General features: G+C 38.4%; 3 protein-coding genes and 1 long non-coding RNA gene across 24 annotated transcripts; 2 read left to right on the plus strand and 2 right to left on the minus strand.

The window, feature by feature from the left end:
* Positions 1 to 2,580: 2,580 nt before the first annotated feature.
* Positions 2,581 to 284,204, minus strand: tec (tec protein tyrosine kinase). 2 transcript variants are annotated; one of them, XM_039751403.1, is made up of 18 exons: positions 283,660 to 284,204; positions 240,159 to 240,348; positions 208,465 to 208,569; positions 128,366 to 128,447; positions 78,563 to 78,691; positions 61,821 to 61,870; positions 54,545 to 54,729; positions 53,073 to 53,138; positions 51,380 to 51,434; positions 49,894 to 49,973; positions 40,437 to 40,570; positions 39,604 to 39,678; positions 30,084 to 30,255; positions 24,913 to 25,129; positions 23,731 to 23,795; positions 11,200 to 11,318; positions 9,145 to 9,302; positions 2,581 to 7,076 (listed from the first exon to the last, which is right to left on the minus strand). In XM_039751403.1, the coding sequence occupies exons 2-18, from the start codon at positions 240,294 to 240,296 to the stop codon at positions 7,005 to 7,007; spliced, it is 1,902 nt and encodes a 633-aa protein (XP_039607337.1). In that variant the 5' UTR covers positions 240,297 to 240,348; positions 283,660 to 284,204; the 3' UTR covers positions 2,581 to 7,004. The 2 variants fall into 2 exon arrangements, with proteins under 2 accessions (XP_039607337.1, XP_039607338.1); XM_039751404.1 differs by lacking the exons at positions 240,159 to 240,348; positions 283,660 to 284,204 and adding an exon at positions 225,023 to 225,038.
* A 59,071-nt stretch (positions 284,205 to 343,275) lies between these two features.
* ablim2 (actin binding LIM protein family, member 2) lies at positions 343,276 to 659,179 on the plus strand. Of its 16 annotated transcripts, none has more exons than XM_039751406.1 (24): positions 343,276 to 343,561; positions 465,757 to 465,900; positions 491,898 to 492,081; positions 512,999 to 513,111; positions 527,527 to 527,653; positions 535,399 to 535,492; positions 549,448 to 549,535; positions 560,005 to 560,063; positions 560,828 to 560,866; positions 567,902 to 567,979; positions 569,952 to 570,098; positions 572,923 to 572,955; positions 578,413 to 578,530; positions 579,235 to 579,345; positions 580,403 to 580,459; positions 590,780 to 590,887; positions 596,322 to 596,375; positions 604,478 to 604,530; positions 606,080 to 606,185; positions 609,011 to 609,069; positions 618,385 to 618,439; positions 619,865 to 619,872; positions 620,037 to 620,117; positions 655,421 to 659,179. In XM_039751406.1, exons 1-24 carry the CDS (start codon positions 343,552 to 343,554, stop codon positions 655,532 to 655,534), a joined length of 2,040 nt encoding a protein of 679 aa, XP_039607340.1. In that variant the 5' UTR covers positions 343,276 to 343,551; the 3' UTR covers positions 655,535 to 659,179. The 16 variants fall into 16 exon arrangements, with proteins under 16 accessions (XP_039607340.1, XP_039607353.1, XP_039607355.1 ...); XM_039751411.1 differs by lacking the exons at positions 343,276 to 343,561; positions 655,421 to 659,179 and adding exons at positions 450,541 to 450,753; positions 629,514 to 629,602; XM_039751405.1 differs by lacking the exon at positions 343,276 to 343,561 and adding an exon at positions 450,542 to 450,753.
* A 14,394-nt stretch (positions 659,180 to 673,573) lies between these two features.
* LOC120528614 lies at positions 673,574 to 676,871 on the minus strand. The gene is made up of 3 exons (XR_005633565.1): positions 676,817 to 676,871; positions 674,871 to 675,138; positions 673,574 to 674,721 (listed from the first exon to the last, which is right to left on the minus strand). It is a non-coding gene; the product is annotated as an uncharacterized LOC120528614 (long non-coding RNA).
* Positions 676,872 to 677,161: 290 nt separating this feature from the next.
* Positions 677,162 to 923,804, plus strand: afap1 (actin filament associated protein 1). Of its 5 annotated transcripts, none has more exons than XM_039751423.1 (18): positions 677,162 to 677,334; positions 801,512 to 801,640; positions 802,278 to 802,360; positions 845,405 to 845,513; positions 855,322 to 855,533; positions 856,457 to 856,636; positions 865,465 to 865,557; positions 865,758 to 865,833; positions 866,643 to 866,792; positions 870,526 to 870,737; positions 874,548 to 874,693; positions 883,864 to 883,981; positions 889,853 to 890,110; positions 891,600 to 891,711; positions 892,629 to 892,793; positions 915,384 to 915,574; positions 918,807 to 918,971; positions 921,283 to 923,804. In XM_039751423.1, exons 1-18 carry the CDS (start codon positions 677,316 to 677,318, stop codon positions 921,307 to 921,309), a joined length of 2,445 nt encoding a protein of 814 aa, XP_039607357.1. In that variant the 5' UTR covers positions 677,162 to 677,315; the 3' UTR covers positions 921,310 to 923,804. The 5 variants fall into 5 exon arrangements, with proteins under 5 accessions (XP_039607357.1, XP_039607358.1, XP_039607356.1 ...); XM_039751424.1 differs by lacking the exon at positions 677,162 to 677,334 and adding an exon at positions 769,988 to 770,495 and having other exon boundaries at positions 845,405 to 845,486; XM_039751422.1 differs by lacking the exon at positions 677,162 to 677,334 and adding an exon at positions 769,990 to 770,495.
* The last annotated feature ends 10,084 nt before the right edge of the window (positions 923,805 to 933,888 follow it).

The following is a 933,888-nucleotide window of genomic DNA, read 5'->3' on the forward strand; positions in this document are numbered from 1 at the left end:
ATAGACACATAGAAAAAGTTAACAAGTAGATGGATAGACAGTAGGACTTTAGGGACTTTCAAAACTAGACTTGATGTTCTTTCGGAAGAATAAAATTAATAGGACTGGCAAGATTTGTCAGCCTGTTCACGTCGAGACTGTTCAAATGTTATAATATCTGTGGAGAAAACTTTTTTATTGGAATGTAGCAAGCATGTATGTATGTATGTTACATGGAAATAATTGAATGTTTTGCTAAAATCTTCACTTTTATGGTTTTACATATCATTATGATTTTTATCTCACTTTCCCATGTGCTCTTGCTATTTAACCCATTGTTAATGAACACGCATCACTGGGGTGCAGCGACAAAAGCACACAGGACTAAGGAATGTGCTTGGAATTATTATAATTTTAAAATACAACTTTACTGTGCTGTGGTCTTTGTTTTTGTCCCCAGCCATTTTGTGGATGCCAACCTGAAAAAGCGATGCTGTAGGAGAACTTGTGGACTCATTTTGGAAGATAGGGACACAGATAAGTGAACACATATAATAATCTGCTCAGCGATAGAGAAACAGAATATTAAAAGTTACATTTATTTGACCATGCACTTTATTTTTAGAAGAAATGGAAAGAAAAAGCTATTTGCATGGTAATTTTGACTTTGAATATTCTTATTTACATTTATCGAGTGGCTTGTGTACATATCTATCTATCCATTATCCAACCTACTATATCCTAACTACAGAGTCACGGGGGTCTGCTGGAGCCAATCCCAGCCAACACAGGGCGCAAGGCAGGAAACAAACCCCGGACAGGGCGCCAGCCCACCACAGGGCAACTTGTGTAAATATTTGCTGGTTAATAATTGTACTTTTGCTTCTAAGGTTGATTCAATTAGGTTAGGTCATTTAAGGTTTTTGATCTAGAAATAAAACTATGTATCTGGTTTTATTTGTTTATTAATCACAAGCCTGTTTTTAATTACATTAAAACTAACTTTTATATTACTGATGCCCTCCGAGACAATTTTAAATCAGCAGTGCTGATAGAAGAAGGCATAACGCTAAGTGAGTGACCATCTAATGATGGAAAAGAAAACTCAGGAATAGTGAAAAGGTCTAAGAATCTTAAGAGGCTGGTAGGTAAAACTAGTTCAAGCAATGAGGGAAGGTTATCTGGGGAGCTAACCATTACAAGTTAGCAACAAAATGTTGAAGATAATACAAGATTGTACAGTACATTACATTTTTGACAAGTAAAACACAACCAAAGTCTCAGGATACCTATGGCAAAAAGATGGGGATGGAGAGGATTGACTGGCCAAAGAAAACTGATTAGCTGATTGCGGACAACTTCTCAAAACATAAAGAGGAGGCAGAATTTAGGTCCACATTGACTGATTTTACAATACAAGTGATCAAAGAAGCATTTGCCCAAAATGAGACTCCAGAGACTGTAGTCACAAACAATGGACCACAGTTCTCATCAGAAGCATTCAAAATATTGGCAAATAAGAGTAGGCTCACGCACATCACATGCATCCCTCATTAACTTCAAGCAAAAGGGGAAGCTGGACATTTTTGCTGGACTTTTTTTGCAGACATTTAAAAACCTTCGAAAAAGAGACAAGGATCAAAGCAGAGCACTACTTGTATACCAAACTACTCCACTAGAACCTCCACTGGCTTCTCTCCAGCTCAGTTATTAATGGGGAAATATCTGCGCACTTCAGTACCCCATTTAATGGCAAGTTGTAACCTAAATAGCTGGATCTTTAGTTTTTTGAAGGAGAAATGAGGTGGTGAGGAGTAAGCAGGCAGCTCACTGTAATCAGAGACATCACTCTACACCACTCCCAGACTTCAAATTTGGGCAGAAAGCATCGATCGCCACAGAGGAAGCTCCATTTGTAGTCTTGAGATCAGCAACCACACCAACATCATATTAGGAGTCTTCTCACCTTTGGACTACTGGGACAGTTACTGTTTTCAGGAAGGATTTCAAATACAGCAGAAGGACTGGAGTTACAATCAAAATGAATAATAAGCTTTGGTTATTAAGTTAAAGTATTAATATAGCTCATAAGCACTGAGACTTGTATTAAAAGAATTATTTTGAAAAGAGGATGACTGAGCTAAAAGGGAAAGGTGTAGCAGTACGGTCTATAGTTACCACGATGCTGTGGGCTTAACAACGGGTTGGTGGAATAAAGAGTTGTTGTCTTCTTTTTGTTTTTTTTAGTGGGCTGACAGTGCCCTATTTCCTTTATTATAAATAATTCACCACTAAACAGAAGAGACTGTATTAGAATCAGTCGGAAAAGCAACATATTCCAGTAAGCATTTCTTTTTTAAGTTTTCAGGTGGTTGCTGTGGTTCACTGAAAGGCAGTGACGACACGAACACTGGGAGATCCTGCATCAGTAATGAAGAGAACAAGATCATTTACAATGTGAACATGTGTTGTCTCAGTGCTTTAGTATGGTGACAATCCAGAGTGGAAAAGTCAGACAGATACATGTAATTTCTGAGCCTTAGTGATCAGACGACAAACAACATATTCTAAAGATTAAAACAGGACAGGAAGATGTGAAACTGGATGAAAGTATAGAAGAGTCAAGGATTTGCTTCTTTATTAAAAAAATAAATCATGCTGCAATACAATGAGCAAAAAGGATGTACTTTAAAGGACAGCAAAATTGTAATGGCATACTTTTTAATATATTGTATTTTGTATTTTGCTGCAACATTCACCAAACCTTTTGATCGTACCACATATGCAGTAAATGCTACAGTATTATGTGCAAATGCCTAGTGTTTAAATAAGTAGTTTTACTAATGTTAAAATACAATGTGACACAGTGAATAGGTTGACATAGATATATGTTTAAGGTTCAATGAACCATTTAAATAAATATTTAAAAATCTACTTAATTAACATAACACAATTTGAAACATGATGAAAATATGATACAGCTGATAATAACAACAGTACTTCTTACTTAGTAGAATGTAGGAATTGTTCACAAGATGCCTGTTTAGTGGTCACTTCCTGCCTTTATCTGAACTTTTTGCTGAGTCATAAGGGTTTGTTTCTGCTCAAAGATCAGATCATGTTAGGCTCATGGGACATTTTACTATCATACTGTATACACCTTACTGGTGTCCCAGCATTACACCGTGGAAATAATCCTGAGTTAACTGCGTTCCCTGAATGGAGAAAAATGTATAAAAGAAAAACTCACACTTTTTCACAATTATGATACATAAAAACACAACAGCATTTTTGAAACTGATGGCCATAGGACAGAAATGGCAATTTATTTTGGTGCTTACGATTTACTTTGACAGCCTGCTTAGCTGGTGTGGTAAAACCTACATTATTATAAACAGGCAGCCCTCAGCTTGCTTTCAGTTGTCCGCATTACTATTTTTTACATACAGCAAAACTACTGTTTGTACAGAATCATAGCTTGCACAATAAAATGTATGGAGATGTAGGTCTCTGTTTATGATGGGATTGCCATGACATTGTAACTTATTTTCCTTGGCTTTAAAGGTTTAGAGTGGCATTTTTGAGGTTGAAGTTATTTGCAACAATCATGGTGGCTTGTATTGTTAAATGAAGTATTATTCATGAAATAAAAAACAATACAGTTCTTCTTGTGAGGCTTAAAAGGTCAATCTAAGGGGGGCTCATCAGGAAAAAAGCATTAAAACTTTCTGAATTCATCCAGTTTGAAAAGGAGAAGTTTGTGACCTCAGAAAAAATGTTTCTTGTGTTTATGAGGTGAATTTAGGACAACAAAAAGAAGCTGTAATTAGTACATTTTTATCACAGATTCTTGACAGCATTCTGCACAAATGCAGTCAAAATAAAGAGCCAAAGGTCTTAACTAGAAAATCGAAATAATGTAGGAAAAACACTAAACCAGAATCCAAGCTGGGAAAATGAAGCAAAAGAGTCTTTACCCAGGAATTTGAGTAGAAACAAAAGTGCAAAATCTATGAATTAATCATAATCTTGGATGACCAGGACTTTCGTGGTGTCGACCATCATACGGCTGTGACATTGACGTCACATACCACACACTTCTACCCATAGTTCCATGGCAATATTGTGTCAACCACATCACAAAATTGCAGCACCTATAGAAAACACAATAGTATCGGAGAAAGACACAAAATATTTTTACAAAACTAAAAACTGAAATTCAAAATTGTCAGATATGAATTCAGGTCCCCAAAAACCTTTCTTAACATGAAAACCTTATGAAAGCAAGTCACACAAAGTAAGAAGAGAGTTTAAAATGCTTTCCATTGATAGCAGATAGTATGTTTCCTGAGGACAGGACAATGTCAGCCTCTGACGTGGATGGTGTTTTTCGTATAAACAGCAGAGCAATAGAGCGAAGAAGAGGTGCTTCTGTAACATATCACAAAGTACAGCATTGCTTAGCATGCTGACATTGTGTTCAGCTACAATGTTTAACAAATGTGCATTATTTGAGAACTGAAATTCAAACAAAAAAATGGAGAAGCCACATTGCAAAATGCATGTCTTTGGGGCATTAGAGGCACACTGGACAAACCAGGGAAAACACCCAAACTGGAGAACAACCAAAATCCACTCAGTAACAAAAAATCCAATTTCTTACTGCTCCAAATCCAGTCACTATGGTCTGCAGTCATATATCAAATACCAAACCAAAAAAAACTTAAAGTAGAAACTTAAAGCAGCCAGAAAAGTACAGGCAGTTGCACTTCTGCCCATAGAAAAACACTACTTGAACTGTTTTCATTAAGGAACAAATGACATTGTTTGTAAATACTGTGGTTGTTAATCTGTTTATTTGTGATGTATTTAACAATATCCTAAATAAAAACACTTAATATTATCTACAGTGTAAAGTAAACTTAAGTAGGTGTTATTTCAAGATAACTGTAAATTATACACATTTTGAAAACTCAGCAGGAACTGTTCTTCCAGTTTTACTATTTTATGAAAGTACACTTGCTGTACCCTCTAACTAGGGAGCTGAGACTGTCTCATGTTTAGATGGGAGACCACAATGCAGTGGGTGAGTCAGTGGAGAGCACACCATTTCCTGTCCCTGAAGTTGCTGTTAGTGCAGTGAAATGAATGCTTGACTTCAGGAGAATTGATCTTTAAGACAAGTTGCTTCTGTCCCTTTAAACAGTAGTGCACTAAATATTTCTCCAGTGATCCGACTAAATTAATAGTCTGGTTATCGAAAAAAGTGTCTTAGTAGCTGCTATCTGCAGCCTACTGTAAATAATAGTCCAGACTATTGCTCCATTTACTTAAATCAGTGATCATTTCCAGTTAAGAGCTGGGAAAGCTGACCTAGAGTAAAATTGTAACATGAACATGTTCCCCAAGTCATTTAAAATATACAGAATGCTGTTTAGATGCAAAAATCAAGAAATCAATTATATAATTATACCTTTCAATTAGAAGGAAGGGATAAATGCATACACTCTCTTGGTCAAAAATGTGCTCATTAGGTGGTGAACGTCATGTTTATTTCTTTGCACATGTCCTTCATATTATTCTAATATCTAGTTATTAACTTTGGGTTGAGAAGACACTGATTTTTTTAATATGCACTGTTATTCAGCTTTCAAATGTATTGGTAAGTATTTTACTTTTCATTTTCCAACTGTCTCTGTTTTCTTGAAGGTTGTCAAAAATTGTTGGCCGTTTATTCATTTTCAATACATAGGTCAGAAAATGACTGTATAACAGGTTTAAACATATTTACTGTAATAGAGGAATACTCCTAGTTTTAAGTTTGTACATTTTGAAGAATGAGAATGTGCTTTGGAAATGTCAGGGTAGGCTTTTCAGCTGCACACCAACTGAACTACAACTGTGTCTGTCAGATGGGTACTCATTTAAGTTACTGCCTTTCTAATCAATTTTCCCTGTACGTCTTAATGGATTTTTGAAAAGAGAAACAGATTAATGTGGTGAGTCAAACAAGCACAAAATGCTCATTATTGTTAAAATGAAACTGTATTAGAGTCACTTTTTAAAAAGGTTCTGTTATTAAGAAAAATAGTTTGTTGGGTATTTTGCCTTAAGATTTCTCTGAATTTTCAACATCCTCTACTTTAACTACCTAGACAACTTGTCATTTTACACCAGAATTCTTCATAATTCTTCTTGCTGTTTATAATTTAGAGTGTATGGAGATATAATATAAACTCAGTACCTATTGGTTTGCCAAGTTATAAAATTCTTTCATATTGTTTTACAGATTCACTGATTCCGCTCAAATGTTTCTCTTTTCACATTCAATGACAAGTTAAGCATCTGGCATATAACTTGACTTCTAGGCAGGTGGGATGTTAAACTTAAAGAATGCAGTCGCTGATCACAACAGCTGAGGATGTCAGATTACACAACCAGGATTTGCAGGGCATGACAAATTACACTACTGAAAGATGACTTTCCAACACAGTTTCATTTTTCCAAAGTATTGCATCCCTGACCCTTTTTTTCTGTCAATTAAGGATATGCTGCCTGACAGCGCTGGTGCTCTACGAATGTTTTGCAGGTATAGAGAATTCAACAACGTTGGAGTTTTTTTCTTTTTTTCCTGTTATGTTGTGGTAAATAATACATGTGACAGAAAAATTTGTCTCTCTTCTGTTTGAGAAGCCCAAAATACTTGCATTCCATATTCCTCACAGATGCATTATATGCACTGTACCTTCTGCTGCGCGCACATTGGTTGTTAACTCTCGCATATATAAAGTGCATTGCTATGACTTAAAACAAAACCAAACCAGTTTGATTTTATCTGGGTGAATCGCTGAGGTGCTGGGTATGTCAAACTACACAGCTGGAGTCTTGGGCGGTCACAGACATGCACTGCGACTGCCTCAGACTATATAAGATTATGTAAATGAAGTCTGTGGCTGAAAATCTCTAGAAATGTTGTGTAATGTGACATAGCCTTTAGTCTTAGGCATGTATTGATCATCTTCTCATTAGGAATCGCCTTCAGCAACTTCACTTATCATATGGCATATCTCAGAAAATGCTGGCCGTTCTTCAGGTTTCTGCAAAAGAAGTAAAAAATTTAATTGATATAAATGACACTTTAATATGTCTGCCTGTGACTCTAAATATGTGATTTTGGACTATTTATGCAATACTAAAAAGCATTTGATCAGCATTTTGGTTTGCAAAAGCCAGGTTTAATTCAGCAGCTTTAGAAGCATTTGGTATTTCTGTGCTTAGGGTATTAAAACACATTTGCTTTGTTTTCCGTAATGTGACACCAATCATTCAGTCTGCCAAATTCTTTCTGTTGAGTGGAGCAAAATTTTCCCTGCCATTTCTTTCATTTTCTTGATTGATATCTCTTAAATGTTTTACTTATTAGCCAGAAGTTCTAAATGAATTGAATCTGATGAATTGTGCATCATATCAAAATCTTAGAATGCATGTCTACTGTTGCTTTTATCACATGAAAATCAGAAAAAAATGGCAAAACAACCAAAAACAATATCTGAAAAGTTCCTAAATTGTATTAGATAGATAGATAGATAGATAGATACTTTATTAATCCCAAGGGGAAATTCACATAATCCAGCAGCAGTATACTGATACAAAGAAACAATATTAAATTAAATAGTAATAAAAATGAAAAGAATTAAAATAAAATTAATGTTCGCATTTACTCCCCCGGGTGGAATTGAAGAGTCGCATAGTGTGGGGGAGGAACGATCTCCTCAGTCTGTCAGTGGAACAGGACAGTGACAAAAGTCTGTCACTGAAGCTACTCCTCTGCCTGGAGATGATCCTGTTAAGTGGATGCAATGGATTCTTCATGATTGAATTCCACATAAAAGAAAGTGGTAGAAGTGATCAATGAAATAGAGAAAAATACAGATAAAAAGGTAAAAAGATAAAGTCATATACGGAGCTGCTGGAAAGGCTGCCACTCGGATGCGGCGCCGGAAATAGATTATGATTGTTATGTTAGTCCCAAGGTTAACCTCATAGTGCAAAAGAGCTATGGAGCAGCTTGCATCTAAATATACAAAGATGATCATTTCTAATTTGTCTTTTCTGGCCTCTAGCCTGATGTGGATTCTTCTTTTGTTTTTAAACAAATTCCTCGTAGATCATTCTCTGAAGCTAGCATTAGCTCTGAAGAGTGATTCCTTCTCCTCTGCCAGTGTACAACACAGTAGCACCTGCTACTGAAGGTGGTAGCTTTTCTCAGTTTTAACTGAATGACTGCAAGATTATTGGTGTCATATACACTTAAAACAAACAATCCAGGGTTCCCTGAATTTTTGAGCTTGACAAGGCAAGGGAATGAAGTACATCCAAGTCTGTGCATGTGGAGCTCTATATTATTGCATGCTTTATGGTGTAAACAAACATGAAGAAAATGTTAAAAGTATTAATGACTGACTTTTAATGACTACAGCAAAGTCACCATTCAAAGGGTCACAAGAGAAAATTGACTATTAAGCACTAGTTCCTTCATACAGTGTCTCAAAAACCACACAATTTCATAATATCAAGCACATTCTTTTAGTACCATTTGTATGGCAAGTCACAATAGCTGCTCTCTTTTAAAGCATAGCCATGATTATTACAAAAATATTCTGCACTGCAGTAGCCAGCTCCTCCAATATTTTGCTATGTTTAAAGTCAAAGGTAACTTTGGCACTTTTTCTGTTCAGTTTAAATACAAAATCAATGTCATAAGTATTAACTGAATTAATATGAAACAGTTGTTATTAACTTGTAATACGTGTACAGCACCAGCATGTGTAAAGATATGATAACAATTTGACAAATAGTTTACTTCCCATCATTTTCTTGTATATAAATAAATACACTATCTTAACATGCTTAATCATTGTAAGTTTATGTTTTCTGAAAGAGACAAACATTAGAAACCAGTAAAATTACAAATATAAGAAATATTTGGGTCAGATCTCACTTTATTGTTTCAAGAGGTTAAAGCAATTACAGCATATAGCTGTATACAACACATAATAATATTGACTTTGTCAGGAAAAACATCATGACTATACATAGTGCAGCATCTAATAAAATAACCTTTTCTAAGGAATTCAACTTTTTCATTTCAACTAAAATACTCACTTCCTGCCAGCACTTCATCATAATCTCATATATATTTGCAGGGGCTTGTTTCGGTCGATATAATCGATGACCTTGACTTATAAGCTGTACTACTTCATGATTTGGGTTGCTTTCAAATGGCATTTTCCCTTCAGTAAACACTTCCCACATTAAAACACCTGAAAATGATAAAACAAAACTGAATTAAAGTCAAGATCCAATTGAGGTGCATACATTACTATTTCATTTTAATAACAACAAATACAACAACTAGACACAACACATCTTATACTGTAAGTGATTTGTGTAGGAATAATCTAGGAATGCTCAGTATCAAGTTACCTTAAAGAATTTTATTTAAAGGATTGTATTTTTTTACATTCTTGTATTAAAATTAAGTTTTAGTCATTCTTCTTCGTTGATCTGATTAGAAGTAAATCCTAAGTTAAATGTACAAGCTTTATAAAAATACTGAACTTTGTACTTTCAAGTTAAGCTCTTTTCTAAGAACTTGCTATTTTGTTATCTTAAAGCTGAGCTTTCTTTAAACTTCATATTATTGCCATTTTTTTTTAATCTCAGTTTTTGAAAAAATCAAGCTGAGTTGAAGGAAAAACATTTTGTACAGCTACTCCACAGTTCACAATTAAGTTTAATATCTTTCAGCTCAATGTTGTAATTTTTTTGTACAGAATATTTAGAATTTCATTTTAGAAAACTAAAATATATTTAAATATCACATTTTTAATGATTTGTACAGTTTTAAAATAGAATGTTGATTTTAATTACTCATCTTTGCTAAAGGTAGACCAGCTGGAAGTATAATGTCTGCTTAATGTCCTGCGTCTCTCCCAATGGGCCATGCCAAGTATTTCTCCAGCAAGCTACAATACAGTATTCCAGACATATGTCTAAGCCTGCTATAAATAATGTACAGTGGTACCTCGGTACACGTCCTTAATCTGTTCCAGGTCCTTGGACTTATACCAAACGAATTTTTCCCATAAGAAATAAAGGGAAAATGATTAATCCGTTCCCATGAAAAAAAAATCCTATTGTTATTCGCATATTATACAATGATGGGGTTGTATAAAATAATTTAAACACTGCTTAATACTAAAATACATAAATACAAAATCAATTAGATGAAATAAATGAAAATTTAACCACACTTTACCTTTTAATAACGTCTTTGTTTTTCACAATTGTAGATACTGTCATTCTCGGCATAAGGTATGCAGCAGCCAAGTCCCGGATACGCATGCCACCTTTATACTTTTCAACAATCAATTCAAATTTACGTGAAAAAACACGAAATCAAGTGAAAATTTACAGAGAGTTATAGCGCGGATTGTTCACTGAATGCTAGCAACTGGCATACTGACTCTCGTGGGCAGTCGTGGCTTTGTCTCAAGAGAAGTAAACAAGGGTAGCGCGCGGTGTTCTAGCACGTGAGTCGTATTCCAAACAAAGGTTGTATACCAAGCAAAGTTTTTCGTGTCCAAACAGGACGTATACCAAGTTGGACTTATTCCGAAGTGGACATATACCGAGGTACCATGTACTTAAAAACTACAAAATTTCTCATAGATTGCCATTTGTGGCGGCAATGATGCACAGTATGATAGTGGCTGAGTTGGAGAAAAAGCTCAGCTGATGACATCATTGCTCACAGCCTGTTTCTGTTTCAACAGTTCTCCTTTATCTTACACTGATAAAGGAGGACACTTCTGAGGGCACTCAGATGTTGTGGGTTAGCGGCTGAGCAATGGCAGTCACCACAGTGCAAATCTGTGAACTTAGAAGGCTTATCTTTAGAGTCTATGGTAATACACCAATCTCTGATATAAACAGCAAGGAAAAAATGCCTTTCAAACAAGATGCATTTCTGCTGCTTATACCTACAACAATCATCTCCTTTACGTTAATAAATCATAATTCTGTTTGTGATTTGCGACATATTGATGAACAATTTCTACTTAAGAATTTCACCCTCCTCTGAACTTTAGCACTTTAGACGCTGCTAAAACAAACAGGGATTGAAATTGCAAATAAAAAGAGACAGGAAACACTGACCAAAGGCCCAAACATCTGATTTGCTACTGTATTTGCAAAAGTTAAAAACCTCTGGAGGAGACCACTTCACAGGAAACTTGGCACCAGAAGAGCTAGTGTATTGATCATCAAGAACATATCTAAAAGAAAAAAAAAAAACCAAAGAAAATATTTGGGTTCATTTTCTTATAAATAATATAAAACTGTACATGGACATGTTTCATATATATATAAAAATATATGTAAAAATACATACAGTACATATACCATATATTTAATACATATATTTAAAGCAAAATTCATTTTTTTAAATTCTTAATTTATTTGGATACGAAACATTATAACAGAACACAAGCCGATGAAACAAATGTGAATAACATAGCAGTTACAATAATATGTTTGAAAAATAAAAATATTGAGTATCTTCAGTCAATTAATTATTCAACAGAAGTGTGTCAAGAAAGGCTACCTTTATACTAATGGGAATATGCCTTTATAGTGCCTCATTGTGACTGTGACTGCTCTTTACAGATACAGATACTGAAACAAAGAAGACAATATAATCACTAACCAAAAATTTTTAACTGAAGTTGAACTTCCTTAAACCATTGCCCCACCTCCAAGTCAATCAAAAAGAGTCTGTCTATTAGCATGCATATATCTGGCCACTGGATTTAAACTTAAGTAAGGGTATCTATATGTGTGGGTGTGCAAAAATCTGTACAGGATAGAAATGGCTTAAACATACAAAGACTGCCTGTAGGTAATCAATACACTGTAAATTAAATACTCAACTGATTAAACCATTATTATTAACAGGGAGACACGTGTGAACAATGGAAAGCGCTGCCCTTTTTGTTTAATCAGAAGCTATTCAGTTAACAACCCCAACTGTAAGGAGCTGAGAGGCCCTTAGAGTAACATTGTGTGTACCGTTAGTTTCTGTGAAAAAATGGCTCCTAAAAAAGCAAATACATGGTCAAGCAACTCCTCAAAGGCTAAGAGGGAATGTAAAATGCTACCTCTCAAGGAGAAAATGAAAATCTTGGATCTTTTGAAAAGTGGCATGTTGCTTGCCAAAGTCATTATTCACTAAATCATACCATAAAAGTACATCATCATCACATTTGTTCTAATTCCATATGTACTGTTTCCATTCACTATCCGTACTACTGTAGCCATCTGCTTTAAAATCATGTATACATTTGTCTTTTGTACTTCATTCTGTGGCTTGGATGAAAACCCTTTCCTCTTGCATTTTTACAAAATCTATTACACCACTTAGATTTGCTTTCTTGTATATTTCTTTGTTGTCATCTGACTTTTCTGCCAGATTGGTTTCTTTGCCTCATCCTCAATTACTCATGCGTATTCAATGCACATTGATTTTTTAAAGTTGATTTGGATAATGGCATTTGCCAACATTAATTTTGCCCAACCATAAACCTTTTCAACATTTTTCAGCCAGTCAATCAGTCATTTTCCAACCCGTTATATCCTAACACTGGGTCACAATGATCTGCAGGAGCCAATCCCAGCCAACACAGGGCACAAGGCAGGAACAAATCCTGAGCAAGCCGCCAGCTCACCGCAGAACAGACACACACACATACCAAGCACAATTTAGGATTGCCAATGCGCCAAACCTGCATGTATTTGGACTGTAGGAGGAAACCGGAGCACCCGAAATAAACCCATGCAGACACAGGGAGAACATGCAAACTCCATGTAGGGAGGACCTAGGAAACGAACCCAGGCCTACTTACTACGTGGCAGCTATGCTACCACTGTGCCACTGACCCGCCAAACATTTTTCATTATTTCACAATTATCATTCACACCAAATATTTCTAAAATATAAGTTGTTAAATTTTAAATTCAAAATTTTCTTTTCTTCACCTTCAGGAAATATGTTCTGTTACTCTTTTTATCATGCTTTAAACCAAAAAATGTCCTAATACCATCCAACCAACCACTACTCTCATCCAGGAACACATGTCCATTCAGATTTCTTCTCAGAACAAGTGTCTCCCCTAAGACCCTAGTCATCACCCAAAATAACCTCTGGTGAATGTTAATCTTTCCAGTGATGGTCATACAAGCCTACCAAGAGCTTTGCAATAGGAAGCTACACTACTGACACACGGAGAATTGTAGTATCAGTCTGTCAGTCAGTCAGTCATTATCCAACCTGTTATATCCTAGCAAGTTATATTTGAAAACAAATATTCTATGGATATCATGTACTTTGTGACTCAGAAGCACCAGTGCTAGTGCAAATGAATACAGAACCAACACAGGAGAGACAAACAAGGAGGTGTAATGAATAAATTCTGTTGTGCAATAATCTTTCATGCTAGCATTTTCTTGCAAATTTTCATCTGCTTCCAACAGAGACATACCATATAAACAATGCAGAAGTGCTTAGTCTGAATTGTGGGCTGTTTCAAAAAAACAGATTGTGCGGAGACTTAGAATTCCTATTCCTTACTTGTCCCAGTGTTTAATGAGGAATGCACATCACATAACCACCTTGAAAATGAATCACTGGGGAAATCACTTTGTGACATTAGAGGGCGATGTCGCTCCACTAACCTGGCAGACAGATAACCATGACACCAGGTAAAATTAATAAAAAGGTATTTTAATTCCTTTTCTTTCTTATCAATAGTGCCTTTAAGCACCCCAACCCCTATACACAAGCAAGCAATAATAGTAAATACAATAATTATACACAATTCTCTCCTCCACACCTCCCAGCAAGCTCTGTCATCTACCTCCTAACTCTGGCTCACTTGCTGGGTTCTCAAGTTTCCTTTATATAGTCCTTGACCTGGAAATGCTTCCGTTCTTCCTCCCACGTGACTTGCCAGCACTTCTGGGTCAGATGGAGGACTTCAGTTTTCTTTAGCCCAGAGGTACTTTGGGGCTTCCATCCCCATGACTTGGGAGTACTTCTGGGCTATACGGAAAGTAAAAATCCCCAGGGCTTCCGGCAGTGTCTCCTGGTGGCACCCACGGTACCTAGAAGGGTTGTAAAGCCAAACTCCAGACCCCATGGTGCCCTGCGAGAATCCAGGGCACCGCAATGCTGCAGGGAAATCGCCATCTAGCATCCAGGGAGAGGCAGTGTCTTACAGTAGCTGCCTTCCCCAGTTCTTCCACTCTTTGGGCGTCCCGGACGTCCATCACAACCTCTATTGGATGTCAATATCTCATCCTGTGGACTGTAGTTCTTCTCCTCAATAGGAGGAAGTATAACAAGGCAAATAATTATCGACCTGCCATTTATTTTCGGTCTACAATAGCTGCCAATTGTATACTGATAATCCCCCTATACTTCATAGATTATTAATAAACCAAGGGAGGTTGAAGAACCATTGCATAACCAGTGACTTTGCAAAACACACCTCTAAAGATTCAACATAGGTGGAAGCTTCTGTGGGGACAAGAGCATGACCTTCAATTATATGCAATAAAAACAAATAAGATGCTCATTGACTTTAGATGGAATCCCTAACAACCATGTAACAACCATGTGTTCATAATAATATTGAAGTGTCATAAAGCTAAGTAGTTGTAGCAATCTTAGATTTTTTTATACCATAAGTGTTACAGATAGCATAAATAGGAGTTAGAGCTGGCTATGTTTTCTTTTCTGAATCTGGGTGTATGTACAGTATGTTAGAGCTGTATGTTTTTTAATCCCGTTCATCTGACAGGTACCCTCCACTACATTATTTTAGGAACTTAGCCCAATCCCCTAAAAATAAACAAATAATAAAGCATTAAAAATGTATTTACTGAGGATTTTAAATGTCCATGAAGGAGTATCTGCCCTAAGTTGCTTGGAAAAAAAAGACGGTACAGCGCATCTTCAACCTGAGTCTGGAACAGGGGAGAGTCCCGAGAATTGAAAAACATCTTGTATCACCCCAGTCCCAAAGGTATCACGTCCTAGTGAGCTGTATGACTTCCGGCCTGTTGTTCTGACGTCATACCTGATGAAGACCATGGAGAGGCTTGACCCTCTGCAGTTCACATACCAGGAGAAGGTGGGAGTGGAGGATGCCATCATCTATATGCTACACCGATCCCTCTCCCACCTGGACAGAGGCAGTGGTGCTGTAAGAATTATGCTTTTGGACTTCTCTAGGGCCTTCAACACCATCCAACCTCTGCTTCTTAGGGACAAGCTGACTGAGATGGGAGTAGACTCACACCTGATGGCATGGATCGTGGACTATTTTACAGACAGACCTTAGTATGTGTGTCTTGGGAACTGCAGGTCTGACATTGTGGTCAGCAACACAGGCGCGCCACAGGGGACTGTACTTTCTCCGGTTCTGTTCAGCCTATATACATCAGACTTCCAATACGATTCAGAGTCCTGCCACGTGCAAAAGTTCACTGATGACACTGCTATTTTGGGCTGCATCAGGAGTGGGCAGGAGGAGGAGTACAGGAAGCTAATCAAAGACTTTGTTAAATTACACCTGAACACCAGCAAGACCAAGGAACTGGTGGTGGATTTTAGGAGGCCCAGGCCCCTCAAGGACCCCGTGATCATCAGAGGAGACTGTGTGCAGAGGGTACAGACCTATAAATACCTGGGGGTGCAGCTGGATGACAAATTGGACTGGACTGCCAATACTGATGCTTTGTGTAAGAAAGGTCATAGCCGACTATACGTTCTTAGAAGGTTTGCGTCCTTCAACATCTGCAAATAGGATACTTCAGATTTTCTACAAGACGGTTGTGGCGAGTGCCCTTTTCTATGCGGTGGTGTGCTGGGGAGGCAGCATAAAGAAGAAGGATGTGTCACACCTGGACAAACTTGTTAAGGCTCTATTGTAGGAATAAAGCTGGACAGTTTAACATCTGTATTACAGCGACGGGCACTAAGCAAACTCCTGTCAATCATGAAGAATCCACTGCATCCACTTAACAGTGTCATCTCCAGGCAGAGGTGTAGCTTCAGTGACAGACTTTTGTCACTGTTTTGCTCCACTGACAGACTGAGGAGATCGTTCTTCCCAGACACTATGCGACTCTTCAATTCCACCCGGGGGAGTAAATGCTAACATTATTCAAAATTATTGTCTGTTTTTACATGCATTTTTATTCCTCTTTAATTTAATGTTGTTTTTTGTATCAGTATACTGCTGCTGGATTATGTGAATTTCCCCTTGGGATTAATAAAGTATCTATCTATCTATCACAGCTTTAGACTGCTTATTTGAAATATGGCAAGGAATGTGGCTTTTTGATACATGGGCACACCCTGTCTATTTACACTTTACATGGGAAAAACTACTGCAAAATTAAGTTTTACAAATTAATCATGTGCTTTTGACATGAACACACATTTTCATTTACTGAAAGTGTTTGTTTCACTTGAGAGGGTACATTTCACTTTTGTTTGACTTAGGGTTTATAAGAAAGATGCATCTAATACCGAAAGAGAGGTTCATGATGAGATCACATGTATCAACAATGTATCACAATATCTCATATATGGTAATATCTACATTTCAGAATTGCTTGGAGTTAAATGGAATGAATAAATCCACCTGTTTTACTTTGGTGTGCATAACATTTTGATATATTTTCCATATGTGAACATCAAATTTACCATATTTCACAGCCTTGTCAATGTTGGATTGATCAAGCTGCACAGACCATTTACCAGCTACCACACCACATGGATGAATGATTTTGCACACAATGTGAACAAAATTCACTATTTTGTTCTTGCTACATGCTAGAATGGATTACATCTTGTTTCTGACTAATGCACAATTTGGTTGATCTGGAGAGTATTAGACATAGCTCAGGCATTTCAGCTCCTTTCCATCTAAATCTAAAACCAGAGAGAGCCTGCTCCAAATGTCTCATCTTTTTGTCTAGTTTATTGTATTGTAAAGGCCAGCTTTGATTGCCTGTATCCTGTTCCATTTTCTCAATATTTGTTGCTTAGAAATAACAGCATTATGACTGGATTTTTAACATGTAAACAAGATTTTTTATAATTTGACGTTTTTTATTCATATTCAAAGTATCAGCATTTTTACTGGAGCTTTATTGCACATTATAGGGAATTTGTCAATCTGCTGTACTGAAGGCTGACCACTGATTTCTACCCACACAAGAGTAAAAAAAGACATATGCCCACAAGTTATATGTTGAGTCTTGAAGGATCTTAATCCCAATCACACCTCTAATGTATTTATTATAGTCACTGGCATACTTATTCAACTTATACTATGAGAAGAAGATCAGTGTCATAATTGCCAATACTATAAGTTAAGAAATACCAATTAAGAATACCAATCAAAATAGTAATGTATCCTATAAAGAATATAGTTAGAAGCTTGGCAAATACTGATGCTGGAGTCAACAACATAGATCCTTCTTACTCCAACTGAAAATCACAGGAATAGACAAATTTTCATGGCTATGTTAAGCACATAGCAGGAACCAACTCTGGATTAACCCCCAGGATTATAAAGGGGCCACACATGCATACAAAGACTAGCAGGTTAATTTAGATTTAATTTAATATTCTCTCTTTTGGGGTATTAAAGGAAAACCAGAATGCCCAAAAAGTATTCCACACAGATACTAGAAAAAATGCAAATTTCACACTGATAATGACTCGGTTGTGATTCTAATCTACTTTTCAGGTGCTGCGATGCAGCAGTGTTAACTATTTCAAAGATGTAACTCTAAAGTGACTACATAGTTACAGAACACTTCACACAGTGAAAAAACTTACATTCACGTTTCTCATTTTCTGAAAACCAAAAAAAACTGAAGAAAATAATGTATCTGGTGTTTACAGTCACTGGACAGCACTGCACAAGCAAAGGAGAAAAAGCAGCCAAGACTGGAGAGGACCACATACATAAAATAAGAAGCTGCTTTCCGATCATACTTTGGGAAGAAATGTAGTCACCTGAGGCCTCATGTATAAACGGTGCGTATGCACAAAAATCTTGCATACTCCCTTTTCCACTCTCAAATTGTGATGTATAAAACCTAAACTTGGCGTAAAGCTACACACATTTTCACGCTAGCTAGCTAGCTTGTATATGCAAATTCTCCGCTCGGTTTTGCAAACTGGCAGCACCCAACATCAAAGCAGTGCTTTTGTTCCAGTGTGTTTTTTTAGATCCACATCCCTGACGCGGCTTTATCATATACACTGAAATTAACTGCATATTGTTTATTAGTTTAAGGCATCTGATTGTAATTAACCTGTAACAATATAATGGTTCATGGAATGGCCAAACTGTTCCAAATACCATACCTGCTTTAGCATTGCTACTCTCACTGCACCTCCTTCTTCTTTCAGCTGCTCCCATTAGGGGTTGCCAAAGCAGATCATCTCTTTCCATATTACTCTCACTGCACCACTTGGAGTATTTATATCATTGTATTTGAGTGTGGAATCACAGCTGTACAGCAGCTGATCAGAAAGAGAATTATCAGTATAGAGCATCTAGCACACGCTGCCTCAGCCATGCTGCCTATTTGAACTGCTCACATACGGCAAACGCTTCAGAGCCTTTCCTGTACTGACCTTGCGGTTCAGAAAAGTTTCATCCCAAGAACTATTAACGCAATCAATCAGTCCATCAAGTGCTCTTGGTAGAACTGTTTGTACTTATAAGTAAAATTACCTCACTGTTAGTGCTGGGTAGTATGACCAAAATTCTGTATCACAGTATTTTTCTAAATTATCCCAGTTTCACGGTATTCAATGATATTTTTTTCCCATATATGAGTGGATGTTAACTACAATTTCCACTGCAATTACTGCAGAAGACTGGCTAAGAATAACCTATTACATTGTCATGAGAATTGTACACTGCATAAAAAACATTTTAATATGCACACAAGTATTAATACAGGTTTGCATGGCCACATAAAGTGATAGTTTTCAAGGGGGTGGCATTAATGAACAGAAGGAATCACATTGCATGACAGTTGCAGTCAAAATATAGTACCTTTTAGTTGAACAAATTTTGCAAACAAAAGATAAAATTTTGACAACATATTTTCAACCATCCAAAGAGGCATTTAGACTTAGTAAAATATTCAGAGGTGCTTGTCAAAAGTTGTATTGCACTGAACATGTCTTAGAAAAGGAATAAATAATGAATATTTTTAAAAAACCAACTACACTTTCTGTTAATGTTAACAATCTCTGTCCACTAACACGTTTAAGTGACTTTTTAAACAACTTTACCTTCATTAAACTGCATAATATTTAAACTAATAAATAATAAGAATCAAATAAATAATAGTGCAACTTCCGGTAATAATACTATTACTTCAAAACTTCAAGCCCAGGTGCATTATACAGTATTCACAAAATAAAAATAAAATAAAACAAGTGCAACTTAGTGAGCTATCTTTACCAATTGAATCATCATTAAGGCAAACTGCATTAATATGGACCTTGCTTCAAGCTAAGCTATATACATAAATATTAAAACTGCAACTTCCATTTATAATGCTATTTGTGGTATAGCTCTACAGAAGCATACTAGGGCCACAATGAAGAAAAAAAAAAACTATATGTCGAGAATAAAGTCGACATGTTGACTTTATTCTCGACATTTCCACTTTAATCTTGAAGCATATGTCAAGATTAAAGTTGACATTTCCATTTTATTCTCGCCGTTTATGTTCAGACTAGCAAAATACCCGCGCTTCGCAGCGGCGAAGTACTGCATTAAAATTTTTATTAAGAAGAAAATTTAACCTTTTTAAACTGAGGGAAAATATGCCAATAATTATTTTTTAAGGATCTCTTTGTATACCATGTTGTCAGTTCGGCCCTCCGGTTGTAACATGACCAAGCTGTGCGCTGAGCTTACTCTTGAGCATTCAACGTACAGTTGGCCATGTGAACAGTAATCTTGTCTTAAATCTCACAGCTTGGATTGCTGCTGTCATAATCGGTTTGAGTTTCATGGTTTGTTTCAATTACGACAGTATTTGCAGGATTTGTTGTGTTGAAGTGACATTCAACATCTGTCAAGCGTTGTAAGCACAGAACTGGTTTCATCGATAAAATCACATTCAGCTTTTGAGAGTTTAAACATTCATAAACATCAAAGTGTCCACTACTGAAATCGTCACCTGTGAATCTAAGATGTTTAAGAGGCATTGGCGGTTGTCGAAAGGTGTAAAATATTTGGCCATTTCGGTACACTTGAAAGCGACAACCGAACAATTCAGCGGCAGCCATCAACTCACATGCAGATGCATAGGTGAAGGGCTTAAGCATTTCACTCTTATAGTGCTCCTGTGTAGTAAATTATCTCCTGTACCGTCATCAGTCCACACCTTGAACCTGTCCCAGTCATTCAATACATAAGACACAATGTTCCTCCGGATATCAAGAGTGAGCCTGATATGGCCGTGCAATATGTAACAAAGAGAATGCAAAAGGTAGGTGCCATCTCCGGGCATGGAAACCTCTCAGTAAGTGACAGTTCTTTGATTGATAGTGATCACCTCGATAGACATGGTAATGGGGGTTGGAATGATAAAGGAAATGGGTACCTGAGCAATGTAAAGTAAGTCTAAAATACCTATACAATAACTATAATTGTAATAAACAAACAATAAAACAGCGGAGAAGCCGTGGATTAAACAAAAAGGCTGTAGTTATCAGTAGGGAGACGTGAATCCCGTGGCGAAGCAAGGAAGGGAATGTAGAGACCGGAGCGACGGACGGTCTTATATAGGCAGGCAGCCAACAATGTGGAAGGCGTTGGGATGGGGACCCAACGCCACCTCACACGGTGACCGAGCTGCAGGCTATGGACGTATATATGTACGTAAGTAGGATTCAGTTAGCATTGGGAAACCCGTGTACCAAATTTCTTGAAGATGGGCCCATAAGTAACAAAGACTGTTGAAAAGTTCAATATGGCGGCCGACAGTGGCATCATACCACCGAAATAAGTACGTACATTGGTTTTGGTTAGCTCAGGGAAGCCGCCTACCAAATTTCGTGAAGATGGGGCCATAAATAAGAAAGTTCAACATGGCGGACGTTGTCGACTGTTATGACCGTTACGTGTAGAATTTTGAAATGAAACCTGCTTAACTTTTGTAAGTAAGCTGTAAGGAATGAGCCTGCCAAATTTCAGCCTTCTACCTACACGGGAAGTTGGAGAATTAGTGATGAGTCAGTGAGTGAGTGAGTGAGTCAGTCAGTCAGTGAGGGCTTTGCCTTTTATTAGTATAGATTAAAGTCGACATTTCCACTTTATTCTCATAGTTTATTTTCTCATTAAAGTAGAATGTCTTAAACTAAACTTCACCCTAAAGTCAATGTTTAATATACTAGATTTTCTCAAACCCCATCATAAGTTAATGTAGCACATTAAATGCTTTTTGTTGTGATCCCCAACCCAGTTGTCAATCGCTGCACATTTCTTAAACTGACTTCCTCCGCAGGCAGGGATCGCCACACAGAATCCATTCACTTCTTGATATTCCTGCTCTCTGAAAATTTAGAATGCTAAGGTAAATACTTAATATAATTTTCATGATGAAATGCATTAAAGCAGGCATTAAACATGCATGGTAGTGAGGCCGTAGTGCTGCTTCCTCGCAGTAAGGGGTCCCCAGGTGTATGTTCAGTATAGAGAACTTTATGGCAGGTGTGACGAGGCTTCAAAAAACTGGATGTATGAATGGGTATCACACAGGTTTAACTTAAATATTGTGTAAATGTTGGGTTTGTGATCTGGTGGTTGGAGACAGGAACACGAAAATCAATGGATGTTCTTCTCAGCTGGCTTTCTTTATTGCATGCATGCTGTCTCTATATGACGCACCAAACCCCCTGTTCCTATCCTTTTTCTTTCTCCACATAACCAATCACCACACGATAAATGTCTTTGTGAAATTAAAACTAGTTATAAACTTAAGACGGCTTTCAGAACTTTAAAAAAATCTTTGTTATACATGTTTAAATAAGTCATCCATTCAGGAGTGTGCGCATCCCACCAAGCATTGTGTGCGAGGCAGGAGCAAATCCTGAAGGAGGCGCCAGCACATTGCAGGGTGAATACGAGCAACACATACACACTAGCAGGGTCAATATACTGTAGCATAACAAAACCCTACATTCTTCATGACTTTGAAAGGAAACTAAAGCACGCAGAGTAAAACCACCAGAACAACATGCAAATTCAAGGCAGGGAATACCCGGGACCCTCTTGCTGCGAGTCCCAGGCTTAGCAACAATAAAGTGTATGTATTCATTAATAAACTGAATTATAGAATACACAGCAATCAAGGAGGTAAAGAACAAAATTCCTCCTTTACAGCTTTACCCTTTTGTGTTTAAGTAAGCTAGGATCTATTAGCTCGGTCAAGATAACTTTTAAGTAAATTTAATGCATTGTGATGGCAAATGTAATATAATGGTATATCACTGTAATTTATGTTTCAATTGGTTATGCAAATATATTTAACACATTTTTGCCATATTTCTCTATTGTATAAAAATAAGCTTACATTTACACACATATATAAAGTATTTAAATTTTTACTGAGAGCAAGACACTATATGAGCTACAAAATAAGGCCTTTTTTGAAATTTAATCACCCAGGGGGAGAAAACAAAACTACAGCCTCAGGCCCAGAAATTGGCAAAATATTTTGAGCATTGCGAAAAAGACTTAAGAGAGAATTATATATTGAAGTTGTATTAGTTATTGGGCAGATATTGTAAATAATTCTTTGATGAAGATGATGAAATGGGGGGCAGCTAGAATACAATACATTGCTGCTCTCTGTTGTATCTTAATGAGTTAACTTCTGAGTACTGTCTTGTTTCAAGCGATCAAGACTTTGGACATTTTCTCTGAAGCAGGCCACATGGACACAGCTGGAGAGACAACAGTGCCTCAAACAAGTCCTTGTTCCTGTTATAACAAAGACTACTTTTTTGTTGGTATTGATGTAGTGTCTTCACACTGTTGTTCTTAGGAATATTTTTCAGCGTTACAAGTTAAGTGGTTTTCTCTTTAAATTCCATGTGATTCTTGCTTCATTACTTGTTTTGATATGTGGTGTGCTTTGGGTTATTTTTGGATTAGCACTATGCTGAAGTAAAAGAACCTAGTTTTCGGAAAGCATGCATCCCCTGCAAAATACAGTACAGTTACCTCTTTTCATGTTGTTGAAGTTGTCTGGCAAAGTGTTATGTTCATTAATCATGGGGTATAATTTTATAAAGACTTTATCCTTGAGCATCGTGTGCAGTAGCAAATGTAGAAATTTGACTGTCATGATACTAAACGTCTATGTAAATTCTACAGTATGTGAATTTGCAAGTAACAATGTTTCAATGTTATGGTGAAACTTTTAGAAAACAAAATATGCCTCATTCATACCAAGCATTATAAGCACCCTATCTCACTGGATCCCTTCAGGATTAAACCATTAAGACATGGCAAATATTTGCAATAAAATCAAAATTATTTTAGGGTAATACAGTATTCAGCTGTGCCTTACCTTGTCATTCCAAAATCAGATACTTTGACAACAAGTGACTCATTTACTAAGCAGTTCCTGGCAGCCTGTGAAAAAAATGACACAAAAATGATCAAAAACTTTTAAATGATGGGTATAAATCAGGCTATGCTACATTCATGCCCTGTACAACTTGTTCTAGGAGTAGAATGTTTAAGGACTGATGCCCTTTTTTTGATGCTAACCAGCTCCAGTAACCATTTCTAATAGCACAAAAACAGTGATACATTTAAACACTATTTAATTTAAGATTTCATAGTTTTATTTTTGTAAAACTGTATAGTTTTTTTCACTCGTTACAGCTATTTTAAAAAGCAATGCATTAACAAATTAGCTAAAAATCATTTTCCCTTAAAGGCATATTAAGTTTGTATTATAGACAGGGGTTTCACTGTTCAGAAATAAAACATCTAACTGAAATAAGCGCTCCATCAGAGAAAACTCTTCCGAACAGAGAGAAAACAAAAGCATTTGGTTTGTTTGCTGTATATTCTCTTAGAACTCATGGACCTACTACTGCATATCCCCAGCATGTACGCAGACTTTAGGATGGCTAATGAGTGATTTACTCCTTGTTGAGAATTTTTGTTTCCCCACTACCTTGCAGCATGCACCCTCTCCCAGCAACCTGAGAATTTCTTACAGTGTGCCAAATTATATGTATAACAGATAATGAACACTAACCTGTGATTTGTACTAACAAAAACTGCAGTCTTTCCTGGTAAGTGTTACTCATCCCCATTTAAACAAAAATGTCTGGATAATCATCAACCCAATCTATCTACCTTTTAAGTCTCAGACTTTAACAGGCTGGACTGTTTAGTATTCCAGAACCTTACAATTCTAAATCAGGCAATTATTGAACAGTTAACAAAAAACATCAAAGAATAAACCACTGGTATTTGGGGTTATTTTGATAACAACAGACATTCCTGTTGAGATGTTCCCATAGGTTGGTATTTAATATCATGTCTCATGAAAAGTAACCTGATTATTAGAATCATAGTAAACAGTAATAACACTCTAAATGTTATATACAAGAGTAGGATTGATGCACAAATCTAAATCATTTTAACACTGAAAAAATACTCACTTAATAAATGAGTAAAAAAGAACTTTATGAATCACTTTCATCGACTAGAAAAAATAAAATCATATAGTTACCAAGTCTCTGTGAATAAATCCATTCCTTTCCAGATACTCCATTCCTTCACTAATATCTTGACACATACTGATTAACATCCCTAAGGTGAAATGCCCCCGTCTTTGTCTGATGTAGTTCAAAAGACAGCCATGTTCCATGAATTCTGTCACAATGTATATAGGTTTCTGTTGTGTGCACACACCATAGAGCTGAACTAATTTAGGATGAGATAACTGCCTACAAAAACGAAATAAAACAAGAAAATTAGATGAAACAGTTACACAGTATATACAAAATAATACAGTAGTTCAAGTTAATTAGAAATGGTTTCTCCTATACAAAACAAATTCATCTGGCATGATTGGAATCTAGCGTAAACACAATATAAAATGATCACGATTATGCCAGAAACAATTGGTGACGGCCTCTTTTACTATTCCTTTAAAAATGAAGAGTATTTTTTTCTTGAGATTTCTCCAGGAAGTTTTTAGGAGGATTATTAAAACCTCAAGGTGGTTTTAGTCAGTCAGGCACTTTCCAACCCGCTATATCCTAACACAGGGTCATGGGGGTCTGCTGGAGCCAATCCCAGCCAGCAGAGGGCACAAGGCAGGAACAAATCCCGGGCAGGGTGCCAACCCACCGCAGGACACACACACACACACACACATACACACACCGACACACCAAGTACACACTAGGGACAATTTAGGATCACCAATACACCTAACCTGCATGTCTTTGGACTGTGGGAGGAAACCAGAGCACCAGGAGGAAATTGGCATATGTATTCAAATATAACTATATGCATAGTATCCTTTTTATCATCATTCTTGGCGCACTGTGTAGATTTTCTTTTTTTTGTGAATTATTTTATTATTTTGTTTCATTATTACTGTTGCTCGCATGGGTTCCAAACCTTTAATAGCTTCATGAATCCTTTTTTTGTCTTGTGTTATGTTACATCATCAGTGTGAGGGTCTCTCAGTGTTCACTGTGTTACCGTGTTTTCCCGAAAATAAGCCCTAGCATGACTTTCAGCCTGCTCTGTAATATAAGCCCTACCCCAAAAATAAGCCCTAGTCAAGATTGTCAACTGAAAAGTAAGGCACCTAAGGCCAGGATTATACTTCACGGAACATGACGCATGTGCCCTTAAACATCCATTTAATTCCGAGAACACCTTGCCACAATATCTCTGAAAAGGATGTGTAATGATTAGATCCATCAATTTGTGGATGCGCCCATTCCAGCAGCATTGGCGCAAGACAAAAACAAAATCCCTGGACGAGGCATCAGCTCATCACAAGGTAAACACAAGCACACACATACACAAGCGTCTTTGTAGCTTTGCCAAATCCCCAAACCTTCTTGTCTTTGGATGGAAAACTCTGGAAACCCACCAGGAAAACATGCAAACTCCAGGCAGGGATCACAAGGGATGTGACTCCCTGTGAGACAGCAGCGCTACCACTCTGCCACCGTGCCACTCCATATGTGTAACTATTAACAGTATTCATTATTTAAACAAAGTTAACAATTTATCTGTAAAATGTAACATACACTTTAATGCATTTCATCATGAAAGTGGTATGAAGTATAACTCTAAAAATTCTAAATGTGCAGAGAGCTAGAATATCATAAATTTTATGTGTTCTGTGTGGCGATCTATTGCTGCTTGCTGCTGCTGTCAGGTCAGGAGGAAACCCCAGAAGCGCGTAGCAATGGTGTGCTTTACTGATAAACTACGGGATTAAAGAGGGTATTTCGAGTTTAAAGTCGAAATTTCCACTTTAATCACAAAATAGACTTTTTCATTATGTCCTTATTTTTTCTCTGTGGCTCAAATACACCGCCGTACATTCTGATGGTATTGTGAAAGTGCAAAAAAAAAAAAAAAGGCACAGAAGATGGTTTGTGAGACTTTTAAAATGTCATTACTTTGGGGAATATGCGATGCTTAAATATAAAAGCACCACAAATGTATTTGTATGTTGTCACTTTGCTTCACCATATCGAACCATTCATCAAACACCGAAGTACGCACATCGATCCTGGAGGATCCTAAAAGAGGCTAGAGTAGCAAGAAATTCAGACTGGAATTCAGGGTTTGAATGTGGAGAGTTATGACGATATTCCAGAAGAAGATGACATGACTCCATTTGGATAAATGTATATTGTTGTAAATGAATAACTATAAGATACCCCCTTTATATAAGCCCTAGTGTATCTTTTGGAGCAAAAATTAATATAAGACCCAGTCTTATTTTTGGGGAAACACGATATCTTTCAGAGGAGAAATTGCAACAACACTGTGCACTCATATGTTTTCTGTTTTAACATTTAATCCTGTTAATAATAAACATTAACAGATAAAGGAGTTTACCCCTTTGTGGCAGTTTGCACAAAGCGGTACATCATGAGTCACAATACAGATGCTTCATAGATTAACCGGATTCAAAGCCAAAGCACAGCAGTATAGAGAATGTAGTGAACAGCAGTTACAATGGGATTATGTAAAGTCACATGCAATCACATTAACTTTCTTTCCTTTCTCATACTGCTTGATCGCCTTCATTTTTGTGTCGAGATCAATTGCCTCTTTTCCTAACTGAACGTAGTCAAAACAGCTACAGTTAATAAACAGAGATCGAGATGAATGAGTTTTGGCATAAGGAGCTGGCGTGGTGAAAACTGTTGTTTGCCCGTGAGATGGTAAGGGCCATAAATCAAATGGTCTTAAGATGCATAGGTCATAAGTCGACAACTACCTGTACTTTATGTGCTGCTCTGTGCATATTTACTGTAGTTTGAAAGAAGTTCAGCAAAGATTATTCAAATTTCTGTATATTTTGAAAGAAATAATTTACTTGTATTTTTCAAATGTGTCCAGAAAAATAACAATAGAAGTGATTAGTGAGTGAAATAAAGTAATACATAAATCTGTCTGGTATTACTTCTTTATTCACTTTAAATTGCTCTCTTTTTTCAACTGACATATTTTTAAAAACTGAAAATGATGGATGAAGTAAAACTAACAATTAAAGCTCAACCCATATTGACTAAGCCTTCACACCACTGGTTCTCATCCTTTGTTGTGTCACAACCCAGTTTTTCAAATGCCAGTATGTTCGCCACCCACCAGGAGGGTGGGGGCTCCCTCCAAGAATGTAGTGCTATCGTAGGGGTTAGTGTGGTGGTCCCCCTTGGTTAATCAAGCAAGATCATCGAAGTGGCAGGAGGAGGGTCGGTCCTGCACGATCACCAGAGCATTAGATGAATCAAGCACAATCTTCAATGTCTTTCCTACTTTGTGAATTGAGCTCAATTGTCAGAGCGGGGGTGAGGGTTGTCATCCAGGACTGGCAGTGATCAACCTTTGATGATACCACTGTGAATTGAGCATGTTCCTTGGAATATTGGATGGAGTTTTGTCCGTGGTTGGCTGCGATCCACCTATGATGGTGGCACTGTGAATCAAGCTGTATTGTTGCAGCGTTTGAGGTGGGGGTTGGGGGGGGATTGGTGATATGGTTCATTTGGGGTCAGCCGTGGCACATCTGCAATGCTGCCACGGCCCACAGGTTTGGAACAGCTGCTTTACACCATATCTAACAAAAATATGTATTAACCAAAACTTTCTAGCAAATTTTTCGAAATTATTCCTCAGTCCTAATTTATTGTGGTAATGCGATATTCCAAGGCACCTTAGAAATTAAACTGCTATAACACCATGATCTTATTTTTTATTTATTTAAGATGGATCCCTTGCATTACTCAAGCAATTTGCATTCAGTTCTTTTCACGTTTTGTAATCTGATTGGAGAAAATTACTTTTATATGGATATAAATAACTATGCATAATAAAATCATAGGAGATATTTAGCTGCTTACTTGTGAAACTAAAATGATGAAAGATAAATGTAATCAAAGCACATAATGTAAATATCAAATTGCTAGTAATGCTTTAATATCAGATTAAAAAAAGTAAGAAAATGTCCACATGGTGTAAGTCATGTGACTTCAGAGACTTAATTAACTGATTTAAGTTAGTTGCTTCATCACATTTTCTTTATTAAATATTTATGTAACATATTCAAAATAATGGTGATAAAAGGAGGCAACAATACTATAGGATCACATAAAAATATATATTTTTGCATTTTATAATATCATGTACTGTAGGTAAAAACAGAGACCAAATAGACTAGTTGCATCTAAACTAGCTTTAATACACACTTGCAAAAATGTAATCAGTTAATGCACTATTATAAATTGCTGGGTTTTTTTTCATTATGGAGGGTCTATGGCTGAGTGTAATTCTTATTTCTTAAACACAACATTTTTGAGAGAAATACAGTACATGCTGGAGAGTTAAAATCCAAGTTTCAATCGAAAATTACTGGTTGCAAGTATCGTTGATGGATAGCAGACCATTGAGGGACTTTGCCAATAAATACAGTATCATTGAAATGTTGACACTACAGATAATGCAGCTGTGTGGTTGTTTTTAGTATATGAAATACTGAGTATATGTTTGTTCAGTGTATGCATAGTAAGTCACAAAGCTATGTATAGGGAGCTTGATTCCTCTTTATTTATAATTAATGCAAAGTTGCTTGCATTTCTTACTTTTACCATCATGAATATCATGTACCTTACCTGGCACTGTTTTGTTAAGCTTTTACTGTGCATGCATTTCTCCTGGTGTTTTATTATCTGTACTGGGATTTGTCTTACTGTCAATAGCAGATATCAGATGAGTAAAAAATATAAATAGCCAAAATGCACAAGTTAAAGTAACATCTCTAAAGGTAAATTTGAAACTGAAAACCAATCCATAATTGAGGTTGCACAGAATGCTTCTGTTTTAAGATAGGCGAGTTTAAAAATTCACTAATGGTTTTCAATGTGCGTTTCATACATTTCAAAAATGTGTACAGCATGCTACATTTGAGATATCTCAAGCTTTCCTTACAGATTTCCTTGAAGAGTAAGTGTGCCAAAATGAACAAAATCTATCCACTGGGAGTCAAATTGATTAATGTGGACAGAAAGACAGGCAGGACAGAAGCAGCTGGTGCTTTCACATTACTGTATATGGGAGCACACACCTAAGAAGTGATGTAATGTAAAATTTTTGAGCAACTGTATTTGTAGGGAACACCAGCAAAACAATGTATCTACTCACTTCATAACTTTTGCTTCTTCAATAAAGTCCTCTTCATACATTGCCCCTTCACGGATTGCTTTTATTGCCACTTTATGCTGTGCTCTCCATTTTCCTAAACGCACAACACCATATTGTCCACTTCCCAGCTCCTTCATAAATGTCAGCTCTGAGGGATTTATCTCCCATTTGTCTGGAACAGATTAAATAACATACAAAGTACATACTATGAACAAACCAAACAGAATAAAATGTATAAACATTACATCATCAAATTCAATCCCATTACAACTGACATGGCTTCCTGTTCTACAATATATCTGTGTAAGAAAACATTTTATTTCCTTTACATAAATTAACTCCATGCACATAGTCATTTTAATTCCCATTACAAGATAACTGAAAGACAACATATCTCAGCTGAATGGAATATTAGGACAGATCTTGGACAGAACTCCAGGTCACAGTACAACTTGCTCAAGCTCACACTTACTCACTGGTTAAATTTCAAACACTAAGTAACATAATCTATACTAATAAAAGGCAAAGCCCTCACTGACTGACTGACTCACTGACTGACAGACTGACTCACTCACTCATCACTAATTCTCCAAATTCCCATGTAGGTAGAAGGTTGAAATTTGGCAGGCTCATTCCTTACAGCTTACTTACAAAAGTTGGGCAGATTTCATTTCGTAATTCTACGTGTAATGGTCATAAATGGAAGCTATTTTTCTCCATATAATGTAATGGAGTTGAGCTCGATGGCCGTGGGGGGCTGAGTTTCGTGTGACATCATCACGCCTCCCACATAATCACGTGAACTGACTGTCAACGCATTATGTAGAAAACCAGGAAGACCTCCAAAAAGCGCTGAAGAAAACATGCATTATACAATTGAGAAGGCAGCGAAACAATAAGAAGCGAGCGAGTGACACATACTGTACAAGCATATTCATGCCTGCAGCTACTTCAGAAACAAAGCACGGTGTAAAACTAAAGTTTAAATTAAGTTCATAGACAGGCTGCCGCTGGCGTTTGTCATGCCTACGGCTAATGCAGGATACAAATTTAATGAGAGGACGCAGGGTATAAACGACAGTTTTGATCACTTTCTAACTAAGTTCAAATTGCTGGTCAAAGGCTGTGCTTATGCAAATTCCGAGAGACTGTGTTTGTGGGGGGATTGACAGTTAAGGCGGGTGGAAGAGTGACATCATCCTCTCCCCTCCCATTCACCTCATTTCGCTCTGAGCTGAGCTCCGCGGCTAACGCCGTCTTCCGAAGCAACTTCGTCACACTGCCACCAAATACTCACAGAAAAATCCACAAGTTAATGCACACGCTGTCTCTAGAGTTTCTCCACACTGAATCCTCCAGGCACTACTTACAAAAGGTTACATTGACAATCGTGTTACATTATTTTTAAAATCTTTCCTTTTCTTCTTGATTCATTTTACCCTCGCACCCCCTTGGTTTGAGAAGAAGTATGAAAAAATATGAGGTTAACACAGAAAAACAGATCACCAATTCAAGCTTTATGAATAATCGATTCGCCATCAATAATTGTTTTGGTAAAGCCATACTCAGTGTAATCCTCCTTCCATTTTATAATTTTTCCGCCACTAGCCATGATTAAATGAACGTAAAAAAAGTAAGAGCGAAGCAAGGGTGACTTATTCAGGCAGGCATATATATGACAGCAACACTCATGACAATGTATCATGTTATGTTATTATTAAAATGTTTCCTTTTCTTTTTCATTACTTCTTTAACACACTACTTCTCCGCTATTATACTTATATACTTATATTTTGCTATATATATATATATATATATATATATATATATATATATATATATATATATATATATATATATATATATGAATGACCTCCAAAGAGCGCTGAGACTTTTGATCACGTGAACGAGTCTGCAAAAAATGGGGTCTCCTGCCCAGCAAAAGTCGAGCAGCCGGCGCGCATGCATAGCTGTGCCGGCCTTTGATATGCTGACTGCGCTTCTGCCTTAAGTCAAAGTGAGCACTTTTAATTTTTTCATCCTCCCCCTGAGCTATAGCCCAGACAAGTGCAAACACAAGTGCGATTCGCACTTTCTTTTGCACATATACGATCATGAGGTCGTCAGCTCGGATTATGAAGACACGCAGAGGAGTGGAGGATTGACAGTGCCATCACAGCCGATTAATGGCAGGGGCGTCTCACCAGTCTACACAAGACCCACCGCGACTGTCCCCAAAAGGCGCTCATATCGTCAGCGAAGACATCTCTCTATACTATATAAAAGAAAAAAGCAAGTTTCCTTTCTTTACACCTTTTTTCCTTTTATCCCAAACCAAAGCCTTTCTCTCTTAACACTGCAGAGGACACAAAACTAATTTTCTTTAAATGCCGGTAAGGCACATTACCAGAGGCAGAAATTTGGATGTTCACATAGAAAATGTAATTTCTATACCACAGCCGTCGTGTAGCGCCTTTCAAAAGGCATCAACTACCGAGAGATGATCCATATACATTTTAGCTGCTGTTAGTACTACTTACCTGTTCTGTTACACAGTCTTTAAAATGTAGTTTACCTGCAACCACTCCAGTAGTGCTTAATGTACCTGTACTTCTTAAAACGTTAATGTTTTACTTTTTAATAACTTATAGACTACATTTTACTATTTTTCCCTTGCACTCAGTGAAGAATTAAAGGAACACTTTTTAATCAGAGTATAGCATAAAGTCAATGAAACTTATGGGATATTAATCTGGTCAGTTAAGTAGCAGAGGGGGTTGTTAATCAGTTTCAGCTGCTGTGGTGTTAATGAAATTAACAACAGATGCACTAGAGGGGCAACAATGAGATGACCCCCAAAACAGGAATGGTTTAACAGGTGGAGGCCACTGACATTTTTCCCTCCTCATCTTTTCTGACTGTTTCTTTACTAGTTTTGCATTTGGCTACAGTCAGTGTCACTACTGGTAGCACGAGGTGATACCTGGACCCTACAGAGGTTGCACAGGTAGTCCAACTTCTCCAGGATGGCACATCAATACGTGTCATTGCCAGAAGGTTTGCTGTGTCTCCCTGCACAGTCTCAAGGGTATGGAGGAGATTCTAGGAGACAAGCAGTTACTCTAGGAGCTGGAGAGGGCCATAGAAGGTCCATAACCCATCAGCAGGACCAGTATCTGCTCCTTTGGGCAAGGAGGTACAGAATGAGCACTGCCAGAGCCCTACAAAATGACCTCCAGCAGGCCACTGGTGTGAATGTCTCTGACCAAACAATCAGAAACAGACTTCATGAGGGTTGCCTGAGGGCCCAAATGTCTACTGCGCCCTGTGCTTACTGCACAGCACAGGGGAGCTCAATTGGCATTTGCCATAGAATACCAGAATTGGCAGGTCCACCACTGGCGTCCTGTGCTTTTCACAGATGAGAGCAGGTTCACCCTGAGTATATGTGAAAGATGTGAAAGTTTCAGGAGAAGCCGTGGAGAATATTATGCTGCCTGTAACATCGTTTAGCATGACTGGTTTGGTGGTTGGTCAGTGATGATCTTGGAGGCATATCCATGGAGCGACTCACAGACCTCTACAGGCTAGACAACGGCATCTTGACTGCCATTAGGTATCAGGATGAAATCCTTGGACCCATTGTCAGACCCTACGCTGGTGCAGTAGGTCCTGGTTTCCTCTAATGCACGACAATGCCCGGCCTCATGTGGCAAGAGTATGTAGGCAGTACCTGGAGGATGAAGGAATTGAAACAATTGAATGGCCTTCACGATCCCCTGACTTAAACCCAATAGAACATCTGTGGGACATTATGTTTCGGTCCATTAGGCGCCGCCAGGTTGCTCCTCAGACTGTACAACAGCTCAGGGATGCCCTCATACAGATCTGGGAGGAAATGCCACAAGACACCATCCGTCGTCTCATTAGGAGCATGTCCCAACGTTGTCAAGCATGCATACAAGCACGTGGGGGCCACACAAGATACTGAAAAGCATTTTGAGTAGCAGAAATTAAGTTTTTGAAAAATGGACTAGCCTGCCACATCTTCATTTCACTCTGATTTTAGGGTGTCTACACAATTGAGCCCTCTGTAGGCAGAAAACTTTTATTTCCATTAAAAGACTTGGCATCCTTTTGTTCCTAAGACATTGCCCTGTCGTTATTTGTATAGATATCCAACTTCATATTGAGATCTGATGTATCTAATGTGTTTCTTTAAAGTGTTCCTTTAATTTTTGTGAGCAGTGTATATATATATATATATATATATATATATATATATATATATACACACACACACACATATATATAATTTGTGTGTGTGTGTATATATGATGTAGATAGGTATGTATATATATATATGTGTATATGTAGATATGTATATAAATATGAAGATATGTATGTGTATATACAGTGGTGTGAAAAACTATTTGCCCCCTTCCTGATTTCTTATTCTTTTGTGCATGTTTGTCACACAAAATGTTTCTGATCATCAAACACATTTAACCATTAGTCAAATATAACACACATAAACACAAAATGCAGTTTTTTAAATGATGGTTTTTATTATTTAGGGAGAAAAAAAATCAAACCTACATGGCCCTGTGTGAAAAAGTAATTGACCCCTTGTTAAAAAATAACCTAACTGTGGTGTATCATACCTGAGTTCAATTTCCGTAGCCACCCCCAGGCCTGATTACTGCCACACCTGTTTCAATCAAGAAATCACTTAAATAGGAGCTGCCTGACACAGAGAAGTAGACCAAAAGCACCTCAAAAGCTAGACATCATGCAAAGATCCAAAGAAATTCAGGAACAAATGAGAACAGAAGTAATTGAGATCTATCAGTCTGGTAAAGGTTATAAAGCCATTTCTAAATATTTGGGACTCCAGCGAACCACAGTGAGAGCCATTATCCACAAATAGCAAAAACATGGAACAGTGGTGAACCTATCCCAGGAGTGGCCGGCCGACCAAAATTACCCCAAGAGCACAGAGACGACTCACCCGAGAGGTCACAAAAGACCCCAGGACAACGTCTAAAGAACTGCAGGCCTCACTTGCCTCAATTAAGGTCAATGTCCACGACTCCACCATAAGAAAGAGACTGGGCAAAAACGGCCTGCATGGCAGATTTCCAAGACGCAAACCACTGTTAAGCAAAAAGAACATTAGGGCTCGTCTCAATTTTGCTAAGAAACATCTCAATGATTGCCAAGACTTTTGGTAAAATACCTTGTTGACTGATGAGACAAAAGTTGAACTTTTTGGAAGGCAAATGTCCCGTTACATCTGGTGTAAAAGGAACACAGCATTTCAGAAAAAGAACATCATACCAACAGTAAAATATGGTGGTGGTAGTGTGATGGTCTGGGGTTGTTTTGCTGCTTCAGGACCTGGAAGGCTTGCTGTGATAGATGGAACCATGAATTCTACTGTCTACCAAAAATCCTGAAGGAGAATGTCCGGCCATCTGTTCGTCAACTCAAGCTGAAGCGATCTTGGATGCTGCAACAGGACAATGACCCCAAAACACACCAGCAAATCCACCTCTGAATGGCTGAAGAAAAACAAAATGAAGACTTTGGAGTGGCCTAGTCAAAGTCCTGACCTGAATCCAATTGAGATGCTATGGCATGACCTTAAAAAGGCGGCTCATGCTAGAAAACCCTCAAATAAAGCTGAATTACAACAATTCTGCAAAGATGAGTGGGCCAAAATTCCTCCGGAGCGCTGTAAAAGACTCATTGCAAGTTATCGCAAACGCTTGATTGCAGTTTTGCTGCAAAGGGTGGCCCAACCAGTTATTAGGTTCACGGGGCAATTACTTTTTCACACAGGGCCAAGTAGGTTTGGATTTTTTTTTCTCCCTAAATAATAAAAACCATCATTTAAAAACTGTATTTTGTGTTTACTTGTGTTATATTTGACTAATGGTTAAATGTGTTTGATGATCAGAAACATTTTGTGTGACAAACATGCAAAAGAATAAGAAATCAGGAAGGGAGCAAATAGTTTTTCACACCACTGTATATGTATGTATATATATATATATATATATATATATGCAGACTCAAACCCATTATGACAGCAGCAATCCAAGCTGTGAGAAAACAGTAAAAAGGAGGCGTGTCAGACGTTGTGGTACATTTTCTGATGCAGCTAGGCGAAAACAACTTCGTGACGCTGCCGCCAAATACACAAAACAATTACTTTGACAATCATGTTATGTTATTTTTAAAATGTTTCCTTTTCTTTTTCATAACCTCTTTTTTTATTTTATTAATTTTATTACAATCCATACATAGAAATGAAGTTTTTACAAAAAAAAGAATTATGTTAAGAACAGATCGATCCCCACCCCTGAGAGAGAGAGCAAGCCAAACGGTGTAAGATTTAAGGCTTGTAAACATACCTAAGTTAATAAATTATCTGTGCTTTATAAACTTATTTTAAAATATTACTGATTAGATTCTGCCATGTTTTGAAAAAAGTCTGTACAGATCCTCTAACTGAGTATTTGATTTTTTCCAATTTCAAATAATATAACACATCGGTTTCCCACTGACTTAAAGAGGAGAGTTTGGGTTCTTCCAGTTTATCAGAATAAGTCTGCGTGCCAAGAGTGTAGTAAATGCAATCACAATTTGTTTGTCCTTCTCCACTTTAAGCCCCTCTGGAAGAACCCCAAACACAGCTGTTAATGGGTTAGGAGGGATTGTGAGTCCAAGGCTGTCTGAGAGGTAATTAAAATTTTGGTCCAGAATAATGTTAATTTGGTGCAGGCCCAGAACATGTGACCCAGTGAGGCTGGGGTTTGGTTGCAACGTTCGCAGGTTGGATCATGCCCTGGAAACATTTTGGAGAGTTTTAGTCGAGACAGATGTGCTCAATATATAATTTTGAGTTGTATAATTGTATGCTTTGCGCATATGGAGCTCGAGTGAATTCTCTGCATTGCTACTTTCCACTCCTTTTCTGATATATTAATTGAGAGATCTTTTTCCCATAACCTCTTTAACACATGACATCGCTGCAAAGCGCAGGTATTTTGCTATATATATATATATATATATATATGACAGCAACACTCATAACAGTGACAAAACACTCAATCATGTTACGTTTTTTTTTTTAAATGTTTCCTTTTCTTTTTCATAACTTCTTTAACACACTACTTCTCCGCTGCGAAGCGCGGGTATTTTGCTAGTATCCATGTATGCGGGATGAAAGTGGAAAGCAAACTACATGAAGAAAACCCATACATCTACATATAAAACTTGTGACTGGACCAGAAATGAAATGCAGGTTTCTGAGTCAAATAAGCGGCAGCATTATGCAATAATTAAACTACTATATATAATGTATACACTATCATTCAGTTTATTTTTTTAATGAACATGCAATTCTTTTGTTCCTTGTCTCTTCCAAAGCAATGCAAAATTAATTTGTTCACATTTTTCATTTTAATATTACAATTCACAAAACAAAAAGAAACCATTTTAATTTTTTTGCCCTTTAGAAGTTTTCCCAATCTTTTTTTTCCAACAGCTTCCAGGTTAAATTAAATAATGACAGAGTAGATTTACTATAGCACCAAGGCAGTACAATGGTACAGTGTTTAGCCCTACTCCCTCCAAGAATTTACCTTCAAATATAGCCCTTGTGTGTTTATATGTAAAAGACTGCATCTGGTGTACTGTGTGCAGTTGTGGTCACAGCACTACAAAAAAAAACATTTGATGCTATACAGAGGACAGCAAGAAGGTGCATCCTTGGGCTAAATGGCCACATCCTAGTAAAAACGGCTCACGGAGTTAAAGCTCATTAATTTTGAGCAGTGGAGACTATGTGGGGACTTAAACCAGGTTTTCAAAATTCTCAAAGGCATTGAAAAGGATCCAGCAGAAATCTTTCATCTAAACAGAGAATCAAGTACTCAAGGACACTAGTGGAAATTAAGGGAAATTTTAAGACTAAAGGCAACAAGCCTTTAAATAGTAAAATGTCTAAATAGTACCGGTATCTGAATGAGATATTGGGACAACTTAGCTATTTGCTAAGCACAAGAATTTGATAGACTGAATGGCCACCTCTTGGTTTGTCAAACGTATGTTAAAATAATACAAATCCATACAACAGAAGAAACAATGAGGCACATGCTTAGCACTTATCATGGATGACTATGTCTTCATCTTCTATTTGTGTCATGCAGCTCGCTGGTAGGCTCAAAACACTGAACTTTTATCCATTCATCCATCTCATCCAGAAACAGGGTGTAAGCATTTGAATACTATTATTTTTTAACTTAAAACTGATTAATGAAACTGTTAGCCAAATATTAAGCATCCTCTTTAATAAAACCCCTGTGTGCGTCCAGGTGTCCGTGTGTGTGTCTTCTGGTGAAGTGTGTAAAGTCATATTACGGACAACAAAGCCAGTATTACTGTCAGAGAAAATTACAGGCATTTTACGGAAATACAAACCAGTATTACTGCGAGAGAAAATTAATGACACACAATACAGTGATGCATATTACAGCCACATACAAGCCAGTATTACTGTAGGAGAAAATATTACGGACGTATCTACTAACACCACCCAAAAAAAAAAGGACACGTCAAGTAGGACAAAAGACACAGACAATCAAATCCCATATAAGCAACATCTCCTGGAAGAACGGTCAGCTCAACAAGTAAACATCAACAAAAGAAAGGTTAAAAGACAAAGAAAAATGTGAGCAAATAGATCCGATTGAAGAAAAAGAAAATGACCGTCAGAAAGACTCAGAAGAGCAAACCTTAGAAAAAGTTGGCATTTACTAGCCAGAACCAGTATTCCGCCACAGTCAGTTATATATTGCATTATCAAGAGTAAGAAGTTTTCCAGATGTTGTTGTCAAGGTTGTGGAGATTCCTGCACAAGGCAAACTGTTGCCAAACTCAGACAGAATATTTAAAAGAAATGTTGTCTATAATGAAATTGTTTAGAAACATTTCATGAGGTAAAAAAATAGAAAATTTTACCAAAATATCTACTTCAGATATTGTAACTTACAGATTGTTACAAAGTATTACACTAAGGCAATATTAACTATACTTACTGTACCGTTATATATGTTTCTATTTTATTTTTATTATTATTTTACTTTAGGCTTCTTGCAAAAATATTTTTGACAAAAAAAAAAAAAAATTAAGACAAGAAACAGAATGAGGTCAAGGTCCCTTGCCATTTAATATAGACTGTTCCTACTAATGTATATGCACTACTGTTCTAGCACCCGTTATTGTAAGGGGCTTAACGTCTAGTTTAATATAATATTCTTAAAACCTGCTTAATCCAATTCAGGGCTAATCACTGGTGCCACCACAATGCTCTAGTAGCTTTTGCTGTTTTTAAAAAAATCCTATTCCTCAGAAAGGTAACTACTAAAGTATCATCTAATCTATTGTAATATATATCAAGTTAATTCAAAATTATTTTCAGAAAAATAAACAGAAAATATTTGATTCCTACCATAGCTAAAACCAGCAGTTGTCGGTGCAGATGTTCCTTTTTTACCAACAGGATATCTTAATCTTGCCACAAGACCTATTAACAGAATAACAGTTTTAATCAAACCTTTCACATAATTTTGATGTGTGAAACACTAATTGGTTTCACAATCATTTTTAAAAGTTATAGTAAATGATTACCAACATTTACACAATGATCATAAAAATCTTAGATAACTGGAGTTGCTTCTTTGTATAAACCTTTAATAGCTCATTTAATGAATTCTCAGTACTATTTTATCAATTTCTTTTCTGTTTAGCTTTCTCACTTAACTGTTCCGAAAGTTGACAAGAATGAACATTAAACAGAAGCAATTACTTCAGTGCTATATTCACTCATCTGCTTATGTGTCTTACAAATAAGCATACAATTGAATATAACACTTACATAATTGCTGATCTTTTGCATACAGTATTTGTATCTATGTCTCCACTTCCTGTTGCTTATTGTCATCATTTGGATAACATTAAAGAAGCACAAAATACAGAAAAAGAGGAACTTAAGAAAACAATAAAAGAATGTTAAGAATTTAAAGACAAAAATACAAATATTTCTGAACAAAGGCCAGATAAATAAACAGTGAAATGAATTAGAAACAAAAATGACTTAATGATTGTGAAACTGGTTGCAATAAATTTAAGAAAAACATGTGAGTAAAGTTTGTGAAATTTCAAAACAGTATGATATTTCCAAGCATGTTCCATGCTTTTTTTTCTTTTTTTTTTTGCTTACATAGGCTAAAAAATATTGAAAAAAAATTTTATAACTCCTCTTAGAACAAATAAATTCCATACCTGCTGCATTATGTTTATGATATTCAATGAGTGTAGGAATATCAGAGAAAAGATGTCTTTCAGCCAAGTAGAACTGTGTAGGTGAGGTTTGTGATTCTTTTATATGGTAATGTCTTACTTGAGAAGCGCCTTCCCTGGAAATAAAGATAAGTAACACTGTTAGTTAAGAATTAGCCATTGCATACATTTTCTATTTGGCATACTGTACAAATAAAGAAATACAGAAACATTTATCACAAACAAATTTAAAATTAAGAGATTTGCTTATATGTATTTTATTTGTTCTATGCCAAATCTGATCCAATTTATTCTTCTTATACAGCCAATGATGTAAAATATTCTTTTCAGTTGCAGAGGTTGAAATAATAAACTACTTTCAGAAATCATTACTTCATTAAATCAAACAGTCTTACATATGGTACATGTTCACTTCATAGTGCAACTTAGATTAACCAAATCAGTATTTCTTGAAAGAAGCAGTTTAATTGTTAGGGTCAGCATTACCTGTTAAAACCAACCCCACTCCCAAAAAAGCTTCCAAATTAAATACCTTTAGCTATTTAGCATTGTTGTTGATTTATTTTTTATCTATTAACTCTACTGTTTGTCCAACATATTAAAAGTAATTTTACATTTTTTTGGTCACTGATTATAATTTATTTTGATGGCCAAAGGAAAGGCTGCATATTTTCATACACAGTGATACAAATGTACAATTACTAATCAAACAATTCAGAAAAACTATTTCAGTGTTTTTATTTTTTTTTATTAATCTGTTAAAGAATAAATTGGAACATCCCATTTCAATAACTGTCTGGAATTTTATGAGGGTGGAGCATAAATATGTGGTTACAGAAGTGCATACTATTTTCATTAACTATGAAAATGTCTGTGATCTAATTTAGGATTGGAAGGACCTGGAGCCACTTTTGGCAGCACTGGGCCAAAAGCAGTTCACATCCAGCTAGGGATGCTCTACCAGATCTTTTTAAGGGCCAACAGCAGTCACCGCTTTCATGGCACTACAAATTGACTGTCACCAATTTCATGATCACTTATATTTAAACTGTGCACCGTAAGTTTTATTGTACGTGTTCATTGTTATTTAAGGAAATTAAGTTCTGTAGGCCAATTGTTCAGTGACCAAAAAAAAAAAGAATATAAAATCCTCTTAAAACATATCCCTTTTTTAAATTAACAAAACATGTACAAAAAACATTTGCATATTGCATATTGGAAACAAGATAATATAATGCTTGTCATAATTATCAACCACAATTAAATAAAATATATGTTCATAAAATGTTACAAGGCTAGGATGCTTAAGATGTTCACAAATAAAATCTGTTAGTTAAAGTGGAGAGATCTCTGAAATCTTCAATGGGGCCTCCACACTAGCTGTGGAGTAAGCCGGAATCCACACCAGTGCACAACAGCAGATGCACAGTTGAGTTGGCCAGTTCCCATCAGAGACCTGCTGACTTCAGGGGTAGCAGGCCCTCTAAATGGGAAACTGGCCATAAAACTAATTGGTCCAAATAACATTAACAAATGCCCTTACAGGAAGTGGGTCACTGGAAACCTCTGGCTGCATAAATATGGGCAGAGAAAGAATCTTTGCAAAAATAAAATGTTTAATTTTCAAAAAGGTTCAGAAAATCCAAAATGCTCAAAGAGTGAAAAAAAGTTAAAATAGATATATTCAAAGGCAATCATATAGCAACCAAAGTCTGAATACACAATCCAAAAAGACTAATCATAAAAAAAGAGGTCAGAAATCCAGTGAAAAACAAATCATAAAACCAACACCAAGTAAAATTCACTGCTTTTGGCTAACTGCTCTACCCAGCCTTTATACGGCTGGGGTGGTTCAAAAATGACACATACAGGTGGTCCTGCTTCTTGGGGAACCACACACAATAAACATGGGAAACATGAATACATAAATAGAAATGTAATTATGCGATAATGAAAAATTATACACAAATAAATATAATGATTTTTAAAATTCTTTTAAGTTGCCGTACTAAACGCAAGCTTGCTCATTGCCCACACCCAAACAATAAGTGTCAGCTTTAATTAAAAGACAAGTGAAAAGTTCTGAACTCATTAGGGAACTCTTTTAGCTTAATTTGTATTTTAATTTTTGTCAAAGAACAGCAATATTGTTTCATTACCATTTTATTTAGAAGGGCGGTATACCAGCTCATACCGAAAACCGTTTTCTATTTTTGTTATGATATGGATTTTTCTTATAACGCAACACCGGTTTAAATTGCCTAAATGACGTTTGGAACGTGGTGCAGTGGGAAACTGTGCAAGGGGGGACCTATTTCACTGCTACATTGCTAAATAGGCATGGAACTGAGTACATGCGGTAGTGTAGGTATTGCGCGGTGAAAATGGACAGAGAAAATTTCGAAACTGAAGATGTAGCTGATGATAAAGTTCACCATGATGACACAGAAGAACTTTTGCAGAAAAAAAGGAGTCGGAGCTCCGGAGTTGCCCGGAGATACTTTGGTTTTAAAAGGTCATATGTGGACCATTATGTTCAAATGTGTGAATACTGTTTCTATACTACTGGATAATACTGCAAGCCAAGTTGTACTTGTTTAATTTTTTTCCAATACAGTGTAATGTACCTGGGTACTGTGTAATAGTGTGATGACATGTTGACTTTACTCTCGACATTTCCACTTTAATCTCGATGCTTAAACTCGGATTGGCTTCTTTCACCATCCCAAATCGCGGTGGTAAACCCACTCACCTGGAGACGTGTCACAAAGCAGAAGTCAATCATCAGCAATGAGAAATGAATAACGCTCTTGGAATGGTTACTTTCAACATCCCAAACCGTGGTGGTAAACCCACTCACCTAGAGATGCCTCACAAAGCAGCAGTCAATCATCAGCAAGGAGAAATGAATAACGCTCTCGGATTGGCTACTTTCACCATCTGAAATCGCGTTTCCTGCAGCGGTTGCTTCCTGTCCTCTCTACAGCACAGTATTGCCACGAAAAAAGCCATAAAAAATTGCGGAGGATATTTAAACTTTCCGCTAACAATTAATAGTTAGGTTCTAAGAAAAAATCTGCAAACGACTGAGTCCACAAACCCTGAACCGCGACTTCATGGGGGGTCTACTGTATTCCTGCTCTCTGAACATTTAGAATGCTAAGATAAATACTTGATATATTTTTCATGATGAAATGCATTAAAGCATGTATTAATCATGTGGGGGCACCGTGGCATGGAGGTTGCACTGCTGCCTCGCAGCAAGGGGGTCTCGGGTGTACCCTGCCTTGAATTTGCATGTTTTTCTGGTGTGTTTACTCGGTGTGTTTCAGTTTCCTTTCAAAGTCATGTAGGATATGGGGTTTTATTATGCTATATTGACCCTACTAGTGTATGTGTTGCTCATATTCACCCTGCGATGTGTTGGTGTTCAGGATTTGCTCCTGCCTTGCACACAATGCTTGCTGGGATGGGCGCAACCCTGAATAGATGGCATAATTAAACATGTATAATGAAGATTTTTTTAAAGTTCTGAACATTCAGTGGGCTAAGTTTATAACTAAATTTAATTTCACGAAGATGTTTATCGTGTGGTGATTGGCTAGATGGAAAAAGAAAAAGGAAGGATAGGAGCTGAGGGTTTGGTACGTCAGACAGACAGCACGCATGCAATAAAGAAAACTTGCTCAGAAAAACATCCATTGAATTTTGTGTTTGTGTCTCCGACCAGCAGATCACAACCCAACATTTACACAATATTTAAGTTAAGCCTGTGTGTTACCCATTCATACATCCAGTTTTTTGGAGCCTCGTCACACCTGCCATAAAGTTCTCTACACTGAACGTACACCTGGGGTACCACTTACTGCGAGGGAGCAGCACTACCACCACACTAGTGTGCAGCTTTAATACATACTTTAATGCATTTCATCATGAAAATGATATCAAGTATATATCTTAGCATTCTAAATTTTCAGAGAGCAGGAATATCATGATGTGAATGGATTCTGTGCGGTGATCGCTGGAGGCACCTCCTTTTAGTGTGGAGGAGGTCAGTTTAAGAAGCGTATTGATTAACAACTGGGTTGGGGAACACAAAATAAAGCATTTAATATGCTACATTAACTTATGACGGGGTTTGAGAAAATCTAGTAAATTAAACATTGATTTTAGGATGAAGTTTAGTTTATGACATTCTACTTTTATTATAAAATAAACTACGAGAATAAAGTGGAAATGTCGACTTCATTCTCGACATATAGTTTGTTTTTTTCTTCCCTGTGTCCGTAATTTTTTTTTCTTCACCGTGGCACTAATACGATTCCGTAGGGCTATACTGCAAATAGCATTATAAATGCAAGTTGCAGTTTTATTGTTTATGTATATAGCTTGGCTTGAAGCAAGGTCCATATTAATGCAATTTGCCTTATGCAGTTTAATGATGGTAAAGTTGTTTAAAAAGTCACTTTAATGTGTCAGTGGACAGAGATTGTTAACATTAACAGAAAGTGTAGTTGGTTTACAAAAAATATTTACTATTTATTCCTTTTTTTAAGACATGTTCAGAGCAATACAACTTTTGACAAGCACCTCTGGATATTTTACTAAGTCTAAATGCCTCTTTGGATGGGTGTAAATACGGTGCATTCGGAAAATATTCACAGCGCATCACTTTTTGCACATTTTGTTATGTTACAGCCTTATTCCAAAATGGATAAATTCATTTTTTTCCTCAGAATTCTACACACAACACCCCATAATGACAACATGAAAAAAGTTTACTTGAGATTTTTGCAAATTTATTAAAAATAAAAAAAAAGAGAAATCACATGTACATAAGTATTCACAGCCTTTGCTCAGTACTTTGTCAATGCACCTTTGGCAGCAATTACAGCCTCAAGTCTTTTTGAATATGATGCCACAAGCTTGGCACACCTATCCTTGGCCAGTTTCGCCCATTCCTCTTTGCAGCACCTCTCAAGCTCCATCAGGTTGGATGGGAAGCGTTGGTGCACAGCCATTTTAAGATCTCTCCAGAGATGTTCAATCGGATTCAAGTCTGGGCTCTGGCTGGGCCACTCAAGGACATTCACAGAGTTGTCCTGAAGTCACTCCTTTGATATCTTGGCTGTGTGCTTAGGGTCATTGTCCTGCTGAAAGATGAACCGTCACCCCAGTCTGAGATCGAGTGCTCTGGAGCAGGTTTTCATCCAGGATGTCTCTGTACATTGCTGCAGTCATCTTTCCCTTTATCCTGACTAGTCTCCCCATCCCCACAGCATGATGCTGCCACCACCATGCTTCACTGTAGCGATGATATTGGCCTGGTGATGAGCGGTGCCTGGTTTCCTCCAAACGTGACGCCTGGCATTCACACGAAAGATTTCAATCTTTGTCTCATCAGACCAGAGAATTTTGTTTCTCATGGTCTGAGTGTCCTTCAGGTGCCTTTTGGCAAACTCCAGACAGGCTGCCATGTGCCTTTTGCTAAGGAGTGGCTTCCATCTGGCCACTCTACCATACAGGCCTGATTGGTGGATTGCTGCAGAGATAGTTGTCCTTCTGGAAGGTTGTCCTCTCTCCACAGAGGACCTCTGGAGCTCTGACAGTGACTATTGGCTTCTTGGTCACCTCCCTGACTAAGGCCCTTCTCACCCGATCTCTCAATTTACATGGCCGGCCAGCTCTAGGAAGAGTCCTGGTGGTTTCAAACTTCTTCCACTTACGGATGATGGAGGCCACTGTGCTCATTGGGACCTTCAAAGCAGCAAAAATTTTTCTGTAACCTTCCCCAGATTTGTGCCTTGAGACAATCCTGTCTCGGAGGTCTACAGACAATTCCTTTCCTTTCCTTTGGTTTGTGCTCTGACATGAACTGTCAACTGTGGGACCTTATATAGACAGGTGTGTACCTTTCCAAATCATGTCCAATCAACTAAATTTACCACAGGTGGACACCAATTAAGCTGCAGAAACATCTCAGGGATGATCAGGGGAAACAGGATTCACCTGAGCTCAATTTTGAGCTTCATGGCAAAGGCTGTGAATACTTATGTACTGTACATGTGCTTTCTCAATTGTTTTATTTTTAATAAATTTGCAAAAATCTCAAGTAAACTTTTTTCACGTTGTCATTATGGGGTGTTGTGTGTAGAATTCTGAGGAAAAAAATGAATTTATCCATTTTGGAATAAGGCTGTAACATAACAAAATGTGGAAAAAGTGATGCGCTATGAATACTTTCCCGATGCACTGTACTGTATGTTGTCAAAATTATAGTTTAAGTTGTTTGCAAAATTTATTAAATGAAAAGGTTCTATATTTTGACTACATCTGTCATGCAATGTGATTCCTTCTCTTCATTAGTGCCAACCTCTTGAAAGCTATCACTTTATGGGGCCATGCAAACCTGTATTAATACTTGTGTGCACATTAAAATGTTTTTTTTGTACAATGTACAATGCTCATGACAATGGAATAGGCTATTCTTAGCCAGTCTACTGCAGTAATTGCAGTGGAAAATGTGGTTAACATTCACTCATGCAATGGGAAGAAAATAGCGTTGAATACCGTGGAACCAGGATAATTTTGAAAAATACTGTGATATAGAAAATTGGTCATACCGCCCAGCACTAGTCTGAAACATTTTTGTGTAAAGTACATAACAAAGCATTAAGGATTTTTTCAGATTTTTCCAACAACAGACAGTTTCAGTGAAAGTGTCCACTTACATATATACTGTACAATACATAGTTCATTATGCAAGCTGTCATTGCAGCAATACTGCTGTTTGCCAGTAATGCCAGAGTAACAAGACATAACCAGTTTAATAAATATCTATTCTTGTGTCACTTGTCCTAAAAATCTCCATAACCTGATCACACATAAGATTCAATATAATTATTTCTCTAATAATCGCCAAGGAGTGATAAAGTCACTTGATTTACATATTAACTGTAATACAGTACTATAAGCATAACCTTTAACATCTCATATACTTCATTTCAGTACTCTCAAGTTTAAAATCTATTATTAGTTTCTTTTTCTGTTTTAAAGACAGCTTTAAAAAAAACAGTATATGAAAAAACATGTGTTCATAAAATTAAAGACAGTAGATAGCTTACTAAATAAAACAGGAAGCTACTCTGTTCTTGAAAATACTTACCTTCAGATCTAAATATATAAAGCTTGATTAAAACTTAAAATATATTCTGGTATATTGTAAAACTACTGCTTTAGTTTACATTAACAACTTGAAATAAAATACAAAGACAGATGATAGAACAATTTAGGCTGAATATAAGCTTTTATTAAAAAAATGTACGAACCTGGGGCAAATTGAAGTAGCATATTTATATTTTCTGCTGTGCCCTAAGCATTTCTGCTTGCAACAACAGTTTTTAAAAGAGATATGATACTGTCAGCGATGTGGTAAACCATCTACTTAAGGAAATTATTGGAAATGAAATGGAAGAATTTAAACACGTTTCCTCAACAACTTTATGCATTTGAGTCTTTCTGGATATGGAATAGAATAGAATAAATCAGAATCAATAAACACTGATGAAGAGTACATAATAGAATAAAACAGAATAGAATAGAACAATAAATAGAATAAAATAAGCACTGCGGTGGGCTGGCGCCCTGCCTGGGGTTTATTTCCTGCCTTGCGCCCTGTGTTGGCTGGGATTGGCACCAGCAGACCCTATAGTTAGGATATAACGGGTTGGATAATGGATGGATGGATAAAATAAGCAGTGATGAAGAATTACTAGTTAGACGGTTGTTTAAATTAATACAGTTTAGGGTGAAGTAATAGCCAGAACAAGCTTGAAAGAGTATCACACTGAAACACTCAAACTTCAGATAAAAGCCAAGCAGTTTCTTTACATTTGTTTCCTACTTTGGTGGCCATAACCTAGTACTTTCGACTTAAGAATAATGGGGTGAGCAAAAAAAAAATTGTTAGAGAATAACTACAATGTTTGAACAGATTGCTTTGTGTGTTTTTAATACTCCAATTACTAGTCAGCCATTGTACACAATAAAAAAAAGAATAATTGGAATTGTGTACATTAGACGTCTTTTTGATCTCATTCCATTATGTGTGTACATATTGTATATACTGTATGTACCAAAGGAAGAAAGCTCTGTTTACTGTACAAGGTGAGTATTTCACTGTATTTTCCCTATGCCTACTACTTAAACATTAAAAAGAGCAATGTACTGACTGGAGATGCCGAATGCCAACTGAGCAAAAGGAAAGCAATAATTTGATCCATTAGCAGCCTAAATGAAAATGCCTATTTCTGGATTTGACCTTAAATTCAAGGGGATTCTATTTCAGGCAAAAATTCTAATTTTTGTATATGAACTTTAGAAAAATATTAGTTTAGGGTTACGTCCAACTGGGAGGAGGCCCCGGGGAAGACCCAGGACACGCTGGAGGGACTATGTCTCCTGGCTGGCCTGGGAATGCCTCGGGATTCTCCCGGAAGAGCTAGAAGAAGTGGCCGGGGAGAGGGAAGTCTGGGCTTCTCTGTTTAAGCTGCTGCCCCCGCGACCCGACCTCGGATAAGCGGAAGAGGATGGATGGATAAACTGTTTTAATAGTAATGTTACTGAATATAATCCAGTAAGGTGCATGGTTTTGATTACTCGAAATTAACATTCACTATTAATTTTGATAGACTTAAATTATTATGGGCAGCAAGCTGGTGCAGTGGTATGGCTATTGCCTTGCTTTACAGAGAATGGGTTCACATCCCAGATACTTCCTGTGTGGAGTTTACATGTTCTCCATGTGCTAGTGTGGATATCTTCCAGGTGCTCGGTTTTCCTCACACTGTCCAAAGATATGCAGGTTAGGTGGACTGACACTGCTAACTTGACTGTAGTGTGTGTGGGTGTGTATGTGTGTGGGTGTCATCTTTGACTTTTGTTCACTTATTTATTTTGTAAACAACTTAAACCAGGCTGATTTAGAATTGGCCGTTTAATTTAACGTTTAAAACATTGTAGGAAAACTTGAGTACCCAAAGACAAAACATGCAGACATGGAGAGAATGTGCAAATTTAGCATTTGAAGCAAAGCTAAGCACTCTGCCACTTTGTGTAATTCTGTCTAACAAAATATTACTATTCATTCAAATTTAATTTTGAAGGTGTGGCTAAATGTATTACATTATCATTTGTGGTGCAGTTATAGAAGAAGCCAACAAAAGAATATCTGCAAATTAGAGTAAAATTGTGCCAATTTTGGCTGTTACTGAGTTTGGCTAGGGGCTTGAAAAGTCAGGTAATAGATAATCATTAGGAATATAAATCGTAGAACCTAAAAAAAAAATGCTGTTTAATTGCGGAGTCCTTTTTACATCAGATAGTAAAAATATAACAACTATGTTTATATAAATGACGATAAAAAAGAGTTATAACTCACCCGGATGATTTAGTAAAAAGAGATACAGTGTATGTGCCTGGCTGGCTTGATTCTCTCACCATAAATCCACCTTCCTTGTCCTGTAAAGCATTTAAAATATAATACAATAGGACGGTACTTTTTATTCTCAAGGCATGTCAAAAAATCTAAATTATGCATTGTATATTTGTAAAATATTAACTAAAATTATCTGCAATTATTTTTCAATAATTTTGGTCAGTTTAACAGATTTATTTCAGCTGGGGTTGTACTAAAATGTTCAACATTTAATTTATACTGCATCAGAATGGTGAATCATTATTTTAGAACATTCATGGTAAAACAGTGGAAAAAGAACTCAAAGGCTCCCCAGCAGTATTACTATATTCATGAACTTGGAGAGGTGTCAGTTAACTCTTAAGAATTACTCAGTGCAGAGGACATGGACGCACCTGTGCCTGCTGCCCCACTGGCTTTTGTAAGAAGACACTGACGATACCATATCTTAGCTATATCACTGACATATGAGTTCTATTAACCTTTGTCTTAAGAAAACACCTCCAGATAGACAATGTTTATCGTGAAAACGTCAAACTTTTCCATCCAATGCTGAGGTGTTTCACTTGCCCGTTATTGAGACACAGTATTTGCTTAATTTTACATTGTGTCTCTTCATCTTTGTCATTAGTACAACGTTATTATTGCGTGGTGGCGTTTGCTGCATACAAGTCTTTTGTAGTGAGAAGTGAGGTGCATGCAAGTGCTAAAAAAATTTAAAAGTACTGTACATGCATATGCCATCTACTGGCTGTGGTTGAGCATGAGCAGAGTGGACAGCTCCATACACATACAGGTCTTTAATTTACAATATATACTGTATGTCTAATATGTATAACTTAAGAACTTCTCAGTTACAAATATCTTCCTTCTCATCAGTAGTTACACTAGCTTGGTAAGGTGCCTTGAGTTGTGAAAGTGGTTGACACAAGTTTGAATGTTAAAACCCATTTGTTAAATAAAATAAAATTGACATTCTTAATCCTGTTTATTCTCTCTCTAACTGTTCAAAAACAGAAAGCTATACAAAGTACAGAATATTAACCACATTCCAATCAAAAGAATGTGTACCTATATAACACAAAAAGTGTATTATTTGAGAATTTCTGCATTGAAGGATAGCAGTCAGATAATCAGGGATCAATATTTATTGCTTCGGAATAAAACTGTTTTTAAATCTACTGGTCTGTTCATGGTGTTGTGGTACTATCCTCCCAATCAGATAGCACAACCTCCATTACCCTGATGTTACAACAAAGATGGATGTAAGGGGAGCAGAGAAGCTAACACCCAATCAGGGAAAACACAGGGCTAGCAGTGTTTAGCAAAACCATCTTGCAGTGGCCAGGTTCTTCCCACAACTAGTTTTAAATGAGCTGAATATAAGCCAGTCTTGAAAAATCTGTAAAATGAAAAACAATGCTAATAGTATGACAAGAAACAGGCTTACCTCATTTTTGAGTTGCTGTTCTGCTTTATTTCTGTTTACATTCTTACAAAACCAGCTATAAAAAAAGAACACATACATTTTTAATACTGTGAACTTTTTAATAGTTTAAAGTATTTATGATAAAGATAAGTCTAGTCGTCAGTAATCTAGGTAAGGTTTTGAGATGCTGTAAAATTACATACTAAAAATAAGAAATTCTGTAAAATAACAAAGCCACAAGCAGGGATATGTATTTTGAGTATGCTATACTATCAATGATAAAAGAGGCTTTGATAATTACAAGGTTGTATCCAGATTAAAATACATATTTATTAATTTATTCTTCTTGAAACTCCTCATTGCATTACATACCCTGTATTACATAGCCCATTCCAAGGCAGAAGCAAATCATGTACAGTCCATTGCAAGCTCACAAACTCACAGTGGGCCGGTTTAGATTCAGTGATCAACTTTTGAAAAGTGGAATCAGACACTGGAAGAACAAGCAAATTTATCACTGACAGATTCCCCATCTTGCGATCTGAACCCACCACTAGCCGCTTCACCACTGTGCTTCCAATAAATGTACACTATTAAATATATCTTCCAATAAACACAACCACAGCATGGCCATGTGCCTTGTTTGGTACCCTGAAGGCTTCCACTGGACAGTTACTCTGCACAATGGATGAACTGGAAAGCTATATGTAATTTTTTTTAATTAAATTGTAGTCCCATTTTACATTAGCATGTGTGACTCAGTTGTAATCCATCTATTTGAAATCAACCAAGTTCTCTATGTGGCTCAGACAGATGATCTTAGAAAATGCTAAGTCCACATAGAGGAGGCCAAGTGATACACGAAACTTCACAATACAAATAATTAACTACCATATACAATCAAATTTTTGTTTACAGTTTACCAAGCTTTTTTTTCCAAAAATCAAAGATAATATAAAAATCAATACATGGAGTTAAATAATCTCTGAGTACTGGGTAACAATTAATGAGAGACCATTGTTAAAATCAGAAGGATTTCTGCTTACATTTATTTTTAAATATCATGTTAGGGTGGCACGGTGGCGCAGTGGTAGCGCTGCTGCTTTGAAGTTAGGAGACCCAGGTTCGCTTCCCTCCCGGGTCCTCCCTGCGTGGAGTTTGCATGTTATCCCTGTGTCTGCGTGGGTTTCCTCCGGGTACTCCGGTTTCCTCCCACAGTCCAAAGACATGCAGGTTAGGTGCACTGGTGATTCTAAATTGTCCTTAGTGTGCGCTTGGTGTGTGGTTGTGTGTGTGCCCTGCCTGGGGTTTGTTTCCTGTGTTGGCTGGGATTGGCTCCAGGAGACCCCCATGACCCTGTAGTTAGGATATAGCAGGCTGGATAATGGATGGACATAATGTTAGTGGTGAACATCTTAGTGAAACATTTACAAGGAGAAAACTTTCAAAAACAGTTTCATACATTTGTACTGCAGTAAAAAGTAAGGACTTGTCAGACTGAAACTGCAGGTTTTACTTAAGACTGAATTTTCCACTTTCAAACTACCCATATCCTTAACATCTCAGCTAAAATGTCTATAGTGAAAATTGAACTATGTATACAATATAATCTATTTATTCAAGTTTATCTGTGGTTACTAACATTTAATAATAAAGGCTGCCAATACCATTAAATACCTTTAAGTTTTAAATTTTGACAACTTTCCTTACTTACGGATATTGATCAAGATTATTTGACTTCTTTTCAGTGACGTAATTACTTGGAATATATCCTTCATTTCTAAACATAAAAATAACAAATCAGTGAATACATATTAATATGTAATTTACTTTTTCTCTATTAAGACTTAAGACTCTATTAATACTTTATTTGCAAATGTACAATGTATACTTTATTATACCTGAAAAGTATAATTGCAAGTATTTATGTATAAATAACATGCACTCATGATAACTAAAGGCAAGATTTTTTTTATTAATTAAGCTTTATTTGTTCCAGATAAATAAATTATAGAAGTTAAATAATGACATTAAAACATTACCTTCAGTAAAACAAAATTAACAATATTTAAAATGTCTGTTCAATCAGAACTACAAACATTCCCGTAACACTAAATAAACAATTAATTTTAATTCTGACATCATAAACCGCACTAATTCACCCACCCTCAGAACAAATTACCAATAAATGCATGTAAATGGAATTTTTTTTCAAGATTTTATTTCCAGATTCATCTAGGCAGGTGTGTATTCAACACTATCTTCCTCTTTCCATTGCCTCAAATTATGAATATTCACAACCCAGTAGTATAGCTGAAAGTCAGCCAATGCAATACTCCCTGATATCTTTGTAATGCTGAATTTTTAACAAGTGGTCTTTTATCCTTTCATATAAACAAGCAGATAATAAGAATAATAAGAAGCTGCTGAATAAGAAGAAAGGAATGGGATAATGATGTTTTTTATACAACAATAGAAGGACCCAGCACTACGTTTTTGAAAAAGGATGTTGCAAAACTGCTGAAAATGATTAAGACAAGTAAAGCAGTAGGCCCAACTGCAAAGTACATTCATTTTTTGCTAAAACAGTACCGATTCTCAATATTCGTGATTTCTGAGAACAAGACAGAAACCTAACAGATGTAATGAATGTGAAAATCCTGTTTACTTTGGATTGACAGGGTTTTAGCTGTTGGAGAGTACCTTCTCTACAAACAATTTTGAACATTCTGTCATAAGTGATCTGTTTATTTGCATAATGCAGAACTGCAGAAATATCATTCAAGAATTTCTTGGTGTATAGTAAGTGTGTGACTTAATTGCTTTGCTCTTTGAGTAGTTCCAAATGTAAAAATCGTGCAATGGCTGGCACACTGGCAGCATAAACAGCATGTAAAATTTTAATCTCACCTATCCCTATGTTTTAGATTGACTGTCTGCATTTTGGTTTACTGTCCTGTCTGTCTAAGCAGTTTTACTTTTGCCATTAACATTTTTTCAATCCCAGTTAAATAAACTTATTCATTTGTGCAAGGTGAGCAAAACAAGTACATTATATAAAGAAAAATACAATTTTGGTTATTTTCAAAACTGGAAGTGAAAAGAAGTACACAGCACTTAATACAGGTCAAAAACTATCAAACTGATAGCAAAATTAGTAAAATAAACAAATAAATAATATCATACCCATCTTTGTCTTGTGCTCTATACCAATTTATGTCACATTTTTCAATAATAATATACTCTTCCCCTTGGATAAGAGTTAAGTCATGGCTTTCCACACCAGTAAAGTCATACATGGCTATTACAATCTCTTCCTTTCCTTTTTCATCATGTTTCTCTGGAGAAGGAGGAGGTGGCAGCATGCGACACTAAAAAGTAAATAAATAAATAAACTAATTATTTCAAAAGGATTAACCGTTAAAATTCACATGTATTATTTTTAAATAGATGAATTAATACTAGAATGACCAACATTTTTTATGTACTTTAACTATGAAGGCTGCACCAAATGGCATCTGAATCTTTTTGTTCTCACTAATGAACTATCAATTTGGCATACTGAATGTGCATTCCTATTGCATTTCCCTAAAAACTATAGACAGACTAAAACATCTTAAATGAATGTAAAAACATTTTTTCTCTTGGTGAACATCTTCTTGTTTTTACTCAAAATTTTAGTTTAAATTTTCAATTAAAAAAAGGTTCCAAAATCGAGTTGATGCTTGGAGAAAAACCACTTCAGCTTTAGTAACAACAAAACAACACTTTGTAATCAGCTAATGAACAAGCAAGCAACTATGCAAGATACTAATGTTTTTCTGTATAGTTTTAAAAACCATAATTACATATTGTATAGAATATTTACAGTATGTACAGAGCAAACAGCAGATGGACCGATTATAAAACAGTTTACATCAGCAGTCCTTGCGCATTTTGGTGTCTACTCTTAGCAGCAGTACTGCCTCTGTCATTGACAGTCTTGTGTTGCCTTTCACAGGGTTGTGGTAGCTCCCATCTCATTTTGTACACAGTACAGTGCAGAGAAGGTTTATTACTTTGTTATTTACCATAGATAGTGATGTAAAAATATTATCAACAGTGACATTGCTGCTGCTGCTTGTGAAAGGCTCAGCAAATTGCATCACCACAGTCGCAGACTGTCATTCTCTGGTAATTAAGTGTGATCTTTCTCCAAGTTGAAAATAGTGTTTATTATGTATTTTTATTGATGACAGCAGGTATACAAAATTTGATTCCAGACTTGTTTCCAACTCTGTTTCATGAGTTTGGAAGTCAGGCTAAACTTTTTGTTTTTGGGGACTTTCTTTATGTTTCTAGGCCTCAGTGAAATTTTGAATCCAAAGTTTTGGGGTGACGCTACCAACTCGTTACAGAATTGAAAACAGGGAGGCTATTGATATTTTAGCAGCTAATAGTAAGTATTCGATAGTGTACAAGATAACACCATAGTGTTAACAAAGACAGGGACTTTCTAATTAAAAACAGAATTTTAATAAACAGTACTTCAGCAAGAACAAAATCAAGAACACATATTCAGGAAGTGAGAATGATCTAGCTGCCTACTCATAGCTAACAGGCCAAAATGAGTAGTAAAGAAATGTTAGCAAGGGTATCATAGATATATAGATAGATAAATTCTTTATTCAATCACTCAGGAAATCCATGTGCTATTTCCTAAAATGTATCTGCAGTCAACTACTACTTAATTTTCCAAAACAGGCCCTGTGCATATATATGGCCATGCCTAGAACAATAACGATGAGGTCAATGATGACAGTGTGAATCCAAAGTTTATATTATTATACCATACATAAATAATACATTCACATAGCTTGTGAATGAAATAGGCTGCTCAGCCGGTTGGAACAGCATAGGAATAATACAGGTATATGACAAATAATAGACTAAGCATTAAAGATACCCCTGTGAGCACTATGACATGAAAAGGTCAAGGGGATATTGTAGAAGCCCAGTAGAACTACCCCAGACCAATCCAGAATAAACTAGCTCATTGTTTCATATTACGGTAGATGGGCAGGAAGCATGAAAGCTACCAGGGAAGTTATACGGGAGATTAAACTTTCAGCTGATAGATCTCAGATAATAAGTCTTAGGCCTGAACGTTTTGTCAAGCAGAACAGCAGTGTAATGTATTCTTGGAAAACTGAAAGGCAAAGCAGTACTCAAAGTATTTTGCTTAATTAGAAAGAGCAGCATTTGATTCCAATAAGAACATAACCTTGACATGCCAATAATGATTCAATAACATATTCTATGTGTTTTGAAAAACTGAAAAATATGTCATGCTTTAATAAACATGAAAAAAGTAAGCAATGTGTTCATGTGTGCAAGAAGGAAGAAGTTCAACAGCAGTTGTTTTGTTAGAACTTTTTCAAAAAGAGGTCTCTCTCTTAACTGCGGTTTGAAAATGGACACTATTAGTTCACTTGTTGCTTTTCAAAAAGTGACAATTATTAAGGAACTTGCCACCTGGGAATGTGTCATCTACCTTCTTGATGTTGCTAATTGGGCTAAAGGAAGATTGGAAGAAGTCACTCAGGCTGTATGATTTATTTGTATTGCTTAAATCAGTACTTGTCTTATTGTTAGTAGCCAGCCAAGAATCTGGATTGTAAATTTTTGCCAAACTGCAGCCCGTTAAGGTCACAATGACAATGCTTTTGTGAAGTTATCTATTGGAAATGAACTGGGTTGAAGTAAAGGACTGAAAGCAAATGATAGCCCCAGTGGGCACGTATTTAGCCAAAGAGGTCCATTGGGTTGAATATGCTGGGTACAATTTTGGTCACAGGTAACAGTTTTATATCTTGTTTAATATTTCTTCCTATTCTCCATTAAGAAAATAACCAAAGATGTTAGCTGGCACCTTTTGTGTTAAGTGCATATCACAGGCGATATGATGATATAAAAAACAGATGTCTAGCCCTTTAATTAGGAATTGATGCATGAAAACTTAAAACCACAAGACGTAAGCCTCATGACTTTTAGGGTTTTTTACTGATCCAGACAATCCATGGAATAATTTCAGAAAGTGACTTATAGGGTGGTAAATAAAAACTGCTATCTGCCTGTAGCCCATTTACTTTTTACACTTTATGTTTTCCCATTGTTTAAGTCATGCAATTTATTTCCAAGGTAATATCTAACCAAACCTCAAAAGATTTTGTTCTTCAGTTTAGCAAAACTAACAGGTAATATATTATATTGTAAATATATGTAAAATATATGTGTTACTGTATAAAATATATGAAATGTGCTTTAAAATATCAATTTTAATAAACAGTACAAAAAGAATGGTTATGTGTAATGTACCTGTAAATGCAAACCAAATTGTAAAACTTCAATACATATTTCAGGATATGCAACAAAACTTTGAAGCATAAAGTCAGACATTTATTACCCATACAAGGTCCTCTTGTAAATAACCAGATCTGATTTGTGTCCTCGGGGCCAGTCGCTCAAGTTATTAAGATACTGTTTACTTTAATCCAAAGAATTTAACAAATAATTTAAAATAATTGGGATATATATATAATGGGAAGAGAAAGAAGCCCAGCTATGACCTGAGATACCCTGCAGAGAAACAGATAACACACATAAAGTAGGAAGGGAAACAACAAGATAAATAGAGGACATAAAAGGTAATGCAGAATCCGATGCAAATCCACCCTTTCATGGAACTGAAAAATAGTACAGGACTTGAACAGATCTATGGTGAGTTGCTTGATTTACAACGAAGATGCTAACAAATGAGCCTCATTTTAAATATCAAATTGTTGAGTTATTTTGATTTTCAAATCACTTAAGGGGAGATAAAACAGGCATAATTCTTAGTTAAGACAGAAGATTATCTTATTAAAACATATAACACCAAATCTTGGTCACTTAATACTGTACATTTCTCCTTTTTTTAATTTTATTTTATTGATTTTAGTGTAATCATTCCAAACAAATAAGTCAATTTTTACAAAAAATAGGATTGAAAACAAATCAACCCCCACACCTGAGAAAGAGAGCATGGCCAACGGAGTAAAACTTAAAGCAAATAAAAATAAATAAATTGATGAGTTTAATAAGCGGATAACGATAAATGGAGAAGAAAAAAAAATGTGCTTAAAGAGCTTATTCTAAAAATATTATTGATTAGATCCTGCCAGGTTTTAAAAAGTTCTGCACAGACCCTCTAAGTGAGAATTAGATTTTTTCCAATTTCAAATAATATAAAACATCAGATACCCACTGACTTAAAAGAAGAGAGTTAGGATTCTTCCAGTTTAGCAAGATACGTCTGGTGCCAATTGTGTAGTAAAGGCAATCACAGTTTGTTTGTTCTTCTCCACTTTAAGCCCATCTGGAAGAACCCCAAACACAGCTGTTAATGGGTTAGGAGGGATTGTGACACCAAGCCTGTCTGAAAGGCACTTAAAAATTTTTGTCCAGAATGATGTTAATTTGGTACAGGCCCAAAACATGTGACCCAGTGAGGCTGGGACTTGATTGCAGCATTCACAGGTTGAATCTTGCCCTGGAGACATTTTGGACAGTGAGACAGATGTGCTCGATATATAAGTATGAGTTGAATAATTATATGCTTTGTGCATATGGAGCTCGACTGAATTGTATGCATTGCTACCTTCCACTCCTTTTCTGATATGTTGAGTGAGAGATCCTTTTGTCCTCTTGGATCTTTGAAAGAGAGGGACTGTAAAATAATTTTATATATTGCAGAAATGCTGTCTCAGTCCTCGAAACTGAGCAATATTTTTTCCAGCATTGAGGAAGGTGGGAGATGAGGAAAATCGGGCAGGTTCTGTTTAAAAAGTTTCTAATTTGAAGATAGTGAAAGAAATGTGCTGCTGGAAAGTTCAATTTGGAATGTAATTGTTCATAGGATGCAAAGATGTTGCCTATATAAAGATCTCTAAGTAATTTAATCCTAAATGTTTTCCAGATATTAAAAACTGCATATGTTTGCGAGGGTTGAAAAGGTGGTTTTCATGTTGAGGTGCCACAGATAAAAGATTCTCCATCTTAAAAAGCTTCCAACATTCGTTCCATATTCTGAATCAGTGAAGCTCAATTGTGTTATTAGTATATTGGCAATAACTTGCATTTATAGGAGCACAAAGCAGGAAATAGAAAGAAGTACTGCAGGATTCTATTTCTATTGATCTGACTCTAAGCAACAGCGCCAGCATAAATTCACACCCGATCCAACGCTGTTCATTTTCAAATAATATTGCATTAGTGCGATGATGTTTTCTGATTGGTACTATTCAGGTCATAAAATGATTTCTTCAAAATGTCACATATATTGTCCCTTTCTTTTAGGTGTGTAATAGAAACCACAGCACAGAGAGAATTGTGTGCATTGCAACAGGTATACAAATCGTAAAAGTAGGAAGGACGGTTCTTGCGTGTGTGTAAACTGTTAACATTTGAATCTGATGATTGCATACAGCGCTGAACTGACCTCTCTGTACTATTCTTTCCTCTGCATGTCCTGGAGTACAAAAAAAACATCACCATACAGCAACATGTGGGGACTGGCAAGATCGGGGGGGAAAAAACACATGCAACTGCAAGATGTTATACGAATGAAAATGAATAATATGAACAATGCTGCATCTGTGCCACAATGTTTTCCGTAATGTACTATACAGGTCATAAAATGAGTTATTCCAAATGTCACATATACCTATGTCTATTATCCATCCAGATCAGAGACTGTCCTGTTCCATTGCCTCAAAATACCACTCATATCTACAGTTATTCCCAGTTTCAGATAAAAAGTAACACCGTCAGATCCCTGAGTGTTGGGGTATTAGTATGCATCGTGATCGTGACTGAGAGTAATAAAACTGAAAAAAAAAATGGTAACTTTTACAAGTCCGATAAATGTACAGCGGCTGTTACAAATACAAACCAAATGTACTGTATGTGTGTTCTGTATAATATTAACAATAACAGCTGCTCACTACTGAAAACGGCAAATATAGGAGTCAGCCAATCTCACTGCTACGCCACGGAAGCTATTGTATCGTCCTTAAACCTTTTGTGAAAGTTTTTATTTGATCTTTGGACTTCAGTCTTCACATATTCCATAGTTTATGCCTACATTTTGTCACATTTATTACTAAAATATGAAAAACGTTTCTTTTTTTTTAACAATGTGTTTTCACAGATTATTGTAGAAACGGAACACACATGAAATGCATGTGTTCCAAATAACGATCTATCATTTCCACTCTAAAGCTCCAGCACTTCACTCCCACATAATCAGTCAAGGTATGAGCTGGGAGAACTTTGTGCACGTTCAGTGGCGGTGGGGATGGAAAAGCAGGCTGCTTGCTGCTTGTCTTTATTGGCACATTCACAGGACAAAAGCTGACAGAGAGGTGCAAGCGGATTTAAGGTGGACCAGATTTACAAGTTTTCTCGTAGGCTCTGGTAATTTTAGTGTTAAACTCAGTAGAATATAAGGATTTATAGTAGTCTCTAAATGTGTGCATTATATTTTTATGGTCAATGATTTTATCTCCATTTGTGTCGGTGATTGCTGGGACTGCATTGCGAACTTCTTGCTTGTGGATTTGTTGAGCTAAGAGTTTACATTTCTCCTTTGTTGAATCTATTGAAAACTGAGACCAGATTAGATTTCATACTAAAGCACAATTCATAATGTGAACTGATATCATTTCTGAATTGAAAACATATCTCTTCTGTGTGCTAAACTCTATTTTCTCCTTTTGCCTTCTAATAAGCTAACTGTAGTAATTTGCTCTTCAGTCTTGTGTTTAAAGTCAAACTAGAGTTAACTTAATACGGTGTATGGACTTGAGAACTAAACAACTGTCCAACATCTCACTCTTCTCAGCACTTTTACTATAGCATAAACAGTTAAGTATCAAAAAGTGATTCTTTTGCTATATTGAACAGTCTGAAGATCAATGTCCAGCAATGTTTTGTCTCACTGGGTCATTTATCTTGTACTTAAGATCCCTTTATTACTCAATTAAATGAAATGATCCAAAATATGTGGTGCAATACATTGCTGTCTTCCTGTCACAGCATTTCAGGCATATCCTTTGAGAGGTCTTTGTGTCCTCTTAGGTATAGCTAGTCAAGTATCTGTTGGTCAGGCAGCTATATATTGATATGGAAGTCTTGTGTAAACATGGAGAGATGTGAGAAAGGAGAAGGAAAAAAGAACATTATCATGAACAATCAGAATTTCCAAAATCAAGAGAAAGAATTTGAAACTGAACAAAAGTGAAAACAAAGCTGACCCATAAAAGAGAACCGAGAAATCTAAGCTGACACTTTGCTGTAATTAAGTTTCATTATATGGAAACAAAAGAGGTTGTGCAGTGCTAAGTAATAAATTGAATTAGGTGTTATTCATATGCACACCTACCTTTCCAGAATTCTCGGAAGTAGGTGTGGGAGGTAGAGGTTTTCTTGAAACTGAAATAAACAAACACATAAATAAATGAAGTAAAATTCTTGAAAATGACAACACTATTTAAGAGTTTCTTCTTCTGTCTACCTTATACTCCTGTGGTCTGTCAGTGTCAATGCTGGGAGATTTCTATTGACCTGGGTCCTTTCCTCTTTTGATTCAAGTGCACTTTGGATATCAATTGTAGTCTATGCCCAGATATCATCGAACTATTTTCTTTTATGTCTTCCTCTTTCCCTTGTTCCCTCAGCTCTTCTAAGTAGTACTGTCTTTATCAATGTTCACTTTTATCCTACAGACATGTCTAAGCATCGCTAGTTTCTTCACTTTGATCTTGGCCTATGCTGTTACACTTCTTTTCAACACATTTGTAACCTCTTTATTGCTGACCATTTTCCTCCAAGCTATTTAATTGTCCTTATGTAGCATTTCATTTCATTAGCTTAACAATGTTTACTTTCTTCAGAGTCCCAAGACTCACATGCATGTAGCAATGCAGATATCATGCAATCATCTATTATTCTCAGCTTGGTCTTTAAATTGATGTTTTACTACTATGATCAGGCCTACAAAGCCACTTTTGCTAATCCAATTCTCCATTGCATTTCCTTGCTGCAGTTATTATATGACGTTTTTATGCTTCTGAAGTATGTGAATTGGTCTACACATGCATGTTTTTCACCTCTTATGTGCATTTCTGCTGCTTTGTTGTTACCTGTTACCATCACTTATGTCTTAACCCAGTTAATGAACAGCCAAAGCTCATTGCAAGTCTGGTGGATTTCTGTGATCTGTATCTGTAGGTCTTCCTTCTTTTCTGTCAACAGATCTATCTCATCTGCAAATTGCAGAATCTTAATGTTCCTTCCCTGTATCACCACACCTACATATTCTTGCATTATAATTCTTTCCATTGTGTTCTTCAGAATTGTTATAAACTTAGCGTAGATTCTATTACTCTATAAAATTATTTTAAAGCTTTACAAGTTACATTTCCTTTCTATAAAGTTTAAGGTGCATCATAAAAAATTTATATAGGACAGTAATTAATTCTTAGTTTAAACCACACTTTGTTATGTACAAAATAAAGCACAAAGAAAAGAAGAAATAATCTGAAATTAACTTACAAAAGACAAAAGTACGTAAATCCAAAATTTAAAATCCAGAAGTATCCTAAACTGAAACTGTCAAAGAGACCACTAAACTTAAGAAAGGCAGCCAAAGAACACAGTTGCAAACAGCTATTGCAGCACAAATGGATTTGTGCTTTAAAGGGGCAACAATATACAATGTACAACAATGACTGTTTTATAAGACTTCTGAAATAATGGAATCAATGTAAAATTGACAAGAGTGATTTCACATAGGAAGCCTTAAACTTTTGACAAATATAGTTGTTGTGATGTAGGATTTTGCATATAACTTGATAAATGTTTTGTATGTCTTTATTTATAATTTAGGCAAACCAAGTGGTGAGAGGTATTCATGTTTGCCTTCCCCCATCCCCCTTTTTACGACTGTCTCTTTGTAATTTTATGACAGGATTTGGGGGATGTGTCTTAAACCAGTTTGATCCCCCACACAAAGCCAGGTTAGCTTAATATATGGTCTTGGGGGGGTTGAGGTGTTAAATGTACTATTTCTCCGATTGGTCTGAGGTATGGCTGTTTGGAATTGGCTTGTCTCAGAGGCCTTCAAGTACCATGATGTCCTATTGGTTCTAGGAATTGGAGAGAACATCTATAAATGTACTTGCTCAACCACATTCTCTCTCTCTCTGACTGACTGACATATGATGAAGAAGCATCTCTCTAACTGACCCACATATGAAGAAGCATCTCTCTGCTAACCTGTGATGATGAAGACAACACAATGAAGAGCACAGCTCAGCAGCCATATTGAACAGACATGTGGCTGAAAGCTGAGCACCAACGATGCCTTAACTAGAGACATTTTAAGTAACTGCAAGTCTGTGTGCCACCTGAATTACACATCACCATTTTATCAGGTTGTATGGTTGCCAATATTCAAATGTACTTTGCATTTTGTTATTATTTATGAATATTATCAGTAATACATTATTTTATGTGTAACTTAACTCCTGCTTGTCTTTTACTACATCTAATTGCCTGAGGTTATAGATATAGAAGGGAAGGTGGGGATAAGTTATATACAGTGGTAAGTCTGTGAGATTAGGTATTCTAAGGCTACATATTAATAATACAATAGGGACAGTAGAGCAATATATATTACTCTACCAAGATAAAACAATTGGCGTAGTTGGGCAGGATTTTGGGGTAACCAAGTTTTGCACCCTGTTTGCAAATACTGTTTTGATGTATGTGTTTGTTTATGTATGTGAATTTTAGGGCACCCAGTGTACAAATGCGGTGGAAGTAAAACATTGTTTGGTTGCTGAATGGAATATAACCAACAAAGTGTAGAGACTTCATGTGTGTCACAAGGACACCCGCATGTTTGTTAGTACTGGTGGTAGTGAGTCCCTAATTAAAGTGCTAGGGAGTGGTGAAAGATGCATGCGTCATTCATACGGCATTTAAGTGGTTAAAGTGCTAGGGAGTGATGGGACATGCATTCATTATTCATACGGTACTTATTCGTTTAGAATCTTTGTGTATGTATGTGTATGTTTGCTTACAGGGGCAAAAGTAGGCCAACCCATAACGAATTTGGCAAATTGTATTAGAGAAATTGTAGACTTAGAAATGCCTAAGTTCATTTTAAAGTCAGCCATCTTCCAGTGGAGTGGCAGAGGAAGCAGGCTAAAGCTAGGAAACCTGTAGTTCAGGTAGAGAAAGCAGAAGCTGAGCTGAGTGTGCCACAAAATGGAAGGGGGCTGGAAGGATTAAAAGCAAGAAAACAGAGATCAGGTTTAAAGAAGACAGCTGCTGTTATAAGAGGTTTACTAGCTTGTATTATTGGTAATAAGGAAGATCATGATAAGGAAGAAAATAGCAAAGTGAATGAAAGTGAAAATGGAATGTTGAGTGAGAGTTTTGAAAGATGTAACAGTTGGTGTGATAATTGTGAAGTGTTAGCATGTAGAACACCGCTGCTAAAGTAGAAAGCAGTGAAAGAAGTGGAAAAAAGAAATGTAAACCGCCCATGGTGAAAGTTAGGGCATAGTAACCAGATCGGACTGGAACCCTAAAACATGGGTGGGTGACTTACATGAGACAGATGTTGCTCAGATAAAGAGTGGGAATGTGAGTGTGAGGAAAAGGAGAGAGATGAAAGGAAGGAAAACAGCAAGGGTGTTTTCTTCCTTTATTCTCCACTGCACCACAATCTCCAAGTAATTCTGAGGCCTGTCCAGTATTTAAAGAGCATGCTACACCGATAGATATTTCACCACTGTTAGGAAAGGTAACCAGTGCTGCACTGAAATTTGATTTAGGACAAAGAGATCAGATAGAAGGCAGAGGAGCTGGTGAGTGTGAATGGCAATTGTTGACTAGAGGGCATGAACTGGATATTGGCATATTGATACTGAGTAAAGAAAGTGTGGAATTAAAACAAAGAACAATGGAAATGAAAGGAATTCAAGTGCTTGTGTGTGAAAGGTCTGAATGTGCTAGTGCAAGAATGGCTGAGTTGGAAAGAAAGTGCACCAGTTTAGGAGTTGGTTTGAATGAAACAGGACAAGCCAAAGAACAAAGGATGGGGATGGTGCAGCAGGAAGTCAGCTCAGCAGGAAGCCAGGAATGCACAGGGGTGTGAAGGTCCTAACAGCTCTGCTAGGCCCAGCAGTAATTAAAAAGCACACACACTTAGGTTCAGTAATTGAAACCTGACTGACCAGTTGTTCAAAAGACAGCCTATGACTCTCCATGCAATAAAATGGAGAAAAGTGAGCTGGTCTTTAGTAAAGAACACAGGTCAGTTTTAGCAGAAATGCTGGATTTAGAACTTGGGTTCTGGAGAGGCTTCAGTCCACACTTTCAGGTAGCAGTTACCATACAATAAAAAGGACACACAGGCAATGAAAAAAATAGAAGGGTAGCAGGAAGACAGGAAAGGAAAACAGTTATTTCTGTTTCAATTTTCTGGCCTTTGCAATAGTGCTACTTCTATTGTAAGGTTTTTATGGACTTTGGTTTGGTGCAGGTAATAAATAGTGAAGGCAATTAGCAGAGTAAAATCCATGCAGGAGATCGGGTTACCATTGGCACATTGGAGTGGCGTGGCACTAGTGCCAAGCTGTTCCAATGAATGCCTGGAAGCAAAGTTTGAGTTTTGGCACCAGGTCGACAGCCAAGAAAATGAGATGGACAGAAACTGCTTTGTCACCTTCCATTTTGCAGACCTGCCTACATAGCAGAATGAAGAAAAGACAACATAAAGACTAAAGACAAAGACATGAAGAAGAACTGAAGAGACATCAAGAAAAGACACTTACTGGGGTTTAAGTGAGTAACAAGTCCACAAGTCATGCAATAATAGGACTAGTCACAATAGCTATAGTTTAAAAGGAAAGGTTTGTTCATTACTGCAGCAAATTTATATTCCAAGGGGTGGAAACTGAACAAACCAGTTAGGAATGCCAAAATAAGGGGATTATTTTGGGCTCATAAAGTATACATTCTGGGTATTAATTAATTAAGTGGGATAATTAATATAATTAATAATATTAAGGAAAATGTATACTAAGAAATTGGTGAACTTTTCAGGAAAGCAGGTGCAGCTGGTACATTTGCAAGACATATGGGCTCCGATGTTTAGGTATAGTCTAATTGGGAAAATATGGAAGCCCTGCTGAGGTTGTCGGCTGTGGTACAGGCACAGGACCAGTGGGCCAATTCTGAACCGAGGTGTTTAGCACAATGAGTATGCATATGGTGAGCAAACAACTCTAGGGGTGGCGTACAGGGGGAATGATGAGAGTTGCATAGCTTTGATGTCTCATGGTGGTGATGCCAGCCTATACTGGTAAAGGCTGATGGCAGTCAAGAGTTGCACCATGGGTAGGAAAGCACAAGAGGCAACTAAGTCAACCCCAAATGTGTGCAGAGGGCCACAAATGTTGGTTTGTGAACAGTTTATGCAGTGGCACATGGCTTCACTTGGGCAGAAGTGGTTGTACTGGCACCTGTGGCATGTTACCTTTTAAATTTTGATGTTAATTGTACAGCTGCATATGCTTAAACAGATAGTTTGGGACAGGGGTCTAATTAGCAGTTAGACAGAGAACAAGTACAGATTAAAAATTCACACAATAGACTCAATTGTAGTGGGCTAGTTTAGTGGAAGGTGTGGACTTGTCTCATTTTGAACCACCAGATCTGATGACATATGAGACTGCAGAAAGAGTTGACAAGCTGGAGCAGATACAAGTCATCGGAGCGCTTCCAAGTTCTTCAGATTGTCTTTGAAATAAAGAAGATATGTAATGGACAAATGGTCACGGACAACTTTTAACACTGGGAGAGCAAATACTGCAAATCAATGCACAAGTTATGCATCAGACTCTTGAAACAATTTAAAGACATTGTGTATAAAGACATTGTACAAAACATTCATCGGGGTGGAGTGTTGTGATGTAGGATTTTGCATATAACTTGATAAATGTTTTGTATGTCTTTATTTATAATTTAGGCAAACCAAGTGGTGAGAGGTATTCATGTTTGCCTTCCCCCATCCCCCTTTTTACGACTGTCTCTTTGTAATTTTATGACAGGATTTGGGGATGTGTCTTAAACCAGTTTGATCCCCACACAAAGCCAGGTTAGCTTAATATATGGTCTTGGGGTGGTTGAGGTGTTAAATGTACTATTTCTCCCATTGGTCTGAGGTATGGCTGTTTGGAATTGGCTTGTCTCAGAGGCCTTCAAGTACCATGATGTCCTATTGGTTCTAGGAATTGGAGAGAACATCTATAAATGTACTTGCTCAACCACATTCTCTCTCTCTGACTGACTGACATATGATGAAGAAGCATCTCTCTCTGACCCACATATGAAGAAGCATCTCTCTGCTAACCTATGATGATGAAGACAACACAATGAAGAGCACAGCTCAGCAGCCATATTGAACAGACATGTGGCTGAAAGCTGAGCACCAACGATGCCTTAACTAGAGACATTTTTAAGTAACTGCAAGTCTGTGTGCCACCTGAATTACACATCACCATTTTATCAGGTTGTATGGTTGCCAATATTCAAATGTACTTTGCATTTTGTTATTATTTATGAATATTATCAGTAATACATTATTTTATGTGTAACTTAACTCCTGCTTGTCTTTTACTACATCTAATTGCCTGAGGTTATAGATATAGAAGGGAAGGTGGGGATAAGTTATATACAGTGGTAAGTCTGTGAGATTAGGTATTCTAAGGCTACATATTAATAATACAATAGGGGACAGTAGAGCAATATATATTACTCTACCAAGATAAAACAATAGTATAAATATATATATATATATATATATATATATATATATATATATATATATATATATGTATATACACACACATACAGTGGTGTGAAAAACTATTTGCCCCCTTCCTGATTTCTTATTCTTTTGTGCATGTTTGTCACACAAAATGTTTCTGATCATCAAACACATTTAACCATTAGTCAAATATAACACACGTAAACACAAAATGCAGTTTTTTAAATGATGGCTTTTATTATTTAGGGAGAAAAAAATCAAACCTACATGGCCTGTGTGAAAAGTAATTGCCCCTTGTTAAAAATAACCTAACTGTGGTGTATCACACCGAGTTCAATTTCCGTAGCCATCCCCAGGCCTGATTACTGCCACACCTGTTTCAATCAAGAAATCACTTAAATAGGAGCTGCCTGACACAGAGAAGTAGACCAAAAGCACCTCAAAAGCTAGACATCATGCCAAGATCCAAAGAAATTCAGGAACAAATGAGAACAGAAGTAATCGAGATCTATCAGTCTGGTAAAGGTTATAAAGCCATTTCTAAAGCTTTGGGACTCCAGCGAACCACAGTGAGAGCCATTATCCAATGGCAAAAATATGGAACAGTGGTGAACCATCCCAGGAGTGGCCGGCCGACCAAAATTACCCCAAGAGCACAGAGACGACTCATCCGAGAGGTCAGAAAAGACCCCAGGACAGCGTCTAAAGAACTGCAGGCCTCACTTGCCTCAATTAAAGTCAGTGTTCACGACTCCACCATAAGAAAGAGACTGGGCAAAAACGGCCTGCATGGCAGATTTCAAGGCGCAAACCACTGTTAAGCAAAAAGAACATTAGGGATTGTCTCAATTTTGCTAAGAAACATCTTAATGATTGCCAAGACTTTTGGGAAAATACCTTGTGGACTGATGAGACAAAAGTTGAACTTTTTGGAAGGCAAATGTCCTGTTACATCTGGCGTAAAAGGAACACAGCATTTCAGAAAAGAACATAATACCAACAGTAAAATATGGTGGTGGTAGTGTGATGGTCTGGGGTTGTTTTGCTGCCTCAGGACCTGGAAGGCTTGCTGTGATAGATGGAACCATGAATTCTACTGTCTACCAAAAAATCCTGAAGGAGAATGTCCGGCCATCTGTTCGTCAACTCAAGCTGAAGCGATCTTGGGTGCTGCAACAGGACAATGATCCAAAACACACCAGCAAATCCACCTCTGAATGGCTTAACACTAGAATTACCAGAGCCTACGAAAAAACTCGTAATTCCGTCCCACCTTAAACTGCTTCTTAAATCCCTTCACACCTCTCCAGCGCCCTTTGTCTTCTAAATGTGCTGATAAAGAAGCCGGCTATTCCATCCCCCACCAATTTAGAGCGTGCACGAACTTATCTCAGCTCATGCCTTGATTGAGTATCTGGGAGTGAAGTGGAGTTTTAGAGCGGAAATAATAGATCGTTGTTTGGAACACACGCATTTCATGTCTGTTCCGTTTCTACAGTAATCTGTGTCAACACATTGTTAAAACAGAAACTTTTTTATATTCTAGTAGTAGATGACAAAATGTAGGCATAAACTATATAATGTATGAAGCCTGAAGTCCAAATAGCAAAAAAAACATTTTCACAAGAATAACACAATTGCACTTTTATTCAAACATATAACTGCAGAAACAAAAAGCCGCCTTAACATGCGACATTGACACAAGTTTACTGTAACTGACTCCGTGGCTCAATAGACTCAGCCCCCGCTTGGGAATCAAGGTGTGGTTCGATCCTCGCCCCTCCGTTTTGAGTAAACTCCGTTTGAAAGTAAACTGCTCTTATCTTACTGTTTTACAATAAAGCATACATTTGATTTCAGTCTGTAACAGCCGTGCAGTTTATGATCCTTGTAAAGGTTAGCTTTTTTTTTATTCACTTTTCACTCTCTCAGTCGCGTTCAGAATCAATCCATACAACCCCATCTGACACGGCTGTTTTCACTAAACCCCGGTTCTGACACACAAGCGCTGGCGAAGCTGCCTTCTTAAGTATCTCACCGTCACTTGCTTTTCGTTTATTGAGTGTTCCTGCCAGTCCCCGCATGTTGCTGTATGCTTTTTCTTTTGTACTACAGGACATGCAGAGGAAAGAATGGTAAAGACCAGTAACCGGCGCTATATGCAATCATCAGACACTCCCCATCTGCCCGTGTCGTTCAAGCACAGGAACATATATTAGTGTAAAAGTATAACAAAAGTGCACTTTTATTCAAGTGCACTTTTTCAATCGCCTTTTCCTGTAAGAAGCAGTGTACACACTTCTCTCTATCCAGCATACAGCAACATGCGGGGACTGGCAGGAACACTCAATAAAACTGAATAAAAAGAAAATCAAGTGACGGTGAGATACGAAGGCAGCTTCAGCCAGCATCTCTGTGTCAGAACCAGGTGGGGCGTTAGTATGCATCGTGGTACAACGCAGAGCTATAGCGCGTCTGTATTCTGTTTCTTTTGTACTCGAGGGCACGGAGAGGAGAGAATAGTAAAGAGCAGTAAGTTCGGCGCTATATGCAATCATCAGACACTCCCCATCTGCCCGTTGTTTTGTTATACTTTTCAATACTTTTTATACTGCTCAAACTGGCATGCTCAAAAAATACACGTGTAATGCCACGAAAAGTGCACGCAGACACTTCATTTCTCAAACAAAACAAGTGCACTTTTATTCAAAACTACCTGTATAACCGAAGAAAAAAAGCAAGTTACAGTAGGCGATTGATCGACACCTTGCATGGTGCAATGCTAAGAAGTGCAGATTTTCATTCCGTGCTATATGAAATCATCACATTCAAATATTAACAGTTCCACACACCCAAGGACCGTCCTTCCTACATTTTACGACCGTGTACTTGTTGCAGTGTACACACCTCTCTGTGCTTATGGTTTCTATTACACTGAATGAGCACCTGACACTGTACTTTCTTCCCTGGGGGAAGGTCCTGCATCAGAGAATTTCCAGTTCCTGCATAAATTCAGACCCGATCTGGCTGTTCGTTTTCAAATAATATTGCATTAGTGCGATTATATTTTCACATATATTGTCTCTTTCTTTCAGGTGTGTAATAGAAACCACAGCATAGAGAAGTGTGTACACTGCTTCTTACAGGAAAAGGCGATGGAAAAAGTGCACTTGAATAAAAGTGCACTTTTGTTATACTTTTACACTAATATATGTTCCTGTGCTTGAGCGACACGGGCAGATGGGGAGTGTCTGATTGCATATAGCGCCGAAGTTACTGGTCTTTACCATTCTTTCCTCTGCATGTCCTGTAGTACAAAAGAAAAAGCATACAGCAACATGCGGGGACTGGCAGGAACACTCAATAAACGAAAAGCAAGTGACGGTGAGATCTGAAAGAAGGCAGCCGCCAGCGTTTGTGTGTCAGAACCGGGGGTTTAGTGAAAACAGCCGTGTCAGATGGGGTTGTATGGATTGATTCTGAACGACTGAGAGAGTGAAAAGTGAATAAAAAAAAGCTAACCTTTACAAGGATCATAAACTGCACCAGCTGTTACAGACTGAAATCAAATGTATGCTTTTATTGTAAAACAGTAAGATAAGAGCAGTTTACTTCTCAAAACGGAGGCGCAGGATCGAACCCGCTACCCTTGATTCCCAGCGGGGCTGAGTCTATTGAGCCACGGAGTCAGTTACAGTAAACTGGTGTCAATGTCGCATGTTAAGGCGGCTTTTGTTTCTGCAGTTATATGTTTGAATAAAAGTGCAATTGTGTTATTCTTGTGAAAATGTTTCTTTGCTATTTGGACTTCAGGCTTCATACATTATATAGTTTATGCCTACATTTTGTCATCTACTACTAGAATATAAAAAAGTTTCTGTTTTAACAATGTGTTGACACAGATTACTGTAGAAACGGAACAGACATGAAATCGTGTGTTCCAAACAACGATCTATTATTTCGCTCTAAAACTCCACTTCACTCCCAGATACTCAATCAAGGCATGAGCTGAGAGAAGTTCGTGCACGCTTCTAAATTGGTGGGGGGATGGAATAGCCGGCTTCTCTTTATCAGCACATTTAGAAGACAAAGGGCGCTGGCGGAGAGGTGTGAAGGGATTTAAGAAGCAGTTTAAGGTGGGACGGAATTACGAGTTTTTTCGTAGGCTCTGGTAATTCTAGTGTTAAGAAAAACAAAATGAAGACTTTGGAGTGGCCTAGTCAAAGTCCTGACCTGAATCCAATTGAGATGCTATGGCATGACCTTAAACAGGCGGTTCATGCTAGAAAACCCTCAAATAAAGCTGAATTACAACAATTCTGCAAAGATGACTGGGCCAAAATTCCTCCAGAGGCTGTAAAAGACTCATTGCAAGTTATGCATGGCAGCTTGATTGCAGTTATTGCTGCTAAGGTGGCCCAACCAGTTATTAGGTTCAGGGGCAATTACTTTTTCACACAGGGCCATGTAGGTTTGGATTTTTTTCTTCCTAAATAATAAAAAACCATCATTTTAAAAACTGCATTTTGTGTTTACTGGTGTTATATTTGACTAATGGTTAAATGTGTTTGATGATCAGAAACATTTTGTGTGACAAACATGCAAAAGAATAAGAAATCAGGAAGGGGGCAAATAGTTTTTCACACCACTGTGTGTATATACCTTTGTGTGTATATATATATATATATATATATATATATATATATATATATACTGCTCAAAAAATTAAAGGAACACTTTGAAAACATATCAGATCTCAATGAGAAAAAGAATCATCCTGGATATCTATACTAATACAGACTGGGTAATGTGTTACGAGCAAAAGGATGCCTTATCGTTTGATGGAAATGAAAATTATCAACCTACAGAAGGCTGAATTCAATGACACCTCAAAAATCAAAGTGAAAAAATGATGAGGCAGGCTAGTTCATTTTGCCGAAATTTCATTGTAGCAACTCAAAATCGAACTCAGTCATTTTTATGGCCCCCGCGTGCTTGTATGCATACCTGACAACGTCAGAGCATGCTTCTAATGAGACGACGGATGGTGTCCTGGAGGACCTCCTACCAGATCTGGACCAAGGCATCACTGAGTTTCTGGACAGTCTGAGGTGCCACCTTGCAGCGTCGGACCGTAACATAATGTCCCAGAGGTGTTCTATTGGATTTAGGTCAGGCAAGCATGGGGCCAGTGCCTGCAAACTCGCCACATGAGGCCAGGCATTGTTGTGCACCAGGAGGAACCCAAGCATAGGGTCTGACAATGGGTCCAATGATTTCATCCCAATACCTAATGGCAGTCAATGTGCCATTGTCTAGCCTGTAGAGGTCTATACATCCCTCCATGGATATGCCTCTCCAGACCATCACTGACCCACCACCAAACCAGTCATGCTGAATGAGGTTACAGGCAGAATAACATTCTCCACGGCTTCTCCAGACCCCTTTACGTTTGTCACATGTGCTCAGGGTGAACCTGCTCTCATCTGTGAAAAGCACAGGGCATCAGTGGTGGACTTGCCAATTCTGGTATTCTATGGCAAATGCCAATCGATCTCTGCATGGTGCGGGCAGTGAACACAGGGCCCACTAGAGGATGCTGGGCACACAGGCCACTCTCAATAAATCTGTTTCTGTTTGGTCAGAGACATTCACACCAGTGGCTTGCTGGAGGTAATTCTGTAGGGCTCTGGCAGTGCTCCCCCTGTTCCTCCTTGCCCAAAGGAGAAGATATGGGTTCTGCTGTTGGAGTTAAGGACCTTCTACGGCCCTGTCCGGCTCTCCCTAAAGTAACTGTCAGTCTCCTGGATTCTCTTCCATGCCCTTGGAACTGTACTGGGAGACACAGCAAACCTTCTGGCAATGGCACATATTGATGTGTCATCCTGGAGAAGTTGGACTACTTGTGCAACCTCTATAGGGTCCAGGCATCGTCTCATGCTACCAGTAGTGACACTGAGCATAGCCAAATGCAAAACTATTGAAAAAAAGAGTCAGAGAAAGATGAGGAGGGAAAAATGTCAATGGGCTCTGCCTGTTAAACCATTCCTGTTTTGGGGGGTCATCTCATTGTTGCCCCTTTAATGCACCTTTGGTTAATTTCATTAACACCAAAGCAGCTGAAACTGATTAACATCCCTCTGCTACTTAACTGACCAGATCAATATCCCAGAGGTTTCAATGACTTGATGCTATTTTTGAGCAGTAATATATATATATATATATATATATATATATATACTGTATATATATATATATATATATATATATATATATATATATATATATATATATATATATATATATATATATATATACTGCTCACAAAAATTTAAGGAACACTTTAAAGAAACACATTAGATACATCAGATCTCAATATGAAGTTGGATATCTATACAAATAACGACAGGGCAATGTCTTAGGAACAAAAAGGATGCCAAGTCTTTTAATGGAAATAAAAGTTTTCTGCCTACAGAGGGCTCAATTGTGTAGACACCCTAAAATCAGAGTGAAATAAAAGATGTGGCAGGCTAGTCCATTTTTTCAAAACTTAATTTCTGCTACTCAAAATGCTTTTCAGTATCTTGTGTGGCCCCACGAGCTTGTATGCATGCTTGACAACGTCGGGGCATGCTCCTAATGAGACGACGGATGGTGTGTTGTGGCATTTCCTCCCAGATCTGTATGAGGGCATCCCTGAGCTGTTGTACAGTCTGAGGAGCAACCTGGCGGCGCCTAATGGACCAAAACATAATGTCCCACAGATGTTCTATTGGGTTTAAGTCAGGGGATCGTGAAGGCCATTCAATTGTTTCAATTCCTTCATCTTCCAGGTACTGCCTGCATACTCTTGCCACATGAGACCGGCATTGTCGTGCATTAGGAGGAAACCAGGACCTACTGCACCAGCGTAGGGTCTGACAATGGGTTCAAGGATTTCATCTCGATACCTTATGGCAGTCAGAGCACCATTTCCTACGCAGGTAGATGTCTGCGTCCCTCCATGGATATGCCTCTCCAGACCATCACTGACCCACCACCAAACCTGTCATGTTGAACGACGTTGCAGGCAGCATATCGCTCTCCTTGTCTTCTCAGACTCTTTCACGTCTATCACAGCTGCTCAGGGTGAACCTGCTCTCGTCTGTAAAAAGTACAGGGCGCCAGTGGCGGACTTGCCAATTCTGGTGCTCTTGAGCAAATGCCAGTCGAGCTCCACGGTGCTGGGCAGTAAGCACAGGGCCCACTACAGGATGTCGGGCCCTCAGGCCATCTTCATGAAGTCTGTTCCTGATTGTTTGGGTAGAGACATTCACACCAGTGGCCCTCTGGAGGTCATTCTGTAGGGCACGAGCAGTGCTCAGCCTATTCCGCCTTGCACAAAGGAGCAGGTATCGGTCCTGCTGATGGGTTGAGGACCTTCTACAGCCCTGTCCAGCTCTCCGAGAATAACAGCCAGTCTCCTGAAATCTCCTCCATGTTCTGGAGATTGTGCTGGGAGACACATTAAACCTTCTTGCTGCAGCACGTGTGGATGTGCCATCCTGGAGAAGTTGGACAACCTGTGCAACTTCTGTAGGGTTAAGAAATCGCCTCATACTGCCAGTAGAGATAATTACTCAAGCCAAAACTAGCACGAGTGGAAACCAGCCAAAAAGATCAAGAGGTAGAAACTTGGAAATGACCTCCACATGTAAAACCAGTCCTGTTTTGAGGGTTTTCTAATTGTTGCCACTTTAGTGCACCTGTCGTTAAGTCCATGAACACCAATACTGCTGAAAGTGATTAACAATGACCTCAGCTGCTTAACTAACCAGAAAATTATCCGACAGGTTTAACTGATTTCATGCCAGGCCCAATAAAAAAACTGTTCCTTTAATTTTTGTGAGCATTGTGTATATATATATATATACATATACACACACACACAGTGGGTACGGAAGGTATTCAGACCCCTTCGATTTTTCACTCTTTGTAAAAATTGCAGCCATTTGCTAAAATCATTTAAATTAATTTTTTTCCCGTCATTAATGTACACACAGCACCCCATATTGACAGACAAAAAAAAGAATTTTTGAAATTGTTGCAGATTTATTAAAAAGAAAACTGAAATATCATGGTCCTAAGTATTCAGACCCTTTGCTCAGTATTTGTCTCCACACATACCGCTTAGAATTAAAAGTTCTATATTGGTCTCATCAGACCAGAGAATCTTATTTCTCACCATCTCAGAGTCCTTCAGGTGTCTTTAGCAAACTCCATGCTGGCTGTCATGTGTCTTGCCTCTCCTCAGTGTGTGGAGATAACCAGGCACTGCTCATCACTTGTCCAATACAGTCCCCACAGTGAAGCATGGCGGTGGCAGCATCATGCTGTGGGGGTGTTTTTCAGCTGCAGGGACAAGACGACTGGTTGCAATCGAAGGAAAGATGAATGCGGCCAAGTACAGGGATATCCTGGACAAAAACCTTCTCCAGAGTGCTAAGGACCTCAGACTGGGCCGAAGGTTTACCTTCCAACAAGACAATGACCCTAAGCACATAGCTAAAAGAACGAAGTAGTGGCTTCACAACAACTCTGTGACTGTTCTTGAATGGCCCAGCCAGAGCCCTGACTTAAACCCAATTGAGCATCTCTGGAGAGAACTAAAAATGGCTGTCCACCAACGTTTACCATCCAACCTGACAGAACTGGAGAGTATCTGCAAGGAGGAATGGCAGAGGATCCCCAAATCCAGGTATGAAAACTTGTTGCATCTTTCCCAAGAAGACTCATGGCTGTATTAGTTCAAAAGGGTGCTTCTACTAAATAGTGAGCAAAGGGTCTGAATACTTAGGACCATGTGATATTTCAGTTTTCTTTTTAATAAATCTGCAACAATTTCAAAAATCTTTTTTGTCTGTCAATATGGGGTGCTGTGTGTACATTAATGAGGGAAAAAATAAATTTTAATGATTTTAGCAAATGGCTGCAATATAACAAAGAGTGAAAAATTGAAGGGGGTCTGAATACTTATATATATATATATATATATATATATATATATATATATATATATATATATATATATATATATATATATATATATATATATAAAATGGACAGATTTTTACAGTTGAAATACCAGAAGTTTATTGCATTTGAAATTAAGATTAAATTGACTTATTCATTACATATTGCTCTTTAGTAAGTTTGTAATCAACTAATGAGGAAAATATACTGTACATCTTACAAATGGTAAATGTTACAATCCTTACAAAGTCAAATTCTCTGACAAATCAGATTTTAAAAGCATTTTTTATTATAAAATGGTTTTAAAGTGTTTGTTTAAATGAAAATATCCTGAACTACCTTAGAATTCACTAATTCAACAGTTCACATATAATGTTTTAATTTTTAATTTTGTATTGATTTTAAGCAGAATGTTTCAGTTACTGGAGAGAAAATATCACAATATGTTTAATATGTGTGCAAAGTAATATAACTCAAGCATGCCATGATGATATCATTCTTTATCAACTCTATGCTGAAATACCCCCAAGATTCAAACATTCCTTCACTTGTTGTTACACTTGTGGAATTCCCATATATATCACACATTAAAATTCAATATTTTGATGTTTATGAATGCCAACACTAGTTTACTTAAATGACAGTTGGGCTGCTACTTGATGGGTATATCAGTATTTTAAAGCGCTGTTACTATTAGTTTTCTATTTTTCAAATTCTATTAAAGTAAAACACACAGTATTGTTTACTTGTATAATGTTGATGTTTTTACTACAAAGTCACTGAATGGGATTTTTGTTTTTGACATGGTATTGAATAGGGATAAAGCATTCTGAAATTGTTCATTCTATTCTCAATAGCAAATGAAAATAAAGAAAATATTTAATTATTCTTGTTTACAAGAATGCCTGTCATGAAATTGAACAAGCTATGTACCTAAAACAAAGCGAGTATACAGACCAAACACATATTTTTAACTCTCCATGCCTTTGTGAAAGATAATTACAGCCACCTACTTTCATTAGTGTAGTTTACAAAGGACAAGTTCTGAACCTTACACAAATCTTCAATGTCAAAATTCACATGCTATAGAAATAAGACTATTATTCAATTCAGAATTTTGAGACAAGCACACATCAGCTATGAACAGAATACTGTAAAATTTACAAGCAGTTACACTATTGTGTAAAACAGTAGAATTAACCTTTGCTAAAGTTAAGAAAAACACTCTTACACATTAGTTTGATTATTTAGCACTTTAATGAACTTACTGTCACCAAACAGATTATACTCTTCACAGCCGGGAGCAAGTTTTTCTGCTTGCCTGCAGCATAACCAGACACCCTCATTCCAAAATTGTGGGTGGAATTTGGCAGCTATTACTGTATTGTTTTTTATTTCTGAAAAGATAAAAATATCATTTAAAAAATAAATCTTTAAAACTTTAGACAATACAAAATATTGCAAAATATAATCAGTGCAGAATGTTGTAAATAAATTCAAATTTTTAAGTTTGCTTAAGCACACTTGGTATAGCAAAATGGTTAAAATAATACACATATTTACATATATAATACAGCTAACATAAAAAAACAAAATATTACAGCAGTGTTGATAGGAACAGGCCATTACGTCCAACAAACCTGCAAATTCTATTCTCACCAAAGTGACATAAAGTCAAATGTCCCTAAATTCCAGCACTACTCTACTTGGTAACTTATTCTGTGTGTCTGAGGTTCTTTTATAAAGATAATATTTCTAATATTTGTGTAAAATCTTCCGTTAAGAAGTTTCCTTATGTTCCTGCTGAAGGGGTTATTTTAAAGTAACATTTGGGAGCCTCCCTATTAATTCCCTTTATATCTATACTAATAAAAGGCAAAGCCCTCACTGACACACTGACTGACTGACTCACTAATTCTCCAAATTCCCGTGTAGGTAGAAGGCTGAAATTTGGCAGGCTCATTCCTTACAGCTTACTTACAAAAGCTGGTCAGGTTTCATTTCGTAATTCTACGCGTAATGGTCATAACTGGAACATATTTTCGTCCATATACTGTAATAGACTGCAGCTCGATAGCCGTGGAAGGCGGAGTTTCGTATTAAAGCATTTAACCAGTCACATTTCAGCCGTCACTTATTGCCAGGCAGAGAATAGGCGAGGCTTCGATAGCCGTGGGAGGCGAGTTTAGAGTATTTAAGCATTTAACCAACTACATTCACCCATCATTTGTTGCCAGGCAGAGAGGCTTTCACAATCCATTGTGCAGGCACTCTAACACAGAATAAATGTCGTTTAACCTGTTGCTTCAACCAATCAGATTTTGAGTTGGTGTCAGTAGGGCCCTCTAGCAGGCGTATGGCAACATCACCATATTCAGACCCATTGATTGGATAGAAGCCGATATGAGGAACTCTACGAGGCCACTGAGCAGCGCATAAGCGCTCCAAGCGAAAGATCATCGCGTGCACTACAGCCAACTCCATGACAGGATTCTGGACAATATTATTTGCCAGTCATAGACCAGATTTCAAGACCACGAAAACCTGATGTTTGTCATGCTCCTCGAGCCCCAGAAGTTTCAGGAATACAAGAAAAATGTCACGCATGCAGCCTTCTCCAGTTTAACACAAGAGCCACGGAGCACTTTTTGATCTGTCTCAGCTAAAAAGAGAACTGACTGTAATGTATACCATTGATGATTTTGCAGGAAAATCTCCCACTGATCTCCTTAACTTCCTTCATCAGAAAAATCTGAATGAGAGCATAGGGCAGCTGTTCACATTGGTATATTTGGCGGTGATCATTCCCGTGTACAGTGCTTCTGTCGAGCAGACATTTACAGCCCTGAAGCAAATTCAAACTTATGCCAGACATACCATAGGGCGAAGGATGGATTTTGTTTACAAATAATCCAAATTTTTGGTGAGTAAAATATTGCAAGTTTATGAGTTATTATTTATGTTTTTTATGGGTGTCGCGGCTGTGGCTGCAGTAGAAAGGAACTTGTTCATCCCTGGCTTGTCTATTCAATAAAGGCATTTATTATGGCAACAGGAGTTATCTATACTAATAAAAGGCAAAGCCCTCACTCACTCACTCACTCACTGACTCACTCACTCACTGACTCATCACTAATTCTCCAACTTCCCGTGTAGGTAGAAGGCTGAAATTTGGCAGGCTTATTCCTTACAGCTTACTTACAAAAGTTGGGCAGGTTTCATTTCAAAATTCTACGTGTAAGGGTCATAACTGGAACCTATTTTTCTACATATAATGTAATAGAGTTGAGTTGGAGATGGCCGTGGGGGGCGGAGTTTCGTGTGACATCATCACGCCTCCTACGTAAGTACGTAGAGAACAAGGAAGAACTCCAAACAGTGAGGAGCACAAAACGCCATTTCACAATTGAGAAGGCAGAAAAACATTATGAAGCAAATGATGCATACAAGCATATTCATAAGTACAGCTACTGCGGAAACAAAGCACGGCGTGAACCGTAAGTTTATATTAAACTAGCAGAATACCCGCGCTTCGCAGCGGAGAAGTAGTGTGTTAAAGAAGTTATGAAAAAGAAAAGCAAACATTTTAAAAATAACGTAAGATGATTGTTAATGTAATTGTTTTGTCATTGATATGAGTGTTGTTGTCATATCTATCTATTTATATTTTATATATATATATATATATATATATATATATATATATATATATATATATATATATATACAAAATACCTGCGATTGGCAGCGGAGAGTAAAAGAAAAGGAAACATTTTAATAATAACGTAACATGATTGACAATGTAATTGTTTTGTCATGAGTGTTGCTGGCATATATATATGTATATATATACACACACATCTATACACATACATATATACAGTTATATATATATACTAGCAAAATACCCGCGACTTGGCAGTGGCGTAGTAGTGCATTAAAATTTTTATTAAGAAGAAAATTAAACCTTTTTAAACTGTGGGAAAATATGCCAATAATTATTTGTTAAGGATTTCTTTGTATACTATGTTGTCAGTTCGGCCCTCCGGTTGTAATCTGACCAAGCTGTGCGCTGAGCTTACTCTTGAGCATGTAACGTACAGTTGGCCATGTGAACAGTAATCTTGTCTCAAATCTCACAGCTTGGATTGCTGCTGTCATAATGGGTTTGAGTTTCATGGTTTGTTTCAATTACGACAGTATTTGTAGGACTTGTGTTGAAGTGACATTTGGCATCTGTCAAGCGCTGTAAGCACACAACCGGTTTCATCGATAACTTCACATCCAGCTTTTGAGAGTTTAAACATTCATAAACATCAAAGTGTCCACTACTGAAATCGTCACCTGTCAGTCTAAGATGTTTAAGAGGCATTGGCGGTTGTCGAAAGGTGTAAAATATTTGGCCTTTTCGGTACACTTGAAAGCGACAACCGAACAATTCAGTGGCAGCCATCAACTCACATGCAAAACCATAGGTGAAGGCCTTAAGCATTTCACTCTTATAAAGCTCATGTGTAGTCTAATTATCTCCTGTACCATCATCAGTCCACACCTTGAACCTGTCCCAGTCATTCAATACATAAGACACAATGTTTCTCCAGATATTAAGACTGAGCCTGATATGGCCGTGCAATATGTAACAAAAAGAATGGAAAAGGTAGGTGGTATCTCCGGGCATGGAAACCACTCGGTAAGTGACAGTTCTTTGATCGATAGTGATCATCTCGATAGACATGGTAATGGGGGTTGGAATGATAAAGGAAATGGGTACCTGAGCAATGTAAAGTAAGTGTAAAATACCTACACAATAACTATAATCGTAATAAACAAACAATAAAACAGCGGAGAAGCCGTGGATTAAACAAAAAGGCTATAGTTATCAGTAGGGAGACGTGAATCCCGTGGCAAAGCAAGGAAGGGAATGCAGAGACCGGAACGACGGACAGCCTTATATAGGCAGGCAGCCAACAACGTGGGAGGCGTTGGGATGGGGACCCAGCGCCAGCCTCACACGGTGACTGAGCTGCAGGCTATGGACGTATATATGTACGCAAGTAGGATTCAGTTAGCGTTGGGAACCCGTGTACCAAATTTCTTGATGATGGGCCCATACGTAACAAAGACTGTTGAAAAGTTCAATATGGCGGCCGACAGTGGCATCATACCACCAAAATAAGTACACACATTTGTTTTCGGTTAGTGCAGGAAAGCCGCCTACCAAATTTCGAGAAGATGGGGCCATAAATAAGAAAGTTCAAAATGGCGGACGTTGTTGACCGTTATGACCATTACGCGTAGAATTTTAAAATGAAACCTGCTTAACTTTTGTAAATAAGCTGTAAGGAATGAGCCTGCCAAATTTCAGCCTTCTACATATCACGGGAGTTGGAGAATTAGTGATGTTGGAAAATTCAATATGGCGGCTGACAGTGGCATCATACCACCCGAAATGAAATGCGTACATTGGTTTCAGTTAGCTCAGGGAAGCCACCAACCAAATTTCGTGAAGATGGGGCAGTATATAAGAAAGTTCAACATGGCGGACGTTGTTGGCCGTTATGACCGTTACGCGTAGAATTTCAAAATGAAACCTGCTTAATTGTTGTAAGTAAGCTGTAAGGAATGAGCCTGCCAAATTTCAGCCTTCTACCTACACGGGAAGTTGGAGAATTAGTGACATTGGAAAGTTCAATATGGTGGCTGACAGTGGCGTCCATACCACGAAATAAGTATGTACAATGGTTTCAGTTAAGCGCGAGAAACCGAATACCAAATTCGTGAAGATGGTGCCATGAATAAGAAAGTTCAATATGGCGGACGTTGTTGACCATTATGACCGTTACGATAGAATTTCGAAATGAAACCTGCTTAACTTTTTAAGTAAGCTGTAAGGAATGGGCCTGCCAAATTCAGCCTTCCACCTACGGGGAGGTTGGAGAATTAGTGGCGTTTGGAAAATTCAATATGGCGGCCGACAATGGCATCATACCATCGAAATAAGTACATACATCGGTTTTTAGTTGCGCGGGAAGCCACCTACCAAATTTCATGAAGATGGGGCAATGAATAAGAAAGTTCAATATGGCGGACGTTGTTGACCGTTATGACCGTTCTGGGTAGAATTTCAAAATGAAACCTGCTTAACTTTTGTAAGTAACCTGTAAGGAATGGGCCTGCCAAATTTCAGCCTTCTACCTACACGGAAGTTGGAGAATTAGTGACGTTTGGAAAATTCAATATGGCGGCCGACAAAGGCGTCATACCACCGAAATAAGGACTTACATGCGGTTTTGATTAAGCGCAGGGAAAGCCACCTACCAAATACTCGTGAAGATGGGGTCAGCCTTCTACTACTACGGGGAAGTTTGAAAATTGGTGACGTTGGAAAATTCAATATGGCGGCCGACAATGGTGTCATACCACCTAATAAGTACATACATCGGTTTTGGTTAGCGCAGGGAAGCCGCCTACCAAATTTCGTGAAGATGGGGCCATAAATAAGAAAGTTCAACATGGCGGGACGTTGTGACCATTATCGACCGTTATGACAGTTACGTAGAATTTCGAAATGAAACCTGCTTAACTTTGTAAGTAAGCTGTAAGGAATAAGCCTGCCAAATTTCAGCCTTCTACCTACACGGGAAGTTGGAGAATTAGTGATGAGTCAGTGAGTGAGTCAGTGAGTGAGTGAGTGAGGGCTTTGCCTTTTATTATTATAGATATATATATATACATATACACACACATATATATATATACACATACTGTATATATACACACACACATATATACATACTGTATATACAACATATACATATCTACATATATACTGTATATACACATATATATACAAATCTACATATATATATCTACATATATATATTAGGGTGGGACTCGATTAAAAAATTAATCCAATTAATTAGAGGCTGTGTAAGAATTAATCTTGATTAATCGTATGTAATCGCACGCAAATTTACCCCAAATCGCAAATGTTTTTTTTTTAAATTTAAAACGGTTTTAGTGGGCTTACAGAATCAAATAATAGACATGGACATGAATATTGTAAACTGAAGCTGTTTTAATTTCTGAAAAAAAGCTTTTAAACTGCATTTGAATTCAAAACAGAAACAAAAATATCATCCCTGGTTAAAATTGGGCAGACTTAAAAATAAAGTGGTAGTTTAAGTACTTTAAGTACATTTTCAGAATAGTATTGTCTTTAAATAATAATAACCAAAATTTCAACATAAAGTGCAGTTTTCTTCTTAAAAAAACTAAGTCAGAAACATAAAAGGTAATTTGACCAGCTTACTCTTTAAACTCTGAGTAACATTAGCCAAAATTATTTTGTACATTAGGCTAAAACAGTGTGATCATTGAACATTTTGTAATTAGATGTATTTAGAATTACTAACGGTCACGAAGTCCAATGATCCCAGTAAGAGCCACAAAGTCTGCTTTCTGTAATGCATCTAATTTTGCTTGCTTTTCAGTGTGCACAAACCATGCTTTTATCAAGGCTTCGGGAAGTCGAATGATCAGTCGTAGGACGCGCTTTATTCCGACTCTAACATTTTGTAGCTGTGATGTGTGCATCAGTGTAATGGATGTACCAGGAAATCATGCATTGACAAAAGTTCCCGCTTGCTTGGAATTGAAAGTGTGATTAAATGCTTATTTTTAACGCTGCATATGGAGTACATGCATCGAAGCTTCTCAGCTGTGCTTGTGCTAAGAAAGGGAAAATTTTAAAAGTAACGTAACATGATCTCTGCTAACCTAATATTTTTCATACGTCCCAAACCAAGGAGATGTAAGGTAAAATGAATCAGGTAGCAGCTGTACATAGTCAGTACACCCTCTCGAATCGAACCTCTAATGTCATGCTAGAGGCTAAGACTCTACAAATTAGCCACAGCGCAGGCTTGTCTATGCTAAAGTATATATTGTAGATCGGGTATATATATATATATATATATATATATATATATATATATATATATATATATATATATATATATATATATATATATATATATATATATATACCAAATGCAGTGGAGAAGTAGAAGTTATGAAAAAAGAAAAGGGAACAATTTAAAAATAACGTAACATGATTGTCAATATACAGTAATTGTTTTGTGAGTGTTATTGAATGTTGCTGTCATCAAGGATTTGATTATCATTATTTCTTTCAATCAGGCTCGGATTTGTAGGATGTGTTCAAGTTACATTCCGTGTTTGTCAATCGTTGTAAAGATAAGAGGTTTCATTCATCGATTAGTTCCTTACTGCATCAATAAACAGCTCTGCTCTTCCTCTTTATCTGAGACGTGACAAACTGCATGCACGCTTTTTTACGCTGTCTTCCTTTAGCGGGACATTCACTTTTTCCACCGTGTGCTTTGTTTCCGCAGTAGCTGCACTTATGAATATGACTGTATGTATAAGACGCTTCATATTTTTTTGCTGCCTTCTCAATTGTGTAATGCGGTTTTTGTTCAGCACTCTTGGAACTGTTGCTTTTGTCTGCGCGATTCGCCAGTTCACGGAGCCGCTTGGTGTTCTTGCATCGAAGGTTCCCAGCTGTACTGGTGCCATCTCGTGTAATGTCAGCTAAGACCCGCACTTAAAAGTTTCTCTCGCAGTTTCAATGAGTTTGTGCCAAACACCACCCTGACCATCTCATCTTCCTCTGCATAAGCGCAGTCCTTCACCCGTGAACATTTACCGGCAGTGTTTGTATTGGATTGCCGCTGATGGACGGCCTTATATGGGCAGGCACTAAATTACAAACGCTAGTGGCAGCCTGTCTATGAACTTAATTTAATATAAACTTACGGTTCACGCCAGTGCTTTGTTTCCGCAGTAGCTGTACTTATGAATATGCTTGTATGCATCATTTGCTTCATAATGTTTTTCTGCCTTCTCAATTGTGAAATGGCGCTTTGTGCTGATCGCTGTTTGGAGTTCTTCCTTGTTATCTACGCATTTCATGTAGGAGGCGTGATGATGTCACATGAAACTCCACCCCCGCCATCTCCAACTCAAGACTCCATTACATTATATGGGGAAAAATAGCTTCCAGTTATGACCCTTATGCAGTAGAATTTCGAAATGAAACCTGCCCAACTTTTGTAAGTAAGCTGTAAGGAATAAGCCTGCCAAATTTCAGCCTTCTACCTACACGGGAAGTTGGAGAATTAGTGATGAGTCAGTGAGTCGGTGAGTGAGTCAGTGAGTGAGTGAGTGAGGGCTTTGCCTTTTATTAGTATAGATTAAGTTCATAGACAGGCTGCCACTAGCGCTTGTAATTTAGTGCCTGCCCATATAAGGCCGCCCATCAGCGCAATCCAATACAAACACTGCCGGTAAATATTCACGGTGAAGGACTGTGCTTATGCAGAGGAAGATGAGATGGTCAGGGTGGTGTTTGGCACAAACTCAGCGAAACTGGCGAGAGAAACTTTTAAGTGCCGGTCTTAGCTGACATTACACGAGATGGCACCAGCACAGCTGGGAACCTTCGATTCAAGAACACACTGCGCTCACGGAACTGACGAGTGCACAGACAAAAAGCAACAGTTCTAAAGAGTGCTGAACAAAAACCGAATTACACAATTGAGAAGGCAGCAAAAAAGTATGAAGCGTCTGATACATAGAATCATATTCATAAGTGCAGCTACTGCGAAACAAAGCACACGGTGGAAAAGTGAATGTCCCGCTAAAGGAAGACAGTGTAAAACTGCATGCAGTTTGTCACATCTCAGATAAAGAGGAAGACGAGCTGTTTATTGATGCAGTAAGAAACTAATCGATGAATGAAACCTCTTATCTTTACAACGATTGACAAACACGGAATGTAACTTGAACACAACACATCGTACAAATACGAACCTGATTAAAACAAATAATGATAATCAAATCCTTGATGACAGCAACATTCAATAACACTCACAAAACAATTACTGTATATTGACAATCATGTTACGTTATTTTTAAAATGTTCCCTTTTTCATAACTTCTACTTCTCCACTGTGATACACGGGTATATATATAAATGTATATATATACCCGATCTACAGTACATACTCGCATAGACAAGCCACACGCTTATGGCGCAATTGTAGAGTCTTCGCCTCTAATGCCGTATATTTGAGGTTCGATTCCCCGAGAGGGATGCACTGAGTATGTATGCTACGCTACGATTCATTTTACCTTCGCATCTCCTTGGTTTGGGACGATGAAAAAAATATTCGGTTAACGCAGAATCATGTTACGCTATTTTTAAAATGTTTCCTTTATTAGCACAAGCACAGCTGAGAAGCTTCAATGCATGTATTCATAACGCTGCTAAAAAATAACGATTTAATCACACTTTCAATTCCAAGCAAACGGAACTTTTGTCAATGCATCATTTCCTGGTACATCCATTACACTGATGCACACATCACAGCTACAAAAATGTTAGAGTCGGAATAAAGCGCTCCTACGACTGATCATTTCGACTTCCCAGCCTTAAGCCTTGATAAAAGCATGGTTTTGTGCACACTGAAAAGCAAGCAAAATTAGATGCATTACAGAAAGCAGACTTTGTGGCTCTTACTGGGGATCATTGGACTTCCGTGACCATTAGTAATTCTGATTACATCTAATTACAAAATGTTCAATGATCACACTGTTTTAGCCTAATGTACAAAATAATTTTGGCTAAGGTTACTCAGAGTTTAAAGATTAAGTTGGTCAAATTACCTTTTATGTTTCTGACTTATTTTTTAAGAAGAAAACTGCACTTTATGTTGAAATTTTGGTTATTATTATTTAAAGACAATACTATTCTGAAAATCTACTTAAAGTACTTAAACTACCACTTTATTTTTAAGTCTGCCCAATTTTAACCAGGGATGATATTTTTGTTTCTGTTTTGAATTCAAATGCAGTTTAAAGGCTTTTTTTTTCAGAAATTAAAACAGCTTCAGTTTACAATATTCATGTACATGTCTATTATTTGATTCTGTCAGCCACTAAAACACTTTTAAATTAAAAAAACCATTTGCATTTGGGGCATATTTACGCAGGCGATTACATAATGATTAATCAAGATTAATTCTTACACAGCCTCTAATTAATTGGATTAATTTTTAATCGAGTCCCACCCCTAATATATATATATATGTGATATATATGTAGATTTGTATATATAAATGTGTATATACAGTATGTATATATACAGTATGTATATATATGTATGTGTGTATATGTATATATATAACTGTGTATATATATGTGTATAGATGTATATATATATATATATATATATATATATATATATATTTATATATATATGCCAGCAACACTCATGACAATGACAAAACAATTACATTGTCAATCATGTTACGCTATTATTAAAATGTTTCCTTTTCTTTTACTTCTCAGCTGCCAATCGCAGGTATTTTGCTATATATATATATATATATATATATATATATATATATATATATATACAGATATATATAAATATATATATACAGATATATACAGATATATATAAATATATATATATATATAAATAGATAGATATGACAACAACACTCAATATCAATGACAAAACAATTACATTAACAATCATCTTACGTTATTTTTAAAATGTTTGCTTTTCATTTTCATAACTTTTTAACACACTACTTCTCCGCTGCGATGCGCTGGTATTTTGCTAGTATATATATATACCTATCTACATCATATATACACACACATACATACATACACACACAAATTATATATATGTGTGTGTGTAAATATATATATATATATATATATATATATATATATATATATATATATATGTGGATAGGTGTGTGTGTGTGTGTGTGTGTGTATATATATATATATATATATATATACACACAAACATACACACAGGTATATATATGTGTATATATATGTATGTGTCTATATGTGTGTGTATAGCTTTGGTCACTGAGTACAAGGGAAAAATAATAAAATATAGTCTATAAGTTATTAAACAGTAAAACATTAACGTTTTAAGAAGTACAGGTACACTGATCACTACTGGAGTGGTTATGGGTAAACTACATTTTAAAGACTGTGTAACACAACAGGTAAGTAGTACTAACAGCAGCTAAAATGTATATGGATCACCTCTCGTAGTAGATCCCTTTGAAAGGCTACATGACGTCTGTGGTATAGAAATTACATTTCTATGTGAACGCTCATTTCTGCCTCTGGTAATGTGCCTTACCGGCATTACCAGCAATTAAAGAAAATTAGTTTTGTGTCCTCTGCAGTGTTAAGAGAGAAAGGCTTTGGTTTGGGATAAAAGGAAAAAAGGTGTAAAGAAAAGAAAGTTGCCTTTTTCTTTTATATAGTACTAGCAGAATACCCGCGCTTCGCAGCGGAGAAGTAGTGTGTTAAAGAAGTTATGAAAAAAGAAAAGGAAACATTTTAAAAATAACGTAAGATGATTGTTAATGTAATTGTTTTGTCACTGATATAAGTGTTTGTTTCCTGCAGAGGCATTAGCTCTCTTGGAAATGTGTTCTTTTAATATTGTGGCTTATTAAATAATTAAACAATATCATAATATACCAGAAAAGGCGATATCCCTCCCATAGTGATTACGGTACAAGAATCACATGAGACAAAATATCTTTTAGCTTACATTTACTGACGTTTTACGCGGTTACAGACGGGGAGGCATATGGACAGACTTTTATCCTGGTGGGAAATCTGGATCAACACAGTCAGCCATTTTCTCCGTCCCCACGCTGGGAGGTTTTTCGACAACTCTTTGTCGACACAGCCTCGAAGGGTCTGACCACTGTCCAGACCTTTTATATGGTTCTTGCTTCACTTGCTGGTCTTCTCCGTCTCCAAACAAGGGCTGAATTCCTCCCCCACAAAATACAAAAATATCATAGAGCTTCCATGCCGATTCTCATTCTCCCAATAAGGAAAGAAGATTTGTGCTGATAGAGGACAGAAATACCCTAACCTGTATTTAAGCTGACTATACAAGCCTCCAGTTGTCTCTGGCTATCTACTCCAATGCTTGGCTAGCAATTCTAACTGCTGAGCCCCTGTGTGCCACAGTTAACATGCACATGTGAATAAAACTCATAACAGTATTGTCCAGATATAGTGACATAAAGAAACATGTAGTATAACAGTGTTGCTGTCATATATATAGACACAGACACACACACATACATATATACAGTATATATACATAAACATATATATGCATATATATACATATATATACACATATATACTGTACATATGCATATATAGCAAAATACCCGCGCTTTGCAGCAGAGAAGTAGTGTGTTAAAGAAGTAATGAAAAAGAAAAGGAATAATGTAACATGATTGACAATGTAATTGTTTTGTCATTGTCATGAGTGTTGCTGCCATATATATATATATTGTCACGCACGCGCGAGTAGGAGGTCATGGATTGATTCGACAGCACCTGGGAAACCACTCGCCAGGGAATGGTGGGGTATTAACTTTCTCCCTCTGCTTCCTCATAGGAAAAAGACCGCCCTGCACCATAGGCATGGATGACCGCAGTGCATACTTCCGCCTCTTCCTCCGCCATCTTGCCCTGACGCCATCCTTCCCATCCTCCCTTGCGGTCCTTCCCACATTCCTCCACTTCCGCTCCTCCCCAATAATGGCCGCGACGCAGGAGTCGGCGCCGCATTATGAACTGTTTGTTTATGATTTTGACCTGTTTTTTGTTTATCTGTACAATATACGGGGCCGGAAAAACCCCAACCCTTGCTACTGTCTCTCTCGGTCCTTTACAAGTGGCGAGTCGGCAGGATAAGAGATCCCGAATGACGGAGGGACAGGACCTGAACACCGTGCTGCAGGGAATGAACGCCCAGCTCCAGGCCCTGCAGCAAGCGCAAGCCGCTACCAACCGGGAGCTGGAGGCCACGCAGGCCAGGTTAGTGGAAGCGCAACGGGCGAGACCAGACCCGCCAGGCAGCCGCCTCCTATGGTACCGGGGCCCTTCGAGGACGCCGATGCCTACCTGGGCATGTTTGAGAGGACGCCACCCGAACGAAAGTGGCAGCGGTCCGAGTGGGCGCCCATCTTGGCGCCATACCTAAAGGGACCAGGCTGGGCCTATTATGACCTCCCTGAGGAGGAGGCCGCTAATTACGACCTCCTCAAGCCCAAATATTGGCCCGCTACGCATTAGCCCGGCCAGCAGGCGTCAATGGCGGAACTGGGTCTTTGACCCGTGCCCGCCGCCCAGGCGCTCGAAGTTCTGGGGCAAGATGGGCCGCTGGCTACGCCAGAGAGCCCCGACGGGCGGAAAGTCGCCGAGCGGGTGGCCTGTGAAGGCCTGGTCAATGCAATGCCCAGTTCCCGCCCAGCAGGTCCGGGGCACGCCTATCAAACATGTCGGGCCTCCTCGACGCCCTGGAGCGCCAGTTGGCGGTCCTCCACTTGGGGGTCAGAAAAGCCTGCTGCTGGAACCGCAGGGACGGGCGGCCACCCCGAAGCCCTCGACGCTGCAGAAGCGCCAGCCAGAGCCAAAGAGAGGCCGGGCCGTCCGCGCTGTTTCAAGTTTGGCGATACCGTCCACCTTCTGCCAAACTGCCCCCATCACATCGCCCCTGAGCCTATGGACTGCAGCTGGACATCAACGGAGGGTATTGTACCCGCCGCATCCCTTGGCGAGTCCAATACGGGAGTGGTGTTGCTAAATGGGCACGCCGTGGTGGCTTTGTTTGATTCCGCAGCAACATTACCATTGTTGCTCGCCGCTTGCCTTACCGCAACAGTGGTTAAAGCAACATTTGTTGGTTACCTGTGTACATGGGGGACTAGGTCATATCGCTCCGCCACTGCTATCTTACCTGGAAGGGGAACCAATCCAAATGACGGTCGCTGTGTTACCTGACCCCCTTCCCAGTGATCCTGGGACAAGACTGGTCTAAAAGAATCAGCGGTAAGCCATTCGCCGCCCCGGGCCTCGCTGGATCTTGTCATGAGGGGAAAAGGCAACCTCCCGCGCCTCCACGCCGCACAAGGGCAGGCCCTATGGGCGCTGGTGTCTCGGGGACCTTCCGTGGCTACGGACCTTGACCCGAAGATTCCGCCGAGAAGGGACTAGCCAGGAACTCTCCCCGGCCCAGGCCCCAAGACCTCTCGGCGCCTGGACCATCAATTTCGTCCACGCCGCCTCCTTTAAGAGGGAGCAGTGGAATGATGACTCCCGCGCTTTGCCCGAACGCGATTGTTCTGCCTAACAGCTCGACAGCGGACGGATCCACACCGGGAACCCTTCTTTGTCCTTGAAATGATCTGTTGTACCGAAAGTGGCTACCCATGAGGGCGAGGTGCGGAAGTTGTTGCTAATTCCGCTGCACCTTCCGGGCGGAGATATGCGAAGTTGGCACATGCTCACCTCCTAGGCCACCTCGGGCCAAAAACACTGGAGAGGATTAAGCCCGCTTTTACTGGCCTGGGATCAATGAGGAGGTCCGGCGGTTCTGTCAATCCTGTCCGAGTGCCAGACCCGCCAGATTCCTAGGAGGGACCGTGCTCCTCTAGTCCCTATTCCCTCGTGGACATCCCCTTTGAAAGGATAGGGGTCGATTTGGTGGGACCCTGGAGCCCTCAACCCGTGGCCACAAGTATATCCTAGTCATGGTGGACTATGCCACCCGGTACCCAGAGGCGGTTCCCCGCGCCCGCTAATACTAAAAGCATCGCACGGAACTGGTTAACTTGCCACGCTGGGCATACCCAAGGAGGTCCTCACGACCAGGGTACGCCTTCACTTCGGATACGCTCAAGGAGGTGGCCAAATTACTGCAGATAAAGCACCTGAAAGCGCCAGTCTATCACCCGCAAACTGACGGGTTGGTCGAGCGATTTAATCAGACGCTTAAGCAGATGCTCCGCAAGGTAGTCAGCGCGACGGCAGGAACTGGGACCAGCTCCTCCCGCCAGCTTTTGCCTACCGGAGGTACCCCAGGCCTCTACGGGCTTCTCCCCTTTGAATTACTATACGGGCGACAACCCCGGGAATCCTCGACATCCTAAAAGAAGGCTGGGAGGCCGAGGCTCTTCCTCCTCTAATATTTTGAGTACGCAACCGCGCCGACCACTCACAAAGATCAGGCCCCTCCTAAAAGAGCACGGACTCGGCGCAAGCAGCGCAGGCCCGTGTTACAACCGCAACTCCGCCCTCAGGGAGTTCCGCCGGGGACCGAAGTTATGGTGCTCGCCCCGACCTCCCACTCGCTGCTCGCCACTGGCAAGGGCCTTACGAGGTTAAGGAGAGAAAGGACTCGCCGACTATTTGGTAAACAGCCCAACCGCCGACCGAAAGTGAGAGGATCTATCATGTCAACCTGTTAAAGCCCTGAGAGATAGAGAGGAGCTTCCCAGCTCCCGTAGGTCACTCTCCCTTTCGCAAGCACAACTGCCCTTAACCTCGTGAAGAGCTGACCCCAAGCAGCGGCAGGAGTTAGCCCAAACACTCCGAGCCATCCCCGAGGTAGTGAGCGAGTCACCCGCCGGACCGCGCTGATTGAGCACGATATAGTCACGGAGCCCGGGTAATCGTCCGGAGAGGCCCTACCGACTCCGGAGGCAAAACGCGCAGAGGTCGAACTGGAGGTGAAACGTATGTTGACATGGACATAATTGAAGAGAGCCATAGTCCCTGGTCCAGCCCTATTGTCCTCGCCTCCAAGCCAGACGGCTCCTGGAGGTTCTGTAATGACTTTAGACGCCTGAATCAGATCTCCAAGTTCGATGCCTACCCCATGCCCCGCATTGACGACCTCCTTGAGCGCTGGGTACGGCTCGATATCTGACTACCCTTGACATGACAAAAGGGTATTGGCAAATTCCTTTAACGGCATCCGCAAAGGAGAAAACGGCCTTTAGCACCCCTAGCGGCACTGGCAGTACAAGGTCCTCCCATTTGGGCTGCACGGGCCCGCGACCTTCCAACGCCTGGTAGATAGAGTGCTGACGCCTCACCAGTCCTATAGTGCCGCTTACCTGGATGACGCTTGTCATCTATTCCGCACCTGGGAGGAGCATCTACTGCAGGTCGCAGCTGTCCTCCTAACACTGGCTAAAGCCGCCTCCGCATAAACCCCGGAAGTGTTTTTGGATTAAAGGAGGCCAAATATTTAGGCTACCTCGTGGGACAAGGACAGGTGCGGCCACAGAGCTCCAAAGTGAAAGACATCTTAGAATGGCCCCGTCCGAGTACCAAGAAACAGGTGCAGGCTTTCTTGGGGCTTGCGGGTTACTACCGCCGGTTTGTTCCCCGCTTCTCCGAAAGAGCAGCACCCTTGACTGACCTGACAAAAAGGGCGCCCCTATACGTGGTGTGGACCGACAAAGCAGAACACGCGCTCAGTGACCTAAAGAAGGCCCTAACGCCGGCACCTGTGTTACGGACGCCCGATTTTGGGCTCCCGCTTATTTTCCAGACCGACGCCGGACACAGGCCTGGGTGCCGTGCTGAGCCAAAGCGCCGATGGTGTCGAGCACCCTGTGATGTACCTTAGCCGGAAACTGATGGACCGAGACCCGCACGCTGCAGTGGAGAGGGAGGCCTTGGCCATTAAGTGGGCAGTGACCCACCTCCGTACTACCTGCTGGGTCGCGAAGTTCGCTCTGGTGACTGATCACGCTGCACTTCAGTGGATGTCCCTGCACAAAGAGTCGAATCCGCTGGGTCACCAGGTGGTTCCTGGACTTACAGCCGTATAAGTTCACTGTCACTTATCGGCGGGCACCCTTCAGGCCAATGCCGATGCCCTCTCTCGATTCACGACCTCTCGGTTAGGTCCGCCACCTGACGGTCCTGGGCTAAGGGGGATCGGTCACGCACGCGAGTAGGAGGCATGGATTGATTCGACAGCACCTGGGAAACCACTCGCGCCAGGGAATGGTGGGGTATTAACTTTCTCCCTCTGCTTCCTCATAGGAAAAAAGACCGCCCTGCACCATAGGCATGGATGACCGCAGTCGCATACTTCCGCCCTTCCTCCGCCATCTTGCCCTGACGCCATCCTTCCCATCCTCCCTTGCGTCCTTCCCGACATTCCTCCACTTCCGCCCTCCCCAATAATGGCGCGACGCCAGGAGTCGGCGCGCATTATGAACTGTTTAGTTTATGATTTTGACCTGTTTTTGTTTATCTGTACAATATAATGGGCCGGAAAACCCCAACCCTTGCTACTGTCTCTCTCGGTCCTTACAATATATATATATATATATATATATATATATATATATATATATATATATACACACACACATATCTACATATATACAAACACACATTTACATACACCTATATCCATCTATCTATATATGTATATCTATATCTATATCTATATGTATATCTATATCTATATGTATATATATATGTATATATCTATATATATATATATCTATATATATATATATATATATATCTATATATATATATATATATATATACACATATCTCCTTTGGGGTGCGAGGAGCTGTTGCTGGAGGTGCCAGAATCCACTGAGGAAGAAAAATTTAAAACATTATTTGTACAAAATCTTAATTTATCTATCCATTCCTAAATAATTAAATGGGCAGGCTATTTCGTATCAGTGCAATATGCTGCTTGTTAAAACGGATGAGTCGTAATCTTACGCACTTAGTGCTGCATGAGGTATTATGAACTATCGTATTTGTTCAAGTACTATTTAAATTTTAAATATAAGTAATTTTTATTTGGTCGACAGAAATATCATCATTGCATAAATTTTTCTTCACCATAGAAATTTAAAGACTAAATCCAGCTTCCATTCCTACCAAAGATGTTTCTGGCGACTAAATAGAACCTACTGTAGTATATCCAAATTGAGCTATTGAGCTGTCAGCCTGCCTGCCTGCGCCACCCTCGCAGCTCTTACTATTTTTCCGCTCATTTAATCTTGGCTAGTCGCGAAATATTATAACATGGAAGGAGGATTACACCGTATGGCTTTACCAAAACAATCATTGATGTCGAATAAAATATCTATGATTCCTAAAGCTTAAATTGGTGATCTGGTTTTCTGCGTTAACCTCATATTTTTCATACTTCTTCCCAAACAGGGGTTGAGAGTAAAATGAATCATTAAGCTGATATATATATATTGAATATATTGAATAGTTTTACTATCAAATAATGCAAACAGTATCGCTGCACGTGCTTCGCCCTAATTCTGGGCTCATCAGGCAGTACACGCGCTGCACCCACTCGCTAATCGAACCTAAGACGCCAGCGCTAAAGGTGAAGCCTTCCCTCATGTTGCGCTATGGTGTGTGGGTCGCTTATTTGACAGTATTGTAGATCGGGTGTATATATATATATATATAAATATATACTAGCAAAATACCCGCGCTTCGCAGCGGAGAAGTAGTGTGTAAAAGAAGCAATGAAAAAGAAAAGGAAACATTTTGAAAATAACGTAACATGACTGTCAATGTAATTGTTTTGTCACTGTTGTGAGTGATAAGTGTTGTTGTCATATATATATATATATATATATATATTTACACACACACACAAACATATATATATACATATCTATACATATACACATATATATACACATATATACATACATATATATACATATCTACATATATACACATACATATGCATACACACATACATACACACACACACATATATAAACATATATATATACATATACATACATATCTACATATATACACACACAGCTATTTCGTATCAGTGCAATACGCTGCTTGTTAAAATGGATAACTCCCGCCTTACGTGCAAGTCTGCGTGGATATTATGAACTATCAGTATTTGTTCAAGTTCTATTTAAATTTTAAATAGAAGGAATTTTTATTTAGTCGACAGAAATATCTTTGGTAGGAATGGTAAAAACAGACAGGAATATTATTCGTGAATAAATCAACTCAAACCTTAAACAACTTATAATATTTTGCTCTCCATAAAAATATATCCTGTCTAAATTATACAAGTTAGAAATAAAGTAAACGTTAAAAGAACAAACATTCAAATTTCTTTACTCTTATGTAATTTTATATAAAAAATAAACTTAGATTTTAAATATCCCAAAAGATTTTGCTCTCCATAAAAATATATCCTGTCAAAATTATACAAATTCAAATATGAACATGCTGCATAACAAAACCTGGAAATATAAATAAAATGTGTTCCTTTCAGCAATAACAAATCAAATCATTCAGTTGTCTTTGCTCATATGTCATTTTAGAGCTGGACGCCTGGCATCTTTTTTTGGCAACAAGTTAGTTTCTGTTTGCTGTGAGGTTCTGTGTTGTGGAGATTCTCAGGATGGATTGCAGGTGCTCATCAGTGAGGCGACTCCTGTGTGCTGTTTTGTTAGTCTTTATCACTGAGAAGAGCTTCTCACACAGATATGTGCTACCAAACATGCACAAGGTTCGAGCCGCATGTAGACAGATTTTTTTTGTTCTTCAAAGTCACCAAAGCGCCGTGCAAACTCAGTCCGCTCAGTTTATCAGCAAAGTGCGTATTTGGGAACACCGTAGTGACGACTTGGTTTAACATTACTTGGCAACAGGGAAAGTGGGGCAAGGTGCACTGTGCATTTGTGTCTCCCATAAAAGCAGCTTCACTTGAAATCACTTTGTGATTGTGCACGGGTAAAAACGTCCGCTGAAGTGTCAGATTCTTATTTAATTATGCTGCTTTCTGTATCTTCTGCATTGCATTCAGGTTACCCTGATGTTTTGTCTCATAGTGCCGTCTTAGATTAAATTCTGTAATTACAGCCACATTAGCTCCACAAATGAGACACACGGGTTCAGTAAACATATACTCTCAGCCTCCCATCGGTTTTAAAGGCTCTATTTTCAGAATCAACTTTTCTTTTCAGCATCGTGTGAGCTAGCTTCGCAATAACTTGCAGCATCATAAGGTAGACTTGATTAACGCGTAAGTGTTGCAAGGCAGCTGAAGCGCTGCATTATGGGATCTGTAGTTTATTGTGTTACCAGCGCTTCATATACCCGAGCCATTAATAACAATAATACAGTATATAAAATGATCTCGAGGGCCGGATATAATTACATGCCGGGCGGATGTGGCCCGGCCCTTGAGTTTGACACATATGGACTAAATAGAACTTGAAAAGATATATTTTTTCAAATGTGATCGCAATTCAGATAGAGTTGACGCCAAGCACTACAGCCTGCATGCCTCAATAAGTCATCCTCCCTCGCTCTTACTTTTTACCGCTCATCTAATGAATACACTGAGTATGGCTTTACCAAAACAATCATTGATGGCGAATAAAGTATCCATTATTCGAGTATGTAGATCGGGATATATATATATACATATATATATATACCCGCGTATCGCAGCGGAGAAGTAGTGTGTTAAAAAAGCTAGAAAAAGAAAAGGGAACATTTTAAAAAACGTAACATGACTGTCAATATACAGTATTTGTTTTGTGAGTGTTACTGAGTGTTGCTGTCATCAAGGATTTGATTATCATTATTTCTTTCAATCAGGTTCGTATTTGTAGGATGTGTTGTTTTCAAGTTACATTCCGTGTTTGTCAATCGTTGTAAAGATGACAGGTTTCATTCATCGATTTGTTTCTTACTGCATCAATAAACAGCTCGTCTTCTTCTTTATCTGAGACCTGACACACTGCATGCACGGGTTTTTTACACTGTCTTCCTTTAGCGGACATTGACTTTTTCCAACGTGTGCTTTGTTTCCGCAGTAGTTGGATTTATGAATATGCTTGTATGTATCAGACGCTTCATATTTTTTGCTGCCTTTTCAATTGTGTAATTCGGTTTTTGTTCAGCGCTTTTGGAACTGTTGCTTTTATCTGTGCACTGCGCCAGTTCACGTGAGCCGCCGGTGTACATGCATCGAAGGTTCCCAGCTGTGCTGGTGCCATCTCGTGCTATGTCCATGGCTGTATTTAATGTTACCTTAGTCCTGGCACTTAAAACTTTCTCTCGCAGTTTCGCTTGAGTTTGTGTCAAACACCACCCTGACCATCTCATCTTCCTCTCCATAACGCAGTCCTTCACCCGTGAATATTTAGTGAGAGTTTGCTATTGGATTGCCGCTGACGTACGGCCTTATATGGGCAGGCACTAAATTACAAACGCCAGCGCAGCCTGTCTATGAACTTAATTTAAAGTGTAGGTTTACATCGTGCTTTGTTTCCGCAAGTAGCAGAACTCATAAATATGGTTGTATATGTCACTCGCTCGCTTCTTATTGTTTCGCTGCCTTCTCAATTATATAATGCATGTTTTCTTCAGCGCTTTTTGAGGTCTTCCTGGTTTTCTATGTACTGCGTGATTATGTGGGAGGCGTGATGATGTCACACTAAACTCCCCACGGCGTTGAAGCTCATCTCCATTACAGTAAATGGAGAAAAACTGCTTCCAGTTATGACCATTACACGTAGAATTTCGATATAAAACCTGCCCAACTTTTGTAAGGAAGCTGTAAGGAATGAACCTGCCAAATTTCAGCCTTCCACCCACACGGGAAGTTGGAGAATTAGTGATGAGTCAGTGAGTGAGTGAGTCAGTGAGTGAGGGCTTTGCCTTTTATTAGTATAGATATATATATATCTATATCTATATCTATATATATATATATATATATATATATATACTTTTGAGAATGCAACGTATAGTTTTGTCCAGGAGGAAAGCAATGTTGCCTCAAATCAATGGCAACCTTTTGTAGGGTGTGTCCCTGAGACTTATTAATTGTCATCGCGAAGCAGAGCCTTACTGGAAATTTGAGGCATTTCAATTCAAATGGGAGATCAGAGGGTATAACGGTAAAGCCAGCAATACATTCAGTGTGTGGCTCTGCTTTTCTGTGTAGCTGCCTTCACACAGCCTCTCGCTGCTTTATAAACGAACGCCATAGAAAGCCATCACCTTGTAAATTGTGTAATGCGTTTTTGAACAGGTTTGATGCATGGAAGTGATCACTGCATACTGTTCAGCAAGTTCTCGTGAGCTGCTATCTTGTGTGATGTTGCGATGTCTACGGCTTAATTTAATGTTATCTAAGACCCGGTACTTAAAAGTTTCTGGCTGCACCGGTTGTAATATGGGCGAGCTGCGCGAGCTCACTTTTGAGAATGCAAGTATAGTTGTCCAGGAGAAAAGCAATCTTGCCTGAAATCAATGGCATCGCTTTTGTTGGGTCTGTCCTTGAGACTTATTACTTGTCGTCGCAAGCTGAGCCTTACAGGAAATTGGAGGTATCTGAATTGAAATGGGAGATTAGAGGGTATAAAGGGCGCAAGGAATACATTGAGTGTGGAGAAACTCTAGAGACACCGTGTGTATTAACTTGTGGATTTTTCTGTGAGTATTTGGTGGGAGTGTGATGAAGTTGCTTCGGAAGACGCCGTTAGCCGCGGAGCTCAGCTCAGAGCGAAATGAGGTAAATGGGAGGGGATATGATGACGTGACTCCCCCAACCGCGTTAACTGTCAATCCCCCACAAACACAGTCTCTCGGAATTTGCATAAGCACACCCCTTCACCTGCAATTTTAACTTCGTACAAAGTGATCAAAACTCGCTTTATATCCTCGGCCTCTCATTAAACTTGTATCCCGCATTACCCGTGGGCATGAGAAACACCAGCGGCACCCTGTCTATTAACTTAATTTAAAGTTTAGGTTTACACCTTTCTTTCCGAAGTAGCAGCACTCATTAATATGGTAGTATATGTCACTCGCTCGCTTCTTATTGTTTCGCTGCCTTCTCAATCATATAATGCATGTTTTTATAATGCATGTTTTCTTCAGCGCGTTTTGGAGCTCTTCCTGGTTTTCTACGTAGTGCGTTGACAGTCAGTTCACGTGATTACGGGAGGCGTGATGATGTCACACCTAAACGCCGCCCCCACGGAACTGGCTGAAGTCCATTACAGTAAATGCAGAAAAATACCTTCCAGTTATGACCATTATGCGTAGAATTTCGAAATGAAATCTGCCCAACTTTTGTAAGGAAGCTGTAAGGAATGAGCCTGCCAAATTTCAGTCTTCCACCCACACGGGAAGTTGGAGAATTAGCGATGAGTCAGTCAGTCAGTCAGTCAGTGAGTGAGTCAGTGAGGGCTTTTCCTTTAATTAGTATAGAGAGATGTGTTCGCTGACGTTATAATCGCCTTTTGGGGACAGTCGCGGTGGGTCTTGTGTAGACTGGTAAGACGTCCCTGCCATTAATCGGCTGTGATGGTACTGTCAGTCCTCCACTCGTGTGCGTGTCTTCATATTCCGAGCTGACGACCTCATAATCGTAAATGTACAAAAGAAACTGCGAATCGCCTTAATATTAGTTTTCCGTGGTGTAGAAAAGGGGTCTCGTGTTTGCACTTGTCTGGGCTATAGATCAGGGGGAGGATGAAAATAATTAAAAGTGCTCACTTTGACTTAAGGCAGAAGCGCAGTCAGCGTCTCAAAGGCCGAAACAGCTATGCGCGCGCGCCGGCTGCTCGAATTTTGCTAGGCAGGAGACCACAGTTTTTGCAGACACGTCCACGATATCAAAAGTCTCAGCGCTCTTTGGAGGTTATTCATATATATATATATATATATATGTAAAATACCCATGCCTCGCAGCAGAGAAGTAGTGTGTTAAAGAAGTAATGAAAAAGAAAAGGAAACATTTTAATAATAACGTAACATGATTGACAATGTCATTAGTGTTGCTGTCATATATATGCCTGCCTAAATAAGTCACCCTCGCTTCGCTCTTACTTTTTTACCGTTCATTTAATCATGGCTAGTGGCGGAAAAATTATAAAATGGAAGGAGGATTACACAGAGTATGGCTTTACCAAAACAATTATTGATGGCGAATCGATTATTCATAAAGCTTCAATTTGTGATCTGTTTTTCTGTGTTAACCTCATATTTTTTCATACTTCTTCTCAAACCAAGGTGGTGCGAGGGTAAAATGAATAGGGATGCGCTGATCAAAGTAATCGGTGTACCAGGAAATCATGCATTGACAAAAGTTCCCCTTTGCTTGTAATGCAAAGTGTGATTAAATGCATTATTTTTTAACGCGTTATGGAGCACATGCACCGAAGCTTCTCAGCTGTGCTTGTGCTAAGAAAAGGAAACATTTTAAAAATAATGTAACACGATTGTCAATGTAACCTTTTGTAAGTAGTGCCTGGAGGATTCAGTGTGGAGAAACTCTAGAGACAGTGTGTGTATTAACTTGTGGATTTTTCTGTGAGTATTTGGTGGCAGTGTGACGAAGTTGCTTCGAAAGACAGCGTTAGCCGCGGAGCTCAGCTCAGAGCGAAATTAGGTAAATGGGAGGGGAGATGATGACGACTCCCCACCACTTTAACTGTCAATCCCCACAAACACAGTCTCTCAGAATTTGCATAAGCACAGCCCTTCACCTGCAATTTTAACTTAGTTACAAAGTGATCAAAACTCTCGTTTATATCCTGCATCCTCTCATTAAACTTGTATCCCGCATTACCCGTGGGCATGAGAAACGCAAACGGCAGCCTGTCTATGAACTTAATTTAAAGTTTAGGTTTACACCTTGCTTTCTTTCCGAAGTAGCAGCACTCATGAATATGGTAGTATATGTCACTCGCTCGCTTCTTATTGTTTCGCTGCCTTCTCAATTATATAATGCATGTTTTCTTCAGCGCTTTTTGGAGGTCTTCCTGGTTTTCTACGCACTGCGTTGACAGTCAGTTCACGTGATTACATGGGAGGCGTGATGATGTCACACGAAACTCCGCCCCCCACGGCTTTCGAGCTCAACTCCATTACAGTAAATGGAGAAAATACCTTCCAGTTATGACCATTACGCATAGAATTTCGAAATGAAACCTGCCCAACTTTTGTGAGTAAGCTGTAAGGAATGAGCCTGCCAAATTTCAGCCTTCTTACCCACAAGGGAACTTGGAGAATTAATGATGAGTCAGTGAGGGCTTTGCCTTTTATTAGTATATTCTCCTCTAGCGCTGATGTCCGAGGTTCAATTCCCAAGAGGGGGTGCAGTGAGTGTGCACGCCTGATGAGCCCAGAATTAGGGCAAAACACGTTCCGCGTACTGTTTGCATTATTTGACAGTAAAACTATTTCAATATATTCCATATATATATTTTTACATTTATATGTTTTACTAAGTTGTATTAGAAATGGGTATGTGACACCTGTGTAATACAATGAAACGTATGCCATGGTGAAATAGACCTTCAGAAGGGCATACGACCAACTCATCTATTTCACCATAGCATTTCTCTAAATATACAAGGATCATGTGTTCATATTCGCCATGGTGAAATAGATGAGTTGGTCGTATGCCCATATATATATATATATATATATATATATATATATATATACCAGCACTTCGATTCATTTTACCCTCGCACCCCCTTGGTTTGAGAAGAAGTATGAAAAAATATGAGGTTAACGCAGAACAACAGATCACCAATTGAAGCTTTATGAATAATAGATACTTTATTCACCATCAATAATTGTTTTGGTAAAGCAATACACAGTGTAATCCTCCTTCCATTTTGTAATTTTTTTGCGACTGGCCATGATTAAATGAACAGTAAAAAAGTAAGAGCGAAGCGAGGGTGACTGATTCAGGCAGGCAGGCTCAATAGTTTGCAGGCCTGATGTAGTGCGCGTCAAGTCGATCTACAATGCGATCAGATTCGAAAAATATATCTTTCAAGATCTATTTAGAAATAAGTAGGTTCTAATTAATCGACAGAAATATCTTTTGTAGGAATTTACGTTGAATTTAGTCTTTAAATGAAGAAAAATTTATGCAATGATGACTAAATTTAACTTACATTCTTACCAAACATATTTCTGTCGACTAAATGAAAATTACTTATATTTAAAATTTAAATAGAACTTGAACAGATACGATAGTTAATAATACCCACGCAACACTAAGAGCGTTTTAACAAGCAGTGTATTGCACTGATACGAAATAGCCTGCCCATTTCATTATTTGGGAATGGATAGATAAATTAAGATTTTGTACAAATAATGTTTTTCATTTTTCTTCCTCGATTGATTCTGGCACCCCAAGCTACAGCTGCTCGCACCACAAAGGATATATATATATCTATATATATACAAAGTATATATATATATATATATATATATATATATATATATATATATATATATATATAGATATACATATATAGATATATACTAATAAAAGGCAAAGCCCTCACTGACTCACTGACTGACTGACTCACTGACTCATCACTAATTCTCCAACTTCCCGTATAGGTAGAAGGCTAAAATTTGACAGGCTCATTCATTACAGCTTTGTTACAAAAGTTGGGCAGGTTTGATTTCGAAATTCTACGCGTAATGGTCATAACTGGAAGCTATTTTTCTGCATATACTGTAATGGAGTTGAACTCAAAAGCCATGGGGGGGGGTGGAGTTTCTTGTGACATCATCACGCCTCCCACGTAATCACGCAGTAGAAAACCAGGAAGAGATCCAAAACCGCAGAAGAAAACATACAGTTATCCTCGCTATATCGCTTTGACTTTTGCGCTTCACTCTATCGCGGATTTTAAATGTAAGCACATCTAAATATATATCATGGATTTTTAAGCTGGTTCGCTTTCGCGGACAATGGGTCTTTTAATTTAGGTTACATGCTTCCTCAGTTTGATTGCCCAGTTGATTACATACAAGGGACGCTATTGGCGGGTGGTTTAGAAGCTACCCAATCAGAGCATGTATTACATATTAACTAAAACTCCTCAATGATATAAGATATGCTTCCCGCGCGGTGCTTGTTTGCTTCTCTCTATCTTTCTCACTCTCTCTGCCTGACGGAGGGGGTGTGAGCAGAGGGGCTGTTTGCACAGAGGACACGGAGGCTCCTCTACAAAATGCCGCTTTATCGCGGTGCTTCTGTATACTTAAAAGCACGTATTGATTTTTGATTGTTTGCTTTTCTTAGCGGCTCTCTCTGACATTCTCTGCTCCTGACAGCGCTCTTTTGAAGATAAGATATGTTTGCATTCTTTTAATTGTGAGAGAGAACTGTCATCTCTGTCTTGTCATGGAGCACAGTTTAAACGTTTGGCTAAAGGGTGCTATGTCATGTCTAGAGGGCTCTAATAATGTTAACAGGGTGGGAGAGTTTATAAGGGCTTAAAATATATAAAAATAACCATACAAACATATGGTTTCTACTTTGATTTTCACCTATCGCTGGGGTCTGGAACGCAAACCTTTCGATTGAGGAGGGATTACTGTACATTATATAATTAAGAAGGCAGCGAAACAATTAGAAGCGGCAGTGACATATAAAACCATATTCAGCGGCTCACGTGAACTGACGCAGAGCCCAGACAAAAAGAAACAGTTACAAAGAGTGCTAAACAAAAATCGAATTACACTACTACGCTCAAATAGACAATCCATAATGCCGTGCAATAGTAGAGGCTTAGCCTCTAGTGCCGGCGTCTGAGGTTCGATTCCCGAGAGGGGATGCACTGAGTATGTACGCACGCTTCCCGATTCATTTTAGCCTCGCATCCCCTTGGTTTGAGACATACGAAAAAATATGCGGTTAACGCAGAAAGATAGATCACCAATTGAAGCTTTATGAATAATGGATACTTGATTTGCGATCAATGATTGTTTTGGTAAAGCCATACTTAGTGCATTCATTAGATGAATGGTAAAAAAGTAAGAGCGAGGGAGGGTAACTTATTGAGGCACGCAGGCAAAACCACAATAGCACGCGGGCTCGATGTACTGTAATACGCGTCAACTGGATCTGAATTGCGCGATCACATTTGAAAAAAATATATCTTTTCAAGTTCTATTTAGTCCATATGTGTCAAACTCAAGTCCCGCAGGCCACATCCGGCCCTGCGTGTAATTATATCCGGTGTGCGAGATCATTTTATATATTATTGTTATTAATGGCCTGGGGATATGAACCACTGGTAACACAATAAACTACAGATCCCATAATGCAGTGCTTCAGCTGCCTTGCTGAACACTTACCGCGTTAATCAAGTCTAGCTTATGATGCTGCAAGTTATTGCGAAGCTAGCCCACACGATGCCAAAGAGAAAAGGTGATTCTGAAAACAGAGCCTTTAAAAACTGATGGGAGGCTGAGTATATGTTTACTGACATTGCCGGTAAACCCGTGTGTCTCATTTGTGGAGCTAATGTGGCTGTAATTACAGAATTTAATCTAAGACGGCACTATGAGACAAAACATCAAGATAACCTGAAAGACCTGAATGCAATGCACAAGATACAGAAAGTAGAAGAGTTAAAGAAGAATCTGGCACTGTGTTCGCACGCCGCTTTGGTGGCTTTGAAGAACAAAAAAAGAATTTTGAGTTGTTTCGCAACCCATTTGCTGTTGATGTGGAAACTGCACCTGTGCAGATTCAGATGAAGGTGATTGAGCTGCAGTGTAATGGCACACTGAAGGCAAAGTACGATACTGCACGGCCTGCACAGTTTATTCACTCCATTCCTGCAAAAATGCTCCAGCTCCGTCTACATGCGTCTCGAACCTTGTGCATGTTTGGTACACATATCTGTGTGAGAAGCTCTTCTCAGTCATGAAGACTAACAAAACAGCACACAGGAGTCGCCTCACTGATGAGCACCTGCAGTCCATCCTGAGAATCTCCACAACACAGAACCTCACACCAAACATAAACGAACTTGTTGCCAAAAAAAGATGCCAGGCGTCCAGCTCTGATAAAATGACACAAGAGTAAAGACAACTGAATGATTTGATTTGTTATTGCTGAAAAGAACAAATTTTATTTATATTTCCAGGTTTTGTTATGCACCATGTTCATATTTGAATTTGTATAATTTTGACAGGTTATATTTTTATGGAGAGCAAAATCTTTTGGGATATTTAAAATTTAAGTTTATTTTTTATATAAATTTACAAAAGAGTAAAGAAATTTGAATGTTTGTTCTTTTAACGTTTACTTTATTTCTAACTTGAATAATTTAGACACGATATATTTTTATGGAGAGCAAAATATTATGTTATTTAAGGTTTGAGTTGATTTATTCCGGAATAATATTCTGTCGACTAAATAAAAATTCCTTCTATTTAAAATTTAAATAGAACTTAAACAGATACGATAGTTCATAATATCCAAGCAGACTTGCACGTAAGAGCGGGAGTCATCCGTTTTAACGAACAGCGTATTGCACTGATATGAAATAGCCTGCCCATTTAATTATTTAGGAATGGATAAATTAATTACGATTTTGTACAAATAATGTTTTTCATTTTCTTCCTTCATGGATTCTGGCACCCCCAGCAACAGTTGCTCGCACCCAAAGACTGTATATATATATGTGTGTGTGTGTGTGTATATGTATATATGTAGATATGTATGTATATATATGTTTATATATATTTGTGTGTATGTATATATGTATATGTATTTGTGTGTATATATGTGTGTGTATGTATATGTGTGTGTGTATATATATATATATATATATATATATATATATATAATATATATATATATATATATATATATATATATATATATATATATATATATATTACAGCAAAACTCATCACTCACAACAGTGACCAAACAATTACATTGACAATCATGTTACGTTATTTTCAAAATGTTTCCTTTTCTTTTCATTGCTTCTTTAACACACTACTTCTCTGCTGTGAAGCGGTATTTTGCTAGTGTATATATATATATATATATATATATATATATATATATATATATATATATATATACATACAGTGGTGTGAAAAACTATTTGCCCCCTTCCTGATTTCTTATTCTTTTCAATGCTTGTCACACAAAATGTTCATCAAACACATTTAACCATTAGTCAAATATAACACAAGTAAACACAAAATGCAGTTTTTAAATGATGGTTTTATTATTTAGGAGAAAAAAATCCAAACCTACATGGCCCTGTGTGAAATAGTAATTGCCCCCTTGTTAAAAAAATAACCTAACTGTGGTGTATCACACCTGAGTTCAATTTCCGTAGCCACCCCCAGGCCTGATTACTGCCACACCTGTTTCAATCAAGAAATCAAATAAATACGAACTGCCTGACACAGAGAAGTAGACCAAAAGCTAGACATCATGCCAAGATCCAAAGAAATTCAGGAACAAATGAGAACAGAAGTAATTGAGATCTGTCAGTCTGGTAAAGGTTATAAAGCCATTTCTAAAGCTTTGGGACTCCAGCGAACCACAGTGAGAGCCATTATCCACAAATGGCAAAACATGGAACAGTGATGAACCTTCCCAGGAGTGGCCAGCCGACCAAAATTACCCAAGAGCAGAGACGACTCATCCGAGAGGTCACAAAGACCCCAGGACAACGTCTAAAGAACTGCAGGCCTCACTTGCCTCAATTAAGGTCAGTGTTCATGACTCCACCATAAGAAAGAGACTGGGCAAAAACGGCCTGCATGGCAGATTTCCAAGACGCAAACCACTATTAAGCAAAAAGAACATTAGGGCTCGTCTCAATTTTGATAAGAAACATCTCAATGATTGCCAAGACTTTTGGGAAAATACCTTGTGGACTGATGAGACAAAAGTTTAACTTTTTGGAAGGCAAATGTCCCGTTACATCTGGCGAAAAGGAACATAGCATTTCAGAAAAAGAACATAATACCAACAGTAAAATATGGTGGTGGTAGTGTGATGGTCTGGGGTTGTTTTGCTGCTTCAGGACCTGGAAGGCTTGCTGTGATAGATGGAACCATGAATTCTACTGTCTACCAAAAAATCCTGAAGGAGAATGTCCGGCAATCTGTTCGTCAACTCAAGCTGAAGCGATCTTGGGTGCTGCAACAGGACAATGACCCAAAACACACCAGCAAATCCACCTCTGAATGGCTGAAGAAAAACAAAATGAAGACTTTGGAGTGGCCTAGTCAAAGTCCTGACCTGAATCCAATTGAGATGCTATGGCATGACCTTAAAAAGGCGGTTCATGCTAGAAGACCCTCAAATAAAAGCTGAATTACAACAATTCTGCAAAGATGAGTGGGCCAAAATTCCTCCAGAGCGCTGTAAAGACTCATTGCAAGTTATCGCAAAGCGCTTGATTGCAGTTATTGCTGCTAAGGGTGGCCCAACCAGTTATTGATTCAGGGGGCAATTACTTTTTCACACAGGGCCATGTAGGTTTAGATTTTTTTTCTCCCTAAATAATAAAAACCATCATTTAAAACTGCATTTTGTGTTTACTTGTGTTATATTTGACTAATGGTTAAATGTGTGACAAACATGCAAAAGAATAAGAAATCAGGAAGGGGGCAAATAGTTTTTCACACCACTGTATAAACACACATACATACATACATACATACATACATACATACATACATACATACATACACACATACATATATATATATATGTATACACTGTGGTCCCCAGCCGGGACGCCCAGGAGGACGAGAGGAGGGCTTGTGCCTCCTCCAGACCGCGAGGGGCGTCCGTCCTGTGGGGTTGGGGCCTGGGTAGAGGGCTTGGAAGCCCAGCCCTGTAGGGACCCGTGGCCACCGCCAGGCGGCACCCTAGTGCCTTATCATCCCGGGAGACCAGGGAAGATGACAGGGGACACCCGGATGGCTTCCGGGTGCGCAGCCGGCACTTCTGCCACACAGGGGTGTGGCCAAGACTAATTGCCGGGAAACAGCTGGAGCCCATCCGGTTCCTATAAGAGGAACGCCTCCCTCCAGTCATTGGTGGATGTCGGGAGGTAGCAAGACAGAGCTGGGGAGAGGACTGGAGGCGGCCAGAAGAAAGGCACAGAACTGTGAGCCCTGGAATTTGGGAGATCGGTGCAAGAGGCACTGGGGTGTGAGCTGCACGGTAGAATTGTAAATATACAGTGTAAATAAACAGTGTGTTGGGTGAAACTATGTTGTCCGTCTGTCTGTGTCCGGGCCAGCGTTCACAATATATATATATATACACAGTGTATCCGGAAAGTATTCACAGTGCATCACTTTTTCCACATTTTGTTATGTTACAGCCTTATTCCAAAATGGATTAAATTCATTGTTTTCCTCAGAATTCTACACACAACACCCCATAATGACAATGTGAAAAAGGTTTACTTGAGGTTTTTGCAAATTTATTAAAAATAAAAAAACTGCGAAATCACATGTACATACCATTTACATACATGTACATATCTACATATTCACAGCCTTTGCTCAATACTTTGTCGATGCACCTTTGGCAGCAATTACAGCCTCAAGTCTTTTTAAATATGATGCCACAAGCTTGGCGCACCTATCCTTGGCCAGTTTCGCCATTCCTCTTTGCAGCACCACTCAAGCTCCATCAGGTTGGATGGGAAGCGTCGGTGTACAGCCATTTTAAGATCTCTCCAGAGATGTTCAATCGGATTCAAGTCTTGACTCTGGCTGGACCACTCAATGACATTCACAGAGTTGTCCTGAAGCCACTGCTTTGATATCATGGCTGTGTGCTTAGGGTCGTTGTCCTGCTGAAAGATGAACCGTCGCTCCAGTCTGAGGTCAAGAGCACTCTGGAGCAGGTTTTCATCCAGGATGTCTCTGTACATTGCTGCAGTCATCTTTCCCTTTATCCTGACTAGTCTCCCAGTTCCTGCCGCTGAAAAACATCCCCACAGCATGATGCTGTCACCACCATGCTTCACTGTACGGATGGTATTGGCCTGGTGATGAGCGGTGCCTGGTTTCCTCCAAATCTGACACCTGGCATTCACACCAAAGAGTTCAATCTTTGTCTCATCAGACCAGAGAATTTTGTTTCTCATGGTCTGAGAGTACTTCAGGTGCCTTTTGACAAACTCCAGGTGGGCTGCCATGTGTCTTTTACTAAGGAGTGGCTTCCGTCTGGCCACTCTACCATACAGGCCTGATTGGGGGATTGCTGCAGAGATGGTTGTCCTTCTGGAAGGTTCTCCTCTCCACAGAGGACCTCTGGAGCTCTGACAGAGTGACCATAGGGTTCTTGGTTACCTCCTTGACTAAGGCCCTTCTCCCCCGATCGCTCAGTTTAGACTGCCGGCCAGCTCTAGGAAGAGTCCTGGTGGTTTCAAACTTCTTCCACTTACGTATAATAGAGGCCACTGAGCTCATTGGGACCTTCAAAGCAGCAAAAATTTTTCTGTAACCTTCCCCAGATTTGTGCCTTGAGACAATCCTGTCTCGGAGGTCTACAGACAATTCCTTTGACTTCATGCTTGGTTTGTGCTCTGACATGAACTTTCAACTGTGAGACCTTATACATAGTAGTTTATTTGTCCAAAGAGAAAAATTTTGCTTTTACAGAAATTCAAGAAATACATACAAAACCAACAAAAACAAAACTTCCAACTTTGCTAATACAAGATAAAAGAGCAGTCAGTGAGGTATTATAAAGGCATATTGCTATAGGTATAAAGGATCCCTAGTAGTGCTTCTTGACACACTTCTTGTTGAATACTTCTTTTGGCTAAAAAGTACCCAATTATACTGTGTCACAGAGAGGATGTGCGGCATTGCTCATAATGGCCATCAGCCTTGTCTTTATTCTCACTCTCTACTGGCTGCAGTGAGTTAAGAGCTGCGCCCAATAACTGAACCCACTTTTTTAATTAGCTTGTTGATTCAGTTGGCTTCTCTTTAAATTGATGTCACTGCTGATTGTTTTTACTTACTAATAGTTTGTTTCCTGATCTAATGTAAAAATAACTGATATTTGTTCATGTTACACATCATTCTAGGAAAAATTATATTGCTGAAATTTCAGAAAATCAGGAAGAAGCTAGCTAGATACATAGATAGACAAACAGACAGTGCCACACGTGCAGTATGGGAGACAAATTCAGGGCTTGTCTACTGGTAACTGCACTCCAAAACAAAAGGTGACACTGTTGCTTAATGCTCCTTCTCTTCCCCTACTGCAGAACTGATGATTGAGGCATTCCACCTCTGACATCCCTTCTGATTTCCTCGGCCCTCCTGAACTCTCGCCCACTTCTTGTATCACACTCTTGGAAAACAGGCAACACTGCCAGCTCAGAGTCAGTCATAGCAAGGCTCATCTGAAGAAGATGTCTGCATGTATCTTCACATCTCTAACATCTTTTAGTTATACAGGGTTCACCCAGGTGCCCCAACCATTTATGACTTGTTGTTTTATTGATTTACAATAGATAGATTGAAAATGTTCTATTCTATTGAAATTAAATAGTATATGAAATAGTAGCAAAAACAGCATGAATATGGAAGTGTACATGACACACAAACCCATTGTCATGCATTTGTTCAGTGGAGAAAATCCAGTTTCTAACCCTCAGTCATAAAAACCACAAAAGACCTAGTCCAGATATCCTTTAGGAATGGTATTTAAACTATAACACAACTGCTTACCAAGCTATTTTAGTTTTAACTAAACATTGACACAATCTACACAAGCAGTCAAATGGTCCTCTGGTGTCTAAATTAGTTGTAATACAAAGCTATCATGATTTTAGCCATGTGATAGCCAATGTGATGTAATCCTATGCAGGTTTCATATTGATGTGTGTATGAGATTAGTTTCTTCTGGAATCTGGTGTCTACCTATAAAACTGACTGATCATTTGGTTTGAAATTATAGTTCATTTTTTATTTTCCTAGACTCTAACAAAAAAATAAAAATTTATTTCCAGCCTTTTTACAGAAGCTCTGTTTTTCTCAATGTTTTTTTTTTCTGAACTTATTTGCTAACTACTACTCTACTCTACTACTGTTTAAAATTAGAATTGATCTGGCTTCTGGCTGTCGCTGGCAGTAGCCACTAGAAATTATATACACTGATATTAAATAGATTTTAAATTTACAGATGATCTTTAATGCTTGCAAACCCAGGCACTGGCTTGTCATGATTGCACTTCAAACAGGCTGCAAACTTGGATGGAGTCACAAAGAGGACCCAAAAGCTGTATGCAACACCTGAAACAGAAAGAAATACTGAGAGAATGAAAGCTGGTTAAATTAAATACTCCCATAATCAGCTACTTGCACTACGTATAGCGAGCCTATGCAGCTCAGTTACACTTTATCATAGGAGCCGCTTTGTACACAGACGGAGAGGGTGACTTGCTGGTGTGAGAGTAAAAGCAAGGTGAAAAGGTTTTTGAACTGGTTTACCATCAACTGTAATGGGAAATGTTCAACTGCTGTCAAATAAGATGGATGAATTGTCTGTGCTTATAGCAGGCCATGGAACATACAAAAACAGTGGCATTTTCTGCTTTATGGAAAGCTGGCTTAAACCTGGTATACATGATTGCTGTCTTAATGCAGGATGGATTTCATCTTATTCGAGCAGACAGAAACTCAGCAGTGTGGAAAAAAGACAGGATGGGGACTGGTCATCTATGTGAATGAGGAATGGTGTAAAAGGGAACATATTACAATTAAAACTAATTTGTAATTCAGACATTGAAATTCTGGCTACAGTAATCCCTCACTATATTGCTCTTCACTTTCGTGGCTTCACTCTATCGGATTTTATATGTAAGCATATCTAAATATATAATGCAGGATTTTTCGCTGCTTCATGGGTTTCTGCGGACAATGGGTCTTTTTACTTCCTGTACATGCTTCCTCAGTTGGTTTGCCCAGTTGATTTCATACAAGGGACGCTATTGGCGGATGTCTGAGAAGCTAACCAATCAGAGCACGCAGTTAAGTTTCTGTGTGCTGATTGGTTCAATGCGACGGAGCCAATCTCGATTCAGCAGCGCTAACCAGGAAGTCTCATTCGCCATTCAGCATCAACATGTTTCGCTGTGTAAAGAGTTAACTTTTGTGCTCTTTTGTGTTTATCGCTGTGCATAGTCAAGCCCTTCGTTATGGCTCCAAACTATCTGCTCCTGCTATTGCTTCAGGGGCCGCGCCCAAGCCGCCAATGGAAGATGCTAACGACAGTTTAAAATGTAAAAGTTTTGGATATGTTGAAGGAAGGGAAAAGCTACACCGCTGTGGGACACCATCACGGCATCAATAAATCCACGTTTCTTTTTATTTAAAAAAGAGGAAAAGAATATAAGATCTATGGCCACAGTGTCCTTTTAACCAGGGCGCAAAACGAGTTGTGAGTGGACGTAATAAGGCAGCAGTCCAGATGGAATCTGCTTTAGGGATTTGGATTGAAGACTGCCTGGTAGAAGAACAATGGCGGTGCTACACAATCATCTGAAGAGGCTCCTTTAGAACAGCTGTAACGCTCTGTTTTGTGGTGCAGTAAAATTAAACTCTTCATTATTGGACAAGTCATCGTGTCATTGTTGGTGAGTAACCATAATTAATTTTCTACGACAGTACTTAGTACATGTATGTACGCTTAGTGTCACTGTACACAATTTTTCTTGCATTGTACATATTTATTGCTGGTGTTCTGTCTATCATAATGGCTGTAACATATGTGATATCGGAGATGCTCGATATCTTTAAAATAATATTTAGGTTTTACTGTATATAAACGGTGTGTTTACATATATAATTTCAATGAATCTTACCTAATATCTAAGAGAATACAAAGGGTTTATGCTGTATAACTGTGTGGGGAATATTTATAAACAGTGTGGGAGTTTATAAGGGCTTAAAATACATACAAATAACCATACAAATATATGGTTTCTACTTTGTGGATTTTCACCTATCGCTGGGGTTCTGGAACGCTAAACCCTCATGGACGAGGAGGGATTACTGTATTGAAATTTGTTCATGTTATTTGCCCAGGGAGATACATTACAATATCCTTATTAATGTTTATATTCCTCCCTCTGCAAATGGCGACCTGGCAACGGAAATGATTCATTCTGTCACCAACACCTTAATGATGACTCACTACGAGCCTGCAGTTATATGTGGTGACTTTCAACCATGTGACTTTAGAACAAACAATGACAAATTTCTATCAGTTTGTGATCGGTTCCACTTGAGGAAATAACAAGCTGCATTCAAACGTTAAAGATGTATTTAGGTGTAATCTATTTGCTCCTTTAGGCACATCTGACCACAACCTGATCCAGCTACGAACCTGTTATTAGACAGCAACCTGTTACCACCAGAACAGTGAGGAAGGCTGAAAAGGCACTGAATGACTGCTTCCAAATCTCAGACTGGGAAATGACTGTCACTGCATCACTCACTATATTAACTTCTGTGTGACACAGTGGTAGTCACAAAAGATTGTGAGTTACTTTCCAGACAATAAGCCCTGGATTACCAAGGAGAAAAAGAGAGCATTCAAATACGGTGTCAAAGAGGCTCTGAAGGACATACACTGTGTGCTAGAGAAAAAGCTGAGTGAAGGAAATGAAGCCTACAAAGCTAAAATAGAAAACAAACTCACTCAGAACAACATGAAGAATGTCTGGAATGGACTGGGTATAATTACTGGATTTAACACTAGAATTACCACAGCCTACTTAAAAAACTTGTAAATCCGTCCCACCTTAAATTGCTTCTTAAAACCGTTTTCACCTCTCCGCTAGCGTCCTTTGTTAATCTAAATGTACTGATAAAAGAAAAGTTGCAAGTACCTCCGTCTTGAGAAGTAAACTGCTCTTAGTCTTACTATTTTAGAAAAAAACATACATTTGATTTCAGTCTGTAACAGCCAGTGTAATTAATGATACTTGTAAAGGTTAGCTTTGTTTTTTTTTTTTAGTCAGTTTTATTATCTTGGCCGTGTTCACGAGCCCAAACACACCCCACCCCCACATCTGACACTGCTGTTTTCACATAGATGCGCTATAACAGAGGTAAACTCAGCTCCCTTCTACATCGAGCAAGAATGTAGAATGCAAGAATATTGCATTTAGTGCGATGATGTTTTCACATATATTGTCTCTTTCTTTCAGGTGTGTAATAGAAACCACAGCATAGAGAGAAATGCAATATTATTTGAAAACGAACAGCGTCCGATCAGCTGTAAAAGTATGGCATTTTTAAATGTTTGCTTTTTTTCAGTCTGATTCTCTCAGTCAGACTGTATATTTGTCTCTTATTCAGTGCACGCAAGAACATGCAGGTGGCCAGATGCTGTATGCTATAACATGCTGGCGGTGATCAACACACATTTTAAAAAAAGAAAGAGACAAATATATGTGACGTTTTGAAGAAATCATTTTATGACACGATTTACCTTTATTTATTTACTTACTTCCTAAAGCCTAAAGTCACAAGTAGTGTGCAGAGGGCATGCGAAAAATGTGTGTAATGTTACTTAAAAGTGCCTGCTGACACTTTAGTATGTAAGCAATGGTATGTGCATTCTGTTCCGATGTAGAAGGGAGCCGAGTTTACCTCTGCTATAGCGCGTCTATGTGAAAACAGCAGTGTCAGATGTGGGGGTGGGGTGTGTTTGGGCTCGTGAACGCGGCCGAGATAATAAAACTGACTAAAAAAAAAAAACCAAAGCTAACCTTTACAAGTATCATAAATTGCACTGGCTGTTACAGACTGAAATCAAATGTATGTTTTATTCTAAAATAGTAGGACTAATAGCAGTTTACTTCTCAAAACGGAGAGGTGCAGGATCGAACTCGCGACCTTTTGATTCTCAGGCGGCAGCTGAGTCTATTGCGCCACGGAGGCAGTCATAATAAACAAGTGTCAATGTCACATGTTAAGGTGGCTTTTTGTTTCTGCAGTTATATTTTTGAATAAAAGCGCAATTGTTGTGTTAGATTTGTACCTTTTGTGAAAATATTTCTTTGATATTTGGACTTCAGGCTTCATACATTATATAGTTTATGCCTACATTTTGTCATCTACTACTAGAATATAAAAACGTTTCTGTTTTAACAATGTGTTTACACAGATTGCTGTAGAAACGAACAGACATGAAATGCGTGTGTTCCAAACAGCGATCTATTATTTCCACTCTAAAACTCCACTTCACTCCCAGATAATCAATCAAGGCATGAGCAGGGAGAAGGTTGTGCACATTCTAAGTCGGTGGGCGGATGGAATAGCCGGCTACTTGCAGCTTTTCTTTTATCAGCACATTTAGATTAACAAAAGATGCTGGCGGAGAGGGGAGAATGGGTTTTAAGAAGTTTAATAAGGTGGGACGGATTTACAAGTTTTTTCAGTAGGCTCTGGTAATTCTAGTGTTAAGCAATCCAGGGCTCAGGTGCTAGTGTGGAAAGAACTCTGAACTAATTTTAATAGATTTTCCCTAACTCTGGGTGTACACTGTAATTGTCTGGTTCCTGATTAATGGCAAATGCAGCTGATTTCCCTGCAACTATCTAATGCAATAAATGAAGTCAATTAATTGAAGTAAAATAACCTTTACAACTTGTAGAGTTTAAATGAATGTACTATAAATATATTTTTAATAATCAGCTTATTTTAAATAATGCAAGCAATGTATGTTTTTTCTTTCTCATACATAATATAAAAAGAATCTATTTTACTGTTACTAAAGCAAAAGTAATTTTTGAAGGGTACAGTTATTTACTTTTGTTTGGTTAATATTATCTGAAGTAAAGTTTATTCAAATAAATCTGTCTGGGAATAAATATCTCTGCTTAGCTAAATGTTCTTGCTTTTATAAAACCTTTAGCAACATCCTGTCATATTATAAACCCTTCTGTGATGTGGGGAAACAAGTTGGAGCAACTTCAATCTGTGGGCGTGCTCCCACCTCACTTACATCTGTGTCTCTTCCTCTTTATCTCTCTGTGTTAAATCTATTTCGGTTAGACTTCCTCATTATATATAATTTGTTTTAGAACTTTACTGCAGAGTGTATTTGGCATTTGAAAAATAGTTTTAACATATCAGAAACTGACTGACAATCATCTTCTCCTAAAATTGGACAAATCTAACCAAGTGATAAAAAAAACATTTTATTTTAAGTTTGCCTTGACTTATTAAAACAATCTGCCAACAGGAAAAAAGTACACCTTTAACCCTTCCAAATCAAATAAAAGGATAATCAGAGATAGTCTTTTCTAATTTAATACACTTGATTAGCTGATTATCACAAAGTTCTACCCTCCCTATAAAGGCTGAACCTTTAGAATTTAGAGCTGTAATAACACTACACCAAATGACAAGACACCCTACAATGATCTCAAAGAAGAGTAATAAGACCATTTCCAATCAATATGAAGAACACTATTCGATGGTGAAAAAGATTATTTTTAAATGAAAACATACTAGGTAGTTGCCGGGAGTATACATCCCAACATTTCACATAAAGATCAAATAAATATTGCTCTGTGAAATGCAAAAAGGTATATTAGGGAATTTAAAAACCACTGTCATCATGGTGATGTCAGAATGTCATCATTTGTCCTGGGTATGATGTTAAACTGCATCCAGCCCTAAAAGCGGTCCGCCAACTTGCTGGGAAATCATGGGGGTTGGTGGCAGGATTGGCACTCCAGCCACCATAAAAAAACACACAGCTCCAAGACGACAGAAAAGACTCCTTTTTGCTCATCACGAGAGTAGCTCTGCTGCAGCCACCCATAGGAAGGCTGCTCGCATCATGAAGAGGATGGGGGAAAGCCCTCGGAAGAGTCGAAACTGTTGGAGAGCCAATGGGGTCAGGTCTGTTGTGGATCAGAACTCGTGTGGTGCTGAGGTGTCACCCACTGCACAGTTAGCTCTCAGGTCCCAATTTGAGTCAGCTCATATGGGTAGGCGCATGGAACATCTTGTTTCTCGGGCAAGATGATCATTTTCCTCTGCTGTCGGATGAGCTGCGTAAACTCAGAATTTCAGTGGTGGCACTCTCCGAGGTGCGCAGGCCGGGGACTGGTCAGATCTCTGTGGGTGGATCTCTGTGGGTGGACCTTTTATTGGTCTGGTCGCTCTGATGACTGTCATACTCGGGGAGTAACTTTTGCTGTAGAGGATTTTTCCAATGGTGTCCGATGTCACTCCTTTCAAAGAGCGTATTATGAGACTCAGATTACGGCACTCCCTGGGTGCCTTGTCTGTTGTCTCAGTGTATGCTCCGACCGTGGTGAGTGATGTCTCGATGAGGGAGACATTTTATTTGCAGCTTCGCTCTGTGGTTGATGGGTGCCCATGAGGTGACACTCCTCTGGTCAGGGGTGACTTCAATGCAGCCACTAGCACTGACAGGGCTGGCTATAAGGATTGTCTTGGTCCCCATGGGTCTGGTGACCATGGTGAAAGTGGCTCCATGCTCCTTTACTTTGCAAAAGGTCAGGGGCTGCGAATCGCTGGATCCTGGTTCCATCGCCCAGAACCACATCGTTGGACGTGGTACCCAATACTGGTGGTGCAGTGTGGGCAGATGCTGGAGGCCCTTGCAAACTGCAGGGTCTACAGAAGTGCCCTGTTTGTGAATTCTGGCCACAGACTTGTTGTTGCTACTCTTAGGATCTAGCTTAGGTCCAGCAGGTTACCACCTACTAGGAAAATTAGCCTGGACTAGGACAGACTCCAAGACCAGGATGTTTCTAATGAGTTTGCACGCAGTTTTTGTGAGGAACTTGCAGATTTGGGTGCAGCTGCTGATCCTAATGTGATGTGGGAGGCCTTCCGTGACAAGACCCTGAAGGTTGCTGACGGTTGTGTTGGTGTTACTGATGTTCCCAGAAGGAGGTGTTTCATCTCACAGAGTACTCTGGATATCATCAAGAGGAGTCACAGCACGCTCAATGGCAACTCTGGTCAGTACGGGAACTGAGAAGGATGGCTGCGAGGGCAGATAAAGAGGCATTTGTTAGTGGAATCTGTGAGCAAGTAACACACCATCTGTGGTCTAGTGACCCATGTCCTGCTTACAGAGGAATCAAAGCATTACGCACATGTGAATCTGGTCCTCGGAGAGTCGCAGTCAAGGCGGCTGATGGAACGGTCCTCATGGATGACATTGCAGTTGTGACCCGCTGGGATGGCTACTTTGAGCAGTTGTTCAAAGCTGATCCTCCAGCTAGGGCGTTGTATATCTCTGGGTTCACGGTTCTTGAGGCTGATCGTCTAGTTAGCTGTGAACCACCCAATCTCACTGAGATTGCACACATGGTGAACCAGCTGAGGGAAGGAAAGGCTGCAGGGATCTGTATAATCTGGGGTGAGCTTCTCTAGGTGGGTGGTAAGGCTATCCTCCTGGCATTGCAAGCAATCTTTGCTTCCATTTGGGAGACTGGCATCATCCCTATTGACTGGAAAACAGGACTTGTCGTCCCTTTCTGGAAAGGGAAGGGTGATCACCTGGATTGCTCAACTACAGGGTGATAACAGTGATCTCGGTGATGGGCAAGGTTCTTGCTAGGGTTGTCCTCAATAGAATCCGTGATCACTTGCTCACCTACCAGCAAATGGAACAGTCTGGTGTTATGCCTAAGAAGTCTACCATTGACCGCATCCTGGCACTGAGGGTTCTCATGGAGCGCAAACGCGAATATGCATCCTTTGTCGATTTTCATTAAGCGTTCGACTCAGTTGATCGAGCTGCCCTGTGGGACATCCTGAGGGTTTGCGGGATCCCCTTGAGGTTGCTGGATATCATGGCTGGCCTATACACTAGTACTGTGAGTGCTGTGCAGAGTGGAAGCAGAACCTATGTGTTTTTACCAATTGATTCTGGGGTTCGTCAGGGGTGTGTTCTTGCTCCTACTCTGTTCAATGCTGTATGGACTGGGTGTTGGGCAAGGTTGCGGGGTCCAGTGGCTGTAGGCATGTGTTGATGAAGAAAGATTCACGGATCTTGACTTTGCTAACAATGCTGTGATCTTTGCACCTTGGCAGTGACATTCATGTCTCTGGTGACTCTTCCTATGAAGTCAGTAGATGGAATGGGAGAGCATGTGGGGTCATGAGGTTGCTGGAAAGGGTTGTGTGGCGCTCCCGATATCTATACAAAAGGACAAAGGTCCAAGTATTTAGAGTCTTGGTGCTTCCTGTCTTGCTATATGGTTGCGAGACATGGATGCTATCCAATGACCTGAGTCGAAGACTGGATTCCTTTGGTACTGTGTCTCTTTGGAAAAATCCTTCGGTACCGTTGGTTTGACTTTGTGTCAAATGAGCGGTTGTTCATGGAGTCCCGAATGAGGCACATTACCTGCATTGTGAGGGAGCGTCAGTTACGGCACTACGTTCATGTGACGCATTTCCCCGAGGGTTATCCGACTCGTAAGATCCTCATTGTTTGGGACCCAGAGTGGCTGGACCAGGCCAAGGGGTCGCCCACGTAACACCTGGCTGCGGCAGATAGAAGGTCATTTCCAGAGGGTGGGACTGGACCATGTGTATGCCTGGCGGGCTGCCAACCGGGATCCTGAGTTTTTTCGTCGTGTAGTGGGTGTGCAACGCACTGTACTAGTGCATGCTCGCCAACTTGACTTGACTTAATTTTACAAAACACTACCATCAGAAGAGGGTAAATCTGTTACAGAAGGGTGGCCAGGAGAAGCCCCCTGTTTTTCCACCTAAGAAAAATTTTAGCACAGATTAAGTTTGCAAAGTTGCATGAATGAACCACAAGAAGTAATGAGCCCATGTGGAGTGACTCATGTTTGGATCATAGTGCATCAGCAAAAGACGTTCAAGCTTAGTGGTGGTGGATTGGCATTGGTGATTATGTGTTTTTTTTCATCTGTATAAATTCCTCTTTACACCAGAGTGTTGCAGAGCAAAAGGTGAGGTCATCTTACTGTTGGTTCAAGTTTGGCCAAAGTTGGATCAAGAAACAAGACAAGAAACCTAAGCACAACAATTTATCACTGAAAGTCTACAAAATAAAACAAAATATAATAAAGCTTCTACGATGGCATGTGCAGATCTCAATGCAACTGAAATGAAGCTACAGGACTTTAAGTGAGCAAATGGAAAATGATACTATATATTTTCTAAAACTGGAAAAAAAAATTGTTTGTGTGGGACTATGCAGAGTTTCTTTAGAATATGACAAAAGTTCACGAAGGTTATTCTAAAAAAAGTCTGTTGGGCTCCCACCAGTGTTTTTGCTAAACTCCTATGGTTAAAATTAATATGAAGTTGTATATTACTAATTACTAATTATTACTAATTAACTCTAATTTATGGGCCAGGATGGCACTTTAGTGTGGTTTATGTCTACAAATCTTAATTGTTACTGTGATATTTTGAATTGCTTGTTTTTCTGACTGAACAGACTTTTAAAAATATCTTAAAGGAATACTAATCTAAAGAATTATATACTTTTATATGTGACTTACTTCATGTAGTTTGTAGGGATAACCAAGAAAAAAAGGTAATCTCAGGCTTTGATGTAGAATAGAGTGAAAAATGTTTACGACTTATAATTTAAGGGTTACTCTGGGCTTAACAACAGCTATAGAAGGTGATGAAGCCTGACGGTTATGAAACACATGACTGCTTGGTTAGGAAGTGAACGTGAGAATTGTTGTTAAAGATGATTCAGAACAGAGCTACAACTGATCCTACAGTCAGTAAGTGAGTTTGATGAAAAAGTTTAAAGGTGAGAAGAAGAGGACAGAAATTGTTATGAGAAAGATGGTAGAGGAAATAAAGAGTCCTTTTGTTGTCAGCTTAAGTGGTGAGAGAGGGGGTGTGCCACCCATCCTGACAAAAGGATTCAAGCCTATCTGACTACGTCCTAGAATGCAGCATGATTATTTATTCATTCAGTATGTGTACTTTACTTTTGGTAAGATTTTCTGATATTTGTTGTAGTATAGATGGATGCCAGGGGGCTCATGTATAACTCCATTTGTAGAATTCACACTAAAACATGGCATACAGACAAAAGTGGAAATGTGCATACGCACAAAAAAACTCAGATGCAGAAAGCGCGCATAAGCCAACTTCCATGTAATTCCGCTCCATAAATCCCAGTCAGTGTGAAATGTAACACATGTGCATAAGCCTGCCACCCCACCCCAGCTCCTCCCAGAATTTTGCATATTTGAATATGTAAATCAATATAAATAGCCCTTTCAGTTGAAACTTTTGATAAAACACAATGGCAAAAGCACGTATAAAACAGAAGAATTTTACCAAATATGGAGGCAAGAAAAAATCTACTTTTTTGGTTTATGGAAGTTCAAGTTCAAGTTAAGAAAGTAACAGTGCCCAAAATAAAAAAAGATGTGGTCAGATGTTAAATTCGACATGAACATGCAAGTTGTAGCCCACGATCTTCTGAGTGCCATAAAGAAGCATATTAGGGCACAGTGAAAAAAAAAAGGGACACAGTGAAGAAATAAAAGGTTGAAATGTCAACTTTAAACTCGAAATTTGAACTTTAATCACATAGTTTATTTTTGTCATTAAAGTAGAACATAGTAAAATTCATCATAAAATCGATATTTAAATTTACTAGAGTTTAACAAATCCCATCATAACTAAAGTAGGACCTTAAATGCCTAGTTTTCTATGTGTTCCCAACCCAGTCATTAATTAATATGTGCTTCTTAAATGGGCTTTCTGTTTCATAGACAGGAGCGCACAGCCACTGATCGCCACACAGAATACATTACATTCATGATATTATAGCTCTCTGAACATTTTAGTATACTAGGATGTATATTTGAAATAATTTTCATGATGAAATGCATTAAAGCATGTATATAAATTATACATCCTACTATACTAACATCACACAGCTCCAACAGGATAGCTCTTGGAAATTTAAATCGACTTAGAAGTCAGTCATTATCATCTGTAATTATGTGCTATTTTCTATTGAACTGAACTGAATTCTTTATCATTGTATGGTACAATGAGATTCAATATGCAAATCCTCCATAAACTTATTTTCCTATAAAATAATAAAATAACAATAATAATAAGATACAAAATAATAAAAAATATGAATGTATAAGTACAATAAATGTGCATACTGTGCAGATAGTGCAAATGGTTCATAAAGTGGCATAGGTTGCAGTGTTAAAGTTGTAGTGCAAGTGTACAGTGAGGTAATTGTAATTATAAGTACAAGCAGTTCTACCGGGATCACTTGCTGGATTGATTGAGTGCATTATACCTCTTGGCATAAAACTGTTTCTAAGTCTCGATGTCTGTGAAGGAAAGGCTCTGAAGTGTTTGCCGGATTGGAGATGGCATGGGTGAGTGGAATCCATGCAGATGCTGGTGGCTTTCCTTAGGCAGTGTGTGCTATAAATGTCCTCCAGGGCTGGAAGCTGTATCCCGATAATCCTTTAAGCTCTCAACAGAACCTGCTGCAGAGCTTTCTGCTCAGCTGCTGTATAGCTGTGATTCCACACACACATACAATGGGTTAAAATACTCTGAGTGGTGCACTGAGAGTAACAATGCTATAGCAGCTATTGTATTTGGAATTATTTCTTCATTCCATGCACCATTATATTGTTACAGAATGATTACAACCAAGTGATTTAAATTTGTAAACAATATGCAACTAATTTTGGTATATTTAATAAATGCCCAACCCTGCCACAGGGGATGCACAAACCAGTGTGCGTCTTCATGCCTGCCCTAAGTCCCGATAAATGGGGAGGTTTATGTCAGGATAGGCATCCAGTGTAAAATTTTGCCAAATCAATATGCACACAACAATACAAATTTCCATACCGGATTGGTCGAGCCCCGGGTTAACAATGACCGCCACCAGTACTGTTAGCCAACAGGGTGCTGGCAGAAATTTGGCTACTGTTGGTCGAAGAAGAAGAAGGAGAAGACAAGAGAGGAGATGTGTCTGGTGGCAGGAGGAGAGGAGGAAGGTAAAGAGAGTGGAACTGAGGGTAAGAACTTTGAATGTTGGCAGTATGACTGGTAAGGGGAGTGAGTTAGCAGATATGATGGAGAGAAGGAAGGTTGATATATTGTACGTGCAAGAGACTAAATGGAAGGGAGTAAGGCCATGCAGATAAGAGGTGAATTCAAATTGATCTATCATGGTGTGGATAGGAGGAGAAATGGAGTCGGGGTTATTCTGAAAGAACAGTATGCCAAGAGTTTTTTGGAGATGAACATAGTGTCAGATAGAGTAATGATTATGAAGCTGGAAATTGGAGGTGTGATATGCCCCGCAAGTTGGGTGTGCAATGGATGAGAAAGAAGATTTTGGAGTTAGTTGGATGAAGTGATGAACAGAAAGTGGTGATTGGAGCGAATTTCAATGGACATATTGGTGAAGACAACAGAGGAGACGAGGAGGTGATGGGTACAGTAGGTATGGTGTCAAGAAGGGGAATGAAGAAGGTCAGAGGATAGTAGATTTTGCTAAAAGAATGGACATGGCTGTGGTGAATACGTATTTTAAGAAGAGGGAAGAAGATGCACACAGGTAGATTACATCCTATGCAGAAGAGTCAATCTGACGGAGATTGAAGACTGCAAAGTGGTGGTAGGGAATTGTAGTTAAGCAGAATAGGATGGTGGTCTGTAGGATGACGTTGGAGATAAAGAAGATAAAGAGAGTGAGAGCAGAGACAAGGATCAAATGGTGGAAGATGAAAAAGGAAGACTGCAAGGCTGAGTTAAGGGAGAAGGTGAGACAGGCACTGGGTGGTAGTTTAGAATTATCAGACAGTTAGGAAACTACAGCAGGTATAGTAAGGGTGACAGCAAGAAGGGTGCTTGGCGTGACATATGGACAGAGGAAAAAGGAAAAGGAAACCTTGTAGTGGAATGGGAAAGTAAAGGAGGGTATACAGAAGAAGAGGATGGCAAAGAAGAATTGGGATAGTCAGAGAGATGCAGAAAGTAGACAAGAGTACAAGGAGATAGGGCGCAAGGTGAAGAGAGAGGTGGCAAAGGCTAAAGAAAAGGCGTATGATGAGTTGTATGACAGGTTGGACACTAAGGAGGGAGAAAAGGACCTGTACCGATTGGCTAGACAGAGACACCGAACTGGGAAAGATGTGCAGCAGGTTAGGGTAATAAAGGATAACAATGGAAACGTACTCACAAGCGAGGAGAGTGTGTTAAACAGACGGAAAGAGTACTTTGAGATGTTGATGAATGAAGAGAACGAGAGAGAGAAGAGGTTGGATGATATGGAGATAGTGAATCAGGAAGTGCAACGGATTAGCAAGGAGGATGTAAGGACAGCTATGAAAAGGATGAAGAATGGAAAAGCCGTTGGCCCAGATGACATACCTGTGGAAGCATGGAGGTGTTTAGGAGAGATGGCAGTGGAGTTTTTAACCAGGTTGTTTAATGGCATCTTGGAAATTGAAAGGATGCCTGAGGAGTGGAGAAGTGTACTGGTGCCGATATTTAAGAAAAACGGGGATGTGCAGGACTGTAGTAACTACAGGGGGATAAAATTGATGAGCCACAGCATGAAGTTATGAAAAGAGTAGTGGAAGCTAGGTTAAGAATTGAGGTGATGATTAGTGAGCAACAGTATGGTTTCATGCCAAGAAAGAGTAGCATAGATGCAATGTTTGCTCTGAGGGTGTTGATGGAGAAGTATAGAGAAGGCCAGAAGGAGTTGCATTGTGTCTTTGTAGACCTGGAGAAAGCATGTGACAGGGTGCCTCGAGAGGAGTTGTGGTATTGTAGTCGGGAGTGGCACAGAAGTATGTAGGAGTTGTACAGGATATGTATGAGGGACGTGTGACCAAGGTAAGGTCTGTGGTAGGAGTGACGGATGTATTCAAGGTGGACATAGGATTATATCAGGGATTGGCTCTGAGCCATTTCTAATTTGCAATGGTGATAGACAGGTTGACAGACGAGATTAGACTGGAGTCCCCGTGGACTATGATGTTTGCTGATGACACTGTGATCTGTAGCGATAGTAGGGAGCAGAGGAGATGAATGAAGGGCAGTAGGAACAAGACAGAATACATGTGTGTAAATGAGGTCAGGGAGGTCAGTGGAATGATGAGGATGGAAGGAGTAGAGTTGGCGAAGGTGGATGAGTTTAAATACTTGTGATCAAAATTACAGAGTAATGGGGATTGTGAAAGAGAGGTGAAAAAGAGAGTGCAGGCAGGATGGAATGGGTGGAGAAGACTGTTGGGAGTGATTTGTGACAGATGGATATCAGCAAGAGTGAAAGGGAAGGTCTATAAGATGGTAGTGAGACCAGCTATGCTATATGGGTTGGAGACGGTGGCACTGACCAGATAGCAGGAGACAGAGCTAGAGGTAGCAGAGTTAAAGATGCTAAGATTTGCATTGGGTGCAGCAAGGATGGATAGGATTAGAAATGAGTACATTAGGGGGTCAACTCAAGTTGGACGGTTGGGAGACAAAGTCAGACAGGCAAGATTGCATTGGTTTGGACATGTACAGAGGACAGATGCCGAGTATATTGGGAGAAGGATGCTAAGGATAGAGCTGCCATGCAAGAGAAAAGAGGAAGGCCTAAGAGAAGGTTTATGGATGTGGTAAGAGAGGACATGCAAGTGATGGGTGTAACAGAACAAGATGAAGAGGACAGAAAGATATGGAAGAAGATGATCCGCTGTGGCAACCCCTAACAGGAGCCGCCGAAAGAAGAAGAAAAAAATATTTGATAAATCTCCCATGACTGATGCAAATCTGAAAAAGGGAGACAACACAAAAACAGCAGCATTGCTTTGACACTGGGTGCCACCAGTTTGCAAAACCGAGCAGAAAAATGCATATGCAAGGAGGGAAGCTGTCAGAATGTACCTGGCTTTACGCCAAGTTTAGTTTTATACATTGTGATGTGAGAGTGGAAGCAGGCATATTCGACATTTTTGTGCATATGCACCATTTATTAATGAGGCCCCAGGTTGGCAATTCTGCTTTCACACTATGAATGACTGTCTTCTTAAACATTGTAAGAAGGAGGTGCTCTAGTTCATAAATATAATTTCTTCATTTTATTTTAAAATTGTCAAGGACAACAACACAATAATGGTTACACAATCGTTCTGTAGCTACACTGTTTGAAACTGTGTTTATAGGCAGGCTTTCAAAGCCAGATGCCTCATCTCTCAGTAGGATGTATAGATGCTTACCTTCTTTAAGACTTTTGACCCACATATTTCTGCTCTCACTGCTTGCCGAAAAGATGTACAGAGTGTTGGCATCATATACAACCTTAGAGATAAAAAGACATTGTATAAACAATAAGGGAAAATTAAATTATAATTTTGCTTTTAAACAACTACTGTGGAACTGACCTTTTTATTATTATTATTTACAGTAGTTGGCAGACACCTTTACACAAAGTTGCATAAAATCAGTATACGTAACATCTGAGTGACTAAAAAGGGTAGTTAACACTAGAATTACCAGAGCCTACGAAAAAACTAGATCCGTCCCACCTTAAATCGCTTTTTAAAACCGTTTCACTCTCCAGCCAGCCTTTTGTTAATCTAAATGTGCTGATAAAGAAAAGTTGCAAGTAGCCGGCTATTCCATCCCCCACCGACTTAGAACGCAGACAAACTTCTCCCAGCTCATGCCTTGATTGATTATCTGGGAGTGAAGTGGAGTTTTAGAGTGGAAATAATAGATCATTATTTGGAATACACGCATTTCGCGTGTTCCGCTTCTACAGTAATCCGTGAAAACACATTTTTAAAACGAAAACGTTTTTCATATTGTAGTAGTAAATGACAAAATGTAGGGATAAACTATATAATGTATGAAGCCTGAAGTCCAAATATAAAATTAACAGTTTCAGAAAGGTACAAATATAACAGAACAAGTATGCTTTTATTCAAAAATATAACTGCAGAAAAAAAGCCACCTTAGCATGCCACATTGACACATACTTATCACAACTGCCATGGTAGTGTAATGGTATCAGCTGCTGACTAGTAATCTAAAGGTCATGAGTTCGATCCCGCACAATTCTCTCTTGAGACATAAACTGCTCCTATTCTTACTATTTTAAAATAAAAACACACATTTGATTCCAGTGTGTAATAGCCAGTGTAATTTATGATACTTGTAAAGGTTAGTTTTTTTTTTTTTTATTCACTTTTCATTCTCTCAGTCATGTTCAAGATCCTAACCCAATCTGACACTGCAGTTTTCAAATAAAGTTGCGCTTGTTGCTCTGCAGCGCATTTGTGACTGCATTCTCGTACCAATGCTTGCGAAATGCAGTTCCCACGTACACTTTTCGTGGCATTACACGTCTATTTTTTGAGCATACCCGTGTCGCTCAAACACAGGAACATATGTTATGTTGGTGTACAAGTATAACAAAACAAGTGCACTTTTATTCTAGACTATAAGTGAAGAAAAAATAAAGCAAGTTACAGTAGGCGGTTGATACAACAGCTTGCATGGTGCAATGCTAAGAACTGCTTATTTCTGATCCGTGCTATATGAGAGGGGGTGGTATCGTGAACGCGACTGAGAGAATGGAACTGAATTAAAAAATGTGTCAGTATGTGTCAATGTGGCATGCTAAGGCAGCTTTTTTTCTGCAGTTATATTTTTGAATAAAAGCATACTTGTTCTGTTATATTTGTACCTTTTGTGAAACTGTTAATTTGATATTTGGAATTCAGGCTTCATACATTATATAGTTTATGCCTACATTTTGTCATTTACTACTACAATATGAAAAACGCTTCTGTTTTAAAAATGTGTTTACACGGATTACTATAGAAACGGAACACACGTGAAATGTGTGTATTCCAAATAATGAGCTATTATTTCCACTCTAAAACTCCACTTCACTCCCAGATAATCAATCAAGGCATGAGCTGGGATTAGTTTGTGCACGTTCTAAGTCGGTGGGGGGATGGAATAGCCGGCTACTTGCAACTTTTCTTTATCAGCACATTTAGATTAACAAAAGACGCTGGCAGAGAGGTGAGAACGGTTTTAAGAAGCGATTTAAGGTGGGACGATCTACAAGTTTTTTCGTAGGCTCTGGTAATTCTAGTGTTAATTAGTTAATTTAAAAATGAATAAGTAACTGCCCCAGATGAATGTAGAATGACACACTAATAATTGTATAGTATTTGTTTCTACAGTAGAATATCTTTTATATTTGTGCTTAAATATCTGACTATATATTGATTTACATGTTTCCACCAGAATACAGGCCAGTGTAAGTTGTACAACTCCATCTGAAAGGTGCAGTCCCTTCTATAATGTCATAAGACCAAACTGGAACTTTTAGAGATAGACATATATTTTTGAATACTGAATGACTGTTTAGTGTAATATATCTAACCTTCCAGGCGTGTTTCTAAATTTGTCTGCAGAAGAAGCTTTTGATAGAGCTGAATGGTGATATCAGTCTAGACTCTGGTTCAACATATGTGCACCGATTGAGTGCACAGCCTGGAAGTTTCTGTTTCTACAATGAACATAATTCAAAACATTAAAAAATGACTCTAGGCGATAGAGCTAAATAGGACTGTCCATCTTCACCAATGGTATTAGTTTTTAGCAGTAAATGTTTGGTTATTTACCTCTGCAATATCAGTAAATGACTGATTGCTCTACATTACTGATCCATACACATCACTGCCACACAGTTAATCTAAGGGTGGATTTCTGTGATGTTACTAGGTTCACAACTAACTTGAATAACAATGCTTTCCCATTGAATAGCTTTGCACGGATTAAAATGGATCACTTTCCTCTGGTGTCTCAAACAATTCAAATAAGGAGGTTACAGGAGTTATAGTAATAAAAAGTTTTCATCCTGATGGAAATCATCAAGAAAGTTAATAGAAGTAATTTCTTTGCCTCAACTTATCTAGGAGGACTGATATTATTAAAATGAATATCTTCCTCAAATTCCAACAAAGCTCACCAATATATAGATGGGGAAAGAAAGAGAGAAGGTTATTTGTATCTATTCTTTTTACCCCCACAACTGTAAGAAAACTGTCAAAATAATGAGACTCTCCTTAGCCATACTACTTAGCAATACTGATATGAAATCCGATTACAAAATTTCTGACAAACCTTTGAATTTTGTAAGCTCGATTCTCAAAGACCTCACTCACAATTTAAAGAGAGGCAATCAAATTTGTATTATCAGTAGTAGTATGTGAGCCTGAAGGGTGCTATATCATGGTCATTTATTCAGTTCTAAAGTTGATGTCGATAAATACTGCATATAAACACTTAATGTGAATAACAGCTTTGTATCAAAACATATTTGATTCCTTTTCCAATATGAGCATTCATAAAATTATAATGGGCTGAGATTTTGATTGCATTTAAATTCAGACCTGGACAGATCTTCAGCTACAGTGACAATAATCTTGCAAAAACAACCATGCAGTTTTTAATGGATCATAATTTATCAGGCCCACAGAGATTCTTAAATCCAAATTCAATAAAATATTTCTTCTTCTCACCAGCACATCATAGCTACTCAAGAATTGAACATTTCATCATCAATAATAATCTGCTGCCCACTACAAAATATTGTAAATACAACACTATTATTATTTCCGATTATGCTACTATCTTGGAGGTTGAATCATCATGCCCTACACACTCATTTCATAACTTATGTTTTTAATCATTGTCGTTAACAGAGGTGAACATTATAGAGTTCATCTCCAAAGAGAAATCTCCACGACAATTACTTCGGGAAACTTTAAAGGTGTTTTTAATAAGACAGATTATTTCATATTTCTCTCCTAAAATTAATTAGGGACTAAAAAAATCATCAGAGTTAAATAGTGAGATTTCCAGAATAGACCATGAATATGCCACATCACCAAATTAGGCAATTTACAAGAAAATACAGACTCTACATCAGAATTAAAACAAAAGAAGATGATCTTGTCTTTACATCACAACATCATTATTATGAAAAGGGAGAGAAGGACATTAAGATTTAGCTAAACAAATCCACAAACAGGACATTTGCAGTGCAATAACAGAAATTACAGTTGCAACTGGGGATAAAATCATAAACCATAAAAATATAACTTACACATTTTACACTAGAACACCTGAAGCCTATGAAAAAATGGTAATCCCAGCCCACCTTAAATTCCTTCTCACCTCCATCAGCGTATTTTGTTTTGTAAATGTATGAATCAGCAAAAGCAGCAAGCAGCTCAGGTCGCAGAGAAGATTCTCAGAGCTAAAGTCTGTTTATCTGGTTGTGTGGTGCGTGGAACTGTAGAGGGTAAATAATATATCATCATTTGGAATACATACATTTCATGGGTATTTCGTGTCTACAATGATCTGTGTAAATGTAGAATGAAATTCGACACAGAAATTTTTGAACATATAACTAAAAAAGAAACGTTTTTCATATTTTAGTAATAATTGACAAAATGTAGACCTGAAGTGTATAATGTGTGAAGGCTGGAGTCCAAATATCAAATAAACACTTTCACAAAAGGTGCAATTATAACAAAACAAGTGCTTGGGTGGTGCAGCAGTAAGAACTGCTGACTGCATGTCTGTTTTGAGTAGTGAGCTGCTCTTATTCTTACAATTATAGAATAAAAACATACATTTGATTTGAGTCTGTAACAGCTGGTGTAAATTTATGGTACTTGTAAAGTAAGCGTTATTTCCTCCTGTCGCACTCTACGCAACTGTAAGTAAGTACTATTTTCCTAATAAAGTACATGTGCAATGCCACTCCAGTACATGTGCAATGCTACTCCTTATTCAGGAAAATATCCCAGTTGTCCCATGGGAAAAAGACTTTCCAAGACTAAGCTCATAAAGTTTATGAAACCGTTGATGGAAGAAAGCAGAACCGTAACAACAAAAGCTTCCACCTGCAGCTAAAGTCACTTCAGTACACATGTACTTTGTGAGCATGCCCATGTCAATTAAACACAGGAAGCTCTGCAGTTTACTTGTGACTTTACGCTGTAAAAGATAATGAAATAAATAAAGGTAAATAACATTCAATCTGGCTTTTATAACATATAAATGTTTTTATATAAAACCATCACAAAACATAATCACAAACAGGACTTTGAAGATACCTAGGCAAGCTCTATAAGTCCTGCTTTTTCCTTGAAGGATATGTGTGGGGCAAACTGACTGGCAGAATGATGCTCAACCTGTTCCTGCATCCAAACAGTGTCATCTTTCGCCTTCACCCCTGGTGCAGCTGTGCTGTTCTTATGTGTGAGGGCTTCTGTGCTCTTTCTCCGATGTAGAACCCTCATCCTCATCTGAGTTCACCTCTGTTATAGCACGCCTTTATTTGAAAACAAGCAGTGTTATATCAGGGGAAGCATGAACGTGACTGAGAGAATAAAACTGAATAAAAAAAAAAATGACAACTTTTACAAGTACCATAAATTTACACCGGCTATTGACTTAAATCAAATGTATGTTTTTACTCTATAACAGTAAGAATAAGAGCAGCTCACTAATCAAAACAGACACGCCTGGGATCAAACTGGGAACGTCTTGATTATGAGTCAGCAGTTTTTATCGCTGTGCCACCCAAGCAGTGATGTCACCCTTCTAACTCAACTGGAGTTCTTTTTCTAGTTATATTCTTGAAAAAATGTGCACTTGTGGAGAGAGCAGGCTGCTTGCACTGATCAACAAGTTTATAAAACAAAAGACGCTGATGGAGAGGTGAGAAGAAATTTAAGGTGGGCTGGAGTTACTAAGAGCTGAGTTACAAAATTCAGCTAAGTACAGGAGACTCCTTTTGTGAAAAGGAGGAAAATAATTTTTAAGTATTTGAAATGATATTTTTAAAATTCTTTTTGCAGAATGCTGGTTGTTACATTACTGAAGGTCATCTCAGAAATCTGAAAATTTTACATTTTTGTAAAAAATAGGAAAAAAATGTACTTGGCAGGTTTTGACGCTTAAATCAATGCTATTCCATAACTTTCATCAAAAGTGCTCTGGATCTTGAAATATTTTATTATATAACAAATGAAATACAGAACTTTTAGTCTCTAAACTATTTAGCTAAAAAGTAACGCTAAAAGTCATGAATTCCTATTAAGCATTGTTTAAGTAGTAAATTAAAAAGTTATAAGCAATCTCTAGAACATCGCTTTCATCATATATTTCGGTATCACTGTCTGCCATTGGTTTAGAGTTTTGTTGGCTGTTCCAATGACTGGGAGGTAGAACTCTTTGACTTTTTCTGATTGCGGATTGTCCATATTGACTACCATTTTGCTAAGCAACATTTCTACATCCTTTGCTTTTGCTGGATTAACACAAAAATTCAGTGGAAGTGGGTCAGCTGACAAGATTTTTATTTTGCTGCCACGTTTCACAATAGTGTGACTGCAAAAGTCGCCTAATACATGGTCTTTATGATTATGTTGCTTCTTGTTATTTCCACCACTCGAACTTTTGTCAAGTGAAATATGAGCTTTTTTGCAGACTTTGCAGTTGCAGACTTGTAGTTAAGCACCTGCCAGTCTCTTCCTAAAACTCTGAGTGTAGCATATTCGATACCACGCTGTGGTATTCGGCCAGGAAGAAGAAGTTTCAGATTGGCTTTGTTCAATATGCCCAAAAACTCTGTCCGGAGGCATGTACAAATGTCCTCATTACAGGATTGTACTGCTGAATGATAATGTTTGGGCGATTACAAACAAAATGCTGCAGTGCTGCCAGCAAGTTGATATTTTTGTTCTGTGTAGCACAGTTATCTGAAAATAACCTTAACAGCTGCACATCCTCTGGGACTTCTTTTGAAAAAAGTCCAAGATGGTACTGGTGCATTCATTTGAGCTTTTCCCTTCCTGGTTTTCACACCAGGTGTAAATAAAAATGTGTTCCTTGTCTTGTGCAAGCCGTCTTCCATCCATAAAATGAACAACAAAAGCCATATTATATGCCCATATTTGTCGGGCATAGAATGCTTCTGAAATCGATGTTTTTGGCAAAAAACTCCATATTTACGTCCGCTATTTTTTTTGTCACGTGGCGAATGCGCTGAGATGATTGGCTGGTGTACTTAGCAGCTTTTGGAACTAACCTGGTTATGTATTTAACAGGTTTTGGAACTCGCATCAAAATTTATAGTACTATATTTTGGTACTTAGCCGGTTTTAAAGCCCACTTCAATACCAAGCACATAGCCAACCCTTTGATGAGTCACAACCATGCTTCACCTAAAGTTCGACAAAAAATGTACTTAGCAGGTTTTGGAACTCACCTCTTCGACTCTAATGTTAAAAGAACATGAAAGTACACTCTAAGGAGTTTTTTGATACAACAGATTAGATTAGATTATTTGTATAGAACAAACAGCACATTTAAAACAACAGAGGTTGTACAAAGGTGCTGTACAAAAAATCATTAAAATAAACACAGTGCAAACAATCACACAGAAGCAGATTAATAAAACAACCAATTATAACATCCACCACAATCCCATCATGCACAGTGAAAGGTGGAAGAAAATAAGTAGGTCTTAAACCAACTTTTAAAAACCTTGATAGAGAATGAAGACCTGGGGCCTCATGTATAAACGGTGCATACGCACAAAAATGTTGCGAACTCCTGTTTTCACTTTCAAATCGCGATGTATAAAACACGCACATTTTCACACTAGCTCAAACCCTGGCGTACGCAAGTTCTTTGCTCGGTTTTCCAAACTGGCAGCACCCCGCGTCAAAGCACTGCTTTTGTTCCAGTGTGGTTTCCCTTTCTTTTTTAGATCCACATCTCTGACGTGGCTTTATCATATACAATGTAATTAACCGCATATTGTTTATTAGTTTAAGGCATCTGATTGTAATTAACCTGTAACAATATAATAGTCCATGGAATAGCCAAACTATTCCAAATACCATAGCTGCTTTAGTGCGGTTACTCACTGCACCTTCTTCTTCTTCTATCAGCTGCTCCCATTAGGGGTTGTCACAGCGGATCATTATTTTCCATATTACTGTTACTGCACCACTCGGAGTATTTATATCACTGTATCTGAGTGTGGAATCACAGCTCAACAGCAGCTGATCAGAAAGAGAATTATTGGTATACAGCATCAAGCACATGCTGCCTATTTGAACTGCTCTCATACGGCAAACGTTTCAGAGCCTTTCCTGTACGGACCTCATGGTTCAAAACAGTTTCATCTCAAGAACTATAAATGCAATCAATCAGTACATCAAGTGCTCCTTGTAGAACTGTTTGTACTTATAAGTATAATTACCTCACTGTAAACTTACAGTTACAATATTGTACAACCTGAGTCACTTTAGCACATATTTACATATGATGACAATATTATTTTTAAGATGAAATGCAGCAAAATATGTTTATTATGTTATACAGGTAAAACTTTAACTTCATTTAAATCTATATTGTTAATAATTAAACATGTGAGGGCATGGTGTCGCAGCGCTAGCGCTGTATTCTTGCTGGGGCTAGTGCGACACTGGAAAGAGAGATGGATAGAATAACTAAACATTTACTACGAAGATATTTCGATGTTCCTTAAAAATTTTGAAGAATCAGTGTTCTCAGCTTACAGATGGCTTTACACTATTACAGACCTGATTGTGTGGCGATTGGTTATTTGGAGAAAGAAAAGGAAGGACAGGAATTGGGGTTAGTATATTTGAAAGAGACAGTACTGCTGCAATAAATTATTTCATTAAAGGTTGCGCACGGCACAGCAAGCATCTTGCATGAGACAGGAACAATCTCTGGACAGGGTACCAGCTCGTCACTATCACTGAGCCACCGTGTTCCCAAGTTTAATGCATTCTTTAATTCCTATCATCATAAAAAATGATATCAAAAATACATCTCCGTATTTTAATTATTCAGAGAGCTGTAATATCATGAATGTAATGGATTTTGTGTCCTGTCGGAGGAAGAGAAAGCCTGTTGTGGAATGGAAGTTAAAATCTATTGCTAGCTTCTGTATGAAAATCTGAATGTTCTCTGTATGGCTAGGTATTATTATAACAGATAAATAAGCGTGCTTACATAGAGTAGGAGCTGCCAGTGTGGAATGCAGTTTTGGCTACTTCCCAGCTAGCCTCAGCAGTGTCTAGGTTATCGTCCAATTAAGATGCCAAACATGACAAGTTTTCTGATAAGCAATCTATACTAATAAAAGGCAAAGCCCTCACTGACTCACTCACTCACTCATCACTAATTCTCAAACTTCCCATGTAGGTAAAAGGCTGAAATTTGGCAGGCTCATTCCTGACAGCTTACTTACAAAATTTGGGCAGGTTTCATTTTGAAATTCTACGCGTATTGGTCATAACTGGAACCTATTTTTTCTCCATATACTGTAATGGGCGTTAGCTCGATGGCCGTGGGGTCGGAGCTGCGTGTGACATCATCACGCCTCCACGTAATCACGTGAACTGACTGTGACCGCGTATGTAGAAAAGAAGGAAGAGCTCCCAAAAGCGCTGAAGAAAAACTCTGAATAATTTATTAGCGAGATACAAGGATTTAATGAGAAGACATAGAGGTATAAGCGAGACTCTGGATCACTTTGTAGCGGAGTTAAAATTGCTGTAGCGAGAAACTTTTTAAGTGCGGGTCTTAGCTAACATTAAATAAAGCCGTGGACATCACAACATCACACACAAGAGCAGCTCACGTGAACTGACTGAGCGCAGTCACAGTGATCACTTCCATGCATCAAACCTGTTCAAAAACGAGATTACACATTTGACAAGGTATGAAACGAATATGCTCCGGGTTTAGCTCCACAGCTACCTGCGGTCTTGGACTCAACCGTCCAGCTGCCACCATATACAGAAAAATCCACAAGTTAATACACATGTTGTCTCTAGAGTTTCTCCACACTTAGTGTATTCCTCGCATCCCCTTTATACCCTCTGATCTCCCATTTCAATTCAGATGCCTCCAATTTCCAGTAAGGCTCTGCTGTGCGATGACAAGTAATAAGTCTCAGGGACAGAACCTACAAAAGGATGCCATTGATTTCAGGCAAGATTGCTTTTCTCCTGGACAACTATACGTTGCATTCTCAAGAGTGAGCTCGCGCGCTTATCATATTACAACCAGAGTGCTGAACTGACAACGTGATATATAAAGAGAACTATAATAATCATAATAAACGAACAATAAAACAGCGGAGAACCCGTGGATTAAATAAAAAGGCAGCTTCCTTGGCAGAAGCAAGGAAAAAGGATGGCTTTATATATGTTATTAGATTTATAAAACAGCGGAGAAGCTGTGTAAAGGCTGCTTCACAAAAAACGAGCGAAGCGTCTTATATGAGCAGGCAGTCAGCTAAAGAAGGGAATCAATAAATATCTAAAATCGTAATAAACGAACAAAAAATAGCATACAAGCCGCGGATTAAATAAAGGAAATGGGTACCTGAACAGTAAATAAAGTCTCGAATAGCTACACAATAACTATAAGAATGCGTAATAAGCGAACAATAAAACAGTACAGAACGCTGAAGCAAGAGGAAACAACGGCCTTATATGGCGTTCATTTATGAAGCTTAGCCGGAGAAGCTGTGTGAAGGCAGCTACAAAAAAACAGCAGAGCGCCACACTCAATGTATTCCTGCATCACCGTTATACCCTCTGATCTCCCATTTCAATTCAAATGCCTCAAAACTTCCAGTAAGGCTCACCGCGATAACAATTAATAAAGTCTCAGGGACACACCCTACAAAAGGTTGCCATTGATTTGAGGCAACATTGCTTTCCTCCTGGACAAAACTATACGTTGCATTCTCAAAAGTAATCTCAGTGCACAGCTTGGTCATATTATAACCGGACTGCTGAACTGACAACATGGTATACAAAGAGATCCTTAACAGATAGTTATTGGTATATTTTCCCTCAGTTTAAAAAGGTTTTCTTTTCTTCTTAATAAAAATTTAAAGCAGTTCTTAAATCTGCACAAAGTGCAGGGATTTTGCTATATACAGTATATATATATATGTAGATATATATGTATGTATGTATGTATGTATGTGTATATATATATGTAGATATGTATATATATGTGTATATATATATATATGTGGATATGTATATATATATATATACTAGCAAAATACCAGCTTACTTAGGTGAATGTGTGTGAAAGAAGTTATGAAAAGAAAAGCAAACATTTTAAAAAATAGCGATAAGATGATTGTTAATGTAATTGTTTTGTTATTGATATGAGTGTTGTTGTCATATCTATCTATTTATATATACATATATATATATATATATATATATATATATATGTATATATATATATATATATATATATATATATAGCAAAATACCTGCGATTGGCAGCGGAGGAAGAAAAGGAAACATTTTAATAATAATAGCGTAACATGATTGACAATGTAATTGTTTTGTCATTGTCATGAGTGTTATATATACACACACGAACATATATATATACATATACATATATACACATACTGTATATGCACACACACACATATATATATACATACTGCATATACACATATACATATCTACATATATACTGTATATACACATATATATATATATATACAAATCTACATACGTATATATATCCACATATATATATATATTAGGGGTGGGACTCGATTAAAAAAAATTAATCCAATTAATTAGAGACTGTGTAAGAATTAATCTTGATTAATGATATGTAATCATACCATAAATTTGCCCCAAATACTTAAATGTGTTTTTTTAATGTAAAAGTGTTTTAGTAGGCAACAGAATCCAAATAATAGACATGTACATGAATATTGTAAACTGAAGCTGTTTTAATTTCTGAAGAAAAAGCCTTTGCATTTGAATTCAAAACAGAAACAAAAATATCATCCCTGGTTAAAATTGGGCAGACTTAAAAATAAGTAGTGGTAGTTTAAGTACTTTAAGTAGATTTTCAGAATAGTATTGTCTTTAAATAATAATAACCAAAATTTCAACATAAAGTGCAGTTTTTCTTCTTAAAAAATAAGTCATAAACAAAAAAGGTAATTTGACCAGCTTACTCTTTAAACTCTGAGTAACCTTAGCCAAAATTATTTTGTACATTAGGCTAAAACAGTGTGTTCATTGAACATTTTGTAATTAGATGTAATCAGAATTACTAGCAGGTCACGAAGTGTCAATGATCCCCAGTAAGAGCCACAAAGTCCAGCTTTCTGTAATGCATCTAATTTTGCTTGCTTTTCAGTGTGCACAAAACCATGCTTTATCAAGGCTTTGCTCGGGAAGTCGAAATGATCAGTATGAAACGGCGCTTTATTCCGACTCTAACATTTTTGTAGCTGTGATGTGTGCATCAGTGTAATGGATGTACCAGGAAATCATGCATTGACAAAAGTTTCCGTTTGCTTGGAATTGAAAGTGTGATTAAATCGTTATTTTTAGCGGCGTTATGGAGTACATGCATCGAAGCTTCTCAGCTGTGCTTGTGCTAATAAAGGGAAACATTTTAAAATAGCGTAACATGATTCTCTCGTTAACCGAATATTTTTCATACGTCCCAAACCAAAGGGAGATCGAAGGTAAAATGAATCGGGTAGTCTTGGCGTACATAGTCAGTACATCCCCTCTGGGGAATCAGAACCTCGAATATCGGCATTAGAGGAAGACTCTACAGTTATGCTTACAGTATGTGGCTTTGTTTATGCAGAGGTATGTACTGTAGATCGGGAGTATATGTATACATTTATATATACTTTTGCGTATGCAGTGGAGAAGTAGAAGTTATGAAAAAGGGAACATTTTAAAAATAGCGTAACATGATTGTCAATATACAGTAATTGTTTTGTGAGGTGTTATTGAATGTTGCTGTCACCAAGGATTTGATTATCATTATTTCTTTCAATCAGGTTTGTATTTGTAGGATGTGTTGTGTTCAAGTTACATTCCGTGTTTGTCAATGCGTTGTAAAGATAAGAGGTTTCATTCATCGATTAGTTTCTTACTGCATCAATAAACAGGTTGTCTTCCTCTTTATCTGAGACCTGATACACTGCATGCACGGGTTTTTTTTACACTGTCTTCCTTTAGCGGGACATTGACTTTTTCCAACGTGTGCTTTGTTTCCGCAGTAGCTGCACTTATGAATATGATTCTATGTATGAGACGCTTCATATTTTTTGCTGCCTTCTTAATTGTGAAATTCAGTTTTTGTTCAGCGCTCTTTGGAACTGTTGCCTTTTATCTGTGCACTGCGTCAGTTCACGTGAGCCACTCGGTGTACATGCATCGAAGGTTCCCAGCTGTGCTGGTGCCATCTCCTGCTATGTCCATGGCTGTATTTAATGTTACCTTAGTCCTGTCACTTAAAACTTTCTCTGCCTTGGTTGCTAAGTTTGTATCAAAACACCACCCTGGCCATCTCATCTTCCTCTCCATAAGCACAGTCCTTCACCCGTGAATACTTACCCGTGGCAGTTTGCTATTGGATTGCAGCTGTGCGGGCGGCCTTATATGGGCAGGCACTAAATTACAAGCGCCAGCGTAGCCTGTCCTATGAACTTAATTTAAAGTGTAGGTTTATAGAGTGCTTTGTTTCCGAGTAGCAGAACTCATCAATATGGTTGTATATGTCACTCGCAGCTTCTTATTGTTTAGCTGCCTTCTCAATTATATAATGCATGTTTTTCTTGAGCGCTTTTTTGAGGTCTTCCTGGTTTTCTATGTACTGCGTGATTCATTGGGAAGTGATGATGTCACATGAAACTCGCTACACGCATTGAAGCTCATCTCCATTACAGTAAATGGAGAAAACGCTGCTTCCAGTTATGACCATTGCAGCGTAGAATTTCGATATAAAACCTGCAACTTTTGTAAAGGAAGCGTAAGGAAGCTGTAAGGAATGAACCTGCCAAATTTCAGCCTTCCACCCACACGGAAGTTGGAGAAATTAGTGATGAGTCAGTGAGTGAGTGAGTCAGTGAGTCCAATGAGTGAGTGAGTGAGGGGCTTTGCCTTTTATTGAAGTATAGATATATATATATATATATATATAGATATATATATATATATAATATATATATATATATATATATATATATATACACACACACACACACACACACACATAAACATATATATATACATATCCATACATATACAGTGGAACCTCGGTTCACGAACATCCTATTCACGCATACAACTTCGGTTCATGACCAAAAAGCTCAAAACTTTTGCCTCGGGTTTACAATGACACTTCGGTATCACGAACAAGCCAGTTTCCCTTGCCTGTCTGAGGCTGAGCTGAGAGAGGGAAGAGTGAGAGAGAGAAAGAAAGAAAGCAAGAAGCTGACGACGTGCCTGCTGGGGAGGGAGGAGGAGATTGCTTCACGTGTTTGCTGAACAAGCCGGTTTCCCTTGCCTCCTGAGCTGAGAGAGAGAGAGAGAGCAAGAGCGAGGCGAGCGACACGTACTGGGGAGGGGAGGAGGATATTGCTGCACATGTTTGCCTGAATATCTGTAGGCTGTAGTGCAAGCCGAACCATCCCACCCACCACAGGCAGCCTGAGAGAGAAAGAGAGCTGCCATGCTTTTTCATTTAAGCAAAGCGGCTCCTTGTTCGTTGGTTTCAATAAGGCGTGCACTCTCTTTGTGCTCTACAGTATTTAGGTGTGCTTTTGCAGTTAACTATGGCTTCTAAGCAAGTGGAGAGTGGTCAGAAGTAAGTTTTGAAAGAAAGTTGAAATCGAGTAAAGAAAGAAATTACAAGAGGTGGAAAAACTGTTTTACCAGTTTACTCATTTACCAATCTGAGACCCCTCGTGCTTTCAAGCAGCATAATGTAAACAAAAGCCAGACTGCCAATAATGTGGAGGGTCACAAGAACTTTCTTTTTGGAATGGCTGCATGAGGCTTTCACTCCCACCAGCTAAATAGCTAAAAGCACCAGAAGCCCAAGAAATCACAAGAGAGAAAACACCCGAAGGAAAACACTTCATGCCAGAACTCGTTTCATGCAAGGTTAGTTTTTTCTTGGTGGTTTTTGTATTACTGGATTTTTCAAAGATTAATTTTTAGTTCATAATGCGATTTGTTGCAATGTTATTTTCTCTTTTTTCAAATGTTCGCTTTTTCCTTGTGCTTAAAACTCATGAAAGTGTTTACAGATGGAGTTTTTCATAAGCGCGATTAGGTCGCGATATTACATTTCTCTTTTTCAAATGTTAAACTTTTTCCTTGTGCTTAAAACTCATTAAAAAAATTGTTTACATGGAGGACTTCATTGTGTGATTTGTTGCAATGTTACTTTTTTGGTTGCTTGTGAGTTGGTTTTTAAATGCAGTTCGGATTTGTGCGATTTTTTTTCTGCTGCGGCTTAAAACTCATTTTAAAAACATTGTTTACTGATCAAGCTTTAAGTTTAATAAGCGTGATCTCCTGCAATCTTACTTTTTGTTTGCTTGTGAGGGTGGTTTTGCAAGCGCTTGGATTTGTTGTTCCTTGTTCTGCTGTGCTTAAAAGTCATTTAAAAAAAAATGCTGCGCGAGCACGTGCTACAGAGAGATTAGAGAGCCTTGGCGAACAATGAAGAGAGAGACAGAGAGCAAACGGGCAGCTGACGGAGAAGGGATGGGGGGATAGGTGTGTGTGTGTGTGTGTGTGCAGCTTGCGCTACACAGAGAGGGCGCGCTGACCCAGCCTGCTCCTGTAGCTGAGGTAGGGAGGGAGGAGGGGCTTTGGTGGTGTGTGTGCTACAGAGAGAGAGAGCCTGGCAGACCAGCTCGTGTAGCTGATCAGGGAGCCTGGGTGTTTTGTGTCGAGTGTTATTCAATGTTTTTACATTAGTTTACTATTATACTGTGGATTCTGTAGTTGTAATTAATTATATTTGTGTTTAATCTTTACATATTTTTACATATTTACATACAGTTTGTATGCGGTCTGGAGCGGATTAATTGTATTTACATACAATCCTATGGGGAAACTGCTTGAGTTCACGACCAACTTCGGTTTCTGACCAAAGTTCTGGAGCAATGTATGGTGGTGAACAGATTCCACTGTATACATATACACATATATATATATATATATATATACATATATACACATACATCCACATATATATACATATCTACATATACGCACACATATACGTACATACATACACACACATATATACACACAAATACATATATATATATATATACATACACACACACATATATAAACATATATATACATATACAAACATATCTACATATACACACACACACACACAAAAACACACACACATATATATATATATATATTGTATAGCAGTAGGAGGCAGCATTGATTCGACAGCACCTGGGAAACCACTCGCCGCCAGGGAATGGTGGGGTATTAACTTTCTCCCTCTGCTTCCTCATAGAAAAAGACCGTCCTGCACCATAGGCATGGATGACCGCAGTCGCGATACTTCCGCCCTTCCTCCGCCATCTTGCCCTGGCGTCATCCTTCCCATCCTCCCTTGCGGTCCTTCCCGACAATTCCTCCACTTCGGCTCCTCCCCAATAAAATGGCGCGGCGCCAGGAGTCGTCGTCGCGATATGAACTGTTTGTTTATAATTTTGACCTGTTTTTGTCTGTACAATATCACGGGGCGGAAAACCCCAACCCTTGCTACTGTCTCTCTCGGTCCTTTACAAGTGGTAGTAGTGAGGATACAGAATCCCGGAATGGCGGAGGGACAGGACCTGAACACCGTGCTGCAGGGAATGAGCGCCCAGCTCCAGGCCCTGCAGCAAGCGCAAGCCGCACCACCGGGAGCTGGAGGCCACGAGGCCAGGTTAGTGGAAGCCTTGAGGAGACCAGACCCGCCCAGGCAGCCGCCTCATCCTATGGTACCCGATGGGCCCGCCGGAGGGCGTCGATGCCTACCTGGGCATGTTTGAGAGGGCGGCCACCCGGAGCGAGTGGCAGCGGTCAGTGGCGTCCATCTTGGCGCCATACCTGAAAGGACCAGCTGCGGGCCTATATGACCTCCCTGAGGAGGAGGCGCTAATTACGACCTCCTCAAGCCCGAAATATTGGCCGCTTCGGCATTAGCCGGGCCAGCAGGCGGCGAATGGCGGAACTGGGTCTTTGACCCGAAAAGCCCGCTTCGCAGGCGTTGAGTTCTGGGGCAAGATGGGCGCTGGCTACGGCCAGAGAGCCCGGCAGGAGAAAGTGGTCGGCGGGTGGCCTGTGAAGGCCTGGTCAATGCAATGCCCAGTTCCCTCGCCCAGCAGGTCGGGGACACGCCTATCAGAACATGTCGGGCCTCCTCGGCGTCCTGGAGGCGTCAGTTGGCGGTCCTCCGACTTGGGGGTCAGAAAAGCCTGCTCGCGGGAACCGGGCAGGGGCGGCGGCCACCCGAGCCCCTCGGCGCGCTGCAGAAGCGCCAGCCAGAGCCAAGAGAGGCGGGTCCGCCCGGCGCTGTTTCAAGTGTGGCGAGACCGGCCACCTGCTGCCAAACTGCCCCATCACACGCCCGGAGCCTATGGACTGCAGCTGGACATCAGCGGAGGTATTGTACCCGCCGCATCCCTTGGCGAGTCGAATCGGAGTGGTGTTGCTAAATGGGCGCGCCGTGGTGGCTTTGTTTGATTCCGGCAGCAACATTACCATTGTTGCTTCGCCGTTTCGTCTTACCGCAACAGTGGTTAAAGCAGCATTTGTTGGTTACCTGTGTACATGGGGGGACTAGGTCATATCGTTCGCTCACTGCTATCTTACCTGGAAGGGGAACCAATCAAATGGCGGTCGCTGTGTTACCTGACCCCCCTTCCCAGTGATCCTGGGACAAGACTGGTCTAAAAGAATCAGCGGTAAGCCATTCGCGCTCGGGGCCTCGTTGGATCTTGTCATGAGGGGAAAAGGCACCCTCCCGCGGCCTCCACGCCCGTGCACAAGGGCAGGCCCTATGGGCTGGTGTCTCGGGGACCTTTCGTGGCTACGGACCTTGACCCGGAAGATTCCGCGGAGAAGGGACTAGCCAGGAACTCTTCGGGCCCAGGCCCCAAGACCCTCGGCGGCCTGGACCATCAATTTCGGTCCACGCCGGCCTCCTTTAAGAGGGAGCAGTGGAATGATGACTCCCTGCGCTTTGCCGGAATGCATTGTTCTGCCTAACAGCTCGACAGCGGACGGATCCACACCGGGAACCCTTCTTTGTCCTTGAGAATGATCTGTTGTACCGAAAGTGGCTACCCATGAGGCGAGGTCGCGAAGTTGTTGCTAATTCAGCGTACCTTCCGGGGGAGATATGCGAGTTGGCACATGCTCACCTCCTAGGCCCACCTGGGGCGAAAAACACTGGAGAGGATTAAGCTCCGCTTTTACTGGTCTGGGATCAATGAGTAGGTCCGGCGGTTTTGTCAATCCTGTCGGTGCCAGCCCCGCCAGATTCCTAGGAGGGACCGTGCTCCTCTAGTCCCTATTCCCCTCGTGGACATCCCCTTTGAAAGGATAGGGGTCGATTTGGTGGGACCCTGGAGCCCTCAACCCGTGGCCACAAGTATATCCTAGTCATGGTGGACTATGCCACCCGGTACCCAGGCGGTTCCCCTGCGCTCGCTAATACTAAAAGCATCGCGGGAACTGGTTAACTTGTTTTCCGCAGCGTGGCATACCCAAGGAGGTCCTCACGGACCAGGGTGCCTTCACTTCGGATACGTTCAAGGAGGTGGCCAAATTACTGCAGATAAAGCACCTGAAAGCGTCAGTCTATCACCCGCAAACTGGCGGGTTGGTGAGCGATTTAATCAGGCGCTTAAGCAGATGCTCCGCAAGGTAGTCAGCGGGGCGGCAGGAACTGGGACCAGCTCCTCCGCTCGTGCTTTTGCCTACCGGGAGGTACCCCAGGCCTCTACGGCTTCTCCCCTTTGAATTACTATATGGGCGACAACCCGGGGAATCCTCGACATCCTAAAAGAAGGCTGGGAGGCGAGGCTCTTCCCTCCTCTAATATTTTGAGACGTGGCGCTGCGCCACCGACTCACAAAGATCAGGCCCCTCCTAAAAGAGCACGTGACTGCGTGCAAGCAGCGCGCAGGCCGGTGTTACAACCGCAACTCCGTCCTCAGGGAGTTCGCCCGGGGACCGAGTTATGGTGCTCGTCCCGACCTCCCACTCGAAGCTGCTCGCTCACTGGCAAGGGCCTTACGAGGTTAAGGAGAGAAAGGACTGCGTCGACTATTTGGTAAAACAGCCCAATGCGACCGAAGTGAGAGGATCTATCATGTCAACCTGTTAAAGCCCTGGAGATAGAGAGGAGCTCCCAGCTCCCGTAGGTCACTCTCCCTTTCGCAAGCACAACTGCCCTTAACCTCGGCGAAGAGCTGACCCCAAGCAGCGGCAGGAGTTAGCCCAAACACTCCGAGCCATCCCGAGGTAGTGGCGAAGTCACCCGGCGGACGCTGATTGAGCCGCGATATAGTCCGCGGGCCGGGGTAATCGTCCGGGAGAGGCCCTACCGACTCCGGAGGCAAAGCAGCGCAGAGGTCGAACTGGAGGTGAAAGCGTATGTTGGACATGGACATAATTGAAGAGAGCCATAGTCCCTGGTCCAGCCCTATTGTCCTCGTCTCCAAGCCAGGCGGCTCCTGGAGGTTCTGTAATGACTTTAGGCGTCTGAATCAGATCTCCAAGTTCGATGCCTACCCCATGCCCGCATTGGCGACCTCCTTGGCGGCTGGGTACGGCTCGATATCTGACTACCCTTGACATGACAAAGGGTATTGGCAAATTCCTTTAACGGCATCCGCAAAGGAGAAAACGGCCTTTAGCACCCCTAGCGGGCACTGGCAGTACAAGGTCCTCCCATTTGGGCTGCGGGGCCCGGCGACCTTCCAACGTCTGGTAGATAGAGTGCTGAAGCCCACCAGTCCTATAGCGCCGCCTACCTGGATGGCGTTGTCATCTATTCCGGCACCTGGGAGGAGCATCTACTGCAGGTCGCAGCTGTCCTCCGAACACTGGCTAGAGCCGGCCTCCGCATAAAACCCCCGGAAGTGTTTTTTTGGATTAAAGGAGGCCAAATATTTAGGCTACCTCGTGGGACAAGGACAGGTGCGGCCACAGAGCTCCAAAGTTAAAGACATCTTAGAATGGCCCGTCCAGTACCAAGAAACAGGTGCAGGCTTTCTTGGGGCTTGCGAGTTACTACCGCCGGTTTGTTCCCGTTTCTCGAAGAGCAGCACCCTTGACTGACCTGACAAAAAAGGGAGCTCCCCTATACGTGGTGTGGACCGACAAAGCAGAACAGCGCTTCAGTGACCTAAAGAAGGCCCTAACGTCGGCACCTGTGTTACGGACGCCCGATTTTGGGCTCCCGTTTATTCTCCAGACCGGCGCCGGACACAGGCCTGGGTGCCGTGCTGAGCCAAAGCGTCGATGGTGTCGAGCACCCTGTGATGTACCTTAGCCGGAAACTGATGGACCGGGAGACCCGGTACGCGGCAGTGGAGAGGGAGGCCTTGGCCATTAAGTGGGCAGTGACCCACCTCCGGTACTACCTGCTGGGTCGCGAATTCGCTCTGGTGACTGATCACGCTGCACTTCAGTGGATGTCCCTGCACAAAGAGTCGAATCCGCGGGTCACCAGGTGGTTCCTGGACTTACAGCCGTATAAGTTCACTGTCACTTATCGGCGGGGCACCCTTCAGGCCAATGCCGATGCCCTCTCTGTATTCACGACCTCTCGGTTAGGTCCGCCCGACCTGACGGTCCTGGGCTAAGGGGGGGATCGTGTCACGCACGCGCTGAGTAGGAGGCCGGATTGATTCGACAGCACCTGGGAAACCACTCGCCGCCAGGGAATGGTGGGGTATTAACTTTCTCCCTCTGCTTCCTCATAGGAAAAAAGACCGTCCTGCACCATAGGCATGGATTGACCGCGGTCGCGATCCTTCCGCCCTCCCTCCGCCATCTTGCCCTGACGTCATCCTTCCCATCCTCCCTTGCGGTCCTTCCCGACATTCCTCCACTTCCGGCTCCTCCCCAATAAAATGGCGCGGCGCCAGGAGTGGCGCTGCATATGAACTGTTTGGTTTATAATTTTGACCTGTTTTTTTGTCTGTACAATATACGGGGCCGGAAAAACCCCAACCCTTGCTACTGTCTCTCTCGGTCCTTTACAATATATATATATATATATATATATATATATATATATACACACAACACACACACTCTTTGGGGTGCGAGCAACTGTTGCTGGGGGTGGCAGAATCCATCAAGGAAGAAAAATGAAAAATATTATTTGTACAAAATCTTAATTTATTTATCAATTCCTAAATAATTGAATGGGCAGGCTATTTCGTATCAGTGCAATACGCTGTTTATTAAAACGGATGACTCCCGCTCTTACGTGCAAGTCTGCGTGGATATTATGAACTATCAGTATCTGTTCAAGTTCTATTTAAATTTTAAATAGAAGGAATTTTATTTAGTCGACAGAAATATCTTTGGTAGGAATGGAAGATAAATATAGGCATCATTGCATACATTTTTCTCCACCATACAAATGTAAAGAGTAAATTCGCCTTACATTCCAACCAAAAGATATTTGTGTCGACTAAATCAGGGGTGTCAAACTCAATTGCACAGGGGGCCAAAATCCAAAACACACTTAAGGTTGCAGGCCAAACAGGATAAACATTTATTGAACACACTAAAACTAAACTTTTAAAACTTTACCTTTTTGAACATAAATATGAATAAAAACAGACAGGAATATTATTCTGGAACAAATCAACTCAAACCTTAAATAACTTATAGTATTTTGCTCTCCATAAAATGTATCCTGTCAAAATTATACAATGAATGAAGGTAGAGACAGAGCCCAAGCCTGAAAGTAAAAGAAAGAAGGCCGAAAAGAAAGACCCCCTATAACCTGTAATCTGTCCACCCCCTCCTTACCAAACTCCCCCGATTCCACTTCCTGCACCCCCTCCTCCAACTGCACCCCTGTTAACAGACGAACCGTCTGGAGCAAGTTTTTACGATGAACAGTATGACCCGTCCTCACATATTGACCCTGAGGAAGATGATTCAGATCATTCACAAGGTGCTACTGGGCTGCAATGGCAGAAACCAGAAGAGTCATCTGTCTCCCAATGGACAAGACGACAGACCCTCCGCTCTAAACCTATGGGCGGTTTTACTTCCCCCTTCGGCTCCCCTAAACCTTCTGGCCCGACATTCTCTTGCCCCCTCATTGAAGTCCCCAACCCCCGACATGATCCCGCACTAACCCCCAGGCAATAATAATCCCACTACCGTAATGATTCACCGAAATTGGGTCATTCAAGAATTAAAGGATGTGGTGTCTGAACTGCTCGACCCCAAAGTGGTGGGTGGACTGAAATTTGTGGAGCAGGTACAGCAGCTGGATGACATGTATAAACCAAATGCTGCAGAGTGGACACAGGTGCTCCGCCGAAAGCTGGCCACCACATGGTGCCCCTTGGCGTTGGAATGAAGCACTTCCCCGAGGCTTCGGGAATGAAGGTCCTTTCCTCGGCCAGTGGGAGCCTTTGAAAGGAGCCCTGGCAGAAAAATATAAAAAGGGCACAGACTGGTCACTAATTTCAGCAGCTAAGCAGAAAAAAGACAAGACAGTGGATGAATGGGCTCACTGGTTCCAAGATCTGATGACTAATCACTCTGGGCTAGACAATGCAAACGATAGAACTTGTGCTGCAGTGCCTCCTTTTGTCTTGGGACTGAGAAGTGACATTCAAAGCAAAGTTCGCACGTCCTGCATAGGCTGGGAAAGTGCTACATTCGAGGAAGTCAAGTGTCATGCAGAGCATGCTGAGAGACAGACTAAATTAAAAGAGTCAGACACACAGACCAAACTTTTGGCTGCACAAATAAATTACTATACTGGTGGAACTGACCCGGCTAGGGGGAGAGGACGCAGAAATTTCTTTGGAAGTCGAGGCTCTCTTCGATTCCTGATACACTGTGGTCTCAAGGGAAAAATGAATTTGGCAGAATAGCAAATTGTGAACCTCTAGTAATCTTTCCAAAATCCTCCTTCTGTCCTCGCCGTGCGCAATATCCTCTCTCTCCCGAGGTTGAACTCGGAATTGCTTCTGTACATAAAGATCTCATTGAAAAGGGGGCTATAATTCCTATTAAATATTCTGTAAACGCTCCTATCTTGCCAGTAAAGAAAGCTGATGGCTCTTGGCACTTTGTCCAAGACCTCAGACAAGTCAATTCTGCTATCTTACCTAGAGCACCGATCGTGCCTAATCCTTCCACTATTCTGTCTACAATTCCTCCATCTGCACGTTATTTCTTAGTTATTGACTTAGCAAATGCTTTCTTTTCTATTCCTGTACATCCTGATTCTCAGTTTTGGTTTGCTTTTACTTTTCAAAACCGCTGTTGGACATGGACTGTTATGCCACAAGGTTATAAAGAGGCTCCTAGTGTATACGGCCAAGCGCTTGCTCAAAACCTGGAAGGCTGCTGGCCTGACAGTGGGAGTACATTGATACAGTACGTCGACGATTTATTACTCTGTAGAGAAACAGAGAAAGCATGCACACAAGATACAGATTTATTGCTCAAGTATCTTGCAGAAAATGGGCACAAGGTCTCCAAAGCCAGGCTGCAGTTAGTTCAAACCACTGTCAAATATTTGGGGCATGACATCACTTGTGATACCAGAGCTCTGTCAAAAGACGGCATAACCACTATTCAAAACCTGCCCAAACCGGTCACAAAACAACAGGTTATGTCTGTATTGGGCATTTTAGGTTACTGTCGACAATGGATTTAAAATGTTTCTGAAAGAGCACTGCCTTTGCAAAATCTAGCTAACACCGCTGAACTTCCTCTTTCTGGCCGCATACAGTGGAATGAGCAGGCTGAGAAGGCTTTATGTGATTTAAAAAGTGCACTACTTTCTGCGCCAGCGTTAGGGCTCCCTGACTATTCTCGTCCATTCACTTTGTTCGTAGACGAAAAGCGGGGATATATGAATGCAGTACTAACACAGCTCCATGGAGAAAAACAAAGGCCAAAGGCCTATTTTTGAAAAATTGGATCCAGTGGCTAGGGACTTCCAACCTGTCTCAGAACAGTAGCAGCCACAACAGAAGCCGTGCTAGCCAGTACAGAGCTCATGAGCCCCCTAACAGTAAAGGTGCCTCACGCCGTACACTCCATTTTAGTACAGGCCAAATCTTCACATCTCACTACTGCTAGGGCAATACACTTACATTATCAAAACGTACTCTGTGCTCTGTCAAATGTCACAATTGAAAGATGCTCCACTCTAAATCCAGCTACTCTTCTTCCAACTGAAGAAGAAGAGGAATACACAGCTGTCATGACGAAATAATTAAGGTCATAAAATCCAGACCAGACCTGCAGGAAACTCCACTAGAAATAGGAGAAGTACTCTACGTAGATGGATGTTCCTTGCGATTGGATAATGGAACACCCTCAGCCAGCTATGCAATGGTCAAAGGTGACCACCTGCTGGAGGCAAACCAAATTTTGTCAAGTTTAAGCACACAGGCAGCTGAATTAATTGCTCTCACCGAGCCTGTCAGCTGTCAGAAGGAAAGCAGTAACCATTTATACAGATTCGGGTATGCTTTTGGAGTCTGCCGTGATCATGGAGCATTGTGGAAATTAAGGGATTCAAAACCAGTACTGGTAAGCCCATCCAACATCAGAAATTAGTCGAATCCCTCCTCAAAGCTATAATAAAACCATCAAGACTGGCAATAGTTAAATGCCAGGCCCACACTGGGAAACAAGATCCTGTCAGCAAAGGAAACAACCTGGCTGATCACTTTGCTAAACAGGCTGCCTACAATAACACACCAATCTTTTTATTTCAACAGAAAGATGACAAAGACCCTGATAATCAAATAATCTCTTTAAAGAGTGCAGCCACGGACAGAGAAAAGAGAAAATGGTCCAAAGAAGGATCCCTCTCTGATGGGGTCTGGACTCACAAGCAAAATAACAAACCTTTCCTCCCAAAAGCTTCTTTTCCAGGTATGGCAAAAATTGAACATGGCCTGGACCACGCCGGAAAGGATGTCATGATTCAAGATGTCGAGTGACATTGGGAAGCCACAGGTTTCTCTACGTATGCAGAGCAATTCTGCAGGCGATGTGCGTATGTCAAAAATTTAATGTAGGAAAGGGTACCCCGGTAAGTCCGCTGTCACACCTAACCCAATGGGTCCATTCGAATATCTTCAAATGGACTTCACTGAAGTAACACCATCTAAAGGGTACCGATACTGCTTGGTAATTGTCGATGTGTTCTCCCGATGGGTGGAAGTTTTCCCTTCCAAACATGCAGACGCCAAAACTGTGGCAAAAGCCTTGATAAAAGAAATCATTCCAAGATGGGCAATACTACAAAAATTGCAGACTGATAATGGTGCCCATTTTGTGAATTTAATAATCAATGAACTAACCAACTGGCTCCAAATTAACGTGCATCACTATTGCAAGTACCACCCTCAAAGCGGATTGTACAGTAGAAAGGTGCAATGTCACCCTGAAATCTAAATTGGCTAAGATCTGTGAGCAGACAAATTAGCAGGCTTGACGCTTTACCCCTGGCCTTAATGGGATTGAGAAGGAGGACACACCGGCAGTTGGGACTGTCGCCGTTCGAAATTCTTACTGGATGACACATGCCGTCATTGGCAATGTTAATCTGCATACTGTGGACAATGATCTTATGTCCAGTCTTACAGGTCTCCGAGCATCCCTGAAGGAGGTCCACGAGCAGGTTAACCAGGCTTGGCGAACTAGTCCTCCACCAACGGAGTCACAGATTCCCTTGGGAACCTGGATACTGGTCAGAGACACCTGAAGGAAGCACTGGCATCAACCTCGCTGGAGAGGACCGTTCCAAGTGCTGCTATCCACATCTCACGCCGTTAAAAGTCGAAGGACTTCCCGCCTGGATTCACGTGTCGCATTGCAAAAAATGGCATTCCTAGCTTTGCTAGTCCTAATCTTTTCTATCCATCTGACTTTGGGACAAGGACAAACAGGTGGTGACCATCGGACTCACCAATTGAAGCAAATACATGGGGACTTTCCCACGTTAACTTTCCAAATAGGTTAAAATGCCTCGTTTCAGATTGACTTTTGTTCCATTGCTCCCTATGGGTCCAGTGGACAAGACAAATGGAGCTTGTCTGAAAAATACGTTTGTGTGACCCCTCTTGATGAATGGTTTATATCCACTTTTGGCTCTTGGGGCCAATGGTTCAAATCCATTTTTGTTTCCCTTTAGTTGCTTTAACTGTTATTCTTTTGATTTGCTGTTGTCTTATTCCATTAATCCTTTATTTTATCCAGAAGTTTTTCACTGCCTTGATAAATAAAGCTTATTTCCTCCACACAGAACGCATGCATCTTCTTCCCTAGGCCCAATTCTCTTCCCAGTTTTCCCTCAATCAGGACTGTTTAGCTTAAACCCTCTTATTATTAAACTTTTAAGTTTAAAAAGGGGGGAATGTGGAATGGAAGTTAAAGTCTATTGCTAGCTTCTGTTTGAAAATCTGCATGTTCTCTGTATGGCTAGGTATAATTAGAACAGATAAATAAGCGTGCTTATTTATGAGGGGGCTTTTTGCACTTAGTCTCTGCAAGGCAAAGACCCTCTACTCACCAAGTATAAAGAAATAAAAGAATTCTGCTTGTTTGAATTGGTGTCTGCCTGCTGTTGTCTCGACTTCGTCCACACTGTTTAAGAAGCACATAGTAATTCACACACATAGAGCACATAGAAGAACACATACAAAACAAAGCATTTAACCTGCTACTTTAGTTACGATGGGATTTGAGAATCTAGCAAATTAAATGATTTTAAGATGAAGTTTATGATGTTCTACTTTAATGACAAGATAAACTACGTGGAAATTTTGAAATTAAAGCTGACATTTCAAGCTTTTTTCTCCCACTTTTCTCTGTAACGTAATAAGCTTTCATATGACACTCAGATGGTGGGCTATAACTCGTCTTTTCATGGTGACTTTGATATCTGGCAACTTCTTTTTTATTTCGGGAACTGTGAGACTTTGTGAACTTGAGCTTTTGAGTTTCTCTGACACTCTATGTCACTCGATCAACTTCCTTTTGTTGTTTATATCACTGTTTAAACCAACAAATAGTATGTTTTCCTTGCCTCCACTTGGTATTCGCTGAAATTCTTCTGTTTCCCCCTGTGCTTTTGCCATTACCTTTTCACAGAATGCAGAGCTTAAGGGCTATTTATATTAATTTTCATATTCAATGAGGCGTAATTCTGGGAGGAATTTGGGGAGTGGAGGCAGGCACGTATGTTACTATTCACGCTGACCGGGATTTATGGAGTGGAAGAACGTGGAAGCTGGTGAACGCACAGATTTATGCATCTGGATTATTTTGTGCGTAAGAACATTTCCGTTTTTGTCCGTTATGCCTTGATTTAGTGTGAATTCTACTCACGCCGTTATGCATGAGGCCCCTGATGTGGTATGCCGACAACATACATGTTTGCTGAAGTGACTTTAGCTGCAGGAACTGTTGTTACAGTTCTGTCATTGCCCAGAAATGGCTCCATTAGCTTTATGACCTTAGTCTTGGGAAGTCTTTCTTCCGTGGGGCAGCTGGGATCTTTTCCTAAATAAGGAGTGGCAGTATACATGTATGTTGTCAGCATACCCATGTCGATCAAACACAGGAAGCTCTGCAGTCTACTTGTGACTTTACACTGTTATAAGATAAATAAATAACTCAAGGTAAATAACATTTGATGTGGCTTATTTATCTAAGTAACATATAAATGTTTTTCAAATAAAGATCACCACAAAACTTAATCACAAACAGGACTTTGCCCAATACCTTGGCGAGCTCTGTAAGCCCATCTTTGCTTTGATGGGCATGCATGTTGCAGACTAAATGGCAGGATGACACCCGAACTGTTGCTGCATCCAAGTGGTGCCATCTTTTGCCTTTACGCCTGGCAGCTGCTGTGTTGTTCTTATGTGTGAGTGGGCGTTTCTTGCAGGGAGGGCATCTGTTCTCTTTCTCCGATGTACAACCGTCATTCTCATCCGAGTTCACCTCTGTAATAGTACGCCTATCTATATTACTAAATGAAGGTTGTATATATGCGCGGATGCCAGAGGCCAGAAGCAAGCTGTGCACAATACAACTGCCATCCGAACGCAAACACACACAATACAACCGCCGCCCGACGCGAGCGCACACAATACAACCGCCCGCGAACGCAGATGCGCATATCACTGCATATACAACCTTCGTTTTGTGCACAATACAATCGCCGCCCGAAAGCGAACACGCATAATACAACCGACGCCGTGCAGCACACCACCGCATATCGACCTTCGTTTAGTAATGTAGATCTCAAGCGGGATCTGCCGCCATGGTCACTTCAGCATGTGAATCCGCCGCCATCGCCATCAGGGAACTAGGTGGCAGTGAACGCGCACAGCACCCAGAGTCAAACCCAGCGGCTTCCCAGAATCAGTAGGTGGCCCAAACACAACACGACACAACCTGTACAAACACAACCGACATAACCTGTAAAGTAAACTTGAGGTAAAGCGTGCACGCCAACAAATGGCCATGGTGACATAATTAAACTTTATGTAGTAATGACTACTGACAGTGCCAGTAAGTCAGCTACTCCACAGTGCCAGCAGTCAGTGTTCTCCACTCCACAGTGCCAGCAGTGAGTGTGTCTCAATGGTGCCAGCAGCTACTCCACTACACAGTGCCAGCAGTCAGTGTGCTCTAATCCACTGTGCCAAGAGTCAGTGTGGCAGCTGTCAGTGTGGCTTATTTGAATCACATTAGGGTAATTCAGTGTTAAAAGTAAGTTCAATTATGATTCCTAACAGCAAACGACTTCTAGCTAATGACACACCCATAGAAAAACAAAAACGAGACTGCATGGATAAAAACAATGAACGAAGGCTAAGTATTGGACTTTTATAAAACATTTTTAATAAAATTAGATCCATTATTATCAATAACATTCACAGAAGCAAGAGAAACTTAAATTTTAATTCAAGCTTTTCACTAAGCATTAATTACTGTTTTTCCAAAGAAAAATAAAGACTTCAATGAGCATCATGGAAACCAATTTTAATTCTGAATACTGATGCAAATTTCTAAAGCCCTAAGTAGAAGGTAGAAAGTCCAAGATCAAAATGGATTCATTAAAGGCAGTCACTTAGCTTAAAACCTTGTGTGTCTGTTTAATGTAAAATATTCACTCCCAAAATCTAACACACCAAAGATCATACTATCTTAGGACAAAGAAGAAGCCTTTTTGACAGAGTTGAACAAGACAATCTTTCCACAATATTACACAAATTTGGGTTTGGCCCAAATATATCTGCATGGGTAAAATGACTTTACACTTGTCCAGAGGCTTCAGTTTGTATAAACAAAATGAACTCACACTACTACAAACTAGAACTTGACAAGGATGCCCTCTGTCACTAATGCTTTTGGCAATGATGAGTGAGCCATTTGCTATTCATTTTCAAAATACAACAGAGATAAGGGGATTATCAAAGCAGGTTTTTGAATAGAAAATATCACTATACACAGATGGTATGGCACTTTCTATATTAGACCCACAAATATTTTTACCATTAATCATTAATGCATTAGCAGAATTTCAAAAGACAACTGGACTCATAAGACAGACCTCAGTATGTGCGTCTCGGGAACTGCAGGTCTGACATTGTGGTCAGCAACACAGGAGCGCCGCAGGGGAATTTACTTTCTCCGGTCCTGTTCAGCCTATATACATCAGACTGCCAATACAACTCGGAGTCCTGCCACGTGCAAAAGTTTGCAGACGACACTGCTATCGTGGGCTGCATCAGGAGTGGGCAGGAGGAGGAGTATAGGAAACTAATCAAGGACTTTGTTAAATGGTGTGACTCAAACCACCTACAACTGAACGCCAGCAAAACCAAGGAGCTGGTGGTGGATTTTAGGAGGCCCAGGCCCCTAATGAACCCCATGATCATCAGAGGTGACTGTGTGTAGAGGGTACAGACCTATAAATACTTGGGAGTGCAGCTGGATGATAAACTGGACTGGACTGCCAATACTGATGCTCTGTGTAAGAAAGGACAGAGCCGACTATACTTCCTTAGAAGGCTGGCATCCTTCAACATCTGCAATAAGATGCTGCAGATGTTCTATTAGATGGCTGTGGCGAACGCCCTCTTCTACACGGTGGTGTGCTGGGGAGGCAGCATAAAGAAGAGGGATGCCTCACGCCTGGACAAATTGGTGAGGAAGGCAGGCTCTATTGTAAACACGGAGCTGGACAGTTTGATATCCATGGCAGAGCGACAGGCACTGAGCAGACTCCTGTCAATAATTGAAAATCCACTGCATCCACTGAGCAGGATCATCTCCAGACAGAGGAGCAGCTTCAGTGACAGACTGCTGTCACTGTCCTGCTCCACTGACAGGCTGAGGAGATCGTTCCTCCCCCACACTATCCAACTCTTCAATTCCACCTGGGGGAGTAAACGTTAATATTGTACAAAATTATTGTCTGTCTGTTATACCTTCATTGTTATCACTCTTTAATTTAACATTGTTCTTTATCAGTATGCTGCTGCTGGAGTATGTGAATTTCCCTTTGGGATTAATAAAGTATCTATCTATCTATCTATCTATCTATCTATCTATCTTTTCCCAGTTAACTCTGTAATTCACAATGCTAGAACAGACATCTATCCATGCATTCTATCAAAACAGTTTAACTATATAGGGATAAACATAACAAGAAAATATAAGGATCTTTTTCATCAAGATCTTAAAAGATGGCCTACCATCCATCTCAACTTAGCAGGGAGAATCACTACTGCCAAGATGAACATCCTTCCCAAGCTTCAAGCGTCTATTTCTGAGAATCCATACATACATAATTAAATCGATCTTTAGGAAAGCAGTCTTAATTGTAAACTCATTTACAGTATCTGGAATTTGGCATATCCACACATTCAAAAGATGACTCTGCTAACACCTAAAGCAGAAGCTGGCATGGCATTACCTAACTTTCATTTTGATTACTGGGTGGCAAATATATACACTATAAAGACCTGGTACCAATTATTGAATTTATACCAGCCTGAAAATTAAATCTTGCTATACTTTTTATATGTCCTTTGTACCCCAGTAAATATTAACTTTTATCAATGTACCAATAAACCAGTAGCCCATCAATCACTTAGAACATGCAACCAATTTAGGATGCACTTCAAGGCACATAGGATTTGATCTATTGCTCCTCTACACAATAACCACCTTTTTCAATCTTCTCAAACTTACTCTTTCTTTAATCTTTGAACTATGTTTGGGATTTAGACACTTAGAGTACTGTATACAGATAACATGCGTGCATCTTTTGAACAATTATGATTAAAATTTCAACTACCAGAAAAACTGTAATGTTGTTTAAAGTAACCTATCCAGTTATTCAAAGAGAGTAGTGTGCGCATTGCAACAGGTACACATGTTGTAAATGTAGGAAGGACAGTCCTTGCGTGTGTGTGAACCGTTAACATTTGAATTTGATGATTGCACATAGCGCTGAACTGACCTCTCTGTACTATTCTTTCCTCTGCATGTCCTAGAATACAAAAGAAACACCACCATACAGCAACGTGAGACTAGCAATATCAGGAAAAAAGAAAAAAAAACACGTGGTCACCGATTACAACCGCAAGATGTTATGCGAATGAATATTAATAATATGAATAATGTTGCATCGGTGCTATAATGTTTTCTGAAATGTACTATACAGGTCATAAAATGAATAATTCCAAATATCATATATACCTATGTATGTGTTTTTGGGTTTTTTTTCGTAGGCTCTGGCAATTCTAATGTTAACTCGAAGAATCTCAACTAACCTTGAATAACTGAGTGACGTCTATGTTATCTCAAAATAGAAAAAAATCTAACTTTTATTTAGAGGATCTGTCAAAAATTTAAAATATGCATTTATATAGGGGAAAAAAAGTTGTTTTTTTTCTCCACACTGCTCTTAGCACTTCTCTCTTTCTCACAGGTGGGAGCTGAATTTGTGTTCTGTTAGGTTTTGTTTTTTCTTTTGTTTTCTTTTTTTCATTTTAATTCTTTGGTGTTTTTATAGATTGACTTTTAAGTTATTTGCTGTATAAGTTCTGCTAATTGTATCTATTTGATTTTGTACTATGTTATTTTCTTGAAATAAATGAATAAAAAATAAAGAAAATGAATGGATTCATATCATACCACAATAATAAGTTTTTTGATTACCTCGCAGTAAAAACAGAGAATCTGGAAATTAATACAAAACCGGATAATTATATCTATCTAATGATATAGAAATATATATTATTACTAGCAAAATACCCGCTTCACAGCGAGAAATAGTGTGTTAAAGAAGTTATGAAAAAGAAAAGCAAACATTTTAAAAATAACGTAACATGATTGTCAATGTAATTGTTTTGTTACTGTTATGAGTGTTACTGTCATCAAGGATTTGATTATCATTATTTCTTTCAATCAGGTTCATATTTGGAGGATGTGTTGTGTTCAAGTTACATTCCGTGTTTGTCAACCGTTGTAAAGATAACAGGTTTCATTCATTATTATTACTATCATTATTATCATTATTATGTTCACAATCCAAATCGGTACTCGTGAATCTAAGATGTTTAACAGGCATTCCCGGTATTAACTTGTGGATTTGCCTGCGAATACTAAGGGGCAGCGTGTCTATGAACTTGTGGAATTGCCTGCGAGTATTTAGCGACAGCATGTCTATTAACTTGTGGATTTTTCTGCGAGTATTTAGCGACAGCGTCTCTATGAACTTGTGGATTTGCCTGTGAGTATTTAGCGACAGTGTGTCTATTAACTTGTGGATTTTTCTGCGAGTATTTCGCGGAAGCGTCACAAAGTTGTTTTTGTCTAGCTGCATCAGAAAATGTACCACGACATCTGACACACCTCCTTTTTACTGTTTTCTCACAGTTTGGATTGCTGCTGTCATAATCGGCTTGAGTTTCATGGTTTGTTTCAATTACGTTAGTATTTACAGGACTTGTGTTGAAGTGACATTCGACATCTGTCAAGCGTTGTAAGCATACAACCGGCTTCAACGATAACTTCGCATTCAGCTTTTGAGAGTTGAAACATTCATAAACATCAAAGTGTCCACTACTCAAATTGTCACCTGTGAATCTAAGATGTTTAAGAGGCATTGGCGGTTCTCCAAAGGTGTAAAATATTTGGCCATTTCGGTACACTTTAAAGCGACAACCGAACAATTCAGCGGCAGCCATCAACTCACATGCAGAAGCATATGTGAAGGGCTTAAGCATTTCACTCTTATAGTGCCCCTGTGTAATATAATTATCTCATGTATCGTCATCAGTCCACACCTTGAACCTGTCCCAGTCATTCAATACATAAGACACAATGTTCCTCTGGATATCAAGATTAAGCTTGATAGGGCCGTGCAATATGTAACACAGAGAATGTAAAAGGCAGACGGCATCTCCGGGTATGGAAATCACTCAGTAAGTGACAGTTCTTTGATCGATGGTGATCATCTCGATAGACATCTCACCACCCAAATTGCTACTCGTGAATCTAAGATGTTTAACAGGCATTCCCGGTATTAACTTGTGGATTTGCCTTCGAATATTTAGCGGCAGCGTGTCTATGAACTTGTCTGTTTTTCTGCGAGTATTTGGTGGCAGCGTCACAAAGTTGTTTCCGTCTAGCTGCATCACAAAATGTACCACGACGTCTGACACGCCTCCTTTTTACTGTTTTCTCACAGCTTGGATTGCTGCTGACGGATGGCCTTATATGGGCAGGCAGTCAATTACGTGGGAGGCGTGGGGATGGGGGACGCAATATAGGCAGGCAGCCAACTACGTGGGAGGCATGGTGATGGGGGACGTAACTCCGCCTCACACGGCGACCGAGCTGCAGGCTATGGACGATATATATGTACGTAAGTAGGATTCAGTTATGACCGTTACGGTAGAATTTCGAAATGAAACCTGCTTAACTTTTGTAAGTAACCTGTAAGGAATGTGCTTGCCAAATTTCAGCCTTCTACCTACACGGGAAGTTGGAGAATTAGTGATCAGTGAGTCAGTGAGTCAGTCAGTGAGGGCTTTGCCTTTTATTAGTATAGATAAAGCTCTGCCCTACGTTACAACTCGTTAAATTCTGGGGGTGGGTATTAAGAAGGTGGAGTCAACAATGTCTGTCATGCATTTAATATTAGTAAATCCTATGTTACTAAAAAGTATTTCAATATACTAAAAGAAATAAAATTGCATTACATTCTAGCACCAAAGAAAAAAATTATGAAATTAAAAATATTACCTACAAATTTAACAAAAAAGGAATAGTAGAAGTTGTATCAAAAATACTAAGGTAAAATATGTACTTGTTTCAGAGATTTTAAAAGGGGTATGATTCAGGCTGGCATCCAGATTTATTTTTGTAAAGCTTTGAATATGAATTGATGGAAGATACTACATCATTAAATCAACAGCAGTCATGTAAAAACCAACATTTTAAGAGGAAAACTTTTTCACTCAAAGTCTGAAACAGGTTTGTGGTATTAGATGGTGTGGAACGAGCCCTGGACACAGACAGACGGACAATGTTTGATCACCCAACATACACATTTTATTTATCCCTAATAATTATAAGTCTGTGCACAACCCAGTGCCTCAGCACCATGCCTCTTCCTTTTGTTGCCTCTCTTCTTCAGGCTGCCTCCACTCCTCTCGACTCCTGCCCTCGAATGAAGGGAGGCAGCCCCTTTTATACATGCTCGGATGGGCTCCAGGTGCTTCCCGACACTCCCCTGTGTGGCGGAAGTGCCGGCTGCGCACCCGGAAGCACTCGGGGTGTCCCCAGTCTTCTTCCCCCCCAGCACTTCTGGGTGTGGTGGAAGTGCTGAGGTCCAGGGCTCTCCAGGCACCGGGGCGACCCCCTGGCGGTAACCAAAGGACCACTACAGGGTTGAGCTTCAAAGCTTTGCACCAGTGGTCCCCAACGCAACCAGGGCGGTCGCCCCCTTGTGGTCTGGAGGAGGCACAAGCCCTTCTCCGGTCCTCTCATGCATCCCGGCTGGGTACCACCCCCAGCCGTGTGCCACAATGGATGCTATTTAAAATTCACTTCCCATTCAGACCCCAATTCTGCAAGCACCTGCAGCCTCTTTTCTAAAATTTATTTTAATGCAGATGAAATACCTGTTTTGGCCTGGTCATATTTCTGGAAAACAGGGAATTACTTCTACATACTGTAGATATTGTGTCTCTGAAAAACATGAGCAACAATTCTTTCCTTTTTTAAAAAATAAGTGCTAAAAATCACTAAAAACTTGAAGGCATTTTTTTTGTAAGATGGTGTAAAATATAAAAATATCATTGGGTCAGTAGAAAATATAAAATACATTACATGATAATGAATTATAAAACACAACATGAATTGACACTACTGTATGCCTCCCCACCAAAAAATTTAAAATCCTAATAAAATATGGATCCATTGACTGCATCCTGACCACCAGCCTATCACAGATATACCAACAGTATACATAGGGCTCACTATGAGCAGGGACAAAGTGCACTTACATAGGACACATTAGCTAAGATGTCCCAATATTTCATCCAGATGTTTCACAAAGGTTGGCAGGGTTTCTGATCCAATAACATGGTTCATTGGTGTGTTCATGACTTCCACAACTCTGCATAAATAAGAGTGGCTTCTGTCCTCAATGTCCTTTCTCTTAATTTCCACTAGTGTTTTTGAGTAGATCATTATCCATTTAGTTGAAAAAGTTCTGCAGTGTGTAATTTATCTATGCTTTTAAGAATTTTGAAGACATGGATTAGGTCCCATTGCATTCTTCTCTGCTTGAGTTTAGTTCTTTGAGTCTGTCAAAGTATCACATATTTTTAAGTCCTGGGATGCACCTGGTTCCTGTCATCTACACAGCTTCAGCTATGTCCTTCTTGTAGCATAGTGATCAGAACTGCACACAGTACTCCAGGTGGTCTCACTAGTGCATTATATTTTCTAAGCATAATATCCCTTGATCTATATTCAATCATTTTTACTATATAAGCTAACTTTATTTGCCTTTTTAATAGCCTTTGTGCAAAACTTAGATGATGTAAATATTGTGTCAAAATAAACCCTAAATCCTTTCCAGAGGTTGCTTCTTGTATGACACCGTCATCCATCTTGTATCTTGTATTTGTAATTGACATTCCTTTTGCCCATAAATATTACTTTGTACTTTTCTACATTAAAAGTCTTTTTGAAAGTATTTGTAAATTATGTTGGATGTTTTGCTTTTGTCAACTACTGTAGCAGCTTGCTCACAAAAATCTAAAAGTTTGGTTTGGAAAAGATCTTCCTCTCACAAACCCATGCTGACTGTTATTTAGTAGATTATTGTCATACAGGTACTTAGGTAATTTATTTCTTATTATTGTCTCCATGATTTTGCATGCTGCAGCAGTATGGCTCTTTGGTCTGTAATTACCAGGCAACATTTTGACTCCCTTCTTGAAGATCAGCGTCACATTTACTTTCGAGTTCTCAAGTACTTCACCATTCTCAAGTGCCTGCTCAAATATGCAGCAGCTTGAGTTTATAGATTAAAGCTATCAATTCTTTCAGCACAATTGGAAAAATCCATCAGGTCCAGTGGTTTTAATTAGTCTTCAATAACTTGCTGATGTGCTTACAAAAATACCAAGAAGTAAAGGAAAACACATGTTAAAATGTACAAATTCTATTCACCTATACTCAGATTTAAAGGAAATACAAAAACTATGAATAATATGAGGAATAAGTAAGCTATAAAACTAGCAGCTCAGAAATGTTGTACCTGCTATGAACTATGGGAGAGCGGGTAGACCCATCACAGACTATGTAGGTCAATGTGGTCTGTTTATTCAATAAAATTTGCACTCGTAATCTGCTTATGAATTACTATATATATATATATATATATATATATATATATATATATATATATATATATATTATTTCAACTAATAGAGATTTTTGAGTCTGGTTTCAATCACTAGTATTTTTAATGGAATTCAGCCGGTCTAAATCTGATTTCTGATTTTTATGCCACACCCATTCAAGTGTGTGACATGATTCAAGTGGTGCCTGTAAACATTAGGATTTTGTTAAATTCAGCTACATTTTTAAATAATATAACTTAAAGCTCATTGTGCTATGCTGAAGACATTCAAAATTATTATATAAATAAAAGGCAAGATTAGATGCATCACACAAAGAATACCAATACATAATAAGTCACAGCTCTGTAGTTTAACAAAGAAAGCTTCTCCTTCAAACTCAGTTGTGTCTAAAAAAGAACCTTAAATTGTCACAAGTACACACATACCGTAGATCCCGTTATATAAGCCGAGAATTTGATCCTAGATTTTTGGCTTGGAGTTTGGGGTCGGTTTATACAACGAGTATCGTTTCAGATTCAAGATTTCCAGCGCAATGCCGGTTTTGCCGATGAATACGGAAGTAAATAATAACGAAACCACAGAGCCATCTTTCAGATGAAGAAGTAACTTTGCATGCCGGTACTTTAAATTAAATAAAAAAGTGTTTTAGTTGTTGATTTTATTAATAAAATTTATAATAAATTATCGGGAAGTTTAAAATGAAATTTTTTATTTTGATTTACGACCAACATCTTAGCGTTAAAGCGGATGCGGTCCGTGTATCGCTTGCGATTGTAAACAAACAACCGAGAGCATTAGTAGCGTCAGTCGGAGCCCAGATACATGTGTTTGTGGATGTAATTTACATCATTGCAGTGATTTACCTATACATATATAATTCATTAAGACCATGCAAGCAAGACACATAATTGCTAAGGAAGGAAGAGAAGGTAAAAGAAAGCGATCGCAATTGAAACAAAGATGGACATTGTGTGGAAATATCTCCTCCCTTCCTGCAGCCCAAAGATGTCAAATTAAATGGTGAGTACAGTATGAAATTGTTTCTAGAATAGAATGCCTTTTATTGTCACTATACGCATCTACAATGAGATTAAAAGCAGCTCCTTCAGTGCAGAAAAAAGTTCTGTATAGGGCTTGTATGATTGTTTTTTAGCTTTAGCATAACGCCGGGTCTGCGGCCCCGCTTCTGCTTTCTTTCCCTCCTCCGTCTGTGTTGTATCCTAGACACGGCAACAATCCACGGAGAGCCCGCTGGTCTCGCTATGTTGTCTGGGATGTTGTGCGTGTGATGAAAAACACTCAAAACAGATGTCTGGCTCTGGACACCGATGTCTATAAGGTTCTGAATGGTGTAGCGGATGTTCGCCGAACCGATCGTGCACAAACAAGGACAAAAAAAAAAGTACAAAAACAACAAAAAGTGCACTGAAAAGGAGAGCCCTGAGCCGCTGTGACCATGCGTGCTGCCATGCTCCTAGCTTAATCGAAGTAGGCTAGGCACTTTTTATAACTTTTTGGTTAGTACATTAGAAAAATGATTGGTGTTTTGGTAAATTATGCACATTATATTATATATCAAAAATGCCGGCAGTCTCAAATTCTCGCTGATAAACATTATAAATATACCCGAAGAGACATTTTTAAGGAAATTTAGAAAATTTTGCCTGGAGAAGGGGTGTCAGCTTAAATACCGGTCATCGGCAAATACATGTAATTTAGTAGGTAGAGAAGGGGTTCGGCTAATATACCGGGTCGGCCTGTATTCCGGGATCTACGGTATATGCACCCTGCATTTCATTCATTTTTGAACACGCTTATATTCATTAAAATGAACAAGCAACTTAAAAGGACAAAAAACTACCAGACATTATTTAACAAAAATGTTTGCAAAGTTTCCTTTCTTCCCATAATGTGCTATACTCTTAAAGATGCAATCATAAATTCCAATAGTAGCTACATCTGTAAAGCCATAGACAACAGGATGAAAGTTCTTTCATCAGCTTACTCACCTTGCAGTTCAGGTCTTTCAAAGCACAACTGTAACATCACCACAGCACTCTGCCCCACAAAAAAATCAGCCACAGCACTGATATCTAATCAAATTAGTCATGCCAAACATCTTTCCAACACGACTAAGTTTTTCATCACAAACTTTACAAATAGCAATCCAGTCACATTTAGACACTTTAAAATACTTCCAAACAGCAGAGTCTTTCTTCAGTAGTTTCCACTTATTGCACTCTACTGGTATTGCGCATACCATCAATTTAATTTATTTCATGCCATAAAACACGCAGCCTGATATGACCAGTTACAAGTGTATCACTATCAACTAATTATTATTTTTATTCTGCTACCTTGCTTGCTTTTCCCATTTTATTATACTTGCTTTATGTTTTCATCATTATATGGTTTCTGTGAGAAAGAATTTATTGTGCTCCGCCAGGAGAAACACTGAGAAAGTAATTTGTTCCATGACATTCTCAGCATGCTATGGTCTGAGGAGGCGAAGCTCCTGGTTAAACATTGTTTGGCTTAGTGTACTAAATCAGTATTATCTTACAAGTTATAATTAAGCAATTATAAAATTACAATTAAGAACCTCATAACCAAATCCCAGACACACAAAGGCATCAGGACCAAATGTCAGCCAGAGCTCCAAGAACCCCTCAGCTAGCACAGAGTGTGAAAGAGTTGTCATCCTAACCACTACAACATAAGTCATCCTGCCTATATTTATTTGGGCTCTCACAGAAGACCTTTTTGTGGACAGTACTGAGTGATTCTTAAATACCAGTTAAACATAACATTATTATTTGTGTCCTAGTTGCTTTTTGTTGTTGCTATGGTTATTTTGTTGCTATACAGAGACACTATAAATAGAGCAATCTTTCCATTGTTCACTTCCTAGCAATGAACCTATTTTATCAATGGAGGTAACAGTTCATTCTGCACACATGAAAATAACAGAAAACTTTCAGAGAGCCACAGGCATAACAAGACTGTTATCAAGTGGGACCTTGTTTTTCTTCATATTATCCTTCTTTAATGTTAATAATGCTTTGGCAACACAAACCTTATTCTCGTTCCACCAGATGTATTTTAAAAACCTGTAGTCAGACTTGAATTTGAAGAAAATGGCCTTCAGACACAGCTTAAAAGCAATGCTCACTAGATTATGGAAATGACACTGACATTCAAGTAGTTTATGATATTGAACAATGTTTCATGAAACAATGTTTCATTGGCCATTTTCTAATTATAATCTTTCAGTTCCAAAACCAAAGGAGTTTTCAAATCTAAATGATTTATAGGTATAAAAAAGATTTATACCCATTAAGACTGAGTTGGAAGCACACGCATAAAAATATCTTTTGGAAATGATAAGAGCCAGATGCTTCAAAGCATGCTCTGCTCTCTTTTCAGAACAGGACCAAAATCATCAACAGATGGTAGTAGTAATAGATTATTTTAAACCCCATATGGACACTGCAAATTCAACTGAGTCTAGGCAGCCCAAAGAGGTCAAGTTCTGAAATACTGCCAATTTTGGTCACATGACCCAGGGTACCTATATACAAGGAAAAGTATCAGTGACAGTTCACTTCTAGCATATGCAGAATATGGACCTCTGCCACACCATCCAAGGGCATTAGAGTTAAAGAGGAACCCCACTGCTTTAAAAAAGAAAAATAAAATGTCTGTTAAGAAAAATAGAACTTTGACTGGATGCCATCTTCAGTACCTGGCACATGCTGTTTACTGGGAGAACTATTTGTTGCTTATTCAATATGTAGAGTATAGCCATGGATTCTGAAAGCTAGTAGAAGCAGATGCTTGTAGTGGAAGCAGAAGAAAAATTTGTAAAGATAAAAAGACAAAGTGGATGACACTGAAAAAAAGCCTTCTGCTGCGTTTCTGTAGTTAACAAATATGCTAATTTTAACAGGTGCATTATTTATTTGTCAAGAAATATAAAATAAAAATAACATTTGAATTTACTCTAGCTTCATCAACATACTCAAGTGCAATATCTGCAAAACTGCTGTTGCTTACTGCACCAGTTTTTTGGTCAATCTCACAATCACCTCTTAACATACTCGTGAGAAAGACCAAGGTAACTGACCTCATCAACTTGGGGCAGCTGCTCACTTTTTATATTGATAGAAAAGGATATTCTTTTCTAGGAAGGTCTGTGTCCTTAGCTTTAAATATATCTTCCAGCATTCAATTCTACATTGGTCTCAAAGGTCAAAGTTCTCCGGACTGAAATTGCATGAATTCGTCATTTATAATAAAAAAGAAAAAGAAAAATAGACAGCACAGAATGCAGACTAACCTATACAAATACATGTTGTCATGTTTTGAGCTGCATAAATTAAATTAATAAACACTTTTTTAAGAGTACACTTTTTTCTTATTTCATGAAAAAAACACAAAAAAAAACATAGCTAATCTTCAATAAAACTCATCTCCATTACAGTCATCTCAAACATAACAAAATTCATAAGCATACTCTCACAGCTGCACACTAGAGATGGATAGGGATGCCAATGCCAATCTCAAGAAAGACGGAATCCCAATTGCCATAGAATAGCCTAATTGCATTAGCAAGACCCTTTTAAAACTTTTATTACTGTGAAATATGACTGTAAAATGTTAAGGCAACTAACATGCAGCTGATCCTGCAACATTCTGACTACCGCTTTTAATAAAGTGTGTTTTCTTTAATTCTAAACCTTGTCTAAAAAGTGAAAAGGCAGTGTTTTTCATCCAATACATAAATGACTCTCTCTCAGCTGAGAAAGGACTCTGTGTTATCATGTTGTTTACCAGGACGGTGTTGAACTGAAAAATTAAAAGGCTGCAAATGAATAAACCAACTAGTGAGTCTTAAATTCACATCATTATGCCTACAGAGCTATTGCAATGGTGTGTGATCACCAACTAATATAAACCTGTGTCACATAAAGTAATAATGGAGTGTTTCAACTTCCCACCTTATTGTCAGATATTCTTTATCAATAGTTGAATAATTACATTCTGCAGGCAATAATTTACATCTTAAATACATAACTGGGTAATCCTGTTGACAATATGGCCCATGAGCCAGACATACTGGCATCTGTCTACAAAATTACATTTTTTGAAAAGTCAAAGTTTCCAAGTACCTGTTAAGAAGACAGAGACATTTTTTTTTTAATTTGCAAAAGCCTTTTCAAAACCATCAGTCCAAACACTAACGCACCTGTGTCAGTTAAAAGGACAGCACAAACTGCAAAATTGGGTATAAATAATAACTAGCCAATCATAAGAAAGCAGAAATCTGTTTCTGTCTCTGGATAATGGTACACAAGTACCACAGTATTTTTTTTTATTTGTGGAATAGTTAGACCTTCAAACATAGAGTAAACTATGTGATAAGTTTCTGAAATATCTAATTTAAATTATTTTGGATTAGCAGTTAAACCAGTACCCTTCAAACAGTCCAGGGCTTCATGTATGAACAGTGTATACGCACAGAAATGTTGCGTAAGAACTTTTCCATGTTCAAATCGCGATGTATAAAACCTACACTTGGCGTAAAGCCACTCACTTTTCCACGGTACCTCATACCTTGTTGTATGCAAGTTCTCCGCTCAGTTTTGCAGACTGGCAGAAGTGCTACTGTTCCTGTGTGGTTACTCTTTATTTTCCTGACGCGGCTTTATAAATACACTGAAACTAACCGCATATTGTTTATTGGTGTAATGCATCTGATTGTAATTAATTTATAACAATATAATGGTCCAGGGAATAGCCATAGTATTCCAAATACCGTAACTGCTTTAGCGTTGTTACTCTCACTACACCATCTGCTTCTTGTTTTTCTTTCAGCTGCTCCCTTTAAGGGTTGCCACAGCAGATCATCTTTTTCCATATTACTCTCACTGCACCACTCGGAGTATTTATATGACTATATCTGAGTGGGGAATCACAGCAGCAGCTGATCAGAAAGAGAATTATCGCTATACAGCATCGAACCCACGCTGCCTCAGCCATGGCAAAATGTTTCAAAGCCTTTCCTGTATAGACCTCGTGGTTCAGAAACAGTTTCATCCCAAGAACTATAAACACACTCAATCAATTGCTCCTTGTAGAACTGTTTGTACTTATTAGTAGTATCATATTATTTCCGGCGCCGCATCCGAGTGGCAGCCTTTCCAGCAGCTCCGTATATGACTTTATCTTTTTACCTTTTTATCTCTATTTTTCTCTATTTCACTGATCACTTCTACCACTTTCTTTTATGTGGAATTGCTCCCTGGACACTTTTACTATTTTACTATTTGACATGGATTTTTACACTCCGAGAATCGCCTATTCAAGTAGTCAGCTTAAAGCACTGAGAAGAAATGCTTATGGCGGTGTGGTTCCTTATTTACCTGACGAGGTAAGAAGACGATATCGGGGCAGCCGAGCCGGCGCAAAGATAAAAGATAAGATTAAATCAAGACAACTTGAGAGGAAATGGCGTTATAAACCGTCGGTGCCTTCTGTGATCCTGGGAAATGTAAACTCACTACCAAATAAGATCAACGAACTGGCAGTGCTGGTGAAAAATGTCAGAACCTACAGAGAATGCAGCTTGCTGTGTTTTAGTGAAACGTGGCTAATGTCTATCATCCCAGATGCTAACGTGGAGCTACCCGGGTTTAGCACAGTTAGAGCGGACAGAGACGCAAGTACCTGTGGAAAGAAGAAAAGAGGAGGACTCGCTCACTATGTCAGTACAAAGTGGTGCAACTCAGGACATGTAAACGTTAAAATCTCCACTTGCTGCAAGGACATCGAACTGTTGGCCGTAAGTCTGCGTCCCTATTACTTGCCCAGAGAGTTTGGACACGTGATTACTGTTATTGTTTACATCCCCCCTCAAGCGAACGCGGAGATGGCGAGTGACATCATCCATTCCGCAGTTGCTAAGTTACAAACGCAGCACCCTGAGGCTCTTGTGCTAATCGCTGGAGACTTTAACCATGTAACGCTGGACAAAATATTAACTGCCTTCTCCCAGTATGTGGATTGTAACACTCGGGGAAACAGGACTATTGACCTACTATATGCAAACGTTAAAGACGCATACAGTGCCACCCCACTGCCTGCGCTTGGGAAAGCAGATCATAACCTGGTTCTGCTTCAGCCTCAATACAAACCAAGAGTGAGGGCGCTACCTACAACTACACGCTCATTCAGGAAGTGGTCCCCTGAGGCAGAGCAGGCTCTGAGAGACTGCTTTGGAACAACAGACTGGGATATATTGCTTGGGTCACATAGTGAAAACATTGAAGAGGCTGTTGAATGCACAACTGATAACATCAACTTCTGTATGGACATTGTAGTTCCAGTAAGAACAGTATGCTGCTATGCTAACAACAAGCCATGGGTTACAAGTGACATCAAGGGCCTTTTGAACCAGAAGAAAAGGGCTTTTAAAGGTGGTGATAAGCATGAGCTCAAGTGCGTGCAGAAGGAACTCCAAGTCCAGCTCAGGGCGGCGAAAGAGCAGTACAGGAGAAAGCTGGAGCAGAAATTGCAGAACAACAGCATGAAGTAAGTGTGGGATGCGATGAAGATTATCACTGGCTGCAGCTCGAAGCGGAGTGCCGCCATCGAGACAGACGTGGAGAGAGCAAACCAAATGAACAACTTCTTTAATAGGTTTGATCACAGTAACCCACTCTCACCTCGGAGTACTGCATCCTCCAACCATCCTTCTGCTGATACCAGCATAGGTGAGACATCCCCACCCACAATTACAGCAGCCCAGGTGAGCAGAGAGCTGAAAAGACTTTGTGCCAGCAAAGCAGTGGGTCCAGATGGTGTATCGCCACGATTGCTGAAGGCCTGTGCGTTGGAACTGGGGAGTCCTCTACAGCGCATCTTCAACCTGAGCCTGGAACAGGGAGAGTCCCAAGGCTTTGGAAAACATCTTGTATCACCCCTGTCCCAAAGGTATCACGTCCTAGTGAGCTGAATGACTTCCGGCCTGTTGCTCTGACGTCACATCTGATGAAGACCATGGAGCGGCTGCTGCTTCACCACCTGAGGCCACAGGTCCGCCACGCCCTCGACCCTCTGCAGTTCGCATACCAGGAGAAGGTGGGAGCGGAGGATGCCATCATCTGTATGCTTCATTGATCCCTCTCCCACCTGGACAGAGGCAGTGGTGCTGTAAGAATTATGTTTTTGGACTTCTCTAGCGCCTTCAACACCATCCAACCTCTGCTCCTTAGGGATAAGCTGACTGAGATGGGAGTAGATTCACACCTTGTGGCATGGATTGTGGACTATCTTACAGACAGACCTCAATATGTGCGTCTTGGGAACTGCAGGTCTGACATTGTGTGCAGCAATACAGGGCGCCGCAGGGGACTGTACTTTCTCGGTCCTGTTCAATCTATATACATCAGACTTCCAATATGACCGAGTCCTGCCACGTGCAAAAGTTCGCTGATGACACTGCTATTGTGGGCTGCATCAGGAGTGGGCAGGAGGAGGAGTACAGAAAGTTAATCAAAGACTTTGTTAAATGGTGCGACTCAAACCACTTACACCTTAACACCAGCAAGACCAAGGAGCTGGTGGTGGATTTTAGGAGGCCTAGGCCCCTCATTGACCCTGTGATCATCAGAGGTCACTGTGTGCAGAGGGTGCAGACCTTTAAATATCTGGGAGTGCAGCTGGATGACAAATTGGACTGGACTGCCAATACTGATGCTCTATGTAAGAAAGGTCAAAGCAGACTATACTTTCTGAGAAGGTTGCCATCCTTCAACATCTGCAATAAGATGCTGCAGATGTTCTACCAGACGGTTGTGGCGAGTGCCCTCTTCTACGCGGTGGTGTGCTGGGGTGGCAGCATAAAGATGAAAGATGCCTCACGCCTGGACAAACTTGTTAAGAAGGCAGGCTCCATTGTAGGATTAAAGTTGGACAGTTTAACATCTGTGGCAGAGCGACGGGCACTAAGCAAACTCCTGTCAATCATGAATAATCCACTGTATCCACTTAACAGTGTCATCTCCAGACAGAGGAGTAGCTTCAGTGACAGACTTTTGTCACTGTCCTGCTCCACTGACAGACTGAGGAGATCCTTCCTCCCCCACACTATACGACTCTTCAATTCCACCCGGGGGAGTAAATGCGAACATTAATTTTTTTTAATTTTTTCATTTTTATTACTATTTAATTTAATATTGTTTCTTTGTATCAGTATACTGCTGCTGGATTATGTGAATTTCCCCTTGGGATTAATAAAGTATCTATCTATCTATCTATCTACAATTACCCCACTGTAAACTTGCACTACAGTTATAATACACAACCTGCGCCACTTTATAAAGCGCATATTTACATATGATGACGGTATAATTTTAAGATGAAATGCAGCAAAATATGTTGATTATACAGATAAAACTTTAACTTCATCTAAATAATCTGTATTGTTAATAACTAAACATGTGAGGACACGGTGCTGCAGCGCTTGCATGTTCACGTATTGTTCCTGCCTCGCATTGTATATTTGCTGAGACTGGTGCAACACTGGAAGGATAGATGGATAGAATAATTAAACACGTACTATGAAGATATTTTAATGTTCCTTAAAAGTTTTGAAGAATTGTTGTTGTAAGCTTACAGATGGCTTAACGTCTATTACAGAGCTGATTGTGTGGTGATGGGTATTTGGGGAAAGAAAAGTAAGGATAAGAATTGAAGGTTAATACATTTGAAAGAGACAGTACTGCTACAATAAATTATTTCATCGAAGGTCGCGCATGGCGCAGCAGCATCTTGTGTGAGACATGAACAATCACTTCGCCATCATGTTCTTAATAACATGCTTTCATCCCAATCATCATGAAAATGATATCACGTATACATCTCAGTATTTTAATTATTCAGAGAGCAGTAATATCACAAATGTAATGGATTCTGTGTCCTGTCAGAGAAAGAGAAAGAGAAAGAACAGAAGCACGTAGTCATTCACACAAGTAGTACATATAGACAGCAACTGTTAAAAGAGGTGTGAATTTGATTGATGACTTTAAGCCCCGCCCCCAAATATGATGGATGACATTAAGCCCCGCCCCAAAATATGATTTATGAAATATGTAAATATAAAAATATGATTTATGAAAATATGCAAATATAAAAATATGAAAATATAACTTATGTAAATATGAAACTATAAAAGTATGAAAATGCATTTATAATCTATAAACTTAGGACACGTGGGTTTATTTTATAAACACTAGGTTCAAAATTAATATTAAGAAATTAAATATACACTTATCTTGTAGTCATAACTATGCCTATGTGTAACTTTCTGAAAATATTCACACCCAGCTTATAAACTCACGACACACACAACCTCATTTTATAAACATTAGATTCAAAATCATTATTAATTAATTAAATATACACATGTCTTGCCGTCATAGCTATGTGTAAACTTTCTGAAAATATTCACAGACCCGCGCTAAGATATAAACTCATGGCCACATTTTATAAACACTAGATTCAAAACTAATATTATAAAATTAAATATTCACTTATCCTGTGTGCAAAGCCACGCATATGTATGACTACATAAAAATTCTATAAAATATTCACACAACCGCTCTAAGTTATAAACTAATAGTAAGAAAATAAATATACTGTAATATCCCTTCCCAGATGGGCAAGTGGTAGTAAATTATCAAATAAAAGAACTAATCAATGTTTTTTATTCACTTTCCTTCTTACTTCAACAAGCTGACAACCACAACGTAGTCAGGACAAAGAAAACACGCACCACTAAAACCATACCCCATACAAGAAAATAAATATACAATTTTCTAAAACGATATGGACTCTCTGCTCTAATATAAGATCACGACACAGCCATAACTAAAAACGAGTTTCACTCCCCCCTCTAAGTTATAAGTTCACGACAAGCGTCTTTATTTGATAAGCACTTATCTTTCCTGCACAGCCATAACTAAAATGATATTCACTCCAGCCACCTCAAACCAAACTAAGATCACTTCACAACCATAACTAAAAACGATTTTCACTCCCCCTCTAAGTTATAAACTAATAGTAAGAAAATAAATATACAATTTTCTTTTTTTTTTTTTTTTTAATTTTTATTAATTTTATTACAATCCATACAAAGCAATCAAGTTTTACAAAAAAAAATTGAGTTAAGAACAGATCGATCCCCACCCTGAGAGAGAGAGCAAGCCAAATAACGTTAAATTTAAGGCTTGTAAACATACCTAATTTAAAAAAATTCTCTGTGCTTTATGAACTTATTTTAAAATATTACTGATTAGATCCTGCCATGTTTTGAAAAAGTCTGTACAGATCCTCTAACTGAGTATTTGATTTTTTCCAATTTCAAATAATATAACACATCGGTTTCCCACTGACTTAAAAGAGGAGAGTTTGGGTTCTTCCAGTTTATCAGAATAAGTCTGCGTGCCAACAGTGTAGTGAATGCAATCACAATTTGTTTGTCTTTCTCCACTTTAAACCCTCTGGAAGAACCCCAAACACAGCTGTTAATGGGTTAGGAGGGATTGTGAGTCCAAGGCTGTCTGAGAGGTAATTAAAAATTTTTGTCCAGAATAATGTTAATTTGGTGCAGGCCCAGAACATGTGACCTGTTGAGGCTGGGACTTGGTTGCAACGTTCGCAGGTTGGATCATGCCCTGGAAACATTTTGGAGAGTTTTAGTCGAGACAGATGTGCTCGATATATAATTTTGAGTTGTATAATTGTATGCTTTGCATATGGAGCTTGAGTGAATTCTCTGCATTGCTACTTTCCACTCCTTTTCTGATATATTAATTGAGAGATCTTTTCCCAGTGTCCTCTTGGATCTTTGAAAGGAGGGATTGTAAAAGGATTTTATATATTGTAGAGATGGAGTCTAACTCCTTGAAATTGAGCAATAATTTTTCCAGCATGGATGAGGGTGCAAGATGAGGAAAATCTGGAAGGTTCTGTTTAACAAAGTTCCTGATTTGAAGATAGTGAAAGAAATGTGTAGCTGGAATGTTAAATTTGGAATGTAATTGTTCATAGGATGCAAAGACGTTGTCTATATAAAGATCTCTTAAGCAAGTTAATTCCAAATTTTTCCAGATATTAAAACTGCATATGTTTGTGAAGGTTGAAAGAGGTGGTTCTCTTGCAGAGGTGCCACAGATAGAAGCTTCTCCGTCTTAAAATGCTTTCTACATTGGTTCCAGATTCTAAGTGAGTGGAGCACAATTGGGTTATTAGTGTATTGCCGATAACGTGTGTTTATTGGAGCACAGAGCAAGGAATACAAAGAAGTACTGCAGGATTTTACTTCTATTGCGGTCCAAGCCTGTGTATGTTCTTCTATTTGTGTCCAGGTTCTTATCGCCTGTATATTTGCTGCCCAGTAATAAAACTGGAAGTTAGGTAGAGCCATGCCACCTTCTGCCTTTTGTCTTTGTAGGGTCGCTCTTTTGATGCGTGGATGTTTTGAATTCCAAATAAATGAGGTTATTGTTGAATCTAATTGCTTAAAGAATGATTTATTAATGTATATTGGGATGTTTTGAAATAAAAAAAGGAGCTTAGGAAGAATATTCATCTTAACAGTGTTAATTCTTCCAGCTAGTGTGAGATGAAGGGTTGACCATCTATGCAAGTCTTGTTTAATTTTTTCCATGCAGACTGCAAATTTTGTTGATAAAGAGCTTTATGTTTACTTGTGATGTTTACCCCGAGGTATTTAAACTGTTCTGCAATGATAAAAGGTAGGGTGTCTAATCTAATATTATATGCTTGAGAATTCACTGGAAAGAGTACACTTTTATTCAGATTAATTCTGAGACCAGAGATCTTTTGAAATTCTGTGAGTGCTGCTAAGACTGCAGGCACAGAATTTTCTGGGTCCGATATATACAGTACCATGTCATCTGCATATAATGAGATTTTCTGTTCCAGTCCTTCTCTGCTAATCCCCTTTATCTGATCAGTATTTCGACAATGTATTGCCAGTGGTTCAATGGCAATGCAAACAGCAGTGGTGACAAGGGCATCCTTGTCTAGTGCCACGTTCTAGTTTAAAGTAGTCTGAGCAAATGTTGTTGATGCAAACTGAAGCTTCTGGGTTAGTATACAGTAATTTAATCCATGCACAAATGTTGGGCCAAACCCAAACTTCTCCAATGTAGTAAAAGGTATTTCCATTCAATCATGTCGAATGCTTTTTCTGCATCCAATGATAATAATATTTCTGGGGTGTTTGATTTAGTTGGTGAGTATATTACATTAAACAGGCGTCGAAGATTTGAAGATAAGTGTCGGCCCCTAATAAATCCAGTTTGGTCTTGTGATATTACAGAGGGAGCACTTTCTCCATCCTTCTAGCTATGATTTTAGAGAGTATTTTAAACGTCGTTATTCAGAATTGAAATTGGTCTGTATGATGCACATTGTAATAAGTCCTTATTTTGTTTTGGAAAGACAGTGATTAGTGCTTGGCGAAAGGTTTGTGGAAGAGATTGGTTATCTCTGGCTTCTGTAAATGTTGCTAATAGGAGGGAGCTAGCTGAGCGGAGAATTTCTTGTAAAACTCTGCAGGGTAGCCATCAGGGCCTGCTGCTTTTCCACCTTGGAGTGACTTTATAGCATCTAGTAATTCTGATAATGCCAGAGGTTTATCAAGTTCCTCCACACTAAAAGCGTCTATTTGTGGTATCTGTAATGTATCCAGAAATGCATTAGATTGTGTATTGTCTTCTTTAAACTCAGTAGTATATAGGGATTTATAGTAGTCTCTGAAAGTGTGCATTATATTTTTGTGTTCGATGATTTTATCTCCATTAGTGTTAGTAATTACGAGATTGCATTGCACTTCTTGCTTGTGAATTTGTTGAGCTAAAAGCTTATTAGCTTTCTCTCCATGTTCATAGTAATGATGTCTGGATTTGTAAATTAGTTGTTCAGTTTCTTTAGTTGTCAAGAGGTTTAATTCTGAATGTAGAGCCTGCCTCCTCCTATGTAGAGTCTCGCTTGGTAGTCTGGCATGTTCTTCATCTATTTTAGTAATTTCTCTTTTTATCTCTGCTACTTTCTTGGCTTCGGATTTATTTCTGTGGGAGAGATATGAGATAATCTGTCCTCTTAAGAAGGCCTTAAGAGTTTCCCAGAGTATTCCTGCAGAGATCTCGGGGATGTATTTGTCTCTAGAAAGAATTTGATTTGTTTGGATATAAATTCAGTACAATTCTCGTCAGCTAATAGAAGCGGGTTGAGGCCATCTGCGGGTGAGTGTATGGGGCTTAGTAATTTTAGCTCCAAGATCATAGGTGCATGGTCAGAAATAACAATAGCATCGTATTTGCAAGATTTAATCTTAGGCAAGAAGTTATTGTCTATAAAGAAGTAATCAATCCTTGAGTAGCAATGATGTACTGGTGAGTAGAAAGAATATGTTCTTGAATTTGGGTTTAAAAACCTCCAGGGATCTGATAAGTTGTGATCAGTTATAAACTTTGTAATTATCTTTGCAGTGTTAGATACTGTTCCCCCTGTGGAGGAAGTCCTATCTAAAAGTGGATTTAAAACACAATTAAAGTCCCCAGCCATTATAACTTTATGAGTGTTCAGATTGGGAATGGATGCAAATAAATTTTGTATAAATTCCTTATCATCAACATTAGGTGCATAAACATTTATCAAAATCATTTTACAGTTAGATAAGTCTCCCATGACCATTACATATTTCCCTTCAGGATCCACTACATCTGATGCTACAAATGGTACTGTTCTATGTATGAGAATTCCACACCTCTAGTTTTCTTCGTAAAACTAGAATGGAACATTTGGCCAGTCCAGTCTTTTTGCAGCCGGAACTGATCCTTGCTTAGTAAGTGGGTTTCCTGTAAAAATACTATTTTAGCATTTAGACCTGTTAGGTGAGAGAGTACTTTCTTTCTCTTTAATTCGTGATTCAGGCCTTTAACATTCCAGCTTACAAGGTTAACTGTCCCATCATGGAGACACTGATTCTGAGTTTTTGATGTCATTTTATAGTCTTAACTGGAAGTGAGACAGCTTTGGTCTTAATTTCCTATTTCCCCTAGAGTTGTTGCCATGCAGCTTATTATTATGTTGGTAGTTATAATTATAAAGATTGAGGATAGATTAGGTATAGATCAGGCCTGCTCTCTTTCTCTCCCCTTAACCCCCCACCCTCCCTTTTGCCTCCCCAAGTGAGGCTAAAACCCACTTCACATAGTCCCAGTCCTCTGACATACCCAGAGACAGAGCACGTCCAAAGCAAAACAAGCCCCATGCAGCGGCGCTTTAGGGTTAAAAGATAAGAGATATCTGTTACCAATATAGTCTTTAAAAAAAAAAAAAGAATTTTGCACTTAAAATATATATATAGTCTTCAGCAATTTTAGTGCATTAAGATGATACACCCAGATAATAAACCCGGGGGATGGTGTTAAAAATGTGTCCAGAATAAGCATAACAAGTCTTAATGCAGTAATAGCAATAACAATAAACCAAGGGTATGATATTGAACAGTCTCGTTTAGGGTAAGATAAAATAATTAGAAAAGAAAAAAAAAAAAAAAATTAATTAAGCACAATAAAACATAAACAGATAGCGCCTAGTAATACTAAGTAATAATGAGAATATATTCTGATAAAACCCGTATTTTAAAACAAACAGATCAGACAGTAGATTGTTAATCATTGCTATATCATTAACGGCCATGACTCACTATTATGTATCAGAATAGTCCCGGGATCAGCTTTCTTAATTCATTTTCTGCTTCTTCCTTGCTAGCAAAGACATAGAATTGACCCTGCCATTCCACTTTCAGTTTTGCGGATACAAGAGGCTGTATTTGACGCTGGCTTGCCGTAACCGCTGTTTAATGTTATAGAAGGCTGCGCGTTTAGTAGCTGTTGCTGGAGAGAAGTCAGGAAGATACGAATGTGGTTATTTTCATATGTAATATCTTCCTTTTTTCTGAGGAGTGCCATCACCTCTAGCTTAAATGCTAATCGTTCAAAACGAACTATAAAAGATCTTGGTCGGGGTCTAACGGTGTTTGATCCGCGTACGTGGTAAGCCGCTGCTATCTCAGATTCTGCTTTAAAGTCCTCCCCGATTATTTTGGAAAAAAGTTCAGCTGCGAATTTCACAGGGTTTGAACTTTCTCGATTCTCAGGCAGACCTTCAATTCTGACATTATACCTTCTACTCCCATCTTCCAAAGCAGCCAGTCTGTCTCCGAGTTTTTGCATTGAGCTGACATTACTGCTTTTCCTCGGCACTGGCAGCTGCCTTTTCGCCATTTCAATCCGATCGTGAATGTCTCCTTGAGATCCTCCAATTGATCAGTAAGCGTGCTCAGTTGAACCGAGTTTTCCTGAATGCGCTCTTCAATTTTACCCAGCACCTGTCGCTCAAGTTGCACCTCTTGACGCAGCCTTTCCATCTCCTGTTTCAAATCCTGTTTCAGTCTCTCAAGTGCCTTTGCCGTTGCTTTCTCATTAGCCTTCTCGCTTTCCTTTATATCTTGCGTGAGCTCAGTGAGCAGCACCTTCAGTTCAGATAGTTCGATTGTGCTTTTTGTACCGAAGATGAAGCAGCAGGCTCTGCTGAAGCCCGCGTCCCTGCTGCTCCCGGCTTGCGTAGTTGCGTAATTGAAGCCGCGGACTTCAAGGCCCTTTCCAGCTTCAGGTGATCTTCTCCGATCGGCGAGCTATCCAGATCTGCACTCACGATTGCACCCTCGCTCCCCTTTTCGCTCTCAGCCGGCGACGATGTAGCGGACCGTGGTCCCGAGGAGTCTGTACTTTCGCCCATCTGATCCAGGTCTGTCTCTGAGAGGCCGTATCTCGAGCTAGGGCTTGCTGATCGTAGCTTGGATGTAGCTTTAGTCTTCGATTCTTTCGGACCCCCTTCTTGTTGGCCATGTTTATATGTGCTTACATATACTGTAGCAGTCCCTCTCAGGTTGAATAAATACAAGATATCTCAGGATAATAAGCAAATAATATGAAAAATAACACCGCTGCTAGCGGAGCTCCACTTTAGACGTCCATCCATCCCTCTCAACGGACGAGACCAAATCCCAATTTTCTAAAAACGTTATAAGCTGCATTAGAATCAAAAGGAAGAAAATACATAGCCACTCCTAATGCCTGCGCGCCTCTTTGTAAATTTCACCGATTCAAAACAATTAAGCTAAAAGACTTGTTTTTCAATTACTTCTCCCATCGGAAGACGTCGAATACGGTTTTAACCATATGATCGATCAGACTTGTTTTTCAATTACCTCCCCCATCGGAATGCGCCAAATATGATCGATCACGGCCTGTCTCTTTAATTACCATGCCATGACAAGGCAGTGCCTTTCTGATTACATGATAATAATCTAAAATGCTTACCTGCTGTTTTAGGCACCAGCCAGACGTTGCAGCAATTATGTCCCCACAGGGAGTCGGCGCCTTTCATGTTATCAATTAACAAAAGTCTTAATCTAATTTAAACGTGTTCTATTTTTTATATCATAAAATAAAATACTTATTCTCACCCCGAATCAAAGCGATTAAGAATATATACACTCCTTCTGATTTTTACTAAAATTCTTAACACGCTTTTCAGCACTGGCTCTGCGAACTTAATCACAACACTTTTAACATTCCTATGGTCTAAGAACAAAGTTATTAAATGAAATATTTTCCACTAATGACTCTCTTATATTCACAATTTTACAAGCTCGCAAGAAAAGTTATTAAAAAGGGTCTCGCGTTCTATATGCCGAGTACAAACCCGCTATTTAAGCGGTATTTTAGCGCGTATCGGGCAAATGTCGAAATTGATCTCATTTCACATTTACAGTACTATATATTAACCTAGAAATACATGTGGCGATTTGAGAAAGGGCTCTTTCCGATAGTGTATTTTAGCCGTGTTAATAGAGTTTACTTCACATTTACAGTATGTCAACTTTAAAATATATGTCGCGATCTAAGAAACGGCTCTTTCCGATACTGTATTGTAGCCGTGTTAATTGTGGAAATGTCAAAATAGACTTTATTTCACATTTACAGTATATTAACTTTAAAATACGTGTGGCGATCTCTCGGTAAAACATAAAGTATATGCTTAGATTTGAACCTTACAGCGGTGTGTGTTTGAATGAGGCTTCTTTGCCGCTAGAAAGGGCGGAACATTAACAACTCTGAACCTATTAGCTTTCTCACAAACGTCCCGCGTGTTTCGCTCGGCCCTTCCAAGGCGTTACGGGTCCCTAGGTGCTGCATAAAGTGTTCTGCTTCGCGGGTGTTACTACAATAACTATTCAAACACTCCAAGTGTCTCCATGAGCTTTCCATAAGGTAGGCGTTTTCGCTTTTTCTTCCGCAATGGCTGGCATGGCAAAAAATACTTTTGTGGTTGAGGGTAACTGTAGGGAGTAAGGGAGGTATGTTTTCTGCTTTTAAATGAAAAAACTGTATCTAGTCGTAAAGCCCAGAGTTTATAAATGAATTATTTTTCAGAAGGCTGTAATTTCTGGCCGGTTGGCTGTTCAAAAAGTGAGTCAGATCTTCTTTCGGCCGTACTTTTAAATTAAAATGTTGTTTATAAGACCGCGCCGATTTAAAACTTTTAACGTCTTTAAGTATGTACAAACTTATTACTTTTAATGGTAATGTATGTTTCATGCTAATTATAGTAGTTATACAGACTAACCTTTTATAAATCGAAATGTTGTTTATAAGACCGCGCCGGTTTAAAACTTGTAACGTCTTTAAGTATGTACAAACTTATTACTTTTTAATGTTAATGTACGTCTCATACTAATTACTTTTATTGGAAATGCATAACCTTATAAGAACATTCCGGCTGATTACTTTTTAATGCAGTGGTCTTTAAGTACGTACAAACCTAGTCTTTTATATTTTAGATTCGGAGGGTGAACTGTTTGATTCTTTAAATCTAACTAGTTCGCAATTGGAGGATTTAATAGCTGAAACAGATTGTCTTTTTGAGAATAAAAATCCTGCCTCAGCCAAAGAGTCCCCAGAAAGTAAATATCACTTTCCACTCAGGGTTCGTGTGTGTATGTGTGTGTGTGTGGGGAAGAAAATAAGGCGTTGGGGTTAAATATGTACTTTTTAGCAGAATACTCGACGCCCCCAAAGAGCGGGTTTTCTTCCGAAGTTTCCAGTCAGCATCTAGAATCGGCGCAAAGGCTCTCGAGCAGTCTACTATTGAACATCTCATTCACGCAGCCCGGTAAGTTGAGCTATTTGTGCGAGTGCGCAACAAATGTTTATTTTTAAAGAAAACTTAGTCTTGCTTGTTTTTTTTTCAGAACCAGCCTCTCCTGGCTTACTGACTCAGATACTTGGGGGTTCACCGCCGTTTGCATCATCACCCGGACTTCTTACCCAGATAATCGGTGAACCTGAAAGATTTGATCCCGCTGCTAAGGCTGCTGAGCTGAAGGCTGAAATCAAACGAGTGCTGTTGATTTTTCAAGTGCATTACTGGACCTTTTACCCCTGTCTCCAGATATACGTGAAAAGGTTATTTTATTGTATGCAATTTTAGAAAACTTGTTCCCAAAATAATGTCTGTCAAAAGGCGTGCAAGTGAGGACTTGGACGCTGGGAGCGGTTCTCAAAATGCTGGTTTATTGCATGACATGGCGAATGAGCTGTGCTTTTCTATTCGGCCCCCAAAAATGCCTACTCCACCACCCCGATATTTTAATGAATTAGAATATATTAATTGGCAAAATCAAAACCTGTTTCAAATGAATAATATAATAGCGACCATGAGAGCTCCTTTACCTGTTACCACTCCCATCGACTTTGACCAGCTTGACAGCCTTTTAGAAGCCCTACATCCAGTAGCCACCCCCGATAAAATGCAAACATTAAATAACTTGTTAGAAAGGGTTCAGCGGTCTTTGAACGAAAATGTTAATGCTCAAACGGGTCATGGTTTAACAAACATGTCGGGTTCTGTAAATGCTGCCCCCTCTCACAGTATGGCCACATCAGTCTTGGTTACTCCCTTGGCTACATCTGTACCTTCTATTCAAGTCTCCTCTGTTTCTGTCCCTGTAGCTTCCACTTCTGGGCCCTCTGCTCCAGTCATGCCCCCTTCGAGGCCCTCTACTTCAGTCTTGCTCCCTTTTTCTAACCCTTCTGTCTCGTTTATTTCAGCTAGCCTTTCTGGGGCCAAGCCGTCTACTTTAGTATGCCCCTCTGTCCCAGTCCCTGTCTCCTCTGTTCCCTCTACTTCAGTAGGCCCCTGTGCCCCCTCTGTTCCAGTCACGGTCTCCTCTGTTCCAGTCCCTGCTCCAGTCCCTGTAGCTGCCACTTCTGTCTCAGCAATCTCTGCTCCAGTCACTGTCTCCTCTGTCTTGACAATCTCTGTTCCAGGCACTGTAGCTCCCACTTCTGCTCCCTCTACTTTAGTAGGCTCCTGTGCCCCCTCTGTTCCAGTAGCTTCCACATCTGCTCCCCTTGCTTCAGTCTTGCCCTCTGTTCCAGTCACTGCTTCCTCAGTCCCTATTACACAGCCGTTTGCAGCTACCCCTTCAACCGCGCCAGTCATGTCCGGTGGTTCTGTGGTATCTAAACCTTCACCCTCGTCTACTTTAGGCATGGCCGGGCCCTCTGCGGTCTCTAGTAATGACAGTCAGGACATTTTTCAGCAGATCGACAGACCTGCTTTTAACCACACTGAAATAAGACACCCCTTAAATTTCGCCGATGCCTATGAACTAGAGTCTTACGAGGAGGTGTTTAACAGTATTCATGAGACGTTGCAAAGAATTCTGGATAGTTTTTCAGGAACTTTAAATCCGCAAGATGTTGTACAGTTAAAATTGTGTGCTGATTCATTAATATTCACTAATATTAATGTAGATGGTTTTCTTCAGCAGATAGAGAATCTTCTTCAGAGTCATGCGAGTGTGCTGGCTGATGAGTCTCTAATGCCAGTCACTCAGATTGTTCGGTCACCTAGTGGGGGCGCTCATGGCACCCGCAAGGTATCATCTCTACTCAACCATGAAATAGTCAGAAAGAAAATGAGGCATTTAATTATTTCTTATAATTACGGGAATCAGCTCTGTTTTGCCTTTTGTCTGCTTAGCCTAATGGAAGACCAGTACAGGCAAAGCCCACAGTTATGCATGCATGAAGTGTATAACCTTCAGAGCAGGGCTGGATTATCTGAGCATGAAAAAGTGTCCTTTGTGGACTTGCATAAATTTGAAAACTTGCTGGGTATTAAAATTGTTGTCTGGTACAGGTGTCTAAGAAATGTGAAATTTTTAAAATTTAAAGCTCCCGAAGTAGAAACCTCAAAACCTATTTTATGTTACACGACAACCATTACTACGGTATTTTGAATTTAAAGGGGTTTCTGGGGGTGAAATACTTGTGGGACTACTGTTACACAAGCTACCACTCCATCCTTAGCCATCGTTGTGAAGGCCACTGCAACGTGTGTTTCTCCCCCGATTGCCGTCCAATCCCTGAAGAACTTGTCAAGTGTGGTGATTGCAACCGTTACTGTCGGTCCCAATTTTGTTTTATTCAGCATATGATTCCTAAATTTAACGACAAGACCAACGATATGGAAGCAGCCTGTGACACTGCAAAAATGTGTCCCCTGTGTTACAAAACTTACACAGTGAATGCCGCCTCAAAACCCCATAAATGTCGGCCCAAGGAATGCCGTGTTTGTAAAACAAAAATTGAAAATGATGCTGAAAACCATCAGTGCTTTATAGAAACCTTAAAGTCTGAGGATCGTTGCGAGAAATACGTGTTTTATGATTCTGAAAGTCGGCAACAAACGGGGGTGCACATTCCTAATTACATATACTGTAAGTCCTTACAGGGTAAATCCTGGTTCTGGGCGGGTGAAGATTGTGTACAACAGTTCTTTGCCAGATACCGTCGCCCCAAGTATCATGGCTATACCTTCATAGCTCACAATTCAAAAGGTTACGATGGGTACTTTTTAATGAAGTATTTGCTTGACAATGGTGTGAACCCTAGTGTTACTACTCAAGGAAATAAGCTGATGTGTTTCACAGATGATGGTTATAAATTACGTTTTATAGATTCTTTGAATTTTTTAACAATGAAATTGAGTGCCATGCCTAAAGCCATGGGGTTTGAAGCCGCAAAAGGTTATTTCCCCCATTTCTTCAATACGGCTGAAAATCAGAATTATATCGGCCCCTACCCGAACCTGAATGCTACGGTGTTCAGAGCATGATGACCAAAGAAAAGGAAGAATTTTTTACCTGGTATGACAGTGTCAAGCATGGTGTTTTTAATTTTAAAGAGGAGATGGCTTTTAATTGTAAAAATGACGTCGAAATTCTTAGAACAGCGTGCATTAAATTCAGAGACGAGGTCATCAAAATTGGCAATATTGACCCGTTTCAATGCATGACCCTGGCATCTCCATGTATGGCCATGTACAAGCAAAACTGTATGCCTCCAAAGTCTGTAGATATAATTCCTTCTGACCATTACAGTAGTAGTCAGAAAAACTATTCGAACGCATCTATTCAATGGTTATTGTATCTCTGTGAAACAGAAAAATTGAACATTCAACACGCCCTAAACCTTGGGAAAGTAAAGAAGGGTTCCTTTTATCTTGACGGCTATGCCGTAGTTAAAGGTGTTCCGACAGCCTTTGAATTTGCTGGTTGTTTTTATCACGGCTGTCCCGAATGTTATGATTTAAACAGTACCCATCCTTTAACCAGTATGACTTGTCCGGCTATGTATCAAACGTTTATTAGAAAATTGGAAATACTTAGGACAAAATTTAATCTAGATGTGTGCGTGCTCTGGGAGCATTCTTGGGAGAGTATGAAAAAACAAGACCTCAGGCTACAAAGTTTCTTAAAATACTGTGATTTCCCTCAACGTATACAACCCAGGGACTCTTTGTTCGGCGGACGTACCAACGCCATAAAATTGTAACACAAGGCAGTGGGGCCCGAACAGATTCACTATTATGATTTCACTAGCTTGTACCCGTTTGTGAATAAAACAAAAATGTACCCGGTCGGCCACCCCACTATCATTTTTCAGCAGTTTGGGGATCTCAGGCAGTATTTTGGATTAATTAAAGCCACCGTCCAGCCTCCACGTGGTCTCAATTTTCCAGTCCTGCCTCTCAGGTTTTGTGGGAAATTAATGTTCACCCTCTGTCGCACCTGTGCGGAGACAGAAGCTCAGATTGTGGACTGTCGTCACACAGAGGATGAGAGAGCTTTAACCGGTACTTGGTGCAGTGTGGAAATAGCAAAGGCCATTGACAAAGGGTATAAAGTTTCAAAAGTATACGAGATTTGGCATTACCCCGAACGTACTTCTGAGTTATTCTCAGATTATATCAAGCTTCATCTAAAAGGCAAGCATGAGGCCTCGGGCTATCCTGTCTGGTGTACGGATGAGGCTTACCGCGACCGTTATATTTTAGATTATTATCAGAAGGAAGGTGTACGATTGGACCGCGATAACATCGCCGTAAATCCAGCCAAGAGACAGATTTCAAAGTTGTTTTTAAATTCTCTTTGGGGTAAATTTGGGCAAAAACCTCTCCATCTCACTACTAGCTTAGTCAAGGACGGTGAGGAATTCTTGCAATACATTTTCTTAATGTTTCTTATTTTGAATTTATCGGCGATGAGATTGCTCAAATACAATGGAAGTACACCGATGAAAAGTATACCCTACCTGGTAGCGTTAATGTTGTCATTGCTGCTTTCACCACGGCCTATGCACGGTTAGAGATGTATGATTTACTGGACAGTCTGGGAGAAAGGGTGTTGTACCACGACAACGACTCGGTCATTTTTACTTCTCAGCCTGGTCAGTACAATCCTCCTCTGGGTGACTATTTAGGAGAGCTCACCAGTGAGTTAAATCCTGGTGATTATATTACTGAATTTGCTTCAGGCGGTCCAAAGACGTACGGGTATAAAACGGCACAAGGCAAAACATGTATGAAGGTAAAAGGTATCACCATCAATCACAAAAACCGGTAAAATTATAAACCTCGAGTCACTAACCAATCTAGTTCAGAATTTTGTGACGTCTCATGAAGCCCCTCCTCAAGAGTTACTGGTTCACGGTAAGCAGATCCATCGAAATAAAAAACATTTCACTTTAGAAAACAGACCACTCAGGAAGAAATTCAGAGTGGTGTATAACAAGAGGGTTCTCCTAAAGATTACAACACAAGACCTTATGGCTACTAAAAGAGATTTTGACGCCCGCCTTCAACACCCCTTCGCTAAAATTATCTCGGGACCCTCTTGTTCCGGTAAATCCTATTATGTGAAAAAATGATTGGAACATTAGAATCACGTTGTGTCTCACCCTTTTCAAAATATCATTTGGTTTTATAGTTGTTGGCAGAAAATGTACGACGAGCTGTCGGCTAAATTTCAGCAATTAAAATTTATTGACGGGCTCCCAAAGTCTTTATGCGACGACAAACTTCTCCCTCCTGAGAAAATAAATTTGGTTATTATAGATGATCTGATGGAATCGGCTAGCGAAAGCCAGGAAATAGAAAAAGCTTTCACAAAATATACTCATCATTGGAATCTGTCTATCATTTACTTGGTTCAAAATTTATTCTTTCAAGGAAAGAAAAGCCGAACGATTAATCTTAACGCCAATTATATTACTCTTTTTAAAAACCCCAGGGACAAATTGCAGATCACTACCTTGGCTCGCCAAATGTATCCGAGGCGTGTTAAGTTCTTTTTGGAGGCTTTCGAAGATGCTACAAAACTACCGTACGGGTATCTCTTAGCAGATTTAAAGGCACAGACCCCTGACGAACTGCGTTTAAGAACAGGTCTGTTTCCGCCCGACTGGCCAGTCGTGTACACCGTGAAAAGATAAAAGAAGGTGTTCTGAGTCAAAGTTACATATTCTGTCAGCATGTCGGCCAGAATAAGCAGAAACTTAAAGCCTCTCAAGGCCTTACTCCGTTGCTCTTGTCGCCGCCGTAAAATTCTTATCAACGCCTCTTCTGACTATTTAATTAATGCTTTGTCCGAGATAGCCTGTAATACTTAACCTTAAATAATAATACTGTAACCTTAAAAAAGAAGAAAGCTATTCTGAACCAGAAAGGAGGCTTTTTGGGAGCTCTTTTAAGCGTTGCCGTGCCATTCATATCCAGTTTACTAGCTTCTACAGCATAAACATGGAATACGCTCAAAAAATGTATTTGGTCCCGCAGCAACAAATGTCTCTTTTTCAGCAAAAGAGTGCTACCCCGAATGAACTCTTGAGTGCCACGGAAACTGAACTGGACAAAGAAATGAGAAACGTCCTGCAACGCTGTGATATAGGGGCTGACGAGAAGGTGAAGCTTTACACTTCTATCTTGCAGAGATATCTGACGCTAGTTAAAAAGGCCGATAAAGAAGCTAGCAGTCTGACGCTCGTATTACCAAAAGAAGAAAATGCCGAGGGGGGCACTGGAACAGTCAAGGTGCCTGAGGACAAGGTTTGGCAAGAGGTTTTGAGAAGCGCGCCTGTAAAATCAAAGAAAAATGTTGAATTTGTTTTACATAAAATGTCCGTTAATCCTGATCACGCGTTTTGAAATAATCGTGGAGAGCTGTTGTTAGAAGGTAAACCTTTGGTCGGATCGAACATGGTGGATTTGGTCCGTAATCTGACCGCTTCTCATACAATACCTGAACACAGGAGACCGCGGGGGTGGAAGGAATTTGTAAACGCCATGGCCGGTTTGAACATTCCATTTTCTGTCGTACCTAATGATGAAACGAGAGAACTTGAAAGTTTTAAGCCCCCCTCCCTGCTCATCAAACAGAAGTTAGCCCCTACCGACTGAAACCGAGAAAAAAAAGACTGGAATGGATTGCTTATTAATTTGTAAAATTATTTGTTTATTAAATACAATTTTATCTCATTACAGAGTGTCTTCATCCTTTAACCGTCTATTGAAATATTTATAGGTCTCTGATCATTGCACGCAAGTGTAATGATAAAAACAGAGTCCCGGTGAAGGAAGCCAGGAACGAACAAATTTAGAGACCATAGAGTCATTACTGTTCACGTCCTCAGAATACTTTTTTATTACAGAGGTGTACGGGAGACCTTTTCCTCTCTGATGCAGACAGAAGAGGCAGTGATGAACGCATTTGTCCGAGAACCAACTTTGAAGCTGTTGGTTATTGTAAATGATTTGTTTACAGTTTTTGCTTAAGAAATGGTAAATGTCTTTCGGGAAGTAGATAAAGTCTGGGGGATTTCCATAGGAATCACTCCCCCTTTCCGTCTTCTGTGAGGTAAATCCCCAGCCAGTGTTCTCCGGGTTGGGTTTGACGGTGACTATTCACTACAAACATAGCCGGCAAGCCGTTATTTTTTTCCGGTAGTTGATCATACGCCAGCACACCGCGGAAATATCTTTCGGTGTAGGGGTCTTGGGACAGTTGTTCTGATAATTGTTTTGTATTCATAGTGTTTATTAGTAGTCATACAGAACATTACGTCTCTGGTTGATTTCAATGATATTGTCAAAGACCGCATATACTATTAGATTGACGGTCCGAGGGAGAGGGACGCGGAAGCGTAATTCAAATCTCATGTTCCAGTTTTAACTAATGAAAAATGATCGCCGCATTCTTGATCAGGGGTTAGATCAAAAGCGAAAAGAGTATATCCTTGCGAGAACTCTGAACGGCTGATAGCCAGAGCTTGATCCTTCAAATGCTTACCAGTGGCCAATACCAGGTTATAATATTCTCTGGCACTATTGCCGCTTACAAAGTCTGGTTGAAAAGGTTTGGCAGGAATCTGTTCACCGTCCATGTACAGAGCCAGGAACTCTACATCATTGCGTTTGAAATTGAACGGGTTCTGTATATAAGATCCCGAAAAGGCCTCATTATCTACCATGCCAATCACCACATACTTTGGTAGTTGACCCAGAAACAGGTTTTCTTGATTGCATACTCGGATCCCCACGGGCATACTGAAAACTTTCATATTCACCCTTTTCACAGGGTATTTAGCATTGGCTGATGTAAGGGCATGAGCGTGCCCTAATTTCACGGCCGGTGAAACTTTTACTTTTTTTACAAACAGGGAGGCTGATGTTATGATTACTCTGTAACGTTCACCGGACATTAAGCAGAATTCATCTTTGTTCCGAACCATTTTAATCTTCACGTCTAGGCCGTTCAATAGTAGTTTTTCCTGGAAAAAGAGATCTGTATATATGTGCCCCAGAAGTTCAACAGTCCTGCTACCGGCTGTATAGGCGCTTCTGTTATTAAAACCGATGTTTTCTCCGTCGGGGTCTGTCTCTTTCAATTTGTTAAGTGTATCTTTGTAAAAAAAGTCCTGTAGCAAACTGAGAATGAAGAGTCTCTTGGCTGTAATTTAGCAGGCCTTCTAAGACAGCTCAGTAAGGATAACAATTTGAACTCTGGGATATTAGACGGTCCCCCAGGGTGACATCAACTTGGGAAAACAAACTGGCTATAGGGTAGTTGACAAATCCGACCTTTGCCCCGGCAGGTATGTTAGTCCCGTCAGCAGAAGGTGTAGAAGAGTGTTATTCAAGTCCAGGTAATCTTCCCCATTTCCGGCTATGAGAAATTCTAGCGGAGCTACTTCAGAGAGGGCTGAGAGTGGTGGGACTTCAGCGTATATACTTTTATCTACACTCGTTTGAGTGAAAGGCACCGTAAAGAGATCCATTTCAGTTTTGACACACTCTTCGGACATTCTGTGTACGAAAGCCATCTTTTCTTAAAAAATGTCTCTCTTCTTTTTGCTTGCTTTAGTCTTGTTCCTCTTCTGACGACATTTAGATAATGCTGCAAAAATAGTGCGCCTGGCCTTTTTAGCTGGCGAGTCCTGACGCGACCCCAGTGGTCTCTTGCGTTTGGTCTTTCTCATGACCATCAAGCCCGCTCCCTCCTGCTTTTCTAGGACTCCACCTGCAGCACTGGATATAGCCCCCGTGATCACCTCTTTTACAATATTTTTAGCCGCGAATTTGATATGTGGTTTTCCGATGTCAAAGCCTTTTTTCACGAGAGGTAAAGCTCTTCTAAACAATCCTCGAAATATACCTCCAATCCCCCCACCATATATTACAGGGGATCCAGAGAATCCCGGTAAGCCGTTACCCGCTTGGGTCTGATAATATTGGATGTAAGGTGTCGGGTCCTGGTAAGACCTCATTGTTTCAGTCGTGCATACAATGCCTGACGGGTCTGAAATGCAACTTCACTATCACCTTACCAAACTGAAATGGCACATTTTTGTTCTGATCCGTCTTTATTTCAATAGTCACTGTGTCAAAATGATTCTTGCTGACCGGCGCATAATGCGGTTTGTCATATGTGATGGTTGTAATTTTATTCACCTGATCCTCTACATGAACACACCTCAAAAGGGGTATGTAGCTGTCTCCGACTCTCTGATGAGATACCATATCCCCTACGCATAAAGTGTAAAAGCCGGCCCCGATGCTGGCGGGGAAAGGAGCCTTATAAGTTAAACCCTGAGTCTGATCAGGATGCGCTCCTAATATTCGACCCAGCTGTCCTTTTAAGTGTATAGTTTCATCCTTTTCACCCGGTACCACGTAGACTTTTCGTTCCACAGCATTATAACTGAATTTCGCAGGGTTCTCAGAAGGGACAAACCCAGCTGCAACATCTGTCAAAGTGGGCAGGCTTAAGGTTGTTGAATTCATAAAAGACAGTAGGTCGTGAATACCTTCGTAATATCCGCATGCAATGTAGTAATGTTTTTTTACCCAGGGAGCTGAAACGTAGAATTCGTTATCCAATTTGTCTATGGTGTTCCACGTATGTGGGTACTGAATTTCGGCTAGACCGACTTCCCAAGAACCTTCTAATTCTATGGGTTTAGCAAGCTTCGTCGTGAAATTGGAAATTGTGTTGTTAGGGAAAATATCTGAGGAAGCGTTGCTCGGAAGTGTCACAAAAAACTTTTACGCTCCATTGTATACCTCTAGAGAATGAAGAGTTGATTAGGAGCCCTGTGGATTTTATTGAACATCTTGGGCGTGGCTCTCCGGTATCCAGCTGTTAAATTTTTCTGGCCAACCGAGCCATTTGACTAAAATGAGTCGTTTTTTATTCTTAACTTTCCTAGCCAGTATTTTTTCGATCCTGTAAACGTCTGTGGACCCGACTTTAATTTTCTGTAATTCTGGGTCGTAAAAGGATCCTACAATCTCTTCACCATCGTAGTCTTTCAGTTTGTACACCACCGGTGCCCTAGGTACAAGTTCAGATACGGTAAAGATTTCATCTGAAAATGTTTGTTCATAACCTTTCTCAAAAGGATGTCTGGTTTTAGACACCCTAACCGTGTCTCCTACTTTGAACTTAAACAACGGCGGCCCCGGGGGTTTGGCGACGGCGTATAAATTTTTGAAAACTTTCCAGGAATTTAACGTGTTTACATCGGAAGGAGCCATTTTTATGCTTCGATGATAACTTTGGTTGTAAAAGTATACTAGATCCGGCAATTTATCGATGTAGGTTCTCGTGTTATAAGCGCTGAAATATTTCCACATTTTAGATTTTAATGTCTGGTTAAATCTCTCCACCACGGAGGCTTTTAATTCGTTTCCTGTGGTGAAATGTTTTATTTCGATCTTCTTTAACAGCTTTTGAAAATCTCGGTTGAAAAACTCTTTCCCCTTATCGGTCTGGAGTTTCTTTGGAGTACGCCCGGCACTCAGAATGTCTTGGAAGGATCTCGTCACTTCCTTACCCGTTTTGTTCTTCAGGGGTCGTACCCACGTGTACTTAGAAAGTACGTTGATACATGTTAACAAATATTTATAACCCAGATTATGCTCGGACACATTTGTCATGTCCGCTAAATCCATCTGCCATTGCGAGTCTATATCGGATACTGTGAACTTGAACCCGGACACAGTTGGTTCCACCACACACTTGTTTATTTACACTATATTTACAATATTTTCACTCAGTGCACTTCCCAGTGCCTCCAGCACCGTTCCCCCAACTGTCCAGGCCTCACAAGTTCAATGCCTTCTTGGCCGCCTCCCGTCCTCTCTCTCTCTCAGCTCCGTCCTCTTCCGCCCGACTCTCGCCAATGACTGGAGGGAGGCGGCCCCTTTTATAAGAGCCCGGATGGGCTCCAGCTGCTTCCCGGCAATCAGTCCTAGCCACACCCCAGTGTGGCGGAAGTGCCGGCTGCGCACCCGGAAGCCGTCCAGGTGTCCCCTGTCGTCTTCCCCCCAGCACTTCCTGGTGTGGCGGAAGTGCTGGGCTCCAGGGTTCCTCAGGCACCTGAGCGCCGCCTGGCGGTGGCCACGGGCCCCTACCGGGTTGGGCTTCCAAGCCCTCTACCCGTGGCCCCCAACATAACCAGGACGGATGCCCCCTCACGGTCTGGAGGAGGCACAAGCCCTCCTTTGGTCCTCCTGGGCATCCCAGCCGGGCTCCTTCCCCGGCCGGGGACCACACGGGATATTCCGGCATCGGGGCGCCGCCTGGCGTGGCCACGGGTCCCTACAGGGCTGGGCATCCAAGCCCTGTACCCGAGGCCCCCAACATAACCAGGACGGACGCCCCCTCGCGGTCTGGAGAAGGCACAAGCCCTCCTCTGGTCCTCCTGGGCGTCCCGGCCACAATACATAAACCTTATTTCTCCTAAAATGCCTTCTAGCGGGTTTGTGAATTGTATTAGCATATTGACCGGATAACCAATCCGACACCTGTTGGTCATTATTTTCTGACCCGAAACCTCAAGAGCTCTTTTCAAAGAGTCTTTTCCCCCAAAGCTACCAGGATTTGCCGGGTTATAATAAACTTTATTCAAGTAACCCTCCATCGCCGACGGTGAAAGAAAAATGTCAATGGTTTAAAAATCAAATGAGGCTTTATTGATAATTTTCAAAGCATTATTAAAATTTCAAAACAGCAGTATTAAAAACATTATTAAAACATTTCATAGCCCCGGCACATTGAGTTCAGACACTTCGTCTGATTTTTCTATGTCATACTCCCCGTAAATCCCCAAAGGTGCATCGGTCATGTCTGGTACAGAAAAATACATTTTAGAGAAAGCATCGGCTATTTCACGTATTTTCGAGTAAGATGGATTGTCCATGTTGTGAAAGGCCTGTACAATAGCCTCGCTAATAGAATGTTCATTTTCCAGTTCATCTACAGCATTTTGAACAAATGAATGAACCTTGTGAAAAGGCGGAAAGATGTTGAAGCATCCCAGAGTCTTTATGGCCAGGCTCCTGAGCCACGGTTTGCGGAAAACTGTCAGAACCTCTTGAAAGCGGCCAGCCCTATAAACAGAGTACGGTTCAAACAGACACGTATGCTGCGTCTGGCTGGGGTGATCTATGAAACAACCTTGACAGGTGCTTTTTAGGTCCCGATCGACTATTATTTCCAGCAGAGCCGCAATCAAACTCTTGATCAGTTTCAGAGTCTTTCGAAGTGTTTCACCCAGGGCCCCGTCAGTTTGTTCAATGTCCATGCCCTCATAATCAGAATCCTGGGACGATGGCTTTCAAGAGGCCAGAGCCTCTACCAAGTCGTCCACAGTCTCTTCTTGATGCATGGTCTGCATGGCTATCTCCTCAGCGCCCGTCAGGCTCCCCAGAGTATCCTCAGCAGGGACAAAAAAGTCAGGTACTGTACGGTTCTCCAGGAGACTGTCCAGCCAATACATATCATCAGGAGCGGGTAACTGAGGTTCGGGCCAATAGATCTGGTCATTTGAGGACATCAGAAGATCCGGCCAAGATGGTGGGTCTGAAGGAGAGTTGTTAGGAGCAGAGTACCCAGAGTTAGGTATGATGTCGTCGGGCCAAAACAGGTCGTTGACTGCCGCTGTCTGTTCCATAGACCAGCAGACCTGATCAGGTACGTAGCCGGTGGGGTGCTGGTTGTTACCCGCCCAAAACACATCGTTGTCTGTCAGCATCTGGTCTGCCGCAGAGTAGCCCGGCTGTAGGTTAGGGTCGATCATATTGTCGGGAGTAGAGTAGGCGGTGTTGGCTTGAAGGTTAGCCTGCCAAAACAAGTAGTCAGCGGTGGACGTATGTTCCATACTCCCGGAGCTTGGTTCTTCGGAGCGCATCAAAATGTTGAGGACTTCTGCCACCTCAGAGGCCGAGAGAACAGGGAGACGACCGGCCCAGCTAGCACCAGCTTCGGAAGGGTAGTTAGTTGAAGACATCTCAATAGGGTTTTAGGTTAATGTAGACTACGGAAAAGACCTCTGCATTTATCTCCACTCACTTAGGGGGCGGTTGACTCCCAGTTTTCTTCCTCCTCCTCCGAGCATGAATTATTCAACATGCTAAATTCCTCCTCCAATTTTCTTTTAATTCTTTTCATCTGGTCGGATAGTTTTCCTTGATAAATAGCTTCATCAATATTTGGCATAAGAGCTTTAAAAAAACTCCAGTCTTTTATAGAAAAATTTATTTCACTCACTCGCTCCTTTATCACATTTTCTTTATCTTCCTCTTCGTGACCGGCCTCGTTATATTCGGGTAGGATAGGCTCATTCTTGGAAACAGCGATCATGAGCTGTCCCTCTGCATTTCTTTTTACCTCTACCCGGCACAAAGCACAGTTAGAATCGTACCAGACAGAGCTGAAGCGTGGTTCCCGTAACTCCCGTAACGCCCTGTTGGCTTTCAGTTTCTTAGCAGCGTTCACAAGACCGTCCATTCTGTTTGCTTTTGTGTGTCGTAGCGTTTTCACTAAGTGACTAGAATTTTATACAAGAACTCTTTCGTCTCCTCCCACAGTCGGGGTTGGGAAGGGGTGGAGCGATACGCCTCTCCCTAACCTTATAGGCAGATAGAGAGATAAAGGCGTAACTCGGGGGCGTGAGTATTGTTAATGGGGAGTGACAAGTGTCTGGTTTACGAAAAACCCACCCTAAAAGGCGGGGTTTAGAGATGATCAATTATGACGGTAGTCCAACCCCGCAGGGTATAGTTCATATTTTTATAGTTTCATATTTACATAAATTATATTTTCATAAATTATATTTTCATATTTTTGGGGCGGGGCTTAATGTCATCCATCATATTTGGGGCGGGGCTTAAAGTCATCAATCAAATTCACATCTCTTTTGACAGTTGCTGTCTATATGTACTACTCACACACATACAGCACATTGAAGATCAAATACAAAACAAAGCATTTAACGTGCTACTTTAGTTACAATGGGATTTGAGAAGCTAGTAAATTAAACGATTTTATGAAGTTTATGTTCTACTTTAATGACAAAATAAACTACATGATTAAAGTGGATATTTCGAGACTGAAGTTAACATTTCGTGCTTTCTTCCTACTCTGTGCCTTTTTTTATGACTATACTCTAATAAGCTTCCATATGAGACTCAGACGGTGGGCTACATCTAGCCTTTTCACGGCGACTTTGATATGTGACAACTTCTTTTTTATGTCGGGCACTGTGCGACTTTGTGAACTTGAGCTTGTTTCTCCAATGCACTATGTCACTCGATCAACTTCCTTTTGTTGCTTATAACACCGTATAAACCAACAAATAGTATGTTTTTCTTTGCCTCCACTTGGTATTCGCTGAAATTCTCATATTTTCCCTCTTGCTTTTGCCATTGCTTTTTCACAGAACGCTGAGCTTAAGGTCTATTTATATTAATTTGCATATTCAAAGAGGCATAATTCTGGGTGGAGACTGGGCAGGACAGAAGGCGCATGTACGTGTGTTAGTTTTCACGCTAATCGGGATTTATGGAGCGGAAGAATGCGGAAGTTGGAGTACGCACAGATTCCTGGATCTGGAATTTTCTGTGCGTAAGCATATTTCGGCTTTTGTGCTTACGTAATGTTATAGTGCGAATTCTACGCATGGCATTATACATGAGGCCCCAGGACTGTCTGATTTAACGTAAAATAGGACTCCCAGTCATTGCTTAAGATTAAAACATTACCAAGATATGCACCTGAATATTTAGGCCGAGAATGTAATATTGCATTCCTCATATGGTCAAATGTTAGCAACAAGCTGGAAACCTAACAAATATGTAAAAAACACCTGATGTGAAAAATTCAATTTTCTCATAACTGGTTTCTTCAAAGGTCACCTGCCAATACCTAAGATAGGTCCAAGGGAGAGATGTAAATCATCTATCCTAATTTTTTTTAAATTTCACCCACAAGGTGCATTGTATATGCACCAGATTTAGAAATGTTATTAAAAAGTCTAAAATCTATACAAAAAAAGTATGGTTTAGTTTGGTTTTAGGACCATTACAATTGGACTACTCCATTTACTTTTTCTTTCACGAAGTATACCCATACAAAGCACTTGCTTTACCTGCTGACAAATGGCTGTCCTTTGAGGTTAAGGAATCCCGTACGGATGCATTTGAATCTTAACATCAAGCTCCATTATTATTTTTATTTTAGTAAGACTATTTTTTCCAAGTAAAGCTGAAAATATATCCTGGGTGTTTTGGATACATACACCCAGCTGACTTTTTTGTTATATTGTAAAGCAGTTCAATATAAATCAAGGGATAACATGATCAGACAATAACACACTAGTAAGACCTCATCTGGTGTACTGTGTGTAATTCTGGTCACCATGGCAAAAGAAAGACATACCAGAACTTAAAGCTTTACAGAGAACAACCACCAAGTGTATCCATCGAGGAGGTGGAATGGAATTTGGCTCCAATTTTGGGTATCCCTTCTCTTTAAAAGTGGCTTGTGCCACTGTCAATCTTCTTTCCAACTTTCACAAGTTGCTCACTTATTCCATATAACATTTTATCTATTGAGAGAGTGAATTTCTACTGATAATTATGATTTTCATAAATTTATTATATATTTTGTAAGTGCTGTGTTGGACCTTTTCCTGGCCATGATGCCATAATGGAAGGACAATATGGAAGGAGGCAAACCTGATTGGGATGGAATTGAAGCAAAATCTAAAGTAAAGAGATAAATTAATGGTCAATGGTGGAGAGTTGGTGCATCCAGGGCAGTTTCTAGATGGCAATGCTCAGCTGGCATGTACCCAGTAGGGACACCCATAGGGGTGTACCTGAGGGACAATTCTGTTAGGGTCCTTGGACATGGATGAAGAAAAGAGGAGTGTTTATTGAAAGACTGTGAAATTGGTCTGAAAATATGTCAATTTGTGCAATAAAACCTTTACTTTGCACCTGGAACTGTTTAGTGTGGTGTCTCTGGCTCAGTGGCACCCCCTGTCTTTCACAATTGATTGTACTGAATGACTTATGTCCTTGTTATCTGTTGGCTTTTGTTTTTAGCACTCTTAGGAAGCATTTTAATTAAAGCCTTTTGACCTGTGACCCAATCCTGCTGCTACTTTAGCAAAAGGAAAAGTATTGACAAGAAAACCAGTACAATCTAGTGTAGCAGAATTCTGGTAACTAGCAAGGGCATGATATGTGAAACTATATCATGCTCTTCCGTAATTTACAAGTGAATTTAAGAAGTATTACCAGTATCTGTACGTGTCATATCTTTCCATGTACTGAGTGGCTCCACGTACTTGTCAATAAAGGTATCCTTCACATGCTGGACTGGCTTCATGATTTAACTTTGATAAACCTCTGAATGATATTCAGCAAATCTTGATGCTAACCTCTAATAGAATGTTGAGGATCAATTCACTAGTTTGGAAGTTTCCTTGGCAAAAGAACTCAAAAAGGTACAAAGTATAAAGAACAAACTGCTGTTTCAAAACATCATTGGCATCAATCCTGTATTAAAGGACACCATGAAAAATTGCTGTTCATCTCCAGTTAGCAACATACAAACAAGACAGCCCTATCACCTTGATCCCACTACATCATTGTAGCAATTTGCTCAAAAGTAAATAAAAAACACTCCACATCATATGCAAGATAATTTTCTGTAGCCAATCTTTACCATGTGTTGGGGTTCTGGGGCACAAGTTTCTTCTGGTTCTGGCAGAAGGGACACTTGACGAGCATAATATTGCTGTTGATCCATTTGTACAACATTTGCTCTTACTACCAACTGTCACATCTGGCTTATCAGTTGCACAAATTAAATTAATAAGTTTAAAAAGAAAAAGCTATTTCTAAGGACATACTTTATTCTTGAAGAAGCAGGAATAGATAAGAGTTTTTAAGCAACAAACAAAACATAAAAGAAAAGTCAACTAAATGCAATAAAACATAACTCTGTTACAGTGTTTTCAGACATACAATTCAAAATCATATTCTCAGAGCTACCCCACTAGGGACTGGTGGGGAATGTCATGTTCAACATGGAGCAAAAAGACAGGAGCCCTCTATTACCATGAGATACGAGAGTTACACATTATGACATTTGGCATGTAGCTGATCCCATAACTTTCTGACTATTGTTCGTAAGAAAGTGTGTTCCTTTGAAGAAAATCTATATTTTCAAAGCGAAAGCATGTATTTATCCATCCCTTATGCAACAATATAAACACAAAATGTTTAATATTCATATACATCATCATCATACAGGGTGTTTGTACACTGTCAAGCGGGTGAAATGATGGTTCCTCAGTGTGTGATACCAATTGTCAAATATGAAGGAGGAAGTGTGATGGTCTGGGGTTCTATAGCTGGAAGCAGAGTTGGTGACTTACACAGACTGACTTACATTTTGAATCAATAGTGTTAAAACAGCATTAGTATGAACCATCGGTTTCCCACTGACTTAAAAGAGGAGAGTTTGGGTTCTTCCAGTTTAGCAGAATAAGTCTGCATGCCAAAAGTGTAGTGAATGCAATCATTGTTTGTTTGTCTTTCTCCATTTTAAACCCATCTGGAAGAACCCCAAAAACAGCTGTTAATGGGTTAGGAGGGATTATGAGACCAAGGCTGTCTGAAAGGTATTTAAAAAGTTTGGTCCAGAATGATATTAATTTGCTGCAGGCCCAGAACATGTGACCCAGTGAGGCTGGGACTTGATTGCAGCGTTCGCAGGTTGAATCATGCCCTGGAAACATTTTGTAGACTTTTAGACGCGACAGATGTGCTTGATATATAATTTTGAGTTGTATAATTGTATGCTTTGCGCATATGCAACTCGAGTGAATTCTCTGCATTGCTACTTTCCACTCCTTTTCTGATATATTAATTGAGAGATCTTTTTCTCAGTGTCCTTTTGGATCTTTGAAATGGAGGGACTGTAAAATAATTTTATATATTGCAGAGATGGTGTCTGAGTCCTTGAGATTGAGCAATATTTTTTCCAGCATGGATGAGGGTGCAAGATAAGGAAAATCGGGAAGGTTCTGTTTAACAAAGTTCCTAATTTGAAGATAGTGAAAGAAGTGTGTAACTGGAATGTTAAATTTGGAATGTAATTGTTCATAGGATGCAAAGATGTTGTCTATATAAAGATCTCTAAGCAAGTTAATCCCAAATTTTTTCCAGATATTAAAAACTACATATGTTCGGGAAAGTTGAAAGAGGTGGTTCTCTTGCAGAGGTGCCACAGATAAAAGCATCTCCGTCTTAAAATGCTTTCTACATTGGTTCCATATTCTAAGTGAGTGCGCACAATTTTGTTATTAGTATATTGCCGATAACTTGCGTTTCTTGGGGCACAGAGCAGGGAATATAAAGAAGTACTGCAGGAATTTACTTCTATTGTGGACCAAGCCTGTGTATGTTCTTCTATTTGTGTCCAGGTTTTTATCGCTTGTGTATTTGCTGCCTAGTAATAAAACTGGAAGTTAGGTAGAGCCATGCCACCTTCTGCCTTTTGTCTTTGTAGGGTCGCTCTTTGGATGCGTGGATATTTTGAGTTCCAAATAAATGAGGTTATTGTTGAATCTAATTGCTTAACAAATTATTTATTGATGTATATTGGGATGTTTTGAAATAAAATAAGGAGCTTATGAAGAATATTCATCTTAACAGTGTTAATTCTTCCAGCTAGAGTGAGATATAGGGTTGACCATCTATGCAAGTCTTGCTTAATTTTTTCCACGCAGATGGCAAAATTTTGTTGATAAAGAGCTTTATGTTTACTTGTGATGTTTACCCCTAGGTATTTAAACTGTTCTGCAATGATAAAGGGTAGAGTGTCTAATCTAATATTATATACTTGAGAATTCACCGGAAAGAGTACACTTTTATTCAGATTAATTCTGAGACCAGAGATCTTTTGAAATTCTGTGAGTGCTGTTAAGACTGCAGGGCAGGCACAGAATTTTGTGTGTCTGATATATACAGTACCATATCATCTGCATATAGGGAAATTTTCTGTTCCAGTCCTTCTCTGATAATCCCCTTTATCTGATCAGTATTTCGACAGTGTATTGCCAGTGGTTCAATGGCGATTGCAAACAGTAGCATTGGGCATCCTTGTCTAGTACCACATTCTAGTTTAAAGTAGTCTGAACAAATGTTGCTGATACAAATTGAAGCTTCTAAATTGGTATACAGTAATTTGATCCATGCACAAATGTTCGGGCCAAACCCAAACTTCTCCAATGAAGTAAAAAGGTATTTCCATTCAATCATGTGAAATGCCTTTTCTGCATCCAATGATAATAATATTTCTGGGGTGTTTGATTTAGTTGGTGAGTATATTACATTAAACAGGCGTCGAAGATTTGAAGATAAGTGTCGGCCCCTGATAAATCCAGTTTGATCTTGTGATATTACCGAGGGGAGCACTTTCTCCATCCTTCTAGCTATGATTTTGAGAGTATTTTAACGTCATTATTCAGAAGTGAAATTGGTCTGTATGATGCACATTGTAATAAGTCCTTATTTTGTTTTGGAAAAACGGTGATTAGTGCTTGGCGAAAAGTTTGAGGAAGAGTTTGGTTGTCTCTGGCTTCTGTAAATATTGCTAATAGGAGGGGGGCTAGTTGAGCGGAGAATTTCTTATAAAATTCTGCAGGATAGCCATCCGGGCCTGTTGCTTTCCCGCCTTGAAGTGATTTTATAGCATCTAGAAATTCTGATAACGCCAGAGGTTTATCAAGTTCCTCCGCACTAAAAGTGTCTATTTGTGGTATCTGTAATGTATCCAGAAATGCATTAGATTTTGTATTGTCTTCTTTAAACTCGGTAGTATATAGGGATTTATAGTAGTCTCTGAAAGTGTGCATTATTTTTTTGTGGTTGATAATTTTATCTCCGTTCGTGTTGGTGATTACTGAGACTGCGTTGCGCACTTCTTGCTTGTGAATTTGTTGAGCTAAAAGCTTATTAGCCTTCTCTACATGTTCATAGTAATGATGTCTCGATTTATAAATTAGTTGTTCAGTTTCTTTAGTTGTCAAGAGGTTTAGTTCTGAATGCAGAGCCTGCCTTTTCCTATGTAGAGCCTCGCTTGGTAGTCTGGCATGTTCTTCATCTATTCTAGTAATTTCGCTTTTTATCTCTGCTACTTTCTTGGTTTCTAATTTGTTTTTGTGGGAAAGATATGAGATAATCTGTCCTCTTAAGAAGGCCAGTCCAGTCTTTTTGCAGCCGGAAATGATCCTTGCTTAGTAAGTGGGTCTCCTGTAAAAATACTATTTTAGCGTTTAGACCTGTTAAGTGAGAGAGTACTTTCTTTCTCTTTAATTCGTGATTCAAGCCTTTAACATTCCATCTCACGAAGTTAACTGTCCCATCATGGAGACATTGATTCTGAGTTTTTGATGTCATTTTATAGTCTTAAATGGAAGTGAGACAGCTTCGGCCTTAATTTCCTATTTCCGCAAGAGTTATTGCCATCTAGCCTATTATTACGTTGGTAGTTATAATTATAAAGATTAAAAGGATAGATTAGGTATAGATCAAGCCTGCTCTCTTTCTCTCCCCCCCTTAGCCCCCCAACCACCCTTTTTGCCTCCCCACGTGAGGCTAGAACCCACTTTACACAGTCCCGGTCCGCTGACATACCCAGAGACAGAGCACATCCAAAGCAAAACAAGCCCCCACGCAACGGCATTTTAGGGTTAAAAAATAGAGATATCTATTAACATTATAGTCTAAATACTATATGCATAGGTATAATGTTGAACAGTCTCGTTTAGGGTAGAGAGAAAATAATTAGATAAAAAAAGAGAGAAAAAAAAGTAATTAAGCACAAACGTCTATAACTGTAATTAAAACATAAACAGATAGCTCCAGAGTAATAATGAGAATATATAATGATAAAAATCCGTATTTTAAACAAATAGATCAGACAGATTATTAATCCTTGCCATATCATTAACAGCCATGACTCACTATTATGTATCACATTAGTCCCAGGAATACTGGGAAGATCTTTTTGACCAATATTTGATTTCACTACAGTAGAAAAAATGTCGCGTGTGCGTTTGGCTGTTATACCAGCAAAATGTGTCTACTTTGATGAATCAAAATTTCAATAAAACTTTGTACATTTAATGATTCCTTGAATTATTTTTTTTTATTTGCCATTGTTTATTTGTTCTATGCCTTGATGTTCTTTATATGTCAGATCAATTAAGCAGAAAACAGCTATACTTATAATACTTAAAAGGAGAATATACTGTAACAACAAAAAAGTTGAAAACAGAATTTCAAAAAAGCTAGTAAAATAACCATGATTGGCTATTTATTGATATTGCACTGTGATCTTAAGGTTTTAACTTTTAATAATCCTATGTGAGTATAAGTGATGCTGTAAATATTGTTTTACTTTTGGTAGACAGATCCATTTTAAAAGGGCCATGCAGATATATAAAAAAATATTTCAGAAAAAAATGTACTGACTCACTTAAAATTAACAGAAGTATATATATTATGATCAGAAAATGGATGGAAAGGTAAGTCTAAAGTATACTACAACTAAAAGAAAATATTCAACATGTACTGTAGGTGTTAAATTTAATTCTAAGAACTGCAAACTCATAAAAAAGGAATTGAAGCTGCAACCGAAATGGAACAATTTCTACAGTTTCCATTGTTAAAATGCAAAATAAATCCTGTGACATTCAGCACAATGTTTGTATTTCATATACTTTTTTACCACATATGAAAAACAGATTCCACTGTTATATTTGCTTCATATGATAGCCATGCTGTGGTTGTTTTTTAGTCTTCAGTGATGGCAACTTATTACTGAATTATTGAAAAAAACAACAGATCTTACTAAATAAATTAACTTTTATTCATTAGCACTGTTGCCTGTTGTAAATCTCTAAAGGAAAATTTGGTGTTAGACAATCCTTCTAATAAATCAAATTATAACTTTTAGAAACACACATGAGCACGATTCATCACTGAACAAAAGAAATTCTTGTAGTAGCAAATACATATTAATTATATGTAGAACACAACAAGCATGTCAAATAACATTGTTTAATCATAAAATCAACACAAGATCCAGAAGCCACACTGCCATCTATTATAAATCTTATTTATCCAATTGAGGGTTACAGTGGATTGCAAAATGAAAGTTTTAATGACAAAATAAATCAATATTTTTGAATTGATGGATACTTTAGGATTAAAGATTAATTGTTAAGTTTTCTGGAAGTAATTGATAACACTTTAACAAAAATTTCACACATTTGCTCATTTTGACATTTTGAATGTATAACAGACACATGAGCTACATGAGAATTTTTTTTTTTGACATGAACGTTTTTCATATTGTTTGCAGTTGTCCAGAACTGGTTACTGTTGGGTCTTGATTAGTTTTAATCTTCAATTTGTAATTTTTCCATGACAACATGACATGACACCACTATAAACTACATGGGGTAAGTAACATATAAAACATATTTCTGGGTGGAGTGCTCCTTTAACTATGTGAAGTTCTTTTTTGAGAAGTGGCAATGCTGAACAAAGGACAAAATGTTTGTATGTATGATACCACCTCTCTTTTGGTTTATTTTCTTTTTCTGGTGGGCAACTTCTCCACTCATGGCTGATTTGGACACAGAAAAATTCTTGAGCACCCTTACCACCCTTACTTTCCAAAAGGAAACCTGAATATACTGTATTTCAGATACATTTATGCCAGTCTTTTTCAGTGGTCTTAGTCCCAGCACAGTCTTTAGACCCTTCTTCTGACTCTTTAGGACCGAGTACAGCCCTTTAGTCTTAGGCTGAGTGACCAGCTGATTAGTTGATGCTGATGTTTAAACCATTCCACTCTGCAAAGCCAACACTGTTTTACATGCTAGGAACACTCTAGTTGTGAATACCTTGATTTTTAAGGCTGGAAAGTTAACAGTTTGTTTCTAAAAGCTGCTTAAAACAGTGAGGAATATTTTTTAACAAGATAAGTTATTTCACTAAATAAAAGAAAGTTAAATAAGAATTTATACTAAAGATAATGACAGCAATCAAATTCTGCCAATGATCTTTTGAAAACTACTACAAGTGCATTACTGAATATTTTCTATTCTCAACACTGAAGCCAGAATCAATATATGTAATTAAACAAGGTTTAGAAAGTAATAGTCAGTTATAGCAGAGAATGTACAGTATTCACTAATATTATTTGCTGACCCAACATTCCATAGAGTTTGTTGCACCTTTTTGTTTCAATTTTACCTTATATTTTGTGGCACAACAGTCTGAAATGTTGCCTCAGAACTCAAGGACATGACATACAAGTCTTGCCCAATTCATTATGTATAAGGCATTTGTCTATCCTCTCCACGACTAGTGGGGTGTTCTCTACAGTTACTTCAGTTTTCTTCCCATTTCTCCAGCTGCAAGTGACTATGATTATATATGAGTGTGGCCTGTTATAAAAAGACACCATGTTCAGAGCTGCTCATTGCTAGAGTTTAAAATAGACTGATGGATGTTCCTAATGTATCAAATACAAAATTCAACACAAGTCTTTTAAAGTCAATGCGTACATTTATTATATATGTGATCCCATTTAAATATAGCTGCATTACAGCAAAACAGTGCAAACAGTCTATTTTGTAACAGTTCATTTTTGAGCTGCATATTAATTAAAAGTATTTTCATTAATGTATAATACCTACCTAAACAATTTTGTAAAGCACAAGTAGAAACTAGATTACAAAATCTTACCTGAAATGGATACTTGTTCTGGCATGGGATAATACTACCATCATTCTTCACAATTTCAACACATTTAATCTTGTGAATGTCAACTGATCCCTTTTTGAATCTCTTCTGTGAAAGTAAACAAGAGCAAACAATTAACTATAACTAATAATTACTACAGTATTACTGCTATTATTGAAATGCATCAATATATACTCAGATACTAGTTTGTTTGTATTCACATATTTGACACTTACTGTATTGTACTCTACACATAACTGTACTATTTATCTTTGTTTCCCCTTTAATCAAATAAAAGAATGAGCTGCCTCTGTTCTTTGCAGACGTAATTTCAAAAATGGTATGCAAGATGTAAAAGGTTAAGTGAATAACAAACATATAACATTGTAGAAATCCAAGAAATGTTACCTGTTGGAAATGAGAAGGATCTAATCTATATACTTGGATATCTTAAATTAAATATTTTAGTTTCCATTTAAACTGTAGTGTGTTTGATCCATCCCAAGCTAAATAGGTCCCATTGTAGAAAAGCGCTTCAAGTATTGCTTCAATTTATGGAATAGGAACAACAGTGAACGATATAAAACGTGATGCTGACAAAATTGAAAAACGTGTCGAAAATGGAAACTACTGACAGTAATGTAATTCTGTATTAATGTTAATGTACTCCTACATTGTAATTTTCTTTTTAAACTCTTATGTTTTATTAATATATTGTGATGTGCAGACAGCTTGTGATGTGCTGTGTGGGAGCAGAAAGGACACAATGCTATATAAGTGATAGGTCTTGGTGAAGGGCTTTGGTTCTGTTAGGGGCAGACACGCCTCTTTGGAGATGAGTGAAGGGAGAAGTTAGGAGAAAAAGGAAGGTATGACAGAAGGAAATTTTGAGAAGGAAGTCATGCGAAAATAAGCTGGAGTGTTTGCAGTATAGAATATATATGTGATCCTAGAATGTGACTGACAGGAGATAATTATTGGTTGGGAAAGGTTTCTTTTATTGCTTTGGCAATGTGCTCTGTAACCCAGATAATGGCATATAATACAGGGCACCATTTGTTATGCAATGAAGACTCCAAGTAAACCAAAGTAAACTCTAGTACCTCCGAGTTGTATTTGCTTATTATGTTGGTCATTACAATATTATATAAGTTAATTCATTTTATTAATATTATATTTTGTTAATCTAGTATTTTTTGGGTAAATAAATACAACTATTCACTAAACAAATCTACTGTATATCATTTTTAAAGTAGCTGTTTTGTTATCCATCTTTTCCCTAATCCGTCACAGGCTCAATCCTGATTCACTTCCAGTTTAAGCAGCTAATATCTATAGTAAAAGCATTTTCATGCTAAATATTTCATTGATACAATTTCACCATTCAATCTCAAAAATAATGTTATCTTAAATAAACTATTATTATTTCTGTGAGGCAGTACCAGGATCCTATAGCTGGAACAGCTATAGAAAGGTCTGCCAATGAAGATCTGTAAATTTCTTTTCCTGAGTATGCTTCAAAAAAGTCTTAAAAATATGTTGCTAATTGATACAGGGAAAATTTCAAACTATAATATCAATGATGTAAATATTACAGTATATTTAATATAATATTACATATATGTATTACTATATGGATTTTTTCAGATTTTCATTGGATTTATTTTGTTGATTAGTTAGAAAAATAAATGCAACATATTTAATATCAAAAATATAAAAAGTCAGTGAGGTAAGCTGAAATTTTTTTGTTATATTTTATAGTTTGATATTTTTGCCATTTATTTTACTTGACTTGAAATTCCTTGTATTTAAAATGTTCTAATGTTTCATAAATCTACACTTTTTGTAAGAATTTTGATCTTTTTTGTAAGAATTCAATTGAGGCAGCAGTTTTATGTAAGTCATTTTGTTAAGTGTGTTCCTGTATGGTAGTAAAGTGTTTATTTGAGCAGTTTTAGCAGGATGGTACATTTTTCAGGGGTGTCAAACTCCAGGCCTGGTGGGCCGCAGTGGCTGCAGGTTTTCATTCTGACCCTTTTCCTAATCTGTTTTCATTGCTAATTAACTTATTTTCCCTTAATTTTAACAGCCCTGTTTTTAAGGATTCAATCCTCTGAATTGATTCCTTTCTTCATTAAATAACAGCCAAACAGAAATGAGATGTGAAACGAGCCGACAGATGACCAGCTAAATTAGAACATCAAAATTCAGCCAGTTTCACGGCAACCAATTTCTTAATGAGAGGCCAGTTCTTCCTGCTAATTAAGTCCGTTATCTAATTCCATGGCTTGTTGCTGCTCTCATTCTGCCACAGCAGAAATTTCCAAAACTGTTGATTTTTCTGTTTTTTCTTAGAACACCGTCAAGATGTTTTGGTGACCTGAGTGATCAGCCTTACTGAGACCTTTGCGTTTCTTTATTTTCAGATATTGTGTGATGGGCACAGATGAGCTGGTCATGAAGCGGCTTGTTTTGTGTCTCATTATTGTTGGCTGCTAATTCAGGAAAAAGAGACAACTAAGGGGCCTGAGTCAATTCAAGCAAAGCAAAAGAAGTTAATTAGCAGCAAACACTGCTCACTAGTGAAGAAGATGGTTAGAATGAAATCCTGCAGCCACTGTAGCCCTCCAGCCCCCGAGTTGACATAGATGATCATTTTAAAGAAGTGCATTGTAATAAATTACTCATTTAAAGTTTAGTAAATTGTTAACACTAGAACTACCCATGCATATTTTCAGTACTTAACCACCAGGCTATGCCAAGCGGAGTCTAAATCCTTTTGTTCTCACTAATGGCCCACTCAGCTCTGCATCAAGATAACACATCTCTATTGCCACAGCCCCCAAATGCCATAGATAGCCTAATACGGCTTGAGTGAATATAAAAATAAATAATTTCTTGGTTCACAGCATATGTTGTTTATATATATTTGAAACGTTAGCACATGTTTTCAATCAAAAAAAAAAAAACTCTAAGGAATATGTGAAATAGAATTTCATGGTGATACTTTATATAATTCTCTTTTTGTTTTATTGTGTGTGTATTTTCCAATTTTGCACTGCTTCTAGGAGCGAGAATTAGATTGGAAGATTATTATCTGTTATTGGTATTATACGATGGATGTTCAAAAAGTGTATGCACTTCTTTTAACACTAGAATTACCAGAGCCTACAAAAAAACTCGTAAATCCGTCCCACCTTAAATCGCTTCTTAAATCCCTTCACACCTCTCCGCCAGCGTCCTTTGTCTTCTAAATGTGCTGATAAAGAGAAGCTAGAAGCAGCCGGCTATTCCATCCCCCCACCAATTTAGAACATGCACGAACTTCTCCAAGTCCATGCCTTGATTGAGTATCTGGGAGTGATGTGGAGTTTTAGAGTGGAAATAATAGATCTTTATTTGGAACACACGCATTTCATGTCTGTTCCGTTTCTACAGTAATCTGTGTAAACTCATTGTTAAAACAGAAACGTTTTTTATATTCTAGTAGATGATGACAAAATGTAGGCATAAACTATATCATGTATGAAGCCTGAAGTCCAAATATCAAAGAAATATTTTCACAAAAGGTACAAATATAAGACAACAATTGCGCTTTTATTCAAAAATATAGCTGCAGAAAAAAAAGCCGCCTTAACATGTGACATTGAAACCCTCTAATTACGATCGCCTTTGTGGCGCAATACATTCGGCTACTGAGTGGGAATCAAAAGGTTGCGAGTTCGATTCTGCACTATTCCATTTTGAGAAGTAAACTGTTCTTAGTCTTACTATTTTAGAATAAAAGCATACATTTGTTTTCAGTCTGTAACAGCCGGTGTAATTTATGATCCTTATAAAGGTTAGCTTTGTTTTGTTTTTTTTAATTCACTTTTCATTCTCTCAGTTGCATTCAGAATCAATCCATACAACCCCATCTGACACGGCTATTTTCACATAAAGATGCGCTATAGCTCTGCAGTGTACCACGATGCATACTAACGCACCCCCCCCAAAAAAGGGTTCTGACACACAAACGCTGTTGAAGCTACCTTCTCGTATCTCACTGTCACTTGATTTTCTTTTTATTCAGTTTTATTGAGTGTTCCTGCCAGTCCCCGCATGTTGCTGTATGCTGTTTCTTTTGTACTCCAGGACATGCAGAGGAGAGAATGGTAAAGAGCAGTAACTTCGGCGCTATATGCAATCATCAGACACTCCCCATCTGCCCGTGTCGTTCAAACACAGGAACATATGTTGGTGTAAAAGTATAACAAAAGTGCACTTTTATTCAAGTGCACTTTTTCCATTGCCTTTTCCTGTAAGAAGCAATGTACACACTTCTCTCTATGCTGTGGTTTCTATTACACACCTGAAAGAAAGAGGCAATAAATGCAATATTATTTGAAAACGAACAGCGTCAGATCGGGTGTGAATTTATGCAGGAACTGGAAATTCTCTGATGTGGGATCAGTTCTGTATGGTTGTGGGCGTGAGTGGTGGACATAACTGGGAATTACTGTGAATGTGCGTGGTGTTTTGAGATAATGAATAGAGCTGCAAATTACAGGGAATTCTCAGATCTGACGCTGTTCGTTTTCAAATAATATTGCATGTACTGAACTATTTTAGAATAAAAACATACATTTGATTTCAGTCAGTCTGTAAAAGCCAGTGTAAATGCATGATAATTGTAAAGGTTAGCTTTTTTTTTTAAATTCAGTTCCATTCTCTCAGTCGCGTTCACGATCCCCCTCCCCCCAATCTGACAATGCTGTTTTCACATAAAGACACGCTATAACTCAAATGTAATTTATTTGGAGACGCGCTATAGTTTGAATGTGATTTATTTGGAGATGCGCTATACTCGAATGTCATTTATTTGGAGACACGCTATACTTGAATCTTATTTATATAGGGAAGAAAGTACAATGTCAGGTGCTCATTCAGTGTAATAGGAACCACAGCACAGAGAGATGTGTACACACCAACAAGTACACATGTCGTGAATGTAGGAAGGGTGTGTGGGAATTGTTAATATTTGAATGTGATGATTTTATATAGCACGGATCGGAAATCAGCCTACTGTAACTTGCTTTATTTTTTCTTCACTTATAGTCTAGAATAAAAGTACACTTGTTTTGTTATACTTGTACACCAACATATGTTCCTGTGTTTGAGCGACATGGGCATGCTCAAAAAAATAGACGTGTAAAGCCACAAAAAGTGCACGCAGGCACTTCAGTTCGCAAGCATTGGTACGAGAATGCAGTCACAAGTACGCTTTATGTGAAAACAGCATTCTCAGATGTGTGGGATGGTAGGGAAGGATCCTGAACACGACTCAGAGAATGAAAAGTGAGTAAAAAAAAAACCTAACTTTTACAAGTATCATAAATTACATCGGCTGTTACACACTGAAATTAAATGCATGTTTTTATTCTAAAATAGTAAGAATAAGAGCAGTTTACTTCTCAAAACTGAATCGTGTGGGATTGAACTCATGACCTTTTGAATACTAGTCAGTGGCTGATACCATTTCGCTACCATGACAGCTGTATTAAGTGTCTGTCAATGTGGCATGCTAAGGCGGCTTTTTTCTGCAGTTATATTTTTGAATAAAAGCATGCTTGTTCTGTTATATTTGTACCTTTTGTGAAAGTGTTTGATATTTGGACTTCAAGCTTCATACATTATATAGTTTATGCTTACATTTTGTCATTTACTACTACAATATGAAAAACGTTTCTGTTTTAAAAATGTGTTTACACGGATTACTGTAGAAACGGAACACACGTGAAATTCGCGTACAGTAATCCCTCGCTATATCCCGCTTCGACTTTCGCGGCTTCACTCTCGCGGATGTTAAATGTAAGCACATCTAAATATATATCACGGATTTTTCAGCTGGTTCGCGCTTTCTGCGGACAATGGGTCTTTTAATTTAGGTTACATGCTTCCTCAGTTTGATTGCCCAGTTGATTTCATACAAGGGACGCTATTGGCGGATGGCTTAGAAGCTACCCAATCAGAGCATGTATTACATATTAACTAAAACTCCTCAATGCTATAAGATATGCTTCCCGTGTGGCCTTGTTTTGTTTGCTTCTCTCTGTCTCTCTCACTCTCTCTGCCTGACGGAGGGGGTGTGAGCAGAGGGGGCTGTTTACACAGTGGCTGTTTGCCTAGAAGATAGGATGCTCCTCTACAAAATGCCGCTTTATCGCGGTGCTTCTGTATACTTAAAAGCACGTATTGGTTTTTTGATTGTTTGCTTTTCTTAGCGAGCGCTCTCTCTGACATTATCTGCTCTTCACGGTGCTCCTTTGAAGATAAGATATGTTTGCCTTCTTTTAATTGTCAGAAAGAACTGCCATCTCTGTCTTGTAATGAAACACAGTTTAAACGTTTGACTAAAGGGTGTTATTTCATGTCTAGAGGGCTCTAATAATGTTAACAGTGTGGGAGAGTTTATAAGGGCTTAAAATATATAAAAATAACCATACAAACATATGGTTTCTACTTCGCAGATTTTCACCTATCGCGGGGGGATCTGGAACGCAACCCCCGCGATCGAGGAGGGATTACTGTATTTAGAAGGTCGTAAACAGGTTTTCTATGCTCTAACTGCGAAAATATTCGATTTATAAATAAAGAATACTACTTCGCGGAAATTCATTTATTGCGGCAGAGTCTGGAACGGATTAACCGCGATAAACGAGGGTTGACTGTATTCCAAATAATGATCTATTATTTCCACTCTAAAACTCCACTTCACTCCCAGATAATCAATCAAGGTATGAGCTGGGAGAAGTTTGTGCACGTTCTAAGTTGGTGGGGGGGATGGAATAGCCGGCTACTTGCAGCTTTTTTTTTTATCAGCACATTTAGATTAACAAAAGACACTGGCGGAGAGGGGAGAACGGTTTTAAGAAGCGATTTAAGGTGGGACGGACCTATGAGTTTTTTCGTAGGCTCTGGTAATTATAGTGTTAATTCTATTTATTAAGAGTTTCAAAAACAAATTACATCACTTTTCTACATAGTCACCTTACTACTCCTCCCATCTTCACCGTTTCCAATGAAAATATAAAAGTACTGAAACTTTTTAAATGTCCCTTTCATCATGTAAAGCAAAACTTTAAACCGAAAGGGATCCTATGACATGAACAGCTTTTATTTTTGCTTGATTTTAATTAAAAGCAAAAGATTCAAATCAAACTTAAAAAACCAAAATTCAACCCCCACCCAAAAGAAAGAGAGGAGAGCCAACCAAGAAAGCAAATCTTTAAAGGCAGAATGGAAGAGAGAATATAATTTTCCCCAACAAAGAGGCTTATTCTAAAATGTTATCGATTAGATCCTGTCATATTTTAAAAAAGTTTTGAACACCTGCTGGGGTGGGATTCTTCCAGAGCAAGATAAGTGTATGTGATAGATTGTAGCATTCACAGGTTGAATCCTGTTCTGGAAAAATTTTATATAGTTTTAAATGAGATAAATGTGCTCTATAGAAGATTTTAAGTTGAATGACTGAGTGCTTTGTGCATATGGAGCTAGAATGTATTTTGTGCATGGCTGCCTTACACTCCTTTTCTGAAATATTAAGTGAAAGATCCTTTTCCCATTGTACCCTGGGATCTATGAAAGGTAGGGACTTTAAAATGTTTTTATAAATTGTAAAGATTGTGGTGAGTGGCTGGGGGTGGTACCCAGCCGGGACGCCCAGAAGGACCGGAGGAGGGCTTACAACCTGGTAACACAGGAACAGAGCTTAGAAACTCAACCCTATAGGGGCCCGTGGTCACCGCCAGGGGGTGCCCAGATGCCTGAGGAGCCCTGCCCTCAGCACTTCCTCCACACGTGGAAGTGTTGCGGGGAAGAAGACCAGGGACACCCAGAGTGCTTCCAGGTGCACAACTGGCACTTCTGCCACACCTGTCACATCCCTGACGCTGCTTTATCAAATACACTGAAATTAACTGCATATCATTTTTTAGTTTAAGGCATCTGATAGTAATCAATTTGTAACAATATAATGATGCATGGGATGGCCAAACTAATCCAAATACTATAGCTCCTTTAGTGTTATCGTATTATTATTATTGTTGTTGTTGTTATTTTACCATTTTATAGGAAAACTAGCAAAATACCCGCGCTTCGCAGCAGAGAAGTAGTGTGTTAAAGAAGTTATGAAAAGAAAAGGAAACATTTTAAAAATAACGTAACATGATCGAAGTGTTCACTACCCAAATTGGTACTCGTGAATCTAAGATGTTTAACAGGCATTCCTGGTATTAAGTTGTAGATTTGCCTGCGAATATTTAGCGGCAGTGTGTCTATGAACTTAATTTAAACTTAAGCTTTACACCTTGCTTCCCTATTGATATGTCTACAAAGGCTTGCTCAGATTCAGAGGGTTGTTCCTTTCTTACTGCATCAATAAACAGCTCGTCTTCCTCTTTATCTGAGACATCACACACTGCATGCACAGGTTTACCTTTCCTTATCCTGCAAACTCTAGCGAAGTGGTTCAATTTACCACATTTCTTACACTGTCTTTAACTGGACATTGGCTTTTTCCTCCGTGTGCTTTGTTTCCGCAATACCTGCACTTATAAATATGCTTGTATGCGTCACACACTTCATATTCTTTTGCTGCCTTCTTAATTGTGTAATGCGTATTTTGTTCAGCGCTCTATGGAGCTCTTGCTTTTTGTGTGCGTACTGCGTTCACAGTCAGTTCACGTGAGCCGCTCAGAGTACATGCATCGAAGGTTCTCTGCTGTGGTTGTGCTATCTCGTGCGATCTTGCGATGTCCACAGCTTTATTTAATGTTAGCTAAGACCCAGCACTTAAAAGTTTCGCACTATTGCTGAGTTTGTGCCAAACACTATTCTATCCCTGACCATCTCATCTTCGTTTGCATAAGCACAGTCCTTCACCAGCAATTTTAACTCTGTTACAAAGTGATCAAAAATCTCATTTATACCTTGCGTCGTCTCACTAAACTTGTATCTCGCGAAAATGCTATTCGTCTTGGGCATCACAAAAGCCTCATAGCGGCAGCATGTCTACTGGATTGCTACTGACGGACAGCCTTATATGGGCAGGCACTCAATTACGTGGGAGGCATGGGTAAGCTGTAAGGAATGAGTCTGCCAAATTTCAGCCTTCTACCTACACGGGAAGCTGGAGAATTAGTGATGAGTCAGTGAGTCAGTCAGTGAGGGCTTTGCCTTTTATTAGTATAGATAAGTTTATGGAGGGTCTGCATATTGAATCTCATTAAACGATACAATAATAATAAAGCAATTCAATTCAATTCAGCACAACAGAGCGCATATTTGGAGATGATGACGACTGGCTTCTAAATCGATTTAGATTTCCAGACACCATTTTCTTGGAGCTCTTGATATCATTTTTAAGATGAAATGAAGTAAATTATATATATTACATTATACAGATGCATTTTTAACTTCATTTAAATAATCTATACTGTTATTAAACATGTGGACAGTGGTAGTGATGAACTGGCACCCCCCGTTCAGGGATTGTTCCTGCCTAGCACTATATGCTTGCTGGAAATGGCATGACCCTGGATGGATAGAAGGATGGAATAATATGTACTGCAAACATATTTCAATATTCCTTAAACATTTTGAAGAATCGGTGTTCTAAGCTTACAATACATGCTTTAATTCATTTCATCATGAAAATGTTATCAAACATACATCTTAGCATTTAAATTGTTCAGAAAGCTGTAATATCATGAATGTAATGTATTCTGTGTCTTGTCGGCGTAAGCGAAAGCCCATTTAAGAAGCAACTAGTGATTCACACATTTAGAGTACGTAGAAGAATACATAGAATACAAAGCATTTAACATTCTACTTTAGTTACGATGGGATTTAAGAAACTACTAAATTAAAAGATTTTAAGATGAAGTTTATGACGTTCTACTTTAATGACAAAATAAACCATGTGATTAAAGTGGAAATTTCAAGATTAAAGTTGACATTTCAAGCTTTTTTTCTACTGTGTCCCTATTTTTTTTCTTTTCTTTGTACCCTAATAAGCTTCTGTTTTATCTCGGTAGAGTAATATATTTTGCTCTGCTTACCCCTATTGCATTATTAACATGTAGCCTTAGAATACCTAATCTCACAGACTTACCACTGTTTATAAGGTATTATTGTATAACTTAACCCCACCTTCCCTTCTATATCTATAACCTCAGGCAATTAAATGTAGTAAAAAGACAAGCAGGAGTTAAGTTACACATAAAATAATGTATTACTGAGAATATTTATAAATAATAAAAAAATGCAAAGTACATTTGAATATTGGCAACCATACAACCTAATAAAATGGTGATGTGTAATTCAGATGGCACACAGACTTGTAGTTACTTAATGTCTCTAGTTAAGGCATCATTGGTGCTCAGCTTTTAGCCACATGTCTGTTCAAAATGGCTGAAGCAGTGCTCCTAATTGTGTTGTCTTCAGTTCATGGTGTGATGGTCATCTTCAGTTGTTAGCAAGAGAAAGATACTTCTACATCATCACAGGTTAGCAAGAGAGATGCTTCTTTTCAGATGTTAGTAAGAGAGAGAGAATGTGGTTGAGTAAGCAAATGTATAGGTTTTCTGTCCAACCCCTACAGCCAATCTAGACCAATGGAGGAAATAGTACATCTTAACACCTGCAATCTCCCAAGACCATATGTTAAGCTAACCTGGCTTTGTGTGGGGGATGAGAGAAAAAACTGGTTTAAGACACATCCCCCAAATCCTGTCATAATATTACAAAGTTAAGTCTTAAACGGGGGTGTTATGGGGTTTAAACACGAATGCCTCTCACCAAAGTAAAACTAAATTACATTGCTTCGCCTAAATTACAAATAAAGACATGCAAAACATTTATCAAGTTAAATGCAAAATCTTACTTGATAAATGTTTTGCATGTCTTTATTTATAATTTAGGCAAACCAATGTAATTTAGTGTTACTTTGGTAAGAGGCATTCGTGTTTAAACCCAAGTTTACGACTTTTCTTTGTAATTTTATGACAGGATTTGGGGGATGTGTCTTAAACCAGTTTGATGAGTATTTCTTTGCTAAAGTTAGCCCCAAATTACGACTGTCTCTTTGTAATTTTACAACAGGATTTGGGGGATGTGTCTTAAACCAGTTTGATGAGTGTTTCTTTGCTAAAGTCTTTGTCTCATCCCCCACACAAATCCAGGTTAGCTTAACTAATGGTCTTGGGGGGTTGCAGGTGTTAAAATGTACTATTTCCCCCATTGGTCTGAGATATGGCTGTCTGAATTGGCTGTAGGGGTTGGACAGAAAACCTATAAATGTGCTTGCTCAACCACATTCTCTCTCTCTAACCAACATATGATGAAGAAGCATCTCTCTTGCTAATCTGTGATGATGTAGAAGTATCTTTCTCCTGCTAACAACTGAAGAAGCCTATCACACCATGAACTGAAGACAACACAATCAGGAGCACAGCTTCAGCTTTTTGAACAGACATGTGGCTGAAAGCTGAGCACCAATGATGCCTTAACTAGAGACATTTGAAGTAACAAGTCTGTGTGCCACCTGAATTACACATCAACATTTTATCTGGTTGTATGGTTGCCAATATTCAAATGTACTTTGCATTTTGTTATTTATGAATATTATTAGTAATACATCATTTTATGTGTAACTTAACTCCTGCTTGTCTTTTTACTACATCTAATTGCCTGAGGTTATAGATATAGAAGGGAAGGTGGGGATAAGTTATATACAGTGGTACTGTAAATCTGTGAGATTAGGCATTCTAAGGCTACATATTAATAATACAATAGAGGAAAGTAGAGCAATATATATTACTCTACCAAGATAAAACAATTGGCGTAGTCGGGTAGGATTTTGGGGTAACCATGTTTTGCACCCTGTTTGCAAATACTGTTTTGATGTATGTGTTTGTTTATGTATGTGAATTTTAGGGCACCCAGAGTACAAATGCAGTGGAAGTAAAACATTGTTTGGTTGCTGAATGGAATATAACCAACAAAGTGTAGAGACTTCATGTGTATCACAAGGACACCCGCATGTTTGTTAGTACTAGTGGTAGTGAGTCCCTGATTAAAGTGCTAGGGAGTGGTGAAAGATGCATGCGTCATTCAAAGGGCATTTAAGTGGTTAAAGTGCTAGGGAGTGATGGGACATGCATTCGTCATTCATATGGTACTTATTCGTTTAGGATCTTTATGTATGTATGTGTATGTTTGCTCACAGGGGCAAAAGTAGGCCAACCCATAATGAATTTGGCAAATTGTATTGAGTAAATTGTAGACTCAGAAATGCCTAAGTTCATTTTAAAGTCAGCCATCTTCCAGTGGAGTGGCAGAGGGAAGCAGGCTAAAGCTAGGAAACCTGTAGTGTAGGTAGAAAAAGCAGAAGCTGAGCTGAGTGTGCCACAAAATGGAAGGGGGCTGGAAGGATTAAAAGCAAGAAAACAGAGATCAGGTTTAAAGAAGACAGCTGCTGTTATAAGAGGTTTACTAGCTTGTATTATTGGTAATAAGGAAGATCATGATGAGGAAGAAAATAGCAAAGTGAATGAAAGTTATGGAATGTTGTGTGAGAGTTTTGAAAGATGTAACAGTTGGTGTGATAATTGTGAAGTGTTAGCATATAGAACACCCACTGCTAAAGTAGAAAGCATTGAAAGCAATGGAAAAAAGAAATGTAAACCACCTATGGTGAAAGTTAGGGCAATAGTAACCAGATCGGACTGGAACCCTAAAACATGGGTGGGTGACTTACATGAGACAGATGAGTGCTCAGATAAAGAGTGGGAATGTGAGTGTGAGGAAAAGGAGAGGAATGAAAGGAAGTGAAAACAGTAAGGGTGTTTCGTTCCATTATTCTCCATTGCACCACAATCTCCAGGTGATTCTGAGGTCTGTCCAGTATTTAAAAAAACATGCTACACCAATAGATATTTCACAACTGTTAAGAAAGGTAACCAGTGCTGCAATGAAATTTGATTTAGGACAAAAAGAGCAGATAGAAGGCAGAGAAGCTGGTGAGTGTGAATGGCAATTGTTGACTAGATGGCATGAACAGGATATTGGCATATTGGTACTGAGTAAAGAAATTGTGGAATTTAAACAAGGAACAATGGAAATGAAAGGAATTCAAATGCTTGTGTGTGAAAGGTCTGAATGTGCTAGTGCAAGAATGGCTGAGTTGGAAAGAAAGTGCACCAGTTTAGGAGTTGATTTGAATGAAGCAGGACAAGCTAAAGAACAAAGAATGGGGGATGGTGCAGCAGGAAGTTTTACAATTAGCCAGCAAGCCAGGAATGCACAGGGGTGTGAAGGTCCTAACAGCTGTGCTGGGGCCAGCAGTAATTAAAAAGCACACACACTTAGGTTCAGTGATTCGAAACCTGACTGACCAGTTGTTTAAAAAGACAGCCTATGAATCTCCATGCAATAAAATGGAGAAAAGTGAGCTGGTCTTTAGTAAAGAACACAGGTCAGTTTTAGGAGAGATGCTGGATTTAGCACTTAGATTCTGGAGAGGTTTTAGCCCACACTTTCAGGTAGCAGTTACCATATAATAAAAAAAGGACACACAGGCAACGAACGCGCAGGAAGACAGGAAAGGCAAAACAGTTAATTCTGTTTCAATTTTCTGTAAAAGTGCTACTTCTATTGTAAGGTTTTACGGACTTTGGGGATAAGTTGCAGGTAATAAATAGTGAAGGCAATTAGCAGAGTAAAATCCATGCAGGAGATCGGGCTACCATTAGCACATTGGAGCAAAGTGGCAGTGTGGCCATAGTGGCCAAACTGTTCCAATGAATGCCGGGAAGCAAAGTTTGAATGTTGGCACCAGGTTAACCAATAAGAAGAAGATGAGATGGACAGAAACTGCTTTGTCACCTTCCATTTTGCAGACCTGCCTACATAGCAGAATGAAAAAAAAGAAAGAGGAAACGACATTCAAAGACCAAAAACAAAGACATGAAGAAGAACTGAAGAGACAGCAAGAAAAAGACACTTACTAGGGTTTAAGTGAGTAACAAGTCCATAAGTCCATAAGTCATGCAATAATAGGACTAATCACAATAGCTATAGTTTAAAACGAAAGGTTTGTTCAATACTGCAGCAAATTTATATTCCAAGGGTTGGAAACTGAACAAACCAGTTAGGAATGCCAAAAATAAGGGGATTAATTTTGTGCTCATAATTAATTAATACCCAGAATGTATACTTTAAGTGGGATAATTAATATAAGAAAAGTTATACTGAGCAAATTGGTGAACTTTTCAGGAAAGCAGGTGTAGCTGGTACATTTGCAAGACATATGGGCTCCGATGTTTAGGTATAGTCTAACTGAGAAAATACGGAAGCCCTGCTGAGATTGTCGGCTGTGGTACAGGCACAGGACCAGTGGGCCAATTCTGAACTGAGGTGTTAAGCCCAACAAGTGTGTATATGGTGAGCAAACAACTCTAGGGGTGGCCTATGAGGGGAATGATGAGAGTTGCATAGCTTTGATGTCTTATGGTGGTGATGCCTGCCTATACTGGTAAAGGCTGATGGCAGTCAAGAGTTGCACCATGGGTAGGAAAGCACAAGAGGCAACTAAGTCAACCCCAAATGTTTGCAGAGGGGCCACAAATGTTGGTTTGTGAGCAGTTTATGCAGTTTCACATGTGCTGTCACTTGGGCAGAAGTGGTTGTACTGGCACCTGTGGCATGTTACCTTTCAAATTTTGATGTTAATTGTACAGCTGCATATGCTTAAACAGATACTTTGGAACAGTGGTCTAATTAGCAGTTAGACACAAAACAAGCACAGATTAAAAATTCACACAATAGACTAAATTGTAGTGGGCTAGTTTAGTGGAAGGTGTGGACTAGTCTCATTTTGAACCACCAGATCTGATGACATATGAAGCTGGAGCAGATGCAAGTCATCAGGAGCAGATCAACATTCTTCAGATTGTCTTTGAAATAAAGAAGATATGTAATGGACAAATGGTCACGGACAACTTTTAACACTGGGAGAGCAAATACTGCAAATCAATGCATAAGTTATACATCAGACTCTTTAAACAATGAATGTTTATAAAGACATTGTACAAAACATTCATCGGGGTGGAGTGTTGTGATGTGAGATTTTGCATATAACTTGATAAATGTTTTGTATGTCTTGTAAAAGGCGCTATATAGCGCCCGACCCGGCACAGACCACGCAGAGGCAACTTGTACAAAACACACAGGCTTTTATTTTTCTTCAGCTGTGTGACACGTCTTCCCCGTGCCACACAGCCCAAACACAGTCCAAAGCACCAAACAAAACACAAACCACAATTCTCCTTCACCTTCTCTTCCACCACTCTTCTGCAAGCTTAGTCCTCCTCCTCCTCCCAACCCTGGCTCTCCGAGTGGTGGTGGCTGGGCCCTTTTATAGCCCACCCGGAAGCGTTCCAGGTGATTAACCACCTGGTCCTAATTGAACTGAATTTAGTGTTACTTTGGTGAGAGGTATTCGTCTTTGCACCCCCCCGCCCTTTACGACTATCTCTTTGTAATTTTACGACAGGATTTGGGAGATGTGTCTTAAACCAGTTTGATGAGTGTTTCTTTGCTAAAATCTTTGTCATATCCCCCACACAAAGCCAGGTTAGCTTAACATATGATCTTGGGGGGTGGCAGGTGTTAAAATGTACTATTTCCCCCATTGGTCTGAGATGTGGCTGTCTGGAGTGGCTGAAGGGGTTGGGCAGAAAACCTATAAATTTGCTTGCTCAACCACATTCTCTCTCTCTAACCAACATATGATGAAGAAGCATCTCTCTTGCTAACCTGTGATGATGTAGAAGTATCTTTCTCCTGCTAACAACTGAAGAAGACCATCACACCATGAACTGAAGACAACACAATCAGGAGCACAGCTTCAGCCATTTTGAACAGACATGTGGCTGAAAGCTGAGCACCAATGATGCCTTAACTAGAGATATTTGAAGTAACTACAAGTCTGTGTGCCACCTGAATTACACATCACCATTTTATCAGGTTGTATGGTTGCCAATATTCAAATGAACTTTGCATTTTGTTATTATTTATGAATATTATCAGTAATACATCATTTTATGTGTAACTTAACTCCTACTTGTCTTTTTACTACATCTAATTGCCTGAGGTTCTAGATATAGAAGGGAAGGTGGGGATAAGTTATATACAGTGGTACTGTAAATCTGTGAGATTAGGCATTCTAAGGCTACATATTAATAATACAATAGGGGAAAGTAGAGCAATATATATTACTCTACCAAGATAAAAGAAGTATTAATTATATTAATTATCCCACTTAATTAATTGATACCAAGAATGTATACTTTATGAGTCCAAAATGAATCCCCTTATTTTGGCATTCCTAACTGGTTTGTTCAGTTTCCACCCCTTGGAATATGAATTTGCTTCAGTATTGAACAAACCTTTCCTTTTAAACTATAGCTATTCTGACTAGCCTTATTATTGCATGACTTGTGGATTTGTTACTCACTTAATCCCCAGTAAGTGTCTTTTTCTTGCTGTCTCTTCAGTTCTTCTTCATGTCTTTGTCTTTAGTCTTTGCATGTTGTCTTTTCTTCATTCTGCTGTGCAGGCAGGTCTGCAAAATGGAAGGTGACAAAGCAGTTTCTGTCCATTTCATTTTCTTGGCGGTCAACCGGGTGCCAACACTCAAAATTTGCATCTAGGCATTCATTGGAACAGCTTAGCCACTAGTGCCATGCCACTCCAATGTGCTAGTTGAACTGAACTAGATACATTTACTTATATGACAGCATGAACTGCTTGTAGATAAATATAGTCTTTTATTGGTGTCAACATATTGCAATAGTTTTTTTAAAAATAAGTGTCGGTTGTTCTAAAACCGTTCACATGTGAGATACCCGTACACTGTGTCATCCCTGGGAGCCCGGGATTCCCAGGAATGACATGCGGGATTCCCAAATTCCCGGGAATGGTTTCCCTAAATCCGATGTATATAGGCTGAACAGGACCGGAGAATCCATGCCACAAGGTGTGAATCTACTCCCATCTCAGTCAGCTTATCCCTAAGGAGCAGAGGTTGGATGGTGTTGAAGGCGCTAGAGAAGTCAAAAAAACATAATTCTTACAGCACCACTGCCTCTGTCCAGGTGGGAGAGGGATTAATGAAGCATACAGATGATGGCATCCTCCGCTCCCACCTTCTCCTGGTATGCGAACTGCAGAGGGTCGAGGGCGTGGTGGACCTGTGGCCTCAGGTGGTGAAGCAGCAGCCATTCCATGTTCTTCATCACATGTGACGTCAGAGCGACAGGCCGGAAGTCATTCAGCTCACTAGGATGCGATACCTTTGGGACAGGGGTGATGCAAGTTGTTTTCCAAAGCCTCAGGACTCTCCCCTGTTCCAGGCTCAGGTTGAAGATGCGCTGTAGAGGACTCCCCAGCTCAAGTGCACAGGCCTTCAGCAATTGTGGCGATACTCCATCTGGACCCACTGCTTTGCTGGCACGAAGTCTCCTCAGCTCTCTGCTCACCTGGGCCGCTGTAATTGTGGGTAGAGATGTCTCTCCTATGCTGGTATCAGCAGAAGGATGGGTAGAGGGTGCAGTACTCCGAGGTGAGAGTGGTTTAAGGTGGTCAAACCTGTTAAAGAAGTTGTTCATTTGGTTTGCTCTCTCCACGTCTCTCTCGATGGTGGCTCCCTGCTTCGAGCTGCAGCCAGTGATGATCTTCATCCCATCCCACACTTCCTTCATGCTGTTATTCTGCAACTTCTGCTCCACCTTTCTCCTGTACTGCTCCTTCGCCGCCCTGAGCTGGACTCGGAGTTCCTTCTGCATGCGCTTAAGCTCATGCTGATCACCACCTTTAAAAGCCCTTTTCTTCTGGTTCAAAAGGCCCTTGATGTCATTTGTAATGCATGGCTTGTTGTTAGCATAGCAGCGTACCGTTCTTACTGGAACTACAATGTCCATACAGAAGTTGATGTAGTCAGTAGTGCAGTCAACAACCTCCTCAATGCTCTCACTATGTGACCCCTGCAATGAATACGACGCCGGCGGTCAGTAGAGTAGTACTACAATTATGCTAGAATCTGTTTTAATATCTAATATGAGTGTCTCAAAGGATGTAAATATGCCTAAATTCTACGAAACAGTTTACAATTCATTGCGCAGAATTATCCCAAGGACACCTCCTTAACCAGTATATCTTGATTTATGAAGGAATGTATAAACATTTAGTGCTGCCTCAGCTAAAGGAAGTATCAGATTTACTAAGCCAGGTTTCAGAAAGAGGACATAAACCAGATTTTCTACTTAATACAATATTGTTTACCAAAGCAGCTTGATTTTCCAAAAAATGGATGTTTACAAAACAGCACTTTAACTGAAAGGGTGTTTTTGAACTGGTATCATAATTATTGTTTTAATGTGAATTTAGATACTGATACAGTTACCCATGGCTAAGAATCAGATTTTAACTCTTTAATTATGCTCTTTAACCTCAGGTTATTAATTGATTTAGATTTTGCTACAGGACTAAATTTATTAGATGCCACAACAAGGGTAGCAGCTACAAAATAAAAGGTGGGCTAAACAACTGCCTGCAACATAAGATTACAAGGCTGCAGCCTGGATGATGTTCTGATCAGTCATCCAGGCAGTTTTGCTGCCATACTTTCCAGCTAGGGTTAAGATCATCTATCTTGAAATATTCCAGGCCATATCCAAAAATATCAATGAAGTATGTCTTTTCCCCATCATGTTGATTGGCATGTTTGCCGTATTTTGTGCTTCAAAATACTAAGTAAATTTTATTTTGGTATTAACAAATGGAGCAGTTTATTTAATCCCTGGTGCAGACAAGCCAAATTGTCACTTGATCTGAAAAGTGGATAGATTTTTACTTGCTACAACTGTTGTCGGTGTGTAAAGTTCCCCACAACCCAAATGTACAAACCGGTTAGAAAATGAATACAGTAGATGCTTAAATGCAAATTTGAGAAATGTTCAATATAATCAGAAAATTAATGTAAAGGCTCTGTTCCTTTTTAGGGACTGTGTTGGACAAGGTATTAAAAAGAGATTAATCTTTTTGTCATTTTGTCTTCTCTTCCACCTTTGTGACACTGAAAATTGAACAGTTTAAAACTCACAAACATTTTTGATCAGTCACATCATTGCACTCTAATGCTCTCACAGCACACACAAATATGTTTCTGAACTAACTCTATAACTCTATAATGGGGTAAAAGTGTTAATAACTAAACTTATGCATGTACTGTATGTGTTTTGGCTTTTTTTTTTAGATAAACATGATTCCTACAATTACTTTGAATACACAGCATTTCCAGACATGACTCCTCCTGTTTTTGTTTTCAACCTGTAATAAGGTGCTATATAAACACCTTCACCACTCTGAGACATTTTTATATGTAGTTTTTGCCTGTGTTGTTTTCACATATTATTGTGCCTTCTGGAGTAATTCATCTACTTGCAGTCACACATATGCATAGTATCAACTTTCACTTGGTACTACTGATATCATAAAAAAGCTAGTACAGTTACATTTATGGAACTTTGATATTAACTTGGTACTGAATTACTGGTTCTTGTCACATCCCTAGTACTGACATATTGCTTTCTAGCTTTAGACTGAACATGCATTTATTTAGTTAAAGCACATTATAGTGAACTTCAAATAATTAATTAGTATTTTAAAAATGCTAAAGACAAAAAAAGTCTTTACATCCATGGCATGAAATAATGAGCATCCCACTCTTTATGTAATATAGAATGAGACTTTTGTAGCATCCAATAAAAACGGTCAATAACAAGTAACCAATAGACTGCTGTTCTTTTGCATTATTTACATTGTGAGCCCTGGTCACTCCTTAACTTAAATATTTACTAAGGAGGCTAAAGATACACATAGTTTTTTTGTTATTTTACTGAAAAAAACACTGGTTTGACTTTGTGTCACGAGTTCCAAATGAAGCACATTACCTGCATTGTGATGAAGCGTCAGTTACGGCACTAAGGCCATGTGACGCGATTCCCAGAGGGTGACCCAGCTCGCAGGATCATCATTGTTGAGGACCCAAGCAGCTGAACCAGACCAAGGGGACACTCACGTAGCACCTGGCTGCAGCAGACAGATGGTCATTTCTGGAGTTTGGGACTACAAGAATTGAGTCAGAAGCACAATGACAGCCACGGGACAGAGCATTTAGAGATCATTTTTTTAAAGCAATTCCTTATGTAGACACTGGCAAAGTAATGGAACCTGAAGAATGCGGTTTTATGGTGGTAGCCAATATGAATATATATAAATAAAATCTGGATGATATAGATATGCATTGAATAAAGTGTGGCGGACCCAGCTAGGACGCCCCTTCAGTATATGTTCAGGGGGAGCAGCCATGGAATTGCAGGAGGTTGCAGCCATGGACACTAGATGGCAACCCCCCTAGGTTGGAGTGGTGCCTAGGTCTCCCACAGGGCTCCATGGGAATTGGAGTTTGGTGCAGCCTTGTTGAGTCCCGTAGGCACCGCCAGGGGTGGCTGCAGGTGGGACTCCTGAGCCCTTGTGGGCAGTATTTTCACCACACCTGGGAAGTGGACTCGGCAATCAAGTACCTGGAGCACTTCCGGGTGCCTAATAAAAGGAGCCAGCAGCCACCACTCGGGAGCCAGAGTCAGGAGGAGGAGGACGAGGTTGCCTGGGAGGTTGACTTTGTTAGGGCTGAGGGACACAGGGAAGACATGGACCTTAGTGGAAGAAAAATAAATTTTGTTGGTTTTACACGTGCCTCTGTGTCAGTCTGGGCACATATATAGCACCTTTTTCCATCCATCATTTATCCAACCCATTATATCCTAACTACGGGGTCACGGGGGTCTGCTGGAGCCAATCCCAGCCAACACAGGGCGCAAGGCAGGAAACAAACCCCAGGTAGGGCGCCAGCCCACCGCAGCAAACAAAGAATATGTCAGCCGAAAAAAAAAATTAAGCTACCAATCATTCCAGTTTGATCAGCTGGTCTTGTGTATAGTTAAAACATATTACCTGAAATATTATGACAAATGGCAAAGGCTTTTGTATTAATCACCAATATTAAATCACAAATGCTCATAATGACTGCAGACTTTAACTGTGTATCAAATCCTATCTAGATAGATAGATAGATAGATAGATAGATAGATAGATAGATAGATAGATAGATAGATAGATAGATAGATAGATAGATAGATAGATAGATAGATAGATAGATAGATAGATAGATAGATAGGAGATACCAACTGTAACTACAATACTGAAAACCTCACAGTTTATTAAGGATCATACTCTTTCTAGCACTTAGAAGCATTTACAGGTGCTGGTCATAAAATTAGAATATCATGACAAAGTTGATTTATTTCAGTCATTCCATTCAAAAAGTGAAACTTGTATATTAGATTCATTCATTACACACAGACTGATGTATATCAAATGTTTCTTTTAATTTTTAATGATTATAACTGACAACTAATGAAAGTCCCAAATTCAGTATCTCAGAAAATTAGAATATTGTGAAAAGGTTCAATACTGAAGACACCTGGTGCCACACTCTAATCAGCTAATTAACAAAACACCTGCAAAAGCCTTTAAATGGTCTCTCAGTCTAGTTCTGTAGGCTACACAATCATGGGGAAGACTGCCGACTTGACAGTTGTCCAAAAGACGACCATTGACGCCTTGCACAAGGAGGGCAAGACACGAAAGGTCATTGCTAAAGAGGCTGGCTGTTCACAGAGCTCTGTGTCTAAGCACATTAATAGAGAAGCGAAGGGAAGGACGAGATGTGGTAGAAAAAAAGTGTACAAGCAATAGGGATAACCGCACCCTGGAGAGGATTGTGAAACAAAACCCATTCAAAACTGTGGGGGAGATTCAAAAAGAGTGGACTGCAGCTGGAGTCAGTGCTTTAAGAACCACCACGCACAGACATATGCAAGACATGGCTTTCAGCTGTCGCATTCCTTGTGTCAAGCCACTCTTGAACAAGAGACAGCGTCAGAAGCGTCTCGCCTGGACTAAAGACAAAAAAGACTGGACTGCTGCTGAGTGGTCCAAAGTTATGTTCTCTGATGAAAGTAAATTTTGCATTTCCTTTGGAAATTAAGGTCCCAAAGTTTGGAGGAAGAGAGGAGAGGCACAGAATCCACGTTGCTTGAGGTCCAGTGTAAAGTTTCCACAGTCAGTGATGGGGTGCCATGTCATCTGCTGGTGTTGGTCCATTGTGTTTTCTGAGGTCCAAGGTCAACGCAGCCGTCTACCAGGAAGTTTTAGAGCACTTCATGCTTCCTGCTGCTGACGAACTTTATGGAGATGCAGATTTCATTTTCCAATAGGACCTAGCACCTGCACACAGTGCCAAAGCTACTAGTACCTGGTTTAAGGACCATGGTATCCCTATTCTTGATTGGCCAGCAAACTCGCCTGACCTTAATCCCATAGAAAATCTATAGGGTATTGTGTAGAGGAAGATGCAATACGCCAGACCCAACAATTCAGAAGAGCTGAAGGCCAGTACCAGAGCAACATGGGCTCTCATAACACCAGAGCAGTGCCACAGACTGATCGACTCCATGCCACGCCGCATTGCTGCAGTAATCCAGGCCAAAGAAGCCCCAACTAAATACTGAGTGCTGTACATGCTCATACTTTTCATGTTCATACCTTTTAGTTGGTCAACATTTCTAAAAATCCTTTTTTTGCATTGGTCTTAATTGATATTCTAATTTTCCGAGATACTGAATTTGGGACTTTCATTAGTTGTCAGTTATAATCATCAAAATTAAAAGAAATAAACATTTGAAATACATCAGTCTGTGTGTAATGAATGAATCTAATATACAGTTTCATTTTTTGAACAGAATTACTGAAATAAATCAACTTTGTCATGATATTCTAATTTTATGACCAGCACCTATATATTTATTTTTCAGAAAGTTCTGTTTGATCTCCCCAAAACATCACATCAATGTTTGAATTAACAGCTTTTTTTAAATAGTTTGATACCATCTTGTAAATGTGATGATAATGCTGACTATGTTCCTTTTATTTTTGAAACTCAAATCTTTATGCCTCACCATTTCACATTGCCTTTGGTATCTTAATGCATTTATGCTAGCAACTGAGGAATTTATAAAATTATTTTTCATACAAACTGACATATTCTTAGAAATCAATGTGCCTCTGGAGATATCTACAGAAATACTGCAGAGGCACTCAAGGCATTTCTAAAAGGACAAAAGCCCTACATGTTCCACAACAAAATAAACTACAGACTAAAGCAACAGTGGCAAAGGAGTATTATATTTCAGCAGATCAGTAGATAAATAAATTAAGAAAAAACTGAAGGTCAAGTAAAAGAATCTCTTACATAGCAGTTTTAGTCAGAAAGCTCCAGAAAATGAGGCACCAAAAACAGACTTATGCTGTACATGTTTTATTGGAGTAACTGTGCATATATCATTAAACCCATTTAATCCAGTTCAGGGTCACGAAAGATGGACCCTATGCTGGCATAAACCAACCCTATACAATGGTGCTTGTTGAACTAATTTTGTAAACAAAATCTTGAAAAATTTGGTAGATAGCCACTACTACAGTCACTCCTCTACACCATCAGTACCGTGCTATATGAGACATTTATATGTCTACATTAGTTAAGTTATCTAAGCTGTATTTTAATGTAAAATGGAGATGGTTTTAATTTTAAATAAATATACTTCTTGCAAACAGCAAAACAAAGTTTTTGTTCCCCATCTTTTGACTTCACTCACTGTTTACCTGTAGGGAAATGCATTACAACAGTGAAAGAAACTTCATTTGCACCTTTAAAATTTATAGAAAAAGCAACAAAGAGGCTATAGAGTGCTCATCTGAAAACAGAGAAACAACTGATATACTACTCTGATTAAAATATTCAAACTTGTGGTCTCATCTTTTATACATTATCAGGTCTTTTCACACTTTTGCATACAGGTCTTTTGAATAATTTGCATAAGAAACCTGTACAGAGATGAAAATGAATGATAATGTTTTTTATTTTTAATTTTGAAAGAATAAAAATGAACCTGCTCCAAACAAAACCAAAGCCACTATAGACAGAGGAGTACAAAAATTCAACTATTCTTTTTACTTTCCCATACCATAATTCAGTTTTTTTATACAGCAAATGTTTTATCATGTTATCAGATCACCTGGAACATGCATCTAACACAAAAGGTACCAACTAACATCTTTTCTTAATACGGAGATGGGAAGAAATGTCAAAAACGACTGCACGACTGTTACCTGTAGCCTCTTACCTGTCTCGCTGTTTATATTGCACCCAGTGTACTCAATCCTAGGGCTCTTTAATGGCAGGCTGCTCATTGACGGGGACTTTTTTTTATTTCTAATCCTTTATTTGTGCTTTACCACTGTTGTGATGTTAGGTTTTGCATATAACTTGATAAGTATTTTGTATATCTTTATTTGTATTTTAGGCAAAGCAATGTAACTTAATTGTTACATTAGCATTAGTGAGAAGCATTCATGTTTACCCCACCCCTTTACGACTGAGTCTCTTTGAATTTTACGACAGAGCTGGGGGAAGTGCTTGACACAAATGTTTCTCTGCTAGAGTCTTTCAACCCCTGTAAGAAAGCCAGGCTGCCTAACTGCTAAGCTGTACCTTAACATATGGTTTGGGGGCTGGTGTTAAGATGTTCTATTTCCCCCATTGGTCTGAAGTATGGCTGTTTGGAATTGGCGTGTATCAAAAGCTTTCAAGTACTACTACTATACATTTACTTGCTTAACCTCACACTCTCTCTTACTAACATATGATGAAGAAGCATCTCTCACCATGAGCTGACATGAACAACACAATGAAGAGCACAGTTCGGCAGCCATACTGGAACAGGCATACGGCCTGAAAAAAGCTGAGCACCAATGATGCCTTAACTAGAGACATTTTAAATAACTAACAAGTTTGTGTGCCGCCTGAAACTACACATCACCATTTAATCAGGTTGTATGGTTGCCAATATTCAAATGTCTTTTACTATACCTAATTGCCTGAGGTTATAGATATAGAAGGGAAGGTGGGGAGAAGTTATATACAATAATACCTTATAAACAGTGGTAAGTCTGAGGGATTTGAGGCGTTCTGACAGAGGCTACATCTTAATAATACAAAGGGGAAAGTAGAACAATATATTACTCTACCAAGATAAAACAACCTCCAACAGAGGACTTTGCAAAAGTGACATTTTGTGCCTCTAAGGGACCATAGCTAGACAACAAATAACAATTAAGCTCTCAGCATAACTAGTACAAGTTTTTTATTAAAATTATTTTTATTTTCATAATAGCCTGGGAGGGTTGAAATAGTCTTTATTCTGTCACAGATGACATCTGCTAGATGGTCCAGTTCCTTAGTTACAGATTATATATCCTCAATCGAAAAATGTTAATGACAATATTTCTTTCCAGAGAAAGAGCTCCTTTCCAAGTGTCTTGTAACTAAACAGTAGCAGATAGCAAGCTACATTTAAATTACCCATACTTTCAACTGAGCCACGCTCTTGACAAATGTCTCAAGCAATTTTACAAACATTGCAGAAAATGAAGTAAAGAGGGATTCATTTTTTTTTAATAAACAATATAATAAAAATGCTGTCACTCTCTTTCCTCTTCTCACTCAAAGTGAGCACCTGGTTTTCTTTCTGCCAACAGAGCAGATTATTATTCAAAGCACAGAACATTTTACTATTATCAAAGAAGCTCAAGCTTGAGTTCCATGTAAATCTAACTAGGCAAAGTACTGCAGGAAATGAGGAGAAATTTAGTTTGGTTAATTAATTGTCCATTTTAACTTCGGCAATACTGGTAATTAAATAATATGTTAAGGCTCTGACTTTATTTACCTCACTTTTTTCTGTTGTAATAGTGAGATCTCTGGTCATTACACTTACATCAAGGCAACTGAAGCACACTCATTTTAAGAATCAGAATAATACAATTTACTGATAAACACTAACACTGGAGCAAGATAGAGAGGACAGGAAGATATGGAAAAAATGATTCACTCTGGTGACCCCTAATGGGAGCAGCCAAAAGAAGAAGAAGACTGATAAACACAAGGATATAGCTAGGCAGATAGAACTTTATTTGTCCCTAAAGGAAAATCTGGCAAAACATAGTGAGGCTGGCTGTTTACTGGTTATTTAGAGTTCCTGTTTTACTATCTTTAAAGATGACATCAGCTCCTCAAAGACAAAACAGCTCATCGGCTACATGGTGTTACAGAAAGGTTTTAGATGGTCATTTTGCAGGGTGAGAGTTTTTAGAGAGAGTGCATTGAGTGAGTCTCCAGGGAGCTCAGTGAGAAAATCCCTGTCTTCCTTTCAGAAGTTTAGTTCAGAGTTCCTCAATAGAAATATGGGTGCAGCTAGTTTTTAAAGAATGTCTACCTTCTTGTAATTGGATTAAAGTCACAAAAGTTACAAAATCAGTGTTTTCTCATACAGTAGGTCAGTTATCCTGTCCATTACATTTGTAATTCTTTGAATTATAGGTCATTGTTCTTGCCTGAATCCAATTTGTGCCTTGTGACCCAAGACGTTTGCTGAGGGGCCTCTGCAAAGATGTCTACCCAACCCTGATTTACATCTGTGTTATCAGCTGAAGTACAGGCTGGTCCTGGTATGAAGAGTTAACTCACTTATTTTGAAATGCAAGCCAGGGGAAGGTAAACCTAGATATCTGCATTCCAGTTAAATCTGCTTCCTTAAGAGCTCTGGTTTGCCACTAATGTCTAGCAGCATGGGCAATGCTCACTTTGTCCTATGAATTATGCACAATCTAGCAAGACGTCTCCAGGAACTTAACGCAAGTGAAGTGCTAGCAGAGTGTCAGGTGTATTTGCAATCTGTCCGGCTTTGCCTCATACAAACAGGAAGTAATATGACCCAAACATTTCTCACATACTTCACTTGTGTGAACCCAGTATCACAAAAAGGGAAAGCTGCCTTCTTACACCCTTCTTCTTACTGAGCTCCTCCTGCCCACACAAGCTTCCTGAGTGTTTCTCTCTCCAGGGTAATTTATTTAGATTTTTGCCCTTCTTTTGCTACAAGACTAAATTAATTTCAGGACATCAATTGGCTGAAAAAGTAACCTAAAAGGGGGGTCAAATACAAAGTAAAGCATTATTAAAGAAGAAAACTGTACACTTGTCTAAATTACAGTGACTTTCGACTTTGAATACTGACTCACCTATTTTTACATATTAGCTCCACGTAAATCAAGTATATATTGTCACAGCAATAATGCAGTTAGCATAGTCATCTATCCCCGATTCCTTTCTGTTAACTACATCAATTTTTCTAAGAACATTCGTAACAATAATAAATAAATGAGACTGAATTAGCAAAACTAGAACATCATATAGCTCGTCATAGCTATAGCCAAAAAATTAAGCCTGTAGAAAGAAGGCTTGATATTTAATAACACATACTTTGCATTTTGGAGGGAATTTTTCATAAGTAAAACATAACCTATGGACATACGGAACATATTTAATATTACAAAAACAAACAAACAAAAAAAAACTTGAACAGTGTAGTCAATAGCCTGTAGACAAAAATGGTTAAGTAGAAATATTTTGGGATGTTTAGATGTGAGGAGTGTTGCAATAAACAACACTTTGTTATAATCTGAAAGATAGATTTATTTTTATCTGAACGATTGATACTTTAATAGAAAACTATATGAAATGGTAAGAAAAAATACCACATATTAGCAATTAACTTGTTTACTTTTTGTTCTCGTTTAACTACCCTTACTTGCTGAAACATTTCTCCTTCAGTTCTTTTAAGTAATATTTTTTTTTACTAAAAAGTTGTATGTAAATCAGTATCTATGGGTTTTTAAACTCTGTTGACATACATACAAACAATTGTTAAATTTGTCTGAATTAAGGGAATTAAGAGGCCAAGTTGGCATGACTGCAACAAGTGAGGCATATTTCTGAACAGGAACAATATAAGGCTCTAAATAAAAGTGAAAGAAACAATGTCAGAGAATATTTTGCAACTAAACTAAATAAAGGAGTACCATTTTTGTGTCTCAAACCAGGAGGAAAGAGTACCACCAGTGTCTGACCCTTGTAATAAAGAGATAAGATAAAGGGAGTGGAGATAAACTGTCTGTCTACCCTGTCCCAAATAACCAGCTTAACTCCCTGATTACCCTCACAATTATGTTATTTTGTTGCATTGTTAACTTAAATGGTCACTCATAACTTTGACAACTGTTGTATAAAATTCAATAATTGCTGCTATAAAAATCATATTTTAAAATGCTTTCCCCTTTTTGCTTTAAAAGAACATTTTAAAATGATGTGTGGTTTTACTTTAGTGTCAGTTTAATGTTGCAGAAGGTTTTGAAAAGGGGCAGACAATGGTACTGTTGAACAACAGGAAATGCTTTAGACATATCTCGTGAAAAAACTTTACTCACGTGTTTGTGGTTACCATTCAAATATACAACAATCATGATGACTAAATTCTAATAATAACCAAGATATGTTTGATTGTACAAAGCAAATGTATTAAATGAGATCCAAATTATGAAAGAGGGAATAGTAGTTCTAAAAAAAACCCTAAGAAGTGCGCTACGTTATATGTTTATAGTACATTCTATTATTAAAAATAGTTCGATACTATTTAGCATGTAACTTTTTTTTGCTATGCTGGTTTTATTTTACTGATCATGTTGTATATTTTATGCTGCATTATAATCATTTTTTCATCTTTAAAAATAGTTTGTGATAGTTCGTGCTTTTATGAGTGCTATAATAAAGGCAGACCTACACTATGGTGGTCCCACCATACATGGGAGGACCATTAAAGTGATGTAGTACAGTGACTAAGCGGTGAAGCAACAGAACCAGGGTTTTCTGCAACAGACATGGAGTTGAGAAACACGGGCACAATGACTGAGCTTATGGCTAAGGTACTACATTTAGAGGTAACACACACACACAAAACAGTAAACTGCTCTTCTTATGTGACCTGTATACATAATGCTGATTCAAAAAGTATCCCAGAAGGCTTATGTGTTTTTTGATATAAATTCATTTGACATATTAAGAATGGGGCAGCACTTGACTAGAGCAAGACGTTTGGCCTTGTTTCTTCCAATGTCTTTTACCAGTGATGATAGGGCAGGTTAGTTTTTGCTTGTTCATTTACTGTCATCACTAAGAAACATCAGCATACAGTGGTTCAGTTACTGTGAGATGAAAAAATAACATGGAAATCTAAAGACCATCATTACAATACATGAAATGATTGGAAAATGTTAATGCATGGCCTTCTAAATTAAAGTGAATTATTAAAAATTGCTGAAAATATCACCAAAAACTGCATTCAATGGAATTCGGCAACTAATTATCTTAACATGGTGATCCATAACCAGCTACAGACAGTAAAGTCAAAATGGGAAAAAATACATTAAAAAAGATTTTTAAGTCATATGATTTTATTCAAAGAAGCACTAAAAAGTAAAAAAAAAAAAATTTCTTGTACCAAGATTTTGTTGGTCATGTGACTAAAAATAAAATCATGGGGTGCCCATAAAACAATTAATTTAACTCAATTAAAATGCATATATTCGTTAAAGTGAAATTTCTAACCTGCCTAAATATGGAAAGAAAATGACACATCAAATAAGAACTGATTAAAGTATGTAGAATAATGGTTATAATTGGAGAAATTTTCAAATTTTAGGGGTTATTTTTTTTGGAATCATTTAAGGAATCAGCAGACTGAGACAAATGAAAGTATATAATTTCTATCTGTACACTGTCCAAACAATGAAATAATATTATGATATTAATCTTTCATGTACCAAGCTCTTTGTGCACTCCCAGCATTATTTCCAAAGTTAAATAATTACTTGGGCCCTTATTGCCGATTTAATTACTTGATTAACTGTAATCGTGTCATTTAAATACAGTACACACCAATTGATTTTTAACTATGCTTTGTTGACTAAGCTAAGTCCTTTCTGGCAGCCAGTCCTATAAGGCAGAAAGAATTCTGAAAATGTAGTAAATTGTTCACTGACACATAATGATTATCCAATGCAAAGTTAAAAACAGATTGTCTGGATGACTAGTCACCATCACATACTGCATTTGGCTAAAATAGCCTGGGATGCTATTGACTATAATCAGGTCATCCCCATTGACTACCCTTTGGGTGTTCTAATCAACAGTGATGTAATCTAGGAAACATACTTGAACATAACACAAACACAGAAAAAGTCATGGTGTGGGGCACAATCATTTATAATAGGTGGTCATGTGTTATATTTAACAGAGGCAGTCTGCCATATAACTATGTACTGAAGGGATAGTGTTCCCTTCATTTCACAATAGGACAATGCCCAATACACAGATTTAATTTCCCAGAAATGTCAGCATTACAACAGCAACATTCTCTGAACCTTCTTCAAAAGAAAATACAGTATGTGGGACACCAAAAAGAAACTGTTCCACACCCACTATAAGCTAACTCTGGGGAGGGGTGCTTAGCTGAATGTACCACTGGACCATTCCACACTTAAGGTGCATGCATATGCACTTAAACTGCAAATTTTTGCTTGACACTATTGGTTCCCATGTTGAGGTCCTTCCTAACCTAATGAACCCATTATTTTGCTCTGGATTGTTTCTGAGTACAGTTTTAAGTCATAATGTATATGTCCTTATAACTTTCACATTTTTACAGTTTTGTCTGTGCTTCTAGTAACAAAATGACATTTTATAGTTTAGGAGGAATTATTGTAGTGAAAGTTACTGACATGAAGGCTGTTTTAATGTATGGCTGAGAAGAACAAAAAAAATCAGATAAAAAGTAAGAAAATATTCCAAATAAACATAAGGTAAATACACTGAATTTATTAATTGCCCCTCTTCTTATCTGTTTCACCAAGCAACAAAACCCTTTCTAAACAAAACCATTCTAACCACTTTACTTCACAGAATATTATACAAACAACTTTACAATGAATTGCACCCACATTACAAGTTCAATTTAATGTAATATTAAATGAATGACAGAATGCATTACATAACTGCCTAAAACACCATTACCATTTTTGTCCGAATAATTTTGTAGATCAGGAAAATAAAGGTCATATCATGAACTGTTACTTATTTTGTCCATTTATAGACATCGGCAGCACTGGCTGGACTTTAAGATACAGGTGGTCCATCTTTGAGGTCCCTCATTCACAGTCCACTAAATTCAATGCATTATGAGAGAACAGAAAACGTGGTAACATTTTTAAACTATACATAAATGGATTCTATTAAACCAACTCAAAAAAAAATACATACATTAGGAAGTACCTGTGACCTCAGTCTTAGTTAAATCTAACATTTCCTATTTTCGTGTGAGCTGAGACAGGAAATGACAATGATCCTGTGAACTTGTTTTTGTGAAAGACAACCTGAGCATTGACGACCACCATATAGCCACAGATCACAGGACCGCAAGCTGTTCATGTGCAACAACATATAAGACAATAAAAAATACCTCTGGTCGTCCTTCATAGTATGTTAACTTTGACTTTGTCAGAACAAAAACTCTTTCTTTGTAGTTAAGTGGTGATGTCCTTTTCTTCTGTTGTGACCGCTTTATTAAAATCTCCTCCAAAATTGGTTCCGAGTTCATTTTGATCTCCTTTGTACAACCTCTCCTGCCATTGAAATGCCACAATAAAGTGCTGAAAAAAAACCCAAATACAATGTAGAAAACAGTGAATTGTGAAATTCAAATAAAACAAATGATAAAATAATTATGTTAAGGAGATTTTAATTCAAATTAGCAATAAAGCTAATTACAGACATGACAACGTACTTGGACACATGCTAATTTAGTTTATTAATGCACATTGTTTTTACATTGAATGCTTTCAAGTGTTCAACCAAAATCTAAAAGCCACCAAGTTAATAAATAACACATTTTTGTATTTATGTAATTTACTGAATAAACAAAACATTGTTCAACATGAACTGGTACTGTGTAAAAAGTTAATTATTCTCTGCTCTTAAAAAATGGTTGCACTATCTTGAGCAATAGTAATGACAATTAAACTCTTTTTATAGATTAAACTAGATATCAGTTATCTACATTACTGTGGAAATATTTTAATCTATTCTTTCTTGCAGAACTGCTTTATTTCAAAAACTTTCATTCTTTAAAGTGGTCAGGAATGCTGTTCCACTACTTTAAAAATTTTAATTTAAACATTATCTTGCTTTTTATACCTTCTCGATGCATTCTAAGCTCTGCTGTTGTGCCAAGTGCTGGTCACGTTCCATGCAGTTTTAAGATTAGCAGCTTCTTTTTCATTGTGTTAAATCCACTGAGGATATGTTAAAAAAATATTCAAACTTTAAGTACCACAATTATGCATAGATTTATGGATTGGAAGCCCAAGGAGTTCACATTATTTAATTTAATATACTGTGTCATGTACATGCAAGTAGGGGACACCTTTAAGGCTGAAGACAGGTAAGCAATACTACTCTGAGTCAAGAAGGAGTGCTTTTGTTAACTCAACCTCCATTTCCATCCACACTTGAGGGGCGCTATAGTTTCCTTGCCAGTCCAGGAAGTCCACTCTTAAAACTATATCAGCAACCAGAAATGTATATTCAGTTTGGACTCATGACTGACAGTAACAAAGCTCCTACTCAGAAACACTATTTTCTTTGACTCTTTTGTAGATAGCAAAATCTGTTATTTTAAATCCTTGTTAAAAGGGGGTTTGCACCACAAATCTTCTTGCTACTAGATTTTTATTATGCATACAATGGGAAAGATTCATTTTTTGCTGTATACAACTGTTCAGTACATATGCTGTAGTGCACTTTGAGCACCAAAGGAAAAAAAACAGAGTGAAATAAGCAGATCCAAGCTGCAATATTACTACATATTTCAGAGATCCCATATTACCCACTTTCTCCAGTGATCACAATATGGACAAAGATAATTCTGAATGCCACAACAAAGATGACACCAAAGTCTGAACAACGCAATGTCCTGAATGCTAAAAAGAAGCAGTTCTATTAAAAAAAAGTTACAACTGCCTATTAGTTTATAATGTATGTATACAAGTCACCAAATTAACGTGTCTCATCTATGAGCCAAAGATACTGTATAAGCTAAGAAATTAATGGAGTTATTGTACTGTCAGCTGTAGAGAGGTAGGCAGAACTAGTAGGCAAAATTCACTGGGGAAAAGCATCATTGTAGGACCTTGGATCTGTGAGGAAATATGCAGGTGTGATTCTAGAGTAGAGGGGGGATTAAAAGAGTTAAAAACACAAAAATAGCCAAATAATTCTACATCAAAATATGAAAAAATGAATCTTATAATAATTAGACTATGTCCGGTATGCTTTTTGTGTACTTTTGACACAAATTATATGATCTGTTGAGGTTATTTTTAGTGATTTCACTTACAAAAAAAAATTAGTTTATAGTAGGTTGTTCACATATATTGCAGTTTCCCACAACCTCTTTTTTTCACACTTTAACACTGGAAACACTGGTAGGTTTTCAAGAGTAAACTGTTGGTCTCACGTCCTGCCCTTGCATCTCTGTTGGTTTAGGTTTAGACTTTGTCTAGGCCAGTTCAAACATTTAATATTTGTCTTTTTGATGTGGCCATGCATTTTTATCATCTTTCTACATTAAAAAACACATTTCAGCTTCAGTTCACAGATGGATGCCAGGCGAATCAATTGCCTTAAGAATTTTCCGATCCACATTAGAATTCATAGATCCTTCATTTATAGCAAGTTCATTAGGTCACGTGGCAACAAATGATTCTATAACCATATTTTATTGGCTATATAACATTTGTACTGTAAAATGCTATGTTTGCTTTCTTTTGGACATAGTGGGGCTTACACCATATAAAAGTTTCCATTTTCATCTAATATGTGGAAAAGAGAGTTCAAGCAGGGTGTATTGGGTGGAGAAGAGTGTCAAGAGTAATTTGTGACAGACCAGTCATCAGCATGAGTGAAAGGGAAGGTCTACAGGATGGTAGTGAGACCAGCTATGTTACTGTATATGGGTTGGAATCGGTGGCACTGACCAAAAAACAGGAGATACAGCTGGAGGTGGATGAGTTAAAGATGTTAAGATTTGCATTGGGTGTGGTGAGGATGGACAGGATTAGAAATGAGTACATTAGAGGGCCAGCTCAAGTTGGACAGTTTGAAGACAAAGTCAGAGAGGTGAGATTGCGTTGGTTTGAACATGTGCAGAGAAGAGATGCTGGGTATGTTGGGAAAAGGGTGCTAAGGAAAGAGCTGCCAGGCAAGAGGAAAAGAGGAAAGCCTAAGAGAATGTTTATGGAGGTGGTGAGAGAGAACATGCAGCTAATGGGTATAACATAGCAAGATGTAGAGGACAGGAAGATATGGAAAAAGATGATCTGCTGTGGCAATCACTAACTGGAGCAGCCGAAGATGTACAGATGAAATGTTCCTGAAAGACTTGAGGACTTTTCAGTTACTTCTTGAATGAAATGAGGGTTAAAATTATGCTGAGGAATACGGAGAAATGAATTGAGATAAGGACTACACAAAATGTTCTTTTAATGCTGTTTGACTTTGTTGCAATATATTTGTAACATCTGGCATTTTAGGGTAATTTGTCTGTACAATGTCTTTACAGCACGGGTTTGAGCTGGTCAAGGAAGCAACCCTCAGACAGTACCATTAACTAAATGAAAATTGTTGTAGACACTGAAACATTGTAAATATACAGTTTTTAGGACATGTGTTTTAACTGACAATAACTGCTGTGTTTTATGCTTTTACAGGCACAGATGGCTATAACCCCAGTTTAGTGGAAGGTCTTATTCTAACTGACCTTCACAGAGCATTTTGTGAAAAATCACAATTTCTGGATACAGAGGTATACAAACTACCTCTGACTGGTTTTAGAAGAACAACTTTTCTTTACAAGCAACACAAGTATGTTTTAGAACTGTGACGATAACAGGATAAAGAAGAAAACCTGCTTTAGTCCTCCCCCCACCCCCCAACAAGGAACATAACATGGCAAATGAGACAGACAGGATAGATTTTATGAGCCCCTTTGATAAGAGAGGAGTACACCACTTCAGGGGATAAGGAAGTAATACGGATTATGAGCTGACTAAAGATGAGGAGACACACACACACACAAACACAGAGGGAAAAGTGACATAGAATGCATTAAGCTACTGCCCTAACTTCATGTTCCTACAACAATAAGCACCACCTGATAGACTGAACAGGTTGTATCGTTTGAATTGCCAGACTCTATTTAGCTTACAGTTTATGGCACTAATACTTATTAAGCATGTTTCCAGTTTTCTTTGGTCTATTCTTCTGCCATGAGCTAGGTCAATCAGGATTGAGGGAGAATGAACACTCCCAATAGAGACACTATAGTTATGGTCATTCCTTGGTGAAGTCTGAAGGTAGTGGGCTATAGTTGTGGGTGCAAGTGCATTGCAACAGTGAGCTGCATATTCCTGAAGACTGGTAAGTATAAGAATAAGTAAACAGAAACAGTGACGAAGGTGTAATATATATTTGATGATCGACAGGAACAGAATTGGTGTATTTGATAAAAAGGTTTATGATTTAAAGAGAGATGTCCTAAAAAGTCTTTCATACTTTAAAATAAACCAAAACTAAAGACCAGCATTTATTTTCTCCTTGGTCGGTTCCTGTTATGTGTTCTCTGATCCCTGTTTTTTGTTTTTTTGTTTCTTTCTGCCCCTCATGGACCCTGTGATCATCAGAGGTGACTGTGTGCAGAAGGTGCAGACCTATAAATACCTGGGAGTGCAGCTGGATGATAAATTGGACTGGACTGCCAATACTGATGCTCTGTGTAGGAAAGAACAGAGCCGACTATACGTCCTTAGAAGGCTGGTGTCCTTCAACATCTGCAATAAGATGCTGCAGATGTTCTATCAGACGGTTATGGCGAGCGCCCTCTTCTATGCGGTGGTGTGCTAGGGAGGCAGCATAAAGAATAGCGATGCCTCACGCCTGGACAAACTGGTGAGGAAGGCAGGCTCTATTGTAGGCACGGAGCTGGACCGTTTGATATCCGTAGTAGAATGACGGGCACACAGCAGGCTCCTATCAATAATGGAGAATCCACTGCATCCACTGAACAGTATCATCTCCAGACAGAGGAGCAGCTTCAGCGACAGACTGCTGTCACTGTCCTGCTCCACTGACAGACTGAGGAGATCATTCCTCCCCCACATCATGCGACTCTTCAATTCCATCCCTCAAACATTAATATTATACAAAATTGTCTGTCTGTCTAACCTTCATTGTTATCATTCTTTAATTTAATATTGTTCTTTATCAGTATGCTGTTGCTGGATTATGTGAATTTCCCATTGGGATTAATAATGTATCTATCTATCTATCTGTCTTTTGTCAAGTTTAACATACATGCATTTTTTATAGTCACATTGTCCAACTCACTATATCCTAAACACAGGGTCACGGAGTATTATTTATATGTTTATTTTAATTATTTTATGTGAATAGTATTCCATTTTATGTCTTATTAATGTGTTTTCTGGGTGACCCCCAAATAGGCAAGGCCACCCTGATGTCCCACGTCACAGCTCTCTGTCTTTTTCTATTTAGGTCACATCAGATGGAGATCTCAGGCTTGGTACATTGAAGTCTATTGGAGATGTGACTACTGCTCTATTATTGTATTTGCTGGCTTTTTGATATTTTGCTGCTCTTTTGTTGCTTTATGGTTTCTGGACCTCATATTGGGATGTGTTAGGTAAGGATACCATTTTAGAGAACTCTATGTTTGTTCCTTCTTTGAGCTTTTGTTATTTTCCTCTTTTGCCAAATAATTACCATAATTTTTATAAACATCCTTTTGTTGATTGTCTCGAAAAGCCATGGTTTTATGGCTTCTCCTTCTCTTGGAGTGCACTTCAATATTTGCGGGGTACTTAAGTGTATCTTTAAACCCTTTAATCCTGTGTAGGCCAAGGTAGGCCAGTGTGGTTACGAGCTAAGCCATTGGAATGAGACCTAATCCAGGTAGGAAAAGGAGGCTTTAAACCCTTTTGCTATGGATTCAAATCCAGTTCATAACAATTGCTACGAGTCCCAGAAAGAAAAAATCCTGAGCGAACATCCATGTGTTTCTTTTTCAAAAAAAATCCATATTCAATTAATGCAAACAGTGAAATGAAAAAGACTGCATATTTTCATGTTAAATACATTTTTAAACAATTAACAACTTTAAATTAATGAGTGCAACAGCATAAACAAAGCTTGTCTGCTAATAAAATGCCTTAAATGTTGGACAATATCATGTGTAATTAAATACGTGGCTGGTGTATTTGAAGCAAAAGCTCACTTTGGTCCTCTGACATTTTTTTATATATCACTTGCTATGCTTCCTGCAAGCAAATTAACAATTTTTTTAAGCAGTAATTTGAAAATGGATATAAAAACTGCAAATTTTAATCTTGGCAGGTTGTTACTGTCAAACCGGTTTTAGTGATAAAAATGATTTATTTCATAGCAAAATTCAAACAAATATTTCTGTTTGACATATTTCCATCCTGAATTATATGATTACCACAAATAATGTACTTTTGGCTTATGCTATTGATAAGAATCACAAAAACTAAATTAAAAGGATATAAAGGCAGCTGATTTATATTTGTAAATTTCTAATAATTCTTATAGATTGGCTAAGAGTTAATAATATCCTGTTCTGATAATGTGAATATTTATCAATTTGTCCCATCTGGAGCATTTTTTATTCTGCTCATCTGAAAATTTTTTTCCAGATTCCCAAAATTATTCCAGGGAATCTATTCACTTTCATTTTGAGCTGGTATTTTGTTTCAGATGAGTTAAATTCATTTTATTGACATGTTTATGTTAACACATGTTACCACTTTGAAGTTTATGGGCACCAAAGTTTCTAGAATGCAGGTGCATGTTGCCAAGGTCATTGTTTCTGGAAGATGCAACATGTAATCACTAATGAAACATCTTTTATCCCACCATCACCATCACAGTTGAAATTGTGTTCAAGATTGTGGATAACTCCAAAAAAAAATGTAGACGTTTAATACTCTTTATTGTTTATCAAGGCTAAAAACATTTTTTACTCTCGACTCTGAGGTTCAGTTATTTATTAGGATTAGGTTCCTTGGTTTTCAGATTTAATAGCTTTTAACCATATTGTGAACGGAACCCTGGCACAGACAGGCAGGCATGTTGTTTTTCACCCACCACACGTTTATTTACAAAAATATATACAAGTTAATAAGTGCTCACACAACCCCCAAAGTCCTTGGCCACACACAATGCCTTTCTTCGGGCCACGTCCAAACTCTCTTCTCCTGCTTTGTCCTCTCCTCACCCGACTACAGCCTTGAATGAAGGGAGGCGGCCCCTTTTATCTTCACCCAGATATGCTCCAGGTGCTCCCCGGCAATCATCCGCCGACACGCCCCTGTGTGGCGGAAGTGCCGGCTGTACTCCCGGAAGCACTCCAGGTGTCCCTGCTTCTCTTCCCCCCAGCACTTCCTGGTGTGGCAGAAGTGCTGAGGTTCAGGGTTCCCAAGGCATTGGAGCACCCCCTGGCGGTGACCACGGGCCCCTACAGGGTTGGGCTTTCCATGCCCTTAACCCGTGGCCCCCAAAGCAACCAGGGTGGCGTCCCCCACGTGATCTAAGGTGGGCGCACGCCCTCTTCCGGTCCCTCAAGGTGTCCTGGCCGGGTCGTCGCCCCTGGCATCCCTGACAATATGTGTATCTAACTAGGTTTCTTCTCCTGCTCCATTTAAGAAGTGGCCTGCCATTCTTTTAATCTTGGCAGAACACATCCAAAAACAACATCTCTAAAATCAAGTAACTGCACACATGATGTGCTTGCAAGAAACCACCCTTTTAATGTGCCATAAGGCAACTGTAGGGAAAAGGTCACACATCAGAAAGTGCTAGGAGTTGTAATGGAGAACTATTTTAATAAAATGTCTTTGACTTCAACATTCTCGACTGTAACATTTGAAATTCTATGTATAGCTTTTTTTATATATACAGTGGGTACAGAAAGTATTCAGACCCCCTTCAATTTTTCACTCTTTGTTATATTGCAGCCATTTGCTAAAATCATTTAAACTAATTTTTTTCCTCATTAATGTACACACAGCACCCCATATTGACAGACAAAAAAAAAGAATTTTTGGAATTGTTGCAGATTTATTAAAAAAGAAAAACTGAAATATCACATGGTCCTAAGTATTCAGACCCTTTGCTGTGACACTCATATATTTAACTCAGGTGCTTTCCATTTCTTCTGATCATCCTTGATCACCTTCATTTGAGTCCAGCTGTGTTTGATTATACTGATTGGACTTGATTAGGAAAGCCACACACCTGTCTATATAAGACCTTACAGCACACAATGCATGTCATAGCAAATGAGAATCATGAGGTCAAAGGAACTGCCTGAAGAGCTCAGAGACAGAATTGTGGCAAGGCACAGATCTGGCCAAGGTTACAAAACAATTTCAGCTGCACTTAAGGTTCTCAAGAGCACAGTGGCCTCCATAATCCTTAAATGGAAGACGTTTGGGACGACCAGAACCCTTCCTAGAGCTGGCCGTCCGGTGAAGCTGAGCTACCGGGGGAGAAGAGCCTTGGTGAGAGAGGTAAAGAAGAACCTAAAGATCTTTTTGGCTGAGCTCCAGAGATGCAGTCAGGAGATGGGAGAAAGTTGTAGAAAGTCAACCATCACTGCAGCCCTCCACCAGCCATGAAGAATGATGTCAGTTCTGAAGTCAAAATGGGGTTCAACCTGGTTCTAGCAAGGTGTACCTAATAAAGTGGCAGGTGAAAGTATATACATGTTAGGAATATTTTTAAATCTACTCTCCACTTAACTGAAAGCCAGTGTAGATGCTTAAAATGTGCATTATATGATGAATGATCATATTAATAGTTCTAGTAATGACTTTTGTTTCATTATTTTTAACTCTAGAATGATTATATTACAGTCTGCTGTTAAACTAGCTGCTATACTAAATTATGTTTGTTATGTACAGTAGGCAGACACTCATATATTTAACTCAGGTGCTTTCCATTTCTTCTGATCATCCTTGATCACCTTCATTTGAGTCCAGCTTTGTTTGATTATACTGAATGGACTTGATTAGGAAAGCCACACACCTGTCTATATAAGACCTTACAGCACACAATGCATGTCAGAGTAAATGACAATCATGAGGTCAAAGGAACTGCCTAAAGGTAAAGGCAGAGAGGTAAAGAAGAACCTAAAGATCACTTTGGCTGAGCTCCAGAGATGTAGTCAGGAGATGGGAGAAAGTTATAGAAAGTCAACCATCACTGCAGCCCTCCACCAGTCAGGGGTTTATGGCAGAGTGGCCTGTCGGAAGCCTCTCCTCAGTGCACGACACATGACAGCCTGCGTGGAGTTTGCTAAAAGACACCTAAAGATTCTCTGGTCTGATGAGACCAAGATAGAACTTTTTGGCCTTAATTCTAAGCGGTATGTGTGGAGACAACCAGGCACTGCTCATCACTTGTCCAATACAGTCCCCACAGTGAAGCATGGCGGTGGCAGCATCATGCTGTGGAGGTGTTTTTCAGCTGCAGGGACAGGGCGACTGGTTGCAATCGAGGGAAAGATGAATGTGGCCAAGTACAGGGATATCATGGACAAAAACCTTCTCCAAAGTGCTAAGGACCTCAGACTGGGCCGAAGGTTTACCTTCCAACAAGACAATGACCCTAAGCACACAGCTAAAATAACGAAATAGTGGCTTCACAACAACTCTGTGACTGTTCTTGACTGGCCCAGCCAGAGCCCTGACTTAAACCCAATTGAGCATCTGTGGAGAGACCTAAAAATGGCTGTCCACCAACGTTTACCATCCAACCTGACAGAACTGGAGAGGATCTGCAAGGAGGCATGGCAGAGGATCCCCAAATCCAGGTGTGAAAAACTTGTTGCATCTTTCCCAAGAAGACTCATGGCTGTATTAGCTCAAAAGGGTGCTTCTACTAAATACTGAGCAAATGGTCTGAATACTTAGGACCATGTGATATTTCAGTTTTTCTTTTTTAATAAATCTGCAACAATTTCAAACATTTTTTTTGTCTGTCATTATGGGGTGCTGTGTTTACATTAATGAGGAAAAAAATTCATTTAAATGATTTTAGCAAATGGCTGCAATATACCCACTGTATATATCTAATAAAATACCACATATAACATTAATTACCTTTTCTTTTTAATGTCTGAGTAACTGCTTAGTTAGATGCACACACACACACACACACACACATATAATATATATATATATATATATATACTGTATATACTGCATATACAGTATATATACATACATATACATACATAAATATAATATATATAAATATATATAAATAATAAATATATATATATATTATAATATATATATATATATACAGGTATATACAGTACATACATATATACACATACACACCCTTTTTTAATCTGCCATGTGTAATGTTGAGTGATTTGCGCATACGTACTGTATATGCTTTTGCATTTACGTCTGTTTTATTAAGTTCAAAATAAGCCATTAATTTTTTATTTCTATTTTTCGCTACCTTTAAAGCTTCTGCTTCTTCGCCCTCTTTAAACTGATTCATATTCTGACCTGGTAAATGAATCGTTAATAATTCAACAAAATGACTTCAACCGTGCATTGGCAATTACATTAAATGCCACCCGCTTTCCACTGCACTGACGTACAGAGTATCTAAATATGCTTGAACTTCGTCCTGAGACTGATCTTTGGATGAAGCTACGCGTACTCTATCATGCCCTTTACCAATGTACTTGTAGATGTACTTAATACTCATAACCGAAGCACAATACTCGACATTAATATGGCAATCGAATCGTTTGAGTAAATACAGGTTATATGGTACAATCATTGAATTATCGATCGTCACAATTTTACCATCTTTCTTTCTGTGACGATTATCTCTTCAACGATAATCAAGAAAGCCAGCCTTAGTCATATCTGTTGATTGAACAAACGCTTTAGTAAATTTCTTTTAACACTTTTTCTCTTCTGAGTCCCAACATACTGAATCTGTTAAATGTGGTCCGTGAGACATGTGTTTAATGACTTTGTATCATAATTCAGGATAGGCTTCTCTGTTTGGAATTTCAGCCCAGACAAACCGATCTACAGTACATCATCAGCAGTTAATAATTTATTTTGCAAAGTAACCTATTAAATGCATGTGAGGTTTTTGAAATTTGATCGTGTAAATGTAAGCTCTGATTTGACCTAATACCATTAATATTCTATGTTGCATCACTTCTCCATGATCATAAATATACATTGGCCAAATTGTGGTTTCTTCAAAATTAAACTTGTAGTAGCTTTAATTGTTGCGAGACCATAGATTCTCATAGAGTATGGTCCATTATTGTGTAAATCTACATTTTGAGCATTGAACGATACCATCGTGAAAAGATTATTGTAGACTTGGATATTTTGCCTGTAGTGTTTGTGGATTTCACTTTCACCAAACAACAAATCTTTAAATTCTCTTGGATATGCCTCTTCATTGGGAAGAAACACTACTTTTCCCTGATGGCAACATGAATTAGATGATCTACAAGTCTCCGACTTAAACTCTAAAACTTTACAATATATGCATACTCCTGACATATCACATATGTCCATATATTCAATCTCTATTTGTTGTTCCGTTATTTCACCAAGTAATAATTTCTGTTTGTTTGTGCTAATGCGATTCTTACTATCTTTTTTTTGATACTTTCGAATTTTACTACTTTCATATTCTTTAATTAACTTGCTCTGCATGTGTATCGCCCCTTTTTCGAGCCTTTCAAATTCTACTGCTTTCATAATCTCTAACACGCTCTGCATGTGTACCATGCCATCGTTTTTCAACGTCTTTATCAAGTCTTTTATTTCTGACCCCAATTGAACCTAGAGGTTTTCAATTCCACTTTGTCCGGGCTGATTATTACTTTCCTTATTTTCAGAATTTGCACATAGATTATTATCATTCTTTTTTGCATTCTTTATTTGCCTTATTTTCTCTCCAATGATTTTGGGTCTCTTTGACAAGCTGCTATTTCTTCTTCGGTTAGTCACTGATGTGGCATATAGAACATATACAATTTTCAAGAGCTGGCAAAAGCATTCCAACAACAAAGAGGTTAGATGTCCATGATGTTTCTTTAAATTGTTTGTAAGTAGGGCGTGACGTGCAGGTAGTCTCACGGGACTTCAAAGTGTTTTTCCAAGAAGATCACATCTATATATATATATATATATATATATATATATATATATATATATATACATACACACAGTGGTCTCCTCCTTGAACCGTCACCTTATCGTGGTGGAGGGGTTTGCGTGTCCCAATGATCCTAGGAGCTATGTTGTCCGGGCTTTATGCCCCTGGTAGGGCCACCCAAGGCAAACTGGTCCTAGGTGAGGGATGAGACAAAGAGCGGTTCAACAAACCTCCAATGATGAGTGAAACCTTTGGACGACGTTTTCCCTTGCCCGGACGCGGGTCACCGGGGCCCCCCTCTGGAGCCAGGCCTGGAGGTGGGGCTCGATGGCGAGCGCCTGGTGGCCGGGCCTGCACCCATGGGGCTCGGCGGGCACAGCCGAAGAGGTAACGTGGGTCCTCCTCCCATGGGCTCACCACCTATGGGAGGGGCCAAGGAGGTTGGGTGCAGTGTGAGTTGGGTGGTGGCCGAAGGGCGGGACCTTGGCGGTCTGATCCTCGGCTACAGAAACTGGCTCTTGGGACGTGGAATGTCACCTCTCTGAAGGGGAAGGAGCCTGAGCTAGTGCGCGAGGTCGAGAGGTTCCGGCTAGATATAGTCGGACTCACCTCGACGCACAGCTTGGACTCTGGAACCAATCTTCTTGAGAGGGGCTGGACTCTCTACCACTCTGGAGTTGCCCCCGGTGAGAGGCGGAGCAGGTGTGGGCATACTTATTGCCCCCACTGGAGCCTGTGCATTGGGGTTTACCCGGTGGGCGAGAGGGTGGCCTCCCTCCGCCTTGGTGCGCCGAACAGCAGTTTGGAGTATCCACCCTTTTTGGAGTCTCTGGAGGGGTTGCTAGAGGGCATACCTTCTGGGGATTCCCTCGTTTTGCTGGGAGACTTCAATGCTCACGTGGGCAATGACAGTGAGACCTGGAAGGGCGTGATTGGGAGGAATGGCCCCCCCGATCTGAACCGGCGGTGTTTTGTTATTGGACTTCTGTGCTCGTCATGGATTGTCCATAACGAACACCATGTTCAAGCATAAGGGTGTTCATATGTGCACTTGGCACCAGGACACCCTAGGCCTCAGGTCGATGATCGACTTTGTGGTCGTGTCGCCGGACTTGCGGCCATATGTCTTGGACACTTTCGGGTGAAGAGAGGGCGGAGCTGTCAACTGATCACCACCTGGTGGTGAGTTGGCTTCGATGGTGGGGAAGATGCGGTCAGACCTGGTAGGCCCAAGCGTGTTGTGAGGGTCTGCTGGGAGCGGCTGGCAGAGTCCCCTGTCAGAAGTAGCTTCAACTCCCACCTCCGGCAGAACTTCAACCCGTCCCGAGGGAGGTGGGGACATTGAGTCGAATGGGCCATGTTCCGTGCCTCTATTGTTGAGGCGGCTGACGGAGCTGTGGCCGCAAGGTGGTGGTGCCTGTCGTGGCGGCAATCCCGAACCCGTTGGTGGACACCGCGGTGAGGATGCCGTCAAGCTGAAGAAGGAGTCCTATAGGACTTTTTGTCCTGTGGGTCTCTGGAGGCAGCTGATAGGTACCGCAGGCCAAGCGAACGCTGCTTCGTTGTTGCTGAGGCAAAACTTCGGGCATGGGAGGAGTTTGGAGGCCATGGAGAGCGACTTTGGACGGCCGAGGAGATTCTGGTCCACCGTCCGGCGTCTCAGGAGGGAAGCAGTGCAGTGTCAACACCGTATATGGTGGGGATGGTGCGCTGCTGACCTCGACTTCGGGCGTTAGGGTCGGTGGGAGGAGTACTTGAAGACCTCCTCAATCCCACTAACATGCCTTCCAATGAGGAAGCAGAGCCTGGGGACTCTGAGGTGGGCTCTCCCATCTCTGGGACTGAAGTCACCGAGGTGGTCAAAAACTCCTTGGTGGCAGGGCCCGGGGTGGATGAGATCGCCGGAGTTCCTTAAGGCTCTGGATGTTGTAGGACTGTCTTGGTTGACACGTCTCTGCAACATCGCATGGACATCGGGACAGTGCCTCTGGATTGGCAGACCGGGGTGGTGGTCCCCTCTTTAAAAGGGGACCGGAGGGTGTGTTCCAACTATAGAGGGATCACACTCCTCAGCCTCCCTGGAAAAGTCTATTCGGGGTTCTGGAGAGGAGGGTCCGTCGGATAGTGAACCTCGGATTCAGGAGGAACAGTGTGGTTTTAGTCCTGGTCGCGAACAGTGGACCAGCTCTTCACCCTTAGCAGAGTCCTGGAGGGTGCATGGGAGTTTGCCCGACCGGTCTACATGTGTTTTGTGGACTTGGAAAAGGCATTCGACCGTGTCCCTCGGGAATCCTGTGGGGGTGCTCGGGAGTATGGGGTACGGACCCCTGATAAGAGCTGTTCGGTCTCTGTACAACCGGTGTCAGAGCTTGGTCCGCATTGCGGCAGTAAGTCGAGCCCGTTTCCAGTGAGAGTTGGACTCCGCCAGGGCTGCCCTTTGTCACCGATTCTGTTCATAACTTTTATGGACAGAATTTCTAAGCGCAGCCAGGGTGTTGAAGGGGTCGGTTTGGTGGACTCAGGATTGGGTCACTGCTTTTGCAGATGATGTTGTCCTGTTTGCTTCATCAGGCCGTGATCTTCAGCTCTCTCTGGATCGGTTCGCAGCTGAGTGTGAAGCGGCTGGGATGAGAATCAGCACCTCCAAATCCGAGAGCATGGTCCTCAGCCGGAAAAGGGTGGAGTGCCCTCTCAGGGTTGGAGGAGAAATCCTGCTCCAAGTGGAGGAGTTCAAGTATCTCGGGGTCTTGTTCACGAGTGAGGGAAGAATGGAGCGTGAGATCGACAGGCGGATCGGTGCGGCATCCGCAGTGATGCGGGCTCTGCATCGGTCTGTCGTGGTGAAAAAGGAGCTGAGCCGTAAGGCAAAGCTCTCAATTTACCAGTCGATCTACGCTCCTACCCTCACCTATGGTCATGAGCTATGGGTAGTGACCGAAAGAACAGATCGCGAATACAAGCGGCTGAAATGAGTTTCCTCCGCAGGGTGTCTGGGCTTTCCCTTAAAGATAGGGTGAGAAGCTCAGTCATCCGGGAGGGGCTCAGAGTAGAGCCGCTGCTCCTCCGCATCGAGAGGAGTCAGATGAGGTGGCTCGGGCATCTGATCAGGATGCCTCCTGGACGCCTCCCTGGTGAGGTGTTCGGGCACGCCCAACCGGGAGGAGGCCCGGGGAAGACCCAGGACACGCTGGAGGGACTATGTCTCCGGCTGGCCTGGGAACGCATTTGGGATTCTCCGGAAGAGCTGGAAGAAGTGGCCGGGAGAGGGAAGTCTGGGCCTCTCTGCTTAAGCTGCTACCCCCGCGACCCGACCTCGAATAAGCAGAAGAGAATGGATGGATGGATACACAGTGGTGTGAAAAACTATTTGCCCACTTCCTGATGTCTTATTCTTTTGCATGTTTGTCACACAAAATGTTTCTGATCATCAAACACATTTAACCATTAGTCAAATATAACACAAGTAAACACAAAATGCAGTTGTTAAATGATGGTTTTTATTATTTAGGGAGAAAAAAAATCCAAACCTACATGGCCCAGTGTGAAAAAGTAATTGCCCCCTTGTTAAAAAATAACCTAACTGTGGTGTATCACACCTAAGTTCAATTTCCGTAGCCATCCCCAGGCCTGATTACTGCCACACCTGTTTCAATCAAGAAATCACTTAAATAGGAGCTGCCTGACACAGAGAAGTAGACCAAAAGCACCTCAAAAGCTAGACATCATGCCAAGATCCAAAGAAATTCAGGAACAAATGAGAACAGAAGTAATTGAGATCTATCAGTCTGGTAAAGGTTATAAAGCCATTTCTAAAGCTTTGGGACTCCAGCGAACCACAGTGAGAGCCATTATCCACAAATGGCAAAACATGGAACAGTGGTGAACCTTCCCAGGAGTGGCCGGCCAACCAAAATTACCCCAAGAGCTCAGAGACAACTCATCCGAGAGGTCACAAAAGACCCCAGGACAACGTCTAAAGAACTGCAGGCCTCACTTGCCTCAATTAACGTCAGTGTTCACGACTCCACTATAAGAAAGAGACTGGGCAAAAACGGCCTACATGGCAGATTTCCAAGACGCAAACCACTGTTAAGCAAAAGAACATTAGGGCTCGTCTCAATTTTGCTAAGAAACATCTCAATGATTGCCAAGACTTTTGGGAAAATACCTTGTGGACTGATGAGACAAAAGTTGAACTTTTGGAAGGCAAATGTCCCATTACATCTGGTGTAAAAGGAACACAGCATTTCAGAAAAGAACATCATACCAACAGTAAAATATGATGGTGGTAGTGTGATGGTCTGGCATTGTTTTGCTGCTTCAGGACCTGGAAGGCTTGCTGTGATAGATGGAACCATGAATTCTACTGTCTACCAAAAAATCCTGAAGGAGAATGTCTGGCCATCTGTTCGTCAACTCAAGCTGAAGCGATCTTGGGTGCTGCAACAGGACAATGACCCAAAACACACCAGCAAATCCACCTCTGAATGGCTGAAGAAAAACAAAATGAAGACTTTGGAGTGGCCTAGTCAAAGTCCTGACCTGAATCCAATTGAGATGCTATGGCATGACCTTAAAAGGTGGTTCATGCTAGAAAACCCTCAAATAAAGCTGAATTACAACAATTCTGCAAAGATGAGTGGGCCAAAATTCCTCCAGAGCACTGTAAAAGACTCATTGCAAGTTATCGCAAACGCTTGATTGCAGTTATTGCTGCTAAGGGTGGCTAAACCAGTTATTAGGTTCAGGGGGCAATTACTTTTTCACACAGGGCCATGTAGGTTTGGATTTTTTTTCTCCCTAAATAATAAAAACCATCATTTAAAAACTGCATTTTGTGTTTACTTGTGTTATATTTGACTAATGGTTAAATGTGTTTGATGATCAGAAACATTTTGTGTGACAAACATGCAAAAGAATAAGAAATCAGGAAGGGGCAAATAGTTTTTCACACCACTGTGTATATATATATATATATATATATATATATATATATATATATATATATATATATATATATATATATACTAGCAAAATACCCAAGGCTTTCGTGCGAAGTACTGCCTTAAAATTTTATTAAGAAGAGAATTAAACCTTTTTAAACTGAGGGAAAATATACCAATAATTATTTGTTAAGGATCTCTTTGTATACCACATTGTCAGTTCGGCCCTCCGTTGTAATATGACCAAGCTGTGAGCTGAGCTTACTCTTGAGCATGCAACGTACAGTTGGCCATGTGAAAAGTAATCTTGTTTTAAATCTCACAGCTTGCATTTCTGCTGTCATAATCGGTTTGAGTTTCATGGTTTGTTTCAATTACGACAGCATTTGCAGGACTTGTGTTGAAGTGACATTCAGCATCTGTCAAGCGTTGTAAGCATACAACCGGTTTCATCTATAAATTCACATCCAGCTTTTGAGAGTTTAAACATTCATAAGCATCAAAGTGTCCACTACTGAAATCGTCACCTGTGAACATAAGATGTTTAAGAGGCATTGGCGGTTGTCGAAAGGTGTAAAATATTTGGCCATTTCAGTACACATGAAAGCAACAACCGAACACTTCAGCGGCAGCCATCAACTCACATGCAGAAGAACAGGGCTTAAGCATTTCACTCTTATAGTGCTCCTGTGTAGTATAATTATCTCCTGTACTGTCATCAGTCCACACCTTGAACCTGTCCCAGTCATTCAATACATAAGACACAATGTTCCTCCGGATATCAAGAGTGAGCCTGATATGGCCGTGCAATATGTAACAAAGACAATGGAAAAGGCAGGTGCCATCTCCGGGCATGGAAACCACTCGGTAAGTGACAGTTCTCTGATCGATAGACATGTTAATCGGGGTACGGTTGGAACGATAAAGGAAATGGGCACCTGAACAATATAAAGTAATTCTAAAATATCTACATAATAACTATAATCGTTATAAACGAACAATAAAACAGCGGAGAAGCCGTGGATTAAATACAAACCGGATTCCAAAAAAGTTGGGACACTAAACAAATTGTGAATAAAAACTGAATGCAATGATGTGGAAATGGCAAATGTCAATATTTCATTTGTAATAGAACGTAGATGACAGATCAAACGTTTAATCCGAGTAAATGTATCATTTTAAAGGAAAAATATGTTGATTCAAAATTTCACGGTATCAACAAATCCCAAAAAAGTGGGGACAAGTAGCAATAAGAGGCTGGAAAAAGTAAATTTGAGCATAACGAAGAGCTGGAAGACCAATTAACACTAATTAGGTCAATTGGCAACATGATTGGGTATAAAAAGAGCTTCTCAGAGTGGCAGTGTCTCTCAGAAGCCAAGATGGGTAGAGGATCACCAATTCCCACAATGTTGCGCAGAAAGATAGTGGAGCAATATCAGAAAGGTGTTACCTAGCGAAAAATTGCAAAGACTTTGCATCTATCATCATCAACTGTGCATAACATCATCCGAAGATTAAGAGAATCTGGAACAATCTCTGTGCGTAAGGGTCAAGGCCGTAAAACCATACTGGATACCCATGATCTCCGGTCCCTTAAACGACACTGCACCACAAACAGGAATGCTACTGTAAAGGAAATCACAGAATGGGCTCAGGAATACTTCCAGAAACCATTGTCAGTGAACACAATCCACCGTGCCATCCGCCCTTGCCAGCTGAAACTCTAGAGTGCAAAGAAGAAGCCATTTCTAAGCAAATCCACAAGCTCAGGCATTGTCACTGGGCCAGGGATCATTTAAAATGGGAGTGTGGAAAAATGGAAGACTGTTCTTTGGTCAGACGAGTCACGATTCGAAGTTCTTTTTGGAAATCTGGGACGCCATGTCATCCGGACCAAAGAGGACAAGGACAACCCAAGTTGTTATCAACGCTCAGTTCAGAAGCCTGCATCTCTGATGGTATTGGGGTTGCATGAGTGCGTGTCGCATGGGCAGCTTGCATGTCTGGAAAGGCACCATCAATGCAGAAAAATATATTCAGGTTCTAGAACAACATATGCTCCCATCCAGACGTCATCTCTTTCAGGGAAGACCCTGCATTTTTCAACAAGATAATGCCAGACCACATTCTGCATCAATCACAACATCATGGCTGCATAGAAGAAGGATCCGGGTACTGAAATGGCCAGTCTGCAGTCCAGATCTTTCACCTATAGAGAACATTTGGCGCATCATAAAGAGGAAGGTGCGACAAAGAAGGCCCAAGACGATTGAACAGTTAGAGGCCTGTATTAGACAAGAATGGGAGAGCATTCCTATTTCTAAACTTGAGAAACTGGTCTCCTCGGTCCCCAGACGTCTGTTGAGTGTTGTAAGAAGAAGGGGAGATGCCACACAGTGGTGAAAATGGCCTTGTCCCAACTTTTTTGGGATTTGTTGACACCATGAAATTCTGAATCAACATATTTTTCCCTTAAAATGATACATTTTCTCAGTTTAAACTTTTGTTCCGTGATTTATGTTCTATTCTGAATAAAATATTAGAAGTTGGCACCTCCACATCATTGCATTCAGTTTTTATTCACAAACTGTATAGTGTCCCAACTTCCGGTTTGTAAAAAGGCTGCAGTTATCAGCAGGGAGATGAGAATCCGGTGGCGAAGCAAGGAAGGGAATGTAGAGACTAGAGCGACGGACGGCCTTATATAGGAAGGCAGCCAACAACGTGGGAGGCATTGGGATGAGGGACCCAGCGCCGCATCACACGGTGAACGAGCTGCAGGCTAAGGACGTATATATGTACGTAAGTAGGATTCAGTTAGCGTTGGGAACCCACGTACCAAATTTCTTGAAGATGGGCCCATAAGTAACAAAGATCGATGGAAAGTTCAATATGGCAGCCGACAGTGGCGTCATACCACCGAAATAAGTACTGTATATCGGTTTCAGTTAGTGCAGGGAAGCCGCCTACCAAATTTCGTGAAGATGGGGCCATAAATAAGAAAGTTCAATATGGCGGACGTTGTCGACCATTATGACCGTTACATGTAGAATTTCGAAATGAAACCTGCTTAACTTTTGTAAGTAAGCTGTAAGGAATAAGGCTGCCAAATGTCAGCCTTCTACCTACATGGGAAGTTGGAGAATTAGTGATGAGTGAGTGAGTGAGTGAGTGAGTGAGTGAGTGAGTGAGTCAGTGAGGGCTTTGCCTTTTATTAGTATAGATATATTGTCACACAAGTGCGAGTAGGAGGCAGCTGAAGTGCCTGAGTAATAATAATTCCACGCCAGACCAAGGGGTGGCAGGGTGCATTGACTGTCTCTCTCAGTTCCTTGCAGACTTTGCTTGGGAAATCCCGCCTGCTTCCGGCGCCTCTGATGACGCCATCTTTGCTACCATACCCTCAGTTCTGTTTTGGACTCAGGTCTGTGAACATATCTGTTCTAGTTTAAACCTATTTTGCAGCCTTGGAACAATATACGGGTGGCTGCCGCAGACGTTCATGATGTCTTCAACTCATTTGTGTGACAGTGGCATAGATGGCAGGTTCTGTGGTACCCAGAATAAACCGGGACAGGACCTGAAGTCTAACCAGGTGGGAAAGTATCAGGGCCAAGTTTCTGGGTGGGGGGTTCGTCCGGTGGTCCAGAGTGACCCAGTGCAGGCTCTGCTCCCAAAATATAAACCTGGGCTGGTATTTAACCAAAGGGAGAGTGTGGAAGAGACACACACAGATGTGATCAGGTTCCTGGAGGGAAAACGAAAAGGGCTTATTTTGTTCTCTCGGAGGAGAGAGCCAAGCCGCCCATTTGGGTCAAGATCCCAGATAAACATGGGCTATCCCCAGGTAGAAAAAATAAAAAATTGGGAATTCGATCCAGAGTGGTCGATCCAGAAGCAAGCTTTTGCTCACTGGGAAAAAGTGGCACAATGGCAGTGGCCATTTGAATTAACCGCATTCTAGATAATACAGCAGGCAGCCTGCTTTATATTAATGAAAAGTCTTCCCAATAATTTTACCCAGCCGGTCTGGGGAAACTTAAACACCATGGAGGAGCTCATAGAAACAACTAAACCAGCCTCACAATCTAGAAGAGCAGAACAGTCCTCTAGTGGACTCGGTGGGGATTACCTCCCACAAGTTAGGTCTCTTTCACTTAAACCGGAGCCTGTTCCAAAGTCCCCAGGGCATGCTCCTTGATTCCAGCAGCAACATTTCCATTGTTGATTTCCGATATGTATTACCACGACAATGGACAAAAGTAAAGACCAGTATTACATGCATACACGAGAAATCCGTAAATATGTCCTATGTTTTATCAGTCATGGAGGATCGCTGAAAAAATTCCCTGTAGCGGTCCTCCCCAAACCACCTTTTCCGGTGATTCTGGGATGGGACTGGTCTGACAATAAATGCTGTGTATTTTTGTCTACTCCCGATATAAACGTAGGCCTAGTTATAGTTGGGATTAACCTGACTCAAGCTGTCTCCTTGCCGTGTAATTGGAGAGAGATATGGAAGTCCAAGAGGTGGATGGGGAGACTCCTGGACCATCGCAATAGATACGTCATCAACATGGGCCTCGACGAGCCAGGAGGATTCCCTGCCCCTTGAGGTCAGACCAGACACTCTCTCTGAGATACACTTTCAATTTAGAGAGATACCACTTTCTTTCAAGTGGGAGCAAAGGAATGAAGACTATGAAATTTGCAAAAAATGCTGTTGTACTTGTCAATGGCCAATGCACCCATCAGCCCATGCCACAAGGTCCTCACTTTGTAATAGAAAATAACATATTATATTGGTTAGCAGAGCATGAGAGGGAGGTGAGTAAGCTGTTGTTAATCCCACGAACCTACCGGTGGCAGGTCTATGAGTGAGCGCACGCCCACTTCCTAGGAGGCCATCTGGGCACCAAAAAGACCCTAGAGTGCATTAAGCTCCAATTTTATTGGCCTGGAATTAATGAAGAGGTTCACCATTTTGTGTCTCTTTTCTGGTGTGTCAATTACGGCAAATTCCTAGGACCGAGTTCCTCTTGTTGCCCTTCCTCTGAAAGATGTTCACTTTGAGCGAATTGAGGTGAATATTGTAGGACACCTAGAGCCCACAGCCCTAAGACATAAATATATATTAGTCCTTGTGGATTATAGGTGGTCAGCGGGGGCAGGAGGAACTGGGACCAACTCCTCCCCCTCATACTCTTTGTCTATCGGGAAGTCCCACAAGCCTTTATGGGGTTCTCACCATTTGAATTATTATATGGGAACCTCGGGGAATACTGGACATTCTGAAAAAAGGATGGGAAGGAGAGGCTCTTTCCTCTACCAATATATTAGAGTATATTGAGCAGTTTTACGCAATAGATTTGGGAAATTCTACCTTTTTTAAAAAGTCACATGGAGGAGGGGCAAGCAGCGCATGCCCACTATTATGATTGTGGCACGACTCTCCAAGAATTTCTTCCTGGGGATAGTGTCATGGTTTTGGTTCCTACCTTCCATTCTAAATTATTTCCCATTGGCAAGGGCCTTGTGAAGTTAAGGAGGGAAAAGGGCTTGTCGATTATTTGGTGAAACAACCCAATCGTAGACTGAGCAAGCAGGTTTATCATGTGAACTTGCTGAAGCCATGGAAGGATAGGGACCCGGATCCCTCCTCCACTCAGCACCGCTCATTCTTTGCTCAGCAAAACATCCCAGACAGAGACGGAAGCTCAAAGCAGCTACCCTGTCTGTCCAGGAGGTAGTGAGTGAGAAGCCAGAAGGACCTCTCTGATTGTGCACAACACAGTGACAAAGCCCGGGGAATATCGTTAGAGAGCACCCTTATCGACTTCCCAAGACAAAGAAAGCAGAAGTGGAGCTGGAAATCAAGCGTATGCTGGAACTTGGAGTGGTAGAGCAGAGTTATAGTCCCTGGTCCAGTCCGATCGTCTTGTTTAGTAATCCTTCAAATGGACGACCTCCACGAAAGGCTTGGCCAGGCAAAATTTTTGACCACACTTGACATGACAAAGGGGTACTAGCAGATTCCTTTAACAGACTCCGCTAAGGTCAAGACCACGTTTAGCACCCCTGGCAGACACTGGCAGTATCATATATTTCCATTCAAGTTACACAGGGTTCCTGCAACTTTCCAATGTCTGGTGGATAAAGTGCTACGATCCCATAACACGTATAGTGCTGCCTACCTAAATGACTTTGTCATCTATTCCAGCACATGGAAAGAACACGTACAGGAGGATAGAGCAGTATTGCGAACACTAGGAGAGGCTAGACTTCGAATCAATCCAAAGAAAAGCTTCTTTGGATTGAAAGAGGCTAAATATTTGGGCTACCTGGTGGGTCGGGGTACTGTAAAACCACAGTGTTCAAAGGTAGAAGCCATATTGAATTGGCCTTGTCCATAAACCAAGCGGCAAGTCCTAGCATTTCTCAGATTAGCTGGATATTACGGCCGGTTTATGCCTCAATTTTCGGAGACAGAAGCGCCCCTGAGTGATTTGACAAAAAAGAGGGCTCCTAAAAATGTGGTATGGAATGATAAGACTGACGCTGCATTTTGTGACTTAAAGCAGGCCCATACGTCAGCACCAATATTAAAAGCACCGGATTTTCTCTGCCTTTCATATTCCAGACGGACTCAGCCCTGGGTGCTGTGCTGAGAAAAAACATTGATGGTGCTGAACATCCCATAATGTATCAGAGCTGGAAACTATTGGATCGAGAGACCAGGTATGCGGCGGTGGAAAGGGAAGCCCTCACGATTAAATGGGCGATAACGCAGTTGAAGTGCTACTTCTTAGGCCGGGAATTCACTCTTGTGCGAGTAGGAGGCAGCTAAAGGGCCTGAGTAATAATAATTCCACACCAGACGGGTGCTGTGGCTGCTGATGTCACTTCCAGTGTCTCTGATGACATCGGTTCCAGTTACGGTGCCGATGACATCACTTACTGTAATACCTAATAAAGACACCATCTTTGCTACCATGCCCTCAGTTCTGTTTTGGACTCTGATCTGTGAACGTCTCTGTTTCAATTTAAACCTATTTTGCAGCCTTGGAACAATATACAGGTGGCTGCCCTAAATCTTCATGATGTCTTTGACTCATTTGAGTGACAATATGTATATATGAGAAAGGTGCAAAATAAAAAACTTCACTCTTTCATGTACATTTCTTTTTGTAATTTGTTTCGAAATTTGCAGCCCTCATCCATGCTCCTACAGACAATATTCCTTAAACTTTTCAGTTTTCTCTAAAACATTTTCTTTTTTTTGCACCACTCACTAATCTTCCCTATGCCTTAGATATACATTTTGCTACAACCACAGTAAGTTTTCTTATTTTTTCTTTTAAACAAACTATTTGGCCCTTTACAGACAGCCTGCTCGATATTCTCCCTACCACAGCTTAGTCACTGTTGCAGACAAAGAATGCATGATGGACAGCTCTGGTTTATTCTTCAGCCAGCCAACAGAAAAAGAACTTTCTCTTCCCAACTGTCTAACAGGAAATATAATAGAGAGCGTGACTTGCAAGATGAATGCTGAAGGAGGGCAAAGAATAGTGTGAAGCTGCTGGTTGTGGACAGGCTTAATATATATAGTGTGTTTTCTTGCATTTATTCCATTATCTATACTAATAAAAGGAAAAGCCCTCACTGACTGACTGAGTGACTTACTCACTCACTCACTCATCACTAATTCTCCAACTTCCCGTGTAGGTAGAAGGCTGAAATTTGGCAGGCTCATTCCTTACTGCTTACTTACAAAAGTTATGCAGGTTTCATTTCGAAATTCTATGCATAACGGTCATAACGGTCGACAACGTCCACCATGTTAAACTTTCTTATTTAAGGCCCCATCTTCACGAAATTCGGTAGGCAGCTTCCCTGTGCTAACTGAAACTGATGTACGTACTTATTTCAGTGGTATGACGCCACTGTTGGCTGCCATATTGAACTTTCCAATGTCATTAATTCTCTAACTTCTCATGTAGGTAGAAGGCTGAAATTTGGCAGGCTCATTCCTTACAGCTTACTTACAAAAGTTAAGCAGGTTTCATTTCAAAATTCTACGGGTAACGGTTGACAATGTCCACCATGTTGAACTTTCTTATTTATGGCCCCATCTTCATGATATTTGGTAGGCGGCTTCCCTGCGCTAACCGAAACTGTCGGCCGCCATATTGAACTTTCCAACGGTCTTTGTTACTTATGGGCCCATCTTCAAGAAATTTGGTACCCGGGTTCCCAACGCTAACTGAATTAAACTTACGTACATATATACGTCCATAGCCTGCAGCTCGGTCGCCGTGTCAGGCGGCGTTGGGTCCCCCATCCCCACGCCTCCCACGTTGTTGGTTGCCTGCCTATATATGGCCATACGTCGATCCGGTCTCTTCATTTACTTCGTTGCTTTGCCACGGGATTCACGTCTCCCTGCTGATAACTGCAGCCTTTTTATTTAATCCACAGCTTCTCCACTGTTTTATTGTTCGTTTATTACGATTATAGTTATTGTGTAGGTATTTTAGACTTACTTTACATTGTTCAGGTACCCAATTCCTTTGTCATTCCCACCGTACCCCCATTAACATGTCTATCGAGGTGATCGCCATCGATCAAAGAACTGTCACTTACCGAGTGGTTTCCATGCCTGGAGATGGTACCTGCCTTTTCCATTCTCTGTGTTACATATTGCACGGCCATATCAGGCTTACTCTTGATATCCGGAAGAACAATGTGTCTTATGAATTGAATGACTGGGACAGGTTCAAGGTGTGGACTGATGACGGTACAGGAGGTAATTATACTACACAGGAGCACTATAAGAGTGAAATGCTTAAGCCCTTCACCTATGCTTCTGCATGTGAGTTGATGGCTGCTGCTGAATTGTTCGGTTGTCACTTTCAAGTTTACCGAAATGGCCAAATATTTTACACCTTTCGACAGCCACCAATGCCTCTTAAACATCTTAGATTCACAGGTGACTATTTCAGTAGTGGACACTTTCATGTTTATGAATGTTTAAACTCTCAAAAGCTGGATGCGAAGTTATCGATGAAACCGGTTGTATGCTTACAACGCTTGACAGATGCAGAATGTTACTTCAACACAACAAGTCCTGCAAATACTGTCGTAATTGAAACAAACCATGAAACTCAAACCAATTATGACAGCAGCAATCCAAGCTGCGAGATTTGAGGCAAGATTGCTGTTCACATGGCCAGCTGTATGTTGCATGCTCAAGAGTAAGCTCAGCACACAGCTTGGTCATATTACAACCGTAGGGCCGAACTGACAATGTGGTATACAAAGAGATCCTTAACAAATAATTATTGGTATATTTTCCCTCATTTTAAAAAGGTTTACTTTTCTTCTTAATAAAAATTTTAAGGCAGTACTTCGCCGCTGTGAAGCGCGGGTATTTTGCTATACTTCATATTTCTGTTTAAAGTACTCAAATAACTTAGATGTGCTGCCACTTTAAACTGCTAATGTAATTTTGCACATTTTGCATTTTATATTAGTTTGCTGACTGCTGATCTTAACTAAAAAAATTGCAGACAACAATATTAAAGATACCACCTTTCTTTGCAACAACAGAGAAGTGCTGGTCATAATATTTTGGGTGAATATGTTTTAACTATACACAAGACCAGCTGATCAAACTGGGATGATTGGTAGCTTCATTTTTTTTTTCGTCTGACATATTCTTTGTTTGCTGTGGTGGAATGGTGCCCTGCCCGTGGTTTGTTTCCTGCCTTGCACCCTGTGTTGGCTGGGATTGGCTCCAGCAGACCACCGTGACCCTGTAGTTAGGATATAGCAGGTTGGATAATGGATGGATATTCTTTGTTTGCTATACATTTTAACTGTACCAACTGGTACTTAAAAAAGTTATTCTCCATTTTGAATATTGCTTTAAAACATTGATTTGAATTAAACAGTTTAAAAAATGAAAAAATGGCCTATTCCTACATAGATTGAACCTTTTTAATATATACATAACAATTATAATATAATATATGTTTAATTAAGAAAGGGATTAGACACCGTCATATTTTTCACATTCTTTGCTACTGTATGTTGCAGGCTTGTGCTAAAATCATTTAAATACTTTTTTCTTCAAATGGAATATCCCAAAATAACAGCAAAAACAGGATCTCAGAAACTTATACAAAAAAACAAAAAAAAAGTATCTAGATCCTCAGACACTTGAAATTTAGCTCAGGTGCATCCCATTCTATTTATCTTCATTGAGATGTTTATACACCTTGTTTGGAGTCTACCTTCTGTCGATGCAGTTAATTGAACATAATTATGAAAAACACACACCTGTCTAGAAGTTCCCACAGTTGACAATGAGTATCAGAGCAAGAACAGTGATCTTAAGCCCAAAACATCTCTGGACACATCTCAAAATAGCTGTCCACCGAACCTAACAGAGCTTGAGAGGATCTTCCTTTAAAGCATCTGTACTGGTCTTGTATTATCAGTACACACTTTTATAAATCACTAAATTGTAATATAACAAATAATCCCTACCAGCCTGAAGTGGCAGAAATAAAGATATTAAGATTTGCATTGGGTGTGCCGAAGATGGACAGGATTAGGAACGAGTATATTAGAGGGTCCACTCAGGTTGGATGGTTTGGAGACAAAGCTAGAGAGGCAAGATTGCATTGGTTTAGACATACGCAGAAGAGAGATACTGGATATACTAGGAAAAGAATGCTAGGGATGGATCTGCCAGGCAAGAGATAAAGAGGAAAGCCTAAGAGGAGGTTTATGGATATGGATGGAGCAAGGAAGTGCAGATGGGGGGTGCAACAGAACAAGAGACAGAGGACAGGAAAATATGGAAAAAGGTGATCCACTGTGGTGACCCCTAATGGGAGCAGCCGAAAGAAGAAGAAAAGAAATATATGGGGTCCTATAATTCTAGTGTTTATCAGTATAATGTATTATTCTGTTACCTTGATATAAGTCTAACTGTAGGAGACCGCCTCCTACACAGGAAGGTAAAGAAAATAAAGTGGAAGCCCTACCAAATTATTTAATTAATTAATGGCATTGCCGAAGAAAAACATAATTAAGTTAAAATCCCTTCTTTTTCCTAGATTATTTTGTCATACCTTGGGTTGGAAGGTTAAAATCTTTTTTCCTCATATGGCTAACCTCATACACTGTATTTTAAGTGGACGTGTGTTGCTCAGTAGTAAAGAACGTTTGGAGAAGATGGAGTAAATGCTATCAGCTAAGGAAGACTGAGAAAGTAATACAAGGCTTCTTTCATGAATATTAAAATAACTTACACGTCTCTTTTCAAACATGTTACCTGAGTTAGAGTAAGAAAGGACACCAATGAATAGGCTGATGGGAATTTATTTTTTTAATGTTATTGTAAACCACACAGAGGCAAATACCTAGAAGTCACACACTTAGCTTGGAATGTCAATAATCTGTATCGATATTTCAGAAATTGCTATATTTGTGTTGATGAGCTAAATGTACGGTGCTAAAATCAGTAATACACAGTCAAGAGCAGTACGGTTAAAAGTACCATACATTAAGTTGTCAGATTACTTTTTAAAGTAACAACCTAACACATATCACATTGAAGTAAAAATAACTGTGTTATCATTATTCCAGCAGCACTGGGTATAGGGCAAAAAGCACATGTACTGGGTCCTTTTCAGGGCTGAATCACACATTCAAACAGATAAGAGTTTGCTGTGTGTAAACTGATAACAGAACCCTAAAAATAAAGTGACAATTTGACTAAATATATTTATAAAACACAAGAAAATTATCACAGGTGTCATGCTTATTTTCTGATTTACAGTGTCCAATGATGACTTTTAAATCTTTTTTTTTTGCTCAGTTTACTTATGTTGGAGCATTTTGACAGAGGTGGACTCCATAATATTACTTAAGCATGCAAAGTAGATTATTAAGAAACCAGATTTCTGGCTTTACTGGGTTATTCACTTTAACCCAGATGTGTGTGTGCATGTATTACTTTTTTTCTTAGACGGGAAACACAGTTACTTATCCTTAATTATATATAAAAAATAAAGGGTGTGAAAGAGGAACTAAATATCACTGCTCGACATTTGCATCAAACTTTTTCTGGGGTAAGGTGTGAATGCATAGAAAAGTATAGAATGATTACATTTATTAGGATATTTATTTGTCAAATGTGCCTAAGCACAAACTTTGTAATGTATTTCTTTAAAGCCATCATTTTTTTTACTAGTGCGATATCCACTGAACTTGCTTGTAAGAGAATAGTTAAATACAGAAAACTATTACTGAATACAAGTTTGAATGAAATGGAAAACTACATCTGCTGTGGCATGATAGGTACCTATGTGAGGCATACTAGGATTAACATCAGTGTCATGGAAGACAGTAAATACTAAGTTCACTTGCCACCAGTAGGCCTCCCAATACAATATTTTACACCTTTAATCAAATCACTCCTCCTTGGAGAAACTACCTGAGGGTAAACTGCTCAAAATGTACAAGTGAGAAGTTACTTTTTCATAGTCAGATATGCTCTCCATCACCTCGAATGAACAATTACACTATCAGTACTTTACATTATTTATTTATGTACATTACAATAGCAGGATTTGATAACCCAGCCACAGGGGATGCAAAAACCAGCGTTTTCCTTCGTGCCAGCCCCAAGCCCAGATAAATGGGGAGGGTTACGTCAAGAAGGGCATCCGGTCTAAAATTTTGCCAGATTAATATGCGGACAAAAATTCAGATTTCCATACCGGATCGGTCAAGGCCCGGGTTAACAATGGCCGCCACCAGTACTGTTAGCCAACAGGTTGCTGGTGGAAATTGGGCTACTGTTGGTGGAACAAGGAGAAGACGGGGGGAGACATGTCCGGAGGCAGAAGGAGAGGAGGAAAGTAAAGAGAGTGGAACTGAGTATAGGAACTTTGAATGTTGGCAGTATGACTGGTAGGGGGAGAAAGTTAGCTGATGTGATGGAGAGAAGGAAGGTTGATATACTATGCGTGCAAGAGACTAAATGCACAGGGAATAAGGCCAGGTGGATCAAAGGAGGATTCAAATTGTTCTATCATAGTGTGGATGGGAGGAGAAACAGGATAAGGGTTATTCTGAAGGAAAAGTATGTCATGAGTGTTTTGGTGGTAAAAAGAGTGCCAGACAGAGTGATGATTATGAAGCTGAAAACTGAAGGTGTGATGATGAATGTTGTTAGTGCATATGCCCTGCAAGTAGGGTGTGCAATGGATGAGAAAGAAGATTTCTGGAGTGAGTTGGATGAAATGATGGACAGTGTACCCAAGGAACAGAGAGTGGTGACTGCAGCGATTTTCGAGAGACATGTTGGTAAAGGGAACAAAGGAGGTGATGGGTAGGTATGGTATTAACTCTTTGAGGGCTGAATATTTTTTCCAGTTTTCTAATAAGCACACAAAGCAATAAGCATAAATCAATATGAAACGTTCTTTGCTGCATGCCGGGGCTGCTGTCAGCACCTGTTTGGCAACTCTGGTAGCAGCGGGGGCAGCTCAAAGACCAGAAGGAATACGCGATGGGCCAGCTGCCTAGCTGTCTTCATGCAGCAGTCGCAGTGTGACGCAATCTGGTTTGGGCCTCTTGTCATTGGTAAGATGCGGTCCTCCCAGGTGAGGTACGTAGGTGCATTAGCAACACGGACATGTTCAGCACCACGATCAGCTGATGCTGGCCCCTCACTTTTGCTTTCGATCTCCAGATCACTTACATTAAAATCCGACACCTCAGAGTCTGACTTGGCGGTATGATCGGCAAACCATCGTCCACAGAGTATTTTGCTTTGTGCATTCGCTTTGGTCTTTTGCCAGATGTCGATGCCATTTGAGGGGTTGTTTGCTTTTTGCTACTCATGCACGTGTAAATCAACAAAGATAAATTTAAAGAAAGTCGAACTAAAACATAATGGCGAGTTTTGTCCCAGTTTACAGCTGATTACCATCCTCTACCCCTGAATTTCGACAAAAGTCGACATCCGCCCTGAAAGAGTTAAGGAGAGGAATGAAGAAGGTCAGATGATAGTGGATTTTGTAAAAACGATGAACAATGGCTGTGGTGAATATGAATTTTAAGAAGAGGGAGGAACGCAGGGTGACATACAAGAGTTGGGGAAGAAGTAGATTATATTCTGTGCAGGAGGGTCAATCTAAAGGAGATTAAAGACTGCAAAGTGGTGACAGGAGAAAGTGTAGTTAGACAGCACAGGATGGTGGTCTGCAGGATGATGATGGAGATCAAGAAGAAGAGGAAAGTGATGACAGAGAGGACTGCAAGGTTGAGTTCAGGGAAGAGGTAAGGCAGGTACTGGGTGGCAAGGAAGATTTACCAGATAGCTAAACAACTACAGCAGAAGTAATAAGGGTGACAGCATGAAGGGTGCGTGGTGTGACATATGGACAGAGGAAGAAGGAAAACGAAACCTGGTGGTAGAATGGGAAAGTACAGGAGAGTATACCGAGGAAGAGTTTGGTGAAGAACAAGTGGGATAGTCAGAAAGATGCAGAAAGTAGACAAGAGTACAAAGAGATAAGATGTAAGGTGAAGAGAGAGGTGATGAAGACTAAAGAAAAGGAGTATGATGAGTTGGATGAGAGGTTGGACACTAAGGAGGGAGAAAAGGACCTGTACGCATTGGCTAGAGAGGGACCAAGCTGGGAAAGATGTGCAGCAGGTTAGGGTGATAAAGAATAAAGATGGAAATGTACTTACAAGCGAGGAGAGTGTGTTGAACAGATGGAAAGAGTACTTTGAGAGGCTGATGAATGAATAGAATGAGAGAGAAAGTTGGATGATGTGGTTATAATGAATCAGGAAGTGAAACAGATTAACAAGGAGAAAGTAAAGACAGCTATGAAGAGGATGAAGAATGGAATGGCTGTTGGTCCAGTTGACATACCTGTGGAAGCATGGAGGTGTTTAGGAGAGAAGGAAGTGGGGATTATTCCCAGGTTGTATAATGGAATCTTGGAAAGTGAGAGGATGCCAGGAGTGGAGAAGTGTACTGGTACCGATTTTTAAGAATAAGGGGGATGTGCAGAGCTGTAGTAGCTACAGGGGGATAAAATTGTTACGTCACATTATAAAGTTATGGGAAAGAGTAGTGGAAACTAGGGTAAGAAGGGAGGTAATGATTAGTGAGCAGCAGTATGGTTTCATGCCAGGAAAGAGCACCAAAGATGCAATATTTGCTCTGAGGGTGTTGATGGAGAAGTACTGTATAGAGAAGCCCAGAAAGAGCTGCATTGCGTCTTTGTGGACCTGGAAAAAGCATATGACAGGGTGCTTCGAGAGGATTTGTGGTATTGTATAACAAAGTCAGGAGAGGCAGAGAAGTACAGTGCATCCAGAAAGTATTCACAGCGCATCACTTTTTCCACATTTTGTTATGTTACAGCTTTATTCCAAAATGGATTAAATTCATTTCACAGACAACAGTTTTACACACAACACCCCATAATGACAACGTGAAAAAAGTTTATTTGAGATTTTTGCAAATTAATTAAAAATAAAAAATTGAGAAATCACATGTACATAAGTATTCACAGCCTTTGCCATGAAGCTCAAAATTGAGCTCAGGTACATCCTGTTTCCCCTGATAATGCTTGAGATGTTTCTGCAGCTTAATTAGAGTCCACCTGTGGTAAATTCAGTTGATTGGACACGATTTGGAAAGGCACACACCTGTCTATATAAGGTCCCACTGTTGACAGTTCTTGTCAGAGCACAAACCAAAACTGAAGTCAAAGGAATTGTCTGTAGACCTCCGACAGGATTGTCTCGAGGCACAAATCTGGGGAAGGTTACAGAAAAATTTCTGCTGCTTTGAAGGTCCCAATAAGCACAGTGGCCTCGATCATCCTTAAGTGGAAGAAGTTCGAAACCACCAGGACTCTTCCTAGAGCTGGCCAGCCATCTAAACTGAGCAATCGGGGTAGAAGGGCCTTAGTCAGGGAGGTGACCAAGAACCCAATGGTCACTCTGTCAGAGCTCCAGAGGTCCTCTGTGGTGGAGAACCTTCCAGAAGGACAACCATCTCTGCAGCAATCCACCAATCAGGCCTGTATGGTAGAGTGGCCAGACGGAAGCCACCCCTTAGTAAAAGGCACATGGCAGCCGGCCTGGAGTTTGCCAAAAGGCACCTGAAGGACTCTCAGACCATGAGAAACAAAATTCTCTGGTCTGATGAGACAAAGATTGGACTCTTTGGTGTGAATGCCAGGCGTTACATTTGGAGGAAACCAGGCACCGCTCTTCACCAGGCCAATACCATCCCTACAGTGAAGCATGGTGGTGGCAGCATCATACTGTGGGGATGTTTTTTAGCGGCAGGAACTGGGAGACTAGTCAGGATAAAGGGAAAGATGACTGCAGCAATGTACAAAGACATCCTGGATGAAAACCTGCTCCAGAGCGCTCTTGACCTCCAACTGGGGTGACGGTTCATCTTTCAGCAGGACAACGACCCTAAGCACACAGCCAAGATATCAAAGAAGTGGCTTCAGGAGAACTCTGTGAATATCCTTGAGTGGCCCAGCCAGAGCCCAGACTTGAATTCGATTGAACATCTCTGGAGATATCTTAAAAAGGCTGTGCACCGACGCTTCCCATCCAGCCTGATGGAGCTTAAGAGGTGCTGTAAAGAGGAATGGGCAAAACTGGCCAAGGATAGGTGTGCCAAACTTGTGGCATCATATTTAAAAAGATTTGAGACTGTAATTGCTGCGAAAGGTGCATCGAAAAAGTATTGAGCAAAGGCTGTGAATACTTATGTACATGTGATTTCTCAGTTTTTTTATTTTTAATAAATTTGTAAAAACCTCAAGTAAACTTTTATTTAAATTGTCATTATAGGGTGTTGTGTGTAGAATTCTGAGGAAAAAATGAATTTAATCCATTTTGGAATTAGGCTGTAACATAACGAAATGTGGAAAAAGTGATGCGTTGTGAATACTTTCCGGATGCACTGTATGTAAGAGTTGTATAGGATATGTATGAGGGAAGTGTGACAGTGCTGAGGTCTACAATAGGAGTGACAGATGTATTCAACGTGGAGGTGGAATTACATCAGGGATCGGCTCTGAGCCCTTTTTTATTTGCAATGGTGACAGACAGGTTGACAGACGACAGCAGTCCCAATGGACTATGATGTTTGGTGATGACATTGTGATCTGTAGTGACAACAGGGAGCAGGTTGAGGAGACCATGGAGAGGTGGAGATATGCTATAGAGAGGAGACGAATGAAGGTCAGTAGGAACAAGACAGAAGACGTGTGTAAATAAAAGTGATGTCTGTAGAATGGTGAGGATGCAGGGAGTAGAGTTGGCAAAGGTGGATGAGTTTAAATACTTGTGATCAACAGTACTGAGTAACGGGGATTGTGGAAGAGAGACGAAAAAGAGAGTGCAAGCAGGGTGGAATGGGTGGAGAAGAGTGTCAGGAGTAATTTGTGACAGATGGATTTCAAAAAGTGTGAAATTGAAGGTCTATAGGATGACAGTGAGACCAGCTATGTTATATGGGTTAGAGACGGTGGCACTGACCAAAAAACAGGAGAAAGAGCTGGAGGTTGCAGAGTTAAAGATGTTAAGATTTGCATTGGGTGTGACAAGGATGGATAGAATTAGGAACAAGTATATTAGAGGGTCAGCTCAGGTTGGATGTTTTGGAGACAAAATCAGAGAGGCGAGATTGCGTTGGTTTGGACATGTGCAGAAGACAGATGCTAGGTATATTGGGAAAAGAATGCTAGGGATGCACCGGATGGTCAAGAGGAAAAGAGGAAGGCCTAAGAGAAGGTTTATGGATGTGGTGAGAGAGGACATGCAGTTGATGGGTGCAGAGCAAGATGTAGAGGACAGGAAGATATGGAAAAAGTTGATCTGCTGTGGCAACCACTAACGGGAGCAGCAGAAAGAAGAAGAAGATACTAGCAGGATTTGATAAAAAAACAAAAAATGACAGCAAAGTACCTAGGGAAGATACACTGGATCATTGTGGGTATTATGATTATTTCAAACACTCTTCTAAAATTTATGTAATTAGTATCTCATTGTAATAATTTTAATCTGTTGATATGAAACTGACAACTACTTGGTGATGTCTGTATACTGAAATCAGTTAGATCAATTAAAAATCTAAACATCTTATCATCAATGTCTGTGCAAAGAAAACCTTCACCTATAAGAGTAGCCAAGCGCTACACCTATACCTGAACAATATGAAGGCATGTGAGGTTGTCTTAGTGTTTCCGTTTTCAGTGACTGTTTTGTGATGGTCTTTATATAAAAACATTTATATGTTACTTATATAAAAGCCAGATCGAATGTTATTTACCTTGATTTATTTACGTATCTTCCTACTGCATAAAGTCACAAGTAAACTGCAGAGCTTCCTTTGTTTGATCGACACAGGCATGCTTACAAAGTACATATGTACTGAAGTGTCTTTTGCTGCAGGTGGAAGCTCCTGTCGCATCCTACACAACTGTGTTTGATCTTATTCAGGAAAAGATCCCAGTTGCCCCACAGGAGAAAGACATTCCAAGACTAAGGTCATAAAGCTTATAAAACTGTTTCTGGACAAAGGCAGAACCGTAATTCTAGTTTTAATTCAATTCAGTTATGGAGGGCTGAAGCCTATACCAACAGCATTAGGCACAAGTTAGGACTCAGGCCTCTCAATCAGAATTTTTCAGTTACATTACCCTGTCAGCACCAGGGCTGTGGAGTCGGAGACAATTTTGGATACCTGGAGTCGGGGGTTGGAGTCGGCAAAAATGTACCGATTCCAATTCCTAATAAATTTAAATTGTAATGAAAAAAAATATAGCAAGTTCAAATGTCCCATTTCACAAACAATAGCCATAATAAAGTACTTCTCTGATGTAAGAATACAGCCCAGTGCATAGTTGCGTTACTACTAGTGTGAAGTTCAGATGAGCTTTTATACAACCTGACATTCACACATTGTAATCTTGATTATGGCACATTACAAAAAGTATTTTCATTTAATTTCAGATATAATGTGTTTAACAAGTTAATTTGAGTGTAAACAAGTGTAATGATGTAGGTGTAGGTGTGTGCTATGGCCTGATGTGTGTTCAGGGGTTCTGTCTGCACTCTCCACATATGCTCCGACCCAGGGCTGAACTTTAGCATAAATTTCCCCACCAACTGTTCTAGAAGATATTGAAATTAAAAAGGAACATATTCTATGCATTGTGACAGATAATGCTTCAAATATGTTAAGCACAATTAAGAAAATGAATAAATTAGATGAAGATAGCGACAAACAGATATTAGAGGAATGCAGTTCTGCAAATATTGGAGAAAGCAAAACCGAAGACAATAGTGAAATTTTGGATAACATTACTAAAAAAGCATCTAAGCTTACTACTATTCAACATATGCATTGTGCTATTCATACTCTGCAACTTGCAATAAGAGATGGATTGAAAGTTCGTCATGCAGCTACTCAAATTGACTAATTGAGGCACGTAACTATTGCAGCTAAGGCCTCTAAAACAGATGCCATTTTGAAAAGACATGCAGGGAAAGGAGCCATTTTGGATCAAACAACATGCTGGAGAAGCACTTATATATTTGATGGTAAAGTGTTTGCTTGAACTAAAAGACTTTCTTGAAGAACTGGACAATGAAAATGTTTTATTAACTGAAAGCCAGTGGGCACAAGTAAAAGAACTGGAAAGTCTACTTTCTTACCTTTTTACTGTCACCAAGAGGTCGCAATATAAAGATTTAACACCCGGTAAATTTTTCTTGGGATGGAAGAGCTTGATATATTGCCTGAACAAAAGTGGACAGTTAATAGCTGATGGCATTGTATCTTCAATGAAGAAAAGAGAGAGTTTCTTACTGGATAATCAAATCTTGTTAGCTTCTATTTATGTTGATCTAATGAGCCGAATTTTGTTGAGCAGTGACCAGATTGCTAATGGAAAAAAGGCACTCTATGATGTAGCAGTTTGCATGAAGGTATTACTACTACCTGAAACATCACCACTGGATGAAGCTATACGCATTGGTAACTCAAGCTCACCCTCTACAAATAAAGAATTAGATTTTGATTCCTGCTTGGACAAAATGGAAGTTTTAAAAGCAAAGCGACGTCAACTATGCGTGAATGATAACGACCAGTAAATGTCCAAATAAAGAGATTCCAGCAGGAGTTTTTTAAAGGATTAAAAGAAGTTGAAAAGTATGATCACTCATCGAAAACGGACTGTGGAAGAAGCCATGCTTGTTGATCCAGAGATTATTAGTGATGTGGCTAGAAGTGTAACAGCAATGCCACCCACCCAAGTCAGTGTTGAAAGACTATTTTCAGCTCTAAAAATAATCAAGTCAGATTTAAGAGCTTCTATGAAAGAGGATCTGACAGAAGCAATTCTGTTTCTTAGAACACTATATTGAGTTAATTTTGGATTGTATTTAACAGCTATTCTACTCTACAACTGTATTCCAAGTTTAATATATAAAACTGTTTTAGGTTTTCCAGCTTTTGTTTATTGTTCATGTAGTTAAGCTTTATTTTTGTTTTAAAACTACCGAAGAATGTGGTTTATATTTTTTGAACTTGTAAATTTCCTGTTCCTGATTTTTATGTATGCTACTACTTTATAGCCACTTGATAAAAACAATAATAAAACCTTTTCTTTTTTTTTTTTTTTTTACTTTTGTTTAACTGGCCAATATGGTTGAGAGTCAGCTTCCTAGCCAGTAGTTCTGTGGTTAAATGATGTGTATGCTGCCTTCCTTCAATCAACATGAAAAATACATTAGCATAGTGCAGAGGAGTTGGAGTCAGGGAGTAGGAGTCAGAAGTACTGGAACCTAATGAGTTGGAATCGGAGTCAAAGAATTTATCTACTGACTCCACAGCCCTGGTCTGCACTATATTATGCAATATAATAAACTAATCATATGTCAATGTCAACATCAATTTATTTATAGAGCACATTTAAAACAACATCAGTAATGCTATAGCCAAAGTGCTTTGCAATAAAATAAACACAAATAATATAAATAAAATAAAATGCAATAAAACAAAATACCAACCAGCAGTAAACTGAAAACAAAAGACTATGAGAAAGGAATCATTAGTATCACTGGAGGTCACGGAAAACTAGAGCACAGAAATGCATGTTCAATCTAGTTTTAAACAATTCAACTGAGGGTGACTCCTTAATGTATTCGTGTGTTATTTATTTATATTTATTTACTTATCTTCCTACAGCGTTAAGTCACAAGTAAACTGCAGAGCTTCCTGTGTTTGATCAACACTGCCATGCTGACATTCACGTATTCAACTAGCATTGCACATATATTCTTGAATAAAAGTGCATTTGTTTTGTTATATATGTACCTTTTGTGAAAGTGTTTATTTGATATTTCAACTTCAGCCTTCACACATTATACACATCATGTCAAAATTTTGTCATTAGCACTATAACATGAAAAAATATTTCTGTTTTAGGTATGTGTTCAAAATTTCTTGAAATTCTCGCATTTCATGTCATCCTACATTTACATAAATCGTTGCAGACATGGAACACACATAAAATGCATATGTCCCAAATAACAATATATTATTTACCCTATACAACTCCAGCCACATCACTCCCAGATAAACATGACTTTAGCTGGGAGAACTTTTTGCCCGAGTTGAGCTATAGTGGTGGGGGGAATGGGATAGCAGGCTGCTTGCTGCTTGTGCTCATCGAAATATTTAGAAAACAAAAGATGCTAATGGAGAGGTGAGAAGGAAATTTAAGGTGGCCCGGGATTACAAGTTTTTTCGTAAGCTTCAGGGATTCTAGTGTTAAGGACAGCAACCTTGATAGACGTAGAAAAGCTCACTGTGAGCTTATTACTCTGGAGAAAATGGCCAAAATGCACTTTGAATGAGGTTTTGCTGGCTAACATCAAAGACAGCAATTCAGAAGAAATGCTTCCTGAGTAAACTTGTTAAACAATCACTTTGTGTAAGTCGTATTTAGATTCATTTTGATTGGTATAGATTGTTGTTACTGGAAAGTATTACATATAATGTTATACAGACAATGGCACTATCAAGCATAAATAACGTACATTCTATAATGAATAATTTGTACATATATATATATAATGTGTATGTATATTACAATGCATATCTCTTCATCTCCATTAGTGTTGCATGAAATTGTCTATAGAAAGGCGTTTTTATTTTTTACATAAAACTGTTTTGTATTCATATGTAAACGTGTGTGTATCTGAGCAATACTGTTTTACTTACATGTGTTTGTGTTTAGGCAAAACTGTTTTTATTTATATTTGTATGCGTATAACAAAAACTTTATTTTGTGATCAGTGAGTCACTGTCCTACACCCGAAAGAAAACGCTGAGTCAAAAGGCTTCATGAAAACCAACTTTATTCCAATCAAAACAGGTGCAGTTAAGGTATTTATTCAAATGGGAGCTACCACTACAATACACACAGACAGCAAACAAACACGGACAGGGCAAGGTCAGTGGCCAGGTTATTATGTTCCCTGCGTCACCCATTGGGCAACAGAGTTGTTATGCTGGGAGGCTATGAACATGTAATTTCCTTGGTAGTGCTGAGAACCTCCAGTTGCCTCGGCAACAGACAAGCAACCCTTGACAGATGCATCAATCACGTTTCGGCGTGCAGTACCATTGGGAAGGGTCTCAAAAGAGCACAAAAATCTCACAACTTCTATAAGTATTAGTGTATACATATTGTGAATGCCACACGGGTTGGACGGGCATCCCGACCAGAGAAGGGGATGGTTCTTTACCCGGAACAGGAGGCTCCAAACAGACAGATGGGCATTCCGACCAAGAGAAAGGAATGAGCCAGACCCGGAAGTGACAGCCAGAGGAAATAGACAAACAGCCCCCCGGAAGTGGAAGAAATCGCATGGGACTTTTTATTCCCCAAGAACAGAGATGGCAGCACCCATTTGGGAACCAGTAGGGAATGCTGGGAGAGGGAGTCCAGAAATACAGTCCTGCTGGGGACCATGGGTGCCACAATGGGCACTTTTGGGAGATGCACTCCCTAAAATAGGACTTTCATATGACCCGGAAGTACTTCCATCGGGCAGTGGCCCTAGCACCAGAAGTACTCCCAGGTTCTTATAAAAGTTCAGGTGAGTTGGACCTGGGAGGATGTAAGCAACACTTGACTGGAGGATGGTGGTGAGACGAATTGGGAAGAGGTATTGTGTTTTGTGGAGAAAGACTTTGTGTCTGTGTTCTTGTGATACTTTGTGGAGGTTAATTTTATAAACCTTCTGTTATTTTTAACCCAGGACTCACTGTGTGTTTGTGTTCAGGGGTTTTGGGGCTCGCTGATGCCCCAATTTCCATCGCAATATATAACATACATATTGTGACCAATGTCGCCACCAACAGCTGCACACTGTCAATCAGTTAGCTGTGTATTGACACTCCGTTAAAAAGTAAACCAATGGAACACTAGCACAATGTTTTTGTGTGCGTGTGTTGCCACACACGTGCACATGCGAGGCAGCTAAAGGGCTTGAATGAGAGTAATTCCAAGCCAGACCGAGATGTGGCAGAGTGCTCCGACTCTTTTTGTTGATTTTCTGCAGACCGTTCATGGGAAATTCCGCCTGGCCCTGATGATGTTGATTCTGGTTCTGACCTCTTTGACGTCACTTCTGGGTCCAAGCCTATGGATGAAGACCCTTCCGGTTCCAGCCCCGAGCCTATGGAAGAAGACCCTTCTGGTTTTGGCCCCTTTGAGGTCACTTCCTATACTGGCCTTTAGAAGCTGCCACCTTTCCTCTATCCCCTCAGTTCTATTCAAGTCTCTGATCTCTACATTTAAGTACATCAATTTATTCAATTTTGCTGCCAGGAAATAATATGCAGGTGGCTGCCCCAAATCTTGCAATGGCTCTTTGTTGTGTATGTGACAGTGTGTATATACTAGTTGTCACTCTGCTCACCAATGACCTGCTGATGGCAGCTGACTCTGGGCTGTTAACCATACTTGTGCTCCTTGATCTAAGCTCTGCCTTCGATACAGTCTCTCATGATATTTTTCTTGAGAGATTAAAATCGATTAGTATTATTGGCACTCCACATGCCTGGTTTAAATTATATCTTTCTGATCGTACACAGTTTGTACAGTTAAAAAAATTCAGACCACAGCAATTGTATTATCCATCTTTTACAAACTTTCAGCAAATGGCAGAGTTTTGGGGATATCTTCACTTGCTTCGTTGTGGGCTACTGGAAAATGTGCACTGAATATAAAGTTGTGTGCACGAGCACACGCCTGCACTTTAAAAGTAAGACTGGATGGTGTCCAAGTCCATGGCATGACACACTCATTCCTAAACCCATGCTCAAATAACTCCTATTTAATATCAACAAATAACCTAACAAACACATATCTTCGTATTATGGGCACCGAAAAAAAAAACCCCACACAGACTCAAAGAGAATGTGCACACTCTACATGGAAAATAAACAGGCATGAGAATCTAACCCAGGATACTGATTATGTGGCTGCATAGGCAGAAATATGTACACACACATATAAAAACAGATGCTTGACATGACAGACCTTCACTTGTTATATAAATAATTCCATAAATGTTTTTTCAAAGACTGCCTGTGTAAGTGCATTGCACTTGTGTAAGGCATAGTATAGGTTCTTCTTGAGATTTCTGTACTTTTAGAAAAGCATAATATAAATTGCTAATTATTAACATGTTATAAAAAAAATCCTAATAAACTTAACACATTACATTTGCATAAACTTTTAAGGGATGTTATAAGAGAGCCTTACACACAGAAAGACATTTATACAAATGAAGAGGTCGGTACAAATATAAAACTCCTGTGCACAAACAGTAGTAACTGACAGGACCTACTTGTACTTCTCTGCTCATTGTGTAATTTTTCTAAATAAGTAACTAATGTTCAGATTTTACCACATATTCATGGAGGTTTGTTTTGCTTTTTTTTCCAACTGCTAAAGTATAGTCATTTAAGTACACTGTAACTCTTCTATGAACATAAGTTTTCAAATATTTGTTTCTTTCTGCCATTGAGACACATGCGTGTCCATCACCTGGCTAATCATTGAGCACATTTAAAATTTTGAAATTTAAAATTCCTGTAGAATCCCTAATTTTTTTCCTAACACACAGTAATACCTGCCAATTTATACTCAACAATCAAATCTCACAATTCATAATGCACCCATAAAACCTACATAAACGCAAGGAGAAAAGTCAAACATTGGGCCAATAAATGAACATCAGTATATAACGTTGCCAGGCAGTAACACTAACCACTATACCAATGTTCTCACCAACACACCACAGTACACTGCATATAATTTTGTTTAAATAGAAAGTGATTGGCTCCAGCAGACCCCCGTGACCCTGTAGTTAGGATATAGCGGGTTGGGTAATAGATAGATAGATAGATAGATAGATAGATAGATAGATAGATAGATAGATAGATAGATAGATACTTTATTAATCCCAAGGGGAAATTCACAATGGAATGGATGGATGGATAGAAAAACTAATAGTTTTCTATTTTGAGCAGCGTTTCAATAAAAAGTATGACATTGCTTCTTTGAAGTTAATTCAGTGTCATGAAAAGCTGGACGCAGTGTGAGCTCCCGTTTGTGTGCCCCGACCCCATATTCAAGGCACTTTATTTGCTTGTCTGCTTCACCGTGGGTTGTACCGACATTCAGTGGATTAGGTACAATTAAGGCAATTTAAAAGGTTTTCAATATCATAAAATATGTTGGGCATCATACACCGTCAGATCGGGTCAATGAGCAAGCACGTCGTGAAAATAGATGAACTGCCACTTTTTACCAGCGCTCACTTGATTAAAATACAAACCTCATTAGAATTACAAGCAGTTTTTGGCCTGAAACGTTGCCTGGACGGAAAGCCAATTCACTTCTGGGCAGAATCACGCACAAATCCACTGTTGCAACATTTAGACTGATCTCTCTCTCTGTTAAAGTCTGTAACACCGGGAGAAGCATTTATCCAACACAAAGCTTCTGGAGTAAACTACAATAGCAATCGCTGCGCACAGACAGGCCAAGTCGATTTAATTTCCAGTTTGTTTATCTATATTCAAGATCCCTAAACAAAACGTGAAAAATGAAATTTCAAAGCGCCTTTAAAAACGGTTTAGTGAGTGCAAGGGTATGGCAACGCGATCGCGTGAAACCAAAGTTCAATCCTACAAAACCAGTCTCAGTTCAGGAGACGTGTTTTAAAAACTGTGTCTCTCAAAAAGTGGCGTAATGATAAAACACGAAATCTACTAAATGAACAAGTCTGATTCCTGCAAGAAAATAAGATTTAGCTTGTACTTTGTGTAAACAGGTACACGCTACAGGTACTATGAATTGTCACGTTAATTGTCACAGGTTTTAAAATGAAGATATTATTAATCTATCTATCTATATATCTATCTATATATATATATATATATATATATATATCTATCTATATATATATATATATATATATATATATAGATAGATAGATAGATATACACACATATATATCTATATATATGCATATAAATATACTCACGTTTACTCCAGTACATGTGCAGCAGTCATGGGAGGACTGCAAATTGCGCGCACCTGCCACTGCCTTTCCTCTGTGCTCGATAACGCAGCGCCCGCCGACTCGGTGTCCTCTTCAAACGCCGGTTAAACATTAACATGTAAGAAAGGCACAGTGCCTGGAGTCACAAGGGCAGCCGACTGTTTTCCCCTTTGTAGCCTGTCACGGTACAGTCATGAATGAGGAAACCTCCAACATTATCGCTGCGCTCGACTTCTTTTTGAACAAGGAAGTGAAAAGAGAGTGAGCGAGTGTCCGTCTGAAATGACACAGCCGATGCTGAAATATTGTCACAACAGGTAAGGCACTACCGTACAGAGAAGCGGTAGCCGGCAGCGCATCCCACTACTTGAAACTGGGAGTCGGAATGGATGCGCGTCCCCAGTTCGACTTTTCCACGGGGAGATGAAACCCACCTCGAACAAACCTTGTGTGTCAGCTGACTTTTCATGTGGAAACGCACGCGCGTTCTGGGGTGGCTTCCACTTAGTGGCAGGCAGTACACACACAATCCCTTTGTCTGGCGCCCTTCCGCTGGATAAGCGCCCCCTTTAGGGTGATTTTGACCCACCGTTCCGCCCCCATATTCTGTACAGACTGAGTTTGGCATGCGAGTTCCCGAGGAACTTAACCACGTACTCGTCAAAATAGAAACTACATGTGTATACAGTAAGGGAAATAAAAATAATCGTAAGAAGGGTGTTCAAGGCAACGTGTAATAAAACATTGTACATAACCATAATCAGTATTTGAATTACACTTCTTATTTACTGAGGGCAGATGTCGACGTCGTTTTCGTCAGCTAAGTATGCTTGCAAAGTTTTAGACAGTTATTAGGATTATCTTCACTGTTGCTGTAAAATGACTCCATTCATCTTCAAACTAATGTAATCCCGAAGTTGCAGAGTAAGTAGGATCGCTAGTGGGACAAATTTAGCAGGGGCTATTGAGTGTTCGTGTGGGGTATGTGAAAACAATCCAAATAAATCCCATTATTTTTTACCTACATCAGATATACTTTGGCACAATGGGCACACGCCAGGGGCCCATGGTGTTTCTGATGCCTATGTATGTTTCTGTGTTGCTATCAAAACATGGGCCCCTGTGCGCTACTTTGCCATGGAGCCAATGATGCTGGTAAGACGGCCCTGCCTGAGAGTACATACAGCAGACTACTACAATCATTATAACAGCTTGTACATTGCAGAGTCATATTTTCGTAGTGTTGCTCAACAAAGACCCAATGTCATGCAGATACTGTGTCAATCAAACCTGCGTAAGGTGGCACCCGTAAATGCATGAGCTCACGTATACAAAAAAAAAACATGTGGCCACACTGAATATACCGTTAAATGCAATGGAGGATAATAAAAGATTTGATGCATAAGAAATGAACATTGACGTATAAACTCAGAATTTATCTCACACATGTAGCCAGGGATAAACTGAGACCAACTAATTGACACTGGGCTTTTATCCGGACAGGCCCATCATGATCAGCCGGAGACCAACCATCCTTCTGTGTCCTCTTACTATTTCATACTGATCTGTAAGGTACAGTGGTTGCCTGTGTCAGTTAGATTTTTTTTCCCATTAATTTTCTCTTTCAATTGAATGCCTATGTTAATTAAACTTAATTTTGTATCAATAATTATCAGTATTTAGATACTGCATTTAAGCATTTAAAATTATGGCAAAACATAAATACTACTAAGTTTCCTATAATTCATACTACCACACTTTTCTGAATGCAAAGTAAGTGAAAAAAAACATCAGCTAATTAAAGTATGAAATCAATTAAAGGTAACAATGACTTACGGATTGTGAAACTGGTTCAAACAAAAAATTGCAGCTGCAGGTGTACAAGAACTGAATTTGGAAATCTCTGGTACAGTATACACCGATGGACATTATAACATTGGATGTCTCCTAACTATCGGTTTCTGACTAGCAATGCTGCTTCGCTGACTCTGAGTGCTGATATCTGCAACTTCTTTGTCCTCCTCCATCTAAGCAGCTGTGCTCTGCTGATCTGCATATGCTGCATTAGGCTGAAAATTTACAGAAAATTAAGAATATGTGCTGGTCTTCATGGACAAAGTTAGACTTTGATCTTAACTATATTCCTGTTCAGTGCTTCCTAGCTAATGTTAACTCCACTCCACATATGTTTGAAAGTTTGTATCCTTGTTTAATAAAGCATGAAATAGTTTAGAATAATAAGTAGGCTAAATTAGAGAAAATCAAATGAAGTGAAGTTTGTTAAATTGACACTGTCTAGTTTAACACCAGATGTTTTCACCATTTTCTTAACCTTTAAACTTATGTACCACCATTAAACTCACTGCTTAATAAATCATTTCAAATTTAATTTAATATGAGTGCTCTCACAATTGATATTAGCTTGCACAGCATCATATGGATTCAAACTAAACAGGCTGCTGAACTGAAAAGGTCTGCACTTCACCACTGCAGACCCTTGCTTTGCAGATGTAAAAATAAATTGGTAATGTTCTAGTACTTTGCTGCCCCTTATAGATTTATTTTTTCAGCAGTCCCTTTCTGTTTTTTGAAGACATATTATTAGTCTTTCCTCTCATTTGTATCTTGTACTTTATTATTTTTTACTTTACTGTTTAGGTGCATAGGTAAAAATGGACCAAGGTTAAGTAGGTTCATTTTTGGATAGAACAATAGTTCATTAGATTTCAAAGAAAAAATCAAAACAAAGCAAAGAAGAACATCATTAGAGGTTTTTCATTTTAGTAAATCTACAAGCGAACAAAGGCAGCTGCTTGAGCCTCATCCCCAGCCTTCAAATGACAGTGCAGTTTCAAATCTGGACAGCATATACCTAAACCTAAGCTCTTTCTGTGCCTAATTTGCCACAATATATTGAGTTCTGCATTGAATTCTGATATTTACAGTGATCTTTTCTCTGATATCAGTGCCCACATATGTAATACAAATCAAAAGGATACTTTTGTTCATGGGTACACAAGTACCCTAAGCCTCCCTGGTTCATTTAAAAGCTTTGGGACTAAGTAGATAGAAAAATAAGCCTGGTTAACATTTGACCACTGGAAAAATAAGGTTAAAGTTTCAAACAAAGAATCTACATATATTTTGTAGTTATTCCAAATAGCAATAACAATTCCTATACATTGGAGTTTTTTTTCTTTTTTTCAAAGTAGCATACAATGCCTTTTGACAAGTAATGAAAACTTCCACTCTGTCACATACTGAAGACCATGCTCCTGAAACATGTTTTTTTTTAAATAACTGCATTATTATGGACCTTTGCTGCAGCCAGTCTCTGAGCTCAAGCAATAAGTGAGTTTGAATGTTGTCAGACTGAATTATTAAACTGCAGCCAATTACATTTTTGCCCTCCCAGTGTTAATGACAATTTGGTGCTTATATATGCACACCTTCACTATTATCAATACTGGGCTGGTTTAAAGTCATCAATGAGCGTAACGTGCACATATCTCTTTTGAAGAATAAAAAACAAAATACATGCAGAAATGAGGAAGTAATGCAAATACCTCACTGGAAGTGCATAGACAGGAATTTAAATGCAGCCTTTGAGAGTGGAAAGGCAGCAGTGTTGATCCCTGAGTTACTAAAAATGTTTTTTTGTCTTGATGTTCTGTGCCAACCCAAAGAAACTAATTTCCTCTCTGCAACCATCCATCCTTCCTTTTGCCTTACTAACAGTATTTCATGTCAATGTTTATATACTGTAGGTAGGTACAGTAGATGCATAATGGAGAAAAAGAGATGGTGTAAAAACTGTTGTAAAAAAAAACTGTTTTCATACCACTCTAGCAGTCTGACTTTATTTCTGCTTGTTAAATCCCCCTGTGTTTATTTCATATGGCATAGTCTGTGGTAGGGTGACATAGTGATTAGAGTTGACTCGAAGCTCCAATATCCTGGGTTTGAATCCAGGGCCTAGGCCCTGTTTTCAGGAAGTTTTCACATTATTCTGAAAGTTTGGTTAAGTTTTTGTCCAACATGCCAAGAAAGGATAGATTCTACCTCCTATAACACTGAACTGGATAAGCGTGATGCAAAGTTAGTGAATGGCTATCCTATAAGTTCTCTTTCACATCCTAAAGACATGAATCCTAAATTAACTGGTGACTCCATATTGCCCAGACATGTGTCTATGATCTTTAATGGTTTTGTTCTTCCCTTGCTTCTGATGCTACTGAGACATGTTATGCCTCTGTGCTATGCTATAATGAAACAATCACTGAATGGGTGTATATTGTAACATGTTCTTGACACACTTGCCAGAAATCTGGTCCCCTTGAATAGAACCCACAACTTTAATCTGACCAGTCTTGCAGTGAATAATAAATATGAGCAACTTACCCAAGATAAAATAACATATCTGCAGTCTCAGAAGCAAGTTTCTCTTATGCTATGTATATTATTAGTGACTAGGAATGAAACTAAACAATTAGTAAATTGTTCAGTGATGCCTGCTTTGAATTCTACACACTAATCAAGAAATGTGTCTCACTGTCTATTTAAATGCCTACTTGAAATCCTTTATTGAAATCATGTACTCTTTTAAGATATTATAGCCATGTGTGCAGTGGCTTGGGAGGAAAAGGAGTAAACTGTAAAAAAGATGCAAGTGTAGTGTCTGATGTGTGTGGGGCTGTGTTAGAGGAAGTAATGATAGCTTAAGTTTCTTGGGCATGCTCAGTCAGCTCAGCAAGTGTCTCTCAAACCTGACAGATGTAAAGAAAGCTTAGCAGTGAGAACCCAGTCAGTTAAATCATGAGATGTTTTCATAATGACTAGTCCAGAAGGTAGAGAACCCTAAGTCACAGCACATGTGTTATCATTTAGAGTTGATGTGGTTTTATTAAAGAAGCTTGGCCTGGGTAGTATCCTTTATCATAAACCCCAAGGTCACCCATGTAAACTGAGTAGCACTTTGCTCAAATGACAAAGGAGGCAGTAAACCGTACTTCGGTGTAGGAAAGGTTAAGCTTTTTCATTATTCATCTTCACCCTGAATTCCTTTCTGACCACAAGCTACAGTAAATGTGCTGGCTGGTCAAATACTCATACAACATTACAAGTGTTTAAATAAAACAACCTTCTAACCTTAGACAAGTTTAGATATCACAACTCACATGCTTGTTCTGGTTTTGTAAGACTTTGCAACGGAAGTTTGACACATTGTCCGTGAACAGCCCAGGGTGTTTTGGGTCTTTGATCATCAGACACACTCAAGTTCCTGCTTGTGTCCAAGTAACATGTTACACCAAGACTCAACCCTACCAGTTCATATGCCACCTAGGAGCCTATTCAGCAGCTTCAAGAATGTTCTTGATGGCTCTTCTTTTGTGCAGTTTAGAGTTTCTGAGTTTGATAAAGAGACTAGCCTGCAAGGCATCTAGAGCTTACTTCCATTGGCTGACACCAGTTGTAGCCAACTGGCTGAGTGTCATATGAAAGCTTATTAGAGTACAGAGAAGAAAAAGGCACACGGTGGGGAAAAAGCACGAAATGTCAACTTCAATCTTAAAATTTCCACTTTAATCACGTAGTTTATTTTATCATTAAAGTAGAACATCATAAACTTCATCTTAATATCTTTTAATTAACCAGTTTCTCAAATCACATCGTAATTAAAGTAGCACGTTAAATGCTTTGTTTTGTATTTGATCTTCTATGTGCTCTATGTGGGTGAATCACTACTTGCTTCTTAAACGGCTCTCTTCCTCCAACTGGACACAGAATCCATTACATTCATGATATTACAGCTCTCTGAATAACTAAAATACTGAGATGTATTCGTGATATCATTTTTATGATGATAGGAGTTAAAGCACGTTATTAAACATGAGTTTCACGGCGCAGTGATTGTGTGCGACCCTTGATGAAATAATTTATTGCAGCAGTACTCAGGGGCGGCTCTAGGCTTGTGGTGGCACTGGGCAGAGGAAGAATCGGTGGCTTCTTCACCCGCCAATGTCAGTAAGGTAGCTTATGCACTGTGGATGGCCATGTCCGTTGCAGACACTGCATAGCCACCTCGTGCTCATGACACAAGCATTTAACTTTTGCTGAAATTTGTTGCTGCGTTTTTAGCTGTGTTGTTATTTTCTCTTTCTGTTTTATATTCAATATATATTGCCATAGCTGTCACTGCAGTCCTTGCTTTTCTTTCCCAAATACCCAATCACCACACAATCAGCTCTGTAATAGAAGTTAAGCCATCTGTAAGCTTAGAGCGCCAATTCTTCAAAATGTTTAAGGAACATTGAAATATCTTCATAGTATATTTTTAATTATTTTATCCTTCACGACACTCCCAGTGAAGAATATAGATTATTTAAATGAAGTTAAAGTTTTATCTGTATAATATAATAAACATATTTTGCTGCATTTCACCTTAAAAATGATATCGTCATCATATGTAAATACGCGCTTTATAAAGTGGCTCAGGTTGTGCAATATTATAACTGTAGTGCAAGTGAGGTGATTGTACTTATAAGTACAAACAGTTCTACAAGGAGCAATTGATTGAGTGCATTTAAAGTTCTTGGGATGAAACTGTTTCTGAACCGCGAGGTCCGTACAGAAAAGGCTTTGAAACGTTTTGCCGTGGCTGAGACAGTGTGTCCTTGAAGCTGTATACCGATAATTCTCTTTCCGATCAGCTGCTGCTGTGATTCACACTCAGATAAAGTGATATAAATACTCCGAGTGGTGCAGTGAGAGTAATATGGAAAAAGATGATCCACTGTAGCAACTCCTAATGGGAGGAGCTGAAAGAAGAAGAAGAATAAGGTGCAGTGAGAGTAACAACGCTAAAGCATTTATGGTATTTGGAATACTATGGCTATTCCCTCGACCATTATATTGTTACAAGTTAATTATAATCAGATGTGTTACACTAATAAACAATATGTGGTTAGTTTCAGTGTATTTATAAAGCCGCATCAGGAAAATAAGGTGTAACCACACAGGAACAGTAGCATTGCTTTGATGCTGGGTGCCGCCAGTCTGCAAAACTGAGCGGAGAACTTGCGTACGACAAGGTATGAGGTACCGTGGAAAAGTGCGTGGCTTTACGCCAAGTGTAGGTTTTATACATCGCGATTTGAACGTGGAAAAGTTCTTACGCAACATTTCTGTGCGTATGCACCGTTTATACATGAGGCTCCTGGTGACCGTTAGCTCCAGCAAAACCACTTGCTTGGTTGATTGAGATTAAAGGACCAAATCTGGCATAAGCAAGTTTGCCAAGATGGTGTTGAGGAATTTCAGCTTTCTGCCAAGATAAAGCTTAGGTTAATATTGTGGTTCAAATTGACCTTTGTCTTATGATCTCTTGTCTTGTGCAAACAGAAAGTGAAGTATTGCTAAAACTACAAACATGTATATTAACTTAATCACTGAAAATATATCAAAAAGATCGCTGTTTCAATAACCTTAGACAGGAGCTAACATCTTGGGCTGTACTATAAGTAAATGGATCATCACAGAAAAATAGTAGGTCTTTAGCAAAATGCAGGTCACACAACTGGACAAGAGTAGCTCTAGCAATGGCCCCAAATTAAGATTTCCTTAGAGGTGCAAGTTATAAGGAACTAGCAAAATACCCGCGCTTCGCAGCGGAGTAGTGTGTTAAAGAAGCAATGAAAAAGAAAAGGAAACATTTTGAAAATAACGTAACATGATTGTCAATGTAATTGTTTTGTCACTGTTGTGAGTGATGAGTGTTGTTGTCATATACAGTATATATATATATATACACATATATATCTACATATATACACATACATATATACACACATACATACATACACACACATATATACACACAAATACATATATATACATATACATACATATCTACATATATACACACACAGCTATTTCGTATCAGTGCAATACGCTGTTTGTTAAAATGGATAACTCCCGCTCTTACGTGCAAGTCTGCGTGGATATTATGAACTAATAGTTCTTTTTAAATTTTAAATAGAAGGAATTTTTATTTAGTCGACAGAAATATCTTTGGTAGGAATGGTAAAAACAGACAGGAATATTATTCCTGAATAAATCAACTCAAAACTTAAACAACTTATAATATTTTGCTCTCCATAAAAATATATCCTGTCTAAATTATACAAGTTAGAAATAAAGTAAACGTTAAAAGAACAAACATTCAAATTTCTTTACTCTTATGTAATTTTATATAAAAATAAACTTAGATTTTAAATATCCCAAAAGATTTTGCTCTCCATAAAAATATATCCTGTCAAAATTATACAAATTCAAATATGAACATGCTGCATAACAAAACCTGGAAATATAAATAAAATGTGTTCCTTTCAGCAATAACAAATCAAATCATTCAGTTGTCTTTGCTCATATGTCATTTTAGAGCTGGACGCCTGGCATCTTTTTTGGCAACAGGTTCGTTTATGTTTGGTGTGAGGTTCTGTGTTGTGGAGATTCTCAGGATGGATTGCAGGTGCTCATCAGTGAGGCGACTCCTGTGTGCTGTTTTGTTAGTCTTTATCACTGAGAAGAGCTTCTCACACAGATATGTGCTACCAAACATGCACAAGGTTCGAGCCGCATGTAGACGGACTTTTTTTGTTCTTCAAAGTCACCAAAGCGCCGTGCAAACTCAGTGCGCAGGGCGCTCAGTTTATCAGCAAAGTGCGTATTTGGGAACACCGTAGTGACGACTTGGTTTAACATTACTTGGCAACAGGGTTGCACTGGTGCATTTGTGTCTCCCATAAAAGCAGCTTCACTTGAAATCACTTTGTGATTGTGCACGGTAAAACGTCCGCTGAAGTGTCAGATTCTTATTTAATTCTTCTGCTTTCTGTATCTTCTGCATTGCATTCAGGTTACCCTGATGTTTTGTCTCATAGTGCCGTCTTAGATTAAATTCTGTAATTACAGCCACATTAGCTCCACAAATGAGACACACGGGTTCAGTAAACATATACTCAGCCTCCCATCGGTTTTTAAAGGCTCTATTTTCAGAATCAACTTTTCTCTTCAGCATCGTGTGAGCTAGCTTCGCAATAACTTGCAGCATCATAAGCTAGACTTGATTAACGTGGTAAGTGTTGTGCAAGGCAGCTGAAGCGCTTGCATTATGGGATCTGTAGTTTATTGTGTTACCAGCGCTTCATATACCCGGCCATTAATAACAATAATACAGTATATAAAATGATCTCGGGCGGATATAATTACACCGGGCGGATGTGGCCGGCCCTTGAGTTTGACACATATGGACTAAATAGAACTTAAAAAGATATATTTTTTCAAATGTGATCGCGCAATTCAGATAGAGTTGACGCGAACTACAGCCTGCATGCCTCAATAAGTCATCCTCCCCTCGCTCTTACTTTTTTACCGTTCATCTAATGAATACACTGAGTATGGCTTTACCAAAACAATCATTGATGGCGAATAAAGTATCCATTATTCGAGTATGTAGATCGGGATATATATATATACATATATATATACCCGCGTATCATAGAAGTAGTGTGTTAAAAAGCTAGAAAAGAAAAGGGAACATTTTAAAAATAACGTAACATGACTGTCAATATACAGTATTTGTTTTGTGAGTGTTACTGAGTGTTGCTGTCATCAAGGATTTGATTATCATTATTTCTTTCAATCAGGTTCGTATTTGTAGGATGTGTTGTGTTCAAGTTACAATCGTTGTAAAGATGACAGGTTTCTTTCATCGATTCGTTTCTTACTGCATCAATAAACAGCTCGTCTTCTTCTTTATCTGAGACCTGACACACTGCATGCACGGGTTTTTTACACTGTCTTCCTTTAGCGGGACATTGACTTTTTCCACCGTGTGCTTTGTTTCCGCAGTAGCTGGATTTATGAATATGCTTGTATCAGACGCTTCATATTTTTGCTGCCTTTTCAATTGTGTAATTCGGTTTTGTTCAGCGCTCTTTGGAACTGTTGCTTTTTATCTGTGCACTGCGTCAGTTCACGTGAGCCGCTCGGTGTACATGCATCGAAGGTTCCCAGCTGTGCTGGTGCCATCTCGTGCGATGTCCATGGCTGTATTTAATGTTACCTTAGTCCTTTCTCTCGCAGTTTCGCTGAGTTTGTGTCAAACACCCCCCTGACCATCTCATCTTCCTCTCCATAAGCACAGTCCTTCGCCCGTGAATATTTAGTGGGAGTTTGCTATTGGATTGCCGCTGACGGACGGCCTTATATGGGCAGGCATTAAATTACAAACGCCAGCGGAAGCCTGTCTATGAACTTAATTTAAAGTGTAGGTTTACATCGTGCTTTGTTTCCGAAGTAGCAGAAATCATGAATATGGTTGTATATGTCACTCGCTCGCTTCTTATTGTTTCGCTGCCTTCTCAATTATATAATGCATGTCTTCCTGGTTTTCTATGTACTGCGTGATTACGTGGAAGGCGTGATGATGTCACACGAAACTCCGCCCCCACGGCGTTCAAGATCATCTCCATTACAGTAAATGGAGAAAACAGCTTCCAGTTATGACCATTACGCGTAGAATTTCGATATAAAACCTGCCCAACTTTTGTAAGGAAGCTGTAAGGAATGAACCTGCCAAATTTCAGCCTTCTACCTACACGGGAAGTTTGAGAATTAGTGATGAGTGAGTGAGTGAGTGAGTGAGTGAGTGAGTGAGTGAGTGAGTGAGTGAGTGAGTGAGGGCTTTGCCTTTTATTAGTATAGATTATGTGTTTTAGAAGGTAAACAGAGGAGCAATACATTTTGGTGCAGTGAACAAACTAAAGAGACTGAGGTGGCAGCAGTTAGCTAGGAAAGTCAGTTGTGAACCATTAGGAGCTACTAATATCCACCATCTACACCACAGATTCTGGAAGAAATTAGGTGTCAGTTTATTAACACTGAAAGGCAATTCTTTCATAGTGGTTCCATATATAGTCACAGTCAAAAGTTATTGAAAACCACATTTTTTCTAGTCTTTATTGACATTTACTGTAAGTAGTTTGAGTCCTGTGAATAACTTGAAATTATACAAAGCTAATCAATAACCCACCAGAAGTTAAAAAAGTGTAGATTAGCAAAAACTGAAAAGTAATTTACTTTTCAGAGTTATACTAAAAGACCTTTTTTCATGGCACAAGTAATTGGTGAAGAACTTTCAAATTTTCTGTAGCAATGGAAGATAATTAAGCCTTAAGGTTTGATGTAAATAATTCCTACAGCGGTTCCAACTTTTGTTGATTACTTACAAAAACTGCCTATATAAAAGCAAGGTTACAACAACAACAACAACATTTATTTATATAGCACATTTTCATACAAACAGTAGCTCAAAGTGCTTTACATAATAAAGAATAAAAAAATAAAAGACAATAAGAAAACAAAATAAATCAACATTAATTAACATCGAATAAGAGTAAGGTTCAATGGCCAGGGGGGACAGAAAAAACAAAAAAACTCCAGACGGCTGGAGAAAAAATAAAATCTGGTTAGATTAGGTTAGAATAAACTGTCTTGCTACACCCTCTGTAAGTTTTTTTCGGACAATATTGTATTGCAGTAAGTAGTACAGTGGTGTGAAAAACTATTCGCCCCCTCATGATTTCTTATTCTTTTGCATGTTTGTCACACAAAATGTTTCTGATCATCAAACACATTTAACTATTAGTCAAATATAACACAAGTAAACACAAAATGCAGTTTTTAAATGATGGTTTGTATTATTTAGGGAGAAAAAAAATCCAAACCTACATGGCCCTGTGTGAAAAAGTAATTGCCCCCTTGTTAAAAATAACCTAACTGTGGTGTATCACACGTGAGTTCAATTTCCGTAGCCACCCCCAGGCCTGATTACTGCCACACCTGTTTCAATCAAGAAATCAAATAAATAGGAGCTGCCTGACACAGAAGTAGACCAAAAGCACCTCAAAAGCTAGACATCATGCCAAGATCCAAAGAAATTCAGGAACAAATGAGAACAGAAGTAATTGAGATCTATCAGTCTGGTAAAGGTTATAAAGCCATTTGTAAAGCTTTGGGACTCCAGCGAACCACAGTGAGAGCCATTATACACAAATGGCAAAAACATGGAACAGTGGTGAACCTTCCCAGGAGTGGCCAGCCGACCAAAATTACCCCAAGAGCGCAGAGACGACTCATCCGAGAGGTCACAAAAGACCCCAGGACAACGTCTAAAGAACTGCAGGCCTCACTTGCCTCAATTAAGGTCAGTGTTCACGACTCCACCATAAGAAAGAGACTGGGCAAAAACGGCCTGCATGGCAGATTTCCAAGACGCAAACTACTGTTAAGCAAAAAGAACATTAGGGCTCGTCTCAATTTTGCTAAGAAACATCTCAATGATTGCCAAGACTTTTGGGAAAATACCTTGTGGACTGATAAGACAAAAGTTGAACTTTTGGAAGGCAAATGTCCGTTACATTTGGCGTAAAAGGAACACAGCATTTCAAAAAAAGAACATCATACCAACAATAAAATATGGTGGTGGTAGTGTGATGGTCTGGGGTTGATTTGCTGCTTCAGGACCTGGAAGGCTTGCTGTGATAGATGGAACCATGAATTTTACTGTCTACCAAAAAATCCTGAAGGAGAATGTCCGGCCATCTGTTTGTCAACTCAAGCTGAAGCGATCTTGGGTGCTGCAACAGGGCAATGACCCAAAACACACCAACAAATCCACCTCTGAATGGCTGAAGAAAAACAAAATGAAGACTTTGGAGTGGCCTAGTCAAAGTTCTGACCTGAATCCAATTGAGATGCTATGGCATGACCTTAAAAAGGCGGTTCATGCTAGAAAACCCTCAAATAAAGCTGAATTACAACAATTCTGCAAAGATGAGTGGGCCAAAATTCCTCCAGAGCGCTGTAAAAGACTCATTGCAAGTTATCACAAACCCTTGATTGCAGTTATTGCTGGTAAGGGTGGCCCAACCAGTTATTAGGTTCAGGGGGCAATTACTTTTTCACACAGGGCCATGTAGGTTTGGATTTTTTCTCCTAAATAATAAAAACCATCATTTAAAAACTGCATTTTGTGTTTACTTGTGTTATATTTGACTAATGGTTAAATGTGTTTGATGATCAGAAACATTTTGTGTGACAAACATGCAAAAGAATAAGAAATCATGAAGGGGGCAAATAGTTTTTCACACCACTGTATATTGCTATCATAATGATGAGAAAAGGCAATTAACAAAGGGAGACAAATAGACCATTATAACCCTTAAACATGTAGGTATTTCCTTTAGATACATTGAAAAAAGGCCAAGGTGTCAGTGAGTGTAGTTTCCTACACCATCAAAAGGAATTTGGAAACTGGAGGAAACTTTGAAAGGACTAGGGGCCTCATGTATAAACGGTGTGTACACACAGAAATGTTGCGTACACCCGTTTCCATGCTCAAATCGTGATGTATAAAACTTAAACTTGGCGTAAAGCCATGCACATTTTCACGGCAGCTCAAACCATAGCATATGCAAGTTCTCCGCTCGTTTTTTTTGCAAACTGCCAGCACCCAGCGTTAAAGTAGTGCTACTGTTCCTGTGTGGTTTCCCTTTAGTTTTTAGATTCACATCCCTGACGCAGCTTTATCAAATGCACTGACATTAACCATGTATCGTTTATTATTTTAAGGCATCTGATTGTAATCAACCCGTAAACATTGTGGAGGATGGCTGGCTGTTTATTCCAGCCAATACCCCCAAGCCGCCAGGTGGAGCCCTCCTTGCAGCATGGAGGTCCCCAGAAGACCAGCAGGGCATCATGGACAATAGAGTTTTTATGCACCGCCCTGCTGGATGCCATGGGGGCCACGAGAGGGAGCTGCAGGGAGGACCGAAGTTCTTCATGCCCTATGACCCGGAAGTTCGTCATAGGAAGAGCGGCGGGCTTCCGGGGTGAGAAAGGACTATTTACCCTGACCCGGAAGGAATAAGGACTTGTGGACTGTTGGGCAGGAACACCTCCGGGTCAGGGAGTATAAAAGGATCATGGGAACTCCCAGACAATGAGCTGAGTTGGGAGGCAGGGTGGCTAAGCGTCTGGGAGTGGAGGATTGGTTTATTGGTTATTTGTGATTATTATTGGAGAATTGTGGAGAGGAGCGTGCTTTGTGCACATAATTATTATAATAAATAATTATTTGGACTTTTATCTGGTGTCTGACGTGTGGTCTGAGGGTACAAGGGTGCGAGAAAAACCCTAATCTGTCACAACATATAATGGTGCACCGAATGGCCAAACTATTCTAAATACCATCACTGCTTTAGTGTTGTTATTCCCAGTGCACCACTGAGTATTTAACTCACTGTATCTGAGTGTGGAATCACAGCTGTACAGCAGCTGATCGGATTATCAGTATACAGCATCAAGCCCATGCTGCCTCAGCCATGCACGCAATCTATTTGAACTGTTTCCATATGATAAATGCTTCAGAGCCTTTCATGTAGGGACCTCGTGGTTCAGAAACAGTTTCATCCCAAGTGTTCTAAATGCACTCAATCAGTCCATCAGTTGTTCCTGGTAGAACTGTTTGTACTTATAAGTATAATCACCTCACTGTAAACTTGCACTACAGTTATAATATTGCACAACCTGGGCCACTTTATAAAGAGCGTATTTACATATGATGACAGCTGGCTTCTAAGTCGATTTAGATTACCAAGTGCAATCTTCTTGGAGCTCTTGATATGATTTTTAAGATAAAAATGCAGTAAAGCATTTTATTACATTATACAGATAAGTTTTAAACTTCATTAAAATAATGAATAATTAAACATGTGAGGACACGGTGGCGCAGTGCTAGTGACGAGCTGGCGCCCATTCCGAGTTTGTTCCTGCCTCGCTCTGTATTCTTTCTGGGACTGGCACGACACTGATTGAATAGATGGATAGAATAATTAAACATGTATTGTGACAATGCGGGTTCTCTTCCATGCTCCCTTCGTTCATCTGGGAGCCCTGAACCCAACACCGTCAATAATGTCACTGAGATGAGCTGACAAAAGGGGACAAATCTCTCAAAGCCAGGGGATATATTCCAAAAAGTGATATAGTGCTTTATTAAAACAATCATCAAAACAAAGTGCAAAAGTGCAGTGTCCAAAGTTCAATAAATAAATAAATCCGTAAAACAATTGTCCAGTGGGGTTAAAACCATCAATAAGTAAATCCTTTAAAAGCTGAGGTTAAAAATGCAGAATTTAAAAATGCAGTCTCTCACTCCCTTGTTATTCTCTGGCCCACCTCAATCACTCTCTTACCAGCTCACCATTACTCGCAGCCGGCGGAGACCAACAGCCACGAGCTCCTTCAGCTAACCTCCGTCTTGGCCCCCTTCCAGACGTCACTTCCAGACCATCGAGGTAAGCTCTCCTCCCTTGATCCTTTGTGCACCCGCAGTCGCTCCTCAAATCCCATGGGAGGACACCTCTCTGCTCACCCCACTCACTGGTTTTCAGTGGGGCGAACTAGCTCCCAGAGCGCATCGGCCAAACTCTCCTTAGCGGGGCCCCAGCTTGTGGTGTCTCCTTTATAGGTGGCCAGATCCCCCCACCTAGACTGACTTTTCCCGACTTTTAATCTTCATTGTCAACCTTTTCTTCTCGATCGAGCTCCTTTATTTTCTTTACTTTTGTACATTCCCCCTTCTATGGTGTTGACCCGTATATATACACTGTGACAGTTTTAAGGGCTTTCTCGCACCCTTGTACCCTCAGACCACACGTCAGACACCAGGTAAAAGTCCAAAAGATGAATATTTATTATAATAATAAGTGCACAAAGCACCCTCCACTCCCAAATACTCCAATAAACAATACACTATAAACAAATCCTCCAATCTCCCAGACGCTTAGCCACCCTGCCTCCCAACTCAGCTCGTCCATTTGGGATTTCCCACAGTCCTTTATACTGCTTGACCCGGAAGTGTTTGAGCCCTCAGTCCATGTGATTATCCAACACTTCCGGGTCGGGTAATTCTCTTTTTCTTCAGCCCGGAAGTATATCATTCCTTCTATTTCCGCAATCGTGAATTACTTCCGGGCTATAAGGAAAATATAAGTCCCTGGGCCTCCCTGCAGCATCCTCCGGTGGCCCCCATGGTATCCACCAAGGCTGTGGTGAAAAACTCCAAGTTCCATGATGCCCTGCTGGAATTCGGTGCCCTTTCATGTTGCAGGGATGGCTCCATCTGGCTGTTTGGGGGTGTTGGCTGGGATACACGGCCGGCAATCCCTCACAATACATACACATACACACACACACACACACACATCCATCCCCACGTGCCTCCATGGGCACAACGCCTTAATCACACTCCGCAGGAAGCCAATGAGGCAAACGAGAATAACCACACCCACACGTACAGGCGCGACTCACTCCAATCACCTCATTAACTCCCTGCGGTCGTGCAATCGCTCCCACGGAGAACGGCATGGCTATACGGATTTAAAACCAACCTTTTTTTATTGGAAGCCGCAAACCCACTATACCACATGTACTACGAACATATTTCAATGTTTAATAAACGTTTTGAAGAATCAGCGTTCTAAGCTTACAAATAGCTTGGAATCTATTACAGAGCTGATGGTGTGCTGATTGGTTACTTGGAGAAAGAAAAGAAAGGACAGGAATAGGAGTTTAGTACGTTTGAGAGAGACAGTACTGCTGCAATAAATTATTTCATTGAAGGTCACGCACGGTGCAACAAGCATCTTGCGTGAGGCATGAACAATCCCTAGACAGGGTGCCAGCTCATCGCTAGTACTGCTCCACCGTGTCCCCATGTTTAATACATGCTTTAATTCCTATCATTATGAGAATGATATCAAGTATACATCTTAACCCTTAAACTGCCCGAAACGGCTATAGTTGGTTCTGAAATGCAATTTGCCAGCATGCCGGAGCCGAGTATATATGGCAAAGTACATTCGACGACATACATTCATTGAACTCCGCAACTGGCTAAAGTTGTTTCCCACTGTAATTTTCCAGCATGCCAGAGCCGAGTATATTCAGTGATGTATATTCATTGAACGCTGCAACCAGCTATAGTCGCTTCACAGAGCAATTTGCCAGCACACTGGAGCTGATCAGTCAGTGCCATATATTCATTGAGCAGCCAACTCATGACCACTGCTGGCCCTGGCAGCACTGCAGCATCACTGTCCCTGGGATTCAGCTGCTGCACTAGACTAGCCTGCAAGCATCAGCACTTACCTGTGTGTGCTTGCGTGCAACCAGTTCAAGCGCAGTTTGCTCGGTGATTTACTGAATTTCATCAATGGCGTCAGTTGCACCTTTTACATATAATAATTGATTGTTGCAGTAGTTTTTTTTAAAGTTCATTGGCAGTGTGTAAAATAATCAGTGTTGCAGTAATTGTGAGGCTCTTTGCATGAAAAAAATGTGTTCCATTAAAATTTCACATTGTCTTTGTAAATTGTGACGTTAACTTAAAAAGTGCAGCAAAAAAGTATTTGGCGTCCAGGGGTGCATTAACCCCCAAGTATGTGGCGGTTTAAAATTATTCAGAGAGCTGTAATATCATGAATGTAATGGATTATGTGTCCTGTCAGTGGAAGCGAAAGCCCGTTTAATAAGCACGTAGTGACTCACACACATAGAGCACATAAAAGAATACACAGAAAGAAGCATTTAACGTGCTACTTTAGTTACGATGGGATCTGAGAAACTAATAAATGAAATCATTTTAACATGAAGTTTATGATGTTCTACTTTGATGACAAAATAAAGTACATGATTAAAGTGGAAGTTTCGAGATTAAAGTTGACATTTGCACATTTTTTCAACTGTGTCCCTATTTTGTTTTTCTTTTCTCTGTACCCTAATACGCTTTCATATGACACTCAGACAGTGGGGTAAGACTCGCATTTTTACGGCGACTTTGATATCTGACAAGTTCTTTTTTATTTCGGGCACTGTGTGACTTTGTGAATTTGAGCTTTTGAGTTTCTCTGACACTCTATGTCACTCGATCAACTTCCTTTTGTTGTTTATACCACTGTTTAAACCAACAAATAGTTTGTTTTTCCTTGCCTCCACGTTGTATTCGCTGAAATTATTCTATTTTCACCAGTGCTTTTGCCATTGTTTTTTCACAGAACACTGAGCTTAAGGGATATTTATATTGATTTGCATATTCAAAGAGGCGTAATTCTGGGAGGAGTTGGGGAGTGGCAGCAGGCGTGTGCATGTGCGTTACTTTTCATGCTGACCAGGATTTATGGAGCAGAAGAATGTGGAAGTTGGCGTGCGCACAGATTTATGCATCTGGATTTTTTTGTGCATACGAACATTTCCGCTTTTGTCCGTACGCCATGTTTTACTGTGAATTCTACTCACGGAGTTATGCATGAGGCCCCAGGTCTGGCAGACTCAAAGCCAAAACAGAATCAGAAGACAAGTTTCTGAGAGTCAGTAGCTTGTCAGAATGGAATGACTGCAGCTCAGCTTTTCATGTGGCATGAGCTAACTCAGCATTAAAAAGGAGAAAAGATATAAGAAACACAAAATATGAAAACAGAGAACACTCATACACAGGGTGGGGGGACAAAGAGTGGATTACTGCTGTAAGGTACCCTTTTTAGCAAAATGTGAAGAGTGTCAGAATATTAATAACTAAGAACAAGTACTACACCTGATTTGTGCAGGCATCATCACAATGCTCAATTCTGAAGGTCAATTCCTTAACTTCACTATTTTGGTACTCATATGAATGTAACAAGTTGACCTCCCTTCTGCTTGTGAACTTACAAACTTCCTTTGACATCCCAGAAACAAGTGACCATGTTGTAGCAACACTGCACCTTTGCTAACAACAAAATAACCACAGACACTAAAAAAAAATATAAAAATGGCTATGACCACGATCCAAAACAATACATAAAATGATGTAATGGTAAAGTCATAAACATGATGTGTGGATGTTTTATTTGCAGTAATGAATGCAAAAAAAATTTTTTTTAAATGTTTTTATGGAGAATAGACATCCTGGCACAATATCTAATAAATGTCTATGGGGACCAATGCTGAACAAACAGCAAAAAATATTAAAATATCCATGAAAAAAATTACAGTTTATTTGTGTTGAATTACCCATATGTCAGATATCCATTCATATGCTCACAATGGTAAAAATGCATGGATTTGCACTAAAATATTAAGCCAATGTTTGTTAAGTAAACCACTCCTGGAAAATTCTCTCATGAATGACTGGGTAGTGCAATCAAACAGTCCCTCATTGGTCATTAAGTTTTACTTCTGGGTTTCTCAACAACTTGTGAAATTACACTGTTGAATTGACCTTCTGTTGGATGAAGAACTTTACACATGCACAAATACAAGGCTTACATTACACCAGGACATAGAGATATTTATGTTGATAATGTCCTCGCATCACCTGATCTGTTATGCTACAAATGTGGCTTCCAGTGATACCTTTTCTTCCATATACAAATTATAAACTTTGTTAAAAGGAAATGGCCCAACTTTCCTCTTACTTAGATACTGGCTAGTGTAGGTAAAAATATAGTCAGCATCTGCAGAATATATAAAATAATTTAAACGTATTTACCCCTTAATGAACTTTGGGAACAGTTTAAAAGAGAGCTCTTAATACTGAAACCATCACACATTTTCTCAGTGCTAAACTGCTAGGCTACGCCAAGAGATATCTGGATCCTTTTGTTCTCACTAAAGGCCATAAGAGGTGCAAAATTGGAGAATGCACAGACAATAAAATTAAAAGAGAATTTTCACTATGAAAATTTTGTGCTTCTTGTATTATTTTATGTGTCAAGCTAATTGAAAAGTGTTGTTTTGCTTTTCACCAACACATACTAAAGCAGTTTTCTTCCCCACAACAATGCACCCCTAGATTTTTTGTATTGAAAAAGTATGGTAATCTTTGAAGAGAAAATATATTGATAAACAGTATATGCTGTGTATATACTTAAAAATGTTTTATTTTTACATTCACTAAAGTTGTATTAGGCTGTTTGTGGCCTTTGGGGATGGGACAATAGAGATGTGTTATCATTATGCAGAACAGATGGACAATTAGGAAAGGTTGTTCGAGTATTAAGCTTACTGACCTGTTATGCTGAGTGTGGTCCACTGTGCTGTGCATGTGCAACACTTTCCTGAGAAAACATAAAAGTACAGTACACTCCGTGTTCTAACTACTGCTGCAAAAATAGTACTGTTCTTCACATTATCAGTGTCTGTCTGTTTCCTTGATCATATTTTGTGTCCTTTTACAGTGGGCTGGCAGCTCATTGTTTACAGTTTGATATAGAGCAGGTGCTGTCTTTTGGGCAAGCAGCTTATTTGTCTTGCAAAGTCTGTGGTTGGATTTGAATAAAATACTTGATTCTCCTTTTTGTTTTGCCGTCTTCATCCTCCTCAATTTATGTAACATAGTAAGATCTATGCATGTACTGATATACAGCATACATAAATTATTTCTAATCGCGATTCCCACTTGGAAATTCAAGCATATTCTAAATTGTACATAAACTATTATGTGGAACATTAGGGTCTCCATTGGAAGTGTGAAAGCTTGTTGAAAGAGAATTGTCCCTTATAACAGGTGCAGGTGTGCACACGTACATTGCACTAATTCTAAGCACATTAATGGAAATGCCCACTTTTAGCACTGTGGAAAGTGATCCAAGCATATTGCCGACAGTGAATCGTCTCAAATTGCTTGTTCAAGTGTCACAGAACACATGAACAGTCACACTTTGTTTCCCTGGTAATCGAATGGGTTCTTTCTGCATATTATATATATTATATATATATTTTTTTTGTTACATTAGCAGCAAAATTTTAACTACAAACTTGTTGGGTTCATTTAAAATGACATCAACATTTCAACAACTGTTCATCAAATAGTATTTCTGCTTTTACTTTTAACACATGATGCAGTTCTGTGCAAAATGTGCCAAGTGTCAGGTATCTGGGAAAAGCTTTTAGTATGCAAAGTGCACAGCCCGTATCAGTTTTACATGGGGAAAGAAGAACAAGGAAGATGATGTATTGTGGATGAAGCAATTTGCAAATTCACTTGCAAAGTTTTCATAGAAATGACAGACCTCACAATGTACAAGTATCCAAATGCTAGAATAAACTGTTGTTTTTCTTTGTGTGTGTTTGTATCTGCAATCCAACACATTTTCAATTCATGCAATTGTGTGTAATGTAATTTAAAACATGGTATAGTAACTATAGTATTTCAACATAGCTATACTCAGATCCTCCTAAAAGGCAACTCATTTACAGTCAAGTGAAATGATGCATTGGTCCTTCCATTTTCACAATTAAAGACCACCAATTTTTCTTGCATTTGTATTAATTGTCAGTCTGCAATGTCTAAAAACTATGTGAGTGAGCTGCTCCATCCACTATACTCCACTTCCAGTGATGGCTGGTGGTCTTTCAAACAGGGGAAACACATTTTAGGCCTATATCATAAAATTAGTCAATTATTACATCATGCTAATTTATATGTAAATTCTGCCCTCCTTTCTTTTTGCAGAAAATAGTCTATGACTCTGTCATACCAAGTGTAAGTCTTTTCTAGAGACTTGGCCAGTTTCCTGTCAATGGCCAGAGGGACAAGGCTGCTTCAACGGTTTTGACCGATTGTGTTGTGGCTGTATGACTTGACTCATTTTAAGCAGGAGATACTCTTCTCTAAACCTGCTGATGTAGCTCCAATTGTTGCCACTAAAGACCATAGCTTATATAGCTGAGGCATTGGACCATCCAACTCCTTGTCTTTAAAAAGAACCAAGAAATCACACAGCTTACCTCTGTTGCCCTGCAAGTCTCGATTTGAGTATAGGACTTGGAGTTTAGATCTCAGTCTCCCTGAATCAAAGAAGTGGCCAAATCTTTTCAGGACCCTTTGGAATGCCTCATCAGGAAATACCTATTTTATTTCATCCAAATTTCCCTGGATTGATTAGTTCTAGGAAGTGCATACTTTCAACATTTGAAAAAATGCTGAGAAATTTGCTCTGTAAGATTGTCCAGGAAGGCCATTAACAAATTTCTGTAACGCTCCTGAGGATCCTGCAGTTGTGACAAACATTAGTGCTTTTGTCTATGCTCATTTTGAGGGTCTGACATGAGACTTGCTGCTTTTGCAAGAACAGCTTTGAAACCCTTCTACAACCTCTTCTCCTTTGCAAAAGCAAGGAGACTCTCATTTCTTTGTAGGTAGTCAAGAACATCCATGGCCATCTGCTTCACAATGTCAAAGGCCACATCAGTGTTTAAGAAGATTTACTCATATATTTTCAACATTGAAACAACTCAGAATCCTTCTGTGACCTTAAAAAGCCTTTGACAGCATTGACTGTGTACTCGTCAATTGTGGTCTCATCTTCGATAATCTTTTCAAAGGTCTGCAGGAGCCCATCATAGTTGCATGCCACAGTGCTCACTATTCGTGATGTAAAGCTCCACCAAGTAGGGGCATTTCTGGGCAACATTTATCACCCTGCAGACTCGAGAAAAGACATCCTCTTGGTAGATTTAGAAAAAAAATGTGGCAAACCCAGAGAGAGATGCAAAAACATTTTGGATTCAGACAAGCATTTCCCCCAAAGACAACACCAGGTTCAGTCTTTGTACATAACAATGTACAAACATGGCATTGGAGTCTATTAATTTAATTTTAGCATGACATCCATTCAGGGAGAAAGCCATGACAGCAACTCCATCATAGGTTTGAGTCACAAGTTTCTTTGTAATTATAGCTCTGCTTTTTTTCATTTAAAACATCAAAAACAGACTCGGTAACTTTCCCCCCTGAAACATCAAAAAATCCAAGCAATCAGTCCAGAATCTGACCTGTAATATCAACATATCGAACTATCAACCATCAAATGTCAGATGTCTCATCTACTTGCCATGCAAAAAAAGGGAGTGATTTGAACATGACCTTTAATTCCATCAACAACAGTAGCTGCAGTAGCAGAAATCAAATAATTTTGAATGGAATGGGACATAACAGAAAATGACTGGATGTGTGTGGCCAAGACAGAATCATATTTGGATAATGTTTCAGTGAGTTCCCTGTAATTCCCTTGTTAGAAGATTCACTACTGGCATCATGCCCTCTTCATGCCAGCTTTTGACGGCCAAGCAGTGAAGTGACATCAATTAGATGGTTATGAAAGGTCCTGTTCTGTGTTTTGCCAGACTGCAAACACCATCATTAATTGCATGTTCTACTTTGACCCTGCCAAGAAAACTTAACTTTGCATATGAACTCATGTCAGCCATTGTTAGCTATTATTCATAGCTAGCTAGCTGGCTGGCTAGTCCCACCTGCAGTCTAGTTTGAAATAAACTAACAAACTTTACTAAACTGAAACGAGGAGCAAACTCAAGAACACTATACTTATATTTTTATTTACAGCAAGATATGTACAAATAAAAAGGGTGGGCTATATCACTAGCAAATACCAGAGTACAAGCAGCAGTTTGTCTCACGACTTCACTTGCCAAAAATCCACATGGGACTGAACTTGAAATGTTCTGATGCCAAAACACTTTCAGTCAAAAAGAGGTCCAGCCACTTTGACAGTTCCTCCAATCATCATACAGCTGCCCAACATCCCCGCTAGCCCACTGCCCCATTTACACCTAGAGACGCTGAGCTTCCCTGGAAATGAATGTTTTGAAACATTTGTCCAATGAACATCTAGCTTTGCTGCACTAAAAACAAAGCATATTCTGCAGTGCCATTGAAGTCCAGTGAAGCTGCATTTCAATAGGTTTTAATGGATCATGCTGCCGTTGGAATGTATGAGGAAAAAAAAATCACATTAGATGACCTGCAAGAAATTATTGCTGATTCTGAATGAACTAGCCATGAAGTTGAACACGTTCCAGCACATTCTTTTTAATAGCAATGTATATACAGTATTTGACATTTTTTGTGGCCTTTTAGAGGAGGTGCAGCCTCCTTTGTACGCAGTTTCCCTTGTAGTCTTAGGGCAGTCGCCTCTGCCCACTTTGCATGTTCTTCCTTACCCACTAAAATTCATACTGTTTTCAATAATACAATATGTAAAAAAACATGGTAGTGTCTTTTCTAGTCATTTTTTACCTAACTGAAATAATTAGAGCTCTGTCAGTTTTCAGTTTTCTTGTTCATCATTAAATGTAGTGAAACAAGGTGTGTGTGCTGATAAGAATGACATTTTCGTATTTGGTATTGTATTCTTCTCTGCTGAAGACAAGAAGCAATTGACATCTGAGAAACAACATTCAGTAATGTCAATAACAGTGGCAGGAGAGGATCTATCAAGGTAAAAAGGATATGCAAATGCAGTCAAGTGCAAGCCAGAAGAGAGATACAGTCGATAGGTGAGATTCACACCTGAGCATCAATGTTCAATGCCTGTTGCTTGTGGCAGTAATAGGGGGGTCTTCGTGTAAAAAAAAAAAAACAAATACAAATATCATTAACCATGTGTTCTGAATAGAATTTCAGAGTTTCAAAAACATTGACATTTGAAGTGGAAAAGTCAAGGAAGGACAGGCGCATGATGTGCACACCAATGAAATAATTAAAGATTTAAAAACAACACCATCTGTCAGGGAAGGGTTGGAATTCAGCCAATCAAAAAATGCATATTTGTTTACCATGCACCAACCACACCTTGAAAAATGTGTTCAGCCTTCATATTGCAATGGTTTGGAGCAATGACCATAGTGAAAAAGTCCACTTTAGCCAGACCATACACTATTATTGGAGGCATATTTCCTAAACAGGCCCAAAAGTTCAAAATGTCTTTAAAATTCCAAAATATCTTAGCTGTCATGGAAAAGAAAGGGAAACCATGAAAAACCTTTGGCCTGGAGAGACAATTTACAAAAAGAGTAAATGAGTATACTGTATAGGGTGGTCCAGATCTAATTATGCAATTTTCATTATGCTATAACTTATTAAGTTTATTAAATAGAAAATCAACTGAAAAATCCCGGACCATCGAGAAGTGTGCAAACTGACGACATGAAGAATCATCTTTCCACCAAACTGGAATCGTCCCCACATAAATCAAAGTCATTCAGACGATCTGGATCTGCATAATTAGATCTGGACCACCCTGTATTTATTTTATAAAACATAGAAAAGTAGAGCAAAGTCCAAAGCCGAAATCCAAAAACAAACAAAAAGAAGAATAAAAACAATAAAATTCAAACAAAAACAATACTCACAATTGACTTCAGTAAACTACAATGCCCCACACCTGAGATCCTCTACTTAGGGTAAAGTCTCAGAAGTGGTGACGTCAGAGTGGCCCTGCCTCTTTGAAAACCGTGCACACAGCACATGGAATAGACTCACATTTAAATATATACTACACAATTACTGAAACATAAACAAGGCAAAGTTAATGAAGAAAAATTAAAAATAATGATTTAAAGTTCACAAAAACTTTAGAAATACAGAAAATAGCTATGAGCCAGGGCATAAACACTATTGTAGTATAACACATTTTTTGTCTAAAATTGTCTAAAATTTTTGAAGGGCAAGTTTCAGCCTACAAGCGATGTCCACAAGCGCCAGCATATCTAGCTCATATATTTTGGGAATGACCAACACTTAAACCTTTTTGGAAAATAATTTAACCACAAAACCAGAACAACAATAAAGTTAAAATGTATATGTTCTAGATTGTCCCTGTCAAATTCACAATAACAATTTCTTTGACAATCTACCACAATTTGAAAAATACAGTCCACAAGTGGCATCCTAAATTTCTCAAAAAGCTGAAAAAAAACTCCAAGAAAAAATGGCTAACATCACTCCTATTCATCAACAAAGCAGCTTGACATGTAGACAGCAAAAGAATTAAATATGTTATTGTGGAAATAGAGAGCTCCACCAAATATTACCATGTGCAAAGTCACAAATTTCAGCTGTAGGATTGAAGTTGAATTTGGTTGAATCAGATTGAATTGGGCTTTGGGATATCTGTTGATAAAAAAGAAGTTTAGTCTTTAAATTTTTTGAGTGTGTAAAGTTTGTACTAAAATACAGTCTGAAAGAAGATATTTAAACAAATTAATAATTTTGCAAGATATTGTATGCTGTAATGCATGAATGAACAAAAATATAAAATGTGCTACTTTCCAGGTGGTCTTTGTGGATAAATAAAAAAAGAAAAGCCATTAGACATTTTGGGTCAAAGTGGGTCAAATTTGAGTTAAATGGTCATGCCAGCATGGAATCTGATGTCCTGTACAATTAGAATTCTATCTCTGAACCCTGGTACACTATTGCCCTCTGCTGGAAAGAAGTAGCTATTTTCTTAATTTGGAAGGCAAAGACCAGAACTTATTTAGTATAATGGAACATTTTACACCATTACAGTACAGTGTGAGCCCCCTTAAGATATACAGTATGGCTTCAAATAGATTAATTTACAAGAAATACATTTCTAGAGTATAATTTGTAATGTATGGTTGATATAATGTTTAACATTGAGTACACCGCATATGTAGAGAGCTCTTCTGCTCTGAGAGCATGTAAAACAAAAAGAGACATGTAATATTAAAATCATTTGTACTATTCTATACCACCATTGATCTGTGCACAACTGAAGATACAGAGGGAAATTCGGCAGAGAATTAGCACACATGCATCCATAGATTTGACTTGTATCTTATTGCTAGTGGCATTGTGGAGAAAAGTGAAAAGGTGAATTGAATTGTGTTCCTTCATGTTGCTGTGGACAGAGCACTAAAAGTATTTAATACCATAGATTTTGAAGATGATGTTGCAATGGAACAGGGATCATGTGATTTCTAAATGACAGTGTCAGTAATGTATGTGCCAATTCAGCACACAAGGGGAAGTCTAAATCAGCTTATAACTCAGTTACCTTCACAAAAAAGGACACAAATACCATTAACAATATTTAAATGATGGGCTGCAAGGTGGTGCAGTGGGTCGCACTGCTGCCTCGCAGTTAGAAGACCTGGGTTCCTCCCACAGTCCAAAGACATGCAGGTTAGGTGCATTGGTGATTCTATATTTTCCCTAGTGTGTGTGTGTGCCCTGCCCGGGGTTTGTTTCCTGCCTTGCACCCTGTGTTGGCTGAGGTTGGCTCCAGCAGACCCCCGTGACCCTGTGTTAGGATATAGTGAGTTGGATAATGGATTGATGAATATTTAAATGACAGAAAATGTGTTTTTAAGTTTGTTTGTTGATGTATTTTAATTGTGAGCTCTTTCCTATTTTAAGAAGTTAGAAAATGTATGTAAATCTTATATCATGCATGTATGCCTTGGGATCAGCTTCCTGACTCAGTAAGCATTATCACTCTGGGGCAAGAGAAGACTATAATGCTGTTTTTTCTCTTCCACCCACAGATCTGAGAAGACACTCAGTGAGGGCACCTAACCTCTTAGATGACACCCAGAGTAGGCCCTGCCCCTTCAGGTCGGAGCTCTATAAAAGCCTTATCAAGGACACAGCTCCTGTTCCATCACCTGGTTGGTTGCCCAACTGTTATTTGTGAATTCCACTGTTCAATTGAACAATTACAGCAGGTTTATCTACCGAAGATGACTGACCTGGTGTATCTTGCTGAGATAGTGCCCCATCCTGCCAAGCAGGTAATTCAGCTATAGATTCAATAAACTTCAGAACAGACAGACTTTGTTGAAGCAGAGGCCAAACATTCCCAATGCACCTCAGAGATTACATGGATATGTAAATATTATTATTTAAGAGGACCAAGGCCTACCAATGCTGGCTTTGCAATGAGTGGACACAAAAACTGGCCCCTTTTCACACTGGGGAGGCACAATGTGCCTACTATGATGTGGAAGAGAATGCTCCAGAGGATTATCCTACCCTGAGGTGGAAGATCCTGGCCAGGTATTGGCATATCCCAGAGTGCCAAGCCCAAAGTTGGCTCAACTGAGGTCTCAAGCTGGAGTAACATGCCTAAACACAGTCCCTTGACTTGTGAAGGAAGCTAGCCCACTGGTTTCACCCCAGGCAGAGCATAGTAAAACATTTTGCCAAGATGGTGGGCTGTGATTACCATGTACATCTTTTAGTTCCTCCAGTTTGAAGATAGTTGTAGCCTGACATGGAAACCCCTGGACAATATTGACCGGCACCAGACTGCTCTTTAAACCAAGAGGAATAAGATAGAATTTGCCCCAGAGCTGCTCAGCCCCACGAAGACAGGTACTGTTATGCAGCTGCACTTAACAACCTCACAGTTCCTTTTTCAGGTGCTACCATAGTGAACAGACTCCCTATCCAGGTCGTGTATGACTCCAGTAGAGACATAACTATTCTTATGAGCTGATATGTCCAGTCACAATATTATGACAGTAAATGGGCAAGTCTTATCTGTATACACAGCATGTCCAGGGATTATTCCATTACGACATACTGGGTGAGGTCTCAGGGGATGATCTGCAGGTAAGGGTAATGGAATTACTGCAACCTCTTTTTGGCTTTATTCTGGGCAGTGTCTCCTAGTCCCAGAGCCTGACTACAACAAGATTTGTGACCTGGCACATGCCCACCTCCTGAGAGCCCATTTGGGCACAGAACAAAATGTGGAGTGAATCACAGCAAGGTTCTACTGGCCTGGTATGCTTTTGCTGGCCTTGCCTCAAGAGTCAATTAACTCACCCAGGTGACATCGCACATCACTTGTCCCTCTGCTGCTAACTGATGTCCCTTTTGAGCAGGTCAGCACTAATATTGTCAAACCCTTAGCTGGGGACCACAAATACATATTAGTTCTCGTGGACTATGCCCCCCACTACACAAAGGCCTCCCTTCTGCAAGTGACTAATTCTAAAAAGATCGCCTGGGAAATGGTAAGAGTCTTTGTCCAAGTCAACATCCCGAAGAAAGTCCTCACATTACAGGGGACACCTTTCATGCCTAGTTCTTTCAGAGTGGTTGCCAAGTTTTTCTGCTTTGTTACCTCAAAATGTTGGTATATCATAAATGGCCAATCTACTTGAGTGATTCAGCTAAACTGTCAAGCAGATGCTAAAGAGGATGGTGCAGGCAGATGAGAGGAACTAGGACCAGCTTTTCCCTCTTGTTTTGTCCACCTTCCACAAGGTGCCGCAGTCTCCAGAAGGTTTCTCCCCCCAAGTTGCTCGGTGGGATACAGTACCACAGCCCGCTTGATCTCATAAAGGAGGACTGACAGGATAACACAGCCCCCTCCTTCCACAATATTTTGGAGTACATCACAGGTTTGCCAAACTGCGTCCCCTTGTAAAAGAACACATAGAGATGGCTGAGCAAGCGCAGACCTGACTGTACAAATGCAGTACCAGACTCTGTGAATTCCATCCAATGGACACAGGTATAATCCTGATACCCACTTCCCACTCCAAGATTCCCCTTCACTGGCAGGTTCCTTACGAGCAGTAGCAGAAGGAGCTGGTGGATTATTTGGTACTCAGCATCTGAGGGAAAACATCTATCATTTCAACCTCCTTAAGCTGTGGCATAAATGGAAGGGCAGCAACCCTTCACAAACCCTATGGGAGGAGCTCTTTTTGGATGTCAGAGACCACAATATCAGGGAGACCTTTAGCATGCAGTGGAAATGTGAGTTGAGAGTGCTGATCACGTCCATCAATGGGGTGATAGACCTCTAGACAGGTCAGATGTTGCAATTTGCTCATGACATTATCACCCAACTGGGGATTGAACAGTAGTTAAGGAGGGCCTTCATCACCTCCCAGAGGTGAAGAAGGCAGAGGTGGAGCTGGAGATTAAGTGTATGCTGAAACTAGCAGTCATGGAGGAAAGCCATAACATGAAAGTGAGCCCCTGATACAGTTACAAATCCCTGAAGCTGTGGAATGGTCTATAAGAAATAAGAAATGTCCCATCCGTCTCAGGCTGAAAACTCACAACTTCAGTTTAGGACACCCTAAGTATAGCTGCTGATTAGCCGTGCCTCCTGCATCTCTGTTAGTCATTAGTACTAAAATATAAGTAATATGATATGTATAAACTCTTACTAACCCTCCCCTATTCTGTTTCTCTTCTCAGTACTCACCTGTGAATTTGGTGCCAGTGACCTATTGCCAGATTGTTTGCCTGCCTAAGGAAAAAACATCTCAGATAGAGGAGCACTGTAATCATGAGGTAGATGGTTTTCTTTATTAGATTAGCTGGCCCTTCACTGATTCAGCTGTAGAATGGCCAGTAGAGGAGAGGTGACTAGTTAGCCAAGGTCTTCAGGAATCTGACTGTGTCTGGCTTGTCTGACTCCTTTTCTAACAACCTGCCTGTGGTTCTATAATTAACTGATGGACACACGTTGTTGTTTTATATTTATATTAATTGGTTTCTGCTTTGTTTTTGATGCACTTGAACAAATTTGTATCCTTATACTGTATATGATGGTCATGTTTTTAGTGAGTTGTATAATATATTCTTGCATTCTGCCTTGAGAGTTGTTGTGGTGCTCTGCGCCAGCACGTGATGAGGAGCATTGTGCAAGAGCAACGTAGTTTGTACTATTGTATTGTATTTCTGAGGTGGCAATGATTAATTGACCATCCTGATCTGTGAAGAGGATTACTTTATGCCATTTTTTGACACCCATTGCACAGCTGACTTACCAGGATGTTAGTCTCTCTCTGAATTGGATTCCCATGATTTCTTCATTTTTTTCCCTTACAAGGATTTGGGATTTTTTTCTTTTCTTCTTTGAGAGTCAAGGCTGGAGTGCTGTCAAAAACAGGGCTGGTTAAAGCTCATTGAGCCACTACTGTGTGGTTATGGGCTATACAAGAAATAAATTGTTGTAGTGTTTCCAATGTATGTTTGTGACAACAAAAATTAATCTTGAAATTATCATCTTATTGCATATTCCTTGTACTATTTTTCTCATGGTAAGGATGCATTTATTATTCGCTTGTGTGAGTTCTCACATATATACAGAAGTAAATCAAAACAAAACCAACATGGCATGAAAAGTTTACTGTGGTCTGCTGGGAAAAAAACATCCCTGGGAGCTGACAGGTTGTTGCGCAGGAGACTGAGAGCTAAGCTATCGCGCACTGCTGGTCTTCCTTTAAAATGGCTGAATTTCATAATATTGATGTGTTTTTGTCCAAAAATGTCATGTATGAACCATTTTACAATGTGTGTATATTCACAAGACACAGATCAATACCTGACAATTGTTTAGGCTTGAAAAATGAATGTATTTGGTAAGTTTTTAAGCTTTAGTTTAGTTAACTTCAACTTGAAAAACACTTAACTTGTTCTTTAATACTGACAACACTTTTCTTTTACTTGTCAGTAAGTTTGTTTTCCATATGACATTCTTTATTAAATTAATTCTCACCCAATCAAAAGTCAAAGTCAAAGCAAACTTTATTGTCATCTCAACCATATACAAGTATACAGATAGACAAATTTGCGAAGCTCAGGGTCCACAGTATAACAACATGAAGTGCAAATAATAAATTAAAAATAGACTTAAAATTAAAATTTAAAATTAAAACAAAAACAATACAACACATAGTGCAAAAACAAGACAAAGAAGTAGCAGCAATATTGACGTGTAGTAAGCAATATGAACATTGATGCAATGTATGGTATTTGCAATCTAGATACATAAATATAGTCAATAGATATGTAATATAATATATAAATAAATAATAGATATAAATAATGCAGAAATTATCAGTGTATAATAATAGTTGTTCAAGACATGTGTAAACAATGACAGGTCAGAATGTGTCACAGCAGAAAGATATCAAGAATGTCAAAAGGAGTCTGACAGCTTGGGGGTAAAAACTCTCCTGCAGCCTGGCAGATCTGGCTCTGATGTTGCAGTATCTTCTCTTGGATGGCAGAAGTGTGAAAAGTCCAAGTGAGGGGTATAAGGGGTTCAAGGGGTTCTGCACAATGCTGCAGGCTTTGCGGACACTGCTTTTGTAAAATATGTCCTGTTGTGAAGGGAGAGGCACCCTAATAATGTTCTCTGCTGTCTTCACTTTCCTTTGCAGAAGTTTGTGGTCGGATATGTTGCAGTTGCCATACCAGACCGAGATGCAGCTAGTCAGAACATTCTCAATGGTGCCTCTGTAGAACATGGTGAGGATGAAAGGGGGAAGACTTGCTCGCTTCAGCCGCCTCTGGAAGTGTAGTCTCTGCTGAGCTTTCTTGATTAACGATGAGGTGTTATGCATCCACGTAAGTTCCTCATTTATGTGCACACCGAGGGACTTGGTACTCCTAACAGTCTCCACATCTAAACCGTTGATGCTGTGTGAGATGTGGGCAGGATATAATTTTCCACGATTATCTCTTGTCAACATTGAGAGATAGATTGTTGTCTTCACACCATACGGACGGCTGTTCCACCTCATCTCTGTATGCTGTTTCATCATCCCTGCTTATCAGTCCCTGCACCGTCGTATCATCTGCAAACTTGATGATGTGGTTGGTGTTGTGTGTGGCTGTGCAGTCGTGAGTCAGCAGGGTGAAGAGCAGTGGACTAAGAACGCAGCCCTGCGGCGCTCCAGTGCTCAGTGAGATGATGCTGGAAGTGTTGCAGCCCATCCAAACTGACTGTGGCCTCTCTGTCAAGAAGTCCAGGATCCAATTGCAGAGGGTGGTTTTCAGGCCCAACCTGCTCAGTTTTACAACCAGCTTTTGAGGGATGATTGTGTTGAAGGCAGAGCTAAAGTCTATGAATAGCATCCTGACATATGTGTCCTTTTTATCCAGATGTGTCAGGGAGAGGTGAAGGGCAGAGCATATGGTATCCTCACTTGACCTGTTTGAGCAATATGCAAACTGAAGAGGGTCAAGGGAGGCAGGGAGATTAGTCTTTATGTATGACATGACTAACCTTTTGAAGCACTTCATGATATTGGTGTAAGTGCAACTGGTCAGTAGTCATTCAAGCATGTCACTGATGACTTCTTCAGCACTGGTATGATGGTGGTCAACTTGAAGCATGCTGGGACTGACGACTGGCTCAGAGATGTGTTGAAGATGTCTGTGAGGAGAACAGCCTGTTGACTGGCACATTCTTTGATCACATGACCAGGTATGTTGCCAGGTCCTGCAGCCTTGCGTGGATTAACTCTGGATAGAGTTTTCTTCATGTCAGTTATGGTGAGACAGAGTACTTGGTCAGTGGAGGGAGGTGTTGCTTTTCTCTCAGGCTCTTTGTTCTGCGCCTCAAACCATGTGAAGAAGTTGTTCAGCTCATCCGGTAGGGAGGCATCACCATTGCTGCTGTGTGGGTTGGGCTTGTAGTCTGTAAATGTCTGAATGTCCTGCCACATACAACATGTATCTCTGGTGCTGATGAAGTGTTTGTTAATCCTCTGTGCATATGCCCACTTAGCTCTCCTTATAGCGCGAGACAGATTAGCATTAGCTCTGGCCACCCTGAGGGTGACCTTTTATCCAGATCTGAAGGCTACATTTCTGATCTTGAGCAGCTTGCGCACTTCTCTCATCATCCAGGGCTTTTGCTTGGCTCTTGTGGTAACATCCTTGGTAACAGTAACATCCTCTATGCATTTGGAGATGTAGCCAGTCACAGAGTCTGTGTACTCCTCCATATTGATTGAGTCACCATCCATAACAACCTCCCTGAAAATGTTCCAGTCTGTCAATTTGAATCAGTCTTGGAGAGCTGAAACAGCACCAACCTGCCACACTCTGATGTTCTTGCGGGCTGGTTTAGTGCGCTTCAGCAGGGACTTGCATGCAGGAACCATAAACACGCTGATATGGTCTGAATAGCCGAGTTTGGGGTGGGGTAGGGCCTTGTAGGCATCATGAGCACTTGTGTAAACATTGTCCAGAAAGCTTCCCCCTCTAGTAGCAAAGTTCACATTCGGGAAGAATTTTGGGAGAACTGACTTCAGGTTGGCATGATTGAAGTCTCCAACAATAATAAAAAATGCCTCAAGGTACGTTGTTTGCAGTTTGCTGATGATCTCGTAGAGTTCTGCTAGTGCCTGGTTAGTATTTGCAATAGGCGGGAGGTAGACAGCTACCACTAGCAAGCAGCTGTACTCCCTTGGCAGGTAGAAAGGCCGAAACCTTACCAGTAAGACCTCTATCAGAGGGGAACAGTGTCATGCAACTGCAGCAGCGTTCGTACACCACTCTCTATTCACATAAACACACAGTCCCCCCTAGCAGGTCTTACCGGACAAAGAAGCGTCTCTGTCCGCTCGGAAGATGGTCAGTCTGTTTAGCTGGATGGCCGAGTCTGTAATGTTTTCCTAGAGCCATGCCTCAGTGAAAATAAAGAGGCAACAGTCTCTCATTTCCCACTGCTTGACCCACTGCAGCTTTATGTAATTCAGTTTATTGTCTAGCAATCACAATCAATCACATTTTCTTTTTCTACAATGTTTTCTTGGAAATTACCGTATAACACAAAATTTTTGTTAGGTTTGATTCCTGGTTTTTTTTGCATTTTTTGTGACAATTTGATAGCAAAAATGTGTCTCCATAGAATGTTCCACCGTTTCTGTCATTAGACACTTTTCTTTTGGGCACCTTCCACTTCTAATTGCCTTTTAAACAGATCTTTGTTTGTGTTTGCGATATCATGCACCGCCTCTTAGGCTAAATCTACTAAATAATTAAGCAGTTTCATTTTTGCCACCATTTACCCTGCTTTATTGGATTATTCTCTTGATATTTACTTTATTCAGATGCCATCTTGTTTTTCTTCAGTTGCATTCCTTAGTAATTTCCATTGATGCCTTATTTCATTTTCTTCTTTTTTATAATCCCATGTTCTCAGGCAAAACTTCACCTCTTTTAAATATTTTGGTGTCTTGAAAGCAGCTAATTTATTTTTGAGTGGCTCATATATCCCAAATTTCCTTAGTACTTGTCACATTTTGTACCTGAACATGTCTGCTACTTTTGTTTGACTCTTTTTAACTAATAAGATAACTGATGCTGTTTATTTTAATGGTATTAGTGCCCTTAAACTTTGTAGATCTTTGCCCCCTTTTCTTATGGCTTTTTAACATTCTCTCTTGCCAGTTTTTCACTAGGGGATGGCAAGTCACCAGGTAGAGCATTCATTCATTTAAAGTGCCGTGCCAGATTACTGATGTGGGTGGCATCTATGGCTTCTTTCTATTTTTGTATTTAAGATTCCTTAATATGTTGAGTGTCTTCATTTAATTTACTCATTGGAGCCAGCCATGAATATAGCAATAGCAATGAATATAGATTTGCACATCTCTTTTGGAAAATAACCCTCTTCATAAATCTTATTTGCCAACTGACTAATATGTTTAATACCAAACTCATCAAGCACTGTCAACATTTCAGTAACTACTCCATCTGGTCCAGCTGCCTTCCCTTTTGCCATACTATCCAAAACTTTCTTTACCCCATCCTCCAATATCGGACAACCACCTGTCTTCTTTATTTTGGATCTGTTACCATGATTATCGTTGACTATCTCTGTAATATACTCTTTCCATCGTTGCAGCATCTCTTCTTTTTGCATAATGACTGAACGGTCTTTTACCTCTATATATCTCACTGCAATTGCTTCTGTTGTCCCATTATCTGTTGTACCTTGTCATGGATATGCTGTGGGTTCTTTTGTTCAAGACCCTCCAGTTCTTCACATTGCTCCATGTAGAAGTTCTCTTTTTCTTTCTGACACTGACTGTGTATCTCCTTGTTCAACTCCTTGTATTGTGTTGACCCTCTACTCATCTTCCTGCATTATTCTATTATAGGCATTATTTTTTGGTCATCCAGTCTTTTTTTCTCACCTTAGGAGTCACCAGTAATGCAGACTCAGCAACAGTAGTTATTGCTGTGCTAAAAAAATCCAGTTGCAGCAGTGATTAATCAGTAACACTTTTCTTTTGTATGGTATCTTCCTCATCCTTCATAATCCAGTCAGCTGTTTGATTTTCTTTTTTGCCTCATCCAGATTTTCCCTTTCTCCTTTTTACTTTTGTAACTCTTATTTCTCCTTTTTTATAGTTACTCCTGTTTCCTTTATTTCCTCAATGTTTCTCTCTTTGCCTTTATTCAGGTATTCAGTTTTCTTAAAATTCATCTCAGATCCTAATCCTCTACAAAATTAATTTACACACTCTATTGGCTGTTGAATTGAGATGGTAGATCTAAATATAATGGTCACTTCATCCATTTAACCTATAACCTTTGCTTCTTTTCCTTGACTTCCATATATTTTAAACCCTTCTATTTACTTCTCTCTCTAATTTGTTGCAATAATGGTTCCGTGGACAGAATAAAAAGGTTATCAGACCTCGGACAGCCTTGCCTCATGCTTCTTTTGATTGGGATTCCTCTAGAGAGGTTCCCTTCTTTTTAACAATTCTGTTTAGCTTTTTTGATACATTCATATTATACATTGCTTCCCAAATATATTGGTTATCCAAAACATCATACACCTTTTCTAAATCCAAATTTACAATTGGAACAGGGATATCCCTATCCTCTGCATACTACATAACCTGTCTTAGGAGGAGAAGATTATCCATTGTCTGCCTCCATGACCATGCACATACTTGATCTTCTTCTACAATATCTATCAAAATTCTTCTTGCCAGTATGCTACTCTAAAACTTATATTTCACTCATAGGAGGGTGGTTGTCTTCCAGATCTGTATTTTCTTTAGGTCACCTTTTTTGGGATTAAAGTTATCAATTTTATCTGCTCCCAAAAGGTTATGTAAATTTTCAGTGGGAGACCATCTTCCATGGGAGTTTTTTCTTGTTTATTTATTTATTTTCTTTTACTTCTTCTGTCTTTATACTCTTTCCCTTTCTTATCCTTTAATCCCCAGTATTACTTGTTTATTTTTAGATCATTCATTTTCTAAAGAACAAATTTGTGCATTATTGTTTCTCTCCTTTCTCTACTTTGAAACTTGATTTGTTTTTTACTGTTTTTTTCTCCTTTTTTAACACTTTGCTCACAAAAACTTTCTAGCTTGTCCTGTTATTTGACCATCCTTTCTTGCTGTTCTTCCCTTGTTTGCCTCCCTTTTTTTGGAAAAAGGTTTTTGTTTTTTCTTTCATCATATGCCACCATTCATTATGTTTTGCATAAATACTTTAATATGGACCATTCTTGATATGCCACTTTATAATCTTACTAGCTGTGCTACCAAGACCATTTGAAATCTAAGTAATCAGTGTAGACTGTTAACATTTGTACGGCACCATTCAATGCATATGTCTCTATTATATGCTATTTGTAAAAGCAGTGCTAATGTTTATGATGTGCCATCTGTTGGAATGACAGAGACATAGCAACCAGACAGATACACAGACACTTATCCTTTTATTAAGGTGGACTTTATTTTGGAGTCCTTTAACAATTATGTGTTTAATTTACAATATCCCATTCTCCTTACTCTCTTCTCTTCTCTTTCCAGATCTGCTATTATGACATGGTGATCTCAGAAAAAAAAGTTGTGTTTTGGGAAAATTGGTTTAATTTATCTTCTTTAGTGGACAGGTTGTAGTTTATTGAGGAATCTCTTTTCATTTTCCCTCCTTTCCATGTACAACCGTTGTTTTCTTCCACAATCTTCATTAAAACTTTCTTTTAGTTGATGATCCTGTATTAATTTGTTTTAGTAAAACAGTGTTTTACATGAATATTATGGAATTTTTAGTTAATACTGCATATAATCTTTTACAATTTATTAAAAATATATACTTAAAAAGTTGTAACAATGAATTATTAAAACATAAGGAAAAAGAGTGAAGGTAATTGAAGGGTTAACGAAATGTTGCTAAAAGCTTGAGAATGTGAGGTCTACCTCACCTTTGAGAAACCAGCAACTTGAATTTCCAAGGTTAGAATGAGGTAAATGAGTAACAAACACCTCTCTAGAAAGCACAATACAAAAGTCTACAGGACTCCCTTATCAATGGGGTGGCATTCAGGTAAATGGGAGAGTTGAAAGGAGACAGAAAATATTGGTGGCAATAGTTTATTGAATGGAATAATAATGTTCTGCATATTAGGAGTCAGATTATATAATTTATTAGATGAGGAGATGGTAATAGAGAAGGATAAAAGCAGATGAATTGTGGATTATAAATCCATGAACTTTGACATTTATGCCTGATCTGTGTAATAAAAGAGAGTTTTGCATTCTCATGGACTGCCTTCTTCAAGATGGAGGAAAGTTTTTTTCCATAACAATATCTTCTTTTGATGTTCATCTATTACACAACTTAATTCCCCAGCTATTATTACATTTCTTTTCTTAGCTATTGTAAGGTACAGATTCTGAAGAATATCAAATCTATTGTGTTTTCCACTTGTGGCATATATGCTGTACTTGTATTTATGATTTTGTATTTATGATCTCATACTGTGCTCCTTTCAATTTCATTTTAACACTGATAATTGCTGCTATTATGCATTCTTGTAAAGCTATTAGCTGCCTTATTTCCTTTTAGATATTCATATATCACATTCCTTCTTTTCATGCTTAATATGCTCCACATGTTTATTGAAGTTACCCTTAATTATTTAAGAGGTAGAATCCTTTACATTTTCTTTGCTTTTTTCTTCTTTTTCTTGTTTCTTTTTCTCTTTCCCTTTTATATCCTTTACTTGATCTTTCATCTGGGTTGTCTTTTGAAAAACCTCTCTAACTAAGAAAGGATTAGTGGCCTCTACAATTTCAACGTTTGTTGCTTCCACAATACTCTGTGTATCTTCAATCTTTCCTTATTTATTGTTTCTTCTAACCTTTTTCTCTCACTTTTATCTTACCTTGGTTTGCCTCTATATGTTTTTGACTTTTTTCTGCCCCACGCTCCCCACAAAAGGCAACTTTTGTTCCTATTTGTGTTTCTCCCTCCAATCGGAGTTTGGAAGAGGAAGTCTTCTTTATTGTCCCCTCTATCCTATTTCTATTGTCTGTTTATTTTCATCATTAATTTATTGGTCTGCCACCTTTTTAATATTGTTTGCAAAGGACCGATGACAGTCCTTGAAGCTATGAGAAGGATCTTCACACAGGTTGCAAATTATGTTCTGCTGACGCATTTTACCACTGTGACGTAATGTATTTACACTGTTTTGTTTTCAGTTCTACAACTATATTCCCTGTTAGGTCACACTTTAGGCACATTTTTGGTTGACCTAGATAGAATATTATTTCTCTTGTGGCTCCCAACTGAAAACTGGGTGGTATGCTATTTGGGGTTTATTGATTATCTCTTTTTAGTTTGACTTGGAAGCTATAATACCCTGTGTTGATCTAATTTTCATCCTTTCTTACTGGTCCTGTTTGGAATGAGCAAAGTTTACTTAGTCACAGTTTTATATCTTCCATCTTTATTTTTAGAAAACATTGGAATATGTATCATCTTCTCCTCTCTTTAACCCAAAACTTGCACTATGAATTTGCCAAAAGCAGGATCTACCCTTTTCCTTTCTGCAAAGATTTGCTTGTATCGATCTACCAGTATTCCATAAATGAAAACCACTTCAAAATGTTCTTTACTTAGAAGAGAAAAGATAAAGTTGCTTTCATGTGGTAGAAATCAGGCAGAAGCGATCTAAGGATGATAAATGCCAAAGTCAACCAAGAATACCAGCTACACTGTAATGATAACAATGAATTGAAAGGTACTTGCCTGCTGTGCTTGAGTCACTTAGATGGAAGAAAGGGTTGATAACATAGTCTACATTAAGTCTACATTGAAAAGTGGCTCAATTATCATTTTTGGTGCATATCTAAATTTTTGTCTGTTTTTCCTTTCTGTGTTCAAATTATTGTTGCAAACAATTCAAATCCAATATTAACATGTTTTGATAACTATCCTGAAACTGCAAAATTAATAAAAAATTAATTCCTCAAGCAGAAACTATTTAATAGACAGCCAAGAAGAACTCCTACATACTAATTATTGATATGCTGACTACAAATTTGTATATTTCTGAACATCTGTAAATATGTCAGTTCACAAGTACTGTTTTGAGTGGGCCATTGCTGTCACATCTGAGATAGGAAACCTGATAACATAAAAGAGGAGCAAGAACTGGTGGGAAGAAGATGTGGAGGGGGTTAATGCAAAGTAGTGGTTTGATAATTTTAGAATGTTTAGTTTGACATTCAATTGCACTGAAAGGTTCACTTGCAATAATACACATTTGTGACATGACATTGCAGGAACACAGAGCAATTGGGCTATATTAGCAGGCTTTCTTTTTTCTTCTTATTCACACTTCTCTGTAAAGATCAAATCTGTGTCATATATTTTGGTTTGAACATAAATGTACCTGGCCTCTAAATCATGTTCTGCTCTGTAATCTATTTCAAATCTGTAAAACACTTAGAAGTGGCATTACTTTTTCATGAATTATTAAAACTTTTCTCAACTCTCTTATTATAATTTTAATAATGTTTATTCTTACTCAGCACTGATTTCTTTCTTTTTAAATAGGGGTTGGAACTTGCCATGCAGAACTTTTTCTTTGTTGATTTGTTTCCTATTTAACAAGATTTTTGGGGCCTTATTTCACACCTCATGGTTGTAGTTACATCCCCACATCACACGACTGGCTTCTTCAACACCTTTTCAGTTGGATCTTGGGCATTTGTCCTTTTAACTCAGTGTTTCTTAATGTCCATAATGTTGGGTGTCCTTTCTCATGACAGGTCAGTTAATCTTTTGGATGGTGTTTTAGTGTTCCTCATTGACCTAAAATTTCTGAATTTGCTTCTGGTTATTTCTTTAATCCATGTTGCTTCTTGTTTATCTTCTAGGGTTTTCCTTCAGAGTTTCCAGTTGTTCCAGGCCTTTCCTTTTGGTTTAAGACTGCATAATTCCATCCATATTCCCATTCTCTTAAGGCAATGTGGCACTTGGAAAGTTAAGTTTATTATTGGGATAATTTAGGAGCAAAGCACCACCTTTTTTGTGTCATTTTGACAGTTAGATTTTTGTGTCACTTAAACAAAAAAAAAAACAAAAAAACAGAGTGTCATGAAAATCATGTCATACAGACAGTTTGCAATTTGTTAAGGGTAGATCAGTATTTAAACCACCTGTCTTAATTGTGGTTATCATAGTTTCCAGTGATTGTGACTGCATAATTACCTTCTTTTTTTGTTTTGTTTTGTTTATTTTTCAGTTAACCCCATAATCCATACTTATATAAAACTTAAAGTCTCTGAAAAAAACTTATTACCCTAATATATCATAAAATATTCTTATAACATTTACCCATGAGCCCTGTTAACAGATTGTCATTAGTGTATGTAAATTATAAAAAATCCATATCCAAACAGTGCACATCAGTCATCAAGTCTTCAGAAGATTAAACCCTGATCTGTTGTGCCCACCCAATGACCTTTTACTTGATCATTTAATAAATTAAGAGCAGTAGGCCAAAGATATGGGGTGTGTTTCCTGAAAGCTTTGTAATGGCAAGTACTTTGTAATCTCATATTTAAGATTGTTCATTAATTAGGGAGTATTTCTTTTGTATCTAAAGTAGTACTTAATCCCGTTTATAAATTAACAAGTGAACTGTTATTTTCTTTATTTGGACTTTTGCCTGTGATTATGTCTTAGAAAGACAGAGGTCTCCTTTAGTAGATCACAAAAAACACTGACTTTCTTATTTAGACAACATAATAACAACAATAAAAATAATAAAAACAACAACAATAATAATAATACTGTAATCTGATTTTGCCATTTAAATACACAATTATAATGTTTTAAAAAATGAATGGATGGATAATGTAGGCTATAGATTAGTGAAAAGGGCTCTCTGTAGCTTTAACAACTACAGACAATTTGAGTACATAATGAGTTAACTAGAACAGCAACAACAACATTTATTTGTATACACCTAGCTCAAAGTGCTTTACAAAATTAAGAAAGAAAAAAGAAAAAAATATACAAAGTAGGCAATACTAATTAACAAAGAATAAATGTAATGTCCTATGGCCAGGGAGGACAGAAAAACATCCATTCATCCATTATCCAACCCACTAAATCCTAACAACAGGGTCACGGGGGTCTGCAGGAGCCAATCTCACCCAACACAGGGCACAAGGCAGGAAACCAGTCCCAGACAGGGCGCCAGCCCACCGCAGGGCACACACGCACACACACACACACAACAAGCACACACTAGGGACAAGTTAGAATTGCCAATGCACTTAACCTGCATGTCTTTGGATTGTGGGAGGAAACCGGAGTACCCAGAGGAAACCAACGCAGACACGGGGAGAACATGCAAACTCCATGCAGGGAGGACCCGGGAAGCGAAACTGGGTCTCCTAACTGCGGGGCAGCAGTGCTACCTATTGCCCCACTGTACCACGCCACCGTACTGCCCCAGGAAAAAAAAAAAACTCCAAAGGGCTGGAGAAAAAAACAAAATCTGCAGGGGTTCCAAGGCCATGAGACCGCCCAGCCCCCACTAGGCATTTTACCTAACATAAATGATCTAAATCAGTCCTTACAGTTTTCTGGCTTCACGTGAAAGAATTAGACGATGATGGTCTTGTGGACTTCTGGCCTTCGATCCATCAATGTATGGACTGGTGCTTTGATCAGGTGGTGGTGGCGCAGATCGCCAACACAGAAAACTGGAAAAAGAACAGTAGAGAATGTAGGGGTTAGTATGGATTTTGGAGCTATGAAAAAAATGATAATTAAATGCATATACAGAATATCAGGGTTACACTAAAATGAAGCTATGAGAAAGCCATGTTAAAGTAATGGGTTTTTAGCAGTTTTTTAAAGTAGTTTTACTCTATTAGCCTGCTGAATTTCTATCAGTAAACTATTCCAGATTTTAGGTGCATAACAGCAGAAGGCTGCCTCACCACTTCTTTTAAGTTTAGCTCTTGGAATTGTAACGTTACGATTTGGAGTGTAAGGTGAAAGGCATTCCGAGATATAGGATGGAGCGAGATTATTTAAGGCTTTGTAAACCATGAGCAGTATTTTAAAGTCAGTTCTAAATGACACAGGTAACTGATGCAGTGACATCAAAACTGGACAGATGTGCTCGGATTTTCTTTCCCTAGTTGAGATTCTGGCAGCAGCATTCTGCACTAGTTGCAATCAATTGATGTCTTTTTTGGGTAGCCCTGAGAGGAGTGTGTTGCAGTAACTAATCAAATTCACTATGTCATCAGTCATATCCTTTAAAGTCAGAAGGTAAATCCAGCAACAACAATGACTTGTATCAAAAATAACAGATATCCTTTTTTGTGCTGGTGGTTTAAAAGTTCTATGCATACAGTAAGTACATGAAGACAGGATACTAGGGTTGATCCTAGATGGTGCGGCATTTTTTCTTTAAAATTACACATTTCTATACTACTTTAGTGTTAGAGGTTTAATGAGTTAAGAGTTGGTACTTTTTTATCTGATGATGTTAATATTATGGAATTATATTTATTTTTTTATTAGTACGTTTTCCTTTTAGTACATGTTTTCCTTTTATCTTTCTCTACCAAACAAGTTGGCAACTCTCTACAGCACTTCGCTAAGCTTCATATTCTAGCCTGGTATAGAGCAGGTTATGTAACTACCTGATCTGTGTGCCTGCCCAATCCACACATATATGTGCATGCATGTGCAGAACATTTACTGTTACAATACTGCCCAATCTGTATTTTTTTAATTTTACAACTTGAGTCCCCGTCCTATTTGCCTAGCATGTGTGAACAACAACAACAACAACAACAACATTTATTTATATAGCACATTTTCATACAAACAGTAGCTCAAAGTGCTTTACATATTAAAGAATAGAAAAATGAAAGACACAATTATAAAACAAAATAAATCAACATTAACATCGAATAAGAGTAAGGTTCAATGGCCAGGGGGGCAGAAAAACAAAAACTCCAGACGGCTGGAGAAAAAATAAAATCTGTAGGGATTCCAGACCATGAGACCGCCCAGTCCCCTCTGGGCATTCTACCTAACATAAATGAAACAGTCCTCTTTGGATTTAGGATTCTCACAGAAGGGCTTGATGATGATGATGGTCACGTAGACTTCTGCCTTTTAATCCGTCCATCATGTAGGCTTTCAATACATATACACACGTGGATTGGGCAGGTATGCAGATTGGCTAGTAACATATAAAACATTATGTTTAGTTGTCTTGGTTACCTAGCGCGAATTGCCCGAATCCTCATTGGTGGAACAGAAACCTGCTCAGAAAAGCCCAGTGTATCAATTTAAGTGAGGCTTATTCACTGAGCATGTTTGTTAAATACTCACTGGTCAATGTTACAAACTAAAAATAAATGAATAAATAAATGTGGGCACGTGTGTATCCATTTGTTTTTTAGCTGTATTGTGATTTCCTGCCTCTGTCCTGCATCCTTGTGAACTTGGCTGCATTCTACTCCTGCCCACTTTGTTAAACTCCATATTATTAACTTTGCTGTGAAAAGCGTCCATTTTTATTGAATGAATCAATTTTAAATCATATACGTTGAGAAGATGATATCAACTGAGCTATTCACAAGTTAAATGCTTTGTGATAAAAAGTTTAATCTTTGATATGTTTTCGTCCCAAAATATTACAATTGTTCATTTTTCAACTTTCTGGAAATTACATTATTATTAAAGTACTTTATTGGTACCTCTGGTACCAAGAAAAGGACAACATAATAATAATAATAATAATAATAATAATAATAAAAGCTTAAAAGAAACCAAAAAATGTAATATTAAGTTTTACGGCGGGGAGTAAACCATAATAACTTGTACCCACACTTTCAGTCAGCTATTAAGTTTCAGATGGCTTTATTTTGTACACTTCCTTGGTTTAGGATCAACAGATCATTGTATAAAAACATAAAAGGAGAAACTGTTGACAACATGAAGCGGGCATAGCATTGTCACAGCTGAAGAACTGTAAACATGATTTCCCCCTCCAATATCAAGTTTTTCCTTTTAAAATAAATTTATTTTTGACAGTGTCTTTTTGTTAACCCCAAATAACATGTATGAATATAAAAGCATACAAAAATCTAATTTCTTATAAATTTTGAAAGGAAATCACTTTTTCAAAACTGAATGGACTTTGATGAAGGTTCCCGTTCCCAGACAGAATAGCTGTTTAAGATTTAAAGGAGTTCATGTTTTGTTTACAGATCTTAACTCCAAAGTGAAACAGACTAGCAATCAAAAAATACAGAAGTGGAATTTCTTAGAAACAGTTTGAGGAAACCACATTTTCACAATTGAAGAAGGATCATGAAAATACAATGCTTCCTACAGATTAGGTTTTTAAGCTTTAAAGTGGTTTACTTTTCACAGTGTCTTTTTCTTGTTCACCAATTAAGCGTATCAGTGTTTAAAAACATCTAAAAGTGTGATTCCTGCCACAATGCAAGAGAGGGGGATCGTGAAAAAAAGATTCTCCCCTTAAATCATTTTTTTACTGATTTTATTAAAAGCAAGTAACATTCCATACAATTCCATACAAGACTAAATTCAATTCAACTTCCACTCAAGAGAAAGAGAGGGAGGCCAACAGACATTAAAACTTTAAGGAGAGAAAAGAGGGAAGAACATCCTTTTCCTCAATATAAATGTCTATTCTAAAATGTTATTGATTAGATCCTGCCAGGTTTTTAAAAAAGTTTTGAACAGATACTCTAAGTGAGAGTTTGATTTTTTCCAGTTTCATATAGTATATGACATCAGTTACCCACTGACTTAACAGAGGTGGGCTAGGGTTCTTCCAGTTTGTTTGTCCTTCTCCATTTTAAGCCCATCTGGAAGTACACAAAGCACATCTGTTAGTGGATTAGGAGGGATTGTGACACTATTATTAAATAGTTTAATTTAATGTTGTTTTTTGTATCAGTATATTGCTGCTGGATTATGTGAATTTCCCCTTGGGATTAATAAAGTATCTATCTATCTATCTATCTATCTATCTATCTATCTATCTATCTATCTATCTATCTATCTATCTATCTATCTATTTAAAGATTTTTGTCCAGGATGATGTTAATTTGATGGACTCCCAAAACATGTGGCTCAGTGAGGCTGGAGTTCAATTGCAATGTGTGCAGGTTGGATCTTGCCTTGGACACATTTTGTACAATTTTTAACTAGACAGATGTGCTCTATATAAGAGTTTAAGTTGAATACTTCAATGAACTAGAGTGAATTCTGTACATGACTGCCTGGCACTCCTTTTCTGAAATGTTGAGTGAGAGATCCTTTTCCCATTGTCCTTTGGGATCTTTGAAAGGAAGGAACTTTAAAATGTTTTTATACAGAAATGCTGTCTGAGTCTTCAAGATTGATCAATATTTCTTCTGGAATAGAAATAGGAGGGAGGTGAGGAAAATTGGGCAGATTTTGTTTAGCAAATTTTCTAAGTTGGAAATAGTAGAAAAATTGTGCTGATGGGAAACTAAATTTGAAGTGTAATTGTTCATAGTATGTAAAGACATCTATATTAATCCTGTACATTTTCCAAACATTAAAAACTTTGTAAGTTTGAAAGGATGGAAAAGGTGGTTATCGTGTAGAGGTGCCACAGATAAAATATTTTCTAACTTGAAGTGCTTCCTGCATTGGTTCCATATTCTAAGTGAATGAAGGACAATTGAGTTGTTAGTATATTGACAATAACTTGTATTTGCTGGGGGGAAAAGCAAGGAGTATAAGGAACACTGCAGGATTTTATTTCTTTTGTGGACCAAGCTTGTGTGTGTTCATCTATTTTTGTTAATGTCCAGGTTTTTATAACTTGTATATTTGCCGCCCATTAATAACATAATGAATGCAAATCAAATTTTTAAGCTTTAAAGAGGTGCATTTGTCACAGTGTATTTTTCTAATTCCCATGATGAATCAGGTCTGTACTTAAAAGCATACAAAAGTGGAAAGTACAGTATCACAAAATATAAAAAGGAGTTGCATTTTTGTAACTAAAGTGGGGGGGAGTGTCATGAAAATTAAAATATAAACAATAAATTATCAGAAAAGTAATGTCAATTTGAAAATTGATAAAAATAATTTAACAAAACCAAGGACCTTTTTGTATATTTCTTTATAATAACAGAAATGGATAATGGATGAAATAACATCACTTACTATATATCAAAAATTATAAATATTTGCATGAATTTAACAATATTGATTCTGTTACTTTAAATTATATAACAATAATCCACAAAAATCAAGTGATTAATTTAAACATTTTAAAATATATTTTAAAACAATAACCCTGACAATATTTTAAAAGGGACAGCACTATTTTTTAGCAATGTGTTCATAATCTTTTTTATTCATACAAAAACAAAACTAGAAAATATAGATTTCTGTAGCTGCTGGTTGTCAAAGCACTTAACATGGAACCATCTTATGCAGTCATCAGATATGCAGATATTTAAAATTCTGTCCAAAGATTCAAACATAAACTACCAGATTTGCTTGTTTTTTAAATATTTTATAAACTATTAAAAACAACAAAACTTATTTCAATAAATGATAACTTCAAAGATCCTGTCCAGGTGTCATAATGTGTCAAAAATCTGAATTTATAATGAATTATATTCACTTATTTAATACCCATTGCTCCTGAGATGTCATTTCTTGAATATCTTTATAAATTTAGCTTTCTTCTCCACAGAAGTGGCACAAATCACTTATTGTAAATCATCTACAAATCACTGGTAACATTTTAAAAATTTTATTTGTGTTCATCAAAGCAAGAAAAATATATGATAAGACTGTCAATCAAACAATATATCACCATTTCTAAGTCACTTAGTGCTACATGATTAATAGCAGGTTGAGTCTTTAAGGTTGCCATGGAGAAATTTGGCTTCACTCTGTTTTGTATAAAAAAGTGCAGTAAAAGTGGATCTAGCTAGAAAGTATTTTATTTGTGCTCTTTATAATTTTGATCTCTGCATTTTTTATTCTGTGGTCTTTTTATCTAGTTATACAAAGCTATTAATCATCTGCTTTTCAACATTGATTTGGGACACACATGCATTTTATCCAATGATGCAAACGGCAAAATATTTTTTTCTTATCAGTTTAATAAATATCTTAATAGTAAAATTATACAAATGATATGGTTAGAACTTTAAATGTAAACTTTTTGGGCAAAAAACTGGTTACCTGCCCAACTGAAAGACAAAAACAGTATTTTTTCCTGTGTTAACACTACAGCTTTGGCTTAGTGTTGCCTACGATTTGGAAAATCTTTAAGTAATAAATGTAATGCCTGTACTAATGTTTGCATACATACATGACTCTTTCATAATCTTTCTTTCAATCTCGCATTTAATTTTGGCAACATCCTCTTTTGTTCTTTTTTTTAGTACATACTCTATAAACTAGAGAACAGATTGTAATGCAACACTTAGAGCACCACAGCTAAATGTATGCTATACTGCAAATAAGGAAATGTTGTATGCTGTGACATAAAACACTGTTAAATGTCGTATCATAAGAATATATACATTCATCCATACATACATTTCCTAATCCGCTTAACCAGTTCAAGGTTGTGGGGAGCCAGTTTCTATTCTAGCAATATTGGATTCAAGACAAAGACAACATAGGGGAAAGAATCCATTGCAGAGCAAAAAAATATATATTGAAAAATGTTTCTTATACTGTACTACTCTATGAATATAGATTTGTGAACATGCTGTTTTGTGCCACCATGAGAAAAATAATGAGTTCTGAAATGATGATTCACTATTTTATAAAAAATATACTTTACAATACAGACAAAGGCTCCACATGACACTGCATCCCTCTGTTTGGGATGGGGTACAGTGTGTCATGTCCTCCTAGAAATTAGAAACCTCCTTCTTCTAAAAAGTGCATTTAAACCAAAACAAGAATAAACAAAATAAATATGATTAGAACATTAGGTGAGTACACAATTGGTTCAAACACAGGTAGCAAGGGTTTATGGTGAGGGGACCTTTCTAATATTAAGTGAGATTGAAAATAATGTCTAGTAGGGGGTCAGTCCAGAATAGACCAACTAGGTGGATACAAGGACTGTGAAGTTTGAGCTATGAGGAGTGAGTGAATAAATTAAATCTTTTAACTTAAGCCTATAGGGATTAAGAATGAACACAACTAAAGGGTTTAAATTGTGAAGGGAATTAGTACAGTTGATCTGGCTGTGACAAAACAATAGTTTGTTTTGAAAAAGGATATACAATTGTAACATGTGAAGACAGGGACAATACAAAATGTAATAATGTATTTTATATAATTAATCTTACTCTGTGTTAAACAAAATTTAAGTATTCCTATGGATCATTTGTGTTAATGACTTGCAAGAACTTTGAAGATCTGAATTAGACTCCTGGGTATAGTCTTTGTATAATGCTTGCAATGTTCAGTTTACTTAATATGTCAAAATAGAACATGTCCTTTCTAGGAATCCACTTATTTGCCAAAACCTGCATATGTTTGTGTATTTTTATTTCATTGCTAAATGTAATGGTTTTGTCCAAATTTCTTATTAAAGCTAAGAGATACTGTGTAAATTTTATTTGATTAGGGACAAACCGTGCTGTTCAATTTATTTTTTTGAAATTTTATTAATTTTATTGTAATCATTCCATACAAATCAATCAATTTTTACAAAAAGTAGGATTGAGAACAAGTTGACCCCCAACCCTGAGAGAGAGAGCATGGCCAACGGAGTAAAACGTATGGCTTATAAATATACCTAATTTGATTAGTTTGATAAGCCAATAGAGATGAATGGAGAAAAAAAGAAATGCAGAAATAATTGCTTCCTCTGTGCTTTAAGAGCTTATTCTAAAATATTACTGATTAGATCCTGCCATGTTTTGAAAAAAATCTGTACAGATCCTCTAACTGAGTATTTGATTTTTTCCAATTTCAAATAGTATAAAACATCGGCTTCCCACTGACTTAAAAGAGGAGAGGTAGGATTCTTCCAGTTTAGCAAAATAAGTCTGCTTGCCAAAAGTGTAGTGAATGCAATCACAGTTTGTTTGTCCTTCTCCACTTTAAACCCATCTGGAAGAACCCCAAACACAGCTGCTAATTGGTTAGGAGGGATTGTGAGACCAAGGCTGTCTGAAAGGTAATTAAAATTTTGGTCCAGAATGATGTTAATTTGGTGCAGGCCCAAAACATGTGACCCAGTGAGGCTGGGACTTGATTGCAGCGTTCGCAGGTTGGATCTTGCCCTGGAAACATTTTGGAGAGTTTTAGGCGAGACAGATGTGCTCGATATATAATTTTGAGTTGAATAATTGTATGCTTTGCGCATATGGAGCTCGAGTGAATTCTCTGCATTGCTACTTTCCACTCCTTTTCTGATATATTAATTGAGAGATCTTTTTCCCAGTGTCCTCTTGGATCTTTGAAAGGGAGGGACTGTAAAATAATTTTATATATTGCAGAGATGGTGTCTGAGTCCTTGAAATTGAGCAATATTTTTCCAGCATGGATGAGGGTGCAAGATGAGGAAAATCGGAAGGTTCTGTTTAACAAAGTTCCTAATTTGAAGATAGTGAAAGAAATGTGTAGCTGGAATGTTAAATTTGGAATGTAATTGTTCATAGGATGCAAAGATGTTGTCTATATAAAGATCTCTAAGCAAGTTAATCCCAAATTTTTCCAGATATTAAAACTGCATATGTTTGCCAAGGTTGAAAGAGGTGGTTCTCTTGCAGAGGTGCCACAGATAAAAGCTTCTCCATCTTAAAATGCTTTCTACATTGGTTCCATATTCTGAGTTAGTGAAGCACAATTGGGTTATTAGTATATTGCGATAACTTGCATTTATTGGGGCACAGAGCAGGAATATAAAGAAGTACTGCAGGATTTTACTTCTATTGCGACCAAGCCTGTGTATGTTCATCTATTTGTGTCCAGGTTTTATAGCTTGTATGTTTGCTGCCCAGTAATAAAACTGGAAGTTAGGTAGAGCCATGCCACCTTCTGCCTTTTGTCTTTGTAGGGTCGCTCTTTGGATACGTGGATGTTTTGAGTTCCAAATAAATGAGGTTATTGTTGAATCTAATTGCTTAAAAATGATTTATTGATGTATATTGGAATGTTTTGAAATAAAAAGGAGCTTAGGAAGAATATTCATCTTAACAGTGTTAATTCTTCCAGCTAGTGTGAGATGAAGGGTTGACCATCTATGCAAGTCTTGCTTAATTTTTTCCATGCAGACGCAAATTTTGTTGATAAAGAGCTTTATGTTTACTTGTGATGTTTACCCTAGGTATTTAAACTGTTCTGCAATGATAAAAGGTAGGGTGTCTAATCTAATATTATATGCTTGAGAATTCACTGGAAAGAGTACACTTTTATTCAGATTAATTCTGAGACCAGAGATCTTTTGAAATTCTGTGAGTGCTGTTAAGACTGCAGGCACAGAATTTTGTGGGTCTGATATATACAGTACCATATCATCTGCATATAGAGAATTTTCTGTTCCAGTCCTTCTCTGATAATCCCCTTTATCTGATCAGCATTTCGACAGTGTATTGCCAGTGGTTCAATGGCATTGCAAACAGCAGCGGTGACAAGGGCATCCTTGTCTGGTACCACGTTCTAGTTTAAAGTAGTCTGAACAAATGTTGTTGATACAAACTGAAGCTTCTGGATTGGTATACAGTAGTTTGATCCATGCACAAATGTTCGGGCCAAACCCAAATTTCTCCAATGTAGTAAAAGGTATTTCCATTCAATCATGTCAAATGCTTTTCTGCATCCAATGATAATAATATTTCTGGGGTGTTTGACTTAGTTGGTGAGTATATTACATTAAACAGGCGTCGAAGATTTGAAGATAAGTGTCGACCCTTGATAAATCCAGTTTGATCTTGTGATATTACGAGGGAGCACTTTCTCCATCCTTCTAGCTATGATTTTGAGAGTATTTTAACGTCATTATTCAAAAGTGAAATTGGTCTGTATGATGCACATTGTAATAAGTCCTTATTTTGTTTTGGAAAAACAGTGATTAATGCTTGGCGAAAAGTTTGAGGAAGAGTTTGATTGTCTCTGGCTTCTGTAAATGTTGCTAATAGGAGGGGAGCTAGCTGAGCGGAGAATTTCTTATAAAATTCTGCAGGGTAGCCATCAGGGCCTGCTGCTTTCCCCTTGAAGTGACTTTATAGCATCTAGTAATTCTGATAATGCCAGAGGTTTATCAGTTCCTCCGCACTAAAAGTATCTATTTGTGGTATCTGTAATGTATCCAGAAATGCATTAGATTGTGTGTTGTCTTCTTTAAACTCAGTAGAATATAAGGATTTATAGTAGTCTCTAAATGTGTGCATTATATTTTTGTGGTCATGATTTTGTCTCCGTTCGTGTTGGTGATTACTGGGATTGCGTTGCGGACTTCTTGCTTGTGAATTTGTTGAGCTAAAAGCTTATTAGCTTTCTCTCCATGTTCATAGTAATGATGTCTGGATTTATAAATTAGTTGTTCAGTTTCTTTAGTTGTCAAGAGGTTTAGTTCTGAATGCAGAGCCTGCCTTTTCCTATGTAGAGCCTCTTGGAAGCCTGGCATGTTCTTCATCTATTCTAGTAATTTCCTTTTTAGCTCTGCTACTTTCTTGGTTTCTAATTTATTTCTGTGGGAAAGATATGAGATAATCTGTCCTCTTAAGAAGGCCTTAAGAGTTTCCCAGAGTATTCCTGCAGAAATCTCTGAGGATGTATTTGTCTCTAGGAAGAAACTGATTTGTTTGGATATAAATTCTGTACAATTCTCGTCTGCTAATAGAAGGGGTTGAGATGCCATCTGCAGGTGAGTGTGTGGGGCATAGTGACTTTAGCTCCAAGATCAGAGGTGCATGGTCAGAAATAACAATAGCATCGTATTTGCAAGATTTAATCTAGGCAAGAAATTATTATCTATAAAGAAATAATCAATTCTTGAGTATCAATGATGTACTGGTGAGTAGAAAGAATATGTTCTATGAGTTTGGGTTTTAAAACCTCCAGGGTCTGATAAGTTGTGATCAGTTATAAACTTTGTAATTATCTTTGCAGTGTTAGATGTCATCCCCCCTGTGATAGAAGTCCTATCTAAGAGTGGATTTAAAACACAATTAAAGTCCCCAGCCATTATAATTTTATGAGTGTTCAGATTGGGAATGGATGCAAATAAATTTTGTATAAATTCCTTATCATCAACATTAGGTGCATAAGCATTTATCAAAATCATTTTACAGTTAGAGAAGTTTCCCATGACCATCACATATCTCCCTTCAGGATCCAATACTACATCTGATGCTACAAATGAGACTGTTCTATGTATGAGAATTCCCACACCTCTAGTTTTCTTTGTAAAGCTAGAATGGAACATTTGGCCAGTCCAGTCCTTTTGCAGCTGGAACTGATCCTTGCTTAGTAAGTGGGTCTCCTGTAAAAATACTATTTTAGCATTTAAACCTGTTAGGTGAGAGAGTACTTTCTTTCTCTTTAATTCGTGATTCAGGCCTTTAACATTCCAGCTCACAAAGTTAACTGTCCCATCATGGAGACATTGATTCTGAATTTTTGATGTCATTTTATAGTCTTAACTGGAAGTGAGACAGCTTTAACCTTAATTTCCTATTTCCCCAAGAGTTATTGCCATGCAGCCTATTATTACGTTGGTAGTTATAATTATAAAGATTAAAAGGATAGATTAGATATAGATATAGCCTGCTCTCTTTCTCTCCCCCCCTTAACCCCCACCCTCCCATTTTGCCTCCCCACGTGAGGCTGGACCCCACTTCACACAGTCCCGGTCCTCTGACATACCCAGAGACAGAGCACATCCAAAGCAAAACAAGCCCCCATGCAGCGGCGTTTTAGGATTAAAAAATAGAGATATCTATTGCCAATATAGTCTAAATACTATATGCCTAAAATATAATCATTAACAAACTATGAACTTAAAATATATATAATCTTCAGCAATCTTAATGTATTAAGATAATAAACTCAGGTAATAAACCCTGGGAATGGTGTTAGAAAGTGGTCCAGAATAAGCATAGTAAGTCTTAATGCAATAATAACAATAACAATAAACCAAGGGTATGATGTTAAACAGGGTAGAGAAAAAATAAATAAATAAGATTTAAAAAAAAAAAAATAATTAAGCACAAACGTCTATAACTGTAATTAAAACATAAACAGATAGCGTCCGAGTAATAAAGAGGATATATAATTATAAAAACCCGTATCTTAACAAATAGATCAGACAGTAGGTTATTTATCCTTGCCATGTCATGACAGGCTATGACTCACTATTGTGTTTCAGAATAGTGTCGGGATCAGCTTTCTTAATTCCTTTTCTGCTTCTTCCTTGCTGGCGAAGACATAGAATTGACCTGCAATTCCACTTTCAGTTTGGCAGGATACAAGAGGCTGTATTTGATATTGGCTTGCGTAACCGCTGTTTAATGTTGTAGAAGGCTGCACGTTTAGTAGCTGTTGCTGGAGAGAAATCAGGGAAGATACAAACGTGGTTATTTTCATATATAATCTCTTGCTTGTGTCTGAGGAGTGCCATCACCTAAGCTTAAATAATAATCTCTAGAAGCGAATAATAAAAGATCTAGGTCTAACAGTATTTGATCCGCGTACGCGATAAGCCGCTGCTATCTCAGAATCTGCTTTAAAGTCCTCTCCAATTATTTTAGAAAATAGTTCAGCTGTGAATTTCACTGGGTTTGGACTTTCTCGATTCTCAGGTAGACCTTTGATTCTAATATTATTCCTTTTGCTTCCATCTTCCAAAGCAGCAAGTCTGTCTCCGAGTTTTTTGCATTCAGAGTTGGCAGTTGTTGCTTTTTCTTCAGGACTGGCAGCTAGATTTTCAGCTGTTTCGATCCGAGTCGTGAATGTCTCCTTGACATCCTCCAGTTGATCAGCAAGTGTGCTCAGTTCAGACAAGGTTTCCTGAATGTGCTTTTCAGTTTTACCCAGCATATCTTTAAACACTGCCTCAAAGCGAATACATATGTGTTTCTCCAAGTCTTTATTATCCTGCTGCGCTCCTGTCGCAGCTTCTCATTTGCCTTTTCCCTTGCCTTCTCATTTGCCTTCTCGCTTTTCTTTATATCTTTCTTTATCTCTTGCTTGAGCTCAGCGATCATCACATTCAGTTCAGACAGATCATTTCTGCTTTCGTGCACTGTAGGTGAGGTGGTGGGCTCTATTGCAGCCGGTGTTCCCAGCTCGCGTGGAGTATTTGAAAGTTTGGACTGCAAGGCCTTTTCCAGTTTCAGTTGATCTTCTCCAATCGGCGAGCTATCGTGACCTGTGTCACTCGCACTCGTACATTCGCTCCCCATTTCGCTCTCAGCCGGAGACGATGTCGTGGACCGTGGTCCCGAGGAGTCTGGGCTTTCGCCCATCTAATCCAAGTCAGTCTCTGAAAGGCCGTACCTTGAGCTTGAGCTTGGACTTGCTGATCTGAGCTTGGATGTAGCTTTAGTTTTCGTTTCTTTCGTTTCTTTCTGAACCCCTTTCTTGTTGGCCATGTTTATATATGCTTGCATATACTGTAGTAGTACCCTCAGGTTGGATAAATACAGGATATCTCAGGATAATAAAAAGATAATATGAAAAATAACACTGCTGCTAGCGGTGCTCCGCAACACACAAGACCAGTTGCTGTTCGATTTTTTTAACATAAAAGATGTATGTTATACATTTGCTGGGACTTTCTCTACTAGAATTAAGTATGAAAAATAATTACCAGAGAACAGTGAGCAATATTTTTCACTGAAAAAGTATAACACACCTAGTACCTCAGCATGAAATTTCCTGTAACCATTGCCAGTACCTGGACAGGACAAACATATTTACTTACTCCTTGCCAAAATTTTATCTTGAGGCCACAACAAACAAAACATTAACTTCAAATGAAGGTACAATGTGGTCCCGATTGGATGCTGCCACTAATATTGTAAAATTATTAAGGCAAAATCTTCGGAGGAAAAAAAAATTACAATCACTAAAAACATTAATCGCTTTAGAATGGTAGCTTCTTACTCTAATGAAACAGTCCAAATAGTTCACCTTTTGAGGTGCAGTGATTTGTTACTCCATATTTGCATCAAACATAGGAATTTAATTTATAGGATTGTTTAAATGATAATATATTGAATTTTTTAACAGCATTTAAATACACTGAAAAAGTATAACCTCCATTCAACTTAAAATAATTAAGGTAATGATTCACACTTAATATTTTCAATCTGAACCAATATAATTCTTTTTATCTTATTGAACCCACAATTTTTAAGTTGAGGCAAATAATTTAGAGTGATTGGGTGTAATTCACTTGTTTTATACAGAAGTAAATCTATTTTTGAAGTTGTTACAATTTAAAATGGTTTATTGGTCGTAACCTGTTTTTATGCTATTAGAAATATGAACATAACACATTCCAATGCTGTACTTTTTACATTTATTTTAAAATCTAGTGCAAATACACTAGCATTTTGCAGTGTAAATATTAAATATACAACAAAAAAAATTATTAAACGTTTCTACAGCTTTCTTGAAAGTATGTTTTATTACAAGTTCTTATACTTAAAATGACACTTGAGAAACAGGGTTACTTACCAGAAATCCTCCGTTATGAAAACCTGCCGCTGAAAATGAGTATAGCCACGTCCACTCCACTCGGGAAAGTGTTCTTCTTTTTTGGCAGTTGGAAAGCCAGCACACTGGAAAGTTCAACCAGAAGAATATACAAACGGCCATCCCACACAGCACACGAACAACCTAAAATATTAGGTTAACTAAAATAGAATTTTTATGTTTATTTCCTCCACCATAACTTACTTTGGTACAAACATTTTTTTTTACTTTGATTGAGATCTGAAACCAAATATTTCAAGCTACAGCACTAAATGACTAATCTTAAGTTGCTTGAGAGAGAACATTTACGTTGAATGAAAAACATCAATGTTATACTTTTTTCAGTGGAGTTTATTACCTGAAATAGATCAACCACTTCAAAATACTGGCATAGATTCTTTTTAAAACATTTTTGAAATATCTGAATGTTAAACTGATTTTTATGATTTTAGTTTTGGAAGAAATTACTCTTTTTTATGCTTTTAAATACTGATCAGCTTCACTTTGGGAATAAGAAAAAGAAAATGTGAGAAATACACGTCTTCAAAAGAATACAAACGTGATTTGGATGGGGAGTCCTTTTTTCACAACACACTTTATTTGTGAAAATGTGATCACCCGAAAATGTACTTCTTTCTTTCTTTCTTTCTTTCTTTCTTTCTTTCTTTCTTTCTTTCTTTCTTTCTTTCTAATTCTGGTTTACTCAATATGGGAATTAATATGAAAATCAGTGAAAACATTTTTTTTATTTAAAGCCTAATAGCAGCGGGTCATATTTTCAGGATACCTCTTCATTTGTGAAAATGCAGTTTTCTTTTAAAATTGATAAACTCCATTTTTGCATTTTTTAAAATGCTGAATGCTGATACGTCTCATTGGGGGTTAGGAAAAAGACATTTTGAAAAACAAACCTCTTTAAGCTAACCCAACAAATCTATATGGGGGGTATATTTTCACGACATTTTGTCAGAACGTCCTCTTCTGTACTTTTTGACTGCCAGTGTACAACTTGGAGTTAAAATTTAAGGTCTGACAAAACGCAAAGTCCTTTAAATCTTAAAAACCTAAATTATGACATTGTGGGGAGCCCATAAATAAATAAATAGCACTTTTGCATAATTAAAAATATATAGGCTTTATTCGGGGAAAAGCAAAAAAAGCAAAAAACACTGTCAAAAATAAATTGGTTTAAGGGTAAAAACCTCTTCAGCTGAGAAGTTATACTACTCCTTTAAATGAAAAAGAGAGTGTAAAAAATAAACCCATCTATAACGTAAATGGCACCTGCAAGTGTATACAATTATTCTTATTATGTACTCTCAACTGTAAAAACTCAATTGTCATGAATTTTATGTTTTTTTCTTTTTAACTTGTTGAAATAATGAAAATAAATTAGCTTCTGAAATTATAATAACATTTACTGAAGGATGAAAAATTATCAATGATAAAATCATATTCTAGTGGGAAAAGCATTTGTAGTATTAAACGGGGCGCCTAACAAAGCGGACGGATGTAGAATGCAGCCAAGTTCACAGAACAGGCAGAAGAAAGCACAACTGATACACGCCCGTCAACATTTATTATTTTATCTACTTATTTATTTATTTTCTGCATTGAGTTAATTTTATAACTGTACTTTAAAGAATGAACATAAAGCTGAACACTCTACTTTTAAGAGTTGCCTCAACCCTTGGAGCGTTATTATTTAATGACAAGACTTGCTTTCAATTGTGATCGCGCAACAAGGTAATACTGAGCAGTTCGCTGTGGTTCCTTTAAAAATGTATTTATGCCATATATTTATGCTGTGAACGTGCTTTTTGAGTCCTGTTTGCGCTGATACGTTTGAAAGATCTACGCATACACACAAAGCTCAGGAGATCTCTGGAATAGTCAACAGAAGGGCGTTCCGTATTCTAAAGTCATAGGTATTTCAGGCTGCAGGCAGACCCTTCTCGGAATAGTCTCGGAGAATCATACTCTGAATTTCGAGTACGGGGTCCCGGCAACCCGGAGCCAACACCTACGGAGCTCCAAACCCTCCCACAACCCTAATCTTAACCATAGTGTAACGGGGCGGAGCGCTGCAGCTAGCTAGACCACTTGAATCAACTCGATACTAATTGTAGCTACGGTGTGAAGACTCCGGGCTGCAGAGATATTTGGGATTTCACTTGCATCTCCTTTTACTAGGGGCGAAAAATAAGCTCAAACCCTGGCCAGGGTGCTTGCACACCGCTGTGAGCACAATCACCCTCACTCACACCTGCACTATAATGACTAATTACTAAGATCAAATAGTGACAGCTTTAATGGCAAACACTATTAAGGTGTCTATTCGTCATATGATTGTAGATTTCTTTAAGAGCTGACGTGAGGTTCGCTGTCCACTCTAAAGCAGAATATTAAAAACATGCACCAGACTTCAGTATGCATTCTGTTTTGCACTCAGCCTCGCCAAGAACCAACTCAGTCTCCGCCCAATGCAGTTCAGCGTCTGCCACTTATTATACCGTCCTCAGTTAAACAACTGATATCAAATAAGCGTAAAATGCACACTTCGTGAAAAAAGTGCTGGCTGGGAAGTCCAAGTTTAATTCCCACCGTGCACAGACCCTGACACTCTTCCTGACATGGATCAGTACGACTCAGTGTTGAGGAGTCTGCGCACAAATTTGTAGTTCATCTAGTACGCTTTCCTCGTAGTCGACGCCACACTTGTCTAATTTAGCTAACTACATTTCCCATCACCATTCGCGACACTCTCTCGCTTGTGCGCAGTAAAGCTGTCAGAGCCGCTATTTATTACCTGCCTGGGGAAGGATGCTGCCGACTAGTGAGGCACATATATAGGCGAACAGGTTGAAGTGGTTACGTCTTCAACATTTGTTTTCTGCATTGTTATCAACAGCCAATATTCAGGAATGTCATCCCGAAGCCACATTATGACTTCGAGATAGATAATTATTCTGGAAAAAATTTGCAGACGTGCCTAAAATTAATAAGGCTTTAACTACCCAATAAATCAATGTGCACCACCGTTCAAGTGGATTTAACTCAACGTGGATTGCATTGTGCATTTTTGAGAAGATAAGGTGGACAAGAATATGAGCACTGGTAGGTAAACTCGGGTTTTTCGACCACTGTAGGTATCGCCCCTTCTCTTTTCAAGACTGGAAAGCTTCAGAGTTACTGCCATCATTGAGGAGCAGGTGAAGTGCAAGTATGCTGCATGACGCGTCAATTCATATCGATGGAAAGCTATTTGTGTTGCCTTTGTCCATGTGACTGGTTATACTATAGGACGCGCCGCTTACAAATACTACGCAGTGGAAATATTTCTAATGTACAGTACGTGGTTTTTATGGCTATGATACAAAGATATATATATGTTATTAATGTAGTGAGAAGTCAAGCAATGGCACACTGTACAAACCCTAGTATACGTTGTTAATATAGATTTTTGTTTTCAAGAGGACATTTCTGGAGTGCGACTACAGGTCGAATCTTGCGTGAACAATCTCCTTCGTCTAAATATCGTGGGGAAAGTGACTATCAAATAGACCAGCAGAGGGTAGAGAAAGTGCACGAACAGATGCTGGGAGGAGTTCTCCAATGTCACAAATACGAGCAGATCCCTGCAGCGCAGAATAAAACATCCTGCGGCTTTCTGCGGCGCCACACCGAGGCTTCAGGCAAACTTAGCGATTACCACATGCCGAGCAAGTACTCAGGGTTTTTGCGCTGGAAAGAAACGTTTCAGGTCTCATTTGAAGAATACTATGGAAAAACGGATGTTAATCAGGGCAAATATCTGCGTGAAATTTATCTGCCGCGTAGATCTTTCGCTGCGTTTAACGACCCAAGTTGTATGGTGCAGTGCATTGTGTTTTTCCACACAGTGGTTATCTTTTTAATTAATAATTATAATGATTTCGAGCAATGAACGGGAAACAAATTTGAACAAATAACACGTTTGTTGTTACAAAAATACTGTTCTTCATAGTGAAGCTTACCGCAAAGGTTTTGTATTTAGCAGCAACTTGTTGAAAGTTTCATTTGGACGCAGAGAACGAGTAGTAACATTGTGATTAAGATTTTTTTTTCATTGCATTGTATCTTTTTCTCTTTTCAGAATTGTATGCTGATTTATTACGCGTATTTATTTTTTAATCATTCCTTAATGGACTATAAATACGTTGAAGGCGTTTTTTTAAATGAATGTGAAAGTATTGTTCTTTATTTGCTGTACTGTACTTGGATTTCAACGCACAAATTTCAGTTAGATTTCACTTCGGTTCTTTATCAGTTAAGTATAACTATAATAAAACCTAGTGCTGTCAATCAAAACATTGAGTTTATAGTTTGAATTTTTTTTATTAATAGTGCAATATTTTCTGTAAAGTTAAATTTCATGACCCATGGAAATGAGAATAATGAAATCAGTCAGGAGGGACCCCTCAGGGTTGTGTTCTGTCTTCCCTGTTTTTCTCTCACCACAACAATGTCTGCATTTCCAGTGGTTCATCTGTTAAACTGCTGAAGTTCATTGATGAGACAATGCTGAATTGGCCCCCCACAGACAGGGATATGGTGCCATATCAAAGGGTGGGCTGGCTCGGCCAGATTCTACACCCTCAACAATCTTAACTTTAATTACCTGAAAAATAGTATAAATTATTGTGGATTTTAGGAGAAACTGCACACTTTCTACACCCCTAGTTATAAATAATGAAACTGTGAACAGAGGGGAATCATTTAATTTTCTTGGCACAACTATCACTCCAAAGTCTGAACTGTGATGAAAATAAAACTGCTTTTATCAAAAAAGCTCAGCATTGTATGTTTTTTACTCCAACAACTTAAAACATTTAACCTGTCACAATCATTGGTGCACTCTTAAAAATACCGGTTCTCTAATGGCACTTTATGAGTCTTTATTATGTTATGTGGTTCCACATAGAACTATTGCTTGACAAAGTGCCATTTCATTCTGGGAAGGGTTCTTTGCATATGAAGCTGGATCCTTGTGGTTTGAACAATTTCCTAATAATCAGAAAAAATGAAATCTTTAATGTATGGTAGGCCACCTAGCAGTACATTAATAGATTAAGAAAATAGGGCTTAGTTTTTTTTACTGTACATATGCAATGAGAGTCCTTTTAAAATCATGAGCCACTGGTGTTTCACAAATCTGTTGCTCTCTGTACATACTGTATGGAGTCTGTTGTGGATCTAAATAAATAAAGGTTCTTTCTGGAACCTTCACGTGGATGGGTGTTTTGGGAACCAAAAATGGTTTCTCTATAGCGTTGCTGTGAAGAACCGCTCTGGCACCTTTATTTTTAAGAGTAGGGTACAGTTTTACAGAGCTGTCATTGAAGCATCCTCAGTTTCTTTATAACAGTCTGGTATGGCAGTGTACCTGCTCACTCAAAACAAACTGCAGTGTGTTATTCAGACAGCAGAAAAGATTGTAGATCTAAAACTGGACTCATTAGAGGTCCTGTATATGTCATGGGTTAGCAGATGTGCTGGAAATGCAATCAAAGACAACACTCACCCTGGCAACCATCTCTTTCAGTTATTTCTGAGGAAACATTATCGGTTGCTAAAAACAAGAAACTGTTGGAAAGAAACTGTTTCTATTAGACATTGAAAGAATTTCTTTCCTACTGTAATCACAATGGTTAAACACAATCTCCAATTCAACCCTGTCCTTTCCTAATGTTTAAACTCCATTCAATCTAAATTATATTTGTTCATTTTTTTATTTTGTGTTTATAAGGGCTTACTTATACCACTTTATGGGAGTGCAATTCTATTTTACTGTTTTCTATATTTGTGTTTTGTGCAAAATATTTTTCAAAATGACTGTATACAATTTTGTGTCATGGTTTGTATATTGTGTTAATTGTATTTACCTTGATATGTGTATGGATGTAACACTAATTGAAAGTCGCATGAAATATATTGCATGGCAATAAAAATTTAAATTCAAATTAAAGCACCCACTAATACTATAGTAGTAGAATTTTTTTTCTATTTGACATTTGATTTTTATGTATGAAATACCTGCTTTTGGTAAAAGTTAAGATAAACACAGAATTTTAGAATTTGTCAGTAAGTGCGTCTGTATATTCAGACTGCTGAAATCTAAACTGATATGCTGCTGGCTCAGTCTTTTTAAATCAGGGCTTGACCATGTGAACGTTGCGTAATCTTAGAGTGCACCAGTTCTTGAAGTTGTGATGCGTGAGTCACTGTCTTGCACCTGAAAGACAAGACATATTCTCAGGGCTTCAGGAGAACCACCTTTATTATTCAACTTTAAACAGAAACAGCATGCATATTTATTGAAGTGGGAGCTACCACTCCACAACACACAGACACAGAAAACAAGCAGTGATTTCAATAGTCATCCTGCCTCTTCTCCCTTCTTCAGTTTAGGCAGAGATAGTCCTCCTTGTCAGTCTGGTCCTGTGGCTGTGAGTCAACAGCTGGGATCGGGTCATCCTGAAGGAAAGGGGACAAAGAAAAAGTGGGCCAGGTCATTGCATGAATTAAAGTACTCCCTGGATCAGCCCATAGCTGACGAACGTAGTGCATGGTGAGGCTGCAATTGTCTGGTGGGTGTATCACATATTTCAGAGGCATGTCACCTGCATGTTTGGTCTTAATGGGCAACTGGGTCTCACAGGGTATTCAAACAGATGTACTGTACTATGCTGACAAAGCTCTTTTGGAGCTTACTGCTACCCAGATGGAGCACATGTACCCCTAATTGTGATAGTCTAATATTTTTATGGATAAGAAAGAAGTTAATGTAGTCTTGCTGCATTAAATTCCTAAAGTTATAGGTCCAAATCCTAGATGAATCACTTTCTGTGTGGCTTTGCAGTTCTTACAATGCATGTATGGCTTTTCTCTGGTATTCCAGTTTCCTTTCATATCCAAAAGACAGTGTATTACTGTTGATTGCTGGTTCTACATTGGCCAGTTGTAAATGTGTAAATGTGAGTAATAATAAGGATAATAATAATACATTTTATTTATATAGTGCCTTTTCTCTGTCAATAGGATAGGTCTGACTTCCCAACAACCCTTTTCTGAAAAAAGATGGTTCAACAAATATATGATTAACTAGGGGGCTTCGCCCCCTGTTCACTTCGCTTGCCCACATCGCCTGCACTATTTCCCAACCACTTTGCATCTCTGCTGCCGCTCGTGTTGTGAAGGAGACGCAATTGTTTCTCTGACACACCCTCTTAAATGGTGATACAATGGGAAACAAATACAGTTTTTTTTTACCTCCTCTTTGCTCGATCAGTTTCTGGCTTGCTGCTGCTGCCGTGCCGCGTGATCTGCATCTCGTGCAGCGCTTTGAACGTTTAAAAGCCTGTACAGCAACTGTCCTTTTATCTCACTGCCTTGTCTCTCTTCTCCCCCAGACATCCTCAAACACTATTCAATCTCTTTTCGCTGTTCCGTTATTTCACCGAGTAATATTTTCAGTTTGTTTGCGCTAATGCGATGTTTACTATAATTTTTTGAGACTTTCGAATTTTCCTACTTCCGTTATCTCTAACTTGCTCTGCAAGTGTATCGTGCCAACGTTTTTGAATTCTTTACGACTTTCTACTTTGTCATCTACTCTTTGTCTTTTTCCAGCCCTGGGCGTGGTTAAATCTCTTGGCACATAGTCTAGTCTCACGGGATGTGAAAGTGTCTTTCTGAGAAGGACACGTCTCATCGACCCAAACACGTCTCGTCTCGTCCCAAGTTTTTTTTATGTAATAGAGAGATACATTTTATGTTACATGCCAGATTTTATTTATTTTGGGGTTGTTTCAGGGTAGTTCAATATTGTTGGGGTGGCATGGTGATTTAAAGATTAGTGATGTTGCTTCACAGATTCCATGTCCTCGAGTCAAATACTACTGTATATCCAGCCCACTTCTTTAAGGATCTTGCATGTTTTCCCTGTTTAAGGTTTTTTTTTTTTTTGCTCATAGATATTCATGTTACATTAGGTATGTGAGAGAGAGATAGAGTCCTGAGATGGATTAACACCTTGTCTAAGGCAGGTTCTTGTCTTGTGCTTTTCTTTAGACAACAGATCCTTATAAATCCCTTATTTTGATAAGCTTCATAGGATTTACGAAACTTCTTAGCGCAGCTGTATATACTTTATAAATATTTAAAAATTTCAATAGATTTAAACCATTCAAAGCATTTTGCTGAATGAATTGTGAAAATAAATGTATAGGCTACTATTAAACATTACTTTACCATTATCTTTATTGGAAAACTGATGATTTTAAAACAATTTTAATAGCATCAAATTCTAAAATAATCAAGTTTAAAACAAACCACAATAATGAAAATTGATAGATGGATATATTTTACTTAATAATTATATATTTTGTCCAGCTGCTCATCTGTTTTCTCAAGCTTTTAATAAAGGTTTAGGGTCATGGAGAATGTAGTACTAGGCTTTGTATCGTGTTAGCCATTATGAATGTAGCGAGAAGTCAAACAAAATGACACTTTTTATTTTATTTTAATTACATCTTGCCTGAAGAAGGCAGCTGAGTTGCCTCGAAAGCTTGAAAATTATAATCTTTTTAGTTAGCCAATAAAAGGTGTCATTTTTCTTGACTTCTCTCAACTGTCATTGAGAATCAAAGCCTGTGCTGTTAGTTTCAGGCACGTACACACTGTAGTCCATAGCAGGGCATACTCATGCTCATAACCACACTCACTTATAGCACATTATGCTGTTATGAAGTTACTTAACTTGCACATCTGTTTTATGTTGGAAAAATGTAGAATATTTGGTGGAACACCTTGTAGCGGTCCGGTGCTGCTAAGATTCACACTCTCAAAGAGACAATATTTTTTTTTTTGTGGAGATTCCAGGGACACACCCAGCCTTGGCCCAACCTGCACACACTCAAAAGCAGAGATGAAAATGTTACTGGTAATAAAACAGCAGTTAAAGAATGTATTAAACAATAATACATGAAAACAATGATCCCACCCCAGTTCCCTGTTACGGCGATGTACAATAAACACGAATTCGACAACAACAAACCACTTACAAAATTCACACACTATGAAGTCCATGAAAATGGCAACTGATGAAATGAAATGATGGTAGATAGTCCAGTGATCAGCATGCTGTATATGAATGTAAAGGTTAGTCCTACCAGTATTTACTGATGAGATGATAGCGTATGAATGGGATCAGGAGCACTCTTTTCTTCGCAAGATGACAACAAATCCTCAGACAGTCCTCATGCAGCAGGAAAACACCAGACAGTCCATACACTCAAAACAGGAGACGATCCAGGACAGAACAAGAATCCACAGTTATCAAAACGGAAGGCAGACAGACAGGCAATTCCAGCCACGAAACACAACAGACTTCTCCTTCTTTTTGGTAACACTAGTCCTCTTTTAAATGTTGCACCAACGTCCTTGTACACCAAAAGCCCCTGCACCTTCTCCAGGGACTTCTGGGAGTTGAAGTTTCAAGCACCGCTACAACCTACCCAAATAAGAGGAGAATTTACAAAACCACACAGAGTGACCTAATCCAGTCTCTTGGAACTGGGATGAGGCAGCTGTGTCAACCATTCATCAGATGTTCAGACTGACAAAAATAAAGGACTGAATGTACAGTACACTGCACTTTTGGTTTCATTGTGTTTTTGTACAGTATTAAGTCAATTATTATAAATGGTGTTTAACAGGTTTCTCTTTCTGAAATTTAGATAATACATACATTATTCATAGACTTGTCTGAGTAGCATCCACTCCCAACAGAGTGCCTTTATCTTTTGAACTACACTATAACCTACCCTTAGGAACAAGCTGTAAATGAAGGAGGTATTTCCTTTGAATGCTGTTATTACATGATGGGGTGAAGTAGCTGGAAAATTACCAAAGAAAATCCTGAACTAAACAAGTGAGGAATAATTTAAAACAAAAAGTTTTATATGTATTTTGTAACACCCTTTAGTGATTAGAATATAAAACATAAGATGAAAAGATCCAGGTTGAGTTTTTTTCTAATTACCATTATCTCTCAAAATATACTTCTGTTGATTTAGACCGATTTGTAAATGGTTAAACCAGGCAATACCCTCAGATATTTTATGTATTGCAACTCGGTTGGTGGTGCTTATGTATCACAGATGTAGTTTTATTGGTTCTAATCATGGACCTCTCAATGTCAGCTTGTGTTTTTATCCAAGTGTTCTTGTTTCCCTCCATATTCCAAAGAAATGCAGATGATGTGGACTGACGAGTAAAATTTGACCCTCCGGGGGAGTTTGTGAGAGATTGTGCCCTGCAATGAACTACTGTTCTTTTTGGAATTGTTTCTGTACTTGTGCCAGCACTGTTGGGATAGTCTATGGTGTGTGTATAACCATGACTTGGAAAATGGATAGATGATTAAACAGCAACTGATAATGAACATCTTTAAATTATACTATATATGCTTTTCCCAAAACGTAGTCATATTAGAAATTAAATGGTACAATGTAAATTATCGGGGGTTTCTAGTATGGTTTTGTTTTGTTCCCCTCAAAACTTCTTGTCTGGAATGGAACTAAATAGATATAGATATGGTTTACTGATCTTAAAGGAAAATTACATTGTTGCAACCTACATACAATGAAAGAAGAAGAAAAAACAAAGCCTAGCTAGAGAATATGTTGCAGCTTCTACTAGAAGATTTTAAGAAGATGTAATACAGCATTGACTGCAACACTGTGGTGAAATCAGCCTTATGGTAAAAGTTCTCTGCTGTTTTAACAGGGTGTCATGCAGATGGTGTTAGGCACTGATTCCAAATTTAAGAATTTCTGTAGGCTGTATGTCTCAGAAATGTAATGTGTACAGGGTAAACAGCACTAGCTAGAAGAGTTCCTTGGAGGGCCTCTGTGTTGCTGACCTCTCTTATGATTCAAAACTCTGTAGCCCCACAAACTCTGGTTTGCCTGTCAAGCAGTCAGTACTTCAAGACACTAAAGATTTTTTGGAATATGAAACTGTGCTTCCAAGCCATTATGGAGTTGTCTATCCTAAGGAGATGCGATCAGAAACAGTCATCAAGTTTGGCACACTACAGGTACCCCTTGTTTAACGCGGTTTTATTAAGCACGAGTTTTGAATAACAGTCATATTTTGAATGTGAAAGCCCCTTGAATATCACCGCTATGAATTTGATTAACGTGTTTTTTTTAAATTGTGTGAAAGTGAAAACGAGAGGTTGTGACTGAACATGCAGGTGACACCATCCCCCTTATACCCAGCTCAGCGGCCATAATGGGCATTCGAACTCTCACGGAGTTATGAGTCACCAGTTCAGTTGCCAACAATCACCATAGAGAGTGGACATTTTCGTTGCATATTTTCGCCAGTTTTTTATTTTTTTATCCTTTTTTTTTAGTGCTTGCCCTTTCCAAACATGAACAAGCAAAAGTGTGAGTCCTCATTGGAAAGTGAAAAGAATTGAATAAATCTTATTTAGATGTGAAGTTTGAGATAATTAAAAGATACAATCATGGCGAAACAAAAGCAAATATTGGCAGGGAATTCTGCTTCAATGAATCGGCTATCAGGACAATTTTAGCAAAGGCAGATACCTACCACGACCAAGGAAAATTGACATCAAAGACTGCAAGCATGAAATCATTGAGTAATAGAACTCCGATTATGATTGAAATGGAAGATCTCTTAACATTGAAGCAATGTGATGCAATGTTCTCTACGTTTGAAACCCTTAAACATTGAGTACTGTATCCTGATGTTGGCAGATGTGCGCTCATCTGCCTCAACTTAGAAAGTCAAATTGCTTGTTACAGACGGATCTACGAGAGCCAGAAAAAAGAATGAACAGTCCAAACAACCCTCCATAAATTCTTTTCTAAAACATGATGTTAATTTTAATTAATAAAGATGTTATTTGCATTTTGACTTTTGTTTTATAAACACAAATAGGAGTACTTTTTCCATGTAGATTTTTCACGTTTTAAATTACAATTACAATTATATTTTTTCCCATTAGTTTTTATATTTAATTAGCATGGTTTTGCATAATGCAGCAATATCAATGGATTAATTAATCGCGTTAATCAAAGGATATGTGTACATGACTTGATGTCCTGTAATGTGCCACTGACTTAATATGGATATTGCCTTTAGATGGCTCTCACCTACATTTTTCTTGGCTTACCTCTTAACAGTAAGGGGTGAGAGGTGTGCAGACCGCAAGAGTTTGAATGCTGTCTTCATCTGGAGTGTGAGTTAAATGAAAGCTTTTTAAGGTTGAGGATTATAATCTCTGAGGTTTGTTTCATTGAGAATGTTACAAAACTGTGGAGAAGTTGGTATATACAGCACTGAGATGGCAGTGAGGGCTAACTGGAGATGTGGCTTGATTAGGTTAGATTAGATTAGATACATTTTATTAGTCCCAAAGGGAAATTTTAGATGTGTATAACTGCAGAAACATAAATAAAACAAATATGCAGAGTCATAGGGAAAATCACGTGGCGTGAAGAGCGCAGAAGGCACTGCTGATAATTAAAACGCAGGGTCTCCAGTTTACAAGACAATTGCTTCAACCAGCTAAGCCACAGTGCCACATTATTCAGAAATCAGTCCTGGGTATGATTTTAAACTGCATCCACCCTGCAAATGGTCCTCCAACTTGCGTGGAAAATGTAGGGGTTGGAGGCACGATTGACATTCTAGCCACCGTAAAAAACTTCATGCAGTTCCAAAATGACAGACAGGAGTCCTTTCTGCTTTCTATGGGAGTAGCTCTGCTGCAACTACTCGCATTATTAAGGGGATGGTGGAAAGCTGTCGGGAACCTCATCCCCAGAAGGTGTGGTGCTGAGGGGTCACCTGCTGCACGGCAGCACTCAGGTCCTAATTTGGTAGGCCCATTGGAACATTCTGTATCTCCAGCATGATGATCATCTTCCTCTGCTGTTGGAGGAACTTTGTAAACTCTGCATTTCAGTGAAGTGTGCAGACCTGGGATTGGCCAGATCTCTGTAGGTGGGTACAATATTTATTGGTCTGGTTGCTTTGATGGCTGTTATACTTGGAGAGTAGCTGATGTTGTGGTGGATTGACTTCTTCTGATGCTGTCCGATGTCACACCGTTCAACGAACATATTATGAGACACAGATTAAGTGACTGTCTTAGTGCCTTGGCTGTTGTTTCAGTGTATGTTCCAAGCATGGTGAGTGATGTCTCGATGATGGAGACAATTTATTTGCAACTTCGCATGTTGAGTGATGGGTTCCCACAAGGTGACACTTCTCTGGTTGTTGGGTAATTTCAATGCGACCACTGGCACTGACAGGGTCACTATGAGGACACTATGGGGACTGTGTCGTTCTCCATGGGTCTGGTGACCATGATGAAAGTGTTTCCATGTTCCTTGACTTTGCAATAGGTCTGTGGCTGCGGATCACTGGATTCTGAATCCAGCACTCTGAGCCGCATTGTTGGACTTGGTACTCCAATAGTGGTGGCACAGTGAAGGAGATTGATTACTTCCTTGTGGACAGATGCTGGAGGCTCTTACAAAACTGCAGGGTCTGTAGAAGTGCCCAGTTTGTGAATTCTAACCACAAACTTCTTGTTACTCTGAAGATCCAGCTTAGGTCCAGTAGGCTACCACCTACTGAGCCTGGACCTGGCCAGACTCCAAGATCAGGCTGTTTCTAATGAGTTTGCACAAAGTTTGTGCGAGGAACTTGCAGACCTTCTGTGACAAGACCCTGAAGGCTGCTGAGGGTTGTGTTGGTGTTACCAGTGTTCCCAGAAGGAGGTGTTTCACCTCACAGGGCACCCTGGTTATCATCGAGAGAAGTCACAGCGCAAGCCTTGATGGCAACTCTGGTCTGTACTAGGTACTGAGAAGGATGGCTGCATAGATTTGGAGGGTGGATAAGGATGCATTTGTTAGAGTAATCGATGTGCAAGTGACACACCATCTATTGTCTAGTGACACACGTCCTGCTTACAGAGGAATCAAAGCATTACGTACATGCAAATCTCTTCCTCTGAGAGTTGTAGTCACGGCTAGTGATGGAACTGTTCTCACAGATGACACTGAAATTGTGACCCGCTAGGCTGGTTACCTTGAGTAGCTGCTTAAAGCTGATCCTCCGGCTAGGACATTAGACATCTCAGTGTCCAGGGTTCTTGACACTGATCCTCCAGTTAACTTTGAACCACCCAATCTGCACAGGTGGTGAACCAACTGAGGGTAGGGAAGGCTGCAGGGATCTGTGGTATCTGGGGGAAATTTCTCCAGGCTGGTGGTAAGGCTTTCCTGGTTGAGTGTGTTCTTGCTCCTAGCCTGTTCAATAATTTCATGGACTGGGTATTGGGCAGGGTCGTGGGGTCCAGTGGTTGTAGGGCATCTGTTGGTGAACAAAGATTCAGTGATCTTGACTTTGCTGATGATGCTTTGATCTTTGCCGAATCAATGGAGGCTCTGATCAGGGCTCTTGCGAGACTGAGTGAGGAGTGTGAGTGTCTGGTCTTGCGAGTGTCCTGGATTAAAACAAAAATCCAGGCCTTTAATGACTTCTTGGGAACAGCCATCAGTATTGTGTTGTTCTGCAGAGAGAATGTTTACCTTGTCGAGGGGTTTACTTACCTCAGCAGTGACATTCTTGTCTCTGGTGACTCTTCGTATGAAGTCAGTTGACAGATTGGGAGAGCACGGGGGGTCATGAGGTCGCTGGAAAAGGTTGTTTGGCTCTCCCAGGATCTTTGCAAAAGGAAAAAGGTCCAAGTCTTTAGAGTCCTGGTGCTTCTTGTTTTGCTATATGATTGCAAGACATGGACGCTACCCAGTGACATGAGACATAGACTGGGTGCAACTGCTGTGTCTCCTCAAAGAATCCTTGGGTACTGCTGGTTTGACTTCTTGTCGAACGAGTGGTTGTGTATGGAGTCCCGAATGAGTCACATAACCTGCATTGTGAGGAAGTGTCAATTACGGCACTATTTTCTTGTGGCACAATTCCCCGAGGGTGATCTGGCTCACAGGATCATCACTGTTGAAGAACTGAGAGGCTGGACCAGGGGCCTTATGTATAACGCCGTGCGTAGAACTCGCACTATAACATGGCGTAAGCACAAAAGCCGAAATGTGCTTACGCACAGAAAAATCCAGATGCAGGAATCTGTCGCATCTCCAACTTCCACGTTCTTCCACTATATAAATCCCGATCAGCGTGAAAACTAACGCTCGTGCACGCGCTTTATGTAATGCCCCAACTCCTCCCAGAATTATGCCTCTTTGAATATGCAAATCAGTATAAATCACCCTTAAGCTCAGCCTTCTGTGAAAAAACAATGGGAAAAGCACGGGGGAAAATATAATGATTTCAGCGAATACCAAGTGGAGGCAAAGGAAAAATATACTATTTGTTTAATTAAACCGTGGTATAATCAACAAAAGGAAGTTGATCGAGTGACATAGCGTGTTGGAGAAACTTGAAAGCTCAGATATCAGTCGCCGTGAAAAGGCGAGTCGTAGCCTACCGTCTGAGTGTCATATGAAAGCTTTTTAGGGTACAGAGAAAAAAAGGCACAGTGGGGAAAAAAAGCACGAAATGTCAACTTCAATCTCGAAATTTACACTTTAATCACGTAGTTTATTTTGTCATTAAAGTAGAACATCATAAACGTCATCTTAAAATCATTTACTTAACCAGTTTCTCAAATCACATCATAATTAAAGTAGCACGTTAAATGCTTTGTTTTGTATTTGATCTTCTATGTGATCTATGTGTGTGAATCACTACTTGCTTCTTAAACCGGCTCTCTTCCTCCGACTGTACACAGAATCCATTACATTCGTGATATTACAGCTCTCTGAATAACTAAAATACTGAGATGTATACGTGATATCATTAAGAGTTAAAGCACGTTATTAAACATGGGTTTTACAGCGCAGCGATTGTGCACAACCATCGATTAAATTATTTATTGCAGCAGTACTCAAGGGCGGCTCTAGGTTTGTGGTGGCACTGGGCAGAAAAAGAATCGGTGGCTCTTTCGCCTGCCAATGTCAATGAGGTAGCTTATGCACGGCGGATGGCCACATCCATTGCAGACACTAGCCGCCTCGTGCTCATGACACAAGCATTTAACTTTTGTCGAAATTTGCCGCTGCATTTCTAGCTGTGTCGTTATTTTCTCTTTCTGTTTTATATTCAATATGTATTGGCGTGGCCGCCCATGCAGTTCTTGCTTTTCTTTCTCCAAGTAACCGATTGCCACACAATCAGCTCTGTAATAGATGTTAAGCCATCTGTAAACTTAGAACACTGATTCTTTAAAAGGTTTAAGGAACATTGAAATATCTTCGTAGTATATGTTTAATTATTCTATCCTTCAAGCCAGTCCCAGTGAAGAATATAGATTATTTAAATGAAGTTAAAGTTTTACCTGTATAATATAATAAACATATTTTGCTGCATTTCATCTTAAAAATGATATTGTCATCATATGTAAATACGCACTTTATAAAGTGGCTCAGGTTGTGCAATATTATAACTGTAGTACAAGTACAGTTCTACAAGGAGCAGTGATTGAGTGCGTTTATGGTTCTTGTGATGAAACTGTTTCTGAACCGCGAGGTCCGTACAGGAAAGGCTTTAAAACGTTTTGCCCTGGCTGAGGTAGCGTGTGCCTGATGCTGTATACCGATAATTCTCTTTCCGAACAGCTGCTGCTGTGATTCACACTCAGATACAGTGATATAAATACTCCGAGTGCTGCAGTGAGAGTAATATGGAAAAAGATGATCCGCTGTGGCAACTCCTAACGGGAGCAGCTGAAAGAAGAAGGTGCAGTGAGAGTAACAACGCTAAAGCAGTTATGGTATTTGGAATACTATGGCTATTCCCTGGACCATTATATTGTTACAAGTTAATTACAATCAGATGCGTTACAATAATAAACAATATGCGGTTAGTTTCAGTGTATTTATAAAGCCGCGTCAGGAAAATAATGAGTAACCACACAGGAACAGTAGCACTGCTTTGACGCTGGGTGCCGCCAGTCTGCAAAACCGAGCGGAGAACTTGGGTACGACAAGGTATGAGGTACCGTGGAAAAGTGCGTGGCTTTACGCCAAGTGTAGGTTTTATATATCGCGATTTAAACGTGGGAAAAGTTCTTACGCAACATTTCTGTGCGTACACACCGTTTATACATGAGGCCCCAGGCCAATCGGACGCTCACGTAACACCTGGCTGCTGCTGATAGACAGTCATTTCCGGGGGGTGGGACTGGACTGCATATCTACCTGTCAACCAGGATCCAGAGCTGTTTCATTGTGTGGTGGGTGCGGCAACAGACTGTACCGGAGCTTTCCCAACCTGACCTGATATTTTTAGATAGATAGGTAAATAAATAAATAAACGAATCAAGCAATATTGCGTAGAAATAGCAAAATAAATATAAAGAGTATAAGTGTTTCGTCTGGGATGTTGGGAGAAAGCACTGAAGTGCCTGATAGCAGTGGGCAGAAAAGATCCTCATAGGCACTTCTTAGCACACCATGGAGGAATGAGCATTTGGCTAAAAGTGCTCCAAGAGATGGGATAAAGATGATTTTCCTTGATGGCATTTCATTTTGCCCCCATTCTTTATTTACAACAGCATCCAGTGGGTCCAGGATTAGCATTGTGATGGAGCAGCATTCCTGGCAAATTTGTTCAGGTGTTATGTGTCTTTTGAACTCAAATTGCTTCCCCAGGAGACCTCAGAATAGAAGAAAACACCAGCTATTATGGACTGGTAAAACATTTTAAGGTGGAGTTGTACATAGAAGACCCTGTATCAAACGTTATTAAACATTCAACTCATAACCCTACCTGGATTTCCCTCTGCTGATGATATAGCTGGCTGCTTATAAGCAGAGTGTGAAGTATCATACATAAAAAAGCTTCGCACATCTCTCACATTAGCCTGTTGCAGCTTGTCCTCCATTTTTCTCCTGTGACAACTAGAGAATGTGCTAAAAATTTGAATACATTAATAAGAATTCTAAAATAGTGTGTGTAACCTACTGTACATGTTTTTGCAGCGTTGTTGACAAAACATGTTAATTATTAGCAAAATGTGAAAGAATTCATTGAACGTCTGAAATAGTGCTGCTTACTAATAACAGTATATCAATGAAAGATCTACAGAACAAAAGAATACTGTACAATTGTAAGTTATTTTGGTATACTAAATTAAATCTAAATTTCCCTCCATGGTAAGGTCCTATTGAGTCTGATTTTTTTGATGGAGATAGTATCAGAATAATTTGAGTAGGTATCGAACAAAACAAACAATTATTCCTTTTATGTGGGAGACTTTAAGTACATACAAAATTTGACCAGTGGGGAGCATTGGGTCCACAAATCGACCAGTTTCAGTGCTAAGAATCACAGTGCTGCCTTAAAGCCACAGCATAGATTAAATAAATCACAACAAAAACACCAATCACAACACAAATAATGTTTATACTTCGCTTGTATTACAGCATCCTCCAGAATACAAATCCACAGTCAGATTGTATTGGGAGATATAGGATAAAAATGAATAGAGATGAAATCAGCAGCTAATTGAAGTTCTCTCTATTCTCCAATTTAGTGTTGGGTGATGTGTACCATATTTTCTGTTTGATCAATTGTCTCCTTAAACATCACTTTTCTGGAGATCCTTTAACTTACAGTTTGACCAAAGGGTGTCCTCCTGGTTAACAGCTGTGCACTGTGTGAACGATGGGGGCGCTCTTGCTCCCTTGAACCCCTGTCCACGACTCCAGACACCAGGTAAAAGTCCTCAAGTTGACTTTATTTTGTCGCCACAGTGCACAAAGCACACTCTCCACCACAATTCTCATTAAACTCACAATAATACAATAATAAACAATCCTCCAGCTCCCAGACGCGTTGCCACCCTTCCACCCAGCTCAGCTCATTGTCTGTGAGTTCCCACAGTCCTTTTATACCTCCTGACCCGGAAGTGTTTCTGCCCAATAGTCCACAAGTCCTTATTCCTTCCGGGTCAGGGTAAATAGTCCCTCTCTTCAACCCGGAAGTCCGTCGCTCTTCCTGTGACGAACCTCCGGGTCACAGGGCACGAAGAAGCCCTCGGTCCTCCCTGCAGCTCCCTCCTGTGGCCCCCACGGCATCCAGCAGGGCTTTGCATAAAAACTCCAATGTCCATGATGCCCTGCTGGTCTTCTGGGAACCTCCACGCTGCAAGGAGGGCTCCACCTGGCGGCTTGGGGGTATTGGCCGGGATAAATGGCCGGCCATCCATTACAACTGTAATAAGGTGCTAAAATACCTCATTAAATAAAGAGACACTGAGATGGATAAATGGATGGTTAAAAAAAAGTCAACCTCGCCTTACTGGCAACATTTTGTCTTTAAAGCAAATGAGCCTTTCTTAAACTGAAACCTTTGCTATTTTAAAGTGGCCATGTTGGTAAGTTTTAAGGCTTTTCCTTATATTCAGACTCCAGTACCCTTCATCTCCATTATAAAGTACAAAAGTGGGCTAAATATGTTTTCCAAATTTTTTAAATACACTTCAATTTCATGTTGCAAACTAATCTATCTATCTATCTATCTATCTATCTATCTATCTATCTATCTATCTATCTATCTAAATATAAAAATATATATATATACAGTCGAATCCACTTAAGTGCATGTCAGTTAAGTGCACACTCCGCTTAGCTGCATGTGACTTACATGTTCCCTATTTGTATAAAGTCAAGTAAACGGGCAATAACTTCGTATAAGAGCAGTAGTGATCAACGTTATTGATCCCATTGCTATTCTCTTCAGCCATATTCACTCTGGTTAACTGCATGGTCTCTTCACATCCACTAGTCAAACAATGATATTGATTGACATGTTCAAATGATGTAATCAGTGTGTGACGATGTAAGCAGCCTGGCTCTTGTGACTGGCTGAAGGCAGATTGTTCAGGTACTGATGTCCAATCCCGCTGCTATACTGAGGCCTAACAGTTTACAGTACAGTTACTAGTTGTACACTTTATTCAGTTTAGTAGCGTGTTCTTATGTACTGTACATATAAATAGCGTCTCAAAACTGCCAATGCGTTAAATAAAAGTCTGTTAGCAATGAATGACATCATGGATTAGCCTTACAACTCAACTGTGGTTAGTTAGCTGTCATGACTTTTGACTATGGCGTCAACTTCATTGTCCCGTGCAAAAAAATCGTTGTCTCTGGCTGAACGTGTCGATGTCTTAAACAGACTTGACAACAAGGAGAGTTAGGTCTCTGTTGCGACACATTACGGCGCTCATCCTAGACAGATTTCCAGGATTTACAAGACTAAGGAACAGATATCGCAAGACTGGCAGAACAACAGTAGTCCGGACAGAAAACGAAAAAGAATAGGGAAGGCTGAAGACGTACAGGTACAGTACATGTATATCTGTACAGATAATGTGTATGTATGTATTATACATATATCCACTATATTCTTCACCATAGTCTGCATTAATGAATGTTTTATTGTGTTTGACTAGGGTGGTAGGCGGAGTAACTGAATGGTCAACTTTCAGGACTGACATGTTGCACTCCTATTAAGTACACACTCTTCTTAAGCGCATCTAGCAATCTCATTTGGAGGCCGTGCATATATATATAATATATATACATAATATATTACTTTATATTATAAAGGTGCTAATGATCTTCATTTTCATATATAGGTTGAAACATTATTAACTGAAACAGAAACAGCTGTGCAGGGGGCTTAAAACTGGGTGAGGAACAGCCAAACTCTGCTACCAAGGTGAGGTTGTGGAAGATGGTTTCATGTCACAAGTCATACACCATGGCAAGATTGAGCAAATCAATAAGAAATATTGCATCAGGAAGGTCTCTCCAGGCAAGTATTTCAAAGTAGACTTGGGTTTCAAGATGTGCTGTTCAAGCTCTTTTGAAGAAGCACAAAGTAATGGGCAATGTTGAGGAATGCAGATGCAGTGGTCGGCCAACGAAACTTTGTGCAGCAGAGACGCATCATGCCGGCTTCCCTTTGAAATCGGAAAAAGTCCAGCAGAGCCATCAGCTCAGAACTGACAGAAACCTGTGAGACTCAGGTGCACCCATCTACTGTCAGTCTGGCCGGAAGTAGTCTTCATGGAAGAATTGTAGCCAACAAGCCATACCTCCCAATGTGGAAATGAGGCCAGTGCAAGTGGAAGCAAGGAAGCAGCTCAATTGTGCAAGTGAACCACCTTGCAAGTTTGTGTGCAAGTGTACCTAGAATAACTGATGCTGTTTTGAAGGCAAATAGTGGTCACACCAAATATTGATTTGATTTAGATTTCTCTTCTGTTCATTCACTTTGCATTGTTAATTGATAAAAATAAACTATTAACACTTCTATTTATAGAAACTTTCTTAGTTTATAGCATTTTTTCACACCTGCCTAAAACTTTTCCATAGTATCTATATATATAATTCACTAAGGCAAGATAACCATGGAAAGCACGCCGGAAGGGGCGTGGATTCACTAAGCCGCCGACACTAAGACGCCCATGGCGCATGCAGGAAGGAGCCACGCCCACCAACTCTAAGACCATTGGATTCAACAACAACTCACAGAACCACGCCCACCAACTTGGACGCGATGACACAGGAAAAACGATGTCATTTATGTTTGTCTGTCGTAGAGTCCACATGCAGCTCTGAGCCACGTTGACTGTTCATAGAGGCATGTTTCTCGCCGAAGTGAATCGCTATATGCAGCATGTAAAACAGTTTGCGAGGGGTATCCCATGGTATCCTTAAAACAATCCTTTAAACCTGAGGTGAAAACACAATGAAGGAAGCAGTCTTTAAAAACCAATAAGCCCTGTGCCTCTGTTTCATTACCGTCTCACCTGCTTCACCAATGCAGGCCCTGCAACAGTCGAGACGCTCTCTCAGCAGCTGACCTTTCTGTGCCTGACCGGTTCACACAGAGGCACCACACGACGCAGCAGGACTATCTAAGAGGAGGCATGTTTGTCACGGATGTTAATCGCTGTATGCGGCGTGTAAAACAGTTTGTTTGTCGCAGATGTGAATCATTGTATGCAGCGTGTAAAACAGTTTCCGAGGGGTTTCCCATGGTCTTAGACTCGGTGGCCGGGTCTCTGTCAGTTGCTCTTGCAAACGGGCACATGACCAGGCAGTGTGTATGCTTCAAGTGCAAGGGTGGACGCGACAGGACCGTCTAAGAAAAATCATGTTGCAGCTGTGAATCGCTGTATGCAGTGTGTAAAACAGTTTGTTTGTCGCAGATGTGAATCGCTGTATGCGGCGTGTAGAGCAGTTTGCGAGGGGTATCCCATAGTTTTACAGTTGGAGGGCGAGTCTCTGTTAGTTGCTGTTGCGAGTGGGCACATGCCCAGGCAGTGTATATGCTTCGAGAGCGTGGGTGGACGCGACAGCACCATCTAAGAAGATTCATATTTGTTGCGGATGTAAATCGCTGTATGCAGTGTGTAAAACAATTTGTCGCGAATGTGAATCACTGTATGCAGCGTAAAACGCTGTATTGTATGTTGCTCTCTAGAGTTACATCTTTTCATTCACCTATAGTCGTATACACAATGAAGTAACCAGTCTTTAAAAACCGAGTTTTTGGGTTACAACACACAACCGCGTGCACCATAGCAAACTGTTTTACACGCTACATACAGCAATTCACATCCGCGACAAACATGCGTCTTCTTAGATGCTCCTGCACTTTGTACACACCGCCCTCCCACCTTGCTACCACCGTGGTCAGGTGTCTTGGTTGACTATATAGAAAGGCAGCCAAAACCGCACAGAGCAGTGAAAAGTCTACGTGAGTCACGGCTGCATCTGGACTGTGCACAGACGACAACGACTCGAGTGACGAGTTGGAGGTGGGCACATGAGCAGGCAGTGCATACTGGACGAGAAATCAGCAGACTAGCATGACGGAGGCAGCGGAGTGGACGCCCTTTTCCTCTCCTCCCGTTCCACCCTCCGTGCCTGAGCGCCGCACAGACGATTGTGTGTTGGTTCGCTCCGTGCATTGTTACAATGTTGCTTTTCTTGTTGATTTATTACATTTCCGATTTTTCAGATGTTAATTTTCTCCCTGTGATTAAAAATCATTAAAAAACCGGCCTGATTATGCGGCGTATGGTACATCGCGGGTTGGCTAGTTATATATATATATATATACTAATAAAAGGCAAAGCCCTCACTGACTCACTCACTCACTCACTGACTGACTCACTGACTCATCACTAATTCTCCAACTTCCCGTATAGGTAGAAGGCTGAAATTTGGCAGGCTCATTCCTTACAGCTTACTTACAAAAGTTGGGCAGGTTTCATTTCGAAATTCTACACGTAATGGTCATAACTGGAACCTATTTTTTCGTCCATATACTATAATAGTCTTCTGCTCGATGTAATTTAGTGCCTGCCCATATAAGGCCGTCCGTCAGCGGCAATCCAATAGAAACACTGCCGCTAAATATTCACGGGTGAAGGACTGTGCTTATGCAGAGGAAGATGAGATGGTCAGGGTGGTGTTTGGCACAAACTCGGAGAAACTGTGAGAGAAACTTTTAAGTGCCGGGTCTTAGCTAACATTAAATACAGCCGTGGACATTGCATGAGATGGCACCAGCACAGCTGGAAACCTTCGATGCATGTACACCGAGCAGCTCACATGAAATGACGCAGTGCACAGGCAAAAAGCAACAGTTCCAAAGAGTGCTGAACAAAAACCGAATTACACAATTGAGAAGGCAGCAAAAAAATATGAAGCGTGTGATACATACAAGCATATTCATAAGTGCAGCTACTGCGGTAACAAAGCACACGGTGGAAAAAGTCAATGTCCCGCTAAAGGAACACTGTGTAAAAAAAAAACCCGTGCATGCAGTGTGTCACGTCTCAGATAAAGAGGAAGATGAGCTGTTTGCTGATGCAGTAAGAAACGAATGGATGAATGAAACCTGTTATCTTTACAACGATTGACAAACACGGAATGTAACTTGAACACATCCTACAAATACGAACCTGATTGAAAGAAATAATGATAATCAAATCCTTGATGACAGCAACACTCCTAACACTCACAAAATATTTACTGTATATTGAAATTCATGTTACGTTATTTTTAAAATGTTCCCTTTTCTTTTTCATAACTTCTTTAACACACTACTCTCAAGCGGCTGGTATATATATATATATATATGTATATATATACCCCGATCTACATATGCTCAAATAGATAAACCACATGCCATGGCGCAATGGTAGAGACTTCGCCGATGTCCGTGGTTCGATTCCCGGGAGGGGGTGCACTGAGTATGTATGCGCGCTTCCCCATTCATTTTACCTTCGCATCCCCTTGGTTTGAGACGTATGAAAAAATATGCGGTTAACGCAGAAAGACAGATCACCAATTGAAGCTTTATGAATAATGGATACTTTATTCGCGATCAATGGTTGTTTGGTAAAGCCATACTCAGTGTATTCATTAGATGAAAGGTAAAAAAGTAAGAGCGAGGGGAGGGTGACTTATTGAGGCACACAAGCAAAACCACAATAGCACGCGGGCTCGATGTACTGTAGTGCGCGTCAACTCGATTTGAATTGCGCTATCACATTCGAAAAAATATATCTTTTCAAGTTCTATTTAGTCCATATGTGTCAAACTTATGGTCTGCAGGCCACATCCGGCCCGGCGTGTAATTATATCCGCGAGATCATTTTATATACTGTATTACTGTATTATTGCCCGGGGATATGAAGCGCTGGTTACACAATAAACTACACATCCCATAATGCAGCGCTTCAGCTGCCTTGCCGTACACTTACCGCGTTAATCAAGTCTAGCTTATGATGCTGCAAGTTATTGCGAAGCTAGCGCACACGATGCCGAAGAGAAAAGTTGATTCTGAAAATAGAGCCTTTAAAAACCGATGGGAGGCTGAGTATATGTTTACTGACATTGCCGGTAAACCCGTGTGTCTCATTTGTGGAGCTAATGTGGCTGTAATTACAGAATTTAATCTAAGACGGCACTATGAGACAAAACATCAGGATAACCTGAAAGACCTGAATGCAATGCAGAATATACAGAAAGCAGAAGAGTTAAAGAAGAATCTGACACTTCTGCAGACATTTTTACCCGTACAAAAACACAAAGTGATTTCAAGTGAAGCTGCTTTTATGGGAGACACAAATGCACCAGTGCAACTTGCCCCACTTTCCCTGTTGCCAAGTAATGTTGAACCAAGTCGGCACAACGGTGTTCCCAAATACGCACTTTGCTCATAAACTGAGCGCACTGCGCACTGAGTTCGCACGGCACTTTGGTGACTTTGAAGAACAAAAAAAGAATTTTGAATTGTTTCGCAACCCATTTGCTGTCGATGTGGAAACTACACCTGTGCAGATTCAGATGGAGGTGATTGAGCTGCAGTGTAATGGCACACTGAAGGCAAAGTACGATACTGCAGGGCCCGCACAGTTTATTCACTCCATTCCCGCACAAATGCTCCAGCTCCGTCTACATGCGGCTCGAACCTTGTGCATGTTTGGTAGCACATATCTGTGTGAGAAGCTCTTCTCAGTCATGAAGACTAACAAACAGCACACAGGAGTCGCCTCACTGATGAGCACCTGCAGTCCATCCTGAGAATCTCCACAACACAGAACCTCACACCAAACAGAAACTTGTTGCCAAAAAAAGATGCCAGGCGTCCAAATCTGATAAAATGACATAAGAGTAAAGACAACTGAATGATTTGATTTGTTATTGCTGAAAAGAACAAATTTTATTTATATTTCCAGGTTTTGTTATGCACCATGTTCATATTTGAATTTGTATAATTTTGACAGGATATATTTTTATGGGGAGCAAAATCTTTTGGGATATTTAAAATTGAAATTTATTTTTTATATAAAATTACATAAGAGTAAAGAAATTTGAATGTTTGTTCTTTTAACGTTTACTTTATTTCTAACTTGTATAATTTAGACAGGATATATTTTTATGGAGAACAACATATTATAAGTTATTTAAAGTTTGAGTTGATTTATTCCGGAATAATATTCCTGTCTGTTTTTACTCATATTTATGTTAAAAAAAGTTAAGTTTTAAAAGTTTTACAGTTTTAAAAGTTTAGTTTTAGTGTGTTCAATAAATGTTTATCCTGTTCGGCCCGACCTAAAGTGTGTTTTGGATTTTGGCCCCCTGTGCAATTGAGTTTGACACCCCTGATTTAGTTGACACAAATATCTTTGGATGGAATGTAAGGCGAATTTACTCTTTACATTTGTATGGTGAAGAAAAATTTATGCAATGATGCCTACATTTAACTTCCATTCCTACCAAAGATATTTCTGTCGACTAAATAAAAATTCCTTCTATTTAAAATTTAAATAGAACTTGAACAGATACTGATAATTCATAATATCCACGCAGACTTGCACGTAAGAGCGGAGTCATCCGTTTTAACAAACAGCGTATTGCACTGATACGAAATAGCCTGCCCATTTAATTATTTAGGAATGGATAAATAAATTAATTTTGTACAAATAATGTTTTTCATTTTTCTTCCTTGATGGATTCTGCCACCCCCAGCAACAGTTGCTTGCACCCCAAAGAGTGTATGTATATATATATATATATATATATGTGTGTGTGTGTGTGTATATGTACAGTATATACGTAGATATGTATGCATATGTACTGAATATATATGTTTATATATGTGTTTGTGTATGTATATATATATATATTATGTATATATATATATATGTATGTATATATGTGTGTGTGTATATATACTGCTCAAAAGAATTAAAGGAACACTTTTTAATCAGAGTATAGCATAAAGTCAATGAAACTTATGGGATATTAATCTGGTCAGTTAAGTAGCAGAGGGGGTTGTTAATCAGTTTCAGCTGCTGTGGTGTTAATGAAATTAACAACAGATGCACTAGAGGGGCAACAATGAGATGACCCCAAAACAGGAATGGTTTAACAGGTGGAGGCCACTGACATTTTTCCCTCCTCATCTTTTCTGACTGTTTCTTCACTAGTTTTGCATTTGGCTACAGTCAGTGTCACTACTGGTAGCATGAGGCGATACCTGGACCCTACAGAGGTTGCACCAGTAATCCAACTTCTCCAGGATGGCACATCAATACGTGTCATTGCCAGAAGGTTTGCTGTGTCTCCCTGCACAGTCTCAAGGGCATGGAGGAGATTCTAGGAGACAAGCAGTTACTCTAGGAGAGCTGGAGAGGGCCATAGAAGGTCCATAACCCATCAGCAGGACCAGTATCTGCTCCTTTGGGCAAGGAGGAACAGGATGAGCACTGCCAGAGCCCTACAAAATGACCTCCAGCAGGCCACTGGTGTGAATGTCTCTGACCAAACAACCAGAAAGACTTCATGAGGGTGACCCAAGGGCCCCATGTCCTCTAATGGGCCCTGAGCTCACTGCCCAGCAGCATGCAGCTCGATTGGCATTCGCCATAGAATACCAGAATTGGCAGATGCACCACTGGTGCCCTGTGCTTTTTACAGATGAGAGCAGGTTCACCCTGAGCACGTGACAGAAGTGAAAGGGTCTGGAGAAGCCATGGAGAACATTATGCTGCCTGTAACATCATTCAGCATGAGCAGTTTGGTGGTGGGTTAATGATTGTCTGGGGAGGCATATCCATGAAGGGTCACACAGACCGCTACAGGCTTGACAAAGGCACCTTGGCTGCCATTAGGTATCAGGATGAAATCCTTGGACCCATTGTCAGACCCTATGCTGGTACAGTGGCTCCTGGTGCACGACAATTCCTGGCCTCATGTAGTGAGAGTATGCAGGCAGTTCCTGGAGGACGAAGGAATTGATACCATTGACTGGCCACCACACTTTCCTGACCTAAATCCAATAGAACACCTCTGGGACATTATGTTTTGGTCCATCCAATGCCACCAGGTTGCACCTCAGACTGTCCAGGAGCTCAGTGATGCCCTGGTCCAGATCTGGGAGGAGATCCCCACAACACCATCTGTCATCTCATTAGAAGCATGCACCGATGTTGTCAGGCATGTATACAAGAACACAGGGGCCATACAAAGTGTTGCATATAATTTGAGTTGCTGCAATTAAATTTTGGCAAAATGGACTAGCCTGCCACATAATTTTTTCACTCTGATTTTTGGGGTGTCTTTGAATTCAGGGCTCTGTAGGTTGATCATTTTCATTTCCATCAAACGATGTGGCATCCTTTCGTTCCTAACACATTACCCAGTCTATATCGGTATAGATATCCAGGAGGATTTCTTTTTCCCATTGAGATCTGATGTGTTTTCAAAGTGTTCCTTTAATTTGTTTGAGCAGTTTATATATGTGTATATGTCTATATGTATATATGTATGGATATGTATATATATATATATATATATATATATATATGTTTATATGTGTGTATGTATATATATATATATATATATATATATATATATATATATATATATATATATATATATATATATATATACAGTGGTGTGAAAAACTATTTGCCCCTTCCTGATTTCTTATTCTTTTGCATGTTTGTCACACAAAATGTTTCTGATCATCAAACACATTTAACCATTAGTCAAATATAACACAAGTAAACACAAAATGCAGTTTTTAAATGATGGTTTTTATTATTTAGGGAGAAAAATCCAAACCTACATGGCCCTGTGTGAAAAAGTAATTGCCCCCTGAACCTAATAACTTGCTGGGCCACCCTTAGCAGCAATAACTGCAATCAAGCATTTGCGATAACTTGCAATGAGTCTTTTACAGCGCTCTGGAGGAATTTTGGCCCACTCATCTTTGCAGAATTGTTGTAATTCAGCTTTATTTGAGGGTTTTCTAGCATGAACTGCCTTTTTAAGGTCATGCCATAGCATCTCAATTGGATTCAGGTCAGGACTTTGACTAGGCCACTCCAAAGTCTTCATTTTGTTTTTCTTCAGCCATTCAGAGGTGGATTTGCTGGTGTGTAATCAGAAACATTTTGTGTGACAAACATGCAAAAGAATAAGAAATCAGGAAGGAGGCAAATAGTTTTTCACACCACTGTATAAAATATAAAACATATATATATATATGACAGCAACTCTCATCACTCACAACAGTGACAAAACAATTACATTGACAATCATGTTACGTTATTTTCAAAATGTTTCCTTTTCTTTTTCATTACTTCTTTAACACACTACTTCTCCGCTGCAAAGCGCGGGTATTTTGCTAGTTATAGTATATGGATGAAAAAATAGGTTCCAGTTATGACCATTACATGTAGAATTTCGAAATAAAACCTGCCCAATTTTTGTAAGTAAGCTGTAAGGAATGAGCCTGCCAAATTTCAGCCTTCTACCTACACGGGAAGTTGGAGTCAGTGAGTGAGTGAGTGAGTGAGTCAGTGAGGGCTTTGCCTTTTATTAGTATAGATATATAAAGCTGACTGCAATGAGCTTTTTAAAAAGTCATTAGCTTAGGTTTCACTTTCACCCACAACACGTTTATTTACAATAATAAAGTCACACAAGTGCACCACAAAACCCCCAAAGTCCCCAAAAGTCCTGGGAACACAATGCCTTCTTCAGACCGCCTCCTTCTCTCTTCTCTAACTCAGTCCACTCCACTCCCGACTCTCGCCTTGAATGAAGGGAGGCGGCCCCTTTTAGTCGCACACCGGATGAGCTCCAGGTGCTCCCCGGCAATCTTCCGCTGCCACACCCCAGTGTGGCGGAAGTGCCGGCTGTTCTCCCGGAAGCTCCCCAGGTGTCCCTGCTTCTCTTCCCCCCAGCACTTCCTGGTGTAGTGGAAGTACTGGGGTCCAGGGTTCCCAAGGCACTGGGGCACCCCCTGGCGGTGACCACAGGCCCCTACAGGGTTGGGCTTCCATGCCCTTAACCCGTGGCCCCCAAAGCAACCAGGGCGGTGGCCCCCACATGATCCATGGTGGGTGTAGACCCTCCTCCAGTCCCTCAAGGCGTCCTGACCGGGTCATTGCCCCTGGCATCCTTGACAATATATATATATATATATATATATATATATACCATATATGCTCCAATAGTGGTCCCCGGCGTTTAAAACTAGCCTCGGCTCCCGGCGCTTAATAGAGACTGCCTGCAATTATAGACTGGCCATTATTAACAAAAACCTTCAGAATGCAATATTTTTTTTGCACGTGTTGGTACATGTAGGTACACAAAAATATCGGCTAATATTACAAACAGCTACTTTATTTGAATTTCACATGCTGCATAAGACTGTTAAAGATAAATGGCAATGTCTTTCTGTACCTTTCGCTGCTATTCATTCTCCGAATCTGCAATGATGGCTTTGTTGTTGTCCAGTTCACTATTGTCTTCCTCTTCTTCCAGGTTTGTCCGTATTTTGGTCAACCCAGCACAAAAATGAAGCAGTTTTAGAAACCGGTATATCTGTATTTCTTATATATGCAACGTGTTGACATGCACATGTATTACACACGCAAAGATACAGACGCTTACAAGGTACGCTAGATGGCAAATATCAAAGACCCGGCTACTGTTAGAGACCGGCTACTATTTAGCCGCATCCCCTCTGAAGCCTGGTGCTTATTAGAGACCGGCGACAATAAGAGACTCGGAGTTTACTGGAGCATATACGGTGTATGTATATATATATATATATATACTGTATATATATATATATATATATATATATATATATATATATATATATATATATATATATATATATATATATATATATATACTAGTAAAATACCAAGGCTTCAGAGCTGAGAAGTAGTGTATTAAAGAAGCAATAAAAAGAAAAGGAAACATTTTGAAAATAACGTAACATGATTGTCAATGTAATTGTTTTGTCACTGTTGTGAGTGATGAGTGTTGCTATATATATATATATATATATATATATATATATATATATATATATATATATATATATACACACACACATACACACACATAAACATATATATATATACATATCTATACATATACACATAAATATACACACACACATATATACATACATATATATACATCTACATATATACACACAAATACATATATATATATACATACACACACACATATATAAACATATATATACATATACATACATATCTACATATATACACACACAGCTATTTCAGATCAGTGCAATACGCTGCTTGTTAAAACGGATAACTCCGCTCTTACGTGCAAGTCTGCGTGGATATTATGAACTATCGATTTGTTCAAGTTCTATTTAAATTTTAAATAGAAGGAATTTTTATTTAGTCGACAGAAATATCTTTGGTAGGAATGGTAAAACAGACAGGAATATTATTCTGAATAAATCAACTCAAACCTTAAACAACTTATAATATTTTGCTCTCCATAAAAATATATCCTGTCTAAATTATACAAGTTAGAAATAAAGTAAACGTTAAAAGAACAAACATTCAAATTTCTTTACTCTTATGTAATTTTATATAAAAATAAACTTAGATTTTAAATATCCCAAAAGATTTTGCTCTCCATAAAAATATATCCTGTCAAAATTATACAAATTCAAATATGAACATGCTGCATAACAAAACCTAGAAATATAAATAAAATGTGTTCCTTTCAGCAATAACAAATCAAATCATTCAGTTGTCTTTGCTCATATGTCATTTTAGAGCTGGACGCCTGGCATCTTTTTTTGGCAACAGGTTCGTTTATGTTTGGTGTGAGGTTCTGTGTTGTGGAGATTCTCAGGATGGATTGCAGGTGCTCATCAGTGAGGCGACTCCTGTGTGCTGTTTTGTTAGTCTTTATCACTGAGAAGAGCTTCTCACACAGATATGTGCTACCAAACATGCACAAGGTTCGAGCCGCATGTAGACGGACTTTTTGTTCTTCAAAGTCACCAAAGCGCCGTGCAAACTCAGTGCGCTCAGTTTATCAGCAAAGTGCGATTTGGGAACACCGTAGTGACGACTTGGTTTAACATTACTTGGCAACGGGGAAAGTGGGGCAAATTGCACTGGTGCATTTGTGTCTCCCATAAAAGCAGCTTCACTTGAAATCACTTTGTGATTGTGCACGGTAAAACGTCCGCTGAAGTGTCAGATTCTTATTTAATTCTTCTGCTTTCTGTATCTTCTGCATTGCATTCAGGTTACCCTGATGTTTTGTCTCATAGTGCCGTCTTAGATTAAATTCTGTAATTACAGCCACATTAGCTCCACAAATGAGACACACGGGTTCAGTAAACATATACTCAGCCTCCCATCGGTTTTAAAGGCTCTATTTTCAGAATCAACTTTTCTCTTCAGCATCGTGTGAGCTAGCTTCGCAATAACTTGCAGCATCATAAGCTAGACTTGATTAACGCGGTAAGTGTTCGCAAGGCAGCTGAAGCGCTGCATTATGGGATCTGTAGTTTATTGTGTTACCAGCGCTTCATATACCCGGCCATTAATAACAATAATACAGTATATAAAATGATCTCGGGCCGGATATAATTACACGCGGGCGGATGTGGCCCGCCCCTTGAGTTTGACACATATGGACTAAATAGAACTTGAAAAGATATATTTTTTCAAATGTGATCGCGCAATTCAGATAGAGTTGACGCCAGCACTACAGCCTGCATGCCTCAATAAGTCATCCTCCCTCGCTCTTACTTTTTACCGCTCATCTAATGAATACACTGAGTATGGCTTTACCAAAACAATCATTGATGGCTAATAAAGTATCCATTATTCGAGTATGTAGATCGGGATATATATATATACATATATATATACCCGCGTATCGCAGCGAGAAGTAGTGTGTTAAAAAGCTAGAAAAGAAAAGGGAACATTTTAAAAATAACGTAACATGACTGTCAATATACAGTATTTGTTTTGTGAGTGTTACTGAGTGTTGCTGTCATCAAGGATTTGATTATCATTATTTCTTTCAATCAGGTTCGTATTTGTAGGATGTGTTGTGTTCAAGTTACATTCCGTGTTTGTCAATCGCTGTAAAGATGACAGGTTTCATTCATCGATTCGCTTTCTTACTGCATCAATAAACAGCTCGTCTTCTTCTTTATCTGAGACCTGACACACTGCATGCACGGGTTTTTTTTACACTGTCTTCCTTTAGCGGGACATTGACTTTTTCCAACGTGTGCTTTGTTTCCGCAGTAGTTGGATTTATGAATATGCTTGTATGTATCAGACGCTTCATATTTTTGCTGCCTTTTCAATTGTGTAATTCGTTTTGTTCAGCTTTTGGAACTGTTGCTTTTATCTGTGCACTGCGCCAGTTCACGTGAGCCGCTCGTGTACATGCATCGAAGGTTCCCAGCTGTGCTGGTGCCATCTCGTGCTATGTCCATGGCTGTATTTAATGTTACCTTAGTCCTGGCACTTAAAACTTTCTCTCGCAGTTTCGCTGAGTTTGTGTCAAACACCACCCTGACCATCTCATCTTCCTCTCCATAAGCACAGTCCTTCACCCGTGAATATTTAGTGGCAGTTTGCTATTGGATTGTCGCTGACGGACGGCCTTATATGGGCAGGCACTAAATTACAAACGCCAGCGGCAGCCTGTCTATGAACTTAATTTAAAGTGTAGGGTTTACATCGTGCTTTGTTTCCAAGTAGCAGAACTCATGAATATGGTTGTATATGTCACTGCCGCTTCTTATTGTTTCGCTGCCTTCTCAATTATATAATGCATGTTTTCTTCAGCGCTTTTTGAGGTCTTCCTGGTTTTCTATGTACTGCGTGATTACGTGAGGCGTGATGATGTCACACTAAACTCCACCCGGCGGCTTGAAGCTCATCTCCATTACAGTAAATGGAGAAAACTGCTTCCAGTTATGACCATTACGCGTAGAATTTCGATATAAAACCTGCCCAACTTTTGTAAGGAAGCTGTAAGGAATGAACCTGCCAAATTTCAGCCTTCCACCCACACGGGAAGTTGGAGAATTAGTGATGAGTCAGTGAGTGAGTCAGTGAGTCAGTGAGTCAGTGAGTAAGTGAGTGAGGGCTTTGCCTTTTATTAGTATATATATATATATATATATATATATATATATATATATATATATATATATATATATATATATATATATATATATATATATATATATAGTGACAGGCACCCACAGCCAGTACCTGTTGGAGTTTGGTACAGCCTTGTTGGGTTCTTTGATGAGCCACCTGGTGCACTCCCAGGAGCTGTATAAAAGGAGCCACCTCACTCCAGCTGGAGAGCCAAAGTCAGGTGGGAAGAGGACGAAGCTTTCCAAGAGGAGTGGAGGCAAACGGAGAAGGAAAGAGAAAAGAAGAGAAGTGTATTTTGTGCCGTGTACTCAGCTTTGGACCTGTGCTGTGAAGGCTGGAAATTAGGGAAAACGTTTCCCATGAAGAAAAATAAAAGAATGTGTGTTGAACTTGTGTCCTGCGTTTGTGTGTCAGGTTTGGATGGCAGGAATGCCCTCTTGTGACCACAATATATATACCATGACTGTGAAGAAATAAAAGACATGAAAAATACTGAACATATCTTTTGACCATAGTTATTTATTGACTAGGAAGAAAGGTTTTTTGTTGTGAAATATTAACAAACTAAGAACTCACATAGTCATTTGTGAAAACCCCATTCTGTGGACTATGCAAGTTTAGTCAGCCTATGCTGCTAGCACAAGTGGTAAAGACTCATCTCATCTACAGTTAATAATTGGTGCTTCTAGATTTATTAATAGTACAAAATATAAGCAGGAAGTGTAGGATGGACACAATGGTATTGCATTATTATACATTATTCATGTAAGTAAATTAGGTTTGCTTTTATGCATTCTGTCCATTGTGTCATTTTTGAAGCTCAAGTGTTTTTCTTTCTTAGCAACACATGTCAGCATTCACTTCCTCCAGAATGGCACACCCATACAGAAACAATCATTTATAGCCTGGAATTAAATTAAATGGCGTCCTTTTCAGGTTGTAATAATCCATGTCAATTAATTTTTAGGGTTGTGATGGGGGATATATAAGCCATTGATTTCACTGCCACACTGAGTTGCTTCATGGGAGCCAGATGTGTATCTTTTGCAGAGCTGATCAGAGAAAACTACACTCTTTCCAAATGCATTGGTGCACTGAAGGTTTATTATTTTAAAAAGACTGGATAAGATGTTAGTGCCAGCACTAGAAGCAATATACCATAACATTGGCTATGACATGCTTTTTGAAGGGTAAATATTTTCAAAATCTCACATCTTTTCTTCACAGCAGCCTGAGAGGCTACAGTCATTTGCAAATATAGAAATATGTGACTGATGCATATGGACTCTGAACAGTTGTTGCAGTCTTTGAATGAAGGATTTTGTCTCATCAGTCTTGATTCATGTGTATAGACTGAGTGCAGCAAAGTATGCAGCATTAAAGTACATCTTCTGCCTCACTTTCCTTTTCTTAGCAGTATGCAGAAAATGGTATCTTTCACTGGCTTTCATTATCAGTGAAAATGTAAAGTTCACAATACATCATGCCTAAACTATTGAACCCCATAACATAGAAGGTTGCCAAATTTCTGATTTGCTTTTTGCAAGGAAAAATGTAAATTGGGTTTGTATTTTTCTGCTACAGAAGCATTTAAAGTTTCTAGTGTAAATTCAATGCATTTATATCCTATCCATATACAGTACAATCAAGATACACGCCTAGCTTGAATGGGATATTTACAAATATGTTTAATCATGTGTTTCAAATCAGTAATAAAGGTACTTATACTGGCTATGTAAGTAATAGATTGTCTATCCAAATAATATTGCCTATCAGCACAGGCTTACTCCTGTTGTTATCTTCTCCATATGCTGTAGGAGAGTACAGAAATTTGGAGTGTAAGGTTATTGAGAGTAGCAATTCCAAAGTCACAGGGTTCCACAGATTAGCAGCTGTGGCTCCCTAGTCCAGTGGTGGTGAGATCTCAAATGCCAGGCTATGGTAAAACTTTGTTTAACTAGGATAATAGTTTTTGTAAAATAAACAAATCATAATAATGAGCAGAAATAAAAAACAAATATGTGCTGTATATTGTATATAAATCAATAATATTTCATAAGAAAGCTATTTTAAGTGCAAAGCTTATGGAATACTGTACACAGACCACAGTGCCACACTGAATATTATCAGTCTTTACTGTGGCCTATGTAAAGTAAAACATGTCACATCATCAGTACACTGCATTAGACCTACAAAAAATGATGAATAAATAAATTAGCATTTCTTCTAAAATGTGAATATGACCGGGGCTGGACTGAAATAGTAACTATTAGCAAATCACTTTGTGGAAGATTTCTGTGGTTGCATCCTAAAGACAGTGTACTGGACATAGACGTCTGGGAGGAGACCAAAAGTCAGACACAGGACATGCTGAAGGGATTATATCAATTTGTTAGAATGGGAGTGCTCAGCCTTTTTCTGATGATAGGATGGCCAGTTGTTTTCAACTACAGTTGTGCTTGACAGTTTGTGAACCCTTTAGAATTTTCTATATTTCTGCATAAATATGACCTAAAACATCATCAGATTTTCACTCAAGTCCTAAACGTAGATAAAGAGAAACCAGTTAAACAAATGAGACAAAAATATTTTACTTGGTCATTTATTTATTGAGGAAAATGATTGAATATTACATATTTGTGAGAGGCAAAAGTGTGTGAACCTCTAGGATTAGCAGTTAGTTTGAAGGTGAAATTCGAGTCAGGTGTTTTCAATCAATGGGATGACAATCAAGTTTGAGTGGGCACCCTGTGTTATTTAAAGAACAGGGATCTATCAAAGTCTGCTCTTCACAACACATGTTGGTGGAAGTGTATCATGGCATGAACAAAGGAGGTTTTTGAGGACCCCAGAAAAAAAGTTGTTGATGCTCATCAGGCTGGAAAAGTTTACAAAACCATCTCTAAAGAGTTTGGACTCCACCAATCCACAGTCAGACAGCTTGTGTACAAATGGAGGAAATTCAAGACCATTGTTACCCTCCACAGTAGTGGTCGACCAACAAAGATCCCTCCAAGAGCAAGGCGTGTAATAGTCGGCGAGGTCACAAAAACCCCAGGGTAACTAAGCAACTGAAGGCCTCTCTCACATAGGCTAATGTTCATGTTCATGAGTCCACCATAAAGAGAACACTGAACAACAATGGTGTGCATGGCAGGGTTGCAAGGAGAAAGCCACTGCTCTCCAAAAAAAACATTGCTGTTCATTTGCAGTTTTCTAAAGATCATGTGGACAAACCAAAAGGCTATTGGAAGAATGTTTTGTGGACGGATGAGACCAAAATAGAACTTTTTGGTAATGAACATGAAAATGAAAAGCATTTTGTTTGGAGAAAGGAAAACACTGCATTCCAGCATAAGAACCTTATCCCATCTGTGAAACATGGTGGTGGTAGTATCACGGTTTGGTACATCTGGGCCAGGACGGCTTGCCTTCATTGATGGAACAATGAATTCTGAATTATATCAGAGAATTCTAAAGGAAAATGTCAGGACATCTGTCCATGAATTGAATCTCAAGAGAAGGTGGGTCATGCAGCAAGACAACGACCCTAAGCACACAAGTCGTTCTACCAAAGAATGGTTAAAGAAGAATAAAGTTAATGTTTTGGAATGCCAAGTCAAAGTCCTGACCTTAATCCAGTCAAAATGTTCTGGAAGAACCTGAAGCGAGCAGTTAATGTGAGGAATCCCACCAACATCCCAAAGTTGAAGCTGTTATGTACGGAGGAATGGGCTAAAATGATCAAAAGTTACCGGAAATGTTTAGTTGCAGTTATTGCTACAAAGGGGGGTCACACCAGATACTGAAAGCAAAGGTTCACATACTTTTGCCACTCACAAATATGCAATATTCGTTTTCCTTAATAAATAAATAAATTAACAAGTATAATATTTTTTTCTCATTTGTTTAACTGGTTTCTCTTTATCTACTTTTAGGACTTGGACTAGGACTGATGATGTTTTAGGTCATATTTATGCAGAAATATAGAAAATTCTAAAGGGTTCACAAACTTTCAAGCACAACTGTAGGTGTATTTCTGCCCACCTTTTCTACGCAAGAGTAAGTTCAATCTCAGATCCTAAAAGTGAAAATGTTCAGTGCTGATATTTTTGACAATAAAGACTAGATAAAGAGTATAACATGGTGGTTCAATGGTGAGTACTGTTACTGCTAAGCTTTAGTACATGAATTTGATTCCCTACTTAGTCGCTAAATGTGTTAAGTTTACCTTCTCTACACCTTTTCCTTTAGTTTTTTCTTCAATATACCAGCTTTTGTCCTTGGCTTTAGTGACTCTAAAGAGGCCCAGATTTAGGGACTGTTTTGGTGTGTATGCAGTAAGTGTACACTGTGAAGTAGGGAATCCATTCCCGGGCTCCCGGACATTTTTCATTTCCACATTCCCGGGAATGAAACTTCTGTAATTCTCGGGAAACCAGGAACGGCCAAGCTTGCATATATAGCGTGTAAAAGTGTAAAAACCGATCAAGAAATAACAGAGTTATAGTTGAAAATAATTAAGAGGCACGTTTTTTTGGCCCATGGTGTAGTGTTTTGCAGATTAATTCAGTCAACCAGCAGCAGTCATCAGTCTTCCGGCTCCGACTAAGACTGAGCATAGTGGACTGGGAGGAGTCTGCACTCGGCAACTCACGAATGCCGGGACAGGGCAGACTTCATTGACGTCTGTCAAACAACAGCTTTGAACAGCAACTTGAAATTGCAATGCATCAGTCTGTTTCATCCGCATTTTCTGTGCCAAGAAACTTGCCATCACAGAATGATGACAAGAAACTGGATGCATCAGTAAAAGCTGAAATGGCGGTGTTTAGAACAAGTGTATCAGTATCTGATCAGGTAGATCGCGTTGCATTCAAAAAAAATTTTTTTTTTAAAAGTTAGTATATCATATATTCTCCCTATGGCATTTGCCACTTGATTGACATACAGGGCGGCCAGTCTTAGATCTCTTTCCTTCTAACACACTGGTCATCTCACATGCACCCATACAATTAAATTGTGATTCAGACTACGAATGCCATGAATGTAATTACACCGATCTACATGCTGTCAAATAAACGAACAACACGCCGTGGCTTCGCCTCTAGCGTACGAGGTTCGATTCCCAAGAGGGGGTGCAGTGATTGTGTATGCCTGATGAGCCCAGAATTAGGGCGAAACACGTGTTGCGTACTCTTTGCATCATTTGACAGTAAAACTTTGCAACATTCTATGATCTGCTTCTCGCAACTGAAGAGGGCACCGTGGAGGATGTTTGCCAACACAAGCATTACCTTGTAGGTAACCCACCCATACAATCAGATTGTAATTCAGACTACAAATGCTATGAATGTAATTTCCCCGATCTACATGCTGTCAAATAAACGAACCACATGCCGTGGCGCAACGTAAAGGGCGAAACATGTGTCTTGTACTCTTTGCATTATCTGACAGTAAAACTATGCTATATATATGTATATATATATATATATATATATATATATAGTATTTGTAATGCTAGCCGTCCGCCACAATATAATTATCTTTTTTGTAAAAATTTAGTGATGAGAGACACATTATTGACTATTAACACAAAGCTAACAGAGCCATGAAAATGTCAGATTTGTTAATTCAGAATCAGAGCAGTGACGATTGAAGTGAGATACATTCATTCATCTATCACTTAATTTTTACGCACTCCTGGTGGAGTTCAGGGTCTTGTGAACCAAGGTCTATCATGGCAACATCAGGCACAAGTAAGGGCCGGTTTATACTTCACGCTAAGAATGCATATGTCCATGCATCATCGCTACCACGTGTTCATTTGACACGTCCTCTGAGCATGTCCTCAGAAATTAACGCGATGTGTGCGTGATTTGCAGTACCAGCAAAAAATAGGGGGGTGCAGTGTGTTCAAGTTGGAATGTGACATCAGAGTATTTGTTTACTGTCCACATATGACAGCAAGCTGCTTTGCAAATCCTACAGGATCAATGTGCATGCTTTGATGTTTGATGAATGGTTCGATGTGGTGAAGGAAATCAACAAACTTAAATGCTGACATGCAAATGTATTTGTGGTGCTTTTGTTCATCTATTTCTCTCATATTTCTCTCAATACAAGCGTTGGATATTCCCCATTGTAATAACAAGATATGTACATTTTAAAGGTTTTACATATCATCTTCTGTGCTGTTTTTTTTTTTTTTTTGTTGCACCTTCGCAGCTACATAAAATGTATGGAAGCGTATTTGAGCCACAGAGAAAACAAATTAGGGATACGGTAAAGAAAAAAGGTCTGTTTTAGGATTAAAGTGGAAATTTTGACTTTAATCCCATAGTTTGTTTTGTCATTAAAGCAGAACTTTATGTTAAAACCAATGCATGTGTTAATTGCTATGTGCTTCTGGGGCTTCTTCCTGTGGCAGGCAGTGATTGCCACACAGAACACATTAAATGTATGATTTTCCAGCTTTCTGCACATTTAGAATCCTTAGATTTATACTTGATATCATTTTAATGATGAAACGTGTTAAAGAATGTATGTTACATTTTACAGATAAGTCATTAACTAAAAATAAAAAATAATGAATCCTGCTAAGTACATATGAGGGAGAAGCACGGTGGCAGAGCAGTAGCGCCGCTGCCTCATGGAGAATCATGTCCCTGGTGTTCCCTGCCTGGACTTTGCATGTTTTCCTGGTGGGTTTCCACAGTGTGCTCTGGTTTCCTTCCAAGGACATGCAGGTTTGGGGATTCGGTGATGCTAAAATGATGCTAGTGTATGTATGTGCTCGTATTCACCTTGCGATGAGCTGATGCCTCGTCCAGGGATTGTTTCTGCCTCACACCCGATGCTAGCTGGAATAGGCGCAGGACTGGATTGATGGATGTAATCATTAAACACACATCCTTTTCAGAGATATTGTGGTAAGGTGTCCTGGGAATTTAATGGATGTTTCGACAATTCACAACAGAGCAAAGCCAAATGTTGTTTTCTCACCGTGACGATATCTCGCACTGCCACCTGGTGGAATCTATACTAATAAAAGGCAAAGCCCTCACTCACTCACTCACTCACTCACTCACTCACTCACTCACTCATCACTAATTCTCCAACTTCCCGTGTGGGTGGAAGGCTGAAATTTGGCAGGTTCATTCCTTACAGCTTCCTTACAAAAGTTGGGCAGGTTTCATTTTGAAATTCTACACGTAATGGTCATAACTGGAAGCTGTTTTTCTCCATTTACTGTAATGGAGATGAGCTTGAACGCCGTGGGGGCGGAGTTTCATGTGACATCATCACGCCTCTCACGTAATCACGCAGTACATAAAAAACCAGGAAGACCTCCAAAAAGCGCTGAAGAAAACATGCATTATATAATTGAGAAGGCAGCGAAACAATAAGAAGCGAGCGAGTGACATATACAACCATATTGATGAGTTCTGCTACTTCGGAAACAAAGCACGATGTAAACCTACACTTTAAATTAAGTTCATAGACAGGCTGCCGCTGGCGTTTGTAATTTAGTGCCTGCCCATATAAGGCCGTCCGTCAGCGGCAATCCAATAGCAAACTCCCACTAAATATTCACGGGTGAAGGACTGTGCTTATGGAGAGGAAGATGAGATGGTCAGGGTGGTGTTTGGCACAAACTCAGCGAAACTGCGAGAGAAAGTTTTAAGTGCCAGGACTAAGGTAACATTAAATACAGCCATGGACATACGAGATGGCACCAGCACAACTGGGAACTTCGATGCATGTACACCGGCGGCTCACGTGAACTGACGCAGTGCACAGATAAAAGCAACAGTTCCAAAGAGCTGAACAAAACCGAATTACACAATTGAAAAGGCAGCAAAAAATATGAAGCGTCTGATACATACAAGCATATTCATAAATGCTGCTACTGTGGAAACAAAGCACACGGTGGAAAAAGTCAATGTCCCACTAAAGGAAGACAGTGTAAAAAACCCGTGCATGCAGTGTGTCAGGTCTCAGATAAAGAAGAAGACGAGCTGTTTATTGATGCAGTAAGAAACGAATCGATGAATGAAACCTGTCATCTTTACAACGATTGACAAACACGGAATGTAACTTGAACACAACACATCCTACAAATACAAACCTGATTGAAAGAAATAATGATAATCAAATCATTGATGACAGCAACACTCAGTAACACTCACAAAACAAATACTGTATATTGACAGTCATGTTACGTTATTTTTAAAATGTTCCCTTTTCTTTTCTAGCTTTTTAACACACTACTTCTCGCTGCGATCGCGGGTATATATATATGTATATATATATCCCGATCTACATACTCGAATAATGGATACTTTATTCGCCATCAATGATTGTTTTGGTAAAGCCATACTCAGTGTATTCATTAGATGAACGGTAAAAAAGTAAGAGCGGGGAGGATGACTTATTGAGGCATGCAGGCTGTAGTGCGCGTCAACTCTATCTGAATTGCGATCACATTTGAAAAATATATCTTTTCAAGTTCTATTTAGTCCATATGTGTCAAACTCAAGGGCGCGGGCCACATCCGCCCGTGTAATTATATCCAGCCCGAGATCATTTTATATACTGTATTATTGTTATTAAAGCCCGGGTATATGAAGCGCTGGTAACACAATAAACTACAGATCCCATAATGCAGTGCTTCAGCTGCCTTGCCAACACTTACCGCGTTAATCAAGTCTAGCTTATGATGCTGCAAGTTATTGCGAAGCTAGCTCACACGATGCTGAAGAGAAAAGTTGATTCTGAAAATAGAGCCTTTAAAAACCGATGGGAGGCTGAGTATATGTTTACTGAACCCGTGTGTCTCATTTGTGGAGCTAATGTGGCTGTAATTACAGAATTTAATCTAAGACGGCACTATGAGACAAAACATCAGGGAGTTCTGTGTTGTGGAGATTCTCAGGATGGATTGCAGGTGCTCATCAGTGAGGCTGAAAGACCTGAATGCAATGCAGAAGATACAGAAAGCAGAAGAATTAAATAAGAATCTGACACTTCAGCGGACGTTTTTACCCGTGCACAATCACAAAGTTATTTCAAGTGAAGCTGCTTTTATGGGAGACACAAATGCACAAGTGCACCTTGCCCCACTTTCCCTGTTGCCAAGTAATGTTGAACCAAGTCGTCACTACGGTGTTCCCAAATACGCACTTTGCTGATAAACCGAGGTGCTCATCAGTGAGGCGACTCCTGTGTGCTGTTTTGTTAGTCTTTATCACTGAGAAGAGCTTCTCACACAGATATGTGCTACCAAACATGCACAAGGTTCGAGCCGCATGTAGACGGACTTTTTGTTCTTCAAAGTCACCAAAGCGCCGTAAACTCAGTGCGCAGTGCGCCAGTTTATCAGCAAAGTGCGATTTGGGAACACCGTAGTGACGACTTGGTTTAACATTACTTGGCAACAGGGAAAGTGGGGCAAGGTGCACTTGTGCATTTGTGTCTCCCATAAAAGCAGCTTCACTTGAAATCACTTTGTGATTGTGCACGGGTAAAAACGTCCGCTGAAGTGTCAGATTCTTATTTAATTATGCTGATTTCTGTATCTTCTGCATTGCATTCAGGTTACCCTGATGTTTTGTCTCATAGTGCCGTCTTAGATTAAATTCTGTAATTACAGCCACATTAGCTCCACAAATGAGACACACGGGTTCAGTAAACATATACTCAGCCTCCCATCGGTTTTTAAAGGCTCTATTTTCAGAATCAACTTTTCTTTTCAGCATCGTGTGAGCTAGCTTCGCAATAACTTGCAGCATCATAAGCTAGACTTGATTAACGCGGTAAGTGTTCGCAAGGCAGCTGAAGCGCTGCATTATGGGATCTGTAGTTTATTGTGTTACCAGCGCTTCATATACCCGGGCTTTAATAACAATAATACAGTATATAAAATGATCTCATGGGCCGGATATAATTACACGCCGGGCCGGATGTGGCCCGGCCCTTGAGTTTGACACATATGGACTAAATAGAACTTGAAAAGATATATTTTTTCAAATGTGATCGCAATTCAGATAGAGTTGACGCCAAGCACTACAGCCTGCATCCTCCCTCGCTCTTACTTTTTACCGCTCATCTAATGAATACACTGAGTATGGCTTTACCAAAACAATCATTGATGGCGAATAAAGTATCCATTATTCGAGTATGTAGATCGGGATATATATATATATATATATATATATATATACATATATATACCCGCGTATCGCAGTGGAGAAGTAGTGTGTTAAAAAAGCTAGAAAAAGAAAAGGGAACATTTTAAAAATAACGTAACATGACTGTCAATATACAGTATTTGTTTTGTGAGTGTTACTGAGTGTTGCTGTCATCAAGGATTTGATTATCATTATTTCTTTCAATCAGGTTCGTATTTGTAGGATGTGTTGTGTTCAAGTTACATTCCGTGTTTGTCAATCGCTGTAAAGATGACAGGTTTCATTCATCGATTCGTTTCTTACTGCATCAATAAACAGCTCGCCTTCTTCTTTATCTGAGACCTGACACACTGCATGCACGGGTTTTTTACACTGTCTTCCTTTAGCGGACATTGACTTTTTCTAACGTGTGCTTTGTTTCCGCAGTAGCTGGATTTATGAATATGCTTGTATGTATTAGACGCTTCATATTTTTTGCTGCCTTTTCAATTGTGTAATTCGGTTTTGTTCAGCTCTTTGGAACTGTTGCTTTTATCTGTGCACGCGCCAGTTCACGTGAGCCGCTCGGTGTACATGCATCGAAGGTTCCCAGCTGTGCTGGTGCCATCTCGCTATGTCCATGGCTGTATTTAATGTTACCTTAGTCCTGGCACTTAAAACTTTCTCTCGCAGTTTCGCTGAGTTTGTGTCAAACACCACCCTGACCATCTCATCTTCCTCTCCATAAACACAGTCCTTCACCCGTGAATATTTAGTGGAGTTTGCTATTGGATTGCCGCTGACGGACGGCCTTATATGGGCAGGCACTAAATTACAAACGCCAGCGGCAGCCTGTCTATGAACTTAATTTAAAGTGTAGGTTTACATCGTGCTTTGTTTCCGAAGTAGCAGAACTCATAAATATGGTTGTATATGTCACTCGCTCGCTTCTTATTGTTTCGCTGCCTTCTCAATTATATAATGCATGTTTTTGAGGTCTTCCTGGTTTTCTATGTACTGCGTGATTACGGAGAGGCGTGATGATGTCACACGAAACTCCGCCCCCACGGCGTTAAAGCTCATCTCCATTACAGTAAATGGAGAAAAACTGCTTCCAGTTATGACCATTACGCGTAGAATTTCGATATAAAACCTGCCCAACTTTTGTAAGGAAGCTGTAAGGAATGAACCTGCCAAATTTCAGCCTTCCACCCACACGGGAAGTTGGAGAATTAGTGATGAGTCAGTGAGTGAGTGAGTGAGTGAGTGAGTGAGTGAGTGAGGGCTTTGCCTTTTATTAGTATATATATATGACAGCAACACTCATCACTCACAACAGTGACAAAACAATTACATAGACAATCATGTTACGTTATTTTCAAAATGTTTCCTTTTCTTTTTCATTGCTTCTTCAACACACTACTTCTCCGCTGCGAAGCGCGGGTATTTTGCTAGTGTTCTATAATACAAGGCTACTCTGCAGTTACAAGTTTGGGTTCCTCTCTGTCTCCAAAGAGCCACAATATGGATTCTTTCACAGTACTGATTGCTTGTACTGGTGCTTCCTGCTTTGGTGATTACTGGTAGTTAATTTGGCCACTTTGTGATCTCTCACTGCCACTGCAAACCATTTCAAAAATGGAAAAAAATACAATGCTTAATTTAACTCAGTTAAAGAAATGCTTAAAACTGAAGGATCTGGGTAGTTCTTGTAACCTGATTCTGCTTTTTAGCTGATACTCTATGTATGATTAACAAACCTGAAGCTCAGTCTTCTAACTTGTACAGGTTGTAAGGCTTGCAATGTGTGTAGTTGTGCAGCAGGCTATGCAGCCTGCTTTTTACGGCTGACAGGGTTGTTCATTCAGACTGCTCATTCCGTTCCTGCTTTAGCCTAACTGTAAAGCCCTGAGTATGTCACTTGACCTTCTTTTGCTTCAGTTGTAAAAAAAAAAAATTGAATGAGTTACATTATAGCTAGTAGATGTAACAAGCTTTGGCATTGTTCCCACTGTAGTACTACTTTATTTATTGTAAAGGTTGTTTATTAGAACACTTAATTATGATATTCAGATATTTTATTTTTATAAAAAGTATCATGAAGAATTACAGTAAATAATTAAAGTTTTGACATAACTTAAACTATACTTTTCTTAAATTCTGTTTAGATAGCTCTAAACACACACACCCTTTACCTCATTTCTAAACCAGTTGCATAATGTCAGTGCTAACAATGGTTTAATATTTGGGAATATATATTTTTAAGTTCCACAGTACTCATCTTGTGGTGACCAGGATAGATTATGAGTTCTTGTAGAATGAAAAGCAAAAGGCCAGTAAAATTCAAATCTGGACTGGAACACTGTTTATTCAGACCAAATCTATCATGTTTCTGTGCTCACCACATTTTGAGACAAATGAGAGAACAGCGTTTTTTATCCAGGTCAGATATACAGTGATAAAAATGGCAAAGCAGAATGACTGTATCAACTTGGAAAAAGCATACTAATTGAGTTTCAATATGAAAAATTACACCTGTCATAATTTATAATGTTAATTGTTGTATTCTGGAGTAATGAACTCTTTAATAATCACTCCATTTAAAATAATGTATTCTTCAAATTTCAACAGTGTCTTCATCAAACCTTTACCCCTCTAAATTTTGAGTTGGACCAGCTAGATCAGGTTCAGTGTACCTTTTTCATAGAATCGGTAATTGTATATAACTACATTTGATTAATATGATAGCTGTTTTGGGCCTGGAGTCCCAAAAACACTTCCAAAAATCACTACAAAAAGCACTATGAAACCCCAGTTAGTAATAAAGACAGGCACTGAATCTTTGTAAAATAAAATAATTTATTTCACTGAAAGCTCTGTAAATATGTTTAAAACTGTAGGGTGAAATATCACAATGCTATTTATTAAGATGATGACACTGTATTTAAATATAATTTTACAAGTATAATTTCATAGCACTGTAGTTGTTCTAATACTTATTTTCAAATGTGAAACTAACTTCTCAATTTCTTGATTTTTTACATTCCCTGTTCATCATCTAATACAATGTAGTTTTAAACATTGTATGGTTTTATGTAACTGTAGAAAAGGAGTGTGACAAGGTTGCATCCTCTCCCCCTTTCTGTTTAATCAGAAGTCATCATGCGGAAGGCAGGACTGGAGGAGTCAGAAATTGAAGTAAAAATCGACGGAAGAAACATCAATAATCTCCGATACGCTGATGACACTACTTTGTTGGCTGAAACGAAAAAGGGACTTGAGGCTTTGATAATGAAAATCAAGCACGAAAGCGAAAAAATGGGTTTGCAATTGAACTTAAAAAAGACGAAAATAATGACAACCGCAGTCAACAACATCAAAATAAAAATCGCCGATGAGGAAATAGAATGTGTTCAGGAATTTACTTTCCTAGGCTCAAACATCGACCGGGGCGGAGAACTTTGCTCAGAGGTAAAAAGAAGGATAGCTCTCGGCCGAAGTACAATGCTAAACATGGAAAAAATTTGGAAAAGCAGAGATATCAGCCTCGCCACTAAATACTAGGCTAGTCCGTGTAATTGTTTTTCCAATAACCATGTATGGATGTGAAAGTTGGACCCTGAAAAAAGCCGACAGAAGGAAGAGGGACAGTTTTGAACTTTGGTGCTGGAGAAAGCTACTCCGCATTCCATGGATAGCGAGAGTAACGAACAAAGAAGTGCTAGAGCGCATAAAGCTGGGCATCTCATTAGACGGGAAAATCACTAGACTCAAACTGACCTATTTCGGCCATATAATGAGATCAAATTTGCTAGAAAAATCGGCCATGCTAGGCAAAAGAAGACCCGGCCGCCAGCAGATTTGTTGGCTTAACACCATCAAAACAGACACGGACATGAGCATAACACAGCTCAAAGAAGCTGTGCAAGATCGAAAAGCGTGGAGAGAGCTAGCTTATAGAATCGCCGAAAGTCAGAAACGACTGAACGGATGACACACACAATGATTTTATGGTTCTTTGCTAATTCAGTATAGTACAGTTTTGATATATTTAAAAACAATATAATTATTTTTCAGTCATAGTAAAATAAGCTTTACCGTGCTTAAATTGCAATTTGAGACACTGTGTCTTGTTGCCATATTGAAAGCTCTACGTTTTTGCAGGTTAAAGGTTTTATTCCTACAGGTTAGAAGTTTTGGCCACATATTTCAAAATATATTTGTAAATGACATGTGTGTATAGCTTGATGGGAGTGAGTTGAAAAGTAACTCATAAGATGGCAAAAGTAAATAACATTAAAAGCATGCATGTAAAGTGAGCACAAGATACAAATGAGCGGCCATGTGCAGGCCAGATAAAAAGCATGATTAAAGAAGTTTGAATAATATGGACTATAAAACTCTGTGGTCTGCAGATGAGCTCTGTGGATTAAATCTGTAAATTCATAGATTGTAATCCTGATTGCTTCCATTTTGTAAACACTAGAAGTGGGTTCTAAACAGAGCCACAAGGGAACCTGTTCTTGATATCAGGTTAGCCTATTGCAGACCCAGGCTATAATTACTAGGTGATGTCTGTGTTTTGAGAGAATTAAGGGGTGTTGTTTGTTTTTATCATTTAATCCGTTTAGTAATGGCACATCCCAGTTGTTGCTGCGGGATGTGCAGGTACTGGCATGTGTGACTTTTCAATAATGATTCCTGGCCAACTGCAGCATTGCAATCAGAGGGCACCAGCCTATCACAATTGATAGATCAAAAGGGAGCAGGATCTAAACTTGAGTAGGAAAAAAAGAGTGAACGAAATTCAAAGGTTTTGATGAAACAAAAGAGTGATTGCTAGTTTTGGGGAGAGATAAAATGGTAAAGGACAAATTGGGCAGCACTGGACACTGGTGATTGGTTTACTCTCAGCAGAGTGGGTGAGAAAAGCAACGGGAGTAGGAGGTAAGTTGGGTCCTTATGCGGTGGAGAGGTAGCTGCACTTTAGGGGTTTTGATGACTGATAGAGGTAGCAGTTCTGGGTTCACGGGTCCTGGCAGAGGTGGCAGATCAGAGGGATGTGGTGAACAATGCCCATGGGTCATGATGAGAACTGAGAAAGAGCATGAAGGAAAAAGTATAGTTGGCTTTTATCCCTTTTATGAGATTAGAATATGTATTTTAAAAACCCTGAGACACTTTACTGGTTTTAATGGATTTATTTATTTATTTAATTTTTTATTTAATTTCACTGTTTGCCTATGTTGGAATGCACGTTATATTCTCAATGATGAAATAAGCTGTTACTGCTTTTGCTAAGTAAGTCTTGCTTGTTTGCTACCTTGCCTGTCTTGTGTGATAATGATGTGGTAAATATTTGCTGTTTCTTGGTGGCTCCCAAGAAACTCTGCAGGACTGCACTTTGGAACTACAACTCCCATGTTGCCTTGAGGGTGTGTACTTTGGAGATCCACCAGAGGGATGCTGCTATCTAGCATACTGGGGAAGGAATTGTTCTGGATACACAATCTCTTCTGTCCATCGATTGGACTCCAGCCGGGAAAGATACCAGCAACTAACTGACCTGAGATGTGGACCCATCCACGTCCTACCAATGCGGTCTCCCATCCAGGAGTTCAGTCCATCCATCGTGGCACCTGCAATAGACAAATTTGCAAATTTCTACATGCTTTTCTATAGGAGATTATAAAGTGTCAAAACTTTGTGTCAAAGCACATAAAAGTCTCCTTTACCTTTTTCCAAATAATTTTGTTTTAAATTATGTTTTTTGGGTATATGTGTTCCATTTATGAATATTCTTTCTTAATGTGTAACCCATGAAACATACAGCAAGGTAGCACAGTGGTGGTTAGCTGTCTTAAAATACTACGGTTCTGAGCTTGGTTTCATGTCTAGTCGCGTTCTGCGTGAAGTGTTTCTGTTCTCTGTCTCTGGGTGTTTTGGTTTTCTCTCACGTCCTAAAAATGATGTGTTCTTACCTTAATTGGTGACTGTATTTTGAGTATGTGAGTATTATAGGCTTTGATAGAATAATGTCCCATCCAGTACTGGTTCCTGCCTTAAACTAAATGATGCAAAGATAAGCTCAGGACCATGTGACCATTTAACAGGAGTGAAATAACAGTTACATTTTATGTTTGTGGGTTCAAGGGTGTCTTAAAAGGGATTGCTGTGGAAGCTGTGTCATCAGCAGTATACACTCATTGGCCACTTTATTGGGTGCACATTACTATTATCAGGTTGGACCCCCTTTTGCTTTCAGAACTGATGCAATTCTTTGTGGCCTAGATTCAGCAAGGTGCTAGAAACATTCTTCAGGGATTTTGTTCCGTATTGGCACGAAAGCATCACTCAGTTGCTACAGATTTGTTGGCTGCACATCAGTGATGCTAATCTCTCATTCCACTACATCCCAAAGCTGCTATATTACATTGAGATCTGGTGGCTTTGGAGGCCATTTGAGTACAGTGAACTCATTGTCATGTTCAAGAAACCAGTTTGAGATGATTTGAGCTTTGTGACATGGCACATTATCCTGCTGGAAACAGCCATCAGAAGATGGGTACACTGTAGTCATAAAAGGATGGACATGGTCAGCAACAATACTCAGGGAGACTGTTGGTATTTAAACAGTGCTCAGTTGGTACTAAGGGGTCCAAAGTGTGGCAAGAAAATATTTACACCATTACACCACCACCACCACCAGTTTGAGCCATTGATACAAGGCAAGCTGGGTCCATGCTTTCATGTTGTTTACACAAATTCTGACCCCTCCATTTGAATGTCACAGCAGAAATTGAGACTCATCAGGCCAGGCAATGTTTTTCCAATCTTCTGTTGTCCAATTTTAGTGAGCTTGTGTGAATTGTAGTTTCAGTTGCCTGTTGTTAGCTAACAGGATTGGCAGGATTGGGTCTCCTGCTGCTGCAGCCCATCTGCTTCAAGGTTTGACATGTTATGTGTTCAGAGATGCTCTTCTGCATACCTTGGTTATAACTAGCAGTTACAGTATTTGAGTTACTGTTGCCTTTCAATTAGCTTGAACCGGTATGGGGATTGTCCTCTGACCTCTAACATCAACAAGGCATTTTCACCCACAGAACTGCAGCTCACTGGATATTTTCTCTTTTTCAGACCATTCACTGTAAACCTTAAAGATGGTTGTGTGTGACAGTAGATCCAGTAGATCAGCAGTTTTTGAAATACTTGTCTGGCCACCTTGTCTGGCACCAACAACCATGCCACATTTAAAGTCTCTTAAATTACCTTTCTTCTCCATTCTGATGCTCGGTTGAACCGAGTTGCACCAGGTTGTCCTGAAAATGCCTACATGCGTAAATGCATTGAGTTGCTGCCATATGATTGGCTGATTAGATTTTTGCGTTAACAAGCAGTTGAATAGGTGTACTTAATAAATTGGTCAGTGAGTGTTTGTGTAATTTAGACATTCAGGTTGCAAACAAGGCAAGACTGTCACAATTTCACCCTGGAAAACTTAAAACTGGAAAGCACATTGTCTGGGTGAATCCTAGAAGAATGTCAGTCCCACTATATTACAGTATATTGGGCATTGTTGAAGAATGTAAACTCTAGAAACTAAATGGAATTTTGCCTAAATGACAGTAGGAGATAGCAGTGAACTCAACACAACATTGCAATTAAAGTGTAATGTACAGTATATTCTTATTTGATGCTAGCAATTATAGGATACAATTTATTATGATGCTGGACAAGTTCAAATTCATCAGTTTGACCTAGAAAATTAGAAATGAGGTAAACAATGAGGAGGAAGACAATTATGAATGGCCAAAGCTAATGTTGTAGGATACAAAAAAAAAGGAAATGAAAACACTGCTCTCTACCGTGGGATTTGAATCAGAACACATCATCCAGTTATCCTCTTCAAAGGCATTTAAACCATTTAGACTTGAGACACAAGAGACTATTGTCCTCCCTGCAGTTCTGCAATTTAACTTTCAGTTTATGGTTACATGAAGAGAAACAGTACTGTTTTGTGATCATCTAAATAATAGCTGTAATTTCAGCCGCCTCCTCTTTGGATGGTGTGTGCAATTATAAACAAAGTTTGTGCTCATCATTATGTTTAAATTTAAGGATAGAGCATGGAACACTAGAGCTACACTTGTAATCTTATCTGCTTTTTACTTTAAAGCACACTTTTATTTATAGACTTAATAAAACTGTATTAATAAACAGTGAGGCCTAGTGACTAAGGGACTGAATTGAATATATTTGCTTGTTCCCATCCTCACATTGACTTTGTGTGTGACTCTAAGCACTTTGCTTAGCCTGCCAGTGCTTCAGTTAGAGAAATGTGGGAGCATTTGTACACCTGTGGATCCTAAAATGCTTAGGATAAAATTGCCAAATAAATAGGTACACATACATAGGTCTACACTAATAACACTTATTGTGCTTTATCGATACAGAATTCTCATATTCTGCATAGTTATCCTTCTCTACACTGGGTGAAGTTGTGAATTAGCACTTCACGTCTGGGCTCTATTTGTCATACTAATGAAAAAATTTCTAAGCTCATTTGATTGTTAATGCTGAATGCTGAGGTCCACTGTTAAAACTGTGAACAGTGATTTACAGAAGGTAATGTTTTGTATGATTTCCAAAAACCCCATTGTGTTGTAAGTGTTACCAAGAAAGTTTTTCCATCATCTAACATCAACAGAATTAAATCTTGCTTTTTATAGCCTTTTAAAGGCATTGAAAATTAATTCAATACGGGGAACTGTTTCTTATATAATGTTGAAATGAATTATGTACAGTGTAAAGTCATATTGTTAAAATAGCTCCTTGGAATTCAACAGTAAAGTTTATTGTTTTTGACAGCTTAGGTAAATTATGAAATCTGATCATGGAATCCAGTCCAATGCCTTTATTTACTGAATTTGTTTCTGACTTTCACATTTCTCTGTCTCTCTTTATCTTCTCATTAAATACAACCATATGTGCCCCTTGGAGTTTGTAAATGAAAAATGAAAATGAAAAAATTGTGTTTCAGACTTTTCAGTATTTCAGTATAGTGTTGAATTAATTATGGCATTTTTCTTTTTCAGATAAAACCTAGGTTAAACGTTACAAACATGTATAAGTTGCAGGCCACACACAGTTTTCTAATCTTCGGTTTTAATTGTCCATATCTAATAATGTAAAAACTGTATTAACAGCCAAATTATTCAGTCTTGGGTGACTGTGGTGCTTTTGTCAGCTGTGACTGAGCTTAGACCACTGTCTATTAAAGCAAAATACGTTCACAAGTGGGCTTTTGGTGGTAAATGGCCATTTTGTTTTCTTTGTCTAGTTCAACAGATATATTTTTAATGGCCACGTTTGTACTCCACCCAAGAGATCATATGATTAGTTACTTAAGTAGGCATGTTATCAAAATCAGATGCTAACCCTAAAATGCCTGGCAAGTAGTAGTTCAGTCCATTGGTAGTTCCCACTATCACTTCACCTCATAGCAGTATGCACTTTAAAACAACAGTAGCCCATGTTGTATGTTTAATTAGCAAAGACAAATAATAATTGCAGGATTATTAAATCCTGCTGCCAATCAGAAGGATTTACAGCATGGGGTGAAGGTAGCCTAGCGGGTCACTGAATCTAAATTACCAAACCTGAAAGATGTCTACACTTGCAGATTACATAAGAAGGCCAATACCATTTCCAGGGACCCTTGTCCTTTTACCATCTGGCAAAAGATACAGGAAAAATTGTGGTTACTCAAGTAGATCGTGGAACTGCTTCTTTAAAAGAGCTGGAGCCATCTTCATTTCTAGTTTACTTTCTGAAAACTGTAAAGAGCTCTGAAAGTGCCTTATACTGAACATTATCATCCTTGTTCCTAAAGCTGTTTATAATTGCACACATTAAGACTGTAAAGTTTTATTATCATTATTTTTTTGCTTATCAGGATATAGATATCTAGCTATTTTGCTGTCTATTTTTATATTTCTGTTGTATTTAGTATTTATAGCCCTGTATATTCTGGTACAGTGTGTTTTGCATTTTGTTCTATTACAGATTTCTTAGTGCATTTTAATATTTTCTTGGAAAACTGTTGCCACACAAATATTTAGTGCTTAAGGTGAAACAAAATATATTTTTTAGGTATAAAACATACTAATAAGTTATTAAAAACAGAAATGAATGAGACCATGTCATGCATGATTTATTTTTCAAGTTTTCTTAGATTAAATTATATTTTGGTAGAAATCTGAAGGTGGAAGATTATTATATATAAAAAAGACAAAAATCACAGAGGCAAAAATATAAGCAAATAAACAAAGAAATAAATAAATTTACTGAACAAATGATTGAATGAATGAGTGATGTACTTGTAACTAATTTTGCAAAAATGTTTTTTCCAAGGCACACGTTGTGTTTGGCAGTTTTGGGAAAAATATGGATAATGGATGCCAAAAAATGTGAGAAGTTTATTGCTGTGGTACGCAATACTGTACTTTACACCAAGGTGGTTCATAGATATTTGCAAAACGGAGTTTACACTGCATTTTAGATAACTTGGGTTTTATTAGTTAAAATTGCACAAAGAATACAAATAGTCTACTGAATGTCTATATAAACTCTTTTGAAACAGTAAAGATCAGTATGGTTTCTTATTGTCTATGAGTACTTTTGGAAAGTAACTGAGTAATGACTTTAGAAATTAAAACAATTCCATTATCTGAAATCTTTAGTTGGTGCAATTAATAAAAATCCCAAATGCTGACCTACATATGCTACATTTACAGGGTGCTGTACTGCTAGGACAGACAAGCTGCCAAGACTGTCTTGTGTCTTTTACTAAGCAATAAAAATGTTTCTTTTTGTTCAAGTTCAATGAGTTTGAAAAGTGTACTTTATGTAATGAAGGGGAAAGAATAAAATCTGTACAGTCTGCTTGTGCTAATGTATGTACAAAGCTATTGTTTTATGCATTAAAACATTATCAGCTCCCTATAGGTCAAATTCCATAGTTTAGAATTGACAGCTTTGCATTGTTTTATTTTTTCCATGAAAGCTACACATCTGTTCATACCTAGCAGTTACTTTTATTATCTGTGTCTTGTTGCTATACTTTATGACAATATTTCCATCTGAAACCTCAAACTAGAAAGGAGACAGTCCTGTAGCTGTGGTTATTAGCCTTCAACAGGTACTAAATGTTAGCCATGTGAAGAGGACAACAAACTATTAGGTGTATCATTTGTGTGGGGCAGTGGCTGCAGGTAATGGAGTGAAGAGTGTGGAATATTACCTGTGTAGTTTTTATTTAATTAATTATATAAAATACCACCTAGAGGGTGGTATTAGTCCTGAGTCGAGTCTGACTGGTAGTAGCAGGGCGCCTTTGTGTGCTGTACATTCTTCCCTATTACTCAATGGTCAGGCGATTGGGTGTTTGTCTGGGTGTTAAACAGATCAATGAAATTTGAAGGTGCATGAGCACCTGAGTCTACAAGAAGAAGCTGTAAGTATATGTAAGTAGCTGTAAGTATAGAGATTCTTCACAGCCTGTGTGACACTGGACGTGCTCTCCAGGTTTATGCAGAAATACAATGTGGACTAGGTTTGAAAGAATATACCACCTGAAAATAATATGTAACATTACTCCCCCCATATTGTTTTCACAGACAACAGAGAACACAAAGTCTGTGATGTAATAAGTTTCAATGGCTGCCAGAAGAGGGCTAATAGTGAATAACAGCAAACAATAATAAAAATCTATGAAAGAAGTTTTTTGTCTCCACATAATTAACAACAACAACAACATTTATTTATATAGCACATTTTCATACAAACAGTAGCTCAAAGTGCTTTACATAATAAAGAATAGAAAAATAAAAGACACAATAAGAAAAACAAAATAAATCAACAATAATTAACATCGAATAAGAGTAAGGTTCAATGGCCAGGGGGGACAGAAAAAACAAAAAAAACTTCAGACGGCTGGAGAAAAAAATAAAATCTGTAGGGATTCCAGACCATGAGACCGCCCAGTCCCCTCTGGGCATTCTACCTGACATAAATGAAACAGTCCTCTTTGGATTTAGGGTTCTCATGGAAGGGCTTAGAATGGAATTAGAATGAAGTTTCTGCACTGAAGATCTTCCTCTCCCTGCAATTAATTTTTCAAGAGTCCTGGTATCAATTCAAAATCTTGTCTAATTGTCCAGAAGTATTTTTTTAACAATAAAGCTTGCATTTTGAACATTGTGAGCATACAGCTGGATAACTGACCCTTGGGTTATAGTAGTTTTATTTATATTCTGGAGTTTTGATTTGACCAAAGAGGTTTACAGTCATTCTTCTGATGGGCAGAAGAGAGACCAGAGATTTTAAAAAGGTATAGAAAAGTGTGCAAGGTCATTTGGGAGAGTAACGTGGGTATAGTGCATTAGGTATGCACAGGTAAATCAGGGATTTGATGTCCTGCATTGGTAGGCACAAGGTGGAGCAGGCTTATTATTTCTTTTTGTATATATTTTTGGTTCTTCAGGTTTTCCCCAAGTCATTCCTTCTTAGTGGTACTCTTTTTGTTAGTAAAGGTCATTCAGTGGTCCAATGGGTCACACATTTCAAACATTTAATAGTTATTGGGCATATTCTGCATAAAAACTTAAAAAATAGTTAAAGTTATAAAGGAATAGCATGTGGGTAACCAGCCTTAAATTGTATGCTGAGATGTGTTCCAGTTTAAGTTCCTATATGCATTCCATTTTAGCTCCTATATGCAGTAGCTAAAGCACAAGGCCATTTGTAGATTCTGTTAGTTAGTTTTAACTAAAGTTCAAAGACAAGTATTGCTAATAATAAAAAGAAATGTTTACCAAATATGTTTCTATATTACTGTAAATAGAACAAAATGATAAGAGGAATTGCTTTGTGGCATCTGGAGGCAGGAATAACCTATATTTGAATGTGAAAATGTCATGGTCAGCAATGTGGTTCAAAAATATTTTAAAGGTGTTGCTGTCAGTCAAGTATACATGTTTTGAAGCTGAGCGTTTACTGTGCAACATAGTGCTTGAGAGCACAAGCCTTAGTGGCTCCATGCCTGGACATAACATGCCTTAAAAATACCATTTATTGTCTCAGCTTACATATCTCATTCAAAAACTATTGAGGCATTTTGTAATATCCGTTTTTCTTTCTGGTATATTTCATATATAGGTATAGCTACCTATGTTTAATGAACATTTGTTAATCTGTGTTATTGTCTGTTCATTTTCTAACCTTCTTATTCCAATATAAGGTCATGGTTAGTCAGAACCTATTCAGGCAGCATCAGGAGCAAGGCAGGGCCTATCCTTAGGTGACATGGTGGCCCATCACAGGGCATATTTACGAATGCAGCTATACTCAGACACACAGGGCCAATTTAAAGTCATCAGTTAATGTTAAACGTATGTGCACATTTGAATTAAGGGAATTGGATATGTACAAGGGTTCAGAACCTAGCTTGATGATTCTCTTTCTGAGATATGCATATTCTCTCTTTATGCATGGGAGCTTGCTCCAGATTTACGGATTTCTTGCTAGTGTGCACTTTGTTGGACTTGCAACTCATTCAGAATTACTTCTGCCTTGCCAAATAGGTTTCAGAAATAGGGGTTGCCTCCCAGTGACCCAACAATGGATAAATTAGCTCAGAAAGTAAATGAATGGAGTAAAGGATATAATCATTTTCTGTTTCACTGTAGCAAGATAAAAATGTGAACTTATTTGAGCTCATAGACAATGCAGCATTTTAACTGTTGATATCAAACAATTTATTTTTATTATTAAGGTTATAGTAAATTGATTAGTTCATTTCATTTTCTAATCTCACTTATTCCACTTTTATGGTCATAAGGTGGTTGAACCCTATACTTGGAGCATTGGGCACAAGTCAAGAACTTCCTGTATTAGGGACTGTTGACCATTACGTGATACATGCATGCAGTACAAACATACCCATACTCATAAGGGGCAAATTTAGAACGGGCAATCAGGGAAATCAGTGTGAGAGAAAACATAGACATAGCGAGAGAGTGCAGACTATTCTATTACAGCATGTGAATTTGTACCCAGCTCTGTAAGGATATGAGGCAACACTGTTTCTAGCTGTGTGTAACTCTTCTAAACTTGGATTACTAAGTTTTTATATCACTGCTTTCATGAAAAAGGATGATAATCTACACAGGACTGATAATTTTTGCCAAATGATCAGGTATCCAATGATCCAAAATAATAATAAAAAAAAGAACTATAGGAAAAAAGATAAAATTAACTGTGATATAATTAATTCAAGAACATTGGAATATGATTGATGTTTAATTGAAATGAACAATAAAACATTTTCTGTTCACTTTATTGTCCTTATACCTGGAGTTATTAAAACACCAACACCAAAAAAGTCTGTGTACGATTTATGGATAGTTAAAATTTATCATAAAATTAAGGTAGTTTTCATGCCAAGTTCTTTTAGAAATCCTTTCTTTTGCGTAAAAAATGGCTTAGGCGCTATTTTATACATAAATCCCCAGGTACACTTTCATCAGTCAATCCCCTTCATTGGCAAATTTTGTAAAAACCTCAGTCTGGCAGATCTTTAGTATTTTAAATCCATCTCCTAGAGTATATGCTTTCTTCTCTCCATGTCATAAATCCTATTCACACTTAGGTGATTTATCTATTTTTTGAGGTTTGCTCCCACTTATCCTAGGTTCTTGTCATATGGCTTCCCAATCTCAGACCATAAGAGCTTTCTTCTTAAATGCCATCATTCTGACTTGCAACCCTGTGCCAGCAGGATAAAATTCAGTATATCACTGTTAAGTAAGAAACAATTCTGCCATCAAATATTAAAGGCATTTTTATAGATAAATACTGTCTCAGTCCAAGATCGAGGAATCCTCCATGACCTTTCAATTTCTTTTTCATCACAACTTAACAGCTGAAAAAATGAAAAGTAACTGAGTTTGATTCTTTTTTTATGCTTTCTTATTTGGAAAGGCCTCGCCTTTGCATATTAGATAAAAACTATGAATCTGAAATATCAACAGTTAGGGCTGAGCTAATTGCACTCCTCTTGCAGAAAGCAGAATTCCAAATATATTGCATCAAGACTTGTTAGTGTATTTCAAGGGCTAAGTCCAGTAAAATCTTAGCCCAGCATCTTCATGGTAATGAATCATTTGCTACATTCTCTAAAATAAAGATAAGAGTATGTGGCAATTACTAATAATCCTAAGCAAATAAATAAACTACAATTCTAATCTGTTTTCTGAGGTGCCCATGTTTCCCTCCTTGCTCATCTTACTTAGATTCCTTAGATTCATTCAATTTGAATCACCTTTCAGAAGACAAAGCATTGTATTTAGGTGTCCCTATTACACAGCCAGAGTTAGTTTCAGCCTTTTGGGAACAACCCTCTTTACCACTCTTCTAAATGCTAAATCCTGTCATTTCTTCCCTGTATGTATATCCTAGACTCAACATTGAAGTCATCAGTCTCCTATTAGAACAAGGTATATACCCTGGCCATTGTCATAATTTGGGCCTTTATCCCAGATGAATTAAGATGTGAAACTTTTGACAGGCAGTCTGTTCAACCTGTTATTCATAGATTCACCCATCCTGATCAGACTGGTTTTATTTTTTCCCATTTTGTCTCAGATAACCTTGCAAGACTGCTTCATACAATCAACACAGCACTCTCCTTTTTTACCCCTGGAGTCTCCCTGGATGGTGAAAAGGGATTTGATTGGTTAAATTGGACTTTTCTCCGGCAGGCTCTGGACAAGATGGGATTTAGTGCTGAATTTGTGGACATGATTAAAACATAATTCCACTCAGATGTGCTGCTCACAAATTCAGACGTGTCTTCTCCTTTTCATATTAAGAAGGTTTCTAGACAGGGCTGTATACTCTCTCTTCCATCCATCCATTATCCAACCCGCCATATCCTAACTACAGGGTCACGGGGGTCTAATGGAGCCAATCCCAGCCAACACAGAGCTCAAGGCAGGAAACAAACCCCGGGCAGGGCGCCACCCCACCGCAGCCACTCTCTCTTCTTCTCTTCAATTTATTGTTGGAGCCACTGACAGAGGATATTCATACATCTGAATTACCAATCTTTCTGCATAACACAACCCATCTTTATGCTGAGGCCATACTCATACTATATACTGTATCTAGAGAATGCTCCTAAGGTTCTGCATGTTTTAGACATTTCAAATTCCTATGAAATTACAATATATAAGGGTTTATATGGCTTTCTGGAGAGGTGTCAAAGGTCAGAAAATGTTATCCTTCTCAGAAGAAAATTGTGTTTCAGTTTTAGCCCAGATTCTCTTGCTTCTTGTAAATATGTACAGAACATTTCCCTTTCCTAATTTGAGATTAACTATCCTTCCCTATTGAATTTAAAATTAATTTAAGCAATATGACTAAGCACAGCTGCCATGGACAAATTACATTTTTTGCATGCTATGTAAAAATAATATGCAGATTGATTTCATAATGTCCCGTTGGTATCAATGCATGTCAATGCGTTCATAAGGAGGGTAAAAACTATTTAAAATGAAGAGAAATTTATTTTGTTCTGATTCTTCTGAAAACATTTTTCACTTTGTTTGGTGCTTCGGATAAACTGTCAGTGGAATCTGGTTTAAAGTCTGAGTACTATAAATGGTAAATATTTTCGTTAAGTTACTACAAACTATTATTTTTGTGACTTTGAAATCAAAAAATAACACAACTTGAGTCTTGCCCTAAAACATTAGAAACTATTGCATCTTGAATTTTGTACATTAAAAAGGTCTGCATATCTAATGTGTAATGTCTGTAGTACATGTGCTGCACTATATTTTAACGAACAGTGGTAAATTGCATTATGTCATAATGAGGAATCCATCTGGTTATATACCATACAAGTCAATGGCAACAATATCAGACAGCAAGATAAAAACTTGCAGAGTAGGACACAGAAAAAACCTCACTTATATACAACATACGTTGATCAAATTAATCTTCTGCTGTTATTGTTTGAGCTACACTTTACAAAGAAATAGGCTTATTGCTGAAGATTTTCAGTCTGCATCATGAAAATCTGTCACTTCTCTGATACTGTAGAACAATAACATTGAATTTACTGTATATTGGAAAGAATAGAAAAATCATTAAAGACTGGATTATTCTTTTTTAAATGTTCCACAGTTGTTACATGAATCTCAATGAAAATGTTCACTTCTTTCATTATCCTATATATTACAGTTTCATTTTATCTTGAGCATGCATGGTTTCACAAATAATTTATAGGTTGTGACTTGCTCAGCTAAATCTCCATTCAGCAGGTGGAAGTTAGGTGGAACTTGTTTAAAGCAATTTATCATAACATTCTTTTAACAGCGTAATTTTTCATTACTAAAATATCCTGGTGATGTAGTTGCAGGTTTTAAAAATGATATCAGTGCCATATATTTGAAAAATGTATCCATTGAAGATGAAGCTTGGGACTCATTTGTTTGCAAAATGTACAATATTTGGCAGACAACACAGTCTTGTATGGCTCCTTTGCTTATATTTTTTAAAGGTAATATGCATAGTTAAATTGTGTTTTAGTCTGTGTTTTATCAAATGGTGTATTTGAAGATGTTTTGTTTAAACCTATAAAAACCTTGACTGTACTGACTAGATTTTAAACTTCAAAGATGTATTCTGTGGTGATTAACATGGTATCTTTACCCTTTACTGCTTAACAAGCATACTCATTTGGATCAAAAAGTGGTGTAGCATCTGGGTGAATGAGCTTTAAAGAAATGTACTCAAAACACTTCATTACTTCTAAAGTTAGACATCATTCATTGCTTTTTGATTGCTTATTCTTGAGCGCTAGGAAAATCAAGTCTATTTTCTAAGCGTCATAAACTCTTACACAATTCTGACCCTCTGACCCGTGAAATAGCCTTTTAAATGAGTGCTTGGACTGCCATCAGTGTATACTTAGAAAGTTTTGCGAATCATTACATCTAGGCAATGGAGTTTGGAGTTGTATAAAATCTGCAAAACAAATTCTTCCGGTGAAAAGTTTATTGTTACATGTCTGGCAGTGAATGTTAGGTCTTAACTAGTGTCTGATTATTTTTCCTGACAAACTTTCATCATGTCATTAATTAAAACACATTTATAGTTTTTTTTAAAGGTTGCTTTGCAATCCTTGATGTTGATCTTAATTTTCTGCGCAGTTATTTTCCTTAATGTTGGCTACATTTGCAGATAGATTTTTTTCTCTAACATGGAAGTTGTTTCAATCCTTATGGAAATACACAATATCTAAAAATGGCTGTCATTGGCACATTGGGATTCTGGTATGGGTGCTGTTTTTGTAGGAAAATATGAATTTCATGTTCCTCACTGAAACATGGCAGCAGGATAAGGAATATAATCATGTAAAAGGGGCTTTGTCCTGCAGATTGCACTTTTTAGTTCACCACGTCTCTCTGGCTGTGATGGTGGACTTTGTGTAATTTTTCAAAAGACTTTTACATGCCACTTGGTGAGCTCCAATAAAGAAAGTAGGACAACTCTGTTGTATTTCAATCTATAAGCCTCCTGGCATAATTGTTTCTTTCTTGCATGAATTTTTTGATTTCTATTGTCAGGAATTTTAACTTTCATGTTGATGGTGCAACTTGCAGTGCTGCTACTGAGTTTCTTAACATTATTACTTCTTATAATTTTAGGCAACGTGTATCTGCTCCTACACATTCAAGTGTTCATACTCTGGGCATTGTTTTTTCACTTGGTTTAAACATTGGACATGTGTATTGTGAAGATTTATTTGTCAGCAACCATAAATGTATATCATTTGATCTTTCTTTTAATTTTGATACTTTGCTTTCTAAACAAATTTGTTCTTGCTTCATTGGCTTGAAGTTGTTGACAAAATCTCTGTGATGCTTGAACCTAAGCTTTAATATCTATTGATGTAGACGACTTAGTGCAGTTGTTTATTGATCACTGTAACTATGCTATGGCTCTTCTTAAATGTAAATTAAGGCCTGCTATTAATTTATACACTTGGGTAAATGACTGTATCCATAGGTGGAGCTCTTATGGAAGTCCACTAAACCTGAAGTCCATCAATTACATCTTAAACAAGTTTTGATCACTGTTAATAAGATGGTGAAAGATGCAAGAGCTTCTTATTTTTCCAACCTAATAGCTTTGAATAAAAGAAATCTGAAAGTACTATGAAAATAGTGAAACCCTATGGTCATGAGCTGTGGGTAGTGACCAAAAGAACGAGATCACGAATACAAACGGTTGAAATGATTTTCCTCCGCAGGGTGTCTGGACTTTCCCTTAAAGATAGGGTGAGAAGCTCAGTCATCCAAGAGGGGCACAGAGTAGAGCTGCTGCTACTCTGCATCAAGAGGAGTCAGATGAGGTGGCTCCTGGACGCCTCCCTGGTGAGGTGTTCAGGGCATGTCTAACCGGGAGGAGGCGCCATGGAAGTCCCAGGACACGCTGGAGGTACTATGTCTCCCGGCTGGCCTGGGAACGCCTCAGGCTAGAAGAAGTGGCCAGGGAAAGGGAAGTCTGGGTATCTCTGCTGAAGCTGCTGCCCCTGCAACCCGATCTCAGATAAGCAGGAGAGGATGGATGGATGGATGAAAGTACTGTTTAACACAATAAGTTCCTCCTGCTACACGTATTCTGCCTGTAGTTTCTAATTGTGACTGTAATATTTTTCTTAACAATTTTTGAACATGGTTAGAGATACAAGGGCAAATATTTTTCTCTCATTTTTTAGCATGTCCCGATGCTGTGCAAGCAGCAGCCTTTTACAAATGCTCTGTAGTTCTCACATTTTATCTTTTTGTTTCTAAACTTGATTTACTAGTTACTAGTCTTGATTATGGTTATATTTTATCTGGCTTCTGGCTTGTCACTGATAGTAGCCACTAGAAATATCATAAATGGATTTTAAGTGGATTTGTAAATTTACTGACAAACTGCAATGCACGCAAACCCAAGCATGGGCTCATCTTCAAATGGACTATGAAATTAGATGAGATTGCAAAGAGGACCGGAAAGCTTCCTTATGTCTGCAACACCTGGAAATGTTAAGAGACGCTGCAAAATTAAAAGCAGTGTTTATTAAATACTTCCGTAATAAGCTACTTGTGCTAGAATTGTGGGTGTCTTAGCAGCAAAGTGTCACTTTACTGGTGTTTTTTCAGAGATGGAGAGGGTGATTTGCTGGCATGAAAGCAAGGCGGCAGGGTTTTAGAACGGGTCAACCATCCATTGTAATGGGTAATATTTGATTGCTGTCAAATAAAATGGGTGAACTTGTAGCACTGCCACATACTGTAAATAGATGTAATATGTTTTTCTGCTGTCTTTTGGGTTTGCTTGCATGGATAGCCCTTATAGACTGTGATTGACAGCAGCATCCCGGAAAGTGGGACATCTGGTTTCCTCTTTATTTTCTGGGGGAAATTTGCATGCACTGTGCCATTTTTAAAAAGGAGGAGAGGACAGCCATTGAGAAGACAGAAAAATCTAACTAAACCGATCAGAATCTCCCTTGGCCATGAGAAAAGGTTCTGTAGCTCCGAAATACCTGTCTGTTAGGTGGAAGTCAGCGATTCACTACTGAATTGTGAATTTGACATTCCGTTATTTCTAATGGACTCGGGTGAGCTCACGAAGACTTTATTTTTCTTTACAATTGAGCAGACTATAGAACATTTTACAGTCAAGACTTTCACTGTTTGGAGTTGGCCTCCCAATTCTACACATCATTCATCTGCTGCCAACAGTTGGTACTTTGAACTTGTGTCTGAACTTTGGAAGGGGAACTGCAAGAATAATATTTCTATTTTATTTGCACGTAAAAGGGTTATTTTGGGTGGGGGGGTGAAAGGGATTGCTTTTGTTCTTTTCTCCTCCTGTCTTTTCTTTTGTATAATATATTTCTCAGTGCATATAGACATTATTGTCTAGTGTGACACATAGGGGGTGCTATCGCTCCCATGAACCCCTGTCCATGACTCCAGACACCAGGTAAAAGTCCAATTATTGACTTTATTAAATTGCCACAGTGCACAAAGCACCCTCTCCTCCACTACACTCATACAACTAGCAATAATCACAACAATAAACAATCCTCCAACTCCCAGACGCGTTGCTACCCTTCCACCCAGCTCAGCTCTCCGTCTGGGAGCTCCCATAGTCCTTTTATATTCCCTGACCCGGAAGTGTTCCAATCCCCAGTCCATGTGACTCTCAGTCCCTTCCGGGTCAGGTACAAGTCCTTTCCTTCTTACCCCAGAAGCCCGTCGCTCTTCCTTTGACGAACTTCCGGGTTAAAGGGCACAAAGAAGTCTTCGTTCCTCCCTGCAGTTCCCTCTTGCGGCCCCTGTGGTATCCAGCAGGGACTTGTATAAAAACTACATGTCCCATTACTCCCTGCTGGTCTTCGGGGCACCTCCATACTGCAGGGAGGGCTCCATCTGGCGGCCTGGGGGTATTGGCCGGGATGACAAGCTGGCCACATCTCACACTAGCTATTTTTTTTCTCTCATACTGTATATGTTCAGTTGCTGCAGTTCTCTGCAGGGTGCGATATTGGCCTATCCTTTTCATCAGCGACCCAATTCAGAGTGGCGGAGAAGATTTGTTACAGACTCTCTGCTGTTATAGCAGCTCATGGCACATACAAGTACTGTGACATTTTGTGCTTTACAGAGAGCTGGCTTAAACCTGATATGACTGATACTGTCTTAGTGCTGGATGGATTTTGTCTTATTTGAGCAGACTGAGACAAACTGTGAGATTGGGGCTGGTCATCTATGTGAGTGATGAATGGTGTAAACAGGAGCATATTACAGTTAAAGCTACAATTTGTGATTCCTACATTAAAATTGTACCTGCCACAATTCATCCACATTATGTGCTTAGGAAGATAAGTTACAGCATCCATATTTATGTATTTTTGATGTTATTCCTCCCTCTGCAAAGGGGGATGAAGCTACGTAATTGATTCACTTTGTTACCAACACTTTAATGATCACTCATTTTGGCCCTGCAGTTACAATATGTCAAGCCATCAACCATGTGACTTTGAAATAAACTATGAATAATTTCCATCAGTTTGGAAATAAACTATGAGAAATTTCCGTCAGTTTGTGTTTTCTTCCACTTGAGTAAATAACAAGCTGGACTTGATCTATTCAGATGTTAATAATGCCTTTAAGTGTAAACATTTGGCACCTTTGGACAGATCTGGCTACAACCAGATTCATCTTATTCCCAGTTAAAAGACTGTTATTAAACGACAACCTGTTACCACCAAGACAATGAGGAAGTCGAGCCAGGAGGAAATGATATGAGAGTTAAATGGGAATGATATTGAGGCACACAGTCATTGGATCTCAGATTATATTAACTTTTGCAGTGCTGCTATAGTACCCTTAAAGAGAGTGCATTGCTATCTGAACAACAAACCCAACAGACAGGTTGCCTCTGACCCAGGGTGAGCAGAGTGATGCAAGGCTGGCAGTGTGTATATATGCAAGCACTGGGATGTAGCAGTAGGGAATGTGTGGAGCCGTAGAAGAGCCGTAGAAGACATGAGTGGTATTGAAGAGTGGCTGATGAAGGATGTACAGGGTATGACCACAAATTAAATAAATTGTAAAATTTTAAGGGCCCACTACTACCAGTTTTGTGTAGAGTGCTTAAGCAATTCCTTCATTTCTTGAACCCCCAAATTGTTATACTATGTTTAAGGAGTTTCCAACTCTTAAGGAGTTTTCCAATTCTCCAGGATAATAACTTCTGAGTTAGGGTGCCTTCTTTCCAGTCCATTATCTGTTCAAACAGCTTGTCCTATTTATTAAGCATGCATTGTGAATTTCCCTTTGGGAATTAATAAAGTATATATCTATCTATCTCTATCTATCTATGCATGCTTGCAGCAGAATGTAAACACAGATCAGTATAAAAGATGAAAATGTACATTAACAACAACAACAACAACATTTATTTATATAGCACATTTCCATGCAAATAATGTAGCTCAAAGTGCTTTACATGATGAAGAAAACAGAAAAAAAGACAAAGTAAGAATTAAAATAAGATAACACTAATTAACATAGAATAAGAGTAATGTCCGATGGCCAGGGAGGACAGAAAAAACAAAAAAAAAAACTCCAGATGGCTGGAGAGAAAAAAATAAAATCTGCAGGGGTTCCAGACCATGAGACTGCCAGCCCCTCTGGGCATTCTACCTAAAATAAATGATCAGTTATCTTTGTATTTAGGGTTCTCATGGAAGGACTTGATGATGACTGTCATGAGGACCTCCGGCTTTTAATCCATCAATGTAGGAACATCATGGTGCTTTGATTAGGTGGTGGTGGCGCAGATTGCCACCACAGAAAATCGGGAAAAAAAACAGAAGAGAGAGTAGGGGTTCTTTATTAAGAATAAAAAGGTTTACTAATAATAAGATCAGGAGGGCGTGTTTTAGTAGTACTGAAACATCAACACACCAGCCTTTGTTTATGTATATAAAAATGTAGTACTAGGGTGTTTTACCGTGTTAGCCATTATGAATGTAGCGAAAAGTCAATAAAAGGTGTAATTTTGCTTGACTTTTTACTGTATGTAAAAACAAATTCTACTTCCTTTAGATTTACATGTACCTGTTAAGTCTGAAACATGGTCCCCTTTAAAGAGCTGAAAGCCTGTCAATTGTAGCACTGCATCCAGAATTTATTCATTGAAACATGTCTCTGTAACACATAAAGCAGATGACCAGATAAAGTCTTTATCTAAATTGTAAGTTGTGGCTCATCTATCGTATTGGACAAAAAGTGAAGATTTGTGAGCAGAAGCAAAGGTGTTTGTTAATCAGAATGAGGCACAATGTGATGTAGTATTAGCAGTGCTGCCTCGTAGTAAGGAGTCTGGGAGTTGTGTCCCTGGGTCCACATTGGGTGGGTTTGCTCCAGTTTCCTCCCACGGTCCAAAGATGCGTTAGATGAATTGGTGATGCTAAATATACCCCTAATGTACAGTATGTGTGTGTGTGTGATCATCCTGCGATGGACTGGTGCCCAGTCCAGGGATTGTTCTTGGCTTCTCCTGCTACTATGTAGGGATAGGCTCTAGCTGCCCCTGCCCTGAATAAGCAGGTTTAGAAGATGGATGGATCAATGAATACTATATTCTGTCCTGCCCAAAACAACACTAACTTGCACATCGCCAAACAGCTAGAGAAATACTCTTCCGTTACAGTGTAGTTCACTAGTTTAGATTTAGCTTGGGAGAGGCTATTTCAAACTGAATATGTTGTTTCTGGTATTTTACTCTTTTCCGTGAACCACATAAACACTTCTGTCTTCAAAGTAGTCAGTAGAAGCAATTGAAACAGTTGTGTGCATGGCCGTGGCTTATGTCTGCATTTACATCAAACATCAAACCTGTGACAAAGTATTTAACAAACAAAAATGTATTATCTTTCTTTTTTATAAAGGAAAAGATTAATAGAAAATGCCCCAAATTTCAAATGAGTTAACTAAGTTGCACCCTAACTTCTTAAAATAAGAAAGTGGTTGTTTTGCCACATTAAATTACGTATACAGCCAAACTTAAAAACACGTTTTCTGCCATTTAAATATTGTTATTTGTATTTATGTCTTTTTTCATGATGATCACTGACTAATAAGCTGATTTAGATGTCCTGGAATCGTCCTCTTGGAGTTTTGTGCATCATTGGAGTCTGCATTACAGAGACCATCATGCAGAAATCATGAGATCCATGTTCCAGCAGTTTTAGAACAACTGGTTTAGGTGGATGTAAGGATGGATGGACAAGATTTTCTTTTTACTTCATTGTCCTACCATCTAATTTGCTAAAATGATAAAAACAAAAAAGTTTGCTTTGGACCTGCAGATGGTTAAAACTCCCTGTAACTTTAATCCAATTTCCAAGCTAAATTCGTGTTTTATAAATGCTGGTTTTTGCATTAAAAATGGCTTACACATGTTTATAAGAATAGAACTTTTATACATGAGGACCCTTGGTATTTTATTTTGATATTAAAAAGGTTGCATGATTTCTTGTTGATAAATAAGTGCACTATCTCTGCATTTCCTTCAGTTCCGCTTCTGGTCCTGGCTTGCAGCTCTGAGGCGATCACGCCTGTAGTACCCAGCGTTATATGTATATGGTTGTATGTTAAAACCTCCAAATTCTGGTAGCAATCTTTCATGTGCATCTTGTAATATCATTGCTCATCTGCTCCACCCCACCCCACCCATCACACCTTCTCTGCTGCACTGCACCACATCTCTACTACTATCAGATAAAGTATTGCTCTATACTAGGCGTTATATACTCCTTCATATTAAACAGTTTGTCAGAGCAAATGGTCAAACTGGAATGTCCTAAAAGACTCTGGCATTATATGGCACCTACAATAATTTATATCGCAGGTCAGGCTGTCACCAGCTCTGGGCTACTAATGAAAAGTTCACTGGTGGCATTTGTTCGGGAATTCATCATCCTACTCATGGCTTTGGAAATAAGAGTGTCAGTGTATGCAAATTTTCAATATGCTAAAATAATCTCTGGCTATGGATCTGGGCAAAACGAACCCTGATCAGCTAATGTTACATTGCTTAACTCAAGATATCTTAATGGCAAAGCATTGACACTATCAGATTTCATTACAGATCCAACCTTGATGTGATATACTTAACAGAAACATGGCAAAAACCAAACAACTTTACATCTCTCACAGAGGTGATACCACCCATATACATTTACTTGTCAGAGGCTCACAGCTCAAAACAAAGTGTGGACATATAATGCATAAAATTTTGTCTTGACGAAAGATGGCACACATGGGTTTTGGGCCATGTAAGCAGAAGAGAGGCTTGTTTGTTTAGTGTCGTGTGTTTGTTGTAACACAGCAGAACTGCAAAAAGAAAAATAAATGAGCAGAGATTGAGGCTGAGCATAGCTCTGAAGACTTTGTACAGGCACTGGTACTGTCAGGCAGCATGTTATTCCCCGTCATCCATCCATCCATCCATTATCCAACCCGCTATATCCTAACTACAGGGTCACGGGGGTCTGCTGGAGCCAATCCCAGCTAACACAGGGCGCAAGGCAGGAAACAAACCTGGGCAGGGTGCCAGCCCACTGCAGGGCACATACACACCGACACACCAAGCACACACATAGGGAGAATTTAAAATCTCCAATGCACCTAACCAGAATGTGTGAAACTGGTAACAGTTTGGAAATCTCAAAATGTGCTGAAAAGGCTGCAGGAAGACATAATTTGACAACCCTGTAAAGCAAGTCATGTAACAACTGAATTTATTAAGTATGACATCCCTTCCACTTGGAAGTTGTGTCATTTTCTGCCAGCTTTTGAGACTTGGTATTTAGTTGGCTAATTCGTATTACTTTGTGCTTTTGCATATACTGTATGATCAGTCAAACTTGTTGTCTGTAAGACTTTCTATTGATTAATTAAGTAGTGATCAAAATGAAACAACTTTCTCAGTTTCTTGTTTAGAAAAATTAAGGTTATTCTATACAATATACTGCCAACCAAGAAACTCTGTCCACTGCTGTCTAAAAAGATGGCAAAGTGGATCTAGCTAGACCATAAACCAGAAAATAAAAAGGCAAACCTGACAGTAGAACATGATAATGACTACATTGGTCATAAACATAAGCAAAAAGCATTTTTATTTCTGTTGGTAGTAGCGATAACAAAACAGACTAAAGCTTACGGAAGTCAATTTAGTGATTGATATAACATTGGTGCTGACTGCTAATCATTAAAAACTCCTTATTGCTGTTTTGCAGTAAACAAATAAAGGGTTTCCAATGTTCAATTTCACAAAAAATAATAAATACATAGTTTCACATTACAGTAATACCTTGCATAAGAAATCCTCTGAGAATAAAGCTCTTTTATAACGAAGTGAGCATAAAATTCCCTACAGAGTATGCGGAAATTCAAATAGATGTCTGCGAGAGTCCGTGGTAATCATTTTACAACCTCTCTACATGGAATAGTCATTGTCTGTCATTGATATTATGAGTAGTGCAGAATGCAAAGTTATTCCTCATTAATGCTTAGTTATTTCACATTCACTGTAGTAATTTAATATTTTTGTAAACTAATAAAATATTGTTTGCTAAATATGTCACACAAATGTAAATTAATAGCTGTATTATCTAAAATACAGGTTATAAAGAGGGTAGAAGCTGTAGAGAATATATACATAATGTAATAGAATCATTGGGTTTAGCATCTGGGCATGAGGAGAGCCAGTGCAGTTTGTAGAAGAGGGGTCACTGATGGAGAGCACTCACCTACAAGGAGGAGGTCTGTCCCTTCTGCTAAAATCTGTTGGCCTGGGTATGTAGCCACCAGCAGCTCTTGCATTAGACCACTTGGTTGGTTAACCAACTGCATAGTGATTCTCCAGCACAGCAGTATATTTTGAAAATACTTCAGTGCTCACTCCTTTTTCTGACAGCTAGTAACATGCGCTGCCTGACAGAGATGGCATCCATGCAGCGAGTGGCTTTACAGTTATGGCAAGTTAGCTGCAATCTCAGCCCTTACTTTGTGTTTTCCAATCCGTCATTGTACGTAAAACATTCAACATCAGAAAGACTAACCTGTCTTCTGTTTGAGAGCTCAAAACACTTGTGTTCTTTATTCCTCATAGCTGCATTATATGCTTGTACTTCCAGGTGAGTGATCATTGATTATCAGCTCACACACTCATACAAACCCAGCCCAGCTACTTAAGAAAAATTCAAGCCTGTTTTATTTTGTTGGGTTAAGTGACAGACTATTTGGATGTAATCACTACCTATATCACACTACATGACTAGGGCTCATGAAAATGTGTAGCATCTGCCCCCAACACTCTAAGATTATGTACGGGTAAATGAGTTAAATGAGTGAAAAATTGCTGGAAAAGTCATATAACTTGACATTGCCTTTAAGGATCTCGGCTTTGATTGGCTCATGAATTTGGGGAAAGTGAGGCATATGGTTCTGCCTGTGATACCAACTGAGGTGTAAGGTGTACCTGGAAGCGTAATTGTGTAGGAAGTATATAATCAGAGTTCGTTAAGCCACATGAAGGGAGCATTGAAAGAGCCGTGGAAAACTGGGGCAGCAGCAGTGGTATGGTAGGGCAGCCAAAGAAGGAGATGGAAGTTTTGACTGCCGAATAAATAATGGTGTTTTTAAAGGCAACTACCTCTACCACTGTAGCACTGTAGCGCTAAACCATTTCTCCTTTAACCCTCCATTGTTAAACTATGTATCTATAATATTCCTATGATACATCAACCCTCAATAATGAAGTTTTTATAAGAACTGAAGTCATGGAATGCATTTACTTTGTTAACTGAAATATTACTGTACTGTCATCAGGCATTTATTGCTGTCATGTAGAATTCACCTGACATTAAATATTTTGCAAGCTTATAATGTTTTACAATAATAGTTAAGTGAAAAATATCTGTTTCTCAAAGTTTGCTGTTAGGATTAGATTAGATTAGATTAGATAAATTTTATTAATATCATTAGGAATTTCAGATGCATATAGCAGCAACATGTTAAAAACAAGGATGCAGAGTCACAGAACAGGTAATACAGCCAATCAATCAATCAATCAATCAATCAATCAATCATTTGTTAAGTAATAAATAAATAAAATACACTTCACAAGTATATCAGGTGGAAACATTGAATTGTCTGATAGCAGTGGACAGAAAAAACCCACATAAGTGTTTCTTAGCACAGTCCAGGAGAGAGTGTCTTCTGGAGGGGATGGAGCAGATTTTTCATGATGGCATCCAATTTTGCCATCATCCTCTTTTCCACAACAGCTCCCAGTGTATCCAGGTGATAGAGCGGGCTTTCCTGATAAGTCAGACATTGTGCTCCTTTTGAGCTCAGATTGCTTCCCCAAGAGACTGGAGTGTAGAACATTATACTGGCTACTCTGGATTGGTAAAACATTTCCAGCATTTTGCTGCACTCATCAAACGACCCGAGTCTCCTTAACAAATAATAATAATACGTTTTAGTCTAATCTAACCTTTCTTGTAGAGCAGCACCATTGTGTTGTCAGGTTCTGTCCAGTGAGCTGTTCATGTGAACCCCCAGGTAATTGTACATTTGCACCACTTCCACGTCCTCTCCCACATGGTGACTGAATGGTAAAAATTCAACCAGAGGCATTTCGTAATGTGGGCACTGTAGTGAAAAATATTTTAAAAACTCTTATTTTGTATAAAATAATCATGAAATGTGTTTATTTGCACAACGTTCCTGGTGTCAGTGCATGTCAACATCCATTAAATATTGGTTGTGTTTATTACTGTTTAAATACCTATATTTCCTGAGTGAAGGGCAACAGTGAAGTACTTGATCTTTTGACAAGCAGGTAACCAGAGACTGCCTGTTAATTGGTTGCTGGGGATGCAGCTCTTTGTGTCCCAGATACTCCCACATTTATTAGTATTTTTCTAGGTTTTTTTTAATCTAATGTGATCGGACAGTTGTCAACAAACTGTTTCACATTCATGTCAGTGGTTCACAATTCACACTCAACATTAACATAACTACAGGTGAGCTAGCAAGACTTTACGGAAATGTCAACTTCAGGTGGAATTTCAGAAGTCAAAGAAAATTCAGTTTTTTCTTTAATGAATTACCCCTTTATAAATCGTTCACTTGAAAAAAAAAAGGTAAAGGAACTTGGACCGGACTGACCTGACTTAAAAATTCAACAGCAGTCAAGTGATCAAAGACAAGCTTACACGGGCGTTTTACACTCTTACTATGACAAATGAAGTTGGGTAACTTCATATGGTGTAAATAATATCTTTTTGCTTTCCCTGTTTGCTGTTACAAAGTGTTGAAATGTTGTGAACAACTATGGGGTTATGAGACTAAGATATTTATCTGAAAACTGCAAGTGGCATTAAAGTAGCTGCAGTCATCTGCAGTAGTGTTTTTCAACCAGTGTAGTGTGCTGCTGCACAGTGGTGTACTGTAAGAGCTACCCAGGTGTGCTGTAGAAATAATAGTACAGTATAGCGCACTTGGGTCTGAACCTAAGATGGACAAACTCTGCAGGTTGTTGAGACCTGTCTGAGGAGGACAGGTCTACCTATAGAAGCTGTCATAAAAGCAGCTCTGTGATCACTATGTTGTAGACACAACACTTTAAGCACTTCAGAATTGTCTCTAGGCTGCTAAAATCCATCTGCTCTGGATGTGTGGTCTCCAGCAAGCCTCATAGTGCTGATGGATTGTGGGCATACAAGTCTCTTCTGAAGCAGGGAGGAGTGTGCAAATGGGAAAAGCAGCTTGGATGAGCCAACAAAGTGCTAACTAAATGCCATGTCTGCAAATGCTCATCTCAGAGCTCGTTTTTTCATAAGCCTCTCTTCGGGCAGTTGAGCAAATCAGTGAGATATAATGTGTTTGTAGTTAGTAAGATAATGGCATGCCTTAGGATAATTTTCTTTGCAAAAAGTGTGCCACTACAGAAACAACGTTGGGAAACACTGATATAGACAATAGTATGAGGCAAATTTTTTTTGGTAGGCTTAGTGATATGACTCCATTTAATCAGAAAGCAACAAGAGAAATTTTCAGACCTGAAGGAAAGGTGGGTAAAGTTTATATTCAAGATTTAGTTTATATTTAAGATTTAGTTGGACTTGTCTAAGACAGTTTGGAGGGCGAGTTATGTTTTAAGATGTGGGGGTCTGTGGATCTTACAATGTGAATTTACAGTATATCCAGATGAGATAAGCCTGCCAAACTAGCATAGGACAAGGCAGACTGGCAGCAAGTGTAGAATAAAATTAGTGTGGGAAGGACTCTATGGGTGTGGTAAATAATAAACTGGGATGCAACACTTCAGAAAAATCAGAGGACTAGTGATTGTATGCTATGGATTTATGGAATGCAGTGGAAATGGCCAAGGACTAGGCACTCTATTAGTAGAGGCAGAATATGATTTGGATTGGACTTATGCTATGGATGTTTAATAGAAGAGATGGAAGTGCACATTTATGGAAGATTATGGAAGTTAGGGTGCAGACATTATAGTATGGGTTTTGGCAGGATGGGGAACTGGGCAAGTTGGCAGAGGACTGGGTAATTTAGAGGTAGGTACAGTATAGAATTTGAGTGTTGGGTGCACCTGTTCCTTTCCACATGTATAGGGCAAGTTACGGGAAGAATAAGGGGACTGTGGATGTCATGGACTGAAGTTTTGAAGCACATTATAAATGGGAAAGATGGCTTCAGATTGGGCATCATGGTGGAAAGGGTGTAATACATTTTACCCTGGATTTGTCCTATGTGTCTGGTACTGGACAGGCCAAGATGTACATTGGCACTATAATGGAGACCACAAGAGCATGTGGAATGACTACATAGAAATGAAAGGCACTCTGTAATAAATAGATTTGAAAGGTACTGTATAATAAATAGATGTGAAAGGTACTATATAATAGATAAGTATTGCTTCTGTTTGTCCCCCACAAAACCTGAACCCCCATCCAAACTTTTTCACCAGCTGCCACTGCATTCAACAAATGTGATTGCCTCAAAACTGATCACTTGGGTGTGTCAAAGATATTTTAACAATTCTAAAGCTTACAATGAATATGTGGTAAATACTGCAGGTGAATGTAAAGGAAACACATAGAAAAGACACAAATTGCCAAATAAATAGCCCTCATAACAGACTGTTGTACAGATGTGCTGTAACTAGCAGAAAAAGCATGACTGAATATGACAGGAATGTTTCTGAAGACACAGCAGTAAATTAGCCTCATAGAGTTGTCTGTAGTACATCCCAGCCATGCACTGAGACTATGGAACATAGTTAAACCTTTGACCAGGATTGACCAGGCCATTTCATGCTTTTGAAAGAGCACAATAATTATGTTATGAACAGTGGAGCTATTGTAAATGTGGGTGTTAGTACATTTTTAAGATGTTTTATTGAAGATTAGTACATTTTTAAGATGTTTTATTGAAGATCATTCTTCCTCAATTCACTATTTACTCCAGAGACCTAAACTGTTAATGTTCAGCCCTTATTGATGTATTCCAATAATAAATTTGATTTGCATTGTGGGAAACATTAAGATTAACCCTCAAAGTTATTCTCAGTTAAAACCATTTGTCTTGTAGTTGTACTGTATTTAGCAGCTCTGGTAGCTTTAACAGTTTGCACTGAATTTATACATCAGGACAAAGGTAACACCACTTTTAATAGTGACATAAAGAAATGTGTCAAACACATTTATAGTAACGGGAAAGTCTGTCAAAAACAAGGCTAGTAAAAGCACAATGAGACATTCCTTGCGTGTTTTTGGCCTATACGAAAAATAAATTGGTGTTGTTGATGTAGGATCTCCACCCCACTTGTTTTCTATGTTAATTTGTAGAGAGATATTAATTATTGTCTTATGCACAAGAAGAATGAATTTATTCTATCATTCTAGTAATTGAGACTTTTATTATTACAGTTAAAGGGTTAAAAACTAAATAGCTTAAGCAATTGTGGATAGAAGAATTTCTGACCCTGATTCATGTAACCTATCCCAGAGAAAGAGTAAGAGACATGTGAAGGTAGCCAGTAGTGTCTAAAGTACACTAGCATTATGTTTCAAAACATTAATCTTAAGAACCTCCAGAGTCCACTACAGTCTGGAATTACACTTGTTTACAAGCTGAAATAAATCTGCAAGTTATGGGTGAAAGATTTTAAGATTTTCTTTGAAAACTTCACAGTGAGCTGCAGCTTTCAAAAGGCCTGCTTTAGTGTTTTGCAGTTTACTGCTGTTATGTTTTGTGAAAATGAAATTGATTATTTATTGAACTGGTAACGAAATATCATAGTTAAATAAGCCCTTATAATGTTCAGAGTTCACTGCAGTGTTCCTGGGTACAAACTCAGCTTGCACAGTTCCATCAAGGTCAACAAAACACAATCATCACCTTAATGTTGGATCTTGATTGATGCGCTTTATTGCATGAGAACTGGGTGATTTCCATTGAGAACTCTGAATCTTGGTCTCAGTATCATAACCATTGACCTAAGTTTAATTTCCTGTGATGGCGTTTCTTAAAAAGCTGGAATATGAAGAGGCATGATCACTCAATTGACAAGTGCTGTGGAACAAATTTTGCATTCACTCGCCTCAAGTTCAAATCTGTTGTTAAACTGTTTTGAATGGAAATATAAGAAATGTTCAGATCCTTAAAAATTTCTCTAATAGTCAATTTCCTGTTTGATCAAATCATTTCGATTACACTTTCAACATTTTTTTTTGGTTTTTGATGTAGAAGGATGTCCTGATCTCTCCTTGTCTTCAACCGATTCAGAACCATTACAAAATTGCTTGAAGCACTTTTAAACCATCTTCATGGTCACTGCAGCATCACCATAAACACATTTTAATATTTTTTGTGTTTCTCTAGCACTTTCTTACAGTTTGAAACTAAATTTCATGTTAATGTTCGCAATCCATGACTTATGGCACGCTTTAAAACACATCTTCTCTCAACCATAGCTCACAACCGACTGACTGCACCAAACAAGCTGAAATTTGTCGCACACTGTTACTAAAGTTCAATGTGCCACTTCCCTGCCAATCAGTTGGATGGCGCTCAGCACCAACATTTACTGCTCAATATATATATTGTGTATATATTGTAAAATATGCACAAACAAGCACAAAAGAGTGTTGGGGATTCCACCCCATATACTTGGTAATAAAGAAAATTAAGAAACATCTTTACAGACACAAGTTCAAAATGGAACTGGATAACAAAACAAAAATGGCAGCTATATATTCAGGAGTCAGGAAGAGTCGGGTGCAAGGGGATTGGAACCAGAAGTGATGTCTTTAAGAGGCAGGTTCTTCCGATGTTCTGCAGAGGAATAAAAGGAGAAAATATCACAGGACAGGGCCAACCCCTGGCCTGGCTGAGAAACACAATTGAGCCTGTAACCTGTTTCTCATGCGCACATGTGTGACTATATATGTGTGTGTATGTATATATATATATATATATATATATGTATGTGTGTATATATATATATATATATATATATATATATATATATATATATATATATATATATATATGGCATCAGCAAATGTAACATGCCCCACAACCAGATGTAATGTGACATTGGCTTAAGGCATCTTGACGGTTGAAACTAAATTGTGGAAGGAGTGTCTGTTTTGTTTACAGCTTTGTTTTGCGTGAGAGTACTTGTGAATGTTTTACAATTGACTTTACTATTACTTGTATAGAGATCATCACATTAAACTGATTTGAGCAGGACATAGCCAAAAAATGAATTATTTTACGGCCTGTTCAGAGTTTTCCAGAAAGCATAGCAGTGAACAAAATCATTTTGAGCAAGATATTATGATCAAATGATACTTACCTTGAGCTTTTTGACCATAGTTCAACACCTTATTTTCGATTAAAACATCACTGTCTTTGTCCCAAGAAACAACATTATGCTATGGGGATTCTTCTTATCAGCAGGGACTGGTTAGCTATTTTAAAGCTCATGAAAAGATACATGGATTATAGTAATGGAAAGCTTGTTTAAGTGTATTAAAAACAGAAACTTTGGAGAAGATCCATCCTTTTGTAGAAAAATGATACAAAAAAGAGAGCCAAAGCAACATTGGAGTAGGTTATGAGTTAAAAAGATAAAATTTTAAGGCTTTACAGCACCACGCAATGCACAAATCACCAATCAAAGCTAATTCCTTATGCTCTCTCTTTGTCTCTTTTCCTCTCTTCTCCTGCACCTTCACTCCTCCACTCATAAATCTCTGTCCACCACCTCCCGACTCAAGCTCTCTGAATGGAGTGAGGTGGCCCCTTTTATGTTGCACCCAGATGTGTACCAGGTGCTCCCTGATGATCTTCCTGCAGCACTTCCTGGTGTTCCTGAAGTGCTGCAGTCCAGAGCTCTAAGATGGTCCAGGCACACCCTATCAGTGGCCACGGGCTTCCACAGGGGTGAGTCTCCATGCTTGGCTCCTGCGGCCCTAATGCCAACTAGGGCGACTGCCCTCTCGTGTCCCGGGGGAGATACTGTTTCTCTCCCAGTCCATCCATTCTTCAGGCGTCCCAGCTGGGCAAGGGTCCCAGCCGTCCACCACAGTTTATAAAGCAATATTTCAGTATACTTTTAAAATGCCAGATGGAGGATTCAGTAAAGTGTATACATTTTTAGGGATAGCTGGCATTGCACTTTAGTCAGTGTCACCAAAATCTACTGCACACTATATACTCCATTCTTTTCAATTAACTTTCCCTGTATGAATAGTGTACTCTGCTTCAGCAAATCTCCTCAAGATTTGAAACACATTCCTTTCTAAGAAACTGGCAATAAACTTGTCATTTGCAGCCAAGGATGAGATTTTTTATGTTAAAACATTTATAAAAACATTGGGGATTCTTGGTTGAATTTGGTATAATTACTTGATTTTTTCTCAACCACTCTCATCCAATATACTATAACAGATTAAAAATAAATTAGGTCTGTGACTGGTCATATGATTTGTATGATTTGCACTGCAAAGCTCTATCTTCTAAAAAATTTTTCTAAAAACATTTTTGTATGGTAGCTGCAAAATACATCACACTCTGTTACAATTTCACTCTACCTCTGTAAACAATGTTCTTCACAATTGCTTTCATTAGGGAACATTTCTCCTTATAAAATGTGCTTATGAATAATCATAAAAGAATTCTACTAATACAAATTGTGATGTTATAGTGCTGTTATATACTGTAGTGTTTACTTCTTCAGTCAGCAGGTTTTAGCTTTCTACTTTGCTTTGCAGTTAGCATATTTCATTTTGGCTTGCAGTTCAAGGTAGGGTCAAGGCTGAAACAGGGATTGTAGGATCTTCTATAGACTAAATAGACGAGAAAGAAAGGTTCACATTAAGAACACAACTTATATTTGCACAGTACACTATGCACTGAACGCTTAGGTGGGATGCAATTGCTCCTCAACCTGAAAACAAATTTTGTTTTAACTGTATTTGTATTGGATAGGTATGGTGAAGGAAAAAGGGATGATGCATACAGCACCCTGGATTTATGTTCTATAACTTGTTGTGCTTGGTATAGAATTTGCATGCACATCCCATGTGTGTGTGAGCTTTCCATCCACATCCCAAAATGATTAGATTAGATGTCACTTTTAAATTGGTCGTATGTGAATGTGTTGTATGAGTGGGCCCTGCGATGGATTTGCACCCTGCCCAGGATTGTATACAGTGCTGCAAGGTAGGCTTCAATCCTGTCTATTTGTTGTATTGCATAAATCAAAAATATAAATCATTCACAAAACTCTGTTTGAGCATGGCTACCACTTTAAAGTATGAATTCTTCTTTATAATAAGTATGAGCATCCTTTAAATTAGTTGATAGCTAAAACTGGCACCTTGCTCCCTGGCACCTTAGGTAACAAATAAATATTTATGTGCTAGATAACAATGTAAAAGTTATTGATTTAAATTTCTTCTAAATTGATAAGATGAATTAATATGTTTTTGTTTTCTAGAATCATAACACACAGCCTTTTCATCATTCTTTCATGTAGGGGACCATTTAAACCATTGATTCTTAACCTTTTTTGAGTCACAGACCCCTTTAAGAACCTGATGAAAGCTAAGGACCCCCTTCCCCAGAAATAATCACATAAGCACAACTTTGCATGCAATGAATATAATGTACTTTATTCATCGAGCTGCAGCTAATACAGAACCCCTTTCTATTCAAGGAAATCATACCATTCTGACAGAGAATTATTTAAATAAAGGACCAGAAGAAGAGACATCAGACAAAAAAACAAAGAAAGAATCATAGCCATCAGTTCAATACAATTGTCCAAGTTTAATCAAAAACCCTAAATCATAGTTGAAAATAGAATGGAGGTGGTATTCCAGGAGCACTAACTAAATAAACATATGCAGTACTTTTGTTGTTATTCCGCAAACTCGGATAGATAGGAAGTGCTCTTCATAACCTTCATGTCCACAACCTTGTGATGTCACAGCCATTAACTACCTGGTTGTATTCCTATCAATGTATCAACAACTGTGTACAAAATAGTGCCGCAGGAAAGACAGTAAAAAATATTTAGCTTTACAATAACACTTTCTAAAAGCAAACAAAGATCAGATCCTAAACCCTTGGTTTTATATACCCCTAGCTAAATGTATATCCTTAGGAAGCATCTCAGAAATGCACAAAAAATTTTAAGAAAATTAAAATTCATAATAGATTACAATTTAACCTATTAAATTATACTTGTGATTTATATTGGCAGGTTGTGTGTTCAGGATCACCTTTTATTTATGACTGTGTATGGACTAAAATGCTTATTAACATTTTTGTGGCATTCCAAATTCAGCCATGAAAGTGGCGTACAGTATGTGGCAGTTGAAAAGAAGGAAAGCAAATGTTGGAATAAATGATAATATCACAGCATCATTGTTTTGGTATATTGAGGAAAAATATGTTGGATCAGGAGATGAGCTAGATAGAATTATTCTTAGGTAACAGGCAAAGGTCAAAACTGAAAGTACTTAATGATCCAAATTAACAAAACCCAACTAGTAATCTTTTTGCTTTCTCTTTGACTTTACTACTTGTTTTTGCTTTTTGGATTAAGTCATTTTATTTTATTCCAGCATACTACATTTTTGACCTCTCACATGTGTTTGTTTTTATCACCTTATGGTTACATTCTCTCTTTTCCAATTTACTTTGTAAAGGCATCCTTAAGATAAAGAAATTAACACAGAAATGCACAGACATTAATCAGATTACTCCAGAAGACTCTTTAGGTCAAGATGTGCTAGATATTGAAAAATGTCATTAAGCCCCAGGAATACAAAGTCCTACTTTGATGTATTTGCCTTGTAAATAAACTGGTTAGAGTCCATGGATATGTTAGATGGGAAATATCATCATTCTAAGAAACAGGCCGTAGTCATTGAGGCAGCATACAATGCATCTCTTTGGAAAAAGTTTTATAGCAGCTGTCATAAAGCAATTTAAAACTTGTTCCTGCTTAGATATCTGTAAAAATATCAGAAACTTGAATAGCACGGGAATTAGGTCAAGACAAGCCCATAATATTTTCTGTGTTTTAACCAATTAATTTTTCTCAACTTTTAGGAGTGGTTTGCATGCTTTCCTTATTATGGTTTCAAGTTTTCCCTGTCTTTTTTGATATTTTTCTTTGTTTTTGTCATTTCCTCAGTTTTTCTACACTAGCTGTTGGAGTGCAGATGATATGTTTGCTTACCTTGAATATAAATAGGATAGATCCATACAGTATGTCTAACACCTACTTATTGTAGTGTAGCTATATTTAGAAATACATTAGAATGCTACTTTACGTAGAAATAATCATCTAAATATCAGGCAGCTTGTGTTTAATTTAGGAAGGATTGATCACACAATTTGTTAAGACAATTTTTAAGTTGGCATCTACAGTAATTTATTATACAGTAAATACATAAATTCGGCTGCCTGTATATTGTCAATACTGGTTAATCCAGTTTAGGGTTATGTGGGCCAGAGTCTATTCAGGTATCTAGGCAAGAACAAACTCTGGAAGAGGTGACAGTCCACTGCAATGTAGACAGAAGTACTTTTCTAATTTACACAAGTAACCCAATTTCAGGTATAGTAGTGGTACTTGAACCTCTGAAATTTAAAATTGACAACAGCACAAACAATTCAAAAAGATTTGTACAATTTTGAAACTTGGACAAATTCTTGAAAAATGCAATTTACTACAAATATATTGCAGGTGGGCGGCACGGTGGCACAGTGGTAGCGCTGCTGCCTCGCAGTTAGGAGACCCGGGTTTGCTTCCTGGGTCTTCCCTGCGTGGAGTTTGCATGTTCTCCCCGTGTCTGCATCGGTTTTCTCCCACAGTCCAAAGACATGCAGGTTAGGTGGATTGGTGATTCTAAATTGGCCCTAGTGTGTGCTGTGGGTGTGTTTGTGTGTGTCCTGCGGTGGGTTGGCACCCTGCCCAGGATTGGTTCCTGCCCTGTGTTGGCTGGGATTGGCTCCAGCAGACCCCCGTGACCCTGTGTTCGGATTCAGCGGGTTGGAAAATGGATGGATGGATATATTGCAGGTAGTAAGATATGCAAAAATATGCAGTGCATATCAGCGGAAAACAAACTACAAAAAGGATTTAGAGGTTTATGTTTTCAAACTTTTTTCATTCCATTGACGTGGAAATTAGATTTTAAATACAAAAATGAACATACTGTATATTAAAAACAAGGTAGGTTATGTTTGTTGGGTTATTGTAACCTGCATTTTGAGCGTTATTAACATGTCTAACCATTTCATTACACAAAAGTCAGTAACAAACAATAGATTGCATTCATGGAAAGAGGGTGTAGGATCTGTGAGGAATTGCTGTTTTATCTTCCTGTTGGGACCCCAGAAGTATGATCTTTCACTTTCTCTGTTTGTGGTTTGGACAGTGGGGGTAAACTATTTAAAAAAAAAAAACCCAAACACACTTGCTGCAATAAATCAAAAACAGTTCATTTAAAACATAAGGAAAATAGAAAGCAGATGTATTATTATTATTATATTATTAGATATATGCAAGTATATATAGATATATACTGTATAATGTGAGGGATGTCCTGCCAAGGCTGGTAACCTGGTCAGAACTGTGCTAGGAACTTTGCCCGGCTGGGACACCCACAGCTTGGAAGGACAGGGGGAGGCAGTTTGTACAGGACATTGTTTCCCCCAGAATTCTAGAGGGCAGCCCCCCTGGGTTGTGGTGTCACCACGAATTCCCACAATGCATCTTGAGAATTGGAGGTTGTCAGCTCAGTCAAGTTGGGTACCACGGGTGTTACCAGGGGGTGCTTGGAGGATTGGTGAGCCATGTAATATCGAGCTTCCAAGCCAAAGCTTCAGGGGACCAGAAGTGCTCCAGGGTGTAACTTAAAAGGAGCTGCCCTGCTTCCGTCTGAGAGCCAGAGTCAGGAGGAAAAGGACAAACTTGCGACAGGAGCAGCAGAGAAGAAGACCAAAGAGCTGAAGAAGCAGAGTATTGCTGTGTGCTGTGGTTGTGCTATGGGAAACACTTGACTATAAAGAGTTTCACACAGTAAAAATCCTTTGTTTCACTTACAAACCTGTGTCTGAGCCTTTGTGTTGGGAGTTAAGGGAGCTGCATCGCCCCCTGGTGGCCACTGTATGTATAGAAGTATAAAAGCGAAGGACAATAATAAACAAAACAAAACACACATTTACGCAAACGTGAGATTTTTCTCTCCAATAGAAAAAAAGCATGTAACCTAACTTATATGAATTATATTTCTTGACTTGAATTGATCTTTTTCTGTCATGTAGAAAAACGACAACAACATTTTTTAAACAGCACATTTTTATACAAATGGTGTATCTCAAAGTACTTTACAAGATGAAGAAAGAAAAGGTTGCATGAAAGAAAAATAAGATTTGGCAAAACTAAATAACAGAATAAAGTAAGGTCAGATTGTAAAGAGGACAGAAAAAACAAAAAAAAATCCAGGTAAGCTAGAGAAAAAAAACTATATCTGCAGAATCAAAATCAGTAATTTAATTAGTTTCAATGAGTGGATATAAAGAATAAAGTTAAGGGGATGTTACAGGAATAGAGTAGGTTGAATTGTCAATAGTGATGCACACAACAGACATATAAAAGCTAGGTGTGACTATGAACCCAACTAATCTAGTACACGTGTTAATGAAAAACATTAATATTAAAAATATTTGCACCAAGAAATGGTTTGGCTATAAACCATTTTATCGAAAGCTTTTCGGAGCATTGATCAAATACCAATAAGAGAGCAAGTTTAAAGTAAAGTGATTTTGCTGTGACATGTTCTGCACAAATTATTAATATCAACTTAGATGCTGGATTTCAAAATATTTAATTTCTTGCAAAGACATGTTATCTGTTAGTAGGCTTGTAAAGTTGCTTTTAGAAATTTGCATTTGTGAAATGACCTGCTTGCAACAGTATGTGCTATCAAATAATAATGCCATACACAGAGCAGGCATTATGGAAAGCCTTGGAGTCAGCTCCTGAGCAATGTAACGTGTGTAGGAATCAAGCAAAGAAACTTTAGTAAGCTTATTTTGAAGACCGTAGTGATACTGGAGTACAGCTACTTTCAACTGCAAAAAGAGATGAAAAGAATTGCAAATTGTGTTTCATGGACCCTGAACATGATATTCAAATTCACAACTAGTGATGCTCAGACTCTGCACAGTTTGCTTTGGTGTGACTTCAGGGAATCAGAAAATGTTTGTGAAATTTGTCAAAGTCCACAAATAGCATTGATGTCAATGGAGAAGGAGGAACTGAACTAGTTTTGAGTGGCTTATAATGATACAATGGTGTTTTAAATGACCCTAAGGGATAGGGAAGAGTCTACCAACTATGGTGGACTAATTATTGTGGCCAAAAATGTGATCTGAGCTGTGAAGCAGCAGTACTAACCACTGCATCACCATGCCTCAAACAACAAAATAGGCAAATAGAACAGTAACAATAAACAAAATACAACAAATGGCCACAAACTAGTTTCAAGTAAAAAATATACAGTATATACACTACCAGACAAAAGTTTTAGAACACCTCAGTTTTTCCAGTTTTTCTTTAGATTTAATCAGTTGAAATGTAATGAATGACCTAAAATGGTGAAAAGGTAAGCAGTAAACTGCAGATGTTTATATTTAAAGTTTAGGTTAGCAAAAACTGGAAATTTCAGAATATTACAAACTACTAATCATTCATAACCTATAGATGTTCTGCAGCGATTAAAGTTAATTAACCCTTTCAATTTGAAGCAAACAACTTGCACAGGTGTCCCAACATCAGTTAATTACTTAAAAAACCCTCTGTCTGTCGTAAAGCACAGCTGATACAGTCTGTGTTACTACACCCTATACTTTGGGTACTTAGGGAGAATCTGGTACCAGTCCTGCTTGGTTGGAAGTACTGGCAGTAAGTCAGATTCATTCCTCATGGGTGTGGGACCCCAGCAGGGCTGCCCGTTGTCACTAATTCTCTTTATAATTTTTATGGACAGAATTTCTACATGCAGCCTTGGAATGGAGGACACCTCAGCATCACATCTTTTTTTTTGCAGTTGATGTGGTCCTGCTGGCTTTGTTGGGTTGTGACCTTAGACATGCTATGGGGCAGTTTAGAACTGAGTGTGAATAGGCAGGGATGAGGATCAGCACCTCCAAATCTGAGGTCATGGTTCTCATTTGGAAAAGAGGGCGCTGCTTCAAGTGGAGGAGTTTAAGTATCTTGGAATCATGTTTAGAAGTGATGGAGCTGGAGATGGACAGGCAGAGTGGAGCAACATTTGTAGTCATATGGATGTTGTACCTGTGAGTCGTAGTGAACAGAGAGCTGAGCTGAAAGGCAAAGTTCTTAATTTATTGGTCAATCTACGTTCGTACCCTCACCTTTGGTCACAAGCCGTGGATAGTGATCAAAAGAACTAGATTGTGGATACAAGTGGCAGAAATGTGTTTCCTTTGTAGGGCATCTGGGCTCAGCCTTAAAGATAGGGTGAGGAGTACAAACATTTGGAAGGAATTCAAAGTAAAGTTACTGTTGCTCTGCATCTAAAGGAGCCAGTTGAGGTGGTTCAGACACTTGATTAGGATGCCTCTTGGACGTCTCCCCAGGGAGGTGTATCAAGCATGTCCAACCGATGGGAGACCTAGGGGAAGTGCCAGGGCATGCTGGAGAGATTATAACACTCAGCTTTCCTGGGAACACCTTGGTATCCCACTGAAGTGCAAAATAATATTTTTACTTTCATCATTATAATTTGCATGGGTAAGAAATAGATAGCCCAAGTACAAATTGACGTCTGCTTCCAGTTGTATTTCTCCTTGGACATTGACCCTAAATTGAAATGAACTGGAATTAGAATGGGTTGAGAAGATTAATGAATGAATGGATGATTCAATATATAAAAAGGTTTAGAAAAAACTCAAATTGTTTTGCATTGGTTTTTAAAATAGGTAACCCTCATCTTAATATTTTGATATAGTTGTCTGATAGTAAATGTGACTGCCGAGGTAATTTAAACATCTGAGATATTAAAGGCTCCTATTATACTGTTAAGTTAGAAAAAAGTCTAGAGTTACTAATGAGAACAACATAGATTTTTTCCTGCAAAGAAACCAAGGGTGGAAAATTAATTTATTGATTAAACTCTTCAGGCACTAGAGCTGTAATGAAGCTGTATTAAACTTAAGTGAGTATGGAACCTTGAAGCAGATATACATATTATATATGTATATATTATTGTCAAAATACATTTTATTTCAGTAATTAAGAATCCATCAGAATGACTGCAAGGAAGTAAAAAATAATTTTTTCAGTGTTTATATATATTCACCAGCCACTTTATTAAGTACACCTTGCTGGTACCGGGTTGGACCCCCTTTTGCCCTCAGAACTGCTGTAATTCTTTGTGACATAGATTCAATAAAGTACTAGAAACATTACTCCAGGATGGACATGGTCAGCTGCAATTCTCAGGTAGCCTGTGGCATTTAAACGACACTCAGTTGGTACTAAGGGGTACAAAGTGTGCCAAGAAAACATCCCCTACACCATTACACTACCACCACCAGCATGTGAACTGTTGATACAAGGCAGGATGGATCCATGCTTTCATGTTGTTGACACTAAATTCTGACCCTACCATCAGAAGGTTGCAGCAGAAATGGAGACTCATCACACCAGGCAACATTTTTCCAATCTTTGTTGTCCAATTTTGGTGATCCCGTTCGATTTATATCCTCAGTTGCCCGTTCTTAGCTAACAAGAGTGGCACCCAGTATTGTCTCCTGCTTCAGTAGCCTATCTGTGTCAAGGTTTGATGTGTTGTGCCTTCAGAGATGGTCTTCTGCATGCCTTGGTTGTAACAAGGAGTTATTTCAGTTACTGTTGCCTTTCTGTCAGCTCAAACTAGTCTGGTCATTCTCCTCTGACCTCTGGCATTAACAAAGTATTTTCGCCTGGGCAACAGCTGTCCAATGGAATTTTCTCTTTTGTAGACAATTCTCTGTAAACCCTAGAGATGGTTGTGCATGAAAATCCCCGTAGATCAGTTTCTGAAATACTCAGACCAGTCCATAATGTAAACTTTTCTTCCCCATTCTGGTGCTCGCTTTGAATTTCATCAGGTTGTCTTGACAGTGTCTACATGCCTGAAAGTGTCGAGTTACTGCCATGTGATTGGCTGATTAAATATTTGCATTAGCAAGCAGTTGAACAGGTGTACCTAATAAAGTGGCTGGTAAGTGTATAGAATGTTTGTAACAATCACATAAACAGGATTTCTCTTTGCCTACATGTATAGTTATCTAGAATGGACTTAATCACTTGTGCCTTATTCTTCAAATGATGATTGTTTCCTTTTTAAAGAAAAAAGATTTTAAAGAATGGAGAAAGCCACATACCATTAAATTATCCACTTCAGTGCACAGGCACACAGTGGTCTATACTCATTTTTTTTTATTAATGTTACTCATAACATCTAGGCACTGTTCAAGTATTTTTGTTCTAGCAGCATTTCTGGTTATGGTGGTTCTTGTGTATCTTTTGTGCTTCTCATTTGGAAGTTCACTGTTGTCAGAATGTTAGGTGTGCATGTGCCACAGGTATCAATGTCATATTATGATGTCTATGTACTTATCCATGTGCTTCATTATTTTGGCCCTGGATAATTGAGGCTTGTTGCGTACTGGTCAGACAAACAAGGAAGTATTTCAGTTTATTCCGTACTTGTGACAATAAATATGACCTTGTATACCTTTTTCTAAATTTTGGCAGGAACTACAGCACTGTTGAAAGTTATTTCTTGCAAAACGATTCAAAGGAAAACCTTATGTTGACATTTGGGCTAAATTATCGTGCTGTAATTTTGTGTTGTGGTTGTTTGAATGGGCACACTCCATTAAGTATATCTGACCACTATGGTATTGTATGGTTTTAGTCATGTAATGCACATAACATATAACCCATGATATCATGGAGGCCATGATATATAAGGTTTCTAATTGCATTGAAAAGTTTCCAAAATTTAAAACCACTAATGGAAAGACTCCGCAAGAAACAAGTGTTTGAGCTACTAAAGAATTATTTTGGATTTCAAAATAGTTTTGACTTTTGTTTGGTTCAAATAATGATTCTGAGTGAATTATTTTGTTTTTGGTAACAGATATTTATACTTCTTGTCATATTTTAACATAACATTAGGCAGATTGTGTTCATCTTTTGTCTGTACACCTGGCTCACTGCAAACAGTCCTCTATTGCATCTACATATCAGCTGCCCTGTTTATTTCAGCCTCCTGCTTCTGGTGCTGATTGTGTCTTTATCAAGCTGACTGGTTTGTATTGTAGTATTGTAGGAAGAGGAGAGATCTGTTACTTGGTTAATTCATTTTCAGTTTTGCTGTCACCAATAGTTAATTAAATAATTTGGTTAGGCTTCCACTTCCTTTCCTTACTCTGTAAGCGAGGGGGTCTCTGCCCATTAGACTTATATCAAATTAACTATAGCACACTCATTTTAAGAAACATGCTAATATAATTTATTGATAAATGCAAGGGCGGCATGATGGCGCAGTGGGTACTGCTGCTGCCTCGCAGTTAGGAGACCCGTGTTCGCTTCCCGAGTCCTCCCTGAATGGAGTTTGCATGTTCTCCCCGTGTCTGTGTGGGTTTCCTCCCACAGTCCAAAGACATGCAGGTTAGGTGGATTGGCGATCCTAAATTGTGTGTGTGTGTGCCCTGCGGTGGGCTGGTCCCCTGCCTAGGGTTTGTTTCCTGCCTTGTGCCATGTGTTGGCTGGGATTGGCTTCAGCAGACCCCCTTGACCCAGTAGTTAGGATATAGCGGGATGGCTGATAAATGCAAGTATTACAGAAATATACTACCTGCATACATATTGACATAGAAGACAGGATGCAAGACAGATGAGACAGAGAACCCCAAGGCTGTCGACTGGCTATTTGGAGTTCTAATTTATCTTTGCACAACTAAACAGTTTTATGATACCAAGTCTTTAAGGGTGATGTCCAGTGTTATGTGGAGTTGTTTCTGTTCTTCTGGGTTCAAATGGAGATCTTTTCTTGCACTGGAGTGCACTCTTTCTCTTTGCCATGTGGCCCTTTATGTGGATGTGATGCTGCCTTCCTCAGTTTGCTGTTAGGGTTTTCGTTGTGTTCTTTGCAGCTTCATCGGAAAATGCATTAGTCTTTCTGGTAGAAGAGGTTAGGCTCTTAAGTTTTTTCAGTATTAACTGCTTTTCAGTCTTGGCTCAGTCACTGGCACCAAATTCTGTTTTGGTAGACTGGATCTCAGCTTTTAGTTCCTCAAAGGGAAAGAGTGGCTTCTCAACTTTTAGGTTTCAGAGAGTACAAAAGAAACAAGACATTAATGCAGGAATATGTGCCTTCTGCTGATTGGATTAAAGTCCCTTCCAGTTACAGATCAAGAGCCTGCATTAAGAACATAATAATAGCTTTTTTAGAACTTCGGATGTCTCAAAGACTCTGCAGAGATGTCCGTTCAACTCTGATTTATACCTTTGTTATTAGAATAATGTTTTGAGCTGCAGTTAAGCAATTTTCTAGGAAATGCTAGTTGGGGATGAAACTGTGGAAAAAGATGATCTGCTGTGGCAACATCTAATGGGAGCAGGCAAAAGAAGAAGAAGCTGGTTAGGGATGAAGCTAGATTTATGTATCCTGTTAAATTTGCTGTCTTAACAGGCCTTGTGTGCCATTAAAAGCCTAGCAAAATGGGCAATGTCCACTTTTTCCTATGCTTATCTGTTTTAAAACATACTCTATATATCCCTGATTGAGATTCTGTTTACTTCCTTTGTTAGGGTATGCCACAATTGCCCTTGATGCTGTATTGTACTTGCTTTTTGCGTAAATGTAATATTCATATTTAGAATTGTGCAGAATCTGCCCTTAACAAGTTTCATTCTCTATCCCCATGTACTTATTGAAGTTAATTTAGAGTAATAACTAAGATCCTCCATACAGATTCCTTCCATGTTTGTAAACAATTTAAGTTATGACTTCTCTTAGTCATTGTTTGCTTAAAATGAAAACGTTTTATTCCTTCAGGCTTTAATTCATACCTTCCAGTCACAAATCAGACTAATTACTCTTCTTTGGAATTTTTCTAATACTTATAGGTCTTTTTTCTGGACTGGAGACCAAAACTCCACAAAGTAGCACATAGACGATGCTCCGCCAGTGCTCCACCAGTACATTATACAGCTTAATCATAACTTCCTTTGACTTGTTTGTTCTATAATGGCTTTTGTAAACCATTTGGATGTAGACATTGATCATTTTATTATGACAAATAGGTTCCTTCTCATAGGTTGTATTTTCAAATTTCTAACTTCCCATTATTTATTAAAACAGAACATTTTAACTTCTTTTGTATATTACCTTAAATGTACTTAAATTTAATTTCTTCTGCCAAAAATTCTCCTAAGCATGGATTTTGTCCAGATCCCTCTGCAATTATCCAGATGATTTCTAAACTGTAATTCCACCATGTTTTAAAAAAGCAGTGACCCTAGCACTGATTCTTGAGTGACACCATTTTTAGCATCACTTAACTTTTTGTTTCTGGGGTTTAAGCCACTTTTTGGTGTTTAATGCAAAAAAACTTAAAAGAAACTATAAATCAGAGGCTGCAGATAGAAAATACAATATTCTTATCTTGTTTCTGTTATAATAGAAATCTATTTAGAGTTCTGTCTTAGAAGCATTAAACTGTTCTATAACTAGAAAAATAAAGTCCTATTTATGAATTTACTTTCACTTTTGTGACCCATGGCAGAGTTTTCATAGATTGCTAAGTTGTTCAGTAACTTGTATAATTATTAACATAACATCAAATAGTCTGGGTTAAAGGCAAATATTGTTGATCTTCTTAATACCTAAGTGCATAATTTGCCATAAGCAGTATCTTTGTAAAACTGAAATTACTTTATTCATTCCATAACCAGTGCTTTTTAAAGTATACCACATAGGGAACTCTGTATGTACGATTATTTTTAATCAGTTGTATGTTGGAAGGCATAATACCTTAGTGGTTAGTGCTGCTGCTTCACAGCACCAGCAGATTTTATTTAGATTCTCTTCTGCTGTTGTTCTAGTTATTTCTAGTTGATTCTCCTTCCATATTCCAAAATTAAATGCATTAGGTTAAAAAACACATCTGAATTGTCCAGCTATGGGTATAGAAGTGAATGTGCCCAGTTATGGACTGACACTCCATTCAGGGCTGGTTCCTGTCTTGTTGACATTGCTTCTGGAATAGGCTCTGACACCCTTTGACATCTAATGTGGGTCAAATTGGTTCAGTAAAATGGATAATTACGTACTGCTGAAATGTGCCTTTGTGTTAGGATATAAAGTGCTTGATGAAAATGTTATTCATTATTTATAAATTTTGCAAGGAGATCGAATGACATCTGTTGTGTCTATTGTGTTAGCTCTCCAAAAATTTACAGAGTGACAAGGCATAATGGAACACAAAAATATCAGTGATTATTGTTTTCTCATGCAAATTATATACACTTTGATAGCCCTTAACAGTCAATTTAAAGGGATCAATTCAGGACTGAATGAATCTCACTAGCTGTCAGCATAACCTAATAATGTACTGTTAGACTTGCAATGAAACTGTTTTCATACATATTGGAAACATGTTTCCATTAAGTGCTAGCGTTTATATCTTTAATTTCAAATCAAACAAAACCTGGATTAAAAGTTGTATACCAAAAATGTTTTACTTATTTTACTCTAAATTTCTATGTTTCTTATAGGAGGAATCCAGAATAAAACACAATAAGGAGCAAAACCTCTTTCAGGTGCTTGTGATAGATACACTCTCTAATCCATCAATGAGCTTAGTGTCAAAATGTCATTACCCTGTTACTATCAAGTAACTAATTATCTGTTCCTAGCACTTCTGAAAGTGCTTGTCATCAGTTATCTTGGCTGCTTTTTTATCTTTCTATAGTAAGGTTCATGTTTGATGTCTTTTCACTATTGTAAAGAAGATACTTGTATCATCCAAGAATGTTTTTTTCTCACAGTCTTCAAAATAGGAGTGTTGTGCTGTTGTATAGGACAGTTACTGCTAAAATAAATGACAAATGTTTGCTGCTTAAGTTTTTTTTTTTTCTTTTTGTTTTGTCATTTCTTTGTTTAAAAAAGAACATGACCCAAATGAAAATAGCATGCCTTCTCAATTACCTTCTTGACTTTGATGGTCAAAGCCAAATTTCCCCCAGAGACAAATAAAGTTCTATCTATCTATCTATCTATCTATCTATCTATCTATCTATCTATCTATCTATCTATCTATCTATCTATCTATCTATCTATCAGTTATTTTTTATTCCAGCTGTGAGGCTGTTTTAGTGAAGTGTTAAAGCATTAAGTGCATTTGTATTCACAATGCTCATAATAGTGAACAGACACATGCTTACAGAGCCCCTTTCCTCTTCCATTCATTTCTAGATATGTTAAGCACCTTTTTCTTTTCTTTGCTTGTATTTTTTTACTTTTATGCTTAAGAAGATTATACTTAAGTGAGCTGCAGTTACAGAGATTTACATAAGCTACTGATATGAAGGCGAATTCCTTGCCACTCACAACTCTGCTGGTGCCTCAGTAACTTGTTTAAGGGAATGATTTTGCCAGAAATGACTAGAAGTGTATAATCTAAAAAAATTCCACTTAACTTTTCTCAAGATAAATATACAATATGTTAACTACTAATTGAGGTCCAATAGAATATTTCCCTTTTTAGGATAGATGTTTCTGAAAATTAACCATGCTTGTAAATGGGACATTTTCAGATGTCAAAAACGTGTACAGCACGCTGTATTTGAGATACCTTAACAAAAATGCAATTTTCCTGACAACATTTCCCTAAAGAATAAGTGTACGAAGTTTGTTTTGTTTTTTAATATATTTTATTACATTTTTGAAAGCCAGAACATTGCAGTGGCAGGCTACTCAATCAAATATATAGTAATGACATATTAGATACAACTGTTTACTTCAAAATAAATACAGAGAAAACAAAGGGGAAAATAGAACTACAAAGAAAAAAAAATCTAAACAAAACGAAAACAAGATTTAATCCCCACCCAAGAGAAATAGAAAAAGAAGACAGATATAGGCAAATTAAATCTTAACGTTTTAAATATGATAGAACAATTAATAATTAGTAGCATAAGAGAGTCAGTCACAGGACCAGAATGCTTATTCTAAAAATATGAATAATTTTTGTCATTCTTTAAAAAAGTTCTGGACTTTTTTAAGACTGTAAGAGAGTATTTATTTTTTTCTAATTTTATACAGTAACCACTCAATTATCAAAGGTGGGCTGGAATCCTTCCACTTGAGCAAGATAAATTTACATTCTAGTAGTGTGTTATAAGCTATTAGTTAGTTCGTTAGCTAGTTAGTGAAAGCAGCTGGGTCACTCCCAAAGGCCTTGTACCGTCAAACTGGCAGTGTTTATTCGGTTCATTAACAAATTTAGCTCCATCTGTTGTATTTAGATCTGTTTCATGATGATTCTTATTGTTTCTTTTTAAAACATAGAGTCCAAGAAAGGTGTTCGAAATCTTTCTATTGTAAAAAAAAGTTCTACTTAGTTCTTATAGTCATTTTAACTTCTGTTATCTGTATTTATTTTCATTGGCTTATCGTTTTGGCTGAACTGTCTCTTTTTTGTTTTGTGCCCTCTCCACCATAACCTGTCATCTATGGGGGAGAGTGAAAGCTTTAGATTTGTCAAAAATTTCTATCTTCCCTTTTTGACAGATCCTGGCATTGATATCTCGATGATGGGTGTGTGTCTGTCTGTGTGTCACAGTTTCTTGTGGACGGTCTAGAGTTAAAACGGCTTAACTTAAGCTTGTTGTGAGATGACAATGTGCTGGTTACTTTTTGAGGCAAGTCGTGCAAGATAAAGAGGCACTCTAGAGGAATCCTCAAATACCGTAATTCTGTAATTAATTATGGATTCTTCTTGCTATCATAATGACCTATTTTCTGATCAAAAGATCAGCATCAGAGTGGCAAATAATTACTAAAAGGTTGTAGGATGGTTTGGGTAACTTGGTTTCCAGGGCGCAAATCCTACTGATGCTCACGTCTTCAATTTTTTTTGTTTTGTAAACCCATCCATCCATCCATCCTCTTCCGCTTATCCGAGGTCGGGTCGTGGGGGCAGCAGCTTAAGCAGAGAGGCCCAGACTTCCCTCTCCCGGCCACTTCTTCCAGCTCTTCCGGGAGAATCCCATGCTCCCAGGCCAGCCGGGAGACATAGTCCCTCCAGCGTGTCCTGGGTCTTCCCCGGGGCCTCCTCCCGTTGGACGTGCCCGAACACCTCACCAGGGAGGCGTCCAGGAGGCATCCTGATCAGATGCCCGAGCCACCTCATCTGACTCCTCTCGATGCGGAGGAGCAGCGGCTCTACTCTGAGCCCCTCCCGGATGACTGAGCTTCTCACCCTATCTTTAAGGGAAAGCCCAGACACCCTGCGGAGGAAACTCATTTCAGCTGCTTGTATTCGCGATCTTGTTCTTTCGGTCACTACCCATAGCTCATGACCATAGGTGAGGGTAGGAGCGTAGATCGACTGGTAAATTGAGAGTTTTGCCTTACAGCTCAGCTCCTTTTCACCACGACAGACCGATGCAGAGCCCGCATCACTGCGGATGCTGCACCGATCCGCCTGTCGATCTCACGCTCCATTCTTCCCTCACTCGTGAACAAGACCCCGAGATACTTGAACTCCTCCACTTGGGGCAGGATCTCTCCCCAACCCTGAGAGGGCACTGCACCCTTTTCGGCTGAGGACCATGCTCTCGGATTTGGAGGTGCTGATTCTCATCCCAGCCGCTTCACACTCAGCTGCGAACCGATCCAGAGAGAGCTGAAGATCACGGCCTGATGAAGCAAACAGGACAACATCATCTGCAAAAAGCAGTGACCCAATCCTGAGTCCACCAAACCGACCCCTTCAACACCCTGGCTGCGCTTAGAAATTCTGTCCATAAAAGTTATGAACAGAATCGGTGACAAAGGGCAGCCCTGGCGGAGTCCAACTCTCACTGGAAACGGGCTCGACTTACTGCCGCAATGCGGACCAAGCTCTGACACCGGTTGTACAGAGACCGAACAGCTCTTATCAGGGGTCCGTACCCCATACTCCCGAGCACCCCCACAGGATTCCCAGGGACACGGTCGAATGCCTTTTCCAAGTCCACAAAACACATGTAGACCGGTCGGGCAAACTCCCATGCACCCTCCAGGACTCTGCTAAGGGTGAAGAGCTGGTCCACTGTTCCGCGACCAGGACAAAAACCACACTGTTCCTCCTGAATCCGAGGTTCGACTATCCGACGGACCCTCCTCTCCAGAACCCCGAATAGACTTTTCCAGGGAGGCTGAGGAGTGTGATCCCTCTATAGTTGGAACACACCCTCCGTCCCCTTTTAAAGAGGGGACCACCACCCCGGTCTGCCAATCCAGAGGCACTGTCCCGATGTCCATGCGATGTTGCAGAGACGTGTCAACCAAGACAGTCCTACAACATCCAGAGCCTTAAGGAACTCCGGCGATCTCATCCACCCCGGGCCCTGCCACCAGGGAGTTTTTGACCACCTCGGTGACTTCAGTCCCAGAGATGGGAGAGCCCACCTCAGAGTCCCCAGGCTCTGCTTCCTCATTGGAAGGCATGTTAGTGGGATTGAGGAGGTCTTGAAGTACTCCTCCCACCACCCACAACCCGAAGTCGAGGTCAGCAGCGCACCATCCCCACCATATACGGTGTTGACACTGCACTGCTTCCCTCCTGAGGGCCGGACGGTGGACCAGAATCTCCTCGAAGCCGTCCGAAAGTCGCTCTCCATGGCCTCTCAAACTCCTCCCATGCCCGAAGTTTTGCCTCAGCAACAACCAAGCCGCTTCGCTTGGCCTGCCGGTACCTATCAGCTGCCTCCAGAGACCCACAGGACAAAAAGTCCTATAGGACTCCTTCTTCAGCTTGACGGCATCCCTCACCGGTGTCCACCAACGGGTTCGGGATTGCCGCCACGACAGGCACCACCACCTTGCGGCCACAGCTCCGGTCAGCCCCTCAACAATAGAGGCACGGAACATGGCCCATTCGACTCAATGTCCCCACCTCCCTCGGGGCGGGTTGAAGTTCTGCCGGAGGTGGGAGTTGAAGCTACTTCTGACAGGGGACTCTGCCAGCCGTTCCCAGCAGACCCTCACAACACGCTTGGGCCTACCAGGTCTGACCGCATCTTCCCCACCATCGGCCAACTCACCACCAGGTGGTGATCAGTTGACAGCTCCGCCCCTCTCTTCACCCGAGTGTCCAAGACATATGGCGCAAGTCCGGCGACCGACCACAAAGTCGATCATCGACCTGAGGCCTAGGGTGTCCTGGTGCCAAGTGCACATATGAACACCCTTATGCTTGAACATGGTGTTCGTTATGGACAATCCATGACGAGCACAGAAGTCCAATAACAAAACACCGCCGGGTTCAGATCGGGGCCATTCCTCCCAATCACGCCCTTCCAGGTCTCACTGTCATTGCCCACGTGAGCATTGAAGTCTCCCAGCAAAACGAGGGAATCCCCAGAAGGTATGCCCTCTAGCAACCCTCCAGAGACTCCAAAAGGGTGGATACTCCAAACTGCTGTTCGGGCGATACGCACAAACAACAGTCAGGACCCTTCCCCACCCGGCGGAGGGAGGCCACCCTCTCGCCCACCGGGTAAACCCCAATGCACAGGCTCCAGTGGGGCAATAAGTATGCCCACACCTGCTCGGCGCCTCTCACCGGGGGCAACTCCAGAGTGGTAAAGAGTCCAGCCCCTCTCAAGAAGATTGGTTCCAGAGTCCAAGCTGTGCGTCGAGGTGAGTCCGACTATATCTAGCCGAACCTCTCACCTCGCGCACTAGCTCAGGCTCCTTCCCTTCAGAGAGGTGACATTCCACGCCCCAAGAGCCAGTTTCTGTAGCCGAGGATCAGACCGCCAAGGTCCCCGCCTTCGGCCACCACCCAACTCACACTGCACCCAACCTCCTTGGCCCCTCCCATAGGTGGTGAGCCCATGGGGAGGAGGACCCACGCTACCTCTTCGGGCTGTGCTCGGTTGAGCCCCATGGGTGCAGGCCCGCCACCAGGCGCCATCGAGCCCCACCTCCAGGCCTGGCTCCAGAGGGGCCCCGGTGACCCGCGTCCGGGCAAGGGAAAACGTCGTCCAAGGTTTTTATTCTTCATCAGAGGTTTATTGAACCTCTCTTTGTCTCATCCCTCACCTAGGACCAGTTTGCCTTGGGTGGCCCTACCAGGGGCATAAAGCCCCGGAAAACATAGCTCCTAGGATCATTGGGACACGCAAACCCCTCCACCACGATAAGGTGACGGTTCAAGGAGGAGTTGTTTTGTAAACTAAAGTTTATAATTTGTATAACCCTTAATTGTTTTTGTCTCTAATGCCATTTCTTCACAAAAATGATTATAATCTGTTACAACTGTAGTACACTGATCAAGTGAATAAATAACTGCCAGTCAGTAGAAGATACACATCTCTCAGCTGTTCTATATGCTCTTCTGACCAACCTTTAACTTGTTTAACTTGCACTTTTTCTCATTTAAGTTTTCATCTGTAGGTAGGAAACACATTCATAGTTGTCAAATGTACCAACTTGTGCCTATTAAAATTGTTTCCCCAGCTACAGTATATCAACCCATCTTGTAGTAGTCTTCCTCTCTTTCATTGTCCTCCCACTTTAACAGGCATCATGTCATTTTCTAGGGAGTGATCCCTTCTGGCAACATGTCCAAAGTACAAGAGACAGAGTTTCATCATCCTTGCCTCTAAGGAGCATTCCGGTTGTACTTGCTCCAAGACAGACCTGTTTGTTCCCCTGGTGGCACAGGGTACATTCGGTGTTCTTCGCCAACACCACAGTTCAAAGACAGCTTAACACCACAGCTCAAATGTCTTCCATATTCGTTGATAGATAGATCAGCTTTTGGAACCATAGGAAGCTATTTGAAAACACTGTTGCTTGGATCAGATGCATCTTAGTCCTCACAGGGGTATCTTTGCTTTTATACTCTTGCAATAGGCCATCTGATTTCTTGACTGCTGCTTCAATGGGCATTACGTAACTCTTGATCCAAGTAAGATGAAGTCCTTGACAACCTTATTGAAAAATAAGTTGTTCAATTTCTCTTGTTGTCAAGAGATTAATTTCTGATTTTAATGTCAGGCTTTTATTATAGAGAACCTCGTTAGGTATCTTTGCATATTTGTTTTCTGTTCTGGAAATCTCGGTCATCATTTCCGATGCCTTCCTAGTCTGTAGTTTGTTTTTATGAGACAGATATGAAGTAATTTGTAAAACAGCCTTCATAGCTTATCCTAGAGTATTCTGCAGAAACCTTAGAGGACAAATTAGTCTCAAGAAAGTAATCAATTTCATTGGACATGAATTCTATAAAGTTTTCGTCTGCCTATTAAGGGGATTTAAGATGCCAGTTGCGAAATGAGTATGTGGGGCACACTGATGTAAGCTCTAAAATAAGAGGAATGTGGTTAGAGGAGATGACAACAGCATCGTAGTTATAGCATTTATTAGTGGGCAAGAAATTATTATCAATGAAGAAATAATCGATTCTTGAGTAACTACAATGAACAGGTGAGAAAGAGTAAAATATGACTAATAAATTCAAGTAAAAAGAAAAATGATAATATAAAAAAAACTGGTACAAGCAGCAAACACAAATACTTAACTGTTCTTTTTTGCATTTCTGCACACTGCATTTAGAGTGTTCATTTAATATTTTAAAGATTTTTGTCTTTTTAAATTTTGTTCTGCTACCTCTGGAGATGTTTGAATCATTAAGCCATTGGATTAGTTTGTGTCTAGCTGGAATCAAAAGATTATCAAAAGACTATATTTGATTTCAGTTCCACATAAGTGCTGTTTGATACTGTAGAATGTATCCCATTTTGCATCAGATTTTGGAGAGAAATCTGGGCTATGGATTTGGCTCTTTTAAAATATTATCTCCCCCTTCTGTCTGAAGTGGTATATCAAGTTTTCCTTATTTAGTTTATTGAACTTCTAGGCTTCGTGGGATTTGATCCTTTCAGGAGATAAGCAGTAAAGATCTTGGTGTCAACTTTAAAGTCCTCTCCCAATATTTTAGAAAAAATACTGCTACAAATTTCACTGTGTTGGAACTTTGTGGTTTTTTGGGTATTCTTTTTATACTAATGTTTTCCTACTATATCTATCTTCAAACACAACACGCTTATCACAAGGCCTATTTCAATCAGATTCTAGGGCAGTTAGTCATTTATTGGCAGCACATTTCATTTGTTCTACTTCCTAAATGTGATTTGTGAGCATGTGCTTTACTTCCTCTAGGTGAGCCTTTAAATATTTTGATTTTAATCATTTTTTCTTTATGCTTTCATCTATTTTTGATATATTTTTTGTTTTAATTTAACATTAAAATTGTACCTCCAGATCCTTTATATCCTGGGCCATATCCTTCATATTCTGGGAGATATCCTTGCTTAGTTTGTCTGTTCTACTTTGTATTCCTTTTATATCCTTCCAAGTTTGAAAGTAAGTGACTTCACCTCAATAGCCATGTCCATGTCATCTTCCCCACTGTGCTCTTACAGCATTAGGTAACCAGATAATGTCTAGGCTCTTGAAATACAAGGGGTTTTTGTAATTTCTGATGATGGAGACAAGACACCCTCTCCGTGGTTTAGGTTTGCAGCTTGGAAGTGTTGCGTTTTCATTGCCAGCCTCACTCTTAAAATAAGTGGGTGCTGGACTGGATGCCTCACTGGGAGATCCTTCCTAATTGGGACCTGCATTTGTCTCCCCATCCTCAATCTGCAATAGGCTGTACTGTGAGCTTGACCATTATATTGATGCTGGATTAGGATGTGGTGGATCTTTAAGTATTTCATGACTTTCTTTGGGGTCTTTCTACTCCCTTTGTGTCATCTTCGTGTTTCAAGCATTCTTTTGAGCAATACCAATTAAATCAATAAAATATAAGATATCTCAAATATTAAGAAAAGAAAGAATATTGACATAGCTGCCAGCCAAGCACAGTCTTGGACATTCATCTCACACATTGAACAAAGTCAACTCCTTTAGGTATTTCAATAAAATCATTCCACTAGGAGGCAAGTTGCTTCATGTAGACTGGTGGACATTGTGACATTTGGTAGATTACCGTCCTTGTGAACTTTACTCGTGTCCACTGATCAATAAAAAAACATTTTAAGGATATATATATATATAAAGTATATTAAAAGTAACTTCAATAAGTCCTCCAGGATAAATTTTGTTTGCTTCCAGCAATTTATTTGAATTCATCATTTTAATACTTGCCTCACTTATTTCACTGTCCTATTTCCAAATCACTGAATACCTCCTTAATTTCCTCTGTATCTCTCATTTGCAATTTCAGTTTCATTGTGTTTAATTTTATTAGTTCAGTTCCTAAAACATCTCTTCTACTCCTTAACTGTTCTTTTAGTAGTTAAATATTTAGGATAACATACAGTAGGTCTCATAGGTTAACCTTTTAGCCTTCATAGTGTACTTTTAGCTGTTGCTTTCATGTCCTTATGTGTGACCTATGCTATCCTAAAGCAAGGAATTTTTTTTATTAAATGTTTTTGTTATTTTTTAAATGTTATTAAGTAAATTGTCATTGATTATGTTTTTTTTTCTTTTTTATATATTCACTAAAAATACTAAATATTGTTTTGTTAGTTTATTTTATGTTATTGTCTTAGGGTAATAGAATATCTAAGTGTTCATTGCATTATGTGCCTTGTGCTGTCCAAGTTAAACCTAAGGAGGCAGGGCCTCCACATGTTGCAGCTGAGAGACCAAATTTAGCCTTTATTATGAATCAGGTGGTTTTAATCAGTTGCTGTGGCATTAGTGAAACATCCATTGTCCTTGTTTCTCATGAATTTCCTGAATTATGACGTGTAAGTGTTCTTTTGATTTGTTAATTATATTTTACTTTTGTCTTTGGCTTTTTAATTTATTTTTAATTGCATTGAGGGTTGACTTTTTAGGCATATGCTTCTTTGAGCACTTTTTTGGTTTTGCTGTAGTTTTTGTTGTTATTTTAAAATTTTGAAATCTTTAAATCTTAAAGAACATTGGGTTTATCTCTTTTTCAGGTGTTCTTTCTCCTTTTTTGGAGTTATGTTTTTTTTTTATCTTACAGTTGTTTTGGCCTTTGCATATCGCACACTGTCTTTTACAGTTTTGGGTTAGTCTCAGTTTGATATTGCATCTCAAAGAGGCATATCCTCATTTACACTTTTGTGAGCCAGGCAGGATCTTAACACCCTACAACTAACGTTTGTGTTATACAGCTATTTCTTTTAAAATGCACTTTTTTCTTATACATCCAATGTGAGTTTGACAAATATTTTAATACATTTAGGGATGAACTTGTCCTACATCGTATGTAAGATACTTCTAAATCCACTCCATTGCTGCTCATCCATTTCCATGGTTAAAATATTGTCCCAGTTTATTTGTAAGAATTTAGTCCAATAAATTTGGTTAGCCCCAGAACCTGACCAGTGAAAAACAAGATGATGGATTATGTGGTACTTTGTGCTTTCTCTCTGCCCAGAATGGACCAGTACTGAGTATCTGTTCTGTAAAGGAGCCACATTTGTGGGAGCAGCTGCATCTATATTTTGTGGGTCCTGCACCGTAGGCAAACAGTGGACTAAACCTCTTTAAAAAATGACCAGGGAGCAGTGGTGTAAGATGTCACCAAGGCTGAAGAAGAGTCAATATTATTTGCTAATCATGGCATTGTTTTATTTATTTGTAGCTTGGATATAGTCCTAACCTTGATATTAAAGACAAGTCTCGGGAGTGACATTGCTAGCTGTATCCTGCTGAAGTTATAGGTGAAAGCAGAACAGAACAATGAACAGTTTTTTGTTGTTAGGAAAAGAGGTCACCAAGATATTCAGACAAGATGTGAGAGCCAAGGATTGAGATTAGTTGTCTGCTCTTGATAATTTAGTTCAAATACCTATTTAGTGACCCCCCAAGCTGGAGAAAAAAGCATTTTTTATTTTACAGAGCTTTCCTGCCAAGGAATCTTCTTTACGTTCCCAATCTTAAACCTGTTTAATCAGGTTGGCATTAGGTTACTGTGGTAATTCTTGGTGCAAGGCAGGAAACAGCCATAGCGGAAAATGGTTTTGGTATTCAAAACCTGAATGATTGATCCATGAGGTAGCAGTACTTCTCTGTATTTTTTGAGCTTTTCCTCATTGATTTTTACACTCATATGAAATTTTGTTTAGTTTTCTTTTGCAAATCTTTCATTTTACAATGGTATCTCAGCAGACAGACACGCTACTGATGATCATTAAAGGCCTAATAAATTCTGGTATGCCCTTAAATCCAATACATTAATTAAATTAAATTAGGACCTTATTAAGGCCTCTTAGTTTGAGGAGGTTAATACAAATTGTAAAATTAAAGAATGCCCAAAAATCCAAACAGAGCATATAAAACATACTGTATATTAAAAGGTTATTTATATATTAAAGGTGATGTAGATATTTAAAGTCTGAATTTATTAATAAATCAAAAAACCATCAAGATTTTTCTTGACTTAAGTACAAAAATTAAAAGAAATATTAGAAATGTATGTGTCTTTACTTTCTAGGTTGTTAGGCCCTGACGAAGGAGTAGAGTACCGAGATGCGTCAGCCTGATGGACAACCGTGTGAATATTCACTAGTAGATGTTCAGTTCCTGGATACTTTGGTTATATTGACCCTCTGGACTTTGTTATTATTTGTTATTTAGGGTTGTTTACCTGACCTGTTTATACTTAAAAAATGTTTAAAATGCTGGAAGCCTTTGTGCTCAAATAATTAATGTTAAATATTTTGTACTTAAGTCAAGAAAACATCTTGGTTGGGTGAACTAATACTGTTTGATAAAAATATTTTTAATAAATGACCTGGCTGTTCCTTAAATTGTACCTTTATAAACCTGCAGCTGGTTTGGTACAATCGGATGGTTTTATGATTTACTGGTCAAAAAATAGGTAAAGGTCTATGCCTAAAAGGTAGTTTAGAGCCAAAAAATCAAACCTAAATATAAACCACATTCTCTGTTGCTGTGGTAATTAACTAGCCCAGAAGACCTAGCTAGACATGTAAAATGCACCAACATGGAATTGTTTAGAATATTCAAAATCTTGGATGGTGAGTACTATTTTCTATTTACTATTTTTTTACTATTTATAATATTGATACATTGATATGACATACCACATCCACATGGTGTCAATTGTTTGTGGTAACCATAAACAATATGAACCCCACCATGAAAAGGAAGCACAAAAGTGCATCAATAATAGTAATAACAATAATAATAACAAGTAAACCCACAAAATGGCACTGAAATCATATTTCTAATAGCCACACAGCACTCATGACAAATCCAGCATGGCCATGAGCTTATTTTGTTTTATGCAATTTTTTATGATTAAAAATGTCTAATACTGAACATCTTTATTAGTATTGTATCGAAGAACAAAGTTAATTTTCTCACAAGCCAGTGTCATATCATGTACACTTGTACACTTTACACCCTTTCCACCCTTAACGTCATACCAACTGAGAATTGTGCTACTTTTGTGTTGTGAAATATCCTTGGTAAAACAAAAGTAAATACAATTTTAGACTTGCTGATTTTTGCAATATCGTGGCAATTTATGTTTATGGTATATAAAAAAAAAATTTTTAAATCCTCTTTGGATCCTGAAGTGTTAGCAAACTATCATCTGATCTCCAGCCTTCCATTTTTGTCTAAGGTTTTGGAAAAGGTTGTTTTGATTCAGCTTCAGGATCACCTCGAAAAATTCGATCTGTTTGAAAAATTTCAATCTGGCTTCCAAACTTCTCACAGTAGAGAGACAGCCCTGGTCAGAGTCACCAATGACCTCCTGATAGCTGCTGACCAGGGCTCTCCATCACTCCTTATCCTCCTGGACCTCACACCTGCATTTGATATGGTAGATCATAATATTCTCCTTCATCGTCTTCACTATATAATTGGACTTTCTGGCATTGCTTTGGAGTGGTTCGAGTCCTATTTTACACATAGGGCTGAGTATGTGGCCTTGGGGGATGCTAAATCTCGTACCCACACTGTCACCTGTGGGGTCCCACAAGAATTAGTCCTTGGGCCAACCCTTTTTAATATCTATATGCTACCCCTGGGTCACATCATCCGCAAGCATGGAGTTTCATTCCACTGTTATGCCGATGATACACAGCTCTGTGTGAGATTAGATTTGACCTCTCTTACACCTCCATCAACTCTTTCCCCTTGCTTGGATGAGATGGAGGCCTGGATGTCCAAGAACTTCCTCAAGCTGGACAGCACCAAAACTGAAGCTCTTTTAATTGGCACCAAACCACCATCAACTTTGTTCCTCTGTAAATTGTATTTCATTTTTTTTCCGACCGTACTATTACCCTCTCCCCTTCTGTTACAAATCTGGGTGTCAAGTTAGACTCCCATCTGTCATTTGATACACATGTCCATCACCTTTGTAAAACTGCATTCCTTCATCTCTGAAACATAGCCAAACTCCGTCCCTACCTCTCCCTCTGTGATGCTGAAACTCTGGTTCATGCCCTTGTTTCATCCAGGCTGGATTATTGTGATGCACGCCTCATCGGGATCCCCAGCAAGAGCCTTCAAAACCTCCAACAAATTCAAAATAGTGCTACAAGAATCCTGATGAGGGTGCGGAAATATGAACACATTTCACCAATCCTTCGGTCACTTCATTGGCTCCTTATCCACCTCCGTATCGAATACAAACTCTGTTTGTTTACTCACCAGTATATCCATGGAAATGCTCCACAATATCTGAAGGAACTCCTTTTACTGCAATCCGCTTCAAGAAACCTCCGTTTTGCAAATACCTACCGCCTTCACCCCCGGATGACCAAACTTCATACAATGGGTGACCGGGCCTTTGCAGCCGCTTCCCCACGGCTCTGGAATGCCCTACCAGAGAGCATAAGAAGACAGCAGACTGTGGGCTGTTTTAAAAAACAGCTAAAGACTTTTCTATTTAGGAAAGCTTATTAACAAGAATGCTATAATTATTGTTGTTTTATCTCTGTTTTTATCTTGCCTTGCCTTTGTTTAAACTTTTTATGTAGCACTTTAAGATTTACTGCTAATGTAAAGTGCCCTATAAATAAAATGCATTATTATTATTATTATTGTATGGTTATTTGTTTATTTTGAAATATCAAATACTGAGATTTTGTTGAGATTCTTTTGAATAGAGCACATCTATACATATCGTATCAAAGGACAAGGTTAACTAAACTCTGCATTTCTACCCTTCTGCCCCACACCTCTCATGTGTGAATTTACTGTATATCTGACCATACGTCCCAACAGTCTGTCCAGTCCTTCCACACACAGTTTGACCGTGGCCTCACATCCTACATTCATTTGCATGGCATTTGCAATTACATAGTCTTTTGGCCTGTCTGGTGAAATTTAAACAGGCTGCTGACATTCAGGCTTGGCTCTGGTATTGATTACTCTGGTTCCATAGAGTCTTTGTCATCTCTGGCTTTTAGCTTTGTTTCATTTTTTGTTTATAATTAATTATATCTCTGTTACTGTGATAGAATTTGTGATTGTACTGTCTACTTTGGATTTTTGATCTGCTGCCAGCTTCCATTGTCTGCTCCAACTAATTTTCTTTCTGTCCTGTAGCCACGGCTACTCATTTTGCAGTAGTGCTAAGTACAAAGTCAAACCCTGCCTGCAATTTCACTGTCCGTTACATCAGTTGTTTAGGTATTGTGTAATCCACAGCCATATGAGAAGATGTGCACTTACAGTGATAGAAAGCTGGATATAAGGATTGAAAAGGACAAGAAATTTAGCCTTGGGCTATGTTGATAACATTGTATTACCCACATTTTGGTGTCCTTCAGAAATGTCAGGAGAGTCTCATAATCAAAAAGAAAAAAAATGTGCACAAAATATTTTTTATTAAGTAATAAACATAATAAACTAGGGAATCAAATGTAGTCAAAAATTTAGCTTATGGTAGTGTACTTTACCTTCAAGCGTTTTCTCATTTGACATTTTGGAAATGTCATATCCAGAAATCAAAGATATAAATATATAATTTCAATAACAAAACAAGCAGTATACTGCAGACAAGGTGATTTCCCACAGTCTTGTTAGTAGAACACAGATGGATTTTTTTTTAGTAGGAAAAAGCTTGTTTTCTTTTTCATTACCATATGCTTTCCTGATTTTGTCTTTGATTTTCACTTCTTCATAATAAACTAAGCTTCATCATTTGCAAAGTTCACATTTTAAAAGTCATCATTTTTTTTCTTTTGAGAGAATTGGTGAGCAACATATGCATTGTGATTCTATTATTAGAAAGTGTAAAATTAGGCTCTTCTGTAGTAGACTCTTTGATTTGCACATTTTCATAGTGTGAAACCAGAATGAGCTGTGAATTTATGCGTAAGAAATACATTTATGTGCCCCTGTTTCTGATCAATTTGTAAGTATGTTTAGTCACATTTAAGTCTGAACATTTACGTTAGGCTAGTAAGGGGTTTGGGGACATTTCAGGATTATAAAAAATAAAATGTGACAGACCACTCAGGCCTGGCTTCAGATGAAAATTAATGTGAAGATCTTGAAAAGTCACTTGAGCTAAAGGAGATCACTTCTACCTGCATTGACTATAGGGATTGCTTTTTATTTATCTGTGCAAAGGACAGAAGGTGTAGACTTGAGGGGGTTGACTTTCAGTGAGTAAAATAACCATAATAAATGAAGTCTGTTGTATTGGTACACTGATCCATATTCAACACACTGTGGACAACAAGAACTAGTAATGATGAAGTTCAGTGAAGTAAAGAGAGCATGTTACATGATGAAACCTTATAATCAGAATGCTAACTTAAACAAAAGATGTTCCTTTAAATTTGACTAGCTCAATTGATTTCTTAATAATGTGGTATGAATGACACCACCTAACTTCATATTCCAATTCATTGGGAGGACATAAGCTCTGGATAAACGAATTAGACACCACTTATAGTCTTGTGAATTGCTTTCAAAAACTATTAATGTCAGCAGCAAAACCTACTCAGTTGGGCCCCTGAGCAAGACCCATAACCTGAAAATTGCTCCAGAGGTGCTTATATGATGGCAGACCCTGCACTCGACTTCCCCAAAGGGCATGCGAAAGGATATTTTCTCCTCTGGGCTTAACAAAGTATATCTATAGTATATCCAAAGTCAATGAGTAGAAGAGTTAATGTGGTTAGTATAGTGGTTATTTGGACAATTACACATTTTTTTAATTGAGCTATAGATTCAAATAAAACAAAGTAAAAGGGAAATTAATTTATTACCTATCATTTTACTCTACATTTAAATTGTGTGCAGACAGGGGCCAGATTTCCCTAATCTGAATCTCAGTGTTGCACTAAAAATGAAAGCTCCCTGAGTCTTTGGAAAAGTAAGCAGGATGGTTTCATAGGCTGTCAAATCTGACACAAGATATGTAAAGGATGACTGGCATGGGCAAGTACATATTTTGACTTTATAAGATTAAGGCCATGTAGTATTACACTTTATATATTAAATGACACTTAATGATTTATTTAATTCAAGTATGTAGTACAGTTGTTTTTGTATTTCTGTGTCTATAACTTGGCATATTAAATGACATTTTCAGGGTCACACACCCAGAAGACTCTGTGGTTTATGTTCCTGCACCAGTCCAGCACCCTAGGTGCTAGGCCACTTTGCTGTAGGGTTATAAAATGATATAGAAATATTAAGTAAAAAAATGCAGTCAAGCCAGATGGGCCTATCCTTCAAGATCATTTACTGCATGTAAAAATGATCTTGATATTAGAAGCACAAATTGAAATGAGAATCAAAATACTTGAAATTGTTAATAAGTTGAAATATAAAATAAACTACATATCTATGTAGTTCTTGCTTTCCTTTGTTGATTACTATATTACATTTAAGTAGGGATTTTGAAGAGTGTATCCCCTTTCAGTCATTACTGCCTGTTTGTATTCAGGAGCTTGCCTTTTTCGCTTTGCTGAGCTGTGCTGGTGTACACACCCTAAGATGTCAGAATTCATTTAGGACTTGAAGGTTCTATTTATAATAGATAGCAGTAATCGCTGAGCTATAGCTGAGCCTGTTTGTGCCCAAGAGCTGCTAGAGTCATATGACCCTGCACTCATTCCTCAACTACCAGGAATAATCTCTAGTGACAAGCAGAGTGCTACAGCAGTTTTGCTCATCTTTCTAAAGCACTCTTACACTCACTGCTTCGTTAACTGAAGGATGTACTTTACTGCAGAATCACACTTAGATGTTGGATAAAACAAAGAATCATTGCACCAGCAAAGGAAAGCACTTGAACAAGTTGTGATGCCTGAAGAAAACGGTACTTCATTCTGTTTTTTTTTCAAACCTGAGAAACCATGCTATATGCTGTAGAATATCCAGCACTGTGTTATGGTTTTGTTAAAGTCTCAGGGCTGACTATTTTAAAGTACATTTTTAAAGATTTGGAGAATGTAGAAATGTGGTTATTGTATTCTGTGTTTAAGGAATTATTTCCATGTATTTAACCCTCCTTTACCTTTCTCTCAGTCTTTCTGTTTCTCTCTCTAATGTAATTGTGTAGGTATATAGAGAATGATATGCATAGTATACATATAATATTTATATAGTTAGACTACAGTTGTTTAAAATGTATTTATGTGGATGCCAAGTAACATCTTCAGATGCTAAATGTATTGTAAAAAGCAATTGTCATTAAGGCTTATTCTACTAAAAGTCTTTTGGAAAACTATACAAGGTGAAATGCATAGCTGACTAAAATATTTAATAGGCATGACAGTCAAGGCAGTTTACATGGTCATGTAGCTGCATAGCCTTTTTCTAATTTATATATGTCATATATAGCATTTGTTTTATACATTAGATAATAAATACAATTGCTTTAAATACCATCTAGGATTAAAAACTGGTTTCAAAGTTGCACATTATAATGCTTATTAGTAAATTTTCTTAGCAGTATTAGCAAACAGTTAATTGCTGTAGCAATGTCAATTTAATGGAATTTGATTTGGTAAAGCTCATATAAATAAGACGTCAATACACAAGCAGACAGCCTTAGGGTAACAGCATTCGTCATTACAATCTACAAACAACTAATTCAAAAACACATGTAATGCACATATAATATTTAGCATTTATCAAATTATTGCACATGATTCTCAAGATCAATATTTTTAATTCATACTTCTCATAGCTTGTGGATAAATACAGTTATGAAATGTGATAGTTCGGGTTTTCATTGAGCTACGATGTTTCCCAGACGAAAGAACAGTAAGTAGAAGGTTAGCCGGGTGCAACTGGTCAGAAAAGTTATTGTTGTATCTTTAAACCATATAAATACTGTTACCTTTTTATTATTTAAAGTGAGAAAGTGTTTTTTTATGAGGATTTCTGATTTGTAATGTCAGTTGGCAATGCTGACTAATAATGTGGAATTATAACTTTGACTCTCAAATGTATAAATTATGTATGCTTTGATGCAGTAAAAGGGGTTTTATAGTGACTATCATGACTGTTATCTTGTATTAAGTAAACCGAAGGTACAGCAGACATGTGTAGCTGCTTGCTGCATGAGATAAACAAGGGTCCTTTCCAGTGTATGCTAGATTTTTGCTCTCTGACTTCCAGTAACACACTAGGTTTTGTAGTTCTCTGGACAAGTCTTTGGATCTAAATAATTGCTTGAATTAAAATAAAAATAGGTCTATATGAACCTTAAATATGTTATTATTATTATTATTATTAGTAGTAGTAATAGTAGTAGTAGTAGTACACTTTGAAAAAACATTAGGAATTCAAAAATCCTCACTTCTAAAAAAACATTATAAGGCATCAGAGCTTATATATCACATTCTATTCACTGAGACATGAATTTGAGAGCTTGTATAGTTGTTGAAAATCTGCATGCACTCATTCCGGGTGCACACTGGCTAGTCAGTCCTATGCTACAAATGAATTGCTATGAATTTCCTTCACATCTCTGAGTAAATAATCTTCAAACAGGAAGTGTTTATCTCCCATTCTCCTCTGCATTTCTGCTTATTTGTATCCACTGCAGAAAGCCTTGTATGCCAGCATTCTCTGCAGAGCTGCACTGATCACAATGTAAGTTAATTATTTTATTGTGTGACCAAGAGCTTGACAGCAGTGAAAAACATTAAACAGATTGTAAAGCACTGGAGCGCACACTTTCTGAACTTCTCCCATGCTATGTCATATTAGAAGAATACTGAGAAGGGTGGTTCACATGTGCTTTCTTGAATATAGCATCATCGAAAAATGCTACAACAGACTTTTAAAAACCACTTCCTGTCATGATATATTGGGTCTGGCAACAAGTATTTTATTAACTAAGACATGTTTTTTGTTAGCAGCTTTAACATCGTGTAAAGGATTATGATCCATGCTTCTTAAGATCATAGTGTATCATAGTTTTGGAGTTATGGCAATAATTAAAATTTTGCAGCAATATTGTCAAGTGGAAAGCATTTATTAACATTGCTAATTAATTTGAATATGTGGCATTTGTTGCCGTCTTTTGTGTTTTTCCCAGTATTTTTTGATAGTGTTTCTTCGTAGTACAGGTTAGCTTGTGTTTCTTGCTCTGTGTCCTTGTAGCTTTTGTTACCTTCACATGCATTCTGTCATGCCAAGACATTCTTGATGTTCTTATATCAATCACAAATTTTAATGCATACCTTTTTACTTAAGAGCACCAAGGTGACGCAGTGGTTAATGCTGTTGTCTTGTGGATCCTTTACTCTTTGTTTGAATTCCACGCCCTGTCCCTCCGTGTTCGGACTTTGCATTTTCTGTCCAAGTTTGTGTGAGTTTTTGTATGGACACCACAGTGTTCCTTTCAGATCCCCAAAGACATGCGTGTGAGGTTTATCGAGTCATTCTTATCACGTGTACAGAGCAGAGTAAAATTCTTACTTACTTTTCAAAATATAGTTAATTGGTGATTTAAAATTTGTTGTGTGGGAGTGTGTGCATGTATGACAGAATGGGGCCACATCTAGTGTTGGTTTATGTGTTGTGCTCAGTGCTGACAGGGTCGGGTGTAGCTCCCACAGTGTTGAACTGGATTGTGCAGGTCTGAGAAATGTATTTTGTCTTTTGGTCATTTGTTTACCGTACTGAATCTTGCAGTGAAGTGGTACATTACAAACTACTTTTTTGTCTCCTAATTATAAAAGCCTATACATTTGTGAATAGTTTTGCCTTTCAAATGTCTCAAGTTTTTAAACTCACTTTAAACACGATGAACTTAATGCTCATGACCTTCAGCTACTTTTCATTTTAAAGGTATTTTTTTCTAGCTCAACACTTTTCATTGGATTAAAACATCAATTTATCTTTCCATAATCCATTTACCAAACTGTGTTTTTCAGTTCATTATCATGCAGGGCAAAAGCCTATCCCAGCAACACTGGGTACAAGGCAGGAACCCAAAGTGGGAGGGCTACTGCCAGACCATTGTAGAGCACAATTACAGTCACTCATCCATCCATCCATTATCCAGCCGGGTCACGTGGGTCTGCTGGAGCCATTCCCAGCCAACACAGAGCACAAGGCAGGAAACAAATCCAGGCAGGACACCAGCCCACCACAGGGCGCACACACACACACACTAGGGACAATTTCGGATCACCAATGCACCTAACCTGCATTTCTTCGGACTGTGGGAGGATACCACAGCACCCGGAGGAAACCCAAGCAGACACGGGGAGAACATGCAAACTCCACGCAGGAAGGACCTGGGAAGCGAACCCAGGTTGCCTTACTGCGAGACAGCAGCGCTACCCACTGCGTCACCGACAGTCACTCATGCTGGGGCAATTTAGAGTTGCCAATCAAGATAACAAAGACACATATTTGAGTTGGCTTTACAAAACAAGGACTCAAACATATCTGTCCCAGTTAGTGACCTAACCATTTGATGAACAAGACTTTTTACCAGATGCTTTCTGTATAATTTGAATGCTCAAAAAAACAAACAAAATTATATCTGAAGAATCATTGCACAGCTCTTGAGCAATCTAAGTTGAAGTCAAAATGAACAGGATCATTTGATTCAACAACTTGCCAATGCCAAAAAACAAACCTTTTTAAATGTTTAAGAAACATGTAGAAAGTGGATAAGTATACCTAAAAATCCAACATTTTTATTATAGCCTACATATTATAGTATTTTATTACCAGAATGCTCTTGTGAGTATAGGAACAAATTTATCTGTGTACTTCTTATAATATCATCATATATGGTAGTTTGAAGGAAGAACTCTTTTCTAAATCACTTTTAAAGAAAATATGTTTCCACTTTTTTTGCTTTTTATGGTATGAACTGTCATAGTAGTACAGTGGCAGTGCTGCTGCCTCACAGTAGGTAGACTGGGGTTCTTGTCCTGGGTACTCCCTATGTAGAGTTTGCATGTTTTTCCTGTGTTCACTGGGGTCTGCATCAGCTCCTTCCATAGTCCAAAAACATGCAGGTTTGGTGAATTGGCAATGTCTAATTGGCCTGTGTGTGTGTCAGTGAGTTCACCCTGATATGGACTATCATAATGTCCAGGTGTTGCTCCTGCCTTGTGCCCAGTGCTTGCTGGGATAGGCTCAGGCTGGCCCATGAACCTTCCCTGGATAAGCAGGTTAAGACGGTGGATGGATGTTGTGTCACTATGGTAAGAATGTTATGCTTCTTTGCTCAACAATTAATGTGATATGTGCATGTAAAAGTGGTGGGAAGAACTTTTTTTCTTAATCAATACTTGATTAATACAGTGGGTTGAAAAAGTATTCAACCCCCTAGACAATTTTTTAATTTCCTGCAATATTTTTCTTTGAAAATGCATCTTTAGTTTCATACTGTTACATATAAATGAGGGCCTCTTGGATAATAAATTTTCACTAAAAAGTCCTGAAAATCAAATTATGCTACAATGATAAAGAACATATCATTGAAATCTGCTGTTGAATAAGTATGAATATTAACAGCTTGGAAACTGTATGATTGTTAACAATGCAATATGGGTAATGTAAACAGGTGTAAACAATCAAGCAATTAATCCTCTAGCTTGTTGACTGGTCTGTAAGTAATTATTTACGCCAGTTCTTAGGAACATACAACTGAGAAATCAGTATAAGCGCCTTATTTCGTGAAACCTCAAAAACTGACAAAAATGAAGACAAGGGAATTTTCTACTTTTCTTGACTTGAGAACCACTGTGATTAAGAAGTTTAAAGATGGCAATGGTGCCAAGAAGATTGCCAAGCTCCTTAGCTTCAGTATGTCCACTGTGAAGGCCATCATAGCGAAGTGGAAGATAACTGGAAGGAGCTGTATTGCCAGAAAAAAAGCCACTCCTAAAAAAATGTAATCTGAAAGCTCGATTAGAATTCATTAACAGACATCTTGACAAGAGTCCTATATTCTGGAGTCATGTACTTTGGTCTGATGAGACCAAAATTGAACTTTTTGACCTCACCACAAAGGCGTTTGTTTGGCGGATGGAAGGGACTGCCAATGATCCGTCAAACATCATACCTACCATCAAGCATGGTGGGGGGAGCATCATGCTTTGGGGCTGCTTCTCTATGGCAGGCACTGGGTCCCTTATCCGTATTCATGGAAGAATGAATAGTAACAAGTACATCCAGATTTTGGAAGAAAACCTTCAAACATCAGGCATGAAATTGGGACTCTGATGACACTACCACTTTCAGCAGGACAATGATGTGAAACACTGTGCAAAAGTAACCAAAGCATGGATTGTCAAAAAGAAGGTCCAGGTTTTGCAGTGGCATAGCCAGAATGTGGATCTGAATCCGATTGAAAATTTGTTGGTGTGATCTCAAAATTACAGTTCACAAATGAAAGCCTTCAAAATTTGTCCAGTTAGAGCAGTTCTGCAAGGAAGAATGGGAAAAATTGCCTCCATCTAGATGTGCTAAGCTTGTAGATGGTTATCCAAAGCGATTGCAAGCAGTTATTGTCGCAAAGGGTGCTGCTACCAAGTACTAACTGTGTGTCATGTGAAGAGGTCAATTACTTTTTCGACAGCATTTTTTACATCATGACTGTCAATTTGCATTTGTTTAGTTCACCAAGCTATACATGTTTCAAAACATGTACACAGAGAAATAAAGGTTCACTGTGATACTCTACATTTGTGATTTTTATAGGTTGTAATAATATAAGATTTCCAGAGGGGGTCGAGTACTTTTTCAACCCACTGTAAATTGCTAACATGCACACAATGTGCAACATGCAACATGTTTCATGTCACAACTTTATGTGTAAGATTCTAACAGTTTTGAGTAAAAAAAACAAAACTTCACATTCTCAAACTCACTTTCATGAATGTGAATGGACGATTGATAAAATAAATTTTGTTTGCAATCAGATAGTGATGTAAAATAAATCTTCCTAATATATCATTAATTTTCTAATCCTTTCATTTAGGAATTTTTGGGATATTGGGCACATTTTCCCATTGTTTTCAAGAGAATCAGTTTGAATCTAGCATGCATTCAAGCTGCCTTGTGACAATTAGTCGATTTGCTGAGACATTTGTCTAAGTTTTATGTATAAAAACTTAAAAGTGAATCAATGCTTTTATATTTTGCTTTCATATTTTTACTAAATTATTTGTTTTATTTAATTTCAAACTTTTTAATATTTGAATAAAAATTACAAGTGTTATGGTGAATAGGAAGTCACTTCATGGGTATAATGAACTGACATGTAATGTTTAAGGCATGGCACTGGGAAATTCTGAAGAAATACGGTACCTTCATATAACAAGAATAGTGAGAGATTGTACAGGGTAATTACTGTATACACAACAAAGGATAGAAACTGTTTCAAGCCTCTTTATTATTGTTGTATAGTTGGACGACACTTCTGTTCAAGGCAGCTTACTTTTCAGGCCCACAATTAGATTAGGTGACTTTCTTCAGGTTCAATGAGACTGAAGCATTAATTAAACTGGCAAGTTTTTGAATTAGTCCAGTGAATTAGTGAATACATCATAATGCAAAACTTCAGGGACACACAAATGATAATACATATAATTACAAATACATTGTGGTAGCCGACCCAAACACAGACAGGCGGACACGTTCATGTCACCCACAACACGTTTGTTCTTCATTCCTAATATTTACAAAAGTGCCACACACCCCAAAAGTCCCCAAAGTCCTGGCCAAAACACAACAATGCCTTCTCTCTCTTCAGGCCATCTCCTTGCCTCCTCCAGAGACCTCGTCCTCTTCCACCCGACTCTAGCCATTGTATGAAGGGAGGCGGCCCCTTTTATGCTACCCCAGATGTGCTCCAGCTGTGTCCTGGCAATCTTCCACCGACACGCCCCAGTGTGGTGGAAGTACCGGCTGCATCCCTGGAAGCACTCCGGATTTCCCTGCTCCTCTTCCCCCTAGCACTTCCGTCTGTGGCAGAAGTGCTGAGGTCCAGGGCTCCAAAGGCATAGGGGCGCCTCCTGGCGGTGACCACGGGCCCCTACAGGGTTGAGCTTCAATGCTCTGTACCCGTGGCCCCCAAAGGTACCAGGGTGGTCACCCCCACATGGTCTGGGGAAGGCGTAAGCCCTCCTCCGGTCCTCCTTGGTGTCCCGGCCGGGTCACTCCCCCCAGCCATCTCCGACAATATGTACTGTATAACATTTATTGGTGTAAGAGGAGTGATTTCTTTGTATAGATTAGAGCAGAATTGTTAATAATATGGTGTATGTCTTTTTGTACCATGTTTTGCTGGTACAGTATTCCAACCATCTCAACACATTTCAAACTTAAACCGAATAATTGAGGACAACCCAGAAGTCTCTCACATATAATACTCCTTAAAATGCATCAATGAAAGTGGTTCACACAACAGATATTCAAAGCTGACAAAAAATGAAATGCCCAAAGCAAACCAAATTATATTTTTTGACACCCCCCACACACACTTTGTGTTGTGAGTTTATTTGGTTGCTATCCAATTTGTTTATTTTTTAATATTTAATCACTCACAGTGTTGCCATTTCATGAAATTATTAACAGATTGTGTATTGCTATGCCACAGGGCTTGCCACCACATGCACACATGCGCACATCAATATGCATCATCATTTAATAACAGATGGCAAGCCAGGCTTGCTGGTCCAATATTTGTGTGTGCAAGGGCTGACTGTTTCAGCTCCATGTAAACGATGTAACATTATCAAACTCCGTCAGTGTAATTCAGGGTTACCTGCACCTATCCTGTGAGCACAGGTTCCAAGACAGGAAACATGTTGTAGGCCCTGCTCACTCAAACAGGTCCAATATGGAATTGACAATCAACTTAACCAGCAAATTTGTGAGGATGTAGGAGAAATAAACACACAAACACAGAGAAACGAGACATGAGATTTAACATCAGGATGCTAAGTCCATGAGGCAGTAGCATTCCCCATTTTCCGACCATGTTGACATTAGGTAAAAAGTATACAGTTTAATTGTACTTTTCTTTCTGTCATTTAAATATTAATTTATTATCAAGCAACACACAAAATATTTCTGTTTCAGAGAAAGTAGTGCTTCTGACAATTTGATCGTCCCTTAAGTCTGTCATTTATTAGTGTTAGCATTCATTTTTTCATTACTCTTAATGAATTAAAGAAAGACAACTGTTAAATATAAAATGAACAAAAAAATAAGGTAACCTATACCTCACACCCCCCTCCCCTCTATTCACAGACATATTTTTGATCCAGCCCACCCCATCACAATCAAATCTGGGTGGGTGTAGGGGGCATGAATAATATATCCCCACAAAAGGTGAGAGGAAATGACAAACTGCTCATAAGGACAAGATGATATAAATCCATCCATCCATTGTCTAACCCGCTGAATCCAAATACAGGGTCACGGGGGTCTGCTGGAGCCAATCCCAGCCAACACAGGGCACAAGGCAGAAACCAATCCTGGGCAGGATGCCAACCCACCGCAGGACGCACACAAACACACCCACACACCAAGCACACACTAGGGCCAATTTAGAATCACCAATCCACCTAACCTGCATGTCTTTGGGTTGTGGGAGGAAACCGGAGCGCCTGGAGGAAACCCACGCAGACACGGGGAGAACATGCAAACTCCACGCAGGGAGGACCCGGGAAGCGAACCCGGGTCTCCTAGCTGCGAGGCAGCAGCGCTACCACTGCGCCACCGTGCCGCCCCATGATATAAACCAATAATGGAAAAATGTCTCATCTTAGAGCAACACACATCCAAGATTTGAACAAACAAGTTGAAGTAGTCCAACATTCAGTGCTGGTGTCCTATTGATCTGCAAAGCATGTAACTCAAGATGGATTTGATTGTAGAAGGAGGATTGGCAGTTTTCTCTTGAAGCAAGCTCTAGAACCTTCCAGTGAGACGTGAGAAGAAGCTTAGTGTAGCTTATTTTCTTTTTTCCAAACCTTTACATTATCAAACATCATAGTTTCAGAGTTGCTTAGAATGGAGCCTGGTTCATTAAATAATAGTAATACCCATGACAAGTTTGGATGAAAAGTCACAGTAATAATATTGTTGAAATGTTATGTGCTGTACTGCTTTGTTGTACAGCTCTCACGGTATACAGTTTTCAAAGAAGTAGGGACTGAAGGCTGATGTGAATGGTTTTTCTGTCTCCAGAACACAGATTTGTGAAACAGTGCCTAAATGAGCAGATGTCATGGGTTCCTTACAGAAGAAGATAAACTGTAGTCTGCAATCATAATCTTTCAACAGTTTATTATGTGATATTCAATGCTGTATCTACAGTAGCTATGAATCAATTATTCATTTATAGTGAAGTTCTAAGTTTAGACTTCCTAGCCATTTGCCTGTGGCTTTGTTTCATATTTATGTTAACCCTTGATCCTCCTTCTCTCTTCTAGGTAGCATTTGTTCTGCCATTTAGGAAATAAAAAACTGAACAAAATAAGTACATGTCAGACCAGAGTGCTAGCAGTATACTGTATCTGGGCTGTAGCACAGGCAGAGCCCTCCTGTTTTTTTAAACCCAAACCACCCTGCTTCAAGAAAAAGTTGGAAAAAAGGGACCAAGGACAGTTCATAACCTCGAATACTATATAGCAAAAGTCAAAACCAAAGTGTCAAGAGAACCAGTACCAAAAACACTAGGTAAAATTCATAATCAAAAAAGGCTTGCTATAATTCTTAAACTGAAGGAGACTAGAGGAAAGTACACTGGAAACTATTAATAACAAATTCAGGTGTCAGTGAGCATGTGGTGTTAAAGCGTCATCATAATAATGTCATGTAATGTGCCTTTTGGGGGCTGTGGCCCAGCAACTGATGCCTGCATCTTAGTAACTGCTACTCAAAGTGGCACCATGGTAAAGCACATACATAATGATAATAATCATTGGCATGTATGTCTAGAGACAATAACTTCTAAAAATAACTATACAAGGACATATTCTGATGTCTCAAACCTTTGAAAATGTCAAAGTGACATAGAAACAAAATATGTGTGGAGCAAGAAAAATAATTATGTCTGAATTATAATAGCTTTTCCTTTTTGTGCAGTGACTGACATGCTCACAACTGTTTATTTAGCAGGTGAGAGTCCTTGATATTTATTTAAAGATTGGTTGATATACCTTTAAAGGGTATTGGAAGACTTCAGTGACATTACAAAAGCTGTAGAGAGTCAAGTGTTGGCTGAGAACAGTACAGATTATTTATTTTGTATTAAAGTTGTAGGAAATTATTATTTGAGTGCCATCTTGCATTCAATGCCATTTTTAAAGAAAGCAAGCATAGCCGTTGCTCCTTTCTCTCTCTTTTCTCCTCTGCAAAAATGCTTGTCCTTTCTGTGTTATACCATCAAACCAAATCACAAAGGTAGCAAAGAGATTGACATTGTGTTCAAAAAATCTGGGATAGCTTGTTCTGTGCAAGCATGTTTCAGCAAGTACAAATGTGTATAGTTACTTTGTCTAGTTTTGAGACCATCTTATCTGTTATAGGTCACAAGTTGTAGAAGAAACTTAAAACATTGACTGTCTTTAATATAAAACATAAACAATAACTGTGCAAGGACAGACCCCTGAGGTACTCCACTGATGACCTCATTCCACATAGAGCATTCTCCTCTTAACTGTACTCTTTGTCTTCTGCTGGTTAACCAACTTGAGATCCGGTTTTGTAAATTACCTCTGATACCTACAGCTTATAGTTGACTTTTGGAGAGCAACCAGTGTCGCAACTCTGCTGTTTGCAAAAGAATTTGTTGTCAGTGTGATGCATTTGGTGATTAAGGACACAATAAAACAAGGAGATGATTAAGCAGCCAAAACAAATGGTCAGGACAAGCAAAGGGTTAGAAAGTGGGAGGGCAAACCAAACTGAGTAGACAGAAGCCAAAAGGGCAAGAGAAAATTGAAGGTTTAAGGCAGAATGAGGTAATCACCAAAACAGAGATTCCTAACACTAGGACCCCGGGCCTACTTGGAAATAAAGCTAACTATCACTCTGATGTTTTGGAGGTTATTATATCCATCTAAGGATACAGCAGTGTGTAATCACCAACATATTAATATTGTCACATTTGATGATATCATCAATGCGATAATTGTGGTCATTCAAATCCAAACTGATATTGAAGTGAAATCTATACTAATAAAAGACAAAGCCCTCACTGACTGACTGACTCACTAATTCTCCAATTTCCCGTGTAGGTAGAAGGCTGAAATTTGGCAGGCTCATTCCTTACAGCTTACTTACAAAAGTTGGGCAGGTTTCAATTCGAAATTCTACACGTAATGGTCATAACGGTCGACAACGTCCGCCATGTTGAACTTTCTTATTTATGGCCACATCTTCACGAAATTTGGGAGGTGGCTTCCCTGCGCTAACCAAAACCGATGTACGTACTTATTTCGGTGGTATGACGCCACTGTCGGCCGCCATATTGAACTTTCCAACATCACTAATTCTCCAACTTCCTGTGTAGGTAGAAGGCTGAAATTTGGCAGGCTCATTCCTTACAGCTTACTTACAAAAGATAAACAGGTTTCATTTTGAAATTCTATGCAGAACGGTCATAACTGTCAACAACGTCCGCCATGTTGAACTTTCTTATTCATGGCCCCATCTTCATGAAATTTGGTAGGTGGCTTCCCTGCACTAACTGAAACCAATGTACGTACTTATTTCGGTGGTATGACGCCACTGTCAGCCCCCATATTGAACTTTCCAACGTCACTAATTCTCCAACTTACCGTGTAGGTAGAAGGCTGACATTTGGCAGGCTCATTCCTTACAGCTTACTTACAAAAGTTGGGCAGGTTTCATTTCAAAATTCTACGCGTAATGGTCATAACTGGAAGCTATTTTTCTCCATATACTGTAATGGAGTTGAGCTCGATGGCCGTGGGGGGCGGAGTTTCGTGTGACATCATCACGCCTCGCACGTAATCACGTGAACTGACTGTTAACGCAGTATGTAGAAAACAAGGAAGAGCTCCAAAAAGCGCTGAAGAAAACATGCATTATATAATTGAGAAGGCAGCGAAACAATAAGAAGCGAGCGAGTGACACATACAACCATATTCATGAGTGCAGCTACTTCGGAAACAAAGCACGGAGAAAACCTAAAGTTTAAATTAAGTTCATAGACAGGCTGCTGCTGGCGTTTGTCATGCCCACGGGTAATGCGGGATACAAGTTTAATGAGAGGACGCAGGATATAAACGATAAACTAAAACCGATGTACGTACTTATTTCGGTGGTATGACGCCACTGTTGGCCGCCATATTGAACTTTCCAATGGTCTTTGTTACCTATGGGCCCAAGAAATGTGGTACGCGGGTTCCCAATGCTAACTGAATCCTACTTACTTACATATATACATCCATAGTCTGCAGTTGGGTCCCCCATCCCCACGCCTCCCACGTTGTTGGCTGTCTGCCTATATAAGGCTGTCCGTCACTCCGGTCTCTTCATTCCCTTCCTTGCTTCGCCACGGTATTAACATCTCCCTGCTGATAACCGCCTTTTTATTTAATCCATGGCTTCTCCGCTGTTTTATTGTTCGTTTATTATGATTATAGTTATTGTATAGGTATTTTAGACTCAGTTTACATTGTTCAGGTACCCATTTCCTTTATCATTCCAACCGTACCCCATTAACATGTCTGTCGAGGTGATCACCATCGATCAAAGAACTGTCACTTACCGAGTGGTTTCCATGCCCGGAGATGGCGCCTGCCTTTTCCATTCTCTGTGTTACATATTGCACGGCCATATCAGGCTCACTCTTGATATCCGGAGGAACATTGTGTCTTATGTATTGAATGACTGGGACAGGTTCAAGGTGTGGACTGATGACGGTACAGGACATAATTATACTACACAGGAGCACTAGAAGAGTGAAATGCTTAAGCCCTTCACCTATGGTTCTGCATGTGAGTTGATGGCTGCCGCTGAATTGTTCGGTTGTCGCTTTCAAGTGTACCGAAATGGCCAAATATTTTACACCTTTGGACAACCGCCAATGCCTCTTAAACATCTTAGATTCACAAATGGCGATTTGAGTAGTGGACACTTTGATGTTTATGAATGTTTAAACTTTCAAAAGCTGGATGCGAAGTTATCGATGAAACCGATTGTATGCTTACAACGTTTGACAGATACAGATTGTCACTTCAACACAACAAGTCCAGCAAATACTTACGTAATTGAAACAAACCATGAAACTCAAACCGATTATGACAGCAGCAATCCAAGCTGTGAGATTTGAGGCAAGATTGCTTTTCACATGGCCAACTGTACGTTGCATGCTCAAGAGTAAGCTCAGCGCACAGCTTGGTCATATTACAACTGGAGGGCTGAACTGACAACGTGGCATACAAAGAGATCCTTTAACAAATAATTATTGGTATATTATCCCTCAGTTTAAAAAGGTTTACTTTTCTTCTTAATAAAAATTTTAAGGCAGTACTTTGCTCCTGCGAAGCACGGGTATTTTGCTAGTTTAATATAATATTCATGGAGTGGATGTAGATGTGGTCCACTCCTACAAGTATTTGAAGGTCCACATTAATGATAGGTTGGACTGATTTCTGAACACAACAAAAGTATATAAGAAAGTGCAGAGGAGGCTCTTTTTCCGCAGGAGACTGTTCTTTAAAGTGACATCCTTCACATGTTCTATAACTCTGTGATGGCCAGTGCTGCACTGTGGTATGCTGGGCTTTTAACATTACTTCAGGTGAGGCCCACCAAATCAACCATCAAGTTAGTTAAAAGGCTAAGCTCAGTTATAGGCCACACTCTGGACACTCTGGAGGCAGCAGCTAAAGAGAAAATTAAAACAAAACTGACTGCCATTATGAACAATTCTGCACATCCTCCCTGTGACACACTAACATTGATCTATCTATCTATCTATCTATCTATCTATCTATCTATCTATCTATCTATCTATCTATCTATCTATCTATCTATCTATCTAAAAATATGCTGCAAACAGTACACTTTTGATATTCTTCCTTCATTTAGCAGTGGCTGTGAAAATTACAAAATGCAAATAACTTGGCATCAGGACAGATTTAGCAGGGGAATACTGCATTTACATGGGTAGGTCAATGTGTAATTAGTGTTAAAAAAGCCCCCATTATTTTCAATTCACAACAGATACCCGCGAGTACATAAGTAGCAGATTATAGCAGACAGAGATGCATTCTGCATAGGGAAGTGGTGCAAACCAAATCCAGGTTATATTGATCAAACACATATAAGGTGGTAAAGGTAGTTTTTAGTTTTCATTTGCTTTTATTTGCTTTTATTTTTTTTTTTCATTTGTTGGAAGTTAATTTGTAATTTCATGCAATCAATTGTCTTTATCATGTTTAACCATATGTCATCTGGGCTACTTATTCTGTGAAATCCATAAAACTAATGTAGTTGTCAATCCATCTATCCACTCATGCCAATTTTGATTTTAAAAGAGAAAAAAATACTATAAAGACATCCGGGATCTACTTCAAAACATGAAACATTTTACTTTAAGTGGGCGTGCAGATTTGTACCCTAATTATGATCCAATATTCCCAGAATGATTGGACTCTACTTATTAAGAGAAGGCAGACCTGGAAGAGTAAATCAGAGGAAACGAGTCTCAACTCTCCATTTGGTGGTAGGCTAAGAGATATATCAGAGCTTAAGAAAGTACCACTGGTACTGAAATTGGTAATCTCAACTTAACTACATTCCGATGTCTAAAATAACCTACTAACCTATAGATTGTGCTTGTTTTTTACAGTATTTCAGCAGCAAGCTGTACACAGCCCCCTTGAGAAGCAGCAGGGAACCTCAATATTGTGCCACAACTGTGGGAATGCCTGCAGAGGAGAAGTCCTTCGCGTGCAGAACAAGTACTTCCATATTAAGTGCTTTGTCTGCAAAGGTAATATATTTGTGTCTGTAATAATATGTTCTGTCTTTGCTCTGAGTCTTGAACATTGACCTCAACAATACATTTTTCATTAATGATATTATTTTATCTTGAAAGAAATGAAAAAATTCCCATGAATAGCAAAAATTAGAATATGAACTGTGCATGGAAGGTGTATGTAGTATGTTATTCTCAAAAATAGACTAAAATATTGCATTTTGCTTATTCAAAGTGTCTCATGGACACTTCACCTATGTTGTTGAGATTGCAGAGTCTGCACATTTTATCCGTGTTTGTGTCGCCTTTCATCAAGGGTACTCCAGTTTTCTTTTCTCAAACTCAAAGTAGTTAATTGAAATGTTCTAAATTTGCTTCATGTGAATGTGTGCATGAGTGGGCCCAGTGAGGGACTGGTGCCCCATACATGACTGGTAACTGTTTTATGGTCACTGCAGTCAGGATCAGATATGGGTTTCCCACAACCCTGAACTGGCTTCAGTGGGTTTGAGAATGTTATATTCTTATGTTCTGAGGTGGGCTAGTGCCCTGCCTGGGGTTTGTTTCCTGCCTTGCGCCCTGTGTTGGCTGGGATTGGGTCCAGCAGACCCCCGTGACCCTGTAGTTAGGATATAGCGGGTTGGATAATGGATAGATGGATGGATATTCTTATGTTACATTATGAGGAAAATCAAAAACACATTCACTGCATTGTACATAAACAGCAATTTAATTGCTATGTAATTATCAAGGTACTTCATTATACAAGGTATTGTGCCAAAAATAACATAATAATAAATCAGATTCTTCCAGATCCAATATAGGTGTTGCTCTTCTCTCCTGTTTCACATTATAAGAGCTTGCATAAAACTTGATCTGTGTTAATTTGATGTATTTTTGTTTAAATCTTTTTTATTGATGGCTATCATATGCATTCCTGCCACAGGCATGTATTACATGGAATAACAAAAACCTATCATTTTATATTTTTGTTCATTCTTTCCTTCTTAATATAAACAGATAAATTGTTGTTTCCTTTCCAGCACTGCCAAAGTGAACAAACCATATTAATATAAACCTAAAGGCTTCTAGGGCTACCTGCTGGGTTATGAACTTACCGAGAGAGTTAGGATAGCTAAAGTGATTTAATAAATAAAGTTTTGAAGCTGATGGAAGTGGTTTTGGATTATTCTGTAGTGGAAAATTTCAAATAGCAGCCAAACATTTGTCTTTATTAGGACATTTTTCCTGGAGTAAACTTTAAATAACATGCTATAAGATTAAGTTGCAATAATCATAATTCAGTTTTTAGTCCTCCTATAATTTGGTAAAACTAAAGGTAAAATGCAATAAAGTCTCAGTAATCCCTATACTCTACTCAGTTCTGAAAGTACTATGATAATGAAAGAGATACATTTTATTTATCTTTACAGGTATTCTATACAACTAATATTAAAAAAAAATTATTTGAACATGAATAGCATGATTGCTATCGCAACCTGGGGTTGACTTCAAAATTTGTTGCTCTGTTTTCTGCTACACCCAATGGCGTGTATTTTAAATTAACTGGTGACTCTGCATGCATATACTGTATAAACAATAGACAGTATGTGATGAACTGACCTTCTTTCAATTTCAGACAAAAGTAAACAAGATATAACATTTAGCAACATATGCCTTTACAGGAGCAAAACTGGAACTGACGTAGATAGATAAAAATGTGTCTTGTGCAACATTTAATTTGTAGATAAGTGAGCAGCATATTAGTAAGATTAAAAGAAACTCTTCACGTGCTATCTCTCATATTAAATGACTTGGTCCTTTTTCTGATCATTACATAATTGTCCTGTGCTCCATCTAATCATTAATTAATGATGCTACAAAAACAGAATTAAATGAGGCCATCATAATAAACCAAGTTTCAGTGTATTGTCATCAAAATATAACGGGATAATGCATTCATCACTACATCAAGTGAGATCATAAGCAGAGTTGTTGTCTCCTAGCCTCAACCATTTACTTAATCTTTAGTAATTACTGTTTAATTAAATAATGGGTTGACCTTTTGTGTTAATAAAGTATACAGACATTTTAGAATGGTTCATAGACTACCTTGTAGTATTACATTTTGTATTTTACTATATGAGTACTATTGTATAATGTACTGCGATGGGCTGGCGCCCTGCCCGGGGTTTGTTTCCTGCCTTGTGCCCTGTGTTGGCTGGGATTGGCTCCAGCAGAACCCCGTAACCCTGTAGTTAGGATATACTGTAGCTGGTTGGATAATGGATGGATGGATGTATAATATATTGCTTATCTGTACCAAATAATGTGCTGGCTTTGTTCTTCCGTTAAGTTGTTGTTTCATTCCAGTTTTTTGGTTTTCTGCATTATACTGGTTTAAGGAGTTGTTTCCCTTGTTTCATTTTTAATAATGTTACATGCCAAGCTGATGATTTAAGTCACTAATAAGGTTTTTTTTGTTTGTTTTCTCCAAGTCCTTTGTAAAATTGTTAATTTGAAAAGAAGACTGAGAGTACATGAAATAAGCTAAACCCTTTCTGAGGGATTCAAGCACCATGCTAGCACACACTTCAGTAAATAATTTAACATTTGCTATTGTTAGAGATCTCTGCAAACTGAGGACAAACCTACTGACAAGAAATACAAACAAAATGTGCTAGCATACTGCCAGCCAGGTTTATGGTTTAAGCACACAAGTCCAGTCCCCATCGGTTAGAAGACAAATAAGTGGTGGGAAAGGATCCTGTTATAGTGGCGATTTGGTGAAATTGACAGAAGCTCTGGGGTGGATGGTGTTCAGTTGTGATCATTTTTCCTTCTTCATATTGTAATCTAGGAACTAAACTGCTAATTTCCACTTTTTTACCCTTTATTTGGTTGTTTTTAGCCTTGATATTATAACATTGTATTGAAGACATTACCACAGTGCAATTTCTAATTACTGCTTTTCATGGGCACTGTTGCTTTATGGTCATTTTTGATGGCTGCAGCCATGCTGTTCATGGATATTATGTGCATTGGCAATAACATGATTGGATGGCATTTTGATGAGTGATATTGTCATGCATCCTCTTTTGAAGTGGCTGGCATGCCAAACAAAATATCTGCGTATTGGATTCATTTTAAAAACTAACTTATGACCACATCTAGTATTCGGATCATTTCACAAATTATTTTGACTTTTAGTTTGGTTTTGTATTTTAAGTTTGAACATTCTGTGATGGCTCTTTTTTGTTTCCAGTTCTCTCCTTTATTATTAATCCTGATTTTTGCCTGCTTCTTTCTGATCCTTCCACATGATTACCAATTGCAGTCTGTCATGTCTGTTTTCAGGTGTGTTCTTTCAGTCTTTTATTAGGACAGAGGAAGCTGAAAGGCATTTCCAAGACATCCTCGGTGATAGGGCTCGCTGTCCTGTTTTGATTTAATTTTCTGGCCACTACATTTGGCTTGATCTCAGTATGATCATAACTTGCCAGGTCAGTGTCTCAGAAACAGATAAACGTGTCGTTTCTCTGGCCTTATCTGGTGTCTGCTGTGTTCCCCTTAATTTAGCCCCCCAGATACATCCAAAAGGTTACACTCCAAATAAAAAATATCACATAAATTAAATAGAAAATAACTGGGCCACTCTTGGTAATTATAAACGATATAGCTCTTTGTAATTTATATCACAGATAAATGATTGGGAACATCTGTTAAAAAAAAAAAAGAAGGAAGAACAGCTGTCTTGCACTGAAGGGTTACCTGCAGGATTAGAGAGGGAGGACCCTATTTTACTAATATTCTAACCTTTTTGAGGAACCATAAAATATGTTTATCGGTAAAATTAGTCTTTATTTTTAACGGCGCTACTGTTGGTTTTAAGTTATGAAAAAATATTTGGTTAAAAATATAATAAATTGATTAGATTTGAAAAATTACACTAAATTATGTAAGTGGATTATGAAATTAGATTGCCTTAGTAAATTCAGATTTTGCTTCATGTTCCAAGGGGGAAATTAACTTTAACATAAATAATTGTGATGTAAAATTGTTAGAAATATTTAAACAATGTTGGCAGTGTACAAAACTGTTTTAAAAAGGTAATTAATTGGACAGACAAAGGAAATACCTGTGCAGAACAAGGCCCTCTTTGGCCAGTGTTCCAGCTGCTGTTATCTTACATTTATTCACTTTGCAGTCGCTTTTATCCAAAGTGACTTACAAAGTGGATCAAACATAATTAAGTAACATCAGCCTGGGGACAGAAGGATTACAGAACAAGGGTATAAAATGGATGAAGTGTTTTAAACCAGACAAATTACTCTTATCTTAGCTGTTTAGAACCTAGCATTAAAACAGTTACCAATTAGAAAGATATTCACAGAAAAGAGAGACTTCATACACTTCTTAAACACACTGATTGAGTTAGTTGGATTGTGAAGAGCAGCTTGTTCTACTAGCTACATGTAAAAAGAGTCCAGTTTGAGATTTGATACCACACAGAGGCGGTATCAAAGTGAATTATTCGTTACCAGACCTGAGTGGGCGAGAAAGAGCATAAGAACTTATGAATGTCTCCATATACAGGGGAGCCGATCCACTGAGTACTCTGTAGGCAAGCATCAAGAATAATATGTCATCTTGACATGAAATTGCTTTTCCAAGAAAACTGTAATGCCTTCTGCAAGGGTAAATTTAGTATGTTAGGAAGTATGTCTTTATATAATAAGCTGTAAAGATATGGAAAAGGTTATGCAGTAGATTTTTTAAAAAGTTATCTTGGACACCTTCAACTCTTGAAGGTGTTTTAAAAATGATGCATAGATAGAAATTATCAAGCATTGATACGGGATGTTAATCTGAGTTGTCTGTTCTCACCAAAATGTTCATATTTTGTTATGCTAAATATTGTCCCTTTTAATACTGCACATCTGTTCCAGGTCCATTCAGTTCCAGAGCAGCAAAAAACTGTACAAAACAGAACAGACAGCTTTACTCTGGTAAATGTTATATCTTGTCAATGCACACTTTTCCTGCTTTGGTAATGTGTAGTGTCACATCTAAAAGCTGTGAGATACAAGGACATTTCATTATTATTTTTTTTAAGTAAAGCACTAAAAAGAGAACAATGAATCTGGAGATTTTGTTGTATGGCATAAAAACAGTTTATGTATTGTGGAAACCAGGGGCGCTCCGGCTGCCCCAACCCCATGCAGACAGGCAGAGACATGAATTCAGCACAGCACACGTTTTTTTCCTCATGGGAAGTGCGTCTCCTTCACTCTCCTCAACAGCACAGTATACCAAGTAACAAATATACAGCGTCATCTTCTTGCTTTCTTCTCCCTTTGTCGTTCTGCCTCCACTCCTCCTCTGACAAGCTCCATCCTCTTCCACCTGACTGTGGCTCTCTGAATGGAGTGAGGTGGCTCCTTATAAGCAGGCCCTGAGAGTGTTCCAGGTGGCTCATTAATCAGACATGGAATCACTCCCAGGTGTGGTGAAAGGCAGCTCCCCCTGGTGGCTCCCACGGAACCCAACAGAGCTGTGCCAAACTTAAACTCTCAGCGTGCCCTGTGCGAATCCATGGTGCCACAGTCGCCCAGGAGGACTGCCCTCTAGTGTCCTGGGGGAGGGAGTGCCTTGCAGATGCTCTCTCTCCCAGTCCTATCCAGCTGGCGTCCTGGCTGGGTTATGGCTGTGGCCGCCCATTACAGTATTAATACTAGTGCATTATCCATAAATTTCAAACTGCCATTTGGCTATGCTACTTAGCATTTTCTTCTGTGTTCATGTTTTAGTGGACAATACTGTACAATTGTTTTAAATGTTGTGAAATCAAAACATTTGCTAAAATGAACAAAGTCCTAAGATGACAAGGGGTGTCAGCATAAAATACAGCTTATTCTTGTTTACAATTCATCACTTATCCTAGTAATGCTGCACTGGAAATTGATAGAAGAATAGATGGAAGTGGTATAATTAGCTATCAGCTCAATATGTTTGGTAGATTCTACTCTTTGAGACATTATGGGACTATGATCTCTTAATATTTATTAAAGTGGAAGTGATTTCAAGTTGTTGAATTGGTAGCAGATGCAGATTCCATATTCCAGGCACTCTTTTAACATGTAGGCATTTTGATGTAGTTAGAAGTAGTTTTTTGATGTTTGACAGACCTTTGTATCTTCATACTGTAACCGAGTATCCACTTCTCTCAAAAGCAAGTATCTAACATCACAGTTGATTAAAATAAACAGCTCCACAGAACTGTTGGGTGACAACCAGGGATTGATCTATGTTTCTTCAGAAAAGATAGGTTTGAAAGAAAAAGGGTTATCTTTGTCATTGTTATATTTGTGGATATAATCAAACACCTGTTCTGGCACAAGAAAGGAATGAAAACGACCTGCAATGTAAAAGTGACACAACACCCCATAATATCCAGTATTTACAACCAGATCTCATTAACCATATAATTTTACTGTTACATCTGTTACCTCAACCACAGTGCTGAGGTTTCACAGAGGGCACCACAGAGTCAGTAAACTGTATATGTTTGTGCAGCTCACCTGCTGTTTTTAAGGAATGCATATCCTGTGCATATTAGTGAAATGCTTATGCACAAAAGAAAGCCTTTTTACTGTTTAGAATCACACTGTAGTAACTGTCTCCTTCACAGGCACCAACTCCAACTATATCACACATAGTCAGAGTTTTGCAAATTTTCGACAGAGGTTTCTACCACAAGCTGTCTCCAGAGTTGAAAGAGGTTTTCCTCAATTAAGATGTTTTTGATTTTAGCATCCATTGTGTGATTGCTTAATGTAGCTGTTACTTCCTGAGTCTCCTACATGAATGTTTGTGTCTTCTTGGCTAGTGTAGTAATATTCCAGCTCCCAAGATCATTGCCAGATCTAGTCTGTCCAGATTTCATTGTCTCGAAGCCTGTCCCTTACTTTCAACACACTTAATTCTCACTTCTTGGATGACAAATACACTTGAGGTCCTACTTGGCTTAATTCTGACTGGCCTGACCAAGGTATGTTCTGTACATAATGCAACATTTACTTGACTCGAAACATTAACCTAAGACTTAGCTCCTGGGATTTGAATGATTTGTTTAGTTTTTATTGTTGGTCTGTTCTTGGACATTGTTTAGCCGCTCACATTTGACCAGTTTGCCAAGGGTAATCATACCAAAGGCTATGACAAAATGAACCCTGTGATAAGCAACCCCATGCACTTTTGAAAGGTTGCAAACCTAATATCTGAGTAATATCTAACCCTAACCCTAACCCTAATTTGCCTGTTTATTCTCTAAACTCAAAGGTATGCTGAGATTAATGTATGATTGTAATGTGTAATTTTGGTAAATCTTTTTGTGAAACTTGTTTTTTTTGTTATAAATCTTTGTCCTAAATAACTTCACTTTCATTGTAACATGTTTTTGGTTGTTATTGTATGCTTTCTCAGAGTGAATACCTGTCACATGTTGAGTGAATTCTTTCAATGGCTCTTCATTTAAAAATATTTTTGATGGAGAAATATACAGTAATTATATATAGTTTAACATTGTCACTGAGAAATGTGTTATTGCTTTCCTGCTGTATTTATATAAATAAATATATTTATGAATAGAAGCTCTTATGATGCCTTCGAACATGAAGGGATAGATGGCTTTGGATGTAGCTCTTTGCTCGGCTGTGCTAAAACTTCACTTCCTAGTGAGATTGTGTTTTCTCTGAGGGATTCTTGATTCCATTAAATGTTTTGTGTACACAAGCAGTTGCTAAGAGACAGCCATTTTTGAACTCCATTTATATTCCTATCATTCCAGAAAAGTTTCTATTGTAAAGCAGAGTGAACTCTGCCAATGCCATACTTCTGTGGAAATTGTAGACAATGAGTTTTAGATTATAGGTTTTTTTATCTTCCGGTACAACAAGAAAAATTGGATTTACAGGGGTACTGTCTTCTCACTCTGGCAACTATTCCTTCACTTGGCAAATGAATTGCTGTTCTTTTGTTGTGTTATCTTAAGAAGGAGCACACATTCTGAAAATGTGTATTGGGTTGATTCTTAGCTTGGTGGTGGATTAACCTAGGATAGACAAAGAAAAAGTAGATTATCCCTCCATTTCCAAAACACATTTAATGCAATTCAAAGTCATGCAGAATCAGAATCTATCCTGTCAGAGACCTAATATGCCTATATAATGGTCTGCTAACCAGCAGCCTTTTTCTTTTCATAGTTGCTCCAAAAATGGTGCATGTCTGGAACAAAACTTATAACTCTTTTTTCTTTGTAAAATTCTTTTGAATTTTCTTATAAATAAATTGACTTGTACTGCAGGAAAGAAATTAAGACTTGCTATGTCTGCTATTTCCATTTTTTTGATTTTTAGGGATTCCATTCATTGTTAACTTAATTATAAAAAATATGCACTAGTATTCAAAGATAATAGTTAGCATTTCTGGGTCCTCTGGTGGGTACCAGTATATAAATATAGTTGTCCTTCTCTTTATAAATATCCTTGGCACTACTTTTGGCCACATGGCACTTGCTCTCTGTTTGGCTCCAGTTCCTCATTCACACCCTTGTCAGTGCATAGATCTTTTACAGAGGCTAAGCTTACCTGACATATACAGAGTAGATGCCAAGGATTGCTAAAAATTTAACAGTTTTAAAACATTCTGTGCCTGAATTAAAAGCAATATGAATGAAGCCTCTTTTCAGTCCCAGTGGCCGCTGTGGCTGCCCATACTTCGTTTGTGATATTCTGTACTGTAGATAGTACTTTTCTAACCCATACCTATTCTTATAAACATGCTTGATGGCCCATTCTTATATCCGTTTTGTTTATTTGCTCTTTTAAATGTATTGGGTTGAGTCTTATGATCTAATTGTATATAATTAAAATATTGTTTCTGTAATTCACATAATAAAAAGTGATCTGCTAATTGTTTTGCCTGTGTATCAATGATGGACTTGTGCCCTAACTGAGGTGGTTCAAACACTGCTGATCATAGTATATTCTTTCTATACTGTATTCTACATGTTACTAAATATGTAACAAGTCCAGCTAATCTGTTAACCACACTCTCAAATACCTTTGATTACCCAAAAAAAAAAAGTGTCATAGCCTTCATATTTTTGTATATTCTTACTTATTACATGGGATTTTCTATTAATATTTAATTTTTGACTTTAACATTTTTATCATGTATTTATTGATGTCATTTTACCACCATTTTGTTTGGTATTTTCATAGCAGCCATACCCATTTTTGTGATTTTTTCAGCCAAAAACACATATAAAAAAGTTACTTATATACTTTAAGAGAGTTAGAAAAACATAGTAAAAAACTAAAGAAAAGTTGTTTATTATGTTTTTAATGACAGAACAAAATGTTCACCTTAATAAACAAATGCTATGGTCAGATGGTCAGTAGAAGAGCAAAACAAAAACTTTGGTTGGCTGAATGCTGTGGAGCAGCATTACATGTGATCTTATCATGCTGCCTTTATTTAAGATAGTGGTGCTGTTTCTCAGGTATCCAAACCATAAAATATAAATAAAATATTTTTTTTCTAACAATGGTGATTATTTTAGCCACGGAAAGGAAATCATCTTGGGACTTACTTTTGTTCTTTTTGACATTTTTTTATAAGACTTCTCGTTGGCCGACATTTATAGTAACATCTTTGATTCCTGGTCCTTTATTGAATTTCTGAATAATAGAAGGTTCACTGGCTATTTTTAATCGGCCTTGTATGAGTGTGAGTGTATACGGCAGTGGACCATGCATTAGGCAGGCTCATAGTAAAGTTTTTTTTCTGGTTTGTGCCCAGTGCCACTGGCTCTGGCTGCCATGTACCTGAGCTGAATTTAGTTGGTTTGAGAATGTTGTATTATGCCTTAAAAAAGGATAACTGAAAGCTATCAATTTTGCAGAGCATTGTGGAAATCTGGAATAACCAAGTCATGCTCTTGATCAGAGATCTTACAGGCTTTTGAAAAATCAGTAGTTAGCCTCGGCAAGCTTGATGGACTGAATGTTATCTTTTGAATTGTACAGCTTCTTATGTTATTTATTGTACAATTAAGGTTATGTGGGTTTCTCCTATCTTCTGCAGTGTACCTCATCAGCTGTCTGTTTGGCTGTCTGCTTTCAAAAAAGTTCATTAGCTGACAAAAAGTTGACAAGGGTAACAAGGATAGCGGAATGCCATTTAGCAGGGAAACAGCTTCAGATAGTCTGGACAAAGAAAAAAAAACCAATATATTAATTGGAGCACGGAATGTAATACCGGTAGGTGAAAAGTAGTCTCCATTTACGAAATATAATAATATAAATTCAGTTTGTATTTGTCTGTTCTTACAAGCCATGGCAGAACATAATTGTAGAAGAAACCAAACAGCAAATGCACAACTAGTTTAATATGCAACTTGAAACTTCAATTTGGCAAATTAGGGTAGGGTGGTGGTAAAAAATTCACCCATGATGCCCACTGTCAGCAGACAAGTGAACAAGAAATTATCCTTACTTCAAGAAATAATACAAAGAAACCAGTGATAAAATGCATTATTTACAGTTTACTTTTGTTGTCGTAAGCATGCTTCAGAAGGCACATTGTCTTAATTTAAAACCTTTCCTGGATGTATTCGGTGAGTTTTAGGTTTTTGTTTTAATGTTGGACCCTGATGTTCATTACCTCCATTATAAAGCACAAAAGCATACTAGGTGTTTTTCTAAATATTTAATAAAAATGCTTCACTTTAAAATGGAATTTTACATGACAAATGTAGACAGTCCTAGAACTAGGAAGTTGTTAGAGCTATGATAAACCTAGCTAGACTTTTGAAGGAAACTGGAGGAGAACAGGAAAGTCACACTAGAGATGGATGGGATCTTTCTGTTTATAAAGATGACAAGCATCTCAAAAGCAGTTTTTGTTGCCTGGGCCTTTAGATTTTATGTATCACTTAGAAGTATAGTAGATTCTGGAGTCATCATTTGATCTTGAGGCCTAACGGCGCAAGACATATACAGGAAAGTCCATGACCCAGGAGGTACATGTACCCTGGGTGGCTAGCTCTCTGTGGGTGACAAATTGAGGCTAGCTAGAGTCAGGAGATAAATTGGAGTGATCACTCACTCATGGGTGTGAAAGAATCACAGAGAACAAAACAGAGATGGGTGTTAAAAGGAGAAGGTTTTTCTGTGGTATACAGAAATGCCTGCTTTTTCAGGCCCAGAAAAGCAAATAAACGTTTGGGTTGATTATTCTTCTTTTCAAGTGATTCTTTGAGTTGTCTCTTTTTATCCATTACTATGTTTACAATTCAATAAAAGTATTATTTTTGTAAGTCTTGGGTATTATTTTATTGTAGTATTGAGTCCCTCCTATGAGGTGCCCCTTTGACTTCATATAAACTATCTTTCTCCTCCTGTTTCATCCCAACGTTGAGATATTTGCTTGGCTTGGCACTGACCTTGTTTTTACTAACATTTCTTTGATTGTCTCACTTCTTTTATTTTAACTTCCTTTGAATTATTCTGTTGTCTTCATTTTTCTGTATTTTGGCATTCTGAAATAGAATACTGGGCAATTTGTTTTTTCTTCTATAACTACATTTTTATTTAAATTTTCACCTTGTTTGCTCAGTTTAGTTCAACTTTTGCTTATAATGTGACAAAATGTCTACTTTAGATAATGAAAGAAAGTTTTATATTTGTAGGGTATTATATTTTTCATAGGTCCTAGTCATATTTATATGTAAAGGTAAATACTCAAGTTCTGAAAACTACCTGTCTTCTAAGAGAGGGTTATTAGCACATACCGGTACATCTTTTGTTTTATATTCTTTATTGGAATGACAAGTTTGAGTAATGAATTTTCTGCCTTGCTGTACTGATACATTTTTTTAGCTGATTATTGGTGGAGTTCTGGTGGGAGGTGTATTGGCATATACAGTAAGTTACTTTTGCTACTTTGGTACTTGGTGTTCTCTGTCAAGTTTGTATATTCTTTTCAGCTGTTATTGGTCTACAGTTTCTTTCATTATTCCAGTGTCATTTGATATGCTTGAATAATAAGTTTATACTTTGTGCTTCAGTGTGTTTGTGTATGTACTATGAATATGAGTGACTCAAAGGCCATAATAATGGATTTACATATAAAACTAGTTGGACAGTTACAGTGGCATTCAATCTACCATTGAATGCCACTGAAGACTACTGCCATCACAGCAAAGGCAAGAGTACGTTAAAATAAAGTACTGAAGCTTTATGTATTTAAAGCTTTATTTAAGCAAAAGAAGATTAAGAGGTGACATGAATGAAGTGTTTAAAATTATGAAGGGAATTAGTACAGTGGATCGAGACTTGTATTTTAAAATGAGTTCATCAAGAACACGGGGACACAGTTGGAAACTTGTTAAGGGTAAATTTCGCACAAACATTAGGAAGTTTTTCTTTACACAAAGAACGATAGACACTTGGAATAAGTTACCAAGTAGTGTGGTAGACAGTAAGACGTTAGGGACTTTCAAAACTCGACTTGATGTTTTCTTGGAGGAAGCAAGTGGATAGGACTGGCGAGCTTTGTTGGGCTGAATGGCCTGTTCTCGTCTCGTCTAATGTTCTAATATAAAACAAATAGTGAATGGCCTTTCTGCCCTATGCTAAAAGGATAGACTCTGGCCTTCAGTGACCTTGAATTGGATATAAAGAGGTCTGATAATATTATGTTCTGTGTTCTATGAATTTTTTATTTTATTATCTGATTGCTAAAAAAAACATATTTTTGTTGATAAGATCAACAGAATCACTAGATGCGATTTCAAATTTAGTGGATAACTTCTGATGAGTTCACACATCTCTTTGTACCAAAGAGTAAAGCATGTTAAAGCTTTTAACAAGTTATTGGTGCTTGTTTGTGTCATGCATTGAGGCCAAGCAAATGACAGAATAAAAAAAGGCATATCAAAACGAACTTGAATTTAAGGAAAAGTAACCCAACAACAGCATTGTCTAATCTTCTGTTTCAGTAATTATTCATATATTGTCATCACATATATTATAGTCTTTTCTAATCACAGACCTGTAACAGACTATATATACATTGTCCCAAATAACTGTTAACTAACAGCCGCCAAAGCACATCAGTTATACAGTATATATGCAGCCTATACAGTATTGCAAGCCTTCCACCAGAGGAAGATGAGGCTGTTACACCTAACCAGTTTTTTTTTCTTATATTTATACTATACTGAGTTTGCTTAACTCTTTTCAAAGCTTTAATTTTCCTCTATTAAATTACTGTTGAGGGGTATAGAGTTATTGAATAAACTTAACCCCAGATCGATTTTAAAAGTTCAAGTCTGACTCTGACTCTGGCTCCTATTTTACTATATATTAAATTTCAATTTGTACCTTTTATAGGAGACATTACAATTCTGTAATTAGTAATTATTAATTAATGTTGTAAATTATGATACACTTTATTTCACAGAGTATACCATGAATGAGGGTGCTAACGAGTGAAGATGTGTGTTTGAGGCATGCATTGTAACTGGGATCCAGTGAGGCTCATCACAAAAATTCGGAAGTTAGCATTTAGAAATGCCAAATGATTGCTTTCCAGCCAAGAAGTAATTAAGTGTGAGTGCCAGTGTTACTACAGACAAAAATCTATTTTTTAGGCCTATAGTCAGTATAAAAAAGAATGGAAAACAACTCTATAATATAAATTCATATTTAAACTAAGCACTTGTACATAAATTATACATAGACTACATCAAATAGAATGCTATACAAATGTCGCTCCACATAAGGATTAATATGAACAATGCAGCTTGCATATTCAACATAAAACACACAAGGAACAGATTAATCCCAATAGCATACAATGTATCAAAGAAAATTACAAAACAGAGTACAGAGATTACAATCTAAAGTCACTTTGCGCCCAACTCCAGCATCCCTGTGGGGTTAGGGCAGGGGTGGCGAACTCCAGGCCTGGAGTGCCATAGTGGCTACAGGTTTTCATTCTAACCCTTTTCCTAATCAGTTTTCACTGCTGGCTTCAAACTCCAACCAGTTTCACTCCAATCACTTTCTTAATGAGAAGCCAATTCTTGTTGTTAATTAAACCTGTTGTTTAATTCCATGGCTTGTTGCTGCTCTCATTCTGCCATAGCACACATTTTGAAAACTGTTGTTTTACTGTTCTTTCTAAGAGTACCGTCAAAATGTTTTGGTGACCTGAGAGATCAACCTTACCAAGACCATCACCTCTCTTTAATTTGAGATATTGTGTAATGGGCACAGGGGAGCTGGTCATGTGGTGGCTTGTTTTGTGTCTGATTATTGTTTGGCTGCTAATTAAAGAAAAACAAACAACTATGGGGCCTGAGTCAAGTTAATTAAAAGATGTAATCAGCAGCAAAAACTGGTCACTAATTAAGAAGATGGTAAGAATGAAAACCTGCAGCCACTGCAGCACTCGAGGCCTGGAGTTCGCCACCCCTGGGTTAGGGGTATCCCTCTTAGCAACAGACAAGAATCTGCTATCTTATGTATTAGATTGTGTTTGTATTACTTTCTGAGCCCTTTGGCTTTTCCCAACTCAAACTCAACAGCTTATTGTTTATTTCTTGTAAAAAAATTCCATCATCTCCAGCCTGGATGTGAGCTTTTGCTTCCATCTGGCACCAGTGCTTTCATTTCGAGGCCCTCACTGAGATCCCAGTAACTTATGTGCTCAATTGTTGAGATATATGTATGTATGACTAAAAAGGAATCAGCCGTTTCTGTTAAAAGCAAAACATATTAAGCACAGGTTTCTAGTTTACATTTCTTTTTTATAGTATCAGAAATTAGTAGTTTTAGAATCCTTACACATTGATTTATCATTACTTTTACTAAAGTTAATTGCAGGGATTTGTGCATCACATTCATACTTAAATGTTAGACAGCTGAAGTATACTGCAAAGGGAAATGATGAAATAATTTTTACATAATCCTCTTAGTCTATTATTCAGGTGTTATTATTCCTGAGCAGCTACCATCTAAAATACTGCCTTACAAAGATGTGTGCTAGTTTTCTTTAACAATTTAAAATCATTGGGTATATGCTGGAGGTGTCCATTCATCCATCCATTGCCTGTGTCTGCTTACCCAGTTTAAGGTTGGAGCCCATCCCAGCTGCATTAGCAACAACCAGTGAAGCAACCCTGGATAGTGTGAATGTCCATTGCAGAGCACACCTTCACTCACTCCTAATACTTGGGGTGTGAGAGGACATTGGAGTACAGAAAGAAAGGAAGACAGACAGTACAAACTACACTCAGGCAGTCAAACACACTGTCCTGGATGTATGAGGCAGCAGCGTGAGCCACTTGATATATTTCCCTTTCGGAAAATATTTTAGCTTCCTTAGGCACCAGTTTGTTGTTGAAGATAAAAAGACAAATCATAGCTCAAGGATTGGGTGTCTAAAGAAAGTGGGCGAATTTCTTATGAGACAAGGGGTTTATTCAGGATGGTGCATGAAAATGCAGCATGCTGTCAGTTTTATTAGTAGTGAAAGAATAACAAATGTTATGTTTTTATATAATTTTATTATTGTGACATAAGAATGTAATTGAGTATTATATAGTATTTTAATATATTTAAAGTACCGTACCCCATAACATGGTCATGAAAACATATCTCTGCCTGTCTGTTGTGATAATCACTGCATCAGCTTATTAGGACTTCTGTCATATGATCTGCAGTGTTTGCAACAACCCCTGGGACATACATAGAGGGCTTTCTTGGTTGCATTGCATTGTTCACAAAACCAGAAGTACAACACTTTTATTCACCAACTCATTCACAGTGGGATATTTTCCCACAGATGACTCACTTGTTAACTTGCAGTAATCTTTGCAAACATACAGCTCTAAATGAGACTCTGGTGAGAAGGCCTACTAGTCCATCTGAAACCAAGACAAACCCCCTTTAATGCACAGGGTTGCATCACCTTTTATGAAGCAAAGCAGGGTAAAATTACATATACTGTAAGTGTCCATATTTATGAAGTGAAAATTACTGAGAGTCAGTAGTTTAGACAAAATCCTTTGGACCTTTCATCCAAAAATGAAGAGTGCATCTGGACAAGTGCCAAAAGATAACCTAGAATATTTTAAATTTTAATTACTTTTTTGGTCTCCCATACAGTGTGAAATGAAAGAGATCAGTTATGCCATTTTTTTATCCAACCTCAATCCTGTGCAGGAAAACAGCTGCTTACAGTAAATCATTTTGCTTTTATATCTTGTTGCTGGGAGTCAACTGGTTACTCTAACACTGTGCCTTTCTTGTTATTTATAATACTGTATAGTGAAATAAATTAAAAAAAGTAAAATTGACCAGAACATGCAGATAGTTAACAGATGGTACACAGCATTATCTTTGATCTTTAATTATGTTTTTATGTAATTTAATGGTATGGTTATAATATACAGCATTATCTTTGCACTGTTGATTCAAACCTTTCTGACACAGCTTTAAAATGCTGTCTGTGTGGCATTTATGCCTTCTCCTCATGTTTTTTAGACTTTTTCAACAGAAGGTATAATATGCCTGATAAGCCTATTGGCCAAGTGTGTTTATATGTGATTGTGGCTTCTAGTGGACTGACAAGCACCCTATCCTAGACTGGCTTGTACATTACATTCAGTGCTGCCAGGATAGCCTCCATATCCTCATAGCCCTAAACGTATAACAAGTTTCAAAAATGAAAAGTTGTATGGCATTGCACAGTATGTCATAAATGGGTTAGTTTTGAAAGTTCATCATTACAGCAGCAATGCAACAGTCAGACATTTTATTGGGCAGATAATTATTTGACCCAGTGGTAATTTTTGCATCAATACTAAAAATATATTTTTAGTGTATTAATAAATTATTTTAAAACTACTGTGTATATTATGCAGTGTTGACTGACTCATTCGCATAGTCACTCGGTCATTCACTCATTCACTCGCTCACACACTCACTCACTCACTCCTCAAGAAAAGCACCAGTTCCCATTTATTAAAAAACTGAAATTTGGCATTATGGTACATCTAGGGCAGTAGGTGTCCACTAAGAAATGCTATTTCAATATATCAGTATTTCGGGGTAAAAACCCTCATACAACAGGAAAACGATGTATCCCGTAATCTCTAAAACACTTTGACTGATTTGTTTGAAATTAATTGGTGTTACAGAAAAAAGAAACATTTTTTTTATTTGTCGACACATTTATTTATCAGTATTTATAAATTTTGTGCTAATATGCATGCTCTATGCTGCTGTCACAGGAGGCTTTATGTAGAAGTGATTTTAGGGCTACACGAACAGCACTACACATTAACCAATAGGATGGATGGAAGACCGAAGATGGACAGAGAAAAAGAGACACGATCAGATCATGTTGTGAAATGGAAAAAGAGAGTATGACGAAGCTGAAGAAGCATACAAAGCTAAATAGTTAGCAAGCACCGTTTTTTGTGGTCTTGGATTGTGGCACTTAAATTTCTAATTGGAAAGCTACAGAAACTGAGTTGTGATTTTCGAAACTACCGCTCTGCACTCCTCGCTGTTCATGTTAATACATCAGTGTAACACAGGGTACTGGCACTTATGTTTATCCACTTCAAGCACTGCTTTTCATATACATTCACATCGGTGGACTTTAAAGGGTGACAACATTCAACTGATGAAAAACTCAAAAAGAAATACTGTACTTGAGTGAACAGTGTAAACAAATGAAAGTCCTAGACGTCTATTTAATTATATATTCAAATTTTACATTATTCCAACTGGTCACCTGTTTCAATCCAAAGAAATACACTTTCCTGTAAAATTGTATTTTGCATTGACCGTCAACAATCCACGTCACTTAGAAAAGCAGAAAAAAGCAGGAATTGATCTAATGCAGGTTATGTTTTACTCATGGACATTTATGTGTAGCATGTACAAAAGTAAGCAGCTCCATTGGCTACTGTCATTATTTCTTATTATTTGACTTGTGCCTTTATCCCAGGTGACCTACAGCATTTAAGATACAATTGGTTGTTACCTTTGTTTTTTCAGTTGGTGCACAGGCAGGTGAAGTGACTTGCTCATGGTCTCATAATGTCATTAGCACAATTTGAACCCATGACCTCTAAGTTTGGAGTCCTAGGTCCAGTCTTAACTACTACAGCATAATGCTTCCCAATAATATTAGTCCCCGGTAAAAAAAAATACAAATATTTTATACAGAAAAGCACTTACTTACATAGTTACATAGATACACCGATTAACTGATGGCACTATAACTGAGGCCCAATGCCATACAATATTTCTCAGGTGAAGCCGGGTAACACAGCTAGTATGTGTGTATTTGGCTGTTTTTAGTCAATTATTTGTGTCCCTCTAGCTGCATTGTTTTTTTTAAAGAACTGTTTTCGAATTAACCTTTATTTATTACCTTGGTAATATAGTAAAAATGTTTTTAGAGCTTTTCTAAGACCAATGCGAAGTTTGGTTAACATCATGAGACACTGCAGGTGGTGGGTAAAAGAGTGAATTGTTCCAATAAATAAAAATGTAAAATGCTGCACTTCATTACCACAGTACTACATGAGGTTTGTTGTTCATGGAATGTGAACCAGCTGGTAGACTATAAATATCCTGACTGAAAGCAATCTATGTAATATGATGAAGACCCCCAAATTTAAATATCCAGTGAAATTGTAACCGCTCCTCTTGCTGATTAGAATACTGACTAACATTAACACTCCTATTGACTGTTTTTTTTTCACTTTTCCATGCAAGAAATTAAATTACATAAAACATTGAATACACATTAAATAAGTACAAGAATATTTCAAACATTTTAAAATTGTTATTACTTTTTTGTGCCCCCCCAAGAAAATTCATGAATTTTGCATATTTTTAATATATCATATTTAAAAACTAGTAGACTTTTTAACAAATAACAGATGAGCCAAATAACAATTTAAGTCATAATATAATCTGCAGGTTCCATCAACCACATATCAAAAATACTTGGAAAACAAATTATAGAATGGTCCAAAAACCAAAGCTTGAATTTGCTGTGTGCCTAACATTACATTGGATCCACGTGAATTAAATTTTGTGTAGGCTGAGGGTTTTTAAGTAATCAACAGAAGTTGGGACACCTGTGCAAATTGTTTGCTTCAACTTGCAAGGCTTAATTTACTTCACTTGCCGCAGAACTTCTGTAGATTGTAACTTATTAGTTGTTCCCTGAAGAAGGTCCTTTTGTAATATTCTGAAATTTCCTCTTTTTCCAGTTTTTGCTAACCTAAATTTTAAATGTAAACCTCTGGCGGTTTACTGCTTACCCTTTCACTATTTTAGGTCATTCATTTCATTTCAACTGATAAAATTTGAATAAAAACTAGGAATACTAAGGTGTTGTAAAATGTTTGACCAGATGTGTATAATTTATTTAAGGGCTGTGATAAATCCCCCTTGGAGTTCTTATCACTGTGATGTGAGGTGCCATTTACTTCCAGTGCTGAAATTAGCATAATGCTGGTATAGTACCATTTTCCAAATCTGGTTTTTCTGTACTTTTTCAGTACCAGCTTTAAGTGACCAGTAGGATGGACCAGCATCCCAACCAGGATGGAGGAGGATATCTTGCTGGCTGAGAAGCCATAATGGAAGGTTGGCCAGATTGCAAACAGTCCCCAGCTGGGATATGTTATAATTCTTGTTCTGGCTGGAGTGCTGGAAAAAAGAATGGACTGATGAGACATCGAAGCTGGGACCAGTTCATCCCCCCATTTAAAAGGTGGGAGTGTTCCTCGCAAGCAGTCCTAGTTTGGACACCAGCAGGGGTGCATTGGAATTGGAGTCCAGAAGTGCAGCCCTGTAGGGGTCCTTGGGTGACAATAGAGGGTGCTGCTGGGGGGAGGACCTCCCTGGTTTACATATGACACAGAAGTGCTTCCAACAAGCCACAGCATGCCACTGGAAGTACTCCTTTTTCCAGCTTCCAGTTCGGGAGGCAGTGGGTGACACTCACTGGAGGAGAGTAGGAATGAGAGAGCGAGCACTTAAAGTCTGTATATTGGTTGTGTTAATTGTTATAATTGAGCTGGGTGGATTAAAATCCTTTATTTGAGCCCAGAGTTGTGTTGAGTCTTGTATGTCTAGGGTTTGGGGGCTAAGTGTTGCCCCCTATTGTTCACACAGCATAACGCATGACACTAGCAGGTACACCATGGTATGTTCAATTGTGGGCCTTATCTGTTGGTTCTCTTTTTATTTTGTTATTTCTACTTTATTTGCAATATTCTGTGTTTAATAGCTTTTGGTAAATGTCTTCTGCTAGTATTGTGTTTTTCTATGTCTGTTAAGTAAGCTTTGGGATAATTCAACAGATTATGTAACTGCCCTCAGGTGCTGTAATTGCACCACAGCGCCTGAGAGCTACAAAATCCTGTGTCTACCCCTCATTTGTAGGAGAGCCATTAACTTACAGTTCAGTGTGGTTGGTTTAGGTTTTTGAAACCTTCAACCATTTTGTTATTCCCTATCTTGGATTTTGACTTTGGCTGCTGTATTACTGTTTGAATTTAGGATTTTTGGAGTGTCAGAGTTCTTTAATGCATTCTTATTTATACCTTCTATATTTTTCTATTTTTGTTGAATTTCCTCTTTATATGCCTCCACCTTTTTGAAAAATTGTTCTTTTTTAAATTAATATTGGTTTTGCATTTCTATTTTTTCCATTTTGATTCTTGAATTAATACATTTCTTCAGTTGAATTTCTTTGTGCAGCCAGTAGTACTAGGATGTTGAGCCGTGTTAGCCATTATGAATGCAGTAAAAGGTCAAGCAAAATGACACCTTTTATTGGCTAACTAAAAAGATTACAATATGCAAGCTTTCATGGCAACTCAGGCCCCTTCTTCAGGCAAGATGTCTTTGTGCAGCCAGTATATTTAACATAGTTTCCCCTCTTACTTTAGTGGCAAGTTCTACCTGCCCTATGACATTTTCTACAGGTTTTATCTTATCTTTGACTGTCTTTTAAACTGTCATTAAACAACTGGGTTCAGAAAATGCTTTTTCGGATGGATGGGTAGATGGATAGATGGATAAATGGGTCCATGGGTCCATTTTTCATTTTCTTTTTGAACTGAAAGAATAGGAAATGACTAGGCCTGGAATGTACATTTTATTTTCTTAGTGCTGTGTGCTTTGTTATTAAAATAGTACCAAGCTTGCCAAATAAAACACAAAGATAAATTGCATTCATGTCAGTCTACCAAAGTTTTTAAAACCACAATGTGGTCAGTAATAAAAACTCTGAAAAGTGATTTGTTCTCTTCTGTTTGTACAGGAAATGATAGCAGCTTGTCCTATGATAACATGCGTAGTATCTTTGAGTTTTCTGGCAGCACTTTTTGTTACATGACATTGTATTGTGTGCAGAACACATTTATAAGCAGGCTACCCTGGAAAATATGTCTAACATTTCCTGATAAACATTCCTTTATTATTGTGTGAAAATAATGCCATATAGTAAACTTTGACATTTTTACAGAGCCCTGTGTGAATAGTAATTTGTTTTAAAGATGATAGGGTGTTGTCTTTTACAGAGCACGCTTTTAAAAGATTACATCACCTCCGATTATAGGGAGCATTGTTATTCATCAAAAGTCCATCTGCTTTCACTTTGGATTCTTTGTGAAATGTAATGCTTGTACTAGCTGTGACCTCTTTATCCCTAAGTACCCATAAATGGTCCTATTCATCTTATACTAAGGGGTCAAGCAGATGGGTGCTTTGGGGCAATAGGGCATAGAGAGAGCGCAAAACATGAAGAGAAGGACTTAGAAGGACCATCAACAAATAATGACAAGATATTTAGTACAAATAATTATCAGAATATTACTTATCATGAGTAAATTGAATAGAGTCATCTGCTGTCTTTACTCCCTTATAAGCACAACAAACATGAAATAGGTACATTTGAACAGATAAAAAGGGCATATAACATAAAGGGTAAGGCTCCTTTTATGGGCTTGGAGGTGTGAGTGGTAGTAAAATCTGACTCTTCAGTGGTTCCTGATTATTTATGGCCAAGTAGGACATTGGGTTACTCAGATTTTATTTGTGTTTTTTCTATTTCAGTTTTCACCCTTCATCCAAATTATTTGCAATTTTGGTTAATTGGTGACTCTAAATTTGTCTGTTATATGTGGTTGTGAGTGTAGATGTTCTCTATGATGGACTAGTACCATATTGTACAATACTTTGTGTCTTTATGGATAAGAGTTCAGTAAACTAATTAATCAGTGGATCTTTACTTCTGTGTTAGTTCTTTTCAGACATATATTGCTTTTGTTCTCAATTTTGCTTATGTGTGAACTAAACTTGCCTTACTGAGATTTTATTGTAACTAGGTAGCACAATTTCTGACACATATTATTGTTGCACATTTTTGAGGCTCATCCTCCAATTAGCTGTGAACCACCCAATCTCACTGAGATTTCAGAGGTGGTGAACCAGCTGAGGGTAGGGAAGGCTGCAGGTATCTGTGGTATCCGGGGTGAACTTCTCCAGTCTGGTGGTAAGGCTGTCCTTCTGGTAGTGCAAGCAATGTTTGCTTCCATTTGGGAGATTGGCATCATCCCAACTGACTGGAAAACAGGACTTGTTGTCCCTATCTGGAAATGAAAGGGTGATTGTCTGGATTGCGGCAACAGGGGGAATACTGCTCTCTGTGCCGAGTAAGGTCTTTGCTAGCGTCATCCTCTCCTGCCAGAGACCAGTGCAGTCTGGTTTTACACCTAAGTATACCTTCGACCGTATCCTGGCACTGAGGGTTCTCATGTTGTGCAAATGCAAAGCTTCTTTGCTGCCTTTGTCGATTTTCATAAAATGTTCAACTCAGTTGATCGAGCTGCCATGTGGGACATCCTGAGGCTTTGTGGGTTCCCCTCAAAGTTACTGGATATCACGGTCAGCCTGTGTACTGGTACTCTGAGTGCTGTGTAGAGTGGAGGCAGAACCTCTGTATTTTCCCAGTTGATTCTGGGGTTCTGTTCAGGGCTTGCATGGATTGGGTGTTGGGCAAGGTCATGGGGTCCAGTGGCTGTGGGCCATCTGTTGAAGAAAGATACACTGATCTTGACTTTGCTGATGATGCTGTGATCTTTGCAGAGTCAATGGAGGCTCTGATCGGGGCTCTCGAGAGACTGAGCGAGGAGTCTGAGTGTCTGGGCTTGCGAGTGTCCTCGATAAAATCCAAGATCCAGGCCTTTAATAACTTCTTAGGCACAGCCACCAGTAGTGTGTCTGTCTGTGGAGGGAGAGTCAACCTTGTCGAGAGGTTTACTTACCTTGGCAGTGACATTCATGTCTCTGGTGACTCTTCCTATGAAATCAGTAGACGGATTGGGAGAGCATGGGAGGTCATGAGTTCGCTGGAAAGAGGTGTGTGGCGCTCTCGGTATCTATGCAAAAGTCTTACAATCCTAGTGCTTCCTGTTTTGCTATACAGTTGTGAGCAGAGGTGGGTAGTAACGAGTTACGTTTACTCCGTTACATTTACTTGAGTAACTTTTTTAAAAAATTGTACTTCTAAGAGTAGTTTTACTGCACCATACTTTTTACTTTTACTTGAGAACATTTGTGAAGAAGAAACGCTACACTTACTCTGCTACATTGGGCAACACTCGACTCGTTTCCATTTATACATTAAACTATATTTTTGCCAAAGAGAAGTCACCAGTGGAGCTACTGCATGACTATATTTCACCAATCAGACTTAGGAACAATAATCACAAGACTCTGTTTCACCAATCAGACATAGCCATGCAGTCACATGAGCACACACAAACTTCCTGCGTCTGCAGCCTGCGAGTGACTTTTTAGTCATGCAGGGCTCCTGTTCACAGCTTCACTACAAGAACCTCGAGAACTTAACCATCACTTCACTGAGTGAAGAACAAGCATGTTTTAACTAAACATGCACAGACAGTCATGGTAAAGTGAGGCTTCTTGTATGTGCACAAGCTGCCTTATTCTAATGTTATTTTCAGCTGTGCTATTTGGAGGGCAAATGTGTGACGATGGCCCCTACAGACATCACATGGGAGTCTGCTGAACCCACACTGTCGATAGTTATGACCGAGATGAGCTGACATATGAGGATAATTCACTGATGAGGCCTGAGGATAATGGAAAAAGTGCTCAAGTGCTTTTATTAAAAACCAATCAAAACAAAAGTAAAATCATCAAAAGTGTCAATGGTGCAGTGTTCTAAAAACAGTACATATATAAATCCATAAAAATCATTGTGAAAAGTAAGACTAAAAAAATCAATAAATAAATCCGTTAAAAATCTGAGGTTAAAGTGCAGACTAACTCTCATCTCAGCCCACCTCCTTCTCATTCTCCTGGCTCACCCTTTGCTCGTGTAGCCGGCAGAGACTCAGCAGCCACAAGCTCTTTTCTTTCCTCCTTTCCTTTGATTCCCACTTTGTTTTTTGTGCTAACCCGTATATATACACTCCTGTCTCTGTGGGCCTTAATCACATGCCGCAGGAAGCAAATGAAGCAATTGAGAACGACTTGCTCCAACTACCTCATTAACTCCCCACGGTTGTGCAATTGTGCCCATGGAGAGTGACATGGCTTTATGGATTTGAAACTGGCATTTTTTTTTTTTTGAAGCCGCAGACCCGCTACACCACAAAGTCAATATACAGTATTATACTGTCGGTGTACAGTATATCTTGTCAATGAAAGTGGTTTGGACTGTTCAAACATACATGTTACCTACTGTAGGTATCAGCTTAAAAAGCTTTGTTGTGAAAAACTGTTGATTTAGAACTTTGTGTTATTTGTGCATCTTTATTTTATAAAGATGTTATTTAATTTTACTAATTTTTTTATTTTATTATTTGGAAATAGCAGAATTTAAACATTATTTTATATTTTTGTCTGTCTTATTACAACATTTCTATAAAAATAAATCATTTATTATGTTCAAACAGTTACTCAGTACTTGAGTAGTCTTTTCACCAAATACTTTTTTACTCTTACTTGAGTATTTTTTGGATGACTACTTTTTACTTCTACTTGAGTAATATTATTTTGAAGTAACGCTACTCTTACTTGAGTACAATTTTTGGCTACTCTACCCACCTCTGGTTGCGAGACATGGACGCTATCCAGTGACCTGAGACAAAGTGGACTCCTTTGGTACTGTGTCTCTACTGAGAATCCTTGGGTACCTCTGGTTTGACTTTGTATCGCATGACCCCAAATGAGGCACATCACCTGCATTGTGAGGGACCGTCTGTTACGGCATTACGGCCATGTGGCACAATTCCCCGAGGATAATCCAGCTTGACCTGGCCAAGGGGACACCCACATAACACCTGAGAGTATACTCTTCCACACACTGAAATAATTTACAGTCAAATGTCAATCCTGCATGAGTGGGTTCTGAATGTGAAATTGAAACTGGATTACCCAGATAAAAAACAAATTAACAAAGGGAGAGCCTCGTCTCCAGGAGTTGAAAGTAACCAATGGAGTAACCAATGCATCTTGTTACAAGATGGGAGATCCTAAATCATATCTTATGTGTAATTGGGAACACAATTTTGATAGTAGATGTTTTAAATGGACACAAGAAACCATGGTTGTTTGATATCATTACCTATAGCACTATTTAAGACCACTGATATTTTAACCAGTGCCCTGTAGTGAAAGCTTCTGACACCCTCAATACAAATGTGGAGGAAGTTAACCCTTCAGCATTTCATGGCCAGCAATTACAGTTGGCTTCAGGTTTTTGCAGGCAATCCTTGGCTCAGAGGTTTCATTTTCTTACCCTTACCTTTATCTCAGATTTTAAAAGTACATACTAATGCTTATTTTCATTGGTATTTCTCTTTTCAGTTTGTGGCTGTGACTTGGGCCAGGGAGGTTTTTTTGTTCGACAAGGAGAATATATTTGTACTTTGGACTATCAAAGACTTTACGGAACACGATGTTTCAGCTGTGAAGAATTTATTGAAGGGGAGGTTGTTTCAGCCCTGGGCAAGACTTATCATCCACAATGCTTTGTTTGTGCTGTTTGCCGGTAAGAACAAAAGCTAACAAAATAATATTCAAGATTGTAAATGTATATACTTACTAATATGCTTATTAATTGCAAAAATGTATTTGTAGAGCATAGACTCTTATGTTTTCCTTTTCTTCTTTCCATTTATGGTTGCACTGTTTTGGAGATGTACCAATAAATTGGCTAGTACAGTGGTCCAGAATTGCAAGGGGCAGAAAATAAAAACGAGGTGACCCAAGCAAAACCCAATGGCAGCATTAAGAGGTGACATGCACAAAATTGGATGCATGACAGCATTAAGAGGTTGGGTGTATAAAGTCAGAGGGACTGCAGCATTAAGAGGCTACATGCTAATTAGGAGGCGAGATAACATTAACACTTCTTTATTCATCTTGTCAGACTGCACGTTCTTCTTAACAGCAGATACTTCTGAGATAAAATACACTTCAATTTTATTGTAGATCTGATGAACACACAAACTATGATAAATGCAAAGAATTATTATTATTACGGTTTCATCAATTTTGTTTTGTTTGTAAAGGAACAGAATAAGTCAATCAGCCAACAAAGTAACAACAATGAAAATAAATTCTGACACATACTTACAGTATATAACACAATTATTGATTACTTATCCACCCATTTAAAATAAAAAAGGTTAAGATTTTTTGTGTCTGCATGCCACGACTATCAGCAGACTTCTACTCAGAAATGACTCACAGTTTTTTCGACCAACTTGTATCCTTCTTTTATTTTGAGTTCATACCTTACAGTCTGTGCTTATTTGGTCACATGTCACATGTTAACATTGCCAGCACTTCAGTATTGTGTGTGCCACCTTTAATGCTGCCATATTTCTGATTTCACTCATGTTACCTTTAATGGTGACAGCCTCTAATTGTTTGTGCCACAATTTAATGCTGCCACCAGTCTAATTTTGTGCATTTAGCACCTCTTAATGCTGCCAATTCTTGAATTTTGCATGTTCTGTTTTCATTTTTTGCTTGTAGCACTTGGGGCCACCATAGTCGAGGAGTGTGGTTAATTAATGTGCCATCAATCTATCAGTTATAAATTGAAAGTTATGTTAAAAATGGGAGACATGTGCATGCATGCTACTTGAAAGTAATCAAGTGAAAATAAGTCAAGAAGATAATAGCTGTCTTTCATTACTTGACCTGGATTTGCTAGCAGGCTCTTCTCTTTCTTTTTCCATCTCCCTCTCTGTTGCTAAAGACAAAGCAACACACTGGTTGAACACTCTGTATATGGCTCACCAACAGAAACATTTAAAGTCTGCATCACTAACATAATTGTTAGTATGAAAGAAAACAAAAGCACAAGCATGAAACTCAAAATATAATCAGGACCTGTACACATGTAGGATCATTTGAAGCAAAGTAGCAATATAAATTCTGTCTTCAGATATTTTGCTTGCAGTTAAATGTTACATATATGGCTCACATTAGTAGCATTTCTTTAACTTCTGCAAAAACCCATAGATCAATGTAAGTAAGAGATGTCGGCAAGTCACATTTGTAATTATGTATTAAGGTTTTGCTGTAAGAGTAGGGGTAGTTGGGGAGCAAATTACATGCCAAGCTGATTACAGTCTCAGTAGATGGTACTCTGTAGTTCACAGAGATTTCTTTAGCAGATAACTTTAAAATGTAGTGCTGAAGAAAATTGAGGGCTTCATAATTTAGTTAGGTAGGTGCATAAAATTCTCTGCCAATCAGACTTTCCCTGTAACACCCTACCTTTTCACAGCCTGTTGAATGTGTTTTGTGTTGTTTTATTTATTATCTATTTTTCTGCTTATTATTTTAATGCTGTTTAGTATTTCCTATTGACTTTCAGGACTGTGGAATGGTTACACCATTGTAAAGTAAATGTGGTGATTGTGTGTAAACGTGTGTAGTGCAGATTTTTGTGTTTTAGTGCAGACATAGCTACTGTTTGTATGGAGTTTGCACATTCTCTCCATGTTTACAGTACTATGCCACTGGCCACTGTCTTAATAACATTACAGCCAGATATCTTTCTAATGTCTAATGTAACATGCTAGAATTAAGTTAAATAACAAAATAGAATTAAAAAGCCATCCAGCTATCAATTTTCTGAATCTTCTATATCCAATACAGATAGTGTATAATGTAATAAGAGAGAATTTAGAGGCGTACCATTAATGTCATTGACCTGTTAAAAATATAATATTACGTAATTTCATTGTTTATAACTTTAGAAATATGAGAGATGGCAATTATTATGGTCAGCTTTTCTGCAATCTTCCGATGGTCATCTCTGTCATTGTTTTATTAAAACATTTTTATTATATTCAAATCCACTTTATCTGAATATCTTTAAAACAAAATTTCTGTTTAGCTGTCCTTCACACATAGGTGTGTTTTTCTAGCAAGAGACTTCAAAATTGGTGACAGGTATTTCTCACAGTACGTTAGGTTTTTGGCATCTGATTTCATCCTTGTCCTTTCTAAGTGGCAGCTGAGGTAGCTTGGTGGCAGTGCAGTGCTGCAATGTGACCTGTCGACAGAGAAAAAGAATGCTTCAGATTGGGATAGGTTAGCATAATTGCTGTTTTTCATTCTGGAAGTTCAGCTTTGGTTAAAGTCTACTATGTTGAGCTTTTGTTTTTTTAAATCAAGCCTTTATCTCACTGTTTCTGTCATGGCCTCAAGCCACTTTGGATGGGGCCATATCGCCTGTGAATTTATTTATTGTAATTAACACCACTACCATCACAATCTGCCAGCACTTTTACTCTTTCATATTTGAAAGCTGTACTGTGCTAACAAATTCAGTTCATCATAACTACATGGCCAAGTTACATCTCATAATGAATTGGGATCACCAATCACATTTGGTCTAAATGCAAAATGTTTATATATATATATATATATATATATATATATATATATATATATACCAAAATTGAATTGGTTTCTGTTGAATTTTATGTTTGTTCCAACATCACTTAAATAACTTTAGATAATTTCATTTAAATTGGACAAGAACTCGGATATAAGACCTTATGCTGTCCTGATGCTCAGCAGGGAGAGCTTGGTAAATCTGATATTGTTGAGTTTCTGTTGTCCAGCATTAAATCCCTTCTTTATTGTGCCAGAGAATAACTTTAAAGCTGATTGGCTGAAGGTGAATAATAGTCTGTCTGGAGTTGCTTTGAAGCAGAATAGTGGAGACAACCTTATTGGGATGTGATAAAGGAGAATCCATAGTTATAATGCAGATTCCTTTCATCCCCTCAAATGACCCATTTTATTTCGAATGCCTGAAATTCCCTGTGAGTTCATATTTTTCAGTAATTCTTGCTCAGATGAGTGAAAAGTAATATTTATGGAATTGTCTTGAAATAATTCCCAGGCAACATTAGGAAGAACAGTTTTTATGCTCAGCAGGTTCCCAAAAACTCCAAGACATCTGCCCTGCAAATGAGTTTAAGCCTCAAAACAAACTCTAGAGGCAGATTTCACAGCCTGCAGAGGCCCTACAAAAAGGGATGAAGACTTTTAAATTAAAAACCCAGAATTTGGAGAGGGGTGTGATGGTGCAGATTGGCTCCATGTTCATCATGAAATCTCTTACCAATTTCCAGATTCAGAGAAAATCCAATTTTCTTTCATTCCGATTGGAAAAGTTGTTGATGACATCTTCGTAGTCTAAACTGGATGCAATGTCTTTTTCTATAGATAGGAGAAGCCAACCCAGCGACTAATGTGCTTTAGTGGCGGTTTTTGATATGGGCGACATGGGCCGTTGCCCAGGGTGGCATCGTGGTGGGGATGGCATCATGGACATCGGTAAAAAAAAAATTTTTTTTGGCTGGCTGGAGCGGCATGATCTAATAACCAGCTTGCAAAATAACACAAAATAAAAATAAACAAGCACAAAAGCACCAGACATTATGATATAGACTTATAATTTGCACCAATGTGTTTTCTAACTTCTATCGCACCCATATATGTTGATAAAATGATTTGAGTTAGTAAGAGTTTTTTTGTATGGATATATATGTTTGCGTGCTAACTTACTAATGCAAAAGACTCGCGTATTGGAGAGTGATAGGCGGGGAAAGTTAACCTGAAATAATAAACTGACTGCAGCTCTGAGAGAAAAGGTTTGTGTAGTTGTTAGTGACCTGGGGCCTCATGTATAAACGGTGCGTACGCACAGAAACGTTGCGTAAGAACTTTTCCACGTTCAAATCGCGATGTATAAAACCTACACTTGGCGTAAATCCACACACTTTTCCACGGTACCTCATACCTTGTTGTACGCAAGTTCTCCGCTCGGTTTTGCAGACTGGCGACACCCAGCGTCAAAGCAATGCTACTGTTCCTGTGTGGTTACACCTTATTTTCCTGACACGGCTTTATAAATACACCGAAACTAACCGCATATTGTTTATTAGTGTAATGCATCTGATTGTAATTAACTTGTAACAATATAATGGTAGAGGGAACAGCCATAGTATTCCAAATACCATAACTGCTTTAGCGTTGTTACTCTCACTTCTTCTTCTTCTTCTTCTTCTTCTTCTTTCAGCTCCTCTTGTTAGGAGTTGCCACAGCGGATCATCTTTTTCAATATTTCTCTCACTGCACCACTCAGAGTATTTATATCACTGTATCTGAGTGTGAATCACAGCAGCAGCTGATCGGAAAGAGAATTATCGGTATACAGCTTCAAGGACACGCTGTCTCAGCCACTGCAAAATGTTTTAAAGCCTTTCCTGTACGGACCTCGCGGTTCAGAAACAGAAACAATATCATTTATAAGGTGAAATTCAGCAAAATATGTTTATTAAATTATACAGATAAAACTTTAACTTCATTTAAATAATCTGTATTCTTCACTGGGAGTGTCATTAAGGATAGAATAATTAAACATGTACTACGAAGACATTTCAATGTTCTTTAAACGTTTTGAAGAATCGGCGCTAAGCTTACAGATGGCTTAACGTCTATTACAGAGCTGATTGTATGGCGATCGGTTACTTGGGGAAAGAAAAGCACTGACTGCAGTGACGGCTACGCCAATATATATTGAATATAAAACAAAAAGAGAAAATAACAACACAGCTAAAAACACAGCGACAAATTTCGGCAAAAGTTAAATGCTTGTGTCATGAGCACGAGGCGGCTATGCAGTGTCCACAACGGACGTAGCCATCCACTGTGCATAAACTACCTTACTGACGGGCGGGCGAAGGAGCCACCGATTCTTCCTCTGCCCAGTGCCACCACAAGCCTAGAGCCGCCCCTGATTGTACTGCTGCAATAAATTATTTCATCGCAGTGAAACACATGTTTAATAACGTGCTTTAACTCCTATCATCATAAAAATGATATCACGTATACATCTCAGTATTTTAGTTATTCAGAGAGCTGTAATATCACAAATGTAATGGATTCTGTGTCCAGTTGGAGGAAGAGAGCCGGTTTAAGAAGCAAGTAGTGATTCACACACATAGATCACATAGAAGATCAAATACAAAACAAAGCATTTAACGTGCTACTTTAATTACGATGTGATTTGAGAAACTGGTTAATTAAACGATTTTAAGATGAAGTTTATGATGTTCTACTTTAATGACAAAATAAACTACGTGATTAAAGTGGAAATGTCGAGATTAAAGTTGACATTTCGTGCTTTTTCCCCACCGTGTGCCTTTTTTCTCTGTACCCTAATAAGCTTTCATATGACACTCAGACAGTGTTACAACTCGGCTTTTCACGGCGACTTTGATATGTGACTTCTTTTTATTTCCGGCACTGTGCGATTTGTGAATGTGAGCTTTCAAGTTTCTCCAACACGCTATGTCACTTGATCAACTTCCTTTTGTTGATTATACCACGGTTTATTTGAACAAATAGTATGTTTTTCATTTGCCTCCACTTGGTATTCGCTGAAATTCTTATATTTTCCCCCGTGCTTTTTCCATTGTCTTTTCACAGAAGGCTGCGCTTAAGGGCGATTTATATTGATTTGCATATTCAAATAGGCGTAATTCTGGGAGGATTTGGGGCGTTACATGATGCGCGTGCACGAGCGTTAGTTTTCACACTGATCGTGATTTATGTAGCGGAAGAACGTGGAAGTTGGAGTACGCACAGATTCCTGCATCTGGATTTTTCTGTGCGTAAACACATTTCGGCTTTTGTGCTTACGCCATGTTATAGTGCGAGTTCTACACACAGCGTTATACATGAGGCCCCTGGTGAACTGATGACTGGAAATGGTACTAAAGTGAAAATTCTTTACACTATAACGAAATATTTTGGTGCTGTTTAAATGTAAAATATGATTTTGTCTCTGTTAGACATTACATTTCCAATAGTTTGTTTTATTACACTGATTTTGTTCAGTGTTTGTTAGAATGCGGCGCCAGAGGGGGTGTTCACCCAGGGCACCAAACAGGCTAGGACCGCCCCTGAATGTGCTATACCTATTTTAGGAAGGGATTATACTGGTGATCCATTTTGGGCAATGAAGGTGGACTACGGAATGTTTTCAAAGATGTATGAGTGTGGAATTTGACCTTGAAGAGGGATTTTAAAAGGATTCCCCTTAGAAGCATCTCAAATATATAAATATTGGAGAAAATAACTTGATAAATCTTCTTGAATGGGACACGCAGACCTCAAAAAGGGACCTCCTTAGGCACGGGGCCTGGGACGGTCACCCCACTTGCCACCCCAAACACTTCTCTTGAATGTTATTGTCAGGTGATTAAAAGGATAGCCAGAGCTGCTGTAAATCATCCTCTAGAACCACTCCTCCCAGTTTGTAAGTGTCTTAATGTGGCCATCTCTAACAGAATCATTTGTAAAAAAAACCTCTTCTCTAACCTTCGAAAAAATACAGACAATTACAAACATTTGCTCCTCCTTTGGCTGGCATAGCATCCTAAATGCAATGGGTAGATCTTCCCCTGATGTTTTTTATTGCTTCTATATCCTTTCCAGTGAAAGCCACAGGACTGGCCACTCTCACTGCCTGAACGACTTCCAAAGCTTGCCCTTTAAGACTTTCAATTAACCTCCTCCGCTTCTATATATCAGAACAGTCACACTCTTACACCAAAGCCTTGCTTTGCTTGCGCAAACATTCAAACTTTCTTCATCTGTGGGCAAGGGGCGCACATCAGAAAAAATATACTCACACTCAAGCACACATGGTTACTTTGACTGGACATGTTACACATGCACAGAACTTGTGCATCCTCTATCCCTTCATCAGTAAGCAGCTACCGCCCTTTCTAATATAGTCACCAGTTTCCAAGCATTCACCCCACCATCATGTAATTAATTCTTCAGGTGGAACAACTGTTAGATCTACCTCATATTGTCATTCAGAAAGCTCCATTAAACTTTTCTGTTGAGGGCTGTATATTTTGCCCCTCACCTGAACACATCCTAAAACTTTACTACTTTGCAGTGCTTCCTAAATGTATGCTATCTTTGTATCTTCCGTCACAATAGTTAACATTACAACATGGGCATGGTCTATGCCTTCTCTCTTGCACTAGTTGCTCAAGTCAACTGATGAAACATTATTTGCTAGTACATCAACCATGCTTACACAAAGGAAGTCAAATGTCTAAGCTTTGAAAAGTATTATACCCCCTTACAAACAATGCAAATAACACAAAATACAATTTTTACAAACAATCTCACAAAATGTATGCATCAAATAGCAAACAGTTTCAAATGAATGCAAATGTTACCCCAAAGCTATGCTAGTGGTGCCACCATGTGTAACCCCTCCACCCCTTTTTTGAAGTACAGTTTGCAGGGCCCAGAGTTCTTTTATCATTCACTTTCCCATCCCTATGTAATTTACAGTATTTGACCTCTTGTTAACCAACACATTTGTTCCAATCCCCTCCCTGTTACCATCCTACCCAGACTGGGATTGATCAGTCTTGGGGACAGTTAAGAGAAGACCCCCTCTTGGACAGCTTTTGTCTTCTTAAACTGAAAATTTGGCTGTCTGATGATTAAAGGTAGAGATTTTCAGAATGGTTTTGTGCAGGTTTAAGATAATGTTACCTTTATATTTTTAATAAATATCAAAAATTTAGTTGTTCTGCTGTTATTGTACTGTACTTCAGCTGTAATGTTTGACTCCCAGGATAATCTTGTAGGACTTCAGTGGATGCTTTCATTAGTGAAGTGTTTACTTCAATGAAGGAATCCTGTGAAATGAAGACATACATTTTATGTAATTAATTATAGACACAACAGTAAAGTTTGTTAAATTATTTTATTTTAGATGTTATTTTGGACAGTATCTCACAAGCTACGTATGGGGTCCAGATGACTGTTGTCTTCTTTTGCCTGTGTGGAGTTTAACACTTGAATTCCTTGTGCTAATTCAAATCTTTTGAGAACTGAAGCCTCATGTCCTAATACCTTTTTTCATTCAGGCTGTTATGAACTTTGTTTTGGAAGTGTTTTTGTAATGTTTACTTTGTTATTGCTATTTATTATGTTGTTGTCCATTCTTATTATAATTTACTGCTATATTAATTTTATTATTGTGATGTTACTTTGTTTATTGTGGTTTCTTCTATTTTTGGACAATTTTCTCACGGCAGTGGCCATATTGTTTATGGTTGCTATGTCGGTTTCTAAGCACATGGCTTGACTTCATGGAATATCATCATGAACACCCTATAAAAGATAGTGGCGCACATTATCCAATGTCCAAGCTTTTGGATTAACAAAAGAATAATAAACTCTTCACAAATTTATTTTAAGAAGGGAGAGATAATTCTAGTTAGGCTTAGGATTTGTCCTGATTTGGCTGTTCGTTGGTCATCACTTTTTTTTTTTCAAGCATTGTCTTTAAGATTTTGAAGGCCAACGAATCCATTGGTTAACACTGCGATAAAAATCATAATGCCAGGCCACCTTAAATTCCTTTGCACCTCTTCATCAGCATCATTGTTTTGCAAATGTGTCAATTACCAACTGCAGCAGGCAGCCTGCTCACTCATCCTTCACTGAGGCTGCTGAAGTCATCAGACGCTGAAGTCTCTTTATCTGGACGTTTGGGTTTTGTAACTTATTGATGGCAACATATAAATTGAATGATATTTTTTTCTTTGGTTATATTTCTTGAATAAAAACACTTGTATGTTTAATTTTGGACTAAAGTCTGCATACATTATATACTTTTATTACTATAACATGGAAAAAGTTTCTGTTTTAGTTTATGTGTTCAACATTTCTTGCCTTGCATTTCCTGTCATCCTACATTTACCCAGATCATTGTGGACATGGAACACACATGCAATGCCAAATATTCCAAATAACAATATATTATTTACCATATACAACTCCAGGCACCTCAAACCCAGATAAACAGATTTGACATGGGAGAACTTCAGCTTCGGTGGAGGGATGGGATAGCAGGCTGCTTGTGCTGATTGACACATTTGCAAAACAAAGACGCTGATAAGGAAGTGTGAAGGAATTTAAGGTGGCCCGGCATTACGATTTTTTTCATAGGCTTCAGTGATTCTAGTGTTAAATCTTTTTTTTTTTTAAAGATTTATAATGATATTGAAAATTACTTACATTCTCCTATGGTGCCGTATGGTTTTCTTATGAGTGCTGCCAGTTTTGTTGACAGGCATGGCAATAGATTTCAGATTCCTCCTAAAGGAATAAAAGCTTTAGTGATCATTGTTTTTAATGTCTTTGAGGTTACAAATTCTTCTTCTGTTCTTTTATTTTTTTAACTTCTGCTTGATTTGGCTCCCATTTTGGTTTTGAAATCCTGCATTGAATCCAGACTTTTATCTTTGATTCACATCCTGGGTATATTTATTTATTTCAAGCTTTCATAGTTTTGACCATTTGAAATGTTAACTTGGCTTTGCAACTTCTCCCGATTCCCTTTTCATGTAATACTGCAGGCAGGACAGGATTCTTTTGCATATTACTTTTTCACATTTGAACTTTGTTTTTTGCATTGTGTACTGGCTTCAAATGTCTTTCTGGTTTCTAGGTCTTATCATTGTTTTCTAGTGACTCTTTAGATTACTCCATAATTGCAAAACCTTCTTTTTATGGTCTTTGTTTAATTATTCTGCCCTTTGGGGCAATACACTTTCCATCATGCCCATAATATGGATGCAATGTACGGTATACCAGACCTGTTGACTATTTTTGACCTACACTTTGCTACCATAAATTGTTACAGTTGATAATGACCTTTGAAAGCATATAATAGGCACCATAGTATACTAGTGGCAGAAGACCACATTTTTAAAGTAAACATCATTGATGTAACCTGTACTGTAAAAAACACACCATTTTTCTTTTTAATTATGAGCTCTAAATATTTAATCGGTCCATCTTGGTGTCTTCTATTGGTTATAATCTATACTAGGTTAAATAATTAACACATTTGTTATTCAGTACAATACAGATGTATTGTTGAGTAGAGCGGCTGCTCAAAGTCATTTGTTTATTGTATAATAGGGTTTTAAAATGGATGTCCATGACAGTTTATAATCATGGTTCTCATCTTGGGTCACATTAGCACCACTAAGAAGAAATGGTTGAAAATTGTAAACAGATGATTTTTGCTGTCTAAGATGTTTAGGCCTCTTTTTCCAGAATAACATCTATGATTAGAAGAATTAGTACCCATTTCTCCTACAGCAACTATTGAGTAAGATGTGGAATTAAAATGCCATAAATCTTTACAACATAGCCTGGTAGCTTGGTTTACATTATCTTTGGTGAGTTTCCTTCTACTTAATTTTATTGAATAGATGGGAGTGACTCCAGTTTCCTTCCACATTCCAAAACATGTCAGTAAGTTGGTATGCAACACTAAATGTGTGAGAGTATGCCCTGTGATGGACAGATGCTTTTTGTTGGATTTTACCTTTTTTTGATTACTGTTCAAATAAATTCCACTTGAGTATATATATATATATATATATATATATATATATATATATATATATATATATATAATGGAAAACAGTTTATTATACAATTATAATTACAACTTATTTTTGTATAGTGCTCGGTGAACAATTCTTGGGTAACATACAAGTATAGATTGTACTAATTGTCCATCACAGCCCAGACTATTTTGGCTCTTTAATCCTCCCCTGTCTCTAATTGGCTATCTCTGTAACTCCTATAAAACCTATTAGCACTTTGAATAGCGAGAAAAGTAATATAAATGTAATGAATTTATTAATTCATTATTTATTATTATTAGTATTATTACTATTATTATTAATAAACATAGATGAAAAAAACAAAATCTGTCCATTAACTAATTGATAAACTATAACTAGTTGACAACGGAGGAAATTAAAATTGTAAAGGTGAAACTCAAAAACAAAGTCAGATACAGTCACAGTCCTGGAGATCTTGGCAAAGTAGCCGCCCACCCCCTCTCCTGGGCATTCCTTACTAGAGTCTGTGTTGGGCTGTTTTATCTGATGAGAGAATCTTTCCGTCCGATTTTTCTGAGATGACTTTTCCATACGCAGGAGAGCAGCCTGACAATAGAGCAGTTACACCAAGTGCCACATAAAGATACAAAGAAAACTAATAGAATAGAGGAAGGTGACTAACTGTTTATAAATAATGTATTATTTATATTTCTGTATACATGACTAATTATGTCAATATTGCTGCTACTGTTTTGTCTTATCTTTGCACAATGTCTTGTCTTGTTTGTGTTTTAATTTTAAATTTTAATTTTAATTCTATTTTTAATTTATTATTTGCACGTTATGTTGTTACACGGTGGACCCTGTGCTTCACAATTTCGTCTATCTATATACTTGTCAATGGTTGAGATGAAAATAAAGTTCACTTTGACTTTTGACTTTGACTAACAAACGAAAATACGGTATGCACAGCTAATCAGCAACTCTAGTCAGGGCATACAAAACTGAAGTAGTGAGTCTTCATCCGGGATTTAAAAGCTGAGACTGAAGGGGCATCTCTTATATTAGCAGGCAGACCATTCCACAGCTTTGGGGCTATGGAACTAAAGGCTCAATCTTCCACTGTTATTTTATTAATCCTAAGTAGAATCTTAAGTAGGCTAACATCTTTAAATCTCAGTGTGTGCTCTGGTTTGTAAGTAATGATATGTTCAGATAAGCAAGCTGGGTGTTAGCCATTTTACTAGGAGCCAGGGTAAGGACTTGAAAACCGGAGTTATGTGTTCATATTTAATTGGTCTTGAAATAATTCTTGCAGTAGCATTTTGAATGAACTAAAAAGTGCATAAAGAACGATCGGAACAGCCAATGAATAACTCATGGCAGTGCCAATGTCACAATGCCAGAATTTTTGTATTTAATAACAATACCAGTGAAATATTAGTGATACCACAGCAAAAACAGAAATCTCATACCATTGCTTTTTATTAAAACACCTCCATTATTGAAATTAATAATATTGTTCCCTTTTCTGTAATGCAATATAAAATATATGCATACAAACAGTAACCACAGCTTTATAATAGTGGTACATCCAGTAAACAGGTATTGGCATTAATAAGTATTAAAATACAATGCAAAGCTTGAACTTTAAAGTGTGGCATTGGGGAGATTTCAGCATAGGTTTTTTAAAGAATGTTATCATCATAAGCTACGTGATTTACATTATCTTAGCATGTGGACATTTCTAAATTTATTCTGACATTTTCTGACCAGTAATGAAAACTACTTCTTAAAATCCACAATAAATAAAACATTTAAATTTATTATATGTGTACTGTTGAATTAGTGAATTCCAAGATAATTCAGGTTATTTCCATATAAAAAAACATTTTAAAGCTTTTGTAACAACATGCTTTAGAAGTATGGTTTGTCAGTGAACCAATCCATTAAGTTTGTAGCATTTTCTATTGTAACATTTTTATATTTGCATCATTAGCTGGATAAAAATATTACTGGAGGGTAATATTTAACAGATAAGTCACAATAATTCAAATTTCAAATGTCAGAAGCTCATAGTGCTTTTATTTCCAAATCTGTCCCTCCTTTTTTTACATTTGACCCAATATTCCTGTGTGAAATCAAACTTAGCAGTTTTGCATTAATCATTTATTTCAGAACATCTGAACATTAAACAGCCTTTGTTTTGCTATTTTCAAGGTTTCTTATGTGAGTGATCATAATTTGTCATTTCTTGCGCCTGTGTACTATTTATGAAATTGAAAATTACCTGGGCTTTTGTTACCGGCAGTCAATAAATTTATAACTGTGAGATAGCATTACATTCTTCAACATACAATCTAAATATTCAATGTGTACTTTAACTAATTAAGATGGGTTTTAGTGAGAAAATACATATCACATTTTGTACTTAATATAATTAACAATTACCAAAGCAGCTTTATTTCCAAGAGAATGAATGTTAAGTAAGCAGCATTTTAAACTGCAAGGAAGTTTCTGTACCGGAAGTTAAATATTTTTTTAATTTGAATTAAATTACCCCAAGTGGAAAATCTGATTTTAAATCTTGCCTAATCTTGCAGGCAGGGCTGGATACAAATTAACATCATACCCAGGATGGTGTAATTGCAGGTTAACACTAGAATTACCAGAGCCTATGAGAAAACTCGTAAATCCGGCCCACCTTAAATCCTTTTGCACCTCTCCGTCAGCGTCTTTTGTCCTATAAATGTGCCGATTAAGACAAGCAGCAAGCAGCCTGCTATTCTATCCCCTCACTGTTGCAGAATGTTCACAAACTTCTCCCAGCTCATGCCTTGTTTGATTATCTGGGAGTGAACTGATTGAGTTTTATAGTGGAAATAATAGATCATTATTTGGAACACATGCATTTCATGTGTGTTCGGTTTCTACAGTAATCTGTGTAAACACATTGTTAAAACAGAAACTTTTTTATATTTTAGTAATAAATGTTACAAAATGTAGGCATAAATTATAGAATGTGTGAAGCCTGAAGTCCAAAGATCAAATAAACACTTTCACAAAAGGTTCAAGTATGATACAACAGCTTCTGTGGCATAGCGGTAAGATTTGCTGACTTGTAATCAAGAGTCCCCGGTTCAATCCCCTCTGCCTCCTATGTTTGCTGTTTTCAGTAGTGAGCTGCTCTTACTGTTAATATTATACAGTGCACACATACATTGGTTTGCGTCTGTAACAGACCGTGTACATTTATAGTACTGTACTTGTAAAAGTTACCTTTTTTTTCACTGTTATTCTCTCGGTCATGATACATACTACTGCCCTAGGGATCTGATGCTGTTAGTTTTTATTTGAAACTAGGAGTAACTGTAGAAGTGAGTGGTGTTTTGAGGCAATAGAACTCGACACACACAAAAGCTAGTGAATCTGCCTTCTTCGTATCTCACTGTCACTTAATTTTTTTTATTCAGTTTTATTGAATGTTCCTGCTCACACAGAATTAGTATGTGCCTTATGGTTTATGATGTCAAAAAAAAAAACAAAGAGACAGGTATACTGTATATGATATTTGGAATTATTCATTTTATGACCTTTTATCAGGTCAGTTCAGCGCTATATGCAATAATCAAATTCAAATGTTAACAGTTCTCACAAACGCAAGGACAGTCCTTTCTCTCTATGCTGTGGTTTCTATTACACACCTGAAAGAAAGAATCAATATATGTGACATTTTGAAGAAATCATTGAATTGTGCCAATCAGAAAACATCATCGCACTAATGCAATATTATTTGAAAACGAACAGCATCAGATCGGGTGTGAATTTACGCTGGTGCTGTTACTTAGAGTCAGATCAGGAGAGACTTGTGTTAGAGCGTGATAGTGATTGAGTGAATAAAACTGTAAAAAGCTAACTTTTACAAGTACCATAAATTTATACTCAATGTCCCATATATTTGTCTCTTTCTTTTTTTTCTCTGTGCTGCAAGATCCGTCTTTCCTACATTTACGACGTGTGTACCTGTTGCAATGTGCACACTTTTCTGTCTGCTGTGGTTTCTATTACATTGAAAGGGCACTTGACACTGACTCAGTTTACTTTCCTGGGGAAGTGGCTGTCTTGGAACATAAGCTTGTCGATGTTGCATCCTCCTTTTCTTTTTTCATCGCCTTTTCTAGTAAGATGTGATGATGAAGTTCCTCTGCAATATGAGCCATGAACACTTTTCTTTTCACAGTGACACCCGTGCATGCCTTGCACAGTACATGTGCATTGATACTGCTGCACTGAATAAGCTCATGCCTTCTGGTGCCCGATTTCGACGCAGCACGAAGAAAAAAAAATAAAGAGACAAATATATGGGACATTGGGTATAAATTTATGGTACTTGTAAAAGTTAGATGTTTCCAGTTTTATTCTCTCAATCACAATCACGTTCTAACAAACCCCCCTTCCTGAATCCGCCTCTCCTGATCTGACTCTAAGTGACAGGGCAGCGTAAATTCACTTCCGATCTGACGCTGTTCGTTTTCAAATAAAATTGCATTAGTGCGATGATGTTTTCTGATTGGTACTATTCAGGTCATAAAATGATTTCTTCAAAATGTCATATGTATTGTTTCTTTCTTTCAGGTGTGTAATAGAAACCACAAAATAGAGAGGAAGGACTGTCCTTGCGTGTGTGAGAACTGTTAACATTTGAATTTGATGATTGCATATAGTGCTGAATTGACCTGATAAAAGGTCATAAAATGAATAATTCCAAATATCATATATACCTATGTCTGTTTTTTTTTTTTTTGACATCATAAACCATAAGACGCATACTAATTCTGCGTGAGCAGGAACACTCAATAAATCTGAATAAAAAAAAAAATAAAGTGACAGTGAGATACGAAGAAGGCAGATTCACCAGCGTTTGTGTGTCAGCTTTTATCCCTCCAGATCAGAGAATGTCCAGTTCCATTGCCTCAAAACACCACTCTACAGTTACTCCCAGTTTCAAATAAAAACTAACAGCGTCAGATCCCTGGGGCGGTAGTATGTATCGTGATCGTGAAGTGGAGTGAAAAAAAAAGTAGCTTTTACAAGTACAGTACTATAAATGTACACGGTCTGTTACAGACGCAAACCAAATGTATGTGTGTACTGTATAATATTAACAATAAGAGCAGCTCACTACTGAAAATGGTAAATATAGGAGGCAGAGGGGATCGAACCAGGGACTCTTAATTACAAGTCAGCAAATCTTACCACTGTGCCACGGAAGCTGTTGTATCATCCTTTTGAACCTTTTGTGAAAGTATTTATTTGATCTTTGGACTTCATACATTCTATAGTTTATGCCTACATTTTGTAACATTTATTACTAAAATATGAAAAAGTTTCTGTTTTAACAATGTGTTTACACAGATTACTGTAAAAACGAAACATATGAAATGCATTGGCTCCAAATAACGATCTATTATTTCTACTTTAAAACTCCAGCATAATCAAACAAGGCACGAGCAGGGAGAAGTTTATGAACCTTCGGTGACGTGGGGGGAGGATTGAATAGCAGGCTGCTTGTCTTAATTATCACATTTACAGGACAAAAGATGCTGATGGAGGGGTGCGACGGATTTATGAGTTTTGTCATAGGCTTTGGTAATTCTAGTGTTAAGGGCCTTGCTTAAGGGCCCAAACAGAGCAGAATCCCTTTTAGCATTTACAGGATTCGAACTGGCAACCTTCTGATTGCTAGTGCAGATTCCTAACCTCAGGGCCACCACTCCGCTAGGCACAATTACATTTTGACATTTTCTTCTGGCTTTGGTGCCTAAAGATATGAAATTTCTTCTTAATAACTCAGAGTGCTGTAAATAAATATTGCTAGTGCCAACGTGCTACAATAAGGTAGACACTTCATTGTTGGTCATAAAGTCTAATTTAACCTCTATCAGATACCTTCACCCTGGGAGGCATTTAACTTTAACTGCTGGATTAACATAGTTTGGAATTCTAACATTCCGCACTATGGAGTTACCAGTTATGCACTTTATTGTTCTCAGCATTAACAGATGTGCTGCTGAGTGATGAGTATGTGTTCTGGGACTGAACTGGGTGCCATGGGACTCAATTTTGACTTCTTAGATCTCCATCTCACTGTTACCAACTCCTTCCTGTAGCTGAATTAGAGCTGCTGATTTTGGCAACACACTGACTATGGTGAGGCCTGGAGAGACTGAAGCCGAATCAGAAATGGCCAAATTGCCTAAACCAAATGGAGCCAGTCCACTATCGGGTTCCTAATGCTGTTCTCTAAAGCGCTTATTTTCCTGATCAACTCCAACTTAATAAGCATTTTGGCAGGTAAACCTATCTGTATTGTCGTCCAAAAAAACAGAACTGTACATACTGAATGACACAACATATAAACGTTCCTTCAATGAGCAGAGAGCAAATTGAGTTCATCTTTGTCCTTACTAATCAAGTTTTGGTGAGAAAACACAAATCAGATTTTGTGCTTAGGTATTTCTCTTACTCCAAATAATCATTTCCCAAATTTCTCAAAATCACTGAAATTAGCATAGAAGAAAATCTCTAGATTCATTACTCTGGAAGTGAAAAGCAAAGAACCCCATGATATAGTTTGTAGAATGGATGGGTTGCCGCCCATTTAGTAAACCATATTTTTTCTGAATTTATATAATACATCATACCCCTAAGCTGTTGTAAACTAGGGGCTGGTATAGGATTTCCCATTTGAGAAAAAATAGGGTGTAATCTCTAGCAATATAATGGCAAGGCAGGTTTTTTAGACTGAACAACTCTAAATAAGTGGATGAGGAATGAAACATCAAATGTGCCTGACAGCCATCCATTCATTGTAGAGCGCGTTTAATTCATTCAGGGATTGCTTGTAGAAATTGATGTCCACTAGGGTCTGAGTTCAGGGCAAAGACACAACTTGTGGCCCAGAAAGTCTTGCACGTGATTACATTGCAATTCAGGTGTAGCTCTGGGTATGTTGTAACTTGGAAGTTTTTGATATATATAAAGTTTGGAATTGGAATGAAATGAGTCCATGTCAAGTGAACACTGAGGATGATTGTATTCTTTAGGGAGCTGATTTAATTCATTTTCGATGAATGCAAAGGTGACTTCTTTCTCCTAGCAGTTCCTTGATCAAGGTGTTTTATTAGCATTTAAATGATAGAAGTCTGAATGTTAGATAAATGGAGATAAGATTTAAAATTGTAGTATATTTCAGTAAATAAAATATCTAATGTCCATGCAATAAAAAATTTTCAATACAGTACTCCTCTACATTTACCACTGATCTTTTCTGCAAACTTTGAAAGTCTTTCTATTATGCATTTTTTCTTTAAAATATATGAAAGTGTGCTCTGATCCTCCCAGGTGACAGAAATATGCAAATGCAACTGTGTCTTTATTAAATTTCTTGTGAAAATGTACTTGGTTTGTCTTTAAGATATACAAAAGCATACTAGTCTGTTTAGCACCGAGCCTTGGTTTAGTATCATTTGATAACTTACAATTGAAGGTTGGGTAGAGCTAGGCCAGGCGGGATTCCCAAGTTAACCATCTCTCTTTCTCAGGCTAAAGGATGAGAAATATGAAGGTTCATCCTTCAGTTCAGGATCTCTGGTCCTAGCACCTGGTGTTGGGGCCTTAACAAGTTTGGTTTACCTCTTGTATGCTTTGGGTCTATACATGTACTGCATAAGTAAGTATAAGTAAAGAAAACAGTATTACAATAGTTCAGTAATGACACAGAATCAGCTTTTCTTTCTGTCTTCAAAATGATCTACCTCTTTTAAAATTTTATTGGGTTTTAATTTACTATTTTCTATCAGAAATGTACAGAACCTCCCACTTCCTTACTTTGTTCTCTAAAATGCTATTCTATTCGGGAGCTGATATAATACTTTTTACAACCCATACAACATATCACAAAGATAATTTATTTTCATAACATTTTCTTGTTCCTATCTCAATTTTCACTTATATTTATCAAATTATTTAGGCTTATTATTATTTTAACAAGTATATCAATGTTTAAATAATCAGCTATTACTTCAAAGCAGAATATTTGAACAATAAAACATCTTGGTTCAAAAGTTCATTTTTTACTCCAGCACATACAAGAGGAAATGCTTTTATGGTTTTAACTGAACTCCTTGTCCTCATGTTCAGCTCATTACTTAATTTTCAAAGCATCCATCTTAGCAGTTGTGTCTTTAAATGACACTGTTAATTTATGAAGAATTATCTGAATTCTTCCAGTCCATTTCTAACCTGATTCTGTTCTTAAGCCAAGCTTTTGCTGGTGGGCCAGGATGGCCTGTTTTCTTGACATCTTGTTTAAAGATTTAATTTTCTTCATTCAATAGTTGACTGATGTTTTTGTCTGCTTTACATTATGATTTAATTATTCTGAAGATTCCAACCTAGGCCCAGCTTGTTAACAGTATGAAGTTTTCGTATTCTCCCATGTTTTTTATGGGTAAACTCATTTTTCCTCCGATATCCTAAAGTCACGCATGTGAGGTTAATCATTGCTAAGGCCCAGTGAGTTTGATTGATTGTATGAGCGTGTCTTGTGATACAACAGCACTTGTCCAAGTCTGGTCTTGGGGCTGCTATACCCATGGCTCTTAGCTGAATAGACGTACTTCACTATTACAGTATACCCTGCTGTCTTTATGTTATTTTGATTTGCATTGTTTTGCAGTTAAGTATTTTTCTGTGACCCTAATGAAGTCACTTAAATAATATGTGTTGTAATCTGATATAGTCATGGATTCATGGAGAGTGATTGTGACACTCTTCAATGACTGGGCTTAAGATATGAGATAAAACTCAGTCATCTGTATTTAAGTTTAAAAGCAAGCAGGCTTACACCATCAATTATAAGCAATCAAATACTTTTGACTTGCTGTGCCTTGTAAAACAAAGGTTTTGTATATCTAACCACTTTCTAAAAACACTGCAGGCTGTTCCCATCGACATTGCCTATTTTGCTGTTCTCCCCAGATGGCTTCTTCTTGCTAATGTCCATTTCCCAATGCTGCTGCCAGGAACCCTGTACATTGCTCCCATATATAAAACTGAAGTAATATGATTGTCTGTGAAGTAGTAAAGGATGTATTTTGAGTTACATCTAGGCCATTGACTCCAGGTGGAGTTAAAGTCTAGACCTTTCATAGCTGAAAACCACTGTGGATTTTACAAGATTCTCAAAGAAATTCCTTGCAAATGAAGCTTTGATATTCAGTTCCAATATGCAGATATACAGTATGTATTGTAAAAGTCTGTTAAACGAATCCTCTTTGTTTTTTTGGAAAAAAATCTCCGTATGCCTAGGAAACATGCATCATGTTACATGTCAAGTTCTGTTTCATATTAAATTGAATACACTCAATGCCATTTCATTGACAGTATCAATAAAGGGCATCATATCAATAACCTTCCCTCATAGAACACCAGCTGTACAGCTGTAAAATCTTAACTTTTTTGAGTGATCTCGCTAGTGGGCTTATAAAGGGATAGACATCCACATTCCTGCACAGGTTGTCCATCAGTGGTGTTTCCTGGTTTCTTATATCTCCCTCCTGAGCCCTGAAGAAGCTAAAAGCAAGCCATTCCTCGATTATGTCTTTTGTGACAAACAGCTGAATACAAATGGAAATGTTTAGTTTCATGCAGCTTGCATGTTCTTCCCATCTTTGCATAATTTTCTCTTAGGGAATTTATTTTCCTTACACGGTCCAATAAACTTTTTATTTTTGGGGCACGTTCTTTCCATGTATGTGGTAATTCTAGCGTTTCATCCTCCCTTGATTGCAATAATTGTTTTTCGACACATACCATTTTTAAAGTTGTTCTAGTTTTATTGACTTGCTTTTAGTTTGAAAAAGAGAGCCATTTTAACATTCAATTCTACATTCTTTTCAGGCAGCCGTTTCCTCCTGGAGATCGAGTAACCTTTAATGGGAAAGAATGCATTTGCCAAAAATGTACACCACCTGTACCCCCTGGAGGCCCTGTCCCTCTTCAGGCAGTCCGAAGTAAGTAACCATTGTTTATTCCTTTTTAACAAAATGGAAGCGTTCTGAAAAGCAGATCAATATTGCTTTTTTTGCAAACCTTTCTCTAAAATACAGTATGTTTGCACAGCATATTGCTCTTATCATTCTGGGAAATAAAAATAAGTGTTTTTCAGATTTCAATCACCAAACTTTAAGCACATACATTAAAACTGGAATATATCAATATCAGTTACTTTCCTTAATGGAAAATAATGCGTCTAAAATAAAGATATCAATAAAGATTGTCAAGACCCTGCAAAACCTTTTGTAGCTAATATTTTTATCTAATGTCAGAATGTTTTACAAAGAAAGTATTCAGCTTTACACCTGTTCCTCATTTCACCAACTCTTTCTAATATTGTAATATGCCAGGTGTTTTTTTGTATTTTTTTCTGAGTCATTGATTTCTTTATCCAGAGTACTGAAGAAAATAAAACAAAGAACTAGGGCACTTGCTGAAAGACATATTTTAATAGCTGTGTGATAGTATAGTTGAGTAAAAGGACTGCAAGATCCAGGACTATACAGTATGTCAGGGTGCCAATCTGGTCATCCCTGATTAATCAAACAAAGGAAAATAAGGAAAAAAATGCCACTGAGGCTGTAAACATAATAGAAAAGTCCAAAACAAAAAGAAAAGACGTCAGGCTAGGTATTTCATTCTCTTGGGTCACCAGATAGGAGCTCCATTCTGTGGTACATTCAGTTCAAAATGGAACACCTCGTTCCAGTGGCTGCCAGGATTTATAGTTGGGGGACCAGAAGGGGTGGAGTCAATTGCTCACACTGGCCATTTCCTTATTGCTGCAAAGGAAATAGAAGTGGAGAAGGTTAGCGCCAGTGCCCCCACTTGACCCAAGTAGTAACCTCAGATGAACCTAAAGAGCGATGTATGACAACAGACTATTAGATGTAGGGCAGTAACTACAAATGTGTAGGCACTTCCAGTTAAACTAGACCAGTGGTTCTCAAACATAGTCCAGCGGACATTCTGTTGCCCAAAGTTTTAGTTCCAGTCAACATCTGCTTTTCATTGGATTCCTAGCCTAATTAAGTAAACTTTTATTTTTCAGTTTCAATGTTTTGTGATCAATGTTAAAATTATAAAACTAAGCTTGGTACCAAGCATTTGTGTAATTACACTGTAACTACTATGTAATCACCTGTTATTACTCCATACTTACTGTGTAATACAAAGTAATAATATAATTAATTACTCATTTGTCCTTGTTATTCCACAGTTTATATAATTACAATGTAACAATTTATCACTGACCCAAAAACAAGTCTACTTACATAGTTACATTGTATCTTACATAGTATACATTGTATACTTTTAAAATGTAATAAAAACATCAGGGTATGTAACTACAACTGTGGGATACGTGGCCATATGTGTGCGAGCGTGAGTGCTGGTATGTTTGTCAGTGGGCCTAGCAATGGGATAGCTCCCCATCCTGGGCTGTTTACTGCCTCACACTCTCACACATATGGCCACGTAACCCAACTTACATGTCCATGGGATGTGGCAGTAAAACTCATGAAGGAAACATAGAGAGACATGGGTAGAACGTACAAATTTTACACACATCTCCAGACAGAATTCAATCTCAGGATAATGGATCTATGAGGCAAAAGTGTTAACCATTTTGCAAAGGTGTTTTCACTATTTAAAAAAGATCTTGAAATATCATCAAAACCCTATGCAGTTATCACTGCAATTTTCCATTACAATTGTCCAGACCATGGAATATCTGTTACATAGTTGTAGTTACATACCCTGATGTTTTTATTACATTTTGAAAGTCCAGATGCAATGTAACTATGTAAGTAAACTTGTTTTTGGATCATTGATAAATTGTTACATTGTAATTATATAAAGTGTGGAATAACAATGATAACTGAGTAATTAACTATAGTATTACACAGTAAGTATGGAGTAATAACCCGTAGTTACACTGTACTAATACAGGTAATTACATAGTAGTTACAGTGTAATTATGGACATTTAATGTAAAGTGTTACCAATTATTTTCATTCTGTTTTTTCAGGTAATCTAGCTGTTTAATCCAGGCATGTCAAACTCACTACCATTGGTGGGCCGCTTCGGCTGCCATACGTGCGTCAGCAGTCTGCACTGTAACAAATACTATTATCCATCCATCCATCTATTTTCTAACCCGCTGAATCCGAATAGGGTCACGGGGGTCTGCTGGAGCCAATTATACTATTATACAAAGTTACTGTAGCTTTCTTGCCAATACTGAAAGCTTTAAAAAATGTAACACTTAAAGTTTAAAGAAAAGCAATTTATTTCCATACAATCTCCGTACAACAGCATACAATTAGAGTCTTAGCCTCTTACCTAAGTCCTTATCTATACTAATAAAAGGCAGAGCCCTCACTGACTGACTGACTGACTGACTGACTGACTGACTGACTCATCACTAATTCTCCAACTTCCTGTGTTGGTTAGAAGGCTGAAATTTAGCAGGTTTATTCCTTACAGCTCACTTACAAAAGTTAAGCAGGTTTCATTTCGAAATTCTACAAGTAACAGTCATAATGGTCGATAACGGTCGACAACGTCCGCCATGTTGAACTTTCATATTTATGGCCCCATCTTCACGAAATTTGGTAGGCCGCTTCCCTGCGCTAACCGAAACCGATGTACGCACTTATTTCGATGGTATGACGCCACTGTCGGCCGCCATATTGAACTTTTCAGCGTCACTAATTTTCCAACTTCCCGTGTAGGTAGATGGCTGACCCCATCTTCACGAAATTTGGTAGGTGGCTTCCCTGCGCTAACCAAAACCGTTGTACGTACCTATTTCGGTGGTATGATGCCACTGTCGGCCGCCATATTGAATTTTCCAAATATCACTAATTCTCCAACTTTCCGTGTAGGTAGAAGGCTGAAATTTGGCAGGCTCATTCCTTACAGCTTACTTACAAAAGTTAAGCAGGTTTCATTTCGAAATTCTACGCATAACAGTCGTAACGGTCAACAATGTCCGCCATGTTGAACATTCTTATTTATGGCCTTATCTTCACGAAATTTGGTAGGCGGCTTCCCTGTGCTAACTGAAACCGATGTACATACTTATTTCGGTGGTATGACGCCACTGTCGGCCGCCATATTGAACTTTTCAACGTCACTAATTTTCCAACTTCCCGTGTAGGTAGATGGCTGACCCCATCTTCACGAAATTTGGTAGGTGGCTTCCCTGCGCTAACCAAAACCGTTGTACGTACCTATTTCGGTGGTATGACGCTACTGTCGGCCGCCATATTGAACATTTCAACGTCACTAATTCTCCAACTTCCCGTGTAGGTAGAAGGCTGAAATTTGGCAGGCTCATTCCTTACAGCTTACTTACAAAAGTTAAGCAGGTTTCATTTCGAAATTCTACACGTAACGGTCATAACGGTCGATAACGGTTGACAACGCCCGCCATGTTGAACTTTCTTATTTATGGCCCATCTTCACGAAATTTGGTAGGCGGCTTCCCTGCGCTAACCGAAACCGATGTATGTACTTATTTCGATGGTATGACGCCACTGTTGAACTTTCCAACGTCACTAATTTTCCAACTTCCCGTGTAGGTAGAAGGCTGACCCCATCCTGACTGACCCCACACTGTTGAACGCCATATTGAACTTTCCAACGTCACTAATTTTCCAACTTCCCATGTAGGTAGAAGGCTGACCCCATCTTTACGAAATTTGGTAGGTGGCTTCCCTGCGCTAACCAAAACCGATGTACGTACTTATTTCGGTGGTATGACGCGACTGTCGGCCGCCATATTGAATTTTCCAAACATCACCAATTCTCCAACTTCCCGTGTAGGTAGAGGGCTGAAATTTGGCAGGCTCATTCCTTACAGCTTACTTACAAAAGTTAAGCAGGTTTCATTTTGAAATTCTGCGCGTAACGGTCATAACGGTCAACAACGTCCGTCATGTTGAACTTTCTTATTCATGGCCCCATCTTCACGAAATTTGGTAGGCGGCTAACTGAAACCAATGTACATACTTATTTCGGTGGTGTGACGCCACTGTCAGCAGCCATATTGAACTTTCCAATGTCACTAATTCTCCAACTTCCTGTGTAGGTAGAAGGCTAAAATTTGGTACTTATTTCGGTGGTATGATGCCACTGTCGGCCACCATATTGAACTTTTCAACGGTCTTTGTTACTTATGGGCCAATCTTCAAGAAATTTGGTATGCGTGTTCCCAACGCTAACTGAATCCTACTTACGTACATATATATGTCCATAGCCTGCAGCTCGGTCACCGTGTGAGGTGGTGTTGGGTCCCCCATCCCAACGCCTCCCACGTTGTTGGCTGCCTGCCTATATAAGGCCGTCTGTCGCTCCAGTCCCTACATTCCCTTCCTTGCTTCACCATGGGATTCACGTCTCCCTGCTGATAACTACAGCCTTTTTATTTAATCCACGGCTTCTACGCTGTTTTATTGTTCATTTATTACGATTATAGTTATTGTGTAGGTATTTTAGACTTACTTTACATTGTTCAGGTACCCATTTCCTTTATCATTCCAACCGTACCCCCATTAACATGTCTATCGAGGTGATCACCATCGATCAAAGAACTGTCACTTACCAAGTGGTTTCCATGCCTGGAGATGGCACCTGCCTTTTCCATTCTCTTTGTTACATATTGCACGGCCATATCAGGCTCACTCTTGATATCCGGAGGAACATTGTGTCTTATGTATTGAATGACTGGGACAAGTTCAAGGTGTGGACTGATGACAGTACAGGAGATAATTATACTACACAGGAGCACTAGAAGAGTGAAATGCTTAAGCCCTTCACCTATGCATCTGCATGTGAGTTGATGGAGGCCGCTGAATCGTTCAGTTGTTGCTTTCAAATGTACTGAAATGGCCAAATATTTTACACCTTTGGACAACCACCAATGCCTCTTAAACATCTTAGATTCACAGTTGACGAATTCAGTAGTGGACACTTTGATGTTTAGAAATGTTTAAACTCTCAAAAGCTGGATGTGAAGTTATCAATGAAACTGGTTATATACTTACAACACTTGACAGATGCCGAATGTCTCTTCAACACAAGCCCTACAAATACTGTCATAATTGAAACAAACCATGAAACTCAAACCGATTATGAGAGCAGCAATCCAAGCTGTGAGATTTGAAACAAGATTACTGTTCACATGGCCAACTGTACGTTGCATGCTCAAGAGTAAGCTCAGCGCACAGCTGCAGCTTGGTCATATTACAACTGGAGGGCCGATCTGAGAACGTGGCATACAAAGAGATCCTTAACAAATAATTATTGGTATATTTTCCCTCAGTTTAAAAAGGTTTCATTTTCTTCTTAATAAAAATTTTAAGGCAGTACTTCGCCGCTGCGAAGCACGGGTATTTTGCTTGTCTATACTAATAAAAGGCAAAGCCCTCACTCACTGACTGACTGACTGACTGACTCACTCACTCACTCACTCATCACTAATTCTCTGACTGACTGAGGCTGAAATTTGGCAGGCTCATTCCTTACAGCTTACTTACAAAAGTTGGGCAGGTTTAATTTCGAAATTCTACGCGTAATGGTCATAACTGGAAGCTATTTTTCTCCATATACTGTAATGGAGTTGAGCTCGATGGCCGTGGGGGGCGGAGTTTCGTGTGACATCATCACGCCTCCCACGTAATCACGTGAACTGACTGTCAACACAGTATGTAGAAAACAAGGAAGAGCTCCAAAAAGCGCTGAAGAAAACATGCATTATATAATTGAGAAGGCAGCGAAACAATAAGAAGCGAGCGAGTGACATATACAACCATATTCATGAGTGCAGCTACTTCGGAAACAAAGCATGGTGTAAACCTAAAGTTTAAATTAAGTTCATAGACAGGCTGCCGCTGGTGTTTGTCATGCCCATGGCTAATGCGGGGTACAAGTTTAATTAGAGGACGCAGGATATAAACGAGAGTTTTGATCACTTTGTAACTAAGTTAACATTGATGGTGAGGGGCTGTGCTTATGCAAATTCCGAGAGACTGTCTTTATGGGGGGGATTGACAGTTAAGGCGGGTGGGGGAGTTGCGTCATCATCTCCCCTCCCATTCACCTCATTTCGCTCTGAGCTGAGCTCCGCAGCTAACGCAGTCTTGCGGAACCAACTTTGTGACGCTGCCACCAAATACTCACAGAAAAATCCACAAGGTAATACACACGCTGTCTCTAGAGTTTCTCCACACTCTGAATCCTCCAGGCACTACTTACAAAAGGTTGCATTGACAACCGTGTTACGTTATTTTTAAAATGTTTCCTTTTCTTAGCACAAGCACAGCTGAGAAGCCTCGATGTATGTGCTCCATAATGCGTTAAAAAATAACGCATTTAATCACACTTTGCATTCCAAGCAAAGGGGAACTTCTGTCAGTGCATGATTTCCTGGCACACCGATTACATTGATGCACACATCAGTGCTACAAAAATGTAACAGTCCGAAGAAAGCGCTTTGCTACGACTGATTGGAGGAAAATTTCATTTCAAAAGACTACCCGACCGAAGCCTTGATAAAAGCGTGGTTTTGTGCACATATATGTATATGTATATATATGTGGATGTATATGTATATATACTGTATATATGTGTGTATATGTGTATATGTTTATGTGTGTGTGTGTGTATATATATATATATATATATATAACAGCAACACTCATGACAATGTCAGTCATGTTACGTTATTATTAAAATGTTTCCTTTTCTTTTTCATTACTTCTTTAACACACTATTTCTCCGTTGCGAAGCGCGGGTATTTTGCTAGTATTATTATATTCATTATATTATATTCATTGCTTATATAGGAGTCTTACAGTGTGAGATCTATTTCTTTTGTCCCGACACTTGGCATCTCTTGTTAGTAACCAGTTTGTCAATATCAGGCTTGAAATCTTGTGCAGTTGCAACTTTTATGAGGGATGAAAGGTGCTCAGCAGTAAGTCTTGAGCGATGTGGGGTTTTGGTAGCTTTCATTAACTTAAACAATTGCTCACAAAGGTAAGTGCTTCCGAACATAGACAGTACTCTCGATGCCAACTTATGGATCTGCACATTCAAGGGTAGCAGGTAAGCATACAAGCCTGGCACACCAACTTCATTGTATTTCGCCATCAGAATAGACTCTTACTGCAGTTCAATCAATTCTATTTGGATATTCTCATGCGCATTCTCAGCATTGTAAGAGTATTGTGATGTAAACAGCACAAAGTCCTGTTCGTGTCAACTGAAATTGCGAAAACACTCACTGAATTCATTGCTCAGTAATTCATGTTGGAAAACAAATCCTCCAAAAATCTAATTTTACTTTACTAAGTTTACTTCAAATTTAATATTGTAAAATAACCTGATATGCAAAAAGCCCACTGACCTACACAAATTATACAAACTAAAAATCACAAAAATCTGATAATTAACAACTCACCAAATTCTCGCGTCCACTTCAGATCTTCAGCTGTAGTCTGCACTAACTGTTCATTACAATACTAGCACAAAATCACATTAAACTAGAGCAAAAATGTGGAAATATGCGAGCTATCACTACTTGTGATGGTCAGTTCTGCCCAGTGGCCAGTCTCAGCAGCCCAGCCAGTAGTGTAGCCCAGTGGTCCGCAACCTTTTTGACACCAAGGACTTCTTTACTAGAAGCAAATTTTTCCAGGGACGGGTGGGTTGTTGGAGGTTGGAGTTTGTGGGGTGATTATGGGAGGGTTCGTAGGGCAGTTTTATACACAATTTACATTACATTTCTATTATTATTAAGTTATAATATAGTAATAGAAATTATACAGCTTACCATAATGCAGAATCAGTGAGATCCCTGAGCTTGTTTTCCTGCAACCAGAAGATCCCATCTGGGGAGGATGGAAGACAGTGACACGCGAAGTGTGTTGCTTATGTTCAGTCTACTCTGTAATCTCGTTTTGGTTGCTATCACTGCAGAAAACATATATATCACAAAGATAGGATGTTGGAAATGGAAGCAGCTTTTTTTGCGTTAGTTTAATCTTCTCCTATCTACAAGTTATGCTGATGAGAATGTTTCTCAGCATTTCCTTGCAATAATAAACTTTCAAGGTGCGAATGATGCCCAAATCCAATGGCTGAAGTTGGGTGGGAGGAATTCAACGTGAACATTATCTAAATGGGGAACCATGTTGTGGTCAGCACAGTTATCCTTTTCTTCTTCTTCATATTGTGAGGTTTCTAAACTCTTTTGGGATCTGGGATCCCCCCCACCCAACGGGAACGACACGCTGAAGTGCATCCCAAATCGCTATTGCCACGTGTATTTTTTGTCCTGGTCCCAAGAGAGTTTAAAAACCTTATTTTCTTGAATGTGTGCCGCATTAATAGGAATATTTCTTGAACAAGCATCACTGCAACCACATCAAAACGGCTTTTTCGGCGTCTTCAAATGCAGCAGCTCGCCTACTTTTGCAACCCAAGATTTTTCTTATTTTTTGCATATAGCAAGTATGCCGTTTCTATAGAAGGATGACAATGAGTTAAATTCCAGTGGATGTTTTTCAAATGATGACGAGCAATAAGGAAAAGGTATCACTTAAAACCACACAAAACAAAAACAGGAATGTTCGAAGAATGAACATTTTTTACAATGTTTCTGTTTGGAGATCATTGTGCAAATGTTCACAACTGAGCTGTGACCACAGAACTAACTGCTCTGTGGATGATTCATTCAAGCATTTCACGGTCACTTTGTTGTAATGAAAGTATCTGCTGCTAAATGTACTTCGTAGTAACGAGATTTCTGTGGACTCATGTCATATGGGGAAACTGTCAGAAACATAAAAATACTTTGTTGTAATACTGTACTCTCTCACAGTGGTCTCTCTCCTCTCACTGCGCCGCTGCAAAGCCCTGCCCGCCTAGCGTTCTGAAAAGTGTCCTCAGTGAAGGGGGCAGCCTTTTTGCTATAGCCCTTCACTGAGTGAGTCTCTGTTGCTGGCAGTTCTCTCGCGGCTCGGTAGTGGACCAAGACCGCAGCCTAGCACTTCAGTTGCAACTTTGCGGCTGCAACTATACTAGCAGATGACGTTTCCGGTACCGTAATGCCATGGGAAAATGTGTTTTTGTCAGAAGGCAGAAGTAAGAAAAGTCAATAAGTAACGCTGAAGATGCAGAATGATTCAATCACAAACGATAGTAATCATTTTGTACAAGTTTAGTGCTAACTAAGATCTGTCATGCGGGCTGCACAGATTTCTGTTGCGGGCTGCATGCGGCCCAGGGGCCGTGTGTTTGACATGCCTGGTTTAATCCATTATTTACTGATAACCACATTAGCAGGTTTGATGCTGAAGCAGTTGCAGCCTTTCAGTGTCATTTGCCCGAGTGTTTCATTTTACAGTATTATAAATAGAATAGAGCTAAAAGCAAATTATTAGGAGAACAATGAAAGAGATTTAAACATTTAAAACTATGAAGAAATATAAATGTCTTATGAATGTAAAGATCTCAGTGCAGTGTTTTTTTCTGAATGCTGAATATGAGAAGAGAAAAAAAGACCAGCTAATTAAATGAGATTAGTTAGAAGTTAAACAACTGACTGACTGTGAAGCTGGTTGGGACAAAAATCAGCAGCTACATCGTGTCCCCAGAACTGAAATTGAAAATCACTTGGCAAGACTAGATTTTTTTATATGTAAAAAAAAAGTCCCTAAATCAGGTACAAATATTGTGGCCAAAATGTTTATCAAGCTTACATAATGTAGTTGATGCACTTTTAAGGTCAAATTTTAAGTACCACCGGTCATCCCACCTTCTTGCGCCGACTGTGCTGTATACAGTGCTGCCGATGGAACAACTCGGCAAGGTGCCAGTAACTTACACCTGCTGTTGTCTCTTTTCATATGAACAGATCCCTCTTATGATACAGACTTAACTTTCCATTGTTAGGTATCTCTTGTTGAAAGAAAGGGCTTACTTACATTTTTTGATGCTTATATTTAAAATTGTGCAGAGTGAATATACTTCCATTTTGCTGGCTTTACAATCAGTGCTAATGAATCTGTAATATGATATGTGTGATAGTACTGAAAAACATTTTTGATTTTTTAAAAAGATAAAATAATACAAATTTGTATGCAATACATTTTTAAATTGATATGCAAAAATAAAACAAATACTTGTTTTTTGTTATTTTAAATACACTTGAAGTGTATGAATTAACTAATAGACTGCAGGCAAATCCACCAATCCATTGATTTTTTTCATCCAATTTTTGTTATACCATGGATCATGAGTTGGTTTGTCGTATGGTGTGTGCAACAATGCACTGTATCAGTGTGTGCTCCTAACCTCATCCTCATCCTCATTTGCAATTATCCAAAGGAGCTTGGCTGGGTTGCAGCGTCAACTTGCTTCATCTGCTTTTTAAGTTCCAGCCTTCCTCTCTGAATAGTTTGCTGGCAATGCAGATTGAGAACAACTACACAGGTGCGTTAAAATAAGGTGGGAGATTTGTGTGTTTCCAAGAAACTTCAGTGAGAGTCGATAACTAAGAGTTTTGAAAAACCCATTATTAAAAACCAGAGGACTAAACCATAAACAAAGTCAAGAGTCGTTAACAAAAGCATGAGATTATCACCAGAGCCAAAACGGCAAAACTGTGAACTGAAATGTGTAGTGGAATTCTGTAAATCATTAACCAGACAACCAGACACTAAGAGCACAATGCTAAGGTTTTTCAAGGTTTCAGTTCATATTCAAGGAGAAAGAGATTGAGTTCTGTGCTGAGTTTTATAGCAGAGCCTTCATGATATGAGGCTTAGTGTCTCTTTAGAGGCGGCCCTTAGTAACACTGCAGCATGTCCTAGCAACTTACTAACAAAATGCTGAAAATACAAAATGGTAGCGTGACAAAAATAAAATCAGACAATAAAATGATTGTATGTTTTTTAAATGATTTACAGGTGCCGGTCATAAAATTAGAATATCATGACAAAGTTGATTTATTTCAGTAATTCCGTTCAAAAAGTGAAACTTGTATATTAGATTAATTCATTACACACAGACTGAAGTATTTCAAATGTTTATTTCTTTTAATTTTGATGATTATAACTGACAACTAATGAAAGTCCCAAATTCAGTATCTCGGAAAATTAGAATATCAATTAAGACCAATGCAAAAAAAGGATTTTTAGAAATGTTGGCCAACTGAAAGGTATGAATATAAAAAGTATGAGCATGTACAGCACTCAATATTTAGTTGGGGCTCCTTTGGCCTGGATTACTGCAGCAATGCGGCGTGGCATGGAGTCGATCAGTCTGTGGCACTGCCCTGGTGTTATGAGAGCCCATGTTGCTCTGGTACTGGCCTTCAGCTCTTCTGAATTGTTGGGTCTGGTGTATTGCATCTTCCTCTTCACAATACCCTATAGATTTTCTATGGGGTTTAAGGTCAGGCGAGTTTGCTGGCCAATTAAGAACAGGGATACCATGGTCCTTAAACCAGGTACTGGTAGTTTTGGCACTTTGTGCAGGTGCCAGGTCCTGTTGGAAAATGAAATCTACATCTTCATAAAGTTCGTCAGCATCAGGAAGCATGAAGTGCTCTAAAACATCCTGGTAGACGGCTGCGTTGACCTTGGACCTCAGAAAACACAATGGACCAACACCAGCAGATGACATGGCTCCCCAAACCATCACTGACTGTGGAAACTTTACACTGGACCTCAGGCAATGTGGATTCTGTGCCTCTCCTCTCTTCCTCCAGACTCTGGGACTTTGATTTCCAAAGGAAATGCAAAATTTACTTTCATCAGAGAACATAACTTTGGACCAGTCAGCAGCAGTCCAGTCCTGTTTTTCTTTAGTCCAGGCGAGACGCTTCTGACGCTGTTTCTTGTTCAAGAGTGGCTTGACACAAGGAATGCAACAGCTGAAAGCCATGTCTTGCATACGTCTGTGCGTGGTGGTTCTTGAAGCACTGACTCCAGCTGCAGTCCACTCTTTGTGAATCTCCCCCACAGTTTTGAATGGGTTTTGTTTCACAATCCTCTCCAGGGTGCGGTTATCCCTATTGCTTGTACACTTTTTTCTACCACATCTTGTCCTTCCCTTCGCCTCTCTATTAATGTGCTTGGACACAGAGCTCTGTGAACAGCCAGCCTCTTTAGCAATGACCTTTTGTGTCTTGTCGTCCTTGTGCAAGGTGTCAATGGTCATCTTTTGGACAACTGGCAAGTCAGCAGTCTTCCCCATGATTTTGTAGCCTACAGAACTAGACTGAGAGACCATTTAAAGGCTTTTGCAGGTGTTCTGAGTTAATTAGCTGATTACAGTGTCTTCAATGTTCAACCTTTTCACAATATTCTAATTTTCCGAGATACTGAATTTGGGACTTTCATTAGCTGTCAGTTATAATCATCAAAATTAAAAGAAATAAACATTTGAAATACATCAGTCAGTGTATAAAGAATGAATCTAATATACAAGTTTCACTTTTTCAGTGGAATTACTGAAATAAATCAACTTTGTCATGATATTCTAATTTTATGACCGGCACCTGTATACCAAACACATACATGGTATATATATATATCAACAAAAGAGATTATACAGAGTTTAGGCACTTTGGTGATCCCCATGTAATTAATAGCACATAAAAGTGCCCTTTTAGATTGCCTCAAAAATGGTAGTGGAGCTGGTGTTCAGGCTGGAGAACAGGGACAGGTTCAGGCAGTCTGGAAACAGAACTGACATCATCGGTGGTGCAGCTGTTAATCATTTGTTCTGCAGAGGGAGGAAGAGAAAAGGCATTAAGCGACAGCGCCAACCCCTGGCTCGAAGTGTAACTACCTTCAGATGAGATCAGAAGTTGTCTTCCATGCCCATTTATGTAACAATGGTTAATATTCTTTGAATATTATGCATTCCAAAAATTCATAACATATATGCAGCAAAAATATTTCTGAAGCAACAAAAATATATAGCGAGGTGATCCATTTCTTAACAATTTCAGGGCCACATTAGGCTAGTGCCTCTTTTAGCAGCATTAACAACATGGTAGAAAGCAGTTTTATGTTGAGACACTGTGAGAATCAGTTACATGGTTTACTTTATCATCCTTTGTATTTATACATATTTTCTTTTTTATTTTATCTCAATGTATAACTTACTTTTAATTTTAGGTCAGAATGACTGCTCAGTTTACAACTAAAATGGCAGAAGGGGATATCTAGGGAATTGGATACCATATGAATAAACACCGTTGGGAAAATAAAGCATTTACCACGTGTACGATCAAAGCTTCTAGGATGAACTGTCTATCATTATTGTAGTTAGCCAAACACCCTACCTGGTGTTTTTGGCATAGAAGTTGGCAGACAGAACCATGCACCTTAACATTGAAGATGACATCCTTGCATCAGCCCGACTTCTGAGTCAAGACAGACAGCCTAAAAGATAAGCTCTCTATCTCTGGTTTCTTTTGCTCTCCCACACAGAAGCCTCCACTGGTGTTAATTCTTCAGCTTCCATATCCTTACAGAATCTATTTTTTAAGCAGACTTTGGAAAAATAATGTGTTTATGGCTTTACATTCAGACTTAGCTATAATTCATTATCATTTATTTCATCTGTATTGTTTGCTGTTATTATTCATTTATACTGGTATTATTATCTTTTGATAATTACTGATTTACTTTGCCCTGCAGTGGGCTGGCACCCTACCCGGGGTTTGTTTCTGCCTTGTGCCCTGTGCTGGCTGGGATTGGCTCTGGCAGACCCTTCGTGACCCTGTGTTGGGATATAGCGAGTTGGACAATGACTGACTGACTGACTAATTTACTTTAAATTTCAATATTATATCAGGAATTGTTGGGTGTTTAAGGCAACTAAGTGGTAAGGGCAGATTGCCACTTCTTTCACATAGTGGTATCAGCTGAGGAGAAATACATCCATTACTGAGCAACACATGAAAGATGGAAATAGTTAAGGTGGATCAGCCTCAGGTGTCTAGGGGACACTTGTCTCTGGTCTGTTCAAGCCAAAGGTAAGGAGTTTATATGTGGAGCACAGAGCACTGAAAGTTTGTGCTTAAGTGGTTACTATACATTGGTCTTCCTGTGTGAGTGTGTGTTAAGCTTAGGGTGTGCAAGAGTAGGCCAACCCAAAACATCCCCATGGTAATACAATAGTAGTCGTCTGTATTGGTACTTTAATGAAAATAAATGTTTATAGTTACTCAAGACTAACAGTTCAGTAACACAATAATAGGAACAAAATATCAGTACTAAATCAATAGAGGAAGGAGTAAACCTCACATGAATATCTATATTACAGTTGTCTTTGTTCTCCTTCAGATTGTTGTGGCTGTGGAAAGGAATTTCAAAATGAACAGTCCTTATTAGCTCTGGATAAACACTGGCATCTTGGATGTTTTAAGTGTCGGGTTTGCAACAAAGTCCTGAATGCAGAATATATCAGCAAGTAGGTATATTTCATTTATGCCTTATTTTGGAAGGATTACTTTTGTTATGTTTATTAGTTTCCTTAATAAACATAAGAACTTGTGTGGAAGATTTTAGATTTGCTTACTAACCTTACAGATGAAATTTTAATGTGACTTGATGTATGTAAGAGTATACATCATGTTATTAATCTCAGTATCAGTCATGTCATGTGAAAACTATTATAACTTTCTTAACATTTTTACCCTACATTTGTCTTAATGTTCATTACACATTTCCCTACTGCAAAAGTCAGTTTCACTGATTTTTCATTTATATGTGTACTGTATATCATAAACGGTTAATATTATATACTTAACGATTATACTATGAAGAAGAGAATTTTGCTGATATTTTGGTAACTTCTTTTACCTTGTATAAGGTAGCTTAAATGCAGATTAAAAAAAAATGGCCTATATACTTAAATAAACATCTCATATGATTCACTGTAGTAAATACAGTATTAAAAGCAGTATATATATATATATTGTGAGGTTCAAATGAGGGAGAGGAGGACCAGAGAAAAATTGGGGTACCAACATAGCCATCCTAAGTCTAAAACATTGAACAAAAATGGGCATGCAGTGGCTTTTTAGCATCTGCACCTTCTCAAAACTATCAGCTCTCTCAAGAGGGTCTGAATCAGGGAACTCGTGTCATGTGGCACTGTGTTCCTCAAACTGAGATCCCATTTTCCAGGAGCCTTTGAATTTATGTTATCGAAGAGGCATGATTTAGTTGAATAAGTGCCAGGCTAAGGTGACCTCATTGGGTGGTACTTTGCATGACAATATACTGTATATGTATTTTTGCTTTGAATTTAACAAAGTTATGGGCTTAGGCTTATTTTCTTCTGGTTAAAATTGTGTAATGGAGTTTTGTGGAAAAATAGCATTATTAATTGTTGTAAGCTGGTTACTTTAACATTCATTATTTTGTACTCTTTTTAATAAGTTATAGAATTAAATCATAAATATTCGACATTACCAGAATAACCATTAGTCTCAGTAGGTAACAAAAATTACAAAAATTATGGTTTGGGAATAGAATCAGTTTTCTTTATTGAAGTAAGAATTTAGAACGTATGAATCCATCCTACCATTTTAGGTATCAGTCTTCCAAGTCCAGTTAATGTGGAGCAAGCAGTGTGGGGGGATTCAGGAACCTAAACTGCAGCAGTATCTACTATGGGACACAGAGAAACACAGTCATATGTTTACATTGAGGTGTGTTGGAAGATTAAGCCATTGGTGGAAGTCCAAACCAACACCAAGAGCAAAAGCAATTAGTGACTGAATCAGCACTTAGGTACTGTGCCGAATGAGTCACATCAAAGAATACACTGGAATAATTTTTTTAACCTTAATACTGGCAAATACTCATCACAAATGACTGCAAGGGCTTAATTATACCTGTGTCAGAGTGGCTTCTTTGGGTATCCGCATCAAGCCATTTTTGATGAGCTGCTTCTTGTACATGTGCTGCAGTAAATTCTTTGGGCATTTGGCTGACTTACTGTGAATGGTGGACCTCCTTCTTTCTGTCATCATTTTGAAACCACACTGTTCTGCTCTTTCTAGTGTTTCGTGTATTCTTACTAGCTGGTACATTGCTCTCATCATTTAAGCTTTAGACTTTGAATATTGTGGGCTGGAGCTCCTGATAACCACTACGTTCAGCATATTAAAATAAATGAATTAATTAAATACTGTCCATATGTAAAGGATCTTAACACAGGGAAAGACAGACAGACACTGTCTGTTGTGCAGTGCTCTTGTGAAACATAGCTCTCTTTTGTCCTATTATTGCTATATTTTTCAGACTCTCACAGGTAACAGCTAATGCTTAGTTCATGGTAAAAAAAAATTTTCCAAATATTTATGAAATTGCTTCTGTGAAAAAGAAAGAAGGAATAACATATTATGTGCTTAAACTAATCTTCAGGTGCAATAATATATTCCTTTGACATCAGTAATATGTTTGAAATAATAAATACAATTAAGCAAAGACTGCACACATACAGACACAACAGAGCAAATTATATAATCATACTAATATGATTAGTATTGTGAAAAGTAATAGCATACACCCTTGGATTAAGTTCTTTTTGCACTAGGTGTAGTAGCAATACCAATATTCAGATTGTTCTTGTATCAGATTTTCCCTCTGTGATATTTCTTCTCACAGCATAGTGTAAAAATTCGAACACAGCCCTCATTGCAGAACTGCTTAATCTTTGCAGTATTTTATGTTTTCCAGAATGAACTGCTGATTTCAGCAGTATCCACAATGTGTCAATGGGATGTACAGTGGGTCTGGACTTTACAGTAACTAGACCAATTAAAAAGTACATTTAGTTTTCTTCCACTTACCAACATTCTGATTTAGCTTTGCTGCTGTTTTTGGGTCATTGTCTTGCTGCATTATCCAGCTGCACTTCATCTTCAGATCACAGATTATGCCTTGTCATTCTATTCAAGCATTCCTTGGTTAATCAGTAGAGTTCATTGTTCTCTCAACAATGGCTCTGATTCAGCAGTAATTGCCCAAAACCATGATACTTCCACCACCATGTTTGACCACTGATTTAAGTTTTCCTCTTTTTTCAGACATTGCATTTTTCATTCATCGATTTCTCTTTAATTCCTTGTTTAAGTTCTTTTGGTTGTTCTACCACTAGTGGTGGAGTCATGAGCTGTGGTGACAGCCACTGCGATATATAGGATGGCAGATCCTAGATTTTGTTCTTGGGATCATTTAGTTTCATTGAAGAGTGTATTTCTTGCTCTTGGAAAGAATTTGGCTCACTTGAGTAAAGCCCCATTCTTAGCTAGATAAGCAATGCTCTAATTAGAGTGAAACTGTTTTACACAAAATTGGAGTAAAATAGCTGTACCTACCAACCAGTCAAACAAAATGTCATGTGTTAAATAACATGTTGTAATCTAAACAATATCTAACCAAATTTAAATTTTAAATTATGCAGTATAACAGCAAAAGAGATAGCAAAGATTCTACTTCTTGGCTTTGCAACAATAACAAAATATTAAAGAAAGCCAAGCAGTGTAAAAAATACTGTGAACTGTCTTTACATGGAAGTGCCCTTTGTCACTGTTTCAGTGTAATGTATGACTTCATTTCATTGGATTTTCAATCTGTCCAGAGGAAAAACAAATGAGGTAATCGATCTAATGGGATATTGGCAGACATCCATTTTACCATTTCCTATAATTCAAAAGCTGTTGAAACTGACCAGTGTTTTGTTTTAGAAATATTAGAACAATAATTTTGGAATGTATTACAAAAAAACATTTTGCCAATTTTAGAAGAATAATAATGGTGACGGTTCAGTTTGTTTTTGATTACATAAGTTTTTGCATGTGGAGAATCCAAACTTCATCTCAATGTGAAATATAGGTCGGCCTTCAAAGGCTCCTGTCAGCTGAAGGTGAGAGTATTGTTATTGAAAAAGAGGATGGAACCATAAGGTCAAATTGTTTCCTTTTATGTGTATAAAAAGGCTTCTCTTCATCAATGGACAGAAGGCTTCAGTGATAGTATTAGTAAAGAAGCTGCAGTATCTGTCCAAAAAGATCTATAGGCTATAATGTATAATGTGTGAAGACAAGATGCAATATTCCAATACCGTGTATGACATCCAAAATAATGAGATGATGACTGAAGGCATTTGATATTATCAGTTCATCACTGCACAGTCTAATTGTAATACACATCCAAACATGCACAAAATTTAAATATGAGTATGACAGCCCTTATTTGTAGTGTCTCATATCAAGCTGTTTCTACACATTAATATTATAAAACCAAAATGAACCGACTCTCTAAAATTAAACACAGAGGGACCATCTGGTCTAGGAATCTCTTTAGCCATTGTAGCAAAATAAGAAAAAGGCAGAGGAAGTGCAGGGCCCAAAGTTGGACCCAGCAGGACATTGCAAAAAAATGGCAAACATGTATATTTTGTATATTTTTCTCTTTTTCACCCCTGATAGCCCCAACTGATGGCAAACAGATCCCCAGTACAAGTTCATGATACAACAGTTGACTGCATGTGGGGATAGGAAGTCACTGTCACTGGCTGATTGAGTGCATGTGGGATGGTAATCCTGTCTTGGCAAATCCAACTCAGCTGACACCATGTCATACATCTCTCAACACCCTGATACTGTAAATTGTAACAGCTAAATTACTAACTCTATACTACTACTAACTCTAAAAATATAAGATTCCAGCAAGAAGAAGAAAGGGTTATCCACATATGAATGAAGTAAAGAGCAAATAAACATTTACTTAGCATTTACCGTACCCTAACCCAAGCTCACGGCTCTGTCATCTACAGATTATAACGATTCACTGTTTCACTGTCAGTATAATTTAGTAGGGTGGCCAGATGTCCAGGTGACAGATACAGCCCCTATTTCAGGCTGTGTGACCCGCTAAATAACCAAAGAATATCTAAATGTTTTAACAGGCAGCCCATCTGATAAAACATTTCTGTGGCAAAACAAACATCCTCACCATATATTTATAACAGCGCATACGAAACAGCAAGGGGGACCCCTTCGTACTCCAGCTAAAGTTCAGTGTAATATGTGTATAATATAATAGCACAGTCAAAACTCAGATGGGGGAAGCTTGAATAGGAACTTGTATTAAATTGAACAGCATCACGAGGACCAAGAAGCAGACCAAAACAGACAGTACTGTCATATATTTGTTTCCACTTTAGGCACTGTGTAGACTCCTGTGTTTGCTTTATGTGTGGACATATGTGCTACAGCTTAGGACTTTAAAAATATAGTCATACTATAAATTTTCTATCAGAGTGCCACATTCACCTGATATCTATAATGGTCAGTTGCTATAATAAAAGTTTTTCCTTTTCACTTCTGTTTTTCCCTAATTTTTGTCATAACTAAATAGCTTTGCCAAGTCCCTTTTCATGAATATTATTATGGCTATAAACAGTATACTCAAGCAAAGAAGGAATTAATTACTATGTATGTATGTATGTATGTATGTATGTATGTATGTATGTATGTATGCATGTATGGGTTTTGTTAGTTACCAGCTGCAAATTGTTGCTGTGTGTGAATATGGAGTGTGTGTGTGTGTCTGTGTGTGAAAGAGACCACTTTGGTGCACTACAGTCCTGCTCAGGCCTGTTTTCAGACTTTTGTCCAATCCCGGTAAGATAGACTTTGGCCCCTGAAATGCTGAAATGGATTGAAAAGGTTATAGAACAGACCTACTGAACTCACTCCATTGAAGGCTAAAATGACTACACAGCCCTTGAACACACCTGAATGTTCCATCCATCCATCCATTTTCTAACCCGCTGAATCCGAATACAGGGTCACGGGGGTCTGCTGGAGCCAATCCCAGCCAACACAGGGCACAAGGCAGGAACCAATCCTGGGCAGGGTGCCAACCCACCGCAGCACCTGAATGTTACCCCACACATACACTTCCTTACTTGTTAATCTGTGGCAAAACACTGAAGTACCATGCAGGACTCTTCACTTCTACTTCTCTCTGCTTAATTAGAAAATCAATTTGTGTGCTGCTTGCAGTGCTAAAATTACATTCCAGGCCACAGGACTCCCTCTGGAATGCAGGCCTTTTTTGTAAAAAAATTCTTTGCCTGTTAATGCTCGTCATGTTCATGAAAACCAGAAAGTACATCCTTATACCTAAAGTACTACACCAGACATAAATTAATGCTTTCCCCAATAAAAAGAAGAAACCTTTTAGAATGTGTATCCTGCAGGCCATTTTATTTATCGAGCAGCAGATTTTATCCAGTGCTCTAGAAATTAGATTAGAGAACATGCTTCACTATATATCATAACAAGTCTGTCTATAAAAAATAGAACATGATCATAAACTTGTCAGTTTCAAAAACAAAAAAAGGCCACTGACGGGAAGAAAACGCAAAAAAAATAACAGCAGTTCTGTAGAGATATAAGGGATCTTGAGGTATATGCCTCTGGTATTGGGTGGCTGTCATAAACTGGGTGTTCCAAAAGCACACATGTCCCATAAATACTTCAAAAAAATGCCCTTTGGGGGGGAAGATTACTTTCCAAACCCATACTAGATACAAAAGAGGCTTAGAAAAGTCTTTATAAAATAAAACATTAATTTTAACTAAAGGCTCCTTAGAGCACAAAAGGAATTGCCTAGGAAGGCAAGGCAATTCACAACAAACACAGAATCCCAAGGAAAAGTCAAAAGCAGAGCAGAGGTTCAAAGACCTAGGAAATCACAATAAGCACAAAGCAAAACAGAAGTAAACACTCCACTCTTTAGCGCATTGAAAATGAACCACCAGGAACTATGGGAAACCTACCAGATATATAGGACGGAGGGCAGTTCCTAGCAGTGATTGGCAGGTGGCCTCACCTCTTGGAGGATCACTCACAAAACACATAGAACATAACCAAGGCATTTTATATTACAGACAAAAAGAAACAATAATGCACATACTAAGCAAAAGAAACTTTAACGTAAATAAATGGCACAAAAATGGACAAAACAGATAAGAAACACGACTTTGAACCCCAGCAAGGGGAGAAGTGAGGGCTGAAACATGATATTGGCAAGTAAATTAATTATAAGACTATCTGAGGAATCAGAAAAAAAAAATGGCACGTACTGAGTAATGACTGTAACTTCATTATCCTTGCAGAAGGAAATCCTGCTCTAATTCCTCTCTAATGGTTTTTTCTGCACACTAATGGCCGCTGATTACTAGCAACTTAGAAGAAACCTTGGTCATACACTCGCTCAGAATTTGGTACCAGTATAGGAGGTATTCATATATTCCCACCGCCTTTTAATGACACACATGGAAGGTGATTGATGTGGGAGCTGTATTTCACTGTCTGAACAGCCGATCCTGAAATATATTCATTATACACTTTTTTAACACCATGCAAATTATAAACTTTGATAGAATGAGCCTGACTGATGTCCCTAACATTTTTTCATTGTCTATTGTGGTATCTATCAATGATGAAAACATTATTTCTTCAGAAGCATGCTCTCATAGAAAAGCAGTGTGTACTGGAGCTTTCAATTAAAATATAAAAAAAAAATGGAAATCTAAGTACTGATAAAATGTACTCCTCATGCATCTGTGCGAGAATCAAAATTGTGCATTATACACACTTACTCTGACATCCAAAATGTATTAAAGCCAAGTCTGTAATTGTGAACGCTTGCATCAAGCATCTGTGTCTTTTGGGCCACATGTTTTTCATAATATCAGGTTCCCAATAGTCCCAAACTCTCTAACAGCACCGTCAGCGCAATATTGGTGAAACATTACTATTGAATAACCTGTTTGTTGTGGTAACTTTCAATGCATCACCTTACTATATCTTGCTTAAATGGAAGAATTCTGAACCACCTACTGTAGCACTGTGGGGAAAAGGACTTGCTTCAAATTGAAGAAATCAAATAATCAAGACTTCTTTAGAATATTGCAGACATTTATTAATTTTGTTGCCTTTTTTCCATTCTAGATAGGTGGGGAGGGGATGTTGGATCTTTGTTGAATGCATTGCATGGGTGATTTATTTGTAATTAATTCATTGTAATGTCATATATAAAACTACTACAACTTTTTAAATGGAGAGTTTAATTAAAAACAGTTATTCATATTTTGTGCCTCTTCCTGTTTCTCACTACATTTGTAAGGGATGGGATTCCATACTGTGAAACTGACTACCATGCTATCTTTGGCATTCAATGTGAACACTGCAAGAAGTATATTACTGGGAAAGTACTAGAGGTAAGTCTTAGGAGATAAAACAAGCTAGAATTAATGGTTGTTTAACATGATGTTTTTTTTTTTGATTATCACTTTTATTAAGGATAGACACAATGCATATTAGTTTCATGTTCTGTTTATTTCAGTTTGTGTGAAAGTTTAGTGTTTAGTTTTGAAATTTGGTTATGATAATAATTTTATATACAAAGTATATCATTACCTACTGATTTCAAGATTAGTGCATGCTTCATTGATACTCAACTTATGAAAAATGAATTAACATTTATAGACATCAGCTATGGTGAGAATAAACTCTGTTTTAGCTGCAGCTATAAATGGATTATTTCAGTTGAAATTATACAGTAATATAATGAAAGACTGAACCCTGCCTGTGATAAGAGTCTTCAATCATCTGCTTCATTTTTGTCAGAAGTTTTGTTCTTGTCCTCAGCTCATAACTTGCTTAGTTATTATAACTTTTTTAGTAACCATATACAGTATCCCCACCTTCTAATAGTCCTCAATGACACAATAACAGATGAAACACTGTTGCACTGTATGATTAAGTGCTTTATTGGTATTACTTTTGTTCCACTACTAGTTTGCTGTCTTGTCTTGACTAACTAGATGACTCCTACTCTGCCAACCCTTTTACAGTGCTAATAAGATGTACTATAATGTTTGAAGTTAGAAAAAGCAATAAGAAACAATCCCTCAAGTTGTTAGTGGCCCTGTACCAACAACAGCCTCAAGCAGCATAACCTAAAATAAGTGCTGATCATATTCAGTAGTGCTCAGCACTTTTGATTGCTTTCTCATCAGTAACTTCCATTGTAATATCCTCCTCCTCTCTTTCTTTCTTTTCCCCTTGGGTTAGGATTTAGGGATCTGAACAAAAACTGACCTACTCAACCACATAACTGTGCATTTATAATGCATACACAACTTTAAAAAAATGATCAACTAATTTCAGAACATAAATAAAAAGTTTTTTCAGTTACACTTGGGATAATCAGGGTTGGCAAGTTTTGTAAGTTTTTGTAAAATACAATACTAGCTGTGCTACCCATCTAAGACAGGTTGAAATCTAAGTAATCAATGTGGACCTCAGCGTTTGCAGAGCACCATCAATTGAAATTAATTTTGTCATGCATATAGTAATAAAATGCATTACTACAACTGTTTGTGATGTACCATCTGTTGAAATGACATATGCAGTGCATATATCTCGGTTAGATGCAATTTGGCATGGGATTAATAAAAGCATGTTTAATGTTTGTGATGACAATCTCCTAGAATGACCAATGCAATGCATTTTATAACTACAAATAGTTGTGATGTGCAATCTGTTGGAATGACAAGAGACATAGCAACAGGATGGATACACAGATATATAGGCAGTTTTCCTTTTATTTAAAGGTGGATAATTGAACATATTATACATCAGGGCTGATTGCAGTACTCTTTTTTTCATTAAATCCAAGAATATTATTTGATATTCTCTTTCACACATGGTGTGTCTTGACTTACTTTGTAAGGTACTGTTTAAACTCATACTATGTTACACTTAATGTAACTGAAATGTGTAAAACATATTGATACCAACTTGGTATTTGATGCTAAATCCACTTGCTTGTTTTAATATTTTTTATATTTGCTATAAAAAGACACATCCAAATGAAAATGCCCTGTCAAAATATATTTATGCCATTGTTTCTCTTCTTACTTCCAAGTCACTTCTTTACTTGCTGTGAAGTATAATAGCTAATAATAGCATCAAATGAATCTGTCAGTGGAATATAGTTACAGAACATATGGCAGAACTCTACGTGACCATCTTCATCAAGCCCTTCCATGAGAACCCTAAATCCAAAGAGGACTGTTTCATTTATGTTAGGTAGAATGCCCAGAGGGGACTGGGAGGTCTCATGGTCTGGAATCCCTACAGATTTTATTTTTTCTCCAGCCGTCTGGAGTTTTTTTGTTTTTCTGTCCCCCCTGGCCATTGAACCTTACTCTTATTCGATGTTAATTAATGTTGATTTATTTTGTTTTCTTATTGTGTCTTTTATTTTTCTATTCTTTATTATGTAAAGCACTTTGAGCTACTGTTTGTATGAAAATGTGCTATATAAATAAATGTTGTTGTTGTTGTTGTTACACTGTTTTCTGGCACAAATATATCCTTGTTATTATGTAATGGTTTCAGTTATAAACAGACAGTATCACTTTTTTTCACCCCTAAGCAGCTCTGTCCAGTAGTACAGTTGCTCCCCCTTCATTCACATGCAAACTGGTATTATTTCAGAAAATCACAGTAAGCAGTAAGCTTGACGTGTCCTCTGTCACCTTGATAATACATTCAAAGTATGTTTTTTAAAATGACCAAAGTTTAAAATTTTCAGCAGCATGAACTTCTGATATATTGTTTAAGAAAAGTCACTTTTATAACTGTTTCATAAGTAGCTATCCATCAGTAATGTTTAATGAAACTAGAAAAAATAAAACTGAAATTGGCTAGCTAAACACATCCATAATATCATGCTTTTTTCATAATATTACAGTGGCACTCATCGGAAATTATTAATAACAAAAATGTGTATTTTATGAAGATTACAGCAACTTGACTCTCATCCATTGCTCAATTCAAGCAGTCATCCTGCACATAAGCACTTTGGGCTACATTATTTGTATGAAAATGTGCTATATAAATAAATGTTGTTGTTGTTATCCTACATATACTGTAAATGTGGTGTAAAAAATGATTGCTTGAGAGAGAGAATCAGTACACTTCACGCCACCCCCCATGGGTCCAGTTTGGAATTACATCTATTCAAGCCTTTTAGTTATCTCCTAAACAAGCGTGTGTGACAGGCACCCCCCCTCAGCCCAGACCCGTCGGGTCGGGCGACGTGCACCGAGAGGTCATGAACGCGAGAGCGAGCATCAGTGTTGGTATGGAGAGAGCCCTTCCAATGAACGAGCGCGAACTTATAAGGTTGCAGATCAAGGAACCACCTAGTGACTTGAGGGTTGGACTCCTTGTGTAGGGCCATCCAGTGTAAAGGTTCATAGTCCATGACAAGTGTAAACTCCCAACCCAGGAGGTAGTACCTCAACTGTGTAATCGGTCACTTGACCTTGGCTCAGCACCATCGATGCTTTGGCTCAGCACTGCTCCTAGGCCTGTGTCCAAAGTCTCCATCTGGAGGATAAAAGGAAGCGAAAAGTCAGGTGCTTTCAAAACAGGTTCTGACATCAGGGCCCTTTTTAAGTCATTGAATGCAGCTTCTGTCGTATCAGTTCATACTGCAATGTTGGGAGCCCTTTTCTTTGTTAAATCACTCAAGGGTGCAGTTCTCCCCGAAAACCGTGGTGCAAACCAGCCGTAGTACCCGACTAAACTGAAAAATACTTAGACATGCCGCTTGGTTTGTGGATGGGGCTATTTCAAAATGGCATCTAGTTTTGACCACTGTGGCTTCACAGTACCATGGCCCACCAGGTAGCCCAAATATTTGGATTTTTTCAAATCAAAAAAACATTTTTTGGATTGATCCAAAGACTCGCCTCACCTAGCATCCGCAATACTGTTCAGACGTGCTTTATGTGTTCCTTCCAGGTGCTGGAATAGATGATGCCGTCATCTAGGTAGGCAGCACTATACGTATTATGAGGTCGGAGCACTTTGTCCACCAGACGCTGGAAAGTCGCAGGAGCCCCATGTAACCCGAATAGAAAGACACAATACTGCCAGTGTCTACTAGGGGTGCTAAACGCAGTTTTAACCTTTGCGGGGTCCATTAAAGGAACCTTCCTGTACGCCTTGGTCATGTCAAGTGTGGTCAAATATTCCGCCTGTCCAAGCCTTTCAAGGAGGTCGTCCACTTGAGGCATAGGATAAGCATCAAATTAGGATACCTGATTAAGTCGACGGAAATCATTGCAAAACCTCCAACTTCCGTCGGGCGTAGTAACCAAGACTATTGGACTGGACCAGGGACTGTAACTCTCCTCTATAACTCCTAAGTCGAACATGCGCTTTATTTCAAGCTCCACTTCAGCCTTCTTTGCCTTGGGAAGACAACAATAACAACAACAACATTTATTTATATAGCACATTTTCTTACAAAAAGTAGCTCACAGTGCTTTACATAATGAAGAAAAGAAAAATAAAAGACAAAATAAGAGATTAAAAAAAGACAACATTAGTTAACATAGAAAAGGAGTAAGGTCCGATGACCAGGGTGGACAGAAAAAACAAAAAAAAAACTCCAGATGGCTGGAGAAAAAAAATAAAATCTGCAGGAGTTCCAGGCCACGGGACCGCCCAGTCCCCTCCGGGCATTCTACCTAACATAAATGAAATAGTCCTTTTTGTAGTTAGGGTTCTCACAGAGTCACTTGATGATGATGGTCATACAGACTTCTGGCTTTTAATCCATCCATCATTGTTGGAACATCATGGTACTTTGAGTAGATGGTGGTGGCGCAACCGGAAAAGGAAACAGAAGAGAGAGTAGGGGTTAGTACAAATTTTAGAGCCACCATGAATAGTTATTATAATGAGTTGGATATACAGAGTATCAGGATTTTAATTACATTGAAATTATGAGACGGCCATGTTAAAGTAATGTGTTTTCAGCAGTTTTTTAAAGTGCTCCACTGTATTAGCCTGGCGAAGTCCTATTGACAGGCTATTCCAGATTTTAGATGCATAACAGCAGAAGGCCGCCACACCACTTCTTTTAAGTTTTGTTCTCGGAATTCTAAGGTGACACTCATTTGAGGATCTGAAGTTACGATTTGGAATATAAGGTGTCAGACATTCCGATATATAAGATGGGGCGAGATTATTTAAGGCTTTATAAAACATAAGCAGAATTTTAAAGTTAATCCTGAATGACACAGGTAACCAGTGTAGTGACATCAAAACTGGAGAGATGTGCTCAGATTTTCTTTTTCTAGTTAGGATTCTAGCAGCTGCATTCTGCACTAGTTGCAAACAATTTATGTATTTTTTGGATAGTCCTGAGAGGAGTGCATTACAGTAATCTAGTTGACTGAAAACAAACGCGTGAACTAATTTCTCAGCATCTTTCAATGATGTAAGAGGTCTAACTTTTGCTATGTTTCTTAAGTGAAAAAATGTTGTCTTAGTGATCTGATTAATATGCGATTTCAAATTTTGATTACAGTCAACAGTTACCGCTAAACTTTTTACCTCCGTCTTGACTTTTAATCCTAATGTATCCAGTTTATTTCTAATAGCCTCATTGTATCCATCATTGCCAATCACTAAGATTTCAGTTCTCTTTATTTAGCATGAGAAAGTTACTATTCATCTATTCTGAGATACAAGTCAGACATTGTGTTAGAGAATCAAGAGAATCGGGGTCATCAGGTGCTATTAATAAATACAGTTGTGTGTCATCAGCATAGCTGTGGTAGCTCACGTTGTGCCCTGAGATAATCTGACCTAACGGAAGCATGTAGATTGAGAAGAGCAGCGGACCCAGGATAGAGCCTTGTGGAACACCATATCGGATATCATTTGTCTTCGAGTTGTAATTACCACAACTAACAAATAATTTTCTCCCTGCCAGGTAGGATTCAAACCAATTTAAGACACTGCCAGAGAGGCCCACCCATTGACTAAGGCAATTTCTAAGAATATTATGATCAATGGTGTCAAATGCGGCACTCAGATCTAAGAGGATGAGAACAGATAAATGGCCTCTGTCTGCATTTACCCGCAAATCATTTACTACTTTAACGAGTGCAGTTTCTGTGCTGTGATTTGTTCTAAAGCCAGACTGAAATTTATCAAGAATAGCATATTTATTGAGGTGGTCATTTAATTGCATAATGACTGCCTTCTCCAGAATTTTACTTAAGAAAGGCAGGTTAGAGATGGGTCTAAAATTTTCAAGAGCCGAGGGGTCGAGATTATGTTTCTTAAGTAGGGGTTTAACTACAGCAGTCTTAAGACAGTCTGGGAAAAGCCCCATATCTGACGAATTTACTATGTCAAGAACATTATCAATTAGCACGCCATACGCCATAAGACGTTAGGGGCGCTCTCAGACTATAACCCCGGGTTCGGTCACAATGTCGTGGGAGATCAGAGAGGTCCTTCTGAGTTTTTCTTCTACCACCTCCGGGACCGACAAGATAACTGCTTCAAGCTCTTGTCTCTGTTGGGGATTCAAGTTAGAGCCGAAATTAAGTGTGTTGATCTGAACAAAGAACGAGTGGGGCTGTCCAGAGAAGGGATCAGGGTCCCTTTCCTTCCACGGTTTCAGCAGCTTGGCTGACGATTGGGCTGTTTCACCAGATAGTCAACAAACCCTTTCCTCTCCTTAACTTTATATGGTCCCTGCCAATGGGCAAGTAGTTTAGAATGGGAGGTGGGAACCAACACTATGACCCAATTGGAACTCCCGAAGCATCGTGCCATGGTCATAATAGCAGGCCTGTGCTTCTTGCACCTCCTCCATGTGACTTTTTAGTATAGGTCGAATTTTCTCAAACCTATCGCGTAACTGCATGATATATTCCAAAACATCGAGGGAAGAGCCATTCCTTCCCAACGTTCTTTCAAATTGTCCAATATACCCCGGGGTTGTTGTCCATATAATAATTCAAATGGTGAGAACCCCATTGAGGCTTGAGGGACTTCCAACTAGGCAAAGAGTACGTGGGGGAGGAGTTGATCCCAATTCCTTCTATCCCTGCTGACCACCTTGCGAAACATCTGTTTGAGGGGCTGATTAAACCTCTCCACTAGACCATCGGTTTAAGGATGATATACCGCAGTCCTCAAGTGCTTTATCTTGAGTAACTTGGCCATTTCCCTGAACATCTCCAAGGTAAACAACGTTCCCTAGTCCGTAAGGACTTTTTTAGGGAAACTGCCTCGCGCAAAGACCCCTACCAATTTCTGTGCGATGGCTTTGGAAGCTGAGCGCAACGGAACAGCTTCTGGATACTGGGTCGCAAAATCCACAAGGACTAATATTTACTTATGTCCTTGGGCCGAGGACTCCAGGGGTTCCAGAATATTGACCCCTATTCTTTCAAACGGGGCATCAATCAAAGGAAGGGGAACGAGAGGAGCACGGTCCCTCCTAGGAATTTACCGCAGCTGATACACTGGACAAGAGATACAGAAGTAGCGAACCTCCTTGTTAATTCCCGGCCAATTAAATCGGAGTTTGATACGCTCTAATGTTTTCTCGGCATCTAGATGGCCTCCTAGGAGGTGGGCGTGTGCTAACTCACAAACCTGCACTGGAAGGTTCGTGAAATCAGCAGCAACTTCCGTACCTTCCCTCATATTCACTGACGTGATATAATAAATCATTCTTAATAACAAAGTGGGGGCCCTGTGGCATTGGGTGATGGGTGTCTGGACCATTGGTTGACTAGTATGGCTGCATTCTTTGCAAATTTAAGGGAATCATCATTCCATTGTTCCCTTTTAAACGAGGCCGGTGTTTGTCTAAACTGAAAACTTAGTTCTGAGAGAGGGACCGGTCTGACCTCAAGGGGCAGGGAGTCATCCCGCTCTGCCGAGACGCGGACTGATGATGCAACTGTCTGCGATGGTCCGGGAACTTCCCCATCCTCCTCTTGGCCTCCCATATCTTCTCCCTGCCAGCTGAGTACACAGTGTGGAGACAACCTGCCACAGATTATTCCCGTCTGTCACTTGACCTAAATTAGGTGTGGGGGTCCCTTTTACTATTAGACCAGTCCTGCCCGAGAATCACAATGAAAGGTGGATTTGGGAGGACCACTACGATGAGTTTTTTAACTGATCCTTCCTATAGAATTTATAGAATTGGACATCTCCGTGTACACAGGTTATACTGGTTTTTACTTTCTACCACTGTCAGGGCAGTACAACCCAGCGATCAACAATACATTTGTTGCTGCCGGAATCGAAGAGGGCTTCCACTTTAAATCCATTAACAACAACCACTCCCGTATGAGCCATTGACAGGGGGTTTGAAAGTGCACACAATCCAAACCCCAAACCCCTAACCACTTGCCTTCCACCTCGCTCCCATGTAAGGGCCGCGCCGGCAGAATCAGGGACTCCGGTGCAAACTCCGGTTTATGCCGAGGGGGCAGATTAGGAGGGACATAATCTCCTTAGCGTCCGCTAAAGGACCGTTCTGCTCTCCCAAATTGTGAGGCCATCCTAGATTTTTCCACAAGCTTGATGAGCTCATTCATAGAAGTAAATTCTCCCCAGACCAGCTGAGTGAAATGGACGGGAACGTTGCTCATTAATAGGAAGCTGGCTACCATCTTTACTATCTGGAAGGTGGAGCACTCGGTGGGCCTTAACCATTCCACCACCATTTCCCAAAGAGCATCAGCCAGCTCTTGGGTAGATCGCTCAGGATCCAGCTTCCACGTCTGCAAGATCTTCACCTGCTGATCTGGGGAATCCCCATTTTGTTCTGGGGCCTTGTCCCCCACGGGAGGACAGCTCTCTCCTCTGAGAGAGCATAATAAGTCCCTGTCACTTCCACCAGAGAGACCAGCCCACTTCTGTGTGTCCCATCGACACTCTCCCTAATTGTTTTATGTGGCCCAGAACTAGACAAAGGGAGTGTAATCTGCACCGGTTCTTTCCAAAATCCAGGACCAACCCCCCACCCGGAAACACGGTCCCGGTACTCTCCCACCTGGTCATGATTCAGGTCCGGTCCCGTTCTCTTCAGGGTTTCTTTGATCCTGTCGGCTACGCCACTGTCACAAGAACAACAAAAAGACATTGCTAAGGTTTGGGGCAGCCATCCGTATAATATTTTCTGGTTGCAAAAGTGATTAGCACGAACAGACATGTTCACACAACTGTCCAAAACAGAACTGATATACTGGAAGCAAGATGGCAGACTTAAAGGCCAGTAAAGGAAGTGATGTCATCAGGTCCGGAACCAGAAGTGATGTCGTTGGCTGCCCCAGAAACAGGTGGGATTTCCTGAGAATGGTCTGCAAGGGATTGAGAGAGAGAATCAGTACACTTCTCCACCCCCTGGCCCACCATGGAATTACATTTATTCAAGCCCTTTAGTTTTTTCCTAAACACTCGTATTTGACACAACCTTATTAGCTAGTATTAAAATGCAGGGAAAGGCTTGAATTTTTTACAAGACCAGCTATCTTTTTTCTTGCCAGACTGACCTATGCAGACTAAGTTGTTACGTTATGAAAGAAGATGCATTGTTTATAGATATTGTCATTTTCAGTAGCCATCTTCACATTGTTTTATTCAACAGCATGCATATAGTTTGGTAGAGAAGGGACAATTTTAGATTTTGTATCCCATCTTATAACTGCCTTTTTATACGGTGTTATTATACTACAGTGCTTAAATACTACATCTGGAGAGCACATACTGTACATGTCAGAAGCCTGATGGCTGGTTGCAGTCATGCCTGCCACTCCAGCATGCTAAGGATGTGACCTTAGGAAAGTTTTTTTATTCATTGTATGCATATTTCATCAAATTACAACCACATTAACCCAAAAAATACAGTAAGGTGCAGTAATTGTTGATTTATTTTGGTCTTTGTTGATATTAGTATATTTGTTTGTTGGCGGTTGCTAGATTAGATTAGAATAGTTTAGATTACACTTAACTGTATAGCAATAATAATATTTTTTTAAATTGATTTTTATTACTTCACTCGGCTACATTGTATTTTTAAATATCAAAGTGCATATGTTAAAATTTTTAATTCAGACAGGGTTTAATTTTCCACAGTCCCTTGAAAAAATATTGGTATAAACCTTGAATTAGGTTATATAACAATATGTGACAGTTTTCTACTTGTTAATGCTTACTGACATTTTTGTAAACCATATGCAGTGTTCTGAATATACTTTGATGTGTTCTGCTCATGGTTGGTTTGACAAGAGATTATGCTAGTTTAATGCATAATGTGGAGAGTGAACAGGCTGTTGTCAGTGTAGGACCGACTAAATTTTAAACATCTAAATTTTAAGCTCGTCAACATAAATCAACATGTTTATTTACTTTTATATAAAGCGGTGAATGTTCATCTTGCATTTAGAATTTTTTTTTTTAATTTCTACTTTCAGGTGTTTCTTTTCTGAAGAGAAAATATTTATGCATTAATGATTTGTTTTCATTATTTTTTGTACCAACCTTGTGAATACAGTAGGTAAAATTCACATCATACTTAATGTGGGTGAAGTTGACCGTTTCTTACTTCTTTCGGAAACAAAAAGTTTACTTAGGTGTTATCTTAATCACAGTTGGCTTTTTTACTGAAATATATTCAGTAATAAATATAATATCTGTAGTAGTAGTAGTAGTAGTATTAGTGGAAGTACTGTAATGTGTATAGAGTACAGTGAAATTCTTAGTTGAATGTCAAACTAATATGCAACACAATACCAGTCACCAGCAACATAACTAAAATGAATGTATTAGAAAACACAATTTGGTGTACCGGATGTACTCCTTAATGTGTATATGCAACAGTGTAATAAACATAGAATGGCAAAACAGAAAGAATTCTACTAAACAAGAGAATTAGAGTCGCAGGATGAAATTAATGATGACGTTACGAAGAAATGAACCTGAATGAAGGCATAAAAAGCACACATATGAGTTTGCTTTTAATAGTATTTAGCAGCAGTTAGCAAACATCCGGACCCAGCTGACACTGAAAATATGGTTTCCAATACATAACCTGCTTCCATTAATGCTGATCATTTTAAACTTATAATCATTAGCTTGAGCTCCTTCTCCATGGGAGCCTACATTAAATAGTTGGTGCATAAAAGTCTGCATTTGAAAACGGCTGTTTGTCCAATGCAGCTTAAGGTCCTTTAATAGTTTCTTGCATTAAAAAAAAAACGGGTTTCAAACATCCAAATATTAGATGTTAATTCTATGTTGAAACTGATCCGAGCCTGACCTCTAGTGTCAGGACCTGTTCATTTTTTATTTATTTTCAGGGTTCAATCAGTGACACCGCAAGCATTATGGAATCCAGAAAAAATCAAAAAACAAAACAAGGTACAAGAGTAAGCCCAAAAGTGAATATGTATGTATGTAATATGCATCAGTATGTTAGTAATCCATATACCCCCAGACTACAAAGTAGATACTCTTTACATGTTAATCAGGAAACTACTGGAGAAAAACTCAAAAGAATAAATAGCAGCCACATTTCCCAGAACACACTAATGAGCCAATATCCTCGGCAACCCTCTCATTCATAGGGCTGCAGTACCTGAGCCTGGTCATGGACTTGAGTCCAGAACAAAGATGTTTTTTCTTTTGTCTCGGACTTGTCTTCGACTTAAGAGTATTTATACTCGGACATTTTTGTTTTTACCAGTTAGTGTCATGTTTGAAAATATCCTGATTAGTTCTATTTTCATTTTTTAGTATGACTACTAATTTCCTTTTTATTTGTAATAATTTCTTGTTGTTCATGGGTGCCATTAGCTAAGATATCCAGGAGTCTTACTATTTGAAAACAAGAGGGACTTGACACAGCTTGGCAAGGGACTTTCATGTGTTTAGTGTCCTGATGTATTTTATCAAACGCTTGAGAATTCAACTGTACTGACTCCTGCTCATTAGAAGACCGGTCTCTTGCTGTGTCTGTAAAAGCACAACAGCTTGATTTGTTGCTACAATTGAAGCGGCCTTTTTTGTTTCAGATAAACACAGCCACTGTAGTCATGGTTTTGTTTGACTGAAAATGCCTTTTCTTCTCAGGATTTGCATATTACAAACAAACAAGGTTAGATGCATTCAAAACCATTTTGGCTAACAAGGTATGGAGTATTTGTGCAGAGATTATTTGTTGTGTTTTTTAAAAGAAAGTAATAATCCATAACTTCTGTCACCTAGCCAGACTTGAGTTAGAAGACAACTGCAAAGTCTGCAGTTGGAAGCTTGTATGTGTACAATGCAACAGCTGAAAAATGTATTTTTTTACTGTTAAGTTTTTGTTTTCAAGTTTTCAAATTAAAAGGAAAGAGTCAAGATGTTTGTCCATAATCTGATAGATAAGTGAGATGTTTTTCTGGTTTTCAATATTGCATTTAAAAATTAAAATGAAAGAAGTAGTGCCCTCCTGTTTCTCATGTGCCAAAGTGGACTTACGTGCTACTTTAAGTGAGTTATATTGGCATTTTAGGACAAAGATGTACACACACATACAGTACTACCTACAAACAGAACAATTCATAAAACAAATGAGATCATAGGAACTAAATTAATGAGAAGAGCTACGTGGAGAAAGTACCAAACTCTTGGAAAAGCCAAATTCTCAATAAAGTTAGGTTATACAGTTTCAGCTTTTTAAGCGACTAATGAATTGGTTTATGTGCCAGCATGAGCAGTGCACAGATTGTGTTGCTGGTTCATCAGGCTGGAAAGATGAGGTGAATCTATGTGATATTTTAGAATTATGCCTAATGTTGAGCAGGTTATGGAAATGGGAAGTTTCAGTTTAGCTTAATGGGACTTCACTTCAGCACAACTCAATTCATGAGGCCAGGGATTATATATTATTACATATTTTTAGATTGTGCTGAGTACAATGCCAGTTGAAAAACCATACTTGAAATGAATAATGTGGCCGAATTTCATCCTATAGTGTTGTTTCACTTTGTTTTTGATTGTAATACATAAAAGTGCAATATAATCATCCAAAGAAAAACATCTTTTGAGTCTCACACATCATGCTGTATAACTACTAGGCACTAATAATCTCCAAAATTTGAAGCATGATCATCATTTTTTTTGTTTGGGATGAGAGCTACATGTTTACTACCATATTTCAATGCCTCAGTGACTGGTCAGATCCTTTTCCATGCTTTAATTCATTGTCTAAAGATTTGCAGATGTATAGCATAACTGAGAATCTTTTACACCATCAGAGAATTGGCATGTTTGAACTAGTTAAATAGTCAGTCTTGGACTTGGTCTCAGTATCATTTGGAATCGGTCTTGACTTGGTCTCAACTCCTGTTTGAATTTGGTTTTGAATCGATCTCAACTAGTTGGTCTTTGACTTGTCTTGGACTCAGTAAAGGTGATCTTACTACAGCACTACTCCTTTATACCTAAAGGTGTGAAAGAATTACATTTTTAAGCTTGTGTACTATAACAAAATGTTAATGACACAACATTGATCAGATCAACCTGTGCATTTCTGTTAAACATAAAAAAGTTGGCAAAATGTAGATAAAGAATTTACATGAGACATTGAAAGAAATACGTCTGTATTTCTGTAGGACATTTTGCAACAAGCATCTAGCTAAAATGAGAAGAACCTTTTAAGGTATACAAATGTATTTTTATATACTGGAAATAGTCATGCAGTGTTATTTGTTTGTTGAATTCTGTCCAAGTCTTCCAATTTTTGCAGGGATTTTTACTGTAATAATTTTGCTTTAAATACCATAAGGCATTTATAAAATCATAAACATTGCAGATAATCATCAAGAACCTTTGCTGGCTTAAATGAACAACTTTTTTCATACATTATCTTTTTTTTTTAATTCTTAAACCTTAATTCAGAGTTGTGAGTACCAGCAAGGCAAGAAACAGATACTGCGACAAAAGCCACAGTAGATGGAGAAAAGGTCTTGCTAACATGAGAAGAACATGCAGACTCCACACAGGCACTGATTGGACGTAGCATTAGGACTCAGGATAGCAGATGTATGATAGAAGCACTAACAAATGTAATGTCTGTATATCTCTTCACCATTTATGTTAAGGTTTCTACCATTGCCTTTTCTTTACTTTAAACGTGTAACCTTTTAAATGAGGTCTCAAGAAGAAATAGGAGAATCTGAAGTGAATAGCTGCACAATTCCTTATATATTTATTTAATGGAAAATGTCTAAATCACGATTGAAATAATCAATGTATTTTCTTTCTTTCTTTACTTTCTCAACAGGCTGGTGACAAACATTATCACCCCACCTGTGCTAGATGTGCCAAATGTGACCTGATGTTCAAAGAAGGAGAAGAGATGTATCTTCAAGGTAATGAGCAACACAGACTATTTTCTACAAAAAGAGCTATGATTCATTCTGCAAGTAAGCTGAAGCTATTGCCACAAAAACATGGTTCAAAATGTGCAGCTTTTCAATGACAGCTACTGTCTTGTATGCTTGAGATTATCCAGAGACATGTTAGCTTGATTAGCAACTCAAAACTACTGGTATACAGTGTGTAAGTGGATGTGTATGCATTTCTGTAGACTGACTTCCCATCCACCACAGGTTTTTCCATTGTTTCTGCTACTGCAAAAATAGTAGGTACACATCGCTCTAAGAGACCCAGATAAAGAAAGATGAATGAAGGTAGATCTGATATGGTCACGTTTCAAGAGTTATCATCTCAGAACATTCATTTACTTTCAACCAGTCAGCTTTAAACTTAGCATCTGATATCATAAAGGGGGGATTTATGGTACTTGGAAGACAATTTAACATTTTACGTAAAGGACTAACAAATCTGGTTACTTTAGAAATGTAACCAATGACAGAATTTTTTTATGTGCACATTTTTTATTTGAAATGGGAGATTTGTCATGCCTTTTCGTGCACATTTTGTTTTATGATGTGAAAAGGTGAGTACAAAGCAATTTGATTAAATCTGTATTACAGTTCCTAAATCAACGATGCTATTTGCTAAACTTTGCAATGCTGGTTGTTAAACCCAGCAATATCAGATCATTTGTTTGGCTACTACGATAATTCTTTTGCCAGTTATGATGACAATCCTGGGTGATTTTTAATCCTATACATATATTAGAAGAGAATATGGGGAGGACATAGAAGAAATAGCTGTAGTCTCAGCAGACAGCACACAGCACTGGACTTTCCTCCATGGAATGTGTATTTGCTCAGCCTGATCTGTAGAAAACATGAAGCAACAAAGAGCTCTTGTTAGGGAATGGCAAGGGATGGGCTTCCTGTGCCGTATAGTTTCAGCTGAAAAAGCACAATGTTGTTTTCGTGCATCTATGTTATTTTTGATGGACCCTTTGCATGTATGTACATATAAAAAATATGTAGCATATCACATTTTTTAAAAGGCACTGTGCTCCAATGCTGTGATATGAATGGGGGCCACAGAGTATACTTGGTTTTACTGGTGTTCTGCTGATTCCCTACGTTACAGAGATACTGATATAACACAGGGAAATGTGGAAGTGTAAACAGGGACAAAACCGTTAACATATAATTACAGATTATTTTGCTTTTCAGTTCATTTGTTTCCTTTAACACTAGAATGTTGTGTTGAATGACCAAATTAATTTCCAGATAGTGCTCTTGTATTTAGCTTCACTACTGAGTTGGTTATTGACTAGTGACCTTCTGAGTCCTGTCCACCTGTTTTATGAAATATGGACAGAGGTTTTTATATGATTCAAAACCTTAAAATGAGTACCGTGTGACATATGTTTCTTTGACCTAATCATAAACACACTTTTAAAATGATAAAGCAGAAAACAGAGTTAATTAAGAGTCAGGGTTCCATGGGTAACCCTGTTTAATGTCCAAGCAAAAAAAAGATTAAACGTTTTCAAAAATGAGTAGATTGCCATTAGTCATGTTAACGTGGCTCTTCGCCCTTATAAGAGAAGGCTTCCTTCCGGTAGGTGGTCCTTGCTGTTCAGAGGTCTGGTCATAACTGATGCTGGACTCCCTGTGCCATTCAGATTTGTAGCAAAATAGAAAGAAGCGGTGGGGCTGATTAATCGAACGTCAGTAATCCTTTGGAAAGTTTTCCGTTTTATGGAAAATGGAAATATTGTTAGTGACTGTTTCACACTCAAATCCTTCCCCATAAGAATTTGAGATGGACCCAAAAACGTGCAATGTGCCCAAATGCCCACATGCTTGACAGATTTTACCTTTGCCATACATTAACAAGCGTGCCATGAAGGATAAAAAGGTGTCCCAGTTAATTTGTTAACCTTTGAACAAGTAACTGCTGTTCCATTATTGTTTTGTCAGGCATCTTTGAATATGACTTGTACCTTGTTGTTTTGCAAGAGGGTAGAAATTCAACAGCAGAGTGGTGGGATGTGTGTTTGTTGGGGTGCTAATCCTAGCATAGAGATATGAAATCAAATCACAGATTATTTCTGTTGGTATCAAAGGTGTGTTATCCTTGTGTGCCCTATCTGTTCAGTGCAGATAAAGACATTCTCACATCCCTGTTCCCAGAAAAAAAGCATGTATTCAAATATAATTTAGTTTTTAATTAAAAAGAGTGTAATAAAAATAATCACTGCATAATAGAAATGAAAATAGTTTTTATTTAGATAGAAATTATTAATATAGAGTGTTTATACTTGTGATATGGTGATTGTTAACCTAAGAGTAATCATAAATAGGCACTTCTGATTGGAAAGATATTATTTCAGTCATTGACAAAATTTTAATTAGGCTAATGGTCAAATTTATCTGTGGAAATATAAATTCATATTCACTTTACTTTGAAATAGTTCAATATACAGCAATGTCTGTAATTAGTTCAGGTCTGATGAATAGGCTTCTGACATAATGTCTACTGTATGCTTTCTGCTTTGTATGCATGCGGTACAGTATGTATCTGTACTTGATATATGTAACAGGGTCCATATAGGCCACGAGAACACATGAAAAACAGGCTGATTAGCCTCTTACTCTGTGTACAGTATCGCATATATAACAGCATGCAGTAAAACCTCGAATATCCGTCAGGGGTTGGGACCAAGGCCGTGACGGATAAGAGAAAAGACAGATAACAGAACAGCTAGTTTAAAAATGATATACAGTAGATTAGTTTAGCAAATAGACATTTATTTACAAAACAAAACTGCATTAACAAACTTTAATATAGTTTTAACAAAATAATTGATTCATATAACATTGTGTAACAAAATTAATTGATCTATGTAATATTGTGATGAGCATAATAAGAAAATACAACTCAGAGGTACTGGAGTTTTCTATGGTTTTCTTGGAGTCTTTGTTCTGTAACCAACGGTGCCCTGTCTTATACGCCATTATCCGGGTTACAGAGCATATCTCCAAAACAATAAAAGAAAGCTTTCCCCACCAATCACTTTATCTCCTGCCACTTACATTCTTTTTTTCTCTATATCGCAAACACTCCTGCTTATTGTCTCCTGACTCCCTACTCAAAACCTCCTTACACCATGACTTCCTTTTTCTCCTAACTTCTCTTGTCTCTCATCTCCTAACAGAAGTGTCCACCTCTTACAGAACAGATGCCCTTCACCAAGTCCCTTTACTTACAGATGCTCTCATACAGCAAATCACCATCTGTCATCACATCACAATATATTAACAAAACATAATACCTGTATAACAGAATTTAAGAAGAAAATGACAATATAGAAGAACAATAACATTAATACAGAATGACATTACTGTCAGTGGTTTCCATTTTCGGCACATTTTTCAATTTTGTTGGCATCACTGTTCTTCCTACTCCATAAATTGAAGCAATACTTGAAACACTGCCGCCATTTTGTAAATGTTTAATAATTTCAGTTTTTGTGACAATTCCAACACAGCTATCGGCCATAACAATGTATAGTAGAATAATTATAACAAAAGAGAAAAATTACAAAACACTATTAAAACTGATGGTACAGTGCATCCAGAAAATATTCACAGCGCATCACTTTTTCCACATTTTGTTATGTTACAGCCTTATTCCAAAATGGATTAAATTCATTTTTTCCTCAGAATTCTACACACAACACCCCATAATGACAACGTGAAAAAAGTTTACTTGAGGTTTTGGCAAATTTATTAAAAATAAAAAAACTGAGAAATCACATGTCCATAAGTATTCAAAGCCTTTGCTCAATACTTTGTCGATGCACCATTGGCAGCAATTACAGTCTCAAGTCTTTTTGAATATGATGCCACAAGCTTGGCACACCTATCCTTGGCCAGTTTCGCCCATTCCTCTTTGCAGCACCTCTCAAGCTCCATCAGGTTGGATGGGAAGCGTCGGTGCACAGCCATTTTAAGATCTCTCCAGAGATGTTCAATCGGATTCAAGTTTGGGCTCTGGCTGGGCCACTCAAGGACATTCACAGAGTTGCCCTGAAGCCACTGCTTTGATATCTTGGCTGTGTGCTTAGGGTCGTTGTCCTGCTTTTTTTTTTTTCTTACCGTGTCCTGTTCGGCTGTGAAGCAATCAGAATTGATGTCTGAATGCTGGCGACTAGCCTTACAGTTTTTCTCTCAGGTGGAGCGTTACAGCTTCTGCTGACGTCACGCCTGATACCAAAACTTTATTAAAAATATTTTTAGATGTTTTTAAGATTCGAACCGGACACGGAGACAAAAGTGAAAGAAAAGAAGAGAGAGAAGGAAGAGATGGAGGTAAAGGGGAGGGGGTTTCGTATAGAATAAACAATAAATGAACCAGAATCCGCTTCTAGACCTGCAGAAAGAGAGGGGGGGAAAAAAAAACACAAGACAAAAACATTGCTGCATCAGCTACATGAAGATATATAAAAGTAAAAATGTTTGCTGACAATCATACAGTAATTATTACTGAGGCATTTAGGCCACCACAACCTTAGATCATGTGCTGAAGATGTCCAAGTCATACTTATGAAATCACCATGTGAGCACCTGTGTGCGTACGCTTGTATGTGTAAGGTTTCTCTATAGGAGCATCCAATAGTGAGTGTGAAGGGCCACAGACCTGCCCCCAAAACGTGCGGAAGATGGAGGGAGTTCCAAGCCCAGAGATCCAGAGGTCACCCCAGAGCGGGAGACCCCAGGGAGGCCGTCACCAGAGAAGCCCCAACCCCCACCCGAGGCGCAGAGGATCACCCGGGGTCACAACCAGCAGCCGGCAGAGTCCCGGAGATATCAACGGCAAGCCCTCAGGCCGCCCGCAGCCACTCTCCCCGAGTCGGCCGGGCCCGGAACCCAGCAGCCGGGACCCAGGGCGACCCACCCCGCCGAGGATCCAACAGAGCCCAGGGAACCAGATCCCACCAGGCAGCCACCGGGAGCGACCAGACAGATGCTTAAGGCAGGGGAGGGTAGGCAAAGATGTTGTAGTATTGCCAGATGTCCCAGGAGAGGGGAGGAGTCCAAAACCCCACCTGACATATACAGTCACACACAAACACAGTCATACACTCCCTCCCTCATGCTCTCACATACACATACAACCCAAGACTTACAAGGATGTACGCCAGACACCCATTCACACTCCCCACACACACCCTACCTAACTCTGGTCCCGGTGCTGCCGCACCTGAGTTACAGCCATTCCTGGACGTCAGAGTTAGTCCCGTTCCGCAGGGGTAATAGTGCGCAGGCACCCCACTCCCACGTCGAGCAAAGCAACCCACCACTCCAGACCACAGGCAGACGGCCAGCTCCCACTCCTAGCCTCCAGCCCCGGCAGCTAACTGAGAACAGAGGTGTAATAAGACCTCTAGTCTCCCTCCGCCTGCTCTAATGTAGTGTTGGTGTGTGTGATAAGGTGCATTTTGTGGTTGGGGGCGCGGCAGTGCCGGCACCATGTGGCCTACACCAGCTGATGCCAACACACAGCCCCACCTCCCCCCCAAAACTCTCCGTGACTAGGTGCAGTTTAAAATTGGAAGTGGACACCGCACTCGGAGTGAGGCTGAAATTTCCCCCCACCGGATGCCGTTGAGTGTGCCCACTCCCAAGGCCCTAAGTGTGCATTTGTGTGGAATGTTTTTGTGGAAGTGTTTAATGTGCAAATAAAATTGGGGTGTAGGCTGCCACAGGACTGCGGAAACGGGATCCATACCGCACCCCTGACTTACCCACACCCCAAGGCCCTATGTGCATGTTTGTGTGATGATGTGAAGGAGCAGGAGGAGGGAAATGTCTGAGGATGGGGAGGAACGGCTGAGGGGCCTGAGCCCTCCAGGGAGCCAGCTCCCCTACTGGCCCCAATAGGCACCTCCGTTCCCAAAATCCACCCGGGGCACGGAGGCCCCAGCCTATCTAGCCATGGCCCGAAGCAGCAGCATCACAGAGCCCCACGAGTCTGAGGCCACCAACCCACACCACCCCAGCAGAATATTTACTCCCATCCCCACATTTACTCAACATTCAGATTAAGTAAGACATAAGACACCCAGGATAAAGCTGGATCCTCCCTCCCGGACATCCCTCCCCATGGTGGAACTGCCGCATGTTCCGCCCTCTTCCCGCAGCGTACATGCCAGGACCCAATCCCCAAGGCCCCACCCATATCCCCATCCGGGGACGGCCGCCCCCATACCCTAAGCCACCAGGCCCACACCCAGACCAACCCAGGGGCATTGCGGCCACTAGGCAGCGACCGCAGCCACCGTCAAGACCCCCTAAGGCCCCACGCACAACCACCAGAAGCCCACCCCGGAGGTAACCCAAGCACCACCAGAGTCGGGCAGCAGCCCCCAGCCCAAGACCCCCTAGTGAACCCACCCCAGGGATCCTCCAGATACTCCAAGCTCAGACTCTCCACCACATCAACCACAGCATCCCGCAGGACCATATCAATGACCCTCCATCATCGCTATGTGATGGAACCGATCAAAGGAGCCCAGAGAGATTGATTTGAAGTGGAGGCAGAGGCTGTCTCAAGTGTAATATGATCCAATAAAAGATTTCTATACTGGTTAATGCAAAGATTATCTTTTTTTTCCAGTTTATGAGGATAGTTTTCTTAGCGATGCATATGGCAGTGAGAACCACGTGAACCAAATTTGTTTCAATCGGGACATCCTCTAGGTTCCCAGCAAGCAAAATGGGGGGAAGTTGGGATATCACATTTCAGACACTTTGACAGGTCTTCACATACTCTATACCAGAATCCCTGAACAGGTGGACATGACCACAGTGCGTGGATATAACTGTCAGGAATGTTGTCTGTGCAGTGTGTGCAGGTGTCAGATGGCACAAATCCCATCCTGAACATCCGATGACCTGTATAGTGTACTCTGTGTAGAATTTTGTATTGAATTAGTTGTAAATTGGGGTTTCTGATCGTTTTAAAAGTTTTTAAACAGGTTTGGGACCAGAAAGTCTGATCAAAGCTAACTAATAGATCCTCCTCCCATTTGCCTATAGGAATTGCTATTGTATCATCTATTTTGGTCAATGTTTTATATACTTTAGACAGTAATTTGGGGTGTTTGAGATTACAGAAGTCTAATACCCTTGATGGTGTTTGTAATTCTACTTTAAGCTTAAATTTTTCTTTAACTACTGATTTAATTTGGAGATATTCTAAAAATCTATTCTTGTCTATCCCAAATTGGGAGACTATTCTGTTAAATGGAATGAAATCCAATCCTTCAACTATGTGTTCCATGTATAGAATTCCTTTACTTTTCCAGTATGGGAGGTTCATCATTTTATTGTTTTGCAATATGTCAGGATTATTCCAGATGGGTGTGCGTCTGCATGGAATTAGTGAAGACTCCGTCATTTTTAGATATTCCCACCATGCTGTCAGTGAGGTACTGATATTAATACTTTTAAAGCTTTCATGCTTTCTTATTTTTGAGCTAATAAACGGTAGGTCCGAAAGCTCTATAGTATTGCAAAGTGTCTGTTCTACATCTAACCAGGACTCATCCAGCGGGTTATGTTGTAACCATCTTGGTATATATTGGAGCCTGTTGGTTAAGAAATAATGATAGAAGTTGGGTAGATCCAACCCTCCTCTATCTTTGGTCTTCTGTAGTGTTTTTAAGCTAATTCGTGGAGGTTTATCCTTCCAAAGGAATTTAGTGATGGAGGAGTCCAGGGATCTAAACCAATCAGATGATGGCTTGTTTGGGATCATAGAAAATAAGTAATTGATTCTTGGTAAAACCATCATTTTAATTGTGGCAACCCTCCCCATAAGTGATATCGGTAAGGATTTCCATCTAGCAAGATCATCTTCCACTTTCTTTAATAGTGGGATGTAGTTTAGTTTAGTTAGATCTGCCAGCCTGGGAGACACATGAATGCCCAGGTATGTAATATTCCCTGATTCCAATTGTGTATTAAGGGAATTGACAAAAGAGAAATTAATTGGAAGAACTGTGGATTTTAACCAGTTTATTGAATAATCTGAAACTCTTGAAAAGGAGTTTATTAGTTCAATTGCCTGGGAGAGAGAGGATTGAGAATTCTGAAGATAAAGTAACACGTCATCTGCATAAAGACTGATTTTATGTTCTATGTTCTTACACTTTATGCCTTTAATAACTGTAGTTTGCCTGATTGCTGCTGCTAGTGGTTCAATAAAGATAGCAAATAGCGAGGGGGAGAGAGGGCATCCCTGCCTGGTCCCCCTCTGAAGACAGAAGCTATCTGATGTTTGGTCATTTGTCCTGACGCATGCTGTTGGTGAACTGTATAAAATTTTTACCAGTTTATGAAGAAGTTTCCAAAACCAAATTTATGTAAAGTTGCAAATAAGAACTTCCAGTTAACTCTATCAAAAGCCTTTTCTGCATCGAGAGATAATATACTGGTTTCCATGTTTCTGCTATAAGAAAAGTCTATTAAGTTGAGTAATCTACGTGAATTTGTGGATGAATGTCTCCCCTTAATGAAACCAGTTTGGTCTGGATGTATTATGAAAGGGGTTACCTTCTCTAATCTTTTTGCAAGGGCTTTACAAATTATTTTCAGGTCAACATTAATAAGAGAAATTGGGCGATAGCTGGTAGGAAATATAGGATCTTTGCCTGGTTTTAACAGGAGACTAATGTTGGCTGAATTCATGTTTGGCTGTAGTCTACCATTTTCTTCTATTTCACACATCATTCTGAAGAATGTTGGCGCCAGAATGATCCAGAATTCTTTGTAGAACTCTGCTGGAAACCCATCTGGACCTGGAGCCTTCCTATTAGGCATGGAGTTAAGAGCTTCCTGAAGCTCATCTGATGTTAATGGCGAGTCCAGGACTGTAGCTTGGCTATCTGATAATTTAGGAAGTATTATCCTGTCTAGAAACTCATTGATCTCATTATCTGATGGGTTAATCTGTGGTGAGTACAAGGTTTTGTAAAAATCTCTGAAAGTGTTGTTTATTCTTTCAGGGTCATATACTATATTCCCAGTTGAGTCTTTAACAGCAGATATGGCAGTTTTCTCTTTGTTTATTTTTAACTGGTTGGCTAAAAACTTGCCTGATTTATTACCGTGTTCAAAGTTTTCTATTCGTAGTCTTTGTGCTAAAAATTGTGTTTTTTTGTCAATAATTCCTTTAAGTTCTAGTTTACTTTTACGCAATTTGTTTTGTAATTCTTCTTCTGGGGATGCCTCTAGAGACTTAATGATTTCTTCTAATTCCTGAATACGTTTGTTTTCTATTTTTTTCTTATGTGATGAGAAGGAAATTATTTTACCTCTCATCACTGCTTTCCCTGCTGAAAGATGAACCATCGCCCCAGTCTGAGGTGAAGAGTGCTCTGGAGCAGGTTTTCATCCAGGATGTCTCTGTACATTGCTGCAGTCATCTTTCTCTTTATCCTGACTAGTCTCCCAGTTCCTGCCACTGAAAAACATCCCCACAGCATGATGCTGCCACCACCATGCTTCACTGTAAGGATGGCATTCGCCTGGTAATGAGTGGTGCCTGTTTTCCCCCAAACGTTCAATCTTTGTCTCATCAGACCAGAGAATTTTGTTTCTCATGGTCTGAGTGTCCTTCAGGTGCCTTTTGACAAACTCCAGTCGGGCTGGCATGTGTCTTTTACTAAGGAGTGGCTTCCGTCTGGCCACTCTACCATACAGGCCTGATTGGTGGATTGCTGCAGAGATGGTTGTCCTTCTGGAAGGTTCTCTTCTCTCCACAGAGGACTACTGGAGCTCTGACAGAGTGACCATTGGGTTCTTGGTCACCTCCCAGACTAAGGCCCTTCTCCCCCGATCGCTCAGTTTAGATGGCCGGCCAGCTCTAGGAAGAGTCCTGGTGATTTCGAACTTCTTCCACTTACGGATGATGGAGGCCACTGTGCTCATTGGGACCTTCAAAGCAGCAGAAATTTTTCTGTAACTTTCCCCAGATTCATGCCTCAAGACAATCCTGTCTTGAAGGTCTACAGACAATTCCTTTGACTTCATGCTTGGTTTGTGCTCTGACATGAACTGTCAACTGTGGGACCTTCTATAGACAGGTGTGTGCCTTTCCAAATCATTTTTTTTCTGCATTATACCAGCTTTTTAATGCCCAATTACTATTCCTCCCACCTTCACTGTTTCCAACGAAAATATATAAATGCAGAAACATTTTGAATGTCCCTCGTTTTTTAGTAAATATGATGTCTACAGTATATAATATTAACAACACTGTAATTATGTTTAAAAGGTTTAACTTTCTTAAAGTGATATGTTATTCTCATGTTACCTTTAATAAAAACAAACATACTTTAAAAATTGCAGATCATATTACTCTTTCCTAATTATCTGATGCCTATTTTGTAATTTAGGTTCTACTATTTGGCATCCTCTATGTAGACAGTCTGCAAAGAGTGAAGAAAAACATAAGGTGAGATAGTTTTTCTACATTTTCATTTGGGGATAAATGTGCAGCAGCATAAAATGCAGTAAATGTCCTTTAGATGTGATCTCTTCTCATTCTTGATTCATGTAGTGTACAAAATGTACAAAATGTATCAGATTTTCTCTTACAGCTTCAGAGTAGATGAATACACACTCACAAACTATTATGGAAGAAAAACTGTAGCTCAGCCATTTTTGTGCAGAATATACAGAGTGCTGTATAATTTTACATAATTGTAGTCAGTAAATATGAAACTACACAGCGAATTAAATGTAAATATGAAAATGATTTAATACAATAATTTAGAGAATTTTTTAGTTTAAAGTAGGAGTTTAGTATATAACATATACTTTAATGGCAGTTACATCCAGATGTCCAAACAAAACATGAAAATATTTTATGTAGCTTGGAAAAGAGTGCAACCACCTGACATGAACCCTGAACTGGATTAAATGGGTTTCTGACTGTTATGTTATGTTGAATAGAGTGCCACAATCTAATTTAAAACTTATCTGCTGAGTTTAAATAATATTATTGGGTTGTTAGGTTGTTCTTATTTGTTTGATTTAATTATGTTATTTGATTATATTCAGTTGTATTTTTTTGTTTTCAAATAAAAAGAAAAAAGGTTGCTATAATTAATACATTTCCTCATTGATTGTCAAACTTGTAGTTTTATTAAACTATACATCAGAATTTTAGAGTCAGTACAGAAATTTGTAATGCAATTTTTAACCAACTTCTTCTAGAAGCAGGTGCGGATACACTTCAGTGATGATATCTCACAGGTTTGTAAGTGCAGCTCTCTGCATGGATGCCATTCTGCCTAATAATGCTATGCGTATGCTTTAAGAGCTTAGAATACCTGGCAGAATTAAAAAGCTACCTTATCAGCTGTTAACCATGCAGTTTTTTTCTTGCTACCCTTAGTCTATTTTAATTCACTCCCTGATCAATTTAGGTAGTATTAATCTTACACATGTGAAAAATATTTAAGGACAACCACAATAATCCATGGAAGAACACTTTTTAAGTTATTTTTAGGGAGCGAGAATTGTTTCTGTTGCTCTGCCCTGTTTATTGTTGTGATAAGGTAAGAATTAGGAGATGATAATTGACTTACTGGCTTATCTGTAATGCTGTATTCTATCTGTAAGGGATGCCTGGCAGATCAGCCCGGCCAGGATGCCCCGAGTATGCAAGAATGTGGGAAGGCAGCTACATTTGGACACTGCCTCCTCCAAAGCGCTAGATGGCAGCTTCCCTATAGCTTAATGGTGTGCCACATTCCCATAGGACATCATAGACTTTGGAGTTCAGTATCGCAGCCCTGCTAGGTACCGTGGGCACTGACAGGGAATGCTGTGAGAAGACCTTGGGACTCTTATTTCCTGCATAGCCTGGAAATGCTAAAGTACTGTTAAGTCATGAGAACGGGAGTCCAGAAGTACTTCCGGGCTAACTCAAGTTCTCTCTCTGACCCGGAAGTGCTGGCAAGTCATGTGGACAGAAGAACTTCCAGGTCAGACCATATAAAAAGGACTGCTGAGAATCCAGCAAGGGAGCCAGAATTGGGTGGTTGGTGGATGAAGCTTGCTGAAACGCATGGAGGGGAAGAGAATTATAATTATTGGGCTTAGGGAATCCATTCCCAGGAATTCGGGAATCCTGCATGTCATTCCCGGGAATCCCGGGCTTCCTGGGATGACACAGTGCACGGGCATCTCACATGTGGACGGTTTTAGAACGACCAATACTTATTTTTAATAAAACTACTGCAGTATGTTGACACCAATAAAAGACTAACCTTATCTACAAGCAGTTCATGCTGTCATATAAGTACATGTATCTAGTTCAGGGGTGCCCAATGCGTCGATCGCGATCGACCGGTAGATCGCAAAGGCAGTGCAGGTAGATCGTGTTGCATTCAAAAAAACATTTTTTTTAAACGTTAGTCTATCATATATCCTCCATATGGCATTTACCACTTGATTGACATACAGGGCATCCAGTCTGAGATCTCATTTCTTCTAAGACACTGGTCACCCTGCACGCACTATCAAAAGCGCAAGCTACTGCAAAACTCCGGCTGTGATCTAGTTAGCCTTTCAATTTATATCAACTAAAGAAGGGATTTTTAAAAAATTGTTTGGGGATGGTATGGGCTTTATGTGTAATTAGAAGAAGATTTTTTTCTCTCACAATGTCACAACCGAAGTGCGTTTGTCTGATCTGTCAATCTATCATTGCTATTCCAAAGAAGGAAAATGTGGAAAGGCACTTTCGAACTGTTCATAAAAACTACGAAACTGACTTCCTTTCGAAAAGCAATCTGAGAAAGAGAAAAGAAAGGGAACTAAAATCGCAGTTAATCAGACAGCCGTCATTTTTCACTCAGCTGAATTCAAAAGCTCCTTGACTGCATTATTCGGCTCTACTTATTTATGCGAGTCAGCCTTTTCCCACATGAAGATTATTAAATCCAAATACTGTAATGACCATAAATGCATTGAATTGTTATTGTGCCATAAAGGTTATTCAGTTATGCAAGTATATATATAGATTTATATATACCGAAAAACTGTGGGCACCCCGATCTAGTTAGTTGCAGTAATAATAGCGTAGAAAGCATAACATGTCCAGCGTGCGGTCGTCCAGTTGAGAGAGTACTTCATGCAGAGTACGCCAGCTGCTGAGAAAGCACGCTTTGCCTCCACTGAAGTAGGCAGCACAGACATCAGATACAGATACACTTGTTCTAAACAATGCTTGCGCTTGCAGTTGCTGTGAAACACCGCCATTTCACCTGTTACTGATGCATTCAGTTTCTTGTCAACATTCTGTGATGGCAAGTTTCTTGGCACAGATAATGAGGATGCAACAGGCTGACACATTGCAATTTCAAGTTGCTGTTTAAAGCTGTTGTCTGACAGACGTCCATGAAGTCTTCAGTTTTCAACTATAACTCTGTTATTTCTTGATCGATTTTTACACTTTTACATGCTATATATGCGAACTTGCCTGTTCCCGGTTTCCCGGGAATTACAGCAATTTCATTCCCGGTAATGCGGGAATGAAAAATGTCCGGGAATCCTGGGCTCCCGGATTCCTAATTGTGCTATTTGATTCTGTTATGGTGGCTATGGTGCTTAGAGAGCACTGTGCAAGAATTTAACAAAAATAATTCTTAGTGCTTTTACCTGGTGTCCTGAGTGTCTGCCTGTTGGGTTTAAAGGGGCAATAGCGACCCCTAATGTTCACATACCGAATTTAATATTAATGTAATGCTTTAACCTTTTCTATTAATCTTAGTTTATGTATAATTAACTAAAGCTAGTTAAACTATCTCTTGCAATTTATTAACATGGGTTAGCAGACATAAAATGTAAGCTGTTAACAGTGAACCTAATGTGGAAAAACATTACTTATATTCTTTGGTTAAATAACCAGGAGTTCAAATGTACTTCTTTACCATCCAAACTACCATCTGTCCATTTGCTGGACCGACCTTTTCCAAAAGAACAAGAATACAACAAGAACTACAAGAATGTGTAGAGGAAATGCAAACTCTATGTAAACATTGTCTAGTGAATTGGCCATAATATCAACTATGCCAGCTGAGCCATGGAGACTATGATTTTGGATATGATGGTTCATAATTGTATCAAAGCTGTTTTCACAGCCACTGAATATCATACATAGTCACCTGAGTGTTCTCTAAGATGAAAGCATTTCATGTGTGACTTAAAGTGATTAAATATTCTTGTGTAAACTGAAGCAAGCTATCTTTATGTCACTAATAGAAGATGTGCATTAGATTCAGTTGAATCATACATTTGAAACTTTGTTCTTTTAATTATATTTCCTGATATGATTGACATGGTAGATTTATATCAGTTCAGAGGATTTTTTGCCCCAGGGAGTCCAAGCCTAATAAATTTATAATCACATAGACATGATTAGCTTGTATTGCATGCACGCATTCTACTTATGCCTTTTTTCTCTTGAACACTTATGCATGAGTGATGGACAGTGCTAACAGGATTCTTTGCTCAGGGTTTAGAAAGAGCACTGTAATTACTACATTAATTAGAGCTACTGATCAATAACTGGAATCACTGTAGCCTCTGGTGTTTACCCCTGCTGTGATTAACTCATGGGAGTGACCCACTTTTTCACCTGCTAAGAAGACCATCATGCATTTAATGACAATATACAGTCATGTGTAAAAGAAAGTACATCCTCTTTCAGTTCTATGGCTAACATATCAAAAATGGCTAATAATCACATAGCTCTCAGAAAGTCCAAAAATTAGACCGACACAAACGATATTGCATTTTCACATAACTGTATGGTATAATAAATGAAATATCTCGATTATACATCAAGAGAAGAATTGCAGGTTTGATACAATTGGAGTTTGCACATTCTCCCAGTGCCTGTTTGAGCTTTCTCTGGGTCCTCTTCTTTTCCTTCCACACCCCAGACATGTTTGGTTTAAGTACTTAATAGCACCTCATCCATCACCTCATCAGTCTTATTAACAAAAGTCTGGTCTTCCAGACTTGAGCATTTCAAAAACTGATAAATTACAGTTTTCTGTCGGAATTGATTAAAGTATGCAGTATGTACCTATGCAGATTACAAGCATGACTGCTTTCTCCATCTCTCTGTCTCTCTCTATAATGAAGAAGAATTTGACTGCCAAAGAGATCTCAGGGAAAAGCTATGGGGGTGCATGGGCATATAAGAGGTCTAGTCAGGCCTATTTTGAAACCTACTTGGTGATGAGAAGTCTTCTTCATTTGTCATTGGGGTATGTAAACACACCTTTGCCAGCTCCTCAACCCAAAAGAGACAGACGCAAGGCACAAGTCTAGCAAAACACACTGGATTTATTACAGTGGGAAACGCTTTTTCCCACCTTCACAGCACAGTTACAAAGGCACAATGAAGCAAAATAATGAAAGCAGCATATGGCAATGCCTTTCTTTTCTTGCCTCCATCTCTTACTGTCCTTCCACCTCCACTACTCCTCTAGCAAGCTTTGTCCCTCTTCCTTTTGACTCTGGCTTGTCCATCTGAGGCAATTAGGTCCTTTTATCTTCCACCTGGGAGTGCTTTCAGTCTCCCATACACGTGGTTTGAAAGCATTTCCGGGTGAGACAGAAACCCCATGAAATAGGGCTCCCCAACCTCTGCAGCAACCCTTGGTGGCACCCACAGAACCCAACAGGACTGAATCGAACAAATCCATGTCTCATGCTACCCTGTGGGAATCCGAGACAATGCTGCAATCCTGGGGGTCTGCCATTTAGCACCCCAGGGGAGATAATGCCCTGTGTTTGATCTTTCTCCTGATCCTTCGATCTCATGGGCATCTCAGATGTCCCTTAAAGGTGATAAAGCTAACAATGACAGTGTGCATTGTATGTGGGCCTGAAGGGAAGTAAATAGGAGAACTGGAACACAGGAGCACCTAATACTTCTTCTAGGATGATGTAGTAAAGGTAACCCAGTAGACCTCAGAGATGCCATGCTTTCTGTTGTGGCCCACCAAGCTGGCACTGCTAGCTAAACCTGACACAGAGATGCGTGGGACACAAGTTCATGGCACACAAGTTTTATTTCATTTTTTTCCCTTGTGGGAAACGCCTTACCTGTTCCCCACAAGTATAACACAGTCCATGCACAAGCACAGTACAATACCACAAGTCTCTTTCTTCACTCTTTCCTTGTCCTTCTTCACTCCTTGGGTCAAGCTTCGTTGCTCCTCCTCCCGACTCTGGCTCCCCGAGTAGTGGCTGCTGGCTCCTTTTATGATGCACCTGGAAGTGATCCAGGTGCTTGGTTACTCGTTTCCAGCAGCACTTCCGGGTGTGGCGGAAGAACTGTCCATAACGGCTCAGCAGCTCCGGCTACAGCACCCAATGGGGGCACATGCAGATCCCAACAGGGCTGCACCACACTCCAACTCCCATGCAGCCCTGCAGGAGTCTGAGGCACTGCTGCAATCCAGGAGGGGTGCCATCTAGTGTCCCGGGAGAGGTAACGCTCTGGCCACACTTGCTCCCCTGGTCCTCCAACCGTGAAGGCGTTCCAGCCGGGCAAGAGCACCGGCCGCATGCTACACTGTTTAATCGGTAACTATTAATAATAGTGCAGTAGGTATAAGCCTGATTGAATTCCTCCACAACCCAAGATAGCAATAAAATGCACCCACTTGGTAGTAGTGCAGCACTATGGAAAGTGGAAGTCAACGATGCCATGTCTTTCAAGTTACTTTTGGGTGTTAGGGATTGAGAAGAGCTTATGGCTGCCACTGGGAAAACCCATAGAACTATTCTGAGTAGCCCAATGTTGGTGAATAAAGCTACTTCAGTAACAGTACACCATTGAGGGAGAATTCAGGAAGGGGGTTTGAAGCATGTGCTTTATTGGGAAGAAATGTGAGGTTGGATGGATGGATGAATGCACTTTATTTGGTAAATATGTTATACATACAAAGAGTGCTAATATTTAGTGTTGTTCAGTTTTGTTTACCTCTGCTTGTGTTTAATTCTTTACAATAAATATCTTCAGTAATTTAAGTCTTTTCGGTGGGGTACACAAAGAGAGAATACCGTAGCGTCGCTACCCCTAGTACTAGTGAGCTGAGGGATTCTGTCACAACAGAATAGCCATACTAAATAAGAACATAAGATGTTTGTTAAATAAGGTGAAACTAAGCAGTCCATCAAGCTCATTTAGTTACCTAATATCTTATGTTGTCCTGAAATGTCTAATTTTTCCTATTGTGAGAGTGTCAACCATTGTTAAACAATGCTAGAAGAGATGAAAGCAAGTCAAGCTGTAACATTCATACAAAGATTAACTAAACAGAAGCTTGTAACCCAGCTTTCTAAATATCTTCTTCATTTAAATCACTGGAATATGTTTCCTTCTTCTTCCTACTCTGCTCATGAGTGTTTCTTTTTCTGTTACTTGTTGTGCACCCTTAAACTCCTACCATTCCTGGCCTGTTGAACTGCCTTTTCATTTTTCCATCCCCAGGTGCTTCATATACCCAGTTGTTTGGTTCTGTGACATAGTAAATGTCAATTATTATGTTAACAAATGTATTGTTTCATTTAGATTAGCATACTATCTTACAAAGAGTGCAGGTCAGGGCGTAAGTTCAGAGGATCAGTTATTTAAATTATTTATAGTTACTTTTCATTTTCATTAAAAACATGATAGTTTCATGGAAGAAGTAAACAGGATGCATTTTTTCATTTATATTTATGTATTGTTTTCTTTAGTTTCTTCCATTTGTGAATGACATCTTATTACATTTGTCCCACTTTTGATAATATACTTTGTTAAGTACACTGTAATATCCATTATTTTCACTGCTCAAGGAATTATCATTCCAAATGGCAATTTCAATAGTGTTTGAGCACATACTGTACATATTTCAAACACGATGATTTTCTTTATATTTAATGAACTCCTTGGCGGTACTGTGGTATCACTGTAAGCACTGCAATCCCACGCCAGTTGAGCCCTAGTTTGATTCTCAAACTACACATTCTGTATGGAGTTCACAAGTTCATGTGGGACTCTTCTGGGATTTTTATTGTTCTCCAAAATTCAAGCATAGACTTTTATTGTGATTGGTCATTGTGGTCCCCATATGTACTAGCTTGTTTTGTGGGTTCCTTGCATGTTACTGACATCCCATCTATTGCAGGCTCTTCTTAGATGCCAACTTCTAATGACCCTAAATTTGATAGATTAAGACCTGTTATGTATAAATATTACAATTTTATCTGCCTTTGCAGGTAACAAGAACTTCTTCTGAAAGTATCACTTCTGTACCAGCATCAAACACGTCAGGATCTCCAAGCCGAATCATTTATGTGAGTACAGTGAGAAACAGTTTCCTTAACTGCAGCCATAAAACCATGTGCAAACTGTATGACTATGGCTGTGGAATGGGTTACACTGGCGTCAACAACAACAACAATTTTTTTCTTGTAAAGGCCAAAATCAGATTAGGAATGCCTCAATGGACTGTAACAAGCCCAGTGTTTTGACAGCCCCAAGCACTGACTTCTTAAAAGAAAAGAAAAAACTCTCCCAAAAAAACTTTATTGTAAAAAAATGCGTCAAGTAACCAATCTCTGGTCTTTTTATATAAAGGCAAAAACATCTGTGCATCAAATCACATTTCTTTCAGTCTACCAATTGGTATTCTATCATGTAGCAAGCTTTTTCACAGTTATTTATGACCCTGACCCTGACAATTTACTTTAGTAGAATCTTTTTGTAGATGTTTTTTTCCCTAGAACTTATACATGCTAAACTTTTGGAATTTTCACTTTTACTGAGTGAATGACAGCACATGATTTATAATTTGGTAATCCTGACAATAGTAAAAATTACTTTACAGTGAAGATGGAAAAGTGTAGTTTAATAGATTGTAATATTTCTGATCAGTTATCCAGGATCGTTTAAAGTGCTTTCAATTGTTTAGCTAGCTTTAGCTTATTTTAAATAACAATGCCATATATTTTATATTTCATATGAGTGTTCCTCAATAACTTCACTTTCTCTTCCAAGCTCACTAATTCATAAATGGATACTACCGAAACATTTCTCTGGGGTACACAGTAGTCTAACCTGTAAAGTCTCTGCATCTGAAAATTTGCAATTGTTCAATCAATTTCTTGGTATTTCTGCAAAAGGCCATTCACCCAGTTTGCAGTTAATTCATTCCCACCAAAGATGGATCCTAACCCTGCGAGTCACTGGACCTTGCAAGATATTGGGTTCCCACCTACAACCCCTGCCACCAGCCAAGACCAAAGTTAAAAACATGTTGAATAAAAAAAGTGTGTTATTCACCCAAGTGCCAATATTTATTCATTGGACATTAAATACAATGTTATATTTTCATTCTACTAGGTGAGAAGGCAACATATACTACACAATTTACACTACAGTAATTTATGTTGAGATTAGTGTGCCTCACGTGAAGAGGTAGTGGCTGGGGAAAAACAAAATAATCTATGCATGCTATGTATTTAATAGTAAAATTCAAATACAGTAAAACCTTGTGAAAACACAGTAACACAGATTAGAAAATAATGCACTTGAACTCAGACTTTCTTTGGCAGAGCTGAGTGGCTCTGAATTTTGCTGACATGCAATGTATAATGCTAAAGCTACTAGCATGTTCAAACTGTGATCAGAATATACAGTACTGCTGCTGGCAGTGAGGTATATAACCTAATAGCTATTATCAGGTCGAAATACAGAAGAAAATGTAAATATAAAAGAAATTCAGAATAATAATTTATTCATCAGTTGTGCTACCATATAGAGGAAAGCTCCATATGGTTTACGGTGCTGCGAGTTTACAAGGTCACAGAAAGACCTCAGGAATGGCAATATCACCCAAAAATTGAACTTTCAGGGGACACAAGAGCCTTACCACTGCACCTGGGTTCAACTTCCAAGACTCCATTGATTTAATTGTCACTTGGACCCTCCTGACCAGTGAGGCGCTGGGAATTGGGCATGTGAGGCCAGTGCAGGGATCCATGTATGATTCCCACCCTCACTAGATGAACAGTGTGCCAGTATGTCCCTACATTATTCAGACTCTCCTGTGAAAGGAGAATCTCTAAGAAGGGCCTTGTTGTATGAATGCCATTTTAAAGTCATGAGGATTGGGAGTCAATCCCAGCAGCCTTTAGGCACAAGACAGAGAACATTCCTAAATGGAGCTCCAGTCTGTTTCAGGACTGTATTTTCACCACTGTATTATTTGGTAAGAATGAAAAGTTTTCCTGTGTAATTTTGCCTATTCTTTTTTTCTATTTCTAGGCTAAACTTGGTGATGAACTTCTTGACTACAGGGATCTGGCTGCCCTTCCTAAAACAAAGGCCATTTACAATATTGATCGCCCAGATTTGCTCACCTACTCTCCATATATCACTTACCCATCTGATGACAGGCAGAGCTTCGGGGAGGTACTAGACTTTAAAAAATTGCATTTGGAAAGCAAATGAAAAAAAGATAATCAAAATGTGCTGTAACTTAGTTCAAGATAATGTTTTAAGGTTTGCAGTTATATTTTGCCCAGTAAACTTTCAGCAGACCAGGTGTTATGCTAATGTGCTTTCAAATGACATTTCTTTATTAATGTAATGCTAACTTATCTCACAGAGTGTGTTTCTCTGTGAATAATCATGATATTATATGAATACTGGCAATTTCAAGTAATATTTTAGGAAATTGCATAACACATTAACTTGTAGTATTGTACTTATGTACAGTACAGTAGTAGTGTTGTCATGTGAACAGTGAAATTCTTACATGATAAGCAAGAATGTATTAAAATATGTAACATTATCTTATTGAGTAGAAAACTCAATGAATCACAACCCGGTGCATCACAGAACAAAATAAACATGACATTACAGTGTTAAATATATAAATTAATACAATAAAAATTAAAGATAAAAACTTTAAAATAAATTAGATGATTTGTCTTCTTGGAAATACCTTGAGGATTTCACAGAATATTCCAGTAGATGTATTTCGGGAGAAGTTAGTTTCTTGGTAAATATCTGTTTATGCAGAAATTAATTTAATGGATTCTTCATTTGCTAACATTAATTGATCAAGTTACTAGTGGCTAGGTGGATACAGTTTTGTCTTAGTAATGTAGATAGCTACAGGCATGTACTTTTACATTAATATTTATTTATTTAGCAGACACTTTTATCCAAAGTGACTTACAAAGGAGCCAAACTAGGCATACATTTTAAAATGCTATAAAGAGCTTATAAATACTAATGACTGAATATACAATTCATTTATGCTTCTATTTGTAGGTGTATGTTGCATTTGAACTGTATGATATGTTCTTCCCACATCTCAAACTTGTGAATATGTTACGTTGAGAGAAGACTTTAAACTGGCCCTGAATGAGTGAATACTAGTATCCTTGGTCATCTCCCCGCCAGCACTTCCAGGTGTGACGGAAGTGCAGAGGACCAGGGCTTTTCAGGCATCAGGCGCCCCCTGGCGGTGACCACGGGCCCCTATAGGGTTGAGCTTCCAAGCTCAGATCCCGTGGTCCCCAAAGCTACCAGGGCATAATCCCTCCTCCGGTCCTTCCGGGCATCCCGGCTGGGTGCCACCCCCAGCCGCTTGCCACAGTGTGAACCAAGTGAAATGGTTGACTTATCCAGGAGTGCTTTTTCACCTATTACTGTTGGGCAGAATTTAATCTTCCTACATCACTGAATTGGATAAGTAAATGCAGTACATGAACCGTACAGTATATAAAATGCAAAGTTGACCAACTGAGTGACTCACTTACTGACACACTTACCAAGAAAAGCACTGTTTTCCCATTCAGTTAAAAAGCTGAAATTTGACCCAAAATAGAAAATTACCCAATATATGTTTTTGTTTATACTTTTTTATCAGTGTTTATTAATATTAAGCTAGCAGGCATGCTCTGCAGTGTTCTTTATGCAAACAAAGGACACAACAGAAGAGATTGACAGGCCACGTGAATAGCACCACCACCCAATAGGGTGAACGTATGACTGAAGATGGGGTGGCATCCTGGGCAGGAAAAAAGAGATGTGTTTACGTTGTGAAATGAAAAGAAAAATTTGGTTGTTGCTCAAGGAAGATGCAAGCACTGCTTTTTGTTGTTGACTCTCAGCACTGTTAGGTGCATGCTGATTCTCATCTTGCTTATCTATTCTGCTCTGATGGCCTCTAACCCTTGGTCCCAGTGTTGAAAACTACAAGAAGGACTGACCACCTTAAATTGCACATTACTTCAACATCAGTCTTAGAGCTGAACACTTGAATTTCTAATGAAGAAGTCACAGAAAGTGTGTCGCAATGCTCAAAGCTACTGCTCTGCGTTCCCTTTGCTTCACATTAATATATCAGTGTAATGCACAGGGTGCCAGCATTTATGCATATCCACTTCAAGCACTGCTTTGCATGTACAGTACATTCACATATGTAGACTTTACAGAGAGATTACATGCATCTGATGAAGACATGAAAAGAAATACTGTACTTGAGATAACATACAAGCAAATGAACACCGTATATTTCTAAAAATCATAACAATAATATACTCAAATTTCTCATTATTGCTACTGATTAGCTTTTTCAATTCAAAAGCATAAACTTTGCTGTAAAATTATGTTTTGCAATAACTGTGAGAACAAGTCAAGTCACCAAGAAAAACCGGAAAAAACAAATTGATTCAAATGCAAAATGTTTTACTCATGGGCAATTGTGTATAGCATGTTCAAGAGTAAGCAGCTCCAGTGACCTAATCATATTATTATTACTTATTTTTTGACTGACACCTTTATCCAGTGTGATGTACAGCATTTATTATACAATTGGTTTCATTTCTTGTTTTCCAAATTGTAGCACAGGCTGGTGAAGAGACTTGCTCATGGTCAGACATTGTCAGAAGCAAGCCTATAGTAGACTCTGCTCAATCCTTAGTCCAATGTTGCTATGTTACCTCTCTGGACTTGGATTTTTTTTTTTTTTTTGCCTGAGTTACAGATCATTGACCAATTTATTGATATCTAAGTACAGTATCTTCAAATTAAATCAGTTTCTTCTCCAAAATGACAACAGGTGTGAAAAATGAATTAGTGTAAGTTTGCTTCAATCTAACTAACACTAAAGAAAATTAGACTGACCTCAGCCTCAAACAAGTGATACAGTCTTATTACTAATTTTTGTTTCTTTTCTCTTTGTTTGTTTGTTTTCTACTTGCAATATTTTTATATTTTTCAGTCACCCCAGCTGCTTTCTCCAACACCTACAGAGGTAAACTTTTCTTCTTGTAATTCTTGTAGTTCCAGCTGGTTAATTGCTAGTATGAGAATCAGAATGCATTTGTTGAAAGCAAGATTTATTTATTAAACAATAATTTTCTTTCGCTGCCAGCACCTTGTGTAACAAAGACAATCCTGTATGCTGTTTTAATTTTTAATTCCACTTAAATAATAGTGTCTAAACTGAATGCTTATTTTATTATATATTTAACTTCAGTAAAAATACATTTTAATTCTTCTTGCGCTGAATTATTCTATATTTCAGCTTTATTTGTAATTTAAATAAGAGTAATTGTTATTTAACTGAAAATTTGGGTGAAAAATGAATTCCACAAAAGCAGCAGACCTCCTTATTTATTCCAGACCAAAAAAATAGTTTAATCCATTCTAATGTCTTCAAATAGGCACCTAGGATGTTTGCTTGAACCAGTTCACAGACTTGCCATTGGGAGGTGCGGGGAACTAGCAGCAGTGTCCTTACCGCCCTGTAATGTTCCATTACCTAATACAATAAGTAATTTTTTAATGCAAAGTGTGAACCGGTTGGCATGGGATGAGACATGGGTTGGCCATTAACCTGAACAACTGTATTTTTGGCAAACTAAGGAATCATCATTCCACTGCTTCCTTTAAAAGAAACCAGAGTGTGCCCAAATTGAAAATATGAATTAGATGGAGGACCAGTGGTGACCTCAATAGATGTGGTGATAGGCTCTGATGGCTCGACTTCTGTCTCTGTAGAGGTGTCAGAACGAGTCAACATCATGTCGTCAATGTAATACTGGTTAGCCATGTCTCCAATGTGTAACTGGTTGGAAACACAGCATGGAGACAGCTTGAGATGGATGTTCCCCATCTATAATAAGGCCCAGTGGTTTTTTGGAATGGTTGTGCTTCTCTGCTTTTACTTTGCAACCATTCTCAACCCAGTATAACAGGGTAGGATGGATTGCGCATAATAGCCACCCAGATCATACAAGTAATCCACTGATAGAGGTGGTACCAACAATTTTCCTAGTGAATACAGTGTTAGACTGATTGTACCTAACATTGTGAGCAATAATAGAAATGGTACTGGCTGAATCTATCATTCCAGTGACTTTATGCCTGTTAATAACAACCATGTAGAGTAGGGAAGTGTCAAAGGATTGGTGGCAAAACAATACCTCTTTCACTTGCGCCCAGCTACAATCCAGAGCTCGTGGCAATCAGCAAGCTGTTCCAAGCACTTGACTAGCAAGGCCACTTGATATGGCACTATGGCAGCTATGAGGCTGTCCATACTTTGAACATCAAGTCGCCACACCAGTCGGGGTGGGCGTTTAGGAGAAAGTCACAAGCCATGACCCAGACAATTTTCTTGGAATCATTTCCCCTCAGCTTTAACCAACACCCAACTCTGCCGCATAAATTGAAAGCCTGGGAGTGATTTGGCTGCTCTGGGTCAAATTTCCTCTCCTTACAAGCCGTTGCCTGCTGGTCCAGACTTATCCTGTACCTCAGCAGCACCTCAGTTTTAAGTTAGGTATGGTCCACAGCGGCCTGCTCATCGAGGTCGTAATAAGGCTGCTGAACTGGCTCCCTCAGGAATTTGCCAGTATGTGTGCCCATTCCGCTTACTCCCAATTATGACATGCAGCGGTGTGCTCAGATGTAAGGGGATAAGTCTCAACATTGTCATCAGAATGTAAAGGCAACAATACTTGGGATGGTTCCTTCTGTTGTGCCCATTGGATGGCCCTACGTTCTCGGATATGCACCTCCTCCTAGGCAAGTTGAATCTGTTGCTCTCCCACCTGAATTCATGGCCTGCAAAGTTGTTGCAACATCCTGGGACTCATTCATCTTACAAATATTTGTTAATCCTGCCAACTATGCCACTGTAAAAGAGCACAAGACAAAGATAAAAATTTGGGACAAGACTGTGACCCTGTATATTGTAAAAGCAAAAATAATATTGCAGCTTTTCAACAAAAAACATCCTTGAGGACGTGAGTCTCAGATAAAACTAAAAAGCTGGTGACACTTACTGTTAAATGCCAGTCAGGAAGGCAGATGCAGGTCCAGGTGGATGTACGCTAGAACTGACGTTAGAGGTGGTGAGGTGGTCAGTCATCCAGTCTGTAGCGAGAGGAAGAGAAGAGGCATTCGAATACAGCTGCACCCTATGGATTGGCAAGGAATAACCACCATCAGAGCCTTTAAGCTCTCCCCAAGGTGCATGTGTGTGACAGTAGATAGATAGGGTATATGGTGAATGATGAATACATGTAGTCTAAAGACTTGTCCCCTGCTAATAGTAAACTGTGCAGATCATTGGTTTTAATGCCACTGTCACAGTTGGAAAGTAAATTATCTACATTGATTTTTTTTAAATCTTCTTCCTAGTGTTTTTCTCGTGTTCACCCGCAAGGTCCACTTTTCGAAACAGAGTGATGTTGACTTTGTGCATATCATCGCTCAACTGATCAAGCCAGCATTTCTTTATGTGCCTGCGTGGCTGCTTTTCTGTGGGTGGAAGCAACCAGCTGGTTGTCACTGCAGATCACATTGTCATACCATCGGAGGTGCACTTTGTGCATGTTTACGGCAATTGTGCACTGATCAGTGTCCCTGTCAAAATTGCTTAATTACCTATAATTATTTCAGGATTGATGTTCAAAATAATTTAATATCAGGTCTTAAATTGTTACCTTTAATTAGGCAAGTTTGACCAGGGCATGAAGTTTAAATTCACGTAAAGTTTTAAAAAGTAATTTCTCTGGTGATATGGAAATTGACATATGTTGTAGGAAGAGAATTTAGTAAAGTAAAGATTATGCTTGGGTGTGTTAATAAAACATTTTAATAAATTATAATCAAATAAATATTCTAACCCATATCACTACAAATGTAGCACAGTTGCAGAGGCTAATACCCCATTTCCTTGCACAGACTGCATTAAGCAATGCAAACTTCTGTAGGAAGTCTGTAGGATTCGTGAACTTACAAGCGAATAAAGAAAAATAGAGGTTTCATGGAAAACCTATGAGATAATTTAATGCAGTCTTTATTACTGATTATCCAGCAATTGTTGCCTGTTAGTCTGCATGTTTCATGTGCTTTTTTGTAGTTATTTTGCTTGACCGTACTGTGAAAGAAGCGGAAAGACCAATGACCAAAAGAGGAAATTGAGACCAATGACGTGAGAACTATTAAATAAATAAATAAACAAACAAATAAATAAGGCTGACCTAGTGAATTGACAAATGGGGCTGCAACTCAAACATTTGTAAGTGGGATGATGAGACCTGCAAAGCTCCTGTAATGTCCATGCACCATTGTACTGCACCTTATTAAGAAAGCAGCACCATGTCAGAAATCCAAACAAATTGGCATAACATTCAGGGACATTCTGTTACCTAATTAACTCTTTTAAAAGTTGGAACATTTAAAATTTTTTTTTATTTACTTAAACAAAGATAGAGATATCACAGGTTTGTATATTAAATATTTTTATCATTATATCTATTCAAACTGAAGAAGAAAGTACCTGATTGAGAGTTAAAGGTGATATTGAAGTCTGCCTGTATGTCCGCAGACAAATAATGCGACGGTACAACTTGTACTGGGGATTTAATTTTCCACCAGGTGTGGCTATAAGATGAGTAAAAGATGAAAACATACAAAAGATATAAGAAAAAATAACCTCTGTCAAGGAAAATTTGAAACAGTAAATGAATCAGTAATTGAGGTCACTCAGAGAGTTTCTCTGTTTTAAGATGTTTAAAATTCACCAATGCTTTTTAAATTTGTGTTTATGTAATTTAAAAAATTCTGCAATACACTGTATTCAAGATATCTTAATAATAATTGAACATTTTCCACAATTTCATGAAGAATAAGTGCAACAAATTTCAATGAAGACATTCTACAGGAGCTAGGTTGTTTCATTACTATGACAACTGTAGGCGGGGAAATGCGCTTAAAAAGTGGAATTACACACAGCCTAATGAGAAACTGAACAGGCTGACTGACTCACTTACTGACACACTTAGGCAAAACATAATTCTATGGGTAAATATGGTAGGGAAGGCCTTCTGTTACGATGTGTTATGGATTGCACCATTAAAAAACAACTCACCAGAACACAGAGACTTGAAGAAGTGGTTATGTAGGACTGAAAGGCTTTACTAGCTTTTCGTTGGCCCTTCAGCATTGTAAGTAACCATTCCTAGAGGGAACACCACAGTCGTAGACCTTACTCAATTTAGAATTACCAGTTAACCAAAAGCAGATATTTTGTGGATGTACTAGTGTAGTACCAGGGAAAAAAAAAACATATAGACATTGGGAGAATGTAAAAACTGCTACACAGTTAATAACTGGGTGTTGCATTTGAACTGTGACAGCCCATCAGTAATCCATGTGGTCAATCTTGAACTTTGAAAAGATTTTATTATGAAATGTTAGGACACACATTAGAGTTGCAACAGCCGGTTGATTTTATTGATAATAATTGGTAGAAATATAGTAAATTGTGATATTAATTTGTTGCCTAATTTTTACTTACATTTATTACCTAATGACCAAAAGTAATGTAAATCATATTTTAAGATAATGGTATAGGTGGAGGATGTAAATACTGTGCAGGCTTGAAGACCAAAAAACTCAAATATCTGTAGTCATTTCACTTTCACATTTAGTAAGAAATCCATGTCTTTGTAAGATTTGTGAAAATGAGCCCACTTGGAAAATCATGGGAGCACAATTACGGTATGGAAGCACCTAAAAAGAAATCTCATCACAGTAATTGTGAAATCTCTCACATTTGGAAATCATTTTTCCAGTTTTGCTTTTTTCTGTTTCTTCTGGCAGCTCATGCCTTTACATGAGTGCAGAATCTGAGTCATCAATAATAACCACAACTTCTTCCACGCTGGTTTTGTTTTGATGATAATGACAGTAAGCATTTGATGCCATACTGCAAGGAAAAAGAAGCTTGATGTGCGTAAACTCAGTTCATTTTGCTGTTGTTCCTGTACTATAATGGATAAAATCTAACAATTCATTATAGTCAGCTTTTGTCAACACTTAACAGTTGTTTTGGCCTTATGGTCATTGATGCCGACTTTTGTCGACAAAAGTGTTAAACTACACCTTATAGTTAGCAATAGGAATTGTATTTTTTGGGAAAATGTAATTTTAGGGTGTACAAGGTAGAACTATTCTTATGAAGGAGAGCATTTTAAATGGAATAATACATTTTCAGTTTTGAATACAATACTTATACTTTCAGTTGAAATATTTATCAACTTACTAATTCATAAGTATAATAGTCAACAGTTGCAGACCTACAACAGATCATTTCTGTTTTACAGATTCTTTTTTATGTGGGCTATAAATAAGCAGCTGTTTTTCATCATCCCATAGAAATCTAATTCATTGTCTGTTTTATCTGTCTTTCTAGGGTGATCAAGGTGACAAATCACCACGGCAGCAACGAGCTTCCAGCCCAAGCTCAACAAGCTCTTTGGGATACGGAAGGTATACACCAACACGTTCACCGCAGAACTATAGCAGACCAGGTACTTTGCAATGTATCATTTTGCACATTACTTTTAGATGGTAGAGCAGACCAGTCAGGATTTGTTCACAGTTTATTTCACTTTGTAAATTCATAGTGTGTGGGATAACAAATAAATAAGTAGGCCATACCAAAGATAATGTTACTGTCAAAGTACAAACCCAGAGACAAGTGATCATTCCTGCAAGGATTTCATGGTGTTCAGTCCAAATCATGCTTCTGATTTCTCAGTGTTCAGTGGCTACATATAATAGTATGTGCTGTACTCTTTAGACGTTTCCTTTACTGTTAGCTTTATTATATCTCTTTCATTATCGGTGGCTTGTGGCAGAATTTGGCTACAGTAAACTTTTGCATTAGGCAAATGTAATTACAGTAGTAGATCAACAATTTTTGCACTTTTTGAAATAAGCTTTAAAGTAATTGAAACAGACTGCAGAAATCTTTCTAAATTTTACATTTTTGCAAATGTTTCCTGTGAAGCCTAATGATTATTACTTTTATATGTGAATTTGCAGCAGTGGCTTTATTAATGCCCTAGTAGTAGTACCACAGTAAGCAGGTGTTTGCAATATGACTGAACTTATCAAAATAGCACTTCATGGAGTCACTAGAGGCACTAAGAGGTCACCACATAAATGCATTGTGTTTCATATCTCACCTGACTCTTTCTTCTTTTCCTCAATCATTCCTTACTTTGCTCAGAACTGGCCTCTACTGGCACCTGTTCAGTAAGCTCTGGCAACTGCAGCTCTCTTCCTCTCTATACCAGCAACATTTCTACATTTCGACATAGCTATGTCCCATACTTTAAAGGTAAACCTTGGATGTGTCAGTCCCGCTATAACCATCAGGTGACAGCTTTAGAATAGAAATTGTGCTGTGGTTAAAGGCATCATGCAAGCATGTAAATGTTTCCTATGTTAAAGCTGACTGGCCTCAGCCTGCATTTATAGAACAAACGTTTTAGAGAATGCTTTTTAAAACTTGTATTTGTGCTGTAAGTACAAAGCTTAAGGATTCTCAATAGCTTCAGAAAACACAACAGAGATTTATGAGTGATTTCAGCGTCTAATGCCATTGTATAGATGGAAATAAAGTACACATTTCAACAGCACAGTGACAGGGAGTTATATGTAGAAATCCACATTCTGAAATTATTGTACGCATTAAGAGGAGGAAGCAACAGGACCTTAACTTAAAGTGTGGTGCCCTTTCAATGTATCTGTCTTTTCAAAGGTAGGGCAAGCATGTTAATTCAGACAAACAAGAGCTTCAGTACATTTATTTGTTCGTATAGTATATTTCCCATCTACAGAGCACTTGTTAGACTGCAACAAATTGCCCCGTGAGATGGGGTTTGGCAATAGTAATGGACAATATGCAGACAGATGGCACCATCCTATTACGAGTCACAAAATATTGAACTATTAAGTACCAAATAATGGTTTTGTTGTGTTTTACTGTAAACAAAGTACACAGTATTTTCTCCATAAGATCCGAGCCGGTGTGGTATGGCATTTCAGCTTCAAAATGCCTCTGTGACAGGTTAGAATGCTAGCATAACAAAATAAGAAAAAAGCAGCAAGCATCCTATTTAAAATGCAAAATTACAGTAAGTCAAAGATTTTTCTTGGAAATGTGTATGTAATTTAATGTAATTTTATATATTGTTTGGCTTTTTCCTTGTTAAGTACATACTGGGACAAGGGATTTGGGATACATTGAGAGTTTGTTCTTAAAAATGTTTTTCAAATGGAAGAATAGCTCAAGTTGTAAATTAGAAGTTAAGCTAACAGGAAATCCCAGGCTCTTTTTTATTGTCCTGCTAGTTTGGCATGGCTACTGACCTCAGTGTGGTTCATTCTGGCAGGCGGCAAGCAGGATCCGAATGAAACTAAGATGCAGTTCCTCAGTTTGCCAAATTACGGTAAAGCGTAAGGGAAACATTGGTGGGCTGGTAGTTAACTTAATAGAGCGCAGAATTTGGCAGTCTGCAACCAGTTGTATCTAATATGTTTCCTAGATGGTTTATTGCATGTTAATACTATAATCCTCTGCATGTGGGTGCTTGTAGCCTGTGTGTTTTTATTGAAAAATGAAATATCCAAATGTTTTGGTTGTTTTTTTTTTTCATTTTGGCTTTTTTTTTGTGCTTTGCTGTATTGTTTGTATAGAAACTAGATGCTTTCCACATTGTTCAGATGTGTTTTGTTACATTGAAAAATGCACATTTGGTGGCTTACATTTCCTTGATGTAATTACCTTGATTGTTCTTTGTAGTAATTTTTTTAAATACAATTTTATATGTTTGAAAACAAAAAGAGACTCAGTAATGAGTCAAGGGCATTTGCTAATTGTTATTGGTAATTTATTTGCATTTTGTCATTTTGAAACAAGTCCATAACGTTGCTAGACACAGTGTATATTTGTGGTGAATTATAAAACCTTCACTAGTACTATGACAATAAGATATTCAGTTTGCATTAGTAACTCAGTCACAACTTTCTAGTGTAAGGACAAATTAAGGGTGTCATCATGAAAAATAAATCTGAGTAAGAGGAATAAGTCATTTTTGCTCACAGATGAGGGATAACTTTCCAGTAATTAGATGCCACACAGCTGAATAAGCACTCCATAACAGCTGCACTAAGGTGGTCACTTTCAGTAACTGGAAGGCGAGTGTCAAATAAATAAAGATAAAGGATAAAGGATACTGGTAAAATTAGAGGCCATTGTGACTTTTGGTGCCCAAACTCTCAATGACTTGTTAGCCTGTAGCATTCTTAGCTTCTGATACAATCCACCACAGTGCACTAAGAGGTTCCATTGGGGCTGTTTATTGCCTACGACAATAAGATGGTGCAGTGATTTTTGCCATGTTGCCCGTGTTAACCCTAGCCAGTTATAACAGACACATTGGTTGTAACACCAGTAGTTCTTTAGGGAGACTGCAGCTTAAATATGCACTTTGTATACTGTGTATGCTATTCTGTGTGTTGTACTTGCCTGAATTTCTTTCTTTCTTTCTTTCTTTCTTTCTTTCTTTCTTTCTTTCTTTCTTTCTTTCTTTCTTTCTTTCTTTCTTTCTTTCTGTCTGTCTGAGTCTGTCTGTCTCTCTGTTCTGAATATTTGATTCTGAAATGGATTTATAATCATTCATGTATAGGGTTCACTTAGTCTGTCTGTGACCTTCACAAGTGTAACAAATAATTCATGCAGTTTTAAGTATTTTTAAATTTGCTGGGAATTTTACAAATATAATTGCAATACAGAGTCAGCTGTGTTAGAAAGGGAACTGGGTCTATTTAGATAGCTGTTTGTTTTTTAAAATGATTATTTCTTTCTGTTTAAGTTAGGTTTGCCTGTATTATCTTCACTTTGATTTAGTTTTCAGCTGACATTGTTTTAGTTGGAAACAGTTCTCTACTTTTTTGAAAACACCTACTGTAGGCATGATTCAACAATCTGTAATAGTAATATCTCATGTAGATGATAATCTTTTGTTAGATATTTACCATTAAAAATGATTTCTGTAGCCAGCATTTATGTGTGTAAATGTCATTCTTCTTTAAATTCCCAACTGTCATTATTACAGAATCCCTAATAGAAAATTCTTTTTAAATGTTCTAGTGTGCTAGGGTTGATTTTTATTCAGCCAGCCCTCTAGCCATATAGCCAAAACTCTGGCCCTGCCCTCTGCACATAACGAGAGAAAAAAAAACTTTTTTTTAATTTTTTTTAAACCCCATTTAAAGCTGAAAGGATTGTTTAGTCCACTAAGACACTGACAGTTTTGCCAAAGACACTGTTTACAAAGGCAGTTGCAGACATAAGTAAGCCAGCGTGCTCAGTTCAGTGGTGTCCTTTTAAAGCAGTGCAGAGTGGAAGTGGCAGAGAACAGGATTGTACTTGGAGTTACCTGGTGTCACAAATCTACTTCCAGTTCAGTGAGCTCACAGCTGTGGAGGAAGCAAACAAACACCAATTGTGATTCCTTTTACTTGGTCCCCATGGGCATATATGAATAATCACACACTTTATGTTCTGCAACACCATTTCAAACACAGCAACATGGAACCAGAAAAGGCTCAACAAACAATTATAGAAGACATCATTTTCAGATTATGATAATTAGTATTATACTGTATTTTCAGGTTCCTGTAGCAGAAGTACATAATCTTCATTGTGTTATGGGATATTATGGCAGGGGAAAACATAAACACAATTAAATTAATTAATCATTTTTACTTTTGCCTTGTTTCTTGTCTAGTCTTCAGTAAGTTTGGTTACCTTTTTCATTTTTGGGTGATGCAGTAAGTCTTCATTTTTATTATACCTGTTGATAGATATCTGTTGGGAGAACAGTAGTGGGAATACTGTTCACATTTATTTGACTTGTTACTTTTCCAAGTATTCACATTACGTTATTTTCAAAAGAAAAATGGTCATATGAGAGGTCTGATAACTCATAACCTTTTAGTACTCAGTAGTCCGCGCAACTATTTATTCTACAGATATTTTGCAATCATGGTTTGAGAAAAATGGAATTAACTGACACAGGAAAGCAAAAAATGTATTCAGTGTAGATCAGGGATCATTTTGAGTAGTGAGAAAAGTGCTATATGACTGTAAAGAATTAATAATAATAATAATATTATTAGTAGTAGTAGCATAGCCAGAAATGTGTTGGTTGGTGTGCATATATGAAATTAGGTGGGCAAATAAAATTTCACCTGGATAAGACGGCTTAGAGAACTTGACCATCATCAGCCGAATGAGGGGGATCCTCTAATAAAACCCTGCACACGATGTTGGATGATGCATGCATACAAATTCAAAGACCCAGCCATTAAAAATAAAAATGTATTCTTCTTGGCTATTATAAGAAGAAAACTAAACATATTACGATGATGCAATAAACAAAACAAACAAAAATAAATAAAAACATTTAACTGGCATGATAGCACCCACAATATAGGCACCAATAATAGCCTACGGTAAGCAACACTATCAGGTGAATGTTTTTCTCTCTATCAGTATCATGATATACTGAAAGTAATTCTCAGAGGATATCAGAAATTCCATTTATTGTCAAAATTATGACAAAAAAACAATATTGTGCACATGTCTGTAAAATTACTCAATGCCACTGTCATCATTATTTTTCCTTCTTAACATTTGACCAGTTGCTAAGACACACAAGTTGTTCACATTTTTAGATGCTGGAGTAGATCTTTTTGTGCACAATATAAAAAAGAAAAAAAGGCAGCTGCACAATGCAGCATTGAACAAGAGCATCAAGAACTGATTTTGAAATGCTTGCAAGAATAATAAACCACCTGAATCACAACACCCTAAGTCTATTGTCAGGCTGTAAGAAAAAAAAATGTGCTTGTTTGTATTTATTAATATTTAGCTTCTGTTTTATTAAATAAATAACATTACATAGCACAGCATTGAATGGCTTTTATGATTACTTGTTGTGGGTATTTTAAATGTTAACAGCTGCAGCAGCTGTAGAATGCCTACTAAAAGAAGGCCCTTTTTATCAAGGCAGCTGTTGTTACATTACAGGCTTAGGCACCACAGCATTCTCAACCCTTTTGATGCAAGGTTTGGAGAAGCAGCATTAACTACTCAGAAATTTAAAAATCTCAGAAACTGATTTCCTTGCAAATAACACACACACATAGTCCTGACCTTTCTGTACTCATAGTTAGCTTAATAACGTGACAATTTATTGTCACTTCAATAATTCCCAAAACAATAACATTATAATCCATAAGCGGATGTTTGAAAGCTCAAAACTCACCTGCACGGTTCCAATAGTTTCTCCAGCCAGGTTTATCAAACTCTGTGGATGTTGGCATGGCCAGCTCTTCATTGCAGTGTGTGCATACGACATTGTTTTTACACAGAGAGCTGTCTGAAATGCTTGTTTTAAAATTAAGGTTTCCTTCAAGAAGTGTCAAAGGTGTCTGTGCCATTGCTACACCCAGTCACGCTTGCTCATTTATATTTACGTAACATTAGAGGTGGTTGTTAATTATGAACCATTAACATCAACATGACATAGTGTGTTGGCAGTTGTTTAATCACAATAGAGTAAAAAAAAACTAAAACAATACTAATTCGCTACCAATAAATGTGGCAGTGTCTGGGGCGCCCAGAGTTGTTTCCCTGGAAAAATCTGAAAGCAACCAATTAAAGGGCAGCCTCAGGTCACTTGCTTGCCAAAAGATCAAAGACTTACATATAGTCTCATTTGGCTGGTGTTCTTCACACAGAATTTTCTTTTTCACATAGAAATTAAACAAATTTAAGTCTGAAACAACTTTTAACAAATATTGACATGCACTGATACCAGGCTTGCTGTGCAAATAAACAAATTTATTTCATGATTATTTCTCATTACCTAATTAATTTAAGTAGATTTTTTTAAATATTTTAGGAGGTGGGGCCCCAGCACCCCACATTAGAAACCGTCACTGGAAGTGATATTGTATTGTGACATTTTCCCTCAAAATATTCTGTAACATTCACATTCCACCCATATGTCTAATAGTAGTAGTAGTACTAATATCGTCACAGTACACATATATTCTTACTTGCATGTTTGACCAGCATGCAACACATTCCCACTCTCTGGCACCATAATAATAAGAATGTCTTAAAATGCAATAGAACAATTAAATTAGTAGAAACCAAAGTTGTTCAAAATAGTGCATAACAGATAAAAGTGCCTGTGATAGTTTTATAGGTTACCTTCCTAAGGCTGTTTGCCAATGTTGGTTGTTCAAATGTTTGAGCAGATTTACGTTGTAAGTCCATGTGAAAGGTATGAACATTCCTAAAAGTCTTCTTATCAATGATTTTTGATATGTAAACAGCACTCTGCATTCTGAATAGGCTATTTATGAGCCATAATGTCAGCTGCAATGTGCAATACTTCAAAACTGCTCCTTGTAATGCTGGCTTCCTACTGAGGCAATGCAATTGAAAGCAACCAGGCCACCCTCTTTACCTGCTAATACAAAAATAAAAATGAACAAGTGCTTAGTAGCACTAAGATTAACAGAAAGGTATGAAATGCTGTTAATTCTTAGTCTAGATTATTGTGAGCTCTGTTGTGCGGGTTGCTCATCTAAACGAGACACCTCCTTCCGAGACCACCTTGCCTTTATAGCTTGTGGACCAGAAGGGATGGGGTCTGTTGCTCTCACTGGGTGTCTTCTTAGAGCCGTGAGTGGAAAAGGAGAGAACGTGGTTAGCAATCGTGCCCCCTGGTGTCCTGGGGTGGTAGTGCTCACTTTTAACAAGCTTGGATTGTGACCCTCCGAAGCTCATGCTTGAAAAGATAAATAAAATAGATAACTGAAATCTATGCTGGCAGCATTGGGCTCAAGGTAAAAACAAGCCCTGGAAGGAGGCACTTGTGCAACACAGGGCACACTCTTACTCATTCAGAGCAGATTAGTTAAGAATTGGGAATGTGGAAAGAAGCCTTAGCAACTCAAAAAGACACACATGGAGAACTGGCATATTCTAAGCAGACACTGACTGGGTGTGAATTTGAACCAAATATATAGTCCACTTTCCACATTCACTATTTTAAGGGGATCACAGTAATTGCATCATCAGGTTTTAGTCTGTAGTTGTAATATATATGGTTTAGACAGTACAATTTTGTAAAATTAGGCAGGCAGTGTTGAGTAGGGATTAAGATTTTTGAATTCAATCACTGATTTCGTGGGTTCAAATCCCACTACTGTCTCTGACCTTGAGCAAGTCCCTTCACCTGCCTGTGATCCTATTACAAAAACAAAACATATAATCAAACATTGTTAATTACCTTGAATAAAGGTGTTATACATATAAGTCTCTCTATTATATTAAAAAAGTTTTCTGTCGTGTCTGCATTATTCAGAATTGACCACTTCCCTTCACAGTGCTTGCCCAATCATTACTCCTCCTATGCACATCCTCTCTTAGTACCGCCCTGTGACACTCTCAGTGGTAACTCATCCTTCAATGGAGTTGGTTATAATGGCAAGGCAGAAAAGCAAATTATCTATTTAAGAACATTGAATTTTACTTTGTGATAGAAAAAGAGCAACAAGAGATAATTAATGTCGAAAAAAAGAAAATGAACAAAAAAGAGCTGCATATAATAAAAATCAAGAACAAAGAGAATCATCCAATAAACGAAAAAGAGAAAAATATTCTGAACAACTGGCAAGCTGAAATGCAAATAAGCAATATTTATTGAATGGAAGTTAGAGGATAAAGTAATTCATAGTATTATTTTTTATGAGGCATTGATTTAATTTTTTATGTACTTTTTATTACGTTTTACTTCTACTTTTACTTTTTACATTTTATTAGTTATTAGTATTTAAAATAGACAGTTGTAGTAAAATACGTAAGTAACTGATCTTCTATCTATAACAACTAAGGACCAAGCCGTCTTCCTCTCGCACCTCACATACTCTTCTATATACCATCTCTTTATATCGCTTTCTTTAATGGAGGAGTGCCCCGAGCGCCCTTTCAGTGGCCCAATTGTGAGATAGCCGGTGCCCATCCCGGGGGGTTGGTGAGTGAAGCAAGAAGGGGGCTGAGCCCCCTAGTAAATGTAAAATTAAAAACATTACATTTTGAAAATAGGTTTCAGCCTTGAACAAACACAGTGTCTGTCTTTCTTAGACAAGTATTCAGTGAAGTATTATAATTTGCAGATAAAAATAAAAAAAGTATTTCTTTCAATCAAAACTTGAAGAATTTCCTGGAAGAGTGTAGGTATTATTTAAATACTATGCATTGTACAGAAAAAGGTAATCTGATCTGACTTTTACTAAAGACATTGCAGAGAAATCAGCTGAACTCCAAGTACTCTCTGTCAATCCTTACTTACTGTTCTGTCCCAGCAGTCTGCTGCATGGCAGGCATTGTTAGTCTTTATCAGTTACTTTCCTGTTTTTCATGCTTACGTCATTTTATACTGAATGCTCCTGAATGTTTCTTATGTACCAAATTATTGAGTGTAGTATGTTGATTATGTCTCTGAAGATGCATGTATGAACAGCTAGTTATGAAAGTATAACAAATAACATATATGGTGCAGTTTGACATTCTTCAATGATGTGCTTAGGTAATGTATTTAAACAGAAGTTTGTAATAATTGAACATTAACTTGTACTAAGTGGGGAGCTCAGTATGGTAATTTGTATGAATGCTTTTGATTGATTAATTATTCACTTGTAGGACTGGAAGTTTCATGCTGGAGCATGACAGGTACATGCAATTTCCAGTCATTTGTAGCTCTGTTAGCTACTAAAGAGTCCAGGCAAGAACAAAGTATAATCATTGACAGAGCAGAACTGTTATCGCAAGAAACTAAACTGGTAAAAAGGTATACCTTTATATGATAGAAAATATATTGATATAAGTTTCGTAATGATCTGCTGATACGCAGCCTTTTTGGGATGTCTTTATTATAATATTGCTTTTGTTCATTCATTTTTTTACATTTATGTTTAATATTCTTCCCCATAACTTTATGCTAAAATTACATTGAGCTGGTGAAATGTATCCTGTAAATGGTAGCATGCAATCCAAACTTCAGAAGACTGCTGACCTCAACAAGAAACTGCTTCACTAATTGCTTTGAAGAGCTTTAACATGTTTCGAACAAATCAGAGCTTTACTTACTCATGTGAATGTTTTGGTTGCGCTTAACATTTTTTTTTTCAGCCTAGACTGTTGTTATTGTAACATACATTATAATGGCCTTTTTATTTCACCTTTTGTTAAAAAAATACATAGCAAGATGCAAAAAGCTAGCCATGCAAAAGCAACAACTTGATAATCTAGCCAGACCCCATGTTACAGCCCCATTGTCAATACTTTTTTAGTTGCATTTCTCTGTTCTCATACATTAATTAAAATTCATATACTGTATCTGAAGCATATAAGTGAATCCAAGCAAAGCCATTAACACATTACTCAAATGGGGGAAAAGTAAAAACACTCATTGAGAAAGACACCTGTAACCTTGGAATGAAGTTTAGAAAATGGAAGAATGGATAGTTAATCTTTATGTTTTATTCTTGCTTTGACAACACTAAACCTATTGGCTTGCCAACAAATGTTTTTAAATCTCAGAAAGAAACAATAATATGTGTACTGCAGAATTCTAGTTTGTTAAAGAAAAAGGGAGCCAGAATCACAACATATAGGTTTCGCTACATGAAATGACAAAGGATCAAAAGAGTTGTCTCTTTCTGAATTCCTACTGATCAGACTTGACCATACCTACCACTACATACAAAAGATTTTTTCCTCTGTGGCCTCAAGATATAGGGAGATAACAAAATGTGCTTGGTTTTCCAACTGTCTTCACAGCATATTCTGGGATTAAGAAAATGTTGACCACAAGGCCTTGTATCAGTAACAGTAAATGAAGACGAGGAAATGAGTCGGTTGTACTGAGTGCTATCCTTACCTGGAGGCATGGTGGTGCAGAATAAACATCTAAATAAATAAATAATAATAAATAAGTGTCACATTTGCCACGTGGAATATTAAAGTCAGAGGCATTAATCATTTTTTTTTTATTTCCTTGATTTATTTTAAGTTAAAATTGAATGGGAGTGCAACAAAGAGATAATACTTGGTGTAGAATGTTTCAAGCCCAACATCATCCACTCTGTAAAATAGAAATTTAGCGTCCCCTCTTGAATCTCTCCCAACCCAGAATAATGCAATGGAGATATGAAAAGTTTATAATGTAAATAACACATAGTAGAAAATCATCCAAGTATAAATGAAGAAAAATGTGAAACCCTGGCCCCCTCCCTGATCCCCTGTATGTATTTTAAACCCATTTCTGCCTGGTGGGGTGGCTTGTCTTTTTGCCCAAACATTAAATACCCACAATGCACCCTGTCTGTCTCTACTGTCCCACTCCTTCTAGATGGGGACAATCTGGCCAACTGCCAGTTCTGGTAGACATCATCTTAAAATGACAACATTTCCAGTTATTCCTAAATTTTCTCCATGTACTGCTCCCTATTGGCCATTAGCTATTCCCCTTCTGTACCATTCATGTGTGTCTGAAATTCTGTCACTGTTTTTGAGGTGGCTTTCTCGCCATCTGTCTGGTTTTATACTTTCCATCTTTGAAGGCAACTCTCTCAGTGTGCACCTTTTCTTCTCCTCCTGTGTCACACATTTGCACTTCCTATTTTGTTGCGTCACAAAAGCCAACCTGACCAATCACACTAAAGCCAAACTGGCCAGCTAGATTGCTCCGGGGGCCTGGGCATACAGACCTTGGTGTTTTATTATATAGTAGATATTTATATAAAGTATTCATATAAAGTCCTAGTTTGGTCACTACCTCTGTTAGGCTTCAACATTCCCATATTGTCTGTGTTAGTTTTTCCTCCAAACACTCTGATTTTACCCCCACATTCCAAAGATGTGTGTGTTAGGTTAGTTACTGACTCTTGGTTTGGGTACGTACATGATGTGTCCCCATGGTGCCACCTCATAGATTGTTAGTTTATGCCTTGTTCCTAATGTATTTCTCACTTGTGAATGTACCCAGAGAATATTATATTAAGCCAATTCAGAATCATTAATATAATGTGAAAATATAGGAAGAAACCTGAATACACTTAGAAAAAAATTATGGATTAAAGGAAAATATACAAACTTTACACACACAGTAACTGAGCAGAGAGTTGAATGCAGACCCCAGGAGCCATGAAGCAGCAGTAACAGACACACAAAACCAAATATGTAAATAAGTAAAAGAAGAAGCTGGTTAAAATAAAGAATGAATGAATGAATAAATTAATTAATTAATAAATTAATGACAATGAACATAATTGTTATTTTCTAATTACTTGTGCATCCAAACAGATTTGTCATTTTCTTAATACACTGGATTACTGATAGTTTCATAATATTCCTCTTACTATTGCTAGTTACCAATATTGAACACATATATGAAGCGTCATTTACACTGACTTCACAATTGGGTGTCAGTGTAGTACTTAAACATTTTTGCTAAAGTGGTTACATTGACCAAATTCTCTACCCATCACTGTTCAATGTGATATCTTTTAAGAAGAAGGCTAGATTAACAAGTCATGCAATAGTTAAGCTTTAGATGCTTGTAACTCTTCTACTTTGCTTTCCATTTTCTTTGTATCTACTTTCTTTGCTTTTCCCTTTGGAGGCAGTGAAAGTGGCCGGAGCACCCCCAGCTTATCAGCATATTCAGACAGCAAATCTCCCTCCTCCTCCTCCTCCTATGTCCAAGCACCCAGGCACTTCCATGTTCCAGGTAGGATTTCATAACATTGGGCTTTTTGCTGTTTTTTTTGTGCTCTGTCATATTCCTCTGCTTCAGCTAATAAAGCTTCCTCATTCAATGAAGACAGCTTGATTTTGCATTTTAAATTAAATATTTTTCTCAGGCTAAAAACTTGTTGAAAATAAAAGAAATGCTATATTTAGAATTTAAGGTGATAATATTTCCTTTTACATGGTAAGTTTGCTACATGGCTGTTCCTTTTCTATGTAATTACTGTTTGTGTTCATGGTGTCACTATACCTCTGAATACCTCAAAACTGGTCAAGATGAATCTTGCTCATAGTTTCCCTCCTGTCCAAGAACTGAACGTTTCCTAACAGGGACTGGGTACTCTCATAAGGTTTTAACACTATTAACCTCTTTAGACCTGACTTAGGATCCTACAGATCCTTATCTTATGGAACCTTCATCCCTCTGGTAATTGCTACTGTCAACAAACAGCAAGGCAGTTTCAGTGAAATAATAACCAACTTTACTTAAATCTATATGTATGTTTATTTTTAGAGAAACCAGACATACAGTATCAAACACTAGAAGTTAAAACAGATTAATTCAAATCAAAGTCTATAATGCTAACTTTGAGTCAGATAGTTTGTTTGGCTATTTACCTGTTGTATTTTTTGTCTTCTTAATAATTGAATCAGCCGAAATTGAACAACCAATAATTTCCAATGGACTTCTTCCTTATTGGCAAAATTTATTCTAGGGAAATATGATAACATGTTGACTAAAAGGGTCCAAAGCTCATATTTCATATCCTCTTACAACCATACAGACACACCGATTAATTTTGTTTGAGTTTGCAGCTCTTACAGTCTACTAGTTATAATGCTGTATTGATATTTGCTTTTATTATTTGCTAATACAGTCATAGCCGAAATTATCGGCACCCCTGGAATTTTCCCAGAAAATGCATCATTTCTCCCAGAAAATTGTTGCAATTACAAATATTTTGGTATACACACTTATTTCCTTTATGTGCTTTGGAACAACACAAAAAACAGAGAAAAAAAGCCAAATCTGACATCATGTCACACAGAACTCAAAAACCGAGCTGGACAAAATTATTGGCACACTCAACTTAATATTTGGTTGCATGCCCTTTGGAAAAAATAACTGAAATTAAGCGCTTCCTATAACCATCAACAAGCTTGTTACACATCTCAACTGGAATTTCCGACCACTCTTCTTTTGCAAACTGCTCAAGGTCTCAGATTTGAAGGGCGCCTTCTCCCAACAGCAATTTTGAGATCTCTTCATACTGTAAGTGTTCAATCAGATTTAGATCCGGACTCATTGCTGGCCACTTCAGAACTCTCCGGCGCTTTGTCTTCAACCATTTCTGGGTGCTTTTAGAGGTATGTTTGGGGTCATTGTCCTGCTGGAACACCCATGACCTCTGACACAGACCCAGTTTTCTCACACTGGGCCCTACATTGCGCCCCAGTATCTTTTGGTAGTCTTCAGATTTCATAATGCCTTGCACACAGTCAAGGCATCCAGTGCCACAGGCAGCAAAACATCCCCAAAACATCTTAGAACCTCCACCATGTTTGACTGTAGGTACTGTGTTCTTTTCTTCGTAGGCCTCATTCCATTTTCTGTAAACAGTAGAATGATGTGCTTTACCATAAAGCTTTACCTTGGTCTCATCTGTCCACAAGACGTTCGCCCAGAAGGATTTTGGCTTCCTCAAGTACATTTTGGCAAACTCCAGTCTGGCTTTTTTATGTTTCTGTGTCAGCATTGGGGTCCTCCTGGCTCTCCTGTCATAGCGTTTCATTTTGTTCAGATGTCGACGGATAGTTCAAGCTGACACTGTTGCACCCCGAGTCTGCAGAACAGCTTGAATATGTTTTGAAGTTGATTGGGGCTGTTTATCCACCATTCGGACTATCCTTCGTTGCAGTCTTTTATCTGTTTTTCTCTTCCATCCACGTCCAGGGAGATTAGCTACAGTGCCATGTGTTGTGAACTTCTTGATTATGTTGCGCACAGTGGACAAAGGAACATGAAGATCTCTGGAGATGGACTTGTAGCCTTGAGATTGTTGATATTTTTCCACAATTTTTGTTCTCAAGTCCTCAGACAATTCTCTGCTCTTCTTTCTGTTCTCCATGCTTAGTGTGGCACACTCAAACACACAACAGAAAGGTTGAGTCAACTTTTCTCCATTTTAACTGGCTTCAGGTGCCAGAACATGTTTCTTGCCACAGGTGAGTTCAAACAAGCATCATATGCTTGAAATAAAATGATTTACTCACAATTTTGAAAAGGTGCCTATAATTTTGTATGGCCCATTTTTGGAGTTCTGTGTGACATGATGTCAGATTTAGCTTTTTTTCTCTGTTTTTTTGTGTTGTTCCAATGCACATAAAGGAAATAAACATGTGTATACCAAAACATTTGTAATTGCAACAATTGTCTGGGAGAAATGGTGTATTTTCTGGGAACATTCCAGGGGTGCCGATAATTTCGGCCATGACTGTATGCCAATATCCCATTCCTCTTGAAAAACACTTATTCATTCCTATGAGCCATCATCATGTGCTCTTTGACCCAGCCTTCTGTCCAAAAAAGGCACTAGCCTGTTAAAATCCTACATAAATACACACAATCAAAAATAATGCTAGCTTTCCATTTTGATCTTTACAATACAGTCTTCATTGCACAGTTGCATTCACTTAAAAGCTGTATCTTATCTAAATAATCCTAATATTCATACAAATTAAACATTATGAGTCTTATTTAACAAACTGTTAAAAGCACAATTTTTTTTCACCCCAATATACAGAAGGGCTGGAGTACCAGGCTGGTAATCCCATTTACTGCCCTCAGGCAATAGGAAAAGGGAAAAAAGCTTAGTGTGAGAGGCAATTCTGCTATGTCATATTCACTGAAGCCAATAGTCGACTGACTCAATTTTGGTTACGGCTCAGTTTATAAAGGGTGGCGACCTGAAGAGAAGGGGATGAGGTGTGTTCACTGGCTATGGACTAGGTCCAGATCTTCCTGGCTAGAGGCAGAAGAGACAAATTGGTAAGCCACAGTGTAATGTCAAAATCCTTTCCCCGTGTCCCCTTTAAATTTGTCAGCATAAGGCTTGTATTATACTCACACATTTGACAATGATTAAACAATAACTTGAGGGAGTACTGTTTATTGAAACAAAGCATTTAACCAAGAAAATAAACAAAAATTAAACCTTGTAGGAAAATTCATTTTCATTTTAGAGATTCCTGACCAAATGTGTCTTTGATAGAAGAAATAAGATTGGATTTGCTTTGGTTTAGTTCATTTCAGTTTTGATTTAAAACAAGTGTTTCAGTGTCAACATTTCTCCAAAAAAGAAAATGTTTTTGTTCATAATCAAAGTGTACTATTATGGTCTTTTTTGTTTTTTTCTATCTAAACAATGGAAATTGAAATTTGTTATCTATGACAGTAAATGTGACATTAAGTGAAAAATATCTCGATTGTATTACAAAATAAAAAAAAAAATTAGTCACTAGTAATTTTTAAATGGTGCTTTGATATTAATTAGCAAATTAATCTTTATTTCAAATAACACATAATTGTCATTTGCAAGCATAAACTAAATGTTATTTAAAGACAGTATGGTTTTGATCGCTCATGCCAACTTGCTGTATGAGCAAAGTTTTTAAATGTTGTAAGTTACATTCCTATGTCTAAAGCACTATCATTATACAAATAAAAGTAAAAGCAGGAGCACACTAAAGGGTTTTATTTCTGTCATGCACATAAAGTAAATTTGGTGTTAGCATTCATTGTCCATATTTGTTACCAATAAATGTGATTACCACTCAAGAAATAAATCAGAACACTAGTTTATTAAATACTAGCCATCCCACAAGGATTCGCCCATGTTTTAGGACAGTGAGGAGGGCCCCGCCCAGCTCTCTACTCCTGACGTCACTCTTCCCACTCCCCTCGGCCCGCAGCCGCTGTCTCAGATTAGTGCAAATACTGTATATCGCTCCTGCAAGTGAACTATGATTTTTAGCTTAATGAGAGAAGTCGGAAAGTCAACTAGAATGTTCAAGCAAATTATAGAAATAAAAAAGATCTAAATCTGTTCAGTAGTTCTCTCGTTCGCTAATTAAGCGGAGTTAAGGTTACGTCCTGAGGCAGACATGTGAGTGAGGAGGGTCCCGCCGCCTGATTAGTCTCTCTTGGATTCGCACTAATAAATTGGTACCACAAGCGAACTATGATAATTAGCGCGATGAAAAAGTCGCAAAGTCAACGGAATGTTCAAGCAAATTATAGAAAAAAACCCAATCTAAATCTGTTAGGAAGTTCTGTCATTAAAGGGGACAGACATACAAACAGGTCTAAAAAACTATAAGAACTTTCGTGCTTGGACCAGAAAATTTTTAAAACGGTTTCTTAAGTGAGCATCTATGGGCCAAGTCCCATATCCTCATGATTCGGGAGATTTTGTGATGAGTGAGTCAGAGGTATTTGGCTTTTATATATAGATTGACAAATATAGTAAAATAACTCAGGAAGTAGAATGGATTCATAACAAGTATTGTTTCAAAGCCAAGAGGCAAGATGTATGTGTACGATTTCACGTAAATCATGCAGACCAAGTAAGTTTTACAATCTTAAGAAAGAATCCCATTCAAGATTTCCAGAACTTTGCATATAAACAGTGCCTCATTATATCAGACAGAGCCAACCAACTGTGGGTAGTGTAGTCAGGATGTTTAGCACTGGCATATTATAGGGTATGCCATGGCCTTTTTTCAGTTGATTGGACATATTTGTGCAACAGATGTAATTTCTGATTTAAAATAGTTCAGAATCATACTTAATCAAAATGTGTGTTCCGTAATATGCACAAATCAGTTTCAGCGTATTTTTTCATTTTAAATCTGTTAAATAGGTCAAACTCAAGTTGTTTTTAGTTAAAATATGATAATTTGGATACCATCTGTATTAGTTAATATGCAAGTAATAATGGAAAAGATTTATCATTAACATATTAGTCACTGAGTTCAAATTCTCAGTACCAACTACGGAAATGTCAATAATTTTAAGGAGGAATTATGGTTACTAAAAATCTCATCAAAAGAACCACCTTGTGTGTGAAACAGTATAAAGTGTATGTTTGTTTTATTGTCATTACAAAAAGCATAAAGATCCCATGTATACTTTTAATTAGTAGAATATTGTTTATAAAAGTGAAATAACAGCTCAAAACTATGTATTTGTAAAAAGATGGCAGAACAATATCACGGTCAGCAACAAGTACTGTTGTGCTCCCTATAATAAAGGTTATCAGTTCACCTATTAATATACAGTATCACAACTTTGTATTAAAGGGAAATAATTAATAATATTCTTTATTTCTGTTTCCTTTTCCTTCTATCTTTAGATACTAGGAGTAAAGATAATATATATAGAAAGCCCCCTATCTACAAACAGCATGGTACAGTCTTCTCTTTAACTTGTTTCTGCATGTATTTGCATGGTTCCGTTTTTCCATCAACCATCATTTAACAATCATATACTCATACTGGTCGGTTATGTATCATTGTGTTTATTCTTTATTTGTTAAAGAAACCATTTTTATTACCTTTTATGTGCAGGTACTTTTTGTTGTGTTATATTTTATGAGAATAATTGCTGTGAGGAAAATCTGTGGAAATAAATATTTTTTGATTATGTACATGCATGTTGTTACCTGAAATAGAAATGGAATATTTTAATTTAATATCTACTAAAGCACTTTCTTTCTTTTATTTCTTAATTACACTAGAATTCATCACCTCATCTTAAAACTATTGACTACTTTGACATTTAACAAGGCAGCAAAGATAATAATGAATTTAGAAATTAAATAGTTCCTAAAGCATTAGGCAAATGAGAGTTCTTATGGTGTCATAAATTACCTCAAGTGGGCACACTGCTGAAATAATCATTTGAGGTGTCCACTAGAGCTGGTTTAGTTCATTGCTATTGCACACTATTCAGGAAGCCTATAAAATATGTTTCAAATGTCAGTGGTTATTTGCCCTAATATTGTGCAAAATATAAACATGTCAAAGATATTCATCTTATACTAAATAACTGTAAATTCAGAATAATCTTTTTATGTACAGAGGCAACAGAATGGACCAAAACATGATGCATGATGTCATTCATGCTTGTGCTCAAAGGTTGCTTTGTGGCTTTTTACAGAAAAAGCTGATGTGAGATTAAAGGCTAAAATCGAATCAAAATAATTTGTTCTGTTCAAAATTGTCTTCAAAATTCTTGTTTACCTGTACTTAATACTCTGTAGACATGAGCATAATACAATATTTTTCACAGTGTTTTAGCAGAGTGCATATTCAAAATCCATTATTAATTAAATTAATTTTAGTAGGGTAAATTGGCAGATGTGGCATAGCCTAAGTAGGATAAATTGGGATAAGCATTTGAGTATGGAGGCAGTTGAGGAGATGTGGGGCAGGTTCATTCAACAAGTTCATTCCAAAATTTTGAAGCAGTATGAAATTACAGAAAATTTCAAGAGGAATAAAGAAGGAGCTAAAATGAAGTTAGAAAGGAAAAGAAAATATTGTTCAAGGCATATAACACTTAAAAATTCCAGCATTAACCATAAGACATATTCTAGCTGTTGTTAAAAAGGACATTAGGAAGGGTAAAAGACATTTGGAGAGAAATATTACTAAAGTTACTAAATGCATCTATAGATGCATATTTTTTCAAAAATCTCTGCACATTAAGGAAATTCGTCAAGACTGGAGGCCAAATAGTATCCCCTTATATATAAGGATGATTAAGCTGATCCAAGTAACTGTTGGCCAGGTAAGCTTAATGTGCATCACAGGTAAATAACTGAAATTGATAAGAGAAATTCATAAGGTGTTATTTATCTTAATTTTCAGAAGGCTTTTGGTAAGGTACCACATGAAAGGTTAGTAATCAAATAAAAAGAAGTGGAAATTCAGGGTGTGGTGAGCAGTTGGGTACAGAGTTGGCTCAGAAATGGGAAGCAAAGGGTAATGGAGAGGGGGACATTTTCAGAATTAGGTGACTTCCGGGGCTACTGCTTTTTTTAAATAAATATAAATGATTTTGACAAGGATATAATCATTGAGCTGGTTATGTTCGCAGATGATACCAAACTAGATGGAAGACAGTATAGAATTAGATGGATTGTTACAGAGGGAGTTGAACAGCACATAGGCTTGGGCAAATTTGTGGCAGATTTAATGTAAGTAAACGGTAAGGTATTATGCATAGGAATAGAAATTCTGGTGCTTGAAAGTACTTCTTATGAGAAGGACCTAGGAGTCATAGTGCATTCATTACTACATCCAGACATAGTGAAAGAAAAAATGTGCTTTGGAGTCAGGGACTCTCAACCAAGATGTCTTGAAAAATAAAATGCGCTTGATAGGCATATGCTTCTTACAGAAATAGAAATAATCCGTTCGAACGAATTATGTAATTAGTTTGAATGGATTAATAATTCACCTACACTTACAGGACTCTGTGCTAGGTCAATTTTACTTCACATATGGCGAAACAAGTTGTTGTCGAGCTGTCTTTAACAGCAAATGATTTCCAACATAGTTTGCAAATTGCTGTCTTGTAAGCAACATCAGTCTTTTCAAAGCCAAACCACCTCCACACGAGTGAGGATGATCCACGTCTTGCAATTAAATCTAATTACGTGGATTGCATGGCTTTTTATCCCCTGGCACTGTTTGCTTGCTCAGTTATAGGCAGCTTTGCTAGCTTCACTTGTGGGCACTGTGACACAACTGTGCACACACACACACAATAGTCTATCCTTTTAGGTTACATGAGACAGTGAATGCAAAGACTCTCAAGGTGTGTTTTTCATTATTTTTTGCACACTGAATGACATACTCGATAATTTTAGCTTGTACATCGTTAAAACAACAATTAAGTTATTATCGTAGATGATGCATATCACACACTCCTAATTATGCTATATATGATATATAATGCCCCAGAGAGGCCTCACTTGGAATATTGTGTGCTCATATTTGGTCTCCATATAACAAAAAAGACAATGCTAGAGAAGGTCCAGAGGGAGGGAGAGACTAGGCTGAATTTGGAACTGTGAATTATGAGGTACGAGGAAAGATTAATAGAGGTAAACCATGCAGTTTAGGCAAATTAAAATTTGATATGATTTAAGTGTTTAAAATTCTGAAAGGAATTAGTACAGTGGATTGCAGTTGTTGCTTTAAAATAAATTCCGCAACAAGAACAAATGTACATGGTTGTATACTTGTTAAGGGCAGATTTTACACTAATGTTGGACAGTTTTTCTTTATGCAGAGAACCATAGATATATGGAATAAATTACCCATTAGTGTGGTGGACAGTAATACTTTAGGAGACTTCAGATCTTGACTTGATGTTATTTTGGACAATCTAGCTAAATAGGATGGACAAGCTTTTTGGGTTGAATAGACTGTTCATGTCACACATTTTCTAATGTTAATTTGGCGTCATGTCTTTCTGTGTGTTGTGCATTTTACTTTGTGTGTGTGTTTGTGATTCTGTGGCATGCATAACTTGAAAATGATCTAATGACTAATTGTGTTCAAAATTTAGCACTTTTATTACTAAAAGTCATTGATTTTGAGCAAAATTGGTTCAGAAGAATGGGAATGTTATATTTTTTCAGCAAAAATGAGTGTATAAGTTAACTTATAACCAGTAAACTGTATTTAATTCTTTCAAATGAGCACTGAGAAGCTGTAAGTTATTGGGTTAAATACAGTGGAGACTCTTTTATGCTCTTAGCAGAATTAAGGTTTAATTTTTCCCTATGCTAAATCAGTTCTCTCTTACTTCACAATTTCTAATGCATGTATTTCATTTTAATCCATCCATCCGTCCATCCATCCTCTTCCGCTTATCCGAGGTCGGGTCGCGGGGGCAGCAGCTTAAGCAGAGAGGCCCAGACTTCCCTCTCCCGGCCACTTCTTCCAGCTCTTCCGGGAGAATCCCAAGGCGTTCCCAGGCCAGCCGGGAGACATAGTCCCTCCAGCGTGTCCTGCCGGGGCCTCCTCCCGGTTGGACGTGCCCGGAACACCTCACCAGGGAGGCGTCCAGGAGGCATCCTGATCAGATGCCCGAGCCACCTCATCTGACTCCTCTCGATGCGGAGGAGCAGCGGCTCTACTCTGAGCCCCTCCCGGATGACTGAGCTTCTCACCCTATCTTTAAGGGAAAGCCCAGACACCCTGCGGAGGAAACTCATTTCAGCCGCTTGTATTCGCGATCTCGTTCTTTCGGTCACTACCCATAGCTCATGACCATAGGTGAGGGTAGGAGCGTAGATCGACTGGTAAATTGAGAGCTTTGCCTACGGCTCAGCTCCTTTTTCACCACGACAGACCGATGCAGAGCCCGCATCACTGCGGATGCCGCACCGATCCGCCTGTCGATCTCACGCTCCATTCTTCCCTCACTCGTGAACAAGACCCCGAGATACTTGAACTCCTCCACTTGGGGCAGGATCTCTCCCCCAACCCTGAGAGGGCACTCCACCCTTTTCGGCTGAGGACCATGCTGGGATTTGGAGGTGCTGATTCTCATCCCAGCCGCTTCACACTCAGCTGCGAACCGATCCAGAGAGAGCTGAAGATCACGGCCTGATGAAGCAAACAGGACAACATCATCTGCAAAAAGCAGTGACCCAATCCTGAGTCCACCAAACCGGACCCCTTCAACACCCTGGCTGCGCCTAGAAATTCTGTCCATAAAAGTTATGAACAGAATCGGTGACAAAGGGCAGCCCTGGCGGAGTCCAACTCTCACTGGAAACGGGCTCGACTTACTGCCGGCAATGCGGACCAAGCTCTGACACGGTTGTACAGAGACCGAACAGCTCTTATCAGGGGTCCGTACCCCATACTCCCGAGCACCCCCACAGGATTCCCGAGGGACACGGTCGAATGCCTTTTCCAAGTCCACAAAACACATGTAGACCGGTCGGGCAAACTCCCATGCACCCTCCAGGACTCTGCTAAGGGTGAAGAGCTGGTCCACTGTTCCGCGACCAGGACGAAAACCACACTGTTCCTCCTGAATCCGAGGTTCCTATCCGACGGACCCTCCTCTCCAGAACCCCGAATAGACTTTTCCAGGGAGGCTGAGGAGTGTGATCCCTCTATAGTTGGAACACACCCTCCGTCCCCTTTTAAAGAGGGGACCACCACCCCGGTCTGCCAATCCAGAGGCACTGTCCCGATGTCCATGCGATGTTGCAGAGACGTGTCAACCAAGACAGTCCTACAACATCCAGAGCCTTAAGGAACTCCGGTATCTCATCCACCCCGGGCCCTGCCACCAAGGAGTTTTTGACCACCTCGGTGACTTCAGTCCCAGAGATGGGAGAGCCCACCTCAGAGTCCCCAGGCTCTGCTTCCTCATGGAAGGCATGTTAGTGGGATTGAGGAGGTCTTGAAGTACTCCTCCCACCGACCCACAACGTCCCGAGTCGAGGTCAGCAGCGCACCATCCCCACCATATACGGTGTTGACACTGCACTGCTTCCCCCTCCTGAGACGCCGGACGGTGGACCAGAATCTCCTCGAAGCCGTCGAAAGTCGCTCTCCATGGCCTCTCAAACTCCTCCCATGCCCGAGTTTTGCCTCAGCAACAACCGCCGCGTTCGCTTGGCCTGCGGTACCTATCAGCTGCCTCCAGAGACCCACAGGACAAAAAGTCCTATAGGACTCCTTCTTCAGCTTGACGGCATCCCTCACCGCCGGTGTCCACCAACGGGTTCGGGATTGCCGCCACGACAGGCACCGACCACCTTGCGGCCACAGCTCCGGTCAGCCGCCTCAACAATAGAGGCACGGAACATGGCCCATTCGGACTCAATGTCCCCACCTCCCTCGGGGCGTGGTTGAAGTTCTGCGGAGGTGGGAGTTGAAGCTACTTCTGACAGGGGACTCTGCCAGCCGCTCCCAGCAGACCCTCACAACACGTTTGGGCCTACCAGGTCTGACCGCATCTTCCCCACCATCGAAGCCAACTCACCACCAGGTGGTGATCAGTTGACAGCTCCGCCCCTCTCTTCACCCGAGTGTCCAAGACATATGGCCGCAAGTCCGGCGACACGACCACAAAGTCGATCATCGACCTGAGGCCTAGGGTGTCCTGGTGCCAAGTGCACATATGAACACCCTTATGCTTGAACATGGTGTTCGTTATGGACAATCCATGACGAGCACAGAAGTCCAATAACAAAACACCGCTCGGGTTCAGATCGGGGCCATTCCTCCCAATCACGCCCTTCCAGGTCTCACTGTCATTGCCCACGTGAGCATTGAAGTCTCCCAGCAAAACGAGGGAATCCCAGAAGGTATGCCCTCTAGCAACCCCTCCAGAGACTCCAAAAGGGTGGATACTCCAAACTGCTGTTCGGGCATACGCACAAACAACAGTCAGGACCCTTCCCCCCACCCGAAGGCGGAGGGAGGCCACCCTCTCGTCCACCGGGGTAAACCCCAATGCACAGGCTCCAAGTCGGGGGGCAATAAGTATGCCCACACCTGCTCGGCGCCTCTCACCGGGGGCAACTCCAGAGTGGTAGAGAGTCCAGCCCCTCTCAAGGAGATTGGTTCCAGAGTCCAAGCTGTGCGTCGAGGTGAGTCCGACTATATCTAGACGGAACCTCTCGACCTCGCGCACTAGCTCAGGCTCCTTCCCTTCAGAGAGGTGACATTCCACGCCCCAAGAGCCAGTTTCTGTAGCCGAGGATCAGACCGCCAAGGTCCCCGCCTTCGGCCACCACCCAACTCACACTGCACCCAACCTCCTTGGCCCCTCCCATAGGTGGTGAGCCCATGGGGAGGAGGACCCACGTTACCTCTTGGGCTGTGCCCGGCCGAGCCCCATGGGTGCAGGCCCGCCACCAGGGCTCGCCATCGAGCCCCACCTCCAGGCCTGGCTCCAGAGGGGGGCCCCGGTGACCCGCGTCCGGGCAAGGGAAAACGTCGTCCAAAGTTTTTTCTTCATTGGAGGTTTGTTGAACCGCTCTTTGTCTCATCCCTCACCTAGGACCAGTTTGCCCTGGGTGGCCCTACCAGGGGCATAAAGCCCCGGACAACATAGCTCCTAGGATCATTGGGACACGCAAACCCCTCCACCACGATAAGGTGACGGTTCAAGGAGGAGATTTCATTTTAAACCTACTGAAAATGCTTTTCTTCTAGTTAGTTTTTTCCTTGGTTTACGACATCATGACATACACAAGCCACATAGCCTTCCTTTTCACATAAATTCATGATTATTTTAGTGTACAAGTCAGTAATTTCACTACTGGAAATAAAAGAGAATGATTTGCTTACCTATAAAGAATAATATTATACCTTATTATGCTTACTTCTATTAGTATACAGTGTGAAGCCTAAACTGACACACTGGACACAGAGGCACATCCCAGCACTATGCAGGTTTTATTTACAGCTTTCAGGGTAAAACACCACACAGTTCCTTTCTCTCTTTGACTCTTCTAACTCCTTTCTCCCTAAAGCTTTGTCCTCCACCTCCCAACTCTGGCTGAAGAATGGTGGGGACTGGCCCCTTTTTATAGGGCACCCAGAAGTGTTCCAGCTGTTCAATGATCTCCTTTCAGCTGCACTTCGGGGTGTGACTGCAGCCCTGCAGAAGAGGGCTCACCCGTTCTCCATGGCCACGAGCCCCATCATGGTTGAGCTTCCCTGCTCTGTAGCACTGTAGCAAGCCAGGGGGGTTGCCCTCTGTCATCCTGGGGGAGGGATTGCCCTGTGCAAGCTCCTTCCCTTACGGAAATGTCGCAGCCATGTAAGAATCCCGGCTGCCCGTTACAACTGTAAATCACATTTGGTATAGAAAATAAAAATAGATAAAGAAAACTTGTTACATATAACAAGACATTACAAATCTAAACAGTAGAATAATTTGTATGATACACTGCACACATTGAAGTCTGAATTTGTTCAATGCTCCAGCTAGCTTCAGCATTGACCAAGAAGTCTTTCTCTTTGGTAAACATGTTTAGATTGAAGGGCAATTGCTCACTGAAATGATATACTACCAAAGAAATGCAAATAGTCAAAATGTAGTTCCTGCATTGATTTGGTGGCTCACTCTCAGTGGCAGTGTGAGGGAATCAACAATAACAGATGACCTCTGAGAAGAACCACTACTTCTCCAGATAGTAAGAAGCCCATTAAGGTGGTTTGTACATACAGTTGGAATGCACCCTAGTCTTGGAATATGTACAAAACATGGCTCATTAGGACAACAGATGGATGTGCTGGAAAGAATATATCTCTGTCCAGAGAGCCTCTATATGTTTCTCAGGTAAGTTTGGCAGCTGGGAATGGGAAGTCAGTTCAGTAAAAGTCAAGAGTGTCGCTATCACAGTGATTCATCAAGAAGAGACAACTTATAAATGAATGAAATGAATGAAGCATGGTTATGTAATTATTAAAGGATCACATGAATTTATTTGCATAATACTATTGATAATATCTACAGGGACAAGGACATCATGGCAAGAAGGTGACGATTTGGATCCGGACGGCAGAAAGGTAGGTGTGACTTACAGTGAATATTTAATAATGAGAATACAATACACATATGAGCTTATTGATTTGAAAGTATCCATCCGTTTATGACACAATCAGACTTCACACTACATATTCCTAATTCTATTAAAGAAGAGTTAGTAATTATAATTAAAATGATTGCATGAGCAAATAGTCTCAGTCATACCAGAGCCATCTTTGAGACAGGCATCTCTACAAACAAAAGTCATTTTACATATCTAAGCAAGCAATACTTTATAAAGTGCTTGTCTATTTTTTGACCTTTCTTATTCCATAACAGGCTCATCGGGAGCAGGATTCGATAAAAACCACACCTGGCACAAGGCAGGAAAACCTGTAACTCATAGTGCTTATTCTTTTACGTATCCATTGTGGACTTGAACCCGGACACAGACAGACGGACATCGTTGGCTCCACCACACACTGTTTATTTACAATATTTACAAGTCACGTGCACCACAAACCCCAGTGCCTCCAGCACCGTTTCCCCAATGTCCAGGCCTCACAGTCTCAATGCCTCTCTCCTGGCCGCCTCCAGTCCTCTCTCCAGCTCCGTCTCTCTTCCACCCGACTTCCACTATCGACTGAAGGGAAGCGGCCCCTTAAATAGGAACCTGGATGGGCTCCAGCTGCTTCCCGGCACTCCTCCATAGCCACACCCTAGTGTGGCGTAAGTGCCGGCTGCGCACCCAGAAGCCGTCCAGGTGTCCCCTGTCGTCTTCCCCCCAGCACTTCCTGGTGTGGCGGAAGTGCTGGGCTCCAGGGATATTCAGGCACCGGGGCGCTGCCTGGCGGTGGCCACGGGTCCCTACAGGGCTGGGCTTCTAAGCCCTTTACCCGTGGCCCCCAACATAACCAGGGCGGACGCCCCCTCACGGTCTGGAGGAGGTACAAGCCCTCCTCCGGTCCTCCTGAGCGTCGATGCCACACCATCCTTCAATTTAGTGTTCATAATTATTGTAACACTTAAATTCTTGATATGAAGATTTAAAATGAAGTGTTTTGGGAAAACCTATGTAGACATAGGAAGAAGATGCAAACTTCATACACATAGTGACCAGGGTGGCAAAAGATGTAACTAAATGATTCTGGGGTTACATGTAAATCTTTACTGCAGTTTACCAACTGTTGTTAAACACATTACAGAAGTCATAGATTGTGGCATATGATGAAAATCAGAGTATTTAAGAAAACTGTCTAATGCATATTTGAGCTGTGTTGTGTGTAAAGAACTTAGCCAGGAAAACTGTCAGCATGAAGACAAGAACATATTTGAAATCTCCTACTCTGATGAACAAATACACCTGGAGTCAAGTGTTTTATGTTAGCTATTGGTGACTGAAATAACCATCTTTCTGGAATATTATACTTCCACAAGTATGTGTAACAAAAATTACAACAGTGGTTATATAATACTTTTTAACATAGTTGTTTAAGATTCCAAGACAACATTTGTTGACATATTAAGAAAACATACACTAAAAGCATTGAAAAAATGTTATTATATTGTCACTTCATGTTACAATTTTAGATTAAAACAAGCTGGCTTATCCTAAAGAGTGAACTGGATGCTAAAAGTGAGGAATTAGACCCCAGAACATCAACTCATAGTCTGCCTACTGACACAGCAGAGTCACGTAAGTACAACATGCTGCTGTATGCAGTAAAGTAGAGTATGAGAGTCAATCAAATGTGGCTATTAACACTACTGTAGAATTACCAGAGCCAATGAAAAAACTTGTAAATCTGGCCCACCTTAATTCCCTTCGCACCTCTGTGTCAGCCTCTTTTGACTTGTAAATGTGTCAATAAGCCCAAACAGCAAGCAGCCTACTATATCATCCCCCCACCATTTCAGAACGAGCAAGAAGTTCTCCCAGTTCCTGCCTTGATTGATTATCTGGGAGTGAGCTACCCAGAATTGTAAGGGGAAATAATTTGATGTGTGTTTTGTGTCTACAAAAATCTATGTAAACACATTTTTAAAACAGAAACTTTTTCATGTTTTAGTAATAAATGAGAAAATGTACATGAACTGTATAATGTGTGAAGGCTGATGGCCAAATATCAAATAAACATTTTCACAAAAAGTGCAAGTTCCACATGGTAGCTTCCGTGGTAGAGCGGAATAGAACTGCCAACTTATAATCCAGAGGTCGTGAGTTTGAAACCAGCTCCCCCACAAATTTACCATTTTGAGTAGTGAGTTACTCTTATACAATAAAAACATACATTTGATTTATGTCTGTAACAACCAGTGTACATTTATAGCGTTTTTTTTTTCACATTTATTCTCTCAGTCATAATCACGATACATACTACCGCCCCCCCCAGGGATCTGACACTTTTAGTTTTTATTTGAAACAGGGAATAACCGTAGATGTGAGTGGTGTTTTGAGACAATGGAACTGGGCATTCTCTGATATGGATGGATAAAAGTCGACACACAAATGCTGGTGAATCTACCTTATTCGTATGTCACTGTCACTTGATTTTTTTTATTCAGTTTTCCTGCTCCTGTTCCTGCTCACACTGAATTAGTATGCACCTTATGGTCCATGATGTCAAACCTACACTGACAAAAAAAGGTGTATATGATATTTGGAATTATTCATTTTATGACCTGTATAGTACATTGTGGCACGGATGCAAAATTATTCATATTATTCATATTCATTCGCATGCCTTCCTACGCTTGTAATCAGTGGCCGCGTGGTTTTTTTTTTCCGATCTTGCCAGTCTCCAAATGTTGCTCTATGGTGGTGTTTCTTTTGTACTCCAGGACATGCAGAGGTAACAATAGTACAGAGAGGTCAGTTCGGCATTATATGCAATCATCAGATTCAAATGTTAACAGTTCACACACACGCAAGGACTGCGAAATGGAAGTCCCACTCAGTGAAGTGTAGGCAAGGAAAAGCATACAGTGTGGTGGCTTAAGCAGTGGTATAAGCAACAAAAGGAAATTGATGGAGTGGCACAGCTTTGCAGAGGCACTCACAAGTTCAAGTTGGTTAGATATCAAAGTCGACGGGAAAAGGTGAGTCGCAGCCCATCGTCTGAGTGTCAACATCACTGGCAGAGGTAGCGGAATTCTGAGGCTCACACCACTTGAGCAGCGAGCTGGTGCAATCATGGGTGAGACATTTATATATCTCGCAACAACATTAATGAGTTGCATTTTCGCATCACAGATAATTTGTACATTAATAGCGGGGAAATGCTTTCCATTTACATAAGCAAATTCATTCAATGAAGGTGCCATTATAGCAATAAGGACAGAACTTCCAAAGGGGACAATTCCTCAAAGTCTGCCTTTGTAAAGCTGGCCCCAGTATGACAAACAGTTCCAGGAGGATAGCTCTTCCAAATCTAAATTGACTTAGAAACCAGTCATTATCATGGGACAAGAAATGAGTAAGCTCTATAAATATGTGCTCTCTTCTAATTCTTCCAGTTGGGATGTCTTCTAGTAATGCTAAAGCAGCAGTGGTAGTTGAAATAGTTTGGCCATTTGTGCACCATTATTGTTACAGATTAATTACAATCAAGTGCTGTAAATTTGTAAATGATATGCAATTAATATTGGTGTATTTGATAAAGTGTTGTGGGTGGAAATCTAAAAAGAAAGGGAAACCACACAGAAACCCTAGCACTGCTTTGATGCTGAGTGCCGCCCGTTTATAAAACCAAGTAGAAACATGAGTACGCATGGTTTGAGGCTGCTGTGAAAATTCATGTGGTTTTACGCCAAGTTTACTTTTTATACATCTCGATGTGAGCGTGGAAATGGGTGTACACAACGTTTTTGTGCAGGGATATTAAAAATATTTTCATAAAAGTAGTCCAGACATTGAATAGGTTTGGGGAAGCCACCTCTATATTTTGTCTTGGCTGCAAATGGGTGGAATTGGTTGTGATGTTCACAGGTTTGAGTCCAAAACAGAAGTGATTGGAAAATCATGACAAAACAACTCAGGACCCCAGATTAGGACCCGAGGGCAGCCATGCAACAGGTGACATCTTAGCACCACACTAATTCAGATGGAATGGAACGGAACCAGTGTGAGGTTTTTTTATGGTGGCTGGAGTGCCAATTCTGACACCAACCCCCAGGTTTTTCCCTGAAGATTGGAGGGCCTACATGCAGGGCTGGATGTAAATTAATGTCATACCCAGGGCAGAGCAATTGCAGGTTAAGGGCCCATCAAAGTAGAGTTACTTTTGGCGTTTACAGGAATCAACCTGGCAACCTTCCAATTGCCAGTGCAGATTCCTAGCCTCAGAGCCACCACTTCACCAGTTTTAAAGACTAAACTAAATATAGACACAAGATAATTATTAAAAAAATTACAGAGTGATTATTTCTCTCTAGTTGCCATTGGTGGTGTTGTGAATTTGGTATGAACCTTATGTAATTGTGTGAAAATATAAAATTAATGTTTTTTTTTGTTCATCACAGGATTTCCCTACACAAAGTCAGCTTCTCTTCCAGGCTATGGTCGGAATGGCATTAATAAGGTATGTTTTAAATAAATTCCTTTTCTTAAATGCAAAAGAGAAGACTTTGAAAACATCTTATATCTGGATTATAGTTTGCAAACAGAAATGCTTTATTGTATCTAAAATGACTGCTTTAAAAATGTTAGACAAGGGTATTTGATTTCAAATATATAAAAATTCCTTAAATATTGTAATTTCTTAGCCTTAGAATGTAGGGAAATGTCACATTTTTGTGAATAAAAGAACAACACAAGAAAATTAAAATATTTAGAGTTTGATGATAATGTAGAAAATGCTTTGTCAAGGTTTTTCATAGAAATATTTTATCTCACAGAACAAGTTTCATTCAAGATCTTATTGGTTTGGGTTTAGGTGTAAGATGAATTCATAACTGTATCAAGATCAGTTCAGGTAGTGTCTTACTCAAGGACAGATGCGCTGCCTTTAGTAACAGTGTTGATACTTTTGTTAACAGGCATTTTACAACAAAAACACAGAAAAAACAGTCAGACACTCAAATCCTGTCCTACCTATCCTACAGCCATTTTTCACAATTCCTCGTACTATAGTTTGAATCTTACTTTTTAGACAAAATTTCTAAAGTGCACCTTATGAGGTATGCCTAAAATGCATTGTTTAACTTTTTTTATCTCAAAGGCAACATTTTTCTTATCTCTTGTCTGGATTACATTACTCTTTCTATTTAAACTTCATTTTCATACCTGTTATATTGTGGAAGGTAGCAAAAAAAACAGGACGGGGAAAGGAGAGGAAGTCAGAAAAGAACAGTGGGGTCAAAACCATAAGACCAAAAATGTATTTTATTAAAACAATAGTGAAACCCAGAAAAATCTAAGTCAAGAGATAAAAGCCTGAATCAAAAACCAAAGACAAAATATTGAATTTTTTAATAAGCATTTTGTTTAGAAAAGGGTTTATCTGCAATCTCAGATATAGAAACACATCAGCTTACTAACTTTTAAACCCATTACATAACACCATTATGGTCAAATCCTCTGAGGACATGAGTCTAAGAACTGTGAGAAGTATCCTAAAAATGTGTAGTAAAAAATGGTGGCATTCACAATTAATAAAATATAGTTGAAAATGGCCCAGAATAAATTTGCAAAGCTTACACATATATTACTTTAAAAACTAATATTTATTATGGATTCCTTGATCCAAAAATAATAGCATGCAGTATATTAATTTATCCTAACTTAAGCAAGAGTCCCAATGCCAAATATTATAAGCTTTGTCACTTCTTTCATTTTGGTGCTCATGAGAATGTAATATTCCTGTTTCTCAAGCACTATTTTCACTCTTATTCATTTGTATTCTGATTCTTTACACTGCAGAGTCCATTGTAGATAAAAAATGTGCTAAAACACAGATATTCTCTCCTGTACTTTTCCAAGACCATGCAGAGGATGTAGAGGTTTTTTTTTTCATTTTGTAAAAGGAAAGAAAAGTGAAAAGCAAAGTAACTCACCAGTTTATAAATGTCTACAGAAGGCAATTGGACAACTTAAATATCTAGTATAAAAAAGGAGGGAATGTGTGATGAGGAAGACTTTAGTATTTGCAGAAAAAAAGCACAAAGGGGAAAGCTTAACTGTTAGGGATTAGGAACTGAGAAGTTAACTGGAGATGTGATATTATTCTGTGGTTGCATTTTCTGTTTTCTATTTTTGCATTCCTCTTTTTCATTTAATTTTGTCTTATTTAGCAAACTAATTTAATTGGTAATTGTCCTTCAGGTGCCTTCAGTAATATACCTAATTGTGCAGACACCTGAAGGGATTCAATTACAATGGCAGAGCACTGAATTATGTCACTGCTTCAGCACTGAGCTCTATTTTAGCCAAAGACTGCTTTACATATGTCAGGTCTGCATGAGTTCATCCCACTTTAATTTCAATTTGACTTTCAATTTTTCCTTCTTCTTCTTAGTCATGGTTAAATGGAATATATTTTTGTATATGTTGCTTACTCCAATCATGGGTCATGAGTCTAACCCAGTAACAACTTACTAATTGGCTAACATTATGTTTCACATACTATAATCAGTGCAAAGTTTACTGAATAATATGTAAAACTAAAAATTAAAAGTTACAGAATAGTGAGTGAAAATATTATCAGAAAGAGAATATTCTTCAGATTTAAGCATATCTGAGATGCTTCATCAGGCAGAAGGTCAACTAATGTGTGCAGTTTCACTGTCTTTTGCAAAGTAATCCCAAGGTACTCCAGTTGTGGATATGAATATAAATGTAATGGGAGACAGGTCTACAATTCAAATTCTCATTCATGTCTAAGCACATTCTGTTTTAGTTTTTGAGAATGTTCTCCGGAATTAATGTATTTAACAATATTTTGGTAAAAATACATGAATTTGGGATGTTGTGAGCATACTGCTGGATGAGTTCACATGTGGATTTTGCAACAGAAATAATGTGAAATTTGTTCATGGATGTTTTGATATCCTTTGCTGTTGTCCATGGTTGGTCACCATTGTAATTCTATTCTGTCAGTGTTATACTAGTGTTCTACGAGGAAATCTAGAAACAAGGTGAAGTCAAAGACAGAAAAAGGTCAAAACTGAGTGACCCACCACTAAGTGTCAAAAAACAGAAAAGACAATTTAAAAAGCTTTTAAAATGATGTTTAGAATGCAGGTTTGAATCTGTCAACTTGGATAGGGAAATGATTGCAAGGACACAACAATGTAAAGTGTTGCTCTGTAATTTACAGATCATGAAGAAACATCCCTGACATTGCAGACACTGCCCTAACAGGAAAATAAAATGGCACCAATAATATAAGTAACTAAGATGGCAGCAAAAACCATACAAAATGTTTAACCCCAATAAATGTAAGCATAAATTTGAAAACCGATGTTAAATTTGAATTCTAGAGGTATGAAAACCCTGAGTGCTATAACTCAAAAAAAAACATAAAAATAGTGAATCCACTCATAACAGTTGGAAACTTGCTTCCTACATTAAAGTGGAAGATAAAAATTGTTTTATGGTCATAATGACAAATTACATAGGGTAAATAACACATAAAAATGTATTTTTGGGTGGAGTATTCATTTAAGGTCTAGTTGACATTAACTAGCATGACTAACTGTATGAAAGGATGCCAAAGAGAGGAGTTATGGTAGCTGGGAGTAGCAGAACAGTATGTGAGGGTGGTACAGGATATGTATACGGTCAGTATGACTACAGTGAGGCGTGCAGTTGGAATGGCAGCCTGATTTAAGGTGAGAGTGGGATTACATTAAGGAGTTTCTCTGAGCCTTTTTCTGTTTGAAATGGTGCTGGACAGGTTGACAGATGAGGTCAGACACAAGTCTCCGTGGACTATGATATTTGCGGATGACATTGTGATCTGTAGTGAGAGCATATAGAAGGTTGAGGTGAACCTGAAGAGATGAAGGTACACACTGGTGAGAAGGGGAATGAAAATCAGTAGGAATAAGATGAAGTACATGTGCGTAAATGAGAGGGACAGTGGTGGAATGGTGGAATTGCAAGAAGCAGAGGTAGTGAAGGCAGATTAATTTGAATACTTGGGTTCAACAGTCGAAAGCAACTGAGAGTGCGGCAGAGAGGTGAAGAAGAGAGTGCAGGCAGGGTGGACTGGGTGGGGAAGAGTGACAGGAGTGATTTGTGATAGAAGAGTAACTGCAAGAGTGAAAGGGAGGGTTTATAAAATGGTAGTGAAACCTACTATGTTGTACAGTTTGGAGACAGTGGCACTTACAAAAAGACAGGAGGCAGGGCTGGAAGTAGCAGAAGTGAGGATGCTACTATTTTCACTTGGAGTGACAAGGGTAGACATAAGAATGAGTATATTAGAAGGACAACACAGGTACGAAGGTTTGGTGACCAAGTGAGAGAGGCTTCATTGAGATGGTTTGGCCAAGTGCAGCGGAAAAATGAGGAGTACATCAGAAAAGAATGTTGAGGATGGAACCGCTAGGCAAAAGGAAAAGAGAATGACCAAAGAGGAGGTTTATGGATGTGGTGTGGGAGGCTATGAAGGCAGTTGGTGTGGCAGAAAATGATGTCAAAAACAGGGATAGATGGAGACAGATGATCTGCTGTGGGTGCAGCCAAAAGAAGAAGTAGAAGAAGAAGAAGATTCCTTTAAAGTCTAGTTCATAGGTACAGCATTTTATTCTAACAGCGTAAGTGTTTAGGTTGAAGTTGTTTTTATTCTAGTTCTGGTTTCTTAATTTATTTTTCCATATTTATTTGTAGTTCTGTACTATTTGTGTCTTGTGTTTCTTTTTTGTACTTTTTCTGGCATGCTTGTATTTTCCTTTTGTTAATTACATAATGAATCAATTTATTTTCTCTTCTTATTTAAATTAATTTGACTTGTCTTGTTTATTTTGTTTCAATAGGGGTTTTCAGTTTTTATGTTTTTGTTTTTCTTTCTATTTTTTCCATTTTCCATTCAGTAAACACTGCAACATGGTAGAGCCAAAAGTTTAAGAAGCCTGTTTTGGTTCTAGGCCAATTAAGTTACGAACAGCTGAACAAGATTTGTATAATCTACCCTATCCTTTAGGGTGATTTTTTATTGAATTAGTGGATAAAAAGGGGAAAAAAAATGAAAACCAGATAACAAAGAACAAAACAGACAGGAGAGAAATTCATTGGGGCTAGGATGTGTGAAGCACAGGGGTGCAGGTGAGCATAACAATAAAGATATATAAAAAGGTTTAAAATATATGGTGGCGCAGTGGTAGCGCTGCTGCCTCGCAGTTAGGAGACCCAGGTTCGCTTCCCGGGTCCTCCCTGCGTGGAGTTTGCATGTTCTCCCCGTGTCTGCGTGGGTTTCCTCCCACAGTCCAAAGACATGCAGGTTAGGTGGATTGGTGATTCTAAATTGGCCCTAGTGTGTGCTTGGTGTGTTTGTGTGTGTCCTGCGGTGGGTTGGCACCCTGCCCTGGATTGGTTCCTGCCTTGTGCCCTGTGTTGGCTGGGATTGGCTCCAGCAGACCCCCGTGACCCTATTCGGATTCAGCGGGTTAGATAATGGATGGATGGATGGATATATATATACTGTATATATCACACACTACCGGTCAAAAGTTTTACGTCAGTTTTTTCCGTTTTTATGGAGATGCATGCAGCTTAATGTCTTTATGTTACCTGAAATAAAGGAATATAACAAATAAACAAATGCAATTAAAAAATAGGTCAAGTAATCATTAAATGTACAGTTTTATTCAAATTTTTGATTCATCAAAGTAGCCACCTTTTGCTGATGAAACAGTCAAACTGTGGTAACCCTTTCGATTCAGAATGCCAGTCACTTTGCTGCCTCCAGCAAAAGAACCCCAGACCATCACACTTCCTTCTCCATGTTTGACAGTTGTTGTTTCTTACCCCGAGGAACCATCTTTTCACCAACTCGATGGTGTATGAACACCGTGTGTAATGAGCAGAATATTTCAAATTTTCCTTCATCAGTCCATAAGACTTTATTTGAACCCAGGACTGTGCTTCTGTGTTCATATGGGGTTTGAGCTTGCTGATGCCCGGGTTTTCATCACTATATATATATATATACCATGACATATTCTCTGTTAGTCTATATAGGGCCTTTCAGCACACCTCTGTTTTGATTACATCTTGCTTAAAGAAGGGGCCTGAGTTGCCTCAAAAGCTTGCATATTGTTATCTTTTTAGTTAGCCAATAAAAGGTGTCATTTTGCGTGACTTTTCACAGCACACCTCTGTAAAAGTGATGATCACTAAGGGGCCAGTAAAGTCTACTGGCCGATATCCAAATATCAGTCTTATAAAAATCATTTAGCATTCATTGTCTAATGCTGTGTCAAGAACTGCTGCTGTTGTGCAAAATATTTAACTTAATTCAAAATACAGTAGTTACGAATGTGGTCATACTGACTTATGCAGGCCATGGTGCTGTTCTGTACCTTGTTCCACGGTTTCTGTATTTTAGGTTGCAACACCATGCAAGTGTTTTAGAGCAAATACAGATCTAGAAGTTCAAATAGATAGATCTTAGTAATTGTGAATTTGTAGAAATTGCAGCAAAAACAAAAGGTTGTATTTCCTTAACTGTGTAATCAATTTATAAATTGTTGCATGGAAAATTCCATAACACCCCATAATAAAGGAGAGCATGACATACATCATGGGCCTCTGTTGCTTGTGTAAACCCAATGTAAATCTTTATTCTTTTGTAATGTGTAGTGAGTGTCATGTACTCTTTGAACTGGGATATAATGATAATCAGTTATTCAGAGTGCTCCAGTCAGGGGTGCTTGTCCATTTCATGTTTTTGTTTGTTTTTATATTATATACTCCATTTATTCCTTTCTGTCTTAATTGGTAATTTTTTTCTTCCTTTTGATCATTTTTTATTTTTGCAGAAAACACCAAATACTTAGAATGAAAGTTTTAGGCTTGTCTGACTGCGTTTTGTGATAGTTTTTGACAAATTTAGTTGTGTGATAAACAGAATAAGGCTCTTCTTTTTCACTCCCTCGTATGGAGCATAGTCTGTTCCTTCCTTAAGCATTTTATCTGAGGGGATTTTATCTCACCTGTAATTGCATTTATAGGTATCATTAATGTATCCTGTATTGTGCCACACAGTCTTCTGTTCTATGAATTATAATCAGAATATTTATTAGCTGTTTGGTCAAATTATAGAGCTGCAAGCATATATGCCATAGAAGCAGAGTCAACGTAAGTTTCCATCGTCCTAGAAGCAAATTCCTGAGGCAGCTGTGAGTGATACTCCCACATAGATTAAAGAATATATGACTGTTTGTACGTGTCTGCCAGTGCTTTTATTAACAGAATACTTAAAAATGATTAGGGGGGACAGACTTGGAAACTGATTCAGGAAATTCAGCATACATAGTTATTTCTTTTTTCTATAGCATTTATCCTGCATTTGTTGTATCAAGTAGTGCACAGAATTAAAGTTCATAGCCTACAGCAAGGTTTTAATGAAGAAGTCAGACTCGTGCAAACCAGTCTGATTTTTTCCATGTGCAGGTTTCCCAGAATTCTTTGGATTTAATAATCTCCAAAGAAATAAGCAGCAGGAAGAATGGCCAATTTAGTGAAAGGGATTTATGTGTGGAAAGCATATTAATACGTTACCTGTGATTAAACGTGGCATTTTCTTTTGGGGCTTATTACAGTGTAGTGTGTAGCTAAGTCCATCAGGTGGCGATGTTTCCTAAATGTTTGCTGTCATTGTTCCAATCTTTCAAATATTGTGCAGTGAGAGCCTCATTTTATATAGGTCCTATAATCTGGCCTTTATTTATTTACATATTTCTTCTCATCTTATTCATGAGATCCAAAGAAAGATTAATAACCTGACATCTGGAATAAACATTATCTTTGCGACTTTAATCTAAGATATAGCCATAGCTGTGCTGAAATGAGACCTGCTGATTTAAACATTAGGGACAGTCACATTCAGAAAGGCAAGTCAGGTCTAGATAGGATTAAAGACAGTACAGGATATCATCATGGCAAGATATTTTCCTTTTCAGTTTTTATGATGTTATTGTGCAGAAATCCATCAGTCATTTTAAAGCTTTGTCAGGATTATTAAATTGCAGTGTAATTTTAAGCCGTAGAGTGTTGGATCACTCTGCTCAAATCTTACTTGGCACAGAATATGGAATACAGTTGACCACCAAGTACAAATTAAAATAAAAAAGTGACAGTAAAAATCCTAAAAGAGCTCCAAGCTTCCCTGCTTAGCATGCGATAGTAAATCAAAAATATGATAAGACGCCATCTTTAGCTTTGTCGAGGCGTTACTTTAAATGATCCACACTATCGTATGACACTGTTTACTCTACTGTAGTTCACTAGCTTACAGAATGAGCATTTTTAAGGTGCTCATTTACAGAAACGACCTCTCTGACTAAATTCTTCAGTTAAAATGTTTTGCAAAAACAACTGCTATTATTAAAACACTTTTCTTACAATTTATATAATGATCATATAAAATGTATGTAATGATGATATCTGTACCCCATTATCATGGGGATGCAAGTACCTCCCTGAATAGGCTACTGAAGAGTAAACATACAAGCAACCTAACCAAGTGAGTTAAGGAAAAAATCAAGATGGGGCAGCGCCATCATTACATCACTACTGGCTCTCAGGTCAAATACTCTCAAAACAGTTCATGCTCGTTTTTGTTGGCAGTGTCAAAAATGCCTGCTTTTATCATCTGTAAAGGACGACACACCTGGGCGGAAGTCCCAGCCAGGATGGGGCAAGGTTCTTTACCTGGCTGGAAGCCCAGCTCATCAGATGTCCAAAAAGAAAGACAGGGTGTTCCCTGTCTTAGTCAGGAAGATGGCAGAAGATGCCAGTTTGGAACGGGGTATACTGGTGTCCTGGCAGGGTTAGATTAAGGAACAATACCTGGACAGGAGACAAGTGTCACTAGGGGAGACAACAGGTCAGGGCTGTATGCTCCTACAATAATCCCTGAATCCCTGGGTGGCATTACCTGTGTGGACACCCACAAGACATCCTGGGAACTGTAGTCCCATGGGCAGCCTTGTTGGGTTCCAGAGGTGCTGCCAGAGGGTGATGTGAAGATTTATGATCCCTACTCTTGTAACCACTTCTGGGTCGAGCAGAAGTCCCCATCAGGCTATGCCCAAGCACTGGAAGTACTCCATGGTCTGAGATAAAAGAAACCACTCAACCTTATCCAGGCTAGTCAGAGTCGAGAGAGGAGCTGTGCAAAACACACCTGGGAGGAGTTGACAAATAAGAGAGTGAGTGTGTGAGACAGGAGAAGAGAATATTTGTGGATACACAACATGTAAGAACCTTGTTGTGAGGTACTTGGGTTAATAAATCTGTTTTATTTGAATTTGGGACTTTTGTAGTTGTGGTTGTGTTTGGTGATTGGAGTGCTGGACACCCCTCTACAGGTCATGCATATTTTAACTGACATTCTCAAACCTGTATTTAGGGAAGAACAATCAAAAAATGAATAAGTCAGTGTCAGTTAGTAACAGGAGTCAATAAGCAGCAAAAGTAAAGTTTTTATTTACATGCTTTTCTAACCCTGTTAGATATGATCACCCACATTGACTTTCTGGTGTTAGATGTGGTTCAAGCCACATTTTTCAGTTTTGCAATGAAAATCAGCCATTCTTAGAATAATAATGGTCAGTGTTTTATAAAATTGGGGAAAAGGCACATGTAATGAAATGGTTTCATTAAGTGGAAAGTATGTCTGCTTGAGTAGTTAACTTAAAAATAAAATTGTATTCATTTTTTATTTTAGACAACCAATTTAGCCCAATATGAAACAGACCACGATTCAACATGGGGCACTCGAGGTACAAATTTTCATTTGTCTTATAGAAGCAAAAGTGTAATGAAATATTAAGGTGTTTATTATCTCGTTTAATAACCAAGCTTTAATATTGTCTAGAGTATTCATTTTTTGTATACTTATAAATTTATAATTCAAAACAGAATTTATGCTCAGAATTTCCATATAAATGTGTTTTTAGCTTACATGCACATTACTACAGCTCAGTTGCAGACAAAGCAGCACTGCAAAAAAAAGTCTAAAAATAATCTTCTCCTGGTTATTTTTATTGTTGATATAATGCCAGTAATTGAGCTTCTGCAATACATGACCTGTACCCAAAGCGCACACCTCACATAATCGATTTTAACCTGCTTAATCCAAATTTGGGTCGCAGGGATCCAGACAGCTGGTATCTTAAACTATTGCAATCAATGGATATAATGCATTTCAAGTGATAAGCAACCACTTACTAGTTATATATACAAACCACCCTGGAGTTTTCTTTTAAACTCATCACCTGAAATAAATATTTGGGGTAGTGATTTTATTGCCTTTCTTTAGAGCAACTCTGTCTAATATTCTGATTTGTTCTCTGACAAGGAACATGCAGTCATGCCACAATATGATGAGAGATAATTTCATGTTACAAATGCAACATGTACAAAAGTGTCTTTGCTGCCCAAGGTGATGTTTTATCCACCATCCTCAAATAATTTCAAAGAGTTTGTATCCATTGTGCCCCCAAAGCCAGGACCCAGCATAAGATTATAAACCTGCTGTCTGGGAACTACCAACCAGGCAGATTCCAGGAATTAATGGTGCCTACAGCCTTGAGACACTCTTATCACTATTTTGTTAACCTGTGTTAGCAAACTACACTACTAGGGAAATGCATCCTGTGATAACAATTGATGTATCATGATTAAGTAAGTAAGGTAAAACAGATATTAAGAAAGCTTGTCAAGCCATGACTCAACAGGTAAATACTACCAGAAGTGAATAATTGCTGTATGCACCAAAAAAACAGCAAATGCATAAAAAGAATAAGGACAAGTAAAATGTTAGTTATAAAAAAGTGATCTCTTCTTTTTTTCTGTAGTTAGTTCGCCCAGAGAATTGTAACTCCTGAGCTATAAAATCTAGAAGGTAGTGAGTCACTACTGGGCAATAGAGTAAATGATTATGGATTATTTAAAACCTTAGCCATAATGTATCTTCATTGTGTTAAGCAATCTAGAATTAGAAAGGAGAAAATGTGTAAATGCAAAGGGGAAACGGGCATTGAATCATTTGTTATTTTATTTAGACATTTAAGGATAAGCCTTAAAACTTTATAAACACCAGTTTGTTTATAATAACTTAACAATTAACTGTTATTAATTTGATATGTGCACATCTTCTTACTGTCACTATTAATCACTACAACTCATAATGTGCTTTTTTGCAGAATATAAGGTAAGCAAAAGTATTTCAAGAAAAGAAGATCTGCTGTTGACCATCTGAAAATCTAGACAAGTTATCTGGAACTTTATGTACTATATTTTTTATATTTCTATTACATGTATAACTTTTACTATGTGGCAAATGTAAGTCCAGTCAGTGTTTGCTTCTAATTTCAGGTTTATCCCTATGAAATGTTATCTGTGACAAACAGAGTTCGTGTTAAGTTGCCTAAGGATGTGGACCGGACCAGGCTGGAGGTGAGTCTTTGTGCTGCCTTTTTTTGATAACTCAGATTAATCTAGCATTTTCTTTCACTTTCTCCTTCTCTGTCACACATTTTGTAGCATATTATGCATGTTTGTTTCCCAAAAAGGAAGTTTTTCTGACAGGGATAATCAGAAATTTTCAGTTAAATACCTAAAGTGGTGCTATGAAACTGAGCTCACAACTAGCCATGATATGGTTCCAGTCTTACAAGAAGGCCCAATTTTTTATTGCCATTGAATCATTATTTTATAATCTTTTTTTATAACGAAGGTCAGAAATAATTACATGAAGAACACCAATGTGCCTTGTGGTGGTATAGTGCGATGTAGGCAGTGGCTGCCATTCAAACAGGAGTTATTGAATTGTATCAGAATCTCATAGCTGGGAGGCTGGTTTAGTAGCACATACCACAGTAAACAATCGTTGTTTTGAACTGTTGTATATTGTTACTTCAAAAAGGTTGAATATCCCTAGTCTGAAATTCCAAAATCTGAAGCTTTTTGAGCGGTGACATGACACTCCAAGTACTAAATTCCATACCTGACCTCACTTGCCCAATCGGGGCTCTGACCAGTGTTCCCTCTAATTTTGTTTTTTTCTTACTATGAGCGGATGTGAATAACACAGGATCTGGTACTTAATGTTTACAACTGAATTCTTCAATTCAGAAGGGGCTTACAATTTCAAGTGAGGCACCAACACATGACTGATGAGTTGGGCGTGTGGGTTGAGCATATTGTGGGCTGTTTTGGGAACCTCAGGTGCATTATCAAAGGGTGAAAGGCACAATGACAGCTGCATGGTACATCCAAACTGCTGCATGGGAGGGAATATGAACAATACTATTCAGAAGAGCTGGCAGTGCAGCTTAGACGGAGCATAGGCTGTGTCGCTCCTGTGGTCCTACTTTGTTATTAATCATCATCACCGACAGACCTACTGTACATGCATTACTCATTGCTTATTCTCTCTGTACAATAACCATTTAACCATAGGTGGAGACTGAAATGCCTGCAATTGTTTCTTTTTGCTCTTGTTTAACAGCTAATACAGGTACTCTGCTCATGCAAAAAAATAAAATTAAAATATCTCATAAAAATTGTTCAGACTATGTGGGTAAGGTGTATATGAAATCCCAAAGGTATCTCATTATGTATATGCAATATTCCAAAATCTAAAAATATCTGAAAGACTTCTTGTCTGAGGCATTTCAGATTAGGGATCCTCAACCTGTATATTGTTATGGCATTTTTAATGGTATTTAGCAAATATGATTTTGCATCTGATGTGTTTTAGTTTTTCAGTATTGCAATATTACTACTTTCTATTATTTATTTACTGGTGTTTCAGTCTTCTTCTTTAGATTCTGTTTGTTTTGGTAGAAAAAAGAAAACAAGAACGGCTCTAAGACTTGATGCTAAAGCTCTATTTTGAACATTAAAATGTATTTTGTTCCCATAGCTGCTCAGTGGGCGATTTGTATATCAGTAGCAGCTCTTCACTTACTTAATTAACTGGAGGTTTGCTGTTGGTTAACTAAAGTAATTTTTGCAATCAAGAACTCTACTCTATTCAGGGCCACACTTCAGCTAAGAACAGGTTGAGAAATAACCTATAGAATTGAGTATTTAGTGTTGGTTTTTATTTATATATAGTATAGTACCTCACATTGCCTATAAAAGTATTCACCCCTTGGAAGTTTTCCCATTTTATTGTTATGCAACTTTGAATCACAATGAATTTAATTTGGCTTTTTAATGCTATAAGAAAGAGAAAGGCTCTTTAATGGGAAAACTGATCTACCTGTATACAACATGGTCTAAATCTCTATATATAAAATCCATCATCTGTCTGTCTGTCTGCTTGCTTTTCATGGGAGAACTACTTAACAGATTTAGATCAGGTTTTTTTCTATAATTTGCTTGAACATTCCAGTTGATTTTGTGACCTCTTTCATCATGCTAAGTATCATAGTTCACTTGTGGTACCAATTTATTTGCACGAATCCAAAAGAGATGCAGAGGGTCAAGGTGAGTGGGGCAGGGCCCTCCTCACTCATGCGCCAGTCTCGGGGCATATCTTACATCCGCTTAGCTGGTGAATGAAAGAACTACTTAACGGATTTAGATTGGGCTTTTTCCTAGAATTTGCTTGAACGTTCCTATTAATTTTGTGGTACCAATTTACAGTATTTGCACAAATCCGGTAGAAACACAGAGGTCTGAGGGGAGGGGGCAGGGCCCTCCTCACTCACACGCCAGCCTCGGGGCGTATCTTACATCCTACTTAACGAATTTAGATCAGGCTTTTTTCTAGAATTTGCTTGAACATTCTGGTTGATTTTGCGACTTCTCTCATCGTGCTAATCATAGTTTGCTTGCAGGAACGATATATTTGCGCTAATCTGAAACAGAGGCTGTAGGCCGTGGGGAGATGAAAAGCCTTACATAAGGAGTATGGAGCCAGGCAGGGCCCTCCCCACTGTCCTGTTTCACTTCTATGTGGGCGACTAGTAAAGTACAAATATAAAACACAAAATAATTGATCCCATAGGTATTCACACCCTTTAATGTGACACATCTAAAACATGTCTGGTGCAGCCAATTGGTTTTAAAAAAAAATCACATAATGTAATCAGTTCAATGGAGATCACCTTTCTGAGGTCGAGGGGTTTCAGTTGAGTGTAGTGAAAATACACCTGGAAGGTCCAACTTGTGGTCAGTTAATATCATAGCCTAACCTGCACAATAAAGACAAAAGAACACTCCAGGCAACACTGCAAAAAGTCAATGAAAAGCACAAGTTAGGGGAATGAGACAAAAATATCTAAGTTACTGAATATCCCTTGGAGTCCAGTTAAATGAATCATTAAGTAATAGAAAGAATATAGCACAGCTTGAAATCTCCCTAGAGCAGTCCGTCCACAAAAACTGATTGGCCATGAAAGAGGGAGAGTAGTGAGGGAGGCCACCAAGAGACCTATGATAACTCTTACAAGCTACAGTTAATGAGATTGGATAGACTGTGCAGACAACAAGTATTGCTCAGGTGCTTAACCAGTTACAGCTTTATGGAAGAATGTTAAAGAGAAAGTAATGACATAATGTCTTGGCTAGAATATGCCAGAAGACACACGGGAGAGTCTGAAGTCAACTGCAAGAAGGTTCTACGGTCTGATAGGACCAAAACTAAGCTTTTGGCTGTCAGAGTAAATGCCATGATTGGCCGAAAAACATTGTACATTATCCAAAATACACCATCCTTACAGTTGAGCGCTGTGTTGGCAGTAGCATGCTGTGGGGATGCTTCTCTGCAGCTGGCCACAGAAGCCTTGTTAGGGTATAAGGTGAAAGGAATGCAGCAAAATACTGGAAAATCCTGTAGGAAAACCTGCTATAGTGTGCAAGAAACCTGCACCTTGGGGGAAAATTTGTTTTGTAACAAGATAACAACTCCAAGCATAAAGCCAAACCTGTATCATCTACTTTGGGCTTGATATTTGTAATTAATTTAGACCACTTTGCAGAGATCTATTTTCACATGGATTATAAAGAGTCTTTTTCTATTGATCAGTGTCAAAAAATAACAAATTAATTGTACTGTAATTCAATGTTAGATAAATAAAACTTCCAAGTATTAAATATTTTTATATGTATATGTATATGATAGTACTAGCAAAATACCCACACTTCGCAGCGGAGAAGTTGTGTGTTAAAGAAGTTATGAAAAGAAACGGAAAAATTTTAAAAATAATGTAACACGATTGTCAATGTAATTGTCATAGGCTTACTTTAGTATTGAGTGTGAATTGTGATAATTGTAAAGAGTTTAATTTATGATTGTAAATGTTGTGTATGAGAAATGCACATTTTTAGGATGTAAGGATCTCTTTGTAAACGACATTTGGAGTTCTGCCCTCGGGCTGTAAAATGACCAAGCTGTCTGCTGAGCTTACTCTTTAGTATGCAACGTACAGCTGACCATGTGAGAAGCAATCTTGTGTCAAGTCAATGCTGACCATTTTTAGAGTCTGGCCCTGTGACTTACAGTTAGGTCCATAAATATTTGGACAGAGACAACTTTTTTCTAATTTTGGTTCTGTACATTACCACAATGAATTTTAAATGAAACAACTCAGATGCAGTTGAAGTGCAGACTTTCAGCTTTAATTCAGTGGGGTGAACAAAACGATTGTATAAAAATGTGAGGCAACTAAAGCATTTTTTTAACACAATCCCTTCATTTCAGGGGCTCAAAAGTAATTGGACAATTGACTCAAAGGCTATTTCATGGGCAGGTGCGGGCAAGTCCGTCGTTAAGTCATTATCAATTAAACAGATAAAAGGCCTGGAGTTGATTTGAGGTGTGGTGCTCGCATGTGGAAGATTTTGCTGTGAACAGACAACATGTGGTCAAAGGAGCTCTCCATGCAGGTGAAAGAAACCATCCTTAAGCTGCAAAAACTGAAAAAAAACCATCAGAGAAATTGCTACAATATTACGAGTGGCAAAATCTACAGTTTGGTACATCCTGAGAAAGAAAGCAAGCACTGGTGAACTCAGCAACGCAAAAAGACCTGGACGTCCACGGAAGACAACAGTGGTGGATGATCGCAGAATCATTTCCATGGTGAAGAGAAACCCCTTCACAACAGCCAACAAAGTGAACAACACTCTCCAGGGGGAAGGCGTAGCGATATCCAAGTCTACCATAAAGAGAAGACTGCATGAAAGTAAATACAGAGGGTGCACTGCAAGGTGCAAGCCACTCATAAGCTTCAAGAATAGAAAGACTAGATTGGACTTTGCTAAAGAACATCTATAAAAGCCAGCACAGTTCTGGAAAAACATTCTTTGGACAGATGAAACCAAGATCAACCTCTACCAGAATGATGGCAAGAAAAAAGTATGAAGGAGGTGTGGAACAGCTCATTATCCAAAGCATACCACATCTGTAAAACACGGTGGAGGCAGTGTGATGGCTTAAGCATGCATGGCTGCCAGTGGCACTGGGACACTAGTGTTTATTGATGATGTGACACAGGACAGAAGCAGCCAAATGAATTCTGAGGTGTTTAGAGACATACTATCTGCTCAAATCCAGATAAATGCAGTCAAATTGATTGGGCGGCGTTTCATGATACAGATGGACAATGACCCAAAACATACAGCCAAAGCAACCCAGGAGTTTATTAAAGCAAAGAAGTGGAAAATTCTTGAATGGCCAAGTCAGTCACCTGATCTTAACCCAATTGAGCATGTATTTCACTTGTTGAAGACTAAACTTTGGACAGAAAGGCCCACAAACAAACAGCAACTGAAAGCCGCTGCAGTAAAGGCCTGGCAGAGCATTAAAAAGGGAGAAACACAGCATCTGGTGATGTCCATAAGTTCAAGACTTCAGGCTGTCATTGCCAGCAAAGGGTTTTCAACCAAGTATTAGAAATGAACATTTTATTTCCAGTTAATTAATTTGTCTAATTACTTTTGAGCCCCTGAAATGTAGGGATTGTGTTAAAAAATGCTTTTTTTAAGTTGCCTCATATTTTTTGAATCATTTTGTTCACCCCACTGAATTAAAGCTGAAAGTCTGCACTTCAACTGCATCTGAGAATTCGTTTAAAATTCATTGTGGTAATGTACAGAACCAAAATTAGAAAAAAGGTGTCTCTGTCCAAATATTTATAGACCTAACTGTATTTATTGTCATAGCGAAGCAGATCCTTACTGGTAATTGTAGGCGTTTGAATTGGAATCAGAGGGTATGAGAGGGATGCAGGGAATAAATATAGTCTCCCCTGAGTCAGTTCCAGTGAAAACATTTGCCTCAATGAGGTTCTTGTGCAGAGATTTGATCTGAAGCCTGGTGCCATTACAAAGTTTTGGTGGGTGTAAGTTTCGTAGTAACATAATTGGCGCACCAACATTCAAAAGTAGAGAATGCAGAGGCATGCCTGGAGGATTAAGAGTGTGAAGAAAATAAATGAAAAGGCAGGAGTCACCAGCAGGAAGACGTGAAGCAAGGTGAACAATAACAGGCTTGAAGCAGTGGAGTATAGAAGAAGGGAGCAATGAGCACGCCAAACAGCTGAGGAAAGTAAGGAAGCGAGTGAGGAGGGACATAAGCATGGCATGTCAATGTATATAGGCAGGGAGCCAACCACGTGGTAGGTGCGCGGACAGCGGCTGTGCAGAAGAAGGAAGGGGGACCAGGGGCGGCCCTTGTGCATCTCTGTTATGAAATAAATTCTCTGTTAACAGAAATAAGGAATGAAACCACCAAAAAGAGAGGTCAGTTTCAAAAGTTCCTTACAGCATAATGGTGAGAACCGCCAAAAAGAAGACGTTATTTTCGAAAGTTTGTTACGGGGCATGGCGTGAAATGAAACATATTTAATGTTTCTAAGTACAGTGTAAAGGATGAGCATCTGAAATTTGGGCTTCCTACGTATATTAGAAGTCGCAGAAATAGAGAGGAGGGGTTTCCCCTATCTATATATACAATTTAGGGGGTACACCTGTTTCCCCCCCTTGGGTGTTGCAATAGGACATGAAACATACCTAACTTTTGTAAGTACACTTCTAGGAATGAGCACGCAAAATTTCAGCTTCCCACCTATATGGAAAGTGGGAGAATTAGTGATGAGTCAGTGAGGGCTTTGCCTTTCATATGTATAGATTGTAATTAATGAAAGTGACATTAAATAGATTTGCAAATTAATGAGAATCAAATGACAGCAAGACATTATTGTATTCATTTGGGAGTGACAGAGATCACAAAATTTGAGATAAATGTTCTTCAATCTTTCAGTGTACTATTTTTGCTAGTTTATGTCAAAATACTGTACATTAAAAAAACACAAAATTGTTTGAACAGGGTTTCGGTTCACCATGAGCTACATAGTAAAGCAACATCATTCTTCCATGCAAAGATAATAATTATTTGGTGCTTAGATGTTAAAAACTATGGTAAGCACAGTTCTGAACCCTGCTATACAATTTGGCAGTGAATTCTTCTCTAACAAGGCTATTCAGCAGTACATGATTTACATTTAATTTTTATTTAATTTATACTCTTCAGACCATTCATTACCACCGAACAAGGCAGTATCATGCTAGTGTCAGGTTCTCAGACATTTCTTTATCCATTCTTTTAATTTATACTTTCATATATATTGTTTTTTTTTTAATATTGGTGATTGACTATGACATTTCACTTTAACCCCTAAAATTGCTGGTTTAGCTCTTTACCTTTGAATCACTGTGTGCGCCTGAACTAATAATTTATTTGACGTGGCTCCTGTAATAAAAGAAGTGTAAGCAAACGTACCATAGGCCTGAATTTAGAAAGGTGCCCTGAGATTAGATTCATCACTCAAGCTGCTAAACATAAAACAAGGGTAGAGCATGCCCTGTTGATTGACATGTGTCTTGGCTTTTTAATGGTGCCTTGTATTTCACTATATGCATTTGTAACGAACAGCAACTATTTAATGGCCCTAAGCTTTCTTGGAAAGAAAGATAAAAGCCTTTTCTGTACACTCAAGGGTGTGCTTTATGTTACAGTAACTGTGCTTTTACTTGGTTATAAGCATGACAGCTTGCTTTCCTACAAGTTGCCCCTACCATCTTCCAAGACAACAAGCAATGAACTCATCTAAAAACTAACCAAACAAGCTAGATGGAGCGAATATTCTCCTTTCATTTTTATATTCATACATTTTTATTCTTAAGAGTAAAACCACTGTCTGTTCTGGAAGTGATGCAATGTGACTTTGGAAAGGGCACACTCGTCAAAAAGAAACCGATGAAATGGTTTGAAGTTCATTTCTTTTTAAAGTTTTATGTTCAATCTGTGCAAGTTTTACAACTGATGAGTAATGACAAAATGTCTTTGCAGCTAAATCAGGATCAGTGGTGTTCAAGAATTTTGTAAACGTCTAAATTTCCCTTTAAGCCTGTGGTTTTCCACAGATTCTTTTAAACAGTTCTATGATAGACCTTAAGTTGAGTGCAGAATAAATCTCTTTCCTATAATGAAAAACTTGTTAAGTACAGAAATGCTAAAGCTAGTAGTTCAAGGCTGCAAGGCTAGAGTGTTACTTTGTCCTGCTATTTCACCAAATGGGTTCTTAAGGACCACAGCCTGTCCATTTCAACAAGATGATCAAGCAGATTCTTCCAGACTAACACCAAATGGAAATTCCTGAAATGTGTCATAATCAACATCCTTAGGATGGCGAAGGACAGGCGACCCAGCATACACTGAGGTGCTTGATCCTCTGACTGTGAAATGTCAGGATGTCAGTTTAGCTCTTCACAATTATTAGGTGGTAGTTGAGTGATCTCATTTCAGATACAGAAGCTGTTGTCCTGACATCCAAAACAAAGCTCATGCAAACAAAAATCTGCTATGCTGATCTGACATTTTTAATGGAAGTTCTGTATGTACCAGCTGTATGCATTACACTGAATGTGACTCTAGAGCTTGGCCATGGTAACACTGGAATGGAGTTTAAATTCTGAAGTCTTTCCAGCAGCCCAGAGAATCTAGTTCTGATTTAATTTCAAAATTATTTTCATGTGTATGTAGTCCGATAAAATTATTGCTTACATACCTCCCACAGACTAGTGACATTAGTGCAATACTAACCACAGACAGTGAATACAAAAAAGCCAATGCAACATTATACTGTACATGAGAAACAACATCAAATTATTTATAATTTTTTTTATTCATTATGAAAGGTTGTTGAGTGACCTATGGATAAAACTAGCCCTGAATCTGGTTTTGCACATGACACAAGGGCGCTCAGTGCCAGTAATGTTCTAAGCTGACTTCTCCACCCTCTGTTGTGTTTTGCAGTCCCAAGATGAGCAGGCACCAGTAAGTATGGACTCCACTGAGCACCTGTAGAAGTGGGTGAGCATAAGTGGAGATGCAGAAATGTAACTAATGTCTAAAAATGTAAAGACATTGTTGTGCTTTCTTACCTATAGCCAAGATGTGCTTCAGGTCATTAGGAATAGTGACTTCCAAGATATTTAAGCTGTTGTATTAACTCCCAAATCTAGGTCCTTGGTGGTCTTTGATGGTACAACAGTGTTAAATGCCGAGCTGTAGGTAGCCTATAAACAACACTTTAGTGTACCGGTATTTTAATCTTCATTGTGTAAAGATGACATAAAGTGCAAAGTATAGCATCCTTTGAGGGCTTGTTGTGATGATATGAAAACTGGAGGTGCTCCAAACATTCTGTTTAATGTGCTTCAGTAACAGCCTCTAAAAGCACTTTGTCATAACTGGAGTGGACGCAACTGTATGTTGCCATTTAGAGAATACACTTTCCTTTTCTTTGACATAGCTATAACTGTGGCCTTTTTCAGGCAGGAGGGCACCACAGTCGGTCTCAGTGAGTCAATGAAGTTGCCTTTGAAAATGACAGCCTAACAGAAAAAGAGGTGATTTTGTAGAGATAAAGAAAACAGGTTGAAAGGAAGAGAATTGGAAAGGAGGCTTTGCCTTAGAGGAAGACATCCATCAAATGATCCACCCTTCTGAGACAAGAAAAACCTGGATATAGTTGTTCAAAAACTAGGAGGAGCTGGTAAACAAATGGTAAACAATATCCATAGAAAATTCAGGTTCCTTCATGGGACACTGTGTATGTTGTAATCTAAAAGGTAAATCTCTATTAGAAGGTAATAAATCAATTCTGGGTTTCAAGATGTAATTGCTGACTGCTGCTCCAGTCAATACATTAACTTCAATAACACTGAGCATTAGATGTGTAACTGCTAATCTTATAGCAGATGTGAACTTACACAAACCCCACTTAGTGTTGGGGTCCTGTAGTAACATTATAATAGCACCCATTAATCAACTTTAATTGATGAGAAGGCATGTCATATAGCATTGTGCTGCTTGAAAATTCTAGTGGAATTATATATCTTTTACTGTTATATTCAGTGTCCCCTGAATTGTCACTTAACTATGTACAGTATTCTCAATCCAGTATATTATTAGTCTTGTCATTCTCTCGATTGACATCTTCGTTCTTTGGGTAGATGATTGCAGGACATGGTATTACACTGACCAAATACATCTTCATCAAATGAATTTTTGTACAAAAAGTGTTCTGGAATTTCAATAATATCATCCAAATAGAAGTCATTTTCTTGTATAGCATCACCCAGTGTAAGTAACCTTACACTGTAAGCTGGGTGTTCAGAACGTATTAATTTTCAACGATATAAGCCTAAGAGCTCTACAAGAATTGCTGAATTTAAGGCAAACTTGTAGAATAGCAGACTGCACTGCAAGTGGCCCAATTGTATGACATAGCCTGAAGTGACTTCCCTGAAATACAGTAAAACCTTGCCACCAAAAGTGATGTAATTGCCCTTTATGTCCTTGAAAAGTATATCTGTTGCATATATAATATGACTGGATGCCAAGGTACTGTACGTTGAACTGTTATTAAAAGCTTTGTTTTGTATACTTCTTGCATCCTCAGTATTCATCTTAAAACAAAGGCTTCATTTAATCCAAACAATACAATAGGTTTATGCAATGAAATTGTATGACCACCATTCTAACAATTTTCAGCAATATTTGAAGATGCTGCTGCTAAAACTAAATCCTGTTATCCTCTAATAAACCATTAATACACTATAGAACTATATTTTACCACAACCTCCAGGTCTATCTAAGAAGAAACACTTAGGCTGAAGAAAGTGATCATGAAGAGCTGCAATAATTTCATTAAATGCAAGTGTGTACTCTCTGTTTAGAGTGGCAAACACTTGTTCAGCATATATTTACTCAGCTGATACATCAAAATTGCTTCGTGGAAATACTGTTAAGCATGTTGGCGGATCAGTTAATTTAAAATGTGATAATCTAAGTCCATACTGAATTAAAGGTTCATGAAAATTTTGTAATGTATATTGTTAACAATCTGAACATTTGCTACATTTATTTTTGAACTTCCAGCAAAAAATAATCTGTAAAATAAGATTTAAAATCATTCTATAGTTTTATGTGGTTTAGTTGGAGAACCAAAAACACAAATACAGTGTGTACAAAAAGCAGATGCAACTGTTTTCTAATTTTAGCTTGACTCCCCTTATATAAATTAGCTGAGATCAAAACCAGGATATCAAGGGTCAAGAAAACAAGTTCAGAACAAGAAACCAAAATTATAGTTAATGGGTGTAGCAAAATAGTTAAAAACCAGTAAGGTAGTTCATGAACCGAGCCAAAGTGTAAACTGAAGAACATAGTCAAAATACAAAAAAAGTTTATGACCAGCAATCGATATAAAACTAAAAGAAAATAATGAAAAGTTTGTTAGTTATACCCACAAAAATCCAACATTGTTCTCCTCATTGAAAGATAAGTGATTGCATCAAAGTTTTTGTCTAACACAATGATCCTCTTTGGTTTTGATAAGTTGAATTTCCTACATCAGGTCTCAAATGAATAAGCAAGTCAAATTAAAATGGAGGTTCACCATCCTGATTCTCCAGCAGCACGGCAGCTTAATGTGTTCTTGGATTTTCATACCTGTATACAAATATGTGTATACCAGACGAGCCTTGTTATGTATTATAGGCAGGCAATGTGTGGTTGCAGAGACAGCAGGCACTTGTAGGTGGAGTTTTAAGTGGTAAAAAGGTAAGGGAGGTGAGAAGGGATGGTTGATATATGTAATGAGGTAGGAAATTGCTTTAGGCACTCTTTTAGGTAGAGAATATGAAAATGTATAGGCGAAGAGTTTATGTGTTACTTTTCAAAGTGTTAGTATTTTTACCTTCCAGAACCCCTTTAGATTTATTTTGTGTTGGGGTATGGTGAGTGTACCTCTACATAGCTCAATGCATATTAATACGGTCTTTACTATCATGTGTACAGAGTACTGTGAAACTCTTATTTGCATTAGCTAATAAACATACAACATGTCTCCACTCTATTTATATACAGTTTAAGGAATGCCTTTTTTGCATTAATGTTATTTTCCAAAATTACAACAGTTCTAGTCCATTTATGCACTACACCTACTTTGCATTGGCCTAATTTCCTAACTGACATTACAGAAATTAAATAGAATGACATATTTTTATATGACTTTCCTAATATAAGGCTGTGAATTTAAAATTTTAGCCTTTTTAAAGCACCTCTCCTATATACTGTACACACCTACAACATATGATTTTTGTTTTTTTGTAATTATTATATCCAGAATCTCATAGTATGACACATGCAAAAATAACTCTGGTAAGATAAAATGTGTAAATCTGCTGAAATGCAAATTATCATTTTGACTCCATTACTGTACCTTCCCTTTATATGCAGCTAAGTTATATGTAGAGAATGTAAAAACACAATTCAGAAGCAAAATATTAAACCTATCAAAAAAGTGAATATTTTACCTTTAAACAGGCAAAATTTGAAAATGATGAATGCACTTCAATGTTTATCTAAGAATATTCCTTTGAACCCGGGAACAGCTTTTTTTGACAGTCCATTGGCATATTAATGCCCATCAGTCAGGATATTTTTGGTTTCTTTGACTCATTTCTAAACCAGTTTTTTCCTCAGTATAGTTGAGTAAGGACAACCTTATAAAATGACTATATTCACTGAAATGACAGCAAAGTTTAGCTGCCTGTCAGCCTAACAGCATTACTCTAGACTACTGAATGACATTTTTCTACTTTAGAAACCATTCTAAGTTCTTATTTAATATAGTAGATGTCACGAAATAAGCTACAGCCAGCCTGGTCCTAATGACACTGAAAACCTCAGAGTAATGCACTTCAATTTCTCCACTTACAACTTAACATGCTAGTGTTTATAAATTATAGCCTGTCATTTAAATGTATAAGTAAATAATTATAAGATATTTTCAGAGATATTTTGTTAACTGAGATGAAGGGGCCCCATGTGGGTTGAAAGAAATCGTACTCTGGGAACATAGGCACCTATGTTTTTCCTATGTTATACCGTATATTAGGACTACAGTGTAACAAAATGCAATAGAGGTGACCCTTGAGGGATATACAATACACTCCGGTAATGCACACTGCATAGTTAAAATGAAAGGTTACTCTACTTATTGGAAAAACACACAGTGTGCTATGTAAAGGTCTTTTATTTGTATACTTACTGTAGTTCCACCCATGAACACTTCTTTCATTTAATGTGCGATTCTTCTAATTTTACAGCTTGCATAATGGAAAAAAACTATTTTTCGAGGAACAGAACATCAATGATGCATTTTCCATTTTGGCTCTGATAGCGTACCACTTACTTTACAGTTAAATGCCACACACTATGACTATACAAACAGAGCTATTTGAAGGATGTGAACGAAATGTAAAATTAATGAAAAATGAAGTGAAGACAGTTAAAGCAGTATAATGTGATGGGAATTTCAAAACTATTTGTACGTGAAAGATGTGACAGCAAACCCCAGAGTAGTTTTCTAGAGTCTTCCAAATTAAGACATTCTATTTCTAACTTGACATTAGCTTTAAATGGGAAGAGCTGTTAAGTGAATTGATCTCTCTAAAGAAGCACATTTTGCAAGCTACTGTTCTCAGTCACAGTTTTGACTCCTGTCTTCTCATACTCATCCACTTTTCTAGTAAATGTAACAGTAACAGTTTTTTTTCTGGCCATTAACAACTATTAAAAATGTCTTTATCTTTACAGATATATTAGTATAAGCCCAAGAAAGCCCTATGTGTTAAATTTTATTCTACTTTAGTTTATACATTCAGTACAATAGAGTAGTGTGATAAAAATTAAAACTGTGTAAGGTTCCCACTAAGGGCAGTCTTTTTGAGCTCTTTCTTAACAGTGGACAATTTACCTGTTGCTAGTATAATTCCTAATATTGTCAAAATTGTTATTTTTCTCTTTATTTATTTTGACCTACTTGAACTGGAAATGAAAACCTGTGTTTGATGAAAATCCACAGAATGTCAACTTTCCATTTTGGAGACTTATTTTAGGAATTTACTTTGTACCATTATTTGTATTCCACCCCCTCACTTCACAGAAGCATTAAGTATCGGGACAAATTAACTGAAAGTAAAATAAAGCAATATAAAACATATAATTTGGAGTGTTATTTTTAAGGTGTTTTGTCAAGTTTCTGCTGTGTTCATTTTCTGTTTTTATTTGTTATAAAAGTGTGACTGAGTTTGGTGTCTTAACAGTTGAATAGCAGACCTGAGTAGATTTAAAATTACAAGGTTTCTGTGATCAGCGAAGGCGTTTCATTTTTTTTTCTTATCTGCACTGGTTGAGTTTTTTCGAGACCTTGTTTGGTGCATCATAAAATTCCTGTACTTGCTTTCACGTAAACAGATACAGCGATTCTGTACACTGTTGGAAGTACTCTGCTGTAATAGTAATTAGTTAAATCATCAAGAAGAACGTATTAGTGTCCATTTCAAAAGGCAGCCCTTTGTTTATGTGTCTGATGGATTTTTTGCCTGTATCAATTGAATAACTGCCACTTGTATAACACAGTATAGAACATCGGATATGTGTTACAGCGCCACTTGCAATACTAATGTGACAGGAGCTTTGTTGCTCTTTTGGTGTATTATCACGGAAGTTTCACTTTTTGTTAGTTTAGTTCACCTACTTACTGTGGTGTCTTCTTTGTAGTGTAACATGTGTACTGCTTTATCTGTACATGTTCAGCTGCCTTAGGCAAAATGACACTTCTGTATAGCTGCTTTATTGTGCCCCACATGTATGGCTTTATCTGGACATGGCCAGTTGCCTTAAGCAAACTGAGTCTTCTGCTTTATAGCGCCCTATGTGTATGGCATCTCCACCTGAGGGCAGCTGCCTCAAACAAAGAGGCATACTGTCTTGGCCTGAACAGAACAAAGGGTTGTCTCCAGTCCTCGGCATCACTCAACACTGCTGTGCCACTTACCAAAACAGGTGCCCACAACCATTATGGCTATATATAAAATTACACTGTGATGCATCTGTTTAGCAATAATATATAATAAAAAGTCCTTTGGCAAATGCAAGGAAGCATGCCTATCAACCGGGAATCCATTGCAGAGAAGTCTCCTTATTTATACAGCACATTCATTTAAGCTGTTCTGAGATGTTATGATTGGAGAATGCCACCAATCACTTTTCTATGAAAACATTTGGTTGAATCGGTGAAAAGTTAACGCTGACTTGCACCCAATCATTGTACATCTCAAATGGATCATTTTACATGAATCTGAAAGCTTAACTAAACATTTGTTTATTGGTTAAAAGCCTGCTGGTTACAATCTCCCCCTTCTGGCCCAAAGTCGGCTGTGGAGTGGCTGTTTTGTCAAGCTGTCAAGACAATGTTTAGCCGAAGAAAAACTTGGCAGCTTCAAACAAGAAAATCTTGTACATCAAGTATAACATTTAGTTGCATAAATTATTTACATCTAGTTTTTCTTAATGGAAGACTTGATTAATCTTCAAAACAATCTATAGGTTACTGGATTACGAATATAGATGATAGTGACAGACAGCACTATTTGGGATTAGTGAGTTGTATTTTACTCACAGTAAATTGTTAATAAATCAATTAAACTGAAAACTTGTATTTTTTTTACTTTCTGCTTTATACCTAAATTTATAACATGAACTCTATAATAAAAGGATTACTCAGCTGTGTGGTTAGATGGGCCTAGAGAACTGAGCTATCCCATGTAAATCTGTGCTGTGTTCTTGGAATTTGCCTGATGGTGACTGTGATGACAATATGGAAGTGCTGCCGAACAATATTTGTTTATTAGTTACTGAGTTCTTTAGGTGGAGTGGTTTTAGTGAAAAGTAGAAGGTATTATAAGTATTATAAGTTTACTTGCTTTACTGAGAATTGTATTCTTTCTGTGTCATACAATAGTAAAACCAGTAAACTTAAACCACTTGCCTGTTTAGAGTTTGGATTGCTGCAGGTTTTTGTGCTGCTCGTGACCACAGAGGTACAGTAGCTCTGAGACAATTCAATGAATACCAAGTACAGTAAGTCTTTCTTTTTCTTGTGAAAAAAATTATCAATATTTTCCCTCAGTAAATAAATACTAGGTTACTTTTTTATATGCCAATAATAAATTTCCATCAGTATGAGACTTTTTAGTCTTATCTAAAAATATAAATTCAAAATATTTTTTAAAAATTAGGTATGGGGGCCCCAATTTTGATGTGTTTTTGGTGTGTATGGGCACAGTTTTGGTTTCTACTATGAAGTATTGCAGTAGGCCAAAAGGGATATAGTACAGGCTGTACTACATATGAATTATCTTTACTGGTATACTGATGAATAATAAAATAAAAAACATTGGTCATGGAAAATGCAGATCTCTTAACATAACAAAGCTATTGTTGCCTTTTTAATTTTTTTTGCTGCTGCTGGTTTGGAAAACCCACAGTTCTTCAAAGTCTGCTGTGAGATTTGTATGAACTATGCCAATAAAAAACAATAAAAACGGGGGTGGGAGGAGTAAGCATGAGGTAGTCTCCTAGGCGAGTGCTCTGAATTAATATCTTATTGTCCTCACATTTTCATTGTATCGTCAAATCTTTATTCCTACTTGGCACATTTGATACTGCAGGTCTGGTCTCTATTATCAAATTGTCTTTTAATCTAGAAGCTAAACAAGCAGAATTTGATAATCTTTGTCTTATGGCTCCAGTGTCTGCATTATATTTGCATTCATTCAGGAACACGTAGGGCATCTGTTACTGGCTTTATAGATGCTGGTTTAATAACTGAGCTGTCTGTTTTTTATCCCTGCTGAGGTCTGGGCTTTCTATTAAAATTGTTAAGAGTATTTATTTTAATTAATCTGCTGTACAATGATGGCATGAACTGAAGCGCATTATGCTGTTTTATTTGTAACAGAGAAAATAAAAAAGTTATATAGCATGTACTTTTTTCATATTTATGTAGTAAAAAAAAGATAATTGAAACCATAATCTAATATGAGTCTGTAGAAAAGTCTGGCATTTCTAACATGTGATGTTTGTGCAACAGATGCATGTGTCACAGACTGCTTAACGTTAAGGACACTGATATCCACCATACTAGGTATTGTAGCTTATGATTAAAAAGAGCCAAGCCGTGGGTTAAATCAACATGAGTGAATGCACATCTAATTATGAGATCACTCAAGTTTTTAAAAACAGTTTACCGCTGTGGCAGAGCTCTATATTGTAATTGGTGTAAACTGTGAATGATTTTTTCCACATTTATTTGCAGGCGCTGTTGGGAGAAATTACAAAGTCCAAACTGAATTTGCCAACTTGAATTTCATAGCTGTATTCAGTATCATGTAACCAAAAATGATGTCAAAAACATTTGAGCTGCATTTTAAACTAATTTGGCAATAAAAATTTGATTTGCATTACGTGGGTTGCTAGCGTGACTCTTTCAGTTGAAGTACTGGTGGGTGCCTCCTGTCAGCAGTTCTTGTTATGCAGCACATTCAAAAGAAGCAGCACTTTATTTATGAAGTTGTCTTTAAAATAAACATATTGATGTACTTATTACTTTCCAAGGGAAAAAATAACATCTTCATGTGTGTCAGTCAGTTGCCAATAGTTCGGATAATTGCAGCTGCTGTTTAAAACAAAAGATGTGAGTACTTAAAGAACTTACAGTATATGATGGAAATACTCTTTCAGTTTGGTGAAAGCCTGACTATCAGTAGAAGAATATTTTATCACAAATGCTTGCTATCAAGTCCATAGAACCAACTATGTCTTTTAATATGCTGGATACCTGTGATATACTCTGTTTTGCCTGCCTTTTTGGATGTTCCATCTGCGGTTACAGAAGGAAAAGTGACTGGACTGTTTTGTATTGCAGAGAATTCCCATGTTGCTAGTATGACTTCTGCTTTAACACAGCTGCTCCAATGTTTTTCCAACTCTTTGCTTTCTTGATATCATTGATCAGCTGACATCTTCAGCACAAACAAGATCTGGCTGATATCACTGGACCTAGCAGTCTATCATGTCTAATATGTACTGTATATATTTATTCATTTTCTCAAACACGGAGTGGTTGGGCAGTACCAAAAGTTACATTTCAGAAAGCTGACTTATGGTGAAAAGTACATGTGTGATAAATTATTAGATTTGAGTACAGTAATCCCTCCTCGATCACGGGGGTTGCGTTCCAGAACCCCCCGCGATAGATGAAAATCCGCGAAGTAGAAACCATATGTTTGTATGGTTATTTGTATATATTTTAAGCTCTTATAAACTCTCCCACACTGTTAACATTATTAGAGCCCTCTAGACATGAAATAACACCCTTTAGTCAAAAGTTTAAACTGTGCTCCATGACAAGACAGAGATGGCAGTTGTTTCTCACAATTAAAAGAATGCAAACATATCTTCCTCTTCAAAAAATGCATGTCAGGAGCAGAGAATGTCAGAGAGTGAGAGAAAAGCAAACAATCAAAAAATCAATACGTGCTTTTGTGCTTTTAAGTATGCCGAAGCACCGCGATAAAGCGCATTTTTTAGAGGAGCGTCCGTATCTTCTAAGCAAACAGCCTCTGTGCAAACAGCCCCTCTGCTCACACCCCCTCCGTCAGGCAGAGAGAGTGAGAGAGAGAGAAAAGCAAACAATCAAGCACCGCGTGGGAAGCGTATCGTATATCATTGAGGAGTTTTATTTAATATGTAATACATGCTCTGATTGGGTAGCTTCTAAGCCATCCGCCAATAGAGTCCCTTGTATGAAATCAACTGAGCAAACAAACTGAGGAAGCATGTACCATAAATTAAAAGACACGTTCTCCGCAGAAATCCGCGAACCAGTGAAAAATCCGTGATATATATTTAGATATGCTTACATTTAAAATCCACGATGGAGTGAAGCCGCGAAAGTCGAAGCGCGATATAGCGAGGGATCACTGTATTCCATTCAGCCTAAGAAACTTCCATCATATTCACCTAGATTTTCCAAATAACGTTAAGTCAAGATTTGAAGGTTTGTAACAAAGAAAAACTTTCCTACATTTGTGTAGAGAAAAGCCAAGCAAAATGACACCTTTTATTGGCTAACTAAAAAGATTACAATATGCAAGCTTTCGAGGCAACCTTAACAAGTTTAATGTTGCAGAATTTATTATAAAGTTGCATCTGGGATCCTCTATACTATCTCCTTTCGTAATTTTAAACACTTCTATCATAACCTCTTAACCTCCATTCAGTTCAATTCTTTCAATCTCTCCTCATAACTCATACCTCTTAGATAGACAGATCCCAGTGTTTCCTGACACACTTCTGCTGAATAATTCATTGGTTGAAAGTCCTCAGTGTTAGTGTGTCAGAGAGAGGATATGCAGCTTTGTTCATAATGGCACTCAGTTTTCTTTTAATTCTGTCAGTCTAGAGTGTGTCCCATAACTAAGTCTGCCCTTTTAATTAGCTTGTTAATTCAATGAGCCTCTCTTGTAATGATGTTACCAGCCCAGCACACCACAGTGTAGAAAATCGTACTGGCCATCACAGAGTTGTAGAAGATGTGAAGGATGGATGTAAAAAAATGTGTCTCTTAAGTTCCTTTGTGTTCTAAGATCAGTCCAATCTGTCATTAATGTGTACCCCCAAGTACTTGTAGGAGAGCACCACCTCTACATCCACTTCTTTAATATTGACTGGACATAGAGGCTGTTTGGCATAGCAAAAGCCAATAACCTGTTCATTGGTTTAGCTGATGTTAAGATTCAGACAGTTCTCTTTGCACCAAGAAACAAAATTCTCCACCTGACCCCTTAGCAATACACCTCAGAAATGCAGACTCATCTGAGAATTTCTGCAAGTGATATGACCTGAGGTATACAAAATGAAGAGAAAAGGAGACAGGACTGTTCATTTAGTGCCCCAGTGTTGCTCACATCTGTATCAGAAACATATTCCTTAAGTCTCACAAACTGAGGTCTGCCTGACAGATAGTCCATTATCCAGGACACCACAGGCTCATCCACCTGCATATCTCTGAGTTTACTCCTTAACAGGGATGGCTGGGTGGTATTGAAGGCACTGGAAAAATCAATAAACATAAACCTCACAGTGCTTCCAACTTTTTCCAGGTAAAAATAAGTCTTGTGCAGCAGATAGATAATTGCATCCCACACTCCATTCGTTGTCTGATAGGAAAACTGCAGTGGGTCCAGGTGCACTACCACAAGAGGATTCATATAGTCCAGGACCAGACTCTCAAAGAACTTCATGATGTGAAACGTAAGTGCCACTGAAAAGGCACCTGAACTCTTTTGAACAGGAACAATGCAGGATGTTTTCCAGAGCAGTGGCACTTTCTGGGACTTCAGGAACAGGCTGAACAGGTGACAGAAGACTCCACAAAATTGGTCAACACAGGCCTTATGCCTGTCTGGTCCCACAGAGTTTCGTGTGTATAGCTTCATTAGTTATCTCCTTACTTGGTCTTCGGTTTGGAAAGCCCATACTGATATTCAGAAATGGACTTGTCCAGCTGACATGATAGAGGTTGTTGATATAGTGTAGATGGTGTTGGGGAGACATTGGAAGAATAAGGCAGTAATTATGCCCAGTTCATTCCATAAATCCTTCATGTTATTCTGAGTGAGTTTGTTATCTATTTTAGATTTGTAAGCTTCCTTTCCTTCAGTCAGCTTTTTCTTTAGCACTTACTGTGCATCCCTTAGAGCCCATTTGCCACTGGACTTAAATGCTCTCTTTTTGTCATTCAGGAGAACCTTAGTAATTCAGGGCTTCTTGTTTAGCCCTTAGTCTTAAGGATACTCTTAGTCCCAGAATCAGCCTAGTCACTTTTCTCTGAACTTTTCTGCTATGTGCTGCTATGTTTTTTTGTAATATTGAGACCAAAACTGCTTGTACTCCAGGAGAGACCTCATCAATGAGTTATACAGCATAAGCATGTCCTCCCTTGTACTCCTCATATTGTGATATATAACCTAACATCCTATTAGCATTCTTGATTACTTTTGTATCTTGTTTAGATGTATATAGTGATGAGTCCACTACAGCTCCCTGGTTCTCCTCATCAGGGGTACTTTAAAGTCTCAATACTCATCTTTTGAGAGATTTGTACAACATTGCATCCATTCTTCATTCTCCATATGCATTTATAACAACAAAGGGCAACGGGAGGCTGCAGTCACATCATGTGAAAGGTAACAACAAGACCAGGGGCCTCATGTATAACGCCGTGCGTAGAACTCGCACTATAACATGGCGTAAGCACAAAAGCCGAAATGTGCTTACGCACAGAAAAATCCAGATGCAGGAATCTGTGCGTACTCCAACTTCCATGTTCTTCCGCTACATAAATCCTGATCAGCGTGAAAAGTAACGCTCGTGCATGCGCTTCATGTAACGCCACAACTCCACCCAGAATTACGCCTCTTTGAATATGCAAATCAATGTAAATCGCCCTTAAGCGCAGCCTTCTGTGAAAAGACAATAGGAAAAGCACGGGGGAAAATATAAGAATTTCAGCGAATACCAAGTGGAGGCAAAGGAAAAACATACTATTTGTTCAAATAAACTGTGGTATAATCAACAAAAAGAAGTTGATCGAGTGACATAGCGTGTTGGAGAAACTTGAAAGCTCATGTTCACAAAATCGCACAGTGCCGGAAATAAAAAAGAAGTCACATATCAAAGTCGCCGCGAAAAGGCGAGTTGTAGCCCACTGTCTGAGTGTCATATGAAAGCTTATTAGAGTACAGAGAAAAAAAGGCACACAGTGGGGAAAAAGCACGAAATGTCAACTTCAATCTCGACATTTCCACTTTAATCACATAGTTTATTTTGTCATTAAAGTAGAACATCATAAACTTCATCTTAAAATCATTTAATTAACCAGTTTCTCAAATCACATCATAATTAAAGTAGCATGTTAAATGCTTTGTTTTGTATTTGATCTTCTATGTGATCTATGTGTGTGAATCACTACTTGCTTCTTAAACCGGCTCTCTTCCTCCAACTGGACACAGAATCCATTACATTTGTGATATTGCAGCTCTCTGAATAACTAAAATACTGAGATGTATACGTGATATAATTTTTATGATGATAGGAGTTAAAGCACGTTATTAAACATGTTTCACTTCGATGAAATAATTTATTGCAGCAGTACTCAGGGGCGGCTCTAGGCTTGTGGTGGCACTGGGCAAAGGAAGAATCGGTGGCTCCTTCGTTCGCCAATGTCAGTAAGGCAGCTTATGCACAGTGGATGGCCACGTCCTTTGCAGACACTGCATAGCCGCCTCGTGCTTATTATACAAGCATTTAACTTTTGACGAAATTTGTCGCTGTGTTTTTAGCTGTGTTGTTATTTTCTCTTTCTGTTTTGTATTCAATATATATTGGTGTAGCCGCCACTGCGGTCCTTGCTTTTCTTTCCCCAAGTAACCGATCGCCACAAAATCAGCTCTGTAATAGAAGTTAAGCCATCTGTAAGCTTAGCGCCGATTCTTCAAAACGTTTAAAGAACATTGAAATATCTTCGTAGTACATGATTAATTATTCTATCCTTCACGACACTCCCAGTGAAGAATATAGATTATTTACATGAAGTTAAAGTTTTATCTGTATAATTTAATAAACATATTTTGCTGCATTTCACCTTAAAAATGATATCGTCATCATCTGTAAATACGCGCTTTATAAACTGGCTCAGGCTGTGCGATATTATAACTGTAGTGCAAGTTTACAGTGGGGTGATTGTACTTATAAGTACAAACAGTTCTACAAGGAGCAATTGATTGGCTGCATTTAAAGTTCTTGGGATTAAACTGTTTCTGAACCGCGAGGTCCGTACAGGAAAGGCTTTAAAACGTTTTGCAGTGGCTGAGACAGCGTGTCCTTGAAGCTGTATACCGATAATTCTCTTTCCGATCAGCTGCTGCTGTGATTCATACTCAGATACAGTAATATAAATACTCCGAGTCGTGCAGTGAGAGAAATATGGAAAAAGATGATCCGCTGTGGCAACTTCTAACGGGAGGAGCTGAAAGAAGAAGAAGGTGCAATGACAGTAACAACGCTAAAGCAGTTATGGTATTTGGAATACTATGGCTGTTCCCTGGACCATTATATTGTTACGAGTTAATTACAATCAGATGCGTTACAATAATAAACAATATGCGGTTAGTTTCTGTGTATTTATAAAGGAAAATAAGGTGTAACCACACAGGAACAGTAGCACTGCTTTGACGCTGGGTGCCGCCAGTCTGCAAAACCGAGTGGAGAACTTGCGTACGACAAGGTATGAGGTACCGTGAAAAAGTGCGGGGCTTTACGCCAAGTGTAGGTTTTATACATCGCGATTTGAAAGTGGAAAAGTTCTTACGCAACATTTCTGTGCGTACGCACCGTTTATACATGAGGCCCCAGGCTGTTGCTGGGCACACTCACTGACAAACCCCTGCACATCTGTGCTGGACCTATTTAGACTTACCAGACAACATACAATAACATGTACACTTTGTCTTTGGAAGTGGGAATAAACCAACAGACTTGACAAAAACCCATGAAGTAGTAAGTAGGACAGAAGTATGAACTGCATGGTATTGTGCTACTCAATATTTATTTATTTTATTTTATTTTTTGAGTAGCACTCAACTGCTAAAATGAAAGGGGTTTCTAAGCACACATTTTGTTCAAGTATAACTAATATGTTTTATTCCGAATTTGAGTATAATTTTGCACATATTATCAGACAATTAAATCTGAAATTTTCAGGAAATTACAATGTTTGTTGTCTTACTTATATGTGGTGGTACACGTTCAAAAAGGGTTTTTTGTTTATATTTTTTTGAAATTTTGGAACACCCCGCTGGTACAGTATTTCATTCTTTTATATTTATTGGCAACTTATGAGTCTAGTAGATTTTTCGCGTTTCAGTCAACAAAAGGATATTAAAAAGTTGATGTAGTGTAAGACTGTTTTAATATGAAAGGTTATAAAACAAATTAAACACGCCTATGAAAGAGACCTTTTCGTAAAAAAGAAACCCACTAACTTCAACAAATGAAACAGAAATTACCTTCTAGTGCTTTCTAACAGTACTTTGTAACCATTGGCATGTTCTGTAAGTGACTTCACACTGAACATTCATTATCTTTTCACTTTCTGTTGTGTTCAGGATATTATAAATGGTGTGCACAGGTACATCTAGTGTTGTGGGATTCAATATAAACTATTCTCTTTGCCAACATTGCTCTCCCTGGCCACATGTAAAAGGAATAAGAAAGTCAAAGATTTTGCCCTCAGTCATTGATTCGATTGAAACAATGTGTGTGGAAAGCGTAACCCCACACACAGACAGACCGACACCAGAATGTCCAAAACACACTTCTTCATTTAGATTTTCCGCACCACAATGCCTTCAATCACCAACTCTCTCCACTGTCGTCGTCGTCGTCTTCTTCTTCTTCTTCTTTCTCTCTTTTGACCTCCTCGCTCCTCCTCACAAGCTTCGTCTCCTTCCTCCCAACTCTGGCTCGTCTACTGGAGGGAGGCTTCCCCTTTTATCATGACCCGGATGAGCCCCAGGTGCTCCCCTTGACGTCACTTCCTGGTGTGGCGGAAGTGTCGGGAAAGCACCTGGAAGCCCTCCGGGTGACCTTGGAATTACTTCCGGCAGCACTTCCTGGTGTGGCGGAAGTGCTGCCATCCAGGCTTCTCTAATAGTCCGGGCCCCCCGGCAGTGGCCACATTCTCTCCAAATGAGTATTCCCGCTCCGTCCCTGTGGCCCCCACATAGCCCCAGGCGGCTGCCCTCTCGTGGTCAAGGAGAAGTATTGTCCAACCCAGGGACTATCCAGGCATCCCTGAAGCCCATACGGCAAAGCGGCCCGTCCCGCGAGGGGTAGGAGTCTCCCTAGGGGGGGGTCCCAGAATACCATCTTCTATGGTCAGGACCTGCAAAACAGGAAACAGGTGCGGAGACGTCGCCCCGACGCCGCCTAATTGCATCTTTACTCAAGGCATATGGACAACGTCTCCACAGATGCCCAACTCAATGGCACATGTAACACCTGCGCACCCTCTGTCTTTCTGGTGCCCTCCGGACCTGAAAACAGGACGGGAACAGCTGTGCCTGTATCTCTTCGGCTTGGTTTGGGGCAGCTCTCCATTGTCTCGGGGAGAGCTCTCTCACTTCACGCGATCTCGTGACCTCGTTTCCACCTGTCGGGAGAACCCTCCTTTTTTCTCCGGGGCCTCCCATTACTCTGGGGTGCTGTAACAGCTTGGATCCCCTTATGGATTAAAGAGGGACCCCATGCTGTTTGCACACCTCTCGAATGGGTTACGAGCGCTGCAGTTTCCTAGCGCGGGGCGGTCTGGGTGCCGACACATACAAGCCAGCACCGTCCCCCCGTCTCTGCTTGTACTGCGGGCTCAGTACTCGTCCCCCGATCTACTGTCGGAACCCCTGCTACTTTGATCCCTTCCGTTACATCCGGGTTCTTTTCGCTAGGGATTCCCTTATCATGTTCGGTACCGGTATCACTTACCTGTACCCAAGCATCGGACTTGCTGGAGAATCCCACGTCGCGCCGCCTCAAACACTCCAGTACGGCTCTCAGGGGTGCGCCCGCAGTCTCCTCCAGCGTTTTGATTACGCCTTTCAAATCACTAAGAATCTGTAAGAGAGGCTGTACAGGATGAAAGACTTTCTCCAACTCTTGTACAGCCAACAACAAGTCACTTAAGCCAGCCGGTGGTGAAGTCATACTTTTTTCGCACTTACCTGCTGGCTGGGAGCCATGGAGCTCCTGCGCATGCTCCGTTGGGTCTTTGAGCGTCCCAGGATTGACGTTTGTTGGTCCCGCCTACAAGTACTCATCGGCGGGTACACAACGTACTCCATCCAATCCTGTGCTTGTCTTTGGGAGGAACTTCCAGTCTTCTGACGCTCCCTCCACCCTATAAGCGGACTCAGTTGGGGAAGAGTCTTCCGGGCAGCTTCCGCCCCGCAGCCCTTCTGCAGCCAGTGGTGGCTCCTCTTCATCTCCCATCGCTGTCTCGCTATCACTCCACGGGTCGGTGTGTTTCGGCCACAGACGCGGATTCGGGCAGTCCCTTACTAAAAAACAAGACCAGGGGACAGCAGGGTAAGCCCTGCCAAGCGTATCACAATTGTACGCGAGACTTACCTACTGAATCCCATCTTCTTGAATGAGTTGTCGCTGGGCGGCCTCTTCCGCCGCCCCGTGCATCCGCAACGACGACACTGGGTAGAGGTGTCGCTACCTTCAGGGCGCGTTTACCCTTTTTCTTCCCCATAATAATAGACGTCCATCAGGCGTGGTCCTTGGCAAGCATTTTCTGAGACGTTGGTGCAGGATTGCGTGCTGTGATGGAAGTGAGCCTTCGTCTGCTGTGCGGGGTTGCCTCCACAAAAATTTTTTTTAAAACGGGGTACCCCGCTTTAGCAGGAGGTGGGCCCCACGTTGGGCAAGATTGTGGAAAGCGTACCCCCAGACACAGACAGACCGACCCCAGAATGTCCAAAACACACTTCTTTATTTAGATTTTCCGCACCACATTGCCTTCAATCACCAACTCTCTCCACTGTCGTTGTCTTCTTCTTCTTTCTCTCTTTTGACCTCCTCTCTCCTCCTCACAAGCTTCATCTCCTTCCTCCCAACTCTGGCTCGTCTACTGGAGGGACGCTTCCCCTTTTATCATGACCCGGATGAGCCCCAGGTGCTCCCCTTGACGTCACTTCCTGGTGTGGCGGAAGTGTCAGGAAAGCACCTGGAAGCCCTCCGGGTGACCTTGGAATTACTTCCGGCAGCACTTCCTAGTGTGGCGGAAGTGCTGCCATCCAGGCTTCTCTAATAGTCCAGGCGCCCCCTGGCGGTGGCCACATTCTCTCCAAATGAGTATTCCCGCTCCGTCCCTGTGGCCCCCAAATAGCCCCGGGCGGCTGCCCTCTCGTGGCCGAGGAGAAGTATTGTCCAACCCAGGGACTATCCAGGCATCCCGGCCGGGCAGTGTCCCCGGTCATCTGTGACAGGTGATAAATACTTTTAAATGTCTATCTATGATTGTATTTCATGTAGAAAAATCCCAGTAGACATTGGAAACTCCAAAACTGAAGTAGCATAAGAAAACTAGAAAGTAGGGATATTAACTCAATTGTTATATTAACCAGGTATATTGTACAAAGTCTTGTAAAGAATCATATACACTCTTTACATTTTTTTAAATTACAACATAACAACCATCATCTATTACTCAAAAACCTAAATTTAGAAAAAAAAACTATTTATATTTTACTTTATCTTTTATTAAAAAAAAAATTAAGAACCTGTGTGTGACACAGATTGATAGGGTGAGGCACAAATCAAGAAATGTAGTTCTTGGCATTTTTATAAAACAAAGGCAAGTCATTTTCAGTTCTTAAGTATTCCACTGGAAATTTCAGCAGATTATTTAACAAAAGGACAGTTTGTGACAAACAATTCAGAGTGTAGCCATATGCTTCAGTTTACTTAAAACGAACGAGGGCCAGACACAGAAAGATTCCTCTGTATGCAGAATTTTAATATAATCTGAAAATGCCTTGATGGTGTAAGAAGTCTCTAATGTGTCACTGCTGTGGTTTTAGAAAAGTACTGGGTATAACCCTAGAATGGAAAATGTGTTAGGAGTTCCTTGGCAAAAGTGAATACATTTCCATTTCTTACTCTTCCTGTTACATGATTTAAAAAGCAGGTGAATGATAGGGGGTGAGGTCTTCATGAATGAACACCATACAAAAGCCATTAAGGTTTTCACTTGTGTTAACTGGTGTCCATTAAACAGGAGACAGTTGAACCTGCCAACTGATGACTGTCTGCTAGAATGTGCAGTTAGAGGCCTTGGATTTGCGCAGTATAAGTACAAAAAATCAAAACTGTTCTCTTGATTTCTCAGCAGGGTATGTCTACAAGTACTCTTTACCTCATAATATTGACCAGTGCCATTAAAGAATGTGTCTGTACCTGACAAAGACAGAAATAGAATAGTCAGGTTAAAGCCTAGGTGTGGTGCAATCAAAGAATTAATCAACATTTGGATTACGTGAATTTCAAGGCTTTGTGCAGACATTGTGTTTTGTAACAGCTGAGAAAATATGTGTCACAGCAATTGAAGCAAAGCTAAGTTTAAACTTGTATCTAATTTGCAAAAGTGCATTGTGTGACTTCATGGTTACATACAGTAAAGCTTAGCTAATTTAACACACTCATTTTGCACTAGGCAAGGAGACTTTTGGTTCCTGTTAGTTACGTATACCTTGCAAGCATAGGCCTCTCGAGCAGAAACCTCTTGTTTTGTAGCAGTGGTAGGATAATAGATTTGAGTCTCTGATTTCTGTTTAGAAGCTGAACCTACCTAGTGCATGACTGGATAGAAATTACTGTGATCTTTTGTGTTAAGAGGTCTTCCTCTCTCTTTAAATATAATAATTACATATACAGTATGTGTGTGTGTATGACATTTTCACCTTTGTTTATATTTTGTAGAAATCTATGTAGAAATGGAAATGCTGGAGTTTTATGGATTCCTTGATCAATAATCTATGCATGTGCCCCAGCTGGCAATGATCCCTTGCTGTATTAAACCCAGATTTGCAAATTGTCTGCCAGGTGCTCGTCTAGTCTGTGAAAGCCCAAAGGACCAATTGTCAGCTCACACAAAAGGGGAACTAACAGGGCACATGTGCAAGCACAATGGCTGTTTGCACAACTGGGCACACTGTTTCTAAATTCTCCATTGTGTTGTCAGCTCAGTAATGACCAGCTAAGGCATAAGCATGGCAGTAACTTCCTCAACACTTGATTAAATTTCTGATTTGTTATTAAAAGCTTCAATTGGTAATCCCTTTTGTTAATGCCAGGAATGATTCTCATCATTATTTCATCCATAGTGTGTTATCCTATTTTAAGGATTTTAGGAAAAAGTGAGAGAATTACCTTTTGGATTTCATCATCTGTAAAGTTGTGCCTGTCCAATATCTATGCCAAATGAGTACATGAAAGGCTCTGGGAAGCAAAAACAATACCTTTGGCTAGAGGCCAGGTATTATTTTATATAATCCATCCACTAAATAACAAGTCCCGACACTCCAGATATGCCCTGAGCTGTCATCGTCTTCTTTATACTGATATTTACTTTGTGGCTCGGCAACTAGTAATGGCTCATTTGCAAGTCATAATAATGCCCTAGGGGACCTGGTTTTGTGGTCCTTCTCCCAGAAGACCTTGAGGCTCCATGTTTTCATTCCAGTCATTTTTTTTTTTAATTTAAAGCTAATTGCTGTATTTAACTGGATTCCTTGCATCCTTAATTTATTCCCTGAAAAGTACAAAGATGTAGAACTACCTGTAGTACTACAAATTTAGCAACCATAAATTTTAACTGTGCTGGAGCGTTTTCTTTAGAATTTAAATTTCAGTGAAATTTTTCTTTGCTGATTCGTATATGCCAATGTCTAAGGAGTTGGACTTAAAGCTGTAAACTCACATACTGTACAGCGATCATTATACTCTGTGCTCTTAAGCAAATCACTACCACATCCTTTTCTCCAAGAGTAACACTTGAAAAGTATTGGAACCAAGTGCAAAACCAGAAAACTGTCACTTTTAATCGCAGTGTAAGGAGATAAGATATGTATTTTTTTATTTACCTCCAGTTAACAAAGACACTAGCACAAAAGACAGAGAGAATAACTGCTCTGGCTCTAGAGGTGTTGTTTAGCAAGCTGACATCCAGGTTTTACTAAAGTTTAACTTTTAATTGTTTTTTTTCTTTATCCTTTGATGTTTCTATGCATTAGACTTGTCCACATCAATTGGCATCTGGGTCCTCGGAGGCCTCCTCACTAGGCATCACCACCTAACACCCAAGCCTTGAGAGCCAGACAATGCCATTAAATCAGTTGGCCCGAGGTGCACCAATAAAGTGTGTACTCCTTTGCCCCACTTCCCATGGTCCTCCTTTACTTTTCTCTCTCCTCATTTGTTGGGTTTTTTGCCCTTCAAAGCTAGACATCACCCTCTTCTTTTCTTGTGTGAGTTGCCCTTAAATGGCATATAATGTGCAAAGTGTGATGATGCTGGTAATTCACAACTAAGATTAGAAACCACCAACAGAACTTTTTAGAATGTATTATTAGTAGCAGATATACAATTGTACTATACATATTCTCCAAATCAGTTAACACAATTATATGTCCATGTAGTTTGGAAATTTTCTACAGTATATAAGTTATGAAGCCATTTGTTCACTTTCTGCTTCACCTTACCCCATGGCCCTGAATTGGAGTAGGAAGGTTTCCAGAAAAGAAACAGATGATTTTTATACCTCCTCCTTGTTTTATACTCCATGATTGATCCTCCAAACGCTTGATTCTGTGCTGGAAAAACTTGATAATGTTTGGGTGTTAACACGGAATATGGGAAAAACAGAATGACAAAAATTCAAAGAGGAATTTCTTCAACATCATATGCATGTGTAGACAGTGAAGGCTTATAAACTGAAGAATGTCTTCCACACCATAAAATAATGGCAAGAACTACAGTTAGGGCGGCATGGTGGTGCAGTGGTAGCTCTGCTGCCTCGCAGTTAGGAGACCCAGGTTCGCTTCCCGGGTCCTCCCTGCGTGGAGTTTGCATGTTCTCCCCGTGTCTGCGTGGGTTTTCTTCTGGGCGCTCCGGTTTTCCCCCACAGTCCAAAGACATGCAGGTTAGGTGGATTGCCGATTCTAAATTGGCCCTGGTGTGTTTGTGTGTGTCCTGTGGTGGGTTGGCACCCTGCCCAGGATTGGTTCCTGCCTTGTGCCCTGTGTTGGCTGGGATTGGCTCCAGCAGACCCCTGTGACCCTGTGTTTGGATTCAGAGGGTTGGAAAATGGATGGATGGAACTTTAGTTACTTTTAAAGTGGTTGTGTTTTCTAAGCAACAATAAACCACATAATTTAGAGCTAAATAGTAAGAAATCGAAGAAAATGAAAACAACAACAAAACTGCATCTGTTCCAATGGTCTTATCTGTCAGAAAACTGGAGAGGCTTGCTTACTTGCAAGTACCCACAAAGCATTCTCCTTACTCTGAGGGGACGTGCACGCAACATCCATCCATCCTTCCATCATCCTAACCTGCTTCTCCAGAGCAGGTTAATGGGGCAGCTGGAGCCTATCCCTGTTTTAATAGGGAGCAAGGCAGAAACAAACCCCGGATAGAGCAATGCATGTACTGTAGCAGTTTCATTGTTTTATGCACATATGACAATAAACTTTAAATTGAACTCAGTCACTATTCATCCCTCATCTCTTACACAATGCATGTCCGCTGTGAGTTCTCACCCCAGACTCTCTTCCCATCTTCAAACTAATAATTTCTCCTCTTGGGGTCACATTTAATCCAAGAACCCCTTGGGTTGCAACACTGAGGCCTTTGTAGCACTTAAAAGAACTTTCTCCTAAGCAAACCCTTGGCATTTTCACTTTACTGTTGACAGTAATTAACAAAGCTATCTTGAACAAGCAAACATGTGGTGTACAGCCAATAATAACTCATGTTTATTTCTGTGAATTTCTGTAGGCTTTGATGTCCTTGACTTCAGCAGACTGAAATTAAGTCCTATACATCCTTTACATCCTTTCCTGCACTATAAATTAACTTCAGTAGTACAAACTATGTATCAAAAATAAAATAACTCAAATACAAATGAAGAAAATGCAATAAGATTGTGGTTGTTTATTAATTATGTCAAAAAGATTTCACGGCCAAAGTAGATTAGGGTTAGGGTAGGGTCTGCACAATATCCTAGTGGCTGTAGGTTTTCTCTCCATTCTGTTTCTCACGTCTCAAAGACAGTTAGGTTAGATTAACTGGTGATTCTATACTGGGGCAGTATGAGTGAGTGTGGGAATGAGTGACATTGGCTGTCCATGACTGGTTCCTGTTTAATGCTTGATGCTAGGCCAAAGCTCAGTACAGTGGACCAATCAGATTAACAGGTTTCATCAAATGGATAATTAAATGGTGTAATGATTGTTAGTCCTGCTTTTTAATGCATAGACATATTTGGTGTTTTAGCTTATTTGGAACCTTAAATATCCCCTGTATATGGGTATCTCTGTGCGCATAAGTGGGTTAGCATCATTTCCAGAGCTGGCTAAAGCCATGAATGGATGAGTAGAGCCTAATGAAAAAGATACTAAATAACAGTCATCTGAAGACTGGAAATCAGAGATAGGTTTAAAAAATGATTAGTGGATATTTGCCACTTTAAATATTTATAAAGGACAAATCACAATATATTTATGCACATGGGTGCTTTGCAAAGTTTTATAAAGGAGTTCTAGTAATATTTTCTGACACACTTCTGCCAAATAATTCATTGGCTAAAAGAGAAGATATGTGGCACAGTTCACAACGGCCATCAGCTTTGTCAATCATTGGTTATAATCTGTAATTATAATAAGTGGGGATATGACTGCTGCTTTATTGTCAGTGGACTTGCATTTTTATTTATGCCTTTGACTTTCAATGGTGATATAGCAACATTTTTAAAAAATGGTAATAGGTGGATTGTCTTTTTCCACACAGCATCTCTGTAGCTTGGGAACAGTTTTATTATCTAGCTTTGCCCCATTTAGGATTTACACTATTAAAAAAATCTTTCAAACCGGTGGATTCAATCACTCATAATGATGAACAGATAATACGTATGGCTTTGCTGTCTAACAATGGCAGAAACACAGAGTTTAACTATTCACAGATGTCAGAATTAATCCAAATGATTCATTCCCCAGGAACAATTCAATAGGTTCTTGCTTTTATAAAACAAACCTATACTTATTGAATTAGAAAAGTTTAAATGTGACATGGGGATAATTTTGGGCCTTTTGTCCATGAATATGGACTCTTCTTGGCTTAGCAGTGTCACTCCATTACCAGAACAAAATGTGGAATAGTTTAGCTTAAAACAGTTGCACACTGTCCTGCCAATAGGAAAATGTCAAGTGATCTTTATCACAAGCATATACTGGTGAGGTCATTGTTGGCAAAAGTCGGTCAGCCTCTAAAATATTTCCTTTCTCACAGCCTGGTAGACTTTATGATACTAAATTAAAGTAAAAGATGTAAGTACTAATATCCAATAATAGATTTCTGAAGAAAATCTTAACATAAAGAAAAAAGAAATACAGTTTACAACGTTTATAAAAGTTATTTCCTATTATGTGATTATATTATATGATAGCATATAAATGTTAAAAATTACAGCCATCAAAACAAACGAGTATAAAAAAATAAAGAACACATTATTCTAACAGATATGGTTTCAAGGTGATTTAAATGTATCTTCTTTAATTAAGAACATCCATTTTCATTCAGTGATGGCCACTCTGTCTAGCCAGAACATGCACTGGCTGATGATATGGTGGCTCTCAATATTCTGACACCAAGTGATGAACTGATGCTTTGTGAATGAACTCCAGACGACAGTGTACCTCTGCTCTGCGTATGCTTTCCAGGGTAGCTTCCATCTCATTTTAGCTGTGCTTTGACCATTTTAATATAAATTAGAAAAGAAATCGTATTTAAAATTTAATTGATTAATGATTTTTGTGTCAGAAACATACAACCAGATGTGCTTATATTATCTGTGAGGCCATCTTGATGTGTTTCTGACATATATAATTGGGAAAACTAGTAAAGACATGAATTATTACTTTTTGACTATGTTCAGGAAGAATTTGGACAGTTCAGTGGAAAGCTTTGACAGTGTGAACGTTACCCGGGCACAGACAGGCAGACATGTTTTTTTCCACCACCACACGTTTATTTACAATATTTACAATGTTCAAAGTGCACCACAAACCCCCAAAGTCCTGGCTACACAATGCCTTCTTCTTCGGGCCGCCTCCTACTCTCTCTCGTTCCCGACCTTGTCCTTCTTCCAACCGACTCCAGCCTCGAATGAAGGGAGACGGCCCCTTTTATCCACACCCGGATGTGCTCAAGGTGCTCCCCGGCAATCACCCGCCGACACGCCCCTGTGTGGCGGAAGTGCCGGCTATACTCCCAGAAGCATTCCGGGTGTCCCTGCTTCTCTTCCCCCCAGCAGTTCCTGGTGTGGCGGAAGTTCTGAGGTCCAGGGTCTCCAAGGCCTCGGGGCACCACCTGGCGGTGACCGCAGGCCCCTACAGGGTTGGGCTTCCAAGCCCCCTACCCGTGGCCACCAGAACCACCAGGCTGGGGTCCCCCACGTGGTCCAAGGTGGGCGCACACCCTCTTCCGGTCCTTCATGGCGTCCCGGCCGGGTCGTCGTCCCGGTATCCCTGACGACAGGCACAATTCTTTTCTCCACTACACCTCCCAGCAAGCTCCGTCACACTTCTCCCAACTCTGGCTCCCTTGCTGGGTCTCCATCAGTCTTTTATATAGTCCTCGACCCAGAAGTGCTTCTTTCCTTCCGTCCACATGACTCGTCTGCACTTCTGGGTCAGATGGAGAATTATATTTTACTTCAGCCCGGAAGTACTTAAGGATTCCTGTCCTCGTGACTTGGGAGTACGTCCAGGCTATAAATCTGGTGTGAGTCCTTCAGCCCTTTTGCAGCTCCCCCTGGTGGCAACAGGGCTGCACAACCAAACTCCAAGATCCAGAATGCCCTGCGGGAATCTGGGGCACTGCTAGATCCCAGGAAAACTGACATCTAGCATTTTGGGGGAGGTAGTGACCAGGAAAAGCTGTCTTCTCCCATCCTTCCATCACTGGAGTGTCCCGGCCGGAAAGAGCTGCCGGCCGTCCGCCACAGAGAGTTACAGTATTGCTCATCATTGTCTGCTAGGACATGCTGGGCACATTTACAGTTGTCTTTCTTGCTTGATCTGTGTGGAGTTTGTACACTCTACCAGTATCAGTGTTGGTTTTTCTTCAGGTACTCTGATCTCCTTCCACATCCCAAAACATAAACTGGCTAGGTGGTCTGGCGTAAATGTGTATGCGATGTGCAGGTGAGTGTACAGTGCAGTGGACATGTGCATCCAGTGTTGGAGCCAACACAACCACAAATATCTCTGGCTACTTGTCACACTCTACTGGATAAATGGGTATAAAAATTAATATGTGAATAATAATTTTTCACAAATTAGATAGTAGTTGCATGCCCATTGTTTCTGAAGAAATGTTTGATAATAATAACCGTTCTCATTCTGTGTATTTTTCGTTGCAGAGGCACTTGTCTCCAGAGGAGTTCTTTCAAGTTTTTGGAATGACAATTGAAGAGTTTGAGCGCTTAGCTCTCTGGAAAAGGAATGATCTGAAGAAAAAAGCCAGACTGTTTTGAATGACATAATTAAATCTCCATTTTCAACTTGCATTTTGAAGCTTATAAGCCACTAATCTCTCTAATGGACCATCCACTTACAATTTCATCATGACTGCAATGTGGAAAAAGTTTATCAGAATTTAGTCAGGATAAATGACATACCTGTTTTAGAATTGCTTGCTGTTCTCTTTTTAAATTTGATTTAGGTCCTGGTTTTCAATTAGTATGCATTTTAATTAATAATATCTCATTAACTAATTCACAAGGCTATTTTAATGCTTTCTAAAGTAGAAGAGAGCATTATGTGTATCTAATGGCACCTTACTTTGTTTCTTAAAATAGATAAGAAAGAAACTTAAATCAGTATAAAAGTAAAACACTCGCATATATCTGTATAGTTTTTATTTTGTAAGGCCAAAGAATGACTACGGAGCTAATTAGTTTCTTAATTAATTTGTGTCTTGTGCAGTTACAAAATCTATGAGGCATCCATTTCAGTTAAATGTTTTGCATGTAGTTGTGGGGATAAACAAATACATTAAATTATATATTTTATTTTGTAGCAAAATAATGAACACTGGCATTTCTGTTACCTTCAAATGAAAGTCATGTAAATATATTTTACAAGAAATTGTGTAAGTATATTTTAACATATACAATACGATACATTATATTTATGTTTTATGCAAGGATGATTTATTTTTGTCCTTATATTGTTCATTGGGATGCAATTAAAAAAAAGGAAAAAATATTTATGGGAAATTTATTATGTTGCTTACTATGTACATCAGTGAGCAATTATGCACAAAAATGTGAGGAATAGTTTCTTATTCAATATTTATGTCTTTACAAGTACAGTACATTTCACCCCTTCTATCATAATTGTTTTTATATTACTACATAGTTTACTTTTAATATGTAATTTTATGATAAGTAAAACCTTCACTTACAGTCCTTTCATATAAATTAGTAACTTTCATCATCACATTCATAGCTAATTTTGTAACCAAAAGGTCAGAGGAAGAAAAGAATAGCATTCTTAAATCACAGTGAGTTCACCAGTGCAGAAGTCGATGCTCCTAAACACTAAAGCATTACCGCTTATTTCATAAAAATCTTTATTTTGTGTTTGAGGTATCAGGAAGCTCATAGCAATAACATGTTTAAGGTGTAATCTTTTTTTCTAGTAAGAGCAACACTTTCCAATGAAACACAGGCTTATATGCCAAAGGTACTTTGTGGCAGAATTATTGATATTCATGCCCAATATGAGGATTGTTGTACAATGGTTATTTAAACTGGATATCTGTTGTTTCATACCAGTTATTTCTGAATGCTTCTTGACATCCTGTAGCTTGATTAACCAGAAGTGACCTGTTCGTAAGATGATTGACCTGTTTCTGTAGGGAGCACCTGCATTCTGCTTAGGAGTCCTACAGATACATTGCTTAGATGAGAAACCCCGTGGAATTGCATGGGTGTTAGCAGCATCAGTTATTGCATGCATTGTATGATATTATAGATACAAAAAGACAATGCATTGGTTTTTTAAATAAATGTAGAGATCGTTTCACTCACTACTGTTACTTCTTAACCCTAATGACCCTTGCTCTTGGTGCATATAACACAGTCCACAGGCTAGTTTTTTAGCCTTCCATACGTGAGCTGTTTTGTGCATTTTCAGCAATACACAAAACAAATCACTTGCTTTTATACTCTTTTTGTCTTTTTGAAACCTTGGCGAACAACTGCTGCTCTTGTTGCTGTTATTAACATTAAAGTAAAGACTCTACTAAGCCTTTGGGAATGCTAGGAATTCTAAAATCCATTTTCTTATTTTAAGAAGGCGTTCTTGTATTTTTCTTGCAACTGTGATGTCATTAATAATAACACAAAGTCAAATGGCCTTTGATTCCAGTAACCTTATACACATATTTTTCTTTGTCTGTGGCTTATTGATTTTATGTTTTTTCTTTAGTTTATAATGTAACAAAACTAGCTTCTTTTGTTTCCAATAGTTTAGGTTCTGATATGCTACTTAGGGTGCTGAGAATGACAAAAGCACTAAATATAGTTATATTTCATATCATATAAGTGATGTCACAAAAGTATTTAATACAATTAATCACAATTTCCATAGCATGGAAACAGGAATTCAAAGAGTTTTTTTATTTCCTTGTATGTGTGACCCAAGCAAATAAAAGGGTAAACTATTGCATTCACTTTGTTAAGTACAGTATGGACTGTTTTAAAAAAAATGAGCAGTATTCATACTTTGTATATCCTTGATCCTTTTTATAAGTATAACATTATTTTAGGGTGTGCTTTTGCTGGTTTTTAATAATGCATTGGTTAAAAAAAAGTGGCTTTCACATTTCCACATCATTATGAGTTTGGCCAGACTGTAGCATATTAGATTAGATTTGATGCTCTTGGCTGGAATAAAAACATTTTATTTTGCAATGGATAGCCTATAGAGTACTTATAAAAAGAACCTCCTTATAATTTTGTTGTTTTACCAAATTGAATTTAAAATTCAGATTGTTGCCATAGATCCATGCAAAAAACAAAAGTTTAACATCAAAATGAAAATTAAACACTAAGTAGAAAATATATTTTAAAAGCCTTAAACTGTGCTTCAGGTCAATAGTTTGACAGAAGCCCCTTAATCTGAAATTAAAGCCGTGAGTCTTAACAGTTTTTGCCTTTGTTTTTCATGAAATCACCTTGTCCTTCTCAACTTGAATGGAGACCATGGAGAACAGTAATCTTCATCTCCTGCTGTGCTGCACTTCTTTTGAGTCAACCTGAGGCTCTGAGTGTTTTTGTTTTGTTTGTAAACCACTCCATTGTGGCATTAGATTTATGGTGTGGGGTGTTCTCTGTTGGAACATTAAATCTTCACACAAGTTTTCAGGTCTTCCTTAAACTACAGCAGGGTTTCTTCCTGAATTTCCCTACTCCATCCATTTTGAGTTCTGGCTTCACATGTCTTCCAGGCCTTAATACAAAGAAGCTTCTTAATAAGGTTAGTTTTGGTCTTGTCAGACCACATACTCATCTTCCAGTCATATTTGTGACCGATTTTCTTCCTTTCCGTTCCTTTTAAAGCCTTGACAATGCTTTGGTGCCTTGCTGATTTTCTTGTGTCCCTCCCCTCACTGGTGATTTTCAATAACCTTATCCTGTATGCACTTTGAATGTTAATTTGTCTTGTCTAATAATAGCTGTGTACAATCCTGAACTCACTGTACACTTGTCAACAACAATTTCTACAGCACATTTTTATTCAAAGGATGTAGCTCAAAGTGCTTTGCAACATGTCAAAGAAGTAGTTACATGCAATGAAAAACAAATTAAAATTGGACAACAAAAATAATAAATACATACAGTAGCATACAAAATAAATAATGCACACTTAATTAAGAGAAATAGAATGCTTAAATACAGAATTGTCTTTTATTTAAGTCTCTAAATGATAAGGACGGTTGGCCAGGAAGGACAGAAAAATAAAAATAACTCCAGATAAATTAGAGAAATAAACAAAATCTGCAGGGGATCCAGGCCAAAAGACCATCCAGCCCGTGCCGGGTCTTCTGCCTAACATAAATATTCTTAAGTAGTTTGTAAGGCTTTGTCTTGAAGGATTTGACACAGTGGGTCCCTTGGCAGGTTGGGGAATCAGCTTTCATTAAAACATCTTTGACTCCATGCAACTATTTTTGTGATTTCTAAAGTCAGCTGGTTGCACTAGAGTTTATTTAGATGGATTGTAGCAAATCAAGCAAATACGTACGGAGTCAGGGGTATTCTGTTTTAATTTATAATTAATTCCAAGCATTATTTAAATCTATTACAGTTTACCATGTGCGTATTATTGAAATAGTCAAATGATTTACAGTGTCATGTGTTATACAAACTTGACAGAAAGCAAATTCAGTCAAAACCAGCTGCACTACAAGATTAAACAAAGACCCAGTTAAACAAAAATCAGTGTGCAATATCTTTTGTTTTCATATAAGTTCACCACAGGACTCCACTGTCACCTCATAGGTGTGATAGCTGCCTTATTACATGTATAATTTGGCTAAAATTTTTAACAGTGTCACAAAATAACAACAGTTTTTAAGCAGCGCATAGTCTTAGGTATTATCAAAAATTCCTTTGACAGTAAAAATAAGATAAATGTGATGTCTACAATCTGGTGGTCATTGTAGATAATAGAGGTACGCTGCAGTAGATTCTGTGTTGGTGCTTGATTAGTCTTCTCCAAAGGTATCTAAATGTATGGATTAGTGGTGCTGAGATTTGGATTTTCTGTGTTTCAAGGGCCTGACATATGTCTCTAGAGGTGTATATGATGAGGCAACTCTGCTCGAGCATTCCAGTACCAACAGAACATAGTCACTGGCATTTCTTCAGACGTCCACATTCTTTCAATAGTTGTATAAGTTTATGTCCCTAACCTGTTTTAACCAAAACAATCTGACAATAATTTAAAATCACCTTTTCATTGTTTTTAACCATTTATATTAATACCTCTTACAAGCATCCCCTTCAGCACCATTAGCACCACTTACCACCCGTGTGGTGTCACCTTGAGCAAGTCACTTGATTTTGCCGCAGTTAAAATGAAAAACAAATGACTGCATATAATGTATATATAATCATTTGTTTTACAGCTCTAGGATCATGTTCACTATAGGAAATAACTTGCTTGTTTTAGTTTCATGTAATTGTGACAAGAATAAGTATAACATGTAATATGTGTCCAGTCTTAAAAGATCTGTGAAGTTAGAAATCAAAAAAAAACTAAATTAGGCCTTCCAACCTGCTGTAGTTGCACTATAACATGCAAAGCCATGGGTGGTTTTCCTTGACCTCTTTTTTTTCTGCTCCATCAGGATTTTCCTGGTATCCATATTTTCATTTGTAGAAGCAGGTGTACCTGGAGAATATTATAGAAAATGACAATTGAAATGGGGTGGCACGGTGGTGCAGTGGGTAGCGCTGTTGCCTCGCAGTTAGGAGACCCGGGTTTGCTTCCTGGGTCCTCCCTGCGTGGAGTTTGCATGTTCTCCCCGTGTCTGCGTGGGATTCCTCCCACAGTCCAAAGATATGCAGGTTTGGTGCATTGGTGATTCTAAATTGTCCTTGGTGTGTGTGTGTGTGTGTGTGTGTGTGCATCCTGCGGTGGGCCAGTGCCCTGCCCAGGGTTTGTTTCCTGCCTTGTGCCCTGTGTTGGCTTGGATTGGCTCCAGCAGACCCCCGTGACCCTGTAGTTAGGATATAGCGGGTGGGATAATGGATGGATGGACAATTGAAACGCCAATGATTAGTAAGAAATGACCAAATGTACTGCGATATTTTCCTGTCTGTACTGAGTGGTATTACAGTCAGGCCCACAAAGAGTATGCAAACAATTTTAAGGCTACAATATTAATGTGTTTTATTACTAGTCTGCATCTAGCACCTTACAGGAGCTAACCAGTAACCTAATGATTTAGTTATATATCTCCTCTCTGCATTTTTCTTTAGTCTGCCACTCTAAGTTAAACAAAACTAAATGTCAGTTTAATTAAGAGCTGAACAAGGCAGAGTTTAGATGGTTTAAAAAGGCCACGCGGAATGTTGTAATTATTTTCAGCAGTTTGGGGTCCTATTGTTTACTGGCATGTGTTATTCAATATGCCTTTCTGGTGGCACAATCTGCTTCATCCTGGCACTTCGTATAGACGGGTCCGACCCACCTGGCTGGCAATGCTCTCATAGGTTAATGTTACCGACTATTTATTGGAATTTCCTCTTGGATGTGATTGCAGTTGGTGTCGAGATTTATGATTATAGTATACAAACAACAATCCATCAGGAAGACTCACATAAAAGTCTCATTATGTTTTTGATAGAAGCTTGTGTGTAAACAAAAAATAACATTAGCTGTCTCACTGGCAATCATGGATGAATACTAACAAACATGCACATGACAAAAATGAAAATGAAATGTTTGATATGCAACTTAAGAATCACAGGTAGAGTAAAAAGCTATTATTCATTTTTGGTACTGAGATGTTATTTACTTTCCAACTCATTTGTGTGTTTTGCACCAAATGTGTCTTGTCTTTGTGATAAAATTGTCTCTGAAATAAGAAAAGAAATATCTCTACAATCATAATATCTTGCATTAAATTGTGCTAATTTGTAACATTGCGTTTTGCTCTAGATATTGAAGTATGGTTTGAATAGCATTTAGCCACCAGACTGTTATTATTTACATTATATCTATGATTGTATGTACTTGTGGCCAAGCAAATGAAGGTAAAAGCTTTAAATGAGATTCATCTAAGCCTTTATATTCTTATTATTTTGCAAGAAATTAATGTTCATCTAACAATAAATGTTTTCATTCAGTAAAATGTCCTTTTGTATGTAATTTTGTGTTTCTGTCTTCACTGCAGGAAAAAAAAAATAATTACCCAAAACACTGCTCTTTTTAAATTCAAAGTGCCATGGAGTAAAGTAGAAGGCTGCTTGTTCAGTCCTCATCTTCAACTAACTGTTTGACCCTGAGGAGGTTGCGTAACTTTATGTGCTCCTACTGCAAAAAATATTTGTGTAAATATCTATATCAAATGTGTCCACATGATGCAAGCTGCTATGTACATTGATGTTGGCTGAACATACTATAATAATAATCAGAGGAAGCCATTCATCTATGTACTAGATGTGCTTATACCGAGTGAACCGTTCCATATGTTTGGTTACATTGGCCCAGGGTAACATGCCAAGAGTTCCAAATATACTGTATGTGTGATATTGAATTAATTTAGTGAAACACAAGGGACATGAGACCAAACATGGTCATTACGCAGTAGACAAAAGAAACTCATTATTCACAACTCTACAGCAGCATTAGCTTTGACACATGCAGTCAGGATGTAGGTTTCTCCCACTCATCCACTGTCAAAGTACCACGACAAACCTGCGCCTTCTCACTTTATGCTTTTTTTTTTCCTTTCCACTAGTTAGGTTTAGTTTCTTGGCAGAGAGTGGCTTTTAAGGCCCAATCAGACTTTTATTTCTGGCATTGGGAACATCCTATGAACTTCTGTTTGTAGAAACAATGTCTTCCTGACCTTTTTTTATTTCAGTTATAGCTATTTACATTGATTGCACCATCTCCTGATGTCTATAGAAATCCCCTCTAGGAACCAGTTAGTTGTAGTAGTTCCTCCCAGTCTGCCAGGAACCGCTTCCTGCTTAAGTGCCCCCTTGACAATTGTAGGGCTCCCTCAACAGAGTTTCCACTGATGGTGCAGTTTATTCCTGTGCGCAGGTCTACCTCATATTCCTGGTAGGGGGCAAAAGGGTGCCTGTAAGTCATGGGATGCTCCCAACTGGGCCCGTCCGTTGCTACCTGCCATAATGAAGAACCACTGCTTCTTACAAGTGCCAATAAAATAACAGCCTCTAGAGAACACTTTGCACAAACGCAATACTGGCTACTAGTGGCCCCCAATTGTCCGTACTTTATACCAAACATTTTTCTGCTAACAGATGGGCAGTAGCATTTTGAGGGATTAAAGGATCAAGAGATGAAACATAGTCAGAACAACAGGACAAACTTCACTGCCGATATATTTCTAAATCAGTTTGTCAAAATCAAAATTCACTAAAACATAGTTGGAAATTCATAAGCAAAAGATCAAAGGTTAGGAACACTAAAACACAAATAATCACACTAGATATTTTGTTTGAATACATAATCTTTGACAATCAGGAAGAACACAATGGTAACTTTTGGTGATGTCACGCACCATGCACATCCATTCACCTACGTGTAGCAACATGGCAACAAGCTCAGAAAAAAAATATGCACAGTGGTGGCACCCATAAAAAGCAGAAACTAAAATTACACGAAAAAAGTGAGGTTTCGATGACATAAAAACAGAATGAATATACAGTAAAGCACCCCTTTAACAGCAAATGAAATTCCAAAATAAGTCACAACGGAAGTGTTTTTAGTGTCACTCTGGTGGCTCCTGTGCCCCAACATCCTTTAACAGCTTGGCAGTCACTTACATTAGCTAATGATTAACACAAACTGAAATGATGTCTGAGCATCTAAATCAACAGTATGACAGTAATCTGTTATACTGCAAACACTCCTGAACATATTACACTATACCGACGGCATCCTAGTGTCCTCTAAAACAGTGAACATCACAATTAGTTTACACGAGTCCAAAACAGCTTTTCTCTTTTGAAGTATGCTCCATTTTTCACTGTGTTTTGGTACTGTATATACAGTAGAAAGACATTCCTTAAATAGCACACAGCTCTAAAGGGTAGCACTAGACGTCTGTTAGGCCTTTGGTTGGTAGGCCACAGCTCACTTGCACTCAAGTTCCATGCTATCTACAGTACGTGATAATACGGTATAATAGAATATATAAAAGCAGGTACAGTACATGACTTTGAGATGAGCTTTTGCATGTGTTTTCTTTAGAATGATTTATAATTTAATAAACTTTTGGAGCTTTTCTCAGTTCTATTTTTTTTGGCTCTTAAAAGCTTGCCCTTGTCCTCCAAGAGTACTAAATCCTGCTAGTTTGACTCAAACTCTGTCCTTTGGTGTTCAGTCACAGTTTAAAAGGAAGTGTGAGAGCAAAGGCAATGTGATGACTTGAACTTTGGTTTGTTAAACCACATTTTAAGGCTTTTTCCTTGACACTCATTTCCTTTATAGCCACTTCCTATTAGAGAATTCCAAGAACACAATTCATTTCAAAGCTTCGCACAACATGCCTTAGTGGATACAATAAGCAGGGCTCAAAGTAGATATGATGATGGCCTTGTCTTCTGTTACAATCTTAATGAAGCTGAGTCACAGGATTTGAAGTGTAATAAGTAATGTTACTATGTTGCACATGGCTAATGAAACCTGCGTACTTGACATGCTATTACCTAATGTCATCAGAGGTTACAGAAAATGTGGTGTGTTCACAAATGAGTACTTGATGAAAGTTAATTTGTGGAAAATAAGATTGAATGTATAAACTGAAACCAAAATGTCATTGAAAATCATTTGATTCAATTTCTTGGTTGCCCTCCGGGTATTGCTGACTGTACTGGGGGCAGTAGGCATTGCACATCATAAACTTACTAATAAGGAGCTCTCTCAGATCTACAGTAACATGAGAGCAAAGAGCAGCACTTGCTTTATTTACAACTGAAATAAAAGCATGTTTTTCTGATGTAACTACATTGTGCCAGTTTCTACTATCATGCATCTACTAATCCATCATCCATTTTTTTCCACTTCAGCGTAGTGTTGCCCACCATCAGCAGTCCAGTGTAGGCTAGCTGTTTAACCAAATGTGCACATCTTTGGGGAAAAATACACACAGTGACCATGCCAGGATTTAGTGACAGTCTCTGCAGATGTGATGCAGCATTTGTAACCACCATGTCACTGTGCTCACAGTTTGGAATCTAGCTGTGATGTAAGTCATATTATTTTGAGGGTAGCATGGCGATGCAGTGGTTACCAATGCTGCCCCACAATCTTGGGAGACTAGGTTCAAGTCTTGGCCTGGTCACTGTTGGTGTGGAGTCTTCACATTCTTTTTGCGTGCATGTATGGGAGTTTCTTTCACATTTTGTGCAAATTATATTCTGACTGGCAAATCTAAATTGGAACACTGGGATTGTTCCCTATGTCAGACTGGCAACCTCTCCAGTGTTGGTGTCCATCTTTTTCTCAATGTTGCCAGGCTTTCCACTATTCAATATTTTCGGCAAGATGAATATTTTGTTACTTATGTACCATAGCAACATTGTCAGATTCAAGTTATAAATTATACAGTGAAATGTTTTGTACAGTGACAGTGAGGAATAAGGCATGATAAAGGGCCCTTTACCTTGTACTTGCACCCATAAAGCATAAGCGCTAATGCAGAACACTGACCATATCATCCATCCATCCCACTATATCCTAACTACAGGGGTCTGCCCCTTGGCTGGAGCCAATCCCAGCCAACATATGGTGCAAGGCAGGAAACAACCCCCGGATGGGGTGCCAGCCCACCTCAGGGTGCACACACACACACACACACACACACCAAGGACAATTTAGGATCGCCAATGCACCTAACCTGCATGTCTTTGGACTGTGGAAGGAAACCGGAATACTCAGAGGAAACCCACGCAGACACAAGGAGACCATGCAAACTCCACGCAGGGTGGACCCAGGTCTCATAACTGTGAGGCAGCAGCGCTACCCACTGCACCACCGTGCCGCCTGATCATATCATGTACTCACAAATTACAGGTCCCAACCAGTAATGCTTTCCCAGCAGAAAGTAATGCACATTTCAAAAAGCAAATGGACTAGATTGTAATTCCAGAGACATTGTGCTGCTCTTTTATAGTTACAGTATTTGTGTATTAGGTGTGTTTTTAATGGTGAGTGCATCTGTGACAAATAAGCGGACAGTTTTCATATACACAAGGGATTCTCTGGAGATAAAGCAAATTCTGGAAGTCTCGGTGAATTCCTTGGAGAGCTGTGGACAATAAAAAGTCATTAGGCAGCAACTCGGGTGTTGACGGAGCAAGCAACATCTTCCCTTCATTATTCACTGCAATGTGTACCATGAAGGACAAGATAGATGGGCTTTGAGTACAATATATATGATGATTTTTACAGTGTCCTAGTTTAATCAGCATCCCTCCAATGCTGCCTTAGACAGAAAAGGGACAGCAGAGAAAAGAGATATTTGGGAATGTATGTAGGCAATGTGTAGTGTGGGGGTCCACTTGTAAATTAAACGTTTTAAGTCTTCAAAGGAGATCTGGACATGATCCATGGTTCAATACATTTCCTTCACAATGATAATGCAACAAGTGCAGCAGTCCAAAAGAAGACTGTTGACCTGAGCAGCTTTTGCAAGCCTCTACGGGATGTCAGATGTTAATGTGAGTAGGGATGAAATGCTGCTCCACTGTTTCAATGCTTCAAATGAGACTGCCATCTTAATATAGACAGGCTGCTTTAAAAAAGCAAAATAGGCCATACTGTAACTTTTTATATTTTAGAGTAGTCTGGTTTAATTACATGTTTAGTAAACAAATATTTTTGCTCTTATTTTCAGCATTTTCAGATTGCGAACGAAAGGAGAATTGCTAGCAACATACATACAATGAGTGGCTCCATTATTAGGCACACTGGGCCTCCATTTGAACAGAAGGGACTGTTCATTATAAAAGTTCAATTTTAAGGACATGCCTCGTATCAGTGTCCCTTTTGGTAATGACTACACAAGTGGAGAGATGAGCCAGCAAATAGCTTAGACAGAACATGAGAATGGGTGAAGGTATGTATTTCTAGGTTTCTTCTTTTGTGCACTTCTATAAGGATGACAGAAGGTTCAAGGTAAGGTTATTCTACTCACCAACTGTGGTGTCATACGTGTTGTTACAAGTATGTTGATTTGCACATCCAAGTAAGAATTTCACTGTACTCTGTGCATGTGTCAACAATGACCCTGCAAATTTATATCCAGTCTCAGAACACATTTAATTTGGAAAGAAAGAAGAGCAATACCCCATCATGCCCTGCAGACGACACAAGCTAAGGCAGGGGTGCAAACCTGCATGATTAAAATGCGACGTCACGACAATAAGCAAGATGGGTAAAAAAGTATGTGTTTATTAGTCAGAAATGTATAAGCAACAGGTTCAAAAACAGGTCAGAAAATTCAAAACAGAAAAGCATGGCACAGACATGAAAAAACAAAAGAAAGCAGGATCTATAAAGGAAGACGGAATGTCAAAAAAGCAAACATAAAGCAATAAACCCATGAGAGTGAGCCCAGCTTTCACACGTCAGTCCGGCTTCCTCTTCTATTCCTCCCTCCCGTCGTGTGTCTACAGCACGATCAATGCTACCTCCTTTTTACAGTTGTGCAGTCAGTTAGACCACCATTTGTTAGTTTAAAAACTTTTATAGTACAGCACATCCAATCCAGACAAGGACATCTCTGATTATTTTTGCAACTGGTCCAAAAAAAAGCTATAAATTCCGGGGTGATCTGGGTTGTTCAGCAAACTATGAGCATTTTAAACTGTGCCCACTTTTAAAATGTCTCTTGAATCTTAGGTTGTCTACATACATAATGAAATGTAAGTTTGGAGTTCTTAAACTTTTTATTATTAATATGATAAGGACATTAATACAATACTGGGAAGAGAATTATTGCTATAAAGACAGCAGAGCCATACAGTACATAGGCAAATAACAGCGGGCACATAAAAACAAAACAGTAAAAGATGTTTTCATTTGAACATATTTCTCAGATAAATATATCACTAAAAGAGAAAAGTGTAAAGCAAACATATTGTTAAGTAAACAACAATCATTCAAAACATGGAACAGATTTCTGAGGAACATCATTGCCAGTATAAATTCTTAGGTTTAGTTAGGCTGAGAGAAGTCAATGCTTCTTTTTAAGGAGTGCAGTGTGAGGATGTGATGATTACTGAAAGGAAAGTACGAATTATCACTGAATCACATGACTCCTGATGGCACCCATAAAGTAGTCAAAAAACAATTAATCAACACCATTTATTTCTCTTCTTTTAAGTAACATTATTTTTTTTTTCATAATGTTTTTCAAAAGAGCCCGTCCATTAACAATACATTCTTCTGAATAAGTTTGCAAATTGTTCAGCACATCCCAGTTTTCATTTAACAATTTAATAAACTGAATATGCATAGCAAAATTATTCCTAAAAATGTGTGCACTATGTTAGACAGGCAATGGGACAAATCCTGATGAAGAATTCTGAAAACAGCCCAAGTTGAAATGTTTAATGCTTTTAAACTGGCGTCACGCTGAACACTGTAGTGTGCTCTCCAGCCTGTCTCTCCCTTTTGAGATATTCTGGTGTTCTTACAGTCCTCAGTGGTCCAATAAACACTGTCAGTGGACTAAAATTTATCAAACAGCATTTAAATAGTGTTAAGAGGGGTAATTTGTCCTTACTGAAACATATTAAAAACTTAACACGAAATCTTTGCTATGGAAATGCTGCAGACTTAATGTATGCCATAACTGAACATGCAATGAGGCACCGACCAGTCTTACATGACAACTGAAACTGCATTTAGAACAAAACACAGTTATGGCACTGTCTGATAATCCAGGACACTGTCCATATTCTGCACAACACCCCGAGAATCATCACATCATTATGCCTGAACAGTTCTTTTCATTTTGTCATTTCAAACTGGTGCTGCGGTTCCTTCACCTCACAATCTCGTCTGTTATTTCTTCCTTACTTTACCTTTGCTGTCAGTCATCTCAGTTTGTCTGTTTTACAGGCATCAACAGTATTCTTTATAGGCTATTTCTCAGAATGCACACTGCTGTGATAGAAAATATCAAAAATATACGGCAGTACAGAATTTGCACTTGGATACGGTCTGCTAGTACTACACGCTCTTGTGGAGACAATACGGTCAGGACCCATAGTTTAAGAAACACTTAATTACGATGTACTCCATAAAGAGACTAATTGGTTTATTATTGCACTGATAAGTGGTGATGACTGAGCATTTACCAGCACAGTACTTTATAGGCCAAGCGTTCCTTGAAGTTTTGCTGCAACATTTCCAGCCTGTCTCACCTTCTCACACTGTCATGATACCCTAAACCTGAGTCCCGCTACTCCACTTTCCATGTTGAATCTTCCAGAAAAAGTAAAATACAGGTTTCTCTGTAAATGCTTTACTGGACAAAGTACAGTATATTTAGTGCTTCTGCCACCCATTCCTATTTGGAAGGAAACCAGGAGTGACGGTATTATTGTGCAAGGCGTTAGAGCTGACGGCATTTGTGCTATGATTAAATCACACACACCATGTTTTATGTCTACTAAATATTCTTATTTCACAATTTTTTATAAATGATAGCTTTAGGTTTGAAGTGCTAGTTAAACTTGAAATAAGGGATTACATTGTAGAGCACTGTTCAGGGTTTCAGAATTTTTTTTGGTATATACAAACCACTGTTCTTTAATTTTACCTTTCTTAATAGATTGGCCATCTAAACGACAGAATGGTAAAAACTATTTCACTTGCAGGGTCTGATTTAAGATTTTTGACTTGGATGGAATGTACAAAATAATTCACACCATAATTTGCGCATGATACAGAGCTGTGTGCTTTTTTATAACTCATTTTGTCAGCACCTACTGAATACTGTATTAGAGCCAACACTTCTCCAGCTCATCCAAACAGTCATACAGAGTAGAGAACAGTCACATTCTTTAGCTCCTAGTTTCAATGTTCTACTCAGTGACCCACATGTCATACAAGTTGAGTCAGATTTGTAATTTTCAACTTCGAAACGGTGTTTAATGCAGGCAGTCCTTCAGTGCCATCGGGTATTACAGCAACAGCAGTACATGCAGGCCCTAGTGGCTGTGATATGATACACATGACAGAAATCTATCACAGTGCACATCAAAACACAGCAAAACCCAAAGTTCCTGGAAGAAAGATGCACAAATACTCAAAAAATGTTTAAACCTCACACAGAAAATATTACATACTTGGGTGCACTTACTCCTGCTCATGTATTTGTTATTTATTAATAGATGGATTCAAATAAGTGGAATGAAGAGAAGTCAGTACACAATCATTCAAAATTAGGATACCAAAGAAGCAGGCATAGATGGTCAGAAAAAAACACAAAGCATTCAAAAAGCTTAGGCAAAAGTGAAAAGAAAAACTGTTGAGAAGAAGGTAGAGGTCAAAACATATGTACTCTAGAGTAAACAGAACTAAGTGTAAAATAAGTGATTGACTAACCAGTATTACAGTCATTTTAAGCATTATTACATGCACTTAGAGAGAAACTTAAACGTTTGTGAGGGAGCAGGCAGGAGGCATAACTGCCAGTGAATAACAAGCAGGAGATGGTTACGGGTGACAGGAATGTCAAGGCAACAAGGCCTGCTTCCAATACGCTTGCATGTTCAATGCTTTTGTAACAGTAGGGGCACTCTTATAGGGGCCCTTAACAACTAGAATAACACCAATAAGGCCAAAAGCAGCAAGGTACAAATAAAATTAAAACAAAATTACCTTAGCTTCACGGGAGTTGACTAAAGTGAAAAGCATGAACACCTGCCCACTGTTTGAGTATACTTTGCCCCTATGCCAACATTGCCTAATGCCCTTCTTAGGCATCCAGTAGATCAGGGGGCCTTACCACCAGCTAATGGCACCATTTTTCCTGCACTTCTGTCTCTTAGGGTCTGATCAGGCTCATTCTGTGCTATCACTTTCTAATTGCATGCTACCTGCCCATCTACCCACACATTCATCTATGCATTAAATTTGTCAAGGTTGTATTTTTGCTCTTTAGGGATCTCATCACTTAAAAACATAGTCCAAAACATTTAGAATGAGAGTACAAAATGCCAGAGACATTCCTGAGGCACCTAGATAACTGCTATGAATTTGGACACCATGTTAAAACATTTTTCTTGTTTTAAAACATCCCTGGAGGTTTCATGTATCAGGGGATGTTATAACACGTAGTCATTTTGCATTATTAATTCATTTTCATCCATCCATCCATCCTCTTCCGTTTATTCGAGATCGGGTCGCGGGGGCAACAGTTTGAGCAGAGATGCCCAGACTTCCCTCGCCCCGGCACTTCTTCTAGGCGTTCCCAGACCAGCCTGGGTCTTCCCTGGGGCCTCCTCCCAGTTGGATGTGCCTGGAACAGGGAGGTGTCCAGGAGGCATCCTGATCAGATGCCCGAGCCACCTCATCTGACTTCTCTTGATGCGGAGGAGCAGCGACTCTACTCTGAGCTGACTGAGCTTCTCACCCTATCTTTAAGGGATAGCCCAGACACCCTGCGGAGAAAACTCATTTCAGCCGCTTGTATTCGCGATCTCGTTCTTTTGGTCACTACCCATAGCTCATGACCATAGCTGAGGGTAGGAACGTAGATCGATTGTAAATTCGAGAGCTTTGCCTTATGGCTTAGCTCCTTTTTCACCACGACAGACCGATGCAGAGCCCGCATCACTGCGGACGCCGCACCGATCCGCCTGTCGATCTCACGCTCCATTCTTTCCTCACTCATGAAATAGACCCTGAGATTCTTGAACTCCTTCACTTGGGGCAGGATCTTGCTCCCAATACAATTTATTATCATTTAAGTGCATTGTGTCTCCTTTTTGTAGTCTCAGCATTCTGCTACTGCCTTTCTAAGATGCACTGGCTTGTTGCTACTATGGGATGCCACCCAGAAGGCACTTCTTGTTATGACTTCACTTACAGTCTGTTTCTTTGGTTTTTGATGGCAGCTTATCTGAACAATAGACATTGTCACAGTTCTTCTAATGGACATGTGTCTCTGGTGTGGTTAATATCATTCTCGGGGTTGCTCACATCCCTTTTGCCATCAGGTAATTCAAGGAGACTGTCTAGTAGAAAATAAGCAGGTGGACTTTGTCTATGTTTTGGACCAGCCAATCTTTTTTGAATACTCATGTCTGGTACTGGTACAGATAACCATTTTATGTGGAACAGCTGTCATTAGCTGATTTGGCTTTACAATACTTAATTTAGGACTATTTTTTCTGCTATAGTTAGCGCAGTTGCCTACTATGTATTGACAGAACCCAAGATTTAATTCCAAGCCTGGACACCATGTCTGTGAAGTTTGCACATTGCATGGATTTTCTCCTGGTATTTTAATTTCCTGTAGCATTCCAAAAGATGTACATTAAGTTAGCTGGAATATATGATTTTATGTGTGTATTTTAGTGAATATGCCCCTCAAATGGATTGCTGTTTAATCCTGGTTATATATCCATCCTATGACTAATATATCTGTATATCTAAAGAATTCAAAATATCTGCTATATTAAACAATTCTGATATACAGTAAATTCTCTGCAAAGACCTCCCTCAGCAGCAGTTGGGTCCTCTATAATTTGGTTACTTTGAAAATTATATTTCTACTTGAAGTTTTGTATGTACATAACTCTGCTTAAAGTTTAAACTGAGAGAAGGATCACAATACTGTATTGCTGACTCAAATGGTCACATTCCACATGTATGTAGCAGACAAAAATGGAAAGCCAAATGGAGCTCATTCAGTAACAGATTATATTTTATGATTCAAATTTGCTGTTGTGTGACATTAAACACAGTTCACCAAGTAATAATATATTCTGTTATTAATTTGGAACTTCAAAATTTTTCAAAGATGAATTAATCATACACAGCTAATCCATGGGGTAAAACTATAGTATAGTAATATATTACAATATGAGCATCAGATGTGGTTACTTATAGTGAGGGTTTAGGGAACAGCATGTTCTGGTAAAAATGACTTGTTCTTTCATAAATCCACTGCACACAATTGAAAGGCCTGGTTAAAAATTGATTTTAAGTGATTTATGCCTCAAAATATTTTAATGGTGAAACAAAAGTTAACAAAAGATAAAAACAGTGAATAGCTTAAGCATTTTAAATCCAAAAAAGGATGCTGCATCAATCCGCTCATCTCTAATAAAAAAAAAATGTTTTATGGTGGAAGGGTACAAGAAAACTGGACTACAGGAAAACAGGTATCACACTAACATTATCTGTTTTTAGCCCTGACATCACCCATTTTGAGTTGGTCCTACTTCAGAGTTCCTTTAGTTTTCAGTGTTTCACATGGGATAGGCAGTGTTGTTAGTTTGAACAGAGTGTACAATTTCATGTCACTGACACTTTGTGATACATTCTGGTTTGTGATTAAAAAAAAAACCAAGTCTGAACAGTATGTTTGAGTTTATAAAATTTTATTTATATTCTAACCAACAGGGTCTTTTAAGGGGAAAAATGTGGCAGTTCCTTGTGGAAATTAAATGTCATACATTAATTTTCAAACTACCTTAATCCAATTCAGGGTCACGGATGGAGCCTATCTCAATCTTTGTTTATTTTGCATTTTATAAAGTTATCCAGACCAACTTAAACTTAAAAATGCATGGCCCCATTACTTCATACTTCCACAGCTGGATGCCTGGCAGCTGAAGTGGCAGAAGGTGAGTCTGTATGGAGACTGAGCTGATTTACAGATACATATCTTAGCCATTAAACCCACTGCTGCTGTATAAATCCTGTTGACTTCATTATCCAAATTTTTCTAATCTTTAATAACCCATGCTCAGTGCGCTATCTTGTATTTATTCACTAAGAGACATCTGGAAGAAGGCTAATCCACACCTTTTAAGTGTGTCTATTTGTCCTATAAGATGTGTGCAGATTTTGTGATAATTATGTGGCACTGAGGAACATGTACATAGTGTGAATATGAAGTCACTGAAATCTGCATACAGATGGCACTGTCCCTAGAACAACAGAGCAGACAGGCCCACCCTTGACACCCTGCTGTTCACCACAGTTGGCATAAGGATACACCTGTCTAGATTTGTAAGACCGTTAATTTTGTGTTAGTTTAAGTTGACAATGTATTTCTATTTACAAAACTGTCCAACCAATGTATTGCAGCTACTGAATATTCTGTGGTTAATGTAAAATAGACTGATAGCTGAAGAAGTAGTTTTCAAAATAATGCTAGGAGATGTGTAGATTGTCCTTTTTCGGTTGAATCATTTCAGCTGATCACATTCCCCTATTCAGCTTAATAATCTATTTATTTCATTTCCCTCACTGTAATAAGAAGTATACAGTATCATGTGATTTGCTGAACGTATCTAATAATGAACACATCTAATTATAAACACAGAATCATTCAATTTTCCTATTACATTGGGCACTTCCATTTACAAGCGTCACAGTGAGTCCTGCTGCTACATAGCTCCGGAGTCCTGGGTTCAGATCCCAGCCTGGTCATTGTGCTCTTTGCATGTTCTTCTCAGGTAGGCTTGGGTTGTTCCTCAGAAAACTCTGCGTTTCCGCAAACATTCAAAACTTGTGATTGTTGGGCTGATTGGTGACTCTAAACATAGAGGGCGTTGGGATATGCATGGATATGCCCTGTAATGTACAGGTGGCAATTTCACCGCTGGAGCCTGCCTTGTAGTGCCTAATCCTTCTGCAACAGACTCGGACTCCTGGGACTCTTAAGTGGATTTAAAAATGGATGGGTGAAGTTACAAGCCTGTAGCAAAGTACATATTTACAAATGCTGATTAGTTAAAATAAACAACATAATAACATGCAACAACAAACAAAAACGATGTGATTAAGAAAATAGCAACACAAAGGAAATATAGAAATAGTTGAAAAAATAAAATGAATTGAACTTACTTAAAGAGAACTGAGTGGGCGACAATTCAGCCTCATGGTTAAACAGAACAGTATTGGATTCCCAACCTGGTCACTCTCTGTGCGTGCAATTTGTACATTTTCTCCATGTCTGTTTGATTTTTCTCTTGGTACTGTAGTTTCCTCCCATATCCTAAACATGTACATACCAAGTGCATCGGTGTCTGGTATGGAGGTATGCCTGAGTGTGAGCTGTGATGTGAAGGACTGGTATCCCATCTCCAGGACAGTTACACACTTAAAGTCAATGCTAAGAAGAAAAATGGGCCTTAAATTGGGATAGGTAGGGTAAAAACAGATGAACAGATGATAATAATTTACTAAAAGTAATGACATTCAAGTTTTCATAACAATACTTAGTTGAAGAAAAAAATACTGCAATGAGTTTGCACATATTGCCCACCTCTGTATCTACTAACTTCAAGGTACTCCCGTTTTCTTTTCACATACTGTATCCAAAGATTTGAATTGTTTCTGCATGAGTGGACACTATGATGGATTGGTGTTCCATCCAGGGCTGCTGGGATAGGGTTGGGTCAAACTGTGACTGAATTATACTAAAGGAATACTCTACCCAAAAATAATGTTTTTTATGTTACTTACCCCATGTAGTTTGTATTGGTGGCTGAGAAATTAAAAATTCTCATGTTTACATGCAAAATGGAGAGAAAAACGTTTATGATATAATAGAAGGCAAAGGTGACCACTGTTGTAGAGCGGCAAACGATTTAAAAAACAAAAAAAAAAATCACGTTACTCGTATCACATAATCCACATGTCAGCTATTCAATTATATGGTCAACACATACAAAACACATTTTTTTGCTAAAATATGATTAAATGGTTACTTCTGGAAAAATCAGCACACATCATAAACAGGAAAACCAAAGGCTGAGGGGAATGACTTTTTGAACTGAAGACACGTCTTATCATTCATTATTGAAGAGGGTGCTCTTCAATTCAAAAAGTCATTCCCCTCAGCCTTTGGTTTTCCTGTTTATGATGTGTGCTGATTTTTCCAGAAGTAACTATTTTAATATTATTTTAGCAAAAAAAGGTGTGCATTTTGCACATTTTGACCATATGGATGGATGCCTCATATAAGTACCATGAATTTTTTTTTTCTTTTTCTCATGGACATTTTTCACATCACTGTACAGCATTGGTCACTATTAGCTTTATCATATCATTGACTTTTTTCCCCATTTAGCATTACAAGTGTTTTTTTACTTTTACAAATTACAAGGAGTAAGTAACATATAAAAATAATATCATTTGTGGGTGGATTATTCCTTTAAGTGTTATGTGTACAGTTCTGGATTTTGCACGTGTTTTTTTTATTTTTACTGTTTTGTTTAACTTTGATGTGCCACATTTTGTTGCTGCTAGAATCTTAGTGAATTTCCGTTCAGGTATCAATAGAGCTAAATCTTTCAATGTAATTATCTGTCCGAGTATCTCTCAGTCTACACTTCATTTAATTGCATCTCTGCACTATTATCATAGCTGCCATTGTGTTTTGTGCTGCTGTGCTAACTTGAATTGTAAAAACTGATGGATGTATAGAGTGATCGTCGCCTGTTGCTCTGCAAATGGCCAAGATCCATTTTGAACTCCCAAAAATAATATAACGTTGCTTACATAATTGTCATATGTGGTTCTTTAACGGAATACAGAACTTTGTCACATTTAGAACTATAAAACTAACATAAACAGGCACATACGTATATAGTAAAAAGTAATTTGGAGAAACATAACCAATGTCTTATGTGTTCCCAGTATTGGAATTGTATTTAAAATATACAGTAATTATAAAATTATGATAGACGATTAGGCCACATGGTAGCGACTCTGGTAAATTACGTCTTTTAAAAAAAGTAACTTTTAAGGTGTCCAACGTCCCTTTGAATAAAAAAGTCAAAGTTTACCATATTTGAATTTTTAGTCCGATGTTGAACATATGCTCCTTTCGTTGTGGAGTTTGTTTCTTCCATTGTCTTTACTGAAAACAAGCTAATACTGCTATATGCGTGATTCATGCTTTGTCAGACCTGAAGCCGGCATCACCATTCTCAATTTTTTGCCAATTATTTGAAATAAAAGTTTTCTGGCCGTCTTCACTCAGCTCAGCATCCTGATTGGATAGCCCACGTTTAGTAACTGTATAAGTGGTATGTAAAGGTGTCAATCATTACGGTCACGCCTCTGTTGGCTTGGTTATTCCCCGCCTCCTTCCTAGTCTTAGTGGGATAAATCACCAACGCCATTTGCGGTAGGCTAAGGCGGCTGTCAATCTTTCGTGTATTTGACAGTTCGAGCAATTCTAGAATCTGAGTGAGGAGAGGAGCGCATCATTGAGGAGCGGTGTGTTTGCTGGTTTGGGATAATTGAGAGCTGAGGAAGCGAGACACGCGCCCGGGCGTACATATGGAGAAGCACAGTAAAGGTAGCCTTTTGTTCAAGTTTTATACTTGCTGTCTGGGGAGGGCGAAATGAGTCGAAGTCCAGTTTTACTTAAAAGACCACCCCCTCGATTGTTTTTCTGTTTAAAACATTTTGTACGAGAGCGCGTGTCGGTCCGGTGACGTGTGTGTGTGTGTGTGTGTGTGTGTGTGTTTTAATCTCTTGCATTCTGAGTCAGCGTAGAGAAACAATGAAACGAGAATCCTGCGAGCGAAGAAAGGGATTTTTTTTTCTTTGTGGATGTGAGCGATCGAGGAGGTGGGGATGAGTTCATGTGTGTCTGTAGTCGAACGAAGGGAGGCTGTCCCGTTTCGTTAATGTCCTTGTCGCTCAGTGTACAAATGTATAATTTATAAACACACACACACATGCCGTTCATTTTTTTATTACTATCAGCTGATTTCTCTTTCCCCTAAGTATTTTGTTTTTCTGGCATTTTGTAACATAACGGAAGTAACGGAATTGGAAACCAGTGAATACAGAGCGTAATGCGGGGTTCAGAAAAGCACAAAGACACTTATCTCTGGATGTCATTCTTGGCACCATTTGAAAACCTTCGTGTTTATTAACTTATTATTTAAATATATGTATATATGTATAACTAAAAAAAAAATCTCTTCACAATATTTGGATTTGATAGGAGATTACGTTCCAGGAACAAGATCCGATAGCCTTGTTGGTTTAAGGTTGACCATTTCCTGCCCCTTAAAAGTATTTAAACGATGCGAACAAAGGATACAGCTAAATGCCATATAATGACTTCAGCTAGGATGTACTCTGGGTTTCTTTGTGTTTGTGCGTGTGCGCGGTCCCTTTTTGGGGTAGTGGTTTGTGGGGGGCTGGGGTGGATTTAGGGGTTTGTTAGATGTCATATTAACCAGAAACATTTTTATATGACTAACCTTGACCATGATCTACAAAAAGGGTGTATAAAAAGGATATCAATTGGTAATGAAATGGACACAAAAACCAGTCGAATAATTGAGAAGATGTGATCAAATATCCTGCAATTCTATATGGTTGACCCCTCACATCTATTACAGGAATGTTGTTTCATGACAACAATAAATACCACAGAGTCTGTTAAAGTTTATTTAGTAATTAATTACATATATAAGGAAGTTGTTGCAACAATCTGACTTTTGTGCTGTAGTCACAGTTTTTATATTATGCTTTCTTGTTTTTTTTTTTGTCAGTCTTGGTTTTCCATCATAACTATGGACAAACTCTTTGTTCCTCGTATTTGATTAATTGCTATACTGAGCTTTATGTCTGATGTCATTGTCATTTTCTCCTATAGCCTGTCACTTTAAATTTGATTCACAAGAAATGGTTGAGTCCATCTTATTCATCTTTAGAATGTTGAAAATATAAAGAAGACATGCTGTGATGGACTGGTGACGCCCCTGCTTTGCACCCAATGATTGCTGGGATAGCTGCCCTGAAACACTGTCTTGTATGAGGGGGCTAAGAAAATTGATGGATGGATGATGTGTATGCTAAATGTGTCACCTATCAGATTGCCTTTGTTCTGTATAGCTCCTTTCTTTAGCAAAGACAATACTTATTTATTTCCATCAACTTTTTTCTGCAGTTTAATTCAGGGTAACAGAGCAAGTCAGATGTAACTGTGTTATGCCTTCTCCACACGTCTGCAATTCTTCTAACCACAGAGCAGAGCATCTAATACAGCTACCCAGCGCAATCCTCTCAGATAACAAGTGACTGACCATTTTTTTGTTGTATACCAGGCAGTACTTACTGGTCCTGGTTCTGTGCAGTATATTTAAGGCATTAACAATTATTTTCCAAAGTTCACTGGGGTATCTAGTTTGATGGTAAGTACTGCAAATTCATGTATCCTCTCCCATGTCATTGATTTTAAAGTGGTGCAAGCATTGAGATTTACTTTCCCAAAATTCACTTCTCAGTAGTTCACTGTAAAATAGTTTGAAGGATATGCCATCAGAAACCTGTTTATCACTAAGCTCAGATGTCCTATAAATTACCAATTGTAGATCAAAAATGACAAACTTCACCAGTCAACATTCCATTCAGCAACTGCTCAGCTCTTGTGTCATGTTTGTGGATTTCACAGCAAATGTAAATTAAATTTATATAATCTTCAGTATGCACTCTTGTGCTGAGGAAATTGTTTAGAGTCATTTGATGTTACCATGTCATTCTGTAGAAACGTTATCTTTTTCACAGTTTTGCCCAACATTCTGAAACGCATTTCCCTGTGAATATCTTAGGCCAAGTCTGTCTCTTTTGTTCTGGTCATTTTTGGATTGCTGGACCTCTTTCAAAGACACTGGAAACCCTTGTGGTTATTTTGCATATACAAATACCATTTGTGCTTTAATAGTTGTATATAGACAAATTTGATACCAGAGTCTTAACCCTAGCAGAATTTTTTTGCTTTTTAATGGCTACTGTGTGTTTATGAACACACTGCATTGCATGTGAATATGTTGTATCAAAACAGCATGTCAACAGGAAGTACAATGGTGTAATTTGAAAGCAACACATTGTTAATTAGTCCACTTTGTTCATTATTTTCTGAAATTTCTCAACAATTGCTGTGAAGACACCAAGGAATTCTCTAAGTACAGTACTTCTGTTCAAATTTGCCTTCTTGTATTGCTGAAGTTTTGATTTTGTCGTTGGGCTAAAACAGTCTTCTTTTAGCATGCTGTATGGGAACTGTTTAGTACAGCTTCAGAGTGAGGATGCATTGCTCCTTCATGTTCTGTAACACTGTAACAAATATCTGCCAGATTGAAGAATAAAGGTATGAAATTGACCAGTAATATTCACTCACAAAACTGTGTTAAGCGACAGACTGCCCCATCCCCATGTAAGCCACACAGTCGTAATGGTTTATTCCCACATCACCCATATCACAGTCACACCTCCACAGCCTATTATTTAGGAGCAGAACTGAAGATTTACTGGCTGTTTTTGTCAATGTGTAAAATTTGACAAATAGGTTGGGTACATAATGGGTGGCTAAGTGCTTTGCCACCCACCACTCTTCTTTTTGTCATTAAATGTTGCTGGGAAGACAGATTAATTCCCTGTTTAACCAGAAATATGTTTTCCATGAAAAAATAATCCTTGATTTAACGATTTGCAGTCTGTGGGCAGCATCAACTAATTAATTTCTAAAAATAGTGTTTATTTTTCATTTATTATTTTTAGTAAAAGATTTGTTGTTTGTTGATATCTTCTCAAATGATAAAAAAGCTAAATTATATTTATACTTATGTACTAATTGACTGTAGTCATTAGAACTACTAAAAAAGCACATAGTGAATTGGAAACTTTAGTGGGAGGAGTGTTGCGTAGATTAAAAAAGCTGAATTGAAACATATTGACAAATTAATAACACTTATCCTTAAGTGTTTAAAGATATTAATGAGAATGTATACAAACCCTTGACACATTTTTTTCACAACCTTATTACATAAAAAGGTGATTGGGTTGATCTAAGTAAACTATAGGCCAGTAGGTGTTATATCTCAGCCGCCCTCACTGGAGTTCATATTCATGTTTTATGTCTCTTTTGTTCATTCTTGATTCTTTTATTTCTATTGATTATATGAACCATTCTTTGTTTTTGTCTACAAATATAAACCGCCTTTATTATGTTCCATGTGTATTGTGGGTAGTCCCAGTGAGGCAGGACCACCCTCCAGTTACCACCCCTAGGAATTGCCCTTTGCCCTATAAATCTTGAGGGTCTTCCACAGTTCCTGGTAGTTCAGTGTGATTGTACTCTGGAGTTGGCGAGTTTGCTTGTGTTATGCTATGCTTAGTGTTTTTTAGATATTACTGGATTTGTTTTTTCACCTTTTGTTCTGCTCTTTTGACCTCTCTTTGGATTCTGTATTGGGACTTTGCCTGCTTTTCGAATTGCCTGTAACAGGCATTGTATACCTTTTGTACTCGTCATTACTTCATACTATTACAGAGGTTTTTGTGAAATAGATCATGGAATTTTCAACTCTAGCGGGCATTTTTGGATGTGCACTTAGGACTTACATGGTTTGGGACTCCGAGTCATAACAGGAAGCTTAACATGACTTGCAGGAAACAATTGTTAAAGAAAACATTGAGTATCACATATCAAGAACTGATGTATTAGTATGTGATCAACATGGGTTCAGACTGGAGATATTTTGTTTCGCTAATATGCTGGAATTCTTTGAAAACGTAACCAAATACAGAATATGCGATAAACACTTGTACTCAAATTGGCGTTTATTACCTCTTTCAGTGAAGATGTCTAGGAAGTTGATGCGTCCGTTCATTTCTCTTTCCATAGTGAACTGAATTGTAGTAAGTACTGAGATGATGTGGTTGTGGAGTTCATTCAGTCGTTTTCGCTTTTTAATGTGATGAATGTGTTGTTGATATAGCGTATCCAAAGTTTAGGTATACGAGGTGTGGCAGAAAAGTAATGAGACTGATTTTTTATTTACCAAAGTTTTTATTTTTTTCAAACATCAATGTTATTCCCTTCAAAGTAGTTCCCTTGGGCAGCTACACACCGATGGAGACGTTGTTCTCACTGTTGGTAGCAGCGCTGGAAGTCTTCAACCGGTATGGTCTTCAGCATGTCCGTTACACTCTTTTGAATGTTTTCTAAAGTCCCGAAATGACGTCCTTTGAGGACATTTTTCAGTTTAGGAAAAAGGAAAAAGTCACACGGACTGAGGTCAGGTGAATAAGGGGGCTGGGGAACCACAGGAATGCCTTTTGAGGTCAAAAATTCTGTTATGGAGAGGGCAGTGTGACATGGGGCGTTGTCATGATGGAGCATCCATTTGTCTGCAATGTCTGGTCTCACGTGAATGACCCTTTTTCTGAGCCTTTCAAGGACGTCTTTATAAAGAACTTGGTTGACAGTTTGTCCTGGAGGAACAAATTCTTTGTGGACGATTCCCCTTTTGTGACGCACAACCAAAAACACAACTTCGCTAATAGAAGTCACAAAAATCACGTAGTTAACATTGAAACTCGCACTGAGCTATGGGAGAGTACTGATACACATGCTCTTTCAAGGACAACAGCGCAGCGTTGCCAGATCGCTTGCAGTGTTGCCAGTCTCATTACTTTTCTGCCACACCTCGTAATCTAAGTTAGAGCCACGCTCTCATATCTCTTTACAACCAGTTCGACTATTGGCATGGCATCTTTCTATCTATAGTATTTTCCAATAAAATGAGTTTCCATTAAAAAAGTGAGTTTTTTGGCAAAGTAATGCTAAATGCATTTTGTCCTTCGTGGTCAGCTTTGTTCGTAACGTTATGGTAGGGTTGTTATTCAGTTTTGTTGGTAAATTCTCTGTTATGAGGACCCAGGATAACAGCAATTTTAGCATTTTAGTTTCTTTCAGTGTCAATTCTGTTGATCAGTTGTTGCTCTCTCCTTTTTTCTCCAGTTTACGTTTTGTCAAATACATGAATAGAAATGGAAAACTGAAACCCTGAAATTTTAAAGTTTATGAACAGAAGGAATTTTTTAGGGTGGCTCTTTGGAATGAAATCTTATTGGGGTGGCTTTTTCAGTGACATATTTTCCTGCTATTCAATACAAGTGTTTTAACGTGCTATCTCCAGACATGTACTGTTGTCTTCAGAATCACGTCTCGTCCTGTAAGATGATTAAAATTGTATACACATTTCATTGAAAACGTAGTCACTAAAAGTACTGAATTTAAATGAAATATTAACAACGCCCGGTATTATTTTTTTCTGAATTCAATAAAGGGAAATGTATGTTTTAATAAGTAAACTATTAATCACTACATACATAGTAGGAAAGGATTTTATAAATCAATAATAAACTGATGACCATATCATTTATACACAAAATCAAAAAATGAGCTGCATGGATTGTCTTTAGAAATGTATTTAGAACCATCCTGCAAAACTGTGTCTTCTTCTTTCGGCTGCTCTTGTTAGGTGTTACCACAGTGGATCATCTTCTTCCATATCTTTCTGTCCTCTTCATCTTGTTCTGTTACACCCATCACCTGCATGTCTTTTCTCACCACATCCATAAACCTTCTCCTAGGCCTTCCTCTTTTTCTGTTGCCTGGCAGCTCTGTCCTTAACATCCTTTGCAGTACCTTGCTACAGTTTCTCATTAGAATATGCTGGGCTCTGAAAATCCTCAGCTATTTTGAAAACTGAGTTCTACATGTTTTAAACATGGAAAACCTCATTCTCTCTTCTTGTGTTTATTTTTAAGGCTCCAAACTTAAACACTTTCTTGCTCTGTTCTGTTGAAAAGCCATTAAAACTGTTATACTACTCCACTGGGCCTATCTACACTTTCCTATCTAATATACAATATTGATCTTCCTGCTTTTCTGTGCTACTTGTAATTAGTCATTTCTTTTGATTTGTATCATTGTTTTATAAATTCCATGTTTTGTTTAAACCTTCATATTCCACACATAATATTGTGGACAGTTTTAAATAGTAATACAGCTAAACAGTTTTTTCCGTTTTTTTTTTAATGTAGTCCTTTCAGTGCAAGAGGATAAAAACATGTTTTTGATCATTATTTCAAAATTACAATTACTTAATTCTGCACCCAGTCTGTCCATTGTGCACTTTGTCAGTGTTTGTTTGTCAGTAATATTATTGTCTTATGGTCTTGCAACTATCAGTAAAACATGCTTTGTATGTTACAAATCCCATTGTAAGCCCTTTTAGTGACTTTGGGAGGTTAGTGTAATCTGTAGGTTTTGAGGTGACTATCAATCTATTTTTAAAGGGTTCTGGTCCTCCGAGCAGATGCGCCTTTTAAAACATTTAGCATTTCTGCCTATGGTTATGTTTTGAACATGGCCATCTGCATTGTGGTGTGTGGTGAAAATGATATTTAATCCAGCCGGTCAATAAAGATGAACATCTGGTGATAGTATCTTTAAAGTTTCTGTAACAAATATGCCCAGAGCATCTTGACCGAGACATGCTGGGTGATGTAACTGGATAACTGCAGCATTCTAAAGAGATGCTGAATAATTCCACCCTTTCTCTCCTGCTACCTCTGGAAACAACAGGAAAAGGTTAACATTCCCATTTTGGGCATATATTGCACATGCAGCCCAGATTTGTTCTGGTTTGTATTTCCCATTCACTTTCATATTACATACAATGTCAGGCCCTGAATGCTAGTAACAGACTGTGACGATGCGGTTTCTTCTCTATGCTCCCATTTTCCTTTTGGGAGCTTTTGAACCCAGTTCCGTCAGTAATGTCACCGGATGAGGTGGACAATGAAGACATCACAACGAAGCAAGGGGATGGTACAAAAAAGGTGCAAAAGTGCTTTTATTAAAAACAATCTTTAAGATCTTTGTCAATCTAAAAATTTATGATCAGGGATCTTTGACACCTGCTAAAATGTCACTCCCCTGCAGTTCTGGATACATTTCTTCATTACACTAACTGGACACCAGTCTTTAGTTTCTTTCCTAACATCCTGGCCTGTTACACATGAACATGTCTACTAACCTTTATTGTCCTCTTACCTCCTACATTGAAGTAAACTGTTCAAAAAATTAAAGGAACCCTTTTTAATCAGAGTATAGCATCAAGCCAATGAAACTTGATCTGGTCAGTTAAGTAACAGAGGGGGTTGTTAATCAGTTTCAGCTGGTTTGGTGTTAATGAAATTCACAACAGGTGCACTAGAGGCACTCCCAAAACAGGAATGGTTTAACAGGTGAAGGCCACTGACATTTTTCCCTCCTCATCTGTTTTGTCACTCGTTTTGCATTGGCTACGGTCAGTGTCACTACTGGTAGTATGAGGCGATACCTGGGCCCTACAGAGGTTGCACAGGTAGTCCAATCTCTCCAGGATGGAACATCAATATGTGCCATTCCCAGAAGGTTTGCGGTGTCTCCCAGCACAGTCTCAAGAGCATGGAAGAGAGTCCAGGAGACAGGCAGTTACTCTAGGAGAGCTGGACAGGGCCGTAGAAGGACCTTAACCCATCAGCAGGACCAGTATCTGCTCCTATGGGCAAGGAGGAACAGGATTAGCACTACCAGAGCACTACAAAATGACCTCCAGCAGGACACTGGTGTGAATCTCTCTTACCAGAACAATCAGAAACAGACTTCATGAGGGTGGGCTGAGGGCCTGACATCCTCTAGTGGACCCTGTGCTTACTGCCCGGCACCATGGAGCTCGATTGGCATTTGCCATAGTATACCAGAATTATCAAGGCAAACCACTGGCACCCTGTGCTTTTCACATATCAGAGCAGGTTCACCCTGAGCACATGTGACAGACGTGAAAGGGTCTGGAGAAGCTGTGGAGAACATTGTGCTGCCTGTAACATCATTCAGCATGACCGGTTTGGTGGTGGGTCAGTGATAGTCTGGAAATGGCATATCCACGGAGGGCCACACAGACCTCTACAGGCTAGACAACAGCACCTTGACTGCCATTAGTTATCGTGATGAAATCCTTGGACCCATTGTCATACCCTATGCTGGTGCAGTGGGATCTGAGTTTAAGCAGTTTAGGTAGTTGTTCTCTTCATATCAATGTGAGTTTGTCTGTTTTGGAGGTTTCTTGCTTTACTTTGCTTTTTCCTATGCTATCGTGATGGTGCATTTGCCCCTAATCATCTTGTGCAAATGCAATGTGTATTCATAGCATGCTGCACCCACAACAGAAGATGTTTTTCTGTGAGTTATAAGCAGATGTAGGTTACTTTAGGTTTTCAGTAAACTCCCTTCTGAGCTGTCATCCTTATTGATCCAAATTTGGCTACATTATTAGAGTGATTCACTTTGTGCTAATTAGAATTGTTCCCAATCAGTAATTTTTTCTGACTTTTAATGTTTTCATTCCTTTTTCCCAATTAAATACAGTGTGAATATGCCACAATACAAATGAAGAACAGATCTGGACATTTTGGTGTGCAGTTGAAAGTCTGCATGCAGCTTTATCTGTAGCAGCAGTATGCTGCAGTAAACACAGATGTGATTGACTCAGTATCCTAAATACGTCTTTCTTCTGAGGTTTCGTTTTTCCGACATGCTGGCCTCGCTTGTTTTATTAGCGGCTAAGTGAGTTTTCTGTTCCCTCGGAGGCAGAGCCCCTTACCCCGACTAACCTCTCACTTTTGGGCCAGACAGATACACACACTTCCACACATAGACATTTTTATTTATATATATATATATATGTAGGCCTATATATGTATGTGATAAGAATGCTAAAGGGTGAAAATCAGTAATAATGCTATAATCTCTAATATGATAGCCGATTTGGGCATAATGTGTGTACAGAGCCTTAATTCCCAGTTATTCAGTTAATAAAAAAGTTATTGGGAAGAACTTTAAAAAATGTAAATTAAAGTAGGCATTGGGTTGGGTGAGGTTACCAAGAAAATTATCTTTCAGTATCTGTATGTTCTTTTCTCATTCTTGGTAACATAGTTATGGAGTGTTTACATCAATTATTCTAATGCAGTGTTTCATAAACTATGAGTCATAGTTCAGCTTTACTAAACCTTAAATTCAACATTTAAACTGGTAGTGATACACCTCGAATCAATTCCTGTTTTGAATGATGGTAACTGTTTTAGGTTCAAGCCCCAGGTCAGGTGCTCACTGTATGGAGTCTGAATGTTTACCTGTGTGCTTGTGTGTTTCCTCTATGTGTTCCAGTTTTCTCCCATAGTTTAAAGACACGCAGGTTAGTTGGATTAGTGATATTAAGCTGGCCTGTTTGTGTGTGTGGTTGTGTATCCACCCTACGATGGGCTGCTGCCCTGTCCAGGAGTTGTTTCTTCCCTGCAACTCATGCTTGCTGCAAAAGTCTCGTGCTGTCCCATGACCCTGTTGAGGATGAGCAGGTTGGGAAAATGGATAAGGTATTGGTTAATAATACATTTGTTTCACACTTTTCTCTTTTATTAATATTCATATGAGAAATATACTTAGAAGGCAACAAAGCCAAAACCATCTATTTCATTTTTTTAGCCATTGTTATTTGTCTCTTTATGACTCCACTGTCATTATGATAACCCAGTATGGTACTGATTTCCTAAATTGGGTTCTCACATTAAAAAAGTTAATAATCCCTGCTCTAGTATCCTGGCTTTAAGTCCATGCTTGATCTTTGTCTTTGCACATTCTTCGGTTGGCCCTGTTCTCCTGTGTGGGGTTTTCTCCAGATATACCACTTTTCCTCTCACATTTCCAAATATATATGTTTTATGTGGAAATTCTAAATTGGCCCAGTTTGTTATTGAGTGGACCCTGCGATAACAGATTTTTCACTAGAGATAGTACAAGACTGTACTGGACGTTGCCTAAATTAGTCCCAAACTTCCACAGCCCTGAAGTGGTTAATGGTTATGTTATCATTTGAGATGTTAGTTGATTCCCTAAAACAATTGCTACACATTTGTATGTACAGTACAGTATAAATGTCAAGGGACTTTCTATGTGTTACCTGTAGCACTTTGAATCTACTAATGTTGACCAGATTAGATACATTGCTCTTCTGTACATATTTATGTAGAGTTACTGTATGTGAAGTGAGTTGTGCCGTCTCCATTGGCCCATGATCACAAAATCAACCCTACTGCCCTTACATTAGGAAACTGATAAGCAGCCACATAAACTCACCTTGTGTCTTTAACTATGAAAGTTGCACTTATAGCTGCTTGAGACAGTAAGATGTTTGTATTCTTAACCAATATGTACTCAAACGAACAAATGTTAATGATACAACTAGATTAGTTTATCTTTCATCACACTGATTAGCAGTTTCATAAGTAAATGGAATCTGATTTTAAAAAATTGTGTTATTGTAGTTACAGTATATTATTAGTCTGTGTCTAGCATTTGCCAAATGTCATTGAAACAAAGCTGTCCACAGTTAACTCACAATGCATATAAGTTACGAATTTAAAAATTACATTGTTAAAACCAAAGAGTTGCATTTAACACACCCATTTTTTATGACTGGAGTTTTTAGTATAGCGAGACAGAAGAAAATAGCTTCAAGCCATTTGTTTTTAATATAAAAGGAGACAAGAGACATTTTATTTACAGTAACATTTGAATATAAGTTACATTCAGTAACAGTATTCCATCATATTAATGACAAAAAAGAATATTATTAAAATTGTTTTTCTAGCATTTAGCTTAAACAATGGTCATGTTTATGTAGGAAAAGACATTTGAACAGCCAAATAAGCTTTTGATGATGACTTTCTTATCCATATTACAATAACCGTCTGTCAATTGAATTTCAGAACTGTAAATACATATTTAGAAAAATAGATTTAACCCTTGGATGGCATACTTGTTAACAGCTAAGGTTTCCTAATCGGTGCTTGTTTTATGCTGTGAGGCATCACAGTCCTAAAGTTGATGTAAGTAGTGTGCCAGACGGCTCTGGACCCTACCCAGCCGGGACACCTGGATGGTCTACGATAGGGACGATACCTCCCCTGGGCCACGAGAGGACAGCCGCTTGGGTCTGCTTAGGGGCCACTGGAACGGAACTGGGAAGCACATCCCTATTGGAGGACGTGGCCACCGTCAGGGGGTGCCCGGACAGTTATGGAACCCTGGATGACAACACTTCCGCCACACCAGGAAGTGCTGCCGGAAGAAATCTGGAGTGCTTCTGGGTGCTCTCCTGACACTTCCGCCACACCAGGAAGTATCGTCAGACGGAGCACCTGGAGGCCATCTGTGTTATTATAAAAGGGGCTGCCTTCCTCTAGTAGACGAGCCGGAGTTGGGAGGAAGGAGACGGAGCTTGTGAAGAGGGGAGTGGAGATCAAAGAGAAAGAGAAAGAGACAAGACTGTTGGTGACAAGGCATTGAGGTGCTTAAAGTAATAAAGGAGTGTGCTTTTGGACATTCTGGTTTCTGTCTGTCTGTGTCCGGGGGCTTGCTTTCCACAGTAGGTTTAAAAATTAGATGATGAATTTCTTAATGCCAGCTTCATATCTTTTATCCATATGCAAACATGATAGGTAATGTTAACATTATAAAAAGTGACGTAGAATCATACAGGGTCCAGAAACCCCCACAAGTAGCTCGTGTTTATCTTAATCTTTATGATGCATTTGGAGGCTGCATGGTGGAGCACTGGATAACACTGCTTTCTCAGTACCCAAAAGTTCTGGGTACAACTTCTGGGAGGAGCACTATGAAAACCTTCTGATCCTCCTATGCTAGAAATGGAGGAGCTGCACTGATTTTCTGTCTGTTCACCGTCACCTTTCATTTAGTAAATGCTCTTGGAGAATTTACTGTTTCTTATGCTGGCATTTAGAGAATCTTAAACATTTGAAGTTTGATGATAACGTCAAATGGAACATACTTCTCTTCCTTACTTCACTGGTCCTTCTTTAGCCATTGCTGGCCAGGCAACTCATTGTAATACAAGTATGATACAAACAGACTTCCCAGCTGGCAGGGAGTTACCAGAAGCAGAACAATTACTAGATGGTAAATGATGGTAAATTATATTGGAGGGTCTCAACCTGGGTTATTTATTTAGAAAGGAACACTAGTGACTAGGAATCCTTTCCAAATTTAAGGCTGGATAGATTTTCCTGTGAAAAGAAAGGCAGAAACACTATATACAGTAATTTACAGCATTTGGCAGTAGTGGTTTCTGTGTAGAAGACAGCTGTGGATGCCTTGCTGTTTATGAGTACTGTATAAGCAGCCAAGCTTTTGGGCCATCAGTAGCTTTTCTGTCTGCGTAGTGAGTCTTGACCTTGTCGAGAGGTTTACTTACCTCAGCAGTGACATTCATGTCTGGTGACTCTTCCTATGAAGTCAGTAGATGGTCTTGAGAGTTTTTAGAATCCTAGTGCTTCCTGTTTTGCTATATGGTTGTGAGACACAGACAATATCCAGTGAACTGAGATGAAGACTGGACTCCTTTGGTTCTGTGTCTTTTCAGAGATTCCTTATGTGCCGCTGTTTTGACTTTGTGTCAAATGAGCGGTTGCTCATGTAGTCTCGAATGAAGCATATTACCTGCATTGCAAGGGAGCATTCGTTATGGCACAATGGTCATGTGGCGCGATTCCCTGCGGGTGATCCGGCTTGCAGGCTTGTCATTGTTGAGGACCTGAGTGGGTGAACCAGGCCAAGGGGATGCCCAGGTAACTCCTGGCTGTGGCAGATAGAGGGTTAATTCCTGAGGGTGGGACTGGACCACGTGTCTGCCCAGGGGGTTGACAACCAGGATCCCAAGCTGTTCCGTCGTGTGGTGGGTGTGGCAACACGCTGTAGCAGTGCATGCTCCCTGACCTGACCTGACCTGAAGGTAACCAAATGGTAATGTTCACACATAACTTTTGTCACAGAAGCCACAAAGAGCCATAGCAAGGTTTGGGGCAACCACCCGTATATTTGGTTTCCTGGCTGCAAATTGTCGTTTTAAATGATCACTGCTGTGCACAAAACCGAGTCCAAAACAGAACTGAGGGAATAGGGAAAAGGTCGCGGCTTTTAAAGGGGAAGACAGGAAGTGAGATCAAAGGGGTCGGGCTCATGAAGGTCTTCAGTCATAGGTTCGAACCTGGACGTGACATTACAGGGGCCAGAGCCGGCAAGGTCTTCTTCCATAGGCTTGGTCCCGAAGTGATGTCAAGAGGGCGTGAATGGTCTGCAGGCAAGGGAGAAACAGAGTCAGTGTACACTGCCACAACCCTGGTATGATTTGGAACTGCCCTTCCTCAAGCCCTTTAGCTGCCTCCCATTCGCACGTGTGTGACACTGTTTTCCAGGCATTTGAAGGGCAGGAGTTGGTAGGCGAGTGAAGGTTGAGTTTAGCTTGTTAGATTTCAGAATTGGAGTACAAGTCCTATGTCAGTGAGATAGATATATTTATATTTGCTTGGTTTGGCTTAGAAATCAGCTTGCGGATAATCATCCCACATGTTAAGAATGTTTGACAGTGTGGACTGGCTCCTTGTTTCCTCTTTATTTTCTTTAGGGAGCCTCTTGAACCCAACATCATCCATAATGTAACCGAATGAACATGGCTGATGAGGACAAAACACACATGAAGCAAAGGAGAGGTGCAAAGTGCTCAGTGCTTTTATTAAAAACAAATCAAAATGTTCCAAAAGTGAAATGCTCAAAAAAAAGTTCAATAAATAAAAAATCAAATTAAAAACAAAGGAGAAGTGGAGGTTAAAATCAAAACAGAGAATGCATCCATTGAAACAATGTTAAGACCAATTTACAGGAAACTATTCTTTTTAAAAACCTGGTTCCTTGATCTTTTAACTGGTGGATCCTGTGCTTATTCCATGATGGGCCTTGCTGCAGAGGAATCGCCCAACAGCAGATGCAGCTGACCATCCTCAGGTCCGAGTCCCTGCTGTCCCCTTGCCATGGGAGGGGCTCCCTCTCCATACCTCAGCTTGGGTCCCCAACGGCTTGAGTGCTAACACTGGGGCTGTCCTACCAAGCTGCCTTCCCGATTTTTCCACGGCGATCTCCTGGTCACTCCCGCTCTTCATTGCAGCTCAGCGGGAGTGACCCATTCCAACCGTCTTTCCCGAGTGTCAGCTACACACTACTCTTTGGTGCTCACTTCCCAGTGCCTGCTTTCTCTCCCTCGAGCCTGCTTTATTCAGCTCACTCACTCCCGCACAGGCTCCTTCTACCTCCTGCCTTCTGCAGTCTTTAACTTCTGTTCATTTTCCACTTGTTTTCCTTTCTTGACTCCCCCCTTCTTGCTCTCGCTCTTCCCTTTTAAAGTGGGGACGTGGCACAGATGTGGTAATGAGCAGCCAATGGTGTCAATTAGGGTTGTGGACGATCCTACACCTGTCCACTAAGTGCAGGGCTGCCTACTCCCATATTGCACACGATGAACTGCTCACCACGCTGCCAACAAACTCAATAGAAAGAAACGAGTGTGGCGATTATTTATTTAAAAACACCAAAGAGCCGTGGACCTCACTTTACCATAGAAGGGTATAGAATCTACGGCAAGCTCAGATAAACATAATATGGTGGTTGGAATGTTCTTTGCTTTTTACACTTAGGTTCTGTCTTTCTTTACCACTTTTTTGTATATTGCATAATAAAGCTATATCTCCTGCTACATGTTTTGTAATTCAGGCATTTATACTTTTCAAGTTTGACTGGTGTATAGTTGGATTGTTTTAGGTCTGTTCCCAAGCTTCATCTACAGGCTACAGCAAATCCAAAAAGTATACTTTTAGACGAGGGGCATAATTTCTTATTTTTGGATGTATTACACAATGGTGTTATTTTTAGTAGTCAACAATCTAATTAAGGCTAAAAATGTCTTTCAAGTAATATGAAGGGTTTCATAATACTGAAGCTATGTCAATGAAAACCACACTTTTTTTAATCAGCCAACCAATTAAAGTATCATAACATTCTCACATTCTCAAACCCACTTAAGTCAACTGAGGGGGTTATAGTGCATTGAAATCTTTCCCAGTAATATTAAACACTAAGCCCCAAAGAGCCCTGGCCAGTGTTCATAGTAGAAGCCACTCATGTGCATACCTACACTCACTGACACAGGGCCAAATTACAGTCACTCAGGAACATGGCAAACTTGTCTTTGATGATGTGGGAGGAAACCCAGAGATGGGTCTTTACTCTAAGCAATGGTAAAACAGACGATAGTGCTGCTGTCTCACTGCTACAGGAAACTCAGCCCAGTCTCATATTTTATATACATAGGAAGTTTGCTTGTTCTCCACACATTTGAAAGTGTTTTTTTTCTGGGTACACCAGTTTTCCTCCTATTTAATGAAGATTTACATTCATTCTTTACATTTCTAATAATAATTCCTTTCATTGAGTAAGCAGTGGAAATGGTAAATTTGCTCAATATGAAAGAGTGTAAGTGTCCTCTGGTATGGTTGGCTTTACGCAGGTTTTAATCTTTGCCAGAAGCTGCTGAATGAGACTGTAGATCCCTACAACACTGACACTGAATTAAAAAATAAGTTCAGTCATTCATTCCTTAGCTTTCAGAAAACTACGTATGGATAAAATGAATACTGAGGAGTGTAAGGGAGAGAAATGATGATGAAATTGGAACTTTTTAAAAAAATATAACATGTCTTTGTAACAACAATTTAGTTAATTATTTCTTTAAAAAAAGATGTCTCAGAATTTCAGTCAATGTACTACAATGTTTCCTATAGAAGTGTAAATGTTTACAAAGTTTTTCAACTTTTGTTTCACATTTAGGCTCTGTGGACTTGAACCCGGACACAGGCAGACGGACATCTTAAATTCACCACACACCCTTTATTTACAACTATTTACAAGTCAATTTGTGTGCACCACAAACCCCAGTGCCTCTTGCACTGTTCCCTCCATGTCCAGGCCTCACAATGCCTCTCACTCCTGGCCGCCTCCAGTCCTCTCTCCAGCTCCGTCTCTCTTCCACCTGACTTCCGCCATCGACTGAAGGGAGGCGGCCCCTTAAATAGGAACCCGGATGGGCTCCAGCTGCTTCCCGGCACTCCTCCACAGACACGCCCCAGTGTGGCGGAATTGCCGGTTGCACACCCGGAAGCCGTCCGGGTGTCGCCTCTCGTCTTCCCCCCAGCACTTCCTGGTGTGGCGGCAGGGCTGGGCTCCAGCGATATCCAGGCACTGGGGTGCCGCCTAGCGGTGGCCACGGGTCCCTACAGGGCTGTGCTTCCAAGCCCTTTACCTGGGGCCCCCAACATAACCAGGACGGACGCCCCCTCGCGGTCTGGAGGAGGCACAAGCCCTCCTCCGGTCCTCCTGGGCGTCGATGCCACAGCTCTTACCCCAAAAGAACACATTAAAGCACATCAGAAGACACCATTTTGTAGGGACATGATAAATTTAGCTTTAATCACCTAAGCGAGAGATAAATGACACACCAATATTGTGAAACACTAACCTAAGTTATTGTTTTAAACAGGTTAAGTAACTTGATCAATACAGTATGTTGTGCAGTGGGTAATATGACAAAGTATTTTACAATACAAATTGCATTATATTACCTAATGAAAGATTGCATTGATAAGATTAAAAAAGCAGATATAAACCATTAAATTTAAATTAGGTTATATTCAAGAACATTTAGGTTTATTTTCTACCCTTTTCATACATTTATACAGTGTCTTCCTAACATTCATGATGTAGCAGGGTGTAAAAGCCATATACGATGTTCTGTTATCTGTGCTCTCTTCTGCAGGTTTTATTCTCTTCTATCTCAGTTTGTTATTGTATTCCCAGGTAATCCATGTGGAGATATGCTTGCCGTTATTGAGACTGGTGACTTAATGCCTATGGCCATCGCAACTGCCCCTTCAAAGGCTGATTTTAACAGGGTACTTGCTGAGCATTTCATGAGTACTTTTTATAGGATTGTAAGAGTTCAAAGAAAGCTTTGTGTGCTACATTATAGTAGGCTGTTTTAAGAGAAAGCAAGGATGTTGCATTTCTTAATGTAATGCAGAATTGGAACTTTTAACACATTTTTATTTGAAATTTATGTGTATCTTTTTGTTTTCTTTTCTTTAGTTTCATGGCACTCTCTCAAATCAGAAACAAACCAATATATATAAATATTTTTTTTTCCTGGAACAGCAGATTGACTACAGCACCTCTTGTATTTGTGATCTTGTTCTAGTATAACTCATACTGAAAACACACAAAACCCGTTTTATTCATGTAAATGAAAATAAATACTGTAAGGTCTTTCTTTTCACTGACTAATCTGTTTTAGTGAGTCATAGTGGAAGAAGGAAAAAGTTTTTTGTAAGGAATGGATATCTATGAACTCATTTTACTTAAAGCTAGTTGAAACTGTGTCTGATAAAGAGTTACTTATTAAGTTTCTTTTGAAGAGTGCAAACTGGGTTCAGTGGCAAACTTTTTAAGTGTTTTTGTATGATAATTCTTCACTTTTTTTAGGAATTCCTTATCATTATGAGATTTGATTCAAGGATTTCTTTTAGTATACTTTAGAAGCACCTCTCCTTCTGTCCACCATTTAGCTTACACTGGACACATCCAATGCTTATATCATATATTGATAGAGTAAATCCAGTAATATCCTGTTGCTTGTGCTAACTCCATCTAGTAGCAGCACTTTGCCACTGTCAAGATTTATGTAGGAAATTTTAGTGTTGCTCTGAAAGGTTCTAGTAGACCTTCTACGAGTATGGCTTTCAAGAATCATAACCATATAGATCATTGGCAATTCATTCATTCATTTCCTATCCCTGCTTTAACCATTAACCAATTAATGCCTTGTGTTCCATTATTGGAACGACAGGTAATTTTATACGTTATGTATAATGTAAGAAGTGGATTTGCCTGGTGTTCCAATTTTGGAATGCCACATAACTCAACAATGGAATGTAATAATTTTTTTTTTAAATTCTTGTTTCTTATATGTTTCTATGCAACATATGTGAATTTTATGCACAAACTCCTTAGGCATAAATGGGTTAAGTATAAGGTAAGCCATTACTGGGCCAACACCCACTCATACTGTTCACTATAAAGGGTCACTGTGGGCTGTTTATTTATAGATATTGTGTTATAATGTCTGAGACGTAGTCTGAAGTGTGAGGCTACAGCATGAAGCTGAAAGAATGTGTGAAACCACTGATGAAAGACAAACTCGCTTAGCCGCTAATATACAAGCAAGGCAAGCACATCAGCAAAATGAATCCTTCAAGGAGAGAAAAACTCACTTAGCTACTAATAAACAAGGTGGGCAAGCATGACCACAAAACGAAACCGCCAACTCTGCATTTGAATTTTTTTTTTCTTACAATTTCAATAGTTTCTAGGAGCCCAGGCTTTTTACAGCATGGGCTTACACAGCTAGTATATATAGATCTGTATACAATAGAAAGTTGAAAAAGAGGGATGAGAACAGGTCTTTCAACCCAACATGCTCCTCCATTTTATTCATCTAGATTCTCCAAAAACACATTAAGCTGAGAGTAATTATCACTTATGTTCACAAAAATGTTGCCTGCTTCAGTCAGTGTAAAATCGTGGCATGTGCTCTGGCTGTCTGTTGACAACTGAAGAAGTGGTTAAGAATGTTCATAGCTTGCAATCAAGTAAAAGGAACAGAACAAAAGTAGTATGTATATATTTAAATCTGAATATGCCAAGGAGTAAATTTAGTTTGCCTAGTTTAGGTGCATTGCCGATCCTGAATTGTCCCTAGTGTGTGCTTGGTGTGTGTGTGTGTGTGTGTGTGTTTGTGTGCGTGTGCCCTGCCAGAGGTTTGTTTCCTGCCTTGCACCCTATGTTGGCTGGGATTGGCTCCAGCAGACCCCCGTGACCCTGTGGTTATGATGTAGCGGGTTGGATAATGGATGGATGGATGGATAGTTTAGTGTCACAGTTTGACATTGAATATCGCAGCCCCACTTGGTGTAAGGCAAGAACCCAATGTGGAGGATGGTATGCCAGCTCAGTCGCATTACTAAGTTCTGTGTCCACTCCAGTAACAGAAACCTATTAATGAAGTGTCAGTTTAGTTTTAATTCTGTTATTTGCTATAGCTATTTTGAAATACTGTTATCAGGTGGCGTGTTGACCAATGTTCATGCCACAAAGCTTTGGGAGCTCAGGGTGGGAATGGAAAAAGGAGATGGAGATTATTTACTTGACAGCACACAAAGAACTAAACATATTAATAAGCACAAGAAAATTATCACATTTGGTTGTGTTTCTGGTCAATTTCATGAAGGTTCATGAATTGATTTAGGATTAAATAACAAATGCTGGCCAGTGAAATTTGCAGTTTTTCATACAGAATAATGCAAAAGTAACACATTGTTTGGAATGCATTACATTTTATAATAACTAACTAACAGAACACATTTAGTTACTTTTTATAGGTAATCAGTAATGTACTAAGTTACTTCTAAAAGTCATGTCTCTCAACACTGCCTATGAGTGAGTATACATTACTACTTTGTTAATCCTGTCCCTGATGTTGCCTATAAAAAAAGTGTTATAAAAGTGGATGGAAAAATGCTAGATTCACTATACTTTTAGTCCTTTAATGAGATGAAAAAAGTAGTGATAGGCAATATGAAGTAAACATGATGTTATAATTTAAGAACCAAATAAGACAAAATGTATAAAATATAGTCTTACAAAGGCATTAATGCATTTCATTATGAAAATGATATAATCTTGAATATGATTCTTGGTACATAGTACTAAGAGAACTGTCATGAGGTGAATTTAGTATACTTTGTCTGATGACTGTTTCTATTGCTGCGATGTGTAGGTCTCCTAATCACAGAAAGGAGGATTATGGTCTGTTCATTTATTATACTGTATATTAGGGAACAGGCAAATGTTTTAGTGAAAGCTTGACTAGAAACAGACTGTTTTCATGCAGGTGTTTATAGTGAATTAACTATTTATAATTTGAGGAGTTTTAGTTTTATTATGAATCATAATATGTTTATGAAATTTAAATAATACAAAAAATATGAAGAATATATTTAGGAAAGATCATTGTCCTAAGTTGCACAGGATCGGCAAATATTATGGTAGCACCACAATTTGTGAATCTAGAAAGAGGGAAAAGAATAAAGATGTAACAGACTAAACCTAATGTTTAGCTTCTATGACCTACTGCATTCTAAAACCATACATCTTGGTTGGTGTTTTTTATATAAAGAAATAACACGTTGGAACTTTGGCAGCATAGCAATTAGTGCTGATGAATCATGTCATGGCCCCAGGACCATTTGGTTTGAATCCTGCCTGGCTCAATGGGATTTCCAGCTGTTTTTCTGCCATCTTCCAAAGGCTTGCAGTTTACTTTGAACTAAGTGTGCGCATGCATGTTTGTTATGTCCCTGATACAGACTGGCAGCCCATCCAAGCTTGGTTCCTGCCATGCATCCAGGGCTACCTGGACATGGTCTAGCATCCCATGACCCTGAAATGGAATGAATTGGGACATAGAATTTAAACATTACCTGTAATTATGTTCCCTTTGGAAAAAGAAAATAGCATTTGGAAGATAAATTCTTTTTTGTCTGTGTTTTGAAAGGTGCTGTTACAAATGCCTAGATTTTTTTCTGTCATAATTAACCCTTACAACTCCTTCCACCTAAGACATTTCTTTTCTTGGGTTCCCCGGCAATTTCTATATGCTGAGTGGCACATCCATGTGCAAAATATCTCTAAAAGGAACAAATGACAAACATTTTTTATTGTGAATAAAGAAATACTGAAAAATTAAGATAATTGTACATCATAGTTATGTACAGTAGCATTTTTAGCTGTGTTTACTGATTTACCTATATGACTGACTTGAAGAAATATGGCAGAAAAGTTTCAGACTTCCATAGTTGCACTGATTAGAGTGAAGCTGCATATGGCATTTACAAAAATAACAACCCCACTGTTTTTATTCCGAGTCAAAGTCATGGCTTCTGACAAAAACCATACCATCTTTATCATTCTTCATCTCACTCAAATACACTCATCCATTTTCCTGCAGAATTTGATCCTTTATTGAAAGTTATCTGCTGACTTAAAAGCTGTATATTTCATCACCTCAGAATACGTGTCATCACTCCTTATCTTATATAAGTAAGACAGCTGAGATCCTATGATTCTGATCTTCTAGGTATTGCAAAGCCCTACTATGCTTGACAAACACTCTCTTATTTACCTTTATAGCTCCTTATCTGTGCAACACTTTCCTTAGGTTCATCTGTCGAGTTATATACTGTATGTCATTATGGTAAAACTGTAGCCTGAAGAGCCAGCTTTTCTTTCTTAAATTTCAGTCTTACCTTGTATTTTCTATAGCAAATTCTTTTTTTCAGGATTATTCTGCACTTTCCATCACAGGATGTACTCTGTCATTCAAGTATTTTTGGAATGTGCACGCAAACTGAAGTACCTAGAGAAAACCCGCACAGGTGTATAGTGAATATGTAAACTCAGATTCAAGTGTATTGCACTTTAGATCAATCAATATTATCTGTAAAGTTTTACCTTCTCTAAACTCAAATACATTATTTATCACTCTTATGATACATTTTTGAGGTAATGTGTTTACCTGTTGTCATCAATGTAGAAAAGGACCTCTATCTGGCTTATGTAATTTGCATCCTGATATACTGCAGATGGAATCCTTTCCCTTTTTGTTAGAGGTTGGGTGCATGAACTGATACAGTGTGTTGCCACACCCAATACATGACAAACCACCTCAGGATCCCAAATTTGGACCTGAGCGCAGCCATACAGCGGGTGACACCTCAGCACCACACTAGTTTGAAATGAATGGAGCAGTGTGAGGGGGTTTTTAAAGGAAAGCAGTCATTAATGTGAATAGGGCCTTAGCTATCACAGGCTGAGTTAACAAACACATTGACATATTCTTGAAATACATTATTAGCCTGCTTCTCGAACTTTTCCACATGCCACTCTTTAAGTGTTGCATAACTGCAGTATTTTCCCATGATATTTCTGTTAGATTGAGTCTGAACTGCCTGCTGTAACCAAAATCAATTATTTGTGGAAAGAACACGCAGAGGAAAACTTGTGAGCAGATGAACCCAGACAGACAGTTACAGTATGCTCATAATGAATGTAGCTTTTCAGAGCTTTAAAGAAGCTTACATGTTACCTCACACTTTTCCATAAGAGTCCATTGGAATGAATGAAGTCAACGAAACCCTGTGGCTATATCATGAAAACCTTTAGTGGATGTGGCATGGCAACGCTGTGCTCAATAAAAGGTGACATGTGTTACTGATCAAAAGCATAAAATTAAGAGCAGATCAAGGCAAAGGGATAATAAGTGACGGTAGCACTTGAGAGGTCTTTGTTGACTAGCAATTTTCACACAGGAAGTCATTATCCTGGCAGCATGCGTAGTCCAATTTGTAAATTGGTGGCTGCCACACAATTTGTAATAGAATTATGAAAGAGGTGCAAAGAAGTGAGTTACTGGGCATTTCAAATTTGAATCATTCTTTTAAAACGTTATCTTCTACTAAGAACAATGGGAACCAAAGCCTTGACAACATCCCACACAAGGCCACAACAAGGGATTGACCGCTGCAGTACACACAGTGCTGTGTAAAAGAATATGCCCCTTTACTATATTGTTTCATATTTCTGATATTCTTCTACGTAAATCAAATATTAGATAAAGTACATCTGAATGAACAAACAACACATTTATTACTTTTATGTAATTTGTTGAATGGACACATTTATCAAACACCCTTTGGCACTGTGTGAAAATTTCTTTCTTAGGGTTTACTCACACTAAGCATGTTTGTTCCGTATCTTGCCCAAGTGTGATTGCCCCCTTCTCTACTCCCCTGCTGGCCTGCACTCACACTGCGCTTACCATTCTGGGCCCTGGCACGCTTTCATCATCACCATGCAACTTCATGTAAATCCAAAACAAGAGTGACAGCATGCATGTCAAAATGATTTTACTAACCAGTTGCATCATTGATGTCATGTCTGTTTTCTGTGCTTGGGCACGTTCAGCGATCACACTGTTCCTTAATGTTACTAAACCTGAGCCATGCTCGGGCACAACTCTTCCACGCAGGCCAAGGCACGGTACGGTTGGCCCAGCACGGAGAGATCACACTAGTCAAACACTAGACTTAGTGGGGTTACATGCGGACAAATATGCTCGGGCATGAAACTAATTACCAGTGTGAGTACACCCGTACACTAAATAACTGGTTGTACCACCTATAAATGCGTTGTCTGAAACAAGACTCTTTCTATGATTAAATATCAACCATGTGGAAGACTTTTAACTCACACTTCTTTGCAGAAATGCTTTATTTCATAAACACTGGTAGGTTTTCAAGCATTAACTGGTCCTTTCAAGTCCTACCATAGAATCTGCGTTGGGTTCACATCCAGACTTTGACTAGGCCAGGTCATGAATTATGCCTCTTTTTAGCTGTTCTGAAGTAGAGTTGCTTTTGTGTTTTGGATCATTGTCATGTCACTACACCTGCTTCTACTTATTGATGGATGGCTGGACATTCTTCCTGAATTTTTTTTTTAAACATAGCAGAATTCCTAGTTCCCTCAATTATGGCAAGACATCCAGTTCCCATATTTCACTTCTATTATGATGATGTTCTTCTGGAATGCTTGTTTGCTTTACTCTGTACATAGTGGGATTCATAACCTGCAGAAAGTTCATTGTTTGTCGCATCAGCCCATGGAACCATGTTCTAATTGGGGATCATCTAAGTATTTCCTGGAAAATGAGTTTCTTGGGTAACAGTGGTTTCCACCCACCTACTGTACAGTGAAGCCCATTTTTGCTCAGTGTCTTAGTGATTGTCATAAACACTGATCTTTACTGAGGCACAAAAAGAGCAGCACATTATTTGGATTTGTTTAGTATACTTTGTGACTTGGATGATTTTCTGGTGTGCTCTTAGAGGAAATTTGGCAGACTTGCCACTCATGTTGGTTTCACTCCAGTTCCATAGTTCCCATGCAGTCCTAGAGCCTTAGAAATTGCTTTGTAGTCCTGCTAGATAATATCAGCATTTTATTTCTGATCACTTCAGGGATTTTCTTTGGTTGTGGCGTTATGTATCTTATGAGCCTTTACGCTGGCAACAATGACTGTGTTCACACTGAGCACTATTCAGTCAGCTGAAGTCAGCTGATGAATTTATTTGGGTTGCTTTAACAAGGGGTGATTAGTCTTTTGCATAGTGCCAGTTGGTGTTAGATAACTTTTTTCAGTAGAAAGATTTAAATAAAATTAAAAAGGTGTTGTTTGTTCATGTGGGTGCCCTTTCTCTAACATTAGCTTTTGTTAGAAGACCTAAAGTCATTCATTGTCAAAAAATCAAGCTAACGCAACATTTCAGGAATGGGGCACCATACTTGTACAGACACCCACACTCAGTCATTTGGGTCACCTTATAGGCCCCAATTGATCAATCTGTAAGTAAATATTTATGCTTTAATGTAATACGTTTGTGCAGTCTTGGTATTAGTACCTAACTTCTGAAATATTGAAATTCCACAATAAATTGATGGATGGAAAAGATCGGATGGGTAAATTTGCTAGATATTAACTATGTGGACAATTAATATTTAAATGAACATACTGCTGGTTCTTGATAACTCGAGAACTCAAACACTGAATTTGCTAGAAATGATCATCTGTTCTTATAGAGTGCCTTGTTAATGATCTTGTAGTAACTGTTTACCTCCTTGTGGAAGCTGTGGGAAAGAATCTTAGAGCTTTAGTAAGAACAGTGCACTATCACCTTTCCCAGAAAGCAGCATGGCCAAGGGTTTAATGTTAAAAGCTGTACATAAAGTGCCATTTATAGATTTCTAGGCGGTCATAAGCTTAATTCATTTTCATGAATACTAGAGCTTTTTCAATACATTTAAGTGAATTTTTCAGAATCCTAACTAGTTAAGCGTGATTTTTCCTTTTATAGTTTGATTTTTTTTCTGGGCATGCTTATTGTGCCACACCTTTTATTTTAAAGAGTATTTGGCCTAAAATAATATGTTACAAGTTTCTTGTTCACAGGTTTCTGTGGACAATGGGTCTTTTTACTTCCTGTACATGCTTCCTCAGTTGGTTTGCCCAGTTGATTTCATACAAGGGACGCTATTGGTGGATGGCTCAGAAGCTACCCAATCAGAGCACACAGTTAAGTTCCTGTGTTCTGATTGGCTCAGTGGCGAAGTGCCGAATTCAATTGTGCTGCATTAACCTGGAAGCCTTGTCTCGCTTATTCAGCATCAACGTGTTTCGCTGTGTAAAGATTTAACTTTTGTGCTCTTTTGTGTTTATCTTTGTGCATAGTCAAGCCTTTCATTATGGCTCCAAAACGATCTGTATATCGTAATGGCTGTAACATATGTAATATCGGAGACGCTCGATATTTTTAAAATAATATTTAGGTTTTACTGTACAGGGAGTGCAGAATTATTAGGCAAGTTGTATTTTTGAGGATTAATTTTAATATGGAACAAACACAGTGCTATAAGTCAATCAAAATGTTAATAAACCTGAAACCTGAATGTTTCACAACGGAAATGTGAGTGTGAACATCATCAGGGGAATACATATGTGCGCACAATTATTAGGCAACTATTAGTGTGCAGATTTATTATGCAACTAAAGGAAAAATGAAAATTTTCCCATCTCACTTGTTTATTTTCATCTGTTATAGTGAGAATAATAAACAAACACCTCAAAATTTACAAATAAACATCTCTGACATTTCAAAAAAAATAAATCAATCAATCAATGACCAATATAGCCACCCTTCTTTCCAATAACAGTCATAAGCCTTTCCATTCATGGAGTCTGTCAGTTTCTTGATCTGTTGACGATCAGCTTTTTGTGGAGCAGTGACTACAGCCTCCCAGACACTCTTCAGAGAGGTGTATTGTTTTTCTCCCCCGTAAATCTAGCGTTTAAGAAGTGCCCACAAGTTCTCGATAGGGTTTAGGTCAGATGAGGAAGGGGCCATGTCATTATTCCTTCATCTTTAAGGCCTTTACTGGCTGGCCACGCAGTGGAGAACTTCGATGCAAGTGATGGGGCATTGGCCTGCATAAAAATCATGGTCTTTTTCCTGTATCACTGTTTGAAGAAAGTGTCTTCGAAAAACTGGCAGTAGGTTTGGGAGTTGATTTTGAGTTCATCTTCAATGCAAAAAGGTCCAACTAGCTCATCTTTAAAAATACCAGCTCATACCAGTACCCCATCTCCACGTTGGAGTGGAGCTCTGTGCCCATTACTGATCCACAGGTCCATCCATCTGGTCCATCAAGAGTCACTCTCATCTCATCGGTCCATAAAACCTTTGAAAAAATCTGTCTTCAGATATTTCTTGGCCCAGTTTTGACGTTTCAACTTATGTTTCTTGTTCAGTGGTGGTTGGGTTTCAGCCCTCCTTACCTTGGCCATGTCTTTGAGCACTGAACACCTTGTACTTCTGGGCACTCCAGGTAGGTTGCAGCTCTGGAATATGAAAGTACTGGAGGATAATGGGTTCCTGGTAGCTTCACGTTTGATTCTTCTCAAATCTTTGGCAGCTAATTTGCGTCTTTTGTTCTCAACACGTTTCTTGCGACCCTGTTGACTATGTGCAACAAAATGTTTGATGGTTCTGTGATCACACACCAATATCTTAGCAATTCCAAAAGTGCTGCATCCCTCTGAAAGACTTTTTACAATTTTTGACTTTTCAGAGTCAGTTAAATCTCTTTTTTGGCCCATTTTGCCCGAGGAAAACTAGCTGCCTAATAATTCTGCACACCTTGATATAGGGTGTTGATCTCCTTAGGCCACACCCTCCCTCATTACACAAATACACATCACCTGACGTGCTTAAATCCAATAAGCATTCAAGTTAATACAGCTTGGAGTTGGAATATACGCATTAAAAATGATGATATGGTCAAAATACTCACTTGCCTAATAATTGTGCACACAGTGTATATAAAATGTGTTTACATACATAATTTCAACGAATCTAAGATATCTAAGAGAATACAAAGGGTTTATGCTGTATAACTGTGCGGGAAATGTTTATAAGAGTGTGCTAGAGTTTATAAGGGCTTAAAATATATAAAAATAACCATATGAACATATGGCTTTTACTTCGTGGATTTTCACCTTTCGCGGGGGGTTCTAGAATGCAACCCCTGTGATAAAGGAGGGATCACTGTATATTGTTTTGCTTTTGTTAGTCCACTGGAGTAATTTGACTTCAATAATCTGATAATCTGATGCCTTAAATGGCTTCCAGTTATTATGCATGTACATCACATTGAGTTAAAAATTGTTAAAAAAAAAAAAAAACACACAAAATTTGTAAGTGATTCAGTTCAAGTTGGATTGCCCGCTTTTGCTTGGGATTAAGTAAGAGCACAACAGCCAAATAGCGTTTCTTCACCAGCTGTCTCTCCTCAGGTTCTAAGGTGCAGTCTCAGCCAGTCAGCTGTAATTTTTATGTTTCAGGGGGCCTTGGCTCTAGTGCTAGTGCATGCAGTGAAATAAAGATCCTCTTTTATTTTCTCATTTCTTTCTTTTTTTCTTTCATTATTGTGGTTATTCTGTATGTACTTCATCTGTTCCCAGTTAAGAGCTTTTGATGATGAATCTTTCTCCCTGTAAGGCAGTTAAAAGACTTTTTTTTTATTTTACCCTTGCTATAGTGCACTTTTCAATGTCTTTCAGTATTACAAACATGCTATTGAATTTCTCCAATTAAGTGATGGACCTATGGATGCATTTCAATGTCATTTTGGTAAATATTCACTTAAATCAAAAAATGAATGTAAGAAGTCCATATGTTGACACTGCAGTAGTAGTTCTCAGACACTTGCCTTCTGTATGGTGATTTATTTTTTTGACTCTTAACTACTTTTTGACCACATTTGTTCTCAGTTGTTTTTGATTTTGTTCTTGCCATTTTCAAATAATATATTACACTAGCAAAATACCCGCAAAATACACAAGTAGTGTGTTAAAGAAGTTATGAAAAAGAAAAGGAAACATTTTAAAAATAACGTAACGTGATTGCCAATGTAACTGTTTTGTGATTGTTATGAGTGTTGCTGTCATCAAGGATTTGATTATCATTATTTCTTTCAATCAGGTTCGTATTTGGAGGATGTGTTGTGTTCAAGTTATATTCCGTGTTTGTCAACCGTTGTAAAGATAACAGGTTTCATTTATCGAAGTTTTCACTGCCCAAATCGGTACTCGTGAACCTAAGATGTTTAACAGGCATTCCCGTTATTAAGTTGTGGATATGTCTACAAATATTGTCTATGAACTTAATTTAAACTTAAACTTTACACCTTGCTTTCCTATTGATATGTCTACAAAGGCTTGTTCAGATTCAGAGGGTCGTTCCTTTCTTACTGCATCAATAAACAGCTCATCTTCCTCTTTATCTGAGACATCACACACTGCATGCACAAGTTTACCTTTCCCCAGTCCTGCAAACTTTAGCGAAGTGGTTCAATTTACCACATTTTTTACACTGTCTTTAGCTGGACATTGACTTTTTCCACCGTGTGTTTTGTTTCTGCAGTACCTGCACTTATGAATATGCTTGTATGCGTCACACGCTCACAGTCAGTTCACGTGAGCCGCTCGGAGTACATGCATCGAAGGTTTGCTATCTCGTGTGATCTTGCGATGTCCACGGTTTTATTTAATGTTACCTCAGACCCGGCACTTAAAAGTTTCTCTCGCACTTTCGCTGAGTTTGTGCCAAACACTAGTCTATCCCTGACCATCTCATCTTCGTTTGTATAAGCACAGTCCTTCACCAGCAATTTTAACTCTGTTAAAAAGTAATCAAAAGTCTCGTTTATACCTTGCGTCTTCTCACTAAACTTGTATCTCGCGAAAATTGTATTCGTCTTAGGCATGACAAACACCTCGTAGCGGCAGCGTGTCTATTGGATTGCTGGTGACGGACGACCTTATATGGGCAGGCACTCAATTACGAGGGGGGCATGGGTAAGGGGGACACAATATAGGCAGGCAGCCAACTACGTGGGAGGCGTGGTGATGGGTGACGCACCTCCGCCTCACACAGCTATCGAGCTGCAGGCTATGGCCGTATATATGTACATAAGTAGGATTCAGTTATGACCATTACGCATAGAATTTCGAAATGAAACCTGTTTAACTTTTGTAAGTAAGCTGTAAGGAATGAGCCTGCTAAATTTCAGCCTTCTACCTACACGGGAAGTTGGAGAATTAGTGATGAGTCAGTCAGTCAGTGAGGGCTTTGCCTTTTATTAGCATAGATTAATTGCAAGTTAAATCTACTGCAGTTTGAATTGGTTTGAAAATAGATTGTCTTTTCACCTGCAAACTTCCTTTACTGCTACCTTTATTAGTATTATTGAGTAAGCTATAATTGTGACAGAGACATCTGTTTTCCACCCAAACTTGGTGAAAAGAGCACCAAAATTTGAAAACTCTGTAATTAAATGATTTATTAAACAAAACATTCAAGAGAGGGATGAGTACCTACTGTAGTTTGTTTTATGTTTATTTGTTGTTTGTGTTCTGCTTATTTGGCGCATGGAGCTTGACTAAGTAGGCTCTTTCCCTTAACTATAACTTGATGTGGTTTGTCCACTTACCCACCATCTTAAATACGGTGCCATAAGCATCACAAATCTTGCATTCACTTTCCATTTTCTTTCCTACTCTTTTTTTTCTGTTTCTCTTTGTCTCTTTCTACTCTGATTGCACTATATCCCTGCCAGTCAGGTCTTTAGCACAGCTTACCTTGAAAATAGAAACTGGAGAGGTCACTAGCGGAGTGGAGTGGCCTTTAAACCCAAGGCTGTGTTTTCTTCTGGGAAAGTCTTGAAAATCAGCATCATAGTCCATTTAAAACCCTTGGAAATGTCTTCACAGGACTCCTCACAAAGGCTCCCCTGAGCCTAGTGTCTTATTTTATTTACTTTTATACTGCCGATTTAATGTGACACAGAGTTCATGTTTTACAGCCACCTGGGGCTCTTCGCCTGGCCTCTTGTAAGTTCCCCATGAGCTTTCTTTGATTTCAGTGTCCTTGAAGCAGTTACTTTTGGGGTGCTATATAATTATGTAGAAATACACACTCTTGGAGGATCCCCAACGTTGTGGGCTTCTGTTTTAAAGTGAATACCCTGCTAGGTTCTGGCCCTGACAGACATCTGGTCTATGTCCCTTCTTTTTCTAGCAAAAACCTTGCAAGCCAGGTCAGGTCAGGCCTGACCCCATTGACTCTCCGACAGTTTTGACCTGTACAAGGATGAGGCTCCCAAGGGCTTTCCCCCCATCCCCTTCATAATGCAAGCTGCTTTCCTATGGGTGGTTGCAGCAGAGCTACTCCCACGGAGATCAGAAAGCAATCCTGTCTGTTGTCTCACAGTTTTTTTTAATGGTGGCTGGAGTGCCAATCCTGCCACCAACCCCCATGATTTCCCTGGAAGTTAGAGGACTGCTTACAGTGCCAGATGCAATTTAACATCATACCCAGGACTACAGGTCACCATAACATTTACCAGAATAAAACTTAAAAATTTAGGCAGTGTTGACCTTCATAAAAGGTAAACACAAACTATTTTGGAAAAGTGAAGTGTCACTGACTATAGTTTTCTGTGCAAAAATAGGAGCAGTGCTTCTCTATTTAAGATATGAAAAATGAAAGTGGGGGTGCCACGGTGGCACAGTTAGGAGACCTGGGTTCTCTTCCCGGGTCCTCCCTGCGTGGAGTTTGCATGTTCTTCCCGTGTCTGCATGGGTTTCCTCTGGGTTCTCTGGTTTCCTCCCACAGTCCAAAGACATGCAGGTTAGGTGCACTGGCGAATCTAAATTGTCCATAGTGTGTGCTTGGTGCGTGTGTGTGTGAATGTGTGTGTGCGCCCTGTGGTGGGCTGGCACCCTTCCTGGTGTTTGTTTCCTGCCTTGCGCCCTGTGTTGGCTGGGAGTGGCTCCGGCAGACCCCCATGACCCTGTAGTTAGGATATAGCAGGTTGGATAATGTATGGATGGATGAAAATTAAAGTGTGTGTTGATTTAAAAAATGTATAAAAATACTTCAAAGACTGTAAGGGTTTTTGTGAAGTCCTTTTGGTTCAATTTAGTTAGCTACAATTGTCTCTGTCCTCTGTAAAATTTAAAGAAATACAAGTGACGTGCAAAGAGTTTCCGCACTTTTATATTTTTGTTGGAAATGGTGTAGGCGGAAGGAGTAGTATTAAATAGTTGGTATGATGTTGGGAAAATTACATCACAAACGAAGGGAACTATGTAAAAACGTGATGTAATTTGTTTTTGAAATTCTTAAAAACTTTTTGAACATCCCTCGAACACAATATCATCTTTATTTATTGGGACCTTTTTTTCTGACAAAGTAGAGATGTTTTTGCATTTTCAGTGTGGATGACTTTGGATGTCTACAGCTATATGATAATCACATGCCCTGTTGAGTCGGATTGGAGTTTATATCATACAGATTATTCTAAGTACATGACTAAATATTATCATTTTTCTAGATTTGATTTAGTCTCCTATACACATACCACAGTACACATTTTAGCTTATTTTATATGGCTTTTTGTTTTTTAATATTGCATTTATAGAACAGATTACCAATGTTCTTGTAATGCTAGAGCAAAAAAGAACAAGTGGGATGTGAAATCTGTGTCACTGTAATATGTTATAATAATGCTTTGCTTTGGAAATTTTTCAGAGTTAACATTTATGATGTCATGTCCATTTCTCATTGTTCATTTCCAGTTGGTGTTTTGTAAGAAATTCGGGGATGATGATGATTTTCTTCTGTAGCTGCGCAAAACACAACACAAGGTTATCTCAAATTTTTTTTATGTGAACGAGTACTTTTTTTTGTTTTATATATTGAAATAAAGTGATATGTCTGTGTTACCCTACTGCTAAGCTTTGAGTAGCAGAATTACAGTATCTCTGAATTGTCCCCTTGAGAGCTATCACTTGTAGCAGTGTTCACATAAAGATTTCCACTTGGAAGCTCATGTTTCCTGTAATTCTCATAGCATGTGGACACCAAATAAGCTCAAATTAAAGGTCTTTGTCCATTGCTCTTCAGAATGAATTCTAAGACGGCTATATTATCACTTGATGGTTCAGGAGAGTGAGACAAGAGTGTAAAATGTGTTTAAAGTTAAAGTTTAAAGTAAAGTTCCAGTAAAGAAATTACTACTATATCATCTTATATTAAAAAGTTGTAACAATAAAGAGTCTGATTGAGTCATTGATCAACTACAGGGAAGGAGGAGGACGGGGTGAAAACTGTAGAGGGGTACATTTATATAATAATAGCATAAAACAAAAATAGAACTCATCCTGTTTCCACTTCAGTGTAAGTAAATATAAATTATGATATAATAAAGCCTAATTTTTGTCATGTTAAATATTGTGATTAAATAGAACATTAATTACTTCAGAACTAGCATATGTGTGGTATTCAGATTTTGTGAGACATTTTCGCTGTGAAGCTCGCAGTACAGAGGTAAAAAGATCAAAACAAAGAATTGTGGGAAATTGAGGTGCAAAGCCCCGCCCATTGACCCACGCTATTTGCATGTTGAGAGCGTGAAAATGAAAATGCAAAGTGCAAAATGAAAATTCAATGAGCTGCTTGTGGCGCCAGGGCTTATTTGCATTTTACTTTTCATTTTTGCAGCTTCATTGCTTTTCAGGCTAAAAATGAAATTGCAAATGCTGTTCTTTCATTATACAGTACTTTTAATTTTTGCAGCATTCTTGCGTGCAGACTTTGAAAATGACATTGCAAAAGAGAGATTGCATTTTCATTTTATGATTTTAATTTTCATTTCCTTTTTTGCAGAAAATACTAATAAAAAATACCCATAATGCTCGCACCTCTTCTGCCAAGTATACAGAGCATGATTTTGGTTTTGATTTTGACTTTTAAAACCTAAAAATTAAAATGCAAGATCTTAGAATAAGGAGAGAAATGAAGCATAGAAGAAGCATAGAAATAAAAATTAAACACAACTCCTAGAGCACTTATGATGTATTGTCGTATTCTTAATATAAACTTAGAATTTTAAACTATTTGGATCTGTAACACAGGCATTTAAGGACTTTTGAAATATAACAGCTAAAGGAAAAAAGTCAGAAAGGCAGAAAAGCAAATGATCTATTCAAGAATGTTGAATTTTAAAAAGAGCAGCAAGAGATGATAATGAACGTCAAAAAAAAGAAAATGAACAAAAAAGAGCTCCATATAATAAAAATCAAGAATAAAGAGAATCGTCCAATAAATGAAAAATAGAAAAATATCCCAAACAACATGTGAACAAAAATGCAAAAAAGCAATGTTTATAGAATGTAAGTTAGAGGATGAAATAATTCATAATATTGTTTTTGACGAGGCGTTATTGTAACATCATTTTTATTAATGTTTTATTATGTTTTACTGTTTTACTTTTTACTGTGTTTCTTTATTCATTGGTATTTAAAATAGACAGCTGTAGTGAAATACTCAAGTAACAGATTTTCTATATACTAACTAAGGACCAAACCGTTTTCCTCCCACGCTCTCCATACTCTTCTATATACCATCTCTTTAATTACAATTGCTTTCTCTAATGGAGGAGTGCCCCATCACCCTTCGGGCAGCTCAGCCGCTAGATAGTGTGCCCCTAGTGCCTCTTGCTGGGGGTTGGCGAGCGAAGCCCCTAGTCAAATGTAAACATATTTTTGATTAATAGAACTTACAGTATATTAATGATTAAATGCTATTCTGTTGCATTCACACTAGCAGGTATTCAGCTCTGTGTCTTCTTTCTCACGCAAACACGGGGCAAGACACAAGCTTTCCTGTCCTCACAAATCACCAAATTTAAACGTACATACATTGTCAAACCTGCTTAATCCATTGCAGAATCCCAGAGGCCTGCAGTATCGACTCAACAACCATGTTGAACCACACATCACAATGGGAACAATTCAAATGCAAGTCCATATACAAAGATGGCACCTTTAAGACACTTTACACTGAAATAAAATCACATTTCTCATTTTTTCGTGTTCAAATTTGTATGCTTTGTGGTAGGACATGTTTTATATTTAAATGTATTTGCAGGGTTTCCACTAATTTTTAGCATACCAGTCAAACTTTTTTTTTTTAATCCATGCTGCAGAAAGACTTTCACTTTGTAAACTAGATCAACCATTTTATGTCCTTCCCCTAGCTCACTGACTTCGTTGGATACCCAGTGCTTGCATATGGCTCTCTGCAGCTCTGTTTCACACTACGTACAGTCATAGCTTTCCATTGGAGGTGTAAGCTCTAACTGCCCTGGGATTTCCTGTAATAATTGCCTTGCAGAGAGAACCAGTATATAGGGTAGGTATATCAAGACCCACACTCATGTCAAATCTTGCCTGGTGGCCTAATTTTGGTTACCTGCTTCATTGACCACCATTGTCACAGCACGCCAAGCTACATAACTTAATTCTCTAGCAAATCCATCTTTGCTATTGCTTTTACTTCTGTCATCAGAATCTCTGTCTCAATTGGAAACAGTTTTTTCACTTGCCATTTTTAACACGTGGTTGATTTCTTAAAGTTTATGTGTCATTATATCCTGCCATATAAGATATTTGAGGACCTTTTTTGAAAAGGAGACAATATTCTAATTAGCATGTGCTGATGATGGTCTGTGATTTTTAAACTGGCCAGGCATGTGTTGGACTTAGGACCATTTTTGTGCCCACATTTTATAAATTTAGGAAAAATAGGAAATTTAAGTTCAAGTTTAGGATTATTCTATGTATGTTATTTTGTAAATGAGGCTCCAGATTCTGAATGACAATGCATTAAGATAAGCAAAGCAACTTTGGAAAGAAACCCATTCTATCAAAAATGCATTTATTTTGGAGCAAATTAATCATGATATATATATTGCTACTGTCATTGAACTAGCATTTAATTATAAACAGCTGCCTAATTGAAGAGTTTCCTGAAAATGTTTTATGGACTACCAGTGGGTGGTTCCTTCCTGGTGTCTCTTGTTCTAGGGATTTGGCTTCTGCTGCTTTTGACCCTAAACTGAATGAAGTAGATTCAAGAAGCGGGTAGATGTTTTCTAGACAAGCATGCCATTCATATGATAGATACTTTACTATTCTGGCAATTTTTCTAGATTTTATACCCAAGTAATTATGTTCAGTAACATATTATAGACAGTTGTAATCGATGGCTTAAATAAAGACAGAAAAAGTTTGTATTATTTCCTTTCTCATTTGAAAGTACTAAATCTATTGTGGCTTTTTTTAGCAACAGTATGTGAATGTGTAGTAATGTTACTATGGTAAATTACCACTGTATTGTTTTCTGTGATCTTTTTGGGAGCTCAGATTTTATCGTAGCATGTCATCTAATTGCACTAAAAAATGTGTTGACTACAGGATGGCAGTTCTGATATATCTGAGGGCAATAGTGCATTCTAACTTTCATTTCAATATTCCTTATTATCAGTCAGTCCAACTCCAGTTCTTTTCTTACTCAGATATTTCCATTCTGAGTCTAGGGAGCCAAAGCCCATCCTAACAGCAGATGCCAGCCCTATTTAGGACACTAATACATTACTGACTGTCTTAATTCACAATTAAGTCAAACAGAGCCAATTTGGAGTTGTACGTTAAATGGGAAGAACGGCAGATTGCCAGGAGAAAAATCCAGACTGCTCTAGGGAGAATAGGCAAATTTCAGACTCCTTGAGTTTTATGGCAACATTACTTACGCCATTACCACACTGACTTCAATGAATCTGTCATGTATGCATTTCATTTTTCAAAGTTTTTAGTCCTGTTCACAGCATGGTGAGGTGAAGTTTATCAGAAGAGGCTGTCTAGAGAGCACTGGGCACAAGAGAGAAATTAAACCTGTCTTTGGTCCAGTCTATCACATGCATGTCCACGCTCTCGGATAAAGGACTCATTCAAAGTCGGGATTTAGCCTAACAAGTGTGTCACTTTGTGTGACACAGTCTCACTGTGATCCTGAGGAAGACACATAAATTACCTGTTGTCCACTTGTAAAAAACATAACTGTATGCAGTGTTAACATAGATGTGTACTGTACATTTCAATTGCCTCAAGATAGGGCTCAGTATAGAAGGGTGCTATATAACCCATTGGAGATTAAGAGTTAACTTTTTATTTGTCGAATGTGTTCCAGAGCTGAACCAGTTTGGTACCCTATGACTTAGAGAATGTTCATCATACCACGACTCATTGTTTAGTATGTTTAAGTAAATTCCATACTGATCTATTTACTGGGATCCTGGTAACAGGAATATCTCCAGGTTCATGATTAAAACAATGAAATGTGCTTTTACTTAAAATGTCTACAGGATTTTGTTGGTTACATATTTTCTTTTGTAAATGATATAGTATGCTCCAGCTTTTGTAATATTTTGTTAAATTGTTTATAAACCTTTATGTTCTTTCATAATCTCAAGATTTAAATTATCAACAAAAAGAAATCTGCTGTGTTGCAATAAAACCTCAGATGCCTCTCTTGCTAAATCCCGCTTAGAACAGCAGTCTTCCACAACATTTCTTTCTCTCATCATAATGTGCACATTTGCCTAAAGGGACTGGCCTGTTCAAAGCAGGGGACATTGTATAACTCCTGTGGAAGATAACATTAATGATACACAGATTCTGAAATGGTGTCCATTTTGGATGTTCCATAATAAAGTCCCCTTAACATATGAGCCTTCATTAGTTACCTGCTTTGCTTTTATTACTGAATGTTTCAATTTCCTTTTTGCATTTATAGTGTTTGACATATCTTATTGAATGCAATTAGTGAAACTAAATGCTTTATCTGATATTTTTATGTTGGCATACAGTATATTATTTTGTGTAAATTGCAATTATTTTGTGTATTTCATTTCTACATTTATCGGTGGGTACAGTTTAATGACTGCAAACAAGAAAATTCTGTGCGTAATCTGCAGAGATCTATGGTACGTTTTGAGTGCCAATGTTAGTAAATTTAGTTTTCTTTAAGTAAATTTGCCTCCTTGCGTTTTAGATACAGCTCATCTGTTTCTGTATCCAATGAAGCAAAATTAAGTTCAATTAATTTCTAGTCCATCCATTCATCACTGACCCTGAATAATTCTGTTCAGGTTAGTGTAGGACTAGGGGCTGGCGGTGCCAGTCTATTGATGAAACACTCATACACACGCCTACACATTTACTTATTGACACAAGCAATATTATGGAGGTCAGCTTTCCACACAAGACAGGGTGTGTAGCATTACAGCTCGAAGCATGGCAGAGTTAAGTTTTAATAGAAAAAGTATCTTTTGTATGCTTTAAAATAATACACTTTTGATTACTCACATTAAGAGATAAATGTCTCAAGGATTAAACTTTTGAAGAGCTAAGATTATGATGAAAAGTAAACATTTACATGCTTTTGTTTAAAGCCTTTCACTGACGCATATCTGCTTGAAAACATGTGCAATCACTTACAAAAGGTTTTCCTTAACTACTCATTAAGTTTTTCCAATGTTAAAAAAGGTCGATTATGTATCCCTCCTTCAGGAGATGTAAACCTGTTCCAAATACTAGGAAACATCGTCCATTAAATCTAATTTAAAATTACAATCTCTTAGGTGTAATAGCTAAAAGTATTCTTGATTTTCCAATGAGAAACCATTTCACATCCTTCTGTGTATGATTTGCCAGTTCTCACTTTGTCTGTGTTTCAACGGATAACTTGGTTTCCTCACACGTGCAAGGATGTGCCAGTTCGCCTAAATACAGGCTCCAAACTGAGAGAAAGTGAGGGTGTGTTATTCCATGTAATAGATTGGTATCCTGCCCAAGTTGGTGCCTGATTTTTGCCAAATCCTTCAAAGATAAGATCTGCCTTTGCCCACATGATCAGCAGTATATTAAGTGAATGCAGAGGATGGTCAGATGATGTTCATGTCACTTTTATAGTACCCTCAATTTGTTTTGGGATTTGTAGCCATCTTTGATTTTACACAAACTATGTTTAATATACTTTGGTAAAATAAAAACTAAGTGAAGAGTTTTTATTTTTTCTGGTTAGTTGACACACACTGTAAGAGATGATTTTATTACCACCTTCTGTATTGAAGGAAGAAATTTTGAAACTGAAAGTTATCAAATTACTATCAAATTTTAATGTAACAGCAAGGTGACCTAACAAAAAAACAGGATATTATTATGAATGTTTTACAGGAAAAACACACCAAAAATATGCATGTTAGAATTGGTAAGTTTAAAGTTTGCATAGTCTGTTTGCATGACTAAGAGTGTGTGTGTGTGTGTGTGTGTGTGTGCGTGTGTGTGCATGTGCATCTGTGTTTGTGTATGTGTATGATTGTGCCCTGGCTTGTTCTAATCCTGCAAAGGTAAATTCTGGCTGCTTGAACCTGAACTTTTTAGGTGTGTACAAAAATGGATGGAAATTCATTTACCCGGAAATTCCATTTCTTGTATTGTTTTAAAATATGCACAGTGGAATATGTAAGAAGATTTATTAGTGGCAGTTCAGGTGAAGTAGATAGCAATAGTATTACTATGACTCAAGCATTGGAAGGACATTCAGTTAGTGAGAGATACCGACACTTAGATTGCAACTTTTCTGTTCTTTTATTGATTAATTGAAGAGTGAAATTTTTTACACCTTTACATGGTTCACATACCAAAATGTTTTGATCGATGGTACAGTTCTGTTTTTAAAGCATGTTGCTGCATGGTGACTGTCTCCTTTGCACGCATTAAAACAAACATTCTGACCCACTCTTTTGAGAAGTTCAGCTTAGGTTTGTTGGCACTTCATAGCTGATGGTTGTGTGACCTTATTGCTATATGTGGTGATGCATTGCATGTTGAACATACAAGTAAGTATTTCACTGTAGTCTGTGTATTGTACTTGGCAATACTACTAATACTTTACATGACTGAAATTCATTCATTGTGATCAAATACAACGACAACAATGGCCAATAGAAAAAACAATAATCACCAGGTCATTGTAGACTCATGCCACGATACATTATGTCCATTTGTTATTTGGATTGAAGATAAAAGATTTAATATTTGATGTTTTGTTTGATGCTCTCTCTCTCAAGGGTGGGGATCGATCTGTTCTTAGCATAATTCTTTTTTTTTTTTGTAAAAACTTGATTGCTATGTATTGATTGTAATAAAATTAATAAAAAAAAAAAAATAATATTTGATGTTTTTCTTGCTTATCTGAAAGGTATAACACCTCTTTGCATGTGCTTAGTAATAATTGCAAAGCTTGGAGTTTCAGTCAGTAAACTAAAACTGAATAGAGGAATCCAGATCACAGAACAGAAATCTGCCTGTCTTCCAGGTCGCTGGGGAGTGGCAGGAAATTCATAACATCTGTGTTGAGAACAGAAGAGAAACAAATGCAGGTGTTTACTGAAGGTATTTCTGCCGCTGGCTATAAAAACAGCTCTCTTCCTTATGTTCGGTTGGAGCTGTCCGACTTTGAATGGTGCGGGTATATGGTTGATTTACACAGCTTAAAGCAATATGCTACAGCTTTGTGAAAATAATGTGATATGTTTCTAGGCGTGTAGGATTGATCTCATTTTCGGTTTACCTTTTTTAAAATTCTTATTCATGTTTAAAATGCTGTTGCCAACGATCATGAGCTTTTCTGGTTTTATTCTTTTTTTTTGATTGCAGGTATGCACAAGCTTTAATTTCTGTGGTTTGAAAGCTAGATTGTGCCAGCAACTAAAAGAATACAGCTTAATTTATGGGAAACATTTCTGTTAATTATAACGTGATAAATTTGTTTTAAGTGCATTTCATTTTAATACAAATTCTCTTACTAATTTAAGCTATATATAGTGTGCTGCTCGTTAATGTAAATTTTCGAACTAAATTGATTATTGTCTTAAAGTTTGCACTGCATAATATAAAAGAGTGTACAGTGTTATTCCTTGAAATTTATGGCAAAATGTCTGCACTTTTATTTTATCATTCAACAATGGTTCTCTGTCGTCATCTTCACTATTCAGTCAGGCATCCCAGTATAAATGAGCACACAGCCCTTGTTAAAACGTTGGAAGTCTCATAGGGAGACAATGCAGAGACATGATTAGAAAAAGTCCACTGAGATGAGCAATAACAAATATAAGCAAGTGTCAATATATTTTTAAAACATGGAAAAAAGTCATAGCAGGAGATTAATGAATAACATCACCAAGACTGATTTGGAGCCGAACATGAAAAGAAAGGTTCAAAAAACAACACAACAGCACAAGCACAAAATGCTGCAAGAAAAGAATAGATGAAATGACAGAGTGTCAAGAGACCTGCTTAAATATTTATACACTCACACAGGTTTTATAAAGGAAAAAAAAAACATATTCACAGCTCAATACTCAAACCTTTTCTCCTGGAGTTGTGTGGCAGCTGTATTAACTGCTGTACCACTGTGCCATCTTGCTTATAACTGAAAATTAATTTACTTTTATATGACACACTTGACAGTGGTCTGTTAAAGAATGCAGGAAAATTTATCTTGACAATTTTAAAAAGGTACGGAACACTAGAAGAAGGATTGGGTTTCTGCCAGGACTCACTACTTAATGGTTTATGTTTTTGGGTCCAACCTCTGTCCTCTTCTAAAGTAGGTCCAGCAATGAATGGCGACTTCTAATGGAGTGTGTCTTTAACAGACTGCCCTGTACTTCTGGCAGCTTCCTGTCTACTCTGGAAAAAATGGAAACATTGTTATCGACGGTGCTTCACTCTTTTTCTTCTCCCTATGAAAAACTTAACCCAAACCATTAAGACACTCCCCAGGCTTGGGTGTACGACACAATGTGTGTCAGTAATTATCATAAAAGACCCTGTCACACCACACAACTTTCCAGCAAATTTTTATCACAGTCTGTGACGCTACAAAACTGAGAAGTCATGTCGTCTCCTCCAATTCCAGCAGCCTATATAGATGTGATGTTTGGCTTTGTGGTAAACATTTTGTATGATAATTGTATTTGTCTTGTCAATCAAAGTAAATAAAAATGGTTTTAAATTCAAACACTTCATATTCATTTAATTCATTATCTATTTTGACCATTCAGAAAGGGTTTAAATTGCTATAATATGCCTATAAATTTGGTTATTCTTGAACTTTAAAAAAACCAGAACACATTTGTTTCAACATTGCTGCCATGACATTTGCCTTTGTTTCCTTTGATTTCAAGAGAATGAGCTAGAACATGTACAAAAGCAGTTTTCTTTTGGCAGCTATTCCATTAGTCTGTAAGGGGAGTCTCTTAAGAGTCTGAGGTCTGGCAGTAAAAACTTTTTTTACCTTTATTTTTTAAAACCTACTTCACTTTGCTGTTAGTACCAGGTTTTTTTTTTCTTTACATATGTGAAATGCTACAGTTTTTTTTAGCTTTATGTTCACAGGTTGTTATTTGGTTGTTACCAATAAATTTTGTCAGTGCATGTTGTATAATGAATATGTTCACTTCAAATAGTAAGGAAACCCTTTAAATCCTTCATATACGGCTGTTTTATGAGGCACTTTACGGCCTGCACTCGTACATATGGGGTAAATGAGGTCTTTCAAGTCTCTTTTGTGAGAAAAAAAATTCCTTGCAGTTCTCATAGATACCCTATAGTCTGCTTCCTTAGCCAAATGTGAACTCAACCTTTCAGATGAATCCTGGGAATATATTTTAATTATTTTTACTTTTGCACTTTTCCGTCGCATTTTTTTCTTGACCATATTAATTGCGTGGATTCTTTATTAGGTAATAATAATGTGCTTTGAGAGCATAGGCTAAGCAAAAAATACAAAAAAGATTTCCTCTGAATATGTTTTATTATTGATGACTATGAAGGAGTATTCCAATACATAACATGTTTTTCCTTTAAATTCTGCAATTATGCAAATTTTCTTTTACTACGCAGCAGGCAGAAATGTTTACCGTATTCTAAAATCTTTTTCTGAACTATTGCTTCCTAAATGGCTATGCAACGCACTATGTTCTTTCTCTAGTTTCTCTATTTGTTACTTCATCAAGCCTCCTTCTTATCGGCAAACCTACTTTCTCTACATCCTTTCTCCAGACATATTAAAATTTGAGGACTGATTTTCCTCTGTCGGTTGACCTTCAGGCACCCTTTAAAGATCCACCATTTTACACATTTGACACTGCTTTCTGCAGCTCAGTTATCATTTCAGTTTCTAAAGGAGTCTCTCTTCATACTTAGGTTTTATTTGTTTTTACTTTTTTCTGCAATCTAGCCCTTGAGCTAATTGTAGTACTGCTATGCTTATAATTTACAAAAGATTATTATTCTCAATTGACTGTTAAATTTGCACTGTATCGCAAAGTGCACTAATGTGTACATCATGGTTTTTGCAAGCTACCTTGGGTAAAGGCCGCAACCAAATAAAGAATAATAATTGCAATAATGTTTGGCTTTTACTGTAATTTTGATACAAACACTCAGTTCTTCAGTTTGGTAGTAAAATAAAATGACCTTTGTGCTCAGACCTCAGCTTTTTCCTTCTTCTAGCAAAGTCTTAGATTTTCATTCTTAATCAATTAGTATATTTACATGAACATTAATAAACTGGCTATTCACAGAAACCTGGTCTCTGAAATGTCACGTACTCCTTATTCTTGTTAAAGAAACGTTATTAGTCTCTGATAAACCAAGTTAACAGATACAGATTTCTCTGTGAGTGACCCCTGTTATTTGGCCCTGTTGAACCTTAACTGGGTTACACTTAAGAGTTTTGTAGTTACACTCTGTCTGCGCATGTGTTAGCTTTGCACATGCATTCAGAAGGCACAGGTAGAAGCCTTCACAGGATAAGTTTCCTGAGGCAAATGCTCAGATAACTGCATTATTCTTTCTCTGAGTAACCTAGGGCTGGGCAATATGGAAAAAAGTTTTATCACGATAATGTTTTTCATATCAGTCGATATCAATATATATCACAATATGAATCAAATCAGTATTTCTGTGAAGTTTAAAGGTTCATTTTTACTCCTAAATGAGATGTGAAAATCTAAGGTTAATTTTTGTTTAAATATTACTTATTTTCTCTTAAACATTACAAATGTACGTCTGTATTTTCAAGTACGTAAATAAAGTAGGTACAGTATATGTCCATCCATCCATCCATCCATCATCCAATCCATCCATCCAGTAGCCAACCCGCTGTATCCTAACTACAGGGTCACGTGGGTCTGCTGGAGCCAATCCCAGCCAGCACAGGGAAAAGGCAGGAAATAAACCCCGGGCTGGGCATCAGCCCACTGCAGAGTAGGTATATATAATAAACTAAAATCTTAATTCTGACCAGTCAAATGTTCAAGTGTTATAGGAGAACACAAACTAAATACTTAACTAAATTCTTTGGTCAATTCCAATTAAATTAAACAAGTAATGCAAAATAAAAAGTCTCAATTCTGGCCGGTCCAAAGGCTTCAAGTTTTGCAGGAGAACACACTAAATTTGTTTGTCAACCACAGATAAATAAAATGAAATCTTGATTCTAAAATTTCAAAATCTTAAATCTAAAACTAAAATCTTAAAGCCTTCAAGTTTACAGGAAAGCACAAAGAAAATTTTTTGGTCAGTTCCAAATAAATAAAGTAGGTATTATTACAAAAAAAAAAATATCAAAAAACTACCTCTATACTGTATCCTTTCTATAGATTCAAACTGTTTTTCATGGTTGGGAAACAAACCCACAAATAAATAGACAAGAAAACATTCTTTATATATCTTCAATGCAAATTCAAGCAACTTTCCAATGTAAATGAAGGAGAACATAAATAAAATTGACATATTCACTCAGTTGTGGTTAGCTTATGGTCTAAGGCAAAAAAAGAAAGACACTTGAAATCCCCATTAGTGCAGAAATTGCTTTGGTATGGGATTAAAATCTTGCATTGTGCCTGCTGTAAAGGAGAGCACTGTTTTAGATGGTACAAAAGATTAGTCATATTACCTGTCTTTGTGGGAACATGCTTTCAACACAGTTTGCAGTGCATGCTATTCTGCTTCTTGTTGGACTTTAAATAGCCAAAATATCTCCACACTACCGAAATCCCCTGACCCTTCTTTTCAACAATGTCGTCATCTTTTGAGCATTGGGCTTGGGCTGTGTCCATTGAGCGCATGTGCTGCCGCCAGCTCCAAGCAGTGTGTGTCAACCTAAACTAACGTAGCTGTAACTCTATTCCTGTCACATAATTGGTTTGCACAGCACTATTCTCATTATTTCATATTCTCTTTCAAAACATGAATGGAATGAGTTATATCCACTTTCTATTTGCAATGTCTTAGGTGTCTTATTAGGGAAAACTAATTTCATGATAATTATCTTTGTCATTTTATCGCATAGCCATATAGTAACCTAACGCAAAACTTATTTTATTGAAGTAAAATACTTGCATTATTATCAAAGTGGCACTGAGTGTAAGGCAAGAACCAAATGTGCCTTTAAATTGGCTCAATGAAACAACCAAGCAGAAGAGAGTGTGCTGCATGCAATCTAGTAACAGAAACCTATAAAGTGTCAGTTTAGTTTTAATCCATTAGTTTGCTATAGATATGTTTAAAAAGTATGATTTCGTGACACAGTGGGCCAGTGTTCATATCGCATTTCAGACTGATGATATAAAAAGGGATGTGACGGACAGCTGGGTCCCATGCCCGGCCGGGACGCCTCTGCTGCATACGTCCAGGGGGAGCCACCATGGACAGTGCAATGCCTCCCCCGGGGCGCCTGGGGGCAGCCTCCCTGGCAGTGGGTCCTTCCTCAGTCTCCCCCGTGGCTCCATGGGACATGGAGTCCACCACAGCCCAGTTGGGAGATGGGGTGGCCGGTAGGGGGTTCTGCGGAGAGCCAGCCGCCACAATGGACAACTTACCAGCCCCACCCGGAGGTGCAATTAAGACCAGCTGGTCGGGCACCTGGAGCACTTCGTGGCCAGAATCGGAAGGAAGAGGACGAGGTTGCCTGGGAGGAGTGGTGGTGGCAGGAAAGGTTGTTTAAGTTTGTGCTTTGTGTTTTGGGGACCAACACGGAGAAGACGTGCCCCACGGCTGAAGAAAAAAAAGAATAAAGCCCTTGTTTTGTACAGGTGCCTCTGTGTGGTCTGTGCCGGGTCGGGCACTATTTAGCGCTTATTACAGGGGATAGATGTTATTTATTACACAGCACATGAAGGACTAAAGGTGTTTATGAACCACAAGAAAATTATCACAAACTCCATGCTTCTTTCCAGATTCATGGTGGCTGATGATGACATTGGAGCATATTACCAAAGGAGGAGCCCGTAAGTGGACTCGTACATGTAAACAAGGGTTTTTAAGAAACTGGTTTAAGCCTTAACTGGGTTACATTAACCCTTGATTATCACGGTTAATCCGTTCCAGACTCTACCGTGATAAATGAATTTCTGCGAAGTAGGATTCTTTATTTATAAATCTAATATTTTCGCAGTTAGAGCATAAAAAGCCTGTTTATGACCTTCTAAATACTTTTTTTAACATTATAAGAGCCCTCTAGACACGAAATAACACCCTTAAGTCAAAAGTTTAAACTGCTCCATGACAAGACAGAGATGACAGTCCTTTCTCACAATTAAAATAATGCAAACATATCTTCGTCTTCAAAGAATGTGTGTCAGGAGCAGAGAATGTCAGAGAGAGAGCGAGAGACAGAGAGAGAGAAAAGCAAACAATCAAAAATCATTAAAGTATACAAAGCACCGTGATAAAGCGGCCACAAAGAAGGGAGCAATGTGAAGGTAGTCTTTGAACATTTTTTAGAGGAGCCTCTGTATCCTCTAGGCAAACAGCCCCTCTGCTCACACCCGCTTCGTCAGGAGCAGAGAATGTCAGAGAGAGTGAGAGAGACAGAGAAAAACAAACAATCAAAAATCAATGCTGTTAGAGCTTTGAAGTGTGCAAAGCCCCGCGATAAAGCGGCAGCAATGAAGGGATCAATGTGAAGGTAGCCTTTCAGCATTTTTTAGAGTAGCGTCCGTATCTTCTAAGCAAACAGCCTCTGTGCAAACAGCCCCTCTGCTCACACCCCCTCCGTCAGGCGCAGAGAATGTCAGAGAGAGTGAGAGAGACAAAAATCAATAGGTGCTGTTAGAGCTTTTAAGTATGCGAAGCACCGCGCGGGAAGCATATCGTATATCAATGAGGAGTTTTATTTAATATGTAATACGTCCTCTGATTGGGTAGCTTCTCAGCCATCCGCCAATAGCGTCCCTTGTATGAAATCAACTGGGCAAACCAACTGAGGAAGCATGTACCATAAATTAAAAGACCCATTGTCCACAGAAATCCACGAACCAGCAAAAAATATGCGATATATATTTACATATGCTTACATTTAAAATCCGTGATGGAGTGAAGCCACGAAAGTCGAAGCGCGATATAGCGAGGGATCACTGTACTCACTTTTTCACGGTTTTGTGTGTGTATGTAAATTCACAGAGTGATAGGTAATTTATGTTTTACTTTTTTTTAAGAATCAGCCCATTGCATCTTGTTTTTCTTTTTTCATTCTATAGGTTACTCATTATTTTTTCTTGAGAAGCTTGATTAATAGTTAGTCAGAGTGATCTTTGTGTCTTGTCATTTGGTGATGTCTATGGACAAAATGCTTCATTTTTTTGGTTACTAATATGTAGGGATGGACTTAAAGTATCAGTAAGTCAATGATTCAGCAAAGGCATCCACTTTGAAATCTAAACACAAAATCAACTGTTTGTAGTTTCTTTTAAAATGTGTTTCCTTGCCAGTCATCACAAGGCAGTTGGTGAGTTTTGAAAGGTGACTTCTACACACCATGCAAAACATTTGAGAGGAAAATACTGTTTGATCAAACACACCTAAATTTTGTTTCTTATTCATAAAAATAGTGCATTACACTGGACAGGTGACTCAAAGGCACTACTTCCCACCTTTCTTAACTAAATTTACTGTGCTGTACTTTCATTCTACTATACACTATGCCTTGCTGTTATTGTAATTTGGCTGACCAACAGTCACCCAGGAGAATCACCAAGGTCATCAGATGTGCCTCCCCCCAAGATAGTGTTTCGTTGCATTTAAGGCCCACGACACTAAGAAGGTTTCAACAGTTAACCTTGCTGTCTCACCCCTCTCCCATTCCGATGACTGAGGCTCAGCCACATCTAAACACTTTGCTATTTGCTATTTCTAATCCTACCATAAATACCTACAGTAATAAATAATTACTAAAATACCACTGTGAATAAAAAATTGTTAACCTTTTAAAATACCTATCCAACCCTGTACAACACTATTCGGGCAAACTCAGGGGTAAATTCCGATCAGAGTCGCACAAATTAGTCTCATACTACGAGCCTATCTCAACAACCTCTGAGGAACTTGGATTGGAGTAGTTTTAGATAGGCTCTTTCTTGCCTAAATCACCAATTTAAAACCACTCAGTCATACCTACCCCTTCTATACTTCCATAATACATCATTAAAATCTTAAAAGTCATGAAATCCTAAAGCTTAAATTTACACACACTGTCCATATCTTCATTTAAAACCTCGCTAACACACAAACTTAAAATTACCTTTAAAAGCACTAAAACAAATATACTATAAGGCACACCAATTTAAAAGAACTGTTAAAAATACAAATAAAAACATACCTCTGTACAAAAGATTTAGCCATCTTTTCCCCACTCTATATCACCATAAACATATCCACCGACTTGCTTTCCTGCCGTGCTAACCAACTTTTTAACTCTTGCCTGATTTGTTCATTGAAAAGCCAAACTCTCTTAATAGCGATGTTTCTGATTTGATTACAGATCTGCGGCAGCGTATCTTAATTTCCCGCACGTGCACAGTCCAGCCTCTCTGGGTGACGTTAGCTGCAAAATCAGTATATTCCGCTTTCTTCCTCTCATCCTGTTCTTCAACACAGCCCTTCCCACAACACCATTAATTCAATGAAGTATGCTACACATTTCTTTTCTGACGATAACACCATGTCTGGTTACAAGCTACTTGTAGTTATTCCCTTTGGTACAAGGTATTAAGGTCTACATTCAGCTCCCAATCATTTGTTACACTTAATCGAATCCCTCTTTGTTTAATTATTCTTTTTGGGCTATTGCTCTCCCTCTCCTTGACAAATACTTGCTTAATGTATTTTACCTCCTTTGCTGAATTTACTCTCTTTCTTTTTTTGCCACGCCTCAGCAACACATGCTAACATTTTATTGTGCCTCCTTGTGTATCTGCCTTGGCTCAAAATAACCTTACAGCCAGATAGAATTTGCTGCAATGATGCAGTCCCGGCACACAATGCACACTTCGGGTCAGTGTTTTACTGTAGTTTTCTGCTCACCTCTAGGCCATTGTTGTGTTTTACAGTATATGGCTACTCTACCATATACTCTTTAAAACATGCTGCTTTTCTAGTTGCGTCAATTATTGTGTTTTTGTTTGTTTTTTAAAATATGTTCTGTGCCTGTTACGTAGCTTGAGGTAATGCATGTATGTGAACATGGAACATTATCCTGCTGAAAGAACCAACTTGCAAACGTAAGACTGTGTCCATAAAAGTTTGCATAAAGGCGGCAACATTGCTTAGGTATGCTGTGGCATTCAAATGATGCATTAGTCCTCGCTCATTTTCGCAGGTTTCTGCACACAGAAATGGCAGTGACAATTTTACTCAATGCAACAACTATGACCTGTCTTTTTATGTTTTTTTTTTTCCTTGCCATTATTAGCTAGTGAATTCTGGGATGTAAATTTTCAAATAGCGCAGCAGCCAGCATGTTGTTGGTGTTGGTCAATTCCTTCTGACAAATTTAATTGCAGAATTACTTGGAACAAACAAAGGTTTCAGATATAAACCAAAAATCTGATTTTACTTACTTTTAGCTACAGTATTAATGCAGCCTTAGTCTTTTGACTGCTAAAAGAAAGAAACCTATGCAAAACCTCCATAAAGAATACTGAATGTGGAATTAAAAAATATTGTGATCACAGTGCATCACAGCAATATAAATATGTTGTCATACACTGTTTTGGCTTGGTTTGCAAATAAATCATTTTAGAAATTTAAAATACTGGTGTTTATGTTGGGTTTATTGTACTAGGTTACATAAAGAAAAATACATTTAATGTAAATAGTAGATGCAGTTTTTCATCAGACAAACTTTCCATATAATTATATAGTTATATATCCTACAGATATCAAGTCATCATTTTTGTTAAAATGTTTTACACTTAACTGCTTTAGTTATATCACAAAATGTAAACAAAAAAGTAAATAATTTTGAATTTATCAGAAAAATAAATTGATTGCGCATGACATCTGTAATGTAAAGTACTTTACAATTTTAACATTTTATGGTAAACATGTGTATTACAGTTTGAAAGATGGTCATTTTTTGTTCTCTTTCCCTAGGTTCTGGTGTCAGTACTGCTTCTCTGTTTTTTGGTTCTGATTTTTTTAATTGGGTGTTTGCAGTTTTAGTGGTAGGGGATTTTTGGTTAGTTTTTCCAGTTTTTTTTTTCCAGTCCTCAAGCAAATACGGATTCCATCTGCGTTTATCTTATTAAAAAAGAGTGGTAATTTGAATTTTATAAGCACGTGCAGGACTGAGGTTTTTACAGTACAAGCTGGAACATTTTATGTGCAGTGGTTTATTTCAAGATTCCTGTCACTCTGAAAAGAACACATTTAGTTGTACTTAACAGACGATGCAGGAAATAGTTTGGAAAATATCTTGTTAGACAAAGTGTTATATTATTTACATGTTAATTCAGGTTTTCTTTTTGCTTTCTTCTCTTCAGGTCTGTTTAGATACATTTTAAAGTTCAACTAATGCCTAATCTAATAATAAGCCATTGCATTTTTGTCTTATGTACTATATGTTTAGGGAATCCTGTATACTGCACTGTTTGAGGTAAAGTGCAAAAGAACCAGACTAATGAGTGAGGCAATGAGAGTATCTTTTTCTTTTCTTTTTCTTTGGCAGTGGCTTTTGACTTACTAGCTTTAGGTTTTAGATTTTGCATATACAATAGATCTAACTCTATAGCAAGTTGTGCATATGCAGTGATGATGATGTATGTGCACAATAGTGCTTGGATTATAGAAGATGTTTAGTTATGCCCATACTGGCCAATTGGGAACACCACTTGTTGGCTGTTTTCTTTTTTTAGCACTTACAGAGTTCCCCTCTTTCACCACTTCTCATTTGTGGAGCCCCATGCTTCTGGGTCCTTAGCACAACCTAGAACTCTGGGCTCCTAGTAATTTGTAAAAAGAACGAAATCCAGGAATCCGCATCCCAGAGACCTTTCAACCTTTCTCCAGAAAGCACAGCACAATTATATGAAATATGAAGTTCCCAACCATCCCTCCCATCACCCCACCCTAGTTATGCATTGTTTTAAAGGGCATTGTGTACCCAGTGTGGACCATCAGGACACCTACAGCCGCTCTAACCCGACACATGTTTGCCACACAACACACGATTTATTTACAATTGGGGAGCCTTTCTTTCTCCCTATGGCAGATTCCCATAACACCACAATACATCCATCCATCCATTTTCCAACCCATTGAATCCGAACACAGGGTCACGGGGGTCTGCTGGAGCCAATCCCAGCCAACATAGGGCACAAGGCAGGAACCAATCCGGGGCAAGGTGCCAACCCACCACAGGACACACACAAACACACCCACACACCAAGCACACACTAGGGCCAATTTAGAATCGCCAATCCACCTACCCTGCATGTCTTTGGACTGTGGGAGGAAACCGGAGCGCCCGGAGGAAACCCACGCAGACACGGGGAGAACATACAAACTCCACGCAGGGAGGACCCGGGAAGCGAACCCAGGTCTACACCACAACACAATAAAGCACAATTCCTTCTATCTGTCTCTCAGTTCGTCATTCCGTCTCCACTAACTCTCAGGCAAGCTTCGTCCACCTCCTACTGACTCTGGCTCTCAGATTGGAGTGAGGCGGCTCCTTTTGTTCAGGTCCTTGGAGTGTTCCAGGTTGCTCATCAGTATTACCTAGAATCACTCCCAGGTGTGGTGGAAGTCCTCTGTAGTGCTCTGTAGCCCCCCTAGCAGCCCCCAAGGAACCCAACTGGGCTGCACCACACTGCAACTCCCATCGTGCCCTGCAGGAATCCATGGTGTCACAGGCATCCAGGAGGACTGCCCTCTAGCATCCTAGGGGTCCCCGGTCCTTCCATTCTGTTGGTGTCCTGGCCAGGTAATAGCCATGGCCGTCCGTCACACCAGATTAATGTTCTGTAATAAATGAGCAAAGCTCATTACTTCATTAATACAAGCAGCCTATAAGTTGTCTCTTGTGCAGTATCTGAGTTAAAGATTATATGATGTCAAGCCATGTGTGCAGTACAAAGAGTGATAATACAGGAACTGTGCTTCATTAATATCTCTGCCTGGGGATAACTACACATGCTGAAACCATTTTGAGCATTTTTGAGAACAGCAATGCTTACAACCATATAAACTACACATTTATGGTTTCCTGAGAGATTTTTAAGGCCCCACTCAACTCAAAAGGAAATTATATTTGTGTTAATTTATTCTTTCCTTGTTTTAATTTTCAAAATATTTTTAGCCTAGAATCTGAAAGTATACCGGGTGTTCTTGTCTCTTTGTGAAAGGTAGTGCTTGTCTATTTTTACATACTTTACCACAGTCTCTTAATAAAGGGACTGAACGTTTTGGTTGTCATTAAAGAAACTGTAAAAAGAGCTGTGAAAGTCTGGTTTTTGCTTAAGTTATTCAACTATGATTGGTTATAATGAGTAATATTGGAGCTCTAGATGCACACTAAACAGCCATTCTTTTATTCCTGTCTAATTAATCAAGCATTTATCTAATCTTACCTTGGTAATTTGAGGTCAATATCAAAAACTGTTTTGTTATATTTGGCTTATTTTCTTATATAATACGCTACCGTGGCTGTTCGTTTGTCTGTCCAGGATTTTAAATCACCTGTAGCTTGCAAACCGTTTCACCTATTGACTTTGAAATTTGGTACACATATACTACGTGACATCTACCATCCACTTTCAGGGTGATGATTTTCATTACTCTTTTTATTTTTATTTTATTTTATTGTAGAATCAAGTCTTGGCAACTTGCAACAGCACGGCCGTCAGGCGTATGCGTATGGGTGCTGTTCTCATTCCCTACCACCTTCGCGGTCACTTCCCCTACCTCTTCATATCTTAAATCATTCTTGAGGCAGATTGAAGACTGCCAGCTTAAGTGAAAAATGAAAGAAAACGTACTAAGTAATTGCAACACAAAAACTACCTTAATCAGTTTTAACGCGAAAAGATACAGACGAAAGAAGAGAAGCAGTGGGCCGCTAGGGTGGAGAAAAGAAGAGCTGCTCAGGAAACAGCAAGCGCATCAACCTCTGAGCAAACGAATGCTAAATGTACAGCGAAAGAGTATGAAAACTATGAATGCTCAAGTGTATTTACTGCACGTTATCGTGCAGTACGCCGTTACTGGTAGTTAAATAAAAGTTCATTTTATCTAGGAAGTTGTTAGTATATTTACTTAGTGACATTTTATTTGAAAAGGCAGTGCTGATGTTTTTGTATCATCAGCATATCTGCTCAGCGATATCTCAGTGAGGAGGTCGCATTCAGATGTAGCTAGCACTGTTAAACATTTTACGTACTGACTCTGACTTAGGTGCAAACAGCTCCTTGTCATCCTTCTTCAGGGATGTGAAGCAATATTTATCCAAACAGTATGTAGCCATGGAGGATACCATATGGATCAGTTTAGTTGGGACATTATGAGGTTAAAAGAGCTGATGAAAATTATCAAAGAGTGTGGCTTTTTGGAATTTATAGGTTACACCCATGACAATTAAGTTGCAGTTGAACAAGGTCAGTTTGCTAACTTTTTAATTGACCAACTCCAAGGATAGGAGCAAAAGGAATAACACTCATGGGTTATTGTGAACTGAGTGGAACTCACCAAGTTCATTTTTGAATTGATCTACTCTCACACCCTAAGCTTAATTTGCACAGACCCTATCCACGTAAGCACTGATTATAAGTGATGCCTGCACAGACTATCACTACTCTGTACTTTACACAGAGAATCGCTAGCATTCTTTTCCTTGGATATAACCTAATGACTACTTTGGTCCTTGGGAATAACCTAGGTATAGGAAGGCTGTTACACCTTAGTTAATCTATACTGTATGAAAGCAAACTGTCAAATAATCAATTAATCAACATTGATTTTATCTGTATACTTACTAATGTTTCTCTGAATTGGAATTATTTTGTATTTAACAAAGAGTTTTTTCACCAGAGTAAAGATGTACCAATTAGCATGGCTTTCAGTCCCATCATCGCAAATTTGTACTTATTCAGTTCTGAAAAACAATTTATTGCAGTGGTGATGTTTTTTCAAAACATTATCATTGTATGGTTGTGATATATTCATAATGTTTTCCTAATCTGGAATGAAGATTCTGATTAGCATTGTAGTGTGCCTCAGATAGCTGCGTGTTGAATGGGGGCTGTGGTGCGACCGGACACTGCCCGCAGCATACTGTAGTGGAGGTGACTGTGATGTAGGCTGGTGATGAACCGCCCCTCAATGCCCCCATTCATTATCAATAGCAAGCCTGCTTGTACTGTTATGCACATAGCAGGAAGTTGTCTCTTGTCAGTACAGGGTGGTCCAGATCTAATTTTGCAGATCCAGATCGTCTGGATGACTTTGATTTATGCGAGGACGATTCCAGTTTGGCGTGAAGACGATTCTTCGTGTGGTCAGTTTGCACACTTCTCAATGGTCCGGGATTTTTCGGGTGATTTTCTATGTAATAAACTGAGTAAGTTATAGCGTAATGAAAATTGCATGATTAGATCTGGATCACCCTATACATCAGATGTGTTGACGACTGGTGTCTAATCTGTTTTGGTAGTGTGTACAGTGCTGTACAGAAGAGCTCATCTTAACCTTTTGTCTTCACCCTTCAAGAATGTCTCTGAAACACAAATCTGATGCAAGAAAAGAAGAGAAAAAACATCACCACTGAAAATAAAGTAGAAATAATAAAAAAGTCAGAAAGAGGTGAAACTCCATCATTCATTGGCAGAGCACTTGGTTACAGTCGGTCAACAATAACATTTATTAAAGTAATGTACCTGTTCCGACTTACATACAAATCCAACTTAAGTACAAACCTACAGTCCCTATCTCGTACGTAACCCAGGGACTGCCAGTGCTCTTTGTATGCTAACCAGATATGATGTGTTATTTTAAGGCCCTCCCTGACTTGTACTTAATTTGAACTCTTTTTCTGAACGTCCTTTTTTCACTTTCTCTTGTGGCCCCAATATAAAAGATACTCTTGTGAATCATACAATCCGCTCTTTTCCAAATTACTCTGTGTATTATACAGTACAGGCGGCAGGTGACGCAGTGAGTAGCGCTGCTGCCTCGCAGTTAGGAGACCCGGGTTCACTTCCCGGGTCCTCCCTGCGTGGAGTTTGCATGTTCTCCCCATGTCTGCGTGGGTTTCCTCCGGTTACTCTGGTTTCCTCCCACAGTCCAAAAACATGCAGGTTAGATGCATTGGCGATCCTAAATTGTCCCTAGTGTGTGCTTGGTGTGTGGGTGCACGCGAGCGTGTGTTTGTGTGTGTGCGCGCCCTGCGGTGGGCTGGCGCCCTGCTCGGGGTTTGTTTCCTGCCTTTTGCTCTGTGTTGGCTGGGATTGCTCCAGCAGACCCCCGTGACCCTGTTGGTAGGATTTAGCAGGTTGGATAATGGATGGATGAATAATACAGTACATAAATTACTTACAATCTTGCTGTTCTCCATTGAAAATGTCTCCCTCGGCCTGCTAACCCTTAGAGAAAGAAAATGCCAGTCTCCCCACACCAGGTGCCCTGTATTATTCAAAATATGCAAAAAATAACAGCAAAATAGTGTTTATTAAGAATAGAATAATAGTAGAATAGGAAAATATAATACAAATACAAATGGATAGTATAATCTGGATGTATAGTTCTAAATAAAAATGCACCCTTGCTTTAAAATCAGGAATACTTACTGAAGATTAGCAGCAAAGGAAACATCAGTGTCAAAAGAGGGTGTCATCCCGGGGAGTTGTAAATTAAGCTGATGGGCTGATACATGGAGAGTATCTTCAATATAGAGGTGAATGGAGTCCCTCCAGTGGAAACAGAGTCTGTCTCATTCTCAGACCCTCTGACATCTCTTCTATGTCTGTGTCCAGCAATGTGGGGTTCCATACCTTGTAAGGTTACAGTACATACAGATGATTGACTTGTCATACTGTTGATGGACAGGTCTGCCTGCAACCTTTGATCCTAAGTGCTTCATCTGTGCAATCTTTTACTGCCTCCAGTCCCCTTTTCTTTTAAGTTGTAAAATGTCTAGATGTTATAAACTTGACATTATACACGTGGATAAAAATGAGTTTCAGATAACATTCAACAGCATTACTCTAACATTAACTAATTATCATGGTCCTTCTGAAAATAAAACTTGTAACCAAGGAAGATTGCAGCTTGCTTTTTAATATAGTTTATGGTGTTTCAGAATTATGATATTATCCCTCAAGTTCATCACATAGTTTAGTTCAGAGAAAATGTGGAAAATGTAAGACTTTCCTTATGAAGATGGAGCCCCTCATATTCCTAAATCTCTGGGATTTCTTTCCTGTTATTGAGCGATGCCTTAGAGTGTACACACACAGTAATCCTACAAGCCATCTACCTCTGATTGTAAAATTTATCAACTGCGCAGATCAACAGGTGAACCAGAAATGTTATAACTTTTGTTTTTTACCAGCTTACTTCCCAACTACTGTGGCTATCTACAAAGCAAAGGTAGCAGTGATAAAAACAGCTTGTGAAGTGGGATTGCAGCCATTAAATGTGTACCCAGGTCACCTTAAGCTCAAACATGCTTCTAATTATGTCTTCTTTGAGAACTAGAATCTGGCTTCTGAAACTATCAATAATTTTCAAGTTTTGGGCATATTTGCACTGTAAGGCAATTTCTTTTTTCCCATACGCCACTGTGGTTTCTTTGTAACATTCCTGAACATGTTTTGCTGACAATTCATGCTTCCCACGCCTACGAGAACAGCTTTTAAGAAATGTGTTCATCTGGGAGACTACAGTGCTTTGACTTTTCATGGGTTGCAACAGGTGATCTCCAGTTTCTTCTGCCAGCATACCAGGCCACCCAAAACCATGTGCTGTGCGCGTTTACTGCCCGAACCAGTTAGCATCTTTCTCCCATTGGTTCTTTCTCCCTCTCATTAGCACTGATGACTGTTATTCCCAAATGCAGGTCAGGGAGGCCTGCAAGGGGACAGGGGTGTGTGCTTATCCTCTGTGGTGCACTTTATTTGATCTTTACTGGTTTCTGACATGGCTGACTTTACAGTAGGGAGAAGAGATCTTTGTTGTTGGGGGGTTGTGTAGTCTAAGCAACCCTCTTTTACGTTGTAGTAAGCTGCTTCACCTTTACAATGTGGTCCAGCATGGTTTATTAAGCTGTCTGTGCTGCACTAATATCAGCCATTGTTTTTTGTGTATTCCTTAGTAAAGTACTTCATTATGTTCTGCAGCTTAAATACAGCTTAAATAGTACGCATAGCATAAGAATAAAAGATACACTGCAAAAAAAGAAAGATACAGTACCCGTTGACTTTGTTTGCCTTTTTTGACAATGTAGTTGTGTGCATTGTTTGTGCACCACGTACACACTTGTCTCCCAGTGTTTTTTTTTCTTTTTTTAACCCCAGTTTTTTGTGTGCAGTATGTATCTCCTATTCATATTCCTGGAGGCAATTTGAAAGACTTGTACATATCCCAAAAAGATAACTATGTATTCATGCCACAAATTATAATATCCATTTTCTATGTTACTGGAAAAGGACTACTTGGCTGCCATCCTATTAGACTTTATATTAGATGTATATAAACGAAAGACCTGTGTGTGTATGGAGCAGTCCGCTCTGCTCATGCTCAACCACAGCCACTAGATAGCACATGCATGCACTATCAATTTTTTTTGCACTTGCATGCACCTCACTTCTCACTATGAAAGACCTGTCTACAGTAAACACCACTGCGCAACAATGATGTTGTGCTAATGGCACAGATGAAGAGACACTCTGTGGCTCAACACCATGCAAGTGAAATACCTTATTAACAGAGGAGGGCAAGGCTTGAAGTTTTCACATTGTGTATCTAGAGGTATTTTCTTGATTCATACACCAGCAATACGGCTAAGATATGGTATCGCCAATGTCTTCGTAAGAGTTAAGTGACACCTCTCCAAGTTCACAAATATAGTAAAACTGCTAGGGAGTCTGTGGGTTGGTTTTGTTTTTGTCCCAAAGACCACACACAACTAGTACAGACAGATATATAGTACTAGTACTAATAGATATGCAGTATAGTAACAACAGCAACAATAATAGGAAATAGAAAAGAAAACAAATTAAATTAGGTAAGAATAATAAATAAAATGTATCAATTTGGACTTACAAAAATATATATATAATTATAAAGGTAGAATCTTTATACTGTATATAGTATAATAGTTTGGTTATTGAGTAGCAGAGCCCATTCCAGTAGCAGTGGGTGCAAGGCATAAACCAGCTGTAGACTGGGTGGCAACCAACAGTTTATGCACACTCACACTCATAAAGGGCATTTTAACACTGCCAATCGACTTAATTTATATTTGAGATATGGAGAAAGATTAAAATATGCAGGCTGTATGACTTGGAGGCAAGCAATATACTGTATGCAGTGTGCTTTGTATTTGAATTCAGCTTAAAAGTAATAATTATTTAGACTTTTTCTACATTTTATTGTATTATATTATGTACTTTTGAATTAGTTTTATTGAGATTGTCTGCCATTGATCAACCCTAAAATTGTGTAATGTCAAAGTTAAAACACAATTTTTATGATTTTTTTTTTAAGCTAAATTATTCATGTTTGAGGGTTTCTACATAACATGATTTCTGCTTATTAAACCTTATTACCATATTAAAGGTGCTGTATAAGCTGTTATTTAAATTGACTCCACCTACAGTATGTGGAATTAAGATATAACTGGTAAAGAGTTAAACATCACTGCTATTCTGCCAAAGGTGTCTCTGCTAAATATTAATTCACTGGGGAAAATAACGTGAAATAAATTATTTTCTGTTTTTTGCACATTTCATATACTGTCATTTATAAGAATATGTAGAATATTGTTTTCAGTTTGACAATAGATGTTTTTTCTTGATTTAGTGGCAAAAAACTGTTAACTTAATGTTTTCATTCCATACTGTAACACATACAGTAGATATCAGAGGTGTGCATTTAATATAGACCTTTTAAATTCCATGTGAATAGAATGCTTTATTTGTCTTGTTAGCACAGATCATTTAGTAAAGTTTAGCTGTCTAGTGTACTGTATATATAGTATATTGTTATTTTGGTGAAAATTGAATGCTATGAGAATTACCAGTACTATATTTGTAAATGACTTTGATTTCAAAAACATGTCATGGTTATGGAAAGCGTCCATATTGTAATAGACAGCTCTGCTTCCAGACATACGGTATCCTGAGATTTCAAAATCTTGAACCACTGCCCATATACTAAAGCATTTTAGCTTGGAAAGAAAAAACCTAAAACATTTTTTTGGTTGGTTATTTCTATTCACATTATCCTTTATAAATTTTAGACATCTTTATGTATACAGTATCTGTATCTAATAGTCAATTAATAGATAGCTCGTTACTGACCTCCAAAAAAACATTCACTTGCTTCAGCAGCAACACAGGGCATATAGTCAATGTTACAAAATAGTAAACACGAAGTGCACACTATTACATTTGTCAATAACCCACTTAAAGTAAAAAAAAACATTAGTTTAATGTGGTTTTGCTATAGCTATATTTGAAATAATTATTTGTCCCTCCATATACATTTTTTACCAAATATGGGGTTTTATGTAAGCATCTACAAATAAAATATCCATTATGAGGGGGGCTGGCTGGGAGCCTTAACCAGCCAGGATGTCCTCAGCTGGGAATGACCAGGGGAGATAGTATACACAGGGCATTGTCTACCCCAGACCACTAATTGGCAACCCCCCTGGGTTGTGACAGCACCACGAATTTTCACAGGGCATCATGGGAACTGGAGTCTTTCAACTCATTCCAGTTGGGTTCCATGGGTGCTGCCAGGTGGGGGCTGCGGAGACTAGTGAGCCCTTCTTTGTCTGGCTCCCACCTCACCTGGAAATGCTTCTGTACCACAGCTTCAGGACACTGGAAGTGGTTCAGGTATAACATAAAGGGAGTGCAACTCCAGAGCCAGAGTTAGGTGGAGGAGGACAAAGCTTGCTGGAGGAGTGTAGGATTAGCAGAGGAAGAAAGAGAAAATGACTGAGAGAAGACAAGTGACAGTGTTGCGGAGTATTGAATATCATGTGCTGCTTTGTTACTTCATTTGTGGTGTGGGAAATACTTGTTAAGGAAGAGTTTACCACGAATAAAATACCTTTTGGTATTGGCAACTTGTGTCCAAGCCAGTCTGTGTTTGATCAGTTTTCAAAAGCAAATGTGGTACAAGGCTGAGCCAGTGTCTGTCTCAGTATCATAAGAAGCAAGACGGGAACTAGACATTGAATTAACACCAGTCCGTTTATAACTACACTTTCACATTGTCAACAAAATAATCAATTTAAATTCATTTTTGGTGGAATGGTTCACTATTAACATAATTTTGTATATTGATGCTTATTGATTCATGAATCTGAATAGAAAGAAGTTCACCTCAGAGTGCTGTGCTATGCTGTACCATATACAGTGTTTCCCAACAGGAGGCATTCCAGCTGCCCAAACACCTGTCACAACACAGACCCTGGACATAAGTGGCCAATAAACAAGAGAATTATTTTTACTCAGTGGGAAAGTCTTCCAGCAAGTGTTTCCCCCAACCACTGTACAGTTAAGCACAGCACACACACCAATGCCCTTGTCTCTGTCATCCTAAAACGGGTAGACCGTGCAGACCTCAAACAGAAAAGCCGTGGATTGCTGTGAGATTTTGCAAAACAGCAGCACTGCCCACTGTGTCAGCATAATACCATATTCATTTATGGATTTATGGCTTGTATAATGTACAGTATAGTTTGACTTTGGTTTAATCCAAGACCAGAGGTTTTTAAACTTTTAAAGCTGAATACTCAAATAAGAAAATCAGTAAAATATTGTACATACCTATAGCCAAATAACAATGCCCATTTATCAAAAAATGGTTTTGTTTCCCTTCTAGCTTATGAGGTGAGACACAAAAATAACCGGATTGTTAAAAATAAAATATTTATTGATGAATTACAGCATTCTAAACATTGTCACCTATAGTATACTCCCACTCCCGATCTCTACACCAATTCATACGTATCTTCCATTGATTGAAACAGTGCTGGAAGTCTTCTTGCTTGAGGCTCTTCAACAGGCTTGCTGTTTTTGTCTTCACTTCATCCATTGAAGAAAAATGTGTTTCCTTCAGGTCACTTTTGATTTTTGGGAACAAGTAAATATCACAGGGAGCTAAATCAGGCGAATAGGGGTGATGATCAAGGACTGGAATGTTTTTGTCAGTCAAAAACGGCTTTATGGAAAAAGAGAAAATTTGTGAGAAATTTGGTTTTGATTCGCTGTTTGATTTTTTTCACCCGACATTATCGTGGCAGCTCGTGTCGTGATTGTTGTGCAAATACTGACTGGGCTATTCACAGGATATACCTAGCCAGTTGGCAGTTTATGAAGGTGTGTAAGAGGAAATATAGTTCTATGATTCACGTCCAGCCGACCTCCAGACGGTTTTCCAGGAAAGCCCCAAGCCCAGTCCGGTTATTTTTGTGTCTCACCTCGTATTTCTTACATGATTGTTACTAAAAGAGAAAATAATATATAATGTTAATAAGTACTAATTACCAATCAACACCGGGAAAATACTCCTAAGGTATATCACTGCCAGTGTAAATTCTCAATGTAAGCTTTCAGAAAGATGAGGGAAATATCACTTGCAACAGAATTCCGATGGACAAACATGTGGCGACCTATCATGAAGATGTGTACAACCCAATTTGGAACATGACCCATAGATAAGGAAACACTGCTGTAGACTCAGGAGTTAAATACGCTGTGTTATTTTTTAACAGTTACCTCATACAGTATGTGGAAAACGTGTGGCTTACTTGAATGATATCAAGCTTATTTTTAATGACTATCACTATTAACTTGTAGTCTTCAGAAATAAGCGCATTGAAATGTTCATTTGAAACCATCTATTATATTTAATCATGAACAGAAAATGTCAAGTGATGTTCCAGACCAATATGATAACTCAGTTTATTATTTTTTTCCAGAGTTTCTGACATGCAGTTACCTTTTGCAAGCCATTTGGACATTGTTTGAGTATTGTAAATCCATATTGTGAATAAGAATTAGACTACAGACATACAAATATATATTTTTCTCCAGTATGTAGCTAATAATATGTGTTTGCAAAACCTTGTTTCATTTTTCACCGTGATGTTAAAATATTTTGGAGTTCAAGATTCTGCAGTGGATTATGATGATCCCTTACTGGTCTTGAATCCAGGTGTAATTCCTGCCTTGTTTGTTTTCATGTTCTGTGTGTGTTTTTGTGGGCTTCCTACAAGGAGTTCATTTCATTTAACATTAAAAAATATGTGTGGCAGTTTAGCTAATTTTTTGAACTGGCCCACAATGAATGAATGAATATTTTTGTGTTCAACCTGTAATTGCTGGATTTCTGCGTTTTTGGACTAGGTTGCCTTCAACCCCTCATTCTGTGCATGCCTAGTAGCAAGTCTTGCTGTAAAGATAATGTATAATAATTGTTGACCTAATGAACTTTGGCTTTTTTTTTCTTCCTGTAAAGCATATAGGAAGGATAACAGTGACTTGGAATTAGCTATTAAGACGCAATAACTTTGTCTTGTTAAGACCCTAAAATTTTAACTCAATTTACGTTGCACATGAGTAAAAAATTACAAATATGAAAAGTTCATTTTCTGCCATCCCTTAATGCCATATACAGTAAAGTTTGGTGATTCTGCTCCATTGCATCTGCTGAATAATCTGAACATCAGCAGATGTTAAGGGCCTTTGTGGGTTCAACATTGATTTTAGGTCTTTTAGACAAAAATATGTCCTATGGCTCTATTCCAGAAAATGCTATTTTTATTTTTACACCTCCTCCAAGCAGTTAGGCTTCTGTAAACAAACATACCATCAATGTATCTCTCTTGCTACTAATTTAGCAAACCGAACAGAAGATTCTTTTTTTCCATCCCACTTCCCAATGTTTGCTTTGCCTGAATGCAACTTCCCAGTAATTTGAGTGCTCTTCATGAGCAGATGTGTCCACACATATGGTTTACACTATTAACTTTAGAGTCACAATTAGAGACCACTAAAAAGGAAATCTAAAGCAGCTTACAATTCCTTCTTCATTGTTCAAACCTTTTTTTTATTGTATTTATTTTTATGTTGCAGTTTACACTTTTGTGGTAATGGAGGGAAAGAAATTGTGTTGATAATCAAAAGCAACAAATTAATCCTTAAGCCCATCTTTTTATTTTGCCTTGGGAAGTGCCAGCTGCACCAACATGAATTAAAGTAACTAAACATTATGCTATGTCAGCTACCTTCTATGAAGCCTAGATATTAGTGCCCAACTTATCTTTTTCGTGTCCCATTGGGGTCAGTGTGCTTAACTAAATTGTTAGGATCATTATTTGATGAAAGAAAAATGGTTTATCCTTATTTATAGTAGGCCAGCATTGTATTGAAATGCTTAACATTGGTGCATCATAGTTCTTGACACCTAGCATTTAATCTCAGCCTGGCCACAGTCTGAGTTGTTGTTTTTTCCAAAATCCTGCTAATGTGTACTTCTTTTTGTTTAAGTACTCTAAATTGGCTTTTTTGTGTGGTGTACCATGCAGTGTTGCCCCCAGCTTGTGTTCAAGCTTGCCTAGATAGGCTTTGGATCCCTAACACTGTACAGTAATGAAAAAGTTCTGATAATGGATTGAACTAAGCAAAGTAGGTGCTTATGTTTGGTTTCATAGCTCTAGAATTAAATTGTTATAGGAAAAAATGGGTCAAAATCTTTTTCCAGAGCTTAGTGAGTCTTGCTTCTATTTCTGGAGTCCCTAATAGCCATATTTATTTGCTATTGACCCTGGTGTTACCTAAAGAAAGTGCCTTTTGGCCATTTAGATGCACCCCAAGTGCCTGTGTGCAACATTATATACATGATGAGTTTTAAGGTGCTTTCTGCTACACCATGTGTACTTTTTCTAGGCACCTTCCATCTGCACACGTGATATTCAGAGGAGTTGTTCATTCAGCAGTTTGTGCTCCTTTTCTCGTCAGTGCCTTCCAAGGAGCACGTCACCCTAAAGTGCTTTATAATTACTATATTGCAAGAGAATAAATTCTAAAAATATTTTTCTGCTGTTTTAGGTGTGAAACAAAAATCCTGATGCTTAAACTATCAGTGTAGTATGGCTGTGAGTCAGAAGATATGGTTTGGCTTTTATATGATATTTTGCTTCTTTGAACAATAGTTGTGAGTGAAGTTGACATTTTTTTTCCACAAAAGTCAGAAAAATTTTGAAAGTGTCTGCAGGACCTCTTTACTGAAATATTCTTTTAATATAGTTTGGCATGGTTTATTGCAAAAGTAACTACATTTGTATATTGCTTTGTTTGGAGCTAATTCAGTGGGACAGGTTTAGGGGAGATATCAGGCAAACTATGGAGGCATCTTCTTATTTGTTTAGTAAGATTTAATATTTTACAGTTAAATATTTTTCTAAATGGATACAAATTCAGATCCACCTATAAATTAAGGGGTCAAAAACACAACTGCTTTTTTTTTTTTTTTTTTTACAAATGAACACTGCCAAGTTATGTAACTTGTTCTAGGTTTATTGGGGCTTCAAATAGCAAAGCTGAGTTTTACAAAAGAGTATAATACGCAAGGCCTCCAGACCATACTGGAAGCAAAAATGTATATGAATTACCATTTAGGAGAAACAGTTTTATTTGATGTAATATTATTAGACAGTTGCAGTTGCAAATTTCAGATAATTTGAAATTATTATTTTGTCTTATTTTCTTTGCCAAAGTGAGTGATACACAAAAATTGAGCATCATGTAAAACTGAAAAAAGGAACAAAAGTGTTTAATATCAGTCATGAATGCCTCAAAGAAGACACTGTTTCTGCTTGCTACAAAAAAAAAAAAAATTATGTAGACCTACATGTGCCATGTATTTTCATTCAATGGGACATCTTCACTATGGCACCTCCACCTGCCCCACACCACAAGAGCAAGTCTAAAATTCACAGTTGGCTTCAAAATAGCTCTATTCTTCACTACGAATCCAGTACTCAAGTCCTCCCCATACTGATCATAGCTTTAGAAGTGGTGTTGTGGTCCATGTATTTAAGTTTTGGTTTCTTAGTTAGGCTGGTGCCTTATTATAGTACTTGATATGACTTCTAGTCAGAGAGCATGTTAAATTGAATGAGCACAGTTCCTGATTCTAATTGTCTCTAAGAATATCAAATTACATGCTCAGGAATCACATTGCATGACTGGTTCCATAATTCCCTCATGACTTTTTGCTACAGTTCCAAATCTTGAATTGTGCCGTGAAAGTTCTGTGAGGTAATTTTAGCAGCTAGTCCATATTAAGCACTGAAGAATAAGAAGAGAATCACTGCAAAAAAGTAAACTCAAAACCTCATATCTGTGCTGGTTCCAAAGTTTGATAAGCTTCTGCTCCAGGTCTTCACTGTTTATATGCACTGTATTGTGTGCATTGTAATTCTGGTTGAGCACTCCCTGGCTGTTAACTTCAACAGACACAAGAGCTCATTTTGACTCACTACGAGAAAATCACACCAGTTTGATTTTGTTGTGGTGTGTTTAAGGAAGCTCTAGGAGATGTTTAGAGCCCTGTGACTGAGCTTCTTGAGTGTCACCTAATAAAACTGATAGTAACAGGTGCACACTTTGTCTGTCTGCAACTCTGGAGAATTTTCTTTGATTATGTAAATAAAGGCTATGATTGAAAACTTTATGGAAAAGTCATGTACAGTAATCCCTCCTCGATCGCGGGGGTTGCGTTCCAGACCACCCCCCCCCGCGATAGGTGAAAATCCGCGAAGTAGAAACCATGCTTGTATGATTATTTTTATATATTTTAAGCCCTTATAAACTCTCCCACACTGTTTATAAATATTCCCTGCACAGTTATACCGCATAATCCCTTTGTATTCTCTTAGATATTAGGTAAGATTCATTGAAATTATGTATGTAAACACACTGTTTATATACAGTAAAACCTAAATATTATTTTAAAGATACTGAGTGTCTCCGATATCACATGTTACAGCCATTACAATAGACAGGCCACCAGCAATAAATACGCACAATGCAAGAAAAATTGTATACAGTAAGTGTGTGTACAGTGACACTAAACGTACGTACATGTACTTAGTACTGTAAGTAGAAAATTAATTATGGCTGCTCACCAACAATGACACGATGACTTGTCCAATAACAATGAGTTTAGTTTTACTGCACAACAAAGGAGAGCGTTACAGCTCTTCTAAAGGAGCCTCTTCAGGCAACTGTATATCACCGCCGTTGTTCTTTTTCCGGCAGACTTCAATCCAAATCCCTAAAGCAGATTCCATCTACAACTCATTTTGCACCCTGGTTAAAAGGACACTGCAGCTGTAGATCTTATATTCCTTTCCTACTTTATAATTAAAAAGAATCATAGCCTCATTGAAGCAGTAGCAGGAGCAGATCGTTTTGAAGCCATAATGAAGGGTTTGACTATGCACAAAGATAAACACAAAAGAGCACAAAAGTTAACTCTTTACACAGCGAAACACGTTGATGCTGAATGAGCAAGACGAGACTTCCTGGTTAACATCGCATTCAGCACACAGGAACTTAACTGCGTGCTCTGATTGGTTAGCTTCTCAGCCATCCGCCAATAGCGTCCCTTGTATGAAATCAACTGGGCAAACCAACTGAGGAAGCATGTACAGGAAGTAAAAAGACCCATTGTCCACAGAACCCGCGAAGCAGCGAAAAATCCCCAACAGAGTCACGCTTTATATTTAGTTATGCTTACATATAAAATCCGTCGAAGCGCGATATAGCGAGGGATTACTGTAGTAAGAACAGTCAATGGCGGCTCATAGGTTACTTTGACTGTGATAAGATTCTTATTTTGTGTCTGAGGAGAAATATTTACACTAGTGGGTTGTTTCCTTTCCCTTTTTTCAAACATAGCTCACAAAACTACAAACTAGAGTGCAATCCTATGATGCCCTGGACCTAAGCCAAGATCCAAATCTCATCCCTTCCCAGACTAACAGTCTCACTCCAGTTGTGCCCTTCCTCCTTTGCTATTTCTAAAGAATCAATCGCCAAGCCTGGATCCCCTATATGACAATGCAGCTTTATAAACTTTTGCATGCATTTATTTGAATGTTATAAATATGCACACACAAAAAAACAGTAAAATGCATATGGCAAAAAAACAAAAAAAAACGAAAGCCTCAAATCTGTAAAACCTGGTGTGCGCACATTTCTACTCAATTTACTGTTTATAAATCATAGTCACTTTGTAAATATGGGTACAAGAAAGCTCTTTGAATACCACCCTGAAATATCCATATATGGAGTGTGCTAATCAGCCTCATATGTATATCACGATGCTGCAGAACTTCATTGGCCCTTTTCTGAATTGTCAAGACCCTGCCACCTGCTTTCAGGAGTATCTGCCTGAGCTCCACAACTAAGAGTACAAGATTATATGCAACATTATAGTGCCTCTCCTCTGTACTCTGGGGCTCTAGGAAACACACAAGGTGCCTATAACCTGGCACATGTAAAGTAGTCACAAGAATGCTGTTACAATAAAGATTCTGCCAGTTACCTTACCAACAAACCATTCTCCATATTCAGTACCATCTGCCAAAAAATACTTTGCCTCAAAATAAATGAATGACAGGTTGACCCAGGCTACTGAGACACAATGTTTACCAGCCACATCATGGCATCACAGATGATTTGTGTGTTAGTGAAATGTAACTACTTACAGTTAACAAAAGCAGCTTCGTTCTCGATAAATGCGCTCATTGCAATATGAGTGTAATCATTTGCTCCGATTACATTAGGGGAACCGGACACTGATGCCATTTTCCTTTTTTAAGTTGGCAAAAACATGTTATGCTTTAGGTACTGTATGTACAACCACATCATACAAAAACTGGGTGTAGTTCCTTCAGCACAGCAGGCATTATAGAGTGAAGCTTTGCTGAGATACTGTTGTCCTGTCAGGCAGTTCCCTAAGAAGTGACAACAGGTAGCCAATATAAAATGATGAAAAACCAAAAACATTCTTCACCTATTCCATCTACCACCATCTACTAGTATTTTTAATGCTTCTGGTCATACTTCTAAACTCTGGCTTTGATGGAAGTCTGTGTGTTGCCTATTTATTTGCATTTTTTTGTTTACCTCACCTACCATGTGACAGACCAGCCAAATCTCCTGGGGGTGATAACTCTCTTTCACCCTGGGCAAAATTACAATAAGTTTAATGGCTCCTTGTTTAATTATGGCCTCCTCATGAATTTCATTTGGTTACCACAGTTGTGCCTTTATAATCTTTATGCGCTTACTGAAAATAAATGCCTTCTTTAAAATTTCTTTAAAGGAGCGGATTACATTGAGTTACTTTTCTGTCAAGTACATACATTTTCCCAATAATGCATTTTAAAGGGATGTAATTTTACTTTGGCCCCATTGTATTCCTTTCTCCTTCCTGATTCTTCTTACCCTAGGGCAATGCTTAGCAGGGTCTTTACCCTAACAATAGCCTCTGGCATACACTAGCATAAAATGGGTATTGTCTTATGTCTGCTCTTGCAGAAAACAGAGACATGAAGGGATGTTTAATGTATGATTAGCAAAAACATACAGTATATTGCATGAGAAAAGTCCTCTGCAGCCCCACAGAAACAGGCTAATCTTGTAGACTCATTTATGTGTATATATTCGTGTTGTAATTGTATGACCCTTCTGGGCAACAGATGTACTAATAGCTTCTTGGAAAATTCAATGACTGCCTTCCTTATGTTCCTGATAGCAGCAACAGCAGAAGCAGATGGTGAATTGAAGATGATGGTATATGCGTAGGACCAGTCACAAAGGAGGCAGAGTGCTATGCTCTCTGGTTAGACATAACTTCAGCATTCTGATTATAATGTTACACATCACATTTCATGAAAGCTGCTCTTGTGAGAGACACACTTTTCTTACAGAAGTAATTTATCTCATTCATTTCCATTTCAGTTCATTTATACTTTTGAACTTGAATTCAAGTTGTATTGCTAAGGCTTATGGGCATGAATTAATGTTCCAGAATTTCAGTATTTATGAAAATCAGAGCAATGATGGTTGTGAAGAGAAGTTTATATGCTTTGTTAAACAAAAAATAATGTGATCGTTGTTGCCTGTGCCCAGACAACGTACAGTATGAGAAGACTGTACTGTAGTCACCAGTCTGATACCTTCCTCACAGCCTCCTAAATTATATTACTAGAATACCCCCATACTCTGCCCTGCTTCTGACTCAGATAAGGGTCATCTTGAGCATTGGTAGCTAAAACTCAATCCTAGCTGGATTTACAAATTGTGCAAATTGCATCAGAAAAATGCAGCTTGTAGACATCGATGTAGCTTACCTAGTCTGCAATCTTCCTGTTTTTTTAAACATATCTCTCCGTCTTTTTTCATTGGCATTAAACCCCTTGTGCTTGCTTAATTCCTTAAAATCATACTGTATGTGTTAACCTTAGCCATGCATTCTGCCTTTTCAGGCAGCATAAAAATGTTAATATTTAAAGGGTAGCTAATACATATTTTCCGACTTTCCAGCAATGGCCATTAAGTGGTGGTGCAACCTTCCCATAATGATTAGAATGACTCACTCTGTAAACTCACATTTTCAGACTGTACATACTGTAGCCTTTTGAAACTAAAAAAGTTACTGGTTACGTACATGTCTGGTGATTTGTTTAGTGTTTTTGATAAGAGGCATGCATAAAGATTTGTCAATTTATATTTTTATGTTATTTTCTTGTATTAATTTAAATCCTGAAAGATACAGTAGTACAGTGGTCCTTCTTCCACTACACTCATATTTTGCCCTACTGCCTCATAACTCTAGGAAGCTAGGTTTGTTTCCTGGCATGGTCACAGACTGTACACACTTTATACATTTTCAGTAGTAATTTCCATCTTAAGGACAATTGGTTCATTTTGTATTTCCAAACTGGCCAGTTGCGAGGGAGTATTTGTTCCTACCTTGCACACAATACTGCTGGGATAGGCTTCAACGTCTGGTGAACCTTTAATGGAAAGACTTTATTCAGAAAATTAACAAATAAATGGATAAATATGAAGTTCTTCTTTTCAAGTTTATTTTTTATTTTTGCTGTTGTTTCTTCTATGACCGGCACAATGGTGTTAGGTGGATTTGAAAGAAAAGCCACAAGCTACTTAAAAGTGCCACATATTTGACCCTAATATATTGCATCCAACTATGCTGCATGTCAGCACGACAATGAAAACAGCAGATGGATTTATTCATTTGGGTTATTATTATTTATTTTGAGACTATAAGGTATCACTTGTGTTGCTATAACCTTGCTGGCCAGCCATGGGAGTGAGTTTCATTTAATGAGAATTGGCTGTCCTGGCAAAAATCCTAAAGGACTCTGCCAAAATCTTAAAAGGAAATGTATCATTTTATTTTGAACAGTTAGTGTGCTGTTTGGCTTCTCTATTGGTGGTTGGCTAGGATGCACACATCCAAGTGTTTTTCTACATCTGCTGTTAAGATGGGAAATCACAAATGAAGAGCTTTGCTTATGGTCATGCTAGGGCTCGTTTTTACTGTAAATTTATTGTAAATTGGTTATGCAGTGATCAAGTTTAAACAGATGAGCATTTTTATGGTGAAGGTTATTTAGCTTGAAGGCTTTAACATTTCAATTTTCATTTTCATAATTTTCTCCAATGCTCTCAGACCCCCACTGAGATGCTTTGTGTGGAGTTTGTAAATTCTCCCTCTGGACCTGTTGGTATGCTTGGATTCTTTCACAACCCAATTATGTACAACATCATCAGGTTAGAACGTACTGCAATGGTGAATTTGTGCTCTCTTAGAGATGTTCTGTCCAAGTTATGTCTATTTGCATTCTGCTTCCATTACAACATGGATAGTAAGCAGTTAACACTTCTAAAGTATAGGACTTGTATGTGTGCATTTATTAATGAACATTTTACCTGTGTCATGAATACCTTTATGACCTTCTTTGCAAGGATGGACTTTGGAAAAGTTAGAGCAGCAGAGAGAAAGTGTTGTTATTTTTGAGGAGATAGTGGGGTTACTGTAAAACAAGCAGAGGCCTGAATCATGTTATTCTAGAGAATCAAGTGTTGTATGACATTTGAAACCAAACTGAATCATTTTATTCTTTGCTTTTCCCTATTTTTTTTTTACTTAACCAACTTATTGTTCTAAATCTTAGTCAGAGATCTTTTCCAGTTTATACGAACATTAAAGTTTGGATTAGTGCATGTTGAAATCTTTTATAGCTGTGGTGTGCTAACATTACCCTTTGTGCTGCAGTTGGGCCTCTTGGCTACCTATGTGTACTTTTAACATTAACAACATGCTGCATGCCCATTAAAAGTAATGGCAAAAATGATTACAAACAAAAACAACAACAGAAATAACTCAAATAATGAACTTAAATGACTCGGAATGTTCTCTAATGGTATAATGGCAATACAAAGTTTAAATAAAACTAATCAGGACATGCTTTACTGCATCCCGAAAATGTACCTTTTGCTCTTGTACAGTATATGTCAGTTGTTAGTTGGATTGGCTCTGGCTTCTTTACATCTAAAAATGTGAAAAACAACTTAAGAAAATAGCTAAAAATTATAGCCGCTATTACAGACGTATAAAAATTTGTTGGAGCCCTTGCAGCTCATTGAAAAAGTGCTGTGTGCCACCTGAAAGGTAAATAAATAAAAAGCAATTACCCAATGTATACCTGCATGCCTAGAAAGGCAAGTGTGAAAAGATAAAGTATTTCTTTTTCTACAAAGATATTCTTTAATGGCCTGGACACATTTGTTGGTATCTCTAGAAACGATCATAAATAATGGAATAGAGTAATATTTCAAACTAGCTGTTTCCATCAATTAATATCATACATGTCTCCAAGTGTACAATCAGTCATCCAGTAGAGTAAAGTAGTCACTCTGCTGTTTGCTATCAACATATGTCCTACACTGAACATGGACCAGAGGAAGCAAACAGGAGAGTTGTCCGAGGAGATCAGAAAGAAAATTATAGACAAACGTGTTAAAAAGCTATACGACTATCTCCAAACAACTTGATGTTCCTGTGACAACAGTTGCAAATATTATTAAAAGGTTTAGGGTCCGTAGGACTGTAGCCAACATCTCTGCACACGGCTGCAAGAGGAAATTCAATTCCAGATTTTGCACAAGGATAGTGAGAACTGCAGGCAAAAAGCCAAGGACAGCATCCATTGAGATACAAGCTGAACTCCAAGGTCAAGTTCCATCAGTGTCTGATCGCAGTAGCCATCACTTTTTGATTACCAGCAGATTTGTCCATGTCTATTTTTTACACATCCTCCCAACACTACCTTCATTCCCATCTTCTTTGGACTCCCTCTGGGCTTTATCCCCTCTCTTGCACCTCTATCTTGGTGCACCTCTTCACCCAGTCATCCTCTGCCTTTCATTACACACGTCAAAACCATGTTTGTGTGTTCTTTCTCTGCACAACAACTATTGCCTTCACATTTAACATTGTTTAATGTAGCATTCAGCACTTAATACATCCATCTGGTCATTCTCATCTGTTCTTTCATGTGCTTTCATTGGCCATATGTCACTCCCATAATGTTTACTACTCTTGACACAGCTTTCATCATGCTTTTCTCTTGATGTCCAGAGAGTTTTTTTTTAATAGTCAGAATGGTGGGAATCTCCATGAATTTCTTCTATGCACTTCTTATACTTGTTGTTACTGCTGTATCTCTGTCTGTTCACAGGAAGTCATACAAGTACCAGAATATCCCTACTTTCTCCAGAACAACTGCATGTGCGGTAAAGATTAGTCAAAATCATGGTAAAAAGGTTTGTGAGGTCTTTAAAATCAGCCACAAAGCAGGCCAGGACCTTCACTTGCCTGCCTTAAAGTAGCATCACCCCTATATGCCTGCAGGCATCAGCCTGTACAGACCTAAAAATGAAGAACTGGCTTGAAAAGTGCAAAAAGTAAAGAAAATCCCAAAATATATCAAAAGTGTCTTACAATGGAGGGAAAACCATAAATCTCTGGCTTGCTGAGAAAACTGAACCCCAAAATCTTTATAAGTAAAGAATTAGAAAGAAATAGCAGAACAGCAAAATAAGCACAAAACAACAGAAAACAGAGGAAAAATGGCCAAAAGGCAATCCAAAGCAAACATGTCCCAATACACAATTCAAAAATACAGAAATCCAATAAACAAATCAATACAGTCCAGAATAAAGAAAAAGAAAATCAAAGGCAAACATAAACACAGTGATCCACTGCTTCTACCATCTCTCTGAATCCAATATAAAGCCAGAGGAAGGACCCAGCAACAGTGACATCAGGGTGCCTCCACCTGGGCTCCACTCTCAAAGTGCAAGTAGTTTACGGACATGTAAAGAGACAGCACATAAATATGAAGTAATAAGTGAACTTTATACAAATTGCATAAATATATGAAAAAACAGTAATACAAAAACAACAATAAAAAAAATGTAAATCCTGGCTGTAATATATTTTGTTGACATGTAAATTCATGCCTACTACATCAGTGTGCTGTAACCCTTTTGCACAATGTTTAAACTAAAGGTCACACTCCACTGCCACTACGTCATTTGTGCACTTACAGCCTACTGTATGAATTGGATTGAGTTTTTCCCCAACACCTCTATAGCATGAGCTGCATGGCCATGCATCCAAATAGATAGCTGGATGGATAGATAGATTTGTCCCCTGGGAAAATTTTGTTTAAATAAATAAGTAGATAAGAAAATAAATAAATATACACACACCCTTTAGTCTGAACACTCACCAGAATGACTATAAAGCAATAAAATTAAAAAGAAATAAAAGTTCTGACTTGGCTGCCACAGTCAGAGTGAGGCATTATGCAGACGTATTGCTGTTGGAATAAAGGAGCCCTGGTAACATTTCTTGACACACTTCTGCTTTATAATTTGTTGGCTGAAAGTACTCCGTATTAGAGTGTCAGAGAGAGGATGTGCAGTATTGTTCATAACGGCACTCAGTTTTGTTTTAATTCTCGCCTTTGCTATGACTTCCAGGAGGTACAGAGCGTGTCCTATAACTGTGCTTGACCTTTTAATTAGCTTGTTTTAATATACTTTTATTTTGTTAACATCCTACTTGTTCACCTCAAACTATCAACCTTGTTCTTCCTTGAATTTTCCTTGTGGCATTTTGCTTCTAAACTAGCTTTTCTTTTCAATATTTTGTGTCTTATCCAAAAGAGTTTGGATTCTTATCATCAAGGTTCTTGTGTACAGTATCTCACTCACTGAAAGTAGCAGCACCCAGATGATTGATGTTGAATTTAGGCTAGGGATGTTCATGCTCTGCATTTATTATTTTCATCTGTATTATTCCTTCAAATTGTTTATATTGTTTATAACAACAACATCTGATGATAGTCATGTGGAAGTCATGCAAAGTATCATAAGGCTGCTGTGAAATATGACAGTATCCGCATAAAAGTGTCTAAATTTTAACTTAATATTAAAGGAAATATTAAAAGGGACATTTCTAATATAGTATTTTGGTTTTAACTTGCTTTATTTTGCTTTGTTTCTGTACTGTATTTTCGACTTTGGTTTTATTTTTTAGTCTATACTGTATTCTTTTTGTGCTTCAACCCAAGCTTGCTTACTAACAACTATTTTAAACATGCATTTTTGAAGGCATTCATTTCCTGGTTACACATTCGTTCTTTACTTCCAAATATATACTGTGAGTATACGATGTGAGTTAGGGCTGGGCGGCATGGTGGCGCAGTGGTAGCGCTGCTGCCTCGCAGTTAGGAGACCCGGGTTCGCTTCCCGGGTCCTCCCTGCATGGGGTTTGCATGTCTGCGTGGGTTTCCTCCAGGCGCTCCGGTTTCCTCCCACAGTCCAAAGACATGCTGGTTAGGTGGAATGGTGATTCTAAATTGGCCCTAGTGGGTGTGTTTGTGTGTGTCCTGTGGTGGGTTGGCACCCTGCCCAGGATTGGTTTCTGCCTTGTGCCCTGTGTTGGCTGGGATTGGCTCCAGCAGACCCCCGTGACCCTGTGTTCGGATTCAGTGGGTTGGAAAATGGATGGATGGAGTTAGGGCTGTCAAATTAGCCAAAAAATACAACTTGAATATTCCAAGTAAACCTAAGCAAATATTTGAATATATTTGAACTTAGTTTAATAATTCTGGATGTTATACATGAATGTTTGTATGTGTTTTTTTTTATAATTTATTACTAAAGTAATGGTTTCACATCAAGAACAAACACCAGCAGCAGAAAAAAAAATCTTAGTGGTACATGGGCAACTGTTATGTCACAGCACGTATGAATTGCAGAGACACCACCTGCGTGCTACAAGACCAAAGCAACATTGTCATAAGTACTTTTTGCAGGGGCACTGCAACTGAACAAAAGTAAAACTTATCAATAATAATGTAGAGGATAGTGGAGCTCCTTTTTGTAACTGCTTTTATGGCTCAATGTCCTGCCAGGGATCACAAAGAACACCGGTCAGTTATTAAGATGGTGACAGGGTGAAAATAGCGAGCGATGCAAAAGTGCAGTCAAGAGGCAGGGAGATTGAAGGCAGGTTTGTTTTATTATTCTGGAGATGTCCAATGTGTAGTGGCAGAGTACAGTTAATATCACAGCATTCAGAATAAAAAACCTGTCGGTACATATGGACTTGCCAGGACAAGCAGCTTCAGTGACTCTAACAAGACTTGCACGGTGTCAAGTCAGTGTCTACTTTTTTTCTTCTTTACAGTTGCAAGAATAATTTTTTGCCAGTGATTTGAAAATGTTTAAAGTATATCTCATCGTTTTAGGCAGCCACTCGAGATGGAGACTACTTGTAGGACACAGTGTGTTGCTTCTTTAGAGTGGGGATTTTAAAATGTTGCAATAAAAGGAAAATCTGAATTATACCAGTTATTTTCCATTGTAAATAGATTCATTGGAGAGACACCCTAAGTCAGCGTTTCTCAACCTTTATGCATTTGCGAACTGAGTTTTCATAACAGTTTTAATCGCGCCCCCTAACATTTTTTTGAAAGGGGCCCACTAATACCAATTTGTTCTTTTTTAATTAATGATACATCATAGATGCATATTTTATTATACCTACTTAACTTTTATTGACATTTATCTAACTCTATACAGTGGAACCTCGGTTTACGACCAGAGTTTTGGAACGAAAGCAATTTCCACCATAGGGTTGTATGTAAATACAATTAATCCATTCCAGACTATAAGAACTGTATGTAAATATATATTTTTTTAGTTTTTAAGCACAAATATAGTTAATTACACCATAGAATGCACAGCGTAATAGTAAAATAAAAGTATAAACATTGAATAACACTGAGAAAACCTTGAACAACTTGAACTAACTAAAACTGCAATAGTTTGCGCTATAGTGCTAGGAACCGCTTGCTAAAAAAACTTTTTTTTTAATGAGTTTTAAGCACAGGGAAAAAAATGAACATTTGAAAAATCCATAATTTAATGAACCACCAAGAAAATTTACATTGCCACAATGCACGCTATGAACTGATCGCTGTAAACAGAAGTGAAAACAAAAACAAGCCTTTTCTACTTTATGCATCCAGTTCTCCCTCTCTCGCTCGCTAGGTCTCTCTTTCGTGTGTGTGTGTGTGTGCGTGCCTCAGTCTCGCGTGCTTGTGTGTGTGTGTGTACCTCTGTCTTGTGTGCCTGTGTGTGTGTGCCTCTCTTGCGCACCTGTGTGTGTGTGTGCCTCTGTCTTGCGCGCCTGTGTGTGTGTGTGTGCCTCTCGTGCTCCTATGTGTGAGTGTGCCTCTCTCTGGCACGCCTGTGTGTGTCTCTCTTTCACGCGCCTGTGTGTGTGTGTTGTTCTCTCTCTTGCTCACTCGCTCGCTGCACAGGGAGAGACTGAACATGTACAAACCGAAAGGGAAACTGGCTTGTTCGTATACCGAGTGTGTGGTCGTGAACAGAGGCAAAAGTATGGCGAACTGTTTGGTCGTAAACCGATTTGTACGTGTACCGAGACGTTCGTGAACCGAGGTTCCACTGTATTTATTTTTCTAGTATCAGAATGTAGTTTAAGTTAATTTATTTTGGTTTCAATAGATGTATTTTTCATATTTGCGATTCTTTTTTATTTTTTTCACATCTTTGCGCCCCTCTTTTTGTTACGTCGCGCCCCCCTATGGGGGCCTTCCCCACAGTTTGAGAACCACTGCCCTAAGTGGTCATAGCTCACTTCATACGATAGACAGACTCCCAGGGTGGTTTCTCAGTCTGCCATCCTGCCTATCTTAATAATGTAATTTGTCTTATTTTCTCCTTTTGTCATATGCACGTTCAATGTAGCTGGCATATTGAAAGAAGCGTATGCTCTATCACAACAGAGACTGTAGTGGGTCTATAAGGAACTTGTATATTTGGGTAAAATGAAAAGCTACAAGGAGCACAACAAAAACATATGGAAATTCTAATTATACAAAATGCATTAAAAACTCAATCAGTGTTGCTATCCACCATACTTTGAGTATCTGCCTTTCATGTATGGGCAATAATACCATCTTTTTCTGCCTATTGCATGTCCACGTGTGTACTGTGGAATAGCCAAATGGGGGAGGCAGCTTGATGGCTGAAGTCTTCAGGACTCTAAAAAAATCCAAATCATATTATGTGATATCATCTACTGTTAAATTCTGCTCTGTACTTGTAGTTTTTTAATCTTTATACTGTATTGAGGATTTATTCTGCTCTGTGTATTGTATTGTATTGACCCCCTTCTTTTTGACACCCACTGCACACCCAACCTACCTGGAAAGGGGTCTCATTTTGAACTGCCTTTCCCAAGGTTTCTTCTATTTTACCCTACAAGGGTTTTTTTTTGGGAGTTTTTCCTTGTCTTCTTAGAGAGTCAAGGCTGGAAGGGCTGTCAAGAGGTAGGGCCTGTTAAAGCCCATTGTGGGACTTCTTGTGTAATTTTGGGCTATACAAAAATAAATTGTATTGTATTGTACTAATTACATACAACATTTAAAGCTTATGGTAGATGAAAGTTACGTAATTGGTTGCTGACGGAATGTCAGTATAATATAAGAGAATCTATCGGTGCATAATGTACAATATAGTGGTGTTATTGGCAAAGTTTGGGTTAAGAGTATCATGAATTAGTAAGGCAATATTACTCATTTGAAGTGACAAAGTGATGCACAGCAAGCAGATGAGAGGATACTGGGATACTTCTTGTTAATGAACTTGGAACACAAATGGGGAAATCATTATTATTATTGCTGTTATTGTTGTTATTGTTTATATGGATGATGCCTTAATCTAAGCTGATTTAAAAGATCTGTATTAGTTATAAATGTTTATATGCTATAAAGTGTATATACTTGTACATGCACAGGCAGGTTGAATGGTTTGCTCAGGATCACACAGTGAGAAGTGTAAATTTAACTTGGTCTGTAGTCTAATACCTTAGCTACTACACTACACTATGCCTTGTCGGAAATGAACATTCTTTAAACAGAAAATGCCCACACGTATCATTTGTACGGAGGTGAACTAGTGAACCTTAAGCTAATTTCCTGAATAACACTGCAGACATAAATTCAATAGTACTTTAGCAACATACTGTATTTTTTCTGCAATAGAGAATAGCTATTTTTTTCCTTTAATGGACACATTAAATTATCAATACATAGACTGAATGTTATATACAGACAACTTGTGCTCTTCTTGACTTTTTTATTTTACATTAATATGGGCAGTTTTGCAGTAATTCAGGTTGCTGTGAATTTTTTCTTTAATGTAATTTTTTTCACTCTGTAAATGGTGTAATTATTCTTTTGACCTCTGATTTTTTTCTCTTCATAACATTTACTTGTGTGAGAAGTAGAGGTGGGCTCAGTTTTGATTTTATCTAGTTTTCAGTGATATTAGAAATCCTTCAGTTATTATTAGCATGGGTTGTAGGGCTTTCAGATGTTTTCAGTTTATTTCTTGAGTTTGGGCTTCAGTCTTTTTGAGCTTCTCTGATTTCCCAAGAAGCTTTACTCTGTTCCAAGTTCATGCCTAGGTTGTCAGTGTCTATTATTTCAGAGGAGATGTGAGCCATGTCTGTCTTTGTTATATTTCATGCATTTTCATTTCAATTATTATAAAGAAAGATATAGTTTTCCTACTGTCTTTCAAGCTCTAGAATGGTAACCTGCATCCCAGTGACTATTACTTCATTAATTCTAATCCTGTAGAGAGTATACTATTGATTAAAAGTTCCCGTAATCTGGATTTTGGTAATACAAAGTGGAGATGAATTATTAAAAATGTATTTAATGAGGGTGATTTTAAGTATATGATGCAAGAGGTAGGAGTGGACTGCATGTCCAAAAATCCATATTATAACATAACTAAAAATTCAGATGATTTGTGTAGGTACTGATTTAATGTATTTGTATACACTCTTCAGACTTAAATAAGAAAAACATATTACTAATGAATGTAATTAACACAGACATGTCTCTTTTCTCTGCTTATTAATGTGCTGCTGCTCAAACAGATTAAATTGCATATGTTTACCTCTCTTGAAGTGATAAAAGTGCAGCTTCTGTCTCTGAAAACCAAGTACAACGCAAGGTGCTTCTTCTTCCTGCCCTATCTTACTCTTTACATTGGTTAAATAAATCAGGTTGAACCACTCAGCACTCCTTTGTTATTGCTGAGTAGTGAATGTCAATGTCAATTTATTTATATAGCACATTTAAAACAACATAGGAATGCTGTGGCCAATGTGCTTTACAATAATAGAATTAAAAAAAACAAACAAATAACATAAATAAAATAAATAGAAATAAAATATACTAACATAAATAAAATACATAATAAATAGAAGTAACGTTACATAATCACAATGAGGGAACCATCAGTATTACTGAATGTCACGGAATGCAAGTGAATAGAAATGAGTTTTTAATCTTGTTTTGAACAGTTCAATTGTCGACGACTCTTTTATGTGATGAGGTAAAGAGTTCCACAGGCGAGGAGCAGCAGCTGCAAAAGCCCTGTCCCCCTTAGTTTTGCACTTGGTACGAGGGACAACAAGAGACAACTGACCAGAAAATCTAAGCACTCTGGATGGCTGGTGTAAAGTACACAATTCAGATAAACAGGCAGGAGCAAGCACATGTAAAGATTTAAAAACTAGAAATAAGATTTTAAAATCAATTTTAAACCTGACAGGCAGCCAGTATAAAGAAGCTAAAATTGGAGAAATAGAATCAGACTTTCTCGCCCCAACCAGAAAGTGAGTGGCAGCATTCTGGACCAACTGTAACCTGTGTATCAGGGGTTTGCTCATCCTAGAATACAGCGAATTGCAGTAGTCGAGGCGAGAAAAGATAAAAGCACGAGTTGCTTTCTCAAGATCCCTAGAAGATAAAAAAGGCTTGATCTTACCTAAACGACAAAGCTAGAAAAAGCAACTCTTAACTACAGAATTAATCTGTTTCTCAAAAGAGAGGTTACTGCCAAAAATAACACCGAGATTGAGGACTTGAGGTTTGCAAAAGACCAATTTGGGCTTTAGCTGATGGACCAAGTATAAGCACCTCCGTTTTATTTTAATTCAGATCAAGAAAATTATTAGCCATCCAGGATTTTAGTTCAAAAAGACAGTTGTACAGTTGATTCATTGCAGAGTTGCAGATGGGAATATAAACCTGAGTCATCCGCATAGCAGTGAAAAGAAATAGATAGATAGATAGATAGATAGATAGATAGATAGATAGATAGATACTTTATTAATCCCAAGGGGAAATTAACAAATAGATAAAAAATAGAGAAATAAATAGAAAAAAAGGTAAAAAGATAAAGTCATACACTGAGCTGCTGGAAAGGCTGCCACTCGGATGCGGCGCCGGAAATACATTGTTAAATGTATTTAAAGATATCAGTTTCCTAAAAGTTCCTAAATTTCCTAAAAATAGCTCTAATAGGGTGAAGGTATATAGAGAATAAAATAGGACCCAAAATGGATCCCTGAGGAACACCACATTTAAGAGGAGCAGTAGACGAAAAAGAGGAATTTAAGTCACTGAAAAGTGTCTACCAGTTAAATATGACCTGAACCAGTTAAGAGCAGCCCCTTTAAGCCCAACAAGATGTTCAAGCCGCATCAGCAATATCTCATGGTCAATAGTGTCAAAGGCAGCAGATAGGTCCAGGTGGACAAGGACTGCAGCGTCACCCGAGTCAGTAATACTGTAATAGAGATGTCATTGAATACTTTCAGGAGGGCCATCTCAACACCATGATAACGCCTAAAGCCAGATTGGTAGATCTCAAATAAATTAAGGTGATCAACCAATTGATTATAAATAATTCTTTCTAATATTTTAGCCAGAAATGTCAATTGGGAAATCGGGCGAAAGTTGGCTAAAATTCCAGGATCTAATTCTGCCTTTTTAAGACAGGGACGTACCGCAGCATGTTTAAAAAATTAAGACACAAAACCCTCACTAGTAGAACCATTGATAATGGCTAGTAAAGGTGGACCTAAAACATCAAAGGCTTCCACTAAGAGGCGTGGTGTTGCAATATCAAGAGGACTGAAAGTAGGTTTAAGGGTGTCAATGGTACTTTTTAACTGTGAAAGTGAGACAAGATTCCAAGACAATGCCATGATTAACAGTAGGAAGTTCATAGCCAGTTGGAACAATACCACAGCGGATTGTATCAATTTTACTGACAAGGAATGAAAGAAACTGCTTACATGAAAGAACAGTACTATTTATTCCTGTCACAGAATGAGGGTGAATAGCCGCATTAATTGAATTAAATAAGACCCTAGAATTCTTAGATACTAAATTAGTGAAGAAATCATGTTTAGCTTTCTTAATTGCAACTTGGAAGTTGAATAGAGAAGTCTTAAAAATCTGTTTAGAAACAATCAGTACATCTTTTTTCCAGTGCCGTTCCGCAGTTCGACAGGTGTGGCGTAGCGGTCGCGTAATTTCATTTAGCCAGGGAGCAGGTCTTCCCTTATTACAGAGTATCTTGAGCGGAGCAGTTGAGTCTAAAACCGTTTTACAAAAAGAATTAAATTCTAAGACAGAATCATCAATACCATCATATTGATCATGTACATCAAGACTAGAGAATATGGTTTTAAAATCGGATATAATAGAAGAATTTAAAAAGCAAGAACAGTGTGGGGCACAACTAGTAGTAGGAACATCAACAGTAATATTCAAATCCATCATTATAGAAAAGTGATCAGTGTATATTCTTGTCCTGACTCTGAAACTTACCTCAAGTTTTAAAATGAAGAATAAATTCTAGTAATCAGGCGGTCTTTTCTCCCCTCGCTGGAAGTGCTTCCCTTCTTTACTGCATTAGGAATACAGGTTTTTAGTCATTGACAGTCTACGTATTCACAGGAAGCTAAAGGTTTTTGGAAGTCACATATCAGCCCTAGACAAGATTCCAGGCTTTGACTGGGCACTCTCGTGTGCACATCTATATTAATTCACAGATTAGAAATACCAGTTAACCTAGTACACAACATGTACATGTGTACAAAGAGAAAACCAGAGTAACTAAAGGCTAGACAATGCTTAAATATAGACTTTGATTGGGCTGGGAAATTACCAGGAGCCATGTGTAAGCAGTAGTACCCACCACACCCCTGTGTCATCTCAGCTTGAATTAGGAAACTGACTTTTTCTATGATGATTCTTTTTTAAGTTAGACTTCTGTTTTCACTACTCACTGTATCATGCTGTTTAATTTGTGTTTCTTTTTATTTGGTTTAATTCACTTTTGAATTAATTTAAACTGATATATTTCTTATAAAGTAATTTGAAACTGTAGTCCATTTATACATTTATGCAGCTGGAATACGTCAGCTTTTCATAAAGTAATCAAAGAAGAGCATATGAGCATAGCTTTCATCCAGTGGTATCCAAGGCAAAGAATAAAGATTAAGAAGCAGGGATAAAATGTAGCTGTGCAAACCACAATTAGGAAACAGAATGTTTGAATGTCCAGCAATGTGGAAACTTTTTCAGCCAGTTAGTTACATCACTCTCCAGGAAATTCTGGCTGCATCTGCACTGCATCAAAGAGGTCAGCGGTGTGAACGAAAGTGAAACTTCTAGAGTAGCACAATGCTTAGTGGAACATTTTACAAAGCAGGCCATTTTTAGGTATAATTAAAATCTGCACTTTTGTTGTTATTCTTCACCAATGATGTCAGAAATTTATAGACTATATGAACTGTGGAGCCTGTTATTTATTAAAAAGCAAGAATGTACAAAAAGGAGTGGAAAACTCAATGTTTCTTGCACAAGCATGAATTTCAATTTTTTTTAAATTTAGGTAATTAGAGCTACTTCTACAGTATAATGCTGCAGAATGCTGAAAATCCTCAGTGGTGCAGCATATAGATAAGATAACACAGGACTTCTTATGGCAGCAGGACATTACCACATTGTATTGTCTATCTGATTTTGTTTTGTAAGACATGACCAAAGGAGATCAAAGATAAAAAAAAATTGACAAGCCTCATTTAATTTATCTTCTTCAGATCTGAATAATGCTTGAAGGTAAACTGAATTCACAAAGAAAACCTGATGAAGTGTTTCTCAGGCAAAGTAGGGTTATTTAGGGTTGTCACGCATGTAGGCTTAGGGACAACCTGGATGGCTCACAAAAGCCAAGTAATACCACTTTTAGGCAGCAGGGGGTGCTGTTGCCAACTGTGTCTCTTGTTCTCTCCACAGCACTTCTGCCATTGCCTGGAGATGACAACTAGCCACATCCTAAGCCGTGCCCCATCAAGTTCTGTTGGGCTTAGAACCCCAGATATTGCACCAGTATCTAACAATTTTCTCACCCACAGTTAATGGGGTGTACAGTGTAATACTAACAACAATTAGCACAGAATTGATCTTTAAATATATTATTACATGGATATATTTAACTAAATATGACAGGAAACTGTTTGTTTTAAGGCCCTCAACTCTTATGACTAAATGGAAGCCTTTGTAAGTGTTTTTCTGTTAAGCATCATTCACATTACTCTGGAAATGGTACAGTCCTAGGAACTTAATAACAACTGGCTTTTGCCAGGAGGAATACAAGGTAGTGTTTCTGAAAATAGATTGTGTCTGAAGAGAAATAGAGAGAGCAAAAGATAAAGTTAATTAGAGCTGAGCATCTTGAGAAAACATAGTGTAATTGGATAATAAAATTTCATGTGATGTCTTCTGGGGGTGATTCTGTTCCACCCCAGACATGCTGAATGATTTTATTATATAACATTCAAAATGAAAATAGCTTTTCCAAAGTGTGTCAGGTTTTTCTTAATTCAAAGTGTACCTACAAATTATAACAGTCATCATCTGTCCTCAGTAAAATGGGAAAATACTGTCTTGCCATTCATACAATAATGCCTGGAGTAAACTCAGATAGCCCTCATGTCTGTAAGGGACAGTGTCCATCTAGACCTAAGTAGTTGAAGTGGGCTGACTAGCATATCTGGGAATGCACCTGGGCATGCCTAGACTGACACCCTTTTGGCAGTTCCAAGTGGTACCCTAAGTGAAAGTGATAGAGACAGAGAAAGTTAGGAAAAACTGCCATGAATTATACAAAATAAATGCCACTTTGGAAAGAATAACCTCACTAGCTGGTAGTATGGCCTGGTAGTATAATTATAGGTTTCCAAGAACTAATTCATTTAATAATAATAATAATACATTTTAGTTATATAGTACCTTTTTCATGCTCAAGGTGCTTAATGTTAATGTACTGTAAAAAAACTATACTTGTAAACAAGTGAAAGTGCTCACAGTGATGAAGCCAGTGATGACCACTATAATAAAATGAGCTAAACTGAATTATAAACCGAGAGAGAGAGGGAGTGAGCCAGTGGTTGGTTGGCAAAGAGATCAGATTATACAGGGTGGTCCAGATCTAATTATGTAGATCCAGATCATCTGGATGACTTTGATTTATGCAGGGACAATTCCAGTTTGGCATGAAGACGATTCTTCATGTCGTCAGTTCACACACTTCTCGATGGTCTGGGATTTTTCAGGTGATTTTCTACGTAATAAACTTAATAAGTTATAGCGTAATGAAAATTGCATAATTAGATTTGGACCACCCTATATAGCAAATATATAGAAGGAGGGATTCCAGAATATTTAGGACTGGGGGAAGTGAGGGTGGGCAGTAGGTCAAATATAATTTTCTAACCTTTTAGATGGAAGCACATTGAAGCATTTTGCCCTATTGAGGCAGGCTAACTTAAAAGAGCTACTCTGGGAAGACCGTGCTTTGTGTCCCTGTCACTAAGTAAATACTGCCCCTAACCTAAGAAGTGATTATGGAGCTTGACTGGAACTCTGTTATATCCTTCATGACACTTTAAGTTTATTTTTTTCATTGACTTAATTAGGTGTGTGAATGAGTCCAGTTGCCCGAGGTGGATTTAAACCCCTTTAAGTTGGTAGTTTGAGAAAAAACTTCCAGTGGTAGGAAGAGACCATTTCCATTATATTTCCTCTCCTTGTGTCATTTATTTTATTATTTATTATATATCTACTGTAGTAAGTGCTTTTGCCAAGGTACCTTGCAAAATCATTCCATATTAGAGTTACAGTTGTGCTTGAAAGTTTGTGAACCCTTTAGAATTTTCTATATTTCTGCATAAATATGACCTAAAACATCATCATATTTTCATTCAAGTCCTAAAAGTAGATAAAGAGAAACCAGTTAAAAAATGGAGACAAAAATATTATACTTGGGCATTCATTTATTAAGGAAAATGTTCTAATATTACAAATTTAGATATGTTATTTATAGTTGACATAGGTTAAATTACTTTCTGATGGTCATGTTGTGATTGGAAGGTAGAAATTGAGTCCTCAGCCATGAGTTTTAAAGGAATCCGGTCAGGTCAGGTTGGGGAGCATGCACTGGTATAGTGCGTTGCCTCATCCACCACACAATGAAACGGGAATACACGCGGTCCAGTCCCACCCCTCAGAAATGACTGCCTAACTGACACAGCCAGGTGTTACGTGGGCGCCTTCTTGGCCTGGTCCATCCACTCGGATCTTCAACAATGAGGATCCTGCGAGCTGGATCACCCTCTGGAAATCGCCCTACATGGCTGTAGTGCCATAACTGATGCTCCCTCACAATGCAGGTAATGTGTCTTATTTTGGTCTCGTGAGCAACCACTTATTCGACACAAAGTCAAGCCAGCGGTACCTAAGGTTTTTCCAAAGAGACACAGTACCAAAGTAGTCCAGTCTTCATCTCAGGTCACTGGATCGCGTCCATGTCTCACAACAATATAGCAATACCTGAAGCACCTAGACTCTAAAGACTTGGACCTTCGTCCTTTTGCATAGATATCGGTAGCACCTCACACCCCGTTCCAGTGACGACATGACCCCCCATGCTCTCCCAATCTGTCTGCCGACTTCATAGTCAATAGATTTAAAGGAATACTCAACTAAAAATGTTTTTTTTTTTAAATATGTTACTTACTCTATATAGTTTGTAGCGATGGCTGAGTAAAATTTTGTAACGATGACCAAGTAAAATTTTTAATCTCATGTTTTCTTTCTGAAGGGTGATAAAGTTTCTGATCGAATAGGCCTCTATCGTGAGCAATGCTGGAAAATCTCATATTTCTTGAGTTGCATAATCCACATTTCAAGTCATTCAGGTGTATGCTCACAAAATCCCAATCCCATGTATTTTTACTGAATTATTATTACATAAAAGTATTCCAGAAAATACTGGAACACACACAAGCCACAGCATGTTTTAAATGCCTAACTTTAACAGCTTTGTTCTAATTGTGTGGTATGTAAGTTATCTGTTTTTTCTTTATTAACTTTCCTCATAGGCTGTTTATATGAGCCTAAGGTGCTTGGCTCCTGTGCTCTTAGTATTTGACTTTTAATCTTTTATAAGATACAAAGTGTGTTCCTTTATAAGATGATTGTGGCATTTTTGACAGTCATGTTTTATCCTTCAAGCAGTGTGGTATATTGGCTGCAGTGTTTTACCTTAAATCATAGATCTGCTAGTTTAAATCTCAATACTATCTCATTGTCTGATCCTGAGCTAGTCACTTAACCTACCTATCCTCATCTGAAAAACTGCATGTCAACAGTTATACTGTAGCCTGACTTTGTAAATGTCTTTTAATAAAGCTGTCTGTGAAATATACCGTTTTGGCCTAGAGCTGGAGCTGGCTGGGAATGATGACTGACTCAGTTTGGGATAACCTTGACAGAAGATACTGTTGGGAGTCTGAGTGAGAGTGTGGACTTTTAGAAATTTTTAAACCTGGTGGATAAATCCTATTTGAAGGAAATAGTGCCAGAAGTATTGATTGGGATTGCATCTATCTCTTTAGTTGAGGGAGATGTGTTGATTAAAAGGTCTATAGTGGCAATGGGGTAGATAAAATCTGACCAGAAATGCTGAAAGCACTGGATACTGGGGGAATGTTTTGGCAAATCCCCCTCAACTATGTTGCATGGAAGAATGGATGGTATCTCAAGATAGGCGGATTTAGGTGCTAGACTCCAATTTTGAGAAGAGGGAACAATAAGGTGTCTTTTAGTTATAGAAACATCCCACTTCCTGGGGAAAAAAAAAATCAATGCTGGGGTGATGTAATGGAGATTCACATTGATAGCAGAACCTCAGGTCTAGGAGAAGTCATGTGAATTCAGTCCTGCTTGTAGAACAATGGTCCAGTTTGGAAATGTAAGGGTTGCATCTGTGCATGGTGGTCTTTGGTGTGTAATATAATGATTCACAACAGAGTTTGATGTGGCTGGGATGAGAACTGCCACCTCCCAAACTGGGGTTATGGTCTTCTCCAAGAAACAAATAGATTGTTCCTGTACTTCCTGTATTTAGGAGTCAAGGTAAGACTGACCAATAAATTGTTGCAGCAAACCAAAGTTTTTTGAATATTGTATCAAAACATGGTGGTAAATCCACAATTAATTCTTTCATCAGTCTACGTCCCGATCCTCATATGTGGGCATAAGCTGTGGGTGACAACTAAAAGAATGAGACTGTGAGGAGGATTGCTGTGTTCACCCTGTAATAGGGTGAATAACTTGGTGTGTGTGTATCTGGAACTCCTAGTTACACACCTCCAGGTATCCAGTGTTGATGTCTCGACATAGGACTACATAGTCTCTGATTAGTTTCCTTTAAGCACTGAATCCAGAGCCACTAAAGTAACTAAATACATATTAATTGTTTGCTGTATACAAGCAAACAACAGTCAATTGTTTTCCTATCTCCCATTCACATAAAGGTGACTTGCTCGACTACAAGAGCAACCTATAACTCTTGGGCAGTCAGCTAGGGCATTGTCAGTATCCCCACCCCCATTTGAGGCTTTGCTCATGGGGCAGCTCCAGAGTAGGAAAAAGAAGTCACCTTGATTGAAGAGTCTGCCTGTAGCCAGTGTTATGCATGTAGAGTCCAGCTATATGTAGTTAGTGATTTTAGCCTCCTTTTTGAGTTTCAACTTCTTCCCCACCAGAGAAGTCACATTTCATATCCCATTGCTAAGGTCTTCTATATATGGGTATGTATGAGTGGTGAGCCTATATGACAGAAGCACTCAGCTTTTCTGGACCAAGCTCAGTCAGGCTGCATGGCCCACATGGTATTCCTCTTCTATATGGGCTGGTGTTGGATTTAATTGAAACTTTCATGATGTTCATTTATAGATTGTTCTTTGTCTGCTACCTCTTCTTAGACCATTTATTCATGAGTACCCCTGTCAGCAGCACTTATCTCATGACAGTATAGTTCTGTGTATGATTGAGAAACATCATGCACCTATAACCCTCACCTGCAACCCCCCCCCCAACAAACAACATGAACAACACAAGCATTGATTTTTTTTTGTTGTTTATTTTGTACCATATACTCTTCTTTATTCCCACCGATACTGCAAAACAGGGTCCCCAACTCTTCATTCTAACACTTTTCTTAATTAGTGACCTGTTTTTGCTGCTAATTAACTTCTTTTGAATTAGTTTTAATTGACTTGCTCTTGAAGACTCAGACCCTTTAATTGTTTTTTTTTCCTTAATTAGCAGCCTAACAATAATGCGATACAAAATGAGCTAAAACATGACCAACAAACTGTGTCCATCACAAAATATCTGAAAATAAGGAAGGATGAAGGTCTCGGGAAAGTTCATATGCTCAGGTCAAAAAATTTTAACAGTGCTCTTAGAAAAGAGAAAATCAACAATTTTGGAAATGTCTGCTATTGCACAATGAGAGCAGCAACAAGCCATGTTATTAAAGAACAGGTTTAATTAGTAGAATGATTTGAAAGATAGAAAGTGAAATTGGTTGACGTTTGAGGCCCTGACTTAACTTGGTCTTCTGTTGGCTCACACATTTCTGTTGAGTGCCATTTAAGGAAAGAAATGAAGCAATTCTGAGGAATGATGAAGAAATTCAGGTTAACAAATCTTAAAGAACAAGTCAATTAAAATTTATTCAAAAGAAGTTAATTAGCAGTGAAAACATATCACTAATTAGGAAAAGGGTTAGAATGAAAGCAGCCCTCTAGGACCTGGATTTGGGGACCCCTGCTATACAATTTAGGCAAGCATGTCATACTATGAATTTTTGTTTCCATAAGGCAGTTTATTTCAATATCATATTTAAATATAGTCATGCCAGTTTTCATAGATTTCATAGATTGGAAGGAGTGATTGCCAGTTTAGATTTTTCCATAAAATATTTTAATAGCCGTTTTAGCAATAGTAAAAAGTAAAAGTTGTAAATTAATAAAATTACACAGTAGTAGTATGTAATCACCTGGGTTATTGGTAAATATTAAATATCCTTTTTTTTGACTTTATGAAAAATGTTGGTATTATATTTATGATCAGTTACGTTTTTTTTCTTAAAGGAAATAAATATGATTTGTGTAAGTTCACAATTTCAAACTATAGAATAACAGTAAGTAAACTGGCTAGTAATCTGCTTTCTTGTTTTAACTAGCGTGCTGTGATAGATTCATCAAAGTATTCTCAAATACTTGTCTGCCAAGGGCTATAAATGAAAAATTACTTTTAAACAGATCTTAAGATGGATGTGTCTCAAGTCACTTTTAAACAGCACATATGCACATAGTGCTGTGCTTTGAATGACCTGAAACAGGAGACATGAAGAGTGATTTATAGGACTGCAATTTAATCCTATATGGATTCCTAAAGAAAAGCTGAGATCTGGTGATTGCAGATTAAATGATAGTTTGTCTCAGTGCTGGGAGTGATCAAGGGCTTTCTGGAGCTTAATTATAGGTCAGGAATGTATAAACTGCTATGAGCATTAGTTATATACAGGTCATCTTCGGGTTTGATGGAGCTGCCTTCTTTTTAAGTATAATTTCCTACCTTGAAAGAAAAGAGAACATCTGTTTACATGCCAATGGGGCACTGTCCTCATGCTTTTGAAACAGAATTAACTGGCAAATACCAGTCACAGCTAAGTTAATTCCATAATACAGTTGTTTGTTGCTGGCTTAATTTTGCAATTAAATTATTCTCCCGTTTCTTAAAAAAAGAAAGAAAGCATACTGTATTAAACATGTATTAAACATTTTTTTGTCATACATATTTAATGACACCTTCCATGTTATCTATAGTAAAAATAGAATTTGTCCTAGTTAGGACATAAGTCTCTTTCTTAAAGTTGTAAAGCTTTCTCACTCTAACTGGAAGCTAACTAAAAAGATACATCTTGCCTGAAGAAGGGGCCTGAGTTGCCTCGAAAGCTTGCATACTGTAATCTTTTTAGTTAGCCAATAAAAGGTGTCATTTTGCTTGGCTTTACTCTACATTCATAATGACTAACACGGTACAACACCCTAGTACTTCACGCTATTATTTGAAAGTTAGTTATGTTTTTATGTCTTTATTTGTTTTAGATCTAAGTTTACATTCAATATATTAGACTCATCTGTCATTTCTAGCTTTTAGGAAACCATTTTCTTTACATTGGAATCCAAGGAAGTCACATTAGCATAATTTGCTGATAACCTTAGTTAATCTTTTTTGTTGAAAAACAGTATCAGTGAAGTGTGGATCTGACTAATCAGCAAACATGTAGGGAAGGCATAATGGTTAACTTAGTTTAGCAGTCTTATTGTGTATCTGCGGTGCAAGTAACTGCTGATGGTTTAACAGTCTGTGGTGTTTTTGTACTTTCATTTGAACAGAACAACATTTCAATGTAAAGGAGTACTATAACATCAAACACATCTTTTCATGGCACTAGTGTATCTATCTTCATGTTTTTTTCCAGCAGAATAATGCCTGATATACAAGTCGATGAATGACTTGGAATATTTTACTGAGTCCAGTTGAGTATTAATAAGATAAGATGGAAAAAGCTGTTTAGAGTACAAATATACCACCAGCTTTTTTCATGGAGTTCTTATATACTGTATATGGAATCGAAATGGGCCACCATCCCTATGCTACACCTTCCTGAGTCCATGTCACAATTTGTAATTTTATAAGATAACTATAGGAACAATCTAATATCAACCAAGTGTTCCGAATAAAGTGGTAACTCAAAAATATTTAGTAGATTTAATATTTTGATGATTGAGTTATACATAAGAATACCAATTAAATTGAGTATAAATAAAATAAATGCCTGTCAATTCAATCAGTCACAGTTTGTTTTAAATGGCATCTTTTACAGAGCATTTTACAAGGCATTACAAGGCTGTATAGTTGAAAGCAATAAAATTGTAAAATGTTATACAATGTACTTTGGATACATGAAAATCAAATGGTTGCCCTAGTGGTAAGTATATAATTTAATATCTGAATAAGACATTCTCTGAAAAGAAACAGCCAGGTCCCTTGTAGAGAAAAAACACAGACTGTTGTCTGTGCTGATAAGGTCTGAATCACTAGATAATGTTTAAAAGTTTTAAAATGCTAATCATTTAGGACTTTGTTAGGAATGAGGAAAGGAAAGGGGGTCGGTAGGAGGGTGGGGGAGGGGATGATTGCGGTAACCTTATGTTTCAATTTCTGTTTTTCTCTTTGAACACTTTTGCCTGGCCTGAAATGCTTTGTTCTTAGGATGCAGACAGCCACATAACAATAGGTTCCTTGATTAGGAGGGAGGGCTGGCCCTCTTAAGATTTTAGGCTGTGCCTTAATTACCTTTCATTACCATAAGTTGCTGATCCCCTCCTCCCCAGGGGTGGTTAGCACATTCTGAACCCCATCTGCTATTGGGATTTGGAGGAGTAGATTGGTCAGGCAGTGTGGTTTAGATCGCAGACAAGTTTTTTTTTTTCTTTTTCTTTCATTCTGCGAACGGAACATATGAGGCTCTGCCTTTGCCCGTCTCTCTCTCTCTCTCTTTCTCTCTCTCTCTGTCTCTCTGAAAAGGCAACTTGTAAAAGAGCATGCAAGGCAGGGCAAGCCTGGTGTTGATCTACATGTCATTTATCGAGTGAGACACTATGGAGAAAATACTGTGAAGAACAAAGGATACAGGTTACCTGGGAATGTTTCTAAAAAAACGGAGTGCTGAGAATGCAATGTAGAAAGGTGAAGGATACCTAAATCAAGAAAGTGAAGGCCTGCTGTTGGTCTTTTAAAAGTCTGGAATTAATGAGTTTTAGTGACTGAGCACAGAGTTTTTACTTCACTGGGCATTCATTTTTGTATTTTTATAAACAATGCGGTCTGATCCTGTTGTGCTGTCTTCAAGAGGTAAGCAGAGATTGTTTCATATAATTTATTGATAGTTATTATCAGAAAGTTTGTCATTTTATCTGTGAAGCTGATTTGTTTTATTTATTGGGTTATACAGTAGATTATAGTTAGTGGAAACAAATTAGGAAATAAGTACTGCAGGGGTACAGTGCAAAACAACATGTACTGTACATAACAGGGCATAAAACAGTATTTTAGCTCCTAATGGTTCATTCACAGTCATTTATTTTTTTATTCTTATAATGCTCTATGGATTCCAAAGTTGTTTGAGGCAAAACTGGGCTTTTAAGTAGTTTGTTCAGAGGCTAGAATTCGTTTCTACAATAAAAAGAAACGTCTTTGATAAACAAAAGAATATTTATGTTCTAGTTTAAAGGCATCTCTTATTTGCTAGTTGGATTTCACAAAAAAACATGTGATGCATATTGTTATTGTACAGATGTAGTATGCAGTAAAAGTTGTTCTGTATACATGCTTATTACAAAACGTGCATTAGAAAATTGTAACTTGCCTCTAGCCTGCAACTAAATTCTTCATGGACCAAGAAGAATATTCACTTTTTATTTATTTGAAACAGTTCTTAAGATAAAGGTGTCAATGAGAAGCTACCATGTAACAAGGTATATGAGGGCGACCTTGACTTGAGGGACTTCAAAAGAAGCAGAGTGAAAAATAAATGTAATATTGTGCATAGGGTGTTACGGTTTCAAATACAGTGTATAGTGCAACAAAAAGCCACAAAACATTATTAATTGCTGGATAGCTGATTAAATTATACAGTATGATTAGTTAATAAAATCTATCTTTTTTTATAATCCTTCAAATTGCAGTGCGTAGATCTGGATGCAAGTCAGATGTTGGCCCAGGACAAGATTCTAATCTGTTGTAGAGCACTTACTCACTCATACAGCATTACTTGCTTGCCTAGCCAATAACCTTCACCATGACATCTATGGGATACAGTAGGAAACTTTGGTACCTGGGTGTAACTACAGTCCCCAGGGGCTGGAATGTGAAGCCAAGTTTCTGGGGAGTGTAAGTCAGCAGTGCTAACCACTGTGTTTTAATGAAATCCATTTTTAATTATATATAATTGTAAGTACACTATAATTTATATGTTCTTAATCTTACAGTATACAGACTAATTCTGGGTGATAGGGTACATACTTATTGGAATTTAATATCTATTGCATTGAATAGAGATTGTGCCACTGCTCAGGTTGTAGACCATGGAATCATTAACATTGGCACTGACTGCATCTCATTGTTTGCATAAGTATCACAGAGTGAGTTTCAGCAGATTATAAGTGAAACTTTATATAGCTGAAAATGTTTCTGCTTTTACATTGAGCCTCTCTGGGCCTTGAGTGCTCACATTAAAGGTCATGGTTAGACATGTCTTTAGTAATTTCACTTTGTGTGGAGTGCAACTTGATCCCACCCACTTTTTCCCTCCTATTCACAACAGAGAATAGGAGTCTTGTATGTGCATGAAAAGTATAAGTAGAAGATTGTGCTAAGTCAGTTACAGCTTTGCTTTTAGTACAACTGCAAGAGTCTATATTATAATTGATATGTCTTCTGGCACAGCTTTACTGAAACATATGTTAAATATTAAAATAAAAGTCAATTCTACTACTGTAATATTAACATTTAATAAAAATAGAAATCTGTTTCTTTGTTTTTGTAGTTGCAGTAATTAATATGTTTAACTTAAGTAAATGGATCAGGTCCATGTTTATTGTCTATTTGATCAAGTATATATTTTATGTAAAAAAAATACTTTACAAAAAGAAGTGGATGCATGCACATGGCCCTCTCCCCCATTTTTTATTTTGAGAACCACTGTGGCTATTATCCTTACCAGAACTCTGGCAGCAATAGTGGTGGTTAATGTTGTAGACTGATAGCTTTCAGGCTTGAGAAGCTCACTGTTTAACTTACAGCTGTCTAATGTCATTTGAAAGGAATTTGCTGATTTAATTTACAAGTTACGGAGCTGTGGAGACATCAGGTGTACTATAAAGAAACTGCTGCCAGTTTTTGAGAGTGTATATTAAGTTGATTCTGGTTCAGTTAGGAAGCTCAAAATTATTTTTGTTAGATATCGGTACAGCAGATTAACACTCATTGATCAACTTGCATCTTTAGATATACTTTGTTTTGGTGTATTTTTCTTAATTTAAATCTGAGGAGACACTTTGTTTATTTCATGTATTTAAACTAAAACTGAGCTCTCTTCCTACTGTTCTTCCTATTGCTAATTGGGAATACTTTTAAAAAGTGTACATTTAAAAATACTAATACATTTCCCACTTCAAAAGATTATTCTTAAAAATTTTACTCACAATTGCAATACTTCACTAGACCCTCAGCAGTCCTTTACTTGATGAACAGTATTACTGTAAATAGAGTGTTAATGCCCTCCGATTACATGGTCTTTGTTCGCCAAAAGTTTTGTAAAAGAAAATTTTGGACTCAGTATAAATGAATTGCTTAGCATTAATACCATGTGAAAGTTATCAAGAAAAAGTATCATATAATTTTTCATGCACTTAAATAAACAAATTATGTCAGTTATTAATTTAAATTTTCAGAAGCAATTCTCCTACAAATAGAAAAGTATACTAATGTGGCTGAGTTATTCACACTTTCAAGTTGGAAATAGAATGAACATCATCACCACACACCAAAAAAAGGCATGCCTTATTTTTTTACTTTTCATAGTAAATCCAGTTCTTCCATCCATGACCCCCAAAGGTTCCAAAGACAATATCCCTTTGGGGATTAACAAAGGGGGTGGCACGATGGCACAGTGGGTAGCGCTGCTGCCTCACAGTTAGAGGAGACTTGGGTTCGCTTCCTGGGTCCTCCCTACGTGGAGGCTGCATGTTCTCCCCGTGTCTGCGTGGGTTTCCTCCGGGTGTTTTGGTTTCCTCCCACAGTCCAAAGACATGCAGGTTAGGTGCATTGGTGATTCTAAGTTGTCGCGTGTGTGTGTGCCCTGCGGTGGGCTGGCGCCTTACTCGGGGTTTGTTTCCTACCTTGCTCCCTGTGTTGGCTGGGATTAGCTCCAGCAGACCCCCGTGACCCTGTCGTTAGGATATTACGGGTTGGATAATGGATTGATGGATGGATTGATTAACAAAGTGTATTGAATCAAAATAAAAAAAAAAATTTACATTCAAATTTAGACTTATTACATAGCAGAATGGAATTCTCACTTGAGTAGTCTGACAGACTAGTAAAGATCATACAATATCAGCAAAAGACAGTGAATACAATATATTGGATTAATTGCTGTACCAAATGATATATACATTTTAAGACTTAGACCTGTGGATAAAAATATTTTCTGAATTGAGTGGTCCAATTTCTAATAATCCTGTATCATTCCCAGGGCAGAGGATATGGAAATAGGTTTTGTGCAGGATGACCAAGGCCTTTAATAATACTGTTGGCCATTTTAAAGGCAATGTGCTATACTGTATATATGCGGTGTCCTGTCTTAAGGAGATTTTCATGCAAAGAACCCCAGAAATATCAATGAACTGAAACAGGTAATTTTCTAGAGTTTAAGAATTGTGTTCAGTATTCAGAAGAAGATGTACAATTGTTTATGTTTGGTAAGTTTAAGCAGATTGTGTTTCTCTGTCATTCTGATAGATGACGCAAGTTGAAGATCAAAGCACATTTGTATAATTTATTAATACTGAAATTACTGAAGTAATTTTGAATTTTTGCAGCTGTTTGTTTACACAACAGTAAGTGGATTAATGTCTCTAGATGCCTTTCAAGACATATAGTTACAGTATATTTTATGGATTTATTAAATAAATATATTTAGAGCTATAGAGGTGAATACAAAATTGTACAATGATAGTTATATATGGTCCACATGTCCAGTAGTATAGCCTTCAGTATGATGCTCACATGTAATGAAGACAAACACCAAATTGATGTAGGGCCTTGTGTTTCCACAAGAGTCCCAAATATATTGTGATGTTGTAAAAAAGATTTAAGTACATCTCATAAATTATACAGTGTTTGATATTGGGGTCACTATAGTGACACAGTTTTTGTTGCTGCTATTTCACAGCTTCGGAGTTCCAGTCATTTGTTAGGCATTGCCTGTGCAATAGGTTTCGCATCCTTCTCATTTCTGCATGGGGTTTATCTGGCTACTTCCATTTTTCTACCACATGCCAAAAGAGACGCAGGTAGAAAACTGTAATTTGGTCATGTGTTGAGGTTTGTATATGTGCATGACTGTAGTAAACTGATGTTCTGTTCATGGTTGATGTTTTTCTTGAAGCATGGTACTGATATGTAATTCATCATCATTATTATTGTTACTAGCTGTGTAATCCTATGCTGTTAAAAGCCCAGGCTCCTGGAAGCTATTGAAATCATCAGAAAAAAATTGAAATGCAGAGTCAGCGGTTTTGTTTTGCAGATGTGCTTGCACCCCTTGTCTATCAGCGTCTAAGTGAGTTTCTTTCTCGTTTGTCTTTCGTCGGTGGTTTCACTTTGGCGACAGAGTCGCTTTCTTTCAGCCTCATGCTGTAGCCTCGTACATTTTTCTTCTTCCGACTCATTAATTTGGGGCCTCCTTGCCAGCTCTTTGAGCTTCATGCTGTAGCCTCATACTTCCAGGCCGGACAGACAGACACACTTCCACACGTAGACATTTATATATAAGATTATTATTAACAATTTCCTTTATTAGTACCAGTCTTTAGTGATAGCATTCTATTTGGTAAATTAATTTTTCAAAATGCACTTATATACATTTTTTCTGTTTGTGGAATATATACATATATATAGAAATGTATATTTAAATATTTTTTTTTTGTCGTATTCAATTTTATATTACATGTTTTAAACATACAGTAACAATGTGCATTTTGTGATCTTAAACTGCATTGCACTCCTTTCTCTTTCAACTTTCTCTTTATAGTTTCATATGCATATTAAATAGCTGCCACAGACTGACAGTGTGTGAGTTCTAATATGTATGAGTGTGCCTTGCAATATGCTGGCTTACAGTTAAGAGATGATTCCTTTTTGGAATGTCTCCTTTCTGTTTTTATTTTCCTTTTTGAAAAGGAGAGTTTTTAAGGTGAAAAGTTTACCTCGGGAGCAAGAGTTTTTAAGATGGTCTTCCATCGATGTTGTGGCCATGCCCAAGTATGCTTCTGTTCAGATCGATTACCTCTTCTGAAGTGCATGTGGTGTGGCTGTTGTACCTAGGTGTAGCTTCGAGGTTTACTTTGCTCCAGAACCATGTGCTTCCAGTGTTAGATACTTATTTCACTGTAGAATGTGTTTCAGGGAAACAAGAACAAAGAGGTAATATTTAAATTTCATTTTTCACTCCTTCCAGCAATTATTCTATGCAGTCAGTTAAACATTTGGCATGGCAAAAATGCAGTTTAACTCCCGTTACTTGTGATCAGCATATTTCTGAAGAGTGAAAGTTCTTTTTTCATTAGCAACTTCTTATAACGTGCTCTCCATTAACAACAACAACAACATTCCAATAGATTATGCAAGGTTAAGGTTTGTAGCTCAAAATATAGAAGTGATATATATTATGACATATCAGCCCATGTTTAAATACTAAAGAGATTTTATGATGAGTTTTGTTGAGATGGCTTTTTTCTAATTTAATACATTTTGATTGTTTGGTACTTTTGGATTGGATGAGACATTCTTACTGCCATAATAACAATAACTGAGGTTGCTAACTTGAACAATAGCATTCTTCTATGTTAATTAAGACATCATCTAATGGTACTGAGGTTTATAGTTAGATATTCAATTTTATTTACTCTTAAGCAGCAGCTGACTGAGAATGCAGAAAAATTCTTGCAAAATCTTGACCACTTAGTTCCCATCATTACACACAGCTGACGGAACACTAGTGGAATGGTCTAAGAAAATTCTAAAGTCAAGTGCTACCAGTGCTCTGATTGTGTCTTCAAAAATGAGACCAGCACTACAGCACCAAGTGATCTTCTCAAGAGCTTGCGTCTATGCCTGTGGAGTGCTGTTAGAAATGCTGGAACCACCCATTCAAAAATAAACCGCTGTAGCATTGCATGACACATAAACCTCATCTCTTCTCAACCATTGGGTCTCAGGGATCTGTACTAAATCATCCAGGTTATGGGTTTACTTCTCTGGGAGAAGTCTATCCTGTCTTCGGCCCAGAGTCTGGTACAGTAGGTACCATGGTGCCATAGACTGTGATACCACTTTTAATTATTGGCAGCAATGCACAACATGGCTGTGTTAGAATTGAAAACTCAGAAAAGGAGAAGAGTGATGTTTGTGAGGAGGCGGCTAAGTACATCTTCTTGATTATGCAGGAGTTATAGTTGTAGCAGGCACTGCAGCTGCTGCTGGTCTAGATAAGGCTAAGCAAAAATCAGTAAATACCATAAGTAGCAGCAGTCCTAGCACAATCCTAGACTGTAACACACCCAGGATGGCTTTGACAGTACTAGCAATAGGTTGAACCCCGTCACATGGTGATCACCTGAAGAAGACTGTGACCTTTTTAGAAGACAGCCCTGGCCCTACTTGGCATTTAAAACAACAAAAATAATTGTTCAACAGACAAATGATTACTTACTCCAACCAGTTTGCTTTAGCCTTGCAACAGTGATTCTAATTCTCTGTTTTAAGTAGCCTGATATTCCATCCCCCCACCGCCGCAGAACGTGCACAAAGTTGTCCCAGCTCATGCCTTGATGATCTGGGAGTGAGTGCTGGAGTTTTAGAGTGGAAATAATAGATTGTTATTTGGAACACATGCATTTCATGTGTGTTACGTTTCTACAATAATCTGTATAAACACATTGTTAAAACAGAAACGTTTTTCATATTTTAGTAGTAAATGACAAAATGTTGGCATAAACTATATAATGTGTGACGCCTGAAGTCCAAAGATGAAATAAACACTTTCACAAAAAGTTCAAATAATAAAAACCACAGCACAGAGAGAAATGTGTACACTGCAAAAGGTACACATGTCGTAAATGTAGGAAAGGCGGTCCTTGCGTGTGTGTGAACGGTTAACATTTGAATCTGATGATTGCATATAGCATTGAACTGACCTCTCTGTACTATTCTTTCCCCTGCATGTCCTGGAGTACAAAAGAAACACCCCCATACAGCAACGTGGAGACTGGAAAGATCGGGGGATAAAAAAAACATGCAGTCACTGATTACAACTGCAAGATGTTATGGGAATGAATATGAATAATATGAATAATGTTGCATTGTGCCACAATGTTTTACGAAATGCACTGTACAAGTCAAAAAATGAATAATTCCAAATATCATATATATACCCATGTCTCTGTTTTGTTTTTTTTTTTTTGTTTTTTTTTTCTTAGTGCGGCTTTGACATCATAGACTATAAGGTGCATACTAATTCAGCGTAAGCAGGAATACTCAATAAAACTGAATAAAAAAAAAATCAAGTGACGGTGAGATACAAAGTAGGCAGATTCACCAGCGTTTGTGTGTCAGCTTTTATACCTCCAGATCAGAGAATGTTCAGTTTCATTACCTCAAAATACCACTCACATTTACAGTTATTCCTAGTTTCAAATAAAAACTAACAGCATCAGATCCCTAGGGCGGTAGTATGTATCATGATCGTGACTGAGAGAATCTTCTCCTTCTTTCGGCTGCTCCCGTTAGGGGTTGCTACAGCGGATCATCTTCTTCCATATCTTTCTGTCCTCTGCATCTTGTTCTGTTACACCCATCACCTGCATGTCCTTTCTCACCACATCCATAAACCTTCACTTAAGCCTTCCTCTTTTCCTCTTCCCTGGCAGCTCTATCCTTAGCATCCTCTCTCCCAATATACTCGGCATCTCTCCTCTGCACATGTCCAAACCAACGCAATCTCGTTTCTCTGACTCTAACCGTCCAACTTGAGCTGACCCTCTGATGTACTTATTTCTAATCCTATGCATTCTCATCACACCCAGTGCAAAATCTTAGCATCTTTAACTCTGCCACCTCCAGCTCTGTCTCCTGCTTTCTGGTTAGTGCCACCATCTCCAACCCATATAACATAGCTGGTCTGACTACTGTCCTGTAGACCTTCCTTTTCACTCTTGCTGATACCTGTCTGTCACAAATTACTCCTGACACTCTTCTCCACCCATTCCACCCTGCCTGCACTCGTTTTGACCTCTTTTCCACAATTCCCATTACTCTGTACTGTTAATCCCAAGTGTTTAAACTCATCCACCTTCACCAACTCTACTCCCTGCCTCTTCACCATTCCACTGACCTCCCTCTCATTTACACACATGTATTCTGTCTTGTACTACTGACCTTCATTCTTCTCCTCTCTAGAGCATATCTCCACCTCTCCAGGGTCTCCTCAACCTACTCCCTACTATTGCTACAGATCACAATGTCATCAGCAAATATAATAGTCCACAGTCTGTCAACCTGTCCATCACCATTGCAGATAACGATCCATGATGTAATCCCATCTCCAACTTGAATGCATCCGTCACTCCTACTGCAGACCTCACCACAGTCACACTTCCCTTTTACATATCCTGTACAACTCTTACTTACTTCTCTGCCACTCCCGACTTCCTCATACAATACCACCGCTCCCCTCGAGGCACTCTGTCATGTGCTTTCTCCAGGTCCACAAAGACGCAATGCAACTCCTTCTGGGATTCTCTATACTTCTCCATCAGCATCCTCGGAGCAAACATTGCATCTGTGGTGCTCTTTCTTTGCATGAAACCATTCTGCTGCTCACTAATCATCACCTCACTTCTTAGCCTAGCTTCCACTACTCTTTCCAATAACTTCATGCTGTGGCTCATCAGTTTTATTACACTGTAGTTACTGCAGTCCTGCACATCCCCCTTATTCTTAAATATCGGCACCACTACACTTCTTCTCCACTCCTCAGGAATCCTCTCACTTTCCAAGATTCCATTAAACAATTTGGTTAAAAACTCCACTGCCATCTCTCCTAAACACCTTCATGCTTCCATAGGTATGTCATCTGGACCAATGGCTTTTTCGTCCACTTCATAGCTGTCCTTACTTCCTCCTTGCTAATGTGTTGCACTTCCTGATTCACTATCTCTATTCACTATTTTCTCTCTCTTGTTCTCTTCATTCATCAGCTTCTCAAAGTATTCTTTCCATCTGCTCAATACACTCTCCTCGCTTGTATGTTTCCATCTTTATCCTTTATCACCCTGACCTGCTGCACATCTTTCCCAGCTTGGTCCTTCTGTCTAGCCAATCGGTACAGGTCCTTTTCTCCCTCCTTAGTGTCCAACCTCTCATACAACTCATCATACACATTTTCTTTAGCCTTTGCCACCTCTTTCTTCACCTTGCAACTTATCTTCTTGTACTCTTGTCTACTTTCTTCATCTCTCTGAATATCCCACTTATTTTTTGCCATTCTCTTCCTCTGTATACTCTCCTGTATTTCCTCATTCCACCACCAGGTTTCCTTTTCCTCCTTCCTCTTTCCAGATGTCACGCCAAGCACCCTTCTTGCTGTCACCCTTACTACATCTGCTGTAGCTTCCCAGCTGTCTGGTAACTCTTCATTGCCACCCAGTGCCTGTCTCGCCTCGTCTCTAAACTCAGCCTTGAAGTCGTCCTTTTTCAGCTTCCACCATTTGTTCCTTGGCTCTGCCCTCACTCTCTTCCTCTTCTTAATCTCCAACGTCATCCTGCTGACCACCATCCTATTTTGCTTAACTACACTTTCCCTTGCCACCACTTTGCAGTCTTCAGTCTCTTTCAGATCAACTCTTCTGCATAGGATATAATCTACCTGTGTGCATCTTCCTCCACTCTTGTACGTAATCCTATTTTCCTCCCTCTTAAAATATGTATTCACCACAGCCATGTCCATCCTTTTAGCAAAATCCACTATCCTCTGACCTTCTTCATTCCTCTCCTTGACACCATAACTACCCATCACCTTCTCATCTCCACTGTTCCCTTTACCAACATACCCATTGAAATCTGCTCCAATCACCACTTTCTGTCCCTTGGGTACACTGTTCATCACTTCATCCAACTCACTCCAACAATCTTCTTTCTCACCCATTGCACACCCAAGTTGCGGTGCATATGCATTAACAACTTTCATCATCATACCTCCAGTTTCCAGCTTCATAATCATTACTCTGCCTGACACTCTTTTCACCTCCAAAACACTCTTGACAAACTGTTCCTTCAGAATAACTCCTACCCAATTTCTCCTCCCATCCACACCATGATAGAACAATTTGAATCCATCTCCAATCCACCTGACCTTACTCCTCTTCCATGTAGTCTCTTGCATGCACAGTTTATCAACCTTCCTTCTCTCCATCATATCTGCTAACACTCTCCCCTTACCAGTCATACTGCTACTGTTATAAATACTCCAAGTCGTGCAGTGAGAGTAATATGAAAAAAGATGATCCAATGTGGCAATCCCTAATGGGAGCAGCTGAAAGATGAAGAAAAAAAAGGTGCAGTGAGTGTAACAACGCTAAGCAGCTATGGTATTTAGAATAGTTTGACGATTCTGTGGACCATCATATTGTTACAGGTTAACTACAATCACATGCATTAAACTAATAAACAGTAGTATATTATACACAGTTAATTTCAGTGTATTTATAAAGCCGCGTCAGGGATGTGGATCTAAAAAAGAAAGGGAAACCACTCTGGAATAGTAGCACTGCTTTGACACTGGGTGCCGCTAGTTTGCAAAACCGAGCGGAGAACTTGCGTACGCCAGGGTTGGAGCTACCGTGGAAATGTACGTGGCTTTACGCCAAGTTTAGGTTTTATACATTGCGATTTGAATGCTGAAATGTTTGTGCGTAACATTTTTGTGCGTACGCACCGTTTGTGCATGAGGCCCCTGGACTGCTATTAATATGATTGCTGTTTTCCATTTTTGATGTAGATTAAAATCAGTATAGTGTTTTACTGGTGATGATGATTTCAGGTTATTTCACATGAAAGCAGAATTATATTTTACTGGACATCATTTTTCAGAAACTGAAAAAACAGCAACCACAACTTTAACTATACAGAACCCTTTCGTGGTACAGTTCCTGGCTATATGTAAGGTGTGCTATTACCATTCACTCTTGGAGGTTACTAGCCAGTTATAATTGAAAGGGTACCTGCAAATGGTATTTATTTTTCAAGCAAAGCCTGGTGTTTTTTTAAATAGTGATACTATTTTAAAGTATAGAGTAGGCTGAAAGAAATAATGGACAAATTCCTAGAAAGTAATTAGACTAAATTCATCCTGAATACTTGGTCTTGCATAGTTTTTTTTTTTGACAGTAGAGAGAAAACAGCAGATTTTGTTTGTACTGGATACTACTGTTTTTTTTTTATTTGATTGTTGACTCTGTCTCACAAAAGAAAGATGATTTTCTGGAAGTGGTGTTGTTTTTGGGTTCAGTTATAATGCCTGCCAAAATTGTTCACATTTCTAATTCCCAGCAGACAGAAATTTCCAGTTTTTAAAAATGTTATTTTTTTTATTTTGTTCAATTTTTACTCAGGGTAATCATATTTTTGCTCTAATGAGCTTTATGCAGCAGTGAGGGCCTTTCCATAATCTAAGAAAAGGCAAGAAGAACATACTGACAGATTTAACCTTATTTGCATCTTATATAGTACTGTTCCAGTGTAAAATGTTTATGTCAAAGAACTGACAGGATTTTGTTTTCTAGTTGTAATGAGTTTATAATGCTTATGTCAGTTTTTTTACTTTCACAAACATATCAGTATATTGTGAGACTCACGGAAACCACATCTTTATAAAAGTCACACGTTTATTAATCACCGATAAACACAGGATTAAACTCCTGAACACCACACAATGCACTCAGCAAATAAATCTTTTTTAATAAATTTCTTCCTCAGTCCTTTGGCCGCCTATCTCCTCCTGGGAGCTTCGTCCTGCTCCCACTCCCGACTCAAGCTCCCCGACTGTAAGGAGGCGGCGCCTTTTATTCCTGCCTGGATGTGCTCCAGGTGACTGGTGATGATCTTCCGGCAGCACTTCCTGGGATGGCAGAAGTGCTGCCCTTTGCACCGGAAGCACTCCGGGCGTCCCTGGCAGGTTCTTCCGCCATCTTTCCTGGTGTGGCAGAAGTGACAGTTCCCCAGGTCCAATGAGGTTTAAGGTGCCTCCCTGGCGGTGGTCACGGTTCCCAACAGGCCAGAACCTCTTTGTCCCTTTCCCGTGGTCCTCTTTTTGTCCAGGGCGGTTGCCCCCTCGTGACCCGGAAGCTATTAATGTCCCTTTCCGGTCCCCCAGGTAATGACCCTGGCAATTTGCCACAATATCTTACTGTTTTTACTAGATTCAGTAGTCAAAAATGTTGGTTTTTGAGTAAAAATATTCTGAAGTGATGGTTTTCATTAGATATGTGTCACTGTTGGTAAAGTGATGGTTAACTGTCACCTGCTTTAAGATTTTGACAGTCAGTTATAAAGAGTTTTCCCAGTTGGGAAGAGAGCATGTTAAGAAAAGATCAAAACATTTAAATGCCACAGGTGATGAGTGAAAATTGAAAGAGACAGAAAGTGAGGGACTATCTATTTGATGTAACAAACAGACAAAAGCCCTTATATGATTGCTGTTACATTGAATAGTACAGGACTGTGTGAAAAACTGAGGGTTTAGCTAGTTACCTTATCATCAAGCCACCCACCACATACAGAATCGTCATGTCTGCCAAAGCTAATTTGCCTCAAAATAAATGAATCGTGGGCTGACTTAGTCCACTGAGCCATAGGGTTATTCAGGGTCATGTTGGCATCACAGATGACTTGTACATTAATAGAATTTTACTGCTCACAGTTAACAAAAGCAGCATTGTTCTTGCAGTATGAGTGAGTTTTCCGATTATGTTAAGAGAACCAGCCACAACTACAAATTCCCTTTGTATGTTGGCAAAAACATGTTATCTTATGTATGTGCACTTACATATGAAAACTGGATGTAACACCTTGCTGTTCGGTTAATGGCTTCCAGCACAGCAGGCATGATGGAGTGAATCTTGTCTTGACCTGTCAGCTAGTTCCCTGAGAAGTGATAACGGGCAGCCAATATAAACCAATAAATAACCAAAAAAGTTCTTCAGTGTGAATATGTGACCATAGCCCTCTTGAAAAGGCAATAAAATACATCTGTATATCACATTCATTACTTTTGAGGTAAGATATGTTTGCCATGTTAACACACATTATAATAAAGGCTTGGTGATATGTATTATGTGCGCTAATGGTCATTTAGCGGGTTTGGCTGCTTTTTACTACTTGATCAATAGTATCATTATTGTCCAGTTTCTCTGAAATGTTGCATACACATGTGTCAAAGTTGTCATAAATATACTGATGTTTGCTCGTCAAGTTTTCTTTTATAAATCCTGATGTTTGCCTGAAAAGTTGCAAAGATATGTTTCAAGCCTCTTTTGGTGCATATGCAAGCTTTATAAATAAGGCTCTAGTATATTAATATAACAGTTTAAGTTAATTTCATTTGAGTCTTGGTTTCATTCCAATGAAGCTGGAAAGAGAGAAAAATCTAATGATTGAGCCCCTCTTATATTTTCAGACTGACATCTCTTCTACTGACTTTTGATCCACTTATTGTGGAGGAGAGTCAATTAAAGGCAGGCCTGTATAAGTGTTACATCATTTTAGTGTGTGGCTGATCAGATGTGCACATCAAAAGGTTGACAGTGTAATATGAAAGTATTATCTGAAAGAGGTACAGTAATAATGCATTAAGTATAATGTATACTCATACATTTCAAAAGGCAAACCTGAAAGCCACAGTAGGCCAACTATAAAATCAGACATCAGTCTATCCATAATGGGCATCCCCTTCACTTGATAACAGAAGGTAATGGGCAAATAATTAAAAAAAAATCCAAGTTGAAAACCTGTTGGGGGTTCATATCATTAATCATTTAAATACATTTTAAAACTGTAAAATTCACCAATTATTGCATCAATCCATAAATTCTCTGCCTCACTTTGTCTAATTGAGAGTTGCTTGGAGCATCTTTTATTGTAATTTAGAGAATGTAGTGTGACCACTACAATATCCAGATGTTTGATTGGAGTATATTGATTGCTGATATGGCACTTTTGCTCTTCTGTGCAACTGCTCCTCTTAAAGGTTGTAGGTCAACACAAGCAAAAAAAAACTGCTCTGTGGGAAAGATAATGGGTAGTGTCATATATATATATGAAAGCAAGTTTGTACAAATCAATGAAAGCAAGTGTGTACGACTGGATGGAAAGTTTTGAATTAGATGTACCATTTTGTACAGTCACTTCTTGTCTAAGGAGATTGTGCACATAACTGAAAAGTGAATCCTCCTTTAACACACCATATCATTTGAGAGAAAAACAGTTGCTAATTGTATTGATCTGCCTGTCAGTGACATAAGAGGAAAGAGCACAATGGTTTTGATGACTGATGCGGAGGTACACACTTTGAAATTCTGATTCTTTGCTTCAAATTGTCATATTCTGCAGAGAGCAATATATGAGTGTTCATAAGATTTTAAATAAATCAGAAAGTCAGAGAGATAGAGAAATGTTGAAAATAAGCATTGAATTTTATTACAAAATAAAGCAAAAACTGTATTTGTCTTATATATCAGTGTGCTTCACATACACATAATATTCACATACATCAAAAGATGAAAAATGATTATCCTTCTAGGAGCATAGGCTAATGCCATCTCTTATGTTTACTTGCATTTCATTATGTCACAGAATGTGGAGTGAATGGCTGGAGTGATACATGTGATAGCTGTTGTGGTGAGTATTAGAGAAAAAGGTCAATGCTGCTCTTATATGGCTTGCTAGCTTTTCAAATGTCATTTCATTTGTAGTTTCATTTTAGACAAGCACATTTAACTTACTGCACCTCTGCAGACAGCAGCAAAAAATAAAGTGACAGAATTATAGAAAGAATTTATAACAGTTAAAATATTGATTTGTTGTGATCATGTTACGGCTTGGCATGCTTGTCTCTAGTGTAGCAGCAGTTGATGCTTTTTAGTTTCCAGCTATCCATTTTCCTGAGAGCTGTAATTTTAATATAGAATTGCAGAGGGATAGAACATTGAGTGCAAAGCAGGTAACAATACTGGTCAGGATGCACTTATGTCACAAAGTGTACTCTAAGAAAATCTACATAAATGTGAGCAGTGTGTGCAAACTGTAAGCATACTACTGTATGCCGAACACTGAACCCAAGTCCTTAGAGCAATAAGACAGTAGCACACTCCATTGAATCAATGTATTCCCTGTGTGTAGTTCCATCTACACGGATGTAACTTGGTTATTATTTTTATTCTGTTAATTCCCTGCGATATTTGTTAGAATTCAAACAAGCGTACTTCAGTTGGATTAACAACAGAAAAATTTTAAGTTCAGATTTTGCTGTAGGTGAGGTTGTATGTGTCATTGAGAATATTTTTCTTTTTTTATATTGATTACTGAAATTAGAGCAATCCCAGTTATGAGGATGTTTTTTTCATTTTTCTGAGTAACCTTCCTTTTTAATTGGCATTTCCTACATTGTCTCTGTCAAGAGATTTTTTTTTTCCTCAAACCCTGAGTTACACCATCTGGGTTTGAGTGGGTTTTGAAGCTCTCCTTTGGTAAGGCACAAGTGTTGCTGGGCTGTAATCATATATGAAAGGATAAGAATCTTTCACTGGCGTGGAGCCAGCGGTTACTTTTTTCTCCTGCACACTCCCAAATTTAATCCAAGAGAGACATTATTTCTCTTAAACAACCACCCTTTCTACGGGCAATAGAGAGCAGTTATTTGAAGCAGAGTGGAAGAAGTGTACTATTACCATCAACCACGGAAGAAGGAAAAATTAGAAATATATTTCTTATTTTGTATTCAGAAAATTGCATTAGTATTTTATATTTTTAAAAAATTGTATATTTTGAAGTACGCTTAACTCTTTTTTTATTCACTTTTGTCGAACATAGGAGACATCGCAGTAAGCAACACTGGCTGCTAAATCATAGCTTTTTTAGTGGTCATGACTTGAGGGCTTATTAGTAAAATATAGTATACATAAAATAAAAATTAAAAGTGGAAAATGCTAAAAAGTGAAAAGAATTATTATCCATTGAAATTCTGGCTTCATATAGTAAAAAATTTAGCATAACCAGTTTGCAATTTCTAGATTAAGACAAACAAACTGGGATGTAACAGGAGTTCAATTAAAAGAAGACGTTGGTTTGGATGAAAATGTGAACCCACAGGGGGCATCCAGGACTGAACTTGAGTACTTCTGCTCCAAGTCACAATTATCTCCACTGCAGTTAAGATGTACTTTATTCTACCTTGCATCTTAGCTAGAAGATAAACTCTAAAGATATAAGAATAATAGTTTAGTTACTATTTTAGTAAAAAAAAAAAAAAATACAGTCGTTAAATACAGTTGGATCCTGTCCTTAGGGTTGAATGATGCATTCAATTCTTAGGTTGATCTGTCATCTTTGTAATCATTGCTGATTGACAATATTATCTTTGTGGGTGGGACATCAACATTTTAACTTTGCAACTCTGTAATAAGTCAGAGTCTCCACATCCTTTTTTTACTCCGCAACATTGCTATGCTGCAACTCTTGTAATCCACAGTGTCTTGTCAAATGTTTTGTTGTAGTGTAAAAATTATGAAACAGAGCCCAACCGAAAAGACAGTTATTGTCCTAAATGTAAACAACATATTAGGAAATTTGAAAAGAAGAGAAGAAATATATGGTAAAGTATTCATTTTTTTTAAATAGTCAGAACTCTATAAAAGTATATAAGGATGTTGCCACCACTTTCATAGAAGATGTGCAGTAATTCCCCACATATTGTAAAACCTACCACAAAAAAAGAATAACGAAGATATTCCAGTAATTTTCAATGTGATTGTCCTCATTGTTAAGTAGATAAGAATAAATCTACATTGGCAGTGATGGGGATATCTGACCTATGAATTGCACTGGGACACTGAGGAAATGCCATCTCCTTTTAAAGCCTCTCAGAATTTTCTTCGCTTTTGGAAGAGTGATGTACTTCTCCTGCAAAGCTGATGAGAATGAACAAAACAATTCACACTGCACTGGCTTACTGATGTAGAATAGACACCCATTTGTGGTCACTAAATGAACCAAACAGGATTTTTATCCCACCATTCTTGACTCCATTGACACATCCAGAGTGACTACAGCACACTTGTGGCTTTGATGAGACACTTGCAGCATTATAGAATATCCTCTAATTCTGTTGTCTTCTCTTAATAATAATACTCTGCAGACAGCTTTATCTGTAAAAATGCATTTAAGCATACAAACCTTTGGCACACCCACCATGTTGAACTCTACAACAGAAGAAGAGTTCAGTTTGATAATCTGCATTTTGTGAAAGGACAATATATTTGGATTTGTAACTGTCTGCTAAAGACGCATCTAAAGTTTCTAGTGTAAAGCAACACAAGGACCATGCATTTACAGTATCTCCATATACAATCAGAATACGAGTGCCTGGTTGCAACTGGTTACACATGATCAATCACATGGTTCAAGTCAGCACCAAAATGATGTCAGTTGGTGAGGTAAGTAATCAGTCATCAACATCTGATGATATGATCCATTGGCACAAGCCTATCAGTACAATTTATTTTCACCTTTAGTGGTCACAGTAAGAGATATTTTATTTTTCAGTCACTAGTCCCTCCCAAAAAATGAAATGTCACTTTTTAAAAAGTGTATCTTTATGCTTTACTGTTTTGTTGAACGTACCTGTGCCATATATAGTATTTTTTTCTTTTTTTCCTTATTAACATCCCAAGTGATTATCCGTGCAGAGTTGCTCTAGTTGTGTCAGATTATTGAGATAATGGTGATGGAGAGCAATTTCTCAGACTTGGTCACAGATTTTGAATTGAATTAAGTTCTGAACTCTGACTTGGCCTTTTAGGGGCATCTATTAACATCATTTTAATTTCCCACAGTGTTGATCTGGCAGTGTGCTTTGGATCTTTGCCTTCTTGAAGCACAAACTTCCTTCCCAGTTTCAGTTTTCTGGCAGAGGGGCAAAGATTTATATCCAGTGGTTATTCTGTATATTGCCTCATTTTTCTATCACTTGTAATCCTGACAAGACTAGCATCCCCTGCAGCTTGAAATCTTCCCTGTAACATCACCACATTTTTCGTGAGAATGGTTTCATCTGACATCTATGAAAAGTTTGAAGATGGGATAACACATACAACTAACAAAAAGTGTGACTTAATTTATCACTACAGTTTTCTCTAGGCAATGTTTTACACTTACTTTTAGGGCAACAATTTATTTTTGTAACTGTACCTTCTTTCTTGTCACCTTCCATTAAAGCCCATTTTCTGGAATGCCTTTGAAACTGTTGATCCATCAACCTATTTATGAAATTTTCTTTGAATCTCTCAGCCATACAGTTTACCTTGCAGCGAAATTTTGGATATTAACTTCCTGTTCGTTTTGAGCTAATCACTTCTGTTTGTTGTACACCACAAGGGTATTTTATCAGCTACATCCTTAGCTTTTGGTAACTGCTTGTTCCATCAGTCTCACACTGTAGGAATGAGAGTAATTTAATTTGTCCACCCCAGAGATGGCATATTAATGTAGTGTAGGGTGCATAATCGCTTAGTAAATTATCAGTTTACCATTTGGTAATGCGGGTAATTAATTAGAACAGTCAACAAGACGGCCCTCAGTGGATGTCAAGTTAAACGTAGGTAGAATGATGGGTCTCTTTTTCACCTTCCAGCTGGGATGCCAGTAATGTTAAAAAAATCTGTATAATTTATGATCAAAGTTTATAATTTGGCAAAGTCTACATTAATGCTTCAACTTTTTCTGTTGGGTTTGATATATGGCTGAAGAGTTACTTTCACAGCAATGATCATCAGGCGTACACACTCCACTGCTCCCTTCAAGCATCAAACCTCAGATGTCAGCGTCAGAGACGGAGTCCCTTTACGCTGCGCCACCCTGCAAGGGGAGCAGTGGAGTATGTACACCTGATGAGCCCAAATAAGGGTGAAACACATGTCGCATACTCTTTGCATTATTTGACAGTAAACTATGCAATATAGATAGATAGATATAGATAAAAGCCAATAACATCCAGCACAAAACATAAAATTACAAAGGTTTAAATGTATCTTTTTCTGTCCTATGGGAAAAGGCATATAACTTACTATTTCTATTTCTTGGCTTAGATAGATCTTTTCTCTCTTATTGAAAAAGGATTATAGCTTAATTCTGGTTCTACCTTTCATGTTTTCAGATGGACAAATTCTTTCGCTAGTTATTTAGTCTTTCTTATACTGTGGCATTCATTTGCTCACAGCAGCTTCTGCTCTGGGCTACCACCTACCCCACACAGAGCTCTCGGTTTGAGGTGAGAAATGCTTTGTTCTTTTCCTGGTCAGCACTCTCCAGACATGTGAAAAATTTCAACTTGTTTTTTTTGTTCAGGAACTTGTCTGCTTCTTCGCCTTTGGTCTCACCATCTGGTTGTGGGCATTACTGCAGTTTGTCTGTGAGAATTTTACACACACAGAGTGTCCTGTCTAGTGTAGCTAGCAAAATTATTCCTGCTAGGCCAGGTGATGATCTGTTAGCTGCCATTATTAGCAAGGCAAAAGCATGGTTTCCATGTAGTCTCTCTCTCTCTCTTTCTCTCTCTCTCTCTCTCTCTCTCTCTCTCTCTCTCTCTCTCTACTTGCAGTTGCCACCTATGCAAGTTTGGACTTATGGCAACCTCGTAGACAAATACTTCACCCTCACAGTCCAACACAGTTGCACTCTGTAGCAAAGGGATTGCTTTGAGCTCTGTTGCAGCCTCACCCTCCAAGCTATGGGTTCTGGCTAAGGACAGCCAGATTTTGCCAGGTTAAGCTGTAGCTTCATGAGAAGAGCGGTTAGTAAGGCTGTGGGTGATATTTTTCAAGGAACAGATAGGGGTCTTCTCATTGGCTTCTTGGGTGCACATAAGTCCATTCTCTTCATTGACCACTATGTGCAAAACTACATTCTGATGAGGGACCCTTTCAGGCAAGCTGATACTTTTTAGCTGGCAATAAGTCTGTCTGGCAGTAGCTTGCTAAGCCAGGGCTGGGATTCCAGCCTGACAAAATTTTAATAATACCAGCCTGTCCTATAATATTATAAAAGTTCCAATCAGAATTAAGTAGAGGAGCAGTAGTACAAAGTGGTTAAAAGGACCAGAAAAAAGAGAATGCAATTGCCCCTGGCTTTTAATGTTACACCAAAGATTGGATAGGAGTAAATATAACTACTACAACATTAGACCACCTTATTTTAAGCATCCTAAATAAAGCAATAGGGTGCTAGTCTATTAACGGGCTCCCTAATGCACATACCCACACTTGCACACATACAAGGAAAATTTAGAATTGCTTATTAATCCCACAATGCCTGGTCTGTGATGGCAGCTTAGTGCAGGAGTTCTGACCTCTCCACAGTGTTCTGACCCACTTATTACAGATCCCTTGCTGCAACTTAATACATTTTTATTACAAACAGTTTACCTTACACAGTTGTGGTTCAATATAGCAAAACTGTCTCACAGAAGCCATTCTGAAACCTTCATCTTTACAAAGAAGTAACCAAAGATCTGAATGAGACTACATGGATTGGGACTCAATGAAAACTGTATTGTTGGAATAATGTAATGCCCTGAGTGAAAACATGCAAAACCATTTTTCTGATTTAAAGGCAGAAATAATCAGTATTAAACTTGGGTAGACTGAGTTATAGAAAGAGATGATTTATACAGTCCATTGTCTCTCATTAAGGAGAAGGGTCTTACATAAAGAAATTGTGGCATGCAGAAAACAGTTGTGTAACCAGAAAGACTTGAAATATAAATTTTCCTAAGCTCAAAAAAGTGATCCAGTTTCTTTTCTGCTCTAAACTTGAATGAAATGGTTTCCAGTGATGAGTGGCATCACACTGAAAGTTGGATGATCTGAGGGATTTTTTTAGAATGGGTGGATTTGTCCAGATGCCATTTCCTTATTATAAACTTCTTAGCATAGACAGACAAGTCCGTATGTTCTGACTGAAACCCAGGAACTCGGACATCATCCACAAAGCTAACAACATTACGTTTTTCCTAGACATTAGCATGATGACATCCCAAAAAGAAAAAGCAATGAACTTTAACATTAAGAGTGCAAGAGAAGGTTGCTTCCAACCATTTCTACCTTATTTTGCAAAGCTGAATCTTCACCTAGGCAATTACTATATTTTTTTCAATACAAATGCAGATGCTATATAGGCCATTGAATTTTTTATTCATACTCCTCCTTCCCTGTTTAATGGCTGATCTTATTTTCTTTCATTGTTTAATGCAACATACTGATTTTGTTACACTTAATTAAGTTGTGTTAATTTGTTATTTCACTTGTCTCTCTCCTGTAAATTCCACAAATAATAGACAGTTTTACTAGGGTCTAGGGATTCAATTGGCAAATGTGATGTGTTCGGTTCATTTGTAGTTTTCCTGTCAGGTAAAGGGATAATGAAGCTTACTTTAAAGTTGACCAACTTTGAGCGATAAACTTTACATTTTAGGCTTTGCCTGTCATTGCATTCAGGTTGCTACTAATTTTTGTTTTCAGTTTATTGAGCGAATAAACAAGGATGAGAAAGTGGTTGTTGATTTTTTTTTATTATTGCTGATCCCTTTGGAATTTTAAAGGAGCGGGAGTTGTTCTGTTAGTGCTTTGGTTTGTCTTATAAGCTGAAGGTACAATTGTATTTCTTGTTTAATTTTTTAGAGCACTTGGAGATCTTGGACTGACCAAGGAAGGAGGGGATTTTTACAGCTGTAGTCCCTTTCTTTCTATTGTATGCTGGGCTATTACCATCAGTTCACACCTCTGCGTGCTTTTACTTTATTTTCTTCAATACTTGTCTTTACTTACTGTACTGTCTTTGCTTTGGATTATTAGTGCCTACTAATGGAATGTACATGTCTTTGATTTGCAGATGGGGCTTGCCTCATTCTTTAACTTCTTTTACTGACAAAAAGTCATGTCATGTCATTTTCTAACCTGATCAGTCCAGATCAGGGTTGCCAGAGCCTATCCCAGCTAGCATAGGGCACAAGATAGGAACAAAGCCTGGACAGTGCACCAGTCCATCACAGGACGAACCCAAACACACACACACACACACCAGGTCTAATTGAACATCACCAGTTCACCTAATCTGCATAGCTTTGGACCTGCGGAGGAAACCGCATCCGGAACAAACCCACACAGACAGTGGGAGAACATGCAAAGTCCATGCAGGGAGGAACTGAGAAGAGAACTTGGACAGCAGTCCTACCACTGTGGTATAAACTGATATTGTGTAGTGCAATAGCATGTATTATAAAGTAATTGACAATATGAGATTTGGCCCAAGGTTCATTAGTATAGTTAAAACATTGTATTCATCCCCTTATGTCTGTATTTATTATAGAGTTTCTGTAACATTCTTTGCATCCGATTTTAGTTGTAGTAGTATTTTTGTTGTGCAAAGTACAGAAAATCTCTTACTTGCAGATCAGACCAGTATACAATTCAGTGGGGTACTAGGCAAGGATAGCCATTGTCCTCACTTCTCTTACTTCTTTGGAACCTTCATCACTTTCCACTCCAAGCTTAGACAATTTGCCTCCCAGTAAAACTGAAAACTCAAAACACCACATTTCACTATGCATAATGTGTATATATATATGGGCATTTGTTCGGCAAACTATAAAATTATTACTAGCCTCTTTATTTTAATTCATATCTTAATGTAAAACTTACTGGGACAGATCTGCCCTCTTAACTTTGAATCAACACAGTTTCCTTTTACCATTCCTATTGGTAAGCAAATGAAGTGAATGTTGCTTAGTATGGGTATTATGCTTTGGGGAGAAAATGTATCTCCTGTGGTTAAGCAAAGTTGAAAACAAACGATTTTCGAACACTCATTTTTTGGGTATTTATCTGCAGGTTAGATCATACATGGGCAGAGTTGTGGCACTGAGGCTAGGGATCTGCGCTGGCAATCGGAAGGTTGCTAGTTTGAATCCTGTAAACGGCAGAAGTGACTCTACTTCGTTGGGCCCTTGAGCAAGGAACCTTAACCTACAATTGCTTCGTCAGGGGTATGATATTAATCTGGAATATCTGCTTGCAGGGTAAACTTGGGGGTTGTTGGCAGGATTGGCACTCCAGCCACCATAAAACAACCTCACACTGTTCCAGTGTTTTCACTGAGGTGTCACCTGTTGCAGTCAGGTCCAAATCCAGGTGGTTCATCATGTGGTGGATGTGGCAACATGCTATCAGCTCATGCTCCCAACCTCTCTTAGATAATAGTACTGTAGCAGCATTATGCAAAATTTGGTATTGAAGTGGATCATACAAGCATTTTCTTGTTTCATCTCATGCCTCTGATTTCCCTACATGTCCCCAGTTTTTGAAATAATAATTGTATATTAGCGCACTTAAAACTCCAAAGGGGCACATGACTATAATATACGTATATCAGCACGATCAAAACTCTGAGGGGGACCTGAGAAGGCCATGTAATCTGAGAAGCTGCCGTCTTCCGAGAACGTTGTAGATCTAGCACTATTAGAAGCACTTTATTATGTATCACCTAGTTGCTGTGGTATATGATGGCTTGTGAGCATGGCCTCCAGTGAGCCTCTTATGGAACCAGGGGAAAGTGTGGCACTCGACTTGCCTTGCCTCTGACCCTGGGTGAATATAGTGTAGCAGAGCCAGGCGGTGAGGCGATAAAGCAGTTGGGAGCCAAGGTAAAGAAGTTACCCATTGTTTACTTCGGTATCATTTAGGTCCCAATACTTTTTACATCAGTGTGATTGGTGACTCTAAATTGGCCTGGTTAGATTGAGTGTGGATGTGTACCTGTGTGACCATAGTCATAAGCCATAACCTAAAAGTACACTTCCTGCCCATGGTTTTTGGAGGTTTAAACCAGTGGACAATGTTTTCATACTATTTATTTCTAATTTAGAGTAAAAAATAAAAACCCGACCTTCTGTGGATTATATGTCAGCCTGGTTGAAGATCGCTTCTTGACATCTGCTTGCATTTGGGGTCCTACAAAATGGTTGTAGTGGAATGAGTTAGGATGTTGTTTTATTATTAGTAATTGAAGGCCTTAATTTATAAGCCAATTCACTGGCAATTGTTTTCAATAATATTAAGTGAACAATTAGAGTTAAGGTTACCTTATTTACAAATTCTCCATTTTTATAAATGTAAGCTTTATTTATACATCGGAAATACATGTGATCATAGTTTGTATTTGGATGTGATTTTTATTGAATTTTATTATGGTACATTAATTAACATAAAATGCTTAATGTGGTCTAAAACTGCATGGAGATTTTTTAAAATAAGTAGTAGTAAAAAAAAAAAAAGCTAAAATGCATCACTTTTTTGAGACAGCATCTGCTTAAGAAGTGATGGAAGATGAAACAAATGAGTGCAACAGCATCTTAAACAGGCTTAGCAATACAGACGAAAGCAGCTGTGAAGGTTCAAAAGGAAATAGAAGAATGCATTTACCAGTCGGTTTGCTTAGTATAATCTGATTCAGGGGATTTTTGGGATGTTGCTTAAACCATAAGCAGCAAATTTTTGAGTGAATAGCAGTATTAAAAGCTGCTCTGGTCCTTGGCTGACATGTCTAACTAACCATGCAATTTCACCACTGCATACCGGAAGTGAGAGGATTTTGCTTTTGCTTGAAGAAAGATGATTTGTTTTCCTTCTTAAACTGCTGACAAGAAATAGCAACTTTTGTAAGAAAGCCAAAATATTTTCAACTATGTATTTAGAATAAATGGACAATTTCTTACTCAGATATTGATTTATAATAATACCTATTTCAGTGATTTACATTATATGCCAAAAATGGTTGTTTGGGACAGAAAGCTTGGCACAGGAATTGATAGGCAAAGGCAATGTTAAAGTGGAGAAGCCAGGCCTAGCAATTTGATGCCTACCTCTTCAAGTCATTGTGGGAATGGGCAGAGGGTACCCAGGAAAAAAGTTTCTGATTGACTAGGACAAAGTTAGTGAGTTTCCACTAAAATGTATTTAAAGTAGCTAGCCAGTCTCATACAGTACTTATGACTTCTTGCTTATGAAAGTCAGTTTGGTTACTTTACCTTCTTGAGTTAAGTGCCAACCCACCCAGCAGATAAAGCAGACCATTTTTTAAAGTTCAGTCTAGTGGAAAAGCAGGACTTGTTTTACCTTTTAGATTTTTTTTTTGATACTATGTATTCAGTCTTATTTCTTCCTTTATGTATTTTAGTTTAATAATACATTGATCTAAGTCGTTTTCAATCAGATTCAATTATTTATTATTCAAAAGTGACACCCATGTAGTTTTCCTGTAACAAAGTAAACATTAATCACAAATTGTCATCTTTTACAAGTCACAACACCATATTACAAAATAAATAAGATTACATTAACATGTAACATTATAGGCATTATAAGTAATATTTTAAGTAAAATAATAAAACACATGATAAATCACAGTAAAATATTTCACATTCAAGTTCAAGTTGATACAAGATGTGAAACTATAAATGTCTGTCCGTCTGTCCATCCATGTTTCTAACTTGCTTATTCAGGGCATGGTTGAGGAGCAACTGATGCCTGTCTCTGCAGACATAAGGCAAAAGGCATGAGTAACACCTGGACAGGGTTCCAGTTCATCACAGAAAATATAATATAAAGCTCAAACATAAAAACAGCTAACTTTCGATGATTAGTTATGGACAAGTCTGCATTTAAAGATTTAAACATAGGAAAATTATCTAAACCAATGGCTGTTCAACCCTGAAAACAAATTGTCATTAAGGAATTTTTTGTTTCCATTTGTATTAATAATACAATACTTTGTAACATAACTTTCTGTTTGAATTTTTATGGTCACCTTCACTCACCCACACTTGATATGTTTGGAGATTCCAGTTGACTTAACCAAATGTCACTGATGTTTAATGAAAATTTGGTATATTTAGAGGAAACTAGCCCAGTTGGGGATAAATATGCAAGGTACAAAGACACCAAAGGTTATAGTTATGGCTGGTTGAATGTGGATAATTGTATGCATAGAAATATTACGCACTTCAGACTGAATTGGGTGACTCCTGAAACCACAATATCAGAAGTGAATAAGAACACATACTTACTTACATACATGATTCATTTCCAGTCTTACCTAGAAATTGCTTCCCTCATGTCCATATTCATGCAGACATTTATTAGCCTGATGGCTCAATTACAGATAGGTTTCTGTCCTATGCCTGATACTACTGGAATAAACTGCAACCCTAATGACCCTGAACTGGGTAGTGTGGGCTCAAAACTGGATGGACATTTAATGTCTGAGCCGTGTTTTGTACATAAATACTTGTCTGACATTTGCATATGTATATGACACCCCACGATATGTAATTAGACATGCCACTTCCCTGTATCTCTACTAACCTTTTTTCCATCTTTTTATTTATTAGACATAATTTGATATTATTAATCAGGCATATCTCACAGAGTTATTGATTATAATCATATAAGCACTAAAATATGAGAGTGATTGGGGAAAAAAAATCCCTCCGCTTTTTATAAATTGTTAATGGATAGCAGAAAATTTGTACTTGTTCTGTTGCTTTGCTGTTAGCATATCAATTGAAGTCAAGTTGATATGTTTAATGGAAATTCTACTTTATAGATTAAATTAAATCTTGCACTGATCAGTCATTGCCAGTATTTAAGTAATCTGTTTTGACTGATTTTTTTGAATGTTGCCTTCTCCCTGTTTTGGTACAAATAATTTGTGTGGTGCTGCTGTTAATTTAGTACAGTACATTGTAACACTCAAGACTTTGAAACAGCAATTAGGAAGGATTTAGGGCCACAGGAAAAATGTTGTACTGCAAGTTGACAATGCTAGCTCTTACACTTTATGAGTGAGAAGCTGAAAAGATGGATTTTATAACCCTACCATTTGCTATACAATCCTTGTGCATGCTACTTGCATTTTTTTAAAAACTTTTTGAAGACAATTGCACACATCCTTATATTTTGAGTGCAGAAGCAGAAGGAACATTTACAGCCTGGTAGCAGACATTTTTCCATAACAGCTTCTTAATATTTATTGTTTGTTGATAGGATTACAGAGAAGAACACTGTGGAGATAATGCCGAAAAGTAAATGCAAACAAAAAACAGACTATTACAAAAAAAATAAAATTGTGTGTTTCTTGCATTTAAATATTTACATTCAGTAACTGAGGTAGAGGTGTTACTCTTCATGTAATTGTTGTATAATCACACCAGCAACAAAAAAGTACAATTTTTACACTTGGAACTGAGAGTGACATACAAATGAAAACAAGATTCCTTGTGTGATTTGGTGTTTAAAACATTTGGTGGTAAAACAGTTTTTATGACTTGCACGTAAAAAAATATAATTAATTGTAATGAATGTTAAAATAATCATTCCCTTACCAAACCTAAGCCAACATTGGTGTTTTTTTTAATTGGAACAAAACTGAAATGACATAGCTATCCAGCAAGTGATTAGTGACTCTGAAGTATAAAATTTGCAACCAATAAAGACCACAATTCAGAATAGAGCACAACAATTGTACTACAGTAATTACTCCCAAGAATACATCAAAAACTAGAATTCAAATAAACTCTAAAGCTTATTGTTGGTTGATGAGGACAGTACAGCTGCTGATATCCAAGAGGGGTGAAGAGTTAGAAAGTCAAAGCAATTTTAAAAAATGTTCTGAAGAGTTTTGTTCCTAAAAGGCCCTTGAGCTTCAGTACATTTTAGGGCCCATTTACACCTAAGCATTTTTCTAGAATTTTAGCACTAGTCCCGAATGCTCCTAAATAACTTTCAAAGTCGTTTATCGTTGTTTTCAATGACACTCTTTAAACCCAAGCATTTTAGCAGAAAATGGTTTAGAAAACCCCTGCATGCAGCAGTTTTCAAGCATATTTAGCCAAACACTTGTTCCATTAAAATTCAATGGTAATGCTCATAAAATATCAGGAAAAGAAAACAAAGAGTGCTTTGGAAGAGTTTTTTGGTGTGCACATGCCTTACAATCAAGTTAGAAGAATTCAACAAAAGTTACAGTATAGGTATGTATTTAGTTTTTAATACAGTTTAAGTTTAGTACAGATGTTTTAACATATAGGAAGAATGGTAGCATAGAATTGACATTTCTTCCTTTCAGGATTGATTGGTATCTGGAACTGTGTCAGTAATACTTTTCAATTAAGAAAATCGATTAAATCCTTTATGAAGTAAATGACATTCTAGTCCGTTTTACCATTCAGAGTCTGAGCCCCAGGTGAACATTGACCTCATACATCTTTAGCAAAGAACTGGATTAAAACTAAACAAGCACTGTAATAATGTTTATTTTACCAGACTGCACACAGTGCACTTTTCCCACGCTGCTTGGCTGTGCAACTGAGCCCTGAAAATGGTCGGTGCACCTTCCAGCGCATTTGCTTTTTACCTTACACCCAGTGCTACTGCGATAATCCCTCACTTACAGTGACCCTAAATTGGACAGGTTAAATTTACCCTTTGGCACATGCAGGATTAAATGTATAAGCAAAAAATATATGTTCAATTCTTTTGAGATTATTACTTCTGTGTAAAATAACCCCTTCCTAACTAGCTGTTACTTGATGACAAAATCTTATGCTTGCATGATGTCATGGCCAACAGTAGCAGGCTTTTTTTTTCTGCAAAATAATGCAATAATTTTATTTTTCTTGTATTCCTACTTATGTGTTTACATACAGTACTTATTGACACCCACATGTAATCCTGGAATTGTTCTAGGATTCTGCCTGCTCCATACAGAATCTAGAATTGTCCTCTCGCCTCCCTTTTCTGCAGAACAGGGTGAACCCAATATTTCCCATCACAACATCTGCTCTTTATTACAGTGATCACCAGGATTAAAATCATGTGAGAGTATTACAACACCTCACAAACTGTAAAATGGAAGCGATGTGTTATATTTAACCTGAAAAACTCTTTGTTGAGAACTCTGTTTACATCTTGCCTGAAGAAGGGGCCTGAGTTGCCTCGAAAGCTTGCATATTGTGATCTTTTTAGCTAACCAATAAAAGGTGTCATTTTGCTTGGCTTGTGAGAACTCTGGAAAGATACTTATAAACACCTGGAACATGCCTCAAAAAAGCTGGAAAAATGTTTGCAAAATACCATTAAAAAGCTTGAAAACTGCTAAACCCACAGTGAAAATTTACAGTGCAAGAGAAGTGGCAAGAGAAAGGACACATTCAGCAACATGTTAATAAATAAATTCCTGACAGTAAATTTATATTTATATCCAAAAAGTTAAACCTTTGCAGAGTTTGATTGCACAATATTTTAATTACTTCATTTGCATATTTCTGTTTTATTTGGCTTCTCTGCAGGACTAGTAATGCAACTAGTACTGTACTAGTAAGACATACTTATTCAAACATATAAGATTTTAGTTTTTTTAATCAAGATTTAAACTGGTTGTCATATAGCCTAGCAGAGTCAAACCCAGAAACTTTGTGATGGTTACTGTTTCATTTGGATGGAACAGCTCCTATTTGTTGACTTATTTTGAATATTAAGATTCTTCACTTCGAAAAAAAAAACACATTTGTTAATGATACTGATTATTTTAGGGAAGCATCTGCAAAGTAAGTGTGTAATCTTTGAACCAGATAGAGATAATTATTAGAGAGGTTAGGTTTAAACTTATCTAGAGCAGTGCTTCCCAAACTCAGTCCTAGATACCAACTGTGGCTGCAGGTTTTTTCTCAAACCAGATTCATAATTAGTGATAATTACTGAGTATTGTTTGAGTGATTGAGTAATTGATCTCATTTAATTAGCTGATATTTTCCTCTCCTCTTATTATGCATTTAGAAAAGCACAGCAGTATTGTTTTTACATTTATATCACATTTAGAAATTTGTGTATAGTATTATTGCTTAACTCTCTTTAATTCCTATTATTTTGTCCTTTTTTCTTATAGTTTGCTCCTGTCATTGCAATCCTAATATTGACAAAATATATGATCAAAAACCTGCAGCCATAGTGAGTCCCCAGGACTGAGTTTAGGAACCATTAGGCTAGACTATTCTGCACGATACTCTGACTGACTTTTCTAGTGAGAGCACAGTACATGGGACAGCTAGGACAGTTGTGGATAGTTGCTACACTGCTATGTTCAGTCAAGAAAAACATTCAAAGTGTACATCACCCATTATTTATTGTGCAAAATAACATTGAGTATGGTGAGAAAGGAGTTAAACTGCTTCTGGAAAATTGAGTATTACATCTCCAGATATCTCAAGTTGGGTTTACAAGAGGAAGGAATGTAGGTTTAAAAAAAATTAAGAGGCAGATATTTTTGTTGAATGACTGAAATGGTGTTTCTCCACTCTAAATACTTTGAGGCACCACCACAAGTCATCATTTTAAATTGTCTTCAGATGGAATGTACAGTATTTCTTTAACTGATATGTATTTTGCATGATCTGTCTGATGCTATTAAAGGGATTTCTTAGATTTGTCTGACTTCTTAAAATGATGAGGTTTAATTGACTGCAGAAAGGCTTGAAAGTTCAATGAATATAAGAGAGTTCAAGTCGATTCTAGGATGCAGAGTCTTTGAGAATCACAAGGATGTCTTTGAGTAAAGACTTAATTATTCAAAGTAAATAACTTTTAAGCATTTATGCAAGCAGTATAACAAACTTCTTATAAATTCCATTTTTTATTGTTTGGTTTCAGCAATGGAGGAGCTTGTCCTGGAGTTGCCTCTCTTTCTAGAACTCCTTGATCGTGAATACCTGAGTGCTGCCGTGAGGGACAAAAAAAATGTTATTGCCAATCTACTGCACAGGATACAAGCAAACAAAGGTTAGTGCAGTAAATACATACTGTATGTTTCTACTTCTCTGGTGTATATGTCCATCATTCTGTTTTTATTGTAAAGTGAGTTTGCTGTGTAGTGCACTGGACTCTGAATCACAAGTTTCCTGGTTTTTTTTTTTTTGGTTTTTTTTTTTTTAATGCAATGCCTCTCTTTAACCTTCCAGGCATCCATAACACAAAAAATGTAAGCAGTTCTCCTTTACCTGTAGTGCTTTTGAATAGTGTTCAGGAAAATAAGCTTTGTAAAGTAATCTCACTGTATTTGACCCTGGTGTGCATAAAATGAATTACATACTAAACTGTAAGGCTATGTTATTTGTTAGAGAAGTAATTAAGAAATGCCTAAACAATAGAGCTATCATAGGTCAAGATCCATCCTGAATCTAGATAAATTACCTAACTGAGCTTTCCATAATCTTATACCACTGAATATTTTACATTTAAAATATATATAAGTATGATCTGAACATAATTTATGTACTGTATGTATATAATTTAAAGGTGTGTTTTTCTGGTTTTGCCATCAGTTTGGTTCATTTTAACTTATTTGCATTATTCTAAATATTTGCTCTTTATACTCACAATTTATTAATTGTTTTCTTTCATTTCAATATGATTTCAGATCATCATCAAAAGTCTGAGGTGTCTAACTGCCTGCCAGCTCCACCACAAATGCCACTCCCTGAAATCCCTCATCAGTGGCTGGTAAGTCCTGTTTAGTTCCATAATAGTAGATTCACGTTTTTTTAATTTTATATAACATACTGTATTTATCTTTCAAGAATGATGATGAATCTAATCTACAGAATCTGCAGAAAAGGTTTAAAGGTTTTAATTTGTGTTATGCTCAGAGGCTATGTTTCAGTTAGTTCACAATAAAATGTGATTTTTTTTTTAATGCAAAATAGGAAATACTGTACATTCATTAAACAAATAATACAAAAAAATGGAAAAAACAGACTTTGTGATTTATTTGTATAATTTTCACATCTAAAGGTGTAAACCGATGTCCTGTGCATGGTACATAATTAAATTTTTTTCACTAGGCAGATGGAGTATGTTGATCTGTGGAAAATGAGGTGCCTCCAAGGTGTAGAGGTGATGTACATGTACAGCATGTTCTGGATGGGATTATTTAAAGGAAACAGAGTAAGAAAGAGAGAGAGAGAGAAAATCTACAAGATTGGGTAGGGGCTGACGTGTGGAGCATGGAGATTCCACAAGGAGTAAAAGGAACAGTGTCAGCTTAGAAGGAGAGAAGGCAAGTCAGAAGCTGCCTTAGAATTGTGCAGAAGAAATGTATCTGCAAACTTACGATCTCCTCAGTCTGTCCGTGGCACAGGACAGTGGCACCAGTCTGTCGCTGAAGCTGCTCCTCTGTCTGGAGATGATTCAGTGGATTCTCCATGATTGACAGGAGTCTGCTCAGTGCCCATCACTCTGCCACGGATGTCAAACTGTCCAGCTCCGTGCCTACAATGGAGCCTGCCTTCTCAAAAGTTTGTGCAGGCATGAGGCATCCTTCTTCTTTCTGCTGCCTCCCCAGCACACCACCGCGTAGAAGAGGGCACTCGCCACAACCTTCTGATAGAACATCTGCAGCGTCTTATTGCAGATGTTGAAGGACGCCAGCCTTCCAAGGAAGTATAGTCGGCTCTGTCCTCTCTTGCACAGAGCATCAGTATTGGCAGTCCAGTCCAATTTATCATCCAGCTGCACTCCCAGATATTTATAGGTCTGCACAATCTGCATACAGTCACCTCTGATGATCACGGGGTCCAGCAGGGGCCTGGGCCTCCTAAAATCCACCACCAACTCTTTGGTTTTGCTGGTGTTCAGTTGTAGGTGGTTTGAGTCGCACCATTTAACAAAGTCCTTGATTAGTTTCCTATACTCCTCCTCCTGCCCACTCCTGATGCAGCCCACAATAGCAGTGTCGTCAGCGAACTTTTGCACGTGGCAGGACTCCGAGTTGTATTGGAAGTCCGATGTATATAGGCTGAACAGGACCGGAGAAAGTATATTGTTAAATGTTTATCATGGATTTAAACTTTGAAGATATGGAGAAATATAAAAGAAGTGATTATGAAAGAGTCAGTGAAAAATAAGCATGTTTAGTTAGAGTGTTTAATATGTATCTGCTGGCTGGTTTTCATGAACAAATTTAATTGCGTAAATGGTGTATTTCCATTCCTGGATTACATTAGGTTACATTTAATAGGTCTCTGCCAGTCTCTTCAAAAAAACAAAGTTAAATGCCACCAAAATTACAATATATTTGCTACCGTGATCAGCAATAATATATCAGAAAAATAATTCAGCAGCACACAAACAGAAGTACGTTTTTTTTTTGTTTTTTTTTAACTCTGAAACAAGTAGCCACATCACTACTATATTACATTTCATGCAAAATATAATAAGAGTGAAGTTAAAATAATTTTTAATACATGTGACTTACATGTGAGTTTTTAATTATATTAATTTTTATCATTATGTTCTGTTTAGGGTGGCACGGTGGCGCAGTGGGTAGCGCTGCTGCCTCACAGTTAGCAGACCCAGGTTCGCTTCCCGGGTCCTTCCTGCATTGAGTTTGCATGTTCTTCAGCGTCAGCGTGGGTTTCCTCCGGGTGCTCCGGTTTCCTCCCACAGTCCAAAGATATGCATGTTAGGTGCCTTGGCGATCCTAAATTGTCCCTAGTGTGTGCTCTGTGTGTGTGTGCGCGCCCTGCCCCTGGTTTGCTTCCTGCCTTGCGCCCTGTGTTGGCTGGGATTGGCTCCAGCAGACCCCCTTGACCCTGTAGTTGGGATATAACGGGTTGGATGATGATGGATGGATGGATGGATGGATGTTCTATTTATTTGTTTGTTTGCTTATTTGTTTATTTTTATTTTGCACCTCTATTTTTTTTTTTTTTTTGCTGGCACCACCATGTGACATGACTATGACATAATCATAATTTTTACGATCACTTCACTATACTTCATGTGTCCAAGATTTTTGAATTATGTGGAAAAACTTTGTTGCAGCTTTAGTTATTCAAAACAACAGTAAGGGTGTCAGGACTTTTGATTTTTAGTTTGCATATTGGGCTTTGATGTTTTTATTCAGACACCTTTATGGCAATACTTGTTTTACACCTACGATTTGTTCATTCTCATTTGCTGGTTCTTGTATGTGTTTTTGTTATCATGACAGTACTTGTGCGGCGATTATTTATTTTAAAAAGTGGCCTTTGAACATGAGCTGTGGACCATCTATACCACATTCCTCCCCACATAAGCCCCAGTTAAACGGGAAGGCTCCATGCCACTGCCAACCCTGTGCAACTGGTGGCCCAGATCCACAGCTCGGCACACTACCACTGCACTAAAATAATTAATAAAAGCACTAAAACAATCCCACACTTAAACCAACACAAGCCCCCCTTGTAAAATCAGGACATTAAAAGATTAAGAACTTTTAAAAGACAATAAAACCAATCAAACAAACAAATGTCCACTTACAAAGCTCAGTCCGTTAAAATGTCCTCCTCCGGCTTGGGTCCGTGGGTTCTTTAAAATCTGGTACCAACCCTGCTTGCTGCTCTGTCTCCTCTTCAGTCTCCACTTTCAGCTCATCCCACCACTGCCACCAAATGTGACGATGCGGGTTCGCTCCACACTCCCATCTTCCTTTTGGTGAGCCCTTGAACCACATTTGCTTTAACATTACCTAACAGTCCCAAGTCTTCGGTACATATAAATTTACCTCTAGGGCAGCACGGTGATGTAGTGGTAGTGCTGCTGCCCTGCAGTAAGAAAACCAGGGTTCATGTCCCAGGTCATCTGTGCATGGAGCTTGCATATTCTCTCTGTGTCTGTGTGGATTTTATCAGTGTCCTCCGGTTTCTTCCTACTGTCTAAAGACATGCAGGTTAGGTGAACTGGTGACATTAAATTGGCCATAGTGTGTGGTTGGTGTGTATGTGTGCGTGTGTGATGGACTGGCTTCCAGTCCAGGGTTTGCACCTTATGCTTGCTGAGATAAGCTCCAGCCACCACAAATGACCCTGGTCTGGACTAAGTGGGTTAGAAAATGACATAACATTTGTCTCTAAAGAGAAGTGTTTTATTTATACATTCTTAAAAATAAAAGGTATTTAATTATATTTATCTCTTTCTTTCCTTGGTAACTTGTGCCAGGTACAGATGTTACAGAATGTCTTAGTTAAACAAGCAGTCATTAGTTTAGAGCCCTTTTATAGTAATTTTTTCAGTTACATAGACAAGTAGAGAAATCCAAAAAAGTTTGTGAGGGAACGTAGAAGAGAGAAGATAATGGAACCTCAAATGCATTAATGAGAAATATGAAACTGCAGAGTTATGGCCTCATGTATAACACCTTGCATAGAATTCACACAAAAACATGGCATACAGACAAAGCTAGAAATGTGCGTACACACAAAAATATTCAGATACATAAAACTGTGTAAGCAAAGTTCTTCACACTTTCCCTTTAGAAATCCCAATTTTAATGCTCATGCATGATGTGGCGGGACATCTCTACGCTGGAAGGACTGGGGGAGGGAACATATCCAGAGCATTGCCTCTGCTGGAGTGCTAGGTGGCAGCCCCCCTGGGTTGCAGCAATGCCTCAGACTCCCGGAGTTCTCCTCCCTGGAAGTGCTGCCAGATTTAGGTCAATGAGCACCTGGAGCACTTTTGGGTGCCTTTATAAAAGACGCCAGCAGCCATTACTCTAGGAGCCAGATTCGGGTAAAAGAGGATGAAGCTTGCCAGGAGGAGTGGAGGTGAAAAATGAGAAAGAAAAGAAGGGAAGTGTGTAGCAGAATTTTAGGGCTCACACAGTTTGAGATGCAAGCTGCTGCAATTATTGGTGAGACACTTGTATATCTCGGTACAACATTAATGAGGTGCATTTTTCACATCATAGATATTTTTCACATTAATAGAGTGGAAATGCTTTCTATTTACGTAAACAAATTCATTCTCTGAAGGCGACTTTATTGCGATGTACATGTAGTTGGTCTCTCTTCAGTCAGTCAGACATCTTTTTTTGGGCACATACACCGTCCAGATCTAAACACTAGCGTGGAGAGTCACTTGCATACTGAAGAGTTTATAGCTGGAGGTGAAAACTGCTGTCACACTTTTCGTGATATTACACATGTACTTTGTTAGCATGCCCGTGTTGATCAAACACAGGAAGCACTGCAGTCTACTTGTGACTTTACGCTGTAGGAAGAGAAGTAAATAAATCAAGATATATAGGTAAATAACATTCAATCTGGCTTTTATACAAGTAATATATGAATGTTTTTCATATAAAGACCATCACAAAACATAATCACAAACAGGACTTTGAACAATAGCTTGGCGAGCTCTGTAAGCCCTGCTTTTTCTTTGAAGGACATGCATGTGACACATTGACTGGCATGACAACGCCCGACCTGTTACTGCATCCAAATAGACCCATCTTTCACTTTCACTATGCCTGGTGCAGCTGCATTGTTGTGTGAGTGGACGTTTCTTGCAGTGAGTGCTTCTGTTCTCTTTCTCTAATGTAGAACCCTCGTCCTCATCTAAGTTCACCTCTGTTATAGCACGTGCTTATTTGAAAACAGCAGTGTCAGATCTGGGGGAGCATGAACATGACTGGGAGAATAAACCTGAATAAAAAAAACTCTAACTTTTACAAGTACCATTAATTTACACCAGCCTTTACAGACTCAAGTCAAATATATGTTTTTATTCTATAATAGTAACAGTAAGAGCAGCTACCTACTCAAAACAGTTGTGCTCGGATTCAATCCGGCAACTTCTTGATTATGAAGCAGCAGTTCTTACCACATAACTACCCAAGCTGTCATGTTACGGTTGTACCCTAACCCAATTTCTTTTTGTAAGGTTATATTTTTGAATAAAAGCACACTTGTTTTGTTATATTTATACCTTTTGCAAAGTGTTTGATATTTGGAGTTCAGTCTTCACATGTTATACACTTCATATCTAAATTATGTCATTACTGAAATATGAAAAACATTTCTTTAAGTTATGTGTTCAACAATTCCTGCCTCGCATTTCATCTTACATTTACACAGATCACTGTAGATATGGAACACACATAAAATGTACGTATTCCAAATGACAATATATTATTTAACCTATACAACTCCAGGCTCCTCGCATGCGGATAAGGAGCCTTGGTTTGAGCAGGAAGAACTTTTTGCTCGAGTTGAGCTCTGTCGAGTTGGAGGATGGGATAGCAGGCTGCTTGTTGCTTGTGTTGATCAACACATTTACAAAACAAAAGACGCTGATGGAGAGGTGGGAAGGAATTTAAGGTGTGCTTCAGGATTCTAGTGTTAAACAATGCCCGATGGAAGATTATTTTGTATTCCACATGAAATAGAGAGTGGGGAAGAAAAGATTTGACCTTCTATTTTACAGGGGGAAAGAGCAAAATTGTAGTGAGGAAAAATGTTAATTTTGACAGTCGCCATTGGGGAAGTTAGATGGGAAGGAAGGGCCAAGAGGAGGTTTAATCCTTTTTTACTTTTTGTTTCAGAAAGTGATGGAAAAGCAGGATATTGGCAATGCATGGCAAGGGTTTGTGGAGGTCATTGTTTATAAAGAAGGAGTAATCAGGTTAAATGTTTGAAGGGTGAAGGCTAGAAATTCTAAACAGAGATTGAAAAATAAAGTTAAAAAGGGTTAAAAGGTAATTATTTAGTCTGATTATTTCATCATGCAAATTGATTTGCTACAGTGCCATCCTGCCACTGACCAGAGCTGCAGTTCTAGTCAGTAAAGAGAATGGAAGTCAAACGAATGCCATTTGATTATCATAGTAGACTAAAATAAAAGGAAATCTCTTAACCATTTACTTTTTCTGAATTCTTTTTTGAGCATATTTTAGCGAGCACTGAGATAGAAGCTCCTAAGGATTACACTGAATAAAGGCTCATCCCAATAACTGGTTTGCTTCCTGAACAATAATAATCAGCAACAGAGTAGTCTGAGTCTAATGAGACTGATTATTTCTCTTTCCTGTTGTTATGGCCAGGGGAAACATCTCTTAAGCAAAAAATTCACTTCCTGCCATCTGGGAATACACTTGCAAAGCAACACTGAGACCAAGACAGGCACTAATGCCAACTTGGTGGTCCTTTATATTCAAATAAATACAAGAATGAGATGTTACTTATGATGAAGAACTGGGGATTGCCCTCAAAAAGGCAAACAATAAACCAAGAAAAACAAAGAATAAGAATTATTGTGCAAAAGCAAAAATTTCTCAAGTACCTATAGAATCTGACACTGTGGCAGTTTTTTTCTTGACCATGATAAAAAATTCACCACAGAACGTTATCACAGGTGCCTCACTACAAATTGGGCAATCTGATGCTGTGTTTCCAAACCTAATACATTTTTACCATACTCACACAATGATAGACAATCAATTTGTTGTACAAGTAGTGTTATTCCTGCTCAGCACTTGCCTGATGTACCTTCACCAGTGCCCATTAGGTCAGCTGCAGGGGCGTCAGCTGGTGTCACCGTTTACCGATGGTTCGTCCCCTACCCAGTACATTTTTCAGTAGTGTGTCACTCTAAAGGACTGGCTCCATGCCTGTCCTGCTGCTGAGCACTCAGCATTATTGGGCCCTGGTGTACTCTGGTTCTATACCCAGCTTTGAGTCCCTTTCCTCTGACCTACGAAAGCAGTTTGAATCCACTGAGTGGCCCTCCTTCCACACCTCATCCTTCCTTGATGGATGCACAGTCCTCTGGAGGATGTCACTTTCTGCCTCCCACATACACACTTCTAGAGGGATTTCTCACTGTCAATATCTGTTCCATTCGTCACTGTCATATATGTGCACTATGTCATAATTGAATTACAGGGTTCGATTATGCAGGTATGCGCTGTAGGTCAGCATGTGTGAGCTGAGTTTGATTATTTTGGTCAGAGGAGTGAAGAGCAACAGAATAAAAAGGAATTTTAGTGTTGTACTTACCAGCTGTCAGTGTTTGTCTCTCAAATATAAAAGTTACCATTTGAACTGTCCTATTAGGCTCATTTTCCACCCCTACCTATTGGTGGGCCTTCAGGTTGTCTTCTCTTGATTTACTTCATAGTCAGGTAAGGTGCTTCTACATGAGAAGCTCGTGGGTATGGTGACTAACCGCCCACACCCATTGCAGTCTCTCCTGCTGTCTGCCAGTCTTTCCTGGCCATCCTCCAGTCTTTCCTGAATGCCAACTACCCTTTCACAGTTGCCACTGGTACTCCAGAGTGTTCAGTTTGTTGTACAGGTGGTGTTATTCCTGTTTGGCATTTGCCTGATGCACCTCCACTAGTGCAATTAAATAAACAACTTCCATCCACCTTTTCGCTTATTATACAGTGTGGAAATAGTACGTTATGAATCAAAAGAAATTCCATTTCAATTAATCAAACCCAGTATACAACTTGAAACTTATGTTGTGTATGGAAGCAACAGTGTTTTAACAGAAGTTTCCTCCTTCCTTCCAACTTCACAGCCCATGCTGTGTCTTTTTCCTGTCCGAGACAACTCCCCATTACTCTTCAGTGCACCCTATTGCTCAGTGTTCATTGTTTCTGCTGGAGACCTTCATTTTCATATGCTGGCACATCTCAAACAGGCCACTGAGCTTCCACTACTCTGTCTCTTCAGGCTTCTCTGAGCACTATGTTGCATGTATGTTCTCAGTATGGTATTATTACTAAACAAATCTAGACAAAAAATATGGGGCATCTAATTGACTTCTTTCTATAATGTCATCAAATTTCAATCAAATCACTCAAAGCGTTTTTGAGACTTTGGGGTATTTAGTTTTTCTAATGGCCAAAAATTAGATTTTCAATTAAATGGGGAGTAATGTTTAGGTTTATATAAGATAGAGTGACTGAGTCAGTCCGTCAATCAATCAATTTTGCATTTATATATGTGTGTGTGTAGATTATAGGAGTATTAGTTATATATTGTACATTGATTGACCATTATACTGTACAAACATGTATAATTGAATGAAATATGTAATATGTAAAAAGAGGCAAAAATACTCAGGAAATGAGACTGTGAACAAGTAAAATGTATTCATTTTTTTATGCAAAAATCCAGGCTCCTATTATAATTCCACAATCCCAAAATATAGACAATGCAGGAGACATATTGTGTACAGTATTGGAAAAGCAGGAAATTCTTGATAAGTATTACCCATCGGAAAGGTTCTTCTAAAAGCAGACCTTAGTCATGGCACTGAGTGAACTCCTGGCAAGGGCAGTAGACTTTGTGATTGTGGAGTCCAGGCTTTTTAAATTAAGTTAAGATGTGTGTTTTAAAAACTCTACCAGCTTCAAGGGAAAGAAAATCTTCTGTATGGCTGGCAGATGGTGCAAATGTGTAACCGAATAATAATTATAGGAAATAGCCATTGGCAATTTTTCATTGGGTTCAATTTGTATTGATTGTTGTGTTTGGCATCAGGTTTCGCTCTGCACCTGATTTAACAGTTCAATCCTGTTGCACTAACTACAAAAAGTGTTGATCAAGAATTTGCAGTTTGAAGGTTTTTGTTGCAAATAACAATCTTTTCACCATTGTTAAAATTAAAGTATCTTTGTAACAAACTGTGTTGTGTATTGCCTTTCACAGGAGCTGTCATCACTTGAGACATTACATATCAAATAAGAAAAAATAGCAAACTGTGCTGATCTTGTATGTGAAGACATTCACTGAGATTTTGCAGCTGTCTTTGTATCATCTTCACTGATACTACAGTGAAATGAAGCAGATTTGTTTTCATTAAAAATAAAAATCCTCTGCTAACAGATTTTAAATTTCTTTACTTATTGATTTATATACTTTGGGGGTTACTGGAATAAGGGCTTTAGACAACAATCTAGCAGGAAGGAGCATTTTATTTATACTCATTTTATAGTTATTTGCTAGCTTATACCAACAACTGTTTGCGCACTGGGTTGATGAAGAATTGTGTTTTGTTATCATAGTACTTTCCTTTAATTAAGTTCAAACCAAATTACATTTGCCAGTGGCATGTCAGTGTGTTGTTATTAGTGTAAAATAGCCATAAAAATGACAGGCATCACAGCTGAAGTTGTCATCCTGCTTGTTCAATCATTTGAGACTCTGCCCTGCTTTGTGGCAGGAGTGTGTTAAGAATTATGATATTCTTATTCATGCTGTGAAGGCTGGTGATGAACTCAATAATGTGAATCTAGAGTATGCTTATTGTACAGATGTGGCTGTTATGTATAGTTTTAATGTAGCATATGATTTCATGTTATAGTATACAGTATGAATACACACTAAGTCAAAGGAGGTCTTTAGTTTCACGTATGTAAAACATTGGGATGCCAGGACACCTGGCAGATGATGTCCAGTTCATATTAGAAGATCTAAGTAGAGCTGGCACTTTAACTTACACTTTATATAGATATTCTTCAATTCGGCTCTCCATTTTGCATTACCTTAAAAGATTTTTTTTGTATGCAATGCTCAGCATAATCATTTACAAATAGTATACTATATCAGTTTTCCTTCCAAATACCAATATGTGCATGTTAGGCTAATGGCGGATTCAGTGTGTGTGTCTGTGTGAGTTTGTGTTTGTGTGTCCTGAGGTAGAAACTTGCCAGGGCTGATCTTTGCTTTCTGTTCAGTGATACTGGAATAGGGTGAAGTGTCTACATATTTAAATTGGTTTAGGTGGATGTAAGGCTGTTAAGTTATGATTTGATATCTTGTCTGAACATTGTTCACCAACCATGCAAAGATTTTACAACATTTTACTTGACCCTCTGATGCCATACACATGATCTCTATTTTTTCTTGTCAAAAGTTTTTTGTACAGTAGATTGTTTTCTTTTTGGATGCAATATGAATGATACTGCAGATAGCATTTTAAGCATAATTTGTGGCATACTTAATTATTTTACTAATCTGAATTATTGTTTAAACAGAAACACTAGAAACTGACTTTATGAAATATGACTATTTACATGTACATTCTGTTCTGTGGAATAACTCACTACTTTTGTTAGATGTATATGTTTCTCTGACAGGTACAATTAAAAATATGACAGTACATTACTTTAATCTGGTTTACAAAGCTACATGCAAGAAAGCTGTTGCAAGAGCATTCAGAAGAGCTGGGCTATGCAAAGACTGAAATTGGTTCCATCTGTGTTGATATTGGCGGAGCTTTCTCCTCCCACCCAGCTGGGCTGACTAACTAACATACTAAAGGGATCTGACTCAGACAAGCCCCATTTGTATTTAATTTCCTTAGCCATTGTATTCTGGCCGCCTTTTAAACAAATAAACAAATTTTTTGAAGACTTTCTTGCTGTACTTTAAGTGTACTACCTTTTTGTAATGTTTCTCCAAAGAAATGTTTTTGCCATGCATAATCAAGTTTACGAAGCACCGATTGACTCTTTGATTTAGCAGCTTATTCTTTCCTGCTGACATAGTCATATCTACAGATATGTAAATTGGTGTTTGGTACATCACCTGGTCAGTACTGACTATTATATAAAAGGAGTGAAGGGCCTGAAAAATGTTGCTGGTGTAAGGATGTCATAAGATTGGCAGGTAACATAACAGGTTAACATGTCCCATTGAAACATTGGCAGGTCGGGAGGATGTGCTTAGTGTAGGAAGGCAAAGCATTTTAGGGATTGTAAGTATTAGAGAGTAAAGACCTTGATAGATGTATTCAGTGTTACCTTGGAATACTTAGAGGGCATGTAACCCAGTTGACACAAGTAGTGTCAGACTCCCTCCTCATAGAGCAGGTGTAGCATATAAATGCTTACAAAAGGTTTAAAGAGTACCTGCTGACATCAAGGAGTTCTTAAGTATTATAAATCCTTAGAAGAAACAGATGCCATCTAAATGTGGTAGGATCTAAGAAACGTAATGAATTATGAAGGGCACATGATTCCAAGGAGGTATGAGTAGGGCTCAGTTGTTACTTTAAGAGAAGATGCTGCCAGAGATGATCAGGTTATTAAGGATAACTAAAGGCTGGGAAATGCCAAACCACCACAAGCAACTAGAATAGAACTAGTATGGTATCCCTGTAGTACAAGTTGAGCAGAACCTGACACTGGAAATGATTCCAGATCTTTGTCAGAAATGACCCTAGAAGGGAATTTAAAGTTGTTTTGGGGCAAAACACTAAGTCTAAAGTTGAGAGGGGAGTTGATGTGAAGTTTCAGTGGTAGCATGAACATACCCGGTTTGTTAGAGGGGGACAAAGATGGATAGGAGATAAGCAGTTGTCATATTAAAAGAAATGTGACATATTTTGATTTATATACTGTAATTATAAATTACATTTTGAGATTAAGGCCAATTAAATTTTTCAAGATGTCAGTTAATCACCTGAGAAGAGTCACCAATACTTTATATTATATTGAATATCTGATCATGTGAAACAACAGACACAAGGCAGTGCATCTAGCACTCCTTTTATTTCTAATTAAGGAAATAAGAGGGTCAGCATGAGAGTGATTTACTTTATAGTAATTAAAGCGCCATGTGAAGCTGTAACTAAAAATGCATCCAAATAAATTAATAAAACATAAGCATTTCTGCATTTCACATTAAATTGTTCTACAAAATTAATAGAATTTAAAGAACTTTTTTTATCCTTTTTACATGCATTTGTGTGCCATCTCCTAATGCTTATTCTGTATGTAAAATAAGAAATTCTGCAAGAAATAATTAAATCAATGTATATACAGTACATTTCAATAAAGTTGTATTTGGTACAATCCTTGCATTTAAATTTGTTTTTATCATTGCTTTGTTTTGAGTGTGTAGCATAGTTCTTGTGTTAACATAGCCTGATTGTAGTAAAAAGAGGCATAATTGTACTGTATTTTCTTGAAGCCCCTTTAATTTTGAATATTCACTTGCTGAACTACTTTTGGTAAGTATATTCTTTGTTTTAGTTTTAGAATCAGATCCTTTCACCTTTACCTTATTATTCCCTGAACCTGGATAAGCCTCAGTAACTACGACTTTATACACAATGTAAGTTGCACTTTTGCCTTGCTTCTTGTTCCTTCCCCAGAGATTAAAATATATCAAGTTAACATGTACTCCTCTGAGAATTTAAATAAGATTATGACCCCTATTTTGTAACTCAACAAGACTTTAGTCAAATTTCATTTTGTGATAGCATTCAGAGCAACAAAAAGTTGAAGCTTAGGCTTGAAAGGGTAAGTATTTAGCAGAATGTAAACAAAAGAATAGTTCTAAAGAAGTCATTGTGGCAAAGTCGGAGCAGAATGTTGTATTTTAATACCCATCTGATGTTGTTGTTTTTAGTAGGTGGTCTCTGTAGGAACCACTAAAATCAAACTTTCTCATAAGGAGTGGTTCTCATTTTTAACTTTAAGTGCAGTCTGTTTTCAAAAATCATACACTTTCTGTATAAATAAAGTACCATATTGTAAATATTTGTGTCAGGAAACTTCAGTTCTAAAAATATTGTACTTACGGAGCATGGTATAATCATTTTTCTAAATATGAACAATGTAGGTCTTATAATAAATGTATCTATTTGTTGTACCACAAGTCTCTCTTTAACTTTGTGTATGTTGAATTGTTTTTGTTTGTATGAAAGCAGATAATATCCAAACAGTAAGATATTAACAACAATTAAATTATTGAGAATAATTTTGGGGTTTTAATCCCTAATGATTGTTTTTGGTAAAAATGACACTCACTTTTTGTGCCAGTGTTATTTAAACCTTTCCAACCAAGAGAAGGTAGAACTGGAGAAGGTATGAAAGTGATGTCCGGTCTCTTCCTTAAGCAGTTTCTCTTCCATTCTAAGGCTCAAAGCAGAGACTGTTAACAAGTATGAAATATCGCTTTTCTTTTCTTAGTTCCTGCAAGAGACTGTCCATTTTATGTTTGATGTGTCTTTTTTTACCTTTGTAAACAATTTTTCATTAATTTAAAAAAGAGAACAAGAAAATAAAAGTTGCAAACATCAAAAAGGGTAAAGAAAAGTTCCTGACTCACTAATAACCCCAGTCCCCCCACAGATGTCAGAGTAAAGAAAATAAAACAGAAATAGTGTGCTGTGCTAATGGTATGCCACTCTACACATCCCAATTAAAGCAAAATAAGTGACTCCTAATAAGTGCAACTTCTTTTTTGAGAGACGATAAACTGAATAAAGAAGCAAGAATAATGTGAGAAGCTTTAAAAGAAATAAGTTCTAAAATAAATTCCTCCAACTAAGTATTAATCATTAAACTTATTTTTTCCATCAGGTTTCATTAGCAGCTGTAAAGCTTATTGAAATGAACTTATTAATAGATGAAAAGAATTACAGCAAAAAATTTAAAAGTAGGAATATCTTTATAGAACGAAAATATGTTGGAACTGCATGACCATAATATATGAAATATAAGCTGGGAATTTTAAGAGAATGCAAATTACAAGTTGGTTCGGGCCAGACCCATTAATTACAGTTTTAAACATAAGCAAATTCTGTGACAAAGTAAATTATATTGAATTAATTGATCATTTGGGGTTTTGACTGTATTTAAAACTTAATTCCATCTCTTTTGGGGCAGTTTTCAGATCTGAATTCTACTTCAGCAAGACAGAGAGCGGTTTCTAGCCTGCATCACAAAGATGAGCTTAGAACACAGACAGGCTTTAATTTAAAAACAAAACAAATCGAAATAGATGAGATAGAGGAGAATAAAGAGATGTCACATGTTTTGAGAGATGATGATAGGTATAGGTAAAGGAAAAAAGTAGATGTCTACACAAAGATATAGGAAGAAGTCGCTGAATGAAAGGAGCCATAACTCCCTAGAAACATCACAGGGTTTAACAATTCGTACAACAGACTAAAACAAAAGAACACAAATTATTTTCAGGAGGAAATTGCCCTCGATTCAACATTATGAGTAAGATGCCAGTTTGTCAAGAGTATTTCTACATTTTCTTGAGTTTTTCTACAGAATGTGTTAATGACCAGGGTGGCAGTCTTGAAGAAGGTAAAGGTATCTACACTGGTGGCATTCCTTTATTATTCTCTTAGACATCATCCAGTAGCCATTCAGATGAAATGTGTCCTCTTTAACATTTCACTGCCAAAAAGAGTATGGGCTATTATTAGAAAAGTTATACATATTTGCAGGGGTTGGGAAAATTGGGAGTCTGGATGCCTGGGACTAAAAGTTTTTAATTTAACCAAGCTACAGACTCACAAAGCCCAGCAGAATACCAGATGTTTTGGATCTTTGGTCCATGAAGTATTTTGCTAATCAAAAACAATTTCATAAAAACAAAAGTTCTTCATGCACGATCTTAACATGGGTGTCGCTTTTAAAGAGAGCTGCTCACCAACACTGCCTTAACCACTATCTAATACCTGGTTTATACTGCTGTGGTTGTGAGGGCCACACAGCAAAATTATGTCTGATTTGGCAGCTGGCTTGTGTGCGCTGGGTTTTCTTTGTGAACTGCATATAAGTTTTTTTAACTACACAACAATGCAGACATGGCACCATGTATCCTAAATGACAATGGTTGAATATGACCCAACAGATTACCAAAATGCAAGGAAGAAATGCAAACATTTTTGGAATGTATGTTTTCATCATGCAGGTCAATTACTCATGAGAACATTATACCCTCCCTTTGCTGCTTTGGGTTATTGGACTTAACATTCCACCTTATCCTGTATTTCCTCTTTAAGTCCGTAATAACAGGCAAAACTCTGCTTTCATCAGCAGAGTCTTGCTTCCTCTGATGTGAAATTGTTAGGTGTGCGGCATTGATGAAACACTGTTGTATTGATCTGGGAGTCCCGAAAGCACAGGTACCAAAAACAATTGCAAGATTGCCCACTAGAGGGGGAAACACCTTTAAAAACCTAGACTAGAAACAAAAGGGTAGAGACAAATCTTGATAAAAATAAAAGATTTATTATCACAAAAGGTTGTGTAAGCCCTAAAGCTCCAAAGAGCACAAGGTTTGAAGAGGCAAGGCAGACACAGAAAAGAAAGTCCCAAAACAGAATCAAAATTATGGTCAAAAAACAGACCAGAGGTTCAAAATAACAATAAACACAATCTCAATACGAAAACCAAACACATAGTTGAAAAGCAGAGCGCAGGGTTGAAAATCTAGGAAATCAAAAGGCAAGGCAATAGGCTCAGGAATATACTGGCTGAACCATGACAGCTGTCACCTGTTGACTAGGCGAATAACAACACACCAATTGAACATGCCACTGTTTTTTTTGCTGACAGCATGGGCACTTTGCATCGTGTTCTTAGTGCAAGTTACAACATGCACACACCCACTAGTGAGCAATAAAGGGAAATTATACAGCAAGTAAGAGAAACAATAGCAAAAGATAGCATTAGCTCTAAAGCAAATGGTTAGATGAAAGCAAGAATGCTAAAAATTAATCATATCTGCTTGCCATTTACTCTGCTATAAATAAAGTAATAATAAATGCTTGCTTTATTTTGGATTAGCCGTCACAGAGAGGAATCTCCTAAAAAAAAATAAGCAGTTCGCTATTAAACGATATGTACTCTGGGCACCTAACAGGCATACTAGAGGTTGTGAAATGCTCCTTACTGTTAGCCCAAACGCTCCAGAGTGTGAACATACCAGGCCTAAACGTCATCTTTACTGACATGAGGAGCCACTTAATGGTCCAAGTGCAATACATTTTAATGTAGCTGTGGTCAACTAAAGGTGTATGACACTGTAAAGTACATACTCCACCTGAAGGTCAAAATAATGATATTTTTGAAAGAGAAACTAAGTTTTGGGGTCTAAATTATGTCTATAAACAAAATTTGAGAACATACTATTAATGCAGTATTTCCGTTCGTTTTTAATAAAATATTTTTTGTACATTAGAAAAAATCATCAACATGGTATATCCTTTAAAAAATCTCTTTTATTTAATATTCTCTTCCAAGATGCCAACTGTGTTTACATTGTGGTTGAAGGTTTAATCTTTTAAACTCCATACTGCCTATGTAAATATGTTGGGATTCAAAATCAGTCTCTTCGAGCTGTGAAATAGCAGTGCTCTGCTACATTGCCATTCCTATTTATATCCATAAATCCTTATTTCTTTTTGTTATATCCCCTCATCCAAAATATTTTTCTGCATATAATGTAGAATATTGTCTCTCCCTTCTCTTACCTTGAACACATTTGTCTTTCTTGAAAGATTAGTTGTTTACTTTACCTTTTGCCTCTTGAATATTGTAACAGATCATAATACAGTTCAGTTCATTTTCTGTTTTAAAATATTCATTAAGACCCTCTCTTATGGTATCATCTGTTCTGTATATTTGTTGCATTCCATTGGGCAGTGGTGTACAGATTTCTTTGACTTGAAATATTTTGTAATCTGATGAAGTCATTTTATAATCTCCCATAAGAACAATGACCTATTCATGCAGTAACTCTTGTATGTTCAGTTGGAGGACTTTGGATTCAAGCCAGGAAGATTAAAACAAACACACTTTTTTGAAAAAGCCCCAGTTGTTGATATATTTTTCCACTCCATGGCATTATTTTCAAGAGGGTGTTCTTTGTCATCCAGTGAGCAATTATGTCTTTTGAGGTCTGTGTGATACTGCTGGTTTCAGAGTCAGCTTAATAGGTTTTGGTCTTTATTGTAAGTTATAAGTTTTATAACAGTTACCTCACTCATAGGGAATGATTAAAAATCTGCATTTTAAAGAAAATTTACAATGAACATGCAGTAGGCAGATGAAGAGCACTTTAAAAAGCCAAGACAGGCTTACGTAGTTCCTAGGCTCAGACTGTTCCTGAGGAGTTAAGATCTTTGATTTGAGGCCGAGAAGCAAACATATTGTGAGAAATGAAATAACTGTTGTCAAGCTGTTGGCGAAATGTTTATGCCAACTGCATTGGGGGGTGCATTATGACTGTTTTATATAAAACAGAAATTTTATGTTTTGAGAAATAGATAAATAGCTGTAAATGATATTTAACACTAGAATTACCAGAGCCTGCAAAAAAACTCGTAGATCAGTCCCACCTTAAATCGCTTCGCACCTCTCCACCAGCGTCTTTTGTTCTGTAAATGTGTAAACAGCAGGCAGCCTGCTATCACATCCAACCCACCCCGCACAGTTTTCTCAGCTCAAGTCTGTTTACCTTGCGTGTCAGTTGCTTGTTATATAGAGTGAGAAGTCGAACAAAATGACACCTTTTATAAATACTATATTGTTATTTGGAACACATACATTTCATGTGTGTTCCGTGTCTACAGTGATCTATGTAAACACATCGTTAAAACAGAAATGTTTTTCATGTTTAAGTAATAATTGAAAAAATGTAGACATGAAGTGCATTGATAGGCATTTGCTACGACCACTTCGGTGGTGCAAGGGAATCGGCTGTTGACTGGTAATCAAAACCTCACTGGTTCAACCCCAGACGAGTCCATTTTGAGAAGTGAGCTGCTCTCGTTCTTACTATTTTAGAATAAAAACATACATTTGATTCCAGTCTATAACAGTCGGTGTAAATTTATGATACTTGTAAAGGTTAGCTTTGTGTTTTTTTTTTTGATTTTTTTTTCAGTTTTATTGTTTTAGTTGCGTTCCCGATCCCATCCCCCCCCCATTTACTTACTTCCCACAGCGTAAAGTTACAAGTAGAGTGCAGAGCTTCCCGTGTACATATACAAAGTACAGCGATGGCAAAAGTGCGGCGTGCATTCTTAATCCGATGTAGAACCATAGTTATGATCCGAGGTTACCTCGCTTAAAGTGCGTCAATGTGAAAACAGCAGTGTCAAATGAGGAATTGTGAATGAGACTGAGAGAATTAAACTGAATAAAAAAAAAAGACAGCTAACCTTTACAAGTATCATACATTTAAACCGGCTGTTACAGACTGGAATCAAATGTATGTTTTTATTCTAAAATAGTAAGAATAAGAGCAGCTCACTTCTCAAAACAGACTCGTCTGGGGTCGAACCTGTGAAGTTTTGATTACCAGTCAACAGTTGATACCGTTGCGCCACCGAAGCGGTCATAGCAAATGCGTGTCAATGTCGCACCCTAACGCGGGTTCTTTTTCTGCAGTTATATTCTTGAATAGAATCGCACTTGTTCTGTTATATTTGTACCTTTTTGTGAAAGTGCTTATTTGATATTTGAACCTCAGGCTTCACACATTATACACTTCATGTCTACATTTTGTCAATTATTACTAAAAGATGAAAAACGTTTCTGTTTTAAAAATGTGTTTACATAATAACAACAACATTTATTTATATAGCACTTTTTCTTACAAAAAAAAGCTCAAAGTGCTTTACATAATGAAGAAAAATAAAAGCCAAAATAAGAAATTAAAATAAGCCAACATTAGTTAACATAGAAAAAGAGTAAGGTCCAATGGCCAGGGAGGACAGAAAAAAACAAAAAACAAAAAAAACTCCAGACGGCTGGAGAAAAAAATAAAATCTGCAGGGGTTCCAGGCCACGAGACCGCCCTGTCCCCTCTGGGCATTCTACCTAACATAAATGAAATAGTCCTCTTTGTATTTAGGGTTCTCATGGAAGGACTTGATGATGATGGTCATGCAGACTTCTGGCTTTTAATGCGTCACTGTTGGAACATCACGATGCTTTGAGTAGATAAGGACACCGGAAAAAGAAACAGAAGAGAGAGTAGGGGTTAGTACAGATTTTAGAGCCACCATGAATAGTTACTATAATGAATTGGATATACAGAGTATCAGGATTAAATTATAGTAAAGTTATGAGAAGGCCATGTTAAAATAATGTGTTTTCAGCAGAAGTGCTCCACTGTATTAGCCTGGCGAATTCCTATTGGCAGGCTATTCCAGATTTTAGGTGCATAACAGCAGAAGGCCGCTTCACCACTTCTTCTCCCAAGTTTTGCTCTAGGAATTCTAAGGAGACACTTATTTGAGGATCTAAGGGCGAGATTATTTAAGGCTTTATAAACCATACTTCTCACTGTATACAACTCTAAGCAACTGATGCGCAGGTAAACAGACTTGAGCTGAGAAAACTGTGCGGGGTGGGGGAATGTGATAGCAGGCTGCTTGCTGCTTATCGACACATTTACAGGACAAAAGACGCTGATGGAGAGGTGCAAAGCGATTTAAGGTGGGATGGATCTACGAGTTTTTCTGCAGGCTCCTGTAATTCTAGTGTTAAATATCATTTACAGCTATTTATCTATTTCTCAAAACATAATTTCTGTTTTATATAAAACAGTCATAATGCACCTCCCAATGCAGTTGGCATAAACATTTCGGATCTACAAGTTTTTTTGTATGCTCTGGTAATTCTAGTGTTAAGTGGCCTGCTATTGTTGGTTATTTCTTATAATCAAATGACACCTTTTAGCACAAGATTTACAGATCTGTCTCTTGAAAAAGTTATTTGTATAATACTGTATGTGTATTAGTTAAATATCCTGAAATCTTTCTCAAGCTAGGACATTGCTATATTCAACTTAGTAGTTGCACTTTTCACCTGGCTTTGTACAAACTGAATAACCATGACTATATCAGGGTTCGTGGATGGCCCAGTCCATTGCCTGGTCAGGACGCCTCTGCCTTGGAAGGTCCAGGGGAGCAAGTGTGGAAAGAGCGCTATCTCCCCCGGAACGCTAGATGGCAGCCCCACTGGGTGGCAGCCATGCTTTGGACTCCCACATGGCTTCATTGGAGATGGAGTTGGACACAGCCCTGTTGGGATCTGGGGGCACTGCAGCTGTTCCTGAGCCCATATGGGCGGTTCTTCTGCCAGACCTGGAAGTGCTGCCGGAAGTGGAGCAACGAGCAGCTGAAGCACTTTTGGGTGCCTTATATAAAGGGCCAGCGGACAGTACTTGGTGAGCCAAAATCGTGAGGAGGGAGACCGAGCTTGCCAAGGAGGAGTGGAGGAGAAAGAGAGATTTGTGCTTGAGACTGTGTTGTGCCTGTGGGAAATGAGGAAGGTGTTTCCCAACAGGTGAAGGAAAATATAACATTTGTGTTTTATCAGTGTGCCTCTTGCGTCTGTCTGTGTCAGGAGAAGCACTGGTATAGCTCCACCTATTGTCACACAAGATAATGAGCTTATGTGGCTTTGTGTATATACACCTGCTAACTAATCATGAAATTAGACGTCCAAGATGTAACTTTGAAATAATTTCTTGCACTTGGAATAAATGATCTCTCTCTCTCTCTCTCTCTTTCTCTCTCTATATATATATATATATATATATATATATATATATATATATATATATATATATATATATATATATATATATATATATATATATATATATATATATATATACTAGCAAAATACCCGTGCTTCGCAGCAGTGAAGTACTGCCTTAAAATTTTTATTAAGAAGAAAATTAAACCTTTTTAAACTGAGAGAAAATATACCAATAATTATTTGTTAAGGATCTCTTTGTATACCACATTGTGAGTTCGGCCCTCCGGTTGTAATGTGACCAAGCTGTGCACTGAGCTTACTCTTGAGCATACAACGTACAGTTGGCCATGTGAACAGTAATCTTGGTTCAAATCTCACAGCTTGGATTGCTGCTGTCATAATTGGTTTGAGTTTCATGATTTGTTTCAATTACGACAGTATTTGTAGGACTTGAGTTGAAGAGACATTCGGCATCTGTCAAGCATTCTAAGTATACAACCGGTTTCATCGATAACTTTACATCCAGCTTTTGAGAGTTTAAACATTCATAAACATCAAAGTGTCCACTACTGAAATCGTCACCTGTCAATCAAAGATGTTTAAGAGGCATTGGCGGTTGTCAAAAGGTGTAAAATATTTGTCCATTTCGGTACACTTGAAAGCAACAACCAAACAATTCAGCGGCAGCCATCAACTCACATGCAGATGCATAGGTGAAGGGCTTAAGCATTTCACTCTTCTAGTGCTCCTGTGTAGAATAATTATCTCCTGTACTGTCATCAGTCCACACCTTGAACCTGTCCCAGTCATTCAATACATAAGACACAATGTTCTTCCGGATATCAAGAGTGAGCCTGATATGGCCGTGCAATATGTAACAAAGAGAATGGAAAAGGCAGGTGCCATTACCGGGCTTGGAAACCACTCGGTAAGTGAAAGTTCTTTGGAATGATAAAGGAAATGGGTACCTGAACAATGTAAAGTAAGTCTAAAATACCTACACAATAACTTTAATCGTAATAAACGAACAATAAAACAGCGGAGAAGCTGTGGATTAAATAAAAAGGGTGCAGTTATCAGCAGGGAGACATGAATCCCGTGGCGAAGCAAGAAAGGGAATGTAGAGACTGGAGCGATGGACGGCCTTATATAGGCAGGCAGCCAACAGCGTGGGAGACGGTGACCGAGCTGCAGGCTATGGACGTATATATGTACGTAAGTAGGATTCAGATAGCGATGGGAACCCGCGTACCAAATTTCTTGAAGATGGGCCCATAAGTAACAAAGACCGTTGAAAAGTTCAATATGGCGGCCGACAGTGGCATCATACCACAGGTATAAGTAACAAATTTCAGCCTTCTACCTACATGGGAAGTTGGAGAATTATATGGCGGCTGACAGTGGCGTCATACCACCGAAATAAGTACGCACATTGGTTTCAGTTAGCGCAGGGAAGCCGCCTACCAAATTTCGTGAAGCTGGGGCCATGAATAAGAAAGTTCAACATGGCGGACATTGTTGACCGTTACGCGTAAAATTTCGAAATGAAACCTTCTTAACTTTTGTAAGTAAGCTGTAAGGAATGAGCCTGCCAAATTTCAGCCTTCTACCTACACGGGAAGTTGGAGAATTAGTGATGTTGGAAAAGTTGGAAAGTTCAATATGGTGGCCGACAGTGGCGTAATACCACTGAAATAAGTACGTACATCGGTTTCGGTTAGCGCAGGGAAGCCACCTACCAAATTTCGTGAAGATGGGGTCAGCCTTCTACCTACACGGGAAGTTTGAAAATTAGTGACGTTGGAAAGTTCAATATGGCGGCCGACAGTGGCGTCATACCATCGAAATAAGTATGTACAAAATAAATAAATAAGAAACTTCAACATGGCGGACGTTGTCGACCGTTATCGACCGTTATGACTGTTACGTGTAGAATTTCGAAATGAAATCTGCCAAATTTCTGCCTTCTACCTACACGGGAAGTTGGAGAATTAGTGATGAGTGAGTCAGTCAGTCAGTCAGTCAGTGAGGGCTATATATAGTAGACCCCTCCTCCTTGAACCGTCACCTTATCGTGGTGGAGGGGTTTGTGTGTCATGATCCTAGGAGCTATGTTATCCAGGGCTTTATGCCTGGTAGAACCACCCAAGGCAAACTGGTCCTAGGTGAGGGATGAGACAAAGAGCGGTTCAATAAACCTCTGATGAAGAATAAAACTTGGACGCGTTTTCCCTTGCCGGGCGCTGGTCACGGGCCCCCTCTGGAGCCAGGCCTGGAGGTGGGGCTCGATGGCGCCTGGTGGCCGGGCCTGCACCCATGGGGCTGGCGGGCACAGCCGAAGAGGTAACGTGGGTCCTCCTCCCCATGGGCTCACCACCTATGGGAGGGCCAAGGAGGTTGGGTGCAGTGTGAGTTGGGTGGTGGCGAGGCGGGACCTTGGCGGTCTGATCCTCGGCTACAGAAACTGGCTCTTGGGGCGTGGAATGTCACCTCTCTGAAGGGAAGGAGCCTGAGCTAGTGCGCGAGGTCAGAGGTTCGGCTAGATATAGTCGGACTCACCTCGACGCACAGCTTGGACTCTGGAACCAATCTCCTTGAGAGGGGCTGGACTCTCTACCACTCTGGAGTTGCCCCCGGTGAGAGGCGCCGAGCAGGTGTGGGCATACTTATTGCCCCCACTGGAGCCTGTGCATGTGGGGTTTACCCCGGTGGGCGGAGAGGGTGGCCTCCCTCCGCCTTCGGGTGGGGAGAAGGGTCCTGACTGTTGTTTGTGCGTATCGCGAACAGCAGTTTGGAGTATCCACCCTTTTTGGAGTCTCTGGAGGGTTGCTAGAGGGCATACCTTCTGGGGATTCCCTCGTTTTGCTGGGAGACTTCAATGCTCACGTGGGCAATGACAGTGAGACCTGGAAGGGTGATTGGGAGGAATGGCCCCGATCTGAACCCGGCGGTGTTTTGTTATTGGACTTCTGTGCTCGTCATGGATTGTCCATAACGAACACCATGTTCAAGCATAAGGGTGTTCATATGTGCACTTGGCACCAGGACACCCTAGGCCTCAGGTCGATGATCGACTTTGTGGTGGTGTCGCCGGACTTGCGGCCATATGTCTTGGACACTTTCGGGTGAAGAGAGGGGCGGAGCTGTCAACTGATCACCACCTGGTGGTGAGTTGGCTTCGATGGTGGGGAAGATGCGGTCAGACCTGGTAGGCCCAAGCGTGTTGTGAGGGTCTGCTGGGAGCGGCTGGCAGAGTCCCCTGTCAGAAGTAGCTTCAACTCCCACCTCCGGCAGAACTTCAACCCGTCCCGAGGGAGGTGGGGACATTGAGTCGAATGGGCCATGTTCCGTGCCTCTATTGTTGAGGCGGCTGACGGAGCTGTGGCCGCAAGGTGGTGGTGCCTGTCGTGGCGGCAATCCCGAACCCGTTGGTGGACACCGGCGTGAGGGATGCCGTCAAGCTGAAGAAGGAGTCCTATAGGACTTTTTTGTCCTGTGGGTCTCTGGAGGCAGCTGATAGGTACCGGCAGGCCAAGCGGAACGCGGCTTCGGTTGTTGCTGAGGCAAAAACTCGGGCATGGGAGGAGTTTGGAGGCCATGGAGAACGACTTTCGGCGGCTTCGAGGAGATTCTGGTCCACCGTCCGGCGTCTCAGGAGGGAAGCAGTGCAGTGTCAACACCGTATATGGTGGGGATGGTGCGCTGCTGACCTCGACTTCGGGGCGTTGTGGGTCGGTGGGAGGAGTACTTGAAGACCTCCTCAATCCCACTAACATGCCTTCCAATGAGGAAGCAGAGCCTGGGGACTCTGAGGTGGGCTCTCCCATCTCTGGGACTGAAGTCACCGAGGTGGTCAAAAAACTCCTTGGTGGCAGGGCCCGGGGTGGATGAGATCGCCGGAGTTCCTTAAGGCTCTGGATGTTGTAGGACTGTCTTGGTTGACACGTCTCTGCAACATCGCATGGACATCGGGACAGTGCCTCTGGATTGGCAGACCGGGGTGGTGGTCCCCTCTTTAAAAGGGGACGGAGGGTGTGTTCCAACTATAGAGGGATCACACTCCTCAGCCTCCCTGGAAAAGTCTATTCGGGGTTCTGGAGAGGAGGGTCCGTCGGATAGTGAACCTCGGATTCAGGAGGAACAGTGTGGTTTTTGTCCTGGTCGCGGAACAGTGGACCAGCTCTTCACCCTTAGCAGAGTCCTGGAGGGTGCATGGGAGTTTGCCCGACCGGTCTACATGTGTTTTGTGGACTTGGAAAAGGCATTCGACCGTGTCCCTCGGGGAATCCTGTGGGGGGTGCTCCGGGAGTATGGGGTACGGACCCCTGATAAGAGCTGTTCGGTCTCTGTACAACCGGTGTCAGAGCTTGGTCCGCATTGCCGCAGTAAGTCAGCCCGTTTCCAGTGAGAGTTGGACTCCGCCAGGGCTGCCCTTTGTCACCGATTCTGTTCATAACTTTTATGGACAGAATTTCTAGGCGCAACCAGGGTGTTGAAGGGGTCGGTTTGGTGGACTCAGGATTGGGTCACTGCTTTTGCAGATGATGTTGTCCTGTTTGCTTCATCAGGCCGTGATCTTCAGCTCTCTCTGGATCGGTTCGCAGCTGAGTGTGAAGCGGCTGGGATGAGAATCAGCACCTCCAAATCCGAGAGCATGGTCCTCAGCCGGAAAAGGGTGGAGTGCCCTCACAGGGTTGGAGGTGAGATCCTGCCCCAAGTGGAGGAGTTCAAGTATCTCGGGGTCTTGTTCACGAGTGAGGGAAGAATGGAGCGTGAGATCGACAGGCGGATCGGTGCGGCATCCGCAGTGATGCGGGCTCTGCATCGGTCTGTCGTGGTGAAAAAGGAGCTGAGCCGTAAGGCAAAGCTCTCAATTTACCAGTCGATCTACGCTCCTACCCTCACCTATGGTCATGAGCTATGGGTAGTGACCGAAAGAACGAGATCGCGAATACAAGCGGCTGAAATGAGTTTCCTCCGCAGGGTGTCTGGGCTTTCCCTTAAAGATAGGGTGAGAAGCTCAGTCATCCGGGAGGGGCTCAGAGTAGAGCCGCTGCTCCTCCGCATCGAGAGGAGTCAGATGAGGTGGCTCGGGCATCTGATCAGGATGCCTCCTGGACGCCTCCCTGGTGAGGTGTTCGGGCACGTCCAACGGGAGGAGGCCCGGGAAGACCCAGGACACGCTGGAGGGACTATGTCTCCGGCTGGCCTGGGAGCATGGGATTCTCCCGGAAGAGCTGGAAGAAGTGGCCGGGGAGAGGGAAGTCTGGGCCTCTCTGCTTAAGCTGCTGCCCCCGCGACCCGACCTCGGATAAGCGGAAGAGGATGGATGGATGGATGGATATAGTAGACCCTTGATATGCGACCAAAAGTTTTGTTTTGATTTATGACTAACATCTTGCGTTGAGACCCAAATGCGGTCACGTGTATCCGCTCGCGCAATTGTAAACAAATAGCCGAAAGCATTTGCAAGCGGCAGTCGGAGTCCGGATACGTGTGTTTGTGGACGTAATTTTTCTCAGTGCAGTGATTTATATCATTTATTTTGATAATTACTATCAAAATGGCCCCAAAGAAGCTAAGTAAGGAAGAGAAGACGAAGGAAGGTAAAAGCGATCACAATCGAAACAAAGAAGGAAATTGTGCGTAAATATGAGAGTGGCGTTCGTGTTACCGATCTCGCTAACATGTACAGCATGTCGAAATCCACCATCTCCACAATTTTACAACGAAAAGATTTGTATAAGGAAGCTATTGTTGCTAAAGGTGTTACTCAAATTAGTAAGTCACGATCAACAGTGTTAGACGAGGTCGAAAAGCTATTATTAATGTGGATAAATGAAAGGCAGATGGCAGGTGATAGCCAATCTGAGTCTATCATTTGTGAAAAAGCTAGGGCTATAAATGCAGATCTGTTAAAGGATAAGCCATCAACAAGTGATAGTGGTGAAACATTTCGTGCCAGTAAGGGGTGGTTTCAAAATTTTAAAGAGAGAAATGGGATTCATAGCGTAGTTAGGCATTGTGAAGCAGCCAGCACTGATAAAAGGGATGCTGAAAATTACATACACCACTTTGAAATGATAACACACAGAAATGGCTTTTGCTCTCATCAAGTTTTCAGCTGTGATGATACTGGGCTTTTTTGGAAGAAAATGCAGAGGAGAACATACATTACCCAGGAAAAGCAGAAAATGCCTGGCCACAAGCCTATGAAGGATAGGCTAACCTTATTGTTATGTGCCAATGCAAGTGGTGACCTCAAGATAAAGCCTCTCTTGGTTTATCACTCTGAGACCCTAGAGTGTTCAGAAAACATACAGTCATGAAGAATAGGCTAGGGGTCATGCGGAGATCTAATGCAAAAGCCTGGGTAACAAGAGTGCTTTTTCTTGAGTGGATCAGGGAGGTTTTCTGTCCTACTGTTAAGAAATATCTAGAGGACAAAGGCTTACCACTCAAGGCTCTCCTCATCATGGACAATGCTCCTGCTCACCAAAGAGACTTGGAAGAAGAGTTGGCTGAAAAATTCTCATGGCTTTCAGTAGATTTCCTCCCACCTAATACAACCCCTCTACTGCAGCCTATGGACCAGCAGGTTATAGCTAACTTTAAGAAGCTATACACCAAGGAACTGTTCCAGAAGTGCTTCCAGATCGTCTCAGATACAGATTTAATTCTTACAGAGTTCTGGAAGAAACATTACAACATCCTTTCCTGTGTGGGGTTAATAGAGAAATCCTGGGCCAATGTCTCTCTAAGGACACTAAGATCTGCCTGGAAGAAAGTGTGGCCTAAAATTATAGAGGAGAGAGACTTTGAAGGCTTTGTAGAGGAGCCTGAGCCTGCAGCTGACCCTGTTGTTGATGACATTGTCACTATAGCTGAGTCCATAGGCTTGCAGGTTGACAGTGGTGATGTTCAGGAACTGGTGGAGGAACACTCAGAGGAATTGTCTACAGAGGAACTTCAGCAACTTCTGGCTGAGGAACAGAGAATGGCAGCTGAGGAGCTTTCTGAAGAGGAGGAGGAGGATCAACAATCAGTGCAGCAAATGTCCTCTTCTGAAATAAAGGACATCCTGAAAAAATGGACAGAGCTACAAACATTTGTAGAGAAGAACCACCCAGACAGAGAAAAAGCTAATTGTTGCATTAACTTGCTTAATGACAATGTCATGTCATACTACAGAACTGTGTTGAAGAAAAGACAGAAACAGACAACCTTAGACCACTTTTTATTTCCGAAAAGGTTGAGACCTAGTGAGCCAGAAGCAGGTCCTAGTGGGCTACAGCCTGTCCCAAGGAGAGAAAGGACACAGCCATAGAGAGAGCCATAGTCCCAATGTTCTTATGGAAGGGGGCTATCCTTCCAAACAATAACCACCTTCCATTTCATTCTCCTCCTCCTCCGTTCCTGCCAAAGATGTCAACTTAAATGGTGAGTACAGTATGAAATTATTGTTTCTGGTAGGCTGGGCACTTTTTATAACTGTTTGGTTAGTACAATAGAAAAATTATTGGTGTTTTTGGTAAATTATGCACATTATACAACCCTTTTTATAATGAAAAGTTTAAGTAAGTGTTGTTGTGGAAGGTTTGGAACGCATTATGGGTATTTACATTATTTCTTATGGGAAAAATAGTCTTGACTTAAAACCAACTTGAGTTACAACCAACCCTCATGAACGAATTGTGTTTGTAAGTCAAGGGTTCACATACAGTATATAAAAATCCAATGTCTGTCTGTAATTCTGTCCGCTCTTCACAAGAGAAATACTTAACGGATTTAAATTGGGTTTCATCGGGTATCTCATTTCGCTTACAGAAGCGATTTATTCACGCTAATCCTTGACTAAGGCTGCAGGCCGAGTGGGGGTGGGAAGTGTGACATCAGGAGTGGGGAGCCGGGTGGGGCCTTCCTCACTCACATGCCAGCCTCGGAGCATCCTTTGCCTCCACTTAGCTAGCGAACGAGAGAACTATGTAACGGGTTTAGATTGGGTTTTTTTCTATAATTTGCGTAATTTTCAGTTGATTTTGCGACTTAATCTAAGACTGTGGGCCGAGGGGAGAGGGAAGTGTGACATCAGAAGTGGTGAGCCAGGGGGGCCCTCCACACTCGCGTTCCAGCCTCTGTTCGAATTGGTCTACCTCTGGTCACGTTTTACAGTGTACCATGCCTTCTCTTAGCTAGCGATACCTGTTTTTTATTGATTTTTAAAGTTTGTCCTGTTTTGCTACTACGCGGACAGAGCTGTGGGGGATAGCTAGTATTAAATCATTAATTAAAGTAATGTTTAATGTAATTTAGCCTTTTTAAGTGTAACATTAAATAGCAGTAAAACATAATTGTAAGTTAATTTCATCCTCTCATACAAAAAGAAAAAAAAATCAAATAGAAATATTCTATCCTAAAATGTTTTTTATGCAGTCATGTTTCATGCATACATGTTCAATTTTCAGAATTTTCAGTTAGATAAATAACTGCAAATGTGACATTTTAGTTAAGTGACAAAGTGTATTTTCAGGGATTCTGCTATCAGCGATTAGGACTTGGATTGCAGTTTTCTCATCAGCTTGTGTTATGCCTTACTTCAGTTACTCTTTCTTGTACTCGCAGTCAGCTGGCAGGAGATAGAACAGATGCAGTGTTGTCAGAGTTCCAAGCACTTCCGAAATTTTCTTAAGCAAACTAGACATCTTCTTTTTTGACAATTGATGTTTGAATTATGCCATTGTGCTTTGTCCTTTTTGTTAGTTTTATGGCAGCTGACTCTGATTTCGTAGGTTTATATACAATTTAAACAGGTGCTTTGACCTTGTTGTTTAACGTCTTCCATGTGAAAACGACTAACAATAAATTTTCTTTTTTTAATTTTACTTGTACTGGCATCAATCAGACTTGTGCTATAACCCTAGAAAATTATGTGTCTTGTCTGGTTGAGGATTGGTTTGTCTGTAATTAGTTGAGTGTTAATATGAAATTTATTTCTGTCAAACCCAATTTCACATCAGTTGAGAAAGACAGAGGTATGAGGAAACATGAAACAAGTGCCCCGCTCTACATCCTCAGTAGCTCTACCCTGTCACTTGATCTAACTCTGTTAGTCATGGTTTTAAACTAACCCTCCATTCCATCAGAGAGATCAACAGCACTGTACAATATTTACTTCCATTTCTAATTGCATTCATTTCACCAAGGGGGACTAAACCTGCAACAAAACCCAAGGCCATGGATGACTGTTCAGTCTAATTTTATTTCCCGCTTCAAATCTCGCTCATTTCAAAAAGGAATCAAGGGCCTCCGGCCAACTTTTACTTTTATTGTATTTTCTGTTTATATTCATGGTCATTTATCCAAGTGGGCAAGTAATATCTGTAAAGTCTGTGCTGTTATATCGGTTCATATACTGTACTATTTTAAAATCAATATAGAATGTGTGCACATGCACTTAAGGTTGGTTGGTGACTGTGGAGGCCAGTTTGGACAAAAGTTCAGGGTTAGAATTTAATCTCAGTCCACCCCTGGTTAGTGATGTCAGTCAGCAAACACATTTCATTATTATGTTATTTTGTAAAGCATTTTTAATGAGTCGCAGTAATAAATTCATAGGAAATAATTCTCTAAAAATAGACTGTATGTATTTGAAGTTGATTTCATAAGTTAACACTTCCTTGAACAATTGATGTACACAGATTTTCTGATTCTTCGTATTTGGAATATGCTGAATCCAGATTTGTAGTTTTATTGACATTCTGAGGATGTGATTTTGTGCTTATTATATTATACAGGTGCTGGTCATAAAATTAGAATATCATGACAAAGTTGATTTATTTCAGTAATTCCATTCAAAAAGTGAAACTTGTATATTAGATTCATTCATTACACACAGCCTGATGTATTTCAAATGTTTATTTCATTTAATTTTGATGATTATAACTGACAACTAATGAAAGTCCCAAATTCAGTATCTCGGAAAATTAGAATATCAATTAAGACCAATGCAAAAAAAGGATTTTTAGAAATGTTGGCCAACTGAAAGGTATAAACATGAACATGAAAAGTGTGAGCATGTACAGCACTCAATATTTAGTTGGGGCTCCTTTGGCCTGGATTACTGCAGCAAAGCGGTGTGGCATGGAGTCGATCAGTCTGTGGCACTGCTCCGGTGTTATGAGAGCCAATGTTGCTCCGATAGTGGCCTTCAGCTCTTCTGAATTGTTGGGTCTGGCGTATTGCATCTTCCTCTTCACAGTATAGATTTTCTATAGGGTTAAGGTCAGGCGAGTTTGCTGGCCAATCAAGAACAGGGATACCATGGTCCTTAAACCAGGTACTGGTAGCTTTGGCACTTTGTGCAGGTGCTAGGTCCGGTTGGAAAACGAAATCTGCATCTCCATAAAGTTCGTCAGCATCAGGAAGCATGAAGTGCTCTAGAACTTCCTGGTAGACGGCTGCGTTGACCTTGGACCTCAGAAAACACAATGGACCAACACCAGCAGATGACATGGCACCCCAAACCATCACTGACTGTGGAAACTTTTCACTGGACCTTAAGCAACGTGGATTCTGCGCCTCTCCTCTCTTCTTCCAGACTCTGGGACCTTGATTTCAAAAGGAAATGCAAAATTTACTTTCATCAGAGAACATAACTTTGGACCACTCAGCAGCAGTCCAGTCCTTTTTGTCTTTAGCCCAGGCGAGACGCTTCTGACCCTGTCTCTTGTTCAAGAGTGGCTTGACACAAGGAATGCGACAGCTGAAACCCATGTCTTGCATACGTCTGTGAGTGGTGGTTCTTGAAGCACTGACTCCAGCTGCAGTCCACTCTTTGTGAATCTCCCCCACAGTTTTGAATGGGTTTTGTTTCACAATCCTCTCCAGGGTGCGGTTATCCTTATTGCTTGTACACTTTTTTCTACCACATCTTGTCCTTCCCTTCACCTCTCTATTAATGTGCTTGGACACAGAGCTCTGTGAACAGCCAGCCTCTTTAGCAATGACCTTTTGTGTCTTGCCCTCCTTGTGCAAGGTGTCAATGGTCATCTTTTGGACAACTGGCAAGTCAGCAGTCTTCCCTATGATTGTGTAGCCTACAGAACTAGACTGAGAAACCCTTTAAAGGCTTTTGCAGGTGTTTGGAGTTAATTAGCTGATTACATTGTGGCACCAGGTGTCTTCAATATTGAACCTTTTCACAATATTCTAATTTTCCGAGATACTGAATTTGGGACTTTCATTAGTTGTCAGTTATAATCATCAAAATTAAAAGAAATAAACATTTCTAATTTTATGACCAGAACCTGTATTAATGATTGTGTCGTCCAAGTTTTTGGATTGTGCGAAATCTTTATGTAATGTAGTTAGAGTCAAAATCATTTTAAGCCATTAGGACTTTGACTGTAATTCTTGGGTTACATTTTGGGCTTTAGCATTCCTGCTTTGCTACCCTTTTTATTTACTTTATATGGTCTTTATCCAGGGCAGCTTACAACATTTAAGATACAATTGGTTACATTTGTTTTTGTTTTTCTAATTGGAGAACAGGCAGTTGAAGTAACTTGCTGATGGTCACACAGTGTCAGTAACAGGATTTAAATCCTCAACCTTAGGGTCTGAAGAGCAAGGCCTTAACCACTAAGCCACATTGCCTGCCTTTTTTATTCCTGTTTATCTGTCATTTTTCCATTTCTCCCATTTTTAATCCATTTGATTGTTAGCCTTTTGGCCTGCCAGATTTTCACTCTGGCAGTACAGCAAGAAATATTGATTGGAAAAAGTTCACACAATGTGTTAAACACCTGTGATATTCAAATATTAAGTGTAAAATGTAACTTACAACTGATGTCATTGCATGTTCTTTTCCATCTAACTTACTGTATATAATTATTATGTATATTATTTTGTATGTTGTAACGTTGTTTGGTTTTATGATTGGGTATTCATGTGGCTTAAATACTCAATGTGATTTTTGCTTCAGGTGTTAAAAAAACACACACACACACACGCATTTTAAGGCACCATCTGGTAAACCAAGATTGTGGCTGATGGCATAGCATCAAACAAAGCCTGAATAAAAGGTGCATAACAGGAAAAATGCAGAAAGTGTTTTTATAGCTCAACGGCAGCCAGGAAGGGACTTTAATGAACTTTTCTAATCTAACGATTAAAGCCTGGATTCCATCTTGGTTAATCTGTCTAAGCTCTGCTGTCTTTACTCAGTATTTCTAACGCCCTCCGATTCTGTAACACTTTTGTATTATACGTTGTGATTTATCAACTGTTGTTAGGCTCCCTTTATCTGGGCCTTGCTTATACAAGTGAAAATGAAGCTGTAGCAGTATTTTGCATTTCTAAAGTCTTAAAAGAAACCACCAGTGTTTTTTTAATTAGATAATTAGGTACGAATTTTGATTGAATTTGTCTTGTGCTGTTACCATGAAACGTATTGCGCTAAATCAGTTTCAATGATTTTTTTTTTCTTTAGGCAAGGGGTGTCTATTGAGTGTATTATAACTTTTTTTGCATTGTTTTAGATGTGGCTTATATCCAGTATTAATATTTTTTTTTCTACAATTCGTGGAATATTTGCCTGTTACTTGCAGGAAATATTTAAAAACTGATTGTTTTTTCAAGTATGTAATTATTATTTTTTAAGTGGTGAGGGGAGAGTTTGACCTCTTTTATTTTCTTGTGCTAGGACGTCTGGGTAAACTAAGAGCATTGCTTTTTTCACTCTCTCCCACCTCACTTTTTGAGGTGATAATTCCCTATAGATCTTTGTACAAACTCCTCTTGAGTTTATTGTTAAACAGAAAAAATACATAATGACATTGAATTATTCTTTCATATTCTAAAGGACTTTTTTAATCATGTATTTTACCATGTTCTCCTACTGATTCATCTTTAGAACATTAGAACCATCTAGACAAGAGCAGGTCTTTCAGCCCAACAAAGCTTGCCAGTCCTGTCCACTTAATTCTTCCAAAATAACATCAAGTCAAGTTTTGAACGTCCTTAAAGTGTTACTGTCTGCCACAGTACTTGGTAGCTTATTCCAAGTGTCTGTGGTTCTCTATGTAATAAAACACTTTCTAATGTTTGTGAGAAATTTACCCTTAACAAGTTTCCAACTGTGTCCCCGTGTTCTTGATGAACTCATTTTAAAATAACAGTCTTGATTCACTGTACTAATTCCCTTCATAATTTTAGACACTTCAGTTATATTACCTCTTAATCTTCTTTTGCTTAAACTAAGCAAATGTAATCTTCTTTTGCTTTAACATGACTTCTTCATAAATGACTTAGTTTGTAATCATATCCATTGGTTCATGCGTCTTTCATGCATTATCTCTGGAAAATAATTTTATTTTGTTAATCAAAAAGAACAGTTAGCATCTGAGATCTATAATTGAATTATAAAAATACCAAAGTTAAAACTTTAATAAAGGACATAACACTTCTAAATGTCTGGTTATGCAGGAGCTTAATGTACAAAGCTTTTGAAAGGGACAAACGAAAAAAATTGGAATCAGTATCTGAATTGGTCTGTCAAATAACATGAAATCGGTGATTGGTATCGGACTTAAAAAAAAAAAAACCTGATCGGAGCATCCCTATTTTATTGGTTAGGATTTTAGGAAATTCAGAATGTGTCTAGAAATGAAAATAGACATACAAATTCCCTCTACCAAAACCACAACAAACCCCATAATCATATTAGTCATCTGTAGCAGGAGTGCAGTAGTAAGCTGACTGTTGATTCAATAGTTTCGATTTTGACATTCACTAGTAAATCCTATGATTCAATGTGCAATAGATTTGATGGTCCACAGGCAATCTTTAATTAATTTGTATCAAAACAGATAAACAGATCATGCCAATGTTTAAATGATTTAATTTCAAGTTTGATTATTTTACATAAGCCAACAGTTTTATGGCACATGGTATAAAGTATCAGTTTATGTGAATTGTAAATAGCATCCGCTTCCAAAACTACATCTCCTTTTATCCTTCCATCTGCCTTTTGGGTGCAGGTAACTAGGTCAGTATATTCATAGGATATGTTGTTTCTTTTCACTGTAAATACTGTATATATTTCAAAAGAAAGGGTTTGAAATTAAATGTCTTCTGGGGTGGGTAATCACATCAACTTACTTAAATTTGTTTATATTTTAAGAGTTGTGAATCCTTTGGTATACTCTGATATATCAAAAAGTATCCCTTCATTTACTGTGTGTTAGTGAAGATCTGACTTCCCATTGTTTAATAAAAAATTATGTCTTGTTCATTTTTGTATAAGGCAAAGTCGAAAATATCTGCAATATCCATCCATCCATTATCCAGCCTGCTATATCCTAACTACAGGGTCACGGGGGTCTGCTGGAACCAATTCCAACCAACACAGGGTGCAAGTCAGGAAACAAACACACTGCAGGGCGCCAGCCCACTGCAGGGCACACACACCCACACACCAAGCACACACTAGGGACAATTTAGAATCACCAAAGCACCTAACCTGCATGTCTTTGGACTGTGGGAGGAAACCGGAGTACCTGGAGTAAACCCACGCAGACACAGGGAGAACATGCAAACTCCATGCAGGGAGGACCCGGGAAGCGAATCCCAGTCTCCTAACTGCGAGGGGGCAGTGCTACCCACTGCGCTACCATGCTGCCCTTATCTGCAGTATATATACTAAAAAATACAATAGGATGGAATTGTTGTATTTAAAAATAAATGAGAATATTATAGAATTTCAAAGCTTTATTTGTGAAAATGGAACTTGCCACTTAAGTGGTTATATTGTTTTTCAATTCAGAGTTTTTCCTGCTTGTGCCTGTGTTGTAGTATTTATCATGAAACCTCGTATAATTAAAAATCTATGTGCTGAATGGTATGAAGAAAGCCTCACTTCTTTGCTGGTCCAAGATAATTATCCAATGTTCAGGTAAATTTTCACAGTGCACAACAATCCTCCCACACCTGCCTCTGTAATGTCTTAAAGGGGCTTGCAATTTTATTTTAAAGCAGATTTGTAGAGTGTGCTTTAATGGCTCTGGACTTGTAACTTAGACAATGTTTACATTTCTTCCATTTTATGTCTATTTAATAAGTGTTTCAAGAATAAATAAGAAGGTGGTGCTTGGAAGTAGTTGTATAGCATAATCCCTGTATTTAAGCCAACCTTGATTTTCTGAGAGTTTTTTACAGTTTCAGTTACTGTCTTTTTTATCTTATAGTCTTATAGTTTTTCTTATATTGAGAAGTATTGCTTTAATGTAAAGGCTAACGTGCACATTTACAGTATGTTCTCTTGGTGACCACTTTCGTCAATTTTGGCATTGTTTATCTTTTGATAATGTTGCAAGATTTGTCTTGCCAGTAGTGAGCTGGTCAAGCCCTAATTACCTCAATTGCCTGAGGCTCAGCTGAATGTAAATAGTTTGTGTTATGGGGTCAATTTTTAATAAGTTGGTAGCAGGCAGCATTTAGTCCAGCTGTGGCATTAAAGTATTAGCCATATGTCTACAGACAGGCAACTGCTTCTTGACTCTTACACCACAGTGGCACAACAGCATACCCAACATAACTAGAACAGATGAATCTGTCACCATTTTTTGGAACGAGCTGCTTTTCTAACTTGGTTTCCTAAAGTTTTATGTCATAAATGTTAGACATACAGTATATTTCTGTTTATCAATTAGTTAAGACACTTAGTGTAATTTATCATTTTTAAACTTTGCTTTTTCTTCCTATAATTTTGCAACTTTGAATCTTGTACAAAAATAACTGATATGTTGCATTTGACAGAGTTTATATCATTGCTGTGATATTTATCTTTATACTTAATTTTATTTATGTGAGTTGTAGCTTTATTTGGATAGAACAGATATGCACAACCAACTTATAGTTAAATAAACAACTGTAAACATGTTAGTCTTGACTTTATAATTATATAAATGATTATAATTAGTATAGCAATTTTTAAATGTCGATATTAGAAGTCCTATTAAATACTGTATTTATAATAGTTGATTATTGTATAGTATTGTTTTGTGAGATATATTGTTGCACTTCAATTAATACACTCTGAATTTTATTATGTTAAATGCTTGTGTATACATCCAGGTATCTTTGGCTTTTCATTTTCCAACTGGATCCAAATCTTTGTCTGACCTACATCTTTGTTTGAGTCTAACATCCCATTTTGTTTTAAGCAGTTACTCTGGTGGCCAGTCTGGCTCTTGAATGGTTGCACAGTGTTGAACCTAATGTTCAGCAATGCCAAACTACAACAAGCAGGAATAAATCATTTTGGGAATGTACTCAAACAATTATTTTATGAATTACTGGAGCCTATGATCAGTGCATTGAGAAATAGTATCATCTTTCATAGAATAAGGCATCAACAAATGAATACATCTATATGTAATAAAATTTATTATTATAATATCTTCTCTGGCATGGCAAGGTAGGGCTAATGAGAAATTCGTGAAGTTAGATTAAATGTTGTTTTAGCAGTGAAAAAGCACTTGAGTTTTGGCCTTCTTTTTCTTTCAAATAAGTGCCTTTAAAAAGTAGTGCAATTTTTTTTTAATGAATATTAAGAAATTTCAGGTTTAGCACTTACCATTACTCTGCAGAATGCTGCTTTGTGATAATGTAAATGTATTGCAACAAATAGCATAAAAATGAGAGCCTTGTGTCTTAATTTAGACATTCACTACAGATATGGTGTTTCAGAAATTAAATGTAAAGAAAGAGAGCAATAGTGTGAAACAATATACTATATTTGTACAATTTGTCAAATAGTAAAGTATACTACTGTCTCAGTTGTATAAATTCAGAAGTTTAATGAGATGTATTCTTTTTCTTGAAATAAGAAAAATATAGAATTTTAGAATTAGTACTCAAAAGAACCCAAATATTTATCCTTCTGGTTGTTTTTGTAGTATCCTGAAAGAAAATTTTAGGAAGACTGTAGATTCTGTTGGTCATAATGCCGCAAATGGGCAATTATAGAGGTACTAGTACAGAAGAGAAGTGATTGTAGTGTTACCAGATGCTAAAGAGCTGCTGACCTAATCCAGAGATACCAGACTCCCTTTTCGAAGAGAGAGATTGGGCAAGGTGGGCTGATGAGATAATTTATGACCCCTTAGATGACAGCAAGGGACAGTACAGTATCCCTACAGCCATTTTTTGTTTTTGAAGCAATATTTTTTCAGTTTTCAAAAACACCTTCTCATTGTGCATGTCCAAAATGAATAAAATTATATGAATTTTTAGATTTAGCCAAGTTAGTTTTTGGTCCTAGGCATTAGTATAGGATTAAGAAAATTAACAATGGAGGAGCTACCTTGGACAGCTGGCTGCTTAAGAGCTACTGGAAATTCAAGGGTACAAGGATGCCAAGAACTTTTAGCACGAGTTTCATCCTAGTGTTCTGCACCTTGTGACAGATAGAAGGCGCTATCGTTCTCTTGAACCCTCTGACAATACGTCAGACACCAGGTAAAAGTCCAACAAGTTGACTTTTCTATACTAATAAAAGGCAAAGCCCTCACTGACTCACTCATCACTAATTCTCCAACTTCCCGTGTAGGTAGAAGGCTGAAATTTGGCAGGCTCATTCCTTACAGGTTACTTGCACAAGTTAAGCAGGTTTAATTTCGAAATTCTGCGTGTAACAGTCATAACTGAATCCTACTTACATACATATATACATCCATAACCTGCAGCTCGGTCGCCATGTGAGGCGGCGTTGCGTCCCCCATCCCCACGCCTCCCATGTAGTTGGCTGCCTGCCTATATTGCGTCCCGATCCCCACGCCTCCCACGTAATTGGCTGCCTGCCTATATAAGGCTGTCCGTCGCTCCGGTCTCTTCATTCCCTTCCTTGCTTCTCCACGGTATTCATGTCTCCCTGCTGATAACTACAGCCTTTTTATTTAATTCACGGCTTCTCCGCTGTTTTATTGTTCATTTATTATGATTATAGTTATTGTGTAGGTATTTTAGACTTAGTTTACTGTTCAGGTACCCATTTCCTTTACCGTTCCAACCATACCCCCATTAAACATGTCTATCGAGGTGATCACCATCAATTAAAGAACTGCACTTACTGAGTGGTTTCCATGCCCGGAGATGCCGCCTGCCTTTTCCATTCTGTGTGTTACATATTGCATGGCCATATTAGGCTCACAGTTGATATCCGGAGGAACATTGTATCTTATGTATGGAATGACTGGGACAGGTTCAAGGTGTGGACTGATGACGGTACAGGAGATAATTATACTACACAGGAGCACTAGAAGAGTGAAATGCTTAAGCCCTCACCTATACTTCTTCATTTGAGATGATGGCTGCCGCTGAATTGTTCGGTTGTCGCTTTCAAGTGTACCGAAATGGCCAAATATTTTACACCTATGGACAACCGCCAATGCCTCTTAAACATCTTAGATTCACAGGTGACGATTTGAGTAGTGGACACTTTGATGTTTATGAATGTTTCAACTCTCAAAAGCTGGATGTGAAGTTATCGATGAAACCGGTTGTATGCTTACAACGCTTGACAGATGCCGAATGTCACTTCAACACAACAAGTCCTGCAAATACTAACGTAATTGAAACAAACCATGAAACTCAAACCAATTATGACAGCAGCAATCCAAGCTGTGAAAAAACAGTAAAAAGGAGGCGTGTCAGACGTTGTGGTACATTTTCTGATGCAGCTAGGTAGAAACAACTTTGTCACGCTGCCGCCAAATACTCGCAAAAAAATCCACAAGTTAATAGATACGCTGTCGCTAAATACTCACAGGCAAATCCACAACTTAATAGAGACACTGCCACTAAATACTCGCAGGCAAATCCACAAGTTCATAGACACGCTGCTGCTAAATATTTGCAGGCAAATCCACAAGTTAATACCGGGAATGCCTGTTAAACATCTTAGATTCACGAGTAGCGATTTGAATAGTGAACACTTCGATGAATGAAACCTGTTATCTTTACAACGGTTGACAAACACGGAATGTAACTTGAACACAACACGTCCTCCAAATACGAACCTGATTGAAAGAAATAATGATAATCAAATCCTTGATGACAGCAACACTCACACCAGTGACAAAACAATTACATTACCAATCATGTTACGTTATTTTTAAAATGTTTCCTTTTCTTTTTCATAACTTCTTTAACACATTACTTCTCCGCTGCGAAGCACGGGTATTTTGCTAGTTATTAATAAACAGTGCACAAAGCACCCTCCTCTCCACAATATACAATAATTCAATAATATACAATAAACCAATCCTCCTACTTCCAGACGCGTTGCCACTCTTCCACCCAGCTCAGCTCAACCCTGGGATCTCCCAGTCCTTTAAATAGTCCGTGACCCAGAAGTGTTCCTGAACCCCTGTCCATGTGACTTCTTAGCACTTCCTGGTCAGATCAAAACTCCTCTTCTTCATCCCAGAAGTACGTCATCTCCCCTGTCGCTGTGACTATGACACACTTCCAGGTTATAGGGCACAAATGACTCTCTGGGCCTCCCTGCAATGTCCTCTGTTGGCCCCGTGGTACCCAGCAGGGCTGTAAAGGAAAACTCCATCGTCCATGATTCCCTGCTGGTATCCAGGGCACCTCCGTGCTGCAGGGAGAGCTCCATCTGGCGGCCTGGGGGTATTGGCCGGGATGTCAAGCCAGCCATAGACCACAACCTTTAAGAAAAGAATGATGGCCCTTACATGATTGAAAATGGCTTGATTGAAAACAATCGTAAGACTGGATTTTAAATCATCTCACAAGAAAAGGAGACTGATTATGCAGCCAGGAGACAGAGGGAGGAAGACTTAGAGAGAAAGTGAGATGTGGAATTCTTTGTAGTACTTTGAGGAGAGCAAGTGGCAAACACCCAGTACAAACAGGTTTACAACTTGTATGGTGAGACCAGAACGATATCAGAGTTTTCCTTACTATCTTCTATTCACTGGTACTTTGTGTGTTTCATTGTAATTACTTTCACTTGTTTGGCATATTTTCAATCAACCATATCGTTTTTCGTACTTTTGCTGTCCTTAACATACATTCATTTTTGGAAAGATACGAAAAGCGTGGCCTCTTCTACAGTACATTACCTTATGTAGCTTACCACTTCTACATTGGAACAGGACTTTTCCAAATATCAGCAAGTTTACTGCTGACCTTAAATCAAATGTAAGTTAGAGGAAAACCTCTCATTGGTACACTGAGGAAAAAAAAAAAGAAAGATCATTGGTTTGTCTCAAACCAACCCAAGGTGAGTGGTGTGGGAAAGACATTAAAGGAATGGAAGGGAAAAAGTTTCAGAAACATAATGTAATTGTACACTGCTTTAAATAGCTGAACCTACAGTATATGCATGAATGAGCTTGAACCATATATTGACTCATTAAAAGAGTGCACTGTCCCACTTTAATTAATTATTGTTTAAAGACAAAAAAAATCAAACATCTTTTGTCCTAGTGTATGTTTGGCTTTATACCAAAAGAGAGAACGGAGTTTCTTTTTTGTTTCGTCTTTTTTCCTCCTGTTATCTAACCATACCTGCCTTCCAAGAATCATTTTTGATGTCCGTGTTAAGGCCATATATAGTACTAAGAAAATTGTTCAAAATATTAAAATCTTAGCAGTGATTCAGGCAACAGAAACCTAATTAACAGGCTGCTATTTTGAGAATTTAAGGTCAGAATCATTCTACTTCCATGTACCGTGCTAGTAATCTAGCTATGGCTTTAATTCTGCAAGAATGTGAGGGTATTTTTGTTACTTTGCATACTTTGCCTCGAGACAGCCAAGACTTAATCTGAATTTCTGGTGTGATTTTGAAAGATATACTGAAGATACTGATCTTTTACACTGGGCCTTTAATGAAAGCTTGTATCAACAAACAGCAATAAGCAATATTTGGTTGCTCAATGATAAAAAAGGAGTTTTCGTCCAAGTCTGGTACACCCATAAAAACATTACTTCACTATTTTGTAATTAAACATCAGAAGCAACATGTCCATTGTTCTTCTTTCACTGAAATCCAGTCAGACTCATTCAGGTTTTTCCTTTCCCAACCCTTCCCTTTTCCTTTTCCTTGCACTAAAATCACATGTTTCATTACCCACAAGCACTGCCAATAACTTGTCCACCACAGCAGGTCTCCTGGAGGAAGTGAGATAAAGGTATATTGCTGTGAAATTGCATAAATATAGTGTGAATAAAGTAGGAAGAATTTTATTTTAAAACTTAAAATATTATTATTACTAAGTAGTTAAAATGTATATCAAACTATGTGAAGTGTGATGTGGAAACAGGTTTGAGCATAAGAAGTCAGTGGCAGTTTACTCCTGTGAGGAAATGATCCCACTCTTAAGCAAGTATCACTATTTTTCACACTGTAACTGTGCAGATATTAAAAATTTAAATAAAACATTTAACTTAAAATGAAAGGATTCATTAAGACATCTGACTTTGACATAAATGGTGCATATTTTAGCATCATTTGAAACGATATGTGTCATATGGAGTATGTCTTATTAGTGGTCTTAATTGTACTCAGAATTAGAAAGAGTCAGCAAACATACAATTGCAACTGTTTTAAATAGGAAGTCAGCAGGAGGAGGAAGCATACCACAGTGCTACCTGGTGCAGTTTATTAAATCTTTATCTTTTTCATGCTTATTCCTCCCCCTATGAAATGAATGTATTAAATGAAAGTGTGCACCAAAGAGTGGTGGGAGAGAATTGTGCTGATGGAGTTCACTGATACGGAGAGCAAGAATGCAAATTGCCCACATAATGGACTTCTTCTGGCAACCAAAACAGCTTGGTTAAAGAAGTATATACCTCTTTATGAAAGGTATAGTGAAAATATTCCAACTGAACATCATACCTTCGAGGCCAAGGTGAAATAAGTGAGTTTGTGAAAGGGTTTATATTAGCTTGTCTTATCTCCACAGATCATTGGTTTAATGTACAGAACTTGGATCTCTGCAATGGTTTCTTTAAAAGAGTAACATAGGCTCTGTGATGTAGGTGGATAGACAAGCACTATACAAACACAGGGTTCCAGATGACAGAGTAACATGATTCAGATCTTTACTGTACATATCTCTTATTTACTATTTTGCACTTTCTTTTAATAGGTAATCAATGGCATAAACCATCCCTTGGGTTCTAGTGGGTCTAATTCTTATTACTATTTACTGACTGTAGTTCATATAAAGGTGAATTGCTCTGAATGAGTCATCATTAAACAATCACATTAGCTATGACACAACAATAATATCTGGCATCTTCAAAATTCTGGCAAGATTCTGTTTAGTCCAGATGGTTGAGATATAGCTACTGAAAGTGTGTCCTTATTTAGTATGTTGCATTTTTTATAAATAATATATGAAAATTCTTTGTTTATATTTCAGCCTCCAGATAATGGACCTCCCCCTTTACCCAGTACCTCACTTCCTGAAGGATATTATGAAGAGGCAGTACCACTTAGCCCTGGTAAAGCACCTGAATACATCACATCACGTAAGAAGCAAACTAAAGTTTAGGAGGGAGCAGTTAAGAACAAAGGACCAAATATTTTTATATGCTCATTTATTTTGTTATGACTATCACAAAGAACCTAACAGTATACTTGGTGAAATGGTGAATACTTAATCAAATAAGAAATGCAGTGTTTGTACCGTCCCTGCATAAATTCTTTCTCTGGTACAATTTTCTTTCTGACAACAAGTTCATCAATATTAGATTAATTATTTTATCTTACTAGTTATTTGTGGGGTATTTTTTGAAGAATGTTTGTTCATGAGACAAACAATTTTTTGACTATTAAATGTCAATTAATGGCTCCTTCAACAATGAAAGAATTTGCCTTCACTATGATTCATTGTCATATTTTGTAAATTTGCTCGATATAAAGTGCTTGCGGGCAGAGATAAAGCAAATACATACCGCTTTGTATAAAAGGCAGGTATTAAGCTCCTGGAATAGCACGGAGTTATACAAGTAATAAAATATGAAATATCCTGGGAAAATTTTTTGTATTTGTTGTGATTAGCAATACATGGAAGAAAGATACAGTGAGCTTCTCAAAACTAAAATAAAGTGCTTTAAGTTTTTACAGTTATTTCAAGAAATGCATTCTTCAATTAAACAATAAAAGGCAATGAATCAAGAAATAGACCAAGTTAATGATTCTTACTTAGGAAAAAAGAGGAACAAAAAAATGCTGGTAAACATAACTTTCAAAATCAAAAAAAAAGAATATATACAGCAAATACAGATGCATTTATAATTGAGAAAACAGAGAGCCCATACAGCTTTACTAAAGAAAATCTGTACAGTACTTAAAGGGGAGAAATCTTTTCCTTAAGCAATGCATACTTAGAAAAATAAAAAGTAACATAATATTTGAATTCCAAAAGATAAGGCAACTTTAAACTACAGTATTACCATACCTCTAAATGGGTCCAATGTATATGAACCAATTCAGAGTATGGGAGCCAAAGACATAGAGGCGAGAACCCAATGCCTCCTCAGTTAGACTGGAGGTCAAAATCTGTAACACTTGCAGTATTTGATAAATGCTCAAATGACAGCACACCAGCATGACTAGGGGCCACCATTCCCATGGCCTGCACAAATCAAGATACTGCATAAACAGAAAATAATTAAGCACCATTAGGCAATTACAGAACATTGGGGGGAAAATTATATAATAATTAACTAAAAGGTAAACAGTTGCAACAAGTTTAATTCCAAAAATGGCAAAGAGTCAAACACAAACTGACAAAAACAATAAACATATAAAAAAAAGCAAAACACTGAAAATAAATGTAAAAAAGCCCTGGGACTGAGTCTGAGCTATATTTACAGTAGCACACATCAGTTTATTGTGTCTATATAAGATGGTTTCCCCTAATGGCTTCCCTTAAATGGAGTTGTTGTTTTGTGGCAGAAGACATTCAATTTTCCTGATTGTTGATATTTAAATATTTTATTGCATGAATGTTATCTTCTGTACTATTATGTCATAGTAACCTGAGAGAACAGAATACTAATATTTACAAAGCTAATTGAAAATAAAAGTAAAATGCATACACAGGAAATATTTGATAATATGGGATGTTAATTATTTTAGAAAGATTTCTGGACTTGTTCAAAGAAATAGAATTTCATTTTAGATTGTACTGAATCTTATTCTATTTGGCCTTACTCATTGTACATTAGCAGGCATAAAAAATAAAACAAGCTTGTATCATGAAGATTAGTTTTTATGGCATACTTCATACTTCTTGTAATATAATGTTCTTCACCTAAGTATCTAAGTAATTCTCCATCATATCACTTCTCCATTCAGAATCACAGTATCTCCTTGGACTCACTGTGTTTTGTACTTCTGAAAATGCTCTGAAGCAGGAAGAGTTGTCTTAAATGGCACTAGTTGTTTGGTTTGCCTGTATGCATCTATATTGCATTTTGTACAATTTGAATGCCTTCTCTTTCAACTATGATCATTGCACTGCCTCTTCATCATGACACCGGGACAATTTGCTGAAGCTCCTTTAAAAAATTTTTTTTGAAAACATAAATCAGAATCTGATTTTCATGGGGCCTCTCTACATAATCCTTTCAAGGTGATTTCTGCTGATATATGCATGCCCAGTGTAGGCGAAAGGTCTAAATCACATAATCACAAAGATACTTTTATAAATGTGATGAAAACGCCAGTATGAACGTAAATCATTTTTATTTAAAAACACTGTTTTCAAATGAAAACATAATAGTGTGGATGTAGCTTTAGACTTATCTGGTAAATTCATGCCTTCATCTCTGTTTGGGGCCTGTCTAAATTTTGTCCACCTCACAGATGCAAACAAAAGCTGTTATTACACCTCTCTTATTTTATTATGTTTCCTAGATCATTAACATTTAAAAGGTAGATATTTTTAATACATGATGATGCACCAATGTTGTATTCAAGAAAAGAGAAAGGTGAAGGATGTTCTGAAATTCCCACCTACGTTGATTGAAAGATACAAGAAAAGAAATCTTAACCTACTATTGAAATTATTGTTTTAAGGTATAATGAGATTAAGATATCTAATCTTGATGCTGAGATGGATGCTGGAAATTTTCAAAACGGGCAGCCCGCAACTGAATTAATACGCCTCTTGAAGTCAATGTGAAACGTCACACACTGTAATTTACTAGATTGAAACCACATTTTACTTAATGTCCTATTTAGTATATCCTTAAAATGAGAAATCACACCATCCAAGAAACAATATTTTTGCATTAAGAAGAGAGGGACTTAAATACTTTAAAAGTAGTCAAATATTTACTGCTTCTAGAAGTTTTTAAACTGGATTGTAAATGATATTAAGACATCTTTTTCAAACTTGCATGCTCAGCAGGAATAATTTTGTAGAGATAACCAGTTGTTTGTTAGGTTATCTCTTCAGAATTCCTGTATTTCCACATGAACAGCACTTTTAACTTAACTTTAACTTTCTGTTTTGGCAGTCTACTTTTGTCTACATTGGCGAGTCACACCACAGGTTGGAATTGTTTTTAATCAGCCATAGCTTTCCCCTCCATAGCAGCACAAGTGTGGGTAAGGCCAGCGGCAGTAAAAGAGGTCCACAAGGTAAAAAAGAAAAGTGCAAGAAAGATTAAAGTAAGCCGGAGGAGACAGAGAGGGACAGAAGAGCTGATGACTGACAGCTCTCTGTTTTGGTCCTTTAGTTGACACTTCCGCTGATTGATTGTCAAAGCACAGCAGTTATCAAGTACAGTGATCCCGCGCTATATCGCGCTTCAACTTTCGCGGCTTCACTCCATCGCGGATTTTAAATGTAAGCATATCTAAATATATATCAAGGATTTTTCGCTCGTTCGCGGATTTCTGCGGACAATGGGTCTTTTAATTTATGGTACATGCTTCCTCGGTTTGTTTGCCCAGTTGATTTCAAACAAGGGACGCTATTGGCAGATGGCTGAGAAGCTACCCAATCAGAGCACGTATTACGTATTAAATAAAACTCCTCATTGATATACAATATGCTTCCCGTGCGGTGCTTCGCACACTTCAAAGCTCTAACAGCCTGTATTGATTTTTGATTGTTTGCTTTTCTCTGTCTCTCTCACTCTCTCTGACATTCTCTGCTCCTGACGGAGGCGGGTGTGAGCAGAGGGACTGTTTGCACAGTGGCTGTTTACTTAGAAGACACACTGCATCCGGAAAGTATTCACACTGCATCAGTTTTTCCACATTTTGTTCAATCAATCAATCAATCAACATTTATTTATAAAGCACATATTCATACAAAAAATGTAGCTCAAAGTGCTTTACAAAATGAATAGAAAAATAGAAGACACAATAAAAAATAAACATAGGTCAACATTAATTAACATAGAATAAGTAAGGTCCGATGGCCAGGGTGGACAGAAAAAACAAAAAAATAAACTCCAAAGGCTGGAGAAAAAAAATAAAATCTGTAGGGGTTCCAGACCACGAGACCGCCCAGTCCCCTCTGGGCAATCTACCTAACATAAGTCAAATAGTCCTCTTTGTATTTAGGGTTTTCATGGAAGGACCTGATGATGATGGTCACGTAGACTTCTGGCTTTCAGTCCATCAATGTTGGTGCATCATGATGCTTTGAGTAGGTGGTGGTGGCGCAGGCCGCCACCACAAAGAAACCGGAAAAAGAAACAGAAACAGAAGAGAGAGTTGTTATGTTACAGCCTTATTCCAAAATGGATTAAATTCATTTTTTCCTCAGAATTCTACACACAACACTCCATAATGACAACATGGAAAAAGTTTACTTGCAATTTTTGCAGATTTATTAAAAATAAAAAAAATGAGAAATCACATGTACATAAGTATTCACAGCCTTTGCCATGAAGCTCAGAATTGAGCTCAGGTGCATCCTGTTTCCCCTGATCATTCTTGAGATGTTTCTGCAGCTTAATTGAAATCCACCTGTGGTAAATTCAGTTGATTGGACATGATTTGGAAAGGCACACACCTGTCTATATAAGGTCCCACAGTTGACAATTCTTGTCAGAGCACAAACCAAGCATGAAGTCACAGGAATTGTCTGTAGACCTCCGAGACAGGATTGTCTTGAGGCACAAATCTGGGGAAGGTTACAGAAAAATTTCTGCTGCTTTAAGGGTCCCAATGAGCACAATGGCCTCCATCATCTGTAAGTGGAAGAAGTTCAAAACCACCAGGACTCTTCCTAGAGGTGGCTGGCCATCTAAACTGAGCGATCAGGGGAGAAGGGCCTTAGTCAAGGTCGGTGACCAAGAACCCGATGGTCACTCTGTCAGAGCTCCAGAGGTCCTCTGTGGAGAGAGGAGAACCTTCCAGAAGGACAACTATCTCTGCAGCAATCCACCAATCAGGCCTGTATGGTAGAGTGGCCAGACGGAAGCCACTCCTTAGTAAAAGGCACATGGCAGCCCGCCTGGAGTTTGCCAAAAGGCACCTGAAGGACTCTCAGACCATGAGAAACAAAATTCTCTGGTCTGATGAGACAAAGATTGAACTCTTTGGTGTGAATGCCAGGTGTCACATTTGGAGGAAACCAGGCACCGCTCATCACCAGGCCAATACTATCCCTACAGTGAAGCATGGTGGTGGCAGCATCATGCTGTGGGGATGTTTTTCAGCAGCAGGAACTGGGAGACTAGTCAGGATAAAGGGAAAGATGTCTGCAGCAATGTACAGAGACGTCATGGATGAAAATCTGCTCCAGAGCGCTCTTGACCTCAGACTGGGGCGACGGTTCATCTTTCATCAGGACAACAACCCTAAGCACACAGCCAAGATATCAAAGGAGTGGCTTCAGGACAACTCTGCGAATGTCATTGAGTGGCCCAGCCAGAGCCCAGACTTGAATCCGATTGAACATTTCTGGAGAGATCTTAAAATGGCTGTGCAACGGCGCTTCTCATCCAGCCTGATGGAGCTTGAGAGGTGCTGCAAAGATAAATGGGTGAAACTGGCCAAGGATAGGTGTGCCAAGCGTGTGACATTATATTCAAAAAGACTTGAGGCTGTAGTTGCTGCCGAAGGTGCATCGACAAAGTATTGAGCAAAGGCTGTGAATACTTATGTACATGCGATTTCTCAGTTTTTTTATTTTTAATAAATTTGCAAAAAACTCAAGTAAATTTTTTTCATGTTGTCATTATGGGGTGTTGTGTGTAGAATTCTGAGGAAAAAAATGAATGTAATCCATTTTAGAATAAGGCTGTAACATAACAAAATGTGGAAAAAGTGATGTGCTGTGAATAATTTCCGGATGCACTGTACGGACGTTCCTGTAAAAAATGCTGAAAGACTACCTTCACATTGATCCTTTCATTGCGCCCGCTTTATCGCGGGTGCTTTGTATACTTAAAAGCACAACAGCCCTATTGATTTTTGATTGTTTACATTTCTGTCTCTCTCTCTCTGACATTCTGTGCTCCTGACGGCACTCCTTTGAAGAGGAAGATATGTTTGCATTCTTTTAATTGTGAGAAAGAACTGTCATATCTGTCTTGTCATGGCGCACAGTTTAAACTTTTGACTAAAGGGTGTTATTTCATGTCTAGAGGGCTCTAATAATGTTAAAAAATATATTTAGAAGGTCGTAAACAGGTTTTCTATGCCCAAACTGCGAAAATATTAGATTTATAATTAAAGAATCCTACTTCGTGGAAATTCATTTATCTGTCTGGAGCAATAAACGTGGGTTTACTGTATAACTGTGCGTAGAATATTTATAAACAGTGTGGGAGAGTTTCTAAGGGCTTAAAATATATAAAAATAACCATACAAACATATGGTTTCTACTTCGCGGATTTTCACCTATCGCGAGGGGTTCTGGAACGCAACCCCCGCGATCGAGAAGGGATTAATGTACATTGAAAAAGCAGAGTTTGGGGATGAGAGTGCTAGACAGCAGAGGAGACATGCATTTTCTGACCAGAAGTTATGGTGGCTTCAGAATGCTGGAGCTCTGATGGAGGCAATTTTGGGGTGTTGGATTACTGGCTAGGGTGTGCATTTGTGGCTTGAGGGTTAATGGAAGCAAGTGGCCTCGGTACTCAACAGCCCCAAATTAATATATACCATGTTTGTATTGAAATAACATTGACTTGAAAAGTACCAAACTTATCCTTTAAGGCATGGCAGGCAGTCATGATAAATTAAGGCAGATTTTGTGAATTATGTTGTACTGAGCTGTTTACTTACCACACCTGTGCAGATTTTCACAAAAATATTTTGCGATCTCTCAGTGTTTTTAGATACAAAATAGAAAACATTAGGCCACACTTGAACCCTTATAGCATCTCAAAAACAAATGATCAGTGATTAAACTATGTGATCTTGGCATCTGTTCTCGCAATCCTTATTTTAGGTAATGTTTAAAAAGCAATAGTCAATGAAAAATAGGCAGTTGTAATACAATGAAAGAAATGTTAGAAAGTGTACCAGTAAAGTCAAAATTATCCTTGCTTTATGTACAAACAAATATTCTGTTTTCTTTAACTGAAATCAAAGTTGCTTAGCAAAAAACAGCAAGTTTTGATGTTGCTTTCCCAGTACCCAGTAGGGATGGTACTGTTTAGGTCTGTCTTTCAGACCAATAATTGAAAAACAAATGCTTCGTATTAAAAATTGTGGATATATTTTTATTTCATTATGAGGTAAAAAAAATGCTACCAGGCCGCATTTGTTGTTTCTCAATACCCATATACATTGTTTTTTAATTTACCATTCTTATTTTAGGGGAATTTTTTTTAATCTTGATTTAGTTGTGTGCAGAGGTTAGTTTGCTACACAAACTGGTTTTACTCTTTCTGCATAGGCAATTTCAGCACCAGCAAACTATTAAGCCATTTTAGATTGAATACCCTTTGCTTGAAATACATTTCTGAACACAGCAGCTCTCGGCTAAATGTTATTAGTAGCAATAATGATCTCTGCCTCCATTCTGGATATAAACAGTTCTAGTAGTAGTAGTAGAAGCAGCAGTATTAGTCCTGTCACAGCTGTACTAACCCTATATAACTGTTATCCACATGTTGTTTTGCTAGATTGCTGGTTAGACTGCTTGGGAGTAAATATAATGTTAGTCAGCAAGACAGTATCAACTATGTGTAATATGTTTGACCAGCCATGAGCTATTTTTACAGGTTTTTTTTCTATGAGCAAAATTCCTGCAACACCAATGTCTGCAACCTGAAGAACATGGAAGTATTCCTTTATCTGCCTTTGATAATGTCATTTTATGTACAGTATATAGATAATCCTGTGTTTACCACAATGCGAAGTATACAGAAAATCATATTAGGTATAACTATCTACAGGAAATCGGGTAGAGAAGACTTGTGCACAGATTTGTGGGATTGTTACTTCAACTTAAAGTTAAGACTCATTTCTTAACCACTCACGTTTCAAAAAGTAAATAATAATAATAATAATACATTTTATTTATATAGCACCTTTCCCATGCTCAAGGCGCAAGTAAAGGCTAATTTCCATATGGATAGAAGGTTGTATGTTTAATGGATAACTAGCCAACCGAAAAAATTATAGATTGTTTGGTCCTACATAAGATGAAAGAAAGAGGACATTACTCTATTTTAAAGAAGCTTCTTTTAGTTTAGGTTGTAGCAACCTTTCTACCTGCCCCACAGTTTTATGGAACAGGTAAAGTGTGATGTAGTGGATCATTAAATAACATAGGTATACAACCATATAGTGGAAAGCATGAAGCAAACTATACAAACGAGTCATTAAGTCCTGCTGTCTGTCCTGCTTGCCAGGAGGTGCAAATTTTTCATGCTGAAAAAAACTTTCACTTCTGCATGTTGGCCATTACAAATGATCAAATGCTGATATTTTTGTGAGTGTTCAACAGTATTCTCCTTTATATTTTTGCATTAAAGACTACATTTTACTTCATGGAGCGTTAGGTGTTTTCAGCATATTTACTTTATAGAATTTTTAGTTTTGTACGATTAATGAATACAATTATATTCAAACTTGTTATTCAGACTTCTCCTGTGAACCAGATAATGTTTTACTAAAAACAAGTAGTGAAAATTCAAGCAAAATGACACCTTTTATTGGCTAACTATAATGATTACAATATGCAAGCTTTCGAGGCAACTCAGGCCCCTTCTTCAGGCAAGATGTAATACAGGAACTGGAGTTCCCTGTGTTTATATACACACTAGGACAAGAAACAACATTGGTAAATCTTTAAGTGAGAAATCTTAAATGTAAAAAAATAATAGACTCCTTCAGGCTAGGGTTCATTTAACAAGAGAGAACAATGTATGGTCAAGATCTTTGGATAAGATAACTGTCCAACAAAGTCTTTTGAAGTTTCTAATGAGTTTTTCAATGCAATGTGGATCTGTAGTCAGGTTGTCTGTGTCAGTCTGAGAGATGCACACAATCCTCATACCTGGCCATAAAACTCTTGTCTCTGTTCATTGTTGCAATGTGTTAAATTTTAGCACAAGTTTAACTTCCCATTCTTTTCTCTCTTGCTGTGTTCAGAAGTTGCCCATAAGTACTGTGACTTTAAAGTCCATCTCACATTGTCCATGGCTGTTGCAGTGGGCCGCTACAGGAACATCTGTGTTGCCACATTTAATGTGGAGGATGTGTAAATTCATTCTCTGGCAGAGTGTTTGTCCAGTTTCTCCCACATAGAGTGCAGTGTCAGGACATTTCATGCTGAGAATTAGGTAGACCACATTAGATGATTTGCAGGAAAATGATCCCTTTATGTGATGTTCTAGTCGGCAGTGTGGTATAACTATACGGTCTGTATTATAAATGTGGGCACACGTTTTACATCTTTTCTGTTGGCAGGAAGATGTGCCATTTTCTGTTGGTTCACATAGGGAGCTTCGGACAATCAGTTGCTGAAGTTTTGGTGGTTGTCTGTATGCCAGGAGGGGAGGTTCAGGAATTACATTTTTCAGTGTATTAAAAGCAGTAGAATGATTAAGTAGGCAGAGAAAATTACTCAGCTATTAATTTATTAAATGGAACAAAACCCAGACAATATTATAGGCTGAAATACTCGATACTTTCTTTTGAAGGCTTTTGAGATTGGAAATAGTATGTTAATGATATACTGAATTAGTTTTACCAGACTTTTAATATTGTCCTCAGTCTGCCTCTCTGTTTAATAAGTGCCCCTTTCCTATAATTGCTAACATTTAAAATCCAATTCCTATTATTGTACTGTAAATAATATGGAACAGTAATATTGTCTCTTAAGCACTTTTAAAATTATATTTGTAGATTATGATTCTGATGCAATGAGCAGTTCTTATGAATCTTATGATGAAGAGGAGGAAGATGGAAAAGGGCAGAAAATGAGACACCAGTGGCCTTCTGAGGAAGCTTCTATGGACCTGGTTAAAGATGCTCGGATCTGTGCCTTTCTGCTGCGCAAAAAGAGATTTGGACAGTGGACAAAGCTATTATGTGTTATCAAGGATAATAAATTACTGGTAAGATTTTTTTGGGGAGTGCAGACTTGCAAATATTTGTTTTAACTCTAGAAAGAACAATTCTGTTGACGTAACACGAGAAATTGTTTTATCTAGATGATAGTGATAATTTATTTTTATTCAAAACAAACTTTGCAAGCTATAATAGTTTTTTTGAAAAACAGCCAAAACAGAATTTCATGTGGTCCAGTTGTAGTTATATGTTTTTAAGTAATACATATTTAAATATTTAATTTTGATTATCTCTTTAAATAATATAGTCTTATAGAAACTGTTACTGATACCAGCAGAGTATGCAGAATGTTTGATATATTTGATAAAGACTACTCTATAACAGTAACCCCAGTGTTTTAACAATGCAATTTGCATTACATTTAACAGCATTTATAGACAGTTTTCCAAAGTAACATTTGTGTATAGTGCAATTTTTTAGAGATTCATAGAAAAACATTCTGAAGATGATAAAAGGTTATTTAAGATGCTTGTAATTACCATATTGGAACTTACTGCTCTTCAAAAGGAGTTTCCAGACAATTAGACTTTACAAAATAAATCTTAAGTCATTATTGTGTACCTCAGTCCCATTCCAGAATTCATAAAGTTTATAATTTGTTTCTTCTTGCTATTATGATTTGTCTGCAATTCATAATATTTAAGTAGGCTTACTGTAGATGATTTGTCAAAGACATTTATTAAAATGTTAACTTACATTTTTAAAAGCAATTTTGCTGTATTCCTCATTTTGCTCAATTTATTTTACGTTAAGGAAAACTAAGCAGATCCAATAGTATTCTGTATATGGCTTATTAAAACTTCCTGATTCATTTTCTGCTTTTTATCATCTGATCTATGTAAGCAAACTTTCTAATCTTAATTTTATTTTGCCTTATGATATGTGATTATTTTATCATTTACTATTATAGTGTTATAAAAGCTCCAAAGACCAAGCACCACAGATGGAGCTTGTGCTCACTGGCTGTAGTATTACACATATCCCTAAAGATGGAAAGAAAAAAAAGCATGAACTAAAAATTACACACCAAGGAGCTGATGCCCTAGTGCTAGCTGTGCAAAGCAAGGAGCAAGCAGAAGAATGGTTAAAGGTATGGTTAAAATTAACATGTTTGTCCCATTTAAAAATTGGGTCCACTAAATAAGTGTCTCAGACTTCTTCTGGAAAAGGGAAACCCTGTTCTTTATAGTTTTACAGTTCATTTTCATTGGTTCTGGTTAGTAACATTATTTGATTTATTTATGCTTTAATATCACTGTTATCTAGATGTCCAGTCAATGAAGGGTCATTTACTTATTGCTATATCTTTTTTCCTGACTATGTTGACAGTTCTTGGGAAGGCAGAACCCTGGTAAAATCTAATTTGTTGAGAATATCCTTGTTTGATCCAATCAACTTATAATTTGCAATAATATTTTGTTCTTTATTTTAAGGATTACTTGTAGAATTCATTAAGAAACTACTATATATTATGTCTTCTACTAGTGTGATTTCTTCCTTCTTCTAATAAACTTTTACTCATACCCAGCGCCGGTCCATTCATAATGGCAAAATAGGCAATTGCCTAGAGTGCCAGTTGAATAAGAGTGACCAAATGTGCCACTTTAAACCATAATATGACTTGATAGGATCCTGATGGTAAAGTGTGACATTCCCATTCCCACCCATGTCCCCTTATTCTGTGACAGTAGTACCAGTTCAGATTAGTGGAGTGAGATTGCTGATCAACAGAGAAATGCAGCATCTTAAAATGCAGTTAAGATCATTCCAGTTATGCAGTTTCATGGCACACACATCTGAAAAGGCAAGCTTAATTAAGATAATATAATTAATGTATTAATTTTTTTTTAGTCGTGCTAAGTATACTGTCATTACACTTTGTGTGGAATATTTTCTATGTGGACTTCCAGTTTGTGTATGTTGGTACACCCTTTCGAAAGGTGATGCATTATTGGCAAATTTGCACTGCTGCAGGATTTATGTGTTAAGCCACCATTAAAGCTTCAAAAAACATACAGAGTGCAAGATGTCCTATAGCAGAGCAGAGTGTTTAAAGTGGAAGTGCCATATTTACTCTTAGTTTATGTGTTTTACCTGTTGGACATATTTATTTTATTTGAAAGGGGTGACACCATTTGATTTTACCTGGAGCAGTAGAATTCTATAGTTTATTTAGTTTACAACCTCCTTTAAGCCTTTTTGTTGACTCTTAAGTCAAGATTTAGGGCAAAGATAACCCAAACAAGTGTGTTTAAAGCTACATGTATGTATTTTGACTCACTGTGCTAGGTGCCAGTTTTATTTTCTGCAATCATTGCATTTTTTCTGCAACAACAGTTAAACTTTCGTTTAGCAGAATTAACTGCTTTCCCATATATGAAGCAGTAACCAATGGAATATCCTTGTAGTACGCTTCATGAATAAAGTTTTAGCATCTTCTCCATTGGCAATCAAAATTCCCTTAGTTTTTATCCCATATCTTAAATGCTTTCTAAACTTGCATCCATGATTCTTATATGTAGTGTTGTCAACTACTGCTGCACCTGCTAATTGGTCAAGATTTTCATTTATTCTTTATCACAATTCTGAGCTCTGATTCCTAAGCTTATTTTTAAACCATAAAAGGAGTTTTTTATTTTTTTAATCTGAGGAAAGGAACAAGAAACATGAAGATCAGTCAGGGTGAGGTTAGTATAATGATTCTGAATTAATAGTGGTAAGAATGCAGAAAATATTACTCAATTTAACATTAAAAATCCATAATCCAATTCGTAGTTTATAATTTTGTAACACAGTTACCTTTTCCCTCTCTGGCTGTCTAAATTTGAGTGACTATCACCACATTTATTAATAGTGAAATATTTTAATAAATATAAACATTTTTAAATTATTAAATAGCTGTTTTAAAATTATAGCCAACAGACTGCTATTTTTGGCATTTATTGATAATATGAATAAATATTTTATCAGGTGTCTTTGTATTGTGAGAACCCTGCCAAAGTAAACAGCTGAAACTAATTCCTGCATGTTTTCTTTAAAAATGTTAGAGGGCTTGAATCACCAGTTTCTATTTTTGGCACTCATTCCCTAATTTATTACAGCATGAAGTTTTTTGGACAGCAAGCATATGTGTTTCTTACACATGAAAGATCAGGCTAAAATGATATCCCAAGGAATGTTCCACGCCCTGATAATCCTTGAGGGTGTTTTCTTTTATCATGAAGCCAAATCATTAGGCAGCATATTCAAACTTATTACTTTACCCTAGAAATAGATAATTTTTTCCACAAAAGGCAGCAAGTACGCCACTAGATAAGTTATTTTAAAGATTTAGTATAATCTAGAAGATGACGCAAACCAGTGGTAATTTCTCCTTTGTTTCCATTCTAAGTTAACTTTTCAGATTTTATAGGTCTTCGTATTATACATTATATATGGTATACTGATAACACACAATTATAGACTATTGTGTGGTGCATTTGTTATTTCTTGTTTCTTAGTTATTCATTTAAAAAATAAGTTACAGTATTAAGTAACTGATAGTTTTAGTCCACTGAAAAACATCTTTGTTGTGAATGCAAAAAGTTGTATTTTAGAGATTAAAACTGAAACTAAATATTTTCTGCTGGAAGGATTTTTAATGAGTACTGTAAACAGCTTAAATAAAAAAAATCCATATATTCTAATACAGATTTATGGCATCCAGCAACTATACCTGGAGCATTGGGTACAAGGTAGTACTGATCTTCTGTGTGGATAGCACACTGATACTGGCTGTAGAATGGGTCACACCAAAATTTTGAGTTGATTGTGGATGTGTTGATTTACCAATTAAAATGGTGGTTGGATGTCTGTTTAAATAGTGTTCTGGAGCAGATGATTTAGTCCATGTTGATTAACTGGGTGTGGTAGTATATCCAGTCATATTTGCATGTATATGATATATATATTGAATGTAGCTCCTGTAGTGTGCTGCACTCTGTTGAGGATACAGTTGTGAGGTGAGTTGGAGTAGAGGTTTACTGTTGTAGAGAATGCCACAAGTGAGTAGGCAATGCATTGTAGTTTTTAAGGAGAGCAAGTAGGTGACTTGCTGTATCCAGATTAGGAGAAACAGGCCCGATCTATAAGAAGTCAAAATGGACCGTTTTTCTGTGTAGACTTCCATTTGTTTTACATTTTGAATACATATCGGACATTCATGCTCCACTTGTTTAAAAGAAAAATTATAAATTTGAACTGTTCACAGATTTTTTTGACTTCATTGTCTAAAAGGCATCACCACTTATGAACTACCCACATACAGACAACAATTCATATCAATGACTAAGATGTTTTAAAGGCTAAAAGAATTCTTTATATGAGTGAGTACTCAGTATGAGTTATTGAAGTTGGTTGGATGCATTTTCTTTTATAATAATAAGCCTTATAAGCATTTCAGTAAGTATTTGATCTTAAATTATATTGAAATAATAATATTCCTATTTAACCAGTTGCAATATTTGATAGCATTAATAGTTTTATCAATTGCTTTAGCTACATGTATACAGTATATGGTCTATGGTTTAAAGTAAAGGCTGTCTTTTTTTTTGTTTTTTGTTTTTTTTCTGTCTCTCTTACATGGGTATTGATAAGTACTTACTTTGAATCCCAAATCCTTACCGTTTTCTGAAGAACTTGTTTCCTTAACCATCTTTAGCTGTAAAACAGCACATTTCTAAAGGGCACAGTAGATTAAATAATGATTTTTTTGTTAATTTTCATTTACATCAGTGTCTACTCATCACAAGTATTCTTTTTCACTGATTCTATAAATTTTCTGGACACAAAGTATGTAAGTTTGTTCTGGAAGATCAAGACATTGTTTGTGCTCGGGCAGACCATACATTACAGATGAAGGTTTTATTGTATAAATGGCACTTAATTAATCAGGAAAACAGAACATACATTTTCCAGTCTAAATGAACAGATTATTACTTTCCACCAAGCTCAACTTTATTATTAGATTATGTATAGCTGAATGATTGTACATTGTTTATATTTCTTGTGGATGTGCAGAATGTGTACATTTGAAAAAAGTTAAAATCCCACAACTTGTTTGTATGGAAATAATGAGTTATTTACTTTCCTGTTTTTGCATTATATTTGTAAATTAGCATAAGTGCTCTGATCTTGTACTTAGTCAAATGTTCTATGTAATAAGAAAATGCACTGAAAATGCCTGAAGTAAGGATAATGTCATGTTCTATATTTAGGGCAATAAAAAAAATCCCCTTCTGTGCTGTGGAATTAGCCCGGACAGAGACAGATGCTAAGGACACAAGTATGAAAGCGCACGTGATTTATTATTATTTGGCGTTGCAACAAGCACACTTTACTTTTTCTTCCTTTCTTTTCTTTTTCTCTCTTTCTTTCTCCTCCACTCTCTCTCCGGCAAGCTTCGTCCTCCTCCTACCGACTGTGGCTCCTGGAATGGTGTCTGCTGGCCCCTTATGTAGGTGTCTGATGATGTGTTTCCAGCAGCACTTTCGGATGTGGTAGGAGAGCTGCTCTCCAGGGCTCAGCAGTAATTGTAGCACCCCCTGGCGGCACCCGCGGATACCAACAGGGCTGTACCAAATTCCAACTCCCATGAAGCCCTGCGGGAGTCCGAGGCACCGCCCTTCCGGGAGAGGGAGCGCTTTGGCCACATTTGTTCCCCCAGTGCTAATGAATTAGAAAAAAAAACTGATTTTAATAAAGCATAAACAATGCTGAACACATTTATTCCTTTATCAATGCTAAAACAGCTTGTTATTATTAACATATTGTTATGTTAATTTGCTACTGAAAAAGTACCTTGTCTGTTAATTATTTTAGATTTGCTTAAGAATTATTTGAAAATCTTGATAACTAGTTTAAGTTGAAAGCAGCTGTGCATTATTTTAAGTATAAAGGTTTAAGATAGCTTCTGTGGCATGTTGCTTGGTTGTGCATGTTTATGTTGAGGTGAGACAAAAAACATTTATATCAAATGTATAGTGAAAGTTGCTGCCATAATGCAATGACAAGATCATTTGCTGCTATTCTGAAAAAATTCAGCCTGCCAGGTTCTTTTAAATTGAAGGCTATGTAAGGTAAGAAGAGTACACTTAGGAAAAAAAACTCAATTTTAGGTGTAAAGTAATTTGTAACTTTCTGTAACAAAAACCTGCTGCCAGCATGACATACCTGGATTATATTTGTCTGCAGTAGGTAGTATTTCTGTAAGGTTGAGGGATCTCCAGCAAAGTAATTCATGTAATTAAAGCTTATTCTGACAAAGATGTAACTTAATGAATTGTCTGTGTATTGAGAAGTGAGTTTGTTTTTTCAAAAGTGCAATTTCTTTTTAATGTGGACCCACTTTATGTTTAATTTTCAGTCACTACCTAAATTACCTGTTCTTACATTTACAGATGTGTGGTTTTATACAGTTCATAGCTGCAGTGCTCTTGCACCTAGGACCACAACCCATTACCTTCTGTTAGTAGTTCCTTTATACTTTACCCAGGTGTGACAGTCACTGTAGCCTTCCTGTGGGAGACATCTCTCATTACCCCGATTGACCTAGTTGAGAAAGACATTCAGTTCCTCTCTGTCTGAGGTAGAATAGATCACATGTACAAGCAGTAAATTAGGCTTAATAAATTTAGATTTTTTAAATTAGATTTTAAACATAAAAATTCGTCCTTTCATAAACAAAAGCAAATAGAATGTGGTAGCCATACCATAATGACTGACAGTGCTGTTCTCATTCTTCTTGGTGGCTCTCTTATTGCATTGCTTTTACACAAAATTTCAGTGGTGACTCAAAGCATTTTCAGTTAGAATTTCCTCTCCTCCTCTCCTGATCAGCTCATGTGTCTGATCTTATGTAACTATGCTTAGGTATGATCCTATTTCTAAGGCAACTGTTCCATTATTTGAACATTATAAACCAAAAATCATGTTTCCAAAATGTCTGACATCAGTGTAACATGCTGGTTTAATTTAGAAACAACACGGCCACCAAATTAACATCATTCTGGACCAAAATTTTTAATTACCTTTCAGACAGCCTTGGTCTCACAATCCCTCCTAACCCATTAACAGCTGTGTTTGGGGTTCTTCCAGTTGGTTTTAAAGCGGAGAAAGACAAACAAACTGTGATTGCATTCACTACACTTTTGGCACGCAGAAGAACCCAAACTCTCCTGTTTTTCAGTAGCAAATTAACATAACAATATGTTAATAATAACAAGCTGTTTTAGCGTTGATAAAGGAATAAATGTGTTCAGCATTATTTATGCTTCATCAAAATCAGTTTTTTTTCTAATTCATTAACACTGGGGGAACAAAAGTGGCCAAAGCGTTCCCTCTCCCGGAAGGGCGGTGCCTCAGACTCCTGCAGGGTTTCATGGGAGTTGGAGTTTGGTACAGCCTTTTGGTATCCACGGATGTCGCCAGGGGGTGCTACAATTACTGCTGAGCCCTGGAGAGCAGCTCTTCCGCCACATCCGAAAGTGCTCCTGGAAACACATGATCAGACACCTACATAAGGGGCCAGCAGACACCATTCCAGGAGCCAGAGTCGGGAGGAGGAGGACGAAGCTTGCTGGAGAGAGAGTGGAGGAGAAAGAAAGAGAAAAAAGAAAGGAAGAAAAAGTAATGTGTGTTGGTGCTTGTTGGGATGCTAAATAATAATAAATCACCTGTGCTTTCGTACTTGTGTCCTTAGCATCTGTCTCTGTCCGGGCTAATTCCACAGCACAGAAGGGGATTTTTTTATTGCCCTAAATATAGAACATGACATTATCCTTACTTCAGGCATTTTCAGTGCATTTTCTTATTACATAGAACATTTGACTAAGTACAAGCTCGGAGCACTTACGCTGATTTACAAATATAATGCAAAAACAGGAAAGTAAATAACTCATTATTTCCATACAAACAAGTTGTGGGATTTTAACTTTTTTCAAATGTACACATTCTGCACATCCATCCATTTTCCAACCCACTGAATCCAAACACAATCACGGGGGTCTGCTGGAGCCAATCCCAGCCAACACAGGACACAAGGCAGGAACCAATCCTGGGCAGGGTGCCAACCCACCGCAGGACACACACAAACACACCCACACACCAAGCACACACTAGGGCCAATTTAGAATTGCCAGTCCACCCAACCTGCATGTGTTTGGACTGTGGGAAGAAACCGGAGCGCCCGGAGGAAACCCATGCAGACACAGGGAGAACATGCAAACTCCACACAGGGAGGACCCAGGAAGCAAACCCAGGTCTCCTAACTGTGAGGCAGCAGTGCTACCACTGCTCCACCGTGCCACCCTCTGCACATCCATAAGGAATGTAAACAATGCACAATCATTCAGCTATACATATTCAAATAATAAAGTTGGGCTTGGTGAAAAGTAATAATCTGTTCATTTAGACTGTAAAATGTATGTTCTGTTTTCCTGATTAATTAAGTGCCATTTATACAATAAAACCTTCATCTGTGATGTATGGTCTTCCCAAGCACAAACAACGTCTTGATCTTCCAGAACAAACTTGCATACTACATTGTATAAGTGGACGATATATTGTCAATCCAAGATTAGTGACATTTTGGACATTGCTCTTATTACATAACCAATAAAAATAAGTATGAAATGTTTCATTTACTTAAAATCTTCTTTACTGGTTGCAGTTTTTTCATTTGGCACTATGATAATGCATTTCTTGGCTGCTCAATATATACTTGTATGTTGGTTGCTTCTTATAAGAGAGCATCAATAATGTGTTTTTATGTCTTCGCCATGTAATTATTTATTTTTATAATTCATTCTTTTGGATAATGAGTACAATGGGGTATGTGCTAGGAAACTACAAATAATGATAACATTCTAAATATGTGATCTTAATGAGTATTCGTTCAATACAGTTCGCTTTTATGTGGTACTTCTGTAATAGTAGTCCTTTTATTATTCGTCTGCATTGAAAGTTAGTACTTATGAAATAATGGTTACTAAAGGGTCAACCCTCCATTGTCATTAATAGTAGGTTTAGTTATACATCAATAGTCTAAACATGCTATTATGCCGGTAGCTTTTTGTGATATTTTGTGGAACCTTTTCCAGCTTGAATACATTGAACTATTGTCTGTGTGGTTTATTTGTAAATTATCACATCAGCTTTATGCATTAGTAAACTCTTACCCATTACATGATTTTTGTATACACAGTCAGGTTTTCATGTGGAAAGAATTGCTAGAAAGTATTAAAAAAAAAATATATATATTTTATGTTAATAAAATATTCTTGACTTGTGAAGTGATTTTTTTCTTAGCTATAAGTTTTCAAATGAAAAAATATGTATCAGTTTAAGTAAATCAGTAGCCTTATCATAAAGAAAATTAAAATCATCTAACCTTCCATCTTCAATCAGAGGGGACTGGGCGGTCTCATGGTCTGGAATCCCTGCAGATTTAATTTTTTTCTCCAGCCGTCTGGAGGTTTTTTTTTTTTTCTTTCTGTCCTCCCTGGCCATCGGACGTTACTCTTATTCTATGTTAATTAATGTTGACTTATTTTAAATTTCTTACTGGGTGTTTTATTTTTCTATTCTTTATGTAAAGCATTTTTTGTATGAAAATGTGCTATATAAAGAAATGTTGTTATTGTTCAAACTTGCTTAGTCCATTTCATGGTTGCAATGACCATGTCCCAGTAGTAATGTGGGCAAGGCAAAAATTAAGACTGGATTGTACTGTGTTTGGCAAGTGGAAAAGTCATCCTAATGGTGTTGTTTTCCGTTTGTTTTGTATTTTTGTTTCATCTTTTTTCATCAAAATGTGTATTTTGTATTATATAATAAAATACTGCTACATACTGTGTAAAGTATATATACTTTTTGTTTTAGGTAATCAGAGATGTCTGCCACAGTTGCAATGGAACCTTTGATTCTGATGGGACTGCTTCTAGTTCACCAGTTCACAAAAATGAATTGGAAAAGGTATGTACAGCAATGGAGGAATGGGATAATTAAATGTGCATACTCTTGAGCTTTGCTATAATTTAATGTAAATATGAAATATTAGACTTCAAAGTTAGTGCTGCCAGTCTAAGAAGCTTACTACTGTTGCAATGTTTTTTAGTGAATTAACATTTTCTACATATTATGTAAATTACTAACTTAAATTTCAATTCTTACAGAAGTTCTCTTATGAAAAACCATGCTCCGATGGTGAGGTAAATCATGAAAATGGAGTGATAGATGGGAGAGAGCATGGTAGGCATGTTATTTTTTTATGTTATGTTAGCTGACTTTGCCTATTTAAAATTTAATTGGCTAAATTTTGTTGTTAGTTTTCTTCTAATTATACAGCTGTTTTTGCTGACATTTAGATTCAGTGACCATTAGGTTAAAATTCTTGTGTAAAATTGTTGTTGTCTTTACAGTATTTGCTCCTTTAGGTTGCATTAAAACTGTAAGCCCTTTCTCGTTCCACAAGCATTTAAAGTGAGACGGATTAAGAGACTTTAAAGTATAACAACTGTTACAAGAGTCAAAAATTATATTTGCAGTATACTTGAAGTTTAATTTTCAGGCACATGAGTTGCAGTGCCCACATAGCATGATTTTTCGTTAGTATATGATATTATTTTTCTGGGATATTTCAAAAGGTAAAAAGCCATAAAATACCACCCTAAACTCTTTTTTAACATCTTTTTTCCATATCTTGTTTCTGATGCATGTGTTCCTACTGTGTCAGTTCCTATTATATATTAAGTACAGATGAACTGGCTTGATGTGATAATCAAAACCTTTATTTGGTGATGCTAATTTAAACAGGTTAGGAACTTCATTTTTCGTGCTGTTGGCAAAACAGCATACTAGAAATGAAGACTTCAGAGGCCTTAAATTCATCTAAAAGACTAATGAAAATAATAAAACAAACCATTTATGACTGAATAGACAGATAAGTCACCATATGATGGGCAAATAAGAGAAGACGTACTGATCAATTTTGAAGCCTGCTCACCACATACTTTTTTTTACAGCGGTGTTTTATTTTGTTCCTTACTTTATTGTTATAGTGAAAGGGAAAAAGAACACAAAGGCTGAGCAAAAAGGTACTGTTGGTAAAGTCACAGGAAAAAAAATCACAAAAATTATTGGCCTGGGAAAGAAGAAACCATCAACAGATGAGCAGACATCATCTGCAGAGGAAGATGTGCCAACATGTGGTGAGTTGAGAAATGAAATATATAGGTTCATGTACCATTTGGACCTATTTGCTACTGTGGCATGTTACCGTAGGCTATTAAGTTTGTTTGATCAACAGAATTTCTTGATACAAATAAAAATTTTTTTTTTTTAAACGCAAAAAATAAAACAATTATAGTTATATGCGTATTATCTTTCTGAGTATGAAATCACCATAATGTGTTGCTAGAAAATTGATTTGTAAGGCAATCTAAAAAGAAAATGGCCTTCAGAGCTTCAAGAATGACAGGAATTGCATTTGGCGAGAAGCGTAAGCTTAGTCCAAAACAGTTAATCATATATGACTAATGAACAATGGCCATATCTAAATCTGCAAAAAAAAAAAACAATCATTCAGTTTGTCTTCCACATTAAAGTAGAAAATATAAAAAGAGCTAAAACCACTTTAGATCTTGAACAGGTTTTGGTTGACTCTTTCCCAACATCAGAGTAGGCAAGCTATCATGATCTAAAGAAGTCAAATAAAATGTATGCGGTTTCAGAGATACGAATAGATTTATATACATACTTCATCTTCTTCTTTCGGCTGCTCCCATTAGGGGCTGCCACAGTGGATCATCTTCTTCCATATCTTTCTGTTCTCTGCATCTTGTTCTTTTACACCCATGTCCTCTCTTACCACATCCATAAACCTTCGCTTAGGTATTCCACTTTTCCTGTTCCCTGGCAGCTCTATCCTTAGCATCCTTCTACCAATATACCCAGCATCTCTCCTCTCCACATGTCCAAACCAACGCAATCTCGCCTCTCTGACTTTGTCTCCCAACCATCCAACTTGAGCTGACCCTCTAATGTACTAATTTCTAATCCTTTCCATCCTCGTCACACCCATTGCAAATCTTAGCATCTTTAACTCTGCCACCTCCAGCTCTGTCTCCTGCGTTCTGGTCAGTGCCACCGTCTCCAACCCATATAACATAGCTGGTCTCACTACCGTCCTGTAGACCTTCCCTTTTGATTCTTGCTGATACCCGTCTGTCACAAAATACGCCTGACAATCTTTTCTACCCATTCCACCCTGCCTGCACTCTCTTTTTCACCTCTTTTCCACAATCCCCATTACTCTGTACTGTTGATCCCAAGTATTTAAACTCATCCACCTTTGCCAACTCTACTCCCTGCATCCTCACCATTCCACTGACCTCCCTCTCATTTACACACATGTATTCTGTCTTGTTCCTACTGACTTTCATTCCTCTCCTCTCTAGAGCATATCTCCACCTCTCCAAGGTCACCTCAACCTACTCCATACTATCGCTACAGATCACAATGTTATCCACAAACATCATAGTCCACGGGGACTCCTATATAATCTCGTCTGTCAGGCTGTCCATCACCATTGCAAATAAGTAAGGGCTCACAGCCCTGATGTAATCCAACCTCCAACTGGAATGCATGTCACTACTACCGCAGACCTCACCACTGTCATACTTCCCTCGTACATATCCTGTACAACTCTTACATACTTTTCTGCCACTCCCGACTTCCTCATACAATACCACAGCTCCTCTCGAGGCACCCTGTCGTATGGTTTCTCCAGGTCCACGAAGACGCAATGTAACTCCTTCTGGCCTTCTCTAAACTTCTCCATCAACATCCTCAGAGCAAACATTGCATCTGTGGTGCTCTTTCTTGGCATGAAACCATACTGCTGCTCACTAATCATCACCTCACTTCTTAACCTAGCTTCCACTACTCTTTCCCATAACCTCATGCTGTGGCTCATCAATTTTATTCCCCTGTAGTTACTGCAGTCCTGCACATCCCCGTTATTCTTAAATATCGGCACCAGTATACTTCTTCTCCACTCCTCAGGCATCCTCTCACTTTCCAAGATTCCATTAAACAATCTGGTTAAAATCTCCACTGCCATCTCTCCTTAACACCTCCATGCATCCATAGGTATATCATCTGGACCAACGGCCTTTCCATTTTTCATCCTCTTCAAAGCTGTCCTTACTTCCTCCTTGCTAATCCGTTGCATTTCCTGATTCACTATCTCCACATCATCCAACCTCTTCTCTCTCTCTTGTTCTCTTCATTCATCAGCCTCTGAAAGTACTCTTTCCATCTGCTCAACACACTCTCCTCGCTTGTGAGTACGTTTTCATCTTTTTCCACTATCACCCTAACCTGCTGCACATCTTTCCTATCTCGGTCCCTCTGTCTGGCCAATCAGTACAGGTCCTTTTCTCCCTCCTTAGTGTCCAACCTCTCATACAACTCATACGCCTTTTCTTTTGCCTTCGCCACCTCTCTCTTCACCTTGCACCTAATCTCTTTGTACTCTTTGTCTACTTTCTGCATCTCTCTGACTATCCCACTTCTTCTTTGTCATCCTCTTCCTCTGTATACTCTCCTGTTTCATTTCACCACCAGGTTTCCTTTTCCTCTTTCCAGATGTCACGCCGAGCACCCTTCTTGCTGTCACCCTTACTATATCTGCTGTAGTTTCCCAGCTGTCTGGTAACTCTTCACTGCCACTCAGCGCCTGTTTCACCTTCTCCCTATACTCAACCTTGTAGTTTTCCTTTTTCAACTTCCACCAATTGATCTTTGGCTCTGCCCTCACTCTCTTCCTCTTCTTGATCTCCAGCGTCATCCTACAGACCACCATCCTATGCTGCTTAACTACACTTTCCCTTGCCACCACTTTGCAGTCTTCAATCTCCTTCAGATCAACTCTTCTGCAAAGGATCGCCATTCTTATACATAACCCTATGTTCCTCCCTCTTCTTAATATACATATTCACCACAGTCATGTCCATCCTTTTGGCAAAATCCACAATCCTCTGACCTTTCTTTATTCCTCTCCTTGACACCATACCTACCCATCACCTCCTCGTCTCCACTGTTCCCTTCACCAACATGCCCACTGAAATCTGCTCCAGTCACCACTTTCTGTCCCTTGGGTACACTGTTCATCACTTCATCCAACTCACTCCAAAAATCTTCTTTCTCACCCATTGCACACCCGACTTGCGGTGCATGTGCGCTAACAGCATTCATCATCACACCTCCAATTTCCAGCTTCATAATCATTACTCTGCCTGACATTCTTTTCACCTCCAAAACACTCTTGACATACTGTTCCTTCAGAATAACTCCTACCCCATTTCTCCTCCAATCCACCTGGCCTTACTCCCCTTCCATTTAGTCTCTTGCACTCATAATATATCAACCTTCCTTCTCTCCATCATATCTGCTAACTCTCTCCCCTTACCAGTCATACCACCAACATTCAAAATTCCTACCCTCAGTACCACTCTCTTTACTTTCCTCCTCTCCTCCTGCCTCCGGACACGTCTCTCCCCCCTTCTTCTCCTTCTCCTTCTTCGACCAATAGTAACCCAATTTCCGCCAGCACCCTGTTGGCTAACAGTATTGGTGGCTGTCGTTGTTAACCCGGGGTTCGACCGATCTGGTATGGAAATTTGTATCGTTGTCCGCATATTGATTTGGCAAAATTTTACACCAGATGCCCTTCCTGACGTAACCCTTCCCATTTATCCGGGCTTGGGACCAGCACAAAGAAACACCCTGGTTTGTGTATCCTATAAAAGTTTTTTCTAGTGTATTGTTGGTTAGAGATTAAGCAACACTTTTTTATTAAATGGAAAGTGTAACTTTATCCTGAATTAGATTAAAATATAGGTATATATGCTGATTCTTTTGCAACTTTTGATTTCACAGGATATCTGAATGTATTGTCTAATAACCGCTGGAGAGAACGCTGGTGTCGAGTGAAAGATAACCAATTAATTCTTCATAAGGACCGAGCAGACCTTAAAACTCACATGGCCTCTATTCCACTGAGGGGTTGTGAAGTAATACCAGGCTTGGATTCCAAACACCCTTTAGCATTCCGATTGCTTCGCAACTTACAAGAAGTGGCTGTGCTAGAGGTACAATGCACTTATTTAACAATTTTGATCTTGCTGCTAAATTGGTCATATATCTCATTAGTTCTGCCAGTTAAGAAATACTACTTTAGTGGAGTTTAAAGTTACTAAGTCTTTTCTGTATACAGATAGTGTGATATGTCATTAGATAGATAGACAGACACACACTATGAACACACACCAGAATAACTAGAGAGGAAGACAATTTAAAAGAAACAAAACTTTTGACTTGGCAGTTACAGTCAGAATGAGTCACTGTGCAGTTGTTTTATGATTGATATAAAGAGAACCCAGCAACGTTTCTTGACACTCTTCTGTTGAATAATTTCTTCGCATAAAGTACTCTGTGTCAGTGTGTCAGAGTGTATGTGCAGCTTTGGTCCTAATGACACTCAGTTTTGTTTTAATTCTTCCCTTTGCTTCTACTTCCAGGGAGTCCAGAGTGTGTTCCATAACTGAGTCTGCACTTGGTGTGGCTTTTTTCTTGAAGTGGTTTTACTAGCACAGCACACCACAGCATAGAAAATCGTACTGGCCATCGCAAAGTTTTATATGTGAACAATGTCATTACCCACATTAAACAATCACAGTCTTCTAAGAAAAAATAGCTTGCTCTCCCCTTTCTTCTATAATTTCTCTGTGTTTTGAGACCAGTCCAGCCTCTCATTGATGTGGATCCCCTAATTACTTGTAGCAAAGCACCACAGCCACTCTCTGAACAGTGAACGAACTTAGTGGCTTTTAGGTGCAAAAGTCAATGATCAGCTCCTTGGTTTTGCTGGTGTTCAGTTTCAGAAAATTCTTTCTGCTCAAAGTGACAAAGTTCTCCACCTGACTCCTGTCCACTTTCTCATCCCCTTATCGATACACCCCACAAGTGCAGAATCATCTGAGAAATTCTGCAGGTGACATGACCCAGTGTTTATAGTCTGAGCTGTACAGCGTGAAGAGACAGACAGTTGCTTATGGTGCTGCAGAGTTGCTCACATACGTATCAGAGACACAATCCTTTAGTCTCACAAACTGCAGTCTACCAGACAGAGAGTTCATTATCCAGAACACCACCATATCTCTGACTTTACCCCTTAACAGGGATGGCTGAATGTTATTGAAGGCACTGGAGAAATCAAAAAACATAATCTTCACGTTTCTGGCAGCTTTTTCCAGGTAAGAATAAGCCTTGTGCAACAGATAGATAATTGCATCCTCCACTCCAATCTTTGTCTGATAGACAAACTACAGTGGGTCCACTTTGTCTACCACAAGAGGATTAACATAGTCCAGGACCAACTTCTCAAAGGTCTTCATGGTCTGAGACGTAAGTGCCATTGGTCTGTAGTCATTAAATGACTGCCTTCTTTGGAACAAGAACAATGCAGGATGTTTTCAACAGCAGCAGCAGTTTCAGAAGCCTTGGGCACAGACTGAATAGGTAATACTGGATACCACAAAGTTGGTCAGCACAGGCCTTGAGAACTCAAGGACAGACTTCATCTGACCTGCGACTTTTAATGTGTATAGCATCCTCAGTTCTCTCTTTACTCCGTCTTCAGTTTGGATAGCCCATACTGATGATCCGAAGTGGACGCATCGCTGGCCATTCTAGTTGAAATGTCAGGAGTTGTAGTATAGATGGTGTATGTGGACTGGTCATTGGAAGAATGTAGCAGGGTGCTATAAAATCTATTTAAAAATTTGTTCAGGGTTTAGCTGCATCCACATCTCCTTCTAGCACCTGAAGCCTAGTATTTCTTGACACCAGTAATTATGCTTAGTCCTTTGCAGAGATCTTTCACGTTACTCTGAATGAGTTTGTTAACTATTTAAGCTTAATAAACTTCCTTTCCTTCACTCAGTTTTTTCTTTAGAACTCACTGAGCATCCTTAAGAGCCTCTTTGTCACAGGATTTGAATGCTCTCTTTTTCTCATTCTTGACACTTTTTAGCTCCTTTGTAATCCAGGGCTTATTATATACATAGCTACAAATAAATGGCTCTCCCTAAACTTTTTATGTCACTACCCTTGAAATTCTAGTCCATACCAACAGATGGCATACAGTATTTTCCCTTTCAGTTCTTAATATAATTTAATAATATTTCCAGGTTTCTTTTATTGAAATAAAAGTATTATATGCTGTTCTATTATAGTATATAACATTTTATTGCAAAGGAAAATTAATGTAAAATAAGGAGCTACTAACCTAGAATGGAATTTGTGCAAAAAAAATCTCAAAAAAGATTAAACACTAAATTAGGAATGATTATACAACAGAATTATAGTGTGGCATAAAGATGTCTTTATATTTAGATATATTTGGGTTACCTAGTATGTAACAGTTTCTAATCAAAAGAATTGATTAGAAAAACTAAATAACAATTTTCACGCAAAGAAGCATTACAAATGTAAAAAGTCTATTTTTCATCTCATCTTATCTCATTTTCTGAAACTGCTTCTGTTATTTAAAAATACCAAAGAAAGCATGCTGTGTTATTTAAGTAAAATTATTACAGTGGTAATGCTTTTCACTCATTTAAAGCGCTCCTATAGCAGTCAGTTTGGCTCAGCCATTATCTAGAAGAAATACAGTATTTGTGTACTGTTTGTTGCCACCTCAACCATGTGATGATCAAGGCTTTTCTTGTTTGTACAAATTTTTTTGGCCCCCATACAAGTAACTTAATGGAGTTTTAATGTTACTTGAAGCTCCCCATTACATGAGCTGAATTTCTTTGTTTTTAGCTTTTGCATTATATATTTAACTTTACATTTCAAATTATTATCATGTAATGTAGTCTGTACTTGGTGTGGCTTTAGCTGTCAAATAATTGTTATATTGTTTCTCTTTTGCTATAGCATGCAGTTTGTTGTAGAGTCATTAATAGTAAACAGTCCGGATGCTAAGACAGCTAAACAAGCTCAAGTCAATATTCCGATCTCTCCTCCTCAGAAACACTATAGCTAATAGTGGTGTGCTGTCTGCCGTTGGTGGTCATTTTTAGGGATATTTGGGCCTAAGTATCCATGAGATCAGAATGGTTGGGTGAGACAAATGAGTCAAGGTTAGAGAAACTCTTTTGGGTCATTGTCTTGGTAACTGGGGCACAAAGAGACAAACAAATTGGCCATAGTATATAAATAAATATAAATGTAGATTTGAAATTTAACATGGTTTGAATCCTTGATGCTCCTATTTTGTTTGTCCTTTTAAAAAAAATTGATGCAGACTTCCTCAGAGCCTTGTAATTGCACGTTGTCTGCTTGCACACTAGATACTGTGCATAAGGTGTAAGCTTTGTGTAATGATCACAGATGTGTCGGTGACAGTGTAAATACTTATAAAAGTGCATGAAAATGTTCTTTCTATCAGAGATGAACTCTACTTGCTGAGCGTGACTGTGCCAGTGGTATCTGTGACAGTCAGGTTGCCTTCTTCACTTGAAATGTATGTTAGGGATCGTGATAAAAAGAGATACTAGTATATCTTCTAAACTAAACCAAAGTAATCTCTGGGACATAAACATGTGCATAATTGCTTCAATTTCATCCTGTCCATTGAAGTTAATGTAACAAATCTAATTTAGTAGATTTTAGTGCTTCAGCAACAACCTAGATTGAGGATAAATGTATTTTGCCTTTTTCAGTGCAATTGAAAATGAGGTTAAGCTAGTACCGTTGTTCCAAAAAATTATTTTGAATTTTATCCATCCAAATTTTTTTTTAACTGTGGTTAAGAAACTCAATTGCTCAATGCTAATACTGTACGTTGCATTTCAAACTGTGTAACATTTTGTTTTTATTTTTACTATAAATAGGCTTCGACATCTGAGGGAATGGGAAGATGGTTGGGAGTTTTGCTAGCTGAAACTGGTTCATCCACAGATCCTGCTGCTCTTCACTACGACTACATTGATGTGGAAACCACAGCAAATGTAATACAGTTGGCAAAGCAGTCTTTCTGGTGAGACATTTTTATATTGTTGATTTTTTTAATTGTATGCATCTTTAGTTAGATTTATTATAGGAGTCAGGAAACTGGTTTTGAAGTTCTAAATGTAATGAATGAGGCCTGGCTTAAGATCATTTGAGAACAATACCATTTCCATCCATTCAGCTAGCTGGAGTTAGTAGAGATACAAATACTCTACTTTAATTCAATAAATTATTTGTAAATTGACTTTTATTTGTTGCAGTCAATACATACAGAACCAAAATTTAATTTGCTAATTCTATATTGAATCTTTGATTGATTTGTTAAGCTGCTCTTATATGTGACAGTCAATTATAATACTGCGTCTGCATGAAGTGACTCCTTTTAAAATCGACCTGCCTAGAGAATCTCTTCTGTTGCATGCTCAATACTTAAACTATAATGAGATGTCAGTGCATCTTATTTGCTGCCGTCATAGAAGCAGAGTGACTGAAACTGAGTCCATGTCTTTCTACCAGCTAGCTTGTTTAATTGAGGATCTCTGCACAGAAGATGGATTCTGTCTCTTAGAAGCATCCTGCTGTTCACAGGAGTTTTTCATTACATTGTATCTTTGTTCATCATTTGTATGGGGCCAATGCCTTTGTTTTTACCCAGATGATTGTTTAGCCACTGCGTCTACAATGCAAGTCATTCTGAAAAAGATTTTATTTCAAATTAACATTTCACAGATTTTAAATAGCAAAAGGTTTACATTTAAATCTAATTTATCCCCAGCTATTTAAAAAAATATCATTTATTCATTCAAAATAGGTATTTGACCATACCAGTATGGTTGAATACCTATTTTTGATTTATTATTGTATTGTATTCATTAATGTGCTGTAATTTTATTTTGAAATATTCTTTTTTCTGTGCTATGTTATATCAGATGCACCTGCTGACTGAGCTGGCAAGAGAGATCATGTAAACCTTTATGGTTGCATATTTTTATGAACTGTATATGACCCATGTATTTTAATTTCTTGCTTTGCTATGCTTGTGTTGCATATTATATTTTTGTATACTCACTTGAATGTTTGTTTAGGGCCCTGGAATGTTTACAGAAATGTGTGGTAGTAAAAATCAATTTCATAGAATTACGTTATTTCCTTTTCATATTTCTTATATCTCAAAAATATCCAGAGATTTCATTGGTTCTGCTCTGGTTTATCACTGATCATAAAATAACCGTGAACATTTTTGGCATCTTCGTATTTTGTTTTTTTCCTGCTACTGCATCAGGATTGTTCCACAGATCGTACCTTCCATTATATGTAAAATCTTTCTACATCACTGCCATGCCCATTGACTTTTGCTTGTAATAATTGATAACCATTGATTTGAGAATAAGCAAGGAAGAGAAATTTTCTCATAATATGAAAAATAGCAATAATAACATAACAATTTAATTTCCTTCGTCCATGTATAATGCACTGACTCTGACATGACTCACTGCTTGATCCAGAATAGTATCATTACTGTAATAGTCCCACTGATCAGCCATCCTGAATTAGAACATTAGATCAATCGAGACGAGAACAGGCCATTCCACTCAACAAATCTTGCTTGTCCTATCTGCTTAATTCTTCTAAAATAACATCAACTCTAGTTTTAAAAGTCCCTAAAGAGCTACTGTCTTCCACACTACTTTGTAAATTATTCCATTTGTCTCTGGTTCTCTGTAAAGAAAAACTTCCTAATGTTTGTGCAATGTTTACCCTTAACTGTACTAATTTTGTTTATAATTTTAAACACTTTAATTATTTCATCTCTTAATATCATTTTGTTTTGTTGCTTTCTCCCTCTTCTAAACCAGTGCTGACTATTCAGAGAAACTCCTGTAATTGTCAGGTGCTGCTCATTCTTATCCTTAATAATTCCTTCCATTAATTTTCCTGTGATGCACGTTAAGCGTACCAGTTTTTGCTGCTGATTACTTCTTTTAATTAACTTGACTCAGGCCCCATAGTTGTTTCTTTTTCTTTAATTAGTAGCCAAACAATAATGAGACACAAAACAAGCCACCGCATGACCTGCTTCCCTGTGACCATTACACATTATCTGAAAAATAAAGAGAGGTGATGGTCTCTCAGGTCACCAAAACATTTTGACGGTACTCTTAGAAAGAACAGAAAAACAACAGTTTTCAAAAAGTGTGCTGTGGCAGAATGAGAGCAGCAACAAGCCATGGTATTAAATAAGGGGTTTTATTTAACAGCAAGAATTGGCTTCTCATTAAGAAAGTGATTGGAGTGAAATCTTTTAGCTCGTTTTACATCTCATTTCTGCTTGGCTGTCATTAATCAATTCAGAGGGCTGAACTCTTCTAACAGGGGTATTAAAGTGATGAGGAAAAAGTTAATTAGCAGTGAAAACTGGTCACTGATTAGGAAAAGGGTTAGAATGAAAACCTGTAGCCACTGCGGCACTCCAGGCCTGGAGTTCGCCATCCCTGCTCTAGGGTTGTTCTTTACCTCATTGCTGACTTCGCGTTGTGCTCTTGGGGTCACCTTGGCAGGGCGCCCACTTCTAGGCAGAGCAGCCACAATAGCAAATTGTCTCCATTTATAGATCTTTGAAATGACTTTGTAACCCTTTCCAGCCTTATGTAGATTAACAGTTCTCAATGTGCTTGGCATGATTGCCATCTGGATATGGTTCTTGTCAAAAACTCAAACTTTATAGTGTTTTTTATCAATCAAAGTAATTCTAGGCCACACTTCTGAAGTTGTTTTATTAAATGGACTCCAGGTGTGCTAAATTCTGACTGCATTGAGCTTTTTAAAAAGTCATTATCTTAGGGATCACTTACTTTTTCCAACCATCAGTTTCACAGTTTGAATGATTTATTCAATATGGTCAACAATTCTCTGAAAATCTGTGTATCTTTAGTTATAGGAGAATGTGTTTGTTCATTATTGTGAGTGACATGAAGATACGACCATGTTTTATATAGGAATTAGACATAAATATAGATAATTCCTAGGGGCTCACATACTTAACCTTAAGAATTCAAGGATAAATATTATCTAGCTTTGGTGATTTGTTTGATTTCAGCCTATTTAATCTAAGCAACATTTCTCCCTCTACAATTTTCAAATAACTCATTATTATTGGCACCTTTTAAATAATCGTTAGACTTGCGTCTTCAGGTGAGGGCATGATAGCGGAGAGAGCAGTTCACATGCACGATGCAGGAGCAGACGGCCCTGCACCTAGTGCTCAGGTGAAGGATCGCCCGCGACCCTAGTTGATGCCGGGAGCTGCTGATTACCGCAGCTGTGGTACATCCCTATTGCAAATAGGGAAATGTGAGAGAGGAGAAACGAAAAAAAAAACAAAAGAGAAGAAAATGGAGGTTAAAGGGAAAGAGAGTGCAGGGGGTGGAAGGAGCTGGTGTGAGCGAGCTGAAGAGCGAAGACTCGGGAGAGAGTAGACAGTCAGCTGGGAAGAAAGCCCCTGGACAAGAGTGTGTGGCTGATCTTCGCGGGGGTTGAATTGGGTCACTCCAGCTAAACCTGTCTGAGGAGCGGGAGTGACCAGGAATGTGAACGGCTAGCCGCAGAAGACCGGGAAGGCAGCAGGGGTCAAGGAGGTTTGGGAGGAGAGCCCCAATGTGAGACCAATGACCGTTGGGGACCCAAGCCTAGGTCCGGAGAGGGAGCCTTACTGTAGCCATGGTGCACTTTTTGAACACTTTGATTTAGAGTTGTTTGGTTTTTTCTTTTAAGGAATCAGATCATTGAAGTTTTAAACATCCCCATCCAATAGACATTATTAGAATACACTTAGAATTAAGGCCAAAAAGTTCTATCTTGGTCTCAACAGACCAGAGAATCTTATTTCTCACCATCTCAGAGTCCTTCAGGTGTCTTTTAGCAAACTCCAAGATAGAACTTTTTGGCCTTAATTCTAAGCGGTATGTGTGGAGACAACCAGGCATTGCTCATCACTTGTCCAATACAGTCCCCACAGTGAAGCATGGCGGTGGCAGCATCATGCTGTAGGGGTGTTTTTCAGCTGCAGGGACAGGACGACTGGTTGCAATCGAGGGAAAGATGAATGCGGCCAAGTACAGGGATATCCTGGACAAAAACCTTCTCCAGAGTGCTAAGGACCTCAGACTGGGCCGAAGGTTTACCTTCCAACAAGACAATGACCCTAAGCACACAGCTAAAATAACGAAGGAGTGGCTTCACAACAACTCTGTGACTGTTCTTGAATGGCCCAGCCAGAGCCCTGACTTAAACCCAATTGAGCATCTCTGGAGAGACCTAAAAATGGCTGTCCACCAACGTTTACCATCCAACCTGACAGAACTGAAGTGGGTCTGCAAGGAGGAATGGCAGAGGATCCCCAAATCCAGGTGTGAAAAACTTGTTGCATCTTTCCCAAGAAGACTCATGGCTATATTAGCTCAAAAAGGTGCTTCTACTAAATACTGAGCAAAGGGTCTGAATATTTAGGACCATGTGATATTTCAGTTTTTCTTTTTTAATAAATCTGCAACAATTTCAAAAATTCTTTTTTTTGTCTGTCAATATGGGGTGCTGTGTGTACATTAATGAGGGAAAAAATTGATTTAAATGATTTTAGCAAATGGCTGCAATATAACAGAGTGAAAAATTGAAGGGGGTCTGAATACTTTCCGTACCCGCTGTATGTGAGGTTCTGTTCATAGAAGTAAATAATATATAGCAAAACAAGGAGCTGTGCAGCAGAGAGTGATCAGAGGTCTTTCAAATTTGATTTTGCTGAATTCTCCGAGTTAAATAGAAATCACAAACTTGAGGACAGTGATTAATATAAATGTAGATGCAGCAAATATGTTTAGCACAAAATTCAAAAAAACACTTCTTCTCGCAAAGAATTATAGGAATCTGAAGCAACCTACTGAATCCTGTCATGTTCTAAAATGTATCGGGATAAAATATTGTTAACAGTGTACCTACCACCTAACCAAATGGTCTGAAAGATTTCCCTTCGTTAATAAAAAGTTCTGTTCTTGTATCATATTGCAGCCCCAATGGAACATACATTTTAGAAACATGTTACACATTTAAGAAGCATTTGCACTTGTTAGATCTGTCCCTTAGGGTTATAGCATACTGTGAAGTTTTTTTGAAATCTGAGGCAATGTAAAGTATATCAAGATTCTTGAGGTGTCAGACATACAAAGGCAATGTATATGATATTTAATTATTTTGTATATTCATTGTATTATGCCAAGGCCTTACACATGAAATAAACTGGTTTTGTTTGATATCAGTGCACAGACTTCACTATGAAGAATTATTGAAATGTGTAGCAGTTATGAGCATCTGGACTTTGCTGATCTACCTGCCAAAGTGTGATGCAAACATAAATGCTGCTTGAGTAGCAATTATTTATTAGAGCAGATTGTTAAGTGCTCACATGTTTCTGTGAAAACTGTTTCAAGGACAGAAATAGTGATTTTCTAGTAATTATGTAGAACCAAGCACTCTAAGGTGTTCTGCACTTTTCATTTATCATTTTATTCATTTAGTGTAGTTCAGTATATGGTACAGGGATGAAACCATTCATGGGACATACAGTATGAGAAAACATGGGCTTAGCCTGTGATTCAAAGTCAGGAAGTACTAGTAACCAGTGATTTATCCAGGTTAAAATAAATTTCTTTAGTGGCGAGGAAACCTGTTTTTTATGGAAGAATTGATAGGTAAGAGGTCATAATTTTTATTTGTTGTTAAATGGATTTTTTTCATTCAGTGCCTAGCTACATAAATTGTATTAATGCTTTTTTTGCTTGGTAATTTGAGCTATATATACTCACTATGGACCTCATATATCACCATTGTAGTTTATGTTTAATTAGTGTTTGTCCAATATCCATCCATCTTGCACATTGCCATTCTGACATGCCAGTTACACGATGTCCAGTGGAATTATAAAAGTGAAATTCTTGCTTCACATTGCAGTGACAAGATTCATTTGACCTGAACAAAAGATGAAAATACTTCTCTTATTCTGCATCATCTGCACTGCAGAAAGGTGGCACATACCAGCAATCCATTAAATGTTTTAGCACTTTTTTGATGCTTGCTTTGATGATTACTTAGGGTAGCCCTGCATGCTATCCTTCAAAATGCCTCTGTACATGTGACATTAAGGATCACATAATCTGTGACATTCGCTTGCAAGAAAGGATACCTATTGCAGGTGGCTGATACTGAAAGTACATCTCTCTTCACTGATCTGGTATATGGCACGTGTAGTAAAAAAAAGTGTGTGAACCTTCTTTCTGTCAGGCATGTGCTCTGCATTCACCTTTCAGTCACCATGCAGCATCATTACATTAAACTATGTGAAAATACACTCTTTGCGCTGCAAAAACAGCAAGCAGTTTTTAATGTTTACAGAATTTTGCACATCATTATATTTGTCCCAAGTATGGTGTGCATATTTCATGTCTTGTTGAATTGTAAATTTCAAAAAAGCAAAAAAAGAGAATGTGTAGCATTTCCGTTTCATCTGTAAGCAACTGCTGCCTTTATCCTTATAATGTGATTTGATAACAATTTTTAGATTCCGTTATTTACTTGGCTAAAGTGGGGCATTTTAAAAATTGCTCTGGAATAAGTGTGGTCTTAATGTTGAACCATATGTAGGATGGGAAAAATGTTTTCCCTGTTTAATTGGTTTAAATCGATAAGCAAATGAGAACACTTTTTAAAGACAAATAATTTTGTTCATAGAGCAATAAAATTCAGAGGGTATACACATGTAGTAACACTATGGTTTTGATTTTTATTGCATGTGAGAATTATGCTTGCATGTTAACACTTTTGTGTATTAATAAGAATATTAGCCACATTAAACAAAATCAAAATTAATGGTCAGAGTTTCCTGAAAACGTCTTTAAATTATAATTATCAAATAATGTGATAACAAATGCCAAATGACTTACTAGGTTAGAAAAGACCACATATAATAATGAACAACTGTGCTGACTTGCAGAAGAAAGCATCAATCAGTGAAAAGGCCATGGTTCATATTTCGGAGACCACATCAAAGTGAGAATTGAGCCTTGTAATGGAAGAACATCAGAGGTGGTTTGCTAATACAAACCAGACCATCACTGTTTGAGTTCTATCATGTTCTTAAACAAATATATATAAATTAAATGTACTGGAAGTGGAATAACATTTGAAAATCAAAACTACTCTAATAACTGTGATGTGAAAAAGTACTTTATGGCAAGGATTATGCTTTACTGAGTGAAAAATGGTACAGGTGTTGCCAAACAGTTTATTAACTCTCTATTAATTTAATAACAAATGAGTTTTCTCTCATATCTGTGATGTTTTTTTGGGTTTTTTTAGCTCGTGTATGCTTATTTTACGCATCTCTACAAAATAGATTTTTCAAGAATTTATAACAATCTAACAAAAAACTGTCATTAGTTTAGTGTCATTAGATTAGTATGAAACGTTTCATAAAACTGAAAGAAATTTTATGCTTTTCATAACAACTTTTCAAAGCAATTTAAGAAAATAAAATATATGAAAACATTTTTGTTCCTCCTTCTACACTGTACGAAATGGGAGTTTCTTTTGAATATAATTTACACCATAAAATCAATGTTACAATACAAGAAAAGAAAGTTTCCTCTTAAAAAAAAAAAAAAAAAATTCAGGGACTGTCAAAACTGCAGAATACATTTTTTTTCATAATGGCTGTCCCCTGAGCCAAACCACACAGTCTAAACTTCCCTTAAGTATCCTGTTTGTGAGCTTAAATTAGTTTTTAGTTCTCCTTAGGAGTTGACCTTGAACTGAACTATTGCTAGGCAATACAGTTCTTAGGAATTTTTCTTGGTGTTTCATCCATACACATAACAAGGTAAATACAATTAAACACAATATACAATAAATGACACCATCACAAAATTAAATAGTGTAATAATGAAAAATATATTGCACGAATATATAAAACAATATAGTAAAGCAGAATTGAACTTTTGTCCTGTAATATATCAAATAAGTACTTCTAATATAAATAAAAAATAAAGGCTTAATTTTGATTGGATGGAGGAGTCAGGGTAAGACATCAATGAATTAGAGTCTGTGTTTAACCATTGTGACTGCAGTAGAAAAGAGACTGTTTCTGTGTTCAGGAGTTCTATCTTTTTAGTGACCGGTAATGTTTTCTCTATGGTAATAACTGAAAGAAATGGTTTGCCCAGATGAGTGTAGTCTTAAAGTGTTTCCACCTCAGAAAGAGATTTGTAACATGGTGCAAGTGCTTGTGGTCAGCCAATCAGCACAATTCACTACCCGGGCCCTATCCATGATAGTTCCTGGTTGAACAAAAAGTACATACTCTGGAGTAGGAGCTAAAAAAGTACCAGGAACTACCTACCACAAGTACAAATGGCCCAAGTTTTTGTAGTAGGAATGCTACAAAAGTTTTTAAAAAAGTCCCTGGTTCCTGAAAAAGTTCTTGCTGTGGGAAAGCATCTTTTGATTATATTTCCAGCATGTTTCCTGACCCATGATATATACAGGACCTCAGTAGATTATAATTTCAGGCCTACAATCTTTTCTGCTGTCTAAATAACACACTGCACTTTGTTTCAAGTGAGCAGATGCACTGCCATACCGAACTGTTGTGGAGAAATTGAGGATGCTTTTAATTACAGCTCTATAAAACTCTACCAAGGTTAAACATTTTAAGTTGACATTGAAAAAACATGCACTGCTGAGCTTTTTTGATAAAAGCAGTTATGTTTTCATTCCAGTTCAGATTGCGAGGGATAGTTCTTTAAAGAAATTTAAACAATTCCACCCTTTTGACAGCAACATCATTTATAACTAGGTGTGCAGGAGGTGAGGAATGTCTGCTAAAATCTACAATCAGTTCTCGCTTTTTCAGGGAATTCAAATTAAGATTGCTGAGGATGCAGCAACTGTCTGGCCGATCCACCGCTCATCTATATGGCACCTCATCTCCAATCAGGACGGTTTCATCAGCAAGCTTCAGCTGCTTAATAGATTGCTATATTGTTATTGTTAGATAATAATAGATATTGTTAGATTGTCTATTGATTGCGCAGGTTAATATTTTAATTAGTGACTAATATATTCATTTACATTTGAACTCTGTTTTTCTTTCAGCTTCACAAATAAACGTGCTGTATCACCAAACCCTTACTTAGATAATCCCATCAATGGTTATTCATGCCCATCCGGACTAGCACTCCACTACGATGATGTCCCATGTGGAAATGGATCGGTAAAGTTTCTTTTCAATTATTATTCTTTTTTTCTTTCTGTTTACTTTTTTGGTCTATTTTATCTGCATTTGTTTAATTTTATTTCACTGTTTTTATTGTTACTTCCTAAACCTCTTCCTTTAAATACTTTTTACTATTTATACTACTTTTAGTTATTTGTCTAAAGCTCAGTAGCTCTAATTTCGACAAACATTGAGATGATCATATATCTTCTCTAGGGTAATCATTTTCATTTGAGATGACAGACCAAGTTTTTCATTTGTGTTAAAATGAATACAGTACATAAAATGAATAATTCCAACAGTCATAGACAGCACGAAAGACTGAGTATATACTGGTTCTTCTTTGTGTGGCATGCATCACTTTTAGGTTGATATAGTGTTACATATATTTCAGTTATACGTTCTTGTTTCCCCAATTGTGAATCATTTCAAAAACTTACTTATTACTATAGACTGTAGTATTACTCATTTGTAGCTTTAAATGATTTTACATTACTTGCAAAGCAGCACTTCACTTTCTTAGGTCATTGCACCCGAGACATCACATCTTCTTTCAACCATTTCAGAGATATGTTTTTTGCCACTAGGGGGCACAGCAGCTCCTCAAACAAGTAGACACCAGGCAAAAGTTCAGCAACGCACACAGTTTTTATTCATATTTTATTGCCTTCTTTTCTTTCTCTTCCTCTTTCTGTCTCCTTTCACCTCTACTCCTCTTTTGGCTAGAGTCATCGTTGTTGTTGTCGTCGTCGTCCTCATCCTCCTCCTCCTCATGCCAACTCTGGCTCCTCGAATGAAGGCAAATGTCTCACTTTATGCTGCACCTGGGAGTACTCCAGGTGTCTCATTAATGAGGTCCGAAAGCACTACCAGGTGTGGAGGAAACACAACAAGTAGGCATGTGCAGCACTCCCTGGCCTCACCTACGAAGCCCAACAGACTGTGCCAAACCCCAGCTACCATGGTGTGGGAATCCAAGGCACTGCTGCAAACAAGGGGGCCTGCCATCTAGCGCCCCGCAGGAGATAATGCCTTGAGCACACTCTCTCCCCTGGTCCTTTCGTTACAGAAGTAGTCTGGCCGGGCAAAGGCCCTGACCATCTGTCACAATGTATATAAAGCACATTTTGAGCTGAAATCTAATATTCTTATTTGTTGTACTGTTCACTTTTTTAATTCTTTTTTTTTTTCAAAGCACTTCATATGGTTATGTCTAATCTGAGAGCATTGATCTGTGCATATATTTAAAAAAATTCTAAATGATTCACTTTATTGTACTAGAGTACCATAACTTTATTAGGCAGTTTACATATGTTTATTTATGCTGGGGACTGTCTTCCACATTTCTTATTTTCATGTCTCCACAAATTTTAGGAATCTCAGTATACCCATTTATTATCCGTTTTCTGCCATTTTCATGTATCTTATTTAATCAATAGTTAACTAAGAATGTATCTATCACTATCAATTGTTATTTGCAAAAATGTGAGGTAAAGATAAGGATTCAGGCTCACATTTCATGTGGGTAAATTCTGGTTTTAGTACTTCAAGCTAAAAATTAAACTTTCCATCCATCCATCCATTATCCAACCCGCTATATCCTAACTACAGGGTCACGGGGGTCTGCTGGAGCCAATCCCAGCCAACACTAGGTGCAAGGCAGGAAACAAACCCCGGGCAGGGCGCCAGCCCACCACAGAATTAAACTTTCCATTATGTTTTAAATCAATTTCATTTGTACAAACACAACACAACATAGACAGAATTTGGGCTGGAATTTGAAGGCCTGTTTCTGAAACTGTGAAGTATATTCTGAGCTGTTGTGCTTGTTAGGTAATTTGTGGTGACTCTAAATTGTGACTCATCATAGAAATAAATCAGAGTTGCAGTGGCTTAATGCTCTGTCTCGGACTGGTTCCCGTCTAGTGCCCAGCACTGCTGGAATAGGTACTGGTTCTACTTGATCAAAATTAAACGTCTATTAGAAAATGGATGCAAACACCTGCACTCACACGTACGTAGCCAATTTAAAATTGATACTTAGATGTCTTTGAGATGTGGGAGAAAAACCCATGCAGATTTTGAGAAAACATGCAACTTCCTGATAGGTACACTTTGTTTGGTCAAAGTTTTTTTAGTTCTGGTACTTTGGAGTTGTGAAGCAGCAGCACACCTGGCTGCAATTAAGATGTAGCTGTGAATTTAAAAGGTACAGTTGAAAAAACAAAACTCACATTAAAAGAAAAAAGAACCACAGATAAAGCAAAATGACAAAAAATTTAATGATTCCAGGTTGAAGAAAAAGTTGTCTTTTCCTTAAAATGTGACCCTTACATGACCCCCTTCTTGCTCAGATTTGAATTGCACAATCATTTCAATACTAGAAACACATCTATCTAGTGTTGCTACTCCTACAAAATATTCTCAATTTCCATTTCATACATGAATGTTGCAGGAGGCTGTTGTGTCCTGTATAAGGAAAGAGTCAGCCCTTGCAGGGTAACAGTGCATCACAGACCTCCCTCACGCATACACTCACAAAGGACCCATCTCTAATCAGCACTTAACCTAGCACTCATATCTAAGGGGATGTAGGAGGAAAACTGCTGGACTTGGAATAATATCCATTTTGACCAGGAGAAGCAAGGTTGACTCCATGGAAGCAGCTGCCTTGTTACTTATAATTAAGACATTATTGCTGGGCACTTTTTCACCTTGATATAAAGATGGTTTTTTTCGATTATTATGTACTCATCAGCACAGTGACACTTTGGGTAGCTTCAAAATTTTACTACAGCAATGTTTCAAGCTGGCATGTGCTTTATTTAAAGTTTGTATGTTGTCCATGTTTACTTTATGGATTCTGATTTTTTTCCCTACAGATAAAGAAATGCTGTCAAGTCAATAGAAATAGCTAAATTAGTGTGTACCTATAACTACCTTTTGTCCAAGAGCTCTTTGGCAGAATCTGACTTTCTGCTACCATGGATAGGATTTAGTTGACATAAAGCTTAATGTATGCGTGAGCAAATATGGCCTTTATTGGCTTCTTCGGAAATGTGCTTCCTACCTAATTTGGCCAGCCCATTGTAGTACAACCCACCCTGGGCCTGGTCAGGGCAAAGTTCTATCTATAATAATTCATCAACCTAGACAAGACTGAAGTCTGAATCATAATCTCGGTCCACTATATGTGTCCTTAGCAAAGACAGATGAGAGTTATGTATAAAATTAAACTGTAGGATAAATGGAGATAATGCAAAATACATTAACAATTGAGTTTCTTGTAAAACTTTGTATTCAATGTAATGTATATTAATCATTATTGTATACAGTGGTGTGAAAAACTATTTCCTGATTTCTTATTCTTTTGCATGTTTGTCACACAAAATGTTTCTGATCATCAAACACATTTAACCATTAGTCAAATATAACACAAGTAAACACAAAATGCAGTTTTTAAATGATGGTTTTTATTATTTAGGGAGAAAAAAAATCCAAACCTACATGGCCCTGTGTGAAAAAGTAATTGCCCCTTGTTAAAAATAACCTAACTGTGGTGTATCACACCTGAGTTCAATTTCCGTAGCCACCCCCAGGCCTGATTACTGCCACACCTGTTTCAATCAAGAAATCACTTAAATAGGAGCTGCCTGACACAGAGAAGTAGACCAAAAGCACCTCAAAAGCTAGACATCATGCCAAGATCCAAAGAAATTCAGGAACAAATGAGAACAGAAGTAATTGAGATCTGTCAGTCTGGTAAAGGTTATAAAGCCATTTGTAAAGCTTTGGGACTCCAGTGAACCACAGTTAGAGCCATTATCCACAAATGGCAAAAACATGGAACAGTGCTGAACCTTCCCAGGAGTGGCCGGCCGACCAAAATTACCCCAAGAGCACAGAGACGACTCATCTGAGAGGTCACAAAAGACCCCAGGACAACGTCTAAAGAACTGCAGGCCTCACTTGCCTCAATTAAGGTCAGTGTTCACGACTCCACCATAAGAAAGAGACTGGGCAAAAACGGCCTGCATGGCAGATTTCCAAGACGCAAACCACTGTTAAGCAAAAGAACATTAGGGCTCGTCTCAATTTTGCTAAGAAACATCTCAATGATTGCCAAGACTTTTGGGAAAATACCTTGTGGACTGATGAGACAAAAGTTTAACTTTTTGGAAGGCAAATGTCCCGTTACATCTGGCTTAAAAGGAACACAGCATTTCAGAAAAAGAACATCATACCAACAGTAAAATATGGTGGTGGTAGTGTGATGGTCTGGGGTTGTTTTGCTGCTTCAGGACCTGGAAGGCTTGCTGTGATAGATGGAACCATGAATTCTACTGTCTACCAAAAAATCCTGAAGGAGAATGTCCGGCCATCTGTTCGTCAACTCAAGCTGAAGCGATCTTGGGTGCTGCAACAGGACAATGACCCAAAACACACCAGCAAATCCACCTCTGAATGGCTGAAGAAAAACAAAATGAAGACTTTGGAGTGGCCTAGTCAAAGTCCTGACCTGAATCCAATTGAGATGCTATGACATGACCTTAAAAAGGCGGTTCATGCTAGAAAACCCTCAAATAAAGCTGAATTACAACAATTCTGCAAAGATGAGTGGGCCAAAATTCCTCCAGAGCTGTAAAGACTCATTGCAAGTTATCGCAAACGCTTGATTGCAGTTATTGCTGCTAAGGGTGGCCCAACCAGTTATTAGGTTCAGGGGGCAATTACTTTTTCACACAGGGCGATGTAGGTTTGGATTTTTTTTCTCCCTAAATAATAAAAACCATCATTTAAAAACTGCATTTTGTGTTTACTTGTGTTATATTTGACTAATGGTTAAATGTGTTTGATGATCAGAAACATTTTGTGTGACAAACATGCAAAAGAATAAGAAATCAGGAAGGGGGCAAATAGTTTTTCACACCACTGTACAACATAATTAACATGCCTCATTACAACCTTTATAAAGAGCAAAGAAGATTATAATACAAATATTGAAATTATTGAATACAATGCAAATGAAAAACATAAAATACAAATAAAAGCAAAAGGTAAAACAATGGGAAACTATGATGAAGAGTGCCTTACTTGTCTATAGTGAGACAAATGAACAGTACCCTGAAAACACTGAGAACATCTTACGGATTCAGTGTGCTGTGTTTGTATCTAGCGCCTAGTTTGTGTGGGTTTTCCTCAGCGTACTCTGATGTTTGAGTGGGCCTTTTACTTGTCAGTTGCCACAATTCATTCTGAATTTGATTAAGTGGGTTTGAGAATGGTAGGATACACCCATGTAACTAATACCACAGGATAGAGTGTTAAAACTTACATTTTATAAAAAAAAGGGGGCCATCAGTTTTTAATCCAGAGCAAAAAGTGGATGTTCCACCTGAGTGTGAATGTCAAGATAGATCAGCAAGTAGGATGCATGAAAGAATTTCTGACAATAAGAACAACATTGTGAGAGGATTTAATCTGTGAAATAGGTATAGGCAGTGTGAGGAATTTTTGTTATTATTTTAGATTCTTGGTGCTGATTCATAATTCATTCAGAATGTAATGAAGATATAATGCTGTTATTAAAGTAATAGTCTTAAAGATAGCAACTGATGCATTTTATCAACTTACAAGTAATAAAACATGTGTAATAATTCATATTGTTCTTAGCAATTGCTAATGCCTCTGCTTGCCTCAATATAGTCTTAACACTTTTGATGACATAAGTCATCAGTATGTCATAAGTATAATGATGTAATGTTCAAAATTGATTTTGTGATTTATTTATTTTTTAACTTGCCATCACTAATACCTCTTTCACACATGCATTTTCTAAACTGTCTACTTTGTCATGTGCTATCACAGGACCCAGAGGACACATATTCAGCTCCTACTAACAGATGTTGGAGGGAAGAGGGGCTATATGAAAATGCTGAACTTTATGAAAACTCATCACCTCCAAAGCTTGCATCCCACTTCTCCACTAAGCCTACCAGGAATTCTTCTGCTGAAAAACTGACTACTAACCATTATAAATCTCCTGTCTCTTCTAAACTGTCTTCTGCTTCATCTATTACTAACACGTCTGTGGGGGCACGGGGTTCTGCTGAGTCCGCCTCACAGGTGAGGCAGTACAATAAGACCATTAACCAAAGACTATATTCAGAGATAATATCAAAAACTTATATTTGTTTATTCACACAAAAACACAATGAATATTGACTGTGAAATATCAGAGTTTTGCACTTGAAGGTTTATATAACTGGCAAATCGATGAATCATAAACTTCTATTTCTTGACTCCCATTTGTAGTTAGGAATTGAACTGTTTCTCAGCAGCCATATCCACTATTTATTCCTAGGTGCACTCAATTTCGGTTTGGGTCTTTTAGTCCTGTCCAAGTCACACTGCATCGGTTTCGACCAGCTCACCACCAATTTGTGTTGTTTATAACTTGGCATCACTCTTTACCAGTTTGTCTAGAACCACAAATTAGATGACACAGCCACAAAGTCAATCATAGATTTTTGACACAAGGTACTCTGATACATCCTTGTGTTTGAATCTGGCTCAGTATAGACAATCCATGACTAGCACAGAAATACAGTAACAATTCACTTCAATCACCATTTGCCCCATTAATGCCCATCCTCAGATATCTCCATTATTTTCCATGTGAGCATTGAAGTCTTCCTTAGAACTGTAGATTCAGTATATGGTACCCTTTCTAGCATTGATTCAACACCTCTAAAAAGACATAATGCTCTGAATATATGTGCAGTGCACATACACACACACACAGTGGTCAAATGCTTCCTCTCTACTACTTAAAGTTGTATTGAGACATCCCTCATGTCCACTGGAACAAACTTCAACTGTACAGCACCCAGCCAGGAGGTTATGAGCGTTTCCACACCTGCCCACTGGCTCTTAATTTGGGCAGTTTCAGAATAGGAGAAAGATCCTCTTTAATCAGGAAGTTTGTCAACTGGTGTGAGTTTGACCATATGTAACCAGTATTTTTCAGCCTTAAGCAAGAGTCGTTTTTCTACACCAGCGAAGTTACCTTCTGCACCCCAACAGGATGTTTCTGCTGCCTAGTTCTAGTATGCCAGGGTCTGTTTCACTCTTGTCTATCACCTTTCTGACATTTCACATAACTGTCAAATCTTCGCCTTGTGGGTGGTGAGCCCACACAGTGGCTCCATGAAGCCTATTATTATTAAATTGCATTTCTGGTATGAAAGAGAGCACTCTTTTAAATGCCATCTTTACAATTTCTTAATCAGCCAAAACTTTATCATAGCAGTATGATATGATATGCACAGTGTATAATATGTGTGTGTCTATCTATCTGTCTGTCTAGATATTTTTGTGTTATAATGTTGTTTTCTTTTGATTCCCTTTGTTGTTAAATTAGAACCATATATACATATTTTATCATATTATTGATTGTGTCTATGAATGCTGCAATAATAATAATTAAACCATTTTACAAATTTACTTGAGGAACCTTTTTTGGTGATTTGATTCATACTGACAATTATTATGTTAGGTGTCCTTTTACCTTACTGTTTATGTTTGGGCTAAAATGTATTATAATTTCCTTTAGCTCAAAGGAAAGAAGGTCCCCATCAGCAATGGACTGACAACAAAACAGAAGGTGGACAGACCTCAGCAGAAGAAAGCAAATGGGAATGTACCAATTAAACGCACTAACTCGAGTAAGTCTTTCATCAGTCTTACAGATTACTGAACATCTTCAGAACTCAACAGTTGATTTCTTTGTTTAAAAAAGCAATAGTAAGAGATTGATGAACATATTTAAGCATTTACTTCATGTCAGAAACTCATTTAGGACTATTGGTACTATGCTAATTTAGATGAAGTTGGCTATACGTTTGGAATATTTCCTGGTGATTTTTAAATATTTAAATCAGTTTCAGATTACATTTGTGACAACGGAAGAAAGGCAGTAGTGTTTATACCAAAATACTTTATGCATCAAAGTTCTGTAAACAATCAGTAGATAATATATAAGATAAATGAATGTGAATAATGAAAGGCACAATGGCCATATTTCCCCAAGTGTAGCATAAATTAGGAATTTAAATCCATTTGATTAGTGTTGGGTAGTGCAGTAAGTAAAACCATACAGCATAGTTAAGTTAAACTCTTTTTAGTATTCTAAATGGTATAAAACTAAGTTTATTTTTTTCTTCTGTTCTAGTCTTTAAATATGCAATTTTTAAATACCAAATGTTACAGAAAAGCAAATTATTTACCAGATATTTTAAGCTTTTGATTTTTAAGGAAAATGTAATCTTGTGAATTTACAAACACTGGTCCTTCATATGCTATATAAATATATAACTTCAAAGGTTTTGTGGTTAGATAAATAATATGTTTTAGGAGTGAGAGCTGATTTTTTCAGATATGTTCTTGATTGATTTTACACTATTGTGTGTTACACATTATCCATCCATCCATCCATTTTCCAACCCGCTGAATCCGAACACAGGGTCACGGGGGTCTGCTGGAGCCAATCCCAGCCAACACAGGGCACAAGGCAGGAACCAATCCCAGGCAGGGTGCCAACCCACCACATGTTACACATTATAACTTTTCCATTTCTCTAAAGATACAGACCAGTACAAATATGGTAAGAACCGGGTAGAAGCAGATGCCAAAAGACTTCAAATTCAGGAAGAACAATTGATGAAAAAGAAGCAGGATCTACGGAATAAGCTTTCACAACTAAGAAAAGAAAAAAAGGATGTTCGAGCTGCAATAGAAGCAAATACAGGTAAACTATTTTCTTCCTTTTGCAAATGCATCAGTACAGCCAATGCAAGGGACATAACTAGGTAGCTTTAAATTTAGAATATTTATAGGATGTGTTACTTTTATGTATTTATTAGTAAATGCCACAGCACAACAACGATGTTGTGCTAATGACACAGATGACGAGACACAATGTCGAAATGAAGCAAACGCTGTGGCTCAACAACATGTAAATGAAACTTCTTAGCAACAGAGGTTAAGGCTTGACTTTTTCACTATAAACATTGTCTTTCTGGAGGTATTTTCTTGAGATAAGGATTAATAGGACTCATATGCCAGAGATATGGCTAAGATATGGTATTGACAGTGTCTTCTTACAAAAGCCAGTGGGGTAGCAAGGACATGTGGGTCCACTTTCTCTGCACTGGGTAATTCTTAAGAGTTTCCTGATGCATCTTCAAGTTCATGAATATAGTAAAACTGCTAGGCAGTCTTTGGGTTGTTTTTGGTCCTGAAGACCACCCACAGCTAGTAAGGTAATAATGAAGATTGTTTTATTTTGTCTGTGTTTGAACATTCAAACAGTTATGATAAGAACAAATCATACAGCCTAACATAGCTCATTAATCTTTATTTAGCTAACACTTCCAAATAATATTAGGTTGAGTTTGAAGGTCTCCAAAATATCTATCACACTCCTTCGTAATTAATTTTATATATCTGTGGTGCTGCATGTGAGGAAAAACTTTGTAACATGTTTGTGATATTTACTCATTACCACTTCCTATCTGTGCCTCTATGGGCTTGCTGAAGAAATAATTTAAAAAATTTCTGATTTGTTTTCATATTTGTAAACATTTGTACAATTTCACTTAATGGCCATTTCTCTAAAATGAATAGGAGGAACTTCTCCATGCTCATCATAGCTTATACCCTGCAGCCTGGTTGCACTTACCTTAATTGCTATGTATTGCAACTATTTTCCTTTTGTAATATGAAGACCAAAACTTCACACAGTATTCCAGATGATGCCTCATAAATGTGTTTGTATAGCTTAAGTGTAACATCCCATGATTTGAACTCAGCATGGCATGCTATATAACCTAACATCATATTAGCTTTCCAAATTAATTTTTTACATAATCTTGATGTCAAAGTGGTGAGTTTGCTCTGATTCATAAATCTTTGCCATGGCTTACTTTCTAGTTTCAGATTCAGTGTTATGTAGTCAAAATCTACCATGTTTACTTCTTATGTGAACTACTTTACATTTGTCCAAGTCTAAATTCAGTTCTGGTCTACATGTAAAAACTCAGCCGAAAAATTCATATCATAGTATAATTAAAAATTGTGACAGTTAAATACCAGTACGATGTAAATAAATTTCAAACATGTATATACTTTTCAGACTGAAACATATCTTTAGCAAATAATTAGATTTTTTATTAATTGTGCCCACATACATATCTCTTATTTATCAAAACACTAGTTAACATTCTGGAACTCAAATAGATTTGATATACGATAAAAAAGTACAACTTCTTTCTCATTCATTCACTGCTCCCAAGCAAACACAGTGCAAGACACAGCTTCTTCCTGTTTGCATGGATTCACCAGTCAGGTTGAACCAACAGCACACTGGATAATATTCTTAGGCTTTTCCTTTTGTAGGTATTTTAACATAATGTACATAATTATTAATCTCTATATATAATCTTCATTTGGATCTTTATTTTTGTTTGTCTGCGAATGAATTAGAAGAAGAAGCACTAGATGGCAGTAGAGAGACAGCTAAAACATAGGCATTGCATTAAGAATCTCCTCCAGGCTTATACTAATGAAGACTGTAGTACACCATTCACACCTCAAAACACAGACATTCAAACTAAACAAATATTTGTGCTTTAAATTAACTAAAGAGATCTTCATTTAGATCTTGATCTTTGTTTGTCTGCGAATTCCACACATGTGTAGACCACCTTCCAGTTTAGTACGTTGTTGTTACTCACGGATATCAACAATGTGCCGGAATAACGAAAGGGGTGGTGGACAGTGTTACGCTGGTTAGCTCCTGAGGCCTGGTTAGATAATGAGATTGCTGAAGATAAAAGGTACGTGCCTAAGTAACATATGAATGAGAGAAAGACAGTTTGTAAAATGAATGACAACGTAACAGCATGTTCCGGAAATTATTATTGTTATGTTGTAGCCGGCGAATGCTGCGTGTCTCACAGTTGTACCGTGGCTTGCTCACATGTCAGTGAAGTGATCCCTATTTATGCTTTAAAGAGCCTGGATACCTATGTGTCCCCCTTTTATAACCATTTCTCCGTGTATATTGCCTTACTCTTTGGATTGCCTCAAAGCAACCTGCGAGATTGGAGAAAGGTTGAGATGAGATCGTGAGAGGAAACGACAGCGTCATGAAAACGAGACGGACTGTGAACGGACAGAAGCAGAAATGCTCCTACACCACCACATAATTACGATTCGGACAGTGATTCCGAGTAGGCCGTTCCTATCAAATCAATATCCAAGGGTTTTCTTTTGTAATTTTGTTTCCCTTATAAAAAATCATAATGGTGTGCGATGAAGGGCCCAGTTCACGACTGGCAGCTGCGTTTAAACAGGGAGCCCTTCACAGACAACTTTAACACACACAACATAGTTGGGCACACATGGCTAGTAGCTATATATTTTACTTTTAGTTTTCATAAACAGGACAATATTAATTTTATTATGAAATAAAAATCAGATGCCTTTATGCAAGACAATGAACAATATCAAGATTTTCTTTTTTTTATTTAAAAAGGCAGTTTAAATGTTTTATTCAGAGTCATCTAGCAAAGTAATATACTGTACATATGTGACAAGTTGGCAGTGTGGAGGAGGAAAACAAAAACTTATGGAGACAATTTTCTAAGAGAAAATTAACTCCTGGAAACCATTGGAATTTATATGTTTATTGTCTCTCTGCCATAGAGCAATACAACAGCCTATATACAGTGTGACTCAAAAGACATATTCTTAACAGAGAATGCATCACTTGTTTAATTAGTTGTTTATGTGGGTAGCAGAGGTTTTTTGTAAAATCAGAAACAGAAACTGTAAGAGAAACTGGCACCCCAGCAACAAAAAACCATCCTTAGATGCAAAGCATGAAGCTACACACTGATGTCCGTCATCAGTAAAATAACACGAAAGAATGTTAAAAACAAAGTGAAAACTAAAAAATACTCTAAAATCTAAAAATGAGTCCAAAATGAATACAGATAAACAGTACTAATGTCCATATGTCCATAGCTCCTTCTAAATTATGGTGCTGTAGATGTAGAAATTGGTTTAAGTGTCCTTTTGCCCTAAAAGAAACATAGACCAAAAGACAGTGGCTCAAAGACCATTGCAAAACACTGGAAGGAAATAAAGAATGGGTAAAGATTAGAAACACCTTGTTATTTTAGATTGTTAACTTGCTGGCATGGACAGTATACACTTTGAACAGCTGCACAAGTATATCTACCAAAATACATGTAATCAGCTTGTTTTTTTGGCTGCTCCCGTTTCCATATCTTCTGTTCTCTGCATCTTTCTCTGTTACACCCACCACCTTCATCTCCTCTCTCGCCACATCCAGAAGTCTTCTCTTAGGCTTTCCTCTTTTCCTCTTACCTGGCAGGTCCATCCTTAACACCCTCCTCCCATTGTACCCAGCACATCTCCTCTGCACATGTCCAAACCAACATAATCTCACCTCACTGACTTTGCCCCCCAGCCGTCCAACCAGAGATGACACTCTAATGTACTCAATTCTAATCCTATCCAACCTTGTCACACCTACTGCAAATGTTAACATCTTTAACTCTTCCACCTCCAGCTCTGTCACCTGTTTTTTGATCATTTCGACAGTCTCCAACCAATACAATGTAGTTGGTCTCACTACCTGTCACAAATCACTCCTGACACTCTTCTCCACCCAGTCCACACTGCTTGCACTCCCTTCTTCAACTCTCTTCCACACTCCTCGTTAATCTGTACTGTTGATCCCTTAAACTCACCCACCTTCGCCAGATCTACTGCCTGCATCTTCACCATTCCCCTGACCTCTCTTTTATTCACACACATATATTCTGTTTTGTTCCTACTGGTATTCATTGCTCTCCTTTCTAGAGTATATCTCCACCTCTCCAGGGTCTCCTCGACATGCTCCCTTCTCTCGCTACAGATCACAATGTCATCCACAAACATCATAGTCCATGGGGACTCCTGTCTAATCTCGTCTGTTAACCTATCCATCACCATTACAAATAAAAAAAGGCTTAGAGCTGATCCCTGATGTAATCCCTCCTCTACCTTGAATGCATCTGTCACTGCTACCACAGACCTCACCACCGTCACATTTCCCTTGTACATAGCTTGTACCACACTTACATACTTCTCTGCCCCTCCTTACTTCTCATACAGTGCCACAACTCCTCTCTAGACACCCTGTCATATGCTTTCTCTAAGTCTACAAAAACATAATGCAGCTCCTTCTAGCCTTCTACCACAGTTCTGCACCTCTCCCTTATTCTTAAAAATTGGTACCAGTACACTTCTTCTCCACTCCTCAGACATCCTCCCACTTTCCACGATTGTATTAAACAATCTGGTTTGAAAACTCCATTGCTATCTCTCCTAAACACCTCCAGGTTTCCATAGGTATGTCATCTGGACCATCAACCTTTACATACTTCTCTTCATGGCTATCCTTACTTCATCCATCATCCAATCTTCTCTCTCTCATTCTGTTAATTCATCAGCCTCTCAAAAGTACTTTTTCAATCTGCTCAGCCCATTCTCTTAATTTGTGAGTATGTTTCTATTTTTATCCTTTATCACCCTAACCTGCTGCACATCTTTGCCAGCTTGCTCCCTCTGTCTAGCCAATCAGAACATGTCTTCTTCTGCCTCCTTAGTGTCCAACCATGATACAACTCATAATACGTCTTTTCTTTAGCCTTCGTCACCTCTCTCTTCACCTTATGTCTTGTCTTCTTAACATCTTGTCTACTTTCTGCATCTCTCTGACTATCCCATTTCTTCTTCGACAACCTCTTCCTCTGTGTACTCTGCTGTATTTCCCTATTCCACCACCAGGTTTCCTTATCCTCCTTCCTCTCTCCAGATGTCATACCAAGCAACCTTCTAGCTGTCAGCCTTACTACTTCTGATGTAGGAGGAACAAACCAGTATGTTTCTTCATGCCTGTTCCAGTACCAAATAAATGGGAAAGGTTATATCAGGAAGGGCATCCAGTGTAAAATTTTGCCAGATCAATATGCTTCATGATTTTTTTGAGTTATAATGATTATATAGGCTGATCTCAGATATTGATTAGAGTGTATATGGACAAGCTTTAAAATGTCTACAGTGCACAAAATTGTATGAAGCCCAATAAACAAAAATATTTCAAAATCAATTTCATAAGTCTTGAGAAATCACTAAATAGAAGTATGATGTGCTCCAATTGCTTTCAAATTGATAGACTGGTTAGGGCATGGTCAAATGGTTTTAAAGCTCTGGCTTATGCTTAGAGCATGAGCAAGTTGAAACCTATTTACACCTATCCTTCTTTGGCAACCTAGCTGGCTAAAAACAAAAACAGATTAAATACTTGTTAGTGACATAAGATTTAAAAATCACACAATGCTTTTAACAGGTTTAAAGCAGGATTTAAGGTTTCAAAATAAATCTGAATTGAACTCTGAATTTATTCCGGGTTGGTCTTCATGGTTAAATCTTGAAGTTTAACAAAATACAATCCACCAAATCTACTGTATTTTATTTGTTCTTTTTAAGGTAATTCTCACCCACTATTACAGGAATTTATTATACTATGGGTATGTTCAGTACATTCTGCATAAGGTTAGAAAGTGACATGACTTTAGCATATGATTTTATACAAAGAGATCATGTACCAAAATAATCATGACTCAAGTATACTGTAGATCCTTGAGAAAGACATATGCTTAAAAAAGCAATTTTGTATATTTAGTTACCTATACCTCCAAAAAAAGAGGCCTCCTAAGAATTTCAGACATTGAATTAGAATTATGTGATCTGTGGCATAAAATGAAGTACTCTGTTTGCAAAGAATGGAAACTGACATTTTATTGGCAACCACATTTTTTAAGCCATGTACTGCTCTGACCTTGTGGTTTTCATAAAGTGATTAGATGAGAAAAGAAAAAGTCAGGTTTCTTAAGTTTTCATTTACATTATCAGCACTTCTAACACTTAAGCTCCCGAACAGAATTAAATTCTGGCCCAGGGACTGTCTGTGTGAAGTCTGCCTGTACTGCCTGCGTCTGCATGTGCATCGTCTAAATATATAGTATCTTGGTTTCCTCCCACAACCCACAGATGGACAGAGTAGATTGTTTGGTGAAACTAACCAATATCAGTAAATGTGGATGTATGGTGTTAGTTTGCTCTTCAGTGGAGTGTTGCATTATCCTCAGTTGGCTCTTGCCTTCTACCTGATGCTATTATAATAAGCTTTAACTGCAAACTAAGAGTGTAGTTACATGCACATACAAAACCGGGATAAGGTGGGTAACCCGGTTCAGACAGAATCCAGTTTTTTTGTTTTTTTTTTAAATCTTGTTTAAATGTGCGAGTACACTTATGGAGTCCTCTTTTGGCAAAACTCTTCAATGTCATAAAAATCTGCAAAAAAAAACCTGTAGCTCTGAATTTGAAAAAAAGCATGGGGCCTGTGCCTCCCAGGATTGTGCGGCTGAATTTAGAACTGTACTTTCAGCTCACCATCAAAAATTTACCAATTTCACTGAGAGATTATTTCCACCAGGAAAAGGAATATTGCAATCATCTGAACATTTGCCTCAGTAGTTGTATCTTTGTGAATACTTCCACTATTTAATACATGTGGCTGCTGCAAAGCAAAAACATGCTCAGGTTAACAGAGTGCAACAGACATTTGCAGGCTGTGAAATCTGTTACTGCAACAAGTTAAAGGTTTACATGGCCATATATCCAGGTTACTCAAGGAGAAATTTACGTGTGTTTACCTCAGAGAGCCATGTGTTGGTTTTTCTAACTAGAATAAGGATGCACATGGCATTTTTGAGAACAGGTTTCTGTGAATAACCAGGATATTAAAGCACATGTAAACATACTGACTGCCTTAAGTTATTTAAGAAAATGCTTTTTCTGAACATTTTTGTTAAAATTTGTATGTGCTTCACTAACCTCTAAAGTTAGTCTTAAATAAAAAGATGCTATTCTACAGATCCAGTTAAAAAAAATAAAGACAAAAAAATAAAAAAAACACATAAACAAAAATGAAAATGCAAAATGCCTAGCCAGAGATTCTTAAACATGATGGACTATATATTTAATATGGTCCTTTAAGGAAATCAAATAAACATACCAACTTAGTGACATTTTGCAAGCTAAGTTTATTGGTGCTCATTTGTGTTATTTGTGCTTGTATTGAAAGGTTTTTGTCTAGCGTACAGTTAATTTTTTTTATTTAGACAGTGTGTGTGCTTGAACTGCTTGTGGATAAAAGTGAGGTCAGTCATTACAAAGTGATAAGCTGGTTGAAGTACTAAGCTGCAGAGCTTTTAAGTTTGGTGATGGAAAAATTGTGCAAGCTACTAAAAAAGTTAAGATTCTACCTGAACCTGAACTGGGCAAACCGGATACAACACTGAAACAAACGATCTCTGCAGATTTTCCACACTTGTGAGATATGCTTAAAGTACAGCAGGGCTAAGTGTAAACCAGTTAGGCTTGCCATTGGCCTCAAGATAATAATAAGACTTTTGTCATGGACCTACATGAAATTGAACCAAATATTTGGTCTCTCCACATAGTTGATCACTTCACACTTTTTTGAGCGGGAAGCATTTTGACCTCAAAGAAACCTTCTGCCGCATTTTATCCACTCTTGGATCAGTATTTTCGAACCACCACAGAAAGTATGTTGTGACAATGGAAGGAAATTTAACAGTGGGGAAGGGAGAAAAATGGCAGTATATTGTAATATTAAAATAGAGACAATAACAACATAGAGCCCATGTAGTAATGGACTTTTAGAAAGACGCAATATAACACTGAAAAAAATCTTTTGAAAGTTAAAAAGAGTAATGCATGCAAGAAGCAAACTGCATTAGACTGGACACTCATCACGAAAAATACTATGCACAGTGTACATTGCTTTAGTTCATAGCAACTATGGTTGAGACAAAAATCCAACCTTGCCTTCCATACTAGCTGATAAACCACCAGCTCTGGAAGGAACCACAATGAGTTTTTGGATTGTACAGCATATCATAACTTTAAATGCAGCTCATAAAGCATTTGCAAAGGTTGAATGTTCAAACAGGATATCCGGAGCTCTTCGGAAACATTACAAGAGACAAGCTATACTATAAATGGTTTGATTATGCAGAATGGAAAGGTCCTATAATTATTAATGGGCAAGATAAATGGTACTCTTGACTATATACAGCACATTAATTGAGGTTTTCTGTTTCTGTACATCGCTCAAGATTAAGGAAGGTGTGTGTTCAAGAAGTAGGTTATTTATCCACAGAGCAGAATTCCATAGAAAATGTAAAAAAAAGAGAAAAAATTATTCAGTTAAGAAAGATGTTGAAACAGACATGGATAGTCAAACAGAGGGTTTTAATAGTGACGCAGATGCTGTTACTGAGGATATTCAGTGACCTTCAATAAACACATCATTTGCACTGTAACCAAGACAAACTATATGAAATGACAGAGGCAGCTGAATCCAACATAAAGCAGAAATTCTTCAACTAACAGGAAAAGCTGGATGAAAAGATTGAAACTGATAAACTTTGGCTTACACCAAGTCTGATGAGTTTGCTGAGACCACATACACAGATAATTTACCAATATGCAGAGCAGCCTTATTTCTAATAAAGGTGTGGCTGACAACCAAAGACAATACCCTATTATACAGCTAAGCAAAAGGAACTCTGCAATTGGAAATATAGCAAAACATTCTGAGGAAATTCCACATCTATGGCAAAAATGTGTTTCAACAAGATGGGTATGCACCTTGGAGGAGACACCAGCAGGTATGGTGTCTAAAGCTCATTTACTGGTTAGAGTTTTTGAAGAATTTGGTAGGGATGAGCATCCAAAGGATTCTCTAACATACCTGTAGTCTTCTAAGTCTTTGAGATTGCTTCTGGTTGTCATTTGTCAAAAGCAGTGGAAAGTATACTCCATAGATATTTTATCTGCATTCTTGTAAGATACAGTGCATCCAGAAAGTATTCACAGCGCATCACTTTTTCTTTTTTTTATGTTACAGCCTTATTCCAAAATGGATTAAATTCATTTTTTTCCTCAGAATTCTATACACAACACCCCATAATGACAACGTGAAAACAGTTTACTTGAGGTTTTTGCAAATTTATTAAAAATAAAAAAACTGAGAAAGCATATGTAGATAAGTATTCACAGCCTTTGCTCAATACTTTGTCGATGCACCTTTGGCAACAGTTACAGCCTCAATTCTTTTTGAATATGATGCCACAAGCTTGGCACAACTATCCTTGGCCAGTTCCGCCCATTCCTCTTTGCAGCACCTCTCAAGCTCCATCAGATTGGATGTGAAGTGTCGGTGCACAGCCATTTTAAGATCTCTCCAGAGATGTTCAATCAGATTCAAGTCTGGGCTCTGGCTGGGCCACTCAAGGACATTCCCAGAGATATCCTGAAGCCACTCCTTTGATATCTTGGCAGTGTGCTTAGGGTCTTTGTCCTGCTGAAAGATGAACCATCGCCCCAGTCTGAGGTCAAGAGCGCTCTGGAGCAGTTTTTCATCCAGGATGTCATCTTTCCCTTTAACCTGACTAGTCTCCCAGTTCCTGCCGCTGAAAAACATCCCCACAGCATGATGCTGCCACCACAATGCTTCACTGTAGGGATGGTATTGGCCTGGTGATGAGCGGTGCCTGGATTTCTCCAAACGTGACGCCTGGCATTCATACCAAAGAGTTCAATGTTTGCCTCATCAGACCAGAGAATTTTGTTTCTCATGGTCTGAGAGTCCTTCAGGTGCCTTTTGGCAAACTCCAGGCGGGCTGCCATGTGCCTTTTACTAAGGAGTGGCTTCCGTCTGGCCACTCTACCATACAGGCCTGATTGGTGGATTGCTGCAGACATGGTTGTCCTTCTAGAAGGTTCTCCCCTCTCCACCTCTGACAGAGTGACCATCAGGTTCTTGGTCACCTCCCTGACTAAGGCCCTTCTCCGCCGATCACTCAGTTTAGATTGCCGGCCAACTCTAGGAAGAGTCCTGGTGGTTTCGAACTTCTTCCTCTTACGGATGATGGAGGCCACTGTGCTGACTGGGACCTTCAAAGCAGCAGAAATTTTTCTGTAACCTTCCCCAGATTTGTGCCTTGAGACAATCCTGTCTTGGAGGTCTACAGACAATTCCTTTGACTTCATGCTTGGTTTGTGCTCTGACATGAACTGTCAACTGTGGGACCTTCTATAGACAGGTGTGTGCCTTTCCAAATCATGTCCAATCAACTGAATTTACCACAGGTGGACTCCAATTAAGCTGTAGAAACATCTCAAGGATGATCAGGGGAAACAGGATGCACCTGAGCTCAATTTTGAGCTTCATGGCAAAGGTTGTGAATACTTATGTACATGTGCTTTCTCAAATTTTTGTATTTTTAATAAATTTGCAAAAACCTCAAGTAAACTTTTTTCACGTTGTCATTATGGGGTGTTGTGTGTAGAGTTCTGAGGAAAAAAATGAATTTTTGAATAAGGCTGTAACATAACAAAATGTGGAAAAACTGATGCGCTGTGAATACTTTCCGGATGCACTGTATATGATGGCCACAAGATATTAGTATTCATCTTCCATTTGAAGTTTAATATAAGGAAATTGGCTGAAAAAGGGTGTTTCTGGGCTTGCAAATACCTCGCTCTACTTTTACAGTAAAGTCAAAGAAACTGTTGAGAGTTGATTTTTACTTTTAAAACATATTTTTTACTGTTTCATTATACAGTGGTGTGAAAAACTATTTGCCCCCTTCATGATTTCTTATTCTTTTGCATGTTTGTCACACAAAATGTTTCTGATCATCAAACACATTTAACCATTAGTCAAATATAACACAAGTAAACACAAAATGCAGTTTTTAAATGATGGTTTTTATTATTTAGGGAGGAAAAAAATCCAAACCTACATCGCCCTGTGTGAAAAAGTAATTGCCCCCTGAACCTAATAACTGGTTGGGCCACCCTTAGCAGCAATAACTGCAATCAAGCGTTTGCGATAACTTGCAATGAGTCTTTTACAGCGCTCTGGAGGAATTTTGGCCCACTCATCTTTACAGAATTGTTGTAATTCAGCTTTATTTGAGGGTTTTCTAGCATGAACCGCCTTTTTAAGGTCATGCCATAGCATCTCAATTGGATTCAGGTCAGAACTTTGACTAGGCCACTCCAAAGTCTTCATTTTGTTTTTCTTGCCATTCAGAGGTGGATTTGCTGGTGTGTTTTGGGTCATTGTCCTGTTGCAGCACCCAAGATCGCTTCAGCTTGAGTTGACGAACAGATGGCCGGACATTCTCCTTCAGGATTTTTTGGTAGACAGTAGAATTCATGGTTCCATCTATCACAGCAAGCCTTCCAGGTCCTGAAGCAGCAAAACAACCCCAGACCATCACACTACCACCACCATATTTTACTGTTGGTATGATGTTCTTTTTTTGAAATGCTGTGTTCCTTTTACGCCAAATGTAACTGGACATTTGCCTTCCAAAAAGTTCAACTTTTGTCTCATCAGTCCACAAGGTATTTTCCCAAAAGTTTTGGCAATCATTGAGATGTTTCTTAGCAAAATTGAGACGAGCCCTAATGTTCTTTTGCTTAACAGTGGTTTCGTCTTGGAAATCAGCCATGCAGGCCGTTTTTGCCCAGTCTCTTTCTTATGGTGGAGTCGTAAACACTGACCTTAATTGAGGCAAGTGAGGCCTGCAGTTCTTTAGACGTTGTCCTGGGGTCTTTTGTGACCTCTCGGTTGAGTCGTCTCTGTGCTCTTGGGGTAATTTTGGTCGGCTGGCCACTCCTGGGAAGGTTCACCACTGTTCCATGTTTTTGCCATTTGTGGATAATGGCTTTCACTGTGATTCGCTGGAGTCCCAAAGCTTTAGAAATGGCTTTATAACCTTTACCAGACTGATAGATCTCAATTACTTCTGTTCTCATTTGTTCCTGAATTTCTTTGGATCTTGGCATGATGTCTAGCTTTTGAGGTGCTTTTGGTCTACTTCTCTGTGTCAGGCAGCTCCTATTTAAGTGATTTCTTGATTGAAACAGGTGTGGCAGTAATCAGGCCTGGGGGTGGCTACGGAAATTGAACTCAGGTGTGATACACCACAGTTAGGTTATTTTTAACAAGGGGGCAATTACTTTTTCACACAGGGCCATGTAGGTTTGGATTTTTTTTCTCCCTAAATAATAAAAACCATTATTTAAAAACTGCATTTTGTGTTTACTTGTGTTATATTTGACTAATGGTTAAATGTGTTTGATGATCAGAAACATTTTGTGTGACAAACATGCAAAAGAATAAGAAATCATGAAGGGGCAAATAGTTTTTCACACCACTGTATATTGATTATATTGAATGACATATCTTTGTTAACCGTAGCTGTTCAGTATTAGCCTTTGTCTTTAGCACTCATAGGAGGCATTTTAATTAAATACTTTTGCTCTGTGACCCAGTCCTGCTGTTACTTTTTCACAAGGTTAAGTATTAATGAGAGAACAGTATAATGTAGTTTAGCAGAATTTTGACTCTGAGGTTTCATTTGTTAGTAATTTGCAAGTACATGAGAAATGAAGCTAATATCATACTTCTGTATTTAACATTGTATTTACAGATGGAGCCACGTCAAATAGCCGCGGCCGTGTGAATGGCGTACGAATGGCGTACGGCTGCCCTATGCACGCCGTGATCCCCCCCTCCCTCTACTGATAGAAGGCGTGTCATGATTTCACAGTAAACACGCCCATTCATGCCCTATTTATTCATTTACCTGGTTCCACCACTAGATGGCGCTTTGTTCTCAAGAACACGTTAACACACGCCAGCAATTTAGCTGCGCTGAGTTGCAATCACGTGATTTTAACATTATATTTTATTATTATAATTATAACATTATATTATATTATATTATTATATAGGAGCTTCCCGGTCTGCCTATCATATAGTGCCTTTCCTTCCTACCTATCTATATATCTATCCCCTTAGCTGTTTTTTATATATCTATTATGCAGTGCCTTCCCTGTTTATTTATATATCTAGTGCCTTCTCTGCCTGTCTGTCTGTCTGATTGCATATAGCACTGAACTTACTGCTCTGTACTATTCTGTCCTCTGCATGTCCTGGAGTACAAAAGAAACAGCACCATACAGCAACATGTGCGAACTGGCAAGATCGGGGAAAAAACACGCGGTCACTGATTACAAACCGCAAGATGAATGAAAGAGACAATATATGTAAAAACATCATTGCACTAATGCAATATTATTTGAAAACGAATAGCGTCAGATCGGGTTTGAATATATGCCCGTTCTGTATGGAGGAATATTTCGGACAAAATGAAATAAATAAATAAATGCGTAAATAAATAAAAGTACTGTGAAATGTGAGCATAAATAAATAAATGTATCATGAAATGAAGCCTTAATAAATAAATGTATCGTGAAATGATAGCATAAATAAATAAATGTGTCACGAAATATGTTTTTCGTTGCTTATTTATTTATTTCATTTTGTCCGTAACATTCCTGCAAACCGTCGTGAAATACGGCTTGAAATAAAACTGTCACCTTCACTCGTCAAAGTTGAGAGGGTGGGCTCTAACATGCCATCTAGTTTCTGATTGGTGAATCGACAGCACAAGAATGAATTAGAAAAATGCTTACTACTGCCGATGAAATGGATTCTGCCGAAGATACTACGTATTTCAGAGAGAGAATTGAAGATTTATCGGAAGAAATGACAATGTTGGCGGCCCTTTTAGACTCCGATATAGATTAAACTATTTTTGAAATTATCAAAGAACAGGTGGAACGGACTCTACTACACTCCAGTTCAGGTGACTCAGTTCCCTGCTCTGGACGTCCATCCTTTGACATTCCAGCTGAATCAATAAATATTAGTTGGAGCTGCTTTGAGCATTCCATGTCAAAGTACCTAAACTAATACAGCCGTTGCAGTTTACCGTATATCAAACTGGCTCATTCGCCTTGTGATCGTCTTCTCCGATACACCATATAGATCTGCAATTTGTCGTACTTTTAAACCGCATAACAGAAGGTGTTCTATTGACTCAGCTGGAATGTCAAAGGATGGACGTCCAGAGCAGGGAACTGAGTCACCTGAACTGGAGTGTAGTAGAGTCCGTTCCACCTGTTCTTTGATAATTTCAAAAATAGTTTAATCTATATCGAGTCTAAAAGGGCGCCAACATTGTCATTTCTTCCGATAAATCTTCAATTCTCTCTGAAATACGTAATATCTTCGGCAGAATCCATTTCATCGGCAGTAGTAAGCATTTTTCTAATTCATTCTTGTGCTATCGATTCACCAATCAGTAACTAGAGGGCGTGTTAGAGCCCACCCTCTCAACTTTGACGAGTGAAAGTGACAGTTTTATTTCAAGCCGTATTTCATGACGGTTTGCAGGAATGTTACAGACAAAATGAAATAAATAAATAAGCAACGAAAACATATTTCGTGACACATTTATTTATTTATGCTCTCATTTCATGACACATTTATTTATTTATACTCACATTTCACAGTACTTTTATTTATTTACGCATTTATTTATTTATTTCATTTTGTCCGAAATATTGCTCCATAGATCTGACGCTGTTCGTTTTCAAATAATATTGCATGTACTGTGCGTTGAAAGTGCTGCACTGAATAAGCTGACTCCTTCTGTAACAGCGTGTATTCAAACCCGATCTGACGCTAATATTGCATGTACTTAACTATTTTAGAATAAAAACATACATTTGATTTCAGTCAGTCTGTAAGCCAGTGTAAATGCATGATAATTGTAAAGGTTAGCTTTTTTTAAATTCAGTTCCATTCTCTCAGTCGCGTTCACGATCCCCCCCACCCCAATCTGACAATGCTGTTTTCACATAAAGACGCGCTATAACTCAAATGTGATTTATTTGGAGACGCGCTATAGCTCGAATGTGATTTATTTGGAGACGCGCTATACTCGAATGTGATTTATTTGGAGACGCGCTATACTCGAATGTTATTTAAACAGGGAAGAAAGTACAATGTCAGGTGCTCATTCAGTGTAATAGGAACCATAGCACAGAGAGATGTGTACACTGCAACAAGTACACATGTCGTGAATGTAGGAAGGGTGTGTGGGAATTGTTAATATTTGAATGTGATGATTTTATACAGCACGGATCGGAAATCAGCAATTCTTAGCATTGCACCACGCAAGCTGTCATATCAACCGCCTACTGTAACTTGCTTTATTTTTTCTTCACTTATAGTCTAGAATAAAAGTGCACTTGTTTTTTATTCTTGTACACCAACATATGTTCCTGTGTTTGAGCGACATGGGCATGCTCAAAAAAATAGACGTGTAATGCCACGAAAACTGCATGCAGGCACTTCAGTTCGCAAGCATTGGTACGAGAATGCAGTCACAAGTACGCTGCAGAGCTGTAACGCATCTTTATGTGAAAACAGCATTCTCAGATGGGGGGGTAGGGAAGGATCCTGAACACGACTGAGAGAATGAAAAGTGAATAAAAAAAAAAACTAACCTTTACAAGTATCATAAATTACACTGTTACACACTGAAATCAAATGCATGTTTTTATTCTAAAATAGTAAGAATAAGAGCAGTTTACTTCTCAAAACAAAGTGGTGCAGGATCGAACTCACGGTCTTCTGACTCGCAGTCGGAGCTGATTCAATTGCGCACGGAGGCAGTCGCGATAAACAAGTGTCAATGTCGCATGTTAAGGCGGTTTTTTCTGCAGTTATATTTTTTTGAATAAAAGCATACTTGTTCTGTTATATTTGTTCCTTTTGTGAAAGTGTTTGATATTTGGACTTCAGGCTTCATACATTATATAGTTTATGCTTACATTTTGTCATTTACTACTACAATATGAAAAACGTTTCTGTTTTAAAAATGTGTTTACACGGATTACTGTAGAAACGGAACACACGTGAAAGCGTGTATTCCAAATAATGATCTATTATTTCCTCTCTAAAACTCCACTTCACTCCCAGATAATCAATCAAGGCATGAGCTGGGAGAAGTTTGTGCACGTTCTAAGTCGTTCGGGGGATGGAATAGCCGGCTACTTGCAGCTTTTCTTTTATCAGCACATTTAGATTAACAAAAGACACTGGCGGAGAGGTGAGAACGGTTTTAAGAAGCGATTGACTAGTTTTGGAAGAATACATTTTATTTCTAAAGTCGTGTGCGTGTTTTAATTGTTGGGGATTGTTTGGGTATTTAAAAAACATTTACTTGAACCAACTACTTACAGTAAATGGGCAAAAATGGGAGACGCTTTGTTTTAAATAGTCAAAGAGTTGGGCTAACAATAATAATTATTATTAATATTATTACTGGTCATAGAAACAAATGAAAACAATAGTTAAACACTTGATCATATGTATCTGTGCTAGTTTGTGTTTGTGATTATGTGACCCATAATAATTTTTTTCAGTATAAATAATTTTTGGGTTTTAAGAACTCCATCAAAAGAGCAAACACAAACTTAGAAGGTGAGAAACCTCAGTGGAGAATCCTGACTATGACATGGTGCTAATTGCTCTGTGTGTGTTTTTTTGGCGGGGAGGGTTCTTTAGACCTGTCTGCAAATGTGTTTGTGTTAAAGCCAACGGAGAAATGCAGGAGCGCACACACACACACACACCTCTCATCCACAAATGCTTTAACTGTTATCGTTGATTAAACCTATGAACACAGCTGTTCAGCAGTCCTAAACACAAGCGCATGGTCTATTTTTGTCCTTAATTAAAAGACATCAATACGTTAATAATTAACACAAAGATAACATTGTTTATTTTGCTGAATAAGGTAATAAGCTATATTTAAAATAAAACAAACCAGGAAGTAAGTGTTTTATACATTAAAGTACTCTGTATAACCAAGTGCCCTAACAAACAGCAACAGTGTACAGTACAGACAAAGAGTGTGTGTGCTGGTGGGGATTGGAAGGTGAATTAGGATACCTCATTTACAAGACAAAAGACGGTCTGAGGTGTGAATGCAAAGCTCCGCTTTGCTCTTCGGTGTGTGTGTGTTTTTTTAGGTTACTAGGGGTGCATTCTTAAATTCAGTCTGTCTAAATCTTTATAAACGCCAAGTTGGAAAATCATGTTTGAGAAAATGACAACAACAATTAAAATCTTGATCATTTGTCCGTGCTATTTCGTGCTTAAGTGACCCAAAATATTTTTCTTAGTTTTCTTAGAACTTCATTAAAAGACAAACTTAGGAGGAGTGGAATGTGAGAAATCTCAACGGAGAATGTACTGACTTCTCCTTATTACTGACTGTTAGATGGTGCTAAAATGTTTTTTCGCCTGCTGGCGCAAATGTGTTTGTGTTAAAGCCAGCTCAGACAAACCTGACGAATGCGGAGCGCGCACACACACACACACACACACGGTGGCACTTTGGCAGTTAGTGCTTCAACGTTAAACGAAGCCCGTAAACTTGATCCTGAACAGCAGACTGACTTTAACAATAATAGTTGATTGTTTTATATTTATGTTTTTGTATATACTGTATTTTTAAATGTTCAAATGAACGTTTCAGAGTATATAATTTGTTGTGTCATCTGTTTACAGTGTTGGCTGATTTTGTGATTGAGACCCATGGGTTACATTGAACTGGAGTGGGACAAACGGCAAAGCCAAATTGCCCAAGAATTTAAAAGAGAAGGTGCACGAGACTGTCATGCAGAGATTTCCGGATCTGACAGCGCACCACTGGTTCCGAGTCGGCTATTCCATCCCCCCAACGACTTAGAACGTGCACAAACTTCTCCCAGCTCATGCCTTGATTGATTATCTGGGAGTGAAGTGGAGTTTTAGAGTGGAAAGAATAGATCATTATTTGGAATACACGCATTTCACGTGTGTTCCGTTTCTACAGTAATCCGTGTAAACACAACTTAACTGGGTCGGGAACACTTAATATAAAGCATTTAATGTGCTACATTAATTAATGACGGGTTTGAGAAAATCTAGTAAATTAAACATTCATTTTAAGATTTAGTTTAGTTTGCGACATTCTACTGACAAAATAAACTATTAGAATAAAGTGGAAAATGTCGACTTTAATCTCGACATAATTGGCGACAATAAAGTGGAAATGTCGAGAATAAAGTCAACATGTCGACTTTAATCTCGACATTTAGATTTTTTTCTTCACTGTGTCCGTATTTTTTTTTTCACCGTGGCCCTAATACGCTTCCGTAATGTACACTGGCTCTTACAGACTGACTGAAATCAAATGTATGTTTTTATTCTAAAATAGTTAAGTACATGCAATATTATTTGAAACGAACAGCGTCAGATCGGGTTTGAATACACGCTGATGCTGTTACAGAAGGAGTCATCTTATTCAGTGAAGCAGTTTCAACGCACAGTACATGCAATATTATTTGAAACGAACAGCGTCAGATGGGCATATTCAAACCCGATCTGACGCTATTCGCTTTCAAATAATATTGCATTAGTGCGATGATGTTTTTACATATATTGTCTCTTTCATTCATCTTGCGGTTTGTAATCAGTGACCGCGTGTTTTTTCCCCGATCTTGCCAGTTCACACATGTTGCTGTATGGTGCTGTTTCTTTTATACTCCAGGACATGCAGGGGACAGAATAGTACAGAGCAGTGAGTTCAGCGCTATATGCAATCAGACAGAAAGACAGACAGGCAGAGAAGGCACTAGATATATAAATAAACAGGGAAGGCACTGTATAATAGATATATAAAAAACAGCTAAGGGGATAGATATATAGATAGGTAGGAAGGAAAGGCACTATATGATAGGCAGACAGGGAAGCTCCTATATAATAATGCAATATTGTTTGAAAACGAATATGTAAATGCATGATAATTGTAAAGGTTAGCTTTTTTTTTTTAAATTCAGTTCCATTCTCTCAGTCGCGTTCATGACCCACCCCCCCAAATCTGACAATGCTGTTTTCACATAAAAACGCGCTATAACTCAAATGTGATTTATTTGGAGACGCGCTATAGCTCGAATGTTATTTATATAGGGAAGAAAGTACAATGTCAGGTGCTCATTCAGTGTAATAGGAACCATAGCACAGAGAGATGTGTACACTGCAACAAGTACACATGTTGTGAATGTAGGAAGGGTGTGTGGGAATTGTTAATATTTGAATGTGATGATTTTATACAGCACGGATCGGAAATCAGCAGTTCTTAGCATTGCACCACGCAAGCTGTCATATCAACCGCCTACTGTAACTTGCTTTATTTTTTCTTCACTTATAGTCTAGAATAAAAATATTTTACTAACTAGTTTTATTAATTCATTATTTAATAATAAATAGCATAATCATCATGGGTTGTGTATTGAGTGATTTAACAAATCTGTTTTATTAATCGGTTTGTTGTTGTTTTTTTTACCACGTCATCTATTTATGAAACTATGTTGACAATACAAGAACTGCCTATACAGTATATTAAAGATACGGTATAGGGCTTCCTGGACACTGCAGTTAACTGAAGCATTCAATGCTCCATCTGGCGGGATTATACAGCATTGCAACCATCTTTTTAGAAAGCGCATGGGGGCATTTATGGGGCGGGGCATCGTTAACTGCGTCATCGCGGGGGATCACATTCCGTGCACGGATCGTGCATGGTCCTGTCATGGTCCTGTCATGCTCCAGGCGGCTGTTTGACGTGGCTCCCACTGTACAGTATAATTAATACCTGTAATTCAGTCATCTCTTTCCATGCACTGAGTGACTACACGTGTGTGTGTCCATAAAGGTTTCCTACCCATCCTGAACTGGCTTGAGAAGTGGTTCAGTTACTGAATGCACTAGAATTCCAGAAGCCTATGAAAAAAGTCGTAATGCTGGGCCCCATTAAATTCCTTTGTACCTCTTCATCAGCATCTTTGTTTTACAAATGAATCAATCAGCACATGCAGCAAGCAGCCTGCTATCCCATCCCCCACTGATACAGCTGAAGTCCTCCCAGTTCAAGTCTGTTTATCTGGGTGTGAGGTGCCTGAATTGTATAGGGTAAATAGTATATCATTATTTGGAATACGTACATTTCATGTGTGTTCCGTGTCTACAATGATCCGTGTAAATGTAGGATGACCGGAAATGTGAGGCAAGAAACATTGAACACATAGCTAAAACAGAAACCGTAATAATTGACAAAATGCTGACCTGAAGTGTATAATGCGTGAAGACTGAATTCCAAAATATAACTAAACAAAAAGAAATCATTCAATTTACATGTTACTGGCAATGTGCCAAAACTGAATCCCATCAATCGACAAAGGGCCATCGTGTTTGTTTGGCTGGTACAGAGGTAAGAACTGCTGCCTCATAATCAAGAGATTAGTGGTCGAGTCCAGGTTCTTCCCATTTTGAGTAGTGAGCTGCTATTATTATTACTATTATATAATAAAAACATACATTTGATTTGAGTCTGTAACGCCCGGTGAACATTTTTGCTAACTGTAAAAGATATTGGGATATAAGCTGACACACAAACGCTGGTGAATCACGTCTTCTTGATATCTTGTCACTTGAATTTCTCGCACATGCACGCACACATCCATGCATGAAAACTGCATTATTTGAAAACGCAATGTCATTTGGACATGAGTTGTCATATGAACATTGTTTTTTTTTTTTCTGATCTTGCCCAGTCCCCATGTTATGGTGCACAGTACTGAGAATTCAGACAGATTTCTTTTTGGGCACATACACATCACCATGGCACTGCTAGAACTAAATATTGCTTGCATGCTAAAGTGACTTTAGTTGCAGGTGGAAGTCCCACTTTATTTATGGTGCCAAGCGGAGTTGTGTTGCGGTGTAGCAGTCTTTTACCCAGCAAAAGCGACGGGAAGAAGTTGTCTGTTCCGATTCTACCTATGTCCAGAAACGGCTCCATAAGCTTTATGACTACAGTCTCAGAAAATCTTTTTCCTGTGAGACGACTGGGATTTTTTTCCTAAATGAGAGTGGCATTGCACATGTATTTTGTGTTCAAATCTGCCACTTCAAATCTGCTGCAATCCAAAACTTTATGCCAAATTTGTCAGTCTTGGTTGAGGTGTATTGCAAGAAAGGACAACGAACCTTAGTTGGAAACAGTTGCTCATCAACAGTAATATGTTGCCCTAGTTTGTAACTCAACACACAGTTCTTAACAAAACGTTGGCAGATGTCCGAGATTGCAACAAATCTGTTGTTTTTCTTACAAAGTGCAAAATGCTGCATGATACTCTGATAGTGGTCATGGGGCATTGTATCTTTGATTGCCGGTACAACAATTAGTTCTGACCAGGCATCAACCACAGCACCAACTGTGGTCATTGTTGCTTTTGTGAAAAGACTAGAGATAAACAGCATCAACTCAGAGAGGGAGAAAGACAAGTTTGTTGTACCATGTGAACGTGACTGAGAGAATAAAACTGAATAAAAAAAACAAAAAAATGCTAACTTTTACAGGTAGCATAAATGTACACCGGGTGTTACAGACTCAAATCAAATGTTTGTTTTTATTATATAATAGTAATAATAATAGCTGCTTACTACTCAAAATGGGGAGAACTGGGGCTCGAACCCGCAAACTCTTGATTACAAGGCAGCAGTTCTTACCTCTGCACCAGTAAAGCAGATACGTCAGTTTTCGGTCGATTGCTATTTGCGCTTGGCTTTTTACTTATTGACAGCAACATGTAAATTGAATGATTTCCTTTTCTTTGGTTATATTATTCAATAAAAGCACACTTGTTTTGTTATACCTTTTGTGAAATTGTTCACTTGATATTTGGACTTCAGTCTTCACACATTATACACTTCAGGTCAGCATGTTGTCAAGTATTACTATAAAATGAAAAAAGTTTCTGTTTTAGTTTTGTGTTCAACATTTATTGCCTCGCATTTCCTGCCATCCTACCTATACATAGATTATTGTAGACATGAGCATACATGAAACGTATGCATTCCAAATAACGAGATATTATTTATCGTGTACCAGTGCATGCTCCCCAACCTGACCTGATACAATTCCAGGCACCTCACACCCAGATAAACAGACTTCAGCTGGGAGAACTTCAGCTGTGTCAGTGTGGGGTGGTGCTATGTTAATGGAACATGCTATTTTTTCAAAATATTTAATGGCTATGTCTTCTGCTAAAGATTTAGTGCATTTTTCTACCATTTATTACCATTATTCTTTGCTATATATAAAATTGTCATTTTTTTATATAGGCAGAAAATCTCAGGCTATTCTTGAGGAGAAACTAAAAAGACTTGAAGACGAGTGCAAGAAGAAAGAGCAAGAACGAGTTAATCTAGAATTGGAACTCACAGAAGTGAAGGACAGTCTAAAGAAAGCCCTGAATGGAGGAATCACACTGGGGCTGACCATTGAGCCAAAGTCAGGCACCTCAAGCCCTCAGGTATGTACAGTTATATTTACCCAAAAAGTCTCTTATCTGTTACTTATATTTATTTATCTACAAAGCTACCTAGATTAAACAGTAATGATTAAATATGTAATTATTTTGAAGTGCCTTAAAAAAAAATACCTGGGGCCTCATGTATAAACCAAAATGTTGTGTACGCCCATTTCCACACTCGTATTGAGATCAATAAAAACTAAACTTGGCATAAAGCCACGCACGTTTTCACTGCAGCCTCAGACCATGCGTGTAAGCATATTTCTGCTTGGTTGTGCAAACTGGTGGTACCCAGTGTCAAAGCAGTGCTACTGTTTCTGTGTGTTGTCCCTTTCTTTTTTAGATTCATATCCATGATACAGGCTTTATCAAATACACTGGAATTAATTGCATATCGTTTACAAATTTAATTCACTTGGTTGTAATCAATCTGTGACAATATATTAATGCATGGAAAAACTATTCCAACTACCATGGCTGCTATAGTGCTGTTATTCTCAGTTCACTACTGAGAGTAATTTAACCCATTGTATCTGTGTGTGGTATCACAGCTGTACCGTAGCTGATCGGAAAGCTCTGTAGTCGAGAGTGCAGAGGATTATCAAGATACAACTTCCAGTCCTGGAGGATATTTATAGCACACACTTCCTCAGGGGAGCCATCAGCAACTGCATGGATTCTGCTCACCTGTGCCACAGTCTATTTGATTTTCTCCCATCAATGCTTCAGAGCCTTCTTCTACCTGAACCTCGAAGCTCAGCAACAGTTTTATCCCAAGAGTTATAAACGCACTCAATCAGTCTATCAAGTGCGGTAGAACTATTTGTACTTATAATTTCAGTTACCTCACCGTAAACTTGCATTACAACTGTAATATTGCACAATCATAGCCACTTTATGAACCATTTGCACTATCTGCAGTATGTGGACATGGATATTGTACTTATGCCTTCATATTGTATATTTTTCATTTTTTTTATCATATTATTATTATTATTATTATTAGTTTTTTTATCATTTTATAGGAAAATAAGTTTATGGAGGAGCTGCATATTGATTCTTATTGTGCCATACAATTCAATTCAGTAGAAGAGAGCTTATTGTATGCCAATTGTTTACGTGGAGAAAGAAAACAGGGCAGGAAGTGGGGTTTGGTATGTTTGACAGAGACAGTAATGCAAGCATACATCCTAGTATTTTAAAATGTTCAAAGTTCTGTAATATCATGCATGTAATGTGTTCTGTGTGGAAATCACTGCCGGAGCTCCTGACAGAGTAAGAGAAAGCCCGTTTAAGGAGCATGTATCAATTAACGACTGAGTCAGGGAACACTTAGAATACAAAGTATAGTATTTAACGTGCTGCTTTAGTCACAATGAGGTTTGAGAGACTCTAGTAAGTGAAACATTGATATTAAGGTGAAGTTTATGATGTTCTACTTTAGTGGCAAAATAAACAACAAGATTAACCTGGAAATTTTCAAGATTAAAGTCGATTTTAATCTCGGTTTAGAATTATTTTTTCAGTCGGTGGGCTGTGACTCGCCTTTTCACATCGACTTTGATATGTGACCACTTCTATTTTTATTTTTTAAACTGTGCAACTTTCTGAACTTGAACTTTTCAGTGCCTCTGCTATGCTGTACCACTCCATCAATTTCCTTTTGTTGTTTATACCACTGCTTAAGCTACCAAATAGCATGTTTTTCCTTGCCTACACTTCACTGAGTAGGACCTCCATTTCACATTCGGTGAAAATTCTCCTCTTTTTTTTTACACATGCTTTTGCCATAGTACTTTAACAAAACACTGAATGGAAGGGGCTATTTATATTGATTTCCATATTCAAATAGGCATAACTCTGGGAGGAGTCATGGTGGGACTGTATATACATGTGCATTAAAATTCACTTTGATAGGGATTTATAAAGGGAAAGTGCGTAGAGCTTTGGTTATTCACAGTTTTATGCATCTGAATTTTTTGTGCATATGCACATTACTAGTTTTGTCCGTATGGCATGTTTTAGTATGAATTCAATGCAAGGTGTTATACATGAGGCCTTTGGGCTCAGTGTATAACAGATGATTCCTTAAAGTAGTGGTCTACAACTCTGGTCCTGGAGGGCCGCAGTAGCAGCAGGTTTTCATTTTAATCCATTTCTGCTGCTAATTAACTCTTTTTCCTTTCATTTTAATTGACTTGTTTTTTAAGATTTGTTCCTCTGAATTGCTTCATTCTTCATTAAATGGCACCCAAACAGAAATGAAATGTGAAGTGAGTGGGCCATCAGAAGACCAACTAAGTCAAGGTCTCAACCTCCAACCAAGTTCACTCCAACCAATTGCTTAATTAGGAGCTGATTCTTGTTGTTAGTTAAACCTGTTCTTTAATTCCATGGCTTGTTGCTGCTCTCATTGTGCAATAGCATTTATTTCCGAAAATGTTGATTTTCTCATTTATAAGACCATTGTTAAAATATTTTGGGGACCTGAGTAGATTGATACTCCTGACACCTTCATCTTTCTTAATTTTCAGATATTGTATGATGAACACAGTTTGCTGGTCATGCTTTGGCTCATTTTGTATCATTATTGTTTGTCTGCTAATTAAGGAAAAAGAAACAATTAAGGGGTTTTGAAGAGGTCTTGAAGGGGTAGTCAATTATAATTAATTCAAAAGAAGTTAATTAGCAGTAAAAAGTGATCACTAATTAAGAGTAGGGTTAGAATGAAAATCTGCAGCCTTCCAGGACCGGAGTTGGGGACCCCTGCCTTAAGATAAGGCAGTATTTTTATATTTTTCTTTAATTATTTTTAGACGTTTACAGTGGATATATGGAGTATGGATTTCAAAATGTAATTTGTTTTTCAAAAACTTAAAAGGAATGATATGTACTACATGTGACACTTTTTTCAGAAAACTGTATTGGATATCTGTCAAGTGTATTTTTGGAAGCAGAAGTAATGTTAATCAGACTGAATCTAAAAGAAACAAGTTATTTAAAATGTGCAGAAACATTTAAAACACAAGCATAATTTTCTTGTATTGTACTTTCTTATTGAGAGCATAAAGATAAGTATTTGATTTGCGATAGTGGGTATCTGAAAAATTTCAGGCTGTAACTAAGCTCTAAAAGTTGTAATATTTGCTTCTGTTTTTTTCCAGTTTAATTGATAAACATTTTGGTTACATTTTTAAATCATGGTCTTGTTGTTGTTTCCCTCCTTTTATAGTCACCAGTGTTTCTACGCCGCACTGTGGAGAATTCCCCAGTCTCCAGCTGTGATACGAGTGATACTGAACCCTCCATGCTTCCTGTTAACAGTGCTGCCATTCTGAAAAGACAACCCCCTCAGAAAGCCTCTCCAGGACGAGGTCACGTACTTCGGAAGGCCAAGGTTAGGAGTTTATATATTTTGATAACAAGTAACTAGTTATGGAAGATCTTTCATCGCTACCAGTTAATAAGTAGTCATTAAAATTCACTACTTGGTAATGTTAGGTAAATACTTATTGGTAACTAGATCATTGGCAATGGTTGTGTATGCTTAAGACGGGCCTAAGAAGGTAGCTGAAGTTTAGACTTTACTTGTGTGCTTACATCACAGTGAACACATCATTATACCATTGAAAAGACCACTTTCTTTAATACTTTCTTTTTCACACCATTGTTAAACAAATGTCCACTCTCCCAGCTGTTTAGATTTGTCTAGCTTTACTTCTATCCATACATCTTCAAAACCGTCTTTATCCTAACCCTAACTGAGAATCTAGTCCATGCCATGTCTTAACATTTCATAAATCTAACCTCAGAGGTTATATTATCACCAAAAACCGCGCACTGCATGATAACATGCAGTGAATACACTTGACTTGAGCAGTCATAGTTTTCATACTCTTTCTCTGTACATTTATCATTCGTTTGCTCAGAGGTTGATGCGCTTACTGCTTCCTGAGCAGCTCTTCTTTTTTCCACCCTAGCGGCCCACTTAATTTTTCACTTAAGCTGGCACTTACTGTAAGTCTTCAATCTGCCTCAAGAATGACTTAAGATATGAAGACGTAGAGGAAATGACAGCGAAGGTGGTAGGAATGAGAATGGCGCCCATACGCGTGCACCGCGCAGCTGCCCTGCTGGCCACTGCCAAGAGTTGATTCTACAATAAAATAAAAAGAGGAATAACCTTGGAGGTCAATCATCACTCCGAAAGCATATAGTAGACGTCACGTGTGTGTGTATATATATATATATATATATATATATATAGATGTATGTGTGTGTATATATATATATATATATATATATATATATATATATATATATATATATATATATATATACACTCACCTAAAGGATTATTAGGAACACCATAATAATACGGTGTTTGACCCCCTTTCGCCTTCAGAACTGCCTTAATTCTACGTGGCATTGATTCAGCAAGGTGCTGAAAGCATTCTTTAGAAATGTTGGCCCATATTGATAGGATAGCATCTTGCAGTTGATGGAGATTTGTGGGATGCACATCCAGGGCACGGCTCCGCTCCATCACATCCCAAAGATGCTCTATTGGGTTGAGATCTGGTGACTGTGGGGGGCATTTTAGTACAGTGAACTCATTGTCATGTTCAAGAAACCAATTTGAAATGATTCGAGCTTTGTGACATGGTGCATTATCCTGCTGGAAGTAGCCATCAGAGGATGGGTACATGGTGGTCATGAAGGGATGGACATGGTCAGAAACAATGCTCAGGTAGCCCGTGGTATTTAAACGATGCCCAATTGGCACTAAGGGGCCTAAAGTGTGCCAAGAAAACATCCCCCACACCATTACACCACCGCCACCAGCCTGCACAGTGGTAACAAGGCATGATGGATCCATGTTCTCATTCTGTTTACGCCAAATTCTGACTCTACCATTTGAATGTCTCAGAAATCGAGACTCATCAGACCAGGCAACATTTTTCCAGTCTTCAACTGTCCAATTTTGGTGAGCTCGTGCAAATTGTAGCCTCTTTTTCCTATTTGTAGTGGAGATGAGTGGTACCCGGTGGGGTCTTTTGCTGTTGTAGCCCATCCGCCTCAAGGTTGTGCGTGTTGTGGCTTCACAAATGCTTTGCTGCATACCTCGGTTGTAACGAGTGGTTAGTTCAGTCAAAGTTGCTCTTCTATCAGCTTGAATCAGTCGGCCCATTCTCCTCTGACCTCTAGCATCAACAAGGCATTTTCGCCCACACGACTGCCGCATACTGGATGTTTTTCCCTTTTCACACCATTCTTTGTAAACCCTAGAAATGGTTGTGCGTGAAAATCCCAGTAACTGAGCAGATTGTGAAATACTCAGACCGGCCTGTCTGGCACCAACAACCATACCACGCTCAAAATTGCTTAAATCGCCTTTCCTTCCCATTCTGACATTCAGTTTGGAGTTCAGGAGATTGTCTTGACCAGGACCACACCCCTAAATGCATTGAAGCAACTGCCATGTGATTGGTTGATTAGATAATTGCATTAATGAGAAATTGAACAGGTGTTCCTAATAATCCTTTAGGTGAGTGTATGTGTATGTATATATATATATATATATATATATATATATATATATGTATGTATGTGTGTATATGTATGTATGTATGTATAGCTTCTGCAAAAAGCCAGATATCCATCTATGTATGTATCTGTCTGTTGACTTGATTTTTTTTTTTAAACAGGAATGGGAAATGAAAAGTGGAACATAAGGATTACTTTTAATACCATGTGATTTCCCATGAAGAAAAAATGAAACAAATGAAGATCCATCGGACAGAAGAAAGGCTGTTAATATTACTAGGTGTATTTTATGGCACCAGTAATGTTTCTACATATCTGCACTTTGTGCTTTCCCATTTTAAAGTCTGTGGTTCATTTTTTCCGTGATGTAAATAACGAGTCATTCCTTTGAATTAAGTAAGAAATTCCAAAAAATGACATATCTTAAATTTTAATAACAGGAGTAAAATTGGGTGCGGGGTCAACAATTATTTATTTGTAAATGTTTTAATAAATGTTAGGTTTCCTTTATTATTTATATTGAGATATATTTAATGATTCAGTAAATTTGACTTCCCAAGGAACACATTTGTTCATAGACATTAATATAAACACTGTCGTAAAGAGTTTAAAAGTGACCGTCTCTTTATCAAATTTGAAAAGCTTCTATCCCATAATGACTGCATTTTTTACAGAACAGAGATTTGTGACACAATTATCTTAAAGCAGCCAAACAACAAAGTGGTAATAAGGTAAAATGATAGTGAGATTTTTTTTTAAATTTAAAAATGGCATCTTTTAGATTCTGGAAAATCATGGATCATCAGTTTCTGGCTGTGACCTCCAGCTCCGCTCTGTTATGCCAAGCAATGCCTTAAATATACACATTTCAGCCAGTATACAGTATGTCCTTGATATTTAGATGTGACTTCCAGTGCCACGTTCCTGACTTCTGCTCAGGTTCTTTTGCCATTGTCAGTATTGCATTGCCTCTGCATAACTTCTCAGTGCTCAGTTTATAGTAGGAGTAGTCAGAACTAGAACTGAAAAGCATTACGGATCAGCAATGGACGCAGTATTTGAACCTAAGCTGAACTTGTGTCCTAATGTGGCAGGTAAGAACAGTTACATTTTTTATATGATCTGTCAAAGCTGGAAAACTGTTTATTAGTTTTGTTCATACCTTCATATTCTGGCCCTGTCCTGTCCTTGAAGCACATCCCAGCAGTAGTGGACTTTGCATCTGTCCAGTGCAGTCATTCACATTTACAGTTGTTGGTAAAGCTAAACTGCTTGTCCTTGCATTGAGAGAGGAAACAGTTGTTCCTGATGATAAGACACGTAGATTTGGGGAGAACAAGCAGACTGCATTAATGTTGCTCTCAAGGTGTCATTTTAGCCCAAGACACTGACTACTGCTTTATTTTGCCTGTTATTAGTATGTGCTGACGTCAGTTCTTCCATCTTGTATCATTTAGGTTATCTGACAAAAGAGCCCTTATATTACTGATCTTCACTTTGGCACTGAGTGCCATGAGTTGTCAGTACAAATCAGAATGCCGGTCTGAATTTTGCAGCCATGTGGGAGCTTAAGAAGTACACTTGCATGGCTTTGTGTAAGTGAATTTAGCAGCAAGAAACCTGTTTTGTTGTTTGTCATATCCAGTTAGCCTGTAAGCCTGAGTGGACAGAGTCCACTATGGTTCATGTTCTCTTTTTTTTTTACTGCAGCAAGAGAGAATTCTATTTTTGGCTTTGCTGTAAGTACAGTTTTCACACAACTGCTCCCCACTTTGCGCAGTATGACACATGAGTGGCCCATTCTGTTTTTTCCAGTGCCTTTCTTCAAGACTCTCATCTGAACTGTTGGTGCAGCAGATTGAGTTGGCCTTGTCACTCCATGTTTGAGGCGTAAATCCCACTGATTAACAAAAAAGTTACTTTAAGTGCAATGAAAGTGTCACTTAATGGCAGGACAAGGCCGAAATGATCCCTTTTCTCTAAGGCCTCATGATTGAATCAGAAGTGAAATGTCATTCTATGCCAAAAGGTGAAGTGAGTTACCAATAAAGTAAAAACCAAATGAACTCTCAAAAGCAGAGTAGCTCTTATACTGTACTGAAGCAATAAAAACATTTTCCTTTTATAAACGTTTTATGTAAGATTCCAGGAGAATGATAAGAATAATATTTATAATGTTTGGTGTTTCCTGCCAAATGACTTCATTGTAGTCTAATTATTTCAGTTTGTTGTTTGACATGTTTTTGATGATAGTTTTCAAGATTTTCAATATGGATTACTTTATGGAGTTGTTATACTATAATAGGTCAGTAGTTTTTGAGCCTGCCATGTGGCCATTACACTTTTTTAAGAGCATATAAAAATAACTGTTGGCAATAACATGGAACATAAAACAATCAAAAGCAAAAAGTAAGTTGAATGCCTCAGCTCAAATGGTTCTGGACTGAAAAACTGAAGGCACTGGCTGAGGAAGGCCTGAAGTGCTTCACAGTCAGTCAAAGTTCTGTTTCAGGGGTGACTTCAGTGTAAAATGTGAAACAGTGTAAATAGCTGGAAACTGAAGCTTTTTTTTTTCTTTGCACCTTATTCCTGTTGTATTTCTTCTTTTATATGGAAAGACAGACACCAACTTGGTGGCAAGCATTTATGTGTGTAATGTTATCAATTAAAAAAGGAGAAAAGATGTGTGTTCTTCTTGATTGCACAGACTCTGCACTGAATATGTTAGAAGAAAGAAAACGAGCCCCACCTAGTGGATGTATAAGCGTTACACCATTATCTGTCTGAGCATTCACTCAATAGCAAACGAAGTCCAGAATATCTGATTTTGTACTATCCACTGTATAAACGCCAAAGACTTTTATAAATAATATAGGTCTGCAAAATTACAATGTTTTAATTGTGAATAGTTAGTTTTATTTGTATCCATTACATTTATAAAAAAAAAAATAATTGGAACGTTTCCATCATGTCACGTTGACATAAAATATTGAATAGAAATTTAATTAAAATTTAGCATGAAAATATTTAGCCAATCTAACATTTTAAGCATATATGTAAAGAAAAAACAATACATATAAATTGACTCGCATGTAACTTCTCTAGTTTTCATCACTTCTTATTTTTCTGATCCAAAACTTTGTTTGGTGGCCCATCCATTGTAGACTTTCTGGTGCATTCCAATGAATCATCCAGCAGCAGTCTGCCATCATACTGACATTCCCTTGTCCCTGGTGTCTTCTTTCCATGTCCTTGGTATCTTGATGGAATCTTTCACCCTCCTTTTCACTCACCACTCCAAGATTTTCAGGGAAAAATTCCAAATGTGATTTCAAAAAGGGAACATTGAGAATCATGACATAGCTCAGTTTCCTAAATTTAACTAATCAGTTTTTTTTTTTTTTTACAGTTTCTTTATGATTTTCATCTTTATTGTTATCTAAAAACTTTGGCAAAAAAGCTCTCAGCCTCAGACTTTAGCCTCAGACAGACCCAGAAACTTCAGGCTTTGACAGGCAGCTTCATTAAACCAAGCCTAACATGAAGGGGTCACAGGAGCACTTTATCTGGACCCACCAAGCTACTGTAGGTCTGCTAATGTTATGTAGCCTGGCCCACTCACTGAGATAGCCTGGGAAGTTTGCATCCCTGACTGCTGAGCCATTAAGACACACACAACTTTCATGTTCCCACATTTGAACCAATGGTGCTCATTGTAGTTACATTTTCTCAAAGATTTTCAAACTCCTCTTATATATCTTTCAAATGCACTAAATGAGCAACAAGTATTGATGCATATTTATAACGAAGAAAAACTCCCGTATAGCAGCTTCAATACGTCTGCGTAATGCTTCACTGTGAGTTTGGCAGCCAAGTCTGAAGTTTTCCTTCTTTTTAGATATTGTGGTATGTGTTCAGACCATAGTGTGTCTGTATATATACTTTATATTTATTTGTCTGTTTATTTATTTAAAAAGCTTTGGTAACACCTTACATTAAGTGTCCATAATTACACTGTAACTACTATGTAATTACCTGTATAAGTACAGTGTAACTATGAGTTATTATTCCATACGTACTGTGTAATACAAAGTAACATTATAGTTAAAAAAAACAATTTGCAAAGGTGTGTTCACCATTTAAAACAGATCTTGAAATCTCATCAAAAACCTATTCAGTTATCACTGCAATTCACCATTACAATTGCCCAGATCATGGAACATCTGTTACACAGTTGTAGTTACATACCCTGATGTTTTTATTACATTTTCAAAGTCCAGATGCAATGTAACTATGTAATTACACTTATTTTTGAATCAGTGATAAATTGTTACATTGTAATTATATAAACTGTGGAACAGCAATGACAACTGAGTAATTAACTATAATGTTACTTTGTATTACACAATAAGTATGGAGTAATAACTCATAGTTACACTGTACTTATACATGTAATTACATAGTAGTTACAGTGTAATTATGGACACTTGATGTAAAGTGTTACAAAATCTTCTGTAAAAAGACAAAATTCCTCCCAAGGACAAATAAAATTCTACCTGTTGTAATGGATGACACAGACAGACTGCTTTTCCAATGAGGATGAACCCCATTTTGTCCACCCTAAATGAGGGGCTGGCAAAACTTGCCAGTGTTGATGAATCAGAATTCCTGGAAGTTCCTTACCTGGCCAGGGTGCTACAATAATGGAAGGTCCTGAGGAGGTAACCTTTCCAAAGTACATACTCCCCTGATACACTGGATGGCAGCATTCCTGTACTGCTGGTTCTTTCTATCAGCCTTCAGGGTGTGCTGGGGATTGTAGTTTCATGCGACTGCCCTGTGGGGTTCCATTGGTGCCACAAGGGGGAGCTGCAGGGATGGATGGTTCCTACTTTTACAAGTGCTTCTTTCTAGGATTGTCCTGACAGCAGAAGCATTTCCAGATCCAGCTTAAAAGGAGTCTGCTGTCTCACCTCAGGAAACTGGAATTGGGAGGTGGAAGACAATGCTTTCTGGGAGGAAGAAGAGTAGGACAAAGGTCGAGGAAGAGTTTACATTCATTTTGTGGGTCGTGCAAACATAACAAAAAGACTCGCAAAGATACTTTTGTATAATAAAAAAAAATCTGTTTGAACCTGTGACTGTAGTTATGTCAATTATTGGGAGTTTGGGGTGCTGCTACACCCCTTATGGGTCCCTCTATCTAGCTATCTATCTATGCAAGTTTCTGAAGTAGACCTGTCATATCAGTGCAGTAAAGCAAGGATACATCATCTTAAAATATGCTGCAAACTCTTCTGTATTTTGTTACCAAGAGAAAGTTGTGTCTGGAGGTATAAAGTTTTTATCTTGTGTTCGAACCCCAGAGCTCTGCAGCACCATAGTAAAAGGCTTAGATCATTAAGTTCACTGAGTGACTGTCTGTGGTTCATTGCTGGAATGTGTTGGGACAAATTCTTCATTGTCCCCTGAAGTTCTTTCTCCCTCTGAGTGAGTGACTACTCAATCAAAACTGCCGGGTGGAGTATGGATTGGTACATGTGGTACAGGACTTAGTGGTGATGGTAAATAAAGCAATTTCTTTCAGATTCATTTTGTTACATCCTTGGAATTTTGCAGGAGTTTAAATACTTGGGATCAGCAGTACAGAGTAATGGGGAGTGTGGATGAGAGGTGAAAAAGAGAGTGCAGGAAGGATGGAATGGGTGGAGAAGAGTGTCAAGAGTAATTTGTGACAGACGGGTATCAGCAAGAGTGAAAGGGAAGGTCTACAGGACAGTAGTGAGACCGGCTATGTTATATGGGTTGGAGACGGTGGCACTGACCAGAAAGCAGGAGACAGAGCTGGAGGTGGCAGAGTTAAAGATGCTAGATTTGCATTGGGTGTGACGAAGATGGATAGGATTAGAAATGAGTACATTAGAGGGTCAGCTTAAGTTGGACGGTTGGTAGACAAAGTCAGAGAGGTGAGATTGCGTTGGTTTTTACATGTACAGAGGAGCGATGCTGGGTATATTGGGGGAAGGATGCTAAGGATAGAACTGCCAGGCAAGGGAAAAAGAGGAAGGCCTAAGAGAAGGTTTATGAATGTGGTGAGAGAGGACATGCAGGTGATGGGTGTGACAGAACAAGATGCAGAGGACAGAAAGATATGGAAGAAGATGATCTGCTGTGGCAACCCCTAATAAAAGAAGAAGAAATAATGATTGTCACAATCCTACAATCCTGCCGCTGCCCTACCTTTTTTCCAATGTCTTACTTCCTCATTCTTAAATATAGCAGACACTATGTCCAAGTTTCATTTTAAAGTAGGCATAATAAGTTGGTTTTTTTTTTCTCTTCATTTTCCATTCCATTCTTAACCTCTCATGAACCTTGACAGACAAGACTAGAGAGTTGTGCTTTAAGTAAATCCTGCAATTAAATGGGTAGTTTGGGCCATAGGGTTGTTACTATAGCCACACATTCTCTTTCCACTTGAGTCCGACATTACCACAGACCTCCTTTAAATGACACTGACTATAAGCTGTCCTAACCTTAACAAGGACCTGGTTAACCAGGAAGATGTCTTTAGGGAGCTCAATGCCCAGATCTGAGTGTAGACCTCAAACAGAACCCACTCTCTATGTAGGGCACCATGTCTGCTCTGTTTCTATGCTGGAATAACAGAGTTTAGCTCTGGAGGAATAAGCTATCTCCTCTTCTTTTCTGTCCCTTACTTGTAAAAGCATGGCACCAATCCCTATGCTTCAGTTTGACTCTCTTCCAAGTCAGATGGAACAAAAGGGCTGCCATGATAGCAAACTTTGTGAAACTATTCCTCCACACCTACGCCAACAGCTGACACCATTAGTCCCAAGGAAAAGAGCCAAATCTGTGCGAGTCTACATTTTGTGATGTTAAGTGAAAGTCAGCCCTGTCTGGAACATCTGAAAAGATGGAATTGATGTCCTAGATGCATCAATATACTGACCAGGAGATGGCAATGATGTCTTCAGTTTATATGTGCAATTCATGTGTGCCCCATTAACCAAATTGTCTTCTGCCTACTCCTCTGCAGATAACCAGACAGTAAGTTCAGAAGTAAGCCCAGGTACAATTTAGCAGGTGTAGCCCAGGCCGATGTAGAAGGCTCTAGGATTCCATCCTGTAACATTTCATCCAGCCACTCCTTAGTGACACTGATGTCTCCGTTGGATCATGGACCATCTGACCAAAAGAAAGCAGTTGTGAGGCTGACTGACTGGGTGTCAGAAATGGTGGTATACTGTTATGTCTCCCTTCCAGTTCACCTGCTACACAACAGACTTCCAGCACAATACCACTGTTCGCCATCTACAAACGTTTTCAGATGACTCACCCATCATAGGCTGCATCAGTAATGGAGATGACTCTGATGACTACGTATTGTGGGGCAGGGACAACAACCTGCAACTCCAGATCATCAAGAAAAAAAGAACTGGTGGTGGATTTCCAACGTGCCAAGTAGCCTCTGAGACCAGTTACCATTCAGGGGGAGGATGTGGAAGTGATGCATAGCTACAGTTACCGGGGTGGGGGGGTCCATATAAACAACAAACTGGACGGGTCTGACAACACAGTGGTGCTGTACAAGAAGGGCCAGAGTAGACTGTACCTGCTAAGGGGACTCGGGTCTTTTGCTGTGTGCTGCAAACTGCTGGAAATGTTCTACCAGTCCATAGTACCCAGTGAGGTGTTCTATGCTGTGGTCTCTTGGGGAAGCAACCTGAGCACAAAAGAAGCACAATGCCTGAACAAACTTATCGTGAAAGTCTGCTCCATCACAGGGTGAACCCTGGACATGCTGGAAGCTGTTTGGATAAGAAGATGAAGGCAACATTGGATGCCATCATGAAAAAGCCCCTCTATGAGATGCTTTTAGCCACAGGCTCATTCCACTACTGTGTGCTATGAAGCGCCACTGGGGGTCTCTTCTGCCCACTGCTATATTCAATGCTTCCTCCTTGCATCCCAAAGTAAGTGATGCTATTCTTTTAAGTTCATTTTGCAGTTTCTGTACAATATCTGTGTATTTATGTATTTGCCTTCCTATTAATTGATTGTGTTATTTGTACTGTGAGGCTGTATTCTTGTTTTTTGTGCATCTAAACTCTCCCTTGGGATTAATAGAAGTTTATCCAGTCTAATCTAATTGTCAGTGTGTCCCTGATACGGTGTGCAGTACTCACCTTCTTTGAGACTCCCATTATTGTGTCACAGCCAAAGACATTTCCAATGACAGCTCGCTGGTGATTACTAGCATGTGGAACTCGCATCAATCATCATAAATAGACACACCCATCTTACCTGTGCACAACACCAACAGAGAATGACAAGTTTCACAGCCATCCATGCAACAATAACCCACCTTTAGCACTATCAAGTCTTTGAAGCTAACAGTGAAGGTCAGGGTCTTGGATTAGACGTCCGTGGATTTGGATTTGTAAAGGTGTATCTGTCTGATTTCAAACACAGTAGCACTCCAGGGCCCCATTAATGATTTCTGTATCCCTACATGAGATTGCTGCTATGCATGACGTCAAATCATTACCGAATTTGTGAAATACACAATGGTAGTAGGTCTGAATTCCAAAAAAGATGAGACAGTTTTTAGGGAAATGATAGAACGTCACAAAACAACAAAGGAGCAGATTGGTTAGTTCAGTTGACATTAATGAGATGGCTGTGATTAACTTAACATCTACAGATACGACAGTCAAGAGCATGCAGACAAGATGTTGCACCGTCTATTATGGACAACTACAAGTCCCTGTAGCAATTGCTTAAAATCGTCTATTTCATCACCAAGCTCCAAAGCCACGAATCCAAAATCCTTTTCATAAGGTGTATTTTCGATTTTCAGACCTCCCATTGTGTATTCAATCCTAACATTTTTATTTCCTATTTGTAGTACTTTACATTTACTGACATTAAACTTCATGCACCACAAATCTGCCCAAGCCTGTATGCTGTCCAAGTCCTTCTTTAATGATTTAATGGATTTCTGATTATATGCCAATCCACCTATCTTGGTATCATCTGCAAACTTTTAGTTTCCCTTTACTATTCCTGATGCACTTCACCTCCTCATTGAGTGTTAAATACTGAAAGAATCTCTTCAGGTTGTCTTTCGCCTTATCCACTATATTCCTCCCCAATATCCTTCTTACTGGTTGCCTTCATGTTCTCATACACCCAACGAATCATAATGGAGTTATTAGCCTTATTTGCCTTATACAGTTGTGCTTGAAAGTTTGTGAACCCTTTAGAATTTTCTGTATTTCTGCATAAATATGACCTAAAACATCATCAGATTTTCACTCAAGTCTTAAAAGTAGATAAAGAGAAACCAGTTAAACAAATCAGAGAAAAATATTATACTTGGTCATTTATTTATTAAGGAAAATGATTGAATATTACATATTTGTGAGTGGCAAAAGTATGTGAACCTCTAGGATTAGCAGTTAGTTTGAAGGTTAAATTAGAGTCGGGTGTTTTCAATCAATGGGATGGCAATCAGGTGCGAGTGGGCACCCTGTGTTATTTAAAGAACAGGGATCTATCAAAGTCTGCTCTTCACAACACATGTTGGTGGAAATGTATCATGGCATGAACAAAGGAGATTTCTGAGGATCTCAGAAAAAGAATTGTTGCTGCTCATCAGGCTGGAAAAGGTTACAAAACCATCTCTAAAGAGTTTGGACTCCACCAATCCACAGTCAGGCAGATTGTGTACAACTGGAGGAAGTTCAAGACCATTGTTATCCTCCCCAGGAGTGGTCAACCAACAAAGATCACTCCAAGAGCAAGGCGTGTAATAGTCGGAGAGGTCACAAAGGACCCCAGGGTAACTTCTAAGCAACTGAAGGCCTCTCTCACATTGACTAATGTTCATGAGTCCACCGTCAGGAGAACACTGAACAACAATGGTGTGCATGGCAGGGTTGCAAGGAGAAAGCCACTGCTCTCCAAAAAAACATTGCTGCTCGTCTGCAGTTTGCTAAAGATCACGTGGACAAACCAGAAGGCTATTGGAAGAATGTTTTGTGGATGGACGAGACCAAAATAGAACTTTTTGGTTTAAATGAAAAGCGTTATGTTTGGAGAAAGGAAAACATTGCATTCCAGCATAAGAACTCTATCCCATCTGTGAAACATGGTGGTGGTAGTATTATGGTTTGGGCCTGTTTTGCTGCATCTGGGCCAGGACGGCTTGCCTTCATTGATGGAACAATGAATTCTGAATTATATCAGAGAATTCTAAAGAAAAATGTCAGGACATCTGTCCATGAACTGAATCTCAAGAGAAGGTGGGAAATGCAGCAAGACAACGACCCTAAGCACACAAGTCGTTTTACCAAAGAATGGTTAAAGAAGAATAAAGTTAATGTTTTGGAATGGCCAAGTCAAAGTCCTGACCTTAATCCAACTGAAATCTTATGGAAGGACCTGAAGCGAGCAGTTCATGTGAGGAAACCCTCCAACATCCCAGAGTTGAAGCTGTTTTAGCCTCTACATCCGCACTCTTCCAAAACGCTGAGAATTCCATCCATCCATTATCCAACCTGCTATATCCTAACTACAGGGTCACGGGGGTCTGCAGGATCGCCAATGCACCTAACCTGCTTGTCTTTGGACGGTGGGAGGAAATCGGAGGAAACCCACGCAGAAACGGGGGGAACATGCAAACTCCATGCAGGGAGGACCTGGGAAGCCAACCCGGGTCTCCTAACTGTGAGGCTACCCACTGCGCCACTGGGCCACCCACACTGAGAATTGAATTATGTTATGATCACTTCTCCTAAGTGGTTCAATCACCTCTACACCTTCAATTCTATCCTAATACAAAATACTAAATCACCGATACAAACATACTATGTTAAAAAACGGTCACTGATTACTACTAAAAACTCTTGCTCTTGTGCTCCACTACTTGCAAGGTTGGCCCAGTTAACTTTAAACTAAATAGACATATTTAAAAGATAGAACTTTATTGGTCCCAAGAGATGATTATCAGAGTTCCATCATTCAACTAACACCACAATGCTTAGAAATCAAGTTGAGATGAGAAATCTGTAAATTGTAACCCAGAATCGCTAAACTCCACTTGTTCAAAGGTCAAATCTGTAGTCTTGGACAGAAGGCTACCGGGGCTGCACTGGAATTTGTAATCATGTCATTAGAACTGGGTGTTGTACCGTGTTAGCCATTATGAATGTAGAGAAAAGTCACGCCAAATGACCCCTTTTATTGGCTAACCAAAAAGATTACAATATGCAAGCTTTCGAGGCAACTCAGGGCCCTTCTTCAATTATAATCATGTCATTGTGATGGAAATCATGGTGCTTGTCAACCAGGCAAAGTCTTTTATCAGCCTATTATCTGCCAGCAGAGATTCGAAAATGGTGGCATAGAACGCTTAAAAATTGAACAGAAAAAAATGAAGATATTTTTTCAGGCCAGAAAATAAAATTAAAGCATGCACATGAAAAAACAGCTTTGGAGTTTAGCAATCAAGTCTTATAAGCTGAAGAAAGCTGGGCCAAAATGAGTTTTCCAATTCTTTACACCCTTCCTCTCATCTTCTGTTACTAGCATACAGAGACTGAACTGTGAGGCGTTCAGAACACCAGCCACTCCGTTGTCATTCCAGCCCTGATCAATTCTAAACCCACAAGGATCCCGTAATGAAGGTCCTAAATATGGGGAAACAGCTGTAATGGCTACAGCCCACAAAGTAAACTTGAAATGCGAAAGGGAGACATGGAGTGGTCATGTGTGATGGGTCAGATGGCAAACGTGAGTGTTGGTTGCTTGGTAGTCCCAGTAGGAAATTTCACATGACTGCCCCACAAACTGGTAGCTCCCAGTGGGACATTTTGCAGCTAATGGTTACAAAACATTTGGGACATCAACTTGGCATATAATCAGAAATCCATTATATCATTACAGAAGGACTTGAATAGCATACAGGCTTGGGCAGATTTGTGGCAGATGAAATTTAATGTCAGTTAATGTAAAGTATTACACATAGGAAGTAAAAATATTAGGTTTGAATACACAATGGGCGGTCGAAAAATCGAGAGTACACCTTATGAGAAGGATTTAGGAGTCATAGTGGACTCCAAGCTGTCAACTTCCCAACAGTGATCAGAAGCCATTAAGAAGGCTAACAGAATGTTAGGTTATATAGCACGATGTGTGGAGTACAAGTCCAAGGAGGTTATGCTCAACCTTTATAATGTACTGGTGAGGCCTCATCTTGAGTACTGTGTGCAGTTTTGGTCTCCAGGCTACAAAAAGGACATAGCAGCACTAGAAAAGGTCCAGAGAAGAGAGATTAGGCTGATTCCAGGTCTACAGGGCTTGAATTATGAGGAAAGATTAAAAGAGATGAGCCTTTACAGTTTAAGCAAAAGAAGATTAAGAGGTGACATGATTGAAGTGTTTAAAATTATGAAGGGGATTAGTACAGTGGATCGAGACAGTTTAAAATGAGTTCATCAAGAATACGGGGACACAGTTGGAAACTTGTTAAGGGTAAATTTCGCACAAACATTAGGAAGTTTTTCTTTACACAAAGAACGATAGACACTTGGAATAAGTTACCAAGTAGTGTGGTAGACAGTAAGACGTTAGGGACTTTCAAAACTCAACATGTTACTTAGGAGAAATTAAGAGAATAGAATTAGGGAGCTTTTGTTAAATGGCCCATTCTCATCAATATGGTCCTACCTTTATAATGT

The sequence above is a fragment of the Polypterus senegalus genome, chromosome 4, assembly GCF_016835505.1.
Source record: "Polypterus senegalus isolate Bchr_013 chromosome 4, ASM1683550v1, whole genome shotgun sequence".
Lineage (NCBI taxonomy): Eukaryota > Metazoa > Chordata > Cladistia > Polypteriformes > Polypteridae > Polypterus > Polypterus senegalus.

Coding starts and splice junctions, on each gene's coding strand:
- tec (XM_039751403.1), bottom strand. CDS start 240,296: ATGAACTCGGAACCAATTTTGGAGGAGATTTTAATAAAGCGGTCACAA. Junction 78,692..128,365: donor GGTCAAAAGTCTTAAAGAAG/GTAAGCATCTAT, acceptor TTATCTTTTCAG/AAATAAAAAACAATACAGTA. Junction 11,319..23,730: donor TCTGATTTTGGAATGACAAG/GTAAGGCACAGC, acceptor TTTTTCTTTTAG/ATATGTTCTTGATGATCAAT.
- ablim2 (XM_039751405.1), top strand. Junction 567,980..569,951: donor CTCCAAGCCGAATCATTTAT/GTGAGTACAGTG, acceptor TTCTATTTCTAG/GCTAAACTTGGTGATGAACT. Junction 572,956..578,412: donor TTTCTCCAACACCTACAGAG/GTAAACTTTTCT, acceptor CTGTCTTTCTAG/GGTGATCAAGGTGACAAATC.
- afap1 (XM_039751422.1), top strand. CDS start 770,462: ATGCGGTCTGATCCTGTTGTGCTGTCTTCAAGAG. Junction 845,514..855,321: donor ACCTGAATACATCACATCAC/GTAAGAAGCAAA, acceptor TTATATTTGTAG/ATTATGATTCTGATGCAATG. Junction 883,982..889,852: donor TCCCATGTGGAAATGGATCG/GTAAAGTTTCTT, acceptor GTGCTATCACAG/GACCCAGAGGACACATATTC.